The sequence below is a fragment of the Syngnathus acus genome, chromosome 15 (assembly GCF_901709675.1).
Source record: "Syngnathus acus chromosome 15, fSynAcu1.2, whole genome shotgun sequence".
In the NCBI taxonomy this organism is placed as follows: domain Eukaryota; kingdom Metazoa; phylum Chordata; class Actinopteri; order Syngnathiformes; family Syngnathidae; genus Syngnathus; species Syngnathus acus.
The window spans coordinates 10,445,757-11,443,175 of NC_051100.1; the positions used below are offsets into that span (position 1 = coordinate 10,445,757).

General features: G+C 43.3%; 51 protein-coding genes and 4 long non-coding RNA genes across 155 annotated transcripts; 29 read left to right on the forward strand and 26 right to left on the reverse strand.

The window, feature by feature from the left end:
* The first annotated feature begins 17,152 nt into the window (after window positions 1-17,152).
* Window positions 17,153-50,855, forward strand: fgfr2 (fibroblast growth factor receptor 2). 6 transcript variants are annotated; one of them, XM_037272618.1, is made up of 18 exons: window positions 17,153-17,703; window positions 20,282-20,537; window positions 28,843-29,100; window positions 29,497-29,571; window positions 32,274-32,443; window positions 33,761-33,884; window positions 36,903-37,093; window positions 37,336-37,474; window positions 39,365-39,564; window positions 40,107-40,246; window positions 41,474-41,595; window positions 42,323-42,433; window positions 42,550-42,740; window positions 43,262-43,384; window positions 44,569-44,639; window positions 47,159-47,296; window positions 47,744-47,849; window positions 49,271-50,855. In XM_037272618.1, the coding sequence occupies exons 2-18, from the start codon at window positions 20,357-20,359 to the stop codon at window positions 49,433-49,435; spliced, it is 2,505 nt and encodes an 834-aa protein (XP_037128513.1). In that variant the 5' UTR covers window positions 17,153-17,703; window positions 20,282-20,356; the 3' UTR covers window positions 49,436-50,855. The 6 variants fall into 6 exon arrangements, with proteins under 6 accessions (XP_037128513.1, XP_037128515.1, XP_037128512.1 ...); XM_037272620.1 differs by having other exon boundaries at window positions 39,365-39,558; XM_037272617.1 differs by lacking the exon at window positions 37,336-37,474 and adding an exon at window positions 38,107-38,251.
* Window positions 50,856-97,462: 46,607 nt separating this feature from the next.
* On the reverse strand, window positions 97,463-134,024 carry wdr11 (WD repeat domain 11). Its single transcript, XM_037272610.1, has 29 exons — window positions 133,831-134,024; window positions 132,346-132,457; window positions 127,985-128,138; window positions 127,552-127,725; window positions 126,784-126,985; window positions 124,925-125,090; window positions 123,137-123,248; window positions 122,356-122,554; window positions 121,730-121,830; window positions 120,985-121,161; window positions 118,646-118,730; window positions 117,311-117,417; window positions 116,560-116,635; window positions 114,592-114,700; window positions 113,463-113,584; window positions 113,235-113,382; window positions 112,404-112,510; window positions 111,765-111,879; window positions 110,670-110,841; window positions 110,434-110,542; window positions 108,567-108,629; window positions 108,338-108,403; window positions 107,037-107,226; window positions 104,194-104,289; window positions 102,618-102,783; window positions 102,223-102,320; window positions 100,491-100,636; window positions 100,129-100,208; window positions 97,463-99,643 (listed from the first exon to the last, which is right to left on the reverse strand). The coding sequence occupies exons 1-29, from the start codon at window positions 133,914-133,916 to the stop codon at window positions 99,447-99,449; spliced, it is 3,735 nt and encodes a 1,244-aa protein (XP_037128505.1). The 5' UTR covers window positions 133,917-134,024; the 3' UTR covers window positions 97,463-99,446.
* Window positions 134,025-134,818: 794 nt separating this feature from the next.
* On the reverse strand, window positions 134,819-144,177 carry LOC119135224. Its single transcript, XR_005100512.1, has 3 exons — window positions 144,168-144,177; window positions 142,180-142,186; window positions 134,819-134,952 (listed from the first exon to the last, which is right to left on the reverse strand). It is a non-coding gene; the product is annotated as an uncharacterized LOC119135224 (long non-coding RNA).
* A 7,950-nt stretch (window positions 144,178-152,127) lies between these two features.
* Window positions 152,128-183,444, reverse strand: plpp4 (phospholipid phosphatase 4). The gene is made up of 7 exons (XM_037272669.1): window positions 183,017-183,444; window positions 169,441-169,549; window positions 164,643-164,733; window positions 162,084-162,147; window positions 160,964-161,088; window positions 154,350-154,520; window positions 152,128-152,620 (listed from the first exon to the last, which is right to left on the reverse strand). Exons 1-7 carry the CDS (start codon window positions 183,103-183,105, stop codon window positions 152,412-152,414), a joined length of 858 nt encoding a protein of 285 aa, XP_037128564.1. The 5' UTR covers window positions 183,106-183,444; the 3' UTR covers window positions 152,128-152,411.
* Window positions 183,445-188,797: 5,353 nt separating this feature from the next.
* cdh23 (cadherin-related 23) lies at window positions 188,798-317,943 on the forward strand. 2 transcript variants are annotated; one of them, XM_037272603.1, is made up of 69 exons: window positions 188,798-188,971; window positions 195,679-195,769; window positions 197,589-197,663; window positions 212,661-212,803; window positions 212,945-212,992; window positions 214,272-214,364; window positions 229,469-229,663; window positions 229,750-229,878; window positions 235,527-235,605; window positions 249,270-249,382; window positions 251,666-251,854; window positions 254,398-254,547; window positions 254,922-255,080; window positions 269,351-269,415; window positions 269,856-270,093; window positions 271,586-271,691; window positions 272,025-272,152; window positions 274,444-274,516; window positions 275,816-275,932; window positions 276,154-276,266; window positions 277,065-277,172; window positions 279,366-279,555; window positions 279,766-279,911; window positions 280,094-280,313; window positions 280,639-280,791; window positions 280,952-281,065; window positions 281,149-281,297; window positions 285,487-285,547; window positions 286,240-286,388; window positions 286,662-286,797; window positions 287,710-288,098; window positions 288,160-288,261; window positions 288,421-288,423; window positions 288,518-288,667; window positions 288,821-288,949; window positions 289,430-289,558; window positions 289,647-289,874; window positions 304,196-304,417; window positions 304,499-304,618; window positions 304,697-304,877; window positions 304,982-305,115; window positions 305,322-305,531; window positions 305,735-305,842; window positions 305,942-306,044; window positions 306,744-306,869; window positions 306,943-307,146; window positions 307,224-307,682; window positions 307,768-307,884; window positions 307,962-308,186; window positions 308,825-308,994; window positions 309,106-309,243; window positions 309,455-309,574; window positions 309,767-309,944; window positions 310,045-310,256; window positions 310,952-311,146; window positions 311,216-311,329; window positions 311,684-311,813; window positions 311,898-312,161; window positions 312,242-312,403; window positions 313,133-313,389; window positions 313,486-313,583; window positions 313,979-314,099; window positions 314,175-314,254; window positions 314,370-314,410; window positions 314,492-314,552; window positions 314,703-314,832; window positions 315,399-315,518; window positions 315,745-315,855; window positions 317,091-317,943. In XM_037272603.1, the coding sequence occupies exons 2-69, from the start codon at window positions 195,688-195,690 to the stop codon at window positions 317,427-317,429; spliced, it is 10,101 nt and encodes a 3,366-aa protein (XP_037128498.1). In that variant the 5' UTR covers window positions 188,798-188,971; window positions 195,679-195,687; the 3' UTR covers window positions 317,430-317,943. The 2 variants fall into 2 exon arrangements, with proteins under 2 accessions (XP_037128498.1, XP_037128499.1); XM_037272604.1 differs by lacking the exon at window positions 315,745-315,855 and having other exon boundaries at window positions 188,799-188,971.
* Window positions 281,332-289,099, reverse strand: LOC119135225. The gene is made up of 2 exons (XR_005100513.1): window positions 289,069-289,099; window positions 281,332-281,495 (listed from the first exon to the last, which is right to left on the reverse strand). It is a non-coding gene; the product is annotated as an uncharacterized LOC119135225 (long non-coding RNA).
* Window positions 291,462-303,032, reverse strand: vsir (V-set immunoregulatory receptor). The gene is made up of 7 exons (XM_037272668.1): window positions 302,831-303,032; window positions 296,478-296,891; window positions 295,738-295,788; window positions 295,532-295,642; window positions 294,840-294,867; window positions 294,388-294,563; window positions 291,462-292,982 (listed from the first exon to the last, which is right to left on the reverse strand). Exons 1-7 carry the CDS (start codon window positions 302,901-302,903, stop codon window positions 292,945-292,947), a joined length of 891 nt encoding a protein of 296 aa, XP_037128563.1. The 5' UTR covers window positions 302,904-303,032; the 3' UTR covers window positions 291,462-292,944.
* Window positions 317,944-318,785: 842 nt separating the features above from the next.
* LOC119135210 (eukaryotic translation initiation factor 3, subunit 6 interacting protein) lies at window positions 318,786-323,616 on the reverse strand. Its single transcript, XM_037272654.1, has 15 exons — window positions 323,456-323,616; window positions 323,164-323,200; window positions 322,807-323,053; window positions 322,646-322,725; window positions 322,169-322,230; window positions 321,984-322,053; window positions 321,823-321,896; window positions 321,549-321,720; window positions 321,265-321,419; window positions 321,026-321,196; window positions 320,754-320,887; window positions 319,951-320,124; window positions 319,673-319,862; window positions 319,053-319,133; window positions 318,786-318,985 (listed from the first exon to the last, which is right to left on the reverse strand). Exons 1-15 carry the CDS (start codon window positions 323,492-323,494, stop codon window positions 318,914-318,916), a joined length of 1,758 nt encoding a protein of 585 aa, XP_037128549.1. The 5' UTR covers window positions 323,495-323,616; the 3' UTR covers window positions 318,786-318,913.
* Window positions 323,617-324,467: 851 nt separating this feature from the next.
* smoc2 (SPARC related modular calcium binding 2) lies at window positions 324,468-346,739 on the forward strand. 2 transcript variants are annotated; one of them, XM_037272663.1, is made up of 13 exons: window positions 324,468-324,847; window positions 329,976-330,138; window positions 333,201-333,307; window positions 333,463-333,562; window positions 333,929-333,970; window positions 338,062-338,142; window positions 338,715-338,789; window positions 340,519-340,705; window positions 341,447-341,529; window positions 344,461-344,560; window positions 345,347-345,594; window positions 345,777-345,814; window positions 346,250-346,739. In XM_037272663.1, exons 1-13 carry the CDS (start codon window positions 324,773-324,775, stop codon window positions 346,271-346,273), a joined length of 1,323 nt encoding a protein of 440 aa, XP_037128558.1. In that variant the 5' UTR covers window positions 324,468-324,772; the 3' UTR covers window positions 346,274-346,739. The 2 variants fall into 2 exon arrangements, with proteins under 2 accessions (XP_037128558.1, XP_037128559.1); XM_037272664.1 differs by having other exon boundaries at window positions 324,470-324,847; window positions 338,095-338,142.
* A 20,826-nt stretch (window positions 346,740-367,565) lies between these two features.
* Window positions 367,566-372,216, forward strand: dact2 (dishevelled-binding antagonist of beta-catenin 2). Of its 2 annotated transcripts, XM_037272624.1 has the most exons (5): window positions 367,566-367,970; window positions 368,955-369,087; window positions 369,186-369,476; window positions 369,976-370,347; window positions 370,390-372,216. In XM_037272624.1, exons 1-5 carry the CDS (start codon window positions 367,698-367,700, stop codon window positions 371,784-371,786), a joined length of 2,466 nt encoding a protein of 821 aa, XP_037128519.1. In that variant the 5' UTR covers window positions 367,566-367,697; the 3' UTR covers window positions 371,787-372,216. The 2 variants fall into 2 exon arrangements, with proteins under 2 accessions (XP_037128519.1, XP_037128518.1); XM_037272623.1 differs by having other exon boundaries at window positions 367,567-367,970; window positions 369,976-372,216.
* A 7,351-nt stretch (window positions 372,217-379,567) lies between these two features.
* Window positions 379,568-384,689, forward strand: LOC119135223. The gene is made up of 4 exons (XR_005100511.1): window positions 379,568-380,211; window positions 381,049-381,176; window positions 382,344-382,481; window positions 383,556-384,689. It is a non-coding gene; the product is annotated as an uncharacterized LOC119135223 (long non-coding RNA).
* Window positions 384,690-386,099: 1,410 nt separating this feature from the next.
* lrrfip2 (leucine rich repeat (in FLII) interacting protein 2) lies at window positions 386,100-402,344 on the forward strand. 17 transcript variants are annotated; one of them, XM_037272631.1, is made up of 27 exons: window positions 386,101-386,293; window positions 387,353-387,509; window positions 390,578-390,664; window positions 392,117-392,179; window positions 392,721-392,777; window positions 392,880-392,918; window positions 393,048-393,119; window positions 393,471-393,518; window positions 393,613-393,681; window positions 394,165-394,257; window positions 394,566-394,625; window positions 395,404-395,457; window positions 395,580-395,636; window positions 395,910-395,981; window positions 396,150-396,263; window positions 396,615-396,656; window positions 397,115-397,246; window positions 397,683-397,754; window positions 398,282-398,452; window positions 398,552-398,644; window positions 398,956-399,048; window positions 399,583-399,684; window positions 400,310-400,442; window positions 400,625-400,795; window positions 400,875-400,954; window positions 401,030-401,134; window positions 401,633-402,344. In XM_037272631.1, exons 2-27 carry the CDS (start codon window positions 387,420-387,422, stop codon window positions 401,741-401,743), a joined length of 2,280 nt encoding a protein of 759 aa, XP_037128526.1. In that variant the 5' UTR covers window positions 386,101-386,293; window positions 387,353-387,419; the 3' UTR covers window positions 401,744-402,344. The 17 variants fall into 17 exon arrangements, with proteins under 17 accessions (XP_037128520.1, XP_037128523.1, XP_037128525.1 ...); XM_037272625.1 differs by having other exon boundaries at window positions 386,100-386,293; window positions 392,880-393,119; XM_037272628.1 differs by having other exon boundaries at window positions 386,100-386,293; window positions 392,880-393,119; window positions 394,165-394,253; window positions 394,565-394,625.
* Window positions 402,345-402,805: 461 nt separating this feature from the next.
* mlh1 (mutL homolog 1, colon cancer, nonpolyposis type 2 (E. coli)) lies at window positions 402,806-408,623 on the reverse strand. 2 transcript variants are annotated; one of them, XM_037272645.1, is made up of 19 exons: window positions 408,175-408,623; window positions 408,005-408,095; window positions 407,557-407,655; window positions 407,421-407,494; window positions 407,274-407,346; window positions 406,820-406,911; window positions 406,696-406,738; window positions 406,534-406,622; window positions 406,359-406,471; window positions 406,198-406,291; window positions 405,606-405,759; window positions 404,994-405,304; window positions 404,641-404,792; window positions 404,308-404,416; window positions 404,176-404,239; window positions 403,944-404,108; window positions 403,779-403,871; window positions 403,591-403,701; window positions 402,806-403,507 (listed from the first exon to the last, which is right to left on the reverse strand). In XM_037272645.1, exons 1-19 carry the CDS (start codon window positions 408,279-408,281, stop codon window positions 403,352-403,354), a joined length of 2,190 nt encoding a protein of 729 aa, XP_037128540.1. In that variant the 5' UTR covers window positions 408,282-408,623; the 3' UTR covers window positions 402,806-403,351. The 2 variants fall into 2 exon arrangements, with proteins under 2 accessions (XP_037128540.1, XP_037128539.1); XM_037272644.1 differs by having other exon boundaries at window positions 404,641-404,798; window positions 408,175-408,622.
* A 1,308-nt stretch (window positions 408,624-409,931) lies between these two features.
* On the forward strand, window positions 409,932-421,884 carry fam83ha (family with sequence similarity 83 member Ha). 4 transcript variants are annotated; one of them, XM_037272609.1, is made up of 7 exons: window positions 413,219-413,484; window positions 414,317-414,768; window positions 414,845-415,009; window positions 416,813-416,937; window positions 417,083-417,592; window positions 417,629-420,386; window positions 420,480-421,884. In XM_037272609.1, the coding sequence occupies exons 2-7, from the start codon at window positions 414,325-414,327 to the stop codon at window positions 420,489-420,491; spliced, it is 4,014 nt and encodes a 1,337-aa protein (XP_037128504.1). In that variant the 5' UTR covers window positions 413,219-413,484; window positions 414,317-414,324; the 3' UTR covers window positions 420,492-421,884. The 4 variants fall into 4 exon arrangements, with proteins under 4 accessions (XP_037128502.1, XP_037128503.1, XP_037128501.1 ...); XM_037272607.1 differs by lacking the exon at window positions 413,219-413,484 and adding an exon at window positions 409,932-410,090 and having other exon boundaries at window positions 417,083-420,386; XM_037272608.1 differs by lacking the exon at window positions 413,219-413,484 and adding an exon at window positions 409,932-410,086 and having other exon boundaries at window positions 417,083-420,386.
* Window positions 421,885-422,045: 161 nt separating this feature from the next.
* LOC119135219 (androgen-dependent TFPI-regulating protein) lies at window positions 422,046-424,110 on the forward strand. The gene is made up of 5 exons (XM_037272671.1): window positions 422,046-422,619; window positions 422,692-422,817; window positions 422,890-422,991; window positions 423,071-423,186; window positions 423,764-424,110. The coding sequence occupies exons 1-5, from the start codon at window positions 422,467-422,469 to the stop codon at window positions 423,930-423,932; spliced, it is 666 nt and encodes a 221-aa protein (XP_037128566.1). The 5' UTR covers window positions 422,046-422,466; the 3' UTR covers window positions 423,933-424,110.
* Window positions 424,111-426,168: 2,058 nt separating this feature from the next.
* herc4 (HECT and RLD domain containing E3 ubiquitin protein ligase 4) lies at window positions 426,169-435,313 on the forward strand. 2 transcript variants are annotated; one of them, XM_037272612.1, is made up of 24 exons: window positions 426,169-426,326; window positions 427,427-427,690; window positions 427,795-427,954; window positions 428,045-428,121; window positions 428,192-428,413; window positions 428,514-428,605; window positions 429,084-429,214; window positions 429,301-429,455; window positions 429,695-429,771; window positions 429,872-429,996; window positions 430,137-430,196; window positions 431,029-431,140; window positions 431,216-431,405; window positions 431,604-431,776; window positions 431,873-431,992; window positions 432,083-432,181; window positions 432,244-432,411; window positions 432,487-432,630; window positions 432,874-433,040; window positions 433,579-433,645; window positions 433,769-433,851; window positions 433,953-434,136; window positions 434,271-434,373; window positions 434,467-435,313. In XM_037272612.1, the coding sequence occupies exons 2-24, from the start codon at window positions 427,465-427,467 to the stop codon at window positions 434,673-434,675; spliced, it is 3,144 nt and encodes a 1,047-aa protein (XP_037128507.1). In that variant the 5' UTR covers window positions 426,169-426,326; window positions 427,427-427,464; the 3' UTR covers window positions 434,676-435,313. The 2 variants fall into 2 exon arrangements, with proteins under 2 accessions (XP_037128507.1, XP_037128506.1); XM_037272611.1 differs by having other exon boundaries at window positions 431,873-432,181.
* Window positions 435,314-436,871: 1,558 nt separating this feature from the next.
* LOC119135205 (antigen peptide transporter 2-like) lies at window positions 436,872-441,267 on the reverse strand. Of its 2 annotated transcripts, XM_037272647.1 has the most exons (12): window positions 440,584-441,267; window positions 440,289-440,403; window positions 439,933-440,063; window positions 439,627-439,832; window positions 439,324-439,521; window positions 439,034-439,162; window positions 438,757-438,945; window positions 438,362-438,535; window positions 438,020-438,179; window positions 437,681-437,817; window positions 437,355-437,566; window positions 436,872-437,212 (listed from the first exon to the last, which is right to left on the reverse strand). In XM_037272647.1, the coding sequence occupies exons 1-11, from the start codon at window positions 441,092-441,094 to the stop codon at window positions 437,369-437,371; spliced, it is 2,148 nt and encodes a 715-aa protein (XP_037128542.1). In that variant the 5' UTR covers window positions 441,095-441,267; the 3' UTR covers window positions 436,872-437,212; window positions 437,355-437,368. The 2 variants fall into 2 exon arrangements, with proteins under 2 accessions (XP_037128542.1, XP_037128541.1); XM_037272646.1 differs by having other exon boundaries at window positions 436,872-437,566; window positions 440,584-441,244.
* A 5,531-nt stretch (window positions 441,268-446,798) lies between these two features.
* ndnfl (neuron-derived neurotrophic factor, like) lies at window positions 446,799-451,034 on the forward strand. Its single transcript, XM_037272656.1, has 4 exons — window positions 446,799-446,882; window positions 448,084-448,302; window positions 448,368-448,489; window positions 448,979-451,034. Exons 2-4 carry the CDS (start codon window positions 448,124-448,126, stop codon window positions 450,385-450,387), a joined length of 1,710 nt encoding a protein of 569 aa, XP_037128551.1. The 5' UTR covers window positions 446,799-446,882; window positions 448,084-448,123; the 3' UTR covers window positions 450,388-451,034.
* A 298-nt stretch (window positions 451,035-451,332) lies between these two features.
* Window positions 451,333-452,941, forward strand: dnajc9 (DnaJ (Hsp40) homolog, subfamily C, member 9). Its single transcript, XM_037272670.1, has 5 exons — window positions 451,333-451,627; window positions 451,932-452,072; window positions 452,179-452,433; window positions 452,495-452,581; window positions 452,651-452,941. Exons 1-5 carry the CDS (start codon window positions 451,454-451,456, stop codon window positions 452,753-452,755), a joined length of 762 nt encoding a protein of 253 aa, XP_037128565.1. The 5' UTR covers window positions 451,333-451,453; the 3' UTR covers window positions 452,756-452,941.
* Window positions 452,942-453,213: 272 nt separating this feature from the next.
* Window positions 453,214-458,793, reverse strand: fam149b1 (family with sequence similarity 149 member B1). 4 transcript variants are annotated; one of them, XM_037272650.1, is made up of 15 exons: window positions 458,347-458,793; window positions 457,771-457,884; window positions 457,375-457,519; window positions 456,773-456,921; window positions 456,550-456,684; window positions 456,126-456,454; window positions 455,904-456,046; window positions 455,308-455,370; window positions 454,832-454,938; window positions 454,464-454,688; window positions 454,212-454,317; window positions 454,009-454,137; window positions 453,884-453,935; window positions 453,613-453,753; window positions 453,214-453,462 (listed from the first exon to the last, which is right to left on the reverse strand). In XM_037272650.1, the coding sequence occupies exons 1-15, from the start codon at window positions 458,391-458,393 to the stop codon at window positions 453,380-453,382; spliced, it is 1,968 nt and encodes a 655-aa protein (XP_037128545.1). In that variant the 5' UTR covers window positions 458,394-458,793; the 3' UTR covers window positions 453,214-453,379. The 4 variants fall into 4 exon arrangements, with proteins under 4 accessions (XP_037128545.1, XP_037128543.1, XP_037128544.1 ...); XM_037272648.1 differs by having other exon boundaries at window positions 453,854-453,935; window positions 458,347-458,792; XM_037272649.1 differs by having other exon boundaries at window positions 453,854-453,935; window positions 454,009-454,134; window positions 458,347-458,791.
* Window positions 458,794-459,039: 246 nt separating this feature from the next.
* ecd (ecdysoneless homolog (Drosophila)) lies at window positions 459,040-462,970 on the forward strand. Its single transcript, XM_037272652.1, has 14 exons — window positions 459,040-459,167; window positions 459,247-459,464; window positions 459,526-459,643; window positions 459,717-459,804; window positions 459,938-460,116; window positions 460,572-460,764; window positions 460,841-460,969; window positions 461,046-461,171; window positions 461,251-461,336; window positions 461,409-461,512; window positions 461,629-461,875; window positions 462,072-462,142; window positions 462,206-462,396; window positions 462,548-462,970. Exons 2-14 carry the CDS (start codon window positions 459,272-459,274, stop codon window positions 462,758-462,760), a joined length of 1,938 nt encoding a protein of 645 aa, XP_037128547.1. The 5' UTR covers window positions 459,040-459,167; window positions 459,247-459,271; the 3' UTR covers window positions 462,761-462,970.
* An 84-nt stretch (window positions 462,971-463,054) lies between these two features.
* Window positions 463,055-466,015, reverse strand: si:ch211-248a14.8. Of its 2 annotated transcripts, none has more exons than XM_037272666.1 (5): window positions 465,870-466,015; window positions 465,601-465,667; window positions 464,747-464,942; window positions 463,668-463,968; window positions 463,055-463,597 (listed from the first exon to the last, which is right to left on the reverse strand). In XM_037272666.1, exons 2-5 carry the CDS (start codon window positions 465,639-465,641, stop codon window positions 463,203-463,205), a joined length of 933 nt encoding a protein of 310 aa, XP_037128561.1. In that variant the 5' UTR covers window positions 465,642-465,667; window positions 465,870-466,015; the 3' UTR covers window positions 463,055-463,202. The 2 variants fall into 2 exon arrangements, with proteins under 2 accessions (XP_037128561.1, XP_037128562.1); XM_037272667.1 differs by having other exon boundaries at window positions 465,601-465,675; window positions 465,865-466,015.
* Window positions 465,478-476,430, forward strand: p4ha1b (prolyl 4-hydroxylase, alpha polypeptide I b). 4 transcript variants are annotated; one of them, XM_037272660.1, is made up of 15 exons: window positions 465,478-465,521; window positions 469,901-469,980; window positions 470,054-470,150; window positions 470,217-470,368; window positions 470,443-470,580; window positions 471,026-471,265; window positions 471,419-471,642; window positions 471,726-471,902; window positions 472,406-472,476; window positions 472,990-473,055; window positions 474,188-474,341; window positions 474,414-474,479; window positions 474,592-474,660; window positions 474,961-475,057; window positions 475,138-476,430. In XM_037272660.1, exons 1-15 carry the CDS (start codon window positions 465,493-465,495, stop codon window positions 475,206-475,208), a joined length of 1,731 nt encoding a protein of 576 aa, XP_037128555.1. In that variant the 5' UTR covers window positions 465,478-465,492; the 3' UTR covers window positions 475,209-476,430. The 4 variants fall into 4 exon arrangements, with proteins under 4 accessions (XP_037128555.1, XP_037128552.1, XP_037128553.1 ...); XM_037272657.1 differs by lacking the exon at window positions 472,990-473,055; XM_037272658.1 differs by lacking the exon at window positions 472,406-472,476 and having other exon boundaries at window positions 472,985-473,055.
* Window positions 476,431-476,539: 109 nt separating this feature from the next.
* On the forward strand, window positions 476,540-487,284 carry actn2b (actinin, alpha 2b). 2 transcript variants are annotated; one of them, XM_037272615.1, is made up of 21 exons: window positions 476,540-476,839; window positions 480,024-480,138; window positions 480,273-480,392; window positions 480,469-480,555; window positions 480,649-480,736; window positions 480,981-481,059; window positions 481,745-481,826; window positions 482,029-482,114; window positions 482,262-482,354; window positions 482,513-482,743; window positions 482,827-482,974; window positions 483,100-483,250; window positions 483,412-483,520; window positions 484,070-484,210; window positions 484,406-484,588; window positions 484,651-484,785; window positions 484,942-485,121; window positions 485,367-485,513; window positions 486,095-486,160; window positions 486,258-486,416; window positions 486,505-487,284. In XM_037272615.1, exons 1-21 carry the CDS (start codon window positions 476,708-476,710, stop codon window positions 486,661-486,663), a joined length of 2,691 nt encoding a protein of 896 aa, XP_037128510.1. In that variant the 5' UTR covers window positions 476,540-476,707; the 3' UTR covers window positions 486,664-487,284. The 2 variants fall into 2 exon arrangements, with proteins under 2 accessions (XP_037128510.1, XP_037128511.1); XM_037272616.1 differs by having other exon boundaries at window positions 486,098-486,160.
* Window positions 487,285-487,862: 578 nt separating this feature from the next.
* ryr2b (ryanodine receptor 2b (cardiac)) lies at window positions 487,863-526,346 on the forward strand. Its single transcript, XM_037272602.1, has 104 exons — window positions 487,863-487,910; window positions 489,025-489,144; window positions 489,267-489,371; window positions 489,576-489,647; window positions 489,729-489,807; window positions 489,878-489,990; window positions 490,210-490,333; window positions 490,406-490,502; window positions 490,574-490,648; window positions 490,755-490,911; window positions 490,994-491,158; window positions 491,269-491,390; window positions 491,629-491,812; window positions 491,877-491,982; window positions 492,084-492,179; window positions 492,292-492,410; window positions 492,554-492,687; window positions 494,257-494,498; window positions 494,616-494,808; window positions 494,875-495,094; window positions 495,194-495,298; window positions 495,409-495,512; window positions 495,612-495,695; window positions 495,975-496,134; window positions 496,276-496,423; window positions 496,596-496,804; window positions 496,975-497,149; window positions 497,232-497,440; window positions 497,641-497,827; window positions 497,954-498,086; window positions 498,150-498,264; window positions 498,469-498,629; window positions 498,723-498,882; window positions 498,984-499,070; window positions 499,473-499,699; window positions 500,350-500,563; window positions 500,631-501,191; window positions 501,395-501,595; window positions 501,708-501,819; window positions 501,968-502,108; window positions 502,598-502,874; window positions 502,948-503,062; window positions 503,156-503,288; window positions 503,502-503,605; window positions 503,777-503,912; window positions 504,104-504,290; window positions 504,571-504,679; window positions 504,811-504,931; window positions 505,005-505,174; window positions 505,309-505,529; window positions 506,001-506,091; window positions 506,165-506,305; window positions 506,989-507,140; window positions 507,237-507,315; window positions 507,427-507,516; window positions 507,673-507,810; window positions 507,873-507,950; window positions 508,028-508,103; window positions 509,383-509,506; window positions 509,981-510,096; window positions 510,343-510,419; window positions 510,789-510,910; window positions 511,032-511,081; window positions 511,210-511,270; window positions 511,407-511,654; window positions 512,325-512,409; window positions 513,079-513,227; window positions 513,279-513,578; window positions 513,643-513,880; window positions 514,200-514,287; window positions 514,360-514,443; window positions 514,514-514,675; window positions 515,111-515,173; window positions 515,571-515,699; window positions 516,041-516,153; window positions 516,361-516,457; window positions 516,734-516,855; window positions 516,946-516,997; window positions 517,130-517,183; window positions 517,261-517,360; window positions 517,493-517,572; window positions 517,704-517,780; window positions 517,874-517,950; window positions 518,021-518,098; window positions 518,214-518,302; window positions 518,402-518,530; window positions 518,612-518,716; window positions 518,802-518,883; window positions 518,986-520,214; window positions 520,286-520,350; window positions 520,513-520,648; window positions 520,733-520,819; window positions 520,884-521,063; window positions 521,156-521,286; window positions 521,377-521,419; window positions 522,088-522,224; window positions 522,342-522,402; window positions 522,673-522,819; window positions 522,926-523,060; window positions 523,730-523,886; window positions 524,058-524,122; window positions 524,709-524,809; window positions 525,184-525,235; window positions 525,481-526,346. The coding sequence occupies exons 1-104, from the start codon at window positions 487,863-487,865 to the stop codon at window positions 525,574-525,576; spliced, it is 14,655 nt and encodes a 4,884-aa protein (XP_037128497.1). The 3' UTR covers window positions 525,577-526,346.
* A 10,201-nt stretch (window positions 526,347-536,547) lies between these two features.
* On the forward strand, window positions 536,548-576,866 carry chrm3a (cholinergic receptor, muscarinic 3a). The gene is made up of 3 exons (XM_037272653.1): window positions 536,548-536,752; window positions 552,494-552,605; window positions 573,911-576,866. Exon 3 carries the CDS (start codon window positions 573,927-573,929, stop codon window positions 575,826-575,828), a length of 1,902 nt encoding a protein of 633 aa, XP_037128548.1. The 5' UTR covers window positions 536,548-536,752; window positions 552,494-552,605; window positions 573,911-573,926; the 3' UTR covers window positions 575,829-576,866.
* Window positions 576,867-580,701: 3,835 nt separating this feature from the next.
* LOC119135191 (formin-2) lies at window positions 580,702-603,845 on the forward strand. Its single transcript, XM_037272605.1, has 17 exons — window positions 580,702-582,594; window positions 584,576-584,733; window positions 585,544-585,687; window positions 586,624-587,297; window positions 587,748-587,889; window positions 589,373-589,460; window positions 591,489-591,550; window positions 593,996-594,087; window positions 594,168-594,297; window positions 594,380-594,526; window positions 595,505-595,564; window positions 596,201-596,321; window positions 597,648-597,740; window positions 601,032-601,083; window positions 602,133-602,282; window positions 602,941-603,022; window positions 603,130-603,845. Exons 1-17 carry the CDS (start codon window positions 580,734-580,736, stop codon window positions 603,154-603,156), a joined length of 4,083 nt encoding a protein of 1,360 aa, XP_037128500.1. The 5' UTR covers window positions 580,702-580,733; the 3' UTR covers window positions 603,157-603,845.
* Window positions 603,846-603,905: 60 nt separating this feature from the next.
* On the reverse strand, window positions 603,906-609,264 carry grem2a (gremlin 2, DAN family BMP antagonist a). 3 transcript variants are annotated; one of them, XM_037272673.1, is made up of 3 exons: window positions 608,886-609,264; window positions 606,066-606,203; window positions 603,906-605,118 (listed from the first exon to the last, which is right to left on the reverse strand). In XM_037272673.1, the coding sequence occupies exon 3, from the start codon at window positions 605,115-605,117 to the stop codon at window positions 604,548-604,550; it is 570 nt and encodes a 189-aa protein (XP_037128568.1). In that variant the 5' UTR covers window position 605,118; window positions 606,066-606,203; window positions 608,886-609,264; the 3' UTR covers window positions 603,906-604,547. The 3 variants fall into 3 exon arrangements, with proteins under 3 accessions (XP_037128568.1, XP_037128569.1, XP_037128567.1); XM_037272674.1 differs by lacking the exon at window positions 608,886-609,264 and adding an exon at window positions 606,292-607,212; XM_037272672.1 differs by lacking the exon at window positions 606,066-606,203 and having other exon boundaries at window positions 608,886-609,258.
* A 904-nt stretch (window positions 609,265-610,168) lies between these two features.
* rgs7a (regulator of G protein signaling 7a) lies at window positions 610,169-641,068 on the reverse strand. Of its 2 annotated transcripts, none has more exons than XM_037272661.1 (18): window positions 640,798-641,068; window positions 639,501-639,621; window positions 623,299-623,395; window positions 621,873-621,923; window positions 618,986-619,092; window positions 618,689-618,740; window positions 617,730-617,794; window positions 617,496-617,572; window positions 617,330-617,411; window positions 616,599-616,673; window positions 616,417-616,515; window positions 616,284-616,345; window positions 615,809-615,919; window positions 615,176-615,301; window positions 613,756-613,942; window positions 613,484-613,573; window positions 611,126-611,162; window positions 610,169-611,017 (listed from the first exon to the last, which is right to left on the reverse strand). In XM_037272661.1, the coding sequence occupies exons 2-17, from the start codon at window positions 639,576-639,578 to the stop codon at window positions 611,142-611,144; spliced, it is 1,380 nt and encodes a 459-aa protein (XP_037128556.1). In that variant the 5' UTR covers window positions 639,579-639,621; window positions 640,798-641,068; the 3' UTR covers window positions 610,169-611,017; window positions 611,126-611,141. The 2 variants fall into 2 exon arrangements, with proteins under 2 accessions (XP_037128556.1, XP_037128557.1); XM_037272662.1 differs by having other exon boundaries at window positions 610,169-611,049.
* A 2,265-nt stretch (window positions 641,069-643,333) lies between these two features.
* LOC119135222 (ubiquitin-conjugating enzyme E2 D4-like) lies at window positions 643,334-647,407 on the forward strand. The gene is made up of 7 exons (XM_037272675.1): window positions 643,334-643,517; window positions 643,940-644,003; window positions 644,575-644,606; window positions 644,845-644,922; window positions 645,624-645,729; window positions 646,880-646,973; window positions 647,061-647,407. Exons 1-7 carry the CDS (start codon window positions 643,494-643,496, stop codon window positions 647,104-647,106), a joined length of 444 nt encoding a protein of 147 aa, XP_037128570.1. The 5' UTR covers window positions 643,334-643,493; the 3' UTR covers window positions 647,107-647,407.
* A 966-nt stretch (window positions 647,408-648,373) lies between these two features.
* Window positions 648,374-681,253, forward strand: LOC119135196 (protein bicaudal C homolog 1-like). The gene is made up of 21 exons (XM_037272614.1): window positions 648,374-648,811; window positions 656,938-656,984; window positions 662,487-662,556; window positions 665,914-665,993; window positions 666,385-666,543; window positions 667,174-667,227; window positions 669,030-669,206; window positions 670,456-670,707; window positions 672,252-672,383; window positions 674,289-674,493; window positions 675,539-675,700; window positions 676,064-676,251; window positions 676,328-676,469; window positions 677,165-677,318; window positions 677,428-677,587; window positions 677,658-677,697; window positions 677,849-678,003; window positions 678,089-678,251; window positions 678,628-678,791; window positions 678,875-678,974; window positions 679,111-681,253. Exons 1-21 carry the CDS (start codon window positions 648,604-648,606, stop codon window positions 679,236-679,238), a joined length of 2,940 nt encoding a protein of 979 aa, XP_037128509.1. The 5' UTR covers window positions 648,374-648,603; the 3' UTR covers window positions 679,239-681,253.
* A 3,930-nt stretch (window positions 681,254-685,183) lies between these two features.
* On the forward strand, window positions 685,184-694,734 carry phyhiplb (phytanoyl-CoA 2-hydroxylase interacting protein-like b). Its single transcript, XM_037271905.1, has 5 exons — window positions 685,184-685,630; window positions 690,838-691,034; window positions 691,244-691,418; window positions 691,914-692,031; window positions 693,252-694,734. Exons 1-5 carry the CDS (start codon window positions 685,525-685,527, stop codon window positions 693,796-693,798), a joined length of 1,143 nt encoding a protein of 380 aa, XP_037127800.1. The 5' UTR covers window positions 685,184-685,524; the 3' UTR covers window positions 693,799-694,734.
* A 446-nt stretch (window positions 694,735-695,180) lies between these two features.
* On the reverse strand, window positions 695,181-700,042 carry fam13c (family with sequence similarity 13 member C). 2 transcript variants are annotated; one of them, XM_037271902.1, is made up of 11 exons: window positions 699,854-700,042; window positions 698,855-699,596; window positions 698,467-698,683; window positions 698,226-698,376; window positions 698,066-698,147; window positions 697,746-697,930; window positions 697,584-697,667; window positions 697,373-697,477; window positions 696,962-697,149; window positions 696,746-696,847; window positions 695,181-695,885 (listed from the first exon to the last, which is right to left on the reverse strand). In XM_037271902.1, the coding sequence occupies exons 2-11, from the start codon at window positions 699,081-699,083 to the stop codon at window positions 695,759-695,761; spliced, it is 1,470 nt and encodes a 489-aa protein (XP_037127797.1). In that variant the 5' UTR covers window positions 699,084-699,596; window positions 699,854-700,042; the 3' UTR covers window positions 695,181-695,758. The 2 variants fall into 2 exon arrangements, with proteins under 2 accessions (XP_037127797.1, XP_037127799.1); XM_037271904.1 differs by having other exon boundaries at window positions 698,247-698,376; window positions 699,854-700,041.
* A 927-nt stretch (window positions 700,043-700,969) lies between these two features.
* On the reverse strand, window positions 700,970-704,008 carry LOC119134836 (protein FAM13A-like). Of its 2 annotated transcripts, none has more exons than XM_037271907.1 (5): window positions 703,569-704,008; window positions 703,253-703,331; window positions 702,975-703,181; window positions 702,624-702,804; window positions 700,970-701,738 (listed from the first exon to the last, which is right to left on the reverse strand). In XM_037271907.1, exons 1-5 carry the CDS (start codon window positions 703,593-703,595, stop codon window positions 701,597-701,599), a joined length of 636 nt encoding a protein of 211 aa, XP_037127802.1. In that variant the 5' UTR covers window positions 703,596-704,008; the 3' UTR covers window positions 700,970-701,596. The 2 variants fall into 2 exon arrangements, with proteins under 2 accessions (XP_037127802.1, XP_037127801.1); XM_037271906.1 differs by having other exon boundaries at window positions 703,253-703,457.
* A 581-nt stretch (window positions 704,009-704,589) lies between these two features.
* Window positions 704,590-713,632, reverse strand: LOC119135086 (monocarboxylate transporter 9-like). The gene is made up of 6 exons (XM_037272435.1): window positions 713,400-713,632; window positions 708,872-709,097; window positions 708,654-708,797; window positions 708,147-708,242; window positions 705,957-706,823; window positions 704,590-705,857 (listed from the first exon to the last, which is right to left on the reverse strand). The coding sequence occupies exons 2-6, from the start codon at window positions 709,062-709,064 to the stop codon at window positions 705,670-705,672; spliced, it is 1,488 nt and encodes a 495-aa protein (XP_037128330.1). The 5' UTR covers window positions 709,065-709,097; window positions 713,400-713,632; the 3' UTR covers window positions 704,590-705,669.
* Window positions 713,633-715,428: 1,796 nt separating this feature from the next.
* On the reverse strand, window positions 715,429-722,328 carry LOC119134852 (coiled-coil domain-containing protein 6-like). The gene is made up of 9 exons (XM_037271990.1): window positions 722,042-722,328; window positions 720,325-720,474; window positions 719,322-719,450; window positions 718,834-718,937; window positions 718,610-718,770; window positions 718,064-718,220; window positions 717,132-717,232; window positions 716,688-716,809; window positions 715,429-716,609 (listed from the first exon to the last, which is right to left on the reverse strand). Exons 1-9 carry the CDS (start codon window positions 722,294-722,296, stop codon window positions 716,406-716,408), a joined length of 1,383 nt encoding a protein of 460 aa, XP_037127885.1. The 5' UTR covers window positions 722,297-722,328; the 3' UTR covers window positions 715,429-716,405.
* Window positions 722,329-722,724: 396 nt separating this feature from the next.
* On the reverse strand, window positions 722,725-792,073 carry LOC119134850 (ankyrin-3-like). Of its 48 annotated transcripts, XM_037271950.1 has the most exons (52): window positions 791,960-792,073; window positions 791,521-791,873; window positions 761,748-761,849; window positions 761,313-761,411; window positions 760,205-760,303; window positions 759,737-759,835; window positions 759,097-759,282; window positions 758,920-758,940; window positions 757,262-757,360; window positions 756,632-756,730; window positions 755,649-755,747; window positions 754,747-754,944; window positions 754,501-754,599; window positions 754,308-754,406; window positions 754,129-754,227; window positions 753,846-754,043; window positions 753,116-753,214; window positions 752,368-752,466; window positions 751,875-752,072; window positions 751,636-751,734; window positions 751,454-751,552; window positions 751,283-751,381; window positions 751,103-751,198; window positions 750,585-750,657; window positions 750,401-750,457; window positions 748,069-748,192; window positions 747,160-747,171; window positions 744,932-745,034; window positions 744,385-744,435; window positions 743,881-743,990; window positions 743,685-743,717; window positions 742,482-742,706; window positions 742,206-742,360; window positions 741,847-742,058; window positions 741,549-741,756; window positions 741,387-741,483; window positions 741,082-741,310; window positions 740,866-740,991; window positions 740,536-740,658; window positions 740,075-740,101; window positions 739,534-739,615; window positions 731,272-738,447; window positions 730,439-730,513; window positions 730,195-730,326; window positions 729,963-730,106; window positions 726,915-728,121; window positions 726,679-726,844; window positions 726,266-726,346; window positions 725,817-725,900; window positions 725,619-725,714; window positions 725,221-725,319; window positions 722,725-724,583 (listed from the first exon to the last, which is right to left on the reverse strand). In XM_037271950.1, the coding sequence occupies exons 2-51, from the start codon at window positions 791,599-791,601 to the stop codon at window positions 725,248-725,250; spliced, it is 13,746 nt and encodes a 4,581-aa protein (XP_037127845.1). In that variant the 5' UTR covers window positions 791,602-791,873; window positions 791,960-792,073; the 3' UTR covers window positions 722,725-724,583; window positions 725,221-725,247. The 48 variants fall into 48 exon arrangements, with proteins under 48 accessions (XP_037127845.1, XP_037127844.1, XP_037127875.1 ...); XM_037271949.1 differs by having other exon boundaries at window positions 791,521-792,073; XM_037271980.1 differs by lacking the exons at window positions 791,521-791,873; window positions 791,960-792,073 and adding an exon at window positions 775,645-776,276 and having other exon boundaries at window positions 732,724-738,447.
* Window positions 792,074-799,028: 6,955 nt separating this feature from the next.
* On the reverse strand, window positions 799,029-802,525 carry ubac2 (UBA domain containing 2). Of its 2 annotated transcripts, none has more exons than XM_037271395.1 (10): window positions 802,316-802,525; window positions 801,831-801,955; window positions 801,644-801,763; window positions 801,384-801,490; window positions 801,177-801,300; window positions 801,058-801,105; window positions 800,752-800,860; window positions 800,524-800,666; window positions 800,282-800,410; window positions 799,029-800,053 (listed from the first exon to the last, which is right to left on the reverse strand). In XM_037271395.1, exons 1-10 carry the CDS (start codon window positions 802,344-802,346, stop codon window positions 799,946-799,948), a joined length of 1,044 nt encoding a protein of 347 aa, XP_037127290.1. In that variant the 5' UTR covers window positions 802,347-802,525; the 3' UTR covers window positions 799,029-799,945. The 2 variants fall into 2 exon arrangements, with proteins under 2 accessions (XP_037127290.1, XP_037127288.1); XM_037271393.1 differs by having other exon boundaries at window positions 800,282-800,413.
* Window positions 802,526-804,643: 2,118 nt separating this feature from the next.
* dachc (dachshund c) lies at window positions 804,644-829,473 on the reverse strand. Of its 3 annotated transcripts, XM_037271392.1 has the most exons (12): window positions 828,117-829,473; window positions 827,845-828,053; window positions 818,003-818,112; window positions 815,301-815,408; window positions 812,392-812,573; window positions 811,721-811,841; window positions 811,540-811,641; window positions 808,219-808,394; window positions 807,295-807,445; window positions 806,674-806,805; window positions 806,436-806,507; window positions 804,644-805,013 (listed from the first exon to the last, which is right to left on the reverse strand). In XM_037271392.1, the coding sequence occupies exons 1-12, from the start codon at window positions 828,441-828,443 to the stop codon at window positions 804,976-804,978; spliced, it is 1,728 nt and encodes a 575-aa protein (XP_037127287.1). In that variant the 5' UTR covers window positions 828,444-829,473; the 3' UTR covers window positions 804,644-804,975. The 3 variants fall into 3 exon arrangements, with proteins under 3 accessions (XP_037127287.1, XP_037127285.1, XP_037127286.1); XM_037271390.1 differs by having other exon boundaries at window positions 827,845-829,471; XM_037271391.1 differs by having other exon boundaries at window positions 807,295-807,442; window positions 827,845-829,467.
* A 5,955-nt stretch (window positions 829,474-835,428) lies between these two features.
* On the reverse strand, window positions 835,429-837,154 carry mzt1 (mitotic spindle organizing protein 1). The gene is made up of 3 exons (XM_037272434.1): window positions 836,866-837,154; window positions 836,635-836,780; window positions 835,429-836,088 (listed from the first exon to the last, which is right to left on the reverse strand). The coding sequence occupies exons 1-3, from the start codon at window positions 836,915-836,917 to the stop codon at window positions 836,065-836,067; spliced, it is 222 nt and encodes a 73-aa protein (XP_037128329.1). The 5' UTR covers window positions 836,918-837,154; the 3' UTR covers window positions 835,429-836,064.
* A 65-nt stretch (window positions 837,155-837,219) lies between these two features.
* bora (bora aurora kinase A activator) lies at window positions 837,220-841,336 on the forward strand. Its single transcript, XM_037272331.1, has 12 exons — window positions 837,220-837,316; window positions 837,757-837,900; window positions 837,981-838,087; window positions 838,190-838,235; window positions 838,337-838,415; window positions 838,487-838,528; window positions 838,601-838,657; window positions 838,728-838,981; window positions 839,125-839,278; window positions 839,506-839,993; window positions 840,148-840,288; window positions 840,603-841,336. The coding sequence occupies exons 2-12, from the start codon at window positions 837,757-837,759 to the stop codon at window positions 840,621-840,623; spliced, it is 1,533 nt and encodes a 510-aa protein (XP_037128226.1). The 5' UTR covers window positions 837,220-837,316; the 3' UTR covers window positions 840,624-841,336.
* Window positions 841,145-846,773, reverse strand: dis3 (DIS3 exosome endoribonuclease and 3'-5' exoribonuclease). The gene is made up of 21 exons (XM_037272330.1): window positions 846,250-846,773; window positions 845,901-846,058; window positions 845,638-845,822; window positions 845,489-845,562; window positions 845,219-845,386; window positions 844,932-845,096; window positions 844,746-844,859; window positions 844,499-844,636; window positions 844,266-844,412; window positions 844,069-844,185; window positions 843,896-843,997; window positions 843,758-843,822; window positions 843,613-843,697; window positions 843,422-843,549; window positions 843,252-843,338; window positions 843,016-843,172; window positions 842,557-842,771; window positions 842,237-842,405; window positions 841,991-842,149; window positions 841,809-841,931; window positions 841,145-841,547 (listed from the first exon to the last, which is right to left on the reverse strand). Exons 1-21 carry the CDS (start codon window positions 846,466-846,468, stop codon window positions 841,479-841,481), a joined length of 2,844 nt encoding a protein of 947 aa, XP_037128225.1. The 5' UTR covers window positions 846,469-846,773; the 3' UTR covers window positions 841,145-841,478.
* A 332-nt stretch (window positions 846,774-847,105) lies between these two features.
* On the forward strand, window positions 847,106-860,127 carry pibf1 (progesterone immunomodulatory binding factor 1). 2 transcript variants are annotated; one of them, XM_037271328.1, is made up of 18 exons: window positions 847,107-847,615; window positions 847,792-847,892; window positions 847,954-848,152; window positions 848,221-848,340; window positions 848,857-848,990; window positions 849,244-849,352; window positions 849,671-849,790; window positions 849,865-849,926; window positions 849,994-850,119; window positions 850,194-850,292; window positions 853,137-853,302; window positions 854,075-854,225; window positions 854,622-854,712; window positions 855,602-855,704; window positions 856,983-857,113; window positions 858,555-858,639; window positions 859,495-859,674; window positions 860,008-860,127. In XM_037271328.1, the coding sequence occupies exons 1-18, from the start codon at window positions 847,355-847,357 to the stop codon at window positions 860,059-860,061; spliced, it is 2,292 nt and encodes a 763-aa protein (XP_037127223.1). In that variant the 5' UTR covers window positions 847,107-847,354; the 3' UTR covers window positions 860,062-860,127. The 2 variants fall into 2 exon arrangements, with proteins under 2 accessions (XP_037127224.1, XP_037127223.1); XM_037271329.1 differs by lacking the exons at window positions 858,555-858,639; window positions 859,495-859,674; window positions 860,008-860,127 and adding an exon at window positions 857,203-857,868 and having other exon boundaries at window positions 847,106-847,615.
* A 124-nt stretch (window positions 860,128-860,251) lies between these two features.
* klf5a (Kruppel-like factor 5a) lies at window positions 860,252-867,554 on the forward strand. Its single transcript, XM_037271330.1, has 4 exons — window positions 860,252-861,274; window positions 861,928-862,873; window positions 864,578-864,637; window positions 866,489-867,554. Exons 1-4 carry the CDS (start codon window positions 861,116-861,118, stop codon window positions 866,665-866,667), a joined length of 1,344 nt encoding a protein of 447 aa, XP_037127225.1. The 5' UTR covers window positions 860,252-861,115; the 3' UTR covers window positions 866,668-867,554.
* Window positions 867,555-878,168: 10,614 nt separating this feature from the next.
* On the reverse strand, window positions 878,169-885,315 carry pgbd5 (piggyBac transposable element derived 5). The gene is made up of 7 exons (XM_037272371.1): window positions 884,699-885,315; window positions 882,366-882,796; window positions 881,086-881,220; window positions 880,551-880,731; window positions 880,291-880,488; window positions 880,090-880,195; window positions 878,169-880,001 (listed from the first exon to the last, which is right to left on the reverse strand). The coding sequence occupies exons 1-7, from the start codon at window positions 885,108-885,110 to the stop codon at window positions 879,806-879,808; spliced, it is 1,659 nt and encodes a 552-aa protein (XP_037128266.1). The 5' UTR covers window positions 885,111-885,315; the 3' UTR covers window positions 878,169-879,805.
* Window positions 885,316-886,241: 926 nt separating this feature from the next.
* cog2 (component of oligomeric golgi complex 2) lies at window positions 886,242-891,449 on the forward strand. The gene is made up of 18 exons (XM_037272372.1): window positions 886,242-886,415; window positions 886,545-886,706; window positions 886,815-886,880; window positions 886,954-887,034; window positions 887,114-887,217; window positions 887,288-887,396; window positions 887,474-887,653; window positions 887,741-887,865; window positions 888,062-888,188; window positions 888,265-888,404; window positions 888,768-888,829; window positions 888,944-889,095; window positions 889,165-889,350; window positions 889,571-889,643; window positions 889,752-889,894; window positions 889,971-890,110; window positions 890,528-890,720; window positions 890,835-891,449. The coding sequence occupies exons 1-18, from the start codon at window positions 886,359-886,361 to the stop codon at window positions 890,931-890,933; spliced, it is 2,199 nt and encodes a 732-aa protein (XP_037128267.1). The 5' UTR covers window positions 886,242-886,358; the 3' UTR covers window positions 890,934-891,449.
* A 5,360-nt stretch (window positions 891,450-896,809) lies between these two features.
* On the forward strand, window positions 896,810-905,946 carry LOC119134454 (equilibrative nucleoside transporter 1-like). Of its 3 annotated transcripts, XM_037271128.1 has the most exons (14): window positions 896,880-896,952; window positions 899,577-899,637; window positions 901,045-901,126; window positions 901,480-901,561; window positions 901,858-902,039; window positions 902,475-902,614; window positions 903,154-903,288; window positions 903,426-903,523; window positions 903,606-903,687; window positions 903,755-903,837; window positions 904,002-904,110; window positions 904,227-904,312; window positions 904,497-904,696; window positions 904,949-905,946. In XM_037271128.1, exons 3-14 carry the CDS (start codon window positions 901,098-901,100, stop codon window positions 905,058-905,060), a joined length of 1,338 nt encoding a protein of 445 aa, XP_037127023.1. In that variant the 5' UTR covers window positions 896,880-896,952; window positions 899,577-899,637; window positions 901,045-901,097; the 3' UTR covers window positions 905,061-905,946. The 3 variants fall into 3 exon arrangements, with proteins under 3 accessions (XP_037127024.1, XP_037127023.1, XP_037127025.1); XM_037271129.1 differs by lacking the exon at window positions 899,577-899,637 and having other exon boundaries at window positions 896,810-896,952; XM_037271130.1 differs by lacking the exons at window positions 896,880-896,952; window positions 899,577-899,637 and adding an exon at window positions 900,530-900,844.
* A 96-nt stretch (window positions 905,947-906,042) lies between these two features.
* LOC119134453 (atlastin-2-like) lies at window positions 906,043-914,136 on the reverse strand. Of its 2 annotated transcripts, XR_005100341.1 has the most exons (15): window positions 914,013-914,136; window positions 911,244-911,392; window positions 910,943-911,152; window positions 910,587-910,721; window positions 910,408-910,512; window positions 910,286-910,336; window positions 910,162-910,218; window positions 909,961-910,053; window positions 909,738-909,876; window positions 909,542-909,669; window positions 909,413-909,469; window positions 909,255-909,326; window positions 908,655-909,086; window positions 908,142-908,374; window positions 907,791-907,911 (listed from the first exon to the last, which is right to left on the reverse strand). XR_005100341.1 is itself a non-coding variant. In XM_037271127.1 (14 exons), exons 1-14 carry the CDS (start codon window positions 914,083-914,085, stop codon window positions 907,750-907,752), a joined length of 1,863 nt encoding a protein of 620 aa, XP_037127022.1. In that variant the 5' UTR covers window positions 914,086-914,136; the 3' UTR covers window positions 906,043-907,749. The 2 variants fall into 2 exon arrangements, 1 of the variants encoding a protein (XP_037127022.1); XM_037271127.1 differs by lacking the exon at window positions 908,142-908,374 and having other exon boundaries at window positions 906,043-907,911.
* Window positions 914,137-914,138: 2 nt separating this feature from the next.
* LOC119134455 lies at window positions 914,139-920,513 on the forward strand. The gene is made up of 3 exons (XR_005100342.1): window positions 914,139-914,242; window positions 914,753-914,799; window positions 920,172-920,513. It is a non-coding gene; the product is annotated as an uncharacterized LOC119134455 (long non-coding RNA).
* A 15,466-nt stretch (window positions 920,514-935,979) lies between these two features.
* Window positions 935,980-938,672, reverse strand: olig3 (oligodendrocyte transcription factor 3). The gene has a single exon (XM_037271123.1). It carries the CDS (start codon window positions 937,392-937,394, stop codon window positions 936,528-936,530), a length of 867 nt encoding a protein of 288 aa, XP_037127018.1. The 5' UTR covers window positions 937,395-938,672; the 3' UTR covers window positions 935,980-936,527.
* A 9,749-nt stretch (window positions 938,673-948,421) lies between these two features.
* Window positions 948,422-951,871, reverse strand: si:ch73-52p7.1 (uncharacterized protein LOC100321084 homolog). Its single transcript, XM_037271126.1, has 2 exons — window positions 951,774-951,871; window positions 948,422-949,316 (listed from the first exon to the last, which is right to left on the reverse strand). The coding sequence occupies exon 2, from the start codon at window positions 949,262-949,264 to the stop codon at window positions 948,509-948,511; it is 756 nt and encodes a 251-aa protein (XP_037127021.1). The 5' UTR covers window positions 949,265-949,316; window positions 951,774-951,871; the 3' UTR covers window positions 948,422-948,508.
* A 477-nt stretch (window positions 951,872-952,348) lies between these two features.
* LOC119134449 lies at window positions 952,349-957,621 on the forward strand. The gene is made up of 7 exons (XM_037271122.1): window positions 952,349-952,537; window positions 953,934-954,060; window positions 954,153-954,334; window positions 954,403-954,596; window positions 955,545-955,704; window positions 956,887-957,002; window positions 957,080-957,621. Exons 1-7 carry the CDS (start codon window positions 952,471-952,473, stop codon window positions 957,434-957,436), a joined length of 1,203 nt encoding a protein of 400 aa, XP_037127017.1. The 5' UTR covers window positions 952,349-952,470; the 3' UTR covers window positions 957,437-957,621.
* A 1,646-nt stretch (window positions 957,622-959,267) lies between these two features.
* Window positions 959,268-961,401, forward strand: il22ra2 (interleukin 22 receptor, alpha 2). Its single transcript, XM_037271124.1, has 6 exons — window positions 959,268-959,478; window positions 959,550-959,670; window positions 959,946-960,133; window positions 960,394-960,551; window positions 960,703-960,857; window positions 961,013-961,401. The coding sequence occupies exons 1-5, from the start codon at window positions 959,283-959,285 to the stop codon at window positions 960,850-960,852; spliced, it is 813 nt and encodes a 270-aa protein (XP_037127019.1). The 5' UTR covers window positions 959,268-959,282; the 3' UTR covers window positions 960,853-960,857; window positions 961,013-961,401.
* A 317-nt stretch (window positions 961,402-961,718) lies between these two features.
* adss2 (adenylosuccinate synthase 2) lies at window positions 961,719-969,988 on the forward strand. Its single transcript, XM_037271121.1, has 13 exons — window positions 961,719-962,003; window positions 964,460-964,562; window positions 964,852-964,920; window positions 964,993-965,043; window positions 965,144-965,210; window positions 967,020-967,127; window positions 967,219-967,300; window positions 967,370-967,496; window positions 968,001-968,155; window positions 968,327-968,451; window positions 968,514-968,611; window positions 968,687-968,836; window positions 968,980-969,988. The coding sequence occupies exons 1-13, from the start codon at window positions 961,845-961,847 to the stop codon at window positions 969,030-969,032; spliced, it is 1,347 nt and encodes a 448-aa protein (XP_037127016.1). The 5' UTR covers window positions 961,719-961,844; the 3' UTR covers window positions 969,033-969,988.
* Window positions 969,989-981,164: 11,176 nt separating this feature from the next.
* Window positions 981,165-990,645, reverse strand: zbtb18 (zinc finger and BTB domain containing 18). Of its 4 annotated transcripts, XM_037272488.1 has the most exons (3): window positions 990,163-990,644; window positions 987,864-987,996; window positions 981,165-985,225 (listed from the first exon to the last, which is right to left on the reverse strand). In XM_037272488.1, exons 2-3 carry the CDS (start codon window positions 987,877-987,879, stop codon window positions 983,610-983,612), a joined length of 1,632 nt encoding a protein of 543 aa, XP_037128383.1. In that variant the 5' UTR covers window positions 987,880-987,996; window positions 990,163-990,644; the 3' UTR covers window positions 981,165-983,609. The 4 variants fall into 4 exon arrangements, with proteins under 4 accessions (XP_037128383.1, XP_037128385.1, XP_037128382.1 ...); XM_037272490.1 differs by lacking the exon at window positions 987,864-987,996 and having other exon boundaries at window positions 990,163-990,645; XM_037272487.1 differs by lacking the exon at window positions 990,163-990,644 and having other exon boundaries at window positions 987,864-990,130.
* Window positions 990,646-997,419: the final 6,774 nt, after the last annotated feature.

The following is a 997,419-nucleotide window of genomic DNA, read 5'->3' on the forward strand; positions in this document are numbered from 1 at the left end:
AAATCTTGGTTAATTTATGATTTTGTGCTGTGCGGCTGTGGGGCTTTTTCTTCCTGAATGGGATTTGAGGCTCACCAATACTGTTTCAAGTTTCATGAGGAAACACACACATTCACTACACACACACACACATGGCACTGTCATGAAAAGTTTGTCTTGGTGGAGGCCACGTAGCGCAGTCAGCATTAGTGCTGCGGTCAAAATAAGTAACCTGGACGGCTCGGCTGGTTTGTAGCGAGTTCATAATGTTGCATGACACAGCATGGCAGCCCTTGGAGCCTTGGACCTGACTGGAGTAAAATTGCCTCACCAAATATGAGGTCTGCATTTGCATTTAATTGCCGATGACCTTATTCTAATGTCGGGAAAAAATTAAATGGGGAAAAAGTGAAGTATCTCCCTGTAATGACATTTAAAGCTGCAAATGTGTATGCTTTTATTGTGAAACTAGCAGGTGCGATCAAAAACAGGAGATAAATACAACTTGTAGTTTGTCAGATGTTAAAATGTCCAAATTGAAGTTAAAATGTAGACAAATATCTTAAAATGCGGAATTGTGTGTAAAAAAAAATTATATTCTCAAAACTGTGATGAATTAGGTGATTACCATATTTCTTGCACCAGAAGGACCTTCACCCATGCATGAAGCGTCCTCTCTCTTTGTAGCTATGGCGTGTAGTAGGCCGTGACATGTTTTGAGCTTCATTGGATCCCTCCAGAACACGCACTCTGTATTTCACCTCTGGAACAGAACACAAAATCACACTCCCTTATACTTTTTGTTGGGGGCATCTTTTATGTGTACTTTCCCCTCTATGTGTGGGCCCCTTGTTTAATTGGTCCCATCACACCCATTTATTTTGTCCATGATTGCCTGTCTATGTATGTCCCAAACTGTACATTTGTTGTCTGTTCCATTGTGAATCAGACGTGTATTACTGAGGTGTGTTTGCACTGCACCCACACCAGGCCCCCCAAATCAACGGAAGCTCCCAAGCCAGAGGAAGTGCCAGGTTCTTTTGTTAGCAAGGCCACCCTGGATTAAGCATATCTCACTCTAAATGCCCAGTCTTTCTCTTGGGGATTATCAGAAAAAGTCCCGGGGGGGTGAGGGGACCCTCTCCTGCTGGACCTCTGTCATCCAGATTCAACACACTATCACCAGACTGCTCTTTGGTCAAGGGGAGACAATGTGGAGACAATAATGAAGAGAATTTTGATATGGGGCTTCTAATATGTCCAGTTTGGATGCAGTGAAAATATTTTAAAGCATCAAATTGTTGTGTTAAAAAAAAAATACAGGAGCAAAATGGAATTCATTTCAGGAATTCAAATCCAAAATGAGAAACCGATACTGTTTTTTCCTATTTGATTGAGCTTATCTAACTTTTCAATATTATCTAATTTATTGAGATATTTGTCAATTTGAATACATTTTGGGCCATTAGATGAAAACTAAGTCACAAAGTAAGTTGAATCATAATACGATAAACTGTTAATTTTTCTTTGTTTGGTAAAAGAATTTCTTTGTGAAAGTCCGTCACAATACAAACACAAAGCAACCCCCCCCTTCTTGCTTTTAATGCAACAGAAGAATAATGGGGACCGTTCGACTTAAGTGAGGTAAATGTCGTCATTTAACAGCCTCAATGTGTTTGTGCTCGCCGCCGTCCCAAACACATAAATGTCTCTCCTTGTCTTCATTGTCTTCTCCTGCCTCTCTGGCTCAGGCCTGTGCATCTCATTCGCTCAAAGGCAGTCATACATATTCCCACTGGCATTAGAATACTAATGCCTCCGTGTGAATAGTCAAATCTTCAAGCAGTGGTGGGAGTTGACCAACTAGCCTCCTCTCATATGTGCGCTGTCTCTAAATCTTCTTTCACTCCCTCTCTCCCTGCTGTTTTTCCGACCTAAATCTCATTTATCTCCGGCAAGGAAACTGCCCTCGCGTTCTATTGGATGTGGCCAAGCCGCTGGGAAAACAGGTGGATGTTCGACTTGTTCCCTCTTAGGCCCAGCCCATGAAAGCCATGGAGCAGTCAATATTTGCAGAACTTTAAATCTTGGCCTCTTGAATGCTGTTCTTGTTGTCGAGGGGGGTTGCTCGGCATCTGATGGGGAGCTGGCCTGTGGAGGAAGGCTGAAAATGGGTGTCTAATTAAGATTGTAAAACTCTTCATGTTTATGGCTTCATGAACCTGACGCAACCGCACTGGTGTGAATGACGTCATTGCAGAAAAACCGCACACGGCTGACAGGAAATGTTTGTATTTTCTCTGAATTAATTTTTTTTTTACCAAGATGTTTACTATTGGTCAGTCCACATGGATGTGTGTGTGTTTGTTTTGTTTTACAAATTACCGTATTTTCCACACTATAAGGCGACAGTGCGCCTTATAATCAGGTGCGCCTTATATATGGACCAATATTGAGCCCCTACAGCAGGCGTGTCCAAAGTCCGGCCTGCGGGCCAAATGTATATATCTTATATATGGACAAAGTTTTAAAATGGGCCATTCATTGAAGGTGCGCCTTATAATCCGGTGCACCTTATAGTGCAGAAAATACGATATTACACAAGTTAGTGTTGAAAATGACCTGCTCCTTTTCACAATGCAATCGATTGATGCAAATTCGGCATGATGATCTATACATGACCCCAAATGCTGAAAGTGTTAAATGAGGCCCGCTGATTGACATTCAACAAAACAATTCCTTTTCTGTGAGTTCAGACCGCATCAAGGCAGTCGATGACTCTGCCTAAACCACAATTGTTTGAAATATTCCCGTGATTGTTCTTTGCTCGAACACTGTTTGTGTCAAATTGCGCAATCACGTCTCGGTTTTGACTTTGTGGTCTCTTCATGGCGCCCTTAAATCAACCCAAATAGGGAATATAGCCAGAATCCCTGCTCACACCAAATATGAATCTCTCAGCAATATAGAGACAGAAGAGAATGATGACTGACCCCATAAATGTGCCATGGCATGCAGCCTGGCCGTCCGGCTCTCATCCAGTCACTGTGGCTGCTGGACTGAGGCCCATCGGTTGCTTGTACAAGCTCATTAATCTTGCAGACAACTACCATCTTCACATTTGTTGTTTGACTTTGTTGATTCTGTTTTCCATGAGAGCGTATGCAACATGATTTGTGATGCTTCAAAAAGTTGCAGCATTTAAAATAGAGACCTATGGCAGAAAAATAATTTGGGGCATATTACATCCACTTTGTGTTGTGTGTGGTAGGACATTTTGAATTCCATCTGTACAATAGCTTCCCATTGCAACAAAGTAATTGTAATTTGCTTAACATGATTGTTGGGGTCCTTTTATACAGCTTTTTCAAATCTCTATCTGGTTTATTGAGAACTATTTGAGCTCTTTTGTTTTAACAAAGTTTATGTAAAATAAATAATGGAAGATAGTATGGACCAAAAAGCTGCAGAACCTCTACACTTACAACATTTAAGGCCGTCACAAATAAAGTTGTGGTTTGAGGGGATTTCTTGGAAAATGGCCCCTCCACTGGCTTGAAAACCACAATCCTTATTTTGGATTGATGCCTTTGCTGAATGTACAAAAATCAAGGGGTATCAATAAGAGAAGAAAACATGGTGCGTTTTGACAAATGAAAGGCTGATTCTGTTTATGATTTTTTTTTGGGCGGGTGGTTAAAAAATGAGGGAACGGGGATTCAATGAAGAATGGGGAGAAATAAACATCACTGGACTGGCTGGCCTCCTGTTTCATTTGGCCAATTGAGGCTCACAGCTATTAGAGCCCAGTCATTACCCAGGAATCTGGAGTTGGGAAAATAAAACCATACTCTTCCTCCTTCTCTTTCTTCACCAACCCGCCCCCATCCTCACCCCTTTTTACATAGGTTAAGCTATCTACCACATTTCCATTCTACTTACTCTCTTTGTGTACTTCGTCTTTTGGTCCACAGACAGTTTTATACTTTCTTCTGCTGGTCTGTGTTGCAGTGACAGACAACGTCAGCCTGTTTGAGTTGCGGAATCAATTAAATTTCCTTGGAAGACTATTCCAGGTTGATGTTTACAAGCCACTATACCATCACCTCAGTGGTAGGAGTAACATAAAACGTTGCTATGGGAAAGGAAGTCGAAACATCCCAGGGTAAACTGGGCTACAAGAATTATTCTCTCATCTATGGTAAAAATGAGCAGCCGCATTGGTTTGCGGTCTCTCTTTTTCTCTGCTCGGTAAACAAAAAAGGGAAGAAGATGGTCCCCACCACACATGGAGGGAATGTGAGAAGGATCAGCATCAGAATCAAAAACGTCTGTGCAGGAAATCGCTCAACGATCTGTGCCAGTTTTACCACAAGGATGTGAAATGGATGAGGGAGTACAGCAAGTTTAGGAAACGCAATCACAAGCAACACTTTATTTGTATATATGGATTCTTTTTTTTTTTAATATACTCATTAAGTGTCATTTTGTAGAGACAAATGGGGTGACAAGTATGTCATGTATGAACTGAATTATTCTTACTGGTGGCTATTGTGGCGATTAGCATCACAAACTTTCCTGACCTCATCCTTTTTAGTTTACTGTGACTAAGTGTGAAGTCTGTGGTTGCCCTTCAGATTATCTCATTATCTGTCAGCAAGCCTGTCATCCTTTCTCCTGTGTAATTTCACCTTAATTCAGCCTCACATCATAAAATTAGCTGACCTGAGACCTGAGAGCTCTTGGCCCAAGGGAGAACTTTCCATCAACACCATGTTTGTCTGACAAAGGGGACCAGCCTCTGCTGGATTAAATCTCCACCTCCAGCTCTCAATAGCGGGGTAAAATGCAGAGCTGTGGACTGGCACCTGGCTCGAGCTCCAAGGAATATCGGTACATGAGTATCGGCTACATTACAGGTGATTGTAATGTGACCTCTAAAGTTTTGAATGTGCATCTCCATCTGTTAAATGTTTTAGTATGAACTTGCTGTTATGTAGTATAAGGCACTAAATGACAACATTTACAGAAGATGTCCAATCCACCCATCAGCCAGTACATATAATATATGTTTTTCTTGTGTTGCATTAAAACACCAAAAACAGTCACACGTTTTTCTGTGTTGCTCATCCCCGATCTTCTTCAACGCCCTTTAAACACAATCCTCCATCCCTTGTAGGAAAATTGAGCGTGGTATAGTCTCTTTTTTTCGGCCAGGCTGGAGCGGGACAGAAAGAAATTATTTTCATGAATGGATGAGTTTGGCTCAATGGGCACCTTGCCTGTACCTCCTCCAGCGGTGGGCTGACAAGTTGTGCAAGACATATTTTCATTTGTTGAGGAGTGGCAGGCTAGACAGTTAATGTACACTATATGTAAATGAGGAGGCTTCAGGGTGGTTCTTATGGAGTGCCTGAAGCTGGGGGTCTGCAGGGTGACTGCGCTTGTCAGTCAGAGCGCAGTCTGACAGACAGACAGTCTGCGGGAAAGTAAAGGCCATCCGGGCCCTTGGTGGCCTAACGTGGTGGCCTTTTATGGATTCATCAAACTGCTCACCCCCTCAAGTCACCCCGTGCTCAGGAAGCGCATTGACAGATGAATGGAGAGATCATGTCAATGAGGAGGATACAGCCGGATACCCGACTCACGGTGGGGGTGGGGTGTCATGATGCTGATCTTGATAGGATGGAATGTAGAGCCATGGAAGCTGGATATAACATTAGAGATCTGTTGCATGATTTTATAATTGTCTATATAAGCTGCCCAAAGCCTTCGGAATCGTAAGTGCTGGTCAAAGTAACTTGTATTAGCGAAGGAATTCTTCTTTAACCAATCAGATTTCAAATTCAACCTCAGGGGGCCAGTGCACTAGCCCGTGATGATGTCACCATTTCCAACCTCTGAATAGTAGGTCAAAGCAAAACCTTTTACGGCCAACTTTCTACGAGCAAAATTGATAATGCAGGGTTTTGGACTCATTTTTTTTTCAGGGAGCAACAAGTCATGGTTCAGCTTGCAATTGCCACATGACCAAACAGAAAAAATCGTGATTGGTCCTTACCTGAGCCCTCCGCACATCATTTTCAGTCCATGGAAAATGGCAAAATGCGTTGTAAATGTATTCAATGTACATAAAGAATAATGATGTTATCAAATTAGAACACAGATCATTGAAGTTGTGTAGAATTGCAGACAAATGAGATTGATTGAGAAACAAATGAGGCTGAAGCTCAACGGGGGTAGGGATTTTGACAGTACAGATTTGAAACAATGTCAAACGTTTTAGGAAAGAATGTCCTCTGCTGACAGACAAATGATCTCGCATGCAAAGCGAAGTGTGGTCTGCGCAAGTCCAAATCATAACACTGGAGTCAGCATATCATGCAACGAAAAAAGAAGGCTCCTAATCATAGTCAGACTTTGCGGCTCGTCACCACATGCATCTCCATAAATCCTCATCTCTATCCAGCAACTGTCTGCATTGCTTCTTTTTGTCGAACACCCAAGACAATACCATTAAATATCCCTGGTCGGGTGCTTTTATATAGGCTTGACCTTTCACCTCTACAACTGGTGTTAAGGGCAGCGAAAGTGAGCTGCTAGGTTCTGCATGTGTGTGTGTGCACTAACGACGGGTGTCTGTCAAGGTTGTTCTGGTCCAAGCTGGGCTGTCTGACCTCTTCATGGCCCATGTATTGTGCATGTCTGGCTTTGCTAGTCTTGCGCACTCCGCAGTGTCTTATTTATGACCTGACTAAATCCGAGCCCAACTGCCTGAGGCAGAGGCGGAGGTAAGGGACTACATAACCACCATATAGTGCATTCCTATGCACATGACTGACGCTCAACTTGACTTTATTGGAAGACTCTCGGAATTAACTTTCAGAAAATTCGCTGATTCAACTGCCGCTCCCGTAGAGACTTGTCAAAGGTAGTTAGGCTGTAGTTGCTATGTCATCAGTAATGTTTCTGCGGGACATTCTTTTTTCCCTCATAAGAGTTTCTAGGTAATACTTGGCATTAATTATGCGGAGTAAGTAAACACTGTTTTGTCAGATGAGACATGAATAGCTCACTGCAACATTGTTATTAGATTCACACAGGTCTGATCAAAAAGTTAAAACATACTCTACAGAAAAACAAGCATTCACACGCACACTTTTAGGCAATTTGATATTTTTCAATTAACCTGACATGCTTGTTTTTGGAATGTGGAAGGTAGTCAGAGTACTCGGAGAAACCCTAAAGCACAGGTGTCAAACTCAAGGCCCAGGGGCCAGATACGGCCCACCACATCATTTTATGTGGCCCGCGAAGACAAATTGTGCATCAAATTTATGTCATTACTAGAATTGCAAATTGTCTTCACTTTTATTATCTTTTTTTTTAAATATTTGACCAGTTTTCACTCGTCTGGTTTGAAAACGAGTTATTTGTCAGTTTGTTTTGTAGCTTTTACTGTATACAATATGAGGTGCTCATACATTTATTTGGGTTGACAGTCATAATGGCCCTCGGAAAGAAGCTATGAGTACAATGCGGCCTGTGAAAAAAACGAGTTTGACACCCCTGCCCTAAAGCATGGGAAGAGCGTTTAAGATCCACAGAAGAGCACTGACCACTATTCCACAACGTGACACAATCTTAGGTATATTTATTGGAATATTTCACCAGTTCTTTATTTCTTTCTAAATTCTAACTGTAAATCTGTTATTTTCAATTTGATACAAAAGTACCCCAACTATAGGGAACCAAAAACCCACATGCATACTTTTATTACTGCTTATATCCATCATGCAAATGCAGCCGCCATTACTGAATTTGTATGTTGAGGATGCAAGTGAAAAGAGGGACGAGTGTTTCAGAGTCCATCCCTCTCTCTTTTTTAGATGCACTCCCCCTTTTCTTTGTGGTTAAATGCTGCGGAAAATTGGATGTCCCGGCAAAGCAGAGGTGGATGTTTTTCCCCGAAGCGGAGTGCGGATGGAGCACATTCCAGGGGAAAGCTGTGTAAATCCCTCCATTGATTTGGTGCGAAACCCTCCTGACCTCTGGAATACATTAGAAGATTAGCCACGGAGGCCATGTGCACACGGTTCTCTCGGCTCAACCGTCAGCCTATTCAAAGTCTATGGCAGAAGCGGGCCGTCCGTGGCCCCCCAAACACTGAGCCCGGATACCAGGGGGCAGATGGGCCCACACCCAGTGATATACTCCAAACCCAATTACTCTTTTGTGTGTGAGTGTGCATTCATTCGTGTGCTAGTACTTTAAAAACATGTTTACTTCTTTTGCAAATGAAGCGCTCAAATTGGGAATTTATAGTTAAATTCTTCCACCAGTATTTGATTTAGGCATTTGTTGACGTTTCCAAAAATATCTCAACTTCCTGGTGCAACGTGCTCTAAATAAATAAATTAATCAAAATAATAACAATTAAAAATACATTCATTTTTCCAAAGATACCATACTAGTATGGACAGTAAAGTGAATGAATATTTTCTAAGCATTTTTTAAAATGGGTCCCTAAACCACAGCTACATATATGCCACTCAAATTTAAAAAGAAGCATTTAGCAGTATAAAAAAAACAGTATCATGTTCTCTGACCTGGATATTTAGATAATCATAGGATACGATTCATTTAAATAAAATAGAGTATTGCTACAAGACAAATAAAACACAGCACCTGTAGCTATATTTTGCTCTATCATACATTTTATTGTATTACAGATCAGTCAGTTCACATGAACTCATATGCAGTGATAATATCCAAGTTTAGCCAGCTGACACCATTTTTAGTGACTTTAAGGATTGCTTCATTCATTCTTTCATTTCCTGTGCTGAGCTTAATATGAGCTGTCCTTTACACAATGGGGAGGCGTGGCCTTGTATACCGGGTGGCTCTGCATCCTACATCTATTTTACACTATGTTTCAGCATCACAATGTGTGTGAATCGAACGGGCCATTGACCTGAACTTGTGCTCACTGCATGTTCTGATGATTGCATCTTGCTCAGTGAGGTCTAAGGGCATCCAGCCAGGTCAGGGCCAAAGGCAATGCGGTCACATCCAACATAACCCACCAAGTCCCCTTTGCCCTTCTTTCTATGAGATGACACAAGACCTGCCTTTCCCAAACAGTCCATTGCTGTCCATCAAATCATCTCTGAGCAGTTTATTTAATTCCATTTGTATGACATACTGCAGAAATCTTATAAAAACCAACACCTGTTGATCTTTTGCACTCAGTTACAGTCCATTAGCTCTACTGGAAACTCTTGCTGTGTATTTAAATGTATTGACGTCTCTCTACTTAATCCTTCTTATACATTGTATTCACAATTCAAGTTGAATACTATTTTCACTTTTACTGCATAGACAACTGAGCTCATCTTTATTATAGTATAAAGTAACACGCCATTGCACGCTTGTTTCTATGCGGCGGTATCACATTCCACATTCCTTCAAAAACTGAAGGCAGTAAAAACAGGTCTTGAACGTATAACAGATGACATTTATCAAGCACGTCACTCTTGCCACTTGTATTGTCTCCAACTGTACTGTAAAGAAGTACACACAAAAGACAGTTTGGCTACATTCTAATAAACCATCCCGACTTCATTTCCGGGAGGTTGGTTTCCTCATAGAAACAAGTTGACCCACCACGTGTGAATGAATTCCTTTTTTTTTTTCTTTCTCTGAAAGCACGTAACACCCCACTACTATCTCTCTGTACCCTCGGTAATGTTTACACGGCAATCGATTGGGCTTCCGAGAGTCGTAAACAACAAGTGATCATTACTAGCTGCAAATTCAAAGATGTGATAGAAAACAAGACAGTGAGCCCAGGGGTGTCATGTTCTCACTCCACCTGTGATTTATTCCTCATAGTCAACTGAACCTTGGTTCATGTTCCTCATTCTTTCTACTCATTCTCTGTTCTACTATCCTCCCTCCTCCCCTTTCCTGCATCTTTTCTATTTCTCTACCCGTCACAGGATTATTGTCTACGCGACAAGCACTTGGCCTCCCACAGAAGGAGCAATTGCACAAAACCTCCAACCCAGTGCTACATTTGAGAAGGGGTGTGAAACTTAAACACTGACCCCCCACCTCGCCCTTATGCTGTCTTTTGTCTGTATTGAGGTGTCAGAGGTCAGCGACCCTATAATTTCTCAACCCATCATCTCCTATGACAGAGCATAATGAAATGCTTGTTTTTTTTGTCCTCATCAGGATAAATTGTAGTTCATTTAAAAAAACACAAAACTACAAAACACAAATTCTCAATCAACAATTACATTTTCAATTCATTTTCAGGTCGAGAAATTTCTGTATCATGAGAGAACGATGGTTGGGGGCTCTGCTGCTAGATTTTGTCAATGCACTAGCAACGAGGGAGGGGTTGCTCAGTGTGAACATGATGAGGATCAGGGATCATCTTACAAGGTGTGTCTCCCTTACTGACTTTCTCTCTTACAGTAATTGCAAGCTGATTTTTTTTTCCCACAGTGTTTTTTTGCCATGCTGGTAATAAGTTTAATGACACTCAAAGGGTTAAAGATGATCATAAGAGCACATATGTGGGTTTCGATATTTTCAGCTTCAGTGTAATAGCTTCAAGATGATCGTTCCCTCTCAAATCTTACTTTTTTTTAGTTTTGCTCTTTTCCAGGAAACTAAAGTACTGATTATCTCCCTGTTTATTTTAGCTCTTGGGAATATTGTGACAAATAAATCCACACTGAGTGCATGTTCTTCTTGCACCTGAGTTTTCTTGCTAGGCTTCATCCCATAATCCCACATTCCCCAAAAACATGTTAGGTTAATTGAAAAAAAAAATCAGAGGTGTGAATGTGTTTTGAATGAATGAATGAATAAATAAATACATAAATAAATAAACAGATAAATAAATAAATTGAAGAAAATCATAGGTGTGAATGTGTTTTGAATGAATGAATAAATAAATGAATAAATAGAAAAAATCATAGGTGTGAATGTGTTTTGAATGAATGAATGAATGAATAAATAAATAAATAAACACAAACGAAAGAATAAATGTATAAATGAATAAATAAATACATAGATAAATAAATAGATAAATAAATAAACAATAAATAAATACATAAATAAATAATCTAGTCCACAACTGCTGTCTTGCTCTTTGTGACACAAATTACATTAAGTCCAACTCACTTTGTTGAAATGTGCTCTGCTGAAACATTTGCACTTGTTGGCCTAGTCCCATTTTTCCAGTGTGACATGATGATGATTGATGGAATCTGCACTAACAAGGCATCCAAACTGCTTTAAGTGCTTTGAAATGAAGTAGAGCATTGGAGCTTGATTAATTCATTTTGCACAGTACATTTTGTTAAACGAGGACATCCATTAGTCACCACATGTTCAGACATACACGCTTGTTTACTCAAAGAAAGATTCTATAGATTTTCCCTGGCATGTTTCAGATTTGAGTTCAACCTTAATCTTTCTTTTTATAAATTACTTAGATAAAAGCTATTTTGTTTTTTAGGTGTGTTCAGCTCTGCAGAACAGCCGGTCCAGGTGCACCCAATGTTACCTGCTGAGTTTACACGCCTGGAGGAAATTTTTAAATCCATCCTGCTTTGCACAACTTACAACTTCAAACATTGCTGAGGGCAAGTGGGTGGTGAAAATAGAACCTGGCAAATACTGAAAGATGACTTTTTTGGGAGATGCCAGAGCTCAAGCTCATGATTAGGACTTGCAAGTTGTGGGACATAATGTAAATCTGTCAGTCTGAGTCGCTAGAAGGGCATGCTGCAACCTGAAGCGTAGAGTCGAGCCAACTCTCTCACAGTTGATCCTCTGTCAAGAAGCACAGGAGGTTGTGTAAGCATTAAGCACAATATTACAATGGAATGTTTGATTACCATAATTTCAATTTGGATTTTCAGGACAGAGGAACTATCATGTGTACTGTACAACAGTGTTCTTTTCCAAGTGTCATAAATCCATTTGGATTATTTTAAGAAAAATTCCATTTACTTGGGCCCGCACATTTTTACAAACACTTGTTCGGTTAAATCGATAAATGGGCTCAGCCATCACACGTTCGCCAAGAGGTTATGTGTGACAGTTAAGGGCATGACAAGATTGATCTTTTCAAAATGTGTCTTTTATCTCTTTTTGGAATAGATCTCCTTTTTTAATCATATCTATTGTTTTTATGTTCTCCAGTTTCTATCTGTCGATGTAATACAGACACAGCTTGTATCAAAGGGGTCAAAGGGCAGGGCACTGGCGAGGAGGTTACACCTCAGGAGACCGTTCAGCTCAAATTAGGCCATAGATTGGCGTTCACGGTCAAAATAGTTAACCTTAACTCACCTCGCTATCCCCTAAGAAAACATATGCTTTGCCTCAATGCCTCACTTTTACTTTAGCGAGGACAAAAGTCTGCACATTCCTCTGCATACATTACATACATATACAAATATTGAGGATAATATCAGTTGATCATAACATTATTCATTGCATGAAGAACCTTTTTCTTATTTTCTTGCCACTCGCCAGAGTAATCTATATTGAGGTACGGAGAAACAACAGACAGAATTAAATGTGGGTGTGGGGAAAACAGCACACAGCCAAGGTCAATTGTATAACTGCCACCTTGCACAGTAATTTAGATGCCGTGACCAGGATTCTCGTCCAATCACGGCCAAGCTGAATGAGTTAGGGTGGGACGGTGGAGGTGTTTCGAGCGTTGGGGGTAATGACTTGTTGATGACATCAGAACATAGAGCAGAGTCTTTTCTTGGCTCGGGGGTTAAAGGTCGGACAGCCCATTGGCTGACCTTGTGATTTATTCCCGGGGCCCCCTCGATCTATAAACACAATGAAAGCGACGTGTGTGCTGGGAATGTGCGTCTGTCTGAGGTGACCACGTCAAAACGTACCCTAAGTACACATTGTTTGTTTCCTCAGACCTGTTTGGTGCTCGTTTTGTCACAAATAGCAGACATATTTATTTCAAGTGAAATGACTCCCGATAGCAAACAGATGCTTTGACAATAGAGAGTCCAGTCTCTGCCAGAGAAATAGTGCGTTAGAGTTCTATTAACAATAACGATTCATCTTGTGAGATATATCTGGCTGCTTGTTACTGAGGACAGGCTGGTTCTGTCCTTCATTTAATATTTAACCTGGCATCCTGTTACTCCCAGGAAAGAAATTCCTGGGACCACTGTAGTCAGCATAAATGTCTAATCTCCAATAGTTACGTTGCCAAAATTGCCAAATTACATTAATCTCTCCATGTCAATGTTCCATGATGTGGGAAGAAAATCACACAGAAAACAAGAATGTCTTTTCACCATGGCCAATGTTAAGATGTCAACCTTTACTGTACTTTTAATGTGGGCAGACAATCTTACCTGTACTGTTAGCACACGATTCAGTCCTTACGTACAAATATGAATCATATCCAGAATGAGTGACGATAATTGTGTGCCCTCTCTAAGAATCGTACGCACACAAGAGAATCAAAGTGAAAAAAAATGAAAGTGTTCATTTTAGGAGCAAACAAAAACAAACAAAAGTCGGGAACAAGTTGATTTTGTTTTTCTTCTTTTTGTGTTCATTTTGGGAGCTTAAGATCAGGGGATGCTTTGAGAATAATTGTCAATTTTTGTCTATGTGAAGCCCTTTGAGACTGATTGTGATTTAGGGCTATACAAATAAACTTGACTTGACTTGACTTTTCATTTCATAAAAGGTAGAAAATTGTCAGTTTTTGTGTTCCTCTCGGGAAAAGTTCTGTCTTATTTTTTTAAATTAGAAAATTACTGACAGTCATGTGGGAGGAAACGTAAACACTGATCCGACACACTGCAGCAGTTCATCTTGCGCTTTCCCATTTCACTTTTATTTTACATTGTTAAAACAACCAAGCGCTCCTATCTGACCTGGAAACATCCCTTTTTGGTTTTGTGCTCAACGTTTAGTTGAATTGTACGCATCCCAGCTATTTCAAACACTCCTGAGTCCTAGGCTGGAAACATGAGGAATCTGGAGGGGAGGAGGACAAGTTGCCTGTTGATCTAAAGTCACATGAATCACTTAGTAAAGTGCAGAGCTCAGTTAATGTTAAGTTGTTTACCAAAGTGAAAGAAATGTTGATGTGTCTGTAAATTTCTAGTCAATGGAAAGATGATGATGCAAGATACCATTTTTTATTCTGTGGCGGAGGGAGCAGTTCCAGTGTGACACAAATTTGGCCAATTTTATTTTTATAGGAAAATGCTTCAAAAGACTAACAAGACTTTGGAGGCCAGACTGTCAACATACATATTGTACAATGTGTTTAGGCCAAAGATCACATGTGATCTAAAGCAAGGTTGTTTTTTTTTAGAGGCTTGATATTTACAGGTTTAATTACTATATTTTTGCACTTACACACAGGGATGGGTTAAATGCAGAGGACAAATTTCACCACACCCAGATGTGTGTGTGACGATCATTGGGACTTTGACTTTAACTTTTAACTTTAAATTTTGATGTGGTTATGAGAGAAGCACGTGAAACAAGACTTTGCTTCGCATTCCTATGTAAGAGAATAAAGTTATCTTATGGGAATGAAGTTTCAGATATTTTACTATAAGATTCAAGAGTTTACAATAGATTACTTTACTATTTACTATTTATACTATTATTTACTATTTACTATAGATTTTACTATAAAAGTTAGGTATTTTCAAAAAAAAAAAAGTTTTACATGTTTAGGTTAAAGTTTTAAATGACCTGAAAAATATTATTCTTGTAAATTTACAACTATAAATTGTATCAGTTTTTTTTCTTTTGTATAACCATAATTGTTCTCTCTTCGGAATAGTGGTTCATTGTATAGTATTCTCACTAGTAGTTCAAAAGAATTATTTCCATTACTTGGTTTGTCAAATTTAGAACACATCAGAAGTTGACCATCATCTCAGAATGTACTTCACTGTAAAAAGGGCAATTCTTGCCAAAACATTCCTCCTGTCAAATGAATTTCGAGGTGTGTGTCTGCCTACCTCTTTGCAGTATTTGGCCCCCGTCCCCCAGCCGCACACAGCTTTGCGCATTGGTTTCATATTTTGCTCAGGATATGACTCACTTGTGTTTGATGTTTTAATTATACAGGGCAGTGCAGGGAGAGGGCTCGCTAAGATTTGGTTTTCTTTCACTTACAACAACATATCGCCGCCATTCATCATCAAGAACAGCACCCCGAGATGGATGAGCCTGCAAAGGACAAGTGTGCTTTGTGCTCTGTGAATGCATATTTCTGTATGGCATCTCTACACATTTTGCTTTTGGAGTGGATGTAAACATGAACCGCTGAACTAGTAGACATTGCAGTGTGGCTGATTGGCTGAAAGTGAAGCAATCTCCAGCTGTGATTTATTTTGGCCTTATAATTTTAGATTTTGGGCCACTGTGCACTTAGTAAAAAAAAAAAAAAAGTTGTTCTTGATCCCTGAAATAATTTTGTACCAATCCACACAAAACTCTGTATCTAAATGTCCAACACAAAAAAGTTTAATTTTTATTGACACTTTCAGCGGTGTATTAACTATTAATTTAACAATAAAGGCTCTCCCCTTTACCTTGAATATAATAAGTGGCATAAAAAATGGGTGGATACATGGTTTGGAAAGCTCTGAGGCTAAAGGAACTGCCAGAGGAGCTGAGAGACAAGCTTGTGGCAAAGCTACAAAATAATGGCTGTTGCCTTTAATGTTCCCAAGAGCATAGTGGCCTCCATAATTCTTCCATGGCAGAGGTTTGGAACAACCAGGACTCCTCCTAGAGCTGGAGCCTATCCCAGCATAATAGATGGACTCCAGCCTCGACTGGTCGCCAGTCAATTGCAGGGTGCTTTGAGCAGGCACTTGTTGTAAAAAGATTGTGCTTGTCCTCCACCTTGTATGAATTACAAATATGCTCAACCTCATGGCTAGGTTTCTTTGCTGAATACATGACCAAAAAATGCCCAAAAAATAGTTTTTCATTCCCAGCTGAAGGGGGTGACTGCACTTTTCTACAACAGCAGGCAGAATGTCCTGAGTAAGTTATTATCATTGGCTCAACAAGAATTAAGAGTTAAGGGGAAGAAATTAGCTGGTGCCAAGGACAAAGGGAAGCTAGTTGTTGATTAACTCACATCAACAGCATCTTTAATGCGTGTAGCTGCAGGAGGGGCGCTTCACAAGCACAGAGAGGCCTTCACATTTAGAAGAATGAGTCTCAGCTTTGAGGATATGCTTACACGCAAGCTTTCCGCTGAGGTTTCTTAAGAACAATGTGAACGAATCAATGTGTTGCTTTCAGATGCTGCTAAGATTGCATTGCCACGTTCTTTCCCTTTTACTGCCTTTCATTGTTTCAAACAGAAGAGCAGCAGGACGAAGGAAGCAAGAGGTCCGAATAAAACATTGTACAAGAACATCAATGACATGTTGATGGATACCACAGTGCCGGGCATTGACTCCATGTTGTTTGCAGTGAAAAGGTCTTAAGACTTTTCCTCGCTCAAAAGTGAGATGCCAAGCGGTGGAGAATCATTTTGAAGAGGCAAATAAATTATGTAACAGAGGGAAATAAACAGTGTAGGCCTTCTGTGCCACACTTGAAAAGTCAATAAAAGTATTCCTCCCTAAATTCAAATCTCACTCATTTTGCTCTTAATTGGCAAGATGACAAACCACTTGTGTGTTATTATCTATTATGATCATCCTTTTTGTTATATGGTGATAACCTCTTGTGTGTTATCATCTTAATTCCATTTTAATGTGTCTCCCTGTGATTGTGAGGCCATAAAACAACCTTCTAGTCATCCGGTTGTCACTGGGTGAGGTGGGAGTGGCTCTGAGGTAACTTCATTGAAACAGGATTTATCCTGGTTTATAGTTGGCCTATAAATAATCAGTTTCCCCATGGAGGCTTGGGGCTGAGAAAAACCGATCTCGTCCGCTGCAGATCATGAGATGTGGCGCCTTCTACACTAGGGGACGCTCTGACTGCGGAGCGCGTCTCCTGCTTCTAAGTGAGTTGAACACGGTCACACGCGCTTGGATGGATGGATGGATGGGCGGAGGGAGGGAGGCGAGGCCCAAAAGCACTGCGGCCAGGAAGCAGCTCAAATTACAGGCAGGGGGAGGTTGAGGGAGGAGAGCAGTGTGTGGAGACGTAAGGAGGAGAAAAAGCTAGTAAACCTGACAAAGCGTCTGCGTAAAACACTGCGAGGAGTGTCGCCAAAGAGGACGCACGCTGATGGATTTTGCATCGGACATCTGTATTATTGTAGCTCCTAATCCTACGTCCAGCTTTAAACTGACTTTCTTTTGACTTGACAAGTGCACAGCTGGATTGTTGTTGCGCCCCTGGAAGAAGAAACTTGGTGACGAGGAGGAAAGTTTCGGGGCAACTTTACTGTGCGTTTTTCTTTTTAAACCTCGCTTCCACGGATAAAACGCGTAAAAGTAGGAATTCTTTACATGGCAGTGGACTACTCTGCGAGTCAGACTTGGAATATATTCTGTGATTTGATCTGAGTGGATTAGTGAACGCCAGTCAGATTTTCTTTTTGGAGCGTCGAGGAGTTGGGAGACATTCCTCCGTCTGGATTGAGCCCATGTTCTGTCCTCCCTTATTCGTGCATGCCAAAACAGAGCTCCACGGTTTTACTCCACTTTGGTAAGTGTTTCTTCTGTTTATAATCCAACTCAGCAGCAAACGTTTTTATTAACTTTCCCCGGTCTCACTGCATTCATGCAGAGGTATTTTTTTTAATGTAAGCTTTCAAGTTTGCAATTCCCGGCCAAAATGCATGTAAATACTTCTTTAAAATATGCAACGACAGGTATTGTCAAGAGTGCATGGGACCAAATTGTGTTGAACTTCATTGAAGGAATGTATTTCTCCCCCTTGTAAAAATAGACTCTTGTTTGTTTTAGAAGGCAAAGAACTATACAACACCTTGCATCATCACTTTAGAGCCCATTAACGTGGGTCCTGGTTATTTATTACAATGCTTAATTTTCTACATCGCCTGTATGGGGCCAATTATCCCGTGACCGCAGTTGTTTTTTCACTGCTTTGGTGCGGGGGCCCCTAAATCACCGAGCAGCTCCAAATGACCCCCCCCCCCCCCCCCCCCCCTTGAGGAAAAGCCAACTGATTTGAATCTCAATAGGTATTCAATCAGCGCCAAGAAATTTCATTCAAAGTCTACTTTAAATGAAGAAGGCGCTCACGTTTAGAGCAAAGCAACACCATCAAACCGTCATTTAGTTAAGTCTATTATTATTTTATCTTATTTTGGACAATTTCATCTTTTTGTATTCTACTAAAGTGAAATACAAACTCATTATTATGATTGTGGTAAGTTAATAACTTACATTTAATTGTAATTGTCACAACATTGTGACTTTGATTGTGATGTTCGCTAAGTTAAACAATGCGTTTGTAAAATAACAAAAACCAAGCATAAAAAAATAATATTAGACTTTTTGTGGGCTATATTTAAATTTGATTCGCATAATCGAGTGATAGAAATGCGCCAAAGGACAGTAGTGTGCAACAGGTTGGGTGCATCTTCTGTATACAGAAATCAATACAGAAATAGATTTCACGAGACGAATGTGGTATCGAGCGGTCAGATTTGATTGTGGCGATTGAGAGAAAAATAAGATTTGTATGTTAAACAAACTACAATTTCTTATTAGCATGCCAGATTTGAATATTACCGTAATTTTCGGACTATAAGTCGCTCCGGAGTACAAGTCGCATCAGCCATAAAATGCCCAAAAAAGTGAAAAAAAAAAACCATATATAAGTCGCTCCGGAGTATAAGTCGCATTTGGGGGGGGGCAATTTACTCGACGAAATCCAACACCAAGAACAGTCATGAACGAGCAACAACAGGCTAAACGATATGCTAACGTGACATAAACACAAACGAAGAGCTGAGAACGGCCCTGACGTAACATTCAGAGTTATTTGAAAAAAAACTATTACATAAATAACACGTTTATAAAACCATCTGTGTCATTCCAATTCATTAAATCCATCGATCGTCCTTTGTCAACAATGGGTGCGCGCCGCTGACGGCGCTTGCACTTCAAAATATTCCACAGGCCCATATAACGATATATACGTAAATTAGATATCAAATAACTATTATATAAGCAATAATATTATCAAACTATCTGTGCACTCTAAATCATTAAATCCATCGATCAAATTCCTCGTCCTTTGTCAACAACGCCGCGCGTGAGCCCTGACGTCAGCCTCGTCGTTATTCCACAGATCTAGTATATAACTATATTGTAGCGTTAACAAAGTACAAGGAAAGACGTGGGTTTGGTAAACGGCTCTTTATTTAACAAAACAAACTTCCAGGCGTGTGGCGGCGTGGACTTCCAGCCACGGAGGTGGAAGAGAGATCCATAGAATAGGACCGGGCGTGCGTAAAAGCCATGACCGAGCCCCATCCACCGTCCCCAGACAGACACCCGGCCGAGCGCCGGCCCTCGACTTCCATCCACGGAGGTGAAAGAGAGCTCCGTAGAATAGGACCGGGCGTGCGTAAAAGCCATGTCCGAGCCCCATCCACCGTCCCTGGACAGCCACTCGGCCGAGCGCTGGCCCCCGACTTCAATCCACGGAGGTGAAAGAGAGCTCCGAAGAGTAGGACCGAGCGTGGGTAAAAGCCATAATAGTTTTTCAAACCTTCTGTGTCACTCCAAATCCTTAAATCCTTCAAACTCTTCGTCCGCCGTGTCACTTAGAAACAAAGCCGCTAATGATGCCGGTAGTACGTGGGGCCCTTCGTCATCTTCGTCATCCCGTGATCAATCTTTGTCCTTTATGTAAACAACCGCCGCTCACCGTCACTTGAAATTCAAATTACAGTAATCCCTTGCTACATCGCGGTTCGTTTATCGCGGTTTCACCTTTTTTTTTTTTGGAAAACTTTTGAAAAAAACCCACATATAAGTCGCTCCTTATTATAAGTCGCCCCCCCACCCAAACTATGAAAAAAACGCGACTTATAGTCCGAAAATTACGGTACAAGGTTTTTGGCTACGCTCATTTTCCTGCAGTAACAAAGTATTAAATTTAAGTATAGAAACTTCTGGTGCCTCACAGCGTCCTCTCATTTTCAGCTGTTACTATGTCTCCCTTCATCCTCAAGTTAAAGGTTTTGGTGAAAAACACTAAAATGGTAGAAGCGATTCCTTTAGTAACTATTGTTTTATTCCGTTATCAGCCCAGGTGATCGGGTGAATTCCAGTGCCTGACAGTCCGCCCCGGCAGCAGTTGATGGTTGGGCGGACCCCCTCAGATGGGATCAGTGTCCAGGGGGCGTCGGAGAAGGGGGGTATGGGGAGCGCTGGCCCCCTCTAACGGGATGGCCTCGTGGGCCTGGCTTCTGGCTGCCGTCCTGCTGTCCCTGTTGACTGTCAGCTTGGCCCGGCCACCCCTAACCGCCACCAAAGAAGAGGAGGCCACTCTGGAACCTGAAGGTGAGCAACCAAAGCGGGTCAGGAGAGATGGGTAGTTTGTGGTCACAATTTATGTAACATTTGTTCTTATAAAGCATGTGCAGATCACATTGAGTTGATGTAAAATGCTTAACAAATGTGAAAGGGCCAACCAACATGCATATAAACAAACCTCCTCTTTTGTCATCTGTTGCTGCGTGAGTGTGAAAGGCAGGTTGGTGGGACACTGTTTATGCTGGCAGCACTTTCATACCCTGCCTGCTTGCTTGGAATTAAGTTAAAGATGGAAAGGGAGAAACTCAGAATGCTACCATTTGCTTTCACTGTTCTGGGAGTTAAAAACATTCAACATAAAGTAGTTCATGATTTGTTTTTCCTGAAAACAGATACCTAAAATAAATGATACACGTATTTTACTTACTAATCTTAGAGATTAGGTCAAACTGTTTAAAATGTGCCAGTAAACCTTTTACTCTTGCTTATGTTTGGTTTTGTCACATATTTTTCATTTTGTGTGTTTGTGTGTATCGGTCAGACGTTGGTCTAAAAACGTATTAATATACTAATGCATGAATCGTATGAATGAAACACGTGCTATCCATTGATAGAGGTACAGTTTGAATCCAATTGTTTGATCCTGGTGGTTATCTTGGCATTCTATTATTGTTCTCAATTGGAGACTTTGCCGTGTTTTTGTCTCTAGTTCTGTGTATGTGTAAGTAGGAGTCTAAACTAAAAAGAACCTTTCTCTCTGTCTAGAGCGGTCCCCTCACCCGCCCATTCTCCAAGCTGGCCTTCCCTCCAACACATCGGTCTATGTTGGAGAAGATGCCCACTTTGTCTGCAAAGTGTACAGCGATGCCCGAACTCATATCCAGTGGCTGAAGCACATCACACAGAATGGCAGTCGCTACGGTCCCGATGGGCAACCTTATGTCAAAGTGCTTAAGGTACATCACGTCTTGTCTTGTCCTGATTGGATTCAAACTATTCCCCCGGTCTCAGCAGTGTCTCCCCATTGGCTGCAACAAACTGATCGTGATGTTCTCTCCTCAGGTCTTACAGTATCTATGGTGTTGCCTGTTTGTTCTGTTCTTCTCCTACTTGTGCATTTCAGAGAAGCCGTTGTCATGTTTGCACATCACTCTGATTCTGGTGTTGATCTTGCCCTGTCATAATTTGCTGATTTCAGCGTTCAGGCATTAACAGCTCCACTGCGGAGGTGCTCAACCTCACCAACGTGACGCCGGAGGACGCTGGAGAGTATATCTGTAAAGTCTCCAATTATATAGGGGAAGCCAACCAGTCTGGCTGGCTGACTGTCATCCCAGGTAACCCAAAGATTTGACTGGCCTTCCCTCCTCTCCTGGTGTGGTTTCCTGGGCTTCAACTCTGACCTGCTGTATTTGTGGCAGTCCTATTGGTGGTCTCTTGGTGATCCTGGGTCCTCACCACCGTCTCTTCCCTAATGCGGCACCTTTTTGTTGCAGCTGCTGAGACTGGCTCAGCATTGAGCAGGGCTGCCTACCTCAACACTAAAATTGTCACAGCATACACATTTGTTTCTTATCTCGTCTTGTCTGCTGTGTCAATATATAGTGTATGTAGCAGTTCTCTCCGTACTCTTTGTGTTTTTGTGTGCATGTGCGCGGTCTAATGTAACCATTAGACTGGCCTGTTGTTTTTTTTCCTTTGGTATGGCTATGGGATGTTTTACCAGGTTGTTTATTTGCCTACCTTGTTTCATCCACATAACTCCTGTAGATGGGAATTCAACGTTGGACATCAGCCTCTTATTTCTTTCTTGGTGTTTTGGGTCTCATTTTTTTTCTCCTCTCTCTGCCCCCCCCCCATCTTTCCTATGTAACCCTGCTTTACCCCCTCTCCCCCCCCCCGGCTCTTATCATCTACCCTCTCCTTCTTCTTTTCCACCTCCTCCTTCTTCCTCTCTCCAGACCACGGGTGTAAACACCAACGATAAGGAGATGGAAGTTCTCTACTTGCCCAATGTAACATTTGAACATGCTGGGGAGTACACGTGCTTGGCGGGTAATTCTATTGGGATCTCCTTTCACACTGCTTGGTTGACGGTGCTTCCAGGTAACTAAATACACTGTTTAACTGTCCTTTCGATCAATTTTTTTTCCAACAGCATGGTCCAATATATTTGGATTGTGTGAAGGCAAGTCTTCCCTCTGGAGTAGAAGTCACACACGCTCAAATATTCGATTACGTAGATAAACTCGCATGGTCGTAACCCGAAATAGTGTCATGCAAGAGCAACAAGGGGCATATATTCTTGAATATGATTTGGACTGGAAAGCTGTTGAAAGCTCAAAGCAGATAAGAAGGTCGTTTGTAGACAAATTATTATAACTCGGGGACGGAAGTTGAGCTCCCAGAGCAGCTTGAGTGTCTCCAAACTCCAAAGGGAAGGGAGGATTTGTCTCCCACCTTCTCCTCTGTCACATCTCTCCTGCTCCTTTCAAAAAAGCATAATTTCCTCTTGAGAATTTCAGACATTTTTTTTTGTCACTAGGTCTCATTTATTTTATTCACTTTTTCCCCCCGGCTCTGATAATTGTCTTTGAGTCTTTATTTCTTCTTGAAATAAAGTGAAAGTTAAAGCTCAATTTATGCATGAAATTTGGCTTTACTTTCTGAATTATCAGAGCCCAAACTGAATTTATAAAACAAAAATTCATGTATATGAGTGTGCTGGGTGGTTTGTGTTCATTAAGCAACTTTTAGTCATGCTGGTTCAGTTAACGGACCTGCAAACATTATCGTTATTTCCCTTTTCAATTTGCCCTTCTTCGTAAGCTCTCAACTGCATCCACCATCAGCGTCCTTCTCGGGTACCTTATATGTTTTTACCACCACGTGGATGGCGTGCAAGCTTAATTGGCTTCAAATTGCAAAAGAACATGAGGGTTCATTCTTTGTGGCGTAGTCCATCACACATCCATGAATCCATGTCTCTAGTTATATTGTCTGCCAGGATAGAGTTTATTTTTATTTCTGTGCAAAATAGCCTTCCTTTAGTTGTACGACTTTAATCAGCATGCTAATTGGTCGCTTGGCAAACGAAAAAAAACCCATCACTTTTCCGCAATCCCCCAGCACACAGTATTCATCCCCCAACTTCTCTTGCTCTATACTTTGGAGGTCAACTATGATTGTTGTGTTGATGAGAGGGTGTCTCGCTTTGCTGTGGCTCAGGGGACAAACAGAGGGACAGCAAGAGTTCTCCAACCCTCCACGAGTCGTCTATAGGGATTTGTGCACATTTGACTCATCCTTTAAATGAGATTTCATGAAGTTGAAGCCCTCAGAAGTGATGTGACTGCAGATTCGGAGGCTCTCAGTCATGCAGAACGTGTCCCAAATGCTCTGTCTTGCTCCCACTGGTGTCACCTGGAGGGCGTACGTGTCAGGGAGACAGATTGGCTGCTGACCCCACCCTTTCTGTCCTAATACCCCCCCCCCCCCGTACGGGGATGTTTGGGATTCCCTCCAGCCCTGCTCTGCCCTGCAGCCATGCTACGTGTGCGCGTGGGAGTAAAATAGCTTTAGGTTGGTGTATCAGTGTAGTCTCAGTCGAGCTCGTGTTGCCCTACGAGTTTTTCTACCTGTAACATTTGTAGCCAAGCCAGGGTGGTGGTTAAGGCTCAACACAACAGCGCCATTGTTGTCAGTGAATCCGCTGTGGTATCTGTGGGAGCGTGTTTACCTTGTCCAGGCGCACTCCGTTTGCACTGACAATGGCGCCAAACACAATCCTTGACATTGGTTTGTTTTTTTTGTCGAGTTCACAGGCCTTGCTTTTGCGTACATCGAATAAGAGTGGCATGCTGGAGGACGGCCCAAAAGCGAGTGCAGCTGACAAAAGTCAGTTCATGACTTGGCCCTTGTCTTGTTTTTCGTGCCAAACTTTGTTCTTTAAAAAAAAACATTCTGTGCTGCGTGGAGACCAACTTCTCCAAATAGTTGAGTGGTTAGATAATTAGAGACAGCCAAGTTGAGTCTTTCATGTTGAGACTGACACAACTAATGTTTGGAGGTTTTTCAAAGGAGAAATCCTTTATTTCTTGTCTACTGTCTGTAATTGTGGACTTGGTCACAGACTTGATACTACACTGATGTCCAAACCAAAAAAAAAAAATGCCTGCATGCAATAAGCAGTCATGGTCATGGTAGTCAAGTGTGTGAAAAGATGAGTGTTGTGTGTTTAAAGCCATTTTGTAACACAGTGCTATCTCATTATAGTAGGAGGGCAAGCTGTAAAAGTATAAAAGTGTCAGTTGGCTAACTAATGACATGGAGAATGTGTGTGTTTGAGAGGGGCAGGGTTATGTTGTTGACAATAGACCTGAACTCCAACCTAACACCTAAAGTGTTGCTGGTCCACAGCAGGAGGCAGATGTGATGACAGAGGAAAGCAGTAATAGATCACCACATTCTACTAGTGTAAATTACTAGTTAATAGGGTTCGCCTTTAGCACATAGGTGACAGTTTTCCCCTTATTTGTAACCTTTTCACTTTGTAGTGTAGATTTATGAATTACAATACTTACTGGCCAAAGCCATAGGCACATTGGAAATATTGAATGCGCTGAAGTGAAATTGGAAGAAAAAAAATTGTGTGCAGAAAGACAAAATGTGATCATTAAATTTTTATTGAATGATTGTGTGTGAGTTTGATTAAGTCAGACAATATGGTATAGATCTGAATAATTACTGCTTGGCAAGGGCAATGGAGGATGTTTCAGATCTTCAATACTAAATTGTGTAGGTGTAGCCTTTAGATAGAAAGCTTGAAGAGTGGTTCACACATTTGCTTCACAGTTCTGAGGTTAAGGCTTCAAATCTGGGTTTTGGCATTTGTGTGGCTTTTGCATGTTCTCCCCGCGCTCCTCTCATACTCCAAACACACGCATGTTAGTTTCATTAACCAAAACTGACCTTAAATTGACCTTCGATTTGAATGTTCGTGTATTCTTGTTTGTCTGATCTATGCCGTTGGTGACCACTCATGTACCCCTCTTACCGCATCTTAGTCTAAAGAGATAAGAAGTCACCATCAAAAGGGTCGGGTGGGGTTCAGGGAAAACCTTGAGTGGGGGGTTAGGGTTAGGCAAAATGAAGGGGTTGTTGCCATGGATGCTAGCTGCGGGCCTGTTCACGGAGCCTCTCCTTTGTCATAGCATAAAAAGCAAAAAAAGGGATTTGAATGTGAAAGGAGAAAAAGAGAAAGAAAAGAAGGATAGACAAGAAAAGGAGAGAAAGGTCCGGGGATTTTCTACGTGAGAAGGATGCAAAGGCACGAGGAAAGGAAAAAGGGATAAGTGGACTTGTAGAAGATAATTTAATTCAATAATGTGTGTGTGTGTGTGTGTGTGCTGTGATGAGATGGCAGTCATTACATTTACTGAGAGAGCGAAGGGATAGGAAAGTACACTTTCATCTGCGTAAGCCTTTCTACTAAAGTACCTCCATACATTCTTTTGAGTAAGGGAAGTTATTTGTTATTTGACATTTTGTTACTTTCCACATCACTGTCCAGTCTTGGCCGATGAGATAGGCAGACTGAGAAATAAGAAGGCTGTTGGATGGCAGAGACATTTTTGAAATTACTTTTGCCACAGATGCAGTTTTGTCATCTAGATAGGAGTGGAACACTTTGATCTATCTCACGAGACACATGGAAATCCCTGTCAGAAAAGAAATGGCGATGTTTTCCAGCAGGGCTGACAGGAATGATGAAGCCGATTGATATTGAGCTAAAGTGTGTGAAGATAATTTGATTCAGTAATGTGTGTGTGTGTTTGTAGTCGAGAAGAGCCCTTCTACTTTTATGTATGTTTGCCTGATGTAGTATGTGCTAGACATCCATAATCGTATTAATCTTGTATCTGTTTTTTTTTTTTTTTTAATCCCACCCCTTAAGGCTCCATCTGGCTGCTGATGTATTCTCAGTATGTTTAAGCGTGCTCACATAAGACACAGGTTCCCATGAAAAGTCAGGCAGGCCGGAGGTGTCAACAGGGTCAGGTCAGCTGGGTCAGGGGTGAGAACGCGGCGGGGGGTGTTTGGGACGGGGGAAGGAGAGGGCATAACGGAAAGCGAGGTGAAAGAGAGAAATGGGGAGGCAGTGGGAGCTGGAGTTGACGAAGTGGCACAGATGGACACAGCAGAGATAAAACAAGTGATGAGGGTCGAACTAACACGTCCATGCTTTCTTTAATTAAGCACACCATTTGGAAGCCCAGCACTCCCTCTTGTTTATGTTTATGTAACACAATCTGTTCCTGGATAGTTGTTTATCGCAGATTGTTCGAATTTGGGAAAAAAAACAATAAATCCCATGGGAAATAATGAAAAGAAAAACAATCCATTCCAGGATCAAACCGTTGTGACTTTTATGAACTAAACTGACAAAGCTTTTGAAGTTAAGTAGTATTCACCATTTGGCAAGTATGAAATTAACTGCTGTTAATATTAAGATGTTATTTGTTATGGTGTAAATAGAAGCTAACCTTGGTGTTAACGCTAATAATAAATGTTGACACCCAGGGTGAAGCAGGAATCCTGAATGTGATATTTTTATTTTTCCCTTCACAAGTTCTTCTTCTTACAACACTCCTTGCTTACGAAATAAGCTATTTCTTTTGAAATAAGTGTTACAAAAAAGCTGCAAAATGACCTCTAGTGTGATTTATTTGTACAACTATACAGTTACCCAGTTATCTTCCACTGTATATTTGTACAGGGTTGTGTTGCTATGTGTCTTGGCAGTTGTAATAGCTTCTCAGTAAAAATTAAGCACAAAGCTCAAAAAGCCTCCAGGATGGAAGCGTCATGTCGTAAAACGTGGCGGAGCTCGATAGAGCCCGAGAGTTCTTCCTTCTTATCAGACCACACACGCAGATGAGGGCGCTGAAGGAAGGGTTAATTATTTCCGAAAGGAGGGAAAGAGAGGGGAAAAAAAGACAATGCGGGAACTGTACCTGTGTGTGTTTACTTGCCCAAGGGGAACGTTTAGAGGCATGCACATATGCCAATTCTGCTGGCTCGCAGCAGAATTTCCTTTCCTGTTGAGGCTAGAGTGTGTATACTCTACACTTAACATACACATACACACAGCAGGACATCATGTGGGTGCAACATGGTTGAAAGGTGTGTTTGTTAAGGCACAGGAAAGCTGGGGACTACCACTACCTCCGTAATTATACGCATAAGCTAAAGCCACTCGCTCTAAATATCCATTCATCACCATGCTATACCATTACTAGCATTTTCCATTTTACTGCCGCTTTCGCTGTGGCGTTTTTTTTTTTTGTGCTGCAATAAAAAGCAGAATTTGGATTGTTTATGTCAGTAGTAAAGTGTTTCCAACAATGCAGCTGGATGTATTTGATAGCGTTGAATTTCCACTATTCTGTAGAAATGTAGTTTCAGCTTTGAGTTATTGAAGATTCACCTGGTCCCATAACAGCCATCATGATCTTTTAAGAGCACGGTGTACACACAGGCATTCGCTGGCAGATTTCACGTTTCCGCTCGTAGGTGAAGGATCTCGGCTCTATTTGGAGCCGAGCATTGTTGAGAACCTCAGCCAGATGATCTTGCGCTGGAGTTGTAGATCTTCTACGGACGAGAATAATGAAGGCGGAAATGGAAAACAGAAGTGTCAGGTCACTGCCAGGTAGCGTCTTTGAAAATGAAGTTAGACAGGAACAGAGAAACGCCTCCACCAAACACAGAACACCCGCTTCTTTTCCCTTCTGCCCGACAACTTCAACCTTTTTGGCTGATGTCTTCTTCAGGTACACATTCCAGAGTTGTTTTACCATTTTTTGATCACAGTGTATCAGTCTCTCTCACACACACATACATTACACACACTGCTTGGTATCTCAGCAAAGGTTAGTAATCATTGGGACTTTTTTTCGTCACAGCCGTGTTGGATTCTCACATGCTAACAATGCATTTTTTTTTTTTTTAGACCGTTTTTACACAGTACTGTGGCTTTTGCATGCGCTCCATCAATACCAGTACACTTGTTTTTGTGACTGCTGGTATTTTCTAGATTCTGTTTCAAATGACTCACTGGGAAGACATGTTGGTGTTTACAAAAAAAAAAAGCGGCCTCCTCAATTTTGCTCTGCCTGCATTGAATTGCATCCAGTTAGTGGTGTTGTGGTGTTTTTGTTTCTTACACTATGGCTTGTTTCTTCTTCTCTTTCCACCTTCTTGTGCACCTTTTTCATCCACTCAGTCATCCCCTCTTCCCACACCTCTTCCTACCCCGTTCGCTCTGCAGAGGCATCCAACCAATATCAAATTTCTAAGCCCACGGTGTGCTCTGTGCACCCGGGGGAGGTGTTGAAGCTGAGCTGCCCTCTGCCGGCAACGGGGACCATCATCTGGACCAAAGATGGCAGCTCTCTGGGCACCAACAACCGCACACTGATAGAGCAGGAGGTGCTGCAGATCCGTGATGCCACACCCAAGGATTCGGGGCTGTATGAATGCACCATTGTGGGCAAAGACACGGTCTGCTTCATAGTCAATGTCACAGGTGAGTCAGGGACCAGGAAGGACAGGCCAGGACAGAGAGTTTACACATTGGGGGCCCTATTTTTATGAACGGCATAAATCCTACATGGTCTGTACGGATTTGACCTGGTGTTGGTAATTTTGTTTGGACCCTGATAAAATTCACGAAAATTTAACGACTGACGTCCTACCAGCAAATCGTCACTCTGCCAGGCGTATTAGCAATGTTTCTTCCACTAACCTTCAACGGCTGCATTCTATAGTGAGCTACAGAAATAGTTTTTTTTATCATTGTCGATCCATCAACATGTTGAAGCCCGTTTGTTGTATAGAACAGGTCAGGCCTCTCTATTGGCATGTGTGTCCAGATGTGCATTGCCTGAGAAAGGGGGTCAGTAACCTTAGTCACTCTGTGCAGATGCCATCTCTTCGGGGGATGATGAGGACGATACGGACCGAACAGAAGACGCAGGGGCGGATGGAGAACAGCTAAGTGAGTATGGGAGGGATTCAAGAGTATAAAGCACCAGCCCACATCAATTACTTATTGCGCTCAGATGGCAATTTTCTTCGAACGATTGGTTTTACTTAATGCGGGTACTTTCTTGTGTAATTTAAAGACACAGATCCAATGATTGAGAATATTTTTTATGTAGTATTCCAAAAGAAGGGAAAAGCCTTTCGGAATTTCCGGAAATAGCCTTTCGAGAGCAGTGCAACTCTGTCCCTCCTTTTTACCGGGGTTCTTATTGTAGTAAAGAAAAGATAGCAAGTAAAATGACTTCATTCTTTTGGATGGAGTACTGGTCCCAAAAAAACAAAAACATTTCTGCTCATATCGCCGTCTAAACTTCTACGTGGTGCATGTGCTCGTGTTTACTCGATACTCCAGAGAATCTAGAGATTCCTGACATTCCTTCAGCTTGTGTCTCGCAGGTAGCCAGGCTTTTCGGAGCCATCCAGCTCGCCAGTTAGTCAGCTGGGCTTATCTATTACAAAAGACAACCATCTGGAGCCAGTTACCGACCTGATTTACTCCAAGTGATTTACTTTGAGTGTGCCTGTGCTATCTGTATGCACAAAAGAGAAAGGTTTGCCCAACTATGTTTGGATGTTTATGAAGGCACATACATAGAGAGCCACAAACACATGTGCACACATGCTCACTCTCGAAAATGTCATGAAGTGAAGATGAGGGCTTCCACATCTTGTTAAAATTCTCCAGTAGATGCTTCCCCACCTCCCTTTCTGGGCTCACCATAATTGCCTGAAAACCATTAAATACGGGGGAGGAACTGAGCAAAAACACACCCAAAGAGGGAAAGGGGAAAATATCCAGACTCTCTGTTGGTAATAAACTGGTTGAAACCCAAATGACGCCTGTTCTGCTTGTACAGTTAGATTTTATTTGAAAATAGAATAAATTTAGTGAGAACACGGGCTTGTTAAACCTCGGCCAGCACTTTTCTGAGCAAGGTGTGGAACATTGGCCTTCAGCTGGTGCCTGAAGCACAGGATGAGGTGGCATAGAGGCAATGGTGGGAAAGAGCCTGCCTTTTTAAAGTCGTGTGTCTTCATTTTTGGGAACCCAGAAAGGTTTGGGCATCAGAATATTGATTTACTATGCATGAAAGATGGAACTATTGAAAAAAAAAAAATACCCACGGGCAGTTTGTTTGGTTGGCAGTGGTAGCCTTTTGGAGGAGACATGGTGGAGCCTCTTCATTTTGAGGGAAGCTGTCTTTGAGAGCAGGGTGGGAAACGCTGATGTCATGATGAAGGCAGAGAGCCATGTGTTTGTCACAGTTTTTTCTAGTTGGGAGCTTTCCTCATTTTGGTTTACGTCATCACTCGCTGTTAGCGGACCTCCCCTTTAAAGGAAACCCGTATGATAAAATTGTGTAGGAGAAATAGTCAAGAACTGGGAAGAGCGAGCAAGAAAAAAAAGACGTTGACTCATAGTGCAGGAGTTAGATAACCTCAGCTCAGATAAACGTCCATGACTGTGGCTCCAGATGTGTTAGGCAACGAGAATGCAGGCTGTCGCGGACACCGCCGCAGTTGGCCACTTCATTCGGTGAGAGGTTGGAGGGTCGTCTTGTTTGAAGTACTGCACCTCCGGACGGAGGGCATGGGAACCAGTGACGTTCACCTTTCATGTCCCTGCCTCATCTTCCAACCTGGCTGCCACTTTGGGGTCAGAGGTCGTTTTGGTGAGACAGGCTTGTGATGGGACAGTCTTCTTCTAATCTGTCTGTGGGAATGCAAGGAGTGCTGACAAGCAGAGTAATAACAAGAGGGTAAAGATACCAAGGAAAAGGGAGGCAGATAGAGAGAGTGAAGGGATACAAATGGAACAACTAATTATAGGAGTTGAACACTTAGCATACAGTATGCATCCATCCAACTATGTAATTCTAGCCCGGGTGGAAATACCAGACTGGACAGGCAGATATTCTCCAAATATATGTTTAAAGACAGTTGTGGTCCTATGAGTGGGAATTCCCTCTGTTGTTTGTCGGTTATGCAAGAGAGGAAGTGATGGTGTGGAAGACCGTTAAGGTTGCCGTTAAAACGTTCTCTTTTCCTTCGGAATCCCATCTGCTTTGGCAATCTTGCTCCCAGGTGCAGAGGGAATGAGACGGGAAGGGAGCTTGGAACAAAATCTAGCTAGCCGCCTGCTAGACAAAAATGTGGAGAAACAAACAAGTCAGAGAGCGAGGCAGACAGATGTCAGAGAATCACTAGCTTCTATTTTCTCCTCTGACAACATGTAATGGTTGTCCAGGGGCGATAAGCATCCGTGGTCCTGCTGTTTGCATTGTGCCAACTGACCGACAGATAAAGAAGAGAGCTGTGGGAATTGGAGGAAGTGAAGAAAGAAAAGCTGCTAAGTTGAATGAGACGAAATTGAATGTAATAGTCCACTTGGCAAGACCCAAGTGTATTTCCCTCTGGAGGAAAGTTTTGGAAGAGTATGAAAGTGTGTGTTTTTTTTTAACCTGTGTGAATGGGCACCTCTGGGTTGTGCTTTCTGGCAGTGTCATAAATGTGCTTGTGTGGTAGTGCAGATTTATTTTAATCAGAGGAATGCCCGCTTTTGTCTCTTCTACTCTTCATCGTCGAAAGGCCACTGAGTTAACATTGAAGACATGATCTCAGCCTGACTGATCACCAAATGTTTTCTGTTTGCAGGCGCCCCATACTGGACCTCGGTTGCAAAGATGGAGAAGAAGCTGCATGCAGTGCCAGCTGCCAACACAGTCAAGTTCCGCTGTTCTGCAGGAGGCAACCCCCGGCCCAAGCTGCGCTGGCTTAAAAACAGCAGGCCTTTCCGCCAAGAGGACCGCATGGGAGGTTATAAGGTAGGACAAACACTAAAATAGCATAACTTCTATTTATCTCTGATGTTAGACTTTCCCATCTCTGCGCTATAACCATTGCGGCTAGATGTGATCGTACTCCTAAAGACAGTTCAAATTGGTTTTGTAGTAATTCCCAAAGTCCTTTCACCTCATTTTCATGCTTCAATGAAGACAGAGGAAACGAGAGCAGGGTTTCTGCTGTGAAGTTGGAATTGCTCAACCTTGAATCTCCTCTCACCAGGATACTTTGCAGAATCTCTCACTGTAACTCATTCGAGAACCGGGCGTTGAACGCGAGGGTGTAGTGCCCCCACAGACAGAAATAAAAATCACTCAATCGGGGAAAACAGGTCCTGGTTTGTGTGCGATTGTCGTACTTGTGATTCACGACATGGTAAACAGACAACTACAGAAGTTTACTTTTCAGATTGTGTATGACACAACTCTGTCTGATATTATGGTTGCAATGAAACTAAAATATTAATAAGATCGCTTTTTCAGGGAGAAGAAAAAAATGACCCAAATATGACAAATTTCTTGAATAAGGTTCTTGACTTCCTCCAACTAAACTTGTTTTACTCATCTTAGAAATGTCTTTTATATAATCCTTTGTCAATAGAAGAATATTTGCATATATAAAGTAAAGCACGATAATTGGAACTTTACGCAAAGTTGCAGTGATGCCAAGCAAAAAAAGCCGAAGGCCAATTGATGCCCCACCGGGAGAGTTTAAGGTGGAGATTATGTTAACGTAGCTGCTAATATTGCAGCCATTCTGCCTTTAGCATGTTTAGAACAATACAGACAAAAAAACAGCCGGGTGAAAACGATACATTCAGCCTGTTAGACAAACCTCAGGCAGCTCATTTCCTTTTTTTAGTCAACAAATGTTAGACAAAAGCTGTACCTGAGCCCAACCCTGTGGCATAAGCTTCCCTTTGTGTGAAATGTGGGCTTGTCTCGCTCCAGTCACTCTCAATGTCGACAGAAATCGTTTTTATTGTTGGTTGTTCATGTCGATCCCACACACCGATGCAATTCATTTAGCGTATTGAAATAATAAAAACAATTGCAGAAGGTTCTTATTTTTTTGATTACGACATTGGTTTCAAGATTAGAGGCACTCTCGTACAATACGTCTCACTTTAAAAAGTAAAGCTAAAACGTCTGGATGAGATATTGATCATATTTACCTTCTAATGTCGACCTTAGTAATGTTTCCCAGCACACTTTGTTTTTCCTATCGTTCTATGGCAGTGTTGTTTTATTTTCTTGTGCGTTTACTCATCTTCTGAATCCACCGACTTGCTTCTGCAGGTACGAAGTCAGCACTGGACCCTTATTATGGAAAGTGTGGTTCCATCGGACAAAGGCAACTACACCTGCTTGGTGGAGAATGAGTTTGGAACCATCAGCCACACCTACACCTTGGATGTTGTGGGTCAGTATGGCACAAATCTTAGCTTATGCTAATTCAGGAGGAGTGGAGGGATGGGAGGAACTCACAATTCAGAAAGTGTGTTTGTGTGGACTTAGATCATACAAGCGATGGATTCCAAAATGTTTGATTTAGGTAAAAGTTACATTTTTTCCACTGTTGCGTTTTCAGTTGATTAGTCTCTAAGAAGAAACAACAACTTTATAGTCTTTGAAATGTTATATAAGAGATTTTTTAAAATCGATTCCAATGAAGATAAATAAGCTTCTGGTGTTTCAAGGAATTACTATTAGATGCTGATTTAGTGTCACTAAGTCAGGAGTGCACAGAGTGCTTGGCTCAGCATTACTTCACGAATCAAACTTGGTCAACCCTTCTTAATGACCTTTGGAGCATACAACGCAAAGTGTTTTTCTGCTGAGTTGGCACAATCAATAGACAGCAGCACAACGGTAGGATAATGACAAAGGATCAATGAGCATGTATGTTAGGAGTGAAGACTCTCTCTCATTAGGACTTGCAAGTAATCACATGGACTCGCTTATCTGACCAATATGGTCAATAATCCACAACCGGGCTGATGTTCAGCGGCAGATGTTTGATTCACACAAAAGTCCATTGGTCACTCCATGATACTGTGCTGTTTAGACAAAACCTCCCCCCCTCACTCCGGCACACTCTTGCCACGTTTTTTATCAAATGGAGATGAAATACCTGAGGGTTCTTGCGCAATGAGTGGATAGCTAAATGCACATAAATATACTTACACTCCCTGCTCTGGTTGATTCTGCAGTAAGCCAAAGCTCTGCTTTAGGCTGCACATTTCTGTTTTTGTTCTATTTTATAGCCGAGCAGTAAAGGCTCTAAACGTCTGGCTCCACTGCCACTGCCCCCTGCAACCTCTTGCTTCATTTTACTCCTTTATAATGTGGTTCACAAAGGAAGAGCAGAGGCTTCGGGACAGAAAAGGAGGGAATATAGACACAGAAAAGACTTCTTATCACTGTTTTTTTCCCCAAATGACCCACAAGATTAGCTGTTAAAACAAAGCGAAACTTGTGACCTGGCTCAAAGTGGCCCTCTAAAGAAAGGCCAGCGGTTGGCTAACCACGAGTGGACATGAGAAGTCAAACGTGGGGAGTCAAACAAGGACGCCGGCACTCAGTGGCCCTCGGTTTTGTTGTTTTAGGCCCTATTCTGTTTTGGGTCTGCTTTTGGCTCGATTACAAATCACAACATTGTTATATAACCGGATGTGCAAATTTTAAAATCAAGTTAGCCCTAGTGATAGCTGATAGGTGCATTAAATCTTATTTCATATATGGAATAAATTACAAAAGTATTTCCTAACATCATGCTTGCAACATTTCTCTGTTGATTTGAGATTATGTCTGAGTTGACGCCGTCCCCTCCTTCAGTATTGCTCTCTTGTGTGTGAGATAAGATGTCCTGCCAATGACTTCTGTCATGATTGTTCCGGTAGAGCGTATTTCCACAGGACATTAAATGGTGACGAATAATTCTGTTTTGCCAGTTATTTTTTATCGTGACTTGAAGTTTTACATATCCATTGGGAAACCTTCCTGTAACAGTTTTTCTCATTGTTTCTGTAAAAGCCTGAGAGGGTGAACATGTTTTTGCTTGATGAAGAATAAACCTTTGGTCTGGTGGGTAATAAAGGCCAATGACAATATAGGAGAGAGGTTCAGGAATCGTCTGGCACCCCCTTTCTCCATCTAGTAAATCAGAGTCCCTAAACTTTCAGCTTTAACTTATATGGCGCATTGCCCTTACCTTCAGGCATTGTTTGAAAAGGCAATGCAGCGCTTCAGGCTGAGTGATGTCATTCCATGTGAATGTGTGTGTGTGTGATGGCAGCGAGTGGTTGCTGTCAGTGTGGGGGTGGGTGGGCTCCTCAGCACGCTTGTGGCGGCCCGATGCAGTTTGAAAGGGAGCATTGTTCAACAGGTCTCGCTCTGTTTGGATTTGCAGTCCAAATGTTTGCCTGTAGAAGAATGCAGATAGCAGGACATGTGGGGGTGCTGCCAAGGTGTTTCACTTTCCAACACACATGCTTATAACTCTTCAACTGCCATGCCGCCGAAACACCTAACCTAAAGAAAGTCCGCCTTCAGCATAAATTGCTTTAAGGCTGTGTCTTTAGAATTCTGAGGCCTCTAAATTATTCTCTGATAAAAGGAGCACAGTCGTGTTTCTGCCTGTCCTAGTTTACCAGGAAATCTTTGCACACAGAACTCAGGAAGTCCTGGAGATACAGTAATCGTAAAAATGAAATGGATGATCTAAAGATGTTTACCATCTGGCTTCAAGACTTTTTACCACCAAGTTGAACAGTTCTATTGGCTCGTGTTTCCGCTACAGGATATGCAGGATGATAATATCTGTGTCAGCTATGTAAGTAGTGTGACACCGTACCAGAGCAACACAGTGTAACCTACTAATTATTCAACAAAGAAGAGGAATGGAACACAACAATGGAGTACTTCTCGTAGTTATGTACTGTAAAGACACTAAACTGATAAGGCTCGAATTTGGTTGAAATTAGGTCACTTTTGTTGTGACAATAAACAACAAAAAGTACACAGCCCAGTTGAAATGCCAGGTTTTCAGAATATAGGAAATTAAGGTCAAGAAAAATCAATTCAAAACATTTTCCTTAAACATTTACTTTAAATGTGATAAACCTGCCATCCTTTTAAGTGTCATTGATAAAACCTAACACTGCTTATATGAACTGGTCATCATTCCCGCCACCTTTTCAAAGACCTCAGTTCCTTTCGGGGGACAAGAAATCCTCCGTGTTTTGTTTGCGTCAAACATCAGACATGGTCCAACCCCCATCATAGATTTTCTTTTATTTACACGATGGCAAAGTTATTTTGAGGTGATTTATCTTGCTTTCATTTCTGATAACATATAGTGTGTAGAATTTATATCCGCTCTATTCTGTATATGTTTAAGTAGGAGTCTAAACTAAAAAGAACCTTTCTCTCTGTCTAGAGCGGTCCCCTCACCGGCCCATTCTCCAAGCTGGCCTTCCCGCCAACATATCGGTCTATGTTGGAGAAGATGCCCGCTTTGTCTGCAAAGTGTACAGCGATGCCCAACCTCATATCCAGTGGCTGAAGCACATCACACAGAACGGCAGTCGCTACGGTCCCGATGGGCACCCTTATGTCAAAGTGCTTAAGGTACATCACGTCTTGTCTTGCCCTGATTGGATTCAAACGATTCCCCCTGTCTCAGCAGTGTCTCCCCATTGGCTGCAACAAACTGATCGTGATGTTCTCTCCTCAGGTCTTACAGTATCTATGGTGCTGCCTGTTTGTTCTGTTCTTCTCCTACTTGTGCATTTCAGAGAAGCCGTTGTCATGTTTTCACATCACTCTGATTCTGGTGTTGATCTTGCCCTGTCATAATTTGCTGATTTCAGCGTTCAGGCATTAACAGCTCCAATGCGGAGGTGCTCAACCTCACCAACGTGACGCCGGAGGACGCTGGAGAGTATATCTGTAAAGTCTCCAATTATATAGGGGAAGCCAACCAGTCTGGCTGGCTGACTGTCATCCCAGGTAACCCAAAGACTTGACTGGCCTTCCCTCCTCTCCTGGTGTGGTTTCCTGGGCTTCAACTCTGACCTGCTGTATTTGTGGCGGTCCTATTGGTGGTCTCTTGGTGATCCTGGGTCCTCACCACCATCTCTTCCCTAATGCTGCACCTTTTTGTTGCAGCTGCTGAGACTGGCTCAGCCTTGAGCAGGGCTGCCTACCTCAACACTAAAATTGTCACAGCATACACATTTGTTCCTTATCTCTTGTCTCGTCTGCTGTGTCAATATATAGTGTATGTAGCAGTTCTCTCCGTACTCTTTGTGTTTTTGTGTGCATGTGCGCGGTCTAATGTAGCCATTAGACTGGCCTGTTGTTTTTCTTCCTTTGGTATGGCTATGGGATGTTTTACCAGGTTGTTTATTTGCCTACCTTGTTTCATCCACACAACACCTGTAGATGGGAATTCAACGTTGGACATCAGCCTCTTATTTCTTTCTTGGTGTTTTGGGTCTCATTTTTTTTCTCCTCTCTCTGCCCCCCCCCCACCCCCATCTTTCCTATGTAACCCTGCTTTACCCCCTCTCCCACCCCCCGGCTCTTATCATCTACCCTCTCCTTCTTCTTTTCCACCTCCTCCTTCTTCCTCTCTCCAGACCGCGGGTGTAAACACCACAGATAAGGAGATAGAAGTTCTCTACTTGCCCAATGTAACATTTGAACATGCTGGGGAGTATACGTGCTTGGCGGGTAATTCTATTGGGATCTCCTTTCACACTGCTTGGTTGACGGTGCTTCCAGGTAACTAAATACACTGTTTAACCGTCCTTTCGATCAACTTTTTTTCCAACAGCATGGTCCGATATATTTGGATTGTGTGAAGGCAAGTCTTCCCTCTGGAGTAGAAGTCACACACGCTCAAATATTCGATTACGTAGATAAACTCGCATGGTCGTAACCCGAGATAGTGTCATGCAAGAGCAACAAGGGGCATATATTCTTGAATATGATTTGGACTGGAAAGCTGTTGAAAGCTCAAAGCAGATAAGAAGGTCGTTTGTAGACAAATTATTATAACTCGGGGACGGAAGTTGAGCTCCCAGAGCAGCTTGAGTGTCTCTAAACTCCAAAGGGAAGGGAGGATTTGTCTCCCACCTTCTCCTCTGTCACATCTCTCCTGCTCCTTTCAAAAAAGCATATTTTCCTCTTGAGAATTTCAGACATTTTGTTTTTTGTCACTAGGTCTCATTTATTTTATTCACTTTTTCCCCCGGCTCTGATAATTGTCTTTGAGTCTTTATTTCTTCTTGAAATAAAGTGAAAGTTAAAGCTCAATTTATGCATGAAATTTGGCTTTACTTTCTGAATTATCAGAGCCCAAACTGAATTTATAAAACAAAAATTAATGTATAGGAGTGTGCTGGGTGGTTTGTGTTCATTGAGCAACTTTTAGTCATGCTGGTTCAGTTAACGGACCTGCAAACATTATCGTTATTTCCCTTTTCAATTTGCCCTTCTTCGTAAGCTCGCTATTACTCTCAACTGCATCCACCATTTGCGTCCTTCTCGGGTACCTTATATGTTTTTACCACCACGTGGATGGCGTGCAAGCTTAATTGGCTTCAAATTGCAAAAGAACATGAGGGTTCATTCTTTGTGGCGTAGTCCATCACACATCCATGAATCCATGTCTTGCACTCTTTCATGCGGGAAATTAAGTGAGGCATGTGTTTTGTTTTTCTTGGTGTGCTATGCTCACATGGTACACTCGGCATGCTGGTACCTGGAGAACAGAGATAGTTTAGTTAAGGATTGTGTGTGTGTGTGTCTGTGTCTGTGTGTGTGTGCTGATTTGAATGGAGAACACCCATTGCAACTATCTCTGTCTCACTGTCCTTTCTTTATTTGCATCAGCTGCAGAGAAAAACGTGGCGCCAATTTCTCCCGATTATGTGGAGATCGCAATTTACTGCGCAGGCGTCTTCCTCATCGCCTGCATGGTGGGCATCGTGGTGGTGTGCCGCATGAGGAACACAACCAAAAAGCCGGACTTTAGTGGCCAACCTGCAGTTCACAAACTGAGCAAACAGATCCCCCTGCGCCGCCAGGTAACAGAAAGTAGATAAAGAGTTCTATGACATCTAACACCTCTAGAGGAGCACACGAGACACGCAAACACAAAAATACTGCTTGCTTTAACAATTACAAAAAAAAAGATGCATGGTTGGTCAAATTTAAATACACAATGGAAATACACATTTAAAATCCACATGCTGAACCATGCATCGTATATGAATATTTATGTTTGAGTCATGCTTTTCCTTCAAGTAAAATGAAAAGGTACACAAATGATTGGATGCACCCTGCAGAGAGACGGAATCCCGTATCGAGGTAAGGTGAGGGTGGAAAAAAAGAAAAAAAGATGGAGAACAGAAGGCTGCTTATCGCACATTGTTCACTGTAAATCAACACAGATTCATATCTCTGGAGATAATACGGGAAGTTCTGAAATCAAGCGTACTAATATACTGAATGTTCAAACATTGCTGATAATATCAACACTTTTATAAAGCAACTCCTCTGGTGATGTCCAAGAGCTTTGTCTGACCTTTGAACCCAGATAGTGGTGATCAGCCAATCTTTTTTGTACCCGTAGGTGTCAGCTGACTCCAGCGCTTCCATGAACTCCAACACGCCGCTTGTTCGCATCACCACGCGGCGGAGTTCTGCGCACGATGACCCCATCCCTGAGTACGACCTTCCTCAGGATCCGCGGTGGGAGTTTTCCAGAGACAGGTCAGCAGATTTGATCTGAATACAAGTCTTATTTATTAACCACTAAAGTTCAATTGCTTTTGTTCACTTAATTACGGTTGATGTTGTGATGTGACATTAATCTTGGTAATAGCCTTTATAATGGAAACCCAATAACAGAGTAGCAGGTTTGTGCTCTGCAACAACTCCAACAAGAAGGTGCAGTTTGCCTTCATAAAGATTTGTATTTTATATTTTATGATAATAAACACGTAAAAGGAGGCATTTTCTTCAAGCTGAATCAATGTCTGCAATGTCTGTGTATTTCTGTTTGGGCCTTTATACTGCTCTCGTCATCCACTGGCTGAGGGATCATGTTGGGATTGCAGAATGATGTGGAATGCAAACATTTGCGGCTTGTGCGGAGAAAAAAAAAATAACATCAATTATGTGTGGCTGTAAGGACAGAATGGTGGCCATTGAGTGTGGCGAGCCTGTGCGGACAGACAAGGGATTGTGTTACTGTGGCAGGCTGCTGGCCTCAGGTCCCGGACCTTTCTCGGCCTGCAGTGAGAGTTTACATAGCCAAGATACTGAAACTTAGGGGTGGGTTCAACACTTGTCAATCAAGAGTTGAAGAAACACAAACACAATCAATACTATAGATGGCTGGCAGTGTAAGAGAAAAAATGCTTATCTTCTTTCCACAATTATTTTTTTTTGTCTCCCACACTATATCAAAAAAGGATGTGAAGGATACGTCCCTGTAACACAGTTTACATTCACAATACGGCATACTGAAGAGAGTTAATTACATTTCCATGTGGAACTGTAGTGAGGCCCGCCAGTGTGGCAGTGCCTTGGCAGCAGTCCGCCTGTCATGAGTTAATGCGTCTGGGCTGAGAGCGCTTGTGTCATGGCACAAGTAAGTACATATTAGCATGTGCCAAAGCATGGCAAACAGTTTAAAAGTGAGTGCCTACCCTGGGCTCTATCAGATTTTCCCCATGTCTATCTTTCTACTAACTAGCTTAACAGCAGTCAATGTGCCGATAAAGCACTCGCTTTCATTATCCGATTGAAGCGAGAGCTGGTGAAAACCATTTTAGAAAATAAACAAAAGACAAAGCAAGCGTGAGTCCTCTCTTTTACTCTCTCGCACACTTCATTTTATTTATTAGGAGTGAACTGTCACATCATTAGATGGTGTCTGTTTTATTTCAGCTGCTAATCAGATCCCTGTCTGTGTTTTATTGTGTGCTGCTGCAGGTTGACCCTGGGCAAACCGCTCGGTGAGGGCTGCTTCGGCCAAGTTGTAATGGCAGAAGCTCTTGGCATTGATAAAGACAAACCCAAAGAGGCTGTAACTGTTGCTGTCAAGATGCTGAAAGGTAAGTAGGCACTATGGTTACAACTATGATCTGACTAAGGCGATGCCGTGTATACCACTTCACGCAATGGGGGTACATTTAACATACGATATATGCTCCGGTCAAAGTTCATTCCAGGGCAATGTGGAGCCCGGGGGAGTCGTTATTATTTGTTATTGGTAGTTGCCGAATGACACCTATGGGGATGTCGGGTCGGCTCGGTAAGGGTGAGGAGTGGTCACATAGCTGACCCCAGAGCGGCGGCTGGCTGGAGCTCATTCAGCACCCACACAAAGACGCGAGTCACACTGCTGTTATTAATGAAAGCGGACATAAGATCAGGTAAAGCGGCAGACTAACCTTGTCTATAGAAATGTGCTCTTTAGTTAAGCTCGTGAGGCAGAGGAATGCAGGCGATGCCATTCTAGCGGTGCGGATACAACCCCTCTCCTATGAAAAGTGAGCTTGCGCAACAGATAATGAATCCAGATTGAGCATCTTTAAGTCATTCTTTTCTCCTCCTCCTGGCACAGAAAAAGGTGCTCCTGTAGTCTGCATGAGGAGATCCCCTCAGTGTTGTAACTTTAGTCCACATTGTCTGTCAGCTGCATTTAATCAAAGCACAGTCCCAAACAAGGTGCCGTCTGACTGGCTGACAATGTGCTCCGAGTCAAGGGTTAGAAGGAAGGCAGGACGTGGGCGTGTTTGTTTTCCCCGTGCAACTTTCCATCATTCTTTTTGCTTTTAGATGACGCCACCGAAAAGGACTTGTCTGACCTGGTGTCAGAGATGGAAATGATGAAGATGATCGGTAAACATAAGAACATCATCAATCTGTTGGGGGCCTGCACGCAAGACGGTAAGCAAAGGGAAACTCTATTTGTTTCCATGTCTCGAGTAGTACGAATGCACTTGGGAAATGGCATTTAGCAAATGATTATTCAACAAGTAAATATAATCGTTTCTCCAATCCAGGCCCCCTGTATGTGATCGTGGAGTACGCCTCCAAAGGTAATCTTAGGGAGTACCTCCGAGCCCGCCGCCCCCCTGGAATGGAGTACTCCTACGACATTGCTCGCGTCTCTGACGAACAGCTCACTTTCAAAGATCTGGTCTCTTGCACTTATCAAGTGGCACGCGGCATGGAGTACCTTGCATCCCAAAAGGTAAGATGTTTGCCTCAAACAAAAGGCAACCCATCAGCTCCATCAAATTGTGTTGCTTTTGCTTTGGCCTGCACATGTGAGTCACTGTGGGAGTTTTATCTTTTAAAAACATTGATGTCACCCCCCTCTGTCCAACCCCTTCATTGTGTCTCATCCCATGACAAAGGCCCCTCTGTGTGGAGGAATTGTATTTTTTTTTTTTCTTCACAATAGTAGTGCAGCCATGTTGTCCAAAGACAGCCTCACGCTCTCGCTCACTGTTGGAATGCGACACTCACTCAACACACACACACATGCATGCGCACATTCTTGCACATGCGTGATCTACAGATCTGGGGCCAGAATCCAAACTTTTAAATTGCAGTGATTGTCGTGTGATGTTATTCAGGGTAGTGCTACCTTTTGTCCAGGAGATTTCAGAGTTTATTTGTAGAGTGATGTAAATGTCTTATTCTTCTCTTGCCCTCATTTTTTCCACTTTGTACCCTCCCCCCCTCCATTTCTCACTTTCTCCATCCTAGTGTATACACAGAGACCTGGCAGCCAGGAATGTCCTGGTCACAGAGAGCAACGTCATGAAGATCGCTGACTTTGGTTTGGCCCGCGATGTCCATAACATCGACTACTATAAAAAGACAACCAATGTGAGTCATGGACCTGCATGTTGCGCACATGGCATCGTTCCCTTTGAGGGACAGGGGCAGTCTGTGATTTATTTACCCATCTTTCAAATTCACTCTCTTCCCTCATCTTTCTTTTTCACTCTTTTCTTGGATTCGTGTCTTGGCAGAAGCCGCGGGTTCCCAGGCAGCCTGTGAATGTCGGGATTCTGTAGACTGCCTTGTTTATCCCGCTCCCTCCTTTGGTTTCATAGGCACTTATACAATTAGCTCGAAAGAGAGACTCAGTGAGAGGGGCAGCAGTTTAAACATAATTGACAACTCCATAGCGTCCCAGTGGTGTCTTTCTTTCCCACCGCAGAGCAGCCCAGTCGGTCCGCACGCCTTCATTTAGTATGCATGCTTGCCTTTTCATTCCATGCACAATCATGCTGAGAACAACAACAGTATGCAGTGATGTTGAGATTAATGATGATTATGACAATGGCAGCCGTGACAGTAATGACGATCACGTATGTTACATGTAGATAGAGCTGCCATTGTTAGGCTGCTTTGGTTTAATCCGTATTTATTTTGTCGGAATACAATACTGACTTTTTTTGTGTATCATAATTTTATTATCGACATGTAATATTTGAGTACAGCTATATCAGGATGCATTGTTTGCTCTCTTTTAAGCTTATTAGGTTTTGACAATATTTATACGTCTAACAATGAGAGAACAGCCAATGTTTTCAGAAAGGTTAACGTCTTTTAAGTTTGAGTGTGTTTTAATAAGTTGAAATGTGTTTAAAGCATGCAGGAGGGGTAAATCTATATTCAATTTTTTTTTCAAAATTGTCTCTCTATTGTGAATTGTCACATATTACAGGTGGGTCCCCCTGGCATAAATGGGGGTTCACTTTATCTGTTGTTTGCAAAGACATATGCAAGTGTTCACCAAACAGCTTAATTGTGGCTGGCTGGTCAGCTTTGCCTTCCAGTCAGTTCTTTAATTGCACAAGAGCGATTATCCAAGACATGTTCATCAGCTCTATTGCCTGAAAAGTTTAAATGTACCCCTGGGAATGACTCTTCCGAGACACTTGTCTTCACGCCTCTATTGCAATAACAATCACCCAGTGGGGAAATAATATAAAATTCTGATCACAGCAGAAATGAAAGTTGATCTTTTTTTTTGACTCTTCCCTTTTTTTTTTTGTCTACAGGGTCGTCTTCCTGTCAAATGGATGGCTCCCGAAGCGCTTTTTGACCGGGTCTACACTCACCAGAGTGATGTGTAAGTAATTCCTGCCAATAATATATTCCTAACCCCATCAGACAATACCGATCTTTCTACAATCTGTACTTTTCATAGTCATCACAGCTGCAGGGTTATAGATGGAGGCTTGTTTGAGGTGTTTGTTGGGTGGAGCGCTCATTGCCTATAGAGGTCCAATGCTGGCCTGTTTGTGGCAAAAGTGAGGATTTCACGCTAGACTTGTAGCCAATGCCGTGTTACTAATCTGAGCAGCTTCAAAGGGGCCTGGAAGGAGCCCAGAACCCAGCAGTACCTACTCCCCCACTGATTCACATTTTGCTTCGTCGTCCCAGCTCAGAAGCCCCTCCTCTATTTGGGCCCCCACACTCGTCTAAGTGCAACAAAGCTGCAGCCTGCATCCCAGTCCTCTTCCTGCTCAAGCCCCCTGTCTTCCTTTCACTTTGAACTCAGGGCTCATCGTTTTGAAGATGCTCTAAATAATCCCTCCCACCATCTTTCACCCACACCATTCTTATTTTCATTCATCTGGTATGTGAATTGCTGACCCGTCGCTGTCTTCATTTTTTTTTAAGTTCAAGAGCACTCATTCTAAAAAGAGAACAAAGGGAAAGCATTACTCCCCTTTTGGTGTTTGAGTCGTATGCGACCTGACAGCGTCGTTTGAAGTTTTTGCACCAGACGCAGGCGGCAGAGGGTGTATGTGGAAATTAGGTAAAATGCCTTCCAAGCTGACCTCGAGAAAAAGAGATTTTGCATCCACATGCCTTTGTGTGTCTTTGACACGTGCGCTAGTAGCAGTCTCAACACGGAGCCGTTCCAGTTAGCTTTTGGATTGGAATAACTTCTTTTCAGTCCACATCTGGAAGAGTTTATGTATGTGTGCGCGTGCACGCCTGTAAATAATAGCTGCATGTACACATGATGCCATTCATGTTCCACAGAGCAGCGCTAATCAATCATATAACAGCAGAGGACATGGGAGTACAGGTAGTCCGCTCACGACTAATTACATTTCATCACTCAGTTTCAGTAATTGATTGTTCCATCACATGACATGAAAACAAGTGTGTGTGTGAGTGTGTGTGTGTGTGTGTAGGGGGGGCTGTTTAATTCAACACCAACAGCAGGCACAGGCAATCCTCAAATGACATCAGATTAAATGAATACATCAATTACAATGGAAGTCATCCCTTGTTGATGTAGGCTGCTGCAGCTCAATGCCAGAAAGATGGCTTCATGGTCACAGTCCTTGCTGAGAGGGAGATTGAATCAGATTAAAATCAAAGTTTGCAGGTTATCAAGATCCCAAGATTAATGGGTCAACATGCATTTTACATTTGAAGAATCTCATGACAAGCCACCAAACTAATTTTTCATTAAAAAGTGTATATACGGAAATAATAATGATCAGTAGTGACAGTGGAAGCGCAACTTACTTTTCTGCCTGTCACCATACATGATTGGCAAAGATAAATACAAGACACAGATGCATTATGTTTAATTATTGATAAAAGTAGTTTTTGAAGCAATTCAATGAAATTGGATTCCCACATTTGACTGGAACGCACGGAATTGTATGCCAATTGATTAGTTTGCTGTTGTTGGCTGGAAAATATGCAAGGTGAACTTAAAGGTCTTACTGGTGCGTATGCTTGTTTGTTGAGTTAAGGATGGACACACATGGACACGGACATGCACAGGAAACGGGGTGACACTGTGCTGAGAGTCATTTACAAAGTAGTCCAGAAAGGAGAGACAAGTGTGTCAACAAGAAAGACCAGCATGAAGCTGGTACGGCTTGTGTAAACAGATGGAAGAAACTGATAGATCGGCAGTCCCACTCGCCTGTGCCTTTCTTGATGCCGCTAGCCCCTAGCTAAATATACATCTGCATTTCTAAGCATGCTGAAAGACTGATCTTATGTGGGTACACTGTCTAAACTTGCCCCACATCAGCAATTGTGAACTTCTTGATATTTACAACAGGGAAGGCATTAATAGTTAATCAAAAGCTCAATTGCCCTTTTCCTCTGCCATTTGGGAGGCCCAGTTTGTTTTGGTGCTCAGTGACTCGACAATGCTAGTCTGTATAATTTTCACGGCAGGCACAAAAGCCATTGTTGAGACCAAGGCCGAAGTGGCTCTGGAAGTGGGTTGGTGTCAAAAGATAACAGACGGACGGCATTGACACTAGAAACATGCACATGTAAATCGGAACGTGTCTCAGAGGATGTTCAAAAAGGTTGCTGAATTTTTTAAACATAATTTCAACCCATTTTCAAGCACTTATTTTTATTATCATGATCATACATTTATATGATTTTCACATTCAGTTCTCTGTGGGAATCCCTGGCTCCAAAACTGAGTTTGACACCCTTGATTCTAAAATAACATCGGCGTAGAATGAGTGTGCCTTTTGTTTCCGAGTTCAAAGCTTTCTGTATGTGCCCGGCAAATTCTTCGACATTGTCCAACGCTTCAGGTGAATCTTGTGTGCCGCACTTGTTTATTGTGCCTGTGTTGTTCTTCCTCAACAGGTGGTCATTTGGGGTGCTTATGTGGGAGATCTTCACCTTAGGGGGCTCTCCGTACCCTGGCATCCCCGTGGAAGAGCTCTTCAAGCTGCTCAAAGAGGGCCATCGCATGGACAAGCCCGGCAACTGCACCAATGAGCTGTAAGCCTCGATCGTTCACATGTCCGAGTAGAAACGAGCACATTATGATGCCCCATCAGATCCATGACTTGGGGCCTACTCCGGCTCCCCGGGTCCATTCTGTCAGTGTCCTCTGTCACACAGCTGACATTGGCTGCTATCAGTGTCTGTCTTTCACTCACAACACAATGGCACTGCTTTGTACGGCTAGCTGGAAATTGCTAGAGTGAAACAAAGGGTACAGAAATCATTTATGTTTCAGCAACCTTTTTACTGTATTTACGTTGGTTGTGGAAAGCCCATAAGTCTGATACGTTACATTGAGTGGCAGATTTTGAAACAAAAAGAGACGGGGAAGAAAAGAATGATTGAGGCTCCCGTGGTAATAAATGCCCAATGATACCCTCAAATTGTTTTGGGTTTCACCCGCTTCATTGAATACACCAACTTTGACTTTGTGTCTCTCAGCTATATGATGATGAAAGACTGCTGGCACGCCATCTCATCCCATCGACCAACCTTCAAGCAGCTTGTTGAGGATCTGGATCGCATTCTCACCCTCAGCACCAACGAGGTTAGTGCAGCATCAGTGGTTTTCCATAAAGTTCCTGGAATAATTCAGGGTGGTTTGAAACTGCACAGCGCTAATGTTATGGTTTCCTGGCAAATGGAAGTTGACCTTTTGTCAAAATAAAAGGGAATAATATGATACGTTCCTACACAGCGTAACATGAGTTCTGATCCAAGTTAAACCGTACTCTCGCGAGTGCATGCGAGGTTCAGCAAAAATCTTCTGAAAGCATAACCCGGCTACAAAGTATTAATCATGACACCCACCATCACCACACGCACACACAAAAATTGTCTACATGATTTGATCCAGGCCCGCCAAGACCCCGTCCACACGCACACACAAAAATGTCTACATTCTTTGATCCAGGCCCACCAAGGCCCCGTAAATTTGACTGATCTTCACGACCATGCTTCCTATAGCGAAAGCCATTCCCTTCTCTCTCTTTTGTGGTATCTGCTAGCTGAGCAGAGGAGATGGAAAGCTGTCAAAACTAATCCCAGCTCTGGAACTCCATGAATTGAAGCCAAAAAAGCCCAACTTTCATTTTGAACTTTTGAAACGTAATAAACCCCCCACCCCCACCCACTCTTCTTTCTGCCCTAAACCATTGGCAGATGTGGAGGTCTTTTGGAATGCAAGCATTCTCTTTTTGAGCTAAGAAAATGTAAGCCAGCGCTCTTTTCTAGAAAACCACAATAAATCGTCGCTCTCACAAGCAGACCCAGAAACCGTTGTGGAAAAACAAGGAACACACAAGCTTTTCACAACTAAATGAAGAGCTCTTTTTCAACAATGCTATTTCAATTGAAATGTATGCATCATTTGGCCACGTAAACATGTAAAAAAATAATTCATTACAAAACAATAAGCACTGGTTCGCACATTCGACTCACAGTGCAGGGTGCGGGTTCGATTCCATCTCCGGCGCTCCCTGTGGAGTTTGCATGTTCTCCCCGTGCCTGCGTGGGTTTTCCCCTGGAACTCTGGTTTCCTCCCACTTCCCAAAACATGTGGGTAGGCCGATTGAGCATTCCAAATTGCCCGTAGGTGTGAGTGCGAGTGTGGATGGTTGTTTGTCTCTGTGTGCCCTACGATTGTCTGGCAACCAGTTCAGCACGCCCACAACCCCTATGGGGACAAGCGGTACAGGAAATGGATGGATGGACAATAAGGTATAATTTAGGGGGGTATTGGATTGTGTTTGCAATAGGTCTTGAAAACACATTGATAGGTATACAGCACAGTTGTCATTTTGCAATAACATTCTTACACAAATGTGTCAAAATCAAATGCTATTATAATTGTCTTCACTGTTCAGAAACACACCTTGAGGTTTTTGGTCATTATTGTATAAGCAGATCGAGCATGTCCCTCTTTGTCCCTTTTGTAAAATAACAATGTCCCAACATGTGTGCCTACAGGAGTATCTGGACCTGTGTACCCCCACAGAGCAGTATTCTCCAATCTTCCCCGACACTCGCAGCTCCTGCTCCTCTGGCGATGACTCTGTCTTCTCACCCGAGCCCTTACCGGATGAGCCGTGTCTCCCCAAGTATCAGCACATCAATGGCAATGTCAAAACATGAGCTCCCCGCCTGAAAACCTAGCAAAGAGACCTCTTCTGAAATTCTTCCAGCTTTCTAGCCCGCCCCATTTTGTCCACTCTTCTGGCTTCTGGCTGACTTATGGACCCTTTTGGGACCAGGCTGGCAGCAGGGCCGTTGCACTGCCAATTGCATGCACTACATCCTACGTGACCCCGTGTCTTAAGAAGAGGATAGGGGCCCGACACAAGCTGAGCTTTTTTAGAATGGATTAGGTGACATTCTCCAGGGCCCTTATTTCTCATTTTTCACACTAACAGAGACATCTTTAAATATATATGTGTACACAGAGGTTTGGTATGTACAATTTTTGGAGACCCCATTCCAGTGGCTGGCATTCCAAGACGTTTATTTACTCCCGGAGGAATGTATGGACCAATATAAACTTTAAGAAGAGGAGTAAAAATAGGAAAAGGACCAAGATTTGACTAACAAATGCGAGGAAGAGGAGAGCACACGTAGAAACTGCTTTCCTGTTTATTTTGTAATATTGATGCCTTTCTTTTTCACTTCTCTCTTCCAATTATTCTAGAGAAAAAAAAATACACTATAATGTGTAGTTCTGGGTATATTTGTAAATATCTTCAAATATGTATAAATATATATTATATATTTACATTGAATTATTTTTTGTATGGACTCAAAAATAAAAAAGGTACTTACCCCACCTCACACCACTCCCCTCCACCCAACTTGGAGCAATAGGCAGGTTTGCACATAGCCTCGACTCACAAAACACACACAAACACAATCACACACAAACCTAAAAAAAAAAAAAAAAAAAACCTGTCTCACACTCACTCAGTAGTAACACATGGTTAAGTATTGGCTTTCAGGGACTGAGGTTGCATGTTAATTTATTGACTTGTGATGTTTGTATTAATGAGTAAGTCTGGAGAAAGAACAAACTCAATATGATGTTATTAATAATGAAGATAATATCTAAGTAATCCTTGAAATGTATGGTAATTTAAAAATGATCTCTCTGCAGTAATGGGGATAAATGGCTTATTTTTTAGTGGGTTTGACAGAACCATGTTTTCTAAGTTTTATATATGAATGTGAATATTAAGTTAAATTTTTGAAAATTTGTACATTTTATAGCAAGCTAATTCTTTTCTTATGTAGACCTTGATGGCATTCTCTATCCAGACCTTTAAGCCTTTCTTAGCTTTACTTTAGGAAGTGAAGTTCTTTTCTGAATTGACTGCTCCAAGTGTAAAGACACACTAATTATCCGCTGCCTTTTTTTTAGATTCAACCTAGAACCCAACTTACCTTGACACAATCAAACACTTAAGAAGTATAAAATCAATGTGGTTTTCTTTTCTTTTGGACCAACATTAAGCTGTTCTGTTGCAGATGTACCTGTCACATTTGCAAATAAATAATTAAAACCGCATCCACCTTTGACTGTGTATTTGTTTGTACCAGTACAGCTATTCAAAAACCTGTGATGATTTCATTTTCGTGATTTTGTTTGATATTTGATAATTAGAAAGTGGCAGAGGATGATATCCACATTTAGAAAACTATAAAAAAATTAATAATCACAGTAATAATAATGACATCATTTTGATCTTTTCTATATGTGATTAAAAATAGATAACTAAAGAACAGCCCAAAAAATATTTAAAAAAATATCTGCATCTTGTGCATGGGACAAAACTACACATTTTACTTGTGTGCTTTGATTCTCTTCTTACATACACAATGGAAGGGAATTTCCTCCACTCTTTAGCTTCTGGCCAAACTGGAAGGATGGCTTGTTTTTTTGTATCTCGACTACTTAATGGAATGAGACTTATCTTAAAATGTGAATCTCACGTAAATGATCTTTTAGGGTGAGTCTCATGATTTAATGAAAATCACAGCACAACAAAATAATCAATATAATCAGGTTGGAGGGGAAATCTATGCAAGTGGTCAAAGCAATTCCATTAATGAAGACAGAACTCATCGTGTAACTGTGTCCCAATCTTCCATCATTTGATTAGCTGACTAATTTAGTTGTTTTTTCTTTTTGGTATCAGAACAGATTTAATTCTACAGAGTGAGTCTTGATTTATCTGCATTCATTAAAGTTAATCAAAATTAATTTATTGGCTAGCGTAGCTGGCGCTGGTAGCACCGTCTCTCCTGTAAAAATATACAGGAGCACAACAGGCCCATGAACCACCACACCAGTTCAACAGTTTAACTTTTTCAGTTTTGATCAACATTCTGACCAATTCAAAACAGAATAATTATGTTCCAAGTTGTTGTTGTAATTTACCTCATTACCTCATTGTTTCAGTACCATACTTTGCAGTTGTACACTGAATTAAAACCAGGGCCAGTTTTGGCCATAGGGCCTTGAGTTTGACAACTGGTGTAAAGGTTATGGTCTTTAATTGTTTGTGTGTACAGCAAGTGTGTAAGTATTAAACATTCTCATGGGTAAAACACTCAAATGTCTTCATCCGTCCTATCACCAGGTGTGACCCCCAGAAGACAAGCACATACAAACTAGTCACAGGTCTTCCTCTGGACGTGCCTCCTCATGTCTCCGGAAACCTGAAAAGAGCTTGGAGGGAAAATTCTCTGTAAAGGCATTCCTCCTAGGAGGAATGCTTCCATTGAATAAAGGGAGAATAAGAACGCCCTTGAGGATTGAAGGGGGGGCAAAATGTAAAAATGAAGCAAAGGGTCAAGATAAACTACCTTAGCCCTCCTTCAAGTGGGGTGGAAGGAAAGGCAAGTAAATGTGGCTATCCATCCACATTTGAAGTGCAAGAGGTGGGGACATATAGAGGAATAGATTGTGACAAAAAGCCACTTGAATTAATGTTGCATCTGTCAGATATCACATGATGGGATGTTAGAAATGGGACATGTTTACCATGTTCTAGCCAACTTTATGGTGAACAGAAAGCATCACAGTCACATCTCCACACACGATGGAAGGTAGAAGCTGGGATTCAAACACAATACCTCGATTCGAAATATATAAATTAAAATGAAAATAATTAAAATAAATAAATAATAGAAGAAAATAAAATAAAATAAATAATAAATAAAATTAAAATAACACCTTTTGATTTAGATATTGTACTATATTGGTAATACTAAAAATAAAGTGACAGAATTTGTTGAAGCATTTGTTACTAGCATTATCTTGCTGTCTGGATGCCTTCTTGTTGTTTTCCTCCCTGCTCAAATTCCCAAGGACTCAGTGAGCAGTGATATTTTTCTTGACCTAATCTAATAAACATGACCCTCCACGGTCACTCAAAGCCTTAAATTACTTTTTCATTTGAAGAGCTTTTGACTCCATATGCTGGCAAGATTAACCTTTGATCCCCAAATATTAGTTTTGGGTGACTTTTGGGGCAGTAGCTGAAATATGTTATTATTACGTATGGTTTGGTATTTTGTTGACAATCAAGCAAAGTTTGAAAGAATAAAGGGTTAAACTCGAGGCCTGCATGGATACTTTGACATTTCGGTGGCTAAGGTAGTTGCGCTGTTTCTTCCTGTTCTTCATAATCCCCCTCAGTGTCCTTCAATCCTTGCCTTGAACAGCCATCTGGTGGAGCCTGGTGTGTTTGCGCAAATTTCGGTCCTCTGGAATGTCAACACAAGGCTTTGTGTAAAGCCAAATATATCCACTGGAGATAAGACCCCACCAAACCTGGAGAGGGAGATGGGGTGAGCTTTAGTGTGATGGAGACAAAGGGAAAGTTTCATTAAAGCAAAAGTGCTGAGTGACACCACCAATTTAATCCTAAACCTGAGTCTCTTTACTCACACGCGAACCACATATTTGTTAATAACCACAAACATAATAATAATATATGCTCAAATACTAATTTCCATCCAGAGTAGAGTTTTCATAGAACACTTTTGATGTGGAATCAGACTGCACACTCCTCAGTCCTCCATTTGCATGAGGTAGCAGATAATGAATGGTTCAACACAAGGTCAGAGTGTGAGGGACGGGTGTGCTTGTGTTTGATTATTCACTGGGAAGGCTCCATGTCTGGTTCGGCATGGAAGGATTACCAAGTCGACTGGATGTTTGTGTTTGGGACTGCTGTGCATATGTGAGTAAGGGTGAATAAGCTTTGTTGGCCTTTGGGATCTTCTAAACATTTGCAGTTGTGGCTAACACGTCCCATTTTGAGTAAGTTTATAAACTGACTGTACTATGTCTGAAGGTCTGAGGTAAGAGCACTTGGTGTGCGTAATCATTGGGAAAGGAAGAGGGAGAACTAAATTGTTTGGAGGAAGATAACAATCCAAACAGCTCCGCCAGGACTTGCTGTGAAAATTCAGGCAGTCTTTAGATTGCTTTTGTGCTGACTAGATCAGTCGCTAATAATGTGCTTCGAGATTTTACTGCACTCATTATGAGTGCTGATCCATTACGATATGACACACAAGGTTTCATAGCATGTTTAACAGGTCCGGGTGTGTCTTATAAATGAGCTTACTCATAATGTTCCCTGCACTGTAATGCCAATGACAACAACTTCAGCCTGCTCACTCGCTTTTGGGTAGTCCTGCAGCGATGATGTCGTAATTGAAATTCATTTGTGTGAATGATGTCCGGCCAATGTGTCAAGCATGAGTTTAATGTGTGTTTTTGCACAAACAAAAATAGTAATTCATAATTCATGGATAAATGATCAAACCTGTGACTCAAATGGGTTGGGTTTAAAAAATCAACAGATGGATTGGTGACTGAGAAATGTCTAACTGAAAATAAATTATTTTACATTTTATATTGTAAAACTGATACCGAGTTATCAGAGTGAAGTTATTGGTGATTGCTCAAACATGTCGGAGCTCTCATAAAGCAGCAGTATTATTCGACTTCATAATATCTGACCAAATGAACTATGCTAAAAGATATCAAGTACAAATTGACAAAACATATAGACTAGACTAAAAAGATAGAAAACTCCCAAAATAATTCTTCTGCAATTTAACTGCTTGATGACTGAAAGGTTGTTTTAGACAGTAAAGAGTCTGTCGTCGCCACTGGCTTCATGTCAGGAGACAAGACTTAACCACTCGGGCTGCTGCACTCATACTGCCATGAATAAACACACAGTCAGGTCAATAAACCAACTTGTAAAAGCAAAGACTTCTCATAAATGATGTTTAATTGAAACTGTGCAGGAGAGAATTTCGTCACAGCGATGCTCCCAGGAGTTCCCGCTCTCTCTTGTGCTGGACGAAAGCTTGTGGGTGATGGGTGGGAAGACGGGGTTGTGACTGTGTGGTGAAATTAGTTTACGAGTGTCTTGTCATAATTCACAGTTTTCTTTAATGGACAGGAACGTATAAGTGAAACAGCACAGCTTGGACATCTTGGAAGCCTTCATCACAGAAATGCCAAAATGAACACATTGTGTAAAATTGATACAGTTGACAATTGCCACAAATCATGTGACCTCCCCAGAGCGCCTGCAAGCCCACATGACGACAATGACTGAAACAAACCGGTTATGATTCCGGTCGTCTCTAAGACAAGAAGGCACAGTGCGATCCAGGCTAAATGATTCAAAGTGCTATTGTAGCTGTACCTTTTTGCAGGTCAAAGTATATGACTCAAGAGTTTTTGAGGCATAGTCCCCTTCAAAATAATGCCTACCTTTGTGTCAGATACTTTTCACCATCCAAAAGAAATAATTCCCATGACTATATTGAGGTGAGAGAGCTGAAACAAGACAAGGCCTGCTTTTCCACCGGCATCGCTCTCAGCGGATAAAACCGCTAGTGTATTGCATCAGCCACTCTGTCCCAACTCTATTTGCCACCTCATAATTGGCTTTCAATTTCTTCTTGATTCCTTTCCAGGCTGTTTTTGCTTCACTTATTTTCATTGCTTCAGTCAGTTCCAGTGATCTTGCTTCCCTCTCGTGTGTTGATGACTTTTTGGAACCAGGTAAAAGCAACCTTCCTATTTTCCCCTTTCAATTGTCAGTGGTAAGAAAGTAATTAAAAAACGTGTTTCTGAATGACTTGCCTTAATATCCAAGAGGGCTTGCCCAGACTGATGCACTTAACCTCAAAGACATTTTTTTCATGGAGCTCAAATCATTAATCTTTGTTCCTACCACCTGCTATATTAAATACCTGCATCATTATATTTTTTTTTTCTTCCAATTAACACAAAGGAGGGTGTGTACAGGGTGCTGAGGTTGATGTAGTTTGTACACGCACAGAGGCAAACAGTTCAAGTGCGCTACATGGCTGATTCAGGCACTGTGGGAGTACTAGGTTCACTTGCAGGTTAGCCTGTCGTCTCTACATTGAACACACACATGTACACATGTATGTACAGATATGCACCGTAAAGGTGGGCGCAAATGTCTGTTTTATATCCGATTCACTTGGGAACTGATGAATGCAGAGGTTGAACCAAAGCTCACTTCTGGGGTGAATACTTTCCATCCCAGCCTCCATGAGGTGCTTCGCCCCTAGCTGTGCAGTAAGAGGGAGGCAAAGCAGCGAGGGCCCCTGAAAAGGTGCTTTGTGCTGGCTCAGAAGGGCCCGAGGCTTTCGTGTGTCAGAAGTTGTGGTTCTAGGCCGGCAGCCAGGCCTTTAGACGCTGGCAGAGGCTGAATTATACCATCTGGAGTGGCGGCTCCTTCCTGCAAGTCTCCGTGAGATGCACTCAACCAGGCCGGGCCACGTTGGTGAAGTCGGGCTGAGACGCACCAGAGGGTTGCGAAAACAAACCTCTGATGCTTTGCTCTAATTCCTAAGCTTTGGAGTCTCACGTCTGGGTTTTCATCCCCTAAGGGAGAATAACAAATCCACACCCTCGTATGAGACTACTTCAAGCGACAAAACTGCAATATCATTAATCGCCAAAAGATTCTAAGAAACATGAGCAGAAGCTTGCATGGAAATAGTGTACGGTTCATTAGCGGATGAGTAGAAGAAAAATAATGAAATTAGTGAAGATCATCAAATATGATATTATGTTTAGAAGTTGTGCTAACTCTGTTGCAAAGGCAAAGGGGAATATTTATTGCAGAACATCGCCTGAGGACACTAGAGCGCTTCCTGACACTCCTGATTTATCTCTCTTCACCAACTGCACCCCATAGATCCCAAATCTGTAATCCATCAGATCGTGATATATATTTTAGCAAAGTACAGCAACTAAGTTACTGCACTAAATTAAGACCATTATTTTCTTTTCCAAATTGTTTTGGTTAATAATTGCCCAGAAAGGAAAAAAAAAAAAACCACCCTGGGGCACTTATGTAACTGTCTCATCAATAACTCATTGGCATGTTGGTAATTGTCCACTCGTGCTCCTCAGGGATGTGTGCTGGGGCGTATTTCATTTGTGCCATCATCACTACAACCACACCAGGCCTGTTCTCTAATTAGAGCCAGGCTTAATGATGGAGTGAGGAATTCTAACTGTCTGGTAATGACTTTAATCTTAACACTGTGTGATGAACTTGTGGAGTATAAGAAGTGCAGATTCTGGTCTGTGTTCAATGATGGCAAAACACCAAAACACAAAAAAAAAGAAACACAACACAAGCTTTGGTCTTACGCAAGAAGCGCTTGTAAAGTTTCCTACAAGGATTATTCATGATTTCAATGCTTCACAAAGGATTAAATCAAACGTTTTCCATCATGACTGGTAAGTGAGTGAATTGTAGTACATTTATTGTGTGAAGGAAAATATTTGAAGCACATTGTTCTGAGTGCTTTCATCGAGTAAGTCTCTCTGCCCTTCCCCATCGCCTTTTCCTACGACTAAATAAAAATTCCTTTTCCTCTCCAGTCCAAAGCTTACCCATGCCAAAGAAAATACAGAGCAAAATTGTTTCATATGACGCTCTGTCATGCAGAAATGTTTCTAAAACTCACGTCCGTTGTATGCCAGTTTGTTGTATTCCTAAACCCAACTTAATCAAAGGGGAAAAGTGAAAACACTAGTGCAAAAGTGCAGATCTTGCTAATTGCTTCAGAGAACAAACAGTACGACTCAAACCAAACATTAGCATTCTTTGAGGAGACAGAAATGGCAGCTACTGTATTGACATGGTTTTGTTTTAGCATTCAGGCAATTTGCCATTTTGTTCAAAACACAAAAGCCATCTGTTTTGATGTTTTCACTCTTCTCCCAACATCTTATCCAGCAATCAAAACAACTCCCAGAAAGCAGTCTTTCTAAAGTGTGAGGTTGAAACACTCAATGCTTGAGACATGCATGTAAACATTCAGTCAGGTACCACTGTCACTAGTCTTCTAGAGACCACCCTGAATGACTGCATCCCCCACCTTTCACCTCGTGATTTTGGAGTGGGTCAACTTGGTGTGAACCACTCAAATGGCCCTGTTGTTTACAGTAGTGTTAAGTGCATGGCCCTCCAGGGTCGGTCGCAACCATAATCCCCTCTTCATTCCCACTGAGGCCCAGAGTGTGTGTAAGTGGACATGGGTGATGGCAGACAGGGAACGGCTCACCAGCCCACCCAACCATCTTAGCCACGCAGCTTCAAACACATGCTTCTATATTCACTCCCTCATTTACAATCATGACAACTTAACATTGCTAATGACTACTCATTTCATGAAAACTAAAGAAATGATGCAGCACATATGAGATGATGGCTAAATTGTCCCATTAGGAAGATTTTCCTTCTCTCTCCTTAAAACGACCTCCCTCTTTCTTTCGGTTTTTATGTTATGTCACCTTGTAAAGCCTTTACGGTCTGCCCAGGCCTCACGGCTGCCAGAGCAATGAAGGGGCTTGAGAGAGATTCAGAACTCATCTGGGAATTTATTTTTCCTCAAAACTTTTTCCTTAAGAACTAATTTAGTGATAGCTGGTTTTTGTTTTAAGACATGTAGCTGGGTTTTGTTTTAAAACATGTTATTCATTATTTAAAACAATTGACATGTCTGTGAAATATTATCAATGTATCAAGAATTGAAGCATGGTAGCAATTGCACTCGTCACATTTGCGGCCGACTACATCATCCGCGGGGAAAGATCTTGTAATTTTCCTGCCAATGTCATGCACAGACCCCTGCGAGTTTATTCCTGTTTTAAGTACGATGTGGGCTTCGACCGCCCTGATTTGAATGCAAATGAAGGATGCCGACATGATTGGCCAGGAAAAAGCTACGTTTGCTACAACGGTGCACAATGGTGCAAACAACCCATTACGCCCAATTCTACCCATGCAGTCAAACAAAATATCAAATGAAAAAACAACTCCCCCCATGTGCATAGTTAGACTTAGCATAGAATTAGCAAACATTTGACGTATAGCTACATAATTTATGGTGAGAACCTGTTGACATTATGTGCTTCACAGTGGTTCAACAAAAGCTTGCACGATGAGAATAAACAAAAGTCATAAAAATAATCTAGGTAACAGATCTGAACTGAGATTTTAAACAATGAGTTTGAAATATCATCATTTATATACTGCAAAAATAAATGAGTGAACTTATCTTTGGGCTCCCTATGGCCTGGAATAGAACTTTTACTTTAACAAAAAAAAAATTCAGGGGCTAATATGTTAGGGTGTCAGGACTGAGTGACAACCCAAGGGCAGAAATTAAGTGTGAATTTAAACAAAATTAAAATATACGTATACCTAGGGAGGAAGGAGTAATATATAATATTTGTATGCAAATAATGCAACATTTCTAAAAGATTTAAATTACATATCATGCTAAAGTCCATTTTTCCCATGTTCAAGGTTTTAGATGTTGAAGGTTTAAAAGATTCTAATTGTGTTCATCAAATATGGTTTTGCTTTTTTAAATTTTCTAATGACACGAATATCAAATATAATTGTGGATGTATGTCCTTCACACAGTCTTACATCAAACCATCCTCTTCTAGAATGTTATTTGGAATAATTACCCCTTTCCCCCAAGAAAAATAAACAATGAATATCAAGGAGGGCCTCCACCACTTAAGCAAACACTTGTGCAAATGGCGTATTGCACAACCAAGGAAGCAAATATAATTTTTTGCTTGTTTGTCTTTAGCTCACACATATCAACAAACACATACCATGGTGTGAGAAAACACAGCGCTTGTATGTGTTCCCAAACCTGACCAAACCCAAAGGCAGCAAATATGGGAGACCACAGAGATTAATTTAACTCCTTCCCATCAAAGACTGAAACACACCACAATAAAAATGAAAATTCAAGGAGTCATGCTCAGAAATACTGATCCCAAACAATTTACCGTCAGCTTCTATAAAAATGATGCTGTTGTGAAGTTGTGTGGTTCGTAAAATGTACTTGATAAATCATCAACAGCACCAACCTATATAAAGACACACTTGGTACATTTTATATGAGAATGACGAGGTGAGTACAATGTTTATATTTGAGTATTTCTCCAGGTCGCTGGAGCCTGCGTGTGTACGTGTGTGTGTGAGCGTGTGGGTGTTTGTACTGTGAATGGTTTCCTTTGTGGCACGCTCTCCAGGTAGTGTTCAGAAAAATTTACGATGGAGGATGTTTGGTCTTCCTCTGGCTCAGGGGCAGGAAAAGTTGCAAAATATCTGTCAGCAATAAAATAGACCAGAATGTTGTGTTAACACACACAAATATGCATAAAGAAACAAATGTGCACGTGCGAATGGTTAACTTAAATTTTACTTAACATCTTATTTGCAATGACTGCATACATTAATGTTAATAATAAATTAATTTATTATAAATTTCATGTCTTAATTATTTTTAAAAAGATAATAAAAGTAATACAATTTAATGGACTCAATTTGCAATACTTTACAATACATTTTAAATAAACATTAAAACATTGCATGTATCAAATCCATCTGTCCGTCGGTCGGTCTGTCTGTCTATTTAGGGAAATATATTTAAAAAAGATAACACCATCAAGAGAAATATTGTGTAAATGCCAAAAAGACAGTTTTTAATAATATTTTTTGTGCTGATTTCAGTTTAGCCTGATTCATAAGGGGTTTAAAAATATGCCTTGATTTTGAGACTTCCCTGAATGTGTAGAAGCTTGGGTTTGTGTTTTTTTAGGTGCAGATTGAAACAGAACTATGTATGCAGACAAGGTCTGTCCTTGTTTTCCTCAACTTTAGACCTCTGTTCCTTCTGTGATCGACAAAATAGATGTGGTCACTGCAAACGACAAGATGGTAATCTTCGTTTGCATTTTCCGATTCCAAATGTAATTTAACTGAACTCCCACATTCAGACTTTGTCCTAACGTAATCCATTGGCGGGGAATAGTTGTTTGTTTGTGGCTCTAAAAAGCATGCAGGAATGCTGACCTGCACTGAAATAATGTGCGGTATTTTGTTAAATGTGACCCCAGGAAGACTCATTTAAAGTTTTAATGGGCCTTTTGGAACCACCGTTGCAGCACGCCTCCCTCCCCCAGCAATGTCTCCACTATGTGGCATACAGTAAAATTATGGCCTAATTAAGTTGGGGGCGAGAGAGTGGTTGGGTTTCAGGGTCTAACTGCTGCTGCTCTTGGCGCGATACTATCTGCTCTGGTTCAGGGGAGCTCAGTGAAACATTTAGTCTTCACCACCCCCCTTGCCTCTTACAATCTATGGAGGCAGACTTGGTGGTGCCGTTACGTCGGAAACCAGTAATGGACTGAAAAGAGAATAATGAGCTCTTTAATATAAAATAAGCAGCTGTGGCACAGAGAAGTATGGGATCATTTCAATTTGCTGCAGAAATGGTACTTAAATTTGTCAGCATCTATAATTCTTGTTTTTTCCCAACGTAACATTTTTTTGTATATGAAATGTGCAATAAATAGAGGTTAAAAAAAATAGACACTTTTAGAGTGTTTAGCCTGCAGCTGTGTTCTAAAATAAATGGCCGAAGGAATTCAAAATGGACTATATTTATAGTTTTAAGAGTTTAATTGTTCCCACCACAAGTCATTGGGTGTTGTTCCACAACCCCAAACAAATCAGTTCATTTGTGACAGCGTCATGATGAATTACAAACGTTGTCTGTTGTGTGTCAGGAGGTGCACGACAAATGAGAGCCAAGTGGTCTTAGAAACAGGATGAACACAACTCACAACACACTACTGACCATATGGCGCCACTTGACTGAACTCTTTGTCATCATTTTATTGTTTAATTTCATATATGCCTTCTTAAGAAAGCAATATGGCAATGCTGACTGAGATTTGTGCAGCGGATAAATATTTACCACCCGGAACAAACAAGTGAGATTAATGAGGGATCTCAGGATGAGGCGATTTGGCATTGTTGGTGCAATTTCTTAAACAATACGCTCCATGAAAGGTGTTTATTGCCTGATGTAATGCTTTCCGTTGGGGAAAATATCACCCAAAGTGTTGCAAGATTTTTAAGCTCAGCTGAAACACAACATCCCGTTTAATTTCCAGGCCGAAAACCGAGTACGTGTCATATTATCTAGCGTATTTTACCAACAAGGGTAGGACCGATGAACTTACAGCTGCCGTCCACATATGAGGTTAGTGTAACGTTACCGAGTGGATGATTCGCCACTCAGCTAACAGCAGGTTGATTCATTGTGGGGGTAAAAGGTGATCAATGGTCCGTTACATCAGATAAGCACCTGGCTTGGTGGCTGGAGAGATCCCCTGACGGAGCTCCAATGTAAACAAAGCGGGCTTGGAGTCACCCGACGGCGTTCCAAAGAAAGTTTGAAACAATAAAGGCTTGTGAGGGGAGCGCACGAGTTGGACACGGGTCAGCAGGACTACGGAGGTAATATTATGTCATTAACATAAAAATAAAGTGGTTGATAGATGATGTGATATTGATCCCTCTGTGTGCCTCTAGATGTCAAGACACAAGTTTTGTATTGTGGGGGAAGACAGACATTGTTTGGCAGTATTGTTGATGGACGACAGGATAATCATTTACAGATTGGAGGCAGACAGGAACTTGCAAGTGAGCTTCAGCACCTGCTGTGATCATTGCTCCGTATGTAGGACATAGCAGAACAAAAATCCACCCCGCCCCCACTGCACAATAGGAAAAAAACAAAGTCAGAATGCAATGTAATTTAAAATACAGAGATGAAGAATTTAGTTCAAATCACTCCGATGTGAACACAAAGTAGCACCACTATTCTTTCATTAAATTATTCTACAAAAGTTCTTTTTCGAATCCTATTTAATAAGCTGCTCTGCTGACCGTATTTTAGATTCATTCTGTTCTTAATATGGCGTGAAATACTAATCAGTAGTTATTTGAGTTATGTGGAAAAAGGGCTACTGTTTTTTTGGTATGTGTGGAGCAAAGGTGGGGGAAAATGAGGGAGTATGCAACCCGCAGCCTTAAACCCCCCCTCCCCTTCGTGCGTATGCTGACTGGGATCCAAACAAGCTCTGCTCACATGCCGTGCATTTAGCAAGTCAGATATGCTCGCATTTACAAGAGTACTTTCTGATGGACTGTTACTTTAAACAGCTCTTTCCATGAATATAGGTGTGTGTGTGTGTGTGTGTGTGTGTTGGGGAGGAGGGGAGCATGTGGGTGACTGAAGAAAAAAAATTAACTCCATGTGGCTTCCTGTGTTTACAACCTTTCCATATATATTGCTGCCTTTATGGGTATGATGTATATTTCTATGTATAAGTGTTCATTCATTTGACTTATTAACCTCCTAGTGGACCATCATGTCATTTTTTTAAGGTCACACATTGTATACATGCAAAGCATTTTGAAAAACTGTCATGAGAGCTCCTGCACCGGCATTGCTTATCTAAAACAGCTTATTTTTCATTATGCTTTACACTGAAATTCAAGGTCAAAAATAAATGTCAGGCATGTGTTTGGAGGTTTCGGAGTGTACACTGCCACGGGCTTGCCAGAGGACATTGGTACAATGGTGTGGCCTCACTTTGCATTCCTTGGTATTGTGTCAGATATATTTCAGCATTCACTGACAATAACTTATCTCACAATGTCCCAACGTGCATTAACACGTGAACTTGAAATCTCAAACTGTCATGTAACGGCTGAACTCACAAAGCCGAAGAGATGGTGACCATATGTGAGAGGTCAAAAGGTGAAGAAGTGTTAATGAAGACAAAGAGTGTAAGGTGCCAGTCAACATAGAAACTAGAGCTTTAATCTTGATAAAAGGCTGTCAGCTGGAATGAGTTAGATCAAATCAACAGTGTCCCGATTGGAGGAAATTGTTTTTTGCCACCTTTAGAAATTCCTGAATGTCCTGCCAGCCTCAGTGATCACACCTGGGATTTTTATTCACTATGAAACAATGATATGTGAGTGCCATGAATGTGGGAGTCAGTGTCCTGGTCCGTAGGGACAGGTAACATGAAATGACTCATATGCCTGATATAAAACATGCTGAACCAGGTGACAAAAACAGAACTGGAGATCCAGTATGTGATATGCAGACCTTGCATCAGGATACGCTGCATTCGGAACCGTGGGCCTCCCTTGCATCTGTGACAGTATGAGTCAAGGGTATCTGGATGATGATGATATTAACAGAGCACAGGAAGGGGAAGGGGGCAGTTTGTAAAAGAAAATGGTTGAGGAAAGAAGGAGAGAAAAACATTTTGCTGACCTGCACAGTCGATCATTGTCACTCAGAGGTGTTGTCAGGAGACTCTGTGCTCCTTTATTGACTACTGACGAGAGATCAGCTAGATCAAGGGTGTCGAACTCAGTGGCCGAAACATATCATAGGTGACGGACGGGCTGAACAGACTACAATAAATAACTGTGAATTGAAACAGACAGGATACACTAATATTTTGCAGGAGGTTTTCCAAGAATCTTTGATGCAAATTTATTTTCATTTATTTTCACGTACCGTATTTTCCGCACTATAAGGCGCACTGGATTATAAGGCGCACCTTCAATGAATGGCCCATTCTAAAACTTTGTCCATATATAAGGCGCACCGGATTATAAAGCGCACCTTCAATGAATGGCCCATTTCAAAACTTTGTCCATATATAAGATATATACATTTGGCCCGCGGGCCGGACTTTGGACACGCCTGCTGTAGTGGCTCAATATTGGTCCATATATAAGGCGCACCTGATTATAAGGCGCACTGTCGGCTTTTGAGAAAATTTGAGGTTTTTAGGTGCGCCTTATAGTGCGGAAAATACGGTACTTAGGCGTCAATTGTCAAATTACCTCACAGCTTTAAAGATTGCTTTAATCATTTTTTTTTTTACAGTAGGTAAGTAGCATTAAAAAAACGAACAAAACAAATGTTGCATGACATTGCATATTTTACATTTTAAATGGTGGAAAACTAATAAATGCAGTTTATGGCCTCATTCTGACTCCAGGTTGAGTCATTTTTACCACCTTCAGTTTAAACGATGGTGTTTCTAAAATGGAGGATTTATTTGCCACGAGTAAAAAAGCTTCTACAGCCCCCTGGGTTTGAAAAATCATTGGTGGGAGTGCTCACCTCCACACCTGTTATATCTGCTGAGCACTCAACTAGATGAAAATTACCCATGCTCGAGCCAATAAGACACACACGAGCAGTTCTGACTTGTCGGAGGACAAAGATAACATGATCACCAAATTGTCATGTCTCATCTATCACATAAGCCTCCAGGCCAGTTTGTCAAAAAAAAAACCAAGTTCAAATGTCATTTATTATGCTGAATCCTACCCTTCACCTTTTGACTGTTCTGAAATTAAATGTACACTCAGACTTAAGTCATTTGGCAAAACGATATCCAGTATGCAATCCAAGCAAGCAAACCTTCAACCAGAGCAGCAAAACTTTTACTTGCCTTTAATTTCTCAAAGGGAGGAGAATAATATTAAGAATTGGAATAACATTCTTGTGTTACAGGATTTTGAGGCTTCGAGGGGTGAAAGTGTAAATATTTTGTCCTCCGAGGCCCGGGTTTTCTAGATATCTTGTGGTTTACAGTGACACTGGAATTAATCGCTTTTGAATTTTTGGTGGCCATGTATTGTCTTACCACAGAGCGATGACAGCTATTTTGAATTTAGAAGTCACAGGGGAAAATTCTCTCTTTACCGCGTAAGAACCCAAAAGAACAAACGCTATGACACACAGAGAACAAAGAAATACATTTCACAACAATATCACACCCTTCAATTGTGAGAGACCGTGATGACAGGCCAATAAAAAGTGAGTGCGAGACTGAGACACAGACACACTCTTCAGTTTTTGGTGAACACAATTTAAAAAAAATAATAATAATAAGACAAAAATAAATAAATACATGTAGCAGGCCATACCAAGTGATGTTGAAATATTGTAGTCAAGCAAAAGAATAAATAAATCTGATCTACTAAGTCCCCACTCATTTCTACAATATTAGATTTGAAGACCAGAACTACAGAAGGATAATAAATAGACCAAAAGTACTGACTATGTTTTTGTGTGATTTATCCGGCTTGCTATTAAAAATCGCAATCAACTTGTTTTATCTCAGTCGGCTGACTTGATGAATATATTATCTAATGGAGATCAGCAAAGCCCAAGTCAAACTTTTGCAGGAGTGACACTTTTTTCATTACACTTAATGCCACCATTAGCTTCATAGTCTGCTTCTTCTGTAATGCAATTCATTTGCTGCATCAACACCTTCGTGTCTAATTCACCGCTCTACAGACATAATGAGCAGAGAGATGTCCTTTACTGATGTCTTCTATAATATATATATATAACCGAAACAAAACAGACATACTTAATAGGAAGGAGATTTTCTCAGGCCTCTGTCACTTCCTTTTCCCTGCTAATGTCATCTCCCGTTTTACTCGAGTCTTCATCTGGTGGGAAGAAGCTCAGTCCATCTTTTGGCAGGCACAAAAAAATAGGAACATTTCAGGCTACGAGGACAGATGCAATTGACATTTGGCTGGCAACAATCAGCAGGGAACCTCTCAGGAGTATTTTTGAGTTGACTGAGCCATTGGCACAAGAGGCCAATGTTACAAGGTGAACCAGAGTATCGAAGCAGATTCCTGGACCGGGTATCGGGTCAATTCCACGTTTGGTCTGATCATCAAATCAGGACTGTCTTCAAATTTCCCAAAATTTGGTGTCGTTATGAGTTACTTTTTGAGCTGATACCCTGAAAGGTAATCCTTTAATTTATATTGACATCGAAAGCTTGGAACACAATTCTATTAGGCCCTAGAGAGGAAGCAAACTGTTTCCTTCGTGGTGATTGTACTTTGAAGATACAAATGGACTCCAACTGTAACTATTCCGACTTTGGGATCATAATACACACGCACTGTTGAGAAATATTTCTTGCTGGTTAGAAATCAAAAGGTTCTTCCTTTTTTTGTGGTATGGTTGTGGTAGGTTGGGTTTGGATCTGGGTCTTTAAAGCAACTGCTGAATTCCTGGTCCTGGTTCAACTCTAATATGTACCTCTCCCTCATTGCATGTACTGTATTTTCTGGACTATAAGGCGCACCTTCAATGAATGGCCCATTTAAAACTTTGTCCTTATATAAAGCGCACCGGACTATAAGGCGCACCATTAATCCATCATGTCAGATTTTTAATCCAAATCAAATCATTCTCCATTTTATCTTTTTTATTTCAACTTCAGACACAACAAATTACTTTATAATCACAAAATAATGATCCATAGTCTTTTTGATTCATGATTCATACTCTTCAGCGGGCCACTTATGATTGATTTCATGACACAATGCTTCGAGCCAGTTTAAATTTAGGAATTTGGTCCATATATAAGGCGCACCAGACTATAAGGTGCACTGTCGGCTTTTGAGAAAACTTTAGGTTTTTAGGTGCGCCTTATAGTCCGGAAAATACGGTACTTAATTTTGCATTTGAAAAGTCAACTATCTTTGTCAACGAAGAATAGTATCTGCCTTGGTGTGTCAATGTATGAATTTGCATATTCACTAATAGGTTAATCTAGTGCAATTTCTTTTTCTCTCTTTTGAGGTAGATGTGTCATGTACATTACCCCTATTTAAAAATGGTTGGCTGAATGCTGTTTAAGGTACCTTCTGACTAAAGAACAGCTTTCCAACTAAAAGCTGTAAACTAAGGGAACAAGAAAAGGTCTACAAGGTTTATTTCTTACAACAAAGTCTAACTGAATGTTACCTGTAGGCTGGCATCTTGTTTGATGCTATCATCAGGGTAAGAGTTCTGCAAACTTCTGGGTTAGGGCTAGGGTTAGGGTAAGAGCTAGGGTTAGGGTTAAAGCTAGGGTTAGGGTAAGAGCTAGGGTTAGGGTTAAAGCTAGGGTTAGGGTTAGAACTAGGGTTAGGGTTAGAGCTAGGGTTAGGGTAAGAGCTAGGGTTAGGGTTAGAGCAAGGGTTAGAGCAAGGGTTAGAGCAAGGGTTAGAGCTAGGGTTAGAGGTAGGTTTAGAGCTAGGGTTAAGGTTAGAGCTAGGGTTAGGGTTGAGAGTCCGGAGCACTAATCACTACACTATGGAACCCTCGCTTATGGAAGTTACGTATATGGTTTTATGGAGCAGCTCACAAGCAAATAGATAGGAATAGGTAAATGCCAAAATAGTTGAGGTTCCACTGAGACTTGAACTCAGGTCGCTGGGGTGAGAGTCCTAACCCTAGCCCCTAACCCTAGCTCTAACCTTAACCCTACCTCTTACCCTATTCCTAACCCTAACCTTAACCCTACCTCTTACCCTATACCTAACCCTAACCCTAACCCTAGCCCTAGCTCTAACCCTAACCCTAACCCTAACCCTAACCCTAACCCTTACTCTAACCCTAACCCTAACCCTAACCCTAACCCTAACCCTAACCCTTACTCTAGCTCTAACCCTAACCCTAACCCTTACTCTAGCTCTAACCCTAACCCTATTCCTAACCCTAACCCTAGCTCTTACCCTAACCCTAGCTCTTACCCTAACCCTAGCTCTAGCTCTTACCCTAACCCTAGCCCTAGCTCTTACTCTAACCCTAACCGTAACCCTAACTCTTACCCTAATCCTAGCTCTAACCCTAACCCTAACCCTAGCTCTAACCTTAACCGTAACCCTAACTCTTACCCTAATCCTAGCTCTAACCCTAGCCCTAATCCTAACCCTAATCCTAACCTTAACCCTACCTCTTACCCTATTCCTAACCCTACCTCTTACCCTATTCCTAGCTCAAACCCTAACCCTAGCCCTAGCTCTAACCTTAACCCTACCTCTAACCCTAGCTCTAGCTCTAGCTCTTACCCTAGCTCTAACCCTTACCCTAACCCTTACCCTAACCCTAATCCTAGCTCTAACAACCCTAACTCCAGCCCCAGGTATATGGTTTTATGGGGGAGCACACGAGCAACTCTGTTGCAAATTTTTCAAGGATAAGACATTTTTGGTCCCACTGGGATTTGAACTCAGGTCGCTGGGGTGAGAGTACAGAGCACTAACCACTACACTATGGAACCCATGCCATTACTTCATGGATGTTACCTATATGGTTTTATGGAGCAGCTCACAAGTAAATAGTATAGATAGGAATAGGTAAATGCCAAAATACTTGAGGTTCCACTGAGACTTGAACTCTGGTCGTTGGGGTGAGAGTCCAGAGCACTAACCACTACAGTATGGAATCCACACCATTAACCCATGGAAGTTACCTATATGGTTTTATGGAGCAGCTCACAAGCAAATAGCATAGATAGGAATAGGTAAATGTCAAAATAGTTCAGGTTCCACTGAGACTTGAACTCAGGTCACTGGGGTGAGAGACCAGAGCATTAACCACTACACTATGGAACGCACACCATTATTCCATGGAAGTTACGTATATGGTTTTATGGAGCAGCTCACAAGCCAGATATAGGAATAGTATAAATAGGAATAGGTAAATGCCAAAATAGTTGAGGTTCCACTGAGACTTGAACTCAGGTCGCTTGGGTGAGAGTCCAGAGCACTAACCACTACAGTATGGAACCCACACTATTAATCCATGGAAGTTACCTATATGGTTTAATAGAGCAGCTCACAAGCAAATAGTATAGATAGGAATAGGTAAATGCCAAAATAGTTGAAGTTCCACTGAGACTTGAACTCAGGTCGCTGTGGTGAGAGTCCACAGCACAAACCACTACAGTATGGAACCCACGGCATTACTTCATGGAAGTTACGTATATGGTTTTATGGACCAGCTCACAAGCAAATTGTATATATACATAGGAATAGGTAAATGCCAAAATTGCTGAGGTTCCACTGAGACTTGAACTCCGGTCACTGGGGTGGGAATCCAGAGCACTAACCACTACACTATGGAACGCACGACATTATTTCATGGAAGTCACGTATATGGTTTTATGGAGCAGCTCACAAGCCAGTATAGATAGGAATAGGTAAATGCCAAAATAGTTGAGGTTCCACTGAGACTTGAACTCAGGTCGCTGGGGTGAGAGTACAGAGCACTAACCACTACAGTATGGAACCAACACAATCACTTCATGGAAGTTACCTATATGGTTTTATGGAGCAGCTCACAAGCAACTAGTATAGGTAGGAATAGGTAAATGCCAAAATGGTTAAGGTTCCACTGGGACTTGAACTCAGGTCGCTGGGGTGAGAGTCCACAGCACTAACCACTACACTATGGAACCCACACCATTAATACATGAAAGTTACCTATATAGTTTTATGGAGCAGCTCACAAGCAAATATACATGGGAATAGGTAAATGCCAAAAAAGTTGAGGTCCCATGGAGACTTGAACTCAGGTCGCTGGGGTGAGAGTCCACGGCACTAACCACTACAGAATGTAAACCACGCCATTGTTTCATGGAAGTTACGTATGTATATGGTTTTATGGAGCAGCTCACGCATATATAGGAATAGGCAATTGCCAAAATAGTTGAGGTTCCACTGAGACTTGAACTCGGGTCGCTGGGGTGAGAGTCCAGAGCACTTACCACTACACTATGGAACTCATTCCATTATTTCATGGAAGTTACGTATATGGCTTTATAGAGCAGCTCACAAGCAGTATAGATAGGAATAGGTAAATGCCAAAACGGTTGAGGTTCCACTGAGACTTGAACTCGGATCAGTGGATTCAGAGTCCAGTGTGCTAATTGCTAATGTGTCGATTGCTTGGTATCTGAAACCAGTTTTTCCAGTGTCCAGAGACCAGCTATTCCAATTTAGTCCCATAATTGGCTTTCTGTACAGCGCACAAGTGGCAGGGAAGTCTGGGAGTACAGTCAAACCTCGGTTTTCGAACGTCCCGGTTCTCGAACAAATCGGAATTCGAACAAAAAAATTCGAGATTTTTTTGCTTCGGTTGTCCAACAAAATTCGGAGGTTGAACCTCGCGAGATGAGCCGAAAGGACCCGAGAAAACCCGACTCCGTTCGTTATTGTAATTTCGTTACTTTGAGGATTGTATTAACCCCTAATCATGCCTCCAAAGAAAGCAAATGGGAGCAGTAAAGCCATCCTAAAACACAAAGGCGCTCTTTAAGCAATGCGACAGTGAGCGCCCGGCGCGCTGCGGTTGCGCGACCGCACCAAATTAAGCTCCCTGCGCACTGACGTCCACTTAAATTTTAGAAAGTACATATGAACTTTAAAAATATTTTCTAAATTTCAGCGACGGCTCTGTCACAATAATGCGACCAGCGCGGCGCACGCACACGCACACGCACACGCACACGCACACGCACACACACACGCACACACACACACACACACACACACACACACACACACACACACACACACACACACACACACACACACACACACACACACACACACACACACTCACACACACACTCATCAGTAAGAAAGAGACACACTAACAAACACCAATTGTTTGTTGGTTTGCTATATATACTCATTTTCCGGGACCAGAAGACAAAAATGCTGTAACATTATAACGAGCGTGTATAAAGTGTGTAGTGTTGAGTTGCTCTTTTGGGAAAACTTGTTTCTCAATCAACAGCAGGAATCTGAGAGTTGAACACAAGGACAGTTAGCTACAAGGGAAAGGCTGCCATTGGCTTGTAGTGTAAAGGAATCCTACAACAGTAGCTCAGGTGACAGTGCACGGTTCTATTTTGACACAGCTGCTCCACGCACGGAGTGCGTATTGGAAATGTCCCATAATTGCAAGCATATGTCTATCCGAGAATGGGGTTTTCCATTTGGAAGCAACGCATAGAAGTAATCCAAAGTGTGAGTGCACCTTTTGTGCTTCTGCTTGTTTATGAGCATCTGTGCATACATGCTAGGAACGTACTATGTAACCATAACCCTGTGTGTGAGACTGGAGCAGGTTAAAGCCGCTGGGCCGTCCCTTATGCGAGCTACCGGGGCAGAACGGGAAAGTCGATCCACCTGAGAACTGCCCAGGGAATTGTGGATCTTTGTGCAGAGGAGAAAAGCAGGGCCCTCCAGCGTGTGTCTACTGAATAAGAGCCACTTGTGCCATTTTGCACTCCACACAATAACTCCACCACAGGAAGAACCAATCGGATCAACAGGCTATTCTTTACCACTGTGCTCTGACCTTGTGTACCAATACCAGCAATTATCACTTCCCAAACCGCCCTCACCTGACGGATAAACAACACCAAGAAACAATGTGAAGAGCACATATCATCAACCAATGTTCTTGTAAGACCTGAAGCTACTCTACTTTTAGAAGCCAGTTACCAACTGCCACCTCAGACTAGTTTTCAGGATACAGAAACTCGAATCTATTCAGACTACTCCTCACAACCTACTTCGTACACAAAAATGTAGGGCGCCCACATTGTTTCTCATTTTTTGTAACAGGCTGCTTTTGGCTTCATGAAGAATGATGTAAGACATTAGGAATAGGCAGATGGGACGATTCTTGGTGTAGGTTCTGTGTCTTTTTCCCTTTCCATTTGCATCCACATACAGGACTGTCTCAGAAAATTAGAATACCCTACCAGTATACTTTTTCATGATATTCTAATATTTTGAGATAGGATATTTGAGTTTTCTTAAGCTGTAAGCCATAATCAGCAATATTAAAATAATAAAAGGCTTGCAATATTTCAGTTGATTTGTAATGAATCCAGAATGTATGACATTTTTGTTTTTTTTAATTGCACTACAGAAATAAAGAACTTCATCACAATATTCAAATTTTCTGAGACAGTCCTGTATTTGGCACATGTACCTCCACAAAGTACCAAGGAAATATGTTTATTATTGTGCCTGTAGTGTACATTGTATTGCACCAAAGTGAGAGTTCTTATTCATGCTCTGATAGAATTAAATAAGGTCGCTCCATTGCCCCCCCGAAAAAATCATTTTAAATGCAGTTGTAAACTACAACCACGCTCTTAAACAGATTGTTAGATAATATCTGCGCTGTCAATCAAAGTGGAGAATGAATCAGTTTAGAATGTAACAGACGGCATTTTGTTACTATTCATTAGATTGTGCAGGTGTACTTAATGTTGTGGCTGGAGGGCTTGCATTGCCGTATCGCATTCATTCTCCTCAGAAATGCCACCACTTGCATCTGTGGTTTATCTTGTTGAGACACTTTCAAGAGGAATGCTTGCTAAGAGGATTAATGATGACATATGACAGGTATGACATATGACACCCATGAGGGTGTTTGGAAAAGAGTGAGGGGGCATGAGGGGGATGCTCGGAGGGCGGAACCAGACACATGTGGCTGCATGTGGAAAGCAGTCATGGTAAAAGACATCTTTGTATAGTTGCCAAAGCAACATCTCACGAAATATGAGTGAGCCCCCTATATCTTTTTTTGAAACACACTTCCAAGATGACCACCTCCTTCCTAATGTAGCTGACGGAAGACCCAAGCATGTCTCCGGACCCAAACACTATCTGTGGGACCTCAAGTGGAAGTTGGGAGATCACAAGGCTTTTAAAATCTCCATTAAGTCATTTCCAGTGGAAACCTATTTAGCTGCTGTCCAAATTGGGCATTTTCACTTAGGGGGGAATTTTGTTGTCAGTGGTTTAGATATCATTGGCTGAAAATGATGTGAGGGGAGCTCAAATGTTTTTGTGATACTACAGGGGTGTCAAACTCATTTTTGCCACGGGCCGCATCATAGTCATAGTTTCCCTCAGAGGGCCATTATGATTGTTTTAAAATCTGAGACTAGTAAAAACTGTTCAAATATTTTAAAAAGATGAATGGTAATAAAAATTGCAAGCAATATCTCTATTTTTTTTTAAAGTGAAGAGAATTTATAGAATAATCTTAGTAATGACACAAAGTCGATGCAAAATCGGTCTTCGTGGGCCACATAAAATGATATGGCGGGCCGCATTTGGCCCCCGGGCCTTGAGTTTGACACCAATGCCAATGACCTTTAATTCACGCCTCCACCTGGTCAAAGCGGCTGAAGAAAACAAGAAAGTAAAAGAAGGAGGGGGCACTGTTAATAGCTGCTGTCAGTCTCCCCTTTGACCTCTCCAGCAAATCCCTCCCCTTCGCTGCTTATTAGTCATATATTTGCTTTTCCATTTGTCTCTGCTTCCCCCTGACGGCGTGTGTGTTTTCATATGGTCGGTATAAAGCGCTGCATGAAACCGTCGGAGAGGCGGGCACAAAGGTAGCTCTGTTTTTCCAGACGCAAAGCAGCCGTGCAAAATGACGCGTCAGTTCAGCCTGTGACAGCCAAAATGGACTGAAAATAGTGTACGTGTGTGTACTGTATGTGTGTGTGTGTGTGTGTGTGCTGCTCCACTCTCTGCAGGCAGTACACCCTCCCCGAGCCAGCCAACACCTGAAGCTTATTAAACATAAATCTCCACTGCGCCATAGATGTAACCTGAAACCTGTATTGGCTTTTGGGGGGGGCTACATAAATCCTTTTTTTCTGCTCCCCTCCTGAGTCGACAGCAATTCTGATATATCCAGCAGAATGTTGATACTGAATAATAAAAGACGTGCACCTTTGCATTCAGATCAGTAGTAGATGTGGGAAGCAGGTAAGTTGAGTTGAGAGCAATCTGAGAACATAAAAGTTTATTCTCCCATGAAATTGAATCAGGAGTCATTAAAGGGTGAAAAGACTCACATCTCTGCTTGCACATGGACAAAATATGACAATTCTCATTTTGATTGTGTCATAGCACCAGAAGGATTATTAAGGGGAGTAACACAAAAAGAATCATAAAATATATTGATAAATGTTGGTCACACTGATTTGAATTTATGGACGAGCATTTGATAGGGTAAATTCCGAAGCGCACAAATTTGAATGTGGTGGTTTGTGTGTGTGTGTGTGTGGTGGAGGCAAATTGAGGAGAAAGATTATTTTTGATTGCAATAACATATTTCTGAGAACTAACATAGTAGAAAATAAAGAAAAGGATGCTTGGTTGTGGGGCATTTGCTTTATCTTTGAGATGACTATACCAGCAGGAAAGAGCAGAAAATTGATACGACGACTTGCAAGTACACCAAAGCACTGTAATATATCTGAACATCTGGGTGCTATTCCCATCCAAGCAAGAAGACACAGCGGCAGGATGTCTCGGAATGGTGGGGAGGGAATGGGGGGGGCCTGGTTTGAATTTGCGGCTGCATCACAAGCCGCCACTGCCAGAGCTCTGGGCTTAGAGCCGCAGAGTTCACGACACGCTTCCCTCCCTGGAAAGAATGACTGCAGTAAAAACCACTATAAAAAAAGGGGCAGCAGAGTGATGTGTGTAAATACGTGTAATGAGTGTGAGTTTGTTTGTTGTATGGGTGAGTATGTGTGTTCGTGTGTGTCCAATGTGCCAATGGACATAGCGGCAGAAAGGGAGTGTGTAGTCGAGAAGTGTGAATGTGCTATGATCCAAGGATGTGCACAAAAGACCCTCTATGCAGGGGCACCCCATATGTTACACACACACACACACACACACACACACACATATATATATATATATATATATATATATATATATATATATATATATATATAAATGATGTGACAAATTAAAAAAGGGAAAATGTGGTGGAACGGGAAAGAAAGACAGAAGCTTATTGTATCATAATTTCTGCAGCAACAATGTTTCATTGTTTTTCAGTGGTGGGGATGGTGGAAACCGCAGGAACTGCGGAATGTACGAGTCCACTTCATTACCCTCATTTTGTTCTGTTTAAAACACCCTTGGAATAATAGTTGCGCTCACGTACATAAACACAACAGTGATTTTCTTTGGCGAGTGGAGCCTTTATGACATCTACTCCCAACAGACACAACAGACACCGAGAGACTGTTTTCAGCTGAAAGCAGATCATAAAAGTTGTCCTTTTGGCTTTTCATTTACATGACAACCACAATTTGGAGTGTGACAACGCAAAAAGGGTCACAAAGACAGTTCTTAAAAAAAGACACTTGCCCTTTATAAAAAAATCTATAAAAATATATATAATATATAAAAATATATATACTAATATATAAAATCAATAACAGGAAAATCCTTACTTCTTTGAAAAAATAATACAAAGCAGAGGAATGTGGGAAGCAACCATCAAGCTAAAACGCCCTTTAAATCTGCTTGTCAGCTCTCGCCATGCCTTTCCCGCAGACAATTTTCCATACGAAGCTCCGCTAACCCATAAATAAAGATTAACTACCCGGGTCTATGATGAGAATCCACACAGTGATGAGAAACATACGAGAGGTGATATTAGTGGAACATTATCTAATAACAGCCACAATCCAAACCGGACTCCATTTAGGATCCCAGAGCTCCTATCTAAGCCACATTCCCCGCTGCATTCGATACAGGCATTAATACAGGGATCCAATTAAAGATACATGCATGTAAGGAATGTAAAGCCTTCCTCAACTCGGCCGCAGTGTGTCAATGCTTTGTGACTCTAATGATTTTAGTCGGAAAAGCAACAAAGTAGCTCCAGATGTAGTAAATTCCTCAGGTAACTTTAATAAGTTATTTTTCTGGTTGAATGCTCCTGAAACTCACAAGGGACATCTGTGCAACGCTAAGAGGCTCATTTAAGATTTCTACCTGAGAAAGGGTCAACTTTAGACAATCTTTTGACTCATTTCTAAATAAAAGCGCTTGATGTCTTTCAGTTCAGTGAACTACCAATTTGAATAGGGAAGAAGGATTTAAAACCTTTGGACCCACCCTTGAGACGTCCCAAAAATCAGTGTCGCTATCTTCCCGTTCATGTATTAGCAGAGCATCACATGGGGTCCCTGGGGTTGACATGAGCGGAGGAGACAGCGAGAATATAGTTTGCCTCTTGGGGAATGTTTCAACGTTTTGGAGTGGCAGCTGGGAAGCTGGCTGCTCACGTTGATGCATGTCCTTTCTGTCTAAAATCATTTCCTTTAGCCGGCAGGAAGTGATGTGGTGATGTTGACTTGCTTAACGTTTCTCGAAAGGGACGGTGTTAAGGAGTTCCAGTTCAGGAAGATATTTTCATGCTCAGGCATGTTTGGAATGCAGAATTTAGTTAATAATTGTTGCCCTTGTGACCTTATGACCAAAGAAAGAAATAAGGAAACTGGAAACAAGAATACAAATATGTCAAAAGTGTATCTATTTAGAAACAAAAATGGTTTGGGTTTGAATGTTCCTGTGTTATTTCTTGACAAACCTGATTACAAAAAGAATTTGGGAATAACCTGTTTGAGCCATTATTAGTAACTAAGTAGATTTATCGCATTTTTTTATTTGCTGTGCTTTAAAGCAAGTCATTATGGCGTCATCTGTAAGACACGATGGACAGGCTTTTCAAGTTGCACTTACATTCCAAAGCAACAAAATGGTTATTACTCTTTTTTTCTACTTGAATGCAATCCCGGCGTTTAGGGAGTGACTGCAAGTGATAACCTACATTGAAAGGTTAAGGTTCAAGAAAATGTAGGTCAGTCAGCAGAGAAATGCAGAAAAGTGTTGGTGGATAGATGATGAAGTTCGGTCAACATAGTCGTTTTTTTTAAGCATATGATTGTTACATATTTTCAACGGGTTCTGAAAAAACTTTTATATATGTTACAATATGTACGATTGTTATTGTTACATGTCGAGAGAATAGACAGCTGATACCTAAATTGCACACGCGCACTTTAAACAGGAGGCCCAATGTTATTCAATATCTTTGTTATTGCCAGCAAAACTTATGAGAATTACTAAGCCAGTATTGTGTTAGGATAAAGTTATTCTTGGTTTTGGAATTTCAAATCAATAAAAGAAATCTGGAATATAAATCTTGTTCTGAACAATATTAGCTCTAATGTAAGATTATTTTATCTGGCCTAGTGGCCAAAGCGTGGGTTGAGCCAGCCCACTAGGCTGGCAAACCATGCAACTTCTCTCATGATAACAAATTCATGAATCATAGGTCATGTCAGCGATCTCAAGAAACTCCTTATTTGGTGCTGCTCGCTGGACGTGATTCTTTGTCTCACACCTGGACCACCCCTGGGTCACATTTTAAATAGCTGTCAATTAGAGGTTTAAGTTCAGTTTGCTCCAGGCACCTCATAACCCCCCCCAAAACAACACCCAAGTAAGCTTGCGCTGGGACGTCTCCACATCCTGAGGTGGAAAAGGCAGTGCGTGCTGACCACCGCTTGACACGAAGAATTGATGAGAGCGGGAGAGTACTTCAATCTAGCAATGCCGCACACATATTTCCATAAACTCCCTCTGCCCTTAATGATCTTGGCAATCCATGGTGCAGCAAGATACCATAAGAAAATAAAGTACGGGCCCCTCTCACACATATTAGTCCGTGCCAGGATAAACATGTCGGGTGTTATTGTAGAGAACAATTACATTCAGTTGCAGAAAGGCATGTCTTTAAAACACACTGTGAGTCAAAGAACAAACGCTGGGTGGAGCATAGTCTCAACATGGGGGCATACATAGACACAATGTCTAGCTCACACCGCCTCCCTGTTCATTTTTGAATTCAAGACATTTAACTTCTAATACTTCAAATGCTGCAAACTCTGACTGACTCTTTCGGTCATGACCCACTGGACCATAGATTCCCCGATCAACTTGGCCTTTTAACTCAGCTCCTTCTTTACCACAACTAATCAATACAGAGTCTGGATTATTGCAAACCACAAATCAATCCCCATACAAATTGCAAATCCCACTTATCCACTTTCAGCCAGCCTCGCCGTTCATCCAGGGACTTTATTGTACGCCATCCAAATGGCTCAATTATCTGCAATTTACACTCAGACAAAACATTTCCCTTCCACAGCAAACAAAATCCCTCGTTAAGAAGATCAACACGGGAGAAGATGAAGTGAGTTACATTTGCCCAGAAAGAAACCTGAATGTGAACAGTCACTGGTTCATGTGAAGAAACCACAAACACATTTTTTGCTCTCACGTTCTTCAGTCATTACGTGTCGAGAAGCTGAAAAGCGAGTGACGCTTTTTCAATTAGTCACTCAGCTACCCATGAATCATTTTCATTAGTTTGAGGAGATGGTGTAAAACGTATTAAACAAAAAAGATCATGGAGATTTTCTTTTTTTCCCGGGAGGGCTACACAGACTACTGGCTCTTCTCCAAGCAGGAGGCAATAACATGTGTATCTAGTTGACTCAATCTGCATCACATTGACACTATAAGTTGTGCTCCGAGGCCACCAGGGAAGGTACAATACATTGAAGTGCTTCCCAATACAAATCACTGTGATCATATGATATAAAGCTGTGCCCTAACTTAAATTGGAACAAAATTGCGACATACAAGGGCAACATTTTTAAATGAATAGATGGAAGGTTTAAAACTCACAAAAGCATATTCATACAAGTCTATACAGGAAGATAATTGGTGGAATGCTTATATTGTGTCAGTCGGGACTGACTGCCTTTCATCAAGTTAGTTTAGTTGACCAAAATGAGACGCTTGTGTCTGCATTGTATGGATGAAAAGAGTTGCTGACAATGCATATTTGAAGGACAACTTCGGAAAAATTATTATTTTTACGGAAAAAAACCCCATTGTGACGTCTTAGTGAGCGAGATACATTGCACGTGGGGGGGAGTATGGATGTGCTGAAGGAAACGAAGCCTAATCTCCCAAATGAGATCCTCTTTTGTAAATTTTGAATTGTCACACTACCTGTGGGACACTGGGATGAATGAGCGTCGATCCAGAACAGGAAGCACAGCCTCCAGTGTGTCAACTCAGACAGAATACACAGTATAAGGGGGCGATATTTGTCCGAGTGCTGGAACATCGGTGACAGTGTTTAGACAAGCACTTAAGTCTGTTTCCCGCCATAACTCTCGGAGGGGACTCCTTCTTCCTGCAGCTCCAGGAACTGGAAGCAAAGATGACAGAAAATAGAGAAAAATAAATAAATTGTTTCAGATTTGAAAAGGCACATCGTCTGTCTCTAGAAATGTAACCGCCTATAAATTATAATCAGGAAATATGATATGTTAATAAAAAAACCTCATTCAGGTCAAATAATTGGCATTAAAATTGTTACCAAAGCATATTTTCATAACCGTGCTTTGTAAAGACCTTAGATTAACGTCCTGGAAAGAGAAAAAAAACAACGGTAAATTCAGATAATTTCAAAGAAAAGGCTGGTTCACAACATCTGGGCTAGGATTTTAAGATAACGCAGACCTATAAGCAGCATTCTCTGCCTGTACTGACCTGGCTTAGAGAGCCACAATAAACAAAAGTGCTCAGACGTGGCCCCCAGAGTCCGTTTACTCGGTGGCGCAATGTTTGTGCTCACACAGCAGCCCTTATCGGAGGCCCCGGCCAGCCTTACAGAAGGCTGTGGTTGTGCTACACCGTGTGCTTCCAAATTCCAAACAAACCTTGCGTAAAGGGGAAAGCAAAAGACTAAAAGGCGAGGAATGGTAAAAAAACAGAGGATTCTGCCGCCTGAGGTCTTAGATAATAACCATAAAAGGGGCCTCCCAGAAAAAAAGACGAGTGGAGGGTGGAGGTCTCTGTCTCTGTCATCATACCCTGGAGGGGTGTTGGCTTTGGCTGGAGAATCGTTGAGTTAAGGCAAGCCTAAATCCCCGCAGACACGCAGTCCTCCACTGGCTAATGCTCGACCAGCTTAGCAGCCAAAAAGATGGAAGGGTGTCTGGGTCCCTCACGTTCGGCAGACCAAAGACTGGATTGATCTCCGGATGATTGCAGATTTTCTCCTGAATGTGAGTCATTAAATCACGGAAAGCAAGAAAATCCCAATGAAAAATAATTCCTGGTAACATTGCCAAATTCATTCCAGGTTGTTCTTGTTTTCTTGCTTCATTCCGGTTTTTGTTCTTTTATCCACAAGTAGAATGCGGAAATTGGCATTGGCATTCTCATTTAAAAAATCCATGTTTATCATTATTCATGGAAAGATAGAGGTTTTGTACCCTTCCAACTCTAATGGGAACCATCATATAGTTCTCAATAAATGTGGGAAAATCCCTTTATTTTTCTTTATAAAATATCCAATCCAAAATGAAACCCAATATTTCCCCAGCACGATTAGATTTGGTTAGTTAATGCCAGGGTCTGATGTGGAAATGTTTTCAAAATCCATTAAAGAATATTGTTCCAGTACACACAGTGTAACCTTCTTTCCAACCCACAACGGGTGTAGCCTCCTCCCACGTTGACTCTGGTTTTCCCTAAAAACCAAAAGCAAAATAAGATGCAGGCTAACCAAACCAATAAAGAGGATACAAAGACAGATTCATTGCTCATTTCGGTCTCCAAGTGTCAAGAGATGTTAAGCATATTCGTTCACACAAATTCCGGTTGATGTGCCAGAAAGGACCCATGCGCATCCAAGCCTTCCTTCCTTGCCATTAGCCATAACTTCTCCCTAAATATTTTCACTGACACTGACCCCTAGCATTATCCCGGCTCTCCAACCGCTGTCTTGGAAGCAGTCAATGAAAAGAAACAAAGTGATGCTGAGACAGCCTTGTGTATTAAGCGCTACAGAAACAAAAAGAAATATTGTGGTAATTACCAATGTTCATTTTGGACAGCCTTGATAAATCTTACATTGGGTGGTGGTGGTGGTCTTTTTCCAGGGTGCCCCAAATTCTCCTTTGTAAAAGTCTGAAAGGAAAAAATCGAGCACATCGATTATACAACACACGTACTGTACATATGTGCTCATATTCAGTGCTAAGAAAGCACCAGTGGGGACAAATGCAACATTTTATGGACTCTTCCTAGAAATTAGTTCCATATTTACCGTACATATATATGTCAATGAAAGACTTTTTTTCCTCCTCTCTCAAATCTAAAAGCATGCAGTGCAGAACAATCTCCAAGTGTGTTTACTTAGGGCGGGTGTGCGTCTGGCCAAGCTACAGCTTGCTTTGGGTATCCAGGAAGTCCACCTGAGCTTCAGAGAGCTTGCACACCTGTTCTCTGTTTGGACAACAGCGCAATCATGACACGGTCATAAGGTCCAACGCTATCGCTGACGATCTGGAGAGCAATCCAGCACTTACCTCTTATTGGCTCACATAGCAGCCTGGCATTGAGGCCAATTAGAAGTTCAGCCTCCTCTTGTGACTGAGTTCTCTCGCTAGACGGCTGCTGCACTTCCTGGAACAGGATGAACCAAGCGGGAATTAAAGTTTTGAGCAAACATCACGGGACATAAATTCACATGTATAGATGTGTTTGCACAGAGGAATAAAGAAGGTGGGGCGGTGGCTGTTACGACCTGCTTTAAGTGAAATGGATGGAGGATTTCATGCATGGTCTGTCTGCAGACACACACGCACGCACACATGCACGCACACACACACACACACACACACACACACACACACACACACACACACAGCATTTATTGAAATAGCATTTACGTATAGACATTCACATAGACATAAACCACACGTGTCAAACTCAAGGCCCGAGGGCCAGATGTGGCATCATTTATTGTGGCCCGCGAGACAAATTTTGCATCGACTTTGTATCATTACTAAAATTACAAATTGTCTTCACTTTAAAAAAAAAAAAATCTTGCTTGCTAATTTTATTACTAATTTCATTTTATTATATCTTTTTAAAATATCTTAACAGTTTCTATGACTCTCTGATTTCAAAACAGTTTTTTTGTAGCCTATTCTGTATATAGAAGACGTTGACAATCATAATGGCCCTCCGAGGGAAACTATGACTACAATGCGGCCCGCGAGAAAAATGAGTTTGACACCCCTGACATAAACCAAACCAAATCTCCATAGTTGAAGTCTTGGTGGCATTTGGTGATGTCCACAGATTTGAAACGTTCACACAGCAGTTGAAATTGTAAAGCCACAATCATCAGTGAGACATGAAAGAATTGAAAAATGGAATCAATGAGTTACACATGTGTACTATGATTTTTTTCACAATAGAACTCAAGAAAATTGCTGGTGGATTGAAGACTGAGGGGCAGCCAAGCCACCCTGCAACCGCTAAAAATCAAACACACAGGGCACGGTCCATCTGAAAGTCTTTACGGGCTTTGGTCGTCGTTTCATGTGAGCCTTCCTCAATCGGCCCACTCTCGTCATCCTCAGGGCTGTGTAAGCTCTGTGGTTTTGGCATGCCAGCCCACATATCGCAGTGGTTCCTCCGTGATCCACTTTTCCACTCCCATACAGCTACAGTTCACAGATCACTTATCGTAATTATCATTTCACCACACGGAGCGATTATACCAAGCGGCTCCCGCAGGGTTTGGAATGTCAGCTCGGTTCACATGAAATGTTTTGATTCCGCAGTGTCTGTGTTTTATTTCGCTTTTTCGAGCCATTCGGTCACACTGACTACAGACAAACAGTGACCTGCATTCGAGCCTACGAGTCTTTTAATGTCTTTCCCTATTCACAATGACATAGTTTCGAGTGACGCCAGCCTGCATCTTTTCCATATTAAGAATATGGCATACAAAGTTAACATTACTATAATTTTTTTATTAGGATAGAGAAGCTATAAATAGCCACATTTTACTCCCGGGTCATTAACAGACATATAATGAGTAGGGTGCCCTGTTGCTCATGATAGTACTGCAGTGGAGTTACTGTCGAGAAAAACAAGCCTGGACTCGTGTTTGCTAATCTCAAGTCAGAATTGATATAGTATCGTATTTTCCGCACTATAAGGCGCACCTAAAAACCTCCAGTTTTCTCAAAAGCTGACAGTGCGCCTTATAATCCGGTGCACCTTATATATGGACCAATATGGATTCGTGGATGAGGACTAATTTATTAAAGTAAGCTTTACGTGTTTATTTTGTGTGTTGTGTGATATTAACGTTTGAGCAATGTTGAGTTATTGATATATTGTTATTGTTTTCACTATTTTGAGTGTTACTATATTGTGATTGCATTAACGTTTGAGCAACGTTGTGTTATTTATTCTATGTGTTTTATAATCCGGTGCGCCTTATATGGACAAAGTTTTAAAATGGGCCATTCATTGAAGGTGCGCCTTATAATTCGGTGCGCCTTATAGTGCGGAAAATACGGTACTCATATTTTTTTGGGCCCTTCATAAAAAAAAAAAGTGTGAACCCAGCTGGGCAGCCAAAGGTGAATGTGTATGAACAGGACAATTCTTGACATTATTCCTGAATGACAAAAAACACTCCAAATGTTTTTTTTTCTCTCTGCAACAAGCATGTTGGAAAAATCAAGTACGTGTGAAGGTGACCACATGAGTGTAAACTTCCTGCCTGTTTCACCAGCACAGACAATTCTATGTGCCAAAATGTACAATTCACAAATGAGTTTACATTCTACCAGGCTTAGGATGTTAATTTTGGCTTGAGGTTTAGTCTGATTTGGCCTCCACATTAAACAGTAACCTACAGTGATTGCACATGAAAACAAAATCTAATCGTTTCCTTGAAACTCTCTCCCATTTCAAAGCATTTCACACTACATTTAAACACATAGTAGGCTTCCATACTTGCCGCTGCTGTTGTTAGTCTTTCTGAAGGCACATTTCCTCCACTCTGCAATGAGTTCTAGGTGCAGCCTGCTCCAATAAGGTACACCACCATCATTTATCATCGTTAGGAAAGTGCAAGATGCTGAGACCTGTTCAAAAACACATCTTTGTCTTTTGACTCGAGACACCATCAATAAATTGGCTGATGTATTTGCTGTGGTTTGAAGAAAGTGCTAATGCTGCAGGATACTATTTGTATCCGGAAAGAAATGAATGAACTTACATCACGCTTGTATTTACATTATGGTAAAATACTATAAACATTGTGACGATCAAGTCAGCATTTCTTGATTTTGTTATTGCAGCTCCTTCCTTTTACTCAAATAATTAAAAAAACAGCCTGGGTTTCATTGAACCATTTAATGTAACTACTTAATGGCTTGCCTGGTGAACTACTTAATAGGCCAAGAAAACAAACACATGAGTATCATTTGTTCCCAGGTGTTAAAAGTTAAACCCCAGTTGTTGACTCATCAGGACTCAGATGCGCGCGACACGTAGTCTCAAGCTCCTAATGTGAAGCGTCCAAGTCACAAGTCATTTAAATCTGGCCTCAAAGCTAATTCCTCTGTTCACTCTGTTTAGTTTTAGTTGAGAGGATTTGTTAAAAGGCTCTAAAGCTCTTGTAATAGCCCAGGTAGTCAGTCGCTGTGTCTGTGTGCACAGAAATTTCAGGCTAGCTCGGAGGCTGAATGCAAAGAATCCACCCTCGCCTAAATGATTATCCAAAGCGTCATCTTTGTGGTAAATGTCACAAGGTCCAGGTGGCTAAGGAGAGCAAATAAAGCTGCGTTGAAAAGCAGTGATGCTTCAGGGCTGCCTATCCTGCTTCTGCTGCAAATGTTCAAGCAGCCATGTAACAGAGCCTTAATGAGCCTGTCAATCAAACTGTCATATCTCTGGGACCAACTTTTGCAGGATGCCCGACTGAGTGCAGAAGGCCTAATGTAGTATGTCAGGAAGGTAAATTAAAATAAATGTAGAGATAAACGTGAGCTGTTAATATATGATAGATTACGATGCTCATGACACTTTTGTTTCTATTACATTATTTTGTAACGTTAGCTTCTAACGTCTTATGTAGAGCACAATCTATTATTTGCGGCTCGCTAAATCAGTTGTATAGGTCACAATCTGATTGCGAAATCGGTGATTCGTCCTCAGTTTAGTTCAGCTATGTACAAATCGTAATCTGCGGTCAAATGAATTGCGTGTATTGTTGGCAACAGGTAAAAGTGGTGAAGACCATCATATTTAAAATGGGTATTCTGATTGGTTTCAGCAAAGAGAAGTTCAAAGTAAGTGATGACATTAAAAGTGCTAATGGAAGACAAACATTACTGGAAGGAAATCTGTTGCTCAGATGTTTAGGGAAGCCAACAAGCGTCCAAAAAAAAGTCCACGCTTGCTTTGATTTAACACATACAGGGCCATTGTACAAGTCTGTGCTGGTCCTGCATCATTTTTTTGTTTTGTTTGAAAGAAACTTAGCATGATCTTCACAATCACAATTAATATTATGCAATAATCAGAAAACTGCTCTGCGGGAGGCCATCACTAATTGTACACATACTAAATTAATCAATTTGCAAATAGTTGTCCGGAATACAGAAAATAAACTATGTTGCATTCTAGTGCATTTGGCACAAAAACAAGCCTCCGTATATCTTTGCGTGCACAAGCAACTTTGCACCCGCTTTTACCTTTAATTGTTCAACTAATTGGTAAGTTTGCTAGATCAGACAACTGTAATTAACAAGGATAAACTGCCCATGTTAGTTCACTGAAAAAAGCTGAAAGGTGAACTGTTTGATGAATGCATACAGTATAGAAAGTCTCTTTGCCACATTACGGAGACAGAGAGCCTTTCTCCAGCAGCAGACAGAGAGAAAATGTTTTCATTATAGAGAAGTGGAGGGAAGGAAGGAATAAGAGAAGGAATAAGGTGGAAAGAAAAGGGGGTTGTGGGGTGGGAGTGTACACTTGTCTGGCCAGTCCAAAGCTCGATTGCCTGATTAAAAACATGTGCAGAGCCCCACTTCCACACTATGACACAGAAGTTTGAAGCAGACACAAAAACATGAACAAAGATATCCTCCAATGAACATTTACAAAGAATGGATGCACATGCAAAGATGTGACACATTGGGAAGTTTATGTTACAAATTAACTTCACTGTCTCGTTGATGAAATATAAAGCAGTATGACATTAATTAAGAAGAGCAGATAAAGCAGGTTTTATTTTAGAGGTTGAAATATTGCAAGCTTGCTGAAACACATGGAATTATTCAAAGTTGCTGGCGGGAGGGCGGCATTCAAGAGTGAGGAAGTTTTTTTTCATACCTTCCATCCATGAGGTTACTACATTTGGCACCATCTGGAAAATTCCAAAAAACAATACAGTTAGATGACTTTGAGAAATTTTGACCTCCGTGCGATTTCTTTATAGATGCTGGCTCTCAAATAACCTCCTGTTTGGACAAGTCGTTAGTGACAATAAACACAATCTCGGGAGAGAAATAATGTGTGTGAGCGTCCAGTGTAAGGCAAACCGGAAGAAATTGATAAACGGAAGCAAAACTTATGAAAAGATCTGAAAAGTTAACTCCTCAGAGAGAAAATCCCAAATTCTGTACATACAAAAGATGTTTGAATGCTCTCCCATCCAATGGCGCTCCAGTAAAGATATTTTTTTCCAAATAGTTTTCTATGCTGCCAAACCTTTGAAGCAGTTGAATCAGAACAAAAGAAAACAACACGACGGGAAATGCCTGATCGTAATGCAATGAAGTTGTGTTTTTTCCCCCCCTTTTCTTTATTCACTTTGTGTGCGTTTTCTGTTCCACTGTGATGGTGTGGCCTCAACTGTGGAATATCAAATATTTATTCAATCTTTGGAACGCATTGCTTCGTCTTTTCTCACTGGTGTGGGTTTCAAAAACACACATGCCGACACGTTTATTTCTAAAAAAACATTTTTAAGGGAGGACGTGGGGTGGAATTAGTGTAAAAACACATCCATCTTTGTATGTCAGCGCGGCATTGACACAATGGGGATTTTGAATGGCACAAAGCGTTAGCCAGCAACACCAACACGGGCAGTAAATATTCAACTCTCGATGGTTCTGAGGCTCTCATTTCCCTAATGTACTGTGCATATATCTTAATTCTTAGACACTATCTGTGTGTGAATACACTCAACAAAAGAAGTCAAGTCAGGCCAAGTTGATTTATACAGTCCTTAATCACAAAATAGTCTCAAGAACAAAAGCGAGGTTGGCTAATTTACAAAACAAATATGGACCCAGTCCTTTTTAGTGTTCCAGTTGTGTACCATACGACGAGGAGAGAAGGCCAAGAAATGAAGGCTGCATTGTTAAATCTGCAAACACACTCAACCAGCTGGGGAGTGTAGCTCTTAAACTTGCTCTGTGTTCATACGTCAAGAGTTATATGGAATTGGATAGGAGACGTGATAGGAGCTGTTAGCGTGACGGTGGGTGGTAAAAGTTTTTCTCTAAATATTTTCCTCATAACTAGAGCAAATAGTACAGTACATATGGTTATTGTAAACATTTTGGGCCTGCTTTTGTTATGATGCTATGCTTCTTCTTTTTTGGTCAGTGACATCTGTCCTGCAGGCTGTGATAGCAAAGTACTACTCTATCGCTTTATGTAAACATAACATGTGAGAGCATCTGTCACAGCTTGAATTTTGCTGAGCTCTGCATTCTTTTGGAAGAAAAAACACCTTTGTGGTTGCTATAAACAATTAACTAATACAAAGTGTTACTCTGGATTTTGTTTGTTTAGCAAACAGCAATTTCAATCAATGTTTGCTATGGATGAATGTTGTAACAGCATGATAGTTGATGAATAGAAGAAGAAAAAGACATCCGACTATGGGCATTTACCTGAGAGGGGGCATCGACTGCCCCCAAACAACCACAACGATATAAAAGCCATGTTTTGATTGTTTTGACTCACCCTTAACGCGTGGCAACCGAATGTATAATACACAATACAGTGTAACATTGTTAGATAAAAACTTGGGACAGCCCAGTTGTGTATACAAATACATATGCCACAGCACAGATGTCAAACTCGAGGCCCGGGGGCCAGATACGGCCCGCCACATCATTTTATGAGGCCCGCGAAGACAAATTGTGCATCAAATTCATGTGTCATTACTGGAATTGCAAATTGTCCTCACTTTTAATATCTTTTTTTTTTAAAATATTTGACCAGTTTTTACTCGTCTGATTTGAAAACGAGTTATTTGTCAGTTTGTTTTGTAGCATTTACTGTATATAATATGACGTACCCATACATTTATAATCATAATGGCCTTCCGAAAGAAGCTATGACTACAATGCGGCCCGTGAAAAAAATGAGTTTGACACCCCTGTGCCACAGGTTGGGGTACCGTACACCTGGCAGCACCAAGCAGTACGGGGCACAGGGGACCGCCATTGATGGGGAACCACATACAGTACATTTCCTGGAAGTGGTGGCCACATATCTGGCCCTACACCACTTCTTCTCGGGCCTACAAGGCAGGCACGTACGTACTTGTGCACCCTGACAACATGTCTGTGGTTTACCACACTAACCACATGGGGTGACCAGGTCATTCTGGCTTTGACCATAGTCTCTTCTTACTTGGACGTTCGTCCACTTTGCGATCTTGTGGGCTGCCTGCCTTTCGGTAATGCAGTCGGCGCGGATTGCCTGCCCCGAGGGTCCCCTCTGGCTGGAATAGTGAAAGTTGAATCCAGAGGTGGTCAGCACACTTGCTTATTAAATGCGAATTTAACTTGTGCGCTAATATTCAGTTCTTCTCAGGTACATCATCATAAGGGCCAGCTTGTACTGACAAGAAGGCTACATATCCCGTTTCGGCTCTGGAAGTAAACAAGTTCAAACCGGCCTCTGTTGATCATTTTATAAAACTATATAAAGCAGAGTCAATGACATTTGAACTCCACAACAACTTGAGCGTATTCAATAAAGATTATTTCCACAATCCTCTTGTTTCAAAGCTCGAGTGACCTACTGATGCTCCAGTGGGTACAATTGCTAAATCAAATAAGACACAATAAATGGTGTGTAAGAAAATAATTGCTTTTACAAAGATATTGAGATAATGCTTATTTTTAGCGGTGTGAAACTGCACTGCCAAATATGTGCCATTCCATACCAAAGTACAAGTCCCCAAAGTAGATAAATAAATAAATAAAATATTTATGTACTCAAGGTCCCCACTGTGACATGTCAGTCAAACGACAAACAGTATATACAGTAAAGTTCGAGATTCCTGGCCAATACTTTCCATACTTTTATTATTTTCATTGGAGTGTAACAGAAGTTAGACTTGTTTCTTCCCACATTTATGATCGCTCACAAAAAAAGCAATCTATCACTCAGCGACCCCAATTCCCAGGCATCCATTTGTATGACAGTCTTGCGTGTCATATCTAAGAACACGGAGTGCAAACGAAAGGTTGATACATTAAGAAGACATCAGCGTGCAGCGTGACCTTATCTGCTCGGACCAGGGTGGAGTTATGCAGTAGACGTGTGGTCATACTCATTTATGATAACTCAAATCCAACAAACCCATTGGCCTCCATCATTGTGATAACACGATGGCGCCACAGCTGATATCATACAGCAAGCGAGTGATTCTGGGAGAACGAACGGCTGTTGAGAAGATAAAACTGCTGAGCCAGAGCTCTTTAATGGTCCGCCACCTCTCCCTAACAACTTTGGTTTGTTGTGGAAAAAAAAAGAATCCCACTTGTGAGGTTTGTTTTACACAAAAATGGGTGTACAAAAGTTCAATATTTACGCAGCATTTTTAAGGGTGAACATTTACATTCCTCCCGTTGCCCCTCGTCAACTTTGCATGGCTGTGGAGACCACCGCTCCATCCAGGGGGGCTGGTGTGATACCACTGCAACTGTCAGGGTGATGGAAAGGGGTTATCCCCTCCAACACCTCCCCTCCTCCAGAAAGAGGCCTGGGAAAGGCGAGAAGGCCACGTACATAAAGTGGAGCATTTCAGATTTTTTTATGTTATGCTGCCAATATGTAAACAAAGAGCCAAAATGATGCAATCGTGCTTTGTAAAACTGGGAAGAATGGATATCAGACAATGCTATAAATGATGTTGATGATGTCTTATGACAATACTGTAGATTCAATTATGTCCTGTGAAAGCAAAATTAAAACTAAAAATAGTTGTGGCGACAAAGTTAATCAATGCACAATGGAACCTCTCATTCTCACTATGACTAGATGGTCCGGTTTCTCATAGCGTTCCCTGGCTAAAATCATGTTTCCATCATTTACGGTTTGTATATTCAACTTGCTTAGATTGCAAATATGAGATCACACAGTAAATTTCGTCCGCACTCAACTAAGCTACTTGATCTGGCTATTTATTGATGATGAAGACTTCAAACGTGTTGAAACTGGAGCCACATGCAGCTCTTAAACCATGGCCAATGCAATTTTCACTGGCAGGCAGGGAGGAGGCACCAGGGGTGGGTAGAGTTTATTACTCGCAGTCACCACCGCACAAACTGATTATTCCTCAATGACGACCCACAGAGAAGGTTGAAAGATGAGACACATTCTTTTTTAGCCCCCATCCTCGCCCAACTCTCAGCTCCCACTTGGTCCAGCTACCTAGTTTATTAGTTTGCCTCTCTATGACAGGTATGCAATACCCTCTTTGCCTGTCACACACCCACCAAGTCAAATATGTTATATTACTGGCTTGGAATGTATATCCCTTTCCAGAGTACAAAAGCACCCATACATCAGCTTGGACCTCATCACTCATGACAGAGGCCCCTCATAGACACTGAGCTCATCTGAACATGAAGTCATGCTTATTGATGAACATACAGCAGGATGAGCAGACAGGCAAGCCATCAATCAAGGTGATAGCGAACAGGCATAAAGTCTATACTTGTAACAGTAATTATTGGACTGCAAAGTGACTGCTTGTGCCTTTTTGAGTTTCAAACCCAGAACGACATAGCTATAGGGCAAATGTGCTAATCACAAGGGTTACATGCTAGCCTTATTTTTATTCCCCTCGTTTTTATTAGCAATTCAAAATATGAATAAGAAAGGCACTCAAAAAATATACATATAATAAAATAAAATATAATATATAATAATGTATATTATAATATAATATATTTAATATATATAATATATAATTAAAATAATATAATATATATTTTTGCTCCTCTTATTTATTATGTTATTTGTTTATTTATTATTTATTCATCACTCTTATTTATTCATTGTTTGTGCCTTCTTGTTGTCTTGTCACCGTGGGATAGTGGGAACGTAATTTCGATCTCTTTGTGTGTCTTGACATGTGAAGAAATTGACAATAAAGCAGACTTTGACTTTGATATATAATAATATATATGTTATTTCACAAACATGCACGCAAAAGAACTACGAAGAGGATTTGAAAACATTGCTTTTCCACACTTAGACGTAATAGAGATAGTAAGGCTAACGCAAGCCTCGTTCTGAATAGGCTCGTCATTGTAACTGACTTTCTTTGAGAGTCGCTTCACAGGCCAGGAATGTGACCCACAACAGGTCTTCAACGAGCTCGACGTTTCTCTGCGGTTTCGATACCCAGCTGGGCTGGGCTTTACTAAAGCGTTTCTGCCTCTGCAGGGCTATCAGGTTACGTGGATTTTGGGTCAGCAAAGCCCTCCTGGTTCCACTTTATGAGCAACATTTCATTATTTTAGATTTATCACTGCCGTGTTTGCCTGTTGCTGTATATGAGCCTATTCAATTCATAGCGCCTAATAATGAGCGAAGAAAGTGATTTAAAGAGACTGCAGGTTGGAGCTTTTCTCATGCTGCCAGAATTATGGGCTGTGCAGGGGGCCCTGGGTGAAAAAAGGGGTATCCTGAGTTAAAGGATGTTCCTAGCACAGTGAAGATCTTTGCGTATCTATCCCATCTTGATGGACTGACTGAGACCCGCACCCTGTTTCCAGCAAGTCCCAGGGGAGTGCACACTTGCCAAAGTTGTGTCATGGATGATTTGCAAATCTTTTTAAATCTAGCATGCCATTATGTGATTGTTTACCTTACTGAGGCAGAACATCATTAGGGTATCATTAACGGTGGCATTTGGAGAAGATCCCTCTCTCTATCCCCTGTTGGTCGACCTTCGCTTAAGGGGGGTGATGGGAATTAACCCTTTCGTACCCCTTTACGAGCCTTTGCGGACTACAAGCAGAGGCTGGGCAAATACCAACACACACCGACACATATACCATAGCATGCATGCCGTGGTGGGATGTCACTCCACTTGAGCAGATTTTAATGTAGTGACACTTCACTTACATGAGTAGTATTCATTTTTCTGTCAACTTCTTCCTACATTTGAAAACAGATATTATTTTTTTACTCTTCAAGTTACCAACTTGGCTCATTACTTTTTTTTTTAACCTTTGCAAATGGCACAATGTTAAAAAAAGACAAAGTCAACCATTGTTGAGATTTTGGGGATTTATAAAAAACAGGGAACATGAACTGGAAATCAAGAATGACAGTGATGCAATAGATTCAGCAGCGGAAGATATTCCCCAGTTGACAGCAAAATGTTTGTTTTTTGCTTTTGTGCTTGCATATCTATTTTAATGTTGCTAAAATAAAGAATTTGAATCAGTACTTGTTTTTTTTTTAAAAACAAAAGTATCTGAAGTTGTACTTAAGGACAGACTGTGCACATTAACCATAACACATGACACACATTGCTATTTGAAAGACAGCATTACCCACCCATCACAAGGGATTACATCTTGATAGTTTAAAATTTGACAGCAGCTTCTCACGCTCATCTACTCTACCATCCTGCTCCTCATCTATTCAGCCTGATTCATCGCTTCCTTTTCCATTACACATCTCCGTAGTCTGACGTGACACCTTTCCAGATCGCCATCATCTTGACCTCAAGGAACCCACGGTGAAGGTCATACAATATCAGACAAACAGGGGCAAAAATGAAGTTTTCATGTGCAGCAGTGGAATCGGGTGTCTCAACACGGATACAGAACGTGCAGGGGTGTCAGATTGTCACCGTGATAGTGGATACTTGGCGCCAACGTGCACAAATACAGCAACGTGTTATGAAATTGACCCGAAACCACAGGTTCATTCTTACGGGCAACTAAGCACGCATCTGAGCCCGTTGCATGCAGACACACTGGAATGTGGAGCTTTTCAAAAGAAATCAAGCAGAGATCCTGTGGTTAAGCATGTACTTCTGGAGCATAAATGAAGAAAAAGTTTAGTTCAAAGAGAAGCTCACCTTAAAAACTATTATTCAATGCGACGTATTTTCAGAACATACAAAAATACGTAATTGTACCACAAAATTAAACTATTTTATATTTCAACACTTTACAAGGTATTATTATGGCATTGATCTTGCTCTTTCTTTTTTAATTTAATATTTCTTTGGTGATAGCACAGCTGGGTAGAAACCTTCTCTCAGTATCACCCTGAAAAAAAAAAAAACACAACAAAGCCCAAGGTCTTAGTTACATTATGTTTTTATCTTTTAGAATTATGCAATACATTTTGATGGTGTTGAGCTACCACTACTAAAGGCATCTATCATCTATTTCTCGGTCCTCTAGTGCCCTCTAGCGGACTTTAGTATATAGAGGCATGTCCCATAACGATTGTCCACAACTTTCCCAAAGTAAATGCTTTAATACTACAGCAATTTTACTCGTTAGAAAATAAAGCTATGATTAAAAGAAATGGAAAAGCCAAGGTACTCTGTTAGAGAGGAGTATATTAATTTAAAAAGGCAAGTTGCTTAATAATGTTACATTAGATTTTCCTGCCACATTTTTTTGTTATGAGTTCTTCAGAAGACACCTTGATTTGCATTCTTTCCATCTATATATGATCCATATCTGCTTTTGAAGTGTTATGTTTACTGTCGCTCCAGTATCTCTGCGGCTGATTCCTGACTTGACTGAATAGAGCATCAGATCCTGGTGCTGCTTCTATTTCTACAGAGGAGCACGTGCTTATCCTCAGGAGTGCATGCACGTACAGGCAGCTGAAAAACAGACCCCCACAGTACTGAGCCTTGAGCCCCTCACTCGGCCCTCCTCTTCTCACAAACACAAGCCCTGTGTGTCCGGTTGTATGCAGCAGAGAGGAAACACATATACTTCGCTCGACTAGAAACAATAACACAAAGGTCCATGAGAGACGCAGCAGGAAGGGGGGCAGGCAAGTGAGAGTGGATAACTGCGTACAGACTTAGAATGCAACGAGCACATTTTCATGAGTGGACAGGTACATAAGCATACTGTACACATCTCCACAGGAAATGGGTCTGATGCTGCAGGTATTCTTTACTTCCTCCCCTGTCCATCAGTGAAAGGGAATACTTTGTCTCTGCTCAACTGGCCCAAATTAGTCAAACCTGCAAGAGGCTATTTTCTTCATAATCGTTTCTGATTCACCCTGCTCGAATATTCCACAGCATAGGGGCGAATCCCTAATTTGTGGCATGCATGCACTAGGTTATGGATACGCTCACAATTTGGTAAGCAAGAAAATTATGTCAATAGCTGATAACAGGCTGGCTAGCAACCAACCAAGCACTGCGGTAATGGACTGTCGGCGGCATGCTCCTAACACAAAGCATCCGTGATTTCATTCCCTCCCTTTTCACTGCAATATGCACACGTGGAAACCACAAAAGATTAGATCACAATCTTTTAAAAAGGATTACCCTGGGCTCAACTCATTACTCAGGAGTCGCTAAGAGTTTGTCATGGAACAGTAATGTTCCGGAGTTCCTGTTGTGCCCTTATGCAGCCAAAGTCTAGACTTGAGGTCCCACACTTCTTTCTCTCTCTCTCTCTGCTGGCTCCCTTAAATCAGAGCAGTGTTGTGTTGTGGTGAGGTGAAGCCACGGTCTACTGCCATTCATCTAAATGGAATCAGATTAAAGCTGAGGGTCTAAATACTTTTTAACGCAAAACATAATCTGCCATCGCTTTCTGCCTGACCTTCCATATCGAGGGGAAATATGGGGACGAACTGGGATTTAAAGTTATGATCCTGAAATGAGGGAGGGAAATCAGATGAGATTGGGTCTGCTTCCATTTTTCAGTTGATGTGAGGTGACAGAAATTGGGTGATACAAAATATTCCAAAAAGGTGATGGAAAAAATGAACGACATGCTGTAAACCAGTAAGGTAAAAAAAAAAAAAAAGTATGCAAACGGGTGAAACTGCAGTAAAGAGAAAGCAAAAATGATCCTCATAAATTAATTCAACAGTCGGCTATATTTCACTATCAGGGGCCTCCCTGCATCAAATGCTCCAAAGGAAAAGAGGAATGAGCTGAGGGGTAACCCACAGCATGGAGGCTGTCCGTGAGCAAGCTCACACCTGCCCACCTTTTATGGACATACAGTAAAGTCATCAGTCTGTCAGCACCACACGATAACACACTCCTGGGAACGGACTGACCTGCTGCTCGCCCCCCTCCCCACCTCCACATGACAAAGGGCGGCTTAATATACTTACCGCCCAAAACATTACAATCTGATGCACTGACATTCAACTTCCCTCGTTCAACCAAAATGTTCACCATCTATTTTCTACCACATTGTTAGGGTAACAGATGAGCTGGAGCCTCCCTTGACTGGTTTCTAGGCAAAAACAAAGGTGTATAAAGCCATACGATCACATCTTTAATTAAGACAATGATCATGTTTTTGGAATGTAGAAGCTAAAGTACAAAGCGCAAGAATATGTTAACGCCACAAAGGGAAGGAACCGAGATTCAAACCCAGAACCTCAGAACTATATGGGAGATGTGCCAAACATTAGTCTGACCCATTCTCGAAGATTACACCTTATCAATCAAACTTTGGCAGTTGAACAGATATGACATAATGCGAGACATCAAGAAAACTTTTGCGTTATACAAAGGATATTAGAAACAGCTAATGGTATGATGTAGTTTAAACCCAAATCAAGTATTTCCTGCTGGCCCTCCAGTTGTTTCTCACATTCCAAAAACATGTAAGGTTCATTGACAACTTAAAAAAAAAATCCAATGGTGTCAATACAAACGTGAATACTTGTTTGTCTATATGTGCCCTCTGACTAGTTGGCAACCAACCCGGATGGAGCCTGCTTCTTAAACTAAAAGCCAGCTGGGATTGGCTCGAGGTGACCAAATACCCCAAAGAGGATATAATGAAATGGATGCATGGTTTGTGAAGGTGGAGCTAATGTACTGGCTTGTCAGATTGTGACTGTGAGACTGAACATGCATGCATTGGTTGTCACCACCATGCAAATATTGCAGCTCAGAATCAAATCACATATATTATGGAGACAGAGTTCAAAAGAAGGCAACGTTTGGCACAAACTATACAAGTAAGCTAATCACGTTTTGCAGCATCAGCAGGGTGGAAGACAGAAGTAAGAGAGGTTGTTTGGGAAGTGTACTTGGGGCCAGCTAACTGGGTGGTAGGCAGCATGTTCAAGAAGAGAACAGAAATACTACGTGGCACGCTGCATACTGATGACCAGGTTGTAGCGGCTGGATCGGCTCTCCGGTAGTTATTCATGGGGCCGTTATAAAAGAAACACAATCAAGTCATTTGTGTGGCCTTCTCTTTTGCACTGCTTTTATTCTCTTTGAGCTCTGAGGAACAAAGAACAGAATGCATGTCACTGAATGAATAAATAAACGTGAGGAAAAAGAGGAGGCCAGCTGTTGGCCCTTCTTTGGAGCCAAAAAGTAATGAATGGCGGAAGCGGTTTGTGCTAGCTGATTCACTTCAAGACACTTTTACGAATGAGTGAACGTTTTAACTATACCTGAGCTGTAATGAAAGAAAAAAAAAAAGGACTCAGGTCTTTGTGGTCTGCTGTTGGAGTAAAATCCAGAAGGAAAGCTTAAGTGCCCCCTCTAGTGCCCATATTTGCAAGTGCAGTGATGACATGAACAACGTACAGTAAAGACTAATTTTATTGCCATTCATATAGGGGTATAATTTTGTTGTTTCAGATTTATTTACGAATGTACAGCTTCAAGGATGTGATAATCAACTGACAATAATGGAAAAAAAAATTATTATTTTATAATGATCAATTGCAATAAAAGATATGTGCTCCAGCTACAAGACTTACCTTTGCACATCATTATACAAAAAAGCATCACATTACTAGAGGCTAAAAAGTACGGTGTGTACTGTATGTGTATGTCTTCCATCACAACACTGCACAACAAAATTCACAGATGCAAGGAAATACATTGATCGTGCTGTGATTATATACTAGCTCTTCTGCATACAGCAGATATAAAAAGTCTACACACCCCGGTTCAAGTGCCAGTTGTGATACAACACAGCAATCTAGATAAATCACCTCAAAGTATTTTCTACCATTAATGTGACCCAAGACCTGTACAACTCAATGAAAAAAAAAAAGATTGAAAGTAAAAAAATATAAGTGCGATAAGGTGGTGCATGTGTTCACAGTGCACAATTTTGCACAGTGCACAAACAATATATAGACTTTACATCCACTTATAGAAGTGGGAATTGGGAAATTACATGAGAACATGTAGATTGACACTGCTTGGTGACACAGTGGGGAACAGCACTGACGTGTTTATGAAACACAGTAACACGCTGACGGTCCCACAGAAGACGTTTCTGTCTGACTGCAGGACAGGTTGACACACTACAAGACGGATAAACACACAAAGGCTGTCAATGCGATGTTGACTCGTATGTATGGTTTTGATAAGCAAAGGGTGGTGAGTAAAAAAAGGGGGAACGCGCAAGTTGCAACACTTCCTTGTGCAAGTGCACATCAACGGGAGCAATCCATCTAAAAAGCTCATGTTGAAATCAGTTATTGATAAAATATCATATAATATAATATATAAATATCAAGCCAAACACTGAGCCTCTTGTCGTCTGTGTCTTATTATTTATTTACGCCCAAAAATGATTCTTAATCAAATATTATTTTATTTTTTTTAGTTAAAATGCATTTTTTTTTGGATGAATGGGTATTCTCTAGGTAGAAATAGAAAAAGGAAATATGTTCCTTGTCACAATAGGCTGACTAGTAAATGGATGGATGGTAAATTTAGTCGCAGTAAAAACTTTACGCATTCTCCCCCACAAATTATTCATTTGGTCTTTTTTTTTTGAGAAAAAGATCTTTTGCACCATTCTAAAGGCTGCATTATCAACATTGGCGTTGAAGGCTCTGCAGATACTACATAAACACCTTTCAGCTGAAGGATATCAATTCTTCTATAAAAAAATAAAAATAAATTACTCCAAATTGGGCTTGGTTTTGGATATTTCTGGGCTGCATTGTCCATGCAGGTACCTAACAGGGATAGATTGTGCACATCCAAGATTTGGTCATTTAAAAACCTCTGTCAAGTCACACTGAGGTGCTCAACAACTGGAATGGTCCTGCAAAGGGAAATTAAAAGTGCAATGCTTTGGAATTCAGTGATGAAGGAGGATATAATGAATGGTGACAGTAAACTTTCAAGTCAGTGCAACAAAGAAGCAGAAATGTATCAACTTCTTGCTGCATTTCATCACAGCAGTAGAACAGCAAGTTCATACATTTGGCCTAAAATGTATTCAACACAGGCACAGACAATAATGCAAACCCACCATATTAAAAGTTCAATTGAACAGACAACAATGTGCATGACGTCACTCGTTGGGAGGATAAAATCTTTTGAAGCAGCAACACGCTCATACAGCTGCCGACAAACACGAAGGTCCCATCGTCACAACAAAACATCACGAAATGCCAAACTCGCCATAGCCACAAACGTGGGAAGACCATGAATGAATGAACTGACAAATGACGCAACGGAACCTCATCACCGTCTTCTCGTGCTGACGAGATATAGCTCCCTGGTTCATCTTAATTCTCAGCCATTAGTCCGTTCATCTTCAAGAGTCGATGACTACCTTGGCCTCGTCATTGTCAAGCACTACCTCATTTCCTCCTCCCTCCCCCTTGAACAGCTCCTCCATCAGCTGCTCGCCGGCGGTGCCCGCCCGCGACGCCCACAGAGCGGCTCCCTCTCGCAGGCCGAGCGAGCGCAGCAGCCGTGCGTAGTCCAAAAATGCCGTCTCTATGAGTTTATGTGGAGATATTAGGTCAAGGAGAACTTGGAAAGAAAGTTTAGTAAGTCCGTCTCTATTTTACTTCCCTGCATGTGTTAAAGTGGCAGTTGTTGTAAGGTTTTTGATTACAATTATGATAATTAATAATGTCAAATCAACCCTGCTGGAGTGTGGTTTTCTTGGGCAGAGATGTTTTGAGAATTGTTTCATTGAGGGGAATACAAGAAAGATGCCTGCAAAGCTGAGACTTTTTTGGTTGTTTTGTTCAACAGTTTTACTAGAGAATTGCATTTGTGGATCAAAGAAAGCTATACTTATTTTCCAAATTTCCAAATCATTGTTGAGTTCCTTTGTTTGGTGTTGTGTTTTCCGTTTTGAATTAATGACTTGAATTTTCTGAGCTCTGTCTGCATGTCTGCAAGAGATAGCTATGATTTAACATAGCGGCAACAGTACATCCATCAATGATCCTTGGAGCAGTGTAATGGATTTTGAAAAAGGATATTCGAAGAGTCGTTGGCCTCCATGACCCCGTATTTCAAACAGGCTTCGATGAAGAGAGCTGCACAGTCAAAGTGCCTCATACTAGATGCAAAGTGGAGAGAGGAGAAGAAAGAAGTGTAATTATCAGAAAATAGCACAATGCCTGATTTGAGGCAAGTGACCCTGTAGCACCCACTACATGCCTCCAGAAAGCCTCTCAAAATGTAAGGCTGCATAACAAAGGGGATGCTATGCAGAAAACAAATCCACTAAAGAGAGAAGCCCATGACATAAGATAGGTGATCAAAATTTACATGACTTAAATGATTTTTCTTTTTTTTTAAGGTCTGAAAGATAAAGCTGACAAAAAAGCCGATGTCGTACCTGTGTAGCATCTCTCCCACTTTGTAAAAGCAGCCCAGGGAAAGCAACACGAGGATGGCTTTGGATTTCTGGTTGACTTGCGGGGAGCAAAGATGTTCGGCCCATCGCTTCAGCACATCTGAACTCTCTGCTGGGCTGAGACGCACCTGACAAAAGAATATGTATATAAATGAGGCAAACAACTTTTTGACAGACAGTGCAAGGTAATGTGTGAGCTCCCATCATAACGAATGTAACTGTGTATATAACACATCCGCACAATGCTTGTGAGATAATCTGGGTCAGCACAAAATTGTACACATTTATAGATAACCACTTCCTGCATTACAATGCAAACAAATTTAAGCCGAGTTAAGAAACATGTGCAATGATGCTGATGCAACAAAATTCTAATCAGTTCTCCCTTGCCCAAGACCCAACCCTCCCTCCACAAGGCTGTGTGGGAATCAGAAAGGCATTTTTTAGTTTTTTAGTGTCATTCGACCCAATCGACAAACAGCCATGAAATAATAGATAGTAAAAAGAATCAGAAGAAACTAAATACATTTTAACAATAAATTCATTAACTCTTCAGCGTTGTGGGGATTTTAGGCCTATCCAATCTGACTTTAGGGCAAGCGGTTGACTACAATATGGATTGGTCGTGAGTCAATCACAGTCATACTGTCACAGATTGGGAATTCAATTCACACTTCCTATGAGGAAGTCAGTGGAGGGAACCACAACCTGTATTACAAATACACTACAGTAAATAAAAAATATACCGTAATTTTCGGACTATAAGTCGCACCGGAGTATAAGTCGCACCAGCCATAAAATGCCCAAAATAGTGAAAAAACCCCATATATATGTATATAAATCGCTCCTGAGTATAAGTCGCCCCCCACCCAAACTATGAAAAAAAACCGCGACTTATAGTCCGAAAATTACGGTACATATTTTTGCTGTTTTTCTGCTCAGGCTAGAATAACAAGTATTGCTACATTTCATGGTACCAAGAAGATACCATAAGCTAAAGTGAGTTGATGTGCTTTATTGAGACAACTTCACTGCTATCTTGCTGCATTTTGGTACCAGGGAACTGTGTTGATGTGAAATTAGGAGCTTAATTTAGACAAAAAAGGTGCTTCGCCACCATCTTGAGGCATGCATAAACAATCTTAAACCTTTTTGGAGCGCACCGCTTCAATCCTCTTTCAATAGCGGTGTAACACTGTAATGTTATATTCATAGCTGTTGGACACTCACAATTGTAAATGAATATTGTATAATTAGACTCAGTGTCTGTGATGTCAGTGCCAGTTAGATAGGGTTACAGAACTGGGGAGTTGACAACTAACATTCAATGTTGGGAGTGCTTGTTCCGCAAAAATGCATCAACTCAGACACTGCGACAGGGACTCATTTTGCCTGCATCCAGCCAGAAGCACAGGCTTCCATTCAAAATTCATTACACTGCATAGCTATTAAATTGACACAGAAATCTTTCATGTAGTTTTTAGATGCCCCAAACTTCTTTGGTACTATATGGTACCCGATTGATGAACACACCTAGACATGGAAAAGGCATGAGCATAATGAATCAATTGGATAAAACACCTGTGAATGCCGAGGTGCTATCAACATTTATATCCATCATACCCGCTCAAAAAAACAAACAAAAAAACCTGCCCTCTACCCACACACACACACAAATATTTGATGCTTCAAGCAGACGAACCCACTGCGTTACCTTGGCAAGCCAGGCGGCACGGTTCCACTCCCCGTAGGTCTGCAGGTAGCGGCAGGCATCTGCAGCCTTGTCAATCAAACACAGCAGCTGCACCCCCTCTGGAAAAACAGCGGGAGGAAAAGCTACAATGTGATAACAAGCGACGATGGCTTCATTTCGACAATATAAATCCGCTATACTCTCGATGCAATAATTGGACACCATTCAAAAGTGATATTTGTGTGACTGTTCTGTTTAAGTGGGTGTGACACCAGGTGAGGAATCACATCAAAAATACATGTCACTCAATTTCAAGCCAAGAGTTTTCTAGATTCAATTTAAGCAAAGCAGACTTTGGCAGACCCGCGTGTACCCTTTCAAAGTACAAAAAGTCACAATGAGAGTTCAAACCGTACCTGCTAACTTTCCGTTGGCGATCATGTTTGTGGCCACAAGTTTGATAGTGGACTGGGAGGGTCCAGAGGAGGTGATGGTGGTCACCAGACAGGCCTTTAGGGAATCGCAGTAGTAGCTAGGATTGTCTGCACTCGTCTCCAACAGTAATTGTACGGCACGGTCCGTCTGAAAGCAAGACCAAAGTACAACCGAAGGTAATGACGGAGATATGGATAACAATAAGGGCAGCCTGAGAAAGGCAAGAAGTAATGACCAAACTATAGGGGGATGGATGATATCACCCTTTTTATCCGCTGGCCCTGAAGGCTTCGCTTTGTGCTAGTATCAGAGCTGAGTGACCTCTGTTTTTCTGCCTAGATAGGTGCGACACATCCAGTACAAAGCCTGCTGATTGCAGCCTGTGATTAGAGAGGGAACAGTGACATTGTGAGGTGACTACAATCCTCTTGGGCAGAGATCCTACAGAGGAATCAGGGGGCTGTTATCCTCCATCTCGCTTCATTTGGCCGACAGCATAAAGCAAGGTTGGCTAACCGAATAAGCCACAAAACAACCTGCTCCATGGCAACAGAAGCTTACCACGGCTAGCCACAATATTAGGCACACCAATACACTTGATTTAGCTAAATACTAAGCACAGATGACAGTGTCAAGTGAGTATTAAAAGCTTTGCAAAGGCAGACCTTGGTTTTCGAACGTCCCGGTTCTCGAACAAATTGGAATTTGAATGAAAAATTCGAGATTTTTTGCTTCGGTTGTCGAACAAAATACGGAGGGCAAACCTCGCGAGATGAGCCGAAAGGACCCGAGAAAACCCGACCGCGCGGCCCGGATGCCGACTGACTCCGTTCTTTATTGTATTTTCGTTTCTTTGAGGATTGTATTAACCCTTAATCATGCCTCCAAAGAAAGCAAGTGGGAGCAGTGAAGCCATCCTAAAACACAAAGACGCCCTTAAAGCAATGCGACAGTGAGCGCCCGGCGCGCTGCAGTTGCGCGATCGGACCAAACTAAGCTCCCTGCGCACTGAGGTCCACAATTTTGGAAAGTACATCAGGACTTTAAAAATATGTTCTAAATTTCAGCGACGGCTCTGTCACAATAATACGACCAGCGCAATGCAGTTGCGCGGTCGGCGACGCGCTGCGGTTGCGCGTTCGGCGGTGCGCTGCAGTTGCGCGATCGGACAAAAATGCGCAAATGAAAAAATGCTTAAAAAAGGCGGGGTTTTTTTTAGTCTTGGAACGGATTAACATTTTTTTCCATTATTTGTAATTGGAAAAATAGATTCGGAATTCGACCGATTCACTTCTCGAACCGCCTTCTGGAACGGATTGCGGTCGAAAACCGAGATTTGACTGTATTGTGTTTAAGCAATGGCTGTATTGATCTCAGAAAGTGTAGCTGCTGTGTCTGTTTTATCAATCTTAGCTGAAGAGAGTCAATTGATCCATAAACTCTTATGAAACTTGACAATTCCCTGTGGTGGTGTATAAAAGCAAATGTGCAAATTCACCCGACTGTGTACAAAGAGGGAAAGGCTGAAAGGGAATGCGGTGGAAGTGGAGTCGTTACCTGACCCAGAAGGAGGAGCTGGTCAGCACATTTCTTAGTATGCTCATAACTGGAGCGCTTCACTTCCTGCAGGTGAACACGATCCAACTGGAATTTCTGTAGGCGAATGCAGGTTATACAAAGATTTTTCAATATCAGCAAGTCATTGCATGGACAGAAAACTAATCACGCATTACACGGCACCAATAGTGATTAGGTGAATATAGAGGGCGGTTATACAGACATTGAATACAAGTTCATTATGAAGGTTTTAAAATATTTAAGAGCCACTCGTGTTTCTAGTGACGCAGTCCTTAAAAAATAAAGTGCCTTACTCCTTGTTATATTTCACAGCATGCCTTCAAACTTGGCCATAGCATTAAAACTCTGATTGAAAAGAAATAAAGCATTTTGGTTAAGTGAGGAAAAATAGAAGACATGCAAGACATCACACAAAAATGGTGTGTGTGACTGCGTGAGCAGTGTGGAAATGTGTGTCGACTTCTGTGTAGAAAAGAGAGAAGCTCTATTATTACTATTCTTATTATTTTTTGCTTGCTTTATTCTTCAGTGAGTCACAGCTAAGGGGCATAAATCAAACGTGTTAAGAAGCTTCAGAGCAGTGTGTTCTCTGTTGGAGGCTCAGATATTAGTAATTACAGCCAGGCTGCTGCCACTGCGGCTGTTGTATGACAACACAAACCAAACGTAGCTACAGACCGTCTGGGTAGTTTTTTTTTTTCCTCAAAGCCTTCTATTTATGCTCACAGTGTGGCCCCTTATTAAGACGCAGCGGAACTTTCATTTAAACAAAATTGTGCATAATCTTTTTTATGAAATAATGGTGGCTTTGATGGAGTTACAGAAAGAGCCTTTCTAGAGGAAATTAGAAAGTCGCATTGCATTTCAATTATTCAACGCCATCTAAAAGATACTTCTGTTTATTTGTTAATCTTGTAGGCACAATGGAATAGTGGCATGCACGATTGCCTCGAAGTTCTATGATCCTGGGTTCGAATTACAGTTCTGGCTTCTCTGTGAGCAGTTTGAATGTTATCACCATCCCTATGTGGGTTTTCTTCAATGGTATTCTAGCGCCACGAAAAGAGAAGGCATTTTTCAAGTTTTCACCATAATCTTCTATCCATCTTTTATATGGGAGGAAAAGCTTAATGCGATCACCTTTAACCTTTCTTTTGTTACCTGTTTAAATGAAACCGACTAAAAAAAGGATGGAATTTGTAATTGCGTAATCCAAACATTAGAATTTGAAATGCTGAAACTTCCCATTCAATTGCAATATAATGAGTCTTTTCAATAAGTATTATGTTTGTCATGTCAATCAGGAATGAATTGTCACATTCTAAAGAAACATTTTCTTCAGGGTCCTCCGAGAGAATACATTTTTGACAATGGCCAGACATTCCCCCATACAGCTCTGGGCTGAACTCATTAGTCCTCATACATGTATTTTTGAATTATTTTTCAATTACATATGGGAGTGCAGCTGCATGTTGGTTTATGCATAAAATGTGCCATATGCTATTTCAAAGCGGCAGCAGGGTTTTCAGCATCAGCTGCACTGCTACTGTATGTGAAGACCCATCAGTTTCTGGGCAAAGGACCACACCTGGAGTTGGGCCTGAGAAGCGTGTTCAAATAAACAAAAAATAGCAGATATTCCTGATCTCATTAGCTCCATGGGCTTTGATCCTCTCATGAAGACAAATCACGTTGCAACATTCTGATCAATATTTCTTTTTGTAATGCCATGAAAATGGTCATACGTAAGACAGCTGGTGTATATACTAATGTGGTTAGTGGGGAATATTGGAAGTGCAGGTTTTTTTAGGGTAAAATTACACACTACAGGATATTAAGTCAATGGTTTACCTATGTGCACAGTATTTCCAATATTTAACAAGTGCGATATTGGATAGCAGTAATAAAATCCTAATCGTCGCCATAGCAATGTTGTTAAAACGGAAGAGGACAAGGGACAGCTGCTACTGTTTACGAGGACTGTGCACGAATCGGTGGAGATTTGAGTGCTCAGGGAAAAGCAAGTATCAAATCGTATTTGTTGCACTTGGATCAGAATGCATCTTGTTATACTGTTGCGTGTGTGGTCCTTTTAATGAGAAGCTCAATATGTATGACATAGCTATGCAGGGAGTGTGGGGGCAAGCGGTTTTGACATACCCTTCACCTGGAAGAGGATGCATGTGAATTTTAAATTAACAGGTAATATTTTAGTGGCAGGCAGACAACAGTTTGGTGAATGCCTGCCGTTGTACGTACTTTACAGTTCAATAGATTAAGTTTGTAAATAAGTAAATGTGAGGTTTTTGGGGACCCACCCTCTATGACGGTAGATACAACAGTAACATTTTACCGTATTTTCCGGACTATAAGGCGCCCATTTTAAAACTTTGTCCTTATATAAGGCGCACCGGACAATAAGGCGCACCATTAATGCATCATGTCAAATTTTTAATCCAAATCAAATCATTCTCCATTTGATCTTTTTTATTTCCACTTGATCCATAGTCTTTTTGATTCATGATTCATAGTCTTCAGCGGGCCACTTATGATTGATTTCATGACACAATGCTTCGGGCCAGTTTAAATTTAGGAATTTGGGCCATATATAAGGCGCACTGTTTTTGAGAAAATTTTAGGTTTTTAGGTGCGCCTTATAGTCCGGAAAATACGGTAATCAAATTGCAAATCGATTCAAACGTCATCCACTAATTTAAACCTAAAGGATCAATGGAGCTTTTGGGTGCGAGTCTGAGCTTTACTTGAGTTTTGACTGACATAAATCTGTGGTCAACTCCCCCTTCTTGACTCTTTTTACTGACCTGGAAATAGGAGCTTTCGCACAACATGTCGTGGCAGATGTCCAGATGATTCTGAGGAGACTGCTGAGCTGATTCACTTTGAATCTGCCCCTCCGCTGTGGCCACACTGAGCTGATGAGCCTGAGCAAATGACTGGAGGTAGTGTGAGGCCACTGTCCAAAACTGAAGGTCAGACTCATCCCCGAACAGCCTGCAGTTTGCCACAACACCACCTCAGTCAACATCAAAATACTAATGCTTTCATTTTTGTATTTGCAGCTGTCTAATAAGCACATGTACTACATCTTTCAGCACATGTTTTTTTTCCAACCTCACCACCACTCTGCCCAACGACATCCTGTTATTTCTATCGTCATTTCCCACTTCGAGCGTCCTTTAGCTATTTTGCACAGACACACAGCTGTTGCTAGGTTACCAGGCTACATTAACAGTGGCATGATAACTTAGGATGGCCAGCTGCAGAGGCATTACAGATTCATGAGCTCTAGGAAAGCATTCTCATTATTTGCAAGCTGAAAAGTTTCCTTCATTCTCACCAACTAAATTGTATTCTAGACAGACTGAATTGTTTGACATTTGCAGGGGAACGTTAGAGCAGTTCCTGGCCCAGTACCTGACGTCATATTATGTTTATCTTAAGCAATTGTGATGCAATAATTGTTGCCGCATTCAACAAAACAATTTTTGGAGCATTACAGCGAATCATCTGTCCTGGTCTGGTGACTCAGGATTTGCATAATAATGCTATTATTAATTACGTGGTAAGTTTTAAATTTTTTGAATTCTTTGTTAATTCAATTCATGCAAAATTGAGTCCATTATTTGGCTGCAACCAACAGAAGTCCCGGGTCGAAGACGTATGCACAGTACTATTATTTTTTTTCTTATTCCTCCACCGACGATCAGTCAAATGTTTTGTTTTATTTTCAAATAACTATGCCATTAAAACGTTCGCAAACGCAAATAATAGGATATCATGAGTGTACAATTACCACAATGATTTTGTAGTATACTTTCCAAAACAGAACTAGTAAATTGATGAGTATATTTCCCCAGTCCCTTAGTGGGCATTACTACTCTAACAATAATATACAGTGTGCGCTTTTCAAAGCACTGAAATATGCTTTACGGAAGAAAAAAAAGAGCAAAATACTGTAAAATGTAATATGTGAAAAACTGTTGCAGTGTGCTTTTTAAATAAAGTTTAGTCAACCTGCAAAAGCTGTTTTGGACTGCCTGAAAGTATAAAAAGTTGGAAAAGCCTCAGGGGGAGAGGACACTGCATACTGAGAGAAACTCACCGTGAGACCAGGAGGCAGCGCTGCAGCAGGCTGAGCTCGGGGTCCTGCAGCACACTCTTCATGTCACTGGGGAGTCCATCACAGATACACGGTAAGACCAGACAAGCCCACTTCTGCATATATGCTGGCATCCACAATCCCCAAGTTGTCGTATTTTGTATAATTCTCATAGAAAAAAAACAATGTATATAATCACTTCTTACAAAGATGAAGCAAAGCAAAAACTTACTTTGACAAAGAATTGAGCTGCTCCTGGATCAAACCTTTTATCTCGTCTTTTTCATTGTAGTCTCTGGAAAGAAAAACAAACGTCAACAACTAAAACAAAACTTGAACTTGCAAATTATAGCCTCGATTTAACCTTTTAGAAGTTCTGCCCCCTTTGTGAATATTGTCATCTCAAAATTCAACTTGAAATGCCATTCCAAAAATTACACTGATTTGTTTGTGTTTGTTTCTTAATGGAATCGTGAAGACTTCACAGAACAAATTCTAACTAAATTGTAACATTGTCTTCAAAATACACTAATTGATGAAGCCATTCATTAATTAGATGTATGTTTTACTAGATTCACACCACTATTAAATACATCGCTGTCATCCTAGTCATTTCGTGGGGACTTGCAGAGTGACAGTTTTAGACCAATTCTACCGAGGGGGGCCTGTCTAGGGCATATTCAACCTACATACAGCTTACAAATATCAATTCACAGTAGCCGCATTCAATAAATGCTACTCATAGAACGGGTTGTTGAAACGCTGGGTATTCCACTCCATTGCTTTTTGTTGATAATGAATAAAAAAACATTACATCCTGTTTTTGTGCCGCGAAAATGGATAACAAAGCGACATTGAGACAGAACGAGATGATGGTGTTGAGAGAGATGAAGAAAAGCAATCTGAGTGCTACAGAGAGAAAGCCAGAGGACTTGGAAGACACTGGTTTTCAGAGAAAGATTGAGACCCTGAGAGAGAGCCAGCTGAGTGATAAACAAGCAGAGTGTGTGAGACAGAGACAATATAGTATAAGTACACAAGCACTGAATTAATCATCTCGTTTCAATTGTTGAAAAACATATTTGCCAGTTCAATGAGTGTGTGTGCGCATGCATGCATGCATTATTTCTATTATGTACATTAAAATTAAGATTGTTTACAGCAGGGGTGTCAAACTCATTTTTGTCGCGGGCTGCATTGTAGTCATAGCTTTTTTCGGAAGGCCATTATGACTGTCAACCCAAATGAATGTATGAGCACCTCATATTATATACAGTAAAAGCTACAAAACAAACTGACAAATAACTCCTTTTCAAATCAGGCGTGTAAAAACTGGTCAAATATTTATAATATTTTGCAATTCTAGTAATGACACACGAATTTGATGCACAATTTGTCTTCGCGGGCCACATAAAATGATCTGGTGGGCCGTATCTGGCCCCCGGGCCTTGAGTTTGACACCTGTGGTTTACAAGATTGATACACGATATATCCCTTAAAATATGCAAATCTGAAGCATAAAAGATGTATAGCTTAAATAAATACCAGACACTGGCTATATATAATTCAATGTAGGATAACTAAATACAGGGACATAATTTTGACAATAGTGTGGTGTATATGTGTGTCTGTATTTTAACTATAGACAAAAGCACAACATTTCAGTGACCCAGTATTTAAATACGAACATTTATTATAACGGACTACTGTTGTAGGCTTGTTTGGTTTTCTATTGAGGTAAATTCAACTAACATTACCTAGTACAAGCAAGCAATCAACTTAAAGCTGACATTGCCACCTGGTCCCACAGGCGGATATTAAAATTCATAAAGTTAGCTTGGCCCAGCTGCCCTCCCCAATGCCCCACAACTGCCATTAGTCTTGCGTGTGCAAAAATTGAATTTGAAGAGTCGCCTCGTATTTGTTTTGAAGAACATTCCTGGTTCATGGAAACTAGTAACATTTGTGAGTTTCTTCTGGATGCTCAAACATATAGGTTTGTACTATGTATGTATGCTCAAATGTCTAATTTAGGGAAAAAAATCACGTTCTATTATTGTTTGCGATACACACTTATAAGTGGGACTGCTTGAACTTACACTTGTGTAATGTCCATCGTGAAGGTCCCCGACCACGGCTGCAGTAGAAGGAAAGCCTTAAGAGTGAGGGCAGCTCGGGGTAGCAGCAGATATGGGCACCACACTGAATCTGGACATATTGGTCACACGGGCAGACAGAAAAAAAAGTGTTAGGAAGAGCAGACCTACACCACACAAATTTAAATTCAACGTACCACCCATTCTTTTTCATTCTTAATAGTCAGCTTTTGGCTTACCGGTGAGATCTTGTTCATCCATACGATAGCTAGCGGACTTCATGGCCATTTCCAAAACTCGAATACAGCCGTCGTCTGAAGCCAGCACGACTTTGTCCGAAGTGCACCAGTCAATATCTAGGATGCGGTAGTTTACGTTGCGACCAATGCGCATGCTGCTGACCATTTGGACCTACAAGGGATTATAACCAATGCAGATGAACACAAACGGTTTATTTCTATGCTGTTTAAAGACCTACCTAAAAACACAGATGTCATCTGGAGGAATTAGCTATGACAAAATCCTTAAATGATTTTGAACAAATAAAATGCAGGATGGACAAGGGTAGACAGCAAACAGCCTTTTCAAACTGCTTTTTAATGGGAACGTGCTCAAGTGAGCGTCTAAGCCGGCTGTCAGCATTTGGGAGATTTCTCCTGCTCCTCCCTTGCTTCTATGACGGCTCCCCTCTCTGCAACTTCATCCATCTGCTCTCTGCCTTTTACAATTGGGGACTGAGCGGTGCATCTTATCTCTGTTCCCATAAAGCATCCAGCCATGTTCCCACAGCCTACAATGCTAAATACACAAGACAATAAACCTGTGTCCACCTTTGCAGGCCCCATAACTCATTCCTGCTAGAAAAGCTATGTTGTGTATATAAAGGAAAATAAAGTCCAGTCTGTTAAAGTTGTAAAAAGCATGAAATTGAGCTCAAAATAGGATTGTCAAATATTATTTGAGATATGTAAAAGTACAAGTCCAAGTCAGGATTGAAGGCGCTTTAAGGAATAATTAACATCTCTGTGGCTTGCTTTTCGCTTCTATTTATCTATACAAAGCTTATTAACCTTGACAGTGTGTTTGTACAGCAAAATGTTGCATTTAATGTGACGATTTGTTTAAGACCAGTCAGCGTTTGATGAGCTATACAAGGTGAATGGTCTTGGCACTCAAAACAACAGCACGAATTGAGCGATGTCACACATGCAAGAAGATAATTTTTTTCCACTTTGTTTGAGCGTGTCTATGGGAATTAAGCATTGCAGAAATGTAGAAAGCACCATAGTTAAATACATATGTATCAATTCTCATAAGCTCACATGAAGCCTTACATCTTTGGTGTCCCAGACCTCTGCTCCATCGGTGTACATAACCAAGAGCTTCTGGTTGCCTTTGCCTGGGGCAAAGCGAATTTTCTTCACCCAGCTGCGGTGAGTTGGTATTCCCCTAAATATCAATGGCATTGGGGCATTTAGTCATCTTAAAATTCGTGTTATCACCCATTATGCAAACCTGCATCTAAAATTTCATCCTTGGTGATTTTTGTTTTTTTACATGTTCTTTTTTGACTACAAGAAAAACCTGACGATAGGGATCAGCATCTGTCTGCAATGTTTACATTACCAATATTCAAGTAGGATTCACCAAATTTTAGACGTTTTAATTCCATTCAATTCAAGACAAATCTTTCTGACAAACAAAAAAACCAAACATTAATAATTAAATACACAAAGAAAATATAATAATATTTACTGCGGTGAATACATAACACTGAACCAACACTTTGTATTTGTCGAAAGCCGATTGGCTGCAATCTAAATTATTCCTTGGGCTCAAATAATTGTAATAGGAAACACGCTGAAAGCATTACATCGTGCATTTAAAATAAATACATAGCTACATGAATGTAAAAAAATATTTAAAGGGAAAGTCAAGTCAAAAATGTTCTTCACAAATATATGTAAAAATACCTTGACAAACGTGCTTTAAGGTCCCAGAAGTTAAGATTTCCATCCACATCACCGAGCACCAGGGTATCACCTTTCCAGGCAATGCAGGCAATACTACCCATACTGCCCTGCAACATATTAAGACAATTCCACATTTCCAAATGGAACCCGATCACTGACATATTTGTGTTTTGGATGCAAAGCAAAAGCGAAAAAGGTCTATTAATATTTATGACAGCAAGGCGGTAAACATGCATGGATGAGTTAAAGTTAGATTATGTCACTAGACAAGACTGGTGCTTTGGAGTCGCTGTAAGCGTCTCACCTCCAGTCTGTGTGGTGTAGCTGACAAGATAAAACATTTTGGGCGTGTTTGTGTCAGTATGCTGACACAGATATGAAGGCTGCAAAGCCTTTGGGGTATGCAAATCCATGTGAAATGAATCTGCATCAGTCATGAAGTTATGAAGGACTTCAAATCCCTCGATAACCCCTCTGGTCTCTACAACTGTACTAAGAGAGAGCGGGAAAACACACTTGCTTAAGAATCCAATCTGCTGCTTAGAAATAGAACGTGATATGTGATTGTTATTCCTCATTACAAAGGCATAGAGCTAGAAGGCACGAAGAAATACTGAAAGCCACCCCAAGCTCTACGCCCGGAGAAATTAATAAACAAAAAAGCCATCCACTAGCATCCTATAATTACCACACAGGCAGCCACTCATTACACTCGGGCCTACTCTTCATAATTCAGAATTACGAGGTGTAGGAATGCCTTCAAGAAAAAAAAAAAAACAGAGCCAAAATGACGACACAAACAAACAAAAAATAATTATAGTCTGGACTCACATCAGGAGGGATACGGGCACCGTCTTTGACAGTGTTGCCCTCAACAGTGATATGGTAGACCTGCCCATCTGTGTCAGTGAACACAAAATGTTCCCTGGCAGATATGGCCTGGGTGGTCTCCGACTTGCTCTCTGCATCCTGCAGTAGGCTGGTGAAGGAATCAAACACATTTGCTCATCTGAAGTAACTGTGTGTGACCTATAAACCAAAGTGCTTTGGAGTGCTAACCTGATTACTGAGGATTCAACACTATTTTGCTCAGCGTCTGACACTGTTTGACGAGCCATGGCCTCCCTTGCCGCCATCTGCTTCTTCTTTAAACTCTTCAAGTTGTGCGATGGGGACCATTCCTTAAATTTGAGATTAGAAGAGCAAATCAAGACAAAGGGTTAAAAGCAGAAAGAGACAAAAGATGTGTTTTCATTCTCACATAAAGGTGCTAAAAAGCACACAATAGGTACTCCCCAATCTTACTCCCTAGGAACATCTGCCGGAGGACTATAGCGGTGGTCTTGGATCTCAGGTTTGCAATCAATATGGAAATAAGACAGCAATATGATACTGCGGAAGGCCAGCATGTATTATTAAAGATACTGGTGGTTTTATTTGCTCTGTAGAGAATTTTACAGCAGCACAGTAAAGTTTGTCCCATATAACTCTTCTTTTATGAGTATGGCCTAAAGATGCCATTGTGTCTTGCTGAGCAAGGATATTTTGTTAGAGAAATCATTCCAATTGCCCACATGAGCTCAGGAGGTTGTAGAATAACAAAAGGTAAGAGAAAATTACTAGAATCATCAATGTCAGGGTTTTCCAGATTATCTTGATCGTATGATTATGTTGGAATGTAACCTGTAATAAATAACCTAGCTAGATTAGTTTTATGCTTATGTTGGAATGTAACCTGTAATAAATAACTTAGCTTGTCCCATCCTACACAACGTCGTAAAACATCCCCTGCTATGCTTTGACTAGAGGTCAAGGGCTTTCTCTCCATCCAGTCCACTCTCACCCCCACCCTGTTTCTCTTAATAAAAATGCTCTTACAAGAGGCCAGAATCAGACCTCATTCGATCATCGCTGTACGCACAGCGACGAATGGTTCTTCATTTGCAAATGCTTAAAAAGGGCATACTGTCTCCCGTGTGGTTCTTGCAAAAATAAGTTAGAGTGAGCACCACTCTAACAATTAACATATTCTGTTTTAGGGATTATTGTGGGCAAAATATGGAAACATCAACAGCAGATGACAAACTTCATGTAGTCTTCAATTTTAGTTAAAGTAAATGTGTCAATTCATGTCATGGAAAAGATACGACAGTTAACAAAAGAGATAATGAGTGGTTCATCTTTGTACCAGGGCCGTAACGGTAGGGAAGTTCTTTGCCATCTCTCGAAGAAGTGTCCCTGTCCTGACGTCCCACAGCTCCAGCGGTTTGTCTCTGAACACCACTACCAGGTACTGCCTGTGGATATATATGGGAAACAACAAAAACATGACAAGAAACTTAATTTATGTATGTCTCTGGTTGCCATAAGTCTGGATAACTTCAGACCTTTCTTTCTTGCACGTAGGAGTAAATTCTTAAGTGTTTAAGTGCGTTTGCTTCTTCTCATGCAAATGCCATGGTAACCTTTTGTGCTTATACTTTGTTGTAAATGCCGCGGCTGTTACACAACCTGATGTCTAAATATCTAATGTGACGCATTAAGAGTTGATCTTTGCTAACCCTTGTCAGTAATGGCTTTCTTGTCTGACTTTTTATCATAAATGTCTATCATGACTACGGTTAGGTTCTTGTTGATTAAAAAAAAAAAAGGTTTGAGTCTTCTGACATTCTAAATACCGTATTGCTGTCCATTTCCGACAGTTTACATGGTTCCCTGCACCCAATTTGATTTCTTGTACTTGCTGGCCAAACCGATGCAAGTAAATTGAAGGTCTGAAATTGCCCAGTTATTACCTATAGGGCTACCCTATACACAATTGACTACAAATCACTTGGCAACCAGGTGAACGCAAACGAAGTTCTGCAAGGAAAAAAAAAAGAAAAGAAAAAAAAATCTATACATTTAATAAGAAAAAAGAAATTCATCTTAACTGGCCCAATGTGGAAAAGCATTTGATTGCCCCACATTAAATCATGATTAACTGTGATTCGCCACAAATTTTATATAGCTGCGTTAAATTACATTGACCACATCCAAGAAAGATTCCTGCCAGATTTGGTGAATCAGAAAATCACTTAATTAGTGCCTAGAAGACAAAGTAGGTCTTAAAAAAAGAAATGCACCATGCCACAATCTGAAGAAAGAAACAAAGTGACTACGATATATATCAGGGGTCGAGAACTTTTTTGGCGGACTGAGCCATAAATGCCCATTTTTTGAAAAAAAATTCCCGTGAGAGCCATACCATTTAAAAAAAACGATAGGTTAAATACAATTAAATGCATGCATTTTAATTAAGACCAACGATTTTTTGAGTGTACTAATGTATTCTTTTTAATAACGTTTTTAACGTCGCCAAAAGAGCCATATCTGGCTCACGAGCCATAGGTTCCTGACCCCTGATCTATATCACTCTGGAAAAAAGTTACAAAGAAGGTTTTGGTACTCCAGCGAATCACAGTCAGAGCCATTATACACAAATTGGGAATAGTGGTGAACCTTCCCAAAGTGGTCAGCGGACGAAAATTACTCCATGAGTGCAACAACATTCCAAAAAGCATACGGGCTTTTTGCTCACCCCCATATAACAGTAAGAATGACAAAAAAGCAAAACTGGCATCCATAGCAAAATCCCAAGGCAAAAAGCACGGCAAGCTGACAAAAGAGGCACACAATGACTCGTCTCACATTTGTCAGACAACATCTTGATGATTGCCAAATATGCCAAGCAGAAATATTATCAGGAATGATGCCACAACAGTAAAACTTGATGTGCTATCTTTAACACCTTGCATAAAACTAAAAATAACAAAGTTGATTAGAAGAAAAAAACATCCTATCGACAGTCAAACATGATAGTGACAGCTTAATGCTTCTCTACTCCAGGACCTGGATGATTGATAGGTAGGAATGAATTCTATTGATTTTCCGAAAATGCTGCAGGTAAATCAATTGTGCATCATTTTTTGCCTTGAAGATCTAAAGATCCAAATCATAGTCTGGATTTAAATCCAAATGAGATTCCGTGGTACAACCTTCAACAGAGTTCAATCTCAAAAATCCTCCGACATGACTGAGTTAAAACAATTCCATTACAGCACTACATCACCACTTATCGCAACCACTTGGAAATTGGCAAAAACAGATCACTCACTTCAGATGTGAAACCTTTATCATCTCAATGGGTGGCTCGTCATTTCCTCGCTCACCTCTGAATGCAAAACATCGTCCTGGAAAATAGGAACATATGCAATCAAGTGAGTTAGCTCATCAATGTACAGGTGAAAAGACCGATTCTTTCAATTTCACTTTAATCCTGGTTCCTCAAGGTATTGATCCACCTTTTAGAGCATTAGGGGAGGAAACAACCATCAACCTGCTCTTACCTGTAATGTAATCTACACTTTTCTCAGAATTACAGCCATTAAATGAGAAATCATGCAGCTAGCCAAATGAAAGAATCAACACAAGATTGCCCTTCAGGTGTAATCGACAGTATCACACACACCAAAAGAGGTACTCATCTGATTTGGTGAAAGCCATTTTGTAAAGTAGTTTATAGCAAAAAGGTTACAGTGCACAGCAGTTTGGCTCAAGGCTTTCTTGGGCGAGGATGACTCCACATTAGTTTTATGTCAAGGCTGCATTAAAAGTACTGTATACCTAAAAGGAATAAACCCATATATAGGACTAATAAGAGACCACAAAAGGCTAAATTATCATGAACACAAATGATTGATCGGGGCAGGCAGGCTTAAAGGCATCTTTGGGATTTCAATAGCCAATTTTACATCACCTGGTTGCACTCAATGAGTATATCAGATTCCACATCTGTTTGCGTGAACAATCTAGTTTGCGCCCCCCCCCCTTTTTTTTTTTTGCACAGCAAAGTGTGTGTTTCTCACCAGTAGGCATATCGACGTGCTGCAACTCATTCCGAACCAAGCCCATGTTGTTAGGAGAAGAAGTGGCAAACGACAGAAAACTGGTGAGACTCACCCACTCAATACCCCTGTGGAATGAACATATAAGCAGAGTCAAAATAACATAGTAAATCAAATCAGCCAAGTGTGCAAAATGAATATTTTTTTTTTTAGAATTCTGTGAGCAGAAACTGCCCCATAATGAGATGGTAAGGACCCACATGATTAATTAGTCAATTTTCCCCTGGAAATGTAAATGTGATGCGAAACAGTTTGGCCTCCTTGGCTTCGTTGGGGCATCGCCTGCTAGCCTCATCTCCATAAAGGCTTCTTGCTACCCCCACCTGAATTGAACTGCCACAAGTTATAGCACTGGAATCAACAGCAGTAAGGGACACCATGGAAATGTTCAATCTGGAAGAAACTTTGATATCATATGCAAATTCTTGATGCAGCATTAAAGTGCCACACGCATTTGTGTTGAAATGTGGCGGGAAGCCAGAGGAGCTGGACAAAATCGATGCACGCACAGAGAGAACATGCTAACTCTAAGGCAGGGTTGTCAAACTCATTTTTTTCGCCGGCCGCATTGTAGTCATAGCTTCTTTCGGAGGGCCATTATGACTGTCAACTCAAATAAATGTATGAGCACCTCATATTATACACAGTAAAAGCTACAAAACAAACTGACAAATAACTCGTTTTCAAATCAGACGAGTAAAAACTGGTCAAATATTAAAAAGAAAAGATATTAAAAGTGAAGACAATTTACAATTCTAGTAATGACACAACAATTTGATGCACAATTTGTCTTCGCGGGCTACATAAAATGATGTGGCGGGCCGTATCTGGCCCCCAGGCCTTGAGCTTGACACCTGTGCTCTAAGGTATCACAATATGGGATACTACAAATGATGGTGATTTGCAAGCCCATGTCATTGCTGACTTAATTTTTGAAGGGGGGCTCAGGGACCGTCGCTCGAGATGAGAGAAAATAGTCTAACAGTTTAAGAACAATGTTTCTGAAAATACAAGTGCAAGGAATTTAAGGGTTTAATCATTTACGATCCAGAACCGCTGCCGGCTTCTAAGGGCCTGAGCTCATCTAAAAAAGACTGCCGCAAAAGTGGAAAAAAGTGTGCTGTGGTCCGATGAATCCACATTTCAAATAGTTTTGGGAAATCATGGATGTTGTGTCCTCCAGGCCAAAGAGCAATTGGAATTGTTATCAACTCAAAGTTTAAAAGCCAGCATCTGTGATGGCCTGGTTGGCTGGGGTTACTTAATGTCAATGTGCACAGTGACTCCACATCTTACCTTACTTCACAAGAATGGACACTGAGCTCCTTGTGGAGGAGACCACTGGTAAGGTTGTAGACTAATACAGACCCATTGCTGGTGCCTGAGAATAGACAAAAAGGAGTGCAGCAAGATAAAGAGTAGGGATGAAGCAAAATTTAAATCCTTGGCCACAAATGTTAAATCGATCGAATCAATCAATCAATCAATCAATCAATCAATCAATCAATCAATCAGGCTGTCTGTGTCATGAGTTAGTACTGTGATGTGTCAGATGATATTGTGTTTAATAGGCCTACATATGTTTGACTGATATTATCATAAGCAATAGAGAGACAATGTTGAGATTGTTAACTTTTTTATAAGTTCAGCAGGGGACCAAATACTGAAATTATTCTTCCCTTATTATATTAATATTACAAAAGTATAACTTTCTTATTGCGTGAATATTACACTAGTATAATAAAACAGCATTTATTAGTTGCCATATACCAACAAGCACAAACTTGACATCAATAAAAACAACAACTTCTTTTACTGGTACATCTAAAATTCCTCTGCAATGCTACATTCTGATTTTGTTTCTCATTTTTAAACTGTATATGATTGCTTAACACATTAATGATACTCTCTCTGAATCTCATTTCAGACATCCAGCATCTTTTTAATAAGTATTTTGAAAATGAAATCACCCATTTGAGCCAGCTCACTCGGCATTGACGCATAAAATTCAATCCCTTCCACCAATTTTTCTCTGTTCAGTAATTACGTTTATTATCTCTATCATAATCGTTCAAGAGGAAATCCAATTTACACTGCTGTTTATTTTATGTTACATACACCACAGAGAGAACCTATAACACTTCCCTCGTGGGTGACATCAAATATATTTCTCTGTTATATACTCATGGTAGTCACAGAATAAGTCTTATGAATGAGATCAACTCCCACTTGGCTCCTCAACTAGGGTTTTTCCCCTGTGTAAACACAATGAATAATTTTCAGATTTGTTGCTCGATGTAAACTACTCCCACTCTTATCAAAATAAAGAAGTGAAGCTTTTCCCTGGGGTAAGAAGATCCGTAACGCTTCAAAAAGCCTTTCTACAATGGCTGCCGTAGGATACAGTTGAGCCTTTTCATTTGAGCAGCCCCCCCCCCATAATTTCCATAATATCTTTTATTTCTTATCCACCCATGGACAGTCCTCTCGATTCATTTTGGTTAAAATAGTTTGAATGCAGTCAACCTAATCAAGATTTTCAGTGATTTTCTTTTCTTTTTGAAAAATCTATATAATTCAATACAAGTAGGCAAAGAAACGTACCGGTTAGTCATGTTCCAATACTTTTATGCACATTTCAAAACCCAACTGATGGCCCGCGGCAACTTCCCAGCACAGGCCACCTTCAGACAATGGCAAGCCAAGGCCAGATTTCTAATAAGTCACAGCCGCAGAGAATAGCCCAAAAGTGACAAAAGCCGAGGAATAAAAGATGTTTTAAGATAAGATTTATGCAGCCCAATGTGATTTTACAGATAAGGCTGGATAATGATGAGAACCTAGATTACTTTTTCATATTTAATCAAATTTACTTCAACACCAATCATTTTGTGTGCACTCAGTTGATAATTGAATGTAGCCTGTAACTCATCCACAGAAATGTTCTATCTTTAGGTCAACACAATAAAAAAAATATATACCACTGTATATGTGACGATACAGTAGATGCTTATTAGATGTTTTTTGAAAGAACAATATCTCATTGCTGTTTAAATTGACTAGTTACATCGGTTTTCAAGCAGGTGTTCATTCCAACAAAACCAGAAGGTAAAGGAATCCCATCAATTTCATTAGGCACATTGGTAATGCTGTGGGAAGTTAATTTATCATTCCCGACACTTTCAAAAGCACTGATGCAACCCGTTTCGGAAACGAGCAATAGTGATGAAACAACACCAACTGAGGGGACACAAATCTCTGATGAGGTTTTGAGAACAGCTCAAAAGAACATGTCAACCATTTCTGACATATGGAATTAATTGTATCAACATGTCAACATGTTCCACTTTCTAACCATATGGTATAAAAGATATATTTTATTCTTGTAACCTTTATTTATGCAGATAAGGCATTTGAGACCTGTCAATCAATCATAAGCCTACGTTTAACTCAAACAGTGTTCCACACAATTCACCATCAACTTCAGCTCCGCAGAAAAATTGTAACTTTTAGATAAAGTTCATGGTCAGTAAACCCATTAATTGGTTTAGGGCAGAGGAAGCAAAAATAAAAAATCAGTGTGGAAATATTTATTTATTTATCTATGGCGAGAGTGTGTTTGCAACAGAACCTACCAACAGCCAGCATCGGTTGGTAATGGTTGATATTTTTGGTTGTAAGAGGTGGACACATGCGGATGGCAAAAGGTGGCAGTGGCAAACCAGAGAGGAGTCCGGTCAACAGGAACTTGAGCTGGACTTCTTGCTGGTTGGAGGATGGAAGAGGGGCCTCACCAGCGATTAAAGTTTGACCTAGAGATAAAAAATGTTACACCACACATTTTAAACTAAAATAATTGCACCTTGATTTTTTTTTGTCATTATCTTGCAGTCTTATGCAAAGTTCATTCAACTGTCAAAAAAAGTAAACATTTGGTTTTCCTAGGGATATAAATATAGATATATATTATATATAAATGCTGTATCACAGCAATCAAAAAATATTAAGCACCAATTATCTTGTTTTTATTATCACTTTATATTTTCATTCCTATTTTATTTTTAAAGGACTGAAACATACTGAGAATTGTATACCCTGAATGGTCAGTATTTTCTTTCTGGTCTGCCGAGAAAGTCTTCTTCACTCAAAATCAGCCCCCCCAAAAACCAACAGACTGCAAATAATGCTTGCGATAGCAATTTCTGCCAACACCAAATGACCAACAGACAATTTATGAGATGATTTGAAGGGGCTGTCTACAGTAAGAATACTGTGCACAAATAGCTGTTTTCAACAGGCATCGAATAACTCAAAAAAGATTACAGACAAATGTGTACTATGTTGACACACAATAGTGCAGAAGATGCTGTGCAGATGTACCTATCATGCTGTTGAGAGAGAGATTCTGAATATGTTTCTGGTTTGGAGCCAGCGGAGCTCCACAAAAGGACACAGGGGAGTAGAGCGGGGATAAACCTGAACTGCAACACAAGGGCCAAGATCAAAATTTAATCCAATAGATCATGGAAGTATGGCACTGCACCTGTCTTCCATGAGTTGAAGCCAAGAGAATTTTAAGCATATTAAGACTCAGCAGCAATATCATAAGGTGAAGCTATGAGGCAAACATCACATGCATTTTTAATTAATACTGCTAGGATGGATGGATGGATGGAGGACTTATTTGCCTATGCAGTATTACCTTGATAGTAGGCACATAAAAAAAAAAAAAAAGAGAAATACAGTCATGTCTCCCTAACAGAAGCTTAGAAATTTCATATCAAAGAAAAGCATGATAGCTTAAATCCTGCATGGCCTACCTGCAACAGTCTCTAAGAAGCCTAAATTTAGGTCAGAGGATTATGCAGTTTTTAGGAAAGTTTATTTAAGGCGCCTGAAAAAAATAGTCTGACTCTTACTGTGACTTCATCCTTCACTTTAAGCCTGTTTGTGAATGAATGTCACTCCAGAAATGTTGAGCAGTGTGTGTGTGTGTGTTTGTGTACCTTGGATTGGCAGTAGCTTTGCCTGCAACGGCTTTAAGCTCCCATAGCATGACTCTGCCATCGCTGACCATGAGAGCCGCATTGTTTTCATTGATGGGGCAGATAACCATGCGATATGGCCGGACAGTCTTGGTGATACGGATAGCATCGCACTGAGAGCGGAGGTCATACACAAGCTCCTGGGCACTCTGTTCTGGGTCTGAGAAAAAAAAAAAGAATAAATTATGTAGATATGACTGAAAGGTAGAAAGTCAGGAAAAAGATGTAGGAATGAGGGGGCATGCTGACAGCTGTTGAGCATGTGAATAAAAAAAAAGACAAGTGTGGAACAAGGCATTGGGTGAGGTGTTAATAAAATAAAAGAGGCAAGGAAATAAATGGGATGGTTAGTAGAAAAGGTAAGCGTGAGGGGAAGTCAGAGTAGAACTATAAAGCGAGAGGATTTAAGGAGATAAGTACCAGGAACAGAAAAATGCGTTTAAATGAGGGTGTGAGAGACTCATAAAAGAAAAGGTGGGGGAAGCAAGAAAAGAAGCTGTAGAGATCGGCAAAGAAGAAATAAGGCAGAAAGAGAGAGACATTTCCTGAGACAATAGACTCCCGTAACACTAAACCAAAGATAAATGAGATAGTAAGAGCCTGAATGCCCAGTGGAGCATAGAGAGAAAAGCCTCAGGCTCCAACTGCACTATATGACGGCTGAATCAATGAAGAGGGGAAGACAGCGTTTCACGCGAGTTAGTAGAAATGGTCCCCGTTGCATGTGTGAGGTTGGGCATACCTGTTGCTGCTGATCCTTCTTCAAGAGTTGTGGTAGAACGGCACACGCGAAGGGTGATGCATCCGTTCTCATGGAGGCAATACAGGGCATCCCTCTGGGCGCAGGGGATCACCTGAGATATACAGTTGAGGTAAAGATCATTGCGTTTGCGATCATTCGCCATTCTGCCGGTGATATCACGTCACGACTAAATGTGTTCATGTTCTGTTGCACTCCAGCCAGTTTCACAGATAATGGTCACAAATTGCTATACAGTAATCCCTTGTTTATCGCGGATAATTGGTTCCAAAAACCACCCGCGATAAGTGAAATCAGCGAAGTACGGTCACCAACAAGAAGTACTGGGCAGGCTAACGAGTTAGTGGAAATGATGCTAAATCCGCGATGTAGTGAAGCCGCGATAAACGAAACGCAAAGTAGCGAGGGGTCACTGTAATGGCAATGAGCAAGATCACAAGATACACAACAGCATCAAGTACATAAAACAGACAATGTGTCATAGAAGTAAGAAACCTGGTGAAAAAAAAGGGGGACATTGATTTGATCTGACTTTTAAGGAGCAGTTTTTTATTTTTTTTGGACAGCATACATCGCCACGTAGATACAGTCTGACTACCTTGTAGGAGTAGATAGTTTAGTTAGGGGGGGAAATTCACACAGGGGGAAGCATAAAACATCTTTAATTTTAAGTAAAAACTGATAGCGCATGTGTAAATGATAAATGGAAAGAAGTGAAGCATGGTGTCTAAATGTCTCTTTGAAATGTGATGCTTTTACCCTCTACATTAACGCACGCTTAAGCTTTTACCATCAGTCGTGTAATTAACTGTGCGGGAGGCACTAGAAAACATGGAAAAAAGGAGTACTTGCATATGCAAAGCATCTCATCACGTTCCAGAACAGAATTGGCTCAATGAAAACATCCGGGGTCACCAACATGGAGCCCGTGATAGCTCTCAAGGACTTCACGAGCTGCACTATTGTGATTGTGATGTGTGAGAAAGGTTGTAAAAGTGGTCATTTGAAAATATTAACACATTGAGCAATTCATAGAAATAAAGACTTGTATAGTGACATTTCTTGGTTTAAATCAACGTTTATAAATATTGTGAGAAATCACTGACACGAGTCTTTACATAATACTTAAAGGGGACGTTAACTCCCAAATTTTCTTTTTATATGCTGTATGTGCAGACATAAATATAAAATAAAATAAAGTCATCTATTTCCAATTAAAAATCTGTTCTCCAGTTGAAAGAAAATTGTCACCCAAAGGTCACCGGTGCGACTGAACCTAATAATTAGGATAAACAAGACATCACACATCAAGTTCAATGCCGGGCATGTTTGGTGCGAACTGCTGGCTTCTTATTGCACTTTAATGAGATCGAGAAAGAAAAGTAGAAAACGTTATCATTTATGCTGGGCGTGTAGTTGTCCTCTTGGATGATTCATCTATAATCAAAGATTTCTGTAAAGCCCGGCGATAAATAGAGTACACTACTTAGAGGGGAGGCACAGACGGTGAGGAATGAAGTACGTAAGAGCTCCACAGTACTGGCACAGACTTACTTTAGCGAAATGAACCATCCAGGGAATAACAGGTTCCAAAACATTCATGCTGAAGGTGTTTCAATATCAGAGCCTTGTTAATTAAAAAAAGGCCGAGAGTAAAACAAATTTTGAACTTGGGTGATCAAAGTCATATTCTTACAATGTAGTTAGCCTAATTCATATAAGATTTTAAATGCATACAACCTAGGCGATAAAAGTTACGCAGAGCCTCACCTGGATGAAGGGCACTCCAGAACGCTCAATGGCAACAACTCCCACAGTCTGGCTGAGCTCCAAGTCCAGAATGAGGATCTCCCTGGGATAAAGCAGCAACATGTGGTTCCTTTTGGAGGGCAGGTAAGACAGCTGCAGGCAGTCATTCAATGTCACTGCCTCTGCGCTATGGGCCACAAAGTTGGGGGCATACAAAAGAGAAAGACAGTTTGTCAAATGATATATTTTTTTTCACATTCTATACTTATATATTATACCTAGATTCTACTGTCCATCACTATTTTTCGATAAGATCCCATACAGAGAAACACCAGACTAACGCCAGCCAGTGAGATCATCATATGGAGAAGGCGATGAAGCTAAAAATGACTTGAGAAAAAAAACATCAGGAGCTATTGAGTTCTGCAAGATTAGAAGCTCCTTGATGCAGGCAAATGGGGTCAAAAATGAGCAAACCTCGAAGTCTTCTATGTACCAAAATCAATTTTGATCTAGCGATCAAAGATTCCACAATAATAAGCGTCTGTGCTATATTGCATTGGAAGGGGATTCCAATACAGGCTGTTGCTCTATTGTGTCTTTTTCAGTATTTCGAAACATTTACCCACTTGTATTTTTATGTTGCCTAGGAAACCATTTTTTCTTAGAGTTTAGAGCTCAGAACTGTCATTATATCTACAAGGTCTCTCTAAATCAGACATAAACATACAGATTTGACTGTGCGTGATAACTGTACACAAAGCTGAGAGCCGAGAATCAGATCCTGCATTCATGTTTGCGTAAACTGCCAAATTAGTGGCTGCCTATTGAGACATTTATGACATAATGCAGTCATTAAGACAGCATGTTTAAGACTTTTTTTCAAATCGGCCACCTATCAAGCGTAGGAAAATAATTGTGAGAGAGACTAGAGTAAGATTTTAAATAAAACAAACATGAAATGGACATGATGAGCGAGGAAGGAGAAAGAATGAAGACAAGCAAGATAAATGTGTGCATGCGTGTGTGACTGTGTGTGACTGTGGGTGCGCGTGTGTGTATCAAGCCTATTAGCTGGGTGTGTAGACACACTGCAGGGAGCAACTGTTAGGAATAAGCCAGTATAACAGGCACAAGCATAGTGGATGCCAAAAATGAATGCTTGGTCCATATTTATACTGTTTTCTTTAAAAAGAGGTTCATGTGGTAGCCACATAACTTCAAATAAAGGCAACCCTTACATGTTTTCTTAAAATGTTCTGGGACATTTTTCACTAGTCTTCAGGCAATCTATATTTGGCAACTTCCTGATTGGTTTTATATGTTATTGAAATGTTTGAAACCATCTGATAATTTGGCAAATGTGTCACCGTAAAAATGAACACAGCTCACAATAAAAAATCTTGTACCAGATCCGGTATGCATAGTCAAAATTGCCCTTCCTTTTAAGCAGCCTCTGGGATTTGGAGCCATATGGTTCATATGAGCTGGGCTTTTGATATCAAAACAGTAACAGGCACAGCTACAGCCAGTAAACTGAGGTGAATGTTTTAAAAACAAACTAAAACATACTGTACATATATAAACATAATAATAACAATGAAGAAAATAGCCCTTAAAGAAAAACCTTCACATTAAAAGTATGGCTGGAAACTAGCAATTGAGGTAAATTGTGTTTTAACGCTACACTACATAATTATTTATTGGTAAATATAAATATGAAAAAACTATGAAAATCTAGTGTATTATATTGCAGATGTGGTCATATACAAATATGTATTCTGGCAATACTTGTTACTACATGACCCGGGTATATTCGATGTGTCTACTCTGTGCTTATTTTCAAATAGTTCTGAAGATGTATGAAAGGTGGTTCTTACGTGGGCTTTTCATTGGTGATTAGCACTTTGACCTTGTTGAGAGCTTTCTTGGCACCGGTAGGAGGCGGAGCAGCTGTGGGTGTAGGCTTGGTGTGGGCGGGGCTTGCGTGTGGGCTTGCAATGTAAACCTTTTTGCCCGCACTTCCCGGTGGTTTTGAGTGGGAAAAGTCTGTGATGAAGACTATTCCTTCGCTCGTCAGCACTAGAAAAAGACAGTAAAAGATCTCGAGCACGTTTGTCATGAAAAATCAAGTGTTAATTACGCAACAGCTTCAATTAGACATTATTGTAGAGGTGCAACGATTAATCGACAACCAATCGAATATCAAATTAATCTATTAATCTTATTATTAATAAAATCATTTAGTTTTTTTTCCATTTAAAATCTATTTGAAATTTAAATCTAAAATCGTCCTTATGCTCAAAATTCCAGCCTCTCTATACTAAATATTCTCTAGTTTCTGTAGTCTTCCAAGAAACAGGGTCCATTAACTTTGTATTGAACAGAATAAAACATTTCTTTTTAATTTGAATACTTTTATCAACATTTTTGCCTTTTCTTTTATGTTTTACGAACCAAATCACTAACCAAATCATCATTAATTAACATTTGTGCATTTTCTGCAGTCAATTTGAAATAATGTCAGGTTTTTTAATAAAGGGGTTAAAATAAAACATGTTTTGTGTATCCGATTCATTAAATAATCAATAAAATAATCAACATATTACTCGATTACTCAACGAATCGTTCCATTATTGTGTACATACATGCCATGTTGGATGGGTCAAACGGGTCAAAAGAAAACGACAGAATGTTTTCCGCATAGCTTTTCTTCCACAGCTTGGTTCCTGTGTCTCCATTCCATAGAATGATGTAGTTTGGTGGATGCACGGCCAACAAAAGATCACGGGACACATCCTGATTCCACAGCCACTCCAAATCTGAAAGAAAAGTCGAGGAAGCCAGATAAGAACAGACGGGAATGAAGGAGAGGAATGCATAGTGTTGCAGCAGGACATATAGAGTGATGGCAATAGTATTGTAATGAAAACAAATCGCACACAACTTAAGAGTTACTTGACAGAATAGATTGTTTTCTTGGCAGGTCTTGCTTGGGTAATGTCCTGCCCCAGGATAAAGAATCAATTTAGGCTGCTATAAAAAAATGGAGGTGGGGGGGCGATTTCAATGATCTCTTACCCTGAATGGGTTTGGAGTGCTCTTGGATCTCACAATGGGCAGTGCCACTAACAACATCCCACACTATTATCTTTCCAGAGGCATCTCCCGAGGCCAGTCGCAAACAGTAGGGCGAGCTCAAGTTATGGTAGTAATTTTCTCTTGACCACTTTACCTGGAGGAAGAATGAACAAAATGGCATCATTAGTGATAATGTGGTGTAATTACTTCTGAGTCATGCACAACTATTGCGCTTTTGTGGAATATAAATTAAGCAGCAAAATCCACCCATTTGAATCCATCTCAGGGACGACCGTTTCGCTACTTGCTGTCCACTGATAATAACATCTAGTTGCTCAGGGTTCAAATAACAGCTCACTTGTTTTGTGATTTTGGTCATGTGACTTGACGTGTTTGTTCTTCTATTGACTGTAAAGGTACAATACATGCACAGCACGATGTGGGAATGGTTATTAAGAGAATGGAAAAGGTTTAGGTTGCATAAACGTATCGGGGAGAGTTTAAAAAGCTTTAATATTGTGTACTGGACCACAATGCAAACAGGAGATTCATGCGCAACCATGACTCACTTTGGTTTCGCTATGCATGATTCCCCCGGGTTAGTGTAGTGTGGTATTTCTGAAGGTGGGCACGTTGCATTGCTTGGCAAGGACAAACCACTCTTCTAATTGACTTCTAATTGATACATCCATGCCCTCTTTTGGTCAACAAGAAACACCACGTGAAATTTCTATACAATGGTGTTTAAATTTCTCAATAATACATATATCATTTCTCTTTTGCGGATTTTCATTTTTCGCGGGTGGTTCTAGAACGCATCTCCAGCGAAAAACGAGGGATCACTGCACTATGCCGTGTTTAGACAAGTGGGGGTGCAAAGAACATATTGTGAAGACAATTTTTAACTCTACTTCCTCTTGAAAACTAAACTGAACTGACTAAGTAATATACTGCTGCTTCGCTGTCTTGCTCAAGGATACTAAAAAAAAAAAAGTGTTTTGTCATCTCTCGAGCAACCACTTCCCATTTCCAATTATTTTGTCTTCAGTGGGTCTTGAACTTGCAACACTTTTGTGCAATGCTGTTACTGTCGCCCAACTGAATTGTCAAAGATACATTGTAAAGAATTAATCTCAAAGCGCAGGTCATCTTTGAGCTAATGATTTATTAGGAGGGTTTCTCAGTTAAATGTAAGTCTGCGTATGTGACCTTGACCTTTACAATGAAATAAAATGTCAGGATGTTCAAGATTAAATTAATCACTAAAGGTATATTATTGTGCCTCTTCATCTCTCAAGTTGACACACAGACGTTACTGCAGGGACAGTCAATGTTTATCTTATGTATTCAGATAACTGTGAGGCTCCATGCTGATGTTTGTGTTTTTTTTTATATGCTGCTGTGTATTAAACATAAATACAAGCTCATTAGTGGTTGTGCGCATGTAAATACTTTCTTTTCAAATAACGTGGGTTGGACATGAGCAATGGTGTTTGGTCTGTACATTAATTGTGTGACTGCATTTAATACTGCAATGATCAGTAAAGCTGCCAGAAAGCTGTGCAAGTGAAAATAACACGACCGTAAGCAGGTTTTGTCGATGTGCATATGTCCATTTTTGTATGATTTGCATACTGACTGGAAAAGAACATGACAAATTTTAAACAGAAAACTGATATTACAGTATAATTTGAGCAGTGACTATGCAGTGGAACCACACTTACCCACGGGGTCTGCATTTGCGGATTTGCATATTCAAAATTATTTTTTCAATACTTTTTATTATTATTTTTTTGTTTAGTTTTATTCCCCAGCTCCTCTTTTCGTAAGAAACGAATACTGAATGCTTATGAGAATTTTAGGAGGTTAGAAATGAAAGCAAAAAAAAAAAGAGTTCAATGTGCATCTATTATACACAATTTTAATGTTCGCTATTAATGGCCACTCCCTATTCTCCATAAATCGCAGGTGTTCACTGTAGACTGCTTGTCATGTAAATGTGTGGCCAGTGCAAAACAGTACAAACAATATTTAAAAAAAAAAAAAAAATTGCGCAAATCGGCGTATTTAAATAATTTATTACTTGTCTATTTTAATTCCGTCTTTACAGAGTTTTTTTTTTTCCCATTATCCACTATTATCCAGCAAAAATGCCTGTTGTGTGACTGTGTTCTGAGAAATTGCCAACTGCAGCAGCGTATCCATGATTAGGTGCATTTTGGAAAAAAGAATGGAAGCCTCAGGCAGAGCTTGCACTCAGATAATCACTGTTGAATTTACGGCCCTTTATTAGTCTTCAAAACACACGTGCGCACACACACACACACGCTCAGTCATTGGAGAGAGGCATCGTTCCACAGGATCAATAATGTCAGACAGCAACTACTTAGCTCAAGGTCAAACAATACTAACAATAGATAAATGATACTTTTCTTTCAGAAGGTAGCCTGCCAGCAGCTGTGTGTGTATCTTACTTGACAAATATATCGGTACAAAAAAGCAACAATAAACGGAACTATCTAATAAACCCCCTTTACGACGATGTTTTTATATACGCCAGTGCTGGGTGTTATGGGGATAATTTTATACCCTGATATAGGTAACTTCATGTCCTGATAACAATAAATAACCTCATATAATATGTATCTTTAAGATTACATGAAACAAATGCCAATTTTCACAAAAGCTTTGTCCATTTATTTAAATAGAGACGTGACAAGATTTCTCCAACTGACAATGTGTGAAAATGTGATGTTTGGTTGGAATGACTGCAAAGCACCAGGAATTTTAGAAATCGAATGATGGGTTTCAGAGACAATGAGCTTTTTGTATTTGGGGGAAAGATGGCCTTTTCGTGGAATTGTTTTTTGGAAATCTGGCCAAAGGGTACCTTCAAATTTGAGTAAAAAAAAAAGCATCATTTCATTATTTGTCAACATAACTCTACAAAAAAAATCACGTACTTAACCGATTTCTTAAAATTATTACCGTATTTTCCGGACTATAAGGCGCACCGGACTATAAGGCGCACCTTCAATGAATGGCCCATTTTAAAACTTTGTCCTTATATAAGGCGCACCGGACTATAAGGCGCACCATTAATGCAGCATGTTAGATTTTTAATCCAAATCAAATCAGTCGCCATTTTATCTTTTTTATTTCAACTTCAGATGCAACAAATTACTTTATAATCACAAAATAATGATCCAGTCTTTTTGATTCATGATTCATAGTCTTCAGCAGGCCACTTATGATTGATTTCATGACACAATGCTTCGGGCCAGGTTAAATTTAGGAATTTGGTCCATATATAAGGCGCACCGGACTATAAGGCGCACTGTCGGCTTTTGAGAAAATTTGAGGTTTTTAGGTGCGCCTTATAGTCCGGAAAATACGGTATTCTTTTTTTAAATGTATTTGCAAACATATGCTTTTACTTTGCAAAACAAAGATCAACATTTTTACCTGTTTTCTGAACTGTTATAGACCAAGTTCATCTTGTTTTTCCTTTTTAATCACTTCACTGGTTCTGTTATATCAAACAAATTATTTTAGGTGCATTACCTGACATGTTTCGACGGGTTCTTCCGCCTTCATCAGACGCGTCACAACCACATCAGTGACACTCTGATGAAGGCGGAAGAACCCGCCGAAACATGTCAGGTAATGCACCTAAAATAACTTGTTTGATATAAAAGAACCAGTGAAGTGTTATAGACCAATCCAGTAACAGAATCATAATTCATGTTTGGAAAGATTGGAGTGTCACGTTTTCGAGTAAAGGGATAGAAATATAAACTTTTTCAGATTCATTGATAAATCAACAAAATCATCAACAGCTTAATCGATTATCAAAATAATCATTAGTCCCGGCTGTATCATAGAATAAGCCCAAGTCAGTTGTTGATAGCTAATGTCACGGTCTTCCTGTTTAAACCTCAGTTTCATTGGGTTCGTCCATCTCCGTGCAAAATGACCCCATTCTTCAAAAGATTACACAATTACAAGACATAGTGAAAATTTGGCTGAATGACGCGGTTAGTGTTATTCAATTCATCCACATTAACACTTGAGTGCAGAGAGAGAGAGAGAGAGAGAGAGAGAGAGAGATACTTTATTGATCCCAGGGGAAAATTCAGTGTCCAGCAATATCCATACCCAAGAATTCTTATGAGAGTTTATGAAACATTAACCCAAGATCATGTCCATGATTGTCATTGTCTTCAACCATGCATTACATTGATTCAACATTCAGAGTATTTTACAGCTTCCATTAAGTTCATACTAACAATCAAAACCAAAGAAAACTACAAGCATATGTATATGCGTGGTTGTAGCCAAGTAATTACAGAAGAGCTTACCTTGACCACATTAGCTTTGTGTTTTTCCAACACTTGGATTGTCTGTGATGTCTTTGGATCAATAATGAGGATGCTAGAATGACATCCTTGCGCAATCAGCCCCTGCCAGCCCCTATGAAACCGAAAAAGAAGGATGGAGAAGACGGTTGTAGGAACATGCTGTGGAACATTATTTGCTGGTCTACGTCCAGTCATATAAAAGCATTTTATGGCTGATGCGACTTGTACTCCGGAGCGACTTATAGTCCGAAAATTACGGTAGTAAATACTTTGATTTGCAGAATTTTATGCAGCTATGACGAACTGCCCGTAATAAAGGAGTTGTTTTTTGCTTTGAATAAATCAAGCTTTTGCCGTTTGAAAACTGTATTCTACTACTAGTTGTACTAAGTTCATTTTGTTTTTACTTGTTAATCACTTCACTGGTTCACTCTGATGAAGGCGGAAGTACAAGCCGAAACATGTCAGGTAATGCAACCTAAAATATTTTGTTTGAGATAAAAGAACCAGTGAAGTGTATTCTACTACATTCCAATGACAATTTGAAAACTGTTCAGCCATAGCTGCAAACACTGAAAATGAAGTGAATCAGATTTGAGCGCAGAAAATGTGATTGGGAAATCCCTAACTTTTATCAAGAAATGGCAATTTTGCTACTTACGTACATATTTACATAGTTAGTCCATACAGCATTTTTTTTTTTACAATTTAGTGACCAATAATAAAAGGGAGTGATGCCACGTGATTCATTGTGACGTAATGCATGTAAGAAAATCCATAAATGCGTAAGAAGTGCATATGGTCGCCGATTTTTGTACATTCAAAATGAAGTTGAGCAGCAAATTTGTTTAGCTTACTTTTTCAAGCAATATTGTAATAATGCTGAAAACCATGATCATCATGAAAACCCATTATAGCAATAGGAAATGTTCATAGTTTTATTCCTTTGGCCACTGATTACAGTACTATTTATCACAGCCTCATTTATGGGAGTGTGTACTGAAAAAAAAGTTAAATAGCCGATGTATTTGTTTAAAATTGAATTGTAAATTTATATTTCTCACATTTCCTTCCTTTACCAAAAAAAAAAAAAAGGGCGCTGATAGTAATAGTATTGGTGCAGCATTTGCATTTAGACCAGCACAATGAATGACATATTTTATGATCAGAATAAAAACGTTTTGTTTGCTACACACACGTCTCTTGTTACATTTCCAAACAAGGACAAGGATTCACAAATCCAGCAGGCCCAGTAAAATGCCCATCACATGACACGAGATGTCTTCGTTACGTGCATTTTTTCAACATCTTGTCAAATACAAAAAGGTCAACAGCTAATATTGCGTGCATTTTACTACACTAAGGGAACCGATTAAGAAAAAAAAGTACCAATTCCCGAGACCAACGCGATTTGCAAAAAAAAAAAATGTAAACACACTGTCATTTCTGATCAATGCATGCTAAGAGAACAGCAGCAGTACTCACCAATCAACAGCAGTTTTATTCTGCAAATTTAGAGTGCCAGTTAACGTCCGAGCCGCGAGTTTGATGTTGACAGTGTACGGAATCATAATTATCGATCACTGCGTGCACGTCATTCAAGTTGGCTGGGCGAAAGCTGTGACTGTTGACGAGCTTCCTGGCTCGGATATGTTTTGGACGATGGCAGGAAGTAGACGTGTGTTATTGAAAACGGAGTCGTGCGGGAGCAAAAGCCACCTTCGCCAACGTTCCTCACGTGGACTTGAAACTGAATTGGGTTTCTGGAGCTGAAAAATCTCATAGCAAGGCAAGATGAAAAGAAAGGAATTAGTGAGGACTATCCAGGGTAATGCATCACTGCATGACATACCAAGGATACGTTGCAAATGGGGAAGTGCGCCCTACAATTATTATTATTATTATTATTATTATTAGTATTAGTATTAAATATTTTCATTAATTCATTCATTAATTAATTTATTCCACAAATGTATTTCTATTTGTGGTATATAATCTTTCAGTAAAGGATGTGAGGATGTTGATGAAAAAAATGTCTAAAGCATACCTCTTTTGTTTTTACTTATTTGTTGGAGGGAACATCATACCCCTGCATATGTGATGTCATCACAACTGTTGCCATACACATTTGTATGATAAACAAGTTAAGCGATCATGTGTTTGATGTTGCTCTAAAAAGAGATATAATGACAAATGCTGAACGACTCCCACTATGTCTCTATGCTCTCATCTCTGCCATTGCTGCCTGCTATCATCTTGATCTTTATGTGAGATGAATTCCCCCAGCAAACACACAGCAGGAAGAATAAACTAGGCAGAGGCAGTGAGGCCGGAGGATTCGAACAGATTGCTAGAAAAGCACAGCAAATTCAGGCTGCATGATACTGGAAAAACATACAATATGCGATATGGGTATTGAAATTACATTTTTATTTTCTAATGAAATACTTAATTTTTTCAGAAGGCAAAATGATTAAGCTCAATGTCTAAATCAGTGGTTCTTAACCTGGGTTCGATCGAACCCTAGGGATTCGGTGAGTTGGTCTCAGGGGTTCTACAAAGCCTCCACTGAGGAGGTCCAAACAAACCTGATTTATTGTGTAAATTCTGATTTGCCAGTATGTAATTTGTTGTGAGTTCATGCATTGTGTTGGTTTTGTTCTTTAAACAAGGCTATGTTCATGCACGGCTCATTTTGTGCACCAGTAAAAAACATCGATGTCTTCAATTAAAAAAATAAAAAATGTCACTAACGAGGTGTTCGGCGAGTGCGCATATGAAACTGGTGGGGTTTGGTACTTCCATCAAGGTTAAGAACCACTGGTCTAAATAATTGTAATCACCCCAAATAATGTTCTATTATTATCTACTATTGAAGGCTGTCAAACTCATTTTTTTCATGGGCCGCATTGTAGTCATAGCTTCTTTCGGAGGGCCATTATGACTGTCAACCCAAATAAATGTACGAGCACCTCATATTATATACAGTAAAAGCTACAAAACAAACTGACAAATAACTCATTTTCAAATCAGACGAGTAAAAACTGGTCAAATATTAAAAAAAAAATGATATTAAAAGTGAAGACAATTTGCAATTCTAGTAATGACACATGAATTTGATGCACAATTTGTCTTTGCGGTCCACATAAAATGATGTGGCGGGTCGTATCTGGCCCCCGGGCCTTGAGTTTGACACCTGTGTTAGATGACAATGTACATTTAAGTTTGCGTCTGACCGCTCAAATTCAGATAACGTTATGGCATTTCTTTGCGATACGCATGCCGACTTGCATGGGACAAATTGCGACACTGACATTTTTCAATTTTTTGTGCAGCCCTAAGGCAAGTTCCGGCTACCTCAGTTTTTGCGCAGAAAATGGTTTTGCATATCCACATGGATCGTCACATTTGGAAAATTTTAGCAGCTCTATTCAACATTTCAAACAATCTAATGTTATGTTACTGGGGTGGATGTCAGGATGAATCATGGTAAGCTTGGGTTGCTTTTATCACCAAGGCAATTATTGAGCATCTGCCACATCAAAGTCATTATTAAAGCAGCCTATGAGTTGTGAAGTAAAGGAATTGTCTTCTTTGTAGTCGACACCATTGGTCCCATTCCATCTGTGTGACTATGAAAGTAAATCTAAATTGCTAGTTTGTAACAGTAAAATGACTCATTAAGTGCCCACACTGACTAATAACGTCATGGTGGGGAAGTGATGCATGATGGGAAAATCTTATTTAGCATAGATGTGTTAGAATTAATAATGAGATTGCGAACGTATGCCGTTTTAAATTAGTAAGGAAGCCCTAAATAGTGCTCTTATACAAACAAGAATGATAATTGCTGCGTCCATGCATAATTTATTACACGTTCCAAGAAACATTGATCTGAAATGACCCATCCACTAAAATCAACTTACACCAATAGAGCGTAAATGAAGCCCGAGCATTTGTATAATATGTCAAGAAAGGCATAAAAGAATCCAAAAGACATCCACTCTTTAAAAGAGAGATCAAATTGTAACAATGACTATTGCCTTCTAAAGCTGTGGAATTCTTTTGAGGTGCTTTCTTTTTATCACCACAATAAAAACAAATTGTGGTGTAATTGCATGTTTTTCAAGCTCAAGAAAAGACTGGCAATTAGTGTCATCGAAAATAGTCATTATTTTTGTCTCAAACACTGAAGTAGTTTTAGAATCATTAATACAACAAGCATTTGGGAGTAAACAAGATAAAGGTGAGTAAGGAAACTGCCTCATAATTTGAACACTGCAGTGCCACCTCTTTTGGTAATTGCAGCCATATCTCTTAAATTTTCTTTTCGTGACACTAACACTGGTTTATCTCATCCAATTCCATCACATCTCATATAATTAACGTGCAAAACAGAGCTTCTCAAGCATTATTAATATTGTCGATTGATCTTTGACTCGCATGACTTCATATCAACTCATTTTCACTTAAATGCACAGTAAAGCAAAAGTTAATCCATTAAGTCCAGAAGCATTATTTCCAAGCCAAATAGACATTATGATGGTAGGGAGTGAAGTCCTCAAGATGCAGAAAAAGTTCAATTTTTGACAGCTGCATTGCAGGAAGAAAGAAGCCACAGAAAGCTGAGAGGCTCATTATCACGACTTCCCAACGACACAGGCAGAAACTGCCTTGACCCCATTCCACATGTCTTCCAATAAAACTATTCTATAGCTCAGTCTGTGCTTATGACATTTTTAGTTTCATTGATCCGGATATTGCGAAACAGTGACACATCATGGCAAGCCATACACCACAGGTGTCAAACTCAAGGCCCGGGGGCCAGATACGGCCCGCCACATCATTTTATGTGGCCCGCGAAGACAAATTGTGCATCAAATTCGTGTGTCATTACTAGAATTGCAAATTGTCTTCACTTTTAAGAATATCTTTTTTTTTTAATATTTGACCAGTTTTTACTCGTCTGATTTGAAAACGAGTTATTTGTTTTGTAGCTTTTACTGTATATAATATGAGGTGCTCATACATTTATTTGGGTTGACAGTCATAATGGCCCTCCGAGAGAAGCTATGACTACAATGTAGCCCGTCAAAGAAATGAGTTTGACACCCCTGCCGTACACTATTTGTCTATTAAACACATTACAGTTTCAATTAAATGACTGCCTTACCCTGCAAAATACGACAAATTAACTGATGGCTGTCTGAGTGAACTTCTTTTGAAATGTACGATTCTTTCTGAAGTTCTCTTGTGCCAGTCAAGCAGTACATACCCTCTTAATTATAAATTGAGAGTGTCAATGGTAATTATCCCTACAAAGTCCACAACTGTAGCAGATTCGATGTACTACATTAAGCGGTACAATTGTAACTAATGAAGGGCAATATTAAACACGACAAAGTCGTTTCACAGTGACACTCATCAAGTGATCACATATCATGACTTGATACACTGAAGGTCATGTGTCCTACAGGCATAGAAAACATCTACTGTGCTTTTCTAACAATAAAGTAGCACTAACAGAACACAAGCATGTGATATTGACATGAAGAATGATTGGCTTCAAAACCCATCACTGACAGGGAGGTCATCTGGCACATGGGAAGAAGGATTATATCATTTGTTGTGACTATAGTTAGATGGTTTACATGCTGGGATTTCATCCATGTCTAACTATCACAGGTATATCCGTATTTTCGTTCCTGGCAAATAGGGATCAATGCTTACGCTGAAATGAGGACAACAGAAGACGTCTGAGTGTTTGTGTTGATGGGTAATCAATTATCCAGCTTGTTTGGCCAAAAGGGGTGGATTGGGATGTCAAATGAAGAGATTTGAGAATGACAGGAAATATTTACAACACAGTGGATATAAAGACAAAATAAGATAATGTTCCATGAATCCCAGCATGCTCTTCTCTCTGAAAATTGAAAAGCACACTACAGGTGATGACAACATGATTAAACTATCCACCCTAATGATTTTATTTCCAATTTAGACCTCCCAATGAGTTTTCTAAATGCACTGGGAATTTTGAACAATCGAGCATAGCCTTCTATTCTTTGTTTCCCGTCATCCTGAAGATGTGTAGTCAAAAATGTATGTATGGATGGATAGATGGGTGGATAGATGGATGGATGGATGGATAGATGGACGGATGGATCATTTTAAAAGGCTTTCCGTATTTTCCGCACTATAAGGCGCACCTAAAAACCTCCAATTTTCTCAAAAGCCGACAGTGCGCCTTACAATCAGGTGCGCCTTATATATGGACCAATATTGAGCCACTACAGTAGAAGTGTCCAAAGTCCGGCCCGCGGGTTAAATGTATATATCTTATATATGGACAAAGTTTTAAAATGGGCCATTCATTGAAGGTGCGCCTTATAATCCGGTGCGCCTTATCGTGCGGAAAATACGGTAATTCAAAATGGATGTAATGGAGTGACCTGTCAGGGCATCATTCCAATTCTTGGAGTATTTGGATGAAAATCTCTCACAAACATTATAAACACTTGGGAAATGTCCCTGTATGCGGTTCAATACTTAAAAAACCCACAGCAACAAAATAGTAAGCCCTACACAGTGGAAATTGCAGTTTTGCACTCAAATTGCAGGACACACACATCTGCCAGCAAACATTCCATCAACATGATTGGAATATGGGTTTTTGCCCTCTATGGTGAGTAGTTAATTACCTCTTACCTTTTAAAAACATCTCAGATGGGATTTAGAAGAGCAATGTTGTGGGATGTAGAGCCTTGATGTAAAACCCCATAATGAGGGCAGCTAGTTCATACCATCTACTTCAATTACTTCCCATATGACAAGGTAGTAAATAGGTGTTGACAGAATTAAGGCACCAATTTTTGTTTGTCATGACAACATGATGGGTGTTATTAGAATTAAGTAGTAGTTGTGCAAAATAGGCTGTTTCAGAACACAAAACATTTCTTTCTCTTTTTAGAACTCTAAATGTTTACTCCAAGGTCTTTCTTTCGATTTGTTCGATAAATTTCATGGTACAAAAGTAGACAATAGTTAAAAGAAATTATGGATGCTTGGATTTGCAAAAAAAAGGTGATTGTGTGAGAGCAGATTTGAATCTAGAGCGGGCAAAGATTGTCAGAAGAAATTAACACAAGCATATTGCATTATTCTTCCACTGAAGGGATGCTGCAGGTAGAAGCCATTATGTTGCCCTAAATGATGTTAAAAGGGCCTTTTTGTGTGAATAATTCATTATAAACCACTGCCATTCAAAAAACTTTGCACATTTAAATACCTCAAATGAATAATTGCGATGCTAAGGCACATGATTTTCAGATGGCTGCTGTTTAAATATGCATGATGGGTGATAAAGAGAATAAAGCATTGATAAAGGCAATTTCCTTTTTGCATGCAAACTAGTGCATGCCCGTTAATGTTTGGAAATATAATTTATAGAAAACAACACTTTGCGGCAGATGTAGTGGAACAACTTGTGGAGTAGGTAGCCACAGTCCTCAAGAGGTACTTCAAACAAAAGAAGCAATCATGCGTAAAATATGAAATCTCATTTTGATGGACTGCAATCTGTAATTATGCAAATAAACCTGTGTATTACCGTAATTTTCGGACTATAAGTCGCACCGGAGTATAAGTCGCACCAGCCATAAAATGCCCAAAAAAGTGAAAAAAATCATATATATGTATATAAGTCGCTCCTGAGTATAAGTCGCCCCCCCACCCAAACTATGAAAAAAACCGCGACTTATAGTCCGAAAATTACGGTAAATGATTTGTTTATTCTACCCATAAAAACATGCAAAAAGTAACTCATAATTTAAGAGGGTGATGATCTTACATCCATCCATCCTTAATTTACTGACTAATCTATTGCATTATATTATACTTAGTGGTGTAGTTTATGTATTTTGTTCAAAAAAGGAATTAAACCGAGTGTGATGATGATTTACCCGGACGCTAAGCAGAATAATGCGGTGTTAAAAATCGCTGTCACGGTGCACAACAATGTGCTCTGCGGTTTTGCTTTTTATGTGTCTCCATGGTACATCCAGTAATGGCAACTCTTAATGCGCTGGCTTAATAGTGGTGCTGTTTTCCCATACATAGAGGAGCAAGATGGACCAAAACCTGTAATGAGCAGCAATTCCGCCACTGCACCAAGTCAAGCACAACAAACGAAATTAGCCAACACATATTGCATTTTAGAGGGCGCTGGAAAAAAAGAAGCAGTTTGTGCGTAGATGCAGTCACTTCTCCCTGTAGAGGACATTCAGCCTTAAAATGAAAAAAAGAACAACACAAGAATGCTGCCAGAGGCAAAGCTAAGGACAGTTTTAATTTGGCTTTGTCAAGATTACATTAGATAACAAATTATGATTCCTCTACACCTTTAGTTAAAAAACTATAGGCCACAATTATATCTTTAGGGGTGCTTGTCTCTTGGATGTTGCGCTTAATGGCAGTGCTTTTGTAACCTTGATTGCCACTTAATGATGTGGTAATCTTAGCAATTGGAAGGGAGGTGGCTACTCACTAGCACGATTGAGGATAGCGGACCGACCGGCGTTATTACCGTAAATTTCGGACTATAAGCCGCTACATTTTCTCAAATTTTGAACCTTGCGGCTTATAGTCCGGTGCGGCTTATATAGGTTTTTTCCCCGTGATTTTTCTCATGACTAATACACTTATACACTCATAAAAAGGGTGTGGACCGCTGTTGTGCTGTTATGTTAATAAAAGTTATGCACCCCTAAATAATTATCTCTTTCCTGACAATCAGCTTTGTGTATATTCTCTTACAAATGGGAATTAAACATTAAAAACCTTACGCGATCATGCGGCGACTTTACATGCATATTCCAATCGGACACTGAGGAGGAAGATTGTGCTGGTTTCAGTGGACAGGAGGAAGACAAAGATGGCTCTCAGTGACTTTGTTAACTGGTATGTTTTTTTTTTCCCCCCGCCTAGTTAGTGCTGTTACGTCCGTGTTTACAACAAAATGTTAATGTTATTAAAACTTTAGCCCAGCTAGTGCTGTTACTTCCGTGTTTACAACGAAAAGTTAATGCTATTAAAACTTTAGCCCAGCTAGTGCTGTTACTTCCGTGTTTACAACAAAATGTTAATGTGATTAAAACTTTAAAAAGGCTTTCTGTGTACTGTCTTTGTAAATAACTCGTGCGCACGTGCGGCTTATAGTCCGGTGCGGCTTATATAAGTATGAAACTAAAAAAAATTAAAAATTTTAGCTGGTGCGGCTTATAGTCCGGTGCGGCTTATAGCCCGAAATTTACGGTATGTATGTGTGAAGGTGTTGTACATATTATATCTCCATCGACGCACGCCTGTTGCATTTAATTGTTTATTGTGGGGCCACACTCTCATGGCTATTCAAAGCCCTTATAATTGTTTGAACTTCTTAGAAGACGTTTCAGACAGGCTGACGGTCGCAGTCCGAGCCCTGTTGCATAAAGCCTGACGATTTCAAGCATGCACAAATAATAGGCGAAACGTCTCCTCAGAATAAGCAGAACAGTTTTGTTGCTATCGAGTGAATGACAACAGAATGAAATGACCTGGGTGAAGGAGAGTACCCTGACATTTTTTTTTTTTTATATAATTCATCTGTATTTTTCCCACATGACAACAACAATTCGTGCCTAGATGCGCTCACAAGAAGATGGAGCTTGAGGGAAACTGCAGAGAGGTTCATTCAACATATCAGCAGTCAGGTAATCCATTTTGTACTGGAAAGAAAAGATTAGGAATCCACACCGACAGGTATGAAAAAGTGTTAGCGCTTGCGCCAGGCTCGACTGTGAACCTGGACCAGACTTGCCCCAACATCCCGATCGGGGAATTAATACTTCATGATGGCAAGGTTCCTGCAGAAGGACACAAAGTTTATTCACTCCCAAACTCTGTTCTTTGACCTTGACAAGTTTAAAGATGACCTATGACTTTATGTCTGAAATATGGTGGCACAAAAAGGTCAATTCTGAGTGAGCTATTAAGATACTACTATTTTTAAAATAACTATAACATCGACTCAGTGGTAGTGGCTGCTAATTTGTGCGACATGCAGATGTGTATTTAATTTCAGATATGAGCTAAAAAAAATACACAATTAGGCCTGCAATAATATAACAATGCTAATAATTTGGTTGATGATTCAACAAGGAAGAATATTTTGCTGCTACTTATTAAAAAGCAACAGCAGAGAATTGCATCAGTTGCCAGATTACATCATATTTATTTTTATTGATTGCGAATAATGAAGTTCCCGAAGCAACAAAAACAAAACAGCTCTGCTTTGCGTTTGCTGTTGAACAATTCCAGGTGACCAACAAAAGTTTTTATTGCAAAGCCTTGCAAACTAATATTTGGAATGCAAGTCCGAGTGAAATAGAATAGACAAACAAAACTATCTCTATTTTTGGCAGAAGTGGTTCCTTTCCACTCCTTACTAAAATCCCCAATGCACTTTCAGAATCAGAATCAGAATCATCTTAACAAACTACTCATTATAAGAAATGGAGTGGAGCAGGCAGATGGCATTCATCCACAGCAAAGTTTGATTTTTACGCTAAAGTAACTTGCTTAAAGGTTAAGCACAAAGGAAATGGTCTTTGTGCAATAAATGCTTCAGCAATACAACAGTAAATGTGAAGCTGATAGAATACAACTGTTTCATTAGTGCCGCTAACTAAACAAGCTTATTCAGTATGTAAATAATCAACAGCAATGCCGAATTGAAACTTGGAAATATTGGGACTGAATATTTAGAAGTTTGAAGTCGGGCAATGGAGCATTTTAAAACCGCATATGAGCCAAGAATTTCCTTTCAATTTGTGGAATTGGCTTGTTAAAAGGTTCGTATGACCCACTGCATAAAAGATTAAAATAACCTTGGGGATTATAATTATAATTAATTCCCTGAAAATAGTCAAGTAAACTGAAGCGTCCCGTGTCATTTAAACACCCGTGTCATTTAAACATTAAACGTCAGCAAATGGAAGCCCTGGCAAAAATTCCCCAGACTCAAAGGATCTTCATTCAGTTGTTTTAATTTGTAGGGCAAAAGAAAAAAAAATGATTACAGACACGACACAAAACTAAACTATTTAAAATGTTAACTATTAGCCTTTAAAAAACTCTAAAAGCAATCAAGAAAAAAAATGTCCTTGCCAGTCAGAACATACAGTTTTTGACCAAGCACAGGGATCAGAAAAAATATGGAATCACTCAATTGTGAAGGAAAATTCTGGAATCACCCTGTAAATTCCCATTCCCAAAAGATGAGCTGTTTTTGTTAGTCTCCACAGTTAAACAGGTAGAACCACACCTTGAAGAGCTGCTGCAAAAATATGAATCATGGTTCCAACACAAGATGCCAATTGAAACAAAAGGGGATGGTTCAGATTCAGCTGTGTCCACAATTAAGATCAAATACTAACAACACAAGGAGGTTGTTAAAGGCAAGTAAGAAAAGGGATAGACTTAAAGGCAAGGTGGTGATAACGGAACCTTTGTTTTGTTTCGTTCCATTGAGATTTATGAAGACGACTGCGTGAGTGATATGGGGATCTTTATCACTTTCTCTCTGCCCCTGTGATGGACTGGCATCCAGTCCAGGGTGTTGTCTGACTTTTGCCACAAGTCATCCCGGAAGGGTACAGCTCCACAATACCCTGAACAGGACAAGCACTAAAGTAAATGGATGGATGCAGAAATGTTGTTAAAGGGGAAGTAACCTAGGCATTTTACCTATGTTGAGTATTATACTTTTATAGATCATGCTCAACATGCATGTCTACTACCGTATTTTCCGCACTATAAGGCGCACCGGATTATAAGGCGCACCTTCAATGAATGGCCCATTTTAAAACTCTGTTCATATATAAGGCGCACCGGATTATAAGGCGCATAGAATAAATAACTCAACGGTGCTCAAACGTTAATTCAATCACAATATAGTAACACTCGAAATAGTGAAAACAATAACAATATTTCAATAACTCAACGTTGCTCAAACGTTAATATCACACAACACACAAAATAAACACGCAAAGCTTACTTTAATAAGTTAGTCCTCATCCACGAATCCATATTGGTCCATAAATAAGGCGCACCGGATTATAAGGCGCGCTGTCGGCTTTTGAGAAAATTGGACGTTTTTAGGTGCGACTTATAGTGCGGAAAATATGGTATATAAAAATCAAATTGATGAGATTTTTTGAATTCTTTGAGAGCACAGATCAATTGCATGACAGGTCTCAAAAGCTTAAGGACAGAAGTATCGTAAAGGGCCTGTGTGGTGGGAGATGCAATGTGATCTAGGCCATGCAGTGATTGATGTTCAGGGTTGATGGGTATTGGCATTGGTGCTCGGCTCGACCCAAGAGAGCCCAAGCAGAGAACAGGGCCACAGCTGGCCTGAATAAAATTTGCAGTCTAGAGTGATAGAAACCTGGCTCCAAGGCTCGAGTAGTAATATTTTTTTTTATTTAGGGTTTAGGGCACAGGTATGTATGACCTGAGCTTTTCCACTCAGGTTTCAAGGGTAATTGTACCCACAAGTATACGATGATCCAGGAATGTCAGCTATCAGTGTAAAGCAGATGTCACATTCTACTGGGAGGCATATCAAAAGGCCAAGTATTCCCATTTCCATGCTGAAGTAGGTTTATGATTGTGTTGTATTTGCAGTGTTGATTGAATTTATTTAGCCACATCCATGTTGGTCAAATCAGCATCACGTTGTTCCAGAGTGCTTGGTTATCATGAAATATACATTATGTCACTTCAGGCTTTGACTCCACTCAATTATTCTCATTTTGTGCACGGTCTCTATGGTGCAATACGGCTCTGTATGGGCATGAAAAGCATTCAGCGCAAGCATCATCACTCATAGGATTGGGGAGCTTGTAGAGGTGAGATAACCTCCTCACCTCCCTCTGCAAACCTTTCCATGAAACTGCACATTGAGACCAAATTAGCTTTTTACTATTCATAGTCAAAATCATTTTTACACTCTTCATGGACTTTAAGGCACCAATAAGAATCATGGCCATAAATGGTGTGATTATCACTGCATTCTAAAGATCCACTCATGTGTGTTAGTGGCATCATAACATTTTATCTGCTTAGACTCAAGTCCTGACTACACACAAATGTGTAGATGAACGGATTTGGACACAAGAGCATTACTCCCATAAGAAGTGAAAATGCAAGGAGGTAGGTATCACTCTGTCAATCTTCTGGGAGAAGATTTTAGAGAGTAGGTTTGTGGTCATTTCTTTATTGGTCATCCAGAACACTAGTGAGATGTCTTTATTGTTGGATCTGAGACTTGCATTCAAGGGAGGGAGGTAGAGCCTCTCTCGCAGCATGAAGAGATAAAAAATAAAATGAAAAATAAAAACCATTCCACTGTGATCGTGAGTTGCAGGTTACTTTCACAATTTCATTGTTTTTCTTTGTATTTCAACACAACTATTATTCACTTGTTTGGTTTTGTACTGTAGTTGTTACTTGATGATAGATTGGCTGAGGGAAGCTGCGTTCAAGGACACCTTGTGAAATAAATGTGAATGGGTTGTTCATTTCTTGTATGAGAAAATAGTACAGTCAACCCTCATCCATAATGCTAAGTGAAATCCAGGAAAACAAACGAGTTGTTCCAATAAAGTTGAAAGCATGGCAAATACTCAAAATTTCAATCTCCTCTTTAATCAAATAAGCAAGGAATATGAAAAAAAAAGTATAACTTAGACCATCTAGCATCAAAACATTCTCTAATGTGGGCATATCCAAATTCAGTGAGTGCTTCATATTTATCTAAAATTGATCATATTACAAAACTGAATGTAAATACTCCATAATCATATAAAAAGAAAGCTGAACTGCCTTAGACAGAAAGGTAGAAAAGCATTCAATCATCAAGAGGATGATAGCACTGAATACAAAAAAAACCAAATCATTTTCCAATCTATCCCCAGAAAAGTCTCCATTCAGCCAATAATCTTTTTTGTCCTTTGTGAACAAAGCAAACATCTCTAAATGTGAATTAGTTGTGATCTGTCATTGGGAATAACAATAGTGCAATCATTAAATGCATTTAAGGAAGTGTCTCACACACACACACACACACAATACGCCACGACTCACCTTTGAGGATTTGGCACTTTGGCAGGTTTGCAGTTTGTGCAATAATGAGGTAGACACGACAGGATTCACAGAGTTGCGATGTAGCACAGTACTCGGCGGAATTGACAGGAGCAAGAGAGGTACATCTACAGCTGTCTGCTTGCTGCTATTGATCTATTATGAATGGCAATTTCCAATTAGGTAGTGATTCATGCCAAAATATGGGTTGCACTGTGCTAGCATGCAAACTGTTCTTGTCATGTCACTGTGACAGACTTTTCAACTAAGAGATTTGATTCGGCATGGCTCTCGGGCTAGTGTGACTGTGCTGTAAGTGGACAGTAAAGTCACAGAAAAAAAAAAAAATGAACATAGGACTTTGGATATGATCTAATAACGGAGCATGTAATATTTAATATGAAATTATCATACTCGTCTAATTCCTCAAGGGAAAATTCAACGTAACCTCTGCTGTATATTTGATGTTCCACACCACACAAAACAAGAAGAGCTCTCGGTTGTAGAATTGCTTCACTCTAACAACTAGCTGCCATTGTGACATTGTTTTTCCCACAGCGTTAGTCAAAGCAAGGCCCTCTGGTTCCAAAGCCCAATTCCTCACAGATGAGCAACTATCCCCACATCTGAATGAGGCATGGGGGGGGGGGGACTTTACACCCATACATTATCTTGGAAAGATGCTCCTCTATGGTCCAATCCACCTTTTCGCTGTGACAGGCTTGAATGAAAACCGCTAATAACACAATTTCATGTTCGCCGCAAGGTGAGTAATGTATTCTGACATATTCAGAGGACAGCTTATCCATCTCGCCAATCTACTTTCAAACTCTAATTTTAACTAACTAACTCTAAAGTATTAGCAACAAATCTGCAGAAATCTAATACATTTATTGACTGCTATTTTAATTATGATCCAATATGGTAGCTAATTTTTCTTTACAAAGAGTCTTGGTTTATTAATTAAAAACAATGCTGGCCGGAAGAAATTTAATATTAGAATCTTCCACTGTAATAATTCTAAAACAGACTGGAAGAGAATGATACAATAATGATGTATAGATCCTCAACTTTTTATTGAGTGTATAACATTAATAAAAACAACATGTAATTTTCTTTCAAAAAAAATTTCTGCGGGTTAATGGAACAAGAACAAGAGCCAAAACGGAATTTCCCTTCAGGGATCGAAATTAGTGTAACACATTTGATTAACATAAAAAATATCAGTGTATTGATATGTCTCCTGTTTGGTGAAATGGTCAGATCCAGTAGTGAAAAGACCTTGAAAAATTCACTTTGAGAAGGCTCAAGTATGTCAAAGATCTTTACAAATAAAATCTCACATGAAAACTGTTTGAAAATGACAAAAGTCAATGCCTGTGAATCAATTAATGTTGATTTGTGAGGATTATGCCTTCATCCATTCTTCCATTTAATGTGGACAAAACCCCGGACTATCCCGAGTCACTCACTGTGAATGGGATTAATTATGGAATTGAGTCGTCCAAGTGACAAAAAGAAAGCCTGGGTGAGAGGTATCAGTACAATAACAGCTACAGAGGAGAAACTGATCTCTTAATTTAGCAGTAAATTTAGACTACAGCCCTACCATGGTCCAGAGCTTTGGGTAATGGCTAAGAAAATGAGGTTGTGCTGAATAATATTTGCCTCAACAAGTTGGCTGCCTTTGGGAGGATATTATAATAGTTCAGCAATTTTTACATCAAGGGAATCACCTTGAAGAGGTTCACCCACCTAATTGGGACAATCTGACGATGCTTCCTATTTATTTGACCAGGGTTTAAATCCCCCAGCAAATATTCCACCTTTTCTTAAGAGAGAGATGCATTTGAAACAATAGTTATACAGGACTGTCTCAGAAAATTAGAATATTGTGATAAAGTTTTTTATTTTCTGTAATGCAATTAAAAAAAACAAAAATGTCATACCTTCTGGATTCATTACAAATCAGCTGAAATATTGCAAGCCTTTTATTAATTTAATTTTTGTTTTTTTAATTGCATTACAGAAAATAAAGAACTTTATCACAATAATCTAATTTTCTGAGACAGTCCTGTACACTTGAACTTCATCTAACAGAGCTCATAGAAAATTGACAGATAGATGGATAATATAAATATAATACGACTTTATTGTCATTACATAAACATACTGAAACATCACATCCTGTTTTCTCCTGCTAGTAGTAAAAACAATTAAAATCACCATTGCAGACATGTTACACAAATCCTGCAATCTTTTATTGTCTATAGACGTAGTTCAGGGAGCTGTCATGTTAAGACACGCTTTCTTTAAAATAAATGAACACTTGTATTTTCTTACAAACGCAACTAGCATGCCATGAACGACAACTCCTAAATCATTACACACATTTATTCTTCAGACATTTTTTTCAATATAACACAACTCAATGAACTTCAATTACCTTCCTTTTTCCCTTGAGTCTACTGGGTAGTGAAGTGGTCAGAGAACAAGTAGTATATAAGTATTACATTTCAAGAACAGAAGTTATCCCTCTCTGTACAAAACTAGTGTCGTTTTGTCATGCATTGTTTTAAAAATGGACATTTCTGTAATTTTCTATAAATCGTGTGTATGGTACCAAATTAAAACAATGAAGTTATGTTTTCTTTTTAAACAATGCAAACACACTAAAGAAAATGAATCGCCAATGTACAAATATCATGCCACCAAATCAAGCAATTTAATTACTTATTTTAAAGTTCACAGTTACAAATCAACATTCTCAAGGCTCAAATCATCCTGTTACCGACATGATAAATGAATTCCTCTTCAAGGCTCTTTTGCTATTGCACTTGTGTGAGAGTTAATAACCACTCACACGCATGCATACACATGTACACACACGCACAGGTTTATAAAAGATGTTTGAGGTAAAGGCGAAATGATGTTTGAAAGAAATTTGAATGATACGGCGCTAACACAGTTTCAATAGCTAGGTATGGAAAATGTTTTATATAGCACACTTTTAAAAGGAGGGGGGGTTACTTTTCTTTATTTATTCATTTTTTTGAAGAAACCATTGCACCCAAGGAAGAATGCCAGAGACAGAAGGTGAAGAAGGTGATTTCCTAAGTAACATTTTAACATTCTCTGGGTTCTATTGAGGTACCATGGAAGCTGTTTTGGGATATATTGTCTTATGATTGTAGATTTATTCATGGGTTTCAAGTCTATATGCTGATTTGCAATTCTCAGCTACTCCTTGTACACTTTATTGGAGATGCCCTCATTAAGCAGCAGTTGCAGTGACCCCAACTTAATGAGGATTAATGCTGGAGCAGCTTGTGCCTTTTTTAAGACCAACTTCCAGCCTGCCATTCCCACCCGTGTCTCACTGATTTCAGTTATTATTGAGCAACCATGTGTGTAGTAGTGTAACCACTGGGGACGTGTTAAATGAAGAATCCTAAATAAAGTTGGATGAAGAGACACGGCTGAATGGGAGTTGAGGTAATGTGGGAGGAAGTCAGCAAATAAGGTGAGATACAAGATTGCAATTTTAAAATATGACAATAGTACAGAAATGTCCCTGATGGTCCAGTGGTTAGGATGCGGGGCTTTCACCGCCTGGGTTCGAGATTTGGTTCGACATTCATCCTTGTGTTGCTATGGTGACTTCATCAATATTGTCGCGTGAGAGTTCAGAGTAGCTATCCATACTACACATTCCCTCAAATTTTCAAAACACCATCAAGGGTGAGTGTTAAAATAAAAATCCAGTCCACTTCTAAAGCACCCTTTCACTACAGCGGTTTGTACAATCTTATCTTTGACATTCAAATAAAAAAAAAGTGTGTGGGTTGTGGTGTCAGAGAAATTTGGGTTCATTGAAATGAATGCAGCTGGTTGGGTAATGAGTCATAATTTGTGAATACCCAATAGAATTCAGATGTAAGTTATTGAATTGGTTTCATTCTTGATAAGCGATGACAAAACGAGATCCTAAGCAGGGCTGTCAAACTTGCCATCACAGGCCTCATCATAGGGTTGCTTAACTGTAAAATATGAATCTATGATCTCTAGTGGCAAAAATAACTTTAGTGCGGACATTACCGTATTTTCCGGACTATAAGGCGCACCTAAAAACCTAGAATTTCCTCAAAAGCCGACAGTGCGCCTTATAGTCCGGTGCACCTTATATATGGACCACAGTCCTAAATTTAAACTGCATTGTGTCATGAAATCAATCATAAGTGGCCCGCTGAAGACTATGAATCAAGAATCAAAAAGACTATGGATCACTATTTTGTGATTATAAAGTCATTTGTTGTGTCTGAAGTTGAAATAAAAAAGATAAAATGGAGAATGATTTGATTTGGATTAAAAATCTGACATGATGCATTAATGGTGCGCCTTATAGTCCGGTGCGCCTTATATAAGGACACAGTTTTAAAATGGGCCATTCATTGAAGGTGCGCCTTATAGTCCGGAAATACGGTACTTCTTTTTTCACATCTTTTAAGAACACTACTAAGTAGTTCTCAGTCCATTTGCTCTTATTTTTTTTTCATGATGTACTGATTCCAATCAAATGAGTTAGGCTTGACCTACAGTACTGCCACAAAATCATAAAAGTAGTCATGACGCCTGCGAGCCAGAGGTCCAGCTTCTTCCAGAGTAGTCGCGTAGCCGGGGTGCAAGGCACTTATACTTAACGTCCCTTACCTAATATTTTCCCTCACAAAAAAATCTGATTCTCAATATACGTAATTACCATTACACCCGTTATCATTGCCAAGTCAAGAAACAGTAGTGGCAAACTTGTATCGGAGTTTGACACCTGTGTATTAAAGCGTCTCGGAGCTTTTTATCACGCTCCCTTTAGGGGAAAACATTGTTTAATGGATGCTACTTGCTTTGGGATTTATGTGTTACATCAAACACCATGGACACAAAAAAAGCATACACTCAAGTCAGAGCTACTGCTTTTCAAAAAGTGAAGTGATGTAAAACACCCTCAAGTATTTACAAAGTACAGCTAAGACTGCTTCTTGGCGGATACATTTCCGAATGAACAGTTTCAAATGACAATGAAAACAAGCCATTTCGACGCCTTTACCCAGACCACTCCCTTAGCTTTTTTGTTTCCGCCTTGCAGTAGTCATGCTTTATTTTCTTAAATTCCTATTACCGTAATTTTCGGACTATAAGTCGCGGTTTTTTTCATAGTTTGGGTGGGGGGGGCGACTTATACTCAGGAGCGACTTATATACATATATATGTTTTTTTTCACTTTTTTGGGCATTTTATGGCTGGTGCGACTTATACTCCGGTGCGACTTATAGTCCGAAAATTACGGTACATCAACAGCTAGACCACAGGTGTCAAACTCAAGGCCCGGGGGCCAGATACGGCCGGCCACATCATTTTATGTGGCCCGCGAAGACAAATTGTGCATCAAATTCGTGTCATTACTAGAATTGCAAATTGTCTTTATTTTTAATATCTTTTTTTTTTAAATATTTGACCAGTTTTTACTTGTCTGATTTGAAAACGAGTTATTTGTCAGTTTGTTTTGTAGCTTTTACTGTATATAATATGACTTTTATTTGGGTTGACAGTCATAATGGCCCTCCGAAAGAAGCTATGACTACAATGTGGCCCGTGAAAGAAATGAGTTTGACACCCCTGATTCTAGACTTTCACAGCTGCTAAGCAAAAACAGTACAAAAGACACGAAAAAGTAGTTGTCATGGAAACATGAAAATAAAAGAATGGAGGGGAGTGGCTTACTGTCCACTGGAATGTACCCAAAAGCCATTTTGTCAGTGGGAATGTGGAGGTGTGTTCATTGGCTGGCTGGGCGTGTTGAGGGTCGTCTCAGAGGTGGCCACTAGTCATAGTGGTGCTTCAGTCAAGCCTTCCAGGGGGAGGTTAGTAGCATTGTCAGTGGGCCGCTGATCCTCCTGAGGATGCAAGGATGTGTGTGCAATGGCAGCCAGGCTGGCGTAGGCAAGGTGACAGTCCGTGTGCAGAAAGGGGGGGTAGTGCTGGCGGTAGCAGATGTAGGCAAACAATAGCCCGATCACTCCTCCAACAAAGGCATCTGTATAGTCACAGAAGGGCATATATTTTCAAGTATGTCGCCATCGTTAATTTTACCCTAACAACTGCTACGAATCCAACAATTAATTTCGTAAAACCCAATGTTATATTGCCTCAGTGTGCATATTCTTCAAAGGTTAATGAATATTAACTGAAATGCAAAGCAAATAATCTGCATTGGTCTCAAGTGGATACGAAAAGGCTTCTGCAACATATTGTAACTATCCATCCAAATCCTATCATACAAGCTTGGGGGATATAAAAAGACCTTAGCCCTCAGCCTCTGGCTACACATTCTGAAACTTCCACACTATACAATTTGTGTATGCTCTTAGGTCTTATTAAAATCTATATTTCTTTCTCCTTCTGCCTGAAATGGAATAGAACGCAAATTTCCACCATTCAGGAATTGTATAATGCATGAGCCTACTCTATGAATGTTTCATTGACTCCTGTCAAATACATTTAACAGTCTGAGACCTCATGCAATCAATTAGTATGACGGCCTCACAGTGGCAGTGATTGGGATGCAAGGCTAAGCCACAGAAGACCAAGTGCTGAGGGATGATGGGACTATTAGTATTTATCAAGAACGCCACTGTATGCCAGGCTAATGGTGTTTCCCAGCTTGTGTTTACACTGAGAGCCCCCTTAGGTTGTTTAATGGGCTGTGCTATTGCTGCATTTGCTGACACTCTGCTGGGAGGGGAAGGGGACAACATTTGGGGAGAACAAATGATGACGGGGCTCAGAGTGGCCTTTTATTGGTGTGTGTGTGTGTGTGGGGGGGGGGGGGGGGGGGTGTCGTTTCTTTATTTCCCCCATGACTTATGTGGCTCACGTCTGCAGTGAAAAAGAAGAGCGAAAAATATGGTAAACCCCAAAGGTAAAAAAGCTTCAATACTAGAATGCTGAATGCAGGCCGGTCCATGGGTTAGGGGGGCGTAACGAGTGAAGATGTTGTCATGTTGTGGCGCCAATAAAATTCTGAATGGCTTAAAATTGATAAATTGTGTCATATTTTCAAGCGAAACCCTAATCTCCGACTTAAAATTTTTCATCAACACAAGATGATTGTAGCTCAATAAAACTGATAAATACCACATGACAATGCTGTCAACACAAAGTATATTTTTTATTAATTCTCATCATTATCTCTCCCATATATATGGAATGTAATCTTCCCATCTTCCCATCTTTCTAGGCAGGTCACATTAAATTTTCAAAGGGTGCTAAATCAAATTCCTACTCATACTCTGAAGCAATTATCTATGCTGCTGTGTTAAAAATGCATGGAGTCATATAAATATGACAAAACTGTCTGGAAGATTTTGGTTCTTCCTCATGTCATTTTAATTCCTGTAAAACTATGCATCATCTTGACAGAAAGGCATTATTGCTGTTTGTGATGCACACATTGATTAGAAATGCGTTAAGCTTGGCTTTTAGGGTGGCACAATCGAAAGCAAAAATACGGCACTTCATTCAATTTTTGCTGACAAAAAATCCTAAAGAAAGAGACAAAGAAAGAAAGAAAGAAAGAAAGAAAGAAAGAAAGAAAGAAAGAAAGAACGAACGAACGAACGAACGAAAGAAAGTTAGGGGATGAATTGCAAGGTTGGAGTAGATGATCACCTTTCCTGAGCTTGATTAATTCAGGACAAAATTTATTTGGGATGGAGTGGCTGTAGTCTGAACATAACCAAAAATACACATCCCAGTGTTCTGACCTTGCCAATGGTGCTTGTAGTCACAGGTTCTGGACAAAGCGATCATCATTGCGCTGTAGAGGGGCAGCACCATGGCACAGAGGCGCCAGCTACGACCTCGACCTTGATCCGTAAAGCACTGCAGCTTGCCCGCCAGGTAGAAAGAAGTGAATCCAAGCCCAGAGAATGCAACTAATTAAGAGAACACAAAGATAAAGTGGCCAACATTCAAATTTCTCAGTCCCAAAATGTCACACTAATAGTAAAAGTCATGAATTTTCCATCAGTTTCCTTCCTCACTCTTCTGTATGAGATGTAATGTTTTATTAATGGCGAAACAGAGACAGAATTGCAACTGTGTGAATGAGATTAGCAAAAAGGTGGGTCAGGAGTGTGTCGTCTAACACCAGAGATGTGTCGAGACACAGCATGACGATAGCTTAAAAAGCCTTAGTAGAGCTGAACTGGAATGAGAAAAGAATGTCACAGGGAAGAACAAAGAGATTACACAATTTTCTATTATGACCAATCAGTGTAAGTGTCAACTACTTGAAAATATTCAAAATAAAGATGACATTTAAAGAAGTCAACATCAAATTGGCAGAGGAGAAATAAGTGAAAAACAATTACCATTCATCACTTTCTCTGTTTTGCAGCATAAATTATGGAACACGTGAACAACATGAAAAAACATGAAAATGGTGATACATGTTTGTTTTTACAAATTGCAGATAGTCCTGCTATTCTAAAAGCTCCTTCAACTGAAAAATGGTGAAAAACACAGCAGGAGAACAGGCAGAGATGAAAAATAACCAAGACGACCTTTGACGCCTACTGTCTGTAGAATTTTGAACATGGCAAAATAAACCTGCTTGAAGGGCATTTTGCATAGAAAACTTAAAGAAGGACCTGATTTTATTTTTGATAATACATTTTATCAACAATAAACACTTAACAAATGATTCATCTTTGCACAAAAAAATACAATCCATTTTAATGAATTGTGTGTACAAGCAATTTAATTCATTTTATAATCAAACACCATGATTTACCTGAAGCCAGAACTTTATTAGATAGACCAAAAATAAATCATGAGCAATTTTAGAGTTATTAGATCACAGTTCTCTATTCATCTTTAAGACACATAGAATATAATTTCAACGACAATGCCAATTCTTCCAGACTCAATAGACAGGTTTCAGGTCTCGTGACCCTCCAAAGGACACCATTAAGTACGATGTGGCCCCTGCAATAGAGAAACCTCCAGATGCCTCCAGAAAAATATGAACTTTTTACATTGTGATACACTGTGAACTGTTCAGGTCAGTGTGGACTGGTGGAAGAAACCGAGGAAGCCCTATAGGCATACAAGTTGAGTGGTTAAAACACTTGACATGCATGCGTTGGCCACCCACACATAGATTGATTATTCTATTTCTGTAGCATCATGATTTTCTTACTTGACTGACAAACAAAATGTACCTCAGTTATCTATATTAAATATGATTTTACTCAGAACACGACATTGATTTGTTCAGGGTCATGTGAAGGACTGTAAAGGATTCCAGAGACTGATCGGAGTTTTAATCTAAGGAAAAATACTGCAGATGAGCTCTTTTGTCCTTATTTTTAGTTAATAGGTAATCTATAAAAGAACTGGTCCGAATGGAGCACCTAGAATTTTAAATAATTAATCACATCCTGGAACAGTTCAGGAAAATAACCGCCAAAAGAGAAAAGACTGTGGAAAAGAGTTTACCCGGCAGCTATGACATTTTTTCCAAACAACACTTATCATTTTTGTGCAGTAAATATGCGCACTAGATATTCTTGTTCGGAAACTGTTTCCGTCCTTATCATTGGAACCTTACTGATTTGTTTGAAAAACCTAATATCCATCAAAGAGATATTTTTCAATAACCTACAAAATACATTTTTTGCAGCCCTGACTCGTATCCAAATTATTGCGCAAAAGATAAAGGTGTTTACTCATATTTTTGAGAAAAATGCTTAAGCATGATTTACCCATTCACAGCCTATCTGTGACTGAATCACATTTTCTATTGGACCATTTTCAGATGATTTAAAGGTTGATCAGAGGGCAGCAGCGACATTTTATACTTTATAGCTACCTGATTTAAACTAAACAATAAGATATATTTTTATTTACTGCATCTACTTTCTGCCCATTGAAGGTTCGCTTGTATTTGGGAGAACACACTGGACAAAATTTCAGTTATTTTGTAAACATTTATGGTTGTTTTGTTTCTTGATGTGTCATGACAAGCCCACGACCAAAAAACCAACAATAATCAATGTAAAGAAATGTCGTCTTTATCTTACTGTGAAACGAACAATGTTGCTATATATAAACCCATATTGAAGACCTGAGAAGTATCTGCAAGCTTTTCCTCTTTTCTGTTTAAACAGTTCACACAGAGGACTCATTAGATTCCGATCAAGGGCTTTGTCGTTAAGCTCCGGAAAGCTGGCGGAGTGTAGAAAACAGGGCTGAAACCTTGAAGAGTGAAATAGGCTGTAGTTAGAATCTGGTGAATTTAAAAATGCATATTACATTTGTGGAGACCGTTTTGGGGTTTCCCTGCTGCCAAGAATAATTTGCTTATTCATTCTGAGCAGAGAGGTTAAACAAGGGATTTTTGTAGGTATAACCAGAAACAAAGAGGCAGCAGCAGATGGCCATGGAAAGACTTAGAGAGATCGAAAGGGAACATTACTGAAGTGAATTTGCTTCATGCCTCTGAGAAGCCTTGGTAGATAAATCCATTGGGACAAAACCATTGATCATCAAAGAGAGAGTTGGTTCTTTAAAGATGTGAAGAAGACTGGGACATTTTGCAACTTTGACTGTTGTGTAGATGGAAGTGGTGTCAGATTTTAGAAACGTTAGAAAGGGTAAATATTCTGACTTTAAATGCTCAAAATAGAGAAATCGTTTAGAAAGGATTGGGTTGGATGGATCTGAACACCGTGTCTTAAGGTAGACACCCGCGATGAGGAATGTCATCTTTCAAAAAAAGAAACAACCTTTCATGGAGAATCCATTTGCAGGTTCGTAATGAAATTCAGAGTTTCATTCCAGGAGATGTTTTGCTAAGAGTTCTTCACTGTAGCCACCTGGTGTGACAAATGGAGGAGGAAGGCTACCTTTGCCTTTTAAAATATCCTTTCTTGCCCACAATTGCTTGCTTCAAACCTGATTCAAGCCTGCAATGCTCATAGTAGCCCACATGTTGGCTTATTTGGAGTGTATAGCCCTTAGGGTGTTCACATTTGATATTATTTAGAGTTTGAATTGCCATCCTTTGCCAGTGCCATATGCTGAGTATTGCCTTTATGAGACACGTAACAAAATAGTGCTGTCAGTGCAAGAGTAGCCATTGAGAGCAGCTGGTGGTAGTATGTTCCCCTCTCACTCCCGCAACAATAACAATTATATTGGTTGGCAGTCATTTTGGAAACAGACAAAAATGCACAATGAGAGTGAAGATGCTGGTGTGAGAATTGTCCACCACGGCAAAATTTGTACAAAACTCTCTTTTATCCTCTTTTAAAGTTTTAATACAGAAATACAAAATCAGTCCACAGCAGCACATATCAACCGTCCCCTTTGACACTGCTGCTATTTTAACTGACTCTTTATTATCGCTCTTCCATCAGTTCAATCTTGCTTTAAGCACTGAATTTCTATGATGGATGTTTGAGAGTTTTTAAGGGGATTATGAATAGGGAGAGCAGCTTTCTTTTTTATTATGACTGTGTTTATTGGCATCTGTACTTATCTTTCTTTGACCAAATTATTAAGGGAAATCTAATCAGAGAAAATCTTCAATACTACATATGATAAGCAGATGATCTGTATTGAAACGGGATTTTTTGTTGGTGCAGTTCATATCTACAAAGGCCCATCAACACCCCCCTCAGATTTCAAACCTGCCAGAAGTGATACTTGGTTGAGTCCAGATTCCACTTCAGTTTGAAGATACTTAGCACTAATCTGGATGGTCGCCAATTTGTCCCACAAAAAGCTTTGACATATTTTTTAAAAATTCAACAAAGTTATGATGAGGATGGACACAGGCTGGATCAGATCCCCCCATTATTCCAGATGTGATATAATATGAATGCTTCTCATAATTTCATCTCAGAGTTCTCTCAATTACACATATTCATACTCTGCAACAACATAAGGTTATTACTGTTGCTGTGATTAATTCTGCACATAGTGCGGTAAATTCTATGTCACTTCTTTTGGAACACGTCTGCCAATATTCCGCAAAGCAGATGTATGAGAAGCTGATTCACTCTTCTGAACAAAAACATTCCTTTCAAATAATTCTTGGATTGTAAAGAAATCAATGCATTTTGTCTTCATTAGTGTCACAGGTAAGCTAGAAACAAGAAGTAAATGTTTTAAAGTTGAATGGCCCAAATCGCAATATTTCTATTCTTTTTCACTTGGAAACAGAATTTACTAGACTTGGTATTGATAAATGCTGACACATTACAGAAAGACAACCATTCACACTCATAAGTTTTAGTTTTCAACTACAGTGTACACTAAGGTCCAAATAGTATTGGGAGTGGACACCATTATCATTTTGGCGTTCAACACCACTTCAAGGAATTTGAAGTTCATGTTTTGTTCTGTCCATTCCAAGGACATCACATTCTACGAACCTCCTGTTTTCTTATCTGCACACACACAACACATAGTTTTATGTTACATACCAACACATAGTTTTATGATTTATACCTTCTGTGCTTTCTGCTTTTATGCTGACAGTGCCAGATTGACAAAGATAGTAATATATATTAAGTAGGAGGTACCCAGAGAGAACGTTCTGAGGTTACTAGACTTGTGACTGCCGATATTCTCCCTAGCGCTGGCATTGCAACTACTCCTGTTTCTCTTAAACTGTAAACTGTCCTTGAGACTCCCAGACCGATTTAATAGCCGTTAGAATAAAAGAACCCAGGTGGACTTATGCACTTTAAAAGGGGCGGTGTGAACAAGTCTCATTTTTAATTGGAGTTTTTTTGCACGCAAGCTTTGTGCCTTTGCCCACTTTTTATAGGACTACAAGTAACCCTGAATTTAATCCATGGTGACTCGCTGCCAGGCTTTTACTGACACCATCTTCCGTCCCCGCTTCTTCTTGGGAGATTTTGCATTCGGTTTGGTTTTCATCCAGTGGATTCAGGTCTGGGGACTGACTTGGTGATTGTGTAGCATTCCACTTCATTACCTTTAAAAAGCCAGTTGTGTTAGTTGTATGCTTTGGGTTATTGACCACGGCACTGTGAAGCACCCTCCAATGAATTTTGAAACATTTGGCTGAGGAGGAGCAGGTAATATATTCCGAAGCACTTCAGAATTCCCCCTACTGCTACATTATCAATAAAGTATACAAGTGAAACAGTCCTATTGGCAGCCATGCATGTCCACCTGACCTTGAAACATCAGAGCAGCCAATCATCCCATCATTTTTCAGAGGCACTTTACAACAGTTACTAATGTGCCTCCCACTTTTTCCTACACTGTTGATTTATAGCTATAAATACCCTCAAATTCAATCTGCAGTGAAAACACATATTGTTCAGTAGAGCAGCCAATTCTTTGACCATTATGTACCTGTTTGTAATCAAGCATATGTGAGGAAACCAGAAAAGCTGGCGAGATCAAGATTAGAAGAACTGCAGAAAAAGACCCTGGCAGATTGAAACCAACTGTGCTTTCACCCTCGAGCCAAATCTGCACAGTGAAGTCCTTATAGACTGAGCTATGCACAGGATATTGATTATTCGAGCCCATGTTGGAAATATTTACATCCTTGCTGCTTCTTGTTTATCAATCGTAGTCTTTCATTAAGGTGTAAGGAAGTAAAGGCTGTTTTATGGGATTTAAATGCATTCACAAGGGTTTCTCTGCACATAAGGCGCTTCTCCACTATGCAAAAACATATACTGCAGCATGCTCTTGGATTTGCATTTTCTTAATTAGATGTGGAGGCACATAGTTGATCACAGATATATTCACTTAGGCTCCATCTGACACCCATATATTTTCCCCTAAAACATTCGTTTGAAATAATTGCTTGGTAAAAGTATGGCTTCACTCAAGGATTCATCTGTAATTTTAAGTAAAGCAAGAACATGAATAAAGTGAGTAATGAGTAAAGAGCTTTTTTAGGCATGGCTCAATGCTACATATTAAATGAAATCCTCAGTGTAATTAGTCCATCTGTATTGATCTCAAAAAAGCAGCATAACATTGCGGTTGCTGTGGCCGGCAGCAAAGATTCCTCGCTTGCAAGCCTCTTTACATTAATCAGCTGGACAACAGGAAAACACTTGAATTATTAAACACCCTTGTGAAGTATAAGAGCTTGGGAAGAGGATGAAAACATATTTTGTAACAATGGACATGGACAGCAGACTATGGCCAAATATGTTGGCCATGTTACAAAACAAGCTGACATGAGAGCACCCCATGAAGTTGACAAATCCATCAATGCTCTTCTTGTGGAAATATTTTAGAATACTACAGTACATTCTGGTGTATTGTCTTCTGTTATGTTACATAAGCTGGGAAAGATGTGACTGCTACTTACAAGAGGAATGACTGCTGGGAAAACTCTTGCGACCTTCCGAGACCAAATGAGGCTCCCCGGTACACAACATCTTTGCGTTCACTTGGCCGTCTGGGAAACACCGCTGGAAGTAATCAGGCCTCGGTCTGAGAGTAAAAGACAACCAACAAATTGGGTTATATGTTAATTTGAACTGAGACTGAGGACACAATTCTCTGTTAGTCTAAATTTGTCGAGTGTCTAGCAGCTAGACTCTAGCTCGACACTTTACAAACATTGCCACTGTTGTTTGTACCTCAGGAGAAAGGTTCCAAATTCATATTGTGACTTACAGCTGAAGCAGGAGCATTGTTTCTTGTTTACAGGTAGTGTCAAGAGACTGTAGCCCGTCACCGTTATTTTATCCATCCATCTATTATCTATGGTGCTTGTCCTCGTTAGGTTTGTGGGTAAACTGGAGCCTATCTAAGTTGACATTGAGCATAGGCATGGTACACCAGGGACTAGTCACCAACCAAGCCAATCACAAGCATTCAATTTATTTTTAATAAATTGGGGATTTGTTTTTAGTCATTTTCAAGGGTGCATGTTAACTGGAATCATGTCCCTAATATTTAAAAAAAAAACGTTCACATTTTTTGTCATGTATTTTTATGTAAATGCTCAATTTTTATTGCTGTTCCAAATATTCTGCTCTGTTAGAGTTGGTAGTCTTACAGCACATCTGTTTGAAATTTTTTGTAAATCCTGTACATCAGGGGTGTCGAACTCATTTTTTTCGCGGGCCGCATTGTAGTCATAGCTTCTTTCGGAGGGCCATTATGACTGTCAACCCAAATAAATGTATGAGCACCTCATATTATATACAGTAAAAACTACAAAACAAACTGACAAATAAGTTGTTTTCAAATCAGATGAGTGAAAACTGGTCAAATATAAAAAAAAAAAGATACTAAAAGTGAAGACAATTTGCAATTCAAGTAATGACACACGAATTTGATGCATAATTTGTCTTCGCGGGCCACATAAAATGATGTGGCGGGCTGTATCTGGCACCCGGGCCTTGAGTTTGACACCTGTGCTGTACATCATAAGACATTCTTACAACCTGTTTTGAAATGTATAATATCATTTTGCTTACCTGCCAACAATTAACTTGATAGTGTTTGTGAAAACTCCATTCAGGGCGAGAGCCAGTGACACTGCTGTGGGAGGGAAGATTGCAAGTATAGTTAAACATACATCTTATTGAGATAGATTGCTACACCATTTCAACGACACTTGGCTGAAGTAGGAGTAAAACATATTGCACTGACAAATGGAGTTAAAAAAGGTTTTCAATTTCAAAGATACAAAACTTTCTAACCCCCCTTCCCACACACACACGCACGCCTTTCTTGGAGGCCACAGCATGATGAAGTGCTTCACAATTTATAAGATGTGATAGCCTCTAAATCACCCCCTGCTGTCTTGCCAAAAAGACAAGATCAATTGGAATCCAAACAATATCACTGCATGAATGAAGCACTGAAGGTTTAGAAGTCATTCAATGTTGATTGCGCACATTTACAATATCTTTGACATGAGTTTTGATTCATGGTAGCTGCCCTTTTTCTTTCATTATATATATATATATATTTATATATATAATGAAAGATATATATAGAAAGGCGATATTGACTTTCTTTTCAATTCAAAACCTAAAGGCAGGTGTTCATGTCTTTGACATGACTTTAAAAATGCTGTCAAAAGTGTGAAGCATTATAGAACATTTTTCAACCTCTTGTTCAAGGCTTGCTGAAATTACAGTAAATTGTTCTGAGGGAACGGTCTTGTTCACCCTGCCTCCGGGAAAAGGCTGATTATTGCCACCGACAAGGGACGGGTGAGTACCAATAGACCAATACTAGCCTTATTTATTTATGTATTTATGTATTTATTTATTTATTTATTACTTATCGAATAAACATGGCGACTGCCTTTACCAGTGATAGCTTGAGACAGAAAAATATGTCAAATAAGTCCTCATGGCAATTATTTGTGCTATAATTACAAGCACTTACAAGGAAATTACGAGTACAAAATTGCGTTCTGAGCATGCAAGAACTGTTATTGTGAGCCTCGTACGCTGACCTTCGACGCTGCTGACATTTGTGCACACACGCGAATGATCGACCATGTGGCCTAACGTTGTTCAATACAGTATTCAACCCGTTAAGAAATGTATGACTTTTTAAATATGATTAATACTTAATCATAGTATATACGTATATGTAACAGGATGACCCACCTGTAGCGAGGGTCTCTCTAATTCACAGGTGTCAAACTCAAGGCCCGGGGGCCAGATACGGCCCGCCACATCATTTGACGTGGCTCGCGAAGACAAATTGTGCATCAAATTCGTGTCATTACTAGAATTGAAAATTGTCTTCACTTTTAAAAATATCTTTTTTTTAAAAATATTTGACCAGTTTTTACTAGTCTGATTTGAAAATGAGTTATTTGTCAGTTTGTTTTGTAGCTTATAATGTATATAATATGAGGTGCTCATACATTTATTTGAGTTGACAGTCATAATGGCCTTTCGAAAGAAACTATGACTACAATGCGGCCCGTGGAAAAAAAAGAGTTTGACACCCCTGCTCTAATTACTTTGAAAATAAATTGAAGCAATCAGTTATGATTGACCAACAAAAGGCCACTACGCTGTCTCAGAACAACCCAAAGATTGTGCTAAGAATAGCAACAATTCAGTAGGTGCACCAACTTCATAATAATCTCATTGGGAAGACATGTCTGCTTCTTTTTAACTTGGGTAATGGGAGGACTGCTGTTGGCTGATATTTACTGCAAGTACTGGACATCCACTCAATAAGCTATCAAGGCAACCCTTGGGGCTAATCATTAGCCAGGGGACAATCCCTCGAAGATTTATCTGACTGGTGAGCCAATTGAATTCACCCTAGATTGGCAGGAATGAAATAAAAATGAAATGTGATGAAATGAAATTTGTTTATGCTGTGAAGAGGAGCACTGTCTAAATATTTCTGAACAACTTGCTAATCTGGACAAATTGTACAGATGGGGCATGACGTGTCCATTGGGCCCTTAAACTGCAAATGCGAAGATGGCAGATCTCCCATATGGGGATCGACTCTTGCCTGCTGTATTGTCTCATATGGAGCCCAGTTTGCAAATTGCCATTTGGAAAGTAATGTGTGTGTACATACGTACTCAGTATCCCAATGCTTACTGAGGCAGTGTGCAAGTCTACTTTTCATAGGCTCATGTTGGCATCAATGAAGTAGGTTTTATAGCACTATATATTAGCTGGCCAAATACCCTCGGAGTATTTGGGGTCGTTATTCACATTTGGTACCATGAACAAAAAACATTTTAATTCGTACATTCCCTCCTAGCTATATTCGTTTTGGACAACAGAGTGCTGTACATAACAGGGTGGAATGATTTTAGATTTGTTGTAGTTGAGGAGGCAAAGGAGATGATAATCAAGTCCAATTTTTCAGTCATCAACTTGCTGTGTGCGCCTCCAAACACAATTACACAGGCCCCCCTTTGAGATTTTTTTATTTTTATTAGGGGCTATAGAATTCAATTTGACTTGTTTGAAAATTATTTTCTTAAAAGCATTACATTTAGATAACAAAAAAAATCAATTGTAATAATTAGCTCCACCTACCTAAGCATGCTTCTTTGATTTCGGTCTTGTCTGTCCTCTGAATTATCTTCACCACAAATATCACCGCCAGAGGAGTAAGAAAGGAGATTGCCTATAAGGAAATCAAGATGAACAGTGTACAGTTATTATCATGGCATTGGTCACGTATTGCCAATATGAAATTACATTTGGAATGACCTACTTAATTTTCAACACATCAGAAAAACAATCTGTTTCATTGTTACGAGGGTTTTAACAGACCATTACTTTGAGCTTTCAGCATTATTTTGGGCTTTCCTCCAGCTGGAAAAAAAAAGTTGCAGGCAATTAATGGCTTCATTACAGCAGTTTCACGTCTTACTTTATTATTTTCATTTCACTTATTATTTGTGGGGTCATACTGAGGTCTATCTATCCCACCTGACTTGATGTGAATGATAAGGTACTCTTGGATAGATTGTCTTTGACAGGGATGAGGGTAATCCATGGATTCAGGCATGCAGGAAAAGAGAGACATACATTTTTAGGAGATACACTAATGTATCAGGTCCTTTTGGTTAGGTTAATTGAGCAAGGACACAACGACAGTGCTGACAGAAAAGATAAGGATTTTGTCATTTTTTTTCTTATCTATCTGCAGTAAGTCTTGTTAAATGATTGAAAGACAAACGGAGAAGGAAGTTTTACAAGAAAAAAAAAGACCCATCCATCTTCTTCCACTTATCTGTGGCAAGTTAGGGGGGCAACAGCCTAAGCATGGAGGCCAAGACATCCCTGTGCCGAGCTACTTTGTCTCTTCGAAGGGAGCGCAAAAGGTGTTTTCAGGCCTGCCAAGCGACTGTGTCTCCAACATGTCTCGCCAGCTGTCGAGGTGTCAGATTTGGAAATGGCAATCCCAGCGACTTTAACCTCGACTAGAAAAAAAAAACTTCTTGGATAATAACTGAAAAACTGTAACTGAGTAACTCAGCTTCCTCACACAATAGAAGTTTTTGTTGTGTCCTTACTCAGAGTTATTCTTATTAACTTGGTAACTTTGCTGTGGCCAATTTTACATCATTCGCAAGTGGAGATCTTGCAGTTCCTTATGAAAGGTACTTATAATGAACCCCCAGCAAGTCCAATATTCTTCCGCCACTTTGCTCCAAGTAAGGTGTGCTCCGTCCCACAACGATGCATCAATTTCTAACTGCGCCCTTCTACAAAAATACCAAAAGAATGAAAACTCAACCCCCAAGCACAATTAGACTGCACTTTACGCCAGACCTGTTCTGGGAATGAAAATAAGGCTCTTTATCTTTATCTATTTTATTGTAACAATTTATCTTTTTTTTAACATCCATGAATTATTGTGTATGCATTTTCATAACTGCGCTCACCTCCGTTTCAGAAGGCACTATTTACCGGGGAATGTTAAAGCCATAACTTCCACTTGAAAGAAAATTTCATAAGTAATCGTTCTCTTTCAATATGATGTTGTCACGTAAGTAGTGGACAAATACAACTATGTAAAAAAAACAACTCAGATTTACTAATACAAGAAGCCCCATTCTATTGTAACTCTGATTTTATTATTAGGAAATACGCAGTCATAATTTTGAAAATAATCTTGAAGGCAGCAGCTAGGAGATCACACTTTACGGCAGGATAAACTGGTCAGACAGGTGTAAATGCAAAGAGGGGAGGACATTGCGGAGCACAGGGAAAATATAATATAATGTACCTATTTATCATTCTTTAAATAATAATTAGTACCACGCAGGCAGGTTGTTTCTCTGCCTGATAAAATGGGAGTGAACTCGATGCCCTGCAAATATTGTCTCATTCTTCCATTACAGGTGATGTCAGACTTACTCTGGTAATTTCATAGTCTTGCAGTGAACCAATGTTAAATTGAAAACAAATACACTTTTCTGTGAACGGTCAAATAAATAATGGTTGAAAAAACTTCAGAATTTAATAAAACTGTCAAATTTTGGTTACCGGTAAGGCAGTAAGGGTGTCTCAGGGTGTCAAACCCACCTAACACATACTGGTGCATAATCGACACATTGACCACAGAGGAAATTTGTAATTATTTATTGATTTATTTATTTATTTATTTATTATCAAGCTGCACTGAAAACGTTTCTGTGCTATCGAGCACCTTGTTCACACTGTAACGCTTGAACTTGCAACTGGTTGGGGGATAAAATGATTGACAGTGCCCATCACCACCAACTATTGCAGTTGCCCTCATACATTTCGAGATGACTGATGTGTATGACTGATGTACTCTTTTAGGCTGAGCTGCTGATCGATCCGAGCTTGAATGGCACTGTGAGTGAGCCTTTGCTCCCATCGCCCGCAAGGAACACGCACACGCATACGAAAACATGCACACAAACATACACACGTAGACAAAAACACACCTAACAAACAAATTAGAATGTAGGAAAAAAAGCACACAAAAAAATGACAAATCTTACACATCACAAATGCAGTAACAAATTTAGTGGACTCAATTTGACTTTGTTCCCACTGTGCTTGCTTTGTTTTATTTAGAGATTAGATTGGTAAATTACTTAGTAATTGTTGCCTTCTTGTCTTCCTTGATGCAAAATTATCTGTTATGTCCTCGTGTGATTTGTGTTCTCTAACTATGTTGTTGACGCTTTGGCAAGTTCTGGTTGACCTCAACTCGATTTCTATTAACTTGACCTTTATTTAAAAGGGGCAGCTCAGCTTGAGCTTTAATAATAGCAAGAGTGAAAGTCCAGAGGTTGCCACAGACAGATCTCTGAGAGATCCTTCTGGTGAATTAATGTTTGGAGACTAAGCATGCCGCTTGGGAAGGAAATCTCACGTGGAAGCGCTTTTCTATCCAAATGAGAATGTCCACTGAAGTGCAAGATTTGTCCATGCACTTCACATTCTTCAGGACGCTGTCGGACAGAAAGGCTTGGGACCTTTATTAATGCATCAAATTTCTATCCAGTGTGGAAAATCTTTGCTGAATGGCTGATGTGGTAGCATCCACCACAAAGTGCATCACAGATTATAAAGCTTTTAAAGGATGCCAAAGTATCGTAGGGCGTCAGTTGATTACTTACAGCATCAAAGGTGACCAAATTCAAAGTGATTGCATGAATATGTGTCATTTCTTTTACTTCTACTATGCAATTGAAGAACTGACAACTGCTGTGTACGGGTGACACCAGGGGCTCTATTTTGTGCCTAGTGCAAGCCTGGTGTGAGGTACAGTGTGAAGATATGCAGATGCAGGCTGAACTAAGTTATTTGTTATTTTTCCAGATCCGTGCAAGCCAATGCACAAAGAAGGCGTTTTGAACTTCTGTTGGCATAAAAACACTTGTTTATGCCCACAACAGTTCCAAACTTATTAGAAATCAAAGCGGCTACTCTCATTCCCGTTAAATGTCACGTGCCAGCAGCGTGCCGATAGTCCTTGACATGGTGAAAGAAGACACTGATTGCAGGTTGACGTGCATAGATTCCATTAATAAGCAACAGCCAGTAGACCGCCGCAAGGGGATGCTATAAAGTTGTCTACAGGGAAATTGCAGATCTGTTAAGTGGGCACTTGGAGACCGCCTTCCACTCAGATCCTACGTGCCGATGTGTGACGGGTACGAAAATCTGAATAGTTTAGTTTTCTGTCTACTAATATAGAACCCCAAGAGTGCAATCAAGAATGACGGGGGAGGGGGGCTGCCTGCTTTATTTCACTCGCAATTCTTGAAATCATTTTGTGGTGCACCGAAAGGTGTGAAAAGTGTTCCGAGTGCCAAATTCTGAAGTGCCACAACTGCAGTGAAAGGTGTCAGCGCTGCTTCCTGTCACTCCCTCCCATTCTTCAAAAGTGCCATCTCCTGCTGATCAATTATTTTTGCCCTCATTTACCCCAGGGAGTTGTATTCATATTTTTGTGAAAGTTCTTCTGCTGTCTTCAGGTGAGCTGGGTTAAGTAGCTACTTTCAAGTTTCCAGTCTACCATCACAACTTGATCTTTCAATCAAGCAAGCCTCTGGCGAGAGGCTCATAAATTAGCGTATAGTTCAGAAACTAATCTCCAAGAAGCGTGGCGATGATGATGACATACATTCTTGATCTGGACTTATATACGCAGAATTGAAAAACCAAAGTAATAAAAGTAACAATAGTAATTCAATTTATCTTAGATTAAACCACCAGGAAAGCCATTTTGTGGATTTTAATGCATTACTTTAAAATTACATATGCCAAAGGTTCAGTTGAGATATACACTTGGTTATTGTGTTAACAAAATATTATTTACGAAATGAAAAAGCTTATCAATCAGGGCACTACACAGTATTTACATTTTGCTGTTGCCACTTTTCATCAGATGTGTTTTATAGTCCGGAAATTACAGTAAATGACCACAATAACCTCTGACAGATGAATCTCATCTTTTATTTCAACACACAACTGCAGTAGTGTCTCAAAATAGTAACAGGTTGTGAAATTAAATCCAAATTAAATTCCATGGTTGTCACCAAATCTTCCACAATGCGGTAAGTACACGTGACGGTACGTGCTCAACATTGTGTGAATATTATTAGTTACAGTCATCTAAGCTCAGGCTCTAACACTCCTTCAATACTAATCAGCTGAACCACTAAAAAGATGAGAATCTACACTATTAATCATCCTAAAGGAAGGATTCTTGTGCTGCACAAATGCGTATAAATTAAAATAAAGAAAGTGGTTCAGCTACATGGAAATAATCACCATTTATGTGGCTGCTATCAAGTTGGCAATAAATGAGAATGCATATAATGATACAGTAGGTACTTACGAACATGACCCTTTTGGGAATATGATCGGACTCAACCAGCGGATTCTTGTAGAGCCACAGCTCCTCCGGTTGGATGACTCGTTCGAAGGGCTCCAGGAATTCGGTAAACCTGTAGCAAAGATTAAACATTTTAATTGGAATATTGTGCATACTGTGTGCTCTCGTAATTTTGGTGTGACCGGGGTGGCTAAAAGGAGGTCTTGGCTTTGGAGTAATGACAACACTGATCACAGATCACCTTCATTAGAATGCCCTGCTGACTCCTCTCGCAGGACGGGGACAAATTAGCAAATTTTTAGGTGAACTAAATTCAAAACAAGTCACTAGTTTATTCTGTTCGACACTTGATGCATGATATACTTGTTGTAAGGTGTGGCCATCTTAAAATATTCACAATGCTGAAGCTACAGAAAGGAATGATGAGAGCATAAATGCAGCAGCACAGAGTTTAGGCAAGAATATTTGTCACCGGTGAAATGAATGTGCAACAGTGATGATTGTATTGACATTTTGTTTCCATGGATCTTGAATTTATTGTAGAGCTTGAAGAAATGTGACTTCCTTTAAAACCATTAATGTCCCACATAAATCACATCCTGAAATGTCCAATAAGGACTGTTTTTCTCTTAACAATGTTTTTGTTACTCTTTGGTGAATGCATGTATTTGACGTTTTATTGGCTTTTTTTTTTTTTTAAAGTTATGCGATAAAATGTTATTGATTATTTTGATTGTGAAAAATGGCAACAATTTCTTCGGAGGATTGCAGAGGGAGCAGCATAAACGGGGAAGCACGGATCTACTTTTCCACAGGGGCTTTGTCCAACTTTTTTGAGGGGTATCCCATCCATTTTCTGAACTGCTTACCTTCACGAGGGTCGCGAGCCTATCTCAGCTGACTTTGGTCAGTAGGCAGGTTACATCCTGAACCGGTTGCCAGTCATTCACACATAGACAAACTAGCCTTCACACTTAATGACAATTTAGAGTTTCCAATTAACCTACCATCCAGTTAGATGTATCAAAAAGCGTACAAATAGTAGTGCGGTATCTATTCTAGTAAACACAAGCCAAGTAATATGTTGTTGTTATGTTGTTCCGTCACTCCATTAATGGCAGATAGTATGCTTCATTAATTATTTCTATTTTCAAAATTACACTCTCTACAGCACCGTTGTTCAGACGTTAGTGGGAGGGAATGCTGTTTAGGTGCAAGAATTAAAAACACAGATACGAAGCACAAAATACCCCCCCCCTCCCCACACACACCCTTCAGGTTATTAAATAGCAACTTCAGCCCACCTGTCATTCTATAAGGCTTATCTCAAATTCACTAGGTAGCTTCTTAATGAGTTTGAGACCGGCTCCCCCGAGGCACCAAGATATAAAATCTCCTCTTTGCTTGGCTTCATGTTTGAACACAGGAAATAACAGTAGAGTGCAAAGAAATGAGTAGACCAAAGGGGGAAAAAAAAAGAAATCACCAATCTTGATGTCTATCCATACAGAAGACAGAATTTAATCATTAAGAAGATGACGCTCCTCAGTTTTGATTGAAACTCTGCAGAAGTAAAACTGTTATTTTATTCTTTTCCAGAGTTCCTCCAAAGGGAGCACTCTATACTGGAAGTAGTAATGGGCCATGGCCATGGTCGATATATCCAGACATAAAAACGCATTATTATTTTTAACATGTCTATCTTTATTTTGAGGCCTGTGTGGACGAATGGTAGGAGGGGTTATTTTTGACAATTCAAAGTGTTGTTTTATTTTTCGGTACGAAAACTACTATAATTAAACTCTGAATGATTGATTGACAATGTCATGGCTCGGACTTGCATGGCTTCTTCTCGTATAGGCTCATTAATCTTCATTGATTAAAGACAACATGACATTAGTAGCAGAATGGGAGCTTAAGATCAGGGGATGCTTTGAGAATAATTGTCAATTTTTGTCTATGTGAAGCCCTTTGAGACTGCTTGTGATTTAGGGCTATACAAATAAACTTGACTTGACTAGAATTAAGTGAGAAGTGGATGACAGAGACATTTCGTCTGCCAATTTAAAGAATGTTGGAAACAAACTGAGAGAGCCCTCATCAATAGCACAAATCACAATGCCAAATCAAAATAAATTCATCATGAAGCAAGCAAGCAGTGGAAGGTTTTTTATTGGCTAAGTCAATCTTGGGACGTTTAGGTTCTCAAGACTGAAGAAATCAAGCACCCAAACTAACTAAAGAATAATATAAGTGGTATACCTCTGGAAAAATGAGCCTCCACAAATATAGCAACACTTTGATTTTTCAGTACATAACTGTTGTGACCCTGATTTTTAAATATTTATATTTAATAACGTAAGCGTTCCAATAATTCTGTGGGCAAGTGTAGCTTTTGCATTTAATCTTATTAGTGCCAAACTAATTCTGTGGCCAATGAGTGTATCATTGTAGTGAGGTGTAAATATCTGCATTTATATATCTGTGGTTTGCAAGTCACATATTTCACCGCAGTAGACTGCTTGGTGAAGATGATTTTCATTCGTGCAAAATTAAATTGCGTTTTGAGCAGGTTATTATATCCAGTCTTCTTTCTAAGAATTTGTCCCCAATATCCTCTCACAAATCCATACTCGCCTCAGAGGATTTTCTTTGGCTGGAGATTCAATTTTAGATCATGACTCATTTTCTCTTCTCTAACTAGAAACTTTAAAATAAAGACTTGAATACACTTCACACGCACTTTAATGACTTTTTGCACCAATTTCATCCTTGCGTCTCATTATATGTGCTCATCCTTATTGGAAATTAACTCACCTAATTTACAGGCTGCCTCGAAAGCAGAAGGGTGTACATCATTTACAATATGGCAGAAGGTAAGCTTTGATCACATTAATAAATATAATGATGGTGCTTTTAATTGGTAAAGCTTAGTCTGCCAGCCTGGTCATCTGAGAACTAACTTTAACTACACAGCGATAACAAGAAATAAAAAAATATATAGCAGCCTTGTAGAAAGTGACTGAAATGGTGAAATGTAGCCCAGCAACAAAGTGAAAAAAGATACTCTCTAATCAGTGCAACACTGATACCTGACCGGGATCCTCACAAAGTTGAGAGATGGGCCCCCAAGATGGCCATAAACACCAACAGGTCTTAAATCATCTCTGCCTGCTGGTTACCTGGGGAGCACTTTGTCCTGTTATATCTGCTTTTGTTTGCTCTGTGTACAACGGAAAGCCTAATGGCTTCTACAGGTTCCATTACATCATAGATCTTGTAGTTTGAAAGAAAGAACTGTGAAGTTGTTTTGGGAAGCTTAGATGCAAGCTTTTGTCAGCAAATTGAAGCGTTGAAGTGGAGTGGCCCTGAACTGTTACAATTCAGAAAGTGACAAATGATTTTACACAAAAGATGTCAACAAACAATAGACCTTAAACCAGTAAGCATCCACATTTAGCTGTTTTTCTTTTCTTTTCTCCGGGGTGTGTGTGTGTGTGTAGTCACAATATTTTTATAGCTAATAAAGGTTTTGGTGGAGTTCAGAACAGATTATTTCTATTTTTAGTGGCCAGCAGTATGGAATTATTTGTGCAGTATGGAATTATTTGTGTAGTATGGAATTATTTGTGAGATTCCAAATTGACAAATTCAATTTGACACTCCAAAATATGCAAAAGTATCAAAGAAGGAAGCTTAGCCAAAAAATGTATTTTCAAAACCAATTAGGTATAAAATATGTTGGTAATTTAATAGGGTGAGCACCTATCATGCACAACAGCCACCCTGGCCCTTACCCTGATCACAAGGTTTCTAGCCTGATTGACCATTATTATACACCATTAAAGTTGCTAGATATTGCCATGGCAACAACAGAAATGCATTCTCCTTACCACAAGCTAGTGAACAAAAGTAATTTTGGAACTGAAATTGATGGGCGGGATTTATGCCGACATATATCCTATCTCATGCTGTACATCAGCATGAAATTTAATTGATTTCCATAACAGGCTGAATCAGTTCATCTGACCTTTTCACACCCAGAAACATTCCAGGATTTTCTGTTCATCTTCATTACAGCCCCGCAAATAGGTCAGTTTATCCTCATTATCTCATTTTCGATTCGGCTCAATCACAATACAGGAGGATTATGTCTCTCCATTCCTTCCAACAGCCGATGCACATTTGTTCAATCTAACACATCAAGTTTATCAGAAATTTTTAGAGACATCTGCAAAAGTTAAAGGGATGGTTTACTGTGATGGCCCCGAAGTGCAAATCACAAACACAAAAATATGTTAAATCATTATTTTTCATGTACAACCTTTAGAAAGACAGACTTACAACCTCTCAATACAATGCATTAGAAGCTTTCGTGAGAATAGATTGCATTTTATCTGAAAGCGAGCTGAGGCTCGAGCTCCTATTGAAATTCTGTCACCTCGTCTTAATTAACAGGTGGAACGAAACAAAGGCATTGCAATGAATGGCTCAAAAGTCACTTGAGAGGGCGTTAGATGTTTTGCAAACGTCTCACCCTTTGTACGTTCAATCTTGGTTACACTCTGTTGATATACTCACAATAATATGGTTACATGACTACCGCATGGTGGAAAATCTGTTTGGGAAGCAAATTAACTAAGCAGACCATCTGTTTCATCAGAATTGGAAATGACTTTCCTCGCTGGAACAGAGGTTGGCAAATATTTTTCACCTTTCTCTGCTTCCTGTCACTCTCTACTTAAAAATCCAGCCATTTCATCAGACTGCAGAGAGCTGTTGAGATGAGATTGAAGAGATTTCCAAGGTAATCGAATTAGAGATAACACTGGACCCAGAAGTGAACCTGGTTATCACTTCTTTTGGTTCATTTTGTCAGATTTCATGGCTGAACAATCCCAATCATATAAATGCAGGTGCTCTGTCCCCTTCCAGGTCAATGCCGCAAATTGAAAATGTTATTTTCTCAGAGCCCTGACAATTATTACATCAACCCACATCTCCCATCCAACTGTTTTCTTAGATGAAATGTGTGTAAATGTTGATGACAAAATTAGTTTTACAACTTAATACACCGTATTTTCCGCACTATAAAGCGCACCGGATTATAAGGCGCACCTTCAATGAATGGCCCATTTTAAAACTTTGTCCATATATAAGGCGCACCGGATTATAAGGCGCACCTTCAATGAATGGCCTATTTTAAAACTTTGTCCATATATAAGATATGTACATTTGGCCCGCAGGCCGGACTTTGGACACGCCTGCTGTAGTGGCTTAACATTGGTCCATATATAAGGCGCACTGTCGACTTTTGAGAAAATTGGAGGTTTTTAGGTGCGCCTTATCGTGCGGAAAATACGGTAGGCTTGTGATTGTCATCATCAAAAGTGCAACATTGACTGTACGTATATGGAATACCATGTGCCAAACTTACAAAACTATTTCATGCGACTTGAAAAAGCTAGACGGTACAGTGCGTTCTTTTGTACAGACAAGTAACCAACCATAAACTACATGAGCCAAAATCTAATCAAAATAAATCAAAATCTCAAATCTAGTAATTTCTGGATGTAAGTGTGTTTTTAAAAATGTCCAAGAATAATTCATCTGTATTCAGAGATACTTCATATAGTGTATGTTCCCCAAGCTTAATGAGGCAAACTGGCATTACATCATCCAACAAAAATAGTTTTTCGTGACTTTTGGCTCATCCCACCAAGGGAACACGACATTATTAAATAGCGCCTCCGCGTCCCTAGCCTGGGAATGAAACTGATATGTGAGTGACACACAGCAAGCTGACATTTATCAATTCTGTCATGCTCATTGTTCATTCTGGCACACCGACAGCAACACGAAAGAAATTCTGGAGGTGTCCTTTTTATTCAATCAGGATTGGATCGCCCAAATCCCAGATCGTGCATTGAAAATGACAGCTTCAGAAGCAAAACATGTTTTTTTCTCTCCCACATTCACACAGCACATATTCTGCCTGACTCTGCATTTGCTATGTTTACTAAATGTTACTCTTTACTCGAAAATGAGCTTCAGATATTTCTTCAATATGAGTACACTCCAAGTATGGCATGAATGTCAATCATGATCTCTTTAATCACTTTAATTCTGGATTATTTTAGTGGGCTATATAGACTACAGTTGCTAGCTTCAGCTGTTATTCTTTTTCTTATGTTTGTATCAAGCCAAAAATGATCCCGGTTTTTAATAATTGTGTTGCGTAACAGCTGTTGTCGCATCCTGAGACCATCTGTTTTTCCACCGGGTTGCTGATCTTTTCACAAGAAGTGTCTAAATTGTGCTTTCCTTAGTATGACAGTATGTCTGCGACAATGTCATGCTAAGGTTCCCTAGAATACCTGATAGGCTGGATAACTTGCAAGGTAGCTTTTTGCATCTTTATCATCCATAAACCGCTATCAAACATGTACTATAACCTAAGTAAAAAAAAGAAAATCACATCACTATGGCTCCAGTGATGTCCCCAATAAATGTTGATGTCATAAACATATTGTAAAGGATAAGAATGGAATCTTAGCAGGGGAAAATGTGCACCGTCACTACTCAATGTTGTAAATAAAAATAAATAAATCTTGATTTTACAGAATATTTTTTTGACTGGCCAGCATAGTATGACATATATACAACTTAAATTACATACTATAAAAGGCTGAACTTGTGATGCAAGCAAAAGAATTAATGAAAGTTTACACGGCTCCCTTATTTGACCACACATTTGTTTTAGTAGTTCCTGAGTTTAAGGAGACACAGCATTGAATGACTTTCTCCAGTAAAAGATATTGTAAAGTACAACTATCCATACATTAATAATGTCGCTGTGATGTTTTTAAAGGTCAATGATTTGAATCACAGGTGTCAAACTCAAGACCCGGGGGCCAGATACGGGTCGCCACATCATTTTATGTGGCCCGCAAAGACAAATTGTGCATCAAATTTGTGTGTCATTACTAGAATTGCAAATTGTCTTCACTTTTAATAATAACAATTTTAAAATATTTGACCAGTTTTTACTTGTATGATTTGAAAACGAGTTATTTGTCAGTTTGTTTTGTAGCTTTTACTGTATATAATATGAGGTGCTCATACATTTATTTGGGTTGACAGTCATAATGGTCTTCCGAAAGAAGCTATGACTACAATGCGGCCCGCGAAAAAAATGAGTTTGACACCCCTGATTTAAACGTTCATCATTAGGGTCTAAAGTGGGCCAAAGGACTTTGACATTCCCATTTCCATGACATAAGGAATGTGATCAGACACATATTGTATGAAGGTTCAGAGGCAAGAAATTGGTTTCCACAGGGATTTGGACTTGCTTGTTATAGAGAGAGAAACCTGTGAGTCAAGATAATACATAATTGGAGGGTGCCTCTTTCCGCGCCCCCACAGATAAGAGTATAGAGCAAGGTGATGGATACGAGACGAAGACAAGAATGACACCGATTTAATGGAAAAAAAAATTGGTATCTATGTGTCTGTATATCCATATAGGAGGCAAAAGTAGAGGGAGAGAATAAGAATGATTTTTTTTATGTTGATGTGAGGAGGCTGACTACCTTGACAGGAAATGTGTCACCTCCAAGATCTTCACGATGCCCTTCTCAAATATCGACCGGTTGTACCTTGGTTTCAGCCGGCACATTTCAGCACACAGTACGTTTCTGTCTCTTCTGTCAGTTTGATTATTTTGTTTCAGTGGGGTCCTGCATGATCGAAATTCATTATAAGAGGTTATGCAAGTGTACAGGACTTGGTAAATGTACATTTCTACTTATGACTCACACATCCATCGTTACCTTGTTGAGTTACTTCCCCTTACATTCATATATTCAATGCAGAGGGTATATTACAAAGCAGGCGCTCAGTGCGTGTTCCTCAAGGACGTCTCCCTGGAGGATTACGAAACGAGTAGGCATCTTTCAAGTATGTCGCTACGAACATGAATGTCTTTATAGTTCGGATGAGAAGAGGGCATATGTAATTATATGGGGGGGATGTTCTGTAAGTACAACTGGATTCGTCATATATTTGACCAAGATTAACGTGTCAATGCTAATGTGTTTTTTCACAAAGCCATGAATACTTAAAAATGTCCTGTTTTACTGACAATAATTTTACTGGGGTAAAAGAAGATGCACAAGAAATATCCAAAGGCAGATTGTTTTGCAAGTGATCCAACTCTAGGAAAAGAGCCATAAAATTAAACCAATTGTGCAATTGTACTTTCTCTCTTTCTCTACTTCTTCTTTTAACAGTTCTCATAAAAAGAGAATGAATAATTTAGTATGTAAATACCAGGGGCATCTCAAATCATGCAAGAACATTATTAAATCTACACTCACCAATTATGATCCAGCTTTATGATCCAATGAAAGAGCTGTATCAATAATTTTAGTTAACCTTTGCTTGACAAAATTAGAGCGGTATAAATTTTCAATAGGCTGTGACTATCACTACTTTGAGCGTAGGAGTGGAGGCAAGACAGCTTTATTTATACATTATAGTGCAATTTATACGCACGATAACTCAGTGTTTCACATTGCTACAAAACAATATCTAAAAGCAAATCTATTTTTCAAAGAATCTAAAACATTTAAATAACAGAAGCATTTAATACAAAAGCAAACTAGAGAAAGAAAAAGTAGATGACTAAAATTAATAAAAGAACAGAAACATGATTTGGGAAAAAAATCATTATGCTTTAAAAGACATCAATCATAGATACACAAAGTGTAGGTTTGAAAAGTATTTACACTTCGGGCTAACTGTTGGAAGCTTATTATTATTTGTGTGCAGCATAACAGCTAAATGCCAATGCACCATGTTTGCTTTGAACTGTGAGCGCTACTAATTGACCCCAGTCTGCGGACGATAGAACTCTACTTATTCATGAGCATTTTTTTTTCTCATGTATTTATGTCCAGGGGCAAAGCACCACATTCAAATTTCAGAAGAGAAATTTGAATTGGGACAATTAAGAGACTACTCAAATTTTCTGTTGGTTCCACCCACTTGTTTTTCCCTATGACAAACACCATTGAGAAGTTAAAAATTGCGACATAATTAAAACTGTAATTGGTGTCACAATCTACGTTGTATTTCTTGTCCGTGGTATTCTCCAGGCTGAACTAATTAAATTGGTTATCTAACAGTATCATAAATCCAATAGGTGTTTTACACAAGGATCAATAAGTGAACCCACCTGGGGGTCTCGTCTGCAGGAAGATTATTTTCCGCTGTCAATTTATGTTTGTGGCCGTCTCATATGTTTTGTTTACACCAAACTAATGAGTACTACAGATTGGATGACCTCAAATTCAGGGTCTCAGATTTCAGAATAACAAGACAATAAAATAATATAAGTAGCAGTGTAATTTGCACGTGAAAGCGACATGGGGAAAAATGCATCACTCGGTCTCTTGAATAATAATATAGATTAGAAATTTTTAGAGAACTGAAGCTATGTCATGTCTATGCAAATGTCTTGTCTTTGACTTGTTGCTCATCTATTGCTGTAATCGCAGATAAGTAAGACGTAAGTTTTGCTCTGACAATGTTCAAATCACCCGGACATTAACATTACCGTATTTTCCGGACTATAAGGCGCACCGGACTATAAGGCGCACCTTCAATGAATGGCCCATTTTTAAACTTTGTACATATATAAGGCGCACCGGACTATAATGCGCACCATTCATGCAATCACAATACAATAACTTGAAATAGTGAAAACAATAACAATATATCAATAATGTTAATAATGTTTTATTGTTGTTATTGTTATATGAATAAGAAGGGTGATATTGGTGTTTGTGACTGCAGTAGACAGGCCAGGTTGCATCATGTCAGATTTTTAATCCGAATCAAATCATTCTCCATTTTATCTTTTTTTTCAACTTCAGACGCAACAAATTACTTTATAATCACAAAATAATGATCCATAGTCTTTTTGATTCATGATTCATAGTCTTCAGCGGGCCACTTATGATTGATTTTATGACACAATGCTTCGGGCCAGTTTAAATTTAGTATTTGGTCCATATATAAGGCGCACTGTCGGCTTTTGAGAAAATTTGCGGTTTTTAGGTGCGCCTTATAGTCCGGAAAATACGGTATATGAGCAATATAATGTAAGTGACAAAGGTCTGGCTTCATCTTTGTAATCTTTGCAATAAGAGGCAATAGATTCGTTGTTGTTAGCTTTAGCAAAGATGGATCGATTCTATTTTAACGTGAACACCAGTCCTCAAAACAGTAGCTCCCTTCTTCAGACAATTGCTCTATGTAGTAGCTTTTAGATTGCACCGACTTGAGACCCCTTTTTTTTCTGCTGTCATTTCCCAAGTCTCAATCTATATAATATAAAATCCATTAGATCGCCCAAACTACTTCTATTTTATCCGTGCCATTTCTTTTCTCTCTGTGCCCTCCCGTGTCCTTAAATTTAAGTATTTATTAGAAGCCACATCTGTAAGTACGCTTCTCTCTTTTTCATTATTAGACTATCAATCTTGAAGTGAAAGACACAGCTACTTTAAACAACATATATAAACTCTTGGGGTTTTTTTTCCTGCAGATTGCTAGTAAAGTAAATCCCAGCTGTCTGCATTAGGTATTTACACAGATTTTTCGGATAGGAGAGTGATCGCCATTTGGGTGGAATGACTTTATGTTGCTCTAAAGAGGTTTCTGACTTCTGGGGTGCTTTGCAAAATGTAACGACTGCACCGCATTTACCGTTTGGTAGAACAGGGTCAAACAGGCATCACGCATGGTCAGACCATTGCCTGAAGCCAGGAGCTGAAGCAAGGACAAATAAAATGAAATATTCCCCGACCAGAAAATTCTTTCTGACAAAACTGGAATGTGAATAATGTGTTACAAAACAATGCTATCGGACTGCAGATGTCCAGAGCCGGGAAGAGAATAATACCCCTGGAGATGAACATTTAAGTATGTCCACAAAACAGCCATTTCTTAAAACAACTCACCAATTAACTAGTGAATTTTCCTTTTTCTGGTGGTGTCAAGGACATAGTATGTATGTTAATATAAGGTCAGGACAAAATTAAAAAAACATTGAATTGTGCGGAACGTATTTTCCAGACTATAAGGCGCACCTAAAAACCTAACATTTTCTCAAAAGCCGACAGTGCGCCTTATATATGGACCAAATTCCTACATTTAAACTGGCCCGAAGCATTGTGTCATGAAATCAATCATAAGTGGCCCGCTGAAGACTATGAGTTATGAATAAAAAAAACTATGGATAATTATTTTGTGATTATAAAGTAATTTGTTGCGTCTGAAGTTGAAATAAAAAAGATAAAATGGAGAATGATTTGATTTGGATTAAAAATCTGAAATGATGCGTTAATGGTGCGCCTTATAGTCCGGTGCACCTTATATAAGGACAAAGTTTTAAAATGGGCCATTCATTGAAGGTGCGCCTTATAGTCCGGTGCGCCTTATAGTCCGGAAAATACGGTAGTTGTCATCTTGTGGCATCTATATGCAATCACAAACAAAATGTCCAGATGCGTCTAACAGCAGAAAGGAGAAAAGAATGAATGTGTCTCTCCAGAAAGTAAATGGTACAACCCATCCTTCAGAAAGCCTCGAATAAATCAACCAGAGCAAAGTATTTAACTTCACCTCATATGTAAGTTGCCCAAAGTTATCTCATCAGCGAGGACTCAAAAGCCATCATCCACGAAATGACTGGGGGCCAACATTGCTTCTCTATGGCGACAATGGCCTTTTGAGTGGAAATATGTTCCATCTGCCCCTGAAATCCATTATCCTTAACTTCAAGGCCAGAGCGGTGATGGGGTTAAGTGGACTCCCCCGACAGTCCAATGATTGATATATAGCCACAGTGGCAACTGGAAGGAAATGGAGGGCCGAAGACAAAGTGCAGAAGGCAGGTCATAGATTGCAGCACCCAGAGGGTGGGAAGAATCTAAAGAAGGCAGACAGTCCTCGGTTGTTGCGACTGACCAACCGAGCCTGTGTCTAAAATGACCACGGAGAGGAGGGACACCAGGATAGGGCAGGAGGAAGATAAAATGAGGGCTGGTGCACAGGGCCAGCATGGAAGACATGGGAGGATGCCTTATCAGCTGGACAGATGTGTGGAAAATGCCACAAGCTCAGCTGAATGTCTTCATCGGGCCCTACCATGAAACTTGAGCTGTGCCTTCTGCTAAGGTTTCTTATTAGGCTGCAGAACCAAAATGCTGACAATAAATAGTGGAACAATAAATTTAAATCAATGGAAAAAGAGCACAAAGGGCACACAGGTGTGAAACGCAAAGTAACATGAATGAAAAACAATTATTAAAACCAAACAATACATTTTCCAGTAAATTTGAAACCGTGGAGGAGACCGAGCATTCTTTTGCACTTCTTAAAAAAATCTCTATGCATAACAAAATAACAGTTTTCATCCCACTTTGTTCAAATGTATTGGCCGTTTTGATCTTTGCAAATATCCTTGGATATACAAATTCTGATTAGATTTACAGCTTTATGTTATTCTCATGAGTAGATGTTATCAATGCGGTAAATATTATTAATCAATTAAATGAAATGCATTTAAGCAAATTCTGACTCACTTAAAAACCACAAAACAAATTGGCAGGTATTTTTGATGAGACAAAATAATTCAAATGAAGCCTCCACAATGTCCTCAATCAGCAGAGTTCATTCTTGCCAAGAATGATAAAAGACTCTCACCTGCTCAGAAAAAGATACTACAATAACTGGAGCCCCCAAAAATACTGTCTGCAATCGCACTGACTGTTAACTGCAAAACTCAATTCATTACAGCAATCACAAAGTTCTTAGCTCTACCCTTGAGGCAGATTTCAGGAAGCTCTTCTTGAAGATTGTAATCATGTATTCCTCATATGGGTTTGAACCACAATACACCACAGCACATCAGAAACCACAGAGGGAACATCTAACAGGCTCATTGCGACACTTGAGTGTAATAGCAGAATGAATTCTTCTCTGACATGTTTCATTACTCAAGACAGACAGATCACCTAGCCCAAGGACACGATTTAATGAGAATATATCCAAGTCATTTAGGCACTGCAGACACAAATTCCACATCAGAGGAGCTTATTTCGGACTGTTTTACATTATCAAGGTTTGAGGTCATCATGTGCCTGATGGCCAGCTCTCTTTAAAACGTGCTAAGCTTTTTTTAAATAAAACTTCTCCTCACAATGATTTTCGTAAAACTAATATCTACTTTGAGCTAATATTGAATAAAATACATGAGAATGACTCGTAATATGTTGTACAATATCGGATTTGATGTTGCAACCTGTTTGCTTCTCACACGGCTTTCAGTTCTCTGTCCATGGTCCTGATGTGATAAAGAGCGGCCCCTGCTGGCAAAACGGTATCAATACAGCACAGGGGAGTCAAACGCACGCCGTTGACGCCTTCAACAACTTGAGTAAAACCAGAAATCGTTTCGATTCGTAGCATCATCAAATAACGGGACGCATATGCCGACTTTACTTACACAAAAACTCCAAAGAGCATAACTCGGATTCCAATTTCCAAAGCCAGGTCACGCACGGTTTTGCTTCTGTCTGGGGATGACATGTTCATGGAGCGGACTCTCCTCGTCAAGTGTGACGGACAAAAGGCAGTTCTAGGTCCACGTTTCAGTGTTTACTTTTGTAATCCGCTTGAGAGGGGGGGTGAAGAAAAGAAAAACAGCTCCCCCAATCACACGCTGCGCGCTTCCATCACGACACCTGGAGCCTTCTTTCTTCGCCTTTCTTCGTTCTCTTAACCCCCCCGACTCCCACTAGTCCCCTTTATGTCCACTCCAGGGATTCTTTTAATCGCTTCTGTGATCGCGACAGCCCCTACTTTGTCAAGTTCAACTCCTCTTCTTCCAGTCGATGAAGCCGACACACACGAAGGAGTGAAACTGAGGAGACTGTGAAAAGTCTCTCTCTCTCTCTCCTCTCTCTCTCTCTCTCTCTCTCTCTCTCTCTCTCTCTCTCTCTCTCTCTCTCTCTCTCTCTCTCTCTCTCTCTCTCTCTCTCTCTCTCTCTCTCTCTCTCTCTCTCTCTCTCTCTCTCTCTCTCTCTCTCTCTAAGACTACATTGTATTTAACGTAGGAAATACATTTTCCATTTTTTTCATCTTAACCTCGCACCCAACTCTCTCTTTCCCTCTCTCTCTCTCTCTCTCTCTCTAAGACTACATTGTATTTAACGTAGGAAATATATTTTCCATTTTTTTCATCTTAACCTCGCACCCAACTCTCTCTCTCTCTCGCTCTTTCTCTCTCTCCCCCCCCCCTCTCTCTCCCCCCTCTCTCTCTCATACATTTGCCATTTTCTGTCGTACTGTTTAGTATTTGCCGCAAAAGAAATGACTGAAATGTAGCACAAAAATCTCTATATCGGGCAATAATATTGATGAACATTAAATTGATATTCATTTTGAAGAAGAAAAAAAAACCTCAGCTATGACAAGTGAAACTTGAAACAGATATTCAAGATATTATGAGGGATATTTCTATTTTCCTTCATTCCAGATTGTGTACAGGTGGATGGGTCATCGAATTTAAACATTCTATTATTCATATACACTGTAAAACACGATATTACACTACTGTGGCCGAAAAAGTCCCCTCAAAAGTGTCATGTTGCCTGTTGTGCCGACGTTTTATCTCCTTAGGGTCAGCAAAGCCAGACCTTGATGAAGGAATACTGCTAGTTTACCTGCAGGCCATGAATTGCGGCCAACGCTTTGTGGACACGCATGAATATTTGATGCTCCATAAAACTTGTTTTCCTGCTGCCCATGCCAACATTGGCGTGAACAACCACTCATGTTTGCAGACTTTTAAAAACACATTTCAATGAGTGCTGCATTAGCAATGGCACATCTATTTTTCTCTTTGCACATCTATGGCTGAAATATTTTTCTCGCGCTCTATGTGAACAAGAACAGAAAAGCACAATATAACTGGACGATGAAAATGATGGAAAATGCCAATGTAAATTAACATTTTTAAGTGTTCTGGGAGAGTTAAGTGCATTTTACCTCATAGAATTAAGTTACAAATGGTTCTGATGATTCATCCACAGTGACTTTGCAAACCTTAAGAGGCTTTTATGAGAACCTACATAATCACACTCATCATTTTATTTACCCCCCACCACCACTCCCACACACCTTCCTCTCATGCCTTCCAGAATTTAAGTCAGACATACAGTGGAACTCTTATTAAATATTTCAGCACATCAAAGTGAAATGACAATGTGCATGTGATCACTGTCCTCACATAAGAGAGCATGCACGACACAGTTTTGAGGATCTCCTCTATGACAAAGTGACTCATCATGCAGCAGAGAGATTTGTTCAATTGGCTCCTTCTGTTCATTACACATTGGCAAGTTACTGAAGAGCATTTCTTAAGCATGCTTAACTTTTAAATCTAGATGAAAATAAAGATTTTGACAACCGGGATTTCATTTCAATTAATTCAAATTTGCAGAATTTGTTGGTTTGTTTTATTATTTTCCAAATCTCACTTGCCTGAATCAGTTGAGTCAGTTGAAGTTGAATCAGAAGTACTTTAAATGACGCGTGTGCCGGTCTACAAGTTGCGTGTGCTTCCCAAGTTTTATGGGAGGGATTTAATACGTGATCAACGTTGCACTGATGATTCATTTGGCAGAAGAATTACTCTGTCGTTGAAAATATTATTTAATTACCTCGCTTGGAATTAGAGATTGACGTCATCGATAATGACTTGTTATTTTTAGCATCGACAAACATATTACACTTGCGGTAAGCGAATATCAATGTTAAGGCCATCAGTGAAACTGATGATTATTCTAAATATTATGACACGATTGACACCTTGCAATCAATGCAATAGCACAACAACATTGCGGCTGTGAATGCGGGGGTGTCTTTTATCATTTTCTTTGCTATAATGTCATCGCTTCACCTTTCAATGCAAGTTGCAGAGCTACTTTTTGTGGAAGCAGTTTTATGGGGTATAATAAACTAGTGGCCCGAGAGGAAAACAAAATTGAGAAAATGAAGCAGCACTAAAACAAATGCGCAATCATAATAGGAACTGTATCCCAAGTGAAAAATGTGTTTGGAATATACACTTAAAAAAATATTGATTGCAATCAGCGTCTCAGTAATTACGCACAACACCGGTCAGTGTACGCACTTATAAAACACACAATTTAATTTAGCCTCCCAAAAAAATACAGTCTATTATATTACACAAAGGAAATCTCGGTTGAGATAATATTGTCATTGCAGCAACAAACTGTTGGCAATTACTGGTGAGTCTACACTCTATGATTATTTGTACACATACGTGTATGAGATTAAGAAGTACGTGCACCAGACGGGCAGCAAAGCTACCCCTGAAGATTTAGTTTTTTGGTGCAAGCACATTTTCATTTTCATTATTCTCTGCCATCTGTCACCACGAAGATAATCAATTGCACTGAGGGTCACCTGTGGACACCTAATACTTCATGTCATGCAATGGTTAATGTCAATATAAATAAAAATTCTTACAGCAATGGATGAAAGAAGATGCTAGAAATGTTTGACCTATAGTACTGTGATAAGCACAATGTGAACATGTGCCAAATAAAAACTCTGATATGTGTCTGCCATTCTAAAACATCTGTGTGGCAGATGGATTAGACAAACAATAATAAACCGAAGCAGAGATGGGGACTCGAGTCACTGTGACTTGGACTCGAGTCGACTCGAGTCGCTGTATTGATGACTTGTGACTTGACTTGACAAAAATAAAAAAACTCGACTTGGACTTGGAAGTTAAAGACTCGGGACTTGACTTGACTTGACTTGACTTGGGACACGATGACTTGAATGACTTCAGTGTTATTTAGTTTATGTTTTCAGTTTGAATATAAAATTAATAATACATTTAAAAAAGTAATATCGATAACACGGTAGGAGCGCAGGCTGAGAATGGCGTTGTCATGATTGGATCGCTACCCTGTCAATCAATCAGTCGTGCCCTAGCTACCTACCGAACGTGTTTATTGGAGAATCACGCCCCTTTATATCAGACATGCACAAACATGACAGCGGGAGCGGTACCTTCGGCTATCGTAATTACCTTTATGACGGCAAAAGACGGACAGCACAGTGCAAGATACGCAACAGAAACATTTCAGACAGCCAGACGACAACTTCAAACTTTGTCCGTTTGCAGTTTATAGAGCTCTGGTGTCTCCAGATGTTACAGATGAAACATAAAATGTTTCTAATGCTCTTTAATGTTTTTCTTCTTTCAGATTTTTTTCAGATTATTTTTTCATATTTGCAACTCAAATGTGTCAGACACTGTCGGCAGACGTTCATTTGTTTAGATTGAGCTGTCAATCATTGTATAAGGTCATTTCTTTTTTGTTTGATTCCATGGTGTATTTTACTGAATATCAGTAATTACAGTGCAAATCCAAATTACTGTCATAATTTTTAAACAGGTTAGACACATTGGACAATGATGGTTACTTAAAGTTACTTATATCTTGTCGTTTCACGTTACTAAAATCAGATTCTGCGGGTAAAATTGCAATAATGTGACTTGACTTGGACTTGACTTGACCTATTTAAGGACTTGACTTGGACTTGACTTGACCTATTTAAGGACTTGACTTGCCCAAGAAAAAAATGACTTGGGACTTACTTGAGACTTGAAGGTTAAGACTTGAGACTTACTTGAGACTTGCACATGTGTGACTTGGTCCCATCTCTGAACCGAAGTATGCCGATGGGAGACAATAAACAGAAGTGGGAATCAAGCCTCAATCTTCCAGCATAGGACAGCGACACATCCATCGATGGCTACTGTGCAACATCAAGCCACTCTCACAATTCAATGTTTTGACACGCAATTAGCAATTAAGTCTAAAAAAGGAAAAAAAGCGGTGCCACTGTTAGGAGGCCAAAATGTCCTCAGCCTCAGGCACCATGACAGCTGTTTGGTCATTAGCACCCAACTGCACTGCTCAGGCTGGCTTTCACTTGGTGCATAAACACACAGCTGCTCAGCGTTGAAAGTTGGGTAACATGTCAATAATATGAACAGCAGTGAGCAACGGGTTTTATTTCTTCGGTTAAATCTGAGATTACATTGGAGCTAAAAACATCTTTGGCAGCTGCATCCTCCAGACCATCATCATTCTACAGGTACACTCGATTATTCACTCTTTCCAATTTGTCTGCAAAACCAGGTTCAGCTGTCTGTCCCTCTGATAGTCCTATTTCTAATTCTATCCAACTTGGTCACTCTTAATTGTAGTATTTTAATTTACTGTTAGGGCTCGATGCACATGACACTTTACGAATGACCATTCAATAACTCAAGTAAAAGATCTTAAAAATATGTATTGGACATCAATTTAAACACGTCTTTTTTGCTTAAATGCACAAAATGCAAGGTTAAGACGAGAAAGTCATAGACCACTGAAAATAGGAGCGCATGCAGTAAATTAAAATTCCACTAGAGGGTAGCACAACTTAGATGGAAAGAAATCCCCCCCTGATCATAATATAGTTTGTCTTTACATTAAAGCTGAATGACTCATTTATGTTGAACTTAATAATGAGTAATTTCCTCCGCCACCACCACCAACATTACAGCCCATAACTTTCCTCTGATAATCAGCAGTGCTATAATGTGAATGGTCATGTATGACATTATTGTAAGCGCAAGCTTATCTTGAAATAGTTTAATCACCCTACACTAGATGGCGCTATTGTTGTGGCAAAAAAGACTGCTTTCAACACAATAATCATCATCAATCATCATCATATAAATAATAATAATAATAATATGATAATAATAAAATTATTAATAATAATAATAGTAATAATGACAAATTGAGAGCCAATTCTATCCACCTGTCAAACACACCCACCTCAAGGTAATCAAACTGCAAGTGAAATCAACGTTGGGTCTGCCTCTGAGAAAGTTTTCATGTTTTTTTTCAGCCTCTACTGTGTTACGCATTTTACCAAAAATTGAATTGCTCTTATGCAAAAGCACTGAACTACCTAATACAGGAACAAACTTTGTGCTTAAGTTACTGTTTTTGATCTATATATTTTTTTTGCCACAATTTTGAGTAGAAACAATCACTCACCTGTTTCAAAGCGTTATCAGTTGTTACATCAAGTTGTATAACGAGCTGCACGCTTTTGCAGTGCGTACATGCTTTTGTAGCTTTGTGTGTGGCTCCTTCGCAACATGGCGAGTGTGCATTGGGTGATGACCAGGGCGAGGTGCACGGTGCTCGAGTCAAGGCAGCGGGAGAGATAGTGTAGAGAGGCAGGGAGGGAGAGAGCGAGGAAAAGAGGGGATCACATTCTTGGTGCGGCGTCACAGCGGGACAAGAGATCCAATCTAGAGGTTGTCAGCCAAAGACGGACCCGGACGAGGAAGGTAGGATTAGAATTACTTTAGCCTAATTACCACCATCATGATCATCAGCGCAATATGTAGTTGACTCCCCTGTGGGCTTGACCGTTGGAGCGCGTTTTTGGGGGGTCATTTATTTAATAGCGCATTTCTTGCGCATTTTAAACCACGTTTATTTAACACTTTGGATTTGTTTTACTATACTTGTAAATGATCCTTAATATTAATTGTTTTTAAATGACATGACAGTTCAATGCGATGACAAAGTTTTCCTACAACTTCTGTTATGCAGACTCGGGCGTAATTAAGTGGCGAGTAAATGGTTGATAGGGCGCATGCGCGGTCAGAGGTGTCAGGTGAACAGTATTATCTCAGGTAGCTGCACAGTGACTTCAGATGTGCCTGCTGGTGAGCACTTATTTATTTATGCATCTGTAACTCGATGCGACTTTAGTTTAATTCGGTGATGGCTACACAGTTTTTCATTTTAAATGCAATTTTATGATAAAAGCGTGGTGTTACTTTGTTTGTTTTCATTGGGTCATTCATTTGCAAGTCATTTCCCTTTTATTGAGTCCAAAGTATTTATTAAAGTTAATACAGCATTAGTGAAGACGTGTTTGATGCAAATTGGAAAAATGATGTATGGATGTTTTTAAATGATGATGCAGTAGATGACAGCAGACTCCATTAGATCTTTGGACAGAGTCATATCAATTTTATTTAAGTAGGACATACAAGCAGAAGTAAAAAGAATACGCAGGGCTAAAAAAAAAAAATCAAACCTATATATTCTTTATATTTAATTTACAGTTATTCTACTCTGTTTATTGTTGATGAAACGTACTGGCTAGAGATAGCCTGTCTTGGTTTTATTTGCTGGTTGTCACTCCTGTTAAATCTAAGAATGGGAAAGACTTACATTCTAAACAAATGTGTAAAAGAAATATTGTTATTGTCGTTATTAATTGATGAAATACAGCTTTTATGAGTGTGATACGCTGCAAGCTACAGCCTTTTTCCTTATTTGTTATTTAGTGAGCGTATGTCTCTGACTCTTGGTCTCTCTGAGTGTCACTCTCATTGAGCGTCACACTCGTGAAATTCATTCAGAATACGAAAAAAAAAAATCTCAAATGGAGAGTCCATATCTGACATGCTGACTGACAGACTCAAATGAAACACAATATAAGGAAGAGAGGACTGTGCATTATGAGGTCCCGGAGAGGAGGCAAGGCAATGTGAGCTCAAGGAAGGACTTCAGTGTTATCAAATTGGAAGAGGCGTAAAAGTGTCGAGTGGGGAAAGGGAGAGAAGGAGATGTACGATGTGGAGAAACTTGTTTATTTTGTGGTGGTGGTTGCTGGAATGGTGCCTGTAATAATTCTTGTTGCGTTGCCATGTGGAAGTTGTGATGAGTTTTCATCCTTTGGGGATGGCTCAGTATTCATTGCCAGAGTCTGAAGACTTTTAAATATAAACTTGTTTTTTTACATATATGTATTGGATTAAATCAGACTATGGCCCCAAAAATATATGCTGTAATGTATCTGAATTGTTGGTTATGGATTTGTAGATGCGTTTAAATTTGAATAATGCTATTGAACATATCATTGGATGCACTTGCACAATTAAAAATGCCTGTTAAAATTCTATCTGCAAAGTTAACTGTGCTCTTGATGAGCATTATGAGAGATGTAAAAGTAACAACTTAAAGTGGAAAAATGTAACAAATGTCTTTTAAGTTTGCAGTAGAGTTCAATAATGAGTCACACGGCAAAGTGTTTCTGTTTAGGTCTGCTCTGACAACTACATGTGTGAGACCATGTAAAAAAAAAAATCAAAAGAAAAAAAACAGTGATAGTTTAAATACTTTTGATAGCTTTCTAGAAGTGTCTTAAAATATTTTGAATGTGTGATTCCAAGTGACTTTATTTATTCTAATGACATTTAAGTTCTACCCAGCCTCTAGCCAAAATTCAGCTGTGATTGGCTTCATCTTTGCGTGATCCAAATTAGAAGTGTGAACAAAATGGATGGATGGATTAATCATTTGGACATCCGAAGGTGAGCGATGGATTCATTTCATTGTGCACAATTTAATCTCTGTACACCCACATCATATAATTTCATGAATCATATGTACGCTTCTGTGGAAGTAAATTCTGCCATAAAACAAGCAAGCAGCAACTTAAATGGCGGTGGTGTGTGACAAATTCTCATTTTTATATTCACTCACGGAATGCTGTCCAGAAATGTGACTGCAATGGTAGGTGGTGACCCAAGACAGTGAGGGTGAAATATAAGGGGCAGAAGGGAGGTGAAGTGTTTAGATGCAAAGGTCATCTGTGCTGAAGACGAGCTCCTAAATGGTGTGTTTTGACTTTAGCACAAGATAAAAAACCATCAGCTGTTACAAGGGCGCTCAGACTCCACGGCGATGTCGAGAGAAACAAAAGGAGATGAATGAGTTTCTACAGGCCATTGTCTGCCCTCTGACACTGTCTGTTTGTGTTTATGTGGTCTTCTGTACACACAGGCCTCTGCTGCAAATAAGCCGATTGCAAAATATGATGGTCAAGAGACTGTAGTTGATAAACAACCACAAACGATTGACTAAAAAATCAAGCACTGAACACTATTGAATGTCTTTCTTGACACAATGATAGCAGATTTTAATGCAGTGTCGCTTGAGCGATCAAAGGTCGAGAGCATTTCATGTTTTTTTGTCTTTTGGCCTTGCTGCTGACATGTAGAAATCTTTTCACAATTTCTTTACCTTTTATTGACATTATTGACCGTAGATGATGAAATTATTCAAATCTTTGCAATTGAGTATTGATGAATGTTTTTCTTAAATTGTTGGACTGTTTGTCCTGCTCTGGTCCTCGAAGGCCACTGTACTGTGTGTTGGAGAAGAGAGACATCACAAACGTGCAGGAAAATAGTTCTCCAGGACCAGGTTTGTTCACACAGTTGTTCACAACTTGTTGAACCTTGCCCCAACCTTGCTTATGAACAGCTGAGCCTTTCAGGGATGCTCCTTTTATTCCCACTCAAGGTAATACATGTTTACATCTACCTAGTGTTTTAGAGCATTCCTCAACTTCAGCCTTCAAACAGTTTGGCCATGTCTCAGCATTCTCAGACATAAAAAAATAAAAGAATATTAGACCCAAACAACATAGAAAAACCAACAGTTTGAAAAAAGAAATATACTGCATTGTGTTTGTTGTGTGTTCAATTGAATGATTGAAATGGATTCACACATCATTGTATTCTGTTTTACACAACTTCATTGGCTTTTGTAGTCACCATTTTACAGTGTTTGACCATATCGTTATATTCATGAAGCACTACATGATCGGCTGTCAAAAATGTCACCATGTCATTCAATTGAGCTTTGCCGAGTCAGCCTTTAAGTGTCATGTCGTGTTTGAGATAAAGAGATCAGGAAGGTGGGACAGAAGTCATTATGCAAGCTCATCAGAGCAGCACTGCAACGCCATCCCACTTGACGAAGCCGAATGTCTGTTAATCTTTCTGATCACCGTGCTAATGACTAATGGCTTTTTCATGAGCACAGAAGAAAGACTGAAAAAGATCATTGATTTGCTGGGATAACTGAGGCGCACTTCTTCAAGTAATAGGACAGCTTTTGAGGTTAAGGCCAATCAGAAATAATGGCCATGTAATCAATCATTTGCTGTAATTCTGAACAAATAGCACAATTTCTTTCGTGATATCCGCATTTTACTCACTTTGTACAGCCTTAATCACAGATTACCCTTAAATATAATGTAGAACTCATTAAGTAGACGTAGTGCTAGATTAAGATGTACTGTGTTCAGTGGGGGCCATGTGTGTTCTCAATAGTCTACATTTAGTTCAGGGATACTGGATTTAATTTAATATATCCAAAATAGTTCCATCTATCCATTCTTTTTCACTTGTCCTCATTGGGATCCTTGGTGATTTGGTCTATAGCACAAATCATTTTGGGTTGGTTGCCTTCTCACACTGGCAGATTACGTCTTCTCAGACAAAAAAAAACCCAATATAGATTCTATAGCGGCAAAACAATTTGAATCGACCTGCTGTATGAACAAAGGCTAAGTAGACATAGAAAGTGACAGACGATCAAAACAAATGACAAAAAAAGGCAGTGTGGGACTGGCGTGAGAAGCTGTCATGGATAAAGGAGGTGAGCATAAGATGAACGCGGACCCTGGCAGAGAAGTGAAGACTTAATAAATTGTGACAGTATAGTCAGCGGAGTGGCACAGTACCACGGTGGGGAGCAGCTTGCATCAGCATTCACCCCGCTGCTTAGTCCTGTCCTACACAGTTTAATTGCCGCATCCATAAGTGAGTGAGAGGAACATCCCAGCATGTCCTAATAGTGTTTTTACACCAATCACTAACCTGTGTGCATGCCTCACTTAATTGGATTCACCCCTGCTCAGTTGGCCGAGATGTGCCATATACTCATACGAATGAATAGAAACAAGACCACTAAAAGGTGAAATGGTAGTATTTGCCCAGTATGCCCCCTGAATGGTTACACATACAAAGACTTGAACTCTTGGGAATGTAGAAACAAATTGACTTTTTTTTTTTTTTTATCAATAAAATAACTGAAGGAAATGAAATGGACTGAAGGCAGCATGTCACAGTGGCTAGCATATTGGGAAATGACTGTATTCGATGAGTACGTCTTGACCCAGCCTTAACTAATATCAGTGCACAAATCATGTACCATATTTTCCGGACTATAAGGCGCACTGTCGGCTTTTGAGAAAACTTTAGTTTTTTAGGTGCGCCTTATAGTCTGGAAAATACGGTACTTGTTTTTGTCCCATATTAAATAGGAGAATTTATTTTTTCCAAATTCTTTTTAAATAAACAAATGCAAATATTTTCTATGCATTGTTACAGAATGTGAAAAAAACCAATCCAATAAGACAGAGAAAATCGATTAAAAGCAAACATACAGAGGCATTTGCTATAATCAATATATTTCATCTCCTTAATATTATTTTGTAAATCTTTGTTTTGTCTGAATTTAATCCCACGTGGTACCTCTAAAAGCACCACTATGAATAGACAGAAAGCGGCAGCATAAAGGAGCATGTGCATTTTATATTTTACTGAGTGCATATCTGTATTCTTCTATTTTATAGTCAGATAAGTAGAGGGAAAAACAGAGGTATGTGCTTTTCATTCAAAAGCTACCGTCATCTGAAACACTGAGAGCACTTGGGAGTTGAGGAATTTAGAAAGATAACCCTTCAAAATTAAATTGCCAACATTTAAGATTGGTCAGTATTGCAAGGCTGCACAAGGACATTGGTCGATTGTAGAGGGAAAAATAAGAGTAAGATGAACAACGAGTGTTTATGGGGGTGGGGATGGAGACAGATGTCATGAAAGGGTTCGCAGACCTTCAAAATCTGTCTGAAGTGTCTCAAATCCATCTATCGAAAGTATTTTAAATAATCACTTTAATTGAGGCAACGCATGGAATAGCATTTCAAGTTGAGGAAGCACAGACTGGCATTATGGTTAAATTATTAAAAGTGAAAAAATATGTCTCAAGTGAGCAATGAACTATTTCAACAAGACTGAAAGTTCACTTTTACTCAATTGCTCAAGGAGACTGGCAGAATTAGGTAGAACTGAGAATTAAACCACAATTTATAATAATAATGCCAGAGATGAGTGAACCGAGGGAAGCAGGCTAGGTTGGGCTCTATTTAAAATAAAATTGGAGGATAGCAGAAACAAGGGTGGCAGAGTGTGCAGGCACTGGAGCGGGTAAACAGACTTGCACCATAAAGTGACAGGCTTGGGACGAGGTTAGAAAAAGAGAGGCGTGGAACAAGGTGATGACAAAACAGGTGACGGACAAACTGGTGAACACAACAATGACCTTTACTTGGGCAGGCGATACTTTATAAATGGCCAAACGGGTAAAGGTTAGATGGAAAAGAAATACCTAGGTGAGGACATGCACAGATCAGGAAAACAATGACGACAAGCTAGACAAAGCACAAAGGAATATCAAAGTCAGAATCGGGTGGGCAATTAAAAAGTTCAGGCCATACTCTTTGAAATCGGAATAAGGTTGATTGTGTGAAAGGCAAGGATGGAGGGAGGGAAGGACTGAAAATGATCATAGGAGGCTCAAAAAACACTGGACGCAGATGAGAGGCACAGGTAGGAACGAACATGAGGACTTATTGTCTGAGGGGGCTTTGTCAGAAGGCCGATGGTGAGCGAGTGAGCGAGCAGGCAGAGGGCACGTGCTTCCCGCTGGGTCTCGATCATTCTCTCAAAAACTAGTGCGGTGGAGGCGAAACGGCAAATGCATCCAAGTGAAGGGAAACAGGCAAGACAAGACAGGAGTGGATCTCATCAAATATCTTTCAATTTCAAAATGAGGTGCAAATGAAAATCAGGAAGGAAAAGTCAAAAACCAAGAAACTAAGTACAAAACAGTGGAGAGATGACAGGACAAAGCTTAGCTTTGGAAATGATCAAATAAAGAATGAAATGTCTCTTAACAAGCAATAGGTGTGAATTTTTTGTGGTTAATTCACCATCAATGTAGAACATAAACACTCGTATCAGAGCATTAACACAGCTTTACCGATATCGAATCATGAATCATGAAATACATGAAAAAGTCAAGGACCAAATGTTTTTTTTTGTGTGTGTGTGTTTTTCAGGTGCAGGTGATGTCATTGAGTCTGGGCATTGGTAGCAGGATGACATTTGCCAAGCTCCTTCTTCCTTTCCTTATTCTACATTCATGTGAAGGTGAGCTCTTCTGTCTATTAATATTCATTTTGAATTCAGCAAAGACTAGAGTTTCCATTCTAAAGGAGCGGCATCCATTGTGCTATATAACTTAATCACCATAAATCCATTTAAACGACGCACTAGATGATCTGACTAGATTAGTAAATTAGTTCACTAATGCCAGAAAGATATCGGTGAATTACTGATGTGTATAATTTGTCACTGAATTAGATTAAAAAAATCATTTCTCTGTCAGCTATAGTAGTTGTTACAAATAAAACATTTTAATTGTAAAAACCTTTTGTTCAATGTAACAATTTACCATCAATCATCTTTTTGGACAATTTCTCATAACTACTTCTCCGAGAGGATTCTCTTCCGCCACAGCAAATAAAGCTACCTTGTACCGTTTAGGATGCATTTTGCTTTCAGACAGTGCCGTTGCTTTCACATTTCATCATTTCTGCCTGCCTTTCTTCTTTCTGTTCTCCTTGTTCCTTATGTGCCTTGTCTGCGATTGTCCTACAAACTTCTTCAGAATGTTTTATGTGTTCTTGCTGAGTGTGCCCTATGAGTGTCTGAGTCGGACATAGTGAAGGAGCTTTAGTGCAGTGGAAAGTCACGCTAAACGTCTCACAGTGACAGACAGGAGACACATCCAATCACACGCCGCGGTGAAGCAGTAGAGAACGTTATTAAGTGACTGCCACAACATGTTTCCATCAACCGCTATGAGTTGATTTTCTGTTGTTGTTTCTTTTGTTTGTTTTAATAACTGGACCCTTGTGCTGTTTCTTATCTGACACCTTGTGTTTGCATGCTGGTTTTGTTCAGACATCATTTTTCTCCCTTTTTCTGTCTCCTCATCACCTTCACCTTTCTCTTGTCTTTACCAATCCATTAGCACATTGCCCTCGCTCGTCTGCTAAACTAGATAGATGATCGTTACTGTAATTATTTACCAGCGAGAATTTATCTGCATTTCATGATGCAAGCATGACATTTGGTCAAAATGTGGGGATACAGATAGATATCTCCTGGCTCATATGTCTGTCATTCTTCACCTAAATAAAGTAATGGGTTTTGGAAAACTAAGAAAAGTTTTTTTATTTTCAAACTTCGGGTTCAGTGGAGACTTCAATTTTATTTCTCTCTCACATCAATGAACAACTTCACATTCTGCACCTTCTGCATGTCAAAATGGCAATGGAAATCTTATTGTATATTTTAATGAGAAAAGAATTATAATTTATTTATGTAGCTCATTTCATTTTATTTATTCGAATCTCTATTACCCTAAGACAACCTAAAGTTGAATTGAGGTATTGTTGTTATTGTTACTTTATATATTTACATTGATCTTTAAAGGTGAAGAAGTATCAAAATAAATAACAAAAAACAAACAAACATTAGATTGATCCATTACATATTTTGCGTTAAAAAAGCATAATGGACATTGTGTTTGACAATTTGATGTTTTGAATGATAATAAATTAATCAATGTTTGGATGTTTAATGTACGATTTCATTCAAAGTAAAAGTAAACAAATGTAATTACAAAACGTTAACTGTTTTTCTGGTTCCTTGCAAAGGTTCTGATAATATTCCCATAACCTGTATGTCTCAAACCACTTATAACAATGGCATGGCAAACTCCTGCTCAATGATTGTGAGGTGCTTTGGAGTTTTCACACGAGCACATTCTTCTTATTTTGCTGATAACATTAGCTAATACTTAATATGACTAATAAAACGTGCAGTAAAATGTTGAGAAAAAATACATCAAAAGTTTTTAGGCTATAATAGGAATGCCTGTTTTTTCTTTCTCGCCTCACAGGATCCAACCAGCCGCCACGTTTCCTGAACTACTTCTTCTCGACGTACCTTCTGATCTACGAAGATATGCCTGTTGGTGAGTCAGTGTGGGCTGTCACAGTGCTCTACATCTCGTACAACTGTACATTGAAGAAAGTACCGTAAAACTATCTTTGTCATCTCTCCTCTGAGTATTGTGAACATAAACTGAGAAAGAAAACAAGGCAAAGGGTGTGAAAATAAGATGGGAGAGTGATCGCAACCAGCTGTCTTCTATCCGGATGTTTTTATGTGTACCTACTGAGAGCAGGAATAGATTTCACTTTTGTCTGTCAGCGTTACAATCCTGGGGTGGTCCGATTTTTCAGACTGATACAGATATTGGTGATGATCTTAATACAGTATAGTATTCGTATAGTGAAAGTATTGTGGCGTAGCTAAGTAAACCATCACTAAGAGTCCTCTATAACATTTATTTGATGTCATTCCTGGTGGTTGGAAAGATTGACAGAGCAATTTGATGATGCTGGATTCTCATCATCTGCTGATTTGTCAAAAGCCAGGAAATCTTTTTTATTAGATTGATCTCAAGGGCAGTTTTTTTTTGTTCTTGTTTTACTGTGTGTGTGTGTGTGTGCCATGACATTTCTGCACTCCTTAAAACAGTGGGGTGGCTCCTCAAGGCCTGTTTTCTCAGATTTCAATCATCCGAGTTGTTTATATGCTGCTCACTAACAACTTGAAGGACTTTTTCTTTACTCATGAGTGAAGGACGTCACGTCTTCATTATTATTGCAAGCAATCTGGACACCTTTGCTCTCATCATGTTCATCATTATCATCTTAGTTGTCTCTTCACTGCTGTAGCCGGGGAAGGGCATAGTTACAGTGTGAGGCAACAGTACATCATCATCATCATAACCCTAAAAGCGGTGTCAGGTTTTGGCAGAGGTCCATCATTTTTTCCAGCTTGTGTATCAATAAAGGCTCGGGTTGTGTTGTTGGGTGCTGCTCATTTCCCGAGCTGCTCCGTCTGGGTTGCCCTCTGACCATGAATCATTGTGTCCTCTAGCAGCTGGGCTGTGCTCCAGGACAGTACAATTCAGCGGTCCAAAGCTCTGTCAGTCATGTCCCTGGCCCAGCCAGTGATAGATTCTTCAGCGGTGTGATGATGAGGGTGGGCCGAGAGATTGGACAGTGACTGTTTGTCAAGATTATTGTTTATTAGCTCAGCAGATGTCCTCGTCCGGTAGGCATTCTAATACATAAACACATGAGGTCCTGCACAAACACACAAGCAACTGCTTTCACGTGTTATGTGAGCGGTGGGTGTATTATGTCCTAAGTCACTATCCAGCAACTAATACAGAAGCATTGAGAGTTGTTTCAGGGCTTGAGTTGGTCTCCGGCTTGATTTGAGGAGATGAACACACTTCTTAGTTGAGTGGAAAGATTGGAGGTCACAGTGGGGGTGGTTAAATTAATAGCCATGTTCCAACTACTGTACCTGGCCATTATTTTTACTTTTAGCTTTAAACGGATTGTGTATATGTCTGACTTCTTGGACGAGAAATGCCGTGACAGAGGAAGGTGATCAGATATCCACAGCCACTCAAGTTGCTAGGCAGTTTGTTTGACTCCGTGATGAGGTAACAGCATAGGGTCTAAGTCACAGGTGTCAAACTCAAGGGCCGGGGGCCAGATACGGCCCGCCACATCATTTTATGTGGCCCGCGAAGACAAATTGTGCATCAAATTTGTGTCATTACTAGAATTGCAAATTGTCTTCACTTTTAATATTTTTATTTTGAAATATTTGACCAGTTTTTACTCGTCTGATTTGAAAACGAGTGATTTGTCAGTTTGTTTTGTAGCTTTTACTGTATATAATATGAGGTACTCATACATTTATTTGGGTTGACAGTCATAATGGCCTTCCGAAAGAAGCTATGACTACAATGCGGCCCGCCAAAAAAATGAGTTTGACACCCCTGGCAATAAAACTTAGTACAATGTACTAAGTTGTACTAAGTTGTACTTAGTTGCGAAAGATCCTTCCCAAGAACGTTAAATTTACATGCTGATACACTGTCTTGATCTGATTTCAGTTTTGTACGCCAGAAGTCATCATTTTTAACCCATCTGTACCATGAATGGATGAACTAAGGTCAATAGCAGGGCCTGCTCGCCCATTTGGAAATGTAGGCACATGCTAAGTGGAAAAATAGAATTAGATATAAAGATGCCCGATTAATAATAACAAAACCAAATAAGCAGAGGTGAGGGAATACTTGACTTTGACCATTACATTTGGTGGCATTGTACGTCATAAATTAAAGACAATGCCGTGTTTACTTATTTTGTAAGCATTTGTATCCTCTCTGGTTATAGTAGGTCAAATCCATGCATGTTGGCTCCCCACAGGTTATTTTTTTCAATTATGTATATGCACTGCTAATTAATGATTTCGTCACAGAGGCTGACAATGCGTATCATCTTTGGAATAGTTGTTCTGGTTTACTTCTGTATAATTGCACTCTTGCTGATCTTCAAGCACTTTCATTCAATGGGTTTTACTGTCAATTTAGAAACAATGATTGGCTGTCAGTACTACTAAGAGCCACCAAATATGTATGTAGTTTATTAAGTGTATGCAGTGTGATCATCTGCTAGTATACAATGGCAGATTGATGACAGTTTAGCATGTCAGGAGTTGAATTCCATAATTAGACGTTAGGAACACTTTGATGAAATGCTCTCATCTCTAACTGCCTTTTGCCATGATCAAGCAGATTAGGCTCTTTTTTTGAGCATAGTAATTACAGTAACTTTCAGAGACAAGACTATATTTGTTTGAAATGAGATACTTCAATCCACTAGTGAAGTGGTAGGTCAGTATTTATTGCACTTCAATTTCTAATGATTAAATTAATCAGATTCAATTGGAATCTTTTATTCGTTTCAAGATGCAAACATCCCATACAGATCCGCTCCTCCAAACTCTGCTATTGTGATTGTAATTACCTGCAAATGTAATTATTTCCTAATTCAGCAATGATTAAGGAGTTGCAAGTAGCCCCAAGGAAGGAACATGTTTACAATGTGTCTGTTCTTGCTGCAGCCAACTCCCCTGCTGTCATCTACTGAAGGCACACTACATTTTAACTATTCCTTGTCAACACTCTCCAATGGCCTTCCTCAGCTTTCTCCTTCAATATAAATTGATTGTGCAGCATTTCTGCACTGAAAACAAATCACTATCGCAACCGGCTGTCGTTAGAAGCGCTGGTTAGAATGCTTACTTATTGTATTTTCCCAAAAGTAGCAGTCCGTATGTTTGGCTCAATCTCCCCGTATATTCACGATATATATACAGCCATGCGTCGGCATAAGTATCAGGAGTCGTTAACTGATTTGAAAATAGTAATTGTGGGATTTCTGGTTTCTTAATATTTTCCAGCATTCGTTATAAGTACCTAGTTGGTCTGTTAAGTCATCTTTTACCCAGTAAATGCTAAGCAATATTATTTTAAGATGTCTGTTGGCTCTATTCTTCTAGATGTTGAGTGGTGTTTAATCAAAATCAGTGTGAATATGAAAAGACTCAGAGAGCATGTTTTGCCCAAGACAGACTTTACCTCAGACTTTTCCGCCTGTCTGCTTCCATAGATCAGGTAATCTAAAGCTGAAATGAATATAAAACCAAGCGGGGGATAAAACAGAATGAGCTATGATAAGATAAAAGGGTAATCAAGGTAAAGAGGAGGAGTTGGGAGAAGAAGGCAAAAGCTTCTCTTTTGAGTGGATTCATGTTTTTCTGGGATTCTGGCCAGTATCCAGGGCCATCTATCCATGCTCTAGATATTGATGACTGACTACGTAGGCTCGTGCAGGAGTCTGTTTACGCTCCCACATTCAGCTCTCATTTAGTCCAATTGGCATGAGATGTGTCTGTCCTCACGTTTTCTGCCAGCTTCAGCTCTCTCTGTCATCGTTTGTGAGTTTGAGTTGGTGGATGAGCTAGGAGAATTACAGTGGCTGCCTCTTTCTTACCTTTACAAATCCTATCTATCACCTGCAGAAGGCAAGTACCCATTCCTGTGGAGGTTTGAACTACCTGATCTCTGCGGGAGATTTAGTCCCAACATATTGGGCAGATATTCTTAATGACTCCTGCTTTTTCTTGCCTACCTCACTTAAAAGGATTCTCATCTTCTTACTTCCTGATACAGCTTTTTACTGTCACTTGGCTGTCCCACACTTTAATGTCAACTGACTGCCACTGATGAGGGACCTCTGTTTTGGTTTAGTCAATCATCTCTTATCTCTAGCCCATACCTTGCTCATTCATTCCTTTCCCAGGAATAATGGGGTGCATAGCTCAGCAGCGTCTGCAAACACATCATCCATCAGGCATCGTGCACGATTTTCTCAGCACGTGATTCGTTAGTGTCATAATGAAGCATCTCGAGGCTCAGCGTTCTCCATATTCCATTCAGGTCACAAGACAAGTTATCTGCAGGCACGTTTCAGGGAGCAGGATTGAACCGCTTCGACATTCATCTGTTGGCCCTTGTGCTAAGCACAATACCCAGCAAAACAATGTAGCAAATAACTCTTGTACTATAAAGTTAGGAATTATTGAGTTTAACAAGGCTAACCTTGAACTTATAAACAGATTCTTTTGTTCAGACAATAAAAGTTTTTCGTTGTTACCTTGCTGACAGTTTCGACTGCTACTCCAGTCTTAGCTGTCGAAACTGTCAGCAAGGTAACAACTAAAAACTTTTATTGTCTGAAGAAAATAATCTGCTCATATTCATAACGTAGACATGGTGAATCTCATCAAAATAACCTTGAACTATTTTAAGATCCCACTAAGAAACCACATAAGATTTTCTTAGTCGTAAACAATTGTTTACAGGACTATAAAATGGTCTTTTTACACATTGTAATTATTATTACTCTGTATTTCTTACTTTTTCATTATATAATTTAGATCTCTGAGGGATTTGGGATCTTATTGGATTGTCAACTGATTTAGTTCTTAGTTTCTAAATTTGCAACTTTGTCCTAGTGGAGTTAAAATTTCTGCAGAAGTAGTTGAGTTTTGTGTAACTGCTAGAACAATGTGCTTAGGAATCTGAAATTAACTGGATGGTACTGTAAAGGAGACTGCTGTTCATATTACTGTAACTAGTTTTTTTTTTTATTGCCAATATTACAATAATTGTCAATTACAACAATGATGGTTTTGTGATTATTGTTTATAGGGAAAGTGAGAAACAAGGTGGTGATTTGTAGGGTTGCTATATAGATATATATAATATCTGGAGTAAGAGAAGGAGAGTGATGCATGGCATAGTTCATGGCAAATGTCCTTTCAAATGCCATTTCAATCGAGGAATATGACAGCAAATCTAAGAAATTAATAGGCGTTATTTTGCATTCTGTGTATGGAAGAAGGGTTGACGGCTGTAATAAAGATGCCTCCCATGTGCCGCTTCAGTTTTTGAATTAGAGGCAAAACAAAAAAAGGGCAGACCGTGACCAGCCATGACTCTCCTACGTTTTCAACTGGCTCTCACAATTGGTTTGCATTTGCATTTTCAAAGTGCTGTTAGTTAAAATTACAACAGGTCACCCTTTATATTAGTGTCTCGCAATGATTTCACCATTTGGCCTCCTTTTTGTGACATGTCGTGGAATTTTGAATGCAAATGGTTTAAGATGTTTTAGAGATAACAAAATGTAGAGATATCTACCCCCTCTCTCGAATGGAAACACATATTGGTTCTTTTCTGGTTTCACATTTTCTGTATGTCATCGTTTGTTTCTCTGACTGCAGAAGCAAGCCAAAAAGCCGCTGGCTGTGTGTCTAATAGTATTGTGGGTGTTAAAAGTTAATTGAAATCGTGTGAGGGAAGGCAGCGCGATACCAGGGTGAGCAGTGTTGCCAATGAACCAATCACAGAGCTGACTTGCATCAATGTGATACTAGCGGAGCGCAAGCTCTCGGACATTCGTACTCATGACCAATTCAAGGCGTACCGTGCCTCTCACCCAAAGTGAGCTGGGATAGGCTGCATCTTGCAACCTTGAACAGGAGAAGCAGTTGAAAATGAATGAAGTTTATGGTAACCAAATGTTTTGTGCTCAAGGCACATCAACATTTGTTGGACTTCAAAGTGCATTGTTGCGTTTAATGTCTTACACAGTTGTGTAGATCCGATAAAATTATTAGCCCTGCATCCTTTTCATAGCGGTCATTTATATGGCTGTATATATACTGTTTGGACACATTTCAAACAGCACAGCATTTTTTTTTTTGAAATTAATTCTCTCAAGTTTTCTGTTTTGAATGTGTGTGTGCGTGCATGTTTATGTGTGTGCAGGCATTACCACATTCTCCATTACAAAGAGGGGCATTGCTGGATGGCAGATCAGCTTTTTGCAGCTGCTTATCTGGCCCAGCTGGGTCACAGCTGATACCAGCCTGAGCCACACTGAGCAGCTAACCTGGAAATTGATGTTTCACATCAGCAACCACCCCTTTTTGCTCCACTGCAGGCCAGCTATAGGTGTGAGTGGAGGGAATGCGTTGCATACACATTGGTGTGACTGATGTACTCTAGTTCATCTTTTGTGTACCTATCATGATTCAAGTGAAGATATGCTGCGATGTGATTGTTAAAAAGGTTTCATCAAGTATTTCTTCTGCAAATGTGAGTCACATTTTTGCAATATCAAACGAGAAACTAATCTGTATTTTTGGTTTGAAGAGGTTGATTTTACATCATGAGGAAATTGAGCACTCAACTTTCTTTGTCAACTCTGATTGAAACGTTTCTTCCATATGGTCGTCGCTGCTATGCTGCAGCTCAATTCAAAGGTGTTGGCAATGTTCTTATAGCCGGCCATTTTTTTGTGCGCTTTTTTTACTTAGCTCCAAAGAAATTTCTTTGGCAGAAAGTGCCATACTGAACATCCAGCGAATAAAGAAAAGTGTGAGAGCGATATCACCAAATTAACACAGCCGCCTCCCATTCACACAGGAAAATGAAAAAACTGGGATCACTAACGGGTCACATGAAAACGGGGAGGGAACTGTCTAATGGGGTCCATTTTTGACAGTTTCACTCGATGTTGTAATAAAATCTGTTACATAATACATAATGGCTTTTTTATATAGGGGACATTTAATTTACAGTTCTGCAGGCCTCGCATTGTAGCAAAGTTTTGACCACTTTAAACACTTTTGACCCTGATCAAGAAAACGTGATGAAAATTTTTTCTAATCAGAATTCCAGCTTCTCTTTCTTACCTAAACAAACATGCGTAAAGATGTGCAAAATTCACTTTGGTTTCTATAAATGTGCTCTTGTCAGCTAGCTTTTCAAGACATATAAACTTTTTAGTTCCACACGTTTGTTTTGACGGTAGGGAGCGAGAGAAGCTGTTACTGTCCAATCATCTTTCTCATATTCTTCATGTTCTTCTGTTGTCTCCCTTTACAGATTGACCAAGAGGTCAATTGCCAATTTACCAGTGCCATTGTCTTCTAACAGGCAACAATATCAATTTTGGCTAATTGGGACCTGCAGCTAATGAGCACTGCACGTAATGACTTCATTTATAATCTATAGAACAAGTCTGGCATTTTACAGAATGAAAAGAAACGACTGCAATAGTGTAGCCAGACTTTAAAATTCAATGGACATGTGGCACACAAACATACTGTATTTTATACACACATCACACATTTCCACTTGTGGATTACTGGAATCTCTTCTCATTTTGGTCTTCTCCCCCCTAAGGACCGTCACGCATCAAGTGATGCGACCAAATGATGCGGCCACTGAGCTGCAAATGCTTTTCACGAGTAACCAACCGCTGAGAACGAGTATTGCTGTGATTCAAAATTTGAATTTCAAGTGAACAACAAATATCATTATTTAGGTGAATTGTAAACATGGCAGCAACATGGGTAGAAGTAGCTCAATCCTTGCTTGGCCACAGGCTTTGAAGTCAAGGCAGATGGGTTTGAGTCCCACAACAAACCAAAATGTACAAAAGTCAACTACCGTATTTTCCGCACTATAAGGCGCACCTAAAAACCTCCAATTTTCTCAAAAGCTGACAGTGCGCCTTATAATCAGGTGCGCCTTATATATGGACCAATATTGAGCCACTACAGCAGGCATGTCCAAAGTCCGGCCCGCGGGCCAAATGTATATATCTTATATATGGACAAAGTTTTAAAATGGGCCACTCATTGAAGGTGCGCCTTATAATCCGGTGCGCCTTATATATGGACAAAGTTTTAAAATGGGCCATTCATTGAAGGTGCGCCTTATAATCCGGTGCGCCTTATAGTGCGGAAAATACGGTAGTTTTTGTAAAGGTGCTAGTCTGCTCTCTGCCACTGGTGCTTTCGAGCATGGCAGCATCCCCAAGACACCTTCTCAAGTGGTGTAACACTCTTAGTGAACCGCTTTTACCCTTAATCACTCCTTGCATACCTGCATATATGTGATCTGGTTCTATTTTTGTTGCGCAATACAAAGTATACACTGGAGTTGACTTTCCCCCTGAGAGACACCAATAAGTAATTCAGAGTTTTAATTCACTTTAATTAACTCTACTTATAATTTCCCATGCACAAAAAAAAGTAAACCATGTGCAGTGCTCAATTGAGCTATCTTGACCAAAAGCCAATCGAATACCCAAACTCTCTCCTTTCCTCAGGGACCTTTGCTGTCTTTGTATTATTACCTACAGCGTCCAGGGCAATCTGCTTCTTTCTTGTCAATTGTTCCATGTTGTAATCATAATAAATAATGCTCTACAGTACGTACACGAGCAGCCTTAAAACGTTGCTTCCAGATAAGAACACCAGACATCGCCATTAGTTTGGTTCACAGTTGTTCAGATCAATCACATCGGATTGCTTCGCTTGATGTGAGGCGGCTTATACGTGCATGTTTTTGGAATGAATTGGTATCTGGAGAATACCCACACAAGTATGGGGGGAACATGCAAACTCTACACTGAAAGGCCTGAGCCTTGATTTGAATTTCCAAACTCTGAACTGTGAGATGGATGTGATAACCGCTTGTCCATTGTGCTGACATCTTGTTCTCAGAAGAAAGTAAATTTGGCATTACTTTTGGTAAAAAAAAATAACAAACAAATAAATAAATAATAATATTATTATTAATATAATAATAATAAAATAAAAATAAATATACTCAACCACTCCACGGTTTACCCTGCCACTCCTCCAAGTTTGGCTGGCATAGGTTTCAGTTTCTTGTTAGGAGGATAATGAAAATGGATGGATACAAGAAATTCCCTGATTCAAATGATGCTTCAACTGAAAAACTGTTACTGTTCTACTTACGCAGAAAATCCTTATCTAAATGTGTGCAGTGTTAAGGAATTTTGGTGGTTGTCCAACTTGGACATTTCATAGTTCCACCCTCAGCCCAATATCACTAACACAGACCAAATGATATGTAAACAGGAGGAAAAAAAGGCAGAGAGCACCTTTTGTTTCATTGTGACTGTTTGTGTGTGGCCTCACAGTGAAGGTGACATGTTCCATTACCTGACCAAGATTTAGCTCAGTCCGAAGTAATAGTCAGCTCAAGTAAAGTCACCCGAGGACCAATTCAAGAGAATCGGAATGCACGCCATGTGAAAAAGAAAGCCAAATAACAAATAAGCACATTATAATAAACTGAGCAGCAAAGTTGAATGTTGAGAACAGAGCACGGTAGTTGGAGGACTGGACTGGCATCACAATGTGTCACTGTTGATGGACATTTGTTGGAGTGCTGTGCTTTTGGATGGATGTCGAATGACAGTGACTGAGCAGACTGGTTTGGCTGTCACTCTCGGACCCTCAGAACCACATACCCACCCACCTATCCAGTCCAATCAGAGTCGCTTGCGTCCGTCTGTCTAGCCTCAGCAAACAAAATGAAGGCTGATGAGAGGATGAGAAAAACAAGAGAGAGCATGAAAGGGAATACTAATATAGAAACAAGGGGCATTATTACTTGTGTGAGAGGGACCAGAGCTGCATGTGAATTTGTAGTGGCAGGTCTGTCTCTCTTCAGCACCGCGTGGGATGACTGTCCGATAATGTCCCTTACTGTCCAACTTGACTCCCAAAGTGATTGGTTAGTCATATCCTTGTCACTCACTGTTTTCATCATTGCACTATTTGAATGCATTAAAAAAATAAATAAAAGGACAAGAGCAGAGAATTCTTCCTATGTGCACGCCTGACATGAATCAGTCCAATTGGATAGAGGGTGACAAAGTGATTCAACTCAGAATCAACTGCACTATTCACTAATTCAACTCCCTATTTTGCACAGCTTTGTCATCAAAATTCACATCTGTTGAATCAATTATCATTTGTCTAAATGTAAATACTACACAGATTTCTTTATAGCATGGTCCAACATATAAACAAAACTAGGGTTTCACTCCAGGATAAGTTTGAAAGTTAAAAAAGACTGTAGGACCCTGAAGTTGTGCGCTGTCTTAAGGGTTCCAGAGGCCAAACCTTTCAAAAGAGTAGGCTCGAGGTAAGGGATGGACAGCTGTGCGGGAGACAGCCTGGTTGCACATGGAAGAGAGCAGAAGGTTAAGCAGGCAGCTAGGTTTGTTGTCGGATACTGCCAAGAGTGACCCCTTTTGTGTGCATTAAAGAGGTTGTTGATGGACCACCTCCTTGTCCTTTTAACGTCTGGTCAGAAGCTACAATATGGTTGAAACTGAGCGGTTTTAGCAACTGCTGAGACTGAACAGCATTCGGTTCATCTCGCAGCGCCAGTGCTACTTACAGCTCTGTGAAAATAAATTCGTACTGTTATAAGTGCAATGTATTGTTAGCCAACAGCTTCACTACTGTTTGAGCTGCTGGAATCGTTTTGCTTTTGCAATGCCATAAAATATATGCATGTTTTTCATGTATACTTAAAGGGATACTTTACTTATTTAGACATTTTTCAGCAGTTAAAAAAAAATGATAACTTGCTTATTTTTCCTCTAACTTTCAAAATTTCAAATTGCCATGACAAACTGAAGTTCACATCACTTGTACTCAGGTCTCACGTAACATCCAATCATGGCACGGATTGTAAATGTCACATGATCAAACTCAGAAACATATAGAAACTGAAGAGTTCAAGAAACAAAACAAATAATTGTGTCTATTGTAGCTTGTACTGTTGAAAAATCAGTACAATCAATCAATAAGTGTCTCAACCGTTTGAATCTGCTCTTTGTCTGATCTCGAGTACAGTCCAGTTTAGGAGTGTGCATTTCTCTAAACGAGAACGATTGGAAAGGTTGAGGGTATTCTCCGACCATCCGTGACAGATTCAGTCATAAATCTGTTGGATTAATACACAGCCTCCCAAGGACTCCAGTGGTTTGCGTTGTGATACACAGGAGTGACTTAAAGCCAGACTCTTGACACTATTTGTCTTCAAAGCTCATTGCCTTTGCAGTTATTGATGTCACGCACACAATCACACACCAGAAAAGGACGAAGAAATAAGAAAAAAAAATTAGAAAAAATGTGTTTTAAGTTGTCCTGATATTTAAAGATCATTAAAATCAAAGAAAATATCCCAATTCCACTTCAGGTATATATTTTTCTTTTCATTTCTAATTTGTTTTCAACCTCAGCAGTTGTGTTGTTGATAGTTTTATTTTATCGACATAAAGGCTTGCAAACACGCTCGGTTGACTCTTTCGTTCTCTCCTTTTATTGCCCGTTGTCTAATTGACCTCCCTGGGGAAACTACTCACCATAGACGTCCTTATCAAACGGAGAAATGGACTGCCTGCATACAAGCTTCTCTCTTCTATTAATGATGGCCCCTAAACACACACATCTATGGAAATCGAGGTCCAAGCACATTTCTGTCCACCCCATAATAATAATTTGAGTTAGATCTGCTAAGTTTATGTTTTCATCGACATTGCCTCCCTGAAGGTACCCAAACTCTTCTAACATTAACTTCACTTCACAAAAGGCACAGGAAAGAAATGAATTCATTTCCATTGTGTTTTCTGGGAAAATAGCAAAAGCACAATATATTTTGGTTTTGACTGGAGGTAACTGTCCTAGTAAGTGCAGATAAACCCCAAAAGAGCTCTTACAAGGATGAGTCAGAATTGGCACTGGGATCCCATGATGTAATCTGACACTCCAAATGACCTAAAAAGTGCTTTGTTTTATCCATCCATCCATCCATCCATCCATCCATCCATTTTCTGTACCGCTTGACCCCATGGGGGTCGCGGGCGTGCTGGAGCCTATCCCAGCCTTCATCGGGCAGTAGGCGGGGGACACCCTGAACCGGTTGCCAGCCTGGGACACAGAGACGAAAAACCACCCGCACTCACACCTAGGGGCGATTTGGAGTGCTCAACCAGCCTAGCATGCATGTTTTTGGGAAGTGGGAGGAAACCGGAGTGCCCTGAGAAAACCCAAGCAGGCACGGGGAGAACATGCAAACTCCACACAGTGTGCGGTGGATGTGCCAACCAGTGCTATTGTTGTTTTATAGACTTCAAAACTTTAACATTAAAAAATAAACAATTTCATAGTATTTTTGGCATCAATGTTTGACAGTGAAGGGTCAGAGGCTAATATATCTCAAGTGTTCTAAGTGCATGCTTAAACGCCTAATGGGGATCAATATTACATCATAGATACAGCTTTGAGTACATAGTTTCATTTATTTAAATGCAATAATCCATAAAGTAACTTTAAGATAAGGTAAGCAAAATTGCTGCACTGAATCAGCTCATGCTGCCAGTGAGCTGAGGTCAGTATTTGCCTGTTTGAATTTATGATGGAGGTGATTGATGTGAGCCAGCGTGGCTTTAGCCAAGCTTCACTTTGGCATGGCTGATGTGTTTGAAGGTTCTTTTTGTCTGTGGATGGACACCGTGGTAACATGAGTGGCAGCCCTCTGACTCATCAGACTGCTGATTGTACGACTTGATCCCTGAAGCTCAGTGGCTCTGCCTTTTCAATTTTCATCAAGTATTTATCATGAGATAAATATCCAAATTCCTCTCCCTGCTTTCTTCACTGGAGGTATCTTTCTTTTTGTTTGTCCCTGCTATGACAGGTGTCCTATAGGGAACATCGCCCCATATAGTACCACTTAGGCCACTGTGCACATAAGATTCACAACTATAATTCACAACAGGCATACAATTGGAGTCTTGACAGTGCTTGTCCCACTGAATCAGCACTCAGATGAATGACAGGTCGAGAGATGCCACTGACATAATGAACAGGGATTTAGCCTCCAGCTCTCCTCTCTCTCTCTCTTATCCTTGTCTATAACATGACTTCTATTGATCTAGAATGGAATGATAGCCTCCAATGGCTTATTTAGGACCAGTTGAGCTTTTTGTCTTATTAAACTGCTTAGTCTGAGTAAACTGATGCAAATCTGCATGAAGAACCAGTGTCCGTAGTAGAGCAGACTAGTAATTCCTCAATCGGTCATGTGTGTTGGTGGTCGTATATTTGCAAAAAGAGTATTGTTCAAGTGAACTGATCATTCATAACAGTAATGGTGTCATCACTTTCTGCTAAATTGGCCCATTTACTTAGTGACTCAGAGTCACTGCCGTGCAATAACATCCTGCTCCCCACACCCTTTTTGAATTGTCTACACTATTTGTACTACGTGTCCTCTCTGCATCCATTGCAGCTTGGTCATCCTGGAAGAGGGATCCTCCCATCTGTGGTCTCTTCTCAAGGTTTCTCATTTCCCCTAGTTGGAGTTTTGAGTTTTTCCTTGCCCTCCTGGGAGTTTAAGATCAGGGGATGTCTGAGAATATTTGTCATTTTTCACACGTCCTGAGTGTTGTTGGTCGCCTAGTCATGTTAGTCATAGTTAGTCATGTTGAACAGAGGCTGTGATGTACCGAAGTCAAATTCCTTGTTTGGCATGCCCAAACATGGCGAATAAAAATTTTTGAATCTTGAATTGGTCATTCAAAGTGGCTTAGTGCCACAATGTTAAAGATAAGGATAGGATAGCTTCTCATTAAACTCCGCAATGGATGTTAAATGAATGTTCACATTCTAACTGTACCAATGCCACTAAAATAAAAGACATATTTCTATACAATTTGTGGCCCAGCATGTATCCGTCTAATCATTATATTGAGTATACAGAATCAATGATTCCCTGTAGACTGACTATAGTTCAACACTGTTTTCCAAAAGTTGGAGTTAATGTTCCATAAGTGGCTTTCATACATACCATTAGTTCTGAGTGACCATTTGTTATTAGTCACTTGAAACTATGCCGAGCCATATAGCGAATACAGTGGAGGGGGGAAAGTTATTGATGACTATGAAGTAGAATGCTTAATTTGCACCGTCTTCGACCATATTATAAATTATATTGAAAGTAGTGGAATTTGCATAAATCTCATTAGATGCAATGAGAGGGGTTCATAAATCCTTATATTAATTAATCATTTTAGCCACTCTTTTATAGCAAAATAGAGTGTATTAATATAAGAAGAAGGGAGTGTAATTGTGAAGCCTAATTGGTTGTTGTGTGAAGCAGTTTGGTTCACAAATGACAGGATTGATAGTTTCGCGTTTCGTCGACTGATGATGTACCTGCAAGTAAGATGTGATGATTAGCGTGTCTCATTTGGCACACTCATTGGTTGTGTGAATTGTTTACTCAATGTAATTACATCTCTGCATATTCTGAATGAACATTGTATTTTTATCTCATGTGTCGTTGCGGGCACATAAAGTTTCAAGTTAGGGGCCGTTGTGCAACAAAAAGTTAGTCTGAAGATTTTTGGGGCCGAGATGGACGATAATGATTTGCTCGCGAAAGTTGCATTAAGTCTGAGAATTTTTAACAACTTTTTGGACAACTGATTATGTTGATGTGCAATGTTCTGCATAATCTGACCAGCTCATCTGCATTTAAGTTGTCACAAATTTAAAAAATGGAAAATTCAATACCGTTCTGATACCTGTGGATGATGGTGCTCGAATCCAACTGTGTTTTCAGGTTCTTCAGTGGCTCAACTGAAAGCAACTGACCCTGAAGGCGAACCGCTTATGTATGGAGTTTCAGGAGAGGAGGCAATGCGGTACTTTTCAGTCAACAAAGACACTGGCGTTGTGTGGCTTCGACAACAGCTTGATCGCGAGGTAAGATCACACAAGCCCACTCGCAACTGTGATTTCTTGCACCCGACGGTCCATATTCCATTTTGGTTTTGGTCCGGAAATGTTTGAATAAAAAGAATGAGAAGCAATTGTTTGCACTGATGTGTTATTTGTATTTTCCAGACGAAGTCAGAGATGCAGGTTGAATTCTATGTGAGCGACATTCAAGAGGTAAGGACAGAATTTTGTCCTCTGTTATGTCCCAACTCAAATAAAAAATACCGTTTTTTTCCGTGTATAATACGCAAAATTTAACTAATTTATTGTCCTAAAATCTGGGGTGCGCATTATACATGGGTACAATTTTTTTTAAATTTTTAAAAAAAAAATTTTTTTTTTTTTTTTTTTTTAAGAAAATCATGGTACTGGTACGAGTATTGATTTATGTATTGTTCTCTTCTTGTCATGTTGTGAAAGAATGTGGGTTGAATAAATACCGAAAGAACAATAGTGTTTGTACTGTGCTCTGGTCATTTCGTCAAAGAAGGGATAATAGTCCTCTTCTCTTCTTGACTGACAATGAATGTGATAGCTTAATACAATCAGCAAATAACAAAATGCGTATTACAGGTAATATTTTATTTCACAACACTTTGCCTTGTTCCTTTCGTCTCTGCTGTTCACTTCAAACACGCTCCATACGAACGCAATGCTCTCGTATCAGACGCTTGCTCGATCACCTGCTCGTTTGCTGTCACAATGTACCCTACACAAATCCGAAACATTTGTTGCGGCTCCGAGTCACGACGAGGGGCAAGTTTTGGTTTCCAAGGGTGTTATTATTCCTCTTCAACGTCTCTCCCATACAGAGCCGCCTTTTTCACATGTCCGCACGTCACTTTCCTCTCTTTTCATCTGATCGCGGTGGTGCCTTTATGGGCAGTCGGAGAAATCAACGCCAACAAAAAAAATACATCCAGCCTAGTTAAGACCATACCAAAGACTATAAAAATGGGACCCATTGCCTCCCTGCGTGTGTGACGATCATTGGGACTTAAAAAAAAAAAAGAAAAAAAAAAAAAATTAAAAAAAAAAAAAAATTGGGTGCGTATTATACATGGGTACAGGCTTTTTTCCAGCATCAACATGCCATTGTTAGGGTGCGTATTATACATGGGGGCGTATTATACACGGAAAAAAACGGTAACTTAAAAGTGATTTATAGCAGTACAACAGAATGCACAATTGTAAAGAATCAATAAGACAGAGTATATCGACAAAAATTCAATAGAAAGTCTTGCAGGCAAATAAACAAATGTGACCTTTGACCCCCATTTGCGTTTGATACAATGCTTGTGCTTCTCTTTAGCCTAAAAGTGTGTGTTGTATGTTAACCTACAGTTAAATGTTTTTTAAATGTTCATTTTTACACATTCTGTGACCTTTTCTGGAATCAAGGTTACGTGTTGTGAGTGGCGTACATATTTTTACTTAAATATTTCTTCCTCAGGTGGTCAAAGACACAGTCAACATCCAAATTGGAGATGTGAATGATAACGCGCCAATTTTTCATGGGCAGCCTTACACTATTCATATCCCAGAGGTAAGGCTGAAATTAAATTAAAGACTAACTTACTCACTCCTGCAACTAATATTTTGACAATGTCACTGGCTGGTGTTGGACTGTTACTTAACAGGTTCATCATTGCAATGCTATTCTGAAAGAAAATTACATCATATGAAAACTGAAATCAGAACTCGTTAAAGTACCGTATTTTCCGGACTACAAGGCACACCGGACGGACTATAAGGCGGACCTTCAATGAATGGCCCATTTTAAAACTTTGTCCTTATATAAGGCGCACCGGACTATAAGGCGCACCATTAATGCATCATGTCAGATTTTCAATCCAAATCAAATCATTCTCCATTTTATCTTTTTTATTTCAACTTCAGACGCAACAAATGACTTTATAATCACAAAATAATGATCCATAGTCTTTTTGATTCATGATTCATAGTCCAGCGGGCCACTTATGATTGATTTCATGACACAATGCTTCGGGCCAGTTTAAATGTAGGAATTTGGTCCATATATAAGGCGCACCGGACTATAAGGCGCACTGTCGGCTTTTGAGAAAATGCTAGGTTTTTACGTGCGCCTTATAGTCCAGAAAATACGGTAATCACAAAAAAGTAATTAAAACTGGGTTAACGACTTTAGCTAACAGATGTCAAACTAACAATGAAGATTAATTTGTTTGAATTTTACCGCATCGGCCATCTCCTCAAGATATGTGGAATTTGTTTTGAGCTAATTTTTTGAGGGACTGTACAACCTGCATTGTAGGGAAGAAAATATTCCCTCAAGGCCTCAAACCCTTTTGCCGTAGCATCTTTCTGTGAATCTCTGACCTCTCATTGGATTTGGTGCCTCACTACTCACGACCATCCTTCTCCTCTTTGCCCTCCTACTCATCTAATCCATGATATGAAGTAATTGCCAGACTGGAGTGCAGGACTTCAAATGGGGAGCTAAATCCACACAGCCACAAACAAAGACACACACACACACACAAACACATTGTCTGTTTATATTGAAGCCGTCATTTTCAGAGTTTTCACCGAATCTTTGAAGTTGCTGTGGTTTTCTCTCCCCAATCCTTTAAGCCAAGCAAATAAAGAGGACCGTTTAGACTGAGCCACTCGCTGGTATTGTTTTCTCTCTACTTCCAAGTTAGACTCTTATTACTTATCCAAACGTATTAGTCAATGTGTCTTGTCTAATAGCACACACCCAAAGAGTTCAATCGCGTTAAGAATAAGGGGCAGTTCAAATTGAATTGTCCACTTTAGGAAGCGAGTTCACCATGTCGCCTTTCTTATACCGATTTCTCCACCTTAACTGCTGTCTATGCACATTTTGGAAGCTCCTTCACATGGACTCATTAACTTCATGACACCATTCCATCATGCTGCAACATACCACAGTACTCTCATTAATATAAATCCTGCATAATATTTTACTAGAACAACTGTACTGTACAGCGCTATGTGTTTAGCAAGTCAAACAGCCCTGGGGATCGTATGTCTTAATGTCATTTTAATTTGTAGAGCCATAAAAACGGTGAAGAGGAAAAGGTGGGCTCCGAGTGTTTTCTCTGTATGTGTTAATGAACTGAAAGACCAAACCAGACAATCAGTTGCCAGAGTCCGGAAGCCACAACTGCAAATATCCTCAAGAATAATGTTACTCTGGTGAATATTATGCCTTAATTCTATATATGAAATACTAAATAAGTCAATTGACCCAGAAATGCAACTGTCTGAAATAGTCTTGGGCAGGGGCTGTTAAAAATGTATTCAAGGCCAGGTCCAGGAATATGCATATTGGTCTGATATTTCTTCTCTTCATACGCAAATGAAATGGCTGTAAAAGCTGCGTAAAAATCATCAACATTAATAAAATAACTATTCTTCTACTGACTAGTGCCATTAACAATTACATTCAATATCAATACATATGTCTCAGTTGATTGCCTTTAGATCTTATTCATGCTTTTTTGTCCTTTCACTTTTTAGCCTCGCCATTAATATAATTTCTCCTTGTGATAAAGCACATACTTTTTTAAATCACTTATTAGATGATATGTTGGTTATTTGGAAGTAAAATATGCAGATTAATTTTCAGTGAAATTGTGTATCTTATAACCCAATAGTGTTCAATAATCAATTGTTTGTTATATTATTGATTCAGAGACAGGTTTGAACAATAGTGTAATGAACACACACGCACACACACGCACACACACACACACGCACACACACACACACAAAGTACAAAAAAGTACACTTGATATGAACAATGAATGGGATTTAGCCAACCCAATTATAGCTCCGTGTCTGCTCTCGCTGTCACTTCTGTATTGTAATAAATTGTTGTGGCTGCGGAGTTGAGTGGCTACTGGTTGACTGGATCAGGTCTCAAAGAGAATTCTGCCTGACACTAACACCCTGAGCCCCTATAGGGAGAGATGTGGGATTTAAGGAGAATGGCTGGGGGTGCATATGAAGTAAAAAGATTAAATGAGGCACTCAGTATTTCAGCCGTCGCTGGCAACTCTTTATGACTTTGGTCTTTTGTTGGCTTCTATTATATATACCCTGCTTTTGCTTACCTCCAGACTATTTCCCTCAATATTTTAAAATCATAATCAGTTCTTAATTTAGACCCTGCCTTTGCATGCTATTCCAATAACGCTCCAATTTACCGGCTTTATTTTATTTCAGTACAATCAAGCCTGTCTCTTGCATGCATTCGTTGGTTCGGAACATTTTGTACCATAGTCTGCATTTGTGTTGTTTACCCCTGCTTTTTAAACACAGACTATTATGACTGTATAAAATGGTCTACAACAAATGTAATGTTATTCAGTGGAGAGCTGAATGAGGTGGGCGATTCTGTGGATAGAATGTTCACCTTCTGGCTAAAAACTTTGGCATGTGAGAGGATGGATATCGCTGTCTGCACTGATTCTATGGGCTACTTCCAATATTTGTTTTAGGCAATGGCCACACGTGATTGTTTCGAACCAAAGGCTTCTTCAAGAAGATCACAAATGGTTCATATTAGCCTGTCCTGATACGGGTCGTATTCTGTGTCTTGTGGTCCAGAACAGACATCTTTACTGTTCTCGGGCATTGGCCAAGCAAGTATTAGAGTTGAAAGTAAAGCACGTGAACCATTTGCAATTACCCGGATTTCCGCATAAATTAGACGTAAAATCCACAATTGTATACATTAACAATAGATAAATCCTGAACTTGTCTTCCTGTTAATATCTTTGGTTGTCCCACAACAGTTATCCATCTGCTCTTTTGTTTATGCCTGCCAGTTCTGATCGGAACTTGCAGTAAACACGACGAGCCTCTCCACAAACGAATCTGGTCTTTTCAAATCCCACTCATTCATTTGAAGCTGGTACACTACATATGGTAACATTCTCTTCAGACTCGCGCTGTTACAGCAGCTGTTTGCGCATATATTTCAAACAGAAATAATTCTGTACGCTTTTTCTGCCAGCATGCATTGTGCTTGTTATGTTTGCACTAAGTGTATAGCTTTATATCAACATACTATATACAGTATTCTCTGTTGGAAGACTTCATTATTTTTTTCTATCACATTTGATAAAAATAAAAAAAACAGTAGTAATAAAAGACAATATCTCTATTTTATTTTTGTATTTTGATAACTGCATGTAATTCAAACAATTGATTAAAATCGGACACACACACATCAGTGAATTTAAAGTCATACTTTTCAGGTTAACTGGTAAGATTACTTCCAATAAATACAATGGTAAACAATAAATACTGACTATTGGGGCTAAACAACAAAAAAGCAACATCAAACTATGATAGATACCTAGTATTTCTGTTCAAATTAAATATCAGAGCACACATCCACTGATAAACTGTTCAGGTCCACTGCTCAGTGATGCACAGGAAAGGATGATGCGCTCAAACAGCAGGAAATGCACCACTGATTTGTTTTGTGGAAGTCATGATATAATACTTCACTGACTACAATCCAAATGTAGGCATACTTTGCCCATAAAGCATAGAATAGTTTTTCAAGTGCTGTACAATATACTATATATATTCACTTGTCAATTGAGTGAGAGATTGGGATGGTTCCAAGTATGATCTGAAGTCGGACATTGCTGAGACCATTTATTTTGTACTTCCACCAATATGCTTCTTACTGTAAGTTGCACAAATAGATGTTTATAATGTGCTAAGACATCTTTGTGTAGCAAGCATCAAATGTGTTTTGTGTTTGCCCAAAGTTGGCTGGGATTAACTCCAGCTCTCCTGCGACCATAATGAGGATAAGCTCTTCAGATGGATGGATGGATGGATGGATGGATGGATGGATGGATGGATGGATGGATGGATGGATGGATGGATGGATGGATGGATGGATGGATGGATGGATGGATGGATGGATGGATGGATGGATGGATGGATGGATGGATGGATGGATGGATGGAGATCCAAATCACCTTCACAGAAATCAGAAATTCACTTGACTGACTTTGTTAAACGTTAGAGATGCCTCAAAAGGTAGTTGAACCTAAAAATATAATCACATTTAAAATCATTTTATGGCAAAGATCAACATATGGACTGTTTGGCGTGTAGAACAACTTTCCCATGTCAGCTGTTAACGCTAAAAATGCTAGAGGCATAACATGGACTATGTAACTTGTGATGTTAAATCACCTCCGGTTTCTCTATTTATTTTTCTGTCATTTAGCTCACTGAGCATGAAGAGCACCTTGATTTACAAGCTATGTTGTGATAAGTGCATATTTATCTGTCAAAAAAGGAGAGAGAGAGAGAGAGAGAGAGAGAGAGAGAGAGAGAGAGAGAGAGAGAGAGAGAGAGAGAGAGAGAGAGAGAGAGAGAGAGAGAGAGAGAGAGAGAGAGAGAGAGAGAGAGAGAGAGAGAGAGAGAGAGAGAGAGAGAGAGAGAGAGAGAGAGAGAGAGAGAGAGAGAGAGAGAGAGAGAGAAGTGGGGGCAGACAAAAAAGGACGGCATGAGTGGGGCAAGATTGAAGGGAGGGTGAGAACGGCTTGCACTCCCTAAAGCCATTAAAGTTTGATTCACCCACTCCTCAGTCTTTGAATAAATCAACCTGTCAGTCCCTTTTCTTTCAAGTGTGTGGGGACCCTCCCCTCCATCCTAACCCCCACAATGCCTTCGGCTCTCTCCTTTGCAATGACACTCACTTCGCAGAACTGAGAATTCTGACAAGGTTTTACTAACAAGATGATAGTTATGCATCTTTTAGCCTCTTCTGTTTTGTAGATGCACGGCTTCTTTATACATTTGTGTGTTTCATACTAAGTCCGTGGGAACAATCGTGTGCCGGAAGTGTAAGTGTCATTAAATTGCCAGACATGTCCAGAATTTCAAATCATAGAACATTGTGGCCTTTGCAGTTTTGTTCAAACCTATTCAAGAAGACATGCTCCCACAATTTAAAGAAGGGTAAGCGGCATTCATTACAATGCTTCATTCATTTATTTATTTTTTTTCCAGTCTGAGAAGTGGTTACCTCAAAGTCATAGGTTCTGGTTTGAATATGTACTCAGACCTTTCTTTGTAGCTTGTTCTACTTATGCTTTTTTTCAAGATACATTGTTTTCCTTCCACCTACCAAAAACAAACACCTCAGCTGCACCTAAAAATTGTGTTTATAAAAGTTGTTCACATAATCTGTAACAAAAGACAGTTTTGGCAGAGTCCAGTTCTCATTGGTAACAAATCCAACACCTATATGGACATAGATTTAGAATTAAGACTACCCTGTAGTTTATCTTCATCGTAAAAAGGTGGACCACCCCGGTCTTCCAATAGAGGGGCATTGTCTCGGAAGGACACGTGATGGTGCAATTTGTGGTGTCCCCCACACGAGTGTTGTGATGTATAATTGAGTTATGTGCTCGGCCGCTGTTGGCCTCCATTTTTCTCCTCTCGATCCATGTCCTTATTAAGCCTCATTGAGAACAACGGGAACAGGGAGAAAAGAACAAAGGCATAAGCCATATGGATTCAGTTAATTACGCAACATTGTTGAGAGGGTTTTCAGCACTGTCGCTATAACAACTGCAACCATCAAGTTAAGCAATAAAATACAAATGCATGTCTATAATATTTCCTCAATCTTTTTCATCGGGTGCTTATCTGAGTGACAAGTTTGTCCTATCCTGCTGTGCTGAGATCAGTAAGTGATGAAACATTTTTGAGACTTAGAGGTGTCACAGCGATAATCATTTGTGAGTAAGATTCATCAGTATTGTTTAGTGTCAGTAATATTAGCACTTTTTTTTTAATACTGATTTGTCATCACACCGTAGGCTTTGTACTCAACCTTATTAAGCAGACAATGTGAGTTTAGTTTATTTGTAATGGTGTCACTCTTGGCTGGACATGCTGAACTTTACTCTCATCCCTCTCTCTTTTCTGCTGCAGAGCTACATGTAGTGATTACAAATGGTAGTGTCACAGTTTATCAGCACACTTTGTTTCTCTGTTCATTTCCCTGTGTCAGCTTGACTCTCACTTTAAGCGTTGGTCCTTCCAGATTGGCTCAGTTCTTCTCTATATGGATAAAGAATAACAGCAAAGTAGTACAGTAATGTGTTGTTATTGGCTGAGGTGTGGTGTGTGAAATGAGACATTTACAGGATTTGCACTCTACATAGTCATTACATTTCCACATTTGAAATCAAGAGAGTCTAGCGTTAGCCTAATTTGGGATTTGTTTTAGTTGGCAAAATCAACTCCAAGTATGAATTAAGCACAGAAATGCACACTAAGCAACCAGTGGCATAGATAGATACCGTATTTTCCGCACTATAAGGCGCACCTAAAAACCTCCAATTTTCTCAAAAGCCGACAGTGCGCCTTATAGTCAGGTGCGCCTTATATATGGACCAATATTGAGCCACTACAGCAGGCGTGTCCAAAGTCCGGCCCGCAGGCCAAATGTATATATCTTATATAAGGACAAAGTTTTAAAATGGGCCATTCATTGAAGGTGCGCCTTATAATCCGGTGCGCCTTATATATGGACAAAGTTTTAAAATGGGCCATTCATTGAAGGTGCGCCTTATAATCCGGTGCGCTTTATAGTGCGGAAAATACGGTACTATTAGAGTAATGGACAAAGACTAAACCAAACGACATTGTCTCATTAATGATAGTTTTTGTTAATTTTCTAAATTTAAAATGTCCTTTCAGTTATTTCACTCGTTTTATTTCATGAATGATAATGTTTTCTTTCCATTTTCGCTAGTTCATTGCTTTTTGTTAACTATAATAATAACCTTGCTTATGACACAGCTTGGGTTTCTTTTGCTGAAAAACACCTCAGGCATTAAGCTGCATGGGAATAGAGCCCTTTTCTACCCTGACAATACTACATTGCCCACACTACAGATGGAAAGAGACATGGATATACTATAGAGTGAAGTGTACCTATAGCAGCAGGCTGTAGAACAGGGAGATTCAGGGGTCCAGAGGTCACAGTGGTGTAAAACACACACTCATACACACACGTACATGCACAAACACTTGAAAAGGAGTGCAGAGTGTGAGTCAAGGAGAGAGGAGACACAGGGCATCATTTGAAAAAAAAGTCAGTTGTGTATTGAATCCCTTGTGGTGTATCTGTGAAAGGATGGAACTTTGGCATAGTTGAGAAAGTTATGTAGTGGTCATCAGCTTCTAACAGTGATTGCATCATGGAGCAGAAAGTATGATGGTGAAGGTTAAAGTTGTGTTTATTCAGTACAGTCGGCAAACGTTTCTGTGCCCTGCACTCAAGGACAAAGATGGCAAAAGGGAAATTTTAAGCACATTGAAGTGATACTAGAATGACCAACTGTCATATCATTATTTGAGCAGTACACTTCTTTGGCCTCGACAGGATGTGTGATCATTACTCCTGCCAGTAATGAATGACAGCCACACACAAAAACAATAACAAGAAATACTGAATGTCTCAAAATAAGCCGCAAAGTCAGGAAAGTTGTTGTTGCTGTATATTTGGTATTCCTTTTTTTTGAAACCTTATGATGATAGCAGCAGTAGCATGTTTGCGCATCAATCAGTAAGGCACCAATATGCTATTGACATGCAACTTTGAAGGGGTCATCAAAGGGACCCATTTTGAACAGTGATATCATGACTGTACTGCAGAGTATTCCAGAAGAATCCTTCCAGGAGTGCTTGAAGGCGAGTCCAAAAGGCTGAGAAAATACAAACTTGTATTGTGGTCCTAGTTGAAATATGTACAATTAATGCTAATGAACATGCCGAGATGATTAAGCTACCTTCTGTCTTTATAGTGTGAAATAGGTATGACCTTTTATGGAGAAATTGGAAAAACATGGCAAAAAAAAACAAGTACATAAAGCCACGTGCGTTTATATGAAAATCAGATTGACTCTCATTTGCATCTTTGAAATAAATTCGATGAGGTAAAACTGTTTCATCATAAGATATTTGATATAAGGTTGAATAATTTGGACTATTTTGGAAACAAAAATTCAAACTGCACATATTTTATGATATCATGATGGACTTTCCCCCCCCCCCCCCCCCAATGGAGTCATTTAATCTTTTTTAATGGGGTTTCTTAACCTATTGGCTACTCTTCAGTGTCTATCCTATTGGTTTGACAGAAGGCTTTGGCGGTTCTGAAATAGGCCTCCAGCAGTGATGTTGCATATGATAATGTACATTCACTGGACAATTCAAATGAGATCCAGTACATGAACTGAATGCAACTAGTGAAAATATTCCTCAGGATTGTGGGCTTCTATATCAAAGCAAACTGCCTGCACAATAGTGTTGATGCAATGATTATGAAATCACTACGTGGCAATGTTCAAAACGGAGCATTCTCAGTTATAAAAGCAAAAATTCTGATTCGCATTGGATTGGGGTGTACCTATTAAAGCTGCCGTAAGACTCTGTGTCATTTAAACATGGTTATCTTTTTCTTTTCACTACAAATAAAATATGTTTCGTTCGCCGGTTCAATTACACTAGCAATTATTCTGAGCGAGGCTGCCTAATTTGCAGTGAAAAGCAGAGCAGCAGAGCTCCAAGTGTCACCTTTAATGAAGGTAGTATGTACAAATACAAAACTGTTTACCCTTACGTTTAATTTCTCTGTCAAGATGGATAACTTTCCATGAGAATCAGGCAGGTATTGCAAGACTTGCTGATGCGGCCTGTCCTTGCAGCCATCCCATAGGATCGACCCATCTGCCGCTCTTCTGTCTTTTTTCCGGTCTCTGTGGGTCACACTGGACTTGATTACCTTTACATTTAAACAAACAGCTTTAGCTATTTGGAGGCAGTGAGCCCATGAGCTGTGACAGGAAGGTTGGGGTCAGGCACTTGGGGGAGAAGACTAATCGGAAGATAAGGGTGTTGTCTCTTTCCTCAATTGACGGAAGGAACCATCTACGCATACAAAGACTTATGGGAACCCTAATGCAGGGGTCACCAACATGGTCCCCACGTAACACTTAAAACCTCAAACTCACCAAATTTATTTTGGCATTTTAGTTGTAAAGACTTTTTTATTAAAAAAATGCAAAATGCTAGAATCATTGTAACACACAAACACAGATGTCTCAGTGAAGAAATATAATATTTCAACATACTAGAAAATATAATTTAATTCGTAGCATGACTTGTTAAAGCCTTTCAAAAAGGGGGAATCAATTACTTGAAACCGTTTAATATAAGAGTTTATTCTACTTTCTTGAATTACTTGAGGGCGTCTCAGAACAGAAAAACTAAGACAAGCAAAATTGCAGTTTGGAGAAAATAAGTGCCTTTCTCAGACTGAAGGTTCCATGACAGTGGAGAAGCGAGAAACAGAAAAGCAATTCTGACTCAGAGTCTGAGGAGCAATGCCACCAAATAAGAATCATATTCAGCTGTTCAAAGGAAAAAGGTGTATCTGCACCATAATGACCTTACACTTATTTTGTTACCAGGAAAATAAAAACACTTTTTTAACCAACTCTCATTCTGTTTACTTCAACGGCATTACTCACAGAGTAAATGGATTTGAAATGTTGACTTTTAACTACTTTTAACTTTAACAGACCATCTACCATTGCGTATTACAACCCTATTATGTAGATTACCTTCATTTTTAATGGCACAATCTGTAATTAGATTTACCGTATTTTCCGCACTATAAGGCGCACCTAAAAACCTCCAATTCTCTCAAAAGCCGACAGTGCGCCTTATAATCCGGTGCGCCTTATATATGGACCAATATGGATTCATGGATGAGGACTAATTTATTAAAGTAAGCTTTACGTGTTTATTTTGTGTGTTGTGTGATATTAACATTTGAGCAACGTTGAGTTATTGATATATTGTTGTTGTTTTCACTATTTCGAGTGTTACTATATTGTGATTGCATTAACGTTTGAGCAACGTTGAGTTATTTATTCTATGCGCCTTATGATCCGGTGCGCCTTATATATGAAGAAAGTTTTAAAATGGGCCATTCATTGAAGGTGCGCCTTATAATCCTGTGCGCCTTATAGTGCAGAAACTACGGTATTACCACAATGTTAGAATTTAGAAAATACTTTGTGGTAAAAGACTGTTGAAATCTGTTTTCCTTGGACATAACTAAATTTTGAGTTTCTAATCTTGCTGCCTTCAACTTCAGGCCGCAGACTTGAGCATTGAGAAAGTAGTCGTAGTATTAGCGGTATATAATTTGTTCAGAATTCAAAATTCATTTAGTGCTTAGAAAAACAATCAAAATGTATCATGCTCATCACAGAATCCAATTTTAATGTGTGGGAAGTGATTTAAGCTCCGCTCAACCTGTTGCGCAGTCAGTCCCTTTTACCCCCGGGCATGTTTACGTTAAAGAGCTCTGCGATATACACTCGGTGCTTGGCATTGCATTTCAGTAGCACAGCTCCATTTACAAACCACTGGGAACGCAGAGTCTCTGAAGGAACCCCTGTCACAAATGTCCCTCCCTGTGAGTGGAATTGCAATGTTGCCCACATCTTTTTTATTAGTTGGGCTGTCTATCAGCTTGCAGGTGCAACTGTGCTGACATGTGATTTCAAGTTTTTACTGTCTCCTCTGGGCCAGGGCATTTGTTATCTTGAGATAACATGTTTCAATAAACGCAATATGCTGGATTTTACATCAGATCCATGTGGCATCTCTGAACTGTTTTGCCTGAGAGCCATTCAGAAATAAATACTGTAATATTTATGACCACTTGCCTCAATGTAAAAATGTTCACAAATATATTACACGATTTAATTAAACTACACATTGGCTCTCAGCGTCGCGGTTATCCTCAGTATAAATCATTTTTTTATCTCTTTTTTCCCATTTAATGTTGGATTTACGTAGATAAAGAAACGGTTGCATTTCAATGTGTTAATTATTGATAGACTTATTTCAAAGGTGAAGTGTGGCTTTTTGTGTCACCTCTATGTTTAATTTAAGCAGTTCTTTTGCTTCGTCCTTCTGCCAGGTCTGCATACTGTCAAATCCTGACCTCAGTTTTTATTGAACACTAGCCCCTAATTGGCTTTGTAGTGCCCAGTTACGTGTGCATTGTTTACCATATTGTTGTGCTGTGCACACTTTGGCCTTTTATGAGCCAATCTGCTGCAGGCATGCAGATAATTCTTATATTTTTGACATTTGTGTCTCTAACCTTGAGCTCTTTTGACCTACGGTGCATCAAGTGTCTACAAATGGAAAATGCCTGCACAACACAGAGAAAATGTATGATGTCATCTCAATAGTGACATGTTACAATCAACCCCATTGTCTGGATAAATTGTAACCTACCTTGAGATGAAATGTAACATTCTAACCCAAGGGCCATGTTAGTGACTGAAGATATTAAAAGCTTTCTGTTCAAAACATACAAAAAGGCTGTGGTTATGCAGAGTAAAGGACTTTAAAAAACATGAATATTTAAGAGTAGCTTTTTTGTAGTCCTCTTTTTTTTTTTTATCAGGATGTTTGTTGCTTGGCTTTTGGTGGGGGTTGAACAACTGTCAGCTAAGTCAGCATTTCTTCAGTAGAGACTGAGTAGGTGAATTTGTAAGTTAATACATGAGTGTCATGATTTCAGTATTCATAATTTTAGTGACAAGACACTATTGAGAGAGAGAAGTAGTAGTAGTAGTAGTAGTAGTCGAGAGTATCGAGACTGGGACAAGACCGATACTTTTAGAGGCAGACATATATTTTCCAATAGAGTTTGTAATTTTTTTTCCCCTCAATATATCGTTTGTTAGAGAGAGAAGTGGCTATATCTATTTTGCTGCTGTTCCCTTATTGTGGGGTGGTGGGGTCTGAAACGCAACCATCGCGATGGAGGGGGGATTACTGTACTTCACAAAATGTCAGTGGGAGTGTGAAACGGCACCACAGGTGGGAGGCAGTCGTGGAGGGGCTGATGTGAATGGCATGAAATGAAAGGGGCGAGAGTAGGGCTGGTAAAATCACCAGATGCCTACTTGGTTGGAAGCAGAGTAGACAGTTGAGGGGGTATGAAATACCTTGTAAAGCAGTGTAGGCGTAATCACAGCTCTATTGTGGTGAACAGTTAGAGCTCTGCCTTTGTTAACAGCAGACGTCTAAGACTAGGATCCGTGTAAATCACCATATCTTTAACATTTCTTGTAAAATTTGAAAAGGTCTCACATTAATCACAGATTTCATCATGTAGCCCATGTTCCAACTATAAAAGTTCACTTTTGATATTGCACATTGCGGCGATTATTCCACAATGGATTCCTTAGATAACAAAGATGATGCAGCATGAAGGGACTAGATGACCTACTTCATACAGGTCCAGTATGTAATCTCTCAATATTCTTGAGAGGAGCTGGGCTGTGGCGTGATGTTTATTCTCAAGCCTAAAGCCCGTACCCCACTGAGCGGCGACCTATTGCAGGTGTATTTACCTGACATGTTTCGGCGGGTTCTTCCGCCTTCATGACTCTGATGAAGGCGGAAGAACCCGCCGAAACATGTCAGGTAAATACACCTAAAATAATTTGTTTGATATAGAAGAACCAGTGAAGTAATTGAAAAGGAAAAACAAGATGAACTTAGTACAACTATTGCAGGTGTTTTCTAAGTCAGGAATCGTTGCCTTTTAATTTTAAGAATTTGTCGTGAATATCTCTGGGGTTGGACGGTATCCTTGTCTCTCCAAAATCATCACATCACAAGAGTCCCCAAAAATGGCAGGTTTGTCCATCATGGAAAAGAGCGAGGCATTTTTCAATTGGTCAATTTGTACCACATGATTTGTACTAGATTTTTGAAAAAATTGAAAATTCACCGAAATGTGACTTATGAGGTTTTGGCCCAACACCACGATATGTAAGAATAAGATGAGGGAAATAAAGATTCCAATATTTTTACAGTCTTTAATGACCCTCCGTGGGAAACCATAGCTATGATTTTGTGTCGATCAAAAATGAGTTTTACACAACCGAGTCGATAACTTTGACCACATCAACTTTGTTGTTGCGCCATCCATCTGACCCTCGTGAGAATAAATGGTTCAGATAATGGTTGTGTGGATTAAAAACATTAGAGGTACGGGGAGAGGCAAGCAATGACGGTAGCAATGTTGCACTGTCACTGTTTTAAGCCAAGAAGCTTTCCATCTTTGTCCACGACTTCAATAAACATGTTTCATGCCATGCGCTCCAAATTAACAAGAAAATGAGTAGAGTTGCCATAAATAGATTTAACAAGATGCTTGTAAATTGGAGGGATCAGGTGGGAAAAATAACATAACACTTAAGGGGGTGTTGTGGTTCGACTTCCCTTTGGGCAAGTAGTAAAAACCTCTGTTTGGTTGACGAACTAAAATGAAATCAAGGGTAAAATCAGGCTTGTTTAACCAGGAAGCCAAAATACAGAAGCATGTATTTAATTAATTACTCCCTTGGATTTAATCATGTACCGAGCACCTAACCCCTGATAGAGACATTTGTGATAATTACCAGATTATCTTGACACATCTAGCGTATATGCATCTGTGGCTTTCCTGTGTGAAGTCACACCTAAGCACTATGTTTCCCAAAGGAAACCAATAAATTCAGCTACTGCACACTACATACAGTAATTTACAAGTTTTGTACTTGTGATGTGTGTGACAGTGAGATACACAGTATGTTTTGCAATGTTGCAAGAGTTCCAGTCATTCATTGATGATCGTGCTCTATTGTTTGGCTTTATTGTGAGAGCTGCTAGAAGAGTCTCCTAGGCTACTGCAAACAAAGGTATACATTGTTAAGCTTTTTTCTGCTTTGTCACTCTTATTGACCTGCTCGCTCTATCAGAAAACTCCAATCAATGGTTGAATGGGGAGGTCACTGAGCCCTGGCGAAAGGTGAAACGACATGTCTGATGGCCATTAGCACCCCCACGCACTACAAAGAGTCATGCTGCTTGTGAACTATGGTGTCAGATGTGGACTGTAGAAAGGTCTGTCATCAAGAACTAATGTTAAATGGACTGCACGCCTTCCATCCATTCTGGGAAGCTTCACTTACAATGTATATGAAATGCCTTTTCAAAAGCCAGGTTTTTGTACAACTAATGTGACAAACAGTACAACAGTGGCAAAGTTACATTTATTTCTGCTTCTCACCCAAGCATTGAACATTTCTTGAACTCTACTTTTTTTCCTAGTGCAAATGGCACTCTTGCATAAAAATTACCATTGAGCTCAAAACTGTCTTACAAAAACCCAACAACTATATTTCTCCTGTTTGTCATTCTGAATTCACAACAAATAATATAATATAATATAATATAATATAATATAATATAATATAATATAATATAACATAATGACTAATAACTGTACAATAACGTAAAACAATAATTTTGGTGCATTTGCCTTTTATCCAATGTCATAGATATTATTGTTACCAGTTATTATTTATAAATGATATCAATTGACTTATGAAACCAATAAACAGATCTTGTTGTGACCATGTCCTTGCTGTTGGCCTGTTCTTCACCTCCCAATTTTATCAGTTAATGTCACTGTTTGGCTGTCTGCTTGAATTTGGCTTTCAGAATACACAAGTGGGCAAACTAGTTTTTATGGTGAACGCTACAGACCCAGACCAGGGCACCGGAGGCAGTGTGCTCTTCTCCTTCCAGCCACCTTCTCCCTTCTTCAGCATTGATGGAGCCAGAGGCACTGTTACTGTCATCAAACCTTTGGATTTTGAGGTTACCTCAGCCTACCAGCTCACTGTCAACGCTACGGTCAGCCCACACAAGAAAATCCCCACCTCCATTAATGGAATTATTGTAATGTTGTACGACATAAATGTTTCTTTGGTTTCACCAAGGATCAAGATAAAACGAGACCCCTGTCTCGGCTCGCTAACCTGGCTATCACCATTACTGACGTCCAGGACATGGACCCTATTTTCACCAATCTTCCCTACAGTACCAACATTGAAGAAGATGTTCCACTGGTCAGTAAAACAAAACTACTTTTGCAAGTCTTTGGGAGTAAGTGCATGTGAAATGTGGCTTAAAAAGCTTTTTTCAGACCATCCCTTATTTTTCCTCACATAACTAAACTCACATCCCATCATACTGCAATGTGAATGCCGTACACTGTAATTACCGAGTGAGATTTACAGTGTGCTTTGGCGATGTGGAGCCTCCAACAAAGGTCACAGGGGCCTGTTTTATCTCACCATGCTGTGCATGCAGCTATGTTCATTATGAAGGGACTGAAAGCAACACTGAAGTTTCAAGCAGTGGGGTCTCACCCTGACCTCACCTTTGTCTTTATCACATGGTTTTAATGGACATCTAATGTACTGGCTGTCTGTTTCACCGCATGCCATGTGTGTTTTCTCCTCTGGCTCAGGCATCTAAACTGGGTTCCCAGGTGGCTAATGGTCCAGCTATTGATGTTTGCACTAGTCGAGATTGAATTACACACATGGGCATAATACTTCCCTTCCTAATCTTTTTGCTCTCACCTCTCCCTCTGTTTTTGGCAGCATTGGCTTGAACTCTCTCGACGTTTCTTCCCTACCTTACCCAACCGTACATTCCCATCCACGTGTCCCTCGTCCCCTGCCTGCATGCACTGTAGTAGAAATGTCAAGTGCTACATTTGCATGCATATTAACGGGGCGTGACGGAGTCGACGCCCGGTGTCTCCCCACCTCCCTGATTCATCAACTGTCACCGCGAAGGTCACAAGTGGAGGGGGAGGAATGAAGGGATGAGGGGAATCTGGAGGGTCTTGAAAGATGAAGCCAATTGGTTAAATTGATAGTTGGAAACCGGTGAAAGGAGTGCGGAAATTTTCAGTGCTACAGATTGAGTGATGTTTGATAGGTTCATGCTTTCTTTAAAAAAAAAAAAAGTTTCCAAATGATTGGATTTTAAAGTTTAAAACAGTTGATTTCTGTTTTTTTTATTTCTTTATTTTTGCATGTAAACCCAACGTTTAGAGCACAGGTGTCAAACTCAAGGCCCGGGGGCCAGATACGGCCCGCTACATCATTTTATGTGGCCCGCGAAGACAAATTGTGCATCAAATTCGTGTTATTACTAGAATTGCAAATTGTCTTCACTTTTAATATCTTTTTTTTTTTAATATTTGACCAGTTTTTACTCGTCTGATTTGAAAATTGTCAGTTTGTTTTGTAGCTTTTACTGTAAATAATATGAGGTGGTCATATATTTATTTGGGTGGACAGTTATAATGGCCCTCCGAAAGAAGCTATGACTACAATGCGGCCCGCCAAAAAAATGAGTTTGACACCCCTGGTTTAGAGCAACTTTCCATCCGTGTAGAGCAGGGGTGTCAAACTCATTTTTTTCGCGGGCCGCATTGTAGTCATAGCTTCTTTCGAGGGCCATTATGACTGTCAACCCAAATAAATGTATGAGCACCTCATGTTACATACAGTAAAAGCTACAAAACAAAATGACAAATAACTCGTTTTCAAATCATATGAGTAAAAACTGGTCAAGTATTAAAAAAAAAGATATTATTAAAAGTGAAGACAATTTGTAATTCTAGTAATGACACACGAATTTGATGCACAATTTGTCTTCGCGGGCCACATAAAATGATGTGGCGGGCCGTATCTGGCCCCCGGGCCTTGAGTTTGACACCTGTGGTGTAGAGCATTTTTTCCTTTTTCTTTTACAGTCAGTGACTAATTGACAATCGGTCTCAGACAGTTAGTTACTGACAATCATGTGCAGGCTCTTTCAAATGAACATGAGAATGGCTCCCAATACACATTAGTATTTCTTTTGACGCTATTCAATATGGAATAATGAGGCACAAAATATTCAAATTAAACCTAAAAAGATAGACCTTTGGTAACACTATTTAGAGGGATTGTAGACATTGGCTCCGACAATCGAGGGCAGCTTGTAATCCTATTATTGTGACATCGTAGTGAGGATATTACTGAGCTCCTTTGCCCTCGCAATAGATACAGTACATATAGGATAATACCAGCTCACTACTGTAACATGTTTTAATGCCCTCCTGAGGTAGTCCATCAGGCATGTCATTTCAAGCAATGTTTGCCAGCGCTAAGTCGAGGGCGGAACGTGACAGACCAAGTGTCAACTCTTCTCAAGGCCAGAACACAGACAGGTGAAGGCACTTGGAATTCCTATCGACAGCCATTTCTCAGAGGTTTGTGTGCATACGTCTTCTGCACCCTCCCAGCCACTCAGTTTGTTTCTTAGTGCCTGCCTCTTTGCTCTTCCACCACCTGTCATCTGTGGAATACTCTGAAACCGGAGGGTTGGAAAAAAAAATACCACAGGGCAGGGTTATTATCTGTGAGAAGTGAATCCATGCTGCGTGGAGTGACGTTTAAACCCCTTTTAGGCCAAACACACTTTGGCTGTCAAATCAGTGTGGAGAAAAAAGGAAGGAGCTTTGGAGGGCTAATGCACTGGAGAGGTGCAATGAAAGGATGAAGGAGATGGTCCAGTGAGTGTGCGGGTGTCTGTGTGTTTGCAGGAATGCAAATTGTATCTGTGTCACATGAGTGAACAGAGTCCACTTATGTGGACAGCTTGATAATATTGCCGGTATGATTTCGGCATCACTTCAAAGTATTTTTTCTTGGTCGGCTGCTTTGTGGGAACATGGTTCCAATAAGCCCCAACAACACTAGATAATCCACTCAGAGCAGCATATCTTATTTTTCACATAGTTCACAGAGGACACGTAAATTACAAAAGCGATATAAAAACACGATCAGACAACAAAATTGATACTGTCATGTTACAGTCATTTAGTATTACAGCAAACTTTTGCCAAGACAATTGTCCAACAAAATAGCTTACAATATGAAACTCAATTGATTTAAAAACGAATCCAGCTACCGTATTTCCCGGACTATAAAGCGCACCTAAAAACCTCAAATTTTCTCAAAAGCCTACAGTGCGCCTTATAGTCCGGTGCGCCTTATATATGGACCAAATTCCTAAATTTAAACTGGCCCGAAGCATTGTGTCATGAAATCAATCATAAGTGGCCCGCTGAAGACTATGAATCAAAAAGACTATGGATCACTATTTTGTGATTATAAAGTAATTTGTTGCGTCTGAAGTTGAAATAAAAAAGATAAAATGGAGAATGATTTGATTTGGATTGAAAATCTGACATGATGCATTAATGGTGCGCCTTATAGTCCGGTGCGCCTTATATAAGGACAAAGTTTTAAAATGGGCCATTCATTGAAGGTGCGCCTTATAGTCCGGTGCGCCTTATAGTCCGGAAAATACGGGATGTATAATTTGATTTTCAGAAAGGAATGAACTCACCAAGATTGGTGTGCTGACATTTAGTACAGGTGACTTAGTTCTGAGTGTGTGCAGTAATGAATAGCGCTGGGCCACAGTAATGAGGTCCCATCTGAAACAAGTACTTTCAGACATATGAGGTCTGTCATCTTTCATTTCAGACGGATTAACACTTACTGGGAAACTTTGAGTATGTTTGCATAATCTAACCAGATGTCGTCACCCATGTAACTGATATCTGTTTTTTTCTCTAATAAATGCTCAAGATACTCTAAATACACTTAAGATATGATTAAAGATGCAGCTTCAAAACACTTAAATAACATTTAGAGGTATTTTGAATTTTTACCCAAGTTTGTAGATGATCCCAGGATGGAACATCCTGAAAACAAACCCAATTTTAAATTCTGTTATTGCCCTTCCCATCCAAAAATGTGTGTGGAAGTGAGTGTGTACAGTACGTGTTGTTTTCCTCTCATCCTTTAATCACTTGTGAATCAGTGTCTGTAAAAGGCTTGTAATTGATTCTGCTGTAATTGGTCAATGACAGGAGCAGCTTTGGCAGAAATGGAGCATAAACACACCTCAGACACAATTTGCAGGATCAATGGGAGAGAGCGAGTTTATGTGTGGTGAGTGAGAGGATGGGACAGGGACTGCAATTGTGGAGTGGGGAGGGCCGCTCCATCTCACACCGTAGCACGAAGATATTTAAGTATCACCACCATGTCTGATTGAAGCACAGAGGCTGAGAAGGCTCAGTGGATCAAAGACTTTAGAAAAGCTTTTTCCTCCTCTTTGTTTTCTTTTCCACCACCACAACTGTCATATTATGTTTTCATCAATGAAATGAGAAAAAATCAACAAATATATCTCAATGAATGACAAATAATTCACTCTCTAATAAAAAGGTCTGCAATGATTTGCCAGTAGGTTGATCCTGAGCCTTTAAACGCAGTGACGTCATTTTCCATCGACTGCAATTTGCAAAATGTCTGCCCCTTGAGATGAAGCTAAATGTCTGGATTTTGCTTCTTAATTTATATTTCACTAATGCAATATTAATCAGAATGGCATGTTTAGACTAGTGGGAGGCATAGAACATATTCTTGTAAAGAAAATGGTTAACTTGACTTTTCCTTTAAATAAATGGTATGCAGGTAAGATAAATTATTCATCTTCACAGCACATTTTAGAAAAATATTGTTTGGAGGCATGTATGAACAGCGAACTAGAGTAGCCTCTTTCTTTTACAGCACAGCTTGTGCCCGATTACTCAAATAAAGGAATGCCAACTTCGATTTGTATGGGGGGAAAAAAAAACACCTGTGTGCTCGAAACACACAAATCAGAAACATGGGCTCCAAAAAAACTCAGCTTTTGAAAAATTATTTTGAAAAACCTTTTGAAAAAAAGTGTCTTTAGCGTGTGTAAGAATAAACTTTGTAACTTGGATCCTTTGAAATGCGCACACATTTATTCCAACTACATTCAACAATAGGTCAAGTATGTGTTCATGACAAACCTGTGTAATTTCAATCTGTGCTACAATGTCATGATATGAGCCAATCAACAAAATAGAATCAGTGCATGCAAAATTAGCAGGACTGTGGAAAATTACTTTTTTTCTCAAAATGATCCATTCATCCATTATCTGTACCGATTGGCCCCATGAGGGCGTGCTTGAGCCTATCCCAGCAGTAGGCAGGGGACACCTTGAACTGGTTGCCAGGGCACACAGAGACAAAAAAACATTCCCATTCACACCTACGGGCAATTTAGAGGGCTCAATCGTCCTTCCAAGCATGTTTTTGGGATCTGGGAGGAAACCGGGGTTCCCGGGGAAAACTCACACGGGGAGAACATACAAACTCCACACAGGGAGTGCCTGAGATGGAATTGAACCCGCAACCTCTGAACTGTGAGCCCTCTACTGTGCCGCCCTCAAAATAATCCAATTGTATTAATAGAGTTTTATCTAAGTGCTTTTCAAAATTCATTTATGTTGGGTTCCATACAACTGATTTTATCTAGGACTGAATGCATCAGAATGTGGCACCATGTCAGTAGATAACACTTTTTCGGTGTTCTCATTAGCTAAGATGCACTTGAGAGGCAACAAGTGTGTTTTCATATGGATTTAAAAATGCCCTAAAAGATAAAATGGCTGTTATTGCTTATTTATGATACGGAAATGTTTCATAACATTATTGGTGTAAATTGAGTGCTCCTCAAGTGTGTACAGTATATAAGAAATAATGCTAATGAGACGAAGGTCAAGGTATGTTTTGAGAATAAGTGTATGTATGTGTCTCTGCAGGGTTACGAAGTGCGCAAGATAACTGCCATCGATCAGGATTTGGGACGACCCAGGGGGATCGGCTACACCATCATCTCAGGTCTGAGCTTGAGTCACACAATCAATTTGACATCCAAAGCACAGAGAGTGGAATCGATCACCTCTTATCATAATCCCACAGAAAAAAAAGACTAGTCTCATCAAACACATTCAATAACAGTGGGGAGCAGCATCTCAGAATGACAGAATAAGCTTGCCTCCAAGTGTTTATTAATCAAATTGGTGGGAGGAAGTCAGGCGTCATCGAGTGTTTGTTATTCAACTTGGCAGTGGACAACCAAACTGGCATAACTGTTTTCTTTTTTTTTTTCTTTTTTTCAAAACAAGCGCTGTGATTACATTGGTCTGTTTCTGTCAACTTAAGCTGCTTCAATTATATTATTTGATATATGGCATGAAAAGTTCGGGTAAATCCGAAGTGTCAGTGTTAAAATCCATCATTATGAAATCTTACGGTTGTAAATGTGACAGAATTTGAAGCTGCTGTTTGCATGGTGCTGATAAGACTGTAGCAGCGATCCTGTTTACATATTCCTGAAGTGAATATTCCTCTGCCAAGGATGTGATGTTTTTTGCTTGCCAGTTACTCTGTCTATCTGCCAGGAGGATATCTCGCGAACTTGTAAACGGATTTCCATGAAAATTGATCGACAGATCAACCTTGGGACAAGGAGACCCATATTAGATTTTGGTGTTGATCCAAGGCAGGGATTCTCACTAATGGAGTGGCCCAACATCTTCTTTTTCTAGCCTTCTTTAAAATAACATACAAATACAAAAATGACTCTAAATCCCTTTAGTAACTTGAGCCAAAATGAATCAATGCAAATGTTAATGACTGTTGGGAGCATGAAATCAAACTGTGTTTGGATGTTTTTAGCTTTTCTCAAGCATGGTCTAACCATAACTATTACTGCATTTGCGTAATTGGGTTAAGCTTTAGCTTCACCTGCATACCTTGATAAGATGTGTTACCTTATTGACCACCATGAGATGTGCCAAATAGAAACTAAAACTTCAGCTGCTTTGTGGTCCACATCTTAATCTTGCTGTACTATTCCTGCCACGGTTCATTTTTTATTTAATCCTGTAAGACAATGTTGTCAAACTCAAGGCCCGGGGGCCAGATACGGCCCGCCACATCATTTTACATGGCCCGTGAAGACAAATTGTGCATCAAATCCGTGTGTCATTACTAGAATTGCTAATTGTCTTCACTTTTAAAAATATCATTTTTTTTTTTATATTTGACCAGTTTTTACTCGTCTGATTTGAAAAGGAGTTATTTGTCAGTTTGTTTTGTAGCTTATAGTGTATATAATATGAGGTGCTCATACATTAATTTGAGTTGACAGTCATAATGGCCCTCCGAAAGAAACTATGACTACAATGTGGCCCGTGAAAAAAATTAGTTTGACACAGAGACAAAGAAGTCTCTGTGAGTCAAGCAATTGTCTGTGTAGTGGAAACAAACACCGAAGGGGTTTTACAAACACGGGTGAAGTGCTTGCCCTGACAAACCTCAGCATGGCCAAGATGCAAGGACGTCAGTGGTACCAATTTTGCCAGCTGGCTAGAAAGAGGCTGGCATTGCTTGATAAGCCTGGCAAACCACAGAAAATTTGGGGTGATAGAGATAGTCATTGTCAGACCATCTGCTGGATCATCACTTGACCCGACAGTGGGATGAAGGAATTTGACTCCATGTGTGGAACTTGAGCGTATGTGTAGTCATGCATTATTTTTGGAGTGGTGGCCCGTGAGAGCAAGGCCCTTGCGTGTTCTTTCATTTTTGCATGCATGCGATTTCTCCTGTTAAGTGCGCAACCATTTTTTTTCTTTTACAACGTATTGTAAACTGAAGTTGAGCGCATCCCCATCCTCGGTGTGATTCTGTGTAAACAGCAAGATATCTTGTTGTTAATATTTGTTTCAAAGTTGAAGGGACGAGTCAAGCTCCAGAGGAGAAGAGCATTAAAAAGACATTAATTACGTGCTGCAACGTATTCCCACTCAGTTAAAAATAAGTTATTGCCCTGCACTAAGCTCCTATGGGGCTTGATAAAATCATTATAAGTTTGAAAGATAATGAAAGTGGAAGGGTGATGCAGCGGCAGCATATAAAGGGCAGAAGGGCAAGGGTAGAGTGGATGACGATGTGTCACTGTCTCCACTTTGTTGTCAAAATAATACGAAGTGTTCAAGAGTGCTCGTGTACGTGTAAAAAAAAAAACAACAACATATCTATTACATCTCTCGTGGCTCTCATATTCCACTACATGCATGATTACTGACTTGACTGAAAAAAAAACATTGTGTTGCTCCTCACTGCGTGTCCTCAAAGAGATCTGCTTGTTCCTGCGGGACTCGTCTCATTAGCTCAGTAATTAAGATAAAAAGGCTCTTAATTGCAGTTGTGATTTATGTTAATGATTGTAGGGCTTAAAGTATGGATTTTCTTTGCCTCATCCAATCAGAAATTATATCTGGGAATTTATGAACGCAAGAGGATTCCTCCTGCAATGATGCAGTTGTTTGTTATGATTGTGCGAAGATGGTGGAAGGGGAAGCACATGAAACATTTGACACATTCCAGGCTTGGCAATGCAGAGCTCCATAAAGTTCTTTTCAGTGTCAAAACTAACCTCAACCTAAATTCAGCAGTAATTATGTCATGCGAGTCTTAATCTATAAGTAAGGAAGTTAAAGGTTAATAATTAGCTCGAGATTGAATTTTGTATCTCATCGTGTAGGGGGTCTGTTTCAGAGGTCATCAACATGGTGGCTGCGGACATGTTCTAAAAATATCTCATCAGTGATGGGACGGTGTTATTCTCTATGAACGTCTATGAAGTGTTAATTTAAAAGTGTAAACACTGGCAGAAATTTTTAGACATTAGATACGATGACATCCACCGGCTTAGCTCAGAATGTTCAGGAGATGTCTCCATTGAATGAGATTTATGAGCGTCGCCTCATCTCCCCTAATTATTTAAAAAATCTGAATTGGGCTTCGTGCCCTACAGTGTGAACGTAGCCTTAGGCTCACTTTTAGCTGATCCAAATTCTAGTCGTGCATGATGATTTAGCAGAATGTAGTTTGTTTAATAAGATAGTTATTCGTATTTGCTACAAGCGCTCACATTTTTTTTTAATACTGTACATTTCTAAATGTACAGACAATGACATTTCTGTTGCTGGAAATGACATAAATTCAAAATTAATTATTTATCTCGTTAAATCTTTCTTGAAAAAAATCTTAAGACAACACGCTGGTTTTTGCTATTATCTCTCTACACACGTTCTGAAATATCTATTCAGTGGTCATAAAAAAAAGTAAGGGCAGGCAAAATATGTTCTATGTATGTTTTACACAGGGCCATGGGTTATTTTAATGAAATCACACCACAAAAACTGACTGTCAATTTGAAATACTCAACGTTGAATAGACAATACATTTACTTTGAGGGTTGGACCATTTGTAACATTAGGCAGTAGGGATCATTTAACGGCACACTCCATAAAAAGAAATGACCCTATAAGAGGCACTTTAATAGCTACTCTCATTTCTTTCTACTCATGTTAGCATCCTATGATATCAGATTTTTTTTTTCTGCAGTACAAAGAATTCCACGTCACTCATTATCCACTTCAAACAGCCTCCAAGGACAACGAGGCAAGCAACTAGACAGTTTTGCCTCGTTTGAATGACATCAATGACCCACAGGAATGAAAGACACTCCAAAGCACTGAAGGCCTTGTCCTGACACCATGGCCACTTTCATATTCCCATATAGACATATTCTGCATGTAATAATTGGGCTGTCCTTAAAATTAAACATACAACATTGATTTTTAAAAGGGTATTTGCAGTTTTCTTAAGAATCACTTTTTTGTCGTTAAAGCTGTCAGTATGATCTGACAGTATGGTGCATAACTGAAATGATTAAGAAACCACCGCTTCCGAGGAAAAACAACCAAGAGACACTTAAGAAGTTTTGTTGAAGCGATGGTAGAATATGCAACTCCCAAAAAAAAAAAAAACTCATCCATTATGTGTACCGCTTGACCCCATAGGGTTAGCGTCAGCTGTCATTGGGCAGTAGGCGGGGACACCCTAAACTCGTTGCCAGTCAATCGTGGAAAATTGCCCATCCCTCATTTGCAAATAATCCGACATAAGGCTAACAAACAGAACCAGAAAGAAGGGACCTCCAACAACAGAGAAAATTCAGAATAGATATGGGATGAGCAACAATTTCTAACAAAACTTAGTTAACATAGCGTTATAGTAACACTCAATCACAAATTTGTCACAGACAAACATTGATTCTTTGAAGTTGCAATCTTTTTTTTATTGTTATCTTATCAACGCGTGGCCTGCAACCAAATTTTTACATTATGATAAGAATTTCTAAAAAATTATGTAAAATCAAAAGAGTATAAAATCTTTTGACGGGACACGAGAAAAGCATTACCCTCTTGCAGAAGAATAAATTCTTTCTTTAGTGCTCAGTAAAATTCTCAGTGACTTATATTACAGTAAGTTACAACATGAGACCTTGCTGTCTGCCAGGATAAGAGTTAATCTATTGTGTCAAGTTTGTGTCGCCTCACCACTGTGTTGTAATGATAGCATAAGAACAAGCAGCAAAAAAAATCTGCCGGCCGCCCCCATAAATGAAAGGACATCCCCGAAGCCTTTTATATCACCCTCTTGTTCATCTTTGTGTGCCTCCATCTCTTTTGTCACAACTAATCCCATCTTAAGTCTTTTTCCATCCTTTACATTTGGACAATCCTTCTTTCGGATTGCATCTGTTCTGTTTGAGGAATGGCAGCAAATACTCACCTCAAGGGGTTTTGTCTTAAAATTATCCAGGCAGAGTAATTGTTCAAATAGATGCAGCATGATAGCTTTCATTTTCATGTCATTACACCAAAAGTCAGCTGTGGTGAAAAAAATCACTCTGTACATACATGACTAATTTTTGCTCCATATACAGCGCCTTGTATGCAGTGGTGGTTGTTTTAAAGTGCTCTATAAATAAAGTTGAGTTTTATTTAGTTATTAGCTAATATATCTATCTAATTAGTGAAATACAGTGATCCCTCGCTACTTTGCGTTTCGTTTATCGCGGCTTCACTACATCGCGGATTTTTTTTCCAAATTAAAAAAACATTTAAAAGTCAAAATAAAACTTCTAAATTGAGAAAACGTGTCTAACCTTTAGGACAATGTAGTATTGCTCCAAATGTTCGTTTACATTCCTTTAGAAGTCCGTTTTCGCGTGTTAAGCACGATCGCGAATTCGCATCTTTCCGCTAACTCGTTAGCCTGCCCAGTACTTCTTGTTGGTGACCGTACTTCGCGGATTTCACTTATCGCGGATGGTTTTTGGAACCAATTATCCGCGATAAATAAGGGATTACTGTATATCTATCTATGAAATACATCATGAGTTACTATGAAATATCTGTTTCTTCAACTCTATTGCATCATGGTTGCTACTGTCCCTTGGTTCTTATTCCTCCATGTTGCCGCTGTTGACAAAAGTAGTATTTATACTTCCCACCACTACGGTAATTGAATTGAACATCCATCCTTGTTCTGAAGCAACCTTAAGACACCTGGAAAATATTTTTTACCAATACCTTGACAGGATAAAGATCATACCTAAGTTCAGCTCACAACTACTAGTAAAGATACATTGTTATAACATAGGAATCCATTGTTTAAAATTGTCCCCCAGCTGCGATAAACTCTCGGAAACATAATTATTTCCCGCCGAACTTCTTCTTCGGAAGTATCTTTATCCGTCTGCCCTGTTACACCCCGATGCTTTGACTCCATTCTGCGATGACCGAGGCTTATATCAGCAGACAAGTTGTAATATGGACAAGGCTAATACCTGTTATTCTGGAGGGAGCTCTTTTTGTGACTGCTGTGATGCTGCGATTTCTCTGCTTTTCAATTAGACGCTCTGAGGCTCTCCACAGCTTGTTGCTTTGTAATCTCTCAGACAAGACAGTCTACGGGACACTGATCACCACACAATCCTAAGCCTAGTTGAGTTTCGAGTGGAGTGGGGTACTCATCATTGAGGTGCAGACCTCATTGGCATGAGTCCTTTTTTTTTCCCCCTGCTTTAATGAGTCGTAGGAATTATAGCAATGTTCATTCACAACATCAAGTATACCTGCAAACATCTGATCAATTTTGTAATAGGATCCGATACATGAGCAGCATCAAAAAGTCCACCATTTCAAACAAAATAATGATTTGTTTTGATTGACACTGACAGAAAGGTAGAGTATTGAATTCACAATTTGTTCGATACTGTGTTTGCAGTCTGCAGTAGTGTAGTGCACCGTATCAAGCTCAGCTTTTTAAATAGTAGTCATCGGAAATGCAAAACAAATTAGCATCATTTTATCAGAAAACCCCTCCAGTTGATTCAGTAAAACTAATTTCAGAAGTGAAAACAGTGACAGTCTATGAGCAAATATGTCAGTTTCTTTTGTCTCTGCCTTACCTTTTTATGAATTTAGATGCCATTTTCTGGTCATTTTTGATCATGTGTAAGTTATTAACATACTATTCATCATTTAATGGATTTATTACTCGAGTCAATATAAACTGTATATCGTCATTGTTGGGCAGAAAACAAATTTGTTTTATTGGGGGTTTTTTCCCACAAATCATGTTATTAGTCAGTTCCCACGTGGATCTGGTGTTTGTACAAGTGATTGACCGTTGCTATCTTGATGGTAAGATTATTACGGGATCCTCCACATTTACGGAGCTGCGGAGGATCCCGTTATAACCTTACCAGGAATGCATAAATGTGTAACAGAGAAGGCTGAGAAAGAGTGTCTAACTCCAAGGGGGTTACTTTGATGTGGAAAACTTTTTAGTTTTTACAATACGTATTTTGTGAGTGACACCAGTGCTGGCCTTTTTTGGACATACACTGTATGATGCAGACAGAACAAATCAATACACTCTACATCAGGGGTGGCCAACCAGTCAGAGACTAAGAGCCACATTTTTTTACTGTGTACCGCAAAGAGCCACATCCCCCCCCGAAGCGAAGCGAACACGCAGCGTTTAACGTCCCATTACCCGTCCTCCCCCCCGAAGCGAACACACAGCGTTTGACGTCCCATTACCCCCCCCGAAGCGAAGCGAACGTAAAGGAGCCGCATGAAACCCGGCAAAGAGCCGCATGCGGCTCGCGAGCCGAACGTAAAGGAGCCACATGAAACCCGGCAAAGAGCCGCATCCGGCTCGCGAGCCGCGGGTTGGCCACCCCTGCTCTACATGATTTTCTTTGTAAAATCAACTTTAAAATTCGAACACCTTGGAAGAGAACCAGTGTCATGGAATACAGTTTGTTCAACTTTGGTGATTCCACTGTAATTAATTAAACACAGGACTGAACACAGTACTTTGTAATGCCGACCGTAAAAGTGCATACAACCAAATACATGATGACAGTATCCAGAAAATAATTGCCAAAAGTCATTAAAAGATTTCCAAGACAGAGGTAAAACTTTAGTCACTAGCTTAATCTAAACTAGCATTTGTTTATTCCAGGTTAGCATCAAATTGCAAGAAACTCATCTCTCAATTCGGATACAGATTCCATTCATGGTTTGCAAGTACGCTGTGGCACTACATACAAGTCTTATGTTAACATGCAGATGAACGTGTTTGTACTGGGTTTTTGATGTTGGCGTGGTTTGAAAAACAATAGCCCAAACCTTATTATCAACTTGATTTGCCTGCAGGTGTTATCCTTAAAAGTGACACTAATGTGTGTACATTTCGCAAAGCATACAAAATCTGTGCCTCAAGACACAGAGCTTTGGCTGCATGCCATATCGCATTACCAAAACGTCCCAGCTCCCCCGTGGTGTTGTCGCAAACGAGAGAAAACAGTTGTCACTGGATTAGTCATGGTGATTACACTTGTTTGGCTTTCCTCAAATGTTGATTTGTATTGAAAAAGTTATTGTCATGCACTTGTCACGTGATTGAAACTGTGATCATATTTGAATGTTTTTTTTTTAAAACAACACACACCTGTTTTGGGGTTTTAGTATTGCTATTTTCTATTCCTATTTTGTTCCCTCTGCTGATTTTTAGTGACAAAGTAGGGCAGGAATAATTACAATTAGGAATCTGCTCTACGCCATCTCTTGCTCAGAATTAAAATATCCTTATAAATAAATCACAAAGAATTTGCTCCCAACTTGTAATACTTTGGTAATGCTTAGATTATTCAGAGCAGTGATGAGGAAATACTACAAAAGTTAAGCACAGTATGATCGTATCGTTTATTTCCCATGACATGACAGCCCCTGCCATTGTGCAAGCAATAAGTAAGCATGAACAAACATCCAAAATATTGACCCTCCTCACATTTTAAAGTTGTGTTTTTAAACCACTCCTTTTATTGAGGAGAAATCTATTTAATTATTCATTTGTGATTTTTTGTTCAATGCAAAAACAGTAGATTGATCCTTCAAATAGTCGAAATGCTTTTTACATTAGTTTTGAACATGTCTCACAAAAGTGAAATATGTTCATGACATGCTGTGGTCTATCTGATTGAGAACACATTTAAATACACACAAGAAATACAAAATTACAGCCTGAAAATATGAATGCCAAATTCCAAAAGTAATTTCTTCTGCTGGTGTGTGTCTGTGTGCTGCAGTTCCCCCCCGCCCCCCCTGGGTGTCTAATAGTAGTGTTCAGCCAGATCACTGGAGAACATTCTCTATCAGCAATTAGAATATGATTATATTTTCTTTCATGGTGGTCCCTGGGGGTCACTGCGTGTGATTTCAGCCTGCCTCTTTCAACAAATTCAACCGAGTGGAGCCAATGTTAAAGTCACAAAACTCCATTTTATGCATACGTGTTTACAGAATGTTTTGGCTTATAATATGACACATTTACCGTATTTTCCGCACTACAAGGCGCACCGGATTATAAGGCGCACCTTCAATGAATGGCCCATTTTAAAACTTTGCCCATATATAAGGCGCACCGGATTATAAGGCACATAGAATAAATAACTCAACATTGCTCAAACGTTAATGCAATCACAATATAGTAACACAGAAATAGTGAAAACAATAACAATGTATCAATAACTCAACGTTGTTCAAACGTTAATATCACACAACGCACAAAATAAACACGTAAAGCTTATTTGAATAAGTTAGTCCTCATCCACGAATCCATATCGGTCCATATATAAGGTGCACCGGATTATAAGGCGCACTGTCGGCTTTTGAGAAAATTGGAGGTTTTTAGGTGCGCCTTATAGTGCGGAAAATACGGTAAGTGTAGGTGTCATGTCTACAGACATAGGTGCTTATACCAATGACCTGCATAAGGAAGGGTTGTTGTAGATTCGTATTCCAGACAGGTCAATGAAGCTGACAAACCAATTTCCAATTTAGCGGCACAATGCCCACACTGAGAGTCTTCACTTCTATCATCAAACCCCCCCCCCCACACACACACACACACACAGCGACATCAATCATGATCAACATAGGTCTCAAATAGAATAGAGCTTCTTGTCTCGATTGTTACCTCAAACATAAGACAAATTTAATATCCTGACCAAGATTAAATACAGCACAACAGTGACAGCCTTTCCGCCGTGTCAGACCTGGATGGGGAGCGTAAAGTCTGGGTTTCCCCGCCAAATTTGCCGCCCCCACGACCCAACGCCAGATAAGTGGAAGAAAATGAATGCAGCTATTGATCATTTATGTGGCTTGCAATCTGTCTTATTATCCACTTGAGAAATATCTTGCTTATCTGGATGACTAGATTTTTCTATTCCGATCCATCCATATTGCACTGTAAATCCACACAACTTTTGTGACTACGGGTGTTGCTATGGGAACGATCTTGGCAAGAAAAGTTCTTAAAACAGATGTCACTCTAGTGGGCTGAGGAGCCTGGACATTAAATAGCATACGGACCTTGTGAATACAGCCGGTTCATTTTGGCTGCCTACTGCCCCAGGCAGTTTCACTTGCATGAATATCTTTTCTACCCTTTGTGAGAGGGTGCAGAATTCTGGTCGAAATATTACCACAGCGTTGGCCCATACACATACGTACATGCCATGTGTATTTATTGACAGTCATTGTTTGAAGCAGCTCTCGTGCATTCTTGCCGAAGGCAAGGTAAATACTGATGATGCACGTGGATTCTAAACTGTAGAGCAGATTAGTGCACGTTTGTGCTACCGACCTTGCATGAATATGAAGCATTTCGGATTTTGCAGGGTCAAAAAGAGAGACTGTGGTCGTAGTGCCCTGTTCAATTTGTCTACTGGTCAGAGCACTCTGACAAGGTTGGATCTTTTATTGCAAGAGCAGCCATGAGTCAGTCTTTATCATTTTACCTCTTAGAGCTGATCACTCATCTCTTTCCACAAAATTTGAAAATGTCCCGCTTATGTTTTCAGGTTCATCACAATTGATGCCAGCTTGTTCCGCCAAACATGAAAATGCAGGGAAAAGTTTTAGACAAGCTGTTATTGCTTTATAGTACTTTACATACATATACTGTGGAACTGAAATGATTGTATCTGATAATGGACTTATTCCATTCCATGCATTAATTTCTTTTTTTGAATTCTATTATTTCAACCTCGATTGTAATTACAATAAAGTAAAATAGACTCACGTCATTGTTGCAGAAATAAAAAATAGCATATTTTAGAAAGAGTATAAGCTTGCCAAGCTTTGCTATAACAGATAATGAAATAGGACAAAAATTCAGTGTTTATCATGGTAATTATGGCAACATTTAGTACATATGTACTGTATCGTCACAGTTTATACTCAAGATGTATACAATACGTATTTATTTGAGTGTCTATAACTTACATGTCCAGTACAAATTAACATAAACTGACAAAACAAAACAAAAGTGCAGAACCATTACGACAATAAAATACTGTACTTGCAAATAAACATTATATTCAGACCTTTCTCTTCTCCCTTTCTCCACATAATTCAGCTTGACATAATACTGTGTCACATTTATATCGTTGCCCCTCCCTCGGTACACCTTTTGGCCTCAATTGAGGTTAATTACCTCAGGACTCAAATGGAGCTATCTTCTTCTGTCCCCACACTTGCCCTGTGCTCTTTCTTCTGAAGCCTCCCTCCCCTCAATTTCAGATTTACAGGGCAATAATAGAGCAGCGAATGGGGAGTGAGCAACACAGACATGGGTTAATCTGTTGATCCTAGCTGTTGTGCACTTTGGACTTTGCATCTGGGCGTACTGTATTTCTTCTCTACAAACTATCTGAAGAGAATGATTTCTAATCCACCAGAGTACAGATCAGGTTTATTATAAGAATGCACATGAAAAAAAGAGCAAAGTATGAAGCAATTTTTAGTAAGAATGCATGGCTGAAAGGCAGAGATATATTGACAGAGCAACTGAATTTGTAATATGTAATATGAGTAGCATTATTTTCTTATTCAAGTCTGGGGACTGACTAATAAAGGGGCGTAATTTTGGAATTGCTCTGAAATGGCCCTGAAATAGTTAATTCTGTCCTTCTGAAAAGATCATTTGGGGACAGTTTCTGAGCTCTGTGGACAAGTGTGGTGAATGTCATAATTTTTCATTCATAAATATGACAACGACGAGCATCAAACCCTTTGAATCATTGGAAAAAGCAATTCATCGAACACATTATTTATGCGCAAGCACATGCGCTTCGTAGTATTTGTAGACCAGACATGACACTTTTTTGTTAAAATAAAAATATACTTATTTCATTTTTATTATTCTGACCACAGCTGCCAAGCAACTCACCTGACATTTGAAATTAAATATTAATGATAGCTTTGCAGGTGCATTGGATACATCATCAAAACTGAAGGCGTTTTAGAAAACATACACACAGGAACTCTATTGAAAAGCAAAGACAGCAATGATAAAAAAAAACGTCATTTCAAAGAACAGAAAACCAAAATATGCAACGTTTTATTTGAATGTGAACCAAACTAAAGTAATTCCATTGTTTGTCCATACATTCACAAAGCAGTGAGTGCTATGTTCAATAATCTATATCCCTGTGGGTGAGGGGATGGACAGCTGAAGTCTACATGACCTCAAATGACCTTTCAGTCAAAAGATTGACGCATAGACTTCAAGATTTCAAGATTATAGATTTCAATCATCCTACCTTGCGTGTAATTTGACTGTCGTGATGTGATGTCAGGAGGAAGCATACTTCTCATGTTTTGGTTACCTAGCAAAAAATAAATAAAAAATAGAAACAGATCTCCATATATGGAGTAGAGTTCTATCCCATGGCCAACTATGCCCGCTTTAATTCTTTACAGCTCTCGCATTAGATTCTGTTTGATTGTGATGGTGCACTTTTGTTGTTTACAGTGTTTACAGTAGTGTGATTTAATTTGATTGATGAAAATCTAATCTGCAACAGGTTCTGTGTGTGTGTGTGTGCGTGCGTGCGTGCGTGCGTGCGTGTGTGTGTTTGCGTGTGTGCTATCCTCTATTGAGCAGCAGAGAATACAAAAAAGTTATAAACGCAAAGTTTGAGTGACTATCAAAACTTTGGTCCTCGACTGCATGTACAATAAATGCCGATATTAAAAATAGTATGGATTTTTTTTAGTACTATTCCGCAATGCACTGCGTCAAATACTTTTGATTGTAATTTTCTTTGTAAAAAATGCATAGCAGTGCTGATGCAGTTCAACCCATCAAGTTGTTTTGCACTCAAGACCGTGCATACTGACTTTATCGTACATGAGCCACGTCTTCATAAGCAAGTGAATAGTTTTTGCTGAGCATGTTTGCAGAGTCTTCTATTTCGTATACACAATGTAGCGGCGAGATAGAAGAGTTTGTGTGCTGTCAGCTGGTCAGGACAGAATATATTGACATAGGACGTAAGTGAATTACTTCCAGTTGGACTTGACTTGACTTTCAGGGTTATTTCATTCAGCTCTGTCCGTGCTATTGTTTGCCTTCTTATTGAGAAGATCTTTTCGATAACATTCACATGTATGGCTTGTGTCTATCTACAGATTGCATAGGGGCCTCTCCAGCTCTCCGACAAATACACACTGGGCCTCTCAAAATGGATTACAATAAAAGCAAGAGAGCAGTGAATGTTTCTGAATAATACTGTATAGTGTGGTGTAGTGTGTGTGTGTGTGTGTGTTGTCATTTCTCGAGTAATCCCCCTGGAATCTAATTAGCTGTTTCATGTATCTATCAATCCTTTGTTTACATTAATGTTTGCATGTTATTATACAGCAATAAACATGACACGTTCCTCATATATAAAGTAAAGCTGGCAAAGAAAGTGCAGCAGGCAAGGGGCTCGGACTGTGAGGGATGAAACAAGTGGATGCAGTGTGAACAGGTTAGAAGTGGTGGGTCAGCCTAAGGTGGAGTGAAGAAAGGAAGAGCAGCATAAGATACATCCATATTGCATGAAAGAGAAATCCACATTGCTAGTCCACCACCTTCCCCTTGCAGGGGCTTCTGTGCTGCATCCCAGGGGTTCTGTTGAATTAAGCACAACGACAGTCTCGTTTGGCTCTCTGACGTTCTTATCGGGTTTTTTCTCGCTCACTCTCCATCCACCCTTCTGTACTTCCAACTAGGGAACACCAACAGTGTTTTTTCCTTGGACTACATAAGTGGTGCGCTGACAGTGAACGGCCAGCTGGACAGAGAAAACCCACTCTACTCAGCAGGATTCACTCTTACTGTCAAGGTGAGTTGAGAAACGGGGGCGGAAGGGTTGGAGTTGATGCATTCAACATATTTATGGATTATTGGACACCACTCATTTACTTAACTATGGGTTCAGTATATTGTTCAAGGATAGTTGGACATGGTCTCAATGGCCGGGCAATCGAACCTAGTACCGTATTTTCCGCACTATAAGGCGCACCTAAAAACCTCCAATTTTCTCAAAAGATCAGGTGCGCCTTATATATGGACCACTATTGAGCCACTACAGCAGGCGTGTCCACAGTCCGGCCCGCGGGCCAAATGTATATATGGACAAAGTTTTAAAATGGGCCATTCATTGAAGCTGCGCCTTATAATCCGGTGCGCCTTATATATGGACAAAGTTTTAAAATGGGCCATTCATTGAAGGTGCGCTTTATAATCCAGTGCGCCTTATAGTGCGGAAAATACGGTACCTCTGGGTTGGTAGAGCAGCACCCTACCACTGGACCCCCCCCACTTATTCATGTGCAAAGGTGTATTTTTTACACAAATGAATACAAAACCAACATGCACAAAACTGGGTCGCGAAAAGTTTCATCGAACAACCAAATACATTTTGGTAATTATCTGAATAATGGTGCATTATTATTATTACCGTTATTATTTTATCATGTGAGTCATTGGAACCGCCAAACCCAGAGAATAATTTTGGCCCCTTCCAGAAACCCAAATACAATAATTTGTTTTTGCTTATATTAATACAGCCCAATTGGAGGTCTATGCTCGACTTAGTGTTATTGTCAAATATGATCCTTGTGATATTGCTAAAACAAGGCACCTTTGCACAGTACTGCCCTTTTCGTTGTGAATCAGAAATTCACTTTCAAGTTCAAGAGTTCATCTAACACGGGTAGACTGATAGATAATGTGCTCTTGCACAATTCTCATCCTGATAATGTGCTAAGGCATTTGTGGTTTGATCCTTTGATAATGTCCCTTTTGCAGTTTGGTGAGCAGTAAACACCCTGCAGTCTGTCCAGAGAGGGTTTGTGGAACTGAGTAGCACAAGATAAAGGAATGGAATTTAGTACCCATGCTCATGTGCAGGGCTGCTCCCTCTCTTTTCTTCTTTGTCCTCCTTTTTTGAAGTAGATGCTGTCTCTCAATTCCTCTGTCCCTGCCCTGAGCCTAAAGTGTATCACGCTTGCCTTGCACACCCTCTATCTTCTCAACTTTCAACCTCTGCTTTCTGCCCCCCCCCCTCCAGTAATTTCTTTTCAGCCACCATTGTGCACAATGTGCTTTGCAGTGTGCAAGAGGATGCGTGAAATGGATGTCAAATAGCCACTGAAAGTAGAAAGATACACAATCACAGAGCTTTTGTGACTGCAATGTTGAAAAGTAAAGTTCGATGTTATGTCGAGTCAAATCATTTGCACTTGAGTTGCACGGTAATAGTGCTTACTATATGATTCCCTAAAATTCACCTATTTGCACATTCAGTAGCTGTTCATGTTCATACAAAACGTGATTGTGTTTTGGAATGGGAGACCTCTAGTCTCTCTCACGCTTTCTGGTCTAATGCAAAAAGTGATACTTGCAAACATTCCAATCTTAGTTCATCTTTTTAATTGAAATCAATAATTTTAAAGAAGAAAAAAAGAATAAGTGAAAATGCTGTCACCCCAAAATGTATTTAGAAGATATAGATTTTTTTTTTCCTCCTACCTGCACTTTCGCTCTGCTGATGCTTCCTTGGTGATGCTGCTATTGATTTTTTTGCAAGGCAGAGTAATATGACTAATTTTTCAACTTCAGACTAAATAATGCTGAGATTATGAAGTTAAAGTGACTGGGATGATTGGGGCTGGATTTTCTTTATTTTCTGGACACAAGCAGTATGCTCTCCTGCTTGTAGCGCTCTATCAACTATCAGACCGTAGAAAGCCCAAGCCCATTTCTAGCTTTCTCCACCCCTCCCTTTTTTTTTCTCTTTGCAGAAGCTTCAATACTCAGACAGCCAGAGAGAGAAATTGTGTAATTAGGTCTTCTCAATTGAACAATTTTCTCTTAAATCTCATTGTGTCTGTGTGTGTATTGGTCTACACGTGAAGGTCCTCCTTTGGCCTCACTTTGAGCCCCTTGATTCAGCCTGTGCTCTTTTTGATTCGATAAATGAAAAGCTGTAAATGCCTGTCTAGATTGTGTGCTGACAGCTCCGTCAGAAATTACATTTAATGTGACGTATTGTGTCTTTTGTCTTCGTCTCGTCATACGTCTCCTCCACACAATGGCCGCTTCCTTTCTGGCTCTCCTTAAGGCCACCGAGTTGAAAGAAGATCGCAGCCCGTCAGACGCTACGGTCAGGACCACCTTCACCATCCTGCTGATCGACAAGAATGACAATGCCCCAAAGTTCAACAGTTCTGAGTACCGTGTCCGCATCACTGAGCTTGCCCAGGTGGGCTTTGCGCTGCCCCTCTTCATTCAGGCTGAGGACAAGGATGAGGTGGGTGGATGGTTGCCACTGCTAAGCATAATGTTGACTTGATAATGTTCTCCGTCAACAGTAATTGTTAAGACATTTTTAAACAGCACATATAATGTTCCTGCCACTTCCCATTAGCCTTATCTGTTTTCCAGACAGTCACAACACATACACACACTATAAGCTTTCTTCTTTCACTCTATCTGTCTCGTTCTAAAATTCTGCGCACATGCTTGTGCACACAGCCGACACCTGCACATTGGACTTTGCTACAATTTAATTTGCTCTGGAAGAGATGGGACAGAGCTTCAAATTATGCCTAACGAGGAAAATCAATCACACGGGGTGCAGATAAGCAGAAAGCTAGTCAACTCTGATTGATTTAGGCATAGAAGCAGTCAGGGTGGAATTTGTCAGATAACTGCAAGTCAAGTGGCTGGTGAGGGAAGCAAGAGAGGAGAAGAGAGGTCGTAAAAATACGTAAACTAACGGGGACCCTGAGTGTGTTTAATATCTTGCTCAATTGATTGTGCACATGCATCGTGCTGCATAAGAATAGTTTGAACGTTTTAGCAAGAAAATAATAATAATGATAATAATAATAATAATTAATAATAATAATATAAATTATTGCAATTAAGTTACCACATTTCCCAGAATGGTTGCTTAAAATAGTATGGGATTTTAAAAATTTTCATTTAGTTCTTTTATTTAATTGTTATTTTATTTTCTCAATTTCATTAGTTAAGTATTCAGAGGGGGTGTGTAAATTTGTAGTATTTATAGTTTTTTTTAAAGGCTTCATTTTAGTTTAGTTCTCATAAGATTTAGTATCAGTTTAGTTATTTGGTGTATTTCTATCACGACACATTGTGAAGTAAAAACTTGACAAAATGCATTATAATCTTTTTAAAAAAGAAAACAACACACAAATTCAAAAGTTACATACATCACAACGCTTACGTCTTGAGAAAATGTTGGACTGTCTCCCAAGAAGCATTCCACTGCTCCAAGCCACTTGCTTTCCTGTATCTGTGAGTCATAGTCAAATTAGACAGACGGACAGACAGACAGATTAAAATCAACCCCAAAAGCGTTTGTTCTTGTAATAATAGTTGTAACGTTGATAGCAGACATGCCAGAGGTTGATGCATTCGTTTCAGCTGCACGTGCATGTTATAGAGGTAATTTGCTTTTGTTTTGATTCGCTGTTGTGATCTGGTAAAACCCACATGTCAGTAATGATGTGCACACTCATTCACACTCGGCTACACCTGAACAGGAATCTTACATTCCTGCAGTCCAGGAAATTATGGGCAGATGTTTTATTTTTGAGACTATGACACAAGCGGTAGTTACCTCTCTCTCCCACTCTCTGTTTGGCTGTTAGTTCTTTCATCCGTTCTTCCGCGTGGCTGGCATTTATAAGAAGTTTTTTTTTTTCCTCCCGGAACCTGTCAACAAACTTTGTGGATGTCACTCCTGACAGGGTACTTTTATCAGGGGCTTCTAAAGGCTGAAGTAAATGGACGAGCAATTATATTTATGGGCAGTTTGAGGTGACATCCCTGCATATCGGATGGTCCTTTAAATAGGAGCCATCAGCCACGATGGTTCTCACACAGATAAAAACAAAAACAAGGGGGCTATTTGAGCTGCCAGCAAAATACCAATCGACCAGCGCACTCATCTTCCTCTGTCTGCCACAGTGGTGCTGTGACCGGCAGCCCTGCAGCTTTCAAGAGGATGGGGGGGCTCCAGAGATGGTTTCTTGGCAGCCACGGACTTCTCATGGTCGTGGTGTCAATTTGACCCCACCTTGATTTATATTCATGCTTTTGTACTTGAGGGATTATCTGTGTTTGAAAGACAGACTAAGACACGAGCTGCTCCTTTTTCTTTTTTTTCTAGAGGTTATTTGGAATTTCATGTCGGATCAAAAAGGGTTTCCGCGGCATAGTTGATAATTGTAAAGTTCCGACTCTAGTGCCCCCTCTTTTTTAACTAAAACACCATCCAACATAAAGTCAGCAGCATTTTGTGAGCCAGAACCAAATCCCCGATGTACGTTTCTGCATTTAGCTAGATAGTCACGCTTGTCATCAACGATCATAACATCTCTTTCTGCTCATAAAACACTTCTTAAAAGTATTAAAACAAATAGAATCCTACACTTTGATATATGTAGAAAGAATTACTGGAAAATCCCTTTGGAGACTGTCCAAACAAAATGTCCATACAGACAGTGATATCAGAAAGTAGCCGCCAGCATCGATCTTCTCTCTACCAATGTTTTAAAAGTTGCTTGAACTTTTAAAAAAAAAAAAAAAGTGTAAACCTGTAAACGTTCGTAGATCAACGACAACTCTTTCTAATATTTAGACTCCACTATAGTTTCTTGTCTGCTTCTTGATTTGCTGTTGTTCTGTCTCTGCTTTAAGTAGCTCGGCCAATTTGCATCATAGAAATGCTAAAAAACACAAAGTTTGCTCTCGGTTTGTTTTCAGAAAAAGATGAGTTTGTTGTTGGTTAAATAATGCTTTGTTGTTTCTCTCTTATGGTAGGGGGTGAACAGCATGTTCCAGGTGTTCCTGACAGGGAACAACTCTGAATACTTTACCATCTCCCCCACGGCCGTACAAGGCCGTGCCGACATCAGAATTAGGGTTGCCATGCCACTAGACTACGAGCGCATCCGCAGCTACAGTTTTTCTGTGAGTTAATAACAGATCTCTGGTTTGAGTCCAATTCTGAAAAGGAAACGAGGAAGAGGTGTGGAAAATGGACGACTAAAAACATTCATTGTTAAGTGTTAGATTTCCTTGATGACTCAAAGAAACATTCAGACTCCAAATTTCCTTGATGGACATAAAAGCGATTGAAAAGTTTGAAAAGTGATACACTTGTATGAAGTCCCACTCCACACCAATGAAGACTTTTTTGAACTCCAAAATTTCGAAATTAAAGTTCTTTGAGTTCTTTCAAGCACATTTTGATGTGCACCTTCTGTGACCTTAAAACAGTTTGTGTCTGATTAAAATGTAAATCTTGATATTATTGGTATAAATGTTTCTTTCTTTCTTTGCAGCTCTACGCCAATGAGTCCATGTCTGACCATGTGGGATTCGCTCGTATTTTTATTGACCTCATCAATGAGAACGATAACAGACCTATCTTCAGCAAATCTCTCTATAACATCAGCCTCCCTGAAAATACACCCAGCGGTACCTCACTGCTTCGTATTCTGGTGAGTGTTCAAAGAGTGAATGCTGAATGGCAAATTCTTAATGAATGACCACTTACCAACTAAATGGCAGAAGATACAATAAACCTGTGTACTTGTTATGTCACTTACTTGAGCATGGGATCAGTATTGGAGAGCTCCATTGGCTAGGTGTTGAAATGGTATGTAATATCATTATAAATAATTCATATAATTTTAAAAAAAAATCTAAAACAGGATTCATCTTATTGTAAAAAAAATATATATATGTTATTATTCATTGCCAGGCAACACAAGCAGCCACACCTGCATTCCACTTGATTCAAGTGCAAAACCCACTGTGTGAAAATCAATAGTGTTTATAGACCAGTGCTCATGAAATGGAGATTGCAGGGCAATCTAATACCGATAAGTCTGGCTGATGTTGGTCTTGTGCAGCCTGCCTGAGAATATGGAGTACTGTTTGAAGCCCAAGAGAAAAAGATGTGAAGGCTCACATAGTCACCATTCGATGACGGTATCTCAAATACATAAAACTATGCAAACATTAAACAGATGTTGCCCACTTATGGCGAGCTGTTCACTGAGAGAGCGAAACGGAAAGAACGTCATACACACAAACACATCTCCTTCAACTCCCTCAAAGTCAACACATGGCTAAAATCAGTGTCATTGCAGGCTTTGCTCAATTAGTGAGCCCACATGATTACAATCTAGCGTTGTGTGTTTGTCCGGTAATGTGTTTTCATAGATGTGTTTACCCGTGTGAGTCTGTCATAATTTAGTTCATTAGTAGTTTAGACAGTGAGTTACAATGTTTGTGATAAAATGAATGCAGCGGGCAGTTTATTTTCATGCTGCTGTCTGATGAAACAAGTTCACGGCCAGTGTCTTTGTGGTGGTCACGAGGAGTTATTTGAAGTTGAGGTAGGATTTTTCATCCATCTATTCACTTGGATGGCTAAATTCTGCCCATGTAAAGATGCTCATACATATTAGTTCTAAATATATTTTATGATTCATTTATCATTTGGGACCTGCCACCACTGCCAAAAGAAAAAAAACAAGTCCTTGCAAAGCAAAATATTTTTTATAGAAATGCGAAAATGAAAAAGTAATCGCTAGTAAATCATTTTACTATCTTAAAAAAAACAGATTTAGATGACTTGTTATTGCAAGTCTTGCATCTACTCTCAAATGAACCTCTTGTGCGAGTATATTGTCACCAACTTCATAACGTGCCATTCATTGTTCTCCACGGCTTCATTCTCTAAACTTTTCTAAATGTGTTGAGAGACCCAAAGGTGTCAATTGTCTGCGAGAGGCAAAATAAGGTTGCCAAATGATTTTTATTGCAAAAAACAATGATGGCTTTCTCATTTTAATGGTGTGCATGTCCAGACATATAATACCTATACAATGACTTACTGCCAAACTAAATTGCCTATCATTGCAATAATCCTTGAAGTGGATGTAATGTCTGCAGTTGAATGAGTTTGTTTGCGATTGAGACAGCGTTTTCTCTGCTTCAAGCCATACTTAAATTCTCAAAGCAATTAATTAATAATAATGACTACATTATGAAGCTTGTCAGATATGTTATATCGGTGATTTTCAATGGCCTTTCTACTTGTTAGTGCATGACTATGCAAAATAGCTTAAATGCATATTATTTGTCATTATGTACTTTTCTGCAACATAATTTAGCACTTTACAACTGTCCTCTAACGGTAGTGCTTGAGAATACATTGAATTGGTAAAAAAAAAAGTCATCTTGAATTTTGAGTTGACATGAAAATTGGAACTATTGATCAAGTATCCTCAGTAGATAATTTACACCTTCATGTTGAAAGAGAGTCATAAAATGAGTGTCATATGTCATATGTGATTGCTCTTTTTTTCCTTTCCATAAATTTATTATTGTCAAGTAGTGTGTGCTGTGCTCATTTCTGTTATGTCGTAGTGTGAGAGAGAGAGGGTGGAGTCTTGGTAATGTTTATACAATGCTTTATACCTATGCTAATTGGAATTATGCATGTTGTTGCCAGCTCTTCTCAAAAGTGCCCAACAAGCAATCTGATAATGTTGCTGAAAGGCTTGTTTTAGGTTAATATTCATTGCTCATCTGATCAGAGCTGATGTACAGAGGGAGCCTATGCATTTGGTAGTAGTGCCCACTCCTGCATCCCCGTGGACACTTACGCCCAACACATAAGTACACACACAAACACAGCTGTTTAATATTTATGCTTTGCAGTGTTACTTATCAGTATAAATATTTATTGTGATTTACTCTTTTGTCTCTATCCGTTCCTCTCTCACTTCATCTCTTTGTGTCTTTTTTTTTTTTACTCGTAAGACTCTAGAGTCTAGACATTAGCAGCTGCTAATGTTAGTAGAAATCAACGTGATTTTGCAGTGGAGGGTTACAGAGAGTATCTCTCCTCTATCATTTTAATTAGTTTACAATTAGAATGTGAGTGCTTTTTGGCTGTTGACTTCCTTTAACACCAAACTGCCCCAAGTATGACTTGACTTTGATTAGTGCACTGTGACACGGTCATATTGGCACAGACAAGAACTCGCCCAAATTGTTTCCAGTTGGTTGATTGGGTGGGTGGGGTTGGTTCTGGTTGGGGTGAGTTGGGTTGGTTGGTTGGTTGGTTGGTTGGTTGGTTGGTTGGTTGGTTGGTTGGTTGGTTGGTTGGTTGGTTGGTTGGTTGGTTGGTTGGTTGGTTGGTTGGTTGGTTGGTTGGTTGGTTGGTTGGTTGGTTGGACAGTTTTGCATGGGCACAGGGACAAAAAAAAGTTTGGGAAATGGAGGCCTGCTGTATCTTAAATCCCCAGAACGACTTTTTTAGGTTGCCTCGTCCAACTGTTGGTTGGTTGGTTGGTTGGTTGGTTGGTTGGTTGGTTGGTTGGTTGGTTGGTTGGTTGGTTGGTTGGTTGGTTGGTTGGTTGGTTGGTTGGTTGGTTGGTTGGCTGTCTCACTGTCTCACTGTCTGGTTGGCTGGTTGGTTGGTTGGTTGGTTGGTTGGTTGGTTGGTTGGTTGGTTGGTTGGTTGGTTGGTTGGTTGGTTGGTTGGTTGGTTGGTTGGTTGGCCGGTGGGTTGGTCAGTGGGTTGGTCACTGTGTTGGTCACTGTGTTGGTCGGTGGGTTAGTCGGTGAGTTGCTTGGTCGGATGGCTGTTTGGTTGGCTGCTCGGTTGACAGCTCGGTTGGCTGCTCGGTTGGCTGCTCGGTTGAGCGATATTCCCTATGCCTGAGTCCTGCCAGTGACAAAACTGGTTTCCTATAGTGATAGTAATAGTATGAGGACATATCAAACAGTACATTAGGATATGAGCTGGTGTAGGGATTCATTTAAAAACGAGTTTAAGAACATGTTGAATTAGTCTGCATTTAATTTGTCGTGAAAAGATATCAAGCATTAACACATTTCATTACAAATAAATTGGGGTGATGTGCGGTTTAATCATGTCACTAAATGGGACATATGCGTGAAAAGAACATCCCTGCCCTAGTTCTGGCTGCGTGTTAAGCATGTCTATTGTGACTATGTCATGTCTTGATTCTGCTCCCTCATCATTCGACGATACTGCTGCTACCACTTTGTTCCTTTTATTCAGCGTGTGTCTTCAGTGTCGTCACAACTCTCTAATCTCATTCCTTCATCGTCGAGGACAGAGGCAGAAAGAGAGGGGGAGGATGAAGGCCTTTCAGCAACACGGAGCTGCCAGCTGATTTAAGCCTTTTCACTGGCAGCTCAAACTGGATCCACAGTTTGTGCATCCAATACAGTCCCCCACCTTTTTCTTTGCGCCTCTTTTCTCCTCTTCTGAGTTAAAGGCTATTTTTTACCTCTTCACATGTGCTTAGAATAATTATAGATTCCTAAACTTAATGGTGGATATTTCGCCGCTGCCACTGTGTCACTTGAATACACGGGCAAATATCTTATAGCATAATGTCGTCTAGTTTAACACTGACAGACTACATTAGGATTTGTAAACATATTATATGATTCCAATCTGAGAGCCTCAGTCAAATCTGATGTTTGTCAAAGCAGAATTTTAGCCAAGTGTGGTTAAAACTACATGTGTTGTTTTCTGTTACCCAAAGTACCAACAGGCTTATCATCACCTTTAGGATAAAATGTATGCTAAATGAAATTTATTGATCTACACCAAAACATAGTGGCCCCATTCTCTGGTCCATGAGCATGTCTATAAGCTTTGTGAAAATTGGTTTTCTATATTCTGTCATCTCAGTTTAGGAAATGATCTTTAACCAAACTAGAAATATACCAAAAAGTATATGTCCTGAAATAATGATGAGTTTATCGCATACTACTGACCATTGTACATGATCCTATCGAGTGCCACACATACTCAGGTACTCATATTGTGAGCCATACACACATACGATAAGTGTGTTTGCCTGCTGGCCTCCCCTCTCTGATGGAAAGAAACACATCATTTAACCAAACTGGTCAACTGAAAACTAATTTCTCTTTTGTAGTTAGTGCCTGAGGCCCTGTGGGGGTTTTTAGACTTTATATTGGCAATCAGCAGCTCACTGACTTTTTGTGCACCAACTCCTTAACAACTTTTTTGAAAAAGAATGCTGACGATAATAGTTAGGTGCAGTGGATATTTTAACCCTTTAACTTTCACAGTGCAGTCACATTTAAGCACAGGATCATTACTGCTGTCATCAAAACTTAATTTGGAATTTTATTATTCATTATTTGGTTTTTGTAGTTTATCATAATTCTCACATTGTAGCTAAAGTAAAAGAACTAATGTATTTGTAACATATACATTAAAAAATATATATACCTGCCATAGACACTTTGGGCTCTATTTAAACTGTGCATCAAAAATGTATATGAAGACAGTAAGATTTTCATTCTGACGCAAACCTAAAAATCACCCAAGGCTAGAAAACCCAAATCACTGCTCATATGCGTTTTTTGTTTGAATTTATGCACAACTGATTTGATCAATTGTGATTATCTCATGATATTGGTTGCTAATTCACCATCCAATTTTGAATCCTTGTCGAAAGAGAACTTAATGTACAGTATAATGATAATAACAAATGGTTACATAATACCCAGTTGTTAGGTAAAGTTATAGTTCAAACAGTTTTCGCATCCTTTGGGCTTGTTTGCATCTAAAGTTGAACGTCTTTGACTTGCAGTTGGCAAAGTGACTTGGCCACACTGTCATGCTGATTGTTCAGAGGATGGGAGTTAATGACGGATGGGGGGGAAAGAAAAGATGGCTATCGCTTTGACTTCTTAACCTCGCACCCATCTCTCTCTATCTCTCTCTCTCTCTCTCTCTCTCTCTCTCTCTCTCTCTCTCTCTCTCTCTCTCTCTCTTTCACTATAGCTCCCCAGAGGAGCTTCTGTCGCTGCCTCGATAGCTGTCACGCTAACACCCCCACTGCTATCATTGCAGCACTTATGGGCCTGTCACTCACCTGGGAAAGAGGGAGCAAAAGAGAGACAGAAGCATCAAGGAGAAAGAGTGTGCACAGGAGATATGTAGTGCATGGGAAGAGGGAGGCGGAGTGGGGGGGATGCAATGCTGAAAGAGGGGGTAAAAACAGAAGGAATGTGTGGAAGATAAAGGAGAAGTGGGAGAAGGAGGGATGAATAGAAATTCAGAAATAAAGAGGAAGAGACGAAGATGAGTTGCGTTTAAGGATGAGCTCTGAGACACAGCAGATGAAACCTCAGAGGTTAATAAAAGAACCTGACTGGAGTTCTAACGACTTTGTATGTATTTGGTGTCCCTCTTTGCAGCGTGTGCTTCAGTGCATTTGACAACAAAGGGATTTGGACATTAAAAAAAAAAAGAAATTGATTTACTATCCACAGTGATGTGGAGGATGGTCTCTGTGAGTTTTTTTTTTTATAAGAAGGGAAAAAAGCAGTTAGCTGCAGCCTTTATACTATCTCTTGAATTGTGATACATAATCACAACTTTTTTCACAAGACTATAGGGGTCATTGAGAAGTCTTCTTTGCCTTACCCCATCTGGGGTCATTACAGCAAGTCCACATGATTAATATTTTATGCTGGATGTCCTTTGTGATGGAACCTTCCCACTTATTAGGGCTTGGAACAGTGATTTTAAATTTAAGTTTATTTTAATCGGCAGTCGGCTGGCATCCAGTCCAGAGTGTGCCCTCCCTCTCAACAAAGGTCAGGTAATGTAGGCTCAAGCACACCTTCAACCATAGAGGGGATATAGAAGATGAATGAATGGATGGATTTTTATTATCATAGAGTACCGTGAGATAGTGGGAACGTAATTTCGATTTCTTTGTGTCTTGGCATGTGAAGAAATTGACAATAAAGCTGTTAGGTTTTTTCGCTGACCGAACAAATTTCAAGAGAAGAGCAACAGCAAACAAACCACAAGTGAGACAGAATATTAAGTCTTTTCTCGCGAGGAGTGCAGTACAGATAGCTTCACAACAATCTCACTACACTAAATATCTGTATGCACTCCCGCTCTTTTTATTGGGATTTGCCCTACCCACAAATCGTGAGACAAAAGCCCCTAAAAGAGGAGGGGGAACGCATGTGGGCTTTGCCTCGTAAGGAAGAAATCACTAGGTGTTTACATACTGATAAGAACATGTGGGAAGAGGAATTTGAGTGGCCTGGATAGAGAAGAAAACCTTTGACCTCTAGTCAAAACATAGCAAGGGATGCTTTACGACATTGTGTAGAATGGGACAAGCTAGGTTATTTATTACTGGATACATACATTCCGACATAATCCTACGATTAAGATAGTTTGGAAAACCCTGACAATGATGGTCACTTGTAGGTTCATCTGAGGTGCAAGACAGCAATGAGGCATGTTGTTTAACAAAGTGGTCTTTGTTAGAAAGGAACTGTCTCGGTAGATGTCTTCTTTTTGCTGAGTTGTCAGCTGGTCCTGTCTGACCCAGCTGTAACCTCTCTCCTGACCCAGCCGTAACTTTTCTCTTCTGTGGTACATCATAAAAACAGCAAGGCCAAACAGCAAGCATATATTGCAGTAATACTGCGGTGAAGCATTGATTAGAGAACGCATGATAACATATATATATATACATTTTTCTAACAATTCCCTCCTGTGTATCATAAGTTCTCAGAGACCATCTTATCACCTAAAAGCGGCCACTTCAAAAAGATTTTCAGCCGTAGGATCACAATTATGAGCACAAATAAGTTTACACCAAGAAAGGATAAACGTTGCGATATTATCATTCGGAAACACCCAGATCTGGGAAGAAGTCTGTAACCCAAGTGCAAAAATTCCATCATCATCATCGTTATCATCAACATGCTGGCGTTCAGACATTAGGCATACCCCGGCCATCTTGTCTTCCATGGGCGATATTGCTGTAGTGATGAGACGATTAAACAGAGCACGGAGACATGGAATACAACAACAACCACACAAGGTGAGTATAGCAGTAATTGAGGACACAAGGGCTTTATACTTCCCAAAAGCAGTCATCCACTCTTTCATCCTCGTTTGAGGGATTGCAAGCTTGCAATCGCCTTCGTCAGGCTCCCATCAGGGGCGGTGTCCGTTCTGGATGAAGGTGCAGCATTGTTCTCTGAACATTGCGCAGACCCTTCCTTTCTCAGACACCAACATAACAAGAGCATTGCGGTTCTGGATTGACATTAGGGAAGGCGTGGCTAGCTGTCCGTGCACTGCCTCAAGTCCCGCTTGTGTCCGTTTGCGCAATTTCTGCATGTTGCAATGGTTGTAATTTATCATGTCGACGTTTTTGTTCATCGTACACCACCAGCAAATGGAAGACTCCCATCCTGCTACAATTTGGTCAATTAATTCTTATTAACCAGCTCAGTGGCCTAGTGACCAGCTCAGTGGCCTAGTGGTAGAGTGTCCGCCCTGAGACTGGAAGGTTGTGGTTCAAACCCCGGCCGGGTCATACCAAAGACTATAAAAATGGGACCCATTGCCTCCCTGCTTGGCACTCAGCATTAAGGGTTGGAATTGGGGGGTTAGATCACCAACTGATTCCCGAGCGCGGCACCGCTGCTGCTCACTGCTCCCCTCTCCCCCAGGGGATGGATGAAAATCACACGGGGATGGGTTAAATGCAGAGGACAAATTTCACCACACCCAGGTGTGTGTGTGACGATCATTGGGACTTTAATCTTAATCTTTAATCTTTAATTAATCAGGAACTCCTCTGGGGACTCTGATTGCATCAATTTCAGTCAGATCATCGTCGACTCTCAAATTTAAAGACATTTTGTTTGTTTGTTTTTCCAGCTTTTTCCCAGATCTTGGCATGTTGATACATATACAATTTAGCTTGACTACATTCTCTGAAAGCAATGGCTTCTTTTTTCTTTTTTCAATGGATATTACTATATAGAATGCTCTGTCACACATTTCACAATCAGTAGATGTGACAGATGTCACACAATCTTTGGTCAATGGCAACGATACAACATAAAGAATCGTCGCAAATCCATACATATGACATATTCACTTTTTGTTTCTGTCTTTGCAGCTTGTTTGCCATTAGCAATCAATTGTTTCGTTTTCAGCAACTCTTATAGTTACCTGAAACAAATTATCCACATTCGTTTTAGATATAATCATCCCATTCTTTAACATCTACAGCGGTTGTTGACAAAGTACACATATAAACATCATATTTTCATTGCAGTCCAGATCCGACACAGCAGATCATCCTGCAAAGGTCAAATTGATCTTTTAAATTGCTACAATGCAGCATTGTTTTTTGGGAGTGATCAATATAATTGTTCACTCATCTCTCCCCTACTCATTATGACTTAGTTCCCACAAATACCATATTGCTGAGTTAACAAAATGGCAACAAAGATAGCCACCTTACATGCAATAACGTCATTGTTCCATTTTCTTGTTCCCGGCATTTCTCTAAGAGGTAAGGCTTCCTTTGGGTCACTTTTTCCGATTGAACGTTACCTCAAAAGAAATTACCCTTTGTAATTTGCTAGGACCACCTCAACTGACCTTTCTGCTATTTTAATGGCAGTTGATGTAATTATCAATATTCAATGTGGCCCTTCCCCCTTGGAAGAACACCAGTGTTTCGTTTTCAATGCTCTTAATGAGAACGTGCTTTGTTCTTTTTGCCTTTAAAATATTAATTATAAATATAAAATGTAAATGCCAAATTTGAATCATCCTTAGTATCCCACTTGGTTTTGAAACATGGTAATCTATATTTGTCCCCAAACATTTTCATACGGGGTTAAACCCACAGTACTTGTAATATTTATGTACAGTTTGACCAGGCTAAACATTTGTCCATGATCTTCCACTTTTTTCCATGCACATTTTCACACTTTATACCAGTCCTGTCATGAGAATTAATTTCCGAAATCCCATATCTCGGTATTATTTCTTTACATAACGTTTTTTTTCCACTGTTAAGGCATTCAGTGTTTTTGTTGAAGCCAATTCAAACCATTTTGAGAATGCATCTATTATGACCAGGCATTATAACCCTGTGGATTGTGTTTAGCACGTGTTAAACAAACTCTACAAAAATTTTGTTTTATAAATGTTTTGAATATGAATCAAATCCATATGTTGTATAAAGCTGAATGAACTGCCCCACTATCCCTCCTCTTGAGCCATGTGACACACACCATGGCTCAATATTGCTGCCCATTTATATAGGCTTTTTGTAGGATAGGTCAGTCTTCTGGTCATTTATAGATACCATTCTCCACTCTTGCCCCTCTTTTCGTCCATAATCGAATTTCAGTCTATGGACTTTGTCGCTGCACATCTTTAAAAACGTTTCAGTAATTTAATCTGCTTCTTGTGTGTACAAAATTTGAAGCGTCTTTTGCACTACAGCTATGCGGTTCCGTCCGCAAGCTTGTTACCTCTTGGCACCTTATCAGTCTCATGTGTGCCCTGCACACGTGCATATAGCTATTTTTCGTGGCAATTGGACTGCTTCCACAACTAGCTTAGTTGTAGTTCCTTGTAGTTTCCTTTCAATCATTCTCTCATTGTTTATCACAAGAATCTTAGCAATTTGAATGAAAATCAAAAATGTATGTTTTATTTTACTCAATTGTATGATTTAGAGCATCCATATGTAGTAAAGTGTTGTATTACTACATATGATTTCATCTTCATTTAATTTGACACACCTTTCAAAATGCTTCTCAGTGTCCCAGTGCTCACATGCTTTGCGTGTGTAACTGGTTGTCTCAACCCGTGTTCCACATCCTAATCTTTCCTCCCTCACGGTGTCAAACCAATTAAGATAAAAAGATAAAAACCAACAAAATAACCGCCAGTAAATTAATATAATAGTCAATTGTTGTTGTTTCTTAACTTTAACTAACTCAATCACTCTCTTATTCTCAAATGTAAAAACTTGTGATAGTCTTGACACAACCAATCGACTATTTCTTCTAATTTAGCTTTGAAATGTTGTTATTTAATAATTTTGCTTCATCCAATTCCAGAAAGCAAGTTCTTTCCATCTCTCAAATTTTGTTTCATCAGGGCTAGGCATTAATGCAGTGTGGACCAGTTTCTGCCCACAAAAAAATTGCTTGCCTTTCTTTTCTTCTTATTTTCACAAAATTGCTTTTGTTTTGCGGTGCAAATCAGATAGACTACAGTCTAGCAAATTCTTTTGTGCACCTACATTAGCCAATTTTAACACATAACACTGACAGCACACAGACAACACAAAAACAACAGAGACACAGCTCACAAACAATACCAACAAACAACGCTGCGCCAACGTCATCCTCTGTTTGACGTTTTGGTTATACTCCTTTTCTCATCAGTGCCTATTATCCTTCATGCAAATATTGTCACATCTTTCTTAAGCATCACCCTGCTTCAAATATTCAACATTCTCTGAGAAACTCGCACTTTCCCTGCTTCGCCCGCAGCCATAGCACCCCTCGTGGCGAGGGGGGGCGCAGCATCAATGTTGATTGGTCACAGGCTGGCCATTTCCTGCAACAACCATGATGCCGGCCCACCGCCCACACGAGCATAGCAAAGGCCCACGCGCACAGCCCCGCCCCGCGACAACGCGCGAGCGCAGGCACGCTTATCAGTCTCACCCTCTCAAAGGGCAGGCCAGCTTTGCTGTTGCGCCCTTTGTCATGTTCACATTCGACATCTTTCAATGTCTTCTACACAACATTTGTTGTCTCATTTGTCCACACCCTCAGCTACGGCCCTCAAGCGAGGCCGCGCTGATGTCGTTTCATCATCTTCCTGCCTATGCAACAACAAGCTCTCTTTGGATTTTTCTTCACTTCCCTTATTCTTCAATTTTTCTTTCATAGAACACACATCTCACTCACACACACACTCATATACACACCCACTCATGAGGATCCTCTGCGCGCACACGCACACACACCAACACAAAAGGATGACGCACAACATACGTATAAGACCACATAGATCCCACTAAGAACACCTTTTTGCTCGTCTTACTTGTCAGATTTATTCTTTATTTTACTTCTAGAAGCTATTTGTAATTCTTTTCCATTTATTTAGCCAATTTTAACTTCAGTGTTTCTTTATCTTACTTTATCCCTTTAACACAAATATCTCCTGTATATTTAAGCTAATTTCTCTTTAATTTTGGCAGCCAGGTTCCCACTTCATTACATGGAAACCTGATTTGATTTGGTTTTGGCCTAATCATAACTGTCTTTGTTAATTTGTGCAGTCACGTGCCATGTGACCGTTTTCTCCGCAATTCCAGCATTCTATTGGAGGTTGCACAACTCCTCTCCCTCAGCCTCTAAAGCCTCCTCTGTTAGACATTGCTCGCCCTCTCTGGCCTTTCTGTCCTCTGCCTGCATTTTGGTAAAAAGTGTCACTATCCTGGTCTACCAGAAAAGTGTCTTTTGTAGCTTTCATTCGTTTTCATTTTTGTTTGTCTATTACTACTTTTTCCGCATGGAGGGCATGATTTATGTCTATGATCTTTAGTTTTGAATTTGTAGCATGTGTTTTCTCTTCCGCTCTTGTACTTCTTCTAGTTCTCCCTCAAATTTATATTTTTTAACCCATTTATCGAAATCTTTCTTTAAGTCGGTCGGGATCCTGCCTTTCAATTATTTTCCAATCTTTGCATTTTAGTTCATGTCGGGGTAGGGACTTTCGCTTACTATCTAAATTTCCCATGGTTTATTTTTCTAAATTTTGGAGTTGGTAGTTTGAATGGCACCTACAGTGTCCTAAAACCAACTTTATTCACAGGACAGTGGTTAAAAGTTCGATGTGTGGTAAGTCTCCTTTCACCTCCCCGAAGGGAGCGGAGAGTTTTTGCCTCTGCACCCACACAAAGCCACTGTTTACAATCCTGTGTGTTTATATAGAGGAGCGCTCAAATGAGATCACTCTCAGTCAAACCGTACACAAGCATACCACGCGCGATTTTTAATAACAGAGGAGTCCGCACTCCTGCTGCGGAATTTAACTAACGTAAAAAGTTAGGGGGCTCCACACCGCCCCTGCGGAATTTAACTGTTTCTAATTGCACTTGATAGGGTCTAGAATTCTCAAGGTCTTTAAGTGACTTCTTGTCACTGCTCGTTTTAAGTGACCTCGTCACCGCTCAAGTGACCTCGTCACCGCTCATTCATTTTTTAAGTGACCTCTTGTCACTGCTCGTATTAAGTGACCTCTTGTCACAGCTCATTCATTCCTTTTTAGTAGAATTAATATTCCTACTCACGGTCTGCTGATTCTCCTCCTCGGAAGATCTCGTCAACCCTCCCGGTGTCCAGCCGGACTGATCGAGACAGTCCCGTCAAAGGGCTTTTGTTTACCTCGGCCGAGGATTTTCGCCTGCGTCGAAGAGTCCGCTGGAACCGCCAGGTGTGTCGAGATCCCGGACGAGCCCCCAATTTCTGTTAGGTTTTTTCGCTGACCGAACAAATTTCAAGAGAAGAGCAACAGCAAACAAACCACAAGTGAGACAGAATATTAAGTCTTTTCTCGCGAGGAGTGCAGTACAGATAGCTTCACAACAATCTCACTACACTAAATATCTGTATGCACTCCCGCTCTTTTATTGGGATTTGCCCTACCCACAAATCGTGAGACAAAAGCCCCTAAAAGAGGAGGGGGAACGCATGTGGGCTTTGCCTCGTAAGGAAGAAATCACTAGGTGTTTACATACTGATAAGAACATGTGGGAAGAGGAATTTGAGTGGCCTGGATAGAGAAAGAAAACCTTTGACCTCTAGTCAAAACATAGCAAGGGATGCTTTACGACATTGTGTAGAATGGGACAAGCTAGGTTATTTATTACTGGATACATACATTCCGACATAATCCTACGATTAAGATAGTTTGGAAAACCCTGACAATGATGGTCACTTGTAGGTTCATCTGAGGTGCAAGACAGCAATGAGGCATGTTGTTTAACAAAGTGGTCTTTGTTAGAAAGGAACTGTCTCGGTAGATGTCTTCTTTTTGCTGAGTTGTCAGCTGGTCCTGTCTGACCCAGCTGTAACCTCTCTCCTGACCCAGCCGTAACTTTTCTCTTCTGTGGTACATCATAAAAACAGCAAGGCCAAACAGCAAGCATATATTGCAGTAATACTGCGGTGAAGCATTGATTAGAGAACGCATGATAACATATATATATATACATTTTTCTAACAAAAGCAGACTTTGACTTTTGACTATACAGTAATATCTGCTAAAAACATTTTTACTATCAGGCTCAATCTCTTTCTTTTCTTCTTTTTTTCATAAAGCCCTCTGAGTGTCATCGACTATACCAAGGTTTATTTATATTTTTACAAAAATGATATGACATTTAAATGTTCATTATTACATATTATGAGTCATTGGGGGTTGAATATTTTGGGGCATTTTTTTAAAAAGTTCCTTTGAGATTTTATTTGTTGTTTATGCTCTCACAGGCCATATATACTCTAGCCTAGGGGAAGTAGGTTCTCCATCCATTTCTGCTCCAAAATTATGGCAAAATAAAACATGTCTGCAGTATATCCAGACCATATCCACCTTGTTTGTGCCATTTGTTGACTCCCAATTGCGCTCGAGCCCACACAGCTTCTGCAGGTACATTCTTTGTACCGAAGTAGAAAAATGTCCAGTCGTGAACTAAGCATGAACACAATATACTAAACCCAGACTGACTGTCGGTATCTGTATCCACTCATTTTTCCAAGAAATGTATTACTCCATAACAATCTTGTATTTTTTTTTTTAATCCAGGCTACAGATGGGGACCTTGGCACATTTGGTATTGTGCGTTACTTCTTCAGCGATGACCCAGACCAGTAAGATTCATTTACAAATTCACTTCACTGTATCATATATATATTCTCTGGCAAAGGAAAATGGAAAACGAGAGGAGGCATAGCCAATGCCATCACTTTAAACTTGTGCTTTAAACTTGTCCTTCCAAACAATGCACGGTACAAACCATTCAGCAGCCTCTACACTTGTTGCCATCACCTTGCACAATATCTTGGAGTGAGTGAAGACACAATTTAGATTTTAATAAATTATCGAAATCTGAGTAGATCACATAAAACGCCAATGCCGCATGTAATTTCTTGGAGTGAACATACAATTTAACATCCACTTTTAATCAGTCAATGAATCAATGACTCATTCAATGAATGAATCAATCAATCAGTCAATCAATCCGCCTAATGTGATGATACATGTCTCTACAGCCAGGATCATCAAGCCAATTATTTGTCTTGTCTTGCAGGTTTTCCTTAGATGCCGAGACAGGCTGGGTGATTCTGCGGTCCAGTTTGGATTACGAGTTAATGCGTCGCTTCACATTGACTGTGTTGGCGAGGGACGGCGGTGGAGAGGAGACCACCGGGAGAGTCCGAGTCAACGTATTGGACATAAACGACAACACGCCACTCTTCCAGAAGGAGGTTTACGTAGGCTCGTTGAGAGAGAACGAACAGGCTGTCCAGCCAGTGGCCCGAATCAGGGTGAGGGGATAAAAACTTCCAAGAATGGAAAAAAAAAAAATATATATATATATATATATACCGTATTTTCCGGACTATAAGGCGCACCTAAAAACCAAAAATTTCTCAAAAGCCGACAGTGCGCCTTATAGTCTGGTGCGCCTTATATATGGACCAAATTCCTAAATTTAAACTGACCCGAAGCATTGTGTCATGAAATCAATCATAAGTGGCTCGCTGAAGACTATGAATCATGAACCAAAAAGACTATGGATCTTTATTTTGTGATTATAAAGTAATTTGTTGCGTCTGAAGTTGAAATAAAAAAGATAAAATGGAGAATGATTTGATTTGGATTAAAAATCTGACATGATGCATTAATGGTGCGCCTTATAGTCCGGTGCACCTTATATAAAGACAAAGTTTTAAAATGGGCCATTCATTGAAGGTGCGCCTTATAGTCCGGTGCGCCTTATAGTCCGGAAAATACGGTATATAAAAAAATTGTCGGTCATACTTTACTGAATTTCCATACAAATATACGTACTGTGTATACTCAGTTGATGTTTTCATTCATCTAGTACCTTGTTCTCCTCTGTGTTGTACTGTATAGTCATTTAGTTCTGTGCTTGTGTGCACTGTATCCAAGGAGATCAGACTGACCTGTTGTGTTTGCTATTTGTCACTGCCACACAAAAGCCAGAGGTGCACGGGCACAATGGTAACTAATGGCTCAGCACTTCTTTTGATTGTGCCCTCAAGAAAGCCTATTACATGGCTTGTAACGGAGGGTCCAGCCATGGTTTTCCCTTCCACAGTGCACAGTGGCAGCTTGTGTTTACACTGCAGGACTCCAAGCGATTACTTGGTTCAACGCCTGGCTCGCTGTGTTTGATGAGTCTAAGCTAACCTTAAACGCTTTTGATATTAATAAGCTGCCCTAGAGGAACGAGGAAGCCACATGTCACCAAATGCTGGGTCAGCAGACCCCATGCGCTAGACTTGGCATGGCCCACTAGACAAGCATAAAGAGCCAGGCAACAAAGTTTTGTTGAAATTGGTTGGTAATAAAAATACCAGATGTAAACAGAAGTGTTACAGTGACAGACTTTGCTGATGTTTTCTAAGAATTGTTTGATTTCCTATGGTTGTCCTTGTTCAAATGGATTTAAATCAAAATGTGGGCTCATGTAAGCAGAAGATTTGACAACGTGCCCAACAGAATGATGCCAGTACACTGAAAACATCTGGAAGAGTCATGGCTCTCCAGCCAAAAGCAAAATAATGACGGAGTGGTATCATTGTTGTTATTATTGTGGGTTACCTCTGGAAATTTTTTTTTTTGGCCGGTTTCTCACTAAGTTGGTGTTTTGATATCCTGAGGCTAATAGCTGGAACCGGCTTAAATGTGGGCAGTAAAAAGCTGGCACTGGTTGAGTTTTTGTTTCCCTTTGCACTCACTCACTCAAAATCTATAACTCTAGATTTCTTCTGTACCTTCTCTTGCCCGCAGGCAACAGATGAGGATTCTTCTCCTAACAACTTCATCACATACGCCATCATTTCAGCTTCGGCTTTCCCTCACTACTTCAGTATCATCATGGTGGAAGGATATGCAGGTGTGTTTAGCATTGAAAAAATAAGAATGCATTTTTGGTGTGTGCTATATTTTGTAGTTGCCAAACACCTGAATTCATCCAATATGTCGGACAATTCGAGGCTAACCATCTTAGCAGGAGCAGGTTTGCAGTAGACTCTTCTGATTCACATGACTCTGCTTCAGTGTGCAAATCAAGGTCCAAAAAGGAACACTTGGATGAGTTTGGTATGGAAGAACATGACCTCTTATGTAAAATCAGATGAATGGACACATTCCCCTATAGATAGAATCTCTTCGAAAGTCTTCACCAATATGGAAAAGCTTACCTTCTCTTATAATCTCCCTTCATTAGTGATCAGCGTAACCAGGCCTCTAGACTACGAAAAAATTCCCAGTGGAACAATCCATCTGACGGTTATGGCCAAAGACGGAGGAAACCCAGCGCTCAACAGTACTGTCGCTGTCACAGTCGAGGTTATTGTAAGTAGAGCCCTACAAAATACACACGTACAAGGACACACAACATGCGTACTTTGTAGAGGTGGTATACACCCTAAACTACTAAAAGTCGCTCCGGACTACAAGTCGCATCAGCCATAAAATGCGCAATAAAGGGGAAAAAACATATATAAGTCGCACTGGAATTTAAGCCGCATTATGGGGAAAATTTATTTGACAAAATTCAACACCAAGTACAGACATGAACCAGCAAAAACAGGCTAAACGATACGGTATGTTAACGTGACATAAACACAAGCGAGGAGCTGAGAACGGGCCTGATGTAACATTAACAGTTATTCAAATAACTTGCTAGATCATTTCTGGGCACATTTTGACAAATATGTATGGATGTGAATATGTAAATTAGGTCAACTAAAGAGTAAATTGTCCGTAATTGTGCACGTGGGTTTTTGTTAAAGTCAGCTGGAATAGACTCCAGTGCACCCGTGACCCGAAATGGCACAAGGGGTGGATTGATGGAGGATGCAACTAAAAAAAAAAAAGTAACTGTAGGACTGTTATGGAAATTTAATTAAATTGTTTGAATTGCGTTTAATAATTCCAGTATGATACCTCCTCAAAAAAGCATTTGCTAGTACAAGTACTATCAACACTACAAAGTGGTTTTCTGGACAAGCTCTCCAACTGGATTGGATTGATGGAGGATGCAACTAAAAAAAAATAACTGTAGGACTATTATGGAAATTGAATTAAATTGTTTGAATTGCATTTAATAATTCCAGTATGATACCTCCTCAAAACAAAGTGGTTTTCTGGACAAGCTCTCCAACTGTTTGTTTTGCAGTTTTGCATCAATCTTTAAACAGTAAAAGTATTCAAACAACTATTATGCATACGATACTAAACATAAAGTTGCGGAAGGTATACAGAAGTTAGAGAGTGTGCCTTCACTTCGTTGTGAGATCTTCATCGACAATAACAACTTATACCTGAAAAAAAATACACTTTCCCTTTCCTCTAAAACATTGACAGCGAATTCCCCATCCATAATTTCAGAAAGGCTGCTAATATTTTTGAAAAGGTTTGTAGTTTATCATTTGATATGGAAAAATAGGAAATGTATCATTATAGTGTGTGCACAAAGTGTGAATTGAAAATCAACTTAATGTCTGGGTGAAATCATATTTGTTTTTCAATCACTGATTGATTGCAATTACTGAGGACCAAAGGGTTGATCAAAATAATATATATTATGATGTACCTACAATATATGGTGTTTTATTTAATGATATTGATGCTTCCTAGAGAGTTTCTAACCATCAAAAATAAACACACATGTTGCTAGTCAACCGGCATATTTTGGTGCCTTACATGAGGAAGAAATGATGTTGGGGCAAATATTTACCGCTATGCAAAAGCCATCAGGGAGAAATGATCATAATTCTGTATTCCGCACATATCTTTCTTGCTTCCTATTTCACTCGTCAGTTTGCCACAATGTTGTGACTCATGCCACAGTGGTTTATCAACTGATGACAAAATCACACACAATGACCAAGCGTAACATGGAGACTGCATAGATAACGGCGCCAGTTACTGTTGCTCAAGTGTTAAAATTTTTTTACAGCTCACACAGAAAAAAATCTCACTATGAATAACTAGACAATGAGATGGGTTGGTGCGACAAAATGCAATCCAGTCCTGCTGTGGGGGAAGTGAATATGAAGGTTGATGCTGATCCACAATATAAATGTTGATAACTCTCAATTTTCAAGGTATTGGGTGCCATTGAGCATTTTATGGGAATAGCGGAGCCTTGCCTTTCCGAGTCCACCAGATGTTGCGCTGATGGAAAAAAAAGCGTGTTATTTTACCCAACAGTGTAGCAATTTAATTGGAAATGAATCTGTATGACTCAACATATATCGGGCAGTACATCAGTGGTTAGCACATATGGCCAACACTTCTGAGATCGTTTATGATATAATATAGCTTTTCAGGTAATTTCCCAAGTGTATTTCTTTCTACCTCACAAAAATGGTTGCACAAATTAGTGACCAGAAATTAATCCAAGCAATTCTTTTAATCTACATGGCCGACCATAATTGACACGCTGCTTGTGAGAGTGCATTTTTTTAATGAATCACAAATATTTTTATTTTTTAAATTGCAGTGTATCGCCAATGAAGGAGAAATATGTTCGTACCAGAGCTGTTGAATGTATACAGCTTGTTTTTCCAACATAAATGGACTCTCATTGTCCCCCTCACTGAACAGCTGTTGATGTTTATATTTTCTACCACTTCCAGGATGAAAATGACAACCCACCCGAGTTCAGCAAGCCATCCTATATTGTCAAGATTCCAGAGAACATTAATGCTGGTGAGTAAACCTTTACATTTCGACTAAGTGCCTTCAAATCACTTCCTGGCTTCTACAGCACGCACACAATTATATGTGTACAAATCACATTATCGTACCTCTGTTTGTGCTTTAGGGTTTGCCTTTTTTTTTTTTCGTATTTTGCATTGTCTTCAAGCCTATACTGTTTCATTTGTTTCGATTTTGTACGTTCAAATAGTCCAAATGCTGGCTATTGACTATTCAAAGCTACATCATTGGCTGCTATATTCATTTTCATGCATGCATTCAGAGATGAGTTTTATCCCAGGCATTAGATTAGCTTCCACTTGCTAGAGGGAAATGAGATATTTTTCCTGCCCCCCCCCTCTCTCTCTCTCTCTCTCTCTCTCGCTCGCTCTCTCTCTCTCTCTCACTCTCTCTCGCTGAGGCTTCTTTTGTGTCTCAGAGATGATTTGAAGGAACACATTGGGCCGTCGCTGAGATTTACAGGACTATGGCTAAAGCCCTTGGGTCTGAGCTGAGGACCTATGGTTCTGGTTGTTCAGACCAGCCTGGATTCTTTTTATTGATCAGGGCTGTGCCAGTTACCCATTCCAAACAAGATGATAGCCTGCTAATCCATAAACTCACTGACTGTCATACAACTGCGATGTGGATTAAGGCAAAGAATGCCACTTTTGTGGGCTGTACGTATCTAGCATGCCATTTGTAGTTACTTTCCTTTTTTTTTTTTTCAAGATTTTCAGTGTACATTTACTCGTAGGAAACACTTCTCTATTTAATGCATCCCAATTTGACTTCACAACAGTGCTAAAAAGAGTATATTGTTAAATGTCTCTCTGACAGTATCAATCAAAACTGGGTTGTGATATTTTTGCTCTGGGAGAATACTAAAAGTGGAGTTTGCAGTGTTAAAACTGGAGATCTGAATGGAACTTCACTATATTTTCACTTTACCAATCCGTCATCCCATGCTAGTGTCTGACCAAAGCCACAATCCATATTAATGTGCAAAAGCATGATTCTCATGGCCACTCTGAATGGCATGCAAATGTGAAAGTGCATAGTCGGGACAAATAGTCACAGAGAACGCTTCCAACTTCAACAAATAGTAGCGTTAGGATAGCTAAGAATAAACAATTAGTAAGCAGACGTGCTGCCATTAGGTGAGCCTGACATAAACATATAGAAAAGTTGTCTTTTTAATTGTAAAATCCCTCATTTTTATTTAATTTTATACACTGATTATCTCACCGACTGTTGCTTCTGTTTATTTTATTTATTTTTTCCGCTTGTATTCCTGCCAACTCTCTGCAGGGGCTACAGTGCTGGTTGTCAATGCCACTGATTTGGATGCCTCTCGAGAGTTTGGCCAGGGCTCACTCATCTACTCCCTGGAGGGCTCCTCCCAATTTCGTCTTAACTCACGTTCTGGTACGTGTGCATGTGTTATAACAAAGTGGATCCTTTTTATTGGCAAATTGAATCTGGACAGTCCAAAGGAAGAACAGAAAGAATTCTCTCGTAGATCACACGCCATTGTTCCTTGTTTAGACATGTCTGCTGTCCATATTTCTAGTTACTTTTTATCAACTCCCTCCAATTGTTGTTGACATCTTGATATATTTGGCTATATAAATGTGTTTGTGGCTCAGGAGAAATCACAACCACAGCCTTGCTGGACCGAGAGCTGAAGTCAGAGTACATCCTCATCGTCAGAGCTGTAGATGGAGGTGTTGGCCCACAACAAAAGACGGGCATTGCCACGGTAAATACGTTCAGGAGCCATTTCACTTAAACAAACTCTTAATTTAGTTATCTAACTTTGTATGTCAAAATAAAAGAACCACAGTTTTCCCTGAAGTCACCCCTTTAATATTTTGGCTGTTTACTTCGGTTTGCCGAAAGATGAACTGTTTGAGGTCAATTGAGCTCTAGAGTAGGTTTTCGTCCAGGATGTCTCTGTACGTTGCTGAATTCTTTTTTCCCTCAAACCTGGCTAGTTTCCCACTTCCACTACTGAAAAACAAGGGCAAAGCATGATGCTAACACAATCATGCGTCACTGTAGGGATGATATTGGCCAGGTGATGAGTAGTGTCTGGGTTCATCTTGACATGATATCTGAGATTCACGAGTGAAAGCTTTGTCTCATCGGGGAATTTGGTCTCTCAGTCGTCTGAGAGTCCTTCTGGTGGCTTTGGGTAAACTCAAGTGAGACCATCAGGTTCTTGGTAACCCTCCTGATTAAGACCCTTCTTACCTGATCAATCACTTCAGACAAGAAGGCAGCTACCGGAGGTGTCCTGGTGGAAATCGGATGCACCTAGTCTCAATTGTAAGCTTCATGACAATCTGATTTTGCAGTTGTTTGTATGTAAAAACATAAATGCAAAATTTGAAATAAAAATCACTGCGCATTATTATGGGGTGTTGTATGTGGGAAAAATAAATTGGAATAAGGCTGAAACAGTGTCATAACAACTCAAATACGTTTTCATCTTGGTCATGACCTTGATTTGGATTGAGTTCATTTTCCCCCACGTTACTGTCTCCCACTTGTATAGGTGAACATTACCATCTTGGACATTAATGACAATGCCCCCCAATGGAAAGATGAGCCATACCACGCCAATGTGGTGGAGATGAGCCCAATCAACACAGACGTCATCTCTGTGAGTCTGCCACATCCAATTTGACAACACTGGCTACTAGATTATAGATTACATATATTCTAATAGTTAATACACTGAAAATATTATGTTTTTAATATTTTTGTAATATCAAATATTTTTTGGTTGTCATTCAGCCGAATGCAAAATCCATCTTGCACTGACATAATAATGTTTAATTATTATAGTACCATATTTGTCTTTTATGTGGCACAGGTAGGGATCTTAACCGAGGATGTTTTTCAAAGAAAACACCTGAATGCACAGTCAGTCCGTATATTACTCATAGTCGTGCCCACTAGACTACATAGACAAATTGCACTCACTGTGTAGGTCATCACAAAGTAAATGCTTGAATATTGCTACTAAACTCTCTCATTGTCCTGCTGGTGTCTTTGGCTCCGTGCTGTTGGAAATTAAGCCCTGATCATTCATTAATTAAAGAGGCGTCGCTGTGTGTAATTAAGGGAGTCCGATTGCTAATTAAAATGTAGCCTGCAGTCATACACTCTGCAAATTATTCAGATGCCAGGCAGGCAAACGAGAGCCCGTCTTGCACAGAGACCAATGGTGAAATGGTGAGGAAAGACACAAATATTGACTTAATAAAATGTTCATCCTTCCAACTTTGTACCTTGTAGCTTAGGGCTGTAAAATACAGCCTTACAAATATACTTTTTAAGTCAACCAAACAGTTTGTAACCTTAATAGGGTGCTGTTTGTTCCCTCCAAAAGCTTTACATAACTAACAAGATTGTTTTCTTTCTTTTTCTTTTTTCATACAGTTTAGTTTTGCCATAATTTAGTCTAACAAGGTGGTTGTTTAGGAGTAGCATATACAGGTTGTGATCATTCATCCATTATTACACTCAGCTCACTTTGAGTTGAGTTTTTTTTTTTTTAGGTTGCAAAACTACTGCAGACTGACAAAGTGGAATTCTGTATTTGAGACACGCAATCAATTACATCAAAAATGAACCACCATTCCCAATGATACATATTTATATTTAGAGACATTTTAAATCAATATAACCAGTAATGGTGTTTTTTTTAATTATTTGCATTTTAATTGTAAATATGGCTCTTAAAAATTGAAATTTAAAGGGATATATGGACTCAAAAAAAATTATGAAATAAATATTTTACACTTTGGCAGAATGTTATCTTATTTTGCACCAAAGGAGAATAGACCTATACAGGCTATTAATTTGCATCTATATGTCTATTTTGATCTCTCCATTTCGGCATCCTTGGGTCTAATAAAGATGGCGGATTTGGGAAACCGTTTGGCCACCCCCATTACCTTGTTTGGTAGTGCCGCCTCAAAGACTGTGATGTAATAGATACAAATACGTAATAGAAAATGGAGAAAATTGAACGGAGTAAAAAATATCCCCCAAACATATTGTAAATGTATCTTTGCAGCACCTGGAGGGATTAGATTAATTTTTTCTACAATCCTGGAGACTCCAAGTGTGCAATAAAATGTATTTTAAAGCTAAAAAAGTGGGTTTTCCATGATATGTCTCCTAAATATTAAAAGTAGTTTCATTCAAAGTGAAAAAATTGAAGCAAATCATCTCCACAGAATGTAAGCTTCCTCAAATATCAACACACATCACTTAGTTGAACATCTTTCAGTGAGCTCTAGGGTCAGGCCAGAAATAATTACTTCAACTGACCCCCAACTGCACACTTGCTCGCTTCTTACAACACCTTCATTTCTTTGCAGTTGCTTATCAATAGGCCTCCAATTTGCCCGCTTACCATGTTGCCTTAATAATTAAATACCTGAAAAACCTTTGTTCCTCTAATGACCAATTTCCAGCATTTTTAGTCAGGGCATTGAATAATTGATCAGCTCTTTAAAATCCAGCAAATGTTTTAGCCGGGCTCCCCTTCCAAAGCATTCATCACCGAGCTCACCGAAAGAGACGTCACCATTTTTCTTATTACCGAGTGCTTCGAGAGAGCCAGTCAGTATGTGTGTGTGTATGTGTGCGTTACTCTGAAGGTGAGGTGGGGAATGCAGTGCACTTATCATTCCTCCTCTCCTGTCATCTGTCAGTTTCTGTCATCTTCCCTATTAACTCTGACTTGTTAAGCACATTTTATTAAGACACACCATTAAACCTGTGGAATAAGCTGTTGTTAAGGATGCCAATGAATGAAGCATATTTGTTTCCTTCTGTCCAGGTACTGGCGCTGGACCCTGACAATGGTCAGAATGGGACTGTGGTGTACAGTATCAGCACAGAAAACCCATTCTACACCATAAACAGCAACACTGGGAAAATCCGCACCAGCGGGGTAACCCTGGACAGGGAAAGCTCCGACCCTAGGGTCACGATGCTCATGAGAACCATCATCATCTCTGTTGTTGACCGTGAGTGGTGTTAGTTTGTTTGACTCATCTGTAAAGCAAGCGTCAGTGACTTTATACCACCGAGTAGAGTGCTTTCAATTCTGGGTGATTAGTGTCTATTTTCAAGCCTTAGTCCTTAAGTTTTATGTTGACCATGAAACGTTTTATTGTGCGTGATAAATTCCCTTGACCATGGGTTGTTTCTTTATGTTTATCTGGCGCCCTCTGTAGGTGGTCAACCTCCCCTGCGAGCATCAGCAAGCGCAACAGTATTTGTCAACCTGCTTGATCTCAATGACAATGACCCAGCCTTTGTCAACCTCCCATTTGTGGCTGAAGTACCAGAGGGTCTCCCTATTGGTTCATCTGTGTTTAAGGTACTATTTGGGCATAAACGTTTTGGGAGTGGCAAGAGAATTTACTTAACCCAGCTACTTCAAAAGGGGAAGCCGCTCAATTACTGTCAGCTCTTTTATGTGTAATGGCAATGTTTGATTATTTATTTGACCATATGAAAGCTTCTAAATAGTTTGTGGCCGTCCCACCTTTCCTCTTTTAGGTTCAGGTGGAGGACCCAGATCAGGATAAGAACGGTTTGATTACCATGGCGTTGCAGATGGGTATGCCTCGCTTGGACTTTTACCTGAACACTTCCACTGGCATTCTCACCTCATCTGCAATGCTTGATCGCGAGCAGATCGCACAATACCATTTGAGGATTATAGCATATGATGCAGGAAAGTTCCCTCGCACTTCAACTTCAACTCTCACTGTCACTGGTGAGTATCTAAATGTGTCTGATAATGAGAATTGCACTTGGTTTGCTAAACTCTCCTGATATTATCCCGCAAATGAAACTGTTGAAGCATTTGATGAGTAAATTCTTACAGTCTTTAGGGGGTTCGCCTCTTAATCTCATTTCTTTGGAATCCACCGAGAGAGATGCTACCATCTGCTGGTGGCGCCTGATCATTCTAAAACGTGACATTATGATGACTGACCAAATGTCCACAGTCAAACTGACATATTAATAATTAAAAATTAACTCTGTTGCCTTAATTGGCCCTGTAATATCACAACTACTCATTTCTGTGTATGTGTCAGTCCTAGATGTAAATGATGAGACACCCACCTTCAACCCTCGTGTATACAATGTGTCTCTGAAGGAGAGTGTCCCAAGAGACCACATTGTTGCACGCCTCAGCTGCTCGGACAACGACGCTGGCCTCAATGCTGAGCTTAGCTACTTCATCACAGGTTAGAAGTCACGCTGGAGGAGGTTTTTAAGTTCTATGCATCAGTATGGCAGCTAATTTCGTTGTTACGTAAACTGTAGTGAGTGCAGGTGGAGTATGATGTGATTTTTTTTCCCAGCTGTTGATTGTAAAGGAGAGAATTTGAATGTTTGTGTTTGCAGGTGGTAATCAGGATGGTAAATTCAGCGTGGGCTTCAGAGATGGTATTGTTCGGACAGTGGTTGGCCTGGACAGAGAAACCCAGGCAGCATACACAATGATCGTAGAAGCTATAGGTGTGTTTGTGCATTATGTGTACAGTGATGTTACTATATCAATTGTCGAGTCTTTCGGTAAATGGTTCTGTTTGTGCTCACAGACAATGGTCCAGCGGGCAGCAGAAGGACAGGCACAGCCACTGTGTTTGTTGAAGTTCAAGATGTTAATGACAACAGACCCATTTTCCTCCAAAACAGCTATGAGACCAGCATCCTGGAGACTGTGGCCAAGGGGGCTAGCATCCTCCAGGTGAAAACATTTGAACAAACTTCCATAGTCAGGCTAAGGAAAAATTACTTTATTGTCCAACGTAGTAACACCAAAGAAAACCAATGCTGGGTTTAAGTTGCATTTGAGATTTCAGTGTTGCTTAATGTATGTTTCGAGTGGAATCAGGAATATTTTTGAGCTACCGTATTTTCCGGACTATAAGGCGCACCTAAAAACCTCAAAAGCTGACAGTGCGCCTTATAGTCCGGTGCGCTTTATATATGGACCAAATTCCTAAATTTAAACTGGCCCGAAGCATTGTGTCATGAAATCAATCATAAGTGGCCCGCTGAAGACTATGAATCATGAATCAAAAAGACTATGGATCATTACTTTGTGATTATAAAGTAATTTGTTGCGTCTGAAATTGAAATACAAAAGATAAGATGGAGAATGATTTGATTTGGATTAAAAATCTGACATGATGCATTAATGGTACGCCTTATAGTCCGGTGCGCCTTATATAAGGACAAAGTTTTAAAATGGGCCATTCATTGAAGGTGCGCCTTATAGTCCGGTGCGCCTTATGGTCCGGAAAATACGGTAATTAAGTTGGAAAAGCAGATTGTTCAGATTGACTTGCGCTCATTTCACTCATTACGAAACTACTGAATGTGCAGGAAAATGCTCTCCGAAGTATTTCCACTTTCTGAAATTTCTAAGACGTTCAAAGATTTCAAATTCAAAACTTTCATGTTTGGTATTAATGACTAGCAGTGTCTGTCCTTCAGTCAGTCCTTGGCTCGTGGTCTTGCTAGATCTCAGTGACGTAGTCATACAGACAAGGCGTAGTAAGGTGCAGCTCCGTGTTGACCCCCGTCTGCGCTGTCCGTGTGCCTGGAGAATGGGAAGCACGTGTGTTCCCGTGCTCATGTGGCCTTCGATGAGGGGGTCTTCTGAAGGACATATTGTAGGAGCGTCGATAGGAGCCCAGCCTCTTCCACACTTTGAGCTGCGGTTCGCTAGACTGGCTCCTTTCATGTTTCAGAGTCTCTCCTGAGCCACAGCCCGCTTCACACTCCCCGTCTTGTCTAAAGCGTCGGCACACTGCCAAGAAGATGGCCAACCCTGCCAGCAGCAGCGATAAACCCAGCACCACCATCATAGTGAATTCTGGGTCATGGTTATCTACAGAATGCGAGGAGATGGTGGGGGTGATAGTGCTGGTTGACATATTGAACACCGTGTTTTCCCTGGTGGGGGCAAGGCTAAAGTTGGTTCCCAGATGACTGGTGTTCATGTTGCAGTTGACCTGGTTAAAAAGAACACAGTAAGATTTTCAACTACAGTGTTAAAATGTCAGAATATTTGAAGTGTCAGCTCTCTTTGATATGCAATGTTTTGCTTCACCAACTACGGTGAACCAAGCTGAGTTGGTTTATTTAGGAGCGTGTTTTGATTGGATTGGGATCATGCACTCAGGGGTTTTCCTTCATATGCACACACATGCACAAATAAAAGATTAAAGCTTGCATAGATATGCAGATTTGCCAAGTGTTTGGCATTTGCAGCAATTATGTGGCTATTAAATCAAGGTTAAAAAAACAGCCATTGCCTGACAGGTGGTCTTCAATGCAAAACAAATTGGTTTTATTAAAAAGGCCCTTGTAAAATGCAAGTCGCCCACCTCTTCTACACAGGTCTCCAATTATCCCCCTTTCTTTCGCCGCGCCCCCATCTTCAGCGTTGTAACATTTGTAAATGTCATCGTCCTTAATGCAATGGAGACAAAGCGTAGCTTATCGGTTTAACGGAAACACCCTGGGATGTGAAATTATTTTCAAGACTAAATGCCAGCAAAGCTGTGAGATAGGCCAGTGGAGCAAGAGGCTTGTTGAAGAGTCCCTTCATTAGTCTGTGACTTAAACGCATACTTTACTTTTTATATGCACACACAACTACTGTTTACAAAGTTTTTGGGAATGCATTGCATCAAAGTTTTTGTCAATCACTGCAACTCTTACAGATTTTTATTGTTATAGTTTCACCTTCTAGGCAATTGATTTTTTTTAGATACATCTATCCATCCGTCCATCTATCTATCTATCTATCTATCTATCTATCTATCTATCTATCTATCTATCTATCTATCTATCTATCTATCTATCTATCTATCTATCTATCTATCTATCTATCTATCTATCTATCTATCTATCTATCTATCTATCTATCTATCTATCTATCCATCCATCCATCCATCTATACATCACTGTCTCCTAAATATACTTTACATGTATATAAAAATGCAACATTTGATTTTTAACTTAATAATACACACTATATTCATTAGATTGAGTATATTCAAACAAAACATATTTTAAAATACATGCTACTCACAGCCCCACTTTACAGTTCCTGTAACAGAGGTCAGACCTGTTCCTTGGCTCCACACTTGTTTTTCCCCCTCTAAAAACTGTTCCTTTCCCAGAGACAAGAGGGGAAATAGTGGGGAAGACGAGGAGGGGAGCAGTGAAGGCATGGGGTGCAACAATGTCTCATTTTTGTTTCCTTCCCAGCAAAGCGAGTCCCCTTCCTCCAGCTGAGCCACACTGAGACTTGGTGGTCAACCACTGTTTGCTCACATGCAGCACGTCCTTTACCCTCCCAACATCTGGCTCTTCAGTATACTCACAAAGTTGATGCACCCCTTTTTCTGGCTTAAGTGGTGCGGTCCACTGTGTAATACCCTATTCATCACCCACCAGTCTGACCCCCCAGACTCTTTTTTTCTCTTTTCAACCCCTCCCCTTTCTCCACATCTTTTTATAAAGCTAATGAGACTCAAGTTGGGCCCCTCTTCACTGTGCTAGTAGAGAGCGCAAAGGGGGACAGCGAGAGAGGGAGGGAGGGAGAGAGCAAGATGGTGTTTGTATGTGTGTGTGCCCACACATGCATACCTGAACAAATATGCGCGGGTGTGCGTCGTAATGCAATTTAAAATGCAGTTTGTGAGCACTGCCGCAGGCTTTGACACATCCACAGAGGAGCACGCTGAGCCATGAAGTCGGCCTCATCCAGTGCCAGCAGATCTCTAGATTCAAAAGTCAGTCTCATGACATGGTCCATTCAAGCGTACGCCACTTTTTATCAGTGTATGCTCCACGGAGCCAAGCTGTCTGTGCTCGGCTTCTCGCTGGTTCTGGATGTCTGCCTGCGACACAGAGAGCTGCTTTCTCGATGCCGAGCTGTGTTGGGGTGTTGTGTTGTGGTGGCAACAGGACGCTGGTTACCAAGTGGTTCGACACAAAAGGAAGATGTCAACTATTTCTCAAACGTTTGCGGCAATGGTTGGATGAGCAAAAACTTCAGACAGATGCTGTTTTCTTTATCAATGTTAACTTTATTTACGCGTCCATATGATAACCTTTATCCAAATTCTCGCCTTCATCCATACATCTATTTGCCAACCCATCAACCAAGTCACCAGCTCAGTGTCCTAGTGGTAGAGTGTCCGCCCTGAGACTGGAAGGTTGTGGGTTCAAACCCCGGCCGGGTCATACCAAAGACTATAAAAATGGGACCCATTGCCTCCCTGCTTGGCACTCAGCATTAAGGGTTGGAATTGGGGGGTTAGATCACCAACTGATTCCCGAGCGCGGCACCGCTGCTGCTTACTGCTCCCCTCTCCCCCAGGGGATGGATTAAAATCACATGGGGATGGGTTAAATGCAGAGGACAAATTTCACCACACCCAGATGTGTGTGACGATATTTGGGACTTTAACTTTAACCAGCTCAGTGGCCTAGTGGTAGAGTGTCCGCCCTGAGACTGGAAGGTTGTGGGTTCAAACCCCGGCCGGGTCATACCAAAGACTATAAAAATGGGAGCCATTGCCTCCCTGCTTGGCACTCAGCATTAAGGGTTGGAATTGGGGGGTTAGATCACCAACTGATTCCCGAGCGCGGCACCGCTGCTGCTCACTGCTCCCCTCTCCCCCAGGGGATGGATTAAAATCACACGGGGATGGGTTAAATGCAGAGGACAAATTTCACCACACCCAGGTGTGTGTGTGACGATCATTGGGACTTTAATCTTTAATCTTTTAATAAGACATTTTATTTGATTTTACGAACAATTTTATTTGATTGCCGCAGACATGCATTTATACATTTGCAGAAAGGTGTATTTATATATTTGGATTTCGCTCTAAGTTTTTATTGTCAATCAGGTACAAGCTACGGATGCCGACCAAGGGGAGAATGGCCTTGTGCTCTACAGGATTGTCACTGGTATGAATGTTACTTTGTTTCTTCCATGCATTTTCCATTATCATGCAGTGATTCCTAACCAGGGTGCCGTGAGAAAAAAAATAATATTTTTTTTTATATCTAAGTCAAAAACTAACTAAAATTAATTATAGCCAGTTTAGTTTACTTTTACACACAATACATAGAGACCTGTTGTTGTTTTCTAGCTTGCACTCAACAAATACTGCGAATATTTAAAAAAAGCTAAAACTAATACTAAATTGAGTAAATCTAAACGAAAATGAAGCATTTGAGAAAAAGAAAGCAATTAAAACTCACAAACTTGCTCGAAAAATGAATCAAAATGAACTGACTTTAAAAAATTTAAAAATAAACATAACAAAAAATTAAAACATATCATACTAAATGTGATGTTTTAGCTAAATAAAGGTTGGGAAACACTTTGCTAAGGTACACCACTCAGAAATGTGCATCGTGGCTTATTCCAGATTCTGTGATCAAATCGGCAAATAAATAGCTCAAATAATTTGAAGAATATTGTGAAATGGCAACACCAAACCTCAATTTTCACATCCCCATCATATGTGTAATTCAATTAGGTGAAAGTGACACGTAGAATTACTTTTGTTTTTTTGGGGGTGGGGGGCTATTTACTCTGTGAGACAATAGTATTTTTTTAAGTGTGTGCATGCTGCATGTGTGCTTTAATACAGGTAACAGTCTCAACCTGTTCAGCATTGACAAACAAACAGGTCTGCTGACCAGAGGCCTTCGTGCTTTGGACAGAGAGACAAGCAGCTCTCATCTATTAGAAGTGGAAGCCTACAACAGTGACGAGGGAAGCATGAGGAGCTCTGTGAGGGTGAGCTGACAGATAGTGTCAAAAGTGTCTTGTGCTTCGATCCAGCATTATAGAGACTCTCGGACAAGTGTGGCATAAAATGTACTTTTTTTTATTTTTGTGTTTCTTAAAGCCAGAACAGTCGTATTTTGAATAAAAATATTGTTTTGTGGGACTTCTGGGATTTGCCTTCTGTCTTAACTATGACAGAAGAGAAAACTTTATTTTTTTTAGATATGACATGAATATTTGTGAATGTAAATATACACTTTTTGTTTGTCTGAACTCATACAGGTAATAGTGTATGTGGACGATAGCAACGATGAAGTGCCAGTGTTTACCCAGCAGCAATACAACCGTCTTGGCCTTCGGGAGACTGCTGGCGTTGGCACGTCAGTGATAGTGGTTCGTGCCACGGATCCTGACACGGGTGAGTTCAGTAGGAAGTGAGTGAAGGAACTGCAGCTTATTGGTTTTATGACTTGATTTTATTAGTTTTGTACTGCTGATGAAAAAAGAAAAATATTCCTGTAAGGTGTTGAATTGCCTCCTCTCCACTTTTTTTTCATTTTGCTATTTATTCTGATGATTCTGAATAGTTTTTTTAAAATCATATTTACTTTGAAAGATCAAATGAAAAACATTTAAAATTTTATTTAACATTTGGAACTGCATCACATGATTCCTTTTTTTACTTCCCCTTTTGTAATGTACTTCGATTGTGTTCATTTACCCTTGAGCCACTACATTAGGTGAGTTTGGCATCAATAGCATTATAACACGAGGTTTGTTGCTAAATACTCATCTTTCTTGTTTGCATTCACTTGCTCTTACTAAATAGTTCTAGTCTGTTATTCTAAATTCACTTTCAACATAGGTACCGTATTTTCCGCACTATAAGGCGCACCTAAAAACCTCCAATTTTCTCAAAAGCCGACAGTGCGCCTTATAATCCGGTGCGCCTTATATATGGAGCAATATTGAGCCACTACAGCAGGCGTATCCAAATATATGGACTTGTATATGGACAAAGTTTTAGAATGGGCCACTCATTGAAGGTGCGTCTTATAATCCGGTGCGCCTTATAGTGCGGAAAATACGGTAAAAATTATTTTGTACCTATGGTCTTTAGATTCCTTTTGACACTCAATGGTTCGCAAAAACAAAAATTCAATAAATTATAAAGCTCAGCTCTATGCAGGTTAAATGAGGTAGGAATTTAGGGACATTTCTGGGAAGTTCCAGCCCTGTGAAATTTTACTTGAGGGGTTAGCACTTACAGTATACTTTATTCATTTATTTATTTATTACCACCCCAACCACACTTTTTCTTTCTGGTCAGGCGATGGTGGAGCAGTCGCTTATGCCCTTGTGTCCGGCTCGGATCACAAGTTTGAAGTGGACGTCAGCACCGGCCTGGTCACCACTGTGGACTACCTGGACTATGAAACCAAGACCACATATCTGATGAACATCTCAGCGACTGACCAGGCTCCACCGTTCCACCAGGGCTTCTGCACGGTTTATGTCACTTTACTCAATGAACTGGATGAGGCGGTGGCTTTCTTCTCAGCCGGTTATGAGGCGTCCCTACGCGAGAATATTGCCACGGGGACAGAGGTGGTTCAGGTACAAGCCCAGTCTGCTGACAACTTGAACCAGCTGACTTATAGATTCGATCCAGATACTTCACCCGCAGCCCTCGCCCTCTTCAAGATAGACAGCGTCACGGTGAGAAAAAAAAGATTGGTTCTGGGTGAAGGGTGAGCTACATTACATCGTGATGTTTCAGGGCCGGATCACAGTTACAGGACTGCTCGACAGAGAGAAGGAGGACACGTACACCCTGACTGTTGTTGCTGATGATGGAGGACCAAAAAAAGATTCGACTGTGGTATGCACATTTGTTTCTGGATTGATCTCCACTTGACTGACAGATCCTAATGCTTTTACCCATATTGTGAATGGTGAAATGAACCCATGTTATTTACTGCTATGGAAAACTTAATAACAATATTTTTTGTATTATTTGCATCTCTTATTGGAACAACAGAAGGTAAGATTTTTGTGGTCATCCGTAGCATCTGTAAATTTTTACCCATCTCAACGAGTATCATTTCAACACGGCATCTGACTTGCTCTCTCAACAGGTGACGATCACCATACTTGATGAGAATGACAACAGTCCAGAATTTGACATCACATCTGATACTTCAGTGGACATTCTGGAAAACACCGCCATGGGAAAGAGAGTGGCAGTCGTTCTGGGAAGAGATCGAGATACAGGACTGAATGGACTAGTAAGATAGAGAAAGAAACTGTGATCCCTTCCGGTTTGATTGATTGCCATCTGTTTCGTCGCACATAAGATGAGCTGAGGGACATTTTCAGTCATCTCTCTTTCTCGTCCCTTCTATTTATCTCTCCCTTTATTACCTCTCATGCCGTCATAGGTCAACTTTACTTTAGTCGCGGGCAATATGGAAGATGTGTTTAAGATCAAGACGGTAAACCACACCTATGGAGAGGTCTTCGTCAATGCTCCACTGGACAGAGAGTCTGTGGATCGCTACCTGCTCAAGGTCAGAAATGAATGGGCTTGAATAATATAGAGTGCTATTTTCCTTATTAAAGACATTATTTTCATAGGGAAATGATTCAAGGTACCGTATTTTCCGCACTGTAAGGCACACCTAAAAACCAATAATTTTCTCAAAAGCCGACAGTGCGCCATATAATCAGGTGCGCCTTATGTATGGACCAATATTGAGCCACTACAGCAGGTGTGTCCAAAGTCCGGCCCGCGGGCCAAATGTATGTATCTTATATATGGACGAAGTTTTAAAATGGGCCATTCAGTGAAGGTGTGCCTTATAATCCGGTGCACCTTATATATGGACAAAGTTTTAAAATGGGCCATTCATTGAAGGTGCGCCTTATAGTGCGGAAAATACGGTATTGTACTTTTTTTACCAAATCACCAAAGTTGACAGTCGAGCACGATTGGTGTGTCCATATGAATGGTGGCTCAGATTCCGATGCATGTGTGTATAATGTTGCAGGTGCGCGCTGCAGACAATGGGTCACCTCCACGACACACAGACCACTCCCTCACCATCAATATTCTAGATGTCAATGACAATGCACCTATTGTTGAGAGTCCAAGGGGCTACAATGTCAGCATAAGCGAGGTGGGAGCACTTTTGGAGTCACAAATGCTTTATTTGAGTTTTTGTCAGCAGCAATTGGAAAGTTTGATTTTTATGGTGTCAAATGTAGAATGTCGGTGGAGGGACATCAGTCCTGCGTGTGATGGCTACAGACTGGGACACGGGTCCTAATGCCATGCTGTTTTATTACATCACGGCCGGAAACCAAGACCTGACCTTCCGCATGGACCGCATGACAGGAGAAATGGTGACACGGCCCGCCCCTCCTGATCGAGAGCGTCAGCAGGAGTACAGACTCATTGTGACTGTGGAGGACGATGGCACGCCTCCTCTGTCGGTAAGGATAATGAACACACACACACACAAAGGAAGTGGCACCTTGAGGTTTCCCTGCAATGCAGAACTTTGATTTTGTTGACTTGCAAAACAAAAATCCCCATGTGATCGATTATAATTTCAATAATTTCTTTTAGAGGCCAAATTCACACTATTATAAAACCTTTACCACTTACATATAATGGAAATGTATTTTTTAATTGCTTCAATAGAAATAGCTGGGTCCCAGTAGTGCCTGCCCACCCATCAGGTGTGAAATTAAACAACCAAGCACACTTTTGTTAGCTGCCTATTTGCATAATTTTTTGCAAATTGTCATCATTTGGTTCTTGCACTGTCACACAAGTATAGAATTAAATCAACAAGATATTTGGGGTTATTGCAAGCCCGCCCCCAAAAAATGGAACACAAAAAAAACAAACTAAACATCAGACACAAGCATCTACTCAGACGCGATTCTAGCAAAACCATCATTTTGTCACTCATGCTGAAATTGAGTGATGTGCTTTTCTGTCATCTTTAATTACAATATAGAGCGACAGACATCAATTCATGTTTGATGACAAAATTAATTCAATTCAAGTGTGTTTTTCCAAGCCCGTTGAACTTCATGTTTGCACTTTATTGGAATATTTTCTCATTTGAAAAATACGACTGGGTCTGGGTAAAAAAAAATGAAGACAATTGATTATCAGGACATTAAATTGACAATTGCTGGCATATCTTGTTTGCAAGCCTTTATGAGCCTTGCTTTGAAAGCATTGTGATAATGTGACAATGTGTACATTAGAATCATCTCTCCTTAAGTCTCATTACATTACACCACCTCTTTTGACCAATTCTGGCTTTACAATCACAATTCCCTGTACTGACAAGAGCAACAGATGCAGCATAAAATACCCAATTTGATTTAGATCACATACACCTCATAGTAGACTCAAATGAGAAGTTGTTGACAACACAGGAAACGCCTTTGCAAAAAAAGCCACAAGCACTGTTCTCAAAAAGGGGAAGAAAAATGTTGCTTGTACAAGCTCAAAATTGTGTGTAATATTGAGCGCAGACTGGGTTTTTTTTCTGTTATGTGATGTCTGACCTTGTTAAATTGTATGCAGTGGATTCCATCAGGTGCGGCTCGGTGTCGCACTGGGTAGCACGTCCGCCTCACAGTTAGGAGGGTGCGGGTTCGATTCCACCTCCGGCCCTCCCTGTGTGGAGTTTGCATGTTCTCCCCGGGCCCGCGTGGGTTTTCTCCGGGCACTCCGGTTTCTTCCCACATCCCAAAAACATGCTTGGTAGGCTGATTGAGCACTCCAAATTGTCCCTAGGTGTGAGTGCCAATGGTTGTTTGTCTCTGTGTGCCCTGCGATTGGCTGGCAACCGGGTCAGGGTGTCCCCCGCCTACTGCCCGATGGCGCTGGGATAGGCTCCAGCACACCCGCGACCCCCGTGGGGACTAAGCGGTACAGAAAATGGATGGATGGATTCCATCAGTGAACAAATGTGTCGAACAGTAAGGTCTGGGGCTCCACCACATTGATGAACATCTGTAGCAGTTTTTTACAATGTAAATTAAAAAGACATAAAGTAAAGGTGGTACTGCTCCATTTTTATTATTATTATTAGTTAAGCTTCAATCTGTATAATTTGAGGACAATATACAGAACAATAGGTTTTCACTCACACTAAGGCAAATTTGCATAAAAATCTTCTTGGGCCACATACATTTAAAAGAATCTAAAGTACACACATACAATACAGTATATACACAATACCCTGTTTTAGGAAACTTGCAGCAAAATAGCCACTGACCACTAAAAATGAGAAACCAACTCTTCCTCACGGCCCCCGATAGGTACATTACCTCTCCGCTGTCGTTTAACCACACAGTCAAGCTATTTTCAAACAACTCAAAGCTCAAATTCCAACATAAAAAAACAAAAATAAAATCCATCACCAAAGACAAACTGTACAAACACAGCAGTGATTAAATGTGTTACATTGTTTTTAAGAAGGAATTTGGGCTAGTTATATACATGATTTTAATAAAAATAGAACACTGAGGTCTGGATGTGCTGAAATGAATGTGGATATATCACAATGTGGATTTATTATCCACTGCAAATTGCTGACTATTCTGACTTGGGAGGAATATAAATTTTTAGAGCAGAGCTCAAAGTTGACTGAAATGAAAGTGAGACCTGTGAGGAAGCATGCAGCGCTTTAGGACATCCATGTTTTTTTCACTTCAGGTTGACTCACCTGATCAGGAGCAAAGGAAACAAAAACTAAACTCCCCATGGTGAATGCAAGTTTTGTTATTACTCATTAGATAAATACAGCAGATTTACTATGGCCGGCTGGTATCCCAGTTAAGAAATACTCTTCCTGAGCGTAATCTTTCAACATGATCTTTGTATGAACCAATAATTAAATATTATTTTTAAGTCTTTCATTATAGAAATCACGCTGTGATTTTTTACCATCTGGGGAAAAAAAAATTAAAAGCCTGCGATATCTAGACATGCATTGTGGTGTAGCAGTTAAAAAAAAAAAACTGTCATGCATCTGGTGTGGGATCAGTTCTCACCAACTCTTCATTCTCAATCACCTTCCTCAGCAACTGACCGCCAACCAGTACTACAAGTTCCCTGCTGAAAACTGTTCATGTCCTGCATGGACTAAATTGGCAAGTTAAAAAAAAAAAAAAAAAGGCATTTTTTGTTTTGTACATTTTGTTATCCTTCTGACATAGAACCCTTTCACAAAGCCCTCAACACTCCACAGTCCACAGAACCCTGCCACAGCAGTAGTCAGTTCGATGCCCGCACACGTACCCTTGACCTAGCCGCAGCGCAAGAGTTTCCGAATCACGGCTTACCTATGTCCTCCAGCTTTTGCAAGTGCAGCAAGCAGTGTTGGAAATCAAGATGCAGTCTGTCCGTTACCTCATACAGACCAAACAGTGCGTAGACGACATTCCTAGCAATTGTGAGACAGACCGAGGGAAACGTTGCTCTGGGGACACACTGAAGAAAACGAGAAAGTTGCAAAGCTCTTTCCTCCCCTCTTTAAAGCAGGAGGTTGTCTGGAGACTCAGGGATGGTGTCTGTAAAAGAGAAAAAAAAAAAAGGCCGATAAGAGAAGATGCATGCTAACAGGTTATCTTCACAGGCTTTGTGTGGATTTTAATTTCAAATTAGAGTTGTTAAAATGCCATCACAAGCACTACAAATGCATCTGTCATGTCTGTGCTAAAATGAGAACACTATTCGTGGAACAAACAAAAATAATAGTACTATTTTTTGGTGTATTCTACGGACTACTGCTCAATACACTGTTAAATATATTTATTTAAAAGCCCTTTAAAATGCCTGAAAAAAAGTTTAAAAGTCTGAGTTGCGACATGCTTACAGTAAGAGGAACCAGCTTGGTAGGTTCCTCTCAGTTTAAGGTCAGCAGGCCAAAAAAAGATGAAGAAGAAACCTGAAGTGTGGCTTTTATTCATACGATACAAAAACTATGACATTAAATTGGGTTGTGAAATTTGCATCACATAAGTAAATAACTGAAGAATACTGGCAGAGAAAATTGACAAAAGTTCCAGGAATTTACTTTTGTTAATATGTCATCAACAAAAGAAAAAAGATATAGATGATAAGACTGCTGAGTTGTGAAATCATTTTTAAAAAGGCAAAGACCAGAGTACTCAGCTATGTGGGGGAAGAAAGATTGGACTTCTTAGTTACATCTGTCGCAAGCCATAAGATTTGAACACGCAATTTTACACAACACTTCCAGCAAATGTGGAACATTGCAACACTCAGACCACGGTTACACTTCTTTTGCGTCAGAGTCCTTTTTCATTGTAATTTTGAAACACTAGTTGTGTATTTCTGCAATAAGAGTAGATAAGAAATACAATCATTTGACTATTGACATTTACAGGACAGTCACAAAGATTCCGCAGTACAGAGCTAGTTTTAGTATTGATGGGAGATGACAGAAAACATCTGTTCTGCAGTTCAGAACAGTTTCCTTGCTTATCTCTATCAAACAGTCACATTTTTGTCCCTCTAAGGCAGGGGTGTCAAACTCTTTTTTTTCGCGGGCCGCATTGTAGTCATAGTTTGTTTCGGAGGGCCATTATGACTGTCAACCCAAATAAATGTCATATTATATACAGTAAAAGCTACAAAACAAACTGACAAATAACTCCTTTTCAAATCAGACGAGTAAAAACTGGTTATATATTAAAAAAAAAAAAGATATTAAAAGTGAAGACAATTTGCAATTCTAGTAATGACACACGAATTTGATGCACAATTTATCTTCACGGGCCACATAAAATGATATGGCGGGCCGTATCTGGCCCCCGGGCCTTGAGTTTGACACCTGTACTCTAAGGCCTCCAAACCAACAGCATTGGAGACTCAAGTTTTTTTTTTTTCAAACCTAAACTTTTGACTGTAGTAAAATCCAGGATATATATAGTCTAAATATAAATGTCTTACCTTCCAGTGGGAAGAAAACATCCCCATGTGAAGAAGGAGTCATGGGGGTTCCTGGTTCAGATAACAGATGGTGGCCTGTCCCCGAGGACTGCCTTGTCATAATTTGAGCAACAGTCCGGGTCTTCGCTCGTGGTGACTCCCTAAGAAACATTGGGTTCTCATGGCCCTGAGCTTCACTGAAGACAAACAAGAAAAACAGACACACAGTTAACAGGAGCACACAATGTGTGTCATGGTTAAGACATTGCCAACATATGTTTATCTGCTCAGAAGTCTTCTTGATATTAAACTGTGCTTCTTTATTGTACTACAAAAGAATCTACAGATGAACTAAATGCAGCAGTGATTTGGGTATTTAAAAATAATCCATGTGGAATATATTTAAAAGACCAGATGTGTTACAGAACACGTCCTGTAAGAACAGCTGCCTAGCAGAATGTGGGAAAACATACCTGTCCATCCTCACCAGTTCTTGTGCACCTGGGACAGAGGAAATAGGAAATAGGTTATTGTAAGTAAAGCCAAACAAAGCAGAATGGCAGCATGTATATAGTGTGTGAACAGGTTTCCCTCTGTGTACAGTTGATTCAACTCTCAAACAGGAAATGTGTTTTCAGACAAAGCAAAGCGATGGAAATATTGAGGGCAATTCGCGTTTGATGTGAAACTGCTTGTTATTCACTTAGCCTCATTTGGGCTGGAGTTGGACCTACTTTTCAATTCTTTCACAAGTAAAATGTTAAGTGCACGTCCTGTAATGCTGTTGTACACCGCATGTACAGGACTGTCTCAGAAAATTTGAATATTGTGATAAAGTTCTTTATTTTCTGTAATGCAATTAAAAAAAACAAAAATTTAATCAATAAAAGGCTTGCAATATTTCAGTTAATTTGTAATGAATCCAGAATGTATGACATTTTTGTTTTTTTAATTGCATTACAGAAAATAAAAAACTTTATCAAAATATTCTAATTTTCTGAGACAGTCCTGTATCACGTGTTGCTAATTTAACACCTCTGTCACACTTGTCTTTAAAAACTTAACAATAGATTTGAAAATAATTTATTTTGATACCGGTCTTTCACTGAATCACATTATTTTGTGCAGGCGGACATACGTAATGAAATATATGGGTAATACATACGTCTGTTGGAATGGTTGTGCTGTCTCTGCCTGTAGACGAGAAGCAGAATAACAGGCAGCGAAAGCAAACCCAAGATGCAGGCCGCTATGGCCAGGGCCACTGGCACAGCCCCTGAAGATGGAGGAGAGAGGATGTCAGTTAGAGTAAATACAACATAAACAGGATAATTAAGACGCTATGCAATGGGCTTAAATGTGATGACAAACCTCCAGGTAATGCAGGATCTATGACGGTACATTCTTGGGATCCATTTCTTCCTATAAAGGAATGATATGGTTTTCAAATGAATTATATTTTAGGATCAGTTAATCATAACAAGAAATATTCATTCAAAGGTACATTGCTGTATGTTGTGGGAAAAAAAAGAATATTTCCAAATTGTGAGCGTTTTTTCCCCGAATAAAAAATAGTATATCATTTTAGGTCGGGCTATGCATTGGGTAGTGAGGATACTGTAGTTTATGAATTAATAGGGCCAGATATGTTTTTTTTAGGTGTTCATATTTGGCAAAAACAAATAAAAATTACAGATTGATCGGCCTGTTGATTAAAAAAAATATGTATCCCATTGCATTTCAATAGGGATCAATTATATTCTGATTTTTGCTATTCGTGGGCCAACGTGGTCCCTTTCACCCGCTATTAGCGTGGGTCGAATGCAAATATATTGTTTAAAAATAAATAAATAAATAAACTTTTAAGTTCCCAGAATGCGTTGTGTGGTGCAATGCCTTTAAATATTGAAATTATAAGGAAATTAATCTTTGTGATTTATGTGTGCGTTACCAGTAGTTGTCATATTTAACACATTTTAGTTTGATTTATGTTGCACTATGTTTTTTTTAACAAACAGTGCTTTTAGATTGTGTATAAAATAGTGACATCCAGTTGAATTCCTTGCAAAACTTCCATTCATAATGTTTCTACTTTGCCTTGTCTTACTTACGTGGTGTCACATGGAGTATAACATGACTGTGGGAACTCTGCATAAGTTTTGGATGTTTATGGTCTTGCTGAAAGTCCAGGACCATGCAGCAGTACCGACCCTGGTCAACCATGGTCACATTCTGCAGAGCCATCCAGAGGTTGTTCTTCGTATATCCAAATTTGAACCCTGGTGGCAAGCTGTGGTTTCCATGTGGACGACCATACGTCATGTGACGTGGGCCTAACCGTCCCGAGCAGTGTTGGTCGCTATGTGGCGTGAAAAGCCAGACGTGTTTTAAGACGTCAGAGGGGGCCAAGGGGACGCCTGTCTGAGCGCAGTCGGGTGCGAAAGTTGCCCCTTCCGGACAGGTCCAGAAAAGGTGAGGTGTAGAAATGCTCAGTGAGGAAGGGGCAAGGGACGTCTTCCCAGTAACTATAAAGAAGAAAAACATAAAATACATTTATATATTACGAACCACAAAAACTTATCTTCTTATTTCTATGCAAAAATGGGTATAATTAAGTTCCAAGTATGGTTCCTGTTAGAATGAAATTAACAGTTCAACTCGACTTGGAGGATTTTTACATGACATGAAATACAGCACATGTGTCAAACTCAAGGCCCGGGGGCCAGATACGGCCCGCCACATCATTTTATGTGGCCCGTGAAGACAAATTGTGCATCAAATTCATGTGTCATTACTAGAATTGCAAATTGTCTTCACTTTTAATAATATCTTTTTTTTTTATATTTGACCAGTTTTCACTCGTCTGATTTGAAAACGAGTTCTTTGTCAGTTTGTTTTGTAGCTTATTCTGTATATAATATGAGGTGCTCATACATTTATTTGGGTTGACAGTCATAATGGCCTTCCGAAAGAAGCTATGACTACGTGAAAAAAATGAGTTGGATGACCCCTGAAATACAGCAAAACTTACATTTTAAAAAGCAATGGAAGGATCTGTACCATCAGTCAACATTGCTACAACATTGGTACCATGCAAACACAATACCAACTATCAGTCCCTTGGGCATTACACTTCTTACAAACCACAACAACATCCTTTCTCCTATTTCAGTGCATTACAAACTTCCTGGTTTTTGTGACTATTTGGTCTGAACAGCCTGCTTCCTCTTCTTAAATGTTTGGAGCACTTTAAATGAATATATACAAAACATCTGGGGGATTCAAGTTGCCAGGTCCTCAAAATATTTACATACACAACAAAGAAATCTAAAATCTGATCGGTTTGGAAATCACGCTGGGCTTTCGTCGACATCTTGATCTAAATGTCAAATAAGAATATAACCATCTTGTAAGGCATTAGAGTTTTGCTTAGTCACTGTACATGCATGGCAGGAAAATGTATCACGGTGACGAGCTTTAAAAGGAACGAAGCGGCTAACCTTAATGCCAATTGAATTACCACTCAATGTCACAGAGGTGGCAGTAATTTTCCCAAAACTATTCTGTAATTACTGGCAAGGTTGCAGACTGGTAAAAATAGAAATATTAAGTTGACTGACAATCTGCATGTAATTACTCAGTGACACACGTGACTCAAAAGCTCCGGTAATCCGAAGTTTGGGTTTAACCCAAAAGTAAGAGTCATCTTACTGTGGTTTGAAGACGTAGCTGGAGTAGACGCTGACTGCTATCATTTATTTTGTCCTCACACGCGAGGCATGAGTCTGGTATTAGGGGAATGCACAAGAATGAGTTGCTCTTTCCCTTGTGAGGTTCTTACAGAACTTGTGTTTTACATCTGGCAGTGCTAGCGGTTGACCTCTGGCGGTGTTGACGAGACAAAACTGAGTTGTGTTATCCAAAGCAAGCGTTTCTTTACTGCCAGTTGTGTTCAATGTGGAATGTGAATGTGTCATATGTGGTTATAGTGAAGAGAAGTAGTTTGACTCCATTTTATCTACTCTTAAGTCTTCTAACCAGTGCCGTGTGTGTGGTTTAGGCGTATTTTCATTTTCTAAACGGAGGGTTATTTTTGACTGAAATAAAGCTTGGGCGGGATCGAATTCTGGTCTCCCCTACAACCACCGCTGACGACGGCCGTGTGGTAAACAATCACTGTGGTGAAAAAGCATACCGAGATTGTCATGCGTGTGCATTCCGGAAACAAGAAAAAAACACACACACAATTCTTCTTTGCACCGGATCTCATGAAAACCTTAGATGAGATTCAAACCTAAAATCTGTCAATTGTGAGACACACGTGCCAACTACTCCATCACCTTGCTGTCCTAAACAACACGTTTTTTCACCAAATAAAACACTTTACCAGGTGTGTTTGTTTCAAAATATTTTTGGTATTTCTATACATATATACTACATATACACAGATGCAACAGGTCACATCCCCAAACAAAAACAGCCTTTCAGCATCTGTCAATGAACAGTGGTGCTTCAGAAGCCAACGTCAATGTGTGCAGTGATCCCTCGCTAATTCGCGTTTCGTTTATCACGGCTTCACTACATCGCGGATTTTTTTTCCAAATTAAAAAAACATTTAAAAGTCAAAATAAAACTTCTAAATTGAGTAAACATGTGTCTAACTTTTAGGACAATGTAGTATTGCTCCAAATGTTCCTTTACATTCCTTTAGAAGTCCGTTTATGCGTGTTAGCACGATCGTGAATTAGTATCTTTCCGCTAACTCGTTAGCCTGCCCAGTACTTCTTGTTGGTGACCGTACTTTGCGGATTTCACTTATCGCGGGTGGTTTTAGGAGCCAATTATCCGCGATAAACGAGGGATTACTGTATTGGCAAATAGGTTTCCTTTCATTTGAAAAAGCAGCATCTTCACCAGCCCAGTGTATGAATGTGTGCTGTTAGAATAACAGTATGTGGAAGGACAGCAGTAACTATGCATACTTGGTTTGCGTTATTGAAGGATTGCTATGGATATTTTAGAAACGGGCGTGTCAGTATTTGAGGAGTGGACATCCTTTCTGGATTGTCCTGCCATTCAAATAAGACTCTCTACTTCACCGCTCCTTCCCGCCTGGCTTCTCGCCATGAACAAATAAGACAAAAATACAGCTGCAGTGTTTTCTTTGGGAATAGGTTGTATGCAAACCCACACTCAATCCAAGGTGATGCTGTAGGTGTTTTCCATATGCTGCCATTTGTGGACATTGGTGTAGCCACTGGACTGGAAAAATGTCTAAATTAAAAAGCAGTTTCAGCATATTTCAAAACAATCTTTCTCACTGCTATCCAATTGCAAGAAGGATTTGTGGGTGAACGAGAACAAAAATGAGGAAGTGTACAAGTGTTATTTGTTTTGAGTTGGGTCTTCCATTGGTTTTAACTCTGCAAGACTCCAAAGCACTGTTTTGTTAAGCTGTGCATTTGCATGAGGTATGTTCAAATGTGGTGAACTCTGCATCGTCCATTGTGCGCTGGAGGCAATAGGAAGACCACGGAGGGTTGATTAAAGTGAATCTTGCCCCCATGGCTGTTCCTGCCACTGTGGAGGGACAATAAGACGGGAAGCCCTTGTCCACTCTTGTTTCACATTCACACCCACCCTGACTTCCTCTTTGGCTGGCTTTTGGCAACTCTTCCGTGCTTTCTTTCCTGAAAATTATTTTCTTACATATGTACATACTGTGACTGTTTGCGATAACTGGAACTGGAAGGAAAACACTTTGGAATCATCATCATCACCACAGTTAACTCGATTTGACCACACTACATTGTAGTATGGGATGTCATATTGTAGGTGTGGTGTTTTCTCAAGTATTTCTCAAACTGGAGTTAGACCTTTTTTGTTTAAACTCACATCGACCACTCATCTGTGTTCATAATCTTAGTTGACCTGGTCTCAGGACACTGATAGCCCCTTAGGGTGCAAAAACAGTCCTCCTTTTGTCATATGCCTGTATGGCACCTGTTTAAAACACATTGCCGCTGACAGCTCTTGTTTGACAAGAAAGCCTCGCTATGTACTCTTATTTATTTTCACGAAGCCCTCCAAGGTTATTTAGGATTCGGTTTTTATTTTAGTTTCTGCAAAAGACGAGTGACCAACTGGTAGAGCTGGTATCATTTGACTCATGTGAATTCACTACCTGTGTTTGCTCAAGTGGCTCCCCAAGAACACACCCCTTTTCACACCTCCTACAAATGCAAATGCATTAGAGACTATTAGGAGTTAATGAAACCAGCAGGAGGACTCCCGAATATCCCTTCAACACACGGTTTTAGATGAAGCCTCTAGTCGAAGCAAAAACAAAGAGACATTTTTGGGATTAAGGGCTATATAAATAAACTTGACAAAGATAAAGCAAAAGAAAGTGGCTCAAAATGTAGGTGGTAGGTCAGTTATTAGTATCTGGGGATGAAGGTGCAATTAACTTGGCTTGAAGGATTTGTCACAAGACGAGTGTATGTTTCTTGCTTCCTCTTGTATAACCACCACTTGGTAAGCATTTTACAACATCGCTTCATCTGCAGCAACCATTTTGAAACATGTGGTGGCTGCTTCCCACACATGCAGTTTGAAGATAAACTAGGGCTGCAAGTAATTATTATTTTAATAAGAGATAATGTTACTATTTTATTTTTTAATCAATAAATCATATAAAAAACGTTTTTGTTTTTGGAACCAATTATCCGCGATAAACGAGGGATTACTGTACACGTTTACATTGTCAAGTTTTATCTCACTTTGAACAGTTAAATAGCAGATAAAAAGGAGGAAAAAGTATTTTAAGCCTTGAAATAGGCAAATGGTTTACCAAAATGAAAGTAGATGCAGAGAAGATGTTTGCAAATGTCTTATTACCATTAAACAAAGAGAAAATCAGGAGCGCTACAAAAATCTGTGAATATTTACTTTTGTTGAGCGGCTGAAATTCTGAGTATTTGGAGTATTTTTGAGATAAAAAAAAATATTAATTTGATGATCGATTAATTGCTGATTAATCAATAAATTGTTGCACGCGACTCATAAAATAGTTTCATCTTCTGTTTGCTGTGTGAGGTTTACTGTGCATAACATTGTTGTCATTGAAGCAGTCAAGGTTCTGTCAATGGTGGTCAGTGTTATGTCCTTGATACCAAGGAAAATAACCAGTGCAAAACGCGTTGAGGCCTGTTTTCACTCCCATTAACAAATACGTCTACTCACAAAACTGACATCCTGTCTTACAGAGGAGAAAAACTCCCTGAGGCCACATCCTGTTGATGAGACTGACCCAGGAAACCATTTTCAATCACTGCCCCCTAATATTGACTTATTTAGGATCAATACATTACATGCGCTGTGCTAAACAGGAGGGGAAGGGGGGGGGGGGTCTACGAGATTGCTCGGCCACATCCTGTGCGGAGCTCATCTCGACTGTAACAGTACTGCACAGACAGCAAAGTGTTTATCTTGACTTGGAGACACTGATTATTGTTTGTATCAGCCCATGGTTTGCGGAAAAGGCCATTACTGACAGTAGCATAAACAGCTGTTTGGGCTTAAAGGAAGGAAAACCTCCTGACAAGTAAGACATAACAAGAGGAGGGCAACCCTGGAGACATTTTCTAAATTAGCCTCAACAGTTTAACAGTCAGTAGTAATGACTATCTTCTCATATCTAAATCATGTCATTTAAATAATATGCCAAATAGTATGTTAATGGCATAATGCTTAAGGCTCAAAATGGTCAGTGAGGTGTCGGCACCCAGCGCCTGAAGGCAACAGCTGTCTCATCTCTCTATAACAGTCAGCTGCCTAAACTTGCAATGACAAAGTCCTTGACAAAGACACACATTTCATTTTAGGAATTAGGCCAAAATAATGACAAGTTTTTTTCAGTCGACATAAAGAGTATTACAATGCACTGTGCAATGACATTTGCGTTAATTTTAGGATGCGCCATGCTAAGAGCGTCATTACGCAGTTTAAGGTGAGACTTAATTCACAAAAATGCTTTAATCCAACACATCTTTACATAAAATATTCTCAACACATCTTGTGTTTTACAGAACGGCCAACATTCCGATTGGTGTGATCTCTTATTTACTTTTACATGGAATTTGCTTATCTGTCACCTTGACAAGAAACATTTTTTTGAGGGGGGGGGCGCTTTCATAAATAAGTCACTGGGTAATTCAAAGTATTAAAACATGTTTAACATGAACAATAAACATGTGCGCAATAAAACGGTGCGCTGAAGTTACGTCACGCATCTGACCAAGTTTATTGATTCCTTTCTGACGTTACATCTTCACGCGCATATTCCAATCACTAAAAAGACGCACATGGATATTTTACGTCGGGGGAAAAAAGTTGCTGTGACAAAGGGCAAAGTGTCCGCAAGCTGCCACACGCCCGCTCAGTCACAAAGCCATCAACTCACCTCCACTTGAGGACAGCACAAGGCAACAGCACCAAAACAACATCGTTTTACTCCAAAGTAGTTCGGATTCCATGCTTGTCTGGACACTTTCAAACTATTTTCACGTGGAATTTACTTGCAGTTTCACTCTAATTAGCATTAGAGGATTGACTGATCGTTGTCGCTCCAACTCTTGCGAGTGAAGCTTCTGAGGTTGGAAAGTTTGTTGCGCTCAAGTCACGTGACGTGATGCTGCGGTTTCGTTGGAACCACCCACTCCAGACAGATGAGGACTCAAACAAAACTCTAACAGTACTTTATCCAAAATATTTATATCTTATCATGTATTATTCTGAACATAAGAATATTAAAGATCGAGTTACGTCATTGTAGTTTGGGAATAATGTGCAATTGTTTCTTAGGTGTTGGCTTGAGGTAATAATAAAACTTGTTTAAATTTTTATCCTCACAGTCAAGAGGGCCTTTTTTAAGACTCTGGGTTTGCATTTTCTAGTGAAATGTGCCCCACAAATTGCTGCACACTCAAATGGACAAGCACTGTAGATGGGTGGCAGGATGGATATTTATATTTTTTATTAGTTTTTTTTTTTCTTTTATGATTGCATGTCTATTTTAAGAGTCCTTACTTTGAGCATTCGCTTAAGTCACCAAATGTGATGTCTTGCTTACATTGTCCTAAAAGAAAGGTTCAAATGATAATGAGTGCACTGCTGAGTTTTTGTCATCATTTGCGTCACTCACAAGACTCATGTTAAGCAAAGTTTGATTATGTTGGCCAGTTTATTAGGGCATGTTCACCATTTTTCCATTGAGTGATTCATGAAAAGCATTCAGCACAATGTCCAAGGAAAATGCTCAGGAAAATGGCTCTCATGGCAAACGCTGCTTTTATTCTCAGTTCTATATAAGGATCTTTGTGACTTACATACCAGAGTCTTTCGGTGGAATGTTTTGATCCTCCTTACTTTCTGGGCTTAATGTTTGTGTAGAAGAATGTTGTTTACATCCATTCTTCCTAAATAAGATTCAAAATGTTTATTGTGATGTGCACAATAAAATAAAATGCAATGAAAAAAACATGCAATTATGTTTGCTCTGTACTTGCTTTCTTTCCCTGTCCCACGGGAATAGGAAAGATAATTGAAAAATATGGGGAAAATAAACAACAACTTGGGACTAAAAAGGATACATTTTCTTGAGTGTTTCTATTAGAAATAGAATATTTCCTGTTTCATATTTGATATGCTAAATCACTATCAATCCATATTATCAATCAATAATTTCCTGTTGCAATGAATACGAAAAGATTAATTTGCACAGGGTTAATAATAATAAAACAGCTTTGCTGTTGTTTTTGTCATGCAGACTTCCACCACCATCAACGTTCACATTGTGGATGAGAATGACAACGCCCCTGAATTTCCAGAGGAGGAGTATGTTACAGTGCTGAGCGAGGGCCCCGACACAGTGGGCGCCACCATCGCTATAGTAACGGCCATTGATCCGGATGAGGATCTGAATGGCACTTTGCGATATGCCATCACTCATGGCAACCTGTTCCAAACTTTTCATATCAACAGCAATACTGTGAGTTTAAAGAATGACAATTATAGTGTCACCTTGTGGGTTGACAAAAAAATATATATATTTATGATTATTTGTGTTTAGGGGAGGATCACAGCTGTGAAGGAGCTTGACTATGAGATCAGTAATGGACACTATGCTCTGGTGGTCACAGCGACAGATCAAAGTCCAAATCCTGCTCATCGCTTGACATCTAGCACAACGGTAATGAGACTCCTTTTCTTCCGTATCTTTTAGACTTTGCATTGACTGGCAAATTTTCAAATCTCATTTCTACCCAAGGTGCTGGTCAACGTCCTGGATGTGAATGATGTGACTCCTACTTTCCCAAGACCCTATGAGGGACCCTTTGAGGTGACCGAGGGCCAGCCGGGTCCTCGGGTCTGGACACTCAAAGCTACTGATGAAGACTCTGGTCTGAATGGCAAAGTGGAGTACAGCATCACTGGTGGAAATAATCAAAGTTGGTGTTGCTCAGTTATTTATCAGCAGTACAGTGTTGACGTGCTCTTTGTTGTTCAAGTTTTTATCAGCATGACTGAGCAACCTTCTGTCTTGTTTTACAAGATGAGTTCATGATATCTCCCGTGGAGGGGGAACTTCGAGTGAGGAAGGATGTTGAGTTGGATCGAGAGACCACTACCTTTTACAACATCACTGTCACAGCCCGAGACCTGGGCACACCTTCACGCAATAGCTCGGTGAGTGCACATGACGCAAGCATATTGTCACATTCCATTCCTTCCATGCATGTTATCAGATGTCATCAATCGCAGAGTGTGAAAATAGTAACCAGCCTATTTTAACAAAGCAAGCACTAAAAAAAAAAAGATATTGGTTTTCAAATGTGGCAGGGAGAAAGAACCTTTTTGCAGACTTATTCAGAGGTTTCTCTGGACTTCCTCAGGTTGTAGTTGGGGTCCAAGTTCGAGACATCAACGACAATGACCCCGTCCTCCTCAACCTGCCTCACAACACCAGTGTGAGTGAGGGCGCCTCTATCCATACATCTGTGGCACGAGTCCGAGCGAAAGATGCGGATAGCGGACTCAATGCGTTGCTCACCTATAACATCACTGCTGGCAACCGAGATGGAGCCTTCTACATTAATGACACAGTAAGTGAATCACTTTGGATTTTACCAATGAAATATCTTATCATGACTTGAGACACACTACAATGAGACCTTCACATCCCTTACATTTCTACAATTTAAACAGTAAGGAGAAGTGAAGCTTACCCATTTGCATGTCAATTGCTAGGCTAAGTTTTTGCATTTCTAAAAGAGAAATTCTCACCCATCTTTTCTTTATCTCCCAGTCAGGTGTGGTGCAAGTGAACAGGCCACTAGACAGAGAGCGAGTGGCTGAGTACAGACTCACCATCACTGTCAAAGATAACCCTGAGAACCCTCGCATTGCTCGCCGGGTAATTTTACATTTTGCATGTGTATTAGGGTGCTGCAGGTTTGCAAAGTCATCAAAAATACACTTCATTCACTGTTTTTCTTCTGTTGCACACTACCAGGATTCAGACCTCCTGGTTATAACTATACTTGATGAGAATGACAACAGACCTGTCTTTACCAGAAATAGTTACAGAGCTGAGATCACAGAGAACTCTGCAGCAGGTAGCACCTGCATGTGTGTGTGTGTGTGTCTTTTGCCTGTTTGTGTGACTATCTACTGAGAGCTTCTTGCTGAAAAACCTGTGAGCCACCTCTGCACCACTTCCTGTTTTTTTCACGAGTTTTAGTTGAATGTGTGAAGTTGTGAAAAAGAAACAAGTCTGAACTTTGCATCACTTTAAGACACAGGTGTCAGACACAAGGCCCGGGGGCCAGATACGGCCTGCCACATCATTTTATGTCGCCCGCAAAGACAAATTGTGGATCAATTTCGTGTGTCAATACTAAAATTACAAATTGTCTTTTCTCCAATTTTTATTTCCATTCAAGTTTTTAAAATATCTGAACAGTTATTTCTAGTGTCTGACTCCAAAACGAGTTATTCATTAGTTTGTTATGTAGCCTATACTGTGTATGGGATGCGGTCATAATGGCCATCAGAAGAAAACAATCACTATGATGCAGCCTACGATAAAAATGAGTTTGACACCCCTGCTTTAAGAATTACAGAATATATTTTCCTACATTGTGGACCAAGTAAACCACATTACTTAATCTGAGCGAGTTTAATTATGAGTATAAGCATTATCATACTAACTGTGTGAATGTGAAACTCTCTTCTAGACCTTTTTCAAACAAAAATGTACACATGTTAAATGGCAAATTTCAAACTTCCAACCTTGCTTTCTGTCCATCCTTCAGGCAGTAATGTAACAGTGTTGAACGGGCCCGTTCTGGCCGTAGATAAAGATATTGGCCGCAATGCCGTTGTCAAGTATCGTCTGTTTGGAGCGAGGGTGGACCTTTTCACTGTGGATGCTGACACTGGTAAATTTGAGCAACACATTACAGAAGATGCTTGGACAATTTTTTAATGATCGGTCTTGGTCTCTCTCTGTAGGAGTTATTCGTGTGCAACGGGGAGCCAAGTTGGATCGTGAGGCGTTTCAGGAGCCTCGGATCGAGTTGATCCTAGTTGCGGAGGACATCGGGGGATTGAACAGCAGTGTTCCTCTCACAGTGACAATCCTGGACCAGAATGACAACCCGCCCGTTTTCAACCCTTCTAGTTTCAGTGTGCGACTCCCCGAGAATAGTCCCACCGGTGCGTGTGCTTTGTGGAGCATCCCAATGAATGCGACGGGAAGGAATATTATTGTTTCACTTGAATGTCTCCTCCAGGTGTGGTGGTGACCCAACTTTCCGCCATGGATGCTGACTCCGGTTCAAACGGCTGGCTCACGTACCGCTTAGTAAGTGGCGCTCAGGATCGCTTTGTGGTTGACACGATCTCCGGTGCCGTTCTAGTCGGCAACAGCACCCTGGATAGAGAAGAGCGTGGGTCTTATCGCCTGGTTGTCATGGCAACCGACCGTGGCACACCACCCATGTCCGGCACGGCCACTCTAACGGTCATCCTCGATGATGTCAATGATTCGCGACCGCGTTTTATAGAGCCTCTGACAATGATTAATGTCAACGAGTCCACGCCGCCCGGGGTGGTGGTCGCCACATTAACAGCTGAGGACCCGGACCTGCATCCACGACTGGAATATTATATCATATCAGTGGAAGCGAAAGATGATGGAAACAATCCTGTAGATGGCCTGCAGGAGTCCTTTGGGATTGATTTGCACACTGGTCAGTCAGTCTGTTTAATATCATTATGTTGAACACGTGCATATAATTTTAGTAACAAATGAAATGTGTTTGGCTGAAATTTTAGGTGCAGTGTTTGTACGCAACCCACTCAACAGAGAACAAGTAGCTACTTTTGAGATTATCGTGTCTGTCCATGACAATGCCAGTGAGGTTATTGACAAGTCTGGCAGTGTCCCAAACGGTAAGGCCAGTTTTCATTTATAGGCCAAGATAAATATTGCCTTGGAGTAATTCATTTCTTATTCATTTCCATCTTAGCAAGACTAACCATCAACATTCTGGATGTAAATGACAACGCTCCTCGTTTCCGGCCCTTTGGAGTGACAAATTTCACAGAGAAGATTTTGGAGGGAGCGCAGCCAGGCACAACACTTCTCTCTGTTTCAGCTGTGGACCCGGACAAAGGCCCCAATGGCCAGGTCATCTATCAGCTGCTCCACTTACCACGAGGAGGTTATGTCAGACTGGTAGACCCCTCCACCGGTATAACAAGCACCACACTCAAACGAGCATTTACATTCTGATATATGGTGAACATCACAGCCCACTCTTATGATAAAAAATAAAACTATTTTACGATACAGTAATGTTCTTTAGACTAATATTGTATTCAGCATATGGTGCAATGTATTTGAGGAAACTTTCGTTGATGGTGATTTTAATTCTTGTCAGTCAATATTCTGCATGTTGTCTATGAAAGTAAACTAGCTGTTTATCTCAGTTAGTACTGTTCAGTTAGACCAGTGATGGGCAACTTAAACGTTGGAGAGGGCCAAACCTTTTTGGGGGGCATATAGTAACACTCACAAATGCCACTTTAAATGAGAACAAAATGTCTTTTTTATTGAATCAATACTGAATCTTCCTCTAGAATGCAGACGCACAATCTTGTGGTTGGTGGGACTCTTGAGCGGATGTCTGCCATCTAGTGGTGAACACTGCTTTTACATCCTAAAAATGGTCAACTGCATTAATCATTTTTTATTTTCAAAAATTAATTGAGGGCCACTCCGAGTGTAGGCGGCCCACGGTTGCCCATCCCTGAATGAGAGTATTGGATGTATGGCAGAATTTTAGCCCAACAACAAGCCCATTTTGATAGTTTCTTGTAAATGTTTCAGGTAAGATTGTGGCCAACCAGACGGTGGATTTTGAACAAGTGCAATGGCTGAATTTCACGATTCGTGCAAGGGACCATGGAAGTCCTCCACGGATTGCTGAGCTGCCTGTTTATCTACGTATAGTAGATGTCAATGACAACAACCCAGTTTTTCTACAACCGTCATATCAGGTACTGAAATGATCATGGCTTGCACGGTTGTGAAATAAAACAAAAGATGTGAAAGTATTATCTAATGCTGATGAGGATTCATTTCTGAAGTTTATTTATCTTTGTCAATAGGAGCCTGTTTTTGAAAACGTGAACCTTGGCACAACCATAGTTCGTGTCAGTGCGACAGATGCCGATTCAGGTCTCTTTGCTGTTGTTGAGTACAGCTTAGTAGACGGAGAGGGCAAGTTTGGCATCAAACCAAAAACTGTGAGTTTACTACTTACTTACTTAGATATGTTCCTGACACTTACGAGAGTCTGAGTTGAGTTCTCTAGTTTATATTTTATATAATGTGCAATCCATTTGGAATGAATACAATGAAGACAATTCTGTATGTGAATTTTGTGTGCCACATCCACCAAAAGTATGAAACAGATTCCCAGTTTCTTCCCCAGTCATCCTTCGACATCTGTTTTAGGGAGAAATATACATTCTCTCTCCCTTGGATAGAGAAACAAAGGACTACTACACTCTAACTGCTGTTGCCCGAGACAACCCTGGCGGGAGCTCGAATAACAGGCGAGAGAACTCTGTCCAGGTATATACTAATAAACAGTAAAACAATGAAGCCAAATGTCATTGCCTTATACTGTTGGATTTTTTTTTCTTTTAAATGATGCCTCAAACTCAAACTATGACATTCATTGGCAGATGCATGCTTTTAATTCAGAACTGTAATGAAGTATTATCTGTGAGGGAATGAATCGGTCTACCTATTGGTGATCATTAGGTCCTCGTGACAATTCTCGATGTCAACGATTATCGTCCACGTTTCTCTGAGCGAGTATTCACCACCAGCGTGTTTGAGAACGAGCCCAGTGGAACATCAGTGATCACAGTGAAGGCTTCTGACCTGGATGAAGGCGAGAATGGGGCAGTCCTTTACAGCCTATTGGGACCCCATTCAGGTTTGAATTCGATATATATTTGACTTGACCAAGAAACGAAATTTAAAAGACTGTTTCAAAAGAAATTCCATTCCTAAGCAAACCGCTTCCTCCTTTCCAGATGCCTTCTCTCTGGATCCCAACACAGGACTTGTGCGTTCTCGCCGTCTGCTTCAGTCGTCTGAGAGTTTCAACCTGACTGTGGTGGCCACAGACCAGGGGCGTCCCCCCTTGTGGACAACCGCAGACCTTATCATCACAGTCATAGATGTCAATGACAACCGGCCTGTGTTTATCAGACCGACCAACGGAACCACCATCCATATCTCAGAGGTAGCTTCATGCTAACTCTGCATGACAGTGTTCATCTTCCTTTTTTTGCTTGCATTGAGCCTCTAAATAGCTATTTTTCTTATTTTATATCTAAAGCTATTTTTACTGTAGCACTTGGTATTGTTCTACTTTGATACACAAACGCTTTCATAACAGAATTGTCATTACAATTTTTACTTCTTGTTTTGTTGCCCGGTTGTTCCAGCTGAGAGGGGAATTCAAAAGTGTGTTAATGCAAGGGAACTGAAACACCCTAATAGCATTCAATCTTTCTGAATGCATTGCTAATGCATAATAGATAACACCAATGAATGGTGTGACGAAAAAATAATGCTAATAATGCAGTCAATTACAGAGACAGTGATTTTGCTTACACCAATTACAGACAATATCAAATTAAACATTTGGTGCAAATGATTACAAATGCTCCAAACAGCGTTTATGGATATAAAAACGTGTAGCTCTTTAATCACACTTACACACACACTACATATCAGCAGCCGTAATGTTTGTGAGCAATTACAGCTTGTTTCCAGTGGTGAATGGCTACAGCTCAAATTATACATGGATATTAGGACATAATTGTATTATCACTTAAATAGTAAGCCATTGAATATTCATACAATGTCTGACGTATATTCAAGGTTTGCTCTTTCTACATTCAAGATTGTTTTGTTTTTTTTGCGTCGATGTAGGAGCAGCCTCCAGGCCTGCCGGTGTATGAAGTCTATGCAACAGACTCGGACGAGGGCGTCAACGGAGAAGTGCGCTATGGCTTCCTGCAGACTGGAGGAGGCAACAGAGACTGGGAAAACTTCCATATTGATGCTACATCCGGAGTCATTACAACGACAGTCAAACTGGACAGAGAGAAACAGTCCTTACACAGTGTGAGTGATAATTTCCTGCTGAACTTCAGGTTAAGGTTTCTAACTGCGTTCCCATGCTTCTTCTAACAGCTTATCATTGTGGCCCGTGACATGGGCCAGCCAGTGCCTTATGAAACCACACAACCTCTGCAGGTGGCGCTGTTGGATATTGACGACAATGAGCCAGTCTTTCTCAAACCACCAGTGAGTATGAGGCCATAGTTATTGCAATGCTGGGGCATCTTAAAACATGGGTGTCAAACTCGAGGCCCGGGGGCCAGATACGGCCCGCCATATCATTTTATGAGGCCCGCGAAATGTTGCATCGACTTTGTGTCTTTACTTAAAGTCTTTGATTTCAAAACTACTTATTCATCAGTTTGTTTTGTAGCCTATACGGTTGACAATCATATTGGCTCTTCGAGGGAAACTATGATTATGATGTGGCTCGTGACAAAAATGAGTTTGACACCTCTGCCTTAAAGGAATGGCCCTCGTCTGAATGAGGTCATGTGCATAGTTGAGAGTTGCTCTGTATTTTTGTGCCATGCACCTCAGCGTGGCAGCTTGCCTTACCAGAAGCTTTCCGTACCGGAACACTCCCCTCCTGGGACTGTGGTGGGGAATGTGACCAGGGCCGTAGACGCCGATGAAGGCCCCAATGCCATTGTTTACTACTTTATTGCAGGTGATCCAGCTCCTCTCTTTCTCTTCTGTCGAATGCAAAATGACACACAAATCACACTGCAATTCTTTCCATGTCCTCCTAAAGGGGGAAACAGCGATGGAAACTTTGGCTTGAGTCTAGACGGAGAGCTAAAGTTGTACAGGGAACTGGATCGTGAGGAGATCCCAGTCTATACCATCATCATCAAGGCCTCCAGTAACAAGAGTTGGAGTCCTTCCAGGGGTCAAAGGGGTTCACAGGCCAAAGCTTTGGACCCTGCCCGAGACCCCAGCCTGCTGGAGGTGCGGATTGAATTAGAAGACATCAATGACCAAAAACCACGGTTTGCCAAGGCAGAGTACACTGCGGGTAATTTTCATCCGTTCTTTTTGGATGCATCTGATGGTCTGTGGTCAACATGTCCAAAATGTTTCTATTCTTGGTGGCAGGAGTGGCTGCTAATGCCAAAGTGGGCTCAGAGCTCATTAAACTGGTGGCAATAGATAATGACATCGGCAACAACAGCTTGGTGCAGTATCACATTGTTACCATTCGTTACTTTCCATCTCAGAGCAACGGCAGCGAGGACGTTGGGAGCATTTTCATTATTGGTGAGCTTTGACCTACATGAGTAAAATTATTCATCTTTGACATATCTTTATACACACTGATGTAACATGACTTAGAATTGATTATTCTATCGATTAGTCCATTGATTAATAGGATAAACTTTTATTTTGCTTGCTGTATTTTGTGTATTATGAAACATGTATTCCTAATTCCTGTTTATTAACCAATTATAGGTGTTAATTTAGTACTATAAAATTGTGAAAAACAAATAAACAACACTTGAGAGGGACTGATGTACTCACAAACCTTCTTGAAACTACTTCAGTCCCATTGTTTGCCAAAGTCAAGGATGTTTGCAAAGGTTTTATTTGAATAAAACACAATCACAATGAGTCATGGTAATTACTGTTGGGAGGTTGAAATCAGAAGATTTTTTTCAGAGAAGTTTAAAAATGACATTTACTCGATTATTGAAATGGTTGTCGATTATTTTGATAATCAATCAAAATCGATTAATCAATTCATTTTGACAGCTCTAGTGAACATGCACTCATTGACCACAGCGTCATATACACAAGTACAACCTAATCTAATGAACTATTTAAAAAAGGTTACAGTATCTCCAATGCATTACATTTTTATTGACAGTACTGTATTATATTAAAGATGTAGTTAGAATTTGTGCTTTGATTCTGCTACTGAAAGATTTACAAGATACTAAGAAAAAATAGAATATGAGACTGAATTAAGTTGCTTTGTGACGTCCACAGGTTTGACTGATGGTATCATCCGCACCTATGACCTCTTCACTGCTTACAGTCCTGGATATTTTCAGCTAGAAATTTTGGCATGCGACCTGGCAGGACATAGCACCACCACTAATGTCAATATCTACATCCTGCGGGATGACCAGAGGGTCAAGATAGTCTTCAATGAGATCCCTGATTTGGTCCGTGAAAATCAAGATGAATTCATTAACTTGCTCTCCAACATCACTGGTGCTGTCGTAAACCTGGATGACATACAGGTGAGCTTTTATTTTGACTCAGTTAACTCAAATATTGTTTATTTCTGTGCTATCTGTCATCTGAGAGTCTTATGTCCTCTGTTTGCTTTGGCCCAGTTTCACGTTGACAAAAAGGGCCGGGTGAATTATGCTCAGACGGACATGCTGGTACACATGGTCAACAATCAAAGCAACACCATTCAAGATGTTGAAAGGTATTGTATGAATTCCAAACTCAACAAAATTTTCAGTCCAAAGCGGAACATAGTAACACCAACTATTAATTAATGTTCCGTTTTTAAAGATTTAAAGTGTGCCTGACTGCACTGCTACTTGGACATAAAATATTTTTTTTCCACTGTGCTTTACTGATCTTTGTACTACATTGTCTTGCTTATTTTTAAATATTTTATTTATTTATTTATTTATTTAGTTAGTTAGTTAGTTAGTTAGTTAGTTAGTTAGTTAGTTAGTTAGTTAGTTAGTTATCTATTTATTTTCGAAACACAAACTTAGAGTTGCCTCTCAATTCATCTGCACCATACAATGATAATAAAAATTTTATGTTCTATTACCTGTATGGCTCCCTTGCGCTCTCTCTCATCTGCAGAGTCATCCAGATGATTGATGAAAACAAGGAACAGTTGAGAAATTTGTTTAGAAAGTACAACGTGGTGGATGTTCAGCCCGCCGTCACTGACAAACTGCCTGACGACATCACCACCCTGCAGGTCAGCTCGACCAGTAAAGAAAAAATCTTCTACGCTTCTGTGGTGTTCAATTTCTATTTTGTCTATCTGTTACAGCTGGTCATCATTATTCTGGCTGTGCTGCTGTGCCTGGCAGGAATATTGTTTGTCTCAATGAACTGGCATTATCGCAGAGTGTAAGAGTGTTTCACCATGTCACTCATTCATGTCAATTTATGTGTCTGCTTGCTCATGTTTTAATCCATGTGGCTACAGATTGTCAGAATAATGACATTTGCACTACTGTTGCAGGCATCAGAGGAAGCTCAAAGCTATCGTTGCGGGATCATCAGGTTTGTGTTCGTCCCTGTCTAGCTGCATACAGTTCGAAAGTAGCAAGTTCCTGTAGATGTAATATTTCCTCCATCATCCAGGGAACCAAGGCTTAATGGATATTCTGGACATGCCCAACACCAACAAGTACTCCTTTGAGGGGTGAGATTTTCATTTTCAATTGAATGAATGGTTGATTTCAGTAATTCAGTAAGTCTACATTTCAGAAGGCCAATTCGTGCATAAATATTAAAAATACTGTTAGTGGTAATATTGTAATATTTACATTTTACATATAAAATCTCTCTGCAGAGCTAATCCAGTGTGGCTGGATCCATTCTGTCACAATCTGGAGCTGGCCGCCCAAGCAGACCACGAGGACGACCTGCCTGAGAACCTTAGCGAGATAACGGATCTGTGGAACAGCCCTGCACGCACTCATGTTAGCACCAGCAAGATTTCATTCACCATGTATTGTGTTCGGAAAGTCTCTTTAGAATACCACTTACTTATTACATAAGCAAATGAATAGACACATTTGGAAAAATCTGTTAATTTTTTTTCTTTGGTTGGGGGTGTGGATATACCGTATTTTCCGCACTATAAGGCGCACCAGATTATAAGGCGCACCTTCAATGAATGGCCCATTTTAAAATTTTGTCCATATATAAATATATACATTTGGCCCGCGGGCCGGACTTTGGACACGCCTACTGTAGTGGCTCAATATTGGTCCATATATAAGGCGCACCTGATTATAAGGCGCACTGTCGGCGTTTGAGAAAATTGGAGGTTTCGCGGAAAATACGGTACTGTATATGATTTGGTCTTATTAAACCATGACAAACGTGCTTTTTCGAGATGTAAATAATTTTAATAACTACTGAGTACAAATATCATCAATTCAGTTTGTAAATTTTTTTATGTATTGTATAATTTGGGGACACGCTGTGGTTTTGGTTCTAAGCGATGACATCCTCTAAGTTGGTATTTTTGGTATTGTCACAGGGAACATTCGGCCGTGAGCCTCAAGCAAAGCCTGATGATGATCGTTATTTGAGAGCAGCGATCCAGGAGTACGACAATATTGCTAAACTTGGCCAGATCATGAGGGAAGGGCCCATCAAGGTGAGGCATGAAATGTTGGACACACACTGAAATGTGTTTCCATGCAGATTCAAATCATTTGCCTTTTAAGTGGAAACTAAAATCTCCTCCAGCAAGTTCTGAAATGAAAACAGGAAAGCAAGCAAAATGTCTGGGCAGCTGATTCATCACAGCCCTGAATAATTCCTTTTCAACATCTCTGGCCATACATGTGCTGTAAGTTTGATCCTGACTGCCATCCCGTCAGGGTTCCTTGCTCACAGTGGTCCTGGACGACTACCTGAGACTGAAAAAACTTTTTGCAGCCAGACTCGTCACTGTTTCCACCAGCCAGGGAGAAAACTCATCAGTCACTGAGGTGGGCTCGGTTGACTGCTGTGTGCTGCTGCTGCCTTGTGACAACGCCGCCTCCTTTGACTTTCCATCTGATGTGGCTTTTTCTTACATCTTGGTGACTTGGGAGAAAAGTGTTGCTCTCTCTATTATATCTCCACGGGACAGTTCACAGATCTCCGATGACACTTCCAATGTGACCAAGACAGAGCAATTGATAATAAACTACAGACTAAATGGTTTGAATAATTTGAAAAAAATTTCAGGGAGTCTTGTAGTCATAACTGTGCAGATTTCTATGACATTTACCCACCTTGTCCACAGGTTCCACAGGATTTATTTTGATTTTTGGGGTATATATGGCAGCACAACCTCATAAGGTTCACTTCAGGTCAGCGGTCTAGTCAGTCACTTTTTTTGCCACATTAAAGTATACAGGCGTCTGTTGTTTAGGAATACTATAAAATGGCCAATTTGAAATTGTCCATCCATAGCCGCTACAGTCGTCACCACTAAGCTACATTCTAGCTGTACTCACATCATTGGAATATACAAGCAATAACTACCGTATTTTCCGCACTATAAGGCGCACCTAAAACCTTCAATTTTCTCAAAAGCCGACAGTGCGCCTTATAATCCGGTGCGCGTTATATATGGACCAATATGGATTCGTGGATGAGGACTAATTTGTTAACGTAAGCTTTACGTGTTTATTTTGTGTGTTGTGTGATATTAACGTTTGAGCAAGGTTGAGTTATTGATCTATTCTTATTGTTTTCACTGTTTCGAATGTTACTATATTGTGATTGCATTAACGTTTGAGCAACGTTGAGTTATTTATTCTATGCGCCTTACAATCCGGTGCGCCTTATATATGAACAAAGTTTTAAAATGGGCCATTCATTGAAGGTGCGCCTTATAATCCGGTGCGCCTTATAGTGCGGAAAATATGGTATGTGAATTGGTAATAGGAAGTTTAGCTGTGAATTTTCTCATTCATCCAGGTTATTTCAAGTTTTCAACACAGTGGGATACAGGCGGTCGGTGCATTATGGTTTCGGTCAGAAGTCAAATATTGAGCAACACCTGAGTTCGTGATTGAATACCTTTTTTTTCATGATCTCCTTTCATGTTTATTCATGACAACTGGTTCTTTCCTAAATTTCAGTTCCTCTGTATCTCTTCACTTGTATGGATTTGTTTGTCGGCAGCAGCCTTAATTATTGTGCCTGTCACTTTTCTGCCTCTGTTTGACCTCAGCTGATCCAGAGTGATTTGGATGATGACGAGGAAGAGCGTAGGAGCATGGGTGGAGGTCGCGGCACTCTGCGTTTCAAACACAAGCTTCCCATGGAGCTGAAAGGGCCAGAGGGCGTGCACGTGGTGCACGGCAGCACAGGCACCCTACTCACCTCCGACCTCAGCAGTCTGCCAGAAGATGACCAGCGGGCACTGGCACGTTCTCTCGAGGCTCTAAACGCTGATGGGGGGATTTACTCCGAGCGCAACGCCCGCACCGAGTCGGCCAAGTCGACTCCGATGCACCGTCACAAGGACGGCGAGGTACCGGAGACCCCCTTGGAAATCACTGAGTTATGACTAGCCGAGGCCTCGCTGGTCTGAGCCCAACCATGACTCACGTGTGTGCGTGTGCTTGTGTCTCCACACCGCCACCCTGACTCTGTTGGAAAGGTACGGGAAAGATCCGAGAAGGACCAGAGTACGAGTGTGCTAGTCCACAGCCCACTTGGGCCAAACTCACAACTTTAAGTGGATGGCGAACTTGCTTAAAGAAGTTTTTTTTTCTGAAAATCAAAAAAAGGAAAATGAGCAGCAGGGCACAGCAAGGACAGAAATTTTAGGTGTCATCAAGTTTCATCCAAAGAACGAAGGAGCTTTACTATGGAAGAGACAACAGTATAAAAGTGGAGGGTTCTGCATCCTCGCTTGTTTTTTGCTAAAGGCCTGCATCCACTGGCACAAATGCACACTCCACACACAGCTCCACACACTCAGACCAGCGAATGGCCTTCAATGGGTGACTGAATATTCCAACTCCTTTTCATACTTTGAGTTCATTTGCAAGTGTAAAAGCAGTGTCTGTCAGTGAAGACGGAAAATGAGGATCTTAATTTTACTTATTATGGAAAAGTAATGATGCAGTGTGACCGGAATGCCTCAAAAAACCTCTTGATGCTTGAAGAATTAAACTTTCCATCAGCACAGTGGAAATTGTTGGATCAAAAATAAATTGCACCCAAAACTGCAGGCCAAGCTGGAACATGCTGGTCCACCTCCCTGACTTAAGCGTGTTCTAAGCTTGTGATTTACATAAGGAGCACTAACTGTTAAAACCACCTCAAATGCTCAAGGTCGATGTTGGAGCAAAAATTGAGAATTTTCAGCCCTTGAAAAATGGTTATTAAATTGATTATATATATATATATATATATATAAATATATACATATATATATATATATAATATATATATATATGTTGTATTTTATTGATATATGAAGACGGCAACTTGCCCACCAAGACTTACACTGCCACATGAAGGGTTAGAGTCATGCTCAAATGGAGCCATGTTTACTTTATTTTTTTATTTCTAGATAAGTATATGAATTATAATATTTTTAAAGAGAAATACCTGTTTACAGGTAGGTTTATTTGGATGTCTGTGGGCATTTGTGTGAACTGTGCAATAGTGTTTTTCTTTTCTTTTCTATGACGCTGTTTTCGAGTGGTGTGTTTTCAGTTAATTTTTATATGTGCATTTTTGTATGTTTTTATTTCTTTGTCGTTACTGTCACGAGCCCTGAGATCTGTGATAATAAATAAAATATGCAACCATCTGTCACATTCTTATGTTACATAAGTGTTGGAAAATTGGACAGCTGCAGCACAGGCTAGAAAATGTTGGCATCTAGTGGTCAAAGGCAATAAACCCAAAATGAGGTTGTAAGCCCATGAATCGGTGGATTTATTGTTTCCAAATTACATAAAAAAAAATCATGAACAAATTTCAAGACCTGAAAGAGACAGGTAAGGAGTCAATGCTCTTCTTTGTTCAGGTTCTTATTCATCGACTTGTGGCGCTCCCAGATGTGGTTGTGGTGCTACTTGCTGGCGTCTTCTTCAGTGTTCGATTCAACTGTGGAAACGGACAGCAGATTTTCAGTTACAAAGCAAAAGGCAAAACTAGGATAGCTCAAATTCACCTCCTCAAACTTGTGAATCTGTCGGATGAAAAAGTCTCCATATCGGCGAGCCACTTTAGTGTCTGCTATGTGGATCATGTCCTGGGGAGATGAAAGGAGAAGCAACTTGACTCACAAACTCCTTTTTATCTTCAGTGCTTGTGAAATGTATTACACCACCACTACTCTTTTTTTTTTTTTTCAGAGAACAATGCAGTTTCATTGTGAGTAAGGTCAATATTTTAAAATTAGGAACAAAAATGCTACCGAAGCGACATGATAAGATCTGTGAGCGTGTTCTATCAATGTACAATTTAAATTGATCAAAACCCAAAAAAATCTTAATCAGGACTTGTACATAATGATGCATCAAACACAATCGCTTTTGGGTATTCTGATTGCTGTCCATTTAAAGCAGTTGTGGCATAAAAACATGAAACTGTGTTCTATCAAATTTGCTAAGCACGGTTTACACAAGAGGAGGACAACAATGCTTGGAATGTGCGAATAAAGGATAATAAAAACAAAAACGTGAAAAATACAAATCATTACTCAAAAGCAATTCACAATCACATCCTCCTCTTCGTAACTGACCTCATTCCGTTTTTATATTAAGAGCATTCAATCTTTTGGGACTGTACCTTATCAATGTAAAAGTCAACCTCAGAAGCTGACTGGAATTCTCCATCCAGAGCTGAGATGCCGCTGGTCCACACCAAGTTCTTCATCTTGTGCTTGAAGACGAGCAGCTGAATCCGGAAGTCCTGCTCAGTCATGTCAAGGAATCCTGCCAGCTTGGCCACTGGCATTGTGGTGTACAGCTTTAAGAAGCTGGAATGAAACAAAGCCAGTCAGAAATGAAGGCAACTGCTGAGGTGTACGTTGCCCGTCCACCGCAAAGTCAGTGATTAAGTGGCACCTGCGAATGGTGGAGAGCTGAGCTTGCTGCTTCACTTCCTCTAGGAAGACCTTGAGCTGTTGCTCGTAGGGTTCCTTATGGTAGTTGTCGGGGACGTTGTCATAGTTGGGCACCACTGGAGACAAGAACTTGGGGCGGGCGAAGCTGAACAGTTCCTCAAACACCTGCAAGTCGCTGAAGTATAAAAATCAAAATTCTCTGATTAATAACATTGTCACTGCATTGTTAACTTCACTAAAACCATCCAGATCATAACTCAGAAATGTTCAACATCTTATATTTTATATTTTACTGTATATGGTTGCTCTCAATAGCATCAGTTATGATGAAACCACAAATGTGCTGTAGCAATTGGCTATTCGCAAATTCACCAAATCAAGGATTTTGTTTCATCCTGTTTTGTTATTGGTTTAAAGTAAAATCATGTATTCACTATCTTGTGTTCTTTCTAAAATGCCCTAAGATAGATGACACAAATTGAAAAACCCTGCCTATTAAAAAATAAATATGCTGTGGTGCCATCTTGTGGCATCTATGAACATATACAAATATATTCCCTTTGGTTGTTGGAAGTTTTATTTGTACGGTTTAGTTCTTTTTATATGGTGCACTATTTGTTTTCAAATAAGCCAGGCTGTAAGACTCATCCAAGACCTAAAATGCTCCACAAGGGGACCCAAAAATTGCCTCATTATTACATAACCGCTCTGTCGTTTAGTTAAATGCAGCGACATTTTGCGAGCCACATGACACACAATGGCTTTGATGTGACACATTTGTCATAACCAATAAAAAACAAATACCCTTTCTGCATGCGCAGCATCTTGTCTCCGTACTTGTCCCTCAGCTGGGTGTGGATGCTCTCGTCGATGCGCATCGGGTACATGGTGAGCGCGATGGCCAGCAGACCGTGCATCTGCTCGTTTTGTTTGTTGATCTGCAAGCACAAGCACATCTGTTGCGTTATTTTGTTTTGTGAAAAAAATATTATGTCAACATTCGAACTGCACTTCTTAAGCACTGAACTGATCTAGACACTATATCGTGCCTGTATTAAGCCTTAAGCAGGACTTACCATCTCATATTTATATGTTGACCTCTGGAACATGTTTCTCGTCCTCTGGATGTAGAGCAGGATGTTTGCAAACACTCGAATGGCGTCCTGGTAACGCCTCATCATTAGATAGGCGAAGCCCACATAGTAATAGGTGGTGATCTGACACTCGGGCACACGGGAGTACATGCTCTGAAGGGAAATAAAAAGAGTTACAGATTGAGATAAAAATACTTCACGAGGGATCGCTAGGTTTTTACCTTTTTGTTGAGCTCAATGTTCTCCAACACTTTAATGGCCTGGTAGTAGTCTCCAAGCAGAGAGTGCAGTCTCAGCAGCCCCACCAAGCTGAAGTAACCCAACATCTTGTAGAGGGAGTGGCGCCCATATTCCCCCGCCACACTCTCAGGGTCCCCTGCGACATAAAGGAGAAATGCATTTTCACTTTGACCAGCAGAATATTAAAACACCAGTAGCTCCTGTTGATCTTGTGAATGGTTAATGTAAATGTTGTCCACTCTCAATTTTAAGATGATTTTCATACCTCCGCTAGTGTAGACTTCAAGCTGGCGATTTATGTTACTTTTATCAACAAGGGAGTGGAGCACATTTAGAACACTGTGAACGTTCCAGATCTTTGGGTTGTTTTGCAGGGACACAATCTCGCCCTCCAGCTTCTTGTCTATCTTACAGCGGTACTGACTGAACGACTGAAACTGAAAAGGAAGAGGAGTCAAAAGTTACTGTGTTACCTGCAAATATGTTAAGTCTTCATCATGCAGCATATTATTTCTTGGCACCTCTCATGAACAATATACCTGATAGATAAATTCATCAATTATGTCCCACAGCCATTGGTTTGGTAGTTCCAAGGGAGCAGGACCATCAGCATCTGTTTGTAATAAAACAAAAAAAAACAGTTACAAATTATTGGCATTCCAGCAATGTCTGAAGGAAGACAAACATTCTTGAAACTTACTCAGAATGTAGTTGAAGAGGTTGCAGTAATTGTAGTAGGACTCAAACCGCTGGTGTAAATTGGGTCCCCCCTAAACAGTATTATAAGGATGAGTTAAATTTACAAAGTGCAACTCTGAAATGTTTCCCTTGTTAGTTAACGTTCCCATGAAAGAAATGTATGATTCCAAAGTGGTGGTGACATACGCTGACTTTCGCGTAGATGTGTCTGTAGTAGAGCTCTTTATACAGAATGAGGAAGACGGCGTCTGTCAGAGGCAAAAGATTACAGGTTAAAATGAGCGGCATCATGCTGAATTCTAGATTGCTGGGAAATCAGAAAGCATGGCCATCACTCCATCCAATGTAAAAGAAATAAAACGGATGTCTGCCCTGCATTTGACCAAATACTTAACTTCATCCGGGAGAAAAAGTGGTGATATTACATTACTTGATTTTAGTTCAATATATATTGGCAGGGTTTTAATGACACAATCGTTAGTATATCATGTCAACTAAAATAACTTTAGACAGAACATTTGTTGCTAAGCAATTCATAATGGTGGTGTCCTCCTCATAATGGGTAGCAAGTCACCTGAACCCGAGCCCATGACTGGTAATTTCCCGCCGTCCAAGGCACTTCTTTGGTATTATCTTCATAAAGACCTTGAACAACCCACTCACCGTTGCCAACAAGTGATGAAATAGACTTGACGTCTGGCCAAGGAGACGTCTTGAAAAAGCGATCAGTCAGCTTGTTCCAACTAGAAGACAAGTGCATCCCAAAACAGGTAAGACACTTGGAAAGGGTCGACGGGAGATGAAGTTTGGAGGAGCACCGTTACCTGTTTTCATAGACATCTTGGATCTCATAGATCTTCTGTTCAATACTCTCGCTGGACACGCGATTGGATTGCAGCTCGTAGACCTTCTGGTCGATTAAATCAGAGATGGTTTTATGGAAGTATTGCAGGAAATTCTTGATGACCTCTGGGATAACGTGGTAGGTCTGCTGCTCATACTGCTGATCACCTTGCTGATCATACTGACGCTCATACCGCCGCTCATAGGCCATGTCGGCTTTCGGATCACCTGCGAGGAGAAACAAATTGCTCGTCTAAGACTGTAGCGCAAAGGCTGCAGTAACATGCACATAAAATGTCTTTATGCCGGTGAAATGAATGAGAACAATGTTCACAAACCAGTGTGAAGGTCCGGCTCAGTCGCGCAGCCTTCGTACTAAAAGAATGAAGAAAAAACATTAGCAACAATCAATGTCAGCAAATGCATACGATAAACGTTGAATATGTATATATTTAAATAAAGATCTCAAAGTACAAAATAATCAGATAGCTGTTTTATTGTGGTCAAATCATATTATTGGGATCGGTGAATGATCTCGTCGTACGACAGCTAGCTCCAGTTAACCGGGTATAGCTTCTAGCATCTGTTGACAAGAAACAAAGTTCACACACAAAAAACAAGTATACTAACTTCCTCTTCTTCGTGGTACGACATGTTTCCAGAAGTCATCTAATGGATCTGTTTTCTTTACTGGTGGTAATTTTGCTAAATATGATCAGCTAGCTATCCCTGCTAAACCACGCAGATGCTGGTTGCCGGATGGCAGGAAGCGGAAAGAAAATTATGACGTACAATTGAACTCTCGCGAGAATATAATTTATTGCTTTATGGGAAATGTAGTCTGGACCTCTATTGCAAAAAAATAAGACAATGTAGTTCGTTTTCACTTCTCTGTCATATCAATCATTGGTATTATTTTGTCATTCGTTATTATATACGTAGTATAAGTAAGTACAGTATAACACCCATATTCGTCAACATCCCCATCAATCCAACAACAAATGCCTTAATTAATAACTTTAATTATGTTATTGCATATGGAGATTTAATCTTATCAAAAGTCTTGTTTTATTTCTTTTAACCCAACTTTTTTTTCAACATATTACATAAGAAACAAAAGCAATTCGCTACCAGTCGTTGGCCAAAGTAAAAGCTTTTCTTGTACCATTTACCACACTGAAATTTTATTCTCTTTACAGTGCTAAATATGTGCTTATAAAATGGTAAAGAATTAGTAGGTCTGCCACTTGGTGGCGCAATTGCAACAATTTACTTTTTATGAACTACAAAAACCACAGCTAGACCTGTTCCCAAAAATAAGTGTCGACTCTCACGTCACTCTCGGTTAGGTTTGGAAGTATTATCAGCTCTTATAGGACAACTATCATTAGAATTTTGCAATTAATGGAATTTGTATCCAAGTGTTACACTTACCACCACAAAGTTATGTTTTCACTAGTTCTTATGTCAGTAAGCGCCATCACAAAATATATCCTCCAATATGCTTCATAATGACAAATATTTATTTGATTTGAGTTCATTTTGAAGGGTAATGGCAAGGCGAAAAGTGCAAAATTATGACGTCTATACTCCAGAGTTGGTCTCTCCCACCCTCCCACCTTCCCCTTCCCAACTGGAGGTGCTGCGTGTAGAAGGAGGGGGTGCACCGAGGAAAGAAAATCGGATAGGAGAGGAAGGAGAAGTGGAAGACACGCTGAGGGAGAAAAACCGATCAGGGACACGGACCTGTCTCACACCGAGTGAAATTATAGGAGAGTTGCTTGCACAAACGGTGGCGCAGAGAAAATTAAGAAGCTTTGGTGACAAGTATAATAAACCAGCGGCTGGTTTCTTTTTCATTTTGATTTTTTTATTTTTTGATTTGGTATTGCACAGGTGTGTTTTTGACTGAGCGTAATTTGAACGGCGTTGCCACATTGCGCCAGGATGCGCGTCTGTCCTCTGCTGGTCTTCCTCTGTCTGCTGAGCGCAGCACACGCTCAAAAGTTCTCCGCTCTCACGGTAGGAACAACTGCCTGTTTGAAATCAACCTCATGGGATGCATTTACTTGTCCGACTAATGCGGAATTGATGCACATCAAATCACGGAAGGGGTGACTGTTTAACCCAAAGGCAATTTTGATGCTTTTTTTGTTATTGAAACAATCTGAAACACAGGATTAAACCCATTTGTTCTATTTTTTTTGTAGACATAAGAACTAATGCCCTTATGAACCCAACATACATTTTAATGGCATAAAGAGGTGGAGAAATTGTAAAATCTCAGAACGGGCAGCCTCTTTAATTGCTTGGAGTAAGTAGATTGACCTGCTTTCCATCCAAATTGTGTTTTTATTTTCAATAACCACCCTTGCTCCGTTTAGAGAGCTGTTTTCCAAAACTTTACACATAAATGTTTTTGTATTGTTTTAAGAAAAACAATATTATTTAATCGATTAATCTGTTTAATCTGTGAATCTGTCTTGATCCATCCCAATTAATTTCCTCATTTGCCTTGTATTTTTCTTTTTTCTTTTTATTAATTTGACGTTCATGTCGTTTTGGAAAAGTTTGCAGCCATGTGCAGCATGGCAGCAAAACCACTGGTCGTTTTTCCTGAAACTGTTTTACTGCTGTATTATATTTCTATTATGTGCAATTATAGTGAAATAAAAATCATGGTCATTATCAAGTGCACATACAGGAGCAGAGTGGAATGTGCTCAGTCAGGGGCGTTCCTGATTTACAGGTTGATGCAACAGCTGCCTCCCCAGCCATCATTATTTATTTTCCGCACCAAAATGCCTTAATATCCAGTTGGAAACAAATGACCACAAGTTGTTAACCTGTAGGTGAAGAGTCGGAGATCCTCTCGCCCGATGACACAGTGGAGCTGTGGAATGTGGGAGGAAGTGTTGCATGAGCAGATGCGCTTCTTCATTTTATTTATTTTGTTCATGTTGGATCGTTTATCATGAGTACCAGGCTCTGCTATGTGATTAAAACATATTTTATGACAGCTCTGCGTCAAACTTCCCCATTGTGGGTTTTCACTTGCTTTTTATTAGAACAGCACATGGCCATTTGGATTTGCTCTTTGCAAGTAATTAATGGTGGATTGTTTGAATGACACACGAGAGGCTGGTTGGTTTCCAATGTGCTACCCTCAGCATATTTGAGGTCAAACAAGAGGGTAGACCAATGGGATATTTGACTGCGGTTTTCACGACAACAATATTTTCCATGGTTGATGGCATGAAATGGTGTGTGAAGGGATGTGGACACATTAACACTGCTCTTCTCGTTTCAAACTAAATGGTTCTCAAACATATAGGCTCCATTGGTCCCCATGATTTCATTAAATTGTGGGCCTGCCCCAAAATACTTTTTTTTTACAGTCATGTGACGAACAGAGGCCTTCCTTCACCATCACTCTTTCTTTTGAGAATCTTTCACAGCAATTAAAAGCCTTTCCCTTTGATTGAGTTAGTAGCTTGGTTAAAGGCTGTCACCTTCATCCCTTTCCACTAGGCTTGAAACTAATGACGCCCGTAGCATCCAACCGATTACGCAGGAAACTCCCGCCAAGGCCATTTAACACGTTTACCTCGAAACTCAGCTGGGGACCCCATTGACCTTGTGAGGCGGTGGTGTGAGGGGCCTCTCAGGGCGTTGGAAGTAGGGGCCCCTGAGCCCAAAAGGCCCTTCTGAGCCTACAATGTGCTCACTGCTGGAGTCTCGCCTCCTCGGAACGCCATTCAGGACCACAATGCTGCGGAGCCTCGGGGGGGATAATTGGATTGGATTTTTATGCCGGTTGGTCTTGAACACTCCACCTGTCTCGCCCTTTCTTGACTCGCTTGATATTCTACCATCTGTTGGTACTATTGTCGCGGATACAAAAGCCAACTTGTAAGACGCATCATGAAAATAAATGTGAGACTAGCAAGTTGGTGTGAAACCTGTGACTCAATATGAATGTGGACAAGAAAATAATTTGTGCAATATCCTAAATTGGTTAGACACACTATTTGTTGAATCCCAATTAATGAAAGTAATGTCATTAATGATTTGCTTGTGAATCATGAGAAGCTGTGCTGCCTAACTTCAAGAAGATCTTTCACTCTCTCATATTGATGCATGAGGTGATGGAATGAGTAACCGGCCAACCGCATAGCTCTGCCTCACCCATCCGTCATCGCTGGCCAAATGCACAAACATTTGCATCTAAAAGCCACTTGATGAAAAGCTTATACAGGAGGAAAATGTCTCTGGAGCATATTTATCTCAGTGTTTTAAACAGTGATGGTCATTCTGGGTGGGTGAATGATTTCATGCCTCATTTGGTTCTCATTGCTGTTTTCTTGGAGCTTCATCATAAACTCTAAGACACTTGGCGCTTTGCTGGGTGCTGCTCCGTGGCCCTTGAGGAGGATCCTGTTTTGATGAATGAATCTGTTTGGGTTGTCAGGCTGTTGGCTGGCATGGGGAGATAATGACAATAGTGGTGTTGTACAGGCAATGGGGTGTCCAGCGGGAGTTGTGGAAAGGCTTGTAGCCCACCATCATTGCAGGGCTGGAAACAAACAGGCTGTTTTAGGAGGGGGGGGGGGGGTGACTGAGTGGAAGGTTTTTCTTTTTTAACCTGTCTGCCTTATCTGTTGGTCAAGATGAATGTGGACTACCAAACAGATAATAATTGTTAGTATTTGTGAGTGTCAGGAGAGTGGAGCAGTGCAATGTTTGATCACCTGTTTAAACACGAAAAAAAACAAAAGGTATGCATCAGTTGAAAAATTGCCGTATTGAATGTGAAATTCTGTTAAACTATAGTGAGCAATATTGCGATTCTCACTTTATTATCACATAATTACTTTTCATATTTAAGGACAGCAAGAGTTAAATACTTCTTCAAGATTAGTATACTGCCATAGTTATTGTCACAATCATTGAAGAATGTGCTTATTGTTGTCGGTATTGTTGTTGTTGTTGGTTCAGTGACGTGGAATCGGTCTACATCAAACTGAGAAGTGTTTTATTATTTTGGTTTCCTTATTTATTCGTGTAGATAAAACATCATCGATCCAGATGATGCTAAGGACAAAATCATTGATACAACTCTCGTATTTGAATTCATTAGAAATGTGTCTAAATATTTAATAAGCATATGTTTTACATTAGAAAACACAGTTGGTTCTATTCAGCCATCGAAATAGAGTGGTGACTTTTTTAAAGTAATTGCTAACAAGGAAGTCAAGCTAGTTCTCTTCGTATTGGTTGCGTGATGACAGATGAGTACTGAGGCGTAAGTTCTCATAAGGCAAACGGCTCCCCAGCTCTTTTTCATTAGCACTCATTTTGTCTCCTCCTCATGATGATTTGCTGCTTTGAAAAAAGGTCATATTTTTGAAGGGCTCCCAAAAAAAAATATTTTAATTCAATCACTTCAAGAACAACTCTACTTCCGATGTGTGTCTACGGGCCTCTTGGCTCTGGGAGGATTTATGAGCCAGGCTGACAGGCTGGGCTCATCCCCCATCTGCACCCCCCACACCCCCAGCCCGAGGCGACATTGCCCCCCTCCCTCTCTGCCAACCCCCTTCCAGGTGCAGCGCAGCCCTGCAGCCTTGCTCGTCTGAACATAGGAGGCTGCCACCAAACACCATCCCTCACTTGATTTGTAAGACGTCAGACGCAACAAATTTGTTTTATTGCTGTTCATCCCACTTCTTCAGGGTGTGCGTGACATTTGCTCTAGCTCCGTGGCGTGCCATGCCTTCTCTTTTGTAAATTCACAACAAATCCAAGGCACGAGAAAGCCTCTTTTTGTGCAATGACAAGTCGCACAGCTTTCATTTCAAACACTAATCAAATAGTACTCAAATATTTTCTTCATAAAAGCAGACATCTATCTAGTATTATGCCTAAAACTAGCACCTGCATGCTATTTATCCCTGCCTTAACTCACGTCATTGGAGAAGATGAATCACGTAAACTTTATGAAAACCCAACTCCCGCACTGTAGCAACACAAAGACTCTGACATGTATTTGACTGAAGCACTCCATCATCTACTGTCTTTTCAGTCATTGTAGCAGTCACAGTTGGTTGCCACCCCCTTTGCCACCACCGCCCTATTGTGTGGCTTGGCCAGGGGATTTCATACCATGGTGGTTGATACAATGGTAGCATTGACACAGGTGATCCGATGCGTTCAGCCAAGAGTCTGTGTTGTTATGTTTCTCATCCTCGGGAGCGACTCCAGGTGCAGGTGTTGGCAAAGACATGGAATTACATTTTCTCCAAGAGTTGACATTGCAGCAGATGATTTATGTCTTTTTACTATGGATCAAAAAAGGATTTTAGTTATCCAAAAGTGGGAGTGACCCCCCCCCCCCACACACACACACACACTTTAAGTTAAAGTTAAGTTAAAGTCCCAATGATCGTCACACACACATCTGGGTGTGGTGAAATTTGTCCTCTGCATTTAACCCATCCCCGTGTGATTTTGATCCATCCATCTAGATAATATTGATACATAATATTCAGAAAGATACAGTAGATGACAATCCTACTAAATTACTATGCATGTTTTTGGAACTTGGAAGGAAACTGGAGTACCCGCAGCAAACATACGCAGCCATAAGGAGAAGATGCTAAGACAGTAGCCCGGTTTTGAACCCGCGACCTCTGAGACGTGCTAACCACTTGGCCGCCACGCCGCCATGTCACAAACATTGACGTAAAATACAAAGTGTTTTCCTCTTGTTTTTTCATGGTTTGAATATTTACGTCCATTTTAGAGAAATATAAAATATTTTCTGGCTTGGAGAAATAAGCAAACACAACTAGTTTTAAATTAAAGCCATTAGTTTTGTTGCAAAGGAATGGCAAAATGCGGTGCACACACTGTCAGCTAACCCCCCTGTCTGACAGCTCGGATGAATTATGTAATGATTTCCCAAATATATCAAGTTAACCACAAATCCAACTTTAAACGGTTTGTAAAAGCGCCCACATCTAAAATCCTTTCAAAGTTTTATTTCACAGTTTGGAAAGCATTAGATGTATAGTTTGCTGATTCCCAGAAATAAGAACTCTTGCAACTGTTTCCTCATGCTGTCTCGTTTTTTTTCTCCTTGCGACAGTTCCTGCGAGTGGATCAGGATAAGGAGTGTAACATGGAATGTAGCAGAGCTCCTCGCAAACCCTTGTGCGCCTCAGACGGCAGGACCTTCACATCTCGCTGCGAGTTCCTTCGAGCCAAGTGCCACGACCCCCAGCTGGAGGTCATCCGAGGGCCATGCAAAGGTCAGGTCATGAGTCACGCTTCATCGCCGCCTGATGCTCTCAAATGCGCGGAGGGGGTCACAGGAGAAACTTCTGGGTTAAATTCATTTCAGCATAATTGATTTTTTGAGTGCTGGGAGGACAAGTGGGGCTGACATGCTGAGAGTGTGTGGGAGGCTTTACGGCCTGCTTTCAGACGCCCACGTTGGCAGTGCAGAAATGTTGACATGATTATTTGACTGTGTGATTTAACGTAGAGTACCTAACATACTACATGTGCGGGTTAAGCATTTCACGTTAACAATATCAGCTATGTCAGACACTCCTTTTAAAATCATTCAGTTCATCACTTGATAGGCTGGTCCTGAATTTAGTAGGAAGGGACGTAATAGCCTTGTTGGAGGCGGAATACAGTTTAAGAGATGTGTCTGTATTTATATTTGTACCTTCTAAAGCGTATGAGTCTTAATGTTGAGGATGTAATGAATAGAACTGGTGAGCCTGAACAAAAGGAGTCCGAGAACGAGTGGGCTCGGGAAGCATCACACAAACCTTCATTGTTGCTAGGATGGAATCGGAGCTCCCCGATGTCGCCCTTACGATCCTGACAGTTAATTGCACTTTACTTCTGACGCATTTACCATGAGAGACTTTGAGTGAAAGTGTTTGTTGAGATAAAGAAAGGTCTTGTTTGATAGAGAAGCATTTTGCACAATTGTATGCCCTTGCTGGGTCTCTATGGCAACATCTCTTAGCAGACATCTGGATGTAGACGGCCGCGCCGGCACACAGAATAGAGGATTCCAGCTAGGAAGCTGAAAGGGCCGAAAGTCCATGAAAGTCGTATTGTATGTGTCAAAAACATGGGGTCTATAAGAGTTTGGACCCCCCTCTGCTGCTGGATGTCGGGGGTGAAAGGAGCAGGAGCTGCATTCATAATCAAAGTCCAAATGAGACAGAGGGCTCATCTGCTCTAAAAGCACAAAGATGGTGAGAACGCTTTTACATTTGTTTTCTATAACTGAGCTGGAATGAATCAAGTGTCCTGTCATTTTTTCCATTCGGCCCTTTTAGGTTAAAGCCCCCTCGGAGAAAGAGGATGGTTTTGGGATTTTCCAGTAAATCTAACTTTAGAGAGGTCCTTAATTCCCCGTTTTCCCCCGCATCACCTTGCCCTTCCTCAATGGCAGTGACTTTGTCCGTCAATTGGATGATCCATATTTAATTTCAATAACTTGCAGCCGTGTGACCAAATGGGTCCATTTTTCAAGCGTTGCGTGAGTCATTGTTTTGATGAGCTATGAACCTGCCAGACAGACGGGCACTGTGTGTCACTGCAAGTTACCATTGAGGCGTAGCTGAAAGTTTAAACAGATGGTGTAATTGGCCATCAAGATGAGTTGAATTCATAGCTGTTCTAAATTCATTATTTGAAACCTTTCATTTTGTACCTGTTTCAACCAATCATTCTCAGATGTTTATTGGAAGACGGCTGCACGGTGGTTGAGTGTTTAGCATATCTGTCTCATCGCTTTCTGGCTTTGCTGTGTGGAGTTTGTCCGTCATAAGCATCGGTGTCAAACTCAAGGCCCAGGGGCCAGATATGGCCCACCACATCATTTTATGTGGCCCGTGAAGACAAATTGTGCTTCGACTTCATGTGTCAATATTAAAATTACAAATTGTCTTTACTTTTAAAAATAGAGGTATTGCAGGCATTTCTTTTACCATTCATCTTTTGAAAATATTTTAACAGTTTTTACTATTCTCTGATTTAAAAAAACAAAAAAAACAATCATAATGGCCCTCCGAAGGAAACTATGACTACGATGTGGCCCCTCGACACAAATGAGTTTGACACCCCGATCATAAGGTGTGAATGTGAGCGAGAACGACTAACCGTCCAGGTTAGCCTACCTCTCGCCTGTTGTCACCTGTTCTTGCTGTATGCTCACTGGCTCGGTTTTGCCCCTCATATTCAATGGGTTATTGGTCTGTTTTTATTCATCGCTCATTTTATTTTATTTATTATTTATTATTTATGGTTTGTGCCTTCTTGTTTTTGTTTTGTGTCGCCTACTTGTATGTCTCGTCACCGTGGGATGGAGGAAACGGAATTTCGGTTTCTTTGTGTGTCTTGACATATGAAGGGATTGACAATAAAGCTGACTTTGACTTTGACTTTGACTTTGATATAAACTCCCACTCACTCACAATGATATATACAAGCCAAGGTTAGCTTTCTGAGCTCTGTGTTTGCTAAGATATGTTGGGTATAAAGGTTTGTACTGAATACGTTTGCAGGAGGCATGATCCATCCATATTTTCTAGCGCTTATTCCCATCATCATGGTCACGGGTCAGCTGAGCCTATCCCAGCTGACTTGGCACAAACTGGACTAGTCACTAGCCGATCGCAGGTAGCATCATAAATATTCATATTTTGTGCTTTAACTCCCTTATAGGGCAGGAATTGAAATTTGACATTCATTTCTTTGAATGAAATTTCTTTGTATAGTTATCACATTGCAAGACATTAACTTTTAAGTTAACCAGCTCATTTAACCAAAACTACATCATTATAAGATCATTGTTTTTTCAATATTGGTGAAAGTCACCAGTGAACGCTCGCAGATGCATATTTCTACTGGTATTTACAGTCCTTGGTTTGGGTACAATGATGAGATGGTGAGAGGCAGACTGAGGAAGGTTTAGCTTTGCCTTGTGCATCGTCAGCCCTTTTTTTCATTGACTGGAATGCTCTGCAGAAGCAGCACAAGTCGTCTCCTTCCGTAATGGCTTTACCACCAGGCACCACGCAGACCAGCCTGGCGTTCTGCTAATAAGACTAAAAGGAGTGTTGGTTCTATTCCCAGCCACACAAGCATCTGATACGCTGCTTCCGAAATGTCTCGAATTATTAGTCCCCCTTCTTCCAACCCCTTACATTTCGTTCTTTGTTTCATCATCATGCATGCAATTCAGGGCCTGCAGCTGCGCGGCATAAGAAAGTAATCGAGCTGTGGCTCTTATCATGGCTCTCTGTGATGTGTCGTGATTGTGGTGATTTGCGGTTTTCCTCAGATACGTCCAGATGCGTAGCAGAGAAGAAGTACACAGAGCAGCAGGCCAAGAAGCTTTTTCCTCAGGTCTTTGTGCCAGTATGCAACCCCGATGGCACATACAGTGAGGTAACTAAATAAATGTTAACTTTGGGATGTGAGGGATGGATGCTATGCAGCTTTTATTCATTTTCAGCATTTTTATTAAATCCAGTAGAATTGTGTATATACTATATGTAGTGTATAGTATCACTCCAATACCACTGCTAAAACTTGCTTCACAGGTTCAATGTCACAGCTACACCGGATACTGTTGGTGCGTCACTCCCAATGGCCGACCGATCAGTGGATCAGCTGTAGCCAATAAAAAGCCTCGATGCCAAGGTGGGCACAAACCCCCCTGCCCACCCCACCCCATAAAAAAAGAGATGGCCAGCCAATTCTGGGTCAAATACTGTAAAGGAGTCGCTGCATCTTTTAAATACTTATTAATGTCAACCACCACCTCCTCTACTTCTTTATTCTTTTGGGTTTTTTTGGAAACTTTCTTCTCTTCCTTTACATCCAATTACAAGACGCTACTGTTATTTCATTATTTATCATTTACTGTGGTTCAGTGCTAGTAGACGTCTCCTTCCATCACAAATTATTCCAGTCGAATCAAAAGTGGATCTAGTGTATAAGTCATAATTGATGACATTATGAAGAGTGTTTTGAGGTATTTGATTAAATGCAAATTCTGCTTTTTAGGGTCAAAACAAGAGCGAGCGACCACAAGAGAGCCAGGAAAAGGTGAGAAGTCAATTTTTGTCACTCACTGTATTTTCACTTGGCTGCTATTTCCAATTGTCTGACATAGGTCTGCTATCTTAAAGCTAGTATACAATGGGAAATGCCATAGACAGGCCAACATATTGTCTATCATTTTAAACATCATCATCACAACTGCAACTTTAGTATAAAGTAACACATAAAACAACACCCATCAATACTCAGAAGCATACACTTAGTTGCAGTTCGCTTTTCACCAGAGATGGGGACTCGAGTCACTGTGACTTGAACTCGAGTCGACTCGAGTCGCTGTTTTGATGACTTGTGGCTTGACTTGAGAAAAATAAAAAAACTTGAGACTCGACTTGGACTTGGAAGTTAAAGACTCGGGACTTGACTTGACTTGGGACACGATGACTTGAATGACTTCAGTGTTATTTAGTTTATGTTTTCAGTTTGAATATAAAATTAATAATACATTTAAAAAAAGTAATATCGATAGGAGCGCAGGCTGAGAATGGCGTTGTCATGATTGGATCGCTACCCTGTCAATCAATCAGTCGTGCCCTCGCTACCTACGTGTTTATTGGAGAATCACGCCCCTTTATATCAGACATGCGCAAACATGTCAGCGGGAGCGGTACCTTCGGCTATCGTAATTACCTTTATGACGGCAAAAGACGGACAGCACATATGCAACAGAAACATTTCAGACAGCCAGACGACAACTTCAAACTTTGTCCGTTTGAAGTTTATAGAGCTCTGGTGTCTCCAGATGTTACAGATGAAACATAAAATGTTTCTAATGCTCTTTAATGTGTTTCTTCTTTCAGATTTTTTTCAGATTATTTTTTCATATTTGCAACTCAAATGTGTCAGACACTGTCGGCAGACGTTCATTTGTTTAGATTGAGCTGTCAATCATTGTATGAGGTCATTTCTTTTTTGTTTGATTCCATGGTGTATTTTACTGAATATCAGTAATTACAGTGCAAATCCAAATTATTGTCATATTTTTTAAACAGGTTAGACACATTGGACAATGATGGTTACTTAAAGTTACTTATATCTTGTCTTTTCACGTTACTAAGATCAGATTCTGCGGGTAAAATTGCAATAATAAGGTGACTTGACTTGGACTTGACTTGACCTATTTAAGGACTTGACTTGGACTTGACTTGACCTATTTAAGGACTTGACTTGACTTGACTTGCCCAAGAAAAAAATGACTTGGGACTTACTTGAGACTTGAAGGTTAAGACTTGAGACTCACTTGAGACTTGCACATGTGTGACTTGGTCCCATCTCTGCTTTTCACAAATTCAACAAGTGTGTTCGTCTACTACAATGTGTTTAAGTGATCGCCCTCTGAGGAATTTTTCAGTACTTCCTGTAATGCCCTCACATGTGGGAACAGAAACCCACAGCCATCATTGCACTTTTCAGCCATTTAACAGCAGGAGATGTGTAAAACATATAAACACACTCAGCCTCCCTCAGCCACAGCTCATGCAGACAGTCACACGACATGACACACCAACAGGGCAATAGACATGTGTGAGAATACTTTTCTTCAGATTGTTTGCAAAGAAATGTGTGTTCAGGGCTGTTAACAATGTGTTTACAAAATGTGTTTTAATATCTTGAAATGTCTCTTAGGTGTGTTGGAGAGGTAAAATTATAGAAATGGTTTCTTTATATGACCTTCTGCTGTTCGCTGAAAATCTCACCTTTCTCTAATACTCTAGGTAACACAAGATGGTGAAAAAGCCCTGGCTGGTAGCAAAGTATTATTGGTGTAAAAAAATTATATACCGTATTTTCCGCACTATAAGGCGCACCTAAAAGCCTCCAATTTTCTCAAAAGCCGACAGTGCGCCTTATAATCAGGTGCGCCTTATATATGGACCAATATTGAGCCACTACAGCAGGCGTGTCCAAAGTCCGGCCCGCGGGCCAAATGTATATATCTTATATATGGACAAAATTTTAAAATGGGCCATTCATTGAAGGTGCGCCTTATAATCCGGTGCGCCTTATATATGGACAAAGTTTTAAAATGGGTAATTCATTGAAGGTGCGCCTTATAATCCGGTGCGCCTTATAGTGCGGAAAATACGGTAGTTCAACTGAGAGAGTAAGATCATTTTGTGAGGGGGAGGAGCTAAGTTTAGCCTGGGATGTTAGTGGAAGTTACAGAGAATCTTTCAGGCCATCTCAGGTACATTTTACTTTAATGGGAAATATAGGATGAGTTCGAAATGGGTTTTGTTGTGGTGGCTTGTTTGGTTTGCTGACCTCTTCTTAACATCGTCACTAAATTCTGTGTCACACTACTGCCACCATCAGGCTGAGACATGCACAGCAGTGATTGCAGCACAAATGTGTAATTTGTGCACTAAATAGAATATATTTGACAGTACACTCTCTATGTGCTCAATGTGCATGTGTGCAGCCTTCAAAACATGTTTGTGCATGTGTCCGTTCGCCTGTATCTGTGGCGTGCAGGTTGGAAAGCCTGTAAAGGCTTGCGGCTACTTTATCAAGCTGCGGGAGTCTGAAGGCTGTTATGAAATAAGTCTGTTAACTGAGAGAAACGTTTCAGCAGAGATGTTTTGAGATAAGGTTAATGATGATTTTTTTATGACTATGTTCAAACATGATGTTGATCTAACCAGTCATCTCAACAGCCCTAATTGATGATTTATAAGTACTTTGTATCACTCTGCCTCATTTAATGATTCACATCCAAAAAAAGTCAACACTTTATTCTTCACCATAATTAAATTTTCAACATCAAGCATTCTCCAGCAACCACAAGTCTCCCTTCCAGTTCTCTTTCAAAACATTTTTCTCATCACTTTCAAAAGTTCATCTGTCAGACAGATGATCTGAATGATTAAGAAAAATGTGTAATTTGAGGGTTTGCGATTGATTCACAATTTTATTGTTTGTGTCAGTGCATGTTTGTGTTTGCACGCTTGATTGAACGAGTCTCTGTTACGATTGTCTCTTGGGTACTGTGTTCATCTAAGCTTGCTCCAGTAATTATATTTACATCAAGTGTGAATGCAATATTTGAGAAAGCAAGTGATGCTGGGAGAAGGGATGGGGGAGTGTGTGTCAAAAAATCTGAGTAAACTACATTTGGTGTGTGTCCATTGGAAATAGCAATAATGGCAGTAATCGTTTCATCCCGCAGAAGTCCATCGGTACCGAAATATTCCACGAAGCACTTTAATTGTCAAGGCATCGAAGCATCATTAAGACACAAAATGCTTCACCATAAACTCTTCTCTGGTGCTTAACTTGACAAACTCATTCACATGCTGGAAACATGTGCGGCTTATGACTGGCAAACAGCAATAAATCGAATGCAGTAAGACCACAAATTGCTCAGGGGTTTCCTGGCAGATGCAATAAGAGGTGTTGCAGTCATGTCAAATGCCGCAAAGTAAAAATAGGTCATTAGTGGTTCATCATCAATCCAAATCATAATTACAATTTTTTATTTCAGCCCTTGACTACAAGCTGCAGCTCACAATGTAGTTTTATCCTCCAATCAAGAAGATGAGTGGCTGGGGTTCAAAATTACATTCAATGGAAGTGCTAGCAATGAAGGCTACATTGACCTTTAATACTCGTTTTGATTTGTCCTCACTCCTGCTTTACTTTTGGAGAAGAAGTGACCCGCAGTGAGGTTAACCACACCTACGGCCTTGGCTTCACCCCGAGAGATTCCAAACCTCTGTCCCCGTCCTCTTCTTACCACAAATCAAACAAACACACCAAACAAATACTGAGCTGAATTCTCTCACAGTTCTTTGTTTCGTCTCAGACCTGGCCATTGCATTCTTTAACATTTGTGTCCTTTATTTATACTTGAAATAAGAAGCACAGGAAGGACAACTGGACACGTGATGTTACTTCATCACAGTTGGTGTGTACCTCAGAACAACGATTCCCCATGGGACGATATGACCACTATCTTCTTTTCCTCACTGACTTTTTTCTTTCACCTCTATTTCTGCCTCCAACTTTCTTGACTGGGCAACGTGCAAATCTCATCAAGTTATGTATCATTTTGATCTAGTTTACGCTTGTAATCGTAGTCTCTTTGCAAATATTCTCCATTCTGAATGCAGATGAAACTGGCTTAGTGGTGGATCCACAACCCCCTGCAGATGAAGAAGGTGAGTCTCTATCCATCCATTGGTCCGTCATTATATGATTGGTAGTCAATACATGCCTTTAATATTATTCATGACAATAGATGTACAACAACTAGTGTTTGGCTCAATCCATTGATATCTAGTATCATTATATAGCAAATGCTTATGCAAATGTCATCAACATTATGACAGTAAATGGAATTATTTTTATTGCTGAAAATGGGAAATTCCAAATCCAGCAATAAAAAAAATAAAACAGTAGCAAAGGAACTACTGTTTTAATCTCTGCAGTCCCAACATTAAATTTGATTTTTTTTTTTTCATAGTCAAAAGAAAGTATCATTTTTGAATGATGTAATCATCTAATGGTTTAATGACACTCACAGGCAGCAGGCAATCGTTTACCTACCTCAGATTTTCCCATTTCCCAGCCATATCTGTCAAATGCAGTTGACTTTTTGCAATTTGATATCTGACAACCTTGATGTGATTTTTACAGTCTGTGAGTTTTGGAAGGCCTACATTTGGCTCAGATGATATACGACTGTGTTTTCAATTGATGCTAATAAAGCTGTCATGGTGATTTCTTTCAGACATCATTTCCCAGTACCCCACTCTGTGGACGGAGCAGGTCCGCAGCCGGCAGAACAATAGAACAAGAGCACCATGTGAGTTTCAACCTTTTTTTTCATAATGATTGGGTGTTTGCAGACCTCAACTGAAAGCAAGCTTTGTGTTTTCCTGCAGACTTTAGAGAGCAATCATAGTTTGTGGCTGCTCTTCAGTACAGATGAGGGGGTGGGGTGGGGGGGGGGGGGGGGGGGGGGGGGGTTGGTGAAGCCAGTACATCTTAGTGTTGGGAGTACACCACGCTTCACTGTGGTTCTTTTTGTTGCAAGCTATTCGTAATTATCAGCACATGGCACAAACACAGGATCTTCTATTCTTTTGGCTTGATCCGTGCTTTTCTTTGACTCACGTTGCACGTTGATCTCAACACACAGATCAGTTACCCTTTGGTCTCTTTGGGGATTTGTGTTACTTCCTGCATAAAACATTCATCTAGGCTGAAAAGCCAGCGTGCATGAGTACATTTGTGCATGACTTCCATTATCATAATTTAAAACCAATAAAAAAAAAGCATGAAAAATACTGGAATGATGGTTTTGATTAACATGTACTCTTTGGGGTATTGAGTGGGGAATGAAGAAAAAACAGCCCAACCAAGAGAGCCCATATGGAGGTACTGGAGCGAAGAGAGTCTGTTAAGAAAAGCAGAGAGGCGTTTCATTCAGTCTCTTTTGTGTGCTCAAAGATTTCTTAAAATAAACACAGAAAAGGGATATCCATAATCCTGCAGTTGTTTCCGATCCTTGAAGGAATTAGCAACAAAAATAAAAAAAAGCTTTCTTAGCCAGAGGCGATCAGCTTACATCCCTGAGTTTAATGCTAAACATCTCTTGGATATCTCCACAACAGATTAGATCCTGCTGGGGCTTTGCAAGAAGCCCATCAGATTTTTCTGCAGGAGAGAATAAAACACAGTGAGGCACTCCATTTTCTCTTGGAATTGTGATCTTGTAAATCACATGTGTCAAACTTAAGGCCCGGGGGCCAGATATGGCCTGCCATATCATTTTATGTGGCCCGCGAAGACAAATTGTGCATCGAATTCATGTGTCATTACAAGAATTGCAAATTGTCTTCACTTTTAATATCTTTGTTTTTTAATATTTGGTCAGTTTTTACTCGTCTGATTTGAAAACAACTTATTTGTCAGTTTGTTTTGTAGCTTTTAGTGTATATAATATGAGGTGCTCATACATTTATTTAGGTTGACAGTCATAATGGCCCTCCGAAAGAAGCTATGACTACAATGCGGCCCGCGAAAAAAATGAGTTTGACACCCCTGATGTAAATAAAGATCCCTACGGAACACTGCAGTAGGGTGTCAATATGTGTGGTTGTGTGAAGGCGAAGGCCCAACGGACCAAGGTTTTAGTATTTGTCATGTCTGTTTCCCTCTCTGTCATATACATCCATGGAGGATGGCTGACTTTTTAAATATTTACTTAACTTGTGGCATGGGGTGGCGTGCTTGTGTGTCATTAGCCCATTAATGTCCGTAAACAGTGCCACAGGGGGCTGATATAGAAGTCTGGACACTCTGTCTCTGAGGAGTCGTCGCCTCAACTTCCACAGACTCTCCCCGCCAATAGTAGCAGTGAGAAAGCTATCTACTCTATGTTTGACTTTCCTACATTATGTTTAAAATTATGTCAACCAGATGTGGCTAGGCGTGAGACTAAATTCATGCTTTAGCGTCCAAGTGAACCTGCAATTACATGAAAAAGTGTTTGTGTGACAATAATGCCTCTGTGATGTCGCTCTCTCCAGCCTCATCGTGTGACCAGGAACAACAGTCTGCTCAAGAAGAAGCAAAGCAACACAAGAACGACGCTGTGTTTGTTCCCGATTGTGCCCAAGGCGGATTGTACAAGCCAGTCCAGTGCCATCCGTCGACTGGTTACTGCTGGTGTGTTCTGGTGGACACTGGTCGGCCCATACCTGGTACCTCCACTAGGTAGGACTTGCCTTGGGCATCTTGCTACAATTCTTTGTGCTAGAACTTGTAAGACATAAATGGGCAAACAGGGTTGCATCATTTTCACTCATCGCTGGGATTGTATCATTTTGACCTTGAGGTGGCATAGTGACTTAAGAATAGTAAAAGTTCTTTCTACATCCCTCCACAAAGTATTGTGATTGTGTAGTTTGCATCATCCTGCAAACCTATTTAGACCCAAACCAACAGTGACGAAAACAAAACAAACCTGTCCTGAGCTGGGTTGATGTAACATCTCTGCTGACGATGAGACAGAGATCATTCTGATTGGCAATGTGCATTTGGTACCAGTACCCATGGCTTGCTATCAGATTAACAAGGATCCAGGCAAAGAGCCAGAGAGCACATTAGCACACACCAAAGTATGGATTGTGACACTTCTCTTGACTTGTCCCAGGCCGGCTTATGGCCAACTCGCAGAGCACCCTGAGTGGGGCTCTGGCTCTCCGAACGCTTCCTTGTGTCCCACGCTCCCTTTCTGCCTTTCTCACTCTAAATTTCTCCTTGTCACCCTTGCTGTCCTCATACCAGACTCCAAATCATTTCCCCCATTCTGGATGTGTGTCAAGGCCTCGGCTTTTCCACAACTATTTTAATCTCATAGATGTATCGAAAATGTCTCTGTTGAAAACTGTCTTTGCGGTCCAGTTCACACTGGGTGACATGACACGTGATTAACCTCTTCCTCTATTGCCCAAGGTATGAGCAGCCAAAGTGCGATGGCAATGCGAGGGCCCATCCAACAAAACCAAAGGACCATTACAGAAGCAGACATTTACAAGGTACGTCTCACGGGCGGATGGACTCAGTTTCTGTTTTTCTTCTTTGCTCAGAGGGGAAGTTCTTCAGTCATAGGCCTCCAACTGCTGCCACCCTTCCAAGGTTGTGATAACAATGGAAGTGTGTGTCCATGTGTGTGTGTTTACTGATATCATTAGGAAGGTCTTGATAAAGACTTGAGCATTGCCAGATACTGCCCATCCATGGTCAGCTATCCAGGAGACAGAGACAGATTGGTGGGGATTCATCCACACTGACATGTGGAGATGGAGGATAGCAGGATGAGGATAGATAGGAGATGAGGAGAAGCAGCAGGGGACAGAGTTGGAGGTAATAGATCATGAAATGGAAGGAATAGGCAGTGATATACCGCTTGACAACAGCATAGATAACCTAATTAAAGGTGTTTATCAGTTATCAGGGTGGCGTATTTGCAGTCTGAATATAAAAACTGTGCAAAATAGAAAACCCATAACAATGAACCTTAACCCGTAGACTTGAATGGTCCTCCTCTCTTTTAGCTTTGTTTAAATACAATGATTGATAAGTACATATGTAAATAAATAAATAAGCTAACAGACATAAAATAAATACATGAATGAATAAATAAATAAATAATAGATTGATGAAACTCACCTAAAGAGTTGAAGTGAAGAGAGAGCGTTTAAAACGTAGTAGGTGTGTGCTGCTGGGATTTAGTTCCATCCTCACTGATGGATGTGTGCATAAACATTATCACTTTAACCACTTGCAATTATTATTTGTCATGTTTGACCAGTTTCCACTACCCTTCCCATAAATTGGAATGCATTTTGTATTAAATTGTATCCTCCAAGACACCATATAACAAATTGTAAACAAAGTACAGCACGTATAGCTTTCAGGTGCGCACAAGCAAATTATAGTTTAAGGGGAGGTTTCTTTTTTTCTTGATAGTTTGGTAAACATGTTAATAATCCAGAAGCAAATGCACAGAGGTAGTACTGTTCTTCTCCAGTCCAAGTGTTTTTGCAGCCGTGTTCCAGACAGGCACCTTGGTCACAGGTGCTGCATTTTAGCAGCAGAGCAACTCTGGCTCTGCTCACACATGACTTGTAATGCCACAAAGTGTTACGGGGTTGTCATAGATGAACACAGCCTATGTCAGCAATTATTACTCATCTTTGTTGATGTTTGCCTAATGAGCCAAACTGTGAGAAACAGGACATAAAATAATATATTTGTGTCAGCTGAAACAAACACACTTTGTGCTGCTCCACAGACAACCTGCACCAAAATCCCATTTGAAAATACACCTGGGTAGTGTAAAAAAAAAAACCCTGCATTTTATTTTCTTTATGAGCTATTGCGTCAAGGGCTGTAAACCCAGTTAGTGTATAAACCAGGCATAATTACAAATGCCGCCTTCACATCAGTCCACTTGCTGTCGAAGCGCGAGTGTTGAAAGGTTTATGGGGCGAGATGCGAAAAGGGAGCCACTCGCTTCAAAAGTGGTTGGAGTGGAAAGTAGTGCATTTGACTTTCTTTCTCTCCACAGTAGGAATCATAAGATACTTTTTAGGCAAGCACTGGGAGCTGCTGATGTGAGTGCTGACAGGGCTGTGCCCCATGTGGTTCCATAAAATAACATTGCTTCTCATTGAAAGCAACACACGGGTACACACATGCACTTATTGGCCAACCTTATGCAGCATGCAGCAGCTTGATAAATGGAGGCATTGGAACACATGCAGGAAATCTCATAATTTGATGTGTTCTTGACTTGAGCTGTCAAACACGGGCATTAAGGTACTACAATCATAAAAACAGATTTGATTTGAAAGTCAGATGCTGAAGTAATGGCAGCCAGGCCTCTGCTGCCAATAGAGGCAGAGCCAAAATGATGATCTGCATTTTATTTCTGCAGCAATGCAAAATAAAGTTCTCTCAAACCACAAATCTCACCTTCTTCAATGACTTTCTGAGTGTACAATTGTGTGTGTCGAGACTTATTTACAAGAACACTATTTTGGAAGGCTAACAGGTGGGTCACAAATTATACTGGGCTTGGCCCATGAAGTTCCTCTAAAGCCTGAATGCAAATATGCTTGGTGTGTAAAGCAGAGCAGAGAAAAGTTTGGGCATGTGTATTAACCAACTTCGGACTAAGGATCCACACTATTTAGGAGAGGTGAAGCGGAGGCGTGTTGCTGAGTTGCCACCTGTTATAGACAACCAAAGCATGCTATTATCTCCAATGCGGGAGAATCTGGCCCCGCAGGCCTGAGCCGTAAAACGAGTAGCAATAGAAAAGCGGAGGAGAGTCGGACTGTGAGAAAAAAAAAAGAGAGGCAGAAGAAAAATCCAAGAATTTGTCAGACCTCTGTAGCCTTCAGCTCTTGTATGGCCGAGCAGATAATGACTATCATTAGGGTTATTCCACCTCAGGCCCATTTTAATTGTTCACGTTTTTTTTTTCTCCTGTTAGTATTGTCCTTATTGTTGATGGAAGGCCAGTGTGTGAGTTCCTTGTTGGTTAGCAGTTTGACATGATTCCATCATAGTCTGTCCATCTTTTTGGTCTGAGGTGGACCTACACATAGAACGCTTAGGAACATCTTCAGTGTCCAGCTGTCAAAGCCACTCAGAGGCCTCCTGAATGATTGGCAGGTATCCTATTCCTCTTCCAGATGAGGGGAGGTCTGACACTTTATGAGGAGGACCTAAAGACAACTGTGAGAGATGTTTGGGTTTATTTTACCTTCTGCTGTCTTCTTACACGCTAAAACCACACTGCCTGTTACGTGACGTCCCACCCCAAACATTTATTAGGCCACCAATGATGGCAGCATTCCACACTAGAATGTTGTTGACGTTGGGGATCAGTTGAGAGCGCTATATCAACTGCATGATTTCCAAACTTGCACACTCAATCCATTGACCTTGTTTTCCAGGCTGTCCTGGTGCAAAGAAAACAGAGTTCCTGACAAGTGTTCTTGATGCGCTGTCGACGGACATGGTTCATGCTGTCACAGATCCAGCATCCGCCGGAAAGTATGATGTCTTAATCCACCACAAAATAATTTTGTGCTCAAGCCAAATAAGTACCGTATTTTCCGGACCATAAGGCGCACCGGACTATAAGGCGCACCTTCAATGAATGGCCCATTTTAAAATTTTGTCCTTATATAAGGCGCACCGGACTATAAGGCATTCATGCATCATGTCAGATTTTTAATCCAAATCAAATCATTCTCCATTTTATTTCAACTTCAGACACAACAAATTACTTAATAATCACAAAATAATGATCCATAGTCTTTTTGATTCATGATTCATAGTCTTCAGCGGGCCACTTATGATTGATTTCATGACACAATGCTTCGGGCCAGTTTAAATTTAGGAATTTGGTCCATATATAAGGCGCACCGGACTATAAGGCGCACTGTCGGCTTTTGAGAAATATTTAGGTTTTTAGGTGCGCCTTATAGTCCGGAAAATACGGTAATAGTGGTTGAAAGGGTTGAAAAGCAGCCTGATCCGAGACACCAATCAACTAATTTTGAAACCTACCAAATAAATAATACTATTCTATTTGCAAGGTAAAATTAGAACTGTTATTACTTGAAGGTCCTCAATTTCTTATGGAGGTGACGTAACCAGAATTTGTGTGTCCATGGGAGCATGCCAGAATTGATCACTAACCTATGCTAATTTGGTGGTAAATTCATGACTGTAAATATTTGTACAAAAATCCTCTCCACCATAATTAAATACTGCATTACAACTGACTAGCAGAGAAGGGATGCTGTATACCAGTCTGATGATTTTCTCTTCTAGGGTGGTGGAGCCCGACCCCAACCACACACTGGAGGAGAGGGTGGTTCACTGGTATTTTGGTCAGCTGGATAAAAACTCCAGCGGGGACATTGGAAAGAAGGAGATCAAGCCATTCAAACGCTTCCTGCGCAAGAAATCCAAACCCAAGAAGTGTGTCAAGAAGTTTGTGGAGTATTGTGACATCAGCAACGACAAGGCGCTGTCTCTGCAGGAGCTGATGGGCTGTTTGGGGGTTACCAAGGAAGAAGGTGAGCTGGGAAATACCACCGTGCAAATCGTTGTGATAAGACTTATAGGCCTAGCAACAGTAACTAAGGGGACTAGAGGTTAGTGAAGGGTCAATTTGCACTTTGTGTAGACGGAAGATGTAATGTGAATTCAGTCCATGTATTTCGTCCTTACAAAGTTTCCGTCACTTTTTGTCTTACAGGGGCCAAAACAGGAGAAGGCTTACCTCCCGGTAGACTTGTAAGTCAACTATTGCTTTTGCCCCCAATCCCAATCCTAAATGAATGCAGACATTTTTGTAAACATACTTCTGCAATGCTTTTTTTTTTTTAATGTCCTTATATACTGTTTGAATTCACATCTGAGGGCAGGCAGAAAAAAAATGCTTGTGATTGGATAAATGTTCTACCCTTCAGAACCATAATGTTATTTCCGTGAGGAATGTGTTTGTTTTTTTAGATAAAAACAATAATTTTCTTTAACTAACTTAACTGCAATCATGTGGAAGCGCTTAACTAAAATCAGTTTTTTGTATGTATTTCATTTTAAAAATAACAGTATAGTCCTTTCATTGGACAACAATCATATGTTGGCAGATGAGAAAAAAACAAAGCAAATCTTATTCCAAAAAAATATGTGCATCAAACTAATGTGACTTATTTTTGCTTTCCTCAGCACCCCTCGAAGAAACAGGGCTAAAGCAGCAAGTGAGATTCTGCCCTCACCATTCGGCAACAACAAAAACCATAGTATTTGCACTTTGTACTTTAAGGAAAATGTAAATTCACTTTGTAGAAATAAGGTATTTAAACAGACTGCTGAATCTGTGAATGTTGTAGTTAGCTTTTTTGTGTGTGTCCTGACAAGCAGAAATTATTAACACATACAATGTATGTGTCCTTTGAGTGTCTTGAGTTGTACAAGTTTTCTTGTTTGATGTTTCATATCATTCCCCTTTCTTTGTGGATTTTGTTTTCTTCTTGTGTTGATGACTATAAATCTGATGTTTGGATAGTTTCCTTGCAGATGACACCCATTCATTTGAAACCAAGTATCTTTTCCTGTGTCATTAACGGCAGCTTGTTTCAAACACTAACCATGAGAAACATGCTACAGATTTCCATGTATTCTTGTTTATTAGAAATAAAGACGTGTTTTATACATATTTTGTTTTTGTGTGTGTCTGGCTGACTGCTAATTACATTGGAGTAATGTTTGTGTGTGTTGCTGTGTCAATCTAATTCAATTAGACTTCTGGACTTATTTACATATGTATGTTACATAATTGCTGGGGTTTTTTTTCTTGCCATGTGTGTTCTATTCAATTAAACACCTTGTTGACAGTCTTAAGAAGTCAAGCGTTAGTCATACAGAGGAACGGTCGTGTATCGTCCTACTTTTCGACAGCTTGCCAATTTCCCCCAAGGCAACATTTTAGAATTGGAACAAATGGCTGGTCATCATTCCTGTACTCATTTCAGGTTTTGAATGCAAATTGAGGATTAGATGGCTGCACCAATCACAGAAAAGTAATAATTGGTCATTTTAAAATACGATGCATGACCCAGCATGTGTTTGTGTGAATGTGTGTATTTTCATAAGATTTACTTCCATGCAAGTGGTTGAATGGACTCTTTCTTAGAGAATAACAGTCAGCTCGGAGCAGTCATGACATACTGTGGTACATTGTTCCAGCCAGATTATGTGAGGCTACTAAGTGCTAAACCGTGGCTTTTCACACAGGAAGGTGAGTCGATGACCTCAGACTGACCCTTTTCATTCGTCTTTAGCGTCTAATTTATGATTAGCAAATTAGTCTCCTTTCTATGAAATAATCCGACTCAATGGTTTGAGATTGGGGATTAGTTATAAATAACCTATGGCCTTCTTAAGAACTTTTACCAGCCACAAAAAGAAAAAACCAATTGTATTTTTGAATGTTGTTTGTAGTTAATAACAATACCCAGAACAACATTGCCATTTCCCAAACAGCCATTTCATTTGTTACTGGCTTGCAACATCTTATTGTTTATTCATGATTACCCCTCAGCAGCTTTTCCTCAAACCTCTTGTTAACTTCAACTTTGTCCACAAAGCTCAAGTCTTGTCATTTATGATTTCTTCTCCGTTGGGTTGAGATCCACATAAACACCTTTTACGAGTTGGCAGTGTGTCAAAATATGGTTATGTGGCTTGGATTCTTGCCTGACCTGAAGAAAACTGTCCATACTTTTTGGCTTGCACAATTGGCAAGCTCTCCCCCTCCCCACCTCTTTGACCCATTTTTTTCTCACCTCTCTCCGTCACACAAGCACAAACAGACCCCCTGAGCACAGAGATACTATTGAGTGGGATTTGTGGGCAGAGTTTGTGTGCTTTAATGGACAAGAGCAGGCACCCGAACCCACCACTGGCCTGCCCCATGAGCTGTGGACTCATGAAGAAATTACTGTCAAAAGCCATCAGAACTTTAATAGCCTCTGGCCTGACTGTTAATTCCCTCAGGCCCACGGAGGGGCTCTGGTCTGTGGGTAAACAGTGCGGTCCAACACAGCCTGGGACTCACTACTCTCCAAATTGACTACCTGGTGTGATTCAGGGGTCTAGTAAGCGTCATAGAACACTGGCACTCGCTGAAGCAGGTTAGAAAGATAATAAATAATATGCGGTTTCATTGCACCACACCAAGATGTTTTTCTAGTGGATAATAATAGTGTCAGTGACTGTCATCCATTTTCTATGGAGTTTGTCCTCATTTGTCATTTATCCTCTTCTATGCATAGCTGGCCTTCAATTCACCAAAATTGTGTTTGGGTTAAATTAATCGAGAATACAGTAATCCCTCGTTTATCGCGGATAATTGGTTCTGAAAACCATCCGCGATAAGTGAAATCTGCGAAGTACGGTCACCAACAAGAAGTACTGGGCAGGCTAATTGTCCTAAAGGTTAGACACATGTTTCCTCAATTTAGAAGTTTTATTTTGACTTTTAAATGTTTTTTTAATTTGGAAAAAAAAATCCGCGATGTAGTGAAGCCGCGATAAACGAAACGCGAAGTAGCGAGGGATCACTGTATTACATCACAGAAAGCAGCGTGGAGAGTGATTATGATTGCATATGACCATCATGATTTGTGTTACAAGATTTGCCTAATTTTAACAGAGGCAACGAACAGGTTAGCACTGTTCCTTCCAATAAAATGGTTATGGTGTTAAATAAGTGTCAACCTTTGTGTGGAGTGCTATTGACCCTATAAGGCCACCGTATTCATTCACTTTCTCGTGCTAGTGGGAGCTGGCGTGAATACAAAACAATCCATAGATGGTCAAATGACTACAGGCATAAGGTTGTAGAGTTGTTTGGTTGTAAAGTTTTCTCTGGGCTGTTGAGATGTCGGGAACCTTGCAGCTGGCAAGAAGGGGAAGGGGATAACAAAGTGCTGTGCGCCTACTGCACCTCTAAAATTGTGTTTATTTAATTCGGACCATATTACCACTGCCGTTAGTGATATTTTTCTTCTTCTTTGGGAATGTTGCTTCAATTTTTGTGGCAACAGTTTGGGGAAGACCCATTTTTGTTTCCTCATGACTGCACCCAAGGGCACCATAAGAGGGAGAAAAGTGATGTCGATTTTAAAAGTGCATGACTGACAGGGGCCCTAGAAAATAATATTTTTGGCATTGATGTGATGGGTTCAAAAGCATACCAAATCCCTGACTGCTCTCCTTATTGTGTCTCAGTGCACAAAACAAAGTCCACAAGACATGGTTAGATGAGTTTGGTGTGTAAGAGCTCTGATGTGAACCACCCTTAGACACCTTTGGAACAAACTAAAACAGAATGTAAAGTAAAGAAAAGCAAAGTGAAGAAAAATCAGGATTCGGTTCAAATCACATGCAATGAACTTAAGAGTGAGTGAGGTGTAAATGGGCATGCTGAAAACCACATTCATTAAATGGATTCATGGATTTTAGCTTTTTGAAAATGAGCCTTCAGACTTAACAATATTGTTGAATATTTGAGAAGATTAAAGTATCCTCTCCTTTTGCGCTGGAGGTTAGGCGTGCACGTGGTGTCACATACTTTAATCTCTTTCTCACAATGTCCAGTTTGGATTTAGCAATATTCCAGCTAAGCCTGACCGGAACTGAAAAAGAAAGATGTGAACAAGGTGCAATGATGAGAGAGGGAAGCAAGGAGATAGATTGGACGTACTAGAAGAAGGGTGAGGGGGAGATGAATGTCGGGTCTAAACTAAAGGGATTAATGGGGTGACTTCTTCTCTGGAATGTTTCGGTAGTAGCCAAGACCCGCCCACCCACAGATGCCTGCTACAAACAGGTGCACAGCTGAGGTAAGGCTGCACGGATAGGTAACGGATCCATGGTGGCTCGTAAGAAGATTTTTAAATGCAGACATTCTTTTGCCTGTGATACTGGTGCGATGCGAAAGTAAAATAACTATAAAGTAGGAAAAACCTCCAAATACGCAAAACACATCTGAGGACAGTGATATTGAACTGTAATGGCCTTTGCGTCCAGAAACAACCCTATTGGACATTTGCTTAAAAGTCGTGTACATGTCAACCAATTCTGTCACAATCCGTGTTCAAATATACAAACATGCTGTCCCGTGTAAAAGTTGGATAATTATATTGCGGTATTCAGAACAGTGCTTATAGAGTTTTATCCATTTCACAACATTCAGCCCAGGCTTTAAAAGTACTTACACACCTTCCTAAGCTGATTTAAGACTTGAACAGTGGATTGTTGAACTTTTGCTACACAACAAACAACTTAACGTCATAATCACCAATTTTTCTGAGTACCGGGGTGTCAAACTCATTTTTGTTGCAGGCCACATCATAGTCAAAGTTTCCTTCGGAGGGCCATTATGACTGTCAACGCCTTATATTATATACAGTATAGCCTACACAACAAGCTGATGAAGAACTAGTTTGGAAATCAGAGACAAGTACGAACTTCAAATATTTTAAAAAGATGAATGATACTAATAATTCCTTGCAATTTTTTAAAAGTGAACACAATTTGTAATTTTAGCATTGACACAGGAAGTCGTTGCACAATTCGTCTTTGGGGGCCACATCAAATGAAGTGGTGGGCTGTATCTGGCCCCCGGGCCTGGAGTTTGACACCTATGATCTAGTACAACCTGGTGCCCAAGAGACAAGTAGCCCCCCAGAGACTAGCCCATAGATCTGTCCTAGTAATATCAGAGATGGGACATTGTGATTTCCTAAGAATACATGTGAACATGTCAAAGTCAGAAAGTCAAAGTCTGCTTTATTGTCAATTTCTTCACATGTCAAGACACACAAAGAAATCGAAATTACGTTCCCACTATCCCACGGTGACAAGACATAGTACACAATATACATACAAGTAAATAGCACAAAAAGTAAAAACAAGAAGGCACAAACAATGAATAAATAAGAGCGGTGAATTAATAATAAATAAACAAATAACATAGTAAATAAGAGGAGCAAAAATGGAGCAAGTGTGCATACAGCAGACAGTCAGAATAGTACAGGAGAACAACAGTTGAAGAAATTTACAGCCGAATAATTTTTACCAAATATTGAACAAGGTAAAAAACTGAATGCTATCAATATGCACGCTTATTAACTCATAATATATATATAGGTGTTATTTCTAAGGTGTGTTAAAATGTGGTAGTCCTTGGCATTATTCAGTACCCCAGAAAGAACTCTGAGGTTCCAAAAAGTTAGTGACCCCTGATCTGACCTACTTTCTGTGTCAGTCTACAGACACTTTTTCAGTCAACAAAATCAATTTCCCATGATTTATGTCTGGGAATGTCCTGGAACCTGCCCTTGCTTGATTTATGATATTACAGGAAAGGAAGACAATGCCCCCTGCATTGCTGCATTACTTCAAGAACGATTAATACCCCAAAGTCTTGGTTACCTCCTCGAGTAGTATCAAGTAGCAAGAAAGGACACTAAACACCAAATCCATTTTGTGAATGCTGGAAAAATCCCTCCCATGTGCGTCTTTGAAGCCGCTGGGATTCCTGTAGGTCGGGCGAGTGTGATTGTAAGATGTTTGATTGATAGAGGCTCTGTGAAATCTGACTCTTTGTTTTCATCTCCCTTTGGTGACCTGCCCTGTCATGTTTTCCCTGTTTTGAGAAGCAGGCAGTCTATCTAAACATCAGGTTAACACCAGCGGACAACACACTGCTCAGTCACTCTATGAGAGGTCAAAGGTGACATGCCAGGGTCACTGGAGAATCCAGGTGGATGGAACATCAGGGATCTGTGGAGGTGCCTTCAAACAAAAACAAAACAAGCATTGACAGTTTTCAAAACAATATGAATGTGTTGACTGTGACTTGAGAGTGATTTAAGGAATGTCCTCGCATTTTTATTTACCCTGTATATATTAAATATTTTTACAAATTTGAGCAATTTTACAAATCACAACAATCAGTCAGTCCCAACATGTCTGTTATTTTTACAAAATAGTGAACAGTTTCAAGAAAATGATTTGCTGCCTTTGATGATGCAACATTAATGGCTCGACAAATGTGTTTTTTATTTCATTGTTTTCCAGATGTGAGGATTCAGCAATATTAAACACGGCTCTCCTTCTAACACATTCCACAAAAAACTACAACCAAGACTGCAATATTAATATGTGCAAGTGGCCATCAGTGTTCAAAATAAATATAATGCAGAAGTCTGATGTTATGAAAAGATTTGAAATCAATGATCACTGCCCTTCACTTCCACAGCTTATCATCACTGTCAAGGTTTAATGATTTGTGGATTGCTAAGGCACAATTTATCTAAGAAAAAAATTCATATTAAATGTTGTTGAGACTTTTTGGCGCGCGAGAATGACTCTGTTTGAACAACGCTGATAGAACTGAGCTATTGGTTTGAATCAAACAAAAAGCTGAGTCACCCATAATTCAACACACTCCTTAACAAGCTCAGCGTCCAAGAACTGGGTGTAGCACAGTTTGCTTGAGGTTACATACTTTTGAGGCACGTTCTTATGTTTTCTTTGCCAAACCGGTCCAGGCAAAATAAAAAGTAATGACAGGGAAGGTTTGGGACTTTGCCCTGGGTTTTAAAGACACAAAGGGGGAAGTTGAGTAAGAGTAGGAGTTTGCTTAACAGGTGGCGGGCGGTGCAATGGGCGAGGGGGTGAGAAGGTTGATGGCGTACTTGAAAGATCTGTTGTTGAAGGAGACAGCATGTGAGGTGTCAAAGCAAACAGAGCTAAGCAGGGGGGCCACAGGTGTGCAGTCTGCTCCCCTGCCTATGAACAGGCTGCAGCACAGACAGCCTTAAGCAGCCGGCGTGCATACCATACAGCCGCTTGCCCTGCAGGACTCTGGCCTCCTCCAGCCACCTGGAGCGCTGACAAGTCATTGAAAACTTTTTTTTTTAGTTTAACATGCTACAAATTGCTCATGTTACAACACGTGGAGAGAAAACACATGGGGTCATTTTCCATTAATGTCTGCGGATTTTTAGGTCAGGATCATTTCAGCCCAGACAAAAAGAAATTTCCTCCTGTGTATAAGTCATCAGATTGATTTTTCATTTTATGGAAGCGTGAGACATGCGGCTAAGCTAAACTGTCATATGGATGAGGGCATAGAGTTCATGGGTCAATAATTTTTTCGTGAGCATTTTTTTGTTTTTTGTTATGACTTACATTCTATATTCATTCTGATGATCTGATGACACCCTCCTGTAAATGATGCTTCAAAAAAGCGACAATCAATCGCTCAACCCCCTCCCCTCCACCCCCACCAAGACATCCAAATTGCCCTAAGGAGTAATTTCGAACAGATTTATTTACGATAGTTCTCCTGTTACTGTTTCCGTGTAAAAACGCACAGCTAAGCATAATTGCTCAAAATAATACCACAGTCATTTGAGAATGTTTCTTTTGCTAACTTTGATTGTAAAAGGGGAGAAATGTTTAATTATTTTCTGAGTCTGTCTAAAGTCTTAATAATCTGATTCATAAAATAGTCATGTCTGGTCTTATTGTGTATTACTTCAAATATTTTTTATTTCTAAAATCATTTGAAATCTGTATGATGGCTAACTGGGATCCTGTGATGATTTTTTTGCTCTCAAAGTTGAAGCCACTCTGTGTCCCCCTCAAGTCTCCTCCCCTGAGGATAAATTGTGGTTGGGCCCCGACATCCCACATAATTTACTAAATCAGCATTGGCTGAAGAGACCCGTGTACTGCAGAGAAAGCCCCTCTGTGCGATAACCTCAGTCCCCGAGGGAATATGGTGCACCACAGCACGAGGCTGTGGTGCCTTCGCAGATATTTAAAAGTACGTTATTAGCATATATATTCAACAAATAAAATTGATATTGGATGGAATGTTTATCTAATCAGTGAAGCATGTAATGACTTTTTTGGGGGTGAGACAAATTAATTCCGCTCTGCTGACTACATATAATACGGCTTTTTGTCATACTGAAAATGTTGGGCCTGCTTTAAATGATCCAATTTTTTTTTTTTTTCCTCCTTTGTGGCCAGGCAAAACGTGTGGATTATATTTATCAGCTTGAAATTAGGCCTTGCTCATTTGAGGATACCCTGTCATTTTCTTTCACCTTGTGAAGGAAGACCTTCTTTCAGCAAAATACTTTCTCAAAAAAAGTAGAGTCAGATTGTGGAACACAATGCACATACGCACACACATGCACACGCTTTATACACAAACATGCAGTACTCCACTTTCGCTTGTAATTGAATCCGTATAATCACTGTTTGCTTTCCTATTTGGTTGCCCTTCAGATGTACTAAGTGTGACCTTGGGCAGTTTGCTTCCCACCAAGGATAGAAAAAGACAGGCAGATAGTCAGCCCATTCATACTGTATGTACTGTGCAGCTTAACTTCATAGCAATATGTTTTATTTTCTGTTAACTGGTCTTTATCATTAAAATATTTTTTAAAAAGCCTAATAAAAACCAAACATACTTGTGTCTCTAAATACTTTATATATATTTAAGATAATTTTTCAAATCCACAGAGTGTTGTAGAGGTTCAGTCACGCTAATGGTGCTAATTTCTATTTCTCCTGCTCTCATTATTTTATAACACAAAAATCTGCCATTTGAAAAGGGGTGTGTAGACTTTTTATGTGATCGTACTGACACACATACAGTTATTTTATTTTGTTTTGATTGGAAAAATATGAAAGATGACCTTTTATGTAATGAATCGCGCAAGGTTACACACTTTAAATGAATACCGGACTGGAAAGAGCACAAAAGTAAAGATATTTTCTTCATTTTTCTTTTCCTAATTTGGTGTTTGCTATTATTTCCAGTAAGTAAAAAATGGCAACAGCACAGCTCCGCAGCATGCATCAGTTTTTACACTGCGCAATTCCCTGGTGAGAATGTGTTTAGTTACGCCAAATGTGATGCAAGCTCCCGTTGAAAATAAACATGCAGTTGAGTAACACGTTTCCTTGGAATAATAATTGTGTAAAACAGAGTCACTTGTCTGAGTCTGAACATGTCGATTGAGTCCCAAAATGTATTCATATTCTTGCAAAACACAAAGATGCCTATTTGAAATCAACGGCGAGATTTAGGCAGGTGTTTACTTTGGAGTTTAGATTTACCCAACAAGGCAATCCACCGATCGAGAGTTTGTCTGCTAGAACACAGACACTCTAGCCACATTTACGAGTCACATGCAAGGCTTGGTGCGTATTTACGAGAGATGTATTAGAAAAAGAAAAGACTTGAGGTGAGGGAGTTTTCATGTCTGAAAGTGGACTGCGCTGGTCCCTGTAAAAAAGCTGAATGGGCCGCTTCACAGCAGAGTGAGAGTTTTATGCAATGACGGACGATGAGTCAAGACAAACCTTGTCCTGAACCCGAGACAGAATGTTTCATTTGCAGTCATCCACATGGACACCCCGGCCTGTGCCTCGTCTGCTAAGACCCAAGAAGGATTTCAAACAATGTAGATTATACTGCGCTGCAATTCCCCCCCATCTCCCCCCTTTCCCACCACCATACAGAAAGTCTACAGACAGAAAGGCATGACGAACTTGCACTCACTGTTTTACCTTCCCACAGTCAATACCTCTTTGTTATCTCACTGGAGCTGTCCCTATTTTTCATCTTTAAGCATTTCCATCGAATAATTCGGCATGACAACATATTTACCAACATTATTAAAACCAATATTTGCTGCGAAAGCAAACCGTTTTCACACACAAACTTGTGAGTGTATTTTCTTAAAACCCTGGACCATAGACTTGCTCAGCCAGTGAAACAATATTTTTACTGCTGCAAATCCAATAAATGTAATGTTGTCATTATGGTCAATAAAATCAAATGTAATGGCCACAGTTGGCAATACAGTTGAATTGTAGCCAGGCTAGGGATGAACGCTGCACATGGAAAATTCATCTTTTAACACACTATTATGTCCAACGTTTGAGCTTACAATAACAGTTTAAAAACCATTTGGATGATGAACAGGCTTCTAAAAGGTAGAATAACATATATGTCATCGCTTTGGTGACCCAGTATCACCAATTCTAGTGGTCCAGAATATTAGTGGACTGGCCAGGATAAACCAATTAATATGTTCTCAAACCCTCCCGAAAACAAATCTTATTTGGAGATGAACAGGGAAGAAAAATCACAAAATTTGAGCAAAACAAATGAGATTTCTCCATTCATCCATTTATAATACTTATCCTCAATATACATAGGTGTGCTGAAGTCTTGCGTAAAAGGCAGGGTACACCCTGGAATTGGTTGCCAGCCACTTTACGTGACACCCACATTCACACCTAAGAACAAAGAGTCACTAATGAGCCTAACGCACAACTGTCAAACTCAAGGCCCGGGGGCCAGATAAGGCCCGCCACATCATTTTATGTGGCCCGCGAAGACAAATTGTACATCAAATTCATGTGTCATGACTAGAATTGCAAATTGTCTTCACTTTTAATAATATATTTGTAATATTTTTGACCAGTTTTTACTCATCTGATTTGAAAACGAGTTATTTGTCAGTTTGTTTTGTAGCTTATACTGTATATAATATGTTGTGCTCATACATTTATTTGGGTTGACAGTCATAATGGCCCTCCGATAGAAACTATGACTACAATGCGGCCCGCGAAAAAAAATACTTTGACACCCCTGGCCTAACGTGAATGATTTTAGAAAGGGAAAGAAAACTGCAGCACCCAGAAGTTTGCTTTGCTGTAGTTTCTTAACTACACATGCCTTGACAGTATCAACTGTTTTTACGAACTTCAGTTCACAAGAGTGAGTTCACTTCTATGAATCTCTCACCGATCAGGCATTGAGTCTAATTAGGTCTCTTCTTATCAAGACAAATCCTGCAGTGTTTGGTGTTGGGCAGTGTTGAGAGTGTTCCTCAGTGGTCATGTTCATGCAACGGTCATCAATCACTAACAGTGGGGAGTGAGAGGCGCCCAGCTGGCAGGGGGAGTTGATGGCTTGATGCAACTTGCCTCGGACTGCCAAGAAAAACTAGTGAAAAGGCGCAAGAAGGAAATCAAGTCTAGCTGTACTCGTAGAGTTGTGGTGTTGAGTATTGATTGTGTAACATGATGTAGTATTGAGGTACCTGGCCCTTGCACAAGAACGTATAAATAAAATAATAAATATCTGTTTCAAACTGCAACACCGATACCATTAGCTAGCCCTTGTATGTCATATTAAAAGGATTTAAGAGTTTTTTTCTGCAGAAGGTCTAATCAAGCCAAACTATTTGCTTGTTTTTTGACTATTTTAGCCACACCCACATCAGAGGGCAGCTTTCCCTAGCCCATGACTCCACGGTTTTGACTGGATTCAACTCGTATGTGTGCCAGGTGTACCGTAGATAAGGAAGTCTGTACAAAGAGAAAGGTAATCGATCTAATTGTGTTCCAAAGAGGCCTAATAGTATAACAGTGTCAAAGGCAGAACTGGGATCGAGTAATAACAGTATTGATGAGTTGTTGGAGACCCGAGCTAGTAAAAGATCATAAGTCACTTTTGCAAGGGCCGTCTCAGTTGAGTAATCAGCCCTGAATCTAGACTGAAAAAGTTCAAAAACATTGCCGACAGCAATGCAATCATAAAGTTGTTACGCTACAACTTTTTCACAAATTTTCGAGATAAATGGGAGATTTGACAACAGCCTATAATTACTCTGCGTCGAAGTTGGGTCTTTTAAGTAAGGGTTGAATAACAGCGGTCTTTCAAGCTGTAGGTACAGCGCCAGAGGAGAGTGATAAGTTTATATCTAAGATAAAAGGTGCTATCTCGGAAACAGTTCTTTCATTAGTTTCCCGGAGAGAGGGTCGGCAAGCACGTTGTCTGTTTTGCCACACTAAGGAGTTGTATAAGGATTTCAATGTCACTCATATCTCAAGGCACAATTGTAAATATGAATTTTGTCACATCTTTGCCACCATAAAATCTTAAATTCTCACGGGAAGACTTCTGACATAAATTTCAAGTATGTCTGAGGCATTTTTTTCCCCCATTGTTCCAGAAGAACATTTGTGAAGACAAAAGTAACCAATGTTGGACAAGGGTCACAAACTCTGATCTACTAGTTTTTTCCAAAACATGTTGAATGGGGTTGGTTGTTACAAGCCTGGATTAAATACTTAATCAATTATGTGGTGTATATTTTAGCATGCAATCAATAATTGAATGATGTAATGATGTTACAGCGACACAGGCCTCGGAGCGTGTATAACAAGTTGGTGCCTTAATTGGAGTGAAGCCAGTCCTACACAGTCAACAACTCCTCTCTTAGCAACTCGGCAAACATTCAACACACACACACACATAGCGAGAGCTTAAACCACACGGCAGTTTATTCATTAATTTGAATGTGTAAATTATGCTGGACATATTTGCAGTATTTACAGCCAGCACAAGAAAAGTGAAGAGAAATGAATGTCTCACTTTACTCACAAGCTCCATCGGTCTAAGCTTGATGAGTTGGAAATTTGTCATTGTTTATTATTACAGGTAGATTCTCAAGATAGCGTGACCATTCGTAATCCTGAAATCATATAAACAATGTATTATTTCTTCTGATAGAGATGAGCAGCCATGATGGCATCATGGCATGATGACATTACTGACTCATCCTGCCGGCTAGTATGGGTGAGAGGAGTCTGTGTGCGATCCTCTCCTCAAAATACAACAGGGAAGTCAGTTTGTTTCACTATAACCCACATCGATGAGTTTAGACACAGATTAGCAGATATATACCACGGCCTCTCGCTCCTCACGTCCCCGGAACATAAAATGGCGGGAACTAATCAGTATATGCCGGCATCTGGGATCTGACGTGAGCTGGACCTCACAGGAGGAACCAACTCAACAAAACAAATAGTGGGAAAATCTTATCGGTTGTTCTCGTATAGCTGTGCCGCGACCTAGGCAGGTGTTTTAAAAAATATCATTTTGATGATAATAATGCAATGAATTTACCGTATTTTCCGCACTATAAGGCGCACCGGATTATAAGGCGCACCTTCAATGAATGGCCCATTTTAAAACTTTGTCCATATATAAGGCGCACCGGATTATAAGGCGCACCTTCAATGAATGGCCCATTTTAAAACTTTGTCTATATATAAGATATATACATTTGGCCCGCGGGCCGGACTTTGGACACGCCTGCTGTAGTGGCTCACTATTGGTCCATATATAAGGCGCACCTGATTATAAGGCGGCTTTTGAGAAAGTTGGAGGTTTTTAGGTGCACCTTATAGTGCGGAAAATACGGTATTGATTTCTACAATGATTCAGACAGTTCAATGCATGTTCTTATATTTATATATGGTATAACACAAAATCTGTCTTGATCAAATCCAAAATCATAATCACAATATTGACAGTTTGATCATCAAGAGCAGGTTTAGCTTACTTGAAAAAACAAAATGCAATGTGTTTTCATCAATGGACTAAGTCCGCCTGAGCATACAGGGGATTCCATGCAGTATAGCTAGGTGACAGAGTTTCTGTTGTTGGCTGTCCACACAGACTTGCTCTGTGCCGTCCTGCTGAGCGTCAGGCTCCCTGCGTCAGACCTGGCCTTGGAGAGAAGGACTATATTATGGCACCTTGGCCCTTTGCTCCTTCGCTGAAGTTCGCAACTTTTTCACTGAGAGAAAATGTCAGGGATCAAGTTTTCTATTTAGGCCCCCGAAATGTTCCTATCTTATCACACGTCTGTGCTTATGGCTCCAGAAGCCGGGCAGCTCACCACCCATTCGGGTCCAAGACATACACCCATCAGCCACAGCATCCAAAAAATTATTTACCCTCCAAACACGGATATGCATAAATAATTCAAGAATCAGAAACTGAATCCAAAAGCCGATATGCTGTATGTTTTCAAATACTTGTGCTGATACTTGATACTCAAAGGATTTCCATAAGTGCTTTAAAGACGACAAGTGGAGAGATGTATAACCAATAAAGGCAGCAGACCTCTCTCTGCCCCCGCACATGACATCAACCAGCATCACTTGCGGATCTCACTGTCAAACTGGAATGGCCTTGATTTTTTTTTCCACCTCAACGACCATAAACATCATGCAAACTCAACCCATGGAGCAGAAAACGGCTGAAATTTTCTCACCGCCTCCCCTTACTATACTGACATTTAATAAATGGCGCCAAGCTTGACCTTCAGCTCCTTCTATATAAGGTGTCTTGCTCAAAGGAGAAGATCACTCAGAATAAGACCTCAGCAGAGAGTTTACAGTTCTCATTCTTCAAATATCTGGGGAGTGATGTTGAGAAATTTGCAAACATTTGCTCAATATTATCTTGTGACAAACATTCCTAATCCACACACTTGGTCTCTGATAGGAGGGAAACATAATTGAGATAATTGCTCCTCCTCACGGAGAGATACATTTCATTTGTTTTCAGTTAGTGCACTGAATTTGGTTTGAAAATTGTCCAAAAATGTTAACTATCTGTGAGTTCACCTCAGACATAAATCGCATGAGAAACAAATGATTTGGTCTCCAGTGTATATTTTTCAGTCGTCGTTCGCATCTGTAATACAAACTGAGTTTTGTTTGGGCAAAATTAAGCATTAATCTGGCAATAGTTGCTTCTCATGTTTATTGAAACAAGTACACAACAGTCTTGTGTGGTCCTAAAGGAGCACACAAATGATATCCTCAGTACCAAACACTCTCTACCTGGAAGCGAGGTTCTTCATGGGGTGAGCACATGGTGGACATTGAATAAGACAAGTGGGCTTTTCTCCTCTGTGGGGAGCATCAGATTTGTAAAAGGGGGTGATGGGTGGGGTTTCGTGTGTGTGTTGGGGAGACTTTCAGCCTTAAAGGCCAGCTGTGTTGGTGCTGTCAGCCTCATTGCCTCCAGTCCATCTCCTCTGGGCCACATGAGCTCTCATGGAGGACTTCAGACGGATTAGCACACCAGAGGACAGCTTGAACTGTTCAGGTGCAAGTGTTAAGGGGTCACTTTGAGGTTTTCCATGTGGTCTCCCCCCCCCCACTTGAATGAACATTTAAATACACTTTAATGAATGGTTTTAGTTCCTCTTATATGCAGCCGAGGAGAGAGCAGTAAGCTGTTTTTGTTCAGCTACTGGTGAAAAATGGCACATATGCTGACAGCTTCTGTTTTTAAAGAGGCAAAACATGGGGGAATGTGGCAGTTGTATGTTTCTATCTATGATGGATGGCTCTTATGTGCAGATAGTCACCACCGTGTTGATGTTGAAAACTCATAGGACAGTTCTATAAATGGGGGCAAAAAAAAAAACAGACAGATAAACGTCTACAATTAAAAGTGAGCAAGAAGCAGCTTAGATTACAAATTGCAATATTTTTAACCATCACTGACAAAGTGAAACAATAGAACAGGAAGATTGTGGTGAAACAACATGCTAATCAGTTGTGCACAGATATTTTCATGGCAGGAATTGTAGTTTATGAGCCGTTTTAGTCGAGTGAGCTAACTGCTGAAAATTGCATGCCACAAGCAGACATGAAAACATTATCCGTTCCTCAAAACAGAAGTCCTTTGTGCAAAACATGTCTTTGGGCCGTCCCATTGAACCACAGTTGTGTTTCCTAACTGCAGACTCAAATATAGTTGCACAATGAATTGTATCTTCAGCCAAAAGAAGAAATATAGTATGTGCATGCTGAGACTTTTTGCCTGAGCATATTGTTTAAAAGTAGCTCCTTCAGAGCTATAATAACAAACTCCATGTTATGGAATAGCCCGCTGCTCAATATGACACTGCATGCCTGCAAAGTTAAAGATACAGCTATGATATTGTGTGGTCTATAAAGATGAATGGATAAAGTGGCTCTCGAGTATTTGACCAGTGAAACTGGGTTTTGTCTTTATTTGGAAAGACTGCAAAGCAGTGAAGGATTTTTTGAAAATCATACCGACTCCAATGTGTTCCTCATATTTAGAAAAAAAAAATACATGAAAAATAATGAGCCACTTGAGACCAAGAGTCCATTGCAATGACTTGGACATTTTTATACCCATGCCTGAAATATAGTGTGTAAAGTAGGTAAATGAGGTCGTGTGTTTTTCTCCATCTCATGCCCATATAGACATGAATTCATAAACACACTATAAAAATTATCTCTGTGTTTTATATAAACACTGTTGGTGAAGCAAACATACGATATAAAAAATAATAATAATTCCGGAAATGAACATTACATTCATTTTGATTGTGTTGCGTGCACTTCTTGACAACCTAATTTGGGGCTTTCACAAAAATAATATACCGTATATGTGTGTGTATTTTCCACAAGGGCTGTCTTGCTTGTCACACAAGAGCCTTGGAACATTTACTGTTTTTGCTTCTCATCGGGAACTTGGCTGAACGCTGCACACACTCTAAAGTAGTAAAGCAATGCTAAATCAATGTTAATGTAGACCGATGTCTTTATGATTTACAGGGCTACACTGCATGGAAGCCAGTCTCGCTCACTTGCTGAATAAACAGAAGTTTGCTCAGCTCAAATAAAATTTGATGAGGAGATAATTTTGTGAGCATACAGCATAAAGGTCTCTCTCATGTGTATGGGTTTTTTTTTTTGGTACTCTAAAAGCGAGTCAACGTAAGCCAGCAGCATGCGAGTTGATGAAATATACTGCTGATCAAGTTCACATCTTTCCCAATTGATCTACAATTTTTTGATGTGGAGTCAGTGAGCGCTTGATTAACAGCATTATTTCAAATTGAGTCATATTTAAATAATATAGCATTGTGGTTTTAGTTTATAGCGGTGTGAAATTTCCTTACGTCATACCAGAGATGGGACCAAGTCACACATGTGCAAGTCTCAAGTGAGTCTCAAGTCTTAACCTTCAAGTCTCAAGTAAGTCCCAAGTCATTTTTGTCTAGAGAGGGCACGACTGATTGATTGACAGGATAGCAATCCAATCATGACAACGCCATTCTCAGCCTGCCCTCCTACCGTGTTATCGATATTACTTTTTTAAATGTATTATTAATTTTATATTCAAACTGAAAACATAAACTAAATAACACTGAAGTCATTCAAGTCATCGTGTCCCAAATCAAGTCAAGTCCCGAGTCTTTAACTTCCAAGTCCAAGTCGAGTCTCAAGTTTTTTTATTTTTGTCAAGTCAGGTCACAAGTCATCAAAACAGCGACTCGAGTCGACTCGAGTCCAAGTCACAGTGACTCGAGTCCCCATCTCTGCGTCATACTGGGAACTGTTTAAAGAAAAAATTGTCTCTCTCATGTAGCAAAACAAGGGGGGAAAAAATATTGGAAACCGCTTTTTATGAGATACAAAGGAGTTCTACACCACATATATAGTAAAATTAATACTTGTCAGCCAATTTGAAAAGACTGAAATTTAAACCGATGTAAAGAATTTAAGCATAATGTCAACCGACATGAGCTGTTGTGTTGAAATTAGCCTATTTTATGACCACTGGGGTGGAATCATTAAGTATCTCTATTTAACCCAGAAAAGTAAGCCAAGTACAAAGAAAAGACACAACTTCAACTTTTTTAGAATGAACAACTTCTAATCAAAGATGAAACCCACATATTTAAACAGCTAATCTCAGATTTCATCAAGAGCTAGATCTTGGAGTTGCTCCACAGACAGAGAATAGAAAACTGACATGCTGGATTGTGATGTGACTGTGAACGTAAGAATCCAAGTCACTTAGACAGTGACAGAATGGGAGCAGAACAAAGGCTATGTGAAAAAGGCTTCTCTAAATTTTCTCATATGGAAAAATAGTCTCAGATGTAAGTTTGGAATTGCTCAAAAACAAAGAGACAAAATCTAACCTGTTAAGCATCTGTTGGTTAATGTGTGTGATTTTTCCATAGGTTATAACAGAAGTGTATAACAAATTTTTAACCTGGTTGTCAGAGGTGAGAAGTCAACGATCCTTAGATTGCACAAAATCCTGCCAATCAGACAAACCACATGGGAATTCCGTACATTACACATACTGTGTTTAAAACTCACATGATTTACAGTATTATAGGAAATCTTCTTCCTTTTTGGTATCAGTCGCTTACAATGCTATCAGATTGAGCTTACTTTGAAGTCATACGCTGTGATGCCTAAATATGAAAAGATTGTTTATCATTTGCCAAGAATAGAAAAGAGATTCACTGCACGATTCCGCCACACTGGCCTTTTCCCACATGTGACAACACCCCATGTTTATCAAGATGATTTCTACACTGTGCATCCTTTTGTGTGTGTGGCAGTGTCTTCCATTGTTTCCGTTGCTATCTATCTACACAATACCTGTTCCTTTATAGGGCCAGGAAACATATTTGGTAACTTACGACAAAATCACGCAACTCACTATGAGCAAGTAGAACCTTGTGATTTCAGCAGAGAAAGGTATGATGTCAGTCAGGAGATATGGGTTCGAATCTTTGATGGAAAATCTCTGCATGGGGTTTGTGTATTCTCATCATGCTTACGTGGATCTTTTCTGGGAATTCCAGTTTCCTCCCACATTTCAAAAACTAACTGAATACTCGAAAGTAAAGAGCTAAGTCACATTTGCATTTTGCGATTCCTAGGGCACACAACCAAACAAAAATGTCACAAAAAGAATACTGAAATAATCCCATTTTATTTGAATTTACACTAATAATTCTTGTCAAACATGGACCTGTTGTTGAAAGGTATTATCCTGCCGTAAGAATATTAGCCTTCTGCCATCTGGAACATTTAGTTTTGCCTGTCATTTATGCATCACTGTAATAAATAAATAAATGAGAATTTTGAGACGGGGCTTACTGTATTTTAGAAAATTGTCTACGTGGCCAATCCTGCTGATGTCACCTTGTCTTTGAAGGAGATGGGGGCACAGGGGACAATCCAGGCCTCACAATGCAGTGTTGTCTGTCAGCAGCATCACAAGGACATGACGCTATCCCTGGGACGAGTGGCCTTAAATAATGTGACCATCTTGATGAAATTGTGACACGTGTGTGATGGAATAGACAAGAGATTGAATTTTGTGCTTGTGAAAAATATCAACTGGATACACAAGCAGCACTTGGATTAAAGACCTCAGCAAACCACAAAGTCCAAGAGTGTGGGAATCAAACAATAAAAAGTGAACCAGTTGGCAAGGGTGGAAATTAGTGTGAGACTGCCCTCTAGTGTGAAGAGCCTAAAATTACTCTGTTTCAAATGAGTCACTTTGATATAGTCACTTTTAGATATGTTTTTATAGTATTATTTGCTAATTAGCAATCGATGTTCTCAAAACTTGTTTGATAGCAGCAAAGTCTGTGTCCTCCATTTTTACTCGTTTGGAAAACATTCACTCTGAAACACTTGAATATTAAAAAATCGGCAATTTCAGACTCCAAACTGTCTTTACAGGTATTTTTCTCTGCCTATTGAAGGAAGGTAAAGAAAAAGTGTTAACAACAACAACAATAGATTAATAATAATGGAATACATATTCAATTTTTATGGGTTTTTTTTTAATTGATTTTCAGAAATGGACTGACTGCCTCACAGCTCTTCGATTCCAGGTTTGAATCTTGGCTAAAATCTTTTTGTGTGACGTTTGCATATTCTCTCCTTGCTTGTGTAATAAAGGGAAATGTGCTTTCGGCAGTTTGCAAACATATTTGATTGAGGCTGCGTTAGACTTATATATAATCACATCAATATAATTTTCAGGAGTAGTGTGCTCGTGTAGTCGCATGATGGGCGGTAAGGAATGTGCAGGCAACTGCATGAACTTATTTTCTACAAAGTATTGTGGAACAGGATGTCCAGACAGGGAGGACATCTTACAAGGACATCTCGAGGCCGGTGATGAACGCGAATAACAACTCGTCTTGGTGGTCCAGACCCAACCGCCCACAACTGAGACCAGACACCTGCGCTGAGCAGCGGAAAAACACCCAAACGAGGAGGAGATGACCATCGACCAATCACCACACAATATTTTGCATGCTTGAATATTCATATTGTGTTTCCTTAAAACTGGGCAACCCGGAAGAATGTGTTGTCTCTTGATGGTCACAAGAACACACGAGCTTTGGTGTGAGGGACCCGAGACCCAGGCGCCTGTATTAGTTTGCTTTGTCAGGATTAAACAATTGGTAAATTTGGCCTAATTGATCTACTGGTCTTCTCTTTGACAGAACGAACTCGCAAAATTGTTAGGTGTACCAGTGTGTGGATTTGGACATAACAACTCTTGTGTTAAGTGTTGATCACAATTTGGAGTCAGATCAATAACTAAAATCCGTAGCCTAACAGTAGGTTTTCTCGAAGCATTTTAGCTTCAATTTCACCTCACTTTCCAAAAGCATACATGTTTTAGTATGTCGACTTAAGGGTCTACATTGTTTGAAAAAGTGTGAATATGAGTGTAAGTGATTTTCTGTTTATATATGTGTGCCCTGTGTGACCCCTGTGGTTGACCTCAATGAGGACAATCAGAAGACAAAAATGGATGGATTTACAGGAAGGTCCACTACACAAAACAAAAGAACAAAATTGATTAGAAAACAATCGAGCACAGCATCATTAATGTGTCGTTCGTTAATTACTTTAGTACAAATGAAAATAAAATTCCGAACATTAATCTCATTGAGTACATCTGAGTGTTGACTCTTTTGTCAAGACTTTATTTCACCATCATGACTGTGTCAGCTTCAACTTGCAGCACAGACTGGCGAGTGGTAATTGAAGTGGCACGATAGTGAGAGGATTTATATTTATACCTCACACATTTCTTATCATACGCGACCCCGCCGACCCTGAGAAAAAAATATATGTATTCTATTTTACCACAAGAGGGCGCAGTTGTCTAAGAGTTTTTACAGAGGTTTGCTTAATCCATTTATGTGTTCTTGCTGCTGACAACACAAAAAAATCCCACGTCAACTTGACTGATTTCCTAACAGTGGCTAACCATCCAATCTCAATTAACCGGTCCAAAAATTATTCAGCCGCTACAAATAATGTATCCATGCCAGCGACTCCTATGTAGTGATAGGCGGAACAATTAAATTATCTCCCACTAGGTGGCAGAAGATACATAAACACCATGCGTATACACGGTGGGTGATATTTTTGTTTGTAAGTGAAGCGTGATTTTATTTTATTTTTTCATTTTTTAATACAAGACAGACAGACATGCGTGCGTGCGTGTGTGCAATGTGGAAAATGTAATATTTATTCTTGATGGGAATATAGTCAGAAAAACGGGGATTATTTAGAAAATAGCTCAATCACACTTAATGGCGTACATCTTTGTGCGTGGCTTGGCAGCTCCGGGGAACACTTGAAAAGGAAGATTAGAACCAGATGTTGCATGGGGCCCAGGGGCCAGCCAATAGGGAGCGGGGCCGTTTGGTCTGTGGGAGGAGCGTCAATCTCCTATGAGCTCCGGAGTATTTCTATCAGGTAGTTTAAAAGCCTAGGAGGTCAACAGCCGCAAGACACTGACCAAGCACGTCACTGTTGCGATTTCTGCTCCGTTTTATGAAGTTTTGGATATGCACGGTGTCTGACCTCCAGCATGCTGAGTACTAAGGGTTCATACGTGGGAATGATGAGCGCCGCCGTGGGAGTGGACCGCGGCAGGGTCGGAGAGAGGCTCCAGGCCGCCCTGGCTGGGTTGCAAGAGCTCCATCTGCTTCGGGACAGACAGAGCGACATGGTGAGCTGGGCGCTCAGAGCGGACCGGGAGGAACCGGTCACTTGCGTGCACGCCACACCGGAGGACGCCAGGAAGATGGGGGCGGAGGAGCAGCGGTTGGAGGCGACCCTCACGGCCCTGAAGCAACAGCTGGTAGGAAGTTGTTTAAATGCAAAGTCACAAAATATGTATCAAAAATAGAGCTCTGTCATTATTATGCAATCTGATGACAATATTTAAAATCACATATTTGTCACCCTTCCTTTGAATGTAATGTGAATATTGTACTCGGCTGCTGATTCACATGCCTTGGTTTAGCAGCAAACTTTCAAGTACTCAGCTGGAGATAGGAAGCAGGAGTGGAGTCATAAATCAGCTTCATTGCTTGAGAAAAGTATGGTGTGTGTGGCGTGAACTGCAGGGGGGCAGTCACAATCATTAACAACTAATGCCAGGATATATCATAAAATGAGGGATGGTGTGTGCTTTTTTTGAATAGAGAGTCACAATCAGTGCTGCCCTTGAGTGTTGCTGACAACTGGCAATGTGAGGTTCTATCCGTTTTGCCATGTGTGCTGCTGTTATAACCATCTGCAGGAAGAGCAAGGACGATCACGCATGCCTTCAATGATTTCCTTTGTGATGCATATGAGAGTTCAAATCCTCTTTACATCCCATCTTAAATTACATTAGCCATAAATTTAGTCATATTTGTGCTACACATAGTTGTACTGTAGTTGCAGGAAAATAAATGCATGTGTTAAATAATAAACATGATTTCCAAAAATATTTACAACTGTAACAGTAAATGCCAGAGCAAACAGTCCTCCATCCCAACCCCCAATCTTTGCTCCTCTAAGCAGTTTACACAATGGCCAGCCTTCGCGGTGGGGGAGAAATGAGTTACCCACCACTGCTTTTCCTTGCTCCCCCATGTCCTGCTGGGGTTAATGATCAGCCACTGCTGAGTAGCACCTCTTTTTCTAAGGACAGTACAGTGGTTGTCCACAAGTGTGTTTCCGGCTTTTTTTTTTTTTTTGTGACCTAAATATAAATGAACACTGACTTGTGTATTAGCTAGTGCTGAATGGAGACTATGTTCCCAGGTTTGCTTGAAAGAATCTATTTTTCTTACAGTCTCGTCTTCGGAAAAAGGATGTAGGACTGAAGACTCACCTTCAGCAGCTTGATCAACAAATCAGTGAGCTGAAGCTGGATGTCAGCAAGGCCTCCACTGAGCAGCTGGAGAGTGACAGCAGGCCAAGTTCAGGTGTGTGTGCTTACATTACCCCGCAGTATGCTCTACATTTAAAGAAGAAAGCGTAAAGGCAATCGAGTTTTGCCATTAAGTAATTGTTCTCTCTCCAGGTTTCTATGAGCTCAGTGATGGTGGCTCTTGCTCCTTGTCAAACTCCTGCACCTCAGTGTACAGTGAGTGCCTGTCATCCTCCCAGACGAGTCTTCTCCCCCCTTCCGCAAGTCCGGCTAATTCTCAAGTGAGCCCACCATTTCAAGCTGACGTGTATCGTCGTCGTTCGGCCGATGAAGGTGCATCCCATCCCAACGCTACCCGGGCGACAGGGCTTCATCTTGGAAGCAGTAGGATCAGAGCAAGCTCTACTGTCACTGAACTTGGACGGCCAAGACCTGTGTCAACAGGTAGACACTCCCGTTTAATTCCGATGAAGCAAACGCATCATTGAACCAATCATATTATAATAGTTATGCATGCTTTATTTAATATACAGTGATCCCTCGCTACTTGGCGTTTCGTTTATCGCGGCTTCACTACATCGCGGATTTTTTTTCCAAATTAAAAAAACATTTAAAAGTCAAAATAAAACTTCTAAATTGAGGAAACGTGTCTAACCTTTAGGACAATGTAGTATTTCTCCAAATGTTCGTTTACATTCCTTTAGAAGTACGTTTTCGCGTGTTAGCACGATCGCGAATTAGCATCTTTCCGCTAACTCGTTAGCCTGCCCAGTACTTCTTGTTGGCAAACGTATTTCGCGGATTTCACTTATCGCGGGTGGTTTTTGGAACCAATTATCCGCGATAAACGAGGGATTACTGTATTCAATAATAACGTGAATTAAAAATACATATTTTCACTAGCAGGTCAATCAAACTATTAATTCTTGTTTATGCTTACCAGGTGACCTAGACAGGATGATAAATCAAGGACTGAACTGTAAACCAATGGATGCTAAGAAACCACAGATGTGCCCAAATCCCAAGATCCCTACAATGGACCCTAAGTTCCAGAGCAATTTGGTTTCCCGCAATGGAATTGAATTGTATCACTACCCAAGTCCCTTGCATGCTGTTGCCCTCCAAAGTCCAATCTTTTTCCAAGGTGGTGAATCAGCCTTACCCGGGGCCACAGATGGCGGCCGGCCTCCAGTGAGTGATTCCGACATGCTCCAGGGTACTGAGATGGGCTATGATACCAAGACTCTGGGTTACATTGACAAGCTCCTCCAGCGCAGCTCCAACAAATCTCACATTCAAATGGCCGCCGAGGCTATGCAGACCCACGGTGACTATCAGAGGAAACCACCTGAAGTCGTAACTGTGTTTCCACAGAAACTGGTATCTCTTCCTCAACCTCCCCCAACTCAGGGCATACCACTAGATAATGAAGAGAAGAGACACTGCGTGACAAATTCCGGTCAAGAAAAAGCTGATAATGAAGGCCACCAACAGTCTGGGAGACCTCAGGAGGTTTCATATGGGTATTCCTATCCTGCTGTGATGAGAGAGTACAGCTCTGATGAGGTCACGACTTCATCATTGAGGAAGATGGACAAAACGCATGTTGCTTTTGTAGCTAGAGGCCACACAGAAAAAGCATGTGGGGAAATGAGGCCCACAGAGAAGAAGGCTCAGAGACAAAGAGCAGCCATGTCTCACAGTTCAAGCACAGAGGACAGTCAAGTCTTTGAGGTGCAAAATGGCTCCCCTGAGTTTGTCCATGCCAAATTTGTCCCTGCTGGAACTCAAAGGGTCAAGGTGAGACAAGCTGATCGTAAAACCAAAGCTGTAAAAATCAGACGAAGGAGCAGTGAGAAGCCTCGAGCGTTGAGGCAGCAGCAATCATCCTGCGAACGAGCCAGAGAATCCAAGGGAGATCCGAGAAGCCTAGCAAAAGGGAAGGTCATCCAGAAATACCCCTGCTGTCCATCTGAGGAGCATAAACAAGGCTCAGGCTCAGATTCAAGCCAGTGTGGCCCTGGAATAATCTACACCCACAAGGTCCATCCAAAGCCGCACCCTACTCCAGCTGCTACTAAGTCCAGCAAAAGCCGCAGATTGCAATGTGGAGAGTATGAGCAGGAGCAGAGAAAGAAGAGACACGGAGCGGCCAAGTGGTTATCTGATGCCGAGAAGTTCCAAGCTTTGTGTGCTCAACGTCAGAGGTCTAAGGAACTCTTTGCGCAAGCGCCAGGAAATATGTATTTAGCCAAATCAGGCCAATGGATGGGACCTCATCATCCCTTCATGTCATCCGTGTCTTCTAACTCATTCAATGCTAAACTCAATGCCAGGTACCCGCCAGCACCCTATCACCTGTCCAACCTCTACCCACCTCGATGTGAGTCTGAGTACTCGGCCGAATGCATGTCGCTTTTCCACTCCACCATTGCCGCGAGCAGCGATGGGGAGATGAGCGATAACACCACCAATCGCTTCGGTGATAGCGAATCCAGCCAGAGTTTCCAATCCTTTTCCGACTCTGACAGCAGCCTGTCCGCGGAGGAAGGAGACCATCTGGATAGCCTTGCGGAGGGGTGCGGCGACCTGGTATGGGCGGAAGCTTCTCTGGTGCCCACTGCAGTTGGAAAGACCCTTCAGCAACTCCCACGACCAGAGCCCTCAGCTTGCCGCATCAAAGCTTCACGAGCGCTGAAAAAGAAGATTCGGCGCTTCCAGCCTGCCTCACTGAAGGTCATGACCCTGGTGTAATTACTTTAGGCAAAATATTTGTCAATGGGGGGGGGGGGGGGGGGGGGAACAAAGAGCTGTACGAAACTAACACAGAACTTTATTGAAAAGATCTCGCCTCTTCCAGAACCCTTCTTTTTTCTGTGCACTGATTGTTTATTATAAAAAAAATTTAAAAAAAACATTAGTTTTTTGTTGTTAAAGCATGCTTGTATCACACAATTATACTTACACTTATTTGTAAATATTTATCTTATTGTGACTCATTTGTCAATGCATGTCATATTCGTCCCGTTAAAGATTTCATTAATAGTAAAAAAAAAAAATATGTACATCGACAAATAACTCCGACATTATTTCATGCAATTGTGTGTTGTCTGTTACTGACTTGATTTTCCCTGAGCAACAATTTGTGTTTCTTATAATAAACTGCCAATTTATAATTATTGAATCTTACTTGCATTGGCCTTTTACTACACACTTCAATTTTAAAGTTTAATTATGGGTGGGTTTGATTGAGAAACTGAAATTATTATCTTATTAAATGTGAGTAAACAACATTCCGGTGACTCACAGTTGAAAATGAAACATCTTGATCCGAACAAACATCCTGCTGAGGGTAACCAATTTAGTACGGATATCTCTAACAGCTTCTTATCTGGTTTCCTGATTTGGACCAGCTGCAGATTCAACATTTGACCCAGACAGTCATGCTTAATTAGTGGGGTGAAAACGGCGGCACTCAGACATTCAAATGAAAGTAAACACATTTGCGCTGAAGCACTAAAACTAACACTCATCGCACATGAATGGACATTGCGATGACGGTAAGTGAGAAAGGAACAGCTAAGTTGACAGAGTTTAAGATGAAAGTGGAGCAGAAATGATTGTGTTGCTGAGTTATGAAAAGGAGTTAACAATGGCAAGGTGATCAAATAATCTCATTTTCAAAATGAATGGAAATTCTTTGAAAGATTTAGTAAGGAAAAAAATATTAGTGAGGATAAATTGTCTAATGACCAAGCTTCACATCTGTCGCCTGTGGTCACAAGTAATAATATTTTCCCACCTGAAACATTTTAAGAAGCTTACGATTATGCCATACTCAATGTTTCATCAAATTTTACTTTAAACTCGTGTTCCCTGCAGCTATAATCACTACAGAGGCGAGTATTTAATTCTCTTTCAGTCTGAGCTTGTCTCATTCTACTTTAACAAGAACACTTTGCTCTTTGAGAAGAAAAGGAAAACTTCTTAAAGTGCACACTGAATGGCAACGCTTCTTTACACGCATCACAAGATGTGGGTCTTAGGGGCAAAGGCCTCAATTCACATCAAAGTTAGTGTTTTAAATTCTGTCCTCTCCGTGAGGGTGACAACAAGACCTTGGTGGGATTAGAGCTGCTGTTTTCAAGCAGGCTCAGAGGGAGCTAGCCTTAACTTTGATGTTGGGTGAAGCAGGACCATGTCAGCTTGACCTTGTGGGCTAGCTATATAACCTTTGTAGCACTGGCTCATCTCCTAGGATATCAACAAAAGAAGGGTCAGGGGGCCTTTTTATATCCTTGCTGTCTCTGGAATTTTCTTTTCATGTTCAGCATGTCTTTTTTTTTTTACTCTCTTTTGTTGTCCAGTGATCTACAGCTGATTAAACTAGGGAATGTATGTGCATATCTTTACTGGAGCAATACTTTTGAAAAATACATTCCAGGCTAGCAATGGTCTGAGATTACCTGGATATTTTATAGGATTTGAAGTTAACCGTATTTGTATTGAGTTAGCCTCTTTCCGAAATACTCCCCATGGATAGCTGTCGAGTCATAATGAAGGTCTACAGATGTCGTGTGGGATCTCATTACACAGATTGTCGCTCAGGCGCTCTGACATCAAATGGAAGAACACACATGGGCAGATGTCAGTTCTCATCAATATCATACACTTTTCTGCTGACAACACAAAGACTGGTGGTGGAACTATCACAGCTACTTGCCAAGGCAAATAATCACACCTCTTTCAGAGAAACATGCATCTGAGTTGAATCAGATGGAGCTCTATTAAAAGGCTGGGATTTTTACATTTGGGTTAAATTAGTCACTAGGGATTTATTTGATGAAGAAAAAAATAGGACAGCAGCAACTGGTTATTTGTAGTATATCCAGATTTCATCCATCAGAATGAGTTTCCACTTACACACGTTCAAAACCCCAGTCTGAAAACGTCATTATTGTGAAGAGATATAAATAAATAAGTCAACGTGTCATTAAAAGGGCTTTCAGTACTGGGACGGATGATCACTTAGGTCATTAGAAGGCGTGTCACTGAGCCGCTTTGGGCAGTGATCTCATTACATGTTACACATAAGGTCACTGAACTACAACGCTTGCTGTTAGCATGACAGTCGACGCTATTAACTAAATCTGTGCAAAAAAAAAAACAATTAACCGATGGAAAACATTAATTATGAATTGTTACACCACTTTTAACAATTCTGTGACAACTGTGAACAACATTGCAAACAAACGTAAAGTGGAGCACAAAAGAACAACAAAGGGGGTGCTGCAGTCAGGTGCTAAGGGGGAGGGGTTCTCCTGGTCCAATCCCAAATCTTAATTTATACCAGACCTTCCCAGTGTTTTAAAGAAGTGGACACAATCTGTGCTTATCTTGCATTAACTGTGATTATTTCTTCTGTTGTTTTCAACTCCTGAGTCTTCTTGAGTCATGTGAGAGGTGATGTGAGTTCATTGATGGAAACATTTTGGACAGGGGAGCTGAGCCTTTTTATAGATAGATTCTGGAGGGAGCTGGGAAACTCATGAATGTCCAGCTTTCCATTGGCAGCAGGGAGGATGTCAGTATTTCTATTTGACAAATAAGTGTACTAATATAAAAAGCTACATACTGTGTACAGCAAGTAAGTTTATGTTGCAAAATATGATTCCATTGCAAAATTAGTTATCATATATCACAGGTGTCAAACTCAAGGCCCGGGGGCCAGATACGGCCCGCCACATCATTTTATGTGGCCCGCAAAGACAAATTGTGCATCAAATCCATGTGTCATTCCTAGAATTGCAAATTGTCTTCACTTTTAATAATATATTTATAATATTTTTGACCAGTTTTTACTCGTCTGATTTGAAAACGAGTTATTTGTCAGTTTGTTTTGTAGCTTTTACTGTATATAATATGAGGTGCTCATACATTTATTTGGGTTGACAGTCATAATGGCCCTCCGAAAGAAGCTATGACTACAATGCGGCCTGTGAAAAAAAATGAGTTTGACACCCCTGTCATAAATTTTATGCACCAGTCTGGCGGGGTATTATATTTAGAACTCCACGCCTACTACTGTACTATTTTTTGTTTCAAGATGATGAAATGATTAAGATACATTTTCTTTTTTACACACTTTTGTATGGGGGATGGGCTCTATAGTATCTTTTGTCCCTTAGCTGACTGTACATACGAATGGGGCTGGACCGGAATGTCCAATCTCATGAATGTCAATTGTAGGCAGCCGGAGTTAAGGAGCAGGCTCCTCTGGTTATGTAGAAGTGGACAACGGAGATAGAGAAGAGACATTTGAAGAGATTGAAAGTGAAGGAAAGAATTGAGCAGGGCAAAGACTGCAACGTGTGCAGGCATGAAGGCCAAAGCAAATGGTGAACAAGTCAAAAAAAAACATTCATGCTGTTCTACTCGTGCAAGGCTTAGCAGGCCCTTCCTTTACCACCACCTGCTCCTCTTTAAGCACATCCTGTCATTTAATAGCTAATCCCTTCATTCACTCCACTGTGTTTGCTTACCATTGTTTCAACTCGCTTCAAGCTGTGGTCAAGGGGTGGTTCAAAAGTTCGCAGTGTATGGAGAGCATGCACTCACCAGCGACAGAGGGCAAAGTGAGTGCATTTGCCCCTGCCAAGCAATTGTCTAGCACAGAAAATCCCTGAAGCAGTGTTTGGGTCGTGACCAAGGAACGTTTTTTTTGGGAATCCAATATTGAAGCCAACAACAAAAAATATTTTTTTTTTTGTTTGTATGTATATATATATAGGTCATGCATTGATCAAGGGAGTGTATCTTGTGAGTATATCTGTTGAATGCACGGCACTTCCTCTACTATCAGACTCGGTTTTCTCTGTGAGGATGTCCTGACTGTTTTATGAGCAGGATGTCCTGTGTCACTTCAGAGGATTGCCTCTCTTTTGTCAAGCCTGAAGACTCTAAACTTCAGCTGGAACAATCTTGCTTCATCTTGTTTTTTTTTTGTTTTTTTCTACTCTGGGGTTTGTCTTATTTTAGCCACCAACAAAGCCAATAATTTTCATCATGAACAAAAATAAGGCCTGGTTCCTCTGAAATTGTGTGTGATCTCTGGAAGAGGACATCAAAAGCACGGCGAGAGTGACAGCTGGTCCTCCTCTTGGCAGCCCCCCTGATAAGATCAGAGTGACAGGAGTACATGGGACCCTACAGGTACCCCCCTCCGGCCTCATGGCACTCCTTTCTGCTCCCATATGGCCACTAACAAGTCCCTCACCTACCGACATAAATTCCTCTTGACATGTGAAGCTTTTTTTTTTTAGCACAGATCCTTTGAATGATCATTATTAATAATAATCTGTACAGGAGTATTGAGGCAGTTTTTATTCTGCTTTTATACAGCACTTTCATGGAATAAAATAAAACATGATTTAAGTCTATAGGTTGCACAGATATATAAAGATCAGCATTTATTGTTTTTATATCATTTTGAGCAGAGTTCCACAATTTTCCAAGCTATTGGTATTGATTCATTGTTTGACTGAAGCTGCCAATCAAACAATATTTCAGTACAAGTGTGAGAAAGGCTAAAAATGGCAATTTACAGACATGCATCAAGAATAACACTGATCAAAATATTCAACATTTTCTGCAAAGATACCTGTTTCTCTCCTTCCAGCGCATGAAGATTATCAAATGATGGCACAGCTGTCAAGTCAGAAAGCGTCAACATTCTATTAATATAATGATTACAAATACACTATTTTATGGCCTGTCTTCCTAAAATCATTGATTTTAAAGGAGTGTATCCCTGTTGGAGTGCATATTTGATGCTGAATCCAGATATAATTCCATGTACACAAACACCCAATTTTCCAACACTTGGGAGATTGTCTAATTTGATTTATTCAGCAGGGGGAAGTTGCTTATTACTGAGCCAAGTGTGGCATTTCCTTGGGGTCAATATTGCAGTTTGGTTTGTTTGTTAATGTCTCACAGGTATTGTTAGTGGTTAGTTTCCGCTCCCCGGATGAAACAGATCAGAGCTCACGTGCAGGTGCATTGGTGAGGCATGACTCATTGTTCGATTGGAAAAGATGCTTTCTCAGAATTACAGTTCCGGGTGTCTGCTCTGCCATTAGTGTTTGTTTCACTGTTTTTGTATCACAGGGCAAAAAAAAGTCAAACAAACATGATACTGTGAAGCATACAAAGGTAATCTCAGCCGACTCCACTAACAAGTTGCAAGACTCCCTGAGGTCTTGTCTCTTGAGTGATTTGGACAAGCCTCCCCTCTCTCAGCGCAGAGGTCAGGGGTCATGCAGGGAACAGACTGATCCTCCACGCACTATCGAGTCTCTGCACCCAGAGGTTCAGACAGCTGTCACTATCTACCCAGAAGTATTGAAGACAGATAATTATTGTCGTGAAATCATTTTGAATAATTCTGTATGTAGAAACACACAGGAGTGGCAAGAAAATTGAAGAGGTCAAAAGTTTGAAATGGTGCATGCTATTGTTATTTGATTACATCATAATGATGAATGTCTCTTAGAAACATGACTCAAAGTAGCTTATGTGGGAGGGCTGGCCGTAACCTTTTGTACTGGGAGTAGAAGAAAATTTATCTTGTGAAGAAAAGCAAACTTTTAATTGGATAGTCCAGTTTAGAGGAAATGCAAAAACACCAGTCAGTTCATTATATTTATTTAGAATAGGACCCAATATAGTTGTATTTCAAAGCAGTCGGTCAAGACAACATATGGTGAATCTGCCTTTATCTTCTCCTGACAGTTCGCACTGCTGCTTCCTGGCATAAATAAGTTAAATAAAAGGGTGGCAACTGAGCTTCCTTTTACGGCTGTTAAGATAAACATTGACACCTGACGGTGAATGTGCTGCAAGATAAACCCAGCCTAATGTTTGCTGATTTATTACTCTAACGGCACACATGACGGAATATCTGTCAGGAACATTTTATGTGCTGGTCATGGCTTGTGTTCCATGATGGTAAGAACAGAGATGGATAAATCGTAACAATCTGGACCCTCGGCTCAGTGGAAAAAGTCCCCCAGAGGGCTGGATGCTGACATGTGGATGATATGTTTATATGGGCTGTGTACCCATGCAGTAAATCACAACAGGTCTGGAGTGGAGTGGAGAATGACAGTCTAGCTGGGGCCCCATGTGTTTCTAGAGAAACTGGGGTTAGTTTGGGGCTAACTTTGTTACTTTTGGGAGGTTGACCCAGCAGGTTTGACCCCAACATTTCTTTGAACAGGACAACCCAGGGTGACACTTTTGACTAGTTTGTTGAGGGATTTACACATGAAGGCCAGGATTTAGAGCATCTCCGAGGACAGCTTGCAACTGAGCTGCCTCATCTTTTTGAATGAGGCATTTGAGACATTAAAATCAAAACAGATGAGCTTCACTTGCACCGCAGCATGTCTCCCCCGAGAGGAAATATTGCTGGTGAGTGAGTTTCCGCAGATCTGGATGAGGTCAAGCTTTAAACATCAAAGAATGGCTGTCAACCACATGCTCAATTTGTGGTGCAAGGCCTATCTCTACAGATTGGATTAGGACACCACAGAGCAGGTTTACTCACAGAAGATCACGAGACAACACAAAGTAAGATGAAAAAACAAGGACGCTATTTGTCTAATAAAGAAGCATTGACTGAGCGATACATCACTCTTAGATGTGCCAGTTCAAAGCAACACTTATAACCCATGCACTATATGACCTCATTGAGGATTATGTGGTTGGCGCCACTTTGTAAATACTGCAATCATAAAAGGAAGCAGAAAATATGGCAGACAGGGTGACGGGCGGGGGTCTTATAGGCTCCAGTCGGGCTGCTCGCCAGCATCCGCCAGGCATCACATAATAAAGGTTGACACCCACACACTCCCTGGCAGATCTATCCCATTGATTAGGGTTGTGTGCACTTTAGAAGGATCAATGCCCAAGCCTTTTCATTTCTGTGCTCTTAACGATCTTTACAGGCATATTGTCCCTCTGTGAGATCCATAAAAGTTGAGACATCCGCTGAGAAATGAGTGTATGAAAGGTAAACGAAAGAAAGGATGAGGAACTAGAAGCAGTCTATACGCATTTGACACATTTCATTTTCTGCTTGCCATAGAAAATCTCAGTTCTGACTCGTGTTATTTCATACATGCATGAAGGGAACATTGAAATATTGGCTTATATCATAGGTGGCTTAGCCTCATGTCATTTTCTACAGCACAGCAACAGTTCAGTTTGGTACAGCCGTTTTCCCACTGCAAATAAGAAGGTGCCAAAACCACACCAAATAGAACCCACCCAGAAGATGACACGATCAAAAATCAAGTTTGACATATATTGGTCAAATGCAAAGCGGAGACTGCAGAGTGCTGCTCGGTGCTTTGGCTCGGATGTGGTATCCAGATGACCTTTGATCTGGTCCGTGTAGAGGGGGGTCATCAGGCTAGGGGAGGGGGGGTCTATGGTCATGCAAAACAAATGCCAAAGCATATCCTGTTCCTGCAGCCTTATCTACCGCCTTACGATAGAACACAGAGATTAGAGTATTTACATTTGGTTTATTTTTTTATCCAGACATTCTTTTACAAGCGTCAAACAAATGTCAAATCTCTACAGTGTCAGACAGCCTAGGAGATAACGTTACACCCTATTGCACAGGAGGGCACAGCTTGGACATATCTCAGTGTGTCTCCAGCTAACAAACAGGCCGACTCTCCGGGAGATCCCCCATGTGTTGTCATGGCAGTCCTCCAAACACAGTAGGGATGCATTTAGGGGCTTTGTATTTCCTGTGTTTACCAAGCGTCTTGGGCAATCCCGCAGTGAGGCAGGCGCAGGATGCCTTCTCCACAATGGCAGCAGTGAAGTCGTTGGATCCTTCACGGAGGAACGGCACACACACAAGCAGAGGAGGGAAGCTAATCCCGGATGACAATAGTGTGCAAGGCCTGAGCTGTTATGTCGCATTTCCGTGGTGCTGACTAGAATGCTAATAACAGACTCCACACTTCACTTTCCCACTCATCACGTCTTAACTAAGCAGAACTCAGCATTTGGTGCAATGCTACGCGGAGATCTTTGTAGGCCATAAGTGGATTTGTCAAGCAGGAAACCGGGCTGTATTTAAAGAAGGATCTAAGTAAAGGTCAGAGGAGCTCATCTGTTTTTAGCTTGACATCAGCTAATATAGTTCAACACGATTTGGGTTGGAGCTGTAAGTGGCTTTTCCAGGTGTGAGCTCATTGTATGAGACATTGTTCCTATTCACTAAGCACGCAATAAGCACCGGTAATGGACTACTGTAAAGCCTTAAAACCTCTACAATTGTGGTAGCAGGGGACAAACTGTCATCAGTTTGCATCTGTCTTTGTTAAGATCAGCTCAATTATGCGCGAATGTATTCTGCTGTTTAGCATAATGAAAGGCCAATGAAATGCTCTTTACTGTGAGGTCCCATCCAAGACAATAAGTGTGCTTGTAGCTGTCACTCGGGAGGAAATAGTGTCTCTCGGGATGCTACAAAATTTTATTGAGTGTTGCGGATATTTGCAAAACATGAAACCACATGCTCAATACTGTTCGCCTTTTGTTTCATGGTTTAAATTCATTTGTTTTATTCGTTTGTTAATTAGTTGCAGGTTTTGTGTGTTATGTATTAAATCTAATCATAATAATATAGATTCAAATTGATTGAGGGCCACCTCATAAAATGAAAAATCTGTCCATACATTTTCTCAATCATAGTTCTGCGGGCAGTCAATCAGACTTTTTTGCTAATTTGGTAAAAAAAAAACATAACGGTTAAAACAAGCATTTGATCGACAAGTTAAAAAATGGAAGGGCCAACACTTTGTTTCATGAAGTGCAAAAGATTCATGAACCAAAGAGAAGGTCCGTTTGCGTTGTTGTCAGCTGACTTCACAACACATTCCTAGTGTTCTTCCATTTCTCATAGCAAAAGTGACATTGCAACCCCCTGCAGAGTGGCGTCCTTCATCCCTCAGTGAGTCTGCTGTCTAATGAGGGGCTTAGAGCCATTACTTCATTGCCAAGTGCTTTGGCTTTACCATCAAGTTATACAGCCTATCTGCACTTGCCTCCTTCTTTAAGGTAAGTGCAAGTAAAGACATATTGATATTCAGGATAAAACGATTTGAACACATTTGAATTCCTTGAAGGCATTTCTTTTTCTCTTTTTCACTGAAACATGTTTCAAATAGGGTCAGATTTCATTTTGAAATATATGTTTGCAAAGCTTTTGTTTATAATTAGGTTAAATGTATTGTTGTGGTTGTTGTTTTGTGGATGTCTCTTTAATAAAAATAAAAAATAATTTGGTCTTTTCTTTATATGTAATATGCAATAAAAGCCCAATTATAAAATGAGACAGGTATATGATATCATAACTGCATGTAAAATGTTTGTAACAACTAACCCATGTCAAAATTGGCAAAGAATAGGACTTTATTGAAGCCAAACACAGTACAAGTGAATGGAATAATTGAATATAATATTAATAGTCAATAATTCCTGTATTGCTGCATTGATTAGAAAACAAACAATAAATCTACAGTAATTTGAATTATTGTTTGTTTTCAAATCAACAAAAATATTCTGAAACATAATAAAACATCTCTCGGTATATGTCTATAAACAATATCATCCTATTCTCTAATTTCAATCCAAATTATACCTAATCCGCATCAATGGAAATAATTGTATTCATTTTAGCCCACTGAAGTAATTATAGAGTGAATGGACCCTATTCTAATTATATTGCAACTAAGTACAGGTTATCATATAATTGCATTCACTGTGTGTCAAAACAAAAACAAATTTTAAGTTATATAGAGTACAGCTAAATAATCATGTGAAGATTATTGTGCTATTTTGAGCAGCCAGTGGCAAATCAAAGTCCTCTTCTCACACAAACGTAACATGTCTGAAATGAGTTTTGGTGTGGGTCTTCTACCTCTTGCTGTGATGTGCTTTTTTCATGTAACACCCTTTTACCAAATGTCAACTGGCAAATAAAGCAGAGCCCACACCCGGAGAAGACCCTGATTAACCAACCAGTTCTCTTTAGACAGGGTGGGAGGCAAGAACATGCTAAATGTGGGTAAATAAAGAATTATAGTCCTTTAAACGGCTGAAAGCTCACATGGTGGTAATCATTTAAAACCCTTGCAAACACACAAATACACAAGGTAAAGCCACAGCCACTAACTGAATGACAGTTGTCTTATTTATGGTTTGCTTTTTACACACAATCTCCAGATGCTTGGAATATCACCATTATCATCCCATTATAATATGAAAGAAGAAAAACAAACTGAGGAAATATGCTAACAAATCATCTACAGCACAAAAGCTCCTCATCTCTGACAAGATAAGGTTGCTCATGACAAACATCTGGTAAGTAGACAACATTCCTTTCTTGGCTTTTGAACCTTCTTTTTGCTGGGAGGCTTTTCTATTCCTTCAAGAGGACAATTGTTCTGGTCTTCACAATGTCTCAAGTATGTACTCGTCTATTAAATGTTAGGTGCACACTTATGTTAACCCTCCTTGTCATCCGCAAGCAACTTCCCATGGCCTATATAGGGAAGGAAGGATACCTTGCTCAAAGGCAACTCAGATATTGGGGGAGGTCATATCAGAGGTCACAGGTCATATTATTCTTCCCTTCATAAATGTACAACTGACTAAAATTTTCATTGCACTAATTCCTGCTTTAATTCCGCTGCTTGAGGAACAATGCCTCAATTATATCTACTTGAAATGTTGCCATCGAAAAGCCAGTCACTGGGTTCGACCCCACAGGCGCAGTGCAAGCATCGGAAACATCAAAAGACATTGGTTATTCTTAGTTTATGGGCCTCTTGCTTTGCCTATTGTTTCCATTACTTGTTTTTTTCAGTGGTTAATAAAGCTTTTCCAAAATATTTGTTGTTTTATTTTTGATTCATATCTAACAGCTATTACTATTCAATGTAGTCAAATGAAAACAGAGATACAAGTGAAGTGTCACTAATTGCGAGTTTCTGGGACATGTAACAGTTTCCCACGGAAATGAAGATCTGTGCATTACTCTTCTTAACTGGATGTTATTCTATAATTATGTGGTATGAAATTGTAATGCTTAAATTATACAGTATGTCGTAAAATGAAGATTCCCCATGCTTCAACCCACCGCAGCGCTAAATGTACGATTAGTTCTTTCGCTCTTTGCTTAAATTCAACAATCCGTCTTCTATGCCGCTTATCTTTATTCGAGTTGCAGGTGTTGCGGAGCCTCCCAACTCTAAACCCTGAGCTGGTCATCATTAATGATTTGATCATCAATGAATTGATAGAGGTTTTTTTTTAAGTAACCTCATCTCTGCTCTAAACAAGACTGGCAAGCTACTTTTAACAAGCCAACCAGGATCACCAGCTCGCAACAATGTATGTCTGTTGGTTGTTTACAGAATCTAATTTGGGTTCCAGGTACTGGCCATGCTGTCCACACTGAATCACCACCATCAGAGTGCATGTGCACACTTTTAGGACACTACCCTCCCCCCGCACATTCACCCCATGTTATGTTCCTGGAAGCTTGGAAAGAAGTAATCAATGAGTCATGTGTCCTGATAACAACCAACTCCCCATGGGGCATCTTCAAAGGGCTCCTGAGGAGATGGAGAGAGAAAGAGGCATTGCTCTCCATGGGGTAATTACAAGTTGGAGCTCAATGGTTTCTTCTCCTTTTCAGAAGAGAGCTTAAAGACAGTCCTGTAAACAATTCAACGAGTCCTGTTAGTGCAGCAGGAGGTGTCTTCAACCACTGTGCCCCAACTGGTGATGTCATGGACACAAATTCAAACTGTACTCCACTGTGTTAAGGTGCAATGGTTACTCGGTAAAAATATTATACAACAGCTGAAAAGTCAGGAGACACACATGGAGACAATTTCATGTTTGGTGCAGCTGAGTACACGGCTCTCTGTCCCGTGACAACCAGCCAAGTGTTTGGGTGCTTCTCAGTTAAATGGGTAATAAACTAGACAAACACAACAGCGAACAAACCTGTCTGGCAGTCTTAAAGCATTTTGTTTGTCTGCCCTGCTTGGAACAAGTGGTCATCCAATCATGGAGCTCATTTATTTTATAAGACACATTAAATCATATGCTCATTGAAAAGAAAATTTGTCATTGCAGCAGCTGCACAAAAGAATCCGGGAGTGTTGCATATCTGTGTTTTCAGGTGAAACATGATCACAATATCCATGAAAGTTAGATAGTCAACGCTTGAGAGAGTGTGACCAAATTGAGACTGTATGGTTGAGGATGATATGACTCCCATGAGCCTTGTCAGCACAGCAGTAGAAAAACCAGTCATTAGCTCCATTTAATGAGACAATGCAATAAAGAAATGTGTGTGCACTCAGCCTCTGGGTGATTGTGTCAATGAAAAATTCTTCAAAATAAAACTCTTAGCTTTTTTCTGCTGCAAGGCAAAGCGAAAGCGTGTGTGCATGGTATTTGAAAGGTGCATTACTAATTTTGTATTATTGTGTCATGCAATTATGGACAACTTGATATGTTTAGGCTGTTGCATAATGTAGTTGAGGAAAACTTGAGATTTTTTTTCGTGTCTTTCAAACATCACGCTTTGTTATCTAAATAAATCTGGAACTTTTATAAGCACCTTTAAACGTGTATTATTATGAATACTATTCTTATAAATAAGGCCACCAATATACTGCATTAGAAACAAAATTACAGTGTGCTGCAGTGATGTTATAGTGGCATATAGTAATTTGTTTGATTTATATTTTTGGGTGCAAAACTGAGCATCGTTTTACACAGTGAAGGTATAATTGCAGACGAGCATCTGACTTTGCTGGTTAGCGTCTAATGAAGTGCCCCGCGAGAGCACAAAGAAACTGACGCTCCTATACGTCTTAGGAAATGATCAGCTACTACCCCCTTGTGGCTATAAACAGACCGTGCAATTTAGAAAGTGGGCTTAATGTATTTGGATGTTTGGTTCAATCCATCCATTCATCCATCCATCCATCCATCATCTGTACTGTACTGGAGTCTACCCCAGCAGTCATCAGGCAGTAGGCGGGCGACCCCCTCAACCGGTTACCAGCCAATCGCAGGGCACACAGAGACAAACAACCATTCACACCCACACCTATGGGCAATTTGGAGTGCTCAATCGGCCTACCAGGCATGTTTTTGTTTTGGCGATGTGGGAGGAAAGAGTTCCCGGGAAAACCCCACACAGGCACGGGGAGAACATGCAAACTCCACACAGGGAGGGCTGGAGGTGGAATCGAACTCATAACCTCTGAACTCTAGGCAGACGTGCTAACCGTGCCGCCTGGTTAAATATCCATCCATCCATTATCTGTACTGCCTGTCCCCATGGGGGTCGCGGGCATGCTGGAGCCTATCCCAGCAGTCATCGGGCAGTAGGTGGGGGACATCCTGAACTGGTTGCTAGTCAATCATTACTCATGGGCAATTTGGGCTGCTCATTCGGCCTACCAAGCATGTTTTGGGGATGTGGGAGAAAACCCACGCGGGCACGGGGAGAACATGCAAACTCCACACAGGGAGGGCCGGAGGAGGAACCGAGCCTGCACCCTCCGAACTATAAGGCGGACGTGCTAACCAGTGCATCACCGTGCCGCCATTCTGGCTTAATATAATTAAAAATAAATAAACATATTTTTTGAAAATTTAACCATCCATCCATTTTCTGCAACGCTTGTCCCCACCCTAACCCATTGAACCTTAACACAGTCAATTGCAGTTATAAAATCCACAAAATTTGATTCAATTACTCTCTACAAAAAAATGTCAAAGATCTGTTAAAACAAAAGTCCCAGATGCCTGGCTTGTGCTAAATGCTTTTGTAAGCGGTTTAGATGCTGGCGTTGTCTCGTCATGTGACAACTTGTTCACTGTGTCTAGAAACAATTGCCGACGTAATATGAAATCATTGAACGCATCATCACGCCCTAATTTTCCCAACATCCGGGAACTTTAGAACTAACCAGTGTGGAGACTGGTAAGGAGGGCAGCGGTGGAAAGTGGAAAGATGACAGCTGTCAGTGGGGACAAAAACACTTCGAAATTCTGAAGAGAGGACTAATGTAGGACCATTAAACTCCCGAGGGTGGAGGATAACATCTTTGCTGTGTCGCAGGTTATTTTTAGACGTCGAGAAGGTAACTTGGCTTTATTTGAGTGGGAAATATGAGTGGAAGAGCTCTCCCCGTTTTTGCTGTCTACTGAGAGAATGGACGACTAGCTTCACTGTTTAGCAAGCTAACGTAAGATGAGTCAGTCTGATCGACTTCAACCTATTCAATTGGGTTGCTAGTGATATCAAAAAGATATTTGTGCAAAAGTTGCGTTTTTGCCCCGGGTCAGTAAAAATTATGTTCAAACTTGTCAGGCCAATAGTTGATGGCTATTTGAGGACAAATGCTAGTTAGCTAGCTTTAGCAGTGTGCTGACAAGCGTAACATTTTCCTTTGCGTTGCCGAGATAACTCTCAATTACAGGATATTTAAACAGATTTGTCAAATTCCATATTTCCAAAACGATAGTGATCAAATACTGTTAGTCGTGTATTTTGGGTGTGCTAGTGGGTGGAAAACTTGTGGAGTTCAGTGACGTTAGCAATTTGAATTTGGTTAACGTTGGTGGTCATAAATTGCTAAACAATAAATTTATTCGTGACGATTGTGTTTGTAAGTGTTGATCTAACATCAGTCATTTATTATAAAGAAAACAAGAACAACTGAAATGCGGTCAGAATGGTTTCAATGTCCTTACGGCGGGTTTCTTTCTTTTGTCTGTACCAGCTAGTCAAGATGCTGTTCCTTTTGTAAATAAAATCTGGCAACCGTCTAACGGTACGAATTAGTCACACGTCACTTTGTCGATGATGAGGAATGTTATGTCGTCAAACCATTCAAACACATTATGCACCTCCAGTTCAAACCAGACTATTGTAGTCTTGTAATTTTTAATATCAGTCGTTTTTACAACTGCATGCTCAAATTCTATGCTTGTCAGGTTCCATGCTGGTTCATGTCATGCACAACTGTTTACCCTGTTGCATACATGAGTGATGTGTTTTTGCTGGAATAGAAGTTAGAGATAGGGAGTCTGTTATGATCATCCACATGGAGACTTTCAAAACAGGCAGCAATATCAGGAAGTGCAGTTGTGTTGTATTTGCTGACCAGATAAAAACTTGGCCTCTGTTTTCTCACTAGGTTTTTACAATTCAAGCCATATAGTCTTGCGCGTCTCCGGAGGAGCTGCTACACTTGGTGGGACAACATGGGGACACAAGGCACTGGTAGGAAGCGTGCCCCGCTAAAAGATCGCTTCTCTGCAGAGGATGAAGCCTTGAGCAGTATTGCACGAGAGGTAAGTCTTTAAATAGTGAAACAAAATACATGATTTTTCTTTTCAGTAATAGAATTGAGTTTGTTTTCAGCACTTGTCGTTCATGTCTGTTCATAAATTTTCCGTTCATAGGTGGTTCATAGATGATTTATTACGCAATCTAAAATGTAGGCACTGTTTGAAGCCTTTATCAGCACTTTATCAAAAGCTTTGGACATTGATCTGTGCCTATTCAAAAGCAGTTTAATTGAAATCCATGCTCAGTGATGTTGTCAGTTTATAACAATAGCAACTAATTTTCGGAGCGATGGTCGACTTCCTGATCACTATCAGATGTAATACTGAGTATGTAACACAAATACCAATATACATTTTAAAGTTATTTTATTCACGCATTAAGCGTAAAATGTTAGTTACTGCCTTAAAATGTAGTGGTCATCTACGTTAATCCCACTAGTATGTTGATATTCAGGTTGTGCTAGGGGCAGCTGGTTTCGCTGCACCATGTTTTTGTCTGAGGGAAACTACCTGTCTTGTAACAACTTGTCTGTGTATTACTTGACTTTGTTCTGCTGCAGGGCTGCCATTCTTTGGTTCTTTTTTTTTTTTTCTTCCCCCAGAATGCTGTTGTTACTGTACTAATGTGGAAGGACAACATACAATGGAACAAAAATTATTTTCCTATCACAACTTGGCTAAATATCTCTTTCTTTGCTCATAATTTGTAAATTTTTTCATACCTTTACACAAATGTTTTTTAATGACTCATTTTAAGAATGACTCCTGTCTAGGCTCTCATTCTTGGGCCCTAAGCACAAGGCTCCATTTGCTTTCTTTACAGTCATGGAGGCCTGTCATAGAAACATGAGTCATCTGACCCACCCGACCAGCTTCTAAATTTGAATCTCTTTGCAACAAAACAGTGATTAGATTGACTGTGTGGGGAGTTCAGGACGTCATTACGCAACCTGTTGAACATTGGCTTTACAAAGGAGCATCTGCCTTGTGTTTTAGATTTTTTCTTACTTGGCATGAATCCCCTCAATAATTTTAACTAATATTTTATCATTCATAATATTGTCACCATTCCTAGTCACTGGAGTACATTCTTCTTACGATTGGTTATTGACCAGCAATATTTAAATTCTGGACATATGCGTTGTTTGTACAGGAAGTGTGCTTCGTGTTGTGGTGATCCACAAGGAAGAGGCATTCACTGGACACTTGAGAGGGGACGGAGTTGACATGTTTTAGGTTTAAATGGATGAAAGATATAAGGGTTGAACTAGTGTAAATAGTCAGTTTTGTGTGGTGTAAAACATGATTTGCCTTTGTCACCTCATCTCGTCATTTACTGTATCTTCCCCCACCAATAGTGCTTTGGGAAAATATTAACCATTCTTGAACCTTGACCTTTTGCCACATTTCAGGTTTCAAACTTCCACCCATCCATTTTCTGAACTGCATTTCCTCACAAGGATCAAGGGAACTTTCAAACAAGAATCTAAAATTTTATTTTTTGTGTGTCTGTTGGAGTGTGTGTGAAGAATCAACACCAATTGGGATACAATCATGAAGTGAAATCAAATTGATAAGCTATTTAGATTTTTTTGTCTTACAAATAAACAGAAAAATAGGGTATGCAAAATTCTGAACCCCCCCTTTTTCTGCCAACTGACTGTAGAAGTTACCCAATGATTTCTGAATGATCCAACGTTGCCCTAAAAGACTGATAAATCCAGGATGAGCCTACACTGTTGGTCTCAGAGGTGTTAAAAGAATATTGGGGAGCAAACACAATCACAAATCAAAATTCAGGGCAATTCTGGAAGAAAACCTGTTAGTCTGCAAAGACCTGAAACTGGGATGGAGATTTATCTTCCTATGATCCTCATCTTAAAGCAAAAAGTAATGGTTAAAAACGAACGTGTTTAAAAGGTGTTAAATGGCCAAATTAAAGTCCTGACCTGAATCCAACTGAGAATCTGTGGAAAGATCTGACAACTGCTGTTTACAAAGAGGTCTCAATGTAATTTACTTGAGCTGCTGTTTTGCTTGGGAGAATTTTAGCTCTCGATGTACAAAACTGGAAAGGGTTACACAAGTGCCTCAGATTGTAAATGGTGAATGTTGAGCACTACTCACACTAGGAGTTGTCATCCAGTAAAGATAATGCAAAGATGAGGTAAAGGACAATCCAAGGCATGCTGACTAAAGAGCTATGGAAATCTTTGGCACATACTAACATTTCTGTTGACTAGTAAATATTAAACCAGAATGGATGTACAGTATTTGGAGGAAGCCACTGCTGAACAAAAAAACATTCTGCAGGTTTGAAGTTGGAAGAGCACCAGGTAGTTGACAGCACTACTGGCATTCTATTGTGTGGACAGACAAAACAAGATTTGATTTATTTCAATGGAAAACACAGTCCTATGCATGGAGGCAAAAAAGGTACACCACAGAAACACTTCAGATACCCTATACAAGTCTACCGACATAGTTTTAAAGTTAAAAAAATATATATATTTATGTAGTACACCGTTGAGTTGACGGTTGAACTCGTGTTCCGATGAATGAACCAGTCCCATGACATGTTTGTTAGCGAGCTGAGGCTATATATAAACAGAGGCAGACCTCTGCTGTGGCTCTGCAGAGCAGCTCATCCGACAGACAGCTCAACAGGTGCAAAGCACAGGGCCAGCCTTCTCATTGGGATCTTCCTATTACTTCCATCTTTACGTTGCACAAAGCATACTATAGGCAATACCCAACAAATGCTCTGAACAACACTGCAAAACATTAGTTATCAGCCATAATGCTGCTGAAGTTGAACAAAGATTATTTTATGTCGACCCATTCTGTATAGGTATCAGGCTCCGTGTTGATTTTATCAAATGGAAACCCAAATAACCCTTACTGACTTCTCTTGTACGGACATTGTAGATTAGAAATGACTGTCCCTGTGTCTGCATTGAAATAATGAAACACAAGAAAGGGAAGGTTTATTTATCAATCTGGCTTCCAATGTGTGTTGAAATCTATGCTGACTGCAATTATTGAGTGGCTAACTATGTTTTGTCCTACAGGCGGAGGCCAGGCTTGCAGCAAAGAGAGCAGCACGGGCGGAGGCCAGGGATATTCGGATGAGGGAACTTGAGCGTCAGCAGAAAGAGGTATACATTTATACGATACCATTTTATGAACAAAATGTACATCGCTGACCAACATTGTCCGTGAGAATTATTCAACCTTAAAGGTCCTCTACAGTATTTGAATAGGAGGTCCTCAGATTAGAACAGAACCCATTCAGGGAAACCAGTTAGCAACAGCTTTGTTCAAATTTAGAATCCTTCGCAAGCAAATAGTGGCAATTGAATTAATCAGTTAAGATTTAATGAATTCGTTGTTGGCTGAAACTCCTACCATGATAAAAGCTTACTGATCATTTTCTTTGGGTTCCCTATAGGTAAGTCATACTTATTGTAATGATTTAACTCTATAGATTTTTCAGTAGGATTTTAACAGTAACAGAGATAAAAGAAAAAGAATTAAAAAGGGCAAATTTTACGCACCCTTCTTATTCATATTTATTGTGCCTTTTTGCTTTTCGCTGAGTGAAGTTACACTGGTGATCCAATGGGGATTGAGGAAAAAGCAAAGCAAATTTTCTCATTAAAGGAGACTGTTGCTCTGATGTGAAGTTAAGTCTCCTAAAATTTAAAACTTAAAGCCTTTTTCACTTTGTCAACTGTTAAAACATTGCAATTAAGGGTCTTCCAATCAGTGCTCTTTGTCATCGATACCAAGACGATCATCCATGAGTGCCGTCAGCCGATTCCTGTACCAATCATAGGAGTTACCTGGACTTTTTTCTATATTAGAGCTGCTTAATAACGATTATTTTAATCATTTAATTTAATTGATGAAATTGATTTAAAAGAAGTATCCTATTAAAATGGCCATTCTTTCTCATATTGACAGTGCACACAGCCTTAGCTGCAGGCTACATAGTACAAGCTGACAGTGATAGTTTTTCTCGATCTGCAGTGAAAAGCATTGATCGATATATGCCGATCAAGTATTTCCACGGAAATTGGCTAACCAATCGGAGCACCACTGATTGCAATGTAATATTGTTGTTCCAGAGGTAAGTCTTTTCAAATAGATACTGAATTCAGGTCCCTTGCAAGCTCCAGTCATTTCATTTTTGTCGACTTACTTTACTAAGCAACGATTACAGCATTGCTTCTATTAAATACTGTTTTAAAAATGAGTGAAATCTATGTTGAATGCTTATCTAATATAGCTTTGGTTGAGCTACTTGTGTCACATTGCAACAGTGTCTAAATGATGCCCACTGTAGCTTGAGTTCACTTGGCTCTGAATATAATTACGTTCTATATGACAACCTTTTACCATCTCATGCAGAATACTTGTTTGGCTTTGAGGCTCAAAATGTTTTTTAACCAAAAAAAAAATGAACATGCAAAGAAAAACCTGCTGCATATCCACACAAATACCAACATTTCTATTCTTGTAGTAGTTGCTGGCCACGTTTGACATTTCAGCAGTTTTGGGTGATGTATGATTGTATGTTTTTCCTGGCACTTCCTTCCTCTGTCCAGCTTTCTTACCGCTCATCTAGCAGCAGTAGCAGCAGAAAATGGGGTCAGATCCACCAGTGGATGGTAGGCAAGTGGGGGGTGTTGTAGACCACTAACGTAGCCTGTTGTGTGCGATTAAGTTCCAGTCAGTTTTCACCCTTTACTCATGAGTTACTGGCCATAATGAACCTCCCTCCAGAAATGGCACTCACCTTGACTTTATTAATGGTGGGTGCTTGCAATTTAGTTTGAACACGATGGGATTTTTTTCAGATTTCACTTATTGTCAGTTAATTGATTTGCATGTTAAAAAACTGTTTTGCATGGTATTAGTCTAGCTGTTACAATAAAGGAGTAGGAGATTAATGAGAATGTGTTTTGGAATTTTTGAATGTTAGATTAATTACATCCAGCTAGCCACCACTTTTGTATCGATGCACTTTTCTGAAAGAAATATTGAATGACTAACAGTGAAAGACAGGTATGAGTGATCTCCATTTGGTGATGAACAGGATGATTGTTTGCATGGTTTGGGCTTTCCATAGCAACGTTTTGGCCTCATCCAACTCTGTAATTGAGCCTCTTGTACTCTCTAATTCTTACCAACTTTCTTTTTTGACTTCAGGCTGACTCAGAAAAAGCTAGAGCCACTAGTAGTAGTAGATCAAGCAGCCGTCATCGGGTGTGTATATTTCCCTCCTACTTTCCTACTTCCTTTTTCCTTCTTTCATTTCCTTTTATCCCTCTGTCTTTTTTTCGTTGTCGTTTGTTTCAACATCAACAGGGCCTGGATAATGATGTCATGTCTGTCCGCAGCTACAGAGTGCGTACTTTACTAACGCTTAAAAATCAACACTTGCCAAAAACAGTATTGCTAGGAAATGGTTTGTTAAATATTTTTTGTTCATGCTCATTGTGGATGTATGACAATGTTTATGTACTACGTTTGAAGTCAACCGCATCAGACATCCGTGACTTGAGCTCTAGCAAGAGTCGATCCAGTTCTCGTAGGAAAGACATCTTGGTGCGTTTTGCATGAATGTTTTGTTACCTTTGTGTGGTGCCGAACTGTGTGCTGCCTTGCGACAACTGCCTGCTGATTGCTTTTAAAGTTGGATGTTTTAGCTCAATTCAAATGATGCAGCAGGAAGTGTGGTTTTGAATTAACTAAGATAACTAATGGTACCTTGACGCATTTCTTTCCTTAAAATACATTACGTACTTCCATAAAGTAAGTAGCTTGTTGTGAAAATTGGTCCTCCTGAGAGAGTGTTTGCTTCATGGCTTCACTGACCTATACCTAACAAGCATTGGTGAGACTTCTTCACCGTCTATTTAATGTTCAGCCTTTTTTCTCCTTGCTCCTGTTCTCTAGTCTGATGGTGTGACAAATAGCTCCACTCTCAAGAGTTCGCGGTCCACTGTATGTATTTCTTTCTGACACGTGCATATCTGATTCATCATCGATAGCTACTTATTAAGATTGTATGACTTTTTTTTTTTTCACGGTGAAACAGAGTTCTGTATACAATGATCTACATGGCCATAAAAGGTCTTCATCTAGCTCCTCCAAGAGAGATCTGCTGGTCAGTAGTACTTCACTTTCATTGTATTTGCTTTGACCTCATAACATGGAGTACTGCAAACATCTGGTGGTTTAACTACTGAATTTGATTTTGACACAATCTACATTGCTTAGTTAAGTGGTGCCTTGATTTACCATGAGCTGCTAGAGCTGTTCACAAGCACCAGAAAACTCTTGTCTGAAGTTTCCGTAATGTGTTGGTTCCTGATTTTAATGCTACTGCATCAAGAGATTGAACTTGGCAGGCGGGCGCAGAGTAATCAATCGATTGAACTTGTTTTAAAAACTAAGTATACTTTTTGCTCTGGATCCCATCTCATCAGAAGGAATATGATCCCTCAAACTTTATAGAGATAGCGCAGTTGCCCATTGAACTCCAAGTGTTGCTTTACACAGTGTAGTGATGTAAAATCGGGTTCCATGATTGTGTTTTCTGTTTCTTACTTTTTGTGGGGGATGTTGTACTATGCTGCTGTCCCTCCAGACGGGACTGTACCACGATCAAAGGAAATACACCAGCCTATCGAAGACCAAACTTGAACCTCCTTCTACCATATCCTCCTATCAGCCACGACGGGTCTGTCTTCCTATCCAACTCTTTTTCCTTTCATACACAGACTCCTGGATGTAAAAGCCTTTGACTACCATTCTAGCCTAACACGTCAAAAATTGCTATAGTTTGATGATTTACCGGACATTGTTGTGTAAAGGTAGAGCTCCGGCAGCATTAAACATTTGCCAGCGCTCTGGCTGCAAGCCTTGGTGAAAGTTTGTAAGTTCCACAAATCGTGCATTTGTTTCCATGTAGGCTACTGCTAATCTTGCTATAAGAATTTCTCCTCATCACATGAACTGACATTCCACTGTCCCCCTGCTCTTTGACAGGCCACCCCCTCCTCTTCCTCTTCCACCATTGGCACAGGGCTGGCACGTAGCTATAGCATGGTCAGTTTCTGTCCGTTGGATGGACCATCTCACTGCATGCATTTGAGAAGTAGACCTCCCCCTCGCTTGTGGCCATACTGTACATGCTCTAGGATGCCCCCAGGCGGGATGACAGATTGTTTATTTTTAGCTCCTGGACAATCTCAGCTCTTGGCAGAGGCCACAGATTTATGCTTTAGCAAGATTAGAGGTGTGTGTCTGTGTGATCAGGCGTAAAGATCATATATCGAAGTTTAAGCTACATAGCGTTTGAATCATTTTTGTACACAAAAAAAGCTGCATGAGGATAAAACGAATCACCGTATTTATTTTAAATCCATTAATGGATTATTTGGCATTGACACTAATTTTATATGCCTATTAATCTCCCAAAGTATAATATTCATTGTTGTTTGTGCTTGTCATTTGTCCTTATTTTCTATTTGCAGAGATTAGTTCTAACATCCTACCAAAAATTGTTTCAGCTCAATATTCTGATTTGGCGTATCTCCTCCACTACTAACTACAATTTCAACAATATCCCGTATTTCTTCAGCAATGCCAGCTACATTATTCCTAGAAGAGTTGTTTCATTTTTTTTTTACCATCTATACGTAAGAGTAAGGACAGATTTTGAATCAAGTCAGAGTGTTTGCCAGACAACACTGAAAGGAAATGGCCTCTAATAATGGAATACAGTGAGTGCCTCTACTTACTGCATGAGTCTCTCGAGCCTAACAGCTACACAGCTCTGTGTTTTTTTGCTGAGTCCTGCATTGTTTCCGATGTGTGCCCTCAGGCCTCTATTTATGACGACCCCGTTCTTTACGGCTCAAGTCTGGGTTCAAGAGCAGTAAGTCTCGTTAATGCCAAATGACACCACAACGGCCTACTTTGTGCTTTTGACTTAAGTTCTGTCCCTCATCTTAATCTCATTTTCTGCCACATGTGCCACCGTTATCCCTTTTCACACAGCCCTCTGAATATAGCTGGTACTCCTCTGGAGCCAGTTCCACTCGCAGCAGCCCTGTGGTGAGCACTCTAATCAGCCTCCAATTGCATGATGTTCGCTAACATCACACGCAAGGTGTCCCCTACTGCAGGGCTTCTAAACTTTGATCATCCATAGCCTCTGACTTCATATTAAAGACGCTATCGTTAGCCACGATGTATGTGAATCGAGGTTTGAGAAATTGAAGTGAAATCTTGCATTATCGATCTGATAGTTCCGTCAGCCTACCAAAGTGGGGATCCTCACAGTGTATGTTGTGCTTTGTGTGAATATTTCCGTGCGTCGCCTGTCAGAATTCCTCGGATGATGACACCACGAGCAGCGTGTCTCAAGAACTCTTCAAGAGAGGCCGCAGGGACAGCGCGGTGAGCTTTAGGGACAAGACAGTGCTCCTCCATCTAAAATGTTTTTCACTTGTCATAGATATTCATCTCAACTCTTGCTGTTTTGTTCTCAATACCATATATTGATCTGTTATTTTTTCCCCGACTTCTTTCTGTCTTCCTCGTTCGTCTTGTGTCTGTCGAAAGTAGTCGTCTGACTTCTCTGACATGAGTGAGTCTGCAGCTGATTATTTCAGCCGCTCCAACAGAAGGGGCAGTATTGTGTCTGATCTGGATGATTTGAGCATTCCAGATCTGGATGCTGTAAGTCACCAAATTCGGCTCTCAGCATTGAGTGATGCAATATATTTTTTATTGCATGGTTTGAAATTAACATTTTCAGATTCATTTCACGGTTTGTGATTTGGCAATTTTATGACTCACTCAGTATATCAGGAAAAAGCCTTCTAGTGGTTCAGCTTTGCACCTGATTAAAAATAAAATCATGATAAATGTTTTAGTGTTAATGCTGTGAACATGCAACACTTGCCTTGATTTACCTGAACTAATTTTGACATTTTTCCAGAGTGAAGAACTGCTTCAAGCATGACTACTACTTTCTCAATTTACATATTACACCATGTAACATAATGCAATATTTCTACTTTTTTTCAGCTGGACGAAAAATGTGACAAACAGTATTCAGATTACAGCAGGGTAAGTCTTTTTTCCCTACAACATTGAGCCTTAAGTACATGTGATGTAATTTTCAGTGGACAGCAAGTCGCCGATTTTAAAGGTGTTAATTGTACATGGGAAATAATGAAACAAATAATTGTACACGGCAGTTCCAAACCCTCACCACAACATTTGTTCTCATAATTAATCACATATCCATTTGATATTTTTCAGAATGTGATCTTTCACTAACATGGTGATAGCACGGTCGCAATGATAGGATCTCCTTGATAACAATAAATGAAAAGTGAAACCTGAATTTTGTAAACATGCGCACCTTGAGAAATCTCAAGAACCGGTTTGTCAAGTTTATCAAACCCTACCTCAAGCAAGTGACAGTGACAATGCCAGCCGCAGAATCTTTTGACTCTTGTGCGCTGTTAGATGCTTTGTTGTGTGTTTTATTTTGACTGCTCACCCGTATGTTGTGTTTCCAGCCATCTTCCCGCTGCGCCACCCCGGGCCTCTCAGCAGCAACTTTAGCCTCGCTGGGTGGAACCTCATCGCGACGAGGCAGTGCAGACGCCGGCAACGTCTATGACCCAGACACTAGTCTGAGCGAACTAAGGGTAAGGCAAACAAACAGCACTTAGCTTGTGCTGTCACATAAACAACTGTAGGGGGGCGGAGCTATGAGGGTCGTGGGAGGGGGGGGGGTCATTACACAAACATTGAACTCCAATAAAGCTGTGTAACATTTTATATTTATTTCACTCTATGGTCTATTACTGTTTTGTGCCAATGAATCTCTCCAAAGCATTGCTTCTTTTTTGTCCTCTCTGCTGTTCCAAATATTTACTTGGACAGTTTTTCTATGTTTGCACGGGAGGCCGGGATGTGATATGTGACCTTTAAAGCTATTCCTTATGTGGATGTGCTGATAGTTTGCCTTTAAGAACCGATTGTCATTTAAGAGAAGGCAGCACGTGTGCTTTGTAATCTCTCCTTGATCATCCCTACCCGCTTTAGAGCCCAGTTCAACCATTCCCTCCATCTGCTCCACAGGATATCTATGAACTAAAGGACCAGATTCAGGATGTAGAAGGGCGATACATGCAAGGGCTTAAAGAGCTGAAGGTAGAGGGGCTTGAACTCACGGCATGCCTTCTCTTGTCCTCTGGGAGCAGTACAGCGTCACTAACCCCCAGCCTCTCAGAACCCCACTTGTACCCCCCTAACGCCGCGGCTAGGTTGTCGCTATGCTCCCTGTCTGAATTGCAATCAATGAGTTTTCTTTTGCATGATCTTCCCACACTTCCAACACTGTGGCCATTAATAAAGACACGCCCACATTTATGTGAAAGAAGTAGCAGTGATATGCTTCACCTGCTGACTGATGGCAGGAATGTTTTGAATTTCTGCCTTTATAATTAACTGACTGAAGTAGAGTTCTTTATCACTCCTAGTTCATAGAAGTGCTTCTCTCTTAGATGCTTGCTCTTCAAATATACAGATGGCTTTAGAGAAAAAACAAGTACTACCAAGGAGGTGTAGAAGAATTCCTAGGTCACGTAAAATGTTGTTTGAGTTTGGATTTTATAAACACAGGTGAGCAGTGATTCAATCATCTTGCTGTGTCACTAACATGCTCCATTTCATTTTAGGAATCCCTTACCGAGGTGGAGGAGAAGTATAAGAAAGCAATGGTATCGAATGCGCAGCTGGACAATGACAAAGGCAACCTCATCTACCAAGTGGACACATTAAAAGACGTCATAGAAGAGATGGAGGAGCAAATGTCAGAGATGAAACGAGAGCTAGAAGAAAAATCAAAGGTGAAATCGCCAATCAACTTGTTTTGTGTCAATTCATCTGCTGGAATTTGGTTTGGTTTTGGTGACTTATTTGAAACATGCTGTCTTTTTTTTCCCCAGGAACTAGAAAGGCAAAAGCACACATGTACTGTCCTGCAGCATAAACAGGAAGAGTTGAAAGAGGGAATCCGCCAGAGAGATGAACTTATTGAGGTGCGTTACGCTTGCTCGTGTTCATGTGTGACCCACATTGCTCAATATACGCAAGTGCTCGTTGTTCAGTGCAGGAACTTGATAAGGACTGATTGACACTGGCCTTCCTCTAATTCATGTATATTTACTTTAGTCACTTATCACCACAATCCTGCGTCTTCCTTAGCGCTGTGGGGGGGAAAAAAAAAAAAAAAGGAAATCCTCACCCTGTTTTAATTATGTCCGTGCATTTTTACTTCTTCTGGCTTCCATTGACTATTTTCTTACTCTTTTGTATTCTGCATTGCTGTTACTGTTCATCACGTCTCCAGGAGAACCAGCAGTTGCAGGCTAAGTTAGATGCTTTCACCAGAGAGATGTTTGACCTGCAGGAAACAATAAACTGGAAGGACAAAAAGATTGGGGTAGGAGCTCCCACGTAGACCAAGAGGCACAAGATGGTCCGGCTTTTAGGCCACGTGGATCTTTTGGCTCTCATGCATAATGGACCGTTGTGACACAGAGAGCCAACTCACAGTTTGTGCATGTCAGAATAACAAGTTGTTTAGTTGTGAACCGACAAGCTTAGCAGACAAGAAAAAAAAACAGCTGTTGCATAAAAAACACAATGGCTAGTGTTATATAAACTTCTGCAGCGTGTTTGTTAGCACAAATGGCTGTTGAAGATGTAATCATCCAGCATGATGTGCACATTTCAGATAAGAACGGTTCGATAGGCCATGAAGTGTTTGTGTTTCCCTCCTTAAGCACTCTTGTCATTCATCCTTTTGTCTTTTCCCACTCACTTTTTCCTTTGTAACATTCCCACTGTTGGTTTGGCATGCACAGCGCATGGTGTTGTCCGTGAGGCACCGCAAGCATGTGCTGGTGCATCTCTATCCACTGTCCAACTTCACTGTGTCTTGTCAATTCTTGTCTTCTGTCGTCTGTGTGGCCAGGCCCTAGAGAGGCAGAAAGAGTACTTTGATTGCATTAGGAATGAGAGAGATGAGCTCAGACATGAGCTTGCTGACCTCAAGGGGAAGGCCAAATCAGGAGAGGTAGGTTGTCCTGCAACGTGATGATAAAGATTGAGACGTGGCTTGCTTGTCAATAAGGACTTTGGGTGATGTTAAGTGTAAAAACAAACATAACTTTCAATTTTTTTTTTATAAGGTTGACTTCAACAGTCTTTAATTAGATGTTCGAAAATTAAGCACTTTACTGCTTTGTATTATTTAGTCCAAGGTCTGTAATTGACAACTAATCGATTACAAATATGTTATTGCTAATCGATTAATCGTTTGGATTTTCATTCAATATTTACCAAGTCTCAGAATTCCAGTTTCTCAACAATAAATGAATGTTTAATATTGATTTCTGTAGTTCACCATGAAAGTGGACGGATCATTTTTGTGTGGAATCCAAAATAAGTGCTTCCTCTCATAAAAATGTCCCTTTTGTGAAAGTGTATCTAAGTACAGTCCTTAATAAATGACCTTTTGAAGTATTCAACAATTTTACAGAATGAAACGAGCTGTTGTTCCATGGCTTGGTTAGTGATTATTTCTCTTATGGTAGTAGAGTTGTAGATACTCTCAATGTTGACTGAAGGCCAGAATGATGTTGAGGGTGGCATTACCGTAGATAAGTGGCTTCATCCCCACTTGTGTTGTTTCCTGACAGACACACGGGCTAGTCATCATCCCAGACGGCACACCAAACGGAGACATCGACCACGAGCCCGCGTCCTCGGGAATCACCGTGGTCTCGCAAGAAGCCGCACAGGTACTGGAATCTGCAGGAGAGGGTCCGCTTGGTAAGTTCCACAAATTGATTTTTATTGACACACTAGAACGTCAGCCATTGGTCTTACTGACCACCAAAAGTAAATGTAGTATGGTGGCCTGAATTAGATTCGAATAAATTCAAATTCTAATATTCTAGATTCTGATAAAGCTTCCAAACTGATTGCTGCGCATGTGTCTTTTTCTTTGACAGATGTCAGGCTACGGAAGTTAGCTGAGGAAAAGGATGAGCTGTTGACTCAGATCAGAAAGTTGAAGAATCAATTGGAGGAAGAGCGACAGAAACACTCAAAGGTGGACAGTGTGTACACCGACGGCGAGAAGATGGAGAACGGCACCGACCTTCACTTCATTGAAATGCAGAGTAAGTTGACCCTTTCTTGATTGCTCTCCACATTTATCAAACTCATCTTCCTTCATTTTAAAACTCTTTTCATCTTCAGGAGATGCCAACAGACAGATCAGTGAATACAAATTCAAACTTTCAAAAGCAGAACAGGAAATGGGTACAATGGAACAAAATGTAAGTACAGATTGCTTGTCAAATGCTTCAGAAATGTGAAAATAACCAAATGGTTTCCTCATTTTCTTATTTCAGATAAACAGGCTGGAAGGGCAAGTGTCCAGGTACAAGATGTCCGCAGATAACTCTGAGAAAGTAGAAGATGAACTGAAAGCGGAGAAGCGCAAACTTCAGAGAGAGGTAAATATGAACTGTTTGGTTAAATTTAGGATGTACATTCAGAGAAAGTGAACAACAAGTGACCACAGCTCAAAACGTTTCAGTTAACATGTTACCTTGTCTGGGAAACCAGGATCAAAATTTACTCCCTCCCCGTTGTCATCTTTATTTGTTAGCCCGCTTAGACAGCAAATAAGAGGCAAAGCATTTTTCCTTCAAGCTGTTAGTCACTCCCAGTCAATGTTTACTTTAAAACTGCCACGGATCATTTAACCTTGTATATTTAAAGACCAGCAGGTTCCAATAAAACCATATAATTTCAGTGAATAAAAATCTGATCAATTATTGCTAATATATAATGGAAAAAGCTAGCGATGGGCTCATGAAAATTAGCATATGATACCGCACTGTGAAAATCATTGCGGTTCACACGATATAGTAAAATGTCATAGATTAAATTAGGTTGGTCGTTTAATTGCCAGCATGGTGTGTGTAATCCACAATGTTGTTGCCTGGCAGCTGCGCACATCTTTGGACAAGATCGAAGAGATGGAGATGACCAACAACCACCTCGTAAAGCGGCTGGAAAAGATGAAGGCCAATAGGAATGCTCTCCTCTCCCAGCAGTGAGCCAAAAGCGGCTATGGCATCACCACAGAAGCCCTTAAAATCGCACCGCCAACTGCCATGTAGCGCCTGGAGCTGCTCGTGCTCTCCAAGCTCTAACACTTCAACATGTGTAGCTCACCCCCAAAAAAACACTCAATTCTACAAATGGACAAAATAATGAGGAGCGTTGCATTTCTTTGCAAACCAAACGTTTTGGTTGTTGCCAAGCCTCAAATGTAACAAAATATAACATCAATGGGAGATACATGTGAGGAAATTTCTAGTTTTGTTTTTGTTCTGCAACATTTTATTCACATTTCTTGCTGGGTGCTTGGCTGTTTTTTTTTTTCTTTTCTTTCTTTGTTTTGCCTAAATTGCATGAATGATTATCAGGATGCTTTTAAAAGACTGTCACAGCTGCTCTGGCCCTGCACCTTCCAGCTTCCCTCACACAAGTCAAGTAAGTGCCTTCTCCATCAAACAATAATGATTTTAACTGGTGGTACAATATGTATTTAAAAAGGTGCAGATGGAAAATATAGCCAGCCAACTGCTGCAGTTTCCTTCACTTTTTTGTCAAATATTTAAAAGATTTTGTGTGAATAAATGTGTAATTTACAGACTTGTGTTAACCATTTTATTTCAAATACCAGGTGCAAATGCATTCAACAGTCGCACAATCTTTTCTCTGTTTCTCTCCGAGTAGTTCAGAAGGGATTTGCTAAGGGTTTAGATTCATTGAAACACATCCAGTTTCTTTTCCGTTGGTGGAAACTTTGAAGCAGCCCGTGATTTTCCACACTTAAAGTTGCATTACAAATCATGAGCAGAGCATTTATTCCACCATCTCTGCTTATGACTGTTGGGGCGTGGAATGTTCATGTGGTAAAAGTGAAGTGCGGTGATGTTATTTTAAATGTCATTTCCATAACTTAAACATTGCTCAGAACCACCTTATGGAAAGTTATTCACAGCGGTGTGAAAAAAGTGATTGATTTCTTTTTGTTTTTGCATGTTTGTCCCTCTTAGATATTTCCCATCATCAAGCAAATTTAGATATTAGTCAAAGACTAGGAAACACAATACTTTTTCATGGCACTGTATTTGATGTTGTGCTCAAGGTCCATGTAGTACAAGTACACATTTTGTCCTCAGTAGTTAGACAATTCCTTGCACTAGTAGAATGACTGTAGCATGGTGGTGAAACAACGAAATGATTTTTCAATTACTGCCTTCCCCTACTGCATGATAATTCTGCACAATGTAGAACAACTATGTTACTAGTGAGGCATACTTGTGAGCATTTTGGTGCTACTAGAAGGGTCGAGGAGGCTAATGTAAATGCCACATTCCTAATAGTGCAGCACAGTAGTTTACTAGCCTAAGTCAATACAGTAGTAGTAAAACAAATTTGCGAATTGTCTTGTAATGACAAAGCCCACACTAGTGAATTCAAGGTGGATAACAAAAATGCCAAATTAAATGCTCAAAAAGCTTTCCATATCGCCTCACTGAAAGTCACTTGAGCCAGACGTACAAAGAACAAATTTAATGACAACATACAAAAAGTTACACAAGGTCAAATAGAGCAGCATGTGATGTTGATGCTTCTGAGGCTTCCTGGTTTATCTAACACCTCTCAAACACTTTGTAGAGATCCGGTAAGTTGGCGATCTGCAGCACCGTGCCGTCCTCACTGATGTGTTTGGGAGGACTGATGAGCGAACGGAAAGCCTTGCAGAGGACATGCTCAACGTTCCATTGCCATGAGTTGACCTCTGCATCCTAACGTGACACAAAAATAAAATACACAGATCAATGATGACCTTTAAGCTACACGTGTTGACAACCATTTCATGTCCCCTGACCTGCTGCTCTCCTGGCTCCGCCTCCAGGATGTATTGCTTCCTTATTGAGTAGAACGCACTGCACTCTTTGCTGAAGTCTCGAAAGCATTCTTTTTCATTGTCCCAGTTTACCTGCATAATGCCAAGCGAAAGCCTTAAGCTGCTATCATGAGCATCCATGAGAAGACTTTTAACTACTAGTCCATCACCTCTGTTGCCAGGCGGAGAATGAACATGGGCAAACCTTCCATGATGGGTGTGTACTTGTCAAGCAACAAAGGTAGTCCTCTTAAATTGCCCTCCTGCAGTGCACAATTGTTGTTACACGACAAGTAAATCACACAAACTGTTTGACTAAGTACATAAAGCTCAACCTGGTCAACCTCCATAGAGAAATAGTCCTCCAGCATCTCTGCTTTCTTCGTCAGGAAGTCCACTATATACTGTGCCAAGCCTTCCTTGGGTCCATCATCCTCAGTCCAGCCACTCTCCTCAGAGTCCAGAGCCAACATGGCCAGCTCATAAATGGGAGCCGGTGTCTAGAATCGTGTAAAGGCCCATTAAAAACAAACCATCACCACACAGTGGTGGTCACTTGCTACCTACAGATAGTCGGAGTACTCCAAAGTTCCCAAAGTCATAGATGAGGATTTGGTAGAAGAGCTCCTGGCTGCAGCAAGGTGAACAATGACAAGTAAATTGATGGTTTGGTAAGTTTTGTGTGCGCGAATGCCTGACCTTAGTGTTGTGGTGTTGAGCAGGTAGAGTTTAGTGCGATGCTGGATCAGAGTCCACTGCGGGTTGACGCAGCCCACAAACGAGTGATTCTGTAGCATCTCCTGAAGGCCTGGCGGCACACAGGAGATGGATTATTCCGTTTCTCTTCGCTGACGTGTTATTTAATGACAAAAAGAAACACACTTAGGACAAAACTTAAGTGGTAGGTGTTGATCAACATCATATTAGTCTTACATTGCTACTATGTGGCCCTGGAAAATAAATGGCTTGCAGATTAATTGATTAAAAAAAGAAACGCAAATGAGGCAGGAGTTCACTGGCGCTCATTAATACCTTTGTGAGTGTTGTCGTTAATTTCGCTTCTCAGCTCTCTGATGCTGTTTAGTTTGATGACTCGCCTCTTGGGCGTTTCTGCGGCCGTCAGATCCTCCTCGCGTCCCTCTCGGGTCTCCTCCGCCTCTTGCTGCTCTTTCCTGAGACGCTTCCTGGTACTTGAGACAAGTTATAGTCATTCATGACTTTGTTTAGCTTCTTGTGAAAATTATTTAGGCCAGTTGGGGGCGGTAGAAAGCCACTAATGTTCAACAAGTAGAAGTGAAGTGTTGAATGCTATCCATCCATTCATTCATTTTCTATAGAGCTTGTCTTCTTTGTTCCTGACGCAGACACAAAAGGGAAAGAGTCACCTTTGGACATCATGCGCTTCATCGCTCCTCTCCTCACTGTTCGACAGCTCTGCCTCCATCTGGTCCAGGGCCTCCAGCATATCCAAATCATTCGGCTCGACAGTTTTGGACTCAGAATTCACGTCGCTCTGCCCGACGGGTTCGGGCTGGGGAGGGAGCTTTTCCTTTGGTTGGAGGAAGGCGTCCAGCTTCTGAACACGACAGTCGGTCCGCACCATCTGATGCGCGTAGACACGCTCGGCAGACTCCGACGCGGTGTTGGAGGACTTGACCTCACCTGCTCCGCACACAGACAGCCCTGGCAGCAATGTCTGCACCAAGACAACGCAAGGCAAGTTTATTCCTCAGCACACTGCCAGCCAAATACAGTAGAATATTTGCCCAACTCATTTTTAGCTGACTGTGTTTTTGATAAAAATCTTTCATCAGGTCATGGTAATCCGCAAAGATTCAACCAAGGCAACCGGAGATTTCTTGGCAAAAACACAATAGCACTCGAGTTGAGCTGGAATCAACTCCAGCTAAGCCCGTGATGCTACAATTTGGTCTTACGCTATGTATTATCGCGACAAACTTTTGTCCTGCTCAATAACGCTAACACACCAGTTGTACCTGAGTGAAGTACGTGCGCGAGGAGTTGGCGCCGAGCAGCTTGCTCTCAATGTGCTTCTGAACGCTTTCGATGACACTGTCCTCATGCAGGAAATGCACCTCGTGCTTGGTGGGGTGCACATTCACGTCTACATTCTGAGGAGAGATCTCTAAACTGCAGAGATCAAGTCAGACAAAAACAGTTCACATAAAGTGGAGGTAAAAAGTTAGAAATCACTAAAACGTGGCATTTGAAAAAGGGTGTGTAGACTTTTTATATCCACTGTACACTTGAATACTTTGTTATAATACAACTTTTACAATTTAAGCCCATAGATCTGACATTCTAGCAATGATCAGGGTATTACAAGGGTTTTTATTTCTAAATGTATAATAGTTAATTAGAATGCTTAAGTCCAGTTAATTAGAATGGCTCAGATATGGTTACCACAATTCTGGTGCAAAATTATTAAACTTCTACAGTTCTCGAAATGTTAATGATATTGGGTATATCAATCATGTTCATTATATAAATTTAAAAAAACTCTGACACATCTTACCGTCGTTTGCAAAGCAAATTGCGCACAATGACCCCTTTAAAACGTGTTGTTACCTGAGATAAAGAAACGGGTGTGTGTTCTTGGGCAGGTACGCTGCATAAACTGTCTCCACTGCTTTCTTCAGCGCGCTCGACTCCACCAGACGGTCTGCAAGTGCCGTTCAGTCCCAACCATTTCATGAGTGAGCAACACTTCCAGTGTGTTTGGTACTCACGGTTGATGAAGAGGACCATGATGCATTTCTTGACCGAGTAGTTTGCGTTGGAGATGTAGCCTTTCAGTTTGAAGGCCAGCTTCTGGTCCTCGCAGCCAACCTCAATCAGCTCCCTAGGAACGTCACCGATAGTCAGCAAATGCCGTTTGAGGTTCCTTCCTCAATTGACTAATACCTGCTGACTGCGTTGCCAAAAACCCCTCGAATATTATCCACCACTGAAGCGTTGGGTAAAGTCCTTACATCTGCTAAAGTCTCTCCTTGCTGGACGAGAACAACAACGTGTATGAAAAATGAATATTATTCACTTCGATTCATTAGTGAGTTACTCTCTCACCTTCTTGACAGAGAAGCTTTTCCCGGAATTGTGTATGGCATACCTACAAAAACAAAACAAATCCCCCAAACATTGACGACAGAAAAAATAGTATCAGAAGTAACTCTGATGTGAAGAACAGCACCTGCTCACCACCTCTACAATCCTGGAGTACTCATCGCTAGGGCTTTTCAAAGCTTTCCTCCTGGTGGACACGTTGTAGAAGAGATCTTCCGCCTGTGCACAGAGAGACCAAAATATCAGCGCATTTATTCAAAGTGGGCACAAAGTTAGGCACACATGCTTGATGTAATAAGACTAAAATTACCTCCATCAAAAATTCTGCACTTGACTGTATTGAGGTAGGTATAGTATTGAGGTAACTTATTAACTTTATTTATTGACTTATTTATTTGGCGGTGTGGGGGTTGGAATTGATTGTTGTTCTTTTTGTCGTATATTGTAATATGTTGTAAAAAAAATAGTCAGCAAAAATTGGAAGATCTTAAAAGAACTGTCAAGCAACCTGTCCCAGGCACCTCTGGCCCAAAATCACCCCTATAGAAAATGCTTGAATGGACTAGTAGCTTTCAACTTACAAGTATTTGTGTTCCCTGGTTTCCAGCGCAGGGTTTCGGAGGGCCTTTTGGTTTACCATCACTGTAGGTGCCTCTGCAAAGTACAAGAAGGAGGAGCAATGTCATCCATCTCCCTCATCGTGAAACCTATTTGATATGTGGCCATACCTATAGGCGCATTTGGCATCAGCTGTCTTTGACGTTATGGTTACATGAGCAACGTGGCTTATACTGGCCAGAGCCTGCAAACAGATACCAGCAAGTTGTGTGTTGTTTTTGGATATTATTCAGTGTCAACGCTCACCTCTCCTCTGAAACCATAAGTCGCAATGGCAGAGAGATCCTCGAATGTTTGCAGCTTGCTTGTGGTAAAACGCTCACAAACTATTTCCATGTCTTCTTTCTGTATCACAAATAAAGACGTCTTGGTCATAAATAATGTCAATTTTAATTTCACTCTGTACTGCACAAATTTACTCATTTTGTTCATGCAAGGCGAAGTGATGCACATGGTAACTGTGAGTCAGGGCATTTGTTTGAATTACTGGGGGTTCCTCAGTTTACGACGGTATGTGAACGTTACAAAATCTATACTAAGCACAGTGAGTAACTGAGTATGAAATTATCTATGATAGCCTTGTCCTTTCTTGTCTTGAATCAATTGAAATGGGGAAAATGTGGCATTTTAAATAAGAATAATATTATTATTACTATTAATATTATTATTGTTAATAATAATGCATGTAGCCTACCCGAATACCGGTGCCGTTGTCCAGAATCTGCAGCAGCTTCAGTCCGCCGTCTTTAACCGTCACCTGGATACTAGTGGCCTTAGCGTCCAGACTGTAACATTTAAACACATAAAACACACTTATTTCGAGGGACGCAAACTTTTACTGCTGGCTCTGAGTGCGTGACGTACCAGTTTTCAATAATTTCTTTAACAGCGTTCGCGGGGCGCTGTATAACCTCTCCCGCGGCTATCCGGTTGACAACCGTCTCGTCGAGCCTCCGGATGACACCCGCCATCGTTGACAGGACTCTACCACTTCAATGAATGTGCTGATCGGCTAAACCTCTGTGGCCATGCCGTTTACATCTGTTTGTTTACAAGTCGCTATTCGAGCAGGAAGGCGGAACTTGCGTTGCAAGAGATAATATACACGAAGATGGCTCACTCTCAGCTGCTATAATTTCACTGTCTTGGTTTCTTTTGTTGTGATATTACTACTTTGAATATTTAAAATAACAAAGGTTAATTTACACAAATTTGGCCGATGGATGTTTTGGTATTTTGCTGTAGTACCATTTTAGTGCATCTGTAATTGTACTCACGATCTTTGGGGACAGCAGCGCGCGCGCGGAAAATAGGGCGGGGTCTTACGTCGCACGAGAAAGATGTCATCACGTTATTTCTCTTCTTCGTCACAAATCTATTGTAGCTTTAATCGCGGATATTATACATATTGCCACCCAGAGTTTGACGTGTGCACATATACTCTGTACAGCATGCGTGTGTAATCCTGAAACTGTGCCTGATATTTAAATATTCTTCTGTAAGGTAATATAAAATGTGCTCTTTCTTATTAATGCTACAAAAGAATGACATTGGTGAACTTTAATCATCAAGCAGGATGACTTCATCAGAATGAAACGCTGTGAGGAGGCTCCCCTGGGAGAGGCGCTGTTGAGTAATTTAATCAGGCGGAGATTTGGGGATTTTGTGCAGCCTGACTGTAAAGTCACCATTTCATCGTGTCATCACATAGATAATGCAAAATTAACCTTAAAAGTTACTCTTCAGTAAATCAGGTCAGTTCTGCAACTCTGTTACCTATAGCCTATTGGTCTCATTGACATTCTACCTCAAGTGCATTTTTCATTTATGACCTTACTTTCCAGGTCGGCATCTAAGTGCTGTTTAATTGCTTGATTTCATAGAAACAGTAGAAGCATTCCAGGGGATCAATTTGAGCACCAACTTGGCAAAGGCCACTTCTTCCCGCAGCTTGTTGCGCTGCTTTTTGAGCCTTAGTTTCAGTACAGTCAATAATAAACAGCCTCTGGCAGATGCACGGCATAACCAGAAATGTCACTGAAAGTATGAAAGGAACTATTTTGAACTGTAACATATTAATGTCTTTCAATTGTTATGCTTGCAGATAAAAATGGGCCACAAGCATTTGCTCACCTTTGACCCGAATGAGGACAAACGCTATAGGTAATGTATGAATGATATCTTTACATCAAATGTGTATTGGAAGGAAATGATGTGCATCCTGTGAATGTCTTTGACGTAGTGCAGGAAAGAACTTTCCGGAAATGTTTGCATCCACAGGATGTGTCTCTGCAAACAGACAAAAGAACATCATCAAGAAAAAATGAAGGAAGACATCATGGCTAAATATAATGCTATGGACTGTTTATGATATCAGGCAGCCATTATGACGTAAAGGTGAATCACTCGGCATTTTTTCATCAAGTTTTCATTTACATTTGAATAGGATCAAATAAATGTTAGTAGAGGTGATGGGTGGTTCAATATAGCCCCTCCCCTTTTGTTCATTTTAAACACTGTTGCAGCTATCTCACACCCACTTTTTTTCTTTTCTTTTCTTTTCTTTGTAACTAGAATACTTGAGCTCAGAGTACAATAGCCACACCTACCATGGGTTGCTACTTGTGGTGACAAGCATTTCAAAGTATGTAAGTTCATATGATTGCGAGCTAGAGAACAGAAAGTCAAACGTGAAATGTTTTGGGGTTAGTGTCGAAAAGGCTGACAGGATCACAGAATGAACTGTTTACTGATTTGGCACATCAGAGATTAAAAGGCAGGTAAGACATATCGCTAACTTGGAATCATTCCACACCTTCATGCTACTGTGACTGATACATGGTTGACATACATTCCACACTAACGATAGTCCTCAATGTGTGATCTTTTTTGTTTTTAATCTCTTCCAGTAAGTGAGATGAGTTTATCTCCAAGTTCATTACTTGAGAGTAAAATGCATTATATCTTAGAAACACCAGATATTGTGGAAATGCAATCGTGTGTGGAATTTGTTATGGCCTCTCCAAGTGACACATTGTGAAACAATTTTTTCTTTCTATGAAGATGCTCGTCAAAGTTCAAGATATCTGGCTTTTGAGTGTTTGGCTGTAATGCAAAGTTTACACTTCATTATATATATGTAAAGCTTCAGGTTCCCCATAAAGGAAAAATGTGAACACTTGCATGTCTTTGTTCAATTTCATAGAATTAGAATGATTTTTTTAAAGTTCTTTAAGTAGTTGTGAAATCCCATCAAATCAAGTTGCAACTTGTTCGCCTTTTAGATCCCAGACTGAGACAGTCCTTTTTTCCCCCCCTCATGATTTCACATGTGACAAATGTTGAGCCGTGGCAAAAGGCTGTGAGTCACTGAAACCTTTTAAAATTGTATTTAGTTTTGTTGTTGTTGTGTCTCACCTCCGGCCTTCCTCCCACACGCCAAAAAGTTAAATCAAAATGATTGTTTGTCTATAGGTGCATAGCGAGTGATTGGCAATCAGTGCACGATATACCTCCACGGATTTTGACTCCATCTCAGCCTTGTTGTTTTTGTGACGTAGAAAATGAATGGATGGACTCTGCATCATTGTGTGACTTCCACTTTCTTGGTCTCTCTATTTGTGTATAACCTCATCTCCAGGAGAACGGTGCCGTTGCACAAAAGGCTTCACCCAGTAATGAATCTCACAGCTGCACGTGCTTCCTTCTCTCTTTTGTTTTCCAATGTCACATTTCCTACTGTAGCTTTAAAAAGCACCAGAAATAGACTTTCAGTACTTACAATACTTCACGTACAATAACAGGAGATCCCCTGACTAACGAACAGCTAAAGTTTTCATCATGCTAGCCTTAAAAAAACAAAAAACAAGCTTGAACCGACTTAGCCTTGTGGATCATCTTGTGATGCTTGATATTTTATTAGACATTTATAAGTGTCTTTAATGCAGAAAAAATACATTATTATTGTTATTTACAGTATTATCCATCCATCCACTTTCTACAGCATTTGTCCTCATGAGGGTCAAAGGTGAGCTGGATGTTCTAGCTTAGTGTTTGATGCTTCATAACCAAAGCTATCAGTCACACAGTCATTGACAAAATACCAAATGTATGTTTTGCTCTGAGCCACAGCGTTCACAAGGGTCCAATAGTGCACGGTGCGCCTTGGTATGTAGCGTAGCAACTATCTATGAACAGTATGAAAAATTTTTTGGGGGGTGCTAGAAAGGAACAATAAGGGATAGTTTTCACATCACCACTTTGCCAGATAGCATGCATCACTTGCTTTACTTTTGTTATATCATAGTCCATCACAAGGCATGGCTATTTTCGCTCACAGGCAATATCAAAACATTTGGTCTCTCCCTCTCGCTCCTTCTATGGTTCAAACAAAACATGCAGACATGGTGCTTAACTCCTTGGATTCCAAATTCCTAGATGTTTAATCAGAGAAGATGCATCATCCTTGGTCAATGGCCATTGTCGTACGTAATTGTTTATGTTGCATGAAAAGTAAACAAAGATTCAAAGTTGACAGCGCACTTAAACACTGTGAGCTATTCCTGTGTGAAGTTTATAGAAATACATCTTCACAGATAGTTTAAGAGCGTTGCCTTTTATTTTTAATGTACACCATGGCGCACATGCATAATTTAATGAAGCTGCTTTTTTTCAGGCTCCTGAAAGGTTGACATGTTTTATCTGAAGTGAACGTTATAGGCGTTATGTTCTCGTTCCTCTCTCACTGTATGATCTATTTTAAAGTTGTGAACGTGCACTGCATGGTCATTTGAAAAGTGCTGCATTGCCTTCCAGTTTGTGAGTTTGATCCTCCCACTCGTGTTAATTAATTGCCTTTGTTTGTACGAAGGCATGCATTTGTGTACGCTAAAGCTACCATGGTAATGGCCTCTTCTCTCAGTGTGGTTGAAATTCGGTTTCTGAAGGAGGAAAAAAAACCACGTTGTTTGGATTTTGCTGCCCAAGTAGCATGAATACAGTAAGTGTGGCTTCTTTATGCAAACGGGAAGGTATGAAATGCGCACAACCTTTTGTGTTCATTTCCTTGAAGAGCATGACTACAAATGTTCTTTCATTTTATTTATTTTTGCAAAACTTTATTGTAAGTAGCCACAAAGAAATAATCAGATTTACTCCTCATCTGGGTTGAAAGAGAGACCATGTTTATAACCAATAAATACAGTATATAAAATGTATTGATTGTTTTACCGATTAATCGAAGAATCTGATTTTTAAAAACCTGTTCTAATTTCCATCCCTTTATTAAAAATCAAGATATTACAGTAACCCCTCGTTTATCGCGGATAATTGTTTCCAAAAACAGTCCGCGATAAGTGAAATCCGCAAAGTACGGTCACCAACAAGAAGTACTAGTTACGAGTTAGCAGAAATATGCTAATTCGCAATCGTGCTAACACGCGAAAACGGACTTCTAAAGGAATGTAAACGAACATTTGGAGCAATACTACATTGTCCTAAAGGTTACACACATATTTCCTCAATTTAGAAGTTTTATTTTGACTTTAAAATGTTTTTTTAATTTTGAAAAAAAAATCCGCGATGTAGTGAAGCCGCGATAAGCGAAACGCGAAGTAGCGAGGGATCACTGTATTTCAAATTGACAGTGCAGAAAACAAACAGATTATGGTTCAGCTATTGGTTTGGTAAACATAGGTTAAAAATGTTTTTCGTTTTTTCTGTTTCTTGCCATTTTCAATGCCCATATCGACGCCTATCCTTCTATCCATTGACTGACTTGTATTTTCTGAGAATGTTCAAGTAGCTTCCTAAAAAGACAGAGGAAAGTAAGAAGGGAGGGTGACAGTAGACAGACAGAGAGAGAGAGAGAGAGAGAGAGAGAGAGAGAGAGAGAGAGAGATACAGAGGGGGCGGCGCTCGGTTGACCCCCTGCACTTCTCGTTGTTAGCTCACTAGTCGTCTACATGTCTACAGCGCGACAATAAACTGGTTTAACTAGGCGACAGGCAAAAAAAAAAAAAAAAAAAAAGAAGACGATGTGTCAGAACACTTTCGGCAGGTTCCGCTTTTCTTAGGGGCGCGACTGGCAAGGCAGCGACCGGAAACACGGCAAAATGGCCCGTTTCGAGTTCAAAGGACGAGAACCGTGACGATGATTTGACGTTAGTTTGCTCAGTAAGTTTACCGATTAACGTTGCGCGTACTTGTTTTGTTTGTGTGTTGGTGAGCTATGTGTGTTGTGACATCATGGAGTCTAACGTATGGCCCAAAACATTTTTGCCAACGTTTTTACCTGTTAGTCGTCATAACAGATGGGTGACAGAAACATAACTTTTAAACATGGAGCCTTGCGAGCGCCGTTCGCTCGCCTATTTGTACCGTATTCGTCCGTCTGGCTGTCGATCTTTAAATTTTTCGTTGGTCTTTTTTGGGGGTGGCCAGCGGCTAAAGAGTGTTTTTTGGTAAACTCGCGAATGGAGTCTCGTGTTTTGGGCCAGAGGGAGGAGCCGCACCCATAACTATCCTGGACTGGAATTTCATCTCTTCTCATTCATTTGACTTAAACCGCCAATTGTAGGAAAACAGGGTGAAGAAACTTACATAAGTTTACAAAGTTACATATTATTCCTCATTCTAGTTTGAAAATATGTTGTTGCCTATAACAGTGTTGGAACAAGTGCGGTATTACTATATTTGGAAAACGATAAGGGTTAAGTGTACTACTTTCAGTATTATCTGTAATATCTGGAATCAATGTGATTACACATTGCATATTTGTTGTGATATCTGATGTAAATACTAACATTGAATGTCACTCACAATTGTTCTTAAAATCATGTTGGTGTCAAAATGGCCTCTGTAGAAGGTTAAAGAAAAGCCTATACTAGTGCATTTTTTAATTTAGATCTGTATTTTAATGGTAGTATTGTTTCGTACCTTACAGTATGTGTTCCACATGTGAGGCATTTAAATGATTGTAGTTTTTTTGCCCTCACCATCTCCTCAGCCAGCAGTATGGCACGTCGCTCTCAATGTTCTTCTGCCGGGGATAATCCCCTGCACCCCAACTACCTTCCTCCTCACTATCGGGAAGAGTATCGTCTGGCAATTGATGCACTGATTGAGGAAAATGTGGAAGGATATTATGAGTTCCTCCAAAAGGCAGATGTGGTGGACTTCCTGGCTACACCTGAGATCCAATATATTCAGAGTTCAGCATACCTTCCTCAGCAGGCCACCTACCAGGAGCAAACCTTTCTCGAGAGTGGAGAAGACAGCTCCTCGGATACATACTGGCCAATACACTCGGACCTGGATGCCCCTGGCCTGGATCTTGGCTGGCCTCAGCTGCATCTTTTTGGTGGACCCACGGAGGTCACCACTCTGGTTAACCCTCCTGAGCCTGACATGCCAAGTATCAAGGAGCAGGCCCGGCGACTTATCAAGAATGCTCAGCAGGTTGTTCTTTGTTGATTTTTTTATGGCAGCATGAATGACCCTCACAGTGTTGTCATATGTGTTTTTGTTTCCACAGGTTATTGCCATAGTGATGGACATGTTTACTGATGTTGACATATTTGCCGACATTTTGAATGCAGCCATGAGAAACGTCGCCGTCTATATTCTTTTAGACGAGCAGAACGTGCATTATTTCATGAACATGGTGTCCAACTGCAGAGTAAACCTACAGAGTATCCAAGTGAGTCATTTAAAGCCATACAATATACATTATTATTACTTTGGAAACGAACGAAACTACAGGGTCCTGCAAAATGATCTGACACATTTGTAGGTTTCATAAAATGCAAGTAAATTAAAGAAACAAAAAAGGTTGTTTTTTCGAAAAGTACATATAATGCCGTTTTGTTTCGTTTCATTTAATTCTCTCTTCGTTTTCGAATAATGTTATTTTGGTCTTACCGCTGCCACATTTTCTGGAGTTCTGGCAGTGCGAGGTCGGCCGGTTGATTTTCGTTTCAATGCTGATCCACTGGGTCTGAAGTTAGTAACCCATAACAAGATCGTGGTTCGAGCAGGTACAGGATCATGTCTACCAAGTCTGAAGCGCAAACGGAACGCTCGTTGTGTGTTACAGTTTCGTTCTTGATAAACGTTTCCACAATGAAAGCGCGATGCTCACCGGTCAAATTTATGTTCGCAACTGAAACAAAACAAAATAACATTATTTGAAAATGAAATGAAACAAAACAAAATGGCGTTATAGGTATGTAATTTTAGAAAGAAAAAAAAAGTGTTTCTTTAATTGATTTGCATTTTATTAAACCTACAAATATGTCAGATCATTTTGCCGGACCCTGTATAATTGAGTTATTAGCAGCAATTGCTGTTTGTTATCTGAAGTATAAGAAGAACTACAATTCATGTTCACACAGATTAAAAAAATGAGCAGGTTTGGGCATGGACCTGGCCTTCAACATTGTAGCCTAATTGTGTGAGAGAAAGGAGCATAATTAGCGTTGTAAACATCCTGCAACAATAGCAAAGCAGGAAGAAGTTGTTGAAATAACTCACTGAGCCATAGTTATGTGTGGCAAGTATTATATCATGCAATCATTTTCCCCCGGTTACTTTTTTTTTTTTTAACCAAATAATTGTGATTAGGGTTAGGTGATGTTGCACTCACCAACCTTTTTTTGTTTTTTTTTAAACTGATTTGGTTGCTTGTTTGGTAATTTCAGACATAAAAAGTCTACACACCACTGTTCAAATATTTTTTGTTTTATAGGAAATGAAAACAAGATGAATCATTTCAAAACATTATCCACCATTAATGTGATCTATAAACTTTTCTTTAAAGCTTTTGAAGAGTGTAAATATCATTTATTAGCAACTAAGACAACATGGCTGCACAAGTGTGCGTAAACATCTTAGCAGTAACTGTGTTCCAAATTCATCACTCACATTCAAACTAATTTGAATGAAAGTCAGAACATATCTGCCACCATTTTTAACATCTCTGATGTTCAGTTCAGATGTTCTACTTATTTTTAGTCACATCTTACGAGCCATGCTCTAAAATGCATGCAGGCAAATGTGTTATCATCCGATGACAGCAAGGTTGAACTTTTCAGCCAGAATACCAAAAGGTATGAAAGGCGCAAATTAGGGCTGGACAATATATTGTGATATCGGCCCATGCAATATGTTTCTTATGGAATTGTATGTTTATGAATCTGAATTTTACCAGTCTGATGCACACTTAAATATGCATCACCATCCAATAGTACTAGGTGAACATTATCTTGGGTAATTTCAATTAATTAGCCAAGAATACTTTAAGATTGCTTTTTTTCTGCATGAATTTTTTAAAATGATTTCATTAGGAAAGATAAATGTTATTTCTTCAGGACCATGTTAAATATTACAGTAATATCAATGTTGCTATATTCAATCACCATATTGCATGTTTTTGCGATATTGTGCAGCCTAAGCCCCATTCTGGTTTAATCTGAATGCAAACACTACAATATTTCTTTTGCAGTCTCTACGTGTAAGAACTGTATCTGGCATCACTTATCACTGCCGCTCAGGGAAATCCTTCAAAGGTCAGATGATGGATCGCTTCTTGTTGACAGACTGCAGGGCCGTACTGAGTGGGAACTACAGGTAACTACCCTACTTGATACAATAAAAAAATAAGGTGTTTATCTTGCAATGAAATGTGTTGACACATCACTTAGCAAGTGTTTGTCCAAATGACCTTGGAAGACTGAACATTTATTAATATCGTATTTATTTTGCTTCTGCACAGCTTCATGTGGTCTTTTGAGAAACTACATCGCTGTATGGCACATCTTTTCCTTGGACAGCTTGTATCGACTTTTGATGAAGAGTTTCGGATCCTCTTTGCTCAGTCACAACCATTATTGACTGATGGGCCTGCTGCCATGGAAGACATTGGCCTTTTACAGAAAAGGCAATACCCAAGTAAAATAACTTCACTTGTGTACAGAGAGCCCAGAAGGTTTCTACCAATGGACATGGCTCATGCAGATGATTGGACTAAACCATCATGTGATGAACAAATGGAAACTGACTGGAGAATGTCACACTTGAAAAGAAATGACTCTTTCCATGGTCCTGTTGATATGTACAGTCAGCAAGGTCACTCCAAGTTTCCAATGATGGAAAACGCTGCTTTGAAACGCAACATTTATGCTGAAGGTGTTACCGGCAGGTACAATTACCCATTCCCGACTCAACCAGCAGCAGACCTTGAGGCCCGGGGAAGGCTGTTTCACAGGGGGCAGCAGAAAATTGTGGGCCCAGGTCCTGAAGTTGGCCCTGAGAAATTCCGGGGCCAAAACTATCATTCTGGAGATCAGTATTCTGAACCAGGCTTACCACAAGAGATGGAGCCATTTGATAACTTTGACCCTGTGCTTAACTATTTATCATCCACCAGGAATGTGGACTTTGAGCAGGTCTCAGAGAAATTACACCCTCCTGCAGATTTATCTCAGCCTACATTGGATGATAAACAGTTTTTACAGGAGCCCAACGCTGACCGGAAAGACCCCACGGTAAAGCGGGGTTTAAGGAACTGGAGAATTAACTCCTTCCTTAGTGCACATGATATTCCAGGGGATGAAGGCCTGCCATCGATGCCGCCTCAGGCAACAGATCCTTTCGAGGAGCCATCCATCACGGTTCAGCCAACAGAGTTATCCATTCCTAAAATCCCAAATGTCCGAGAGTTTAAAATTCCTCTCGTACCGAGAGTAAGTCAGTTGCCATGTTATGCCAAAACTTTTGCATTGGAACCAGAGCAGTCAAATAAATTGCCAGAAGAAAGTACCGCTGGGCCAGCTGACACCAAAACAACACCAACACCCTCCGAATCATCATCAACAACCGAAGGGGAGAAACTAGAAGAGGCTGAACAAAAGGAACCGACCGCTTTTCGGAAGGAAGAGTCATTTCGGAGAAAATATAATCCAGCAATGCCAAGAAGCTCAAGATTAAGATCATCTCTGATATTTAACTCTTTAGAGCAACATACAGCAGGACAACAAGATGACGAGAGTGACAAAAATGAGGGCGATCAGACAAAACTACCATTTGCTTCCCAGGTTCTTGGACAAAGAAGGTCAGCCGCAAGAGAAGGTTTCGGATGGACTCGTTACCTAAAGTCGTTCGATAGCTCTGCCCCGGAAGCATCCAAGCAAGAGGGAAATGATAAAGCACAGGATAAAGATTCATCAAAGGAAGATTTAAAGAGTTCCTCAGAAAATCTCGAGTTACAACATCCAGATATTGAACAAGCAAAGGTTTCTCCATCACCATCCAGATTGAAGCGGTCTGAATCTGATATGTTAAAAAGTGATCAAGCACCCAAGTCTTCGGTAGACAAGATGTCATCTGTCGATATGAGTGATCCTAATAAGAGATTCGTGTTTTTCAAAGAGCTGGCAGCAAAACGCAAAGCTGCTAAGGCTGCAGAAGCTGAGAAGAAAGCCACGAAGACTGAAATGAAAACACCAACTGATCCTGACAGTGCTGGCCCAAATGTTGGAAGGAAAGATGAGAAGACTTCCCAACTGTCAATGTCACCAAGTGTTACGTCAACAGATTTAAGTAAAACAAAATCTACAGAGCCACCTGTTGATGTCAGTCACCAGGCAAAGAAGCAAGAGGGCCAGGTCAGTAATCTAACCGTTATCTCCCAAAGGTCAAAACGTGAACAGCCAACTGATTTAAAAAAGGTAGAATTGGGGAACCCCCAAACGGCAGCATCTTTATCTGTTTCTGCAGAAACAGAGACTCATCAGTGTGAATCAGAAGATCCAGAGCTTCACAAAGCTTCCTTGAGTGAGTGTAGCTCTGGTCACCAATCCATGATAACAAAAGAAACACATGCTAATCTTCCATCGCTTAAGCCTAGCACTGATAAAAGCTCATCACCGGTTCTTACTCCCACCACGGGGGATTCAGCATCATCTCCTGCATCTAACATCCAAACTCGAGACTCATCACAGGTCAAGAGCAATGTGGTTTCTCTTACTCTGGCACCACAATCTAGCAAAGTAGCGCAGCCAGATGCAAAAAACTCTAACTCTGAAAACACTGCTTTCATTCGTGGCCATCAAAGCACATCCAGTCCTCATGACTCTAACATAGACTCACCTAGTATGCAGTCCCTAACTGACAAAATACACCTGGAAAAATCTGTCAGTGCCTCCCCTCCTCGTCCCACCCAGTCTACTGAGGAAGCCATTGGTGCCCTGTCATCTCCCAGACAAGACAAAGGGGATGTCCCGCTGGAATCCAATATATTTGGCTTTCATATTCATTCTAAATCTGACCGAAAAGAAGACTCATCTCAAGAGCAATTAAGGCAAACAACTTCCCCGACTGACGCTAACCTGGAAGGATTGTCAACTCCCGCTGTTCCAGATTTATGTTCATCTGTGTTGGTTCAGTCTGTTTCGCCTACTCACGCCGAAAGTACAACGCCAACATTACATGGATCTCCAGACACCAACTTTTTAACCAATGGGAATCCAAACGACAGAAAGAAAATAATGCACCCTACCTCAGTTGACACATCTGTTACGACGGTGCCAGCACCTCTTGATAGCATTAGCATGGACTATCAAAATGATGTCAGCAAAGATTTGAAATCGCCTACAGTTTTTGAAAATAAAATGGAGGACAGTAAAAGAATAAATGAACCAACAGGGCAAAATAAATGTTCAGGAACGACAGCAGAGGACGGGGTACCATCACAGCTATCCAAGCAGCCAAAGTCAAGCCAGTCTCGCTATCACTCATCAACTGCCGGCGTGCTCTCGAGCAGCAACCTCCGAGATGATACCAAGTTGCTGCTCGAACAAATTTCGGCAAATAGCCAAAGCAGGAATGAGTCTACAAAGGAGTCACCCGTCACTGATGATGAGAAAGAAGATGAAGCTGACAAAAATGCCAAGAGGGAAAAAGAAAGAGAGAGCGGGTCACTAAGCAGCGACATGCCAAATTTGTCTCAGGACCGTGACAAGCTGCTGGAGAGGCTTCAAAATATGAGGAAGGAGAGGAAAGTTTACAGTCGCTTTGATGTAAGCTGAATTATTCTTCAAATATTTTTCACACATTAAGATTTGTGCTCACCTCTATAACAAAAAACTCTTTTTTCCCCCTCTCCCTTTTAGATGACTTCTTAACTGGGATCCAGAGAGAAAGCCGCGAGAAAAGATTAGAGACTGAAGTACAGCAGAAAGCTGACAAAGACGTTTTACATGATCAGTAAAGACCAATAGGGTAGGGGTTCTATTTGTCAATCACTATCACTTAAGTCAGCGTGGCGTGCGTTTACTGACGGTTGACAGCGCACATGTAGTATGTGATAAACGGTTTTAAAGACATGGATGGGTAAAGTGCAATTTGTTACAAGTGACTATCTGCTTTTTATGACATTACTCTCCACAGTACTTTGTCCAGAATGAACTTGTTTAGAATCATGATCATAAGAGCCTTGCCCTGGTTTTATAACATGGCGGTGTTCAAAAATATACTATGATGATAAAAACAACATTTACCAATTGGCTGGATGAACTCTAAACTTTCTACAGTAAATGGAAATCAATTCGATCCAGTCAGACATTTATTCTTAGTGCAGAAACAGAACTTGTTGTAAAGTATCTTCTGCCATCTAGCGGGTTTTCTTGTAACTACAGGCTCCCCACGTCAACAGCGTTGTTCTCATAACTAAATGTTACCGCATTTGGTGACTTGTTGGAAGTGTGATAGAATGACATCCTTGCCTCATTTACATATTTCAGCAGCAGTCATGGTATTCTGCTCATGTACGTTCCTTTTAAACTTGGCTTTCTCCGCAATACACAAGCAGGCATTTGTAAAAGTAAGAAAGACTTAGAAACCTGCTTGCTGGTTTAGAATTAGAATTTACAATGCCAATACTGTATAGTTATCTTAATGCTATTTAGAAAAGGTATGTAGTCCAATAATAATAATCACGCGTTGGAAACACGAGGACCGTAAGTGTGATAGAAGCAATCACATCTTAAACCTGATTTATCTTAGATAAACTTTTCAGAATCGTCTCTTAGTTTTGTTGTTTTAACTGACTATAACGTGGCAATGAAGGTATTCATTAATAAATAAGCTCCACTTTTTAAGAAAGCAATTTGCATAAAAAAAACTCCAGACTGTTCAGTATCAAATTATTGCAATGCCAACTTTGTGTGTGTGTGTGTGTTATAATGTCTGAACGGCTTTGTCACATTATTGGTGTATTTTTGCAGCGTTTGAGTCATCCATATTACTGTCGTAGCAATAAGAAAACATGTTCCTTAAAGGACCTCAAAGCCTGACCATGTACAATGTTCATGTGGAGGTAAATGACAAACTTGTTTTATATTTTGTGATTGAAGAAACTGAGCTTTTGTGCCTTTGTCTTCTTCTGAAATTGTGCCTTACCTATAAAACCTGTCAAATGAAACAAACTAACAAAATAGAATGATTTTAAAGATACTTTTAATGGATGTCTGGTCTTCTAGACAAAATGGAGAAAATAAATTGCTTTTAAAATGTCAATATTGGATCTCAGTTTTAACTCAGATGGTATATGTATATATACACGCACGCACACCAATCCATTCATTATCATCTGCACTTGCACTCATACCTACAGGCCATTTGGGGGTGCTGTTGTGTGTGTGTGTGGGGGGGGGGGGGGGGGTGCCCAGCATTAGCTCAACATTAAAACATTTCAACGATTGCTTTCATGTGTGCGTTTTTTTCAATTGTTGAGCATTGTGCAATAATGACTCCATCATACTACCCTGCACACATGACAGATGCAAGACATTCAGGTTTTCCATGTTTAGCTTCAATCAGATACTCTGCCTTGTACCTACCGTACTTATCTCTACATCATATTTGTCTGATTGAGTAAATGTGATAAAGCTCACCGAGCATTACATAGCCATTAAGTCACATGCTGCACAGCGCTGCTTATGAAAGACACACTCCTCTGCTGTACTTCCTTAAGAACAGTGGGCCTCTTGTGTGTGCATTGCAGTGCGCCTTTGCACTAATCTTCTTTTCAATTTTCACGCTTCAACCTGCAGCTTTTTCAGCTTGTATTTTGCTTTGTTGAAACCAGTCTGTTATAAAATGACTTCAAGCCTGAAGAGAGTTTACCATATCAGCGTATTCAGCTGGTATGCTTTTGTTGTCATGACTTTGGCTGCTAAGGATGGTGAGGAATTACCACCTGGGATCTTTGCGTATGGGGGACCTTGGAAATACCTCACATTTTTGAACTTAGTAAGTACAATATTATGTTTGGAGGAGATGACATGTACAGACATATACGGTATCTTACTTGCTGTGTTTCAGATACTCCAAATGTTATTCTTTGGATTGACGGCCGTGAACGATCTTCAGCGTGGGAAGAAATCTGTTAGCACACTCAAAAGATTTACAGATCTAATATTCTCTGTCTTTGCCTTCCCTGTAGGCATGGTGAGATATATACTTGGAAAACTTTTTTAAAAATGTTACAGAACAAGTCAATACAACTTAAGTCTTTTTTAGTTTGTTGTTCTTCTCTTTTGGACTCTATTTGCCTATGACAGAGAGTTGGTTTACCCGGCAACAATGGACGCCTTCATCCCTCCTTGGATTAACCATGCTATGGTCTGAAAAATTTGTATTTTCAACACTTTATACATGATTAATTCCCTTGTAATGACACATTTCTGACCTGTTTTCTTAGCATACGTTTGTCTTTCCTTTTTTACTTGGAGAATTCCTGGTGCAGCCACATGCCTACCCACGAACAAAAAATGCACTGGCCACACTGGGATTAGTGGGTGCGGGTTACCTATTCTGGTAAGGCCCAATCACTATAATACAGACTGAAATGATAAAAAACTGAACTGCTGTTGTTGCAGCTTTGTTAATTTTCTGCTTAGGAAGTTTAAGATAGTGTTGTCCAACATCTGGACCATTTTAACTGTGTTTATTTAAAATGAACAGATTATGTGTGTGCGTGTGGGTTTTTTTTGTGCATTTTATCAAAGACACAGGTCTTGAGACAAAAAGGCAGCAGCATCTTTTTATGTGCGACAAAAATAAATATGACTTCACGTTTTTAATAAAGGCATTCGTGTTCTTTTATTTTGACAGGAAATAAATTGCAAATTTGCAGTTTTAATTCAAAAATTCATTCCTTTAAAAAAAAAATGTTTATAAATCATTGGGTTGTCCTATTTTCTGTGACGTGATTACAAATTAAATTTTTTGTTAAAAAAACATTTAACAATCCAATGCAGCTGGTGTTTTAACCGTCATGGCAGCCCACGTGATGTCAAATAATTACTATATTTTTGCCTGTGGGGAAAAAAACGAGTTCGACTGATCTGTGACAGTGAAACCTTTTTTCCCTTCCTTCTTACATTCTCTGCAGGATTCTCTGGGTGCACGTCAAAGTGGGGATTTGGGTGTATCCCCTCCTTGGACATTTCAATGCTGTTGGTCTGTTAGGCTTTTTTTGTTTTAACATGTCTTTGGTGACATTAATCTACCTCCTCGGAGACAAACTCAACAGCTGCATGTGGGGAAAACAACTTCACTGACAAAGGAAAAGACAACAGGGCTTTGATCATTTGTGTGTCTTTGTTTTTGTTTCAAAGGCAACAAACATAATTATTTACCATCTGCTAGCCATGATCAAGACTATTGCAGTGTAAACAGCAAGTTCATAATCTCACTGGAAAGATTTGTGGATCTAGCACTTTCTCTTTACAACAAAACTTTGTACAAAACCTAAAAAAAAATCTAAATAAAACAAGTTCCAGAGACATCCTTTGTCTGATGTTTCTTGTCAAATCCAATCCTTTTTTTAATTGATAAAACTATGAATTGAAACAGCAGAAAAAAAACTCTGGTAACTTTCTCTGCACGTCTAACGTCATTGTAAGGCAGTTCATCACGGATTCATCATTTTGGCCTGTGTCGGAAGGAACTCCGGTAATTCAAAACACCATTCTAAATAGCCGGAGGTCGTGATCATGCAGTCACTATCTTCACCAACGGGACTTTTGTCGTATTCTTGAATAATCGCGTGCATCTGTCCATGTCATCCGCCTCTGAGATCTCTGTAGCCTTTAAGATGGTGGAGGTAGTTTGGATCTGCATCCACCAGGCCTACTGAAAGGATCCTGGCCAATAAATGCAGATCTTCCTCACTCAAGTCCTTCCGTTGACACACAAAAATATCAATTATTGAGTCTCTTATCATATACACCAAGAGTCTTTTTTTTTTTTTTTTTTTACAAATACTGACCTTGTTGCCGTTCGATTCCAATATCTGTGTTTTTTTAGGTTTATTTCCCTGTTAAAGACAATCAAATTAAAACCTCCGCCATTGAACACATTTAACTGCAGAAAGTTATTTTGCTTGTAGTGTCAGTTTGTGAAAATCAATCAACACTGCAGAACACTATCATCAAGCTCAAGTGATCTAAACAAAAAGTAAAATCAATTTTAAGGTTCACTTGCCACTGTAAGTCCTTTTGAGAAGCATATAATGATGACGAGAAGGCCCGCAACTGTCTGTTGGTTTGAACCGAAATGCTGCGGTCAACATCACAAATGTAAGACCCAATTAGACATCAATAAATGAAATGTTTTGACTTACCCCGAGCAAGTACAGCATTTCTCTTCTTGTTGCCCTGAATTGTTAAGAAAGAAGTGTCTCCTGCTCTGAGTTGAAAGCACACTATAATGCTTGAACCAAATGGGAGAACCCGCCAGACAGGATCTGTAACGTTTTCAATTCTTTCTCCCGTGATAGGAATTCACATGCTTTTACGTAGGTGATTACGTAAAATAGGGTGTTGTTTCCATTTAAGTGTCATTGTTGTCCCGCTGTTATTGTTTTCCTCGTTTCTCAATAGTGGATTGCAGTAAGGAGGAAACTTGACCAATAATTTGACATTTTAAATACAATTGACACCCTGGGGGTGCAATGTATACGTAATCGAAAATGTGACTCTACATTGTAGATAGGCGTTAATGTTTATGCATATGTTGCCTGTAGTTGGTTGGGAATCAGTTCAGCTTGAACCCAGCCTGTCACTTTTAAGTTATTAACTTAATGACATCCTAGGAACATTTTTGCAGCTGCTTCTATGTTGCATATACACTGTCCATAACTTTACACAACTACAGTAAAGCTCACTGTTTTCAATATGCACTGTGGTTAGTATAGCTACTGTGATCCATCCATCGATACGTCCTAAATGTGACATGTGATCTACATTTTTTGCCAACTTAAGGGTATATTTTCTAATATTAAGCCGTGCCGAGCTCCAATTTGGAAGCTGAAAATACTGAGAGCCACTAAAACCTCAAAGCACCAATCTGAACAACGTGATGGTTCAATAATTCCCCGAAAGGTAGTTTCATTACCATAAACCAAGAGTGTGTGTGTACGTGTTTGTGTGAGTGTACGTGTGTGCGTGCGTGCGTGCACGCGCGCGCATGCAAAATGTGTTAAAGCGCACTAAACAGCGCATGCGCAGCTCGCCGTGAACGTTGTCGACGCTTCGCGATATTTCTTCCCCATTGTGAATAAAGATAACGTCAGTAACGGAACTACCGCGAGTTTACCTTCAAATTAAAGGTACAAACGTTTGCGCTCGACAATACGAGCAGCAACAAAAACAGCACGAAAATAACAAATACAAACTTCAGTCATTCCTATTGATTTATGAATATCGGTTAGACGCGCAATAGATCATGCCTAGCCAATAAAGACATCGACATGATGATTTTTGTAAACCAAGTATAATCGACAATGCAAGTTGTTAAATATGAACAACTTGACGTGTTGTAGTCCCCCCCAGCACGCTCGTAACAGCAGTTGTTGACAGATAAGGAAGGGTATGTGGAGTGGAGTGGAGCGGTGGAGCAACTGTGACAACGTGAGCTCCACAACAATAGCGTCATTCGCGCAGTCTACATCGGTAAGATTTGCTGTATGCTGCTTTTATCGCCTTTTCACGACAATGCACCCACCACTGGGTATTCCGCTGCTTCCAAAACCGTGCGTGGCAAGCCAAGAGAACGTACAACTAAACCGTAGCAAGATTGTGTTTAAGCTTAAAAAGCCTTTGGAAACCTCTGCTGTATATATTCTAAATGAAACATTGTGAAGGGGCTAATCTTGGCTAAGGCTAATAGTCTCGCCATCGTGCTAAGGACGTCAAAGTAAGAAAGCACAGTGGATAAAGATAGCCGTAAAGACAAGCTAGTCGCTATCTTGATTTTAGCCCTGTGTTGGATTCGTTAGAAAACGCTGACTTCCGTAAATGCGCTTGACCTAATTGCCATAATCTCAATGGCTACAAATTAAATTCATAACAAGCGTGTTATTTGGTCTGAAGCTGGCGGTGAGAGTTCACTTTAATTTGGGATGTAAACCGGATGTCATACAGTAGTTTTTGTAGTATGACAGCTTGACAAGTGTACTTGTTTAAGGGGGATGGAGTAGGCACTAGATTAAAGATTAAAGTCCCAATGATCGTCACACACACACACACCTGGGTGTGGTGAAATTTGTCCTCTGCATTTAACCCATCCCCGTGTGATTTTAATCCATCCCCTGGGGGAGAGGGGAGCAGTGAGCAGCAGCGGTGCCGCGCTCGGGAATCATTTGGTGATCTAACCCCCCAATTCCAACCCTTAATGCTGAGTGCCAAGCAGGGAGGCAATGGGTCCCATTTTTATAGTCTTTGGTATGACCCGGCCGGGGTTTGAACCCACAACCTTCCAGTCTCAGGGCGGACACTGTACCACTAGGCTGGTCGATATATATTGCTACTCATCCCTCGTTTTCTTTGTCCACGCCCACTAGGATGTACAGTATTTTGCTCAAGGTCACTTTAATATAGTCACCAGGGGCTGAGAATCGGACCAACAACATTCTGTGTGACAGACAACAACTCTACCACCCGAGGCATGCGGCCATGCCGGCCCACATAGTATAAATGAGTTCATATTTGTGTGAATCTGGGTGATTGGTTTGAGTTTGAAATCATTTCTCTTTTCAATTATTTACACCTAGGCTCCTGCTGGCTTATTTAGCCACAAGGGAAAACCACAATGCTGTGCTGGGGCAATGCTTCCTATGGCCAGCTTGGTTTGGGGGGCATCGATGAAGAGATAGTGGTGGAGCCAAGGAATTGTGACTTCTTCCTTGCAAAGCAAGTGCGCGATGTAGGCTGTGGACGCAAGCACACAGCAATCGTGCTGGATGATGGGACAGTATACACGTGTGGTTGCAATGATCTCGGTCAACTTGGCCATGAGAAGTCCCGGAAGAAACCAGGTTAATGCTTTTATTTAAAAAAATGTTCATTCTAAGTCATTTAGTTCATGGTCCTTTCCTTTTGTGAAATGACTCTATCATTTAATATCTTTTTCCTCTATTAGAACAGGTTGTGGCTCTGGATGCTCAGATCATAATAGCAGTGTCCTGTGGAGAGTCCCATACACTTGCCTTGAATGACAGCGGGCAAGTTTTCTCATGGGGCCTTGGTTCAGATGGACAGCTGGGCTTAAACAACTTTGAAGAATGTGTTCGTGTGCCTCGGTGATTTTATGTTATTTTGCTAATATGCTGTCAATGATGAGAAAAAAAGCAAGAATATTTGTTGAACCTTTTTCTCTCTGATGACGGCAGGAACATCAAGACTTTGACTGATGTTCAAATCACTCAGGTAGCCTGTGGGTACTGGCACTCATTAGCACTTTCAAAAGGTGAAGATGGTTCTTAACCATAATCAGCATGACCACAATCTTATTGATATATTTATTTTGTTCCCCCCAGGTAGCCAGGTTTTCTCCTGGGGTCAAAATCGATATGGACAGCTCGGCCTAGGAGCGAAGGAACAAAGCATTTCTACCCCTCAAATCATTCAGTCTTTGCAGGGCATTCCTTTTGCTCAGATATCAGCAGGTGGCGCTCACAGTTTCACCCTCACGCTCTCAGGAGCTGTGTTTGGTTGGGGCCGGAACAAGTTTGGTCAGCTCGGTGTCAATGACACCAATGGTGAGAGAAGCTATCGAATATTAATACATGTGAAGCTTTTTTTCCACGATGCATAATACGTTTGGTCTTGACAATAGCTGGCTCTGCATTTTTTTTCCAGACCGGTGTTTTCCAACCCTGCTGAAGTCACTTAGATCGCAGAGAGTAATTTTTGTCTCCTGTGGAGAAGATCATACAGCAGCCTTGACTAAGGTAAGGTATATTTTGCAGCTGGTGTAACATTAAATTCATTATCACAGCTTGGCGGACATATGGAAAGTAAATTAATAGGAAAGTAAATAACTTCACAACAATTGTATGTAGTTTTTTAAAATCATACATTTATTGCTGTGTTGTCTTTTAGTTTGACTCTAATATTGTAGTTATTTCTTAGATTTACACTCGAAACTGTCATTACTAAATTCAATAATGTAGTAATTGGAAAAGGAAGATACCGCAAGTGTAAACATCTGATTGTAATACTGCTCTACGGTAATTACTATCATCACAATGCAAAGAATAAGTTGAATTATTTACTTGTGTGGTTCCTTTTCCTATTAAGACTGTTGCTAACTGTCAATACCATCAATAAAATTCACATGGTTGAACGATGTACTTTATTTTCTTTTATTTAACTCATTTGTTCATTTCTGCGTGAGAGACTTTAGAACTGGTGTTACTACTTCTACAGGAAGGAGGTGTCTTTACCTTCGGAGCAGGAGGATATGGTCAGCTGGGGCATAACTCTACAAATCATGAAATCAATCCAAGGAAAGTGTTTGAGCTCATGGGAAATGTAGTCACGCAGATTGCATGTGGAAGGTAAGACTACTCACTGTTACAAAATCACATGTTTTTTCATATTTATTCAAGATGCCCCCTCCCCCAAATCATTTTGCTCATTAAAGGCAGCACACACTGGCTTTCACACCCTCATGCGGAAAGATGGACTCATTTGGTCTTGGTGGGAATGGACAGCTCGGTACACGCTCCAGCTGCAACAGGAAAACTCCGGGCCCTGTCAAGTTTCCCTGGATACACTCTGTTGATTCAGATGATAGTGGTGAGACTCAGTGGAATATGATCAATGAAACTAATAACAAAACTTAATTGGCTAACTCCTTCCGTAAATCGAAACATCTGTTTGCTTTCTTCATTTTTTTGCTGCAACATTATTAGGGATCTGCAATTGGGCTCTGTTTTCAAATATGTTTGACAAATTGAGGCTAACGTTCTCATGCTTACCCGTCATCTGTCTAAAATGAATTTGGGTGATTAACCGCTTTACTTCCACATTTACAGTCATGAACCAGAACTGTTGTATCAAGAGGATTTATGCAGGAGGGGACCAAAGCTTTGCTCACTATTGTACTGCTAACGTAAGTTTCTCTTTTTATTTGATAACAACATACTTGACAGGGGATTTATCCAGTGTAGCAAATTCGTAATTTTTTTTTGGGGCGGGGATTGATCTTGTAGAGCCTGCAAAATAATGGTAAAGTGGCGACACATGACACCCAGCGAAGAGTTTGTACTTTGAATGAGGAAACCATACAAAGATGGCTGAACCATACACCCGGAAGACTCCCGCTAGAATTCTCCAAGTAAAGTCCTCTCCTCACAACAGCTGACTGTGTATTAACTAATTGTACTAACTAATTGTACATGCTTCAGTCATTTCTTGATTTGAAATCAGCGGGAAATGTCAGTCACACTAATTGTTTTGCTCTTGTGATTCCCTCAGTGAGATTGACCTGGTGTTCTCAACTGCAAGCTGCCTCAACGGGTCCTTTTTGTCTATGAGGTAAGGAGCCAAAGGAAAGAAAGCACCCTCGTAGAGTTAATCCTGAGTTTAGGTGTCATAAACTATTCAAGATAAAGATGTGCATAGTTCTCTTGTGATATTATACAGAATTTGCTTTGCCTTTAGATTTTTATTTTTCCCGTCAACTAAAAAGTTGTTTCTCTTTCCCTTTTGTCTCAGATTTACTTTTAGGTGAAACAGGTAGCGTTTTTTGAATTGCCACCGGAAGTGCTCCGTTTGCTTGCTTATCAAGTCAGGCAGGGTGCAAACATGTTTTTTTTTTTTTTTTTAATCTCTTAAGTGTGTGGTGTTTTTAAACAGCAAACTGTGTCTGTCATAATACCAAAACTGACCTTAGGACAGCATGTTTCCACAGGATAGCCACACTGGCAGACCGCAAAGTTGAAGGAAAAGTAATAGTAGTACTTGTAGAAGAAGAAGCTAGGCAAACTTTTTGGCTTGTCTGATAACTACACTAAAGTTGCAAATACTTTTCTTAGTCATTTTTATTGTGAATGTCAACCAGTTGCTCCTCAAAGTTTGTACGGCAACACCACCTCCAGGTCACTTATTGGCTATCATTCTGTTTCACATCACACAATTACACTCTGTCGTTCAACAAAAAAGAAAAAAAAAACACTCCACCGTAGAATAAAGCTAAAATTTTGCCCCGTTGTTGATATACGAGTACCGTTCTTTGGATGGATGGTGAAATATGTATCAATACAAAGTACTTATTTATATGTTGTGTTATGTGCAAACAGAACCTTACAAAATTTGCATTTGAAATCGCATCTATTCAGTCATATCAACTGTGCATTTCTGTCACCAGTCAACCAGATCACTACAGTACCAGCAGTAAATGTTCAGGAATCGATCTGAACATGGCCCGCCTCCAATTTCAAAGACTGATTACACCAGACCACCCTGAGATTGGCCAACAGGTCAGTTATCATGAAATCAATTATGATGATTGATTCTTGCAAAGCTGACTTCTACACTTTCTTCATCACTATCAGATTGCTGCAAGTGTGGAGAAGAATCTTATTCCAAGACTGATCAACTCCCCTCCAGACATAGAAGCGTTGAGGCTCTACCTCATTCTTCCAGAATGCCCTCTCTTCAATGATTCCAACAATTATGTGACGATCTCTATCCCATTTGCCAAATCAGTCATCAGCCTGAAAGAAGCTCCGCTTAAAGTGCTAGGTAGGAGGGAAAAGCATACAGACATGTTGCGACACATTTTATCACATTTCCACCAAGCCACGCTTGTTCACTTTAGCTCACCAGAGTACATTTTGGGAACTTAACATTCACGTTTGTGTGTTCATTGTTAGGTGGGTTAAGTTTGAGAATGTTTCTCAAGCCGATGCCCAACTTTTCTGTTTGGTTTGCTCACTTCAGCAAACTGGTGGTCCACCTTGGAGCCCCAAGTGTTCCAGCGGCTGGTCGAGATGTACAAAGAAGTGGTGGTGTACCTGCTCCAGATGCACAAGGTTGGAATCCCGTCAACAGAGCAAAGGATTTTCACCAGTTTTCTGGACACGTCACTTCGACTGCTGGAAATCCTTCACAAGGTATGAAATGAGGCATTCTGGCATTTTGATTCACTTCAATAGGGATACCACAGTACATCCAAGTGTTAAATCACGTCCGCATTTGTGTCACTTCAGGTGAACGAGAGAGGTGGACACATTATACAGTATGATAAATTCTACATTCATGAGTTGGATGACTTAATAGACATCAGAAATGACTACATCACATGGATTCAGAGACAAATGTATCCAGGGGCAAGTATTTTCACCTGCTTTTTGAAATTTTGCAGAACTTTGGATTCATCGACGAATATGACTCATTCTGTGATGCCTCTCTGTCCTCAGGGTCCTGATGGCGTGGTGACCATGTGCAGGTATCCCTTTGTATTTGATGCCCCAGCAAAGACTACTCTGCTACACACCGATGCTGTTTTACAAATGCAGGTAAATAGGAGCTAATAGCGCTCGTGCTTCCAAGAATCTAATCAGCATTCTTGTATTGGTAGATGGCAGTGGATCAGGCACAAATGCAAAACTTGAGTTCCATGTTCTTGCCTGCTGTGGAATCCGTCAACCCATGCCTCATCCTGATTGTCCGGAGGGACAATATAGTTGGAGACACCATGGAAGTTCTCAGAAAGTCAAAGAACGTCGACTACAAGAAGCCGCTTAAGGTTATTCCATGACAGTGAAATTCATGTGAAAACATTTCCTTTTGTGAAACGTGTGATGGTGACTACCCATGGCAGGTTATCTTTGTGGGAGAAGAGGCAGTGGATGCGGGAGGTGTGAGAAAGGAGTTCTTCCTCTTAATCATGAAAGAGCTGTTGGATCCAAAGTACGGGATGTTTCGTTACCACGAGGAGTCCAGGCTTCTCTGGTTTTCAAGCAAGGTATTGATTGAATGGAATGGCTTGTGGCTAGCTTGTATTACACACACAAGAAGAATATTGAAACCTACTAGAATTGTTCATTTCATTTTCATTTATTATGTTCATTCTAATTGCTCAAGAGCAAATTCAACACACCCTGACGCATATAATGGAGAACTAGATTACACATACAAGTAGCGACATGTACTTTGCAGTGTCAAAAAGAAAATCTTTGGTAGTTGTGACAGTTAATGTTCCTTCCAGACCTTTGAGGACATTGAATTGTTTAACCTCATCGGAGTCATATGCGGTCTGGCCATCTACAACCTCACGATTGTGGAGCTCAACTTTCCAGTGGCCCTGTACAAGAAGCTTCTGAAGAGGAATCCCACGTTAGATGACCTGAAGGAGCTCAAGCCAGAGGTGGGAAGGTAAGATCAAGGGTCATCATCTAATTAAGTTTTGGAACTGTCAATTCCTGACTTACTACACACTTTCACATGCAGTCTTAGGAGCCTTCACTATGGCAATTTTACAGATTTCTACCAAAAGTAAACTTGAAGTGTGTTTCAGGGACCGCTCACAAAGTCGGACATCCCGTAATTACATCGACAAAAATTTCATTCAATGCACCAAACAGCAATGACAAGTCTTGAGTACATTGCAGACAATACGTGGAAGCATTTTATACTTTGACGCAGCAAAACCAGAGCAGCCGCATTTAAACTCAAATTGCTCCTCACTTTGTGATGTCACAATGTGAGGACCTTGTGTTGTTTTCCTGGATTGGGTGAGGCTGGTGCATGGAGAGGAGAAATGAGCAGGAATGCTCCAAAATGAGCAAATGGAATTAGTATTTTAACCTGGCTCTTAAAAGTTGATTTTGTATGATGTGGCTCCTTTTAAACAGGAGAGTTATCACACTTTGGAACTATGCAATCGACGAATTGATAATTTGCCTTCAATTAGGAGTCTCCAACTGTTGCTGGACTACCATGAAGATGACCTTGAGGAAACATTCTGCTTGAACTTCACAGTAAGTATGATTATCATCGTGTAACGCCTCATGTAGAAATTAAGCAACAATGTTTCTATGATGCCGAAAGTTTCTCCTAGAACACTTTTACCAATAAATCAACAACAACCTCTGTCTTTTTAGATCACAGAAGAAAACTACGGCGCTACAGAGGTGTTGGACCTCATACCCAATGGGGAAAACATCAATGTAAATAAATCCAACAGGTATTGTGTAAGATCATTTTGGCACTATCTATTGAAGCAAAATTCTGTGCTCAAACCATTTTAATGCTTTGTACACATGCAATAACTGTTTGTCCATCCAGGCAGGACTTCGTCAATGCCTACGTAGACTACACATTCAACACCTCAGTTGCCTCACTCTTTGAGTGCTTCTATGCAGGCTTCCACAAGATTTGTGGAGGCAAAGTTCTGGAGCTCTTTCAGCCCAACGAACTGCAAGCCATGGTGATTGGCAACACCAACTATGACTGGACTGAACTTGAAAAGGTTTTGCATTATTTGTCTGTTTGAATAAAGTGTTGTCTGTTCATGTGTGTTGTATAGCTCAGATCCACAGATTCTTTCCGGGTTTGGATTTTTAGAATCTCATGCCTCTTTTTTTTTTTTTTCCCCCGCCTCAGAGCACTGAATATAAGGGAGAGTACTGGGCTGAACATCCCACCATCAAGCTCTTCTGGGAAGAGTTCCACAACCTTCCTTTAGAGAAGAAAAAACAGTTTCTCTGTAAGTCTTTCTTTTTTTTTTAATGTAGAAAGTATAATATATAGGATGCTAGTGCTTTGAGCATGAAATGTGAAATGTCATTTGTCCCCTCAGTATTCCTCACAGGAAGTGATCGCATACCCATCTTGGGCATGAAAAGCCTTAAACTAGTGATCCAGCCGACCAATGGGGGAGAACTTTATTTGCCTGTCGCCCACACGTGCTTCAACTTGTTGGACCTGCCCAAATACACTAATGCGGAAACACTGCGTGAGAAGCTTCTTCAAGCTATAGATCATAATCAAGGCTTCAATCTAGCATGAGGAAAGCTCCAGATGACCATGCTCAGAATGTTGATGGCTTCCAACGTTTTGCTTTGCAGACAGTAGGAAACGAGCAGTGTGAGCATTGCTTGAAAACAGGCTATAAGACTTTGCCATGTCAAATTTTCATGTTACTTGGATTTTTGTTTCCCCCAGCTTTTTCAAATCTGTCATAGTGTTTTGGTGAGTAAAACACGTATTAGAAGCGGTCTTACATTTCATAATGCACTTAGGCTCATTCATTGTTTGGATTTGGCAAGATCAAGAAAGTGGTGTTACAGTTGACACGATTAGTAACAAGCAACATAAATAGCACTACCTTTCTGACAGATGAAATCTAATCCTGCAACAGTACTTGACTGAAAATTGAGAATAAAATGACCCAGTTGAAATGAACACTTCCAAGTGATCATAACAAAACATGTTTGTTTCACTGTCGCTGAGGTGATAAAAATCACACATTTACAAAGCTAACAGGCCACCCCATATGCATGAAGTGTGTGCTATAGAAATGACTGTACTAACCTTTGTTTCACATAAGTTCCACTCCAGTGTGATAATTGATACACAATCGTGCAAGACATTTGCTTTGAGTGCATTGTGTTGGCTTTCAACATTAAAATGGTCAACAAATAAAATGATGCTGGTCATTGTCAGGAGACACTTTCAAATATTTTATTGATATATATTAAGGCTTGAGAGATTTGTAAATATGTTTGTAGGCTCAATTTGGTCTTAATAAAGAAACAGCAGACTGAAGTTAATAATACCTATGGTCAAGATTTCAATGAGACAGCTCATGATGGACCATGATGACTTTTGACCACTTTAACAGATTATATTTGTTAATTTGGATTGCATTTTTTTTTTTTTTTTTTTTTTTTAAATTCCTCCCTTTTAAAGATCACTTACAAAGGCAGCCCACCATCCTCTCTTATCCAATACAAGGCACGATGTTGGGGTCCTCTTTGTTCCTGCATACTTCTAAGGTTTCAGCATAATGTAGATGCATTGATACATTTTTAGTACATACGTATATGAGGTGCAGTCTAAAACTATGTAAAATGTACTGTAGTTTCATTTCATAGGCTTACTTCCCAATTTTAGGGCTTGCATGGCACAGCTTTCCAGACTAGTTGCTTGTTCCTCATCTGTAGGTATTCCTTGAAAACTTATTCGTAAATGAACAAAATGAATACGGCAATGGAAATAAGCTTAATTTAAAATTGACTTTTTGAATGCCACCCTTATTTTCAGGGGTTGACTTATTCTAATAGGGCTGCTGTTAGAGTTAGTATCCCTTGTAATTTTACTTGGGGAAGGGGCAACCTGTTCAAATTTGCTACACTTGGTGAAAACACCCCCCAGGAAGACAGAAAAAGTAAATTGATGATGCGAACGGCGCTGCCGCACCATACTGGGACTTAAACTCAAATGTGGCCGGAGAACACAAACCGGACCAGGATCACAAGATGGCGCTATGGAGCCACGCTTTTTTTCACCAACCTCAAGACCAACTTGGGCTTTTTTTTCCTTTTTTTTACTAAAGTTTATAAGTTTAAATCACAAAACTGCTCCTCAAGCAGAAATAAACAAACGAAGCCAATCCGAAGCAAGCCAAGCCAGCCAGCATGAAACGCGTCGATGAGACGCTCGTTTTGTGTCATGTTATCAGAAGTATATGATGACTTTCGATGAGTCAACAGCAACTCAACAAGCTGCGGTTGTTGTGGCGCTCCACTTGCAAGACAACTCAGCAAAGATCACCCAAACGTTTTATTGGTGTCAACAACAACAACAAAGCCACGAATGCACATTTTACATTGTAAAAATTCTAACATTTTTATTTCCTACAAACAATCTTTAAAATCGAGACAGGACAGGGTATGTGTGAATTTACTCAATCTGTAAAATAAAAAAATATGTAATACATTTTTGAAACATGTTTCAAAAATAAATAAAATAATAATGAATAAAGAAATATCAAAATATATATCTATAAATATATTATAAAAATAAAAAAATATATAAGTAATATGATCAGTTTTTTATTATTTACCTGATATATAATCTATTTTTCTTTTTCGATTTTTTAGAATGTATTTCATTATAATAAATTGCTTGGTAAAAGAATCTTAAGGTTTTTAAGGGCTCAAATTCATCCAGACATCAAATTTCATGATGTGACTTCCAAACGGTGGTAACCACTGACTTGATTTATTTAATTGAACAATATTAAAGTGAACAAACAAGGGATTTTCCACTTGGGTTGGCCATTTTGCATTTCAGCTCTCAGTCCTGAAATGGCAGAGGATTGGTGGCAGGCTTCGTCCGCCCAATTTCCTCGTTCTTGCCTAACTGGTATCTGGTGAATTCCTCACTTGGTGCACTGTACTATACGAAAACAGTTGGTCAAATATTCTAAATTACAAACAGTGCAAGCCTTATTTTTAGTCTGTGATACAGTAAGTACATGTGAATTAATTTATGTAGGAGAAAAAGTATCTAAATAAATTCAGGTTGTAAATGCATGTCAGTTTGATTGATTGATTGATTGATTGATTGATTGACAACTTTATTCAGAAATTTCACATATACAGATACAGATGCAGTCCCTGCATAAAATCAAATGAAATTGAGTAAGCAAAATAAACACACGGAGAGAAAAAAGAAAAAAAGTGCTTCTGAAGGAGTTAGCTTCCAGCGGTGGCGAGCGTCTCTCTCATTTTACAGTACATCCCATTCTTTTCCATCAGCTGGCAGTGGGTTCCTCGCTCCTGAACACTGCCCGCGCCTATCACCACAATCTGGTCGGCCGTCTCGATATTCTTCAGATTGTGGGTGATCAGCAGTACGGTTCGGTCAGAAGGCCTCACCAGATCCTGCAGGACCTGCGCCCGGTGAGACGAACCTTCATGAGAATGTCTTGGAAACTTTTGTCACATTTTTATGTTGTAATTTTACTGGTGATTTGTGGCAGGCCTGGATCGCTGAGTTTACCGTACCTTGTTTTGGCTACGCTCATCCAGGGAGCTGGTTACTTCGTCCAGGACGAGAACTCGTGGTTGCCTGACAAGCGCTCGAGCAATGGCCACACGTTGCCGCTCGCTCTTGGACAGCAGACTGCCCCCCTCACCGACCTCTGGCAGACAATCAAATCCGACACTCCGGTCAAGATGTGCATTTACACCGGAGACAATCATCTTCAGACGTGGAACCGTGCAAGTCAAAAGTGAGTCTTAGGTCTTGACTTTCAAATTTTAAGCACGGAGTACAAAGAAAAGTTCAAGCCAGGCCAGTCTCAAAATAAGCGAGGTACAAAACTGGAGTCCACGTCCACTCACCGGTATCGTAGCCCTTCTTCAGCTGTGTGATGAAGTCGTGGGCGTTGGCCTGTAAGGCCGCCTTTTGGATGGCGTCCAGAGAGCAGTCCGCAAGGCCGTAAGCGATGTTGTATCTGATGGAACCGGAGAAGAGCACCGGCTCTTGGCTGACCACTGCAATCTGCCGAAGCACACGTTGCTCTTCAGTTTGTTGACGATTGTTAAAAACACAATCAACAATATGTGTGGGAACTCGGTCCGCCTTCGTACCGTACCAAAAGATCCAAATCCAAAAACGTGTATTGTTTCAGCCCTACTAGTCAGTTATCAGATGAAACCATCAGTCTTGGTTCGGGCGTTCACCTTTTTGCTGAGATAGCGGCAGTCGTACAACTCCAGCTCGACGTCGTCCAACAGGATTTGTCCACCGTGCGGCTCGTACAAGCGCTTGAGCAAACTGGCGCAGGTGCTTTTTCCCTCTCCGGACACACCCACCAGCGCCGTTATCTGACCCACTGGCAGCTCCAAAGAGAAGTCCTGATGACAAAGGTGTATTGAATTGAGTGCCGCGTGAGAAGAAGGGCTTGCTGCGGAAGAATAGCGGCAAATCTCTCAAGTCTCCCACTTCATGTCTCTGCTGGCTCAAGTTCAAACATTATCAACTACTACTTTCCTCCGTTTGATTTTTGATGGAGTACCACGACTGAGAATCCACACAGACATGAGAACAAAGACCTTCACTCCATTGTGGTGCCCACCTGCAGCACCGCTACGTCGGGATGTGCCGGGTAGGTGAATTTGAGATGGCGGAAGATGACGTGTCCTGCGAGCCGATCGGGTGCGAGTTCCCCGTCCGTCCTGATCTGAGGCTGTCGATCGAGAACCTCAAAGACTTTACCGGCCGCACCCACCGAGTTCACCATGTGGCTGCTGATGTAGATCAGAGTCTGGCAGGCAATATTCCCAGGATGAGTACCGGTTCTAAATCCCGACAGAGATGTCGGATTCATCTGGCGATACTTTCAGCGCTGTTACCCTGATATTGTGTCCGATGTCTGACTGGTAGAGGATGAAGGAGACCAGGTTCCCGATGGTCATGTGGCCCCTCTGGATGAGCAGCCTGGCGTACCACAACATCAGCACATAAATAGCCAAACCTGTCAGCTACAAGCACAGATGCACGGAAATCAACCTCTGTCCGCTCTTGGAATGGAACACTTCTCAAATGACTATCGTAGAAACAAAGGTCAGTCATTAATATTTTGGCAGAGTCCCTGAAATCCAGTCTTGCTGCGGAATCTCCCAAAAAGTCGCCAACAACTTACCCTTAGCACCAGAAGAGACACAACCCTGAGAGTGTCCCGCCGCCTCTTGAGCCTGTGCGTGTCCAACAGTTTGTTGTCATAGCGACGGGCCTCGTGTTTCTCGGCGTTGAAGCTGCGCACTGTCCGAGCGGCCGAGAGGATCTCATTGGCCGTTTCATTTGCCGCGGTCATGGAGTCATGCGTGGCCTGCGTCAACCGCTGCAAGCACAAGGTTGATCATCGCTCATCATCCGTTTGATTGAACGGAATGGGAAGCAGAGCTGCAGAAGCAATCAATGGATGCGATTGGTTTGTCGGCGTTACCTGGCAGTGTTTGTCGGAGATGGACTGTATGAGGCCAGTGACGGGGACCTCCATGAGAACTAAACACGTCAGTGTCCATGAAAGGTCCAACATGAAGATCAGCGTGTACACCGTCTTTATGAGGGTCCTCAGCAGAACGTTGATGTTCAGACAAACCGTTTGCGCCATCAGGGGGATGTCTTTAGAAAGCAAGGAAGTGAGCTCACCTGCACGTGAAGAAATCAAATATTTAAAAAATTAAAAAAAAAAACACAATGTCGAGGAGTCAGAGATCTTGTTCTATCTATCTAAGTTATCATGCCTTACCGATCTTTGTGGTGTCGAAAAATGCAATTTCCTGTTTGGTCTGAGCTCGAAACAACTTTCCTTTCACTCTGCACATGAAAGAGTTGATGGCCCACATAAGGAGACCCCCTCTGCCACCTGTGCCCACCAAGCTGCTCCAACAAAAACAAGACAGGTATTCACCTCATCAGTGTTTCTGTCCCCGAACGGGTCTCCAAATGATTTGCCATTCAAATTATCCTATCATTTTTTTAATGAGCGTCAGAAAACATAATAAACCAAAATCGGCCATTTTTTTATTCCTCGTGGTATTTATTAATTGATGTTAGGTTTATGATGTAGGCTGACATTTTGGGGGTCAGGTGACACAATCTCACCTTCCCACTGAGAAGACGCCCATGAGAAGCAGCGCTGACAAGAATTCATCTGGCACATAATTGTCTCTCAGGTTGTCAATCACCTTGCCCGTGTAAAACCGGATCTGGATCTCACCTGAGTGACAAAAACACGTTCCCCCAGTGAATAGTTAGGTCGTCTCTTGCCATTTTATTTCAGATTTTAAAACGAGTAGACTCTATTTCTCCATACAACGAATGAAACTCGTAAATCAAGGCACCACTCATTCAGTTGGACCCCTTCCTTCGTCCTCATCATCGTCATCAGTGTACTTACAGACAGCAGCCAGGGTGAGAAAGCCAAATCCTCCCAGCAGCAAAGCCAAGTCCGGCCTGTACATGCGAACCACCCTCATGAACAAAACTCGAGGCTTTTGTCGCTTCTTTTTCGCCCCACTCGAGTCCGGAAACCAGCCTTCCCAAAACAAGGCGGCGGCCAGAGATAATCCGGCGCACATCATCCAGCAGCGCGCGACCCCTGCAGCCGACGTCGCGCCGCACGGGTGGTCGCCGAGACGCACGGCGGCGGCCAGGCTCTCCAGGGCGGCGGGGAGCGCGCTGTGCAAGGCGAGGAAACGAGCCGGCGCCGGGGGAACTTGCCCGAGGTTAAGAAAGTAGACGGCGGTCAGCGCCAAACAACACCGGATAAACGCGAGCAGCCAGACCGACAGCCAAAGTAAACTCCCCGCGCGCACCAGAGGTGCGGTGCCGTGAACCAGGCATGCGTCCGCGACGAGTGCCAAAGTCACCGCAAAAGCTTTGCGAAGTGCTGAACTCTTTCTCCGCATTTTCACGACTATGCAGCCTGCTTCCAAGTGCAGCAATTCGCGTGGTCGCAGCCGCTTTTGGTTTCATTTTGATGGAGCACGTCGACTTCTAAAAAGTGCGTCATACTGCTTCCACTATAATATGAGATATCGCAGGTCACAAGTCCTGCTTTCTTTGGATGACTTTGAAACACCCTGTTAAGTAAACCCAGATTTGTTCCTGAATATTTTTGAAGATAAATGATAAATGTTGAACTTGTAGTGTTTTGACTCTACAATATGACACTCGATTCCGTGCTTCGTGATGACGTACTTTATTTTCCTCTCTCTGACACGAAATAAACAAAATAAATAAATAAATACATACATACATACATACATACATACATACATACATACATACATACATACATACATACATACATACATGTACTTAGGACACTAGTCCAACGTGATGAAACATCGCCGTCTCCTGGTAGCGATGCGTAACTACAACGTAAATTCGAGTTTGGCGTTCTCTGAAATCACGTGACCCTCATTTGCTGTTATCATTGCAAATATCTGAAAACCATGCTTTTATGCTAAATGTACGTTAACATTCCCGCCATATTGGATGTGGAAAAGCGCAGTGCTGGGTGAAATATTCTGTTTGTTTGAAGCGCTCATCTAGTTTTACCAGTGTTTGTTTCACCAAAAACTAACAGTGTATGTTGGGAGCTTAAGATCAGGGGATGCTTTGAGAATAATTGTCAATTTGTTTTGTATTTGTGAAGCCCTTTGAGACTTCTGGTGATTTAGGGCTATATAAATAAACTTGACTTGACTATGTTATTCCCAAAACAGCTTCTGACTTTTTCACCATCACTGGCCAGACGCTTAGTTGCAAATTCGTCTTTAAAATTTCACTAAATTGCCTGAAAGTATCAAGTGGGAGTGTCTGTCTGGGTGAACACCTGATGTCAGGCTTGTCTGCTTTTGGAGCTGTAGCCAATGAGCTTGTCGCACTGGTTTATCTGCATTTTTTACCTTTGAACTATAGATAATTAGAAGATGAATCAAGTAGTGTGTATTGTAATAACTTATTTCTATGGTGGTAGACTGGGGTCAAAACGTTTGTACTGAAAATAAACGTGTTGAGATTGAAACTTGAAAAAAAAATCAAAATACTTGTATAAAAAGTTTTTTGAGTTGAAAATAATTTTGCTTCACTTTGTTTTTGGAATAAACTTAATTTTCAGGTTTCACCTCCATTTATTTTTCAAGTTTTTAGGTATTTTTTTGTCAGTTGCATGTTTTATATTTTCAGATTCACATCTCTTTTTTTCAGGTTCAACTCATGCTTTTTCAGATTCTGATCATTTTTTTCAGGAGCTACTTTAAATGGCGTGTTTTTATCCCCCCCCCATATGCGCTCGTTCTCAGGGGAATGCTGGACAATGCTCAGATTTGGTCAATAAGCACTAAATTATTCAAAAAGAGTAATTCAAGATCTTCCTTTCAGTCCTGTTGAATGATGTAACACGAGAACCTTGCTGTTTTGGATTATTATTATACCTGAGAGTGATGACATCTTTGTTTTTGAGCATTCTGCAAAGAAGATTGTGTTGCATTACGCAATCGCGTACTCTTGTTTGTATTTACCGTGTGCATGCTTGATGCTATTTTACAAATGGCCGCTCATTTGTAAAACAGCATCAAGCATCCTCCCCCTGTGCCATATGGCCGTCCTTGTTATTACCCATAAAACAAGGGTTAATAATGTCACCCACCATGCTGCCCTCCCCACATGCCATTCATCCTTCTTTCCTGCATCCCACATAAGCGACCCCGTGAGAATATCAAATAAATTCTCAAACAGCCTCGACCTCATTTATGTTCCTCTTTTCTGTCTGCATGATTCTTTCACACTCCAATATAGCATGCATGTCACCCACCGGCAACATCTTCATCATCATCATCATCATTGTCCTCACACATCACAGCAATGACATGCTTGGTGTCAATGTCAAGACATCACTCCATCCAAAATCAAGCCCGTTCTCCAATGAACCGTGTTTGCAGGTCACATGACCGACACCGTAACTCCCTCCAACTTGATGATATCATAAACTATGCTCGTTCATTAAAAATTCAACACGGCGCTCGGTCTTTATTAGCTCGGCTGATCGTGACATTTTACAGACTCCGTTAAATAAGTCTGATGGTGTCATTAGGCCGAGCATCCCCGGGTTTAATATCTCCTCCCGTGGGGGATATCAGCTCATTTGCGAGAAATTTGACTTTAATAATAAAGATATTTCAATACATCAGATCAGGATTCATTCGTCATTATTTAGAATCTCCGAACAGTGTCGTGTGAATCGACTCATCTGTCAATAACTTAGCTAATGGAATTGAAGCTATTTCATTCAGCAATATATTTTGGATTTATCACATCCGCAAAATGGCACAAATAAATAGCTGGACATGCGGCCTACACTCGGTATCGTTCAATAAAATCGCTGACATTTGCGCGCGTCGGTGCCACAAAAGAACTTAATAAGAAACGCCATAAACAAGTCATTAAAAGCGAGGGCTTCGTTGACGGTGCCTTGTAAAGAACTGAGAAGAAAAAGAGGAGGCAGGCGCATCATAAAGACGGCGGAGAAAGAGCGGGAGGGAAATGTACAAAAGTGTGCTTGGGTATGCTTGGTGATGGCGTGATGCATAAAAAATGGATCAGAAATGAGGGTGGGGTGGGGGGGAGAATGATGAGGAAGAGCGAGGGAATGCGTGGCTGATGAAAGGAGGGAAAAAGCTGCAAAAACGAGGACGCATAAGCTGGAATGGCATCCTGGAGCTGAGACGCTTGACCTCCACCAAGGTCAGATGATTGCATGGCAAGTGCATTAGGAGGACTCCCGTGGGTCCCCACATCGTCGAATAATTTGGTCCCCAACTGAAGTGGACTTTGGTTGAACTTTAGTTTGATCGTGCTCATGAATTTGCTAATGATGACTGATGCTCCGCCCACTTCGTATACCGTAAATCTCCACCGTTGACGACTTGATTCCCTCTTTATGCGAGAAGTGAACATGTAGAGTCGAGGCCACCCTGGTGGTCCGCACGCACGCACGCATACACACACGCACACACACGCATGCACACACACACACACACACACACACACACACACACACACACACACACACACACACACCTCCCCCTCCTTATCACTTCTTATTCTTCATGTCTTCACCCTCCTCCTCAGTCCCGTCCAATCATGGCTAGATTGCTTAATCCCGCTTTGCCTTCCCTGTCACACGCTTGCAAACGAGCCCCCCTCTCCTCTCGTCACACCTCGTTTGGACGCAAGACGACGGCCATGATGTATGCGCCACCCACCGGCCACCCTCTTTAACCTTCCCGCCCACCCTCCTTCCGCCCACCTTGTCCCTTTTGGGTGCTGATGTGATCTGTGTGTGACACACACATTCACACAAAAACACATACACACACACACACACACATACACACAAACGCAGCGACGGCATAGGAGCAGATGGGCGCCTGCTTGTGATAAAAATAAAAATGAACCCCCCGCGCCCGCCACTCACTGCCATGTCTGTGTCAATCCACAAAAGTGAGAGTAAAAGAACCCCCTTGAAAGTAATACTTTAATAGCCCCACCCCCTTTGCCCCACCCCCTGCATTATATATAGCATCTAAGCGCCCATCAATAATAGATGAAAAGACTGCTTTTGCTGCAATTATGACAAGTGAGATTTAACATCGGCGCTCTGGCAGATAGACGAATCTATGTATGGCTATTAATTATTTAATGGACACAAAAGGGGCGGGGCTGCAGTGGGTGATCAAAGAAAATATTCAGGCCAGCGGAAGACATGTGAGGAGAGGAAGTGTGTCCATCAATTCCTGCTATCAGACATGAACCAACCACATGGCTACACATAAAGCCTGATATACATTTCATCTCACATATCCTTTACAAGCGCATATTAATTTATTCAAGGTTAATCACCATCCAGTCATCAAACACCCCCCACCCCATATCTCCCACTGCCAGACTGCCGACTTTCACAACTTCTCAGTACAAAGTGAGCCAACCAATGGCGAGCCATCCGAAGCGGAAGACTTTGAAGGCGACTGCAGCCGCACCGCAAAGGGCCCTCCGTGAAAACCGAGCGCGCATTTAGTCGTGGCTCGTAGATTGGAGAAAATTCCACTTGAAAGGGGACGACGGGCAATATTGCAAAAGGGTGTTTATGGGGGTCCCGTTCAGGGTGACCTCAATAGGCTTGTGTTGGAGTGTCTGCTCAATGAGGGTCTGTCATAAGAGAGTGGAGGGGGGGAAGGGCGGGGTCCTCACACAAAGTGGCAAGACTTGTATGTTCGTGGTGATATCGATTCAAGAGCGACACTCACCCTTTTTGTGTGGGGAGCTGAAGGACCCCGACCCCCTCCATCCGAGAGTGGCACTTCATCTATAGGCACATATGGGGCCGCCCGCCACCCCATATAGAAAACCTCTTAGCACCCGCTCTGCCGTCTGTAGCATTTCTCCTCCATCAATCTGCACAATGACACCAAAAGAAATGATTGGCCATTACATGAAGAGAATAAAATACTCAAAGTAATGACTACATGAAATTCTTTTACAATCTGGATTCTGTGTTTTATAGGAATTTTCTTTTGAATCCAATAAATAATTCATCGTCAAAATTGCTGAGTTGGCATATTTCCTGTATGAAATCTATAATGACGACTAAAACCAGCAGTGCACATTTTTTTCCTGTTGACACAATCGACACAGTCGATAATAAAACAGCAACAGTGGATATAAGAAGTCTACACCCCCCTGTTCAAACAGCCCTGTGACACACATAAATTAGACTAATAAGATAAATCATCCAAAACATTTTTTCTGATTTGATTGTTTTTAGATACTAGAGAACAGGGGTGGTCTTTGGATGTTGATTTATTTGGTAACTGGGCTTTTATCTCCAAATTTACCTCCGCCGGGTAAATGTGCCCAATATGGACCGGATCGGTGTTGATGAAGCCAATGTGCTTTCAAATGAGTTTTTCAAGCCCGGCACTCACACACACAACACATTTGCATAAAATCTATGAAATGTCTGATGGGCTCTTCTTTGCATTTAAACGTGTTCAATTAGAGGCGGCGAGAGCGCCTCGATCGAGCGTGCCGATAACAGGCCCAAAGTCAGTGTCACCTCTAAAAACACAACCGCCCGCAGCCCACCTCACAGAGATGTTATCGGGAGATTTTTTTTTTTTTTTCTTTTTTACAATGCTGCTTTGCACACCAAATAGAGCCTCCTCGTTCTCTTCCCCCTGCATGCATTCGGTGACCTCATCTTCCTTTACAAATTTCTAGAACAGTTTATTTTTTATTTTTATTCAACTCTTTTAATCATTAAAATTTACTCGGGACAAGATGAACAGTTTTAATTTTCTTGCCAATTCAAATTTTTTGATAATTTTGCAAGTGATTTTCCTTTATTTATTTATTTATTTATTTATGCAAGAAAGTTTTCAAGTAATATATATCCTAATTTTATGACTTCTCTCTTTTTTTTCTCCAGGGTGGGTCCCCCCCCGGTGGGTCCCCCCCCGAGGAGTTATCTCCAAGAGCCTGCATGTGTGAAGAAGCAACAACAACCTGCTCGTCGCTCCTCCTCCATCTCTTCACTCCTCCTCTATCCATCCCCCATCCTCCTCCTCCTCTTCCATCCCTCACTTGATGCCATCCCAGTGGCGGAGGAGAGCCTACGCGACGGAGGAGACGGTAAGAAAAGCTGCCCGATAACTTGTTTGGGGCTTGTTTTGCATGCGTGCATGTTGAATCGCTCCCGAAAAAGTCTGCCTGGAAGCACAAGGACGACGTCGCCAGGTGGTAAACATCACCCGCCCGTCACCTTGTCAACCGTCCTCAATGGAAAGACAAGTAGCGCCGTGCAACTTAATCCCTCCCTCCATACAAATGACGGGAGGCAGATGGTCCAGGAAACGGATGGGACGTGTGAGCGGAGAGCACGCCGCTTCCAACCTGTCCTTTATTTGCCTTCCTTCTCGGCAAGTGACTAAGAAGAGGAGGAATAAACAGCAGGGGAGTTGTGGAAAAGGAGCAGCCAAATGTATCTTGAAATGGAAAAAGCCATCAAAAGTGGTCAGCTGCAGTGTTTCAAGTGGACGGCGTGGGTATTTATAGAGGCCGCTGGTTAAGTTCACTAAGCTCCCGCTCTTGCGCTCGCTCTCTCATTTTTGCCTTATGAAAATTCATCTGCTGAGCAGCCAAATGCATATTTCATCAGTGGCTGCACACACACACACACACACACACACACATACACAAAATCTGTATGAAAGTCAATCAGCTTGTCCTTAAAACGTCAACCGACTTGACGTTTTTTTTTGTCTGATTCCCAACCATCTTTCCCCCCTTTAGTTTCCTTCCCCTCTAATTACTCCAGAATCCAACAACATCCCTCCAGTTGCCTCCCTTTCTCCGTGCAAGAGTAATGAGCCATCGCCGCCTCTTTTTGTGTGACTTTGTAGCTTGTGGAGTTTGCAATCCGGCAGCGTCCCGCAAGATTTAGATGTGTGCGTGTGTGTGTATGTGTAGCCGCCTCCGTGGTTCTTCCTGCCACGATTGTCATCCGATCTGCGGGGGCACGGCGCTAACATCTTGTTAGAGGCAAAGGCGCTCTTGTCACTTTGCGGAGACGCCGTCGCTTTGAACAAACGCGGGCCTCTCCGGGGAGGAGAAAAGTACACGCAGACCTGTAATCATCTCGTCTGTGAGCCAAGTCAACCCGTCCGGCTCTGCGCACCTGCGTGGTACAGAAATAGATGAATGAAGTCAAATGGAAATGAGTTTTAGAGTCATACGTGATCATCGGCGACCCAAATGGATTTGATGAACTCGTTTATATGAGCGCATGGTTTCAAGAGGATTTGGGCTAACATTTCCTTTTGTGTGTTTCTAGAAGCGAGGGCCAATCAGAGCAAAGCAAAGAAACGGGAAGGATGGCAGTGGAATCGCTGTCCCGCTGTCTCTGCGCGGTTCTGGTTCTGTTCTGGAGCGCGTCGTGGCCCTTGGCCCATTCGGCCTCTGCGCCCGAGAACGAGGTGACGCTCTGGCCCGCTGCCTGGTTATCGGAAGGCAAGCTCAGCACTGTGACGCTCCCGAAAGGACGCACTCAAAGGTTAAGCGACAAGCGTGATCTGTTGGTGGCGACTGTTTGTTTCTCAAGACAACCTTCGTCCGCAGGACGTACTTCACGCTGAGGAAGGCGGCAGCCATGTCGGTGACCGTCAGCCCGTGTGACTCGCCCATCGAGTGGAGCCTGGCTGCTCGCACCCTGAAGGACAAACCTCTCAAGAGTCATGAGTGTGAGTGGACATGTCGTGTGTTAGCATTAGCATTGTTGCTAAGGGTTCTGTTCCAATCCAGGCACCTTCAACACGAAAAAGCTCGTCCACATGGTAAAGTAAGAAAAATGACATCATAAAATGACGCATGAATCATTCAGAGCCTCAGTTGGCGGGTCCCCCGTTGCCAGTGTGAATTATTCACTTTGATCCAGCAACATTTCTAGAAAGATTTCTCCTCGCCCGTTTTTTCATTTACCAGTGACATCATGCAAGTGAGGTTTGCCTCAAAATGAACTGACATTTTTTGTTTCATGATTTACTCTTTTGAAAAATTGGATCATGAGGATAAGCGGTTCAGAAAATGATTAGATGGGTTTATATTCAATATTCGTCTGATGTCTGCAAATGTACAGAACTGGATTGATTTTAGTTTTTTTGAAAAGAAAAAAAAAAAAAGTTTTCCCAAACTGTCCTTATCTACTACATCTTTGTTCTTTTCCCCCACAGGGAGCTCCAAAAAGAGCATGCCCGAGATGTGGTGGAGGGGTCCTGGGACTGAGGAGAAAATACACACTTTTTCCGGCGGTACGTCGGACACCTACAGCGGTCGGGCGTCCCCCCACGCGTCCATCTACATTCTGAGGATGCGCTCCAAACAGCAGAGCAGCAGCGCCACAGTGTACCTCCACCAAGGCTCAGGCCCCTCGGGCGCTTTCCCAGAGATTCCGGCTGACCCCCGCGTACACACGTTGGGCGTGGGGATGACAAGCGTCACCCTCAGCTGGACTCCCAGCGCCTCGCTTGCTGGTCCCTCTCAGGACAAATATGATTACTGCGTCCTGGTCAACTCCCAACGCAACTTGCCCAGTCTTTGCGCAGCCCAAGAGAGCGCCAGGGAGGAGAGGGATAAAAACAGAGAGAAGACAGCGAAGAAGAGGAGGGTGACAGCATGGCCCATCTTGAAGGAGTGGTGGTGGGAGCAGTGGGAGGCGGACTTGGAGGAAAAGAGTCCATCTCCTTACGGGGATCTTCGGTGTGTCTGCCAGGGGACGGAGAACGTCTGCACAGTCTCTGAGCTCCTGCCCGACACGCAGTACTACTTTGATGTCTTCGCAAGGGACCGAGTCAATGGGACCAGCGCCACCTACGAGGGGACCGCCGCCCGGACCCACGGGGAAGCCCAGCCGTCCGTCACCTCGTTGAGAGAAGGTGAGCTGAGGTCGGTCACCTTCCATGACACGGGACCGAGATCCGAGCAGTTCTTCAGCTTCCGTCCACGCGGGTCGCAACAGAGCGGTCTCCTCACTGTGCAGAGCTGCGGCGGGGGCAGCAAATTCAAGCTCACCGTCTCCAGTAAAGGTCGTGTTCTGACCACTCGGGCCGTGGGGAAGGACTTGGTGCAAGTTTGGCTCCAGGGAAGCCCGGTTTATCTCATCCACCTGGAGAGGGAAGGAACCGCCATGAGCGAGAGATCCACAGCTTCCTTACTCGGGGGTCTGAAGGCTTCGGTCAAATTACAGACCTCCTCAGCCTACCACCGCAAGGGCGTCCCATCCCTTCCTTCCACCTTGCAAGTCAAATCCTTCAACCGCTTACGTGGCTGCAACAGCGTCACCCTCGCCTGGATGGGCACAGAGGAGAGGAGCCTCTACTGTGTGTACCGGCGAAAGCAGCGGGGCCGACGCGACGAAGACACCCTCAACGCATCCTGTCTGGGACCGGAATCCCGCTCGGATACCGAGAGGGTTCTCTGCAAGTATTTCCAGGAGCTGAACCCAAGGCGGGCCGTCACGACGGCTGCGATTGGAAGCCTAGAGCCGGGGACCACTTATGTGTTTGATGTCTATTTAATGAGACGCTGGGGGATCCCTGTCAAGTATGCCAGCAAGATAGTCAAGACCAGGAAGGAGTGCTGAGATACCGCCCCCTGCAGGAGGGTTGTGGACTACACTGTAAAGCCTGATCATGAGAATGAAGCCATTTGACTGTTGAGAGACAGAAGGATTTATTCCCTTTCGGAGGAGCAATCGTTGGCCTGGCCACTTGTCTTCTTCTGAGGACGCGAGAAGAGTCCACACACCAGCAAATATTCATATTATTCCTATTCAATATTTACAACACAATGCTTCTCATCGTCCATCGCGATCATGACGTGGCAGCAGTCCAAGTACTCGTTTTGTGCCCGAGTACAAAGGACAAATGAGGTTTGTGTTGTCAGGCAAGAAAAAAAGCAGTGCCCAATATGCAACAGAAACAGATGGGGCAATAATTGGATGACATCTGAGACATGTGGGCGGGAAGGGGAGCAGCGGGGGAACTGGGGGGGATTTGTAGTGTATATTTCCGGTGATGCTTATTGTGTCAACGCAGCGGGAGTGCAATCTACAGATGCTTAGTTCAAAGTCAAAAGTGTGTATCTTTGTGTTGTACTTTTTGCATGAATCAGTGGAGAAAAACAAACAAACTTGTGTCTATTGCCTCATTGTCATTGATGTATTCTTGTCCTGCCTCAAACGCTCCAAATAAATACCAGGCGTATTTCACTACATTCTTTATAAAGTCACAACAGGCCTTTTCCCCATGGTTAAGACTGGCCACCTTAGCACTGACATTAGCAAGCAGGATAGCCATATCATTAGGGTCTGTCTATCACCCACACATTTGTTACAACAATATCATTAGTCAATGAGTAATAAAAGATCAAAAATATAAAATATTACTTGAATAATTTCGATTTATTATGACGATTTCTGTTTTTAATCCAACAAAAATGTACTGTATCACAAGCGCTGTCGCGTAGATGTCACGTCAAGTCACTGTAACCAATAGAACAATACGTTTATTATGACGTCAGTGCGTTCGTGTAAATGCGGATGTGTGTGACAGACCAGCGCGCCAAAACTGTCCAGCGACAACAAAAGCAAAGCGGTACCGACTGGCCTGGGTCAAAACCTCGGGTAAGCTAAGCTAAACGACGGCAGGATGGCTTTGCTCGACCGGTGCCAGGTTCTGTTCAAGACGGCGAACCTGTACGAGGTGCTGGGCATTAAAAAAGAGGCGACCGAGGCGGAGATCCGCAGGAGCTACTACAAAGTGTCGCTAAAGGTTCACCCGGACCGGGCCCCCGACGACCCGCAAGCCACAGAGAAGTTCCAGGTAACTTCTGCGGTCAGATGCTTACAGAGAGAAATATAGCATATGCAGTTTTGCTGCGGTGTATATCCTAGCCTATATGTATAGTAATAGCAGTTAAACGGATCACGAGTCAATTTAGAGTTGTTTATACATTGGGAAAATCTCGAGGTACACCTACCAAACAAATTTGCAATGATTACGTAATGTGTTGTAGACCATTCTCCGATGCATTACAATAGGACCAAATCAATAACTGGAACTGATGGATTGGAGGCATCATTCCAACTGATACTCACCTCCAGTTCCAAAACGTCCTCTCTCGCAGGTGTTGGGCAAGTTGTATGCGGTACTGAGCGATAAGGAACAGCGGGCTGTCTACGATGAGCAGGGCGTGGTGGACGAGGAGTGTGATGTATTGAGTAAGGATCGCTGCTGGGACGACTACTGGAGGCTGCTCTTCCCCAAGGTGTTGAAATTCATCATAGTGGGCTCAACATGTTGGGCTGTTTATGAAAAGAAAAAAAAAGGTGGTTGTTTTTACTCAACGTCAACCTGGTCTGTCCGTCCTCTAGATCACCGTGCAGGACATCCTTGATTTTGAAAAGCAATACAAGGGCTCCGACGAAGAGAGGAATGACTTACTGCAGTTGTACACGCAGCATCAGGGAGACATGGACGCCATCCTGGCCTCTGTGCTATGCTGCTCCCAGGATGACGAGCCCAGACTGGAAGACATCATCCGTGCGGCGATCAAGGATGGGGAGGTGGAGGAATTCCCCGCCTTTGCGCAGGAGAGTGTCAAGAAGAAGAGGGCTCGCAGGAAAAGGGTGAGTCAACTCACATGAAGGAATTCACATCCGGTATTCTGAAATTTCATTTCCACTCCAGGCGGACAGAGAGCGAAAAGAAGCAGAAGAGATGCAGAAAGAGATGGGCCTCGGCCAGGAGGACGACAGCCTCATGATGATGATCAAGGCAGGAAACGAAACGCCATTCGTGCACGTTTGCTTTGCTTGCCCACTTCATTTGTTGTTTTTTGTGCAGAAAAAACACTCCTCCAGAGAGCAGAACTTCAACAGCTTCCTGTCTGACTTGGAAGCCAAGTACTCCAAGAAAGGTGGAAAATCCTCTAAGAGGGGAAAGAAGTGAGGAGCATTTGGACTCTAAGTTATGGAAAAGAAATTTGCACCAGTTCAAGATGGAGTTGCAGCTTATTGCCATTAGTTAAGTCAAATTATCTTCATTGTTTGAAATGTGAGGTTCCTGTCATAAAATGTAAGTGTGTATTTTGTTGTCAATGTCAGAGGAAAATAAAATTGTTATTCTTGTACATGACTTGCAATGGTTGAGTTGTTTTCCACACATGAAGCTCAATTCAGAAATTGACAATATGTTCTATGCACCCCCATTAGTGTAAGCGTAGTATTAGGATTAATATTGCATTAGAAGAATATAAATTAAGCAGCAAAATCCACATTTATCCTCACAGTTGCTTGCTCAGGTCACGACTAATCAGTTTACCTGTTTGTTCTTTTCAGCAGTCTGGATGCCATGTGGCACCATGCTGCCTCTTACAGGTCGGGCTTGGTACTACAACTGACGCCTGGTTTTAGACTCAAAATACAAAAATAGACCTTTTATCAAAGCTGCACAATAACAGTACGAAACATTTTTGTACAACAAAAGAAAAATGTGGGCACTTGACCGCGCCGTGTATCTAAACAGTACCAAGAAGAAAGGCTAAAGTGCACGGAGACATTTGGAAGCCACCAGCTACAGTCCCGGTCTGCTTGCTCTGTATGAGACGCCCCCCCGGCCGTGAGACCGAGATGGCCCTGATATGGGCACCAGTGGAGCTGCAAGACAGGAAATGCAGAAATTATTTCTTACATATAAACATTTTAAAAAAACTTGAATATATTTGTAACATTTTGTTATATTTGTGTCAAAATGACATATTTAATTGAGAAGTGATGGAAAAAGAAAACCCTAAACTGTCGACTAACCTGGGTGCGAGGTTTGAAAGTCTGTCCCCTCGTCCTCATCCCTGATTGGCCAGCGGCCCAGCGGGCGCTGAGAAAACGAATCCAGGAAAGACGAGCTGCCGATCCCGAGGCTGACGCCAGTCACGCCGATTCCAAGGGAGTCTTAGGGAAGCGAGGAGAGATTATTACAAATGTCCTATTAATTCCTTCAAGGCGGTTGCACAAGTGTGCACCCCCTGTGGTAAACCAAGACGCGGCCCACCTGTGGCCACTGAGGCTCTGCCAGGCCTACCCTGTCCGATGTTGTCCAGCACGGTGAAGGAGCGCCGGTACGGAGTGTCTGACTGTGGGGGCAAGATCCGAGCTCAGAGCACGGCGCATGTGGAAACCGACGTCTCTGCCAAGGTGACGGCTTACCCTGTATGTGTGCGTGGTGTTGGGCCGGGAGAAGACGTCCAACGGGTAAAGGCGATCCCTCGGAATTGAACTGGCGACCTCATCGTTTAGGGCGCTGTGAGCCCGGCTGGATGGGCCTTTGTGGCGCTGCTGGGAAGGAATGTCACAGAATTCTTTCAGCTTCTCTCAAGCAGCAACATAATGTGGAGTTGTTGAGCTCTTACCTGAGCGGTTTTGGGCTGCTCTGCGTTTTCGGCGCTAATGGGCGGAAGGAGGGCGTTCCTGCTCAGCGCAAAGAATGGAGACATCAGGCGATCGCTGGCTGTGGGTCTTTAGATAAATACACACATAGAAATCCACAAGGTTGTAGCACTTCCCTCTTGTTCTTCTACATTGCAGCAGTTTAAAGTGCGTCTGCTGAAAAAAGTCGTCGCTTCACTCGACTCTCATCTACGCATGTGAGCAAGGCAACTCACAGCCTTGTACCCCGGATGACCTCATCCATGGAGCCGGCCGTGCCGGATGGACTCAGGCTGGGGACGAGAGGCTGGAGAGTGCGGGGTGCCGGGTTTCTGCGGCGGGCCGACTGGGGCGGGCGGCTCAGCGAAGACAAGCCCTGCTCCTGGACCCGGCGAGGACGGTGCCGGCCGGCCGCCGCCAACCCCGAACCTGGTCTGAGAGGGCTGCGCTCCTCTGGCTCCCTGCAGAGTGAATGAAAGAAAAGATGAGTGCCAAATGAAAAGGTTCTAGGAGGGTCCAAGTCGCCCCCTGTGGTTGAATTCACTAAAAGCAATTCTAAACATTTTGTGGGAGCCTTTTTCATTATGTTAGGGAGATTTTTTACTGAGTTTTGTCCAGCGTGGCCAAGTTCCTCTGTTGCAGCGGAATGCTGTGGATCATGATGAGGTCGTTTAGGTCCTGCTGGGCGCCTCCCATGGAGATCCTTCCGACCTGGTGCGAGAAAAACAAAAGCAAGAGATATGGATGATGGCTGACAACTGTTGAATTTTACTTGAAGCAGTTTGCTGCCCCGGTGGTTAGTCGTTTTAATGTCAACAATTCAGCCAGCATCTTTGCAGTTAATTATCGTGCAGCCCCACTCCCCCCCGCCAGGAAAGAATATGCAAGGCCATCCACAAAACAATATTCACAAGACTTTGAAAGAAAACAAAAGCATTCAAGACGGTAAGCTGCAGTTAATTCATGAACGGCTTTCGGGTTAATAGACAAGCACAAGCACATTCCGTCTAGAACTAAAAGACGAAGAGCCAAAATAGCGGCATGCCGCCATTGTGGCTCCGAGCGAGGCAGGTTACATACACTGGGCGGCCCTTTCTGCTTTTGGGCCTTCCGGCGGGACTTGCACTTTGAGCCCCTCGGCTTCTTTAAGTGAGGTGCCGGAGAGAGACAGCGGATAGTCATGAAGGAGGTAACGGGAAAACGAAGGTAGGGAAAAAAAAAAAAGCAGATGTAGATGACAAGGTCGGAGGAGAGAAAAGACTTCATGAATTTGGGGGCACTGACAGAGTAACGAAGTTAGTTTATTTATTCTAAGCCATCTGTAAACATCACATTTGATAGAAAATCATGTTCCAATGCTAAAAGATGCAGATGGCGCTGCACCAAATTGTCAAAGGAGGAATTAGCATGGCAAGCTAATGGTTATCATATCTGCCTCACAGCCACAAGGGTCCAGATTTAAATATCAGTTCAGTGTTTCTGCGTGGAATTTGTAAATTCTTTCTGAGGTGTGGTGCTCTTCCTCACCACCCCCAAAAAAATGCTTCTTAGGGTCATTGAAGATTCTAGATTGTCAATTGCGGTGAATGTGTCGCCTTGATATAACATCAGAACAATTTGACTGGATGCTAAGCCTGTCAGCTTTCACATTGCTATTCAAATGCAGGCTTAGTTACCTGGAAGGGCAAGCCAGGGGCGAGCAGAGGCGGAGCCAGCGCACGGCTCTGGCCAAGTTTAGGCAGCATGCTCGGAACGGTGGAAAACGACGTCGAGGAATTCTGCGGCACTGGGCTCAAGTTCCCTGACGGCTTTTTGTCACCTGCCAATCACGCAAGTTCAAGCAAAGGCCATGATAATTTGTTCAAATGTAATAAAACGTACAGTGGAGGCGGGCATACCAGAGGCACCACGTTCCCACTGGCGGTGGACCAACTCGCTCATGCAACCCACCAGCTGCCGCCACAGATCGTCGAACAAATGGTCCAACACAGCCTGGCGGCGGCACCCGTAGGGCGAGACGGGAGGCATGCAGCCGCGCCTCGGGCACGGCTCAGGGAAGCCTCGCTCTTTCTCGTCCTCCAGGCTGATGCGGTCAAAGGCCAGGTACTCCTCCATGTTGCCCTCCACCTCGATCACTCTGGGAGCGGAGTCCCTTGCGCTTAAAAGCCCGTTTGGTTCAGCTGAGTTGGAATTGAGCAGGGCTGCGCTCCGACCCAGCACATTCAACCTTAAACCCACAAAAAAGAAGAATGAATGAATGAAGAAATAAATAGATGAATACATAAAAAGATACAGCAGATAGAAAGCAAAGCAAAAATTCACTCTGTACTGTCGTCGCCTTCCTCAGCCTGCTGGGACGTCGATGGACCACCACTGGAGCTGTTGCCGATCGTCCCTGAGCTTGCGTACCACTGAAAGCCTTCATCGCTGGGACACACCAGCTGAGTGCCCAGGATTCTGAGTTACAAAAACACAAGTGATAAGAAACTATTTTAGAGTTTAATGAAAGGATGAATTGCTATTTCCAGACGGGCGAGATCCAAACCGAAGATGAGGGAAGCGCGTGGCCCACTGCTGACACTCCTCCTGTAGCCTCGGAAGTATCCCTCTCCCGCTGCTTTTGCCCTCGTACAGCTCTTTGTCGATCTCGTCAAACATTTGCTGCACTTGGCGGGAAGCCGCCTTGTCGAACTCCTGCGATGAAGAAGAGCGATTATTTGATGCTTGTTAGTGTGCAACTCCAATCGTCCGTCGACAGTTTATACAGAATAGGATGCTTTTGTTTCATACGAAAGTGCCAGAAGGGCACAAAAAAGACATACAAGATCAAGCTGAGTTGGAAAATACACAAAATCCTCCCACAGAGTTTTTTTTCTTAGAAGCAGTTGGAGGAAGTTGAAATAAATAAAATATTGAGCTCTTGGAAAAAAATGTTTACAGGACCAACTGTGCCCGTAAACAATACCCAGCAGGCGCAGGCCTTGTGAATACCCAGAAGCAGGAGACAAACAAAGCAACTTGCACACTATATAGCCTAAGAATGTCAATCAAACCTCTAATTAGAATTTCACAATGTGCATATGGTGAGGATTCTTTTTTCTCTGTGACTACAGGACGCGACAGTGTAGTGAAGAAGCAGAGTCTTACATCGTAGCCCCAAGAAAAGACAGAACTCCTCTCTGTGGAGACGCCGGTGCCTGTGGAGCTGTGGATGCCCGACCAGGACCGGCTGGAGGCCACAGAGATGACGGTCGGACAGTCAGACGTGCTGGAAGCACCAGATGTCTCAGAACTATGTAAAGAGGATTAGTTTACTGTTAGTCTGGTCTGGGTTTTTTGGTTGATCAAATAATCAAAGGCAGGGTTTCCCAGTGGAAAAGAAAGGGTAAATGTCAACGTGATAGAATATTCTATCAAGCTGCTCTCATTAGTTATTCTTTTAGCTGCACATCTGAAGGAGGCAACACGATATCGATTAATGTACGCAGTTTCGCATTTCAAGAACTCTTTCTTGGCTCCGCAGAAGGAGTGAGGCTGCCTTACCTGTTGCGGATGGAGACGATCTCCTCCACGTCATCGAGGGGGCACAGAGGGGTTTGGCCGTATGCCTCCTCGGGCAGAGGGTGGTGGTCAAGGCTGCTGCGAGACAGGCCGCGGCTGCACAGTAAAACAGTCAATAAATATTGTGTACCATGAATCAATTCTTTTTCTATACTGGAGCCCATTCCTGCTGACTTTGGTCGAGACAATTGGGGTACTCAATGTACCCCACTTAGACATTATAGCCAACTTAGACTGTAAATATTAAAAAAAAAAAAAAACATGTGAAAATCATGTACGGTAGTAACTAGTGTATCTTCTTATTCCACTTGACACTTTCAACCTTTAGTTCAATGCGCGCCGTTCGTATCCTCGAAACATGGTAAACCGAGGATCCCGTCCAATTTAATGATACAATACAATGTTTGCGTCCACTATTTTGATTTAAATATGAGAAAACTGATTTCAGACAGACATGATTTTAACATCATTGTTATAGTTACTCTTGTTTGCCCCTCGTAGTGATGAAGGATTGTAATGATGCTAACACAACGATTGTTAGCCATGTTTCGTACTTACATCTCTAGCTTGTGCGATACAGGTCTCCTGTTGTAACGTGAAATCATTCTCCTTCCCACCGTGGCTAAAGGCTCAAGTCCTCTCCTCGCCTCCTCGTCCCCGCATCTTGAACCCGCTGCTTAGGCGGAGCAATAAACGAGACATCTCCATAAATGCTAACCTGGCTTCCGAACGCGGAAGATAACGTTATGTAGCGGCTACGCTTTGCGGCTTAGCTAACATGGCACCAGCGCCGTCGCTATTTCCTCAAAGAAATTCGCTTCTTATCATTGCTACGTTAAAAATTATGTTTGACAGTCACCTATCTCTTCAGTTTACACTTTACACGCATTAATGTCACGCTATCTTTCCTAATGTGAACGCCTATTTTACTGGCGTTAGCACCGCCAACAACACGGCTGTCATGGTTACGCTATGTGGCTTACGCGACACGGGATCCGTGTTTGACTACAACTCCCGGCATTCATTACGACGATGCGCTTCTAAAATATGCCCGTCTGCCGTTGGTATATTTCGCTTTAGATTTTTACGCTTACTTGATTTAGAAAATAACGCAACGTTCTCAAAAAGCATTCCAATATTCCGTTATGAATATAGCTATAATTACAGAAGCAAAAAAAACCATTATTATTTTGAAGTATAAGAAACGATTTAGGTCACGTTGATGTCATTGTAGGAACATTTTCTTTTTGACTTGGCGAGTCGAGGAGATTTAGCAGTAGGACGCACGACAATGAGGAATGGAAATGGCGTGTAGAGGCGTAAATAAAAGTAGCAACATTAATTAAACATATTAAAAAACGTCTTGAAAATAATTCAAGGTAGGATTAATAGCTTATTATATATGTGTTGAAATTTGCACATTGCACTTGTGAATTACTTCAAATCTTTTCCCCACAGGGATTCAATTACACTGCAGCAAGCAATGGATTTCCTCCAGAGGAGAGTTGTCCAGGAGGATGCAGTCCAGTACAAACTCTTTCTGACGCAGCCGGTACAACACACCGATGAACATCTCTCGCGTCTTGTGGAAGAGATCCTTGCAAAAATAGCGCCTCTGTCCATGCAGTATATTTGGCAGAATCAGTCATTTAACCTAAAGTATTATCCCGAGAAAGGTAGGAGTGCTATCCAGCCTTGGCTTGTCGTCCACACTGCTTGATATATTTGACTGTTTAGGGGGTGCTCCGGCTCATATCGGTGGCAGCACCCAGTTTGGTGACAACGTGGAGGACGAGTGGTTCATTGTTTACCTTCTGAAGCAAATTACAGAGGCTTTTTCGGAGCTTGCTGCAAGGTGGGAAAATCCATATTTTACTTGGCGTTTTAATTTTATTTATTTGTTTATATATTTGTATGTCTTTGGACAGAGTTGAGGACAACGATGGTGAATTTCTTCTAATCGAAGTAGCAGATCATCTCCCGAAATGGTTGGATCCGGACTCGAGTGAGAACAGGGTGAGTGTTTGGGATGAGGTGTATTCAAGTACAACTGTTGGAAATCTCATGATCAGACTCATAAAAATGCTCTGATACGACGGCGCTCGAAAGCAGCCTGACATAACAGTTCCAATTGTTTTACTTTTGCCAGGTGTTCATCTACCGAGGCGCGTTGCATCTCCTTCCCCGCCCTTCGCGTTCCAATCCGACAGGGATCCCGAAGGATGTGGTACCGAGTGTTCAGCAGGCTCTGGCGCTACTCTCCTCGCAGCCAGAAGCATGCCGGGCAAGCCCCAAGATTACTTGGGCGCTGGATAAGCGGCTGGACGGGTGAGAGGCTACAACCGTTTAGTCTGTCCTAAATCAACCAGTAATTGCCTAGGAGAAATTTCTTCAAGTGACATGACTTGAGTTTTGTCTTGATTTGGGTGCGCACATTGCCTTTTGTCACATACAAGAGCAGCAGATTGTGTCCTTCACAGAGGACACAGCAAAATGAGACGCAGCTGGCTGTGTTGTTCGGAGATCATTTAGATAATGAATAAAGCCGTTAGAGCACTCTCGGAGAAGGATTAGCTCTTTAGCTGGGGCGTGCACATACAATTATCGAGCCTAAATTGAGCTGACAAAGGCCTAATTATCGGATGTCTGTGAAAGATTATCCTGAGCGATTGTCCTTTGGTGTGTGAGGAGGGGTTTTAGTTGCTCCCCTGACCTGCCTGGAAAATGGTTAGGGCAGGCAATCCCAGTTGTTATATCTCAAAATCACTTTTATTCACGTTTAGATATCCGGAGAAGATTGGAGCCAGCCAGCACCGCGCCCACTGTTTCATACCGGCGGGGGTGGCTGTGGTTTTGGCCCAGAGGCCCGACCTGGTGGCCCCCGCCGTGTCCGCCTTTTACCTGCGGGACCCCGTCGACCTCCAAGCATGCCGATATTTCAAGCACTTCCCCCCTGACACGCGGGTCTTAACCTCGGTATGTAAAATAGCGTCCGGGACTTAGCAACGCTACCGCCCGGTCGTTCACTTTGAGATGCCGCGTGCTCTTTCAGGTGACGTTCACTCGCTGCCTGTACGCTCAGCTGCAGCAGCAACAGTTTGTGCCGGACAGGAGGGGCGGCTTCGCCATGCCCGCACGCTCCGACTCCCTGTACAAAGCGCACGAGCTGGGCATGAAGCTGGTGAAACAATATTGTGGATATTGGCTCATTAGTATCACTGGAGACAAATAGTGACCACTGTGTACGTGTGTCCCAGGCTCATGGTTTCGAGATCCTGTGCTCCAAGTGCAGGCTGCCGTCGTCGGAGGAAGACTCGTCGGTCAGTTGTAACCCTGAGTGGAAAGGGTTCCTGCAAAGTCTGAAGCGCAACGGTTACTTCCGGGTTAGTCTGGCTCGTCCAATGGCAACATGAATGCACGTGGGACCTGTGAAAATAATTAAAATGTCCTCTTTGAACGCAGGACGAGCTGGAGGGTTCGGCACGTTTCAGACAGCTGATGACATCGGCGGAAAATTTCTTTAAACAGTCGGTCGCCTCAAAATCCGGGTGAGCAAAACATTTCCTATGTGTTAGTTACCTAATCTGTAATGTCTGATCTCGAACTGGCACGTCTTGCAGTGACATGTCTCCAGGGGAAGAGGTTCTTCAACTGCTGAGCTCCTGTGGTCCCATCGACGTAGAGGAGTTGAGGAAACAAGAGGCGCAGCTTCCCCAAGAGGACAGTGAGTGCAATCTCCAAGCTATCGTTTTTGTGTTTTGTTTTTGAACCAGGTGTCTGAATAACACATTCAACTTAAGATCAGATGTTAACAGTATGTTTCTTCGTGGCCATCTTCAGGTGACAATTGGTTGAGCGTCACCGCCCAGGATCTGGAGAGCATGCTTGAGGAAAGGGCCGGGTCCAGACCGGACCTCGTATCTGCCAAACGTCCTCAGCCCGTCAAGCATGAAGAAGACGCCAAGAGTACAGCGACGGAGGACAGCAACGAAGAAGTGGAAGCCGGTTACAGTCTGGTGGGGGTCAGCCAGAAGATGACGCAGTTCCTCAATGCCAAGTCATCGTACTTGGGGGCCGAGATGCCGTGGTGAGACCCGTCCTGATGCAGTGATTCTGAAGCGCTGTGATAATGGGCTCCCTCTAGTGGCGCACAAGGGAATCGCTGCCGAAGTACAGTTCAGTTGTATTTATGAAGCGACGTGTTTGTAGGTGGTACTTGAAGTAAACAGTTTGGGATCCACTGAGATCATGTCCTAAATATTCCCTTATGTCTTTTATCACAGGAACTGTTCAAGCAACAATCCTTTCGCCTTCGACATGCCAACCCTCATCAAAGAAATGGAACAAATATTAGGTACGTCGTTTGTTTTGAAACGTCCTGCTCACTTGACTTGAATCTGTCTTCTTTTTTCTTTAGACGTAAGTGATGAGGAAACGTTAGATTCCGACGATCTTGACGAAGACGAAGAGGATGAAGACATAGAAGAGGGACCTGCCGGTCCTGCAGAGATGAATGGGATCGAGGCTTTGGACACGCTTAAAGGATACATGGACCAGATGGACCAAGAGCTGATGAACACTCACATCGGGCAGAGCTTTAATCAGACGGTAAGAACATGGATGGACAGGTAGTTGCTGCATATTCAGAAGTTCATCCCTTCTTAGTCTACAGATGTGAAAATGGCGAAAAGTAGAAAATAGGAAGTTGCATGAGTAACTGAAAAAAAAAACAGATGAAACCTTCTCGTCCTCTATGCAGGCGGCTCCATCCGCCCCACCTCCTGCCGCAGAGGGCCTCTCACGCCCAACCGCAGCGGCGGAGGATGAGGAGATCCAGCCTCTCGACTTGGACCTCAACCTGCTTACCAACCTTATGGAGTCACTCAGCTCCCAGGAAGGGCTGGCCGGACCCGCCTCCAACCTGCTGCAGAGTCTGGGGGTACACCTACCCCCAAACTCGGACCGCCCGTAGCAGGCGCCGAGTCCTAATGAAGGAGGAAGCTGTCGTAACTCAAAGTGAAATCATGAATCAAGATTTTCGACCTTTCCAACTGTATCTGCTTCCATGATGAATACACCACTCTGAGGCTGACTTTTGAATGAAATAATGTGTAGAAATATCACTGTAGATATTATTTACATTTGATATGCTGAAACCCAATAAATATTTTTGCAATCAAAGTGCGTCGTGTCTTTCATTGAAAAATGTTGGCCGCAGTTTTGGCCCTCAGTGACATCACCGTTTTTCCATTCCCTGATCCGTTAATCAGAGCTGTACACAGTATATTTAATGATGTATTTTATATTTCAATGCTTTTGTCATTCATTCAATAAATATCAACATACAGTAGGAATAAAACCTCAGTGACTGAGGTAAATGAATAATAAATAACCTTGAGGAAATGCCAGTCTGTCTAAAACCACAGCAGCTGTACAAAGGGCTGCAGCAGTTCCCCAGCCAAGTGTAACAGCGCCGCAGCCAGCGGTGATACGCACAGCGCCGACATAACCACGACGAAATTGAGGAGCGTGCCCAACAGAAGAATGGCCAGCAGGTAAGCGTGGAAGAGCAGGCTGTGCCAGCTGGCCCGACTCAGCACCAACAGGGGGCCGTCCGGGTGCAGCGTCCACAGGAGGCCCAGCAGCCAGCACTGGTTGACCAGCAATGCGTAGTAGATGTCCAAAGCCGAGAACCGGCGGTCGGCCTCGGACACTTTAGACAGCCAAGTCAGGGAGAGGCTGAGGAGCATGACGGCCAAAGGCGCATACATGTACTCAAGGGGCTCCACTACTGATAGACCATGCCTGGCTGTGAGAGGGAACCAAAAACATATTTTAACCCAAAGTAACTAAGAACATTTAAATGTAAGTTGAGTTACCTGTGCAGACCAGAGACGACCCAGTCAGGATGGAGACAAGGACAAAGGTGTGGCCAGAGGGCGGCGCTGTTACCTTCAGCGCAAAGCTCAGGCCCATCGTGATGAGAGGCAGCGGCCGTAGGGCGAGCGAAAATAGGCCCGAGTCGGAGCTGTTAGCCTCGGCCCATATGGCCAGCGCGGCGTGGACGCTGCTACAGATGGACGGAACCAAGAGACGCTCTGCAAGTGGACGACTGAACCGCCTCAGTGGCGCCACTCCCAGGAGGTGGAGAAGATTGAAGAAGAACACTGATGACAGAACCTGGAAAACAAAGTTTGCAGTTGTGTAGAACGACACAGGACCACACAGAAACTTCTGGCAATGTTTCGGTTCCTCCTTTAGCTTAATTAAAGGAGCACAATTGATATTCACAGATGGCGGATTTAATGGAGCACTGAGGCAAACATAAATGGAACCCGGCAGATGGCGTGTCGAATAATGACGTTTGAACTTTAACAATCTCAGCGGGAGTGTGATGCGAATTACAAGGTCGTTGAGGCTCTCAACCGAAATGTGATTTACAACATTTTGCAGATTGCAAGCATTGCAAAGGCTTATGTATTCTTTTAGGCCAAATGAACATGACCAATCAAATGTCATTCCTTCATGGAAATTAGCGTACATCTTTCATTACCATGGCAACTAAAGGCGGATCTAGGCAAGCGACGACGGATAAACATGCAACGTGGCACGCCACAATTTGTATTCACATTTGTTAACAGTTCAACCTTGAGTGCGCTATTTGTGCTACTCCATGCTGCACATTTTGTTTGCCCCACATACCTTCCACGGTTAATTCTCACCCTCCGCTCAAGGTTTGTTTCACTGATTGTCCCTCACAAGCCTCACTCATTTGCCTCCACCTTTGCTCGGCCTTTCACTTGCATGCAAATACTTTGAAGCATTCCGTTAAACACGCACCCAACCTTGCCCTTTGGCGGTACAGCAAACACACACACACCCATTCATCAGTATAAATTTAAATTTATACTGATGAATGAGTGTGTTTGTTTGCTATTAATTAATAGTTAATACCAACCTGGCCAAAGCAGAGCGCCACCGCGTACGGGTAGTGGTACTGCGGGAGAAAGATGCCGGCCACAAACGAGCGGAGCCCGACGGCCAAGCCGTACGAGAAGATGACCGCTGCACAGAGAAAGGGCAGCAGGGCCTTCGGGGCCTGGTTGGAGGAGAAGGTCGTCAGAGTGAAGGAACACCATCTCCAACTCCTCCACCTTCCACAACACACATTAACAAATGGAGTAGTTCATTAACTAAAGCGTTTTTGTTGTTTTTATGATTCACAAAAGAACACTTCACTATTAATAAGTACTTTTTATTGGTTAGAAAAGTTACATAAATGGTTTGGTCATACGGTATAAAACACAGGTGTCAAACTCAAGGCCCGGGGGCCAGATACGGCCCGCCACATCATTTTATGTGGCCCACAAAGACAAATTGTACAGCGAATTCGTGTGTCATTACTAGAATTGCAAATTGTCTTCACTTTTAATAACATCTTTTTTTTAATATTTGACCAGTTTTTACTCATCTGATTTGAAAAGGAGTTATTTGTCAGTTTGTTTTGTAGCTTTTACTGTATATAATATGTGCTCATACATTTATTTGGGTTGACAGTCATAATGGCCCTCCGAAAGAAGCTATGACTACAATGCGGCCCGCCAAAAAAATGAGTTTGACACCCCTGGTATAGAAGGTTAGTCAATTTTGGGACATCTGTCAGATCATTAAAATGAGGATTACATTTTTTTTCAGTGGAACTTGATGATTTCGCCACTGTTGTATTTATCAAGGTAACCTTTAAGAGTTTGCTATAGTTCAGCCAGATGATAAATACATGAAAACAAAAAGAACATGAAGATACAGAGTTACCTTTTAGACAAGAGGCACGTTGGCATTCTGCGCAAGGTCATTGACCGGGAATGCGCTGGGGTCTTATCTAGAGTCAGATTGGCAAAAGAGAAAATCACACAACACTCCGAACAAATGCAGAGATTTGTTCAGCTTAGCCATTCTGTATTTCCAGTTCACCGTCTGGCATGTAAAGCAGACATTGTTTAACCGTCTGATTTATTCCATTCAGAAATGGGTAGTGTAAAACCAAACGGAGTGATCGATTAAGGCAAAGGTAGTTTACTCACCAAGTCACATTTCACTTGCAGACTGTGATCGTCAAAATTACAAATAAGAAATGTTGCGGTGAAGCGTTTTCACTGCAGAGAACGAGGCGACCTTCTGGCATGCTCTGCTGCCTCTTTCTCCTCGCCGGTCATGCACTTGAATTGTCCAGATGGACTTTGGTCCAGCTTTGTTTGTCCCCCTCATTACATAAACAATTGTGAATAGCCATTCATGAAGTGTCCCTTTGGCGGATGGAACAGATAAAAGTGACGCCATTCGTGGATTGTCTACTTCTACTATGTGTTGAATGACACATTTTTAAAGATAAGGCCAAGTGAAAGCTGCTCCTGTAGCGCTCACTGTTATAGATTTTTTCCGCTCTGACTTCACTGATGCAGGAGAGTAAAACAAATGGTTTTGTTTCTCTCGGCTTTTCGACATCTGTTTGTGACATTCACATCCACCTCCACTATTGTCCCTGCGCCCGCTTAAGCCAAAATGGTCAAGTAAATACACTCTCGTGCAGGGTGGGAGTCATATTTGTCACACAGTGCAAATCTTTTTTTCTCTGGAAATACGATAATGATTGCAAACCTATAAACCATGCACACCTTGTACTCCGAACTATTGACATAGCTGAGTCTGAGCCTCTCCCGGTCGAGAAACACCCAGGAGTACCCCCCAGGCAATCGCAGGGCACACACTAGAAACAGTTGGGTCAAAAATGTCATGTTCCCAGTTATGTTGGTTCTGCTCCCAGTGTTGCATCTATAGTTCCTGGGGACATTTATTTAGTTTTGAATCACTCCAAGTCGGCGGCATTAGCTAGCATGTCCGCCTCATAGTTCAGGGGTTACGGGTTCGATTCCACCGCCGGCCCTCCCTGTGTGGAGTTTGCATGTTCTCCCCGTGTCTGCGTGGGTTTCCCCTGGGAACTCCGGTTTCTTCCCACATCCCAAAAACATGCTGATTGAGCACTCCAAATTGGGTGTGAGTGCGTGTGCGACTGGTTGTTTGTCTCTGTGTGCCCTGCGATTAGCTGGCAACCAGTTCAGGGTGTCCCCCGCCGACTGCCAGATGACTGCTGGGATAGGCTCCAGCACGCCAGAAAATGGATTGATGGATCACTCCCTTTGTGCATTTGGTAGCTGGGTCTGCAGTGTGGATTTACCTGCCTTCATCCATCTTAATTAACTCCTTACCGATTCCTTCCTTCCCCGATTATTTTGTGAGAGGGGCGGGGCACATCTTGGACTGGTCAGACAAAGAACCACTCACACATTATGCTCATAATCTTTAATGAACCAAACATATCGTTTGAGCCGTGGGAGAAAAGACACGCACACTGGAGCACCTGAGCTGAGATTCAAACCCAGAACCTCTTGACCACAAATCCACTATGCCGCCGGAGTTAAGAGACTTCTGCAAGTAACCAAATTACTTCCTGAATTACTGCCAGATGCTGCTTGTTACGATTTATTGCATCCAAAATACACGTTGAAATTATCCTCACAGTTGACTGTGCGCACACACTCACGCTAAGCACGTAACTCCACCCAGTTGCGCGGAGGAAGGAATTCCCTCCCACCAGACACGTTTTGGGTTTGCGGGGATTTTTCTGGAATGTGGGATAACTCGGAAGTCTCCATTTCCAAACGGTGTCCAGAAAAAAATAATGATTTCCAAAATATCCATTAACACAATTTTTTTTTTGGTGGCCCAGTCAAGTTATAAACATGTGCACGGTTCGATTACTCTGTGATTTTAAAAACCCAAAGTAGTGCTGTCCCAGCATGCATGATGACACCTCCCCTGAAGATTCGAAACGACGGCCCCCTCTCAAGAGCTGAGGAGGCTGGGAAGCATGTGAGAGTCTGCACGTAGCCCTTTTAGGTCTTGGCTTGTCCACCCCAAAAAGCAGACGTCCAACAGTGCGTCGGGACATCTCGTCAAATAGGGCCACCGACACCACTCTCGAATTTCTGCGTCTACCTTCGCTCGCTTGACTGCACCACCGAGCCTACTGAACACTCGGACACTTTTCTACAACCACGATGCATTTTATCAGGTAAACGTTGTCATTAATGATACTTTGACGACTGTCACAATAGTTTGTTTACTAATGCCAATTACGCACTTTCACAGTGCAGCTCTGCGTGCCTTTAAGCTAGGCTACGCTATAGCTAGCTGATAACTTTGTTCATCGTAATTAGTTTAATTTTGATTTGGAGTAATTATACCTAATTAAACGTAAGAATAGAAACGTGTCGGTGCATAATGTGGTAACCTAGACAACGTGGACTGCGACGGCCACTGAATTTCATTTGCTAGCTTGTGCTGCGTGGTTTTAAACACAATTCAGCCACTAGCATTTCAATCTGTCTGTACAAACGTCTCAAAACGTTATTCAAGGTTACGTAGCCGAGTCATTTTGATCTTGGTCTCAAGTGTCATCTCTGAGCTTGAACGCTAGCTCACCTGATGCTAAAAGCTAACAGTCGTCTTATTACGGTTTCCTCGCAAGGAAAGCAAAATTGGTTTGTAAACCAAAGATGTTGGGTTAATTTAAAAGCCACTCGTTTTATGCTTATTTGTTGAAGTGCAACACTTGTAATGGGTAATGTTTATCCGGCAAGGCTCCCAATCTCTGCGGCGGGGAGGGGCGAAGACGTGGCAGTCCTCTTCCATTCACTCTCAATGAGAAGTTCACCCAAGGGGAAGCAGCACGCTTTTTTGTTGAAGCAAAATAGTATATTATTGGTTTAAAGTTGTTAAACATGATTTTTAAAATGTGTTATGACACTAGGATTCTACTTTACCAATTTCTTACTTTTGCTTGTTTTCATTTAATGGTGTAGCAAAAACAGGGAAAATGACAAACTAAGTACAAATGAATATAAAATAAAATATGTTTTATCCATCAAGTACAACATTTTGCGATCCAGGACTCGTGTTTCATTGCCTTGTGTCCCAAAGCTTCTCTCTGCAAAGTCTGATTTGCAGTGGCAGTTGTTAAAATGATTTTACAAGCATTCTTCCAAATGAAAACATTGTAAAACTATCGTGATGTGTTGGTAACAGAGGTTCACCCTTTTCACCTCTGTTACCAACACATGACGATAGTTACTTCCTATGTTTCCTACAAGGTAAAAAAAGAATCCAGCTCTGTTTTTATTTTGCACTGCTGCTGACCTAAATCGAAAAGCCACATGAAGTCTTATTTTCTCTGGCAGCTTGTCCATGTGGCAGAACCTGTCTGAACCTGCGACTGTCATGCTTCTCGAATAACCTTTTGAATATTCTGAGTGTTTTCTTACGGCGTTTCAAAGTTTGTATTTTTAAATTATGTGCTGTTAACTGCAGGTTGACTTTGTCACACACAGTGGCACAGTGTGACTGGTTGAGATCATTTCCACACCGTTGCTTGTGCTTATTTTGTGGAGGGTCACATGTAGGCAGTCAGCTGCCATTGGCCCAAGTGGTCAACTGCGGGAACTCTCAGGCCCGACAGTTCGGGAGTCAGTCAGCCATTAGGAAATTTGGCTGTCACCACACATGCCGGGCCTTTGGTTCCTCCAAAACCTAAGCACCCTCCCCCTTTTTGTTTTTGGTTCAGTTAGTTGTTATTGTATAACTATCCCACAATAATAGTTTTTATTCAGCTGGCTTTTTTTCCTTGGTTCCACTCCACATTGCAGCTCAGTGAGAGCAAAAATAATGGTGCCCAACGTGTTTCTTCACATCAAGGCCCAGGCTTCGGGATGTCACGGTGCACATTTTGCATGGAAATTCATTTGGAATTTGAAAAATGAGCATGTCACAACCTGCCCCGGAGAGGAACTATGATCCAACATCCTATCACACGCCTTCCTGCCAGGTCCAATGACCAATGCGTTTATGATTTGATTGATGATTTTTTTTTTTTTTTTGGAGACTACAGAAGATGTATTGAGCGTTACAGTAGAACCTCAAAAACAGTAGAAAAGATAATACCTTATCCTCAATGGTTCTTTTTGTTAATGTTTTTTTTTTTCTATCCATCTCTCCACAGGAAGCTGCTGCCATGTTGGTGTTTCCTGTTGCTGAGCTGTCGGCCGTCGCTGTCAGTCCAGGACTTTTATACCTCCATAGGTAAAAGGTCTAATTTTTCTGACATGAGATGCCATGCGTGGCCATGTGTGTTAATATTGTGTGTGTTGCTCAGGCCAAATGACAGATCTGTTGTTCACCGAGAAAGACCTGGTCACATCCCTCAAGGACTATATCCAAGCTGAGGAGAACAAGTTGGAGCGGGTCAAAAAGTAAGCGTGTCACTGACGTCGCCGCAACGCCTCGCGAGTGTAAAGCTAACGTGCGTTTTTTGGCAGGTGGGCCGATAAACTGGAATCATTGACGGCGGAAGCCATGCAAGACCCCGAGGGCTTCCTGGGCCACCCGGTCAATGCCTTCAAGCTGATGAAGCGGCTCAACACAGAGTGGAACGACCTGGAGAGCCTCGTCCTCAGCGACACCACCGACGGTTTGGGAATAATAACGCGGCTTAGTCTTTGCTGGCTTTCGTGTGCTCACATCATTTCCTGTTTTCCGTGTCAGGTTTTATTTCCAACTTGACCATCCAGAGGCGGTACTTCCCGACGGATGACGACCAGACTGGCGCGGCCAAAGCTCTCCTCCGATTACAAGACACCTACAAACTGGATGCCAACACCATCTCCACAGGAAACCTCCCTGGTCAGCACTTGCATGAATGAAATCTGACTTAAATGTTGCCAAACTACAAACGTAATGGAGATAAAAAAAAAATAATGACCATTCATAATTGTTTTAATTACGTCCTGGCTGATATTAGACCTTTTAAAAAAATAAACAGGCCAATTTTTACGGATTTTTCTTTCTTTTGCAATGGTAAACAAATACTCAAGGACAATTAATAAGTTGTTTTATCTATTTATTAAGTATTTTCTGGATTATTTTTGATTAATGTGATTTCAGTCTGCCAAATATTAAAACTGACCTCAGTCTAATTGTTTATAGAGTTCATAAAATGGCAGCAAAACACTTTTAATCGACTTACTTCAGCATAGCTCCCACAAAATGGCAAAAAAATAATTGGAATATTGTTTGTGTCTGTTTGTGTTCTTGTGCAATCATGTCAATATCCCCGTGCGCACATCAGGAGCGAAGCACAAGACTCTCATGACAGCCGAGGACTGTTTCGAGCTGGGAAAGATCGCCTACTCGGACGTGGACTACTACCACACGGAGCTATGGATGGCGCAGGCCCTGAAACAGATCAACGACGGCGAGGAGTCCACCGTGGAGATGGTCACTGTGCTGGACTACCTCAGCTACGCTATCTACCAGCAAGGGGAGTTGGAGCGCGCCCTGATGTACACCAAGAAGCTCCTTGAACTCGGTTAGTCCCTGAACCAGAATGTCAGCTGAACAAAACCGATGCGGTGATATTTTAAAAATTGTTCTTCAGTTGACTTTATAGAATGTAATTACAGCACAGTTTAAGATGTCTTCGTTTGACAGCAGTTGCATTCGCCCCCTCCCAAACATTCAGATCCAGAACATCAGCGGGCCAAAGGCAACGTGAAGTACTTTGAGTTCCAGCTGGAGAAGCAGAGAAAGGCGAAAGCAGAGGAAAGTGCCATTAAGAAGGAGCCTGAGAAGAAAGAGGTGCCAGTCAAGAAGGAGAAGAAGCAGAAGAAGGACAGGAATTCCTTCACTCTAATGCCGGAGAGGAAGAAGTACGAAATGCTGTGTCGCGGGGAGGGCATCAAAATGGTGAGAAGGACTTTTAGATTACAAAAATATGCTCATGCTCGAAGGACATTTTGGTTTTGAACTTGTTTTTCTTCACTCCAAAGACTTCCCGTAGGGAAAGCCGGCTGTTCTGCCGTTACCATGACAACAATCGCAACCCCTTCTACGTGCTGGGACCGGTCAAGCAGCAAGATGAGTGGGATAGACCGTACATTGTCCGCTTCCTCAACATCCTCTCTGACATGGAAATCAGCAAGGTCAAAGAGCTGGCCAAGCCGAGGGTAAGTCGTCTCAAAAGTCGGCTTGTTTTATTGTTATTGTTGCAAAAGGCAACTAATGCATTTTACTGAGTCACTTAGTTGTGAAACTCTTCTTTGTGTTTTCTTGTATGTGTTATACCGCCACTTAGTGGCTAAAGTGTGCACTTCAGCAGGAGCCTAATATGGGGCTGGAATGAAACACAGTAACCCCCACCCCCCCCCCCCCCCCCCCCGCCCCCCCACCCCTCCATCGTGGGTTCCATGTTCGCGATTCCGCTATTGTGCTGATTTGACATACAATTTCGGACTAGCGCTCGTTTATATTTGGCGTAATTCCATTGTCAAGCACTAGATGGTTACGTTTGAAATAAATTTAAAAAAGAACACATATTTTAGCCCAGCCCAGCCCCAAGGCCAACGCAAAATAGCTGCTCTTGTGGTCATGGCTTTGAGGAGAATAGCGTGTAGACACACACACACACATGGCCATGTGTGTGTGGTAAAACCTCTGCCTGGCTTCACAGCTGCGCAGAGCCACCATCTCCAACCCCACCACGGGAGTGCTGGAGACGGCGCCGTACAGGATCAGTAAAAGGTAAGTTTCATCCAGGGTTCGCCACAACAGAGGAGGAAAGCGCAGATGGAGGAAGTGGCATTGCTCCTCTTCCCTTCTTCTCTTTTTTTTTCTCCTGCTATAGTTGATATTAACATACCGTAATTGTCTGACTATAAGTCGCGGTTTTTTTTCATAGTTTGGGTGGGGGGGCGACTTATACTCGGGAGCGATTTATATACATATATATGTTTTTTTTTCACTTTTTTGGGCATTTTATGGCTGGTGCGATTTATACTCCGGTGCGACTTATAGTCCGAAAATTACGGTAGTTGCTTTGTCATGAGCCCGGAGTTGTTTCAGAGGCAAAATGGTGTGAAAAGTCATGCCTCATGAAACAAATTCTCTGGGCTATTTTGAAGCAGTAATGTTGACATTTAGTGACTCTCTCTGCTCTTCTCTTTCTCTCCCTCCTTCCTCCTCCTCCTCTCTTACTGCTTCTCTTTCCGTCCACCCTCTGCATCCACCTCGCGGCGGGGAACCCACTTAGTTAAGGCGAGCCACGGTGCATGACCCCCAAACTGGGAAGCTTACTACAGCCCTATACAGAGTCTCCAAGAGGTAAGGGGGAACAGGTCGAAGCAACTCCTCGCAGCTTGGCTCAAAATGAAAAAATGTCAATGGTGCTCGTTTGAGACTATTGCATTGTCACAACTCTCGTCTCAGGCTGGAATTGGCTCGGCCAACACTTTTTACGAGAATGCTCAAGGTCGAGCGCAGAATGAATATTTCTTCTGTCATGAATCTCTACTCTGCTGCATTCTTTCATGAGCTGATTACAGCTGCTGTAGTCCTCCTACGCATTCTCAGCCTCCATATCAGCAAGTCAAGCCAGACAATTCAAAGGCAAGATCAAATACATGGCTAGCTTTATACTAGCTTGCTAGCTAGCTCTATAGTTAGCGAAAGCATAGACCATTAACATGGTATTGATGCGCTGCAATTATAGTGGTGTCCATTAAAAGCAACTGTAAATAATGTGAAGTGATTTGGAGGACAGTGCCAATTAAACAGTTACTTTTCATATTTTCATTATTTATATATTACTGGCATATTTTTCTTAACTTTACCACTCCACAGTTTTTGTATTGACTTCACAATTTCTTTTTACTGGTTTTCCCCACATTAAAAACCTCTTAGTTGTTGACTTAAGGCAGGAAATTTGTGCACGTTATTGGCAAGCGCATAGTTTGTCTAATTATGTTTGACAGAATGTTCAAGGAATGTGGAGCGGAATGTGAATTTGACCTTCTGGTGAACTCACTGTGCAAGACACATGAGGGAACGTCTTGCTTGGCTAAAGAGTCACAGAGTCATGAAGGAAATGCAAATGACGTGCTACCTTCTTACAACACACAAATTGTGCCTGGTGTGAAATTATTTCAGAAATATTTTGAATAATGTTCATCTAGTGTCAACCCTAAACTAGTCTGCGCAGTTATTAAAATCACTCTCAACCCTGAAACCTGAGCTGATTGGAGATTCTGAATCTTGGGCCTTTTTTCTTTTTTTTCTTTTTTTTTCTTTTCCCCAACTCTCACTTTATCCCCTGTGCACCTGTTTTTTTTTTTAAATTACTTTCTGTTTCCTTCAGCATGCAACCTCTCTCTGCTCGCTCGTTCATCGAGACTGTTTACCGCCGCCCGCAATCGCTGCCGATGCTTCTTTCTCACCCGGCCTCGCTCTGTTCCAGCGCTTGGCTCACAGGCGATGAAGATCCCATCATCGAAAAGATTAACCAGAGGATCGAGGATCTCACCGGTTTGGAAATGGACACAGCAGAAGAGCTGCAGGTGGCAAATTACGGCGTCGGCGGTCAGTACGAGCCACACTTTGACTTCGGAAGGGTATGTCCACACACACATCGGGATGGTTTCAAGGCCAGAACTCAGAACCTGACTTTGATTGTGTCGTCTCAGAAAGACGAGCCGGACGCCTTCAAAGAGCTGGGAACGGGCAACCGCATAGCAACGTGGCTCTTCTACGTGAGTCTTGACATTCATACCCGCCCCATGCATCATTATTTTGATGAACAACCGAGGAGTGAGGGGAAAAAAAAAATTGAAGTGCTGAAGTTGTTTTCCCTTCTTGTTGTAGATGAGCGACGTGGCAGCAGGGGGCGCCACAGTATTCCCAGATGTCGGAGCATCGGTTCAGCCTCAAAAGGTTCCCATTGCCACATGACTGACTGCCAATATTGAATACTTGCACAAAACCACATGTGTGTTGTTATTGTTTAATTAAATAAAATAAATTGATTCAAGCGTGTGAGGCCAGCATGAGCTGGACTGCTGGCTTAAAAACTCTCAGGAGGTCAAAGCTCCAGTTAAATTCTAATGTGTTTCATGATTTTGTATTGATTTATGCTCAACAGTCCATCTGGGGGTGGGGGGAGGGGTGTTAAGGTCAAATTAGTTTTTTGATGATCTGTGTTTGTGGCTTATGTGTGTTGTCTTTTGTCGTTAGGGAACTGCTGTGTTCTGGTACAACCTCTTTCCCAGCGGGGAGGGGGACTACAGCACACGACATGCTGCTTGTCCCGTTTTGGTGGGCAACAAGTGGGGTGAGTTCCTCGAATGGAAAGAGCAGAAGCAAAGTGGATGAATACGAGTAACATTTGGTTTGTTCCTTCCTGCTCTTTAGTATCAAACAAATGGATTCACGAACGGGGCCAAGAGTGGCGGCGACCATGTGGGCTAAATGAGACTGATTGATTGGAACCGAAAACCCCCCCAGCAGTCCCGCTCCTCCTCCTCGTGCTGAACACACTCACACATCATGGATGCTTGGGTTCCAAATGGCTCATCTCTGCCAAGCTCAAACACTCCCTTTATATCCTCCAGCCGTCACACTCCAAGTCCCTCGAGATTGTCAGTGTAGATAGTTGCCCGGATCACCACACTGTGCCTTTTTCACTCTCGTGGTTTTCATTGCACTCTGTTTGACCTCGGGTTCTGTGGCTATGCTATCCTTCAGTCGCAGGAAACACTACCCCCTCCTTCACCCTCAGCACTCCCGGTTGACATTCTTCAGAAGCCGAACGCATTCACTCCCTCACGCACCTTCTCGCAAGTTTACACTATGTCATTGCACGACAATTTGCTAAGCGAGCGCCACCAACTCGCAGCACATTAGATGCAAGTTGGTCTTCAGATCGCAGGGACAGCATGAAATAAAGGTTGAATAGATTTCGTCATAGTTGCCGAAGACGTTTCAAGTAGTTTTGACAGCGTTTAGCATGTCTGCCTCACAGTATTCAAGGTTTGAAATTGCCCAAAGGTGTTTATGTGAAACTTTGGTTGTGTGTGTAAACAAAATGTATCAGAAATGTTTCAAGACTGGTGTTACGGAAGTTAGATTGCACACTCAAACTACGAGTTTTCTCCATGAAATCGGCCAGACAGCCAATCAGCATGTCTACAAAGAGATGCGTCCTTTGCCCGACAATACTCCGACCATCCGACCTACTCACCTGACCTTGCTTTTTCTTAGCAATCCATGTGATGCCTTGAGATACAATTGCCTTGACTTATGAGGTTTTCAAGATTTGAGTTGTCGCTTGGCTTTTTTCAAACTTTTTGGGGGTAGAAAATCTGTTCATTTGCAGATATCTGCTATTTACAGGCTGGCCTAGGTCCATGGTTCACTCCATATGTGAGACCAGTACTGGAACATTTCTAACACTAGTTTGATGGGTGTATAAATGGATAGTCTAGCAAATTAGCAGATCCACTTGAACACATACACATCTACATAAATCAGGACTTGGATGTTCAAGTCAAACACGCCCCCAGCAGTTTTGGTGCTTTTTTTTTTGGTGGGTTTTGTGAGGAAGAACACTTTTATTTATATGACCCAAGCCATTTTTGTGTTATTGTTTTGACAGTCCTCGTTTATGTTTCGTAAGATATTAAAAGCTGTTTTTATGAACTTTGAGCGAGTGTCCGTTTGTGTTTTTACGTGCGCGAGCTCACGAGAACGCGCGACCTCGACGGGATGGCTTGCATGGGTCACGTGACCACGCCCCTCCGAACGATAACCCGCACCTCCCGTCCCGGCTGGAGGCAACCGGGGCCAGACGTCTGTCAGGTCGGGGGGATAAGGGCGAAGTGTGCGTGTCTATGACCGAGTGTGAGAGAACCTCAAGTGTTCTTTACAACTGAATTTGTTCTTTTGACTCAAGTTGAAGTCGACTTTCGAGAAGACCCTCAAGATGATGACCATGACTCACATGGAGACCACGGTGCGCTACGACAACGGCTACGAGGAGGAGTACATGCTCCAGGAGGACGAGTGGGACCGGGACATGCTGCTCGACCCGGCTTGGGAGCAACAGCAGAGAAAAGTAAGTCCAAAAGTGGTCCTGGAACCCACCAAAACCTCTCAACAATGACTCTTACAATTAACGACGTTTGATGTGGTTCGAGCATTTGACGTCATAAGTATCCAGATAAGGTCCATGTACTTGACAGCTCTTGGTCGTCACTCGTGGACAATAAAGATTAACTATTGTCTACTGACATTTTTGCACGCTATAGTAAGGAAACGACTCGTGAAGCAAAAGGGCAATAATTGTCATCTTGTGACGAAGGCATTAAACGTCAACGATGGCATAATGTCATTAACATAGCAAATAGCGCTCAATTAATGCAGATTTGCCTCACTAATAGCCGTGAGTATTGCACATTTTATACACAAGGCAAGTCAATGTGTTTCACAATCTCCACAGTAGATTTAAAGCATTCACAAACAAATTCAAGACATTCAAAAGCAACAAAAGTGTCTGACCAAAATTACTAATAGAACAAAGAATGACATTTAAGCTCCTTCGCAAAAGATCGAAAGACATTTAAAATCCTTTACACTCGGGTCTGACTTGTCTTGAGTTGTTATCCAATTTGCATGCAGCATAACAGCTAAATGCCTCTTCACCATGTTTGGGTTAACCTTTGGGCTTGATTGACGACAAAGCGTAAGCTAGAAAACCAACAGTGACTCCAACAATTCAAGTACAATAACTGTGTCTTACAAGTATAAACTTTCCATGACTTTATGTTTAGCTCAGAATTTCTGCCAAGTGAAGTAAAATGTGCCAAACATCCGGTGATGGACTCCTGCAGTTCCCCGCTGGCTCTTTGAATGCGGCGGGTAGCAGTTAGGCTAACAATAGCCCTGCTTTCCAGCGGCTCTGCTCTCTCTCGGGCGATACGTTCGGAATGTGAGCTGTCAACAGATGCTCCCAACACATGATGACGCTCTCGGGATTTAGAATGGACCCTGCGTCTAATTTTAACCACTGCCACGGGCAGGCATTGTAGTAGGGCTAAGTCGATGTCCTTGGCGCGGAATTCTTTTGTTTATAGCGATGGCACGCAGAAAATGTTGCACCAGCCTGACTGAATTTAGCCTCATGCCCCCCATGCTCACGGTTGATTTTAGGGGTTTATGACTTGGCTTCTTTGCACTGCTGGAGGCACAAGCTCTTTCACCTCCAAAGGTTCTGCCTGTAATTCATCTTTCTTAATGTTAATGGACCAAAAAATAAATGATCCAGTTCAGTTGTAATCAGCAGATAGATAGGATTTATCAGAATTTGTTTTTCTGCCAGATATCAAAATCGGCTTTGGCCTAAAAAAATCCATATCAGTCGGGCCAGACTAAATAAAGTGTAAAGTAGACGCACTAAACACTTTATTAGATACACCGGTTAGCAGTGGTGTTGTGTGTACACTTGATCCTTCTTAATAGTTTGACGCCCACAGAACTAAATAAGCTATTCAAAATATTAGAAACACAATATAGTGGACAGCCTGTCATGGCTGGTAGAGACAGTACGGGACAGATTGGATGTATATATAGCTGATTTTCCATTACATAATACCCCCTTTGTTATAAGTGCAGCTGAGGGAGTGTGCTGGAGTATGTCGCTTCTACATTGTTGTAGCTGGTAAGTTGCTTTCTGGCCACGGTGCTCATGTTGTTCCGTGACCTAGCACGATGGCCTTTCTCGTGCCTGGCATTCACAGTGAACGTTCACAGCTCTGCTCAGGGTCACGTATTGCAGCCTTCCAACTTTCTTTTTTGTCTTTTATAGAACACATTTTCAACATAATTGCATGAGGAGCTACCAGGACTTGGTTTCGACATGCATTTCAATATTTTACCTATCAAATATTTATTACATTTCTTTAGAAATTCACTTTGAACAAGGCAGTGTGACGTCGAATGTGAATAAAACACTGAGTGAAGGAGGAAGACAGTATGATGGACAGTACGATTAATTTGTCTTTGTAGTTAGACATCTGTTTTCCATCATCGTTCTCAGGCCCGTCAGTCTTACCTTGCTGGTCCCCAGTGGCACCAGCCTGTAGACTTAAAGGCTTGGTCCCTGCTCTGTGATTCATAAATATTTTTAGTGCAGCCGTCACCGGCCAATAGCCCCATGCGGTCGGGAAACTGAGTGCTCGGAAACGTGGGCCGCGGGATTCTTGCGACTCTATTCCGAGTCCCTGCAGGCTGCGGTTTGTAAGAAGGATGGCAGCAGCTCACAGTCACGCACCCCAAGGGCGATTCCGTTCTGCCTTTTTACTCCCAATGGGGAAATGTATTTGCACTTTCTAGCCGCAGGCTGCGCAAGGATCTGAAAATCAATCCTCAAGTTGCGTCATGTCGTTGAATTTACATGAGGACATGGCTGCTTTGCACCACACAAGTATAGAAAATGGTTGGATGGATATTGAGTACAATGCTGACTTTGTAATGAGTGTGACCTGGAAGAATGCTTGAGATAAGAGAGCCACCTTTCGCCTGCTACCAATCACATTTTAAGTAGCCACACAGTGACGGACAACAGGAAACAATTTCTCCGTCCACATGACATTTTCACTCCCGCTGACACGACGACACATTCTGACGTTATTCCCTCCCGGTGGGTCCCTTATCGTGAAGCACCCCAGAGCACTCTATATTTAACACCTTATATCAGCCGGAATGCTGAGCTCTGTGCTGGGCTCCCGCCTCTTCATCCATTGTTGGCGAGTGAGAGAACCGACAAAAATAGGAGGTGAGGGACGATCATCCCAGCTTAACAAGATTTACAGTATCGCACAAAGCACATTTGTTCTGATGCGATGGATGAAAAGAGATGACATTTAACGCTTCTGGGTCAGTGTTTCCTAAATTTAATGAGAAAATGCTAATTTCAGCAACATAAAACTGAAACATGCCTAATGGAATCATGTTCAGAAAACAAAAGGGGTCACAGGATTGAGCCCTGGGGAACACCACAGGTTGTAAGACTTTGGATCTGAGACATTGTTACCTACATGTTTCACCAAAGTACAATTGCAGAGGATCAGCATCCGAGTTCTAAAGCTTGACACGCTGCAGTTCATCGACCGGTTTCCATTATTGCTGTTTATGGTCCTTCTGGAACCTTGCACTGGTCTGCATAAAGCTGCTGCAGAATATGATAGTTAATTATGTTCTGTCATCAAAGTTTCATTGATTTGGTGTCTTTGTTCTGACAGACCTTCACTGCCTGGTGTAATTCCCACCTGAGGAAAGCTGGCACTCAAATTGAAAACATTGAAGAAGATTTGAGGAACGGACTGAAGCTCATGCTGCTTCTGGAAGTGATCTCAGGTCAGATCTTGAATTTGAAGTTTGAGGTGCTTGATTATTTCTGTGTGCACTGCTGTCCATTTGTTTTATGAAATGTTCCCCTCACTGTGTGCAGTATTTGCTCACATGACCTTCTGACAATGGAATGTTGGCAGGTGAGCGGTTACCTAAACCGGACAGAGGGAAGATGCGCTTTCACAAGATTGCTAACGTCAACAAAGCGCTGGACTTCATCACCAGCAAAGGGGTAAAACTGGTCTCCATTGGAGCTGAAGGTACCAGAAGTGTCAGCAAAAATATACCGAAGGAAAAATATCCCATTTGCTCATATGATTTGTATTTGTGTTTCAGAGATTGTGGACGGGAATGTGAAGATGACCCTTGGAATGATCTGGACAATAATCCTCCGCTTTGCCATTCAGGACATTAACGTTGAAGGTGTGGTAAAAAAAAAAAAAATCACTGAAAATATAATATTCCAAAAGAAGCATCTGTGACTTTGACAGCTACCGTCTGCTAACATCTGTGCAGAAACATCTGCCAAAGAGGGCCTCTTGTTGTGGTGTCAACGAAAGACTGCCCCCTACAGGAATGTCAATGTCCAGAACTTCCATGTCAGGTAGGTGAACTGATGACCACTCAGAGTAACGCAAGTGCTACGTTTCCGAGCTAAAATCATAATCCTTTCCTTAAATTCAACACATGGTTTAATCATATATTGCACAACCAAGAATTCAGCCAAATGTTTAGCATAAACTGCCATTTTGAATGGCCTTGAAGGAGCCGGCCGGCTTGCTTTGCTAAGCGGTGCTTATGTCAAGTGAACTGACGTGTTGGCTCTCTCTGCTCATGGGCCGCTAAAGCTGGAAGGACGGCCTGGCCTTCTGCGCCCTGATTCACAGACACAGACCCGACCTGCTCGACTACTCTAAGCTCAGCAAGGTGTCGCGCGTTCGTGCATTTGTGTGTGCGTGTCACCTGTAACCTGGCATGACGTAACGTTCACCGTGTGAGCCGATCAAAACACACTTAACTGTGCACTATGGTTTGAGGTCAAACTAATAATTCAGAAATATAAAAAGCTTCCTTTAGAGTAGTGTCTTTTTTTATTTGTCATTATTTCAGTTATTCAATTCAGTGTGGCCGTTCAGCAGGAGTGACTCATCTGTCATTGCGACGTGAAGGCCTAGTCTTTCAACAGCGGCTCCAACGGAAACGTGAGCCGAGCTGGGCCTCGCCTCCGGCCGCGAGAGGCTGCTCGTCCTCGCGAGAGGTTTTAATAAAAAATCTCTGCCGATTGCTCGGCTCTTGTCAGCGTTTAACAACCCGTCGCGACACGCAAGATGAATGACTTGTTCCGAAACACAATTAACGACAGAAGGAGTAATCAAGCGGATTCCCGCAATTGTTACGGCAAAACGTTATTGATTTCCCCGTTGAGACACGAGCGGCCTCATTGATCAAACTCTGCTCTCTCGTAAAAGCGAGACGTTTTCTGATAAATGAGCATTGCATGGGAATGATGAGGAAGTTTAACCGTGTCCGCCGCTGCATGAAGGTCAGGCCCGGCGGCATTTTAAGTCCGGCATTGCTGTTTAGTCACACGGAATTGTATTGCTTTATTTAGGATGATCCGCTGGGGAACCTGAACCTGGCTTTTGACATAGCCGAGAAACACCTCGACATTCCCAAAATGCTCGATGCCGAAGGTAATCATGTGTGGAAAAGTGAAAAAAGTTTTTTTTTTTCATGTCAGTTGGTCGAATGGACTCATGCTTGAAATTGCTGATTAAATCTTCCATTCTGGAAGGGGGGTCATTGAGCATTGCTTGCCGCTTTCATTGTACCTTCTGTCATCTGTTCAATCGCAGTAATGTCTCTTCTTTCTCGTCTTTTCATTTTGACCTCCAGATATCATCAACACCCCCAAGCCCGACGAAAGAGCCATCATGACCTACGTGTCCTGCTTCTATCACGCGTTTGCCGGCGCTGAGCAGGTTGGCAAAATCATCCACTCATATGATATGATGTGCTTTGCCATATATATGCTAATATGCCACACTTTGGACTCACTGAATGTAATCTTCAAACTGTCCATAATGTTACAGCGGCGTAACTAACTGTCCATTTTTTTTTCTCTTCAGGCTGAGACGGCCGCCAATAGAATCTGTAAGGTGTTGGGGGTAAACCAGGAAAATGAGAAGCTGATGGAGGAGTACGAGAGGCTGGCCAGCCAGGTGACGATGTTGAAAAATGTTGTCCATCTTCAGATTCTTATGTTGTGACTAAAGACAATTTCTCATTTTCAGCAATTCCAATAAATCATGTCAAGCTATACCGCAGCATTCCCGCTCGCGTCATGTCGTAATTTTGTCCTAATGATCTTGGCGTCCAGCTGCTGGAGTGGATCCGCCGCACCACTCCCTGGCTGGAGAACCGGACCCCGGAGAAGACCATGGCAGAGATGCAGAGGAAGCTGGAGGACTTCCGCGACTACCGACGCCAGCACAAGCCCCCTAAGGTGCAGGAGAAGTGCCAGCTGGAAATCAACTTCAACACCCTGCAGACCAAGTTGCGCATCAGCAACCGGCCTGCCTTCATGCCCTCCGAGGGCAAGATGGTGTCGGTACGTTACTGCCAATCCTTCCTTCACTCCGAAGCGTGTGGTGATTTTCCTTTTTAAATTTCTCTCGTTTATCTTGCCTCCAGGATATAGCCGCAGCCTGGCAGGGCTTGGAGCATGCCGAGAAGGGTTACGAGGAGTGGCTCCTCACAGAGATTCGCAGGTTGGAGAGGCTGGACCACCTGGCTGAAAAGTTTCGCCAAAAAGCTACCAATCATGAAAATTGGGCCAGCGGTGAGCAGTCGGACATAGAGAAGATATAAAAAGTCCACAGTCTGTCCGGAGCCTCCGCAGTGTTCATTATCACCATGGGAAAGTCCCTGTTTGAATCTGAGTTTCTCCTCTTTTTCCGTGATCAGGCAAAGAAATGTTGCTCTCCTTCAAGGACTACGAAACAGCCACCCTGACGCAAATAAAGGCGCTGCTTCGAAAACACGAGGCCTTTGAGAGCGACCTGGCAGCCCACCAAGACAGGGTGGAGCAGATTGCTGCCATCGCGCAGGAGCTTAAGTACGTCTGAATAGTATGAAATAAAAATTGTCATTGTAAAGGACAAGTGGGCATTGTTTTGGTATTTATCATCTATCACGCCAAAGAAACAAACCAAAAAATGCTACTTTTTTTTTTTTTTTGGGCGGGGGGGCATATCAAGTTTTTTTGTTTTTTTTCAGTGAGCTGGACTACCATGACGTGGCTGCTGTAAACTTGCGCTGCCAGAGCATCTGCGACCTGTGGGACCGGCTGGGAACCCTGACCCAGAAACGGAGGGAGGCATTGGAGGTGAGGGTCATTCAAATACACGGGCAAGAAGAACCCGGATCGTGCCCGCTATCATGTCGTGTGGATGTGCTGGCATGTGTGACGAGTCTCCACCAGAGGACGCTAATGATCCACATCAGTAGATGCGGCTTGGTTTAACACCAAAATATCCAGAGCCCTTTTCATATGGTATTGGATGGAGACGTGGCTGTCATCACACGGCCTTTGACTGGCTCTGGTCCCACCGGCCATTTCCTCTGATCCACGCTGACCATTCCTGACCCGCAAGTGTACGAGGGCTCAGGAAAAGGTCTGCGGATTAAGTGTGAATGACAGCGACAGAGGCCCGTTGTCTGTTCGCGTCCCACTCAACACAATCCCCCTCTGACCGAGCCAAAGTCGGGGTTGACGAGGGCATTCTAATGTTGTTCTTTCTGGGGTTAGTCGTCAGAACAGGTGCGTGTGGTGGGGGTGGGGGGCTATTTGTAATAGGATTTGTATGGAAGAGGTCATCTTGGACGTTTTGAGTCTTTGTTTTCCAGGATTTATGTGGTGTCGTCATTCTTGCAGCGTACAGATAAGCTGCTGGAGACCATCGAGCAGTTGTTCCTGGAGTTTGCCAAGCGCTCGGCTCCTTTCAACAACTGGATGGAGGGAGCCATGGAAGACCTGCAGGACATGTTTATGGTGCACACAGTAGAGGAAGTCCAGGTGGGCAACGGACGATGCGGCGGAGAGAGAAAGGAAGTTAATGTGGTTAACTTAGTTTCATCTGATTTCAATTCGAACCGATTGATGATTGGCCACGCGGAATATGTACGCTGAAAAAAATGATCAGACCTGACAGAACGTCGACATTTTAACAGCGTTTCAGCACTTCTCTCTTCCCCTCCGCCTGCCCTCCAGAGTCTCATCGCGGCTCACGAGCAGTTCAAAGCGACTCTCCCGGAGGCGGACGCTGAGCGACAGGCCATCCTGGGAATCCACAATGAGGTGCAGAAAATCTCCCAGAGCTACGGGATCAAGGCCAACATTATCAACCCTTACAGCACCATCACAACGGACGAGCTGCTTGTCAAATGGGACAAGGTAGCCGCCGCCGCCGCTTTCAAACCCGTTCGCTCCGTACCCATCTGCATGTGTTATTTCAGGTCAAGAAGTTGGTTCCTCAGCGAGACAGTGCCATGCAGGAAGAGCTGGCACGCCAGCATTCCCACGAAAGGTTGAGGCGGCAGTTTGCCGCACAGGCTAATCTCATTGGACCCTGGATCCAGGCCAGGATGGAGGTTAGACATGACATGATGCGTTCATCTAATGCAGGATAATCATATTTCATTGTACATAAAAGTAGGTCAGTGAGGAGACATCCTCAGAACTGGACAGTGGACTCTGTAATTTCAAAAGAAGTTCTTGTGATCCAACCAATTGGCCTTGTCGAACAGGAGATTGGGCGCTGCTCCCTGGAGATCGGGGGCGCCCTGGAGGACCAGATGACCCAACTGAAGCAGTGCGAGCACGTCATCATCGCTTACAAGCCCAACATCGACAAGCTGGAGGGAGACCACCAGCTCATTCAGGAGTCGCTGGTGTTTGACAACAAACACACCAACTATACTATGGAGGTACAATCTTGGAGGGCAGTTTTTTTTGCTTTATTTATGTTTTTTTAGATTTGATTCTTGCTCAATGACTTTCCATTTGTACAAGTTGCAAACATGAAAACTACACAAATTTCTGAGCCCCGAATAGTGAAGCAGATGCGCTAACTGCTAACACAAAGACCACTATTAAAAAAAAATGTTGTCATTGTCTCCTGTCCGATTCTCGTGGACTGTCTTCCATGTTGTCGTGGCAACCGCACATGTAGCATATCCGCGTGGGCTGGGAGCTGCTCCTCACGACAGTGGCCCGCACTATCAACGAGATCGAAACCCAGATCCTGACCCGCGACGCCAAGGGTATCAGCCAGCAGCAGATGAACGAATTCAGATCTTCTTTCAACCACTTCGATCGGGTAAAGATTGCCATTAATTGCTGCGCCTTAAACAGTTTGCATCAAATATTATGCGTTCATTTCATCTTGAAACACACCAAGTCCCAAACTTTAATCTCAGCTGTAGTCTACTCTGACTATTCTGCTGGGCTTGTACCGCTTCATGGTTCGAGTGACATCATTTAAATTTTTAGCTCTTATGTGTCAAAATTAGGATATACGCCATGGCAGTGCAATACATATTTTATATGCCACTGTGAATTCAGCGTAAATACACGGATTGGATGTACACAGTCAATGCCAGCTCCAAATATATGCTACATCAGAGTTACATCCATCATTCAATAATCAAAATACTTGTTGAAGGTGGACAGCAAACTAAGGCCAAATTACTGTACCCTCACATTTCTTATGGGGGAAGATTGAACTCAAAGCAGCCAAATGAATAATATACATATTTAAGATTTATTATTCATGTATTATTGTTCGCTCGACTGTGTTCTCACTGGCTGGTGTTGTGGAATTTTTTACGCACCCAATCGGCTATGAACATTCTCCCTTTCCTGTTCATAACTTGTATATGATGACCCCTCCAACTACAGAAGAAGAACGGTGCCATGGAGGCGGATGACTTCCGAGCCTGCCTCATCTCAATGGGCTACGATTTGGTGAGGTGCTTTAAATTTGCACGCACGTGGTTCAGGCAAGCACAGCAAGCCTGTGCTTAAAAAAAATTCAAAACCGCTGTTTATTTGTCCCGTTCAGGGTGAGGTGGAGTTCGCCCGGATAATGATCCTTGTCGACCCCAACGGCACCGGAATCGTCTCCTTCCAGTCTTTCATTGACTTCATGACCAGAGAAACCGCAGATACCGACACTGCCGACCAGGTTGTGGCATCCTTCCGGATTTTGGCGGCGGACAAGGTTTGTATTTATTCATTTATGAATAATCTTGATGCTGCATATTGACAGTTTGGAATTTGCAAGTTCACATATTTGCTTTGCATCTCAGCCGTACATTCTGGTGGACGAGCTGAGGAGAGAACTTCCTCCTGAGCAAGCTGAATATTGCATCTCGAGGATGCCACCCTACAGGTTCCCGGGAGCGCCACCGGGGGCGCTGGACTACACCGCTTTCTCCACCGCCCTCTATGGGGAGAGTGACCTTTAACAACCCCACGTGGCAACCACCTCCCTGCTAACTTTTTCTCATTTAGGAATTTAGGGAGTCTGTAATGAAGGGAGCTTCAATTGTGATCAATATTTGGGTTGATTCGTTAAAGATGTCTGCTGAAAGATGCCTGCTTGACTCACTGAAATATTCACACTCAGATTGAAATGCATTGTTTTAATTACCCATTGGGAAGACCATGTTCACTCAGAGCCTGATGCCATCTAAGAAGGCTTTTTCAGATTCCTTAATGACTCATTTAACAAATACCCAAATTGACCCCCCCAAATATGTTTCCCAAATGGATGAACGCAAAAGTAAAATATAAAGAATCACTAATGCTTTAAAGGCATACACACAAGACACAAAGGTAAATCTAGATAAATAATTTCTTAAATGTTCATCTGTGTTTTATGCTTTTAATGTATTTACTGATTAAATATGTTTACTGTTGTGCTGAATTATTACCCAAATTGCCTTTGCTCATGCATGTTTCAACATATTTTTTCTTTTTAGACTTGCACTCATTAACTCTAATGTGGCCAACAACAGCTAGATTCGTCCCCTGTTACTTTTCATTGTACCCATGGAAACAAAATGGAATAAATGGTATTCAAACAATCTCTGATCTGTGTGGTGTTTTTCTGTTAAGACATCCATCTGCCCCCTCCAAATTCTATATTAGGTGGGGGTATACTGCCAGTAAGCATTTTTCACAAAAATTGCTAAACAAAATTAAAAAATAAAAATCTGAAAATAGGAGAATAAGCGAGTGTTCGGGGGTACACGTACAAGACTATACTAATGCTGCATTAAAAAATGTGGGAAGTAGGAGCTCAAAGCAGAATCTGTAGACTTAGTGAACGAGATCTGTCTAAATTATTTGCTTATCAATATATTATTTGTTTATCTTGGCGTAATATAAAATTGGGGGATAAGCGGTTCAGAAAATGGATGGATGGATAAAATAAAATTGGAGTCAAAAGTCTTTAAGTGCAATATCTCCTACTTATGTTGAATACAGCACCGTTCCCGCCAATGCGAGCGATGAGGCTTCATCATGGCTTCCTTCTCATCATGGGACCTAAAGACCACTCCCATTAGACAAACTGTATACCTACACTGACAGCTCACAACTTTATTTCTCCAGTCTCCAATTTTTCCCGTATCTCTTACAACTGCCGGCAAGTTTGGAAATAATGTCTGACTCGGGCGAGGGTGATGACGAATTCCAGTTTCTACGAACGGTGAGTAATTGATGAGAAATGTTAATTAGGCCAGTCTTGCAATAAAAGCTAATGAAGTTAGCAACACGCAGCTAAACCGTAACACTAAGGAGAGACTCAACATAACTTTTTTGTCCTTGCTTAATTTTTTGATATTGGTCATACCATGTTATTTCTCAACTGTCATGATTCAACACCGCCACAGAATCCACGCAACTCTGTCTGAAGAGTTTTACTTGGCTTACTCAGCCACAAGTGAAACCCAAAACGGCCTCAGTATCTCAACTTTAGTGCACGATGCTATCACAGTTGTAAACATATGATCTTATCCGATAAGGAGCACAGTAAATGTTATGGATGGTGAGATCAGCAGCTATAAAATCAGCAGTTTTAGTCTGGATGCAATGAGACTAAATGTAAAAAAAAAGTTCAACAGAAATAAAAAATAACTGGAGTCTTTGAGATGCCTGAAATGTTCAGAGGCTGCTGTCTCAAAACCAGGATGAACCTGAAAAGATCACAAAAATATAACCCTGGAAATAAATTGAACGGTTCTGCTTGATAACCATCTCAAGACCCAGCGGTGTCTTATCATTGGGCAGTGTGTTTGACTGCTTGCAGAGTGCTGCTGATATGGACAAGTGGAATGAGTGTATCTTCCCAATATGGAGCTATGCGGCCTGGCCACCAAGAGGTGTTGGTGGTCCTGGCTGAAATGAGGTCGTCCGCTGCCTCACTCTAATGTTCCTTAAATAGATGCGGGAAGCCTGATGGCCTTCATTTGGAATTTGATAAGTTTGACAGAGGTGACAGAGATCTACTGGAGACTCATTGTGTCCTCCTTTGATTCACTCCTTAATTATTTAAGTCTTGGTTCCATTTTGCCATTTTGTAGAAATGCAGGCAGTAATCCCAGACAGATATTCAACAATCAATTTTGCCATCTGACATGGCGTCAATGTTTAAGGATGTCCTAATAGTAACCAAAAAAAAGCTTCAACACTCAGTAATGGCCTCAAAAGAAGGTATCTACGACTCGGAGGTAGCGGACACACACACACTGCTAAGATCAGTCACACAAGCCGCTTGACACCTTTGCATAATAGATATTTCACTATCATTTTGTTCACGTCAGGGTGATGAAGTGGTCCTGCAGAGCGTTTTTACTTCTCAGGAGGAACATGTGAAGGTTTGCCTGGCTGCTGAGGGATTTGGCAGCAGGCTGTGCAGGCTGGAGGCCACCTCCAACTGTAAGGTAAAGGAAACAAGTCCACATCATCACAAATTGAAAGATTTCTTTTTTGTGTTAACAATTGTAAATTGTTGGAATTGAGTACATTTTCACATGTTTTGTTATTGCTCCCCCCCCCGCAATAGAATGTTCCACCAGACTTGTCCGTGTGCGGCTTCATTCTGGTCCAGTGTCTGTCTGTGCGAGCTCTGCAAGAGATGCTGGCACACAGCGAAAGCCTGGTTGTGGAGGTAATCTCACACTGTTGCTTATCACTTCATTTTCACACACAGTAGATGCGTGGATAAAACTGCCAGGGAGGGTTGATAAAAGTTTTGAAACCTGATATAAGGGATTATGGACTGTACCCTACATTGTTTTTTTTATTATCTATGCAGTATGATATTTCTTGCTGGGCTCTATTTTCAGTAAATGTCTTTCAACGTGCTTTACAGGGAGCTGGGGGCAAACACCGCACCCTTCTATACGGCCAGGCTGTGCTTTTCCAGCATTCGTACAGCGACATGGTGAGTCATCGACGTTTTCCCTGCGGGGATAAACAACATGGCCACATTGTTCTTTTGGTGAAATGTTCTTTCTGCTTGCAGTATCTCAGCTGCTTGTCTGCATCGCAGTCCTCCGCTGACAAGCTGGCTTTTGATGTGGGCCTGCAGGAAGATGAAGCGGGTACTCGGAGATCATCGTAAAGAAGCGGATAATGTTGCGTCTTTGATGTCGCCTTGTGTTTGTGTCGCAGGTGAGACCTGCTGGTGGACAGTGCATCCGGCTTCCAGACAGAGGTCCGAGGGGGAGAAAGTGCGTGTTGGGGATGACCTCATTCTGGTTAACGTGTCCTCGGAGAGATATCTGGTAAAAAAATATTTCTCTGTTGAGCCAGATTAGGGTTCACTCACCTTTACCTGTTTGCATTTGACCCGTCCAACTTTTACCAGTCTGTTTTCATGAAGGAATAAAAATGATTTTGATGATTTTAAGTTTTCGATTCATTCTGTAATCGACGAGTTGTCACAAAAACCAAACCGTATTAGGTAATAGCAAGCGGCCGGTTTCCCTTTTGTGGCTCCCCAGCACGTGTCCTTTGGCGCGACCTGCGACAACAGAGGCTTGGCCGACACTCTGATTGTGGATGCGGCCTTCCGCCGCTCTCTGTGGAGCATCGCTCCCGTCTGCTCCGCAAGTGGACTTGCTCCAGGCAAACTTTCCTCTTATTTGCACTCTTGATTGATTCTTTCGATTTGGATTATTCGATGTCTGCTGCTTCCAGGATACCTGAGAGGTGGCGAAACGCTCAGGCTTCTCCACAGCCACACCGACGCATGTCTGACGATTCCCACGGCAGAGCGAGATGAAGAGCTACAAAGGTCACTTGCGAGGACGTTGTCATCTTGACAAAACGCCCTTTCCGTCTCATCTGGCGTCTTTCTCAATCCAGGATAATGCAGTATGAGATAGGAGCCGTGTGCAGACACGCCCGCTCTCTGTGGAGGCTGGAGAACCTGCATGTGGTGTAAGTAGAAACAGGCCCACCAGTATCAAATTATGTTATGTGAAGTCCTTGGAAAGTGCTTGATTTTGAAATCCAAGGCTTGTCAAGTCAACAAGTGTTTCTCAAGGTGGAGCGGCAAACACGTGTGCTGGGGGCAGCCCTTTCGACTCTGTCATGTGACCACCGGACGCTACCTAGGCCTGAGCGACCAACGAGGCCTCCGTCTGCTCGATCGGGAGAAAGCAGACGTTAGCGCGACTGCCTTCTGCTTCCGCTCTGCCAAGGTAATCATCAAGACGCCGCACTTCCATGACATGAAAGTCATGACTTATTAGCTCTTTTTTGTAATCAACCAACTGTCTTTAGGAAAAGCTGGACTGTGGAAGAAAAAGTCACGTGGACGGCATGGGCTCCCCAGAAATCAAATACGGAGACTCCGTGTGTTACCTTCAGCATGTCGACTCTGGTCTGTGGCTCACCTACCGAGCCATGGATAGCAAGTCTGCGTGTGTGGGAGGAGCTCAGCGGAAGGTCAAGTGACATTTTTCTCTCCAGCTTGACGCCTTGCCAATATTTTGAATTTGGCGCCATATAAAAGAGAGAAGACTTCAAGGTGTTCATCTGAGATGATGTTATTCCAGGCGATCTTGCACAGTGAGGGTCACATGGACGACGGGTTGACGCTGTCTCGGTCTCAGAGGGAAGAATCTCACACTGCCAGCCTCATACATGGCGCAACGCTCCTCTTCACTACTTTTATCAGGTAGTCGGCATTCTCTGGAATATTTTTCTCAACTAGGCGGCTAACTAAAGGTTTTCTTTCGCATTTGCTGACTCGACTTGATTTGCATTATACACAATCCTCAGTGTTGTGCTTGATATGTCTCGTCACCGTGGGATGGAGGAAACGGAATTTCGGTTTCTTTGTGTGTCTTGACATATGAAGGGATTGACAATAAAGCTGACTTTGACTTTGACTTTGATATCATTTTTCCCTTTAGGAAACTTGATTCTTGTCATGGGCAAGGAAACGTGGAGCCCATCGTTTTACCAGTGACGAATGTGACTCGCGGCCTTCAAGACCTCATAAGCTTTTTCCAGCCGCCACCAGAGGAGCAGAGCCAGGAGTCTCGACAAAACAGCCAAACCGTGTTAAAGAGTCGGCAGAACATGTTTCAAGAAGAGGTGAAACAAAAGAAATCAAACCAGCATGAAGAAATTGATGCTGGATGCTTTTTAATGTACGCAGGGAGTGATCGAGTTGGTATTGGAGTGCATTGAGCGTCTCCATCGCTCTAGTCAGGCTGCCAACCAAAACTGGGAGAACGTCCTTGGGCATTTTTATCAGCTTCTGGGTAGCGCACGATTTTGTAATCCTAAAATCAAAGTGTTATTGATGTTTCATATATTCTGGATCAATGTTTCATACATATATATATATATTTTTTTTGTTCAGCCTCGCTTATTCGGAGAAACCGCGCAAACTGTGCCCATTTCTCGAGTTCGCTCGACTGGCTCATTAGCAGGCTGGACCAACTGGAGGCCTCTTCTGGTGAGTTCCAGGAATAAAATCCATCACTAATATTTTTCCACAATATTTTGATACGCTGAGCATGATGCATACTCAATAATTCATATTTCACATTTGCCCATGTCATGCGAAGGAGTTTTGGAGGTTCTGCACTGCGTTTTGGTGGAAAGTCCCGAAGCACTAAATGGCATCAAAGAGGGACACATCCGTTCTATCATTGCTTTTCTAGACAAGCATGGATGCAACCACAAGGTCTGCTTCACTCCTGCGTTCTTGCTTCCAACAATTTCATTAACACTTTTTGTGTCTAGGGATTAAAACCATAAGAATGAAAAACTCTTTTTTTGGAGGATAAAGTCTGCTGGGTCAAGTGCTAACAGGTTTGGCGGTTGCAGGTGTTGGAGGTGCTTTGTTCTTTGTGCGTGTGCCATGGCGTTGCCGTGCGCGCCAATCAGAACCTCATCTGTGAAAATCTACTGCCCGAGAGAGACTTGCTGCTGCAAACTCGGCTGGTTAATTGGGTCACCAGGTAGGCGACTCTAGCTATCTATTTTAGCTAACTATCCTGGCGAGGCAATTGAGTTCTCACCTTCTAGCTGTCCATATAACGAACCAAATGTTCTTTCTTAAGTCTGTCTTGCACATTCCATGACGCTAATTCATATGAAGAATCCCGCCATACTTTATGGATGAGCTGAATATTTTTGCCAGTGAGCGAGCCTCGTCATCAGTAATTCATCCCGGCCGGCATCAACACGCCAGGCCTTTCACAGCACATCACTCCGATCATCGCTTTGAACACGACGCCACCGCTAGCCTTGACGAAAACAAACACCACCTTTAAGTCTGTGACGTGTGGCGCATTTTTCTCGCTCCTCTCATGTATTTGCCACGCACGGCTTATTATACTTGAAGTTTTCTATTTGTGAGCGACACTTGAGCATCCTTGCCACTGCCGCACTTGTCTTTTCTGCGCTGCTCTTCTGTTAATGATTAATTACCGCTCTCCGTCGGTGTCTTCGTTTCAAGTTTTAAATTGAGAATCAGTTCCACGCAGACTGATGACACTCGGGTAAAAGTTGCTCAGGAGGGTGAATATTAATCATCGTCATTTTCTGGTTTTACATCAGATTTTTTACTGGGCGTTCTCACTGAATGTGGCAACCAGTCATCTTTTTCGACATTATCTTCTCCTCCTTTTTCTTTGCCACGGGCATTTTATTTTTAGGTTGTCGTTCCATCTGTCCTCCCATTTTTCAGCAGTGCCTTACGGAAATGTCTTGGAACATTAGTTCAGAGTCAAACGAAGAAACGCTTAGTAGTTGATGATGTAGAAACATCCATCCTTCCATTTTTTATTATGGCCCTCTTCGTCATTGGGATTACGAGTAAGCAACAATGAGGTCTTTATGTTCACTCAACATATTTACAATTAGTCGGTTTCACTTGAGCCTTTTTGATAAAGCAAGACCTTTCCCATTAGGCCTTCTCTCCGAGATAAATTGCAATGTGAACGGTTGGGGGAGCGCCGCAACCATCTGGCTTTTCTTTCTTCCGAGCTGCCACCTTTTATCACGCTTCTCTTTATCGAGCAGCCACCCCTCCCCTCAGGCTTTATTGTTTATTTTGTCTCAAAATTTTCCCACCTGCTGCTCCCCAAGAATCCACCACGCCACCTGCCTGATCCACTCTTATCTGTCCTCAAGCCATTTTGCTTTCTGTCACCTCTACTTCATCGTGAACAAAACACCTCGTTGGAACGTTTGCTTGAATGTATACCATTTTGGCTTCTTGTGCAATTTATTCGCCGTCCGAATCTTCTCTCCGCTGCCGGATGGGTGGTGCCTCTTACAAGAACTGACATTCATTCTCAAGTTGGGTTCTGTGATGGCTATTCACTGTGACTCATTCATGGATCCAAAATGGCAAAGATCCTGGTTCTAAATTCTTTCACATTGAACAGCTGCATCCAACTTTAATATTTTTGTCCATGCTTCTGTGTATTTTTATCCTGCCATAATGCCTCAAGGGAACATTCATATCTTTGAAGTAGAAAACATGCTGATACAATACTCACGTCCAGTTTCTATCACCAAAGCGTGAGGCCCAACATCTTCCTGTCTCTGGGGGAAGATTCTGCGCAGCCCCGCCGGTGGTACTATGAGCTCGTGGTGGATCACGTAGAGCCTTTCCTCACGGCGGAGCCCACGCACCTGCGCGTCGGCTGGGCTCGAAGCGACGGCTACCGGCCCAGACCCACTGGAGGAGAGGGCTGGGGGGGCAATGGCGTGGGAGATGACCTCTGCTCCTTTGGCTTTGATGGCCTTCATTTATGGGCAGGTGGGATCACATTTGAGTAGCATGTTCTGAATTTTGTTCACAATTTAAAATACGGATTTGCTTCTTTTCTGTACTGCGTGCTTTGAATAACACTAAGCGTGTTTCTTCCGCGTTCAGGTTGCGTGGGGCGCAGAGTGCGCTCGCCCTTCCCTCACCTGCTGGCGGACGACGACGTGGTTAGCTGCTGCGTGGACCTCAGCGCCCCCTGCATTTCATTTCGGGTCAACGGTCTCCCCGTGCAGGGCATGCTGGAGAACTTCTGCGTGGATGGACTTCTTCATCCCGTAGTCAGCTTCTCACCCGGAGTGAAGTTAGTACCGCATATGTGCGTCTCTTAATCGACATGAGACTAAATGCTTTTGTTTTTGGAAACAAGGGTTCGGTTTCTCTTTGGAGGGGAACACGGCGAGTTTCGATTTCTTCCCCCGCACGGTTTTGTGCCATGTTCTGAGGCTCTCCTCCCGAACGTCAAGCTGATGGTAGAAGCGTGCCATAAGTACCTCTTGACTTACGAAGACGGGAAACGAGAGCTCATTGGCCCGTTTGAGCCAATCAGTCCGGTTACTTTCACTCCCTCACCGGTAGACATCAGCAAGGTAAAGTTTTACTTATATGGCTGTTACATATCTCATTTTAAAACGATACAATATACTACTATGAAATTTTACGTGTGTGTTTATCTGTTACCTTAATAGGTGGAACTGCCGCTGCAATTCGAGGATATCCGTGATAAAATGGCCGAGAACATCCATGAACTGTGGGTCATGGAAAGGGTTGATCTCGGCTGGTCTCAAGGAAATGTAAGAAGGAAACACAGTAGGAATAAACTTGAACTACGGAAAAAGATTGCCTCGTTCACATTAGTATTCCTTGCAGAGTGAAATTCTGAACCACTTTTCATCAATCACAGGAGCGAGACGAAGGGAAGCGACTCGAGCCCTGTCTGGTGGAGTTCTCTATGATGCCCGATCAGGAGAGACACCAGAACCTCCAGACTGCCCAGGACACCCTAAGGTGGCTACTGCCACCTCCCGCTCACATTCATATGTATAGTCGTGATTTGTAGAAATATGTAATAATCAATTCACAAACATTTTCTTTCATTTCCTGCAGGACTCTTCTTGCTCTTGGTTTCCATATCGGCTTCAGAGATGAACATACAGTAGAGGGAATCCACTTCACGAGACTCTCCAACAGGTTTTTTTTTTTTTTTCCATTTCTTTTTTTCAAATTGAACTCCACTTGAACTCGTGTTAGTTGGTTAGTCTGCGTGTGAGTGTCGGGGTGTGAGTTGTGGTCTATGGCGGCTCCTCTTAATGCATTTGTGTGGATGACTTTTAATCCTGTTAAAACACATCACTGACTATGGCTCTCCTTGCCAACATACGAGGGCATTACGCAACTTTAATTGTGTAATATTTCTGCGTTGGCCCATTAAACATTGAGAGTGCTTTTTTGTAATCTCCAACCTTTCAGGTACGAGCAGCCAGGTGGCTACAGACCGGCCCCGCTAGATGTGAGCCGTGTTGTTCTCAGCACCGCCCATGAGGAAGCGATCCACTTGTGTGCAGAGAATGAGCACAACCTCTGGGCCAGTGAGCGTATCAAGCAAGGATGGACTTACGGTGCTCAACAGGTTTGCCTTGTGTGCTGTAATTGGAAAGGGAGAATCACATTTCAGCATCTGTGTGCAGTCGTAATCACATTCTCACAGCGCCGCTATTCTTTGGCAATACAAACGTTGATAAGGTTTCCTATTTTTCTGCTTCCAATTCAGGATGGTAAATCAAAGCGGAGCCCAGATCTTGTGCCCTACAGCCTGCTTGATGAGAGGAGTAGAAAAATGGGACAAAAGGCTGGTAGGGAGGCAGTTTGCACCCTGTTGGCCTACGGTTACAGCTTGGAGACCCTCCACCAGGAAAAGAGTAGGTCCCAATTTCGGATTGGATAATGGTTTATCGATAAGGAGTTAGAGCAAGAAGCAGGTTGTTTAAAACGATCTCCATCAATTAAATAAAAAATGTTTTTTGACATTGTCACGATTCTATTGCAAAACGGCCCGCGTGTAATATTTGCTTTTGTCCTGACTTCTTGCAGTCATTTTATCAAACAGCTGCTTCTTCTCCAGCGAAAAGCGCCGAGTGTTCCGAGCAGATAAATCTTTTGCCGTGACTCGGGGGAAGTGGTACTTTGAATGCGAACTGGTCACTGCGGGGAATGTGAGAGTCGGCTGGGCCCGGCCTGGCTGCTCCCCCGATAAAGAGCTGGGCTCAGATGACCAGGCGTTTGTGTTTGATGGATTTGAGGTGAGGCTTCAAGAATCGGAACGCCTCCCACCGATCTTTCTTTGACGGCTGAAAGCATCATGTAGCTTTTGGGCTGTCTTGTTTCATAATCATTCAGCTATAAAAGTACTCCCATTGTTTCTTAACATGACTGACGCAAAGCCGCCCTCATCCTCTGTTTTTTTTTCCAGGCTCGGTGGTACCATCAGGGTGGAGAGCCTCTGGGACGTGCCTGCAAGCGGGCGGATGTGGTGGGTTGCTTGCTGGACACGAGCGAAAGCACCATGATGCTCACGCTCAACGGAGAGTTGCTGTTTAATGACCGAGGATCAGAGCTGGCTGCCAAGGACTTTGACGTCAGAGATGGTCAGGTTTTTTTTTCTTCACAGAATGTTATTACCCATCTGGCTCGGAAATATGTTTCTATTTTCTCTTCCTGACATTTTAGGCCTGCTCCCCGTGGTCAGTGTGGGCGTGAACCAGGTGGTGAAGCTGAACCTCGGCCGCCAAGGGGGCTCGCTGCGGTACTTTAGTGTGTGCGGTCTACAGGAGGGTTATGAGCCTTTTGCTTTCAATATGGCTCGAGATCCATCCCTGTGGATGAGTTGGAAACGTGCTCAGTTTAAATCCATACTGCCAGACCACCCCGCCTTGCAGGTTTGGATGCAGAGATGTTAAGCTGCTTTTTTTTTTTTTTTTTTTTTTTCTTCCTCTTTGCGTTGTGATGTCATCAGTCCGATTTCCATAAAATATGTCTTCTCGAAGGTTCGACTGGTCTCTCCAGGAGCTTGTGTTATTCTGGGCACTGGTTTATTGACTAGGCTGATCCTCTATATCCTCTTTGAATTTCACTCAAGGTCAGTAGAGTCACTGGCTCAAAGGATTCCTCGCCGAGCCTTAGGGTCTCACAACGGTTGCCGGCACACAACGGCGGAGACAGCGAAATGGGATTTTACCGGCTCAGCATGTCCATCCAGTGCGCCGCTGTCCTCACCGGCCCAGTTGAGGGCGTGCTGCCGGTGGCATCCGGTTGTTTTTCACCAGGTTTGCATGGCGTCATTCAACACCCGCCTTCGATTATTTGCTATTCGCTTCCTCATGACCTTGAAGAGCTGCTTTGCTTCTGCTCCCATGGGGCCCTGCTACAATTAATTCATGTGGTTCTTTTAGTTAGGAGAGAGGAGGAGGAGGTGGACTCTGACTTTGAAGTGTTGATGAAGTCGGCCCACAGTTTTGCAACTTCAAGAGACGAGCCTGAGTACAAGGATCACGCTCAGGACAAAACGTCACGACTCAAGCAACGGTAGGCTGCGAAACAAAACTGATAATTGAATGGACAGGATGGTGAATTTGTTGTTCTTCGAAGGTTCATGCTGAAGCGAAACAAACCAGGCCTGGTCAGCAGCAACTCCTCTGCTCGGCTCCTGGAGGATGTCCTCGTTGACAAAGATAACGCTGATCACCTCATTCAGACCACCAGAGTGAGACCCTAATCAGTGTGAATACTATGCTTGCTGGAAAATAACATATTTTTCTACTTTGCCACATTTGCAATTTGCAATCTCAGATCCACAGCTTCATTTGACGCAGATTTGCAATTTGCAATCTCAGCTCCATAACTCCATTTGACGCATGTGATTATTTTCGTTTTGTCTAGACTCAACTCAGGATTCTTTTTATTTCAGTACTACTATTCGGTGAGAGTCTTGCCAAACCAGGAGCCTTTCAACGTGTGGGTGGGCTGGGTGACACCTGATTTTCACCCGAACGACATGACGTTTGACATTGACGATGACCTCACAGTGACCGTCACCCTCGGAGACGACACTGGCAAAGTCCAAGAGAGGTGATGCGGTAACCTTTAACCATTGTGTGCCTTACTCGCAGCATAACTTAGCAAGCAGCTGCCTTCTTACGACAGTCCTTTCAACACCCGCAGTGTGAAGAGGAGTAACTGTTACATGGTCTGCGCCGGAGAGGCCACAGGTTTGTCACGCAGCCGGAGGAGTGCCGGCTTGGAAATTGGTTGCTTGATCGACACGGGCGCCGGGCTGCTGACGTTTACCTCCAGTGGCGTGGAGATGTCCACCTTCTACCAAGTAATTTGTTGACACTCTTTAAGATGTACTTAATATATTGTGCTGCCATATTGTGCTTATCATAGTGAGTGAAATGTTCTTGATTTTTGTCATTGAAACAGGTCGAGGCCAATACAAAGCTGTATCCTGCCGTTTTCATCCGACCTACCACTAGCAACATGTTTCAATTTGAACTGGGATGCATTAAGGTAACCCACTTGGTTGTTTGTTTGCATGGAAATCTGTACAAAACATAATAACATACCACTCAGTGACCCTAAAAACAATCTCACAGATCCTGGTGAAAACTCTTCAGCTTGGGCTCATAACAGTTATGCTCTTGATAATTAAATTATGCAACTCCTTGAAACGTGAAGAAGAATGGACACGTTGATTGCAAACCACTTGAACTTAGCATTTTTTTTAACCACTCCATTAATTATTTATACGCCAACAGATCTTAAACATTATCACCACAGCCAAATGAAAAATCAAGACCCAATTATTTTCCTTATTATGATGGACACAGCTCTAAAGTAGATGGAGACAAAATGTAATTGTTTATATCAAAATCATTACAATTCTTTTTATTTGTCTTTCTGCCCACCTAGAATGTGATGCCGCTGTCAGCCGGCTTGCTTCGCAGCCTTCGAACGACAAGCGCACCTCAGTGCCCGCCCAGGTTTCAGGTGCAGCATCTGAGTCCGATCTCATGGACGCGAGTGCCTGACAGATCACCGACGGTGATGCTGGAGCGTCCCGATGAACGCCACGGCTGGAGAGTCCAATGCCTTGAGCCGCTTCAAGTCATGACCCTCCAAATCCCCAATGAAAGCAGGTCCGACCAAGTTGTAGAATTTGGGTTTGGGTCACGACGTTTCATTCATTTTCTTTTTCTTTTCATTTTAGTGGGTTCTGTAGTTCAAAGTGAGTCCTGGCTTACACTTAATCAAAAACGGCACAGTTTTTTTAAAATGAGTTTCATCCTTTCAACGTGCAAAAGTCAGCCGGCTGCAAAGGATGTTGAAAGGCTGTTGCAACCAAAGGGAGCAGGCCGTCCAAATTATTCAAGCTTTTGAAATAGATACATGCAGCAGCAAATGTCGCTCTGTATGCTTCCTAGGAGCACTCAGAAGGGAGCCGGAGAACTCCCGCTAAGAAACGGGCATTGTTTCCTACGTACGACTAGAAAGGCGCCCAGTGAAGGCAGTCACGGATCCGCCGGACATGTTGCCCCTAGTGATACGTTGGAAAAGTGGTAATTTATCCACTTTCGGTGCCACGGTGTCGTGGAAGCAGCGTGAAATAAACTCCCCACGGCTGAATGATATAGCCCAAAAACATTTTTCTATCCACGTTACAAGTGCCAAGTGTGGTTTTTAGGCTAGGCGGTGGCATTGTGACCAATAACAGCCTCAAGTCAGTTGCCAAAGTGCTTGACCTTAATCTGTATCTGTCAGCATATTTTGACTCTTTCTAATTTACTAGGTGCGTGGACATTTTGGAGCTGTCTGAGCTGGATGACATCTTGACCTTTCATTACCACACTCTCCTCCTCTACTGCGCTTTATGCGCCCTGGGCAACGCAAGAGTGTGCCATGCCATCTGCAGCCACGTGGATCAGTCGCAGTTCCTTCACGCCATTCAGAGTCCATACCTGCCTGGCCCGCTGCGCTCTGCTTTTTATCAGCTTCTTGTGCAGGTGAGCTCGCGCTTCGCCTCATCCCTAAATTTGAAGAGGGATTTTTATTTTGAATTTGTCTTTTTAGGTTCACCTCAGCAGCAATGCCAATGCACGTCTCATGATGAACCACGAATACATCGTCCCTCTGTCGGACCAAACCAGAGACGTCCGCCTTTATCCAACCAATGGCGACGACGGGAGAAAATGTCCACTTCCTCTCTGCATCCCGAGCATGAGCAGAAGCGCTTCCCTGAAACCACCGATGCGCTTCTCCAGGCCTTGTTTTGTCAGCATTGATGTGATGGGACGGGAAGTCACCTGCAGTGACAGTCCTGAAATCCCTCTGGAGATTCTGAAGAGCCTGACAGTGGACATGCTGACTGCAGCCGTGTGGGCTGTGCATCACGGTGTCAGAGACCCTGTAGGTGGCAGTATGGAGCTTCTGCTAGTTCCCCTCATTAAGTTGTTTCACACTCTTCTGGTGATGGGGCTGCTGACTGATGACGACCTGGCTAAAGTTCTCCAACTAATGGAACCTGGAGTCTTCTCTACAGAGGAAGAAGATGAAAGAGAGCTGGGAGATCACTTGAATTGTGCTCAACACGGACTGCTGCAAATGAAACTTCCAGAAACAGTCAAACTTGAGGTAAATGGAGAATGGAATTTACTTTGTGTGCATGCCACTACACACTCATATGAGGTGCCATATTGGCCAAAAACATACCCACGCAAAAAAATAATACACTCATCAAAAAATTATAAACTTTTTGCCTATAAGGCGCTTGATCAATTCAATTACACATTTTGACAAACCAACCAACCAACCAATATCTTTGTCTCTCTTTCCAGCTATGCAACGTGCTGAGCTACCTGTGTGATCTTCAGGTGCGCCACAGGGTCGAAGCCGTGGTAGCCTTCTCAGAAAACTTTGTTGGGCAACTGCAGGAGAACCAGCGCTTCCGCTACAAGCAAGTCATGCAGGCGCTCAACATGTCCGCTGCTCTCACCGCCCGCAAGACCAAAGAGTTCCGCTCACCTCCCCAAGAGCAGGTTCCAATTCATAGTTCTAATTTACCGCTTTGTGGCAACACAAATCTTCATATCATTTTCTTCTCTGTGCTTCTCCTTGTCACCTTGAAGTTGTTCCTCCTATTTTCCTCAGATCAACATGCTTCTGAGCTTCAAAGATGACGACCAGCAGGAGAAAAGTCCGTGTCCGGTGGAAACCCAACGGCTCCTGCGAGACTTCCACCAGCTCCTCAAATCCCACTGTGGTCGGTTTCCCCTTATTCTTCCACCGCTTTATTGCTCATTCTCCTCACTGAGCCCGTAAAACTCAGTGAGCCGAGAAGAAGCTTTGAGAAGGCACTAGCCGTGATCATCTGCCAGTGAGCTTCATTTTACTTTACTGCATTTGTGCAGGTATCGACTTAGACGCTGCCTCGGAAGAAGACGAGCCTGTCGAGACGTCGGTACGGGATCAACTTTTTAGCCTGGGGGCCAGAGTTCTTGGACTGAAGAAGACGGCCACACCAGTGGAGGAAAATGAACCGCTGAGTCACAGTAAGTCTAAATGGTTGGTATTTAGAGGAGGAAGGGGCTGAATAAAAATAGCTGGATTTTGCTGCTTAATTCAAATTCCACAAACACGTATTTATCAGAATGCAGTATTTCAACCAGTGAGGGCAGATACAATAAATTGAAAAAAGAATGCTTCATTTGATTTCCTCTTTAAGCGGGTCAGAAATGCAGTCTGCTTCACTCTCAGGCCCGTTTTCAGAAATTGGCAGAAAACAAAAGATTTACATGGTTGCTGCATTTCACACTTGATGGGTGAGAAGGCACTCCAGAGACGCGACTTATTCTTTTGCAAGCAATTAAAAAGTCAATTTTCCATAATATGCCACCCTTCAGTAGAACAAGTAATCAAGAAAGTTGTGATAGCTGTGCTATTCCTTTGGGAAACATTGCAGAGTTTGGAAGTGCACTCTGAATTTTTCCAGGAAAGAACAGAGAAGTTTGATTTTCTAATTTTGCGTCCTGCCCCTTCAGAGTCCCTGAAGATTTTGATCTCAGAAACAATGCTGCGCTGGGCTCAAGAGATGGAAATGGAAGATACCGGCCTGGTCAGGGCTGTCTTCTCATTGCTGCACCGCCAATATCAGGGTCTTGGCGGGCAAATGGCGTCCGCTCTTTCCAAAGCTTACACAATTAGCCAAGCCTCCGTGGAGGACACCATGACCTTGCTGTTCTCTTTGGGCCAAATCCGCTCGTTACTCAGCGTCCGGATGGGGAATGTCGAGGAAAAGCTGATGATCAGAAGACTAGGGTAAGGAAGATTGTGGTGTTCATTTCAAACACAATGCCCATTGTGATTCTTTTTCTTTCTTTCTCCGGGACAGAGACATCATGAACAATAAGGTTTTCTACCAGCACCCCGATCTAATGAGGGCGTTGGGCATGCACGAGACAGTCATGGAGGTGATGGTCAATGTTCTTGGGGAGAAGGAATCCAAGGTCAGTGTTGTAAAGTGGCAATTTGTGTCTTTCGATGGAACTTTGACTTGACAAAAGGCTTGTGTTTTTTCTGCAATTATTCGGTTCTGCCAGGAGATTTCCTTTCCAAAGATGGTGGCCAGCTGCTGTCGATTCCTTTGTTATTTTTGCCGCATCAGCCGACTCAACCAGGGAGCGCTTTTTGACCACCTCAGCTACCTGTTAGAAAACAGCAGCGTTGGACTCGGTAATGTTCCAGCTCAACACTTTCTTCTGATGTGGCAATGAAGAACAAATCCAATTAAATTTTTTGCCGCTAGTTGTCCTTTGTCTGCAGTAATTTCAGCCCTCCAAGTGATCTCATGAAATTTCAACGACCAGACATTATGTTTATGAGTTTTTTTTTTTGTTTGGCTTTTTTATATCCTCTTTTTTCCCTCCCCCTTTTCCTCTTCCTCAGCTTCACCATCAATGCGCGGGGCCACCCCTCTGGATGTGGCAGCAGCCTCAGTCATGGACAATAATGAGCTGGCCCTCGCTTTGAGGGAGCCTGAACTAGAAAAGGTGATCTGAGGCCCCACCTCAAATTTAGCGTCATACATTTGTATGCTTTTGAAATCCAGTGGTACTTTTATTTTTTGAAGTTGTCCTAGCGACTTGCCGTAGTAAATCAACATATTACATTTAACTCCCTGCAGTTATTATTTTCAGCTCCAGAGTATTTTTCATCTGCAGGTGGTGCACTGCCTTGCCCGCTGCGGTCTGCAAAGCTGCTCACTGCTTGTGGCCAAAGGCTACTCTGATATTGGATGGAACCCCGTGGAGGGAGAGCGTTACCTGAATTTTCTACGTTTTGTCGTTTTCTGCAATGGTATTGACAATACAGCCTCTGGTCATGCTGCTGTGTGTCTGCCTTCTATTGCCTCACCCACATGTAGTTGTCCAACTAGTGTTTAGTTCTGAATTGTCTTATCAGTGATGGTTTTAAAAGAAAATTATTCTTGTATGCTGAATAGCTAATACATTCTCAAACAGCTTTGCATCTGTGCTCTTTGACCGCAGGCGAAAGTGTGGAGGAGAACGCGTACTTGGTGTTGAGGTTGCTGATTCGTCGGCCCGAATGTTTCGGTCCGGCCCTGCGAGGTGACTGCGGACACGGCCTCCTAGCGGCCATGAAAGAGGCCATCAGCATATCGGAGGAGTCGTCTCTAAATGGACCCTGCATGGCTCACCAGTTCAACGTAACAATGTTAGTCACTGTCTGTCCATCCATTTTGTTGGCGTTTCCCAGATTTGCTACTTACCTATTGGCAAAGTGCATGGACAAATTGCCATCAACTTAACCTCTTTTCTAATATCCCCCTTTAGTGTGGAAACACAACCAAACCTGCTTCTAAAAGAACTCGAATGCTCCAACAGCATTCCTGATTATCACTAATATGGCTTTATTTAGAGATAAGCCTTTAATTCAACTCCAAATCAGCAATGATCCAATTTAATGAAAAGCTGCTAATTGTTTCGTGATACAGCGATACTGTCCAGGATGGTGAGGAAGACCCCATTCATATGGGCCACGCCATCATGACCTTCTACTCGGCCCTTATTGATTTGCTGGGACGCTGTGCTCCAGAGATGCAAGTGAGTGTTTTTTGCTCGGGGTTCAGCTGCCAATAATGACGCCGACCGGACATTGAGGAGAAAGTATGCTGCCGATTGAAAAGGAAGATTGACATGCTATGCCAGCTAATCAGAATCCTGAAATGTTGCAGTTGATTCAAAGAGGCCAACTGGAAGCCGTCCGCATGCGGGCCATTCTGAGGTCACTCATCCCCATCCAGGATCTTGAGGGAGTCATCAGCATCTCCTTTCAAGCCCCATCACTGTCAAAAGGTGAAGTAACTGTGGCGGTATTGTGAGTCTTGCATTGAAAACGTATAAACGAAGCTGCAACATTCTTCTGCAGATGGTTCGATGCTGGAGCCCAACTTATCAACCGTCTTTTGCCCGGATCACAAAGCAGCTATGGTTCTGTTTGTGGACCGAGTGTACGGCGTGGACACGCAGAGTTTTCTCCTCCGCCTCCTTCAAGATGGCTTCCTGTCTGACCTTCAGATGGCCATCTCTCTCGACACCGTGAGCGCTGCATCTTTGAATCAGCTTTTCTTATCTCATTGTCATTGTTGGTGTTTCAATTCATTGATATAATTTCCCAACTTGTCAGCACAGTAGCTAGGTAATCAGTCTTTTTTTTTTTTTTTTCATCGCAGGATGACTTTGGGTCCACTGACATGGCCTTGGCCATCAATAGATACTTATGCTCAGCTGTGCTTCCGCTGCTCACCAAGTGTTCCGCCTTTCTCCACGGTTTGGAGGACCACGTCGCCCTTATGGATTCTCTCATCCAGGCCATTTACAGTCTCTCCAGGGCCTCAAGCCTAACCAAAGCCCAGAGGAACACAACTGAGGATTGTTTGTTAGCTGTGTGCAGGTAAAAATAACATTCAGGTTTTGAGTGCACTTGGATTTGACAGTCAAGTAGGAAAAGAAAAATGACAACCTTCTGCTGGCTCTCCCTGCTTGCAGTTTTTTTTTCTGCTTGCATGTAATGAATTAACCATGTTTTGCCATGATTCGGATATCATTTTCTAATTACCAAATCATACGTTTGATCAACATTTTGCTAATGACAATTTGTAATTAGATTCCGCACTCGCTAATGATATGAGTGGCCATTCATCATGCCTGGTGGATGGGCTACAGTTACTCGAGTGTACAAAGCATCTTCTTGAGAACTTTGTAAGAATAGAGTTAACAAATGGTAAATATTATACATATTCTTTTTAAGGATCTTAACCACCTCTGTTGGCGCAAGTCTCCTGTTTGTCACGTTTTGTATTTATGTTCTATTTATTCATAGCATGTTTTTATCCTGTGTCTATTTCTGTGAATTTCGTTTCAGCAAACTCCATCCGACTATGATGCAGCCTCTTCTTCGCCGTCTTGTCTTTGACGTTCCCACTCTCACAGACCAAAGCAAGATACCAATAAAGGTAACTGCAAAAAGTGGGAAAAAAAAATATGAAAATGTATTCCTCACGGTCACGTACTCATTTCTACATGCAGCTTTTGAGCAGACATTATGAGCAGAGATGGAAATACTACTCTTTAAGTGGCGGGCAAGGGAAGCAGAGCCTGGCCTCTGATGAGGAGCTGCACTTATCGCTGAAGCTCTTCTGGGGCATCTTTAAGGCATTGGCGAAGAAGGTAAATACAATTCGACACTCATCCAAACGACTTGACTTGAGAGACATTTTTGTCTTAGCTGAGTCATCGAGAACGCGATAACATCACAGCATGACTTTCATGAGCACATTGCTGTCCCAAATCTGCCTCGCATCAAACGGAGTCTTGAGAGAACTGCTGAAAATAACGTTCCTTGCTATTTGACTGCTGACAACTCACGACTTGGTACTACACCAAATGTGTACTACAAAGTTGTTAGAGTCGGAAGATTGAAAAAATGATATGATATACATATTTAATAAACACATGATGCAATTTCTAGCAAATGTCTGTATTTTAAAGGGATGGTGGATTTTTGGGTTTGGTCATCCGTGCGATGGTTATTAATATTATGAAAGAAAGTCATGAAATATTTCACTGAGTATTGAATCCATATTTTTTTGCTGTAGCCAAAGTTAACTTTATGTTTACACTCACAGGCTCTAATTAGGGAGCACAAGCTTGCTTGCTTGTTTGTCATAAATCGGCCACATTATGAAAAATATCACCCATTATGGTTTTTAATTCTCCATAAACTTAGCCTGAATTATTTAAACATTCGCTTTTGTTTTTTAAAAGTACCCATATGAAATATAGTGTATAATTTCTAATGGATCATTCTCGTTTATATCTATTATGTTGAAATATATGTGTGTTTTCAACAGCAATATGAGCCAGAGTTGTCCAAATTGTGTGTCCACTGCCTGGGTGCGATGGCTGAGGCCCTTCCTCCTGACCATTTGGACCTACCCAGTACGTCCCAAATGGACCAAAACACAGATGGAAACTTTGACCCGCAACCTGTAGAAACCTCAACGTACGCGTTTTTAATTGTATTATACATCAACGCCATAAAAGCACTTTGGCGACCAGGCCTCGATTCCGATGTTAATAACATGATTCATTTCCTTAGCGTGTCTGTGCCGGAGGGACTGGAGTTTGTGGTCAACAAATACGCTGAGCACACTCATGAGAAGTGGTCGCTAGATAAGGTAAAAGCTTCAACCTTTGTTGTCTCCTGCTTGAGAAATGACAGTGTGTTAGGAATGCATTTATGCTGATGTTGGCATGCGCTTGTTATAATTCATTCTGAACTGTGCCAGTTTGCCAACGGCTGGGTTCATGGGGAGCAGCTATGCGAGAACACCAAAGTTCATCCCCTCCTCAAGCCCTACAGGGCCTTGGCTGAAAAGGTAGCTAGTGCAAATAATAGCCTTTCTCTGCCATATACAACACGAAAGCGCCTCCGTTCTTGAGTTACAGCTGATCTCCCAGTATAGATTTTGCTTTTCCCCGCTGACAAATTTCAGTTTCAAACGAGACTCGTTTGTCTTGCTGCGTCTTAACAGGACAAAGAAGCATACCGCTGGGCCATTAAGGAGACGATAAAAAGTATGCTGGCCTTCGGGTGGACTATCGAGCGCACCGGGGAAGGAGAAGCCTTTGGCTTGCACACATGCGTGAGAAGAGTTTCGCAGTCCGGTCAGGTGAGTGGACCTCAGTAAACCTGCAACAAATTTGTGCTTTACCTATTCACACTTGCTCTCAGTTGTCTTTTGAAGGGGCGTCCACCTTCACCCCTAAACCCTTTGACACCAGTAGCATTACCTTATCATGGGATCAGTGTGTGAGTAAAAAAAACATTTCTCTCAAACGGCCCAACACCTGTGATGAGTTTTCATTTCTCCTTTTTTTTTTTCTTAGGCTATGGCTGAAAAGTTAGCTGAAAACTACCACAATTCTTGGGCTAAGAGGAAGAAACTTGAACAAGAGAGTAAAGGTATAAATAATTCTATCGGCCATCTCTCTTGATGTAGTACGTACATAATATGTACACAAATGACCTGTGATAGTGTTGAATGCTACAAGTACAGTTTGGTAGCTTGTTGAAGGCCCTCAAGGCGAGCGCTTGTTCTCCAGTGGTAGAACTTGAAAGATAGCTCCATGCAAGGAAGGAGCAGCGGCTGGTCCGAGTTCAATCCACCGAAATAAAACATCCAACATCAAAATCCTTCCTTTAAATAAGTCAAAGAAAGAAGTTTGTTCAAAGGCTCGGTTCTTTCTTTTTTGCCTAAGCGATTGAGCATTATTCATTTTAGCTTTAGTTACCGGTGAAACATTTTTTTTTTTAGTTTAAATGGAATACAATAGAGCAGATATTTTAGTCTACACACAATGCAGTTGCTGCACACATTTATTTTATTTGATAGAAAAGAGACAATTCAAAGATACAGCCTATTAAGAGAATCAACGTGTTATTCCTTTAATCATGGCCCTATTTCTACTGTCTCAGGTGTTGAATGTGTTGAAATGTAATAATGCACGGCAAAGCTGCAATGACAGCGAGTTGAAAATAATGAATTGAATTTGATTGACAGCTATGACCTTATTTTGACTGGATTGCACAAATGTGTCCGATCGCATCGCTAGTCTTACGATGCATAGAAATCTGAGTTTATCAACATTACCAGATAGCAGATGTCTATCAAATCCTCACAATACATTTGTTTATTTCCCTCAACCACTGCCATCATTTGTTAAAAGAACTACCTTGCTAAAAAGCAATAATTATTTTTGTACTTTAAATACTGATTCCTGTGGACTTGTGGAGACCAAGGCGCCATTTCATTAACTGAGCCACCAAAATATATTTCTTGGCACTCACTTGACCCATACAACCAATTAAAAGTCAGTTTTCAGATGTATTGTATGTAAGTTGATGCCTTATTTTATAGGAAATATCTATATGGAATCATAGGACAAATAATGTGAATCATTGCTGGAAATAAATTGGAGGCTTTATTGCAGCAGTTTCCCCAAGAGAGAGAGAAGATTGATCAGCAGGGTAGGGCACGTCCCATTTTCCAAAAGGTCACAGCAGGAAATACCATTTACGTGAAAGTGCCACTGAATTTATTGTACATTCCATCTAAAGTGAGCCTACAAGTAAAAAAAAAAAAAAAAAAAAGTCAATTGTGCAGTGCGATCTGTGCGGTCACAAGACAAAGGTGGAGTTTTCCACTAATTGTATTGTTTTTGTGACCCCGGTGTCACCTCAGGGGGACGTGGGCATGCGGCCGTCGTGCCCTTTGACAACCTGACTGCGAAGGAAAAGAGCAAATTCCGGCAGAGAGCCCAGGATGTGCTCAAATTCCTTCTGCTGAACGGCTACACGGTGTGGCGGTGAGGACGGCGTCGGCTTCTTGACTGCTAAAGGAAATTCCTGTATTCAGAGCCAAATTTCAATGAGGTGGTCCTCATTACTTTTTCAGCACGGTGACATCTCACAGTATCCACGTTTGAAAATGGAATCGAAAAAAATTCACCTTATTTTTGGGTCATGCCTCACCATGCTTTCCTGGTGAAAATCAGATAATCCATATTTTCATACAATTATATATTTTGTGTTAGACAAGGCTGATTGGTCTGATTAAATGAAGCTCCTCCCCCTGGCTCAACATTATAATAGTTACTTGGCACCAAGATGCCACAAAACAGATGTCTGCCTAAAAATTTTTTTTTCAGCTAACAATGGAGGTCACGCGCCCTCAAAAAATCTGCAAATAGGTGAATTTCTAATTTAGTAGGGAAACTGGTGCGAGGGACTGTTCATCACTGCTTTTGCAGCTTTAATGGGTTTTATTTTTCTGCGGGCAGGGATGGCAGGCAAGCTGATCTGGATTTTCCAGTCACAGCCAACTGTTTTGGCCACACTCTACTCCACCGCTTGCTGTTTTATGCCGAGGATGCTCAGGAACACATGTTGGAGCGAGGTAACACTTTCAGTTACTTTCAGAATATCGTCCAAAATAGTCTCTTTGACAACACTTGGTGGCCTCGTTTTAGTTCTGACATACGACGTTTCAGTGTTGTGTAGAACATCTTCCTGATGTCATTTTTTTCCCCACAGTAGGTGACCTGCCTTAAGCTAATTTCAATTTCATGTATTTGATGTAAAAATGTCACTTCCTTTGTCATTTTTGTTATTGCATGTCACTTCATTTTTTTTTTTTTCCCAGAGGTGATGCAAGCCAGACGACAGACCTCAAAAGGCGATAGAGCGTCACACCAGCACCCCGTTCAATTCTTCCTCAAGGTTCGCTTGTGATTATCAAGACTGGTCCTTTCTGTCGGATATTCTAGTTAAGATTTGCAAATCTGTCATCTAATTAGTATTGTTAACTGGTTGCTATGGGTGACCCCCACCCTCATGAAAAATCCTTTGTGGCTGTGTAATTTATTTAGCTATCTGAGAAATCCATGCGGCACGTCGATTCCCATCATGACATTGATTAAAGCTTCCCACGGCGTTCTGCCTCCAAAGCAGTAAACGGAAAGAGATATTTGAACAGTCATGCCTCACATCTCCACTTCCAACACGCACACACATACACACACAGCCATACATAAGTCAGTGATGCATTGAACGAATATCACACGTTTGTTTGTTGACCCCTGTTGACAGGTTGTCATTCCACTTTTGGAAGAATATGTGAAAGGCCACCGGCTGTACTTCCTGTCTGTGTCGCGCTCTTCGGACACCAACAGAAGCCATGCGTCCACCAAGGAAAAAGAAATGATTGCCAGGCATGTGACAAACCCACAAAATCATCACGTTTTCATTTCAAACGTATGACAGTTGTTGTGGATGTTTTTGCATCTGTTCTTTTGTGCTTGACTTTCACTCCTTTGGCTTCATTTTCTTCAGACTCTTTTGTAAAATTGCAGCTCTAGTAAGACACAGGCCCTTTCTTTTTGGTAAGGACCGTGTGGAAATAAGCATTCAGCCTGATAGAATGCCATTCCTTTCATTTTTGTTCTTTCTCGTCATATCTCTGCATATGTGCTATACAACTCTAATGTCAGTTTCCTTTTTTGAAATTCAGGAAATGAAACTTCAACTGTCACAAGCTGCCTCCATGCTTTGGCCCGGGCGTTGGATGCCAGGTAGCACTTCACCTCCCTGTCACCATCCATCCATCCTTTTTCAATATCCTATTCCAGCTGACCTGTGGACGATTTGGACTTCACCACAATGTCGACTAGCAGTCAAATGTTTTTTGTTGTTGTCTCGTCACAACAGGACTTTAATGAAGTCAGCCCCAGAGTCCGTCCAGCAGTCTCTGTATTCCTTCTTCCAAGCAGCGGCGTCTGATCTCGAGGCAACCATGGAAAATCTCTCGGCCGCTTTGCTCTCGTTGCCTCAGTGTCGCAGTCAACAGGCGAAAGGCGTGGCTGAGGTTCTCGGCTACACAACCTCCGTGCTCCTCCCTGTGCTCACGTCGCTTTTCCGGCATCTTGCCAACCACAATTATGGCGTTGACCTCCTGGGTGAGAGCAAAAAACGCCGCTCATTTTTTCCCTTTACATATATAAATCTCAATTAACTAGACTATTGGAGAAAAGTGAATTTATTTCAGAAGTTGACTTTGGAAATGGAAACTTGTACACAGCGTATATTGTTGATAAATTTTCATGCGCCTGGCAACCAAAATTAAAAAGCTTTCATGTTCATAAAACATTGATTGACGAAAATTCCAACACCATTTCACACGGAAGTATCCCTCACTCTGCGTGAAGGCAATCTATACAAGTTTTACTTTTTTTAATTAAACCGCTGAAATAACCTGAAGTTTTAGAAGTTCTCCATGATATTCGAACGTGACTCGCACCTGTGTTTGCAGAGCAAATGAAAACGTGTTCACGCACATCATGGAGATGTTGGAAAAGCTAATATGCTGAGATTAGCATCAGGTTTGCATACCTTTGAAGTCAGCTCACATGAAGCAGCTCAGTCCGGGCCGCAGAGCAGCCCGTGCCTTTTGTCTCCCTCTCTAATATGATGACCTTGCGCAGGGATCATCCGTTTCCTGCATCAGCACTCGTCTCGCTAGTCCATCTCTCTGTGATTGCGCGGCCTCACCTTTCCCTCGCTCGCCGCCCTTGCTGTACGTCTCTTACAGGGATTGAAGCGATTTAAGTGTCACCTCGTCTTTTCCAGTGGGAAGCGTGCAGGGGTCCTGTTACAGGATCGTTAACAGCCTCTACTGGCTCGGCACCGGCGGCGGCGCCGTCTACATGGAGGGGTACAGCCTGCTTGTGTAACGCATTCCAACACCTTCGCTGGCTGTGCAATATTATTTTGATTTGTATTCTAAGATGATGAAAATAGTTGCAAGCTATTTTTCACCCTTCTATCATTTCCTCAATGAATTCTTCAGTAAATTAATCGCTAACTTAGTAAGTAACCCATTCATCAATTTTGCACAGCACTTATCCTTGTTACGGTGGTGGCTGAGTGGGAGCCTATGAAAACTGAGATTCAAGCCCATCACGGGAAAGACTCCAAATTGTGAGGCAAACTACCTCTACAGCGAGCTGCTTATGCCGAGTTGCCCTTTGAACATGCCCGCAAGACTCCCCTGTTAATATTTCATCCCGAGAACTCCAACTGGGTTACTGACTTGCCAACTTTGTTTACTTTCAATTTCAGCAGAAGCATATTTAAGCAAGGCCATCATTTCACCTTGCGACATCTAACATTTCTGCATCACGAAGCAACATTTTCACAATTATCGACTTAACTCTCAACAATAACTCCTTAGCAGATAACGAAATCTGTTTCTTTTAACATGGAAGCCTATTGATTGGCACGTTACTGTCTTCAACATTCAAACACGCTCTCTCGCTCAGCCGCAACCCTAATGAGAACAAAATGGATAGCTGTGCTTGTGTAACGGCATGTTTCCATCCAGGCAGAGGTCAGCAGCAGGTGCTTGTCTCGCAGCGCTGACTGCTGCCTTTCCTGTCTGCTTCCTGGGGCCACCCATCAATCAAAACCACCACAGCACAATGTGGAAACCTGAAAGAGATGGTGATATATTAAAAAAGACACATTATTCAGGTAACTTGTTTGCTTCTTTCCTTACACTATTGCTTTTCCTTTTTCTACTAGACGTGGGGTTACCACTTGACGTGGAAGCAACATGCCCCCTTCTGCCCTCTTTGGAGGAAGCGATGGGGGAAGCGCAGGAGTTGACGGATGCCGGCGCTGCTGCCGGGCAGGCCCAATATGGCCACGTCACGGACGTCACATTGCCGATGCTTTGCGCTTATTTGTCCCGCCGGCGGTCAGACGGCCCGCTCCTCACCTCGCTAACTCCTCAGCACGCCAGCGACCTGCTGGGCCACATTCTCCGAATCATCCACAACCACGTGGGGGCAAGGCAGGGTGACTGGATGAAGCAGCTGGCAGGTTGTTGTTTTACTGTTGTCATCAAAAACAAGAATAGCATTTTTGTGAATGGCGTGCATCTCAGTCCATTCCCAGCCAATCATCTGCAAAGCCCGCGCTGAGCTGCTGAAGAGCCACTTCCTTCCTCTCATGGACAAGCTGAGGAAGAGGGCGGAAAGTGTGCTGCTTGAGGAGGAGCGGATGAAAGCAGAAGGTGATGCTGCGTCGGAAGCAGAACTGCACATACAAGAAAAGTTCAGCGTACTCGTGCGAGACCTCTACGCCTTCTATCCCCTCCTCATCCCCTTCGTGGACTCCAATCGGTAAGATTTGTGATTACGGGCTCAAGCGTATGTGCCAACGTCAAGGCCTGTAGACTCGATGTGTTTCCCAATTTGAAGAGAATAGCGAACTTAAAACCAAGATGCTTATTGAACGCTGATTTTATGGCATAGAGTTACACGGCTAGCTATTAAACATTTATGTGCTTGCAGTATTCTAACGAGCCCCTCAGAGGGCAACCAAAACTACATTACGGCCAGCAAAGCAAACAAGTTTGAAACAAGCACCAACTCTTTTACGACATTGGTGGGTCAGCTATGTTGCTTGCCGCCTTGCAAATCTTTGGTCCATCTCTCTCAGGGCCCGTTGGCAGCAAGAGTCAAACCCGGATGCTGAGCGGCTGTTCAGCATGGTGGCGGAGGTCTTCATTTTCTGGGCCAAATCTCATGTGGGTTCGTCAAACACGCTTGTCGGCTGTCACTGCTCTTTTGTTTGTCTCACTCATCACATTTTGGTGCAGAACTTCAAGTGGGAGGAACAGAACTATGTGGTCCAAAACGAAATCAACAATTTGGCATTCTTACTCAACGACAAGACGTCAAAGGTTACCCGCTATTGACGAGCTGATGCGGTGACTGAAGCGGTCCGGTGATGTCTTATCGTTTCATTTGCAGCTTGATTACCAGAAAAGGAGGATAAAGAGGAAGGGCGATCGTTATTCCGTACACACCTCCCTCATTGTGGCTTCCGTGAAGCGACTTCTCCCGGTGGGACTCAGGGTTTGTTTTCCCACTGACGAGAGTCTCATCACGACGGCGAAGAGCGCTTTCGCTCAGGTTGGTTGCAAATGTGGGCGTCGTGCAAGTGATGGCTGCATGGGGAATGATTACCAATGTCTTCAATCATGGATCGTTTTCAAAAGAAAACGACAACTGCTGCAAAAACACTTTTATTCCAATCCTTCAGTGTGCTTATCGTGACATTTATGACCAGGTGGCATTTTAATTGTCAAAGTGTCAAGAAAAGATATGATTAAATGTGTCCTTTGGGCTCTGCTACTTCGCCTACTCGTGGACCTATAAAAGAATCACGGAACGGGCCACACGAGGACAACGCATTAGCATGCAACACAAGACTTGGTCAAGAGAGCACATCAGAATACGTTGTTAATTTTTATGTACAGTCCAGTCATGAATATGAAGTGGACCAAATGTACTGTTATTTTATCTACTATATTTATTAAAAATTGATTTTTTTTCTGCTTCCCGCAGAAGAACACTGAAGATGAGATTCGTGACTGTGTGTATAAATACCTTTTACATTCTCGTGATCAGGTAGAGGCCTTCTTTTGATTTGAAACATATTGCTACCACTCTGTTTTTACACTGTTCATGAGTTTTTTTCCTCACAAAATGTCCTCATTTATCGTGGGGCGTCTGTCTTTGGAATGAAGTGCATGTACATCCTGCATGCGCACCAACACGCCCGAGTAGCCATGCTTTTTTAATCAAGCAACAAGAGTGCTGTTGATTAGACTATGGAATCTTCTTGTAGCTTGTAAAATCCATTCTTCCATCACACCGTGACTTGAATTTGTCACATAATATGGCAATACGCTCTGTGCATGCATTCTTAGTTCACTCCAGCAGCAAATATTTTCCAGCAATTGCCATTCTACAGCCCTGCAACTTAATAAATAAACGTTCTTCTGTTTTTCGCCTCTGTGAGAAGTCATCAATAAACTCGCTGAGAAGCAACCTGAATTCAGAAACCCAGAATACTCTTTACGCCACTGCTGACTTGGGGACAACCGTGGACAAGGTGGTGGGACTCGCCCGTGTCCTTCATTACCTCGACCAGGTGATCAGACAAAAGCTCATTTTATTTTAGATGGATGATAATGAAGGAGAGACAGACGGTACTAAGTCTTCAAGACTTTATCAGTAATTGTCTTTCAGTGCCGCTACTTATCTTGATCTTGATATATTTACTTCAAATGAGCTTTTGAAATGGAACGACATAAGAAACGCGCCTCGCATTACAAACTGTCTAAATGCTGATGTGACATTGAAAAAAGCAATGCCAGCACTCCCGATGAATGACAAATAAATGTAATTCTATGACTCAAATGATTGAGGTCGCTGCTTCTGAAGTGTGAACCAAACCTCGTTTTGCTTATCTATCTTTGATTTGTTGTTCAGGTGGAACACCCACACAAGTATAAAAAAGGAACGTGGCACAAAGTCTTGTCCAAGCAGAGAAAGCAAGCAGTGGTGGCTTGTCTGAGGATGGCTCCTCTTTACAACCTGGCCAGGTACAAACACCTGAACACTACCCCCACACTGATCCACTTGTGTACCAAAATGTGGAAGAATAATCCAGTGTCCACTGGTTATAGACAACCTTGAACAAACATCATGCGGTTTGGGTTTAAAATCTTATTTCTTTGCTGTCTGCATCCATCTTAATGCATACAGAAGCACTTGCCAATGTTGAGTTTGCCATCCCTCTCACTTGCCAGGCACAGAGCTGTCAACCTGTTCCTCCAAGGCTACAACAAATCCTGGATATTAGATGAGGAGCACACTTTGGAGGAGAAGCTTGTGGAGGATTTGGCTGTAAGTGGTCGACAACTTTGGACTATGGTTTATCTTTTGCATTTATCATATTCGGCCTTCAATACTTTGATTTTGATTTAATATCAACAAGGGAACCCAAAATGAGACTTGTGAAATATGACTTGTTTTGCAAAAACGATTTTGCATCCCTTTTTGTTTTTGTGCACTGTAGAATTAAATGGATGACAGAGCACACTAATTCATTCTTGGGGGCTTTCCAAAAAAATTGAGTGAATGGAGAACTACAGCATTTTGTTTCTTTCGTGATTTCCACAGAAACTCAGCGAGACAGAACTAACGGGAGGAAGACGAGAAGAGAAAAGAGACGGTGCCAAATTGGTGGATCCCCTCCTACAGCTCATCACGCTCTTCAGTTGCAGTGCCTTGATGGAAAGGAGGTGTTGTCATGAGCCAAGATCCAGCAACATTTTCTTTCTTTTTTAGCGTGTCCCTTTACTGACATGAGCTCATGTTCCTTCCCATACAAGTGATCTTGGAATTGACTGGCTTTATGTTTCTTACGTGGAGATAATGGCCAAGGTAATAGAAAATTGGAGATTGAGCTAGTTTTCTTTTTTGTAAACTTTATACGTATGTGTAGTTTTGGCATGTTTGTGTGATTCTTCATTTTGTCAGTCCTTACTGTCTTGACAATAATTGTTTTCCTCGCAGAGCTGCCATAACGAAGATGACGACGAGGAGCAGCAAGAGCTGCAAAGTTTTGAAGTGAGTCCATATTTGATAGAATCAACAAAAACACCTTCACGATCAGATTGACTCGAATAGTCCCATTTGTGTTTCAGGAGAAAGAGATGGAGAAGCAGAAGCTGCTGTACCAGCAGGCCAGGTTGCACCTTCGCGGCGCTTCCGAGATGGTCTTGCAAAGTATCAGTGCCAGCAGAGGTAGGAGCTGAGGAGCAAGTCGCAAAAGTGAAGCATGTCGGAAGGTTTTTGTTTTGTATGAGCGCTTTTCCTCAAGCTTGCAAGTTATGAAGTGTTTCTGAATGAGCGCTACATTTTCTGACAACTAATCAGGAACTATGGGCTCCACGATTGCGCCAACATTCAAGTTGGGCATTGCTGTTCTACATGGAGGAAACGCCACCGTTCAGCAGGTGCCTCGTGGCGTTGACTTCTACTCAAACTTTTATCTTCAGACTGATTGTCTTTGTTATACTTCACAAAACATAAGACGACACTGCTGTCTATTCCTTGACCTAAAGAGACCTCGCCTTGTTTTGACTAGAAAATGCTGAATTATTTGAGGGCAAGACGAGATGTGGGCTTCTTCCAGAGCATGGCCGGACTCATGCAGTCATGTAGGTGGGTCAATGTAAACAGCCTGAAGATGTGCAATCACATTTTGGATGTACATAAATTGTTGCTCATGATAATGCGGTGTGTATATTTCACCAGTGTACTGGATCTGAACGCATTTGAGCGACAGAACAAAGCTGAAGGATTAGGCATGGCCACGGATGAGCGTTCAGGTAGCGCATTCAAATGGAAAGCCCTTTCAATACAATGTTGCCTCATGAATGTCTACTTTCTTCACCTCAACAGAGAAGGTGATGCCTGATGAAGAGCTCACCTGCGACCTGTTCCGTTTTCTACAGTTGCTTTGCGAAGGACACAACTCAGGTTATTGACACATTTTAATTGACTGCACAGATTTATAATTGCTGTGCAAGCATTGAGATTGCAGGACATTTCTACAAATGGGAAAATGACCTTTTTCTCAACTCTTACTTGTCAGAGTTCCAGAATTACTTGCGAACGCAGACAGGAAACAATACGACCGTCAACATGATCATCTCCACTGTGGATTATCTACTAAGAATACAGGTAAGCATGAATAAATCATGGCACAGATTCGCTCTCGTTGTTTGGAATTAAAACAATCGTATTAGGCTGACTCAATATTTCTCCGTGTGACTTCTGCAGGAGTCTATCAGTGACTTCTACTGGCACTACTCTGGAAAGACTGCCATTGACACGCAAGGCCAACGCAATTTTTCTAAGGCTATCAAAGTGGCTAAGCAGGTCTTCAACACACTCACTGAATACATACAGGTGGCTCGCCTTCCCTTTCTTCAACAATTCACAGCATGGGCTATGGGCTCATTAATTATGCTGGTTGTTTTTGCCCCGCAGGGCCCGTGTAATGGAAACCAGCAGAGTCTGGCTCACAGTCGTCTGTGGGATGCCGTGGTGGGATTCCTCCATGTCTTTGCTCATATGCAGATGAAGCTCTCCCAGGTAAGTCCAATCGTCACCTTCCGACGTCACGCTGAAACACTCAATTTCAAATTCACTCCATTTTCTGTCCTTTGTGTGTGTGCAGGATTCACGACAAATAGAGCTCCTAAAAGAGCTCATGGACTTACAAAAGGACATGGTTGTCTTCTTGCTGTCCATGTTGGAAGGTACGTGAACGACTCAAGATGATCCAGAGGAACGTCTTGTTCACTATATACATCAAGGCCAAGTTTATGTTGGTCTTTTTTTTTTTTTTTTTTTTCCCGCAGGGAATATCGTAAACGGAACCATCGGAAAGCAGATGGTGGATATGTTGGTGGAATCGTCGAGCAACGTGGAGATGATCCTCCAATTTTTCGACATGTTCCTCAAACTTAAAGACCTCACGGCTTCGGACGCCTTTCACCAGTTTGACCCCGATGGCAAAGGTCGCATCTCCAGGAAGGACTTCCAGAAAGCCATGGAGCTCTCCAAGCAGTTCTCACAAGCCGAGACTCATTTCCTCCTCTCCTGCGCGGACACGGACGACGGGGAAATCCCGGATTACCGAGCTTTTGTGGATCGCTTCCACGAGCCGGCCAAAGACATCGGCTTCAGCATCGCCGTGCTGCTCACCAATTTGTCCGAGCACATGCCCAATGACTCGAGGCTGCGAGCCTTCTTGGAGCTGGCCGAGTGCGTCTTGACTTACTTCCAACCCTACTTAGGCCGCATCGAGATCCTCGGTGGCGGCAAGCGCATAGAGCGCGTCTACTTTGAGATCAGCCAATCCAGCCGCATGCAGTGGGAGAAGCCGCAGGTGAAGGAGTCCAAGCGGCAGTTCATTTTCGACGTGGTCAACCAAGGCGGCGAGAAAGAGAAAATGGAGATGTTTGTCAACTTCTGCGAAGACACAATTTTCGAGATGCAGCTGGCGGCTCAGATCTCTGGCTCTGACAACGGAGAGCGACACGGGGGAGAAGACGAGGAGGAAAGCGAAGAACAAGACCTGGACAAGAAGGGAATGTTTTTCATTTCTTTTAAAAAGTTTCGCGCTCTGACCAAAATGAGCCTAAAGGATGTCCTCCTGTCATCCGTCGCATTCCTCAGATTCCTTTTCATGACTTTGCTCGGGTGCCTTTGCTTCATTGTGAGCGGCGCTAGCCGCGGCCTATACGTAGCTTTTGTCAATGGCGGCATTGTGGAGGGAGCCAAAATGATGACCGTGTACGACCTCCTTGGTGGTATACTCGAACCGACGCTTGATGAAGTCACAGAGGTAACGAGCGGCGCCGAGCGTCCGAGGCGGCCCTCCACCGCTCTCTCCCCTCGGCGGCAGAGCGGCCAGACGGCGGCCGTGACCTCCGCCAGGGGGACTGATGTACTGTCTGACATATTTGGCCTCAAAGTGAAAAGAGACGGAGGACAATACAGGCTCGCCACACAAGACGTGACGAGCAGGCGCTTGGATCTGCGTAATCCCAATGACGTGACGTTTTCTGACCGACGTCAGGGGCTGGTATTTGTCTTTCTGAATTTGCAAAATATCAATTCACCATATATTCAAAGCATGCCTTTTTTTTCTGCCAGCAGCTCAAGGCTCATAAGGCTGGAGAGGAAAAAGCTGAAGATGAGATGATGTCTGAATCAGATAAGTGAGTGATTTCTTTTTGAAAACGCCTCCTGGAGGCTTTGGTCAAAATCAGTCACTCATTCCCGACGCCCAAATCGTGTCAATGTATTATGAACATTATTTCATATTGCCTTGTTAAAATGAGGCTCTTTAACCTTTCTCCTGTTGGTTTGTGGCGCCGCAGATGGGAGACATGCGAGGAGACGACAGCGAAGGAGGATGAACGGAAAGCCAAGAGACTCTCGAATAAATCAGAGGAAGCAGGATGCCAGCGTTCCGCTTTCGGCGAGATGATAAGTGCTCATCACAAGAGCCTGCTGGTCAGATAAACAAACAAAAAAAAAAAAAATAGACTTTGTTATATATAGTCGAGCAAACTAATGTTGTTTTCCATTTTCCACCAGAATTACTTTGCCAGGACGTTTTATAACATGCGTTTGCTGTCCCTCTTTGTCACCTTTGCCATCAACTTCATTCTCCTCTTTTATAAGGTCAGTGAAGCTTTTTTTAATTTATCCTAAATATTGAACAGGTCTAACATTTACTTGATGCTAGGTGGTATCTTTGCGTTCGTCACCTGAATCGGAAGTGGACTCAGTGCCAGAGGGAGATGAGGGCGGAGTTGATTATGTTTTGGAAGAAAGCAGCGGTTACATGGAGCCGTCGCTTCACCTCCTGGCGGTGGTGCACACGCTCATCTCCTTCTCCTGCATTATCGGTTACTACTGCCTCAAGGTGCTTCCGCTCAAATCGCTTTATCATGCATACGCGCCCACGGGAGCGTTTAGGTTTTCACATGACGCAAATTGCCTGCATTGTTTGGGCAGGTCCCGCTGGTGATCTTCAAACGGGAGAAGGAAGTGGCCCGAAGACTTGAGTTTGATGGCCTGTATGTGACCCAGCAGCCCCCGGAGGAGGACATTAAAGGCCAGTGGGATCGACTGCTCATCAACACTGTGTATGTTCACATATTTCAAGGCAGCATCTGTAGATAATGCCACAAAAGTAATGTAAAATGTTAACATTTGTCTACCATTTGTTGTTTCAGGTCGTTTCCAAGTAATTACTGGGACAAGTTTGTTAAAAGAAAGGTAAAATTGGGCCAAAATAATGCAAGCATGGCCCTATTATGTAATCGATCCAAACAACTTCAATGTTGCTTTCATTTTAAATTTTGCATGACTCAAAGCTGGCTCACTGAATTGTAATGCCATTAGCATCCGATTGTCCTTGAAAGGCGTCGCCCAACGGGAGGCATCTCATTATGAGGCACTCCCATCCTCTGTCAGAGGCTGATCCGTTTTGTCCATCGGGAGACTTTGTGGCATCTCAATACCTAATCATCACAAGTGAATGTATTTACTCAGCTCGCCTGGAATGCCCATGTCGCTCTATCAATACGACACTCAAAGAGGTCGTTCCTTGAATGGCTCCCGACGGAGCTCACTATTCCACCGTGTCAGCATTTACAAGTGCGGAGACGAGGCACGCGGCCTGAAGGATTGTGATGAAATGGGACTCCTGCCAGGAAAGCACACTCGTTTATAGTTCGAGATAAATAAATATATGTTCACAGACTTATGACAAATTGGCATAGAAACACGCCTGTTGTGTTATTGCAATGACTGAATTGGTCAAATCAATATTTAATAATGTAATATATATTTCATAATACTAATAATACAATTTAATAATGAATACATTTTGCAACACATTTCTCATTACATTTTTTTTTTTCTCATGTACTGCCTCCCTCCAGGTGATGGACAAATATGGTGACTTTTATGGCCGGGAGACGATCAGTGAACTTCTTGGTTTGGACCAGGCGTCCTCAGACTTCAGCTCTGATGGAACGGAGAGGAACAAGTTCAGAAAAGAAGCTGCCTGGGTCACACTGTGAGTACGCAAATATTTACATTGATGGCAGTTCCCAATAAGGGACCTTTATGCTTCTGCGAAAAATGCTGCTTATAATATATACAATACAGTCTTATTTTCTTGATTTTATTTCAGATTCAGCTCCATTGACGTCAAGTACCAGATGTGGAAACTTGGAGTTGTTCTCACTGACAATGTAAGTCAAGCTGGCACAATAGCCGAAGCTTTTATGACCCTCGCTCTGTTCGATGTCGCTCGCTATCAGACGCTCACTTCCTGCACGGGTACGTTAACAGATAACGTGAGCGCAGCACAAATCATCTTTCAATGTTTCAGGACTGATTCCTCATTGTCGTTTGATGCGGATCGACTGAGCACCGAGCGTAATATCCTGTGATTTTGCCTTATCTTGAGTACACATTGGTCTCCATGCCGTCTGCTCCTTTGTCTTTGTGTGTGGCTGCAGTCCTTCCTCTATTTGGCCTGCTACATGGCCATGTCCGTTCTGGGACATTATAACAATTTTTTCTTCGCGGCCCATCTTCTGGACATCGCCATGGGAATCAAGACTCTTCGCACCATCCTCTCCTCTGTCACACACAATGGAAAGCAGGTGCGTGTGTTTCATACCTTTGTGTAGGTTTGTATGCAACTTCCTCACTGGTGTTCCTCCAAAGAAAGTTCACGCATGATGGTTTTCCTGCTGTGTCATCTGCTAGTTGGTGCTGACGTTGGGCCTCCTGGCTGTGGTGGTCTACCTCTACACGGTGGTGGCCTTCAACTTCTTCCGTAAATTTTACGATAAGAGTGACGACAAGGACGGCCCGGACATGAAGTGCGACGACATGCTTACTGTAGGTGCCAAAAGGATGATAATGATCGGTTTTGATGGACACCGCTTTTGTTCATGGAGAATTTGAATCCAACTCTGGGTCTCGGCTGTGTCTATTTTTTTCTATATCTGCAAAGACACCCGTGCGGGCCTGAAGTCACATCAAGATGATTCTGTCAGTGATCCACTTCTTATTCCTCCCACCATTATTCCCTAAAATAATGGACAGCTGGGTAAAAAAAGCATCTGCTCCAGATATAATATCACTTTGTTTGGCTAGCAACAACGCACCCGCCCCCCCCTCTGCCCACCTCTATTCCGATGCGCAGTCCCCTGTCACTCATGGACGGACGTGTGGCGAGAGCGTTTGAATAAATCCCGTCTATTTTTGGAGTCAGGAGAAAGCGCTTACATTAAATCTTCAGTTACTGTCTTATTGGGTATGCTTAACGTTGAGCAGCCACACTTTTCACAGTTTCAAACGTGCAGCACATTCTTGCATCTGTGTTTACTTATTTTATTGGTTTCGTCAATATGTGAGGACTTGGGAGTCAGGAAATAACTGTGCGAGGTGTTTCAGGGAAAGAAATTGTCAAAAAGGCAAAGAATATTGATGACACAGTCCTTGATGGAAAGAAAAAATGTGCAGGCCCGGCTAGTTAATCCTGAATTTTCCACTCATTTGTTTCAGTGCTACATGTTCCACATGTACGTGGGAGTGCGAGCGGGAGGGGGCATCGGCGATGAGATCGAGGACCCCGCCGGCGATGACTCTGAGGTGGAACGTATCGTCTTTGACATCACCTTTTTCTTTTTTGTGGTCGTCATTTTGCTGGCTATCATTCAAGGTGAGTCGGATGTCGAATGGGTAATGCATGCTTCGCCTCAGTAACGGGGCAGAAAAGAAACAAGTGTAGCAGTGTACACCGAAAGCGACTGAATTCATGTCGTTTTATAAAATACTCTTTTGCTTCATCAGAGTCAAAAAATACAAACAAAAAACAATCTGTTTCTCCCAGGTTTGATAATTGATGCTTTTGGGGAGCTGCGTGACCAGCAAGAGCAGGTGAAAGAAGATATGGAGGTGAGGTGGGACGTGCATGCACACACGCACACGCGCGCACACACACACACACACACACACACAGTGCTTTAAATCCTCAAACGCAGGTTTCACACAAAAAAATAGCTGTCTGCCTTAACAGTCTGAGAAATGGAAAAACAAAAATGAAACTTCTGCATTTGGCATGTGCTGATGATTTTGGCATTCCAATAATAGCAAAAATTGATAAGCGGTTTATGAACGTGTCATCTTGTAAGTGTGTTGGTATTATAAATTGCCAAACAAGTGCTCCCACAATAGAAATTCTCCGGATTGTTCTGGGCCGTCACTCCAAAATGAACTCCAAACCATCACGCAGCGTGTGATTGGTGTAGATAAGCCGAGAATACAAATTATGTGCATGAACCTGGCAGCTTTCCCCATTTTGGTTAGCTTTTCAGGCTTTTTTTGCCTCTCGGTAGGAAGGTGACGCTGGCTTTGAAAAGAAGGAATAACTTTGTTACAGTGTGGTGCCATCAGACCAAACACCGTGACCAAATCCCATAACAATTCAAGTTTTTCTTCCTTTTATTTCTCCCTCCCTCCCTCCCTCCCTCCCTCCCTGCAGACCAAGTGTTTTATTTGTGGAATAGGAAACGAGTACTTTGATAAAGTTCCTCATGGTTTTGAGACTCATACTCTGCAGGAGCACAACTTGGCCAACTATCTGTGAGTTTATTGTACTTTACCACAAAAAAAAAAACTACACATTGTCCTTGTGTGTGCCACCATCACCACTGATGACCTGCTTGGACTTGGCTCTGTTTTTCTATGAACTGTTGCCAATATGGCAGACCAGACTCCACCAATGAAAGGCGTGGACTATAATTATTCTCAAATGTAGTTTCAGATCCCTACACCAATAGCTGTAACACTTTGGATGTAACTGGCTTGATCTCTGATGTCATGACTTTTACTATCCCTGAAAACGACACTTGTGTTCTAACCAATACCCCGGATCTCAATAACCGTTGTCAATAACGAGCACAATAAGAGGACTCGCACTGGTTCCTGTTCTAATTTGTTCTCGTGTGCCTTTGCAGATTCTTTTTGATGTACCTCATTAACAAAGATGAAACGGAACACACAGGACAGGTATAATTGGTTTCTCTTTCATTTTAACACTTGAGCCATGTTGGGGCACACCGGGTGTTGTTTTTGAAAGCAATTAGAGCTCCATTGTCAAATGGGCCAATTTAGTGCTTGATTGCTGTCATTTGTTATTGTGCTAAATATAATAAAGCCAGAAAATACAAATAGTCTCAAAGTATTTTGCATCATACAATTAAGGTGAACAAAGAGTAAATATCAAAACGACATTCTCCCTTGTGTTGACGCAGGAATCTTATGTGTGGAAAATGTACCAGGAACGTTGCTGGGAATTTTTTCCTGTGGGAGACTGTTTCCGTAAGCAATATGAAGATCAGCTGGGATGAAAGGAAACCCGAGCCTTCCTAGTTCAAGTCATCGATGTCTGGATTAACTGGAGCTCGGTGTGCACACTATCGATTTTGGACTTTGATGTCATTTGCCTTCACACGTCATAATGTCATCGTATGACAAAAAATCAGCACCATCGTGTATCTTTTATTTTGGAGGGGTTATCTATATTCCATCCAAAAACTCAAGCACAAAGTCAGTTTTCACCTGTTTTCAGGTAACAAAGACTTGCATTCTCAATTAAACTGGACCGCAAGGTGCGCTGGTATTTTGGGACTGAATTCATTTGTCATGGTAATCGCAGCCTCCTAACCCTTCCCCCCGGTGTGACTTGCAGATAAACGCCGTTCTTGTGGCATTTGTTCTCTCCATGTTCCCCGGCAGACTTGCGGGGCACTCCCTGGCTGTCACCACGATCTCTCCAGCATCCTTCCTGTCCTTCTCATTGGCTCCCCCTCCCTCATCTTCAGCATAGTTGTGGTCTAATTATTAACCACAGTGTAGCCCGCTGACAACTCTCGCCGTGCTCGGGTCTCAATGTTTCCATGAAAATGGATCGTCGATGCTTTAATATTTTGGAAAAGTCGACTTTTTAATAGGTTGTTCACAAATGTCACGTGCTTGCCCACCCAAGTGTAAAATGAGACGTTGCATAATAACCAGCCTTTAACTAACTTTCTCCTTCCATGATTTGAGCGGCTAGGCTAGGTGAAGATCCAGAGCTGCTCTTACCCCCAACATGCCAAAACACCCACAACCCTTTGTGGGTTTGACACCCCTCCATGTCAAAGCTGAAAAGTCAGCAGAGCTACATGATACAGGTAAGGGGGGGCCTACACACACACACACTCTGGACTGTTACCTTCCACTTCAACCTCTTAGCCCTACCTTGGGTTGTCATGGCAACAAAATCCATACTTTCCATTGGCCCAGAGGGTGTCCAGTCGCTCATTTGCATGACACAGTCCCGCTCTCAAGAACTGTCACGTGTGTTATAATTCTTGATCCTTATTTGACAAAATTGTCTTTGTGACATTGACATAATAAGCCGGTGAATCCAAGTTAATGATAATTACAGGGGAATGTTTTGCTAAAACACCTCTGGGGATGGCCTTCAAGTCGATGTGTGGAGGCTGATTACCTGATTGATAGCTCCAATCAGCACGCTCGTTTTGAATAATTGCTCTTTATTGCTCCAGTTATGGGCGAATTTGTGGGATTTTATTTGGTGATAAAGACAGACAAACATGTTGGCGCATCACTACTTTGAAAGAATTGAATTGAGTCAAGTGCCAAGTTGGGCAGCTGTGTGGTTTCTGCCTCTTCCATGTTTACATGCTAATTTTCCTCAACAACAATTAGTAGTCGGCTCCAGTTCCTGAATTTTATGGCAAGACTGTGCAAATTGAATGCCCATCTCTAGTAGTGTCCAATTAAACGTTTATTGTTGCCAGGCTTCTTGTGTCTTCTCAACGCTCTTGCCAAATGGATCAAGCTGCACACGAGCTTGCTGGATTTACACCGGCTGGCCTCAAAATATGATCAGTAAGACGGTACAAGCGTAACAGTATGTGACACGTGTTGGCGGGCGGGCTGACTCCGAGTCCTCTGAACCACACAAGCTGTCCGTCTCAGTCACACTCCTCCACGAGTGCCCGCTAGAAACGCCGCTGTAACGCACCACAACATACGCCGCTGACATTTGTTTTGACGTGCTGGCAAAAAATAGGCTTTAAAAAATGTTGCGACCCTTTATCGGTCCTTTAATCCGGTTCAAAGCTTAAAATGAAGGAAACGTTTGGTACATTTTAAGGTTTGAAATGCTTGATTTAAAATTCATGAACTCCGCCTCACTGTAAATGTGACCTATTTTTTTTTTTAGCACAATTTCTTGTTAGAAATAATAGCAAGCTGCTAATGTATTCCTTTGATTGTCCTCCCTCTGTTAGTATGAAACAGAATTTTGTTGTCTCGGAATTTAAAATATGTGGAAAGCCGATATGCAAAAAAAAAAAACAGAGTCTTTCACGCCACCTCTGCTGGGCCAGGCATCAAAACAATGACCTGCATTTAAAAATTGCATACTGTTTATATGTTTGCAACTCCTTTGTCTTCATTTCATGTTTGTTGTTTGCGGCTTGTTATTTTTCTGCTTCTCTGTGTTACCATAATATTGGAAACTTTTATTTTATGAATCATCTGCAAGGCAATACTGCAAATTGTGGGAGGTTTGCTTGTCGACTGTGTGGACTTTTTTAGCTATTCTTAGCATGTAATGAGCACAGGCCTTCATATATCGACATTATTCGGTTGCACGCTTGTTTGCTTTCCAAAAGGTTTTCACGTCAATTGTCATTTTTTTCTGCTCCGATGACACCAAAGGCACTTTATGGTGATATTGACCTGATTTTCAATCTTTTTGTATTTACAGTGTCCACAGGGGACCACTTGATTTTGCTGTCACCACCAAGAAAGTCATTAATTTATAATTACGGTTTGTATGAAAACACCTTCAAGCCTATAAACATCACCCAGTCTAATAAGTACGATGTTGCGCAATACCTTGAATTTAGAGAAACGTCTTTATACTTGACAATTGTTGCGTGATCAAAACTATTATTCTTTATTGTGCTTGACCCCGCCCCTTACATCCCCAACCTTAGATTGAATAATCGCCTTGACTAATACGTATGCTTCCCCTATCGAATTCCCTCTTTAAACGCATATTTGTGCTATTGACGATATATTTGTGTGTGTTTACCACACACACACAAATACGAAGTGATGTGACCGGTATGCGGTGATAAACAAATGCAGCCATATTGATCATTACACTCAACGTGAAATCAATAAAATATGAATCATACCCAGCGGCCCTGCATTATTCAGCCTTTCTGATAATGTATGTGGAAGCTTAATAAGCAATTGAGACAGAGGGCTTCGGGTTCGGCACATGACAGATGAGTAGCACGGAGGAGCCTGCGGAATGATGGTCGCTGTCATTCCCGAGACGTCGCCTCTGCGCCCCCCAAATCTATCATGGAAACGTAATCCGTGGTGTAAATCAATTCGAGATGGCTGGAGGAGAGATGGCGACGGCGCAAGTGTCGCCCCCAATGACGCTCATACCCGAGGCTCATTTCACTTTTGTAAGATCGCGTCTGCCCGGCCCATCAAATCGCACATCTGCTTGCTTTGACTCTACGGGACCTCGCGGCCAGTTGCGCCTTTCAGATTAAGGGTTTTTTTTTTCTTTCTCCCCGTTCATACTGATAAAGGAAATCAGAAGACGAATCATTCCCAGTAGAAGAAATGTGAGCCATTTTTCGGCACAAGCTGAGTCTTATTTGTATTTCGAGCGTGGAGACTGAAATTCTGTTTTAGCGCAGCTGCTTCATATTTGTGCTTGTGTCGTCTCCCTCCCGACTGCCTGACTGACCTACGCGTTCTCATTACGGTTTTAATTTTCATATGGAGTCTCTGTCTTCCGGTAAAGGCGCATTAGCAGCAGCCATGAGAGAAGAGCCCTTCCAAATTACCATTTAGATTGGACAATGGCATGCCAAGAATTGGCTGGAGGATGTTCGCTAAGTAAGAGGAAATGCCGCGTGGCTGGAGACGCGTCGTACAGTCGTGCGATTTTTTTGGGTTGTTTTGTTTTCTCGCCAGTCTGCAGTGGAAGTTCGTCAATTAGCAACCATCTGACTCAATGAAATGCAAAAGCAGACAGGTGCTGCCTTCAATAATTGAGGATGGCAAATTGGCTCAGTGGGGCCTGTAACAGTTTAGGAAATGACCCATTCCCCCCCTGCCTCACCCATGCAGAATTATTGCCTGCTCTAAAAGATCACGTGTGAGGTGGAGGTTGAACGACTCACTGTTTGTTTTGTAGTGCAAAATAATTGACACTCACTGGAGAAAAAAAAAAATAAGACAGACAGGCTAACCACTATCCCATACATTTGATTCTGAGAATAGTTTTGCCTCCATGCTGCAATTTTCTGATGAAACATCGATTAAAAGACACTAACAATCGGTCTTGCCTTGGAAAAACAACTTTTTTCCATCAATAATGTATGACTGTCGAACACAACTGCAGGAGAGAAAGAAGAGTATTTTGATGTTGATTGAAACCATTTTCTTGCTCCGATTTCTGCCTCTCCAACCCTTTCGCGCTCCTTTTCAAAGTGTCTCATTAAAATCTGTACACGGCGCACAAAAAGGGATGCCGGGAAATGGCCGCTTTGAAACGAAGCTTCTGTCGAGAAATGATAATCCTTGTCTCGATTTGGCCCGCATCGATGCGCATGTCCGTCTCCTGCATGCACGACCCCTTTTTGAAGGTCAGACTCGGTTCATGACTGATGTTAATCTCAAAGATTTCCTTGAGGGTGGGCGGGGGTCAAAGTTCACAATAGATGAGCGGAAGCACATCTGATAAGCGCTTGCCGCTGAAATCCTCAAATCCACTTTATGAATATTCTTAATTTGTCTTTCCTAACTTCCTGGGCTGGCCCGCATTTGTCTCAGCATTTCTCTCTTTTGATCTATAGCAGCCAAAAAAAAATTCCTGAATGAGGCAAACGTGCGTGTTTTTCTCTCATCTCATGCACTTTGTGTTAGGCAATCCATCTGATGATTTGCAGTGTCGCCACTTTTGATGACGAGCTTGCTGCGTTGCATCTGATTGAGCGATTTCAGAGATGAATTTGTCATCAAAAGTGTTCACTTTTTTGGGAACACTCGGTCGGCCACCAGAACAAAAGCCTCATCACAACCTTGTGTGTGTTTGTGTGCGTCTGTTGCCTCCTTGTTGGTCTTGCAATCAATTCCTGATTAGGATTGTGAGTGTGTGTGTGTGTGTGATGAGGCTGCTGCTATGTGTCCATCTTTTTTACTTCATGCTCCATTCACAGCTTTGTATGAGTCTCATCCTCACCTTTATTTTATTCAACTCTTTGCATAAAATGTCAGCCCCAAGCTGCTGTCTTCATTCCAGGTGCCTTGTTTATAACCCATCAAGGGAGCATTTTCATTTCAAGCCATGATGGAAAAACCCTCCCCAGAAAAATGTCTGATAATCAGTAGAAGCAGTCCAGGGGAAGTAAAATCCTTTCGGGATGTGTCGAGTAAGAATGACCACTAGATCATCCAAATCAATCTGCCAAAAAGAGTCCTTGTGAATTATTTTCTACGGTTTGAAACGATTCACATTGTTTTTTAAGCCTGCGGCAAACCTGTTGCTGAAGTCAGTCAGTCAGTCAGTCAGCGGGAGCGTATCTGTCCTCTCCCGAGGCCCAACGCAAATTGGCCTCCCGGGTCCAATAGAGCGGGTGTGACTGCTGGGTTCAAATACCGGGACATTGCTGCCTTCTAATCCCCTCGCCACAGAAGATTAGCCCCGACTCCAGAGCGCCGACCGGCAAATTTGTATGCTGCTCATCTGTTGACCTCCTCGCTGCCATGCTTGGCTTTTCCCACATATTAATTCCGCTAAAACATGCTAATTTTTCCCCTTTTGGCACGCCGGCTAAATCAAGTCAAAGCAGAGCTTCATTATCTTGACCAGCTTGGGAGTCTCCTTCTGACCCGTGGACTTGCGCAACATTCAAATGGATTAAAATTTGCATTGTTGAATGTTTTTGAATGCACAAATTCAACCTGATTATCAGCGTGCATACTAGCTAGCTCAAGAGGAACATTGGAAGTTTTAAAAAAAAAAAAAATGTCAGCGATAACCACCTGTCAACGGTGAAGCCCCGCGCATGATTTGACTTCGGTTATGCATGTCGCTAAATTGGTCTTAATGTGTCTGCTGAGATTGCATGATGATGATTGGCACAGGAGGTGATGAGAATGCCGAGCAACCGACGTTGCGCTAATTGGCCTGCTCGCGTTCCCACCAAATTGGAGTCAGCGCATCATACCTCTTTGTCCTCCTAATAAGGAACACAAACATTGCACCCGGGCCCGTTTGTGGCATGTTTGTTTGCGCCAGACGCCAGTTGATTCATTTGGAAAATTCAAAAAAAAATTCCAAGCGCGGTGATTGCAAGAAAACATGTTGTTCTCAAGGAAGTGATTAAACGTAATGAGATTGGGATAAACAAACTTTTTGGGCGAGCTTTTTTCTTATTGGGTGGCATCTAAAAGAAATGCAATTAAAAAGACAAGATGAGAAGCTCATCAATTTACAACACAAACAAAAATAATTGTGTTTTTGTGGAAAAGTACAAGTTTTTATTGTTGCGCTTTGTTGTCGTTATCTGGTGTCGACCCTTTGAAATATTTCTTGCAAAGTTCTTCTTGAGGCAAATCTCAAACCTGCAAGCTTTTTTTTTTTTTACGGGTGTCCAGGTGGGATTGTTGTAATGGATTTTTTTTTTTGTCGCGAGAGGAAGTCGTACACTATGTAAAGCTTTTTGGGGCTGCGTGTCTGCCAGCTCGTGAGACTCAAAAGCTATCCAAGCATTAAGAATTTATGACGGCGTCTTGGTTAGGGAGGGAGTCAAACTCTATCAACTCGCCGAGCGCTGTCAAGTGACCTCCATAGTTCTCGTTCAAATCATCGTGTTTGACGTCGCATCAGTAATAAAAGAAAAATGGCCACTCATGCGTGAGAAGGGGGCTCATCTCCTGTCTATTTTAGACTTGTGTGCTATATTGGAACTTTCTTTGTGACGTTTGGAAATATTTCAGGAGATTTTGGCTTGTGTGATATTTTTTGTTCGTATTCGTTTTCATAGTCCGTATCTGCTGTCAAAATCTTTGCGTCCATCGCTCATCCATCTGTCTTCCTAAGAACGGCGGAGCTAGAAATCAGCTGGGCCCGGTTCCAGATCACCCACGACCCTCGTGAGGACACACTACAGAATATGGACGGATTTTCCACCCCCCCATTCACATCGCTCGAGTGCTTAAATTTTTATTCATTCCTTTATTTCGTCAACATCTGGCCGTCTGTGGCAGAGCTCAGCCAAGAATCTGCTCCACAAGCAAAAAGGATGAAGCGCCTTCTGTTTTTTTGGCTTGTGCTGTCACGCGCCCCATAGAAGAAGGCCTCGGAGCTCTCCAATGCTATCCATCCTCTTGTTTTTCTCACTGCGGCGCTCTCGTCGCTTATCAAGTGCACACACTCGCGGCCCCGAGAGCACACAGAGCCAAGCTTTCTTTGACTGTGGAATGACATTTTTGGCGACTTATTGACTGATGAGTTGAAACCAGCGTGATACATATCCACAAGTAACTCACTTGCATGACAGATTTGGCGAGCCCTAATTATTCTGCCTCGAGGAGCAAAACGGCCTTTTGGGTCCACACAAAGGCCCACTTCTGTGTATTTGATGTTTATGTGTGTGTGTGAGAGGGCGTGACTGTGTGACTCTGTGTGTTTTTCTCTTTGCTTGTAGTTTGAGTTTTTGTGTGCAGACCAAGCGAGCGCACCAAATTATTACAAACCGGTTGTTTTGATCAAGAGTCTTAATCCCTACGTCTGATTATGATGTTTATTAATTAGCTAATGCTCCCATCATCATCATCATGAAAAACTCTGGCTAATCCGGCCTTTGTTCCGACATGCTGACTGGCGCAGATGGTTTGGCGGGCCTGGCGGTTTGGCCGCTCCTTAGTGGCCTTGTGCAGCTGCTCGGATTTTTATCTCATTTAATGAAGAGGAATTTTTCATCTAGTGGAGTTTCTCAAATGCTTTGATGGGACAGCCTGAGATGGAAATTGCATTAGGATGTTGAGAGATATTTTGATTGACTGAAATAGCAAAGGCTGGAGGACTATTTCTTTTCATCAGTTTTTAATCAGGTTCTACAGACAAAATTGTGAATAGTTGAGGTTGTGACTATCAGGAGAGATTGCGGACTGGCCACTTCCTGGTTTTAAAAAAATGTGGTGAAGATCATCCAAGGCATGTGTACACCTTATAATTGCATCGTAGTATGCTGTTGACCTTTTCACACTGCACTTAGCAACGTGTCATTGACGCAATGCTGTGACGACATCTCCTGTTTCGAGTCATTTCCGAGATGTTCGCCGTTGTTCCTTTCCCACTTGAAGGGATGCATGGATGGACATCAGTCTCTTTGTTCGCGCTTCCTATAGCCTCCTCAAGTCTCTGTGATTGTGATTGCTCTGGACATCACAACGCCATGTTTGCGTCATCGCGGGGCGGGGTGTTGGCCTCCGAGTGATTACCGGCTGATTGCCCTCCCAATGCTTTCCCTACACCTCAATCTCCAGGAAGCCCCAATTTGTGATGCCTTCCAGGTACCAATGTGTCTTTTCTTATTCTGTTCTTGTCAGATGTCTTTGAAATCATAAACATGGTCAATGTCTTCTCCAAGCACCATTCCAGGATTTATCTTTCTTCTGGAGCTTAAGAAAATCATTGATTTAGTTCAGTATTCCAATGGGGCTGTAGCATTCTTCTAAAATGCACAACCGTACAGACACGTTAAATGCGAGGATGAAACCTTTTATTCACGTGAAGTGGGCGGATGAAAAGATGCCAATACGAGGCCAGCGAGGTGGCGAACAAACGCTGAAGGTGAACTAAAGATAAGGTCGGGCCGGGTAATTGAACACACCATTTGATATTCACACACTTGACGCACTCACATCACGTATAGAAAATACACCTCGGGGGCGGTCTTCTTCTTTTCCCGGGAACAAATTAATCGAGATTAGAGCCGAGTGCTTTTCAATGTATCTCTCCAGGAGCAACATATTACCGACAATAGATTTCCTCCCCCTGTCCGTATGTAAAAGAAAGCTCTAGAGGAGGAAATCATTTGTTCAACACACTGGTGGGAAATATATTCACGTGTAGAAATCAACCTGGTTTGAGCGAGATCGCCTCGCGTGACTTCATGCTTGGAGACAGAAACTGAGGAGCAGTGATGCACCATTGCGATCGCTCAGTTTATATTTTATCAAGGAAAACAAGAATTGCGTATTATGTATTAACACTGACTCGTTTCTCTTTTTGCTCTTGTTGGCTGGAATCTAACTGCTTTGAATGTAGGTCACCATTTATATTCTCTGAGCGCCCTTTGTTGAGGCTACTACTTCAAATGAAGAAGAAAAAACAAAATAGGCTTTGAAATGGGCAACTGGGGTCCTTGTGTTGTCCATATGAGCGTGACATCATATATGATGCTGCCGCTTTTGGAATAAAAGTCAGCTACTTTAATACTGTATGAGTGACTGAGATGAGTTTCAAACGAGCAAACTCTGCTGCTAGGCGGAGGTGCTAACCACTAGCACACCGGTATACCAGCACGATAATCCTACTGAATAAATCGTCCTTTATGCTTTTTAGTGCAGAGCAAAAACTTCTTCTCAAGTTTCCACTTTTTATTCCAGTTATCTGATATTCTGTTGACACTCTGCAGATCGGCAAAGAGGAGGAAGAGGGATGCCGTCAAGGTGAGCGTAGACGGGCCTCCATGCTTATCGGTGTGTTCATGATGCGGCTCTCGGTGGAGTCAGACGGTGTGAAATTGCAGTCAACGTGGAGCTCGGACCCAGCGAGTGAGAAAGACGGTGAGTTGCTCTCAGTGTCAGCCGGACTGTGTCCGCACAGTGCTTCGGGCTTCCTGAGTCTCATCCGTCCTGCAGAATCACTCCTGTTTTATGGACTTTTTCTTTGCTGTGTTCCTCTTCCCATGTTTTTAAACAAACACAAACAAGAACTTAATCTGTATTGCCGTTAAAAAAATATCCATAATGTTTTTGTTTGACAGGTCGGGGGGCGGAGCGACCAGGTGACTTTTACAGCGCATCAACTGACCAGATCAGGATCTGTTTGACCTCTTTCTCACCTAGCAGATATCGTCTTATGTAACCTTATAAATAAGCACATCTACATTACAGTATGAGAATGAGGTCCAAGTTGTGCATGCCTGTGACAAGTCTGCGTGTTTTCTCAAAGATTCAGTGTGTGCGTGTGTGTGTGTGGAACAGGAAGCGCGTGGCGAGGCTGAAACTGCGAGGCTCCATTCCTCAGGTCCCTGCACAAGAAGCAGCTGTAATTGGCTTACAGACATTCCTGTCAGGATTAGCCCTACTGCTATATTTGTTTATAAAAAATATGTTCAAACATTGGCTTTGGCACCTGAATTACATCTCGGGCAAGTGCCAAAACAAATTAAGTCAACCGTAATTCTTTTATTGAATGTGTGTTTTTTTGAGTTGCTCTCCAAGATGCTTACCAATATATTTAATCTGTGTACAGTTAAATATTTTGTTCAAACGAGTGTTTAAATTAGGTGTAATTCCAGTATTGACCACTAAGCGGCGGCAGACTACTCAATGAGATATTTACATTTGAAAAGAAGAAGAATGAAATGTATTTTAGCACAGCCTCGTTTGTCGTGAAATGAGGCAATCCTGGTTTTTACACTTACAGAAAGTGATGACTGAAGGTTCGTACTGCACAAATTTGAGCATGATTATATTGATGTTTTGGATGCATATTGTCACATCAGTTTATTAGTGTGGGGGGGACAAATGTATACTGAAAACAGGCAGGAGATTGGTGCTTTATCCATTGTTCTTGCACCCTCAGTATTTTATGTATTATTTTAAGCGTGTTTAAAGACCCTAAATAGATTGTAAATAATATCAAAACATGCCTATATATATATATATATATATATTTCTACCACTGCAACTGTTGTGGAAAAAGCCAGAGACAGACGTAGAAATGTCAAATGTGTTGCTAATGTTATGTCCAGTGCTAAAATGACATCACTCCTTGGTTCCTCACAAAGGGACGTTTGGTGGAACGCGTCTTGAAAGTGTCTTCAATGAAGCACAACCCAGGGGACTATTTATCGGGCGGAGGAGGCACCTGCCGACACGTCAGCGCCTGGCCGACCAATCTTGGCGCGCCTCCTCTGCGTCCGTGCGTGCGTGCGTCTTTTTGGACGTGGTCCCTCCTGCTTGTGCTGTCTGCGCACACCGCGCGCGCGCTCCTGTTCGCTGCCTCCCTGCGAACGCGCGGCTCAGAGATCTGGCAGAAGGTGTCCAGCCTCTCCTCATCCTCTTCGGACCGCGTCAGTGGACTTGGACCACGGCTCCCTGTCCAACCTGGCTTGACTTGTTTTGGATTGTGGCTCCCCCAGTCCCGTTTTGTGCGCAGCTGCCAATGTTTGAAAGGTAAGTGGATGGAAATGAGAAAAGTTACGTTATGTGCCATGAAGTTGCAAAAATAGCTGGACAAATGATGCTGAATGCTGTATTATTCTTTTTTTTTTTTTTTTTAAAGTTTGCCAAACTGGTGATGTCACCCTGTACCCAATAGGGTATATTATTATTATCGAAATGATTTGTATTAATAAGAACAAGGGGATGACTATAAATATCCCTACATAGACATGCTGTCTTTGTCTTGTTTGTTTGTGATGCCCGTACATGGCCACACACGCTTGTTGCGGGATTGATGTAGCCTCTTTCCTTGCAAGTGACCCTGGGGTTGTTGTATCTTGTAGCATGGTGTGTGATAATTGTGACGACGACGATGATGATGATGATGGTAGTGAAGAAGAGCAGAGGCAATGGCATCCCTGTGTGCAAATCTTTGCCCCTGACCATGGTTCTCAACAACAATCTGTTTATTCATTCTACAAAAGTACTGACAATACAACTCCAAAATGTCGAAGATGTCATTTAGATCAGTGTTTCTTAAACCGATTACACCGAGTGCCACTTAAAATGATATATAGTGCCACCATCATGACCAGCATGAAATAAATTACAGTAGTGTAGTAGGCCTAAGTGTTGACTAAAGCAAGGAAAAGGCTTTATTCCAATAAAAAGTTTATTTAATGTTAATGTATAACATTAAACACACTTTGGACATTAACACTGACCTTACATTTTAGGAAAAAAACCTCTACTTTCGTAATGATTAAATTACAGTAGGAAATACAGTTCATAAGTTAAACACACGGTTTGATTCTGTAATTCTTTGCGCACCACTAGAGGGAGCCTGCGTATCACTTTGAGAATCAACAGATCATTGGCAGAAAATGAAAACTGGTCAAAATCCCCCAAAAACGTTACTTAGCCAGAGCTCTCCAGTACTTCAGTACATTTAGAAGGTGAGGGGAACGAGTATTTGTGCATGTGTGTGTGTGTGCGCTTGTGTGTGTGTGTCTGGTCTGTTGGAGGTGGTGCAGGAATGTGTTTATTTGGACTTTCGCGCTGCAGTCTGTGCTCCGAAGGACGAGAAGGCAAACAGGGTGTTCTGGACTTGATAGATGCTTCTTGTTGCACTTTCCTACACCTCCCTATTGATCTTCTTGTTGATGTTCCCCCTCCCAAATGCGGCTGTTGCTGGGTGGTGGCTACAAAGCAGGCCCATTACTTAAAAAAAGGAAGCATCCTTAAATAATGTTGCTGTCTTGATTTTAGTCACAAATGTGTGTGTGTGTGTCGTCTTCGTGGCGACATGTTGAATTGTTCTTACTGCCATCTAGTGGAAGAGCTTTCACCCTGTCACTATACATCACTAGCATAGATTGATGATTTGCAATTTGAAATGATGTCGTTTTCTGAACAATTGGAGGTGAGTGTCGTGACGCACAGACTTGTCGGCTTGACTGTTGGTCGCCATTTCTGCCATATGTGAGCGTTTAGTGTTGAGTTATGCCTGCCCCGGGCAGAAAACATGCTTACGTTGCCTGTTTATTGAGCAATTGCTCATCATTTTACGGTGAACACAAGGCTCGCCGTATGCTTAAAAAAAATGATAGTACACTTAACACACCTTACATCTTGTCTTGCTGAAATTCTCCCTTTTGAGACAGTATTCTTGGCTCAATGTTTGCGAGGGACTTGACACGCAGCCACGGAGGGGACAGCATGATTATTATCTCTCTTGGCGCATCCAGCTAAACTCAATGCAGCTCTGCTTACCCGTTGATTTTGTTATATTTGCATATTTGATTAAAAAAATTAATTGATTGATTCCAAATACGAGTCGCTTGCTTGGTGAGGGAACGACTTCAACTTGTCAGTCAAGTAAATCCTCTCTGGCGTCACGATGCTGTGCTGTTTGTAATCTTATTCAAATGAGGAGACAATATAATTAGGGTGATAATGACATGTAGGTGGTGCTTCCCACTAATTTGACACTTGCAAATTGTCGCTTAGCTCAAAGCTAATTACAGCCGATTGATTTTTTTTTTGGGGGGGGGGAGTAAGTAAAGAGATTTTAGCTGTGATGTTACGCGTACATCTCATTGTCTCGGTTGCTGTCTTTAGCTGCTGTGCACCCCCCGCCGTCCATCATGGCCACACGGGCAGCGCCTGGCACCACCGGAGCACTTTTCCCGTCTAGAGCGGTAGGAGCCACTGATTGCTATTTTACAGGAGTCAGCTGGTCAAACAGACGGGCTGACATCCCCCATTGGGTTTCATTAGAGCCGGTCTTGATGTTCAAGGCCTTCTAATCCACTTTCACAGACCGCGGTGGGGCGAGTTGCGGCGGCTATCTTTAGACGGCGCAGAAGCGAGCGCGAGCCTTTGGCTTCCATAATTAAAACAATGGCATGAAACCACCGAAGCCGTCCTTTAAATGTCTTCGGTGAAAGAGACCGGGCGACGTCTGCTGATCCATGCTAATGACGACTTTTAAGCCGGCTAGAGCAGCGGCACTCACTCTTACTCCCTTGTGGCGGCAGAACTTAATTCCTATTTTGTACTGCCTCCCATTTATTTTGGGTGTAATTTCATTGTCAACCACTAGATGATGACATACTATTTAGTTTGACATTAATCTTCATGAAAGTGGAGGGTTTAAAACAGGAAGTAGCATGTTTTAGCTCATTGTGAGTTTTTTTAATCATATTTATAGATTGTGGATTTCACTTCTACTAGAATTTCAATGGGGGAGCTCCCAAAGATTCAAGCAATTCTTGATTTTTTGTTTAATTCAGACCATTTGTATAGCAGCAATTCAAAAGTTCCCATGATGTGCGCCCTTTAAGTTCTGCAAGTATCCCTATTGCAGTGAGTATATTTTCTATGACCATTAATTTGGACACAGCACAGATGGTGTTATTAATATCCAACACAAATATCTGCGTGTTGACATTGCAAATGCTAACTGTCGTCACAAGAAAACTTTTTTTTTTTTTTAAATTGAAAACAAATCATGTGTGCCACCCTGACAGTGAGTTTATGTGACCTTTATTGAGCTGTCACACGCACGGCGGCAATAAGGCGTTCGCTTTCGGGACGTTAGCGGTGTCACTCTGTGTTTGTCTTGAGATATTGCGTATGTTGGCTACACGACGACTCATGCATCACTGCGCCAGATAACACAAGCGTGTAAGTGTGGGACAGAGTGCAAAGGTCAGGCCACAGCCAAGGACAAGCGAGGGAGACATTTCTGGCCTTCAAAAAAACCCAACAGAAGCTGTTTGAAACATTTGTTGACTCACAAAACGCGACATCTTCAATTGACCATATGGCCACAAAACTCGATAGTGTTTCTGTTGACGTGGAAAAACATGAGCTGAAAAACTAAAACAAAATGGAAGCGTGCAGACTATTTGACAGGTGGAAGAGAAAGCCTGCAGGGCCGCCACTCACGCCATCCTAAAATGCTGCATGCATGACGAAGCTTCAAACGCTTTTTCTTTTTCTTTCCTGTGGTCTTTTCTTCCTTCCCTGACTGCAGACAATTCCGATTCCTCTCAAATATGCGAGTGCTCTGTGATGGATTTTCGAAGAAATAACAAATCAGCCTCGTTTTGTAAATAACAAATGTCGAGTCTGTCAGATAGGGATCAATTTAAGTGATGGGAGCAAGTTTTTGTCTTGTTTAGGATTGAGGAGTGTGTTGTCTTCTCACAGTATTGATTATATATTTGTCAACACCACAAAAACTTTTTTTTTTTTAATTACACCACCCGTCCTGCCTCATCATTTAATCTCGGCTTTCCCGCCAGTGACAGCTGAGCGCTTTCTTCAGAGGTTGCGTGAGGAAAGTGGCACAGTGCCTGTGAACATCATTTGATGACTTGATAAACATGACAGATGGAAGGAGCTCGTGTGGGCAATCAAAAAAGCCATATAGTAGCCCAAAACAAATCTGTTTCTTAAGCTGCTTTAATTTCTGCCTAATTGAATAAGCTCAAAAACACAATCTTGGAGCAAGAGCTTACTTGTTGCCTCATTTGTACCACTAATTGTCCATCAGGGACGGATCTACTGGGTGGCCGGGGGGGGACCCTTTGTAGTGCACTCTCAGGCCAACTCCTTGGCCACGCCGATACTCAGGTGGAATTTTTGAAAGATTTTGAAATACGTCGAAACTTCTTCTCCCATCGATGAGAACGTTTTTTTGGGGAAATGTCGTGAATTGATGAAAAATGCGTTTTTTGCGTTATCGTCCAGGTATCAGCAGAGTGACGATTCCCTTTGGCTTGTACTCGTTTTAATATTTCTACAATATTATGAATGAATATTAGGCACGCAGTTAAAAAAAAAAAAGTGCACTTCTCTTGTTTGACTTTCCGAACATCCTCATAATTACATCAGCAGAAACTCGCAGAATCTTGCGGGTGAAACAATCCAGAGTACAATGAGCACTCGCTCCTCATGAAATCACACAGAGACTTTATAAATCACAATTTACAAGTGAACAGGCCACTTGACAAAAGACCAGTGGAGACCTCATCAGGTTGTTTGCTGTCATCCACGATTGACACTGCAACTGAATCAATTTTTTTCTCGATTGAAAGCAATCCCATTTGTCAGCTCGTATTCTACTTTGGTCAAATGCTCTCGTTTCTTTTCCTCCGCTCATCTGCATTCTCCAAATGCAAGGTTCTGCAGCGGCCTTGAATACAGCACTCATCTCGTGTTATCTCCATCAAATATTTTAGCGGGAATGCGACGTGTGTGTGTGTGGGTGTGTGTGTGCGCGTGTGTTTCAAGAGAAGCAATCTGCCTCCAGTCACGCCGCAGATTCTACTAAGACGGGGAGCAGGTTACGCTGCCTAATGACGTCTGTCAAGGGGAATGTTCGACTCGTGCGCGTGTTGAGTCATCAGACGTATAAACACGAGATCACTTCTCGCAGTCCTCAGGCGATCTCATTTCACACTCGGTTTTAGTCATCATATTGATGCGGAAGGCCGGAAAGAGAACGGCGATGGTTTCGAGGCCCAATCATCGGCTTTTGCCGAATCATGAAAAGAAGCTCAAACTGGTCCTGATTATTGCTCAAGATGAGGTGGCAGCGATGGCGGGAACCAACCACACTGCTGGTTTCGTCAAGTCATCACCATCTTCCATTGAACAATCGATTGAAAAAGATCAATGACAGACTGTCCAATGTGGCTTTGCTTCGCCCATTTTGGCACATTGACATTTTGGCCGTCTCGCAAGCGATGGAAGTCGGTTTGCACGCCGTGCCGCTGCCAGCTGTGTGCGTGATAAGATTTCGGGAAGAGCTGCCATGTGACACAGCAGCTTCACTCCAGGCGACAGCTTTAGAGTTTGGGACGTGTTTGGAAATTCTGCACCTGTGGTCCTTTTTTACAGATTGCATGACTGACTCCTAGCGCCACATGAATGGTCAAATCAATTTTTGGCAGAAAGCTCCACATAGGCCCGCGCCAATTTTAGAGTCCGACTGAATGGTAAGCATCGGTAAAAGTATCAAGGTATTAAAATTACAGCTTTAAAATGTCCTTAAAAAAATATTTGGGTCAACGAAAAAGCTTTTTTTTCCCCCGATTGGTGACAAGCTATTAAATTTTAAACAAAAGTAAGTAAGGAACTTAATTAAAGCCGGGAATATTGATTTTTTTTCCACATCAGTGGTTGCCACAATCGATTGAAGTCAAAAGAGCAATCTCGATAATCAGGGCAGAGTATCTTTGTGAACCTGGGATACGATACGTACCTTGATGCACCTCGATATGATTGGATGCAATTTTACACAAGGCAATACGATACAAGAATAGTTTATGTTGAGCACATACATCCACTCAACCAATTAGAAATGTGCATTCATCAATTTATTGAAGGAAAAAAAATAACTAATCATTCAGGTGCTTCCTTCTCATGCGAGTCATTGGCGAAGCTGCGCCCCCTTGTGTCAGGGAGGAGTGTTGATACGCGTCCTCTTTTTTTGAGGAGGTTGCAGCGTAAACCCTCATGGCTTTTTTTTGGGATCACTTCTAAGATTGTGTGTAAAAGCAAATGACATAAATCTGATCTCAATCAAACCAGGATGGACAAGCGCAACATCCTCCATTAGCAAAGTGGCCTGCCAGAAGCCGACAGGCTGGGCTGGTTTTGGTGCTGCAGACAAGACACAAAGTCCAGCATAAAGTCTTGGCGTGACTGCATCCTGAAGTTTTTTTGGCAGGCTTGTGTTGGCATAAAAAAAAGAATCGCGATGTGTTATTGGCTCGCTCTCTGATGTCTTTTCTCTGAAATGTTACCACGGCCCAAGCTGGACATATTTATTGCGTATACAGGCAATCGGCTGGAGTTTTTCTGCATCAATATTTCAGACCGCCAAGTAATATCAACATGAAATGGCAGCGGCCTAATTTATGAAGCCCGACACACTCTTAAAGAAGCTTTCAGTATGCGAGCGCTGCCAAGCTGACCAGGTTGAGGACACTCGGCCCTTGTTCCAATCAAAATTTCAATCCGCTGCATCGCAAAATTGATCCGTTGTGTCCAGCCAACACGAACATCAGATATCAATCTCCTTTGTGCTCCTTGTTGTTTTAACTCATAGTAACGACTTAGGGGTTTGTCCAGATGAGTCCGTTAAGCAGTTGAAAAAGATCATATGAAGAGTTTGTCTTCCCTTTAATCCTATCACGTCACAGTTCTGCATTTAATCCCGCTGAGAGAAACCTTGTGACGCGCCGTCCGCTTCGGGCTTTGTTATGCGGGCTTACCTATGAGCACATAAGGTGACCTGGCTGCCGAGTCAACAAACCCATCCACTTCTCTGGAGAGTCAACGGAAGCGAGGCGTACGTTTACCTTGTTTGCCCGCCGTCCCTTTTTTAATAGCGGCCAACGTGAGAGCTTGCTTGCTTTCCCTAGATCATAATCAGGATGTGGCGGAGGTTATTGACACGCTCCACAAGCCAGTGTTTGACTTCCTTTTTAATTCCCACCCAGTTACTTATTCAAGTATTTGTTTAGTAAGCTCCACTTGTTGGTGCGAATTGGGCGTGGACACATTTTCTTTGGCCAAAGCTTTAGGAAGGCTTTGACAAAATCCCAAATTCACTAAATTGAATCCACAAAAATTACAAGCCCCAGCAAGTCAGCCATTTTTAGTTCAAGAAGTCATTTTGGGTTGTTTTCCTCGAGTCCTTCAAAGACAATTTTGTCCAGGGGTTTATTTTCCGACTGTTAAAAACTTACCAACACTACCTTTGCCGATGAGAGCGCGTCTGTTTATCGCCACTCGCAGTTTTATTTTTAACTGTGTGAAACCAAATGAAATATTTTTGGGAGGATGATTGCACAAGGAAGTGAAAAATTCAAATTATAAATTGCGTTAAATTAAGTTCTTGGGCTGCCAACCTACAAAATATGAACCCTTAGGAAAAAAAGGCTTTCTCGTCACACAGAAATGAACGTTTTGTCTATTTTTTCCGACTCACACAAACACCTTTGAAGGATGAAGCTGGCCTGCCAGGAGCGAGTGTGTTCTAATCGACTTATTCAATCAGGACAAAGCGTGCGGACGGATGTTACAGACGCAGCTGTTTGTTTCGAGTCCCTCGACCTCCGACAGGAAACGCAGTGTCATACCTCAGCATCACCTCAACTACAAGCCTTTTTTTTTTTTTGTTGCTTCGTCACTTTGCCGGCAAAATGACAACTATCTCCGTTTCAGTTGAGCGTAAACATACACCGTCGACTTACGTAACTTTGTTATCATAGCGTCCTCAATTTATCGGCGACAATTCAAGCCCTAATATAATCAGGCTTTGTGAAAAACGCCACTCGCTTGTAGATTGTTATGTAACAAAGTACAAGGAGCAGCTGCAATTATGTCACATTATTGTGCGAGCCGCCGGAGCCCAAATGCCGTTTGATTTACGTCCAGTCTTACTTTTGCATTCTTTGGAGGGCTGCGCATCTCACCTGTTCTCAGCTCTGGAATTTTCTTCGACATTTGCCGGCATGCTGGTGGGCCCTTGTTTCTTTATTTGGCTCAGACGCCGACGCTCATCGCGCTCGTGGTCTATTTTGCCTTTTGATTGATGGAGTGGGACATGCACGCTCATTCGCCTTGATTAGCTTTGTGGAGGCCTTTGTGTTTCTCCAACCCATTCGTCAGTGAGCGCCGTGACGCGACACGGCCCACGCTAACGCCGGGCTCATCCGAACCGCCAGGTGCATCGATCTGTGCTCCCGGCTCATCCATCAGAGTGACACTTGCAGATGCGCGCTGAGGTCTGGAGGCGAGCCGCCCGCTCCACATCGCTTGCCCTCTTCTGCAGACATTTCTTCGTGTTTCCAAAAATCACGTGACCTGACGCATGTATTTTTTTTCACCTCTTGAGCCAGCGAACTAGTTGACTGCTCGACAGCGCCTCGATTAGTGTCCTCAATTGCTTCAAGAGCCCTTTCATATCATTAACTGAATTCCAAAAGGTCAATTAATCAACGCCCAACCGTACTTTGCATCCGCTTTAATTACGTCTTTGTTTTGCCTCAAATGCTCTTGTGTCATTAAATCCAGTTTTTTTTCTCACGGCAGCAAAAGGCGGGAAAGGCAAAAGGTTGCAGCAGGGGAACGCGTGATGTAACATTTGCAAGCGTAAAACACGATCCGCCCGAAAATAGAAGCCGCGGAAGCACGATTGCAATCTGTGACGCTCGGCTAGCTTTACAGCCCGCCAGTGATCTGTGGACACGGGAGATTAAGAGGTTTGCAGACGTCTGCCAATCTCAAAAGGACTTTTGTATTCCGACCGCCGGCCGGGAATTAGCATGCGGCAAGAAAAACATGGCTGTGATGGAATAGGCATGTTCTTCATGAGATGCGACTCGGCACTTTTACTATGTGCATTAATTATACCTTTTGCCTGAATCATGACTTTGCTGTTGAGCTCCATGTTGGATGCCGGGAATCTTGTGGGCCCTTCATAGGGGGGGGACATCCATCCATCCATCCATCCATCCATCCATCCATCCATCCATCCATCCATCCATCCATCCATCCATCCATCCATCCATCCATCCATCCATCCATCCATCCATCCATCCATCCATCCATCCATCCATCCATCCATCCATCTCCGCTTGATCCCTACTTGGAGATGATATGAAGCTGTCTGCTGTGAAGTGGGGCCTTGGAGACCCCCCGCCATGATCATGTGTCCGTGGGTGAAAAAGTACCTTTAAAAGTCCAAATGGAAGCGTGTGTAAAGCTGCAGGCCATACCTCACATTTAGAATGGACGAGTTGGGAGCTTCTTGCTGTCAGATGACGTTTTCATTTCCCGCAAACCTGAACATGGCATTTTAGAACAAAATGGTGTGTTTTTATTTTTTAAATGTGATTTTTTTTTTTTTTTTTTTAGTCATCTGGGAAAAATATGTATTGACCGGCATCAGCCGTGTCAAATCCATTTCCCGACTGTGTGGCCACAATGGACGTCATGAATCATTCATTGGCTGCTACTGTTACTCGCAGCCCGCTGCAGAATTAAGACTCCATCCAAAGACTTGCCCGAGCAGAAGCTTTTCTGTGTTTAATTCACTCGCAACCGCAAACAAATAAGAGACGCCAGACGGGTTTCTAATCAGGACAAGCTCGCTGGTGCATGGTTTTGTGCTTTTACTGACTAAACATTTGACATAATTCCATCGCCCTTTTTTTTGTCGTTTTTCTTCCGTGCAAGCTTTCAGCACATAATCGTGTGAAGAAGCGGCCAGTGACAACAATGCAACACAACAACGTGACACGCTGCTTTTGTATCACGGCTCGTGTCGTGTTACAGCGCGCTTGACGGCCACTCTTAGGAGAAAGGTCAAACTTCAGTGTGACGGCAAAACAAGAGCATTTTTCATGCCAAGTTGGGAAGAGAAAGGGCACGTCTGGCCGCACAGACATTTAGACTACAACTTCGTATTGATTTTTAAAGCTTATTTATTTTACAGGCGTGTTTACGGCAACTCCAAGTAGTTTCTCGATAGAGTTCAGAGGAAAAGCACAAAATTGGGAATGCGCTTCTGATATGACACCGTCGACGCTGTGATGAAAACAGATTAGAATTAGAATGGCATGTTATGTGTGTTCGTAGCAGTCCTTGCTAACATCCAAACAGATATAGTAAGAACTTTTTTTCCCAAAAATTCCAAGGTGTCTGTGATGTGTTTTTATCAAGTGCCCTCAAGGAATCCGGATTCTAGGACACCACGCATCCAATTTCTTGTGGGGCCGGTCCCGTCGCATTCGAGTGAGCAACAGTATCCCGCGGCCCACAAACTTTGAGTCCAGCTTTTGTCAACAAGTGCAAAAGTGCTCGTTCAAAAGTCCATTTTACGCAACGATCCTCCAAAAGACAGCCATTTTATATGTATTTATCTCACTCCAAAGTAGCCTTGATGACCTATTGGACTTGGCATTAGGGACAGAGTGAGTGTTTTTCCCTTTGTCCTTATTGTCGTCTGAATTTATTACATTGTAGCGTGACACATTTAGCTTCTTGTTTATCATTCAAATAGTTGTTGGCATGTCTCACACAACGTTACTGTGCAAATACAAAAACATGTCCATGTTAATTTTCAGCTGGTCGGTTTGCTTGCTTTGAAATATTTCTAAAATACATATTATTTTGTAGTGGTTGGTAGCCCTCATATATTGTAGATCTTTTTTCACTGATGTGACTGTTGAGAGTTTATCGAGTGCATGTGGGGTTCGATATCTTGTTTGTTTTACTGTAGCCTACTGTGAGTCGCTTACTTAATGACCGCCACTCCAAAGCGTGCTGTAGGAACGTCTGCTTCCCCAGGACGCAAAAGGCCAATTATTTTTTGTGCCGTTTGACAAAAAAGTGTATTGAAATAGAAAAGAATAAAAATAAATATTCTTTGAATTGAATCATAGTGGCAGCATTGGTTTCTGAGTTTGTTTTGTCTTTGCTATTTATTAGCCTAACAGGAACCTCATGAAGGAGATTTCATTCAACTCGATTGTGTGTGTGCGTGTGTGTGTGTGTGTGTGTGTGTGTGTGTGTGTGTGTGTGTGTGTGTGTGTGTGTGTGTGTGTGTGTGTGTGTGTGTGTGTGTGTGTGTGTGTGTGTGTGTGTGTGTGTGTGTGTGTGTGTGTGTGTGTGTGTGTTTCAGGCTCAGCTGTTCATTTGTGCCGGCATGGCTGCAGTAATGGGCAATAAGACCTCAGCTGTTTGAAGCAGGTTTTGCCTGAAAAAGTCAAGACTCCTGGCTTAATGTTGCTGTCTATATTGGACAGGTCCAGAATGCATCACCCCCCAGAAAAAATTAGACACTAGTGCCCTCTGGAAAGTCCTCAATATGAGGATGCTTGTCGAGTTTTGATACACAACCCTTTTGTGTTATATGTGTTTGTGGTTATGTTTATTGCTTAACAAATTGAGCATCTTTCGTGTGAACTGGAACAGAAATTGTGCGCCCCCAGATTCTTTCCCAGGCTTCAGCATCAGTGACATTTGACCATCCAAATGATGTTCTGGAAGAATGCCCACAAAGGCTCAGATTGTAGAGAGATGAGCAAGCAAGCTCAAGTTTTGTTGTGCCTGCGTGCGGCCGTTTGCATGAAAAGAAGTGTCAACGTTGGCTGCTCAAAAGATGCTCTGCAATTTAGGCCAGCATCGTTTTGCCTTGGGCAGTCCACCATGTCTGTGTCGACTCTCACCACAACTGGAACAACACTCATGGTTCTTGTACCATTTCCATCGAAGCTACCTGGATCCCCAGAAGATATTGATCAACTCTGACTTGTCTTATTGTCCCCCCCCAGTTTCTCCCATGGTAAATAAAAGAAAAACAAAGAATCACTTTCAGGATCAGACTGGCGCAACATTGTTAAATGTCACACGATTTTAAAAAAAGTTTTAAACTAGAACGTAAAGTTAGTCACTTGCTGTCTATAGTTTTTCGGGCGTTTGTTTCTTAGCTGACAAGCCACTATTGGTCAAAACAGCTTACAGCTAGCTCAAGTTAGCTGGCTAGATTATTGTTAGCCACCTACACAGTCATGTAGCGAAATGTCTTGATTAGCTGTGTAGTTAGCAAGTAAGTTTGTAATTTATGTAGCTAGAAAGCTAATTATATTGTTAGCTTAGTAAATATGTAGACATAACTGTGTAGCTAATGATTTGGCTGACTAGTTTATGAGTTGTTTATCTAGCTAGTTAATTAGTTATCTAATTAAATGTCTACACGTTTTGCCGCTGCTCTATTTTTCACAAGATGCTGTTGTTATAAAAGACCAAATTAGAAGCAATCACAGATACTGTTAGTGCTTTGTTTATTTTCTGAATGCTGAGGTTGTGCATCTACAGTGGTAGTGAGAACAATCCAGGATAATTGGTCTGGCCTCGGTGTGGCTCTGCCAGTCAAGTTTTCTCATTTTCGTGAGTGTTAGAAGCTCATGTTCATGTATCCACATCATTTGTGGACAAGGTCGCTTTTAATTGCGTTGCAGTCGCCAGGGGACAAGGAGCTTATTTGCACACCATGACACATTAAGACCGAGGATTAGCTTCCTGTTTATTCACGAGAGCAGCTCTCATCCTTGAAACCTCTTTATAGCGCTCCTGCTTGTCCCATTTGTTTCTCCCACGGCAGATCACACCTCGGCGCCGCACGCCTCTTCTTAGGCTGTCCACTCACTTTCTGAGCGCCACTAATTGAGTTTTTGGACAGCTCGGCTCGGTCTCCTTTGCTCTGCCCGAGATGAAAGACATTGGGCGTTAAGGCATCAAAAGGGGCCGCGGTCCCAATCCTGACCCCGCTCGCTCCCTCACTCAGCTCGCCGCGATTAGACTCGGGCTGCCACGCTGGTGTTACCCAGAGGTTAATGATGTGAAGAGGAGAGTGCTGTCATTTAGTTCAAATTTCTAATTCAAGATGCTTTGCACTGTTCTGTATTTTCGGAGCATGTTCATCTGACTGCAGCGCAGGCATCCACTGACGCTCCTTGCCGCCCTGCCTTGACAACAAAGAGGCTGCAGACGTGATGAGGGCACACATTTGCCTCCAAAAACGGAGTGTGAAGCATCCCGGCGTGTCGAGAACATTCCAGAGATCCTTTCACTACGCTTCTGCTCCTTCCTTTTCATCTTTGGCTCTTGCTGTGAGAGCATCACGGCAACAAAGTCTTTGGCTACACAGGTTTTTCACTTTATTAGCTACACCTGATCCCATTTTACCTACTTACCTGTGAGACGCAGATTTATTTTCAAAACGTTGCAGTGGTACTCAAGCTTCCGCCCACGTCTCCAAAACAAGGCTTCAAATTGGCCACGGGTGTGAATTTAGATTCTGTGCGTATGGTCTGTGTGCTTGACAGTCATCACTCCTGGCTTTTATTTTATTTTTTCCAAGTGTAGATGGAGCGTGAGGCCAGCAAGTATTTTGAAACTTAACAAGCCATTTGTTGCGCGGCCAATCGTGACCCGCCTCGGCGTGCATGTGTTCGCTTCAAGGATCATTGCTATCAAAACTACTGTAAAAGCACCTCGGGATTTTCATGCCACTATATCCGACCCGCACACACATTGAACCGAAAGGTCAAAGCCGCTTACCGATGATACAACATATTATGAACACGTGTGCAATGACAGTCAACACACAGCTGAATCAAATGCAAATTGCACAGATGACTTTCACCATGAAATATTTTTAGCATGGTTGTTTCTATCGGTTATTCCATCTGTTGATCGATTATTATTATTATTATTATTATTATTATTTTTATTATTGTCATTATCCATCCATCCATCCATATTGTTGTCATTATTAATAATAATAATTTTGGATTGAACGCTTTGTGAAAAATTGAACTCAAGCTTGTCCAGATGCAATTGAATTGTTTTATGTCCCACAATCGCACGGTTGCGTGTTACCGTTTGCGGAAAACAAACGTTCCTCCCACTTGCGCAAACACTCTTGCTGCTTTTATTGCTTCTTTAGTGAATGCTTAATCAAACGTTGTATTTTGAGATTGGCGCCTTTCTAATCTGCCTGCCTGTCTGCCTCATGCCTTTGTTTTATTCTTATATTCCCCCTCGTCTTTTTGCGACTGCGGGCTCATCTTTTGGAGCTTTGTTCTTCTGCTTTTTCAAAGTAGAACAAGGCAAAAAGGCGTGCAGAGAGAAAGTGAAATGTGCTGCTTGTGATATGCCAGAAAGTTATCTTTCAATTTTTTTTTTATATGCCCTCATAAATAATTCTGAAGCCGGATTGTCCCACGAGGAGAGTTGGCTGCAGCGTCCATTAGTACCCGCTGAGCTTGTCACTTGCATCTGTCAACGTCACCAACAGTCTTCGCATTTGTTCAATCGGGCTAATGAAGTTACATTTGTAGTGTTAAGCTCATTCGGTCGCTCGATGGTTGCTCAGCACAGAAGGGGTTATCAAATGCAACTTCAAAAATAAATCAGAAGAGCATTTAGTGAATTTTTCAAGATGAGACGGAGGTGGGCACTAAGGAGGAGGGATGATGGCAGGCGCCGCTGGGGTGACTGAAGCAAGCCGTGAGCCTGCTTTAATATGCACCACGTCAGCAAGTTTGCATTTTTCACACCCGCCTGTTGCATAATACATGCAGAGGTGCCGGCAAAGTCCTTCAGGAGCTGCGAGGCCGCACCCAAAAGCACAATTCAACTATTTCAAACGTCTGCCACAAAATGTGCTCAACAATTGATGACTGACAACTTTAACGAATTAGCTATTGTTGGACTAGATGGTTAAAACCAATTGTTTTGTTTAATTGAAGCTGCATCATTTGTAGCGCATACGTATCTTTACTAAAGATAAAATATTTTTTTTCTTGTAAGTAATTTGCTCCAAGAAAACCGTAAACCGTCATGACCTTTCTTCTTCACATGTACAGTAGTTATTCCTATTTCTGAATGCTAATGAGCACGCGTACACCATCTGGAAGGCTCCCCAGGTAATTGCCGTTCACCAGCCATCTGGGAATTCGGCACAAAACGGTCAAGACGGCAAAAAGACTTCATGTTGTTAATGGAAGGTTTGTGAGCTTGAAACGTGGTGGGAGGAGGTGAAGCGGACTACGGTTGGAATAATTAAACATGCTTGGGTGCCAACATGGTAAATGTCACGCTTTTGCCTACCCGATGATGAATGTTTGCTTCATTGACCTTTTGTGGCTTCATTTGTAGTATGAAAATGAGACGCTCGCGCTCACTTGTTAGAGTGGCCTCAATGTGTTGGTCATATTGATATATATATAAATAAAAAATATAAAACATTATGATGAGGTGGAACCTCCCATTGACTTAACGAGCTGTCTTTGGGTGCGCTTGCGTCGTTCCACCGCCTCGGGCTCCATCCAGCAGTCCGCAAGATGAGACGGAGACTATATAAGGCATGAAGACTTTGCCAGATGTAAAGACATGCCATTCTTTCCTTTGACACGTTTTATCCAGCCCGGAGCGCTCCTTGCTGCACCCAAGAACAACCTTGATTAAATCACGTTGCATAAATAAAGGTGAGGGTTGAGGTGCAACCGGAGCTGTAGTGCGACTTCATCCTCAGGACATTATGTGACTGTTTTTTTTTTTTTTTTAGAGTGCTATTGATACATTTCCAAATTTAGTCACTGAATCCTTTTATGTTCTCTTTGTTTCCTCTGCCTTCCCCATTCCCTCCCTGCCACACAGACGCCATGATCCGCCGCCAGGATCATCTTGCCCCCCCGGCAGGGAACGGTGACACTGACAGGCATCTGGCTGAAAGGTGACCTCCAGACACTTTGCCTCCCCAAAATGTTTGGTAAGTTGAGCCTGTTTTGAGTCTCCATTGTCACCGCAATGACGTAAAGTGAAGTAGCAACGTTTGTGCTTAAAGATCCAAATTATGGCCAAAGCACATTTGCAGACCAAATTCCCAGCCAACTTAGCTCCTATCAAACATTGGAAAGTGGTGAAACATAAAACAATAGATTTTAAATACTTAAACCAGTGACATTAATAAGGACCCAAAAACCCCCCCAATAATTTCTATTGCTCATCAATGAATGAACGGTTTCAGCTCGGAAGGAAAATAAATAGCATTTTGGTGTGTGGAAATCAAGTGACGCTTTATTTACATTCATGTATTCCGTAACTGGCTCAACTCGAGCTTGTAGTTGACACGACGTCCCTGTAGGTGAAACTAACGGCGGAAAAAATGAAAGCCATCATTTCCATTAACGGGCTTTGCAATTGAAGTGAGTCGAGTGTAAATGCCTTTGGTATGATTGGAGTTCAGCAAGATTACAACATGTCGCCCACCGCATCTTCAAATGTGTGTGTGCGTGCGTGTGTGTGTGAGTCATGCTTTACGATCAGTGGCGGAGCGTGCACTTGATTTGGTCAGGCGCTGCCAAGAGGCTGCTATTCCAAGAGATACCAACAAGCACATTTGGGCGGGCTAAGGCGGGAAGACGCCGATAAACCACCTGTGTCACTTCATTTCTCCGACCGTAATTGCCTGTCTCGAGCAATGGAGATGCTTGGTCGCATTTGGCTAAATTGACACGACTTTCATGTTGGAGGTCGAAACGCTTTAAGTTGCCAGATGCAAATGTGAAATCCCTTTCAAACGGAATTCTACTGTCGGAATACAAGGTGGTTCTGATTCTGAGGAATGAACTCAAAGCTAATGAAAGAGGCTTGACGTTTGAATGTTCGACCAAAGAACAATAGCTCGGTATCTGTTGTGTGTTTCTTCTCACCTTGAGTTCTTGGTCCCAAGAGGTTTTTCTGGGGCAGGTTTGGGAACCGTGAAGGAGCGTGTCACAAGTCAAATTGGATTGTCGACTCGATTGCACGGCCCGATCGCAAAGTGTCACACATTGCTGGCCGCCTTTCGCAATTGTTTTTCACTTTCCTGTGCCCTCAGGCTTGAGAAAGTTTAGTCAGTTATTATACCTCCCGGCATTATTATTATTACTTCTTTTTCATTTTCTGTAAGCCAGTTGACTTGACAAAGTCATGTTGAAAATTAATTTCCCACACTTCTACCCAGGCACATATTAATCCAACTATGTTTTTTTTTCCAACTGCTGGAAATTGCGAGAGGCTAATGCTTGGTTTGCGTCCGCCGGGGATCTCGCGGTTGTCGTTCAAATCTACCGCCCTCAATTCCTGCAAGACCCCATCCCCAAATCCCAACGCTTCCTCCTCAGGATTTTATTTTTAATGCTCAGTGCTCTCCGCTGGGGACTTCCCGATAAAGATTTTCAGACTCCATTTGCTTTTACAAGTAAGAAAGTCACAATTTGAAAGATTCAACCTAAACTGCCCTCAGCGCTTTTCTGAGCCTGTCAAGCGCCATCTGTGTCTTCTTCTGAATTTTTTCCCAAAATGATGCTGCAACCACAAAACAAGACTCGCAAGGCAGTCAAATTGTTGGCCTGGAGGTTGAATTCACGATGACAGCGATGACGCTTCTGGCAAAACATCTTATTGTTTGGAAAATACAATCTGAGTCAGCACCTGAACATGAACAAATGTTAGCTTATCTGCAAGAACATCTTCCCAAGTTGTTAATGTTCCGTGACCTGCCTTGCTCATTTGTCTTCTTTCCTCTTTGCATGTTTTCCCGAGGTGGAGCGTACATTCCACGCTCAGTGTCATTAGCAAGCGGGACCTTGTGTACGACTCTGACATGGCGTCCGCGTGATTGTACGTAACAGCTTGGAGAGCAAGGCGATGCACTTTGTGTCCTCCGGATTTGATTTCTGCTTCTTAACTGGAGTTGAGAGCTAAGACCGCCGCAAAACAAAGCGTTTGACTCCTCAAAGCCTTTAGCAAGGCGTGAAAAAAAGAAATGGTATGGAGTGAAATGACAACACCTTGTTGCATTTAAATATTAAGCTTCCTTTTTAGCCATCATGTGTGTGTTTCCTTCCTTCCTTCCTTCCTTCCTTCCTTGCTCCTGTCTCGACACTAACGCTTGATTCACTTCCAACTTCAGCTTCAGCTGGCTGCACAAAAACTTTCCTTTCCTTCACTTTAAAGGTCTGAAGATGGCTGATTGATGATTCTGGCTTTAATTAGTATAGCCTGTTTTAGTGATGTCAGCAATTCTTTACAGGCTATGCTAATCTGTGCCAGAATCAGCAATGCAATTGCGCCGGATACGCTTTTTTTTGTTGCTTTTTTTCTCCAGGATGCACCTGAAGGCCTTTTTCTTGCACTCTTGCCACCCATCGGAAAAAGTTTTCAAGGGGGCATATTGTAGATAATTGACTTTTTAGCAGCTTGGATCTCTGGAGTGCCCATCAAGCAAATAAATCTTTTGTCATCTGCCTATTTCTGAAAATGTGTCTGTGAGCGAACCTTTCTTGCACTTCTGTTATATACCAGGAGGCTAATTTACATAACGGCCCCGTCCCTTCAGCGAGTTCCTCATCCATGACCGTGATCTGGGAATCTTCCACTCCGCTTACGTTAGATGTTCACGACGCACAACTGACAAATTTGGGACGATATTTGATCAAAAGCTGCTTCACGTTGTTGTTTTCCAACTTGTCAGTCGACTGCATAGAATTTGCATCACTTTGTGCAAAATCCCGTGAAATCCACCGGGGGTGACACACCGCCATCTTTCTTGTTACTCCAGATGACATTTTTTGCATTTGCGTTCCAAAATTCACCTTAGCAAGACGCTCGGCCGATTCCCGGCGCCTAATGAATGCGGCGCGATGTTAGCTAGCGTGCGAGGAGGATGCGACGGCTGACAGGTGAGCTGCCTGTAAAGCAGCCCTCCGAGGGACTGGCATTCTCATTGGCCTTTGATTGGCAGGGGAGCAAATGGCAGCGGTGTCTGGAGGCCTGATAGTAAATGCCGACGCACGGACGTGCGGATAAACGCGCGCCGACTCCGCAATCCGGGTGGCCTCCCGCTTATTCCGCGGCACTTGTCCCCGCTTTGTCTGTCTCCGAGCAAGAATTTCCACCTGCTCGCTTCACCTTGATGGCAAATATTCTCCGATTAACAACCCCTGGAGGCTTGGGATAATTAGCAATTAGCCATTAGCTTGTATTCAGAGAAGAACTATATGCTTTCCACTCATAGAGTAATCGAGTTGAGAATTTCAAGTAAAAGTTTTAAAACTTTTTGGAAATACATGATTAGCATTTCATATAGTATGTCGGTCCGTGCTTGCGATTGCATTTGGGCCAGGAGAGAAAGCCTCGAAGGGCAGCAATGCACTTTACAGAAATCCAATGATTGCATCACTTAGCCCGGCAAACATTAGCTTTAGTCCAATAAAGGTTCCTCTAAATGATCAATTCTCCCCAAGTCGGTCTCCGTGTCAGCTTATCAGTCATGTCATCAATAGAAATAATGTTCTTGGTAATTTCGTTTGCGCAACCGCCGAGGAGCACTCATAATTGGTGCAACTTGTCCTTCCAAGTGCTCACTTAGAATATCATCAAATCTCCTGAAAGGAGAATACCTTTGCCAGGGAGCTTTTGTTTAAATTTCCAACTGATTATGCAAAGACATATTTCAAATTCCAGGTGGGTTCCGGGCAGTTCATGCTCGAGCTCTTTTATTTTCATAAATCAATTACAAAGTCAACTTGGAGCTGATTTGTCGCAGTTTTAAATTGACCCAATTTAACCCGCCTGATAAAAATAACGTGCCAGCAGGGATGGCGAGAACGTCCGAGGTCTGCTCTCCTCAGAGCAGCCGAGCTCCTCCATTAAGCGCGCTAATTCCTCTCGTTACCTGCCTCGCCTAGCTTCGCCAGAGTTGTGTTTTACGAGGGAGCAGCTGCACCAAGCGTCACCGTTCTGTCGTGGTGCCTCTCCGAGCGGCGATAAGAACTTTGCTGTTTTTACAATACGGCCTCGGGCAGGAAATAAGACAAACAAACTCGGAACGTTGCGCTTCGTTTGGAGCGGATTAAAATGAGTTAACGTGATAAGAAGTGTTTTTGTGTCGCAAGAATTGTTGTTAGTTTTGTGACATTTACACCTGGATGTCGCTTTTTCTCTTAGTAGTTGCTTCTAAAAGTCTCTTAAGACAATTGGCAACCGTTTAAAATGTGTAAAATTCTAATTTGTCTCCATTTTGTATGTTTACAATCTATCCTTACAAGTATGAGGTTTGTTTTTAATTAGTGGCGCGTAGAGCTCTTCTTCCAAGTGATTTAATGAGGCGTCACTTCTAAACATCTCATTTTTGTGCTTAATTTTGCCCGAACATTCCAGGCTGGCTGCACCTTGTCCATCAAGTGAGCTAACTGCCTGCGCCTGCATTAAAGCTCACGGCTGTCCCGTCTTCTGTCTGAGTTATTGCGCAAGCAAAGACGCCGGCCGCTTTTTGCAATTAATGACTCTGTCAATCCGAGAGGGAAAAAAACAAAAGGTTTCTTCTTCCCGGGGGAGGCTCATCAGAGAGCCAAATGCACTTGAAGATGTTAACCAAGCGGCAAATCTGAACCTCAATTGAACCTACTGCTGCTCAGGTGTTTCACATCCAAGGTATCGCTTCACTAGACTTGATTTCGTCCTAAATCACCTTATGGATGCACTTTCAAATTCGCAGCGGCCAGATGGCACCAGAATTCTTCCGTCAGCATTTTACGACAAGCAGCTTCACCGTTGATCGGCTTCTAATACTAAGGGGACGTGTTTTGGGGGTGAGGGGAGGGGGGTGTATCGGGAGGACTTACATTGACATCGATTGTGACCAGCAAGCAGTTAAGCCTTCAAATCTTCACAAGGAGCGTAATGATGTACCTTGAATCGACCTCGTGTGTATTTTCTTTAATGTTCTGACCTTGGTGAAGATCCCTTGCAATGGTCAGTATTAAAATATCCCTGATGAGGCTTGTTTGAATAGGCAACCGATAGGGAAATAATATAGGAGATAATTAAATGCGCAATGAAGAAACAAAAGTGTCTTTGTAGTTGAAGCCGTCCTCAACGGGTTTAAAGAAGACCTCCTCACGCCTCTTCTGGAGCAGAATATTTCCTGAGGTGCTCTCGTCAAAAGCAGACACAACAGATGCTCACGTTAAATGTTGATTTCAGAATCATGTCGCCGCCATCTTTTTATATATATTAACTTGTCGTATTTTCCGCACTATAAGGCGCACCTAAAAATCTCCAATTTTCTCAAAAGCTGACAGTGCACCTAATAATCAGGTGCGCCTTATATATGGACCAATGTTGAGCCACTACAGCAGGCGTGTCCAAAGTCCGCTCTACGGGCCAAATGTATTATATCTTATATATGGACAAAGTTTTAAAATGGGCCATTCATTGAAGGTGCGCCTTATAATCCGGTGCGCCTTATATATGGACAAAGTTTTAAAATGGGCCATTCACTGAAGGTGCGCTTTATAATCCGGTGCGCCTTATAGTGCGGAAAATACGGTATATGGAAATTTTCAAAAATAGACTTGATCATTGAGACTGCAATTTATAATCTGGTGCTCCTTATAGTTACAAAAAAAATGCAGTGAAAAGCTCGGGGTATCACAAAGCAAGTCAATCCTACTTAGCCGCGCATCAGAGCGCCTCATAGATTTTGTCTCGATTTCTCTTCTGGCCCAGATGACTTGTTTGTGTTGCTTATCTGGGCCATTGGCTCACATTCGCCAGCGACGCGTCACGCCGTGCCAACAGGCCAATAGGCGAGACGACGGAATCTCTTCTAATCCCGGGCGTCTCGGCCTCCGTGAATCAAAGTGATTATACGGCCGCACCTGCATCTTGCCGAGACAAAAGAGCTCTGGGACGACGGGGATTGCGCGGCGCCGTCAACAAAGATCGCCAAAACCCCCGCCGCAGTTTTAAACAATATAATGCGAAAGTCAATGGCGGGCGGGCACGCCGCTGATAAATTTGTGCTAGCGCGGACGATTCATGGCTGAATGAAAATACGATTCACGACGTCAATGACGATGTGTCGGGATACTGATGTGTACGCAGCTGCAGCGAGGACTGAGACGAATATTGAGTGTATTCCCAAACCATCTGCGCTTTTAATCAGGAGTCGCAGCATGTGCGGAAACACACGGTCGAAATAGCTCGTCTTGTCTTTGCTTCTCAACGGGTTTGTGTCATGGCCGCGTGTGTGCGTGAAAGGACGAAGATGACTCCAAAATACGTGAGAGGTCTGACTTCCAAGGGCTAATTTAAGATTTACGGCGATAAATGGCTCATATTTCATTCGGGCCGAGGAGTGCGACTTTTAAAGTACTTGACTGGATTGTGGTGTCTCACCTCCCACGTCGGGAACATGATTTCACCCGTGCATGAAATGTTATCCCAGCCTTGCTGTGCTGAAAATACATCTCCGCTTCTCAGTTTTGTTTTGTTTTTTAAATAAACTGGCCCAGAAATGAGAAACATGAGATGTTGTTAGCTCCTGTGGGGTGTTAGCACTAGCGCTCAGGCTAACTGGACGCATGGAAGTGAGCACCTAAAATTGAGTAGGGAGTCGGCCATTTTGGTTTGAAGAATGTATTTTGGATGAACACTAAGTGGTGGGGCGTGGCATCAAAGTTTCATGAACATGTCTTTGCAAAAGGGGGCGAGAGGGCTCATCAGTCCCAACTAGTAGCTTCAATTCCGCTTTCATTATCTTTTGGCCTCTTGCACTGTTTCCAAGCACCAACTGCACTTGATGCGTCAACCAAAAAACGTGACTTCCTCAGACGAGTCCTGTCAAGGGCCACGCTTGTCTTATTAATTCCGCACTCTTACTTGTAAAGCCCGTCCTCTTTAATTGCCCGTGATTATTTTTTCGAGATGCGGTGTCAGGGCGATGCGGCGTCATGAATCCATTATGGTTCAACCCGGGAGTCGAGCAAAAATGAATACCTGCGCGGCTTGATAAGCCCACGAAAGATAAAGCGTCATTCCCCCGTTGTGCAATTAGCTCAGTAAATGACAAGCTTTTTGAATTGCTGATATTTTTCCCAGCATGACTGCAGTAAGCGTTAGCATGTGCACCCTCTTCATTCTCATTCCGTTCTTGAAGACTCTGAGTGACACAGCACACAATGAATGTCAGCATTGTAATACAAAATAAATCTAAAAGGGCTCGGTGGGATGCGCGCGGTTCGATAAAGGGAGCCTCGCAGTCGTATTATTCATATTATCTCCGCCATTGTGTTTCCTGGGGAACAAAAGAAGCTCCTTTTATTGGAAAGCTGAGGCGGGGACTTCTCATAACGACAGCTTTGTTGGTTGCCCGCAAAAACCCGCTGCTTAAAAAAAGACATATTATTCCGGTACCTCCACAAGGACGCTCGATTAATCATTTGGAGTTGAAAATTGGAGCCCGTAGTGAGGACGAGCTGTGCTGTGTGTAATTGAGGCTGTCTGAACTTTTTCATACGGGGGAGGGGCGGGGCGGGGCGGAGTAGTGAGGTGGAACTGTCTGTTAATTAACCGGAGAGATCCGATGATGGACACACAGGGTAGTCACGCGCCATTTAGTAGCTCAGAGTGGCGCAGCGACATCATGGCCGCTAGACTCCATTAGAGGATGTCACTCCTGTTTGTTTTAATGCGCTTCTATTTTGCCTCATTTTCACCTCGACCTGTTTTCACCTCACATCATTGGCTGACGGGCGCCCGCGTTGTCCTCAGCCAAACCTTTCTGTTATTATCAGTCCATTTGTTGTGCTTTTTCAGTGCTTTTTCTTGCGGGTGTCATCAGACTTTAACATCAGTTTGTTTAACTTTTCAGTGAATAATTCAGGCGTATGCAGGCAAAGGCTATCAGTGAAGGTGCTGATTTAAATTTGGGTTTTTCCGCTTTTCAGCACAACACAATGTTATCTTTGTAAAGTCAGCTTTTGTACGGTTTCGCAAGTGTCGTGGCTAGTGAGCGCCGTTTCCCGCCGCCTTAAATGTGGGAAAGGGAGCATTGATTCATTTACTAAGGAATGTAAATGACTGGCTGTCACCGTTTGGTTGGCGGAAAGAAAAACGAAGAGAGGCACATTGTCCTTTGTTGTGATTGAATTTAGCTTGTATGAAAGAAGCTAGCAGAGGTTTTTCTCTGTGATCCTTTTCATCCCGACCGTCTGCAGTTTGCGAAAGCCTGATTATGTCTTGCGTGCAACTTGCATCATCTCCACGCCATCATCAAATTAGTTTGGGAAGAAAACTTTGTGCTGATTGCACTCCAAACTTTCTCTCCACATTTTAGTGTTAGCTTCACTATTCAAAAGTCTGTTTGTCCTTCAATGTGTAATAACCCTGATTAAGAGGGGAAAAAACACTGTCAGATGCCAGACAAATTATTTGTTATGTCTCTGACACCTGACGTGCACAGGGAATGTCATAAAACTGTTTACTGAGCAGTCAAAAAAGTCTGTCAAAGTTAATGCGAATACTTTTTTGTGAGGGGTGAAAATGAGCCACCGCATTGCTACAAATGTTTTATTTTTTTTTACTCTGTATTGTGCAAAAGGTAGTAGTGCTTGTCTTTGCAATAAAACCAGGTTAATAGATGAACCCGGCTTCTATTTGAACAGGTCGCTTAGCAAAGCACAAGTGGAGCCGGCGATGCATAACAACTGCCATCTCATTTGTAAGAATACCGTTGACAATCGACTGGAAATGATTTGAAATGAAGTGTGAACGACGATTAACCCGACAGGCCCCAACGCTTCGCTTCACATGGGAGAGTCGTTGACAACTCAAACTCGGAGCCGAGACAGACGGTGTTTAGCAAGCGTCAAGCGTGTTAATGACATAAGTAAATAAAACTTGAATTTTTTTTCGGCATTTTATTTCTAAACAACTGACAAAAATGAACAATTATTAAAACAAATTAGTATTATTACATTATTTCTGTCTTTTAGATGAGCGTGATTGAAAATGCTAATTGCCTTCCGTGTTCCGTCTTATGTCCTGATATCTCGTTTAGTCTTCTGATTGGGTCACCGGATGTTAATTAATATCCTGTTAGCTGATTCTATCTCCACCAGACACCTTTTCAGGGAATAATGTTTTTATCTAAAAGACAGCATGACAGCACAAGCATTTAAAATAGTTTCCGGATTGTGATACATCTGAAAAATCTTGGTTGCCGTGGCAATGACAGTAGTCTAAACTCTTGTGGGACTGAAGCCATTCATTTTAGAACTACATTTTAGAATAGTCGAGTGTGATCCGACTTGAATCGTCATGTTCAAAATGAAGAAGTGAGAAACTGAAGAATAACTCAAGAACTGAGAAACTGAGAAAAGAACTGGATTGTTTCCCTTTAGAACTGCTCAACTCCCCAAAAAATGCTAACCGCTATACGAGCTCAGCGCACGTGTTTCTTTGACGGGAAAATTATGACAAAAGTACGTTTCTAGTTTAGTAAAGCCGAGGGTGACGGCAGAATGACGACGACCGGTGTGAGATAAGTTGTCACGCTAGCGGGTAGATGATGCCAGCTCAGTCGGAGCTATTTGCTTTATTGATATTACTCAAATTTGGAGCCCGGCGACATTAACAAGTGAATGCGATTTTCCAAATGGCGTCATTATGCCCGCAGCCGGCATTCGATGACTGCAACAACCACCTGGGAAGCTAACAGATGCAAAAGGCGACATGGACAAAGGCGACTGAGCCTCGGGCGTCATGTTGTTGCTTCGGACTCTTTACATGAAGATAGATGAAGTGCAAGTGTACATCTACTGAGACCGACCTCTAAAACAACAACAAAACGGTGCAACCGATAAATGAGAGCAATTTTATTCATGTCGAAGCTCCCTTAAAGCTCATTTGGAACAATCGTCAACTCAGCAATTACAAAGCTGCCCTTTTGTCTTCCAATTAAATGACAAGAAGCAATGTTTAAATTTTGGCTAACAATGGAGCGTTAATATTTTGAGCTCACTTTCAATATTCATTGCTCATTCATCACCGCAAATATAAAAAGAAACTTGCACTGCCGTCTTTGTGCTAGTTAAAATTCTCCATCATGCACCATGCCTGCCGTTCGAGCGGGTGCAGTCGAGGTCGACCGGCATCACCACCTGGTCCGCTGCTGCTTCCACACGAGGCTGGGATCCTTCGCCGTCGCCGCTACATCTGGACCGGCACTTCCCCGATGGCTCACCCATCTCCTCTTTTTGGACTACCAACCCCCCGTCACCCCCACCTCCCATACTGCCAACCTCAACAACCTCCGCTCCCGCCCCTCCTGCTCCTCCATCCATCTCCTTCGCACTGCTGACTGATGTCCTGTTATTAACTATATCCTATTGTCTCTACCCCCCCCCCCGACCCCCCGTATGTCCCCACCCTTTTTATTCCCTGTAAAGCGTCTTTGGGTCATTGAAAAGCGCTATATAAATTAAATGAATTATTATTATTATTATTACCCTCAACAAAATGCTTGATTCTTTCCGCCCAGCACCAATAAAAAATAGATTCCCCAAATACTGTTAGAGGTTATAAAAACAAACATCGTTTCTCCCTCTCGACGCCGCAGGCCTAAAAAATGCGCTGAAGTACGGATACAAGAAAACAAATATGAAACTCCGGGGGGGCGTACAGGGTCATCACCCGAGCGCTTGACAATTCGCCACTACATCATTTTGTCGGCTCCTGGAATGATTGCGGACACTTGTTTAACTATCGGATCATTAAAAAGAAAAAACAAACTGCCGATCGTGCAATAAAAAGCAAGCGATTAACTTTGTTTGCGTTGGCTGCCGCTTACAGAGCGGACTGGTCGTGGAATAACGTCACATGGACAAGTGGCCATGCAAACTCACGCATCTTTTAATCGCTCACATCCCGGATGTGCATTGCTCCTTAATTTCCTGGTTCAAACTCTTTGTGTGTTGACACGACTTTTATTGATCTCTGGTCTCTGTATAAAACCATAAATCTGAATCTGTCAAGTGCACATGGCTGGCCTTGAAAGGAGCCTCTCTCATCCGTCCGTGCTCTCGGGTCTCGGGGATGAGCGTGCTACTCGTATTCGCTGTTTATCTCTAAGCTTGGGGCTAATACAATCGCTCTCAGCTCTGTTTAAATAGCCTGAAGGGCCTTCAAGAAGTTGACGTTCAAAAAGCCAGATAAGCCAGGGATGCGAGCATACTTTCTGTCATTCCAGTGAATACAATTAGATTTGACATACAATTTTGCGTTGAAATGTACTTCATCTTGTTGAGCTTTGGTAAGGGGAGCCCCTGTTTGTCTGTGATTAAAGGGGAAGTCAACTCGAAAATCTTCCGTGTAATATGTTTTGTGCGGCCCAACTAGTCGAAACACAGTGTTCTGATGAATGCGTCGTTTGAGGAATATGAATTAAACAGGCAAAATTCACCCGTTTTTATCCATCTCAGTGGGTGGCCATTTTGCCACTTGCCGTCAACAGGAAATGACATCACAGTTGCCAGTCACAACCAATCACGGCTCGCCATTTTCTTTTCGACTGAGCCGTGATTGGTTGTGACCTAAGAACCAGCAACTGTGATGTAACTTTCAGTTGATCGAAAGTGGCAAAATGGCCGCCCGGCTGAATTTTGCTGCTTAACTCATATTCCATATTCCAAAGCAATATTAACCTGAACGACGTGTTTGGATTCGTGGGGTCACACACAACATATAATGAAAACGTTACAGTTGCATTCCCTATTACTATCTTCTCCTAATAATTTAGCAAGTCATCATACAAATAATGTGACCAAATGAAGTGCAACATCATGACACTCATGAAACCATTCTGAAGCAAAGAAATATATATACACGTATATATATTATTGCAAGTTAATAACAATTACGTAATTTCATTTTCTTTTCTAAAAGTTTGGCAACACTTTGCGCCACCTGAAGTTGATCACACCAGAGGGAGAGCGTTCAGTTGAAGGTGCAATTTGGTTTCGCGAGAATGATTTCTATGGCTCGGCCGCCCACGTCGTCTCCTCGGATGTTGTAGCTTCCCACTCATATTAGCCACATACATGCATACATTAACAGCCGGCATCCTCATCACTCTCCATCCTGCTAATGTCGCTGTCAGTCGCGGCGGATGGCGACTATTACGCGCCACAGATCATCAGTCAGTGGCCCACGTAAATACTGGCACTTTTATGATGCCGCGAATTAGCCCGCCGGTGATTTAGCTAGCGAGCGCCTCTCGTGTTTAGACATAGCCTTCAAGCGTGATCTGATGGATTGCTGTCCTGATATTTTCCTATTTGTGTCTTCATGTTTAGTCTTCATCGCCCCCTGCTGGCCTGGATGTATTCTTTTGCTTCCTTTCTTCCTTGGCTGCAGATCAATTACTTTATCATTCAAGCCCCATTAAACAGCCATCCCATCATATATAAAATATAATTGACGGCTATAAACTTTGCGAGGCCACCGGAGAGCAAAGGCACCTGCTGAATACAGAGTCGAAAGAGGCCCGTCTCGCTAATTGTACAGGATATTTATGCGTGCATGTCTCCTAAGTGTCTTTTAATACCTGCGTGTTTAAATCTATAGTAATAACAGCGAGGGCAGGAAAATTACTTTTGCACATCATCATATTGCTCCTTATAGAAATAGCGCTTTAATGGGAAGTGTTAAAGGCTCCAAATTGTTTAGCATGTTTTATTCTTTCTAGTACCCCAGGCCCAAACGTTTTGATGAACAATTTTACAATTCAATATTGTTGTTGTTTACTCAAAAATAAAACGTGACCTTAAGCAGGCTGTCTCAATAGAGCAGTTTGAATGTAGACTGGTTTCAGTATCAGCCAATTTATAGTGGAAGGTCAGAGCGGCCGCGAGTAATAATAGCAGAGCACTAAGCGGGAATTCAAGTGCTGCAGTGCACTGAAGATGCTGCGTTAGCAAGGACGCCGAGTATTGATCACGTAGAGGAGGAGTCATCATTTGAGCCCAAAGTCCTCTTGCTTTTAGCACTGAGGTTTCTTTGAAATGTAAAGTTCCTTAAATAGAAGTTATTTATTTATTTATTATTGCTTAATTAGTGTGCTGCATGGGATGTTCTTTAATTGCAACCACAGACAAATATACTGTACTCAAAGTTAACTAATTAGTCAAATTCATTTTTCAAAGTTAACAGTGACAACTCGACATGTTATATGCTAGTTTCATATTAATTACAAGTCTGTCTGTTGCATTTGACAGCTCCGTCAAATATTTTATTTAATGTTGCTTAGCCCGCATTCTGCGTGTTGTTTAGATATATCTTTTTCTTTTTGGAGCCTCCATAGCAGATTTAGCCTGCGGCGGCGGCGACGTGGTATTCATGCTAGTTTTCACAGGATGAGCTTTGAGATGAGATGAGAGCCTTGGAGAATTGGGGAATGGAATTTAAAAGCTATTTTAGGCGGCGGTTTCAGGTACAGTCACGTCACCTGGGTTTGACATTATTGGAGGAAATGGGACGGAACCCCCACCAGTGCTAGATATGCATGGGGGGGGCAGCAAAGTGAGGCGTGAGGAACTCTTTGAGGTGCTGGAGGTCGACGTACAGTCAGATGTACATTTGCTGGGGAATGCTGGAATTCCCGATAATCGCTTTGTGTGAAGCCTCGCGTCTCGTTTCAAGAGGCCTCTCCTCATGCTCAAGCGTGTTTACTCTCCAGCGAGCATGCTCCCCCACCCCCCTCCCAACCTCCCGCCTTCCCCTCGCCTCTCCGGCGTGCCTCCAATCGGCGCACGTTTGCGCTTCCTTTTAAGGAGTCGTCGCCCGTTGCCCGTTACCGACACGTGTGTAGCATCTGCGCCGGCAGACGTGCATTCACCCGAAGGCCCCACAAAGGCTCAGGCGGAGGAATTAGACGGTTGGTATTTCAAAGTTTGGATTGAGCCATCAGGCGGCCGACAGCGTTCCACCTTGACGTGTGACCGTAAAAGAAACTTGGGCCTAATTTATAATGCAGCCGCTTTTGGTTTTGAAGCGGACGCCAGGTATGCGCTGGCCTTTGTCCAACTGCAGATTTACTGTAAGAGGAAGAAAGAAAGATTGGAAGCAAAATCATCTTCAAGCGTTTTGCTTTGACATTGCCGTTTTTCTTCCACACGCTGGATGTTTTTCTTCCCGTGACACACACACGCGCGCACACACACGCATGTCTCAATATAGTGGAGTGCCATGTCTAAAGAGTTCCAGCAGCTTGTTGCTCTGGCTGTCAGCAGCCGAGACCCACCGCAGAGGCGAGGATGTGTGTGAAGCTGCTCCAAACACATCCGCCACTCACATTTCTCTTCTCACCTTGAAATCCAAATCACACCGGCAACAAGGACCAAGGAACACTTGAAGGTCCCATTTGAAAATGTTTGGTCACAAGAGGTCAAAAAGCAAATGGTGTGACGAAGTTTAAAAAGCAGTTATGAGTATTTTAATTCTATTCTTGAAACCGCTTTTGGCGGGATTCCTTTGGCGAACATCCCTGCCACCCGACGTAACCTCTCACTCTCATGAATATGATTATTATTCCAGTTCCCCGCATTGTTTGGGCAGCGCAGCCAGTCCCCGTCAAGCCGCCGTCTGTTCCTGGAGCGGTCGCTTGCCAGAGCGAGAAGCCGCTCTGCTCTGCTAAGCTGGATTGCAGCAGCGGCAAGTCACCTCAATAAAAGAGCAACTCCTGCTTGCCCGGGATCATAAAGGGGAATAAACAAGGTTAGGCGGAATAATTATGCTGAGCCGCTTCCTGGCATGACTTTGTCGGCCCAGCACACAAAGCAATCCCTTCGAGGTCACGTATTGCTCAGTCTGACTCCAAAAGCGTTGCCATACGTGACGTTGCGCTCCCGCTAGCAACATTTGACAATAACCCGAGGTGAGCTGCGGTTTGTGCGCGGACCGAAATATCTGAAAACTTGCAAATGCGGTGTTAAATAAATGATGCGTTACGCAACGTTTTATGCACGCTTGCCGCGGGTTGGCGTGGAAACCAAATGTGTGAACTGAAAATAAATAAACTTCACTCTGCCATTTTGTTGATGGCCAAGTTCGGCTCACGACAACATGGAGGGGGGGGGGCAATGCCAGCTCTGCCAGTGAATTAGTTTTCTTCCAACAAATGTATCACTTTTTTGAACCTGAAAATGTATTAACTTTCCCTCATACAGTACATAATTATGCTTAACTCATTCACTGCCATTGACGGCTATAGACGTCAAATATAAATTTTGACTGAGCTGGCCGTATTATGAGGTGCAAAAACAGTCATGCTAAAATCTTGCTCTGTCATTCAAGTTTGTAGTACTAGCTATCTTATTTATGATCTTATTAGCAGAAGTAATGCAAAAGTAAATTAGGGAATATTGCACAACATTGCAAAGTGGCACACCTTAGCATAGCACGGAATATTCCTCCACTTGAACTTTTGGTTTTCCTCCGGTTTGACACCCAACTCCCCCTCCCCTAGTTGTGTAATGTGTTTGTTGAATCCCCGCAGAGTACTCTCCAAAACACGCTGCGCTAAGAGCCTCCTTAACAGGCTACTGAGGCGAAGCCTGCCACTTTTCCGCTAGGGTGCGAGCCACGGACTCTCGTTTGCAAGTGCTAATTGCAAAGTGATTAATGGCTCCCATTCACAATTCGTGCCGTCATGACTCTTAACTCTCCCTTGAGGTACTAGACCAATATATTCCAAATGGGAACATTTAGTAAATTTTCTTTAGAACGCACCGACAGCACCAATTCACGAAACAAAGAGACTGAATGCTTTAGCGTTGTGAGAAATTTTGGGCTTGACCCCTCCCTCTTGCAGCGTGAAGGTGCAGCAGTGCACATAAAGGCACGGATGAGAGACTTTGACGTGGATGACTGGCCTGTGCAGTCCTGACCTCAACTTGATATAACACCTTTGGGATAAGATGGAAAGCCAGGCCTTCTCGCCCAAAAACACAAATTCACTTCTGGGGAAATGGGCCAAACTTTCAATCAAGCCACGCTCAAAACCTTCCAGGAAGCCTTTCCGGAAGGAACTGCCTTATAGCGGATTTATTCTAATTAAGAGTCAAACTGCTCAATCAGGACTGACACAATCTGCAATTGAAAATGAAACAGACGAGACGGCTGTAACCAATCAGGCGGGCCGCGGGGATTTGGCGCACAGACGGAACCTCTCAGCTTTTATTTTCACACGGACGTTGCGGGTCTGAGAGGGAAAATCCTCTCAAGCCACAAATGTTATAATAGTTACAAGCGGGATTTAGTCAAAGATGAAAGCAACCGATAAGCTTTGCGCAGGCCGACGATTTAACTGTTCCCCCGTTGAGACAGCTCGAGGGATGGAGCAAGCAGATGGTTTCCCCTCCGGGCTTGTAATCAGCCTGCTTGCGAAATTCGGGTTAGCGGTCCGGTATGTCAGCGCAGCTCTTGGTTTGTAGCCGTTGCTGAGCAGCAGAAGCTTCGCCTTCCAATGTCCCTACTTAAATCTTTCTCAATGAAAATCTGTCACCTTCAAGAGCCAACTCGGATTATCTGCGCTCAGCCGCAGCAAATCCATCTTCTTCCGCGTTGGCTGCTTCTTGTCAGCGGCGAGTACCTGACACGTGGCCTCGCGCTGTTGCGCAAGCCCTTGTCCCTGTGTGCGAAGGCTTAATTGCGATCTCTCGAGAGATGGAGTCCTGTGTAAACTTAGTTTTGCCATGCGATGTTACCACTTTGTCAAGATTGAATTTTTCGGGGCAACACTGAGGTCTACTGGAAGAGAGAAGCCACATGCTAACTTCCAACACTACCGCTATGGCTTTTCACATCTTGTGTTAGCATTGAGCTAGCACCTTTCCTTTAGAAAAAAAAAACCTTTAGTTGAACCTTAAAATAACAAATGTTGAATTCTCGTGTGTCGTGTCAGTTTGACAGACAACCTCAACGACAAACATCTTTCAGTTTTTAGTCAGATACGATAAATGTTTGTACTTAATAAATAAACAATCCACTTGTTTGTTTCACCAAAGCTTGTCGGCGCATGTTTCGCTGCAATGAGATTGGTCAAAAAAGTAAGTTGGCCTCTGGTATTTACACTGAGCAATCCTTCCTTGGCAGTCTTGACAATAAAGCGACGTTTTGAGACATTTATGAGGCCGCAAATGTCTCGGTCGAGCGGTTCCGATGCCCTGCTGGATGTCACAGATGGTGAGTTTGCAGCAACAAGCTTTCACCTCCGCTATATTTACTATCCTCCTGAGGTTGATTTCAAAGTGCTCAAAAAGGAGCTTGATGTAGAAGTTGAAGACGCTCCCATCCTTTGTATAATCTTGCATTAGCGCTCGACGCGTCTGCACGGAGGCTAATCAGCTACGCGGTCACGCTACGGTGAAAGTGAATCAATTTATCTTTGAAATATTCATCTCATTAGTGGAGCTGTGATGCTCAAGCGCACATTTAACGCTCATTTCTCGCTGCTTATGTTGCTGATAAATCGTTAGATGGATCTCTTATTGCGCTCAAATATAGTACATGGATTTACTTATTTACATTTAATTTCCCTTTCATTTACATAGCGTAGTGATGCGTTGCTGGGCCAAGCATTTTCTTCCACAGAGATTTTTGATGATTTTTATCTGTTTAATCAAATATATATGAAGTCACATCCCGTATTTTCCGCACTATAAGGCGCACCTGAAATCCTCCAATTTTCTCAAAAGCCGACAGTGCGCCTTATAATCAGGTGCGCCTTATATATGGACCAATATTGAGCAGGCGTGTCCAAAGTCCGGCCCGCGGGCCAAATGTATATATCTTATATATGGACAAAGTTTTAAAATGGGCCATTCGTTGAAGGTGCGCCTTATAATCCGGTGCGCCTTATATATGGACAAAGTTTTAAAATGGGCCATTCATTGAAGGTGCGCCTTATAATCCGGTGCGCCTTATAGTGCAGAAAATACGGTACTTAAATTTATACTTGAAGTGCATTTCACAGGATAACAAATGACACCACATTAAACATCACAACTTGCTTCGAATCCCTTTTTATTTTTTGTGGGATGGGTGGCTCAATTTATTGCAAACACCAAATTTGTTGCCATGACAACTGGGACAGTACCCAGGCTAGCAAAGAAGGAAATGGCTACTCAGCATTGTCAACCCATCAGCCTTGTCGCTTTTCAGTGTTTAGAAACTTTTCGCAACTATTTTGCGGTGCTTTGAAAACCTTTGGGCAATCTGAGACCCCCCCCCCCCCCCCCCCCCCCCCAAAAAAAAAGCATGAGAAGTTCAGTCTTCCCTTCTGGGACTGCCAATGACTCACGCTGGCCTCCGCGACCTCATCGCTATCCGTTGCTAGATGAGCAAGGATGCAGTGAATAAATCTTTTTTAGCCCGATGAAGTGAAAGAGGCTAATTTCCCTGGTCCACCTGAAGATCTGTCACAAGAAAGTGGTTTGGAATCGCTGTACGAGGTTGTCATGGTGCGAGCATACACAAATGGGTGTCTTGTCAACAAGTGATGAATTAAAGCGCATTTCCTGTTCTGCGCTCACTCGGCCATAATTTGCATCCTGTACGGTGGCAATTCCGTACGATTAACTCTGAATTAGCTTATGTAACACGTACCACTTTAGAATGAACTTTTGAGATTTATTAACGAGTCTTCGGTCATTTAAGTGCTTATTTTCAACCCAGCAGCAAAAGTATGAAGTCTTTGAGAGCATTTTTTTACCTTAAAAAAAAAGAAAGAACTTGGCATCATATGACTTCATCACTGTTGATAGATTAGCGATGCTGTAAATAGAAACCTGCAGCCCAACGCCCACTCGGTGACCTCGCTCGCTCGGATCGGTCCGACAAATGTCAGCAAAGGCGCTGGTGTTGCATCACCGTTAAATGAGTATCGATTTTGCCTCGTGTACCTGAATGTCCGGATTAACACAGTCAAGCGTGGACGGCCGCGCTGTAATAACGTCACACATGGAGTCTTGTTTGAACAGCATGGCCGTGCATTGGCTTGGCTCTGGGGATATTTACACTATACGAAGGGTGTGTGTGTGTATGTGTGTGCCTGCGTGGCATATTGCTCACAAAGACATTACATTAGTCAGCAGATGTGTTTGTCCATCAGAAACATTTTGACAGTGATGAATCATTGTGTCTGCGTTAATTCTAGCACCGAAATAAATGGTAAGATGATAAATGTCTCGTTTGCAAATGAAGCACGAATAAAAGTAGCGCTATCAAAAGTGTCAAATGAATAAGACATTTGACAGAAAAGTTTCCCCAGCCCTTTCAGAACATCTTGGGAATAATTTTGTACTTTTTAACAAGGTCCACATTGCCTCCAAAATCCATATTTTAAATGACAGAATGATCAAACGAAGAGATATTTCCCTTACATCCTCCTTTCCCATCTCCATTTCATCTCTGCTAATTCAAAGTATTCAGACATTTCTGCGAGAAATATTTTGCCACGTTCTCCAAATCCTCACTTACGTACGTAAGTCACAATTCCGAGCTCAGATGACTTGAAAACAACCAACAACAAGTCCGTCTTGTTCTCCAAATGGAAATAATCCACAGCAGGACTTTGTGCAATTACCGCAGTCGGATCGCTGAATCTTAAAATGTGACAGTTGCTAGTCGTCATTTTCTTAGCATCGCCTCTGAATTAACCCGTCAGAACGTGAAAGCGTAAAGAGACACAGCGTTTAATGTTCCTCTAACGGCAAGCTATCCTTCTTGTGATTTTACCTCCAGATGGGAACCCGTTTCCTATTTGTCTTCTTTTCCCACATCTTCTGCGTCCGCCAGCCTTCCTCCAAGAGGCAGATCAGGGTAGCTCCCATCTTCACCCCGACACTTTTTAATCCAATTAAAAACATGGTTAACATGCACAAGTGCGCGTTAGTGTCAAACGGGCTTTGTTTTATTTTCAAATTTGCTTTCTTTTGAGACCTTTTCAAAATAGTTTCTTGATGCCTTTTGGTCTCGATATACAATAAATATGTGAGTCTAAGGGAGCTCTAAACAAGAAGTCAGCACCACCCTGAGAGCTTCTTCTTTGGGCTATTTGGGTTCTTTACCTGCTCGGTGGGAGCGCTCTCAGCTCCAAATGCCTTTTCCCAGTGGGGTAACATGCCCTGTGTGTGTGTGTGCGTGCGTGTGTGTGTGCGCGCACGCACAACTGGTATGTGTGATAGATAGTGCTATTGGGATGTGCGTTTTTTTTTGGGTATAATTTGCATTTGTGTGTAGAGCTTGCATGGCTGGATTCCGTCACGTCTTTGTCACCAAGGCTGCCTGGCATATTATTCATAATTAAAAAACATTTTCAGGTTTCCGACTAATATGTGATGAATGAGGATGCATGTTTGCTTTGCTTGAGCAAAGCGATGTGAGATCAGCTCTCAGTACACCTGCTGGGCAGCTCATGCGATAAACACCAAACAAAACTGCCATCAAACGTTTTGCATGAAAGGCACAAACTTTTGAATGCAAAAAGTAATTACAAGACGACTCTCCTTATCTATCATCCAATTATCCAGAAATGGCTTTGACAGAAAAAGCAAGATCTTGTTTTGCTTGGGCTTCCTTAAGTGACCCTACAACTAAATTGCAAACGCCACTTGTGAGCCATTAGTAGTCAAGGCTTTCATTGGGTGCCTTTTAGTGCCCGCATAGCACGCCTCTGTCTCAGAATCAAAAATACGGACGGATAAGACTCGTATCGACTCTTCTTAAGTGAATCGACGTAGACACAAGTTGAGCAACTATACTTTGGAGGGGCGGGCAGACGGTCGAATAGATGGACAGATAGAGTACTAGGGTACCACCACTGGTATGCAGGCTCCCTCTAGTGGTATGCAAAAGAATCACTGCCCGAGTACGATTAAATTGTATTTAACTTCGAAGGTAAATGCATTTAATTGTAATCTTTAAAGATGTTTATTTTTAGACATTTATTGAAGTAGATTTTTTTTAACTTTATCGTGCAAGACATTGTTTTATTATTTCCCTATCTTGTGTCAGTGTTAACGTTCCAACTGCGCATAATGTTATAGTGGCTCATAATGCTAATAAATAAAATTACTTTTGAAGAATTCGCTCTTTATTTCATATGGATGATGAAATAAACCGTGTTAAGATGTAATCATGTTCTATGTATAAGATGTTTCTTACATCTGTGTTTTTGTTCATCAGAACATGCCAGGACACAATGACCTCCAACAGCACAGACTCTTCCGGTCTCTTCCTGATTCCCGACACCTTCCCCGCAGCCGGTTTGTCCCAGCAGTCCAACTCCTTCCATCAAGCGGGGACGGGACCCTGGTTGGTGCTTCACGTCACCACCCCGGGTGGCAATTCCTCTGCCGTGTTAAACTCCAGTCAATCACAAGATGGCAACGGGACATCGGCCCTGGATCCCCTGGGCGGGCACACGGTGTGGCAGGTGGTCCTCATCGTCCTGCTGACCGGAATGCTCTCGCTGGTCACCGTCATTGGAAACATCCTGGTGGTGGTGTCCTTCAAGGTCAACCGCCAACTGAAAACGGTCAATAACTACTTCCTGCTGAGCTTGGCAGTGGCTGACCTCATCATCGGGGTCATCTCCATGAACCTGTACACGGCCTATCTCGTGATGGATTACTGGGCTCTGGGGAACTGGGCTTGTGACCTGTGGTTGGCTATTGACTACGTGGCCAGCAACGCTTCAGTTATGAACCTGCTGGTCATCAGCTTCGACCGCTACTTTTCGGTGACCAGGCCTCTGACTTACCGGGCCAAACGGACAACAAAGCGGGCCGGGGTCATGATCGGCCTGGCCTGGTTCGTTTCTCTGGTTTTGTGGGCCCCGGCCATCCTTCTGTGGCAGTACTTTGAGGGTCAAAGGACGGTGCCTCCCAATAAGTGCTATATTCAGTTCCTCCAGCAGCCCATCATCACCTTCTGTACGGCCATGGCGGCTTTCTACCTGCCCGTGACCATCATGAGTGTGCTCTACTGGCGGATTTACAAGGAGACGGAGAACCGCTCCAAAGAGTTAGCCGGGCTGCAGGGTTCGGGGGCCCGCGCCGGAGGCAGCAGCGGGATAGCGGCAAGAAATGGCAACGCCACGGTGGACAGAGCCCGTTTTGTGCGTCAAACCGGGAGCTCCAGAAGTTGCAACAGCTACGAGCTGACAAGGTTGTCGCAAAGGAAGAACGCCTGCCGGGAGTTGGTTAGCCGCCTGCACTGCTGGCCCGGGGTCCGATCCTGGAGACCCGGCAGCATCCGTCAAGGAGAGAGGGACCCAGACCAGAGCAGCACAGACAGCTGGAACAACAATGACAACGCTGTTTCGCTGGACCAGTCGGGCTCGTCGGATGACGAAGACTGCGGCGGGAGAGACGGCCACACCATTTTCTCCATCGTCCTCAGCCTGCCCGGCATAAAAGCGGCTGTCAACTCCCAGCTCACCTCCTGCGAGGACTTGGAGGAAGCCTCGGAACAGGACCCGCTAAGGGGGGCGGAGTTCAACAGACGCGGCCTTGCTGCCGGTGCGGCCGGCAGTCCTGACGGAACTGATCGCTCCGAAGCGAGCTACCACCAACGCTTCTGTTCACGCAGCAACGCGTCGGCACCGACCGAGCGGGCCGCCTCCGACTCGGGTTGTCCGGACGACGCGGCGGCGGCCCCCGACTCCCGCACCACCGGCACCAAATCCGTTCCCATGTCCTTCAAAGAGGCGGCAATGGCCAAGCGCTTTGCGGCCCGAGCTCGGACTCAGATCTCCAAGAGAAAGCGAATGTCCATAGTGAAGGAGAAGAAGGCCGCTCAGACGCTCAGCGCCATTCTCTTTGCCTTCATCATCACGTGGACGCCGTACAACATCATGGTCCTGATCAACGCCTTCAGCAAAGCGTCCATTCCTAACACGCTGTGGGCGGTGGGCTACTGGCTCTGCTATGTCAACAGCACCGTCAACCCCATGTGCTACGCGCTGTGCAACAAGACCTTCCGGACCACCTTTAAGATGATCCTGCTCTGCCGCTGGGACCGGAAGAAGCGCCGGAAGCTGCAGTTCCAGCAGAGGCCGTCTGTGGTCTTCCACAGAAGGATTCCCAGAGAGTCCACGTAGGGGAGGGGCGAGCAGCTTGAAGATGGAATGAAAAACAAGAAGCGTCCACGGGGTTCTTTTGGGAGTTTGTCCGAGGCACTCGCGCCTGAGCGCTCGTTTGCGCCGGTTTCAATGTTTGTGTGCTCGTCGTGTCCGTGTGCATGCAAGGAGGGCGGGGCTAGGTCGGAGCCACAAACCAGAGACGTCCATCCGGTCTCGAAGAACTCGACCGTGAAGGAAACGTGCAAAGGGCTTGAAACAGAACAGAACGTCTTTCGTTGTGGGCTGGAATATTAAAAGTGCAATTGAGGCAAGGGGAAAAGGAATGCTTTGTCACACGGTTCTCACGGGGTTGTTGATTCTTGTCATTTTCTCTTTGTCCTTTGCTAGATCAGTAACGTGCGGATGGACTCGAGTGTTTTTGCCTTTGTAACCAAATGGAACTTGGCATCTGTAATTTGTCAACAAAAGCTAACTTTTGACCGCCATGTTTTTTTTTCATTCCCTTTCTTGTTTTGCTTTCCTAGATAGATTGTGCTAAGTGGGATCGAAAACATTCTTCAGAGGTGTCCGAGAAATCTTTTTATTTTTGTTCTCATCTTGAGCCAGTCTGAAAATGACTTTTACAAATCGTCTGTATGGCGCCACAGTTGGTGAACCGCAGTTGTGTTCAATGTGATTGTTGTGCTTTTGAAAACAATGGCGATGACGAGTACATACGGTTGTCTTGACGTCATTGTGATAATGATGATGATGATGCTATTCTGTTGGTGTACCTTTGCAGCTCTCTCTCACACACAAAGATGTCGATTTTCTCGGACACAGCCTTCTGTGAACTTTCTACTGTAATGCTTTTGTCAGGTTATCTTTATGCTTATTTGTGGAGCCAGGGCGACCTCTAGTGGCGTGAGGGGGACCGAACACGCTCGCTGCCAATTCCATATCTGGTGCAGTTTCATTCACAACCCCAGTTGACTTTAAGAAGACACATTTGAATTTAAAAAAAAAAAAAAAAAAGGGAAACGTTTATTCAGATCGTTTATGTAACTGATCAAAATTCACCACGCCCATTTGATGGTACCATGTATACAGTTTTTAAAATATGTATGAGGTTATTTATTTGAATCCAGGTGATGAGAAAGTCTTGAAATCTATTTTGGTTTGATGGTGTATAAAGTGTGAACAAAAATTATTTTAAATGTTTAGTATTTTTGCAGAATAGGCCTTAAATAGCACAGCTCCAAAATGAATTATGGAGGACTGGAGGCGCTGATCATTTCACACAAATTCCAAATATCGGTCGATCCAGCTATCCAATTTCTAAAGCGTCAAGGTCGCAGGTGAGCTGGCTCTTATCCCAGCAAACTGGGCACAATTGGGCAGCATACAAAGGGAGCGTGACATCATGATTGGCAGCTGCCCTGTTGGATCTTCATCTTTATGTACAGCGTAAGCTTGCAGCGCCCGAATGTGTCACAAGGAATATTGTACAGCTGCCATTCAACTTAAATGTACTGTATACAACAACAAAAAAGGTTGTTCTTTCAACACTTGGTATTTGCATCTAACACAAGACTTTGTATATCGATGGGGAACGTTTGTTCTCAAATATCGGGAATGTAAACATGGTGAACGCAATTGTCTTTTTGTTACATTACCAGTATGCCAATCATATGTTTGAAGTCAATAAACAGTTCCAAATGTTTGTGCCACAAAATATGTGCCAGTTATTTTAGTTGATTGCTTTTCAAACTATGGAGTGGCGCACTGGCTCCCTCTAGTGGAATATTTGAATTCGATGTTCAAACGGAGCATACATTTCAAATCCGTACAGTTGTTTTGTTTTTAACTTACTTAACTTGCTTTGCAGTCCTGAATAAATATATATATGCTTTTTGTGACCTTTTTGCGCGGTCTGTGAGATTTTTCTAAAGCAAACTATGCGCCTTGGTCCAAGAATCTCCCAGCTGATTGGTGAGGGTCGCCTGTGTCTTGATTAATGGGACGGCACCAACTCGCTCGTCAGTTTTCTAGCTTCCATGCCTTGTTTTTATAATTTGCACAATGTCACGTAACTTTCTAAGAAACACGAGCCCCTAACGGATTATTTCTTCCACTAGTTTTGCGTTCTTATAGCCAAGGCTGCCGATAAAGTTGTTGTTGGTGGTGGGGCTTGATGGGGTGTCTAATGGAAGATGACCGAGCAAAGCAGACATGTGATGAGGCAAATAGCAACTTCATGTGACCCACGGCTGAGAAGAGGCTCGCAGAAGACAAACAGCCGCTTGTGTTGTTTCCTTCAGTCCGTCTGCCAACGCTGCACTCAGGCAAGTTCGCTCTCCTTTCTCTCATCTTTTCGTAAGATTTCATATTCATCTTGATGTTGTTTTTAACGAGACTGATGTTTGGACGATGCGTTCAGGAGGAAGCTTCAGTGCCTGGTCTTTGAGATAATTGTCCCCAGTGGGCCTATATGACATTCTGGCTGCAAGATTTGTTCTGTTTTGTCATCTTCTCTGCACACTTTCGTCACTTTTAGAAACGCATAAAGAGAAAGTACATCTTGATCGTTGCCGTTGGCCAGTGCTACTTTTTGTGCACCACACCCAATAGGCCGATAACATGCTCAATGCTACCAAATTTCGCTTGGGAAATGAGAATTTGGAAATGACAGTCAGGCGTTTGCCATTTGGCCTGTGTGTTTACATGTCAGCTGACTGTTAAGTTAAATGAACGCGCAAAATCGTACAGTGTATTTTGGAAAACAAGAGTTTGTCAGTTAAAACCAGTTATTTACAGTGCCTTGCGAAAGTATTCGGCCCCCTTGAACCTTACAACATTTCGCGACATTTCAGGCTTCAAACATAAAGATATAAAAGTTTCATTTTTTGTCAAGAATCAACAACAAGTGGGACACAATCGTGAAGTGGAACAACATTTATTGGATAATTTAAACTTTAACAAATAAAAAACTGAAAAGTGGGGCGTGCAATATTATTCGGCCCCCTTGCGCTAATACTTTGTAGCGCCACCTTTTGCTGCAATTACAGTCGCTTGGGGTATGTCTCTATCAGTTTTGCACATCGAGAGACTGGAATTCTTGACCATTCTTCCTTGCAAAACAGCTCGAGCTCAGTGAGGTTGGATGGAGAGCGTTTGTGAACAGCAGTCTTCAGCTCTTTCCACAGATTCTTGATTGGATTCAGGTCTGGACTTTGACTTGGCCATTCTAACACCTGGATACGTCTATTTGTGAACCATTCCATTGTAGATTTGGCTTTATGTTTTGGATCATTGTCCTGTTGGAAGATCCGTCCCAGTCTCAGGTCTTTTGCAGACTCCAACAGGTTTTCTTCCAGAATGGTCCTGTATTTGGCTCCATCCATCTTCCCATCAATTTTAGCCATCTTCCCTGTCCCTGCTGAAGAAAAGCAGGCCCAAACCATGATGCTGCCACCACCATGTTTGACAGTGGGGATGTTGTGTTCAGGGTGATGAGCTGTGTTGCTTTTACGCCAAACATATCGTTTTGCATTGTGGCCAAAAAGTTCGACATTGGTTTCATCTGACCAGAGCACTTTCTTCCACATGTTTGGTGTGTCTCCCAGGTGGTTTGTGGCAAACTTTAAACGAGACTTTTTATGGATATCTTTGAGAAATGGCTTTCTTCTTGCCACTCTTCCATAAAGGCCAGATTTGTGCAGTGCACGACTGATATGAAATGAGATGAAAGTTTGGAGGGACGGCCGGGTCTTGGTAGATTTGCAGTGGTCTGATACTCCTTTCATTTCAATATAATTGCTTGCACAGTGCTCCTTGAGATGTTTAAAGCTTGGGAAATCTTTTTGTGTCCAAATCCGGCTTTAAACTTCTCCACAACAGTATCTTGGACCTGCCTGGTGTGTTCCTTTGTCTTCATGGTTCTCTCTGCGCTTTAAACAGAACCCTGAGACTATCAAAGAGCAGGTGCATTTATACGGAGACTTGATTACACACAGGTACATTCTATCAGTCATTTAGGACAACATTGGATCATTCAAAGATCCTCACTGAACTTCTGGAGTGAGTTTGCTGCACTGAAAGTAAAGGGGCCGAATAATATTGCACGCCCCACTTTTCAGTTTTTTATTTGTTAAAAAAGTTTAAATTATCCAATAAATTTCATTCCACTTCACGATTGTGTCCTGTTAGGGTTTACAACATAATCATACGATGAAGATAATCTGTAAACCCTAACATGTCCCACTTGTTGTTGATTCTTGACAAAAAATTAAAATTTTATATCTTTATGTTTGAAGCCTGAAATGTGGCGAAATGTTGAAAGGTTCAAGGGGGCCGAATACTTTCGCAAGGCACTGTATATCCTGGCATGTCAGCTGACATCAAAATTGTGTTCACTATTTGCTGTGTATGTTTTACAAGAATTTGATCGGTATCTGGTGTAAATAAACATTTTAAGCTTTAAGCGTCCTGTCCTGTCTCGTCCCATGCGTTGTCTTGTCTATTCTTTTTGTCTCAGGGTGTAGCACAGAAGTTTCTTCAACAGTGCTGATCAATCGTCAATATATCGTCAACACACATATTTGACTGGTTCTTTTATCACAGACAAAGGATTTAGGTTGTTTTATTTACCTGACATGTTTTGTCGTGTACTTTCGCCTTCATCAGTGTCACTGGTGTAGGTGTGACACTCTGATGAAGGCCGAAACATGTCAGGTAAATAAAACAACCTGAATCATTTGTCTGTGATAAAAGAATCATACAACTAATTTATAATTGAAGACAAAATGAAGTTAATACAACTAACACATTGTTAGCGTTATTTTTCCCTTTGAGGCCTCCCAATCAAACGAATCACCTAAACTTATGTTTCCATCTGCCAAATCTGCAGGTTCCTCCCCCGAGGGCGACGCCTCAGTGGCTACCATGGAGACGATTAACACTGTGGAGAACCAAGTGCCTTTTCTCAAAGAGAGTTTCTTCACCAGCACCTTCAAAGAGAAGCGCAAGAGCAGCGCAACCGGCGTCCTACGCCGACAGCAGCAGTCTTTCGGAGCTCAGCAGCAAATTTCCGGTCTTCCCGAGCATCTCAACGCGTTACCCTCTGAGCAGCGGCGCTTTCGCTCCAACAGCAGCCCGTTATGCAACAGACCTGAATGGAGGGGAGCAGATGGGGGGAGAAAGGAGGGGCAGTGGGAGAGGAAGGATCAGAGCGCCCTGTCTGGAAGGGGGGGCGAGCGAGGGATGAGTGTCGGTGGCGGCGAGCCCGTGGCCGTCACCGCCAGTCTCCGCCTCCTCTCGTCGTCATCGGCAGCAGCATCCTCACGGCTGCCTCAGAGTGCATTGCGTAAGCAGGCGGGATTTGGCGTAGGAACCCGCGAGGACCCCCGGCCGCATGCCGGCTCTCGACCCCAGCAGCACGGCTTCTTAGCCAGGGGGGTCCGCCTGCTCCGCAGCATGGGCAACCAGGAGGCCAAGCAGAAGAAGGCGGGCAATGGCGCGGGAGGCAAGGATGGAGAGGCCGGAGAGAGTGAAATGGAGAAGAAATCCAAAAAGTCCAACAAGACCAGCAAAGGGGAACAAAGTGAGAAGAAGAAATCTAAGTCGGATTCCAAGGTGTCAGTGTTCTCCGGGATGAAGATCAGGAAGACTTCCAAGGCCAAGGGATTGTCCAAGGATGACTTGCTGGAGGACGAAAGGTCGCTCCACGCAGCTCGTAAAGCCGGAAGGGAGGCCAGCCTGTCGGCCGATGAGATGGGCACGTTGTCGGATTTTGAGGGCGACTTAAGCCGCTTGACGGCGGGCAGCCGGAAATCCACCCTGGATGAATCGTGCCACAAAGCCGGCTCGGAATCCGACGGGGACATCTACAGTTTCCACTCGGCCACTGCTGACGCCGAGGATCTTCTGTCGGATATCCAGCAAGCCATCATGGTCCAGCGTGAAGACTCCGCCGAAAAGCATCAAGCTTCGAACGGCAAATCCGAGAATGAAAGCACGCTCATGCCGAGAGATTGGTCCGTGCCCGGCTCGTTGAGCGAGAGTGGACCGTCCTCTGCGCCGGACACGGAGAGGAGCAGTGGAAGCCTTTTCCCGAAGACCAATAGCACCTTCAGCTTCCCAGATTTAACCACCACCCCATCCTCTTACGAGAGTGCCGAGGACGACCTGGAGAGCCCGGTTCCGCGCAGTCAAGATAACCGGACTGCTCAGGGCAATTTAGCAGGTGCGCCGTGTGTCCGGCTCGAACCTGCCGGCGTGACGGCGCCCGCGGGGGCTCACAAGAGCGCAAGCAGCACCGACTTATCTTTTCAGCGAGGGGAGGAGGACCGCAACGCTGGCCGTGACTTCCTCTCCCTGAGGAAGAAGAGCAGCCTTTCCATCAGCCTGCTGACGACCGAGACCCCTCCCAGGCCAACTTCCGCCATCTCCCCGTCCACCGTCAAACTTTACCCTCCCGTGCACCCCTCCTACGTCAAGACCACCACCAGGCAGCTCAGCTCCCCCATCGGCTCTCCACTCACCAGCCCCTGCGTGCCCAGAAGAACCGACTCGGGAGAGCCTGAAGATCTCCAGGTCGTCAGGGGGCGCAAGCAGAGGTCCAGCTCCATTGCGGGGCCCCTCGGGACATCGGAGGACTGGGACGGCGCCGGAGATGGAGCCGTCTTCTTGGAGCCGGAGCAAGTGGAGAAGGGAGCTATGTACTGGACACTGGGCTCCAGGAGAGCCCAGTATGGACACTCAAGGTCTTCCAGGGGGACGGCGTCCTACCTGGACATCTTCTCTGGTGAGTCCCGATAACGCATACGTACGGCTGAAGGTTTTCAATGACGTCAAGAGGACGGAATAGAAATAACGATGGAGCAAACATTATTAAAAATGGGTTCATTCAAAAGCCAAATAATTCTTGATCATCAAATTGAAATGGGACAATTGTGTTGACCTGAAGTTTCAGGATGTTCAGTCTCAGTCAGGGGAACTTTGATCAGTCACTTGAGCGTGTTGAGTCGTTAGCACAAGACCAAGATGTGCCTTTTAAAGAGTGGGTAAATGAAATATTGAGGCGTGTCCCACAGGAAGTAGAGCAGAAAGCGAGACATCTGCTTTGCAAAGTGCTCCTGAGAAAAACAGATAAAAAAAAAAAAACATCTGATAAAAAAACATCAGCTTTTACTTGATTCCACAAAGGCTAGCATGTGACTCACAAGACTTTGCTGGAGTCTGAAAAGAAAAAAGTGTTCCTAAAGTCTTCACACATATGAGAACAGAAAATTTTGAACTGCGTTTCATTAACCGCAAAGTTGATGCACAGTTTTAATAGAAAAATGACGTTTCAAAGAATGTAAGCATTCCATTTGATTATTTATTTTATCCTTAAACGTTTTTTTTTTCTTTCAGTGCCCCCCTCCCCCCAAAAATAATATGTGGGTTATATGAGCTATTTGACCATTCTATCCGTGTGGCCATGCTGCTTTTTCAACATTTACCACACAGCTCAATCAGCATTTGACAAATTATTATGATGCAACTGTTAAAAAAAAACAAATGCTCTTGATTGCACTGTGAATTCAATCTGGAAGCCTCCCCAAAATCTGAAAATGATCATCTTCTGATTCGACGCGAAGGCCTCGTAAAACAATTGAGATTCTCTTCTCGAGTGTGTGTCTATTAAAACAATGCTACCTTGTCTCCTTCTGACGCATGAGATGAGCTCAGCTGCTCTCCACTCGCTCTCAGTGTGTGTGTTTGTGTGCCCTAAAACAATTGACACCATGGCAAGACACACATTTGCAGATTTACCCACAATGCCTCATTGGGGACGCTAAACCAAAGTGACAGTTTATCTGCGTGGCGCTGATGAGTAACGACGTCGACGTCATTTCACATTTCGTCAACAAAGAGGTGCATTATAAAAACAAACAAGCAAATGTCGAGAATACCTTCAGTGTACGCGAGTGTGTGCTGATTTGTCTTGCGTAGCGGTTACTGCGTCTGCACTGCATGTGACACTGCGGAATTTACGGAGCTTTTCAGGTCACACGCAGCCCTGAGGAGGGACGGACAGCGAAGGGGAAGCGTAGCCAAAACTATTTGCAACAGCCAGTCATGAGGAAAAATTGACATTATTCTGTTTCCTTCACGGAACTCCAGTTCTCCCGGGAATTGAGGCTTTGCTCCAATTATTACAGTATCCTGTGTTCCCAAACAATCACTTAAAAAATTGTTTTACCACTCGCACACATGTTAAACACATTCAAATGAATTCAGACTGTGATTGTTCTCTCCTGTTCTCTCCAAATAAGAAGCTGAGAGTGCTTGCTTCAAGTGGTGTGCCTCTCAGTTGACGTATACAGCCAATCATAAACAAAAGAGTATGTTAAAACACCTAAATGTTCCAATCAAATCATAATTATTCATCTTAATTTTGTCAAAGACAAGTCTGCTAGCTTAATGATAACGTATATTGGAAAACGCCATAAACGGTGTGTTGTGTGTTTGTGGTGCGTGCTTCCAGGAGACCTCAGTGCTTATATTTAAAGCAAACAGCATGTAGCCGGAAGCCCAGAGTTACAAAAATAAGTACTTTCTTGCATCTTGATAAGGTGCAGGCGCATCATCAACACCTTCACATCACAGTGGCAGGCGTTAGCATGCAAGTGTTTCATTATCACATTCTCAGCTCTCGTCTATTTTGAACAATGTGTTCACATTTACTCGTCGTTTTGGGATCGACGCTGTTTGCTGTGCTAACGCTAGCATGTCTCCAGGCCGCACTCTGCTGGACAGGCTGTGTATGCACCAGGACGAGGGCTCATCCGAGGAGCAGGCCCAGGAGATGTGTCAGCGAATGTTGACTCGGGGCCTACTGCACCTTTTCGGCGACATCGGGGCGGATCGCCCCAGCAACGCCAAGCCCGGATTTAACGTAAGCCTGCACAAAATCACAAAATGATTGTTGCAAAATAGTACATTACCATCATCTATGCAGAAATCCCTTTTAATTCATTTATGATTGACAATAATGGAAAAAAACAGTGCGACTGCCATCATCCTCACCTTCAGGAAAGACATTCTTTGGAGTACAAAAGGCCTTCCTGAAACACACTCATCCATGTTTCGCGCATGACTGGATTAAAACGTCTCCGCCGCCCACTCCCACGGTCACAATCAGCGATGCTCGCGTCAACCATCTGCTGACCGCGTTATGTAACCGCTCCACGTGCCTCCAGCCAGCTTAGCCAACCCACACTTACCGAGCAAAAAAAAAAAAAAAAAAAATTCTGTCTGGGGTTTGCACCAGCACAGTCTTTCATTATTCCATTAGTCAGCTTTGCCAGAAATAACGGAGGGGGGTGGGGGTGCATTCCCTTTTTCTCTCTTTTTAAATTCATACTGTGCAAACCCGAGATACAGCCGATCATGTGAGGCTAATAAAAGGAAGGGGAGAAAAATGAAACATTTAGCAGACATAAAACATAAGTGGCTGAAATTAATTAGCTCCAGGGAGGCATTAGACACAAGCTGTGCGTTTGGGTAAAAATAATTGAAGCAGAGTCTGGTAATTGAGTGGGACAAAAAAAAATCTCATTTACTCCTTGTAAATGAAAGGAACCCATTTTGTTTTTGGATTTCTTTTTTGTGTCATTCACATCCATCCTCAGTTAACGCAAACAGACTGGGTTGTCATTTGCTTTCCAGGTTGTTTGACATTGTAAAAAGTCTCACCTGTTTGTAGGCGGAGCAACTGTACACCTGGGCCACCGTGGGGCTGCCGGTGTCGTCGCACTTGTGGGAGCTCTACGGCGGCAGAACACCAGCCAGAGTGCCAAGTTCCAAAGTAGCTTTGAAGGCCAAGTCAGCGGTGCCGTCTCACCCTCAGGTTTGTAGAATCCAATTGGGATGTGACCGACTGTTTGCCGTCCACTGATACTCTAAATGGGTGCAAACTCCAAAAGCCGCCACCAGAGGCCAGGCTTGTCTCACTTGACCAAGCACACGGACCTCCTTGTTTAGTAGGAGAAGGAATAAATAAGAGGCTTCTCTTTCCATTCAAGTATGCGAGCAGGGGGGGCTGCTGCTACCGCACACTAAAGTGTTGCGGTAGCAGCGCCCCCCCCCCCTGTCCCCCCCTTGCCTCATTTGAGGCCCAACCAGAGAGACTCACTGTCTCTGGGGTCAAATCTCCAGCTATCCCTCTCATCCACTCTGGAGCCATGAGGTCTGATGGAGCCGAGACGTTGGAGGCTTTGCATGACCTGCACGTAGCTTACACTCTGCTTTTTTTTTTTTTTTTTTTTTAGATCGGGGTATTTGGGATTGATATGTGAGATAATAGATGATGTGTCCAGAAAAGTCCCTCAGTCAACATCCACGGAATGCCGTGGATTTGAAGAACCAAACTTGGATGTGTTCTTTTTTCTCATGTGCTGGGAGCATGTCTTTGAGATTTATGGCGCATCTGTCCCCAATGAACAGTAGTGCAAATTACCAAATCATTTTATGCATGGTTGAAGCTCTTGATATGTTTGTAAGGCTTAGATATCATTAGTGTTATACATAAATTTTCAAAGGTGCTACTAGACACGCATAAAATGTGAAATGTTAAAGCAAATCATTATTTCTGGATTACTCTGTCAAGTGATTTACTCTAAAAGCATTCCTGAACAGAAAAAAAATGAGTCTCCTCAGTTGAATGCCTGACTTGATTTGTTTTTCTTTCATAAATGTTGTAAAATGTGTTCTTTGGTTTGGTCTGATGAATGGAAGCAGTGCGCTGTATGTTTAATTTATGTTGTTTTTTTTTGTGCGCTGACAGACCGAGCCCAGCAGGTTGAAGTCAGGTCAGTCGTCCTCCGAGGACGAAGGTGGCATCATATCCCAGCTGGAGAAGACCATCCTGGACCTTCGCGTGAAGATGGCCGTGCTGCAGAGTCAGCAGGTTGCCTCAACAAAGGCCGGCGGGGATGACGGCAGGGGCCGGGAGGCGTTTGTTCAGACCTCGCCGCCGGGAGACGGGCTAAAGTCGAACATAAGCACCAGCCTCCCCAAACCCGAGGTGAGCTTTGTCTGCACGTGCCAGCAGAGACAGGAGAACAAGACGATCCCGCCGCTGCCGCCTCCTCCACCTTTACCTGGACTTGGATCTTGCCCGCCTCCACCGCCTTTACCTGGACTTGGATCCTGTCCCCCGCCTCCTCCACCACCACCACCGCCACCTGGTTTTGGAGCTCCACCTCCGCCTCCTCCACCACCACCACCGCCACCTGGTTTTGGAGCTCCACCTCCTCCTCCGCCGCCGCCGCCTCCCGGAATGGGCCCCCCTCCTCCGCCACCGCCCCCGAGCCTCGGCCCCCCACTCCCACCACCACCACCGGCGGGCCCCAGGAGCTCCACTGCGGTCCAGGAAGCTGCTCCTGCCAAGGCCGTGATTGAGCCCCCCAAGCCAATGAAACCCCTCTACTGGACGCGCATTCAGCTGGACGCTAAGAAGTAAGAGCACAGCGACAGATAGGCATCGCTGGCACTGAGCTTTTCTCCACGTAGGAGAGAGGAAACTTGTCCACTTAAGATAAACATCTGCCACGTACGATGGTGATGCTCAACCTTGCGGAAAATGAATGTGATGCAGTCCAGGCGCCGCGACCGCAAATGAATTGTCGGGCAACACAATTTGGTTCCTAAGTCAACTTAGGAACATTAGAGGAAGATTTAAAAATAGGCTGACTACTCCCCAGTGAGGTAGTTCTTAAAATAAATTTGGGCTCCAATCTCAGATTAGGTTTTCCTCCAATTTTGTGCAAAAAATTTGAATGGTTCTTTCTTGGTTCTTGTGACACTCAAAAATGTTTTTAGGCCAACAGTGCTGTGGGAAATGTTTAAAACTGAGCTAGTGAGAGCTTTTGTATGTTTTCAGTTAACAGTGTTTCTGTCTGTCTGCAGGCAGAGCGCTTCATTAGTTTGGGAGAAAATTCAAGAACCGACGGTGGACTTTGAAGAATTTGTGGATCTCTTCTCCAAAAGTGCTGTCAAAGAGAAGAAAAAGCCCATTTCTGACACAATCAGCAAGTCCAAAGCCAAGCAGGTATGGATGCCTATGATTGGGGATCCCTCAGGGCTCTTAGCTTAGCCCACTGAGGCGTGCTTCCAGGCAGACACTTATTATGTGGCGTGAGCTCTGGCTCCCGTCAGACTCCCGCCCAACCATGTGATGGCGGCCGGCCAGTATTTCGCGTGCGGCGGAAAGAAACCTCGCGGTGGCGATGACTCCTTGTGGGGGGATGAGGGGGGGCTTGGGGGATCGAAGCCTGGGAGCCGTATTTCATGATGCGGTTCCTCCCATTGTGCTCACTGCGTGATTCCCTTTTGTGGACCAGAGCGTCTGTCTCGCTTTGCCAGCACGCTTCATGCTAGTCCATCAATCAGTCGGCGAAGAAATGTTTGATCTCCGACGCAAACATGTTCTTGTCAGGATTTGTATGTTGAATGTATTTAACAGCTAAATGATGTGAATAGCACAAATAATATTATTCCGAGGAAGTGCTTTTCCCGTCCGTGAGGAATCCTCTGACAGTTTGCGAAGCGGAAATGCGGTTTTCGGGAATGAAAATGATTTCATGGGGCTGGGTGACTTCCAACCGACATGTGAACATCTCCCCGAAACTTTCCGTTGAAATGAAAGTTGGAAACTTCCTTGAACATTTACGGCGTGAAAAAAAAAAACAGGTCAAATTGACTTCTTTTCGTCTGCCGTCTCATCTCAAAAGCTTTGAATTCTTTTTTTTGTGTCCGTCCTCTGTTCTTTTTCATTTCAATTGATCAAGGAGGTCTGAGAACACTTAAGTGGACTTCAAATCACTTTAATCTTCAGCTCATCACTCGCTGTGAGCAGAGCAAGTACAGAATGTGGCTGTGATGCAGCCAAACATTTGCAAGCATGGGGCTCTACGCCGTGTCCTCTTTTCTTCTGTTTGAACATTTTGAACCACATGGTTGCGCCATCTAAAGCGCTTAGCCTTCAGAGGCACAACGAGTGACAAATTCAAAGGGACAAATGACTAAATTCGGAGAGACAGATTGATGGATGCGGTCTGTTGGATCTCAGCGGTCACGGCGGCACGGCACTGCTTTTGGACAACAAGAAATGCGTCTGAGCCCGATGCTTTTGTAATGAGTCAAGCAGAATAATTGGAACTTCTTCATTATTTATGAAGTTTCATTTTTGTTTTCGCTTCAGCGTGACCTTACGACAATCTTTGTCTTGGTTTGCTGATCATAACAGGAGATTCAAAACTTTTTCTGTTTCTACGGTTGGAAGATGGTTGATGGAGAGGATGTGGCGGTAAAGTAAATTGAGAAGTCATCAATCAACAAGACAGCATTATAATTTCATATAAATGTTTGTGGTTAGCAGGCTTGTGTGCACTGCCACACAAGGAAAATGGTCATGTCTTTTGGAACATGTCAATTATTAAAGGCTTGCACTCGTTTTTTTTTTGGGGGGGGGGTTGCTGTTATGCTCACGTGACATTTGAAATCTTTTTTGTTTCTGTTTTTTTGCCTGGTAGGTAGTGAAGCTTTTGAGCAACAAGCGTTCTCAAGCTGTCGGTATCCTGATGTCCAGCATCCACCTTGACATGAAGGACATCCAGAATGGTGAGTCATGTTTTCATGTAATAAAAGTATCAAACATACAAAAAAAATGAATCTCACTGGCCTTGTTGACATAGCGACGAAAAATGAAAACGCAGCAGAGGAATCAATGTATTCCAGTTCGGCATGCGTAGCGAGTAGCAGCCCAAGATGGCCGCCGGTGGCTAGGGTCAGTTTTGCACTTTCCTTTTGCTTTCAGCCCCTCTAATAATCATGCAACTGTTTTTCTCTGACTTGTCAAGCCGAGTGACGTCACCCCGGAGATGATGATGAGAACGGACTTTCTTCCTGTTTGACTTTGTCTCTGATTGCTCCGCCGTCGTCACTCATCGACGTGTCTAAACACCGGCTCTCGTCAACAAAAAAACGTAGATGCTTCACATTTTGGGTGACCGTAATTTACTCTGAAGCATGTCGTTGCCCGGGAAGCCTTTCCACAGTTTTTGTGTGGAACGTGAGGTCATCCGTCCGAGGTCGGCGCCAGAGGGCACGCAAGGGCCAAGCTCATCAGCATCGTCGTTCATCTCCAATGTTAGGACAACTGTTAGCATAGCGCGCCATTAGCGCTGATTGGAAACGTCCGTCCGTATATCACAGAGATCAAGATGATTGAGAAGATACAAGAGCTTTTGTGAAGCGTGCGTTAGTCAGCCGTCAGGGCCTGATGAATGCTTGTGTCGTTACAAAACAGTCGTTGGCAAAAAATGCTACTTTCATAAGAAAATGTTCCCAAGATGTAATTGATCTTCGTGAGATGGGGAAATGAGGCCCTCTCAAAGCGCTCAAGTAATTGTCACTTTTGACGCCGTGAATCATGCGCTTTATTGGCCGGCGATAAAGACGGCGCCGGCTGTCATCGTTTGGACATCTCAAGCACTTCTGATTCACACGTTGAGCGGCTCCCTGGTGTACGTCGCCGCTGTTTCCGGGCGACCGGTCAACACGCGCAGCTGTTGTTGTTTGTCTCGTGTCCGCCGTCATTTCAACATGGCGCACCATCCGTGTCGCAATCCGCGCAAACGTGCCTTCGTCGAAAACAATCTGCCAGATTCCAATTTGGTTTGAATGAAAACCAAATGCTGTGTGCAAGCGAGAAACAGCAGCAACCAAGGGTCAAGAAGAACTCTTTAGGAAAACGAGATGGCCGAGACCAACGCGAAAGACTTTGACAGATCCGATTGCATTAGTTGCCCGAGGCGCTTCTCTCGCGGTCGTACCTCGATCTGGCACGACCACGATCCTTAACCTTTAATTTCAAAACCAGCTTCCCCAATGACATCAATTATATATTTGGAATAATTCATTCCAGAGTTCAAAGTGTTCCCTTCATAAAACGGCCGTTTTAAAGAGGACCTATTATGGGTACAAGACAGCTTGTACCAAGACATTTCCTGACTATGGCAACTCCCCAAAATTCACTTGAATTTTCCCCATTTGAATACATGAAAATGTCTTTAATCTGTTCCAGCCATAAATAATAAAAAAAAAAATCTGTATCAGAAGGTCTAGTTGTGAGCGGGGTCTAAGTTGTGAACGTAACAGTGTTGAGTGTTTAACTGAGCGATGATGCGCACGAAGCGCCAACACGTGCCGAGCCCGAGGCCATGTTTGTTTTTAAACATTTAATTTGCAAGGATTAATGTTCACCGGCGTCCGAAACAAAAAGGCGACGGCAGGAATTCAAACACGCGAGTTTAAACGCACGTCAGCGTAGCACTGACACATTTCGAAGACTTTCGTAATTATGTTGTTCTTTGCGGCTTTGGTTCTGGTTAGACGACCTGAGGGGTCCGGATTTTGGTCCGAGACCATTTCAAGATTTATAGACCAAGTCTTATGGGGCGAACAGATTAGCCTTGGAACTCCTCAATTCACTTTGACAAAGTTCCCTGGCACAGAGTTGCCACGCGATAGCCGTAAAGCACTACTTTTGTCAAAATGAAGCTGCTGAGCTTACATCAACATGGTTCCTTGGTACCAACAGAGAATCTTGCTTTGGCTGTTTTTAATGCCTTCTCCTTCCTCCCTCAGCCGTCCTCAATATGGACAACACCGTGGTGGATCTGGAGACCCTGCAAGCGCTTTATGAGAACGTGAGTATCCAAAACATCGGAGGATGTCACGGTTGCTCCGAGATGGCTGGCGTCTTGTCTTTATCTGGAAGAGAAAGACGGGCGAGTTTCGCGCTTTAGGACATCAATCTGGAGCCGTAAACATTTCTGCGCTTTCCCGTCAACACGCAAAGGCGAGCGGCACAAGGCAACGGAAGAGTTTCCCGCCTTCTTCTTTCCTTCGAGCTTTTATTTTGAAAACGACGCTTGCGACATGCTGCCACATTTCACGCCATCGACACAAAAACTGGCTCTTATTTTCTGACAGAAGGGAACCCGAGAAGGATTTGGTGAGATGTGATTCAAGCAGGCGACCGTCAGCTGTCAGCATTTTTTTTTTTTTAACTTGCGAAACCACAATTCGCACAATGGCCGTCCTTTGATTGCAAAAACGGAGAAATCAATTCAGGCCATCGTGTTTCCAGAATCCCGCGGCATGTTTTTCCACTCGACGCCACTCGGCTGCAAAGAGATTTTTCACTTGAGATGTGGCGTTTCCTGCCTCCCCTGTAACGGGTTGAACCAAAGGACACGGGCATTAGGCACCAAAGCAAAGCGGCTCGCCGCAAAACGTGTGATGTGACGGGTGGGCCTGAATAGGGGAGCCATGATTTAACACGCTAAATATGTTTTTGTCACGCTGGATCTGATCGACTACCCCCCTCCCTTCCCACCTTCCATCAAAGTGATTAACGAGGACACTGGCGGGCGCATTGTGCCTCCAGAATATTTACATCGATGCCTGTCATCGGCGCGTTTCGCGGCTCTGACAATAAAAGTATTCATTGGGAGCCCAAACAATAAAGAGCGGGTTCTAAACATGAGCACGTGTTCCGGTTTGAAGATGCTGTGAAAACCTTCTGAATTGCTTCTCCACCAAGGCCGTATGAAACCTCCTAGCAACGCTCCATTCCGTAGCGGCTGCCCTTGACCACATACACAAGAAACGAGTTTGGCTAGGTCACACTGCTAAGTGCAGTGTGAAAAGGGCTTCGGGGCGTTAGAAAAAGAACCGCAAATAGGCAGCGCGACTCCGCTGCATGTCGACGACGGAAACAAGGCAAGCTGCCATTCCGAACCGACATGTCAAGAGCCTCCTCTTACCTCTCAACTGCTTGCTCACCCCACGATTTGGAAGCCCTCTCGCCCCTCCCCTCCCCTTCGCCGCCTTAGGCTGTGTTATTGAGTGGAGGAGCCAAATTGTTTCCCTTTTGTATTGCGAGACTCCATCCTGTCTGTGGGTCTCCAGACCCCTAAACCACAGTTGGCAGCACAGTCAGCCTGTCTTGAGGAATGCGAGGGGGCTTCTAATGGTTACGCCCTCGCTCGCTCGCTAGCTCGCGAAAGAGAAGGCAGCGCAGCGCTCCCTCACTTTCCTCAGCACAAACTGAAACCCGGCACACTGATGGATTTTTCTTCTATTTTTTTCTCCCTTTCTGCGGGCGTAGAGTCGCTCAGTCTGCGATCTTGCGGATTATAGTCGCTCCTGTGCTTTGAACAATAAGCCATTAAAAGGGGCTCGCAGTGATAGCGGGAAAAGGCTCGCAATATCACAAGCCGTAATCTGGGCCCAGACTGGCTGGCTGGTCTGAAGCTCAGAGCGCTGACGGTAGCGAAATGTCACGCGGGTCAGTGGCGGCCGTACGATCTTTTAATGATCGCCTCTTCGTAGCGTGCGGCTCGGGATGTCTTTATATGTTTATGACATTAAAGCCGCGCTCATTTGGAAAGTATTCTCTCATAAACGGCAACGTGAGTGACATAAATGAGAGAATTAGCCGTCGTCGGCTCCCTTTTGCCCAGAACTGGAAAAGCGCGTAATGAATACCACTTGGCGCTCCAAATCTGGCATCGCGGAACATCGTCCGACATTCCTTCGCATTTGATATTCCACATGGGACTGGATTTGCCATGCTAACAAGCGTTGCAACATGCCCTTGCAATTCAAAGATCACACGCTAATGCCTACTTGTCCCCAATTATGCCAAACAGCGCCGGACCGCGCCGCTGCCCTTTGAGGGGGATCTGCTTTGGGTTAAATATATTTACACTTGAAAACGTCTCGAGAGGAGGGCGACAGAGAGCTCGCCCTCGCCCGCAGGAGGCGACGCTGCGCGGAATACTAATCGGGCCCTCTTAGCCTTTGATGCTCCTTTGTGATGGCCGCCGCGAAGGCCGGTCCCCTGCGAGGTCCAACAGGTGGAGCGACACTTTTATGTTCTTACAGCAACGTGTCGGTGCACCTGCACACCCATCAAGGGTGAAATTAAACAACCAGGTGAATCTTTTGTCTTCTGTTAGTGAAAAGCTGTTTTGAATTTTACAGTACAAAATATCTTGAAGGACTTGGAACTGGCCAACGATCCAGTACTACCACTTTGCGACCCATTTGCTTTGAATTATAACAAATATTTTTCCATCATTCAGCGCGGCCAAAATGATGAGATGGAGAGCATCCGGAAACACGTGAAGTCGGCGCAAGACAAGGTGGACGCAAAGCCATTGGACAAGCCCGAGCAGTGAGCGAGCGTGCCGCTATGCGCTATTTGCTACGTGAGCTTCCTCAGTGAGTCCAAGCAAACATGCTTCAATTCTTCAGGTTCCTCTTGCAGTTATCGGAGATCCCCAACTTCTCCGAAAGGGTCTTCTGCATCCTTTTCCAGTCCACTTTTTATGAATGCATCACCTCCATTGCCCGCAAAATGGAAATTCTTCAAAGAACATGCAAAGTGAGCTATTTTATTTCATTTATTCCCTTTTTAATCAGCATTTGCTTGTCTGACTTTTATTTATTTTTTCTACCTGCGTCAGTCTCTTCAGAGTGGCAAGTGTGTATTGCAGGTTCTGGGTCTGGTTCTGGCGTTTGGTAACTTCATGAATGGAGGGAATCGAACCCGCGGGCAGGCTGATGGCTTCACCTTGGACATTCTGCCCAAGCTGAAGGACGTCAAGAGCAGCGTAAGTGCTTACGAGAAAAGGGGAATGTTTTCATGGTATGGGAAATAAGAAAAAAAGAAAAATCAAAGTTGTTCAAATTTGACATTTCTAGAAAAATGCCCAAAAAAATCGACGTTACTTTTCGGTTAGTATTTCTTGTGTTGCTCTGTTGAATGTTAGCTGTTCGGTTTTTTTTTTTTTTTTTACTGTAAGGCACAAACGAACCAGTCTAGCAAACGAGTTCAACTTTATTCATAGTTTGAAAAAAATACGGTAATTATAGATAGAGAAATGGCAACACAGCTAAGTGCTTACTTAGAAGATGAGCAATACTTCCGTTTTAATGTCATGCAAAAATTAAATTAGCCAGATGCTATTGTGTAGCATGACGCTAATTAGCGTGGCTTGACAAAGCTAGCTTAAGAGCAAAATATCTTTCTTTTCTATGGAAATATATTTTAGGTTTTATATCATATCGTAAGCACTCTGTTAATTGTTGATTATATTATTGATTACAATATTGATTTGGACAAAAAGATCTCAAGAACAACAGATTGCGTTCGACTTTGGAGGTTCGGCCGAAGATAAAAATAGTCGAGAGAAAGTCATCGGAAAATCTTGACCTCCGGCGGCTCCCTCAACCTGGAATTAGAGTCCGGTCTTGGAACTTGCATGAGCTGCAGAGCTTCGGAGGAGAGGCCGCGGTGTTTACTCGTCTCGCTCAATATCACAGCAGGCCCCGTGTGCCCTTAGCGCCGCCATATAAGGCCGCGATACTTTGCGGCGCGTCCATAAAGAACATCCCTCTCTGAATTATGACAGCCGGCCAAGCGTGTTGTTACATTGTTCGCCTAACGTCCTGATTGATGCTCCCCTCCGGAGGCCGTTGTTTCTATTCCTGGGCGCCCAGGCACAAATTGAAACGTCCTGCTCCGAGATGATTAGATTAATAAATAAAGGCTTTGGGTTTATTTACGGAGGTCTTTTCTTTTCTTTCAGGATAACTCCCAGAGTCTTTTGTCCTACGTGGTTGCTTACTATCTGAGGCACTTTGATGAGGTATGTTTTCATTTCTGTTTATTTGAATGGCTTTTCCGTTCGAGTCTGATTCCCTCAGAAATCCTTCCAGAGCCCTCTTTTCATCTCCTCTCTCGCCAGAGGATACAATGACTTATCGTTTATCAAATTATTTATTTTTCTTTTCCGTATATACGGCAAACTGAAATCTCTCTCCTCCTCCCCTGGCTGATTTTCTGTCTCTGCGTTTCGCTCTTCATCTCCCGGCCTGGCTTCGTTCAAACCGGTCGTCCGTGAGCTGGCACGGCATCTAACGAGGCGCTGGTGTAAATAATTAGTTTTCGCCAGATGAGATGAACTCAGGCTCCGAGTTCTGGTTGCCAAGATCAACCTGCATTACATGCTCGCAGAACTCATAATGGCCTTGGAGCGACAGTGATGAAGAGGATCATGATGATTTTCCCCTCCTTTTGCCCAACTTAAATGCTCCTTAATGTGTTGCAAACTCAAATATATCTTCTGAGATTTGTTTGAATTGTACTTAAGTACACGTGAGCCGTTTAGAACATTTGCATCAATCTGGCTCGGTGCTCATAATGTATACAAGCGAAGCCTTCCCCAAGTCCGGGAGCCTTTTTGGTGCTTCCCTGCGTCAATGCGTGTGTTGTGCTTCTCCAGAACGCCGGAAAAGAGACGTGCCCCTACCCTCTACCCGAGCCGCACGACCTCTTCCAGGCCTCCCAGATGAGGTTTGAGGACTTTGACAAGGATCTGCGCAAGTTACGGAGAGACCTGACCGGTGAGGTCACCCCCACCTAAGGTCCGCCGACCCGCTTCGGAAGGGCCCGGACTTTTCCCCCCCAGCTGCTTAACTCGACCCCCAAGGTGTTATTTGTTTACAGGCAACGCGTGAGGAAACATGTGGCGCCATGAATTATGCACGAGGCCTTTAACATAACTTCTCGCACGGAAACGGAAACTCATTTTCTCCGAAGCCGAGCGTGCTACGGCCGCCGTCGGATTGGCGGAGGTGTGTCGGCCGCCAGATAACATCTGGTTGTTGTCGAGATGACAAGCAGAAACAGATGTGAGCGGTTCAGGACGGGACCCCCGTGGGTTCGGCAGAGCTCCTCGTGAAATTGAGATCAGCATGCATAATGTGCTGCTGCTTTTACTTTCGCTGCGTGTAAACTGCTCAAGAAATAAATTAAATGTCTGATAGGAAGATTTAAACTTTTCTAATATGCTGTGACGTCTTCATCATCTATAGCTCTAAATTCACTTTGCTTCTGGCTGCCGGCTCCCTCTGGGGCAATTGCCATACCTCGATCAAACACATGGAAAAATAATTTCATTGATTGATCAAGATCTCTGGAAGCAAGTTTGGCTCGCGCTTTGACAAGGAAGTGAAGACCTAACGAATGCGGCTGTTGGGAAACGGGTCATTTCTCTTGCTCTGAGCACTCGGCAGCACTTTCCAAGTACTGACATGTCCGCCGACGGTTACAAATGTATTTTGGTGCAAATAATAAAGTGTGAGTATGTCTCCATCGTCGATTCCCCAAACAAAGTCTGCTCGCTGGGTTGTTTTATGCGCCTTTGAGACTAATCCAATTAGCTTGCGTGATACACTTTGCCAAATAATGTTGTAGTGGTGAAGATTGAATCACGCTGACTTGAAAATAATAATAATCTTTACTAAAAATAGTTTCCCTCTTTTATTAACAGTGCATGTAATAAGGTCATGTCACGTGTTGTGAAAGCTCGAGCTAGTTAGCTTTAGCACTTCTTTCCGTCTATCAAAAAGCACATACACATCACTTTACTTTGTGATCTGAGAAACAAAAGATGATTGGTAAATAACCAAATACACGTATGTCTTTTTTGTTTATGAGACTGAAATTTTGTGAACGCATGAACTAGTTAATGGACTAACAAAACGGACGAGCTAGCAATCAACAGCTAACACTTCCTGGCCTTGGAACTTGGGAATACCTTGTCTCTGTTTTTCACCTCATATGACCCCAACATTTCAATCATTAATCGTAACAGCGAGGAACTTCACCTTTCTATATTTAGCCTGACGTGTTCATCCTCACACAGTGACCTCATCTTTTTCTTTCAGCGTGCTCCAGAGAGATGGAAAAAGTATGCAAGCTGTCCTCTGAAGACAACCTCCAGCCCTTCAAGGACAAGATGGACGCCTTTGTCAGCCAAGGTGACTTGTTCTCCCTTTGTCAATAATGTGGTTATTGTAACCAGCGGGATCCATTTTCCATAAAGCAGCTTGTCGACTCAGTGTCACATTTCATCCCGACTAAAAGTATTTTTCCATTGGCGTGTTCTCACATGGTTTTGCTTCAATAAATGTTCAAATGAGCCGCTATCTCACGGGGAAATCATAGATTAGAGGAAAAGTCCAAAAACTGAGAGCAGATTTCTTTTTTTTTTTTTAATATAATTTTTTTCTCCCACCCGCCACGTGTCAATCAGATGTGTTGTCGGCCTGACAAAAAAAAAAACTGAATTTACCGAACTGGAACTATTTACACGAGACATATTTGATTTACCGGTAAAGTCTATGTTTAATCACGCTTTTACGGCCATGAAGGGTGGTTGAAATTCATCCTGCAATAAAAATAGTATCAAGAAGGCTGCATTTGAAGGGGCCTCCGAATCAGGACAGCCGTATCGGTGACATCATAAGCGTTCCGATAGGGATGCTGCAGAATTATCGTGTCGCTTTTGTTGCGCAACAGCAGCAAAACATCGTCCTACATTGCAGGCCTTGCCTCTTTACATAACAATAAATGTATTTGCCTTGTGTTGGCTTTGACCCAGGCGACGTTTAAGTGACTGTGACCAATCTCTTGGAAGGAACACGCCACAGGCTTCGCACCGACTGCTTTTGTATTCAAATGAGCAAGGATAACGCGGAGCATATGTGGCTCGGCGGTAAAGCTCGCTCGTCCGTTTTTGAAAGAAAGTCTGCAGATGAAAGCTCCTGGCGCCCTCCGTTACTCCCCTCCCCACCCCCACTCGCTCCCCTCCGTCGCCGCTCTCCTGCGCTCCCTTTCTGGGTTGTGGAGAGAAATATGGGAGCTCCCGCTTTGATTCACATGACAAGCTTTTTCCTCTGAGAGACGATTGCAAGCGTGGAAGTTTTGCTCGCCTGGCTCCAGACGGGATTCTTGGGGTTCCGCCACTGTGGCGGTAGAAAGAGGGGAGGGGCGCGGGGAGAAAACTCAAAACAAAACAAGAAAAGAGCCAAATGTCATATTTTTTTTGTTATTTTGCTAATCTCTAAAAGGCCCGGGGGTTAAACTGTTTCTGGCTCCATAGTTTGAAACCGCCTTTGTTTGTTTTCTGACCATGAAACTAACCACAGAATAATAGTGGAAGCGGAGATGTTAGAAATCCGTTGTTTGGTCTCGCTCCATTTTGCTCACAAACTCTTTGATGCTCAATCTTTGGGCCTTGTCGGATAATCTGTTTCTGATAGACGTCCAGATTATGAGAGGACAGGATCGCTTACATTCTACTCGACATTTTGGATGTTTTGGCCATCATGTTGCTAAATTATGTTAAATAAATTGTTTTGTTTTCTGTGTAATAATAAAATCTGAAAAAATGGAGATACATACACTGACAAAAACCCATTCACCCAAATGGCTCATTTATAATCTTCAATGAGTACGACATTTAGTTTTCGGGAGTACAAGCACGGGGACGAAATGTAAATGGCCCGGCATTCAAACCCCGAACCTCAGAACTGTGAGACAGATGTGCGAAACAAACGTGCTACCCCCGAGTTCACCCTGTTGCCCAGATGGTTTTCCATTTGAAATCTAAAGAAATGCCCATCATATCCATGAAATTTGATTTTCCACAATTTGAAATGAAATATAGCTACCGTATTTTTCAGACTATAAGACGCACTTAAGATCCTTTACGTTTCTCAAAAAAACGACCATGCACCTTACAATCTGCTGCGCCTTACGTATGGAAGTTGAATCAAAGGTCAATCGCAATCAACTCATTAGCGAAAACCATACAGACATTTCTCCAAATAGACAGATTCATCGAGACTGCCCTTGATAATCTGGTACCAAATTACGGTACCGCCTTTATTAATTCTCAGGGCATTGAATCAATCTGGACTGTTCTGGTTATCTTAGAAGTGGTTTTCATCAGTTCCAGCAAAAAATTAGGGCTGCACTAACCTGAGTTGTCTTCTATTTATCTCCTATAAAAAGCAACAAATTTGGACTCAGATCAGGCAAGAACCTTTGCCTTTACATGCGTCTTAAAATGTGATGGCGTCCAATCCAACGCCTGGTGCAAAAAACAGCTGCCATCGGTTTCAACTCAAGCACACAACATAAAATCAATTGATGAAAATTTGCAATGCGATCTTCAGTCTGCAGCCAGCAAATGCTCCTCTAAGCTGCCCCCAAAACGTTCTTTGTCAAGAGTTTTAGGAACTGGTTAAAAGTCACCTTGTTGCCTTTCAACACGGCAATTTTTCACAAAGCTTTGGGAAGTTCCATCAAAACAAGAACCCAAGCGAGATAAGACGGCTAGTTGAGCGCTCAACAATATGACTGTTTACCTTCTTTTCAAGGAACAAAGCAACTTGCTGATATTGAGCCACATTAATATTATTTACAGATTTATCATATCAATAAACTGACGAGCTGTCATCCCGCAGGAATGGGACTGCGGTCCAATGGGTGATTTAGCACCGCGGAATTGCGTCGGTCCCAGCGGGTTTCTCCGAGATCTTTCGATGCCGCTCTGGCTTCAATTACGCATCGCAACCAGATATTCCCAGGATAAGAGCTGAACATATATTTGCGCCAGGAAAGATTATCTCTTCTATCTGCTGTCACGTCTGCTTCGCAAAACAAATCCATGAGGAGACTTGACTTTAGGACATGTCTGATCATTGACAGTTTCATGCAACTTTAGCGAACATTTATTGACCGTGAGGGGGGCTACGAAGACAACTGGCACCGCTGACCGAGGGGGGAAACACGTACCGCTGGATCGAATCGGCCGTTGCTCTTATTCTCAATGGAAACAGGCAGCCTGCGGATCAGAAAGGAGATAAGCTAACCTTCATCCAGCCAGGCTGTCACACTTCACCGCCGTTGCAAGTGACCCCGATGGCCGCTGAGATTAGCCTGCTTGAAATTTGGACGAGTGCAGCAGTGCCCCCGTCTTTTGTGCATTGGGGACCGGTTTACTACGTGGCCATTTCGATTTTGGTTCCTCATTAGGTGATGCCCCTTAAAGAAGTCATGATCGATCAAATATTTGTCATCAGTCTCCAGCTTGATTTGGATACTCTCAGGTATCTTAACACCGCAAAGATGACTGTTGGTCTACGTGACGGTGGCGGGCGTAAAAGTCGTGTACGTACAAGTTGGCCTGCCGCTGATCTCATCCTCGCACGCATTCCTTGCTCTCGTTTTCCACCAAATTGTCTTTTCTTTCTCTTTTTCAGCCCAAACTGAGCTGGAGACACAGGAGAAACAACTGGCAGACACTCAAAAAACGTAAGCCCTTGATCTGTCCTTCATGATTTTCCCGCACCTCCTTCACCTCTCTCTCTCTCTCTGGTAGGTGATTCCTCTTCTTCCATTTCACAGGTTACATAAGGCCCGCTCTTGTGCGTCAAAGCCCTGATTTGTGAGTTTGGAAGTAAAGGCAACACGGGATGATAAATCCAGCAAAGCCTTAAAGACCGTATTCACAGAGGAACATAATCTTGCCGCTTTGTCAATATTTAGGGCATCTGGTTCCTTCGGTTATGGGGAAGGTGCAGGCCGTCGTTCCGGGGGGCCTCAGTAGACGGGAGGCCCCCCCTGTGCGGTGTCTGCGTTGTTTATCTAAGCAGGGCGAGAGGAGACAGCCTCGGCTCCAGGTTTCTGTTACGGCTGGCGTGGAATGCGTTCCTGCAGCACACTCCAAACAAAGACAGCCCAACCTGTCCACTGTATTGATCCACTGCAAACCGCCTCGCTGTTCAACACCTTGACGGGCCACGGCTCCAGAGGTTCTGATGGATCGCCGGCGTGCCGCCCTCCCACTTTTCCCCTCATGAACATCTAAACACGTGTCCGTCAAGGTTGGAGGCTTCGAGGTTTCAAGGATGAAACTTGGTCATATTCATCCATATCTATCCCATTAGTTGTTCATGTTGATTATCTGAGGAATAATTCTTTTGGTACCTTGTATCTTTGGCCACTTTTAATTAAATTCATACCCGCAGTTCACTACATCTAGAGACACAATAAGAATTTTTTTTCTGGTTGTTTGTCTGCGAATGAATGGCGAGAGTGTAGCCCTCCAGCTAGCAGGCACTGCGTTAGCGTAGCTAAGTCATACGCTACGGCGCCTTCTGACTCAAGTATAAATTTCTGTCAGTTCTCAAGTCACTGTTTTGTTTCTGAAAAGCATCAAATTCCAAGATAAGCGTCTGGATTCTGCATATTTGCTTGATGCCGCCAATTTTTTGCCATAACTGACTTGTTTTATCTGCCGCTCAAATAGTTTTGTCTTGATGTTCATATTTTCTTTTTTTTTTGTTCTTCTCTTCCTTCAGCTTCTTGGAGCTGAGCACGTCCTTCTCGGTCAAACCCAAATCGGGAGAAAAGGAGGCGTCGCCCGGCACTCTTTTTGGACTTTGGCATGAATTTTCCACTGATTTTAAAGAACATTGGAAGAAGCAGAACAAGCTGATGCTAAAGGAACGGTGAGTTACACATGACCCACATTAGTACGAGAGATGGATGGTTCTATGGAGACTGTTTGTTCGCTCGCTCGCTGACTACATATAAATAGCCAGAGCCAAGTTAGCATAGATGAGCTTTGTCAAATGTATCTAAAATAGCCAAGCTTAGGTGATTTAGTTAGCTAGCTAAGACGAAGACATATTGGCTAGCTTGTTGGCTACATGAATGGAGTCTAGTTGGAAGGAAAAAGAGACGAAATGACCCAAATCTTGATCCTCACTTCTGAAATGAAAAGAACACACGCAGCATCCACTTGGCTTCCACTGCTACGATGGGTACACTGATAACAATGCATGACAACAAAAAGCAAATTGCTCCATGATGCCACACGAAGATCACAAGGTGATACTCGTCAAAGGGCCCCGAGTAAAAGGTCGGCTTGTTCGGCCGGAAAGAATACAAACAAAATTTGAAAGGGTGAACTCTTTGACCTTTTGCTTTGAGCTATCATGCAGCATTTTGTTGCGTGGTGGTGGTCGCGCAATTAAAGATCGTAATCGTCCCTCACTGTGGATTGCTGTGCAAACACAAGTCGCTGGCACCGGCAAGTCAACTTCATTCTCCAGAAATATATGTTCTCATACTACTACTACTCTATATTTGTCCCCTGCATTTTAGGTTGAAGATGGCGGAAGAGTGTTTCAGACAGGCCAAGGAAAAAGCATCGTACAACATCAAACCCAAACATGCAACTGGCATCGTACGTCTTTTTTTTTTTTTTTTTTTTTTTTTTTCCCTGCTACTCTACTCTGCTTTTTTTTTTTTGAGTTGTCTGATGAAAAAAAACCTCTCATCTCTCCTCCACAGAAAGCGAAGCTGGGCCAGAAAATGTAAAGCAGAGAACGGCAATCACCCAGGCGACTGCGGTAGTACAATCCGACGTGGCTCCTCAGTCATTTTTACTCCAAAGCGTTCTTTTTTTACAAATCAATTTAATACTGTTGTTTATCGCACGTTGGCCTATTTAAAGCGTATCGAGAGTGGAATGCTCAGCCCATTTCTGGCAGCACTTATTGAATTATTGCTTGCAAAAGACAAACTCAGGCCTCGGGGATTAGAGCGGAGAGGCCAGAAAATGCTCGCTGCAAATTCGTAGCAACACTGTATGCATACGTTGGATTTTGAAAGCCATATGTTTTTTTCTTTTAGTGCAATATCTCAGCCGACTTTACAAGCAAGCAGTTTTTCAACGTAGATCATTTTGACACGGTGCCTTATCATACACGAGTTGACAAATGAGTGCTGGACAAGACGGATTTTAGAGACGTATCATCTGTGATTGAATCTTTCTATTCAGAAAACATGACTTCACTTTTATCCTGCTTCGTGTTGTGATGTCATCAAGCAAAAATTGCTCACTTTTTTTAATTCTTACCCAGCTCATTTTCTTATTGTCATTCCTATCATACGTGCTATCGGAGCAAGCGGATCACATGACATGTTTAGGATCCAACACCTTTGACCGTGAAAAAGATCTATATATACATATATATTTATTGAATAAAATAATTTACATTAATTTTGCATTTTAGTGGCTTTTTCCTGTTCGTCAGCTGCCATGCAAAAAAAAAAAAAAAAAACTGTTTATATGAAATAGATTTAATATACTTTTTCACAAATGCACACTTACATACATAACATGTTGATATTGTTTTATATATTGCATTGTACTTTAATTACACATGCAGTAGTACAGCCTGTTCTCACATGAATTTAGTAGGATTTTGCACAAAAACATTTTAGCTATAGAAAATATGTGTTCGGGGTGGAGCTACGGCGTGGCCAGAAAATGTGTATAGCAGGTTTCTGGGAATGAGATTATTCATAAAATTTTGACATTGAAATATGTATTTATCATATTTGTAGTTTTTGTGTGATTTCCTACTAAATACTTGTGAGAACATGTTGAGCAGTATTTTTTTTATCGTATACTTGTGTGTCCAAAGAGGCGGAAGTCTTTATTGGGTTGCCTCCTGTTGTGCAACACTCAATAGATTTAAGGCAAGGAGAAGGATTCAGAAAAGTAGTCCGCCTGAACGTCTTCTACAGCTTTTCACAGTTTGGGCCCAGGATATTCTTTCGATTTTTGGACTCCTTCCCCTGGCAGCAAAGGAAAATGGCAGGTCCAGACTGACACGTGCCAGACTTGTCCATCAGTGTCTTCAGTTCCAAGCAAAGAGGCAGGCTAATTTTTGGCATCATCTGTGAGTTTCCCGCCACGGTTCTCACAGCTTCCCGTGTCCGCTCACGTCCACGGACATGCAGCGACACTGTTTGACCCGCTGCACTTTGCGGTGGCGGAAAGGCGGCTGCAGATCGGGGCAATCCAGCTGCACGGTGAGCTGTGTGACGCGGTGCGGCCTGCAGAAGGAGCATGACTGAAAGGGCTCCTGGGCCTTGCTGTGGCCTTTTCTTCCCTGTCCCCGGTTCTGGCCGTGGGCTGAGCCGCTGGGTCCCATGTGCCGGGGGATGTAGAAGGAGTTGCACTGGCCGTAGCAGAAGCGGTTGACCACGGTGCGGCTCCGGCAGCCGTCCTCACTGATGGTCTGGCGCAGGGGTTGGGTCTTGCACCAGTCCCGCCGCAGGTAGCGGCGCTCGGTCACCACCAAGGCCTCGCGGCTGGACGAGAGCACCTCGGGTTTGGGCTGCACCAGCCGCTGGTGGCGCTCGGAAGACAGGTTGCCTTTGCTCTTGTACGGCGACGGGATGTGGCCCTGCGGCCGGGTCTTTTTGCTTCCTGCCGTGCCGCACAGCACTCCGGCCAGTAAGACTGCGATGGTTATTCTCCACAGCATTCTAGATCGGACACATAACAAATGAGCACACGTTAGCAACGAAACGCAAAACATCTGTCTTGGTTTGATCAGAGAAGATTCATACCACACGTTCATGCTAACCACCTTTATTGTCTGGCCTTGCTGAGATGGATTTGTCAGCATCGGCTTGGCATGCTTTTGACAGTGAAAGCATTTGCGGTCTATTATTCGCAAACTCAGCTCTTCACCTCACCAGATAAAATATCCATCAAGAAGAGCAATCCGAAATCGATGGATACATAGTTGCGCAGTCTCCACATATGCGGGGTTTGTCAGCAAAATTAAGGACGGATGTCAAACTACAAGTTTTTCCCTTCAATGTGGGCCCTCAAAGAGGTCCTGCGGCTTTCATTTGTTCAGTGCGTGAGACGAGGCGAGTTGTCTGAATACAACTCAATGCTGCTTCACCCGAGCATCTGACAGTTCCTGGCCACTGTCAAACTGGAGCTACCTCCCTCATCCAACTTGTTTTTGTGTCTCTACGTGAGATCTCAATTAAGAGAGAAGCTTTGCATGTGTGGGAGGAGCTAAGTTTAGCCTGGGTTGTTATTGCAGGTAACGGCGAGTCGAAATCAAATTTGGAAGATGAGTATCGAACAGGACTCAATCTCCCAAGAATAGTTGGGATTCATTGTCTTTGTTTTGGGTTATGCAAACCTCCCCAAGATAAACAAAGCCCTCTACTCAAATTATGCACTTTGCACGCCTAACGAGAAGAGGAAGTTGATTTTATTGGTCCAGTCGTCGGGCGAAATAACTGGTCTTTTGTTTACTTTATGCTGCAAATATGTAAACCGGCATTGGACAGGCCCATCTGCATGCCATTAGAGGAGAAGACTGGAAACCCCCCTGGTCTTGGTCCTGGTCCTGGTTTTATTCTCTTTGCTGATATGCTTTTATTTTAAGGCTGTACTGAGAATGACCTGCCGTTTCTCCGATTGTCTTCTGCATCGTTCTCACGTCATAAAGGGAGAATCGATCCCGCGTCTGCCAGCGAGCGTGCCGTCAGTGTTTAGCGCCAGCACATTTTTGACCATCACTCAAGCATCTTTTGAGCAGATGTTCCTGAAAAAGACCAAAAAAGAAGCGAAGCGCCTCAAGGCCATCGTTCGCTCTTGCTTGGCGAATGTCTCCGACCTGCGACTCAACCCACCCTGAAACAAATTACTTGACAATAATCCGCCTTGGAGTTTGGACTTCTTTTGTGACAGTCGTGATCCTGATGTCATGGCGGCCGTTAGTGCTACAAGAAGGGATGATGGGACCGTTTGCGTACGCAGGACATGACGGATGGCTCCTCGAGTCTGCAGCCGAGCTTCCTTCCTACCAACCAGGCCTGCTAGCGCCGGTCCTGACAAGCTCTCCTCATCAATCCTGCGGTTGGACAATCTGAGGCTTCGGTTGAGGGATTTGAGGTTTTGCAAAGGGCGGGGGCCTGCCGAGCTGGGGCGGTTCGTGGCTTGAGTCAGGAGACAGTAGGAAGAGGGATGTGAAGATGTTGAGGTTTGGGGTCTCTCCCCACAACTTTGTTTTTATACCCCCCCCCCCCAAAAAAACATTCCCCACTCTGTCACTCCGTCTGACGCTTGCACTAATCATTCCAGCGTCCCGCCGACGGAAGGAGACTGCGGTGGAAAAAAGCCGAGCTCTCCGTCTGCTCGAGGCTAATATCGCCCACGTAAACATCTCTGCGACTGCAGCGCGACCGCAAATTCTTTGGGGGACATGCTTCACTGAAGTGTGGCAGACCTTGCTTCCAAAATTCAAGCCTCTAATGAAATTACAAATACCAGAACCAAATACCAGAAAGAGAACAGCCATTAGGCTTTGCGGCATTTTATTTTCCACAGCGGCACTTTAATGGCTCAGCTTTCAAAAGCCCGAGCAGGATCTTTTTTAAAAGACGTCCCCGTCTGCAAAGGAAATCGAAAACAAACACGACCTGATGTCTCAATTATCGCAGCGCCTCCAACGCATGCTGCAAAGTGTGTTTAATTAGAGGAGAGCGCCGTTTAAGTCACACTTCCACGCGTGACCACACACACACGGAGCGGAGCGGATGCCCGGCAGAATGAATATTGTGTCATTATCTGCGTTAGTTGCATTTTCCCAAACTCGGCCCGTTAACAGTTGGGCTGTTTTTTTGTTGTTGCTTTTTTTTTTTTTCCGCAGAGGGGCGGGAGCAGGAGAGAGGCGGGGTCTACTCGGCGGCGTCAATGTGTCAAACGCTCGCATGGCCGGGAGGTTGCTGCAGGCACTTTGGGCAGCCTGTTTGTCACCACAATCCATCTTGATAATGACTCGCAGATATTGAGCTTTTCCCTGTAAAGTGCCGACTCGAGTGCAAGAGAACGCCTTCGCCTCGGCAGCCAAATGGAACGCTTTACAAGTGAATGACGGCCAATTAGAGAGACTTCTCGGTTTTTTCGGAGTCTTCAATCAAGAGCGGGCCACTCGGTGACGGCATTTAATAATGCTTTTGAAGTTGGTTTATATTGGCCTTTGTCCAAAAACCACAAACCAAAATATTCCCAGATTTGATTCTATTTAATGTCCTTTTGTTGATTTAAGCTAATTAATCAATCAATGTCTATTTGATTCATTTGGACAATCTGACTGGCTTTGTAGGAGCCGTTTGCAATTCTATGCATGCCCGTGGAAATGGGTTCCAATTTTTAACTCTTTACGGGTGAAGGTGCTTCAAATTGAATCGCAATCTGACCAATTTTTTGTAGACATCTGGAAATGGCAAAAATGACCCCAAAATGTCTGATTTAAACCAAAATGGCACACTTTCTGTCCTTTCGTCTAAGAGTTCTTGAGATTTTTTTGTGGGTCTACCCATGATTGACATGCCCACCAAATTTTATGTTGCTTAATGAAACGAGCTTCAGGAGCTGAATTTTCCCAAAACGACTATTTCAACAGGGTCTTTGCAGTGCAGGCTGTGAGCCCCCCAACCCCCTCGCCCCTTTTCTTCACGTGTCAAAGCTTCCATCAAAGTGCAGTTTGAAAGTCTTTAGCCTTTGGTAAAAGGACTTGTTGTGTCTGGCTAAATCCTCTTTTAACGTCGGCGCACACTGTACAAGGTGGCGCTGTCACCGCCTCGGTAAGACGGATCAGAAGGCGAAACGCTTTAAGCGCGGGTCGCACGCATTAGGGAGCAACACCTTCAGAGAAAACACTGCGTCATATGCTGGCATGATTCGGACTGTTTTCCCCTCAATCACTCTTAATCTGCACTATCATCGCAAACTCCAATTCCTAGCGATCTGCGGCTACTAATTATAGTCATTTTTGCAGCACACTTTGATCCAAAGTTCCTTCAAGTTGGAGATTTGGACTCAGGGTGGGCCGGCAGTGGGAGTCAAGCAGCCCACATTGATTGAGTCAATAAGTACAGATGCTCCGATTACACGCTGCTTCGGAACGAGGAGTCGCGTCCTGCTCACTGGGAGCAACCTGAACTTTGAATTTTAAATTTCTTAAACTAGCTAAAGTGACTGTTTTGTAATAATTGGACCGATCCATTTCATATCGTTGAGTTGTTAGGGTCTAATTTCAGTGGCGTGTAAAGGGGGGGCCCAGAGGGGCCGCAGTGTAGCCCAAAGGGGGCCCCTCTGGGCACCCTCTCAAGATGGAAGGCTTGCGTGTAATTTTTCAGCTCTAAATTAAAATGGAGATATTATTTGAGCTTTATGTGATTCAAGCGTTGAAGAGCAAAAGTCTATGCAAAGTGAGTCATACCTCTCAGCGTGACAGTAACGTGTCAAGGATGCGGTCTGGACAGGTCATTCCACCTTCGGCTGTCCTTGCGTCCGCTGCCAGACTCTGGTTTCCATGACAACAAAGTCCGTAAGTCTCCCTGAGGCTCGCCCTCCCACTTTGCTCTTCTTCCAGAGTCAAAGTCTTGAAAACAATGAGTAGTCAGTCATGTTGTTGTCATCTCTTGGCTCCTGGATGAAGGTCGGAGAGAGCGCCTGCGGGTCTTACGGCGAAAGCATCTCAGTGTGTGTGCGTCCTGTGTGTGTTTGCGTGCAGCGAGACTGTCAGAGTGATCCGCTGACTGTAAAGCCTTGTGACTTACTTTGAATCAGCAGCAGCCCCTTCCTTCCCTCCTCAAGAATGGGAGGCTTTTTTCCTATTGGCCCTCATTGTGTGATTCAAGCAACCTTCACTCCTTTTATTTATGTGCCTGATTCTTGATACTTGATCAAGACTGATGGCTTTTCCTATCGTTCTTGAGCCACGCCTTATATGTAGTTGTGTATATATAGTTGAGAAGATGCATCATATTTTGACTTTTGTTACTGGACAGAATGTTTAGAGGAGAGACAGCAGGCACAACGGGAACCACGTTAATTGGGGTGGATAGAACAATTATTTGAAAAAAAAAACTGAACATTAATCAGGAAAAAATGCGAAAACAGAGAAAACAAACTAAATACACATTAAAGTGTATATACATATCTTTTTCTGTCTCTTTAATTTTTTTAAAGACACTAAAAAAAAGATTGGGAAAAAAAAGATATGAAATACAAAAACCCTTTGTATAAATTGCTCTCGGGAAAAAATAGGAAAAGGGGGAGTGGAAAAATACAATGACAAAAAAATTATGAAAGAACAAAACCGGCTACTCTCAAAACAAATAGTCAAAGGACAGAAACCCCGCCAAAAATGGAAAAAGGAAACGAGAAATTGCGCAAAAAAAAAGGGGGTATAAGGAACCACAAACAAATTTGGGAAAATGTGGAAAGTAGAGGGAGACAAGCCCAAAAAAAAAATAGAAATCAAATGAAGAATGGCCAGATTAAGACAAAAAAAAAGTATGAAAAATGAAATTAAAACAACGACCCAGTGCACATATTTGCACGCCTAATCTTGATGACAGCCTGCGGTGTCTAAAGAAGCCCTCTTCTCTTCTTCCCACCATCCCGCCATTTCCTCTCCTCATTTCTTTGGCAAACAAGCTATCACCCTCTGGTGGCTGAAAGGCCACATTGAACGCTGAACGACAAACGAGCCACAAGAACAGACAGAGGGCCGACTTTAATCATACAAGTAAGTCAAAGTGTCTTTAAATATGGTATAAAAATAAATGCAGAGAGGAAAAAAAACAATTATGTTGTAATATAAGACAGCAGACAGTAAGTATCCTCTCGTTTTTTACAGGTGCAGTGGAAACCAATTATTGGAGTGCGGTAAACTAATGCAAAGCAAAAGAAAATAAATTAATGCACACTAAACAATCATCGTAATATAGGTGTGTGTGTGTGTGTATATATATATCTATATTGTATATTCATTCTCCACAACACTTTCCCATAGTGTGACAAAGTCTGTCTGACCTCATCATCATCATCATGTCGAACAATGACACTGGCTAAGATTGATCGTTAGAAGCTTATTTGTTTTCTATGTGTGTGTGTGTTTTTTTTTCTTTTTCCTTCTCTCTCTCTGACATCATTTGTTGTTTTCGCCGGAAGTGAAAGACATCTTCCGATCCAGCAGTGACTACTGAAGAAAAAAAAAAGATTTGGCCTTTTTTTTTTCTCATCTCACCAGGTTTGTCCTTCATCTCAAGTCTCACGATGCCTCTTGTTTGTCTTTTTTCTTTACTAATGTCAAGTGACCGTAAGAGGAGAGAGCGGAAGGAACATCCCGCTCTCAGTGGACGTGCAACGGCTGGTGGACGACAAACAAACAGATCGGGCCTGGCTCCCTCGTCAATGACGATGAGGAGGATGATGATGATGGAGAGATGACATGGCTGCTCTCCATGTCCCAGAGAGAGAGAAAGATGGCATTGATTTTCTTTTCTTTTTTTTTAGCATGATGGCACACGACTAGTCCGTCGCTTGGATCCTGGCTGGCCTCTCCTGCGGTGGAAAGTGACACAAAAGTGTGAAAGCTGGAATAAAAACACACCTAACGAGGACAAGTGCTTTTCAAAAATATACGGCACGTTATCATGTCTGCGGCCTTACCTGGAAAGAACAGTTTTCAGAAGAGGTTCTTGCTCTTCTGTAAGAAAACCAAAAGACATTGTTACTTCTCATTTCCAAAGGAACAAATTCCAAAAGAAATAAAACAAAATAATTTTCACCCTCATTTGTCACATTTGTGAAGTGTGTCCTGATAAACAGTCGTGGCTGTGCGTTTGTGCAACTTGTGCAATTCTCAGTGTCACAGTATGTTTGGTATCGGATGTAGTAATATCGGAGTATTTTTCGAGTCTGATTATGATTAGACAGACCAATCGTATCCGCAGGCACTTGAGCAAACGTAGCCAGGTTCAACTGCACAATATCATTTTGTAGCATTTGCTACAAAATTAAAAACTGATTTAAAATCCTTATCCTCATTCGCGATCTGACGTGATGACATGATTCCTAACCTCAATGCCAACATTCTCTTTGCCAGGATATCAGGTTGAAGCTTCTCACTCTAATTAGAAGCGGTGGCTGATTAATCTAATGACCGCAGCCTCCCAACCCAAAACTATTCTTCATTGCGGCCTAGATGCCAGACAGGAGCGCCTGTCATCCCCACCTGAAAACAAAGTCTATTCATAAGCGGCTTTTTTTTTTTCCACCTCATTGGTATGACTGGCGCGTGGGTGCCTCTTTTGTTTGCCATGTCCTTCGTTTTGACCGTTTCAGCAACTCCGAATCGTCCTCCGCGATTGTTAAATGCGGCACAGAGATAATTTGTGCACACACAGGGATGTCTACTTCACACTGCTTACACTGAACTCCCCATGAACCTGTATGAGGTTTATTCCTGACTGGGCCTGAAAGGATTGCATGCAGAAACAACAGCCAGCTTTGCTTTTTTGTTCCAGAAACCAAACCATGACAAAAGCAATGCAAAGTTGACTTTCTGTGGGAAAATGCGTTTTCAAGCACCCCACTCTCGGGGTGGCGCAAGGACCCCAAAAGCCGGAGAAGAAAGTCACATCAGGAAGAGACCCATGTTGTGTTTTATTTTCTTTGCTATCTACCGAAAATATATCCATCCATTTTCTGTACCGCTTGACCCCACGGGGGTCGCCAGCGTGCTGGAGCCTATCGTAGCAGTCATCAGGCAGTAGGCAGGCACACAGAGACGAACAACCTCTCACACCTATGGGCAATTTGGAGTGCTCAATCGGCCTACCAACCATGTTTTTTGGGATGTGGGAGGAAACCGGAGGACCGTGGGCACGGGGAGAACATGCAAACTCCACACAGGGAGGGCGAGAGGTGGAATCGAATCAACACGAAATGTGAGACGGACGTACTAACCAGTGCCGTGTGAAAATGTAATTCCTGCTTATTTTCATAAAGTGTGTGTGACCGTATGTCTGCTGTACCTGATGCATGTGACACCTGCTATTTTTATTTTTGTTCTCCACATGAAATCGTTTTGCACACATGCAGGATTCGTGCTAACAGGCGCAGGTAAAAGGTGACCAAATTCGCAGCAGCATCAACGATAAGAAGACCTTGATCGTAATTAGCATAAGGTACGTCATGTTTTTTCACCCACTGCCGCCAAGCAAGATGGTTAATAATTCACATTAACCCTTTAGCAATTCTAAATGTGCTCATTCCGCGACTGTGCTCTGTGAGACATTATTTTCACTAACCGACATATCATTTTGGCATATTATTTGCTTGCTTAACTGTGCGCTGGTTGCTGTTTTACTAAGACGTTGCTGTATGCTACTTTGACATTATTGCATGAAAATAAGTGCTGTGAGACTATTTCTAAGTTTTCTATGATTGTGAAGCTTTGGGGCATTTTCCTTTCAAGACACCTCGGCCACTGTTTTTAATGGTTAAAGGTACAAGCTATCAAGAAAACACAGTGGACTATTCAATGGATTATTCGGAGCACATACAGTATTAATCATTTTTATGCATACAGCTTGTTCCCATAGGCACAAACACAAATGTTGCAATCATGCAAATGCTTTTTGATTGCATTTTCATCCCTGGTTGGAATATTCCAAGAAGACATCAGTAACTGGTTTTTTGTTTTGTTTTGTTTTGTATTGTGCGCTGAGCATACAGCAGCTCCACGTCTACTTTAGCTCTATGTGGAAGGGATTAGCGGAACCGGGTTTCAAGTGGAGGAGCGTGACTTTGAAAAAGCGTGACTGTGCGTGCCTGGGGTACAGCTTGCGGCATAACCTGCAATGATAAAGAATGAAACTGCAGCAAAACAATGCGGCACTGAAACTCGCACGTGTGTCTGTGTGGCGATGTTTGCGTGAGGCTGAGTCACGATGGTAAGATATTAAATTCTGTTCTTATTTTTGTTCACGTGTAAATAAAAAGCCCACAATTGAAATATGTTACCTTCTTCTTGGCCTGCAATAACTCCTGGTAGGCACTGGAGCGAATGAAGCGGCTGTAGGAATCACTCTTCATCAGCTTGTAGATGTGTTCCTGTTAGGCATGACAGTAATGCATCAAAACATCGGATGCGGCTGTCGCACGCTATTTATGCCGGATAGCTTCACAGCAAAGCCGTGTCTTCATTCGAAAGCAAGAATGAAGATGTGGCAGCAACCAGTGCGCTATTAATTTGGCCATTAAGGGACCGCACCAGTGCTGACGGAGTGGCATACCTGTGCGTCTTCAAAGGCATAGCGTCCCGGGTCTTTGACATTCTGAGTGGTTTTGTCATAGCTCTTTGAGTCCACGTTGATGGCGCTGGGTGCGCCTGGAGCCAGAAACTCCTGCCAGATCTCTTGAACCCGGGTCGGGACTTCTCGGATAGGGCGTTTCTTTAGTTCCTGGACTGCTAGCCAGAACCTTTCAGATGAATGACATTTGGAAATTTAGCTAATATTAGCCAATGAAATCACTTAGATAACCTGCCAGGCCTTATTCAGAACTTCTCAGTAAGCTGCAGTAAAATTTGCATTTTTTTTCTTTGCAGAGGATAAAAAATAAATGACGTGTTGTTCCAATCGACGTCGCATACAGTTCTACCGCCGCAACGGTGATGCTATTCATTCGTCTGTTTTGCGGTTGTTTAAAATGTGTATCTTTTGTTTATGTTTTGTTTGGCAGTCCTCTTCAGCTGGGAGCAACAATGAACAGCTTGAAGCCTCATTTTTGAACAACGCTTCATTATCTGCCGTGCGACTGCTAATTTTGAAGTCAGGTAAGTTTCAAGGTACCGCTGTCATTAAAATTGACGAATGACTTCTAAGCTTCTAAGCAATCTCATGTATTCCCCAATGAGTAAAAAAATCCTATTTTGAATTGAGGAAAACAGCAACGAATAATAGCTTTAATGGTACATTGCCACAAAGCGCTCGGTGAAAGGAGCCGCCTGCAAACGCAAAAGAGTCGGTGGCAGCGCCATGCTTTATTCATAAGTGGCTGTTTGCATGCATCTTTCAAACTTGTGCACTATTCATGGCGCCATGAATAAACCAATTAGCGGAGGATTCTCAGCCACCTGCGCTTACTCCAGCTGCCGTTGTGCCGACGAACAAAAACGCTGGCAAAGCTTCGAGCCGCACTTCTACCCTCTGTAAACACGCTTCCTGCGTAGCCGTGCAGTTGTTGACATATTCCGCAATTATGTCGCTGTTCAATAGATCTGAATGAGTTTGAAAAATAATATAATTGCACCCCAGTTCCCCAACAACCTCCCCCCACAGACTGAGGGATGCCTGTGACACCATGTGCAGGTATGGGCGGACTGTGACTGTACTTATCTGCAAATGTGTGCGCGCACATTCGTTGGGGGGGGAGACAAACGTGTGAATTAAATTCTCCACAGTCTCATCCCTGCACCGAGCATATTAATAACATTCCTCCCACTCCCACTGTGGGGAATCATGTGGGAACTGGAGGCTTGTCCCCGTGCAGGTTTAACATTTGTAGTAGGATGAGAAGCATTTAAAGCTCAGCGTGAGCGCGCGTCACGTTTAGCTGGAGATTTAAATCCAAGCGGCCGTCACAATCGTCTTGGCTCGCATAGTGTTGTTTCCTGATGATGACGTCCTGAAATCCACTTGGAGAATAGCCCACCTTAGATTCTCCGAGCTGAATTCAGACTCGAGGAACTTGAGGAACTGTTCCCTCCCCACGGGGTCTTTGAGAACCTCGTCGATGCCGAAAGCCCACCGCTTCACCCTCTGCTGGCCGGGCTCCTTACTGCATTGACGAAAATACAACATGTTTAGCATAACAGCTAAATGCAGCGTCATCGTGTTTGCTTTGAACTCTGGGCTCCGTCAATTGACCCACGTCTCAAATTGGTGCATCCCTTTTTGCTCTGATTTCTGAATGATCCTTTTTTATCCTGGACTGTCCTCTCGCTTGTTCACAAGAGAATGCCAATCAATAAGCTCACGTAATGTGGTTATTTTCAAATCCTTTGTGCTGATGATGTGAATCCAGACAGTAAGCTGCCAATAATTGTGTTCAATGGGTGTATGTCCTCTGACATCCATTACAGGCTTTTAAATGCAATGCTGCGTGATCGATCGTAGTTGGTGCCCCAATTTCTTTAGGTGGAGTGAAATTGGTACTGGAGTGGAAATTGAGAGATTATGGTTGCAACAACGTGAATCTGACAGGCTGAAAATAACTTTTCACGTGGACGAATTTGAAATTGGTTGAAGCGCTTGATGCAACGTGATCATTTAGTTGTGTCCCCACCTGGCTTCCAGCTCCCACATTGTGGTATCATCTGAGATCCAGGGGTTGGAGGTGTCCGGGGGTGTGAGGAAGGGGTCGTATTCTATGTACTGCTCCGTGTAGCCCAACAAACTAAAGGAGACACACAAGACAACAAGTGGAAGTACTGCCATCTACCGTAGTATCTGTGACTTTGAGTGTGTATGGCTTTAAAAGGCCGGGTCTGTTTTGGTGAATGATGTGGGTGTCAGAAAATGGGGCTAAAGTTGGCTAAGCTAACTCGGTAGCTTGTTTGTTTTTCCTATTCAGTAAGGAGATAATCAATCAACTCCTTACGGGCCACCGACACTATCGACGGCCGATGACGCCACCCCTGATCCTCAAGGTCGCAGCAGGTGGGATCCTCGTCCTCAATGCGCAACACGTGAAAGCATTCAAAGGCCGGCTAAATGCATCGATGGACAAACTGAGTGAAATTTCAATCAGCCTCGCTCACCTCTCCGCCACTTTGGACATTTTCAGTCGATGCCGATCTAATTGCAATTGCCAAAATGTGATCTGAAAGCAAAGCGGGCAAAAGTCAGCCGGTCTGCATGTTAAGCGGCGAGCCGAGCGTGACGTCAGATCACCTGCTCCTGCAGCTCCTCTTCTGTCGGCTGCTTGGCCTCCGGCGCTGGGGTGTGGGTGGGGCTGTGTGCGCGGATGTCGTTCTGCAGGCCATACACGGACTGGGACGAGAGAAACCGGAAATAAATCAGCTGCACAGCATTCTAGTCCAAAACTGTCTGCGCCGCCAATCAACTGCGCGTACCTTTCGGGTTTTGTGTGGATTTTTCATTCTGGAGGACTTCTTAATGTCGACCTCTGTGGTATTCACACATCCGGGCTGGGAGTAAGAACGAAGTTGAAAGAGAATTCATTCAATGGTTTGGCTTCTTTTGAGCATTTCTTTTTAATCCAGCTACAGAACCGCCAAATTGCCGTAATTTGTTTCGAAAATTTCAGAACGCCACCTCCCTAAACATGGAACATGTGATGTACTGCAACTAAAAAACAACAAAATCATGCGTCACATTGTTCAGAATGTTTTAAAATGATCAAAAAATACTTTCAGAGACGTCTCCAGGACATACCCGACGTCGTGTAATTAAACATGGATAGTGGCAACGGAAGGCACTTAAAGAATGCAAAGTCAGGTCGATTGACTAAATCGCTCTGATCTGTTCGAGAACAACAGCAGGGAGCCCACAACGTCGCTGTCAAATCGGAATTAATATTGATTATCTTGCCCCGAGCGCGCATAAATTGAAAGTGTTATTTGGCAATTAGGCGTGAGGCCGACGCTATTTGAGGATGGCAGCGACGGAGCGTCTTTAACCTCAGGGGTGACGTTAAAGGCTAATGCTAAGCGAGCAGCAACCGCGCTGATGTGTTCTGACACTTATCGACTTGGTATTTTGCGCTGGTGACAGACCCCGTCACGCCACATGGCGGCCCCCGTTCTAAATTAGGACACAGCGGAGACTAACGAAGAGCACTCACCACCGGTCTATGCACGTCCCAGAAGGCTCTTTCCTGACTATCGAGAATTTTCCTCTCAATTTTGTCCCTTTTCTTATCCACTCTGAAGAGAAAACAAGAAGAGACACTTGATGATTACGGCAGCACACGTTCATGCGCGACGACGTGAAAGCGGATCGAAACCTACTTTGCTTGTGCTTCTGCTTGCATAAAAATGAATTCCCATTTCCTGGCGAAAGCTCGCTGTAGTCTTGCTAAGCTCTCCTGAAAGGAAAAACAAAGACGTTATGAGGCGATTGGACCATTTATGTTTGTTGTACAGCGCACGGCTGGATAGCGTGACTAATGACCTCTGTTCACATACACGGAACATAAACAAAAACCCGAAAGTGACGAAAAGGCTAAACGCTCTTTCACTTACCGCCTCGTAGTCTGCAAGCTCCAGACGCGCTTTGTTTTGCATTGTTCGTTTGCAGAGGTAAACAGCTGAAAGAATAATAGGGGGGGGGGGGGGGGGCACATGGAGGTGGGTTAGACCAGAACTGGATCTCGGCCTGGCTTTAAGTGGCCCTGCTTTTGATTCACTTAATCCTCTCAACTGCACATTTCAACTGGCCTGTAAATCACAAAGGTCACTGACCGTGCATTGAGCCTCTGCAAGCGTGTGTGTGTGTGTGTGTGTGTGTGTGTGCGCATGTGTGTCTGACTTTTGATGTCTCTGCCCATTATCATCCTCCCTTCATCCCATTGTAAAGTGACCATTAGGTGGTCATTAAGCCCTTGGACTGTTTTTAAATTTCAAAAGATTTAATCCTTCATTCTGCCAATGAGTCTCTAACATCGCCGTGACCTACTTCCTCGACTCTAAACAAGACCGAGCCAAAAAAAAAAAACTTGGAATTAATACGCTGCCAAATGCTCATCGGTTGAAATGTTCCTCCTTAATGTGCTCAGCAGGTGCACGCACACACACACACAAGTCGCGATGCTGCCTTCGCTCGCCGTAATCAGTCTGTCTGATGAAATTAGACGAAGGTTAAATTCCAATTTAGCTTGCGATACGCTTAAGTCACTTATGTTTCATTTTTGCAACTCTATTACAAAGCCACCGCGGGAAGATGCTCAAACTCCCAAAGAGCAGGAAACTACAAAAATGCGACAAATTTTTTTTTCATGCCATAATCTCTTCTGGATTACGGTAAAGTATTTTGGAGTCAGCCAGTCATCCATCAAGCATCTCCAGTGGGTCTAAATTGCTGCCGCTCGCCTCCTAATCGCATCATTGGCAAATAGACTTGAACCTTTGTGTGATTGTAATTTTAACTGAACCCAAATAAATACATTTATTTGCATCAATTTGCATTGTTGGCTAGTACTCACCGTAGTCTGTATTTTCTGGCTCCCAGCAGTTTGATGGCCAAAAGTAAGGAGTCTGCAAGCACAAATTAGAAAACCAGATGCACGTGAAAAAGAAACCACAACATCTCTGACGGAGGAACATATGGCGTGTTGTCATGTGAGGAGGGGGGGGGGGGTATCGGAGCATCATGGCATCTGTCGCAGTAAAGCAGGAGAGGTCAAGGTTTTACATTGTGGTGTTGTGAACGGGATTCTACCAAGAAGTGTTCCTAATAGAATGACTTTCAGGTGTGTGAAAGAGAACTTGTATCCTGTCACCTGAAACCTGTAGAAAGTGCCGTCATCTTTGAGGGTGAGGACATGGTCTGAGATGGGAAAGAAGTAACCATGCGCCGCCATCAGCGTTCCGAGGTGAAGTGCCTCAACTGGGAAGAAGGAAACATCAGTGAAATTGCCGTTTCTGAATTTAGTCAGATTTTAGATTCCACACTCACAAAGTAGTTTTTCTTCCTGATTGGTTCAATTATGATAATCCCAATGATTGACGTTTGTGACGTAAATGATGTATATTGGAAGTTAAAATCTGTTTCTTGCTTTAGTAACTGCAGAGTAATATTAATTTCACAATATGTCCATTATCGTGATTATACATTTGTATTGAAACCGAACACAAAAGGGGGCCACTTGACTTTGAGAGGAGGAGCTCATCAGTCCAATCAGCCGTGTTGCGTCTGCTTGACTGGCTGCGGAGAAAATCTGCTTCCCCGTGGCGCTCACTCAACTGTCGTTGATTTTTAAACCATCACGTAATGAAAAAACACGTAACCATCGTCATCATCATCATCTGTGCCCTTCACCTGGCACACATCTGAAGCCGTAACCTTTTAATGATGTCAAAAGCCATCAGTGCGCTTCCGCATCACACCAGTTTGTGTCACGACGCCTCGGTCCAAACAGTTTAGTATTCACTCATCTACGGTGGACCAGACAATTGCATCTTGGCAAATTCTCTTGTTGAGGCACACACAGATGTATCTGCAGCTGATGTGTGTGTGTGTGTGCGCGTACATTTGTGTGTGCAACAGGGCTCCGTTTATCAATAAGTGATGACTCATAATTTATTCAAAGCCGTTTACGTACAAACACTTCCCTTCTGTGGTGTAACCTGAAGGATTATATTATATAATCACCTCACTGGCACACACACACATTTTAGCTCTTCAGTGTTTGCATTATTTTGCACTCTAATGCAGTGCAGTCACCCAGCAAGATTATGAATATCCATTCAAGTGTGTGGTTTGTTTTTTGATACGACCATAAAAGAATGAACGCCTTTTGACTTGTCGTTGATTAAATGTACATCAAGTTGCCAAGGATTTCAATTGAATCTTCCCTCTTTGTTGCCAAACTACAAACTAACTGGAGCAGGCTTGCCAAATGGCAGCATTGTGACTTTTCATAGCAGCTTGTTGGAAACTTTTAATTTGGCTTAAAGGACAGCAGGGACGTGTGGTCAGAGGAGGCCATGCCTCCCCTGCCATCATGAAAAGGGGAAAAAACAAATTCAATTGTTTTTATTATAGTCATTTTCCTTTTAATTTCAGTAATTTTGTATCATTTTGAACCAAAATCGCTGAATTTTTATGGTAATGTTAAAACCGAAGACGAGTCGCTGGGAGGAGGCAACTTCCTGCCTTGCCTCCTCTGAGGATTGCGTAATCACACGGCTGCCTATGCTGACAGGCTATGCAGTTAGACTGAACTGCTGTCTGTCTCTATGTCACTGTTTAAATGTTCAAACACTGTGGCTATATTAACTCATTTCCGTAGTTAAGCTGATGTATATAATATCTAGTGTTTTTTGTCATCTGTCTGTAACGTCGTGTTGCTTTAGATCAGGGGTGTCAAACTCGTTTTTTTCGCGGGCCGCATTGTGGTCATCTTCTTTCGGAGGGCCATTATGACTGTCAACCCAAATAAATGTATGAGCACCTCATATTATATACAGTAAAAGCTACCAAACAAACTGACAAATAACTCGTTTTCAAATCAGACGAGTAAAAACTGGTCAAGTATTTAAAAACAAAAGATATTATTAAAAGTGAAGACAATTTGCAATTCTAATAATGACACACGAATTTGATGCACAATTTGTCTTCGCGGGCCACATAAAATGCTGTGGCAGGCCGTATCTGGCCCCCGGGCCTTGAGTTTGACACGTGTGCTTTAGATGAACAAAACGGCTTTGAAAAGAGACCCAACAGAGGCAACAAAAAAAAGTTCTCCCGCCTTATGGCAGGGAGCGCTAGTGATCCCGGGATGCTTCATGCGCCCACCTGTAAAATAAGTGATCTTCAGTTCAAATTTACAGTGAACAACTGATGAGCAGTCGTCCGTTTATTTCGTTTTACATTAGTTTTTTTTTACATTTCGTTTTACAATGGAGGATTACATATGCAAACTCAAACGATTTTCAACTATGGATTTTCGGTCAAAGCAGGAGGTCATCAGTAAAGGAAGACCAACTCCGGAGTTAAAAGGTTTGATTGGGACTACGGGACTTCGGAGCATTTCTTTTCAAACAGAGTAGTACGCACGATCGAAAACCATGTGCTTTATTGAGTGTTTTTATGTGTGAAGACTGCTGATATGGGATTTTAATTAAAATAATTTAAATTAAATAATGAATAAGCTACTCTAGAGCAGCGTTCACCAACCTTTTTTGTGACACGGTTAGGTGTCGGACAAATTTTACCGGGGGACACACGTCAGTGCCTCCCCTGTCATGATCCTCACCGCACGTCACTGAATAAGTAACCCCTCGTTTATCACGGATAATTGGTTCCAAAAACCACCCGCGATAAGTGAAATCCGCGAAGTACGGCCACCAACAAGAAGTACTGGGCAGGCTAACGAGTTAGCAGAAAGATGCTAATTCGCGATCGTGCTAACACGCGAAAACGGACTTCTAAAGGAATTTAAACGAACATTTGGAATGATACTACATTGTCCTAAAGGTTAGACACATGTTTCCTCAATTTAGAAGTTTCATTTTTACTTTTAAATGTTTTTTAATTTGGAAAAAAATCCGCGATGTAGTGAAGCCGCGATAAACGAACCGCGATGTAGCGAGGGATTACTGTATTCTAATTGTATAGCGTGGTATTGCTAACTCGAGGCATGTGGCTAAATAGTCTTCTCTTACCTTGGTCCTCGATGTCTAGATTCTTGATCATCCACTGAACAATATCAGAACCTGAAAAGATAAACCACAGCGCTCAGCACGCAGACATCTGTACTTTTTCTGGGAACGATAGCGTCGGCACTTTTAACCCGCTGTCCATCATCTTCAACATCATCATCACAGCGCATAGAAATTCCTCTCGCCTTCCACAGCGTGGGCGAATGACATCCCAGCTATTATTTTCTGACAGCCTCTTCAAAGTTACATCCCGTTAATTGCAACGAGTGCAGGTATCATGAGCTGCTTAGCAAATGCAGTAACAACACGATGGTGGGTGACTCACAGCAAAATAAATCTTAGTTTATCTTAAAATAGGATTACCTTTTTTTACATGAATGAACTTTAAAACCAAGAGTAGAACACATAAATAATAGAACACATTTGAGTCAAATGAAACAAAATGGCGGCTAAATATGTTTGTACAATGCGATCATTACCACACAACCGAGCAGCACCTTCTTCTCTCTCGCCCCCTTCTCTCATCACAACCTGCGACTTGTGTCATTTTAGGCTAAATATAGCTCCTAATAAATAAATATATTCTCTGAGCGGTTATTGCTGTCTGCCGAACTGTCAGGTGAGAGGACGCGAGTGTGAAATGTCAGGTGGTCCCCGCGGCCGTCCGTCTTCTATTCCGTCTTTCAAGCCGTTCTTAATGTGCGTTTGGTTTGCTTTTCCTTGCATCGTGACGTAACCGCATAAAACCAGATCTTACCGTCATGAGTGGAAACGTCATCTTCACACATGAGCCACTTTTTAAATGTGATGTGTGAGGTCATCTTCAAACAATGCCAAATATGACCGAGTTTTGCTTGTGCGTGCAAGGGCGCAGCTGACAATTTTAGAAGCAGGTTAATGGGAATTAACATTGCTCATTAATAAAAGTGAAGGCAAAACCTGCATAGTGGAAAAAAAGGGACTCACAACGGTTACAATGTGTATTGTTTCATCACATCACCACAATTCCAATACTGTATCACTGGTGGAGCCCTGAGGGCAACATCTTGCTAAAAAAAAAATATATATATATTTTAAATAGGACCTCACAGGAAAGAGAGAAGTGCGTTGTCGCTTTGGAATACAATAAAAGTGGGTCATTCCTGATATCCAAAGCATTTTCTTTTATTAAGTGTTCATGATTGGCCTGCTATTAATCTCTGGCTACACAATGAAAAAGCATGTCAAAGAGTCTTTGCTAGCATTAGCTGTTCGCATAAAAAGGTTCCGAAGAATATGACACTACAAAGCGGATCGTTTGTCTTCTTCCTGACATTCCGCCACTGCTGGATTTCCCCAAAAATTTGCGTGAACAAAATATTCGACCAGCTGAGCGCTTTGTGGGTGGCAGCTAGCTCAGGTGGTGACATGAGAACAAGGTGAGCCTCACCTGAAAAAACGCTCGGGATCTTGGTGAGGAAACTTTTGACTGTTCGGATGGGGATGCCGTTTTTCTCAGCCTGCATGCGCGCTATGACTTCCTCCATCTGGAGAGAAACAGCAAAATATGAGACGATGCTGCTGATTACACCAAAAGAAGAAAAATCACACAAATAGAAAGAGAAGGAAGGTCAAAGGTCAAATTTTATTATGTACCGTATTTTCCGCACTATAAGGCGCACCAGATTATAAGGCGCACCTTCAGTGAATGGCCCATTTTAAAACTTTGTCCATATATAAGGCGCACCGGATTATAAGGCGCACCGTCAATGAATGGCCCATTTTAAAACTTTGTCCATATATAAGATATATACATTTGGCCCGCGGGCCGGACTTTGGACACGCCTGCTGAAGTGGCTCAATATTGGTCCATATATAAGGCGCACCTGATTATCAGGCGCACTGTCAGCTTTTGAGAAAATTGGAGGGTTTTAGGTGCGCCTTATAGTGCGGAAAATACGGTAATACAAATCCATATATTTAAACAAAGCTATAGCTAATATACTCAGGCTAGCACAAAGTAAACATTTTTGAAAACGATTAAAAAACGATTCTGCCCCCCTACAAAATTAGCTAAGAAATTCAATTCAATGCAAATTTTCGATAAGACAGCGATCAAGTGTAACTTTCCCCCCCCGCTACCAGCTGCTCCATTGTGGACGGCGGCTCGGCTTTACGACCTCGTTGATATGTTGATGGCGCATCAGCGGCAATTGCCGGCTGAGAGTCGCGCATGAGGACACTTGACAGAGAATGCTTTGGCAGCGTCTTCGCTTCAAGCACCGTCTTTGTGATTGCCGCCACCCACTTTACCGCCAGACGCGGCTCAAACACGTCGGCGGGTCACAGGCTGCGGCAGCCGATGTCTACGACCAACAATTGTCGCTGTCATATTTTTAGGTTTAGCTGCTCTCTGCGACAAAAAAGGTGCCGTCAAGTGGACACTCCTGTCACTGCCCGTCACGGTACACTTTGCGTCTCATATGCAGGCGCAGTCACAGGCATTTCAGAGACATTTGAGCTGCTCAGAGCGCTTGACCGGGTGACAAATTGAAAGCGGGGAGTGAGAGGGGAAACAAACGACACGTATTACAGCATTTGTGCGTCAAGGTGACAGAAAAGTTTTGTGAAGGGTGCATGGCCTTGAATTGAATGCCAAGAAACTCAAATGATGAATGAATAATGAATACAAACTACAGCACATAAAAAGGGAATTACTCAATCAAGGCTTGCCCCCTCAATCTTAATTTGTCATTTCACTGAGACACTCATTTCCTAACCTTGTGGGAAAGACCCTTTTCCTGTGGCAGGCACAGCACAAAGTGACTTCCAAAAAGACATGCTTGGCTGAATTTGAGTTGGATGAACTAACAAAGACTGGAGCGGAGCCAGTAGGCCCGCTGTCAGGTCCAAGGCCGTTGACCTCCGACCAAGTGTTCTTCCAGGTGAATGGACAAACGTTCCCCACAGACACTCCAAAAAATGGAAAGCTGTCATAGCTGCTAAAGAGGAGACCAACCTCGCTGTGTCTACTTCATAGCCTGCTTCACCAGCTGTCGATGGTTCTTAACATCAACAAAAGCGTAGGTGACTCGATACGTGTCCCTGGGTTACACCACGTGACTCATCGTTGAGTTGGAAAGCGCTATCCCAAGATTACCCTTTATAAACGATATGAGTTTATTTAAACCGAAGCGAGGAGTCCCTAATGAGCACTTTGTCCCGCAGTGATTAGCTCAAAGCAACCTTGGCAGCCAAACAGAGATCAATAGAAACTCACATTTGATTTGAAATGTGTCAACGGATTATGACGCATCAGACTGTTTGTTCATTTTGCTGTCATTGTTATTGTCTTTGTGGTGTATAGATTGGCTTGTTGGAAGTCCTCCCCGGACATGTCCGATTATAACTCGCCAGAGTATTCGGCTTCCGAGAAAGATGAAAAAGCTGTCAGTGGAGCTCATTTGGGAAACGGAAACCGACTGGATTGCACAATTGAGTGTTTTGTGCGTCTGAAATGAATTTCTGTGCAGTTCTCATTATGAAAGCGCTCACTTTGAAAATGCAATTGGACGATTTTGGCTTGAGCAATTCGCGTATCGGGACTGTAGCACTTCCTTTGGAAAGTTGGCCAGATGCTCAAATTAAAGATGTAGTAGCAGTCAGTGTGCACCTCGATTCTTCGACTTGTTTACGGACTATTATTGATACGCGCGAGGCCGAAATCGTTAAAGCAGTAGCTCGAATTTCATTTTTAACGAGGAGACGTCTCCTCACTTGCTTATTTATTGCGGTTATTAAGCTAACAGGCTAACAGGAACTTGCTGATGGGCAAAAAAAAAATGGTGACAGCAGCTCATCACAAAATAAGGCAAGTGGAGTTTTTTTCGCCTTTGTTTCGTTGCAATGTGCTGAAAGGTTCTTTCAGGTCAGGCAGAATATTTTTCCTGGCCATCATATCTCTGCTAATTAATTCAAATTGGTTTCATCTCGTGGCTTTTTGAAGACTTGTGCCACATGACGCCAACCGTTCCTGTGCCTGTCTTTGCTCACACCAAATGGGGACATTGATCAATGCCCTTGCTTCTCTTCTCTCTCTCTCGTTCATCCTCCCGCACATGCTAAAATGCCACCGGCGTGAATATTCACCGTCTTCAAGGAGCCTCTGCGGCTTCACGCTGTGTTGCGATGAAGACCACAAGTCTGCCCTTGACAGCCAAAGTGTCCGTCTTTCTTTCCTTTCTTCCATCCAGCAATGTTCATGTTGAGGTTTGAAGGCAAGAGTTTGTCTCCTTTACGACCTCGTCCATATGTTGACAAGGACAAGCACGTTGTTCTGTACGTGCCGAGTGACTAACAGAGCCTGACACTTGAAAAAAAGATGATTACGGTGGACGCACAAAGCGCAATCAGAAGCTTCTGGAGCAGTGTTTTTAGCAACAAACGGAGGCGTTTTCAATTACCGCTGGCCCGCCATGGATTGCTTTTGAAGTGCCGGCAGGATATTGGAGGTCTTGAGGTATGCAGAAGGGGTTCGAGAAGGTTATTCAATGGACGGTGAATTACTTGGATTGATAGCGTTTTGTTTTTATACCGTAGGTGGGATCATCGTAGGATGGAATTCATGATGATTTGGAAAATTTGGTCCACTTGAAGAGCACTGAATGGCCATTTGTTAAAAACCGAAGATCAGTTCAGTTGCCATCTCATGTTTTGCTGCCCAAGGCATTCCTGAAGACCTCCGGCTATAAAATAAATGCGCGCAATTGATTGACGTAATTCCCCTTTGAGCCGTTCAATAAAAAAGACCACACCTATAGCGGAGAGGAAAGATAATTCATATTTGATACCCTCTCAAAATCCAGCTGATGTTTGTGGAAACAAAAATGCCAGCCGGAACGGCATCTGAAATACGGAGGAGTCATCATTGCACGCACTCAGGCGGTCTTTGCTTTACCCCATCGAGGCAAGCGGAAGCGTTCCAAGGTGCATTACAGCGAGTGCCAATCAATGTCATCGTATACTTTAGGAATCGTGCGTCTCCTGCTGACAGGCCGCTCTGTTTGGCCAATCGGGAAGGCACATTGGGCTCGATGGCGTCCTTACATAGCAGAGTTTGAGCGATTCTATTAGAACTCCCGTCACGTAGGACAACAAGTCGCCATGATAGAAAGTTTCAATGACAGCGCGGCCTCACAACAAAGCAGCCATGCGAGTCAGCAGGCAAGGAGGGGGGGTGTTATTAGTGAGCTCATGCTGACGAAGCTGTCGAGTCGATGACGCCTATCTCAAGTCTCTCCGAGCTCGCCTTCTACTTGTGAGTTACCACAGCAACGCCGTGTCCGAGCACAGTCGCAAGGACGTCTCTGCCAGCTTCCCGTTGGCTCATTCGCCAGAGAGGAAAAAAGAGCCAAAGGCAAAAGTGGTTTCTAGAACTTGTAGTACTTTGAAAACATCTCGTCACATCGTTTCATGATTTATCCTTCCTATTTGAATTAACATTAGCAAGATTCTCGTAACAGAACCGTTTAAGTAAACACCTGGGCGCAAATTTTCGGGTGACGAGTGGGCCGTATGACATCCGGCGAAGACTTGAGGAACAGATGCCGGGGTGACAACGGTGCCCTGAAGCGTCAGGCGGCGATCGCGCCATCCAACATGAAAGTTGATTTCTACGGGGGACGCTGCGCCACCGGGCCGTCGGCCATTTTACGGCATCTGCCGTTCGATGCTGCCGCGCTGTCACTCGTCTTCATCGACTTGGTTTCCCCCTGCGTGTACACAATTAGTCCCACGGAGCATCTGCTACTTCCCCTCGCTGTCTTTAGTCATCATTCCGTATCATTCGCACAGCCTGGAGACATCTCCGGCGTGGCTTTTTTTTTTTTTTTTTTTTCACACTTCACGACTTTGCCTTCCTAGCAATCGTGAAAGAATTTTTCAGATGAGAACTCCCACCAAGCAGCATTATTGCGTGTGCCAGAAGGAGGATGGAGGGGTTGTTGCTGTGCGGCATGTTCAGCGGGTAATGGGAGCCGACGATAAGACAAGGCTAATGCCGCTGTTAAACACTGGTGATAGCGCTAGCATTATCGTAAACACGTCTGATGGACAGCGAGAGGCTTTCTTCGGACATGTTGTCAGCCGTGATGCCTCGTCAGCTCGCAAAAGCTCCTCCGAGGTGTGACTGAAAGCCTTTTAATGGGTTCATTTTATTCGTTAATGGATAAAAGCTGGAAGGATTTTTTGTTCTTTTTCCGCGTGTCTTTTTTGGCGCCGGCGACTTGCAGGGTTCCCGAGGTGTGTTGTGTTGTCATGTGTGCACTTAAATACACTGCGGCTGTCTACTCTGGACAATGATGATGATTACACTCAGATGAATACACGCCTAATAGAATTCTGACTCAATCAAATCCAAAATGGACCTTTGATTGTAATATCATTGTCCGCTTTTATGTGCACAGTGGAACCTCCATTTCCGATGCCTTCAAAGTTTGCCCAAGGTCAGCTCGGATAGTCGTTAGCGACCCCGTCGAGAGCACACACGCTCTACCTGACAGACCGAAATGTGTTGACTATGTCTTAGCCAATATTCCTGAGTTATCATCTACTGTGCATCCTCCTGCTCGCTATTGCCTAGAGACCTAACGCCTCTGGCCTGCAATAGCAGCAAGAGGATGTGCAATACGTCCTTAACTGCCCTCCCCGAGGAGCGAACCCACACCGGAGAGACACGCATTGAATCCTAAATCAGGGATGGTTTTGCTTCGAGCGATTTAAACACCAGGATGTATCCTCATTTGACAATGATTCCTAATTTTTGGATTGACTGTAGTAAATTTTGCCAAGATTAGGGTCCAAGAGGGATCCGTTTTTAGTTTGGTTACAGATTGACTGACTTTTAGAAATAATGGTTTAAGAGTAGAAAAGTAAGATAAGAGTAGCATCATCTAGCAGAAAACGTCTCCACTGTCGTGTCTCAATCTGTCTAGAAGCCATTAATAAAACAATTAAATAATTTAAAAAATAAAATAAAAAATATAATGATAATAATAATAATAACAATTCAACTGAGAATATGCAGAACCAAACCACATCATTTTTTCCTCTGACTTTTTACGTGGGGTCTGCTCATACCAATTTTTAACCTCCTAATTGACTTTTAAAATTTTAGTGACCCCACACGGCCGCAAAAATGTAATCAGATGTGCTTGGGGCTCTTACGATACTTATGGAGCACACGCCATTTAAGAGTATCTCCACACACAATCGTGTGAGTCTCCTCCCTCAAATCAGAAATTACATCTATGAAACATTTTTGGTTTGACTTTTCCAAGCATATGAGGAAGGGGGGGGAATACGTTTTACCACATCACACGACAGGATTATCATTCAAGATTATCTTTAAGAGACATAATCAATCCTTTGCTGACTTTGATTACGTGTGCAGGCAATCAGGCTGAAATTCGGGCCGCTTCACATCACACCGTAGCTTTGAGCCCGTTCTATTTTCTGGCAAGAACGACGTGATGATTCTCCTCACGCTGCGGCCGCCGTCCTTTGTAATCACAGCCTGTCCTCACGCAGACAACAGCTGGCGAAAAGTGACCCCCTCTGACGTCCTGTAGCAATGTGTGACTAACACCCACGTCATTGAAGCGTGCTCCCAGCGTGTCACTTCATTAGGGAGGCCGCCCCCCACATGCCAATGAGATCCAGTCGGCAAGATAGGCCCACAATTCAAGATAACAATGCTCACTTTTCATATTAGTGGTTGAAATAGTTTTTTCCCCCACTAAAATATTTCACTTTTTTTTTAACTCATTCACTGCCAGCCCAGTTTAAATAGTCGTCAATGGCAGTGAACGAGTTAATGTTCTCCGGTGCTTCACATCACCCGATCCCCTTTTCTAAACTTTTCATGTTTTTAAACAAATGATGTGATGGTGCTGGCAGGTGGTGCAATCGTGTTCCTGGGGCAGGACCTCGCTCTAATTTACATGCGCGCACACACACACTCATCATCTTGGTGGGCGGGCAGTGGGCGCGATGACTAAGCCAAGGTTGGCCATGTGCTGGAACATAATCCACTGAAAGCCAATCTCCCGCATGCTCACCCACCATGATTTTATCACTCAAACAGTACGCTAACATAAATTAGCGAATAAAGGAAGCACTGATGCCGCTTAAGACTTTGAGGTAAAGCGTAAAAGTTCACTTCAATAAGTGTTGTCATGTCGTTTGCTCGCCAAGGTGTGAAAATAATGGATGAAATTGATGTTTAGTGAAGGAATCAAATTTGTATCTAGACATGACTGGATACTAAAACTTCTTTTTGCACTTGGATTGAGTCGTAAACCCCCGACGACTTCCAGCTTTCCCTGAATGACAATTTGTGCTCACCTTTTTATCAATGTAAAATAAACTGTTGCTTGCACGTGGGAGCCATTAACATTAGTTTTCATTATTTTTATTGGATTTATGATCGCGCAGACTGACATCATGGAACTCAATTCGCTTGGACAGTTGAGTTCATCCGTCATCAAGGCGAGCTTGTTAGCAGTGTCCAAAGTGTCTGGCTGTACATTTGAGGAGTCTCCTCATTGGGCACCAGGGAGCAAATGTACCCCGACCAAGCAGAGTGGAGCATGACAAGGAAGCGAGTGAGAGCAAAGCCGAGAAGGGAGGGGAGGGGCGAGGGGGGGCGAGCATGGAAACAGAGGTGTGTCGGGAATAGAAAAGCAGCAACGATGCGGTCTATTTTTAGATGCAAGCGGCGGGGGTCCTTACTCCCCAACCGCTCCCTCCTCTCCATCCCTCCGTGCCACATTCCTCCTTGGCACGTGCGACAGACGCTCAGGACGGCTGCAAGTGTCCTGAATAGCAAAAAGCAGCTGGATTGCTGGCAGCCTGACATTCGGCCTTTTCACGGACCCGACAAGGACAGCACAAGTGGCTGCTCGGGCGCACGCAAACGCTGAAGGGGCGATGCGGCGCCACTTTGACGTTTGTACTATGAAGCAATGAAGATGATGGACACCTCAAAAGCCATCACTTCCACAATGCTGCTGGTTGACAAAAGTGATGGATGCGGTGAAATGTCCCCTTCATCCCCCCAGATACAAACCAGCTCAGTGGCCTAGTGGTAGAGTGTCCGCCCTGAGACTGGAAGGTTGTGGGTTCAAACCCCGGCCGGGTCATACCAAAGACTATAAAAATGGGACCCATTGCCTCCCTGCTTGGCACTCAGCATTAAGGGTTGGAATTGGGGGGTTAGATCACCAAATGATTCCCGAGCGCGGCACCGCTGCTGCTCACTGCTCCCCTCTCCCCCAGGGGATGGATCGAAATCACATGGGGATGGGTTAAATGCAGAGGACAAATTTCACCACACCCAGATGTGTGTGTGACGATCATTGGGACTTTAACTTTTTAACTTTTTTTTTAAGATGAAGCTTCGATTTGATACGTCCGCCTTCTAATTACATTACCACATATACCGAGATGGCACTAAAGCAATACTTTTATTTTAATTGTTTCTGTGAAACAATAAGCAATACCATATAAGGCAACATCTCTTATATGGACCAATTTGTGATTGGCCTGTCATTCCATCAGATTTCAAACAAATGATGCCAGAATTTAATCAAATAAATTTTTTGCGGTCGGCCTTGTCGAGGTAGAATCAGCTGGTAAATATCCTGTCTGTCTTGCATTTTGCACACACACACACTTACACGCACACACACACACATGCACGCACACGTGTCAGGCTCCGATGCAGACTACATTGCATACAAGGGAAATGAATACCTTGCAAAATTATACAAAGCCCAAGTATTATATTTTTGACCTTGGCTTTTGTTTGCGCCAACTCCGATAAGAATGATTTCCGCACGGTGGGAATAGAAGATGCGATAATTCTGCCAATGTTACAATCCAGGAGTGGCGTGAAGGTTAATTAGGAGATAGCAATCAGTGTTCACAATGTCCATGCCGGCCAAAGAGATGAGAATTAATGGAGGTGGATTTTAGTTTTGAATTAGTCTATAAAACTATATATGCATACATTAGCAGCAAAGGGTAATGGTCTTCAAAATGGAAACAAATATGACTCAACATGTGAGTCATGATCTTATGCAAATCACGGACGGTCAACTTAAACGATAGAGGGGGCCACATATTTTATCGTCAGTGCTAGTCGGGTCCACTCAGGCTGATAACGTCTCTAAGCTAACGAGGCAAGTACGGGGGCTTGGAGGCGCTTGTGAGCAATATCTGCCATCTAGTGGCCAACACTGTTATTACCACTTAAGACTGCTCAGCTTTTCGCTTTTATTGTCGCAAATCAATCGACGGATATTATGTGTGCGAGCTTGCTCTTACTTCATGTCAATTCATGAAGACAATGTCAATACTGTGAAACAAATTTTGTTTTACCTTTTTAATAAGTGTAGGTCGCTGACAAATTCCAATATTAAATGTAAATGAATTTTAAAGCAAACTATCACAGTGCCGCCATTTGAAGAAGAGAAAGCAGCAAGAGACTCCTGATGGGGTTGGGCGCGCTGGCGAAGCTGAGCTAACAGCGCCGAGCTGTGAGCCTCAGTTGGCTGCTCAGCTACTTTTAACCTGCAAGCTGTGAGTGTTTGTGCACCTCTGATGACTTGAAAGCGCCACAGCTTTATGCAAATCCACTCGCAGAGTGTTTGCCAAACGGCAAAACCGAAATTGTAATGGGACGCCGGGTAGTCATTTTCTCGTGAATTGCATTGTCAAATGTACCACGTCAGGGACTGCTTTGGGTGATTAAGTCTTGGTCCTGTAGTCCTTTCAAGGCTCAAACCTGGCTGTCTTGTCGGCATGCTTGTCCCCCACTGGAGTTGTCAAGGCTTTCTTGATCTGTGTGCAACTCTGGTCGCAGAATGGAAAACAATACTTTGAGTTCCTAATAAAGCTTTGAGTCATGGACACAGGAGGAGGGAGGGATGACTGTGCTGCAGCAAGGGTCTGAATATATTGCCCCTCCCAAAAAAAACTGCCGCCATCTCTTTGTGAGGATAAAAGCTGACTGGAGTGGCACGCTGCTCCCAATCAAAGCGAGACGAGAGGGGAGGATGGAACCGGTTTGGGGGCGAGGGGGGTCGGGAAGGACACAGCACCAAAGCAGGTTGAGACAAAGTTGGTTTTACAATGCAGGTGTTAGAGGGAGCATCAAAGAGCTGGAGACGAACCAAAGAGGACATTAGCGCCGTCGTGGCGAGGCCAAAGGGCTACAAAATAAAAGCAGTGGAAGGAGATGGACAGTCCCACATGAAAAGGGAAGAAAAGAACATCCCGGATTCCGGCTGGCAAAATGAACTGCAAAGAAGCCGAGGCGATGCACAAAACAAGATTTTTTTTATTGCTGTTGACTTAGAAGGCTGCAAATAAGATTTGAGCTTTGGCAATGAAGTGAGGCGGCAGAGAAATGTACATAAAGGCGCAGTTGTGATATTGAAGGAACGCTAAAATTGGTTTGCTACTTTTGCAGATATTTTCGACTGGTGTCACAAATCAAGATAGATTTCAGCAAAAAGTCATCCTTGTTCAAGTCATCTCACAACTCCCGACAAGACTTTTTCCTAAATGTTGAGCTGGAATGAAACGTCCAGACAAAGACAAGGAGGTCAGAGTCAGCCGCTATCTTAACGTCCAGGCTGCCTTCCACCCATCTATAATCCAAACAGACAAGACTAAAGGCTCCAGCTGTCCCCGACGTACACCAATGGGGGATGGGGGGCGGCGCTTAGAAGCAGACGGAGCGCCGCTATCTTCGCTAGCGGCTCCAACTGCGATTATATATTTTTGCAAAGAAAAGCCGCTTCATCGCGATCATTTAGGTGTGCTAATGGGATTTATTGCTTGATTCGGATACCTGACGACAAGGAGCAAAGCTTTGGATTTAATCACGGCTAATCGCAACATTACAGAAGCTTTAGCAGTGTGGCCCAGAAAGAAAAACATGATGGGAAGCAGTCATTGTTTTTTTTTTTTGCTTTGTTGCAGATTGGAAGATGAGCCAATCAATAGTACTCTCTTCCAGAGAAGGCTCGATGCCTCCTTTAATCACGTCTGGTGCACCTTTGAGTGTCCAATGACGCAGGTAGTGAGCCAATGTTTTTTTTTCTTGGTACCGACATTGATCATGATAGCGTTTGCAACAATTGCGAGACATTCGTAATGCAGTTCTGCTTACCTTTTAGCGTTGACGTAATGCTAACGTTAAGTACTTCACTAGTTTTTAAATATTTTGGTGGGAAAATACTTTTTGATCATTTCAGTTGTATGTCGGTGTCCACTACCCAAGCATTTAATTTATTATTCATTATTTTCTCCATCTTTATCGTGGTTAGATTTGTTCGACACCAACATGGCTGCTGAATGTTAAGATGTTAATTAGCTGCCTTTGATTACAGCTTAACATGCTGCGCAATCTGAATGTATTGTCTCGCCACTTCTTCATTATATCCCTCGGAGACATCGCAGTTAAATGTCGTAAACAACGTCGACACGGCTCTGCGGATTATCTGCCGTTGCCGCCACTATTGACTATAGCAGGCGCGTGCCGTGCCAGCCCTTCTAATTGGCATTTAGTTATTGACCACGGTAAATGTGGACACGATGGATTACCAAGTCATGAGCCAATCGTCCAAGCTGGCGGTGGCGGCGTTCGATAATTTGCAGTTGACGTCGTAGCCACGCGCATTTTGCAACACGCAGGGCAGATGTACAAAAGATTTCTCTCTGATCTTGTAATTATAGATCAACCCTCCTCACCCGCCCTTCAGTTTCAAATCTTCTGATTATAGGTTGAAGGCGGCATTTTGCAGTTTGCAGGGATGAGGCAAAGTTTTCCAAAATGATCTCATGCCGGTGAGGCAATAGGCAGATCAATAGCAGGCACCAATACCTTCGCCTTGCTTGTTAATTCCGTTTATTTCTTGCTTCATTAGTGCGTCTCACCGAGGGAGGGGCAGGGGTGATGCTGCAGCTCTCACTGCTTAGCATCAACACCTTCTCCAAAGCAGAGTCGCACTCCTAAAGGAACATTAGCCGTACGCGTGTTAGCAATACGTCTTCTCCAGGAAGACATATCACATGATTCAGCCCATGGGTAATACAGGCTGACTTTTCGGTGATACGAGCATCTGGCAAGGCGATGTCTGATAAATAATGTCATCAAACGGACACCGGCAGGAAGAGGCGCTCCCATCAGACAATCACTTAAGGCGAGCGGCACTGATTAGATCGCACGGGATTTAACGGCAAGGCCTTCTTTGTTGTATCACTCTTGTGGGGCTCCTCCAGTGTTCTCTGCCACTTAAAATTTTTCATTTCAGTATTCAACCCGAGATTTTGGATTGGTCGGGAGTCAGCACTCACACGCTCTACGTGTAAAATGATACATATTAATTAAAAAATTAATTAGTTCTGCCTCAATAATCGTATCCCGTTTTGACATGATGTCAACAATATCGAATCGTTTTCATCGATTCCAATGCCCACATAAATTCTGCTATATTCGTTTTTTAAAGTGGAAATAACCATTGGAAGTCATCAATTTAATTAAAACACCCCAAAAATGCACGTACGGTCGTCACAGGCGGAAGCTGCGCCATAAAAAAAGTAACAGTCATGGGACACGAACAAGGCCGATAACGTTAAATATTGACGCCGCTAACTTTTAGAACGGAAGGCGTGTATGAATCACGGCGGCGCTACTGTGGTAAAAATTGACTGTGATTATGTTTAATGTAAGGTTTCGTGGCGTACATGCGACTGCGTCTGCTTAAGTGCTTCGAGGTGGCGCAAAGAGAACAATCGAAATGGCAGCGCCAGTACACCCTCATTTGCCGCAAAGGCGGCGTGCTGCCGGGGGAGCGCTTACGTCCAAAGTGATCCGTATTGACACGCACATGAGCGGCAGAATGCAAAACAGTACGCTCTCCTTCATCGACTGAAGAGAATAATGACGGCGTGAAATAGCGGCGCTCGAAACAAAAAGCGCATCGGTGCCGTTGAGGATTGATGGATCCGCGCGGAGACAAAAGCCAAAGAGGCGAACTGGAGAACAATTACTAGATGCCCGTCGGCAGCTGAAATGTAAATATGGGGCGACCAGACGCTCGACAGGCTAATGTTCTGTTTTAGTGCCACGCGGGATTGCCGTTCTGACAATCCTGACATGCTGATGACGAGCTTTGAAGAATTGAAGAAGAAAATGAACCTTTAAATGCTGAGCGATGTGATCTTGTGGACGAAAAGAAGCAAGAACGTGATTGGTTCACGTCATTAATTGGCCTCATTTGAAAAGACCTGACAGGTGTCTAACATCAAAAAGGGGTGTGGCTTATGTATTTTTTCAGCCTTTGGTAAGACATTGGTGAGTAATGCTGTATTAAAAAGGTGCCGGCTGATGAGCGTCCATGTTCTGAGTGGTTGAGAATTCGTCTTGTCGGCGGCTCGCATGAAAAATTCAGCTCGCTCTCTCACGTTCGCCCCACATAACGCTACACGCCGTCATGTCCATGTATGCACCGGGGTATTATTCATGCCAGGCACACGTGAGCAGGCACACACGTGTGCTTACTTTATCCATATTTCTCAATATTTTTTTTTACTTTTAAAGTCTTGACATTTTTCACATAGTCACGGTCATTCGGACATGCGCCATCTCACTACTTTTTGCATTAAGCTGATTTATGATCAACAGGTCCTGTAATAGTGTACAATTGACAATTAAGAAAATCCCATGTGACCATTGTTGTAGTTAAAAAGTAACAAGTGTCTGTGCTCTTTCTGGCCGAGGCGTCCTTGAGGGAAAGAGAAATCGCTATGGCACTCATCTGCAAGCAAAGCAGGTCAACACCTCGACTCATCCGTCCTTTTTCATTAGAGGCTAAACGGCGGGAATGGAGCAGCGGACGAGAGCGAGCCCGAGTGAGAAAGAGGAGAGAGAGAGAAAGGAAGGATACAGCTGCGGTCCTGGTGGAAGCGCTTTTTAACTAGCATCCGCCGTCCTTAACCGGAGAACTCCCCGTGCTCTTGTTATGTAACTCCCAACGGTAACTATTGAGGAGATGAGAGCGAGCTCATATCAACATTTACACGCCGAGTTTATGACATTCTTGCACAAGAAGGCAGAGGCCGATAAAAGCATCTCTATTTTTTTTTTATTTATATATAAAGTGGCCCAGTCATAGCGGGCCGCCGCCTCGACTGGCATCTGGCATGCGCCCGAGCCCGAACCGCAGCCTTCCCATTGAAGTTTGACCCCAAACCACTCAAGAAGCGGCGTTTTCATCCCGGCTGCCGTGACTGCCTTCTCGCTCTTATGCCGCCGCGTATGTGGGTCAGCAAGTGCACGCCTTCACACAGGTCCAGTCCGAATGAAAAGCCACGACGCGTTTTGAAGAAAAATTCAAAGTGGACAAAGGATGCTTTGTTTCAGCTGAGCTGTCATCGCATGATTTTCAGATCGGTCTCGAAACAAATCCAGTATTTAACTGTCTTCAAATTATGAATACAAAATAATGTTTAAATGGCTGCCCGCTAACAGGACAAGCACAGATCATTTTATGTGGGCCTCTTCTGAAAAATTTACTTTTTCATTGCTTGTACAAGAACATAAAAATAGTCGGGTCTCTGGGGTGTCTGCCCCGCCATCTTCCGTGTAATCAAACAGCCAAGTAAATCTTTTGTTATCCGTCCCTTTCTGAAAAGGTGCCAGTGAGCAAGCCATTCGGGATACTAACCACCTACACACGAGTTTATTCAGCCATGACTTGGCCAGCCAGGCTGGCGAGGATCTGGCAATTTAAAACCACGGCTTGGCTATGGCATCCCAAACACTGGAGCCAAAAGGTAAGCAGAGCTGCCGTGAGTTCTGGCAGATGCCGAGATTAGCGCTAGCTAACGGCAATAAACTGAAGTCGGCGTTTCTTGATGTAGCAATGTGAGATTGTCATGAGGAAAGGTTTGACTTAAAATTAAAAAATGATTAAAATCACACATTTTAAAATAAAGAAAAAGATGATAGGCCAGTGAGCGATACATATCAAAGTGGGTAATACGGCAGCTCACACTTCATAACGGAAGCCTCACGTGCGGCCTAAGTGAATTTGCCTTCAGATTTTGACACGCCAGCAAGTGCCAGACTCAAATAGCTCAACCCTTTTGTTGTTATCTTTTTGTGACTAATAAAGTCTAGGCCACTGGGGAGCAGGAGCCTCTCTTGTTGGCAGGGAAGCAATTTCCCAAAATGGATAAAAAGATTGCCATCAAATCAGCGGCGGCGGAGCGCGCTCTCGTACATCTTTTTGTCACATTACAGGTATTAAAATTACAAGTCCGCCTCAAGTTTTAAACATATTATCTTGCGGTTCCAGCTATTTCGCTGCCAACGTGATACGCATGCTTCATTTCAAAGTGAGCCTTTCACTTAACGTTATTGCCTTTTGCTTTCGTGTTCACCAACAAAACAAGAAATCAGCCAAGGCGATCAAACGCACCCCGCCACGTAGCAAGGTCGAACATGCGAACGTTGCATCATGAGTTAATTTATCTAATGTGCGAAGCCGCGCCGGATTAAATTGTCTCGACACTGCACCGCCCCTCCCTACCCTTTTTTGCCATTCTCCGATAACACTCACATCCCGCCGGTGTCGTTTGTCCTCCGTGAAGGCAGACTAAAGTGCCTTCTCCCAATATTGTTAACTATGTCAGATTCTGTACAAACAGTCGGCGCACCTGCGAGGAAAACCTGCGCACACGCGTGCTCTACAAAACCTTGACGTGCAGTCAGCTGATGTTGCAATAGAAGCCAGAAATGAGCACTGGCTATCTTGGAAATCGCCAGTTATGGTTACAAACACGCAAAATGGGGTGGGGGAGTGGAGGGTCATCAATATTGGATGCTGCTGCATCAATAATGCATCACAAGCGATAAGGTGAAGATGCATGATACAATATATGCAGGGTGCTCCCCAAATTTATATCGTCTATTACAGATTTTCCCGCCCTTTAGCAAGACGAGGTGCATATTTCAGTCAGGGTTAGTAAACAACCACCATCTCTCCTGAAATGATGATGATCTCATCTCAGTTCCTTACTCAGTGTGAAATCTGGGTCACAAAGCTATAATTCTGTTAGAGAAAACGGATGTACACACTGCCCTCTAGTGGAAGAGCAATGAATTGTTCTGCCTGTCAGTATACGTCGCTAGCACGACTAGATAAGCAAAGATACGATAAATCTATAAGATATCATTTGTGGTACCATATTTTTCGGATTATAAAGTGCACTTAAAATAATTAAATTTTAAAAAAATCCCCAAATAGACCTGTTCTTTGTGTGTGAATATTTTTTGGAGGAATATCACTCAATGCTAACTTTCTATTAGCCTGTCAATGGCATTTTGCATTGACTACTAGCATTCGCACAGGTGATGCTTCTACAACAGTTTGTCTTGTATTTAAATTAACAATGTGTGTACGGTAATTTGGCACATTGAGCATCTTTGATCCTAACACCACAATCAAAATCACAATTAAATTCCGATTAATTTCCCAGCGTAGACCCAAAAAACACAAACCGGATAACTGAAGGTACCTTTCTGTAAACGATCATGTTGGGGGACTCGTCCGTGACCCCGTTGGTCCCCTGTCCGCAGCTATTGGTCTGCGCCATGGTCCGGTAGAAGTCGCTCTTCCACGGTAAAGGTCAGGTGCTCCTGCGATGGACAGAACTGATATTGGAATCGGCTGGAGGGACGACGAAGCCAAAAAGCCGTCTGGCCCTTACCTGAGCGCACAGAGGATTATGCCCCGATCGTGTTTAAACATAGTTGACATTTATAGGAGCAGCAAACGTCCGTGCACCTGTTTGCATCCCGCAAAGTCTTGACAAAGATGGGTGTTTTTTTTCTTGTTTTTCTTTCCAAAAAAATATCAGGTCAGCCAAATGTGAATTCTTGCAGGAGGAGGTAAAGGTTCAGGCGGGAAATGTAGTGTCAGGCAAGAAGTCTGCCCTCAGGGTCCATCTGCCTGAAGATGCCTTCAGCATTCACTCCTTGTGCAGCTTTTCAAACCTTGCGAATGACTACTGCCTACATAATCATAATTTTACTTCCTCGACACCATTTTTTATTCGGACGGGCCTTTGCTGGAATATTGTTGACTCAGAACAGCAAGTCGTGAAGGAAAATGGAAACAGAATGTACAAGTGGGCCATTTTCCACATTACTTCTGTTCAGGGTCACGAGAAGCTGTAGGTGACATCGGGCGAAAGGCCACCTACACACTGGATCGGTCGCTAGTCAATCACAGGGCACATCCAGAGACAAGCTTTGGCGCTCACATACGCACCGTCGCTGAGTGTGAACTGAACCCACGCGGCCTGCGCGGAAGTCACACGAATGCATCACTGTGACCGACCACTGTATAGTCGTTTTATGTTTTCCACTAGTGTTGGAGAGGCGCCCTAACAATGCCTTGGCCATAGATTAGAGCAAGCGACTAAGCAGATGCAGTGGAAACAGCACACCGTCCCTGGAGGAGGTCCTCCACAATGCAGCTTAGACACAGCAGCCACTCGGGGCTGCACAGGCAAATGTTGGAGCGTGCATGTTTCCGCTCCGTCGTCATTGCTGTTATTTATCCGCCGCACGCACGCACGCAACGTGAAATTGTCGCATGCCTTCATGCAAAAAAAAAAAGGAAAGAAAGCACGAAGCATGCGAGCTGCTCGTGCACGAGGCCGCCTTGTGTGTCTTCGGCAGCACCTTGGACAGCGACCAACAACGCCCCTCATCCGCGCGTAAACACGCAAGACAACGCAACACGCCAGCAAAAAGCAGGCGAAGGCGGTCGTGTGTCTTGTGAGTGCGAGCAGGAGGTGGTGGGCTTACCTGAAAAAACGCGCAGCCCTCCCCACCCCAACCCCGAGGCTGGTGGGACCCGTGGATCGGGACGTGCGCGGACGCCGTGGACCCGGGCTGGCCTTGAGCGTTGTCAAGCGGTTTGCTGAGGAAGGCGAGGCGGACTCATCGGCGGCTCCAGGAGGCAGACATTCGGCGGACGACTCGCTCCCCGTCTCGTTCGCTCGCGCTCTCTCTAGCCGACTCTCGCCGTGCTCCTTTCTCCCCGCTATGCTGTGAAGCGAGCGGGCGCGCACCCTCGCGGCGCCGTGGACGCGCATCGATCCGTGACCAATCACGTGCGCGGAATAAGTTGCAGCCTGTTTTGAGGAACGATTAGTTCCTAAATAGAATTGACCTACATCCCGTTCATAGAAAGTGATTGCTGTTGGCATAAATAGCTGGTACAGTATACATGAAAGTGTAGAGGCGAAAAAGCACTGAGAAAGGCGACACTAGTTTTTTGACTGGGGAGAACCGGCACAAAGGCAGGCACTGGTGTCAGTGTGAGGGTACATTCGAGATCAGTAGCAGACTTTTTGCAAAAGTTTCACAGTTACCGTGTTAAGATTTACGACAAAATGCATGCACATAAACAATAGGAGATTCGAGCTTAAAATGATTAATACGTGATTTGCTATCACTGGGACGTCAGGTGGGCTGTATGAAATTAGCAAATTTCTTTCAGTGGTACAAACATTTATTATAAACAATATTTACTTATAATTGTTTAATAATGACTTTTTTCTATATGCTAATGTATGTCAACATTTGTAATGAAATTATTTTTCTCCTTCCTAGACTCAAATTTACCAGTAAATTGCTGTCTAATACAACGCATTGCCTCTTGGAGAAATGAAACCACCCATCCATCGACCTGTGCAAGGTGGGTAGAATTAAATCCACCGCTGCCAATTCCGTTATTATATTGTGTCTTGTCAGTATACTGGATATTATTATTTTTACTACAGACTCTAAGAAATCATTCTGTTTTGGTGTCTCATGAAGAGTAATGTTTTCGTTACTACGGCGACCTGGTGGCATGAAGTACTACCAACTATTTGTTTGTGTTGCTGCCCTGCGTGTGTTCAAGTTGACTTATATCACATTGATTGAAAGTGGGCGCCACAATAATTCTGAAAGCTAATGTAAATGTCATGTTTTCATTACCATGACGACCAGGACAAAGCTAAAGCATGAAACGAGTTGAGCAGCCACTCAGTATTGACAACTTAGCGGCTGTTTGTTTGTGTTGCTGCTCTGCGTGTGTTTGCATTTATAAATACAAATTGTAATAGCGGTCCCTTGAAGGCGTATCCAAATAAAAATCATGTAAAATTGTTGATAGAACTCTGGTTTTAGACTTCCTTCAGTTGTGGAAATGCAGCCATTTGTGCTGTGGCCCGTGACCATACATTTTGCTCAAAAAGCTGCAATTTGAATAATTGAATATCAGATTCCTTCTGCTGTCCTGGCAACAAGAGTCAATGCAACTGCCTTGCTCTGACCAATAACATAGATTATTGATTGACTTTGGTTTAAATGTGCACCAGCTGACTCTCTCATGGTTTTGAACTTTACTTGCAAAATATGGCACATAGTTGTTTTAGTTACTTTATTGTTTTTGGAGGTTCTTATTGGAAGAACTCATCCAAATTGCTTTCCAAATTAACTGCGGTGACAACAACTTTATGAGGGTTATCGAATAATTCCTCCTTCATACTCTTTATCAGAATTGGAATCCTCCTAAAAGAGATAGCTCCAATATTTTGCAAAGGAGTCGATTAACTAAGGCTGATTACTCTGAGAAAATGTCAATCTGTAATGTGATGTTCTGAATGTGAATCTGTAATGTGTTGTTTTGAGTCCAGTGAATCAGTGTGGTGGAAACAAACAGTAAGTTTCCGCTCAGCAGGCCAGTTGAAGCATGAAAGATTGCAGATGCGACCCCTCTCCCCCGCGAGTACGTGTTCAGCTCTTGTCCTCTGGTCCCCTTTTGCTCTCTATGGACTTGTGCTTTGGGCCAGGTGGACCTGAATATTTAGCTCACCTGACTTCCTCTGTGAGCTTTATTATAGGCACACCAACAAGCAGTTTACATTGTTTGTCGAAATGGGCCACAATTGGTAGATTGCGATTTTGGTATCAGAACCTTCAGTGGGGACCTAATTGACTTGACACACTCTCAAGTTGATGAACAACAAATAGAAGCACAATGCTTGACACCAATAGACAGCTAGAGATTGTTCATTTTGACATATTTGCAATGAATTTTTTTTATTGTTCTCATCGTTTGATTGCACCCTTTTTATATTTGTAAACAACAGGCGTCTTTTGCAACTAGCTTCCGCTTACTTGAGGTGGCTAATAACAAGCTACAATTAGTCCATTACATTTAATCAATAACTTTAAGGAGGAAATGTTTTTGTAGGAATGGTTTTGTTGCGACTTACTTAACTGTGACGTCATGTCGAAGTGGTTTGTAAAGCGCGGTCCCTTTAAGAGAGGTTTGCCTATCCAACTACATTTCCCACAATGCACTGAGCTCAAACAAAAACGCGGAAACAAAAGAGAACCAGTTTAGTCGCAAACATTTAATATCTCGTCATCGTAAAGTAAGCTTATTTGCTCGTTGACAGTTGTTGGTTTGACATCACAATCTTCCTCAGACACACTTAAGACTTGCAATGGCTTTGAAAAGAATAAAGAAGGTGAGTTTGTCCCCATCGCTTCTTTGTTTCGTGTATCGTAAAAAGATCGCCAGGAAACGTCGACCGAGCCGGTGTTAGCCCCTTGTTTGCTAGTTAAATATATAAACATTCGAGTGGGTGGATTCCACTTTTATTTATTAAAACAAGAACTGAAATCAGTGTGAATGGTGATGACGTTACAGTCGTAGGATTTCAACGCGAAGAAGCTAACTTGGGAGCTAACTACAAGTTGGCCTAGTAAAAAGACTTAAGGCGTGTTCACTTTCAATTTGGATTTTTTTTTTATTGTTTTATCTACAAATCCATACACCGGGTAATTTGAGGTTAACGAGATGTTCCACATAGTGGTAGAAAAAATCCCCTAAAAATCAGTTACCTTATTTACTTTTTTTTTTTTCTTTTCTTTTTTTCTCCATATATAGGAATTGTGTGACTTGAAGCGTGACCCTCCTGCCTCATGCTCGGCGGGACCCGTCGGAGAGGACCGTGAGTAGACAGTTTTTATTTCGTCAAAGTTTCATTTTCATTTTTGCTCCTTGACAGACGTGTGTGTTGTAATTTGGGACTGCCCGTTTTAAAGCTAATGAGTGCCCCCCCCCCTCCCTTTACCAAAAACACAAAATCAACAACGCTGGTTCTCAAATAGTGGCTGTTTCATTGAATGATGGACCCAAATGTGACAATGTCAAGGCATTACTGAAAAGCTCCTGGATGTTACTTATCGTCCAATCTGATGTAATACCCCTGATCCTATTTACATAGTATCCAGGATTACTGGCCTTGCATGATAACACTGTAGCTCTCTAGCTCAAAAATAACTCTTAATTTCCCATTTGAATAGTTCAAATCCAAATATACTCTAAATGGTGATCACTTGAGTGTCTGTCAACTGTTTTGGACAATTCAGTGCCAGCGTGAGAAGCTTTGCGGCCCTTCCACTGTATATTAGATGTTTTTTTGCACAGTAACAGAGGTTCTGTTAGCCTTACTCACACACTCTGGAAAGGAACTTGACTTACAACGCTCTCGTCACTTAATAACCTTTCGTCTTCCCCAGTGTTCCATTGGCAAGCCAGCATCATGGGACCGGTGAGCTTTTTCTAGATTTCTGTGTGTGTTTCCTGCATTTCTTTTTAACAAGCTGCTTCTGGATGTGTAGACAATAGGGCTTTATGTTGACTGGGTAACACCCCATTTTTTTTCTCTCTTTTAATAGTTTAGCCTGGCACACACATATGGAGTAGTTGAGATATTAGCATATCTTTTTCTTCTTTTTTCATTCAACAGCAAATGTTAATGAAAATGTTTGTTTTCCTTTCCATCTCAGAACGACAGCCCGTACAATGGAGGGGTTTTCTTCCTTTCAGTGCATTTCCCCACAGACTATCCCTTTAAACCTCCTAAGGTAGGTTTTTCATCTCGCAGATTTTGTGACACGTCTTTATTATGTTAGCAATCGAATCCGGGTAGAGTCGAACCTCAAATGTCTATCTAACACAATCACTTCCCGGGTTTCAAAGCTATTTTTCCCATGGGAAATAATGGGAAGTGGCTTCATCTGTGCTGGGGTCAAACTGTCACCATGATAAAGCCTTGATTAAATTTACACTTGCAGGCATCATTTGGAGTTTGTGTGACCTCCAAGTATTGAGTGAATTTGAAAGATATTTTTCCTGGAAAAAAAAAGCTCGCTTTCACAATTGGAAAATTTGTGTTGTGAGGTGCCATTGCATTTAATCACCATTTAAAATAATTCCCAGGTCTTAGTAACAAGTGTGTCACATGCCCAGGCATAAAAAACAAAACAATAGCCTACTTTACACACCCTCCTATTTTTGTCCTGCTAATGACTGGTGATTAGTATTTGAGAAGGCGTAACATGCAAGTGAGCCCGCCCCACATACCGTTAACTGAGGCCTCAACAAGACAACGTAGATTGTGTTTTCCCTCGCCAAGGCAGCACTTCATCATCACCACCAAATTAGCTGTTGCCCAACCTTTTGTATATAAACACTTAAAAAGTCAATTTAACGTGTGTCCGCTTTTTATGCGGTTGTCTGTCAAACGTAATCATTTCCTGGTGTCTGTCTTGATTTTCTCCCACAGGTGGCTTTCATGACAAAAATCTATCATCCAAATATAAACAGTAACGGCAGCATTTGCCTGGACATTCTCAGGTCGCAGTGGTCGCCTGCCCTCACTGTATCAAAAGGTATGTTGACACCATTAATTCAGTTCATGACGTTAACTGAGAATTGGTGAATTTCATTTTAGAGCAGATTTTTTTGGTATAAATCTAAAACATGTCAACTCAAAAGAGGAATTCATAAATCCAACTTTGAAACAATAAAATAATTATGTGTATTTAGTAGAGATGCACCGATCCGATATCTGGATCGGATATCGGCCCCGATATCAACAAAATTGATGGATCGGGTATCGGAAAATGCAGCCGATCTGTGAGCCGATCCTTTCCTTAATCTATTGGGACGCGGGCTACGTCATACGTCAGCAGCACGTGTGCCGCGGGACGCGGCTACGTCATACGTCAGCAGCACGTGTGCCGCATCCACGAGAGTTTTCTAAACAAACGCAAACATGGAGCGAACGAAAGAGTCAGCTGTGTGGAGGTACTTTAAACTGAACACGCCAACTAGCTCGACGGCAGTTTGTAATGTCCGCAAAGCTAATGTTGCCAGGGGTGCTGGTAGTACTGCCAGTTATAGTACTAGTACTAAGCGGAGCTTGTTTACAGGGAGCACTTCTCATTGCTGCTTAAATGAGCATTTAGCATCAACAGGTCATGAGTGATGTGGAACGGCACCTAATGTTTACTATTTATTTTAATATTTGGTTACTGTGTGCTTGATCACCCTTTCTATATTTGCCCAGTGCAGTTTCAGCTGCAACATTTGTATATATTTTTTTTTAAGAAGTTTGTATCCTAATTTACTTGAATTTAAATGCTGATACACTTTATTGCTGCTGTTGCACAATTTATGTTACAAATAAATAGTTCATTGCATGAATCTGCTTTATCTTGTTACATTTTGTCTTAGGAATGAACTGTGTAGTCATGCCTGATGCCATTGCCTTTAGTCTTTTCTTTTCCACATGTAGAGGTATGTAGCTTGTTAAGTCAACCATAATATCGGATCGGTATCGGGTATCGACCGATACGCAAAACCACGGCATCGGTATCGAAACTGAAAAAGTCGGATCGGTGCATCTCTAGTATTTAGTGTTAATATTCTAATGCCTTGAGCTCAAAAGTGCAGCTTAGGTTTGTAGAAATCATCTTGCACGTTGGCCACCTTAATGTTTATTTTGCTGACACAGATACTCCTTGTGCTCTCTTCCAGTCTTATTATCCATCTGCTCTTTGCTGTGCGATCCCAATCCCGATGACCCCTTAGTCCCTGACATCGCGCACACTTACAAATCCGACAGACAAAAGTAAGTGTGGATGCTGCTTGATTATTGTTGAAGTCACTCAAATGTCTGCCTTTAACAATTTGCATTGTTTCCATCCCTTCTGTCAAGGTACAACGACTTGGCCAAAGAATGGACTCGGAAGTTTGCGATGTAACGGCAAGGCAAGTTTCAGCATCAACATTCCCCTGGAACCTTCAAGGTTAAAAAAAGAGAAAAAAAGAAAAGCCAGTCGTTTTTCACCACACTGGTTCTAGTTTATGCCGGAAACATTTTGAGGACTCCGGTTGAAATGGCCCAACTGTCTCAACTGTTCAGTTTGTTCTGCTTCACTTCAATTGCAATTTTGATTTTCATAATTCAGATATTAGCAATGAAGATAATACCTCATTTTATTTTACCTTTAAGAGATTTATATTGAATAAAACTATGCTCGTATTACTTTTCATTTAACGCAACTTGAGTTGGTTTTGATTTTGTTGCGGTCACATAAACCCGCACAAGCCACATCACTCCCGCATGCAGGTTATACCTTTTGTGACCACTAGGGGGCGGTCGTTACTTTTTCTGCATGCACCTCCGGGCCTTTGAAAGCTCAGTCTACAGAGCAACATGAAGACAATTTAAATTTCGGGTGAAACGTCACCATGACAAAACGGCTGCAAATAATACCTCCAAACACGTGATCGAGAGCGGTGGGTGCGTTTCCCTCCCTGCCGGCATGTTTTGTTTTGCTTTGCTTGAACTTTGCTGTATTGCTTCCCCTTTCCCCCCTTCACAGGATGCGGATTGTTTCCTGTGCAGGCCAATAAAGCCGTTGCCGGCTGGCTTTGCGTCAAGTACCAAGTAGCTTTCCTGATTGTACACGCTCGCAATGCACAACTACCGTGCGTGTTATGAGTGAGGCCTCATAAAGCCGTAGATGTGAACTAGAATGTGGTCATGAGTACGCTAAATAGCAGGCAGTTGTCAACTTTCTTCACTAGTCATGTCAATGTCCAAGTGTGATGAAACATGGTTGTGGAGGGCAGTACATAGTGTGGAGAAAAACTTTACTAACAAGATGACTCATTCTACTAGTGGCCAGAATTGTCCTACTAACTTGAGGTCGGTTTTGTCTGAGGCAAAACTACTGGTTGGCAAGTATGTGCTTCAACTACATCTAGCTAGCGTATCTTTAGTGGTAGTTATAGCATGCAGATGTCAACCAGTGCAGAGATTTGCCACATGTCCTACTGGTGTGAAAAATCATTGTGAGGACAGATAATGTAGTACACGAACCGTGCTGTATATTAAAGTTATGAAATGCTCAAACTGCTCCATACACTACAGAAAGGGGGAAGGATGCTTTGGGGTATGTGTGGGGGGGGGCGGCATCTGGGAGGAGTCTGAGTGCTGGATGACATGTGAAACTTCTCTTGCAAGACTTTCTCGCTGTGTTGGCTGCAGCCGCTGCACTTAAGCGCACAGCCTGCAGAGAGAGCAGGGTCTGCCTATTTTTAGCCCCCCCTCCCCAAGTCAGCGCTCAAATGGGGGGAAATGACGCGGCGTGAAGGTTTCGTGAGGCCCAGCTACCGAGTGACGGAACACGCGGTCCAGCACAACTCGGTAACTTTTTTTGAGTCCTCCTCCACCGCTGAAGAGTAGCGCCGCCATGGCTGCCCAGTGCGACGCTTTGAGCGGATACTTGCAGCAGCAACAGCAGCTGCAGTCGGACCAGGGCTCCAACAGCGAGCGCAGCGCAGACTCGCCTTTGCCGGGCTCCGAGGAGGACCTGAGTGGACCCCATCAGCTGCCCGATCCGGAGTGGACGGAGGAGCGCTTCCGAGTGGACCGAAAGAAGCTGGAATTTATGTTGCTAGGTATGTATTTAAAAAAAGTGAGTGGGGAAACTGTTGAATACTTTCACCGCTATTGTAATTGGCCTTTGTTTAATTCACACCCAAAAGTTGCTCTCGTTAGCGTACACGCGGGATTTGTTTTGATTGGCCAGCCATCAACTGCTCATCACGTGGCAAATCTGATACTGGCCACTCGTAACAGTTGACTTCAAATAGTACACAAGTATTTGCCGTGTTACCCGATAAATGGTACTTGTGAAGTGTTTTGGGTGAAATGTGGTACGTTTGGGTGCTGTTAAACTGAGTTTTTGTGTTGTGTTTTGACGTTTCCGTAATCGTGACGTCATAAGAAACTGATCTGGGCGGGTGACGATCAATATATCAACATTGAACAGGTCATGTTTATCAAAAGTTGTTCATGACTACAAGAGTTTCAATTCACTTTTTTTAGGGTCGGTCTGAAAAAGTGTCGTGAGTGATTGTGGTACAGGATGTGTTAGAAGTGTTTTGTTTGGCATTTGTTAATTGTCAAGCTGTTCAATATTTGCGATGGCAGGCAATCGGCATGAACTAATTGAAAATCAGTTTTCCTCCACTGTATCACGTTTCATCATTCACACCTGAGCTATATTACATTTTCTTGAGTAATCTTTCTGAAATAATTTTTCCAGTTTACTTGCTGTAATGCCCTCACATGTGGGAAAGGAGAGCTGTGCGTTGTTGATGTGTTTTGAGTGCTAGGAGAACGGTAAGACAGACAATGAGCACTCTGCTGTCAGCCACCGCTTGCACCCCGACACTCACACAATTACTTGTGGATGTCGCATGCGACTCTACCATGCCCCGCCTCTTAAAGGTACAGTCTGTCATACTAAGTTTAAGTGTGTGACTTTTTTTATGCTCAAGCAATATTGCAGCCTTTCCTTGTAAACTGGGTGCTTAAGTGGATGTTTATCTCTGCACACATGTCGTTCCCCCGCGTCTGGCGCTGTTGCGCTTGCTCAAGTACATTCCTCAAAGCTCCATGTCATCTCAAACTGTTCCAGGAAAACAACTTAGCTCCAGAGCAGCCCAACATCCAAAGTGTCCCGGACATACCATGCGCCACGTCACGCTGTGCATGTGTGTGTGTGTGTGTGTGATGTTTTTGTGTGGCGTGTAAACGGAGCAAGTTGATTGGACGTTCCCTGTTTGTTGGCTGGCTAGCGGCCTCTGTGTCACTCTGGCTGTGACGGAGCATAGAATGCGCGTTCCTCTGTCCGCCGCTCGCCTCTGATTTATTAGTTGAGCTCTGCGCGCTGCATGATGTGAACCACAAAGGCTCTTTGACCCTTGACCTCATCTCGCCTCCAGGAATAACACTGGATTGATGCTAGTGTCCGACTGCATGATGGCAAATGTGAGCTGGGCCACACGCGAGGGCCCGAAATGAGTTTGTGTCCGTGTGGTGTCCACTCGCCCTGCCAACAAAGCTGCATCCCAATTGTGGCCTGCAAAACAACACATCCTGCCGAGGATCGAAGACCAAAGTGTATTTTTAGTAGATAGTGCGGCCTTTAATCATATTTTACTAGCACACTGTAATACAAGTGGCTATTGAAAATGGATTGACTTTTTTTTTCCTTTTTTTTTTTTTTAAATCAAAATGGAACAGAATGAAAGTCTGCAATTATATGAGCCATTAGTAGAAGGTGTCGTTTGGAAATGACGCTGCACGGCCATGTCGTCGAGTTTCGGAAAATCAAAACGAGCGTTCATAGATGATTAGCTGGCGTGACTTCTTAGTGACTCGGAAAGCCCGCAGTTGGCTCTTTTTTTGGCCCACTTTCTCCAGGAGAAAATGGAAACTATGAATCCAGCAATTCCAGCGCCGTCTTTGGACCTGGCCGACCGAAACGGTAAATAGATTTATTTTTATTTTTTTTTGGGAAACAGTGAAAACAGAATCTCACACTGGTAGCCATCGGCGTTTACTGTTGTCTTCTTGGCAGCGCCGACTAGAACTCCCAAGTTGTAACAGCTTGGGGAGCTTGACAGCGGCGTGAAAGCCTGAAAGATGGCTTTATGTGGACAAGAAAACCCTGTGTGGTCACCTTTCTGCCTTTTTTTTTTTAAATCTTCTAAGAGACAAGACGACACCGCGGTGACTGGGAAAGCATTAACATTTACTCCTGGACCGGTTCTCCACTTTGTATTTGGATTCAGGTCTTCCCTCGTATTGATGCAGGGCTCCGATGTTCCATTCAGACAGTGGTGACATCATCGCAATTTGTACTTATAAGTCGGTAGTAAAGCTGCAGTCATAATGATGGTAGAAAGTTGTAATCATCTGTTGGCTTAGCTCTCAGCCGGCGTCACAATTTCTTCTGTGGTCCCTTTGCACCAAAATGAGTCCTCATCCTGGTCTTCTTCCCTGGTGCCGAGTAGGATGTTGGACAGGAAGTGCGTGTGTGTGTGTGGAGGGGGGAATGCGCTGCGGCCGTGGTCCGCCTTGCCTTTCTACTTGCTTCCTCCTGAAGGTTCAAACAGTGTTCGGTTGTCCTCACGTTTCATAGTAGATGCGAGAACAACTTGGTTGCTATGATGACCCTTATTTTCACTCACTTAATAAAGAGTCGAGCATCTTTTTCCACAATTGGGGGAGCCCTGCATAGCTGCGTGAGGCCACGCCTCCTCGTAACATTACTCCAACGGGCACCGCTGTCCAAACAAATCAGCTCCCCGGACAGGTCGCTTTACATTTCCTTCGACAACTTTGCAATAAAAGCAAACACAGCTGTCACTGGTGAAAGGCCTTTTAATGTGAAAGCGGCAGAAGCAGGAAATGACTTTGTTGGAGTTTCACTAACTTCATCTGTTAAATTTTTCAATTTCCTCCCGCAAATGTTGCCGCTGGCTCCCGGCCAGGATTGATTTAATGCTTAAGTTAAGGGTTCAGGCCTTGAAATGACTGTGAACACAATCGTTAATGTGCTATTGGCAACCCCTAAAAATACTTGCTATTTCTCTTTTCAGTAATGTTGAAAGTGAAGAAGATTGACAAAAAACATGAAGTCGACAAACATGATTAGCCTTCAAGGGCTGTATTAAATCCCGGTGCCGGACAGATCTGGCCCCCAGGCCTCAAGTTTGACACCTTTGCCATTGCAGTCTTGACGATTCTCCTTCATAAATGAGCAGGCTTTTCAAGTCCACTTCCAGTAATGAATCTCATTACTATGCGTTTCCGTTTTGGCACTTAATTTAATGTCGGTAAAACGCAGCCGAACCGCAATCCATCCAATTTCTTTAGCGCTTGTCCAAATTAGGGTTGCGGTGGAGCCGGAGCCTATTCCAGCTAACTTTGCGGGGTGCACCCTGGACCGGTCGCCAGTCTTTTGCAGTACCCAGTGTGCAACTAAAGTCCATTTCACAGCAGGGCTCTCTCCACCTTTTCCTTCCTTTCTCGCACCTTTTGGTCCCCACAATTCAACAATTCTATTCAAGCTATATCGCAGCCATGATGAATCTCTCAGCAGCTGGAATATAATTGAGCTCTGCTTGGTGGAAAAACCTGTAATTCATTACTTAAAAAAAGAAATGGAGTGGGGGGGAAAAAAAACTGAAGCCCGGGGAGTCTTATTTCAGCTCCCTGACCCATTTCTGTGCTGGCGGAGCTGTAAATGAATATCTGTTATTCCACGGCACTCCAACATCTTTTTCTTCTGCCCTTGTCAGAGTGCAGATTTACATTCTGTCTGGTTTGCGGTTGCAATTTTAGAAATGTTTCTTCGGGGTTTTGGGGCTGGGAGGCAGAGGTGGGCGGCGGGCAACCCTGACATGCGTGCCACTCGGCGCTTTAAGAACTTTCCGTGTTTGCCTTCTGGAGAAGCTCTGGTTTTGGTTTGGTGTTCTTGCTCTGATCACCCAGCACTGACTTACCCGATTACAGAGATATCTTTTTTTTAAATTCTTCTGGATCTATTTCTGTGCAGAAAACTGAAATATGATTTGCTTTAACTTGACAGAAATGTCCTTTTCAGCATCTGATTGGACATATTTGACTGTATCAGTAGATAGGGTTGAGCGATGAGATCAGCCAAGTAGACTTGAGAAGAAAACTGCGGAGGTGCTTCCAACATGATTAACGTCGATTTCCCAACAATGTCATGTTTACACAGCAACAGTCTTCGAGCGAGGCTTGACTCCCTTTGCTCGGCAGGGGACCCGATACTGGGCTGCAGATACCAGGCACCAGGAATGCGTTGCCTTGTGTAATCGCTTGGCATCGTTTATGAGCGATGATGCGGGAGGAGGCGAGAAGAGAAATCAGCTTGATATCTGGACGTCTCTCGCCGATTCTTGCTCATGTGGTTCAGTTGATGTAGGGGTCACTATCCGACTTTTCTAATGAGTTCAAGAGCTGGTCCAACCAATTAAGGATTCTTTGGTGCTTTTTCTTGACGGTAGCAAAGCATCTTCCACTTAATTGTTGTGACCAATTTAACTTGTCTTGGTGTGTTAAGTCAAGTCAAGTTTATTAAGCATCTCCGGCTAACTTAGCTTAGCATAGCTTGCGCTAGCAACACATCGCAACTGTGACGCGTTCTTTTGAAGTGTGGATATTTTTGGCTACGCTTGGCCTTCTCTCAACCTGAATTTCACCCTTCTCATCAAAGCTGAACTCGTACCCGAGTACAATAATCCACCAGGAAAGAGCATCCAAGTTCTGGATGGAGTTAGAAGGTACCGTTAGCTTGATTGTTGCGCGTGGATCATAGCCACAACTGTAGAAATCAACACTGTTTACATTCCGCCCGTGTCACAACAGCGGAATCTCCCGGAATTTGTCTCTGTCCGTGAAATAATGGAGAACAGATTGGGCTATCATCTGTCAGCATTTAGGCCTTTGTGCTTTGCATCTCGTCGCTTCTTTATGTGCCGTGATAGATAAGACTTACTGGATACGTTCCCTAATTGCTACGGCTGCCGCAAAACGACAAGACGACTTAGGACGTAAACTCGATTTCTTGTCAACGCTCAAATGCTCAGAATTCCCAAACAATCGGCTTCAGACTGTCTGGGAAGAATCTTATTCTTGAGTCGGAGACTTTGAGCACATTCTTGAGCTGATGTCAAAGAATGTATCTTGCTGCATGACCCGATGCTTTATGACAGTTGAAGGGCGTGGCTCTGAGGCACCACGACCACTTTGTTGACTTAATGACCACATGAAGGAGAGCATTAAGGACTTTAAAACGGTACCATTTGACAGGCCATAAAAACATTTTTGTCATAGTTTTTGATCTCCCAAGGGTCGTTGCTGGACAGAGACGAGTGTCGTCCATGTCCTCATGTAACCTGAGCTGCAAAGGAACAACGCTCTATTTTAAAGTCATAACAGAAGTAACGATCCCTCTGGCAAAATGCTGAAAATAAACTCCAACAAAGGATGTGCTCTGCAGCTCTCCTTAAGCCGTCAGTCAGTGCGTCTCCGCAAAGGCCTGTAATTTAGGCTGGCGGGCTAAAGAGTCGTACTTGCTGCTGTTTAAGTCGAGAGGTAGCAACGTTGCAAATGCAAATGCGGTCACCAAAGCAGTCTTTTACGGCGTGACGTCAATTGTTGATACTGTGCAGATTGGTCACGCAAGAAATTGGTCATCAGTATTTTCATCTTGGTTCATCTGTTGTCAAACCATCGACAAAGTTGTTGCAGAAAATATTGTCGGAGGCCTGAACAAACGAGCAAAGATAGTTTGTTCCTATAACCATCATTGTTCCAAAGCCTTGCGGTGATCAATTAAGGAAAACTCCCAAGTTGTGTTTCTCTCTATTAATCAAATTACAAGCCTCTAAGCATTTTTTCAGTGTGACACAAGGGAAATATTCCCTTTTTGAAGTGAAGCATGTCAGCGGTTCCAGGTTCAGACTATGTGTTGTGAACGCTGCCCCCTTGGGGTCATTGTCACAATAAGCGCCCCAGAAGGTGTCGTAATTTTCCCGGCTCAGGTCTGGCTTCTCCCACGGCTGGTTTGCGTGCCACACATCTGTCGACAGGATGTTTCCCTTTCAGCGTGTTTGAGGTTGTTGCTCATGTTTTCTCTAAAGTTCTTGTCAGTCTGCAGCCTCGCCGCCGTCTCTGTGATCTATCTGTCTACGAAATATACTTGATGTCCACTCCTATGTCAGTCTGAGGTTCATCCAGAGCCAGCTTCTTAATTTCAAACACACTATTTGATTATTCGTTTTAGAGAAGCAGACGAAGTCTGGAATGAAAGACTTGCGCAAGCTTTAGCGATTGGCAGCCCATTTTGTTTGTTGGTAAGGTCTCACAAGATAGATGCTGATAGTGGGTTGCAGTTTCATTGTTATCAGAAAACTTCTGTTTAAGCGTCTGTCCACGCAGCAGCCAACAGGTTTTTTTTTTTTAGCAATGATCCAGTAAATATCCAGACACCATCTGTTATTAGCGCGTTATGCGACTGAGAATTAGCTTGGCTTGAATCAGCTGTGAAATGTAGCTACAGCAAAATGGTCTCGGCGTGATCATAAAGTGCGTTGTTGTTGACTGGGCAGCTTGCGAAAGTGTATCGTTTCCTCGATGATGTCTACTCCCAGTGGCAATAAAGCTGATATTTGAAAGGAGCCTTCTCACATTCTGCAGATGCATTGAAAATATCAGCGTTAATAAGGGGATGTCTGGACATTTTCTTTTTATTTTTTTTATTCAGCTACCCACATTGAGATCCGCAGATGCTCCTGACCCAGATTCTGACAGACGGCAACAGATCCATCTCAGTCAACGTTGGTTAAGAGACGTCATTAAAACTTCCTGTTCAAATGATAGCGAAACATGAGAATTCTCCTCTGAGGACAAATATGTATTTTAAATCAGCGGAGCTGCCACAATCTGGAAGACTTGCAGATGTGTTGGAGGGACGACAAGCCTCGTTCGCTTTGGTGTTGGGTCCTCGGTCTCCATCCAGCGCCGCTCGCTCTTCCAATTGCAGTAGACGTGTCAAAGCGGCACTTCATCAAAATCAAACTGCAGTGTCATATTTTACGACTGATTAAAAGCACGTAATTCTGCTTGTTGCATCAGCTGTGCCTCAAACTGAAATCGTAAGAAGTAGTAATTTGATGTTGGATAAATGTTGGTTGTTTTAAAGATGCGCTCCAACAAGGTTCGGAGCGCAATTTTCTGTTTTCAGTCAGTTGGAGGGTTCTAAATGTTTCATTCCAGTCATGTCCTCATGGCGAGCGCAAATATGTCATAACTTTGGGGAATTCTTGAGTTCTCTCTGCTAGCTTGCAAACTAACTATCTGCTAGTTTAACCGTCACAACTCTCACGCTAATAGCACATTAATTCAAGTAAAAGTGAAACTAAAACATGATGGTAAACTTTTTTTTGTCCACTACATTTTAATTGCAAATTCAAATGCATTACACTTCAGTTATTATATGATAAGTTTTCTCTTAAGTCATGCTAAAGTAATTTTCGCCAACTAGCAAGGTCGAAAATGACTCTAGCTAGCCAGGTAACTAACTGACAGGATTGCATATGTTGTCATTTCCTGTACATTTACAAATCGTGGCATTGTGGTACCTCATCACATACTGACCTCACCTCTTATTTTACAAAAAGGTTACATGGTTCACGTTTATTAGCAACCAGCTGCAGTTCAACTCACAGGACCGGCCGAGGGAGTTCCTCCATATTCTATTTCGTGCTTGGAAAAAGACTTTCGAGCGCCCAGCTCGTGTAAATTTTTATTTTTTGTTTGCACTGGGACCCTTCTTATGTGGTTTATGTTCTTTCCTAACCTGCACTTTCCAAGGTATTCCCAGAATTGTGCCTAGGAATCTGACAAAAAGAGCAAATGACCCGAACATCATATTAATTACACCAGTCTTGGCTTCTGAGGACTCTAAAACCAACGCTTGCCCTCTATCCTTCAATTTGTCACAGGGGATTCTTTTCCAATCTTTTGGCTTACAGAGAATGACTTTAATAGCGTTCCTGTAAATGAGCGCTACCAAAAACTAGCCAAACATAACACGAGCAAGAAGGTGAGATCAACCATAAATACTGCCATGTGAAGACAATCTTGAAGACGGAGGTCGTGCCTTACATGATCTTATTTATCCTTCTCTGTCCCATTCTAGCCGCCTCAGAGGGGAGAGTCAACGGCGGGGAGGATTTCTTTCAGAAGGTGAGTGTTGAAAGTTGTCCACACTTACTTGTTTGCTTTCTTATCTTTGGGTTTTGTTGTTGCCCGCTGGCAAGTGGAGGGGGGGGGGGTACAAATGTCAGGTGTTCTTGTTCCTGATTGCAAGTCCAAACAAAACATAAAACGATGGGACTGACGCTGACGTTGAATCGCGGCGGGCCACCGCGCTCTGATGCTCGTAACGCAGCTGACACAACATCGGGCCTTTTTCCTCACTTATGTAACGGAACAAAAAGTACACATTTGCGTCGTAAACACATGCGGCAGTTTTCAACGTCGAGGCAGCTCTGCCTCATTGACTTCATCAGTGATTTAGGTAATGTTCTGAAACGTCGGGCATGTGAATATTTTTAGTCAGCAACTCCCTTATCGTTGTTCGACTCATAGAATCTTATCAGTTCACAATGAGCATTGATTTAGTGCAGGCGTTCTCAATGTTTTTACACTAAGAACCACGAAAAAAAAAATGTAATCCTCTAAACACCGTCATAAGAGTTTGAGTTTCCAGTATTGAGACATCTTTTTAAAGTTGGACAAAATTTTGGGAGCTGCCGTGAGTGTCAACAAATTATACCAGACCTCAAAAGATTAACTTTGGCCTTGGGTTTTGCCTTTTCATTGGATTTTTGTGGTTAATTTTTGTAACTGTAACACTGCAGTTGTTGAATTGGAACCTTGACTTGACAGAGAAGTAATCTCTGAAAATTTGAGAAACATTGGTGGAGAATTCCTTGGACTAACTAGAACTGGTTTGGACATGGACAACTGAGGCCAAACCTGAAATTTCCTGGGAGGAAAAATAGACAGCTTAATCCTGTCATGTTTATTGAGTTTTGCCAAAAATTGAGCAATTTTGTTAGCAAAAATGGGTATGTCGGAAGTGCATGAATATTTTGACAATAGATTTCAGTGTCTTAGCAGTCGTGTCTGTTTTAAGTATTTGGTATTCGACTTAATGATACAGAGTGGAGAAGGCAATTTAACACTTCCTGGCACACATTTCTCAAGGCAAGTAATGCAAAACAGTCCTCTCAATGGAATTTTTACCAGTACTCTACATTGTAGGAATGTCTCCACCTCTTCGAAGTTGAAATATCATAAAGCCATTTGGAGAACATTCGCCTGGAGGTGTGTCAACTTTGCCCCTCAAGGTCTCAGCATAGTAGTCAGGGCTCAAGGTTAAATCATCACTTTGAAATTAGCGTGAGGCTGTTTCACTTGGAAGACCGCAAAAGACCATGTTTTCATTCAAGTACAGTCTTCCATTTGTGTGTAATTGCCCCTCAGATAGCGTGAGCCGTGTCCGTGTCCCGCTCAAGGCTGGAAAATAAACACAGCTTTGGAATGCGTGATGCTATTGTTGAGCGTAAATGAATGAAGTGCGTGTGCGCGCGATACCTTGACGCTGATGAAAAATGGAAATTGTTAGGTTTGATCACTTCCTGCTGGGCCAGCACATCTATGTTAGGCTCAGCTAATGACATGCTAGCTAGCAACCACTCCTTTTGTTAAAGGTTTCCGGAAGAGTCAGAGGTAGAAACTGGGGAAAGCTGCTCACACAAAAAAAAAATATCCACCCCCGCACTTAGTCCCCAGGCCCAGTTGCTCGCTCTTACTCACCGTCTACTGGACTTCCTTTGAGCAGGCCGAAAACTTCATGATGTCAACGCAAAACCAACAGGATGTCGAGCAAAGACGCAGCCTAGTTGCTCTACTAAAGCGTTGAAGTGTCTTACTAGCTTGAAGTCCATGTGCTAGCATATTAGTTGAAGACAACTGTGTGCCCTTTGTACAACTCTTGTGACTTAAAAACTAAAAGTGAAAATAAATAAATAAATAAATAAATGCCGCTAGCTGATTTTTAGCGCTTCACTTGTAGCGCTAATAGCGCACAGATGTCAGCTAATGCACGGTTTCATTCTACAAGTTCTGTGAATTGTCTTGCTCGTGTGGAAAAAGAGTGTGGTAGTACTCGAACCTTAAGGCAGATATCAAGGTTATGGAATTAATGGCCAAACTGCAGGAAAGGTGGGATAATGCTTCAGCAGCAAAATTAAACAAAACCCTCGCAGCTACAAGTCTTTACATCAGAGGCGTAGCGTCTCAGAAGTGTGTGAAATCATGGCACACGCCGATACTGCGAAAAAGCTGAGCGGCTAGAAGCCAATAACCACTACAGTATGTTGAGCGCAGGGCTCGAAGGGGATTTGAAGTGAGCCTTGGCCACTTTGGCCCTGAACCCCTTTCCACTTCTCCGTCCCGACACTTGCGGTTCTGTAAATAAGGCCAGGCGTGATGCTGAAGTGCCAAATCTCAAGCAACTTGTACGTGTTCCTTTCAGCGGGCAGAAATACAGCGTGAGCACACCGGACACAACATTAGGTACCCATGTGCTCGCTTCAGTCAGGCATTCCAGTTCCTGTGAAAGACTTGGGCGAATCCTTGTGTGTGTGTGTGATGTCAAAGCACTTGGTTAGCCCGGTTATGGCATTTTCCTCTGCATGTTAGCATCAAGCTAACAGACTTTTGTAAGGCAAAGTTATGTGTTTTGGTTAAACACTCACTGGTTAATTCGCTTGGCGCTGTGAGGTTGCATGTCCTTTTCTTACTGAGCAACACTTAGTTTGTCACGAGAAAGAAAAAGATGATACCGCTGTTGAATTGGCAGCGGAGCCAGTGCGTGAGCCAACGACGACAATGTCAGAAAAGTTTTGAATCCAAAACCTCAACTGGATAATTTCTGGTGATGCCGCTTCGAGGTCTGCTCACGACGTCTGTACACCCTCGACAGCCCCTTGTGTCCCGCTGCCACACACACACACACACACACACACACACACACACACACGCATGCACACACACACACGCACATTCCAGCTGAAACAACAGCTGCACCATCGCAGGAAACATGCCTCTGCCATTGATTGCTGCAGCGCTGTCCGACGCGCAAGCGTACGGACGTGCACAATCACGTGCGTCCGACACATGTGCTGCCTTCCTATCCGGAACTTTTTATTTTTCATTTTGCTCACACAGCAGCTGGAAACCTCTAAGAGCCAATCATCATGTCAAGGCTGTGCAATGGAACCGATCGGCGGCACCGGCGTTTTCTATTTATTCATTCCGCAAAGGGGCGTTGGCAGAGAAAGGTGAAGCGCTGAAGGTAAACGAACGGCTGTATCGGGAGAGTCGTCCGCCGACCCTTTCATCAAAAATAAACGGCGTCCACCCATTAAAGCCGTGTGTGGTCATGTCAGAAATCAGTCCCATCTGCAAGCCGCCGCCAAGAACAGCAGCGCCCGACAGGAAATGTCTCTCCCGCTCTCGGAACAAGGAACCTTTTGAAAGACAATCCCAGTGAAGCATAGCTCAGGAAGCTGCAAAACTTCATCTGCGCCGTCTCCACCTTTAAAATGCACTTTCTCTTGTTCTCCTTAATTCATTCCGGCTGACGTTTGACAAGAGGCAAGGGTACCCATGTGTCCACCCTTGATTGGTCGCCAGTCAATCCTAAGGCACATCAAATAATTCACACGTTGACTGGTTCTTAAAATGAAACATCAAAACAACATAAAGCACCTGCTAGTAGCAGATTCCAAAATGTATTGCATTAATGCGTGTTCTTACTAATTAAGGTTGTCTTATAAAGTGAATCTATTTCTTCTAGTTTTAAATGACACACTTTACGACACATGCCATCTGTCATCGTTCCAGAGCGCAGGCGAAAAGAACGATGTGCAAAGCAAATGCGAGAACATTCCAGCGCATGGCCGCTGGCTTCATTTCATGATGAAAAGCTTTATTTAGCTACAGAGGTATTTATTTATTATCCTGCTTGACATGCAGCAGACAACAGTGATGTTGGAGATTAGTGGGCCGGGCCTCGGGCCAGAGTGGAAATCAACCGCTTTTTTTTTTTGTTTTCGGACCCAAATGTTACGAAATGCCGACCTTAACTCATTCACTGTTAAAAATGAGAACTTTGACTTCTATAGCCATCAATGGCAAGGAATGAGTTAATATCCGCACTGATTATGCATCACGCTATTATTGCATCATTTGTTGCCGCCGGGAGACTTTACCGCAGGACATTAACAAGCAAATGTTTGTTTCAACTATTTTGCTTTGGAATCAGTGGGACAGCCAATTAGAATTAGACGGGGGGAGGGTGGGGGAATCAAATTGACTCAAATCTGGCTGCAGTGTCAGCCTCACATTTCACAAGAATTGCTGATTACTTTCTATTTTTACTTTTGTTGCTATTGGATGACAACTATTGTAACGTCCGCAGATGTGCAGCTTGATCCAATCACTTCAAAAGAGGAAATAATGCCACATGCTTTATATTGAAAACCCCAAAAAATCTGTTGTGCAAATAAGGATTTCAAAGCAAAGCAGAAAGTTTGTTGTGAATTAATTTTGTCATCGCTTTCCGAGCGAGCGGCGTGTTCTGTTCGCCGTCTACTCCACTGACGCCACTCGCAGCTGACCATCGAAGTTGCGCCGGGGAAGGACAAGCTGTCAGGATTTGTTAGATGCGACGCCTCCCAGACCGGGCGACTCCCTCAAGAGCTGTCATTGAAGCACTTCCCACCTTCATTTGGGCCCCCAAACGGCCCCCGCTTAAGGATAGCGGCTGTTTTCCATTTTGGCGAGAGAAATGCCAAAATATTTTAAAGGTTTTTGCAGTAATTTGTTCTATGAGGCAACACGAGTCCAAACACAATATTCTAATTAATAACAAATTAAGAAAAGTAACCTACCCGTTGTCCATGCAGCTCTCGCAACTGACAATTTTCCTGCGCTGCCCCCTGCTGTTGACTAAAATGAACGTCACAGTGCCCTCGAGCTCGCATTGCTAACTTGTTGAAAACTGGTGGCTGATTCTACTCAAATCTTATTCCACAAATTGAGTAGTAATCGAAATGCCGTGTTGAAGCCACGTAGAATATTTTCGACTTGAGTTCCATTCCTGTAGCGCTGTTGCTAATATCGTCAGCTAATCTTGACAGGGTGCACTTTTGAATGACAACACGCCGCTCGTTTCCTCTTGCTGCAGACCGCTGAGGAATATTAAGTAGTTTGCAACGGTGCTCCGGTGTCAGGCATGAGAGCGCTCGAGACAAATTTTTGCCTTTTTCACCCAAAGGTGCCTGAAAGTATGAAAACAAAGATGGAGAGTATATCATCTGATTTTCAACATTCGACTCTCCGCTACATTGTGGTGAGAAACTTTGGAGAGGTTTGTAGCCAGAAAGCCAAGCAAAGTGAGTTTACCCGTTGGAAATTAGTTTTCTTGGCGTGGGCGCATGTGCTCCTGGTTACTACGACGGGACTAGATTGGTGTTTTTCGCACGTGGACAATCAAAATTTGGGGAATTTTCTTCTGCACTTGTATCGGCCTACATATTTGAACTGGATTTGATAACAGCATAATTAATTTTTCCTCTTTGACCCAGTTTATTCATGTTAATTGTGTTTCAGATTATGGACGATACACAAACACAGATCGCCTGGCCTTCCAAGCTGAAGATCGGCGCAAAGTCGAAAAAAGGTGAGAACTCCTTCACTTCTCATGTTGGATGCTCCCTGCCATACCAAATTTGTCCTCACAATGCCTGAACCCCTTAATTTTTCCGTCATCTGATTAGTTGGGATTGCGTTTTTGGACAGTATTGATAATCCGGATCCATTCGAGTTGTAACCAAGTTCATTCGTCACTTTTTCCAGTGCTTTGTTACGATTAAAACATGATGGCGCTCATTAGGAGCTCGTCCAGCAGGCGTGTCCATCGGTCAGGTTCGATGCCGAGTTGTAGCCACGCCCACTTTGTTGTCCACGGGAGAATTGCCCACGCGAGTCCTCAAGCCAGATGTGCAATCCTGTGGCATTATGTAACTTCCTCACTCGCCCGCCATCGGAGATATTCGGCAAAATGACGCAAGTCGCCGTCATCAGCGTTGCGTGTGCTAAATCGACAACGTTTTCCAGAGTAGCGTCATCATTTTTTTATTTTTTTTTTATCCCCTCCCAAAAAATGTTGGACATTGTCTATCGGTTACGAGCACATGTGTTCTTGGAAGGAGACATGTGAGAAACTGACTAACCGCACGTTTTAACAAGCAGCTCTCAAGGGCAGAATAAAGGGCTCGTGATCGCATCATCTGCTAGTTGAAAAAGAGCATCAGCAAAAAGAGGAAAAGTGTCCAATGAAAGCAAATATTCTTAAAAAAGAAAAACCAGTAAAGCGTTTCTTAACACAAAAGACCGTCATGGGATTTTGGACCAGAGGTGTAATCCATATCTTCTCATATCCATTAGTGTATTGCTTAATGTGTTTAGCGGGCCTATGTCAAGCAGAAAGCAATTTTTATTTATTTTTTTAAATAATGAATGCCAAGATTTAATATTCTTCTTCAGCTTGTAACAATTTGTAACAAGGCAACATGTTGACACAGACTTGCAAAACAAAAGCACTGCACTGCTTTGTTGACATGGAAATGTGAATCATTTGTAGCCTGCAGGAACTTCATAAAGTGGTCACCTCAAAGTTCACAACAAAAACATCCCAAAAGGTTACACAAAACTGAGTTTAGCTCAGCACACCGTGTTTTACACTTTCTGTTTAACAATAATAATAGTTACCATTTTACTTTTTTGTCTGACATTCATGAATAAAGAAAATAATACTCCCACCGTGGCGCAGCCCTCCCTTTTCCAGATCCGTTGACCAGCATTGGTTCTAACGCCGCACAAAATGTGCACCTTTCACCAAAATAAAGCCCATAGTTTGGTGCACTCAAAATCATATTCTTTACCTTTGTGAAAACCAAATTTTTGCGCGTCACAAAAGGTTGCGTCTGACTAAGCGGAGACTCACCCATGACGTGGGGCAGCGAGTTATTTTTGCTCTTCCTATTCAAAAGGCAGCGAGACGCTTTTCCCGTAACTTTGCATCAGTGTCGTCTTTCACACCGAGTCTGGAAAGACTTTTGAAGCCGGCGGGCCGGCGGCAGATGTTTGTCACCAAAGAGCGAAAGTTCTGCTCCATCAAAATATGAGCTGGCCTGCTTGGTTTTATTACCTGCGGGCTGAGCGGCTCCGCCACCTGCACGGCCACGATAAGGTTCCCCTCATCATGTGCGTGCGGGTGTCCACTGATTGAATGCTCCAAGGAATCGGGGAAAAAAAACTCCCACAAAGTCTGCCCTCTGGATGTTTTGCAGAAGTCCATTCTTGATAAGGCTGAATGACATTTTATAATGTGTTCCAAAATGTTCTAATCTATTTTATCTTTTGAAATACAAATGCAATGGTACACCGTTTATTGACTGGGATACACAAAATAGTCAACTGAGAACCCTGGCAAGCATCTGATTTAAGCCACAGCTCACGCCCAGACGCTCACGCGTAGACTAACTGGCCACCTGAGGTGTTCAACAAGCTGATATTAAAATACAACTTAAATGTAACATCAAACTTAATTAGTTTTGACACATTTGAGTCAGAATTGGGAATGCAGACTAGCAAATGCTGTAAACATTCTTGGAACACTCGATTGGTTCTTATGAAATTTGGGAATAACATGAAGACATATTTGTCGCCATAAAAAACAACAGCACTCCCTTTCTGTTTCCAGTAGCAAGCTGCGGGTCAAAGAGGTTCTTTCTTTGTGTGACTGAAAACTCTCACCTTCTGCAGCCTGAAGCTCTGCTCTTATTGTTTGTTTTTGTAGCTGTTGCGTGGGCCAAATTAAGCTGTTAGGTGCACATTTTTTAACCCCCCCACCCCAAAAAAAAGACGACGCCACACTTTGCTTAAAAAATGTGGGGGTGTTCTACATCACAACTGCAAGCCGACTAATGTTTGCCAGATGTGCGCTGCAGGTTAGAGTGGGGACACTGGAAGCGCGCCCTCTAACGCTTGAATTGTGTATTACAAAAGGTTATTCCAAGTTTTGTAAAGCAGGAATGTGAAAGGTTTTTCTGCTTTTTTCTTTTTTTTTTCATCATGTTATTTTACAGCGCTCTGTTGTTTCCATACACTTCAAAATTACGTCGTCATCACAAATTATTCTGCCCCGCCCAGGATTTTTTCCCCCCCCACCAGAAAAGTGTAAACATGCGCTCGAGAGGTCCACAAAATGTGGGGCGACGTTGAAACAATAAATGGGATTGAGCGAGGCTTCTCTGAAGGCCATACTGTAAATCTGAGATACTTCAAGTGCTGTGTGTGTGTATGTATAAGGGAAGGGAGGAGGGGGATTCCTGGAAGGGGGTCTTAGCGGACTTCCTCCAATGTGTGTAGTACACGTGTGTGTGTGTGTGTATGTGTGTGTGCGTGTGTGTGTGTTTGACTCCACAAGGGTCTCGAAAGATGTAAGCATTTACGGCTATTGCTTTGTGTGCTTATGTGAACTAAAAGTGGTTTAGGGAAATATCATTTTAATACATCTTAGTTTACAATGTCCAGTGTTGCAAAAAAAAAAAAAAAAAAAAGAAGCTAAAATCAAACATTCTTTCCTGTGTGTTGGTTGAGGATGGTGATAAGCACCACAGGATGTTTTGTGTCGTCTGTTTAGGCTATGAGCGAGGCGCAAAGCAATAATACTCAGCCTATCCGTCCCGGAATGACGGCTGGATCGGCTGAGTGGAATTCCGCAGAGTCGTGGCTGACACCCTGCCGCAGCCTCCCGCCGTCACGCCCACTTTCTCGCATGCCGCCGCGGTTGCTTGCAGACTCAAAATTCGAGCGTGCTCTTATCAAAAGCTGCAATTACCCTGGCAGAGATTTTCGGCCCCGCTGTGATTTGTCGACGCTGGCAGACCGCTGAGACGCGCTCGACCCCGAACGGCCATGTTGTGTTGACGTTGTCACCTTTTGTCCTGACCTGCCCTCCTTCTCTCTGCAGATCCACACATCAAAGTGTGCGGCAAGAGGGAACACGTGAGGGACGCCAAAGAGAGAATTATGTCGGTGCTCGATACAAAGGTATAAAAAAGTGCTTTCTTTTCATTGATGTGATAATGGTGACATTACTGTAAGAGGTGGATGAAGTCGTGTAAATCCCCACTGAAGAAGTCCCAGGTACTCAATTCACCCCTCATCAGATATGCTGCTCTTCTGTTAGTGGCTTCATCGCCATGGTAACAGCACAATCGCATCACCTGGGCAACTGCGCTGTGGCACCCCCTGGGGGCAGCCAATCAAGCGTGCACTTTGCACAGCCAAGCAGGAGTACTTTTAATTCGATGGTCACTTCATTAGGTACACCTGTCGTGTAGTATGAGCTCTGTGTCGGGCAGTCAGCCTCTCAAAGGGCATGATGCAAGTTATTGTGAAAACAATCGCCATTGACGGCTGTACTTTTGGATGTCGCCAGAGTAACAGGGTGACGCTGAAGATGGACGTTTCGCACACGGAGCACTCGCACGTGATCGGCAAAGGCGGCAACAACATCAAGCGGGTGATGGAGGAGACGGGCTGCCACATCCACTTCCCCGACTCCAACAGGAACAACCAGGCGGAGAAAAGCAACCAGGTACGTTCGTAGCGACGGATGGCCACGGCATTAAAAATATTTACTTTTGATCAACCCGACCGCAACATTGCCGCATGATTATGTTTGGACTTGAAAGTCATCGTGAAACTGCTTGCTCAGCGCTTTTTTTTTTTCCGCTGCCCGCATAATTATGTGTTTTGGTGCTTGGTCATTGACCTAAATTCCGTTACAGTATGTAGATATAAACAGCCAAATTTTTGTTCTTCTTAAAACCACGCATCTTCCCGATGAACGCCGATGTCCAAGGTTAGTTAATGGCTTCCGCGTACTCACTCACAAACAGAAATGGCCTAAATTCTAATGTAGCCTTTTTTCCCTATTGCTAGCATAAAAAGCCTACAAAATGGTCTTCCTTTTCTTTGCTGGTATCGTTAGAACTTTCAAACCAAGCCCTTCATTTTGCTGCCTTTGAAGGATTTCGATTGGTCTGATAAGGCTCGGAGGGGAATGAGGATAAGCGTAAAAAATATATATACTAAGCTAATCCTTTTGTGTCCCAATTTGCATGATTGCTGGCGTGCGCTCTCGCAGCACTAAAATTAAGTCTGACTTCATCTGAGCTTGCTTTGGTCTCTGCCTCGTTTCCAATTTTTTGATTCTTCACGACAGGTGTCTATCGCGGGGCAGCCAGGAGGGGTGGAGGCAGCTCGAGTTAAAATCAGGGTAAGTCGGAACACTTCTTCATGCGTCAACACTTCCTGTATTGGCTACACTTATTAGTTCTGGAAACACTTCCAGAAATTTGATTTGAGGGCGTTCATCTAGTATATATATTTTCTTTAAACTCACTCAGGTCAGAGCGCTCTGAGCTAAGTGCTCGTTTTTGGTTTCACACATTCCAATTTCTTACTTGCACAGCTCAGGACTCTTTTCATCTGTTTTCTCTCAATTTCCCGCCATTCTGACTCAGCTCTTTTTTTTTTTTATTTTTAGAAGGAGACATTGGGGGGGGGGTTCTCCACAATTTCAATTTGTGACATGCTTTTGTTAAAATACGGCAAGGAGTCAATCATTTGAGTGCTATTCACGTTTAACTTCTGTTACCATGACGACTGAGGCTCTGGAGTGTGGGGGAAGTAGCAAGTGTTTTAATTTTTATTTTTTTTTTTGGTGAAGTACAATGCGGGGTATGAAATGAATAAATCTGCTTTGACTTGCCTTAATCACACACACGCACACGCACAAACAAGAAAATCCTACCTGAAGCTAATGCTGTTAGCTAATGTTGTTAGCTAAAACTGTTTTGCTATTTTGGTTTCACAGCAGGGACATCATACGTCATATGTTTTTCTGTTTTGGACTGTGCTAAAGTGCAGAAGGCCTCATTCCTTGGAAGAAAAAAAAAAAATCATGTTCTGAAAGGTATGACTTGTCGGTCAACTTTTGAACGTGTTTCACCACTGTGATCATGAATGGTACGCGCCGCACCAAAACTAACAAAGCTCTGTATGCGATGAGAGGTTTGAAGTGCGGCATATTTGTGCGCCGTCTGCTCAAACACGCCGAGCTTCATCTACCTCGGCGAGCTTAACGGCTGTTTGCATAAGCAACAAAAAGTCCCAAGAACTGTTCATCCAAAGAACAGCACGTCAGCGGAAGAGAGGCGAGGGAGGAGCTTTTTTTTTTCTTTTTTCAAAACATTCAAACGTGCATTCGGACTGTCGCGTGTTGGACCATTTAAACCGGTTGCCGTCTTTTATACGATTAATAAGTGTGTTGTTGTGGTGGTGACTCGTCAGGGGGGCTTGCGTGCCAAACCTGAACGGACGTGATGAAAGCCAGCTTTACCTCACCGATATTTACATTTGCCATCTTTTCCAACCAGTGCTTTCAACTTGTAACTGAACTCCACATACCGGTTTTAGAGTAAAGCTGAGGTCAGCTCCAACTTTAAAAGTCGTCCTTTTCTTCCTTGATTGCTCGAGTCCGGCCGTCCTTTCTTTTGTTCTGACCTAAATTTCTCGATCCCTCAGAGAGCAAGTGTGGAAGCGTGATACAAAACTAAGGCCAAGCACATATGGGACTGATCAGTGGAGGCATTTCTTTGGTCCAAGCATTTCATGCAACTTGCCCTCGGCTGGAAGCCAAACCCGTCGTGGCGCGCTGCCCGACAGCCCGTGTTTGGACAACTCTGTCTGTGTGTGTGTGTGCGCGCGTGTCCATAGTCTGCACTTTCTGTGTGTGTAGCTGCATGCATAAGTTAACATGGAGTGAGGTCGCACCGTTCATCTTGTTGGACCGCTGATATTTTGCCACTGCTGCTGAGGTCGATCAGTGATCAGAAACTCTTGTGGGAGAACCAACAGGCCCAATTTGTCACAACTCTAATATATATGTATACCTTTTCACAACCTAGAATAGTTATCATGCCCGTAATTGGTCAAATAATAGAAAGGTGAGATGAAGTCAAAACCTGCCTCTGTATTTTCACTCAGTTTTCACAGATCTGTCGTTACTCATTGCAGGAGCTGCTCCCTCTCGTGCTGTCTTTCGAGCTCCCGGCCATCATGCAGTCGGACCCTAGCTCGCCGAGTGTGCAGGCCATCTCGCAGACGTACAACCTCATCGTGTCCTTCAAACCGCCCACGCGGCTCTACAGGGCCACCGGCGTGGTGCGCGGCTCCCAAAACAACGCCGTCAAGGTGAGGCGTGACCGACATTTTGTGACGGGCTGGCTTGGTTTCATTTCAGTGGTGAACGGTCCAGAAATTAATTACACTCATAATCCAATACACTCATAATCCAAGTCACTCTATATCACAAAATTTGTTGTGGACCCCAAGCTACAACTCACAGACCCGCAAGGGTTAGGGGACCCACAGATTGAGAACCACTGGCTTAAGGGATCTTCTCACTGTCTGCAGTGTGTCCTCTTTGCCCGTTTCCACAGCGAGCCGTAAGTTTCTTAGCTGAGCCCACCAACACTGTCGGATGGCTGCCTTTTTCCCGCACAAGCCGCTTCATTACTTCTCAGCACCCCGCAGCCAAGAGAGTGCTGAGAGATGTTTGGGTGGCGTGAACTCGGCTGCGGGGGCGGCGCAACTTTTTCGCTTAGCCTGCTCGTAGATGCGGCAGGAGAAGCGTCTCGCTCGCTCTCTCTGTCTCTCGTGCGTATACTTCTTCAACTGGCAAGCGAGCCGAGTCTCTCGAGGAGTTTTCCCGTCTCTCCTGCCAATAAATCATGCCCGGTAACTCCACAGCCGAGCTCATGTTGCTTTGCGTTTCCAAGCCTCTGAGTATATTTTTTTGTCATTTGCGCCCGCACTTTTGCGTGAGCTCAATCAAGTGCGTATGTTTAGTAAATGTGTTACAAAGCGTCTCGGCGTGTTTGCGGCTAGGTCAGAGCGGGTGAGGAAGCCGAACGAAGACCGACCCGATTAGTGGAATGCGTGAGCACCGCCATTATGCGCTGCTGAGAGACCCCGGGAATACCTCGGAGGATTGCCAAAGCTGCCGCGGTGTGCGAGGATGCCCTCCCCCCTTTGCGCCATGGGCAAGGCGTGCTTTACAAGGCCAAGTGATAGTTGGTCTCCTCAACTCATTGACAGACGCATTTTCCAAAGACGTATTTTCTCAAGGATATGGGCTGTTTTACAATGTGCCGTGTGGATAAACATCAAAACTGTTGGAAATGTGCTTTTAGTGTTAATTTTCCTGAAATAATCATTTTAGTCTTGAGATAATATTTATATATGTGGTAAAACACTTTTTTGGTGAGTTTCTGCGCTGAACAATAACTAAGCTTGAACACAAGTACTTATAGCTGGCCACTCGTTAACATTCATTAAAAAATTAAAAACAAACCTGTTCAATTGGACCATAAAAAGGGGGTTTCATTCATCCTGATTATTATTTTACGAATGACAACATTGTCTTTATTTTCTTCCTCAGCGTGGCACAGCTCTGCTGCTGGAGCACCTGGCAGGCAGCTTGGTGAGCACCATCTCCGTGAGCACCCACCTGGACATCGCCCCCCAGCACCACCTCTTCATGAAAGGCCGCAACGGCAGCAACATCAAGCACATCGCCCAGAGGACAGGCGCCCAGATCCACTTCCCCGACCCCAACGCCCCCCAGAAGAAGTCCACCGTCTACATCCAGGGCACCATTGAGTCAGTGTGCCTCGCCCGTCAGTACCTCATGGTGCGTATCTCGCCACGCTTACCGGCAATGACTTCACATTGCCGCCGTTTGTTATTGCGGTCGCGCGCCGGCACGGCGAATCTACTCCGAGCGTATATTTGTGTGGTCGCCGTAATGGATGTCACAGTCGGACTCACATCAGCTTGGTATGCGAGGGATGCGCGGGCTTCGGCACTTCAACCACCGTGACCTTTTGAGGTTTTGGAAAGAACCTTTGCTTTTGGCAGCAACGACCATTCAGCTGCCACATAGCTGCTAGTTAGACGCATTATCTCGACTGCCGCTAATGATGATGGTTTGCTCGAATTTCAGACTGCAATTCCCAGTTCATCTTCGGTTTGGGTTCGGTAGTGCTTTTAGGCTCTTTTTTTTTTTGCATCCTTGAACCAGACTGAACTATTTGGTTTATTTTTGCCAATTTCCAGAGAGAGGGTGCTGAAAGGCCACATTTTAGTTTCATCATTTTTAGATGTGTTTGTAAGATATTTTAGAATTCTAGTCATAAAATATTAAACTTTAAAGGGGGAAATAATGCACATAAATGAATACAATACAAAAGTCATTAATAAAAAATTCTTTGTTTTTGCTTCCATGTTACAAATGAGAATCTCTTCTCCAACACCTTCCCGGATTAATTAAGGTTGAATTTAAAATAATACTAATAATAACAAATATTACAGGGCTGGTGCAGACGACCCAACATAGGACCGATATTCTCCAGAGCTTCCCTCTCTTTGTTTCTTTAGCCTCCAATTTGACGTGGACAACGGTTAACAGATACCAGAGCACTTGCGGTGACTGAACACGGCTTTCTCGTCTTTTGGAAAACTGGAGGAGCAGCAAGAAAAACAGCATCGCGTGTGGCTTGTAGGCTGAGGGAACCCAAAACAAAAAGCCTACGAGAAAGACAGAAATACCCAAAATAAAATGTCAAGTGGACGTCCGGAATGGGGAGTCCTGCCTGTCAGAGCGTACGTTGTGATTTGGCCCCTCGCTCGCACTTTTGATTACAGTTCCGACCCGAAGGTCGTCAGCAGCGCCGCTACTCTGCTGCTAATTACACCTACTCACAATGGGAACGCCGGCCGTGCGCCGCTTGGCCCCCAAAATATACGCATCTGTGGTTTTGTGGCGGTGATAATGTGAAGCATATTGCGCTTGGCCCAAGTTCCCCAAACTCAAGATGCAAAAAAGTCCACTAGGGAGTCAGAGTATTTACTGGATTAGTTTGACCTCGTGATCATAGCAGCGTGGATTATACCCCCAAATATAATGTGGACAACAAACTCCCCACTCTTATCCATCCATCCATCCATCCATCCATCCATCCATCCATTATCCATCCATCCATCCATCCATCCATCCATCCATCCATCCATCCAGCAAGCAAGCTAGCTAGCTAGCTATATAGAGCTAGCTAGCTATTTAAAATAAATTAAATGTAGCCCTTGAGCACATAAATTTGCACACCCCTGGACGAGAGTTTGTGTGCAAACTTACTTAAATATTATTTTTTTAGTTTTTTTGCTCCTTGTGCTTCTCAGGGCTGCCTGCCACTGGTGCTGATGTTCGACATAAAAGAGGACGTGGAGGTGGAGCCTCAGTGTATCACGGCCCTAATGGAGCAACTGGATGTCTTCATCAGTATCAAACCCAAGCCCAAGCAGCCCAGCAAGGTATGACAATAACAATCGCCCGTCTGTGCGCGTTCTAAAGGAAAAAAATAAAACTACATTCCATTTTGAGAAAAGCGCCTCGCGTCCTCCAAGGCGAGCGAGGGCGGTGTCGCTCCATCCGATTGTATTAAACAAACATATTGACAGGTCACATTTCACAATGCGAGCGACTTAAAACGGAAAATCCAGGAGGGGAATTCAAAGGGAACGCTGCCATGTTCACTCAGCGTCTGCCCCGATGGGGAACCACAAGCTCTCCTCAAGCTGTGCGCAAAGAAAGACGACCAGCCGGCTCCGATTTGTGTCTATTGAAAAAATACTTGCAACCATTAGCATGAGACGAACTGTAAGATGCGTATAGGTTGCCCTAAGTTAAATCTAAAATATAGTTGAGGTGTCAAGTTAGGTAGCTTAGGTAGTTAGGTAGCTTTGGTAGATAGGTGTGTCAAGTTAGTTAGGTACCGTTACAAATCCAATGTGCTGCCATGGTAACTTTGAAACAGTAACTTGGTCCTTTACAGATTACTTGGTTTAGAATGTAACTCAGTTACTTTACACCAGCGTGTGGGCAGAGTGCTTAACCCATCCTGACCTAGAATATGGAGACCGTTCCTCCACCCCCTCTCCTCACGACCCTCCTAAGAACCCTTCACTTAAATATGTTAACGAGGTGACAGAAGTCGGCCCATCCACTCTCAGCTCTTTGGCAGAGTCGTAAAAGAAAGACTTGGAGTCTGTTTCTAGAAAAAGGGCAAAATGCAAACATGATGTGATTTTTTTTTTGCTGGCATTCATAATTGTGTGCCATCCAAGCAGGGCTAAGCTTGTGGCTTGCCTGGAAAAAACCCGATGAGCTGTCTGACCCGCTTATTTCTCTACAAGTCATATTGGATTAATTTTCCCAATATTTGTGTTTAGTGGGAGTGCCTGGCTTGAAATTCTGTGCGTCTTTATGACGATATTTGCGTAATTATTAACAGCAAAGAGAATACGTATTTCATCTCGACACGTCACCTTATGTAAAATGAAACATCTTCTAGTGAACAGAAAAACAAAAAGAAAGACGTCTTCTGGTATCTGATTTGCTCATAACGTGGAATGTGTGGTGGGGGCTGTGAAGTCAAAGCAAGTTTCCTTCACATCTGATCCACATTGTGTGTTTGGCAGCAGTTGGACCGTTTAACATATTCCGTCTACACTTCCCGTACATTTCTGTCATAACTCGTCAGATCAGCTTGTCATTAGTTGCGTTTTGCTATGATCCTTGTACATTTACAGAAATTCTGGCCCTCGATGAAACCTGGCTTCTTCACATCATCTATTGTTGTGGTTCCCTCTCGCTCATTTATGTCCTCTAATGCTTTTTGCGATATATTTTCCAATCCTATCATCATCATCCTAAGCAGCTTTTGACGGTCACAGGACGGTCAACCTTTGCAAAACTGTTCAAATAGAAGGCAGCAATTTGCGGCATCGTTATTGCATGCTTTTCAACAACGTGTGATAATCGTCCCCACATGTTGCTCTCCGTACTGTAACTTTTTATTGTTGACTTTAATGGCTCCTAATGTGACGTCAAAGTTCGTAATAATATCTGTTTAATATTTCCAGCCTGAATCCAAGCGAGCGTAGAGTGTTGAAAAAAAAGTCATCCGTCAAATGTTCCTCCCACACCGACGCTTTGTCATTCTAATCTCCTCTTAATTCCCTTCTTCCTTCCTTTCCATCTTGTTTGTCTCTCCCCCTCATCCTCCCTTTCACTCCCTATCTCCCAGTCCAACATTCCCGAACCCTCGCTCAGCCCCTCCCATGCTCCTCACGTGTCTCACACACAAAGACGAATATTTAATAATTTCCTTTGCTCTCAATTGTATTGCGCAACCTTCATCTCGCTCTCTCTTTCAGTCTGTCATCGTGAAGAGCGTGGAGAGGAATGCCGTCAACATGTACGAAGCTCGAAAGTTCCTGCTGGGCCTGGAGAGCAACGGCGTGTCTTGCTCCTCGCCGTCGGTGGCCGTCAACCCGGCCCCTAACGGGCCCTCGCCGTCCCTCATCTGTCCCGTTGGCCTGGACATCTTGGCCTCAGCTGGTCTGGGGCTCAGCAACCTGGGTAATAACAATAAAATACTCATTAAAAATAATGAACAATACCACTCCAGTTGACATGTCACGATGTAAATAGAAAGTCAGTTAAACAACCACACATCTCAGCATTTCAGTCCACTAGCTTAATGCTAACGCTAAATATGATCTGCAATGTGGTGCTACTTTATAACCCTCCAAGCAATAGTTTGAACACAAATTGTACTTGCATTATTCTGCAAAGAGTGGCTCATATTAGTGGAGTGCTGATGAGCTGAGAGGATCTGGGGTGATTCAATGAACAGTGTTACTTTTGGTAAATTGCTGCTTGTTGTTGTGTGTGTTGAGTCCTGCGCTCGTTTCTCAAGTTAAAGTAAAGAATTGGCCGAATGATGTCTTCAATGTCTAGAAAACCCGAATTTTAAGGATGCCCTTTGTCATAAATTGTTAATTCTCATTTTTTTGCCGATTTAGAGTTATGCACAGCTACATTCGTAAAAACGAATAGAAACTTCCTAATGGACAGCGTGTTCCCTGTTTAAACTCAATGAACGTACATTTTATGACCTCTCACTTTCTGCCAAATGGAAAGGAGGGAAAAGTAGATTTAATGTAAATAATCAGTGGCCATAAAATAATAATAGCATTCCGTATTCCTTTGCTGTCCAATTGGTTGGGAGTTGGTGGACAGGCCCACATCCTGGCCGTTAGTAATTGCTACATGCTTCTCTTGCTCAGATTACAGAGCAGACTGCCAGGCGAGTCCCGTGCCTTCCTCCCGGAGCCAAAGTAGCCCCTTGTTAAAGCCGCAGACCCACTTCTTTGTGTTTTCGTACACGGCCTTTGGGGCAAAGCACTCAGCGGCATATTGTCTCAATAACAAGCTTTCATTGGCGGTGCCCACCTTGCAGAGATGCGAGAAATTCCTTCTCACGCTTGCCTGCCGCCTTGATGGAATTCGCGTTCAATAGTAGGAAAAGCAAGATTATTTTCTCGGAGGCCTTGACAAAACGTGTGTTTAGTTCAATTCTGCTTTGTGCGGCCCGTCGGTGATTTGTCGGTTTTGCGCACAGGCTTCCTGGGCGCGACGGCGTCCCATTCGCTGGCCAACTCACTGGCCAACTCGGCCGCCCCCAACGCCGTCCTAAACACCTTAAACTCCTCCATGAGCCCCCTGCAGACCCCCAGCACGCCTACGCCCTCGCTGTGGCCCAGCTCGCTCACCACTGCCCAAGGTGAGGAGAAGATGGAAAATGAAGCTTCAAATTTGCTTCATGAACTGTTTGTATTTGTTTTACTCCACTAGATGGCACTGCCGCTTTATAAAAAGAAGTTTCCGAAATTTCAAGTCAGAGGCTGCCATCTCTCAGGCTCAATAAACACAAAAACTGCTTCACGAATCATCTTGAAGCTTCATAGTTTTTCTTTTTCGATATCAAAGTAGAGGACATTTCAGTTAGTTGTCATTTCATTCAAAGGATTTTCATTTGTATTTCCTTTCATTGGACTTTACTCATTTTGTTAGTTTTGGTGAACTTGGCTCAGTTGAGACTTAGAAGAATAATAGTGTAAATCCTGACGTTGCCTTCCGCTCCCAGCCTTCTCGTCCCAGTTGATGCTACATCCGGCCACCCACGCCACGCTGAGCAGCATCCTGCTGTCGGGGGTGCAAGGCTACACACAGAACACACCCTCCCCTCCGCCGGGCCTGGCGCCCATCGACAAGCAGCCCAACGGCGTCCCCGACTGCGCCAAGGCAGCCTGCGCTCTCAACGGCCACGTTAAGGTCCCCCCTCGTTCCCCACCCCATCTTCTTTTTAAACGCCATCACTAACTATATCGCCCGGTCGTTGTCTACGCAGCATCCGGCTTCAGTCTACGGGAGGATAGCCACTGCGTCGCTTGCCGAAACAGTTTTGAGTCCGGCGCCATGCGACTCCATCCAGGAGGCCGGCGGACACAATCCATCGGAGCCTCTGTCCAGCAAGTCCGGCACCGATGAAGGTACTCGCTAAATGCAAAAGACAGTCCCGATGGTGATTCGGGAAAGTGCAAATGTCGGAGCCTGGCCAAATTGAGCTGTCTTATAAAAGAATTATTCACTGACACATTATTGATGAGAAACATTGACACTAAACCACCTGTCAGTCCACAAGCAGGGTACAGTATGGTAAACATTATGATCAGACGTGACGACACTTTGTGTCCTCGTGAAGAATACGTACTTGACAAGAACTTAATTCCCGGTGCAGTTGTTCACCTCACCGTGGCCGTTGATTCCACGCAAAAGAAGACAGTTGAACTTGTACCCTCCTGACAGTTTTTCCCTTCAAATGGTTCTCTCTCACGCCTCTCCTCTTTCTGCCGTGTTTACCGAGGCGGTCCTCCCCGATGTGCCGCGTCACGGGCCGCTTTGCTCTCCTTTCCTTCCGTCCCTCCTCGCTTCCATCCTTCCATCGCCTCCTCCCGCGTTTGGCCGTCTATTTGGACTGGCTCCGCTCACTTTGTCTTTGTGCAGGGTGGGCCGCTCCGACGCAATTCCCTCTAGAGCTCCATTAGATCGCCTGACATCGCATTATTGTTTTTGGGCCGTGCGCAACTCGAATGCGTGTGGCGTCACACGTGAACTTGGGCGGCTGAAAGCCTGTTTACAGCTGCTGTTTTTCACTTTTAGCGCCGTTTTTGTTTCTCTTTTCCAGGCTCGGACACCTTTGTGGAGGTCGGCATGCCGAGGAGCCCCTCGCATTCGGCCAGCGGCAGCGAGTTAAAGCAGATGCTGGCCTCGTGCAAGACGTCGTCAGGAAAACGGCAAGCAGTGGAACTGCTACAGGGCACCAAAAATTCTCACCTACAGTACGTCGCCAAATTTAGGGGCCTTTCTCTTGAAGCCTTTGCAGATTTCACCTGAGCTTTGCTAGCTGAACAAACGAGAGGTGACATCGATTTTTACTTTCCTGCGCAGTTCCGATTGTCTGCTGTCGGACGCTGAGTCCAGTTCGTCCGACAGTCCGGTTGCCGACAAGAGGGCGCCAGGCAGCGAGAGGGCGGCCGAGAGGGCGGCGCAGCAGAACGAGCGGGAGCGCATCCGCTTGGCTCCGCAGACCTCATTTGCTAACATGCAGGTGCGCGCAAACGTGGACAGACGAACGGACCAAACAAACACAAATCTTCTGATACTGTTTTTGTCTCCAGGCATTTGACTATGAACAGAAAAAGCTGCTGGCAACCAAAGGTGAGCTCACATCTGTCGAGTCTCCTGAAATGAAATGATAAAGATGTCTGCGATTGTATTAGCTAAACGAACCAAATTCTAAGGCGCAATATTGATGAGCGCGTCTTTTCATACGTAAACGGAGATGAGCTCACCTCACTTGTTCATACAGCTATGTTGAAGAAACCCGTTGTGACGGAGGTGCGGACCCCGACTAATACCTGGAGTGGTCTCGGTTTCTCCAAGTCCATGCCGGCCGAAACCATCAAGGAACTGAGGAGAGCCAATCACGTGCCCTACAAGCCCAGCATGAGCACCACCTTTGAGGTTAGAAGCCCCTTCCCTTTTTTTGGCCCCAATGTCTGTCCAGCTCCAATATCGACTCTTGATTTGGGTCAACTTCCTCCCTCAGGGTTCCCCGCTGTCTCTGTCCCGCGCCGGCAGCCGTGAGGGCGTGGCTAACGGCAGCGACTCGGACAACTGGCGAGAGAGGAACGGCGCGTCCAACGGGCTGCAGCCCCACGCCGACTTCCCTACCGCTGTCAGCAGCCCCAAGAGGAAGCAGAACAAATCGGGTCAGCGCGATGTTTATGATGCACAGGCTGATTATGATTATTGCCTATAAAGTTAGGAAGGGGAAGGTCGGCCGGTGCTGTCGTACGTTACACAAAATCAAAATTTCTTCTCGCTCTTGAGCTCAAGTTGCCCTCGGGCGGCAGCTGCTCTCCATTCCGCATCATTACCCTTGGTGGCCGAGCCCAACTGTTGCCATGGCAATTGGCTTTCATGACGTTTTGGGGTGCAGCTTTTTTTCTTTTTGTAAATGTCAAATATCAGCAAAGCTTTTCCCTGAGCGTTTCTCCTGACTCGCAAGTCCATTTGAATTTACAGTCCAAATACCATTGCATTGTGTATCCTTATATTTGTTTTGGTTTTTCTTTTGCCGGACAGCGGCTGAGCATTACCTGAGCAGCAGCAACTACATGGACTGCATCTCGTCAGTGACGGGCAGCAACGGCTGCAGCCTCAATTCCTCCCTCAAAGGTTCGGACCTGCCCGAGCTCTTCAGCAAGCTGGGCCTGGGGAAGTACACGGATGTCTTTCAGCAGCAGGAGGTAAGCGGAGCGACCAGACGTATTTTCCAGCAAGTCAAGATTGGCGAAGCGTGAACACAAAATGGTCGTGATGTCTCTTACAGATCGACCTCCAGACATTCCTGACTCTGACCGACCAGGACCTGAAGGAGTTGGGCATCACCACCTTTGGCGCCCGCAGGAAAATGCTGCTGGCCATCTCAGGTATTGCAAGACTGACTAATTCTGTTGGAAAGCTGCACCTAAACACTTTGACTTTCCCAAAATTCTACCAAATTAGCGCGACAGAAACAAAAGTCAGTCGGTCGGCGAGTTCATCTTTGCGCCAATGTCGTTTCAGAACTGAACAAGAACCAGCGCAAGCTATTCGAGCCCCCCATCCGCTCATCCTTCCTGGAAGGGGGCGCCAGCGGTCGCCTCTCTCGTCAGTTCCATGCCGAGATGGCCAGCGTCAGCGGCCGGTGGTAGACCCTCCCTTCCCGTCCCATTTTTTATCTTTTTTTTTTCTTTTTTGCTCGTCCGCCTCCCTCTTTCGGGCTCAGACTGTTGACAGCGGCATCTTGTAAAAGCATTCAATTTGGAAGCCATAGTTTGCCAACCGACACACGGGGGGCGGCATTCCTGAGGTCCAGCGTTTACTCCCTTTGAGTCGATGTGAAGCATTTGCGTGTTTCCAAGGCGACCCGAGTATTTCAAGGGAACAGGCAGAAGGATTCGTACAATCATTTTTACCCCACTGACGCCGCTGCAGCTCTGTTGGTGACATGCACTTTAATTTTACGAGACTTTTGCCTGTGAACTCCTTCATTGCTCAGATCTAAAGAAGAAGAATTACTATGCATTGGACTTAAAAAGCACAGATGCCTTTTCTTTTTTTTTTGTGCCTAGCCTAATGTGTCAGCACTTAGCCGGCCGGCCTCGTTGGGGGTGGAAGGGCACGGCCAGACAAAGTGCAAAAGTAGGTCAGCGCCCCAAAGTGGACCGCTCGGTGGCGTGTACCAAAAAGGGAAGTGTTTAGATTGAGAAGGTCCCTCCCAAGTGCCTCTTGATGCTGTGCAGCTGTTGCGACATCTCGCCATCCTTTGCGTCCGTGTACTCTGTAGACCAAATTTTGTACTCTTTTATGTTTTTGTTTTTAACGACCATGTTAGGGGAACGGGGCGGGATGTATAATGTTAATCAGTTTACATGTCTATTTTGGTTTTATACATTACGGATGACCTAATATGATTATTTGCTATTCTAATTGTCATTTTATGTTTCTCAGTCTGTGGAGCGCTTTGATGGCCGCATCTGGTTGTTTATAACACGGGCTTTTTTTTTTTCTTCTTCTTTCCCCGCCGTCTGTTATCTGTCAGCGTCGGCCTCTCGCCGGCCTCAGAATCCCACAATGCACTCCTCTGCCTTTGTCGCAGAGCAAGAACCTCACTACGGAACGTTTTGTAGCCTCAAGTGCCAGTTTTTTGGGGGGTTTTTTGGCTTGAAGAAGGGACATTTTGCTCTGACTGCATCTCACAGGGAACATGAAAACTCATTTGAAGGAACGCAAAGAAACGCTCAAATGTCCCCCGGTCATATTTTGGGGTCGTCTTGATGCCCTTGAAAATAGCGAGAGGATTAGACGTCATAATTCTCAAGATTTGAAGGCTGGAGTTGAAACCAAAGTGCAATTATGTGTTGTCATGTTAATATTTGACAGTATTACAAGTTGTTTTTTGTACATGTGTAACAAAGTGCCTTTGGAAGTTGAGCGCCTGCATCCAAAGCATTGAAATCCTGACGGGAAAAACCAGCAGAAAACAAATTAGTGCCTTGCTCCGGTTTTATTTTTTCTTCAAATCAATTTTATCAACCACTTGGGCCTATTTAAGCCATGTGGTTGTTAGCAACACTACAGTGCAGTGAATCATTTTCTGAGTTTGCCGATGTTTTATGTTGTTTTTTTTTTTATATGGAAGTCTTGAAAAATAGCAACGAGAAGATGGAGCTTTATCCCGAGGCACTACACGCAAAGTGTTTGGTTCTCGTCTTAACCGGTGAATGTTGTTGAAAAAAAGAAGCGCTTTATCGAAGCTCTGAGCTTTTGATGTTTTTCGGCGAATCGTGAAGGACTTGAGGGACTTGTCCTGTCCAAGAAAAAAATAAACGTTTACTTGCAACTCCTCACAATAAATCGCACAGCCTTCAGTGGGATGCCAAAAAAAAGGGTTTTTATTGGAAACCATTTTTGTAGTCCAGTTCAGCGGTACATTTAAACAACAATTGTCAAACCACTAAAAGAATTCTCTAACATTTGTGTGACTGAACAATTATTTTTTGTCTTAGGAAAAGCTACAGTTCTGCACCAAAGGATTTGTGCATTGTGGCCAAAAAGCTTTTGTTATTCCAGTTGTCTTATTATTGTTTATTTTGATAGTCAGGCATAAAAAAAAAAAATGTTCAAACATTAATATTCTGAAGGCAATAAATGTATGCAAAATGTCTCTCTTCTTTTCTTGTGGTTTGTCTGGGAATGATTCCATCTGCTGCGCGGTTGTCTTCCAAATATTCCAGCAAGGCTCCAAGTGGAGAATCATCTGTCGCTATCGAAAAGCTTTTTTGTTCCCTCGTTACCTTTCTGCTTTCAGAACGTTCTCGGGCGCTTGATATGCAAAATGATTTTGCTGTATTTTGAGATGGAATGAAGCCAGCAAAAACACTTTTCCTGCTGTTATGTGAGTGTGCACATTTTCTTACAATTGTGAGCGCTAACCCTCATTTTAATCTGCCTCTTATGCCGCTAGCGTGACTGCTGATTCGTATGCAAGAGATCAATTTTGTCCCTGATGAGGAAAAGTGCTATAAATAATGGATGGAGGGATTCTATGTATGAAAACAGGTGATTGGGTCTTGTCTAAATGCCAATGATTCCATGTCAAGCCTTAAGGGGGCAGTATTGTTTAAAAAGCGTTAAATTTCCATTGAGCTTCTTTGAAATGCTGTGGGTTTTTTTCCCATTCTTTTTATATAATAATGGGGAAATGAAGCTTCAAGGTGATTCATGAACCAGTTGTTTTATATATTGAGCCCACTAGATGGCAGCCTCTGTTCAACATAGGGCTGGAGACACATTGATTTGACATTTCTTAAACCCCTTTTTTTAAGCAGCGGTGCCGTCTAGAGGAGACAAAAAGTACAACTGGTCCATGAAGCAAATTTGAAGCTTCATTTTCCCATCAGTATTTTTATATTAATTTTATGTTCTGGATGTTTTTATACTCATTTCCATATGATGTGATGCAAGCATGTTGGAGCAAACCCCTCCACCGAAGCGTCTGCTCATCAACAGCATGTGACTCACTTGCACTTTTTTCCCTCTGTCACCATTTTTTTTCTTTCCTGCACACAAGCTTTCCCGCCTTTACATTTGTTGTGTAACACCGCCGCACTGCCGACTGTGTAAATACAGCTTTTGCCGGGTTAATATGTAGGCTGCAGTGGGAAAACATTCATTACGGTGGCAGTGGAACACAACTGAGGATTGGAGAGATTTTGAAGCCTTCTTGTGGGGGACAAATAAATGCAATAAGACAGGACGTAGCCACTGACAATGACTAAGTATTGAAAAGGTCAATGAAGGTCAAATTAATTTCACCGGTAAAGTGCAGTTTGGCTGAATATGAAATGATCTCCCTTGTGGCTTACCTTCTCAAGCCATCTCGAGTGACGTCTTGGCATGTCACATTTCCCCCAAAAAACCTCATTTCTACCGTCACATTGGTTGAGAAAAGCTGCCAGTCAAGCAAATGTGAGACAATCCTCCTCATCACAATTATGCGCAGAGATGTGAGGGCAGACAGCTCCTGTGAATTGCAGCATCAAAGCGACTTGAATGACTAAGCGGCCATCAACATGTCGGCAAGCTTCCCACTTGATGCCCGGCCATATTGTTTGCACGCGGCGACAGATTGCCGCTGCAGGAAAAGTGTGAACAACATGATGCTGCGTCATTTTCTTGGGCAATATGTTGCTCGATGCTTTTCTTCCCTCATTTGTGTACATTTGCTTCTTTAGATACAAATGTACATTTTAGATTGACGATCAAACATTTCTTTCAATGGTCAACGCAACTATTTTACGTACCTCTAGAGGGAGCCCGCGTGCCACTTGTGGTACTTGTGCCACACTTGGACAAGCCTTGCTCGGGACTTTGGCCATGGCAGACAAATTCCTGTGACTCTGACCATGACTTGAAAATGGATCTGAATCTTCATCCAGCTTACCTTCATGTCATTGGCAAAGAGATCTTGTTTTCCATTTAGTCTTCCAATTGTTTTTTTACCCCCTAAAGCACATGAAATGCACTCTACAACGAAATGGGACGAAGACATAACAGGATGGTAGCTAATGAAGTGTTTCTCGCCTCAACTTTGAAATGTTGTTCCATATACAAGCTCATCCCACAGGATGACGACGACTCCATCGCTCTTCCTCTTGCATCCTCACACGGCACCTCCCCTGCATCTTCCTCCATCTGGCCTCTGAGCTCACAGTGGATGTCAGCCAGTCTTGGCTATTTGTTTTTGAGTATAAATATATGTATATATATTTTTGATGGATTATTTTTTCCTAATGGTGTATGATTGTTGGGGTTGCATGGGATGCTGTCAGTGGCTATTAGCCCCCCCCCCCCTGCTTCCCAGAACTGATCTTAACACATAATGACTGTGGCTGGAGGGAATGAGCTCGGCTGATGGATGAATGGAGGAAGGAAAGCTCCAGAACCCGCCCGCCTTCTCCTCCTCCTGCAAAAAACATAGCGAGGCGATACATGGCGTACATCACAATGAGCTTTGTTTTGTTTTTATTCTGTGCTTTTCTTTGAAGCCTTTTGATGATGTAACGCTTGTTGGATATGAAGTTAAAAACTCCTTTCAATGGCTGCTCCGGTGCTGCTGCGACTATCGGGGTGGCTGAGCTCTTTTTGCGATGAAGGCATTTAAACGCAACAGGGGGCAGCTGCTAAGTCTTGCTCACAAGCTGGCTTCTATTAAATCATATGTGCGGCTCACGCTTGTCTTTTCATGTTTGTTGTGTTTGTTGCAGCTTTAGCAGGAGTGTCAATGACCTTCGGGAATGAATGTCGCAAGACTCACTTCGGTTGGATGTTAAAAATGTGAACCGAGGCCTCGGTGGTGTCATCCGGATCCCTTTCTGCTACTGAAGGCAGCATGATGATGAGCTTAGTGTGGAGTTAGATCATGCTGGCTTCCGTAAGCCTCGCGCGCTAATCCCGCGGTGCGCGTGGAAACGCAGCTTGTTTTTGCCGCAATCAAGCCGAATCCACATGTAGGTCAGGGGCCGCGCTTTTGTAACCACTTCAAAGTGGCGATCGCCACGGCCGCCGGGTGGGCAGCTTTTGCGTTGCATTGTGGGAGGTGGCGGCCATTTTAAGCTACCTGAGGACAGACACACTTGAAGCAAAGAAGCACAATTTAGTCCATTTGCGTGCAGCATAACAGCGAAATGCCGCTTTATGCCGCAATTGCTCCACTAATTGACCCGAATGTGCAGACCTCAAACCCCTCTAATCAGTATTAGAACCCAGAAGTGATTCAAAGCAGCTCTTTGTCAGACATTCACTGCAGTGTGTTGAAGTGCGCAAACCTTATTTGGATCCTAGTAATTGAAAATTTAATGATTTGGAGAAGTACACAAATAGAAAGGTGTTGTAATTAATCAACCGAGAGTGTCTTTAAATCTTTACCCTACCATTTAAAAGAGTTCTGTCGGTGTTTTAATCATGTGGCGCCTTTACAAACTCTGCCAGCCACTGTCATCTCTTCTCGCGGCACTTTGTGTTAAAGAGAGCAAGACCAAAACAAACCCAAAGTGCTTTGGGAGCTTGAAAATGACTCGTGACTCAAATGTGGCCAAATGGTGTTAGGAGGTGCCCAAGGCTTGCAAATCATCGGCTTGCCTTCCGTTTATCATCCTCTTGACCTCTGGGAGACCTCCTGCATGCGTGCAATCAGAAACACACACACACACAGCAGGGTTTGAATCTCAGGTTAGGGCTGCAAAGTAGGATTTTAAAGACCTAATTTGAAAGCCTAACCCCTTGACATAGATTTGGACAAAAATGACGCCTTAGTTGTAAAGTATGCCTCCTTTAAATGTCACTATTCATGAATTACTGTTTCCTGGCCCCCTTTGCTAATTTATGAAAGGCTTTAATTAAGCTTCAATCAAGGTGCAGGGGTGCACTCATTATGCCGTGCAATATGTCAAGGGGTTCAGGTTGGGGCTCCAGGCATGTTCCTCCCCCATCTCACCATTAGTCCACTCGCAGCTGAGCTCCGCGGACTGTCAGGACAAACAGACAGACGGACAAACGTCGTGGCTCTTTGAGAAGACCGGCTGACGTTGCGTTTGTGTTTATGACGCAACACCTCCAATTCACCACGCACGGGCACACGCGCATCCGCGCACACTTGTGGCTCTGCGTGGATGCGGCGTGAGAAGAACGAAGAAATACGAGCAACATTTCAAAGCGTTTTTGCATCCTCGCAACGGTGTGCAACGGGGCGTTCCCCCGATCGAGCACGTGACGCGTCAAAGCGAGAGGAAGGGAGAGACTGCAAAGTCCATCTCTTTCTGCTCAATCTCTCCTCCTCTTTCACCAGTAGAGCCGCGAGCGGAGCTCAGCCGGCCATTCGCATTCACAGCGCAAGGCAGCGCAGCATCACCGTCTGTGACATCCACCCGGGCCGAGATGGAGGCACCAGGCTTGGCGCGCAACATCAGCAGCCCGCTGAGCCCCTGCGAGGGGATGATCAAGGACCTCAGCCTGGACACCATTAAGCTGTGTGAGCGAGACGGTAAGCTCAAAATCAACTTAATTTGCTCATTATGCATTTGTGCTTTAAGGTCGAATTTTGACCCCACCTTCGCCCCGTGACCTACAGTGCAGTGTCTACCTTTGATTGCATTTTGTACGCCTTTGCCTTTAGTTTAAAGGGACTCATAGGGGGGTCTTTTGAATGGACCGGTGCGCGTGTGGAATTTCAAGAAAAGCAACCAAGCCTTTTTGTGCCTGTTTTAAAAGAAAGCCCAAATTTAGGCTCCCCCGAAGGCACCACCACACCTAACTGCTTTCTTCTAAAGATGCATCATAACTGCAAATATTGTCGTTAAGTAGTCGTCATCCCATAATCACATTGAAGATCAGAGTTGTTGAACCCTCAAATGCATTGTGCAGAAAAAGAAAAAAAGCAAGTCATCATCAGGAGAGACCGCAACATGGCTGCAGCCACATGTGAGCGAGAGCACAGCCTCCGCAACACCCGAAAAGATCAATTCTCGTTTGTTTCAAACACACACGTCAAATGTGTTACGGGCACAGTCACCAGGTCAGCATGCTGGACATACTACCGCCACGATGTGCTTAGTGCTTTGCTGGCTTGATTCGAGTGCTTTCATTTTCCTAATGGTCAGGAGTGGACTGGCTGCCAGCTTTTTGGGCTAGGGTTGTTTTGGTTGCTAACATTTGCAACTACTTCTGGCTGAGTAGTCTAAATCAATAGAGCTCGTGTGTCCTTGAGACACCAGCATGGTGTTTGTTTATGGAGCAACAAACACGGCTTCTGGCCACTTTGGTTGGAGAAGCGGCGAGACGGGTCGAGTTGCAGCGTTATGTGAAAATGATTAGAGTAGTGGTTCACACAGCACCGAGTACAGAGGGGGCTTGCCTGACCTCATTCCATCTCTCGCTATCATAACCATCAAGGCACCAAAGAGAATCGCAAGATAGCAACTAATTGGTAGGCTATGAGGCTTAAAGGTTTTTATGAGTCAAAATGTCTATTTCTTTTAAAGAGTGGAAGAAATTGTATTTTGGAGCCCCACCTACTTTGGAAAACTAACCCTATTTCAAAAGCCTGATTTAAAGCCCCAACCCTACATTAAAACCTCGATTTGAAGTCTTAACCCTAATTTGAAACTGTAACCCATCTTTAAAACCCTAATGTAATTTAAATGACCCAAGACCTCCTAACCCTTGACCTTTGACCCTAGAACCCTTACTCTAAAAATGACCATGGCTTTTTTTGGGGTAAAAAAATAAAGACGAGTATGGCTTTTATTTGTTAAAAATAAAAAATATATGTGTATGTATGTATATGTCTAGTAAGGCTTTTTTTTTTCAGCTAAGTGAAACGCTACAAAATGAAAAGTCAACTGTTTGGAACTCTGACAGAGCAGCTGTGACCCTGAATATGACAAGCAGCATGAACATGAATAATAATAGATGGAAGACAGCACCCACATGAAAAGTAATCACATTGATTTTCCAGGAATTAGCCAGTGTTCTCATCTGGAAAACTTTTTTTTGTTCTTGCTCAGGACCGTCTTCATTTCAGTACTTTGCTGCTTTCTAAATTTACCTCTCACAGCCATCAATATTTAATGGGCAGCATGAGAGAAGCTGCCTGTGGCTACGCTGAGCCAGCAAATGGGAGTGCATGCAGCATCACCGGGCCTCTTCCTGGCTGTGGGAATACACACGCACGCACGAACACACACACACACACACACACACACACACACACACACACACAGAGTACTGTCGGTGCATTTCAATGCTCAAAACGCGTCGCGGGACAGTTGATTCAGTGTGTGGTGCTGAATGACAATATTCTGCAGTCTAAATGCAGGATTTGTTCCTCAAAATGGAGGCTGTGCCACTTCTAACCTCTCAGATTGAGAATGACATTATTACAGATAATCGTTTTCATAAACAAAGGTAGGAAGGGTACATTGGACTCCAATAACAACCCCTAGAGGTACGTTTGTTAAAATAAAAATGACAAGTAGATTGTTTTGATCCATCATGGAAGGTCGACCAGTAAATAAAAGAGCTTGGTTGTTCTCCGAAGAGTGACTTTTAATCAAACGCAAATTAACGATGTCGGCCTCAGACGTGCGCTTACTGCTAACGACGCGGACGAGCAAATTAGCGTTGGCCTGGCAGCGCTAGCACTCGCTTGATGGCTAATTTAGAATTCTGTACTGTAGATTGCAGTTGTTGGTGTGACTCAGCTGCCATTTTCAAGCAAACTGCATGTCCACAACATGACTGTGCAGGCCAGATTGACGTGGATGTGTTAAGCATCTATTCATCATTTCGCAGTCAACAAAAAAAGTCATGTTCTTGGCTCACTGGATGCTTTATAACTGCTAGCAAGATTTAAGTGTAGCGTCACTTAGCATGTGATTGGCTAGTTACCACTCACTTTTGGGTTTCTCACGAAAAACTGGCACAGGCACCATGATAGTAGCGTTGTGGTTATTCTGTATTTGTGGGAGAGCAACTTGCTGATGTGTAAACACGGCGATGAAGGAGCACATTGTTGGTGTGGCTTGGTTTAGAGAAAGATGCTCTTGTTTCTGGCCGCTCGGTGCTCTCAGCGTGATGTCCGTGTCACTCTAGCGGTCCGTTTTGCCAAACCAACAAAGACGTGCTTTACAAAAGGCCAGGCCAACATCCATGTCCACTGCTGCACGGCTAATCTAAAAGAGTTGGGAGGCCGGTCACAGTGGGATGCAGCTGCCATGGCGGTAAAGCACTACTTTGCTATTAGACAGGTCCGTGACGTGGGAGTATTTTGGGAACGTAGACTTGGCTCTTGTGGCTCAGGATAGCAGCTAGCGGCTAATTGTTAACTGGCTAACACCTAGCCCGACTGCAAATGAACTGGCTGTGGTTGTGAGATAATGCCTGAATGTGCTGACAGTCCCAAACACCAGATGCTTTTATTTTTGGCCTGGTTGCAATCCTTTGACTGAAAAAAAAAGCACCTTAAGACTGGAGCAGATCGGAGCAAGTCGATCCATTAGGAGGGTGATGTGTTTGCATGTTAACAAGATTTCTATGGATCCCTCTGCATCAGTCCATTGCTGGGCACGGTAGTAGGCCTACTGTTTGATGGCACTAAATAAAAAGGAAACTCCTGAATCGTGCTGGTGTTTGCCTCTTGAAGGGAAGTAGTAAATGTGCTCATATGGTTGTTGTGGTGTCATTCGGTGGCTCTGAGGGTGATGCAGCAAAGTGAATAGATGCCCCGACGTAATCTACCTGCCGACACTTGAGTCGTGTCCCTGGCGAGCAGTACGACGGTTAATTTTTGCTTCCTCCGTCTGACCTTCGTCCTCCTTCATCTTTCATTCTCACCGTCCCCAGAGGATTGCTCATACAGTAGATAAGCGGCACAGGCTGTGGAAAGCTTGAACGCACAACGTACTAAGAGAAGGCTGCCCACAATATTAGGTATACAATGTCTAATGTACTTATTATGACTATCAACAGTTTCACGTGTTGGGTGTAATAATAATTCATCATCTCACTTTACCACTTAGCTATCTTGCTAGCTAACTAGCGAGCTACCTTCTCTCTCACTAGTCACTGTATCTTGCTAGCATTCGAGCTACCTTCTCTCTCACTAGTCACTGTATCTTGCTAGCATTTCTATCTATCATCAATCTAATTTTCACAAAGAAGCAAAAGCCATCAATCTGCCTTTTCTCTGCCCACCTTGATGTCAATGAACACAGATAATGTCAATGTGCCAAGAGCGTCAATCTGTGTTTACATTTCAGGAGGAGAATTTGCATCTACAGTATATTTTGGTTCATGAACAGTGTTAATAATGCAAATAAATTATTTAGCCGCTCGCCTAATGTTACGAGCCCTCGCGGATAGTGATGAATGACCGTGGAGGGAATGGATACACCACAAAAGAAATAATAGCCTCATTTGAAATATGGTGGAACATTCTGCTGTGGGAGTCATTATAAAAGTTGAGTGGCCATGCTCGTTCACTCTTGGCCATCTCACTAAATTCAAATATGAAAGGCCGGTCTAGACACGCTGTGCGCCGAGATTGCTTTTGTGATGGACTGAGTCTCTCAAGTGTTCTATTTCCATTTATTCTGGGTGACAGCGGGCCTTGCCTCAACCAAAGGTCAGTAACAAAAGGTGGGACAGCATGCCGCACAGTTCCGACTGTCCAAAATGTACTTTTCAGATGGAGAGCTTGCAGATAATGGATATGGATGGTCTGAGCTCTGTCTCTGATGTCTATTATCAAGAGTTCCTGTTAGAGGAAACTTTTTATTAAAATACCAAGCCTTACTAGGCTTTAATCGTGATCCTCCTGTATCGTAAGGCTTTCATTTAAAAAAATAAAATGTGACTTAAAACCATGTGATTTAAAAATTAATTGTTAAAGGAAAAATATATTTAATAATTTATTTTTGTGTAAACACTAGAAAATCTGATGGTGATGGAAAGATGCTCATCAAGCTGCCTGCCAATTAGCTATTTATAAACAGGAATTGACACATTCTGTGTTCCAGAATGTACGTTTTGGTGTGTATGGTTGCGGGATGAGTCCAATTATGGAATTGCTCTTTTAATCTCGGCCCCTCTAAGCGCATGAATGGAGATGGCGGTGCCACGCGATGCTCGGTTGCTTCTGCCATTGTTTAGATGTGCATTCTTTGCGCCGTGTATACACACACACACACACACACCCCGCATTGTTGCTGTGCTGCCCGAGTGTGACGTAAGAGTCTATATTCATCGCCAATTCCACAAAGGAGCCGTTGAGCTGTGTTTTGACATTTCCTTTGACCTCGCTCTGCGTTGTGTGTCGCACGCCTGCAATCACACTTGGATACTAACGTGATCAAATGGACCAAGTTGACCGGCAAATGTCTTCTTTTTTTTTTGCAAACCTCATTGCTGATCGAGAAGGAAGGATCCTCCTCCTCGTAGAGCGCACGTTCAATCAGCACCGTTTTGAAATATGCAATGCGGCTTCTGCTCGGGGAAGCATGTAGGTTTGTATTGTGAGGGGGATGTGTTTCCATGGCAACCCGCCCTGCTTAGACTGTAAGTGGCCGACAGGGAGGGAGAATAATCACTAGCGGCGAGCGGACGAGCAGATAGAAGAATGAGGGCCGCTGAGCAGGATGTAAAGGCCAAATGTCAACATTTTTCAGAAAACGTGACTTCCTTTCTGCGCAGGAAATAAATCACAGGATGGCGCCATCTCCGATACGGAGGAGCTGCCGATCCCGCAGAGCATCAAGATCAGTCACATCACCTGTGACTCCTTCAAGATCTGCTGGGACATGGAGCAATGCGGCAAGGACCGCATCACGCATTACTTCATTGACCTCAACAAGAAGGAGAACAAAAACTCCAACAAGTTCAAACATAAGGTTAAACTTGGTGGGGGAGTGGGGGTGGGGGTGGGGGTCCCTGTGATGTGATGCTTATGAATTATAGCAGCAATTTAGAGAATTTGAGTTTGGTAAACTAAATGACCAACCAAATGCTGATTGTAATAATTAGGCCACGCCCCTTACACACGAGACAGGGATGAGGTACTATCGTAAATTTGTTTCCGCTTGATGTCGTCTTCCTTAAGGATGTGCCGACCAAGCTGGTGGCCAAGGCGGTGCCCCTGCCCATGACAGTTCGGGGCCACTGGTTCCTGAGCCCTCGCACCGAGTACACGGTGGCAGTCCAGACGGCGTCCAAACAGACCGACGGAGACTACGCTGTCTCGGAGTGGAGCGAAATTGTCGAGTTCTGCACCGCCGGTGAGTCATAGGCACATCTGGAAATAAAACATGTTTCGTTTGACACAAAATGTTATCAGGGTCATTGTCGTGACTACGTGAGAGGTCTCCTTGAGGAAGTCCTCCATTATTGCAGCGGATGTGACCAAGCACCTCTTGTCCGTCCACATGATGCATGAGAGCGAGATTCATACAGATGGAGGGTGTTAAGATTAGGGAAGGACGGTGGGATTAAATAAAGCAGCTAGGCCAGCAATGCAGTTTTATCTCGCAATGCAGAGGTCAGAGCATTTAATGCCGGTACGTAAGGGTGGGGGGGTCATGTGGAGAGGTTTCATACGCTACACACCAGCTGGCCCCAGTAAAGCGGCACAAAAGCAACACTGGCAATTTTGTGAGGCTTGAGAAAGAAAAATTTCATTCATGACCAGTTCCGCAGTGCTTGAACGTCAACAAAGCTTTCTTTGAATTCATTGGCACAAAATGACGTTGAGCACGTTTGTAACTTCTTTCCAGATTATTCCACAGTTCATCTCAACCAGCTCCTGGCCAAGGCCGAGGCGATCGCCGGCCGCATGCTGCGTTTCTCTGTTTTCTACCGCAACCAGAATAAGGAATACTTTGACCACGCCAGGTAGCCATCATACATTTGTCTGTCTTGCTCCCTTTGATAGCTGATTTGTTTGATTGTTGGTCAAATGTGTGGGCTTAGTAAGTTTTTAATGACGCCAATAAAGCGGCAATAGCAGAGGCGGGAGGTGTGTCATCACAATTTTCTCGCTGGAGCATTGTCGGTGCTCTCCAAGGGGAGAAATGTCAGGCGAGCTTGGCCCATGTGCCGCATTTTCTCTCAAGCACTTTGTCATCATGAAATCTGTTTTTCTCTGCTTGTGACAAACGCTATTGCCCCCACTGCGCTAATGTCATTACAGCAGCAAAGCTACACACGAGCTACATTTAATTGATTTCATTTAGTTCTGCAAATGTAATCAGCTTTGCCTTCATTTTGGAAACACTGCTGGAATTAGGAAAACGTTTTCAGGGCAAAAGAGATGAGCCCCTGCAGGCGAATACCCACTGGACAGGCGCACGTTTCATGCTGTAAACAATTGAGCAGCGACGTCAAGGCGGATGCTTCAGGAATGCTTGTCGTGAATAGCAAAAATCCGCAACTAATTGACAAATAGAATTGATTTGTGATGAAATGGTTGAAACACTTAAGCTACATACTGTGTACGTTTGACTTTGCAATGTGATAGCTGCCATGATTGTAGAGGGGTTAGATGCATGAACTCGTCATGCACTTCAAACGACCTGTCAAGTGTTCTTGTAAAAGAAAACAATTGCTTTTGTACAAGTGAGATGCTGTTGTTAGGCGACTTGTTTGAAGTCATCCATAGCTAACAGCGTCTCTAAGCAACTGTCACATCGGTTGAACATATTACCTGAAAGAATCCACTTTCTTCAGCTCGTTTGGTTTTAGTGTTGCTTCTTGCCATGTGCCACACACTCTAATTGTGATGCTCAAGTGCAGGTTTTAGTAAGCGATGTCTGCCATCTAGTGGTCAGCACAGTAATTGCAACTTAAGATTTTGACTTTAAAAAAACAATCAAACTCTAACTAATGATAAAATACCCTAACTCCTAACAATAATAATAATAATACCCTAACCCGTGAAAACAATAATAATACCCTAACCCATTAATAAAAATAATAATAATGATAATAATCACAGTCTAACAATACCCTAACCCATATACCATAATAATACTAAAAACTAATAATACTAAGTAATCGTCAACTTTTTTGACTATTTTGTGGTCATGATCACAAAATGCGGTCTTCTGTTCCAGGGAAGAGCAGGGCAACCGGATGCTCCCCTCAGTGAAAGACAACAGCGGCAGTCACGGTTCTCCAATCAGTGGCAAACTGGAGGGTCTTTTCTTCAGCTGCAACACCGAGTTCAACACGGGCAAGACCCCGCAGGACTCCCCGTACGGTCGCTACCGCTTCGAGCTGCGGGCTGAAGCCCTGTTCAACCCTGACACCAACCTCTACTTTGGGGACTTCTACTGCATGTACACGGCCTACCACTACATCATCCTGGTCCTGGCGCCCAAGGGCTCGCCAGGGGATGACTTCTGCAAACAGAGGCTGCCCGCTCTCGACATCGCCGACAACCGCTTCCTCACGTGCCAACAGGAGGAAGCTGGCGATGGTGGCGGCCTGGTATTCCATCACGCCCAGGATGTGATCCTGGAGGTCATCTTCACGGAGCCCGTGGATCTGGCGCTGGGCACAGTGGCCGAGATCAGCGGCCACCAGCTCATGAGTCTGTCCACCGTCAACGCCAAGAAGGACCCCAGCTGCAAGACCTGCAACATCAGTGTGGGACGCTAGCGAGGGGAGGGGGTGCAACACTTGCATGAAATGGCGCATTAAAGTAAACGTCCAACATCATAAATGCTGTCAGCCATCCACATTCACAAAAATGCAACCTTTACTTTTTTGTTCCTGTACCTACTGCATTTACATATATGAAAAAGATGAACAAAACACACAATCAAATTTCAGTATTTTCAGCACTTCACCGACGCTTACAAACACGCTTCTCTGATTAATTTAATTTGTCTCTTACTAATGAATTAATTTTTTTCCACCCCTTTTGCCTTGTTATGGTCAAGCATCGTTATTCTTTCCAACTTGATTTTGATCCTCTTAGTTTGCCGTTCCAGCGGGAGGACACCTTTTCGCTACCTCCAACTATGGCATGTACTGAGGCTGCAGCATCCTGTTATATTTCTTGAAACCAAAGGTACAATAAAACAAGCTGTGGAATCGAACTCGTACAACAGGCCTCGAAAACGTACTGTGATGGACCAGCGTGATAACCTTTATAAAAAGCATGATGCAGTCTTTTAGCAACACGGGTGTACTGTGAGTCTCGTCGCCATGGCAACCCATTCCGCAAGTTATTGTGCAGTGGTTGGTGGAAAGGTAAAAATGTTTCGCGGGGTAAATGTGAAAAAATATTTATTTTGTATTCGTATGTACATGGAGGGCGGGGGCATATAGTGTTATGGAAACCAGAAGTGCACAGAGTTCTGATTCATGTCTCTATTAGCATTTAAGCAACAGCGGCCGATACAGGAACGTGACAAGACTGGAGCTGTGACGAGGTTGCAAGGTCAACATTCAAACTGAATAGTCACGAGAAACTAAAATATAGAAATATATATACTTGTATGCACAATGAAGGATTAAAACCTGACACGGTTTTAAGGATTGCACTGGATAGGAAAGTGGGTCAAACTGATAAAGGGGAAAAAAAAAAAAGCTGGAACAGAAAAGCTGAAGTCATAATTTGGTTGTATAATTTTTTTTCAAGAAAAACTGAAAGATTGTAATATTACGTAACATTTTTTCATGAAATTAGAAACTTCAATCCATCTCTATTTTTACTCAATTTGTTTTCATAATACAACATTTTGAGAAATATTTTACTTGTAATTTGACTGTTTTGTTCTTGCTGAATGTAATTTTGTTTTCCTCTGGACAAAATGATTTGGTGTATTTGTATTTTTTTATTCTACATAATATTGCCACTAAAAAAATTTTTTTTCTTTATATGCCTTAATTTAAAATGTGTTGGAAGATTTCAAGGGGTTAGATTGAGGGGGTTTTTTTCTCAAAAAGAGAAATATTACGGCAACCAAATTCAGTTTTTTTTTTCAAGGAAAAAAAAGTCACCAAAAGATTTTACTTATTCGAGTAGAGTTGTAAGTTCCGAAAACGCAAAGTCAAGAAAATGGTTTTCATTTTTAAATTAGCACTATTACAATGAAAGTGTAACAAAAATGTATCAGCAAAACTATTTTCCCCCAGAGAAATATAATGTATATGTATATATTACACGAAAAATGTTATTCACAAAACTAAAGTCATGAAAACTTCATTTCCTTAACTTCAAAGGAAAAAAAATATCTCTAACAAAAGTCAATCACAAAAAAGTTGTATTTAAACACATTTGTAATTTTTTTTTAGAAATTACAAAATGTTAGTTCTCTGAATGATAATTCTTAAACTACTACAATGTTTTCTTGAAAAAAAGACTGTTGTCATAGCTTTGTGACTTTCCCTCATAATTGTGCAGTTTAGTTTTTCTGTTTACCACCCATTCATACAAATGCCTTTCTTTCCCAATATAATTTAAAAAAATGCATATTCCACAATAATGACAGACAAAAAACAGTAAGTGCCATAATACACCTACACCAAGATTTACACAACTCCCAGTGTACAACAACATCACGTTCACCGCTGTCCTCCAGTAAAGTGCATCGTCGTCGTCGTCGTCAGCTCAGTTGCTCTTGGGCGTGTCCTGATTTTTGCTGAGCAGGGCCTCGAGCAGGCGCAGTTTGGCTTTGAGGTTCTTGTACTGGCAGTACTCCTCGGCCATGGGCCCACGGTCCTCCTTTTGACACACCCTGTAGGAGGACACATCGTCGTGTTGTTTTTTTTCCTTTGGGCTCGCAGCACTTCTTTGACTGCTTGACGCTCCCTCGGTTGCCTTACTCAGATAGTTTTGTACAGTGTCTATTGTAATTCAAATAACCAAAAAAAAGACTATTTCCACAAAGTGTACAGAGCAGAAAAATGTATAGTCCCCCCCCCCTCCCACCCAGAGCTTTCTATGCGGTACTAAAGTGAAATTTCTTTTTGTGGACCCCCCTAATCCTAACCCGACCCCTCCGCTGAATACAGTGGTGCCTTGACTTGACGTTTAGCACTCCGTAAGCGGGTGTGCAAGGTTGCCTGGGGCATCCACGTTACTCTATAAAAACATCTATTATTAAATAGAAAGTAAAGAATTAAACCATTTGTGCATTGTATTTTATGCAATGAGGAAGCAGTCATGTCAAGTCGTTTTTTGCAGCGGATGAAAAAAGTATGCATGTATTGCAACTGTGTTCAAATATATGTTCTTTTGAGGTTTTCTAAGTACTGTAGCAGATGCTAGTTTTGTTAGCCCATATGTGGCGTTTTACATTGTATTTGTTGAGTTTACAGTAAACTTCAACTGGGAGTGGCTATAAATGGCTTGAAGGAAGTACAAGGCTGCTCAAAAAGTTTCCCTATTTGTCAAACTGTGAAATTCGCTGCCACGAGCTAGCAGTCAAGACAAAAAAAAATTGCAAAAAAACTCAAAAGTCGAGGAACCACTGTATTTAAATGCATTCACTGAATTATGTTTGTTGTTTTGGTTGGAACCGAATGCTCCTAAGTTTCAAATAAAATTGAAAAGTAAACGAGTTGTAGTGGGATCTTTCTTTTTGTAGGGACGTACCTGCCACTCAAGGTGTAGAAAAGGTCCTCAAACTCCCGCAGTGCACGGTGAAGCCTCCGTTTTTCCAAGCGGGTGATCCGAAGATGGTCCAGTAATTCCGATCTGCGTGCACCAAAAAGGTTGAAAGAATACTTTCATTCCAAGAAGGTCAATGCGTACATTTGAGCACAAAATTACCTTCGAGGAAAAAAAAGATTGATTCCACACAATCCGTACCTGGAAGCCTCATGGAGTGTTGCCATGGTGACGATCTGCGGCTGGAGACACTTGACTTCGTCCAGAGGCGACACCAGCGGCGTGTCGGACATTTCCAAGGTGGGAGGGGGAGGCTCCCCAGGCGACATGTGCTGCTGTCTCAGGTTTTGCTCTTTGGGGTGGTCGTCATCTGAGCCGTCCTCTTCCTCCTACGCCCACACACATCACTTCATTAATTGTACAACATTCAGAATTAATGGGACAGAGTTCATGTAGTGGACCCACATTGCCACAAGAGGGCAGCAAAGTAAACTATTTGAATATGCGTAACCAGTGTTCTATTTGTTGTTTCCTATTCTGAAAAATCATCTCACCCCAAAAGTTACAATGTACGTTTTTTTTTCAGCTTTCTTTCAAGTTCTTTCTACTCACAATGGTGGTGATGAGTGTGGGGGTGGCGGAGGAAAGCAGCATCTGTTTGAGGATGCGGTAGCGCTCGTAAAAAGGTTTGACCAGCGACCGCTCGCTCGCGTTACTCTAAAGTCACAGAAGGGAGACCGGCCACACTGTTATTGAGAGCACACTGAAGGATTTCCAAACTGGTGGAACGAAAACTCCAACCTTCTTGTTGTTGTGTTCTTACCGGGCATCCATGCAGACTCTCAAAGTAGAGCAAACACTTTTGCAGACTGGACTTCTCCAAGCTCATCTGGGAAGGGTTCATCTCCTGCACATAGATACACATCAAGCTCGACATGGGAAAAACGACACGATCCTCCTTTTGTGAAAGGTGAGAGTATGAAACCTTGATGCTGTCTGGAAGGCTGAGCTCTCGCCGACTCTCCATCAGCATCATGCTGATGACGTGGAGCGTCTCCTCCACGCTGGGCTTGCCGTTGTTGCTCTTGTTGTTGGCTTGCTGAAAGTCTGCCTCGCTCGGGGTGAAAGGTGCTTTCAGGACGTCTTCGTCCGCATGACACAGCTTGAGCTCTGCAACAGCACGCAAACGACGCTTTGCCAAAAACTTGTTTCTGTGATTTATACTGTAACTCCAAATTCTTTGGATTAATAACAAAAAGCGTTTTTGTTGTGTTTTCCATAAAAATCAAGTGTACCCCAAGTGACCTTTTAGCTGCTTGCGGCTCTTCAGTAGCTCCTTAATCAGTCTGGCAACCTCGGGATGTGCGCTCTTGTCATAATGAGAAGGCTGAGAAAAACAGAAACGTCGTGATGCAGAGGTGGGAGGCGGCCCAAGCGGAGGCTTGGCGGCAAAGTGTGACTCAACCGTTTCGACTTTGGCGTTCACCTTGAGCCTCTCCTGCTCAAAATGCTCCTCCAGCTGCCTGATCCTCTTCCTCAAGGTCTGAACGTGTCTTTTCAACACGGACACAGACAGGGAGCAATCGTCTGGTTCCGAGCGGATGCTGCAGCGCGCCCTGCGGACGGAGAAACAAAAAAGTTGGTTCACAATGAGGACATGGAACATTCCCCAAAAAATAAAGACTAACACGGTGAGCTTCTCTTACATGCGGATGTGCTGCGAGCACGGCGGCGACGGGGCGGCGTCGGGGTCCAGGTTGTAGCGAAGGCTCAGGTTGGGGCAGCGAGGAGACGGGACCGGGCACTCGCCGGTGCTGAAAGCCGACAGCAGGGGGGGGCTGCCCGGGGAGCTAGCCGGGGGGTCGGCAGGTACCTCAGGAGAGCCGCCGAGTGTATAGAAAGAATCTCGGGATGCGGGAGCAACTGCCGGACAGAGACGAAAACCCGAAGTGTCACTTGGACAGTTAGTCGGCTTGCATTAGGGCCCAATGAGCATCGGGCGAACCTCCTCAATTGAGCACATTCTGCTCAATGGCCCCGCAAGTACACAGTCACGCATGTACATGATATTTGTGCGCACGTGGATGCACTCACCGTGCTGCGATGAGTCTGCAACGGTGTCCTGAGCTGGCGTTGAGGGAGGCGAATGGAAGAGCGGCTTGTGGTCCAAACGCGGGCTCGGCTGCCTGCTCAAAAGAGGCTGCTGGTTGGCCGGCAGGTTCTTCAGATCTCGGGGGTCTTCCTGCTCCAAGTCGGGGGGGCTAAAATCAGCCTCCAGGGCTTGCAGCTTGAGGGAGGGGCTCTGGAAGCAGAAGCAGAACATGGCTAGGGGGTAGAAAGCTTCTAAAGTCCTCCAGAGGGATGAGCTGGAAGGAGTCACGCTGTGTTTTCTCGTAAAGAACGCTGTCCTCCGCCTCGCCGTTCCTCACGTCTTGTTCGTGATGGCGCTCAACCCAAAAAAGTCCCAAGGATCACTGTCCAAATGTGTCGGTGGCGTCCAAGTGCGGGATCCAGGACAGGAGTCCATTATGAAGCGATAGACACCTAAAAAGATGGCCACATGGCGTTCCTTCCTGGCCGGCATTCCCCGCTCAATTGCCTCCACATGGATTATTCATCAGGCACGGCAAGAAGGGGCGCGGCGGGAATACCGCTTGTGTCGTTTCGTGCGGCGTGGGTGTGTGTGCGTGCGTGCGTGCTCGGGAAGAGGAGAGCAGAGTGGACGAGGCGGAGGATGTGAGGAGGTTACCACGGCAACGTTGTCAGAGCCAGCTAGGGCGGCTACGCGGTGATGGCGCTGCAGGAGTCACATCGCTGCCGTGCACGGACATGGAGGCTGCAATGAAACGCAGATTTGGTTTGAGGCACTTTTTTTGGGGGGGTTGGGTTAAGTAGCTCTGATGACATCATCATCATCATCATCATGGCTTCAAGCGCTGCTTTCTCACGCTCCCGCACTGTTCATTCATAAAAAACACAGCATCGTGCGTCACAAGGGCAGGTATGGGAGGAGGGAGCGGGGGAGGACGGAGGGAGAGGGCATCGACAGATGAGGCAGCCACAAAGAAGTGCGTAAAGCCAAAAAATACTTACACGAGCAGCGAAGGTGCCCCGTTGTCACAGATTAGGAGTTGGAAAATGGCAGCAAGGGTGGAGGGACCCGTTGTACGTCATAGCCTGTGTAATTATCAGTGTGTGTGTGTGTGTGTGTGCGTGTGTGTGTGTGTCGGGGGAAGCAGCAGCACCTCCTCCTCCTCCTTTTGCCTGAAGGAGGACAAACAGCGATGATGTGTCATCGTGCTGCAGTCCATTGAAAGGGGCACGTACATGCGATGAAACGTTACAGTGTGACATAACAGAAGCCACTTGACAATCAAAACGGACCTTGCGACAGGTTCGTGTGCTTCCAAAGCCAATATATTAGGAACAGTCTGATGAGGTTCAATGTAAGCGCGGCGTCAACAATGACTAAATCGTATTATATGACTATGACAAAATGTCACCAGCTGATTATTAAAATTTAAAATGTAATGGCTGGTTAGATCATGGTGGCGTCTATGTTTGTAATCAATACTGTATCAAATGTGCTCTTTTCTCCGAGGCCATCTGGCAAGTTCATTAAGGTTCTGGTTTAGTCATGTGTGACATCAGTAAGGCACATGTGAGACAACCTGTCCTGCAGCTCTGTTCTTTGGGAGCAGTGTGCCACCCAGCCTACGAGGTCAGCAAAAATAGAAAGTTAGCCGTCACGTGATTCCCCCGCCCCTCCCCCTTCTGTGTTATTTGGATTGGAATCATATCAAAAGCATATCTGCGGGCAGAGCGCTGCTCCAGAAAGCCACTTGTCACACTGGCCGTACTATGAGCCGAGCAAAGACGAGTCCAGCTGGTGCAAAGGAGGACAATCGCATCACGTCGGCGAGGACGCAAACAACAATGTCAGCCGGGCTTTTTGGAGTGGAACAGACAACTTGGGAGCAAACTTTAGCAGAGTGACATGACTTGTTTTGTCACGCAAATCAGACACCAACTACTTCAACTGACATCATTCCAAATTGCTCAGAACAAGTACACAGCCCACTTCAGTTCACGACATTTGAAGGAAGATGTAAAATTTCACCTTATCCATGTCTCAGTCTCAAATAGATTAGCATTCCCGTCAAAAATCTAATTTACAATTGAAGGTGCTTTCAAGATCACCATCAGTGGTTATATGAGCAAGTATGAGAACATAAATAAAGACAAAAAATGGTTTGTCCACGGTTGACTGCAGCGTAGGATTATAAAATCCATCATGACTCTGAAGGTGTAAATTAATTCCTACATCAGAACCTTAAAACTGTGAGGCAGACGAGCTAACCACTTGCTCATCATGCTGAAAAGATAAAAAAAAGTGGGACTGTTTGTCCATGATTGTTTTTAACCTGTTCGACAATTTAAAGGTGAAGAAAATCAACATGACCCGGCGTGCATTGGAAGCAAACGTTCGTTTCACCGACAAGATACTTTTCCTTCTACACGGTTGGCAGTCAAGCATACAGCTGACATGAGGGAGCTTCCATTAGCGAGGAAAGTGCACGCATGATGAGCACTTCGTAGTCAACGAGCGACTTCCTGGAGGCAGAGCGGCTCACTCGCCGCCTTCAATTAAAGCCAGAAGCCCAAGTAAACAATACACGCAAGTTGACTCCCAAAAGAGCTGCAAGAAGGCCACACACCGGCGCTACCATTCAAACAAATCACTTGACACCATTTATGGCTGGATCAGAAGATCACATTGTTGAGCTTTTGCTTCGATAGCGTTTTCCGACATCGGTGAGAAGTTCAGAGGTCACCTCAGAAGGGGTTGGAGGATGACGGGGAAGGTGGGCGAGACATGCCGGTGGGCAGTGGGATGATTTTGTGCTTCCTGAGGAGATGGACCAACACGGTGTTGCACACGTTGTGCTCCTCTAGCATCTTAGGACCGGCGGGAACGCTGCGAATGGAAAAGACTTTGTGAAACACTGCCATCTAGTGGAGGGAAGGGATCATGTATAGACGCGTCATTGGATTGGACAGTGGTGCCTTGAGATATGCAGCACTATAAGTGAAACGTGCCTTTTTATTTATTTATTTATTTATTCATTTATTTATTTAAACATTTCCTGAGTTGTAGAGTAATAATTAGGTCATCAACATTATACAAAATATGTCGATGGATAGTTGATGTGCGCTTTTGGCAATACTTTACTCTTCATGCTAGCATAATAGCAGCCTTGGTATCCTGTTGTGCATGTGCAAAGTCAGCTGGGAGACTTTCACAGATTGAGAAACGGTTCTTAACTGGCCAACTGGTTTAGACAAAGCTTAAATAAACATTCAACTAGCCACTTCAAGCCTACATGATCCAGCTTTAAGATCACAACTGTGAGGCAGACATCCTAAACGTCACATTTTTGCTGCTGGGATTTTGCTCCTTTTACTGTCGCTGCCAATATTATAAACCGTTTAATGAGGTTATGAGGGAGTCGCCATGGCAACAAGCCAGCCAAGCATAAAAGTGGCTGAGAAGCTGCTATTTGCCCGTAATTGCTCTAACATCACCAATACGTGAATTCAAATGACTCAAGGCGACGATCAGGATCTCAACGGCGACGTTTAGTTATTAGTATGTGCAGTGGATAGAAAAGAGTTTACACACCCCTATTGGAATGCCAAGTTTTTGAGCTATAAATCAATAATTTCAGGAGGAAAGGTGAAACTAAACAACTGAGATGGTGTGGCTGTGTGCAAAATGAATCATGTTCAAACTCATGCAAAGTGGAATCAGCACACACACATCACAAGTGTGGAAGCGTTACACGGGCCCGTAACAACTCACTGAAAGATGCAAGGTCCAAAAATGGTGGCCAGACTGTCCACCGTCATGCGGTTCAACTCGCTGCAAGCCGCCACTCTGGAAAGGAAGTTGGCGATGTACAACAAGACGATGAGGTGGTCGTCCGGGATGCGGCGAAGGTGTTTTTTCAAGGACAGGGTCAACTCGTATTCGTCCGTATTGCCTAAGGGGAGAACATGTAAAAGGACAAAAATGTACTTTTAAGTCTTACAATCTCAGGATGGGCATTGGAGAAATGAGCAAAATTCGGTTTTTGCTAATGGGAAGGGAGAATCTCTCTGTCAATGTTCCAAACACTTTTTTATTTTAATCAACCTAGAAGACGTATTGTACCGCTGAAGGTCTGGACGAGAAGTCTGCGTTGGTACTCTGGGACGACTGGGTCGGGCAGCTGTTGAAAGAAGAGCTTGAGGAGCGAAGCCACGGTGTTCACGTGTTCCAGCTCCAGTTTGACTTTCTCGCCATGATCCAACCGTCGCCTCAATTGGTGGATCTTCACCACTGAGCAGCCCCCGCGAAAAAGATCCTCATAGTCCATCGCTGATTACAAAAGCAAACGGAGTTACAAGACAGAATAAGACAATTTGTCAGAGGGTGCGTGTATCAGTTACCATTTTTCTCCAAGAACTCTACCATATCCCGTAAGACAAGCGGTATGCCGTTGACTGTTTTCCCATTTTGTCTTAGCGTCTGTAAGGAAACGCCAAACACACACTTAGCCGCCACTCCAGATTTTGGGACCCGGCAGACAGGAGCAGATCCATCTCGGTTGAAATGAATACTAAACCGCATCCTTAATGACGAAGACCTCTCATGCTGAAAGGGGAGCGATGCATTGCAACAACAGATTTTGTATTTGATGAGGTTTTCCCAACATTTATTTGCCAACACTTGACAATTTGATAAACGATTTAAGAATTTACTTACAGAGAATAATGAAAGTTTCCCTCCCATGTTATAGCCAGATGGGCGGGCAAGTCAAGCACTTGACCTTGTTGGTATTTATGTCATTCCTTCCATTTGTTTTCCATTTGGTCTCAGAAAGGGTTGCCTGATGTAAGACAACTGCTGACTTTTCTATTACACTTTGAATGTGTACTTCAACTAATTATAATTCACGACAGCCATTAAATTTGGATTAGGGACGAACTAATGAGGCCAACTTTGGCTGTACAAACAAAAAGACTGGCGGAGGAAAATAATGCAACATATTGACGTGACGTAGCGATCGCTCCGCGCGCTTGTTTTCTCAAGTCAATTATATTTTAGAGTTTGAATAACTAATACAATTGATTGCTGTTGGTTTTAAAGTAAAGCAAATACAATACTGGGTGTGCAGAGCGATTGCTTGTATTGCAATTTCTTAGTATTAGGGGACGGCTGGAGGCGTGACGGAACTGCTTGTGCGTCGTTTTGAATGCTTACAACTTCCGGGTTTAAGAAGAAACGTAAATAATGACCTACCGATTGATTTTGTATAGTCAATTTATTTACACGTAAGAGCATTGCGTCGATGTACATGTTTTAAAATCACGTCATGCCAGGCGTTTTCTTTAAACAACACACTTTATTGTGGTCATCTACTTCCGTGTATCTGACGTCATTGGCCGCGCCCACATCGTCTGTCAGCAGCCATCATATGACATAAATAAACCAAACCGTGCACAAATCTGCACTAATAATTTGACCTATGTGCATAAATAATTAGGTAAACAAAATACCAACAGTTCTGTCAATTTAGTCTACATTAGTCTGTTTTGGGGCTGAGACGGAAGGAAGCTGGAGTACCTGGAAAGACCTCATGAAAGCCAAACTGTGCAATCTGTCAACTGTGAGATAAGACATGTTTACCATTAATCCATTATAAATGTGTGAACAAGAATCAAATTGCTATATTGGCGGACTAGTATCCATCCATAGCCTACACTGCATAAAAGAAGTGCATACAAAGTATTGAAAACATATTTTATTGGCTCAATGCATACAAAATAACAAATAAAATACGTAGATATAACTGTTAGAAAACAGGCATAACTGTCTTTATGCAAAATCAGTGTCAGTTGCATCATGTCTGCAACTTGGACAGACACAAAATGCCCCCAAAAATAACAACTATTTTTAGCGGTGTCTTGAACAACATTCAATGATTCTCAAAGTCTACGTGTGATTGCATGACGTACACAGTTCTAACTTAAAACATGTCGACTAACAGCTCTACAGCCAGGTGCATATTAAAGTCAGTGCTACATAGGACTTAACTAGGCTAGCATAAAAGCGCATCAAACAACGCATAAACCTTCACATTGTGTGCATGCACAGACAACACACAACATACAAAAACTGCATGAAAAAGGACCAGCCCGGCAGGTCAACATAATTATGCCACAAATGGACAAAATCATGAAAACAACATCAGGTTTTACTTGCTGATCCTAAAAACGGATTAGGCACGCCTGCACACTCCAGGGCAGTAAAAGAAAGTTGAAACACAACATTGATACGTAAATATTGTTAAAATACTGAGCGTTATTATCTTTTTGGCCCAGCTCTTGTATTGGAGCTTGGTGGATTGTGCGATTGTAGCTCATGTTGTGATAAACAGTTATGAAAAGTAAAAACTTGATTAAGAACAAAGCAAGGCCTGTGCATTGTTCAAATAGGCATTTCGCGTCAATAGGCATTGTCTATCATTGATGCTTTTGGAATTCGGGTGTACATACAAAAACATCTTGTTGCTTCAGAACAAATGAACAAAAAACAGTCTCCTTAATTCTTGAAGGTTGTTTGTGCATTTCTAGCTGTCTGCCTAGATCAGTGAGGCTAAAAAATAAAGATGGCCGCCCACAGTACACTTTGTGAGTTTGGCATGAACCTGAGAAATGCAGGCATGGTTTTGGGAGGAAAGGCCTGGATTGGCTCTGGAAAGTATTTTGGTGCACGCAAACCTGGCAGCAGAAAAGAGGGCAAACCGTGCTTGTGCTCGAAGGTGCTGAGCAAGTGCTGGCGCGTTTCCCCAACGTGCCAGCATTCACGCGACAGAGGCCACTTTGTCGCAGTTGCTGGTGAACTGGACGTCCGCTCGGTCCTTGTCGGACGTGGCCTTCCTGTTCCGGCAAGGCAGCGTGAGCAGGAAGAGAACCAGCGCTCCCAGCAACACGCAGCTCCCGCTGAAGTAGAACGCCAGGTCGTAAGACTGCGTCCAGTCGAAGAACCAGCCTGAGAGGGGATGAAAGGCAAACAGTGAGGGGGGTTCCTGGAAAATTCAACCAATCTGGATCCAGTTCTTGGGGAGTTCTCACTCTACTTCCTACTTACCAACAACAGGTGGTCCCAGCATGATTCCAAATCCACCGAAGAACATGACGATCCCGTGGGCTTGCGTGAGTCTGTCCAAGCCGACTATCTTTGTGGTGATGTACGAAGTGATGGACCAGTTTCCAGAGAAGAAGCCCAGGATGGCGGAGAGGATCTGCAGTCCCAAGTAGCTTTTAGTGACGGGGATGAGCAAGAGCGCCACGCCTCCCGCAAACATGGTGAAGGCGTACAGGTAGATGCTGTTGATCCACCTGATGTCCACCAGGACACCCAGCACCAGTTTGCCCACGCACGTTGCGATGGCTCCGATGGACACCAGTGGAATGACGCTGACTTCTTCGATGAGTCCCTGGCTCTGCGCCACGTCCTCGATCAAGAGCACGGGAGGGAACGCTCCCAGGCTGAACAGGAAGACACCGATGCAGAAGGCCACCATGCCTTCCTCGTGCAGGAGCTTGTGCATGGAGCTCATGTACTTGGAGTAGGCCATCCTCTTCTTCTTGATGACTCTCATGATGCCCAGCCGAGCCAGGAAGCCGCTCCTCTTTGTCTCTACCCGAATGCCGTCGGTGGTGATGAGAAGCTCCTTCGCCATCAGGCTTTTGTCCTGAGCACACGCCGTTGAACCCGGCGCCGTCTTCAGGTCGTCCGGCTGGGGCTTTTCAAAGAGCTGCTGCTCCGTGTTGCGTTCCAGGGCCGCCCTCTGTTTGAGGTAGTAGCCCGGCATGTTGAGGGGCCTCATGAAGCCGGCGCAGGCCATGAGGTTTAGCGCCAGCGCGCCGATGATCAAGAGGCAGCCGTCTAGGCCGTACAGCACGATGAGCTCGTTCTGAGCCGTGGCGTAGATGAAGGCTCCCACACTGGTGCCTGGAATGGAGACACCGTCGAGATATTGACTGTGAGTTGGTTGGATATTCAGTCATCCACCTTCTTCAGGCCGAGCTGGAGCCTATCCTGTTCGCTAGTCATCCTGTACGAGTATTCGGTTCTTGAGTCGTCACCGATACCAACAACTGATACCACTAGCACTTTTAGAATAGAATAGAATCGATCTTTATTGTCATTGTCACACATGTACAACTAAATTTAAAAGTGCCAACCGATCAGCGCATAAAATAAAAAAATAAATAGAATAAAAAGATAAAAAATACAAGCTAAAAACCCACAGAAGAACATACACAGACAATCATTTTTTTTAGCGGCATTTAATGTGACTACTGCTGTCGGGTAAAAACTGTTGGCGAATCTGCTAGTCCTTGACCTAACTGATCTGTAGCGTCTGCCTGATGGCAACAGTTTGAAAAGGGAGTGGCCAGGGTGGGAAGTATCCTTCAGAATGTTCTGGTTTTTTTTTATTCATAAAATTCCTCCCTGGCTGATATTTTTTTAACAGACTCAGTATAAGTTTTCCTTCAAATTACATGGAATTAATGGCAATTTTCTATTCTTCTAATTTCTACTTCCTAATCGTAAAACGGTTATACAAGGGCGAACAATATTGGTATCGGCCAACGTCATGAGTACCGATCCTTTGAAATAAGGCTCGGTGCCAATACCGATACCTGGTATCTCTATTCACCCAACCCAACATTGAAGTTTAACCTCATAAGCTTGTTTTGGGAATGAGGGAGGAAGCGATCGATTGTGTAACGCTGAATAATGAATAGTAAGCATAAAAATGTGATAGCACTGCAGCTTCAATAACATCCTGAGTTTGCTGGGTGTGGATGTGGACTTTATACAGGAAGCGAACAGCGCTCAGGTGGCGTCACCGTCCACCAATTATCTGCTATTTTGAAGCTTTGGGCACGGCCCCCTTTGGAGGCCATCCACGTTTTGGCCTGTACAAAGTGATTGATGAGATAACTAATGAACACTAGTCGAAAGGAAACTCATCAGGAAAACGTTGACTGCAGTCTTAGAAGGGATGTGAAGAAATCCTTTTCTTCCAGCCTGCACCAAATTAGCATTTTTGCAAAGCGTTCAAAAATCAGCACTGCAGTGGGGCAATGCCAGCTAAACTTGCGCACTTTTGGCACATCCTTCCCAAAACTTCCCAGAAGACTGCAAGTGCTGCACTCCCGCGAAGCTATACACGGTTGCTAAGCAGCGGCGCATACGTGCAAACATGCAAGCGGTAAAGTAAAGAGAAGTTGAACTCAGAGCAACAGGTGGCGGCGGTAGCGTTACCTGTGGTGACCACGCCGAGGGCAAGCCCGCGTCTCTTGTCAAAATATTGACAGGTGATTGTCAAGGTGGCCGCGTAGACGAGACCGCAGCCAAGACCTACGTGCGGGGGACACAAGAAGGCAGGACCTTCGATGAGTAGGAAAAACACATGACATGGCTGACACAAAAAACCAGCTGTAAATACGCTACACGTGCTATCAAGAAATGACTGTCTTGAAATATGCATGGCGACCACTCTGTGCCATGTTATGCACGCTCCATTACATGTGCCAGAACAGGTGGCCGGTTGGGGTAATAAAAGGTCACGCAGGAACCCTGATTATTTTTCAGTCCTCATGTCAAACAAATGCTTGCTGTCTTTTATCATGATGCTCATTTATTAGCTGTAATCAGCTCCCGTCTTACGTAATTGCGGCCACTTCAAATGATTATCCGACTTGTGAGAAGAAAAAAGATTAAGCCGCTCATGCGACCTCCTTGACATTAAAGGCATTCCCGGCCGCTTACCGACGACAATGCCGTAAGAGAAAATGAGGAACTGGACGTTGGGCGCGAAGGCACTGAGCATCAGGCCGCCGGCTACCATGACGCCGCTGAAGATGGTGACGGGGCGAGCGCCAAAGTTGTCCACACAAGCGCTGCACACGGGACCTGCAAAGAGAAGCAGGGGAAATGATTTGTTTTTGTTATGGAGGTGCTGACAAATTCCAAAGAAGGCCACTCACTAGCAATGAGGCCCACTCCGGCCACCAGGGAGCCCACCCAGGCCGTCATGCCTTTGCCCTCTTGGAAGGTGTGCAGCCACTCAGGGTAGAGGACGCCCACTGACTGCGGGGAGCCGTAGGCCAGCAGCTGGGCCAGAAAGGAGGCCACCACAATGGCCCATCCCCAGCCGCCATCCAGCACTCTGGAAGCCATGTTGCTGCTGCCCACCGAGTGAGGAAGGGCTTCCTGTGTGGGTGGATGGGGGGGTCAATTAGTCAGCATCTTTTGCAAAATACACATTTTGAGGCTGCCACCGAGTTGTGTCCCGAGGACAAAGTCAGTGCGCTTTTGTGCTTAAAACCGCACCTTGGAGTAGAGGAAAGTTAAGAGTGAGGACGGAGGTCTGCTGCAGTGACTGGCCAACATTTTTATTTGATTACATTTACTAAACACAGCTTCATTTGCTTCACTGGTTCTTTTATCGCAAACAAATTATTTTAGGTGCATTGCCTGACATGTTTCGGCTTGTACTTCCGCTGATTAACAAGTAAAAACAAAATGAACTTAGTACAACTACAGCTTCATTTGGTAAATTCCTCTTTCAAAATTCCAACATTCTTTAAAGCGTTCCAGAAAACTGTCACACACAAATTCTCATCTGTAGCAACTTCATTGCAAGCCTTTTCAGTTACAGTCGTGGCAGGGAATTTGAAGTTCAACATTAAACCGGATTAGGGTTTCAAATTAGGGATTCAAGACAAAAGGAGGGTTAGAGTTTCAAGTTATGGTTTTGAATGATTCGGTTAAGGTTTCAAAATGAGGCTTTCTGTCAGGGTCTGGGAGCCTTCTCCTCTTCTGTCTAAGGTGGCGTCCGTGAGCGGGGTGGCTGAGGATCCACAGATGTTGCAGATCAAGCCAGCCACTCCTCACCTGAGTGTTTGCCATTGTTGGTCACCTCCACGCCCTTGTGTTCACGCTTTCATCCACCCTGCTCGCTTTCGTCGTGTACCCTGGCACTCCGGTATGCCCGTTCGTCCTCCGCCGCTTTCTTATCGTGACATCTAAGAAGATCTATTGCTGTCTTCCAGCTCCTGGATCCGTCGCTGACCTCCCGACAGATTCCACCCCTCCCTGGCAGCACTTCGCTCACTCCACCTTCGGACGACCAGCTCTGTTGCTCCTATCCCGGACCCTCAGCTTGGCTATTTCCTACCCACCTCAATAAACATTTATAGAGCCCCTTGGTCTCCTGAGTGTGTTCTGCATGTGGGCCAAAACAACCGCTAAATACCATGACACTTTCGAGGAGTTTTAAGATAGGGCAAGGTTTTGAAAGTAAGGCTTGCAAATAGGGTTTTATTGGTGTTTTTAGCAAGGGTTAAGGTTTTAAATTTAGACCTCTAGGCTCGAGTAACGAGCGAACGAACGCCCCACCACGCCGTGGAGCTAGCGGGCTTCAGGCTAACGCGAGCAGATCGCAGCGCGGAGCTCTCCGGAAAATCAAAGGGAGGTGGTCTCTGTTTCTACATTAATGAACGTTGGTGTACTGATGTCACGGTGTTGAGAGTTTTGCAGCCCTCTCCTAGAAACACTTTTCATAAACTGCCGGCCGTTCTATTCACCACGGGAGTTCTCCTCGATCGTCATGGCGGCTGTTTACATCCCGCCACACGCACGTGCGAGTGAAGCCACGCAGATGCTGGCTGACCAGGTAACAGACATGGAGAAACTTCTACCAAACTCACTAATCATTGTTCTGGGTGATCTTAACAGGGCGAACCTCGCACACGAACTCCCCAGATACAGACAGCACGTAACGTGTCCCACCAGAGGGGCACAGACTCTGGACCACTGCTACACCGTGATCAAGGATGCATACCACTCTGCGGCTCGTGCAGCTTTAGGACTCTCGGACCACTGTCTAGTTCATCTGATCCCGGCCTACAGGCAGAAACTAAAAACTTCTAAGCCTGTGGTGAGGACTGTGAGGAAGTGGACAGTGGAGTCAAGGCAGGACCTCCAAGCCTGCTTTGACTGCACCGATTGGGGAGCTTTCGAAGCTGCAACTTCAGACTTGCATGAACTCACTGACACTGTCACATCATACATCAGTTTTTGTGAGGATCTGTGTGTGCAGACTAAGACCTTCTGCACGTACAACAACGACAAACCTTGGTTTACACCGAACCTCAGGAGGCTGCGCAAAGTCAAGGAGGAGGCCTACAGAAGCGGCGACCGCGACCTGTACAGGCAGACCAGAAACACACTGAACCGAGAGGTCAGGAAAGCCAAGAGGTGTTACGGGGAGAACCTGAAGAGACACCTCTCTGCCAATCCTGATCCCTCAACAGTGTGGAAAGGTCTGCAGAGCATCACGGGCTACAAGAAACGAACCCCCCGTCCTGTGGAGAGCCCAAGGCTTGCTAACCAGCTGAATAAGTTCTACTGCAGGTTTGATCGGTCGTCCCACACAACGGGACTTCCTGCAGCACAATCTACATACTCACCTCTCCCCACAACTGCTCTGTCCACACCTCTATCATCGTTGTCACCCACTCCCTCTCTTGCAGAGGCCGCGCCCGCACTCCAGGTCCGCGAGGAGGAAGTGCGCCAGATGTTCCGGAGACAAAAGACCAGGAAGGCACCGGGCCCAGACGGCGTGTCACCTTCCTGCTTGAAAGTCTGCGCTGAACAGCTGGCGCCCACCTTTGCACGGATCTTCAACCGTTCTCTGGAGCTGTGTGAGGTGCCCTCGTGCTTCAAGAGCTCCACCATCGTTCCAGTGGCCAAGAAGCCCGCCATCACAGGTTTGAATGACTATAGACCCGTCGCACTGACATCTGTGGTCATGAAATCTTTCGAGAGGTTAGTGCTGAACCACCTGAAGGAGGTCACGGGCCCCCTGCTTGACCCCCTCCAGTTTGCCTACCGGGCAAACAGGTCAGTGGATGATGCGGTCAACATGGGACTGCACTACATCCTGCACCACCTGGACACCCCAGGAACGTACGCCAGGATCCTGTTCGTGGACTTCAGCTCGGCGTTCAACACCATCGCTCCTGACATCCTCCAACAGAAGCTCATCCAGCTTGCGGTGCCTGCCCCCACCTGTCAGTGGATCACCAGCTTCCTGACCAACAGGAGACAGCGTGTGAGGCTGGGGGGCATCACATCTGACACCCGGACCACCAATACTGGAGCCCCTCAGGGGTGCGTCCTCTCCCCACTGCTCTTCTCTCTCTCTACACCAATGATTTCTCCTCAGATGACTCTCCTGTGAAGCTCCTGAAGTATGCAGACGACACCACTCTCATCGGACTGATCCAGGACGGTGATGAGACTGCGTACAGACAGGAGGTGGAGCGGCTGGTCCACTGGTGCAACCAAAACCATCTGGAGCTGAACCCGCTCAAGACCGTGGAGATGACAGTGGATTTCAGGCGAGACCCTTCACCACTTTTACCCCTCACTATCCGCAGTAATACTATTCTCTCCACAGACACCTTCAAGTTCCTGGGAACCACAATCTCTCGGGACCTGAAATGGACCGGCCACATCGACTCTGTCCGGAAGAAGGCCCAGCAGAGGCTGTACTTCCTGAGACAGCTCAAGAAGTTCAACCTGCCCCGAGAGCTTCTGAAGACCTTCTACACTGCCATCATCCAGTCTGTCCTCTGCACCTCCATCACTGTCTGGTTTGGATCAGCCTCCAAACAAGACAAGCACAGACTGCAACGGACAATCAGGACTGCAGAAAAGATCATTGGAATCAACCTCCCATCTATCCAAGACTTGTACCTGTCCAGGACCAGGAAACGTGCAAGGAACATCTCTACAGACCCTTCTCACCCAGGTTGCGGTCTGTTTGAACTACTCCCCTCCGGACGGCGTCATAGAGCTCGGTACGCCAAAACCAGCAGACACCGAGACAGCTTCTTCCCCCAGGCTGTTGCTCTGATGAACTCACACCACTCATAGAGTCTCAGAGGCATTACTGTGCAATAACATCCTGCTCTTCACACCTTTTGAATTTGTCTACACTGTTTTTGCCATTATTCACATTTCCTGAGTGTTGTTAGTCACCTATATGTTGAACAGAGGGTGTGTTTTACCGAAGTCAAATTCCTTGTTTGGCACGCTCAAACATGGCGAATAAAAACTCTTGAATCTTGAATCTTGAGTAAGAAGCTTGGAGTCACACCGTCCTTCCTTTCTTGTGTCATCTTCTGTCCTTTCACACATCCTTCCTTGCTTCCTTCATTCTGCCCTTCTTTCATGAAGTTCATTTGACAAGCCTTTCTCTACCTTTCATCGCAGCCTGTTCGTTTGTGAGCAAGTGCATCAAACCACTGCAGCATCAACAGCAGCAGCAGCAGCGGGCGCGCTTTGTTTACAACGCAATGCCAACAGTGCAGCCTTTCTGTCGTACGTCACAATTAGTTAAATCACACGCAATATGAACGTAGTGGAACCGTCGGAGACGAATAGCAACGAGTTCATGTCAACAATTCCCCCCTTGTTGCTTATAAAAATGCGGTATGCGCTCACCTCAGATCAACAGCAGCCGGTGCTTGCGGCGGTGATGCGCGCTCCTCCGCGGCAACTTTCCATGTAGGATGGAGAGCCTCCTGAGTGCGTTTTAGTAGAGAGGGAAGATTTATTTTTTTTTTTTGGGTGAGAGGAGGTGTCGACTAGACGCTGAGCATCAGCGCACTGCACCTCCGCCTTCTTCTTGTTTCCTGGCCGCTTTGTGGCCAGTGAGCAAACCGGTTGGAAGCTGTTCCCGCCGGCCAGTTCGCACACGGATGCCTTTTTATGAGCCAAGAAAAAAAAAAAAAGAAAAGCGCCGCGACTCACCTTTTATAAATAATTTAATATTATTTTACCTGATAGACGCTTAAAGAAATATTAGTAAACCAGAAATTGGGAGGGGGGTGATGTCCGGGGTCATGAAGTTGCACTTGTACGTGTGCAAACTGGGAAGTTGTAAAGGAGCTCGAGCTGACAAATATATAGGCCAATTTCCAAAGGCCAGCATGAATATAAAACAGCTTATCTTTATGATCTTGACAGAAGCCTGTTGATGAGAGGAAATTCCATCTTGATACTTGACTTGTATGGGATTATGATTTAAATGTTATAATAATTTTTGTTACATCACCAGGAGCTTTAGATCCTGTAATAATAGCTAACAGGATGGTGATTTAAACGTTATAACAATTTTTGTTAGATCACCAGAAACTTTAGATCCTGTAATAACAGCTAACAGCTATTTATTGTTAGGAACAAGAATACACCTTTTAGTTTTGCTGATGATTGACGGGTACTACACCTTTTATGTTTTGCTGATGATTGACGGGCGCTTCTACTGTTTTAAGCGCTTCCTCAGGTTCCCACACATCACGCCTGGCCCTCCCCTCCCCATCTGGTTGGAACTGGTCTAAGGCAACAATTCACTATAATGCCAGCGTGAGCAATGCCTCTTGTTGCTCCTGTAATTTACTGGCAGAAGGGGGATTACAAGGCCTAATTCTTTTCTGGAAAATGGAGCAAAGCGCCGCCGTGGAAGTGGCAAAGATGCTGAGGAATTTTATCTTCACCACACACACCGTGCGGCTTTGTGGCTTTCATCAGGCCGAGTACCCCTGCGACTCTCCCACGATTTGTGACCTCACGAAGGTCGTGAAAGGCTGTCAAGTCATACGGCCGCATGACTACCAAAAAAAAAAAAAACTTGGACCACAGAACAGTTAAAAAATTTATTTGGAGGGGGGCGGCGGTGAATGGACGTACTGTCATTTTGAAGGAAGGATTTCATGAGCATATTTTGCCAACATTTTGGCAATTCAAAAGCAGTTGTAACTTATGGGGAATATTAGGGGAGTGACAAACCAAATAGTTGTTAGTTTGATATGTCGTAACACTTGAACCAAAATACATTTCGAAACTCGTGTGAGGTCGGCTAATTGTTTAATTTGAAACATCTTGATGCACAAAATAAGTATTGTTCCACTTGTATCTGATGCAAGCTCACAATTCGGGTCAACTAAACTCTAGTGCGCATACATCAGCGCTCTCCTGTTACATGATCTTGACCATCTCTCCTGGTAGTGACACACGAGCCGCTGTGTCTTGCTTTTCTCACCCATAGGGGGCGTCAGAACAGGTAGCCCCTCCACGGCAACAGTCACTGGAAGAGAACACAGATCACACGCTTGAGAAGAAAAACAGAAAGACAAGATGGTGGGATCGGTGTGTGTTACTGAAGGCAAACAGTCACCTTGAAGATGTTTCACAGCAGCCGACGGGGGGCCTGGAGGAGCGGACCCCGCCCACAAAGGTTGCTGGTGTACATCATGGTAAGATGAGTAGAGGGTTGATAACAAAAACAAAGGTGCCTTCGGGGGAGTTGAAACCAAAGTTTCTTGGAAGGAGAAAAACTGAAGACGGCACAAACATCAAATCAGATTCTCCCCAGTGGGTTACTTGAGATGTTCACTGCCAGCGAGGTCCACCTGCTCGACATCTCCACGACTATATCGACAAGAAAAAGTTGCGTATCACAAATGGAAAAGCAAAAGCTTTCATCTCAAGAGATTTTAATCATACATAGAAATTTAGTTTGACAGTACCATTCATTGAGAATGTTTTAGCAGTATGTATATTTAGTGTAAAGAGCACAATGTGTGATTTGTTTCAATTTTTTTTGCCATTATCTGATGATGATAAAGCATTGAGAAATACACCAGAGAGAGAAGAGCAAAGAGTACATGACTAACACCTCAGACTACATTGTTATTTAACACCTTCAAGGCGACATTTATCTGTGGTTTATGTACCAGTGTGCATCCTCAGGGAGGACACCCCCTCCCCCTTCCACATCGACTTGAATGAGCATTCAGGAACAAAAATGAACGGTGATGCGAGCTTCATGTTGAATACGCAATGATAAAGACCTCTTTGGGGGTCTTCTCACACAACGTGAGTGAACGGATGAAACTGACAAATGGCTGAAGGGGTAGTGTGGGCAGTGATGGTGAGGGGCACATACTACTGCAATCGAGTGCCACATGATAAGGCGAGAAAACAATCGATCACATCCACAGAGAGGGCCATACATCCATCTGCTGAGGCAAACATCCATCTATCGCAAAATGACAACAAAATAAAGCCTGTGCTGTTTGTGCTATCTGAAAAGCGCCACAACAACAATTGCAACCAGCTCAAGTTCCAAACAAAGCAAAGGAAAAAACAAAACGTGTACACGACAGGAGGGCGGAACGGATAATTGGCCGACGAGTCCCAAAAGCGATTATATTTCCGTGCTTCTGTTCCGTTTGAAGAGCAATTAGGAAAATGCCGCCATGTGTGTTTTGGCCGCTCGGCATCGCGGCCGCGTCGCTTCTCTCCTCTTTAAAAACTTTGTAAGCTGCTTCTGAGCGCTTCTTCCAGAGCTCGCTAATGACGGAAGCTGCTGCGGTTTTGGCGTCGTGGCATCCGTCGGGCGCCCTTGCGCGCCCCGAGGCGGAGACGTGTGTGCGCGTGCGTGCGGCGCTAAGGCTGGGAGGGAGGCGGCTGCGCAGAGGCGGCGGCGTGCTGCGACATGGCCGCCGGGGAGGACATGGACTGGACCATGGGCTGGGCCGGCGGGGGTAGCGGGGGCTGAGGCTGCAGGGCCCCTGAGTGCGTGTTGGGGGACGGCGGGGGGGTCGGACGTTTGAATTTGTCTGGGCTGGTGCTTCTCCTCGGCGAGGGCCTCTGCATGGAAAGGAACACAACAACGATGACACACATGAAGCAGAATATCGGCGTGTGCGTGTGGGCTGCCCGTCTCACCGCTACAGAGTGGGAGGAGCTTCCGTGGACGTGCAGGGCGGGGGTGTTGTAGTGGGAGATGGCGGCTCTGGACAGAGTGGCCGGCGGGGTGAAGCCGACCGTGTGGCCACCATACGAGAGACCTGCGGTAGCGGGAAGTCAAAGTTGCTCAACAGGATGACGCGTGTGCATGTTAGCCGGGCTTCATCAAGCCTGACTGCCCAGAAATAAAACATTTATATTTCGGTATTTCCGGTGCAAAGATGAGGTCAAAGACTCTACCTGCAGGTCAACGTCGTCACGAGCAAATGACAAGAATCATAAAAACGGCTCTGATACGAGGTAACTTTACGATCTAGATTTCGATATGGTGCAGCCAGGATTCTTTTCATTGCTTATAATAAAGTCCATTTATGCCAGTCGTCTTTCTTTCTGTTTCTGACAAGTTACTTATTGTCATCTTACCAGGGGATATGGGGCGGCTGGAGCTGGGGGAGGGTGTGTACGGGATGGGGCTGGACACCGTCCTGGCTCGAAGGCCCTGCGCCGACATCTCGTTGAAGTACCTGAAGAAGCAAGTCAAAAAAACATAAAAAAAAAAAAAAAAAGATGTTGACAGCTAACGCGATGTTATCTGTGCTCAGGTCACATCATCCAGTTTTATTAGGGTCATTATGTTACATAACGCGACAGTTTGGCTACAAAGTAATCACAACACGCTCAGGTTGGATGAACGCCACTTGGTTAACAATCTGCTGATGTGTTTTTGTTGTTTTTTTGCTATCAGGTGTTGCAATTGCACTTCACATCAAATCCAGTGTAACCAGAATACTGAGACTATCTATTACTTGTATATTTATTGTGTGTCTACTGCTTGTTGTGCCTTATTGTGGGTTTATTGTCTATTGTCTATTATATATCTGTATGTTGTCCATAATGTAAGGATATCTGGCCAATATCTGATACTTATGGAAAACCGGGCCCCCTATTAAAAGCTTTAAATAGCTTGCTTGGGGTGACCTTTCACGCATCCGACTGTGTAATACTGTTTGTTGTATCACGTTGTATGTCTTGGATATTGCGTGAATTAAAAAAAATATATATAAAAAAAATTTGATATCACGCATTACTTTTGTAGAGATGGTATGAGAATGCTGAAATGCAGAATGTGAGCCTTCAAGTTGGAATGCTTTGAATTTGTGAAGAAAAGCGCAACACGGGGATAAATACGTAATTTGTTGGGAATTTTAGTGTGAAATTGGGGGCATGTTGTAAGAGTGTTGCACATGTCCTTGTAATGTGGGGGGGGGGGGCATCCTCTCAAATGATCAGAACGGTACCTGCTAGTATCATCATTTTCATGCAACTGTTATCTTGCAATCAAAAGTGTCTCGTACCGCTCGTCGTCCATCTCCAGGCTGGACTCGCTCTCCGACAACTGTCGGCACAGCGCCTCGCGACGCTCCATCTCCCGCTGGAGCTTCCGCTGCAGCCGGATATTCTCCTCCCTCATGTGCCGCTCCTCCTCAATGTACTGCGCCCGCTTCTCTGTGTCTGCGCAGGGACGAACCACATTGTTGACGGCCCAATGCCACATTGTTGCATCGTAAAGCAAACTAAACGCCTGTCTTGCCATCTCAGGCTTGCCTCGATTTAGGATTGAGTTAGGCACTCCCCCTAGTGGCCGAAACGGAAAAGACAGAAGCATCATGGGAGAGGCTTACAGGTTCAGCCTAATTAACCTTTCATTAATAAGACAAAAAGGCAAAGCAACAAATAGAATTGGGAAGTGACTATGGACCATTTACCATTTAGAAATTGGCGGAATTAGGACAATACTCAAGGGCTGGTCATTTTTGCATATCATATCAATTATTTGAGTTATGTTCATTTCACACAGCCCCCACGAACGTTTGAAACTCGATTATGAAATGCCCGCTTACGTTGCAGCTCGGTGGTGCGCAGGCTTTTCTTAAGCCTCTCCACCTCGTTCTTCAGGAAGCGGATATGCCGCATCATGTTCTCCGGGGAGTCGATCTCCATGGAGACGTCCCGCGGGGATGGAGGGGCCGACACCGGCTGGTCCAACTTCTCCTGTAAGATCCTGGCCAATGAAAAGCAAGGTTGTGACTGAAGACGCTTGTCGCTTGGAGTGAGCAGTGAGTACCTTTTCTCTGCCTCCAGCTTGTCCATCCGCTTCCACAGTCTGTTGACGAGAGCTTCTTGTTCCTGCTCTAATGTGTTCTCGAGGTCGATCTTTTCCCGTCTCAACTGGAGGAGTGACGGGAACAAGAAAAACATTCAGAGAATGTGTACAGTACATTCAAGGTCTTGGTGCAGATAAGCTCGGCCGCGTGCTTGCTCAAGGACACGACGGACCAAAAAAGGAACACTTCATGATCAACGCTTGAAAACTTTTGCCAACTAGTTGCTTTGTTTGGGTGAAGTTGTTTGAACTAGTTTGGGTGGAGTTTTTCTTTTTCCAAGATAATTTTACTCACTTCCTCAATGTTCCATTTCTTACAAAATATTCATCTTGAAAACAATTTGGTAACACGGGCGCTGTGCTTTTCTCGTAACATCGACTTTCATTTTTGGGAAATGTGCAAGATTATTGCACAAGGATCGTGCAGACAGATTTATATGGCTTCCAACCTGCTCCAAAGTCAGCTGCTTGGAGATGGTCTCGTTCTCCATCTTCTTGATCTTCTTCATGAGCTTGTTGACCTGGAACTCCTGCTCCTGCTCCAGGTGCTGCTCCAGTTCAGCCTTCTCGTGCTGGAGCTAAGACGAGGGGGAGAAGAAATAAAGGGAAAGTGTGAAGAGAGAAGCACAAACAGGCGACGGACAATGAGTCACCAGAGTGTAAACGATGACGACATTAGCAAAACACGATGGAGTCCATTGTGAAGAATGACAGATGTGGTGACCATGGTGACCGCATTAGGCAGATAACGCAGATAAACAAGAAGGAGCGATTATATACGCAAAGACGACTCATCATTACAAGGAAAACCGCTAACTAATTGACGGGGAACGACCGGCACCGAGAGGGCACAAGGCAAACAGCTTTGGACGGCATTCTAGCTTCTTCCAAACGGGAGGGAAAATCTGATCCCAACTACACGCAGATCATATGTATCAATTACAGCGCTCACGTCATTCAAATCAATTGTGACCCCCCCGCCACACCACCACTGCGATTCAGTATGCGATCCCAGCTCAAGGTGAGTCCGAGGATGGCGCAGCATATCTAGTTGAGCACGAGATGGCCACCGCCAGGGTCTGGCAAAAAGCCCAATGTTGGCAGCAATTGAAGACAACTGTCATGTGACAGAAAAACAAACTTCATTTGAGCTGCAATTTCTCCACTTTTATTTTGAGCTAAACTAAAATAAAACAAAATTTGGGAAGAGGTCTACTGAGCTTCAATTTACCATCCAACTGTCATAGAAGCATAACTAGAAGTCAAGGACTGTACAATAAAAGGGAGACACAAAACACTGGCAGTCTAATTTCTGGTCTTCTCTGAGCCTTTTTTTTTTTTTTATCCTGTAGAGAGTAACCGACCTTTGATGTTTAGTGCAACTCTGGCACTCTGCACGACTTTGGCATCGAAGTAGCATTGCGCAGATGTTCCATCAGCCACACCACTCACTTGCATGAGCTTCCTGGAGAGCTCGTTGGTGAGAAATTCTTCCTCCTTCTCATAGTTGACAGCCAGGGTCTCCTTCTCCTTCTGGAGGGCTTGGATCTTCTTGAACAAGGTGTTGCTGATGAACTCTTCCTCCTGCTCGGCTCGCGCTTGCTGCGGGACAAGTGCATCAAAGAAAGGGAGGTTCACAAAGGCATTGCAATGAAAGGTCTAACTCAACTACTTTTGGGTATATCAGTACTCGATACATGCACAGGTATCTTGTGAATCTTTCCCACAATTTTTTTCTAAAGGAGAGATCTAAAATTATTAGCTGAAAACTACACCCTGTCACACCTAACCAAATATTTTTGTGCTTTATTCGTGTTGCTCTAAGATGCCGCAGGCTTCTTAACGTTTTTTGGCAAACAGTCAAAAGAGCCAAAACAAGGTAATGACGCTCCAGGAGAAGGTAAGCCTGCAGGACATTCTCAAACAAAGGAAAACATTATGCTGCAGCGTGACAACTCTACATGCTAAGATTTATGTTGTACCATGAGTCTGAAATGTTTGTGATCATTGTTTGAGGTTTAAAGTGAGAACATGGGCAGTCATAAACATTAGAGGGTTTGTATTCTTCACAAAAGCTTCGCAACTGGTTTCGTGAGGGTCAACGAGACTTTAGAGTCTCCAATAATCATAATGTGCATTGCTTTGGAAGCCCCAAAGTCCACACGATGGTCAGAAACCAATTTGAATTAAGCTCAGACCTGTGAGCCGGACTTGTTCGCCACTCATCCACTGCCGTGCTGCAGTCTCTTGAATCGTGCCAATCCAGCCCAAGATATTTGCTCTAACAGGGTGGAGTTGTATAACTGAACGGCGGCCAAAAGGTTTTAATGGCAAGCTGGTGATTCACTGTTGTTTTTCCACTGGCATCCAAAACAGAACAACAGAATTTGCCCTAATGGCTCCTGGGTTATTGCAGTAATAGGAGCCTCAAAAGGGGGGTTGAAACAGGAGGCAGAACACACAAATTAATCATCTCGGCAATGCGTTCATACGAGCTGGAATGTGGAATGACTCAGTGGCGGGGCCAAGCGGAGGAGACACCCAGGACGAGGCTCACCTCGACCGGGGGAGACACACGAGCCTCGTCCTGGCTTTGCTCTGCAAAGTTTGGCCTACATACTTCCCATCTCGATACGGCATCAGTTACACACCTCGTCAGGGCTAATGCTGAATACACTTGACTCGATGCTGCAGCTGTGTCTCGACGTTTTTTCGGTACGCTTGGCGTGTGTGTCGCCCATTTGGGACTTAAGCCCCCCCCCCCCTCCCTCTTCAAGCAGCTCACGCCGATTTAATAAATGACTCCGTGAGGTGTCAACGCGACTTTGGACGCTGAGGTTAGCAAAGATTAGCCAAGGGTGGGGAGGGAGGAGGGTATTAAAGAAACAAAACAAAGCCAAACTAGCTGTCTGCCTAACCGCTGGTCAGCCAACCCCAACGGAGACGTTAGCACGCACGCTACTTTAGCATAGCATCATAGCCAAATAACATAACACGAGAGCCAGATGGGCGTGTTGGGCAATAAATCACACACATGACATGCAATACGCGTGGAAATTGTGCACTTAAGATACGATTAAACTACAGCGTCTACGGCTAGTTGCATGACAAACGGCATCATATCGATCATGTATGTTAGCCTGCGAGCTAAGTGGCTAAAGCTACTCACAATAGTGACGCTAGCTTTGCGCAGGTCCCGATTCTCCTCCTGCAGCGCTTTGCACTTGAGTTTGAACGTCTCCAGCTCGATTTTCAGAACTTTGTTTTCCTGCTGTAGTGAGGCCAGTCGGTTGGTGAGCTCCTCCAGGCGAAACTGGGAGATCACGATGCTCGGCTTTCCCGAGTTGGAGGCGCAAGTCGACATCGGGGTGGCCGAGCTGCTGCCCGCGCCGTCGGTGTCACTCTCGCTCGCGCTGTCCGCCATGGCGACTGTGCTGCTGAGGAGGAGCAGGAGAAGGAGAAGCAGAGAGCTCAGATTCGACGCAGAAGAAGACGAGCGGAGCGTCCACGCAACTCTGTCCTATGGTGACAGCGCCCCGGTGTGGAAGTCTCCAGCAGCGCGTTAAACTGCTCAACTTTTTAGCACGTCATAAAGACAAAGCACGCGAGCATCAGTGTATTCCCACTTGAACGCAGTCTCTTGTAAATGCTTTCTTCACTAAATATGAATTTTTTAGTCTGGCACATCAAGGCGCTCAATTGCTTCTTCCAATTCGTTCCCATGTTCTCCAAGTTTCTGTCAATCTGATCTAAGTTAATGTTTGCAACATTCCCGATGAACCCACGAAAATATTTTCATGAAAAGTCATTTTGTGAATTTCGCATCACACAAGGACACAAGACAACAGAAGGTGTATTGCAAAACCAATGCATTTTATTTTTTTATCCTTTCAAGGTCGATTTTGAGTCTGTTTTGTTCCTTTCTTGAAAGACATCTGAAACATTTGCGCCGTTCTCTATCGCCTCTAAAAGACCTCGAATCACCAAAGTGCTAGAATTATTATTACATTTCAATGGCTTCACTCTGTTAGTAAGAATTGTACATCAAAAAGTCCGCTCGGGTGAAAACACATATGAAACAAAATCGATAGTTCAACCGTATCAAAGGATCATCGAGCCCCTGATAGATTTTAAGGGGAGCAAGGGGATGTGTACCCCCCCCCCCCCCCAAAGAAAGTCACATAGTTTTAATGTCCACAGAGTTGGCATCAGCATACTGATACTGAGCACATTGACCTAATGAAAACCAACACACGAGTGATGAAAATGATTCTAAAGGACACTGCATTAAACCTGCCTAAAACCACACGGCGTTAACATTTATTCGATGCTTAAACTGCTTCTATTGACCATCCAGTGTTTTTTTTCCTCCAAGATGCTAGTCAAAATGATCTGTACTTGTGAGTGGATTTCAAATCAAGTCTCAACCCGTCACCATAAAAAGATGAATAATGGAAAAATGAATGCCCCTTTTTAGTCATTTGACACCACACAGCATTTGTGAGACGACACGGTGGAAACAGTGCACGGAGACTCTTGACACCTTCTAGCCGATAACGCACGATACACGGTTACAGTGTTGTACAGCGAGCCAGCCTACTAGCGCTTACATTTGCAGTTAGTACGCTCTCGAGATGCCCCTCCAGTTTTACACACACACTCACACACATTTTTCACCATTCAAAAAAAAAACAATTCCTGAATTCTATGCTTGTCCATTTTCAAATATAAAACCAGTGACAAACATTTGGGCTATACGTGTACACACAGATAAAAGGGCCTTTTTTTCTTAATACGGTGCTTTTGCAAACTTGTAAAAATTGTACTTAAAATAATGTGACCGGCATGCTTGAAAATACTCTTGAAAGGCTGCGGGATTAGATCCCCACTTTGGGAATGACCCAACACAAATTTTCTGGAAACGTCCTCACGTTAAAATCAAACCAGTGTGCGTACAAACGTTATACCCGATCTAGTAGATCTTCTATTTTTTTTTAAATTTTTATTCATTTTTTACAAGAACCTGTTACACTCACAACTTTGGAAAGTGGAACTGCTTCAGTGGATTACCAAAGCACTTGAAAAGACCCCACACCCCAATGTGACCAAATTCCGCCCTAGCAGAAGCTTATTAAGAATTGTACACATTCTGACTCTATATACAGAAAAATGTATTTTTTTTTTTTTTTAAAAAAAGGAAGAAAATATGTCCCAAAACATCCTGACAAGAGCGGGTTCAAGAAGAAAAACTATAAGGCCAGTGCTGAACATGTTGAAGATTGGCTGACGTGTTCCATTAGATCGCAGTCGTGCTGTGTTGTGTCTTCATATTTCCGATTGTGCCGTCTTTGGTCAACGGTTGCACCTACGTGTGTGTGTGTGTGTGTGGATGTGAGCGAAGGAGCCCCCCCTCCCCCCTGAGAGGCCTTTCCCCGAAAGTCCTAACAGGAGGCGGAATCCTCGACAGCCGGTCCCGCGGACCGAGGGTTCACCCCCCACTCTCGGGCCCTTTGATTGACGGGAAGTTGGAGGAGTTTGTTCATGCTCATGCGTTGTAGGGTCAAGAGGGGCATTGGGCTCCTCTTGCCATGTGAAGTCCCGTCGGTGGAAGTTGATGCTGGCAGGACTCTTGGACTCAAATCCTCAAACTGGAACACCTCAGCCCTCAGGTATGTCCTGTTCCCAGGCTTGTGGACTATGATCCTGGATGGCTGTGGACACAAAACAGGACATGCAGTTAAAGCTTTTAGGAAATCAACAAAAGTGACAAATTCAGCTGCCTGGTTTCAACCCCCCAGCTAAAATCATGGTAGCACCCGATGCTCAGTGGGTGTGCTGCTTTTCTTGACTGGCAGTACCGTGTAGCATACGGCCGAACAGCAGTGGGGCTTAACAGTGAGGCTGCCGGGCTAACAACTCTTTTTGGAAATGACACACTGCTCTGAGTCAGGGATTTGGTAGACAAAGACAGAGGCGCAGGTGACGCCGTTCAACATTGCTCATCAGCGCTTTGTCACCCATGACCATTGCAAACAAAACCCTGCTTGCCCTCTCCCCTAAAAAAATGCTCAGACATGGCTAAGCCTTTTGCACAGATAAGAGCGAATATGTGGGCGAGGATGCGGTGCCATGGCGGCGGGAGGGGGGGTGGGGGGCACTGTAATTCCTCAAATATTTGCCTCCACTCTAATCGATGCAGTCTCGGTTAATCGCGGCTTGTGTCCACCGCTTGAACAAACGACTCGTTCGAAATAACCTTAATAAACAAACATGTCAACCGCGTGAACAAATGGCTCACCTCGAATAAATTAACTATGACTCAAATAATCAGACATAGAGCAACTGTACCTGGTAGCAAGGACAACCATCCGTCCCCTAGGAATGAAACTTTTTATCTCCGGGCCTCTTGTCGTCCATCCGTCTGCTATTCCTCGACGCTCCGTCTTTCTGCAAGGACACACCGAAAGAAAGTTAGCAAGGTATTTTTTCATCATTAAACTGCGTCACAGGTGACGTCAAGCCAAGCACTGCAATCTGAAACCAGCAAATGTGAGTAGTCTTATAGTTTCACACCAAAACCGGGCCTAGATGAAGAAAAGTAAGCGGGATAGGAATTGGCTGGATATTGCGCTTTTGGTTGACGGTGGTGCACAACTTCAAATGCATTGTACGAAGCATCTCATGTTCAACCCAAAAGATCTGCATGCCACCAGCATTTTGCACCCAAGACGGGTTTCTCTGCCAACCTCAAGCCCGTCCTTCGGCAGGATGGGGCTTTTCTGAAGGTCCCTGTGGTTGTCTGTCGAGGAGCTAGAGAGCCGGCGGATGACCTTCCTGATGACCTGCTCGGTGTGTCAACCAAAGAAAAAAAAAGAACCGATGGTTTCACAAAGCGCTTCTCTCCATGTAGCTGAACGGGTCAAGAATGTGAAAGGATGCGTTACTTTTCTACTGATGAAGTTACCGTCTTGGTCCAAGTAGTGTTCCTCGGTCACAGACTCGCCTGATATGTTTTTCGCTTCCTCGCCCTGCGAATGTTTGGTCATTAGCGCCATCAAAGAAGACATCGAAATATGGCAAACAAAAACCACCAGCACACCAAGAGGAAAGATTGAGCACTGCAACCTAACAAACTAGAAAGTCCCTTTGAAAAGTTCTCACAGCAAACTCAGCAAGATCCTGATGCCATGCGCGAGAGGCTTCACACTATCAGAAATGACACTCACTGCATCCAGATGAAGCGAGATGCCAGGACAGGCTTGGGAATGCAAAGAAGCTTTCCTATACTATTGAATCCACTCGCACCCAACGAGGCAGCCACTTGAAGCACCCAGAAAAAACCCCACTCCAGACTCAAGCCAACCCGAGCCATTTTGCCAGGCTCGCAGGGTACCTTTAAAATGAGCCTGCGTCGGAAGATTCTGGTGGTTACGGTATGTTCTTCCTCGGAACCGGAATCTACACTAACCCGCTGCTGGAGAAGGCATATTTCAAACATCAGGACACAAATTCAAAAGAGAACAAAGTCAGGAAGAGAGAAAGAAGGTGGTTAGTTAGCCAAATGTTGATGCAACTTTAGAACTTGTACATTTTTCTTCCATAGGCAGATCTGCTCAAAGATCAAGTACATATTTTTGAGATCTTGGATGAACAGGGAAACAGTTGGAGTCACACTGCCTGTCACAAGTCACAGGAGGCTTCCATCCAGCCTTCAAATAGTGATTGGGCACTCGCGACCAGCAGTGTAAATTGAGGCCGAAACTCGCGTCCGAGAAACCTTTCTTCCAATCAGTTTGTCACAATTACCTGGACTTTCTTCTCGGACACCAGCGTTCCCTCTTCTTTTCTGCCATTCATCGACTCGGATGAGCCGCCCTGAGGTGAGCTTTTGGAGTTGTCGCCGTTCTGCCGGGACCTCCCTGATTCGCCTCTGGACGAGGAAGTGACGGAATCGCTGGAGTTCTCGTGGCTGCTGAGAGACGGACAATTAGGACGGATGTTTTTTTGAGTTTCACGAATTTCAACAACGGGATAACTCGCACCTTTCCCGCCTGTCCAGCAGATCCGAGCTGCGTCCCGGCGTCGGTGGCTCCGCATTGACGCTGGATGAGTCACTCTGCCAACCTGAAAGCGAGCACACATCTTTTTCTGGCTGTTCGGCACGATTGAGAAGCTTCAGATCTCTGGCTGCCTCGGCAGTCGTCTCCTGGTCCTCCTCCGTCTCCTCTGAGCCTTCTTCAGTCTTCACTGCCTTGAGATCCGAGATCTCTTGATTTTCTCCGCCATCCTCCTCAGTGGGCTGATGTTCCCAAAGGGCCTCAGCCCATTCGTGAACAGTCAAGTCACTTGGTTGGCAAGTGCCTCTGTCTTCACCTTGCAGTACTTGTTCAGCAACTTTTGTTCTGTCCTCACGGTGGACCAGTTCTTCACTCTTCTCGGTTGTTTCATCAACACCCTCTTTGTAAGTCTCAGCCTCTATTTCATCTCCCCCAAATCCACCTCCCAGCACATTAATTTTCATTTCTGCTTCTCCCTTTTGTCCTGTGAAAATATTCTTCCTCGCCTCCAGCTGACACCTATCTTTTGTCACTATCCCACATTTTTTCTCCACGTTTTTAATCAAATCCTCCTCCACCCACCTTTGCACAAATACCTTTCCCACTGCCGCAATTGTCTCATGAACCTTTTCTTTTGAGACTTCCTTTTCACGTCCTTCAACACACATGTCCACTTGGACCACATCTTCATTTTCCATTTGTGCTCTGTCGGGTGTTGAAGGAGTTGCAGACGATGCAGACGAGACTGAAGAGGATGATGTGGAGTAGGCCATGCTGACGTCTAACTCGCACATTGCCGGGACGGCACGTGACTTGGGCTTGCGGGTCGGCTCCATTTCTCGATAAGATCTGTCCTCCTCCTCGCTCAAAAGCAGCTGGTCATTCAGGGCGATGTGGGGCTTTCGCACCTTGGACGGAATGGGATCAGGGAGGTCAAAAGCTGAAAGGGACAGGGCAAGCTGACACGGTCTAAGGGGACTCTCGGGTGGGCTTCCAGCTTTGATCTCTGGGCTCCAGTGCGGGGGCTGAGACTGGGAGTCTGTCGGCCAAAGGGAGTCGGGTTGCGGGTAATGGTGATGCTGGTGGTGCACAGGGGAAGGGTCGGGTGTGATGGGGAGTTCGGGCACCAGGAAATGTGGGTCGGAGTGCAGGACGGCGGGGGAATGCAACTCGGCTAGAATGCTCTGATAATCTGTGGGTGACATGATGATGAATGTACACCAAAGCATGCTAAGAACCGAAAACATAGCAAAATGCATCCATCCATCCCACACCAAGGATAATGGCACTGAGGCTCAAGTGGGAGAGAGGTACCAGCACAGCAGACTTACGCAATATAATGTGTGAACTAAGTTGGAGTGTATACACATAAAGTACATCGACTGAATCTATGAAAGATGCTACATGCTCACATGTCAAACATGAGAGGTGAAATATAAAGCAGGGCTTCTCAAACATTTTGGTCCCTTACAGTGGAGAACCCCCTCATTATTCTAGCGCAAATTAAAAATAATCACAAATTCCCCTAATTGCCACAGGAATTAAAACAATTTTGACAATTCCCATGACAAAACTTATCGCTACGTAAATGTTGTCGGGATAAAAAGTCATTCTTACGAGCATTAATTTATACTTCCCAAGATAAAGTTATATGAAAACTGCTCACGGAGTCCTGGGGGTACCCTTGTTTGAGAACCACTAATATATTGCTACATAAATATTTCCAATGAGGTAGGGTCAATGCGGGTGCGAGGGGAAGGTGGACAAGTGCAAGGGCATGCAGGGCAAGGAGAGTGGGAGCGGAGAGGCGGGGACAGGGGATTTGGGCTTGTGCAACGAGACCCACAGGAGGACACAGCGGGCAAGAAGAGAGGGGAGACAGGGCAAGAGGAAACGGCCGAATCACTTGGCGAGCGGACAATGGAGGGTGACGCATGATCCGGTAGAGCGGGTGCAAGGTTGAGGAGAGCGGGTGTGCTCGAAAGTCCGGAGACGCTAGGTGCACCGCAGGTGAGCTCGGAGGTGCTTTGGGATAATTCATCGACTGCTGGTTCTGTTGGAGCAGGGGAGGTTGGGGGAGACGATGGTACAAATGAAGGCGCTGGGGAGGTGATGAGTGGGATCGGGGAGGGTGGATGCGGTGAGAAAGGGAAAGAAGGGGATCGGCGTGGATCAGCAGGGTTGAGGCATCTAAGAGGTGGGGGTATAAAGCTGAAGTGTTTTTCCACTCGTGAAGGGGGTGCCAAGTCTTTGAGCGCAATGGAGAACTCGTAACTAGGAGAGCGGCGTGGGGTCAAGGGTCGAGGTGTGAGGGGAGGGGACGGGATGGATTGCTCCGCGTGCAGGATGAAAGCGGGACTGCTCGGAATCAAAGGAATAATCACACACACTGAGGGGCGGGCGTGGATTGAGACAAAAAATAAAACAGGAGAGAATGAAAAATGAAAGTCAGTGTTGATGTTAAACACAAAACAGGAAAATGAATAGTGTGACTTTGGCAGAGGGGTGGCTCTTAAAGCATTAAGAGCTTTTATGTGCTGTTATCAGCAGTGGGTGCTGCTGAGGGGGAAGTGATGGGAGGCAGGAGGAACGGGAAGAGAAGCTCATCTATCCAAGGAAGGCTCAGAGGAACTGGAGGGGCCCGAGGAGAACTAAACTGAATAACACAGTCACATAATCCACCTTTAGCTTAGCCATGGGGAAAATATTTGTGTACTATCTTAACGCATGCACTTCAAACAGGATACTCCTGTCAAGATTGGTCATTCGTGACAACTGGCACACTGTAGCCATGTAGCCAATCTTGATTTAGTCAAAAAACAGTCCTGCTAGCAGACACGTGTTATTAAAATGTTTCTGGAGAACAGTCGGAGCCAGTTGTCCAACGTTGTTTCAACAGCTCTAGATATGGACGGAATTAAATATTGGCACTATGGACATGATTCATGCAAAGTGGGCCAAGCAAAAACAAAAACAACAACAACATGGTAGCAGGAAGAGGTAATAGGTCAGCTAATCAGAGCTAAACTTTACCATCAGCCTGATCCCGGAAAACCGCATGATCATCGGCAAAGCATCTCGTGCCAGAAATGTTACCATAGTCAAAAATTGGGCCCTCCAGTAAAGTCACAATATCCATCCGGTTGACTTTGGTCAGCACGGCCGTCAAGGCGTCGGCTGAAATGACATACGAACCAATTTCAGTCAACATGATACAAATTAATAGGAGGTAAATATTTTAAGATATTAATACATGGAGTCTTACTTGTGGCGTTTTTCCCTTCTCGACTGACCCATTTCTTTAATAGCATAAAGCTTTGTGCTGTCAGCGAGTTTGGGTTCTCCAATCTAATGTGGTTGATCTCATCTACTGTGAAGTTCATCTCCCGAGCCAGCTCTGTGACGAGACACACAAATTGAGCCTTTAAGAAGCAGCACATGAACATTTGTATGGTACAGAAGTATCTGATCTGAAGTATCTGATCGGAACCACGCCGCAAGTTCCTCACCGGTCCAGCTGAGTCCCAGGTGATCTGCTACAATGGCCATACGCAAATCTGTCCGCTCACAAGGACTTTGGGGACCTGAAGAGACAGTCGACAATCACGAGTTAACACTTGGCATATTCCTGTCCTCGTATAATAAGAGAAATAAACACATGTTTCCTTTTCTGGCCACTTTTTTATTTTCCAATTCAAGATATCTGGATTGCAATTGCAATTCTTCCAAAAATTCAATTAAGTCTTTAAATAAAATAGTTTCAATTGTTCTTTGACATGATGGCAAGAAAAGGCATTTCCTACTACATGTGGTGGTCTACGGCTAATTATGCCATGTAACCTTTTAGCAAGCATTATGTGTCATGAGAACCACACAAAACAAAGCATACCACAACTCCCGAGTTCTAAAAATCGAGGGTGGCTCGTTCTCGGTATCTAAATGGTCAACATGCGCTATGTGGTGTTCTTTACAAAAACTACCGTGACATATGAAAAATTTCTGAGACTACAAGCATAACTACGACAACTTTGCCCTGAACAGAGACAAACCAGGGATTGCCAAACAGGTTGTGACAGTCACTACAACTGGCTTGCTACTCTACTGCACAGGGCACACAGGATTGGGTGGGGGAGGGGGGTACAGGGGGATAGGAATCTTGAAACAGAGACGATACACGACACAGTACATCAATGAAGATGGATCAATGATAGCTACCGTTCTAAGCCAACACACGCTACAGGCATTCCAGTCAATCAAGTCAATGACCACAACATGTCATGCAACGTTAAGTGAAATAGGTCAAGATATAAAATGTATTTGATAGTGTGAAAGTTTTACAAACTAGGCTTGATCTCTGCGATGGGAGGTGTTCGAGACCCTGCGAGTCCCTGACTGCCCTCCTTCCCACCAGTCCGCCTACTCCTCCTGCTCCTCTGACTGCCAGAGGCCCTGTCCGTCGCCGCCACCTTTGCCCCTACGGACGGGGCCCCGGCCTCAGCCCTGGAACCTCTACCGGACCTGGACGAGTGGGAGGGCTGGGAAGGTTGAGAAGGCTGCGAGGTGTCTGACAGGGAGGTGCTCCGGGAGGTGCTGTCTTCCTCCAACTGCTCTGTCTGCTTCTTTTTCTCCTCGTCTGACAGGCGGTCCACCAACTTTATCGTCTCTCCGCTAATGTCTTTAAAGTATTCAATGGTGCGTTTACAAACCTCGCTAGGGTTCTCCCGTTTCTCCTGCCTAGACGTTCCCTCACCTGATGCCTTTCTGAGCTGATTCCTATCCTTCAGTGGTAACCTCGAGGGCAACTTTATGGCTGCTCTTTCACTAGCCAATGGCCTTGTTGGCCGCGAGGTAACCCTAACTGAATGTGATGAGCTAGCTGCGGTTGTGGAGCTGCCCTTTTTAATGTCCTTGACTGGTATTCTAGACCTTGGTTCTACTTTGGCAATGGCTGGCTCTCCTCTTTTCTTGGTCTCAATTTTCACTGTTTGTTTGGGCTTCTGCTTGCCTATGGCTGTTCCCTGGGTGTGAATCGACCGCCCTGACGCTTTTACTGGAAGCCTGGACCTGGGCACTTTCACTTCACTGTCTTTAACTGGTATACTTTGCTGCTGCACTTGACTGCTCTGACCTATTTCTACTTTCTCATCTAATTCCCTACAACACAGTGTTTCTATCCTGCTGGCCTTCTGAAGTGTGGGCTCAGAGGAGGACTGCAGATTGAACACCACACTGCCACACTGAATGTAGTTGGCCTGAATACTGGAGGACTCAAGGTTATTATTGTTGTTGCAGTTCTCAGAGGGGTAATCTCTTCTCTCTGATGTGGCCTCTGTGTCTTTGCTAGATTGGCCTTCTGTACTCTGAGCCTCTATACTGATATATTCTGGCACCATCTGGCTCTCTGATATCTCAGCTTTAAAATCAGTCAGATCCCCTGAGTCTTTTTTCACAGTTATAGAGGCAGCTATGCCCATCTTAATCGGGGTGCGTAATTTGGGATCAACCTTGGAGGCTGTGATTGTGCATGAGGAGGCGGTCTCAGCTATGGCTTCACAGGTGGGTACTTCAGTACCAGCATAGCCAGTATCACTGCCAGGGTGCAAAGGGTTGCATGTCGCTGTTGCTGCTGTTGCTGCTGCTGCTGGTGGTGTGTTGCTGCCTGTGGTTGTGTCTACAATTTTCACCTTCCCCTCTACTGTGGCCCTCTCCCCTGTATTTGATTGAGAGGAAATTACACCAAGGATCTTGCCCCCTCTCCCCCTTTCCCCTGTTAGAGGGTCAGAGGAATGCTCACCAATCTGAAAAAACTGAAGCCTTTCTTCAACAAAGTCCCGCTTGCTCATGTCAATAGCACCACTGCGGGTCATCTCAAACATCTTCCCTTCGTGGAAAGGGAAGGGGTTAGGCTCACTAGTTGGTGTACTCTCATCAGTCGGTGTTCGAGCAGGGGTTGTGTCGGGTGTTGTAGCCTGTGATTTGTCCTCCACACATAAACCAAAGGGCTTGGGATCTTCGTCTTTGGTTTTGGAGTCATAAACTCCATCGTGATCGCTCCCTTTGGTGGACCAGGGGTCAAAGTCGAGGCCTTTTGTGGCTACCGTTTTAAAGGTTGAGTTGAGCTCCTCTTCAAGTTGGTAGCCAAAGTACTGATCTGCGAAGGTCTGCCTTTCTGGATGTCTGCCTTCAAGGGTGTAATCTATTTCTTGCCCACTGCTTTTTGTCGAAGACGGATTGGTTTTCCCATCCTCACACTTCTCTTCCTCAATCACTTCCAGCTTAGACTGACCAAAGGAGCGATCAGCTGCTTTTCCATCATTGGATAGACCGGATGTTTTTGGCTCCTCACTCAGTCCGTCGTCTTCATCCTGAAAATCATAACCATCTAATGAGTCAATCTCAGTGGCATCTGTGTCATGGGAAAATTCAGCAGTGGTTGCAATGGAGCAGTCAGTGATGGATTGGTCATTCCCATTATGTTCTAAGTCGGCTTCTTCCCCCTTCACGACACCATTGACCCCAGCCTCCTTATTTCCATTCTTCTCCGATTTGCGTTGTTTTGAGCGTTTCTCTCCCTCCTCTTTCATTTTGAAGGTGTACTTTTTGACAGGGATGGGATGGAATACAGATTCGTCATCACTGGAGTCACTGTTATCAGCTCCGGGAGGAATGGGAGATGGAGGCTGGACCCTGATGACTGGCTCAGCTAAGAAGTGTTTGTCATGCTCCTCCTGGAGGTTTACTTCCATCATTTCCGTCTCCGTCTCGGAGGATGCGCAAGACTTTCTTTTCTCAGGCTCTGACTGCTCCGTGTCCAAAGGAGGTGGTGGTGGAAACTCTATATATGGAACTCCCTTCTCCCCTTTTAACTTCTGTTTCTCTGCTTCCTGTTTCTTGCTGTGATTCTCTGGAGCTGCTTGCTTAGATTTTTCCCTTGCTGGCTCTCTGTAGATGAAGGTCTTGCCGTCTTCCTCTTCCGACTCCTCTGGGATTGGACATGGCATGCCAGCCGTGGAGCCAATCACAGAGTCAGGCATTCTTGAGTTCAGGCTAACATCCTCTGAGCTTGGCGCCTCGGGAGTAACGGGCCTCTTTCCACAGCTGTCTATTAACGTCACTTGTTCTAGAGTGTCATCTTCTGGACTACCTTGAGGAGACTCCTTTTGTTTGACAGTGTAAAATGTTCCCCTGGTCTCATGTACTGTCCTACTCTCATGGCTTACAATTTTTTTGTAAGTTCCGAGCTGCCCAGTAGCCGTTTCTTTCTCGTACTGTTTGCCTACTTGAATGCTGACATACACAGGTAGGGGTTTGATATCTTTGAAACCTTCTGCGACAATTGCAGGAGTTCCATGATCCAAATACTCTATTTGGTCACTGTCAACACCGTTACAAGTGATATTTGACTGGCTACAGTCTGAGTCCGTGGATTTCCCTGACGATCCGCAAGTAGATTTGTTAGACTCAAAGCTACCATGTATCGGGTTTCGAACTAGAACGGGCGTGCGAGAGCCTTCTTTCTCATGTGTTTCAACAGAGGGATCTAATTTTAAAGATTGGGATCTGCGATTTTCTGAAAGATTAGAGGACTTTCTTACAGGAATTTGTGATTCCGAGTTTTTTTTTAGACCGTCATTGCTATTTGGACTCTCTCGTACAACAAATTCAGTGTAAATAATTTTCTTGGTGGTTTCTTGCCTTTGTGAATCACTATTGTTGTCATCTTTTTGAGAATCACGAACTAATGTTGGTGATAATTTGGGGGATTGGGGTTTATAGTTACCATAGCCTTGGTTCTCCCATGTTTTGAATAACTTCTGATCTTCCTGATTTTTCCCACAGGACTGATGCACGGGTGAACACTTGGACTCACTGTCTTGAACTTTTCTCTGGCTTAATGGACTCTCTGGTGTTTTGGGAATGTTAGAACCACCAAATACCTGGTAGACAGGGAGCTTACTCTCGTGGAGCTTCCTTATGGGTTGATTAGAATTTTGGCGACCCTGAGAACCCCTATCTTGTCTTTGAGCCTCTTGTTCAAACTTAAGCCTCACCGCGCTTACTTTAGAAGAAGACATATGCAAAAGTTTTGAGCCTTCAATTTCCCCGTCTCCCTGCTTTCTAGAGTCTGAATCATTGTACTGCAGCAGTACTCTCCTCTCCGGACTACTAGGTAAACTGGCACATTTCCTATCATTGGAGCCAAACTTATCTCTTAGTCTTTCTCTGCTCCATTCTTCTCCACTAGCACCATTTCTATAAACTGATCGTTCTGGACTGCTTTGTGTGGAACTAGGTCCGGATCGTGATTCCCTAAAGTCTGGTCTGCGAGATTTTCTCTCTGGAGAGGAGAGTTCATCATTGAGCTGCTCTGTCTTATCTCTGAAGAATTGTGATACCTCACAGAGTTTTTCCTCTGCCTCTTTTACGGTTCTATCAACTCTCTCCTCATACATGAGTTGCTCTCTTTCCTTTCTCTCTGTCTCGTCTGCTGAGACGCGCATCCAAATGGATTGCTTTGGGCTACCATGCTGAGAAGAGTGCTGCAAAAGTGTCATTGTGTCATAGGTATCATCAGCATTTGTCATTCTTCCTGACGTATCAAACACATTTCGTGACGAGCGAAAAATATATTCTGTTCTTGGGCCTACGGGCCTACCCTCATTTCGACTTCTGTCTGGTGAGGGGAAGTGAGACTTTTCCTCGGTGTCAGGAAGGGATTGGTCAAACTTTTCTGATAATAACATTTTCTCAGCAAAATTATAAGATTCTCCTCTTAACTCTGAGGATTCATCCTCATTGTACTCCACGGATTGTTGGCTAAGCAGTTTCAAGGTCTTATACGACTCGTCTGCCATTAACTGGGCTGAACTAGGGCGACTATCATCGTGTGTCATGGTGTTGCTAAATTTGGAGGAGTCAAAATAGACAGGATGTTCGACAGTTTCCCTGTCGTCTGGTCTGTTTTCTGGGTAGTAATACATTTCATTGTCAGAATGGTTTTTAGTCTCTCTGATGATGACCTCTGTTGGTTCTGTTTTATTTCCCTTTTCAATGTGTACTTCAATTATTCTTTCAACCTTTGGTTTGATGTCTTCAGAGACTCGCTGCGAGATTTCCTCCGATTTGTGCTCAAAGAGTCCCGCAAGCTCCCTAGAAGGATCCTTTCCTGATTGAAAGGCCTTCATTATGTCATGAACAGACATAGTTTCCTCACACCTCTCTGATACGGCTTCACTGCCAGGTTTGTGGTACACCATCCTGGTGGTGGTCGTGATGTGAGTTTCCTCCTTCAACCGAATGCCTTTGCCCATCGGGTCCTCATCAGGGGCACCTTTAACTGAATAGCCCTTACTAAGCTCAGGGGTGGATGGAGGTTGATTGACATGTCCTTTCGACTCAGAATCAATATATCTGATGGGATTTCCCTCCACCATTGCCAGTTGTTTGTTATCCTCAGGGTGCTCATAGCTCCTGATAACATGAACAACTTCAGTCCTAGTCTCTGTGATTACCGGGGGAACGGGGATGTCCTGGAAAGGGGCCTTTGGGCCCATGCCTTCAGCACTCTGAGGGGCAGAAGGAGTCCTTTCACTTCTGGTCTCAAAGCCACTGTCTGAGAGGGGGCTCTTATCCTGTTCATGATATAAATCATCCGTGGGTTCCAGCACTGTGTCCGTTCCAAAAAGAGCATCAGCCACTTTAGCTGGTTCTCTGTCTGAAGGGGGTGATCGCATGTTTGTTGGAGGCATTTTGAGCTTTTGTTCTTGAACTGCAATGGCGGGTTTTAGAACACGTTTTTGCTTTTCCCTGCCATCCGCTTCTCTCTTGCCTTCATCTGTTGTATGTTTTGTGTCGTGCATTTTGGAGAAAGAACTGCTACCAACATCATTGGCTAAATAGTCCACAACCTTCGAAAGGTTGAAGTCTCTATCTTGAATTGTTTTTGCTTTTGCTTGAGGAACCACTGTCTCATATCTTGGGGGATAGCTCCAGTTGCTTGGCGGCTGTTCAACAGGTACTTTTGAGAAGTGTATGTCATCTAAGGTCCCCCTTGCCATAGGCTCGTTGGCCGCGTCTTTAGTCAGGATTTCACTCACTTTTACCAGATCTTGCTTGACTTTCTCCACAATCCGGTATGGCTCTTCATCGTCTACTTTCACCGCAGAACCAGACTGAAATCCTTTACTTGTATTAGAGTTCGGATCAGTCTGCAAAATGGCTGACATTCGTATTAAGTCCTCTTTCATATCCGCAACATCTTTCAGAATTTCTTGGCTGGATGACAACGGGGATGTCACGTTTGACTTTAAACCGGATGAGAGAAGTGGAGATTTGGTAGGGGAAAGATTTCTGGCAAACGACGACTGCAACTGAGGATTCATCTCAGCGGGCACAGTCTTGCGTGGGGACAGAATAGCAGCAGTTGACCTGGACACCTCAGGCAGCTTTTTAAACTGGGGCTCTGGTAGTACATTGATAACAGAATACACAGGGACCGTCACTGTGCTGGATGTTCCAGCCGTGGTGGCTTTAGGAGGGGACCTTAGTGAGTTGTAAAGGGAACTGGATGCGGAGGATCTGATGGACTGATATGAGGACGATGCAGAGGAGGACAATGACTTTAAGGTGCCATACCCAGCTGAGCAAGAATTGAATGTTTTTTCAACCTCATCAAATGCTGCGTTGACGCTTGTCGTGGCGGCATTAGTGGTTGCTTGTATTCTTTCCTGGAGACTGCTGGCGAGGAGAGAGGTTGGGGAGGGGGAGTGGTACTGCGCTGGTGACGCTGTTCCATTGATCAGAGCTGCAGCACTTGGTGTGCTGTTGGATTTGAGTGGTGACGACACTGAGGAGAAGAGGTTCCTCGCGGGGCCTGACACGTCTGAGGGAAAGGAACGGACAGAGGAGAGGCCGGGGACTGTTTTGATCGGTGAGGACGATGATACCGTTGTACCAGTGGAACCCCCCACAACGGTCTTGTATGACAGAGGGGAACTGAACATACTAAGGCATGATTTGGGAGATGTTGGAGGTGTCATGGCTATTGATGTCCTCTCAAGAAGAGGACTTCCTCCTGTAGAGGAAGTCCTGGCTGACGATGCTGCAAAACCTTTCATTGAGGAACTGTCTGAAGCACTTTTTGCAGGTGACGCCAGGGGACTGTGGGCAACCTGGCCTGGGTACTGAGCATGTTGGACTACCGTTTTTATGGGTGAGGAGATGGTTCTGTACGATCGGATGGGAGAGGCCATGTCACTAACTGACTTAACAGAAGAGGCAGGGGATCCGGGAATGTTTGTCTTAATGGGAGAGGCCGAGTTGATGGACCAGACAGACTTTAGTGGAGAGGCAGAAGGTGTGTTGGACGAGGAGCTGGAGAGGGAGCCAAACCCAGACTTGGCTTGACCAGGGACGGCGACAGGAACAGGCGGCCACGCCTGATAAGATCTCGTTGAAAAGACCGGTTTGTGAGGGTAGCCAGAAGGCTGTGTTCTTTGCGGACTTCGATCGGATGTTTCTTCAATAATTCAAAAAAAAAAGAAAAAAAAAAGGAGGCAACAGAAAGCAGAAGGTAAAATAATTGAAAAAGAAAACATAAAAAAAGGAGAAATTCAGTCAGAAACAGCATCACTTACGAGTAGCAAGACAAAATGTACTTGTAGATTACAGAAGGTCCCTTTTACACACTCAGGATGACGTGAAAAGTGAACATCTCAAAATAAAAATACATGACAAAATGCGTGTGTGTGGGGGAGGGACAAAAATGCATGATGTGGTCGAACAAAACAACTGAAAAGTACATTTCCATTGCCTTTTGATGTGCTTAATGAGCTTGTTTGACTTGTTGAGACTAGCGTGCCTTTTACTCTCCATTTTTTCTTGACATGCAATTCCTTACATTTCATTTATTTTCAATGCCAGAGAATGACCCCACAAGTAAAAAAAAAAAAGCATTACAATATCCACGTGTTTGGCCACAACTTAGGTTTAAGAATGAGGATGCACTTTACAACAACGAAACTGTAAATTGGAAGTTAAATGAGCACCGATTTGTTAGTTTTCTGCTATTTTGTGACAGCCACTGAATGACTTTGAAAATCTTGAAATTAAATCCAAAATGTTGAAGATGGAGCAGGCAAGAATAATGAGAACAATGCACCTAAATGATATCAACATTAAACTGTAAAGTGCAACCTGTAAAGTATTCTCAGCCATACAGTCACAAAGCCAATAAGAAGACAACAATGGCCACCGAATGAATAAAAACAAAATAAATTCAACATGTTCATACAATGCAAATAAAACAACACATTTGGTCCAAATAAATCAACGAATGACATGTATAATGTTGACCTGCCGAAAAGTGGCACAAAATGCAGTAGCCAAGCTTGACACACATTAAAACCATGCAGGTCGGATGACCATGTTTGTTGAGCTGGGAGAAGAAATGATTCATGAGCAAAACTCCCTCTGGATACATGTAAGCAACAGCAAGACTACAATAAAGGGACCTTCACACAGTTCAAGTGATTGTGTTAATTATGTGGAAAATCTATTGATTTGTTTTTGTCATGCAAGTTATTAAAATAAAAAGGCAACTCACTGGCCGCAGGGTCGGTCAAATAGCTGTAGCGCTTACGCAAAGCTAAGGAGGCAAAGGTATGGCGTCGTTCTGGCCTTTCATTCTGAAACAAAAACAAAAGATGTTTCATCGTAAAAATATGCTCATGGGGTTATGTTTACTTAAATAATGTTAAGTCATTAATTTAGTTGGAAAATGACCTGTTTCGGGCGAGTCACCATTGTTGCAACCACTTTGTCTTTTTATTCTTTAACGTCGAGGGCTCATGACAGTATTTATCAAATCCATAAATTGCAAGAGTTACTATTATTTGTCAGTGTTAGTGAAAAGATTCCACTTTATAAAGATTAAAGTATTGGACGAAAAAAATGGGATCATCTTATAGTTGTTGAGCGTGTCTATGCAAAGGGGGACAAGTGGTGAGAAGGCACTAAATCAAAAATAATTTGACTGAAATAAGTACCATTCATGCGGCAAGCATTTTTACTCCGTACAAGCCAACAGAGGGACACAGAAAAAAAACAGAAGCAGCTGTTTGTGTGTTGATGAAGAGACTATTTACCTCATCGTCGGGATCGGACTCCATTTCCTGTGGGATTCCCAAGATGCATTGCGGCAGGAGCAGGGGGAGAGAGATGACAAAATGGAGAGCGGCGATATTGTCGTGAGATGAAGATGATGACAAATGGAGCAGCAAAACAAGGAAAACAGAAAACATCAGGGGGAAAACCTGCTTGCATCATCATCATGATGAGAAGAGTAAAACATAGCAGGCAAAAAAACAACAAAGAGCTGGCTGGGCAGCAGCAGAGCAGAGCAGAGCAGAGCAGAGCGCAATAGCGACAGAGATATACTTTGTGGGGTCTTGTGACTGGCTTCATATGCGTGATAAAAAAAACACGCAAATAGGCAGTCAGCTGCGAAACCCAATGAGCGAGAGATTGAGTACCGTGTGGGTGAGGTGACATGAGGCAAAAAGGGGGACGGCGTGTGCTTAGGGACACTTGATGACTTGATGCCTACCTTTTTGTGAGTCGGCAGTGTGATGTTCAGATTGCAAATGGCAGTCTGCGGAAGACCTTTGGAGTTTTTGGGTTCTTTCAGGAACGACAGGCGGCCACAGGGCTCCTGACCCATATCTCGGGTCTGTAGAAGAAACACAAAATGTAATTCACTCCTTGGTTGCAGAAGAGTTTTAATTTTGTAATTGAATTTCTACTAGCTCTGATTGACAATTTTACCGGATTTTTTTGTCCACAGTAGAAAAAAAGAATCAATTTTGGAGGAAGAACTTGTTTTGATGAAAATGACATGAATAATAATTTTGAAAAAACGACAACAAAAAACTCGTACCTTCACATTGAATGGAAGTCTGTTCTCCTTGAAAGAGTAAAAATTAAATACAAGCTGCTGTCCACTTTTGGTCAGCGGAGACAAGTTGCCATAGCAGTCCACATGGATAGGCTTCCCCTCCAGAACCTGAACCAGGACGATGACATGTTGACACCTCTTAATAATCAAATCAGATTTGGGGCCACTCAAGTCGGGTCAAATTTGGGGAAGTCCCACCTCAATGTCTTTACTGCGGGCCACCTCCTCAAAGTTCTCCTGCTGCTCGAGAGTCTTGTCCACTTTGTCGTCCGTCATGCAGAAGCAGCGGAGGCGCGCCTCCACCGGGTCATTCATTTTGGCAAACACCACAAATTTGGCCAGGTACGGCACGCAGATCAGCTCCCGGTATAACTGAGACGCCAGACCCACCGTCTCAGGAATCTGGTGACAGTCTGCGAGCCAGAACCTGGGAGGAGAGAGAATATGTTACACAATATGAAGAATAGTGGATCTGATGGTCTCACAAATTGATTGTGTCGTACCTGGCCGACACATTTGTGGTAAAGGAGACGCAATCGGTCACGAAGGAAAGCGGCGTGGTCCCTGTGATGTCTTCCCACTGGGCGGGGGACGTCCCTCCTGTGCAAGGCAAAGAACATGAGTGCTCGCTCTCTTTAGGTCTAATCATGTCAAGATGGCCGTGCCTGTAATGCTGCAGAGCAAACGCAGGCAAGGCGTCGCGTCGCCGCGGTGGCCGGTGGGGTGGCCTTCCGCCTGGCGGGGCGGGACGGGGATGGTCATGGTGATTGGCTTGTGGAACTTCCTCCTCCTGGGCTCCACGGTGACAATTGGGCTGAAGGTGGCTCGGTTCCCTAGGACCGCTCTCACCATGTCATCGGGAAGAGGCTGAGCCTAAAAGGGAGGCGGGGAATGGGTCATACCTTGACTTCTGAGTTGGGCTCAACTACCCAAGTCGTAGGTCTGTGATGATGTCATACGAACCTGCAAGCCGACACGGATCTTCTTGGTGAGCGCCCCCTGCGGGAAGGAGGCCTGAACCATGGGCACAGTGCTACTGGACAGGACGCCGCCGTCAGGACCCATGTGGTTGGATTCCTGCTTGATTCTCGACACCACGGCAAAATACTGAGGGAAGTCTCGGCTCACGATGCGGCAGATGCGCTTCTTCTCCAATTCGGCAGGGCTATCCAATTCTGCAACATGACCATCGGGAGCTGAGATGAGGGAACAGCTTGAGCAGCGACATATGACTACGTAGTTATGTGGCACAAGAAGGAACACTCAGTCACGCTGTACTTTCTGGTTTTAACGTGGACGCTCTCATAGTAGCGTCCCTTTACCTTCGTCCATGCCGGTCAGCAGCTCCGTAAGTTCCTCTGGCGTGGACTCAAACTGGTGCTCCCGCCACGTGTCGCCGTTGTCACTCCTCAACACAATCAGTTCTCGTTCCTTCCCCCGCATGGAGCCGAAATGAGGGATCTCCACAATCACGGGACTAGTGAGCACAAGGTCCAAATTTTAGGCTGCTTGTCCTCAAGGTTAGCGATGTCACATTTTTAAAAGCCAGCTTTTGAGCACGTATTTTCTCCAGTCGTAACAATAACAATGAAGCCTACCCAAGGAACTGAGCCCCGGCCGGGCCGACCTCCACGAGTCTGCTGACCAGGCCTTCCCCTTCCACCATGGGCGGCGGGTAGGCCAGTTTATGCCTCTTGGCCAGGCGACAGGTGATGCGAGTGGGCGCCGTGCACTTCCTGGGCGGGATGATGATGCGCATGCCGTTATGGCGGCTGCCCCTCATGGACCCGCCGCGCGCATCCACCATGAAGCTGACCAGGAACCTGCGGGACAACCGAGAAGAGCTGTAAGAGGCTGAGGAAGAAGACACCCGGGCAAAGACGGACACAAGCCATGGACAAAAAAGTGAGGACCATCCCCCATGCTGTGATCACTGGACACCCAAACACGGAACGGAAACCAGAGAAGAAGATAATGGAAAAGCGCCAGACGCGACAAAAGAAAGGTGCTTTGAGTTCCGAGAGCTGGCTCACGCCTCAAATTGAGAGGAAACTAAAGAGCGATGGCGTTTCATTCAGTTTGGAGGCAAGAGGTGAGATTGACGCCAGTGTTTCGGATCCTCGAAAGCAGCCATCAGTGATCAAATATTCACACACCTGCACATGTACAGCCACTGTTTGACTCCTTGTCAGAACATAGCACAATGTGCAAAAGTATTAAAACAAACAAAAGGACGTTCATTGAAATTTCAGTTAAGATCATGTGTAAAAGTTTGAGTGCAGTTGAAGATTCAATCAGGAATTTCACCTGAAAGCTCCACATGCCAAATGTTTTGTGAGTTGTCTGTCCTGTCGGCAAGATGACGGATACGTGGAGAAATGAGTCAAGTACAGTAATCCCCCGCTTTATCACAGTGTGCTTACAATTTATTTTAGGTGTTTACGTGACTTTAAAAAGTGTGCAAAGCGGGTATTTTGAAACTGCAGAAAATTCTTTCTTAGTGTTCACAGATTTACAAATGCTTCTGGAATGGGGGATCACTGTATAAATTCTTCCTGTGAGGTTTTTTTTTCTGTAAATGCAGTATAAGATTATTGGTGTACTCTGTAAGAGAAAATCAAGTACACAAAGATGACACGCGTGTACTAAGAAATGCAAATGAAACACCACAGCACACGGATGAGTGGGAGGAAAAAGGGAATGTCGGGAAAGGCAGCGGTGAATAAGTGAGTGACATCACTGAGGGGGCGGGGGAAGAGGGGGGGAGTCACGAGTTACAGAGCAGCCAGCTCAGTCTTCACCTGGAGTCATACTGAGGGAGCGGGGAGGAGAAGCTGTAAAATAAACACATGGAGACAATGCAGGGGGAGGCAGAAGCCCCGAAACCTCGTTTTAGTATCAAGGCTGACAACCGCTGTCGGGATCTATGGTGACAAAACACAAACACGCCACCGGGACGGAAAGCAGAACACAATGACTGGGAGTCGACGCTCTTACCCAGAGTGGATGGGGCTGGACGCCATGTTGTGGCCGTGGTCCACCGTGTCCGGGGTCCAGCTGTAGCGTCGCAGGCACTCATGGTTGTATTCGTGGGTCACGGCCAGGTGCTGCAAACAGAGAGGTAGGGGCGAGTGAGCAGAGCGGACGACGAAGACGGGGGAGTCGGTGTGAAGAACGTGAGGAAGAAGAATATTGTTGAAAAGTTCTTTGATTTCAGTGGTTCAGTTCAAAAAGGCAAGTGAGGCCAATTGCTACATTCAAAATAATTGTGTTTCTTCCTTCTACTTTTTAGTTTCATTGGTTCTTTGAAAAACTTTGTGCAGTGAATATTTTTGAGTTTCACTATTTGAATTGCAAAACTGCAAAAAAAACAATATTCCAATTCATTCAGATGCATCAGCACATGATGATAATGTGTGTGACAGAAACAAGCATGGGTGAGCGAAGAATGAACGTGGGAGACCTGGAAATAATGACGTGAACTTATTATTATTTTGATACCTTATTTAGTGGGTCGACCAGGTAGGAAATGTCTTTACAGACACTCTGAAGCTTCAGGAAGAAGGAAGAGTCAAGAGTTGCACTTTATCACAAACTATGTTTGCTTTACAATGAAAATGACACTGGGTTTACAATCAAACCACACAAAATAACACTTTGTGTATTAGATGTGATTGGACTAGCGTTGATTAAATGACTTTCAAGCTTATCTTGTAAAGGTGATAAATCATGTTGAGTTTATGTTTTGGCTGTGTATAGTTTGGGCTCTTGGGTGATGTCATCTCTTAACTAGCAAGCTACATCGCTGCCACTGTTTATAATTTGAGAGGTTTACAGTTTCTGGTTTAGCTCCTGACCACCAAAAGAACAGTGGCATGGGGAGGGAGCCCTGCAGTGTGCCCTGAGATTTTCCAAAATAACAGACGGGATAGGAGATGATGCGCTATTCTTGTGTTAGCATAAAGTCCAAATTCTAAGTGCTACATACATCCTCTGCAGCTGAACAATAGGCAAAACTAAGCGGAATATATAGAATTGTTTGCTTTACCGTGTCCTTGGTGGGGGCCAAGATCTCCTCGATCATCATGCTGTCCCGGGCGAAGGAGCTCCGGTTGAGGGTGTTGGACCTATCCGAACTGAAGGAGCGGAGGCTAAATGTTACCACCCAAGCCAGCGCCGTGGGGCAACAATAAGCGACCGGCATCAGGGAAACACAACACAGGACAAAAAGCAAGGAATTACGTTATTGCATGCAACCTCCAGGGAACATGTTTTTGGTTTTCATCTAAATGGACGGAGAGTGTCCAGAATGGTAAATTAGAAGGAGGCGAAAAGGGAGATGAGATTCTGGAGAGGCAGGTTATTCAGGGATGGAAATACTACAACTACTACAACTACCACTACTACTACTACAACTACTACAAGGGCTGCATGATATTGGAAAAACACGTGATAGATATTGCCATATTGACGTCATTGCGAACTAAGGAAAGGACATTTTTATCATCTAATGAAATATTTTTCTTTCATGCGGCAAAATTAGTATTCTAATTCTGCAGGCACAACATTTAGTGTTCGCTTTAGCCACTTTGAGTCAGTCCCACACTGCTTTTCTGCCGTATGGTGTACCACAGGGTTCAACTTTAGGGCCCCTGCTGTTTTATTTCCTGCCCCTGGATTCCATTTTAAGGAAGAATGGCATTTCCTTTCACTGCTATGCAGACAACAGTCAAATGTATGTCCCATTAAGCAAAAAGGACACTTTCTCCCAAAGGCTACTTTGTCCTGTATGGGGGAAATCAAATTCTGGATGGCACCAAACGTCTTCAAACTTTTACAGAAAGAACAGAGGTTACAGTGTTTGGTCCCAGTGGTCCTTGTAAATCTCACCCTGCTGGGCCTCAGTCTGAAATGTGGGTATCGATTTGGACAGTAAAGTGACAGTGAATAAATACCACGGCTTTGTTTTAAAACATAAGACCATAGAGAGTTTTATGTGTCTCAAAAGACAAACAACGCAGCCGGTCATTTGTGACAGGGGTCCGGGGGGGGAGGAAAATGCAGAGCTCAGCATGTCGAGCGGGGGCGCAGTTGGGCACAGAGAAGAGCTTTTCTTCACGGCCGCGTTACCCAGCAACTCTGAGCTGCCTAAATGGACACAGTGGCAATTCCCAGTTGGAAGTCTCCCGAGCCAACATCCGTTCAAAGGGTCGTCCTTCCTTTCAAGTGGTTCAATCTGTATCCAGAGTGTCACATCACCTGCCTCTCTCCCGCTTCCGTCCGTTTCTTTCTACAGAACGAGGCTGCGTTCATTCAGCAGCCAGTCCCAACACTTTTCCGTCCTCAAGCATCTCTCCTTCCAACCTTTTTGCATTCATCTTGCCACTAACCAATCTGTCTCCTTTCCTCCCTTGAAGCTTCACTGAACAATTTCCTGCCAACTTGACAAATCACAAGCCATTCTTTATGAAGCTACTTGTGAACGACAATGGGCATCGGATGAGTTATGTTAACATCGGTGCGGAATATTGAACCAAAAATCCAGAGTCCTCCTGGTGACTGCCGCGGCATATTCACTGATTTATGACCCGTGCAACTTGCGACTTTGTTTACAGCTTGGCTGCCTTTCAACAAGGTCCCCTCTGTTTCTCTTTCAGACACTATTTCACTAGTCGCCACACTCTATTACAGTATGTCTAGCAAAACTGCCGGTGTCAAAGTCACGTAAGAAAAGGCAAAGAAAGGCCATCGATTTCGACACCATGATAATCGTAATCCGGCTCTACGGGGGCGAGAGGAAAGTTAATGGGATTGGAAAAGCTTTAGCTAGCCTGCTACACTGCCGCTAAGCTGCTAACAGATGGTAGCTACAAGTCAAACTGCATCGAAAAGCGACTGAGTGCCCCGACCAGAGCCGCAAAAAAACCCAAAAAACCTGAAACAATTCCTGCCCTTAACTTGTGTCCCTGGAAGTTGCCGCTTGAAAGAAAGCCACGTCAACATTATAGGATGAGTGTGCAAAACTCAAAAAGGTTCGGGTAAAACAGTTAATGCAGCTTTTTTTTCCAGTACGGATGATGAATCAGGTAAACAAGTGAGGGGGAATAAGGTCATCACAACATTGCAAAATAGGGACAAAACTACCACAAACAAACACCGGGGGACACGGGAGGGAAGCTCTCAGTTTGCGTTAAGGGGATTTGTGTGAGTTTAGGAGAGGGTGATACGGGACGCCATTCACAACTAAAGACTCCTACAACAAGATTCTCGTCTTACCTGATTCTAGGGCTAGAGCGAAAGTTGGTGCAGGGGAAAGAAAAGATAGCAGAATGTCAAGCAAAGTCGGAGAAACCTAAATGTGTGTTGTCAGTGTGGAAGGCACAGAAAGGAAAAAGAAGTTCTTCATACTTTAGTCAATCAATTCAACAACAGAACACGTAAGGCAGATGGATTTATCATGAAGTTTACATTTTAACAAAATGAAATTGAGGTAGGCCTGCACAATCTGACAAAATCACAATGGTATGAAAAATAGTGGTAACCTTAGAGCCACACAGTGATAATTAGGGGTATTTTTCTTTTTTGCGCATGTGATCATCAACACCAATTTTAGCCGGCACGAAATGATTTTACAACTAATGAGGCTGTTGCCAAACACAATCATGATGCAGTGCAGTTGCGCATCACAGCATATGCACTGCATCTCATTACTGTGCAGGTGTACCAAATCCTGTGGCCCGTCTCAGAACTATTTCCAGTTGCGCCCCCAGAGCCTTGTTTACACGAAAAAACGTGTTTTCCAAACTCAGATCTGTAATCCACTTCTTGCCCCGATTTGTTTTGATCACTCTGACCATCCACAGTGTGTCAGTGGTGTTTTTCACTGCGGCGTTTCTTCTGATTTAGGATCGAGGAGCAGTCCACAGGAAACAGTATTCAGCTCATTTATTACTCTAATTGGGGCAACTTTAAAACTCCGCAATTGAATGAGGCCACGTAAATAAAATGCTGAATCATTTTATCGGTTCCGATCATAAGATGGCAACTTTCCAACAATGTACCAGTGCACACTGTTGTTCCACCAGTTGTCATACATTTGCTATGTGCACCAAGCAGTGATGTAATGTTTTATCCATTCTTCTTCTCCTGCATTTTCATCTTAGCAAATGACAAATAGATGCCTACCTGGCCGAGCGGGCGCCGATGCTGAAGCCCATGTAGCCCTCCTGAGGGAGGGAGTCATCCCCCAACTCTTTGAGGTCCTGGGGCCGCAGGTACTTGTCCGTGTCGCAGGTTATGGCATCCTCACCTGACGGAGAGATGGCAATAGCGCCGTGAAATGTTTAAAGCAGAAAGGTAGTCCCTTATCATTTTTTAATCATACTGGAGGCCTCAGGACATTTATCTGCACCATTTATTGCTGAATGCATCTGCAGGGCCTACTGCAACTTTGTTCTTGTTTGATGTTAAAACACCCAAGACCATGCAATGGACAGTAAAACATTACAACATAAAAAAACACATATCAAATAGATAGATCCATTTACATCCAGAGTCACTCTCTACCCTCTCCCTGACAGCGGAGTCACCAACAGCCCCAAGGCGCAAACGGCAAGGTGAGCAGAAAAGTGAAGCAACACCACATCGCACCTCGATCGGCGGACCGGTGAACGATGACACGCCGCTCCACGAAACGGGCGGCGCGGCTAGCGTGCTTGGCTTTCTCCCTCATAGCTGGATGGTGCTTGTGCACCGCGCAGCCCAGCAAACAGTGCGCTCGTTCACCGCAGCCCCTCCCCTCTCGCCTTCGCGAGTGCCGCACTACAATCGTACTCAAGTTCCGCTAGAGCACCACTCGTTGCGTTTCCGGTCTGATATTTCACAATAAAACCTAACAATAATAGTTATTTAACATTAGAAAAAAATGTTCAGACCATGAATTCACCGACACTTTAAAGAAGAACGCAAATGAAATTAGTTTAAGTTCATATTGAATTATTTTTGCCCGTTTGCGTCGACATACGTGTCGTCGTTGGGACGTTTTGGATGATATACTACCGAAAAATGAAGTCACTTTTGCGGTCATGTGAGACATGTTAACGCGAGACGAACATTTTTGTGCCACTGTTCGTTTCGTACAATCTTTCAAGTCGAACGTCATTTTTTATTTTGTGGACTTTCGCTTCCTGTTGACTGGCTGCTATTGTCTTACTTAACTACCCACTGTCCAGTTCACAGAAACGACTTTCAAAAGACATTGTTTTTCCGCATCATTAGTCATTTTCTTCTCTTAACATGCAACGAAAAAATCTCAAATTTACACACCGTATTCAATAAACGTTGTGATACGGTTACGACACGCTTATAGTGAATATATCATTCAATTTTCAGTTGACTTACCGTTCTCCGACGCAGCCATAATTCCTTTTTATTTAGATTTTGCATGTCATTTTAAATCTCAAGGGAAGTTGCCTTTAAACGGTGAAAAAGTCTTCCAAAAATAATTCGTCTCTTGGTGCAAAGGGAGGAGAACGCGTAAAGTCCGGTGACATCTGACGTCTGCAAAGTCCCGAGTTAAATCCCTTAAGAAAAGCTCATCTCGTAGGCTTTAAAGAGGTGACACTCGTCTCCGCAAACGTCTTTTCTGACGCACCAAGAACGTGTCGACCACAAACAAGCACTAACGGTCATCTCTACTTCGACGGCGGAGGAGTTCTGGCCAGAAGCCACAAATGCCAAGTTTTGGCAAAAGAGGGAGGAACCCAATTGAAACCGACGTGAGGAAGTGAACAAGTTGCAAACTTTGCACAAGCGTCCAATTGTGCAATGTGTGATGCACATCACGTATTTAGAAGCATTGAGAGCCTACACACAGATTGTGACCAGCCTGCAGCATAACAAGATTGGCCATCTAACCCAGAAGGATTAAAGCGACTCTTTACATCCACTCTCTCCTCTACACAAGCACACCACCTGTGAATCATTGTACAAGTCTTCAGTCTATCCAGTACCGACGCATACCTGTCATGTCCCCTATCGGTTGACACTACGTACAACACAACTGTTGTCAAGGCAACACATCCGCAAAGCAGCTCATCAATTTTACAAAAGGAAACAAAGCTCAGGAGACCCAAGCATCTCGCTCTTGTTGTTGTTGATATTTGGCAAGGCCTTTGCAGCACTTTAGAACATCTCCAATGCAACAAAAACGCAGGATGACGAAATGGAGATGAAAAAACAAAGGAGCTTTTAGTGGGAAATAACATGCGTGCTGTGTCTGCAAGGAGAGGAACGGAATTTCAGAATAAGTCAGCAGGAGTTCACGTCGGGAGCAAAACTAGCGTCAAATCTGGGAGGTAGATGTTATAATACACTATACGGACAAAAGTATTGAGACAAACGTGTTTGTTGTGAGTACCGTGAAGAGAAAAGTCAAATTTTAAAAGAAGAAGAACCACACACAACAAAGCAAAGCCACAACCAGAGCGGTTTTGACGGCAACCTAATGAGCCGATACCTTCATCGTCATCTGACATGGACTCCTCCTCCAGACTTTCAGGCACATTGGCCCAAACTGTGAGATTTGAATGCATGCGCCGTGACACATGCACACGTGTTAACACATCACAACAAGGCACAGTTTCTATGACAGTACAATCATGCCGTGCAGGAAACAAAACAAAAAACTGTTGTTAGCTTACCTTCGTCATCTGACATGTCCAGGAACTCGTTCATGGTTTCCGGGACGTTGATTTTGTGTTTTTCGGCTGCACTCTGTTAATATTGGAGGGAAAGTAATCGTCAGAGCCAAAATACATGATACAAAACACATGATTTTGTAAAACAAAGATTTTTTCCCCTTTTTGGTCCCATTTTAAATCCATCTATTAGCTTCATCCTAGCCAGCGCTAAGCTAGTTCGTCTTTTCAATTCAAGTTTGCAAGCTCAACTTGGTGCATGGCGTTAGCCGGCCAAATATTACCATTGCTAGCCAGCTGACGGTCAAATATTATACTTTAATATTTTGTTTCAATAACTCAGTTTATTGTTACGTAAACAAAATATTGAAGCACTAATTAAACTGGTCAACAGTTAATTTGTGTCCCTGAGTGTATCTTTGACAATAACGACTTTTATCTAGCATAGCAGGTTTGGTTTTAAGTTTGAAATTCCTTAATTCATAAATATTACAAAATATATTCTTCTTGTTGCGTCTCACCGCAGTATTCAGGTTTTCGTCTGTCACAGGCCTCAGCGTGTCCACCACTGAGATGTAACCAAGGCGACGGGCGATGGCAAGCGCCGTGTTCCCATTCTGTGCAAGAAACACACAGAAAGTTGGTCAGACAGTGACACAGAAAAGAAAAGAATGGAGCTGCGACGGAGCTCTGGGATTAACCGTGGTGAGCTCGTTTGCTGAGGCGCCACGCTGGACCAGGAGGTTGATGATGTGCGTGTGGCCCTGCTGAGCCGCCTGGTGCAGCGGTGTGTAACCATTCTGCGGTGGCAAAAGACACACGGCATGAAGACATCAACAAAACACAACTTTGTCATCTTTATTGTTTTCCACCTTGGTTTTGCTGTTGATTTTGGCGTGATTCTGGAGCAGGAAGTTTGCCATCTTGGCGTTGCCGTAGTGACAAGCCACATGCAGCGGCGTGTAGTCCATCTGTGAGAACCCCAGAGACTTTTATTGAACCGCAGACGTTACTTCAAGCATCTGCTGCGTGCACGCTGGCAGAAAGCCCGTACCTTGGTTTGCGCGTTGACGTCAGCGCCGTGGTTGAGGAGGACTTCCGCAACGTTGACCTTGTCTTCCTGAGCCGCTAAGTGGAGCGGTGTGAGTCCGCTCTGGCCGTGGCACAAAGACAGGCACAATAGGAATGAATACACTTCAGAAAATTGTTGGTCCAAAGAAATTTCATTTGAGACCGTGGCTTTCCTTTTCCACATGACAGGACATGATGAGCACACTTGTTGAGCGACGTTACCTTGTTGCAAATGTTGACGGCAGCGCTCTTGGCTAACAGCAGTGACACCAGGTCCACGCTGCCCTCCTGCGCCGCCAGGTGGATGGGGCTGATGCCCTGCCGCGTCATCGCATTGGTGTCGGCGCCGTACTCCAGCAGCGTGGTGCCGATGTCCATCTGGTTCTTCTTGGCGGCAATATGTAGCGGCGTGTAGCCGTTCTGGCGAAGAGAGAAACGCAGCGTTGGCGTGATCAGCTCTACTATGTCTGACTTTGTTGAACTTTTACATGGTGTGAGGCATTATTTAAAAGCTAAATGGATTTTAGGCTAAATTTAAATTTTTAATGACACGGATATAGGTGGACTTGGATGAGGTGACTTGACGACACATCACCATCAGCAATGAGCACAAACGTGAGCTAATGCGCAATGGAAGAAATGAGAGCGATGTGATTTGGATGCGATACGGACACACACAGCGGCCCCTCCCGTCACAGTTGCGTGTTGCGTGTACCTTGGCGGCGGCGTGCGGGGAAGCTCCCTGATCCAGCAACAGCAGGGCTACTCTCTGATTATCGTAGTGAGCGGCTACATGCAGCGGAGTTAGCCCGCTCTGAAATGGCCCACAGGCACGCACACACACAGCAGCAGGTTAATAGATAGGACTGAATGGAGACGTGCACAAACGTGACAGGAGCCAGAAAAGACACATGGCACAGTTGAAGACTTTTGTGTAGGTCGTGTGGGTTCATGCAAACATTGAGAAGAAATCAGAACATTCAGCAGAAGACAGATGAATGAATGATTGACTGCATGATCATCAATTCAAATGAGGTTCTCATATGTCAAAATGGGCGACTCCTCCTTTCCTCATCATAACAACGGCTCACAGTTCAATAATGCTTCCCCACATTTTTGGACGACGCCAACACAACATTCCACACGCTCGACAGTGAGCTTGACTGAGTCACCGTGTGTGTGTGCTGCATCACGTCGGAATGTGCTCAACACTTTGACGATGGGAAAGAAAAATAATCTGTGGTATTTTCGACCAGAGTTCAACGTGGGAGGAAAATCTCGTAAACGAAAAAAATTGCTGAGTCATTAAATAGAAGCATCGTGAATTATCATGAATGACTGATCTTATGTGCCGCTAAATGCTAACAGATTTTGACCAATTCATCAGCCATGAAGAAGACTCCCCAAAGAGAGCCTTAGTGGCCTCTAACTCGTCTTTTGGTCTTTTTTAATAGACTCCTCACCTTGCCAGCAGCGTCAGGCGCAGCCCTCTTCTGCAGGAGCAGACTGGCTACCTCCATCTTGCCGTATTTGGCGGCCACGTGCAGCGGACTGAAGCCTTTCTGTTGGGACGTACAACACCATAAAAGTCAGATTTAGCTGGAAAGTGCATTTGAAATCTTGAAAAAAACAATTTCGTGTTGTCTTATTTTGAAAAGCTACCAGTGCTGTACTTCCTCATGTCCACTTGATTAAGGTGCAGATATTTTTTCCAAAAGAATGTGGAACCCCAGCAGGTTGTGAAGCACCTGACCTATTTTCCTACTTCCACTGTAACTCCAAATTTCAAATGACAAACATCTGGATATGAAAATTGTGTCAAGCTTTGCAATCACTGACATGAATAATGCAAAGATGGCCGTCTGACGCTGACATCATTTCCTTGGAACGGCTGACTCGAGTGATGTCCCGAAAGATAATGTGTGTATGTGTGTGTGTTACTGTGTAATTGGGTGTGTGCACACCAAGGGGTTTACCCTCCATTAATCTGCTCCACTGACAGAGGTCACCTTCATGAAAAGCCCCCCTAAGCAACATTGCCCGCACACACACGGAAACCACTTCCATTAAAAAATGTCCTTCACAGCTTATGACCTCCCTCGGTGGAATTCGCCAATTGGGAAACTACTCATGGGAAAGACCCCAACAGAGGAAAAACGGAATGTTCTCGTAGCTCTAACATATTTTTTTTACCTTTGTGGAGGAAGCCAGAGAGGCTCCGTTCTCCAGGAGCATGGTGGCGACATCCTGATGGCCTTCGCGGGCCGCCAGGTGCAGCGGCGTGTAGCCTGAGGTGGTGGCGGCGTTGGCCGAGGCGCCGCACTGCAGCAGCTGCTGCACGATGTCCACCTTGCCCAGACGACTGGAGATGTGCAGCGCCGTCTGGTCATCCTGAAATTGAATTTGATTTGAATACTCGACTTTACAGCAAGTCTTCAAATGGCAGGTTTTTGCGATATGAAAAAGAACTGCACACCTTGGACTTGGTCTCCACTTTGGCCCCGTTCTTGAGCAGGTACCGAACCACGTCGGCCTGGCCTGCCCTGGCTGCCATGTGGAGCGCCGTCTCGCCCCTCTAGATGATGACGGTCGGATTTTGAGCAAAAAAGCCGCACACTTTTTCAACAGAGAACAATGCAGTGACGATTCTCTCACCACGTTAGTGGTGTTGGGTGAAGCTCCGTGATGGGTGAGCGCGTGGACGATGTTCTCGTGACCCATGAAGGCTGCCACGTGGATTGGTGTCAGGCCAGACTGCAAAGAAACATATGCAAGTAAGTGTGAGAATATAAATAACCACTTCAACTTTGATGTCTGTTAGAAATGACTAAAGACACGTGAGCAGCACCTCGGTTACGGCCTGGATGGACGCTCCGTGCTTCAGCAGCAGCTCCATCACTTTTACTCTGTTCTTCTTGCAGGCGATATGAAGCGGGGTGAAACCGTTCTGTGGAGAAATCAAAAGGCTTAGCGAGTATGCAACCGCGAGAATTCCCACAATTGGGAGAGATCCGGTACAATGGCTATTTCAAGAATGAAGCTAATTATGCTAGTTTAAATTAGCGCTTCCAAGTCGACCCCTCCCCTGTCCTACCAGGGCCTTGGCGTTGGGGTTGGCCTTCTTGTCCACGATGAGCTTAGCCACCTTGTAGTGCCCGCAGTGGGCGGCCACGTGCAGCGCTGTCAGGTAGTCGTTGGTGACGTCGTCCACCGGCACGTCGTGCTGCAGCAACAGCTGCACGCAGTTCAGGTGGTCGCCCTGAGTGGCCATGTGGAGCGGCGACAGGCCGTTCTGAGGTGGGATGGAGAGGAAGCGACAGGGGGGGAAGCGAAAGAGAGAGAAACACGGAAACATAGACGGATGGACAGACAGACGGACAGCAAGTCAGTCAGGCGGACATCAGGTGACTGTGATCGATCGGGAGGCTGCGGGAGCATTGTTATAACGAGGGCATTACAACAATGTCTACGCGGTTACATTGGTGGTCCCGCCAGGTCAAAGTGGACGTGGTGAGTTCGGGTCGGACGGATGTGGCCGGGGACGGTGCCACACCACGTCGCCACGGCAACAATAAAAGCGCTGCTATGTGACTGGAAAGGTGTGGTGAAGAGAGCTAATTCATTCACTGCTACTGACTGTTACTGACAAGGTGGACAAATCTCACAAACGGACAGTGGTACCTTGAATTATAAAACCAAACACAACAGAATTTTGTTTGTGGTCCTGACAATTATTTTGTGTACAGTTGATAACTATTGTTGCGTAACAATTGTTTGTACCGGAAGTGTTTCAGCACAGACTACCTGTTCACTGCCGCCATCCCACAAAAAATTCAAGTTCATTCTTACGTGTAAAATTCCTATTTGCAAAGCGACAAATCAAGCGAGCAACTTGAAAAACACACAAGTCAAGGTACCACTGTAATCTGGTATGCAGCTGCCCATGAGCTGGAAAACAAACTCTAATCTTTGAAACCTTCCCAGAGCCGCTCCTACCTTAGTCTTGGACAAGATGGGAGCGCCTCTGTCCAGCAGGATTTCCACCACCTGTGCATGACCGCTTCTCGCCCCACAGTGAAGAGGAGTCAGACCGTCCTGCCGATAGAACAGGGGGGGGGTTAGCAGGGCATTTGTGATGATGCCAGCATCAAGCTAGCTGACAGTAAGTCAAAGTTGTTTGGGGTTTTTTCTCAATAAAATACACGTAATTCTCAATTTCACGTTTAGCTTGACAGTAAACTTAAACAGGAAGTGGTATTAAAAAGCTGTAAGCTTATTTTTGGAAGATGGCCACAGCCACCAATGGCCACCATCTAGCGCTGCCCCTGATGTCAAGCCACTACTTTAATTAAAGACAAATAAAGTACTGTATATTATACTGAAGGTGGCTCGGTGGCGCACTGGGTAGCACGTCCGCCTCACAGTTAGGAGGGTGCGGGTTCGATTCCACCTCCGGCCCTCCCTGTGTGGAGTTTGCATGTTCTCCCCGGGCCTGCGTGGGTTTTCTCCGGGCACTCCGGTTTCCTCCCACATCCCAAAAACATGCTTGGTAGGCCGATTGGCGACTCCACATTGTCCCTAGGTATGAGTGCGAGTGCAAATGGTTGTTTGTCTCTGTGTGCCCTGCGATTGGCTGGCAACCGGTTCAGGGTGTCCCCCGCCTACTGCGCGATGACGGCTGGGATAGGCTCCGGCACTCCCGCAACCCCCGTGGGGACTAAGCGGTTCAGAAAATGGATGGATGGATATTATACTGAATTCATATTACGACACATTGAATGATAACATTGGGTTTGGCAATGAACAAAAATTTTTCACTGGGGTCAAAAAGGTGATTTTTACTAGAGAAGTACCCTATGAAGGGTTATTAAATATAATGGTTGGTGTTTTTGAATGTATCCCCACATCTGCGTTAAAAACCCAGTGGGACTTGATAAAACATCACCGGTCTCCCATTATGACAAGAATCATGCTGTCACCTTGGTCTTGGCGTCTATTTTGGAGCCTCGGTCCAGTAGCAGCTTGACCATGTTGCTGTTGCCCCTTTTAGAGGCCACGTGGAGGGGCGTGATGTCATTCTGAAGACAGGGAAAGAGGCCATGGCAAATTAGTACTACAAGAAACAATGGTTCATTATCAGCGAGTCACTAAAACAAACATTGCGTGGCGCTTAATGACTATGATAACGACACAAGTGCTGCTATTCCCATCTGCAGGCTTCCTCCTTCTACAGATACAACATGTGATTAATGCCAGAAAGCGGCACACACCTCCAAACATTAGCTGATGTCATTGTGGACCTTTGCTGACTCCGCTAAACTCATGTCAAATTTGCACCTCCTAAAAAAATATATTTATACCAAATTTATTCAGTATATTTTGGAACTTGAGTTCAACCCACTTTTGTGTTTTTTTATTTATTTTTTATTTCATTAGACTGTAAACTATCATTAAGTTATGTTTAACTATGATCAAACCCTCTTGCTTTCATTATGTATCTTGTAATTTTCGAGGGTAAACCATTTCATTCATTCATGAGGAATCTTGATTGATGGACGGAGACGGGATGCAGTTCACCTTCCAGACAGCAGAGGTCGCACTAAACTCACCCTGGCCATGAAGTCCACAGCGGCCCCTCGGTTCAAAAGCAGCGTGGCCACGTTAATGTTGCCATAGTGGGCTGCGATGTGAAGTGGGGTGAAGCCACTCTGATTGGAACACACACACAAACAAAAGTGAAAACACATTGTAATACAAATCATAAAAAAAAACACAAATCCGTGCCAACAAGATATATGTATACTGCAACTGTACTTTAATACACATCATAGTGTAAATGTTTGATAAGGTGAAATCTAATTTAGATGTTTGGTTGAGATGCCTAAACTGACCCTGCAAATGAACACAACATCGTGAATATGAGTCATTTCCTGGCTTAGTGAACGACAGCTGTCCAAATGACACAACAGCTCCGTGAGTGCTGTGTAATCATTCCACATTACTGAGAATCCAGGGGAAAGGAGGTGTTTGCTGACGGATATCTTGTTCAAACAATGGAGGCAAAGAAAAATAAAATAATGATTTGAATTCAAACAGACCGTGTCAAAACATTCTTCTCTTTTTTTCTTTACAATTTTTGGATACGTTTCCACACAAAGACATCGGAGTGCCAAATTAACAAGGCCGGTGTTAACATAGCAGCAAAGCTATTCTGGTACCACGCAAAATGCTTTTGGCAACTCCAATTTGCATTTCCCTTGGAAATTGCGTGTGAACGCTGAGAGTCGCCAAAGCCAAAAATGCCAAAGACGCAAATGAATTGATAGAATGTCAAAGGAATTGGCAGGTCCCGTGTGAACAAACCCTCTTGTGGGATTCCAATAATTAGGAACAGATCAGAAAGTGGGCCAAGCTGACGATCCTTTGCTTTGAAAAACCTGCACATTCTCTTCGACAGCATTGGCATTATGAGGGGTAAATGCAAGCTCAAATATAACGAGACAAATTAAAGCTGCAACAAACCAAATTTGGACACCATAAAATCTAGAGTTTAATTTAGTTGTCTAGGATGGCCGCTTCTTTTTGGGTCTTATTATTTCCCAACTCCCCAGTTGGAATTTGTCAACATTCGAGCACTGGAATTCACTTCAACATGGCTGTCCTAAACCTAAAATGGTTGACTTAGTGTTCATAACTTTTATGGATCCTATCATGTCCACCCAATTCTATGTCCATCAGTGAAACTGGTGTAAATGCTCTTCTCTCAGCATTCACACACCAAATGTAAAGCTTAGCCTAGCATCAACTAACATCATCTGTTGCCATGCGGGTTGAGGGCAAGCTACTGCTGATAACCGCTCGACATGCTCCACATACTGGTTATCATATTAATCAGTTTCATGGGTCGCGGGATTATGACAATTAAGTCGATTTTGAGACTCAAATCTTTTTGCCCCAAAATTACAGCCGAAGCTTCCATTTTAGGGCACCATGAAACCGTTAAGGAGAGCTTCAATACCCCAAAGTACAGCCAAAAGGCAGCAAAACATGCGCCATTGATCCAGTCTAGTCTCTTTGTGAGACTATCTGCTAACATGAGTGAAGACATGGAAGGGGAGAAGGATGGCGCTACATGGAAACAAGGAGTGGGACAAAGGGGATTCAAAACCGCAGTAAGTTGAGGGGACTGTTTTGGGGGAGGTTTCTTTTTTTTCAGACTGGTTATGAGCTGAGATGGAGAGACTTTATGTACAGAGTTGAGGAGTACCTCTGTTGTTCTATTCATCATCTACAAAGTCAGCCAAGAGAGGAGAGAATGTGGAGTTAGTGAGGAAAACGACAAGGGCCTCCATTGTGAGCGGAGAACTTGAGAAGTTCCTCAAAAGTGGTTGCAAGTCATAAAAAAAATCAACAACACACAAACTGTCCCACGTGGGTGCCTCACCTTGGACTCCACGTCGGCGTTGTGGTCATTCTGGAGGAGCAGTGCGGCGGCCTTAGTGTCGTCCTTACGGGCAGCGATGTGCAGGGCGGGCAGACGCACTTTGCCCTTGGTGTCGTTCTCCAGAAGCAAGGAGACCACTTGGTCGTGGCCCTGCTGGAGGGCCACTGCCAGAGGGGTGAAGCCATCCTGCGCACAGTCCAAAGTCAAAACGAGCAAGTTGCTGAACGTCACGAGGTGATCATTAGCTCAAACACTAGCAGCTGACTAGTCGCTAACAGCTAGCTGGTCAACCTAATGGAAATCCCTTCCCCGTATGTATTTAAACAATGAAAGTGCAAGAGATTGACTTGTCCGGATCCCTCGGCTATTTAATTAACCACATCGGTCTTCTGTGACGTTTAAATGCGTAGCATTTGTGTGTGTCCGCACGAGCTGAACGACGTTAAATCGGAGCCGAGATCACCATTAAGACAGCTCAAGGTCACTCTATCTTTGAGCAGTCGATGAAACTGGGCCGAGAACCGTAAAATGGAAATCGGAATAGATAAGATCGGACAAGTTGGACGGTTAGATCGGTGGTATCGAAACTACGGCTCGGGGACCGTTTGTGGCTTGTTGTCCAATTTTTTGTGTGCTGTACCTCGGTGGCCATACTCTGACTTGCGCTGTTCTCCAGAAGGAAGCGCACCACCTCCAGATGATTCTCCTGGGATGCCATGTACAGAGGAGTGAAGCCATTCTGCAGCACAGACAAAACAGAACCACAGACCTTCAGAACTGATCTTGGAAAGCACAACGCCCGCTGTGAGATCCATCAAAGCACACCTGGCAATGCTTTCCTTCATATGTGTGGGATCCCATTTAAAAAAACAAATCAGTTGAGATGTTAAAAATTGGAGTACATAGAGCATGAGCAGCTAGCAAATTGAAAGTCCACGCAAGCTAACAACCGGCTTCCCACTTTGTTTCTATTAGACACGGCTACGGCATGACAAAATGACGCTCCAACTTCACAGTGAAATGCTCAGTTGTGGATTCACCAATCATGAAATGCATCATTTACATTGGGAACATCTTCCACGTCCGCTTTTGCTTGTGTGGGGCTCACCTGAGATTGTGCGTTGACATTGGCTCCGTTTGTGACCAGCTCTTTGACGACTTCCGTTTGGCCGGCCAACGAGGCGATGTGCAGGGCAGTGTTTCCTTTCTGGATTACACGGAACAGCCGCGGGAATGCTGTTAAGCTCTCGCACACCTGTTTTCTGCAAGTGTGTGTGCGCGTGCGTGTGTGTGTGTGTGTGTGTGTGTGTGTGTGTGTGTGTGTGTGTGAGATGCAGCCAAGTCTGTTTATATCCCAGTACCAATCACACTTAAGTTCCAAAGGCTTTCAAGCTCTCCCAGCCTGCCGCGCTGCCAACAATGTGTCACTTCCGATGCCACGCGCATAAACGAGCCTTGGCCGTAAATATGCTTGCAGCGGCTTTTATGAACCCGCGCCGTCCCCGTGATGGCACAAATGACCTCGCGGATCGCCCCGCCGGCCACGTGAAAGCAATGTCGTGGGCTGTCGGGCGACGGTGACACGTGCGGCGTGTTCTTTACCGGGAAAAGGAGACAGAACCACAAACAAAGACGCGTGTGGGGCATATAAACAATGGCGGCTTCCTACCTCCTCCTCATTGACTGTCTAAAGTAAAAAAAAACAAAAAAACACACACACAAAGAATCCCCAAGACCTTCCACTCGTCCCTCAGACCGCTCGGGGTCCCAATTACGAGGCTTTAATTGGGGAGACCCTCGCCTTCTTCTTGAATAAGTCATCACATGATACATTTGTCAGCAGAAGGTTTGTAGCCTGTGGCAGAGAGGCGGGGCGGGGTGGGGTGTCGGAAACGACTGCCAGACATTAATGGGGGATAATATTTCCCCCTCAAAAGTGTTTATTAGCATCAGATGAAAGCAGCTTCAGAAGAGCCGACCCCTCCCATTATGCATGCCATTAGGGGTTGTTGTTCAAGTCACCATTTTAAAGCACATTTTTTGCCATTCCTCCAGCAGCTGAGGCCGTTAAAAGAGTTATAATTCAAAATAAATTCCCTTCATCCCCACCTATGGAGCAGCAGCGGCGGCTTGGCACCGTTTAATCCCCGCAGCCCACGCACTGATTTAAACGGAGCTCCCGAAATCGTCGCTGCGTGAGGCGAATGGAGGCTTACCTTAGTGGCAGCATCCACGGCGGCGCCCAGTTTCAGCAGCTCAGCCACAACCTCCACGTGGCCCTCTTTAGAGGCTAGATGGAGAGCATTCAGGCCATTCTGAGCAAAAAGCAAACAAGTCACTTAGAGGCATCGTAGCGGCGACACGGGATTAGTCGACCGGCGGACGGGTTGACTTTATTGCTCTGCCATGACGAGTGAGTGCGAAGCGGTGACAAAGAGAAATGTTTAATTGTTAGGCGCCAGGTGACAATGAGCCATCTTGAAACATGCTATGCTAATCAACACAAGATGAGGAGGGAGGGTCATTTGATTTGATTTGTTTCTATGCCAGTCTGTCTCTCTTAACTCAGTGGCAGCCCAATTAAAATATCGATGCCATTGACGTCTTTCGTCGTCAATGGCAGTGAATGAGTTAACATGTGCCCAACTCACCTGATTGCAAATGTTAATCTCGACCCCAGACTTGAGGTAGTCAAGGACCTTTTCAAGGTTTCCAGCCCGGGCAGCTCGCAAGTAACTGGCATTACTGTCAGACTGCAGAGAGAGAGGCAAGCAAGAAAAAGATGATAATTATGACATATAATAATGTAAAATATAATAAATAAGAAAATAATGAGCTGCAATGGAAAATGCAGAATAAAATGTATTTCCAGGTACCAGGTAGAACTCAGTCATCATTCCTCAACGCAAACGACATCAGAAGAGCCAAGCTAGCATCCGCACATGCGCTTCGTGCACACCATCATCTGCAAGCATCACTCAGTGCTTTCAAGTTTGCAATTTCTTCCAGTCCAGATGCCGATTTAAAAAGCAAAACTTCCTGTAGACCATATGCAAGCCAGCAGAGCTCCGGCATGCCAAGCATGCATGTACGCCGTCAGCCTTCCTTCAAATCCCGGAGGCAGGATCCTGACAGCCAGAGTTCTCGGTCGCAGCCTCCCCGAATGTGCTGGACCGCCCTCGAAAACAGAGCTTTGTGGGCTCAAATCAAATGACAAGGTAAGCATATTTTTTCCCCATAAGAAAATGTCAGCGAGGGATGAAGGGGGGGTGGGGGGGTAACGGACAAAAGCTGAAAAAGTGGAGCTGCTGCTCTGCGTTTCCACCGTGCTTACATTTTGCTGCTTCCTACAAGTGAACCTTTTGTACGCAAGAGGCGTGGCTTCAAAATAGAGGACCACGAAGCAAACAGGGCTTACTTCCAGAATATTATTCAGCACGAGAACCTGCTCGACAAGCGACAGTAGGGCCTGATCCAGAAACAAACAGAGCAGCACACCGAACCAGTTTGTGAATGGAAAATATTTGTCAGAGTCATTTCCTGATTACTGGGACCTTTCAACTCACGCTCCTTTCTAGGAACAGTGTCTTCCTTTCTTGACAACCCCCCCAAGAGGACATCTCGGCTCTCATGGCCTCTACGACACCAGACGGCCAACTGCGGAATGTGGCTTAAAATTCTGCTCGTTCAAAGTTAATAATGCTTTGTTTGGATTGACAGAGCGCTACAAAGAAGTCAAGACGGGAGACAAACAAGCAACAGGTCAAGGCGGCTGCACTAAGGCATCCCTAAAAAGTGTCAGAACTGCTCAAGGGGCAAATAATATACTCCGAGGTCCAAATAAGTCAATAATCTATATGTGTCAAACATTTTTAATTAACACCAAAATGTGCACTTGTGGCAGAATCATAATAGACTTAACTAAAGTCTCTCCGACGACCTTGGACTAGTCTGTCCTCATTCATTGCTTATTAAAGCCAAAGTTTCCCATGCAGGATAACATCTGTGCAGCATGTGTGTGTGTGTGTGTGTGTGTGCTGGTCCACATCCAAAGAGTTGTCCTCTTTCTTACATAAGCAGTCCCAATGTGTGAAAGCATGCGTTATATGCTGGAGCTTGCCCGCCTGATCAACAACATGCCTCTGACGTAAAAACACGCAGGTTCAAATGGCTTGACGCCAACAAAACGACAACGGAGCTCAAACAGCTGCACTTCGTCATCATGTGACGGAGTTTCTAGAACATGATATTATATTCTCTTCTTCTTTATGCGGCCGGCTTAAGTGGCAGATTAAATGGTTGAAGTCGCCAATCGCCCATCTCGCCGCTTTATCCCTTAATGCTTAGCGACCAACATGTCGGATGCTCCGCCCTCGGCAAATCTGTCCATTGAAGATGAAGGTGCGTCAGACAGGAGAAGGGCGGCAGATTTATAAGCCAAATATGGCTAAGCCTCCCCACGGTATCGGATATTGAAAGAAAATGGCGCCGTCAGAGAGTATAGGTTAAGCCTCGGAGGACGGCCTTAGAGGAAAACGACACGCGAGGGAATGACGTGAAGAGAGGAGGCGCGTAGATTTATTTTTAATGGAGCTTGTCCAGGTCAGGGTAAAAAAGCAGCTCGTCGGTGGGTAAATGACAGCAAAGGTGAGAACTTACCATGCCGCCTCTGATTAAACACAGAAGCTTAAAAAAAGTGGAAGCACAAGAAACATTAAGCTAGTGACATGGGCACTATTGCTAGCGCATTACCGCTAGGTATGCTAAGTGGATGATGATTGTTATGACAAAGGATGTTATGTGATGTCATTTGTGATAGAAGCAAACATGATACATCGCCATGAAAAACGATTGACAGCAACTCAGCGAATGGGAAATTGTCGGACGACTCGAAAAGATTATCGTGACCGATTCTCCCGTGAGGTGGGGCGTGTTAATTTCTGGAATGTACTCGGAAACATCCGAGGCCAACGATCGGAAATGTTAAGCCTGTTCAGCAGTTACGGCGTCAAGACTGTGACGTGAAAGGCAGATGTTTTTTGAATAAAGCTCGAGTTTTAGGTACGAAACAACCAAACGTGTCACCTAGCAAAGCGCGCACAAACCGACGCGGCGGCTTGGGGTCATGTGCTGATTGTTCAGGCTGAGCTGAGAGCGTTTGGAACAAGCAATGGAGTGGCCGCAGCGCTCGTATTGTTCCACTTGATCCCTCGCTGTCCTGACTAAACAAAAACCACACAGTAGAAGTACAAAAAGGGTCGAGGCCCGGCGACAGGCCACAAAAAGGTGTCCGGTGCCAAAAACCTTTGCGCTCACATCACAACAGATGATGAAAGAAGTCAGCAAGATACTGCAAACCTTCTTTACATTCAAGGAGACACGTGGTCCAGAACCTTCTCTTGTTTCAAAGCCCTCAGTACACAATGCTCGCAGGTCAAACTGTCAATTACTGAGGTTGCTATTTTGGGCAATTGGTAATATGACTCAAGTCAAAAGTGAGAAAATCCCTCAGCGTGTTGCATTTTCAAGTTTTGGAACAATAAACGAGCGCCATTTACTCACATGCGTTGGAAATCCGGCACCTTCCTCTACAGCCATCTTCTCTCTCTGTTTACACTGTCGCTTTCTCTCCTCTCGGAAGAGGAGTGAAACCCGAGCCCCCCCCTCCCCTTCCTCACCCCACCAGCCTGTCACCGTTCAGACGCTCATGCCAACCTAGCGGGCATCCGTCCCACTCCAGCAACCGTCGGATTGGAAAATCATACAAAGGAAGACGCTAGCAACAAGCTTTTAGCATCCGTGGCGCGCTTGAGTGAGGGATGGAGAGGGCGCGCGGATGAGGCACACATGAGGAGGATGCTGAGAGCCTCTCACTGGCGAGTAAACAAAGCACTAAAGCAGTCTCCATTCTGAAAAAAAAAAAAAAAAAAAAAAATCCCGCTTTTCCCCCAATCGGGTTAAAGCCCGCAGTCTCAACCTCGCTATGAAAAAGCACCTTTCAAGCACGGAGGGGACCCCCCGTCCTCATGACTTACCATGACAGCAACGGTTTCTCCCTCCTTTTCCGCCTCCTTGCTTTTCTTCCTCACCTTCATTGACTCTGCAGCAGCAGGAGGAAGAAGAGGATGGGTCTTCTTTGTGCTCCGGGATTTCCAAGGTTGGGGAAGCGAGCGTGTTGGAAATAGACGCTGGTGCAAATCCTTAAGCTAAAATGACTATGTGTCAACCCGCCCAGCCACCTCCATCCCTCCCACCCGCAATTTTATTATCCCACCCACTATCCGTCGTTCCCTCCCACTCTCGCTGCCTCCCTCAGCGTGCGACTCTTTGTCATCCCGCTTATCAGTCCCTTTTCTCCTCAACAAAGAGCGCCTGTGCGTGGCCAGCACACCAGCGCTACCTGGACTCAGCAAGTGTTAGCCACCCAAGATTTTTTTTTTTTTTGGGTGATGTCGTCTCATAGTGAAAATAACACCAGACGCTTTCACGTGGGGTGCCGCCCCTCCCCCTTTCCAACCCGAAAAACAATCAAAGGGGTCACTAACAGAGGATTAGGAGGGCTCGCTCTCTGGTATTAGGGACGCCCCCCCCATTCCCATTGTCCTCCCACGGTCCCACCTCTCAACGCAGATAGCTGCTCATCCCACATCATATTTAGCAAACTTACTCTCATTCACGTAGAATGCAAAGAAATTAGACCATTTGGGGGGGCTGTATCTATAGAATATTTTTAGAATCGATTATTCTATCGGGTATAGCAAAACACCCACATTTCAATCATAAAACTCCCAAGCAAACTCAAACATCGATTGAAGTCCGGGAGCTAAGTATTTCTACTTCTTTGCTATTTCCCATACTGGCTTGTCATAACTCCACATCGGAAAATAACACACACGCACACAAACGGGAAATACGAGCTGAAAAAGGTTGAGCTGATCACTATCTGCTTGCTAGGGAAAACATGATTAAGTGGAACACATAGCGTAGCTAACATATATGTTTTGTGGGTGGTAGGCAAAGGGCCACCCACTGAAGAAAACAGCAGTATTGCTTGAACAGCAAATTTGTGAAAGAATGCCATCGAAATGGCACAAAAAGAAGCAAGTCAGCATTCAACACAAGTCCAGACACGACAGGAGACAGCCGCTCTGCCCACACGATAAGCGCAGTCGAGGAGTCCTCTTGTGGGTCGATGGATGGATGGATAAAGAAAGAAAGAAAGAAAGAAAGAAAGAAAGAAAGAAAGAAAGAAAGAAAGAAAGAAAGAAAGAAAGAAAGAAAGAAAGAAAGAATATAATAACGAAATTCTGAAGGAATCTGTCTTGAGGTCACCTGACTTAGGTCAAAGCAAACACGGTGCATCATCAATTAGTTGTTATGCTGCACACCAATAGAATAAGATGCTAACAGAAGTAAAGAGCCAGTGGAAATGTTTTTGAAACCGCATTTTAAAACTGTTTAAGTTCTTTCAGTGTGTTTCATCCCAAATGCACGCAACTACTGTATACTTTTCTTCTTTGCTATTAAACGTGCCGTAAAGAAAAAAGAACCCGCTCATGGTTCTTGATCTTTTTATTTGCACGTAGTGCATTATCTGTTAAGCACATCACCGGTGTGAGTGTTTCAGTGGAAAGGCGCCACTTGCATCACGGGTACATTTCAGCGCTCTTAGTCAGCGCCGTTGTGAGACATTTGGAAGGAGAGTGAGACGCGGGAGGAGACCGCGAGCTGACCGGGGGAGGCACAGATGCTCCGGACTCCCGAGGAGGCGTCTCGGGCGCGTGATTGGTGGATAACAGGCACCCCCGTTCACACTAGCGCCGCAGTGAGCAGCTTGACTTGTGTAGCGAAAAAAAAGAAACAAGAATGCAGGGTTGCCATGGCGATGGGGGAGGCTCGAGTAGAAGAGGACGACTTACGGGGAAACAGTGTGCTGGTGCACTCCGGAGTCCGGACTCAACATTTTATTCTTGTCGCGCCAGTTGTAGTTAAATTTCAGATCTCAAAAGTTCCAGCGGTAGTGTTGCTCGATATTGGTGCGTATGTAGTGAAAAATAAGTTGTATCGAGCCACAAAGGCCTATTTCTGTTATTTACTGGAAAAAGTGTGCCTGTGATTTAAAAAAATGCTCGCGGAGGAGATAAAATGAAATATTAATAAATGATTATTATTTCAATTTCCCCCCAAAATGTGATTGTGTTTTATTCGTGTTCACAAATTCCCTCGCAATTGGAGCCACATTCTCTGAATTCCACCATCGCAATTCAATCAGAGAGCAGACGCGTATTTCTTGGAACGAGCGTTTTGCTGCAGGGCTCTTCCCAGCTTGTCACAACCCACCAATAACTCCAAAGTCTGGTCCGCCTGTGCTAATCCGCTCGCTCTCGCCGTACAAAAGACAAGCTCGGCCATCTCGGAGGAGCAGTAAAGCATCTCGCCGTGGTCATTCTGCAGGCGGGCTATCTCAAAATGTGTGTGTGTCGCGCACACACACACATCATGGAGAAGATTTACTGCTTCTGCTGCTCGCTCAAGGGCATGGCTTCCCTCCCGTCACCTGGGACTCGAAACCATCGGAGAGGGACAAGAGGAGGACGAGGAGAGGAAGTGAGTGAGTGAGGAAGATGCCAGAGGGAAGGAGTAGATAGACATGCTGCGATCTACAGGGACGCCGGTCGACCTCAGATTTGTTTTCCATCAATTTGAACAGGGGGCAAATAGACAACGGAACATTCACACGGTATCATGTGAATGTCAAAAATTAAAATATGAGCGATTAACAAGTCAGCAAAAAATGCCAAAGGCCCTCCATCACCATCCTGCCAAAACATTCTTGCATGTGGGAGGGGCGGGGGTGTTCCTCGAAAAAGTCAGGGTTAGGGTTTCGAGGAAAAATAAATGAATCAAGCTAAGACAACGGTGAGAAAGTAGCAGCGAAAAAAATGAGCTCAGAGAGATGAGCTTGATCTGGCATCAAGTTAAATTGATGACCAACCTCGTGCATGGTCCTCAGCGCGCTTCTGAGTTCATCCAACAGTCAAACACTGGACTCTGCTGGTCATTTCGGACATCACAAGCCGACACAGTAATGTGCATTGTTGGGGCTGCTTTCAAGGCACCACCATATTTAACTATTTTCCCGAGCCCTTCAAGTGACAACCAACAAAAACTTTTCGGTCTTTTTGGAGACTATGGGAGACTTTCTCCAAAAAAGGAGATGTTCATCCCTTTGCATCCAAATGAATGGCGCTCGTGTAAATGAGACCACTTCGCTGAGTGCCGTGCATTCTAATGTCCTTAAAATGAATGTCGTCCTTTTTGCCTGTAATTTTATTAGTGTTCAGACAGGGAGGGAAATAAAACCACTCAATGATCTTCTAATGTCATCATTTGAAACGTAATCATGTTTGCTGGATACACGCAATGGGAACTGTGATCTATGGAAGTATTTATAACTGTGTGTGTGTGTGTGTGTGTGTGTGTGTGTGTGTGTGTGTGTGTGTGTGTGTGTGTGTGTGTGCGTGCGTGCGTGTGTGTCTGTGTGTGTGTGCGTGTGCGTGTTTGTGTGTGTGTGTGTGTGAGAGAGAGAGAGAGAGAGAGAGAGAGAGAGAGAGAGAGAGAGAGAGAGAGAGAGAGAGAGAGAGAGAGAGAGAGAGAGAGAGAGAGAGATGCTTCTACAGACAGGGAAACTTCCTCTCCAGACTCAAAGGAGAAGAAAAGCCAAGATGTTTTCATATTGTTGAAAAGCAACAAACTGGTTTTCTCATACTTCATACTTTCTCACACTAAGCTGTCCAAGTTCCAGCATCAATACCAACATTACAAGACGTCATCTCAAAACACAAAAATAACTTTGGACCGAACAGAATCAAGAAGCACGCTGACCGCTTTCACCGGATCTTTGGCAGGTATGGAACACCAGACTGGAGCCATCTGGCCCCTTCAGACCTCACACAATACGCAAATATGTGCGCACAAACGCACAAACACACGGTCACCGGGGCACAAAGCAAACATATGCGCAGTAAACATGTTAAATTTAGGGAACATGTTCTCATCCTTCTGACAACAGGCCAAGAACAGAATGACGACATTGATGTTATTATGTTATTTGTTTCTTTATTATTTATTCATCACGCTTATTTATTCTTTGTTTGTGCCTTCTTGTTTTTATTTTTTGTGTTGTTTACTTGTATGTATATTGTGTACTATGTCTTGTCACCGTGGGATAGTGGGAACGTAATTTCAATTTCTATGTGTCTTGGCATGTGAAGAAATTGACAATAAAGCAGACTTTGACTTTGACTACAGCAATATTTTTGCAAAATACAACAGCACATCATTTAGTTCGTGTCAATCAAAAAGGAGCATGAGAGTAAACCCCGACGAAGTGAATTTTTGTTTCGGGCGTGGAAGATGAAGCTGATAGCTTGTGGCAGGCGGACGTGGCGTGGCGTCCGTTCCAAACAGTCAAGTCATATTGTGGGCGGCAGCACTTTTACTTTAAAATCTACAAGTGACATGATTGTGAGGCCACCTATCGCAGCGTGAGGACGCATTGGCTGACCCTTTCATGAAGGTCAAGGGAAACAAAATGGCCGACCAGACACGCTTAACCTTGACTGATGGCTACAGTCAATTATGGTCAATTACGCAAGTGCCTCTGCATTCTATGCTGGGGTGTGCTTTCCCAAACGGCGGATTTAAGCTTTTGCTGTCTAGGGACAAGGTGCCAAAAAGTCAAAGGTAAGCCATGAGTGTCAACACAGCTGACACACAGCTGACAACATGCCCGTCAGCAACATACACACACTTACGCAAACACGCACTCTGTGACAGCCACCTCATCAGCAGTGGCGCCACGATCAACTTGTCAAACTCAAATTATTTTGTCACCTTCAAACGTCATTCTGACCGGTGACAAAAGTGGGCGCCTAAAGCACAACTTTAAAACAACATGCTGGACATTTTGTGAAAATTATATTCATATTTGAAACGGGGAAGCTAACGTCCAAGCTACACATGCTACAGAAGTTAGCACTTATGATTCCCTCTACGATGACACAGCTGTTACTCCACCTGGAATTTGAAATATGAAACTTGTTGAGACTAGCTGTAAACAGATGTACCGACAGATACCTGTAAAAGTATTTGTACTCGGTTACCAATTGCCTGAAATAAACGGAAAAAAAACCCAACGCATCCCATATGACACAGATGTCAAACTCAAGGCCCGAGGGCCAGATACGGCCCGCCACATCATTTTATGTGGCCCGCGAAGACAAATTGTGCATCAAATTCGTGTCATTACTAGAATTGCAAATTGTCTTCACTTTTAATAATATATATTTTTTTAAATATTTGACCAGTTTTTACTTGTCTGATTTGAAAACGAGTTATTTGTCAGTTTGTTTTGTAGCTTTTACTGTATATAATATGAGGTGCTCATACATTTATTTGGGTTGACAGTCATAATGGCCCTCCGAAAGAAGCTGTGACTACAATGCAGCCCGCGAAAAAAATGAGTTTGACACCCCTGCCATATGATGCTACGCTGCTATCGGCTCAAACATGGGCTAGCCCACCCTGATTTCACTTTCTAGCCTTGAGGGGTAAACATTAACGTGTACAAGCAGAGCACATAGCATAGCACCATTCAACGCCACCTAAGCCAACGGTTGAGTAACGACACCCATCAGTCAAGTTAAAGAAATACTTTGGGTCGTAGTAGATTTATTGAAGCGCTTTGTAAAGAATGCAAGCTTCTTGTAAACAGATTGCACGGCATTTCCTCCAGTGCACTCGCAAAAAACGATTTGCTTAAAGGTTTGTTTTTATCCCTCGTGATCACATGTCTGGTGCAAAATAAAGAATACCAATCCCAGCTTGGAGCGCCAATCAACCTTTTCAGATGACATCATCGCTTTTAGGGACGCGCAACTGGAAGACTGTAGTGGCCAGCAGATGACAAAGCTGATGATTTCACCAAACTTGGGGCTTAAAAAAAAATGCCAAGGCCATGCAAATTACTTTCTATGAGAAAAATAATTACTACATACAAAAATAAAGGGTCCATTCTTATGGTAAATGACCTTCTTAGGCTGCAATGGATTCTTTTGCCTTCAAGACAGAAGAACAAACGCAGCCTATGTGTTATGACAAAGCCTGTGTTATAAATGAGACTATTAGCTGGACCTTGTAGAAGGGCTTCCGTGCTTCACACTTTAAAAAAAAAAAATTAATACAAAAAAGGGTCAAATGAGTTTTCCGTTCATGTTGAGACTTGTTTAGGGAGCGTCTATGTTTGGAATTTCATTAGAGAGCAAAGTGCAGGGATATTTTCTTCCGCTCAACATGAATCCGGATTTCTTCATGATTTGCACCCCCAAGCAGGCGACAACATTATGGCCACGCGTGAGCGCTCACTGTGAAGAGGTGTGATTACCATTGATTTGTCCTAACGCAGCATATTTCCTCTGCTCCACAGTTTACTTGGGAGGGGGGAGGGGGGTCACCACCAGGCCCTTCACTAGGATCAGAGGTCAAAAGTAGACGAGTCCAGGCTGGATGATGGAACCAATACAAAGTTGGCAGTTGTCAACATGAATGAATTTGCAAAATGGTTGCCATGTGGCTAGCTGGCTACATTCTTATTATTATCTGCGCATGTGACATCAGAGTGGCAGGTGGTTAAGTGGGGGGGCCAGGACACGGCCTCGTGGTGGCGGGGGACCAAAAAGTAAAAAAAATTTAATTATCAAGGCCAGCAGGCATGATTCCCAGGGGGCGCGTGACTGTGCGTAGAATGAGCATTATCTCGTTCCGAGTGTCACCAGGCAGTTCTGCAAACACGGCGCAAATGCAAAACTGGAGAAATCGGCCTGCAGATTATTGAAAAATAAAATGAAATAATACAGATAAATAAAATAATTAAAACTAAGCAATAATATTATCTAAATAGCCCTTTGGAACATGCGGGAAAGGACAGCTCCAGTTACAGAGGCTCGATTCCATTCAGTCCAGTGGTTGCATAAAGGCCCGTTTGGCGGGACCGAATCAGGCCATCACATCGTCAGAGCAAGCGTGAAGACTAAGCGCTCACGCGGAGAGGAGGAGGACATGCAAGGAAAGGCGCTTCTCACCTTCAAGTGACCTTCAGGCTTGCCATCAGTCTATCTTTCTCTCTTCCACTCTTTTTATTTGAGCTTATCTACTCTCTTCTTCTCCAGTTATTCCTGGAGGAAAATTTCATATGGGCCCAGCATTCCCCTGACCCAAATAGCAGGAACCCCAAAAGACATGGATCAATAAATAGAACAATCCTTCGTACAAGATGCCCCTCAGAAAACATGTAGGGAATAACAGGGACTAGCTTGACAACGGTAACGGCGCTACTTCCTTAGAATACAAGTTCATCAAAACGACAGCAATTGGGATCAGCAGGTTTACCATCTCTCCCCACACTCGGCGACCGTCAAGCTGCCGGCGATTTGGATACAAGCGTTCTGTGACACGGGGAAGAGTTTCCACAGCCGACGCAATTAGCACCGAATTCATTAACCTCCATCTTTGATGTGGGAAAATGAAGAGGAGAAAGAGGAGGAGCGGATGAGATGCAACACTTGTGGCGGCTTTGTTTCGGCCACACTGGTAAGTGGATGAAAAAAAGTGACAAAGCGACAAATAGGAGGCAAATGGATTCAACGGGCTCAATCTTGGCCCACCGCCTTGCCGGAAGTCTGTTTATTTGTCCCTCCGGGGGCAAGAAGAGGCTTCTTACTGACACTCTTGCCATCGGGATTGAGGGCTGACATCCAATTTAAACGTTGACATTCTCCGACGAGGAGCCAAGGTCTTGCAAATGTTGGCTTTAAAGTGAAAGGCTTGATCCCAACAGCATGCATTACGTCTCCTCGTCTTGTTCCTTGGCCCTTGAAATGGTCGTTCACGTTTCCCGATTCTCCGTAAACTTGAGCGCTCGGGCAATAGAGAAGGGTGATCCAAACATCAAGCACAAACACACACACACACACAAACACACACACACACACACACACACACACACACACACACACACACACACACACACACACACACAAAAAGCTGCTCAATATTTGGCATGTGCCATCCAGGTCTCCATTAGCCCGCCAGCGGAGTGAGTGGTGCCTGATAAAAGCAGCAGGCCTCATCCAAAACACGTCACGCAAGCTCATTTAAGAATCCATCGCTACATTTTGACTGCAGATATCAATTCCTCTGCTCAAATCTAGCCCGCCACACTGGCCATTTTGTCAGTGAGAAGCACTTACTCATAGCAGGTTGATGCAAAGATGTTAGTCACGGCAGCTGCAGTATGATATAAGAGACTTTTGTCTTCTGCCGTTACCTGACCTGGACTTCATGTTGAGCTCAAACATCATTGTGAATATGTGCAAAAAAACACTTTTCAGATGTTATGACGCCCTTTACTCCTTGTTGTAACTACATCTGTCAATTCTTTAATGACACTCATTTCTCTCCGACTTTGGCAGCCTTCATTGAGGACGCAGAAAGAGTTGGAAGGCCACCAAACAAGAGGAGGAGGTAGCACACCCAGAAACTTTTCCCAACGACAACTGACAAATTCACTCCCTCGCTCGGGTGACTGATGACTTTGCAGTGTAGCAGCAGAACATTTGGAGCTAATAATAAGCCGAGTCAAGGTGAGATAAAGGACAAAGTGCTTTGGATCATTTATTTATTTATTTATTTATTTACTTATTCATTAATTCATTCATTCATTTGTTTATTTATTTATTTATGTATTTATTTATTTAGTTGTTTGTTGAAGGTGAGATAATGGACAGTGGTTTGGAGTATTTATTTATTTATTTGGGGGGCTGATGCAAATATATCTAAAGACATACAGTGTAATGACTAAAATAACTAAAATGACTAACTTGCATTCACGTTAAGATGGATGGTTGTTGTAAATCCGCAAAGTGTACTTGTCTTTGGTTTACGTTTAGTTTGACCTCTCTGCTGGGATGAGCGACCCAAATGAGGACACACTTGACAAGTGTCCAAATAATCACATTATCCACATTACAACAACGAGCTGTACCATATTAAGATATCGCCGCTCATTTTTTGATACGAGTGGTGCTGCTGTTGTGGCAAGGGACAATGATGAGGGCCCTGATGACTTGTTCCCTTGTTGTTGATGTTGAGGTCAAATAACAATGCCGGCAGCATAATTTAAAACCGAGGAACCCCGGTGGCACAGCAGAGTACAGTAAATGTCATCGTGAGCCAACATGAGCCTTCGGGGTCAGCGCACAAAAAAAAGATTCCATCCGACTCCACTGTCATTACACTACTGCAAACTACTTGATAACTGCCTGCTACTAGTACTCCTTGTGACCTTGTCCTTATGACAAGTTCTATTTCGGGTGTCCATATTGTGTGCCATCGGACATGTAAGCTAGGCGGCCCACGTGCGTCCTCTCCATCATATGAAAAGCGCGTTCATCAATAAATCAGCCGCTGTGCATTATGCATGGCATCACATACACGGAAAGAACCTGCAAAAACAAATCCACTCAGCACTTTCGCTCACAAAATCAAGCAGAGCCGGAGAGGATTTTTTCATTATTATCTCATTCAATGACTCCATTTGTGCTGATCTTTGTGTTTTTTTTCTCTTCCGGTTATTGAACGGCCAATTGATTAAATATTTGCTAGGTGCCTGATAAGTAGGTGCGTGAGTCTATCCAGTCATGAAACTCAATTGAACAAACTACGTGCGCTTTGATCGACTTGGACTTGAGCTAATTTCTTCTTCCACCGTATCAAGGACGCTCACGGCAATTTGAAAGGTAATGAGAGGTTGGCTGTGTGCACACCCTCAACGGCGCAAAAGGTGCATTCTAAACTACGCCGAGCTGTGTACGCCAGAAAAAAGGACCAAAACTAAGTCATGCCTGCCCCTGGAGTTGTGAACTACATTACAGACTTGAAAATAAAGCCCCATCATTGGATTCCTCACCCAGGCAAAAAAATAATAAAATAGTAATAAATGGCAGCATAAGCGTGACAAGCAGCCCTAAATTTCGAACCCTAAAATCACCCCTGAATTGCACCTAAACTGATTATGAAGAACACAGACAAACATGAAGTTGAAAAATGTTCTTGACTGCTTACACAACATTTGCTACCTAATCAAAATTGTCCCATGACGCATTTTGAGAAAGTGTGGGAACCCCTTACTTTTTACGATCACGTCGGAAGAGTCACACATTCAAAAGTGAAGTGCATGTCAGCGTACACACACGCACACGTCGGTCCACTCAAGGTCAGCCGTGAATTGAGATGGCCCGCGTGGCTCCACATTGTATGATTAGCAGAAACGTGCTGAGATGGAAACGTGTACGCTGAGGTGACCTCCAAGCGCCTGATATCAAGACTCCAACACACACACAGAGCAAAGCGAGAGAGTCACGCTCCAGTGATGCCGGCGGCGACGTCTGCCACCGCCGAGCCGCCAGCCGGTACCGATACTGCCTTTACCTTTCTCTTCTGCTCCCGGGACGTGGCTCTCCTGCTCTTCCTCCGCTTCTCCTTCTCGTCCTCCAACGCATTCACATCCACTTCCCCCCGATTCTTCTTCAGCTGGGAGGCCGCGTGAGCCATGAAGCGGCCGAGGGCACTCGCAACACGCGCGCCTCACCTGAGATCCCGGAGAAGTTAGACAACGGTGGCCGCGGGGGACAAACCCCGGGATCCCAGAGGGAAAAATCGGGGTAGAAAAGGAAAGGGGGGGAAAGGGAAGAAAAATGCCCTCCTTTGAAAAGGACAACGGAGAAGCGTAGGTTCTCTTTTGGCTGTTTGCTGCCAAGATCCTGTTTGTCCTTCCTTGGGGCTGCTGTCCTGCTAAGGTGCGCTCACTCTCGTGCTCTTGACTTCAAAGTGAGGCAGAGGAGCCTCCTCCTCCTCCTCCTCCTCCTCGGGTGGCAGCGTGAGTCGAGAGGTGAGGACAAACCGGGTTGGAAGGAAGAGCGGCGCCAGCATCGCCAGCAGAGGTGGATGGAACGAGGGAGGCGGAGAGGGAGAGAGAGAATGGAGGGCGGGTGCGAGGGGAGTGGTTGCCGTAGCAACCACCTTCGGTTTCACTCCATCCTCCTAAATGCTCCCTCACAGCTCCACCATACACACGGGTCTCGGAAACCATGTCTATGTGTGTGAGAGAGAATGAATGAAAACTACAGCTGGCACACACACGCACATACACACGCACACACATGCACGTACGCACACGCACGTTTTCATGTTTTGTGCGCACAATGTTTAGGAACGTCACAAATGGGAAAGAGAATTACATATTGTTTATTTAAACACCAAAAAGTCCAACCAAGACATGTAACTTCGCCAAAAGAGAGCTTCACGATTCACAAGTTAACAACGGATTAACACAAATGACGAGAAAGAGAGAACGAAATGAAAGGTGTCCTATTTAAAATTGCCGACCGCCATGCTCAAGTCAGAGCCAACAGCTTGGCAAAGCGTACGGAAGCCATCTTTGCGTTCGTGCGAGCACACGCGGCATCATCGGGAGCCTGGCCGGTTCCTGCCGCCACCGTGAGGCTGCCTCAGCATGTGCCTGTCAATTTCATTTGCAGCGCACGTGTCTTTAACCTGGAGATGGAGGGTTAGAGACCATATGGGGCAATTGATGAGGGGGGGCGGGGGTGACAAGCCTCCAGGGACACATAGCCAGTGGAGACCCGTAAAATTCCCCTTTCTCTCCCCTCCCTTGTTTTCTTTCTCTTCAAATGCAGCCACCAGCATTGGAAAGCGGTGATGTCAGTGGAGGGGGGATGCTGACTCGCAGCCCCCAACGTGCATCGGGGGGGGGGGGGGGGGCACATTATGCCAAATGATCATGCCGTTGCTAGGCGACCACCAATGGGGCGGTTGCGAGAAGGACAGGAGAGATGGATAAGGAGAGGTGAGAAAAAGGATTGGGATGGGGAGTGAGAGAGGGGGGTGCTGGGTACATGTGCAAACGAATGGCGGTCGTACCAGAAATCCTCCAGAATCGCTCACGGGGCGGTGACATTTCAAAAGACGCCAGTTGTGAAGGCTTTCATTGAGAAAAGTCCATTCAGAGCACAACTGCTGGCAGGTGGAGAGGAAAAGAACTGCCAAGGTGGACGTCACTTCACGGCAAAACATTTACTCCCAGACAGAAAAAAAAAATCTCAGCTCCAGAGTTGGCAGGTGGCCGCAAAGGAGTTGGAACATTTCCACCTGCCGTTTCCAGGCGCGTTGCCAGGCAGACATAAGGTCACCCACTTATGGTCCCAGATGCCAAAATATTACAGCCACGGGACACAAAATGACAAATGGACTGGCACAAAAATTCTCCAAAATATGTCCTCGCTAACCCAAACGGGGTTACAATTGCTGTGTTTACAGTCAGAACTGCTCATTCGCTCACTTGAATGTTTACGGGCAGCCCGAAACAAAAAAATAGCATTCATGCATTTATTTACACGTCCTCAAAAGGAATTCAAACTCAGAACCTCTCAACTGCGAGCCAGCATTCGAGCCATTACTGAGCCTCATTGAACAATCATCGAAAAATCAGCCAGCAAATGTACTTATTTTTCGATATTCCTGCCAGAATCGGGGTACACTTCATGGTCCTGTTTCTTTTTAATGCCAGTGAGCTCCCTTCCTTTTTTTACTCATGATATCCCCCAGAGTGCAACAATCTCATTGACCTTTTGACCTTTACAGCCACAACAGCGCATCCCAGTTGGGGGAGCTGGGGGGGGGGGGGTCAGCTTGCAGGGAGACAGCGTGTGCATGTGTGTGTGTGCGTGTGTGTGTGTGCGTGCGTGCGCGCGTGCGTGTGTGTTTGGGGGTTTGAGCTCGACAGGTCACGCTGAGGGCACACAATAAGTAATTACGCTAATAGCTTGAATAGTTCAGTTTGGCTTCATGATGGTTTTGAAGCATCATTCCCCAAAGCGCATATATATTTAAGGCTATAATGATTCTTCATATTTTGTGATATTTGGGCGGGATAGCTTCACAAAATGGACGAAGGGATCAACATGATTTAAAGAGTTGAGGTGATTTTAGCATTAACATAAAATACTTTGGGTGCAATATTTTTGTAGCAATGAAAAAGAAAATATCGCGTAAGTCATCTTTTTAAGAATGCATGCGAGTGATTCTTTTTTTTTTAAAAAGGAAGCGAGGCAAATGTTCAGCATCCTCTTGGTGAGTGCACTTGGCTACTTTTTGTACTGTGCTGCCCTCTAGCGTTAAACCATAGAATGCTGCAAATGTGCTTTCGATGCAAACAAAACAAATGCGCAGATTTTAAAACATCGTCCCATGTATATCTCTTCATTGGACCTTAGTTTTGACAAAGCTCCTTTCAACAGTATGTGAATATTCCCAGTAGATGACTGGAGCTCAGACTGGGCGAGCAAAAGCCTCCAGCAAAATGAAAATAACCAAATTTAGATAACCAAATGCATCTGAGTATGAAAGAAAACGATTTTAGAACCAATTTTGTGCATTTCTCACTCATGCATACACAAGACGGCCTCAGCCCACTCTTGACATACACCCTTGCCCATATGATTCCTTCACCTGCATCACTCAATTCCATCACTTCATTTTTTCTTTCTTTCCCTCCGGAAAGACAAAAAAGTACAATGAGACGTAACCCAGTTATCTCCCACCAACCGAGCAAAATGTGTGTCACCAGGAAAAACAAGAACAAAGTGTCCTTGCGCACTTTGCCCACAGGGGGGCAGCCAGACATTTTTGGAGGAGGAGAAGAAAGAGGGAGGGGGAGGAGAAGAGGGAGGGGGAGGAGAAGAGGGAGGGGGGGGGGGGGAGTAGTGACTGTGATGAAGCTCTGAATGACTTGCTGTTGGGACCTGTGTGCGTTTGTTTTTCTGGGGGAAACGTCTGCTTAGTTGTTTTTGAAAAGAAAACCCCAGAAAAAAAAGCACAGCGAAGACAGCAAGCACGCCTCAGCTGGAGGTGAAAACAGAAGGTTACGTCAGGTTAGCTAGATGGAGGGAGGGGAGCTGACATTTACACAGCCGTTCAGTGTCATTTGCTTTTCTTTAAATAGCATCCTCACCAAAAGTAACTATTTTCTTTCCCCATTTATGATTTTTCTGTAGACTCTCTCCTCAGCTATTCCACTCACCAGTAGGTGGCAAGCAAGGCTCCACTTAAAATTAACTACAATGTTCAAACCCCCCCCAAAAATGCGAACACCACTTTTGCGTCACGAGCTATTTCATCATAAAATGGCCAAATAGAAAACAACAACACTCGCTTTTCCTTGCAACGCCTTCAAGCTATGGCGAAGGCGTCAACGCAACCAGGACAAAACAGCTTAATGAAGAATTTTATCAGGGCGGGTCGGGAGGCCATAGTGGGTTTCCTCCCACAGGAAAAAAAAAAAGCTGAAGACGAACCAACAATTTCACGCTCTGTTGTCGAGCGCAAAAACGAGGAGGCCTCTCGCTCCCACAGTTCGCCTGTAATCACAAATTACCCCGAACGTTCTGCAATAATTCATCCCCGCAAAGGGCAACTGGAAAGTAGCCACTGATAAAAATGTCCTCATCATTTCTTCTCCAACTCAAAATAAAAGCACAGAAAACATTTCCCTGCTTTTCTGTTCAAATCATCCATCATAGCACAAGTCCAATCACATTAGGACTTTCCCAGAAATGTGGGGCCGACAAAATGATGGACGAGCCGCGGCGGCGGGGAGGGAAGATCAATTCGGGCATTAATAAAACATCATTTTCCGATTCTGACCATTTACAGGAGGCTTGAGTGCTTTTTAATTGCAAATCGTGAACAGTGCACAGCTTCCATGGATGAGAATTAAGAACGCTGTAATGAGACTTCAGGTTGAGTGAAAAGAAGGGAACGTGGGCGAGTTCGCGGCTAATTCCGACTGGGAAGAAACCTTCCGCTGCTCCGGTGGGCGACTTGCCGAGTTATTCCGGGAACACTTTTTCAATAATTGTTTACAAAATACAGTATGTCATCATTTTGTACATACCCCCACCCCCACCAAAAAAAATCAACTCACTGAAAATGTTAGTATTGAGGTATTATATGTTCTGCAAAAAAAATATTAGGCCTACTCAGATGTAGTGTCGCGCAGGATAAATGCAACCAAGAGTGCCATCTAATGGCGATTGGTGTTATTACAACTTCATATTCAAAGTGCGGCACCCACTAACTCGCATATCTGCAGATGATTTTTTTTTTCCAATATTTTGGGGACACAATAACATTGATGATCCTAACTGTGTGCCAAGACCAGCAGAAATAAAAGTAAGACCATTTCGTGTTGTAAGAAAAGACAAAATGAGTGTCGTTCTATTTTATTTTTAATCTTTCTTTTTTTTTAAACCTGGCTGTACTCCGTGGGAGCTCTGCGAGTTGGAGTCGCATCAAAGACGGTGAGCGCGGAGCTTTCTCCCCATGAGAAGCAGCGGACGCCACCGGCACCATATGCGTGTACCCGTCAGTGGGTCGGCATGCCATATGCCGGAATGCGCTGGCCGCATGCTTCCTCTCCGCCAGTCATCTCCATGTCTGCGGGGAGGTCCACGGGTGTTGGGGTGCCACTGTGACAAGCGGGGTTACAATTGGCGGGAATTGTCATTCCAGGTCGTTTGTTTTTGAGGTTCGTTTTTTTGTTTGAATTTGTTTTCAGAGCCAACGCGAGCTTGTGCCACAGGGAGCGCACCAACGCTGAAAATGTGACGGCGGCGTGAGAGTGGCTGTGAGCCGGCGGAACATCCTCTGCCGGTGTCGTGTTTCCCCCCCGGCGTGATGGATGGCGGAGACGTGCCAAGAATGGTCACGCCTGAGGAGACCTCGTGCTGGGCCGCCGTCGGCGTACACACGCTGCACTTCTGCATCGATTCCAGAGCAAAGGTCGGGCTCCGTCTCAGCATTTGGAGTTTGTAGTATATTATTCCGAACGCGCGGATACATTTACAGCAAACTATAATTCTCGGCCATCAATGGAAAGTATTCATTAACAGACTGCGCTATTCCTGACTGTAAAAAGATGAAGGTGGTGCCAACACACTTAAGGCCTTTTGGCTTATGCGCTGCTCTTGATTTCACAACACGCGATGCTCAACCAGCATGTACAATTTGTTGCGACAAGTTGTAACATGCAAGTTGGGAGTAATACTTTGAAAATGATTTCTCAAAAGAAAATATTTTGTTTATTTACAGTCACTTGTTGCTAGGCAGGTTTCATTGCCTTCTTTTTTTGGGGGGGGGGCAAAGAACTGTATTGCCCTACCCAACAGAAAAAGGACAGCAGCAGGAACAGTCCAAATTTAATTCTCTTACTCGCAAGTTCCTGGGATAAAGCAACAATGGCCTATAATGCAAATATCACGGCTGACTATTCTAATTAATATCCGCTGCTACTAAATGCCAACATCAGTCAGCTCAAAGCATCAAATTGTCCAAAATGTCAAGGTGAGATGAAGGCTCAGGAGTGAATGGAAAGTAATGGGCAATTGATTCATTGATTAAGAGGAGAGTGTGATTAAATGGCAGCTAAGCGCCTGATGTGCTAATGAATGAGCGCCTAAAGGTTACAAATGGGCTCTTAATTGGATGCAAATGAGATGATTGGGTGGTCGACTGCGCAGGTACTTGGCAACCTGCTTCATAATAATAGCAATAATAATCATAATAGCTTGGATGTATATAGCAACCTTCAAGGGACCAACAGCAGAGGTTTGAAAAGTATTCATGGAAAATTAAAATGTTGAGAATGTTATAAGATAGCTAGCTGTTAGTGGCGTAGCTAGCAATGGCCAGCAGCTGATGGCCAACACGAAGTTAGCGTTTATATTATACAATAGGCAACTGGTAAAGATGCTAATTTTCTAGCATAACAAAATTGTGTGATAGCTTGCAGCAACAAAGTTCTTTAACCTCTGTTAACAAACCTGACTAAAGTAAAGATTGAAGTCAGTCATTTTCTCTTCATATATATTGATTATCTTGTAAAAACCACTAATATTAATGCCGTACTGAGTAGCTGAGAGATGAGCTGAGTCCTTCTTATATCACCCCCAGGCAGATTAAAAAAACATTAGAACAACATTGTGTGTGTGTGTTTTACAAGTGTGGTGATGAACTTGTGTGCCAAGGCACCCGTGTACCGTACAATTGAGCCGGCTGTCAGTCAACGTGCATGACACACAACAACAAGAACTAAAATGTGGCTTGAAGCACTTATTGTACTGGAAGTAGAACACTCCCTTTCCCACCAGAAAGTCATTTGACAGCTCCACGGTTCATGCCACCGTCCGCTAGAACGGAAATCAACTCCGATAAGGCCGCGTCTCACACTGAAGCAATCACGCGCTCCGTCACTCAACGCAATAACACTGAGGGACAGAAGCAAAGCGGAGACCTATCAAAGCCCGTAAGCCACAAAAACCGGGAGATCCTGCCATGTTTGATAAGCAAACGCCGTCCGCTTTCTCCCCTCCCACTCCCACTTTGGCCGAACGGCATCTCCCAGCCACCGCCCATCCGTTGCTGCTCCGCCTTGACAGCTGGGGCCTCCGGTCTCGCATCAGCGTATATCTGCAGATATGTCACTCCGCTTGACGGTGCGACTGATTGGATGGAGTCAGGGAGCGTTGCGGCTGAGGCCGCAGATGCGCGTCGCTTACTCCCCGCCGCTGTCCAAGCTAGAAACTTCTCGTTAGGGTGGCACAACGGCTCATTATAACGACTGGTCGTGAGATGACATGTGCAAACTTATACGCACATGTATGAAAGCACCTCAGAATCACGTTTGTCAAATTATTGCCTTAGATGTTGGGGTGGTCACGACCAGATAACGCCGCGCCTGCCGGTGTCCCACTCCCCAGTTTCTGGCACCGGCGGGCACATTTGGCCAGCCATGCGTGGCTCTATCGACAACGGTGGTGCACATCTCCTTCTCCAAAGTGTGTCCTCACCTTCCCGTCCCCAGAGCTCAACCTGTCATGGCCACTCAGGCAGAGGCTGAATTGAAAAGGGGACGAGGTCGAGGGGTTAAAAGCAAGCCTCCGAGGGGCCTCGGGGGTTGTTCATAATTTATATCAGGTTTCAGACTTGAAATTAGCACAAGACCAATGACCCATTTTAATACAGAAATGAATTTCTGTTGATAGTGGCTTGTAAGGAGGAAAATAACGGTTGCCATGGCAACGATACCACTTTCTTTGTGCTTTGAGTTCAGGATAAGCTGCCAATGGGAGAGAGAAGGCAACAAAACAAAAAGGCACTTTAAGACATTTCTCGAATACACATGAACAATCAAAAGACACGACCCTAATTTTGATTTAAAAACTTGTCTGGCGCCCTTTACAAGCTGGACTTGCTGCTAAACAAAACACACAACTGACCGACTAACTCCAACTCTTGGCCTCCCGAGAGAAGACAAGCCAATCCTGTTACATCAGAGGTCTACTTGCGAATCTCACCTTTTCAACTCTTTGCATCTTCACTTCATCACGGCCATCTGTGACCACTCCAAAGGAGCGAGAGTGCATCAAAGACAAGTCAAAGGCAGCTGACCATGACAACGCCGGCACGCCGACATGTCGCGCGAAGCCGCGGACGGCAACAGCGGTTGCGGCCACTTAATCAGACAAGTGCTAATCTGGTTAGCGGATCAACAAATGAGCCTCTCAAGAGCTGAAAAGGAGGTCACAAACTCACAGACAACAGAGCCGGGCCGCCGCCATTATGCGCCACTGTGAAAACGGTTTGAATTCAGATTAAAACCACAATCCGGTTTACTGTGAAAACGGTTTGGATTCAGATTAAAACCACAATCCGGTTTACATAGCCTGTTAAAGTGTGACTATTTTGCTGGGGATTTTAAATGTTTTCCTGAAGTCTGTTTGCCCCAAATACAGATCCACCAGCGGAATTTCAGAACTCCTTGTGAGCCACAAAATGGACATACGAGTTCATACAAAAACAACTCAACGGGATTTCTTTCCACTTCTGTAAACCGTTATCAGTGTGGTTTATTTTGGCGCTGACATCTGGCATGGCACCTTGACATTGAAGTCAGAAATTTTGGGAGGCAAAAACAACTACAGGACGTGCAAAAACGACTCCGCAGTGATATTTCTTTCCGGCGGAGCGCCGTGACATTTTTTTAATGGCGCCTGACTCAATAAAAGTAGTGAAACAAAAGAGACATCCTCGCCGCCTTCACGCTACAAAGTGCACGTCTGCGTTCACGTCTGCTCCTTCTTTTAGTTGAAAATACCCCCCTGCCCATCAACCCACCCCTCCCTCCTTCGGGTTTTCACAGCCAGGCAAGGGAGCGAAGCTGGTGCAGCAGCAGGAGTCACAAAAGGAGGTCAGACAGCGGATGGATATCATTTTTTCATTATTATTCACTGGCACATTCAAAAGTGAGAAAGGAAGGGGCGGTCGCCACGTCAGGTCCATATTTGCTCAGCGGCCTTGGTTTTACTCAAAAGCTAAATTATGAAGACAGAAATGTACTTGTGAGAAATGGGGCAGCTGGAGGTGTGCCCCAAGTAGGCTCGGTCCAACTGCACTCATTGTGATGAATGAAATGCGTTGGAAAATATCTATGGCGAGTGTGACTGAGTGCGTGACATGTAATGTGTGCGCCCAAACAGAATTATTAAATACAAAAAAATGAATTCTGCAAAATGGCGGGAAAGGTCCCGTAAGTAATACAGTTGGCCATATTTGCGTTTTTTTTGCCATTGAAAGCGCTTTTCGGCCGTGCTTCCGATAATCTCGTTTCCAATTGAGGTATGCGACGACGTCTTTGCGAACGTTCTACTGGCACAGATTAGCAGCCTCAGTTTGACGGCTGCAATTAGCTGCTTACTCTTGACGATGGAATAAGAAGATGAACGAGGATGATCCGTGCTCTCTGATCTTATTCCCTCCCAAATCCCTCATACCACACTTGTCCAGATTAAAGATGGTGGATGTTTAATTTCTCATTGACTGTTAATTCCAGCGGCGGCTCGCCAGTCACGTCGGCTGGAGCGGCCAGCGCGTGCACTCGCACGGTTTGCCGCGCGAGATTACACGGCCACCCGGCGGCTCGGGGTCAATACTAATTCTGTTTTCATGCGCTTGTGACTGTGACCGTGCTGGCTAAACAGACAATTAGCTGCCACTTCCACTTAGGAGACGGCCACGTCTGCCAAATGCTTCTTGGCCGGCGGGAGAGCCTCTCGCGGTGCTTTTACGAGGACGCTGACGAGAACTTTTGCATGTTGATACAGTTTGAATCATCAAATGTTCATGATGAATGAGGGGGTGGCGGGGGGGGCTTTGAAATGCGGTTCAGCTATCACCATCTAAGCCACAGATCTTGTTTCTTGTGTCAGCAAGAACTCGAGAGGGCTGAGGATTAGTCCTGCATGACTTGTTGACATTATTTCTCCTCTGAGTCCAGCATGCTGTTAATTAGGGGCTCACAAGCATCTCTCATCAAAGAACTGCAAGAAAGCGAACGAGAGATAGCAAGAAATCAGAGCGGAGAAGCAGAAGCGTTCCGTCGCTCTGCGTCTCGGTCATGATGAGGACGGCAATGTCGTCGTTTCATGACGCCTCGGAAGGAAATGGTTTCTCCCCCGGCGAGCTCCCACACAACTCCGTCGTTGGCTGTCGACATTTTCCCTCATCTTCGATTACGTAACATTTTCCTGCGCTTTTAATGTTTCACATACATGCTACATGCTTTATAGCATCAATTAGTCATCACTCGGCTTCTCTGCTGATTTTCTTCTTCTATAATGCCACCCTGAATTCAGAGTGAACCAAGTTGCGAATTTTCCAAGGTCCGAAGGATCGAAAAATGTTTCAAAAAAGTGACGTGTGCTTGCTTCAAGCTTTTTATTGCCACTCCCAGATTAAGTTTACATATGGAAGTTTTCTAGCTTAATGCTAACGCATCATACAAAACACCATAGACGGGCTTATAAAATTAGCATTGATATAGTGAAACCACAAAAGTTTGAAGACAAACAGAGCATCAAACCATATAACAATACTCAGACAAGTGCTAATCTGGTTTTTAGAGAGAAAAAAGAAAATTCAACAAAGGTGCAGGTCATCATCAAAAAATGTCCTGCTTGTGTTTGGATAATTGCCGTTGGACAAGGCCAATGGGAAAACGTCCCCATCTGGGGAATTACGACTTGGCAAGTTCTCGGCCATCTGGGGCACGTCGCAACTGAGACGACATTCCGCATGAGATCTCAGCAGTGATTTATTCACGAGTCCAGTGATGGAAGACTCCATCCCCTTCCTGGACACCTCAGCTCTGCATTCACTCATCTTTCCTTCCTACGAACCCAATTCTTCCATCTCTTCCTGCCCTTGCCCTTACTCCTAATCATCCTTTTTCCTTATTTAAAGGCAGCTCTGTGAAAGGCTCGAAGGCACTCGCACCACTTCTGCAACCTGCCATTTCTACACACACACACACACACACACACACACACACACACACACACACACACACACGCACGCACGCACACACACACACATCACGCACACACACACATCCAGAGGCTATCTCATTAGCCGGCTCACACCCTCACAGCTGGAGGTTGTCACATTGCGCGAATGTTAGCGCATTAGCTAACCGCACGCAAGCACAGCGTATTTCACAGAATCAACACACCGATGAACAAGTGTATTTACCAATCTTACGCCACTCAAACAACTTTATAAATTATATTGCACGCTATTTAGTAGTAGTATTTAGTAGTGAGTGTGGATTGGATTTACATAATTCATCACTATCCGATGGCGGCCTGCAACTTTTAAATTTTTTGGCTCATTACGTCAGCTGTTTGCTCAGAGACCGTCATAAATGAAGGCGTCCGGTTGAACGGCGATAACAACTTTAGATTCGTGTCGCCGGGCGACTCCGAGCCCGAGGAAAAGCTGGGCCCGCTCGTTAAAGTCAATGGCTTGGAGAAGGGATGGATGGATGTGACAGAGAAAAGCGAGCGGGCGGCGTCGGGTGACGGACGGCCCGACACCTGGAGACAAAGCAGCTGCTGGCAAATCCAAAGCATGAGACCAGAAAGAAAGGTGGGGGTGAGCATTTGGGTTCTTGGAAAGTTTCACGAAGGTTGATCTCAGCACGCGGGACATTTTGCTCGCAAGGTTATGTAACATTGCGAAGCGCCGTGGAGCTTCTGTTAGCTTTCACTGGCACACCTTCTCATCTTCATCCTTCTCATTCCCTGTGTGCACCATCACAGAAATTTGAAGTCAGGTGAGTTTACCAGCAAAGAAATACATTTCTCTAAAAGGGCCGCCACAAATCGAGCGGCGACAGTCACAACGGGGTCGACAGACAAAACGTCGGCCATAAAGCGCTTTCGTTTGGCACAGAATAAAAAGCTTTTGTTGTCCCACTTGCTGGCGTTGAGTAGTTGCCATGGCAACGCTGAGCCAGAGGAAGCCCAAAGAGGATCCCAAATTCTTGAGATTTTTTTTTTTAACAAATCCAACAGTGCAACTCTAGTTCTTCTTTCTCCCTTCCCCTTTGAAATGGGTGGGTGGTGGGGTAGTGGAATCAGAGTGGGAAGCGGAAGAGGCTGCCATAATGAGGCAAGAGCAGATGCTTGCACAGAAAATAACCATGCGAGTGCATCCAGGAAAATACTTGAAAATGTTCCTCACATTGCAGCTATAGTACAAGATTTGGAACAATTATGTAATCGGGAGCCCCCCCTCCCCCAAAAATCCATTTAATATGTGATTATTATTTTTTTTCACATATTTGATTATAAACCAGCAATAAATTAAACTGTATAAAAATTAACAATATCAGAATGGTTCTCCATGATTGTTGTGATTTGATTGCATTAGAACATTGAAATAAATATTGTCTACATAACATTTACAGACAAAAGTAAAATGAAGCAGTTCTGTTGAGGCATTTCTGTTCAGCACGTACGTAGCAAGAGCCCATGACTTTGATGTCAACAAAAGCCATCAAAACCTTTTTAGATGAAGTAGAAAGGAGAACAGATGAAAAAGGGAGCACTTGGAAACGAAGTCGCTCATCGGCCGAAGCCTGATGGGCTTTCGCCAACATCTCACATGCGGCGAGAGAAAGCCATTTCAAATGTGCTGAGCTCTCTGTGTTATCGATTTATTCTTGCAAAGCGAACATAAAAAAAAGTGCACGCGCTGATGGCAGGGCGGGCCGAGCGGCAAGATGGGACGAGTGGAGGAGAGTGGCAAGCCCTCGTTTTGGCCTTTGCTTTGATTAGCTGCACATTCTTCACCCCTGAGTTGGGCTCTCAAGGCTTACCTCGAACTGCTTTCGTCAAAATCACCGGCAAGCTGAACAAAGGCTTCCATTTTGGCGCCTTTAAAGCTACAATGTCCACTCATTTAGACCTTAAGACATAAAATCATGGCCGAGTGGGTAATAAAGTTATTTTTGGATTTTCACCTGTTGCTGGTGAGGACTCACTATAGGGAAGCGGCCATTTTAGACACAAACACCCTCCCATCCAAATGAAAATTGTCAACACCACGCCCTCCTTCCACTTCGCAGCCCCCTCCCCACTCTCCTCTCCATCACACCTATTCTCCACATTCTCACTGATGTTCCTCAGAGAATGATGGAGCTTGAGCAGGCCAACCCCCGCCTTGTCTCTCATGCAGGCCAGGACCCAAAAGGCAAAGGCAGGAAGAGCCCACCTACACATGCATGCGCTCATTTAGATGAGGGGGAAGCCCACACGTGCATGCGCTCGCTCACACCTCCGCTCGATCGACACCTGATGGAGCACATTTATGTAAGAAATCTCACGGATGTTCTTTTTGGCATCATCCGTGCTCAATTTTCTGCTTGCGTAACCTCTACAGGACGGAGCGACGACGTCACGCTAACGGGCACGCGCGTTTGCCGGACTTGATATCGCCATAAAGTCTCTTGCAATTGCCGATAATGCACAATCAGGCCCTCTTAAGGACGTGATCTAAGTCCATTAAGTCTAATGTGAATATCAAAAAGACGTGCGAGCACACACACACGCGCGCGCGCACACAAGGACACACACACGCACGCACGGAATCGAAGGAACATCGTCTAGCAGCACGTCGGCATGGTGGCCGTCTGGGGCGCACGTCATGTGTCATCCCGCTTTGAAAGCTTCTTTCCAGCAGTCGTGTGCATCTCAGGGGGCAAGATGGCCCAAAGCATTTCGTTAGGCACAAGAAACGACCAGGGACAAAAGGGAGATGTTTGTCACATCCCCCAAAAGACAACACTCAAGCTGGAAGAAAATATCAAACAATACAAGCAAGGGGTGCCACTCGGTTCACGGCCGTTTTTCGTTTTTAAATGGAACCGTTTGATTTGGCTCAAGTCCGTGTGATTCGCATTCAACTAGATGCTCGGTTGGAGAGCTTTGGAGTTTCTTGTTGAAAGTAGGAAATCTTCTATGGCAGCGAACAGACAGACAGACATTAAAATTTAACATTTCCCTCTCCTGGCCAACAAGTTCAAGCAGCCCAGTCTCCCCTTCCTCATCTTCTTCTTCTCCCTCTCTCTCTTTTTCTTTAATTCCACTCCCTCCTCCTCTCGTTCACCCTCGACATCTTTCGCTCCAAAGAGAGCCGAGTTGCCATGGTTACAATCATGAACACATCTGGCGTAGTCGTGATGCGACACACGCGCATGCGCACGCGGTGACCCGACGACAACAAACCGAAAAACGGAAGCAAAGCGGGACAAAAAAAGAAAAGAAAAGACATCATCAATATGCATGATTTTCGGAGCTGTTGGGTGCTCGGTGGCGGTAGAGCGGAGCCTGCGTGAGCGAGATAAGAGAACGGCGGCCGGCTGAGGAAGAAGATACGTCTGTGGGCAACTTTGAGGATCCTGTTGGTTCAGTTCAACCAACCTGCACTGCAACTTCCGATGGAAGATGAAGCCCGTGCAGCAAAACGCTTAAAATAGCGGCCTCAGAGATTTAATATTTAATTTTGCATAGCCTCCACTCTGGTAGAAAAAAAAAGAACAGCAGCAGGGGAAAGTCCACTTTTCATTGGACTATTGCAATTAGGGCTGATTTTTTTGGGGACAATATATAAATTTGGGTGCAATATGATTCGAGTGGGATTAGGATTTGATTCGATATGGCGTGGTTCCGTTTTCATGGCTCAATTACAGCTTTGGTCCATAATTGGCGGAGTATCTGATCATTGTTTCTCTAAAGTAAATGCAAATGTTTCATTACAAATATAATCAGTCTGCTCTCATGGAGGCTGACAGAGATTGGACAGTATAAATTGTTGACAAGGTGAAATTTGAAGGATTTGGACAATTTTGAATCAAAAATTTATATAAACAATTAATTGATTACAAAAAATAATCAATTCATCATTGTCGATTAATTTAGTAATCAATTAGTTGTTGATTAATCGTCACACCGCCGACATAAATTGATCAATCAATATAAATAGATTTTTTAAAAGCCTACAGAGCAAGTGAAACGAGCAGTTTTTGGAAAATTGCAGCCTTTATGAGAGAACGGCATTCATCATCCTGATGTCGATTTGAATCCGATTTTTTTTTTTGTTCAGGCCTCATTTGTTTTGATGGAATTTGAGCCCACCGGCGTTGACATTCAGAGACGGCAGTTGTTTTTTTTTTTGCACCACATGAGGTTTTGACACATAAATTTAATTGGAAGCCAAAGCAAGGAGTGCGCCGCTTGTGAGCAACACACCCAACAACCTTGTTAAAATGTATGGCGGCAATCTTTCGCGTTCTGCTCTTTGCCTCCTGTCCAATAAATCCAACATCTCAAGGGCCAACCCCAAATAAAGCGTTAAGCCTCTTCCCTTCTCGTCCTGCCAGACGCGAATAAGGAGAAAAGAGATAAGCGCAGCTTTTTAGGTTTGTTTAGACTGAAAGAATACACGGCTGGGTTTGTGTTCACTAAAGAACAAAAAAAGGTGATGACGCGTACGCACGCAGGTCGACATTCCAAGTCATAAGTCAAAACATGTTTGCGCGGCTTCCTCTTAAACGCCTCGAGAACACGTCGGTAGCCAAACAACAGCAAATTACAGAAGTAGAGTTGGATAGGACAACAGATCACTCTGACTACCTGCCCCCCCACCCCCACCCAGGGCCCCCCCTCTACTTTGCATAGCTGCGCTCCTGCAGCCAATCACCCAGGGCGAGAAGACAACCAGCCCGACTAGTAGCGATTTAGGGATGAACGCAGGTGACTGCTCGTGAGACATCACCTGTCAGGTGTTTCCAAATCTCCCATTCATCTATTGAAAGCAAAACAAACTCACCTTTTTGCCTTTCTTTTTGCGATGAGCCGCTTTCCCTCCTCCTGTTCCTGAGGCCGTCTTCTCCTTTGCCTCCTCACTCATGCTGAGAGTCACTTCTTCTTTCTTTTTGTTGTTGCGCCTCGTTTAATCCAGCGTGCGGGAGCCCGTCGTCAGCGGAGCGCCTCCATGGCCACAGTGATTGAGAGGAGAGGAGATGATGCTCTCCTCCTCTTTCACCATCGAGGTCCACTCCCACTCGGCTGCCTTGGCAATTAGCGGCGCGCGTTCGCAAGGGTGGGGTAGGCACCCACGGCAAGAGCGAGCGAACGAGGTGTGATGAAGGAAGGGTGTCCACCTGAGGCTACCTGAGAGTCCTCAAAAAGAAAGAGAGTGGAGAAAGTGGCAGTGAAGGAAAAACAAAAACAACAAAAAAGAGATCCAGTCCCTCCTGCCTTTTTACCATGCGCGTCTCTCGCAGGCGTGACATCAAGTGAGGCTTTCCACATCTCTGACAGGGGAGTGTGTGTACTGTTCAAGGTGGGGAGGGGTGGGGTGGAGGGCTGGCGGGGGTCCTTCCAGAAAAGGAACTCCTCTCTACTCTTTGCCAGCGCGCGGGATCAGCTTACTGGAAAAAGAGAGAGAGAGATGTGGATGAATATGTTTGAGACACAGGCGGGGGGGGGGGGGGGGGGGGGGTCATGAAGTCACGGGGCAGTAGGGGGGGGGTGGGCTGGAGACCACGCCTTGCCAGCACGTCCCACAGACGAGCCAATTCGGTGGCTAACGAGACAGACAGGGAATGGGAACAGCAGAGAGGGAGTGAAAAGGCTGCGGGAGCAATGTGATAATGGAGAGACGGGGGGCGGGGGGGCAAAGTGAAAGAAGGCAGCTAAAAAAAACGCTGAATGAGGCATATAGAGTTTTTGAAGTCTGTGTCCATTCCAGTATTTGGAAGAACAAAACCCTGAAAACCGATTAATCGTCCAATTAGTTTAGAATTGTTTCAAAGAATGGACTCCTGTGACATCATCGCCTTCCACAAGAGGCAGGAACCATTTGGAGTGATGTGCAATCAACACTCAACAACCTTGATAGCGTTCAAGCTGAGTCAAAGGCTAACTGGCCAGATGTGGCGTCACACGTTACATCAACGCTGTCATCTTACTCCATCCCCCCGGCCTAGAGTTCATGGGCGCGTTCACGATGGTGTGCTTGCTTTAGCACCATGCCAGAAGTTATTGATCGGGGACTTGGTGGCCGCTCCATCAGCACGCTCTTTATTATGGAACACACACACGAGTAGGAAAACATTGCTAACCTTTAGATTCAAAGCAGTATGCGGTCCTGAGGTCTCGGAGTCTCTTACGACTCATTTTAATGTTGGTCATTATTATAAAATAACCATCAACAAGCAATTGTTCTTTTCTTCATTGAAGAACTTTTGTGAGCCTGCATTTGCATTTTATTTGGCTTTTAAACACAAATGGCACCCAGTGGCCTTTTTCGAATGTTGATGAATGAAATCATTTTTGTTGGGGCAAAAAGACATTTGCATTCACTTTGCTGGCGCACAATCAAACAAGTACAGATATAAATGAGTATTTAGTCATAACAAGCCACAATTGACTCGCATTCTCTAAGTAGTCGTGTGCGAGTTTATGTTTGTTAGTTTGTGTTTATTGGACAGTTTATTAAGCGCAATAAAAGAGTTGGAGTCCGAGAACTGTAAAACATCACACGGGCGTCTGTTTCTAATATTCACACCCGTTGGAGGAGTGAAATATAATTACGATCTTATTTCAGCGGTGTCCTTGCAGTCAGGACCAGACAAAGTCACGAGATGAGACGATGATGTTGGCCATTACTGTGGCTTTGATCACGCCAAACGCAGACTTGTAGCGTCATGCGTGGAAAGCTAATTTTGCACTGGTGCCTTTCTCAACATTCACCATGAAAAGAGAACGAGGAGGACGACTCATGAGTACTCGCTGGCCTTGAAGACGAGAAGGTTAAACGACAAAATCTGTTTTATTGCCTTTTATTTGATCACAAAAATGTTAACAAAAGCTAAGCTAGCAATGCTAGCCTTTACGCTAAAGCTACCGCAATGGTTGAATTAAATACTTGTTGGATTAATTGGCAAACGATTCATTGTGACAATTTGGCAAAATTCAATTTTCAAAAATTGTCTAATAAAAAAAAGAATTGTTTAATGAATGGACAGGCCTTCTAGAGAGCCAATAGTTTATGTAAACAAGCAATTAAAAAAAATCTATTTTCCATTATACGGTATGTCCACTTGACAGAATACATAGCTGAGATGAAATTACATTTCTGCTTCAAATTCACATTGCAACCGAGAATGCTGAAATCAATTGTTGATACATCTTAAATCAAGACCTTGTACAAGGTATTCAATCACTCTGAGCCCAAGAGATACTGTTTTTTTTGTTGTTGTTGTTTTTTCTGCCGCTATTCTAGAAAGTAAACACAAGTCCAGTTAGTGCATCATGGGGAAGGAAGCTGTAAAGAAGCAGGCTGTGACAGAAGCCACCAGCAGCCTCCGAGTGTCTTCTCACATCCATCACCGAGTGGATCGAAACCCGCCAATCGATGGCGGCTGCCGAGCACTGAGTGGGCCCGACATAAAGCTAAGCAAGTGTTGGGTGGCGTCCCTCCCCTGCCCCCTCCCCTTCTAGGTTGCTCCTCTCAATCATCACATAGATGATAAACACCACCGCACACCTTCCAATCAATCAAACTCAACCAAGCAACGAACAAAACAACAGCTATGCAGCTTTGATGCAAGTATTGATCCATGTGTGTATCGGGAATCGATACTGAGGGGAGTTATTATTACCACAATGAGATTTTGGATTAGCAATCAGAAGTCATGTGTAGAAACAATGCAAAATCGTGCCAACAAAATCTATGGAATAAATATAACACTGATAAGTGTTCATGTTGCTTTTTCGCATTAGCCAGCAGTGAGGCGTTGCCAAGACAGCGGTTAAGATCCAAAGTGCCCTCCAGGAAAGCACCTAAACGTTTCCAAAGTAGCGCGGGCTGTGTAAGCGCTCATATAGTAAGTCATCCCGACGTTTGAAGTCAAATGTCACGCAGCGGGACGTGTCTGTGCATGCAGGCAGGGCGTGCAAACACAATTCTCTTTTTATGCAGAAAGAACTGAGTCAACGGATTCCTGCGTTTCAACTTGAAATGATAATTAAAATTTTGATGTTGAAGCACGTGGCTTGGTTTGAGCGCCGAGTGTCCTTCAAGGTGCTCCAATTGAGCGCCACTTTTGTGCTGCAACCGGGTCAAGAGCAGACAGGCACTCCCGCACTGATAAAGCGCTACGGGGACGAAGGGGCTCCATTTTTACCTCGGCCCGAATAATCCAGGGACCCATTTGCATTATCAACACATATACAAGTACGCAGCACCAGGAGAGCCATAATGAGGGTTTTACTGAGAACCGCTGCTGATTCAGGAGGAGGGGGGGGGGGCACTTTAAAGCTCCCTCACCTTGAATGTATAAGTGTAAATATGTATAATGACTTTAATTTGCCCAAATTGCTACTTTACAGTGGAGGGACAACTCCCCAAACAAAGTAATGACAGTGATAAAACGCACGCTGGTATTTGGAGTCAAGAAGCTTCAGTATGTGCAGAATAAAAAGTCTGAGTCCAACCAGACTTGCTTGAAAATGACACCATCAAGTGTAAAAATGATCATTTCATTTCAATGTCCAAAATGGTGAAGCTAAAAAGAGTGTGGAAGTGATAGACGATCAGCCACAAAAAAAAATCATACACAAACAACCGTCCCATCCTGTTGGTTTGTGTTATGTCTCAGAGCATGAGGCCAACAAGATTCGAACCCTGTACCTCAGAACTGGCAAACATGCTAGAAAAGCTGCTGTTGCAAATGAGCTTGAGCACATAAAAAGTGTTCAACATGCAAGTGGCAAGGCTTGCCAGAAGCTGCAACTGTCCATGAATGACAAAGACAGCATTGCATATTATTATTGTTGGATTCCTCTCACAATCTAACGATCTCTGGACAAAAATAAGCGTTGCCACGGACAACCGAATGACCACTCTCTCCCTCTCTCCTTACGTAGCGTGCAGACACACATGCACACACGCGGATGACACGCCGGAGCGTTTTTCTCCCAGCAACATCATCACTTGCTTTCCCACCCTTGTCTCCATGGAGACGAGCATCCAGAGCTGGCAGGTTCCTGACTGTTGTGAATCAGCACAGACAAAAAAGGAGGGGCAGGGTTTGTCTTTGTATTTCAACATGACTGGGGGGAGATTTGTATAGTTAACATGCGGCCAGTGTATTGTCTGCCAAACGACATTTAGCTGCCCGTTCAAAATCTTTCATCAAAGAGATGTTGGAGGTGTGGCTGTGGATACAGGCAAAGGCCCGGGGGGGCCGCTGCCCCGTTGGCCCCCTGGTTTGGTTGCCACTGCCCACAAGCGACATTGCTACATTGGGAACAGCGTTGTCTTGATTTACAACTGCCCCGATTTGTGAGTTTTGACCTGTCGCTCAGGCAATGGAAAAAAAAAAAAAACGAGTTAACTGAGTGAGAGCAAACATCGGATTCAATGCCGCTTGCCGTGGGGAGAAAAAAACGAAAGTGACAGTTGCACTTTCAGTCAGGAAAACAAACACACAATTCTTATGCAAGACCAAATTTACTTCCAGACGTTCACGTAAAGATTAACTAGGCCACGCCCACTTTACAGATACGACACGTCAGTTGATTATGATTTACTCGCACTTTCAAAAGGATGTCAAAAATGTTAGTAAGGAGAAAAAAAAAGGTTATTTTTATGTAAGTCATTCATTGCCTTAGTGAGGACACTTTAAGGGAAGTCTCTTGTCACCGGCCCAGCACTGTCCTTTCTGACACACTGCAGACTCTCTCAGTAAAAAATTGAAATGTAATCTGATGACAAGACTGGAGCCAGAACCAGCCGCCCCCCCAAGTCCCCCCACCCTTAAACCTCTGCTTGGCCCTTTGTGGCGCCACCCACCGCCACCCTCTCAAGAATCTCCCAGTGATGTTTGACCTTTCATCAAAGTTCATTTCCGCTGTAAATGCACATACACACACACCACAGTAAGATTGTGCGCGCGGGCGTGTTTATTTTTAAACACATGCTCTTCTTGTGTGTGTTCATGTGATGAGCTGAGGTAACACACACACCTCGGCTGATTCTATTATGTCTATTACGTTTTTAAAAGGGAAGTCAAGCCAAACACTTTTTGTAGTAATATTTTCTGTGCAACTCAAATAGTTGGAACACGGTGTTCTGATTAATGTATTGTTTGTGGAATATGAATTAAACAGGCAAAATCCAGCTGTTTATCGCTCTCAGAGGGCGGCCATTTTGCAAGTTGCTAAAATTGACCTCACAGTTTCCAGGTCTCATGTCACAACCAATCACGGCTCATCTTCAGAAAACTGGCGAGCCATGATTGGTTGTGTTCTGAGACCTGGTGACTGTGATGTCATTTTCAATTGACAACAAGTGGCAAAATGGTCACCTGAGATGATTATATTCAAGTCATAATGTTGTGAGAACAATTTACAATATGTAGGTGTTTATCGTGAAGTTAATCGGTTTCATCTTGGCTGATGGCCTCATAACTGAAGCGTAGTTGTGCTATTCATCTTACTAATGATTTTCAGTCTCTGCGGTTTTGGTTTTTCACAGCAAGTCCAAACACAGACCTGACGATCAGACAAAAAACAATTAGAGCGTCAACAAGCTTTCATGTAGGACGGAAAAACAAGTTGAGCATAAAATGACAGTGGCAATTCCTCAAGTGAACCCATCTGAGTCCTAATTACTCAGAAACCACAAGCATGTGCATGACTTGAAGGCATGCGAACCGCCGAAACGTGACGGCAACATTCCCATACGTTCTTCACGACCAGCTCCGAACATTAGCAAATCAGTGGGAGGCATTTGGCATTCTCGTCTTACGTAACGACGAGAACAGATGTGACATTGTTCTCCACTCTGCTCGTACTTTGGGACAATTCCACCCTCAGAGTGCGGGAGTCATCCGAAGTCATACGAAACGATCACACAAACAACATGAGAGTGTGAATGGAAGGCTCTTGCATACGCCGTTGCCATGGCACACGTTCACCATGGCAACAGAGCCGGCAACGGGGGAATAGAGCGGCGGCGACGGCGGCGTCTGGGCCGCTGTGGCTGCTCAGACTCATACACAAATACGTATGGAGGAGCATTTCTTACAGGTTCATGTATGAGCACAGTCCTGTACAATTACATGTTACTCGTGAGGCCAAACTATGTACGGGTGTGCCGACTTCAAGTTACAAGCGGAGTGCACGGCCCAGCTAATAATATAGCTGCTGTATGGTGTTAGTTCCATGCATCACAGCAGGGGATGCTTACAAAGGTTCAAACCAGACTGACTGCAAGGGGAATCCCAGGTATTTAACAACACACACCGCACGCACGCAAAGTGACGTGAGGTGGAAGTGGCGACACTGCTGTTTTCCTAAACTCTGAAATCGACATTTACCAACAATGACAATTGAAATACCGCCTGATCAAAGTCATAAAGATTTGAATGTCTAAGACTACCCGAGGCTTACACAGTGTGAGGTGTGTTGAGGGCCAAAAATCATAAAATTGAGAGCCTACAGACATAATTGTCTGCACACAGACACTGATTGTTATCGCTAAGCTTTTTTATTTTATTTTCAGTTATAAGTGAAGCTAATTTGATAGGCTTTGGAAGCATGTGGTGCCCATTCTGTTTCGGTTAATCTGAAAGAGTTTTCATCACTCTACATTAGCAGACCTAACTCTGAAGTGACCACTGGATTGGATGTTACATTACAACCAAAGTCAATTTATCTCTTAGGGGAAATTGGATCTTAAATAGATTGGAGCCTCAAAAATATATCTATCCCATCCTAAAATGGCTACTGTGGTGCGGGCTAAAGTGCACACTTAACGGTGGTTTCCTTGCCCACTAAGTCTTGTACTGTTAAAACTCCATGGAGGAGACAAGCGGATGGAGATGTCTTCTGCTCAGTGTCATCGTCGGAGCAGGTGGGCGTGGCACTCAGCGACATAGCAACTAAAGCTGACTCGATAGCGACATCTATTGGCCGAGGCACTCACTGGACACTACAGTAGGTACATCGAGATATCCTGAAATTTCATACGAGGCGTATCAAAAATTCTGATTTCACAAATAAAATTGTCACGAGTGGTTATAAATTAAATCAAGAAGCTGCAGACAACCAGTGCTGGCTCAAATAGAACTTTTTTTTCCCTTAAAAAAAAAAAGGAACAATCCAGGCTCCGATACACATTTTGCAACGCAAGCGCGCCATCTTGTGTCGTAAGAGGACACAGCATTGTGGCTTTGAAAACTTGCTTGCCAACTGAATAAATAAAATGAGACCCAAACTGGAGTCTTTAATCCGTTTTTGTTAATAGTTTTATTTTGAGGTGCTGACATACAGAACTGGTACCCTTTACGAAGTCAACACTTAACTGCTACCTCTTGAACATTTGCAGTATGCACAAACGGTTGTGTGCCTCTGTCATATTTACTGCATAACAAATAAACATTTCGGCTTTGTGATGTTTCAAACTGGAACATCATCTAATAAATACATCCAGTGCAGCGAGGGGGGGGGGTTGTCTCACCTGAGATGACCCACGTAACCCGAAAGACGGAATGAACGTGCGTCCTCGCAAAGATCTGCTGCCTTCAATTACAATTACATTCGCTGACTCGCTCAAAGAGAAACACAACAACAACAACAAAATCATTTTAGAGACACGACATATGGACAAGCATATCAAAATAAAGCTCATGAGTGTAATTTTAGACTGTAAAATGAAATGTATCGGTGTGGAGACTATTTGTTATAATCCGATGTGAGATGAAAATTGCATAAAAATATCCGTACAGCATATCTGCCTTGTGGGTGTGATGTTTTTCATACGGTCGGCACAGTTTTGAGGGTCGCTGGTTACGCTGGCGTACACGGGGGTCATCAGTATCACTCGTACAGCTACGGAGCGTGCCGAACTCTTAACTAATGCTGATGCTAAGTTCAGCGGTAACCAAGCAACGACTGAATGTTGCGTTAACGTGAGGAGCTTCATCGTGCTTTGACGGAAGGCTAGCTGGATCACATTTGTTATTGTTGTAATTTGAGGCTTGTCATTTGAGCCCAGGATGTTCGACTTAATGCTTCAAACGTCCTGCCCAGTTGATTGCAACTGTCCGTTTCGGGGCGTGATCGGCCAGCCGTACGCAGCCTTCACATCACCTGCCTTGTCATCTTTTTTTCCCCCCAAACTCGACTCTGACTTTGTTTTCGGCTGCACTGCTTCGCTTCTGGTATCGCCCTCGCGTCTCTCAGTGCTGCAGGAGGAAGTTGGTGGCTATGTTGATGTCGTTGTTGGACGCTCGGAGGGCCTCGAGGGCATCCGGCCGGGAGAAGCCCATCTCCACTAACCTGGCGACCTGCAGGAGTAGTTCCATGAAATTAGAATTTGGATATAGAGTGTAGAAGATTTCCATTGATGCTTTTACACCTGCAATGATTCTTACAGCAAATTTCAGCAGAGGCTGAAAATCGCATTTAGTTCCCCATTCTTTGAATATTTTGACCAAAGCATGTCAGACATTGTTTATCATTATTAGCATTGTATCGGTACATTTTTCAAAATGAACAGGCAATGGTGGCTGCACCTGCTCCTCTGCGACAGCGTTGTCGGATGGTGGCAGCGGCGGCGCGCTGGGCTGAGTCTGAGCCTGCGGCGGCGCTTCTCTTCTGCGTCTCAGGGAGGGGAACAACCTGCTCCACGGGAGCAAGCCAGTCTGCTAAGATAAAGAGGATTTTCTTTTTCACTCTTTCCACTTAAGCAATGAAAAAGAAGTCTCCGAATTGCAAGGAATGGCTTTGTTGGTTTGAGCAGGAAAATCGCCGGTACTTGTGCTTGGTGTCTGGAGTTTGCGCGGGCCTCGTTGAACTGGGCCAGTAGCAGCTCTTGATCCAGTTGGTCCATCCGCTGTTGCCTCTGGATGTCCAGCGTGGCGCCCATCCCCAGAGGCGCCTCGCTGGTTGGTTGAGAACCTTCAAGGGGGTGGGAACACAAATAACATGACCATGTTTGCGCATCACTGTTGTTTAAACCGTGACGGCGCTAGCTCGGACGCACTGGAGAAGAGCGGCTCCAGAAGGTAGCGTGCGACGGCACACAGCCAGGCAGGCACAAAGAGAAATTTCTGGAGCCAGAGCACGTTGGAGTGGTACAAACCACCCGAGATCTGAGACACATGTCAGACATTAATCAATCAACCATTGCGTTATACGATGATGGACCCTCAAGATAAAAAATAAAAATAGGCTGATTACAGTATTCTATAATTATTGATCTTTGGGCACTGTGTTTTCAAAATTGAAACAGCAATTTGGTTGTTTGCTGATGAAGTGTACAAGGCCGCTGGAGTATCATATGACTCACCAGGCCACTGAGTGCCAGGACCCACATGAAGGGACTGGACGTCAACAGCTACACAGAGACACAAACAAAGATTCATGACTGGATACGTAAAAACACAATGGAACTGAACAGAACCATACCTGCAGTCCGACGATGTAGACCAAGGTTTTGTTGGTGATGCTGACGAGGCCCAGCACCTGGGTGACGGGCACCTTGGGAATGGACCAATAGAAAGGCACAAAGAGAGCAAAGACCGGGGCCAGCCTGTGGATGTCACGCATCAACAATCTAATTTGTTGTGATCAAATGTTACTTGCAAGATTGTGATTGTATACAGCGCTACTCACAGCCCCGCAGGCAACTCCTCCACCTCGTAGTCAAAAAGGAAGGAGAACGCCTGAGCCAACAGCAAATCCAGCAGTGCAGAGACAAACCAGGTGCCCAACAAGAAGGACTAAACAAGAGACATGTATATTTGTTTGTCCAGTTAAAAAATGCAACGGCAGAAGTTTTAAGAGGGGCAAATATCTCAAGACATCCCTGGTCCTCCCAAGCCGTCTAATGGGAACAGAACATGCTGCCAAGCTTGTTCATCATTGGCACTCACGGCAAACTTCCTGGAGCCAAACCTCCTCTCAAAGATTCGGAAGTTGTAGATGAGCATGGCACTGCAGAAGGAGTCTTTCACGTCCAGACACACTAGCCTGCCGCACAGCAACCGCCACACCTACCACCACATCCATATTGTTAGGCACAGTCATATCAGATCCTTTGAATGTTAACTCAAGTCATACCTGCTGTTGGTGGCTGACAGCCTGCAGGTTGTACTCAAACATGTGCTGGTACTGCGGGAGCAGGAGGAGCATCACCGTCAACCCGCTCAGAACTAACAGCAGACCTTTGGACAGAGGAGCCTTGTCTGTAAAGGACAAAAAAAAAAAAAAAAACATGTGCCCGTTTAACCCGAGATTAGGTTGTTTGGCACCCCCTGGATTACAATAAAATTGACGCCTCTGGTTTAACCCAAGGAAAGCTTCGTTTATGCCAAAATATTTAGCATTGATTGATTGATTGATTGATTGATTGATCTATTTCCACAGGTCTATTTTAGCAGCCTCAGCCCAGCAATCTAAAAAGCACGTTCAAGTTGTTGCGCTGATAGCCTGCCTGGATAAATGAATGACAACTTCATCTATGGCCTGCCAGGGTAAATGAATGACAACTGCATGCTAATCTACTTAGCTGAGCTGGCTGCCAGAGGCGGGCTGGGGATACTCACACAGGCCCCGGGAACCGGTGGTGGTAAACATGACGTCGAGGAAGTTGACAATACTCCAGAGGACACACGGCGAGGTTTCAACACAAACTAAGAGGAAAGAAACAACGGGGTGGCGTTGACGCAGCGATCCATGCTGGCTGACGAGGAGTGTAGCGGAACAGGACGGGAACAGGAAGTAGATTGTCACCCAAACTACAGAAGCTCAACTGGACCAAAATCAAGTGACCCACTGTACATGTCATGAAAGAGCGGCGCATTAAGAATTCCTACTATATATTTTTAAAACTGCATTTATTTCCTTTGTCGTACATGTTTTCAATTAAATGAGTATTTCCCCCCCGTGTTGTACCGCTTTTATATTCGCGTTTGAACTACGTTGTTTGTCTGCTCGCAATGCATTGTGGTCTATACTCAACTTTTCCAAGTGCGTTGAGGGTAATTTACATTTATGCTCCTTATTCCTAGTTTGGTCGCTAGAGGGCGGTGTTGCATTGAGTTTCAAGCTGAAAACGGCTAAGCCAAGCAGGGCAGTTTACACAACTACAAAAAGGAATTTAAGACATCGAAATCAAAAGAAAAGGAAAACGAGTAATAACCTAAATTGCTACAGTAATGCACAGCACAAGAACATGATCATGTTACATTTTATTCTAGACATGCTCTAAAAAACCTTAATTATGTTGGAGTGGTGACTTTATCTGTAAAAGCAAAAAGTCGGAAAATATCACGACTTTAACTTTTTTTTCCAACTACTGGTAGGTATTTGAACATATTTTATGCAAGAAATTCGTCATTTTAATTATTCTTTTTGTTGTTCTTATTCTTATTTGTTGTCAACTTTTTGTATTCACCCATAAGTTCTAGCCATTTTTCATTTCCAATTTAGACAATTCTGTTCATCGTCTAATAATTAATGTACTTATTGTTACTTCTGTCAAGTTAAGACCCTTGGCCAAGAGGGCTCAGGTCCCACTTTTCATTTACTAAGAGTTTACCTTACTTACCTTAGTTTCATTTACCTTAATAATTTGGGCCGTATAAATGCCTGCTATATTTAAGATGAAATCAGAAATAACATTCGGAGTGAAGATCTCAACATGTTTGTCAGCCAGGTGAGTTTTGCCACACGATATTTCATGTACGGATATTGTTGCAGCTTTACGTCAGCCATCTGTTTCAGGTCGCATCCAACGCACACACCACCGGTGTTGGTCACGGTGCCAATTCCTTGCGAGTAGGCCCCGCTGCTTTGCGAAAGTCCACATCAAACGTGGCGAACGAGGCCTTCCCCATGCGCGGCTCCGGTGGCTCCGTCTTATGTCCAAGTCCAACAGCTGTCTAATAGTATTGCGCGCACGGGGACACAGCGGCCCGTTAGTTCCCATTGGTTAGTTCCTGCCCATTAGCTCTATTTGCTTGCCGGTGGTCAGACATTGAGTGTGAGGAACAGCTTGCTAATTGTGTTTCAGACCTTCTCTGTCACCGGCGTAGGAGTCGGGTCTAAAAAGGTTGCTTTGCCCCTGTTCTCAATCAAACATAATCAGATTAAACGGCACAAAGATGTGTACGTGTGAGTGTTTGCATGTGTGTGCGAGTGTGCCAATAAAGAGAGAGCAGATTTGGAGACAGCCTTGACTCCTGCTGTTTGCTTTGTTCATTAAGAGGAGATGAGCAGATGGTTTGCTGCTCTGTTGTGTCGTGCACTCTCTCTCTCTCCCTCACACACACACATTCAGGCCTGTCACCTTAGCTTCATCCTCCATTTATCTTTTCCATGACACGTTTCTCGGCAGGACAATGTTACTTTGTGTGTGCAAGTGAAAGAGTGTGAAACAGGAGAAGTGTGCCCAATGAAGACACACTAAAGCTTTTCCATTCAGCTGACTCCGAGGTGGTCATCCAAAAAAGGTGATGACTCATTCGTTAATGCATTTGTGAGTCACACTGCGTATCTAAGGAGGACACAAAGTACAGTAGCACGCAGTGGGTCAAATGTACCAGGAAATGACACATTTGGAAAAATCCATACCTTATCAGACCCAGTTACAAAGTACAAATATTTAAACGGAGGTCAAGTTTCATTGTAACCCTTTTTTTGCTTGTCGAAACACGCTAATCTGATTAATATTGTGATATTTATTCACTTCACGCTGCTGCTATTTTGTCCTTGCTACCTGCTGTTGACTAAAATTGACATCACAGTGGAATTGAGTGCTCAGCTCGCCACAATGTCACACCTCACCTGTTTTGGGGACCTGACTACATTTTGGATCATCATACATAGACAAAAAGAAAATGCATATGGCAAGAGAAATGCAAAGACAAATCTTAATATTAAAAAGTATTTGTATTGTTTTGTCAAACTGGCCTACTGCATAACATACACCATACATGTACTGACTATACAACATGCCTTTTCTGGATTATAAGAACAAAAAGCATTGACTAGATATGTACACGGCTGGGTCTCAAGCTGTATTGATCGCTTGAGCCCAAACAAAAAACAACTACGCTCCTCGTCGACGGTCGAAAGAAACACAAACAAACACATCATCGGAATAAAGGAATTGCTCTTACTACTGTCCGGGATCGGGTGATAAATGCAATAAATTAAAGGTAGAGAAGAGTGGAAAAGTTCAAAGGTGTCCGCCATCTTGCTTTCAATACATGCCGGCTGTCTGCAGGAATACTCGGCCCTCTGAAAGAGACACGGAAAGAAAGGCGGCGAGATTAATTTGAGCGGCTTTATAGCGAATCCTCCAAATGATCATCAAATTTGATGCCGTAAGTCTGCCCGCATTAGACCACGTAAGCAGAAAATGCTTCACAATATAACGCCGGCCATCTGGCCAGGGTACCTGCTACAGATAGCGGCTCATTTGGGGGAAATTCCCCGGGTGGAGTTGATCAAAGTATGAGTGCTGGAATGGGCCCAAAAAAAAAACCTTCTGCGTCCTGTTACGATAGAAGTCTGGTGTTGGTGGCTGATTTCTCTATTTTCAATTTATTAGGAAAAGTTTGACTTGACAGTCAGCGTGTGGACAAGGGCTCGGGCCCATTGGAGTGCCTCAAATGAATGTGCGGATAATACAGGGAGGAAACTCAATAGGATTTTTTTTTTCTGAGCACAGGAGTGAATATAACAGAAAAAAGATGGACTTCCTGATAGCAGAATGTGCTTTGTGCCATCAGTTCATTAGCGTGATGAATATCGTACAAGGGTCCTGCATCGCTTTAACTGAAGAGCAGGAATAAAAAAATAAAAAAACTGTTGATAAGAAAGGTTTAACTGAAGGCCTTTTTTTTTTTTCTTCAAGGCGTTTGATCCCCTTTTTCTGCACGATTAAACTTGCTGGCACAAAGGAAGCGCATCTTGCCCCCGCCGTCTGACAGACAATTCCCCTTTAAATGATTTATTACTGGGTGTTAATTATGCAAATGATGTCCAAACAAACTCATCACGAGAACAATTAAGACAGCCGTTAATTAGTGGCCAGTTCTCTTCTTGCTTCACTGGCGTTCAATTAAAAAAAAAAGCGCCTTGGAACAAGCTCGCTGTCTGCTGCGGCCGGCCCGGGGTCCGGTCCATTGGGGAGGGGAGGGGGGGCTTGTGTGGGGGGCGTAGGTGGTCCACTGCCAGGAACTCTGGCTTTTTTTTCTCTCGCTCCCTGTCTGTCTAACACGTGGCATTTCGCTTGTTAATCCAATGGTCGCGTGGACAATAGCGTGGGACAAATAATAAATATATTAAACGTCGCGGTGCATTAAAACCCAAGGAGCAGTCAAGCGTGGCGTGTTTCTCAGAAGTGCTCCCTGTGCGAGAAAAAAAAATATATCACTCAAAATTATCTTCCGGCAGACCGATCAGCGAGGCATCGAGTGGGCAAAAATGATCAATGACTTCCTTGCTGTGTGGGAGCTTCATTTGGTTGCCTGTTTGCAGCTACATTTTATTTCTACTTTTTTACTTTGATTTTTCAATGTCAAACTATTATAATCCTTTGTGTTATTTTTTTTGTGCGCCTACAATAGCATACATGACATCCTAGTTGAGTTCAAGCCGGCTAACAAGGACACAAGCTGTTGTGATTCGCAGCTGGATGGTTCTTTTGTTTGGCACCTTGCACTGTTGTCTTAACGTCCATCCTGTCGTCCTCCAGCTTGACAACGTCCGCGTCCTGGCTCGCAGACTCTGTCGGGAGAGAGGCGGCGGATGATTGATGTGCTGCGCTTTGGTCATTAATGAATAAAGGAAGTCAATTATAAAGCTAATGAACAGTCCATGCTGTCGCCAGTAAACGCTTGTTGACATTTATGTAAAAAAAAATAAAAAAAGAAGCTTGGTGTTTTTGGCATACCCGGGAGCACGCTGGCGGCGTGCTGCAGGAAGCCGTGCTCCGCCTGATCGCGAAGTTTCACCTCCTCCTCCAAGGCCTCCTGAAGTCTCCTCTTATTCCTCTTTTCTTTCTTCAGTCGCTTTTGGATGAGAACTGAAAGAAAGCACAGGAGGAGGACAAAAGTGATAGCCATGAAGCCATCTATTTGTTTTGGCTCATGTGCAGGCTGACATCATATCATGAAAACTCAGGTGAGATCATCATGCATTAGGTCAGCGTTGCTTCACTCACTGTTTGGGATGGATTAGCTCTTTTCTGTTTTACACGCTTGAACTTATGGTAACATGTTTTTTAGCCACATTGTAGACATATTTGAACACAAATATTGCAGTAGTAAACACAGTATTAATTGTAGGCGGGGCCCTGTAGGGCAGCACGTGACATCACCAAGTCTTAGCGTGAGTGTGAGCTGTGGTCGACAGCAGCGTGCGCATGACTATGTTTCAGGATATTACTTGACTCCAATGTTGCATAAATAGCTAAAAGTGAGTTAAGACACTTTTTGAGATAAGAGTAGTGTTTTGCTGCCATGTGGTTGCTTCATATTGCGGTGGAACTATGTTGCAGTGAATTTTCAGCTACCTCTGTTCTTCTGCTCCATGCTCAGCTGCCTCTCCAACGTCTCTCGCAGCTCCCTCTCGCGCACCAGTTCCATCTTCAGCTCGGTCCTCTCCAGGTGGTCCTGCTTCTCCTGCGCCCGGGCGTTCTCTATGGCAACCCTCAGCAGACCCTGCTTGGAGACACACACAGGCGCACATCAACAACAGGTTACACGCTGGACGCCAACGGCCGGGAGCCACGCTAAACATTTGCCGACCGCCGCTCACGGCCCCAAAAGAGGAATTTGCAAACGAGCTTAGGTGGGAATTGTTCACGACAATCGGCGGTAAAGATTTTAGCCACGCTTAATAACTATAAAGACTTTCTGTTGTGTCACCATGCAAGTACCACATCATGTTAGGCACTTGCTGAAACTTGCAAAATATAAATAAATTAAAGAGATTCAAGAGATTTCACCTGAACAAATATACTGCAGCATTACATAATAAAACAAATTGGGTTTTTTTCTTCTAAAAAGCAAAACAAATATTTCAATGGGAGTTTTTCAGGAAGGTGGTTTTACTTTTTGGCCATCAATAAAAACATTTTTGGATGATTTTTTTTTTCTCTTTTAACAATGGGTAGGCAGTCTTCTGATGTCATTCCCATTTTCGATTTCTAAACATTTTATTTATAAAAAAAATAAATAAAAATAAAAGTCAAAAGTATCATTTTTTCCCAGAGTCAAGATTTTTTTTTCCTTTTTCACAGAGTGAAAACCAATCCGGCGGTGACTAGTCCACAACAAAGACACGCGAGAAGCAGGTCAGCGCACGCCCATTGCAAGTTAACCATATCCTAAATGTCCGCCTACTCTGTTATTTAACCATTGGCGCTCTTTCTGAAGTCGCCCTTCTATTCATCTCCGAGTATAATAACGGCAACAAAGCCCCGGCAGAGCCTCACCTGGATGTTGGTGAGCAGGGTCTCTATGGAGGACAAGCCTTCCGGGAAGATGAAGGGAGCGTGCTGGAGACCTGCCGGGAGCTTGTGTCCCGCCGGGTGCGGCGCCTTCTCGCAGCCGTCCCGGCTCGGCGGGGGGTGGTGGTACACTTGTCTGTCAGCGGCCAACGGGTTGGATTCTGACACACATTGAGGGGAACATTTCTCAGGCCCTTAAAGAGAACAAATCAACAAAAGAAGTGATACCAAAACCTGATGTCGTGCTAAGCAAAACAAAGGTCGTCGACTGCTTTCCAATTTATATTTCACCTGTAATTAAATTCAACAAACGCTCTGCAGCTTCAAGAGGAAAAAGAGAGAGAGGCTCTCCCATATAAATCACAGAGACATTTTCTCATTCTGCCCGTAAAGCATTTTTACGAGGACGGGCCGCATTTTGACAGCTGCTGCGTAAAGTACTTTTGAATTAAAGTCTTGTTCTTGTGACCAACGCAAGCGAGCTGCACACTGTTGAACAAATTCGGCCAGATGCTATTTTGGTTCTCCGCAACACATTTGAATAATTTACAGCTTTCTAATTTGTTGAGTGAATTCCTTGTAAACACATAAAAGCACATATTAAATGGGTGTTTACACTAATCTTTTGTCCCGGTTTAGGATTTCTCTTTTTACGGCGTGGCAGTGCGCCGATTGATAATGCATCACAGCTTGACGTGGCCATAAAAAGCAGCAAAGAAGAAGAAGCTGCATTATGGATGACCATCTGTTTGTACACGTGAGGAGCACGTGTGTGCCTACTGCATGGCAGCGGCGCAAAGTAACAAAGTGGAAATGAGTTGATCGTCACAGACGAGACGTGCCCCCAACGCGGACAAACGATTCCGAAAAAGTAGAGAATAATTGAAAATAAAGCTGCTCTCATATACTTTGGGAATGTCAAATGAATGGGTCAAAGCACACGTTGGAGAAAAACAGATCTTTCTAATGTCTAAACATTAGCTTTCTAGGCGCTAGCTATAAGCTAGCTTGCATGCTAACAAAAGGCCAGTGGCTCCACTTGGTCACCTCCTCGCTTGGAATTTGCAAGGACAACACTGAGCTGTTCCGTAATCTGTGTCCTGCGGTGAAGACGCATTGTCGGCATGTCGCTATCTTAGCGCAGTCAGTCCTGTTTTCAACAATTATCTTCAAACGTTTAAAACTCATCCAGGATGTCACTTGACAAGATCTTTAAATACATTGTCTGCAGTTTTTTAGTTTGACTCAAGGGATTGAATAAATAATTCCACTTATAGCAGTATCATTTAGCACGTGGATTTATTAAGTTCACCATGTGTGTACTTTGCCATCTGTGTTGCGAGGTACTGAAAATGAAGATGTGCAATTTTTTCAAATCCACGTCAGACACTTTTATTTGGCTCGGGGAGTGTCCGTGGAGGGCTCGTGGAGCTTAAACATGCACTTTGATATTCTGCCATTTTTTTCCTCTCTCTCTCATCCATATGTGACAAATGACAGTGTTTTCTCCACTTAGCTGACCGCAGCATCTTTCAACCCCTCCCAAAAAAAAGTGCCTGCCATGGCCTCATGTCTTGGCAACTGTCACATTCAAGGTGTTTCACAGATGAGAAGCATCACCCCCCTCTACACCCCCCCCCCCCCCCCCACACACACACACACCGTCGTCTATTACTTTCTAGCTAAGAGTATTGCTCTGCAGAGAAAGGTAATTAGCAGGTGCTGGCGAGCTCAGCGGAGGGCATCCAACGACACTCCTGTGGCTCACACACACATATACGTCCACGTACACACTCACGCACACACATACTGATAGCCCGCTGAAGTGCGCAGTCAGCAGCGTGGGCTCCCCAGGCTCCTTGGATGTGACTGATCCTTTATTGAGTTACTGTTTTACGCCTACTTTACCTCACTCCCGCTCTCCCTCTCTCACACACACACGCATCTGCGGGCCCGTTTGATCATTTACCCATCTCCCTAACCAAGGTCACTGTTTTCTCCCCCCTCCTCCTCTTAAACTTCATTGCTCTTTTTTCCTGCACTCTTATTCCTCTCCAGGCCGTCCCCAGGGGGCATCGAGCATCACCACGTGAAGACTGCCAGTCAGTGGAAGCGAGAGAGAGAGCGAGAGACAGAGAGAGACAGAGAGAGAGAGGGAAGGATAGAGCTGAGGGCGGGGAGGGGGGGGACAGAGATGGAATAAAATTCTGCTGATGTTTGGTTAATGGGAGTGAGGTGTCAGGGATGGCCTCTGATCTTTGCTGCATGGATACGTTGTTCAAAGAGCGCGCGAAACAGCACACACAGCCAAATCTGATTCTCTCTCACGCACACGCATGCAGATTCAAGCACAATAGATTGACAGAATGACAGCGCCGACGTGCCCTTTGAAAACTTTACCCCCCCCCCCCCCCCCCTCGATCAGCATGTAATCCGGCAAATGTACGCAAGCTTCATTTGCATGCGGGAAAATCAATTCAAAGTCAATTGCATAAATGCGGCGGCCGCCCGAAGGAGGCCTTTGCGCGTCACCGTCACTGCTTTTGTCAATATGTTCACGGCGACCTGACAACCCCCCGTCAAAAAAAAAAACATACCTGAGGACGCCTTTGTGATTTGGGAGATTTGATTTCAGGAATAATGCGATTCGGCATTAGAATACATTTGCACGGGCGCTCCCGTCTTTATTTTTCTGCTGACTGTTTGTCCTTGAGCAGTCCTCATTAAGCTAATGCAAAGCTCGCGGACAGAGAGAAGCAAACAAACTGACGTTGCAGCGCCGCGCCGATGCTGGGGCCCTAACGACAGGGAGGCGGGTCGTTATGCAGATGAAGGCCGGGAGCGCCGCCCGGCTCGTTAGGCCGCCGCCCCGCAAAATGGCCGTCGAACGGAATTTTCCACCTTTGCTCTAAATAGGAGGAGCAGAAGGCCATTATCCACAAATGACGTCGCCCGCACCGCCTTGAAACCTTAATTTCAATCCTGACAAGTTTTCAAAATGAATGAATGAGTTTGTTCCTGTTTTCGAAGATCCTGCAAAGGACGCGGTGTTTGCATGGATTATTCAAAGTATCCAAACCTCCTATTGGCAGGCTTTGTTGTCTGCTTATTGATTTGTCCGCGGAATAATCATTACTGATTAAGCATCTGCAAATGATTAATGGCTGTGACAAGAACATCTCGGGAAAAAAAAAAACTCCTTGACCCAAAGTGGATGTTGGACGTGTTGTCTGAGCGCTAGAGTTGAACACTTCTTCAACCGAAGCCCGACCCGCTTTTCTTTCAGGTTTTGTATGCCGATCTTACCTTTGTCAGTGCGCCCCCTTTTGCTTTCCATCGAGTCGACTTCTCTGAGGCCCGACTGTGCCAACATGCAGTGACTTAAAGTGACGCCATCGAAGAGCTGGTCTGAAATCAAAACATTTAGCGTGTAAATATTTGCATTTATTGGTGATTGTTTGAGGGAAACAATGGCGTCAGTACATACGTGTGTTTTCTACGGCGCGGTCTATGTGAGAAGGCGAACTGGACACGCTGCTGTGATTGGATGACAGCTGAGCTTCCTCCAGCGAGGGGGAAGGGGAGGGGCTGTCGTCGTGCATTCGCTCCTACGGTCAAACCGGAGGATAGATAGACATTGATGAAACTCACAATTCAATTTTACCCAAATCGGAATCCGTTCCCATTTCGCAAGACAACCGCAACATGAGCCAGGTGTACCTAATGAAGTGGCCGGTCACGTATCTAAAGATGGAAACTGTGATGTTGCCCTAAAGTTTTTCCCAGGACAACTGGGAGCACTGCCACGAGTCTTGGAAGCTGCGAGCCGTGCGAAAACTTCCTCCTTGCAATCAGGAGTCAACTTATTTTCCTTCTTCTTAAAATGTGATGTCAGACTTTTGAGTCACATGCAATAATCGTGTGTTATTACAGAGAGTTGAGTTTAATGAATCTTTAGGGAACAATTTTTTTGTGAATGGAAAAATAGAACCTTTTGGGCGCAGCATGTCGGTTGCGGCATCTATTTGGAGGCACACCAAAATAGTCCTGTTCAAAAACAGTCCAGTGCTTTTAATACACTGAAAAAATAAAACTTGGCAAAACTTTTGTTCTACGGGAGCATTCGACCAAGACGGTTGCGCTGCGACATGGTTTCACCTTAATGACGGAGGCGGGGGGCCGGACGGCGGGGTTGGCGCGGTGGAGCTGCGCCATGTTGGCGATGCTGGCCAGCGTGCTCAGGCGATTCATCTGGCCCATCGCCATGGAAACGGAGGCCGGTGCCAGACTGGCCGGGATCAGGGGATGTGACATCATCATGAAGGGCAGCTGGTCCAGAACTTGAGAGGGAGAAAACAACAAGATGAACACTTATCTTTTTTCCCCTCCACTTATAAGAGGAACCTTCAGCAAACGCTGCGGAGGAGGTCTTGTGACTGCTAGATTGTGAACCCATTCAAGGACCCCAGAAAACCGGAACTGCAATGTCAAAACGTTGTGAGTTAGTTGCGATGCAATGATATTCTTGTGCTTAGCAGAGCACAAAGACGAAAACGTGATGATGTTCTCACTGTCCGCCTCACCGGCGTCAAACCACCACTTGTCCCTTTTGATTTTCCGCTGTGCTTTCACCACTTCCAAGAAGCGCACCTCATCTCACCGCGGCCAATCTATTGTTCACAAAGCTCTCTTTAAGTCGAGAATTGAGCGGCTTTAAAGGGAAATCCCTTCTCTCAACAGCACCCCTGTGGCTTGTTGACGTCCCTCTGGTCCGAAACACAAACAATTCCGTTGGGGGGGTAGAGGTTTGACATAAATATTTATCATTTAATAAAGGCACAAGCAAAAACAAAAGACACACACGGCGAGGAAGTGGAACAAAAGAAGCTGATGGCAGTGCTGGTGCCGGGCCAGCAAGGCATGATGGGTAATTATGCACACAAAGGAGGGCAGGAAGAACACAATGTTAGGCGCCTTTCTGCACAATTGTCATAAATAATGTGAAAGCAATGAAGAGGGAATGAAGGAAGAACAGTGAAAGAAAGAGAGGAAAGGAGAGAGAGGAAGAGAGGGAGGAAAAGAAGGAAGGAAGGAAGGATGTGAAAAGGATGACAAATGAGCATACAAGTGACAGTAAGTGATGGATGGAAACCTAGAAAAAAGGCAAAAGTGATGAAGGGATGAAGGAAGGGATGAAGGAAGGAAGGAAGGAAGGAAGGGAAGGGAGGGAGGAAGGAAGGAAGGAAGGAAGGAAGGAAGGAAGGAAGGGAGGGAGGGAGGGAGGGAGGGAGGAAGGAAGGAAGGAAGGAAGGAAGGAAGGAAGGAAGGAAGGAAGGAAGGAAGGAAGGAAGGAAGGAAGGAAGGAAGGAAGGAAGGAAGGAAGGAAGGAAGGAAGGAAGGAAGACTTGCTTACGCTGCCAACAATAAAGATGTGAATTGACTCTTTTGCAACACTTTAACTTACAAAAGAGAGAAAGGTTGGCAAAAATTGGCCAATTATTTGACGATATTTTTCCAGGGGGGCTATGGGATGAATGTCAAGAGGCAAAAGAAAAATGACACTATAATCTCCTGATTTTTGCTGATTCATCCAGCTACTATCAGCGCAAAAGTGTCCGGTGAGTAAGTGAAAATATGTTTGTGGTTGTGCGTGTTTTTGTCGTACTGCATGCTTCCAAACAAAAGAAAATGTGAGCGGATGGAGACAAACAGCCGCTGCCTTCTTCTCCGTCACCACCTCTTGCTATCATTTCATTCTCACTCGCACCTTCCCCCTTCTTCTCTTTGGCCCTCCCATTGCTCTCTCTTATGTTTCATTAAAAAACATCACAAGTCAAAGTAGCGCTCTTCTGTTTATCCAAACAAACCATTACTGTAAACAAACATTTCCCAGAAGATCTTGTTAAACGCACAAATGGTTTGCACGCGGAAAGGTGTCGCGCTCAGCATTTGTGTGCGGGCGAGAGCCGCCTTTGTGCTGCTTCCAGCCCGAGTTGGGGTCCGGCACTTCTCATAAGGCAGTGGGTGGCGCTATGAGGGAAAGAAAAAAAAAAAATGTCGTGTGCATGTGTGTGTTTCCACTTGACTGTAGCATTAAGAGTGATTAAGCTTTACAGGTTTCTAATGGGTGGTGGTAACCATGCCACCCAAGTCCACACAGATGCTATCGGCGCTGGTAAACAAAGCTTACGAGCGGACGCGAAGACCTGAAAAAACCCCTTCAATAGAAACTAATAATAGTAATGAAGGCAACATAGAAAGGGACGCATAATTTAAACTGTATGTCTGTACGTGTGTGTATGTGGCGTCCCAGATTGATAGTGTATTCCACACAGGCCTCCGTATAAGCCCTGTCATCTGTCTAAACACACTGATGTCGCTTTAACCTGTCGATAACGGCAGGGGGGTGAGGTGTGTGGGAGTGGAGGGGTGAGCGGCGCATCCGGCCTGTGAGTGTGTGTGTGTGTGTGTGTGTGTGTTGCGCCATCGATTGCCCGTCCGTTTGTCGTTTGCATTCAAGGTAGTGAATTAGAGAGAAAGCTATTGATTGGGCTTCGGCCTCTCATCTTCGTCAGCTCTCTATCTCGCGCTCAGTCCATCTCGGTGGGCAAAGCACGCCACGCCAGGCGTGGCCACCTACGGCCCACTCTGTTTTTTAATCCGGTCCGCATTGCTATAATATGAAGTGCTTCCCTGCTTTCGCTGACATTGCAAAAAAAAAGCCATGCGAGGTTGTTTGGAGATTCAAAATTGTTGTTTGCGGCCTGCCTTGGTCTGGCGACCAATCCAGGGTGCATCTATCTGAAATAAGATCCAGCTCACCGTAGAACCTGAGCTACAAGCTTGGTCTTGATATCAATTTAAGTTGTAAGTGAACGTTTCCCTCTTAGGGGAAACATGATGATGTCACATCCTGCGTCCAATCAGCAGCATGTAAACACAGCTGCATGATTCGTTTTGACAGCACAGCGACGTAAAATGTGCGGCATGTTGTAACCGAGTAACCAAAGAAGTGTCTGCGCCTTCATGATTGTGTGTGTGGACAAAAAGAGATAAATGACACCGACCCAATCCAGGACTGTGGTCGCCGTTCTCTCCGTTGTGGCAGCCATGTTGCTGGTTGCTATGGTAACCACCCATCTCCAGCTTGATCTTCTTAGCCAGGGCGGACAGATCTGCGACAACAGATGAAAGCAAGACAAGTGAAATTGACCTCCATGGAATTTTAGATCTAAAAGACAGCACTTTTTTTTTTTTTTTTTGCAGAGGCAAATTTGCATGAATGGGCAGTGCCCCACCACATCCAGCAGATGGCGCTGTGGTGAAAACAGCTTGTTACTTTGTCCTTTAAAAATTAATCTTAAATTCAAATTGTGAACTGAAACTTCTTAAGTGCATCTCTATATATAAACCAAACGTCACGGGAAGGTATTGACATTTAATCTGTAAAACATTATTCAAAATAATAATGACTTTTGAAAAGGTAGCTGACATCATCAGCCAGGCCCTACTTTTTCCATCTATTGTGCATCAAAAACAGTAGACAGGAAGTTGCATGAAACACGCCATGAAAGGCACACTGATGTAACTAAACATAACCTCCTTAAGCTGGGGCGAGAGGAAAGGCGATCAATAGCAGTTGGATCAATGGGCCCGCTGGAAGATGAAGCTCCACTGCTGGTCGTCATTCATTGCGACCGCTCGGGTGCACCACTCATTTCGTTTGGCAGGGAATCAAGACGGACATTCGTCTCCCTCACACGCGCAACACAGCATTTGGAAAGAAATGAGATTTTTTTTTTTTTTTTTTTTCAAGGTTGGACTGTTTTTGCCTTCTAAGACAAGAGCGGAACACCATTTCATTTCTTCTCTGAACCTCGGAGAGTCCTCTGACCCCGCGAGGGCAACCTTTCGAAGTCATACAATTAAATATGTCTTGCGCTAGTTAATGCGAACAAACACGGCGAATTATTAAAAGTGGACAACTGTGCAAACACCAGCGAGGAAATACAAACAAAGCCGTAAGTCTTCATTTCCTGATCTTGATGTTCAAACGTTAGCACTGAGCTCAACTGCTCGCTTGTTTTCTTTCTTTCTTTCTCCTCCTCCTCCTCCTCCTCCTCCTTCACACAAAAGATGCTCTGTCCCACCAAAAACGTCGACAACCACGACAAATTGTCCCCTTTTCTCTTCTCATCTTCTCCGCTGCCCTTTTTCCTCGCCTTACTTTTACCTTTTCAAAATGTCAGCATCACAGCGGGCCGCCCCGCCGCCATGTTGCGTTTGTGTGTGTGAGGGAGACACTAAGGAGGGGATCACATCAAACGACGGCCGCCGCCTTTTTTTACGCTCAAATGTCCTGTCTCTGCCTTTCTCTCACTTTGGCTTCCTCTCTCTCATGTGGGCCTGCCTCTAATCACGAGCGCTGACATTGCCGCCGTGCACTCTCCTTGAGGTGGGAACGAGAAGGCTTTTTTTTTTTCCCAGAGAGAGCAACAATCACACAACACACACACATACATACAAACACACACCCTTTGAACAACAGCGACGGAAGTGGCGGCTAATAGAAAATCTTTTGAGGAGCAGAATAAAAAGATCAGCTCGCAGAGACGACACAAAGACAAGGGCAGCTTTGAGATCGGTCAGGTGCCAACAATTACTTTTCTGCCTCTCCTTTTAAACGCGCGCACACACACACACACACCAGTTTAATAACAAGGCGCAATGATACGACCTTTAGGAGGCTTTTGACTGATTTAAAAAAGCACTTCTAAAGCCCGACTAATATGGATTTTTTGAGCCAGATGCTGATTCTGATATTTTTCCTCTTTATTTGGTGCACGTGACGGTAAGGCAACACCAATATGGCAAAAAGGCCAACTGCAAATTGAAATACACACCATGCTTTCATTTTGAAGTTGTTCATGGCGGCAGATAATTAATAGCGCACAAGTTTTGCAGGTTTGAAGATTACAAAAGACTTTTGTGAACTTTGTAGTTCATCTCGGGGGGAAAAAAAAGTAGACCTTCCAACTTTTTTTTTTTTTTATACGAGGTGTCAGAAGTGTGTGTTAATCTTTTTAATCAGTCACCTCATTCAACTCCGCCCCCTCGTCCTTCTACTTGTGCGGGTGATGGGTCGCCAATGTCACCTCAGCCAAAATGTGTTCTGCATATAAGCGACCTCCATACTTTTATTTTTTATGGGACTTGTCATCATTAGGATCACAGGGGAGCCCACTTTGAGCAGAGGCGGGGTAACTGGACTGGTCGTCGGGCAATCGTGGGCCACCTAACGACTCACGTTCACGCCACTAAATCATTGTGCTGACATTTGGCCAATCCGCTATTGTTCTCAACCTGACGGCTGCCAATTATTAGATTTATTCATTGGCAATCATGTCAAAACTGCAAAAAGGAAAATGTGGATTATATCACAAGTATTGGGACACCTGTGCAAAACAAGAAGCAAAAATGTTTTGTCCCTTTAGGAATTCCTCCACACCAAACTCCTACAAGGATACCAATATGGACCAGGAGGATGTGCCTTTATTTATTTATTTATTCATAATGAAGAAAATATGTGTTTATTTAATACAAATAAAAAATAAATAAATAAATAAATAAAATATTTTTTTCTTGATGGCAATGGGATCACCGACATGCGCAACCGGTGTCGCACGTCTCCAAACGTGTGTGACATTTTACAGTTCCCGTGTGTGTTTTGCCGCTTTGCAGGTAATAGCGCCGAGTGCTGGGTGGTCACCTGCGGGAGGCATGATCCCGGCGTGCATCAGACCGCCGTGGGACAGCATGTGGTGAGCGGCGCCGTCAGTCACCGTCTGCAGCCTCTTGGGCGGTCGGCCAGGCCTCGAACTGGGGAGCACAACATCGCTCGTTAGTCACTTTGGTGTTTTTTTGTTGTAGTTGTTGCTAAGACTGAGATGGGTGGGCCGCCCATGTGTACAAAAAGTGGCCTTCAAGTCTATAAAATTTGACAAGTGAAATGTGAGTGTTTTCCTGGAACCAAAAGCAAACGTGCCCTCCCACCCCCGTAAGTACGAGCAAAGCAAAAAAAGGAGTTTGCCCCTCATGGCGTCAATAAAGCGCCTCATTACTGTTCAGCTTACTCGTTCATTTGTGTGCTTATTAAATGTGTGTGCTCGCCCACTACTCCTTCTTGTCTCACTTGGCCATTTGTTGCTGTTTTTTTTTTTGTTTTTTTTCTTACCTGGAGCAGACTCACACTGGGCCAATTGTCTTGAGCCCAGTTTGCCTCTCGCTGCATCGTCCCCCACTGACCAGCACTCAACTGCGCTCAAGCGCCTTTATGCATGTCATCACTTTATGCTAGAAGACCACTTGACTATTTTTTGACTCCTTACAAGTTGTCGTGGTGATTTTGAGCAGATGAAGAAGTACACTACTAAGTGAAGGATTTTGGGTTTACAGGTGAAAGTTCAGAACTTCTACCTAAAATTCTCACATCTTTGGTTAGCGAGGATTAGCAAGTGGGGCGATGCTGCGATCATGCTAATACAAATTTTGCTCATATTAAATACACTTTTTAAAAGTAAAATTTCTGCCTTGTTTATAATTTGGCCTGTATTTCGATGCTGGTCATAATGATTGGAGCTCAAAGTAATTCTTTAGATGTAAAACGTTGTGCACCACTTTGGATGACGCCTGAGCCCGGCTAGTCTAGCGATCCTGACGTCACGTCGTGCATTCTTCAGATTGGGCCGAACATGCTCAATCAATCCTATTTGTGGGCCGGCCAGGGGGGTTGGCGAGGGGGCGCGGCGTTGGCGAAAAGCTGTCAGACATCACTTGGGCTCTGACTAAACGGTGTGAATGTCCTGACAGGGGGAATGACACGGGCCGCATCAGGCTTAATGACAAGCAGCGCGGCTCATCTCCCCTCATACTACACACTTCATAACACGGTACATGTATGCCCGCGAGGGATATTAAAAGAGGGAGCCCGGCCAGCCAAAGTGTGCAGAGGAGGGAGAGATGAAATATACGGAAGGAGGGTCCGAGAGATTAAAAAAAAAAGAGATCGAGAGGGCGAGAGACGAGCGGCAGCCGCTTCCTAGCGTGGGGTGTCTTTGAGCAGATTTTAATTAGAATCTAATCCGGCCGTCATTAAGGCCCCATAAACGAAGCTGTCAGTCAGGAGATTAATGGCGCCTCATTTGCATATTGCATATAATTCATCAATTACCCGGCAGAAAGGACCAATCCCCTGTTGACACACCCACTGGCTGCGAGTGAGGCGAGTGTGTGTGTGGAAGACAGAAAGATTATGTAGCCACTAACTGAGAGAAAAACAGGTAGCTCCATCACGTGTGTGAGTGTGTGTGCAAGTGAGGCAGCTCCAAGCAATATGTGTGTATATGAAGTGCTCAAAGGTTAATTTGATGAGCCGATGAGCTCCACAGTTCCTGCCCTCGGTTTTAATGAGTTGTTATTATTGTCTCTTATTATGGGCCCAGACCGACTGGGATGTGACAGCTGACATCAGATATCACACACACACACTCCTACACACACGCACAGGCCGGCGGCACAGAAACACACTGAGGTTTTCGCACAGGAATGTGCTAAAGGGATTTGTTGGCAAATGTACTCACATTTGCCAACAAAGTAAAGTCATGAAGTCTTTTTGGGAGGCAGTGCATGCTGACAGGCTGCTTGACTTCAGAGTTGTTTGAATTTCAAAACGTCTTTCACAAGAAATAATGGAAAGTGAATGAACATAAATATTAGCTCCCTAAAGTTTTACCCAGTATTCCAGAATATCAATATGACTGAAATATTCATTTTAGGTTCAATACGAAACAAAAAGTGCAGTGCTGCCTTTTACGACTGACTAAATTCAGTAGCTCAACGTAAAATAAACTTTGGGAGTTCCTACTTTATTTTTACAGTGCATGTAGTGACATACTGTGCAGTACAAAAGCAGGATACATATTTTTAGGCGGCTAGTTTGTAGCTAAAGCGCCCTCAACTGATAGCACACACTTCAAATGAGACAAAAAGCACCACTGGAGGGAAATAAGACAGCAAAAGTGCATGCTTGTTTTTTTTTCCCCTTTCTTTTTTACTGCAGCCGCTTCCCTTTCCCTCACAACTGTTTATTTGCGCACACTAATTAATGGCCTGTGCGTGCTGATGGCTCCATACACCTTTGCGCACGTAGAAGGGGGAGAATCAGCTACACACTGAAAAGAAAAAAAAAAAAAAAAAGAGTTGGAACCTAATTTTGTGTTTAGTCTTCAAGTGTGTTGATACATCAAAGTGACCCGCAGAGGGAGGTCTGTGTGTTGTTGCTCATGTAAGTGTGTGTGTGTGTGTGTGTGAGGTTGAAGAGCGCTGGGTTCCCTGAGGTAGGATTAATGAAAAAGCCTTTCATGGAAAAGTCATCAAGCTGAGGGGATGGAATGAGAGAGAGGAGGGGTGAGAGAGAAAACAGTGCATTGTGTGTCTATGTGTGTGTGTGTGTGTGTGTGTGTGTACGCGCGTGTGTGTGTATGTGTGTGTGTAAGGTGTGCACAGAGGAGGGGGTGTATGGCTTATGACCTCTTTGTCTCAAACTTTAATTAAAATCTCACCCAGACGTCCTCCCTCATGCCAGCACTGGCCACACACACACACACACACACACACACACACACACACACACACACACACACACACACACACACACACACACACACACACACACACACACACACACACACACACACACACACACACACACACACACACACACACACCACACACACACACACACACACACACACACACACACACACACACACACACACACACACACACACACACACACACACACACACACACACACACACACACACACACACCACACACACACACACACACACACACACACACACACACACCACACACACACACACACACACACACACACACACACACACACACACACACACACACACACACACACACACACACACACACACACACACACACACACACACACACACACACACACACACACACACACACACACACACACACACACACCACACACACACACACACACACACACACACACACACACACACACACACACACACACACACACCACACACACACACACACACACACACACACACACACACACACACACACACACACACACACACACACACACACACACACACACACACACACACACACACACACACACACACACACACACACACACACACACACACACACACACACACACACACACACACACACACACACACACACACACACACACACACACACACACACACACACACACACACACACACACACACACACACACACACCACACACACACACACACACACACACACAACACACACACACACACACACACACACACACACACACACACACACACACACACACACACACACACACACACACACACACACACACACACACACACACACACACACACACACACACACACACACACACACACACACACACACACACACACACACACACACACACACACACACACACACACACACACACACACACACACACACACACACACACACACACACACACACACACACACACACACACACACACACACACACACACACACACACACACACACACACACACACACACACACACACACACACACACACACACACCACACACACACACACACACACACACACACACACACACACACACACACACACACACACACACACACACACACACACACACACACCACACACACACACACACACACACACACACACACACACACACACACACACACACACACACACACACACACACACACACACACACACACACGGATTTTGTGTTACAAAAAAAAAAGGCATTACAACACATTGAGTCCTGTCCTGTCCTGTGTGTGGCTTACCTGTGTGTAAAGTGAAACGCCAAACATGGCAGCTGGAGCTTAACGCAGGTGGAGGAGAAAGGAAACATAACAAAGATGACAGATCTGGCCAAAACCACGCCGGCGAGTCGGCAGTGGGAGAGATGTAATGAAAGAAGAGGAAGTGTGAGAGTCAAAACAGTGGAACGGCTACAGGCTCACACCAGGTGCTGATAGGGAGCAGCTGCGTGCGTGTGTGTGTGTGCTCCTCAGACAGTTTCCGGAAGTGTTTCTTTACTTAACTGCAGAGAGTACGAAGCATCTTTTTACACAAATGGTCAAAATCTACAAAATAAAGAAGAAGCAAAACTGATTGTTGCTAGTATTCCTTAGCAGCTGTTCTCTCTCATACAAGAGGCCAAGAGTGCTTGCTTCAAGCTTGTACTCTCTCAGTTGAAGTTTACTCTAAAACCTACACATCGAGAAGAAATCCACATTGTCTGTTTAAACACCAAAACATTCAACTAAATATCATTTTGTGTGACGAAAAGCTGCTTGCTAGCTGGCTAGGAATTAAGGAGAAACGCCATAGACAGGCTAGCAGAAATTAGCAAGAGAAATGTTAATTAGCCCATGTGACAATGTGCGCCTGTTTTCAACTTGATACGTGTGCAAAGGTGCAGATCGATCAGCATCATTGACACCGAAGTGACTATTTGTGTAAAAAAAAAAACACAACTAGCTTACACAAGATTTTGATTGGAATACATTAGCCGTCCGTTTACAATACCCGTGACGCCCATCCTTTCAATCTGTGTTTATCACGCCGCGTTTGTATTCGCCGTCACGGTCGGCTCTGATAAATCATAACCATGGCCATCATCACCGTCATCATGGCCGCCGCCGCGCAACGTCAGACCGAGTAAGATTGATCGTCGCGTCCCGCCTCTTAAAACAAAGACAGATCGCGAAAGGCGAAAAAGCGAGATGTGCTATTGTTATTAAGGAGGCTTGAGGGATGATGTCATGAGAGGAGCAGGGAGGACAACACACACACACACATCCACTCACACACACAGGACGTTTGATCATGGCAAGAATCCGATTTCCGAGACTGATACCGCCTTGCATTCCTCTCCGACATTCCAGGGTCAAGACGATGTCAAGACTGTGTGTGTGTGCATTTGTGTGCTTTTGTGCTCACTCCATTAGGGGCTGTCGGAGATGATGCGGAGGTCCCCTATGTCACCCCACTCTTCACAAGACAACATCAAAAGAGCGCCAGGGTTAAAGTTGAGCTAAACACAGCAGCCGAAAAGACACACACACACGCACGCACACAATGCCCCCCTTTTAAGACCCCTCACTCTAATGCTGCTCACTTTGACAGTGAGTTATGGTATAGCAATGGGGCTCGGCTTTGAAGAGTCCACCTTCACACACGCACACAAACAAACACACACACACACACACACACACACACACACACACACACACACACACACACACACACACACACACACACACACACACACACACACACACTAATGGGGTGAAAGGAACTCATCCCAGCATTTTTCCTCATTCGGACAAGCCAAAATGTCCCCCGCTAAGACAAATGTCCCCACAATAAAAGGTTGGAGAGTTGATGAGGGTTGAGCAATACAAAGGCAGAACGACAAGTGCGCACACACACACACACACGCACACACTTGCTCGCACTCCACACGCCGACACACACAAAGAGCGTTTTTTGTTGCACTCTGCAGGCCGCCTCATCTCATTTATCATTTATCATCATAACAGATTCTTCGGTCTCATGTTTATTCTCCACCTGCTTCACATTTGGCTCTTTTATAAATGACCTGCTTCAAAGACACGCGCACACGCACACACACACAGAACATGGTTACAAAGTGCTGATTCTGTTTCAGCACCAGTCCATCTGCGGTCAGCCTCTTAAAGGGCCAGTTGGCCTCAACGTGAGAAACTTTCTGGGTAGGCTACATTGCACTGTTAGCATTAAGTTGAAGGTTTCTATCAACATTTTTAGTTGTTCTTCATCTTTTTTCTTCAAGTTCTACCAAAAGAAATGTTTAAGTGCCACCATAATGACCAATTTAAAAAATAGAGTGCTTTTATTCTTCAAATTATTCACTGATGTGTTCCTTGGGGCTACGTCGATGACTGCTAAACTAGCGCTAGCACACGTGGCCCGCCTCTTGCCCAAAGTTACAGTAGCTGCGATCACTTCCAGCTCAAGTGCAAATAAACGTTACACAACACAGACATGTTAACGACTATGTGTTCACGTTACACCTTCCACCGGGCGAATGAAGGTGACATGAAGGAGAAAAGTTGCATCATTTGCCTCGACTGGCAGCGCCGCTTTGAGTTTCACGTCATTGTGTGTCTAAAAGTCGAAACCATGTGTTGCCTGTGACACATGCTCTCTTCTTTTTAATAGTAACAAGAGCTCCGGTTTGTCACATTACACTTCTTTTATGTGCCAGCGTGCAGAGACGACGCACACACACACATTTACACAGCTTGACCCGATGTGTGCTTCTAATAGAGAATGAAACTGTTCCTTTGTGAGCGACAAAGAAAAGGACCAAGGATCGGGTTGCCTCCTCCACCGCCGTGTTCCCTCGGTGGAACTAATGTCATTTAGCCAGCCGGGCCAAGCAAACAAGCAGCCGTGACCGTGCGTGTGTGTGTGTGTGTGTGCGTTGTTGTTCCACCTTTACATGAATTATAACTAGGCTTTGGCAGTGAGAAAAGTCAGGCCTTCTTCATGGTTGAGTCACTGTGAGCACAAGTGTGTGTTTTTGTGCATGTGTGTGTGCATGCGTGTGTGTGTGCACAGCAGGGGTGAAAGCAAGGGACAAAGATGGATAAACAGGACACTTCCGTGACCGCTCCTTCAAACGCTTTCATTTAAGCGACCAAAATCGATGTTTACTTGTTCCGTCATTAGCCTTTAAAGAAAGCCGAGCGAGCTGTTGTTTGTCCCAGCGGCTTGTGCGACCATTCTGGTCCGACACGTAATAAGTGACGGGCTGTCTTAATCAGTAACCCGTTGCGAGAGAGAGCTTCTCGGAACTTTATCTTTTTTTCTTGCTCGCCGACTCGGACTACCGCAGCGGGAAGTTGACACAACAGCACAAATAAGGCCTCGCAAAGTCGTTTGAAGACTCCTAACGAGTGATCTCCTCAGATCTCATTAACTTAAGACTGTTAGGGTGTTGTGTGGATAATTGAGACACGGCGGAGGGTGTGCACTTTTCTGCCGTGTGTAGAACAGCGTTCCCATTAACACCTGACATGGAAGAAATCCCCCAGAGACTTCCTGAGACAGATCTGGATTTTGTCTTTTTTTTTTTTTTTTTTTTTTAGCTGCAGGGTCTCACGTGTGGGTGGCGGAAGTGGAAAGGGAGTTTAGTGTCATATGCTTTTAATACCTATTCCAATTTTTATTCACTCCACAAATTAGCTCATAAAACAGGCCATAATATTAGGTACACCTGTGCAATCTAATGAGATCAGTGTCAAAAGGTCGTAAGATAATATGACTGGCTTTGGATTTCACCGACGAGAGCGGGTCGATACCTCTGGCCAAACCTGGCAACGCAGTCCCACACCACCAAAAAACGACATTGCAAACATTGTTTGCTCGTCACTCAGTGGCCATCCGCTTGAGAATTCAACAGCATGATGGGTTGATTTACAGTTGGGCTGATGAAGCTTTCTCCATCCCCATCCTTGTTGACATGTCCTCATCTGCATTTAGTGGCAGGTGTAAATTGGATTATTCACGCACCAGGGAGCTGGGGATTAACTACCACACAATAGCAATTCCCCAAACCGGGGGCGCAAACTTCTGCTGGCAAAACCCGTGCCGGTCGGCGAACGGCGAGGCACCGGGAAGCCACAAATCCCGGCCAATTTAGCCTCTTTCATCGCGACATCGCCACGGTATATTGGACTGATGACCCGTGCGGATTGGTCACCAACGGAGCTATGCGAAAACACAGCTCATTTGCATAATCTCATCATAAATACCGAGAATTCATTTAATCATCTTCTCTGTTCTGAGGCTCTGGGCTAAAGAGTGTTGATATGATAAGACAGTGAGTTATTAAGGGAGGAGAGAGAGTGAGAGTGAAGGGATCACAGAGTGAGCTTGTCCTGATTTGAGCTGCCGCTTGGGGCCAAATGAAAATTAATTAATTTCTGTGAAGAATCAATTTCTAAGAATGACAGTGTTGGATTCGGCGTGTGCTCGCCCGCTTGTGTATATGTCAGTGTGTGTGCGTGTGTGTGTGTGTGTGTATGTGTGTCAACCAGAGCGAGAGATCACAGCCTACGATAACACGACAAAGTTTGCGTGTTGTTTTTTTCCCCAACGAGGATTACTCGAGTCCATTATCTACGCCATCATCGCTCTTATCATGCGTTAAAATTATGATTAGCAACAGAGCAAGAAATTAAATGTGGCAAGTCAAAAAAGAGAAAGTTAACCGGTTTCACTCAGTCGGAGATGACATATCCTGGCCTATTACGGGATTAATTTGCCATCATGAGTAACACTCAATTTTCAATGTATGTACAGTATTGGAAGAATGGAGTTTCGGGGGAAAACAACGATGCGTTCACTGCACCTAGGATTTAATGATCACAGCCGTGACTTGATTGGCATCCCGGACACAAACGGAGGTTAGTTCACCTTAAATCAGCGATTCTTAACCTCTGCACTCTGAGCGATAAGCAGATGTGCCTGACGGAATTATCCAACTTCACTGTTTTGAAATTTCACGGTCATTACAAATAATGTATCTTCGTTCATCTATCTATGCTAATGACATATAGGGGCAGGTGAAATGATTAAATACTTTTCCACAAAATGGCAGAAGAAACACTAAACCTGTTGCAGGTGATCATCAAAACAGGCAAATAAAATGAGAGTAAATTGTCATTATTTCAGCATCCACTGCAAAACGACCACATAACTCCCAAAATTCAAATTCAATCACAGTTGACGGAGCTCGACTGACGATAGCAAAAATCTGTGAATAACTGACGCTGCCCCAAAAGTGATTTGACAATGTTAATTATTATAACTTGCCCACAAACTATGAGCACTTGAAGAGAAGCTCACAGCACTTTAAATGCTTACAAGCATACTGGAGATAATATTTTGCCACACAAATAATATTGAAAAGTTATGATTTTTTCCCCAAAAATGTGAATAGGTGTGTTTTTTGGAAATAACAGGTGATAGGTTACCTAAACAAATCTGGAAAAACAAAGGGTGAATTCACAAACGTTGAACCATATGGGGCTCCATTTGTATTTCATGCTTTACAGGGAAAAAAAAAAGTAGAAAAAGTTTTGGGTTTTATTTTCTGGAGCTGTATTTACAGCACTCTTTTATAATGTAAAAAAGTATGTAGGGAATAAGAACGTTTTTCAGTCCATAAGGGAGGACAGTTTAAAAAAAAAAAACGGAATGGGCGGGGGAAGTGTACCGTAGTGGAGTTTTGCAGAAAAAACAGTAATGCGTTTACGTCACCTGGGATTTGTTGACCCCATCACTGACAAACAAGCTCACCCTTGACCCTCCCCCACACGGGGGTCACCCACCCACCCCCATTCCTCCCCGTCCCAGAACCCCTCTCGCGTCCGGCCGGTCTCACCTCGCGTTGGTACAGTCGCTGTAGAGCGTCTCGAAGTCCTGCCTGGAGATGAGCTTGCATCGGTTCACGCCCGGCTGGATGGCCCCGAGTCCCCGGAGCACGCGGACCTGCTCCACGTTACACACCACCGGCGTGATGTCCAGCCTCTTCAGCTTGGTGTAGACGGTGTGGAGCCCGCCGACCAGGTGCTTGAGGAACACGTCGAAAGCCTGCGGGAGGCAAATGAGCTCCGTGTCTTTGACGGTGAACGACGCGAGCTTGGCTCCCTTCACCTCCACCAGCCGGCACTCGTTGTTCTGCGGGGTGCTCTCCACCGGGGACGGAGTGGCGTACACGGGCTTGTTCCCGTTGCCGGACACTGGGACCACACCGATACCTATGCCGACACCGCCGCTCTTCAACTGGGTACCGTTCGGGAGTAAGAGGTCCGCCCGGAAATGGTGGAGCAGCGCCGGACGCGCGGCCGGAGGAGCCGGGGAGGAAGTAGCGGACGTGGCTGCAGGTGGCGGTGACTGAGTGGCCGGGGACGCGGAACTCGCCGCCGGGTGGTGGCCGAGCGGAGCCACGGGTAAAAGAGTCGGTGGGGCTGGAGTTGCCATGTTGGGTCGCGCGAGTCAGCCAACCGGTGGCGGTGAAAGCAAACAAAAAAACAGGAGCAAAAAGTCAACTTGGGAGTCGATGAAAGTAACTTTGTCGCTTGACTGCTTTGAGGGAGTCTGAGGAGCGACGACGAGAGGATGGAAGGAGCGCAAAGAGCAGACTTGAGCGAGAAAAGAGATCACATAGTTGATTGGGAATGGAATGGAGGCTTGTCTCACACAAGGAGATGCTCCTGTCACATTATCATAAAGAGGAGGAGTCTGGACATATTCTCACACACACCGAGAAAGAGAGAGAGAGAGAGCGAGAGGACGAGAATGATTAGCCTACATAAAGTTCAGATAAGCCTCTTTACCAACGCCCAATTCACACATTTCATAATTCTTATTAATGCTGATGATAAGTTTAACTGTGGCACCCAAAGCCTTTCTCACGAAACACATTAAAACCTCTGTAATCTTCTCCTAACACTTTTAGAGCTCACGTTATACTTTGAAATAGATGCAAGTTGTTATTTTTGAGCGCAAACATGCCCTAAATCTGAATCTTATTGAAAAACAAACAACTGAGAGCTACTTCTTGAAAGTTGGATACGTAGAAATTGGCAAAAAACAGTCATTCTGACAACTTGGCAAAGTCTTTCAAACCTACTGCAAAGTCGTGTATTTAGTAAAACATCAGCTAAATCTAAAAACTGTATTTTCCCCTCATGAATTTAAATCAAATTAAAACCAATTCAGAAAAGGAGGCATGCAAAGACATCCAAAGCTCCTAATCAGTCCGCAATAACCTTGCCTTGCCAAATTGACCCTTTTACCTGTTCTTGTGCACACACACACACACGCACACACACACGCACACACACGCACACACACATTGCTGTCATTTCCATATGGAGCTTGCAGTCCTTTCAAAGTGGCTTTCACGGAACATTGTGCTGATAATGATCTCGGCGGCGAGGGAGTGCCTGTACGGATCTCCAGAGACCATCTCGCCATACGACAACTGGGGGGGGATAAAACTCTGACTGTACTCCCAACTCAAAGGACTCCAACGCTTTTTTTTTCCCCCCTCCCACTCCGACAAGACACCCACCCCACCCCGGCTAACCCTCTCCAATAAGCCCTCTTGTGTTTTTTAATTGGCAGAAATTAATCTTTAGGATGTAGATGGTAGATTTACATTCATTAAAAGTCAAGAGAGGAAGCCAGGCTTGATGCTAATCAAATCTGCTTAATTATGCTTAACATGAGTATCTCCGGGGGGACGAGGGGAGCGGGGGGAGATAGCAAACTCCAACTTTTTACTTTTTGCCTTTGATAACTCCTGCTGAGTCTGGCCTTTTCTCTGCCAAATAGAAATGTCACGACTCGGGCGCTCTCCATCTGTAGGAGACGTGCGCGCGCAGCCCTCGGCGCTGATTAGTCAAGTCGCACCTGAAACGTGCCGTTTAACCTCTCGCCACATTAGCGAATTATCTCATCTATAGGTCAAATGCGGCCGCCCGATGATTGCGTGCTCACCTTTGAAGCTTTTACTGCAATTTTTCCATCCGTGCAGCCTGGTGGGGAAATGGCTGTGTCTCACAACAGGAAGGTCACGGGTTTAATTTGCTTGGCAGCTATTGTCGTTAAGATACTCTTAAATCAAACAATGCGCCGGTTAGCACAAATAGATCCGCAGGCTTCGAGACCTGGAATGCTTCTCTGTTGCTGTGCAGTGATTATTATTTTTTCACACCAAAAGGCCACCGAAAAAATACTTGGCTCTCAAAGCACCACCAGCACGATTGATACAGTGGCGTAGTAGGACTAAGTGTTCATTAGGAAAAAGGGTTTGTTCCTAAAAATGTAAAGAAAAAAATACCATACATATGTACCTCATGTAACTTATATCAAACGTATACTGTACTGTATATTTATTTATTTAATGAACATTTCAGCCTTCATTGAAGACGGACAAAATGTTGCTGACTTACGTATTTTCTCCATCAGAAACTTGATGCTGTTTATTCATCCAAACTCCACATGGCTCTTTTGGCCAGTGTGCAGGAACACGAGTGGCTGCGAATGTGTAGGTGGCGAGATCAGCCCATCAAGTGTAAATACCACTCAATCTGTTCTCATTAGAGGGCTAAAACCATACGAATGGCTTTGCCTCTATTAAAAAAAGCCCCTGGGCCTTGGATAAGAGAGCGAGAGTGTGTGTGTGTGTGTGTGCGTGTTATTATATGAGCGCGAAGGAGAGGGGGGGCAGAATGATGCTTTGGCATTTGTGTCTGCAGAGGGGATGTGAAATGCCACCACCATCAACACCGCTTAATTCTCTGATACACACTTTTAATCTGAACAGACAATCCGTCCCGGCAGCCACTGTTATGATTCGAATCAACTTGGAGTGAAGGCTGTGTGTGTGTATGCGTGTGTGAGCGCTCTCTTTTGAATGAGGGACGATGTCATTGTGTTTTGATATGTGATTAGATGTCTCAGTGTGTGTGTGTGTGTTTGACCAAGATATCACACACATCCATTGCACACTGCCCTATGATAATGTGGATTGATTATGGATATGATAATGAGAGGCCGGCACAGCGTCGCGACCTTCACAAGGTCTAATTGAAACAAGCGTCGGTCCTCCGAAGCACTTATCAAGTCACACGGCACATCATTAATCACCAAGAATACAAGCTGTCACCCAAACACACACACACACACGCACACACACACACGCACACATTCTCTCCATTTTTCTGTTTTGCTATACCAACACACACATTCTTTGCCTTGTCCACCGTCTCTGTCTCTTTTACGCGCAATCGCACACACACACACACGCACACAATGCGAGCTGTCACTACAATGTGCCTGCTCTTGTCTTCTCTAAAGTGGACTGGACAGCTCGTCCACCCCCTGTCTTTATTTTCTGCCAGAAAACTTGATGAAAACGCCGTCTCCAGTGAGATTTAAAAAATATAATAATATACATACAGTTCAGTCCACTTGTATTTGGGCAATGACAGGTTTTTTTTTTTGCCTTTATATGCCAACACAATGGATGTGTCCATGTTGGATGTGTCCATGTTCATGCAAAGCATTGCTGCCTCCACAAGTTTCCCTTCTGGATCCATCTATCATCCATCCATTCGACCAATCACGGCTCACCTTTTTTCTGAGTTTGGTCATGTGACATTCGCTAAGTTCTGATTGGCCGTGACCTGAGACCTGAGCTACATCTTCAGCCAAAAGCAAGTGACAAAATGGCCGCCCCCTGAGGGATAAAAACGGGTTAATTTTTGCTGCTTAATTCAAATTCCACAAACCCAAATGTTAATCAGAACGCCACGTTAGGGCGCATATAAGATATTAACGTCATGAAAATTTTGGGGTTGACCTCTTTAATTTCAAGCCAAATGTTACTCGTTTACTTCCAACTCCATGGTGCTGGTGTGTGAAGGCTAAAGTGTAAAAACTTTGTCATTGTCCACTAACCGCATTTGCGAGAACGTTCAACAATCCAACAAATACGGGCAGCTGTTCACTTTGAGCCCGAACCAAAATTGAATTAGGCCGTGTTGTTTTACTAGCCGCTTTTATTAGAAGACAATTTTACAGCCAAATGTGATTCCGCCGGCTGATTACGGCAGCATATGGTGCCTACCTGTTAAACACAAAGCGCTCAATGCCATCTCAACGCCTCAGTGAGCCCCCCTCGAATAAACTAACAAGCCCAATATCATACTCGTCATTATGTAGTCCAACACTCCAAATTGCAATCTGATAAAATAGCTGCTTTCATTATCATTGCGGAGGATACCACGAGAGGGGGGGGGGGGCAGCCCAGGATGCTAATTGTTATTCAATTAAGTGATTGTGTTAATGAAAGCAATTAATAGTTTCAAACAAGCAGGCAAATATATGATTACTATGCGTCTGAGCAGAAGATGGCTAATTACAACTGTAAATCAATCAATCCGACATTAATCAGCTTGGAAAAGATCCAAAAACAACAAAGTCACCAAAAGACTTTGGAAGTTGTTTTATTTTTTTTCCAGCAGATTTTGATTGCCACGCCATTATCCCGTCTAATGGCTGCTAACGATCCTTAAAAGAGTTTATGATCCAATTTCCTCGCCGTGAATTTAATTGGGAGCTAAATAGTTTAATATTAAACGTGTGGAAGTGTGTCCCGTATTTAATCAAGGGTGGTATATCGGGGCGAGCCGGAACAAGGTCACACAACTCCTTCGAGGGCAAACACGAGGCGCTCAGATTAGGCATGGATACGCAAATGTGAAAAAAAAAATCAATTATTCAAGTCCCCCCTTTCTGCATGTTGCATGTCTGGCTAGGCGTGCACAAACATCTTTACGAATAAAGAAAATTACTGTTCAACTGAAATGTATTGAACGTAACAGTAACAAAGTTTTTACCTAAATAAAAGTTTATACAAGCGATTCTTAAGTAATAAATATGAATGTATTGAAAGACTACTGAAAAAGTTAACTACAACAGAACTGTAGTTGGGCGATGATTCTTTTGTGTACCACTAGAGGGAGTCTGTGTACTGTTAGCGTTGAAAATCACTGCTGCAAACTATACATGATAATATGATTGATTGTGGTGACTAGCAAGCTAACGTAGCTTTAGTAATTCTCATTAGCAAACCTTCGGGTCCGGCAAACAAGAATAAAATTTAGTCCAGTGGTCGGATATTTTCATTCTGAGCGAAAACTTGAACTGTGAAAAAATGTGTACCATTCAGCGGTGTTGCTGGATTTAAAAACAAATGACAAAACAGTGAGTCACTTTGTGACTTTGATTTTCGAATGCCAATTGAAAACTGAAAAGAGGAATGATTCACAATGCCATTAGAGTGAAGACATTAAGAAGACAAACGTACACATGCAAATGCAAAGTGCATCAAACATGTAGAAAGTCTCCCTTTTTAATTAATCATGTAATGAGCACCAAAAGTGGACTTCAACTTCATCAAAACAACATCATACAAAGGCTACATTATGATTCTTGTTATTTATTATATTAGAAATCGGTCAGCCTGCCACTTTCATTTCTCACTCGGAAGTTGATCATAAACAACAGTAGTTGTTTTTCCACCTCGACGTACTGTCCATAATTTGGCTTTTTGCATACAAGGAGCCACTAATCAGTCTCATTATTTCTTGTAGCATCCTTTTCCCACACCAGGAGCATCGCGGCACGGCGAGGGTCCTGCGCTTTTAAATGAGAATGCCCTCGTTTATTAAGAAAAAAAATAATAACGGCAAGTAATTATCAGACATACAAACATAAACACCTTTAGAAGTTTTGGTTGCGAGGGCTGGCTTGAAGTTGCCGCAGTCATGTGACCTGACCACTGCCCTACTTGAGCACCCCCCCCCACACACACTTTAGATGTTTATGCATATATGGCCGCTAATCTACCCAGTCAGGACTGTGGGATTTGGGAATATTTTTGTTGTACGCCAGATCAAAGTGTCTGGAGGGGATCAGGAGGAACACATCAAACACAGAAGACTCACACGCCCACACTCGCCAATCAAGCAACTGTTTTGCTTTGTGGAAAAAAAAAAAGAAAGAAAAGGATTCACACTGTGGGCCGTTCTCTATCTGCACCCCCCTGCTCGGTGTTGAGAACTTTGGCTGGTCACATCTGTACGCCTCACTCAAACCAAGGGGTGGTTGATTCTTTTTGTTTTGCTGTGTGCAAAAAATAGAGCGCCTTTTATTGAACAGTAGAAGTAGCCCTGCCCCATATGAGTCAAACATGATTCGCCTTTTGTGGAACACGGAGAAGAGTGTGTTAGCAGATAAAAAAAAAAAGGTGCAGCACGGCAGGTTCGAACCGCCGGCCTGTCAGTTGGAGCAAAAAATGCTTACGCCAACACCCGTGCGCTCACATGCTGACTTCCTCTGAGGGGTGTTATTGTCAGATGGCTTAAGGGTGGGAAGAGTAGGAGTGGGGGGAACCCTCATTTGTAGACATCTTAAAGCAGCAGTAGCAAATAAAGTTGGGACCCCCCACCACACCCCCTACACGCAATGAGGCCGTAATACAAGCCCTCGCAGATGAGCGCTTGTATCAAGCCTCCTCCATATTGGCCTGTGGAGGAAACTTGTGTGCTTTCAGCATTTTTTTTTCCTGGAAGATGAATCGAGCTGTTTTGCAGACAGTGGAGAAAAGATAACAATGCACTGAGCGCTTTGCGTACGTGATGTAAGGGCCATCACCTTCACTATAGATCTGGAGGTTTTGCCAATATACACCCTTAAAAAGGTTGGGTTTAAAAGAACCGAATTTGGGTTACAAATTGGACTGACCTGGATTGTTTTGTTCAAAATAATTTTTTTTGTACAAAACAACCCAAAGTTTTTAACCAGCTTTACTATGAACAAATATATATAAAAAACTCAATGTGAAAGTGTTTTCTTCTTGTCTACTTATGCATTATCAGCATTGGTATCAGGAATTTGCAGCCCCAGAAAAGATGCTGGGTGTGAATTTGAACATTAAGTGGGAAAATGCTCAAATTCAGCCAGATGAGCAGTATATGTGTAACTGATAGCTAATGATATGGCTATGGTATTGATTCTGCTACTTGTACACCAGTGGGTGGATACCTCACGTCAGCCTCAGACAGCAACTGTCACAAAGTCATTAAAATGCTGTGTATAATATAATATATATATATATATATATATATATACACGTATACACTGTATATACACACACACACATATACACACACTTCATCCATATGCTTTAGTGTGACCCTCTCTCAGCACTCAATAAAAATTCCAATGGACCCTCGTCGGTAAAAGGCTTTACAAGAGGCTATATTCAGCTGCAATTAGAAATTCCCAGTTGCATGACTAGCCTGCATTTCTGAGCAGGTACACTAGAAAAAGAATGTCCAATTTGTATTTGATTGCTTTTTGCAGGGTCGGCGAAATGAAGCCAGACATGTATCAAATTGCTAGTTTATTTTTGCCCAATCATCACAACAGTGGCGGGTACCACAATGTTTTACGGGATGGATTCGGCATCAGGCTCTTTGCACTGAACTTTAAAATATCTTTACCTGCTTTTTGGTAACACAAACAGAAGGCATCTAGTTATTGATGTTACAGAATGAAAACAAAAACTCTGCAATCTTAATCTTGCGCAATAGTGAAAATATGATTTGTAAGCAAACAGACGTCTGAATGATCAATCTCTTGCACATACTGAACCTCAAAAGATTGGAAGAAGGGTGTCACAGCACCGCCTAGTGGTCTTCGACTGTGTTGCATTTTGATTTAGACATTTATACATAATGTGAACGTCCGCGAAATATGGCTATACATGAAAGAAAAAAAAGACTTTTGTAACATTCAAAAGTAAACATCATAAAAAAATGTTTTTTCATAAATGGCAAATGTTCGTTTGCAATTCATAACTAGTTGATAGTGCTATTTTTAAGGGGTTCACCTTGATTGACATCTGCATCCAAGGGCAGGATGCGACAGGAGGTACGAGAGAGGATAAAATGGCTGGAGTTTCAATGGTAGACGGACAAAAAACGAATGCATTCCAGTTAGGACACCAAAGTGAGTTCCATCTTTAGTTTGTGCAGTTTTCAGGAGCCTGTAACACAAAATAGAGACAATGTTAGATCACCACAGTGACACATTGTTCAGTTTACCTAATTTAATCGAACTAATTAAGACCTAAATTAGATACAGGGCAGCATGGTGACACACTGGTTAGCACATTCGCCTCACAGTTAGGAGGGTGCGGATTCGATTCCACCTCCGGCCCTCCCTGTGTGAAGTTTGCATGTTCTCCCCGTGCCTGCATTGGTTTTCCCCAAAGCCTCCGGTTTTCTCCCACATCCCCCCCAAAAAAATGTTTCCATATGTGCCTTGGGGGGGGGGGGCTAGGAATTCACTGGGGAGCCAAAGGGGGCGCCAGCCTGCAAAGGTTTGGGAACCACTGGTGTAGATGGTTGTTCGTCTCTGTGTGCCCTGCGATTGGCTGGCAACCGGTTCAGGGTGTCCCCCGCCTACTGCTCGATGACTGCTGGGACTCCAGCACGCCCGCAATCCCCGTGGGGACAAACGGTACAGATCATTTAAGTACATGGGTGTTACAAAACACATGAGCGCTCATGTCATCATCAAGCCTGTGCACCTTGAGGGTCTCTGAGGCTTTCCTCAGCTCCTTGATGACCGAAGACAAAGCTTCTGGATTGATGCCCTGCTCACACAATCTCACGCAGATGGAGAGTGACTCCATATCCAGGCCAGTGTTGAGCAGCCTGGAGATCTCAAGTAAAACTGGTGGAAAGGAAAACCGACATGATAAATCCAGCAAAACAAGCAATTGGAAAACACAAAGATGTTAGAGATATGTCACTATTACCGTCCATAGTCTCCCGGACAGCATTCAGGTTTGCACTGGATGCACTTGCCATGGTCCTGAGTGAACAGTTAGCCCAACTTGCTAGCAGGAAGCTACCGAAGTACGAAACAGACTCCAAAAGAAAATATCAACAATTCAACCAAACGAGTATAAATAATTTGAACATTTTTCGATAATTTTACGAAGATTATAAAACAAAACTTTCTCTTTAAAATAGATGGCAAAACTATAAACTCGCTACCGATATTTAGCCTGATGGAGTTAGCGTTGAGAAGGGGGAACCGGATATGACGACAGAAAACACTGATTGGTTGTTTCGGACTTCCTGGAACGTTTCTATTCGCCGGCAGGTTGCGAGAGCAAAATTGAAATTGCGGCCAAAAACGCCTCACGAGTTCGATAGACCCTTCCTTAGTTCTGTGGTGGTTCTGGTAGCTGATCATTTGATGATGTAAGTATCACTTGTACTCGATCTGTCATATCGTTTTAGCTTAAAAATAAAATCGCGTTAAACAAAAAGTAATTTCCCGAACGGAAAAAGAAAACGAAGGAAATGTGTAAACCAGATGTCGTCTTCGAGGACAGTTTCCACCTCAACTTCATTGATTAAAATCAAATTTTTATATCACAAATATATCACGGCACGCCATCAAAAGGCGTCTAATATTGACGTAGTGCTGATGTGTAATGGTAATGGAAGCGCATTTGATTGTCTATGGTGTCATTTACGATCGATGGAAAAAGATACATTATTTTTTATGAATTCAGTGAATCTTTTTTTTTTTTTTTGTCCCAAAGAGGAGACATGTCTTTCATGGCACACTTACATATTCTGATTCAAAAGAATACTTTCTTGCTTCGTTTTGGTTGTCTCTATTGTTGCTATCAAAGATGTCGGACCACCCGGAGCTCCAGATCACCCCAGAAACACCAGGGAGACCCTCAGTAAGGAATCCATTTGATAGTCCCAATGACTACCACGACCTCCACAAGCCCCTCGTTCCTAGTCCATCTGTTTTCAAGTTATCACAAGCTGTAAGTCACATTTATTCACTGTGCCGACGTTTAATATTAAATGCTGTTGTAGATCGGTTTGTCACCCCACTTTTGCTCAGGCTCCCTCTGGGTTCAATTGGTCAATCGAGGATATGGCCAGTCTTCTTCCAGTGCACATAGATCAAGAGGAGATCCAGCGGCAGTCATTTTACCTCAGTCAGACAAGGTAGCTAAATCAAATAAAAAGCTGAAATCAAAATGTATGACATTTCTTCGGGTAGAGTAATGACTTGGCCTAAAAATATACTTTTCTTCTTGGAATCTCAAGGATGGACTCCGACATTGAAGAAAAGCGTCAGAAAGCTATTGAGCAGGTATGTTGTGGTGCAACAAAAGACAATTGAAACATTTCATCAGTGTTGTTGAAATAGAGTCGAAATTGTCAATACATGTAATATTTTGTCCTCTGATGCAGTTTTTTACCAAGGAAACAATTGTGCCTTCGCCATGGTCTACGTCAGACTCCCGGAGAACCTCTCACATGTTAAAGACCTGTATGCTTCTTCCCGATATTGCTTACTTAGCATTATAAGTTTTATCGTAGCATATTGTTTTGCATCCTCAGGGTCCCTCTCTCCGACGATAGAGGAGCAAGAAAAAAAATCCGGTCAGTACTTTTTAGGATGGGAACTTGTCTTTTCTTTTCACCATTAATTAACTTTTGAAGTTTGTGTCGCAGTGGCCTGTCAGACGAGCCTCTCGTTACCGGTGGCCTTTGATTTGGAGAGACTTCTAGGTAAGCCGACAACAGATTAAGTCTGGGTGGTGGGTGATTCCGCTGTCACGTCACGGTGCTCATATCCCAGGAGACTATTACCGCAACGAGGAAGCTGCAAGCGACGGCTCTCCGGAGAGCCTCAGCCAATCGTCTTTGAGACGCAAACTTTTCCTGGATGGCCAAACCAGCTACAGCGGCTCCGACAGCTCCAATCCACCGAGCCCGGAGAGAAGTCATTCTCGGCAAGAGAGGCCCTTGATCCATGGGGAAGATTTTGTGGGGCAAGCTGCCATGTTTTCCTCCCCTTTATCGTGCGGTGTGGCCGCTCCAACGCCGTCCACAGTGAGTCAAAAACGTTAATTACAAGTTTTTTTTATTTTGTTTTTGGTTTGTTACAAACAAGTTTCAAATACAATTAATTGCATGGTTCTAATTGTAATGTGTCATTGACCTAAAAAAACAAAAAATCAATGTCTGCTCTGCAGGGCCAGTTCTCATCAAGTCCCATCCAAACTAGCTGCTTGAGGGACTGCAGCAGCTTCAGCCCGCTCTTCCCCGATCGTTCATCGCCCGCCGACATGGCCTCTCCTACCGTTTCACCCATCAATGCTCATGCCCTGCGCACACCCACAGGCCCAGGTTTGATACCCGACTTCACCCGACCACCTATCCTCACGAGAACTATTAATTTTCTTCTAGGACAAAACATTTTCACTAAAAGGATTTCAAAGTGCAAATTAAAGTGACAACATGACTGGAAATATTTTGCAATTCTATCAGAACAGTAAAATAAAAACATCAAATTTGGCTCTTTCACACAAAATGTCACCCACCACACTTTTTTGTGTGTGTGTGATTCTCCTCAGCCGAGTGGAAGCGACCAAGCAGTTTGACTCCCCACGGCCTCCCCTTGGACGCGAACGTCCCCTCACTCACCATGAGTCCAGACGTGGAGGGCTGCTCTCCCATCCGCAGCTGCTCTCACCAGCGTCACTCTCGGGCCAATCACAGGCCCCGATTCCGTACCTGCACCACCCCGCCTCCCATAGCCGCGATCCTCAACCCCAAGCTTCCAGACGTCCAGGAGGCGGAGGACCTGCCGTGCGAACTCTCGATGGATTCTGATGGAGTTTCCCCTCTGGCTCGAGTGAGCTTGGGCTTTATGGACACGGTGAAGATGGAGAACGAGCAAGATTCAAGGATAGAGGGGAAACTAGAAGATGAGGGAGACGAGGACCTCTCCAGGCGCCTGACCAGCTCTCGAATGGGCAATGTGTCGGCCACGGAAAGCTCTCAGATGTGTTTCTCTCTTTTGACGGAACGCAGCAGCATACGCTTTGATTCCAGTATACAGGTTTGTATTTTGATTTTTTTTTTTTTATTAACCCCCCTCCCTCTTTTTTTTTTCCTAACAAGCAGAGTGGAGTACTGTGTGGGTTTCCTACACAAGTATGAAATTTGATTTTATTACATTTTCCGACCTGGATGTCACCTGTGGCCTTGCGTAGGTGGACAGCGGGTATCAAACAACCTCAACGGCAACGGGCAGTCTGATTGACGGCCTCGGCTCGGACTATCACGGCAAAGAGTCCTTCGCCGCTTACCTCAACGAAGACACCTCGCACCTCACCAAAACTTCAAATGTCAAGGTAGCAGTACCACTGGAACTGCTCTCACACCCTCTACTGCTCTCACGCACTACTCTCATACACCAACAAATTGGTTTACACTGGTTTTAAGCCATCTTTTGGGCCGGGGGTTATATTATGCGATGCATCAAGTCTGAATTTTGAGTTGAGCAACTTCGGCCAGCGCTGAGGTTTACAGAGCAGATGGAATATGTGCCTTTCAGTATTAAAAAAGGGACTTTATGTATGGTCGGCTTTTCTGTCATTTATTCCCTGCAGTCGCTTTGTAACAAATTGAAATTCTTTACACACTTGTTGACTTTGTCTTTTTCCAGGTGTGGTATCCTCATCACTGAACTGTTTCACACATCAAAAGGGACAACCACTTCTTGCAGCTTTTTTTTTTTTTTTAATCAGTACAGTCATTCTCCACATTTTTATTAGAGACATCAAAAGAGGCGCTGGCATATCAATGGATAAGAAGAAGGAGGCTGCAATTTTATTACGTGCTGATACAATCAGGAAGACTGGATGTTTTTGAGGAAACTTTTTAGTCAAATACAGGTGAATTTTTTTTCTTAAGTATGCCACTAATGATAAACTGACTGACTTGCTTGGTCGTAATTGATTATTTGTGATGCTGCATGTTTTTGCTTCCTGAATTCCTGAACAAACATTTATGGCTGAACAACACTGGATATGGCAATCCGATGTCTGTCAGTGGTTTGGCAATTAATTCTGTGACGCAGTGTGAATGACAGACTGAAAAGGTTTATAATGAATGCCATCATGCTGTTTCCTGGGCATTATAATAAATCCTCAAGTACCAAGTCTTCAGCTCATCATACATTTAAATAAATATACCACACACATGCTCTTTTTTAGATAAGGTTTTTAATTTTGATTAACCTTATGAGTTATTCAGCGTCCTTAGGTCACCTGAAAGGTGCTACATACATCTTGTCAAGTCATAAAATGTTTACTGTATTTGTTAAAATAACTTACAATAAAGCCATAGGGAATGAAGCAGACCGCCTCAGGAAAATTCATTATTTCCACGCTTAATACTCACAAAAAGACAATTTAGAGAGCACTTAAGGCTGTACAAAATCAATTTCTTAAAAAATCCACTTATTAACAAAAGAAAAAAATACCTTGTTTGTCTCGCAGATTTATTAAATTGTCCAAAGAATCTGCAGTTTGGTACTGGTTCAACGGTCCAATTTGGGCTTCTTGTTTGGCGTTCCAACATTCGTGGCTGAAACACTCACACCCGGAATCTGAAGACGAAATGGAGTGGAAGATAATTGAAATAAAAAAAGAGACCACAGCAAAATGATAATTTTTTTAGATTTTTCTATAAATCACTCCTATTTTTTTTTAGAAAATGAAAAAAATCACAAAAAATTAAGTTTTTTCCAGAACCATGTTCTAAAAATAATATATTATTTTAGGATTATAATAAACAACTTAAGCCATTTTAACCTAATCTAAAAATGACCGGATCTATCTTGTTTTCAAATGAATTGGTCAGTTCTTACCACAGGCTCAATCAAGGCCATGCGTATCTTCTGGTGCTGAATATTGGAGTCATCCAGGCTGATGGTGACCTTCACCCGGTCAAATATACGGAAGGTGTGCTGCTCCACCGTCAGAGACGGAAACTGAATACAAAACGCAGTTAAGCAGCAGAAGCTCGTAACACGCATTGCGTTTTTATTACCTCCTCATCAAATACGAGGTTGAGGCCACACTTGTCCTTGCCGTCAAAAAAGACCGTGCCCTCCAGCCCGAACTTTGGGATAAGGACGATGATGGCGTTCTTCCTCACGAATAGGACAAATCCTTCCTCGCTCAGGATTCCTCGGGTCTTAAAGAACAGCTGGAAAGAGAACACAACTGAACGTTATAATTACTACTTTACGACACTTTATTTTTATAATCGACATATTTAACGTAGTCTGTCTACCTGCGTGTGGAAGGCCACAGACGCCCTCTGAGCATACTGGGACATTTTGTGTCTGTAGTTGAGGTTGTTGCACAGCGCCGATAGTTTGTGTTTGTCCGTCAGTTCCGGGTAGGTGCTATCTGCTCCGATGGTCACGGCCAGAAGGCGGTGCACGATGATGTCAGCGTACCTGCGCAGGTAATGTCGGAATTGAGTCAGGAACAGGTTTTTTTTTTTTTTTTAATTAGACTTGATAGGAAAATATTTTTTGCTCTCGTTTTCAATTCAGGTTGGCGCGTCAATCACAAATGTCTGCCCGTGCAATTCAGAGCGAGACGTACCTTCTAATGGGCGACGTGAAGTGCGTGTAAATAGGCGTGGCCAGACCGTAGTGGTGGAAGTCGCTGTCCATGCCCGAGCAGAAATAGATGGCCTGCATCATGCAGCGAGTGGCCAGGATGCGCAGCAACGTGTTGAAGTACCCAAAGCCGTCCACTTTGGCCGCTTCCAGCGAGTCGGCCAGCGTCTTTGCCGAATCCGTACGGAGCAGCACATTCTAAATCATGTGGTGAAAAACATGGGAATGTTAATGCGAGTACACCCTGGCAAACTGAATACAATTTGTTCTGGGAGGCTGTTCATCCATTTTTTTCATATCCTGCAAAAATACTACCCCTACAAAAATAATAGAAATCAAATTCCTACATAAAAAAAATACCCATCATATTACTTAAATTGAAGTGATACATCTCTAAAAGTCAACATGCTCTTGTTCAATTGCCAGGTTTTGTTTGACCCACCTGGGACTTTGCTGCTTTCATGAGAATGTCATAGTTGGAGGGCGGAGGTGCCGGATGTTTCCTCAGCAAGGCACACTCGGCAAATTCGTCGTAGATCTTTTGGGCGACTGAAATGTTGGCCAGCAACATGAACTCCTCCACCATGTAGTTGGTCTCCCTGCCAATTGGTAATCAAGGTCATTTCTATGTGGCCCTAAAAGAGAGTTGATTAGAATGCCGGTTTTGGAAGTATTTACATGAGCTCTTTGGTCTGAAGCTCGATGGGGTCGTGGGTTTCGCTGTCCATGTGAAAGCGGACCTCCACGTTAGACAGCGTCAGTGCCCTGAAGGAGAACATGTACTCTTTTGTCATTAACTGCAAATGACACGTCCGTCCAAGTCATCCCGCTTTGCAAGCCCACCTCACCCTTTCTCGATCCTGCGCTTCCTGAGGATCTTGGCGAGCTTGTTGAGGCCTCGCAGACTTTTGGTGATGCTGTCGTTCTTGCCCGTATCGTCTATTCTCATCTGGGCTTCCGCGTAGGTCAAAGATGCCTGAAGTGAGCCAGAATACAGAGTTACACAACGCCGCGCTTGTGTCTTCACTTCATGGCAGACCTTGGAGTTGATGACACTTTTCGTGAAGCGTGTTTTCAGAATTTCAGCCTCTTGATTCATCTCCCAGATAGACGAGAAAGCCAACCTTGCATCAAACAAAAACGGATTTGAGTCAGTTGGGGAGACAGCGAATAAGTGTCCTTACCTATCCACGTTGGAACGTAGCGAACACAGATTGGAGCTCAGCAGCTGCGGAACCATGTCGATCCTCTGTGGGACACGACACACGTGCAAATTGTCCGGCTAAAACTTCATGATGCTTAAGTGTGTGGGTTCTGCTCACCTTCCCACAGAGGTAAACCGTCGTGCCTCGGTTGGCAGCCTCTTTGTCCAGAGCGTTACAGGGTCTGATGAAATGACTGACGTCGGCGATGTGGACTCCCACCTATGGCCGACACACTCGATGGAGCGTACACGCGCATCGCATGGACGGGAGCCTGTGGACGGGACACTTACCTCAAAGTTGCCGTTGCCCAGCTCTATATAGTGCAGCGTGTCGTCAATGTCCGTGCATCCGGGAGGATCCACACTGCACACGTTCAGATTCCTCAGGTCCTCCCTGCCCACCATGTCCTGTAAGCACAAAAGTATTGAGACACATCTTTTTGATTTGATTTGAATTCCCAGACATATTCTCCAGAGAAGTCATTTACCTCCGGTTTGATGCTCCATGGCATTTTGGGAAGACAACTGAGCACAGCCTGAGAGAAAGCCTGATGGGGAACGTCGTGTTCCAACAGCAGGACTGCCTCTTCTGTGTCTTTTTCCCCCGCCATGCCCAAAGTGCGGACAAAATGGCCCTGATGAAAAGGAAATGGCAATCTTAATCTACCGACACAGCACATCCGTGACCCCGAGGAAGTAAATGGAGACAGCGGCAACTCACGTTGGGATATCTGGAGTCTTTGGGCCAGCCGTCGATGGCCACCATAATTCTCTGGCCCGCTAATGTGGACGCTTGGCGGGTTTCGATGCGGATGCGTGGAATGGAGCGGTCGGCCGGCGTGAAAAGGTGCCGTGTCGACTAAAGGGGAAAAACAAGACACCATGAGTGTGGATGCTTGGCCACTAAGAGAATTCAACGAGTGCCTCATTTGACAGCTGAACTGTCCCCAGCCATTATTGAACATTACCTCTTTGATTTGGGAGACAATGAGCATGCCGCAGAAGGGCCTCCAATTCCTCTTGATGATCCCCACGATCTTGCCGGTGGGCTTTCTATCAACATCCCCTTTGGGACTTTTCAGCTGCTCACAAACAGAGAGACCATCATCAAGCAGCAGCGGTTCAAAAACAGACCGCCATAAACAGCAACTCACAGCATCCTCCTCTTCCTCTTCTTCGTTGGTGTCGTCTTTGGCCGAGCCCACGTCCTGCAGCATGATGGAAGATGGCGCCACCCACTGACTGCGCGGCAACAGCTGCACAGCCACCACATCTTGGTGCACGGCTCTGTTGAGGTTCTGAAGGCCCTGGATGAGAACCTGGCCAGATGTATGGAAAAAATTAGTTCAACACAAATTACAACACATAAGAGCGAGATAGAGTGATAAATTTTACTGTGTGCTGAATATGCATCTTGACTTAAAAGTTAAATTTGGCGTACCTCTGTGCCGTCTTCCTCGTTGTTTTGGATAAAAACTTTGGCCTCAAGGTAGTTATCCCTGCTGGCCTTGAAGGTTCCCTGGTGGAAAGTGCCACTTTTGATGCCAGCTTGGATCCTGGCCAGCGGGAGATGCTCAGGGAATAACACCCTACTGCCGGTGATGTCGCTCTGGGGGTGCAATGTCACGATAGCAACAATTCAAGCATCTAGCCCCCAAAACTAAGCCCAAAGGAAAACCCTGGCAAATCGAGGAAGAACTTATTTGCTTACCTTTTCATCATTTGACAACGCCAAGCGATCCACAAGCTCGGGGTTTGCTATCAGGCCTTTGACGTACTCCTCAACTAGTGTGGGAACAAATTATGCTTAGTAAGCAATTATTACTGCAGTCTATCATTTTCCAATCAAAACAAGCTTACATTTGTACACCAAAAGACCGCTCTCTTGTGCCTTTTGCTTATTAGCGACATCATTGGTTAGGAGCACCACCTTGGGCTCATCGGGCTTTGCCAGGTGCTCGGTGTACCACTTGGCCGCCACACGAATAGCTCTGTCGTTCCGGTCGTTGGCGCTCTCTCCCGGTTCGCGTTCGATAAATGTCTCTCTGCAGGAATCAAAGTAAAATAGCAATCTTGTCCAAAATGAGAAGCTAAAAGAGAGTGGTGGAGATGCGCTTTGTTACCTGTGATGCTCATTGGTAAATGTGTAGAAGTGTCTTTCTTCTTCATGGATGAGATCCTTGAGGCGTTTGTAGATTGGCGCGCTGCGGTGGCGTACTTCTTGGAGAACCGTTTGAAGAATCACCACGTTGCAAATCACGGGGTCCTCCAAAATGTCAATCTGTGCACAACAGTGTGCATTAGTTGGAAGAAACAAAAAAAATTGTGCATCATGCGCGCAACAATTCATGTCATTTCAGAACCAGAGAGAAAAACTGTGGAAATGTTTACATATTCCGCTTCCCATATTTACTTGACAAGCTGGATTGACAGCCTGGTACATCAGTTATTTGTGTGTTTTTGTTGTCTTACCTGATGTAACACTACATTTGTGTCGGGGATGAGGTAATGCGAAAACGTGCACAAGTTGCTCTCGATGCACGCTTCTCTCTGCAGAACCGTGGAATCCTGGCGGCATTGATCGCACGCCTCACTTCCACACCAAATGTCGTCTCGCAAATAATGCTCGCGGACTATTTTCATCACCCGACCGGCCCGCGTTTTCTTAACGAAGGTTTTAGACTTCAACATGATGACTAGTACGCCGATATTTAAAAAATAAAAAATAAAACCTAAGCGTTTTCGGCTACTATTTGATTGAAAGTACAAAAAACTGAGCCTCCCATGTGAGGCTATGCGTACTCTTTTACTGCGGCCCGACGAAAACAACCCACAGCGACAGACGTTCCCAGCAAACCGTATTTGCGTTTACTTTGATCTGATTAATGGCATAGTCGTATGTATAACATATATATGCAAGGCAAACCTAGTAGGAATAATACGCCAAACATACGTTCTATGTCAATAAGGTACTTTGAAGTTTGATTTTGTCGGCCATCCCAACAAGATCAAACAAGGCTGGTAACAGGCAGTTTCTAACACTAAGCGCCTCTATAGTTTGGAGGTGGTACTGCATTTGTTGTGTCTTACTAATAACTCACTTTTCGTACCACTTTTGGAATTATGACGTTTAATGGAATATGGATATTGATATTAAATAGAAGATCGACTTTCCCAAACTGATAGGCAAATAGAGTTCTTGTACTGCGCGTATCTTTCAACAGGGAGCGCTGTCAAACACACCAGCGTATTAACATTAAGGGTACGTCTCACTCTGTCGCCTTTTGCCTGCTATACCGAGGACAAAATTACTATTTGCAAATAAGATGTACCCTGAGATTGTTGCGGAAGGAAGCGGGACCCTTGAAAATAACGAAATGTGTATCTGACAGTTCTCCTCTTTATGTCGTCTCGTTTGATGTGTATATAATATTTAAAGTAGCATGTGTTAAATACAGATAAAATGGCGTTCCATTCTTGCTTGTTTCAGCGAGTTAACTTTGACCATCCACAAGGTAGCGCATAACTTATTGACGCTTAATTCGTTAGCATTACCTAGCTGAGGTGCAAAGGGAAAATGCCCCCGAAGAAGCCAAAGTCGAGCGCCGCCAACGTCTCCAGCTCTCTGGACATGGAGTCAGAGGATGTCAGCCTTGAGACCACCGTGCCCACCGCTGAGGATGGTTCCTCGTCGGACGAGATGCGGCCGGGCTCGCAGAAGCTCATCCGACAGCTGATCGAGAGGAAGGAGCTACTGCAGAACGTCCAGCTACTGAAAATTGAGCTTTCCCAAAAAAAACTCACCTTAGATAACTTGAAGACTGACTATATGTCCAGGGTAAAAAATAATTTCAGTTTGCTGCACCACGGTCTATATTTTAAACTCAAAATGTTACAGTAATAAAACGTGTAACGACAATGATATGATAATAACATATAATAACATATTGACATAACATAATAATAATATAATAACATGTCGTGTTATTGTGGTGCTCCGTTGCTGTACTCTAGGTGGAGGAACTGGAAGAGAGGCTGAATGATGCCCTCCATCAGAAACAAGTGTTGGCGCTGAGACTGGACAGTGAGATAAAACTCGCTCAGGAGGACAACAGGTGGGTGCCTGTACACGAGGAAGCCAAAAGTATGCCCTCATCATCATCCATTGGTCTTCAGAAAGCAGCAGGCTCTGCGCAAGAAAGAAGTGGACGGCATCCTGCTCCGGCAGCAGCAGCTGGAGGAGGCCAACCTGCAGATGCGGGAGAAGGCCGGAGAGCTGCGCCGCTCTCTGCGGGACTTGGACATGTCGCACGAGCGCTATCTAGAGCTTCGCGACCTCTCCGAAGACTCCATGTCCATTCAGGAATTTGTTGCTGTGAGTTGCTCTGTACTTCTTATATGAATTTATCATCCATGTTGATGTTATTTAAATTATGTTTGCAGGTGCGCTTTTACGAAGCGGTGACTCCGTTGAGGGCTCAGGTGGCCGAGCTGAGTGTGAAGAAAGACACGTTGAGCGAAGACCTGGAGATGCAGCGGACACAAATGAAGTCTCTGATGGAGGTAGTGCACTTTACTTTTACAATCAACCCAAATTTGTCATTTCAGACCCACTGGCAATACATGAACAAACATACAGCAGAACAAATTCTCCCTTAAGTGAGCAAGTGGCGTCATTGTGATGAATGTGAGGTTTGCTTTCTTTTAAAATTAGACGACAAAATGCCAAGCGTTTCTCCTCCCTTCCCACACCGATAAGGTCACAGCACAATTCCTGATGTAGAAAATTAATTAATTTGTTTGGCATTTTGACAGTCTCATGTCATTTGCATACAAGCAATGTCGTGTCAATTATATAGGTAAAATGTCCTCTTTGAACCAGTAAGCCAGTCATTTGCATCCAAGCAATGTCATGTCAATTGTATATCAACAAAATGTCCTCTTTGAACGAGACCGCTCCCAATTACAACTTGATGATGTTTCTAGATTAGATATTTTCATTCTCCTATTATCTCAGCTATCACATTCTTATCCTCTGACGTGTTAACTTCAAATGTTATTTTATTTGTGTGCGTTGAGAGTTACGAGGAGGAACGCCGTCTCCGCACGGAGATGGAGCTGAGGAGTCAGCGACTGACGCTGGAGCTGGCTGACACCAAACAGCACATCCAAGATGGGGACTACCGTCGGGAAAACTACCCCAACGTCAAACGGTGACATTTTTAAAACACTCGCTGTTCTCTAGACAGACTTTAAAACTTGAGGGAACGCTTCAGTCGTGGTTGGAAAGATGCATAATGTCGCCTTTAATTTGCTTGTAAAGTTCTCCAAAGTGGTTATGAATCTTTTGCCAATTAAATTGGCCTATTATCCTATTATACCCATCCTATTATCATTTATTTTATCCCTTGATCCTAATCAGGTATGTCAAGTGAGTTGATACGTGTCTTTTCTTTTGTGCGGTAGCGAGCGTGACACCTTGGAAGCCGAACTAAAGGAGGTGAAGAGAAAATACGAGACACTTAACGTGACTCACGCCGCCCTCGGCAGGGAGCGAGACACCCTCGGCAAAGAGGTGAGTATCCCAAGCCCGATTCCGACACGCAATGCCCTTGCTGTATGGCTGTCCGCTTGCCCCGTCAGCAAAAAATACTTTATTCTCAAATGAGTATGACGTTTTATACAGAAAATACATCTTTGTTTCTGTAATGATTGCTTCATTTTTTTTCTTTGAAAAAAGCATCGTTTTCATTTTTTTTTTTTCTCTCACAAATATAAATGTTGCTATTTTTTGCACATATTTTTAAATTGGTATTCAGATCATGAGGTGAAAAAAAAAGAATCCCTCAGCGTCCCGCCCTGCCACGCCTGCAGTGTTTTTTCTGCCCCGCAGATGGCGTCGTTGCAGCAGTCAGCGACCTTGCTGCAGAAGGACAAGGAGTACCTGCACAGACAGAACATGGAGCTGAGCGTTCGTTGTGCGCATGAGGAAGACCGACTGGAGCGCCTGCAGGTTGTTACAGTCGACGGCGGCGCCGCCTTACGTCATGGCTGTGCCACATCTAACCACTGGCGTGCCTATACCAGGTGCAACTGGAGGACGCCAAGAAGGCCAGGGAGGACGCCTATGAGAAATACGTGGCATCCAGGTTGGCATCTGCTGCATTCAGCCTCAAGTGACCACACAAACACTTTTTTTTTTGCTTTCTGTTGCAGCGATCACTACAAGTCCGAGTATGAGCACAAGCTGAGAGACGAGTTGGAGAACATTCGACTGAAGACGGGTCAGGAAATCGATAACCTGCAGAGAACATCCAGGGAGATGTATGAGAGAGAGAACAGGTGCGGCATCCCTGGCCGTCGTCCGTTCATTCTCCGCCTTTGAAGATTCATGAACTGTTTTTTTTGTTGGGTAGAAACCTGCGTGAGGCCAGAGACAACGCGGTGCTGGAGAAGGAGCGGGCGCTCGCTGCTGAGAGAGATACCCAGTCGCGATACGACCAGCTTCTGGAACAGTACGTTTGACATCGCCGTTTTTCGAGACAAGTGTGCAAAAGTATTAGAACAACCTCAGGATCATTTTGGGTTGAGGCCTCCCAATTTGGATCAGCACGGAGCTACTGTATGTTTTTACCTCCTGCGTAAGGAATGGAATCAGTGCACGTCTTACTCAGCAAATTGCGATGAAGGCTCATGCAGATGTTCATGAATGCATTGTGAAATGGAGGTGTGTCATTACATAACCAACTGCATCAATGCTATGTTTAACCTGACAAGTTCATCTGCTCTTGCAACCTGAGCTCTTATTTCAGAGCCTTTCAAGACAGCTCCACAAGTTTATAGAATCAGACACGGATTCTGGGCGAGAGCATTTAAAAACACTTAATGACATTTAGGTTTGTTGCCCACAATTAGCACAAACCTTCTCATAAATTCATAAAGAAGTCATTTCTCTTAAACAATCAAGCGACAGAATGAGGATGGTCATAATGAATGCCTCTCAAAGTCAATCAAAACTAAAAGCAGAATCTCTGATGCCGCCTTGGCGTTGTCTCCTGAAAGTCGTGTGAGCATCGGCAGGTCCACTTTTGCTGCTGACATTAAAAGTCACTTCCTGGTTGCGGTTGAAAGCTCACAAACCTTAAAAGGGATTAGCCTGAGAATGGCCCTTAAACTGTCAGAAAGAACTTCAAGCCAGTCAGTGCAGTTTTTATTTCTCCTCAGAGGCTGCATCATATTTCACATGCATTCAAAATGTCAAATTATTGTTACGCAGCGTAATTAGCGAGGCAGCCTTGAGTTTCAATTTACACCACATGACATGCCCGCAGCCCCTGATGAATGCCGACGCCTACCACGTGATGTTTCAACCCTGTCATTAGAAGAAGTGCGTGCTGGCGCTTTGATTTGCCGTTTCATACTGAGGATGAAGCGGCAGGGTCAAAGGTCACTTCAATTGCGCGGGGGGGGGGGGGGCTTATCGACCATCTACTGTAGTTTTAAGCTTTATAGGTTCTTTTGGTCCATTTAAATGACATACTTTTGGTCCGTGTTTACTATATTTGTGTATGGATATTGATAGCGATAGATATGGAAAATGAAATATGGTCCTTCCAGCGTGTGTAAATAATTTAAAGTATGTCTGACATTTTTGTCATATTTGGCTTGAACTACAGTATGTCAAACAGGCTGTGAATGACACGCACACACGCGCACCAGCAGCAGTGTCCCAGTCCGTCTCCAGGCTAGGACTGCATGCTTGTCATTTCTCCAGATCCAAACCACCAGCTGTTGCTCTTACTTTCCATACACGCACAAGCATGTACATGGACACACACTCGCTCCCCCCCGTACTCTCTCTGCCACGATTACATTCCGGCCGCGCATCGCAAGCCAGCAACGACAAATGCTAGCCACAAGCCCTTAACCCCTAACCCCACGCTCGCCCCTATTTTTGGGGCAAAGAATGAGACGGACGAGCTTGAAATGGCGTCGGACGACAGTAACGCGGGCACACGCTGCAGCGGGAGTTGCCGTCATTGTTTCAAAAACACACATCGGAGCCCAGACGGAGGGAAAATTCGGGATTCTCCACGTCGGGGTTCCAGGACACATTCACACCAAGTCATTCCTTGCCTCTCGATTGCCGAGCGGCATCAATAAAGGAGGACATAAAATGTCGACCATGTGCACTTGTCCGTCACACCGCGCGCGCGCAGCTCGGCCAAATACGCTCTATGGATGATGAAATCCTATCAGCTCGGCTGTAATCGGGAGTTATTAATATTGTCCGAAGCAACCTCGGCGGCCCGAGGAAGCAAACGTGCTCCAAGAGCCGCTTTGTTATTTTTAACCGCGTCGTAGAGCAAACCCTAATCAGGAAGATATTTGCGGAAATTTCCAGCTAAACACCAAATGCGAGAACTTGATGAAATTTTTTGAATACGGATGTTCCAAATTCTCAACATGTTAACAAGGAGCCTGAGAGCCAAATTCACAAGAGGTGTTTGGCTCATGACTCCACCAACAATTGGTTCAATTAAAATTGTTGTCATGATGTTGGCATCAAAAGTTAAAGCTTTAAACAATCCGGAACTCCCACGTTAGACAGCGCACAACATTTAAGGCTTTGCGTGCAAGCTCGCAAATTGACTGACTACATTTTTAACTCCAAACGGTGCCATCTGAGAACCCGCCCCTTTGCCCTCAATAGGTTCCTTGCGCCAAGAGCCAAATGCAATCACCCAACATCAAACGAGAGCCGCGCATGGCTGTGGGCGCTTCTCTAGGTTCTGACATTTCAAGACTCGGCAGTCCTGTTGAGCGACGCCGCGCTTGCCAAGTTGTGTGTTAGGAAGAGAATGGAATGATTTGTCCCCCCCCTTGTGCTTTTTATAATGATGTTCTGTAGTGAGTCACTGTCTCCAATTGTGTACATGGGACAGACAGATCAGACTCATGTCAATTAAAGAACTGAATCATTTTGAAAGAGAATCTCAGCAATTAGATTCTTTTCCAGAATCGCTTCACCCTTGCGTCCAGGCCCAAGAAGCATCATGACTTTGCCCAAGAGGCGTTACACCTTGGAGCGGTTGCCAGCCAATCACAAGACAGCTCCAGACAAGCGTTCTCATTTGACACTTTGGAGTCCTCATTTCACCTAACGTGTGTGTTTTGGGAATTTGGGAGGAAGCGGGAGTACCACAACACTCCAGGAGATCCTCAGAACTACGGGCCAGACGTGCGAAGCACTCGTGCTGCCCCGTGACTTTACACTTCACGCTGTATATAAAACTGCTTCCATGCTCAAAAGTGGGTCGTAAAAAAAGTTCTTTTATCGTGTCTTTGCACTCTGACAGGTTTCGCCAGCTGCAGCTCGGTACAGACGGCAGGGTGGCCGAGTTGTCAAACCGGGCCAAGCTGCACTCCTTCGAAGCCGAGCGTGCTCAGTTACTGAAGGAGGAGACGGACAAGGCTCTGGCCCAGTGCCAGGTGGAGTGTGAGAAACAGCGCAAAAAAATGGAGGTACTCACCCCCCCCAAAAGAAAAGTCAGGCATTTGCCGGCCGTAACGCAACATTACACAGATGAGCTACCTTCTTATTTTTGTCTACAAGTTATTCTCCCTCATGCGCCGTTGCTATGTTTTGCTGCCAACCTGTCAGCAGGCCTTCGTCATCAGGCAAAATTCTTTCAACACGCTCACAGCGCTTAGTTTTAGTCATCAGACAGCACCCCCCCAAAGTCTTTTGGCTGACGTGGTTGCCTCCGAGCACTTCTCAAGAAAAACTAATTAAGAAGAGAGAGGGGAAAAAAAAACACTAAAATGAAAGCTACAGATTACCTTTTGACGTGAGACTACTGGTTATTAGCGTTGGTGCGTTTCTTTTTGTTTTTTTTGCAGAAACGGTGCTGATCTTGTGATAAGATTCTTGCCCCAAAAGATAATTGATAGGGCAAAAAACATTTTGGGGGCTTGCTCAAAAACATTTTTTTTTTATTGCGCTGTGACTTAAAAGGTACATCTCAATAAATGAGAATATGATGGGAAACTTATTTTTGTTTCTTTAGTTCATTCATAAAATCACAAAATTCGCCATCTCAACTAATTACAACATAAGAAACCAAAATAATTTTTCAAAGCCAAATAAATCTGTGGGTGTGACTAGATCAACATTTCCTAGGAAGCTGTCTGTGTCATGTTTTTGTGAGAATTTCATAGAGCATAAACTAGTTGTTAGTAGGAGGGGAAATCAAGATAATAATGTGTTTCATCTTGGTTTCCACCTTTGTGACAGGTCCTGACGCAAGAGTTTTACCGGCTACAGACGTCATCAGAGAAGCGCACCGCCGAGCTTCACGCTCAGAATGCCGAGCAGGCGTCTCGCCTGGAGACGTACGAAAAACTCGAGCAGGAGCTGGATCAGGTCACCGTGCAGGCTGCTGAAAGTGAGGCCGCTCAGTGGTTGTCGTGTTGAAAAAAATATATAATAATGACTGCCAAATTCACAATCAGTTGATTTGGGAACGCTTGAGTAGATGTGTGCTGACTCCGATTTAGCATGAGTTGGAATGCGTACGGTTAATTCAATATATTTTCGAGGGTGTGCACAGTTGTGCAAACACATGATCTCAATTGTTTATTTTAAGTTCCCCTCTCTGAAAGATTTCATTTTTATGAGTTATACCACTTATAAAAAAAAATCAAATTATTTATCTTGGCTTCATTTTTAGATCACGAAAAAAACTGACAGTTGAGTAGGGGTGTATGGATTTTTTTATAAATCCGCTGTATGCTTAACAAACTTTGCTGAAGAGCCGCTGTTTGCTTTGGTGTCTGTCCAGTTGAGAATGAAGAAGAAGCGGAGAGGGTCCTCTTCTCGTACGGTTACGGAGCCAATGTTCCCACCACGGCTCGAAGGAGACTTCAGCAGAGGTGCGGACCCTGAGGCACACCGTGTACTGCCGCCAATATCCACATGCGTAAAACAACACATTGGGCATTGTTAGGACAGTAGAACTTTTTTCCTCCTCCTGGTTCTTGACTTGAAGTCAATGACATCAACAAATATATCTTTTCATGTCCTGCAAGATTTGCCAAGGTCTTCGCACAACATATTTGCAATTTGAACCTTCAAGTTTGGTGCAAATGTTCCATCTTTGTGGGTAGGCTCGAACCGATTAATGGCGTTTCCATTCATTTCAATAGAGAAAAATGATTTGAGATGGGATTGGATGAAACTCCAAGAACTCTGCGATCGGAACTCGCGACCTTGTGTGGTCTTAGCGACGACCCTTTCAACAGCTACAAACGCCCTTGTGTTTATTTTTGCATCGTTTCTCAACAAAGAACTCACAAAGTGAATTGCTCCGTTGTGTGCCAGCCAGGTGACAAAGAGCTTTCTCCACTACTCGTGTTTGCAGTGGCATTAAACCTGCCCGGGTGGATGACAGCCTTCATACCAGCACAAATTCCTCTTGCTTTTTCTCCTCTCATTCCCAAATGTCGACGTCTCACTGTGTGATATACTGCCATCATCTGCTCTCAGGCACTTTCCCCGTCCTCTCCTGAAGTCAACTACTACGCTACTACTCGTTGTGTTGTGACTTGCATCGCATGCGTGTGTCCTGCATGTGTTTTTATAGTCCACGCGCACTTTTTGATCTAGTCAACTCTAAACACACACAACAGACTAAAAAAAAGTTCATATTGATCTCATCTGTCATGGTTACGTAAGCCATGAGGGAAATATTGAAATAACACTAGTGGTAACTTGCAGTGTTTTGGAATTTTCTCCTCACTCTTTGCATATGTGTGTGCGCAGTGTTCACCTGGCCCGCAGGGTGCTGCAGCTGGAGAGGCAAAACACATCGCTGAGGAGAGACTTGGAGAAGCACCAGTCCCAAACAGGCCAGATATCTGAGGAGGTAAACAGCGAGCGAGGCGCCGCAGCCTTTGCTCTAATGGCCGGCGTCTTATTTTGCAACCTTGGCACCTTTGCGTCCACATCTGCGCTTCTCTAACGTTGACTCCCAACCTCCACCTGAGCATCAAGGGTACATCCCCCTCCCCGCCCCATTGGCATTGAACAGGCTTGTGCTAAAGTCAATTCACCTTGCACAATCGCTTCTGTGTCCTTTCACAAAAACTTTCTGTTGATGGCAAACACAACAGCTTAAGTGACAAAGTGTGAGAAGTGGCGGTGTCTGTCTGTCACACTTGTTGACTCAGAGAGAAACAAACATGGCCACCAACCGTGACGGCAGCGGCCTTATTCTCTCTCAGTGCCCGGACGCAGAGACTTTGCTCACATGTGCCCCGCTCGTGCTCCACTTCCAAAGTTATCGTAAGGCTGAAAAAATGTCAGGTTGAGGGCGCAGGTGTCCAGTTGGCTTTTTTTTTTTAATCGCATTCATTGTTTTTTTCAGAAGGTTTTTCAAGCCGCACGAGTGTTGCGATGGTTGAGTGCAAAAAGGCGGGGCACCACTCGAAGCTAAATAAACCAGCCATTCAGCTGTCAGCAAAGACTGACTGGCATTCATTGGGAATACCTTATGATTCACTGCCTATGAAAGGAAAGCGTGAAAAATTACAGTTTCTCAGTATAGCCAAGGGTGTTAACCACCCACACAGACGCCCTGACGTACTTAACTATTGTCCTCAACCTCCCACCCACTTGGCTTTGCCCTCCTACCCACTTTTGTGGGTTGTAAACCTGGTTTAATGTGTAACAAGCAGACTTGATCCGTGTCCCTGTAGATTTTAGACCAGATAGTAAAAGCGCCGCAACGCTGCTTTTCCTTCTGCATGCGAGCTTGGTGTCGCTTAGTCGAGTCGGGGGCTGTGACATCATTTTGAAAATAATGCATGTAATGGAGAATTGAATTTGGGGCCCTCCGTTGGTTTCCAAAACGAACCATCCCAAGACGGAGGCAATTTAGGGAAGGGGGATTCCTAGCCGCTAGGCCGCGGCCCAGAATATTGCAGCGTTTGGCACAATGTGAAGCAAAACATGAAAATCCACTCCAGACTGTCCACCTTATCAATCACTTTAAAGGGCCTCGTGTGATCTTTCAAGCAAACCCAAAGCCGAGTCCGTACTTGAACTCTGTTTTGCTGCTTAACGGAGGCAAAGCTCCAAGCGGACAGCGCACGAGCAGAATAATTCTGATTTGTGTTTGTTGAGCCGAGCATTTTCTGTGCAGCTGCTGGCAGCCCAGCGGCTGCTGGAGCAGACGCAGCAGCCCTACAGCTACCTGATCGAGACGGTGAGACACAAGGACGGAGAGATCAACAGCCTCAAGCTACGCGTGGCGTCACTTGAGGACGATGTCACGTACGCATACACACGCGCGCGCACCACATATTGACACAACACCTTTAATTTGATGCGATTATCTTCATTTCTTTTGTTCCACTGCAAAGGACTCCTGATTGGCAGTCATCCATCTCTCCCAAGCCTTTAGCACTTTTTTCTCATTGGCGGCTTTGGCACCTTCACAATTTCATATTGGTGTTTTTAACGTGGGTGATTACAGCTGGATGAAAATCAATGGAATATACAATTACGACGGAAAAATACGTTGGAACACACTTTTCTTAATAACCCAGCAATCTGTTGTTACCAAGGGTAACAAAGGTAAACGTCTGCTTTACAGTTAGGAGGTCCTGAGGTTCAAATCTCATCGACGGCTTTTTTTTTTTTTTTCATCTGGCACTTCAGTTTCTGCCTCCATTTCAAAAACATGCACGTCAGACTTAAACTTCTCCTCAAGTGTAAATTTTAGTGCGCTCTGTAATTGGCCGGCAGGGTCACCTAGAATCTGCTGTGACCGCCGTTGGCCTCACATTTATTGCACCGGCGTGCCTTGGGCCAGCCGTGGGCCGCAACACTCATGCTTCCTAATCAGTATCTCAGCACGCCACACCTACAGTATGAGGTGGATGGATTACCTCGGCAAAGAAGAAGTGCTCACCAACAGGTTTAGACACATTTGTGAACAAGATTCGGGAAAAGTAGCACATTTCAGCCAAAGCAGCTGTTGCATGTATTGAGATATCTGTTTCACTTTAATTTTTCTTGAAGTGATTATGGCACCTTCACAATTCCATATTGGTGTTTTTAACGTGGGTGATAACAGCTGGATGAAAATCAATGGAATATACAATTACGACGGAAAAATACGTTGGAACACACTTTGCTTAATAACCCAGCAATCTGTTATTGCCATTAGCAGCATGGTGGCTCGTCTACCTCACAGTGCCTGCCGGTGACGCCTTTGAAATGCAACATTAGCAGGTGCCGCTAGCCACAAGTGGCCTTCAGGTCATGTGACGGCGCAGGACGGAAGTCACTATTTACCACACCGCTTCGCTATTCATTGTGCATCGTGGAATGTCACGTGGCTGTGTTACAGTGGCGTCATTTTTTTTTTTTAATGCGTCACTTTTATTCGGACAAAAGGTGGCTGCTGACGCCAAGATATTCTCATCAGTTTCCTCCACGTTCAGCAGTTGGCAGTGAGGCCGGCGCCCACTTTTGATACTCATGCAGGGTCACAGTCCATTCATGTCATCCTGTCTTCAAACATACGGGAGGTGACGCATGCTGATTCTGATCTCCACCCTGATACAAAAGAAAATCACTTCACGTGCAATTGCACCTTGCGTTGAGTCACTCTTAGTCATCATAAGACCGTCTGACATGTTGCGTAAATTGAGGCAAATTGAGCACCCAGATGTTTTTTTAATTAATCTCTTGCACTTTGTGTCGCCAGTTCCCTGAGGAAAGAGCGGACGGCTCTGCTGCAGGTGAAGGACAACATGGCCGCCGATCTGGAGCGGCTCCTCAACCATCGGGAGGTACATGCCATCACGTCCCTTGCTTGTGTGGACAGAGATCTGCCATCACTAACAACATTTTGACCCCTCCCCTAAAAATATTCATCATTGCCTCTGTTTATCATTTAAACCCCAAATATACACCAAACGATGATTCAAAGTGTCGTCAGGAGAGCCTCGAACCAACGCAACGGCGATCGAGTCACTTGTGCCTGTTGGCCATCTGCAGGAGTCGCTTTGAAAACAAACATTCAGGCTTTTCACACCAGTCAAGTTCTCTCACCGTGTTGCAACAATTCCTTTACGATTATGTGTGCGCGCGCCCGCCTGCCCGCCTGTGTGAAAACAGGTCCACCCCCCTCCTGCATCCCCCCCAGCACTTGCCGTTTGCTGTATGAAGTATGTGCCATGTCATAGACAGCTGTTCCTCCGCCTGCCTGGTTGAGATGCCACCGCAGTGTGTGTGTGTGTGTGTGTGTGTGTGTGTGTGTGTGTGTGTGTGTGTGTGTGTGTTGTGTGTGTGTGTGTGTGTGTGTGTGTGTGTGTGTGTGTGTGTGTGTGTGTGTGTGTGTGTGTGTGTGTGTGTGTGTGTGTGTGTGTGTGTGTGTGTGTGTGTGTGTGTGTGTGACATGCCAGGGCTCCTGTCCTCAGGGGTGATAAATAGAACAGCAAAATGGCTCATAGTCCTCCCCTTCTGCCCCGCAAGATCCTTGAAGCTCGTTGAGCCCCGGGGTCGCCCTTAAGAGCTGGTTCTAGACCAGTGATTCTCCACCCTGGCAAATTATCTAATTCTCATCAATTCCTCCCAAAATTATTATTTATGATGATAATATCTAAAAATGTTCAACACAAACAGAATTTATTCATATTTTGTAGGAGTTAGCCATGATGAAACAGGTCCTGATCAGCATGCGCTCGCAACAAGAAAACGCGCCAACCCTCTTGGAGGCGGCCACAGTCCACCCGGAGACCGCCGGCTCGGACAAGCGGCGCTCCAAGTCGGACGGCGGGCCCGTCAAGGACGAGTCGCCCGGCAAACCTGCACCCACCGTTTTTGTAAGTGTCTAACGGGGCCAACACCCATGCGTGAGTCACACGTTCTCAGCCGAGACGCGAGGTTGGCAAGACAGAAGGAAAAAACGTTTTTGTCAGTTGGGTTTCATTTGAGCAACAGTTGCCAAAGAATCATAAACTTGTAGTCACACAACTTTGATCTTTTCTTGATATGTAAAGTGGAAGGGAGACATGATTGTTAATTTGGGCTGAGATAAGGTGTGTGTATGACACACCGGCACATCCTAATAAATTATAATAGCATATTTCATTATTATTTTTCCAATCCCACAATGTCATGTTTTGATTCAAATGTTTCCTCTGTTTTATTTCCAGACAAAAAGAGAAACTCCTGATTGGTACCAAAGACTCAAGCAGAAACCCAAATAACGACGGATACCTGTTGTTGTTGTTTTTTCCTAAAATTAAACTGTTTTTTTATTTTTTTTATTTATAAACTTTGTAAAGTCATTTTCCCAGGCGTCCAGGTGTTGCTCAGGTAATACATTCCTCTTTCCTGGCACACGTATTGCACCTCTCCATCTTCTCATGGGTTAAATTGGACGCTTGGCATACATGACATGACCTCAAAGCACAAAAGGGAAATCCACCTGGTAGTTGGGAGTTGAGCGCAGCTGCTGTTGCACATTGAGTCTTGTGCTCAACAACAGTACTGAAATTCCTTCCTTGGTTCTTGGCCAGTTTTTCCTGAGGTTTCCTTTTTATTTTTTAGAAACATTATCATCTGCTTTGCCTGCACTAAATGCCTTCAACTAAAGAATTTGTATTATGTCGCCTTTGTGGATTTTAGACAACCATAGATTTATTTACTTTTTAAGGACTCGGTGGCAATTATTAGAATTTCTTGAAGTCAATTTCTCCCTTATTTTAAATCGAGGACATTTTTCTAATAGACTCATTGGCATGGCTTAAAATTTCATAGATGTCATTTCCCCCTTATTTTCTTTTGTTTCTATTGAAATTAATAATTGGGATCATCTAAAATGATTTATTTAATCGGCTAACCCCCTCAAATCATCCGGAGCGTGTCAAGGTTTGTTCAACCTTGATTTGCCCTTGTGGTTGTGCGGTGCAGCGTGCACGCGTGCTTAATGTAGTTGGACGGCGCGTTCAGGGCGGTGGCCGCGCTTGAATGAGTGATGGGTAGCTTTTTAAAGGTCTGGTAGGCGGCGCGTGTGCTGTATTTACACCAGGCCCGCTCTCGCTCCCGCTCCGCCCTGCACGCCGCGCACAGAAAACTGATGGTGGGCCGCTGGAGGAGGCGAGACAAGTGCAAACGGGGATGTAAGCAAGATCGTCCGGCTCCACTCCCTCCCCCGGCTCGACTGTAGCATCCTCCTCCTCTTCTTCCTCTTTTCGGCGTATTCAAACGGAGCTCGGTCCAAGTCTTTTTGTTTTCTCTCTCCCCCCTTTTGGGAGCTCCATGACTGCGACACTGGCGATGAGCGGAGGCGGCGGCGGCGGGCACGAGGAGCCCTTCTACCCGTTGCACAAGGCAGGATTCCACTTCCACCTGGAGGACTTAGGCTTGGAGTTTAAGATGAGCGACTCGGACAGAAGCGGTGTAAGCGTCTACACACAGGTAGGAAACGAAAATAGAAACGTAAAAAACTCGCACTCGTTGTGATCGATTGTGTTTGGGATTCAATGGGCGTGGCGGCTGTTTTTCCTAACCGGCCTGCCACACCATTTCAACCCAGCACGCTTTCGGTCTTGTTTTTCTTTCGTTCTTTTAAATAAATCGCGAAGCATTTGCGCTAAACACGCCAGGCATCCCTCCTTGCATTCTTTTCGCGTTGTGCGTGCGCAGCCAGTTGGCGAGCAGTTGTCGGCTGGCAACAACTGACCCTGCATGGTCTGAAAGGTCCCGCTAACTCTCGCTGCCCTGCAGGAGAGCAAATGAAGGCGAGAGCAGCGCGTAAGAGCCGCCACGGGAGCTTCGAAGTAGCCCAGACAGACCAGGACGACTACTGCAAGGAAGCCTGGGGTGTTCCCCGCTTCCTCTCTGCAAGCTAAAGCCTTTTTCGATTTGGAAGCAAATGCGCAAAGTCATCGCAGTAAATAGTGGAGTGCACGCGGGTTTGTGAGTTGAGCCTTACAGGCAGAGTGGGAATGTGGCAGCCGCCTATTGATGACTACTTGATAAATAACTGAGCGGTGACGTGCCAATCAAATGTAGAGTGGTTCTTGGCAGAAGCTGAGCGAAATGCTTAATTTTTTTGTGTCCTTCCTCAGGCAAAGTGTGAGATGGACCGCTATCTCTCCCCGGAGCCGCTCGCAGACGCTCAGAAGTCCCAAAGAGACAGCGCCGCAGAGGTGGATCACTTCTTCGGGGAGGCACCGTACACCCTCAACATGAATCTCTTCCTGCCTGACGTGGCCTACCCGAGGTCGGGCTTGGCTCAGCCGCCGCGGCCCCCTCAGTCCCACGGGGACCTCGTGCAGATCAAGACGGAATCGGCGGCGCCGTGCTTCTCTCAGAACCTCCATGTGGCCACGGGTAGCTGCGGCGCCATGGAAACCAACCTTGCGGGCTTGCCTGACTTCACCAGCGCTTTCAATCAACCTGGTGGCGAGGCAGTGCCGGAGGTGTTCATCAAACAGGAGATGACGTCGCCGTTCGAACAGCAGCTCCACCAGCATGACGGCGGCGCCTCGCTCTTCCAGCTGCTGATCTCCGGCTTGGAGCATCACCATGGCGACGGCATGGAGGCTCACCACCATCACCCTCAACAGCAGCAGCAGCAGCACTCCTCCGCTGTCCACACGTCCTTCCGTAGTCCCCAACAAGAGCAGACTGCTAAGTCTTCCTTCTGCGCCGGGCCCTCGTACTCTCGCCCGCACACCCACTTTTTCCAGCAGCAGGCGCCCTACCTGCCACCCTCGCCACCCAGCTCCGAGCCGGGCAGCCCCGACAGGCAGAAGGAGCTCCTCCACACCATGTCGCCGCCGCCCTCATACGCGGCCTCCATCGCCTCCAAGCTGGCGGGCGGCGCCCCAGGACTAGCGAGCGACCCCCTGGCGCCGCCGCTGGCTTCAGGTGCTGCTCCCGCCGTCCCAGGGCAGGCAGCGCCACTGCCTCACGCCCCCGTGGCCACGCAGGCCCTGACAGCCGCCCGCTACAACCGCAGGAACAACCCGGACTTGGAGAAGCGGCGGATCCACCACTGTGATTATCCAGGTTGGAACAAAAGCACCTTTGTCGTTGTTGCTGGTATCGGCAAAGCTAGTTGAGCATTTAATCACTTTCGTTGCTAGCTAGCTTGTATGCCAAGGCAAAACTGCTGAAGCACAAGATGGAAGGAGGGGTGTGGCACGGGCCCATTGACATTTTCACATGGATCCAAGTTGCGCTCTTCCAATAATGTTTTTTTTTTTTTTTTTAGTCAATCCCGCTTGAGAATTCCTGACAAATGTCAGCCGTATCCCGTGTGAAGAAGCTTCACCTTTTATTGTTGCCAGATGTGAGTTGCGACTGGACAAACATGCTCCGGCAATGTTTATTTGCAGAAGGTGTCAGCATGCCTTGGCAGGGTTTGAGCATTTGCCTTCCTTTCCGATGTTAGATCATCGTGAGCGATTATCTTGATAATCTCATGGGTCACCTTCGAGTGATATCATTCTTTACCTCCGAACCCATAATTGTGAACCTGTTTAGTAGGTCTGATGGCAAATCTCGCTTTGTTAGCAGATACAACTCAAGAAGCCACAGGTCGCATTGAAGCGATTCCTTCTAATTCCTCGGCCTAGTACTCGAGTAGTCACGAGAAAATTCCGGACTGTTCCGGAGGTGAAGTTGCGCAATTACGTGCTGACGTTTGTGCTGTGACTTTGTTGTTTCATGTCTGTTGCAGCATTAGCAAGCTGATGAGTGATTACAACTTGTTACTCGAGTTCGTTTTGTTTTGTTTTGTTTTGTTTTTCACAGCTCGATTTTGTTCCCTTTGTGTACTATCAGGACGATTTATGGCCGCAGCCCCGTCGGCAGTCAGTCAGTTTTCACAGGCACTTGTGCTTTCAAGACATGACTGCGACGATGTTGGAATGAATCCGTGGGCGTATTGGTGTTAATTAAGCAGGCCTGTTTTGTCAGTGCGAAGGCTCGCGGCTCAACGAGCTGAGTTAGTTGGCTGGTTGGAATCTTTTGATTCCTCCTCAATTTATCTGACGCTCTCACGGGTGCTCCTCGATGTGCAGCTACTTGCAGGCCGAGTGGCGTCAGCTTATAAAAAAGAAAAAGGCTTCAAAGCCCGTCTAGTTTCCCGTAAGCGTGTTTGCGCACGTCTTCCTATTCAAATGATGCTGAGTGCTCTCGGTCTCACGCGTCAAGGAGAGATTCTCTCCTTGTCAAACTCACCTGGAGGGAAGTGTTTCAAAGTGAACCTTGCTGAAGAACCTCATTAGGAATGCAGACGTGAATGTTAATTGTCTCAATTGTGACGTCATAACGAGCAAGCGCGGTCGGTTCAACCTGTTTGGTCCCCTGCGATGTGCTCTTTCATTGAATTTTTTTAATTGGGCAAATTATTTTTGGGGACATTTGTCTGCTGCGGTGTGTTTTTTTAATTGGCCAAATTACTTTTTGGGACATTTGTCTGCTACGATATATATATATATTTTTTTTTTTTTACAAATTATGTGTCCTTGTTGGCCAGTATGATAAAGCGGTTGGAACGCTAATTGCACATCGGCGATTTGTGAATAGATTCAATTCAATATATGTGAACTTTGTTTTAGAATGTGGAACATGTGCACTGGCTCTGTCGAATCGGTTTCCAATCCTGATAAACATCTCACTGTATCGCGGGATGCTTTTTGCCAGGTGACTGGTTGCATTCTTCCACGACGACCCGTGATTGATCTGCGTTGCTTTCTGTCCCCGCAGGCTGCAAGAAGGTCTACACCAAGTCGTCCCATCTGAAAGCCCACCTCAGGACCCACACGGGTAAGACCTTCCTTTCGACTCGTGTTTCGGCATCGGCGCCCGGCATCGTGTTGCCAGGCGGGCTCTTGCGTTCCTGGCGTGCGTTTGTGTGCATGTGTAAGCGTAGCCCGCCCCGCCATTCGTCCACTTAATATACGATTCCATCAAAACAGGTGGAAGCGACGCGCTTCTGCCATGTGACACTCGGAGTATGCGCTGCAATGTCGGCTCGCTTACCAAGAAATGCACGCGCGCGCACATACCGCGTAATCGTGCCAAATCTTTCCATTAATTGTTTCAATGGCCAACTCGAGCACAATCACAAGCAAAGGTGTTGAAAATCCCAATCAGCAATCGTCCGGCCGCCTCGCGCAGACCATTGTGGCCTTCTAGTTGCTTTCGCTTCCACGCTTCCTCCCCCGCTGGCCCGTCCCGTCGTCCCGATTGTTAGTTTGGACGCGCAGAAGCAACAAACAAGGCACGGGAGATGTTTTTTGGGCCCCACCTTCGAGCAGCTAAGTAAACAAAGCTTCTGTTGATATCTACTCATTCCATGTCTTACACACATACACTCGCACACCTTAGGCCAGTCGGATGGAGGCGGGGGGGAGGGAATAGAACCCGACAATTAAACTCTGCTTGGGCGCACAAAGATACGCACAACCAATTTCCTTATTGTCTTTTCTTTGTAGCTTTCACTCAATGTGGTTTTTTTTCTTCCACCTTCAAAACCCTCCCAGGATGCCCCCCGGCCCTCCCCCGCCCGCCCGCCCGCTCCCCCATCGCCTTTCTTTTTGTTACTCGATGCGCCGCTCTTATACAAACCGCTTGACTGCACCCGCGCGTGCACGCACGGACGCGCGCACACACATATACACCTGTCACTAATCTCTATGAGATGATTCCTAATGCGTTTGGGTCCCCGGGGGAGTTCCCCCTCTAATCTCCATCAACATCCATTATCCTGATTGTTTGTGTGTGTGCGTCGTGTGTGTTCTGAAGAGTGTGTTGCGAGATATGAACTCCCCGCCCGGTTCATTGTTTTCTCGGCACGCTCTCTCCTGCGTTTAAAAAAATGATCTTAAATCATAAAACTTAATGAGCGTTTTTTTAGCAGAATCAAAATGAGTCTCATCTTGCAGACTGATGCCAAATTGTGTGCCTTTTACAAGTTAAGGGACGGTATTTGGCAGTGTGAGTTGAAGTGCAAATTTATGAGTCACTATACCGCAGCAGGAGCGCGTGATTTCTCCCAGCCAATCAGTGAAGACGAGTGATAATAATGAAGGGAAACGTTCAAACCAAATGTAAAAAAATATTAAAAAGCCAGGGAGCGCCCAAGATAATTACTTTGAAATCTTCATGGATCCTGCAACTGCTTTGTAGAAAGCATGAGAGACTTTATGTTATTTGGTTGGCATCGCAAGGCGAATCCTTCCTGCCGTCGGCTAATCAAGTTTTTGCTGACTTTGATCACAAGGCGGGAACATGTTCCAATCCGGTCCCATTATCACTACTTCAAGTTTATAAAGCAATGTGAGAGGACGACATTGTGTACCCAAGCACACAGTTTACTTTAGGAGAAGACGAATGAGAGAGTTTTGAGGGTGACAGGTGACAAAGGCACAAGAAAATGGCCGACACCAGAGGCGGGGGCCAACCCGTCTTTCCGGTTCGTGCTAACCCGTGAGTCACCGCAACTCAGCGTCAGTTACTTTGTCATATGCGTGTCAACTGTTGTGGGAAGGAATGACTTGAGTGTGAAGTTAGAAAAAAGGACAAGTCAGCAGCATTCTTCAACAAAAAACAGCAAAAACAACAAGGCCCCATCTGCATGGTCGAGCCTTTTGTGACGCTGCCTCTGCTTCTCAGGTGAGAAGCCGTACCACTGCACGTGGGACAGCTGCGACTGGCGATTCGCCCGCTCGGACGAGCTGACGCGCCATTACCGCAAGCACACGGGCGCCAAGCCCTTCCAGTGCGCCGTGTGCTCGCGCTCCTTCTCCCGCTCGGACCACCTGGCCCTGCACATGAAGAGGCACCAGAACTAACACTTGACCACCAAAGCACTCGCTCATGCCGCCATTTTTTTTCCTTGTTGTTTTTCTATGTTTTGGGGGGAGTTCTTGTTTTTTGTCGTCCCTCCGCTGATGGGGAGCAAAGTCTGACCGACTCCCACGGGAGCAACTGGAAGCTTCAGATACACTCAAAAGAAAAAAAAAATTTGCAGCCCTTTGATGAGTGGAATGATAGCACTTAACCCGCCGCCGCGTGTTAGCGTGAGGTTCGACCTGCGCGGAGTTTGCGTGTTCTCTGGGTACTCGGGGTTCCCACATTCCAAAAACATGCACGTTCGCTTCATTGAAGACTCTAAATTGGCCTCAGTTGTGAGTGTGACTGCTTGTTTTTCCACGACGGATGAAATTTTATGATGAACCGAAAATGCAGTCAAACCTTTACAAGTGAACTTGGTTTTGAAATCCAAATTTCAGGGCCCCCAATGCACCATTCGGTTCAGTATGTTATTCAAGCAGTCGTCTTCGGCACGTCGGAGATGGGCGTCATATTCCAAACAGTTGGAATAGTCCATCTCGAAGGGGGAGCGCTTGAAAGCATCATGATGAAGTCAAGCACTTGGAAATTCGACCAAAACACGAGTAATTGTTTTAAATCAGTTTTGATGAGCCGTTTGAGGGCCCCTTGGAAATCTCCAGCTGCCCGGCAATTGTTTAATGCTTAAATGTTTAAAGAACACTTGTGAAGTTTTCTCAAGTTCATCTGTAAAGGACATTTCTGGTTCATCGTTTGTATAAATGGATGAATGAATGTGTGAAACTAGTCAAGCCAAATCCTATTTTGTTACTTCCTCGAACTGGAAAATCCAGATTGTGCTTTTTCTTTTTTGTTTGTTCTACAGCCATATTCTTTGGTTTGCACTTAAAAAAAAATATTGGTAATGCGGACAGTGAGTAAAAACTACACCGCTGGACGATCAGTGCGTCGGGAGATGGAAGGAAAGGAAAAAAGGGGCGGACACATAGAAGGATTTTTTTTTTTTTTTTAATTCAGCAAGCGGGAGGTTGCCAAAGAGCAGCAATTAGCTGATCAATTATTCATTTTGTCTTTTAGCAAAGCAGACACAAACACGAGCAGCTTGAAAAACACTCTCAACTTCTTCTTTTTTTTCCTGCCGTGCATCTTCCCGGCTTTTTTTTTTTTTTTTTTAACCAAAGCCCGTCGTCATCTCCACTTTTCTTCAAAGTGCCTCAATCTCGTCTGCTTGTGTTGACTTGAAGGTAGCAGCGCTGTGTTGCACTGAGACTTTCAAACAATTGCGATCGGTGCTGGTTTTGGGTTTGTTTTTAATCTTTGTCACAACAACAAGAAAAAAAATGTTTCCTCAGCTCACATGCAAATCGGTCCAAAGTTTTTGTGTGTTTGTGTTGAGCCACAGTTGGTAGCATTCAGAGAATCGCATTGTCAAGGGAAATATCATGCTCGGTCTGACTATTTATTTGTGGGCTTGCTATCACGTTGCCCGTCTTATTTGGCCCCAGCAAAAATGCCTTAATGTAAATATATAGTGATGCACTGTAAATAATTTTTTTAAAGTTTTTTTTGTAAACAAAGGGGCAAAAAAAATAGGAAGTCGCCCCGCTTTCAAAATTGTTTTCATGTTAATTTTTGTCATGCAAATTGTTTTGTTTTTGGGATGTATTTTTTTCTTTTTTTTTTCTCTTGTTCTTTTAACTTTCCAAAGACAAAAGTTGTTTTTCTTCAACTGAGTGAAACTTAATAAAAAGAAGACAATAAAACCAACTGACACTTTTATGCGTCCTTTGCAATGTTTTGTGACATATCTCGCTCACAAGCACATTCTTGGGTGGCAACGGTAAATGCTCAATTATAGGTAGTTGTGTCATTAATCTTCCATCTTTGGATGTTGCTGTCAAAGCTCTTGAGGAAGAAACTTGAGTGGAACTGTCATAAACGGCATTTTCTCTTTCATGTCAATGTGTTCCACCCAATTGCATTTTGTTAGCTCGAGACACAAAGTTGAAATGGCCTTAATGTTGACAATATTAGATTTTAAATGGACAAAAAAGGAAATTAGAAAATAGAAAAGCGTGAATGCAAAACAAAAAACGGGAAATACAATGTAAAAGCACGCTTGAACTATATTGACAAGAATAACCTTTGCCGATGTTTTTAGCAGCCAGCCAAAGCTACTCCAAATCAGCTGAATGAAACTTTCCACTCCAACTTTCCACTCCAACGTGAACTTTTAATTTGTTTGAACTGCAATAATAGTTGTGACACCAAAACATATCAAGCAAAGTCGGTTTTGGATGAGTTTGACTGCATTGACGCCAGCAGGCATCTTCTGCTGACCTTTCAACAAGGAACACTTGCGTCTGAAAAGTAATGACGTGAGAGAACAATAAAACGATGCTATTAAAGCTTAGCCATGTGTTAGACATTTGAAATCAACAAGATTCTTCCATTCGTTAGCTTCTAGCAGCGCATTTGAAGTCCATGTAGATGCATTTTAATAGCAAATCCGATGAAAACTTTGGTGTCCTTGAATGTATCACGAATACTCATAAGGGGCTGCTGTATGCCACCGCTCACGCCCAGAGGCTCACACGAAGCATAATGGTGACTTTGACGTGAACATTTTTTGCTCTTTGACATCTCAAATTATACAACAAAAGCAAGACTGGGAAAGTGTTTTTGATGGCAAAATAATGATTTACTTACAGAAGTACAACAAAGAAAATAAACGCAGTGTGATCGAAGCTGACTCGTTGCATGACTCAAGTTGAAGATCTGTGCAGGCTTTTTGACATGCTGTTCGCTATTCACAACTGTGTCATCTGCTTGATGCATTTAAAAGTCCACAGCACTTTTGTTTATTTTGGGGATGGGGTGGATTAACGGCATTTCGAAATCTTCAATTCGGGAGTCAAGAGTGGAGAAGAAGGATGAGAATGGTGTGGCTGGGGACTGTCAGTTAACCTGCAGCAGCACCCCGGCTGCTCGGCAAACAATAAGCCTTTTATATCACAGCATGAGACAATGGACAAGAAAATAAAAGTCCAGCAGCACTCTGGGAACAGCGCGGGGGGAATCCCACTGCATCCCAACATACACGCACACGCGAGCGCGCACAGAGAGCACATATGTTCTTGGTTTAGTTCCTAAATGTGACTCAGGCCTGGCTGCTGTAATGTACCTCAGATGTTAATAAAAAGAGAGAGAAAAAGATGGCAAGAGGAACAATCTAAACAAAAGGATCTCGGGGGGGAGCTAATCAACCTCTTCCGTCGTTTTCCTCCTCCGCTCTTCTGATTTCATTTTTCTCCGCCACCTCCTCCTCACTCGCTCTTTGTCTTTCATGCCCGCTTCCTCCTTTTTCTCCTCCTCCTCCCGGGGTGATGCACTCCAGGTCAGAGTGGACGCTTTTCCCACATCCTCTCATCTTCTGCATCACCTGCGAGTGCAGTTGAGCCTCGCAGGTGGATGGCAAAAGTATACAGTGATCCCTTGCTACTTCGCGTTTCGTTTATCGCGGCTTCACTACATCGCGGATTTTTTTTCCAAATTAAAAAAACATTTAAAAGTCAAAATAAAACTTCTAAATTGAGGAAACGTGTCTAACCTTTAGGACAATGTAGTATTGCTCCAAATTTTCGTTTACATTCCTTTAGAAGTCCGTTTTCGCGTGTTAGCACGATCGCGAATTAGCATCTTTCCGCTAACTCGTTAGCCTGCCCAGTCGGTGACCATACTTCGCGGATTTCACTTAACGCGGGTGGTTTTTGGAACAAATGATCCGCGATAAACGAGGGATTACTGTACACACACACTGCCCGGCTGTAGATTTATTGAAAATTAATAAATGAAAACTGGCAAAAGGAAAAATACAGATTCAACTCGCGGACTTAAGCTTGAAAGCAAACACAACTTTGTCTTATAATTTAGACATGTTATCTCAATGCTAACACACGATGTCAAATGCCAATAAATTGCATTTACATTCGTTTCACTGCATGGGGCAAGAGGATTTATGATGACGTGTGATGGTGTAATTGTACTTTTATTGGAAAAATCAAATACCTACAGAGTCAAATTTTTTGTACTGATCCCACCATTGCTTTTTAAAAAGTTGTGTATCTTCGCGTAGTACAACAAACACACACACACAAAGTGGTGATGAGTGAGTGGGAGCTACCGGTTCATGTTTGTGCATGGAGCAAATTAACGTCACACATCTGGAAGACGGATCCCGCCTGCTCCGCCCGCCGCTGTGCTGCGTTGGTGTGATTCCCAGTTTGCGCGTGTGTGTACGTGCATATGTATGCACGGACGTGCGTGTGTGTGTAGGTAAGTGTAATATTTCCAGTGCTCATCTCTTGGAACAGACCACCCACCTAGAAGACCAATAGAAGAACCACGGGGAGCCCGGACAGAAACACGCACGCACACGCACGCACGCACACACTCGCGCGCGCGCGCACACACACACACACGCACACTCACATCCAAGTCAACCCTGCCCGATAATCTCAGAATAGAACATGTTCTTATCAGAGTTCTGGAATGATCCCACATCCCGAAAGTAAAAGTTCAATGCGAGATGTTTTCTCAGGTGACTTCATTTAGTAAACCTAAGTGATAATTTTTGGTGGTTTCCCTTTTGTGTTAGCATGAAGCTAGCGAGCCACCCTTAAGGCAATGGTTGTTTGGCAAACATTTTAAAAGTGTTTCTTTTTTAATGGAAGTTAGCATGAAGAGGGTCTGATGGGTCTGGAAACACTTTTTGGGGTGACTTTTACAGTACCCAAATAAATCATGTAGCTTTCTCCACAGTTTAATATTGAGTGAAATTCCCTCAGCTAAATTGTCTTGTTAATTTGAATAGAGTATATTGTTCCATTTCATAAAAACAAGCATGCATGTTGTTTCACACGCCATGACTTTTTTGATGAACCTGACAAACGAGACTTTTAAATGTGGTCCAAGAATAATTGCTTTCTTGGGAAAGTTGAACAGAACCTAATTAAGTTCAGAACAATAGAGTATGTCGCGACAGGGATTGCATAAACCTAAAACGTAACAAAGAGAAAGAAACAACAGGAATTAAAGAAGGCCCATTTAACGGAGTGATCAAAGCCGCAGCCAATCAGAAAGAAGCAGTAAGTAAAAATAGCCTGACGGGGAAATGTGAAAGATAATCATAACAAAAGGTCACACAATATAAAAATATCCATTGCAGCAACAGGTTTTCTTTCAGCTTCCAATCTTATGAAACTAATAATGTAAGCCCAAACTTCCTAATCATGTCCATTTGACTACATTTTGTTTCTCCGATTTTTTTGTTGTGCAGTTTGTAACTACTGTAATCCCTTGTTTATTGCGGATAGTTGGTTACATGACCACCCGCGTTATGTGAAAATCCGCAAAGTAGTGTCACCCTCTCATTTTTAACATACTTATGTTTTTTGTGTATCAATAAGTGTATATTAAACCATATAAGTGCATATGTTATCATTAGAACATTAAATAACAGTTTCAAACATAAATGACATACAGAAAATAATGTATAAATAATATAAATGTAAATATGTGTGTGTGTGTGTGTGTGTGTGTGTGTGTGTGTGTGTGTGTGTGTGTGTGTGTGTGTGTGTGTGTGTGTGTGTGTGTGTGTGTGTGCGTGCGTGTGTGTGTGTGTGACATATGTAGATGTAGCTAAAGTATACATACTGTAAATATGTTTTTAAAACTCTTATTATTATAACAACTTTTTATAACAAGGTACAAGTGTACATACTGTAAATATGATTTTAGAACTTTTATTATTACATTTTTTTATATCAGGGTCCAATACTGTAGATATATTTTTAGAACTCTTATTATTATAACAACTTTTTTTATAAAAACGTACAAGTGTACGTACTGCAATTGTGTGGACACTCCCTGCCTTCTGATGGGGTGTGGGCAACTTTTGTGCCATGATTCCTCAATTTAACAGGTTTATTTTGAATTTGCGAATTTTTGATTTTTTTTTTAATTTGGAAAGAAATACAGCGATTGCTGTAAATTCAGCTCTTGTAAGTAACAATTATTTCAAATGTTAAAAGAATCGCACTTGTCCGTGGATTTTAAAGTCACAGCAAAGCATCAATATAAATGCTAGTATTGATTCAAATGTTAAAATAATCAGAATTGCCTGAGCAGGATTTTGATATATGGACTTTTGACTCTGACTGTTTTCTAGTTTATAGAGCGTATTGATTCAAATGTGTATTGTCTTCAACTTTTATAATAAATCAGACTTTTTTTTTTTACTAGACTAAGTCCAGCCAAGCAAATTGTGCCTTAAGTTGGACTGATGTGAACCGCTTAGTTCCAAAAGTCACCTGTTGACAAAGTTGGGCGGGTTCCCACCTTACAGTTTAAAGGGCAAACCCATTAAGGCTCATTAAGAGCGGCACACTCGGCAATGACTTCCTCAGACACACAAAAGCAACACACTTCACTCGGGCCATTTTTTTCTTACTCGACTTCTTAAAAGAAAAAAAAAAAAAAAAAGACGACGGTATCAAATTTTATACATGTCCAAAGAGTGTCACAGTACAAACACTCCATTGCTGGCTGTTGACTTCCACACGTTCGCCCTTGCCAAACAGTTGTGAAAAGATATCTTTTTATGGTTTTCAAGATCAGAACAAGATAAAGCTAATGCCCTCGTAATTCATTTGTTTGGTGCACTTCGGCTCACGTTTTGTGCTCTCTCTACAATGAAACACAAGCCATGATGTTGGCTACAAAGATATCAATCCCAAACATGGGCATCTTTTTCCACAAAATTTCAGTTGAAGTCCAAATTGTTTTTTCACCCTGACATTTTTGGTTGAACCTCCTATTTGTTTGACTTTTGAGGGCAATCAAATTGGTTCACCTCCAAATTATTTTGACTTGAGTGGAGCTCACACTACATTAGCTGCTCGTCACGGTAATAGCCGTGTTTAAGGAATCAATTAGTTTCCCGTGACATGTCTCCCAGGAGCAAGTTGAGGTCTTGCAATAACAAAGGAGGAACAATCATGTCATTGTTGTCTTTTTCCTTCTTACTTGTTGTTTGCTTTGGAAGACAAACAAGATTCCGGATTTTAGGTTCCCCGCGAGACCTCGCGGTGTCGAAACCCTCCGAGGTCCATAATTTGATTCGATGCTGTTAAAATCATCTCATTCGAGACGCCCCCCCCCCTCTGCTATTATTGTTATCAGGGATTGTTCGCAATGGTTTACCGCTGAGACGTGGCTGGGAAACGTGGGGAGAAGTGGAAGGCCTGCAAATGGCCAGCGCTTGCTGTATTTCATCAGCAGGAATGTAGAGAGCGCTTATCAAAGAAAGCACTCGGAGTTCAACCTGCGTCTTTTTACGATCAACCTGAAGCGCATCTGGTCGCTGGCCAGATGCGAAGACGCTCCAGTCGTGTCGGGTCTCTCCGCTCCCTGCGAACGCGCGTCAGAACATGCCATTGACGACGATTAGCCCGTTCACGTGTGTATGCGTGTGTGTCGGCCTGTGAAAAGTCAAATATTTGCGGTGCTTGAAGCTTCCCCAAGCGGTCGCGCGGAAGGCAAGCCGCCAAGCCGAGCGACTGCGCGCAACAAAGCTTGTGGCCTCCGACTTTATTTATTGCTAGCACGCAAGGAGCAAAATCAAGCCTGGAACATTTGATGTTGAAGTTCTAGCACCAGACGTTTGACAGGAAAACACCACTTGTTCTCTCTCGTGTGGCCGAATGAGCTTGTGCGGCCCCCCGAGGCCTTGACGGAACAAATTGAATACGCTGACGGTTCGCCGCTGATCGGAGGAGGCATCGGTAAAACGATGATGGCGCGGCATGCATGTACACGCACACCGCCAGACATGCGCTCTCTTGTCTGGCTCGTGGAGGATCGTAAAATTGTCTTCCTGCTCGTCCTCGTCTGTGTTCTTGGCACTTATGATGCGCATCACACGCGAGACGACAAGCCCCGCCTCCAACTTCCGTCTATTCTAGGTTCTTGGACTAGGACGCTCTTTGTCTTCACTTTTTAGACTGACACAAGTTGACAAATGCACCCTACTAGCCAAGTTAGAAAATTCTTCCCGTTAGCATCTCACGCTTTACTACTCATACGAGTTGTGTTTCCAGTCCTGCTCCTTCTGTCCACCAATCGGCTCTGTCCAGCCGCTCGTCTCGTCCCGGTGTCCCTCGTCGTCTCATCACTTGGCTCGCTGCTGTCGTTTTGTTGTTGCCTGCGCGCGAATCCAGTTGTCCAGTTGTGAGGGTTGTTTTGTTTCTGAAAATAGATTTTTGTGTGTTGCATTTTTGTGCCACCATCATCACGCAAAATACCTTCATTAACTCTGACACATTGTTTCAATGTTGTTGTCTGACTCGCATGCCAAACATGTCCCACCAGTGTGTGGAAATGCCTCGCTAGTGAGGATCACGAATGTCCTCGTACATGGACCTGGATCTTGACTAAATGTAATATGTGTGTGTGTGTGCTTTGTGCAAATATTCCACCCCCTCAAAAGCCGCCCCTTCCTTCCGATGACATAAAACATTATTCTATTATATGACGATGTCATGGTTGAATTCCCCCGATGTCTGCTCCCTTCACACCTACTCACTTGCTCCACATATGGCGCACACACACACATGCAAGTGAATGGGGGGGGGGGGGGGGTCGATGATGACCGCCCCCAGCTCTCTACACACCCTTTCACTTCCACCCTATGGCTTCTTCTTTGGCAGCTGCATGCAATTGCAAGTGGGGCGCTCATTCCACCCCCGAGTCCCTCTAACATCATCATGCTAATAGGCTAACCGCTACGCTTCTGACCCCCTCGTGGGGATGCGACCTGAGTGGGAGATAGGACGCTCCATCTGCAGGCCATACGTGCACGCACACCTCTGCCAAATTGTTGCAAAAAAATATTTGTCTTTGGATTTTTATTGGGTTTATTTCGATTGTAAAAGTCAACTGGAATGGCTTCAGATCCAAAGAACTTGTACGGTCTCGGCATCACCTGGCTTGAAACGTGCGGCCCACAGTTTCAAGCCCCCCTCCGGGTAATAGCGAGGCCTAACGAGCATTCTTGTCGGTGTCAAAGGTCCGAGCGAGCCTTATCTCGGTAGTAAAAAAAATAAATCTTATCAAAAGTCATATTTCATGTCAAAAGTGGCGTCCGGCATTTTGAAAACAATCGCGCGGCGGCCACGTGCGGCCTTGTCGCAAGAGGGAGGGTAAACATGCAGGCGTCCTTTGGGGTTACTCATTGAACGGCATCAACAATCGGTTGCTTTCTTTTGCTGGAAAAACCACACACACACGTTTCTTGTTTGTATTTTTGTACTTTTAAACCCCCCCCCCCCCCAAAAAATTAAAACGTGTTTTTTTAGCAACAATAAAACCTAACCAACTGATAAGGGCGGTTCGGTCCCTGTATCATCGATGCCAGAGTTTGGTCCGCATTTCTGGCAGTAAGTCGGATTCGTTCCCAGTGAGGGTTGGACTTGAGGCTGCCCTCTGTTTCTGTTGATTCTGTTCATAACTTTTATGGACAGAATTTCTGGGTGCAGCTGAGGCGTTGAGGGTGTCGGGTTTGGGGACCTCAGCATTGCGACTCTGCTTTTTGCAGACGACGTAGTGCTGTTGGCTTCTTCAAGCCGTGAGCTCCAGCTCTCACTGGAGCGGTTCGCAGCCGAGTGTGAAGCGGTCGGGATGAGGGTCAGCACCTCCAAATCCGAGTCCATGGTCCTCGGTCGGAAAAGGGTGGAATGCCCTCTCCAGATCGGGGATGAGATCCTGCCCCAAGTGGAGGAGTTCAAGTATCTTGGGGTCTTGTTCACGAGTGAGGGCAGGATGGAGATATTGTCTGTCTCCATGTGTTGCTGCACCTTTTGTGTTCAAATCATCTTTAGCTTACCGCCACATTGATGCTAATCATGAGCCCGTCGCAGAGCATTGGCATCTAACAAATATGGTGAGCTCTCTTCAATGGGCAGGTGTGCTCTCCCCGCCGCTGGCCTCCCACTAACCTCACCGTGTACTCGTACGTCGCTTTGGGTGGAGAGCCCCAGACATGCTGGAGACGACGGTTGTAAAGTTGGGAAAGTCTCATGAAAACACCGGCGCGCTTTTCATTCAACTCCATGACTAATCTTTTATGATATTGTTTGAAAAAGAACAAAAAGAAAAGAGTAACGCCCCATTTTTTTGCAGCCAGCCATTAAAGGTGATTTGGCAGGATTAATCTTTGAAAGAAGAGACTTCTGTCATGACTAATGTCTTCCCCATCGCCTTTTTTTTTTTATGTACGCTATATAAACAGAGATATTGGGACACTCACACAGTCGTCATTCTTGACCTTGACGGTTAAATATTGTGAAATTTTAAAAAATACCAACATATACAATAGAACTACTTAAATGTTGTGTGCTGGATGAAACACAAATGTTAAACCTCTGGCACAGTTTGCTCATTTGTCATCCAAGCCTTCCCACCTACGCCCAATTTTGAGTCTTCCTTGAGCCTCAGATTCTTGTTTGTGTGGGTGTGCAAACTCCACACAGGAAAGGGCTCGGCCACTGGGCCACCGTGCTACCGATCATATTTGGGAGTTATGTCGGCATTAATATCGCACATTCAAAGGCTAAATGAGCTCCGTATTCAAATTGAAACCAAGAGGCTTTCATGAAACCTTTACTTGCTCTGCAGGTAATGCTTTCAGTTTTATGATGACACAAGTTGACCTCTGGAAGATTAAATCAAAGCCAAATGAAAGCAGAAGCATTGATGTGCTTGGCAGCTAAGTGTTGTGTTAAGATTATCCTCTCACAAAACAAACCGACAAAGAATTTACGTTTTTTAAGCTCTTGTTTAAAACCTAAAACGTGCAAGCGCGTCTTGTAATGCAGGTTGTGGTGTGCTGCCCTCTGCTGTTCATATAGTGCATTACGATTCTAAAATGTACGGCTCTATTAAATTAGAAGTAGGTGGGAAATTACTTATTGAACTTTATCTAACCAAGCATTCAATTCCAAAACGAAACTCGTGTATTGTAAAGATTCGCAAAACACGTGATTTTACTTGTTAGACTTTGGGTGACATTATTATTGGCGAGTCACGTGATTTTTTTTTAACTCTGAGGCGAATAGCATATATAATATATATACATAGCAAATATATATATATATATATATATATATAATATATAAATATAAGTAACTGACACCCTCCCGTTGATATGTGTAAATCCACAAGATGCAACAATGTACCACTTTTGTCTAAACACATTTCGACATGGCACAAACAGGTGTAAAATCCAAATCTTTAAATATACAAACTTGTCAATGCGTCAATATTTGTGTTAGCTTCAAGCTAGCAAACGTTTCTCAGTTATTTGATTGAATATTTTGATATTCATTTTTTAAAAAAGTATGCATTTTAATTTGGTTGAAATGACAGCGACACAAAGGCTTCGTACAACTCATCATCACACACATTTCTGAAATTTATTTGGTCCAGTTATTGTACACGTTTCAACCCAGTGTCAACAATACATGCACACACACACGCACACACACATTCGTACGTGTGTCCGGCTCATCAGTTGCATGAGGGGGAAACTTTTTTTCTTCTTTTTTTGCCTCCTCTACGTGGCTGCTAAGCTGACCTAACATTGAAGTCTACTTGATACCGATTAGCACCCGCTTATGAGATAACAAAATCCAACAAATGTTAGTTTGCAATGAGTGCCGGTTAGCTCGCTCTCAAATCCTCATTGGAGCTGATGATTGCACATTTCTTTCTACTGACTCGGTGGACATGAAGATGAAGCACTGCACAGATAACACGCGCACACATATTGCACATCACGAGGACATCATCTCATATCGCATGACTTTAGAGCCAATCAAAAAAGAGAGGCCTTCTCGCATTACACAATTCAGGCCAGTCAAGCTTCGGCAACAGCAGACACGTTGTTATATTATTGTTTGTTTAATTGCAACTTTATGCACGTGGCCTGTGTTTAATATTGAAGTGAAGGTTACTAAAAGTCAGTGCGGGACATTTCATTTCGTAGTTCTCTCACACACACACACACACACAAACAAAGTGACGACGACGTTGATTTGGATTAGTAATCAACAAAATGACAATCTTGGGTCTGCGTGATTTGTAAACAAAGTAGAAACACACAAAGTACGGTGCCGACTTGATTACAGCAAATTGATTGGCTTAATTTCATACATTGATATGTACACAAGCTTTCATTGTCATCCGGAACATCCACTTCATTGGTTCACTTTCAGATAACAACTCATTTTAGGATTTAAAGGGGGACATATTGTGAGAAATATCATTTCTTTCATTTTATATGAACAATCGGGTCTTCCTACCCACCTTGTGTGAATTTAAACAACTACTAAATTTGTGAACGTGTTCAAGTATCCCCTTCTGCGCTTCCTCCAGCCCATGACATGATGGTCTATGCTGGGTGAAGATCCTGAGCCACTTTCAAGCAACAACATCTCCCCAAGTATTCAATGCCCTAGCCGTTATGTAAAAGCTAAAAAGTAAGGACAGCTGGAATGATTTTTGTCGGATGTCCAGATTTGAATTCTTCATCCTGGAAGTGTGATAACAAAATTTGTTACTCTGGAAATTGTTTTAAATTATGACCCCAAACAAATGCATAACGCATCTTTTTTTTAAATGATTATTTAATTCCCTGTCCACTGGCCAAAATAGTGTTTGTTGCCTAGCAACATCATCTTCATTTTGAGTCAAATTGTTGAATGCTGCAATAGGGGGACATTGTTGCCATTGTTGGTTTTGAATAATACGTTACACGTTTTCTCCGGCATTTCAGAGTCAGAAATGAGAAAGTACTGTCTTGGAACACTCACGTGATCTCACGTTATCTTCGCACTTAGCGACTCTCACTATCCCGTGACAGCTCTTACTGCAGAAGTGATGTTCCGTATTATTTACGGTACGACCCAAATGGACCCAAGGACGAGTTGGCACTGCTTGAGTATTGTGGTGGTGGTGGGGGTGTCAATGTGAATGTGATGGTGGGTGTCAGGTGAAGGGCGCCCCCCGGCGGCGGCCTTCTCACGGCGTGGGCGAGTCATCGTCCACGTCCAGCAGCTCCTTGACCAGTTTCTCTCCAAACTGCGCTCGGCTGTAGCGCTTGGCAGCGTAGGCGTCGGACATCTTGTAGAGGACGTAGGCGTTGTTGATGGCGATGCTGATGCTCAGCCAGAACACCTGCTGCCACGTCTTGTTGGGCTTATGGAAGATAAAATACCTGGCGACACACAGGGGCACATGTGATACGCGCTCGCTGGACGCTTCATTAGGGACGTGTCAAAATTTTGGCACTCAGGCACACGTACTTGCTGAACTTGTCGTCGTATTTGCAGATATAGCTGAGATGCGCGGCGAAGGCCTCCACCGCCAGGGGACACGCAACCTCGCCGCTTTTTCGCTTGATGATCAAACCTGACGCAAACACGCCGTCTTGTTGAGATGAAAGCTTTCGCTGACTGTTTATATCGTGACCGGATCCATCTCAAAAATGGATCCAAGTCGCCTACCTTGCTTGGTGGGCGAATAGGCGTTGGTGAGGAACCTGAAGTGGCCCTTGTTGTACCAGCTGATGAGCGACATGCTGCCTTGCATCATCACCCGCCAGTGTCCGCGCTGCGCCGGCGTGGAGCCGCACACCAGCATGCTCTGCGGCAGGCCCGTGCAGTCGCTCTTGCGTGTGCTCAGCAGGCCGCAGCAGTAAATGTCTGCGCAGGAACACAAGCACCATGACGCCGTGCATCGAATGCCGTCGTGCGATCGGACGGACCTTGCTTGCTGAACTCGGTGAAGAGTCCGAGGCTGGTGATGGACGGCCCCGTGAAGACGATGGTGTTCTTGCCAGAGATGTTCTGGCACAGCTGCTTGGCCACCAGACTGTGCAGCTGAAGTTTGTTCTTGAGGGCGGCCAGCCCGTCCGAACCTTGGCCCTCTTTCAGATGAACTGAGATCTGCGCACACAAAAGAGGAGGGACGTCCATCTTGTTGATGACACGCGCTGCATTAGGATGATTAGCCAACATGTAGCCTGCCTGTGGCTATCCTGCTAAGTGGCCTGCGTGCGTGTGGTGGCTAATGGAATCTGATCGATCGGCTCCATTAACTCGTCTAACTCCTCTCCGCCTCATCGTCAGCACAAGTCAGAGCAGACGCATCGGTTGAGTGGTAATCATCAGAAATAATTGTAACCTGTTTGCTGAATGGGCGGGACACATTGGCGTTAGTTGCATCATTTTTTTAAAAAATAATAAAGCTGCACAGTGCTTCTACTTAGATTTTAAACAGTGATGGCTCCATCCACGCACCTGACAGATGAATCCGGTGGAGGTGCACTGTCGAACCCAAAGACTAAACTTCCTCTTCTTCCTCTTGCGTTGCTCTCGTTCGGTACAGGTGCTGATGAAAACCGGGTCCTCGTCTATTAAGGGTTCGTGGAGAACCTGCAAAACAAAACAAAATCCCACTTGAGTAAGCAAGCAAATACGATGAGTGGATATAATAAGTCTGCACACCACGTTCTGTCATTATTCATTTGGACGGTTGCTCAATTTTCTTATGTTGTATAATTTCTCTCGTGGCTGTCCAAGTAATCCGTTGGGGACCATTCGCCTGCTTGTTTTTTTCCCAAAGTGCTCGCAATGGAGGATTTCTCCTCGCTTAAACTGCTGCATCCAAAAGATGGCTTTCCAAGTCTAAACATGGAACGTTACATAATTCCTCCTTGCCCTGCATGTTTGTCCTGACAGTGGTGCGACTGTTTCCATGGCAACCAGTCAGGTCAGCCGCTTTGTTGGGTCGCGACAAAAATGCCGTTTCTGGTTTGCTGACCATTGTACGTCCCAAAAGCTTTTTAGCAGGTAATACTAAAAATGCTAAACATGCTAACACTTTAGAAAAAATTATGTTTCATGTGCATGTGGTTTGTCCTTGCTGTGGCTTTTATGGCTTTTCCTCCTCCTCCTCAGTTAACAGTTCCCTGTCAAATACTGAGTTGATGACATTCGCCAGCCACTAGATTAGGAACAGCTTCTTAAGCTAATTAGATCCAACATGACTCTAGAAACAACTCGCTATGCTGCAGTGCAGTGCTGCAATCTGGAACCACACCAATAATAAACCTTATGTTCAATCAATAACTCTCTGGCAGCGTCAATCAAATCAGCAAGCAATATTTAATCATCAAGGCAAAACTTTAAACTCGAGCTTTTTGGGTCACATTGAGTGGAATGGATTTTGGACAGCCGTGACACCCGCTGGCATTGACGTCTTACAGATAAAGTATGCTGGCCTAGATACACAATTCTTCGCGTGACACACACACACACATACACACACACACACACACACACACACACACACACACACACACAGACTGCCCTCAGATTGTCATTCCTTGCGGGGGACTCACTTGGCTCGACCTCAATCAAGAGTACTTTTTTTGTTATCTCGCCGAACGTGAAGTGCAAAGTGCAATTTGATTTTCTCAGCTCTCGTGTAGGAATGAGTGATGTGGGAAGTTATTTTCTTTTTTCTATTTAAAGAAATCTAATGGTGACTGGAATGGATATTGCTGGTGTGGACCCACCTGGGTCTGCGAAGGCTTGAAGGTGCAGCTGAAAGCCTGTTGCAGCGAGTCCAAGAAGGGCTGGATCTTGTACAGGCCCTGGTTGCTCCCCTGCGACGGCCTGAATGCCACGATGTGGAAGTACTTGAGGATCTTTTCGAAGCGCGCCTGGCTCATCTTGAGCGCGATGCTGCGGTTGCTGAAGAAGCCCGAGCTCCAGATGCTCAGCACCGACTCGCAGTGGTGCACGCTGGTGGACGTGACGAAGCCCAGGAAGGCCTTCATCTCCTGGGTCGTGACGGGACGCCAGCCCTCGTCGGAGCCGAAGCGCTCCTGGAACTTTTTGGCGTACATGTTGGTCTGCGTCACCATGTTTTGGATGCAGTTGTCTGGGACGAAGAGTTGGAAGAAATCCAGAGCGCTCGCCGTTGCCGGCATCTTCTGAGCGGGACCTGGAATGAGTTGCACAACATTGGAGAGGCGCAACACTCCATTGTCTCTCCTTCATTGGCTAACAAATTAGAGCGAGCTTGCCGAGTCCCATTTAACACATGCGAAGAAGCAGCGCGACGGGTCCACAATAAGACGTGGGCCGGTGAGCGGCCGTCGCCCAGTCAGCCCACGGCTCCCGATGCTTCTTCCACATTTGAATTCCATTAGACTTGCAAGCTGCAAGAAGGAGGATTGGGCCAAAAGGAATTGTTGCTCGGGATGTGACTCACTTACTCACCGCCGACTTTTCTTCCTCCTAGCAGGCAGGAGTGAATCAAAAGCAGCAGGAGCGGGGGAAGATAATGAAATTATTCCAGCAAATATGCATTTTGTTCCCTGGGGATGGACGGAGCAATTGGACCGTCTGGCTCTGGATCAACTCAAACAAAATGGTTCCATCAGTGTGCTCATTTTCTAATTTCCCACAATCTTTAAAACAGCAACATAAATTTAAACGTTGCATAACACACAGACGACAGTCAAAACACGGCAAACCCAGCCCATCCCTGATCTCTTAAGAGCAAATCAGTGTTTTAAATCCCCTCCAACATCACGATAAGCGGTTACATCATTTTATAATCTTGGCCCTCCTCCATCACCCTCGCACGACCCCGAAATGAAGATAAGAAAAACTTTTTTAAAAAAACACACGTAGTCAAAAATCTGGAATGCTTTCAAACTGCTGTTTCCAAGCCAAGCGGGAACCAGATGGAATTTTAAAGCCAGGCCAACATGATTTCTGGCTTTTTGACGGCTGCTGATGATTTATGTACACGGCGCGCAGCCCCCTGTGGCGGCGGGCTGTCACATCAATGTCAGTCAGCTGACAAAAAAGCAGGAAGCCGACTTCTCCTGGTGGGAGAAATGGCCATCTGAGGATCAGTAAGCACACACCTTGTGCATTTCAAGTTTCGGGAGGATGGATGATGATGTTGGCCGCACCCACGGCGGTTGTGCAAATTCAGAACCATGCTGCGCAAACACTACCAAGGAAACAGGTGCAGGATGTAAAGCATCCGGGAAAACTTTGAATATTGAGCCAGCCATTCCCATCCCAGGTGACTTGGAGTCAACTGCAGACAATAAATTTGTAGTAGTGCTGTGGTGCCCCCGCCCCCTAGCGCCGCCACTGCAGTCTGTACTATTCCGACAGTTGCCTAACAACAGCTGCTTTACTGTCATAAAGTGGACAAAATTAGAAGATTTGTTTTTTTAATTTATAGAGAAAAAAAAGACACCATTTGTACAAATTTCAAGTACTGCTGCCGCACAGAATGACAGCGTGGCCCAAATCAATTTACAACCTAGGCAGGAATGAAGGAATGCTCTGCACACCAAAACCGACTCGCCCTCCAGTGCGTCTAAAGAAGATCTACGTTTCTCCACACTGCCAGCAACGGCGTAATGTGTCCACAAGTCGTATTTTCCAACAATTGGACCTGCTTCAGTGCAGAACTTCACTCCCCGACTGATCCCCTGACACTGCACTACCACTAATTAAATGATGGCGTATCCTTTTTTGATTAGAATGGGGCACACCTATTAAAAATGCCCTGTCACGTATGCATTAAATGATCAATGTGCAGTAGTTCCACATCAGATGTCCAAATATTAGAAACAGCCACATGTCCCTTTTTTCAATCATCAGTGACTCAATAACAAAATTATATTGCTAAACTGCCAGGCATTTTTAATGCAGTGCCGTCTTTCTTCATATTGTGACCACTGACAGCAATTATGATGCTGTGTCACCACCCCCCCCCCCCCCCACCCCACCCCACCCACGTAAGGTAAAATGAGCTACAATTGCCATCGATGTGCTGTCATAAAACGTGAGCACGACCTTCCTCATCCCGCCTCACCGTAAGAGCCTTTAAACGGCGGCACGGTGACATCTTGCAGGGTCTCCGTCCAGCCTTGCTCCTCGGCTTGGCTCCGGGACAGAGCACCGGGCGGACCGGGGCTGCCTGCCCCTGCTCCCCCGCCGTGTGAGCTCTCTCTGTCGGCCCGTCTCTGGTGATGGTGGTGTTGGTGGTGGTAGTGGTGGGGATGATGATGATGATGATAATGGTGGTGGTACTGCTGCTGCTGTTCCTCCTCGCCCGCCTCAGCAATGTAGTTGTCCGAGTCCGAGTCTCCCGAGGTGCTGTAGAACGGGTTGTCGCTGCTGTCGTCCCCGGACTCGCCGAACACGTCGTCAGATATCTGCAGGCTCTCGTAGCGGGAGCGGGCCGCCTCCAGGAGGGACAGCGCCTTCCGGCCGCACTCCGCCATCTCTCGCCCTCTGCGGCGATGGTGGCGCTTGTCTTGCTGCTGATGCTCGGATCAGCCGCTTGCTCCCTCCCTCCTCGCTCTCGCCCTCCGACGCGGAAGTCGTCACGATCTCGCAGGAAAGCACAGGCTTCGGTCATGGATTGTGAGCACCTGTCTTTGGGCACCGGGGCTGGTCCGCCTAAGGATTATGGAACGTTTACGCCTCCTGCTGGACACAAACTAATGGTGCGATCATGCCAACAGGGATACAGAAATCCCTCGTTTATCGCGGATAATTGGTTCCAAAAACCACCCGCGATAAGTGAAATCCGCGAAGTACGGTCACCAACAAGAAGTACTGGGCAGGCTAACGAGTTAGCGGAAAGATGCTAATTCGCGATCGCACTAACACGCTAAAACGGACTTCTAAAGGAATGTAAACGAACATTTGGAGCGATACTACATTGTCCTAAAGGTTAGACACGTGTTTCCTCAATTTAGAAGTCTTATTTTGACTTTTAATTTGGAAAAAAAAATCGGCGATGTAGTGAAGCCGCGGTAAACGAAACGCGAAGTAGCGAGGGATCACTGTAAAGTGAAAAACTACTCGAGACTTGGACTCAACTTCTCTACAAACAACCCCCAACCCCCGATGAAATTTAATGCACAAACTAAAGTAACAGACATGAAGCAAAATGTACGACAAGCACCCGTTTTAATTCTATTGAACTAACTTCTCCCCTCCCAAAATGTGAGTTCTCCTACTACCTAGTGTTCCCTGAACGCGTCATTTACAACCCAGTATCCCCTCGGGAGTTGGAATGGCTTTTCTTGCCGCAGTTTCCGACAGTGTTGCAGCCCTTTAAGATTTATTCCCTCGTATAACACCACGTACAAAAGAGGCTGAAGTAGGAGATTTACGATCGATCACTCATTCATTCGGCACGTGTATTTCTTACAGGATGCAGTCACCATACATGGTTACATCTGGTCTACAATTATTTCTATATTGTGGAAACTTTGCAGGCTTTTTTATTGATGATTTTTTTATATCCAAATTCTACTTTGTAATCCAGGCATATTCCCTTTTAGTTTTACGATGCCAATGCAGTAACACGCTGCAGTTTATACCGCCGCCCTCTTAACGGCGCTGTGGTCATCAAGAGTTCTTCGTTGGTCATGTGCCATGTTTGCGGAAGTAACTGCGAACACTAGCAGTTGTCATCTTTTTCTTGTTTTTTATGTTGTTTCAGCTTTGTTTATTTCATTATGAATTTACCAAAGGGCCCCGAATCTCTGTGCTTTGACAAGGACGTTTTTATGAAGGTAAGGTTCGTCTTCACGAACGTAATCGATCGCTCGTTTAAGCTAGCCGATGCAAAAAGTATGTAATGGCTTCTTTCTGTAGTAACTGCGCCATTCCCTGAGGATTTACAGTTGTTAATGTGTCTCTAGGATGATTTTGACGTGGACCACTTCGTGGCCGAATGTCGGAAGCAGGTGCAGCTTGAGGAGATGAGGGTGGACTTGGAGCTCTACTACAAGCTGCTCAAAACAGCCATGGTAGAGCTTATCAACAAGGATTATGCTGACTTTGTCAACCTCTCCACCAATCTGGTGAGCGCTTATTTTGCTTTTGTGCTATTTGATTTGTTTACGGGTTACGCCTCCCGGAGAGCCTTTTTCAGGTAGGGCTACGGCCTCAAATGTGTCATCTCGTCTCAGGTGGGGATGGACAAAGCCCTCAATCAGCTCTCTGTGCCACTCGGACAGCTACGAGAGGAGGTCATGGTCTGTGTTTTAGTTTAATACGTATTTAATGTACTCCTGTTGGAATGAGCGCTGATGAATCCTATGTGTGCAGAGCCTTCGGTCGTGCGTCAGCGAGGTGATACAAGCTATAGACGCGCAGCTGTCCAAACAAGAAGACCTGCAGAAGAAGAAGGTTGGGGCCTTCCATTGTTATTTCCATGGAATGACACAGTTCTTGTTTGTGTGTCTTTTAATTCCATTGCATCTGTCAGGTTTGTGTCCTGAGGTTGATTCAAGTGGTGCGTTCAGTGGAGAAGATTGAAAAAATCCTCAACTCGCAGAACCCCAAAGAGTCCAACTCACTGGAAAGCAACAGGTGTGACATATTTTTTGCTAGCACTTGTCCTCATCAGGGTCATATGTCATGTTATTCTGTCCGTGTCCAGCCCCTTGTTAGCAGGTCAGATCTTGGAGAGGATCGCCACCGAGTTCAACCAGCTCCAGTTCCACGCCGTGCAGAGCAAAGGCATGCCTCTGCTGGACAAAGTCAGACCGGTGAGTTTTCATCCAGCTCGTCCAGAAGCAACCCGGTCGCCGGCATCCTCCGTAATCGTTTGCGTGGGCCCCTCCAGCGCATCGCGGGCATCACCTCCATGTTGCAGCAGTCCCTGGAGGGTCTTCTCATCGAGGGTCTGCAGACGTCCAACATGGACATGGTGCGCCACTGCCTCAGGACGTACGCCACCATCGACAAGACGCGAGACGCTGAGGCACTGGTAGGACAAGTGCTGGTCAAACCCTTCATGGATCAGGTAAAGGTGCCAAAACCTGGGTGTCGAGGCCACACTCTACTCAAAGTGTCTGTGTGAGACGTCTTTCCTTCCTCCTCCTGCCGGTAGGTGATTGTGGAGGAGGTGGTCAAGTCCAGTCCCGATGGTCTTCAGGCGATGTTCTCAAGGCTGCTGGAGTTTGTTCCTCATCACTGCAGACTCCTGAGAGAGGTGACTGGGGGAGCCATATCCAGGTTAGTAAACAAAAATAAACAAGTCCTTGACTCATAATTGGGAAAATAACCAATCATTGCCTTTTAAGCTAAACACGCACAAGCCAAACTATTCTAAGCGTGCTTCAAGGCAAAGTATTTGGACCTGATAAAAAAAATCTGCCTGAGTAAGCAAATTGTTGTGTCCGCTCTACATGGATGTTCCTTCTCCGGCCAGCGACAAAGCTGACATCGTTCCCGGCTACGACTTCCCAGTCAACTCAGTGTGGCCCGAGATGGTAAAAGGCATTGAGGAGAGGCTATCTTACCTCTTCAACCCTGGAAACCCCGACATTTTCTACCAGGTACGGCGGACAACAAAGGACGCCACTTGACACCCACCTCCTCCCCCCTTATCACCTGGCCGCTCTTCATTTGTAGCGTTACAGCGCCAGCGCGGAGTTCGTCCGTCGGTTCGAGCGCCAGTGCAGTTCGCAGGCCAGCGTGAGGCGACTGCGAGCGCACCCGACCTACATCGCCTTCCACAATAAATGGAACCTGCCCGTCTACTTCCAGCTGAGGTTAAAGCTTGTTGTGTGCGCTTTTGATGTTGGAACAAAGTCGGTCGGCACTTTGCCATCTCGCCGAGGATTCAAATTTGTTCCCTATCACAGTCAAATAAACTCAGAAAATGTATTATAATTTCAAAATCAAGTTTTACTAATTATCTCGCTTGCATTTTTTAATGTTTAAATAAGTAAAGACGTTTGTTATTCTAAGGTAATGTTTATGAATAATACTTTGTGTTTTGTAATTTTAATGTCAAGATTACAAACAACTGAGCAGAAATCCAATTATCAGATGGCATTAATATTTTTACTAGGATGCATGTGTGCTATGCTGTGTGACAGTCACTCACTTCTTTGAAACATCTGCTTTTCTAGGTACCGAGAAATAGCGGGAAGCCTGGAGAACGCCATTGGTGACGGGTTAGAGGTGGCGCCAGGTGTGTGTTTGGATTCCAACTTTCTTTTGGGGGGGGGTTCCAATTTTGTCACAACGTCCATTGAATTAATGAAATCCATAAATAGCCTTTGTAACCATCTTGGCTTCCCTCCAGCTGGCAGCGCGTTCCACCTTCAGGCGTCAGCGTCGCTGTGGTCTTGCCTGGTGCGCTGCTGGGCCGACAAAGTCTACCTGCCGCCGCTGGCTCATCGCTTCTGGAAGCTGACGCTGCAGCTTTCCTCGCGATATGGCACCTTCCTGAACGAGGTCAGCTTTCGGGGGATAAACCACCAATGGTCATTTCAGGACTTGTTGACGGATTGGCTCGGCGAACAGGTGCTGACCGAGACCGCTCCGCCCGAGGGGAGCAAAGAGCCCAGCAGGCCCCTCCCCAGCTCGGCGTCGTCCACCTCCAGCAGGACGTCCGTGGAGGAGACAGGCAGCGAGAGCGGCAGTCCCGCCTCGCTGTCCACCAAACAGCTGGTCCGCATTGCAGCTGACATTCAAAAACTACAAGAGCGAGTAAGCGCAATGATCATATTTACTCCTTCACCCTAATCCCACTTTGAAACCCTATCCATAGTTTGAAACGCTAACCATAGTTTGAAACCCTAACTCTAGTTTCAATCCCTACTTTGAATCCGTAACCCTAGTTTAATTTAGTCAGATTGGAAAGTAGAATTTTTCAGCCTCGGCAGGTGTAAATCTGAAGGGTTTAAATTGCTCTCTTCTTGTCTTTTAGTTACCAGAAGTGTCAGAAATGGTCAGACGGCGATTAGAAGCCATCGGCTTCACAAACTTTGTCATTGTGGAAGGTGAGTGACAACCATTTTAATGTCACTAGCTCCTTTTACTTTTCTGTCGGTAGCGGAACGTGTCAATCGGTGAGCGATCTGAAAACAGCAGTATTGTGTTTTCCCCAGAGGCATTAGCGGACTCTAATGCGTGCCTGTCCAGCAGCATCCCGGCCCTCAGCACCCGCATGACCCAACACCTGAGTGAGCGTAGCTGCCGCTTCCTCAAGAGCGCGTCCGAGGTGCCCCGACTCTACCGCAGGACTAATAAGGTCGGTCGCCGGAGCACCCGAATTGTCACCGCCGTCGCAGCCTAACGCTTCTTTTTCTTCTGTCTTGTGCCGATAGGAGGCACCCGTGCGAGCGTCTGCGTACATGGACAACGCCTTGCAGCCGTTACATCAGCTGCTGAGCGACTCAACGGGCCTGGTGGACGCAGCCACGGCGCGTCGGTGGCTGACAGTCACGCTTTCTGAATGCACGCAGAGGTGAGCGCACGCAGAATCAAGTTTTAGTTGTGGAGGAAAAATACAATCAAATAATGTCCATTTTGTTTTTTTGTTTTGGGTGTTTTTTTTTTATTAGAATTAATTACATACATGCATTTCAAAATATAGTTAGTACTTAAAAAATGTGTGAAAATAAATTCATATATGAAAATAAAGTTTTCAAAATTTATACAAAGAAAATTATTAAGCAACAAATTAGATTGTGAAACCTTTTAATATTGTTTAAAATAAACAAATACATTTAAAAATGAGGCAAACTTTGAAAAGGTGTTTAATACATTTCAAAGTAAAATGCTAATACTGAAACTAAATACATAGTGTTCAAATGTGTCATTTGGGGTCATTCAAGACGATGGTGATGATTTGAGGACATGGACGCGTGCGTGTGTGCGCTAGGTACTACGAGACAATTTCTGAGGTTCTGAGCTCTGTGAGAAAGATGGAGGAGAGTCTGAAGCGACTGAAGCAAGCCAGGAAAGGCGCTGCCGCCGCTACCAGTGCTAGCGCGGCCGGAACCAACGGCGGCCCGTCAGACGACACCAAGATCCGACTTCAGCTGGCTCTGGATGTGGAGTACTTGCGGGAACAGGTGAGTGGCCGGGATGAAGATTCGTTTCTCTCCCTCGTCTTCTCTTCTCCCTATCACACTGAAGAACGTCCAATGCAAACGATGGTCCTATTGCTGTTGTGTGCTCCACCTCAGATCGAGCAGATAGGTGTGGAGCCTGCCGATGTGGCTATGTTGGCGAGCCTGATGGAGCTGGTCAAGGAGGCCCGAGAGCTCGGCAAACACAACGCGTGAAACGACGCAAAGAAGGGCAAACTTTGGGCAGGCCGCAAAGCCTCGTCTATCATGTGGCGAATCGGGACCGGAAGGGATGAGCGCCATCAGTTGTGCTTGTGCGGTGCTCGATGCAAACTGACCGACTACTCTTATTGTGTGTTGTGAAATGGAATATTTCAGCTGCATAGTAAAAATCTATTTGGGAGTCGATCGCTGAATGTTTTCTTACTGAATGTTTCCAAGCCCTCAAGAAAAGAAGGGAAAAATACATCAACAATGGCAGCATGGAATGGAACAAAAGCATTTTAAACATCAAGACGACTTAGAAACCCTAACCTTTGTTTGAAACCTAAATTTGAAACCCTCACTTGTTCAAAACCCTACTTTGATACCATAACCCCATTTTGAAACCCAAGTAGCTCAGTTGAGGACTATTCCTCATTTACAATGTCAGCTTCTCAACTGAAATTATTCCGTTTTTTTGTAGCACTTCATGAAAGCAGACAATAAAAGTTGTTTTAAAAAAATGCCGTACAATTAAAACGACACTTTTTGTCCACTAGACAGCAGCAATATAATATTGCAATAGTTACACGTTTGTCGAATAAAGGCATAATACGGTGCAATAATGTATTGGAAAGGTCACTTACACGAACGAAATAACACGATATAAATTGTATAACTTGTGTATAAATGTATTGATGAAAAAGAAAGTGACTTTTATAAGGGATGACTTAAAGTTCCACTTCATACTCCAGCCAAATGATGGCGACAAATGACGCCACCCACCTTTAAAAAAAAAAATTGAGGTAAACGTCCGTTAGCTACATGCACCTGGGGATTGGGGAATATACGCCAATTTTGCAAACACTCGGCCAAAATCTACATTTATCCCAAAATGTCACCGCCGCTGCGGGCCTTCGGGAACAAACGGCTGGTCACCGCTGCAGAGGAGATATTTGACTGTCGCAAAATACGAGAAAGAAGCATCCAGCTCGCTGGAGATCATACGCCTCCGAGGGATGCTCTCGGGTTTTGCGTCACAGGTCAGTTTATTCTTTTAGTTTCGCTAAATAAAAGTGAATTCTATTTACTATGATCTAATAACTTATTTAAATCTCTAGCAACTTTTGGCACTTATATAAATGTAGAAGTATGCAAACTGCAAGGTAGAAAGCTGGAGTCAATGGTCTTAGTTTATAACAACAGTGTGAAAGGTAAAAAACGACAGGCGCGCGATTATATAATTGAAGCAAATCACAGAAGGGGAAGAAAATGTTTCAAACCTAATTTTGTTTTGAGGACACAGAGTGCTATGTAGCCTTTACAAAATATGTACTTCATTTTTCAGACTTCTTCCAATCAGAGTATAGTAAAAGGAAAGGAGGAAAATATGGAAAATTCCATCAAACGCCATATTTTGCCATTTTACGTCCGTCCACGTCAGCTGCCCGTGTGAAACTGATCGTGTATCGCTAGTTTAGTGAGCATAATCCCAAAATAAGCAGCTCGCCTATTTGTTGGCAGCCCCCCACAACCTGAACCACGCATACCTACGGAACCACAAACACGCAGCGTATGTAGCTATGCGTGACCACGTGTTCCATGACCCCCCCCCCCGCTGCTTCCACGTGTAAATCTGCATCTTTGTCTGCCTTGCAGTGTGATACAGTCTGTTGCCGAGAACCGCCGCTGTGTGTCCGTCGCGCGCCCGAAGGGAGGAAAATGCTTGTGTTGTGTTAGCTGCGTGGGAAGTTGAACCCCGACCTCTGGTTCTGCGGGGCTTGTCGCCTCACAGCGGGTGACCGCGTGATACCGCAGATCCGACAGGCACTCATAGCGCACAGCAAGGGCGCACATGAAAGAATTGTGAGAATAGGCCCCGCTGAACCAAAAGCAATCACTACTGCGTTATGTAAATCAGCGTTCTCAGGCTCCCACTGTACACAAAACACTTCCGTGGGGACTGTGAGGGTCCCAGATTGGGAATAAAAAAAAAAAAAAAAGTGATTTAGGGTTATGGTTAGTCAGTACACAATTAAAATGAATAATGCTTTGTTTTATAAAAGACGTGTGTTGAATTTAGTTGTTTTTTTTAGGCATCACTGTGGAATTTTTTTTAAGATCTATTATCTGCATGTTTGTTTTTTGTTTTTATCAGTGGTCAAATTCCATATTGAACTAACTAGAAGGAAATGAAACTGAATTTTTTGGGAGGTCAAAGTGTCAGGAATGAGTGGAGCAGGGTTTTTTTGAAGGAAAGGGAGGTGGGTGGACAGAGACAGAACGGGGCAGGCAGAGGCTCACGTACAGTGGGCAGGGACAGAAGGTCCATTCAGACCAGGGACCGATACATAAAAACAGGTACTGACTGAAAGCCTACCCATGAGACCGGGGAAATGCACGACGGGAGCAGAAACCGACGGGGAGTAACAGTAGACACCGACAGTGAACACAACACAAAGTGGAGTCGCAGACAGACAAAGACACATACAAGCTAAACCACTCAGGAAATTGCATTTGAGTCTCAGGACCCCATTTTAGACACAAATGGACTTTCAAGGACCATGAACACACACATGCACGCTTGTGTATAGCACGGTCAGCTGATTTGCCTGCTTCACTTCTTCCCATGCATGTGACAGGTCACTGACCCGACAGCTCTCGATACCATCGGTCAAATTTGCAACTGGGGTGCAAACACGCACCACAGTTTCCTTGAGCTACTTTGCTTTAACATCATCATGGCCAACAGCTGCTCATTAGAGAAAAATAAAAAGTAGCCAAAGGACAGATTGGGATGTTTTCGCGAGACTGCGTACTCTTTGAGAGTTATCTCCATTTTTATTGCCTGTTAATCATATGTCCTGAATGTCCTTGACGTTACCGCCGCCTCTTAACCATGATTTCATAAGAAAGTATGATAGGAATGGAAAATAAGGCGACGCCCTTTCTCGGCCGATCTGACACCGATCGGAGGCGAGGTGTGAAGCCAGGGTTACGTCAATGGAGTTTTAGCTGCACACACATCTCGACATTTACTTCCTGTGCATTTCTTAAAAAGTAGAAGTAATCATCAACACTATCTATGCACTTTTCAACCTTTTCCGATGAGAATTTGGGTGGGACATTCCAACATTGACAAAAGCAGAAATAGGTTCAAACACGGTCAGAAATGTCAGTTTCTAATTGATTTTTTAACATTTACATCGAGATGAAGAGAAAATGAAGAAATACAGACTAAATAATTTGGATTAAGTAAAACATTTAAATAAAATTGAATAAGGAGCCATTTAAACATATTTAGGGAGGAAATCATAACAGAAAGTGGTTTAGTTTGAATCCAGCTGTTGAGCTATTAAATTGTACGGGTGTGTCTAAAAAGCGCATTCCATATCTTGGACTTTTTTTAAGAGGACAAGTGTTCCACAAATGGATACAAACTCCACTTAAGTCATTGCTGAAGTAGCAAAGGTCAATCTCAGGACATTTTCTTCCTGACACTGCATTGAGAGAAATCCATTCTAAGTGGGACATTTCTTGCAGCGTGACAGGGAATGCGTACGGGCTCGTGACCATCCACAAAGTTGCGCGCCGTTGGAAATCCGACAGGAAAGACAAAAAAGCGGCTCACACTTTCTCGGACCTCCCTTGAGTTGGAGTCGTCTTTTTGTTTACTTAATCCCTTACCATTCTTTATCTCAGGTGGAATTCACTTAGCTGCCATTTAGAGGTTTAGGAGGCCATCTAATGAAATTCCTCCTCTTAAATCTCACTATGTGGTCAGAGAGTAGGCACTTGTTGGTTGCTGGCTTGAAATCTGGTGCTGATTGCTTGTTTTAGTGCAAATGCCATTTTGGGACTTTTCGGTTTCCTCAAGTCTAGAAGAGGGGAAATAGTCACTGCTAGTTTTACTTTTTCCATGAGGAGTTAAAGAAAACCACAGAGTGAGAACAATATTTTGGAAAGTTTTGTCCCACCACAGTCTTCCAGTCCCAGGCGCCAGTCTCTCGTCACAGATGGTGTCTTGTCCTAAAAAACCCACAGCCTGGCTTTTTATAGCGCCGGGTGTGGATGTCTAGAAACGACCGCCACTGCTTTATGAGCAAACGGTGGAGGCGGACACTCTTCCTGGCCGCAAAAAAAGGGTCAGAAACAACACCGGTGGAGACGCTTGTGATATGACGCGATGCTAGACTTGTCACTTTTCACAGACACTCAGGAAAACAAACCCTAACAGAGAAACTATGAGTGTTTGTGCAAGGGTTGGAAACACATGGTCATGGGCCGCATAGGGCCCACCAGATAATTTAATATTTTTGTATGGGTTTAACAATACAAGCTCACACACACTTGTGTGTCTGTTCCCTTGCTTCAAATGTCAATCGTCTGGGTTTTCAAAAGACCATGGTTCAGTCTGGACAGATGATATGACTCACATCATGTTGACTGCTGTTTTGCCCACAGTGTTATTTTTATTGAGGTAACAGTTGTTCAGGGGTTGGCTTGTTTCGGATGTCAGGAAAAGTACATTTGAACTTCGATTTATACTTTTAACATTAAAAAAAATTACATAAAATGGGGTCTGATGTGAATTTCTACACTTTTTGCTTCTTAGTCTCTACATCCTATTACAGCAACAAACAAGAGTAAACAAGTCATTTCAGAAACAATGCCACCATTTTGAGGGAAGGCGATTTTCTGCACCGTCTTAAAATATTAGTGTAATTCGACACGGTAGACGTTTGAAATCAAGTTTTGCTAAAATTTGTACTAGTTAATTAAGCTTCGTCGGACCTTCGTCGTTACTCTAGACCAGACATGGGCAAACTACGGCCCGCGGGCCACATCCGGCCCACGGGGCCGTTTAATCCGGCCCGCCAAACCTGTATAAATTGTATTGTTTAACTTTTTTTGGGGTCATTTTCCCTGCAATTAGTATGTTTCCCCAATAGATGGGGAAGCGCCCGCCTGCCCATTTACTCCCGGAAGCCGTGTCAGAAAGCTCGGTGCACACTCACAAGTGGGTGTCCGTACTAAGTAGTACGGACCCGGCGCACTCCGCGCTCTATTTCCATCAGTGCCGAATTTCGAGTGTGGGCTGTGACGTCAGCATTCTCGTAATTCGCGCGCTGAGCTTTCAGATACAGTTTTACGCTAATGCCACCCACAAACCTTCGCCTGGAATCCTTCCATTAAAATGAGTGACCCGAGGAAAAGAAAGGTGGACACTGAGTGCCGAGTGTTTAAAAAAAAAGAGAGGACAATTTGGCTCGACCTACGTGTGTGAGCAGACGTTCAGCCACATGAACGTCAACAAAGCCCGTCACAGATCTAGGTTAACGGACCGACACCTCGGCTCTATCCTAAGAATTACCACAACAAATTTTTACTCCAGACCATGATGCACTAGCAAAAAAGGGAGACCAACAATACTATTGATTTCTTTACTACTTTATTTAGAAGTATTCTTTCACTGATTCTTCAAGATGATGTATTTGGTCAGAATGTTTGCCGTTTGATGTGATTTCGCCTCATTAGATAAACATATTTCATAAATCTGACCTGCAGGCGCTGAAGTGATGGAAACTATTATTCATAATAACAGTGTCGTATTTAATGAGAATCACTGATAGTAGTTTTTTGGTGAAATTTTTTTTTATGCTTGTTGATAAATGCATTTGTTTTCAAAAAGCTTTTTTTGAATATCCATGCTTTACTACCTACTAAAAGTACAAACCTTTTATGCAATGACCTTTAGATGTCATTTCTATTACTTCACACAAACACTACATCCATCTGCTCCTGGTTCGGCCCCCCGATCAAAATTTAGAACCAAATTCGGCCCGCCAGTCAAAAAGTTTGCCCACCCCTGCTCTAGACAGTCACTGCCTTTTCCAATGAGTCCCTGAACGCAGCGCAGTTTTGCGCTGCTCGACTTGTTCTGATGACACCCACACACACACACACACACGCACAGTCACAGACACACGCGTGCTCAAGCACAACACAGGAGTCTACGCGGTCCTCAGACAAGGTAAGATAAGATAAAAATTCACTCTTAATACGCCACTATCCCTCACAATTTCATTCGCTACGATTCCCTAGTGTTATCTCAAGTCTAAACGTGTTCGCCCCAAAAGACTCGCCGTTTTATCCAGAGATTCACCGAATTCACTCATAGACAAATGCGCGAATTTGGCACTATTTAATTTCAATTGACAACGCGGACTTATCGCGTGGGTGCTGTGTTGCAAAATAATAGCAAGGAGCGGAAAGAGGGCGGCGTGCCTTCGCCCGGCTCTTGGGTGACACTCGAGCTGCCATGCCGCCTTTTGTTTGTGACGAATTAAATTTAGCGCCAAGCCTAACGCTCTCGGCTAGTCGTTTGCTAGTTCCCCCGTGTTTGCATGTAATAAAGTAATAACGGCCATTCGGTTGACTGTAGCCGTAATGCTGACAGTGGCTTGACTGTACTTGACCTTTGTCACTTGTGTAGCCTAAATAGTAAAACTGACGGAAATGGACAAGTGTACCAGCGAATGTGTACTGCAGTACCGATTACAAATCAGGCTTATTATTTCTCATTTTTCTCCTAGTAATTGAAGAAACATAAGTTTCTCACTTTTTCCACAGTTTGGTATGTACCCCACCCCTCTTGTCTTCGGGGTTATGATAAGGGCAGATTGAGGATATTTGTTAGCTGTGGGCAACGTCTCAAGTTCAAATTGAGAGTCAGAGGCTGGGAAGAATTGTGATCATTCACATATTTTTTATTTCACGTCTATTAACAAAATAGAAAGAGAAAGCACCATGAGGACGTGGCAGATTATTTTTCCTGCTGGCAACCTCGTATCTGATCGTACATGTGCGTGCTTCCTGCTTTTGTTATTGCTACCATTTTTCCCCGGTTTGTCATCACACTTAAAAAGGTTTGACCTACTAAACTGGAAAAGTTGCAAAGCCATCACTCAACGGCACCGACGCTGAACGAGACGGAAATGCCTCATCAAATCTGAATCTCATCAGCCTTCATTTTCTAGAATAGTGTTACCAGAAAGCATGAAGGCGTCGTGATATATATCGGGTGAAAAGAGCAACGTGCGCGCTTTCCTGGCAGGCCGCCTGGTCACACGTGCCTGTGCTATATGCGTTGGGCATGCCCGACCTAACAGAAGCGAGGACGAGGAGTCAGAATGGTGCCTTTGTTTTCGCTGGGAGGAACAGCTGATAACGGCGACGGCCCGGCCATGTGTTGGCCACATGTGTTGACTCATTTGTAAGGCTCATCTAAAGTGGCCTATTAATGCTAATGCCCTTTAGCCAATCTTTTTTTACTATTCCCATGTTCCAGGTACACCTTAGTTCCTAACCCCCTTGATTGATTTAATCGTGATGAACAAAGTGATTAAATCTTCATGCCTTCACCAGTTCAAACTCGCTTGAAACAAGATAGGCTTTATCCCAATTGTGTGCGATAGACGGGAAATGTTTGCAGGGGTTTACAGTGGGTGTGGGGCATTGAGTCTGAGGACAAAGCTCAAAAATAAATTTGCATTATGAACGCATCTTTGTGTTGAGGTTGACTGAGTCAAGTCTCAGTTCCTCAATACATTTGAGGCAATATCATTTTTATTCATCTTTTGCCAAAAGGTGATATGATCACCTTAAAACAGGGATCTCAAACTCCAGTCCTCGGGGGCCGCATTCCTACATATTTTCCAAGTTTCCCTCAGGTTCCTGCAGAACGTGAGGATGAACTGATCATTTGATTAACGAGGGAAACTTGGAAAACATGTAGGAATGCGGCCCCCGAGGACTGGAGTTTGAGACCCTTGCCTTAAAACAAACATCATATCATCATCGGTTTAAAGTCCGCTTTCCAGGCTGCAGCTGTGTTGGACTGGATTCTCGATATGGCTTTCTTCCACCGGGGACGGTCCATGGCCATCTCGTGGTTGAGAGTGCCTATACTGAGAACATTTTTGGAGCAAAACTTTTTACAGTCGGATGCCCTTCCTGACACCAACCCAAGGGGAAATAGATTTTCTGTAGGGGTTGTCTCCCTTAGCCCATTCCTCTCCCGTGGAGCCCACTGGGCAGTGGTACTATTTAACCCATAGTCGGGGGCTGGTTCGTGGGCACCAGGGCGTGTCCACACACCGGTGGGCCTGCGTGCCGCACGTCTAGGGGCCAAACCTCCTCCGTGTCCCTTGTAGTTTAGCCTGGGTCCGTGTTGTACCCAGTTACCATGTGTCGCCGCGTGGAGGCACTACATAGGGCTTGCTGTTAGAGAGGCTATGTACTGGCAGGGAGAGACTTACGCACTCGGCTCTCCCGTTCGCATACTGCTAGCCAGCGGTGAGGGTTGACAGTGAGAAGTGACATGCACTGGGCACTCCACCAACACTCCACCAACACACTAGACGCATCATAACAACCCGACTTAGTCTTATGAAGTCAGACACATAAAACAAACATCATATGTAGAGTAGAATTGGAAAAATCACATAGTCAGCCACTTTGGTTTGAAGGAACCAGTTTGGGAAACTCGTAGCGCCAGTCAGAGGTATGTTGGCACTCTTCACACTCTGGTGACGCTAAATTGCGAAACAATTAGGCTTTCTATTGTTTGGTGCTTTTTTATTTTTTGTACCTGTGCCATGGCACGCCGCCTGTCGGAACTCCTACAAGGGAATCTGCCCAAATGAGCTCCAAACAGGTGAGCAGAGAATGGTTTCAAAAGTGGGATATTTTTGTGTTAACAGTCAAGCACAGCTTCATCAATCGTGTTGCGCATGTGGACTGAGCGGCCTTTTAGTGCGGTCATTATAAATGTCAATACTGCTAAGCATGTTGTCTCTATAAAGGACTGGCCTTTTGCCAACAGTTGTTCGATTGCGGATCATCAAAGAACGCACAATAGCATCTAGCGCTCTTTGGTGGGATTTTATTTTGGGTTGTCGCTCAGATGCCAAGTCCGCAGACTCCAAAGTGTGTGTGTTGCATTTCAACAGCAAGGCTCGTGATGCCAGCTGGCCGGCAATTCATGTCGACCTTAATGAAAGACGCTTAGCAGGATTCAAAGCTGTGCTGGCAAGTTATGGTGCTGAAAAGAGAAGATATGTTGCTTCTGCTTTGTTTTAATGAAACTGCTTTGTCAAAGAGAGACTCGCATCTATTGAATGTAAGCTAGGGCTAAGCCGCAGGTGGCTCACATGCTCGGGGGGGTTGATTAACAGCATGTGAATGCTAATGGACCAAAGTGGAGTGCACTACATTGCTTCCGATGAATTTCCAGTCTGCCGAGCTTCATTTCGGTCAATACGGCAATGATGTTGAAACGTTCAGCATGTTCCACGCATCCGTTTTCCGTAGCGCTTAGCTTAACGGGTGATCTAGAGCTTATCCCAGGCGAGGCGGGGTACACCGTTCAATTGATTGAATCAAAATGGGAAAACGTTCTATTGTTATCACTGAGCGCATGCCGTGTCGCAACTTGTCTTGGCAGAGACAGAGCTGTGTCACGGTACATCAATAATACAAGGCTGGCCTTTGAAGAGCAAGGAGAAGGTCGTGGGTGGGGGGGCGCTTTGAGGCAACACGTCAAATGCGCTGCTTAATGGAGGGAGAAATTGAAAGCAGGGCCGAAGGCATGGAAAAAATGACAGTCAGGGAATGACCTCCGGTGTGCCGTCCTCTTTTAAGTGTCCCGCGAAATGAGTCATAAGGATTTTAGCGCAGGAGGGCGGGGAAAGAAGAAAGGCATGTCCCAAAAAGGAGAGAGTCCGCTTTGTAGGAACAAATCATCACAGAGCACTTTGCTTTACGCCGTGCGCAATAGGATACCGCTTGCTTTGTAGTTTATTTATTTTTTGGAGGGCTCTTTACATGATTGGTGGCTCTGCATGCACGGTTGACGTACTTATGTAAGTTTGCTACATTGCAACATTTCTTTGCTTGGTTCAAAGCAACATTGTTTGTTCTGTCCATGTCCAATTTGAACTTTGACCAGTTGACTAGCTCAAATATTCACAATTTGAAACAGGCACGCATCTCTGGCCGTTGATGATAAAAACAGTTTTTGTGCGTTTGCCGCCGCGCATTGACCGTTATCTTTGGTTTTCAGAGCCGCTGCGCCGTCTTGATCAAAACTCGTCTGACGCATTGCACACAGCAACCATGACTGCCATGACCTCACCCAGAGACAAGTAAGCCAAAATGAAACACGCTGCCTTTTTAAAAATAATACAGAAGAGTATTACCAGAGCAGTACTCAAATATGTGCGCAAATAATTTGTAATATAATTTTGGTTGTTTGTGCTCTTACAATTTGGTCATTGAAAATATAAAAATGCAGATTCAATCTTTGAAATTATTTTTAAAGTTAAATCATTTTAAATGTTGGATTTACATGCAGGTCAATATGACATGATTTGGTAGTCACCCGATAATTGGTCACTTTTGGTCACTAAACGATGAGTCCTAAATTCAAAGCCTTAAAAAAACAAAAATTGGGCCTCATTACAACAAAAATGAACTTTACTTGATATGTTTTTGTCAGATACAATGCAGTGTGGCTCATATTCTTCATCCTGGGCTTGGGAACTCTTCTGCCATGGAACTTCTTCATGACGGCCACCATGGTAAGTCTGGGGCTGATAATGCCTGGGGGTTGGGAGAGAGACAGAGACAGACAGGCACGCAGACACACACACACACACACAAAGATAGAAATTAGACCATCTGGTAGTTGACATCCTGCGGTGGGTGCCATGTCCAGCCCAATTCCTTCAGCGTTACTCCACTGAGCTGCAAGGGAGGTTAAATGTTGGAATTTTAACTTATCGGTTAATAAAGGCACAAGGAGAGTCAAACACAGAGCCTCTTCTTGTCTGGCTCTTTGGTCAGATTGGCAACAATATGTGTCATTTCTTGCCAGTACTTCACCAGCAGGCTGAAGGACCCGTCCAGCGATCTCTCCGCCAATCAGACGGCCAACAGAACGCTGGACGGCGGCGGCACCCGCAACATGCTGGAGTCCAAGTTCAACAACGTGATGACGTTGTGCGCCATGGTGCCGTTGCTGATCTTCACCTGCATCAACTCCTTCATCCACCAGAGGTGACCGACGCCCAAGCGATGTGTGTGTTTGTGTGTGTGTGTGAGCATGCGTGTGCGTTCGTGCGTGGGGAATGTTTGCTTTAATTTTGGTCGGATTAAGAGAACCGCAATTCTTTCTGTAGCCAGACACACCCTGGAATGTTTGTTTTCACGCCGACTCCTCTTTGTTGTGGGATGCCAGCACTGCTCGCCACTGGCGAAGTTTGTGATCTCCGGGCTGTTGGGGTCCTGAACTCTCTCCCCGTTGTTTTACTTGTGTGTTAATCGTGTGCTGTGTCTCGTCACCGTGGGATAGGGGGAACGGTATTTCGGTTTCTTTGTGTGTCCTAGCATGAAGGAATTGACAATAAAGCTGATTCTGATTCTGATTCTTAAACGCTACGGCGTAGCTGAGCATTTAAATGTTGACGTTTGTTTCTTTTCCTTTCTGCTCAGGATCCCTCAGAAGCTGCGCATCACGGGCAGCCTGGCGGTCATCCTGCTGGTCTTCTTGCTGACCGCCTTGCTGGTCAAGGTGGACGTGGAGCCACTGCCCTTTTTCACCCTCACCATGATCAAGATCGTCTTCATCAACTGTGAGTCCCCCCCCAAGGCATCATTGATGTGTTAGGTTTGAATCCCGTTGCTAACCAAAACAGCAGCACTGGAAACAGTCTGAATCTCAGATAATAATCTTGCGTTATACGACTTAGACTTTGACTGCGTTGTGTGTCCCTCTTTCATCGGATGTCAGCTGGGATAGAGTCCGCCCCCTTCCTTGTGATCATTTCCACATGTTTTGGGGCCCAGTGAAAACAAGCAGCTCGGTATCACCGGGTTCCTTGCATAGTGTGCGATCTCGCGCTGTGTTTGTTTGGAAGGCGCAGCCGGACGAGCAAGCTGCCGTTCCGCCATGTTTGATTTAGACAAACCTGACCCTAAATCTTTGATACCAGGGCTTGCGCAATACTGCCGCTTTGACGTTTAGTATTTCAATGTGTACATATGAATTGTCTAGGAGTGGATTTTGTCTTCTCGTCGCCTTCCTCCCCAAATTGAAGGTCCACTTGTCAGATCAGCCGTTGGATGACTCCAGAAGGCGTAACACACGCTCTCTTGATGCCCCCACCCCAAGCGTTTGGGGCGGTTTTGCAGGGCAGCCTGTTCGGACTGGCGGGGATCCTGCCCACCTCTTACACCACGCCAATCATGAGCGGCCAGGGCCTCGCCGGGACCTTTGCCGCCTTCTCCATGATCTGCGCCCTGGCCTGTACGACACACACAAGAGCAAACACCACAACAGAGTCGACCAACTCGGTTGTGTCGACTCAAAAATGTCAAATCAAAAACCATATTTAGGAAGTTGTTGTCTTAAATGGATGGTGATGGAGCTCTATCTTTCGGCAGCCGGCTCGGCGCTACGGGACAGCGCCTTTGGCTACTTCATCACGGCCTGCTTCGTTATTCTCATCGCCATCGTCGCCTACCTCACTCTGCCCAAGTTGGTGAGGCCTCACAAAATCATTTTTTCTTTCTCCACTGCTTTGAGTTTCCCATTATAGCTGCTGTTATGGTGGTCATCCTCAGGAGTTTTTCCAGTACTATATGGAGGGCAACGGATCCAAGTCGTCGACTGACGACGAGAAAAGGATGGACCTTCTCAAACAAGGTACTGTCCTGTTTATTCATTTGACCGTGCGTATTCAATGAGAGCGAGGCGTTCACTTTTCCCACAGAGAATGCTGAGAAGTGTCCCGCGAGGAGTGTGACAGAAGACGACAAAAAAGTGGGCGTGTCTGTGCTCCAAATATTCCGCAAGGTAAAAAAAAAAAAAGACCTTTGTAGAGGTTGCCTCTATAATTGAAAATCTATGTACCATGGTTATTATTGAAATGAAAACAGTAGCGCTTAAAAAAAAAAAAATCTTTATAGCAAGAGTGCCACTTGCAAGTGCTAAAGAGTTTGCTGTTGTTGCGTATCAAGATCTGGGTGATGGCCCTGTCTGTGTGCTTCATCTTCACCATCACCATCGGGACGTTCCCGGCCGTCACCGTCGATGTCAAGTCCACGGTGGCCAACGGCAGCAGCTGGGGTGAGTCCACATTGTCAACTGTCTTAAAACAAATCTTTGACACACAACAGCCATTTTGTCAAGTACCGATAGAAAGTTGTGTCCTACACCCATGTCAAAGGAGTTTATCTTTTTAGAAATATACTTCATCCCCGTGTCGTGTTTCCTCCTCTTCAACGTGATGGACTGGGCTGGCCGCAGTCTGACGGCCGTCTGCATGTGGGTCAGTATTCAACTTCCATCAAACAGATGCACTAAAAAAATATCTTATATATTTTAGGGTGTGGGGGAAACAAGCTCCATTTTTGGTGGAAAGTCCTTATTGGTTGTATATCTGCGTACTCATCAGCTTACTCACGAATGTTTGGGTTAAAAAATACCATTTGTGTGTGTGTGTGTTTTTTTAGCCTGGCAAGGACAGCCTGTGGCTTCCCGCTCTAGTGGGCGTGCGACTGGTGTTTGTGCCACTCTTCATGCTGTGTAACGTGCAGCCCCGCTACAACCTGCCCGTATTCTTCTCGCATGACGCCTGGTACATCGTCTTCATGATCTTCTTCTCCTTCTCCAACGGCTACCTGGCCAGCCTCTGCATGTGCTTCGGACCCAAGTGAGTAAAACACCGAATGCTGCGCAAAAAAAAAAAAAGCAACGGACACGCAGATAACCAGTACCTACTAATTAGAGTTTTTTTTTGTGTGTATTTGTTTTAATCAAAATTGATTAGAGTGTTGAATATGACACAGGATACAGTGTGGTTGTACATATATAAGCACGCTTCACGCTTTATACAGTATACAAAATATGGTGTATAGCAATGTTATGCTGTGGTTTTAAGTGAATGTTATATGTGCGTGTACAGGAAAGTGTTGCAGCACGAGGCAGAGACGGCGGGGGCCGTTATGGCCTTCTTTCTGTCCCTGGGCTTGGCGCTGGGGGCCGCCATCTCCTTCGTCTTCCGCGTCATCATCTAAAACGGCCAACGCCACTTAAAAAACAGCACACACATGTAACATCTTCTACTCTTACTTGCTGCCATCTCCGGAGAACGCCTTTGCTAAGGGTAAGGCCAGAGGACACCCTACCTCTGTCTCACCATGGCAACTATATAAGCTTAAACAAACTTGACACAATTGAGCTGACTGGTTGTTTCCCAGCATGCAAGCTGGTAACTATCAACGAGGACCTCTTTTCAAATTACGACTGAAGACTGACTGACCATTTGTTATAAGAAGCCTCCATTATAACTTAATTATCTGACATCATTCATTCATTATTAATTTTGTTATTGAGGCTCTATGGTTTTTTGTTTTATTTGCTTGCACCAAAAAGACATGGCCAAAGTAAATTAGGGTCACACCCAAGAATCAAAACAAATGTTTTTTTTGTAAGCCTACAAGAAAAGTAACTTAAAAATTGGGTGAAATTTGAAAATGAAGTAGTCCTATTTTGAGTTATGAGAATTGGTAATATTTGAAAAAAGAGATTTTTAACTAAGATGTTTTAATACGAGAAACATTTATTCTGTAAAATGTTATGTTTTGTGTGGGTGGGGAATCCCCAACATTTCTAATTATTTTTTTGTAAGATTACAACTTCGATCAACTTGGACAATCTTGGATCTGCAAGCTTGTCTGACATGCAACAGGCCACTGCTGCAATTTTCTCATCTAGTGCTTTTGTATATTTTTACGAACTTGCCAAGTTTATTTTTCTATAATTGTCAAAGAGCATTTTCCTCATTATTGGTCTGGCCTTCTGCTTTTTGTAGTCAGTTGTAGTCCATAGAAAAAGCTTTGAAAACGCAACATTTGTGTATAGGAGTCTACGTCTTTAAGTACTATTCAATTAAAGTATTTTCTAAAACTTTGGCTCCCTCATCTGGTCATTTGTAGTATCGCTACATAATTAGCCAAAATCTGGCACATTTTAAGAAAAGCGAAGATGAGTCTTTAGGAAGGATTTAATCAAGGTAAACACTTTATTCAAAAATAAATTACCGAAAATGATTTTAAAAAGGTGGACAGGCATCACACTTTAACCTCACTCAGCCAATCACATTATCAGACGTCATCAAACACCTGCTCAAACTTCTACAGCAGCAACACGACGACAACAGGTAAATTGAGCCAAACACACACACACAAGCTTGATTCACTATAAAACATTTTCTAACTTTATTTAAATATCTAACATGCAGGCTCAATGTGTAACAAAACTGGCGCTTGAGGTGATTGAATGAAGCTACTACTAGCTTATTGGCTCCTGAGAATTGAAGGAGTGCGACCGTTAAAGGGCAAAATTCACATTGAGTATTCTGATTTAACACTATTACAAACCAGCGTTGGTAAAAAATGAAAAAATAACCTGTGCTTTATTCCTCTAAGATGGGAAAGTTGCAACTAACTAGGTTGGACTTTAACTTTTAACTTTAACGTGATTAGCACAAACAGAAGTAACGAGGTAAACATTTTAGTCTGTAAAGTATACTAACCTGGCAAAACCTTGAATTTGCCTAATGTTACTCGTATGGGATTTTAATCTGTCAAATTAAGACCCTATGAAGAAAAAGAACCTTTGGGAGTTTATTAGCCTGCCTACTAAAGCTTTAAATTTGATGTTTCATATAACAAGGCGAAGAGGCTAGATAATTAACACCGACAACCGTGATAATGAGCATAATTGTTAAGTAGTAGTTTACCTAATTATTAAAGTAGATGAAGCATTATCTTAAACCTATGTTGTCATGAAAAAATACAACTTTGAGAAAAGCATTTTTAGCCTTAGCGGAAGCAATTAACTCACTTGATGTTAATTGGCTTAAAATGTCAGCCAGAGAGCAAATTAAGTTTTTTTTTTATAGCAAAACATGTCATGGACAAAGTACATGGAATTAAACTAAGAAGCAAATTAAAGTCCGTTGGGGGGTTGTACAACATGGAGAGTAGGAGCCTTTTAGCCTGAAAGCTAAACCAGCTAAAGCCTTAAGTTTGCTCAATGTCACGTCCACGTCAAAAATGTCAGCCATGGAACAAATTAAGTTTCTATGAATTAGTAAAACAAGTGGACAAAGAAGACTAAGCCAAGAAATATTGAAAAAAATATGTACAATTTAGGGGAGCCTAGGCGAAGAGCCAACTAAAGCCTTAAAACTTGCTCAGTGTCATTTTTAATTGGTTTATCGTGTCAAAATGTCAGTCAGGGACCAAATTAAGTAATCCTATGAAAAAGCCAAAGTTAGATTGTGCACTATGTGCAACGTTGCCAAAGGCAGCAGAGTTGAAAATGCTCATCTGAGCACCATGCAGGACAGGACTACAAACCACGTAATGGGTGTTTGGCTCTGAACTGCAAACACAATGGCTGGCCCATACAGTTTCCATTGATGACAAAGCCACAAGGTTACAAACGCATCTTAACCAATGGAGCGAGCGTCAAGTCAGCAGTTTTCAATGCTCTCATTTGCCCTCCGTTTTGTTTCCTGAAGACCTCGTTGGGAATAGTTGTGCTTTCAAGGCAACGCGTTTGCATCCATTGTTGAGGATGGTGATGAAAAATTGTCTTTTGGCAAAAGGCCACTGCAAGCTTTGGTGTTGATCTACTCGTCACAGTTCTAAACACATGAGGAAGAGTGATGATGATGATGATAATGAGGGAAGTGCATCAGTGCGTCTTTAACTTGGCGTTTTGCTGCTGCTGCTGCTGCTGCGAAGAGGACGAGCCACCGCCACTGCCGCCAGGTTCGGTCAGGCTGGCTTTGAGCGAGTTGACAACTGTCTGCCGCACGTTGTCTTCCATGTAATGTTCACTGAGCGGCTTGAGAACCTGCAACGGGCAAAGCACACACTGAGCAACGCTTAGGGAGGGACAGCTAGTGACAGAGTGTCCACAAACATTGCAGTCAAAGGAAAGTTAAGTTAAATTAAGTATAAAATTGGAGGGAGGGGGTCCTTGAGCATGCACGGCATCAAAACATCTCCAAAGTAAAAAAAACTGAATCCAACTGATAGCGTATCCGAACCACAAGACACTGAAAGAAGAAGAGCAATAGCAACCGTGAGATCCTGTTGTGGGCGTGGCCACAGACTCCAACGTGAACAAACGGCTAAAAGTGTGGACGCGACAACGTGCGGCCTTAGTGGCTCTTCCTTTGCCGGTAGTTGTTATTGGGGGGCGAGAGCCCCACCGCCCGGCCCTTTGTTGACGCTCCCAATGCCAGGAGAGCGGCGGGCCACGCTGCCGGCCACGCCACGCCCCTCGTCACACGCTTGCAAAGTTTGGAAAACACCTGAGGAGCACAGTGGGGAGGGAGAGGAGCAGTTACCCACCAGAACCGGAAGAAAGATCCAAAAGGATCATCCGGAATGAAAGAGGAAGAAAATGGAGGGAACCGGTGGGAGGAAGTGGAAGGAAAAGAGGAAAAAAAGACAGGAAGCGAAGGCCAGATGAGGAAGAAACGCCCTAAAATAAGAGTTGCTGTATGTAAACAATATTTTCCTTCAAATGCTTGATGGGATAGAAAGGAAAACCACAAACAAGGCCCAAGTCATGCGTGCAACCAAACTGACCTGTTCCCACAGCGTCTCTGCCACCAGGTCGATGATGGTTCCCACCTCGCGGAACTCGCCAGAGTACTTGACGTACGCCCACGCGCAGAGCGACAAGAGCGCCAGGCCCATCAGCAGATTGGCCAGCGCCGCCAGCGTACTCAGACCCACAAAGGCCGTTACGCCCGACACCACGTAGGCGACAAACATGACGGCGAAGAGCGTGGCGGGCGTGCGCGCCGCGTAGAAGATGTTCTTGCCGTCGTTGTGCTTGCAAAAGTTTCCGAAGGTCTCGTCCAGCTCGGCCTCCAGCTGGCTCTGGTAGCGCTGGCAGAACTCAGCGCCGCCCATTTTCTTCACCGAGCGGAAGTAGCGCACAGAGTGCTCGCGGAACTCGTCGTGGGAGCGCTCCAAGTCGGCAGGGGCGACGTACGGCTTATCGCCGCCGCACACCTGAAATTCCACAGCAACCTTAGGCGAGTCCGGACATTTACTACCACGACTAGAGCAATTAATCAAATTACGAAGGCGTTTTCTAATCGCAAGGGCATGCCAGCATGATAAGGGCTACCAATCAAGCACGTCATGTTTTCATTCCTCAGGCCTGACAAACATTCTGACCTGCTCCATGTTCTTGCTGTACATGTCTTTGGCTCCAGCTACGGCAGTCAGGTTGTTGGCTTCCGCCGTTGCCTGGGAAACAGGAAACAAACAAACATTGTGATTGCTGATTTTTATGGGGCAGCACAACAGGTTGAAAAAAAAAATGCACGGCAAACCTGTAACATGGACTTTGGATGAGGCAGCTCTTCACCTTGATAGATCTTGATGTACGCCTAAAGGATGTCCCAGTTCACATTAGCGAGAGAAGGCGAAAAGCCGCATGTTCTGTTTTGCCCGATCTCTACCTTGAAGTACTCCACAAGATCTCGACATGTGACTTTGTTGCCGCCGATCTCCTTCACCACCAGTTGTTCGGGTGCCAGGAGCAGCGGCACCAGCTGCGACAGCTGCCGCTTAAAGTCCCCGTCGATGTCTGGAACGCACAAAAGGCTGATGCAGTCCATCCGGCGCACAACGTGACGCGCGGTTCACCGACTGTACCTCTCAGTCGGCCATCAAAGTGGAGATTGGTGGACACTTTGAGGCCCGGGTGAGGCAGCAGGAAGCAGCCGATGTTGGAGAAGCACGAGTGGATGTGCTTGCGGACGTTCTGCAGCTCCTCGTGCTGGTTCTGCTTCACCTGTGGGAGCGCACGGCAGTCACGTTGGAACGCCCACTCCCCCGGAGGCTCTTCTTCAAACATCGCATAGCAGGCCAGTCTCACCTGCAGGCGCCTCATCAAGAAAGCGTTGCCTCCCTCCAGGCCGTAGTCATACTCGTAGGGGAAACTCCAATCCCGAATGAGGAACATGAGGGACTAATGAACACAGATGACGTCGTTTCAACAAGACACCACGAGTCGGCTCGGAAAACAATAGCTTGGTGGTGTCAAATGTGGAGACTGGAATGCGTGTGTAGCGAGCACCTGAAAAGGTTTCAAGTAGACCTCTTCCAAGGCCAGGCGGCCGTACTCTGTGAAGAGCTGCAGAAGGGGAGAAAATACAAATGAAAGTGAAGTTTGGGAAGAACTAAAAGATGACACCACCAACCTGAAGATGCTGCAGGTCATCTTCCTGAATGTTTTGCGAGAGATTGTACACCTGAGAAGACATGCAACACGTGATTTGCAGGTTCTTTATTTCCATAGTTTTTTTTTTAGGACAAGCCAAACCTGCACGGAGCTGGTCATCGTGCTGAGGGCAAACACTGTGGCACAGTCCTTAATGGTAGACTGGCTGTCGAAGGCTCCCTGCGTGTCCACCAGGAGGACGGCCACCTGAAACAGCGACAGCGTGACCATGCCGCCGCCTCCTCTCATCAAAGATCCTTCCTTTCCTCGCACGGGACTACCTTGCTGCCGTCCGGCTTGTCCACCACAAAGACTTCATTCCAGACTTGAATTCCGGTGGTCTCCCTCTCGCAGCCTCCTCTCCACGTGAAACCGGTCAGCGGGTCATCGTCACCGCCTATCCACTGCTTTTTTTGCTGTGAGGAGAACCGTAAAACTATAAATGATACATTCTTGTGATGATTGGAGAAATTCATATTTTCAAATGTCTTCCTACGACTGGAAAAACTTGTTGCGCTCGAGGACACATTCCAAATCTTTCGTCATACTCGGTGTGAAAGACAACATGGCCGCTTGCCATGCTTGCAACGTCTCACTTTCTCTTATTCTGTCAACAGACGACATTCAGCCGTCTCACCTGATTGTACATGTAGCGCAGCATGAAGTCCAGCAGGAAGGACTTGCCCTTGCGGAAGGCGCCAGCAACCGACACCACCACCACATTGAGGTCCCGCACGTGCTCCTGCAGCAGGATCTTCTCCAGCGCGGCGGAGTCCAGCTCAAAGCTGTGCTCGTCCTTGTTGGCCAGCAGGATCTGCACCGGCCGGGCCTTCTCCTCTTCCTCTTCCTGACCAGACCCCGGGTGCCAATCGGGAAATCTTGAACAGTGAGGTCGAGACGACAAGAGTCCATCCGATATGCGCGCGCCCACGCCTAACCTGTAATTCCTGAACGCCTTCATCAGGTGAAGGAGTCCAGTCGGAGTTCATCTTTCCCAGAAGCAAGTCATCATCCAGGTCCTCGGGTCTGGCTAGAGCACTCCTCTGACTGCGTCGAACCACGGTGACATCTTGGACACCGCTCGAGCCTTCCTCCCACAAAAAGAAATGTCAGGTTAGCTCTCCCCGATTTGGACCGCACAGCATGCAGGCGGAACGTTCACTTTCACTGCATTTTAATCTTAGGCGGGGATCTAGGCCACATTCAAAAATAGCCATGCACTGAGAATCACACAGGACACGAGACCATAAAATCCAAGGACGGTGTCAGGCCTGAGCAACTTAAATGATGGAGGGGAGCATGATTGATCATCAGCACTGCTCGGGGGCCACATAGGACCTTCGTAACTAAAATGAAATACACAAAATATAGGTAGAAAATCTGTGTATCAAGTGAGCCGCTAGTTGCCCATCCCTGATCCAAAGCGTCTCCCTGACGGATGGGACCGCAGGAGTGCCGCAGTCAAACAATCCAGATGATTTTCCATTCAAATGCAGCACTCATGCAAATTAGGTTGGACCGGCCCATCCACTCACCGCAGCCACTGGCAGTCCCGCTCATCCCGACTTTGTAAATAATTGAAATGCTTCGGTCCTCGCGCGTAATGCCTCCATCTCCCCGCTTGTAATTGTTCATAATTGAAGAGTCGCCCGAGCCCGTGTTTCGCTCCGCCGCTTCCCGATAACGTCGGCTTGTGTGCGCCCATCTCGGGAGGGCAACCTAAAATTAGCCACCTTCCTTCTTATCGTTTGCCGAGCAGATGCTAACCGGCCCGCTTTTCCGAGCGGGCGCACACTAAAAAAGGTCAACACATCCCGATGAGGACAAATTTGTCCGTCATGCATGGCTTTCTTTAACCATAGCGGGCGAGAAGCGAGCACCGACCGTCGTGAGCCTCTTAATCCCCACACTGGCTCCTTGCTTCCAAAAATGGCCATTTGCTCACTTGAAAGACAACAGTGATGAGGTCAAAGCCAAGCTGCTGCTTAGGACACTTTTTGGGGGGGCAAAAGTTGCGTGCATAAAGCGCTTTTCTCTTGCAACACTGAAAAACTCTCCCAAGGCTTCCCGACAACTTCATTTCTAATGTTAATGGTTTTAAAAACAACCAAGTCAACAACACTAAAGCTCCTTTTCCTGCTTGTAAAAGAATTTCCCCAGGTGATCATGTCACTGTTTTGTTTGTGATCCAACCCAAATCCCAACATTTCGCCTTTGATGGGCTTGCGTACAGAGCAAAGGCGGATCACTGTCACATTTGTTACGACAGGATCTCAGTTAAAGTGCTTTTGGCTTCTGTAAAACCAAGTGGACTAACAAAAACTGGCAGTCTGACACAGAACCCAAGAGAGTTTTATTTAGCTAGCTTTTCCTTCCTATCCTGAGCAGGACTCATGCTGGCGCATACGCTCAGACGAATGGTTGTGAAACAGAGGCGCCTGTGTGCACAGCTAAATACCAACGTTCCACATTTTTAATCCCACTTTGCACTAAAACCTGTTGAAGCAAATAGCTTGTTACCTTTTGCATGTCAACTGCTTGGTGTTTAGCGCAAACCTTCCCGTTTACATCCCGATGTCCACCCAAGAAGAGATAACAGCAACGTCACGTGGTTTATCGACCGTGACCCATTTCGGGTCGCTTAGCTTTGAAAACGAGCTGAACCGTCATTAAGTGTACAAGCGTCTCAAATGATTAAGGCCAGAGAAAGCAAGCTACTATATGAATGTGAAAGTATTCTCCCTTTATAAGAAACCAAACTAATTCAGCCTTTTCAGGATGAATAAACCAGTAACTCTGAACCAAAACATCAACCTGCCTCGGGGCCTCTCCGGACGTGAGCAGGGCAAATGTGCAACTGTTGAGAGATGGAGAGGACAAAGTGCACAATAAGAGCAGTTAGCTTGGATTAACGTGCACATCTACAACATGCATAATTAGATATTTACAGACTGTACGAGTTTTTTTATTTTATTGTTGATTTGTCAGCCAACTAACACTTAAACAATACAGTTGACAATTTCAGTACAGTGTGTGGTGGGATTTCCCTAATAAAGAACGATGCACTTCGGCTCAGTACAGAATAACCATTGTTGGTTGGTTCACTTCACAACAGTGAGCACCAAGCAAGCAGCAAAACATTATTAGCCTCGTTACACGGATGCTCAGCAAGCGTACTAATAATAGGCCGTGTAAAAATATCAGGGTTATTAGTGGAACGACCGGGATTTGCCGTGTGTGTGTGTTTGTTTTCGTCACAAAAATCAATCGCTACATACATCAAGATTATACATCACTGAACATCGCTCGCGGAACCCGGCGACGTGTGCCCGAGGACCAAGCCGGTCGCCTGGCTGGTCCAGGTGAAAGTGGCAGAAGAGAGGGACAGGTGTCCCGCGCAAGACGCTAGGGTGTCCGGCTCCGACTCGTATTACAGTGCTTTCACTTGAGGGCAGCTTTGGTTCTAAGGTGGCAATATCGATCGCTGTGGCGGTTGCTCCCTTTCCGCTTGAACGAGCACTGCGATTGTGTCGTAGCGAAACGAACCCAAACGCGGGACGCCGCGCGGCGTCCGAGGCTAACAGGCGAGCGGGCTAAGACAAGACAAAAGCCAGGAACGGATTGGGCGCCGATCGCGTTTCCAACCACTCGTTTGTGTTCAGGTCCAGCCTGCGCGCGGTAATCGTGGAAAAGCAGAGGCCGCTTACCTTGCTCAGCTCGTGTGCTTTTACAGTTGGGCTCAAAGTGAGCTCTGCTCCTCAGCCCGCTCACCTCCGCCATCTTGGGTCTGAGCTAACTGCCCCGCTGACGTCACAACCGAGTGGCGTCCGACGCTTACTTCCATGCTTAAATGTTGGCGCACCGCTCTTCACCGGAGGTTTTCGCTCTCAAAGTTCTCCCCAGCCCCCGAGAGCGTTCATTTTAAAGGCTGAGAAAGGTGATCGACGTCAAGTTTGAGATATTTGTCGTGCTTTAATGCGAGGCGCTCACGTGAACACGTGTCTATTGTCTTTATCAGGAAGCGGGGGTCTCGGGCCCAACAGGCAAAAATCGCCTGCACTTAAGCAATATCATTTCGACCAATTAAAACTCATGATAGCCTAAAAACGGCTCTTGACTGGACCATGTCAGGTCAAGAGTTGAAAATTCTGCGGCAGCTTGCCCTGGAGGTTAGCACATCCCTCACAGTTCTGAGTTTTAAGTCGAAACTCTGTGGCTACTACATTTATGTGGGTGCTTCATCTTCATTCATTATTGGAGGCCAGATTTTGGTGTGACCCCCCCTGTCTTAAATTCTAATGTCACCTGTCAGCTGGGCTTGGCTTCTGTTGTCAAAATGATTATTGCGCTACATTGAATGGATGGAATGATAATGTTGCGATGACATTTTTGTCGATAGTAACACCTGAATGCCAGTCATAGTTACATATATTCATGTGTATTGCAGGGGCTTCGACACAGGAGGACCACCTTGAAAACGTGCACCTTTAGCAGGTAAGCCACTCAGCATCACCTAATTGTTCCAGCTTTTGTGAGTGTTTTGGTTAATGCTTATGTGTGTGTGTTTTATACAGTGGTTGGCCACCTTAAACTGATCCTTCTCTCATTGTTTGTACAGTTAAAACGTTTATGGTGGTGACACTAACATGCAAATAAGAGCCATGCTCGCGGTGAAGATAAGACCTATCTCCTGTTTGAACACACATTGAGCTTTTATGGCATTTCACCTGCATTCAGAAAGGCTAAAGCAAAGCAAGCCATAAAACCTGCTCTTCACCTCATTTGATAAAGTCACTTGGAGTGTTTGCCCAGCTGTTTGCCGACACGAGGGAAAGACAATCTGCTCGGAGCAGAAATAGGAAGGCGGCGTATCTTGGAGGTCTGCTAATCCTTTGACAAGTTCCTCTCAGCTGCAGAGGGCCAACCTTCGCGACAGGGAGGAATCTGACATGGGAGTTGGGGGGGGCATCTGTCTCTAATGGGTCATATGTCAAAGCAGGTCCTTTTGTTTGAAAGTTCCGCTCCTGTGCGGCGCTTGAGTGAGAGTACATCGTTTAGTCAAGTTAACAGAACATTCTCATAGACACACGACATTGTGGAGCCACCGCAAAAGTCTAAACCAAAGACACAAACAATATTGTGGAGCGAGCGCCGACACATCTGTCTTCTGACATTTACATGCGCACAACATTGCGGCGATCCAATCACGTGTCACAGTCACGTGAATCTGTCATCACTCATAGTGTTTGTGTTTTTGTTTATGTTCTGCACACCACAGTGTAGACTTTGCTTTGACATGATTGCTCCACAATAATGTGTCAGTTCATGATTGAGACTTCAACTCTGACGTCTGATTGGGCCTTTATGACTCTTTCCCGTCGCCACTCCACAATGTCATGTGTGTGTGATGTGGGTGTGTGTGTGTGTGTGTGTATGTGTGTGTGTGTGTGTGTGTGCGTGTTATGTCAATTTTGGCATCGCCTCTCAAACTCCACTTTCACCTGATATACATAGACACAAATCAACATGATGTATTGACACAGCAAAGAGGAGCAAGACAAGGACAAGTGGTGGACAAACACTGATAAAGAGGTTGAAAGCCACACGTCCTGAAATAACCCGAGGCTCACACGACTCTCTTTTGAGACTTGGCTGCCATGGTGCGACAGGTCGCACCATGACCGGGACATCCCCCGCATAGCTGCCCCCATCCAGGGATTATAATTGACATTTAGAAACCCATCTGCAGGTTTACATTAAAAGATGAACATGGCAGCATTTGGCGCCACTCCCCGAGTAGACTTCAACGCTATTTCAGTCAGTTTATAACAATCAGAGGATTAATTTAGTGTTTTTTGATGGGGGCAGGGGGCTTTTGTAACTTTTCATACAGCGGAAGTTGGGTAAAGAATTTGCAGAGAAATTCCCTAAGCAGTGTTTTTGTATGAGCCAATTTCGACAAAAAAAATAAAACAAAATCCGCAGCTTCACTTTAGTTTGCATTCTAGTTGTGGTTGGTGGGCTCCTCCTAGCGGCTCAAGACTTAAATGCATTGAATCAGTACGTGGCAAGTAATTGTTCAATGCTACCACATGGTGGCAGCACAGACTAGAATTTAAACCTTTTTTTTTTAACCTATGACCTGGCCATTTCTTTTAGAAATCAAAGTTGACCCTTGAGCACAAGAATTTGCTCACTCCTGCTTCATAACTATAAAAAAAAACATAATGTGTCTGCTACTTTTAAAGGATCTGATGGCACTCAAATCAAAATAACTGACAGAAGTGATGCTCTCAAAGCATTAAAATAAAGTATTTCAATGAATTACAATTATTTGTTTAGCTCCTAAAAAAAATACAAATAGTCAGAGCAGCGCTTGTCTTCTGTTAGTAAGCCATGCAGGCTCCGAGCCCCTGGCAAGATTCCCCGTGCCTCCGGGGGCTCCCGGGCAGCCAGAAAAGCACGGCAGCGGGGGGTCTCATCACTCTCTCCACACTTCTGCTGTCAGCACTTTTTGTTTGCAGCGACATAGCCGAGTGGCAAGGCGTGCACTCCCAGGTAACTGGACTGCATGCGGCGATGCTGGCACACCAGAAGAACCATGTCGAACCAAACGAGCAATACTCCACTAGATGGTTACCTAGATCGGTATGTGGGTGGTTAGGTATGTTTTGTGGGTCCTCATTTAGGCCTCACGTCTTGATGTTTTCAATCGTAGTTTTTTTTTAGGTTTTCAGTTCCATTTGTGACCTTGTCATTATTTTACCCAAGTATTGATTCATTGGCAAATAATGTATGAAAAATATTCAATTCATATTTTGTGCAGCTCCTACTATTATCAGTTTCTTTTGCTTAATGAGAATAAAATATTTGATTGACTGATCTAAGAAGTATGAGAAAATATGCGTTTATCAGGTGCTTCCAAGTTTTGTTTATTTTTCTTGGTTTCGCAGCACACAGCTGCTCAACCACTAAGCGAGAGTTGCGTTTTGTCATCGGCGTCCTGCTGAGATTTTTAAATCTTGTTTTTCTTCTTTTTGCTCTGTAATTAGCCAGACTTTTTAATTCCGCCACAAGATTGAAATCACTTTTCACTTTCCCGCTTCTTTCCAAACATGCAAAATGGTCTCCCTACTACTCACTCCCATCTTTTGTTTTCCGTACACTTTCACACCTCGTGTGACGCGCTATTGTCCGTAAACAGGCGGCCCTTAACCAGGCTGCAACCCTCTGTTTCTGCTTAGGCCACCGTTTAGTGCCGTTGCCATGGCGATCGCCGTCCATCAATTTAGGGTGGATAGCTTGTGAATGAGTGGCGAAAACGAAGGGGCGTGTTTGTGTGCAAGTTGAGGTCAAAGTTGAAAAATCACTCAAGCTCCAGAAGAGCTGACAGCACCTTTCCAGAAAGTCCTTCAAATGGATAAGTTGGGAGCTTGCGTATTTCATTTTATGCAATGTAGAGTTGTATTTGTCACATTAGTGTTAAAGCAAAGACATATAACTGACTGCAAACATTTGGAGTCAAACATTTAGTGCAAACCATTGCATTTAATGAAAATTATAAATGTTGCATTGTTATTTAATGTTAAATGCATATTCCCCATTATTTTATTATTTTATTTCTAATTTTGGTATTTTATTTCGTGAGGAAGCACTGTTAGCCAGCCATTCATTTTCTTCATAAACTCTCATCTGGTGTGACAACATGCACTAAAATGGTCATTGTGTCTATTCAAAAGTTTCTGTGCCGTTTTTCTCGCCGTACTGTATGTGTGCTCATATTCTACCACGCCATCTTGCAACGTGAGCGTGACCGGTGTCTCTCTTGGCTTCCCTTTTTTGTGGGCCATCAAAGGGGCCTGAGCAAAGAGACATGAGCCTTAATTGTTGTGCTTTATCAAGGGGATAAAGGCGGGACGGGCATCAATTGAGCGCGCCTTTATTGTGTGACAGACTGACGGCGAGGTAATTGGCAGGGGCCGGGGGGGTGCTGAGGATGACGGCGGGCGGGAGACGACCCAAAGCCAGCGAAATCGGAACAAGAATTTCGTGCAGTTGCCACCTTTATGTTATGTCATCGCAAATTCGACTCTGAGCTGTGATTTCTCCCCAACGACTCCATGTTTGAGACCTACACTCTGCAACATTTGTTGTTTTGCTGTGTAATAGCCATTTTTATTTTCTTGATTTGAACTCCACATTCACTTGACATAAACTGTAACATACCGGTACTATTGTTTATTATTATTCCAAAAATGGACAACATAAGCGGCCCCTCCCATCTGCAGTCGAGTAAATAGAGGGGTACAATTTGCGGAAATATGGTGGCTAACTTTTCTTTAGTGTCCGCAAATACGGCAATTAGCATTTTAAGAGTTCTGCAGCATTTAAATGTTTGCCGAGTTGGATATTCGCAGCGCGGGCGCAGCTTGCTAATGTCGCCGGCTAATGTTGGCCGGCGTCCATTACCTCTGAACCGATGGCTCGGCGTCTGATTATGTGGCGGCCATGTGACGGCCGTTAGAGCATCATTTCCAATCTGTGCTCGAGACAGCACTTTTAATTAGCGCCTTTAGCTTTGATCAAGACTGTGAGCGCGAGGGAGGGGAGATCGACTTTGCTCCATCCTGACTGGAGAGGCGTTTGGTGGCAAGTCTACTGACTTCGCTCTACTATTGTAGAAATATTTGGGTAAAAAAAAAAAAAAGAGGGCTAACTGCGCTGGCTGACATGAATATATGAGCGTTTTTATGCCTGCAGTCAAAAGGCAGAGTTAAGTGGGCCTTGTTGCGTGCCAGTGAGCAGGGTGGAAGAGAGTGGCGCTGGGAGGGGGGCAGATGAAGGCGAGCCCCACGCCCCCCCGCCGGAGCACCATGCCTAATCAGCCCTTTCTCGCCAGGGTCAAGACTTTCTGTCTGGGTCCGCGGCGCTGCCTGCCACCGAGGGCCGGCCCATTCAGTCGCACAATGTCCCTGTCAGTCCCGACAACACTTCCTGCCTCCGCTGGCTCCAGCCCTCGCAGGGATACACAATATTTCACAGCTCCCGACAATGGGCTGTCTGCCCGCACCCACCATATGGTTACTATGGGCCCGCAATATTGACACACATCACTAATTATTCAAAGAGACCGCAGCGCCGAGTCGGGGACTTTCCCTCCCCTGCCGCTCGGATATGCGGACGCTAGTGTGGGATTACGCTCACATTTACATTTAGGAAAAAAAGACAGGTTACATATTGAAGGTTCTGTGTGCAACTAATTGTATGTATTATTACCCTTTGTCCTGATATGTACAGAATGTTGCAGGCAGTTATTAATATTTAATTCTACCTTGTGCTGCAGTCACATCAATGTTCTTTTTCAACATGAAGGAGCGCAAAATGCACGTTGGCTAATTAGCCGCTGTTTGCTCTGCTGTGGAATTGTGTCGTGATTGTCTAATTGCGCTGCAGCTCCTATGTGTGATTACATTTTTTTGAATACTATCGAGACAAACATTCGAGAACATTTTTCCATCTCAGCCTTGGCAGGAGGGAGAGGCGGAATGGCTTAATCATAGTTGAATCTGTTTTTTGAAATCACGCTAAATGGCGTCGTTCCACATTTCCTTACGGCCATTTAACTGCTGTGGCAAACTTTTGCAAATTAGCCGCCACCTCTAATCTACCTTCTGCTGCTTTTGAGAACACTGGCAAATTGGAAACATCTCAGTTTGAGTCAGACTTGAAAGCCTCGCAGTGGTATGTTGAGAACCGAAACTCGACGTGACTTCCTGACTGCAATATTTGCAATGGTCATGTTAGCGAACCCTGAATTTGTCTTAGTTTTGGTTGTCTTCTTTTTTTTGACCTGTATTTTCTCACAGCAGGCCCAGCCTGTCCCCGAACGGGAGCGGTGGGAACGTTCCCCTGTGCAGCCGGCCATGACAGGCCCATGTCGGGCCGGGCCTCGGCTCCTCCACTCCGTGGAGTGGGTGATTGACAGGTCTCACCGGGGGAGGTTGGACTCCTTATCTGTCATTCAGAACGGCCAAGACGCCACCTGAAGGAATCGCATGTGGGATCTCGGCATCAAACGAGCCAACGGAAGAGGCAAGTTTTTGTTGACAGAAAGAGCCCTTTGTTGGAATTACGTAACGTGAAACTTAAAAGAACCGAGGCAACATGAACACAACATTGTGGAGTGAATGATCTAATTTCTTAAATTGAAAACCTACATGAAATTGATCACATTATAACGTGACTGAGAATTTTTTTTTTCTGGTGGGCCAACGTCAGGCTTCTGTAAAATTCAGCTTTGGCAGAGCACGCCTGCTCCACACGGGAAGGACGGCCCGAGTCAAACCCTGAACCTCAGAACTGTGAGTGCCTCATTAAAAAGTTAATTTTCCATCACACGTCCCTTTTAACACGTGAGCGCGGGCCTGAGAACCAAATAACGAGTGCGGGAGCGGGCCTTTAAAGTCAGCTAACGGTGAAGGTTGCCACAGGTCCAGATGTTGGCGAGCTTCGTCGTCCTCTCCCGGCTCGTGTTATGCGCTGTGCCACATCTGTGCAGGCGTAGGTGCGCCATATTGCGCGCCATCTGCCGCACATGCAGCGCGGCCAGAAAGTGCTCATTTTAAGCAAGGCCGTAAACGCTCCAATTGACGGGCGTGGAACAGCGGCTTTTCTAAGGGCGCTCCCAGGACCCGAGCCCAGCCGCAAAGCTTTTGGCAGCCGACGGACAGATTTCGCCTTCCCGCTCGCCGCGTGAAATTCTTTGTCGAAGCCGTGACCCGCCAGCCGCGGAAAAAAGGAGGCGCCCAATGGGCTTCCTTTTCCGGCACGCATCTTCACCATCTGCTCTTCCTCCGCACCTCCGTCTCGTTCCGTCTCTCGGCTGGGCCGAGGGGGCAGTACGGATGCGAATGTCACCCCGTCACAATGTTGCTTGAGGGAAATTGACTCTTTAGCCTCGGCGCTGTCGGCGGCCATATGCTGATGTTTTCATATTCGGCAGATCCGCGCGCGGGGAGCCGTAACGTCTGCTCCAGTCAGAATTACGAGGAGCCGCCACGCCTCGTCTGTCGCGCCGCCCAACTCCCAATCCAAGCGTCCCGTTAATGGCGTCCCTTCGCCGGCAGTTTCGTGCCCCCGTTGGCAGGATTCCGTCTTGGTTTTCGCGTGTTTAGCGCCTTTCTTATTAAACATTCACAGGCAAAGGGCCGTCTCACCGAGCTGTGGGCGGCTTATTCATATTTCATGCCTATGTCTGCACCCGCCCCTTTAATTAGGCCGCTAGTTCGTCGTTAAAGTCCGCCGAGAGTAAACTTTTCTCTCGTTACAAAACTTCTTGTGCTGATGTACAGCTTTTCCAAGCGACGGAGGGTTTTGTTCGCTGGTGTTCAAACTACGGCCTGCGGGCCATTTGCTGCCCGCCACCCGTTTTTGGCTGGCCCGCAGCATATATTCAAAGTAACACTAATATTTCAAAATCAGGTCAGAAGTTGACTGATTCACACAGCCTCCGTTCAGCTAAACCCGATCGAAGGCGGGCTCTCGTTGAGGTCCTCAGTGGACCTGCGGGTCCCGGCTGAGCATGTTACATAAGTGTGGGCCATTTAGAAATGGCGTCCGCCGTCCGCCCAGGTCGGCCTTGTTGCTTGTAATCGGCGACATGGCGCGGCGCGGCGTGCGGCTGACAGATGCCCGCTCCAGCTGGTACAGAAGGGGGGGTGGAGTTTTATCGCCCAATTGGAACGGGGGTCCTCGCACCCCTCCACGGCGCTGGCCGCCGTCGCCGCATTTAATGAGTCACGAATTGCCTGTTTGTCTTCTGCTCCCTGCTGTTTCCGCACTCCCCCTTCCAGAACAATCCCTGAAACACATGCTGCCGCGCTCCGCCGAGCAGCCGGACTCGGCGGCCCAGCCAAACCGTTAGGCACAACAAAGTTGTCATCGTTCTTTTATTCTTCCTACCGCCTTCCCTCCTTCTTTTTTGGGGGCAATTCCTCGCCTCATCTGAGCGAGGGACGGGCCGCCGTGTCGTAAAGCCGCCCGATCAGATGCTGCGCCTGACCTCGCCAATATGGCTGCCCCGAGTAAGCGGCGGCCGTTTGACAAACGCGTAAATTGCTGTATAATTGGGCTGCTGCTGTCGAGTCGACGCTTTACATGACAACAAGGAGACAGTGAACAGGTGGTGATTGCAGCCAGCGCAAAAAAAAGACAAAACTTTGCAGCAAGATTACAAATTCTTCTTGGCTTCAAGTGAGATCCAAGAAGACATGCTGAGACGCTTGGATGACCATCACATGGAGCAGACACAGCGCACACACACACCTCCTCCAACATGTGCTCTGTTTCAGCTCAGCATTGCTAAATTGCAGATTTGGGATGGCGCCTTCAATGCAGTACCACGGTGTGCTGCAAAATGTCAGGCAGGCAGAACTGAGGTCTCCTGAAATTGACGCAGCCCAAGGAGGACAAGAAAAAGACACTCCACAAGTGTGATACTTTTACCGTTTTATTATTTGCTATTGTCACAAAGCACAGTGTTGCCCCCCCACGCGCCAACCCCAGGTGTGCAGTAGCTTGAGTTAGCGTCAAGTTCCATCCCTGAAATCTTGGCAGCGCCCGGGTTCGTCCCAGCGGTGTGAAATCCCCGTGGTACGGGGCGGCTTCTTTGTGCGCGTCTCCCGGCTCTGCGAGCGGCATTCTTCTCATTGTCCGGCTCAGCGAGACAGAGGCGGACGGCGTGAAAAGCTCCTCGGCGGGAGAAAACAATGTCTCCGGGGACGCCCATAAATGTCTGCCGTTGAGTTTGGGGGCCCATTGACTCTTTGCCTCCCTGCCAAGCGGGACCCTGTCAGACCAGCCCCTCTCTCTAACAGCTTAATTAGCAGAAAGGACAACAATGTCCCAGCCTGTTTTGGAAACAAGAAAGGGCCTGAAAAAGGCCGCTCTGCCCGCCTCTCATTGTCCCGCCATTACAGCCAGTCCAAGTCTCCTCTTCAGCTCAGGACAAATAAAACAACATTCCTGCACTGTTGCGTGAGGAGCATGACGACCGGCTTGACGGACAAGCCACTTCTCGGCCTCTTTCGTCTGCAGAAAGGGGAGGAGGGAGGGGGCACTCTGATTTACGCTGGCGCTCTTGTGCTCACGCCGCATTCGAGAAAGTTGGACATTTTGGAAAACTACAATGGGATGACGCTTGAAGTTGGGGTATCTACTTGAAATCAATGCTCAATTTGAGGGATGAAAAAGACGACATCTGAGTCAAAAAAATAAACATAAAGAAAAGGTCAATTTCTGCTTGATGGATTTTAACCAATGTGAACTGATTCTTTCCGGCGACTCGACAGATGCCATGTCCAATTCTCGAGTGGTGAATCCTTTGACCTTTTGACCCCTGGTAATAAGATTTCCATTTTTCACAATAATGCTGAGGGTGGATGATGATCATGCACTTTGTTTTGTTATGCTAATGACGCTTGTGTCCTCCAAACTGTTGTTTCTTGGTCGTCATCTTCTGACTGACGGACACGTCTTCTTACTTTCATGTTTTGTTTTTCTTCCGAAATCCTTACGTGTCATCAAACTGCAGGACCAGATTGATTTTTACGTGAACGAGGCTATTATTTATTTTTATTTGTTTCAGTGCCGGTGGCTTGAAATATGACTTGACGTGAAACCATAAAAGGCAGCGTTCCAAAAGTTGGACAGCCTCTGCTCTCGCCCCCCTGCGTGTGAGAAGTAAGCTGGGAAAAAAAAAGTCTTCTTCCTTCCTGGGAAGTTGTGGATGAGGACGTTCTCTCCATAAAAGCCGGCAGCACCTCCGAGAGGAGCTAATTTATGCCGCCGCCGCCACGGCGTAAATCGCCTCTAGATCATATTTGTGCGCCGGACCGGTGGGTGGTCTGACACGGGAGGGTTGAACATGGTTCAAGTGCCGCCGCGCTCAATGAGCAGCACATAGTTTCACAAAGTTCCGTGGCTGGAATTGACAAGACGGAGCGACACGGCGCTCGGACTGGCCCAGCCCTGAACTTCAGGCTCACAACAGCACTTGTTCCCGCTGGATTTATTGACGCCCCGTCCAAAAGGTGTAAAATCAACACAATGAGCGCGTTTAAAGCCAACACTCACTCGCTTTTCTTTGCGCACGGTGATAAACTTGAACTCAAAAAAATGGACATCAACTAAAAAAAAAAAAATCAGGTCTTAAATCTCGCCGGATGTTTAAGTGCTTCGAGCACAAAGGGGAGAAAGTGAAGTTAGGCGTCGCGCACACAATGTGCTACTTGTGTCCTTCAGTCATTATTTATCAGCACTTGAGTCAAAACGCTCAAATCTGTTTGAATGGAGGGAATATCAGTGGACAACATCATCTAATAAATAAGATTTTAAAATGAGAACTGAAAAGGTTGAATGTAAGCCTAATTTTTCCTAAAAACCCTTGCTAACGGTTAGCACGTCGGCCATGTTTTCTCTCTGCAAGGCAACTTTGCGACATGAATAGAATCAAAACTAAAGCAAGTTTGGTTTGGTGACAGTGGCCGACCTCCTCCGAGCGACACTCGGAGGAACGTCAGACAACCCCTGAGAGTTAATCATTACCGCGAGAGCGCTGTGAAGGCGGGCTGAGCCCTCAAAGCGTCGCACAGCAAGGCACGGGCAGCTCACAGAAGGCCTGATAAATGATGCGATACACCTTCAAAGTATTCCTCAACAAAGAGCAAGCAGGGATGGGCGGGAATCCGGCCACCACACAGAAAAGTAGTTTTTTTCTTTGTGTGTGTTTATTATATTATATTATATTATATTATATTATATTATATTATATTATATTATATTATATTATATTATATAGTTTGAGTTATATTGTTCAATAAATGTTGGGTGTTTTTTACCTTGGTTGTTTAAGTACTTAGGGAAAAAAAGTATTTTAGTGCAAAAGTAAATAACTAGCAGAAGAAAAATGCTGCGTTTGCTAATGTGAACAACTGACAAAATGCAACTTACTTGAACAGTTGTAACGCCAGCTGCTGATTTTGAGCTTCAAATATTTTTTATCTGACTTAAAAAATTCTATCTTGCTTCTCAATCACGATTTCAACTTTGTCTGTCTATTCCCGTCCTTTTTGTGTTTTTTGGTGATACGCTGAGGTGTCACACGCTATCTTTGTAGGCATTTTTTTTTCTCTCTGAGACAGCCTGTGAAGTCGTGTCGGGACGGGAGGAGTCCAGCCGGGGCTAAAATGACAGAGAGGCAGAGGCCACGGCTTCTCTCTGAGATGAACATTAATAATGGCGGTCAGCACAAAAGATCAGAGAGATCACCTCCATTGTGCTGCCATCTCGCCCCCGTGACACCCCGCGTTCTGCCCATGTTAGAAGAAGAAGAATGGAGGCGCTTAACCTGGTGACATCGCTGGCCTTTGGCTGGCGTGTCACACTGATCCAGACCATCATGATGCGGAGATTAATGCTACGCACATTCACTAGAATGCTGATTTGGGGGATATTAAGCTCTATTCATTGCACAGTTATGTTTTAATCAGGCTGTCTTCTAATAACTGGCACAAAAAAAAACCTACCAACGGATCAGAATAACTGTCAGCTGCGGCACAAACATTTTCCGGTTTCTACTAGAGGGTAAAATAATGTGGGAAAGGCCTACAAGAACAGCTGAACTTTATTTGCAGTTATTCAGAGGCACTTTAAATGGTGGCAGGTCTGTACTGACTCACATTGAATGAGAGTTTAGATGGGATTAGTTCATTCTGAATTCTGCCACAAGTCTGCATAGCAACAGGTGATGCTGGCCAGGCCTGCTTCTTCCAACGTTGAGCCACAGAACAGACAAAGCAGAGATTTGTAGTAAGAAATAATATATAATTGTAATATCTTGTCACGTCGTGAAGCTCTCACCAGTCTAGCGTTTGATATTGACGGCTCTTTGAGGAGCCTTCATGTGCCCCGGGGTCAATAGAGCAGTTCTGACCAGCTTGGTCATCAATCATCCAGGTGGACAGGAGACAGAAGAGCAGCAGCGAGAGCTGGACAGGTGCGGACAGACCAGCGCCTGTCCTTGACCTCCATCTTGGCTGCCATCCACTTACTCTGTTTTTATGTCGCAATCTTTATTGACAGCATGAGTGGAGCACGTGGTGATTGAAGTGAAAGTAAAATCTATTCCATGTTTCTGAGAAATGTAGGTGAAAAGGCCTTTGTTAGAGTGGCAGAGTGTTCTAAATTCTAATCAGCGATTTGATGATGCTGATGTCTGTTTTCTTGGTCTCACCTGTTTAAGTGCTGCGGATTTGGTTAGCAACAAAGTTTGAATGGGATGAGCAGTTACATTCTTATTTGACATATTAGTGTAGAATGATTAAACTGTTGATTTGTTTTTTTCCTTTCTTCTCTGACCGCCCCAACACACACACACACACACACACACACACACACACACACACACACACACACAAAGAAGATGAATGTGCTGAAATCCGAAAGCAAACATCTGAGCTTGTCAAGGCGGGCGAGAGTGACGCCGTCGCTTAAGCAGCTGACAAATGACTCCCCCTCCTTTCCCTCGCAGCCCCTCCCGAGGGATGCCGCGTTCGTTCAGAGCCATTTTTCAACCAATTTATTTCTTGATGTGCTCTAACCTGGGGCATCTCCCGCTGGGGAGGCTTTATGCGGTGATTAATGACGGCTGTTTAGCGGCGGTACCTAGGGGAGCCGGAGCCCATCTGCACCAGCCTGACAGGTACAACGCAGACAGAGCGGGACAGGCCCAAGAATGACCGGCGCACAGGTGTCATACACCCGGTAGATGACTCCCCATTTGACCTCATATTGCAAGAAAATATAACAATCCAGAACCCCCCATGAACCCTCCACGATTTGCCTGTTGGACAACCTTGGAACTCCAACTGTTTGGTCGTCGGAAAACGAGTGGCCCAAACAGAAGTCCAACGGTACCTAAAAGTTGAGCGGTATTCCAAGCACTCTTACGCCGACGCATTTCCACGCACGCTTTCAAAGGCACCCTGCGAGGTTTCGTCCGGACGATTTAGCCATCCATGATACGCTTGAACGCCTCGTCTGCTTCACTCCCGGACGCCGGGAGGAGCGTAATGAGATTAGGCTGTGGACAGGTTGGCGGCCAGTAGCTGTCACAACTACTCTGCTCTCCGTAGCGTCGACATGCGCAAAGCCAAACACTTGATGGTGATTAATGAGCGAGCTAATGTGGAGTCTGCTACTGTCGGTCACATCTGCGCTCGCTCAGCTAGCACAAAGTTGAGCTGTTTAGCTAGCGACAGGCCGCCGCTCGCGTTCCAGCTTGCTAATGGCTCCAAATCACGCGGCTAATTGATGACTTCTTCTTCTGCTGCAGCTTTGTGGACGTGCACCTCATCATTACAATGGGGCCTTCTGCACGCACAATGTCCCGCCCCCCGAAGTCCCGTGGCCCCAGACAGCTTTGAAGCCCGCCGAGATCAAAACGCAACTAGGTGAGCACCGTGTGACCCGACCGCAGACAAATGGCCGCGAGGGAGGCGGGACAATGACTTTGGAAGATAAAATCATATTTGCAGAGCGGGCGTCCAAAGCCACCGTGGACCCCCCCCTTTCCACTTTCCCTTTCTTGTGTGAATATGGACAATGACTGTTTGCGTTTACACAACCATAAATCAGACGTGCCCATTGCCACAGAGCAGCTGGCACGTTTGCCAATGATTAGAATTATTAATCACGCCCATTGGTCACGCGCTTCAAGCCGGGGTGGCGTGCAAAGCAGGCTGCTTGCGGGAAGTGGGGGGGGGGGCAAGGGAGAGAAAAAGCATGGAGTGTGGGGCAGACCTCCGCCAAGGCCAAGACAATGCCAGGCTGTGGGGGATTCTTACATCAACTAGTACAATACTGCTAACCAACTGAGCAAAATACTGTCGCCAGAGCCAACTGGTACTGTAAATACCTGCACGGTGCGTAATGAGCTGGACACAAGCATGGTACGTCCACGCGTATTGCCTTTCTTCATCGGCGGGCCTGACAGATGGCCTGAGCTGCGAAAACTGTTTTTTTTTTTCAACAACGGCACCAAATACCAGGAGACACGTGAGGGCCAACGCGGGTCACAACTCATCGCTTGGCACAACGTCGGCGTCCAGAACAGATGTGTTCATCCGACGAGAAGAAATAGCAGCTCGCGCCCGTGACTTTTGTGGACTGCTAATAGGCAACAGGGGACTATTTGATTTCACAGTCCGCCAGTACAATTAAAGCTGTCGACACATTCTTACATTTTTTCCACTTTATGGTCACAGGAAAATGTCAGACGCTGTGCCAATTATGTCCGCGTGAACATGAACCATAATAAGGGCGCAGTCCGGCATTATGGCCAGATGGTGCTGTTTTCCTCTATTTTTATTTTATAGTTAATACAGAGCAGTTGTGAGGGTTAGCTTCACAAAAGTGACAAATGTATGCAGAAATCTGATTTCAGAAATCTGAAGAATCTGAAAAAGTTCTAACGTCTACATGCAGGTACTGGAGCCGGAACAACTATTGAACTTAAAAAAAAGAAAAGTCAGTTTACAAGTAGACAAAGACTGCGATAGATGCTTTTGAATATACCTGTGCTGGCCCTTCTCGGCGGGCCTCCCGGCAGGAGGTGGCTGAATTGACAGGCGCTTTGACGAATGACCTCCAGTCAACTCTCCATCCTTCCTTCCTTCCATCTCCTCCTCCAGCCATCCCTCCGCGATGCGCGGCCCTCGCATAACACAGCAACACAGCGTCCCCCGGGCAGGCCCGCACAGGAGGCCCCGTCTAGGAGGCCAGAGCTGGAGACAAAAGCCCCCCTCCACTCTGACAAAAGCCTCCACCACCTTGAGCCCCCCGCCCCCTTACCAAGTCCTCCAGGGAGAGTGCTCTCCGCTGGGCAGCGGCTGTTAATAAGCCGCTAATGAGGAAACAGACCTCTATTCTCTGCTAACATCAAGACAGATGGACGCATCTGACGTGTTTGTTTTCAACTTCCTGTGGAGATGACAGATATCAAGGCTCTGAAAGTTTGCAAAGCTCAGAGATGGAACACATTTCGTTGTCAAAAACTCTGGCTGGTATTGATCTTAATGATGAGGTTCTTCAAAATACAGTCATTGCAGTTTAGTATCCAAATTATATATATATTTTTTTGTTCATCAGATATTTTGGGAATCAAATAAGACAAATTAAACAATAATCACAATTGCTACGATCAACTTAGTTTGCTCATGCTTTAGATATTCTTTCCTTGTCCCTTCAACAGACAAGACACAAAATTAACCGGAAATCTCTTTGAAATGATTCAGAAAAGAATTTGGTGTTATTCTTTGTAAGATCACATCCTCTGACACCTGGGCACTTTGTCCCCAGGTGGGCCGGTCCAGATGTGCTCCAGAGGGGACGTGCGCCAACGGTACGAGGAAGTGTGCCTTTTGTCCACGTCTGACAGGAGGTCCGCACCGGAGTGGAGCCCTCCAGGAGGCCCTTCCACAGCAGTGTGTGTCGGGTCCATCACACGCAGGTATTGATAGGGACCGCCCCCCAGCGGGACCCTTAATAGGCCTCTAACGGGATGACCAGCCTGCGGACGGCCCCCTCCAACCCCCCGTCACTTACATGATCACAGATGGAGGGTGAAGTTGGGGGTTTGACGGACAGACGGGGAAATTTGGGGATGAGCGGGGGGAGTGTTGAAGGGGGTGAGTGACGGCTCTTGCTGGGGTGTCAGAAAGTGACAGTGCTGTCCTCATGTTGAGGGAAAGTCTTTATCCTGGGGCGATGTTTTTTTTTTGCTTTGTTTATGATGCACTTTTTCCCCATAGTCGTGGGTTTTTAGTTCATAAAACAATCAAAAGTGCTTTTAGCGCATTAGAAATGCATGTTCAAAATGGCAGCTAAGGCAAAAAGATCCAATCCCATTCGATAATTGCAAATGGCGCAAGTTCCTTCAGTACAACATCATCAGATTCTCTCAAAAATCTTTGTAAAACTTGACTTTGTTTGGTGCCTGGGAAAACATCAAGAATGCCTTCTAGATCTTTATAAATGTCCCTTTCTTGTTATTTTTGCTCTCAAAGACCTAAAACCAGCCACATGTTTCTACAGATGCCCCAAAACAACTACAAAACTCCTTAAATCATCTTAAAATTAAAATTTCTGTCACCTAAAAAACAACCAAATTTTTTAGATAATAGACTATCAATGTGTTCTTAGTGTCTCTTAAAATTAAAACAAAACATTTTCTTCAATGGGGATGCACAACCCAGGAAGTGCAAGCGGGGAACAGAAGAAATAATAGGGCCTGAAAATCAAAAAACTAAACTAAACTAAATGAACAGATTGAAGAGCACACTGTCTATGCAAAGTCTATGATGAACTTTTTTTGTATCAAATATTGAAAGATTTTGGCAGATAATATAGACAACCATGGATTGGATTACTCATATGTGGATCTGTTGGGAGGGGCCTGTTGAGTCTTCTAGTTGGATGGGGAGGACTCAGAAGAAAAAGTAAGAGCTATGCTATGCTATGCTATGCTATGCTATGCTATGCTATATCATGTTTAACAATTCCACGTCACACATGCTATTGCAGCTCTTTTAGTAGCATTTCAAAACTGAGGTCAGAGTTGTGTTGCTGATTATGTGTCCAATCATAAACACACACACACACGCATGCCCATCATATCAATGTCCAGTGTGATTGGGTGGGCGTCCTCAGGGGGGAGATGAAGCAGCCTACAAAACGTTAACATCTGCCACACATTACTGAGCCAGGGCACTTTTCATTGGCCCATATGATCACACATGGACACACACATGAATGCAAACACACGCACGCACACACGGTTTGGGGCTGCTGTCATTTCTGCTTTCCCATCCAGTGATAATGCCCGTTTAGAATTGCTGCTAATCTTTGCTGAGTGGGGGGTTCCGCCCTCGGATGATTGCATGTAGATGACGTTTCTTATCGCTGCATCAAAACTAAGCAAATCATTTAAAAATGATAATAATAGAAACTAACTAAAATAACAGATTGCCCTTTGATCAAAACATTTGTACCGGTTATAAACCTAGCAATTGAACAGGGTGTGTAGACTTTTTATATCTATACATGATACATCCAAAACCAGTTACATCTCTAATGAAGTCGCGCCTTTCTTGGCACGCATGTCGCACGTCTTTTGCGTGTTTGTTTGCTCTCCAGCAGCAACAACACCACCGACAAGCTGTCAGTGTGTTGTTGACGTTGATGAAAAGCACCAACTGTGACGGAGTCTGCCTGGCAGCTCCTTTAATGGTGCGCTCTGCCGTGCCAACTGAATGTGGGCCAGGGCCAACAGGCTAATAGGAAATCACGGCGCGTGCTAAGCTAGGCTAGGCTAGGCTGTGCTAGGCAGTGAATGCACTTAAACCAAAATCAAGCGCTGAAAAAGGTTGAGAGGTATAGGTAGGCGTGCTTTTGGGAGTGAAGCTGTTGTCAAGTTGTTGATTTACGATCCTGCGTCTGCTCAATAGCCACGTTTTCATTTCAGTGATTGTTCATAAATTTATTGGGAGACCCATATGAATTTTCAAAAAGCACATCGAGAGACACTGATGTTGTTTCCCAGGGACGTCGCCTGCCTAATTTAATTTGATTTGATTATGTACAGCAATGCCACTGCGTGTGTTTGTGAACATGTCCGTGCGTTGGCATGCCAGCTCTGAGGCTGGCAGAGCGCTGGGTGACAGTCTTTCTCAGCAGGAGGAGTGTTGGGACAAAGTGAAACATGATCGTGAGGAGGCGGCTGATTCCGTTCCCAAGCCAAGAACAGACATCGCAGATAAAGACATCACATTGCATCGTTGTCAAAACAACATTTAGTTTACAAACATGAAATATATCAGTTAAGCAGCAAAATTCACCCGTTTTCATCCATCTCAGGGGGTGGCCATTTTGCCACTTGCTGTCGACTGAAAATGACATCACAGTTGTCTCAGGTCACAACCAATCAGGGCTCAGCTTCAGAAAGGTGGTGAGCCGTGATTGGTCGGGACAACAAAGTCCTCATGCACAAAGAAATTGAGTTGGCAAATCTCAACGTACCGTCGCTGCAATAGGACAATTTTGTGAATCACAAAACACCAAGAGGTGAGGCTGCGTTTCGTTAGAGCGCCAATAACCGCTCTGTCTGAACTATAAAAGGCGCACGTCCCTTCCCTCCGATGACACGTGTAAAGCATCCATGCGATGACACCATTTAAACACATTCATCCTCGCCTGTTTTCCTGCCGTCATTATTCCCGAGAGACTCATTGCTGGCGACATATTCCAAACATGCGGTGGCCAGCGATCCACACACACTGCGCAGGACAGTTGTTTTTGAGCAGTTTCGGGGGCAGTCGGACCCTGACGGGGAGCCTCCAAACTATTGACGCGACCGGCTGGCACGCCGACAAGCGCCAGTCCCAGAGCACGTTTACGACCAACGCTGAGCGCCATCTGTCAGTCACTGTAGGAGAGGAGCGCTCACACACGCGCACACACACTTCCCGTCTGGCTCGGTACACTTCCATGAGTGGAAGGTCGGACCCACGATATTGAGAGTCACAGAGTCTGCTGATTTGCAGGATTCTCACGACAAAAACACTGAGCTTGGCGACGAGCATGACTTGACTGCTTTTTATCTCCATCTTTTAGTCATTGTAATGATCACTTACCAAAAATTATTCATTTCTATTCATACATTTAATTCAGAAAATATGTTTTCTAAACTATTTGTCAGTATTTTTTACTTAAAATTCAAAACATAGTTTACAACACAAAAGGTTTCTCATGTTGAATGCCTATTCAGAAATTATGGTTTTATTAGTTGGGCCCTAATCAAATTTAATTATTAAAAATACATTTAAATTGAGTAATTTTTTCTGGGACAAAATAAAGGTTTAAAATTGTTATTTTATTGGAATATTTTCTTAAAGATGATTTAGATCTATGGTCACTTTCTAAGTAACTAAATCACTGTCGCTTTGACTTGATTGGTTATCAATAAATTAATATGTAAACAGATAAAATGGCAAAAAAACTAAATAATGTCATTAAATTCCTCCCTTTTTTGTTTTTGCACAAAATAAATACAGTACATAAAATGACATTTCCTGTAATCAAACAGTATTCCCTCATGTGCAAAAAAGTTTGTTACTTTCACTTAAATTGCACTTTTTGTCATCTTTATTGTTGGACTGATTTATGGTGGTTGATGCGCCGACATCTCGGAAGTATTTAAATGTTGCAGATGGTATCTTTGAGGAGCATCCTGGTGTTTAACAGCACCCTGCCTATTCTATAAATAAACAAGACATTGCATATTATTTGCTTAGCTCATCACTTGTTGACATTTTAATTCATTTTTTCATGACTTTCAATTCAATAAATAAAAACACGGGAGTGGCGTCACGTTACGCTTTATGATTATGACACTTCCTGTCGCAGCCCGACGACGAGTGCAGCACCGCGACCCCGCCCCGGACAAAAAGTGTCAATTAACATGCAAATGAGCGCTTGTCGCCAACGGCAATGGCAAGGCGCTCTTATGATGGAAATATGTTGCCCGTTTTGGCCCGTGTGGGTTCAACATTAGTCAGCTGAGCACGGTGGGGGCAACGAACCCCCCCATTACTCCCGAGGCCTCCCCCAGGGCGGAGGCAGGTGCACTGTCCCCCCCCGACTCACACACAACGATCAGGCGGTTTTAATCGTGCCGGTTCAGCCTGTCCTCCTGGTCAATAAGTTATTCCCTCAACTGCTTTTGTTCCAGGCCGCCGTCTCTTTATTCACAGTAAATTCACTTTCTCCCGACGCCCTCGGGTACACACACAAACACACACGTGCAGCCGACGAGCAAACCACTAGCAGATGTGCTTTCCATTAAACTTTGTATTTGGGGCCCGTGCCGTCTCAACGTTTGAGATCGCAGGCCGAGTAGGGTCATGATGTCGCTGTCACCCGATTGGCCGGCATTTTGAGTCAGCGTTTAAATCAGTGTTTTTCTGTCCTCTGATTGGTCAGTTAAAGCAAAACACATTTGTGCACATTTTTGGTTATGATGCATTTTCTTGGCTTTTGAAAATGTTTTTGAGATTGGATAAATATTGATTGTGATTGCAGCGTGAGTCGTGGCAGTTTTGTTGCATTTTTCCAGCTAATGAAGACGTGCCGTCGTGACATCATTATAGGCGCTTGCACTCGTTTAGCTTTTCACCTGAATGCCGGCGTCCGTAAGGAGCTCTCATTTACATGCTCGCCTTAAACATGCGCGTGACATTTGTGGGCCGCCACCCCCCGGCGAACGTAAGCCAGGCGGCCTTCGCAGTTGTTGGCCTCCTAATTAGGCCGAATGAAGAAGTATTGAGGAGTCCATTTGCTTTGAAAAGCCAGCATAATAAAGCGCAAGTCACTGCTAAGCAGCTTCCCTTGACAACATCCTCCTCAGTGTAGCGCGCTTAAAAGGCCGGCGCAGCTACCCGCCTATTTACATCCCATCTGCCAGCTCTCACACACACCCATACACACACACACACACGCACACACACACACACATGCAGGCGTCATTCCTAAAGACAAAAACAGCAGCGAAAAATGAACTCTTTCACTCCTTCTCGAGTCACAAAAGGCCTCCTCTCCCTTCTGCCTCCCTCTTTTCTTTGCTTTAATCTTCATTTGCATGAGCCCCCCCCCACACACACCCAAAAGCAAAATGTGTATAATCCTCTGCTTTTTAGCATCGTGTAATCCCACCACCTCTCTGTGATGTCATTCTCCCCTTGTGGGTCCCACGTGAACAATTAGCTTGTAATCTGCAAACATACATTCTGTCATTGCAGAGATGAGACGTGGGGGGCAGGATGGGGGGGGTTGTTGGTGTGTGTGTGTGGGGGGGGCACCCTAGGGACCCGGTGAACAAACTGCTCAGCGCTCCCCTGTGTGGATTGACAATCCAACTGGACTGCATTCATGTCACCTTTTTTGCTTTTGTGCTTGGGGAAAAAAATCCAATAGATAAAATGCATTTTATGATTTGTTTTTTTTGCCAAATGGTTTTGTTTACTTTTTACCCTTCACTTTGCATTTTGAGTTATTAGAACTCTATCATCCCAGGGATGGAGGGATGGAGAGATGGATGTATGTCTATTCATCCCACCAGACTGTAATAACCAACACAGCTTTTTTCCCCCAAGAGTAAATTTGAATTAAGTGCATTAAATTTATTTTGCTGGAATTTCTTTTGAATTTGTTTTTAAAGTAAAACATTCGTATCTAGCTGATTTTTATGTAGCCCAATAAAATGTATGCATCGTTTGATTATTCTTTTCCAGTGATGTATTTTTTTTAAAATAAAGACTAAAATTGAATGGAATATTCTCTCTAATAGAATTCAAATAAGCTCATGTGAATTTCATACACTGCAGGCCCAAATTCTTTGAGGGCATTTTAAGGGAAAAAAAAAAAAATTGATATCGAGGTGAAAGCACATTTTCGGCGTCATGTGTCTGCAGGTTTGTTCATAAACGTGATGTTCAACACAATTAAGGCTCATTTGTTGAAACGTGCGTAAATGTTCTCAAATAAAAGAGTAAAGCAGTAAAATACGATCCATAATTTCTGTTTTATTGAAATGTCATCCAGGTCCTCTGGGTGATTCATAATAAATATTTCCTCAACAATGTAAAAAAATAAAGACAGGCAGTCTCTGGGCGTAACAAAACGTCAACATTCGGGCAACATGCACAAAAGTAACAAGAAAGGGAATCGAGATGTTTTTACAACGAGCCACTTAATGAGTCAATTGCAAAACTAAAGCCACTGTTTGCTACATTTTTGGAAAAGAAAAAAAAACATTTTATATGGAACTCACTTTTTTTGTTTAAATCCTTGGTACAAGGCACAAAGCGCAATCTTCATTTTCACAAAATAAAGAGAACCAAAATGTTCATGCACAATTATTATTTTTTTTCTCGTTTTGTTTTTGTTTTGTTTTTACCTTCAATTTTGAAAGTGTCAGTCTTTCAGGAGTCCTTGGTACAAGGATAGAAATAACACACATTTTCTCATATGGACCCAACAAGAAAACAGACAGCAACATGCACGAATTCGCGCGCCATGCCCTCAAAGAGTCTTTAGAAATGATCGACAAATCATTTCATGCCGTCCTTGGCCTCCCCCGTCAGTCTCGTCAGGCCGGAGGAGGTGATGGGGATGTGTGTTGGCGGCGGCGCGGGAGGAGCGGGAGGGGGCGGCACCTGGCAGATGGCGCACGGGCACGGCAACCCGGCCCAGTGCTGGAACCCGGAGCCCAGCTGCAGGCTGGGGGGCGCGGCGGCCGGCGAACCCTTCATCAAGGCGTGCGGGGCCCGGATGGGGAGGCTGGAGGACGTAGTGGACGTGGTGGACGACGACAGGCCGCCGCCCAGGAGCGGGTGTACTTGGTGGGCGGCGGCCGCGGCAGCAGCCGCCGCTGCCGCCGCCGCCGCGGCTCCCGGGTGCGCCACGGTGCCACAGTGGAAGGCCGAGTGCTGGCCGCCGTAGATTTCCCCCACCAGCCGCTTCATCTCGTCCAGGGAGCTGTTGAGCATGAGGATGTAGTTCCGGGCCAGCAGCAGCGTGGCGATCTTGGACAGCTTGCGCACGGAGGGACCGTGCGCGTAGGGCATGACTTCTCGCAGGCCGTCCATAGCCAAGTTGAGGTCGTGCATGCGTTTGCGCTCGCGGCCGTTGATCTTGAGGCGTAGCTGGTACATCTCCTCCTCGGTCACCTGCTTCTTCAGCTTGAACTTGTTGCTGCCGCCGCTGCTGCTCTCCACCGACGACGAAGACGAGGCTGACTTGGACTCGGACATCTTGCCGGCCTGCGTGGACGAGGAGACGGGGTGCTGGTGGTGGTGGTGCAGGCTGAAGTGAGGGTGCAGGTGGTGGAAGTGGTGGGCAGGGAGGTGCTCTCGGAGGAACATGGCATCCATGTCCGGGGATGAGGCTCTGCTGCTCGGGCTGGAATCTGAATTCATTTTATGGCTCGGCCTCCGAGGCTTCCTCCCCCTTTCTCTCTTTCTCACTCGCTTTCTACCTCTCTCGATCCCCCCCTCGGTTCCCCTCTCTCTCTCTTTCGATTTCCACCTGCGCGCTTTTACGCAGCGGCTCCGTTTCTTGTCTGTGCTGGCTCTGTGAGGTGTCAGTGGCTTTTTATACGGGCGGCCACACAAAAGCCGCTTTGCTATTCATAACGCCTTGTTAGGACGATGACGCGCCTCTTTTTTGAAGAGGAGGAGGCGGAGGCGTGCTTTGACTGTCCCACTGACCGCCGTACGCATCCATCCAGCGCCATTGTCAGGACACTGTCAGGGGCGGGGCGGGGCGGGGGACGAGCTCGCCTCTTCTCTCCACTAACTCCTCGACTTTCATTTTCACTCAAGCGTTCTCGTTTTCTGTCTTGTTTTTTGTTTTGTTTTTTTGTTTTTTGAGAGCCCGGCCGTGAGTAAGAGGGAGAGGCCTAAAGCTCATCTTGACGCACGGATTTCCCCCCCCCCACCAACGCTTCCTGCTGAAAAGTAAAGAAATAAAAGCATTGAGAGTCAAATATTGAGAAGTCAGGAATGAAAGGAGCTCCAAAATTGGGGGAGTGTTTGTAAATCCAGCCTGTGACCTCCTGAGCACACAGGTTCCACACAGGTTGAGGTGCTTTTGAGCAAGGCATCCATCTAGCAGTTGTTCTAATATCTTGTAAAATAAATATTTTTTACACTGCAGGAAAGGTCTGCTAGGTGTATTTGCTGACTAGTTAAATTTGTCACTTTTTGTGAGGCATGCAAGCGGCGAGGAGGAGCGAGGTGCAAAAGTCCCCTGGGGACATTTTGGGAGAGTTTTGTTTTCTTGTTGTTGGCAGTGCGAGTGGCAAGCAAGCAAGCGGTGAGGAAGGAGAAGCAGAAAAATAGCACTTTCTGTCTTGACGAGACTTCTTTCTATGGAATTTGACCCCCCCTCCTGTCAAACAAATGATGAGTAGCAGATTTAAAAAAATGCAGTGTGAATCTGGATCGTCTTCTTATGACTCCAAGCTAAATTTTGTAGTTTGTCTCTCCATCCATCCATTCATCCATTTGTCCGTCCATCCATCCATTTGACTTGATGTTTCTCCATCTCTCTTTCTCCATCCATGTCTCCCTCTGCACATGCTGTTTCTCTCTATCGGTGCCTTCTTCCACAGTCCGTGTGTGCTTTGCCATGATGAGGCGTGCGGATGAAGTCGAGCGGCGGTGTGCGCTGTGCCATCCATATGGCAGCATGTAGGCGACCCCAGACGCCAGCCCACCCGCCCAAGCTTTTTATTTGGGCTCAGTCTGGCTTGAATGGCACACCAGGACCACAAAGTCCAACAATGACTAATCGGCCTGTGTCTCTTTTGCTCGCTCACAACGCAAGCAAGCAGTGACAGGAAAATATTTCACAACTGGTTTAGCATAAGAACACATCTGGGTTTCAGCTTTTTAAAGCCGTGCTTGGTAGACTTGGACACAAAAGTACTTGGCACATGACCTCAGTCCTGCAACTTTTAAATAACATTTTTTTATTTCATCATACTTGTATTTTTTTTTTATTCAAGTCAATGAAGACAAATCTTACTAAATTAGAATTTTAGCTGTCTGGTCTGAATGTGATAAATGTGACGGTTATGTAAATTCACACCGGAAAGAAAGTAAAACATCAATGTCAGCATTTTCATTTCCAATAGGTGCTTATACGTATGAAGTGAAATTGTTTTGAGTCACCGATATTTCAATAATGTGCGCACGTGTGATTAAATACATTTAAAAGCAACAATATACATACTATATATTCTGAGTACTTGTTACTGCTGTCAGTTTTATATTCAGATAATTTACTATTTCTGGCTTTAGTGCATAGTAACACAATTAATCAACATGTACTGAAAAGCGTTTCTATTGAGGTTTGATTGTATTTGGGACAATTGATATTTTGGTGTGTGTGTGTGTGTGTGTGTGTGTGTGTGTGTGTGTGTGTGTGTGTGTGTGTGTGTGTGTGTGTGCGTGTGTGTGTGCGTGTGTGTGCGCGTGTGTGTGCACGTGTGTGTGCGCGTGTGATGTGTGCGTGCGTGTGTGAGTGTGTTCGTGTGAGTGTGTTCGTGTGTGTGTGGTTTTATAACACAACAATATCTTTAAACTTAGGTTTCATATTCAGATGATTTTTGCTTTTCATGCTCTCCTTGAAAATTACTCTTATGCTAAGCAAAACTGCATTTCTCTGCAAAATTAAGGTTTCAAAATTTTTAATCAAAGTTTCAATGGCACCCTCTGGTTTTATCTTTTCATAAATTAATATATATATATAAAATATAATTTTAATTTTATTATTAATGTATATATATATATATATATATATATATGATTATACATGTTTATATATTTTATAAATATTTTATTATGTTATTTTTACTGTGAAAACATTCAAATTCAAAATTGCAAAATTGAGTGGGCACATTATAAAATGAGCTTTATTATCTTCTGCCGTGTGGACCAACAGCTCGCAATGACAACACATCGTTCCTTTGTCCGTCCATCCGTCCGTCCGTCCGTCTGTCGACTCCTCACCCGTCCTCCCGCCACCCATGGCACTTGAAATAATAATCAAGTTTCTCCCCGACTCTCCTCCCGCGTGCTGCGCCATGAGATCGCCCTGCTCGAACAGTTAAATAAAGAAAAGAAATAGAAAAGGAGAAAAAGGCCCAAACGCGCATTGACGGGGCCCTCATTGTTGGGCTTGGCCCAAAAGGAGGGAGGGAAGAGAGGGAGGGGCCCTTTGCTCCTCATAAAGGTGCGAGAGCAAAGCGGCGGGCCCGCCTTTGCTCTCGCCTGGTGGCATTTCAAAGTGTCAAGCTTTGAATACCAATTGCTTGAACTGGACATATGTGGATCCGCTGTAAACCTGCTAATCCCGTCCCCAAGTGTTCCTTTGTGTATCGGGGGGGCTTGGCCGCCCCCTGACAGAAAGTGTTCCTAATCCGGCCAATGTGTCTCAATGAGGTGTGTGTGTCGGCTATCAAGTTGTGTGCCGCAACCGCCTCGAGAGGCTTTCCTTTCATATCATGACACACTCAAAGATAGCGATAGGACGCTGAAAGTTTTGATTGAATCTAAAACACACTCTAACCTTCACGGGAGATACAAATTGTACCAGCTCGCAAGACTTTCAACTTTATTTTTAGAACACAACCAGAGCTGCATTAGCATGCTGTACATAGAAAAAAAAAGTTCCATCTGGACTGCTGGACCTGAGGAGCTAAAAGAGGTCAGGAAGGCCAGAACTGGAGTTCCGTGCTCCCTCCTCCGAGCTCCAGTTAGGAGGTGAGCAGCAGCATTACGGACCAACTTGCTGGAGGACTGGCTTCCTTCGAGTGTGAAAACTAGCTGAGCGTCATTATAGTAAAACAAGCGCATTGAACTTGCACTTTTAACGAGCTAATAACCGTCATGGGTGGGCCTTGGAGACCCCCCCCCCCACCGACCAACTCCACCCACCCTCTCTACAACGAAAAGGACGAGGACAGTAATTGGTGGTCAAATGCAACATCTTCCAACTGAGAGCACCGTGATGCTTCATTAGAGACGTTAGGAGGTCAAGGCCACGGTGGAGATCAGGTCAAGGGTGCCTTGCGTCCAAATATGTAAGTTTCCAGATCTATGTTATATTTTACCATTAAAACAAAAATAACTAGCCATATACAAATATAGATTTGAGGTAAATACATGTGAATACAAATTTGAAAATGCATTAAAATAAATAAATAGTATAAAATTCAAAGATGTACAATAAAAATGAGGTAAATATTTTTGGGAAAGTGTAATTGAAGAACACGACATATATGTGTAATTAAATGCCAAATATGTCAAAATGTGATGAACTTGTGTAATTTGATGATTCATAGTTTTTTAACACACACACACACACATATATATATATATCATTGCTTTTTGTTTTAATCCTATGATAAAAGCAATTTTCATCAAAGTTTGAGGCATTGCAGCAGCATATGGAGAGCACCAATCAATCCGAGGTGCACGAGTTGTCACGAAAGCAACATTTTGCACTGACACCACAAGTGCAAATGCTGGTAAGAACTTTTTCCCATTGATGCCTCTGAATTGAAGTTGAAAGAGAAAATATCAAGACGAGCATTTTGTCTGCGTTTCACCACCCGCAAACAAACCTTTCAAATGGAGCGCCCGACTTTTAATTAATGTTGATCAAATCGTGGGGAGTTTGTTAATCGCGCACCTCACAATCGTCTATTGAAGTCCTAATTGATATTTGCGGCGCCGGGGTGTTAATTAGCCACAAAACAAGTAGACGGGACTGACTGGAAAGAGCAGGCTTTCGCCGTCGGACAAAACTTTGATGCCCCAAAAGAGAAAAGAAAAAGTACGTGTAGTGTGGTGTGAAATTGAGTTTTATGTCCGAGCAGCAGATTGCAGGCCTTGAAGTGGACCTTTTTACACCGTCTACACACGCACATGCACTCATGCGTTCACAAGCCCGCCTCACCCCCTCACCCGTCTTAAATCTTACATGTTAATCTCCCCTTGCTCCCTTCTTACAGATACACAAACATGCTGTCCTTTCACAGGGCGCCCTCGCCTCGCCCCCCACCCTCATTTTCTGCTCATGTGCACCCATTGCGAAGGGCCCAAGCAGACACAAAGTGACGCGGCCCGCACTGGAGGATGGGAGGAGTCGGATTGTGCTCCCGATGAAAGGAGTTAAAAGGGGAACCCTGTTGCAAATATGCTGCCTGGTTGCTTAAATGTGTGTGTGTGTGTGTGTGTGTGTGTGTGTGCGTGTGTGTGTGTGTGTGTGTGTGTGCGTGTGTGTGTGTGTGTGTGTGTGCGTGTGTGTGTGCGTGTGTGCGCGTGTGTGTCTGTGAACTCATGTTCAGTTAACGATGCAAACTGGCTGCCCTGTGATTGGTCAGTCTGCGTTTGGGGGCGTGGCTACCCGACAGGTGAATTGCATGATGTCACGGCGACGTCGTCGGGAGCTTGCACTTTAATATTTATACGTGCGGAATCTCACGTTGGCCTTTTCGAGTCACGCGTGGCGCACACGTCCGACAGTAAAACGGCACCAGGCGCCCACGACATTTTTCAAGTTTGTTTGACACATTTAAAATGCTAATAAGCCCTTTATTATGTGCTACATCAAATGCAAATGCTGCGTTTTACTGCCGCCGAGTTGGGTCCACGTCTGCATTTGCATATCTTATGTCCGTCTCCTTTGCATGCGGGAGGGGGCGGAGGGGGATCGACGGGCGTGCCGACTCCTAATAAATAACATTAACAAGGCGCCTCCCGATAAACAAGCCCCAATAACGCGGCCCTAATAACGAATGCGAGGCCGCGGCCCGTTTAAACGCGGCCGTTTGACACCGGCGGCATATGGTGTGCAAATCCGCACCGAGCGGAGAGCGGCGACGCCCACCGCAGCGATGCGGAATTGTCACGGCCCACCAGACGGATTGAGAAAACACGTCTTTAGTGGCAGACGCTTTATGATGGGAGGAAAATGCTGCCGAGGAGTTTGTCTCTTTAGGACCAACTGGAATACGATGGCGAAGGCTTGTGTGTGAGAGAGAGACACACAGTGTGCGTGTGCGAGAGTATAAAAGTGTGTATATATGAAAGGAAAGTGTGTGGAACATAGTAGTGTAGAACAGAGCGAGTATGTGCAAGGTGACAGTGTAACGTGAGAGTGTGTGTGTGTATGTGTGAGAGTAAGTGGGCAAGACACTATGTCCTGTATGAGATGAAGGGAGAGAGACGGACAGTATGTGAGTAACACGTGAGAAGTTAAGAGTGAGTTTCTGTGATCATTTGTGTGTAAATGTGTGAGTTTGAATGTGTATGAGTGTGAGTGCGTGAATGTGAGAGAAACCGAGTGTGTGAGAGAGAGCCAGTGTAAGAGTGGATGAGTGTGACTGCGATTGTATGTGTGGGGCAAAGTGAGAGAGTGTGTGAGAGCGCGGCGTGTGTGTATGTGTGAGTGGGGGACAGAGGGAGCTTAAGACTGAAAGTTTGTGAGAGTAAATGAGGAATTTTGTGTGAGCGGTGTGCGCGTACGTGTGCGCGTGCATAGTCGCAAGTCTTCCTCTTAATGTTTAGCTAAAGGCCTTCATCAGGTCCCGTGGCGGGGCCCGTTAAGCGGAGGCGGCGTAAACATTCCATAAAGCCTGTCATCATATTTTGCCCGTTACGGCGGCGCCGAGGCAATACGTTACAAATACGAGCTGCTGTGCGCCCACACTTTCCAGTGTCCGTCCTTTAGAGCTGTTGTGTCTTCTCAGGTGACTCGTGCACGCTTTCGAGGGACAGCCTGACTTTTACAAGTAAAATAGTACTCTCAAGCAGTAGTCTCCAACCACCGGGCCACTTTGGACCAGGCCACACAGATGAAAGAAAAAACTTACAGTACCTCAGGTTGATTAATTTCAAGGTTTATTGTTGTAGCACTGCACTCCAGGGGGCAGTATTGACGCAGACAGACATAACGCACAATAAAGCGTATTTGAATGAGTGCTTTTGGAGCCACAACGTTCATCAAATGCTTTTAAATGTCTCTCAAGCATGTCATCACAAGTCACAAGACTGACCGGTCGGATCCAGTGTGCCAAGTGCGGATGCTGAAACTCGCTTTTGTCCTCGTCCGCTTCCTCCCACCGCTCTGTCCTTAATCTCTCGTCCCGCTCCCTCGTCTCGCTTTCACCGGCCGCCTAATCCGCTCCACAGCCGTGAAAACTCTCCATGAGAGACAGATGACCCGTTCTAATGGGAACGGGGCACCATGCGCTTGCGCGCGCACTCACTCACACACACGCGCGCACACACACACATCATTGCCTTCATTTTTGATGAATTGAGTCATAATAAGCTCCACAATACTGTGGACTACATGATTTGAATTTCATGTAGCATGTCATTAACTTTGTTAGCTTAGCTGACTCCTAGCCAAGCCTCACTTTCATAGGAATAGGATTTTTTAAAATTCAGCCCCCAAAACCTGTTTGACATAACAGCATTCGAGAGATTTCCTGGACATGTCGATCATGAGTAGACCCACAAAAAAGTCTCAAGAGGCCAAGCCTGAAAAGATTCAGGAAATCAGCCATTTTGGTTTGAAATCACCATGTAAAGAGCTCTATCATTTGTCCTTTTCATTCAAAGACAAACCCATCCTAGAGATTTTGTCCCATTGCTACTAAATCTGAACCGGGTACACAAGAACTAGGTGCGGCAAAAAAGACATCAAAACGTTTTGGTCATTGTGTGTTGGTGTAGCATGGCAACAAAGTTTGAAGCCCCCGTGATGAAACACAAGACACATTCTGGCTCATGTTTAGGAAGAATTTCCCTCAAAACCAGTTCAACTTGACAAGATGAGATTTGGTAGACACGTCTATCAAGAGAGCACCCACAAAAACATCACTGCCCGTGGTTCAAAACATTTTGTCCGATAGCAAGCTAAAACCACAATTACTAAATTGCAGATTTGAATTTTGGTCTGCGCGTGTCAATGGAGCGTGGTGGCAAAATTTGCTGATGCGCCAAAAAAGTGCACAGAGGACCCGAGATACGCAAGTCGCAGCAGTAGCTCCTTCTCCATCTGCACCCAAAAGACCTCCACAATGAGGCGAACATGTCACTGCCTGAGCCCGAACAGAGGGATGGAGAGCGGACAGGGGAGGGGGGGGGGGGGGGGGGTAAGCGGGGGACACATTAACAAGCTATAATCTCAACTGCCTTATCCATAATGCATTGTGTGGGCCAATTTACATGGTGCTGTTCCCTCTGGGGGAAAGGAGATCATCCATCAGGCTACTTTATGAGCTCCCTCACACTCTCTTCCTCACGCACGCGCACACACAAGCACACACTGCGGCTTATTTATCTCTCCCCGTCCCTCTGTTTTGCCACTGCCGATGCTTCAAAACACTGCTGCCTCGATAAAACATTTCCGAGGCCAGTCAGGCAGACGGGAACTGGCAGGGTGCTGGCGTTTTTGTGGTTTTCCCCCTTTTTCTTAAATGATGACAACATTGTTGCAAAATGTGCTGCACGTCCGCGGCCGGTTTGAGTCGCTGGCCGCACACTCTCAGTTTGGCGTTACTTTGCAATTTGTCATTCTTTCCCATTTATGGCTTGAACCAATTCACTAATTTTTGCTTTTTCATTCATTATTAGCTTAATTAATGATGAGATTAAAAAAAAAAAAAAGCCACAGTACTGATAAAGCTCTCGTGTTATTTGAGTAAAATAAACTTGGTCATTATTTGCATCTTGTTTGGAAGGTTGATATTATATGACAAGAATGCATTTATGGATAATTCGTCTTTGTTCAAACTTGTCTAAATATTTATTTAGGGTTGGAGCAAAATTAGGAGTGAGCTACAGGGAGAATCTGCTGCTGGAGTTTGCATTAACTTGCACATTACTTTGCATTTTGTGGATTTTTGTGAGGTAATAAAACCAAAATATTAGTATTCGTTACTATTATGTAATTGCTTTCCATGAATTTCTGCTAGTTTTTTTTTAAATTAATTCAGCTATGGATGAAATTGAAAGAGTTTAGTTTGTTTTGGAATGATGCACTTAAATCACGGGTTTGTCAGTCAACCACAGTGGACTTGTCGCTTTTAGACAAATGATTAGTTTTGAGTTAAAAAAGAAAAAAAACGTGAAATGATGTTTTTTAGTATCATATAATGTACATGAACTTTGCATGTTTATGCTATATGAACATTTGTTATTCTTTAGAGAACACTTGTATATTACAATGATGCATTTTTATTTTCTAGTAAAATTTATCCTCCTTGTTTGTGTGATTTTGGTTTAAATGTCGAGGATATTTCAGCACGGCTTTAATTCGAAACATAGTGTATATTAAATCAGCGCCTGACGAGCGCGCCATAAAAAATGCTTGTTTACTATTTGGAAGTCATTTCATTTGGCAGAGTTTACAGCACGGAGGCAAGTCCAGTTAAATTTGATTGTGCCACACTTTTTGAATAATTGATACTCAGACAGCTGGAGCCGAGATTACGACTAGAAATCCCGCTCCTTCAGAAATGTTTAAATTTTTGATGGTTTATCCTGACGCAAGCTGTTGTCGTCGAGCGTAATGATGCTAATTTAGTCACCCCATCATTTGTTGGTGATTTGTTTTGTTTTCTAATGAGTTCTTCAGACACTTAGTCTAACGTCAATTAAAACAGGCAAGTTTGCAGCTAAAAGATGACAATTTTCTGTCTCGGAGGAAAAAAATGATAAATGAGGGGAAGCGGTTTATGTGCAATGTGTGTTTGTCCCCCATGAATACACACTTAAGTCCACCATGTGTCACACAAATTAATTGTCCGGACACATATGGACACTCAAAATGAGCTCATGTAAGAATTTCTTTTTCTTTTGTGGCCTGCCTGATGTCAAGGGTCACGTCCCCAATGGTAGAAAGACGAGAACGCTCTCTCTCTCTCACACACACACACACACACACACACACACATGCACACATACGCACAACCTCCTGTTGTGCTAAATAACCTCATTTTAATTTTGTCTTGTGTAGACCCGTTAAAAGAACAATCTGAAACGTCTCTGCAGTCAAGGTGGACCATCATGTTGTGTGCATACATAGAAAGACAAGAACACGTACGCACACCTCCAAATATAGTGACAATGGGTTGTCAGTGAATAAAAATCATTGTAATTGCGATGGCTTGGTCTCCGCACAGCGTTTAGTATAACAAATAAGTAATAATTTGCTAATGGTAACATTATGTTGAGTCGGTTTAGGGGCAATTAAAGTGAGTGATATTTACATATGCCTAATGAATCACCGGCCGCGGCAGTTGAGGCCCTCGTGAATATTCATGCAGGCATTTCTCTCCGCTACTCGCCCCCGCCTCCCTGCTCACCCCGCCGCCGTTTATAAACTGAATTATAGCTGATTTGCCCTTTTCAAAAGAGCAACATGGCTGAGTCGCCCGCAAGGAGGCGGCCGAACAATAACGTCTGATGATAAACATGTTTTAGTGGGCGCGAGACGGACAAATCTGGGCCCATTTACAGCTGGGCCTGTAATGAGCGTTAATAAAGTCAACTTGCAATTGTGGCGCGCTACTGACGCTTTTGCAAATTCACCTGTCAGGTGCGACCATTCACGTTTAGCATGTTTGTCATGTTAATGTGGTTGGATAGCAGGTGCGTTGTCTTGAAAACTACACACCTACTGAAAAAAAGTACAGACTGGTTGCAGGTCAATTGCAGGTTACATCAAAGCTCAAAATAAGAGGTTCTGCATCAACGTTTGTGAGGCAAAATTAGCATTTTGTGCCTCAAAAATAGCACTTTGTGTGTCTTTTTCATGACGCCACTCAGCTAGCAAGACCGAAACTGGGGGAAGAATTACGTTTGTTAGCCAGAGTGGTGGCCTATAAGATTAAAAAGATTAATATAACATCAAATTTGTGTAATATCAGTCATGTCGGTTGACTATTTTTAACGATAGGGTGGTAGGTTTGGATGATGAATGTTCTCAAAAGCTGAGATGCCAGACCAGGGAAGGTGAGGGAAATCCGGTGAGTAGCCATTCAAGTACGAAAAGAACAAACAAACAAACAAAACGAGATTCAAACCCTCAACCCGAGTATAGCGAGGCACATTTGCACCACTTGTGCTCCAGGTCGCCCTTGTTGTCCAGGCCTGCTTGAAAACTCACGTGTATCTGCCGCCCCCTTGCGCTTCTTTGTGGTTACTGCCATGGCGCAGAAAAGGGGGTCGAAAAAGTGCTCGAAAGGTTATTTATTGAAAAAATATTTGTAAATATTTTGTAGTATTTTATAAAGGTTAATATTATAACCGAAATTGTTCAATCAATAGCGTTATTGATGAAATGGTCTCTTTTTATGGGTTAAGACAGAATCCCTCCTGTCATGGCCTCATATGTATGAAAGGAGAGCCACAGCTGCCGGTTCACTTTTCAGCCATTTATTGAAGATCAATAAAACACTTCAACATAATGGCTCAGGTCTTCCTGGTGACTGTTAAATGTGATGCGTTTAATCCTCGCTTTGCTCCCTCTTATACACAAAGCTGACGTAGATGACGGACGTTTCCGGCAGTTTGGGCAGGCGCAGGTCGGGAAAGGGCATGGTGCCATCGCTGTCGATATGCGTCTGCACCGTGTACACTTTGACGCCGGCGGCGCCGCCCCGCAGCACTGAACCGTGGATGACGCCCAACCGGGCTTGCTCGTGGAACGCCGCCCCCAGCTCACGCCCCAGGAAGATGTCCTGCACCTGCGCCACCGTGGCCCGACACCTCCACCTGTCGGCGTCAAAATGGAGGTCGTTGTCACTTTCGGGCTCCATCTTTCTTTGGGGTGTTTGCGGGAAGTCGATGACGCTCAGTCGCTCCAGGTGCTGCACCGCAAAGTGTCCCTCCAAAGGAAGGGCGGCGCTCTCCCCACGCCTGCCGCTGCCGCAGTCCATCAGCGTGAGGTGGAGCACCTCCGAGTTGTTGAGCAGGCGGGCGGCGTTCCGGGGCGACGTGTACCACACGGTCAGGTGCCGCATGTGGAAGACGGGCGAGGAGAAGGGCGCCGCCGGGAGGCGTCGTAGACTTGGCATTGTGATGTCCCTGCAGCAGCAGGCGTCCAGAGAGGCCTGGTTGCACGCGTCCGGCTCTTGGCTGCACGAGTAGTAGTAGAAGCTGTCGTGCGTCACGTAGGCCAAATGCAAGTCCGAGCGCTGCGGTGCCGCCGATACCCACAGCAGGACGCACAGGAGCGGCACCGGGGGGCCCAGGGAGCCCATCGCTAACGGGCACGGGGCTCGGCCACCACCTTGATTGGTACTCCCATTCGACCTGAAATAAGATGAGGAAACCCAATGTCACCACAGACCCACCCTGCCAAATTTGCCAAGTTTATAAAATGAGGTTTAAAAAAGCCAAAGGATCTTGAGTGCTGCCAATCAACTCAACCAAAAACCATAAGTACAACCTCGACAATTGGATGCTACTTTGTCTAGCATCTTTCTTATGTCTATGCTTTTTTTTAACTCGCCCTCCTGCCTTCTCTCTGTGATGTGCACTCACTCATGGCCAACAATAAGGCACTCTAATGTCTAAGCCCATTTGCTGGCTGTCATGTCGGATGAAAATAATCCAAGATTCCCTTTCTTCGTGCTTATGTTTGTCTTGCTGCCTCTATATACTGCATTCTCAAACGAATGACTTGCCATGACTTTAGTGTGGCAGCTTTGAAGAAAAACAAAAAAAACTCAACACCCTCAATATGTGATCATGCTGTGTGAGCGTTCCTAATCTTTTGACTGACATACTGACGACGTACATACACATGTGTTTTTCACTAATTCGGGTTTTGTAGCGTGCAGCATTCTTAGCATATGAGCGCGTCGCTCTCGGTCTTGGTTGCTAACAAGTGAGACGATCTGGGGACATCTGGACTCAATCAGGTCCTTCGCCACTGACTGTGCGCCGCCTCGCTTTCGGCAACGCGGCAGACATAAACATCTACTGGGGAACTTAGACACCTGCTGACCTCATCAATTCAGTCTATAAAAAATAAAAGTACGCGCATTATGAAATACACAAACATTGCAGAGGACTTGTTTCTCAGCTTGACTGCAAAAACGGTGGCGGGCGATGCTGTTCGCAATAAAACACTTTCCTTTCAGTTTGCTGCTTTTTATAAAATATGTGTGTGATATATGTTTACATTTAATGCAAAATTAAGGACTTTTGGTGGGGGAGAATGCACACACTTGAGTTTAAAGAAGAAGTCAACCCCCAAAATGTTTGTTCAATAATATGTTGTATGCGTCCCCACTAGTCTAAACACGATATTCGGACAAATATTTTTTGGTGGAATATGAATTAAGCAGCAAAATCGAACTGTTAAAATCCATCTGAGGGGCAGCCATTTTGTCTCTCACTGTCGACTGAAAATGACATCACAGTTGCTCACGGCTCAGGTAACAACCAATCACAGTTTAGTGATGTTTTTGTTAACTAGAAAAATATTCAGATTGTTTCCTTATGAAAAAAGAATACTCCCTTTTAAATCAGTTCAAAATCCAAGCACAGTAGTTGATGTTTAGGCAGCATGATTTCCTTTTCTTGAGCGTAGGCTTTAGTAGCAAGCCGTCTTCCACTTGTCACCCCGATTAAAGATAATTACAGCAGGCCTTGGACCGCTTTCTGGGGCATCTCCAGTTCAGTCTTTGTACAAAAGATTACATTTCCTGCTTTGGCTGCTTTGCCGCATCCATTCTGGCAAAAGCACGCAGGCACACTTGACCGCTGCATTCCTGCTCTGGCCTTGGCTCAAATGGAACCAGAACACAGTGTTGTCTTTTTTAAAACCCATTTCCCCACAACTTCTTTACCCTTTACATTCTGTCATCGACAGAATGTGTCTTTCCTTGGAATTGGAAACGCTTCTTTAGAACTTGGCTTATGGTTGTCGTTGTTTGCGTTACTTGTTGGGCTCACTCACATTGAAACAAATTACAGCCTGCAAGATGTCGCTGTCTCGTCGGCATCCCTAAATACAGTTTGTGCGGTTGTAAACAAAACCCAGCACACTTTTGTCTTTGTTGTGAGGGGTCTCTCAAATAAAAAAAAAAGGTTTTAAAATCATTATGAGAGTATGTATTACATTCAGAAACACGTAGAAATAAAAACTGAAGCGGTCTCTAGTTTCAGGCTCACGTTTAAATATTTTCATTGTATACCAGGAATAAAAAAATAACTGGAATGAAATTGAATATTCCTGTGAGGTTTTTAGAAATGCATGGCACAGGCATCAACTAATGCACACACAAGATGATTCTTCATATTTGAGAAGATTCAACATCAACACAGTCTCTGTTTATGTCAACAAGAACCCACATGTGGAATATGTTGACAATTATTTTTTTTCTCTTCCTCTCTGGCTACAAGATTGTAACAGTCCCACGATCTGGATTTTGACTGGATCAATTTCCACTACACTAATGTCGGAGCGGGCTTCGTATAAAGTTTAGTGGATGCATACTGAAAGGAAGGAAAGAGTGAGGCCAGCTACCACGGCAGCTGAAGTCTTTCGATGTGACGAGTCTATCAGCAAAAGAATATTATGTAACACACATGGAGGAATGCAATGACAAGTGTACATTACAAAGTATCACTGTTGCCTCCCCTTACACACACACAAACAGACAGACACGCACGCACGCGCGCGCACACACGCGTGCACACGCTTAGAGCATCATTTTTGATAAATGTTATGTAGTAGCAGTATTGTAGCGTGTAACTCACCACTGAAGAGCTTCTGCGTGACTGCGTCGGGGTGTGCGGCAGCACGGGAAGAAAATATCACATGTTGGCTTGACGTCAGGATGTGGGAAGTTTCCCGCAAGTAAACTGGAGTATGCAAAAAAAACAAAAAAAAGCTGGAGTATGCGCTGCTCTCACCAATTCATTAGGCACACCCAGCTGCATATTTAGTACTTTTAGACCTGTCCAGAATTGCAAAAAACTTCTTTTTTTTTTTTTGCATTTGTTGTTTTTATACTGGCAAGAGTATACAGGGCAGTTTGGGGAAGTTTACTATAGTCTATATACGGTGAAAAAATAGAAACAAGCCGTTTTTCATGAGCTCGGCTGAAAGTTTTATTAGCTTACATTGTAATTTTGCTCCAACAGTATTCACAAATCTGTAATATCACGTCATATCACGATGATGATTAGATAGCATGAATATTGCACAGTTTACTTATTACTGGCTATGCTTTCTTCTGCACGCTACTTGTGTACGATTTATTTTTATTGAAAAAAAAAAAAAAAAAAAAACGAGAATATAAACAGTTGGAGTGTGTGAAGACGTCACTCTGACGCTGTGCAACAACCGGAAGTTGTATCCAAATGGAATCGAAGTCGGTTCCACCCAAAGCTTTCCTGTGTCCTTGTTGTTAGCATAAACGCCGGCAGTGGGTCTCCGGCTGTCGAGGACGCCATGAAGTGGCCGTGTATGAACACTCTTCTCGTCACTTTCATCCTCTTGAGAATCGGATCGGCCCACGGTAAGAAGACTGCCCTCATTTAGCTAGCCTGCTCGAGTCTGTCACTGCGGTTGGGATTCGGGACGCGACTAATTCTCGCAATTGCCGAAAACAATTGCGCCTTCGTGTATTCATGGGAATTTAAGGACAAGGCTAATTCCTTGCATGCGTCACTTCGTCATGTCCAATTAAAAATTAATTACTGTACTAGCTACCATAGCCATCATGGAGCCTTTGCACTACACTGATGTCAGTTTAACTGAAAGTATGTTTAGTGAATAGACGAGTTAAATTTAATGCACATATTCGTCCTGAAAATTGCAACAGCACAGTGGTAGGTTAGTATACAACTTAACGTGATCATTTATTCCTAACCAGTTGCAACTCGAAAAGGTAAACGATGACGTGCCATTTTAAGCAGCTAGCTAGCACAATAATGGTAATTCAGCAGCTTTTGTTGTGTGACAACCGATCTTGAGTCTAAACTGCAAACACATCACTTTCCCTTCGTAGTCTTTAATGTTGCCACTACGGAATGGTAGCCGCGATAGCAAAGAGTGATTGAACCATTGCCCCAAAACAATTTGTGTATAGCATGTTGTGAATCGGGAGGGCGGGCTTGTATTCCTCCTGTACATTTAATGACTGTTGCATCGGCGACAACCGCAATGTGAGTAGTTCAGTGAGGCGATTTAGCGTCTGAGTATTCCCCTAAAGTTCAGCACACATGCCTTGTAGTCACAAACACGCGTGGGGCTTCCCAAGGCAAAACGACACCCCCTGCATTGACTTTCTTTTTGTAGTGTTTCGTCCCAGCCCAGACTGCAGCACACACCCTCAACCCGCTGCCCTTGAACGGTTTCCTCTTTCTCTTCCCGTTTCAGTAGGAGACGCCTGAGCCGAGCGCCGTGTACCAAAACCCACGCATGAACGATCATGTAGTACATGATCGTTCATGTGTGGGTTTTGGTACACTCTACATTGTAGAGTAAGCCACATCACTGACATTGAAACCCACCACCGTGATTTGACAGGAAGTGAAATTGAGCGCTGCGGTCGAAGACCTTTTTTTGGCAGGTTTAACTCACTGATGCGGTTTGATCGTGTCTCACCTAGTCATGTTTTGACTTGTGTGCGTAATTTTTGATAACAAAACGAAAGCACCGACAGCAATCGCTTGTGTTACATTGTTGCTTGACCTGAAAAAGAGCAAATGTACTTGCTGCCTCTGTGTGAACGCAAACACAGACGCCAGGGGCAACAGGGGCTTCAGCCCAAAGAAAACATTTCATATTAAATCACAATCGCCGTATTGAGGAATTAAAAAAGAGCTACCCAGATCAAGAGTGATTGGTCTCCAAAGTTGGTGTGAATGTAAGTAAAGATGTATTATAGTGTATTAAATGTGTCTGCTCAGTGGCGCCCCCAAGTGATGTGATTTTGCACTGCCGCAACCTGGACAACAAGGTGGCATGGAGCTATGACAACCCACCTACGGGACTCCGATTCCGGGTGGACATCGGCAAGATCTTCAAGTCGCAGGGGTTTGTCTCCTCCATCCTTTGAGTGTGAGAATGTGATTGGCTTCTTCTACCCAAGCCTAAAGTGATCAATTGTTTTGGCCGTCATTCTGCAGTGACATGGGTCCACTGTGGGTGGACCCGCCTGACCTGCAGGCGGACGTGTCCTTCCTGTCAGACCAGAGGGAGGACTACTTCCTGACGGTGACCGCCGTCCTCGGGAAGGAGGAATCGGAGGCGGCTCCCGCCGATGGCATTTCCTTCAGCTACTATTTGGACTCTCCTACTGATCAAAAATGTGAGATTGGCCACGTTTCCATGGTTACAAGTGGAGTAGAGACGCAAAGGGCTTCCCCTTTTCTTCAGGTTCCTTGGACCTCCCTCCTGTGACCGTGCTGGACCAGCATGATAACACGGTGCTGATCAGCTTCCAACATCCGTGGCTCACGTACGAGCATGCGCTTGTTACCAGTCTGCAGGCCGGAGATAAGCGGAAGAGGAGACACGTGCAGCCGGACAACCCTCTGCCCGTCTTCAAATACGATGTCTCCATCAACAAGGTAGGCCTCCAACTGGGGGTCCGCCAGACATAGATTGACAGTCTGGCCAATTATTGGCCCTAAAGAAGTAAAGGGGGGGGGGGGTGACAGAGTGGCTACAAACCAACATGGAACGTATTATTAGAACACATTGCTCAATAAATAGTGTTAATGGTCTCAATTATATTTGTTAGATGCTTGTCATTAGCTGTTATGTTCTGCAGCTAATAAATAGCTTACGTCAAACTCAGTCATTGTCATTTTCTGCTACCTTGTGGCATTGAAAGGGAATTACAGCACATGATGAATCTTTCTAGGATTTTGATCTTCATGGCTGTTTTTGAGAGTGAGAGAGTAAAAAGCTTTTGTTATAATTCCAACATAATTTGGTACATTTTAAATCACAGGTGTCAAACTCAAGGCCTGGGGGTCAGATACGGCCCGCCACATCATTTTATGTGGCCCGCGAGACAAATTGTGCATCAAATTCGTGTGTCATTACTAGAATTGCAAATTGTCTTCACTTTTAATATCTTTTTTTTTAGATATTTGACCAGTTTTTACTCACCAGATTTGAAAATGAGTTATTTGTCAGTGTTTTTTGTAGCTTTTACTGTATATAATATGAGGTGCTCATACATTTATTTGGGTTGACAGTCATAATGGCCCTTCGAAAGAAGCTATGACTACAATGCGGCCCGTGAAAAAAAAAGTTTGACACCCCTGTTTTAAATTGACTCATTGAAATATCTTTCCCCTTGTCAAACTTTGAATTGATCTTGGAAAACTAAGCATTCAGAAATCAACCATCCTGACAAAATGTTTGTTCTTGTAAAGAGGTGTTTTTTTTCCCCCCAAATTATAATTTATATTAACATCGAAGAGCCCATCTTAATTGATGTGTGTGTATCTGGCGCCTCCTAGTGGCCACGTCTCCCTTCCAACTTACCTTGCCCCCCCCCCCTGCAGAAGTCATTTGCCGACCTGCGCTGCACGGAGGACGTGTGCGAGCGCAACCTGCCCGTGGACGCCAGCCAGCAGAAGCACTGCGCCACTATTAAGGGGGAGCTGGAGAGGATTGGCGTTCTCGGCACACAGGACTACTGCGCTCAGCCCATGCAGGAAAACAGTTGAGTGTGTTCAATTGCGGCCGCTCACGTCAACGCATGACATCACAACGCGTTAGACCAGGGGTGGGCAAACTTTTTGACTTGCGGGCCGAATTGGGTTCTAAATTTTGACCGGGGGGCCGAACCAGGAGCAGATGGATGTAGTGTTTGTGTGAAGTAATATAAATGACATGTAAAGGTCATTGCATAAAAGGTTTTTACTTTTAGTAGATATTAAAGCATGGATATTAAAAAAAGCTTTTTGAAAACAAATGCATTTATTAACAGCATTAAAAAAATGTTTCACCAAAAAACTACTATCAGTGATTCTTATTAAATACGACACTGTTATGATGAATAACATTTTCCATCACTTCCGCGCCTGCAGGTCAGATTTATGAAATATGTTTATCTAATAAGGCGAAATCACATCCAACGGCAAACATTCTGATCAAATACATCATCTTGAAGAATCAGTGAAAGAATACATCTAAATAAAGTAATTTAGAAATCAATAGTATTGTTGGTTTCCCTTTTTTGCTAGTGCATCATAGTCTGGAGTAAAATTTGTTGTGGTAATTCTTAGGCTAGAGCCGAGGTGTCGGTCCGTTAACCTAGATCTGTGACGGGCTTTGTTGACGTTCATGTGGCTGAACGTCTTCTCACACACGTAGGTCGAGCCAAATTGTCCACTCTTTTTTAACACCTTTCTTTTCTTCGGGCCACTCATTTTAATGGAAGGATTCCAGGGGAAGGTTTGTGGGTGGCATTAGCGTAAAACTGTATCTGAAAACTCAGTACGCGAATTACGAGAATATTGATGTCACAACCTACACTCGAAATTCGGCACTGATAGATGAAATTACTACGTACGACTGAGTACGCACTTGTGAGTGTGCACCGAGCTTTCCGACACGGCTCCCGGGAGTAAATGCGCGGGCGGGCGCTTCCCCATCTACTGGGGAAACATAGTAATTGCAGGGAAAATGACCCCAAAAAAAATTAATAATACAATTTATTCAGGTTTGGCGGGCCGGATGAAACGGCCCCGTGGGCTGGATGTGGCCCGCGGGCCGTAGTTTGCCCATATCTGCGTTAGACACGTCGGTCCTCAATCGCCGAGTCATGTTATAAGAAGCATTTTGACGGGGCAATCTGTTAGCGGATGCAAATACACTTTCATTTTTCTTTTTTAAATGTAGAGCACATCATCACCGCTGTGGTGGTGTCTCTGTTGGTCCTGGCTGCCGTCCTTACCGTCCTCCTCATGATTTGCTGGAAAAAGGCCAAAGCTTCATCCGATCTACCATCCTCGCTGGTGTGAGCTTTACATGTCCGTGTCGTTTTGATGCCTTTGTCTGACATTTTTCTTTTTCTCATGTGTGCGCCTCGCAGCGCTTCAACGGATTTGTTGATGAGACCCCCGTAGCATCCCTGTCGGTTTCCAACTCATCCGCGCCGCTGATTGTGGAGGAGAAGCCCGTGTCGCCTGGCGAGTCAGAGCAGTCCGGCGAGCCGCAAGTGCACGAAGAGTCGGAGCAGTCCGACGAGCCGCAACCGCACGAAGAGCCGGAACTGTTCAGAGAGGATGCCGCTGGTGACATGGAGGATGAAGATCATCAGGCGTACATGGGGGGCGAGCGAATAGACGAAGATGAGGACATGGAGACTTCGAACGATAATGCTTACGAGAAACGCCAAGTTATCGTCAGACTGTCATCTGACGAGGACATTGAGGGCTATCGTAGCTGAATCGTAGTTGAAGGTTTGAGTTAAAAACATTTTCGTTCATCTAAGTCAGCACTGCTAGAATCCCCCCCGCCCAAGAAAAAAAAGCTCATGCTCTCTTCATGAGGTCTTAAGTTGTGATGCTAATGCAATTGTTTGCAAACCTTTTGGCCTTTCGAGTCTCGGGCGCTCCAATTGATCCCGCGCAAGGCTGCACAGAAAGCGCCCGCGTGCTCGTGTGTTTTCTTTGATGTTCATGAGATACTGCACCTATCTCCCTCTTTCGCTCTCTTTCGCTCTCTTTCGCTCTCTTTCGCTCTCTTTCGCGCTCTCTCGCTCTCTCTCTCTCTCTCTCTCTCTCTCTCTCTCTCTCTCTCTCTCTCTCTCTCTCTCTCTGTGTGTGTGTGTGTGTGTGTGTGTGTGTGTGTGTGTGTGTGTGTGTGTGTGTGTGTGTGTGTGTGTGTGTGTGTGTGTGTGTGTGTGTGTGTGTGTGTGTGTGTGTGTGTGTGTGTGTGTGTGTGTGTGTGTGTGTGTGTGTGTGTGTGTGTGTGTGTGTGTGTGTGTGTGTGTGTGTGTGCGTGCGTGTGCGTGCGTGTGCGTGTGCGTGTGCGTGTGCGTGTGCGTGTGCGTGTGCGTGCGCGTGCGTGTGCGTGTGCGTGTGCGTGTGCGTGTGCGTGTGCGTGTGCGTGTGCGTGTGCGTGTGCGTGTGCGTGTGCGTGTGCGTGTGCGTGCGCGTGCGCGCGTGCGCGTGTGCGCGTGTGCGCGTGTGTTAACTCTCTCAACTCTCCTCACACTTTGAACCTGGTTTGTTGTTTTTTTTGGTCAGGTCGAACTAAAAAAAAAAGTGCTCAAACAACGTATTTTTTTTGTATATAACCAGACAATTTCAATATTTTTATGTTCTTTGCATGATCTTGTAATGGTATGCAGAAATGTACAATTTCACTTCCGATACTTCAGTTGTCAATCAATCTACGAAAGCAATCAGTAGTTCAGTATGGCTTTACAGTCTGTGCCTGTTCCGTCTTTTCCTGTTTTGATATTTATCAAAGGCAAATATCAGTGTTGGTCACATGTGAGTAACAAGTACACACTTTACTAAATTAAATTGATCATTTCTCCATCAGAATTTGTAGGGAACACGTACATGCAACTAACTGCAATGTATATAGATTGATGAGCGATCATTAAAACAAAAGTTCAAGTCTAAGCGCCACACTTTGGTCAATGTTTGAGCGAGGATGTTTACAAGCCCGCGATGCAAATTCGTGTTGACCGGCAGCTAAAGAAGTAATATACTGGCTGACATTTAATGTCTTCCCCTGGAACCAAACCTGGGACTGAAAGTGTTTGTTTGTGGGTGTTTGCTCGGATGCCTGCCGGAGAGCTTGCCTTCCTCTTTGCATGCAGAGTGGAAGTGCGATGCACACGCACGCTTCCAGTAATTCGCTTCATTGTCTGCGGTCCTGCTATTGAGCCAGGAGTTCTTATACTAAATGGGCTCACTGGTGAAATATTCAACTTTTCAAAGTTGCATTTATGATTTAAATAGCGCTTTCGCAACAGCTGTTGCTGTAACAAAGCGCTCTATTGTGTCGTATATTTTAATATTAAAATATTTGTTACATTTTTTTTGTTAAATGAATATTGTTGACCTCTTTGCAAACGTCCTGACCATCCATTTCTTCAATCCCAAATAAAGTTCAGATGTTCTAATGGTCACTTTAGCAAGTGTGTGTTGACTCCTATTTAACAGATGCATCCTGGGTTTTAAGCGGGTGTGTACACTTATGCAACCACATTTGTACAAAGCATTTGGGCTGTGGGTGAGTTGACTTTATATCCGCAGTATTCCTCTGCATGTGCTGGCATGTTGAAAAAGCACTTAGTCATTGTTCACATGGATTTCTGTAAAAACACGTGGCCAGTGATCTATAAGTTGAGAACAGAAAGAGGAAGTGGGTGGCTGTTAAAGGTTGGAGGCTGCAGGGTCCGTCTGACAGTTGGCAAAATGAACCGTGTGCTGATTGGAGGCCTGCTGCTGCTCAACATCGCCACAGTGGCAGGTTAACAAATGCTGTTTTTTTTTTTTTACACTTTATTGTATTATCATGTTGATGTCTGGTGTTGTTTTTAGTGTCCAAAGTGTCGCCGGCTCCTGCACACGTCAAGTTTGACTCTGTGGACTTTAAGAATGTCCTTCGTTGGATGCCGCCCGCCAACTGCAGCAACTTGCGCTACGATGTCCAGTGGAAGATGTGAGGACATGCAAATAACACACAAAATCAGAATTTTATTGCTTTTACAATACGTGGACAATAATGTCACAAGTGCATTTCCTATGGAGTCCAGCAAGGCTTCTTTTGTGGTATACATTATTTCCATTTATTTTTTTTTAAATGGCAAAATGAATGCAATGGAAGAGCCAAATGGTCTGTTTTCCCAAACGGAGATGACCGACGTTATATTGAGAAGTGTGAGACCTAATAATGACATACTATGTCATGATTGTGTGCTTCTTTGTGCTGGTCAGTTATGGCGATGCTCAGTGGCGGGATGTGGACGGCTGCCAGTGCGTCCGCAAGAGCCACTGTGACCTCAGCGGGGTCACGTCGGACCTCCAAGAGTGGTACTATGCCAGGGTGAGAGCATCTTCCTCATCCTCATCGTTGAACAAGTCAGCCTGGATCCTGTCCCCGAGATTCAGCCCCCGATGGGACAGTGAGTGTTTTTGTTTCAAGACATGGCAAAAGCATTAATGGCCTAAAATGGCCCCAACCAACCAAGATGGCAGACTTTCTGTGTTTTATTTGGGCATGGCTTCTTTAAGACAGCTCAAATTGCACATTGCCAAAGGAACCACATTTTGGGTTCTGAATTTTCTAGAATAAATGCTACCTAGAGTTTCATGATTTATGCTGAACCCTGACACTTTGTAGCCACGTTTGTCCTAAAATGGTCACTGTAAACTAAAATGGCAGCCAAAATTAGCGCACCGCTGCTAAGGCTGAACGTCAGTGAGCAAGGCATCGTGGTGCGCGTGAGGACCCCCCAGCCCGTGGCCAGGAAGATGCAAAACAGTCGCCTTCATGTCACTCTCATCTATGTCGTCTACCTCCTCAATGAAGCGGGCAAGGAGGTATGTCTCAAGCAAAAGTGAAAATAAGTGCACAAAAAAGATATACACTGAATTAACTTTAACCCCCAACCTCACAACTCCAAAAAAAGAATCTTTCATTGCCTGTGGACAAAATTCCAAAATCCACTGAGGTCATATTTTCTTTTGTCAGGAGATGTTTGAACTGCTTTGCTGCTCGGGGAAATTTGTGATGAGCAAAGTGGAGCACAGGACGAAATATTGCTTCCAGGCTCAGAGCGTCGCAGAGCTGCAGGGACACCGCAGCGCTCGCGGACCCAAAAAGTGCATCACCACCACATGAGCATGGTAACACACACACACTAACACAACACAACATAACACACATATTTGACATCAATAATAAGGCATTCCACTTAAAACACATGATTAAGAGCATTTGACATACACTCATTTGACTCATTAGTGCGTGTGTATGCACATTCTGTAAATTTGTCCCACAGGTCTTTTTCACATGATGTCCATGGCCACTTCCAAGATGGTCAAGTGTTTGACGGACGCGCCATCCCAAGAGTGCAGATGGTTTTGATATCTTCGATGTTGACACACTTATCAAGTGAAACGACTCCGTAAGCCATGTGACATCACGGCACCCACATGTGGAGCTCAGAATGATGACATTGTGGCGGACCTCAGAACAGAACATGGTCTCTCACCCAGCAGGCCTACAGTTAGGGGTGGGGTCCTTTGTGATGTCATGCTCTCTTTGTATCTTTGATTAATTTTGTCTAGTCAGTTGTTGACAGACAGCCATAGAATAATGACGTGTTCCTCCCTTCTGCCACAATTGATCAATTAATACATAAATAAAACCCGAAAACATAGTGTGCAATTAATTTCCAATTATTTATGTATTCCAGTCAGAATAGTGTACAAAAATTAAACATCTAAAACGTAGAATGTGTCACGTTTTGATACTCATCATCACAAAGCCTTGTTGTTTTGAGAGCAAACATCATTCAACTACGGAGATGGCTTAAGTACCAACATTTTAACACAAAATGGAAACGTAAAGTGACGCTCTAGTTTTTTGTTAAAATAAGATGTTTGTGCTGACTTTTATTCATAAGTTCCCTCCCAAAATAGCCCCAAATCGCGCAACATTCACCTACTTCCTGGTTGGTGACACCTGTGCGCATGCGCAGGGCGTGTTACTCGGTTGCGTCGAACGTTGCCGTGGGAGTGGGCTGGCGCCTGGACCACTCCATTCAGTTCTATTGGCGAGCCACAAATTAAGCGCTAGTCAGTCCCAGAGCCCCCCAGCAGCGGTCGGATATGTCGGAAAGTGGGTGCCAGGAGCCGGCGACGCGGCCAGGCATACCGTCGGTGGGTAACCGAGTAACGGTGGTGCTGGGCGCGCAGTGGGGCGACGAGGGGAAGGGCAAAGTTGTGGACCTGCTGGCGCAAGACGCCGACATGGTGTGCAGATGTCAGGTTGGTGTTGCGTTCACTTGTTTCGCGCTCTTGGTTCCCGCCTCTATCACTGGCTGTATTTCCTTCATTAAAAAAAAGATGGATACGTGCATCTCTACGATGCTACCCCTTTAACTGGCTTAAAGCCAGTATTATCAGACACTTTGTTGCCAACGGTGTTTTTCTGCTAATGTCACCTTGACGTCTTGCTAGGTTCACCTATTCGTAGCAGGTCTTTGAAGGCACCTTTTGGGCTCCTTCGAAGTGACCGACGAGCTTTGAACTAGCAATAATGGTGGACACGTAAAAATGACGTGATGTTCGTCCTATTTGACAGAACGGGACTCCTACACTTGAACGAGGAATGAAGACTATTACAAGGCGTCGTAAAATCACAATACTGCAATTTTCTTCACAAGTCACCACTAGTCTCACCCGAAAACTTAAATATTGTTACAGACGATTTTGAATATGCAACAATACACGAATTGGGTAACGTTACGAATAAACATTTTAATCGTGCAACCAATGTCCGAATTAAGTAAATCCAAAAGATTCAGAGGTTTTTATTCTGTGCAATACCCAATTCACCACAATCGGTCATTTTTTGACACCTAAACGGCATTACATACACTTTTGTCACCTATTTTGGGGTAGTGTGGTTGACCTATACTCATATGGTACACTATTTAGAGCCAATACCAAAAAGATGTTTACTAAAGCCAATATTTGACATTATTCCCCCGTAATTGTGAGATGTCAGCAGCTTTCTGGCTGCCCCTCACTAGAAATTGCAGTGTGAGATGTTTCAAGGGGTGCGGCGTGGCGTGTGCCAGGTGTTGTTTCAAGAGCTTTTTATAAAACAGCCTTTGCCAGTATTCTTGGCTCTCGGTGGTGTTCTTTACTGACCCGTGAGTCACTTGGTGTTTAACAGCCATGCTGGGGTGACAGACTGAGCACCCGGCAGTGGTCTTTACAATGCGCCGTTGTTTGTCTCTTGGTGATGATTGGATGCGGCCAAAGCGATGGTAAACCTGTTTGTACACAACATGCTCGCAATATAGAGCAGGCGATATCAACATTTTGTAATTTTGTCACACTGCAGGTTACGAAAGTGAGCAGGAAATGTAACCGCCCCAGGCTCTAGCTGCATGTGCGCTCTCTAAACAAATACAGTCTAGCTCAGCCTCTGGTTAGCGGACTTCATGTCAAGTCTTATAAAACTTTTTAATTTTGTCATTTCCTGCTGAATAAATACTGAACGTTTGTCATTCTGTTACACTGTGAGTGACCCTCAATTCCTTGTAATAGCGTGTGTGTCTTTTAAGCGCTGGATGCGTCACCACCTGAAGACGAGGAATCATGTTCCTCAAATTAAAAAATAAGTCAGCTGACTGTTCTGTTGCCTGCCCCAACGCTAACTAAACACTATAAGTGTTTGTACACTAATGTAACGACACAGGGGTCACTTTTGCCCGGAGAGTAAGCAGTAATATGAGCACACACACACACACACACGTATTGTTACGTAACCTCTTCCATAGAGTTGAAGTACACCTTCACGGAAGCCCTGATGATCGAAAACGAGCTCTTCAAGGTAAAGAGGCCCATTTTCCCAGCAACAAGCACGCCGAGAATTGCCACTCCTACATTCTGACTTTGATTTAAAAGATTTCAAAAGTATTTCTGCAGAAACGCAGTCCACTGTCTTGACAAACTAGACCATACTGTAGAATTTATGTTTGGACCATGAAGGGTCGAGTTCTTTCACCCGCTTGTCAGCAAGAATTATTTGGTTCCAAAAAGCTTCGTCAGCACGCCTGAACAAATCCATTAAAACAATGAATGTATATTTATGTTTGGTCATTGCAGCCCTATTCAGTTCAGAGCCTAATAGGGCACCAGATACTTTACTTAGTGAGTTAGCTTCTTTATCTTCAGCCTAATTGCTATAACTCAACCAATCAAACGTATTCGTCCCTTGGCCCTTGACACGTTCCTCGGGCTCGCCAAGCATGTCACATGGCCTTTAGTGATAATCTGTGCAACGTGGACAATTTCCCAAGTGCCCCTAAATTCTTTGCGCGGTGCTGGGCGAAGTCACACGCGTCTTTAAAAGGGCAACGCCTTTCTCTACCTTTGGGGTGCTGCTGTCCGCATCCAGGAATAACCACAAGCACATGTGGTCGCGGCACATGCTGCCTGCACTCCATTTATCGCCTCGGGCTCCTTGGGAAAAGGGAACACGTCCTGGTCACGGGGCAGCTCAGCGGCTCACCCACAAGTGCATTCAATATGGAACTTGTCGTGACAAGTGGCAGAATATTTCAGTTATTCAGCTATAACTGCAAATTGTTGGACTTGGGTGTCTTGCTCTCTACCGAGTAACATTCCTGCTTCTTATTGCAACTATTCGGTCTGTATTCCCCCTTCCCAATGGGCAGAGATGCATGTGTGTGTGTGTGTCTCCTCCGCAGGGCGGCAACAACGCGGGACACACCGTGGTGGTCGACTCAGTGGAGTACGACTTCCACCTCCTCCCCAGCGGCATCATTAACCCCAACGTCACCGCCTTCATCGGTGCGTCTTGCTCGGCGTCGCCCCAAAAGTGCCATTTCCACGCCGCCACCTTCTCGTCCTCCATTTGCACGACCCACCCCTTTACTAGCTGGAGCGCTCCCACTTCTGTTTCGTGCCATCAACATGCCTTTTTGTGCCTGTTCCCTTTTAACTGGCCTCAAGCGTAACGATTCTGACTTGTAGCCAAATGTCAATGCATCTGCAGTCGCTTCATTAACTAACGGGGTTAAAATGTCCCCCGGTCCGCTTTTCACCAAGCGTTCTTCTGCTTTTGTTCTTTCCACACCAGGTAATGGTGTGGTGATCCACCTCCCGGGACTGTTTGAAGAGGCCGCAAAGAACGAGCGAAAAGGCAAAAGTGAGTTGATGCGTGCGTGCGGCGCTGGCTTCTGTCAACACGTCGAGCGTTAAACTGTCTTTGGCCACGCAGGTCTGAAAGACTGGGAGAAAAGGTTGATCATCTCAGACCGGGCGCACATTGGTGAGTCCCGTTTGCGGGATGCGTGCGAGTGTGTGTATGTGTGCGAGTGTGTGTATGTGTGCCAGTGTGTTTCTCAACCCTTTCTGCGGCTTCTCGGCAGTGTTTGACTTCCACCAAGCCGTGGACGGCGTTCAGGAGCAGCTGAGGCAAGAGCAAGTAGGCAAGAAGTAAGGAAACAAGCACACACCTTGACCAAAACTAGTTTTAAGCGTGTCAAAAAAGAATTACACAATGGATATTATTTTGATGTTGTTTTTTTGACACTTTAATGTGAAAACAAAAGTAAGTGTAGTGCTTGTGTACGTTACAAAACAGATTTCGAAAGCATAATAAAAGAGTAACGTCTCGTAAAAAACATTTTTGAATTAAGTTTATGTGCAGATGCAATCAAAAATATTCTACACACAATACACTCACCTCTCAAAGTCTCGGCTTGGGATGGTCAATTTGATGTTTTTGTTTCACAGTCTGAAAGGATTTGTATTTGATTTACAATAATCCCTCATTTTCCGCTGGGTTATGTTCCGAAAAGAGTCCGTGATAGGCGAAGTCCGTGAAGTAGAAACCTTTATTGTTTTTACCATTATTAAACATGTATAATTGATATATTGAAAGAACAAAACCTGTTTTCAGGCCCTAGCATTTGTGACGTAAAGAAGAGAAGTAAACGCTTTCTTACAAATAACTACACTAAAATAATTGTAATCATCAATACCAAGTACAAATAATTGTAATCATCAATACGAAGTACGTACTGTCGTCATATGTCTTGCTATTGATTGGTTATACTAAAACTCTGAGGATTTGTAACATAACACCTCAAGTTTAGGTGAGTATAAGTCTCCCATTCCATCTCAAACGCGATTGAGCATGCATTTGACCTGATTTGGAAAATCATCACAAAAGAGCTACTGCAACCGTTTGACTGAACAGTTTCCATAAACGTACGTAGAGCATTCCACACTTCTGCTTGTTGACGGTATCATCTTTACTTTTACTATTAATGGCGTATGTGAAGAATGTCGAGCGGGGGCCTGCGGAGCATTTCGTTTATTAGAAGAGAGGCTCCAGTGATTGCTCTTGTAAGCTGACGCAACTTCATCTCCTTAAAGCCCGAGACGCTCTGCCAAAATGCGTGTGTGTTAGAGAGCAAGAGAATGCTTTTAAAGGCTCGGGTAGATTGCTGCAAGCAACGAGCTGGTGTCTTTCCAACATCTTTAGGCATCCTTCAAGTGGCGCCCCGATGTCAAGTCGCGCCTTGCCAAATCTTTCTTAACAACACAGACATGAAGCAATAATGATGATCGCAGAGATTCATTTACAGGTCATGACCACAAGAATAAGCACATGATCAATAATGTTGGTGCAAATCGTATTATTTGGAGTGCAGAGATATATTTATAGTGTTTTGCATTCCTGTTTGGAACTCTCTCATTCAAGGAGAGGAAATGAAATGGAATCGTGACTACCGCTCTTCCGCTTTTGTTTTTTGGCAAACTGGTTTGAAAAGGCTGTTTTTTTGTTGCTTTCATTGGAGGATTTACTACTTGCGGTCTCCAAATTTTGGGGGATGGTTTTTATCAATCCTGTTCCTGTTTCCATAATATAGAGATTGCATTTTGTTCTTTTTACTGTACCAAATGTGAACCAAACTGTTTTATTTCCTGTTCTGTAGCTACACACTTTGCCGGTGTTAATGATAAAATCCAGTAGCCGGCACGTGTGAGGATAGTTGGCGTGCACGTTCAGCTAATTGCCCGTGTGAGTGTCATGTTACTGGTTAGCAAGTCGAAAAGGGAAAATGCGGTGTCGGCAACAAGCAGGTGCTCCCGAAGTCTCAAGGGGCATTCAGCGGTTCGTAATAAGTTTCTGATGGTCATGTGCTAAATCCAAATATTCAAGCGTCTCTTGAGTAAAGGTGATATCACATTGTTACAATGACATGCTAATTTTGTCTTTGTTCTTGCATGGCTTAGTCTGGGGACGACAAAGAAGGGCATCGGTCCGGTGTATTCGACCAAAGCGGCACGCAGCGGCCTCAGGATATGCGACCTGCTGGCCGACTTCACGCACTTCTCCGAGAGGTCTGCTGGGCCTCCGTCGTATGCGACTTTCCGACAGGAATGCACTCTTCTACCCGATTCTTCAAACAGTTCATTTTTTTGAACGGCGCAGGTACAAAGTCTTGGCTCGGCAGTACCAAGCCATGTACCCCAGTCTGCACATAGACATGGACGGCGAGCTGGCCAGATTAAAGGTAAAGACTGTAAAAATACAAATAAGTGCGCTAAAAATGTGCTACATAAATGTTTTATCCCCCCCCCAGACGTACGTGGAGCAGATCAAGCCAATGGTGAGGGACGGTGTGCACTACATGTATGAGGCTCTTCACGGGCCTTCCAAGAACATCCTGGTGGAGGGAGCCAACGCAGCACTGCTGGACATTGACTTTGGTCAGTCGTGAAGCGCACACATTCTTCAATTGTGTATGACGAAACACACACAGTAGTTGTAGTGCCATTCACCTATTGTGGATTTTTTCTGCTAAACAGATTTTGCGGAAAACATCACGCTGTGCCTGAAAAATATTTTCATAGGTTTAACTGTAGGCAAGAGGGGTCTTGGTCATGTTTTAGAGTGGCCGCAAAAGCAACATTCTGCTCCGAGGCTAATTAAAGTCACGCATGACTTTTGTTGGGCATTACCGGAGAACCTTCGGTGCAATCGACACGCCGCATTGCCAGCGGTGTCCGGTCGCAGCCACTCGACCTGACCCAGCTGCCTTGCCAACTATATCAGGACTTGCTAAATTAAACGTGTCACGCCAACCTGGGGCACACCAGTGGTGTGAAATTTCAAATTTTACTCCTTACTTTTGAAAACAGCCAAAATTAAGAGTAAGAGTAACCCTGATGAGCGAGATCATAATTGTCTCAACAACTTTGTGTCTTTTTCAGGGACATACCCGTTTGTGACATCGTCCAACTGTACGGTGGGTGGGGTGTGCACGGGTCTCGGCATGCCGCCGCAGAATGTCGGCCAGGTCTATGGAGTGGTCAAGGCCTACACCACCCGGGTGGGCATCGGGGCCTTCCCTTCTGAACAGAACAATGTAAGGCATTGACAACAAACAAAGCTATCTTGAAAGATGGCTTTGTAATACTTTTTAACATCAATTCATCAAAAGTGAGCATTTCCTTTCTGTACCAATTTTTTCTACTTCACCTTTTCCTTGTGAGCCAAAATTTATTTTAACTTGCTTGCGCCTTTTTCTGGCCTTCAGGACATTGGTGAGCTGCTGCAGAGCCGTGGCAAGGAGGTCGGGGTGACCACGGGCAGAAAGCGCCGCTGCGGTTGGCTCGACCTGGTGCTCATCAAATACGCGCACATGATCAACGGCTTCACAGCGTGAGTTAACCACCTCGCACGCAAATATTTGTTGCCGGCTAACTCCCTTTCCACCCTCGTAGTTTAGCACTAACCAAACTGGACATACTTGACGTCCTCCCGGAGATCAAAGTGGGCGTGGCGTACAAAGTTGACGGGCAAACTATACCGCACTTCCCCGGTGAGTGATGTTTTTTTTTTTTAACCACTGTAAATGCGAGGATGCGGTATTCAATTGTTGTGACCATGTGGGCAGCCAACCAGGAGGTGCTCTTGCATGTGGAGGTCCAATATGAGACGCTGCCAGGCTGGAACACCAACACGACGGCCGCCAGGAGCTTCGACGAGCTCCCGGAGAACGCCCAGAAATACGTGTGCTTCGTCGAGGAGCACGTCGGAGTGCCTGGTACAAATGCACACACAGACAAAATGACAATTTCAGTGCATGTTTGTTCAATACTTTCACATTGTTAAAAACTAATTGTAAGCAGGAAGCCATTGTGTGACTTTTTACACTGACTGAAAAGAGTCTTTTGTGTTTCCTCGCAGTCAAATGGATCGGAGTGGGCAAATCACGGGAGTCCATGATCCAGCGCTTCTAGACACCACCGACCTTGTCAGCCTCTTCCACCACGCACGCAGGCAGCCTAACTACCTGCTGGACTCTCTTGATTCCCGACATGACTGTGGAATTGGGAAGGCATTTTACACATGTATCGTCAGAACCGCTTCTGTGCCGAGATTTGAAACCTCATCAGCTGTTTGTACCGGAGCCTCAATAAGCTCAGCATACACCAGCGCCATTAACACACAGTCGTGCCGTGCCGTATCTGTCTGTTCTTCTGTTTTAAAGATGCTTTGTGTTTCGTTCTGTCAGGTGGAAGTGGCACTTTTCTCACTGACAGGTAGCAGGTGTGTCAAACTCATTTTTGTCGCGGGCCGCATCGTAGTTACAGTTTCCTGTCAACCCAAATAAATGTACGAACGCCTCATATTATATACAGTATAAGCTACAAAACAAACTGACAAATAATTTGTTTTGAAATCAGACTCGTGAAAACTTCTTAAATATTTTAAAAAGATGACTTTTAAAAGTGGACAATTTGCAATTTTAGTGATATATTTACTGCACCATTTGTCTTTGTCGGGCTACAGAAAATGATGTGGCGGGCCGTATATGGCCCCCGGGCCTTGAGTTTGACACATGTGGGTAAAAGGGATCTTTTCATATTTGCCTTTGTTTGCAGTCAATGAAAACGACGCAACCAAAAAGAGATTTCAAACTTGTAGCCACTCGTCTTTCTTCCTGTTACACACAACCCATACCCCCGTTTTCTTTGTAACGGTTTTATTCACACTGAGTTTCCCTTTAATTGCCACAGAAAGTCTGGTGTAACGCTTACTTACTCTTGGGTTCTGATTGCTGTTACTGTTGCACTTTTTTGTAATTTAAATAAATTTTATGGATCAGAGCAAATGGAGCTCGAGCCTCACAGTGAAAATTAAATGTGGAATACTGATTTTATTCATTTAGAAAATGTAATATACTGTATCCATACATGTATGCTGTACGTGTGTTTTTGTTTCAAACTAATCAAACCAAAAATTTAATGTTAAACAAAAATCTATTTTTGTATTTATATGTTAAAGTTGTGGTCATAATTTAATAAAGACAATACTTTGTAGTTACAGAAATACAAATGAACTGAAAAAATCATTTGTAACAGTAGGATGTGTTGGAGCTAAAACAACCGTTAAAAATATGTTCTAATTTGATATTTATTATAGTCATTACATTAAAAATTGTCAGGATTCCTTTAGATAGTAAACAATTATTGTTAAGCTTCTGAATGTGGTTAATCTATATATTTTCACTAAAACTAAACTTTTTCCTCATTTACTTTTTGGCACATTCAAATGAAAAACTATTGTTTGGAGGGTGTAAACCACATTTCAAATCAAGTCAAAACTTTTTTTTTTTACAATCTTAACATACGCCCCTAGTATCTTAAACTAGTAAAGTTTTTAACTATTTTTGATTTGATTTCCCCTTTTAAGAGAAATGCCACCGTTAGTTAATCAACTTGAGGGGCACGTTTTTCCCGTCTGAGCCAAAAGCAAAAGTAGTGGCATCGCTTCAGGTGTTAAATGTACGTATTACCAAAATGTTTCATGCACCTAATTACATGTTAACAGAAAATTATTTTGCATTTATTTCATAGATGGGCTACAACTAAGAACCGCTTTTATGCAGCTACTGGGTGCAGCCCAATCATGTCAAAGCCTACATGTAAGCAGAGCTGCGATGATGTCCGACTAAATTGAAAAGAATGCATATGTGTAATTAAACTAATAGATTTATTTCTACTATGAATTACTTCATTTTCAAGAACCCTCAACTCATCTGAGGGTTCATTTTATTATGACATACAGTATATATATATATATATATATATATATATATATATATATATATATACATACTTATGACATTATACCATATACATACTTATGACATTATACATGTCATAATAAAATGAACCCTCAGGTGAGTTGATCTCTCGCTCTCTCTCTATTATATATATACGTATATATATATATATGCGCCTGGAAGGAGAACTACTGCATGGTCACCTTGTTTTCCATCCTTCTGTCATTGGTCATCCTTGTTCAGATTGCGGCGGCGATCACCGGTTACATCTTCAGAAACAAAGTGTATATATATATATATCGGCAAATTCTTAAAATGCCATGCCATCCAATTACAACAAAATCACTTCAAGGCAAAAGATAAATTCAGGGCGTCGTAAATTCAAGGTTTCACTTTGACCACAAGATGTCGCCCTTCAACTGCAAATGATGGAAACGCTCAACGCACCTGGAAACTGTTACGCTTACTGTACAGTTTTTACTTTTCTTTGTGTAGATTCTCAGTCAACCAGGGACTGTTAAATCAAAGCACGTAGACGTCCATCAATTTGTTGTGTTTTCTGTAAACGGTTCAAGAAGATGACCAGGACAACTGCACTAATCGGCTTACGTTCCTGAAGTCTTTGAAGCGGTGTCGTTGTTGAGCTCAGCTCTCCAACCACAGTTTCACCTGCCGCTCATTTGCATCCTCTCGCTGGCCTTCCTGTCCACATTTGACTACATCTGCATGCCCAACAAACAAACAGGCACAGATGTGAGACCCACTCATGATTTTTACATACATAACACAAAGGCCCACAACGGAGCCTTTCTTGAGACTTCAGTTGCAGGCCAACTGCTCACCTCGCCCAAGCAATTTTGACATGTTTTCTCCTCATCTGCCACCCCTCCCCCTTTTATTCAAGCAAGGCCCCATTTTAATCCACAGTGAAGCCTCTTTGTCCACTGGAAGAGGCTGGCTATATGCGGACAAGCAAATGAGTTCTTTCTCCTCTTTGGGCCCAGTGTGGCGTTCAGGCGCTCACGCTAGATTGTGAATTTACAGAAAAGGGCCCCTTCAAATATCCCCTTGAATGGGACAATCTTTAATTTGTGGTGTAAGTGGGTGTGTGATCTTTTGACCGACATACAAAGACCACGATTGGAAGTCAGCCATGCCAGTCCTCAAAAAAGTGTTTTATGACTTGTCACGTGGCATGTGTTATAACAATTTAACAATTGGAAGGTGATCTTTATCGGCTGTGCTACCATATTTGCCCAACCGTGCTGGCTGCAAGGAACCATATTTTGTCACTTACTAACTTGCAATGAACACCAAACCCTGAACAAGGTGATTAAAAAGTATTAAAGTATATAGTATAAAAAAATTTGAAGTTGAATCAGTATACTTGGTTGTATAAATTAGCATCTAAGTAACAAACAAATGTCAGTGTTAATTTTTTTAAGGATGCTTGATAAATGGTTAAATATGAAATAGCGCAAGACTCAACAGTTGACCCCCTGACTGCAGAATGCATGGCTGTAATTTTATATATTTTTTTAACCCTCTGCTTTGACTTTCTGTGTGTTTTACCTCCTTCACCTGCCTCCATTCTTCTCGTCACCAAAAAGACCCCCCCCCTCGCCCGTCCCTCTCATCGTCCTTGTGCTCCACACAAGGCAAACACAACAGATGTGAGCAGCGACACCCTCAACAGCTGTTGACTCCTCTTCCCTTCTTGACCCCTCACATAAATATCTTCTCGCAACGTCGCCTGACTAAAAGGTCGAAAATTCCCTTTTTTTTTTTTTTTTTCAAGCAACAGAAATTAAGCAATGGAACACAAAAGTAAAAAAGACTCAAAAGTTGACTTTTTAATCTTAACATTTTACAGGCACTTAATAGACTTTATTGTTATTTGTATTGCTCGAGATGGAGTCATGATTGTACACTGTGTTAGGAATCACTCCTGATTCGCATGAAGCATGCCTTGCACTCTTGCAGTGCCCGTTTCCTGCAAGGCTCAAGACTTCTTGCTGCTCTTAATGTGACCTTATTGCTTCCTGGCAGCCGCATCTGGCCGTTGTCCAATATGCTTAGCGGCCAGCTTCTAGCAAGCCTCTCTTCTCTTCTCGGCCTTTTGCTGATCTCCCCACTCACTAAACACTCTCCCACCCTGCACGCTCCGACCTCGGAACCTGTGCAAGCACCCCCCGCCCCCCCAAGCCCCCAGGGCCCAGCTGCTGTCGCCTTCGCAGCCGTCCAGCTCAGCATGAGAAGCCCAGCAGCTGTTGATCAATGGGCAGCCGGAGCCAACGCCTGCTTGCCCCCCCACACACATACACCCTATCCTGACCCCCCTGCTTACACACACAGATGCATGCACAAACACACTCCCCTGGGACACAACAGATGGGGGTGAGCCAGCGCAAAGGGTGTGGTGGGCGACAAAAGGCCTGGTTTAGGTGTGTCCCAGTGATTTTGCTCGGGATCTAAAAAGTTTTTAAATTAGTGAGATGGGGGACCCCTAACTGCCCTGGGACTAAATATTCATGACTTGTTTAACAGGATGGAACGGAACCAAATCCAATTGAGTTTAGTCTTGATCCATCGGCGCTAACTGATGTGCACATTCTAACACCATGGCTGGGAACAGAGAGGAACTAGAGCTGGCGTAACCAAATTAGCTATTAGGTTGCTATATTTAGCGACTTTTCTGATCACTGCTTTTCAAAATATAATTAGTGAGTTGAATTGCTCATTTTTGTATTACTACTTTCCACTTGAGAAGAAAGGAGCCCAGGAGTTACAGAGTGATGTTTATACTCTACATCACGAAAGCAGTGATTTGGTGCATCTGATTGTCAATACTTTGCTGAGGTTGCCTTGCCTCACCTGCACCTCTCATATTACATAACGTGTTGCAAACTATGTTACGGACCCCCCAGGTTAGGGCTCACAGATCTTTAGAGACCCCAGTTTGAGACAAACTGCAGTAGATGATGATGCGTGGACAGGTGTTGGCGTCAGCGTGGTCCAGACTCGTTTCGGCAGCTGCCGCCCCCCCCCCACCCCTTGACAGAAGCATCCACTCCACCACCATCGCCACCTCTCAGCTTTTTATGGACCTGGCCTGTTTTGACTTTAAATATTTGCCCAGGAGGTGCTTCCTCTGTTTGGGGGAAGCGCCGAGGTCACGCTTTTGCTAGCCGATGCGCGCACACACACGCTCATCTTCTTTGTGTGTGTGTATATTTACATTCTACTGGTCGAAACGCACACCTGTACGGCCAGAGGTTGGGAGTCGGTTGGTCTGGGAGGAGGCGGGGCTAATTGTTCACATTCGACAGAAACATCATGCCATGCATCGTTGTGACTATTCCGATGCATTTGTACAACTTTCGAGGTTGGACTTTAAACCTGGATGAGAAGACTGTGAAACAAAACGACACGAGCGCAGCGAGATCTGTTTAAAGCCAACCAAGGCAAATGTAATGTTATTAAAACATATTCATCTCAAGGTGACACCTCTGTAAAGCGTCTTCTGTTCTTTCCTCGAATCTCCGGGGAGTTTTCCGCCTGTGATCCGTCGTTGAGACAGCCAAGCTAGGCGAGGCGACGCAAAGATGAGGAAACACGGAAGCCCGACGTGGATACAAAAGAGAGTGGGGAGATAATTACAACTGCAGTGAAAGATTCCGACGGTGATCCCACAGAAAACACCCCCGCCAGCCAGCTGAGTTCAAAGTCCAGGAGGGACGACAGAGAGAGGGAGAAGGCCGCATAAACAGGAACGCCAAGATTTTCTTTTTGGGGGGGGGGCGGTGTAGATGAACAAGAGTGGTGGTGTGCACCTTGCCCTGCCATCTGGGCCCCCATCACACACACACACACACACACACACACACACACACACACACACACACACACGCACACACGCACGCACGCACGTACACACACACACACACACACGCACACACACACACACACACACACACACACACACACACACACACACACACACACACATACGGTCTGTTAGTAAGGAAGACGGAGATGGCGGCAATTGCAAGGAAGCTTACCTGCAAATATTTTCAACTGTCATAGTGGGCGACACATGGGAGGGCTAACTAATGACGGTATTTAACACACACAAACACACACAAACACACACACACACACACACACACACACTTGGAACAAGCAACTGGACACTTCATTAGGTACACTATCTGTGGACAAGTGGTTCAGAATGTGGCCTGTGATAGAGTTTTTGTTTTTTTTCACTCTATCTTTTATGCAAGAACCACACAAGAGCCAGTTTGCCCATTTTACACTTGCAAGCGGAGGGAGCCAACATAACTTTTGTGCACCACAAAAGTGCTTGAAAGCAACTCCAAACTCTGCTCCCGCAGCAATCGTATTTCTTCTCAACAAGGAAAGTGGGATGTGCAGAACATGTCTTTATCTTGTGAAAGCTTCTGCTTGGGTCGTCTCTGCAAACTGGTTCCAGTAAGTTTCAGAGGTGGTCTCATCTCTTTATCTTCACAATGGTCAGCTAGCAGATGTTTACACTCCTGGGTGGAGCACAACTCAAGTTTACCACAAGCACAGGAAGAATGAACAGTTCTGAGTCAGCACTTGAAAATAATCACAAGATCAAAATAAGTTGTCAACCCTATCAGCCTTGTGAGAATAATGTCCCAGGTTCAACCTGGACAGCTGCGGCTTAGTGGCAAATGTTGCGTACAAGAATGCTGGGAATTTAGGAAGAGCCCCCTTGAAGAAACTCTTTCCACGTAAATGCCCACCCCCGAGGCTCACACCAAAAAGCAAAAAAAAAAAATCCCTAAGCTATGTTCCGCAGTCAACTTGAAAAACTCAAAAGCTTGGGCCCTTGCAAGTCAAGCTATCAGTTAATTTCAATTCATAGTTCGCACTGGGCCAGTTTGAGCTCTATTGCTAACCCAAACAGCAGCCCTCAGCATATGAGACCCGCCCGCTCCCCACAAGTGCAGATAAAAATAAAAGCAATGATTAAATATGGTGGTTGCTAATAGTCGTATACAGTCATGCTCCACATTTGCGGTGACAATGGCTCTTCCCCTCGGCGCCGCGGCAAGCGGGCCGGCCGTAAACGGCTATAGATGGCGTCCATATGGCCGTGGCTGATGGGGGCCATTTTCTGTATTGTTCACTTTGTCAGCCGTGCTGACGAGCGGGGAGAGCGAGACGGAGACGGAGCCAGCTAATGATGATGCAGAGTGCAGATGTGCTTCGGTGCAGCCCGGTCGTTAAGCAACAACAGCTTGTCTTGTGTGTCCGTGTGTGTCCGTGTGTGTGTGTGTGTGTGTGTGTGTGTGTGTGTGTGTGTGTGTGTGTGTGTGTGCGTGTGTGTATGCTACAACCACAGCTGCTTGCCAGCCTGTCTGCCTTCTTCGTCCTGACTTCATATACGACTAATAGTTACACACACGTTTGTCTTCAACTGTTAAAGGTGCACCTTGTTCATAAAGGTAACAAAGGAGAGCTTTATAGTTGCACCTTCCTATTGAACAGCTGAAATTGTATCATCAGTGAAAAAGTAAGCAAAATAGAGTTAATTAGGTTGCTTTAACATGATTTGTGCTCTGTTTTTTTTTTTTTTTTTTTAAACTACAAACACACTAACCAAAAGTCCCCCAAAGGGACTGAGCTTCAATATATGTCATAAATCCTCCCCGTGTCCATTTTTCCTCTCCGCCTTCTTCTGTCGAACTGTACAGATGGTCCCAAGCTGCCTTCAATAATCCAACGTCGGGCCATGCCAGTGCACCGCGGGCTACACCCCTGATGCCACGCACGCACCGAGTACAGTGCCAGTTCCCTAGGCAGGACCCAACGTCCCCTCCGTAGCCCAGATTGGATTGGCCATGCCTGGGGGCACATTGATTGTTTTTATCGTTGACAATTGATGACTAGGTATACTTTTTATCACACAAGATTGAGCGAGCAGATGTTTTTGTTTCAGGTGTGGACCCAAGAAGAGATGCAGGTGAGCGGATGGTCGTCGAGATGGAGGAAGGAATGTGACAGATGGGTCATGCCTGGGCAGAACTGGGAGGCTGGCATCGCACGGAGAGTACGCACACACACAGACACACAGACACACACACACACACACACACACACACACACACACACACACACACGCACGCACACTCACACACATCTCGTCACATGCCGTCCTATCCTTTGAGTCCGGCAAGTCATAAATAGACAAATAGATGGCACCGCAGCGGACATCTTGTTGACAATATGTTGCCTGTTTGCTGTTGCATTTTGTCCTCTGAAAATGGGATTTTTTATGTTCGCCTCACACGTGCAAGGTTCTTGATTTGAATCTCAGCTGTCAGCTTTCCCCAATTACCAACGTTTTGCATTTATCGTGCCTTTTTGTTCAAAAAGCCTACTGCTCCCACACCAGGAAAAAAGTTCAGTATCACTTTATAGTGTGATAAATTGCACATTATAATGTGATAAATTCCTCCTTATAATGTAATGAAGTTCACATATAGTATCATAAGTTTCGTGTCACGTCATTATAACATGATAAATTTCACATGATTTGAATTCAAATGATGTGAAATTTATCACATTAAAAGTTGAAATTAATCTTGTTATAATGAGAAATTGATCACATAACATGAAGTTTATCACATTAAAATGTAACATTTATAAGGTTATAGCGGAAAATGTAATACATAGAAAGGTGGAAACTTGGCATTAAATGGCTATAATTTGCGATGGAAAGCATAAAGTTGACCTTGCCACATTTTGGGGCATCAGTAGAGCACACAACCCTCGCTATCGTCCATCTCAGGATGATAAAGCTCTTAGTGGTGCACATGTGTCGTCGTCGTAAGGGGTGCCAAGTGTTTGCCCAACGACACCCCGAACACGCCCTGCTGGCACCTCTTATCTGGCACGCACAGCTGGCACAAGGTGGCAGAGGCCAGCCGCGAGATCACGATGGAGGGGGGGGGGGGCCTGTGTTTGTTATTGTTGGACCCGCGTCTGCTCTCGCCGCTTCTGTTGACGACCCAAATGTACTCGAGTACAAAAGTGAAGTGTTAGTTTGGATAACTTTGTGCTCTAATTTGTGCTTGTACTGAGATGAATGGGAGGGATTGAAAGCTAACCTCAACATGAGGGTGGGGCTTAGCTACAAACAAGTGTAATTTTTATTATCGTTATTTTTTTATTCGTTTTGACTTTGGCATTGTTTGTAGCGGACTTGTTCATTTTTATTAGCTTTTTTTTCTGCAAAATGCAAAATGCTTAGTTTTAGCGTAGTTTAAGTTTTGATATTAATTTTAGTTTTTATGATACATTGATGTATATATATATATATATACATATATATATATATATATATACATCAATGTATATATATATATATATATACATTATATATTATATATATATATATAAAGCATGTCCATTGATTCCGTCAGGGAGGCCAAGAAAACAGAATTGAATTTATATATAAAAATTCAATTCTGTTTTCTTGGCCTCCCTGACGGAATCAATGGACATGCTTTCCTCTTGTAAATCTAGTTCTGCATAAATACATGAGTGGATTGTGTTCACTTCACATGATATTTTGTGTGCGTTTTTGCAAATGCGTGTGAAAATGGGGGGTGGGGGTGCACTCTTTCTTTCTTTCTTACACACATGCAGACACCCAAAACTTCAACTTGTACCCCCCCCAGAAAAAAAGGGAGGAGAGTGAAGTGGGGCGGCTGGTTGACCGGATGGATGGATGATTGGGAACATTGCCGCCCCCCCACTTGGCCTCCACGCACACACAAAAATCCCCCCAGTGTCACCACCTTCTTCCCACACATGGTGCCCCCCTCTCCTGGCCAATGCAGTGCCACTGTATTGTGCACATGCAGAGGCCTGCTTGTTGCTTGCCTTCTGTCCTGCTGCGCTGAGTGCTTTGACAAAGGGGCTCCTTTTAAATATGCACACGCATTGATCCCGCACACACGCAAGCAAGCAAACACGCACACACACACACACACACACACACACACACACACACACACACACACACACACACACACACACACACACACACACACACAAACACACACACACACACACACACACATATATGCAGGCACTGTTCTCACTCCAGTTTTCCTCTCTCACTCGCCCAGGCCCGCCATGTATGTGTCCTGTCCTTTATTTTCCCACAGACAATCAACAAGTCTCTCACAAGCATAAAAAGCCTCCAGAGGGCTTAGCCCCCCTTCAGCCCTCCTCATGAGAGGGGGCGCTCTTAGCAGGACTGAGTAGCTAAAAGCTCCTTTTCTTCTCTTTTTGTGCTGCCATTCTTACTGTACATTTAGCCAAAGATGCATCAGCTTGATTTTAATAGAAAGCCTACAAGAAATACAAAATATTTTGGTGTATTTTATTTAGCTTGAAAGAATTCTGCCTTTGTTTTGCATTAGGGGCAAACAAGCCAAATATTGTCGTAGCTTGACAAACAAGAATAATGTTATAACAATTATATAATAATAATATAATAACAATAATAATAGAAACGTAGGTTATACCGTGAGTGAAAAATACATGGATGAAATGGAATACAAATTAAATAAATATAGGATATAATTGCACGGGCAAGGATGGTTAGAGTTGGTAACCAAATGTGCCTCCTGGGTGACATGTTAATCATTTTTTGTGAGAAGAATGAAACATCAGGAGGAGGCGCAGTGGCCTTTATGTCAACACCCCCCCACCCCCGCAAATGCACCCCACCCCCTTTGGTATAGAGGCAGCTTGGCAGAGGCTGTCCCTGTCCCTGTCCCTCACGCGAGGGGCCCTCCCGGCCCCCAGACGGGACGGAGGAGCCTCGGCTCGGTGTCGAGCCTCCCAACATGTTGAACAGGGCCGCCGCCTTGGGCGCAACCAAATGCTTCTGCAGCTGCCCCTTTGTCCCCCCCACTCACCCCACGAACCCACCCTACCTCCGCTTCCCTTAAGTAAACAAAGGACAGCAACAAATTAATGACCTACATTCACCACCAACCTCACACAGCCCACGAACAAGCGCTCGCTTGCAAACAGATGTTCAACGATGCAATCAATAACGCCACACCAAAAGGGCGGCGATATTCTCTTCCATGACCTTTTGGAAACACCAACACTCTGATCATTACAAACAACACAAATGTTGTACCTAAAGTAAAATCGGATGTACAAAAACACATTAAAAAAGTAAACATATTCACAACAATAATAAGAAACAGAACACTCACACAATACTGATTCTGAAGGCTTTTTCTTGTGCACTAAAATGAACATTGGTCAGGTTATGATGTTTTTCACGATCTGTCTTGTCTGACCTCATGACCTGAAAAGACGAGAGCACTTGAGCATGCCTTTTGCGTATCAGACTGTTTAACTGTGAACTTCTTTTCAGGTTCGCAGCAAAATTAGGTGCTCATCAGACATTGAGATTAGCGGCCAGCTTATGGCGTGAGTATGTGTGTGTCTTGGGGGTTCGGGGGGGCGGGGTTGGGGTGAGGTAGGCTTACTGAGGAGGCCATCTGTGGCCTAATGAACGCTGCCCAGCTCTCGATGCATCTGTAAGAGCAGCTAAAGCTCATTTCTTTGCTGCAAAACTACTTGAGGAGCTTTACAAGCTGAGTTGGAGGAGGGAGGGGGGAGGGGGGGTGCGCAACAAGCTGCCGCACAATTTTTACGTGGCTCTAACGCTTCAGATGCAGCCTACGCATGCAGCTAGCGCCAAAAGCTCCACCTTTTGGGAGACAACCAGAATGATATTTAACATAGTACAAATCTTATAATGAGAACCTGACGTATCAAAGAAAAAATGAGGGTGGATATGGCCGTTATCAGCGAGAATCTTACTTGCATCTCTGATTTAAAAATTTGTTCATCAGCGTTAATTAATGGGGAGCCGCACTACTCGGATGCACACAGTAGAGGCACTGTTGAGTCACAATGAAGGAAAATCATGATGGCAGCCATGATATCGACTTGGCAACATTATTTTGATCAATAGACATGGAAATAAATATATTAAATGGTGGAAGATAATGATTCATTTTCAATTCAAGGAAATATATTTTTATAGATAAAAATATTTCACTGATCTATGCAAATATTTTTTTATTCCATTGTCCGTTATTTTTAAAATTAATTTCCCCCAAACAATCTAAATGATTTCATTTTTATTATTTTTCAAAAATCATTGTGACTCTCAAAATGATGACTGGGCAAAAAAAAAGGCAGTGGTCCAATGTGAAGAATCTGATCATTTATTGCAGTTTGCACACAATTGAAAAATGTTAACGTCAACAGCACACCGGAAATGACCAAAACTAAACACAATTTGAATTTACTTCCCCTTGAGAAAAATAAACAATGATTGTCAAAGCTAAAAATGACTAAAACTCAATTTCAAATGAATTGTAAAACTAAAACAAATGTATTTAATCTCAACAGGGGCGCAAATAGATCTGACAAAAAGTAATTGCTTGTTTTTATTCCCTCAGATGGTGATTGTCCTTTTACCCCCAGACATTTGAAGCTCCCCATAAACATTTATTTTCTAAAAAGACCACCCACAGTCCCACACTCCTTGTTTTCAAGTAAACACGGCAAAAAAGTTGGAGTGTGGTTAGTTCACAGCCTGACACTCGCAAATAAATTATTACAAATACAATTAAATTAAAATAATAATAATTCCAAAAGAAAATCTTAAGAACAATCAGCCTGGACTACAGCAGTTTAAGGCGGTCAAGTAAAACCAGAAAAGAAATAAAACGACAGCAGTAATGATGCAAACCGCAGCAGGTCAGATGGCTGGGCGGGTTTGGGGCACACACGCACACATTGAGGTCTGGTGCGTTCTGCAACTCCTTTGTTTTTTTTTGGATTGTATAAACGCTTTACGATTCTTTTAAAATCCCAAACTGAGCTCCACCCCCCCAATACTAAAGATTTTGTTTAAAAAAAACCAAAAAATCAAAAACACCACCATTTTTTAAAACTCTGCTCTGATGAAAACACCTCCAGTGATGATTTGGATAAATTCTGTCTTTTTTTTTTTTTTTTAAATAACAAAAACATGTTCAATCGCAAATGAGGAGTTAAAAGGCATCTTTCACGCACATATTTTAACGTTCTTTTTTAAAATATAGCTTAAAAAGGTGCTTTTTGTCACGCACACACACACAGCAGAGATCAGTGCACACATTGACACCAGCTTCAAAAGCTTCAGCAACATTTCCCACCCACAAATTTCCAACTTTTAAGGACAAAATCCTCAGTTTCCCCCCCTCCCCCACCAGTCGTAGTCAGCTTGGCTTCACCCTGGAGTAGTAGTAGGAGTAGTAGTCGTATATTCACAAATATGTAAAAAAAAAAAAAAATTGTCAAATTTGATCAATAACAATGTGTACAGTAACACAGCAAATTCACATTATTGTCTTAAAAACAATCTTAAAATATACAAGTGTGGACGTCATGCAACAACAGCAGGTAAAAAAAAAAAAGGGGAAAAGAATTCCAATAAAATTATTCATAATAATAATCATAAATGAATTTAAACTATAACAGAACAATTTACAACCTTAAATTAAATACTTTCCTCAACAAAACGGTCTGCCAACTAGATTGAAGAAAACTATCAGTAAATCATTTGTAAAATGTTAGAAAATACTTCAAACTGATTGGAAACAAGAAAAAAAAGAGGCTGTGCATTGCATGAGTGCCAACATTTCACGTTGTCAGTCGCTCCCTGAACACGTCACAGGCAACACGCTTCGCTCGCCACCGTGCCAGTGGAACATCATGAATACACATGCACGGACACACACAGTCTCTCACACACACGCACACACACACACAGGCGCAACCAAACATGCACACACATCTTTCGAAGGATGCATGGTGATACCCGTTAAGCGTATCGCCGGCCGAGTGGTGAGATGAGAGACGGAAATGAAAAGTTGAAACGCCAGACCTTCAGCGACACTGAGAATGCAATGACCCGACCCAACCCCCCCACCCCCAAGTCAGTAGTAACGTGTTCATGTGCTATTAAAGTGCAAGACTCACTTGGATGGCCACGCCCCCTTCAAAGGCGAATTCCCAACCGCCGTGCAGCCGCATGTCAGCCCAAAATGAGCATCTCTTTACGCCATTTCATCTCGTTTCATCGTTTATCTATTGAAGCCGCCGGCCACGTATAGTGAGGGGCAGGACAATGATGTACTCTTCCACTAGATGGTGTCAGGTACAATTAACCCGTGCAAGTAAATTGAGAGGCAGCTAGATTTCTCCTGATATCAATTTACATGCAGTGAACCCCCGCACCCCCCCTTTGAGGTTTGTTATTTGTATAATCACCTTTTTTTTCCCTGGAATCAGCAGTTTTTGTGCATGATGCCACTAATAAGAAAGCACAAATTGGTGTCAACTCTGTAACATGAACTTTTCACTGATTGCAGGCAGGTCTGGAATGACCCACCGCGACAGATAGGGGTTCACTGGTAAATATCCTTTCGTTAATTACTTGCATGGTTTTTGGGAGGGGGGGGGGCGCGCTATTCTCTGGGGCTATCTGTCAACTGTACTTTTTGTGCCATTTTGATCATTTTCCAAAGCTGCACCGGGGCTGGACAAAAGGTCAAGAGGCGGCGCTTTGAAAGGCGATGCCGGCGCAGGGCAGCGGCGGGCGCGTCTACTTCCAGAGTTCCTGCGAGCTGTCCTCGATGGCCCAGTCCCTGACATTGGGCAGCGCCAGCGGCTCGCTCTTGACTGACAGCGAGTTGACCAGCTCGCAGTGGAACTTGCGGATGTGCCGGTAGAGGTCACCCGACTGCGTGAAGCGGCGCTCGCACCACTTGCAGGCATGCGGCTTCTCGCGCGTGTGCACCACGGCATGGCGGCTCAGGTTGTGCGAGTACTGGAAGCTCTTGCCGCAGGTGGCGCACGTGTAGGGCTTCTCGCCCGAGTGCGTGCGCTCGTGGCGCTTGAGCGTGTACATGCAGGAGAAGGTCTTGCTGCAGATGGTGCACGTGGGCACGTTGACGTCGCCGCCGGCCGGCTTGGAGCGCACGCCCTCTTGCTCACGGAAGTGCGAGCTCAGGTGCAGCTGCAGGATGTGCGGCGAGGGGAACACCTTGTTGCACAGCGGGCACATGAAGATCTGTGTGTGGGGCGGTGCCAGCATGTTGGACACATAGGGCAGCAGAGCGCTGTCAGCGCCGCCGCCCGCTGACGCCTCGGCCGGAACCTCGTCGCCGGGCGGCTTGTCGTCCCGCTCCAGCTCCGACGCCAGCGAGGCCTCGCGCAGGGCCGACAGGTGCGCCTCCAGGCCCAGGCGCCGCTGCGCCGACAGGGGGCCGCCCACACCGCCGTGCCCCGCCGTCTTGCCGCTGTGCTCCATCTCGTAGTCCCCGCCAGCCAGGTCCTCGTCCTCGTCCGACGCCGCGCTCCTCTCTACCTTTACCCTGATGGCTGGTGGGCTGCGGAGGCTGTCCGGCGGGGAGCCGCCGCCAAAGTAGCCGGCGTGGTGGTTGACGACCGCCGTGGGTTTGACAGACAAGTCCAAGACGCAGTCGGCGGCGTCGTTGGACAACCTGCTGCGGTGGCTTCGCGAGCGCTGTGACCTCTGCGAAAGGGATCCGGTGGAACTGGATGGGCTCCCGGCGGGCGACGCCGGCTTGACATCGGCCTCGCCGTGGCACGGGCTGGCTGGGGCCACCGCGGCCGGCGTTCCGGGCCTGTCAGCGGAAGGCATCCTCAGCCAAAGCGCCGCCGCCGCTGTCTTGCCCTCGTCCTCATCGTCGCTCAGGTCGGCGGCGGCAGCGGCGGGCCGGCCCGGCGAGCCATCCGAGAAGCTGTCGGCCTTGTCGGAGCAGCTGGAGCCGGCGCCGTCGTCCTCGCGCCGCGTGCTGTCGGCCTCGGTGGCGGTGGCCTTGCGCTTGAGCCGCTTCTTGCACACCTTGACGATGTCGTACATGTGCAGGTAGGATGCGGCGGCCAGCACGTCCTCCACAGGCAGGTCCTGGAAGCGCAACTTGCCTTCGTACATGAACTCCAGCAGCAGCGAGAAGGCCGGTGCCGTTACAATGTCGCTGTTGAGGTGCACCACGTCGCGCTTGTCCAGCTGGTCCTTGTAGAAGAGGTGGAAGTACATGCTGCAGGAGGCCAACACGGCGCGGTGCGCGCGGAACTGCGCCTCGCCCACCAGCACCGTGGAGTCGCACAGGAAGCCCTGGTGCCGCTGCTCGCTCAGACACTGGAGCAAATGTCGGCTGTGGTCGGGAAACTCCATCCTGCTGTCCTCATAACCTGCACAGACCATCAGAAAATGATTTTATATTATTTGGGTTTTACGTACACTGAGCACGGCCATCTTCTGTTTAAATGCCTGCGTTAACTTTAGCGTATTTGATTACCAGAATGTCCAATAATCCAACACACTCTCGTCATCAATTATTATTCTCATTGAATTAGAAAATAGAGAAAAATAGAAATAAAATTTCATATAGTTGAATCCCAAAAATGAAAATAAAAATCAAATTTTGCTCATCTATTCAACATTCAACACTTGAATTAGAGTACAGTGGAAAATGAATGAATTGAAAAATATATATATATAATCAAATCAGATTGCGCTCTTGTCTAGTCAACACTTGGGTGGCACCGCAACCAGGAGTTCTACTCATTAAATTAGGATAGGTTGGAAAATGTAATACCTTTCTGTGGTTCATTTCAATTAGTGGAAAAAATGTCAAATTATTATTATTATTATGATTATTAATATTATCCGGCACTCAGCATCGTACAAGAAGTGCTTCTAAATAAATTTGAATATAGTGTGAAACGGAATTCATTAGAGCAGTTCGGACCAGAGAGTGACAGAAGTTGAATTTGCTCTTGTCGACTGTCGTGCTCCGTCTAAATGAATGTTGTGGGAAATGTCAAAAATGATGTTAGACCTTAATATGAATAGTGTGGAAAAATATATTCATGGGCAAAAATTAAATCGTCCTCCAGTGCCACAAGGCGCATCTCGGAAAAATCCAACCATTACGGCACATGTCAGCTCAAAAAGAAAATACTGCATGATTGGATTTTTCATAATTTTGAATGAAAACTGCAAATTCACCATCTCAACAAATTGGAACCTGACGCAAGAAACAATCCAAATATTTTCCAAATACAAATGAGCTACTTTTAAAAAGGACTTCCAAAGTCATGGAGCCCAAACCAAAGATTATTTTTATTTTTTTTGCAAAGTAAAATCCATCCAAGTGTGCTGCACATTCCTTCCTGGCATGCGGCAATATTGGCGCTGCCTGCTCTTTTGTGCGGCGTGGCCCGCCGCTGCTCCTACGCTGGTTATTTTTATGAGCCCACTTTGGCCCGACTCGCCACGGCTCGCCTTTTAGGTAACCGGCTTTCCACAACAAACGCACCTACCTAAGCGTCACCTCCGCCCGCGCACGGCTTGACAAAACTCCTGCGGGCCCCCCACCGCCCCCGGCGGGCCCCCATTTTACAAAGACCCACCTGTTAACCACGTCGCTTTGTCCCTCCTGAGAAAATACATGCCGCTCACTCGCTCGCTGGCTTTTCTGACGCTGCTCGTTAGCCCGAACGCTTAAATGGCCTCATTTGAATGAAGCCTCGGTAAGAATGGACGAGTGTGTGCGCTGTGTGCGCGACTTTTAATGAGGGGCAGGGGAGGGTGTGTGTAATGGAGGGGGGGGGGGGGGTCTTACAGGGACATGGGTGAATTAGCCCCTCCTCTAGACACGCTCCCAAGACGTGGTCTTACGAGAAAAACCTTCGCACATCCTCCTCCTCCTCTGCCCAGAAGAAGAAGATTTACGATACAATCACTGTAAGTGCCCCGCTCGTCACAGCATCAATCCTAATCCTTAAGATGCCTAAAAATAAAGACGCGGGCATGGACCGGTCCCGTCCCGGCTCAGGGGGGGTCCGGGGACGGACGGCGAGGAAGGCAGGCGCTCGGGCGTGCGGGGAGGGGGTGAGCGAGAGGGGAGGGGGGTGGGGGGCTTAGCCACATCTGATCCAGCTGACGGGGGCCATATGGCAGCTGCTAGCCAGATAAAGAGATTAAGACGAGCGGCGAGTGCGATTACAGCTGTCTAGCCAATTCGGACAGCGCAAAGCTGCAACTTCAAAATTAGGCTCTTCTGCGCCGGCCGGGGCGAGCGTGAGCGCTCGCACCCGGCCGCTGCTTTCGAGAATAAATAAAAGTCGCGCCGTTGGAAGAAACTCGTGTTTTGACATTTCACAGCCGCACGCTTCATGCGGATAACGTGATAAGGGGTGCGCTCTCAAAGAATTATACAGTATAAGTCTGACTTCCAGTCCATGCTCAAGCAATTATTTTACTCTCCGCAACTGCAACAAAAACCTGAATGTAAAATAATCCCGGTGTCTTTAGTCCGTACTCTAATCTGAAGCACAAAAGATGGAGCTGCTTTCAACAAGAACATTTCAAATGAGAGAAATTTGTGTTTCTACTCCACACTCGAGCAACTTTTCGAAAAAATCAATTTTGTTACTCCTCACTCGGGGCTGATAACAGACAAATTAAATAGAATGCTCAGGCTTAATTTCTCAGCCGCAACAGTAACACTGCCAAAACGAGAACATTTGAAAATTTCAAATCGCGCAACAGTAAGACCAACTGCCAAACGAGAACATTTAAATGCTTTAGTGAGAACTTTGAAGTGAATGACTGAGTGCTGTGACAAACAAATGAAGTAATCCCACTACGAGTCCACTATCACCGAAAACGTTTCAAACACTTGAAGACCATCTCGACTTTAAAGCGAACCGCGGAAGAACGTAATGAAGGAATTAAAACACCACCATCTAGTCCGTACTCGAGATTTACACCGTTGGCCAACTCTTCCGACACACAACGCACACACGTCACGGGAGCCGATACCTGCAGCAGTCCGCATCCACTCGATGAGGTCCAGCGTGGCCGAGGAGCCGGAGCTCTGTGACTTGTGCGCGCTCACTCTCTCTCTCGCTTTCCCTCTCGCTTGCTCGTCCGTCCTTTGCTTCTCTCGCCTGTCCTGTGAGTGGGTAGCGAGTGAGCCGGCAAATGCGTGTGAGGAGGAGGAAGGGGAAAAAAAAGCAGCAGCAGCACCAGCACCAGCAGCAGCAGCTCACTGTTGAAAGTGCGAGGGACAGATGCAAAGTGGCCGAGATGTTGGAGGGGGAACCAGATACCACCTCCCACCTCCTCCTCCTCTTGCCTGCTACTAACTGCCACACACACACACACACACGCACACTAACTCTCCCAGGCTGTCTCACAATAAAGGGCCAGGGAGGGAGGGAGGGGGGTGGGTGGATGGCAGCCTGTCAGCTGCTCTGACATCATCCTCAGATGGAGATGCTACCTCCAGCTGTGCTCTTTCTACAGCCATATGCTGCCTCCTCTACACTCCTGCCACCAGACTCCTCTTTCATTTTAACCAACAACTTTGTCGCCTCGCCCCCCCCCCCCTTTTCTCTCTCTGTCTTTCTCTGTCTGGGAAACGACATGAGCGACTAACAGCAGCAGTAGCAGCGGTTAGTTTTTTTTCAAATCCAGCCTAAACGTAAGCACCCAAAAGTTGCCAAATGACGGGCAGCAAGTTGTTTCGAGTAGCGTTTCGTCTCCCTCTGAGACAAAAGGCACATTTGCGACTGACAGACACACGTAGCTGATATTGTTTGCCACTTTTTCACGCTTCGGCGACGCTCATTCATTCCACCCCCCACCCGCTCAGGCAAGCTACGATACGAGGCAACAATAGAGCTTTAAGACATCTAATGTGTACAACTTTTTTGGCATCATCAACATGGTGCACACGTAAATTTTGAAAATTATGAAACGTCTGCTTTCATTTTCTTTCTCAGGAATATCGATGATGTTCAACCGGGACATATTTAGTGATCCAAAAGCATCCAAAACAGGTGAAAAATCCCAATATACGTTTATATTTCATTAGTAATTATTAGGTAATTCATTACTAGTTTGCAATTTGTTTTTTGTTTTTTTGTTGTCCGGTGAAATACAAAGTTTTGATGTTCTGCCTGAAATTCATACCTTTATTGTTGTAAACATTCAAGAATCCAAGAAGATTTTTTTTTTTTGCATTAGAAATATTTTAAATTGATCAGCCAATTAATCAGTTATGCCTGCTCACACTGCACTGAGCATTGGATAGCTCCCGATACGAGTTGCTGGAACAACTTTCTCCTCACCTACCCCTGTGTGATTTTTCCCCCCCAAGCCCATTAGGGTCATTGAGCTCGGCCCGTTTGGAAGATGTGGATCACTAGTTGGCCGTGATGACGGTGCTGTGAAGGATTCCATAAGAATCCTTCCAGGAATACATGAAAGTGTGACAGTGGAGGCTGGAAAAGCACGTTCAAGCCCAGGGGAATTACTTGAGACGTAAAAAATTGTAGTTTAGATTTTATGACACCAGTTCTATTCTGAATAACTTCGTACATATGAGGGCCAGGACGCCGACAAAACAAACACTCCACCCATTACTGCTCCATAACTTATAAAAGCTCTGTGCTGACTGTCGATCCGTCACCTTTCAATCGGTGAGGCAGACGGAAAGAAAATTGAATACATATCAAGTGGCGTTAACTGAAAAAACTGAAAAAGATCAGTAATAGTTGGTCGTTACATTATACATATACGTCCTTGGATTTTCTTTAAAAGTTTGAGAACCCCTGGTTTAAAAATGAATGGATGTGTTACGTCTGAAGACGAAAACGTCCCAATTTGATCTTGAGAAACTTTTTCAAACGGCTCACTTTAAATAACTGCAGGTGGCCATCTTTCAAGTCGGTGCAATAGAGTAGTAGTGACAAGCCTACCACCTATGTAATGGTGATGCATACATTTGATTTAACAAGTTATTTTTTCTGTTCGAAGACGATGGCGAAGCTATAAAGAAGACACCCCTGGTGAAGGAGCCACGCCGAGCCCAGAGAGAAGCTAGCTACGAACGGCTAAAAGTGGAGGCGAGCGTCGAAAGAAAGCTGGCGTGTGGAGGACTGGAGCTATGTCCTCCATAGGACTTTCCTTTCTTCCTTTAGGCCTCGCTACTATGACAACAGCTGCTAAAAAAAGGCGAGCTAACACATCACAGTCATGCTAGGGATAAGGAAGCTACTTTTGACTCGCTCCCTCAAGCTCTCCACACGCTCGCCGTATTTCAAGCGCCACTTACAGGCAGCACGCTCCGACGTCCCCCGCTGAATCCTCCTCGGCTTTCCCCCCCGCTTCCCCTTTACGCCGACTTTGTGTCGCTTTCCATAGCAACCTTGTGGAGAAAGGGGAAGGGGAGAGGGACTCTGCGGCGGCCAGATGTTTCCGAGCTGTTGCTGCCTCCGTCCCTGCCTGGCTGCTGTTTTCTCCCCACACAACAGCTCGCAACTCGGACTGGGACTTGACTGGCAAGGCTGGGAGCCAATGGTGGAGGGTAGACAAGGAGCAGGAGCTGAGGGGGGGGGGGGGGGGGCGGTGTATGTGTCTTCTTGCTTTTCGCCTTCGTTCTTCGTCGGTCGGCGGAGGTTGACTCCGAGCAGGCGGCAAGACACACACCGAGAGGGCAGGGAGGGAGAAGCGGCTCAGCCAAACCGACTGGTTGGGCGACTGTATGAGACGAGGACGGGCAGGGAGCGCAGGCTGCAGAGAGAAAAGAGTCGGGCTGCGCGGTGCCTCATGGGTAATGCAGTCCGGCCGGAGTGTGCAGGTGCACAGCGGTGAAAACGCCTCGACACCAAAGCAGGTTTCAAGTTAACCCCTCACGAAAAATAACAATACTGAATATTATCCAGGACTATGAATTGATATTGAGTTATACTGTTTTACTAATAGGATGATTTTTAGTGCCACTGAGCCAACGTTCAACCGAACTGCTTTCATCTGCTGACGTCACAATCACCAGGCCAGGCACGTCTCTGTGCGATAATATTATATTAAATACATCTTGCTTCAGTTAAAAAAGGAATTCTAGTAATCCTAAATTTGTCCGTGAAACAGAAAATAATACAAACTGGTGAGGGAGATGTAGGGAGGTATTTTAGTGCAGTCCATCATGCATAGTGCCGTCCAGTCATAATTATTAACTAAATAAAAACTATATTAATTATGATGACTCTTTATGTAGTGTAGTCTGTATGTAGTAAAAACACAACAATGAACATTAAAAAAGTAACACAACAAACAACCAACCTAACGAAAAGTCTCTTTTTGTGGGTCACTAGGACATGCACCTTGGCGGAAGGTCTGCCCAGCGGGGAGACGGACACGTCCCGCGTCCTGCATCCTGCGTGGGCGAAAGGCGTCCTAGTAAACTAATTGGCGTCACTAATAGGCGGCTAATGAATTGACATGATGCGGTGTCATAGCCGCGGCACTTGTTCAGATGCAAATGAATGGCGACCCTGTTGTTGCCTGTCAGTTTTCAGGGGCTCCACTTTCGCGGCGCGGTGGGACAATGAGGCCCTTGTGTGTGTGGATGTGCACTCAGGCACACACACACCATGCAAGCGCTCATGGGGCAAGTGGGAACTACCCAAGTATTTCACGATCCAGATTGATATGTTTGTAGCTATTTTAGCCCCTGGACTTTGAAAGAAAAACGAGAAATAAGACACTACTTAACTTCACTTGAGTCACATGATTGGCGATGTGTGGCGGCCCTACAGTACGCCTTTTAACCTCTGGAGGTCGCTGTTGGTCCCATGTAGGTCTCGGAAAGCCGTTTGAGCGTTTATTCTATGAAGAGGTTAACAACTTTAGGTGCATGTACCAGTGTGCTCACTCTCCGCTTGAGAAATAAGACAATTATTTTTATGCTTCATTGTAGTTTGTATTAGTTATAATATTAGTTTTATTTTAATTAATGTATGTTTGTGAGCGTGTGTTGTGCGTGTGTGCCACACAAGGTAGAACAACTGTGTTTTTAAACTGGCTGGTCTTCCAGATGGTGCAGACTCATTTTTTGGAATGATCAAAAAAAGAAGCCAGCATGTTTCAGTCAGGATATGTGCTTGTCAATCAAACGCGCTCACCTCATCTGCTTTCTGTACATATGTGTGTATCCGTTTCTGCCTCAGCATCCACACAGTGAAATTTGGCAGCACGTGTGTGTGGGATGTTCACACCTGTGTGTGCGCGTGTGTGCATGCACGTGTGTGTGCGTGTGTGTGCGTGCGTGTGCATGTGCGTGTGTGTGTGTGTGTGTGTGTGTGTGTGTGTGTGTGTGTGTGTGTGTGAAGCCCACATGGAGCTGTGCAACTTTGGCTGTGGCTCCATGATGGACATCTGGAAGCTAAATTGGTTAATGGCACCTCCAAGCTGGATGCACATGTGTGTGTGTGTGTGTGTGTGTGTGGGGGTGGTTGGGTGGTTGTGTTGGGGAGGGCTGTACATCTGTCCAGCTGTCGATGCTGCTAGCCGTGTCCTTTTTGCTTTGCAAATGAGAGTGTGTCTACGTGGAGTGCCATTGAAAATCAATTAAAATATTCATAAAGGCAAAAGTGGCAGACACAGATTTTCTTTCTTTCTTTCTTTCTTTCTTTCTTTCTTTCTTTCTTTCTTTCTTTCTTTCTTTCTTTCTTTCTTTCTTTCTTTCTTTCTTTCTTTCTTTCTTTCTTTCTTTCTTTCTTTCTTTCTTTCTTCCCACAGTCGTAGACGTGTACAAATGACGTTAAAGGCAAAACAAAATAAATGCTTCACGAGTGACGTACCAAAGTGAGCAGCAAGAACCAAAATATCATACGCCGCTGGTCAGATCCGACGCAAAGTGTGTGTTTGTGCGCGCAAGTGTGTCAAAGCGACCATAGCAGATGCACAACACTGTCATGTGCACACATTGTGTTTATTGGGGAGAGATCAGAGACATGTGATGTACAAGTCCATCTCTGTCTGTCTTATCTGTCTGTCTAGCGCCTCGTCTGTCCCTCTCCACTACAGATGTCAGAGGAGCCAGCCAACAGCTGTGGCAGTGGAGGAAATTAGCCCCCAGGCGGTGAGACACACACACACACACACACACACACACACACACACACACACACACACACACACACACACACACACACACACACACACTGATACACACAACCAGAAAGGCAGAAGACAGTTCAAAGCATAACATACTTTAAAAAAAGTGATCATGTGACATGTTCTTTTTTTTTAAGTTCCTGACCCATACTACACTTAATAGGAAATTTCCACAATTAGCTCCTTGAGTTATTCAACTGCAGAGTGAGGTGGCATCTTTGAGGAGGAGCGTAATCATATTGGCAGAATACAGAAAGGAATGTCTAATTTGTCGGTGGTTCTGTTAGAATTGGTGAAATAATTTGATACTAATGCGACGCCACTTTGCCAACATGCTTCTTGACAGCCTCAAAACCGTTTTGTGGACCGATGACACAAAACGTCCTGTTCACGCATGAAAAATTAAGCTTAGTTTTTTTCTGGGGCTGCTTTCCTAAATCTGGAACTGGGTGTCTCACATGTGTAATGAATTGTCAAGACTAGCATGACATTCAAGAGCAAAATTTGCTGCCCTTTGCCAGAGAACTTAGTCCGTCAAGGCCTTTTGCCTTGGATTTTGTTAGCAACCACAAAATAATGCATTGTATTTCTGCATCACAATGACAGGTCCATTTGATGAGCTCGATTTTCTGCCTTTGCATTACGTCAACGAGGCACACCGATGCCAAACTCGGACGAGGTCTTCAGGCTCATATTGTCAGTGGACAAAATTGGATTTTGATGGCATGGGGCCTTGAACTGCAAAGTGTTCTGCCACCTCTGCCCATTGCGCATCATTGTGGGCGCGACGCTGTTGTGTCAGTCAGTAGCCACCACCGCTGCACCCCCCCCGAGCCAGCGGGAACATTTGCCTTGTGGCTTCAATTCCCAGGAATGCCTAACCTGCGCCAGCTGTTGACAACATGCTAGCTGTGCCAACAATGCGTGGCCGCCACACCTCAGCTGCCACTTGGGGCGGGGGGTGGGGGTTGATATTGCTTCGTGTGTGTGTGTTCACATCTGTATTTATGTTTGCACATATGCACGTATAGATGCTTCTGAGTGTGTGTGTGTGTGTGTTCGTGTTTGCGTGTGTGCGCTTATGTGTGCATCTGGAGCAGCATGGAAGAGGCTTTTCAGCGCCTCAATTCGCCTGCCAAACAGTCCAGATGTTAGCCATGTGAGCCTGCGGCCAAGTGGAGGGAGCTGCACACATTGTTATTATGATCAGTGTTATTAATATTCAGTGCTGCCAAATTGCAGCTTGTTTTTGCCTTGAATTTGTTTTTTGTTTTTAGAGATTTTTTTTGTAAGTTTTGGACAGGATGTAATTCTGTTCTGTTCTACCTACCCAGAGTTTTCACTGAAACTAAAATGCAGAGCTTCATCAAGTCATTGAGGAAGTGAAATACTGGCAAAAAATATTTTTTAATGTATTTCATTTTATTTGTATTATTTACTGTGAAATAAGAATACATGTGGAAAACATTGTTCTAAAAACTAATCAAAAATTTTCATCTTAGTCATTCAAGTATATTTTCATGTATTTTTAGTGTCCAGAATAAGCTTCATAGTGTTTGGTCAACAGAAGTTGAAATATCGCATTGTGGCACTAATAATTAAAGCTTATCTTTTGTTATTTTGGGAGAGCAAAATAACACAACAACATGTTGAGCAATTAACTCCATCATCATGTCGCTAGGATGTTGAGGCAGTTTTTGGTGTGTGTCCACATATATGCATGTGTGCGCTTTTGCTAAACCACAGAGGTGGCATCTGCCCATGTTTGCGAGATTCACGTGTTGGGACTTCCACAGGGCTTAGCTCTCGTCCTCCTGCCCCATATGGCGAGCCGACATTGGGCTAACGCGTTGCGTCCATCCCGTGTGTCACCTTTCAGCCGGCTGACCGAGTAAACAACAACTGGACATTGCCGTCAGTGTTGATGTACTGTTTTGTTCAAAATTTAAAAAAAAAAAAAAAAAGATCTGGTCTGCTAAAGTTGACAGATGACATTTGTTTTTCAACCCAATGTCCTCATGAGTGCTTGAGTCATATCCCAAATTAGCTTGTCTGTCAACAAGTCACATAAAAGTCACTGAAATGTGCATTTTGCACCAATAATAGCAATTTTAGGGGGACGTATCAGTGGGCAAAGGGAGTTCAGATGCACCATACAGTGACAATTAAGACTTGAGTCGATTCAATTTGATTCGATTCTATGAAGATGTGATAATTCCTCATTCCCCTGTATTGTTTGTTAGTGCCTCGCTCCCACTGACTCATGTTTTTTAGTAGTTCCCAACATAAAATACAGATCTTCAAATGGAAACGCACCCTTTTAGTTATGTTGTTTACACAAAAAGTACTGTCCCAGCTTCTTTATGACTACTTCCCATCACACACAGTGCCACAACGTGCTCGGCACAGCATGCTCGGAGATTGCAAATGAAAAGAGACGTGTCTGTCCTTCTCTGGACAGATGTTTGTCCTGAAAGTAAGATGACGATTCTTGGCCGGCCTCCCCGGGGGAGCCACAAGCATATTTGCACATTAGTCGTTAATGTGTCTGCTGGTGTGTGTGTGTCTACACAAAGGAGGATTGTTTTGTCTCAAAGAAAAAAGCAGAGGAGCGCAACTAGGAAGTGTCAGGATTGGAAAGAGCGCACCCTCAGGGGCCATCAAAAAATCTCCGTGTGTGGCTTTGCCAGTTGTTAGAAAGCCAAACACAATCTGCGCTTCCAGATGTTGACAGATGCGCCACCGTCAGCCTCACTTGGCGGCGGCGACACTTCCTGCATGCTCCCCCGGAGACTTTTTCTTCTTCTTCTTCTTGGCTGGAGAGCCACATCAAATATGATGTTTTCCAGGAGTGAACCTCAGAGCACTGTTCTCCTTCCAGATGTGCAGTGAATAATCAAAACACACAATTGGTTTTTCTTCGAACATGTGTGACACTGACACAGACACAAGCAAACAGCTGCCTCCTGATGTAGAAGCCACACAGATAACAGCACTCCCTAGTGGCCTGGAGTGCTTTGTGCAGTGATGACTGAATTTAAAGGATAAGTCAGGCAATTCAGAACAAGTTTTACTGTGGTGAAAATTGGCTTTCCCGCATTTCACAACAAAGAAATAAAATGCGTGTTACTGTTATAGAGAAGTGTATTTGTTTGGTGCTTTTCTCACCCAAGTGCTTCTTTTTTGGACATGTGTCCCATGATTACAGATACTACAGAGACATAAGAGGAAAAAACAACACATTTAGCAATAAAAGCTATAAAAGTGCACCGTAAGAGTAAAAATGTGTAGTGGCTTTTGTGGCCCAAAGCCCCTCATGTTTTTTTATTAGAATTTTTTTTTTTAGGGTTACAACAGCTGAACAACCTGAGAAAGCAGAACGTAACAACCTGGGGGGCCATGCAGCGTAGTGGGTGCAGAGAGGGGGGGGGGTGTATTTTGGGGCATGGGATGGTGGAGGGGGGTATGCAACCTGTCTGCACAGGAGCAGAAGGTGCGTACACACACACACGCACACGCACACGCACACATATTGCACATTTGAGAGCATATGCGTTGAACATCTAACAAAGAAACACACACGCTAACACATAAGCTAACACGAAAGCTCCACAACTAACCAGGTCAACTACTTCAGTAAACAAGAGAGTGAAGATCTGAAGAAAATCTATCATGCTATAAATAATAAAGGATAGCCGCATTTATACACTCACGCACAGCTCGATCAGCATTATCACAGTTTAGCCCTTTTAGTCAGCTAGCGTCATGCTAACGCTAAAAAGCGTTTGTGTGCTTGAACACTGTAGCTGAAAGTCATATATTCTTTAGCCTCTGTGATGAACGACTACTATCAATGCCGTAATGATGAGTTAGAAGAAAAGTTGAGAGCTCTCAATGAATAGTATAAAGTTCAATACCCGTGGAATCATTTATTTGCAAATTTTATTTCATTTAAAGGAAAAACGGGGGCCCAGTTTATTTGTAAAAAAGTTTTAAAGAAGTTATTCGGCTGTTTCGTTTTGCCATGTACTTTTCCAAGTAGCTCGTGATTAGCGTGACTGCTTTAGGTGTGTTGTGTCTGCGGTCATCTGCTTGTGTGCTGCCTGCATTAGACAGGCCTTTGCACAGGAGGTGACCCAGAAGAGGTCCACGTATGCATGTTGGACCATGCTGGCTGCCAGGCGCTGCTGCTGCACAGCACACCTTGAACACTCCGACTGCAGCTGCTCTTGTCCCGTCTCTTGTGTGCATGCGTGGATATAAATATATTTACATGCGTGTCTGTGTATCCCCCCTTCACCTCCCGCACGGGGGTCCGTCTGATCGCAGCTGTCCTTACCTCTCGGCAGGTCTCCTGGGCCGGGCTGACCCCTCTGTCTCTTCAAAGCCACCCCGGTGACGAGCTGAAGGGGGC

Excerpts from the sequence above, each read along its gene's own strand:
- cdh23 (XM_037272603.1), top strand. The coding sequence starts at position 195,688 with ATGTCATTGAGTCTGGGCATTGGTAGCAGGATGACATTTGCCAAGCTC. Across the intron at positions 254,548-254,921 it reads TCCGCAGCTACAGTTTTTCT|CTCTACGCCAATGAGTCCAT; the intron begins GTGAGTTAATAA and ends CTTTCTTTGCAG. Across the intron at positions 311,814-311,897 it reads TGTTTACTACTTTATTGCAG|GGGGAAACAGCGATGGAAAC; the intron begins GTGATCCAGCTC and ends GTCCTCCTAAAG.
- pibf1 (XM_037271328.1), top strand. The coding sequence starts at position 847,355 with ATGCCCCCGAAGAAGCCAAAGTCGAGCGCCGCCAACGTCTCCAGCTCT. Across the intron at positions 850,120-850,193 it reads ATGTATGAGAGAGAGAACAG|AAACCTGCGTGAGGCCAGAG; the intron begins GTGCGGCATCCC and ends TTTGTTGGGTAG. Across the intron at positions 859,675-860,007 it reads AACCTGCACCCACCGTTTTT|ACAAAAAGAGAAACTCCTGA; the intron begins GTAAGTGTCTAA and ends TTTTATTTCCAG.
- wdr11 (XM_037272610.1), bottom strand. The coding sequence starts at position 133,916 with ATGATTCCGTACACTGTCAACATCAAACTCGCGGCTCGGACGTTAACT. Across the intron at positions 132,458-133,830 it reads AATAAAACTGCTGTTGATTG|GGGCTGGCAGGGGCTGATTG; the intron begins GTGAGTACTGCT and ends TCGGTTTCATAG. Across the intron at positions 117,418-118,645 it reads GTCCATTCTTGTGAAGTAAG|GGGTATTGAGTGGGTGAGTC; the intron begins GTAAGATGTGGA and ends TTCATTCCACAG.
- il22ra2 (XM_037271124.1), top strand. The coding sequence starts at position 959,283 with ATGTTGAAAAAGCACTTAGTCATTGTTCACATGGATTTCTGTAAAAAC. Across the intron at positions 959,479-959,549 it reads CAACATCGCCACAGTGGCAG|TGTCCAAAGTGTCGCCGGCT; the intron begins GTTAACAAATGC and ends TGTTGTTTTTAG. Across the intron at positions 960,552-960,702 it reads TCAATGAAGCGGGCAAGGAG|GAGATGTTTGAACTGCTTTG; the intron begins GTATGTCTCAAG and ends TTCTTTTGTCAG.
- LOC119135210 (XM_037272654.1), bottom strand. The coding sequence starts at position 323,494 with ATGACTTCTGGAAACATGTCGTACCACGAAGAAGAGGAA. Across the intron at positions 323,201-323,455 it reads CGTACCACGAAGAAGAGGAA|TACGAAGGCTGCGCGACTGA; the intron begins GTTAGTATACTT and ends TCATTCTTTTAG. Across the intron at positions 321,721-321,822 it reads TTGATGAATTTATCTATCAG|TTTCAGTCGTTCAGTCAGTA; the intron begins GTATATTGTTCA and ends CTTCCTTTTCAG.
- fgfr2 (XM_037272617.1), top strand. The coding sequence starts at position 20,357 with ATGGGATCAGTGTCCAGGGGGCGTCGGAGAAGGGGGGTATGGGGAGCG. Across the intron at positions 39,565-40,106 it reads CCCTGCGCCGCCAGGTAACA|GTGTCAGCTGACTCCAGCGC; the intron begins GAAAGTAGATAA and ends TTGTACCCGTAG. Across the intron at positions 43,385-44,568 it reads ACTATAAAAAGACAACCAAT|GGTCGTCTTCCTGTCAAATG; the intron begins GTGAGTCATGGA and ends TTTTGTCTACAG.
- p4ha1b (XM_037272660.1), top strand. The coding sequence starts at position 465,493 with ATGATTTCGCCACTGTTGTATTTATCAAG. Across the intron at positions 469,981-470,053 it reads GGACTTTTATACCTCCATAG|GCCAAATGACAGATCTGTTG; the intron begins GTAAAAGGTCTA and ends TGTGTTGCTCAG. Across the intron at positions 475,058-475,137 it reads TTTGGTGGGCAACAAGTGGG|TATCAAACAAATGGATTCAC; the intron begins GTGAGTTCCTCG and ends CCTGCTCTTTAG.
- klf5a (XM_037271330.1), top strand. The coding sequence starts at position 861,116 with ATGACTGCGACACTGGCGATGAGCGGAGGCGGCGGCGGCGGGCACGAG. Across the intron at positions 861,275-861,927 it reads GTGTAAGCGTCTACACACAG|GCAAAGTGTGAGATGGACCG; the intron begins GTAGGAAACGAA and ends GTCCTTCCTCAG. Across the intron at positions 862,874-864,577 it reads CCACCACTGTGATTATCCAG|GCTGCAAGAAGGTCTACACC; the intron begins GTTGGAACAAAA and ends CTGTCCCCGCAG.
- LOC119134852 (XM_037271990.1), bottom strand. The coding sequence starts at position 722,296 with ATGGCGGACAGCGCGAGCGAGAGTGACACCGACGGCGCGGGCAGCAGC. Across the intron at positions 719,451-720,324 it reads TCTCCAGGAAGCTCATGCAA|CTCCAGCACGAGAAGGCTGA; the intron begins GTGAGTGGTGTG and ends CCCTCGTCTTAG. Across the intron at positions 716,610-716,687 it reads GCTCCTCCCACTCTGTAGCG|AGGCCCTCGCCGAGGAGAAG; the intron begins GTGAGACGGGCA and ends CTTTCCATGCAG.
- grem2a (XM_037272673.1), bottom strand. The coding sequence starts at position 605,117 with ATGCTGTGGAGAATAACCATCGCAGTCTTACTGGCCGGAGTGCTGTGC.
- LOC119134836 (XM_037271906.1), bottom strand. The coding sequence starts at position 703,595 with ATGGGAGGGAAACTTTCATTATTCTCT. Across the intron at positions 703,182-703,252 it reads AGAGTTCTTGGAGAAAAATG|CGATGGACTATGAGGATCTT; the intron begins GTAACTGATACA and ends TTTTGTAATCAG. Across the intron at positions 701,739-702,623 it reads TTTGGACCTTGCATCTTTCA|CGTTCCCGCCGGTCCTAAGA; the intron begins GTGAGTTGTTAC and ends TTCCATTCGCAG.
- ecd (XM_037272652.1), top strand. The coding sequence starts at position 459,272 with ATGGATTTCCTCCAGAGGAGAGTTGTCCAGGAGGATGCAGTCCAGTAC. Across the intron at positions 459,805-459,937 it reads CGGACTCGAGTGAGAACAGG|GTGTTCATCTACCGAGGCGC; the intron begins GTGAGTGTTTGG and ends TACTTTTGCCAG. Across the intron at positions 461,513-461,628 it reads GCAGCTTCCCCAAGAGGACA|GTGACAATTGGTTGAGCGTC; the intron begins GTGAGTGCAATC and ends GGCCATCTTCAG.
- ryr2b (XM_037272602.1), top strand. The coding sequence starts at position 487,863 with ATGTCTGACTCGGGCGAGGGTGATGACGAATTCCAGTTTCTACGAACG. Across the intron at positions 494,499-494,615 it reads TGGCCTTCATTTATGGGCAG|GTTGCGTGGGGCGCAGAGTG; the intron begins GTGGGATCACAT and ends TTCCGCGTTCAG. Across the intron at positions 498,883-498,983 it reads AGATGTCCACCTTCTACCAA|GTCGAGGCCAATACAAAGCT; the intron begins GTAATTTGTTGA and ends TCATTGAAACAG.
- dis3 (XM_037272330.1), bottom strand. The coding sequence starts at position 846,468 with ATGTTGAAGTCTAAAACCTTCGTTAAGAAAACGCGGGCCGGTCGGGTG. Across the intron at positions 845,387-845,488 it reads CGTTGTCAAATGATGAAAAG|AGCGACATCACCGGCAGTAG; the intron begins GTAAGCAAATAA and ends TTGCACCCCCAG. Across the intron at positions 843,550-843,612 it reads AAAGTGTCATCAACTCCAAG|GCATCTTTGACCTACGCGGA; the intron begins GTCTGCCATGAA and ends GGCTCACTTCAG.
- zbtb18 (XM_037272486.1), bottom strand. The coding sequence starts at position 986,489 with ATGTATTTTCTCAGGAGGGACAAAGCGACGTGGTTAACAG. Across the intron at positions 985,226-986,449 it reads CAAAGCGACGTGGTTAACAG|GTTATGAGGACAGCAGGATG; the intron begins GTGGGTCTTTGT and ends TGGTCTGTGCAG.
- dachc (XM_037271390.1), bottom strand. The coding sequence starts at position 828,443 with ATGGCAACTCCAGCCCCACCGACTCTTTTACCCGTGGCTCCGCTCGGC. Across the intron at positions 811,642-811,720 it reads CCGCGCCGTAGAAAACACAC|ACCAGCTCTTCGATGGCGTC; the intron begins GTATGTACTGAC and ends TTTTGATTTCAG. Across the intron at positions 805,014-806,435 it reads CGTTAAGACAACAGTGCAAG|AGGGCCGAGTATTCCTGCAG; the intron begins GTGCCAAACAAA and ends TGTCTCTTTCAG.
- LOC119134453 (XM_037271127.1), bottom strand. The coding sequence starts at position 914,085 with ATGGCGGAGGTGAGCGGGCTGAGGAGCAGAGCTCACTTTGAGCCCAAC. Across the intron at positions 910,722-910,942 it reads TGCGCTACATGTACAATCAG|CAAAAAAAGCAGTGGATAGG; the intron begins GTGAGACGGCTG and ends TTCTCCTCACAG. Across the intron at positions 909,670-909,737 it reads CTTTGATGGCCGACTGAGAG|ACATCGACGGGGACTTTAAG; the intron begins GTACAGTCGGTG and ends TGTGCGTTCCAG.
- adss2 (XM_037271121.1), top strand. The coding sequence starts at position 961,845 with ATGTCGGAAAGTGGGTGCCAGGAGCCGGCGACGCGGCCAGGCATACCG. Across the intron at positions 967,128-967,218 it reads TTCACGCACTTCTCCGAGAG|GTACAAAGTCTTGGCTCGGC; the intron begins GTCTGCTGGGCC and ends TGAACGGCGCAG. Across the intron at positions 967,301-967,369 it reads GCGAGCTGGCCAGATTAAAG|ACGTACGTGGAGCAGATCAA; the intron begins GTAAAGACTGTA and ends TCCCCCCCCCAG.
- lrrfip2 (XM_037272625.1), top strand. The coding sequence starts at position 387,420 with ATGGGGACACAAGGCACTGGTAGGAAGCGTGCCCCGCTAAAAGATCGC. Across the intron at positions 387,510-390,577 it reads TGAGCAGTATTGCACGAGAG|GCGGAGGCCAGGCTTGCAGC; the intron begins GTAAGTCTTTAA and ends TTTGTCCTACAG. Across the intron at positions 396,264-396,614 it reads GCATTCCAGATCTGGATGCT|CTGGACGAAAAATGTGACAA; the intron begins GTAAGTCACCAA and ends ACTTTTTTTCAG.
- pgbd5 (XM_037272371.1), bottom strand. The coding sequence starts at position 885,110 with ATGGCGGAGTGCGGCCGGAAGGCGCTGTCCCTCCTGGAGGCGGCCCGC. Across the intron at positions 880,489-880,550 it reads CACCGAGTTCAGCAAGCAAG|ACATTTACTGCTGCGGCCTG; the intron begins GTCCGTCCGATC and ends GTTCCTGCGCAG. Across the intron at positions 880,196-880,290 it reads CTATTCGCCCACCAAGCAAG|GTTTGATCATCAAGCGAAAA; the intron begins GTAGGCGACTTG and ends TGTTTGCGTCAG.
- rgs7a (XM_037272661.1), bottom strand. The coding sequence starts at position 639,578 with ATGGCGCAGACCAATAGCTGCGGACAGGGGACCAACGGGGTCACGGAC. Across the intron at positions 617,573-617,729 it reads AGCTTGCAGACTACGAGGCG|GAGAGCTTAGCAAGACTACA; the intron begins GTAAGTGAAAGA and ends TTTTCCTTTCAG. Across the intron at positions 613,574-613,755 it reads ATGCCTTTGAAGACGCACAG|GAACACATCTACAAGCTGAT; the intron begins GTATGCCACTCC and ends CATGCCTAACAG.
- LOC119134454 (XM_037271129.1), top strand. The coding sequence starts at position 901,098 with ATGACTGCCATGACCTCACCCAGAGACAA. Across the intron at positions 903,289-903,425 it reads CATGATCTGCGCCCTGGCCT|CCGGCTCGGCGCTACGGGAC; the intron begins GTACGACACACA and ends ATCTTTCGGCAG. Across the intron at positions 903,524-903,605 it reads ACCTCACTCTGCCCAAGTTG|GAGTTTTTCCAGTACTATAT; the intron begins GTGAGGCCTCAC and ends GGTCATCCTCAG.
- herc4 (XM_037272611.1), top strand. The coding sequence starts at position 427,465 with ATGCTGTGCTGGGGCAATGCTTCCTATGGCCAGCTTGGTTTGGGGGGC. Across the intron at positions 428,414-428,513 it reads CGGTGTCAATGACACCAATG|ACCGGTGTTTTCCAACCCTG; the intron begins GTGAGAGAAGCT and ends TTTTTTTTCCAG. Across the intron at positions 434,137-434,270 it reads ACTGGACTGAACTTGAAAAG|AGCACTGAATATAAGGGAGA; the intron begins GTTTTGCATTAT and ends CCCCCGCCTCAG.
- dnajc9 (XM_037272670.1), top strand. The coding sequence starts at position 451,454 with ATGGCTTTGCTCGACCGGTGCCAGGTTCTGTTCAAGACGGCGAACCTG. Across the intron at positions 452,434-452,494 it reads AGAGGGCTCGCAGGAAAAGG|GCGGACAGAGAGCGAAAAGA; the intron begins GTGAGTCAACTC and ends TTTCCACTCCAG. Across the intron at positions 452,582-452,650 it reads GCCTCATGATGATGATCAAG|AAAAAACACTCCTCCAGAGA; the intron begins GCAGGAAACGAA and ends TTTTTTGTGCAG.
- LOC119135196 (XM_037272614.1), top strand. The coding sequence starts at position 648,604 with ATGGCTGCCCAGTGCGACGCTTTGAGCGGATACTTGCAGCAGCAACAG. Across the intron at positions 666,544-667,173 it reads AGGCGGAGAAAAGCAACCAG|GTGTCTATCGCGGGGCAGCC; the intron begins GTACGTTCGTAG and ends TCTTCACGACAG. Across the intron at positions 669,207-670,455 it reads CCCAAAACAACGCCGTCAAG|CGTGGCACAGCTCTGCTGCT; the intron begins GTGAGGCGTGAC and ends TTTCTTCCTCAG.
- fam83ha (XM_037272607.1), top strand. The coding sequence starts at position 414,325 with ATGGCACGTCGCTCTCAATGTTCTTCTGCCGGGGATAATCCCCTGCAC. Across the intron at positions 414,769-414,844 it reads TTATCAAGAATGCTCAGCAG|GTTATTGCCATAGTGATGGA; the intron begins GTTGTTCTTTGT and ends TTGTTTCCACAG. Across the intron at positions 416,938-417,082 it reads GTACTGAGTGGGAACTACAG|CTTCATGTGGTCTTTTGAGA; the intron begins GTAACTACCCTA and ends GCTTCTGCACAG.
- LOC119134850 (XM_037271938.1), bottom strand. The coding sequence starts at position 775,767 with ATGGCTCACGCGGCCTCCCAGCTGAAGAAGAATCGGGGGGAAGTGGAT. Across the intron at positions 754,600-754,746 it reads ACCCCAACGCCAAGGCCCTG|AACGGTTTCACCCCGCTTCA; the intron begins GTAGGACAGGGG and ends ATTTCTCCACAG. Across the intron at positions 742,059-742,205 it reads GCTGACCGGCATGGACGAAG|AATTGGATAGCCCTGCCGAA; the intron begins GTAAAGGGACGC and ends GTCATGTTGCAG.
- fam13c (XM_037271902.1), bottom strand. The coding sequence starts at position 699,083 with ATGTTCTGCTTCTGCTTCCAGAGCCCCTCCCTCAAGCTGCAAGCCCTG. Across the intron at positions 698,148-698,225 it reads TGAACGCCAAAGTCGAAACG|CCTTCTCATTATGACAAGAG; the intron begins GTTGAGTCACAC and ends TGTTTTTCTCAG. Across the intron at positions 697,931-698,065 it reads GAGCCGCAAGCAGCTAAAAG|AGCTCAAGCTGTGTCATGCG; the intron begins GTCACTTGGGGT and ends GTGCTGTTGCAG.
- ubac2 (XM_037271393.1), bottom strand. The coding sequence starts at position 802,346 with ATGTTTACCACCACCGGTTCCCGGGGCCTGT. Across the intron at positions 801,956-802,315 it reads CACCGGTTCCCGGGGCCTGT|ACAAGGCTCCTCTGTCCAAA; the intron begins GTGAGTATCCCC and ends TGTCCTTTACAG. Across the intron at positions 801,764-801,830 it reads CTGTCAGCCACCAACAGCAG|GTGTGGCGGTTGCTGTGCGG; the intron begins GTATGACTTGAG and ends ATGTGGTGGTAG.
- actn2b (XM_037272615.1), top strand. The coding sequence starts at position 476,708 with ATGATGACCATGACTCACATGGAGACCACGGTGCGCTACGACAACGGC. Across the intron at positions 480,556-480,648 it reads TCAGGACATTAACGTTGAAG|AAACATCTGCCAAAGAGGGC; the intron begins GTGTGGTAAAAA and ends ACATCTGTGCAG. Across the intron at positions 484,589-484,650 it reads TGCTTGTCAAATGGGACAAG|GTCAAGAAGTTGGTTCCTCA; the intron begins GTAGCCGCCGCC and ends GTGTTATTTCAG.
- si:ch211-248a14.8 (XM_037272666.1), bottom strand. The coding sequence starts at position 465,641 with ATGACCTTGCGCAGAATGCCAACGTGCCTCTTGTCTAAAAG. Across the intron at positions 464,943-465,600 it reads ACGTGCCTCTTGTCTAAAAG|GTGGAGGAGTTGGAGATGGT; the intron begins GTAACTCTGTAT and ends GTGTTGTGGAAG. Across the intron at positions 463,969-464,746 it reads TGGCGCTCTGCTTTGGCCAG|GTTCTGTCATCAGTGTTCTT; the intron begins GTTGGTATTAAC and ends TTTGTTTTCCAG.
- fam149b1 (XM_037272648.1), bottom strand. The coding sequence starts at position 458,393 with ATGATTTCACGTTACAACAGGAGACCTGTATCGCACAAGCTAGAGAT. Across the intron at positions 454,318-454,463 it reads GTCATCCGGGGTACAAGGCT|ACCCACAGCCAGCGATCGCC; the intron begins GTGAGTTGCCTT and ends ATTTATCTAAAG. Across the intron at positions 453,463-453,612 it reads CTTTCAAACCTCGCACCCAG|CTCCACTGGTGCCCATATCA; the intron begins GTTAGTCGACAG and ends CCTGTCTTGCAG.
- LOC119135086 (XM_037272435.1), bottom strand. The coding sequence starts at position 709,064 with ATGGCTTCCAGAGTGCTGGATGGCGGCTGGGGATGGGCCATTGTGGTG. Across the intron at positions 708,798-708,871 it reads CGGAGTGGGCCTCATTGCTA|GTCCCGTGTGCAGCGCTTGT; the intron begins GTGAGTGGCCTT and ends TTCTCTTTGCAG. Across the intron at positions 705,858-705,956 it reads GCTGGGACCACCTGTTGTTG|GCTGGTTCTTCGACTGGACG; the intron begins GTAAGTAGGAAG and ends ATCCCCTCTCAG.
- mzt1 (XM_037272434.1), bottom strand. The coding sequence starts at position 836,917 with ATGGCAAGTGCATCCAGTGCAAACCTGAATGCTGTCCGGGAGACTATG. Across the intron at positions 836,781-836,865 it reads TGTCCGGGAGACTATGGACG|TTTTACTTGAGATCTCCAGG; the intron begins GTAATAGTGACA and ends CCTTTCCACCAG. Across the intron at positions 836,089-836,634 it reads AAGCCTCAGAGACCCTCAAG|GCTCCTGAAAACTGCACAAA; the intron begins GTGCACAGGCTT and ends TTTGTGTTACAG.
- bora (XM_037272331.1), top strand. The coding sequence starts at position 837,757 with ATGTCGGACCACCCGGAGCTCCAGATCACCCCAGAAACACCAGGGAGA. Across the intron at positions 838,088-838,189 it reads TTTTACCTCAGTCAGACAAG|GATGGACTCCGACATTGAAG; the intron begins GTAGCTAAATCA and ends TGGAATCTCAAG. Across the intron at positions 839,279-839,505 it reads GCGCACACCCACAGGCCCAG|CCGAGTGGAAGCGACCAAGC; the intron begins GTTTGATACCCG and ends GATTCTCCTCAG.
- LOC119134449 (XM_037271122.1), top strand. The coding sequence starts at position 952,471 with ATGAAGTGGCCGTGTATGAACACTCTTCTCGTCACTTTCATCCTCTTG. Across the intron at positions 952,538-953,933 it reads GAGAATCGGATCGGCCCACG|TGGCGCCCCCAAGTGATGTG; the intron begins GTAAGAAGACTG and ends GTGTCTGCTCAG. Across the intron at positions 954,597-955,544 it reads ACGATGTCTCCATCAACAAG|AAGTCATTTGCCGACCTGCG; the intron begins GTAGGCCTCCAA and ends CCCCCCCTGCAG.
- dact2 (XM_037272623.1), top strand. The coding sequence starts at position 367,698 with ATGCTGAGTACTAAGGGTTCATACGTGGGAATGATGAGCGCCGCCGTG. Across the intron at positions 367,971-368,954 it reads CGGCCCTGAAGCAACAGCTG|TCTCGTCTTCGGAAAAAGGA; the intron begins GTAGGAAGTTGT and ends TTTTTCTTACAG. Across the intron at positions 369,088-369,185 it reads TGACAGCAGGCCAAGTTCAG|GTTTCTATGAGCTCAGTGAT; the intron begins GTGTGTGTGCTT and ends TTCTCTCTCCAG.
- si:ch73-52p7.1 (XM_037271126.1), bottom strand. The coding sequence starts at position 949,264 with ATGGGCTCCCTGGGCCCCCCGGTGCCGCTCCTGTGCGTCCTGCTGTGG.
- LOC119135222 (XM_037272675.1), top strand. The coding sequence starts at position 643,494 with ATGGCTTTGAAAAGAATAAAGAAG. Across the intron at positions 643,518-643,939 it reads CTTTGAAAAGAATAAAGAAG|GAATTGTGTGACTTGAAGCG; the intron begins GTGAGTTTGTCC and ends CTCCATATATAG. Across the intron at positions 644,607-644,844 it reads AAGCCAGCATCATGGGACCG|AACGACAGCCCGTACAATGG; the intron begins GTGAGCTTTTTC and ends TTTCCATCTCAG.
- phyhiplb (XM_037271905.1), top strand. The coding sequence starts at position 685,525 with ATGGAGGCACCAGGCTTGGCGCGCAACATCAGCAGCCCGCTGAGCCCC. Across the intron at positions 685,631-690,837 it reads TAAGCTGTGTGAGCGAGACG|GAAATAAATCACAGGATGGC; the intron begins GTAAGCTCAAAA and ends CTTTCTGCGCAG. Across the intron at positions 692,032-693,251 it reads GAATACTTTGACCACGCCAG|GGAAGAGCAGGGCAACCGGA; the intron begins GTAGCCATCATA and ends CTTCTGTTCCAG.
- ndnfl (XM_037272656.1), top strand. The coding sequence starts at position 448,124 with ATGGCAGTGGAATCGCTGTCCCGCTGTCTCTGCGCGGTTCTGGTTCTG. Across the intron at positions 448,303-448,367 it reads CCGAAAGGACGCACTCAAAG|GACGTACTTCACGCTGAGGA; the intron begins GTTAAGCGACAA and ends CTTCGTCCGCAG. Across the intron at positions 448,490-448,978 it reads ACCTCTCAAGAGTCATGAGT|GGAGCTCCAAAAAGAGCATG; the intron begins GTGAGTGGACAT and ends TTTCCCCCACAG.
- LOC119135205 (XM_037272647.1), bottom strand. The coding sequence starts at position 441,094 with ATGCGGAGAAAGAGTTCAGCACTTCGCAAAGCTTTTGCGGTGACTTTG. Across the intron at positions 439,522-439,626 it reads TCTCCGACAAACACTGCCAG|CGGTTGACGCAGGCCACGCA; the intron begins GTAACGCCGACA and ends TTGTGCTTGCAG. Across the intron at positions 438,536-438,756 it reads CCGACGTAGCGGTGCTGCAG|GACTTCTCTTTGGAGCTGCC; the intron begins GTGGGCACCACA and ends CTTTGTCATCAG.
- LOC119135191 (XM_037272605.1), top strand. The coding sequence starts at position 580,734 with ATGGAGACGATTAACACTGTGGAGAACCAAGTGCCTTTTCTCAAAGAG. Across the intron at positions 585,688-586,623 it reads CGGTGCCGTCTCACCCTCAG|ACCGAGCCCAGCAGGTTGAA; the intron begins GTTTGTAGAATC and ends GTGCGCTGACAG. Across the intron at positions 591,551-593,995 it reads TGCAAGCGCTTTATGAGAAC|CGCGGCCAAAATGATGAGAT; the intron begins GTGAGTATCCAA and ends TCCATCATTCAG.
- olig3 (XM_037271123.1), bottom strand. The coding sequence starts at position 937,394 with ATGAATTCAGATTCCAGCCCGAGCAGCAGAGCCTCATCCCCGGACATG.
- plpp4 (XM_037272669.1), bottom strand. The coding sequence starts at position 183,105 with ATGAACATGTCATCCCCAGACAGAAGCAAAACCGTGCGTGACCTGGCT. Across the intron at positions 161,089-162,083 it reads ATCAAGTTAATTGTTGGCAG|ACCGAGGCCTGATTACTTCC; the intron begins GTAAGCAAAATG and ends TTTTACTCTCAG. Across the intron at positions 154,521-160,963 it reads TCCCAGCAGTCATTCCTCTT|TTGCATTCTCTGGGCTTGGA; the intron begins GTAAGTAGCAGT and ends TCTCTTAATTAG.
- smoc2 (XM_037272663.1), top strand. The coding sequence starts at position 324,773 with ATGCGCGTCTGTCCTCTGCTGGTCTTCCTCTGTCTGCTGAGCGCAGCA. Across the intron at positions 330,139-333,200 it reads CATCCGAGGGCCATGCAAAG|ATACGTCCAGATGCGTAGCA; the intron begins GTCAGGTCATGA and ends GGTTTTCCTCAG. Across the intron at positions 333,308-333,462 it reads CCGATGGCACATACAGTGAG|GTTCAATGTCACAGCTACAC; the intron begins GTAACTAAATAA and ends CTTGCTTCACAG.
- cog2 (XM_037272372.1), top strand. The coding sequence starts at position 886,359 with ATGAATTTACCAAAGGGCCCCGAATCTCTGTGCTTTGACAAGGACGTT. Across the intron at positions 887,035-887,113 it reads AAGACCTGCAGAAGAAGAAG|GTTTGTGTCCTGAGGTTGAT; the intron begins GTTGGGGCCTTC and ends TGCATCTGTCAG. Across the intron at positions 888,830-888,943 it reads CGGGTTAGAGGTGGCGCCAG|CTGGCAGCGCGTTCCACCTT; the intron begins GTGTGTGTTTGG and ends GCTTCCCTCCAG.
- LOC119135219 (XM_037272671.1), top strand. The coding sequence starts at position 422,467 with ATGACTTCAAGCCTGAAGAGAGTTTACCATATCAGCGTATTCAGCTGG. Across the intron at positions 422,620-422,691 it reads ACCTCACATTTTTGAACTTA|ATACTCCAAATGTTATTCTT; the intron begins GTAAGTACAATA and ends GCTGTGTTTCAG. Across the intron at positions 422,818-422,889 it reads TTGCCTTCCCTGTAGGCATG|TTTGTTGTTCTTCTCTTTTG; the intron begins GTGAGATATATA and ends AGTCTTTTTTAG.
- vsir (XM_037272668.1), bottom strand. The coding sequence starts at position 302,903 with ATGGAATCCGAACTACTTTGGAGTAAAACGATGTTGTTTTGGTGCTGT. Across the intron at positions 295,789-296,477 it reads TATACTCCATGTGACACCAC|GAAGAAATGGATCCCAAGAA; the intron begins GTAAGTAAGACA and ends ATTCCTTTATAG. Across the intron at positions 295,643-295,737 it reads AGATCCTGCATTACCTGGAG|GGGCTGTGCCAGTGGCCCTG; the intron begins GTTTGTCATCAC and ends CTCCATCTTCAG.
- chrm3a (XM_037272653.1), top strand. The coding sequence starts at position 573,927 with ATGACCTCCAACAGCACAGACTCTTCCGGTCTCTTCCTGATTCCCGAC.
- mlh1 (XM_037272644.1), bottom strand. The coding sequence starts at position 408,281 with ATGGCGGGTGTCATCCGGAGGCTCGACGAGACGGTTGTCAACCGGATA. Across the intron at positions 407,656-408,004 it reads ACAACGGCACCGGTATTCGG|AAAGAAGACATGGAAATAGT; the intron begins GTAGGCTACATG and ends TTTGTGATACAG. Across the intron at positions 407,347-407,420 it reads GATGCCAAATGCGCCTATAG|AGGCACCTACAGTGATGGTA; the intron begins GTATGGCCACAT and ends TGTACTTTGCAG.